This window comes from Chamaea fasciata, unplaced genomic scaffold, assembly GCF_029207755.1.
Source record: "Chamaea fasciata isolate MVZ Bird 193981 ecotype frontalis unplaced genomic scaffold, bChaFas1.0.hap1 SCAF_2, whole genome shotgun sequence".
Taxonomy (NCBI): Eukaryota; Metazoa; Chordata; class Aves; order Passeriformes; family Sylviidae; genus Chamaea; species Chamaea fasciata.
The window spans coordinates 62,164,932-63,318,364 of record NW_027094087.1 but is presented as its reverse complement, the minus strand read 5'-3'; the positions used below and the strand labels follow the sequence as shown (position 1 = coordinate 63,318,364).

General features: G+C 35.5%; 1 protein-coding gene and 3 long non-coding RNA genes across 11 annotated transcripts; 1 reads left to right on the top strand and 3 right to left on the bottom strand.

The window, feature by feature from the left end:
* Nucleotides 1-52,046: 52,046 nt before the first annotated feature.
* Nucleotides 52,047-57,316, bottom strand: LOC136285980 (uncharacterized). The gene is made up of 3 exons (XR_010719639.1): nucleotides 57,208-57,316; nucleotides 53,299-53,363; nucleotides 52,047-52,584 (listed from the first exon to the last, which is right to left on the bottom strand). It is a non-coding gene; the product is annotated as an uncharacterized lncRNA (long non-coding RNA).
* Nucleotides 57,317-124,845: 67,529 nt separating this feature from the next.
* LOC136285979 (uncharacterized) lies at nucleotides 124,846-129,399 on the bottom strand. The gene is made up of 4 exons (XR_010719638.1): nucleotides 129,312-129,399; nucleotides 127,131-127,176; nucleotides 125,665-125,702; nucleotides 124,846-124,994 (listed from the first exon to the last, which is right to left on the bottom strand). It is a non-coding gene; the product is annotated as an uncharacterized lncRNA (long non-coding RNA).
* A 245,307-nt stretch (nucleotides 129,400-374,706) lies between these two features.
* Nucleotides 374,707-1,060,188, top strand: PCDH9 (protocadherin 9). 8 transcript variants are annotated; one of them, XM_066176257.1, is made up of 5 exons: nucleotides 374,707-375,294; nucleotides 376,528-379,697; nucleotides 673,610-673,675; nucleotides 815,631-815,706; nucleotides 1,052,671-1,060,188. In XM_066176257.1, exons 2-5 carry the CDS (start codon nucleotides 376,662-376,664, stop codon nucleotides 1,053,042-1,053,044), a joined length of 3,552 nt encoding a protein of 1,183 aa, XP_066032354.1. In that variant the 5' UTR covers nucleotides 374,707-375,294; nucleotides 376,528-376,661; the 3' UTR covers nucleotides 1,053,045-1,060,188. The 8 variants fall into 8 exon arrangements, with proteins under 8 accessions (XP_066032354.1, XP_066032356.1, XP_066032352.1 ...); XM_066176259.1 differs by lacking the exon at nucleotides 673,610-673,675; XM_066176255.1 differs by lacking the exon at nucleotides 673,610-673,675 and having other exon boundaries at nucleotides 815,505-815,706.
* LOC136285283 (uncharacterized) lies at nucleotides 1,034,948-1,036,316 on the bottom strand. The gene is made up of 3 exons (XR_010719410.1): nucleotides 1,036,264-1,036,316; nucleotides 1,036,099-1,036,178; nucleotides 1,034,948-1,035,034 (listed from the first exon to the last, which is right to left on the bottom strand). It is a non-coding gene; the product is annotated as an uncharacterized lncRNA (long non-coding RNA).
* Nucleotides 1,060,189-1,153,433: the final 93,245 nt, after the last annotated feature.

Genomic DNA, 1,153,433 nt, shown 5'->3' with positions numbered 1-1,153,433 from the left:
TATCACAGAATTCAGTCAACTCATTCAAACTTTGGTAAAAAAACTACACAGTCAATTAGAGAAAAAAAATCAAACAAGAAATATTTTTCTGAATTTTCTGAGTTTACTGAATTGTTTATATTCTGGAAAAGGTGTGAGGAACTCCAGATTTTTTGACAGAAAGACAGCCTAACTGTGATGGAACCAAATAAAGAAGGGCAGAGGATAAACAAGGTGAAGAGGATAATTCCAACAATTCAGCCCTAACATGCAAATGCAACCTAACATTGACTGAATGAGAGGAGAAAGATTAAAAGAAAAAAGAAAAGAAAAATTAACTGTACATAGGTATTTTGCACTAGAAAAAGATAAATGAAGAAGGGGGGCATGAAGATGTATAAAATAGTTATAATAAATTTACATGTAATAAAATGTGCTCAGATGGAAAAGTTGCAGTTTTTAACATGTTCAAGACAAGCTATGATTCCATTGATGTCTAAAAAATTCTGAACAGTTGCACACACCTGAAATAATCAAAACTGTTTAAGTTTTGCCAAAAGCTAAATGGATCAAATTCTAGAATAACTAAATTCAATTTGTGAAATAATTATTATTTACTGTAAGTGTGTTAGATTCTATTTTTTTTGTGGGAGGGTTTTTTGTTGTTGTGAGAGGGTTTTTTTTGCTTGTTTTATTTTTATTTATTTTTAATTTTAACACAGACTTATTTTGTGTAGGAAAAAAAAAATCAAGATGAGTAGAGCCATGAGTTTTGGAAATACAAATTTCCTCCATTCATGCTCTTTACCACTCTCTGAGACCTGACATGCTTTGCCATGAAAACAATTGTGTTTGGGATTTTTAATAGGCTTCAAACATAAATATACGAATATCATATCTTCTAGCTAAGCTGGGATCTGAAGGTTTTAACAGTGTCTTGGACATGAAAGGCCATAGACAATCACTAGTCCAACAAAGAACCAAACTCTTAGGGAGAGCAGTTTATGGCCTTCATATTTTTAAAACTAATAACTTTGTCAAAACCTGATGAATTTCATCTTAAAAACTCTGAAAACTCCAGGTAAAGAACTTAGAAGTAGGATCATTGCTTATTAATTGAATTTCATTACAAAAGAAAAGAATTAAAATAAAAAATAAAAAAAAAAAAAAAAAACAACAAACAAACAAACCAAAAAACCAACGAACCAAACAAAAAAAAACCAACTTGAACCCCAAACAACTTCTTTAACAGATGGCTCTACTAATTTCAAAGTTAAGAGCATACGGTATCTCTCAACTGCCCCTCATTAGAAAAGACAGTCCTCTTTCTAGGCCGAAATCTCACACCAGCCTACTCAGACCTGCTGTTCTCACATATATTACTGTAAATTATTTACATCAGATAAGAAAAATAATGAAAAACAGGACTGTTTAAAAATCTCCTGTATTTATTGGAAAGACTGAATTTCCAAAACCTCTCAAAATCCTATAACTTGTCTTCCAGCACATAAGTGATGGTCTGACATCCAAAAGAAATTTAGAATTGACCAATCCTTTTTATTCTCACTTTGAACTAGTGGGGACACAGGGATCTTGTACCTCTGATTCATTTCATAGGAGTTGTGCTGTTATCACCTAATTTAACTTTGTAGCATGGATGTCTATGAGCAAATCACAATACATTTCTTCCATACACAGCCACAACAGAAGGATACCTCTAAGTGCACAGTTCAACTGGATTGGTTTAGATTGCTTCAGGATGCTAAGAACTGTACCCAAGTACCTGTTCTCCACGTTGACTAGTCCCACAGACTAGTGTGACTGGCTCAATTGTAAATACGCTGCAGACATGGAAAGTTAGGTGGCTGGGCATCAGTCTGCTGGTGGTAAGTAATTTTTTTTTCATTTGCATCACTTCCCTTTCTTGGATATTATTTCTCTTTTTTTTATTATTTTTTTTTCTTTTTCACGGCAAATTAGTAGTAGCACTACCAGTAGTAGTATTACTACTGCTACTATTACTACTATTATAATATTTTTACTCAGTTTTTACCTCAACTCATGAATTTTCTCACTCTAACCCTTCCAACTGTCATCCTTCTGGGAGCATCTGTGTGGTTCTTAGTTGCTGTTGAGGGTTAAACCACAGCAGGCAAATGTATACATAAATACATTTTTTGTCTCCTGAAACACTCAGTCAGTAACATTGAACCAAGCATGCTGGAAGTTTTTTAAAGTGATATTTACCTTTCTGCTTTTCAAGTTTTGAAGCATGTTTTACCATGAGCTAAAACACAGGCTGTCAGTCTGAGGGACTTTTATCTTGTCCTGTTCTACATTCAGCTCCTGCAGTAACAGAGTGCAGACAACACACCACTACATCTGACCATATGAGAAGAAATGAGCAGGTTGATTTATTTTCAGTGAGGTTTTTTCTTTCATAATATGCATTTTGTCCACAAAGCTCTTAAATGGAGAGACATGTTTCAGCTAAAAACATCAAAGTACAAATTCTTAGGGTATATTAGAATGTTGGTAATTTCGCAATTAAGAGTGGTTCAGGATGCAAATAATTTGTCTAAAAATTTAATCAGGCATTAATCATTTATTTATTTAATGACGGACATTTGAAGTGCTTTCTTTGTCAGAATTGTGTTCTTTGGCAAAAAAAATGTACTACATAGGCATATAAAACATCAATGCTGTTGTAGTGTATGCTGTCAGGAGTCAAAAAAATGGCAGAAGGAAAAAAAAAATGAGTTGCAGCAGAGATTAGCCTGAGGAAGCTGGAGTGATCCAGTTGTGTTGTTAACTGCAGGGGGATGGAGGAACACCAAGTTACTGATCAAGTGATAAGTCTGGAGACAGAATTTATAGGATGAAAGTCACCAGTGTATAGAAAGCTCAGCAATGATAAGGACATAAAAGGCATTACACCAGGCATTTTTAAAAGTTCAGCTAAATCAAGACTATTTTTCCCCCAGAAGCAGCCCAAAAAAAATTACCATGGAAAATAAGAACAAGCCTGATATTTCCATTAATTATTCCCTTAGTTTTCAACACTTTACACTGATTGAGATTTATAATGAATGAGAATGAAATGGTTTATGCAATCCATAACCTGCAGAGGACTTCTTCTATGAAAATGTCCAACCATCACTTGTATCCATTTTACCTTTAACAGCCATAGTTTCCCTCATTTTTTCCTGCTAATTCTGACACTACCAGAAGAAAAACATCATTTTGGAAAAAAGAAGAAACAAACAACCCAACCCAACTCAAGGAAACAAAAAATCTAACCAAACTTGTAGCGATCAAATGCTGGCTTCAACTGATTGTTCCTGGTTCTACCACAGAAATAAGGAGTGGACAGCAGATTCCTCATCACATTTTCCTGCCACTGATGATTTTGTAGTTATCCATCATAGTCTGTTCAGTTGCCCATATTCCAGAATTAAGAGCTTTGAGGTTGTGTTTAAGGAAGCCATTCTGTACATCTGAACATCCTTCATACCCTTCTGTGAAATCTTTTCTCTTTGTGCTGCATCTGTGTTGAGAAGAAGGGATCATCACTGCACAGTGTATGAAAGGCACTAACAAACAGTGTAATTGCATTATATGTAGAGATAATATACTACCAGGTAATACATACTATAATATAATTTGTTTTATTAAAGAGATATTCGACTTTAAGGTTTACAGTGTTTATAGAATAATTCTTAGTCCTCTAGAGATAAAATTTCATTAATGTGTTTCTCCTCATAAACAGATTAATAGCAGAGACTATCATAAATTATTCAATGAACATTGGTAGAAGTGTCATGGATGTATGAAGTAAAATCTTTTTCTATGAGAACATATTTTACTTTGATAGAAAATCCAGCAACCAAGAACATTTAAAATATTTCTACTACTTGATTGTGCTTACTTAGGATGAATGAAGAACTAAAATAAGGTTAATTTTCACCTACAATGAGTAATCATGAATGCAATCATGCAATATTGTATCTTAAGATGATGTTGAGAGAAAGAACAGGACAACAAAGGTTTAATATGGCACAATGAAGTAGCAGGAAGTTCACTTTACCTAGTAAGAGTGTAACAAGATTCTTCTACTGAATAGAATTCAGCATACACTGTTAATGGCTACTCTATTCTTTGTAATCTCTATTTTTTCTGTACTACTCTTATGGTGTGTTGGTTTGGTTTTTTTTTTTCAACTGGATGGTTTTTATTTGATTCTCTTGTTTCCTTCATCTCTGTTCATATTCATACCATAGATCTCACCTCCTCAAATACTGTGTTTTGAATAACATATTAGATGGCTTTGCACCCATTTCTTTATTGATACCTTAGAATCTTTTTACATATTTACACCTCTCCCATGTGCATTCCATTTTTGTAATGCTTTGACCTTCTCTGACTTATGTGCTCTTTCATTCTAATTTTTTCTTTAACAAGTTTTCTCTCCCCTTTTACACTCTGGATAAGTAATACGCCTTTTACTCCCCCATTGTTTGTTATTCAGCTAATTTCCTGATGAGAAAATTTCCTTAGAACTGATATTAATTTGGTTTGAGCCATTTTATAATTTCAGTATTTGTTGTACTAATCCTCCTGATTCTCTTAATTATAAATGCATGAAAAGTGTAAGCAAGCAAAAACCAGAAAAATGTAAAGAGTTTTGGGTCTATGCCACATCAAAATGTGCTGTAATAATCATAATCAAAAAGGTGTTGTCAGAAATATGTAAAAATGAAAGAAGGGAGAGGAGGGTTTTTTTGGTGTTTTTTGGGGGGGTTTTTTTGGTGGTTTTTTGGGAGGTTTTTTGGGGGGTTTTTTGGGGTTGTTTTTGTTTTGTTTTGTTTTGTTTTTCTCACTGTTGTCTCGGTTTGGGAAGACAGGAATCTGCCAGGTAAAAAAAGCTGGAGTTTCCTTTGGAATGGAGCGTGTAACCCCCCCCCCCCCCTTTTTTTTTTCAATTATAAATTTACAATCAGAGGCTCTTAGGCAAAGATTTGGGAAATAGAAATAGCAGTTCTTTACTAGTATGTATTACAAAGCAAACAAACACAAAAACCCCCAAACAACTACAGCATTAATAACAGAAGAAAACAGTACCAAGAACCTCGAGGGCTTTGTTTCACAAAACCCAGGGCAGTTTGGTTTTCGTGCCCCTGCAGGATCCTCAGAGCACCAAGCTGAAACAGTGGAAAAGCCCTGGGCTGGTAGCTGGGATGGCAGGGTGTCCCGACAGGCAGGGGCAGGATGTCCCGGCAGCGCAGGGGGTGCAGGGTCACACTGTAGCAAGAGGAGCAGCACCGAAGAAGCCCAAGCCGAGGCAGGGCTGGCCCAGCTCCCATGGGTGGCAGAGAAGGCTCAGGATTCAGGCCGAACTGGTGATAGCAGATTTCTCAGGACTGGATCTTTTTGGCCACAGTGAAACTCTTCCAGCCAGCAACAGCCGTTTTCTCTCTCCCCGAACGTCGAAAAAAGAAGAGCCTGCAGCTGCCTCAAGCTCTGTGTTTTACCTGCGTTATCTCCCCCTTCCCACTTTGTCCACCTCTTTGTTTCTCTTGGTTAAGTACTCTCAAGTATTCAACACTTGGTCTTCTTGGTAACTTATGGGGAAAAAATTCTTTAGAGAAAGAAGGATCAAACCTAACCCCTAACAACTGTATTTTTACTGAATGCGTGAAGAATCCCGACATTCTACAAAGATAAGAGACTTGTGTGACAGGTTTCACTTGATAATGGATTTAGACCAAAGAAGATGAAAACTGATCCAAAAAGGAAAATGTATATACTAAGCAATTTAAAATAAGTGAATGTTCTATGCATTGCTCTGTTAGAAGTGGAGAACCGTTGTAATGAATGCAAGTCCATCCAATAAATTCAACACTTACTAATATCTCTTTTCTGTACTGAAAGTCACGGCACCAGGCAGTAGAGCCAGTCTTGTAAGAAACTAAGGAATATTGTTAATTAAAAAAATTCAAACTGCTTTTACACTGGTCACTCTGCATCTGTGGTCTCAAACACACAGTGGATCATGAAATATTTATACAGATGTCTTATTTTGAAGACAGACATATCCTTTACTGTGAACCACAGAAAGCAAGAGCAAGGAGTAGATTAGAGGTGAAGGATAAATTAAAACACTGAAAAAATTATTAGATTTGCATGAAAGGAAAAGTTTTTAAGCTGCTGTTGTTTTACTCTACAGGAAAATAATGAAAGTAAAAGTCTTGCTTAACATTGTTTTCCAAAATATTTGTGTTAATTTGCAAGTCTTCCAAAATACTACCAGGGAATAGCCTTTATCTCTATCTATTCCAGAAAATTATTCATTCAAGGAGACAGTACTTTAAAATGTAGGTCTGAAAAAAAGAATTAAAAAGAATATGTGTCATAAGATAACACCTTAAAGGGAAGAGTTCTTTTAAAGCAGTATCCTGTCTCCAGCAGTGACCAGTTGGAGATGCTTCAGGAAAGAACATAAGGAAAAGAACCTCTGCTTTTTCTACTCTTGCACCAGATCCACATCTAAAGGGTGTACCTGGACCATCTTTGTATAGTCAGGAGTAATAATCAATGTCAATGTGCTTGATCATGGTTAAGCCGTGAAATGTTTGGCTCCTACCGTTTTTAAATGTCATTTTAACTTTGTAGCTTCACACATGTATAGATCTCATTTTCTCCTTCCAAAGACATTCAAAGACATTCTCCTGAAAGTTTTAAGGTGTATTCAGCCTTCAGTCTTTGCCAAGGAGTTTACTTCAGGGCTTAATCTGGGAAATTTTCTTGGTTTTATTCAGTAATATTTAATGAAATGAAAAATAAATTGGCAGATTGCATAGGGGACATGCCACTTATCTGTATAAATTCTATACCATCAGAAGGGCACTTTCTATTACATCTCCCCCAAGCTGTCACCATCTTCTTATTATTTCTCATAACAGTATTCCTCTCATCCTTGCTGCAACAGTTTTTTTCCTATGTTGTTCCATGTATGTTTTTCAGATACCAAAATCATCTGAATTTGGCATATTGTAGCAAAGTCTCAGACAAATAAACATAATTTATGAAGAGTCCCTCATGCCATTTATGATTTCTAGAAGCACATTTAAATCAATGTACAGCAAAACTCTGCATAATAGCTGTTATAAATTTTATTATATGTGAATAAAACTCAACATCTGAACAATTGCAAAGTCAGTCACCTCATGAGAAACAAAACGCATCATTCTTTACCAACATAACTGAATTAAACACAGAGAATTTTCCTTACTACTTTAAGGAAAATTACTCCTAAAATATTTGAGGAAAAATAGAAATTGGAATCTTGAAGGATAACAGCATTTTGATACTTCCAAAATTTTTTCTCCAGTTGACCTATTTTGAAAACAACTTTTTAAACTAATTTTTACATTGTTTATTATATTGTTTTGATTTAATACAATGGATCTAGACTTTCATTTATATATACAGATAAATATACATATGACTATCTAGAAGCATAGAAATACACTTAGAAATACTTGCATGTGTGCATAGCATCTATGTCTGTAACACTGTGTATGTCCGTGTCTGTGTCTACGTTTATGTAAAATTTCCTTTTGACCTTTGTGTGGTCCACTGAATTCCCTGCAATTATACATGGAAAACAAGGACTCCCTGGTGACCACCACAGAAGATGGGAGTAATGGTGTCACATACAGAGATGAGAACAGGTTGGCTTTATTGCTGGATGGGGGCAGACCTACTCTGCTGCCAACAATGGAGTGGGCAAAGAGAGGTTGGAAGCAAGGAGTAGTCTGCAAGCAGCCTCCTAGCAGGAAAAGTCAGTAGCTTTTTCCCTACCAAGCAGAACTTTGAAGCACTGATATCTAAGACTAATTCAGTAAGTCTTTTTAAAACAGCTCATATGTAAAATGAGAGAATTAAGTTCACAAAAATATTTCTGATTACTATATTAGTCCACGAAGGCCACATACTTCAAGATTTAATAGATACTGATTTCAATGCGACTGAAAACCAAGAAGAGATTTTTGAGACAAAATATTAGTTAAAAGAAGTGAATTTGGTGCAACACTACTACTATTTTAATAATATGTACACACTGCAGACATATATAGATATACATATATAAAAATGAAGTTACTTGTGCAAGCTGAAGGTGAAAGAAAGAACTTGTTAATTGCTTGTACTTAAAAAGGGATTTAAACATGTCACATGCATTCATGCTCCTAGTGAGGATCAAAAGTAATAAAAACGTGCAAAAGCACAGATGAAAAATCAGACTTTAAAAGTAAGCTACATATACAGCCTAACAGATGGATCATTCTGTCACTGGTAATAATGTATTGTGTTTTTTAAAAAATTAGTGTCATATTCTTTTAAGGACAATAATATTTAAAGAAGTATTATTTCCCTGATAATCGCACAACAAATGTTGATCTGATTAGTTTCTTGATCTGTGTTGGCACCTGACAATGGAAAGTGAAAGTAGAACTGACTCTCTTGCATATGTTTTACAATTGTTGTATCTCAGGTATCAGTAGCAGAGAACATTTTGCCCAGATCCTTGATACTTAGGCAGTCTTCTCTGTTTGTCTGTACTTGTTCTAGGGCTGTGTCACATCCATTCAGTTCTGTGCTTTACTTTTCTCACAACACAATCTGTGAAAGCCAGTGGACATTCTGCAAATTATTGTGCTGCATAAACTGAACTTTATGTCAACTGCAGTTAATTAAATCAATAGCAAGCCCTACGCTTTGCACAAGCAATACTGATGGGCTTTGACAGACAGCATCAGCTTTATAAAGCTCCACAGCATAAGGCTTTTTATGGCAAGTGAGTTCTTTTTCCTTCACTTCATCACAATTGCTGACATTTTGGCTGTATCTAGCAGGTGACATGATTCAGACAGGGCAGTAGCATGGAATTTAATAAGAAAGCAAGATGGCTTTCCTGTGACTGAAAGCCCCTAGTGAGAGCTGTGGTGTGTAAACAGCCTTGACGCTGATAACATGTTGGAAAAATTTGAAATTTAGCAACAACAACGGCATTATACTTTTAAAATCCCTAAGATGATGCTTTATGTGTATAAAAATGCAGTGTAATAGTGATATTTTTCCTGTAAATATCAGAAATTTATTATTAATGATCCTTGCATGTAAGTTTCGGGAGGCATATTTATATATATATACGTGTATATATCTATTTTGACTTGCAAAGGTGAAATAATACACAGATTGCATCTATTCCCCAAGAGATGTATTACAGCTATTTTTCCTAGACACAGGAAATTATTTTGAAATATTTTTTCAAATTCTATTTCTTAAATTAAAAATAAAGACAACATATATATATATGTATATATGTATATATGTATATATATGTATGTATGTATTTATGGTCCAGCTAGAAATAATAGTGTGGGAGCAGAAATTAATATGCATATAGTATTTTTCCCATACTACACGTCTCCTAGGATCTTGAAAAAAAGATAAAGATTTGACTTGATATAAAATGGCACAAAAGAAAAATCATAATTAAAGTATACTGGTTACGAAGGTCCTATCATCACCCATGGCAGTAGCAGAGCTCTCAAAGATCACATGAAGGAATGTTTAAATGGAATCATCTGGATTGGAGAAACAATAGGCATTTTTTCATCTTAAACGTTTTATTGTATGCAATACTTCTACTTTTAATGCTTACAGAAAAAAAAAAAAACAAAAACAATACTCCTCTTTTAAAAGGAGTAGGTCAACAATTTTTAATCAAAGTTTTATGATGCTCTCATTAAAAGATCCTATTTTCAGTAGATGATAAATGACGTAGTTTAACATTTAACCTCTTAGGTTCTGCATCAGCTGCTTTTCTTAGCCTGATTTTATTTGTTTACAGTTTCTGGGAAGATTTCATCCTGAGTAGCCCAGGTTTTCCTCTCAGCATGAAAAAGAAAAGATTGTTCCAATATAAATAAATTTTAAGTCCCCATGACATTTTCTTTGATAACCCCATTTGTCTATACTTAGAAGCAAATCGTTTGTTGGCAAACATTTCTGCATTTTTAATTTTTTTAAAAAATGTTATTATTTTTTTCTGCAACTTTAAATGATATCACAATTTTTAATAAAAGAGACTTTTTTAAAATTTTAAAGCTGAATTTTAAGAAGTCTAGTATTTCTCAAAACACCTAGGGCTTTCATGGCCATGCCTGTAGCTAAAGTAAAGAGATTTGCTTCATAGAGCTTTGGAATATACTGCAGACTTCAGAGATGCAGTTCATTTATGCCTTTCCACAAAGCACTCGGTCATGTGTCCCCCAACCAGGAAAGTGTAGGTGGTGTCAGTTTCTGCAATCTCACAGCACATCTATTTTGTTCCAGACAAGGACAGAAAGTAAGTGCGTTTTACCCCAGTGACCATGAGGCCACAACACATTGATCCATAGGGAGCAGGGATGCCACCCAGCTGAAAAGACAAAGCCTTAAATCTTCTGTCATACGGAAAGAAGGAATGAGACAAGGAATTTTGAAAACTGTATGCTTTCTAAGACGGGGTCTGAAAATGGAGAAGAAATCATATGAAAGGGTTTGAACAAAGAAATGGTCTCAATATTAACAACAGCAACAACAAAGCAATTCAGAAGACTGGATTAGCACCATATATTCCACAAGAAAGGACAATAATTTTAACTACACAAAACCCCCGCGCACCCAGCAGATGAACAAATATTTCCAAAAAAAAGAGATTGTTCCAAGGTTTCCTGCAAAAATGGTGAATTTTTTTTTTTTTGGTGCAGGGAGGGAATGAAGAAAGAAGAAAAATTATGTTGAATTGGAAATGAAATGTCACTGAAATAGTGACATATTCAGGAAGAAATGTGCCATTCCCATACAGTTCTTCTCAGCCTATTCATACTCTACAGAACTCCACCATTCTTTTTAATCCAATTTAATTCGGATGATTAGGTACATTGAAATAGCAACTGAGCTGTAGTAAAAGCAGACTGTGAGTCATGTTTTCTCTGTCTCTCTAAGAAAAGCAGGAACTGGTGGATAAAAGGGCACCACAGAAGTATGTGTGGGAGTTGGAGAGTAGGAGCACTCAGAAGGGAGATAAAAGGATAGTGGAGGTTGTGCGCACAGACTCAGCTGCAGGCACAGGGCCCTGCTCCTGGCAGCCCTGACTCTCCAGCTGGGGTATGGTACTGTGAGCTGCAGCAACTACAAGAAAGCTGTCTGATCCTTTCCCCACAGGAGTCTTCCTCAGGATACCTGAGGACCATAAAACAATACGGGGGAAGACTTGCCGTACTGCTTTGGTCCTTATAATATTTTGTCTTACTGCTATGCTTACCCTGAGACTGTCCACTCTGTCTCTGCTTAGCTTTTCAGGACACAGAAAAACAATTTATTTCAGACAGCTACTTTTTGCCCTCACTAGCTTTATGAAAATCATTAGTGAAATGAGTTCAAACACATTTTTCCTAGGGACCTTCTCAAGGAACCTGCTGTCTCCTTTGCCCTGTAAATACAATAATTATCAATGTAGATATACAGATGAGGCTAATCCATATTTTTTAAAAATATTCCATTCCTATGTTCTGGTGTATGGGAACTTAGGCTACACTGCAGCACTGCTTGTGGGCCACCACTTGTTCCTTGTGAGTAAAATTCCTATGATATCTCTGGTAAAAGCCTTTGTCACAGGTGATGGAAGTAAGGGAGCAATGGGAATACAAACCTGCTGCAGTTTGCCTAAAATGCAGAAACATCTGCTTGAGTCATGAATGGCTTGTTGGCTGAATTCAGCAGGGGAGAATTTGGCAATTAATCTGAAGTGTCACTATATTCAATAGAAATTGTTGTAGAGGGCTTCTGGGAACATAAAGGTAGCTCTGGTGACCAAAGATCGCATATGTTTCTGTGGTTTATTTATTTTTAAAGACTCCACTGCACTCAAATAGTAAACTTTTTCTAAGAATAAAGCCTGCCTAGTGACTTTCTCCATAAATGGTGACCTACTTTGTGGAAATAGGTATGTCAGGGTGGATATGGAAACTTCTAAAAAGATTCATATATGTACAAACTACAGTTAATGAAAAAAGAGAAGTTATTCATTCTTTAAAGGAATAGACTCTGAGATAATAAAATTTATTCTGCTCGAGGCCAATGTTGCCCTTTGGACTAATTGGACTAATTTTTGTATACAAACCCAGAAGCAGAATTGCCATTCTTGATGAATGCCCTTCTGCTTTTCTACCCATTTGAAAACAAACACTGATTCCACACTGAGATCATCCTTTAGTCCCTGGACAAGTATAAAAGCTTTTAAATACTATTTCAGGAATATTGCCCAATCTGAAAGACAATAAAAATTATGAAGTGCAGAAAACAATTCATGGGTTACATATGAGCAACAGATCTTTCTAAAATTTCAATTTCTCAGTTTTTCCATCCTGTGCAATATACGTCATGTATCTCAATATTGTTATCTGTATTCACCCAGAGGACTGATTTAAAACACACCCTAAAAAGTAAAATTGATTTTATACGATTTTGGGTCAGGCCTTAACAGACTTCCAGATCCCCAATTATTTCAGCCCTGTTGCCTTTATTTATTTTTTTTAAAATATCTTTACAAATGAAGTTACTAATTGAACAATACTGACGATATTCCATTGTTTTGGTGGATAAAATATTTATGAGTTAATTTTTTTTCTATTTTTGTCTCTCTGTGAAAACTTTCAATTCCACCATTCTACTACTGCTTTTTCTTTTTCTTTTTCTTTTTTTTTTTTTTTTTTCATTTCAACTAGTCTTTTGACAAAGAAAATTCTAGAAGATTTACAATTTCTCTCTCCAGTTAATTTATGGACTCTCTTATCCTAATGTAGTTGAAGCCATAAAAAAAGCAGATATTTCAACTAATTGGAAATGTCTGTCTACATGTAATAATAGTAGAAGAAACTTTGAAGATACCAATATTTATTTCTTTTTGATTAGCTTATTTGTTAGTTTGTTTCTGAAGCACACCATAAAAAGTGGTGGGCCACCACAAACAGCATTAAACTCTGGAGCTGGGAGAGCAAATACATTTCAAGGTTTTATTTTGTTTCAGTTCTTCTGTATGCTACAAATAACGTATAAGCTTAAACATACTCCAGAAAAATTCTTCATGCAAAGCACTTATGAATATTTCTACAAGTTTAAAAGTTGCATTTTGAAGTGAATAATCAAAGGAGGAATTTGTCCAAAACCAACACATACAACAGACACAAACTGTGTTTTTAAAACAGGCTTTGGGACCATAATAAGTGACACAGAATAAGACTCATTAAGTGGAAAAATTAGAACCCTGAATACTCAATTTCTCCCACACAGTTACAAGTTAAAAGGTTAGGATAACCTGTTGTTGTACTCTTATGTTTTGAATACCATGAAAGATGTGAACTTATGCCCTTTGTGACATTACACAATGCCATGTAATATATTTTTCAGAAATGTGGACATGACTTGTTTATAATATAAGTTAATTTTAAAAGAAACCAAAATCCTCATAAATCTTTTTTCTACGGAAATACTTTATTAAGCAATTCTTGAAATTGTTCAAAAATGCTACTAATCTCTTCTACATTCAGTATTGGTTTTCAAGTTTTCAAGTAATTAAGTTTTCCTTGTAGCTATTTAAAAATCTTGTTTCTTTCATTACAATCCTAAATTGAATCATCAATAGCTTAAGTTATTAAAGATCTGGGGAAAGCAGAATGGAAGGTTGGAAGAGCATTATACCCTAAAGTACATCAAGTCAGATATGTGAGAGCTGTCCAGACTCCTGAATTTGATATTATTATTGAGGGGTCTTTAACAATCAGAGGAGTTTCTGAAACACCAGCCTCACACTTATATCAACATCATGATTCTAAGAAAAGAAAAAAAAAAAAAAGTTCTAACAACTGGAAACAGGAGTAGCAAACTCTCCAATAAAACTCTGTTCTTCACCGGATAATCAATCATCCTCAGAAAATATAGTGGCAAAGATGGGGCAGCCCTGAATGTATGGACAGACTGGGGAATGAGAGGCTGGCGAACAGCCTTACAGAAAGGGACCTGGGGGTCCTGGTGGTTGGCAAGCCTAGAGTAGAAACTGAGAGGAGACCTCATTGCAGTCTACAACTTCCTCATGAGGGGAAGGACAGGGGTAGGTACCTTTTCTGTCGTGACCAGTGACAGGACTTAAGGAAATGGCCTGAAGCTGTGTCAGGGGAAGTTTAGGTTGGATGCCAGGAAAAGGTTCTTCACCCACAGGAGGCTGGACACTGGAACAGGCTCACGAGGAAAGTGGTCACAACCATCAAGCCTGGCAGAGTTCAAGACGCATTAGGACAATGCTCCCAGGCAAGTAGTGTGATCCTTGGGGTGTCCTGAGCAAAGCCACGAGCTGGACTTAAAGATTCTCTTCCAGCTCAGGATGTTTTATAATTCTGTCGTTCTGAGACTGATACAATACATTTGACAGATTTCAAATTCCAGATTCCTATTACAAATTTTGTATTGGTTCATTTGCACTTTCCCTTTTACATTTCCCTGCAGGAAATGTGTGATATTTATTCAAGTTGAAGAGTTCTAATAGACACCTGTAACTGTTTGTGTCTGTCAGTCATGGGGTAACAATGACTGAGCCACATGCTTAGATCTCATCACAAGAACACTGAACATTGAAAGGGGGTTAAGAATTTTCAGGTTTCTAAGCATCTCTTTCTTCATCCTGAAGAGGAGTCCATTCAGCTTGAAATTTTGTAGTTTCCTGTCTTTATGTCTGTTGCTTCTGTTCATTGCTGCCAGCTGTCTGCTAGGATTCTGCTGCAATAGGGGGCATTATTTAACAGGGGCAGGTTCTAAACCTGACATACTCAGCCCCCTTGTGGTACAAACCAAAGTGGCCTGGGGTAGTGGTTTGAAAGCAAAACAAATGAGAGGCTCCAAGTCAGAGATACAATTTAATAGGAAAAAAAAGGAAACAAAGTAAAATAAATAGATGCAATAATACAAAAGACCACTGACAGAGTCAGAATACAACCTGAGCAGAGTGATGGAAGCAGTCTAGATGAGGTGGTCTTCCTGAAGCAGTGATACTGTAGAAGGGTCTGGTAGCTCGGGTCCTCTGGGAATCCAGTGGGTAAGCGCCCCTCTGGTGTTCAGAGTCTCAGCTTATATCCAGGCTGGAATGCTTGGTTCCTCCCTCTGGGTGGAGCATCTAACAATGGGATGGTGAGTCATGTGATAAGGCCTGATGGGCCCATTAACAGGAGGTAGTCCAGGAGGGGGTTGTCTGTGAGTCGCGTGGCAAAGGTGCTGATGGGCCCATTAACAGAAGATAATCCAGAGTGGAGGAGGCAGGGAGCACTGCCTCACCTGGTTTCAGCAGTTCATGAAGATGGTGATAGAATATACGTCAACCCAGGACACCAGGTTTTGCCAAGTCTATCATGTCTCTTAGATATTTCATAAGAATAAAATCTGCCATGTAACAGGAGCTCTACTTTCGTTCAAAGGGTAAATGTTTCAGCTGCTATCAATGACTCCAAGAGGAGCAGGGATTATGTATTTTACCTTCTGAAACCAGCAGGATTAGTAGAAGTCTTCATATTTTTTCTTTCTTGAATTTCAGTATCTTACCAATATATCATTTGAATTTTTTGTCACTTTCTTAATTGATTTTTACTTATTCTCTTCCTAACACCTATCTCTCTTTTTTGGCAGAAACAGTATTCTTATCTGTAGTGACCTTTAAATTTTTTATTTTATTTTATTGTTCTTACTTTTTAAATAAGCATTAGAAGACTCAATGTCTTTTTGTTTGGCTTGTTTCATTTGAAATTTCCTCTGATCTGATTAAAGGCAAAGAGAAGTCCTCATAACACTTTCAATGGTTTCTAGATAAATAAAGAAGGGATTAATTATTTAACCAATAAATAAATTAGGTATATCATTGAGATATCATGTGTATGAAAAAAATCCTGTTTCATACTGTGGCTTTTCAAGCTTAAAATTTCCTCCTTAAAATTTGAAACTGATTTTGAGAATACTGTTCCTCAAGTTATGCATTCACAAATATGTACTTCCTAATGCTTATCTCCCCCACACTATATAGAAGGTACATATGATGGGAAAGTTTGGGACCAGCTATCCGGGGAAAATCTAAGAATGCACTAATTTGGAGTTTTTAAAAAGTGCAAAAACTCCCAAAATATAAAAAATTATGTCTTCTAAACTTTAATTGATAATTTTGAGGGTTTTCCTTGTTTTGGAGCAACAGGAAATGTAGAAACGTATACTTTTGTGTACTTACATCATTTAGAATTATTACAATCTTGTGCCCGTTGTTGATTTGATATGATTTTTATTGCAGCTTATTGAAGTCTTGATTCTGGAATGCTTCTTTAACTAAAGTAACTGACACGTGGAATTCTCATATCAGAGAGGGTCAAATCAAACCTTCCTACAGAGAAGAGTTATCTACCAGAAGTCCATTATTCAATATTGAATATTGAAGTCTCAATTAATTTCGAGAAGAGCATGGTTTTTTGTTTTTTGGGGTTTTTTTACAATATTTTGTGTCTCATCTTAGGAGCTGTGGTGGCTTCTTGAGAAACTTAAAGCAAAATATTCTAAATTGCCACACATTTACATTCTGGAGAACAGGGTATTAAACACTGTGCATACAAATATATAGACTATCAGAGGCCTTAAAATGTGAACAATTTTTTTAAACCGTATGGTCCTGACAAGGTTTTTAAGCTTCTGTACCATTGTTCACTGATCTTCAAGTACATAAGAATCCAGAAGTGCTTTACGACTGAACTCAGTGAACCCTGCCATTCCTTACTAGACTTAATTTAAGTTCCTGATGGTCAATGATGCTAACTGCTCTTAAGTTTCTGTTTTTCACTTGAGTCTTGCTTTCTAGTTGCATGCAAATTAAGGATGCCTTACTCTCTGCTTAGAAACTCCCCTTTTTACATAATATGGTGGCATGTCTATTATTTAATAGTTACTCATGATGATATACAAATGCATAAGTTGTCACACAAAGTCATTTTTTAATAGAGTTAATGCTTCTTGCACAATGTGAGAACAATGACTAAAAAAAAAAAAAAATCCCTCTTGGAGAACCCTGTCATGTTCAAGTTTCATGGAAATTATTCCAGAAACATGTGTTTCTCTTACTTCAGTTGTTTTTTTTTTGTTGTTGTTGTTGTTTTTCTGCTACTTGAAAAATCTCACTATAGTTCCATATTCCCCCACTTACTTGACTTTTATACACAGAGGACCACCCAAGACAAGGCAAGAGAAGTAATTTTCTGAAATCTGGGTATATTTTCTAGAACAGCATGAATTCTGGACTCAATCTTATGTTAAGCAATAAATTATGCATTTGTCCCAGAAACAAAATTAACTTCCCAAAGTTATTTCAGTCTGTTTTAATGTTTTTTCCTTGAAAATTATGCAGGATTTTATCACATCAGCACCAATACAGACAGTATTTTTCATCATCTCAGGCACCCTGTAAGAAACTATTCATATATTTTTTATTTTAATTTATCTTTTTTAGCTGTTGTGATAAAAAAAAAAACCCTGATTTCTGAGATATCTGATATTTTTGAGATTTTTTTTCTTTTTCTTTTCCAAGTTGTTCACTTTGTCGAAAACAAAATGTTTTCACCTACTTGTATTCTCCAGGTGTCTTGTGGTGACAAAACAAACAAAGCAACCAACAAATAACATTTCTGCACTCATCTAAGGTGGTCTTTATTTTCATAACTCTCATATTTATCTGAAATAGACCTTCAGACCTTCAGACCATCCAGCCTATGCTTTCTCTGTTGCCTATTAATGTTTTATCACATTCCACTCTACAGCACTGAGTGGAAGGCAAGTTGTTCCAAAGACAAACATTCCTATTATGGACCTCACCACAGGCAGCAGGTTTGTTTATGTCAGATTTGTTCATGGCATAAACATACTTGATTGATGAAATTTAGTTTTATGCAAAATAAATAGTTTGATTAATTCATCTGTGTTTTCCCACAATTAAGTATGTTGGATATTTCCTGCCTCAGAGCTGATGTTTTTAGAAATATATCAGTCACATGACAGCATCTCAAACTGCATGCTCTTGTATAAAGCACAACACATATATGCAGACCAAAATCTAAAAAAATTCCATCTTCTGAAGAATATTTCACACAAATTCATAAAAATGAAAAAAAAAAAAAAAAAGTGACTATTTGAAGTCCTTTATTCATTGCCTGTTTTTCTTAAAATGAAAGATTGGTTTGGTTCTATATTTACTTTTATTTCAATATAGATCTATCTCAGATCCCTGCATCACCCAAAATTGACTATCTTTGAACATTGTGAAGAAAATCTGTCTAGCAAAAAGATAGAAGTTATAAAACAAGCGTAATGCTGTCAGACTTCAGGATCCATCAACAAATAACAATAAAAACATTTCTTAGAGGCAATTTTTTTATCAAACCAAAACGTCTAGTTGCCTTAACTTTGTTAAAAGTGATTTTTAATCTCTATGAAATTTGGCTTAATGTTATATAAAGTTTTCTGTCTTAAAAATAATTTAAAAAATCCTATAACAATAAAATTAAAAAATCTTAAATAATACCAAAGAAAATACATTGGGGGGGGGGGGTTTAATGATTTTCTTTAACTTCAGCCTAAAGACCTTAAGAACACATACAGTCATTAGAAACAACAGAGCAGAAACTGAAAATGGATACATTCAATAGGGGTTTGTGTATCTCCTCTTGCTAGCTACAGTGAGTATGACACTCCAAAACTTAATTGTTTCCAACAGTTTACAAAAGAAGTCAGTCAAGTTTAACAAACGTCATGATGCTCAGTTACTTAATAGTGTCCTAATACTTGGTCCCATCAAAAAAAAATTGTTTTGTGCAACATCAGTAAAGATAGTAAAATCTGATCTAAACTGAACACTAAGAAAATTTTTCTCATGGAAGGTTTCCCTTACCAAAGAGATTTGATTTATCCAAGGCTTGCCTGCAATATTCTGTATATGGTATAGCCAAATCTTACTTTTTGTGAATAAATTATTTTATCCCACCTTTGGTTACTCAGCTAAGTAATTTAATTAAATCAGGTCAATTTCTATGGATTATTTTAAATTTAAAAAATTGCATAGCTAGTTAATAACAAATCTTTTGTTCTCTGTGATTGGCAAATAAACCTCTATCCAGTTTCTCACTCACTACTCCCCCTTCAGGTTTATTTGGGTCATGGTTGCTCAATCTGTTCCTAATCAAAGAACAAGGTTCAAATTTATACTCTGATTTTTTAGTGAAATTTTTCATTTCATTCAATGGTTAAAGAGTTCTGCTGTGCTTTTTCTAAACACTGAAGAACTTTTATGAGAAAATAACTTTTTGTCATAGCATTGCCAGGAGGGAAAGTCCCATTTGTTAACTATTCTGTCAATGCTTAAAAAGAGTAAAAGCAATAATATATAATTATAAAAACAGTTGAAATTATAATAATTTTTTCAGGGGAAAATCTTTATTTCCATTAATTTAAATGTATTTTTTACAATATATATGTTCAGAATATTCTGCATCTTTAATGGAAATTTTGCGTTAAATTCAAAGACACTTTTAAGTTTTAAGTCATTAGTAAAATGTGTAATCCTAAAAAAAAATGTGCATTTAACAGCCACAGCTGCCTAACACTTAATTAAAAGACTAGAAAACTGAGATTTAGGTAATGAGCAAAGAGTTTCTTAATCGGTTTTTGGTTTATGGACCCAGTTTGAATACAGTTTGGGGGGAAAGAGAGAAAGCAGTAGATGCTAAGACCAAGGTTAAAGCATAAATTGCATAAAAACAGGTGTTAACCTGGCCTGTTTTCTGGGTTATTTGGGGCAGACACTAGGAAGGAATTAATTGCTCCAGGGACAATGAAGTGCATAGATGAAATATCAAGTCACATTTTGTGAGAAAATGTTAGGGATTATACTATTACTGTGATTGGAAAGAGGAAGAATTTGGAGCATATGTCTGTGAAGCATTTTGTGATAAAACTTCTGTAGTTTGAATCAAAATCAAAATTTTGTTTGATAAGATCTGCTTAATTTACCATGGAGAGAGGAATTAAGATCTCCTACTTCATACCTTTATCAGGAGACAACTCTCTGTATGTATGTCTACAGACTGATTATGTTGAGCAATAGAAGAGATATTATTGTACAGGACTGACCTTGTCTGAATGTCAGATGTCTGCCCAGCCACTCTATCACTCCCCCTTCTCAGCTGGACAGGGCAGAGAAAGTAAGACGCAAATCAACTCATAGGTTGAGATAAGGACGCTTACTAAAGAAAGAGGAAAAGGTTGTGTGTGTGCAAGCAAAGTGAAGAAAAAGAGAGATTTTATTCTATTGTCAGCAAGCAATGCCTAGCCACTTCCTGGGAAGCAGAGCTTCAGCATTTGTAATGGTTGCTTAATAAGACAAACATTGTAAATAACATATGCACCTTCCTTCCTCCTTGTTTTATTAGCTTTTATATCTGAGCTGACGTCAAATTCAATGGAATATCTCTTTTTTCATTTTGGGTCAGTTGTACTAGTTGCGTCCCCTCCCAGGATTCTGCCCACTTCCATCCTACTGGTAGGGTGCAAGATGCTGGGGAGACAACACTGATGCTGTGAGAGTGCTGCTCAGAAGTAGCCAAGGCACTGGGGTGTTACCCACACATTTCCTACCAATACAAAGCATAGCACCATAGGGACTGCTGTGGTAAAATGAGCTCCATCTTAGCTAGATCCAGTACAATTATCCATAACACATAATCTGCCACATACACTTGAGGACTATTTTGATTAATCTCACCAATTTACTTGATTGGTGATAGTTCATTTACATTCTTAGAGGAAGAAAACTGCTGACTTTGAACTTAATCCAACGGGACACAAACGTTTTTCAGATCCTTATCTGACTACTGGACATGAACCCCCCACGTTTTAAAGGCTTGTAATTTCAAGTATTATATGTGGAGAAAGAGAGAGAGAAAGAGAGAGAAAGAGAGAGAAAGAGAGAGAGAGAGAGAGAGAGAGAGAAAGAAAGAAAGAAAGAAAGAAAGAAAGAAAGAAAGAAAGAAAGAAAGAAAGAAAGAAAGAAAGAAAGAAAGAGAGAAAAGGAAGGAAGGAAGGAAGGAAGGAAGGAAGGAAGGAAGGAAGGAAGGAAGGAAGGAAGGAAGGAAGGAAGGAAGGAAGGAAGGAAGGAAGGAAGGAAGGAAGGAAGGAAGGAAGGAAGGAAGGAAGGAAGGAAGGAAGGAAGGAAGGAAGGAAGGAAATGGTTGGAAGGATCATCTGGTGATTGTTTACTGCCAAGTTCCAACTCGAAGGAAGGATGGTTTAAAACCTTAAAGAGTGTTCACAACTTTTTCAGTTAAGTTTTAAATATCTTCTGGGGTGGAGATTCCACACTTACTGTGTTCTGCTACTTAACAGCTGTCCTTGCAGTTATACATTCAGCTTCCTAATGTGCAGTTTGAATTTCCTTTGTTCTGATTATTTTTTTGACTTTTGTCTTTATGTACTGGTTTTAAGATAGAGTTAATATCTTCACATTAGTTACTACAGTGTTACTTTGGATTTGTTCTGGAAACCGTGTTGATAACTCTGGGATATTTATGCAATTTCTGAATGTTTACACAACCTCAAGGTTTTTCTGCTTCTCACCCCACCAGTGAGGAGGCTGGGGATGCACAAGAAGCTGAGAAGAGACATAGCTGGGACTACTGACCACAACTGACCCCGGGGATATTCCATATTATATGGCATCATCCTCAGCAATAAAAACCTGGGAGAACCTTCAGGGTGGTTTGTTTTATGAAGTAGCTGTCACATGATGAATACCTGCTTTCCTGAGATGACTGAACACTTCCTTACTGATGGGAAGCAGTGCATTAAGTCCTTTTTCTGCTTTCCTTGTGTGCGTGGTTTTGGCTTTACCTATTAAACCATCTTTATCTCAGGAGTTTTCACTGATAGTCTTCTGATTCTTGCCCCCTTCCCACGAGTGGGAGGTGACTGACTGGCTGAACTGTGTTTAGTTGCTGGCTGAAGTTAAAGAAAGACTGTCTTTTTTGGTGCACAACACAGAGCTCAAAAGCTTCAAGAAAGTGATAGATTTTAATGGAATTTGCTGGATCATATATATGGGCATAAAAAGCAGGATAATTTCTACAATTTTCAAACAAGTTGAAAAATACCCATTTAAGAAACTTATCATTAATTTCTCTTGAATAACAGGAAAAGACAAAAAATAAAAATAAAATTTTAAAAATCCCACAAAAAACCAAAACAAGCCTTCAATCAGTTTCAAAGCCTTTTAAGTAGCAGATTTTTTTTTTCTTGAAATAATGCACAAATGATATTCGGCATAGTTACTCCTCTTGTGCTGTCACCTGGGATTAATTTATATAATAGGTGGGCAAGCAAGCTTGTTAAGCAATTCTGTACATTAAGAATTTAGTTATCAAATCTTCAGGTACCCTGATAATCTGCTTTATTAATGTGCAACAAACAAAATATCTTGGAACAATGAATAAAGAAAAATTGCACTGGGGATTACCCTGTTGATACTATACAATGTCAAACATAATGCAGAAGTACACTGGTTTTTTTCGTTAAGTACTAAATACCACTAGAAAAGAAAGAATATTCTGACTGTTTCTGTCTTGCCAAAGAACATTAATGGGGTTTATTAATAAGCAACAAAGTGTGCAGCTGAAGTTCGAATATTAACATCTACAGAAATTTTGGTAAAATTACTTTTTTTTAATCTTCAGAAATCTGATTTTGTCATAAAGAATTAGTTTGAATTTGTTCGTAGTTTCTATTATATTTGAAGCAGCAGGCTTACGGGCTTTTAATGACAAGATATGGTATGTTTACAATGTTCTATCCCTGGCCTTGAAAAAATGACCATTAATATTCTTCTTGTTGAACCTATGCAAGTAGTTCTTGCTGTGGTGTGCAGCAGAAGACAAGTTACCTCCTACAGCACAGCCTCATTGAAATGCTGTGAATATATAAGGCTGACACTTCTGCTTCAAACCAACCCAGAAACTGCTAAGTAGTGCTTTCCTGCCAGGCATCATATGAGGAATGTAAAATATTTCTATAAGCTTGTGAGGGAGGAATACAAAACTTGCTTTAAATAAAGGCAGCATTTTATACAGTTATGAAGCTATAAATGGAGTTAGGCAAAAGGAGGGTGGGGTGGTGGGGAAAGGATACAATTTTAGGGATTGTGACAGGGGCTCTGTGTCTGTAACATGTTTCTGTCAAGAGCTAATCAAAAGTGCATATTAGTTATCTGCATAGGTGTTTTCACACTGAATTTTAAGATAAGTTAGAATGTTTATGCACAATTTAGCAATTGCTTATCTGGGGATCTAGAGGAGCAGTGTGGTTCCAATAAATGGGAATAACTGCTACTTTGCAATCAGTAATCTCCGTGGCAGTATGCTACTATTGTGTTCCTCATTCCCAGGGGCCAAATCTCCTCTGTGCCCTGCTGTAATCAGCAAGTGATTCAAACACCTTAGAAGGGCCATAGCCTCCTTTGTTTTAGATATTGCTTTTCTTCCTCTAAGCACAGAAATGTGTTTGGTCACTGTTGGAAATAACCATGAATTTAAAATTCATAAAAATCAAATACTGTGTGTGTGCTAAAAGACTGTGATTCTCTTGAATAGATTTAGCCTAGTGAATCATTTCTAGTTACCTATATCACTCTTCTATAAAGAGTCTTTTACTATCTGGTCTGCACACAGATCATCCTGATCTTTTGTTTCACTGCATTAAGTGAAAAACTTCAATAACAGAAAGACAAATAGACCATAAAATAGAGACAAATTTCTTTTGCGTTGAACGACTGCATCACAAGGTATATATGTCTGGTGAATGTGAAAGTGAAGAGGAAATCATCTTCCAATCTGCTCCAGATTTCTGATTTGGATTAAGGTCAAATCACCACTTCTCAAAGTTTTTCACTGCACATCAAGGCACAAGCATTGGCTATCTAATTCTTAGCATCGTGTGCACTTCCTGTCCGCTCTCTGTTGCAGTTTTAGAAAAAAAAAATCTTTATAGTACTCAGTGTCCTCAGAAAAAAATCAGAAATCAGGAACCTTTTCCTGTAACAGAAATTCCACATCTGTATCTCTGTCCTGTGAATTTCGGTCAAAACAGAGTACTTGTAGGCAAAGTTCCAAAGCAGAAGGAGGACAAAAAAACCTCAAAACATTTCTAGCAAAACAGCTATTGTATAAGAAAATCCTTCCTTCCTTCCTTCCTTCCTTCCTTCCTTCCTTCCTTCCTTCCTTCCTTCCTTCCTTCCTTCCTTCCTTCCTTCCTTCCTTCCTTCCTTCCTTCCTTCCTTCCTTCCTTCCTTCCTTCCTTCCTTCCTTCCTTCCTTCCTTCCTTCCTTCCTTCCTTCCTTCCTTCCTTCCTTCCTTCCTTCCTTCCTTCCTTCCTTCCTTCCTTCCTTCCTTCCTTCCTTCCTTCCTTCCTTCCTCACTTTCTTCCTTCCTTCCTCACTTTCTTCCTCACTTTCTTCTTTCCTTGACATCAAATGTCACACTTGCCAAATGTCATTATTTGTTCGGTGAATTAAGTACACCCAAAAAGACAAAATAATTTTGTGTCTGTATTGGTAACAGGTTAAAGGTCAAAGCAACTCAGTATTATGTTTGATGGTTGCTGTGTACATAGGCAGTCCCTTAGCATTTTTAACAGCATAAACAAAGAAAAGAGTGACCTTTGAAGGACATGTTTTCAGAGATTGGCAGGCATCAGTGGAAAATAGAGACATGTAAATTCTATTTTTCGCAAAATAGCCACTAATTTTGAAACATTTTCATAGTACAAACACTCAGTAATTCTAAATTCAAAATGGATGAAAAAGTTCAGTTTTTGTTCCCTTATAGTGACTATTTCGCCAATCCTTTACACATAGGTTTGGGGTTTTTTCTGTATGTTACATTTACACCTGAAGTTAAGCTTATGGAGTTGTATGTGTCAAAAATGTATTTGCTATTTAAATGTCAATTCCATTTTCCTTTACTATATCAGAAATATTTAAATCTGGAGTGTTTATGACTGTGATGGGCTGGCTATCTTATGCAGACATCTTCATTGTTTCTGCAGTTTTAGGACCCATCAATGGAAATTTCCTCATACAAACTTAAAACTGACTTCATGTTATTTTGGTTTTGGAGTGTATGCACTATTAAAAGAAACTGAAGAATTTTCTTGTGAAAATTTTGGAAGGAGAGTAACCATTTATACATCTCTTGTTATATGGCGGGCAATTATACATGAATACCGGTATAAAACTTCACTTTTTCCATGCTTATTTTCTATTTTTCTTCTGTCTTTCTACTAGTGTCAGCACAGTATTTTTGATTTATTATAGGAAAAAAGCACATTTGTAATAATACAGAAGTGTGGTCATAACCTTACTAAAAGTGGGTGTGAACAAACTGTCATAGCCCTAAAAGGAAAATAGCATAGGCAAAGCACCACTTCAGGACACATACGACAACTGCCCTTGACCCAGGATTCTTTTTTTTTTTTTTTTTTTTTTTCATGATTTCTGCCACACATTTGAAAGTCTTGTAGAAAATATTTGCTCTCAAATTCTTCTGGAGTGCACCTGAGACATAGACTTTAAAGAATCAAGGATTTTAGAGAGTTTAAGATTTTAGTTACAGATAAGCTTCATAGGAATTCATTAAAGTTTGTTAAAAATTAAAAGTTTGTGGTTAGTTAAGAGAAACCAGATTTGAATTAACTTTCCCAGGCATCAATAACTGATTGCTTGTTAACTTTATGTTTTGCTTAGCTGGGTTTGTAATGAAGAACAGAGAATCTGATAAATAGATTAAGGAACACAAGACAATTACAGAAACTCCCTATTCCGAAACCCATTGAAAGTCATGCACCTGGAGAAATGGGAGTCCTACCAGAGCTCATTTGTCACATTTGCATTGAAAAGGTAGGAAGTTCAGAGTGAGGAAGAGTCATCTTACTTTCTCATTTTAACCCCCCTCCCCTTGAAAAGGACCACCAACCCATTTCAAACGGCAAACTACACATGCTTAATTGGGGTTTTTTCTGCTAATTACCATATGAAGTGGAGAATGGGACATACAGGGGCTATGAATATGCATTTTTGTTTTGGGTATTCAACATCTTTGTAAATAAAAGGACTTTGTGATTGTCTGTAAATTGTGGTGTGTATTTGGGAGCCATCCTGCATGCTGTCCGGCCCCGTAATAAACATACACTTTCTAACTTTAAACTGTTAGAGAGTTTTTGTCCATCTCAGTTGGATATTGGTATTAGATTGATATTCATATTTTTTTAAATAAATCACACCAGCCTCAAAGGGGCAAAAGCATCTTTGGACAGGAGTTTTCAGGGCTCACTGAAAGAGCTTTAAACTACATTTGAAAGGGAAAAATTAAAAAAATCAGGTTGACTATATGTAAGTCTGGTCATGACATTATAATGTTTGAGGAATGGTGTGTGAGGTCTTTCGGTCTGACACCTCAGTAAAGGTAGAGGATGGAGATCAATATGGCATTAAAGATGCAAGGATTATTGATGTGTTAGAAATCACAGATGCACCTGGGAGTGATCATGTAGGAATTAGGACTTCTTGCCCCAAAAGATCAATAGCACAACTGAAGTGCATCTACCCTTTGTACGCAACGTGGGCAACAATGAGGAGGGGTTGGAAGCCATTGTATAGTAGTAAAATGATGATATAGTGGGACATAGTGGGATGACTTGCACAGCTGGAGTTGCTCTAAGGAATGGCTATAAACTCATCAGAAGGCATTGGCAAGAAAGGAGAGACAGTGAGGTAGCTTTCTATGTTAGTGTGCTTTGATTATCTAGAACTTAATGATTTTTACAATAGGATTGGGTGTTGGTAAGGATAAAGGGGAGGATCAACAAGTCAGATATCATAGTGGGAGCTTGGTATAGACCTAACCACGATGAGTAGGTAGATGAAATATGCTATAAGCAGGTGGGAGAAGTCTCATGATAGCTAGATTTTGCTCTTGTGTGAAAATTCAGTTTAGATATCTGTAGGAAATGCAATACAACAGCTAGGACACAGTCTAGGAAGTTCCTAGAGTGTGTGGAAGGTAGATTCCTGACATAGCTGCAGAGTGCTGTGAGATGTCCCACTGGGCCTGCATTTGTGAACAGAGAAAGACTGGTGGGTGATGTGGTGGTTGGAGGGCATTTTGGGATCAGTGATAACAAAAGGATAGAACTTTCATTTCTCAGAGGAGTGAGGAAGGGGGTCAGCCAAACCACTGTCTTGGATTTCTGGAAGGCAGATTTTGGCCTCTTTGAGTTCTTGGCCTTGGGATATAGTCCTGAAGGGCAAAGGGATGGCTGAACATTTTCAAGAAGATCATAGAGGCCATCCCCATGTGACAAAAGACAAGGAAGCAAGATAGACCAGCCTGGCTGATTAGAGCCTTTTGGCTTGAACTCAGGGAAAAATAAATGTCTACAAGGATGTTGTAGAAGTTATGCAGGGGGATAATTAGAATGGACAAAGCCCAACTAGAAATTAAACTGGTTACTGCCATGAAAGACAATTAAAAATGCTTATATATATACAGTAATAACAAAAGATCTAAGGAAAATCTCAATCCTTTATTGCATTCAGAGGGAAACAAAATGACAAAGGATGAGGAAAGGTGTCAGGTACTTAATGCCTTCTTTGCCTCAGTCTTGAGTAATAATATCAGCAGTTGTCCAGGTACCCATCCACTTGAGCCAGAACACGGGGGTGGGGAGCTGAATAAAGCCTTCATAATACCAAGGTCATATGGTCAGCAACCTTCTACACCACTTAGACACACACAGATCTACAGTGCCAGGTAGAATCCACCCACAGATATTCAGAGGTCTGACAGAAGTGCTCACAGAGCCACTTTTCATCATTTATCATCAGTCCTGCCTAACAAGGGAGGCCCCAGTTTCCTAGAAGTCAAAAGGAGTCCCAGGGTTGCTGTTACTGCTCTCTACAACTACCTGAACCTCTTCTCCCAAATGACAAAAGCCAGGACAAGAGGAATGGCCTGAAGTTGCAGTAGGGTAGATTTAGATTAGATATTAGAAAACATTTTTTCATGGAAAGAATTGTCAAGCATTAGAACAGGCTGCCCAGGGAAGTGGTTGAGTCCCTGTCCTTGAAGGTATTTAAAAGATGTAGAGGGACATTTAGAGCCACTTAGGGACATGGCTTGGTGGTGGACTTAGCAATGCTGGGTTAATGTTGGACTTGACGACCTTAGGGGTCTTTTCCAATCTAAATTGTTCTATGATTCTGCAAATTTGACCAGTTGCACCAAGGTCAAGGAGGCTGCAGCCTCTGAAACATTGTGTCAGATGTGTTGTTTAGAACCTTTGAAAATCTGTTACATTAGATCTTTGTTAATAATACTGTCTTCACTAGAAGTAAAGGCAGGTTATTCTCTTATCAGGGATGGAATTCTGGGAACTATCAAGCAAGGAAAATTCATTGCCTTACACTGCTCATGTTTTTGGTAAGTATATTTCTGTTTTATTGCTTTATAACTATTCATAATAACTTTTAATTGTTCTGTAGTATATTTTGAAAAAGTAATGTAATGTTAATAACTTAAAAGTATAGTACAGCTTTTTGCTATGAATTTTTTATTAGGAAGACTTCATTTTGGATATGAATTAAGAAAATGATAGCCCTCTGAAATACAAAATAAATCATTGTATTGACAGCTTTGCAAAGTTTGCTTCTATTTGGCCATGTTATTTTTCTTTTATGGTATGTATCTGGGAAGCATGATGATTCCTTTGTCATATGTTGTCATATGCAAAGAGAGTCAAGCAGGCGCTCATTGAAGGGCAAAGAGGGTTGGTTTATGTTTGGGAGAAAATGAGTGTGCTCAATTGGAAAAAAACATCTGAAGTGCATCATACAGCAAGCTATACTTGGCTGAAGATAGAACCCAGAGTTCTAGCACTCAGGAAAGCTGTCCAATATTAGAGGATAATATCTGCATTTATTTAACCTTAGTCAAACATACAGATGTTAGCTTTTTAAAACTGAGTGGGTCACTCCAGCTCGTCTTAAAATCAATGGAAGAAAAAAAAATGAAACCAATCCCATTTCATCTGAGGAAATGCATTAAAACAGATGAATTATTTTTCCTTCTGCCCCTTTCAATGGATTTACAAACAAATTCAAAGTGTTTAGGAATGATTATGGCAGCTGAAGTTACAGAACACATACTCCATTTTCTGGAATTCAAAATGTAGAGGAAAGTTTGGGATTTTAATCTATGCTCTAAAACACTGTGCCTCATGTAAACTTTGAAAGCCTGATCCCCTGTTAAGGAACCTCATTGAAAACTTTAGAGTGTTCACTTCCATTTGAGAACTTTTAAGATGTGAACTACTAATATATATTTTAAGGTCTGTGGACCTTAAGAGAGATGGACTTACTGTAGAGTCTAGCAAAAGGCCACCAAGGTATTTGAGGGACCGAAGCACCTCTCCTATGAGGAAAAACTGAGAGACGTGTCAATGTTCAGCCTAGATCACCTCAGGGACAGCTCATGAATATATATGAATACAAAGTGGATGGGTGCAAAGAGAATGGAGCCAGGCTCTTCCCAATGGTGCCCAGTAACAGGAACCAGAGATAATGAACACAATCTGAAACATGGGAGTTTCCATCTTAGCATCAGAAAACATCTTTTTTTTTTACTTGAGTGTGACTTAGCACTGGCACAACTTCCCCAGAGATGTGGTGTTCATATCCTTGGGGATATTTAAAAACTCTGAACATAAAAATCTGGGCAAGGGACTCTAGGTGGCCCTGTTTGAGTAAGATGGTTTCACAAGAGACCTTTCAGCCTCAATAATTCTGTAAGTCTGTGATATGAAAGACAGATCTCAACACCTGAATATCATAATTTTATAAGAAAACCAAAAAAAATCACTCCATTCCATTAAGAATCTTATCCTTCTATATAAGTTAGGAGTGTGCAGAGCATGTAAGCATTACTTTGGAAAGATAGCTTAAGATTGTACTGGAAATCCTGATAAATAATGGTGTAAATAATCCTGATAAATAAAGGACTCTAGAAAATTTTTGGTCCATGAAGTCATTTTTTCCAAGTAAGATTTGGAGGAGGGGGCTGGAAAAGGAGTGTTCTGAACACAGCTATGGTCATCTCTAACATATTTTTCCCTTTTGATCTTAGCGTCACATATGTTTGTGGACATGGACAAAAAAATCAAGCAATCAATAGCTTGTGGCACAACAGTGTCAATAAAGCTAGAACTTGTTAATGATTGTTTAACAATTTACTAAATATAGCATGATGCAGTAACCAGGTAGTGAAAAAGGCCTAAGAACGGCTAAGTTCCTCATCTGAGAGAAAACTGCTTAGGGTTTTTTTATGCTGGGTTGATTTTCTTTTAAAGGGCATCTGACACTGTTCAGGGCACTTACCTCTAAATTCATACCACCCAGGTGCAGAAATTTAAGTGACTTGTCTAAGCTAACAGCTCAGTTGCCTTAGGTTTCTGTTCTGTAGCTTCTGTTGCCAGTTACAGCTTCCATTTCAACACTCTGCTTTGAGTTAGGCTAACCTTAGCAATGTTGATAGATGCCACGTCTCTCATTCAGTGTGAAAAACCCCATTACCCTGTCTCCATCCTTTATAGCTGAAACAGTAATGTCTGTTGGCTATAAAAAGCTACAGACAGAGCTGGAGTAAGAGTTATCTGTGTTTTCCTATACTTTGCTATAAAGAGAGGCTTACTGTGATCTGGTGATAAACTTAGATGTGCAGGAGTGACTGGACTAAAGCCCCGTGCGTGAGAAAGAAATAGCAAGCTGCAATTAAAAAAAAAAATAAAAAAATAAAAAAATAAATTTAAAAAAAACCCACAACAACAACAACAAAAAAAAAACCCAAACACAGAGGGGAACAAAATACAGAGATACACAGACACAAAAATATTGTTTTCAGTGTCATTTCAACATAGAGCTTTTTGAACTAAGTGTTAGAACTATGCAGAACAGGGCTAGAAATTGTTAGAAAGGGAAATGTGAAGAGCAGTGGCATTTTGTTTTCTCATTGATTTTAGCCTTTTGTGACCCTGTCTTCAGAGAAAGAAGATGTTGCATATTCCTTAAATAACTTTGGGACATCTCACTTAGCAAAATACTCCAAAGTACTGCTACCATTATCTCATACTGGCTAATCACTTAAATCTGGACACTGCGTTGAGGTAAGTTGGAGACGGAGTGGCCGTTTTTTTTTCTGTTTCATAACGTTCTTAACACCTGAGACTAAAGGATTCAAAAAACACTTAATTCTATGATAAGTTAACATCCCACATTCTCATTAAGACACTGAAAAGAAGACATCTGATGACCAAGTTGTTTTAATGTAAGAGATATAGTTTTATAGCAGATGTGTCAGGTATATTGAAAGGTCTCAATATGGTTACATCTTTATTTTAACCTAAATGGGAAAAAAACCAAGACTGAAAATAAATGAATATTCTCTTTCTCTGCTTTTCTATTTTAAAATTTTCTATGAAAAAAGAAGAAAATATTAAGAAAAACTATTAAATCCTTGCCACACTTCATTCAAATTATGACAAAGTCAGCTCAAAACATTGTAATTCTTACATTGATTTTAGTGGGATTTGGATCAAAATTTACTTCTGAATGAAACAGATAAGCAACCTTAAGTTAAAAAAAAAAAATCAATCCTGTATGAAACATCCTTAGAAATGAAAGAAGACTTGAGACTGTCTGTGAAACAAACTGAACAATAGAAATGTGATTCTAAAACTCCTTGAAAATAAATAATAAATAGATCTTTTATCTCAGTGTGAAATGTAGAAGTAGTATGAGGTAAATTATTAATAAAGGCAACACACAGTTACTAAGGATGCATTGTAAGCAGTCATGTATAACAAGACCATGACAGATTATTGACTATGATTTGGAAAAGAGCACAGACACAGGACAGAAAGATTTAAATAACTTCTGCTAAAATCATGTCAACATTTCTGTATTTTCCAAAATCACATAAACTTATTAAAAATTTAGTTCCTTTTCCTGTTATTTTGAAAGCTTTGTTTAGAAAATCTTTTTTCCAAACAAATACACTATGCAAACATCCAGTTCCCATGAAAATAATCTCATTAAAAATCTTTCATAAGTAATATTTGATTTTTGTGACTTAATTCTGTCATGAGAAGCCCAGACACACATCCATTTAGAGTCACGCTTGTTTTACTGACCTGTTTTTCTTGTCCCCTTTCTTTTCCACAAGTGCCATTGGCAAATCACTGCTGTTCTGTGTGCTGAAGAAAAGCTGGCTTTCTCACCATGTGTTGCTCACAGTGGTAAAGTGTGCATTAAACTGCAATTTCTTCCATCTATTACAGTACCTGTGGCATTTCTCAGACTGGGAAGGTAAAAATCCCTTTATTTTGATATTTTCCTTACAAAGCTAACATCCAGAATCACTCTTATTTTATGAGAGTGAATTGAAAACAACTTGGGAATTAATGTGAACATATATTAGAGTGGGAGGAATGTCAGTTTCTGAGTTAAGTGTATCAGGTGATATATGTCAATTACGGTAAGCATTTTCTTCAGGGAAAAGGAAGAGCTATATCAGTAGTCTGATAGTAGACGGAAGCTGAAGCAGTCTGTGTAGAAAATCTCTTTGCTTGGTGGTGTTGGGTTAACTTTATACATGTCAATGATCTTGGCCATTTCTTTGGAAAAAGTTGTGGAAGAGAAGCATCTAAATTTTGTGGAGATCAACTATAGCAATGACTAGGTTTTTGAAGTTAACTGCTGTTTCTTCTCATTTTCTGTCTTTTTATTTTTGGGTTTTTTTAGTAGTTCTGAAACACAGGAAGAACTGGAACTTCACTTTAAACACATCTGCTGTATTATCTAATCCCAAAACTAAGCTTCGGCTGGAAAATACTAAGCATTTTTTTTTGATCATATTTCACCTGATGTATTTCTGAGTATGATGCCAGAATGCCTCTGCAGTTCATCTCATTCTACTGCTGAATTCAGAAACACATTCAATCTACACAGTCATATGTCTCTCTATCCTTAGTGAGATTCATGATGAAAGTACCATCCTCTGACTCTTATCCTAGATGAGAGCATGCTGGTAATAATTCCAGGGGTCAAGTAGGCATGTGTTGTGGTTTAATTCATCAGACAGCTAAACACCACACAGATTATTTGCTTATTCTCCTCCAGTGAGATAGTGGACAGAATTTAAAAAAAAAAAAAAAAAAAAAAAAAAAAAAAAAAAAAAAAAAAAAAAGGTGATGCTTTTATAAACTGAGATAAAGACACATTAAGGATGCAAAAAGAGGGCAGAAAAATTATAATGCTAAAAATACTCATACCGAGTGATGCACAATCCAATTTGCCACCACCCACTGACTAAGCAGTGTGCTACCATCCCCTGGCCAACTCCACGCAGTTTTATTGATCAGCAAGACTTTCGATGCTCCAGCATATTCCTTTGGGTCAGCTGTCCTGGCTATGCTCCTTCACAAATTCTTGTGAACTCCCAGCCCTCTTGTTGGGAGGGAAGCATAAGAAGTAATCAAGCTCAAACCAGGACAGCTTGCATGTTGCCTACTACTTCTAGAAGCCTCAGTTTTCTTTCCTATGTCCCTCATGTTTAGCAAAATGTCATTCAGATTCACTTATCCATGAACAAGTAAACAGTCTTCTTGGCCCCACTGAAGCCTCAGAAAAATACTAATAAGTCACTAATGGAGTTTTCCTGTTACCAGTTCAGATTTCCTTCTTCAATAGCACTTCAGCATCTGAATGCACATCCATTAGCCGCCTTGAATTCCTGTTAAGAGTTGGGTACTCCATTAACCCACAAAGAGTTCTCCTCTCTACTCTGAACAAATGTTATTAAACAGAGTTGCAAGAAAAGTTCTTCTAGCACACTGACCGTGTTACAGAGTGCACTTGCACTTCTTATCTTTACAGTGGTTTTATGACATGGAGAAAACACAAATCACAAATCTTTTGAAAAAGCTGATTGCACCCTTGACTGAAAAGTAAGCAATAAAAAAATTCTACCTACACAAAAGGGTAAGGGCTATTGTGCCAAAGGTTTTTCAGATTCTTTCAGTAGGTAAATTAATTGAATAAGGGTGGGAGATTTTTGTAAAGGTGTCTGTGGGTGACTGCTAAACCTTTTAATTTAGGAAATAGAACCTCATGAAGAGCTTGCACAAGAAATTCTAACCATAGGTGAGTATTCCCAGAGTTACATAACAAATCAAAATGATTGTGTGATTCATTCATTAACATTGCATGGAACACAGCTTAGTATGTTTGCAAATAAGTTGGCAATGTTTGTAGTCCAGCTAGAATATTCCATATTTACAGATAGGTACCAAGCTGGGCAACCCACTCATATCCTGGGCATTGGCAGCCAGGGCTGCAGGGCAGTCACTGTGAGGGGTGCCAGGGCTGCCCTGTGCCACACACAGATGGCTCCTGCAGCTCCAAGTGACACACTGGAGGGCATGGCTGAGCCCTGCAGCCAAGGCAGTGGCTCCTTAGGGAAAACATGTTTAAGAAAGGGCAGAAAACTCTTTGAGGAAGAGGAGGCAGAATAGTCAGGGGTGAAGATAAGCCTAGGAAGAAACAGTATTGAGGGGGAAGGTGGTTTTAATTTTGTGATTGTTTTTTCCTGTCCTATCTCCTATTAAATGACAACAAGTCAAGTTCATCTTTCCGAAGTTGAGTCAGTTTTGCCCATGACAGTGATGGTTGTAGGTGATCTCCCTGCCCTTATTTCAACCCATGAACTTTTTCATCTTATTTTCTCTCCTTCTGTATCCAGCTGAGGAAGGAGAGTGAGGCAGTGGCTGGGTGGACATCTTGCAGCCAGACAAGGTCAACCCACTAAACAGAAGGAAAATGAACAAAACAGGTTTATTGTTTTAAGAAAGTTTATTGAGACATGGAATGTAGCAAGTATAACAAATGCAGGAACAAAAAGCTGTCATTGTTCTTCGTATACACTTTTTTTAAAGAATAAACTAGGATAGAAGGTGCCATTTTCTCTACAAGTGATAACAGTCTAACATGGATTCTAATTATTTTGTTTGTTTATAAGTATTTTCTTCCTTTGCCATTTATAAGATACTGCAACAGTAATTTCTTCTCCCTTTGGTTTTTCCTACTGCAATATTACTGTATTTGGTGTGTGTGGCCAGGTTTTGGCAGTGGAGGCACTGCAGGGGTGTCTTATGTGAGGAGCTGCCAGAGACCTCCTGTGTGCAGTAAAGTCAATCCAGCCAGCTCCAAGATGGACCTGCTGGACAAGGCCAAGCCCATTAACAGTGGCAGTAGTACTGGGATATCTCTGGGAAAACAGATTTAAGAAGGAAACTAAACCCTGTAACTGTGGCCAGAGGCAGGAGTGAGAATGTAGAAAGCCACCTTTCAGACACCCAGGTCAGGTAGGAAGGCAGGAGAGGAGGTACTCCAGGCACTGGAGCTGAGATTCCCCTGCAGACCATAGTGAGGCAGCTGTGCCCCTGCAGCCCATGGAAGTTCATGATGCAGCAGAGATCCACCTGCAGCCCTTGGAGGACCCCCACACCAGAGCAGGTGGATGCCTGAGGGAGGCTGTGACACTGTGGGAGGCCCATGTAGAAGCAGATATCTGTCCGGAGCTGTGGACTTTTGGAGAGGAGTCTATGCCACTGGAAGGACATGTGATCCTGCAGAGGATCCACTCTGGAGCAGAGGAAGAGAGAAGATTCCTTCCCTAGGGGAAGGAGGATTGGCAGAGACCACATGTGATGAACTGAGTGCAGCCCCCTTTGCCTGTTCCCCTGCCTTGGAGGTGAGGAAGTAGAGAAAATTGAAATTGAAGTTAAGTATAGGAAGAAGGGCGGGATGGGGAAAAAAGTTGTTTTTAAGATTTTTTTTTTTTCTTCTCTTAATATCCTACTCTGATTTGATCAGTAATAAATTAAATAAATTTTCCCCTAATAGAGTCTGTTGTGCCCATGATTATAGTTGGTGAGACAGCCGCCCTGTCTGTCTCAACCCTTTTGCTGCAATTCTCTCCCTCGTCCAGCTGAGGGGACTGATAGAGCAGCTTGGTGGGCACCTGGCATCCAGCCAGGGTGAGCCCACCACAAACATTTTTCTGGTTTTTTTCACATTTCTTCTACTTAATAAGGAAGAATATTTTTATATACATACATACATACATACATACATACATGCATATATATATATATAGTATGATTAAAGCCCAAAAGATTATGAGTAGAGGAAGACAGCAATTCTGTATTTGTTACTCCATATTGGATAGGTGGCAGATGTGAAAACACTGCTTTTTATGTCAAAACATTAGCAATGAAAGACTTGCAAAGACGACATCAGAGTGGTGATATGCCACAGAGGCACTTCAGTCTCAAAAAAGACACCAAAAGAACCATTCAAGGATTAAAGACATTTTGAATATAAACAAGTTTATTATTGAAGTATCAATTATTGCATGCATCAAAACAACTAAATAAAGGTTACACTACAAATGGTAACATCAAAGCAAAAGATAACTCTAATTTTGGTTGAATACTAGCATAAAAAAAACCTTTTTAATGGAGTCTGTTTATCAGTTCCTGTGTTTTCTTCTAAGAAGCCTCTGTATCCCTCATAGTAATAGCTGCTGAGTGTCATGAAAATTTTGAGTGATGTCTTATTCAAGATGAAGAAAAAAGGGTTGTACAGAACCATGTGCCTCTATAAAATGAAGAATTGTTTTTAATTATAAGGTTTGTAGTTCAATGCATCTGTGTGTAAACAGTATGTATGTATGTGCCTGTGTATACATATTTGCATATACACAGCCACTGTGTCCATGCAGAAATTTTAATACAAAAATATTTATACTTTGAAGACAAATATGATGACAGGGTGCTCACTTCAAAAATGAACAATCTGTAAACCAGATTGGAAGTCCCTTTTTCAGGATACCTTTACCACGCCATAACCCATCCCATTAATCTCAACAGAGGGTCCTGTGTCTGTAGCTGTACTCCAAATGAGCCAAGACTTGGCTGCTTGGCATCAAGCATGCCCTTGACATGTCATCTGTGTTACACTTTATAGGAGAGGGAATGTAATTTGACCTTTATTTCCTTAGTCTTTGAGAATAAATTAACATCAAATTTAAAAGATAAATGGCATTGCCAGTTTAGGCAAAGATTTTTCATTTATGTCAACTTGCTAAATATTATTTGTGCATAATACTAGCACATAACCTCACACAAGTCTTTCTTCCTTTCCATATTCAGACTAGATTCTAAGTTATGTGATTATAATGCATTCTGTGGAAAAATGCTTTCATCTAAACCAAAATAAAATTAATATTGATCAATGAACACATATCTGATAATCAAAAGAAAAGCAGGAATGAAGGGTAACATCAATTAGCAAACAAAAATTGTCAGTTTATTGGATTTTCTTTCTCCCAAATCCAATTGTTGTTGCTCATAAGAAGCCCCTAGACCTTATAAAATTTTACTAGTCGACTTCAATAGTTTTCTTTTCTGGGACATACTAATTTATTTCACTTATCACGCCTGATCCCATGGGAATTCATAACTTAAATGCCAAAAGGGTACCATATTCAATGACGTGTGTTAGAGACATCCATATTTTCAAGTGATTTGATGTAATTCCCACTTAGCCGTATTCTGGTACTATCTTTAGCTGATAAAATTTATGGAAGATAGTTGTTTGTTGACTAAGAGTTCCATGTATCTGTTCTTTTAACCTGCCATTATGAAGATTATCTCGTTCACCTGTGACTAGTGTGATTTTGGAGCTTTTTTTTTCTTATGAATTATGACAGCATTTCCTTACTGTGCTTTTTTTTCCAGTATTTATTTTGTATTATCCCTCATAATAGAGATGCTCATAAGTACCAACGGGTGTCTGTTTTGTTTGTATCATTGAATTCACACACTCTAGAAAATACTGAGATAGATTAGAACAAATGTGTAAGAAGATAACCAAACAATTACTTAGTCCATCCAATGCAGTGATTCAAAAGCAAACAAATAGGGATAATGCTGTTCCATTAGTATATTTGCGTTCATTTAGTGTAGGGGTACAATTTGAAAGTCAGACTTTTTAAATTGGCTGGTCTTAGTTCTGCTTGAACTGTTGTGTAAATTCAAGCAACTCGCAAGACTGCTGAGTGTTAATAACACTCTCTATATATTTTATCTATATAAAAGAGAAAATGGTGCTCATAAACCTGTGATATCTGTATTGTGCTTTGACTAAGTATTTATTTAAAATGCTTTCAGAGTCTACTTGAAAATGGCTATGTTTATGGAAGCTTTGGATTGTAATTCCTTTTCTCAAGATTTGTGGTGTTTTCTCTACTTTTTATTTCTGTATTCTTCTGTTACAGAATATGAAGAGACTTTACCATCTTATGCTGTGCAAGTATTGAGAAGTCAGAAGTCATACTTAAGTACCCAACACTTAGAAAGAAAAAATATTTAAATATGGTTTGGGACCAGTGCATATGCTATTTGTGCTCTTTTAGTGAGAAGAACTCCTTCACAAAGTAGACAAAAAAATTTTTTTACACATTTCCCATATTTTCTGACAAGCTTCACTTTTGATAATGAACAGTATATGTTTAGCTTTTGTGATATCCAGAAATTGTCTGAAAACATTTATTTTACATAAAAACAAACCCGAAGTATAATAATTTACCATAAACATAAACAAAAGCAAGCAGTTGTAATTGAACATCTTGAAAGTGATTTAAAAAAGAAAAATCTTTGCACCTGATGTTATACTCTTGGCTTTGCTTTTATAGCTTTCAAGATAAAATTCTTTCTTGTACTCACATTATGGCATGCCACTTTCATTTAGTTTGTATAACTTTGAGAAGGCTATAGTAAACTTTATTAAAGTAATTAACATATAAAGATAAGATACCACCTACAATGATACCTTATATACATACCTTCAGTATGACTGAATTTCAATACTGCTATTTTGGAAAACAAAAGGCTCTATTAATGTCTTTAATACCATTATATTGCCTTAAATTAGTTTCAATATAAGACTGATTTACGTTATTGTACTTTTAAAAATCAAAATTAGTATGACAAAAACAAACACTGCAAGAAAGGCCTAAAACATTGTAGAGTTATCTAATTAAAAAAAAAAAGGGGGTGGGAGAGATGAATATAAGTTTATAAGTTTTCCAGTGCATTTTTCCATTGAAAAATAATTAAATATTTTTCATTGAAAATATTTTGTTCTTTAAAAAACAAATTAAAAAAAAAAACAAAAAAAAAACAAAAAAAAAAAAACCAAAAAAAACCAAAAAAAAAAAACAAACACAAAGCCCCCACAATCAAAGAAAACAAAATAATTTCAGCTGTGATCATCTGATGACATTCTCCGTCTTACCTCTTGTTTATTAACATCTATATTTCCTGACTAAGTTTAAAGTGCCTAATTACAGGACTTATATTTAAAAACACAAATAAACCTAAATTCAAACCTAAACCAAGAAAAGGATCACCAGCAATTTTAGTCTTTTGCAATCTGTGGGGAGACAGGAACTTTCATAAGCTTTGCCAGTATAAAACCTGAAATACCTTCTGAATCATTAAATCTTCTCAATTTACTACTAAGAAACCTAACATAAAAATACTCCTAAATTTACATACTGTACATTAACATATAAAGCTGTATGGGATTAACCTAGACCCTGATAATGAACTCCATTACATTTTCTTAATAGTTAATTTAATATTAGTCATAGAGAAGAATATTCAACAACATTTGATAGCTTCATTATATTGGGAGAATTGGGCCTTTCTTATGGACTATTACTGTACAGACCAGAACATATATGCCACAGGGGCCATTTTTTTCAGTGTTCTTTTTCAAATCTGTAAATTCGAAACCAAATCATAAACCAAACCACATTTGTTTAGCCCCTGTGTCTTCACAAATAATATTAATTGTTCTCAAATCTCTGTTCCAAAATGCAAACTTTTATGTCCTTTATTTATAGACATATTTGAAAAAATAAATATTTTTGAATTTTCAGTTTCAATTTCCAAGAATCTATTTATTTCTACCTCGTTTCTAGTTTAACTTAAGGGAATGCAGACTGCACTTTAAAGAGTCTAAAGAATCATGAACAATAAACAAATGATCTCACACAAAATCTGACAAAAGGAGTTCTCCTTGAAATTTTGTTGTTATTTTTCTGTCTGTTAAGAAGTAAACATCATTCTTGTTTATAAATGTGATCTGCTGAAAGAACAGGAAATCATTCCAACCCAGTCTTATAAACAATAATACAGAAAGTTATAACTTCTTTGTAGATAGTAAGAAAACCTTTTAAAAATAAAGAGCTGGCTTTCAACTTTATATTGGCACGAATTTTTTCTGCAGCTTAACCAGGAGTGTAAAAATTATTAAATTCTAATTCATAGTAAGTTCTTTTATGTACGTTGCCCTTAACTTTTACATCTTTAATGTGTGCATGAAAAACTTAACAAAGATCAGGTTCCAGTCATAAGGAACTGTATAAGTACACAGTTCCTAAGGAGTCTATTTTAAAGGTACACAGAGTAGATCTGTGCTTTCCTACAAAATGGCTTGTTCTGCTCACTAGAAAAACACCAACAACATACACGAGAAGTCTCAGTCTGCATGTTTGTCTCCCCAGCCAATGCTGCCATGTCAAGAAGAATCTGCAATCTCTGCACTGAGGTCAATGTGAAATCTACAGATGATAAAACAGAAAGAAAATATGCCATTGAACATACCCTCATGTGGTGTAAACTGTTATTTCTCTTCTAAAGTAACTGGAGTATGATGTTTTTTCACCAGCTGAGGATCTTTCCCTAGTATTTTGGAGCTTCTTGAACAGGAAAACGAGTGCTGATCACACTGGGAACAGCTCTAATCGAATGTTTCTCTGCTTTAGAATGTAACACCAGCACACAAAGCAAAACAACAGTCAAGACTCAAATATATTCCCCTTTGTTTTCACTAGGAATTGTAGCTACATTCCAAGAGAAATGCTTTGGACAACTCTTTATGAGGCGGCCAAAATTAATGATAAAGTTTAAGGTAGGCTAATCCTTTGTTCGTTAGCACTTTTTGGTATGTGCTTATTTTGAAGCATGTGTATTCAATTGAAATCAATAGAATAATCCTTAAAGTTGGAGGAAATTGTACACCTGTTATGCTAAAATGGATCTCATATAATGATTCCAACGTTTTTTTCTAAAATTTTGGCTGTAACTTGGTTTTATTTTTTGCAGTATTGACTAGTTATTTAATTTTCTAAGATAACATAGACTGCTTCTGTCCATTTTGTGTATGCTTTTCACACAGGTAGAAAACTGACACAGAAAGAGAATAACTGTCCATTTTCAGGGCAATATGGGGTTTCCATAGCTTTGTAGTTTCCTTATATGTATTAATCACGATCACAATTGTCCTTCATCCTTGGTTAGCATTTTCATTTATAAAACATATATTAAACATATAGAATTTTATAAAATATTATTGATCCGTCTTAAATTATTCTGAGACTAATGGTGTAAATCTTTAGACATTTTTTCCTTTTCTTTGTCTAAAGCCTACTTCTTTGTCTGGGATAATTTGTAAAATATGGTTCAAGAAAACATGCTTACCAAAAGAAAAGATGTTTTCAGGCCTGATGGGAAAAAAAACCCAAAAAATCTTTCTTCATTCAGTGTCTTTGATTAATACATTTTACCAGTTACTATTCGTGGATATCTTTTACCAACGTTTTTCAATTTCTACATGCTCCAAGTGCTTCTTGGCCTTGCAACAATGAAATGATGCCGGGATTCTTTTATGTAGGTGCAGATGGAGAAAGTGGATATAGATGTACATGTAGATGTAGGTGCATATACATATGTATTTTTTTTTTTTCCTTCAACCCTTGCTACCCTGAAATTTGACTTGATTTCTTTTCTAGATGGGTAGGAGGGAAAAAATAATAAGTGATTGGAAAAGAAACACATATGCATATATATTACATTGAGTAACTTACCAGTGTGTTGATATAGTCTGCTCAGGTTTTACCAAGCTCTGCAGCTGCAGAGCACAAATTTCCTTCCATGTAATAGATGTGCTGTATAAAATTCTTGTATTAAATTTGTGTGTGTAAAATTATACATTGGAATTGAAAAACCCCGGACTCCTGAAAACGGTCTGAGGACATCTCCAAACATTCCAAAGTCTTTTTTTAGCTTGAAGGTGCTACCTCGACATCTGCAGAAGAGATAACGTGGAAACGGCTCATTAATCATGGGCTGACCACATCTTTGAAGTCATTCAAAGGATCTGATATCAATCTGGGTGGAGATTAACAGATGATTACATCAAGCCTTCCAACAGAAAATTCAGAGACTCTTCTTTTGGACTTTCATGCAATTCTTCAGGAAGTTCTTTCAAACATCCTTCACAGGGTGTAGGACATTTCAACAACCGTATTGTTTGCATGATGTCATTATCTTTGGGTGAATCCGCATTCTTTGTGGCAGTCCTGCTTTTGCCTCAGGGCAGAAAAATGGTATAAAACACCTACCCTGAGACCCCGAATGTGTGGCCATACCTGAGAGCACCAATGTTGCTGCTGGATGGGCCACCCAACATTCGATCAATGTTGTCCTGACTTATTGTGGCGGGTTTTTTTTCAAAATTGATTTTTGAAATTTCTAAATAAATCTTTGGATTTTTGAATTGGCTCTGATCATTTATAACATTCCACATCTCTGAAAAATTCTGTTTATTGCAACAGTAGAACCCACCATTGCTCTTAGAAGGAAATACCATCCATACAGAGACAGAATTTATTACAGTTTTCAAAAATGTGCTTTTCTAAAGATATTTGAATAACCATGCAAAATGCCGCAGTGAAGGAATTTTACATTTATCTTAGTGGCAGCAATCATCCAAATAATTGATCCCAGTCTGCCTTGTCTCTTGACTTGTCCCTAAAACCCAAACTGGAACAGCCCCAAGCTTCTTGGCAGATGAAACAGCTGGATATATGAACCCTGACACTGTATGGATTTTTCAGATAATTTTTCCCTGAAAACCTACTGCCATATCTCAAAGACTGTGGCTTTTGTTAGTCAAAGAACATCTTGCTTAATTTCTTTCCATTAAGTTTTTGTTTGATATTATTCTTTCAGAGATCACTGAAACCCTGTAGTTCACAGGGCACAATCTGTGCAGGTATGAGCGACAGCTATAGAATCAACTCCCACTTTACAAGAACAGTTGTCTTTCTCAGAACTAGTTTTCTTCTTGTGTTACCATGACATTCAGGATCACTTGTATGAAAGCTGTTTCCCACTTGAAAAAAAGATGTCCTTCATGATGGATCTTACTTCTGATTTCACTGCAGCCAGTATTTGGTGACCTTGAAGACTTGCTGTAAAGCCCATCTGTTTGTTGAAGCTTTCCCTTAAAAAAAAGAAATTTGATTGGCAGACTGATTAAAGTTACCTATGAATAAAGTTAGGACCTGTTGTTTCAGTGGTAAAGATATTGCAGTAGGTACAAAAAGAAATAGAGCATGATTTATAGACTTCTTTAAAGCTTCTTAATAATTTCTTTCTTTTCAATTGTTTTATATACTTTTTCACTGTATGTATGGAACATGGAACAGGCATTGTGGACAAATCTGAATTAACAGCACCATCATTTTAGAAGAGATTGACAATGTCCACCTCAAGGTGTCCTTGCCTTTTTGTCTTTTGTCTCTTTGCCCAATCTTATTCTACTCGAATGGTCTAAATAATAATAATAATAATAATAATAATAATAATAATAATAATAATAATAATAATAATAATAAATCCTTAAACTCTGAAATTTTGAGTTATTATGACTTGACCCAGCTGTCCATCACTCTGCCTCATCAAAGACTTCATTTCTATAGCAGATAAGGTACCCTGCTGGTCCCTTTGTTAGGAACAAAACACTAAGCTATAATTTCATGGTAAAAGATAAAAGGAAGTACATATTTCATTTTTGTGGGAAGATATTTCCCACATAATATTTATAACTTCTTATGATATATTAATTCTTTTCTTTATTGGGAATCTTGAGTCCGTGGATAGTTTTGCAGTCTTAAGGAAAAGACTGTCTCCCTGCATTTATTCTCAAGTATCAGTGACCCATATGAGAGTCAATTTGGAAGGCTTTGTTCATCATAACTGCTATTTTAATCTTCTCTTACCATTTTTTGGGGGAAGGAATAACAGTTTTAATTTCTCTCCTGCTCCTTTTCTTTTGTTGCTTACAATTCCAAGCTCGGCCAAGAAGATTCTCCCTTCAAAAAATGTGGAATTCAACATATCTCTGTAACTCACTACATTCAATCAATTACCTATCCACTTATCCTAGAGAATGCACATGAACAGGAAATTACTAGGTCATTTTTTAACAACCTAAGGAGAGTATCTTAAATATTTAGAGCCATTTCAAGTTTTCCCAAAGGCTCAGTTACTTTATATAATAATTCTAAAGGTTTATTTTACAAAGCTCCAACTACCCCACTTGCTGCATACTCACATGGAAGCAAGATGGCATAGCACATACAGCTGCCACTCCCTCGCTGCCTTATGGCTGACATCACACCATTTTAGGAAGAAGTGCTCTGTGTGTTTGTTCATTTGATGTTTACTGCATGGACTTTACAGAATCTAAGAAAGAAGATTTAAACAGCTGGGCACGGACAGGGGCACATTATTAGCAAATGCTTCTGTCTGAGCAACTAGACAGAGCAGAGACTCTAACAGACCTAGATGTTCTTAAAAAAGCTGCACATATTCTTCCATAGCACAGACATTCCTTCATTCTGAACAGTGTATTTGCTATATAAGCTACAATTACATGTGACATACAAGTTTCCCTTTATATTTTAGGTCTTCAAAGTTTTCTAAAAGCTTTGTCTTTCACATTAACATTTTTTATGTAATATATCCTTGCATAGAAAACATTTTCAGAGCGAATGTAAAATTATTCTCCTTATTCTTTTCCCATTCTAATACAGATAGACTAAAGGAATTACCCAGAGTGTTATAACTCACTTTATTACACAGTCAAGAAAATGCATAGAATTCTGCAGAAACAGATTAAAAAAAATATTGATAGAATGATACCTGAAAAAGCACCTGCTTAAGAAACACTATCTTGACCAGAAAAAGCAAAAAAACCCCCCCCAGACACACCCTCCTTTAAAAAAAAACCAAAAAAACCCCCAAACCAAACCAAATCAAACTAAACCAAACCAAACCAAAAACCAAAAAAAACCCCACAGACCTCAGTATATTTTATATGAAGTTGTTTAATATGCAAATAATACTTTTACCTACTTCTATTTTAAGTTTACATAAAATTTAAATTTAAATATCTTCTTGAGAAAAGAAATACTCTGAAATGTTGTTTATTTAGCTGCACAATATATGACTCAAACAAAAGTATATTAGTAGAAAAAGCTGAATTACCTTATCTTCAGAAAACTTTTAGTACAAAAAATAGAGAAAAATCTTAGAATTATGGAACAGCCCACGTTGAAAGGGGCTGGAAAGACAAATCACATGGCCCAAACTCTGCTGAAAAAGGGAGCTTATTGTACAATATGGAAAAAAAAACCCTTGTTACATCATATCCCAAAAGTAGTGTTCCATGAAATATTTAGAGATCTTCAGCCAAAGGAGACTATAAGAAGGATGCACTGAAAAACAATTGTAATTCAGAGAATTTCCTGCTTTTTCATACCTCACAGTGCAATTGGTCTCAGTCATCTACTGAGGTCTTTTTAAAGATGCATAACTTGGGTGGACAATTTATACACATCACTCTAACATTTCTGAACATGAATTTATTTCAGTTTGCATTCAATTGTTTACAAAGTGACATATTGCACTATTTGAGAGGCCCTAAAATATCTGAGGCAATCACTTAATACTTCACTTGAAGACATTAAAGCTTACAAACAACTGCCAAAAGCTCAAATCTACTCTTAAAAAATATCATGGCTATGAACTAAATAACAAAATAGACACATAACACCTAACTGGAAAATTTTAACCCTGAAATATTTATTTGTATTAACAGAAGCTTGTTACAGTAGTAATAATTACATTTATATCTGTCTGTAAATGTCTAAATTAGAAAAAGTTATGTACATCAGTTTGGGTTGTTTTATGCAAATTTTACATATTGAATGCAATATAATGCAATTGTACATTGTAATTTTCATCTACTTTTTTGGCTAGCTGAACACTAATAAAATGAATACAGTTTTGACAGTTAGGAATCTGCCTTACCAGAATAAGTGTTGATATGGATAAAACACTGGGAACACAAACAATTTTGGTTTTATCTTCATTATAATTTCTTCAGTCTGGTAATTAAATATTAGGCATAAACATCTTTAGAAATATGAGACATAGGCATTTTAGATTATTTTTAGTGTCTTATTGAACAAAACTACATATTTTCCAACAGCAATAAAGAGTCAGGAAACTAAGATACTTTCATTCTCCTATCTTTTAAGAAACATACAAACTCCAGGGCATGCTATCATCCTGTTACTTAAAAAAACTGCTGTGTTGCAGGAATGTCTTTCACAGTCAGACCTTGATATGGTCATTTACGCTTTTGTTATTTCAAAATTAGATTCTTTCAATTCTCTATTGGCTGCTTGCCCAATAGGATGCCGCATAAACTCCAGCTGGTTCAGGATGCAGTTGCCAGGTTTCTTGTCTAAAAGGGACAATCCAAGCATATTTCAATCTTTGTGAAATCTTTGCTCAGATTGCTGGTTAAAGAACATACTGATTATCAAGTAGCCTTTCACGTTTTCCAGCAGAAACATGACGCTAGTCTAATGCACTTCATCAATATTTTATTTTAAGCCCATGCCTATGAAACAATATCCAATGAGGAAAACATCCAGGTTGTCCCAAGGTCAGTTTTCAAATTGTAGTGGGGTCCTATGCAGTATCAGGAGTACGGTTTTTCTCACTTAACATAAATGTTCCTATGTTTCAATATAGATTTTTACATAGAACTACTCAGTTGTGTCAATGGATTGTCACAGGTTTTCATGAGCTGAGAATCTGGGCCTTGATTTTAATTTTTTTAAATTTTATTTTTTAAATTGCATTTTGTGTTTGATTGAAGTAAACACAGGGTCAGAAGTTTTTGACATTTCCACTCCAGTTTATGTTCTAATGTGCACTTTGGACTGAGACTCCACAAGCGAATGGTTTCTGTTTGAGTTCATCACAGACGAAATCCTCACAGATGAAAAATAAATTCAAAAGATGAAAAATTGTTGACTTTTTCTCTGGTAGCTTGCACAAGTTGACAAAGCTTGACATACTTCTCAGCGCTTTCAAATTGAACAAACCTCATTTCAGATATAAGGGACATCTGGAAAAACTTAATGTGCTACTGAAATTGCATTAAAACATACCAAAAAAATGAAGACAGAGACACTTAGTAATTAAGAAACAAATTGCTTCCAATAAACATTAATTCTATTTTTAAAGTGCACAAAATGTGATTTAATATAAGTCAGTTTACCAAAATTAATAAACTACTCAGTTCTTAACTGTCTTTCTTACAATGGTCCCATGTACTGAAGAACTGTTTTTAATTCTGTTTTGGTTTCTTTTTCTTTTTATGAGGAAGAGTGGATAAGTAGTAATTGTAAGGGAGAAACTAGTGTCCACTGGAAGCCCTGAGTTTCATCAGATGCTGCCACCTGGAGCAGCAGTTTGTAAGACTATGCCTTTTGAAAGCAGAAGGTCTTTTCAGAGCCAATTTTTCAAAAGCATTAAACTTCCTAGCAGAGGTGACTGGTGTCATTTCCAGAAAGCCTCAAAGATGCTAAGGGCAGCCTGCAGAAGAGAACTGAAAAGCTCATCTAAACTCCTGAAACACTGTTTCCAGGAAATTATCTTTATCATTAAGCCAAGTAATCTGCAATGTTTTACATTCACCTGGCTTTAGCATGTGGCATTCTAGGACAGGCAGGTTGCGTTCCCAACCTTGTACATCACAGGTTTCCTATGGGTCAAGCATGCAGATCCTATGGCATCACTGTTGTTATTATTCTAATCTTCTCAGTGCCTTTAGTTTCACTTGTCATGATAGTGAAGGCTGTATGGCCCACAGAAGTACAGCCAGTATGGGACTGGATGCTCTGAAGACAGTAAATGCTTCACATTGAGCATGGAGCTGTGCAAGGGTGGCCAAAAACATGATATCTCAGCTAGACAGGAAAGAGGAAACTATGGATTTGTGCATGCTTTGTAGTGAATTTATTCTCAGAAAGAGTACATTAAACATGCCATACATCATTTCATATCCATTTTGAAGCTACACTCATGGTCCCAGTTGTTAAATTAGTTTAGCTTCTGGGATATCCAGATCATTCAGAACAGGGTTTGGTTTTGGTGTGAGGTCCTCTGTCTGTCTGTCTGCCTGTCTCTCTCTCTGTCTCTCTCTCATAATGTTATTTATGAACTTATTTATGTTTGTTAAATTTTGGCACTTGAAATAGGAGTAGTTGCCTATTCTGTGTGCAAGAAGTTGGTATCGCTTTAAATTTCCACAGATCCGTAAAATTGTCCTTTTCTTTGTGTTGCCCTGCTTTGCTGAAATTAGTCTGGGATTAAAAAAAAAACAAACAAAACAACCAAACAACAAAAAACAAACAAACAAACAAACAAACAAACAAACAACCCAAAAAACAGAACAAAAAACCAACAACCCCCCCGCCAAAAAAAGAAAAAAAAAAAAAACAAAAAAAACAAAAAAACCCCACAAACAAACAACAACAACAACAACAACAAAAACCCCAAATAATAAAATAGGCTCCATGTGAGCACTTAATTTTCTTTGTGTTTTGATTAGAGAGGAATTCTTTTCAGGAGAAGATTATAATCATTTGTTTCAAAACAGATTTTTGTAATTAAAATGACACTGTTACACAGTTCATTGCTCACTATTACAATATCTTGCACTGCTGATTACAGGATCTCAGATACTAAATGCATGTTCAAAAGGAGAAAAGTAGATTGTTGATTCTTGTCAACAAGGCAAGCCATAAAAAAGCACATTAAAAAATGGGAAATATTGCTAATAGTGTTCATTTCTCTGGGCAAATTACCAGTATCAGAGTTTTATTTACATCCCATGAAACTCCCATTCTGTTTAGTATTCCACAATAAATTACACCATGTTCTTTAGTAAGGTGTTTGTAGTGAATTTGAATTAGAGAAATGAACAGGGGCTTTTCAGTATTTTCTGCATACTGAAAATAAATAATCTCTTATATTATCCCCTGTGAGCAGGAAATATGACTTTTTAAAAAAAAAAAAAATATTTTTTTATTTCTGGGAGGTAGGGTGAGGACAGATGTAATATTTCACTACTTTTTATACTTTTTTCAATAATTTAAACAAAAATATATTACTTATGAGTGTGAAAACAGAATGTCTACTAAAGGATAAAAAGTTTTACTTAATTAAGCTAATGAAGATACATAATTGAAGACATAAATTGAGAACAAAACATGGTGTGGAAATGTTATGTTTACTAGAAATGGTAAAAGTGGCAAATGAAGCTTGTACTTAAAATATTCTGTCTGCTTCACACTCTACACAGAGAATGCAGAAAATACATAATTTTCTTCCGAGTGTTTTATAGTAGTGGCAGATATCTATAAATCATACTATAGAATTAAATCAGATAGTCTGACTATTTAATGGTAACAACCACAAATAAATGACTATGCAGAATATTTCACATTGGAACAATGTTAAAAATATGCTACTAAAACTACAAAAGAGAGATGGATTTTGCATGTTTTCCATGATGGAAATATGGATTACCAAATAGGAAAAATCTAGATATGCTGAACAGGTGGTTTCAGTTTTTCCAGATTTTGATAGCTGAAGTGTGCCAAATCTATTGTGAAAGAGCTGTAGCTATTTAGGGTCTTAATTAGGTGATTATGTGCAAAATTTAAATTGAAGTGTTCCCTTAAAAACTGTTTTTTTTTAAACTGAAATACATTTTCAGTTAATGTATTTTTTGTATTTTTCATAAATTAGGGATTTAGAGTACTGCAGTAGGAAACAGTACATATAACATCTGATCTGTCTTCTTACTGTATTTTCAACATAATAATTTCCTACATATTCAGAAATACTTCTGGTTCTCCTTGAAATATATCCCCAAATTCAGGTTCCTTTATAGAGCTGAATCAGGAACAAGAAAGTCTTCAGGACTTCTGGAAGAAATCAGACTAGATGATAGCAGTGATCTATCTACATTTAACCTCCTTTTTTTTTTTAGTGTTTTTAAATACCAGATACAATTAAAAGTGGTTTTAACACCTAAAACTGGAGAGTAGATAACTACCTATATCTGAGCTAGACATTCTTAGTACTTGCACAGCTGAGAAAAACATGTATTTCAGGACAGTTCATCTTATCTTGTTTAGAAATGGCTAATTCTCTATAGAGACTGTAAAGAATTGTAGGGCCACTAATTCAAATGTAAGCATCCATTTTGTAAGATTCACATTATTTTACTTACTTTAACCTCTGTAAAACAATGATCAAGCAATTAGCAATACTAGAATAAGAATTTCTGGAGTGCTTTTCTTTTTCATCTTCTTAACTGTTTTTAGAGGAACAAACTCAAACAGACATTCACAGAAGGCCATATCACAGACTTTTATTAATCCCTCTCATCTGTTACTCCAGCTATGAAATTGGGGAATTCTTCTTACAGAATTCTTAAAAGGAAGTAATCATTGGCCTCGTTTAGGAACTACAAGTGCAGATCTTGCCATGTATATAGACAAACAAAAAAATATAGCTGTACCTATACTTCACTCATTTTTTTCAATGCATAGAAAATACTGATATCATTTATTTCCTTCAGCACCATCTTATTTATAGTCACAGATAATTCACATAATGTTTGCCTGATTTTATGGTCTTAGCTTTTTTTTCCTCAGGCGTACATCTTTGAAAGAAAACTGTGGGGGTTTCACTTAGGCTTGGTTTATTTTTTTCCATTTAAATCTTCATTTGCCTTCATGATTCATATTAGGTTGTTTTTTTTTTTTTTCAAGGAAACCTGGCTTAATAAACACCAATACTTCTAGGGGAATGGAAAGGCAATGCCTTTCTCTTGCAATATTATGAGTAGTCAGGAAACAATTTATTATCCTTATATTTGTGCCTGAATTGGTCAGTTTCACAGAAGCTGGAAAAGACACTGAAATTATACATACACTTTGCTGGTGCAACACTCAGTTTTATTTGTGCATTACACAATACTCACAATTTTGCCATGTAGCACTTAAATACTTGACATCATTCCATTGTTTCTACCCTCTCATTTTATGGTAATTATAATATTAATTTTAGACATCTGAGAAATCATTCAGGAAAAGTCTATAGAGATTAATATCAAAGTAACAGTTTTGTCTCCTAAAACATATGTTATCCTCAGTCTTAATGTATTCATTTCAACCTATAATCAGCATGTTTCAGAATGACATGGGAATACTCACTAGGAAGCTGTTAAATTATAGTCAGACATCTCACAAGCGTAAAGAAGTATCTCCTAGACTAATATCAGAAGTATTAGTCCTATGGAGAATGATTTTTTTTTTCTATTTAAAAAAAACAATAAAATCTTTTGTAGCAGAAAAAAAAAAAAGTCTTTAAATATCATACCTTTAAATATCATACCTTGACAGGAAATGAAGAGAAAAAAAGAAAAGCCTCAAGACTTCCAAAACATATGCAGTAGCAAAATATAGCATGGAAAATTGGTAGAACTACTTAAATATGTACTTTGAGTATGCCTCTTGAATGGAAGTTTTTACTGTCTTTTCACTTTTCAGGTGTATCAATCTGAAATACAATGAACCATATAGATATTACTCATATCTGATTTCACTGCTAAGAACATAAGGTTCCAGTTGAAGCCCATCTAAACCATAAGTATGTACATATAGGTGCATATTTTGTCAAAAAGATGCAGGTACAGATTAATAATAGTACACAAATAACTGTAATCATTCTCTGCTGATGTGGAGAGTAGCTATGGGCAGTTGAGGACTATCAGCCATAATCGCCAGTTTGCATTCTGGCCAGCTCTACTCCATGTGTGTCTCATTTATCCATATCTTTTAATCTGTACTTTCTCTGTCAATCTCTGCCTCTATATGATGGGCAATCAGGAAAGTAGTCACTTTTTATTAATTAAATTTACTTCATCTAAAAAAACCATAACATTTAAAATATTACTTTTTTTACAGTAAATATCTAACAGAAAGAATGAAAGAAAGATCAGAATATGGCTTAGAGACAGAAGTTTTCATCAACAGTTTAGAACTTGAATATTTTTATTGTGTTGTGTGCAATAAAATACTCTTTGGTCAGTCACAGAGGATAAATCTTCAGCTCAGACATAACTCTGTCAATTGAGGATTTTTCTCTTCTTTTTTTCCATTAGTAACTCAGATAAAAAAAAAAAAAAAAAAAAAAAAAAGAGTTTTATTGGTGGAGAGAAGCTTCATTGCTCTGGAGTATTTCTTTCTCAAAGAGTTAGAGAATTAAAACTCAGTTTAAAGAATTTAGTTCAGCTCCAGATTATTTCCTATCTTCCATCTCACAATTAAATAATGTGTAGAACTGTAACTGAAATGATGCCAGGTGCTTTTCACTTTTCACTAGGAAACTTAATCCCATATTTATGTTTAATTGTGCTCTGAAACCTATTAGTTTCAAGATTCTAAACTAGGTCTTCTCTGCCCAAGGTAGCTAATTAAAAGTATCTAGACACTGCACGCACACAGAAAACTACTGAATAATACATGAAGATTGACTGAAGTCAATTTCTTTACATTTTTATCTTTTATTCATTAGGCATTTTCAGAAAAACAAGGTTTGTTAAGGCAAAAAAAAAGAAAAAGATACCACCATACTTACAGTCTTTTATAGTAGAGCCTAAAACGTTGTGAAATAGAAGTGGCTACATGTGAACACATGGAAAGCTGAAAAACATACATTATTAAATGTTTTCATTCACAGTACCAGCTACTGGACGTACACTCTTTTTTTTTTTTGGTACTCTGATTTTTAAGCAGTAGTATAAGCTATCCTGGTGATATTTTCCTTCACAATGCAGACCACTTGCCTTCAAGAAAAAAAATTAAGCAAATTAAAATAGATATGATTGTAGCTTAAATTTAGGAATGATCCTTTTTTTTTGCTACTGTTGTTGTTTGAGTCTGGGGTTTTTGTTGTTTTGGCTTTCTTTTGTTCTCAAAAAGACCCTTTTGTTTTTGAAGTGCCTCTCAATGAATTTTTCAGTCTTTTATGTCTTTGAGCTGTTAATATTTTAAAGACATATAGTTTTTATAGTAAGCCTCTCAGTTATCTGAGGGTAGACAACAGAGAGGAGTTTTGTCAGTTTAGAAATACATTGTGAAAAATCAGAATTTAAGTACATCTATTTCTCAAGTAGTTCAAACTTTAAGTCCTCGCCTTTCAGAGGGCAAACTTATGCTTCCTAGACTTCATTCACAGAAACATCATCACTCCGGCATTTAAGAGATGTGAACCATGGCAGAGTAGTTAAGCATTCAGCAGCAAATATTAAATTTGCCTTTTTGGATATATTTAGTGTGTTCTGAGCCAGGTTACTTGACTGATTAAGTTAACTCTTTGACTGTTTAACAAATCTGAAAAACAACTGTATTTTTTTTTACACACATGTGATTTGATATTTTCTGCTGTTGAATGTGGTACTATGCATTGATGAAAACTGAAAGTTTAAAAGTGTCTTCAGTTTGTTCATTTATGGTTTTGTTTGTTTACTTGGACTTCAGAGAGGAAAGGTTTTTTTTCCATTTTATATTTTTTTTCCATTTAATAACTGCTTTTCTAGAAATAACAAATAGAAAAACCAAGACTGACTACGGCTGTTACTTGAACAATATAATTTTGCCTAAAAATTCTGGTCCACTTTTTACCAGTGGACTAAGCATTCAACAGAGCCCTGTGATGATTATGGCTGATATAATTAGTCAATGCAAACTTCTGAAATGCTAAAGACAGCAACTATTATTCATTAGAATAATCCTAACCATGATCAATTGTGATTATCACTTCAGTGTGAGCAGTGCTAAAAATATGTAGTGCAGAACACATGATTTTAATACTGTAGGTATCCATTATGTATATTATAAATTTTGCAGTCTTGGGAGTATTTGAATCAAGGTATGGCATGGTTCTAAAACGTAATCCAAGGTCATCAGCTGACATAATTAATTCTGATAGCATTTACTACACATACTCTACAACCAGAAAGATCACTTTATCATAATGGTGTCTTTGACTTGAAAATATTGGGTTTTAAGGACATAGTTTTTAAGTTAAAAGAACAAAACAGAGAGGAGAGGGGAGGGGAGGGGAGAGGAGAGGAGAGGAGAGGAGAGGAGCCAGTTGAACCTGGATTCCATTCTTTCATTCTGACATATAGCATAAATTTTAAATTATCTTACTTTGGACATTTAAAGTACAGATACCTATATCTAAACATAGAATTCCTTTACAGGTAAGGGAAAAAATGTAGAACTCGTGAATGGAAATAATTCCATCTAACATCAATATTTAATCAAATGAATAACACCTTAACCAGAACCTATTTTTCTACACAGTGTTGAGGGAGCCACAAGGGACCAGCTGAGATATCCACACACTGACTGTGTAGTATCTAAAATTAAATAAAACCTATCACACTTAATATGATTTGTGTTAGATGTTTTAAAACATATTTTGTTTCATGCAGAAATAGATGTAAAATAAGTATTGGAGTATGTGCTCAGAAATGACACTGCGAGGATTCATGAATGCCCAGTGTGAAGGGGTTTAGCATTTAAGGATGAGTGCTCTTTCTTTGTACTGAATAAACTGAAACACTATAGTTTTCCAGCAGTCATTACTACGAAAAATAATTGCAGTCTTGAAGGCATATGCTAAATTTTGCATTTTTGATATACTGTTTGCATTTCTTATTTTAATATGTGACTTACAATTAATTAAACTTATCCCTAAACTTACAAAGACTTTGTACACATGATTAGTTTCATTAGCTGAATTAAGAAGTCCAAGCAGATATTTCTTTTTCTCTCCTGCTTTAAATGAAAGGTTCAAGTAGAAAAATGATAATAACATCTTCATATATTTGTAAATTTATTTGCCTACTGTTTTATTTTAAAATTAATTTTGCATTGTAGATACATCTTAGCTGGTACCGATGCACGGTGTTCAGTTCTCAGCCTAACTGCATTTTAAGAAATATTGATGCATTAATGCATACAGATTGTATTCTAGGTAAACAAGAAAAAAGTTTAATTGAGCACTAAATATGTTTTGAAATAATACCTGTTTACTTTCAGATTTCATTTACAGATACAGTAATTATATTTTTATTCATGCAGCAGTGAAATACTATTCTATAGATTATAATAGAATACTGAAGCAAACAAACTGCAAGTCACATCCAATTAATTCACACGGTGAACATCTAGGAAACCTAATGATGCCTATATTCCCTCTTGTTTTCACCAACTTTCTACTAGCTTTTCAGTATCAACACAATCTCATATTTAAAAATCCAGAAATGAATAATATATCACATTCAAATAAGTCCAAAATGTGGATGAGAAGAGTAACAGATATAATAGCAGAAAGAAGAGTTTTGAAGTTCAAAGAAGTGCAAATTTTCTTTCTGCAACTTTTCCTAAGTTCATCATGCACAAAATAATTTGTTAGTAATTAAATGAGTAACTTTTGATATTTGATTAAAAAAACCATGGTCAATATAGTGCAATAGGGCCCTGAAGACTCTTCTCATTAACACTCGTGATCTACCAAGATATATAAGTAAACAAAGGTATCACATATGACTGTACAGGCATTTAGACAGATAAATGGATATATTGCTCAAAGATAGAGGGTGGTGTGTATTTTTATATATGTACCTATATCTCAATAACCTGATGCCCCCATAAAATCTACTGATTAAAAAAAAAAATAATAAAAATAATAATAAAAAACCCCCACGCACCCAAGAAAGTGAAAAAAGCAAGAATGCGACATTTAATTAAAGTCACACTGCTAGATTCTAGCACCTATGCAATAGTATATCATGTGTATGTGCTGGGCAGACAGTATTTAATTTTTTTTTCCCCCCTCTATTTAGTCCAAAAAGTTTTCTCAAAAGACCTAGTGATACTCCAAAAAGTGCTCAGAAAGGTTCTTCTTAAGCACTGTACTTAAATTCTTACAGTCAACCACAGGCCTATTCTGAACTTTCTCTCTTACTTTCCTTATTTAAAACTGAGATCTGACTAGATGCTTGGCAGCTGTGATAACAATATTTTACCAAATGACCTGGAAATTTAAGAAGCTTTTAATATTTGCTTAAAAGTATCTCTGCTTCACCTTCAGTAACAAAAATCCACGCAAAAGCCCATGGAAAACAAATGAAATATAAACTGATATATTTTGTTGAATTCTTGTTGATGATATTTCTCATTTTGAGTTCTCCAGAAATAGTTTTGAACACATTAAAATTTTTCAGACTTAGGCTTTTTTAAGTTAGAAGCCATACCCATGCCATAATCTGACTATTACCCATATTTTTCCTAGTTCATGAGGTGTCTTGGTTTAAGCCAGCAAAAACCCAAGCCCTACCCAACTGTTTGCTCCCCCACCAGTTGGATCAGGGAGAGTATCAGGAGGGAAAGAGGGAGAAAATTCCTCAGTTAAGATAAAGACAGTTTAATAGGGAAAGCAAAATCCATGCACACAAACAAGGAATTAACTCACTGCTTCCCATGGACAGGCAGGTGTTCAGCCATCTCTGGGAGAGCAGGACTCCATCACACATAACTTGTGACTTGGGAAGACTAACATCATCACTCCAAATGTCCCACACTCCCTCTTTACCCCTCCCCCCCCTCCCCACCCCGTATATGCTTAGCATGACACCATCTGGTCTGGAATGTTCCTTTGGTCAGTTTGTCTCAGCTGTGCTGGCTGTGTCTCCTCCCACCCTTCCTTGCACCTCCAATTTCCTTGTCAGTTTGAAAAGCAGAAAGGGCCTTGGCTCTGTGAAAGCCCTCCTCAGCAATAACAAAAAAAATCTCTGTGTTATCCAACCTGTGTTCAGTACAAATCTAAAACACAGCCCCATGTCAGCCACTGGGAAGGAAATAATCTCCATCCCAGCCAAAACCAGCATATGAAACTATACAGAACTTCACATTTCACATGCTCACTCTGTCCAGCTTCCCTAAATTCATGTTTTCTTGCCACAGTCGCCTACTGTTTCTGAGTGTAAGTGGATAAAGTTGCAAAGATGAGCCTTGAAATAAAAAAAATTGACATTATGAATTAAGTTCAATTTTTTCTGAATACAAAATACTATGTAGAAGCCAGCAAATTGGAATATGAAGTTAAGAACTCACTTAATGTGGGTAAGTACTGATATCTCTATGTTTTATTACCTTTGCCAAATTTCTACATATGTGATTATTTTCATTGTCACATAAAAACTATTGTAACCATAAGCCAGATGTAAAATTCAACTATTTGATAAAACTTACTCTAAATTTATTTTATTGGTATCTTTTGGGAAGACAGAGAAAGAATAAATATAGAAGAAAATGCAAAGTATCTCTGATTGTGGGGGATTTTATATATATACAGATATTGTACAAAAAATAGACAAGAGTTTAAAGAGGAGTTCTTGTAGGTTTATTTTGGATAATATTTTCTTTGAGGCTATTTTCATATGTATGAATAGCTCATTTCAGTGTTGAATTTGGGATAAATGAAATGCAAATGTTGCTTGTAATGATATTTTTGATGTTGTTTTACAGCAGGTGAGCAGTAATTACATTTCCATCTGTGCCATTTTTCTTTTCTGTGTACATACTGAACTTTCCTTACAAGTTGTTCCATCCTTTTAAGAAATATTGCTTAAAAGGAATATCATTCACACAGACTGATGGGGTAACAGATGGTTTTAACTCTTACCTGTAAAAAATATATATATATCTATAGGCAAGTCAATTGGAGTGAAGTTTCAATGGTAAAACTTCAGATCCTTTGAAATGTGTTTACAGTTATCTAGGAGTGGTAGCCTGGACCATCTTATATAACAGTGCCTAAGTGTTCTGGGTCACCTCTACATTGTTAAATGCTCTGCTTCAAAGAGTAATTCCTGGCCCGGTCATACAGCATGATGCACATCCATGCAGAAAGCCCCTTCCACAGGTGGCTGACTGTGTGCCATGCATATTGGATGGTCAGATAATTTCATTTGGACACATGGCCTTAAACTGTATATACTTGGGTTACAGAAACGGGAAGCTGAAATCACATCTGATATGACATAGGGGTTGAGTCTTAGTTCACCAGAATTTCCACTGCCTAAATTAAGGATGAGAATTTAAAGCATTTGTCATGTTGTATACCAAAAAGATATTTTTGGTGCTTGCAAATATTATAGACAAGCTAAGATTAAGTTGGAAGCCATGTAGTGTCATGCTTAAAGCTTACTGAAAGCTGGAATGAATTAAACATTAATTAAACATATTCACTGCAAAGTCTTTGTTTGAGGGAGAACTAGCCGGTTTAAATAAAATCACATTGGTTTTAGTACCTTTTCAATCATGTAAGGAAAATGATTTATACTTTCAAACCAAATGCCCACCCACCAGGGTGTACAGCTAAAATTATCTTCTCCGCCTTTTTCAGTAAGTATCAGTTCCCAGAAGAGAATTCAATATTACTAAACTTCAGAGGAAAAAGCTAAAATGCGCTCTTAGCTATGCTAACATTTGTCTTCTTGCTAATTTTCAGACTTCCTAATACAGATTTCCTAGATTGCACTTCATAGAAACCTCTAATATTCAGAGATTTACACCAAATTAAAAGCCCTGTAGAAAAATGTTGTAGATTATTTCATTTTTATTTATAAACATTATTAAATGTTTAATATTTTGATGCTGGAGTACCCATGTTAAATGTTTCTTCTCATAATGACTTAAGCAGGTTGTTTGAATAAAAGAATTCTACACATTATGACCATAAATCTAGTTTATTCAGAGCTTCATCTTCCCACCTACAAGGAAAACAAAATATTGTATCACCCCAACAGGGTAGTTGCAGGGTGTTCATACGATATATAAAATATAAAAAAACCACAATAAATATCAAAAAACATTAGCAATGAAAATACGTACTGGCCAAGAATCACCGCTTTAAAAGCTGCTTTGGCCTTTTTCTGCACTAAGTACCAGCAATATTCCTGTTAGCTTAACATAGGCAAGACATTGTCTGCAGAATTGCAGTTCTACTGGCAATTATATAGAGGGATATATAGATTTATGCCAAGTTCACCAGATTTTCTAAGCTTACAGTACTGTCACTTCCCAAATCAATTTCTTTGAACGGTTCAAATGCCTCCTTCCTGCTCTTTGGGATACAGGATACTCCAAATCACCTTTTGACACTAATGAATGATATATATATATACATATATACATATATATATATATATATATATATATATATAAAAAGATACCAGGATTAGAGCACATTAAAATACAACTAGTTGTGATCACATACCTATAGATTTCTCACATGTAATAAAGTTGATAATAGGAGATAGTGTTGTATGCTAAGACTTACAAGAGTTTGGATTTCAAATATTAAAAAGTGTTTTCTTTGACCTATATAAGTACTAGTTTCGTGGTTTAGCCACAGGTGACAGCTCTGTCCTAGACTGCTACTTTCCTACTCCCTAGAGTGGAATGGGAAAAAGAATCAGAAGGTAACAGTGAGAAAACTCATGGGTTGAGACAAATCCAGTTTAATAGGTAGAGCAGAAACTGTGTGCACAGGCAAAAGTGCATGAAATTCAATCATAACTTCCCATGGGCAGCCATCTCCAGGAAAGCAGGTTTATCACATGCAACAGTGACTTGGGAAGACAAACACCATCACTCCAAATATTCTCCCCCTTCCTTCTTCCTCCCCCTGCTTTATGTGCTGAGCATAATGCCATGTTCTATGGAATATCCCTTTGGTCATTTAGGGTCAGCTGTCCCTTCTGTGTCCACTCCCAAAGTCTTGTGCACCCTCAGCTTCCTTACTGGTGGAGTGGGGTGAGAGCCAGAAAAAGCCTTGGCCCTGAGTAAGCACTGCTCAGCTATGTCTAAAACATCCTTGTGTTATCACAGTTTTCAGCAACTCTCCAAGGCACATCCTCATACCAGCGACAATGAAGAAACTTAACTATTCCAGACAACAACAGAAAAAATAGAATAGATTTCCACTGGCTAGATTCTGTCAGAATTCCTAATTGCTCATGTAGAAGTTTTCTGATGTACACCATTTTCCTAGTGGCAATGGTAAAAAAGTCAGCATCCATCAAATATAGCCCAAGTTGTTAAAGAGGCTACTTCCTTTTTCTTACACAAAACTATACCCACATTCAAAACAGCAGACTAAATAAATTAAGTATACATACATATTTTCCTTGCAGATCAAAATATTTCTAACCTATTCCAACTATTTTGCCATTATTTACACATTTTGTCTCAGTAAAAAACCAAAAAGATATTTTAAAACAGAATGAAAATTTTTCCTCAGTATGAAATATTGTGCCATGGCTGCATGAGTAATATGTAGGTGTCATGGCAAGAAAAATACCTATAAAAATTCTAAGAATTTGTTGAAAAGAACTAGTGCATTATTAATATAGATATGAAAAATCTCTGATATTTTCAGCTTTATTATTGAAGCCAACTATAAGAATACTAAATGTAACACAGAGGAGAAGTTGTACTATATGTAAAACATATCCTAGATATTTTTCCATATACTTCCATGCATTTTAAGGGAGATTTTAGGCCATATGGACGATTGGTTAGATTTTAATTCATCACTTCATTTACTTTTTGTGAGGATAAAAGAAATTAATGATATGCACATATATCAAACTGATTCCTAAAGAATGAAATTAATTTCACACTAATCTGAAACCCCAGGATTGTGAAAACTGTGGATTTTTTGCTCACAAATGGTATATGAAATTGTAGAAAGCTATTAAGTGGTACAATACAACTAGATAGAGGAGTTTTTTCAAGTTCAATAAGCATTGCCAAAGAGATTAATTTCTTGAGGAAGCATTTTCTGTGTGCTAATGATTGTTCAATATTCTATTTTTTCAATATCTAAAAAAATAAAATTAATTGGAGAAACAATGACTTACAGTGAACTTCAATTTGTGATATAGTAGTACAAACTCATGTAAAAGGGAAGGAAATTCTGTGAACTCATACTAAACGATAATTGAAACTGAGAGGAGTTTTGCTGACAATTATAAATTAACGCACACAGAGTTCAAAATCCTGAAGCTGGGCACAGAATGAATTAAACTGAACTGCAGCATAACCTCCAGGTGACCTTGGGGCTTTCTAACACTTCTTCTGTCTGTGCAGACATGGCAAGAAAACATCTTGAATGAGTAGACAAAGCTAAGACACAAACAGATATAGATTAGTATAATGTAGGTGTGTTTGTTTTTTTTAAAATCAGAACCATCTTATGAACTTTACATATTTTATAGAAGAGTACCATTCTACAAAAGCTTACTTACTGTGGAAAGGACACAAAAGTACTACTAAAACAACAGAAATAATTTACAAAGAATTGCTGGTTAAAATACAAATACTGTGGAAAGGTGCATGGAAAAAAAAATCTACTTTACTCTGCTATTTTCACAAGAATATTTTCACGCTTGTCTTTCTCATCACAATAATTTTAACAGCACAAAAAGGGTTGATTCCTAGTATAAATATCTCAGACTTGAAAAAAAAAGTGGAAAACCAGGATGCAGAGACCTGTGACGGATTTGGCTAGTCATGTCCAAGAAAACAAAACCTTATAATATTTAAATTTAAGAATAGAAATTTACCTCCACAGATATTAAATCTATCACCATATCTTCTAACCTACCCAAAAACTATCACTGTTTTTTTGTTGTTTTTTTTTTCCCCCCCAGTAAGTGCTATACTTGGAAGACAATTATTAGATACCACAACCTGCTTCCCTCTTCTTGATCAAGAAAACAATGCTATTAACATATTGTCAAATTCTTTTTGTATAATTTTCATTGCTCATATTTCAGTTTTCTCTGGTTTGTCTACACAATCAAAATTAAAGGCAACCAACAAGCAAGCACAAGCCCTTAGGGGAGAATCTCTGTATCATTTTACAGTCAACACTGAAGATAACATATTCTTTGAGAGCATTTCCCTTTTCTGGTGAAACCTACATTTTTTTTTTTTTTTTTTTTTTTTTTTTTTTTTTGGTGTGTGTGTGTGCACATGCTCTGCAGAATATCCCAACACCTTCCTGTTGTATTTCTATTGACTGACATATTAATGAACATTTGCAACCTACACATTTAGGTTTTCCTTTCAAAGTACAACACCTTCCCCATTTTTTTACTATTTTAATAATTTCAGATAATTTCTACAAGATGCATATTTTGAGTCATAATACTGCCCTTATAGCAGTCCATTACTGACTTTCTGTATTATCTTCCAAACTTTGCTAATTATGGTGCTAGAGGGGCAACTTAATTGAGAAGCTACTGGAAGATTTCTCTATGCCCAGCAGGGCCAAGGCCAGACGGCTTCAAGACAGACCAGATGCCAGCCAAGGCTGAGTCAGTTAGGAATGACAGTAAACCTCTGTGATTTAAGAAGGAAAGAACGGTTATTGCACAGAAGTAAATGCAGCCAGAGAAGAGTTTAGTGAGAACATGTGAGAGGAATATCTATGCAGATATTCAGCCAGTGGAGAAGGAAGGGGAGGAAGGGGTCCCAGCACCAGAGTGGAGATCCCCTGCAGCCCATGGTGCAGACCACAGTGAAGAAGCTGTGCTCCTGCAGTCCATGGAGGAGACGCAATCCAGAGCAGGTGGATACCTGGACAATTGCTCTGAACCCATGGGAAACCTGTCCTGGAGCAGGCTCCTGGCAGGGACCTGCTGTCCTGTGAAGAGAGGAGGCCATGCCAGAGCAGGTTTCCTAGTGGGGTTTGTGTCCCCGTGGAGGACCCACACTGAAAAGGCTGTGCCTGAAAGGCTGCCCCCCATGGAAGCGTGACCCATGTTGGAACAGTTTGTGGAGAATCATCACCTGTGGGATAGACTCTCACTGGGCAAATTTGTGGAAGACTGTTTCTCATGGGGCAGACCCTACACTGGAACAACGTAAAGATGCTTCTCCCTGAGCAGCAGCAGGAACAACTTGTGATAACCTGACTGTAAAAGGTCGCTCTGATTTTCAGCCTTCTGATTGTTTTACATTCTTGTATTGGAGTTCTCACCCACTGAAACATAGACAAAGTAAATTGTTTTCACATTCCTCTCTGTGATGGACTGCTGGTCTGACCACTGCGGTCAGAGGGGTGCTCCTCTCATCCCCCAATCCTTGACCAAATCCCAAAAACTATAGAAGTTGAAATCCCCCAAATAAACTTCCATTTTTCTTCTCATCTCACAACCTGATGGGTGAGTGGAGTTCTTTTCATGTGCACTTGTGACATAACTCTCAATCCTTGTCTCCCTGTGCTGCTGTGGGAGAGGAAGTAGAGCTTGAGAAGGAAGTAGAGGTGGGGGGAAAGGTGTTTTTGACATTTGTTTTACTTCTCATTGGCCTTCTCTGATTTATTTTAGTTTTAAATTCAATTAATAATGCCAAGCTGTCTCTTTCACCCTTGATGGTATTTGGTGAGTGACCTCTCCCTGTTCTCATGAATCTTTTACTGTATTTCCTCTCTTGTGTCCACTTATGGAGGGGAGTGATAGAGCAACTTTGGTAGGTTTCTGCAATCTAGCCATGGTCAACCCACTTCCTGATGCTAAGGCAGGTCATACCTTATCTTTTCACTTACCCCCAGGCAAGTTACCCTGGTCAAGGAGGAAAATGAGGCTGATTTACATGACCAGAGCAAAGAACTTTTGCACTCATAAAAGTGGAAGTGGGGAAACCAATTTTGGTTCCAGCTTCCACCACTAAAATTCTCTCAACCTTGACCACCTTCACCTCAAAAACTTACATCATCAGTGACTATCACTGTAGGCATTAACAGTATCAGCTTTGTGGCATTGCTCACTCACAGCTAATTTAGAATACACTTACTAAAGACTAACTGCTTTGAATAACACCATGGGTGCTGTTAATTAATATCTACTAAAGTTTGGTTTCAAATTTTAAAATTGGATTGATTTATCAGTTTTATAAAGACTTTTGTTACATGGATCTGTGATTCAATAGTTGTTATAGAAATATCTATATATATCCACACATGGAAGTGTAAGTACACTTATCTATGTTCAGTTGCAAAATTTAACATTACTTTTAGGTAAGCTGATTTTTTTTTTTAATCAGTTTACTAGTCTCCACATATTAAAACTGACTGATAAATATTTTTTGTAAAATCCCTCATTTTCTACTTTGTGAAGTAAAAGATCGGAGTGACAAGTTCTAATCAACAACACACAGTTTTCTATCTATGCATCAGTATCTCAAATGACCTTTAATGTGTCTGTACTTTGTATCTCAAGGATGGATTTTGCAGCATCATTTGTTCCATATCTTTACTACATGTTATCATATTAAGAATGTTCTTAAGTGCTGCTGATTTCACATTAAGTGAGAAAAGGTTTCCAAATCTTGACAGGCTTGCCTGCCAGGTGTAATACATTTACAAGAAAAGGCAAATGTTATGGAAAAATAATCTTCATAATAAGTTTACAGCACTGGGTTTGTAAGAAGGCTTTCTTTGAGATGATCCTTGGAATATTTTACTACTTTACAATGATACAATCTTTTTTTAGAAATAAATTTATACCTCTTGAAGATAGCTAAAGGCTTAAGAAATCCATTTTAGAAATTGTAACTTGGAATTAACAAAAGAGTCATACTTAAATCAGCTTTGTGTCATGCTCTTATCATAACTTTCACCTCATTTCACTAGAAAGATCACATTGTATCTGGGATCCAGAAATGCTATGGCATTGCAGCATATAATTTTGAGTGAAAGAGACAAAGCAGTTCTCACTTTTCCTAACATAACTAAACAATACAAACTTCCAAACTTTAAAAAATAAATAAATAAATAAAATAAAATAAAAAAGATTGGTAAAACTAATTCATAAATGATACACTTACTTTCCTGATAAGCATTATTGCAGCACTAATTCGGAAAAGTGACAATAGATGACACAGAGCTATGCTTCCTTAGCAAAATTAAAACATGCATGTTTTGAAAAGTTAGATGGATAAACTGTTATTTTCAGACAGGAAAAATTATAGGATAAATGAACATGCAAACTTTATCAACTTAAAAATTTTGCTCTCTGAGAACAGGGGAATTATTACAACAATGGTTATTGCACATCTTTTTTTCTGGTGTTTCTCTCTCTCTCTCATTTTGTCTCTAATATGCATACATAAATGCTTTTATACTGACAAAATTTGAGACATCGGTAATTGTAAAACTTGTAAGTTGTAAATATATACAATTAACTAAACATACATTCCTCCTCAAAGGTACTATATAAAGTTAAATATATAGTGTGTTTTATTAAAACTAAAACATATTTTTATTTCAGTTTAGTCATACAGTGAACAAGAAATTAAACCAAAAATTATTAGAGGAGTAAACTTTTACATGAAACCAAACCAAAAATTATTAGAGGAGTAAACTCTTAATAATTACAGGCATTCAGTTCTCAGGACTAAGCTAAATCTAACAAAAAAAAAAAAAACAAAACCAGAAAAACAAAAACAAAAAAACACAAACAAAAACAACAACAACAACAAAACCAAAACAAAAAACCAAAACAAAAGAAAAACAGCATAACTTTATGATATATTTCAGTTTGGCAAAAATATCTTTCAGGAAAAAATCTTCAAAATTGTGTTATAGTTCTGAATATATATATTTGAATATTTACTTTGGTCTCTACCTGTTGGTGTTTGAACTCTGCAATATATTTAACAGTTTAAAATATGTGCAATTTTTACAAAGACAAATACTAAATTCAAGATTAGATTCAATATTAACAAGTAGGGCATTTTCTGCTTAGCAATGAAATTAAGTGTGTCTGTGCTTACTGTGCAAACTGGAAAAAGAACAATGGAAAATTGTATTGTCTCTCTGCCAATATCTGGAATAAAAAGATAACTTTGAGCTTTATACTGTATTTCTTGTTGTGTTAAGAAAATGTACCTGGTCTCTTGCATCTTCATCCAACAGATCAGGTGTTTACCAGAATCATGTCCTTTCTTTTTAAAAAGTCTTCCCATACGATTATGATGTAATTGAGGAGAAAGCAATCTTGATTGTGAGTATAATTGAAAACAGCCCTTGAAGCTGCAATATTGATGGCCCCTGGAGTACTACCAAATTGGGAATGCTAAGGCAAGTGTAGGGGCAAGGTGGGGTATTACGTTAGTTCTCCAATTTCAGTGATGTTACTGCATTTTTCAAGGCGTGATCTGCTGTGTATTTCTAAGTGATTCAGAAATTCACAACCTATAGTGTCCAATTCATTTTTTTTTCTTTAATAATACTGATATTAATATTTGAGTTATTCACTGCAGACTTCCTTTCTAATCAAAACAGAAACAAACTTTTTTTTTTAATGATGTAAGCCAAAGCTATTTTAGACTTCTGCATATGGATGAATCATTACCTAAAAAACATTATTTTTCTTTTTTATTTTGGAGGAAGTATAAAGTAATTACCCCAAATATAAACATCTAAAACTGTGAAAGATTAAGCTCTGCCAAACTATCAGGTAATAGAAAAAATCTCTCATATAGTTTTATGATATAACTTTTCTTTTTAAGACAATGAACTTTTTCCTCTTTTGAGAACTACTGATATAAAATACCTGAACCTATTTTCTCATAATCTTTGTTGTATTTAAACTCTTAGTAGTTTATATGGCTTAAAGTGTTTAATGGTTTAAAGAATGAAGTTTACAAACCATGGTCAAATTATCATCTTGTTTGTAAAATTCATTCCTTAAACCATTAAACACCTTAAAGAGATGAGATGGATAATTCTATCGTTGAATTCAGTTGTAAATAAAACAAATCCTTAAGAGATCTTGAAATATTTTCTTAATTTTTAAATTTGTTTAACATTTTCTATTTTTTATATATTCATTTCTCTATGTCTGTATCACTATCTCACATCACATAATGATAGCAAATTCCTTTGCTGTTCAAGCGGGTTTTTATGTTGTCTGCTCACCCATTTTCCTTTCCAAAGTATCTGGCGTAATTTCCAAGCCAATTAGGTAAGTTCATACATATCCAAAACATAATATACTACCCTCAGTCTTCAGTGAATAAGTAAATCTACAAAAATATTTTCTTGCGATAAAATTTTAATGAAAGTTTATTACTGGAATTTTTTTTAAAATATGACAATTTAAAAGAGCATCTTTTCACCAATGCCTGCATTTTTGTTGTATTCTGTGCCTTGCTTTTACCTTTTCTTTCTCATAGCCTACAGCAAGGCATAAAATTAAATGAGATATTAAAAAAAATAGTATACTGTGAAGACTGCCATGGTTCATAGGGCTATATAAGGCCTTTCACCTCCAAGTCATGGGTTAGAATGCAGCAGAGGCTGATAAGGGACTGAAAGGTCACCTTCTGGCAGCTGCTTTAAAGGTGCAGTACAAGTCACCAGCAGAAGTCAAATCCCAGTGGACAAGCATGTATAACACAGAAATCATCAAAACACCTGGTGTTCATTGGCAGTCTCTGATAACAGAATAAAGATTGACATGAAGATGTAATTGCATTCTCATCTTTAGGTGAAGCCCCCACGGGGCTAGAGTTGAGATACATGAGTTAGTACCAGTGGATAACTGACTGCAGATGCATCTGCTTGTGACGATAAAAAAATAATTTCAATTTGTATGGCTGTCACAAGCTAATGTGCTTTATAAAATCTTTTCTAAAACAATAATGACTTCCCCTTTAAAAAATAATTCTGTTATTCTCTGCAACAGGTAAACTTTGGCAACGGCATAAATTCTATGATCAGAGTACTCCTTTCTTTTGTACTCAGGTATATACAGGGACGTATCTGAATGAAAATCTTTATAATTCAGTATTTCATTGTGCTAAAGTTAGTGTGTGAAATACACTTCTAAAGGGATGTTCTTTGAGTATACTTGCAGGTTTGTACTTGAATAGCTTATTTGCCCTGAACTGTTCTTGTTTTTTCTACTAGTTGCTTTCTTTAATTCCTTCTTAATTTTGACTCTCTTCTTCCTTTCTGTTCCACATTTTCTCCATTACTTCTGCTTCCACTGGTTATTTTTTAAGACTTGGATGACTTACTTTCCTCCTTAATACTTAGATTGCTGGTGCAGCTTAGAATGCTGATTAATAAACCCACTGTGGTTAATAAAAAGTAGGGAAAAAAGGAGAGTCTCTGAAGAATTCCTGTTGACACTAGTCCTTACAGACATCTGTAAGGATGGCTTTCAGTAAAACGTGCTTCCTCAGAGGCTGTATTTTGAGTTTTCAAGCACATTTCAAAGAGAACCATTAAGTGCTCCATTTCATCTGAGATTTTGTGTGTATATATAAAATTAAGACATTGTGAGAATACATATCAAGGTATTATGAACATGCATGAGAAATAGGATTCTGGATTTTTCACACTTTATCTAAAAGCTCTTCAACAACTTCATACAAGCATATTTTTTATTATATAGTGTTTTAAACTGAAATGCCTTTTTGCTCCATTTTTCCTCTTAATGTCTTATCCATTAAGGAGAACATAAAAATTTTTCATCATTTATTAGTGTATTATGATGAATAAGCGATAAGAAAAATCTATGAATTTAGAGGGTTTTTTATTACTTACGTTTGCCATCTATCCTGGTTTTGGGATTTCTCCTTGTGCTCTCATCACAGATTTTCAAGTTTAAAATGCTCTATCTTCAAGAAATCATTTCCATTGTTCTGTCAGAGCCCTTTGATTTTCTTAAGTATTGACATCTTCTGTTACCTGGTAACTTCTAATCAAGCTGAGGATATGGAAAGAGCACTGAGACCAATATCTCTTCTGGCATTTCATGTCCCATTTATTCAACACTAAATGAAAATATGTTTCCCTAGATAGATGGTTTATTTTTCATTTCCTTTCACTTAAAATATATCATAACTACAAAACGCTCTTTGAACCTAGAAAAATGTTAATTGCAAGCAGATAACCTCTGACATACAACTTGACTAGAATAATATACATTTGCATGTGAACAGTTTTATACCCAAAGAGTGTGTTTCATGTCTTTGCTCACAGAGTCTGGCAGAATGTAATTTGCAGGTGGTCTGAACCATAAATCTATTCCTACTTATGAATCATTTTCTTATTACTTAAAAGTCTAATATATTCCACCTAATCTATGCAACTTCTTATAATGTCTAGTCTTGCAAGACCACAGATTTAAATGCTTGAGTGTAATACAGCAGGAACAACTAGATATTCTGAAAAAGGATGTAAAATTTGATATCTGGATCTGAGCTTCAGCTCTATCAGAGATTTCTTTCATAATTGGAAAATCACTTATAATGTAACTTTAAAGTATATTTTGATCCTAACATCCACTGATATCACCCAAATGAATTAGCATATTAAAAACAGAGAATTACGAGTGAGAATGAATACTAAAATTTTTTGTTAAAGAAAAAAAATGCTAGTCAGGCATGTGTCAGGCTTTGATATTAGTATAGACTAGAAAAATCAGCCATAGTAATTAAAATAATTCTTGTGAATCAACACATTCAGGTGGCTCCTTTGGCAAATTTCTGTGGTTTCAAACACTAGTAATTAAAATTATAGACGTCGTAACTCCAAGAAATATGTAATGGGTTAGAACATATAAATATTATTTTCTGTTCCACCAGTTATATTCAGAGAAGGTATCGTGTAGCTACACACAAAAAGCTTCATTCAGATATCAATCTCAGACAAAATTTAATTCATGGACAACACTATCACCTCCAATAATATTTCCAGTGTGCCTGTTGGGGAGATCATTACTACACGGACAAGCATGATGACCTAAAGTGAGCATTCACAGTGGAATCACAGAATAGTCTGAGTTGTCCTGGATCAACAATGATCATCTCTTGAATGGCCCGTACTGTGATCAAAACCACAACCTTGGTATTATCAGCACCATGCTCTAACCATCTGAAGCATTGTAAGAGGAGGAAATACAGGTGACCTTGCCACTGATAAGTAACAGCTGTATTAATTAACCAATACAGCCTCACCCCTGATTAGTCACAGCTATAGCCAATAAAGATAAGTGTGATAAAAGGGAGTGGGTTAGCTAGTGAGGGGAGAATCATGAAGGGGGAGGGACCCTGAAGAAGAGGGAATGAGAAAATTGTGAAGAAGGATCCTAGGGAGAAAGAATCATTGCTGTAAGGTTAGTCTGAGTCTGCAGTTAGAACCTGTTGCTGTAACCTGTGGTCACAGTCTAGGTTAAAGCCTGTGGTCAGAGTCTGCAAACTAATCCCTGCAGTCTCATAGTTTAGCAGGAAATAACCAGCAGCTAGAGGCTGCAAGGGAAACCTACAGCAGGTGCTTGCTGCAGCCAGAGTCAGTGAATGGTTGGAGTCAGGATGGCTTAGCTGTAAAGAGGCATAAACAAGGACCCTTTTCATGTTTGGATAAACAAGAAGTCTGTGTCTTGTCTTATTTCTACCCTCTAACAAGAGGGCTGCTGCAATAAACTAATCTCAGGAGATTTCACACATGGGAGCTTCTTATTCAGGGGCAGCAGTATATCATGTCAGTCCACCCAAAAGCTGAAGGATCACACAGGGACATTAAGCAAAAAGTAAACTCACAATAAAACCCATTTCATGGGACTTCAAATTCTAAACTTTAATAAAATGAATAAAATTATTAAAATCTACTCATCAAAAATGAAAATACCTCCATAGAAGATCTAAACATACCCTCATACTCCAGTCATGAAACTTTCAAAGTTTATTTTCATGAGAAGTGTTTCCACAATTTTTTTTTTTTATTTTCACCCCATTGAAAACCTAAAAAAAAAAAATTTAAAAAGTTCCAGTCTCACCTTTTTTATCTTAGAATGCATTACTTTGTTTTCAAAGTTACTAAATTTTCATTATTTTAATTCACTTAAGAAATGTTAATGTACTTATTAAATACTGATTTTTAATGGTTAATGTTTTTAACAGTACTTAAAATCCCAATAAAAAAGAAGGGGAAAAGAAAGTAATCTACCAATAAAGAAAAAGGGATCTGAAATTTCCAATTAGAATGAGTTGGTTTCACTGGCAAGTAAGGCAAAAAGCTAGGGAATTTGTTAAATCGATGATATTGTTCATTGTAACTACAGGAATTAGGAAAAAGCCGGCAGTTCATGATGGCTTTGTCTAATTTAAATTTTCTTATTTTCATTCTTCTTTAATATGATGAGGCCTGGCATGCTCAAAACTTTTACACTATTCCGGAAATAGTCTGTAGGAGATATGAAACTGATGATCCAAACTGAAAAGAATATCTGTTACATGAAAACTTAAGCCAATCCAAAATACATTATTATTACACTGTATATATTATATGCTGAAAGGGCCAAGTTACTCCAAAGTACTGACATAGATAGAAAGTATGAATTCTTTCTTTGTTTTGTTAGTCATCTGGCTAATTTTAGATAAACTTGATACAAAAAGGCCATTTAGCCTATTATTTGGTCTCTGGAGGTATTGAAAAGAGATACTAAGGAACATATTTAAAAGCATTTGACTCAATAGAATACTTTAAAATTACTTCTAAACTTGTTTAGCTCATAGTGGTAGCCATGGAAAATCTTTTCTGCAGATAGAGAATGTTGATAGCATATTGAAAAGGAGCTGCAGTTGAGGCAGAAGCTCTGAAAATTAGAAACTAGGGTGATTATACAGCCTTTTCAAATATAAAAATCCTGAGATAACCTATCCTGTGTTTGCCATGTATGTTCAGAAGTCAGTGAGGATTAAAACATAGGCATTAAAACTCTCTGAAAGTGTGTAGCCTTGAGGATAGTGAAAGAGAGAAAGCAAGAAGAGCTATCTGACAAGATCTCAATTGCCCCACTGAAAAATCAGCACCTACCTTGTGATTTATTCAATTTTCTTAACTAGGGAGCAAATGTCATAAACATCAATGTGACATTTCAAACTGCTTACAAATTGTCTTTTTGGCCTGCTTGTATGGTAACACATGGTAAATGGGGGGAAAAATAATCTAATATTATTCTTTCCTCTGCAGTTGTCTTGATTCCATAAAGCAACAGTTAATTATTCTTGTAGTAGTTTGCCTTTACTGATTCAGAATTTCCTTTCTAAATCATATAATCATAGTATAGTTTGGTTTTGAAGGTACTTTCGTCACGATCTGATCCACTCAGTACAGGGTTCATTGTAAATTCTCGTCAGGCTGAACAAAGACACCAGTCCACAAATCAGGAAATGTCTATGTTCTTACTATATAGTCGCTTTAACTCCAGTAAACAGGCCATTGTTTAGTCTCAAGATAACAAGACCATAATTTTTATAACACACTTCATCAAGTCCCTGGTCCTTACAACAAACCTCAATACAAAGTAAGGGGTAGAATATGACAGCTGCTCTTTGCCAAGAAAAAAAAAAAAGAAACAAGAGGAATTAAGGCAGAAAAGGGAGAAAGACAAGAAAGGATCACCAATACTTAGGTCTTGTGTTGATCCTGCTGTAAAAATTTTCCAGGTCTTGGGTCAACAAAGAAAAAGAGAGAGACAGAGAGGGAAAAAGGAGGTGAAAAGGATTGACCCACTTTATTATCTCACTCTTGATAGGGTTAAGTGTTGTTGGGTTTTTTATTGGATTTTTTTTCCAGCTAATTTATGAATACAGTAAAAATTCCCAGCAGAATATACTCAGGTAAAATTTCTAATGTGAAAGCTGGTGGTTTATCCTTAGCCTTAACGTCCAATCTTTTCACTGTAAGACTACTATTTCATAATCTTTTCTCCTTAAAAGGCTTCGTCTAAAAACCTCCAGAAACATTATCAGTTTTTGTTTCCAAGCATATTAGATTAATTTATCTGCATAAACTCACATTTCTTCAACAGTCTGTAATAGGTTTGTTGATTAATCTGACCCAAATATGATTAGATTTAAAAAAAAAAAAAAAACCAGCCTAGTTTTCCTTTTAAGGTATATGCCAGAAGACAGCCATCTCTGTGTTTTATCAGAACACAGAAAAATGACTAGACCATAGTGCTCTCTGAGGAAAATTTAAATTTGCTGATTTGAAAATCTTTTTTAATATGGTAATAATGTATAGATAACCATCTGTTTACCTAGATGAATTCAGGGAGCTGCGCTAAAACCCATCTAATCAGATTGTAATACATAAATCTGTAAACATTTTTATCAGAGAATGACCTGCGTTTCAGAAGCAGACAGGATCAAATTCTAATGTCATATAAGAAAATATCCACATACTAGATCAATAGTACCTATATAACTGCATCTGAGTTGAAATTTAAATCTTTTGAAGCAAGCAATACTGCTGTATAAATCATGAAGCTGGGATTCTGGAAAATATCCCAGTGGCTGTCATGCACTCTATGCTGGAGTAAGAATTTCAAAATTTGGCTTCCTGAGAGCATAAAACAGACAGCTCATAGTCACAGAAGCCAGAACAGTAATATCCTAGAAGCCAAGCATATTGCATTAGCAATGAACAAATTCATAATGGCTTATTCTTTACAGAAGCAAATGCTAATAGGTTTCGACTTTCTGGCACAAGTTTCAAAGGATGAAGTCATGCAAAAGCTTAATTCTGTAAATTTGTTAAACTGCAGAATGATAAATATATCTTAAATGGCTTCTTAATCACCAAGGAACTTAAGTTTCTTAGACAGTGTGAGCCTAGTAATTTTTCTAATGTCAATCAAAAAAAAAAAAAAAAAAAGGCAAACTCAACAACCACCAAAAATATCCCCAAACCCTCTGACTCTATACCATCAATAATACCAGCTATGTTCACTGCAGCACATGCGAACTGAATCACATTGTTTACAATATAGAAGATGAATCTAGTATCACAAACCAGATAGTCTATTTCTTTTCCTCTTTTTTTTTGTATCTTCAGAAAGAGTAAAGAAGAAAAAATAAAAATGAAAAAAAATTCTCCAACAATATTTCACAAAATAGATCAAAGTTATCTCTTGTCTCAACTTTTAGATTTCTTTTTCTCTACACTGTCAGTTTAAAAAAAGCATTTAGATTTTTCTGACCAACTGGGGAATCACATATTCAAGACTTTTTGGAAGCTGACACAAGGAAAAAATAATTGACCAATAGGGGGCCCTGAAATACAATTAGTGCAGAATGAGTAATCAGAAATGACATCCCAGATATAAATTTGATGTATTAATTGGACCAGCATGGGAACTATGTAAATAAAAATAAGCTATTTATTATGTGCTACCACAGGGGAAAAAAGGAAAAACAACAGAGATCGTTAATTCTTTCAGCAATTAATAACTTATCTTTAAGAGTAGAGATTTGTGAAATGAAAATCTTAGGAGCAGTAGACCACTAAAATCTGTATGCTAAGTGCCATTAGATCCTTGACTATTTCTTTGCAATAGCCTATGTCCTTGCCATATTTTTATAAGGTCTCAGTGTGAAGCAAAAGATTAAAAACATTTCTTTTTGTTGTTGTTGAATTCACAGTAGTGATGCAAAAAAAATGTAGAGTGCCAATTTTTCATCATTGTAAAAAGATTATGAAACTATTCCCAAGTCACTGAACAGCAAGAAAAACCAGGTGATGACATACGAGTAAACAAACAACAAACTTTTGGAAATGTGCAGCCCAAGAAACATTAAGGTGCATACTTTTGATCTATAGACTATTTAAGGGGAAAGACAGTCAAAACTAAATGCCTTGCAGTAAATACTGTCTATAAAAAATCTGTCATAGCTAGTATTTGTCTATAACTTTCAAGAAGTATTTGTTAATAAAAATGCATTTGATAAAAAATGAAAGGTGTTTAAAGGAAATCAAGGTCTTTCTGAGAGTGATGAAATACATTTGAAAGTGAAATAACACATCAAAAATTAGAAAGGGGTCAAACATTAGAAGATATACACCAATATTTGTGTTCATTTGAAATACCATCCACTGAAACTATGGACAGTCTTATGAGTTAAAAGCAGGTTTTTGTTTTCACTGTATTTTCCTTTGGTTTTGTTTCATGCCGGTGTGAAAATATCACCCAAATGAAAAGAAAGAGATTCAAATTAACAAGTACAGTTGGTAAGTTTAACTGTGGTTGTCTCAAAAATATAAATGCCAGTCATGTATTTTGACAGCAGCGTAATTTTTGAAAGTGATCTCCCTTTTTAAGTTGAAAGAAAATTTCTGAATTTGCTTTGATTATAATTTCTGATCTATTGATTATATCTGATATGGAAAAACATACCTTTTTAGGTTATTTGTCTATTTGACTCCTAGATCATCATCACTTCCTAGAAAATATTTTTGAGATGAAAAATTATAGTGAAGTTATGCTGCTGATAATTCATACTTTTTTTGTTTTGTTTTGTTTTTTATACTACGGCCCCTAGTGACTTGATCTCTGCACAGGTTCCTAGGCTAATGGGACTGTAAGAGATGCACCAGTTGCTCAGAAGTCATCTTCATTCATACCTTGTGCTGGATGTGTCAACAGATTTATAGGAAGACAAAAAATATGAGCAATATAGAGAGGCTCCCTGCTCTTCTGCAAGCTCTGTTCTTCAGAAAGCATAGGCTTCAAACAGCAGATTAGGCTAAATTCTGAAAGGTATTTTCAGCAACACCACTTCTTTCACAGTAAAGCATGTTTAGACACATTTTGACAATATTTCCACCTGCACAGTTAAATCATATTGATTGTTTATTTATCTTCCAGAAACCATGCAGTATCTGTTACCAAGGAGGTTAACACAACTGTGATTTACCAGGCATTTCAGTATGAGTCTTCTACTGTTTTCAGCTTCTAGAGACTGCAGTAACATACTTGCTCAGAATCAAGTAGATGTGACCAGATCCTGTGTTGTTTAATTCCACTCACAATAAAGTGCTGGCTTAACTTTGAAGAGGTCTTTTTAGTTCCTAAAATCTTTTAACAATATAATTTACAAGATTCAATACATCTCTGAAATAATTCTAAGAGGGGTATATGTTGGCAAAACAAGTGCTTAAAGGCTTTTTATAACCAACGTTAAATGCGAAAAGAACTTTTGTCCTGGAGAATCAAGAGGATGCAGAGGAAAATTTCACAGTAATTCATTTGCCTGATGTACAAGCACACCTGAAAAAAAAAAAAATCACAAAATATTTTCATTTGGTCACAGAAAGGACTGAGGAAGAAGGGACCTCTGGAAGCCACCTGGTTTAGCCACCGTGCTCAAGCAAGGCCACCTGAAGTCAGCGTCCCAGGAGAATATCTAAACAGGTCTGAAATATCTCCAAGGCTGGCAACCCCATAACTTCTCTGGGCAACCTGTTTCAGTGCTCAGTCATCCTTATTGTGAAAAATATTTTGTGATGTTCAGAAGGAACATCCTGTGATTCAGTTTATGTTCATTGTGTCTGGTCCTGTCACTGGTCACTGCTGAGAAGAGTCTGGCTCTGTCCTATCTTCACCTTTCCTTTAAGTATTTATGTACCAAATCCCCCTGAGCCTTCTCACCTAGGCTAAATAACTCCAGCTCTTTCAGTGTTTCCGCACAAAATAGTTGCTTCAGCACCTTTGTCATCTTTGTGGCCCTTTCTTGAAGTCTCTCCAGTATGTTCATGGGATTCTTGTCCTGGTACTTCAGGTGTGGCCCCATCAGTGCTGAGTAGAGTGGAAGAACCACATCCCTCAGACTACTGGAAGTATTTTGCTTATTGCAGCCTCGGACATCAGGAGCCTTCTTTATGGCAAGGGGGCAGTGTTGGCTCCTGTTCAACTAGTTATCCACCTTCTGAAAGACCTTCCCTGCAAGTCTTCTTTCTAGACCTCTGCCCCACAAAACATGGTGCCTGAAGTTGTTCCCCTCCCCCATCAGGTGCAGGATTTTGCATTTGTTGTTTAACTTCATGACATTCCTGCCAGCCCATTTCTCCAACCTACTGACATCTTTCTTGATGCCATTATGACCTTTTAGTATACCAGCCACTTCTCTGTGTTTGGCATCATCAGCAAAATTTCTGAAAGTACATTCTGTCCCATCATCCAGATCATGAAGGTCTTAAACAGGACAGGACCAGGCTCACAGAGAGTAGTAGATGAATTTTTATCTGGATTTTAGTAAGAATTTTGGTACTGTCCTTCACAGCATTCTTCTGGACAAGTTGCCCAGCTGCAGAAAGGGAGTTTCATGGGTACTGGGTTTTCTTTCAAAAATTTGGCTGAAGGGCAGAATTGGAAGGTATACTTGCTTTAGTCTTTGACTTTTGTTAGGGCCGTTTAGTTAATTTTGCTTTATTTCTTGCCTGTTGAGATAAACTGCACTTGAGGTCAGATTTTTGTGATATTGTAGGGCCTTAAACACTGTGTCATGGTGTAGAATTATCTTTGTCTTTTCTTTTTTTTTTTTAAAGATTGTATTTTATATGACAGGAGGTCTGGTTTTCCATCAACATGTATTTCATCTTTTATAAGAACAAAATTAAAAAGACACAACTAAATATATTGATTCAGGTCACTTGGACATTGCCTCCTCTGTGTGGCTATAGGCCTCAAGAGAGTTATTACTCAAATGACTCATAAGCCTTTTCTCCTCTATGGGCCAAATTCTGCAACTGGACAATTCATATCAATTCTCTTTCATAGTCATGAAGCATAATTTTTGCTTCTCCTTCTCCTTAAACCAAAAAAGACTCTTTCTTTCTAACTTCTATCCCTGGAGAATGTTGCTAAATGAATCCTGAAAAGTTCTGTAAGAAACTACAATACACTGAACCTGTTGAACAAGGTCTTGATCAAGCATTCTATTTTATTTTTTCTACTGGAAAACTAAGCTAAAGGTATTTGAAAAGTGTATACAGCAGTACAGCTGCAATATAGATGTCCAATTTGTGAAGGACTCTTGGTGTAAACAAGTTAAAGGGGACCAGATGTTTAAATTCAAAGTCAGATTATAGACTGGGTTTTTTCACTTAAAAATATTATATCTCCCCTCCCACTGTTCTAGCTTCTTAGTCTTCATATCTTATTCTTAGATGGGGATTTTTAATTTAAAATACCCAATGGTATGCCCATTCATACAACAATAGTATATGATTACTCTTGTGGAAGACCATACCTCATAAGATCAAATGTATTTTGGCAGACATAGAAAAAAAGAAGCTATTAGGCTTCCTTGGTTTCTTTTTTTCTTCTTGAAAATCTTTGCTTATAGTCCAACCGTACTGTACTGAAATATAGTAAAAAAAAATAAATAAAACAGAACAAGTTACACTGATTAATATAAGTAATATTAATCATTATTTACTATCACAGATAGTAAATTAAGATGTCAATTTATGGAAACATACTATCTGAGAATAGTGCACTTTTTACATAGAAGGTGTGGGCATCTCTTTGTTGCAGTGGCTTCATGCAGAAAATATCTTTTGTGAAAACTTTTTTGTTTTTGTAGTGGTGAATAACTTATTGGGCATTTTTGGTACTCGGTTTGAGTTTTATTTTTTAGAAATAACAGATTTTTTTTAGAACGGTATTTAGAAACTAGAACCAAAGATGCCCAGGTGGAGTCCAGGTGCCTTCTTTTATGAACGTAAGTAAAAGAATTTCCACCTGTTTCCTTAGAGATTTTTGGGTGAGTTACACAATCACACAGTTTCAGCTATAAAGACAACTTAATTTAGACCATTCTTTGCCCTCTTACTCCTGGCCTTTATTTACTACTCAGAGCAGCACAGTTCTCTCCAGATAAATTTATAGTGGTATAATATGTTGTCTGTGGGCTACAAAGGAAATCAGAGCACAGAAAATATATTAATGTTTTAAGTACTTTAAGTTTTAAGTATAGTAAGTACTTCCCGAGGGGAGAGACAATGTAGGAGGTTACTTTCAATACAGAGCATATTGGTTATTACTAATAATAATTAACAATAATAACTTTAATAATAATTAAGAAAAAAAGCCAACATGTAACCACCCAATATCCCTATTAAGTCATAGATCATTTTAAACCTGATTTTTATGGGTTTTCCAAAGCAGCAGCAGCAGCAGTATCAGGATTTTGTGGTTTGTGTGTACCTCTAATAGTAATGCTTTACTCCAAAGCACAAGCTATTCATGTAGCTCATGAAAATCAAATAAAGTCATATTGTTTTGAAATTGTGACTGACTTGAGAATTCTGTCAATCAAAGTCAACTGCAAAAAGAATTGATGGGTCTCTCAGGGTCATCTAAACAGTCTAAGTGATAAGAGTTTAATACCACTGGATCTATTGAAAATGTCTCTACTAGAATAATTTACACATAATACACTAGCATATATTTCTATGAATGTTATGCATGAGAATCTAAGAAAAATATTAATTTATCATATTATAGCAATAAGTGGATCCTTTGAATTTTCTTATTACCACAGAATATCCAGTCACCAGAGAAACTGGGCATTCATATTAATTTTTTTGATGTACATACAAATTACATGTTAATAATGCTAATAACAATAGTGAGAGTCACATGGTACAGACCCTTCAAATTATAGCTATTTGAAGAGCATCTACTTTTTCTGTCAGTATCTGCTGCACACTAAACCTATAAATTTCTTTCCTATCTAACATGCAAATTGCATATTTGGTGATAAGCATTTGCACAACCTCAATTTTTGGGATTTAATTATGTGATTTAGGATGTCTGCCGTATCATGACTATTGGCAACAATGTCTAGTAAATAGGATATTAATTACTTCATTCTACACATAGTCAAGTATTTTAGAAGATGATTGCACTGTTTTTAAACTTAGACTCTGTTAGAATAAATATTTTCAAGGGCTTGCTATAGAATACTTTTCTTTTTTCTAAACATTTGTTGTATTATTACCAGTTGAGCTCATTTTATCCAACAGATATATATAATGAATTGTTATATTGTCTCACTCTTGCCTGTGCTAGGCACTTGTATGACCCAAAGGATGAATACAAAAGTGACAAAAGAAATTCACACTCCCAAAACTTGCATATCCTTGTCAGTATGATGACTCCTCAGTGGAGTAATATGGAATGAGTTTTGGAGGATTGAAAGAGTAGAAATTACAAAAACAGCCATTCAAAACAATTTTGAACTTTGTGCTGTGACCATTGAAAACTGAACAGTGTCCTTGAAATAGGTATTCCTCAGAGACGTCTTTATACTTTAATATAATAGTTTGTTTCATTCATTAAACTTGAGGGAGAAACTTATTGCAGATGCAACATCTTCAAGTGTTTTAATTTTTCCAAGGTCATTTTAGGAGATAAAAGAAATTAAAGCATACACAGGAACATGTAGCTTGATTACATTTTTAACATCTCATCAGTGTTCTTTAGTGACTTACATTTTTCATTATCTGTTCTTCTTAAAGTTATAGCTCCTGTAGTTTTGCCTTCCATACTTTGAGACTTTGTTTAATTATATTTAGATTCACTCAGAGACAAGGTGTAGGAAAGATGAATTAAAACACAATCCCTGATAATCATGAAGACATGATCTACATTGCATCCCTTGACATGTCTACTGCTATATTCATACAAAATGGGCCAGAGACATAAATTTGGTATAGTTGGTGGTTAGCAGTACTTTTTTTTTTTTTTTTTTTCCTCAATGCTTGTAGTCCCATGGCTTTCCAGAGACGAAAGTGATGAATTACTATCAACCAACACAGCTTTTTGATGTGTCCTCTTGTACATGAAAAACTGGGCTGAGACCACCTGAAGTCATTTCTCTAGAGATTTTGAACAAGTATAAAAAATGGTTTTGTTTTGGACTTGGTAGGCCTCAGAAATGAAAATGCCAGTACGTTGAGGACAAAACATCAATCTAATTTGCTACCTACATTCCCAATCCTATTCTTTCCCTACTGAAACTGTTACACAATATGTGATACAACAGTGACCATATTCCTCTATTAAGCTGTAGTTCTTTTCAGGAAGTGAGAGTTTGTCTTTTTAAAAAAGCTTTGATTGAAAAAGATATAGGTGAAAAAAAAGTGAAATGCTCATTTACTAATTTTAAAGTCATGAAGGGAGCCTACTTAATTAAAAGAAAGAGACATAGTAGGATGAGAAGTTATAGATAAATCACTTGTTTCCATCAAATAGGATTCTTATTATTTTTTTGCTAAAGAACAATTCAGTATTTTACAGTGGGATTATTCTGCTCGGTTATTTTTCTGTTTAATAAGAGGAGCAAAAGCAAATATAAAAAACCCCAAAGGTTTCGTTAAAGTAGATTAAAAGCAAGAGGTTTGGGGAAGGTGTGGTTATAGGCAAAGATTGTTTCTTCTTACTTTCATCCATCTGAATGACAAGAATGATTTTTGGTATTTTCTGATTACAATAGACATACTGAAAGTAGGATTTTCCAAAGCACATAGGGTAATACAGAAAAGGAACTTCTAGAGTACAGAAAGGTTACATAGTTTCTGATTTCTTTATAAGGATTCTTTGGATAACAGCAGCATTTCAACCCATGGTTTTTGTTTGTGGTGTTGGGGTTTTTTTATTTGTTTGTTTTTGTTTTTTTAATTCTTCAAGAATTAGGAAAAACCTAAACATCCTTTATTTAAATGTGATTTTAAAATTCTTCTCTTTCTGAGTAAATGGCTGCATTCATCACTCACTAAGTTAATGGAGTGAAAATGTACATATACAAACCATGATCAATCCAAAAAACTTTTGCATCTCTGTTTATTTCATTTTTCTAAGCTTTCTTATGTCCCAACTTCAGTACATTGAAGATACTCTCAGTCTTTAGGATTAATAACACTTGAGTTATTTAATGTATGATTGTTTCTTTGGACGTGTGTATGTACAAGGTGAGATGTACTGTCTCATTAATAGTGTGGACAAAAAATTGAACTTGAACCACTCTACATTAATTCAGATCCACTAAAATGAAGTTATAATAACTTATGTATTTTATACTAACTTTGCACTGCACCATAATATATAAAAAAGACTGCATAACAAGGTTACATTTTATCACTATTTCCTTGTATCATAACTTAATTATCCAATAATATTGTAATCAATTTCTGAAAAATAAGATTAAAAATAAGAATATGTACATTTGATACAGCAAAGGCTAAAGTTAGACCAGATGAATTTAATCTTATCATTCCACTGACTAAATACTGATCTTTTCTGAGGTGAATAAGAAAATTTCCAAGAGGATGAGTATTGATTTCAAATATTGGCCTCCTGGGGGAAAACATTTCTTCATATTCACTGAAATACAAAGATCACATAAAGCTGAACTTGTTTTTATCTATCATAAAGATTAATACCAGGATGTTGTGGGACATCCTGCAAAACAAGATATTCTAGAAAGCATGGCACACATGGACATTGTAGCATGAACTTCACTTCTTAGGAAGAACTTCTTGAAATCAGTTGAAGGCTCTTGAGAGTAAAATGGAAACTATTGAAAAACTATGAGTTTTACAATAAGAACAATAATTCTAAGTCGAATAATTTATAGATTGCTTTGTGTAAACATACTGTAAAATGCAGTAAATTGCATACTGTAAATTGCAAAATAGGAAGATGCTAAAAACAGTCTTTATGTCACAATATTGCTTCCAGCTAATGAAAAGAAAATTTGTCTTTTTTATTGGAAGTTACAATTCTGACAACTTGAGACCTAAAGAATTTTAATCAAAGAAATTAAACTCTATAACATTTGTACATTTCCTGTAACTGCTAGAATGAGTGGATTGTAGTCTTAGTTTGCCTAAGTGAGTATATCCATGGCAAATCATATTACACTTACAGATGTTCATGCATAGAGCTAAGCAATGAAACATAACTCTGGTAAAAGAGATCTGTTTAGTTAGCTAGGTTATTAGTGAATCAACTATGAAGAACACAACCTCTTAAAATCTTGTAAGGAATCTAAGCTGATAAATTGAGATGTAAAGGTAAACAGGAAGACTCTATATCCATTGAAATGCTGAAAATCCCTTCTCATCTGCACCCCACTGGAGCTACTTACTTACAAGAACTTGCTATTTCCCTTCACACCCTTTAATATCCATAAACACATTTCTGCACATGCCCAGAATTTTAGTAAAAATCACATTTAGTAAAGCTTGAAAAACACTCTAATATTATCATTAAAAATTTCCCTGCAGATGAATGCAAGGCATACCTTCAGCTGCTTTAAATCATATAGTGTGTTGTATTTTTTTACCTGAAAAATATCCTGCAAGCCTACAGTTCTGTGTTTTGGCTTTGTCTCAGGGTGTGGTAATCAGTGTCCTTGGAAATTAAAATATTTATGTGTGTCTGCTTGATGAACAGCCACTGCCCTCATGCACCCAAGCACATCCAAATTCTACACAGAATATGGCGGTTGCAGATAAGATCAGGCTTTTCTTATAAAGGAGGCAAAATGTCAGAATGTGTTCACAGTAAAGTTACTCTGCTTCCTGAGACAATTTACGTCTCTATCTTTCACTGCCCAAGAGACAGTTTTAACTATCAAGCTAACATGTTGATATATTTTTTTCTGGTTAAAGCCCTTTTTTTATGAGGCAATGAGTTGCTCTTGTATGCTGCTGAGATGCCACAACATCAGTCAGAGTTCAAAATATTCAGCAGCTGACAACATACTCAGAAACTTCCCAACTGGGACAGAATTTCAGCTCCTATTTACAGGAATGGCTGTGTGAGTAAAACCAAATTACTAGTCATACAAAACAAACAATTTTCTTGCTGTGAAAAATAGATACAAATAGTAGCCACATATGAAATCACTTCTGTGTATGCACCCCTGAGTCTGTATTCCCTGAGTAACACTGCTTGAATGAAATAGGACCTAGATTGGGTGAAACAGTTTATTTCTTTAGATGAGATTTAAAATTTCCATTGAGAACACAGATAATCTAGTTATCTGATTCACAAGTATATTATTCATTTGATCAAACTACTGTAGGCTAAAGGATACACATAATAAATTTACAGACAGTCACAAATCTTCATAGCTCACTGAGTTCCCATCTTTCCTTTCATATTCAATTCATCCTCTGAACTTATACATGTGCAGAATTATTGTCTTTCTTATTTTGAAATTTACCAAAGACTAGAGTTTTATACAACTATGATAGTTGTGGATTTGTGTCTCCTGCCACATTCCATAGAGTAGCTTCCACTACAGAGGAAGCTTGGTAAATAATTTTAATAATTAGTGTATCTGCAACAGACTTCATCTAGGACTCACTGAGCCTGCAGCATAGAAGCATCTTTCTATTGCATAGTTAATACTCTACATTGTTGTTTGCAGCATCTGAGGTCCCATTAAAGCTTCTTAGAGCCATTACATTTCCCACATGAATAAAGCCATAGTACATCCTGCCCTTCTGCTTTGAAGATAACCTTCCTGAAAGAGGCTCAAAATTCAATAGCCCTTTTTCAGATAAGAAGTCCAGCTGAAATCAATGGAACTAAGTAGTAACTAAGTCATAATAGTCTTATTAACATTTCATTTAATCAATAAATACTGATAAATATTCTTTTAAAAATACCTGAAGGGAAAAAAAAAAAAACACACAAACAAACAAACAAAAAAAAACCACAAACAAAAACAACAACAACAAAAAAAGCCCATAAATTTGAGGTTAAAAAAGAAATAAAAATCCTTACGTGTGAAGAGAAGATTATAAGGGCTGCTCTCTGTCCAATTTGAAATATAAGAAATGCAGTACTGCGGATATGGAGAGAATATGGGAGAATGAAGCTTAAAATGAGGCATTTCAGGCAGGGCAAGTTGCGAAAATTGAGACCTGAAAGTAAAAATTGTAAATAATGGCAAATGTTGGCCAATAAAAAACAAGAAAATTTTGTGTAGAATTGGAAATTTTTAATTAGGAATATTATGCTGCATCTTAACTGAACCAGATAGCCCATTTTTACACCATATACTACGGACTTGAAGTACTCCAACAAAGAATTTCTATATTCTAAGTGGTCTCAGGTACCCTCAATCTCAGCTGTTCTGACTTGAGAAAACAGCGGGTAAGAAGTGTAGCCCTTTTCTCAGTACCAGCTGGAGCAGCAAGCAAATACCTGCAAGGCAATATTGATCAATAGCTGCAAGAATGATCTATGCAAGAGAGGACTACTTGAAAATGCAGAGTTGCTCTCCTACCCAACAGCCTTCAGTGAGGCTATATATAAACCCAACATTTGCTGTATGCTAGGAGGACAGCTGGTCAGAAGGTCTGAATTATCCACTGGGACAAACCAAGGAGTTTCAGAAAATGAGAAGGTATCAAATTCATCAGTTTGAAAATTTGGCTATAACTCCCACTTACTAAAAATAAAAAATGCAGTAGCATCAGACAATGGGTCTGATCCAATTGCCCAGGAAATCAATGAGTGTCTCTAGTGACTTCAGCAGAATTGGTGCTTGTCCAACTTTCTCTCACTCTATTGATTTCAATCCTATTCCTTCTTTCCCCTCCCTCACTTTTCACCTTCAACAGCTTTTCTTCTCTCCTGCACCTTCTTCTGCTGGCAAGAAGTATCATATTTATATGAGGTTTTAAGTTCTTGGCATTTAACCCAATCATGATAATGTGATAAATTTAAAGGCTCTGTTTTGGTTAGTTATTTAGTTACAGCTGGGGAAAAATACTGAACAAGCATTTCAAAGTATAAATAAAATTCAGATATAAAATTATAATTTAAAAATAGGTATAAAAATACTCCATGTAGTAAAGTAAGCCTCCAGTCTTAAAAAGTTTAGGCCTGTTTCTGTGATTCAAAGAACACCGCAGGTAATTTCTGGAAAAAAAACTCTAAGGCTGAGATTATTTCAACATATTGAATGCTTGAATTAGTACGACATAAACCAATTTGGAAGACATCCAACCACTGAGTAACAAAGGAATTTGCTGGAAAACTGAAACTGTAGGCTGTATAGTTAACAAATATCAGATCCTGGAGAGGACAAAGATAAGTCATTCAGAGTAAAAATAACCCATTCATTCTAAAGCAAACATTCTTATGTGATAAAAATCTTCACATACTACTGAAATACACAGAAAAAAACCCCCTGGATATTTTCAGAACACAATGCACATCATATTTTAAGTTAATTGTTAATAGGTAACTTTTTAAAAACTTAAAATAATTAGATGAAAGTTAGTTAGGATGGCAAAGGGCCATGAGGGGAAGCCGTATGAGTTGTGGCTGTGGTCACATGGTCTGTTCAGCCTGGAGAAGAGACTGAGGGGAGAGCTCACTGCAGTTAGAACTTCCTCTCTGGGGGAAGAGGAGGGGCAGGCACTGATCTCTTCTCTGCGGTGATCAGAGTCAGGATTTGAGGGAATGGCCTGAAGATGAGTAAGGGGAAGTTCAGGCTGGATAACAGAAAAAGGCTTTTCACCCAGAAGAGGCTGGGCACTGGAACAGGCTCTCCAGGGAAGTGGTCATAGCACCAGAGAGAGTTCAAGCAGTGTTTGGACAATGCTCTCAGGCACATGGTATGACTCTTGGGGAGGGTTCTGTGCAGGGCCATGATGATCCTTGAGGTTTCCTTCCAACTCAACATATTCTGTGAATAAAAAACAAACAAAAAACCCCCAGCTTTATTTAGGAAAACAAAACAAAGCAAACCTTTATTTAGAAAAAAAAAGCAACGACAACAAAAAATTGTCTCATGACTGAAGGTTTAAACCTTTTGAACCCAGAATCAAATGGATTCTGAACATACTATTGTAGTTACACAATATATATTAATTACTATAACTTAAGTCTCAATATATACAGTTTATCTGCCAGGGCATTTTCTTGCAAATTTTTTTTCTGTACATATACATAAAAATCTATTTTTGATTTCTTATCTCATTAGATACTCTACCTGTTATTAATAAGAGATATTAGATTAGTAGGGAAAACACTGGCTTCATTCTACATAAAGAATTACTAGTGTAACATTGGTATATCTTAGTATGGATTTATTCCAGTCCAAACTCTTACTAAGACATTTACAAAATATATGTCCTACAAGTTAATGTAAGTGCATTATAAACTTTGAAAAATTATTTTGAATAATAAAAAAAATGTTCAACTTACAAGCTCATTGTCTTACTTCGACAGTTGGTTCTATTATTTTTCAATTTATTGGGAAAAGTGAATTGATGATGAGATTAGCTTATGGACAATATCCTTCATATTAAAATCTTTATTCTGCCTGAAGAAGAAATGATCAATATCAAACTGTAGTCTACATTGTAAATAATAATTTTATACTCCAAACTTCTTTAGCAGGTCTAGCTTGTTTCCATCTCCTGATTATTCTTCAAGCATTTGACATGTCTGAAAGGAAAAATAACAAGAACAACAATAAAACCAAACAAGAAAACATGTCTAACAATATCAGAATTAAGAAAGCTTTGAGAAATGTAGTAGACCTGTGAACTACCTAGGAACAAAAGGAAACATTAAGGTGATTTAGAGACTGAAGATGATAAAAGATCAGTTTCAACAAGTTTCTGTAACAGAAGAAATTGAAGAGATATTTACCAGATATCAGGATAATTAAACACATTGAGAAAAGCAGTAATGAATAGTTGTTTTAAAAGACACACAAATGGTGAGGTTAGTGACTAACACAAATCTTGTTACTTCTATTTTCTTTGTTCTGTTCTAAACCATTTAACATCTCTTTAGTGTTCATTTCATCCAGTGATGCTAACTCTTCACAGTTTATGAGCCATGGCCATAATCCATATTTTTTCTGTTAAGGAAGTAAAAAAACCTGTCTGCCAACAAATTATGTAACCCCATTTACACACACGCACACATTTGGGGCTTAGTTATCATTGCTCACTTAGGTCTTGCATGGCATTTCTTAAACATGTATTTACCAAGATTAATATTAATTTGAATTATCCCATCTACTTTATAATTCATAAAATACTTTAACTAGCTGGAGATTTTAAGTGCCAGTGATGATCATTTTGTTTAATAGTGATTTGATCTAAAATCCAATTAGAAAAATCAGCAAGAGCATCTCTACAATAATTATGCCATTGTTTTCCATTCTTTATTAGCATTTCAGTTTTAATCCATATCTGTAATTTTAATTTAAACTAGAAGTAAGCTACATAATCAGCAGAACTGGGAACATGTTCAAGGCCAGACTGAATATATCTACATCTGTATTACTAAATAAAGAGAGAGCCAGGGAGCAATATCAAAGATTGTACCTCCATATTACTTAATTTGCTTAATTTTTAGATCTCTCATCTGTGCACACTCCACCTGGATATCTCAAGAGATATCCTCAGGCAGAACTCAAGGCAGCCATTGCTCTATGAACTGCTGTTGAATGACACTATGAATATGACTGGACAGGGATGACATCCTCTGTCCAAAAGAGTATTCCAGAAACTTTCTAAGGTTTTGAACTCCCCTGTTCTCTCCTGCAACATTCTTGTACAGGTAACAGCTACCCTAAAGGTCACACTGAAAAGCACAATTCATCATTATTTTAGAAGTTATGACTTGTCATTAAAAAAAAAAAAAAATCACAATTATCTCTCTGGACTTTAGGTTCAGCCCCTAGGTCCAGCAGAGGTCCAGAAACACATGATCAATAGAAATCTGTGAAATTTTTGTAAAAAAATGATGGGTCTCAATAGTGTGACAGTAAGACAGCTTGTTCCCATAGGCTTTGGAGACAAGGAACAGTCCCTGAATCACTATTGTTTGGCTGTGAAACACCTACAACAGACGTGCTTGTAGGGTGTTCAGCTGAAGCAGTCAGCTCACTTCTATGGTGTTATTTCTATGAAGGGGTTGGTATACTGTCCCAATTTTCATTTGCATCCACCTTCCTTGCACATTGCAACACTGGAGACTCACATCAGTACTGTATATGGAATAGAAGCCAACAGAGTTATCGGACCCAAAGCAACAGGCATGTCGAATCTACTTGAAAATATGGATATATTTCATAATGTAAACCTGTAATAACTTTGTTGGTGCCTTTGTCCATACAGTTTGGTCCATATTTTATTGGTATTACTGTCCATATTGCTCACACAGGGCCATTTACACCACAAGCCACTTATAATGGGATAGGCTTTGGATAAGGTTCTCATCTGGAGCAAAATCAAATGATCTAAAAAAAAACCAACCCAAACTCACAGCAGACTAAGTTTTCTTCTTCTAGAAACCATGTAGCAGGCCCAGTTGCAAGGGCAAGAGTTCACAAACCTCCCTCACAGTAAAACCCAGCCAGTGCATCACTTGGGGCTCCGAGAGGATTACTGTCCTTGAGAACAGAGATGCAGTATTCAGCAAAGCACTGTGTAAGTAGGAGTTACATATGCACTGATAATTTTGTATAGAAAACGACCATTAAGTTTCACAACTGAATCAACAAAACAGCCATGAATTACTCAAATTTACAGTTTTGCATCACTAGGAAAAATATAACAGTGAATCCAACCACAGTTAGTCAACTTTATTTGTATGGTCTTCCTCTAAAACATGATAAGCTGCCTGATGCCTTGACCATTGTATTTACCATTTCATCTGACCACATTCTATCATGAGGTACTTATTATTGTGGGTCATACACAGGAGCATATTTTTCTGGGAAGAAAAAGTATAATTTACCATCTGGGAATACTCCAAGATCATCATAGCAATTAAAACTGGAAGTGCAGAGCTGCATCCCGAAGATGTTGTTACTTGCAAACTTTTTCTTAGGCACAATGATAAACCTGATTGATTACAGTTTATGATAGCCATAATCTCTGCAATACCATTAATTAGCACAGTTAATAACCAGTTTTCTGGAGCTTTAACTGCCTTTGGCTTTCCCTCAAGCAGTTCCAAACTGGCCATTAACTGCTGGTTACAATTGATTTCTCAGGGCTCTATTTAAAAGAAATTTTATTTCAATTCAGCACCCACAGAGTCTAATCTTGATCTGGTAAACAACATTCTCTACCTTAGCAACAGACCTCTTGTTCCTCATTCTCTTTGTATATAATTTCAGAGATATATAGGGATGGAAGCTTTGTGGTTCAGGGGTAAAGCAAAAATAAAAGCCCTGTTATTCCAAATTTTCAAGTGGTAGGGAATCCCAAAAGGAAGAGCACTCTATTGACATCTGGTGGAAAGAAAAGACAAATAAATGTTCCAGCAAGCAAACTTTCAATTTATTTGTTTGCATATATTATTTATTTGTGCTTGGAAACTGTTTCTGCTAATACCCTAATGTAAAGAGATACTTCTGATGGTAGCACTGTACAGGAATAATTGACATTTAAATGTGTGCACAGAGAGTGGACATTTAACCTAAGAAATCAGGTTTCTGTAACAGAATCTAAAAGCTACTGCTTAAAAAAAAAAAAAAAGAAAAAAAAAAGAAAAAAAAGAAAATATATTCTACAAGACAGTGAATTTAAGAGGTACTTTTCACTAGAGAAAAAACAGTGTACTTAAGAATAACTTGTATTTTACAAGAAAAAATTTTGTAGTGCTTTTTGATTTCTTGGTAAGAATTCGTATACAATGGCAGTCGCTAGTAAAGCTGCTATCAGAACAAGGCGTGGAGAAAAATGATGCACAGGTAACATAACAAGGAGCAGTGAGGGATTGTCAGGATGAACAGTGCAGGTCACACCACTGTAAGGTCAGCAGTAGGGCTTTACTACCCAGCATGACTGAGCAGTCCCAACTGTGAGGTTTATGTTGCTGTGAAAGCAGAGAAAGAAATAGTTGACTTAGGAATTGCCTTATTGTAAGAGAGGCCCAAGATAAGTATAGCATTTAGGAGCTCTATGCCATCCTGCTTAAGCTCTTTCTTACATTTTCCTTTTATCCCTCAAATAACATATTATTTGTTAAATCAAACACTTTATGTATGTCAATGAGGAAAAAATAAGAGCTGACTATTCACCAGAAAGTATGTTTTCCAGGGTTTGTATATAAGGTTTTAAGCCTGTAGAAGAAAAATTGAGATTAGCCTGCCTATTTAATTCCAAATAAGGTCTGATTGAAGGGTTATAGGGAATTCAAATCTGTAATGACCATTCTACTTGAAAAAAGTTACCCTCTTTTTACCTTTTCAGCTTTCTATTAGACCATCTTTCTCTCCAGCATCTTTGTATAAAAATTTCATTCTAGTTTTTTGGCTCTCCTAAAGTACTGAAATGTTGCTTTCCTCCTCCACTTGAGCTAAAATGACTACCTTTCCACCCATGCCCTAATTTTTCAAACAAGTACTTAGATGATTCTATAGACTTCTGGCTGTACATGGGCTTCCTTGTGGACAGCAACAAAACCACCTCACTCATTCTTTATACCTTTCATTGAACCTTAATCTGTGGTCTAAATGAAATGGGATAAAAACTGTGTAGTGAGAGACTGTGACTACATCTTGAAGTTTTAACCAGAGTTATCTCATGTTTTGTTGGTCCCTTTCCTTTTGGTGATCTCTTTGTTTGGATCTTCATGCATAAGTCACACATTTTTAAAGTGGGAAATGACTGTTCCATATTTGTTTAGCTGGTGACAGAATGGGATCCTGAGCCATGAATGGAGTTTCTTGGTAAATCTGCAGACCAAAATCACAGAAATAATGAAAAAATCTTCCACCTGTAAGAAATGGTTCAGACAAGAAAAACATGGAAAGGAAGACCATCGTTCTGAAGTGAAACATGTAACTCCATGCAAAAGGTTCCATTATACATTGGTGTTGTGCAGGTTTTGGTTTTGGTTTTTCCAATTTAATTCCATGACAGAAAACACTATATAGCTAAAAACAAAACAAACCAAACCAAACCAAAACAAAACAACAAAAAAACCCACGCAAACAAACAAATAAAAAAAAAGAAAAAGGAAAATGAAAGAGCAAACATTAGCGAAGTCACAGGGGAACCCTGAAATAATGAAAGGAAGTCGGCAGAGCAAATGCAGGTCCGATCAATATGATTACTGCTATGTTTCTCCTTTATTCTATGTAAGATGGCAGATTTTATCCAGTCTATATAGTTTACACTTACAGAAACATTCTCATTGGTGCAAGGCACAGGAAAGAATGCAAACACCTATTGTTTAATAAACTGTTTAAGGTAGCTACTATGTCCATACCAATTACTATACTTGTTAACTACTATGAAACCCTTTGATCCTAGCAACACCTTAAGTGAAAATTTCTAATGCGACACACACTTGGCACTAATTTCTATCTGCGCCACAAGCCTCTACAGGCCTCAGGATGAGGCCCAGTCTGGATGATTCAATTATAGTCCATATCTGCTATACATTAGAATTCAGGTTTTTCAGGTTTTATAATAAACATGATATTATGAAAATAAAATTGGCATGAAATACATTAGTAACTAAACAGAGTAATGTTTTTCTTTGATAGACTGGATTGCCAACATTTCATTTTGATTTCCTTCTTTTTTATATTAAAAAAAAATCTCATCAAGAAAAAATTCTACTGTGATATAAATACTCTGCGGGATGTCTATATTTACAAGTCTTTATGTACATGGACAAAAGATTTAAAATCCAATACTTTCGGAATTGAAAATCTGCATTTGTTGACTAGATGATTGACATACACATATAGACACAGAGGGACTGACTGAATCTGACTGACACTACCACCATGCATAGAAGACTTGTCTCAAGGAAAGCACACTGATATTAGCTCTTGTGTATTTGAGCTCAAATTCAAGACTTCCAGTACTCAGCTAGCTCTGTCAAAGTCTTGTCACTCACTCCTCAGTGTAAAACACCTCTCCTGTTCTTGTTCTCCCAGCCAATACTCTGGTCTATTTATTTATCTATTGCCTTGACAGCTCCAGCCTCCTCCCACACAGCTTCTTCACCATCCTTTGTCTATTTTTTCAAAGTATCAAAGTGAAATGCATCACTCTTTTTTAGCAAATTAACATTAACTTGGCGTCCTCTAAACTTTTCATCACCATCTTAATCACATTTATGTATAGTCAGATGCTCCATAATATGACTTTGTCTGATTACTAATTCTTTTCTTAAATCTGCACTGAACCTATTCTTCACCTTCTGAATGTTTCTGAATCCTTTATTCCTTTCAGACAATTTTATGCTGTTGATTTTTTTACTTTAGTAGGAAACAATTTTCCACCTCCAATTCACTAAGCACAGAATCACAGAATCACAGAATGTGTAGGTTGGAAGAGACCTTCAAGATCATCAAGTCCAATCCAGTCCTAGCACCTCAACTAGACCATGGCATCAAGTTCCACATCCAGTCTCTTTTTAAACACGTCCAGGGATGGGGACTCCATCACCTCCCTGGGCAGACTGTTCCAGTACTTAATCACTCTTTCTGTGAAAAACTTCTTCCTAAAGCATAGCCTTTCCTTCTTGCACACCTTTTGCTAAAAATTCAGACAGACAGATCATTTCTTCATTTGAAAGATGGCAGACTTTCTTGCCTTCTCTTCTTTTGTCGACAAATGGACATCTTGGGTCAATTTGGGCAAGTTTCTTAGGATCCATTCCAAAGAAGATCACAAGCAAATATTCACTTAGGACCTGACAAGTAGTACAGTAGAAACAAAATTCTGAGTACCCTTAAGACTGTATCAGTAGCTTTAAGCTACATCTATACTATCATATTGAACTTTTCCATCTACAATAGATGACATGGAGGCTGACAGGCATTAATGTCCTTGTGTGGGTCTGTCCCTATCACTGAATTCTTTCATCTTCCGAAACAGGAAAACAGACTCTAAATTATATTTAAAAATGTCTGTAGCATGCCATAACACTGAACCATATGCAGAAATTATTTGGGAGAGTGCTAAGTGACTCAAGACAAAATGCCAAGTCTCACTGTAAAAATATAAAATCAAATTACATAGATGCTGAAGTTCCAGAGCACATACACATTCACTGGAACAGTTCAATGCATTAACATAAACATAAAAGGAGACATCTCAGCATATGATGTATCCAACATGATCTCTATAGTGGCCAAATGGAAATGTTAAACACAGGGTGAATCTGGAAACCTCTTAACCTCATTATCTTCAAATATGCCTTAGTATTAGGGTACCTTAAGGTACCTTTCCACTCCTTTTTTTTTTTTCTAATCTATGACTTCAAAGAACTTTTGCTGGGAGGGACACAAATCTGTATTTTAAATTGCACAGTATTATCCAGCTACCTGATGAAGATGTGCTCTTTTCTGCAAATCAACCATTAAAGCAGAAAGGAAGAGCATTATTATGAATAAAGCATATGAAAGTGATCTGAACTCCATCACCCACTTTAAATGCTATTATATTAAAAACTATTATATTACACAAAAGACACATTTCTAGTTATACTCTAATCATGGTAATCTATCAGTTTAATGAAGTAGACTGTTTTGTGTGCATTTTCTCACCAAATGAATCTTCTGAATTTAAATATGATTTCTAACAAAGCTAGTCAGTGATCTTTTGCAGCAGAATTGTATATCCTTAAGGTTAATGTCTTTTGAATGGAAGTGGGAAATTAAGATTTAAACTTCCTACTTTCAGGAAGGATCACACAACTAAACCTTCATCATCCATGTCTCAATCAGCATTCTAGCATCTGGGCATCTGCATAAATTTGGAGATTGCTATACATTTTCAGTGTGTGTCTGTCAGGCATGCTTGAGAGTGCCAACTCTAACAGCTGCCTCAGGGAACAGAGCCAAACAAAGAATAATTTCTCAGTCTCAACTGGATTTAGGTTTATGTATCACAACATTCCATAAGGCAGAAGAACGCCTTGGCAAGGTTAGAAGCATAATTCTGTGTTTATGTAATTTTACAGTTAAAAAAATAAGCTTCACCAGGGAAAATCAGCAGTAAATGAGGTCTTTCTTTCCTCCAAGTATTATTTGTCATTCTGAATTGTTTGTTATTATGTCAAATCACTGCAAAAATAGCTAGAAACTACCTCATACAATTAAGATCTTTTTTTCCTATTGCATCATTTTTATCATTAATGTGTTGATTATGAGGATAAAGCCTTAAGTTCTGCTTTTCATTTCAAGTCCTCCCCCATTTTAATTTTTTTTAATTGGGTTTTTCTTCTGTTAGAGACATAGTGTTATTACCTTAGACTTTTAGTCTGTGATGTTGAAATAACAGATAATACTTTTGAATCTATTTTTCTAATCACCATGAGAAATTTTAATTTATTTACTGGGGAAACAACTGACTTTTCATTTCCTGGTGTTATTTCTAGTCAAAAGAATTCCAAGCCTTTCCACTTTCACTCTTTCCTACCTCTAAAAATAATGTTCTTTATCAACATTCTAGGAGTCCGGATTTTCAGGTGCCAGGAGATCAAACTTCAACTCAAGTGAAAGGCAGCAAGAGCTAGAAGTTAAGCATCAGGCATCAAGAAAGCAATCACCAGGTGTCAGACAGAGTCAGTCAGGATGCAGTTTGATATGAAGATCTAAAAAATGGAGCTACTCCTTAAGGAAAAAAACTCAATTTTGGTATATTTAAAAATTTAATTTTAGCATTATTTCCTGGACAAATAGGATTGCATTAAGTTTGTGTGTGAGGGCATTATGTCAGATTGTTTGTTATCCTCAAATGCTTCTGAGGGAAAGTAATTTCAACTGTATTTGACAAAAGATCAGTAATCTCAGATATACTGAGTTCCTCGAGCTTCATGGTAAAGGGCAACCAAGTAGAAAAGAAAAGCCTGTAAGTGTTCCTGTTCTTAAAGAGCTGAAATATGAGTTCAACAGGGACCATAGAAAATCATAGAAAATGCTGTATAGAGAGATATCATAGAAGACAAAACTACTAGAAGACTTTTAAAATTACTGTCTCATTTAACTGGTTGCCAGAACTGCACTAGTAAATTTATCAGGATCACAGCATGAACTCTAACACTTGTGCCTTGGTATCTATATTTAATTGTTAATATGTTCTATTGCATAGTTTTGACTTCAGACACTTTGTTAGACTTTCCTTTAGGCATAGTTTCTTGGGTAGTGCAGTTTAGCAACTATTCCAAATATGTATTGTGGTGTCTGAGGGTGGAAAAATTTCACAAGTGGGTGAAGCTATGCTCAATCAACCATCCAGGCAGAACTCGAGAAAAGTTCCTAGTACTGCCTAGTTTTCTAGTACATATATACAACCCCAAAATTGCAGACTTTCCTTTCTTGACAGACTTTAAGAAATCAGTGTTCAGCTGCTAAGCATTTTGAGAACTTCCTAAACACTTCTTGAGGGCAGAGAGCTTCTCAATTTGTTGTTTTACACTTGTGCTTTCTTTGAAATCATGTCTAAATTTGAGGGGGTTGACCTCCTTTTCACAGAGTTGCCAACCTGTTCAAATACTGGCAAATATGCACAGAACAGATTCAGTTGCTTTCCTCCAGAAGAGCTTCCTCACCAGCAGATTATAGTCCTCACTACACTATGTGTTCAGTGTCTTCTGCTGAATTTGTGCAGAAAAGAATACAAGATCTACTGACGTAGAGAAAAAACCCATAATTTTGCCTGCAAGGAACTAGGATGTCCCCTTAAAAAGGGAAGATAAAAAATATAACAGCTGTTTCAGAAATGGTCAGTTTTTCTGTTAGTGTGTATATAGGTAAATTTCTGACTAACTGTTTAGAACATGCATAACAGTTCAAGACTTTTCCTTTCCCAGAAAGATTTTTCAACCACTTCCTAGTCAGATAAAACAGATATAGCCAGATGGTTAACCTATTCCCATATGGAACGTGATTTTAAATAATTTTAAGTGAGGAAAAGAAATGAATTTGCCCATTCTACCAGCTGGGCAGCTTGTTTAACTGTCTCATTCTTACAGAAATGAGAACACTTTCTGCCAGCTGAGTTTAATGAAAATAACATTAAAAAAATATTTGTTAGCAGTCCACTTCTGTCACTATGCTAAGCTAACGGTGAAAAATATTTTCACATCTAACATGGCAATATTTTGGAAAAGGCATTTCTTGCTTTGTGTTTTGATTGAACTGAGTTACAAAGTAATCTCCAAACTGCTGAACTGTAATAAAACTGGCACAGTTCTAGGCATGCACAAAAAAATGAGAGTTTAAGAATTTTAAACTAAAGGGACCCTCAGTGTGTATAATATAGGCAGGCAGAGAGTTAGAGGAAAGCGAAATAGTAATTTTTAGAAGCACTGGTTTTATACTGATTTTGTAATTTTCACTCTGTTCTCATTGTAAGTTACAGAATTTAGGGGGAGGGTTTTTGGTGTTTTTTGAAATTAATCTGACAAATGAGGTTGTATTTCTGGCTGATGCTGCTGGGTGTTGCCATTATTATTGATGAATTTCAAGTCAAAGTCTGCTACATTTTTCCCCCATCCTGGTGCAAACAGATATTTGAAACCACCTGTAGATTTTAAAATTCTGTTTAAAGAGCTGTTGCAGACACCTGTGCCTAATTAATGCTGAAATATTGTTCAGTTCATTGCATTTGAAATTTACAGAAAATGAACCATTCCGTTGCAAACTACTTGGGTGTCAGCTTCAGAAACTCCATCACATAATTCTTTGTGGTGGCAAGATCTACAGTTCTTAACAAGGCAGAATTAAAATACTCTGCTGAAGATCATACTGTTTCTCTGGTGAGAGATACATGAATTTCCTAAAGATATGAGCTTTTTTCTCATATTAATGGCTTTTCACAGTTTCATACAAGATTTACCAGAAAACCTAGGAATAATGCCTTTGCTAGTATTTTGAGTCTATATAAAAATAGTTTGGGTACATTAAGAATATAAGATGTAATTGCATCCTGAATTGAGAAGCAATGAAAAGAATGACAGTATAACTAAAGTGTTGAGAGAGAAGGTCTGTCAGTTTGGAATGCCATCTGAAAGACACCAAGAAGAGACTTGATGACAGTCCCATCTTTTGTGTAGTCCTAGCAATTACCACAAAATGCTGAGGTGAGCTGAATGAGAAAGTTCTACGTCATTCAAGGAGAATATAGCATGATTGCTCAGCCATCCCTTACAAGAGGTAGAGGTGAAATGGTGTGTATCAGAAAGTCATAAAGATTGATGGCATCTGCTGCTTCCAAATGTATCTATCTGCATGCAAACCACTTGCAGTGTGAACTGATGGAAAACAAAGTCTTTTTGCCCAGGGAAGGTGCTTTAGTAGGCTTAATTTCCATAGCCCATCTACCCAGCTGAGGCAAGAATGTCCCAGAGAAATCAGCTGGGTCATGATAAGAATTCAAAGCCACAAAACTAAATAAAAAGAGATTATTAGCTATATTGCAGTAAGCAAACAGTCAAGTCTTAAATGATCAATACTTGACAAGAGACATGTCACAGGCTTCATGTATAGGTCAGGCACACACAAAGTTTTTCAAATAAATCAACTGACTTCTGGACAAGGTATATAAAATGTCACTTTTTATCTCTCAGTTGATATTTTTCTCACAGAGTTAAAAAAAACCCCAAAAAAACCAAAACCATGGCCCTCAGAGATTTGATCGAAAAGATAGTCACTCCTGACACAAGTTTAAGGGGAAAAAACTGCAATCAAGTGGAAATTCATGTCACTACCTTAATCTCTGATTTGTAGAAGGTTGTGCTTTGGGATATTTGGTATGTCTGAGAATTGCCACCAAAGAGCCCTTCTGTTCTTTAATCGCTGCACTAAATCTTAACAAACGTGAGCATGAAAACTATTGTGCTGTACTTGTGAGGCATATATCAAAGTTATATTTTTAAAGCTTGGAAAGGCAGTTGAATCATGCATACTCTTTATGGAGCTCTGATCAGGCTGATAAAGGCAGTTCAGCTTCAATAAACGCTTTTTAAGTGAATGTTTTGGAAAACGAATAGGAAATTCAAAGCTCAAACTGTTGCCTAACTGCTCCCACAGCACTTTGATCACTTCACTGCTGACATTTTGTTAAAAATGTCTTGTTTTTATTAAAATATTGGGATCTGGGGATTTAGAAATTTAAGTGTAGTCACTGAAAAAATAATATACAGTAAAACTGAGTGACATAACTTATTAACTACTTCGTACACATTTCTTAAAAAAGAAGACTTTTCCCTGTGGGGTCAAACACAGCTTTGCACTTCTTTGAAAAAAAGTTCATATTGTTAAAGCAAGATGAGTGCAGAAGATAAATCAAACAGCACTGCTTTGCCTGAGGCAATGCCTCCCTCAAGTTATAAGACTTTGCTATGAAAAAATGCAGACATCCAATAATTTAAAAATTAATAACATATAAAAACATCATAAATGGAGAGTGTGAATTGTCTGTATCATACTTCTGTTAAATATTTATGTCAGATTATTTCTGTTGAAGGACATCAAGGACATCAATTGGTCATAATTACCTTACTTTTCTCATTACACAGAATACATCCATCTATCTATCTATCTATCTATCTATCTATCTATCTATCTATCTATCTTCAGCAGTATAAAATTCCTTCTTTCTCAGGTTTTAGTGCTTTTGTAGCAGTAGGTGATTTTTACAAGATAAATTGCAATGTATGACCACAGATGCAAAGTAGGAATTTAATCTTCATTCCATACCAGACATGTTGGAACTGCAATATGATCTGGAGTCAAAGGCAGCCAAATTATATGCCACAATTGATATCACTAATGCATATTTCTCAATCCTTCTGGAAGCAAAGTGCAGGACACAGTTTTGTTGGAGGGATGTTCTGTATACCTGGAATCAATTATCCCAGGGGTGAAAACCCACCAGGGGTGAGCTCTACTCGCTGCCGTCAGCTGGTCCAGATTGTACAGAGTGAAGTTCTAAAACACCTGCAATATACTTATGATATCATTGTCTAGGGAAATAAAACAGAAATTTTTGAAAAAGGGAAGAAAACAGCCCAAATTCTTCTGAAACTGGTTTTGTCATAAAACAAGTAAGGTAAAGGAACTGCACAGGAGATCCAGTTTTTGGGATTAAAATGGCAGGATGGACACCATCATGTGCCTGTTGAGGTGGTTAACAACCCATTTGGACAGGAGCAGTCACACAAAATATGCTCTACTCACACAGAAAATCTGCCAAAGAACATCAGAAGAAAACAAGAGTCAACCATTAGGGTTTTGGAGCCAGGGCAATCAAGCATCAGAAGTCCACTACACTCCAACAAAAAAAAAGAGAGATTAACAGACTATGAGGGGGGTTTGATCTGTCTCAGAAGTTGTTGGGACAGAAGCATGTGTTCTCTTGGCACTGTGATTGCCCATGTCACAGAGGGTGTTCAGAGGAAACACCCCCTTCACACATCACGTGAGCAGTGCTACAAGGAATCGGGGGTAGAACTGATTGTCCAATGCGTCCAAATGGGAAAATCCAATTTTCCAAGAATTCTGGAAGAGATTATGGACTGGCCAAACGGCTGAGGTTTTGTAGCATTGCCAGAGAAGGTGACTCAGATGAAATAAGGATGCCAAGATTGGAATAGCTCAGGTATACCTAGACTGGGAGCAAAAGGTTGAGCTATTTATAGCCCTATGGACCCATGGAAGATCAGGACATGTAGGAAGGGATGCAGCACACATATGGGCTTGGGATTGAGGGGTGGGCAGAGACTATCACATGGGTTATGTATCCACCAACGTGAAACATGTGCTGCCATCAAGTGAGCCACATGAGTGAAATCTCCTTGGAATAGCGGATGGCTGAGTTTCCTATGTAGTGAGGCCTGGCAAGCTGACTACCTTGGACCACTGCCATGAACATACCATGAGTATTTATGAGAGCTTACATATACACCATGGTAGAGGCAACATCTGTCTGGCTGGAAACTTTCCCTGTAAATCATGCCACTGCTCAAAACACCACCTTTGGCCTTGTGGCAACAAGGTACCGCAAGGAGAATTGAATCCAACAATGGGACTCATTTTTTAAGTTACTCTTGGGCAAAGAAACATGGCATCGAAAGGATGTATTACATTCTTCATCACCCACAAGCCTCTGGAGGGATTAAAGACTATGTTAAGAATGTTAGGTAGTGGGACATGGAAGCCTTGGGGTGTAAATTTAGCAGAAGCCACTCGGCTGGTGAACCCCAGGGGATCTGCTAACCACCCTGGTCCTGCCTAAACCCCTACACACTGTTGGAGGAGATAAATTACTACACATGGGGAAGTGGCTGGGGAAGTCTGTGCAGATTTCTCCTCCCATGAGAAAAGGAAAATCCATTTGTGGTATTGTCTTTGCTCAAGGACCAGGGTGTACTTTGTGGATAATGTAGAAGAACAGAAAGACCTGGTGTGTGACTCAAGGAAGTTTAACCTTGGGGGAAAAATAATCTGTAGTGTATGTTACAAGAAGCAGAGTAACAGGAACGACATGAACTGATGAAAAATTAATTTTAAGCCCAAGTCAAGGATCTGGAGGGATGGGGGAAGCCCATGAAATGAGAAAATAATATCTATTTGTGATAGGACAGGGGATAATAGTTAAGGAAAATGTCGGATATAGAGATGGTTTAAGAATGTTTAAGTTGTATGGATTAGTAAGAAGAAATTTCAGTAATGGTAAATAAATCCAATGGAACAGTTAGAAGATATATAAATTATGTGGTATCTGAGTATCATGCAAATAGCATGGAATTAGGATTAGTGATTAGTGCTTTGCAAGTATGACTTCTTGAATATATTACTATCCATCAGGCAGTGAAGATTGTTGGTTGTTTTTTTTTTTTTTTTTTCTCTTTCAGTGCTAGTTGGTAGGATGCTGAAACTCAAGAGAAATCCTACTATTGGAAAGGAGTGCAGATTTTATGAGAAGAATGACCAAAAAAATTACTAAAGATTTGACTATTCATAGTTGATTGACATGGAATGAAATGTAATAGAGGGGAAGGTACTGAAATTCTACAGATTTCAGCTAATGTAGTTCATTATCTTGCATTCATGAATCTTATTAGAAATGGGAGTGATTTAAGGAAGAGATGTTTATCTTCAAAATGCATCAAATTTCCCAGAAGTTTCATGGGAGTAAAATGGATTTTCATTCTGAGACTATGTCCAGGAAGAGATCAGTATTCCCTTAAATAAATAAATACATTAATAAATAAATAGATGGATAAATACATTCTGCCATGGATGACAGCTTTCTATCATATCTGTGTTTTGCTTTGTGAAATTATTTGTTGTGACTTCTGCTTACTGATTATCTAGCATATACTTTTAATTGTATTAACCTAATTAATTTGGTTTTCTTTTTCTTTTCAATATTAGTGATTGTCTTGATTGATGAAATCTTGTGAGCTAGCAATTTATTTCTTACTTATACATCATGATTCACTGAAGTATAGAAAATAAATTTTAAAACCCAATGAAATTAAAGTCTCCTATTAAGACTATAAAACTTTATACCACCAGTGGTTTGAGTTTTCTGCTTAATTTTCTATCTTTCCATGCAAACTTTAGGTTTCAAAGTGTAACCCCTACATCCTTTCATACTGATGAACAATTCCTAATCCCTGTTTTACAGCAATACCATAGAGGAGCAGAGGAAATTAATGTTTCATTCATTATGATAGATAATTTTGATCCTTTGGTTTAGACAATATATTAAATTTAAATGTCCTATACAGATGCATACTATTTATTTTTATAGAAAAAAAAACCTAAAAATTATTTTAGAGGCTTAATTCAGCACTTAGGCATTACTTTGCTTCCACATATCTTCAGTATTCCTCTTCCATCATAAAACCAAGTTTAGTCTAGTGACCTCCTTCCACACAAATACCCTCCACACCCCATATTTTGCATACTCTGCCATGGGTTGCACATCTGCAAACATAACAGCTAATATTACCAGATAGGTGGTGCTATGATTCTGTGTATCAAAGGGAAGACTTCAGCCATAAAAGCTGACAGTAACTACCTCTTCACATTTCATTCTGAAAGGCAACTGGCATTTTTTCCCTTCTATGCTCTGAGGGAGCTCACAGAATAATAGGTGAAATGTCAAGAATAATTAAGAAAAATGATGGTGTTATATAGCAGCACAAGAAATTCATCGTTTCTGCTGTGATCTTCCTGCCCACCTTCCCTTCTGCTTTTAAATGTCATCTCTGTTCTCAAATTATTTAGGATAGGCCTTGAGAGAGGGTAGAATATCTTTTAGGCAATTTAACACACTGCTTGGGTTGAATTCCTGATCTCTATATTTTTTCATACCCCTCCAGATAAAAAGGCTTCTTTTAATTCTGTTTCTGTGTTCAAGTGTGATAAAATTAGGTGAAGTAGTTTATTTATTAATAATAATTAAGTAGGAGGGAGATCAAGACCTTTTTCTTCCTTGTCTCCTGAAAATGGTTTAATATATTTTATTTTGCCTTCACTCCACTGTCTCTTTGTTCCCAAGTATATAACCTGAGAAAAATCTTGTCTGCTCGTTGGAAATAACGTGTCCAGAACACACTAGAGCAACATTATTTTGAAAGACTTCAGAACTTAGACTTGCTTCAGTTTTACACCATAAATTTGTTGTATTTTGTTTAACAATAATTACCCCACATATCCTGCTTTCTACTGACAGGGAAAAGGATTTCAGTCTTTATTTTGCAGAATTGTAAAAGAGATAAAATTGCCTTTGTGTATTTTTAAAAACTATTTCCTATAGTATAAACCTTGATCAAAAATGTATTTCCCTTTTTCTGTGGAACTTAAGTATTTTGAGAAAAAAAAGAAGAGAGAAAGCAGCAGGAGAAACAGAACATGAATATCAATGAACTGTAGATATTCTACACATGGACTGAGATCACACACATAAATTACGTAAAACTAAAAACGTAAAATATTTCTTGCTTAATATTATACAATTGATTACTGGAACTAAAAGCTTTTTTGTTTGTTTGTTTGCTGTTTTCCCCTTATGATTTTTCTCACCTGTTATTCCTACACAATCCTTGAACAGCTCTCTCTTACTTTTTCTGCAGTCTCGCCTTTGTTATCTTTCATGGTGCTAGCCTATGCAGTTTTGTCAGTACTCTTTCCCAAAGTTTTGGCAATTTTCTTGGATGCATGAGCCAAGATTATGCCATTGTGTTGCATTGAAATTAGGCTTTGGATCACAGAAATTTGACACTCTAGGAGGATTAAAAACACTTCAGACTATTTTGACAAGAGACTCAATTCTATTACCTGATCATCACTGCTTAATGTCATTTGAGATGTCCTGAGGGGTCAAATGCAACGTCATGGGACAGATGTGGTGAGGGGCTACAAACACAAGACATCAGTGTGCCCAGGTAGCCAAGAAGGCTAATGACATTCTGACCTATATAATAAAACTAGTGTGGCCACCAGGACCAGAACAATGATTGTTCCTCTGTACTGGGCGCTGTTGAGGGCACACCTCAAGTGCTGTGTTGAGTTCTGGGCCCCTCAATACAAGAAATGCATTGAGGTGCTGAAGTGAGTCCAGAGAAGGGCAACAAAGCTGGTGAAAATCTAGAGAGTCAGTCCTCTGGAGAGTGGCTGAGGGAGCTGGGGCTCTTTAGCCTGGAGAAAAGGAGGCTGGGAGGAGGCCTTATCACTCTCTACAAGTGCCTGGAAGGAGGCTGTAGGCAGGTGGTGGTTAGACTCTTCTAGGGAACTAGAGACAGGACAAGTGGACATAGCCTAAAGCTGCACAGCAGGAAGTTCAGTTTGGACATCAGGAAGAATTTCTTCACAGAAAAGGTTGTCAAGCACTGGAATGGACTACACAGGAAGGTGGTGGATGCACCATCGATGGAGGTGTTCAAGAAAAGTTTGACTGGCACTTAGGGCTATGGTTTAGTGGACATGGTCAGTCAAAGGTTGGACTTGATGATCTCGGAGGTCTTCTCCAACATAAATGATTCTATGACTGGATGAAAATCGATCAGATAATTTGATATGTGTATTTTTCTCTACTGAGGCACAACCTGGAATCAGTGAAAGAGCTTAAGTTTGTGATGTTTGAATTCACAATTAGAGTTTTGCCCATTTCAATGGTTAAAAAGATGAGATAGTGCATTTTGTAATCTTCACACCTTGTGAAATTCTGCATTCAACAAATAAAGCAAATACAAATGCAGAAAAATAGGTAATTATCCATCAATTACTGTAAGATTTTTTTTTTTTGTAGGCAATAAACATGGGTCTTATTTGGATAAGAAAATATGAGGGAAGTTGGAGGTTTATTTCTGTATTCTGCTTCATTGTGCTACTGTTGAAATCAGATAGAACAAATTTCCTCTACCAAAAGCTTTGAAGAATCTTCTTATTTATAACATAAACTGATGAGAAATGTTACATACAGTTTAGTTGGACTAGAGGAGGTAGAATTGCATCTTTTGAATTTATTTCTGTCTATACAAAGAGTAATCATTTTCACAACAGCTATGTCAGATACATCAATCAATGTAATAATATTTTCTGACTCTCAACCACAAAATTTTAACAGGACATTGTGTAAATGACCTCTAGTCACATACTGTTCAGCTTTTTTTTACCCACTCAGACAACCAACCTGAGATTTGTCTCACCTAAATTGACTTATCTGTAGTTGGACATTCAGTCTAACACTGATGTCTAAAATGCCTCAGTAGAAAATAGGAAAAAAAAATCCAAGAAACAGAAAGACATTTGCAGTCAGAAAGTAATATCAACATGAAAAGACAATTCTTTATTATAGAGAGAGTGAATCTGAATGATTATTTAGACTACCCTCTCACTTATTTTGATTGACTTAGGTTTTATGAACTTTTTCCCACTTGATTTTCTTTAACACTGGGTTCTGAACAGCAGGTTTAACCACTCTGTGATCTTAGTATCTCTATTTTATACATCTCCTTGAGTCAAATTTCCCAAATTGCGTTAGTAGTTGGGGAGAGAAATAGAATGAGATCTCATACATTTGATCAGGAGTAAAATTGTTCTCAAACAGGTGCTAGAGTTATGTTCTCACATTTTATGGTCTATAGCCATACTATCAGCCAATTTGTTTTCATGTTTTGACAAATCAGAATAGTGACAAGCTAGGCCTAATTAACAAGGCAAACCATCTCTAGTAAAATTCCCTAATATTTCCACTTACCAAGACAATGTACCAAGAGATAATGTACTAATGTTAACACTTGCCTGGATATTAATATCTTCAAGTACAAGCCTATAAAATTTCAGCCTATGGAGTTTGGAAAGATAGAATCACAGACTGCCACATTAATTATATCAAATTTATATCTACAGCTATTTAGGAAAAGGGATAAAATTGATATCAGCAGCAAAGGAAAAAGCAGCATATATTTCCAATATATAAAAAGAAAATCAATATTTCAGAAAAAAATTAGAATAGCAGATGATAGAAGTAATTCTAGTTCTATAGTATAAACTAGGATAAAACACATATGTTTAAAAGAATATAGACATCTTTGAAAAATGCACATCAAGTTAGCACCTCTCACAGATTAACTGTTATTGAAATTACCCATGCTGAGGAAACAGCTAAATTTTCTAGCCTGCATTTGACAAATGAATTGCCTGAAATTCCATTATTTCTTATGCTTCTAATTGTTCTTTTCTCCTCTTGAGGATGCACAGCCCTCAGCTATCTCCAGATGAAATTCATAATTTTCTTAAGAAGACTATTGTGGTAGGACTGAAGTTCTGAAAATTGTAATGTGACATTGCCAGACAGTTATTGAGCCACCTGTAAAACTCTGTTTCAATTGCTTTGCCTTTAAAACAGAGCAGAGAGAGAAATGTGATGAGGGGAGGCGTCGCTCATGTTTTGTATGACAGACTCTTGGTTGAAGAAATTACTTGGGGGGTTAGAGTTCAATATCCTTAATCTAAAGGGTTTCAAAATAAAATCACTTTTATTTTTCTCTTGAGGGGTATGCCCCAATCACCACATAAGCATAAGGGAGGAAAGAAGGAAATAAGCAGGAGAAAAGAAAATGGGAATACCCTTTTCATCTCATGTTGAAGCTCTGCCATTGATTAGTCAAGAAAGCAAGATTCATGAGCCTTGAAAGAGAACAAACACGACTCTTTAGCTTTAGAGCTAAGAAATTCATAGCTAAGAGAGGTACCAGCACTTGTTCAGAATTTTTTGGTTATTTTTTTTCAGTTTTCACATCCTTGGCCCTAATTCCATGGTAGAGAAAAGTGTCCTGGTGTACTTGTGCCTACCCATGAAGTCTCTGACCCTCACCATCACTGGCTCAATGCAGTAGAGTTTCCTGGAAACAGACAGTGATGCTGCAAGTTATCCTACGATTGTACTGGTAACAGACCTGATACTGGTAGTGCAGAGATAACTGGAATTCACTACTCTTCAGACAGAAATAGGATCCCTCATTCAGTAACCAGAAAGCAACTTGGTGAACCATATGAAAACTTGCTACCTTGCCACAGATATCTTCAGTATTTTCTTTTTTCTTAAGAGAAGTAAGCTGAAACAATGGGAATGTAGTATTGGCTCCAGCAAAGCGCATTTAACACCTTTGCACCTTCCCATCACTGTTTGTGACGAGATGTAGATATTCCACCAAATCATCTAAAAAGAGTCCAGGTTTACCCCACAATACATTTTGTCTCACTCTTGTTTATTTACTTATATTTTCATTTATTTGTTATACGGCCTGGGTCCTTACCCCACTGATTTGTCATGTTTTTCTTTAGTGCAAAAATTACTGTATGATACAGTTCATTACAAAAGCACCATGGGCAGAGTATGTAGCATATAGCATATACTAGGTAGGAGCCCACACTCTCAAGCAATTAAAAGTTTAGGGTATGTCTTTGTAATGCCACAAAAGCCAGTGTCTTTCATCAGATAATGACCCAAACCACATTAACGATACTGCCAGAGGGAAGCAACAGATAGTTAAGATGGAAGTCACATTCTCGGAAAAATCAATGTGTTTGGATATTAAATGGGCAAATGTTGAAATACTGACTAGGTAGGGTTCTCAGGTTGACTCTGAATCAGATTGTCTCTTACCAGTCATCTTGCTCAATATGAATGAATTTAAAGTAATATTAAAAATAAAATCTTCTTTGATAACTTCTTTTGCCCACTTTTTATTTCTGTTCGGTGTAAAAAATTCTGGAAGATGAAATTTAGAGAATTCATTAAGTTAAGTGAATAATCTTGAGTACTGGAGGTGTGGGGATTCCCTCATGCTTCAGTCCATCATTCAAATTTATTTTGTTTAGCATAGCATATAAACAATTAGCAATGACAGTTGTGTTTATTAAAATAATGTCCATCTTTAAAAGATTAAAAATAAACCAAAAAACAAGCAGATGCCCATTTCCCGCACTTCATACTGTATTATAATACTTCAGATTTTAGAATATGTGTCTGTTTATCCTTTCAGAAGCAGACACTGATACAATACTTCTTTTCTACCATTTATTTGTTTTAGTCTTGCAGATATACACAATACCATACAGGAAATGTGCCAGTCTAAATCAAAAGAAGGTGTTTTGTGAGATCCTGGGGGTCATCTGAGCTTCCACAGTTTTTTCAAAAAGCAGTAGGAAAGAAACCTTAATCTTAGAAAAGAAAGAGGAACTGACCCGCACTTATGGGAATATCCTGGTCTGCAATTTTATCAAAGTTATTTATATGGATCAAGTGAAATCCAGAAAAATAACATTTGGATTCAGATTCTGAACAAACCAAAATATAGGGGTTTAGTTAATCTTATTATAGAGAACATGATCAGCTGTTTAGTTTGGATAAAGTTTGAATATAATCTGAAATGTATTTGTGGTGATCTCAGAGGGTTCAGCAATGGTTTTGTCCCGATGACAAATGAATGACATCCTGATGTCCTCAAAGATGACCAATTTTTGCAGCAGTGGCTCACCACTTTCCCTTCAAAAGACTCTTTGCAAAGACTAATTTTGAGAGAATTGCATATCTAATTTCTTCAATTCACGAGTTACTCCTGCCTGCAGTGAATCTAAACAATCCAACACAAGTTCCTTGAAATTAAAATTAAGCATCATCCTTCCTTCCTCTCTGTTTACCTCTCTGCCTTGGGCACAGTCCTGTACCCAAACACAATCCTGCAGACTGTCCTGAACAGTAAAATACAAATGCAACTTCTGGAGCTCATCAGTGACTTAGGAACTGAACTTCATCTTTGCATTTGTGAAGACCTCTTTGCCTTAGAGAGTAGAATTGTGGAGGATGAAATATTTAGGAAGCCAGAATTTGCAAAATCAGTTTGTGCTTAAGAAAAGCCAAGGATACATAATTTATCAATTAATTGTCAATGTTTACATTTATAATTATAAATCAAACTGTTCCAGAGAACATAAATTTTGATAAAGATGGAAACATAGTGACCTGCTGTTGCCTAGAAGGCTGACCTGAAACAGAGACTGGACAGAGCTAAAGAATAAAACAGGTATTTATTGAAAGGCCTCCAGGATCCACCTTGAACAGGACCGAAGCCTGACCAAGGCTACACCCCAAGTCCACTACAAACACTACACCAAAAAACCCCGCCCGGTCACGAGGTCTTACATTTTTATCAGTTTTGGTCCATTTGCATATTGGGGTTTAATTGTCCAATTACAGCTTCAGGTTGTGAGGTCCCATCCTTCTTGTTCCTCCCTTCAGTCCACGATTGTTTGTGTTTTTCGGGCCTGAGAGTTGTCCTTGGTGTTCAGCAAAAAGGAATTTGTTTTGTCTACCTACCCTGTGAAGAAAGCTTACTGACACTTAATATGAGGCTCAAAGCTACATCCCTAGGTAACAGAATCTGCAAATATGAAAGCTAAAGCTAAAGCTTAAGGCATCACTGCACTATATATTTAGAGAGATCCCTGTCACAGTTTTTATTGGGCCAAAAAACTTTCTACATGAACAGCTGAGGTTAATTCAGATGTTAGCACAAGCCATGGACTATTCCCGGAAGTGCATATCTGTTCCCAGACTTGGGGCAGGGTAGGTAAATAACAGACTTTACTTGAACAGACAGGAACATAGTATGCTGATGTGTCTCCAGTTCAGGGAAGAGACTCTATTTTGTTTATTATTTTAATCATAGGTAAATACTCTAGAATATCCTCTAAATAATTTTTTTTTCCTCCACAGATTGCTCTGCTACCAGATTTCTAAGCCACATTGTTAAAAAAGATACTTTTACTTTAATCTAATCTGCTGAAAAGTTGTTCATGAAGGATGCCTGCTTTTTTCCTATGCATGTATTTATGCTCTCAATTTATTGTTGAATAAATGATCAAAACACAAGAATGTCAATTTGAAGGTAAGTTCAAAAAAAAATTCTATTTGATTTAATTCTTATTTGAAGCTGAAATAAATATTCTCATTACAGAACAGACATAGTTTGATCCAGAAAATAAGACACCATGTTTCAATATGATCTGACTGGAAGCTGCCTTTGATCACTTAAACATAAAATTACATATGTATAGACTATTTTAGTTCCCATGACCCACTGAAGGGTGAACCTACTCCACTACAAATTATAATTAACTATTAAAGAAATAATTTCAAGAAATAAATTTCAAGATTTAATTATAATCAAATTTTGAATTACATTTCAAAATATTCTGGAGCCATAATATTTTATTTCCATTTGTAAAACACTGGTATAGGAGTGAAAAAAAATCATATCATTGCAAGTAATAAAATATTTTTCTAACAGAAGAATTTGGCAAGATTTCCTAATAGATCTTCTTTATAGTTGTATCAAAAGACAGCTCTAGGGTGCTAATGTTTATTCACAGAGTGTATGTACCACAAAGAGAAACTTTGCATGTGTCTTCTTAACAAAGATCTTAAGCTGTTCTAAGTGTTTTGTCTCATTTGTTAAAAGGTTAGTTTTAGCTCAACCATTCTATTTGTTGTTACAATTTTAGTATTGTAGACCTATAGTAGAAGCTGACATAAGTGCTTCAAGGTCGTTTCATATCTGGTAGTACAGTGCTAATGATAACAATTTTCACTGATAAGAAAGCCCTTTAAGATCTGCTAAACTGCTGTGGCATTTGTGGTGATTTTTGGTTTGGGCTGGGGTTTTTTTCTGTCCAAACTTTGAAGAGATCAGATTTGAAAAATTATATTCTTCATCTGTTTTTCAATAAACCATTTCTCTTTTTTTTTCACATGCTTAACCCAAAACCTGATTTTATGCTCATTAAAAAGCATGTAAATGCTTTTCATTCAAAGTCTTTAGAAGATTTAGTCAAATAGTTGACTTTTAGTCCTGGAAGCCCTTCCAGGAATATTTTCCAGTAGGCCAATACTCTTTTATTACAGGAATCATCTACTATTTACCCAATACTAAATTATCTACATTATCTACATGCTATTTTTTTAAGATGCAAGACCTTCTTACTGTCAGCAACTGAGTTGAAAACTGACCAAAATCTGAAAGTCACATGAATAGCTGGTTTTGCATTCAACAAATGAATATTAAGTACATAGTGAGGCACAGCATTAGTTAGTGTAGGCAATTTTAAGTGGAAAAGTTAACATTTTAAAAATTACAAAAGCCAGTGTATGTGTAACATTAAGAATGGAACAAGTTTAAGAATGTAAGGAGAGCAGTATGATCATGGCTTTGAAAACATACTAAGTTGTATAAAATTTTATAATGAAATACCAGTCTTCAAAACAATGAAGGAAATTATAAGAAAATAAAATATGTCTTCGGGTCAATTTATTTTTCCAGTTAATGACTTAATATACAGAAATAAGTATAGGTAGTCATTCCATGCTTGCAAGTAAGTCTTCTATGTAAATATTGACATTCTCATGTGAACTAAGGGTTTGATTCAGTGAGACCATTACCATGTTAAGACACATCCCATTGAGTTTTCACCTTCTTATGCAGTGTTACAAAAATCTCCCACAGGTCCTCTGCAGTTTCTATCTATCAAATATGAAAGTCAGATACTCTAGTCTATCTTATATGGCATTGGATACATTTTATTAGGATGAATCAAACTAAATACCCAAGGAGTGTAATAGGAACTTTATAAGCCATGATGACTGCCACATGGAAGCTGTAGTGAAATTGTGTTGCTTGCAATAAGAAATTAACCCACGCAACAGAAATTAATCTTGCTGATAGACATTGACTAGAATTAAACTAAATTCAAAAGGTTTACACTGTATGCACAGAGAAAGGCTATTCCTCACATGCATTCTTATTTTCACACAGTTAAAAATTTAGTCAATTTAAAGAAGTTTTCTATTGTTTTGAACAGGAAATAAAATACTAAGAAATAACAGAAATATATGGAAGAAATTTTATGAAAGTCACAATCTAAAGAAGTTCAATGTTATATTGTGAAATGTGGCACACAAAAATAGAATCTGGAAGACTGGTTATTGCTTTTCAGTGACAACAGAACATGGACACAAAATCCCAATAATTAAAATTGTGTAGATGGACCTTTTTTGATGTGGCTATTAAAAAAAACAGGGTTTAGTAGCCCTCATAACCCTCATAAAGTGGTAGATATTTAGTAGCTCTGGATCTATAAAAGGTCCAGCAAAATACTGAGAATCAAGGGAAAGACCTCAGGGGAGAAAACAGACTTTGGAGATGTATGAAGAGGTAAGTCCAAGGTTAAAAGTCAATATCAGGAACAGAGATTTAAAAATTGACCAGGATTTAAAGAAAAAGCTAAAAGAGAGCTAGGACCTAGAGTCATGCAAGAGTTAGACGTCAGGAATGAAGCAGAGAAACAGACAGAAATAGGTGTTCTAGCATACAGCTAGCTACCTCTTAAACACTCTAATGGTGGTTAGATTGTTGCCTCATAAATCTAAATTTCACCATGGAGGAAGGTTTCTAAGTCTTAGGCAATAAGGCCCTATGAATCATAACACTTAAGGGTATTTGCTGAATGTCTGCTTTAGAGATACACTGTTAGAATTTGTCTTTGAGAACTCACCGAAAATGGATTAAGTTCTCAAGACTAAGAATAAAAAAACAAAACAAGAAGACAAGGTGCCTCTTTTCAAATGGGAAAGAATGGGATAATAAATGAGAACAGAAAACATGTTGACCAGTAACAAACAAGAAGAGCTGGAGGCCATGGTACAGCAGCAAACTATGGTGTAATTGTCATCATGGAAACATGGTGGGATGAATCACATAGCTGGTGCACTGCACTGGATGGCTACAAGCTCTTAAGAAGAGACAGGAAAGGGTGGAGGGATGGCCCTTTATATTGGGGAGACTTTTGATGCCATAGTTATTGAGACTAATGATGATGAAGTTGAATGCCTGTGGGTAAGAATTAAGGGGAATGCCAAAAAGCTGACATCCTATTGCGAGTCTGTCATCATTCACCCAACCAGGAAGAAGAGGTGAAAAACTCATTCTATAAACAGCTGGAGAAGGTTTCAGGATCACCAGCCCTTGTACTTGGTGACTTTAACCTACCAGACATCTGCTGGGAACTTATTACAGCAGAAAAGAGGCAGTCCAGGAAGTTCTTAAAGTGTGTGGAGGGCTATGTTAGAGCTGTTGTTTTTAAATAGAGATGGGCTGGTGGGAGATGTGATGGTTGGAGGCTGCTTGGGGCACAGTGGTCATAAAATTATAGTTTTCGATATTTGATGAAATGAGGAGGAACACTAATAAAACTTTTATGTTGGACTTTGGCCTATTTAAGAGACTTATTCAGAGAGTTCCTTGGAAAGCAGCCCTTAAAAAGAAAGGAGTCCAGGAAAGGTGGGCATGCATCAAAATAGAGATCTTGAGGGCAGAAGAGCAGACTGTCTCTGTGTGCTGAAAGATGAGTCAACAAGGCAAACATCCATTCTGGATGGGCAACGAGGTTTTGAAGGAATTTGGGAATAAAAAGAGGATGTATCACCTTTGGAAGGAGTGTCAGGTCTCTTAGAAAGTATTTAAGGGGGTTGCTAGGGCATGTAGAAAAAAATAGAGAGGCCAAGGGTCTATTTGAACTTAATTTGGCAACTTTTGTAAAGGATAATAAAAAATACTTTTACAAATAAATTGACATAAGGAAGAGCAAGACCAACATTTGTTCTCTACTGGATGCAGGAGGGATCTTAGTAACTGCAGATGAGGAGAAGGCAGAAGTGCTTAACACCTTTGCCTCAGTCTTTATTGGGAAGATGCCTTGACCTCAGGACAACTGTCCTCCTGGGCTGGTAGATGGTGTCAGGGAGCAAAACTGTCCCCCTGTTATCCAGGAGGAGGCAGTCAGAGAACTGCTGAGATGCTTGGATGTTCATAAATCTATGACACCAGATGGGATCCATCCCAGGGTGATGAGGGAGCTGGCAGATGAGCTTGCAAAACTGCTCTCCATCATTTACAATCAGTCCTGGCTCACTGGTGAGATTTCAGATGACTGGAATCTGGCCAATGTGATGCCCATTCACAAAAAGGGTGGGAAGGAGGATCCTGGCAATTATAGGCCAGTTAGCCTGACCTCAGTACCCAGCAAGGTAATGGAGGAGTTTATATTGAGTGTCACCATGAAGCACTTACAGGATGGCCAAGGTCTCAGGCCCAGCCAGCACGGGGTTAGGAGGGGTCGGTTATGTTTGACCAACCTGATTTCCTTTTGTGACCAGGTGACCCACCTGGTGGATGTGGGAAAGGCTGTGGATGTTGTCTGTTTGGACTTCAGCAAGGCCTTTGACACTGTCTCCCACTGGAGAGCCTCCCACTCTCCAGCACACTCCTGGAAAAGCTGGCAGCCCACGGCTTGGACAGGAGCACTCTTTGCTGGGTTAGGAGCTGCCTGGATGGCCGGGCCCAGAGAGGGGTGGTGAATGGTGCTGCATCCAGCTGGGGCCGGTCACCAGTGGTGTTCCTCAGGGGTCTGTGCTGGGGCCAGGTCTGTTCAAAATTTTAATGAAAACATGGATGAGGGTATTGAGTCTTTCATTAGTAAATTTGTGGATGACACTAAGTTGGGAGCGTGTGTCAATCTGTTGGAAGGTAGGAGGGCTCTGCAGAGAGACCTGGAGTGGTTGGATGGATGGGCAGAGTTCAATAGGATGAAGTTTAATAAGTCCAAGTTCCAAGTCTAGCATTTTGGCCACAAAACCCTCCTTGCAATGCTATAGGCTGGGGATGGTGTGGCTGGACAGTGCCCAGGAGGAAAGGGACCTGGGGGTTCTGGTCAGAAGCCGGCTGAACATGAGCCAGCAGTGTGCCCTGGTGGCCAAGAAGGCCAATGGCATCCTGGCCTGGATCAGGAGTGGTGTGTCCAGCAGAAGCAGGGAGGTCATTCTTCCCCTGTACTCAGCACTGGTCAGGCCACACCTTGAGTGCTCTGTCCAGTTCTGGCCCCTCAGTTTAGGAAGGATGTTGAGATGCTTGAGCATGTCCAGAGGAGGCAACGAGGCTGGTGAGGGGTTTGGAACACAAGGTTTTTAACTATACTGTGTCTCTGATGGAATTGCTCCAACACTGAAGCCTAGTAAACCAGTAATTCTGAACTGACTCCTACCCCAATATAGCATTGAAAGGGAGGGAGGTGCCATGAATATTTTCTGCTGGCGTCTTCACTACAGCTAAATTAAGAAGCAGCTTTACCAACTAGTGAGTTGTTGAGGGGAAGTATGAAAGTATTAGCATCTGCCCATTTTTAGACTTTTCATTGGAGATGTCCTTAAAGTGCCTATCTCCTTCCATCAATTGTCTGAGGTGCTTAGTTTAGACTTGAATCCTAATTTCAGATTTGCTGCAACATTAATTAAGACTGATTCACTCAGGCTTCTAAGCTAATTAGATAAATTATAATTACTCCAAAATACATAGCAGTCTTCTATTTGTGATGCAACTATTGTTCAAAACCTTTATATTTCCCAGCAAATCATTTTAGACTGCTAACTCAAAAATGAAAGTCTGGACAGACTCCGGCCTAAATGTTATTCTTTTATCTTGCCTGCTACATCTTCCTCTCCATATATGAGCTGATGAATTTATGAAAAATACATTGCAAACATGAATTATAAACTCCCAGAACATATGGTAGCCCGTAAAGAAGGATACCTCCATAAAGGCTTTGCTGAAAATGAAAGGCTTTTCTTTTCCAGAACAAAACCATGATAGCCAGCATGCCTACAAGCACTACTAGTAGTCCACATCCTCTGCTAAAGGTGCAAGACCACTCCCTGTTTGATACAATGCTACATGGGCTACTGTGATGGTTTTAAAAGAAAAATGATATGCACCAATTCCAAAACTGATCCTGATATAGACACTCTTAAGGCACACACAAATCCTTTGACATGGAATAGAAACTAAAGTACTTCATGGCTCTCTGATTATTCATCACCTTTCAGACCTCAACTACTTGAGAAAAGCAGGTACTATCTGAAATCAATTTAAATTTGCAGGGGAGGAAATTACAGGGAGCTGCCATGAAAGAAATTAATTATGTAATGCTAGGAAGAATAGTAGACACACTTACTCAAGGAGGTGAATTTTGCCAGTATGTGAGATGGATTTATAAAACAAGAAGGATCTCTATGCATCTAAATCTGCATAATTAGCATGCACAGAAATTGAGTCTGGAGAAGGGGCTGAGGTTTTACCACCTGAAGTCCTCTTTTAGTGTCTTAATAACATAAATGCATTATTAGACAAAAAATTTTAGGTGCAAGTTGAGAGAGGTGGAGAGGTGAAATGACTTGAAGAGGTTAAATTACTCCTATTTTGAACTACTATCACATTACCCAAAAAAGTAATGGCAATCTGTAAAAGATTTGAAAAATATGGGAAAAATGTTGAAAATGTAGCAAATTTGTTTTGAGGTTTTTTTGTTTTGTTTTGTTTTGTTTTATATCTACAGTCAAATTCTCTTTAGTTTGGCCTCCAGTATCATGCCTTCTCTGTCAAATTGTACACAATGTAATTGGGAATCATTCAGACAATCTGTTGGAGCCTCAAACACTCTTTCACTTTGTAGACTGTTTCATGCTGCTTTTCTCACTGTTTTTTAAATCTTAAATTATTTCTTAACTCATTCACAGGCATCTCTTGTATCTCACTCTATAAACAAAAACTTTAGTTTTGTCCCTTTTTTTTCAGTAGGTATTCAAGAACATTACTGTGTCCAAAATAATAAGTTTTAGGGGGGTATTTTGCCTTACTCAATTTTGATATAATTACAAAATTTACTTCAGGATTAAATGTTACTAAGACTGTATTTCTTTTTCTGCTGCATGAGCTACCTATTTTTACAACGAAACCTTTTTGTGCAATATCATGCAGCTGTGAGACCTGCAGTGCTATCAATTTCCTAGTCAGATCTTACTAGTTTTGTACATCCTAGTGATATGACATTTTCCTAAGTGTATTACTACCTTGTATTTATCTAAATTAATTCCTTTACTCCTAGGGAACCTCTTACGACAGGGCGTAATCAATCAATCATGCTCTGTTTGTAGTAATTCAGCATGACAAGTCATACTTCCACATTTAAGTGATCACATTCATTCTGAATGTTTACACATGTGGTATTGCTGCATCTTTGCAGCTCCTTAGTGCCAAGTTCATCACTGTTATTCTTGGCTCACAGTGAAAATCAAATTTAGCTATCTCTATCCGAAGAAGGTGATGGACTGACAGAAAAGAAAAGAAAAAAAAAAAAAAAAAAAAAAAAGGTCTGGTGCTAACTAAACACAACTTGCCTCTAAATACAGCATGGGCGGGAGAAGCCTTACCTGTGCAAACTGTGAGAAATATCTATCTTGCTTTAGTAATAAGGAATGTACCTGCCTTGAATAGGAGAGGGCATTTTTTTCTGAATGTGTGCTTCAAGTAAGGAGTGAGTCTAAGCTTAGACTCACTAGGACTTGTTCTGAGGTGAATCCCATCCTAGAGGAATAAATTTTTAGGTGTCAAAAATAATTTGACATCCAAAAATTCAGGGTTTCCAGTGATGAATTAAAACACAAAGAACCAACTCCAAAAAAAACTAATGGAGACAACTAGGTGATAGATAAGTTTTGGTGATTGTTCCTTCTGTAATTTTTTGGAGGTTTTTTTGAAAGCTCATGGCTGTATATTCAGAATAATTACAGGGTCCCTGACAGATATTGTTCCCAAATGTAGCTTAGAAATAATCATTCCAATTATAATAGGTTATAAGATATTTATACAGCAATGTATTTAGGAGATTGGTACAACAGACCATTTTCATATGCAGAAAAATCCTTTCATAATCAATTCTAAGTTCTTATATCTCTAGATTTTTTAAACATTACATTTGTTACAAAAAAGATTTATCTCTTCAAAGATTTTCTAAATTGCATCATTTACCTCGTTTTATTGTTGGACCACTACGCAGGTGAAACTATTGTATGATCACAATATAAACTATTATCAACATGGTATCTCAAAAGAGAATATGTGTTAATGTCTGCTGATAATTATAGACTGAAAATGTAGTTTTTAAAAAGGGATTTTCTGATCTTATGAGATTTTATTGTAGAAAGTTGATATAGTGCTAGAAAATAGATTACAGAACCCTGGCACAAACAATTTTGTTTAGAATAAATGGTATCTAACCAAATGATTTGATTACCTGAATGGTAAAAATGTAAATGCATTGAAATATGAAATGCAGATCTAAACAGATTTGTTAATGGCTAAAATGTAGACTCCTTTAAAAGCATAAATTAATAATTTGGACTATCTCTCAAAAAAAAAAATAGATTTACACAGATGGCTATTCCATCTATGCTTTGTGATAAGTGGGTGTGAAAGTTTTAATGGAACTAAACCTTACCACTGATTAACAAAAAAGCATCTGTGCTCCTGACATAAATGAAACAATCAAGCACTAAAACAATAACCATGGAGAAATATTTCTGATCTTTCTCAATGGTCTTCAATGGAGAATAGTAGTTTAATAGGATTTGAGAATTACTGCATTGGAAAATGACAAAGATAAACCAATGATTATTTTTTTCAACATAATTAACTTTGCAGAGAGCTTCTTTGAGCTTCTGGAACTCCACAGGTAATTTTAGCTGCCATCGTATCTTCCATCTATAAAACTGAATGTAGAGCTTCTACTTTTCTCCTCTACATGCATATGTAATTAATTTAAGAATTAGATAATAATGTTGTTCAAAGCATACACCAAACAGCTTAGCTGAAGTTCAGTAATATTACTCCATATTAGTGAATGTTTACAAGTATCACTGAGGCAAATAAAATAAAGGGTGTTATTTTATCTTTGAGAGGGTTGAAGAGACCTTGATCAACCTTTATTTTTTCTTTTTTTTTTTCCTTTTTTTCTCCCTTCAGATATTCTACAGCAAAACATATAATAAAAACTCTTATAATAGGCAATGGTCACAGTCATCCAGTTATGTTCCCACCTTAGACTGTAAATCAAGCTTGAACAAGATAAATTCAAACTATAAAATAAATGGTTTTTAAGTGTTGGCTTAATTAGATATTTAAATAAATAAATAACCACGAGATATCTTGGAGGTTTTACATTAGAATTAATTGTATTTTGAAAGTATTTCCTTTCTTTTAGAGATCAAGGTTGAAATTATCTAGAGTAAAATACACAAAGATTAGAACTTGTTTATAGACAAATACTCAATGATATATTATTTTATTCTAGTATTTCCTGATTTTTCTTTTTTTCTTTTGTTAATATAAGTTATGTAATGTTTTTTCTTCCCTTTGCAAGTTCTTGTTCAAGTGTTTCAGCTCAATAGTATAGTCCTCTGACCTGAAGAGAAAATATGAAACTCGAAATTCTGAAGTAGCACTTGATCAAATAACTAATAATGAAAAACTTTTTAAAATATTCAGAACCTGTTTTATTGTACTATAACTTTTAAGCCTTACCGGAATATGAACTCTTGCATGTGTTCTCCTGTTTTTCATGCTGGCTTTGATATTTATTGCAGCTTATTCTTACCATGAATCTGAACTTGGAAGACCTTGTTTCAAATTTTAGGGAAAATACATAATTTTCACTTTCTGGCATATGTGAACAAAATATTTCATGCTTCTTTCCAGCTGATAGAAAGAGGCTTTTCATAGCCTCTTGTGTACAAGATGAAGCAGTGAGTAAGCAAGTAAGGAGGGGAGAGGTTGACTGAAATACATATTGAGAAAATATAATCAAAACAGAAGAATTAATTTCCAATTATCCTTTTGGTTTCAGACTTAAAAAAATATATCTATATTGTCCCATAACTCCTTTTCTTAATGTGTTTTCCATGGATTGAACAAAGCAAGTTTTCTTTTCGGTCAAAGCAATCAGAGGCATAACAGAATGCAGCAATGTTATTGGGCAACAGGTGTCTGAACTGAGAATATCTTGGATGAAAAATGGATAATTATAGAGAACTTTGTGTTAAGTTTGAATCTAAGTAGACAGAGTGAAGTGTCTGATGTGTCAGATGCCATGAATTCCTAAGCCGATGTAATTCATCATGGGTTTCAGTGTTCCTTCTCCAACTGACCAAGACTGGTGTTAAGGTGTTCCAATAGATGTTTTCTTTGCTGGATAACTAAAGAAGGATGAAACATATAAAAAAAATATATATATATATATATATTTTTTTTAATGTATCATGGATAAACTGTTAGTCTTCTGTGCAGGGATAGTCAATCTTGAGAATGAAATTAACAGTTTACCTTATGTTCCTGAGGTGTTAATTTTACACCACCTACTTTTTTTCTCACAGAGACACATTGCATGCAGAAAATTCATCTGTTTTAGTATTCTCAGCCCAAACACAAGAAATTTCCTTATCTCAACAAATATGATTGATGAATGAAAACAAGCTAGAAAGCACATATTTTAGTTTCTTGCATAAGCTCTCCCTAAAATGAAGTGCATCATTGAACTAGAAAGATTATAGTTTTTCCTGTGGCCAAACAGAGAGCCTGTTGTTTGTTCTACAAAGGACTTCATAAAATTAGGTGTTACAGCACCATCTGGTGACTCCTATTTAATATCTTATGAATAAGTGCAATATCCACTTAGTGGTAGTAAATTTCTTTAATTGGAGTAAATAGAACATTTTCTGAATAGTATTCAGCAATAAGTAATAATATCATTAGAAACTCATGACCCTATTCTGATACAGAAACATGTCTATTATCACAAGACCTGATTACTCCTGCACCTGTCATTATCCTATGTGTTGGCTCTTTGGGGCAGACATTAATCATTAGCCTACAACAATGGACAGTAAGCCCTAAAACAGAGGTCCAAGGAAAATAATGTAAAAGTTGGCAGATTTTTTTTTTTTTTGGAAGAAAGACAGGTTAGTGCTACAAATTTCTAAGACAAGTTCAATATGTATCCTTTTAGTGGCTAAAATAAAGTGCACCTAAATCATGATATAAAGTCCTTTCTTAAATATATTTTTCATCTATTTTTAGCAGATAGATCACTAGTTGTATTGAGGAGTAATGAAGGCAATGTGAACTAAGTTCAACTGTTCAACTAGGAACTGCATTTTACCAGATCTTAGGAAAAAATCATTGAAAGAAACATTTTGGTCAGACCACATTTTCCCTTATAAGGAAAGCTCCTAGTCTGGCTCCCTTTGGAGAGAGAGAGAGAAAAAAAAAAAAAAAAAAAAAAAAAAAAAAAAAAAAAAAAAAGTAATCCAGAGGTAAACATACTAAAAAGCAAACAATCATATGTAAAAATATAATATCTAGAAGAAGCACTATTACAGTGAAGTCCCTGATGGTTTTATTTAGTTTTGCTTTCTCGTAGTTCAGTACAGACCAAAAGCTCATGGAATTATCAGTACTTATAATGGTAAATTACTCTATGAAAGCTAATATATGTAAGGAAAAAAATATTTAAAACTTTTATGTTTTTATCAATAAGAAGTCTGCAATATTTTTCTTAGGTATTAGTCTCAGCAGTAGATGAAAACATTTTGGACAAATTACTGTAGATTTTGTAGATGCAGAGCAATATTTTCAGGGTGGGAGAAATTGAAGGAGGGTTCCTGAAACAGAAACAATGTCTCTCCAATCTAAATAACAGTGACATTTTGGACTTGAAAGGAACTAATTTTAGAGGAATGTTGATTTGTTAAGCCTGATAAGTTTTGTTGCTGTTAGCAAGGCAGAGAAATGTAGTTTTTCAGGAAATTTATGTACGGCAAGGACTTAAGGACAGAAAAAGGGAGAGGCATAGAGAATTGGGAATTTCCAGCTTTGAGAAAACAGAGCTCAAGGGAATTTTATCCATGTGCATAAAATTCTGATAGGCCATAGTAAAGAAGATAGAGACAGAGTCTTCCAGTGGGACCCAGAGACTGAACAAGAGTCAAGAGACACAAATTAAAATACAAGAAAATTAATTTCTTCGTAAGAGATATTTTTTTTTTTATTTTTGGTGATTTGGTCTAACACTGGATTAAGTTTCTCAGGAAGACTGTGGAGTATACATCCCTAGAGATATTCAAAACTCAGCAGGGTAAGGCCCTTGCACTGAGAAAGACAAATTGATTAGGCAGTTTCCAGGGGTCCCTGCTAGCCTCATCCAGACTATGATTCTGTCACAATTCATATCACATGTACAATAAAAAAAAAGCTTGCAAAGACCCTTGAATTTCATGTTACTTCTTGAAACTCAGAAAAATCCCAACATTCTTTAGGATAACTCCGAGTATGTCCTAATGTTTTTTAATGGATAGCACTTATATTAACCCTTCTATGCTGTCTCAGATGCCAGGTTTCCCCTAGGGAGATTAAACCTTTGATGTTTTTGTCAGTAAATATTCTTAGGAGATGCCTGCTCCAAGAAAGTTGTTCACCCACTTGAGTTCAAAGACACTTACTTTTTAGTTTGCTTGTTTCTTCTACTTTGAAAAAAACTCCAGTTACTTTTTGCATGTTCAATTCAAATAAATTCCTACATCATCTTTATATCCGAATTCATACACTCCTCAGTACTGTCAATTTCAAATCTTCAGCTGAATCTATATCTGGGAGAGACTTTTAAGACAAATATGCCAGAATAGCAATATTATACCCATTTAGAATGTTATCAGTTTATGATGACATTTCAAGGTTGCCTGAACCTTAGAAAAGGACTAGACAGTAAAAAAAGACATCTCCAGTAGTACTATTTTAGTGCTTCTTTATTATGGAAAAGTTGTTGTTTTGGAAGTGTCAAAAATTCTTTAAACAGGATATTATTATTCCAGTCTTTGTGATTTTTTGAGGGGGGATGGAGTGGTTGTGGGGTTTTTTTGCATTTTTGGGGTTTTTTTAATGGGTTTTTTTTTTGGGTTTTTTTGGGTTTTTTTTGGGGGGGGGTTGTTTTGGTTTGGATTTTTTGCCTTTTTTGTTAGTTTTGGTTTGATTTTTCACATATAAATAATCAAAGAATCACTCAGTCTGAAAGGAATCTCATCTGGTCAGTCAGTTTTACCTCCTGCTCAGAAAAAGATCAATGCTGAATTCAGGATGTGCAAAGCTCTTCTACCATCAAGTCTTGAAGACTTCGAAGAACAGAGACTTCTCAACATCTCTGGGCAACCTGTTTGTATGCTTAATTATAGTATTAATTATATACTTAATACTTATACTTGAGTGTAATATTAATTATATACATGCTCATAGTGTTTTGTTTTGTTTTTTTTTTTTTAATATCTATTCAGAGCTACACTTATCTGAATTTACATATCTTTTTTCTTCCTCTTTGTGCTGTTGTGAACTTCAGTAAAGATTCTGGCTTCATCTTCCCAGCAACCTACTCTCAAGTATTGTAGGGCTGCTACTAGGTCCCCTCAACTCTCTTGTTTAGACGAAAAAAGTGTGGTTCTTTCAGTTGGTCCTCACAGAATATGCAGTTTTAGTAATCTGGATATGCTTTCAATCTGTCAAGTGATCTTTACAGCAAGACAAAGGAATTGTAATACTAGTATTTGATAATAATTTTTTCTCCGTGTTCTAGTGTAGTGCTAAAGTTTGAGGAGGAATGAAAGTGTGAGATTTTAATAGTGTTAGAACTATTAAAATTTAATAGTGTTAGAACTATTGAACAGTGCTAGCACTGTTTTAATAGTAACAGCATCTATTTTCTTTTTGTTTATCATTTATTTTACCCACTAGTACTTTATGTTTTCTTCAGAACTTTTTTCAATCTGTTTTCACAGGAGAGGTGTTCCAGCCTTCCGGTCATCTTTATGGCCCTCCTCTGAACACTCCCCAACAAGTTTAGGTCCTTCTTATTCTGTTGAATACAATAACAAAGCCTTGTTTATTGGTCCTCGAGATAAGTGACACGACACAGCCTGTGTTCACATGATTAAATTTTCTGTTCTCTTCAGAAAGAGTGTTCTATCCCTAAAGTCCCCTTGAATATTCCCTCAGCTGTGCTATCTCCGAGATCATGAATACGAATAGACAGGGGAAATCTGTTTTGCACTAATTGTAGCTGATCTAGGGAGCATGGCAAACGCTATAGATATTGCCCTCAGGTTTAATTATGACTTTGGTTTTCACTTTGAGAGTAGGTAGCATTTTCTCTAGAATTATATGAAGAAATATTTTCTATTCACACAGGTTCACAGCAATGACTATCTGAAATTTACTCCAGTTCCAATTTGTTTTTTTCCAGCTCACAGCTCACTGACAGAGGGAGGGGGCTACACTGAGATAATAAATCAAAATCATCAGTTAAAGGCACACTTTGTATATATAAGTAGATCAAATTAATCTTGAATATCCTTCTTCAGAATTTGAAAAGCCATTTTGTTTATTTCATTGTATTCTTATCATAAACAACAACATGTATTTCAAACAAACTAATTTATATGTCCCAATTTCTATACATGAACATTATTGCTTGAAAAATATCATGAGAATATACAAGCATTACTTATATGTGTGTGCTTACTGACCTTTGCAATATGAGTTCCAGATAATCAGAAAAATATACCTGATATTCAAACATAAGATGCAATTAAAATACAAGCAAGACACACAAGCCCTGCATTTGAGAGGGCTATCCACTTCTAAAACAAAATTATTTTTTTATCACCAGAATGAAATACCTTGAAGATTAAGAATCAGAAAGGAAGATTAAGAAACAGAAAATATTAATATTGCATGTTACTTCCATTCACGTAGTTTAAGTGGTGAAATTATTTCCATTTCCAAATGGTCCCCAGACTAAGATACTGCTAAAGCTTATACTGAGGTAGTTGAAATTTTTTTTAATTTTAAAAATGGGTATTTTGGGTATCTTCGCACAGGGTGGGTACTCTTGCCTACTTCGGTAGGCCACCTGTTCAAAAACCTAGAGTGTTTGCCTTATTAATAGGCCCCACGCAATAGAAGGCTTTACTATGAAATATAAGCACATTGGGTGGATTCAGTGACAGATTGTTAGTACAGACATATTTTTGAAATAAGGTAGACTGTCTAAGCATACGACATATTCAAAATTACTTCAGTTCCAGAAATTATACACATAACTCGTACATCTCCTTTGTTTTTGTTTATTTCTTCATATTTACTGTTAGAATTAAAGTAATTTCCAGACTCAGATTCTGAATGTTCCAAAAGACTCAGTCTTTAAAATGAGTGATAAATCCTGCCTTTCTCAAAAAACCTCAACATTTAATTCAAGTCCACTTCAAAACCCACGCTTTTTTTTTTTTTTTTAAATTATGGATTACAATTACAGATTTAAAAACATGGTTTGTCAACACTGCTAAAACATTAACTGAAATATAACCTGCAACATTAGAAAAAATGAGAACTTTCATTCAGGTAGTAGCTTGTGGCAGATTTCAATAGGTGTGCTTTTGCCCTGAAAATGGACTTTTTAATTTTTTTTTTTTTATTTATTTACATGTATTTAAATACATGTAATACCTTAAAATATAATACCTTAATACATGTACACGTAATACCTTAAAAAAACAAGTTAATTACACTGATGTCTTGCAGTTTAAAGATTTATGTGCCTTATAGCTAAAAGATTTATAAAGTCAATGTACCTTTAAAAACAGTCAATTTTTTGTTTTTTTCCAGATCCTTAATGAGCCTGGAAAGTCTTATAGTTGACTGAAGTTTGTTTACTCAATAAGTAACAGCTACTGAAGTGTAATTAACAGCTTCTGCAAACTCTAAGGGATTCTAGACATGTCAACATCACAACTGATACTAAATGTGTCGCTGAACCACCCTTAAACCTGCACCTCAGGTATTAGTAACTGGCAATAATTGTTTCAAATATAAGAGGGGAAAAAGAATTTGTTACCTTATTTAGAAAAGAAATGAACATTAAATAATTCACGCATTCTTTCCACAAAACCTTGGTCAGAGAGAACATAGTTTGCGTAGGATATAAAGATCTTACCTGTGAAATCTGAGTTTCCTGAAGTCACCAGTGAAAATCAAAACACCTGTTGTAATGAGAGCCAGGAGTTCATACCCAGGTTTATAAAGTTTAGACAGATTAGTATGAACTGAAATATTTGATTTCCAATACCAATGTGAGATCCTTTTTTAAAAATCTGCAGTAGATAAGTATCTACACTAAACTAAATGTTATAAATGATACTTGTGTCTCTGACTAGAAGTAAAAAGGACATAAGGTACATTGCCACCTTCTTGTTACCAGTCATTTACAAGGTTAGAAAGTAGGTGTGGTTATTTGTATAGTTAATATGATTCTCTCAACTCTTTCCAGTGGAGAAATCTCACCTGGCTAAACTGACCCCTAATATTTAGGTGGTTAAAATGAAGTGAGATGATGCTCATAAACTATGATTATGATGCTGTATATGTTGCCTACAGGGAAAAAGTCTGATTATTGAAATCTTAATATGTGTTTTCTTCTATGAGAAATATATCAAGTGGATGCAACAATGATGAAAAAGAAATGAACGAAGGCACAGTTCCTCTGTATCTATTTTGTAGGAATTCCTTCAAGCTGATGTTAGGTATATCAACTTATTTTTATAATCAAATATATGCAGGACAAGCTTTGGGATAAAAATGTGATTGTGTAGGACAAAACCTAATAATGCTCTTTTTCCTTTTCTCTCAACATTGTACCATTTTTGGTTTCCTATTTCATCATGCAGTAATTGTGATACCATGTTTATTCAACCTCAGTAAAATAATATGATATAATGCAGAATGGCTCTTCTCTTGATCAAGTATGTTTTGTCTCTGACATGAATCTAATATATATCCCCTGTGTCATAAAAGAATCACTATGAAACTTTATTTCCATGTTGGTTTTGATATGTGCATTTCTCTTTTGTGATCAGTGCGATAGCCTTAGCTCATTGTTAATTAAAACAGTGGTTAAAACTGCTGGAGTACTTTGAAGCTTTTCTTCAGGCTTATCCATTTATTCCAAAATCTGCATTACAACTCATAAAAAGTGAAATTAATATCACTTCCATCCTTTCATTAATTGCTTCAAAAGCTGTACCCTTTATAAATTAGGAACAAAGCTATCATTGCATTCTTTGGAAAGGAGCATAAGTACTTGAACTCTGTCATTCTTGTGCCACTCGGGTCAGCATCTTATCTTGGGGAAAGACCCAATCAGCACAGAAAATTAAGCTTTCTGACTGACTCAGGGGCAGATCATTAGAATAACACATGCAGGCCACAAGACAAAGAGTCAAAGATGGGAACAACATTGTCTGAAGGAGGTAGAGAAAAAGAGACCAGTTCCTGGGAAAGAAAGGTGAAGTAACTGAAAAGAAAGGATTAGAAACACTCTGATAAATAAATTCAAAGAGAAAGAGAAAAGGGGTAGAGGAAAAGGGTAAGTGGAAAGGGAAGGGACCACCCAACAATTCTTAGTGCGAGCTGTTATTAAAAGGCTTAAACAAGAACCTGCAGAAGGGGAAGGAAGGAAGGAAGGAAGGAAGGAAGGAAGGAAGGAAGGAAGGAAGGAAGGAAGGAAGGAAGGAAGGAAGGAAGGAAGGAAGGAAGGAAGGAAGGAAGGAAGGAAGGAAGGAAGGAAGGAAGGAAGGAAGGAAGGAAGGAAGGAAGGAAGGAAGGAAGGAAGGAAGGAAGGAAGGAAGGAAGGAAGGAAGGAAGGAGACATGATTAAGAAGTCATTTGATGACTGGATGGAAACCCAGGGAATAAGGATGGGAGTGAAAGTCACTAAAAAAAGCAAATGAAGGAAGGAGAGACAGATTATATGAAGAACAAAGCATCAAGGATAAGAACCACTTGAATAAAGCAAAAAAAATAGGAACTTCTAGGGCAGTATTAGAATAAATGAGTAATGGTAGTAGTAGTAGTTAAGGCAGTACTAAAAAATGGTAGTAGTACTTAAGGCAAGAGACATCAAAGTACATTTATTTAAGAAGGGGTTGGTAGAGCTCTCCATATTAGGAGGATGAAGTTGGAATAAAAATTTTGATGATAAAACTAGAGTTTGATAAATAGGCATAGTAAACATAACAGTTTAGGTAGACATATCTGAAGAAAAATGGAAAACAGAACTTGTCTTGCTAAAATATTATTTCCTCCAGTGTTTGAAGGGAATACAAATAACAGCAAATACCTGTGAAATCTGCTGCTGGTGACCCTCCTTGTGAGTGTTGGTTTAGAAAACACATTCTTGGTATTCAATCAACTCAAGTGGCAGAGTGTGAGACATTTTTGGTTGTGGTACCAAAGCACACAATTTATAGTAATGATTTTAATTAGCCTCTTAATAAAAAAAGGGTGTCACACATCAAAAATTCATGTTCAGTGATTAATAATGGTCAAAAATCAAGCAGTAAAATGGCAAATACAAATTTAGAAAATAGGAGAGGGTTGTTCATAAAAAGCATGATTTTAGGTCACATCCCTATGCAGATTTTAATCATGCTTTTGGCAGGAATTTTATTCCATTTTCTGTGGAGAGAGAATATGCTTGCACTATAGCCAGTGTAATGAAGTTATGAAAGAATCCCTAAACCTTCTACCACATTTTCTTGTTATCCATATTAAGGTATGTTAATCTGTAAAAGCAACATTTTTTCAAGGGGAGAAAAAAAGGTTCTGTGGTAAAGGTGCTGAATTTGTGTGGCACAACCTGCATACTTTACTTTTTTTTTTTTTTTTTTTTTTTTTTTTTCAGTTTGATATGACTCTAAAGCAAATGTAATTTTGGAGCTGGATTTTTTTTTCTGTTTTTTTGTTTGTTTGTTTGGTTGGTTTTTTTGATTTTTTTTTTTAATCAGTGTACACTTTGACACCCTAGAGTCTCATTCTCACCTATAGAAAGTATTCCCAGTTACAATCAAAGCAATTGGATTTGGGCTATGAACACAAAATCCTGATGTTGTGATTCAATCCAAAGATGAGTTCCCTTTAAAGTCAAGACTTACATGAATCGAGTTTGAGATCAAATATCAGTTCACTTTTTCAGATCAAAGTTCATCAATTAAGACAATCTTTCCCTCACTATGGAGTGTATGGAGATAAATTAATTCTTGAATTATTCAGGTTCCAGAGGCATAAGCATTATAGGAAAGTCTATGACAATCATATCTAAATATAACAAATCTATCTTTGAGAGGAAGTTTGAATATTTTGCTGGAAATACGTGACTATGACATTTAATAATGAAGAGAAAAAAATACTGAATTTCTATCCATTTGAAAACTACTATCTATTCACTGTATGAAGTGTCTGAGACAAAATAATTTAATAGAATTATAACAGCTGCATTAGCTTGCTCAAAAAGGATAAAACTATGATTTAGCAAGTAAGTTTGCCTTCTGAGGGTTCAGGGTTTCCATCTCAATATTGTTTTTTTGTTATGATTTGTTTTGTTAAATGCTTCTGATTTCTTTTCCTTTGGTAAGCTTTCCAGCAAATACAGATGAAAACCAACTTTTTTTCTTTACTTTCTTTACTTCTTTACTTTTAAATTACAAGAACTGTTACATATTCCTTCCTTACTGTCTAAAGTCCTTGTACTCAAGTTTACCCAAAATATTACCTTTCCTCATTTTCTGATTGAGAAAGACTTAAAGTTAATATTGCTATGACCAGAAATTTTACAGGTTTTAAGCTTGAGATAATGGCAAAATCTAATCTAACATTTTATTTTTTGTTTGTTTGTTTGTTTTATATCTTAGAGATAATCCAGAAAGTGATTATCCTTGCTTGGCTGTTGTTGTTTCATTTATTTCTAGTTGTTGTTATCCCTTAAATAGGTAAATTTTTATTTTATTTTTTTTTTTAAGAAAGAAAACTTCAAGTAAATATGGGAAATATGTAAAAGACTTTTCTGTAAAAAGGGTATTTTCCAAACTAGTAAACATTTTGTTATTAGAAGAAAGTTGCATTTTTTCCTAGGCGTAATCTGCAAGCCATATTTGAAATAATAACAGCTACAATATCCTTTCATGTGTATACAATAAGCAAAAATATTGCATCAGGTTTTTTTCTGTATTTGGCAAAAGCTTCTCATTAACACAGATGATAGCACTGTTATACTAGCAATAATGCAATATAAAAAAAGTATCTGCTGTTTAATTTTGTTTTACATTTGGTTGTTTTTATGTAAGTTGCATTCCCCTAAGAATGCAATAAATTTTATGTGGTAATGTAACAGCTTATGCAAACACAGCATTTTACATTCAGATCTATCACACAAACATCTGTGAATATTTATATTGGTGTTAATTAAGTCTGTGATGGTATTAATTTAGATAAGAAAAGCTGACCAAATCCCAAAGTACTACAGGATTTTTAGCATATGTCTGAAAAAAATAATCAGAGACCTGAAAATGAAAATGTGGTGTAAGATCTCACTCTAAAGATAGCCCATCATGACATCCAGCCACTGAACCTCATTACCAGTCGTCTGCAATATCATCATGGCTATCAGCTAATACGATATGAAACAAAACCCTCTTGTTCAGAGAGATGAAGATTAACTACTAAGTCAAACTGACACTCCAAACAAGGAGATAGCTGGCACAAGCTCACCATGAAGTGCATTAGAGAGGTAAATAACCTCATTATTCAACAGATTAAATCTGATGGAGAGGGTTGTTCAGAGCATAAGTCTCCTCAATTAGAAATTTACTAATTTCTAGCTCAAACTTCCAATTTTGCAATACCAAAAATTTTAATGGACTTCCCAAAAATAAAATTAGACATACTATATTATATTATATTATATTATATTATATTATATTATATTATATTATATTATATTATATTATATTATATTATATTATATTATATTATATTATATTATATTATATATCAGATCCAAAAAATTGGGAAGGTGTTGGAGACAATCAGTGCAGGTACTTATTCACCCATTTTAAAAAGCCAGTACCAGGTCCTCAGCAACATTTAGCTTTTCTATTGCAACCGTGGTGTCCAGCTTCTGTTCCTGTAAATTTCCCTCATCCTAACTGTAGAAATCTTCCAGTGTAAATGAGTTTCTGTGGATTTTACATACATTTTCACATATTTTGATGCCTGAGTGTATGGCAGCCTACAAAATACTGAGGAAGGAAGATCCTGTATTCCAGTCAGTGAGTTGTACTGCAGCAAGATTTATACACAGCTTACCTTTGTAAAGTTTCAGTCTGACCAACGCTGATAAAATGTATCCCTTTCTGGAGAGTATATAATTCCTGAGTGGTTTGGATTGCATCTTGTTTCAATTAGTTCCAGGGATTTTTTATCAAGTCCTTGGCACAGATATCCAGCCAGGATATGGAACTTTGGTCTTTCCTTACAGTATTGGCTCTGGCTTGAGATGCACTATCCACCCTGCAGGAGGTGAGCTCAGATGCTGGACATTTTCCCACTTCGAGCACTCTGCTCAATTATTAATCTGCTCTCAAGTGAGGCAGGGGGTAGCCCTTTGGCACTGTAAATATGAGCCAGTTCGTGCCACTTGGCTTTGAGGTATTGTTAGTTTCAAAAACCCCTTTATTTATCAGGAGCAATGTAGCTGTCAGCATAGCAACTGGCTTTTCAGCTTATCAGGTTCTGTTTGCATTGACTTTAACATCACCTATTCCACTTTTTCTGTTCATACCAATCTCTGGCAGGGGGCATGGCCTCCTCTTCTCTGAGATTTTTTGGAAATGATGCACTGCAGAAGGAGTAACAACAGCTGAGTCATGGTGTTTCAACTCTGAAAGGATTTCTGCCTTTCTTTTAGCTTTTATTGTAAAAGGAGAAGTTAGACAAAAAAATAACTCAGAGAGACTACCCAGATTCCTGTGAGTCATTCAAATAATTGCAACAGAATACACCAGTTTTCATACTGTGTATCTAGAACTAGAGTGTGGGGATAAAAATGACTAAACTAAGGAAAATATATTAGATCAACTCTCTTTTTTCCTTATGAACAGGCATAAATTAATAAATTTAATCTTAAATCAGTGGAGTATAATCAATATTAGCCTTATAGTATCATCAATATAAGACCGGAAATTGCTTCAGTAGATCTAAATACTAGAACGGGGTCAACTCTGTTTCAGTCATTAACAATCTAAATTCATCATCAATGCAATAATGTATGAGTTCCAATAATGCAGGTGGGACTCCAGCGAAAGAAATTAATTTTTTCAAAGTTAAATAACATATTTTCCTGTGTTCTATGAAGTTTTAGGAGTTTGGTTGTTGCTTTATTTTGTGAGGGGTTTGTTTGTTTGTTTTGTTTTGGTTTGGTTTTGGGTTTTTTTGGGTTTGTTTGTTTGTTTGTTTGTTTCTGGGGGTTTTTTTTTGCAAATAAGTAAAACAAGAAGCTATGTGGTGCAGCTGACATGCTGGAAGGAAGGAATGCTATCCAGAGTGCTATCCAGAGGGATCTTCACAGGGTTGAACTTCATTTAAACCTCATGAAGTTCAATAAGGCCAAGTTCAAGATCATTTCGTCTTTCTGGTGACTAAAATGTCAGGACCTGAGGGAACAGCATGTAGCTGTTTAGGGTAGGTTAGGGAGGTTTAGATTGGGTATTAGTGGTTGGGCACTGGAACAGGCTCCCCAGGTAAGCGGTCCCAGCACCAAGCCTGACAGAGTTAGGAAGAGTATGGATAATGCTCTCAGGCACGAGGTGTGATTCTTGGGGCTATTCTGTGAAGGTTCAGGAGTTTGACTTTGATGATCCCTGTGAGTTCCTTTAAACTCACATGTTCTAGGATTCTAGGATACAATGATCTTGAACCTAGGTCAGGGCAATCCCAAGCACAAGTACAGGCTGGGGGGAAAATGCACTGTGGGAAGCTCTACAGGGCTTGGGGGTGTTGGATGATGAGAAGCTCAGCATGAGCTGGCAATGTGCACTCACAGACAGAAAGACTACTCTGTCCTGGGCTGCACCAAGAGCAGCATTGCCAGAAGGGTGAGGGAGTGGATTCTGTTCCTCTATTCCTTTCTTGTGATACCCCACCTGGAATGCCACATCCAGCTCTAGGGCCCCCAATATAAGAAGGACATGGACTTGTCAGAGTGAATCCAGAGGAGTGTCATGAAGATGATCAGAGGGCTGGAGTACCTCTCTCATGAAGATAGGCTGAGAGAATTGAAATTATTCAGTCTGGAGAAGACACCAGGGAGACCTCATACCAACCTTCCCATACCTAAAGAAGCCAACAGGAGAACTGGAGAGGGATTTTTGACAAGGCCATGCAGTGATAGTGCAAGTGAGAATGGCTGTAAGTTGAAGGAGGGTAGGTTTATGTTAGATATGAGGATGAATTTCATTACTCAGAGGGTGATAAGGCGCTGGAAAAGGTTTCTCAGAGAACACTGGATGCCCTGTCCCTGGAGGAGTTTAAGTCCAATTTGGATGGAACTTAGAGCAAACCAGGTTTAGAGGAAGATGTCCCTGCCCAAGGCAAGCGGATTGGAACTAAGTGATCTTTAAAGCCCCTTCCAATGAAAATCATTCTGTAATTTTATAAATAAGGTTCTCCAGTAAATTTTAGCCTTTTCTTTTTTAGCTTGGCATTCTCAAATGATAGTCAAAGAAAGTATTTTCAAAATAATTTAATATATATTCAGCTTACTGCAGGTGTTATATGTGTTTGATTAAATGGGGAAAAAAACCCCAAGTATTTATCTCAATCTTTTTCTGTGGTTAAATTGATGATGAATGTGAAATTGAAAGGAAAACAGATTTAAAAATATATAGAAATATATTTCTTACCAAACAGCTTTATTCTTCAGAGAATATATGTATTGACAGTTATAGCACATGAAATCTAAACGAAAAGGAAAACCTAAATTGGACAAGTATTTTGAATTTTTTATTTAGCAAAGAGCAAGGAAAAGATCCTTGTGCTATTTGCTTGCAGATGAATTAGGAGTAACTACAGGAAAAGTGTGGTTCCAAAGCAGCATAAAAACCCAGCATAGGTAGTTCATACTTTATCAATGACTGCATGCAGCAAATGATACTTAAATAAAATCTTCATCCTCCTAGGATAGTGGTTTCCAGATCAGTCTTTGGTTGCCACAGTACTCCTTATTGTATCAGAGGAACAAGATTCTTGATTTTAACTTCACTTGAGGAAAGAGGTCAAGAGCCAAGTGGAGAAAGAAGCCATACAACCACAACACTCATCAATGTGGAAAGCAGCCTTCAGGAGCTCAGGGAATTGCAAGGTGCCATTCTTTTATTTTTCCCTTTAGCACAGAAGAAGCCAAACCCTTTGGTATACCCAGCTATCTCTTATCTTCAGGCAATCTGGGGAAAGAAAGATCTCTCTGTTAGCTGTGTCAGTGAGGCTTTTAGCTTAAATAAAGGTGCATTACTTTTAATGATCCCTTTACATCAGCCTTCTAAGTATTCTGGATGAATCCAGGCCTTTTGCAGATAATATAGGATGGTGAATGTCTGAGACTCCATTGCTAATAGCTCTGAGATTATAATTTATCCACTTGGAATAAACTAAATTTGTTTTATAATTAAAATCATTTTTAGTATGTCTTTATAGTTCCCCAATATTTTCATCAGACCTTTACTGTGTATCCATTCAAGATTCAAATAATTACACAGGAAACTAAAGGGGCTATTAATATTTATAGCACACCTAGACACATTATTCTGGAGGTCAAAAAGAACACAGCATTTGGCATAACACTGCAATTGAGATGTGCTGCTGAACACCTAGGAGTGCTTGACTGCTATAACAAATTATACAGCCACTCGTTCTACACAGTTTTTGTTGCTATTATCAGTTAAATTCTCAAAGCAATAATGCTAAAGCACACACCTGGAAACAGTTAATCGAAAAGTTTTCCTCCACAAAGGAATAGGAAAATACTGTAACTAATTTGTTCAGTTAGTATTTGTTTTTCGTTTGTCAGTAACATTTTTTCTTGTTGAAAACGTACAATGGAGATACAGATCGCACTCTTCATGGGACTGCAAACCCTGGTAGTACATATGGGCAATACATACTCAATCTTTAAGGTCCCTTACACCAATTCCTGATGTTACAAGATTTGCTTTGTGTTAAGTCAGTAGAGCCTACATAGGATTTTTCTCAAGCCCACTCTTTTTTTTATATTCCACAATTACAGTTTTCCTTACCATGATTTTTTGATTACTTTCAAACATTTTAAAAGTCTTCCAATTATGGCATATATATATACATATATATATATATATATATATAGAGAGAGAGAGAGAGAGAGAGAGAGAGAGAGAGAGAGAATATTAAGATTTAGATAAATCTGAGATACTCCCATCTACCCATTTAGTTCCTCTCAAAGCCATTTGCACTTAATGGATCATTCCTATCAAGTGTCTGTCTTAAGTGGTCAGGGATAAGCTTAAGAGACCTGAATTCTCTGGAGGAGATTGTTTTCTAATTTAGGCGTGCAAATGAGGTACTTGAAGTTAGATAGTGTGAAAAATTACACTATGTATTAAAAAGCAAACTTTCTGACAGACAGACTTTATGCCATAAGGCACAGTTCCTTTCGAGAAAGAATTTCTGTAATAGTTAACAGCCACAGAAAGCTCTTAGTATTACTTTACATGTAGAACAGCTGGTACACCCACACACACACAAAAATGTATTAAAGAGCCTTGTCAGTTAGAAAATGTAAATACTTCAGTTAAAAAAAAAATGTTCAGCACACTTACTTTTCTTTCTTTTATAAACATTTCAGCTAATTGCTTACAGCTTTAAAAGCCTCATTTTATCCCCAAAGCATCCCAGAGTTAGAAGCCTTTATCTAGGTTTAGTAGTTGTGGCAGAATGGCATTTGCACTAAGTGATCAGTAAAAAGATGTCAGCTGCATCTGATGTCATAAAACAAGAAATGTCTAGAAACTGCCGATCTATTTGGGCTTAGTGCAGAATCTCTCATTGAATGAGTAAATAAATAGTTCCATTTGCTTGAAGTAAAAGCATATACTTAATTTGTGTCAAAATGTTCTCCTGAAAAGGTTGCTGAGTAATCCACAAAGGAATGACCTGTCAGGACACAAAATTGAGTATAGGGGAAAAAAATAGCAGATTGTGTGTGTCAAAACTACTGGCCTGTATTTTGATATGGTTTAGCAGTTATCTAAAATCCCTTTGGATTAGATTCTCAGGGACAAATTTCCAGATAATGGGGTGTCATAGCATTCACAAAATTCATTAAGACACAGGAGTTCTATTATTAACACAGTTAGGACTGTGTCTTCAAAAAATTCTGTAGTAGGATTCATTTAGAGTTTTTTGGAGACAATGAAGTGACTTCCCACTGCCCATAATAATCTTTGTATATAACTAACTAACAAATGAAAACTTTCTTTCATTTTCAGGTAAAAAGCTTAATTCTGGGTGAAAGAAATCTGGTAGGGAAAGGAAGCCTCTGAATAAGCTTCACACTCTTTATGATCTGGACTAGTATGTGAGGCCAAACATCTGAAACTGTAAAAGACTGTTTTTAAACTAATAGAAATACCCAATTCCTGAATTTCTTATTTATTAAGTCAGTAAAGGCTCTCAACACTGTCAAGGTATTCTCCTGTTTTCCTCAGGATGAAGAACTCTAGAGGTACTGTAGGCAAATCAAGTTTGAGTTTGAAGATTGAAACCCCCTATTTTATCATGTTAAAGTGACAGATTTTTGATTCCATTCATATGCATTTACATAGCTTAAATCATTGGCAGATCACATAAAGAAAAAAAACAATGTATTTCCTGAACACTGTATCTTAAAATACCTCCCTACTCAGAATGCTTCATTATTAATTCTGTTCTAGCAGTGAGAAAGTCCTGATTTGCTGTTTACTAGCCATGAGTTTTTGAAGTATGGGATTTTTTTTCAATAGAAACAACCAGAACAAAATGGACATCATATTGCAAGGCTGCTGTAAAATGAAAAAAGTTGACATAAAGCAGGGCTTGGTAAAACAATTTCTGAACATATTGGGAGTAGGAGGGATTTAAAGAAAAGAAGTGGCATGAAAAGGAAATACTGAATCCAAGTGGAATGCTTCCGTTCTTCTGAATTTAATCAGTAAAAGAGAAAAAAAAAACAGTAGAATTTAAAATTGAAAAGTTTATTATTAGTTTTTTATAGAGTTAATTATTTAATTTTCACTTACAAGATTATACCCAGTCATAATGATATAAAATCAGAAGCATATCAATTTATTTCACTCAATCCAGTAAAATCCAGTAAAATAGGTAATACTCCAAGAGATAATCAGAAAGAAAACTGTTTGTTAATATTCAGGAATATTCAATTTAGCAGGTAGTGTCAGGTAGACATTAATGACTTGGTAAGTTTCTAGCATCATTCAAGCACATATAGAGAAGGCTGGATTTTGACTGGTATATATATAAATATATATAAATATATATATATATAAAAATATAAATATATATATATATATATATATATAAGAAATATAGGGAAGTTATTTAGTACCAGCAAATCTTGCACACTGTGATGGAAATGAACATCAAAATTAATTGCAGGTGTTTCACACGATTATAAGAATGTTCCCCACACTCTAAAGTTTATGTAAGCAATAGTGGCAATTAAGGCAAATATATTTCCCAAATATCTAAGTTCTGCTTCTGAATACATCCAGAACTTTTTTCCTTATTTCAGGTCTCAGCAGCCCAGCCTTCATTTTATCTTATCTACTTGATCAGGATTCATGGAGTGGATATGGGTTAAGCAGACTGCTCTAAAAATCAGTAGACAGTACAGCATCTAAAATCTTTGATAGATTCAGCCTTTAATTTCTCAGTGTTGCAATACCTCAGCTGCAAAGCAGAATAACGTGTTATATTTTCCTCTGTTTGAATATAGACCACATTGAAAATTTTTCAAGATTGCTCATTAGATGCATTCACATGGGGTTCTACTTCCAACTCAGTTATGCCTCACCATCTCTTATTGGATGTTTTTCTTCTGTATAAACATTTAAATATCAGTTTGAGACTGAAGGCAGGTTCAAAGTTCTAGGCTCTAGATCTACATGGTAAATGTGGATATACTAATTTATGTTATCTGTCTGGACTGGGTATTGAAGGAAATCTGTTTTAAAAAGACTACTAAAGCTTCCATGAGAAAAGGCACTCTAACTGGCAGTTGTATATAGCCTGCTGTAAATCTAACCATAAAATGAAGAAAAACCTTGTTTGGTTTGGCATTTTTAGTTTGTTTATTTTAATCAATAGAAAAAAAAAGAAATAGTGATTTTAAAGGCCTAATTAAGGTCTGTATAGATTGATAAATGCTTGATTTATGTTGGATCTAATATAATCCAGGACATTTTTAGAATTCACACTGCAAAATACATTGTGCACTGAATTTTGTTGTCTAATAGTTTAAAATGTTTTCTAAAATTCTCAGAATTCTCAGTAACTCTTTCAGAGAATCAAAATCTGGGAAAATTATCAGCAAATCAAGTATCTACCACATCTGATTAAAAAACTATGAAAACTGTGGGATTATTTTCTTGAGACATGAGTCTCCTTTGAGAAAATTGTTTTAAACAAACACAACTAAGACTTGTGCAGGCAGAAAGTTGGTGGAGCTTTTCTTTCCGTTTGCTGTGTGCATTCCCATTAATGGTTAGAATATTAACTAGCATGAACATAACTAAATATTCAAATGTGGAGGGCAGGTTTGGATAATATCGTGAACTTTTTAATAAACTTCATATATTGAACTTTCCTGTAGTTATAGTTAATAGGACTTTAAAACAGGTTTCAAGCAAAAGCAGCCATGCTGCAGATCTGTATCATCCTGATCATTGCTTTTGCATTTACATACACAGATTACATTTGCATATTATGATGACTTCTACATTTTAACTAAATTTGATTCCACAGAAGTGTTTATATCAAGGGAACATGAACATTTTAAATTCCAGCTTAGTTCTAAATTATTGATTTTAGGAGTACTGTGAAGGTTTTGTGCATTACTCAACTTTATGTAAAATGGCCAGCTAATGACAATGTTTAACTCCGAACTCTGTGTTCCATTAGATTTATAGAGCTCTCTTAGTTCTGAGCTAGAAGCACAGATATGACTTTGTTAAAAATTTATACAACATAACATTTTATCATTTTGTTAATTTCTTCAGGATAATATAGACATGTCTACATGGTCTGCAGTACTTCAAAATCCGACACTATTTTTGGTTTAGTAATTTTAGATGGCATTATGCTTTTATGAAATATATTTGTAATATTAAATCCAAAAATGACAGACATGGCCTCATCAGTCAATTCAAACATAATATCAAAATCGTGTTTCTGAAATTACTTCTCTGAAATATTAAATCACAAAAATGTTAACAGTAACATTCATTCTTTCTTTTGGGGTTCCTTTGGACTGCCTAATTTGCAAAAAATCACACAATCTGGATTTTCCTTTGAATAAGAATGCAAGACCCAGATTGCTGTTTTTTGTGGTAAGGAAGAAGATACATATTATCCTTCATCCTGGAAGAATAAATGGTACCATCAAGTTCTCACTGATGTGAACTGAGACTGATTATGCACGGGATATAAAAAAGAAGACTTGATGGGAAATGGAATTTCAGGAAATTACACTATTTCTTCAAGAAAGGGGGGAAATGCACAGTAAAATCTGTGAGGACCGACATGTACCACAGGGACTGGTACTAGCAGGAACATTTCAGGAATTTTAATACTCAGACATGGAGAGGTTACTTCTCTCAAGTAACGGATTTTGCTTACATAGCCTAGCAACATTTTAGGATTCATGCTAACTTTAACAGACATGTAATTCTAACCTAGGAAGTAGTCAGTGAAGTCCAAAAAATTCTGAAATACATGGAAGCATGAAAAAGATATATATATGAATGGAGTAAAATAAGAATTTTAAAAAACAAAAAGTAAACATAAGGATTTTAAAAACAAAACCAGAACTAGGATGTAAGTAATAAGCATGTTATTTCAGAAGATGGATTGCAGTAGTTCTGATTGAGGACTATTAAAGCTAAACCCAAAGAGCTAAAATGCCTAACTAATAATTCAAACAGGTTGGACAAAAAATTAAAGTAACAAAGGTTTCAATTTCAGGACAGAAAGAAAGGGAGAAAACTGTTTGAAACAAAAAAAAAATGCCTAACATAATTATTGATTTTTTTTTCCTCCACAGTTATGAAACTGAATCCCTCAATGCAGCAATTGCTCTGGAAAGGTATGTTTAGAAACCGTACTAATGAGGCTTTCCTCTAGTCCCCAACATCCAGAACTGGATTGCAGTAGTGGTCTCTGTAAGAATGAGAAAAAAAAAAAAAAAAAAAGAAAAAAAGAGAGAGAGGGAAAGAAAGAGAGAAAGAGAGAGAGAAAGAGAGAAAGAGAGAGAGAAAGAAAGAGAGAAAGAGAGAAAGAAAGAGAGAAAGAGAGAAAGAGAGAAAGAGAGAGAGAGAGAGAAAGAAAGAAAGAAAGAAAGAAAGAAAGAAAGAAAGAAAGAAAGAGAAAGAAAGAAAGAGAAAGAGAGAAAGAGAGAGAGAGAGAGAGAAAGAGAAAGAGAAAGAGAAAGAGAAAGAGAAAGAGAAAGAGAAAGAGAAAGAGAAAGAGAAAGAGAAAGAGAAAGAGAAAGAGAAAGAGAAAGAGAAAGAGAAAGAGAAAGAGAAAGAGAAGAAAATGGAATGGAATTGGAAAAAGAAGGGGAGGGAAGGGAAGGGAAGGGAAGGGAAGGGAAGGGAAGGGAAGGGAAGGGAAGGGAAGGGAAGGGAAGGGAAGGGAAGGCAAGGCAAGGCAAGGCAAGGCAAGGCAAGGCAAGGCAAGGCAAGGCAAGGCAAGGCAAGGCAAGGCAAGGCACATGGATATGGGAAACTACTTTTCTGACATCCATATGAAAAGAAGTGCTCCCATAGGTGTCATGAGGTCTCAATTATTTTTTAATGCATCAGTTGAAAAAATTATGTAAAACATAGTTTATGAAGTTGTAAAGGTTCTTGTGCTACTTCAGAGTTACTCCAAATAAGCAGAAGGCAGATAAAGTACAGGGGCTGGTTGTAAAATATTAGCTTATACTGAGTAATAATGAGCTGATTCAGTTCTCTTTAAATTGCAACAGAAACAAAAATGAATATATGGCTGAATTCTAGGATTTTAGAAGAGCAAACTTCAGGAAACTAACAAATTAGTTATTAGGGTTTACTGAACCGGATAATTCAAGGATTTGAACCCAGTGGCAGCATGGTATTAAGTCAAAGGTGCAAACACTGTCTGAAGTTTGTATTGCAAACAAGAGTAAAAAAAAAAATTCTTAGCAGGAAAGAGCTACAGACTTCTCTGGAAGAAGAAACACCTCACATAGGATATGAAAAGTGAATAAAGCACATAAAAGGAATAAAAAGAGGGATTGATCAGAAAGGAGAGCTCTGTCTCAGAGGTCAAAAAGGGCGAAAATAAAACAAGAATGGACAAAAGCCTAGTTGAGTTGGAACTTGGAAAGAAAATTAAAACAAGTAGTGAAAGTTCTTCAATCATATAAATAAATAAGGCAGGAAAAGGGAAAACTGAGCTACACATAAAAATGTTGATAAAAGAGCTATAATAAATAAAGTAGCAGAAGCAAATACCCTAAAATAATGGTAAGACTTGACAGAAATCTCTGATTAGTCAGTAAGAATGAAAGTAGTATAAATTAGAATATTCAAGGCAGAAACAAAACTTGAAATGCTTATACAAACTTGGTGAAGTATTCAATAACCTGTGGACCAAAAATATTAAACTATTATGTAGATAAAAGTGAAAATGAGAGGTAAGTGATTTCAGCTTGCCAAAAGCTTTTTACTTGTAAAAAGACATTTAATATCTATAGTGCCAAAAATTAGCAAGAAATTAATGGTAAGAAACAATGAAACTGATGAAATAATAACTTGTGAATCATAAGAAGTATGCAGGAAGTCACTGGAAAAATGCAATATGATATAAAAATAGCATCTTTCCAGAGTCTAAGACTCTCATATTCTAGAATAATTACTGCCTTTAGTCCACAGTTTCCTAATTTGATTTTTTTTTTCATTTATCTTATTGATCTACACAATTTGGTTGTTTTGTAAAAAAAGTTTACTGTGTCAACTAGGTTTACAACATTTTATGATTTGTGATTTCATTATAAAGCAAATCTATTTTTCCAGCCATGTATTTCTTTGCTATGTAGGAATATTGTACAGAATAAGAAGTACTTCACCTAAGTGGGGCAGTATGTTTGATCTTGGATTTTGAGATCTAACCTTACCCTTAATGGCCTTTAAGACAAGTCATAATGTGGCACTCTGGGATGGGTTTTTGGTGTACAGGATGACTCTTCCTGGGACCAAGCTGTTGGTTTATAGTTAGATGTTGGGAAGTATACCTACCTGATAGAAAGATGTATTTTTATAAATCCTGAAGGGTTAGAAGGGTTAGAATATCATTACTATTTGTAACAAATCCTGCTGAGTTGTTTCTTTCCTCCTTTACTGGCTCATGGGAAGCATTTCAAAAGTACTTGTTCTTTTTTGCAGAAGTTTTCAGAGAAGGATTTTTATTTTATATTTGAGTTCCAGGATGAAAAACTTTAGAGTTCCAAAGTTCCTTCTGATGAATCATGTTAGAGAACTCCCTGTTAGACTCATTTATGTAGTCTCTTCTGACCAGGCTTACTACAGTCTTTTTACTGCTTTTTGGTTTAATAAGTCTTTGGTCGCACTCACCTAACATTGTATAAATTTTCTCTCCTAGGACTACGAATAGAAAGGCAGACTTCTCTTTCTTACTGCAGTATTGTTTGTTTGGGCTTTTTAAAAATATTTTTAATCAGTCACTGTTAATGTTTGAAGCAGTGTCAATACTCACAGTTCATTCACTAGGGAACAGCCAACCTGATTTTCATTGTTTTTATTTCTTTTTATATTTTCATGGAAAGCTGGTGTAAATATTTTGGATGGATTAGAAAGGAAAAACTAAGAAAATATAAGACAAATGAACAGGAAGAAAAAATAAAATAATGGAAAAATCACACCCTGGACCATCACAGGTCCCACTTGGAGAGGACTATCAGTTCATGGAGGCCTAAACTCAGTATTTTTTGTCAGCACTTTGCGCTGACTGCTAAGGCCATTCTGCTGCAGCTCTCAGGAAGGCTGTGCATCCTACTGAGCTATAAAGTAATCTGGAGTGTATCAAGCCAGAAGTATGTACCTTACCAAGCAGGACTACCAACCAGAACTAGGTACTGCCTCTGTGTGGCATCTTATTTCTTGTATGTTAACTGCAGCAGCTCCTTTCCCTAACTATTCCTCTTCTCCCACAATTGATAAAGAAATAAATCCTCTCAGAAGATTTTGCTCTTTAGAGCAGGAATATAATTTTTCCCAGAAGTGTCTGTATCTTGTAAATCCTAATTGATTGGACAGGCTGGGCAGATAATAGGCAGATGAATAAAATTTATAGAAGGCCTGGTTTTTATTTTTGTTTCAGAGACTGATTCTCTGAAAATGGAATATCAAAGCCCCAGATGAAAATCCTTTATTTACATAGATACATGCCCCATGCACAGCTGGGACTGTGCTGCTATCTTGAGGATAAAATTTTAAGGATGATGTCCAGATTCAGTGTATTAGTTGGACAACTAGAAAGATGAGAACGTGTTTTGAGGCTAGGTGTCTTTCAATAGATCTTGTTTGAATTTATATCTCGTGCTGGACTGGAAAGAAAGAAGATTGGGTTGTGGGGCTGAAATTTTTTAATGACATTTAAAATACAAAGATTTGATTCATTTCAAGGGAGGTTTGAGCCACGGATCAAACCTATTTATGGAAGTAGAAATGACACCCTGTTCTTCTAGTAGGAGAACTAGTGGATGACTTTGCTTTGACCTGTTCTCTAGGTGTCCACAGAGTAAATAACAATTATCTAAGATGATTTTTTCATCTGAACGGGAACACAGAATACACTGTTCATTCATCACTCTCTCTAAATGCATACAGAGAAGACAGACACCTCCTTGCCGTACACCTTCTCCTCCTCAGTTTTAGCAACACTGAATAACACAGATATGATAACATTCTCCTCTAACTCATTTTGCGGGCAGCAATCAATTTTTATTTCTTTCTCTTTCTAGACCAATGTGAACCCCCCTAATGTTTTCAGTATATATAAACTAGACCATAAATAAACATGGATCTCATTTGAAGTTTTAAATGGTCTCATGTATGTCTATCTACAGTTTTCTGTCAATATTGCCCATGGACAATGGACATGCCTGTCCATTTCTTTTTTGCCAGAAGTTAATCTTAGCTCTCTAGTAAAATGTCAGACCTGAACATCAGCTCCCTTTGAGAGTAAGTCCATTCATTAAGTCTTATCATTCCCTCAGAAGACCATATTTCAAAACTATTTTGAATATATTAAAAGAACATTTGAAGCAAAAAGCTGTGAAGTAATTGATTACAATTTAGGTACAGTTAATTCTTTGTTTATTCTCTCATAACAGCATTTTCTTTATGATTTTTTGTATGTTTCTTTCTATCTTTAAATTTTTGGGTAATTATCTTTAGTAGGGCTTCTTATACCAAACAAACTACTGGATCTAGACAGTGTGTAGTTTTTCAATTAATTGAATATATTTCTGTTTGTGAAAAATGTAGAGAGAACTATAGAGTTCTATAGTTCTACAGAACTCTATAGTAACTACAGAGTTACTTGTTTCTATACTGAAACAAGTAACCCAGCATCTTTTTTTATTGTCCTTAGGAAGGGACAGGGATCCATCTGTGGGCACTGGGGAGAGGGGAAAGTGCTGTAAAAATGAAAGATTAATCCAATGTCCTAAAATGGTTGTTAATACTATCACCATATTAGTTAAAGGTGATAGAGTCTTGACATTTATTTACAAATACACTCATTATATTTTAATCAGATGCAGGCAGATATGTCCCCAGAGAATAAATGCAGCTCAGTACACTTTTTAAACTTGAAAACACAATGGAGGGGGAAAATCTTTTTTTGTTATCCAATATGCACCCAGTCTGATCCCAAAAAGGAAAAAGTTGAAGCCTACTCAGCCTTCTATACAAGTTAAAATATTGCCTAAGATCATCTAAATAGTCACATAAATAAAATAATTTCCCATATTCCTTGTTAATCTCTTACTTTCCATCAACACTTCCAGAAAACAAGGATTTCGTTGTAAACTGTTAATAAAATATCCAATTATATCTTCCTCAAACATTAATAAGTTACCAGAGAGTTAACCAATGGCATTTTAGCTAACTGCAATGCTTTACTAACATAAAGTAAATCTTAATCATAAAATGTTTTAAAGATTTGTTAGAATTATTCAATGAACTCAATTAATAAAGTACTAATAACTTAGCACAGTCAGTAGAAAATAGATGGCATTATTAACATAGAGTGAAAAGAAATAAGAAGCATCAATTAAATTTCCTTATCCTGCTTCAGGCTTTAACTTTCTGATTACAGTATTGATGTAATTTTTTTATTTCTAAAGTCAATGTCTGAGGAACAGTTTCCTCTAAAAAGGACAAAATTTTATGAATCTTGGAGAACTACTGTGTACTTGGTTTTATTCTCCTAGAGAGATATTAATTACTTGAAGAAGTAATTTCTTGCTCTTTCATGTAATTGTTTATAACTATCATGCACATACATACACATTTGTATATATAACATATAATGTAGGCATGATGCCTACATAATGTTCATATCACATAAGCACATTGATTGTGAACTTCTTTTACAGTGAGTGACCTTCAATTACTGCTCTAGAAGACCACAGGCTCAGTGTAAAACTCTTAATTGCACAGTTATGTGTTGAGGTGTAAAATAAATACTTTGCAATTTTATGTAGAATGGTTTGTTCGGAATTACCCCGGGTTCTAACCCCTTTGGTTTTTCCCTAGTTCTAGGTCCTGTCCATCTCCCTGCAACCCTGCCCAGACTCTGGTGGGGGGCTGGGGTGATTGGCAGAGCCCATGACTTCACCCTGTATCATGTATCAGATGCCCTGTGTATTGTCTTTTTGTTCTGGTAACCCCCACCCTCTCTGGAACTGGTCCAGGGTAATCCCTGCCCCTTTCCACACCCCTTGTACTTAAACTCAAGGAGAGGCCAGAGAGCTCACTCTTGCACGTGGCCAGCTGGCAGCAATAAACTTGTCTTGTCACCCACGTGAGAGTCTGCCTTTTTTCCACACCGAAGCCATGTTTCTGTCTGAGGGCCAGGACACACACAGCGAGAAGGTACTGGAGCTGTACCAATTATTGTAAGCTCAGGACAGAGCTAGCCAGCATCAGCTCAGAACACCCACATTAGTTATGAAGCTAGTTAAATACATTTTACCAAAACATATAATGAGCTAGTCTTTTTTTGTTAAAAAGCTACCCATTTAGAGATCTATGGTATTCTAAAGCAGCCTCTGAAGGTCAGACACAACTCTAGAATGCCTCAGGCAACTGTAACAAGCCCTCAGCAACCACTGGGTTGCTGAATTCAGGAATTCAGGTACCTGTGGCTGTAGGTCATTTGCTCATGCATCAGTGTCTAATACCATCTGAGATTCTTGTCCCCACAAATTGCACCTGTTTTCCAGTTGTCTATCACACTGTTTTTTTCACTGGGATGTCTCTACTACTCTCAAGCATCTGAAATGCTGACAGGCACTGAAATGTATGTGTAACTTGTTTTATCTTTGTCCTGAATCTCGCCCATCCTGACTCATTGAGCTGTCTACCGTACAAAGATTAACATCATGTACTCCCTTAAATCTCAGAGGAAGCCATTTATTTTCAAAGGATAGAGTTATGGGTTTCATAGAAGAGAGGAGACTTGGTGAGTATTACAAAAATTAACAAATTGGTTTTTTCCTCTCTTATATAGCCTGCCCCATTGCAGAGGGGGTGTCTGCTTTGTTTAGTCCTTCTTGGAAAATTTCATTAGATGACAAGCAGCCACTGTTTCTACTGTAAGTGTGTCAAGCAAAATGTACATACTTTTAATATAAAAAATCTCCTCATTTTCCCACTTAAGACCAAAAAATTGTCTTTTATCTTTCCTTAAATGAATAATAAAAAACAAAACAAGGCAGAAAGTATAGGCTTGAACTTATTTAGTGTTTTATGAAAACCAGCCAATGGAGCTGAGCAGAAACATTCAAATACCTCATCTAATTTTTAAAGTCTTAAGCATAATGAATATAAATTACACTCCTGGTATTTTTCAGGCTGCTTCCTTTTTCATCTTTACTTTTCATCAGCCAGAAGAGTAAGTGTTTTCCTGATAATTAATCCACATAACTCCTTGAAATTTCTCTTAATCCTAAGAGGCCAGATGAGTCTTTTTCTGAGATAACAGACAACTTTCTGAGTCGTTTACTGAGTGAATGAGAATTTCACTACCTGTTACACAGAAAATACAGTTCTGATAACCTTTCACTCAGCCTGCATTATCTAATGTCATCTATCTACAAATGTATAAGGACAGAGCATTTCCTCAGTAATATAACTCATTGCCACAATCAAGAATAAAACAGGCTTCCTGACAGAGGATATTGAGCATCCTGCCTTCATCAAAATAAAACATTATCAGCTCTTGTCTGTTCCTGACAAAAAAACCCAGAAACTTTCATTTAAAGTATTGCAGAAAAACTGGTAGCTGATTAGTAAGCTTTCCCATGTGGCCTTACTATTATATAATGGTCTCTACACAATTGTTGACTTATTAAACAATTCCCTGATTTCCTCCACAACAGTAAATTGAATGTCTTTTTTTTTTTTTTTTTTTTTTTTTTTTTTTTTTTTTTTTTTTTTTTTTTTTTTTTTGCATGGGAGCAAGTGTTATTCTAGTGTTAGTGTTCCAGCTCACCTCAGGGCAATGTGATAGAAGTGAATAACCTTTTCATCATTATAGATTCTCCTTCTGCTACTCTTACTGCATTTTTTTTTTTGTATTTAAGGATTGAAAGATTGAAAAGCTTTCATCCTTTCCAAAGCAGATGATTACTTATGTTCCCCTCCTTTCTACAGTCGATCTCCAACTTTTGTTTTTGTTATTAGCTTTCATATGTTTATGAATACATAATTTTAGAGGCATTATTCTCCTGCAAAGACAAAATATCACTTAATTTGAGAGTTTTCCTTGTACAGATTTATTTTGGGCTTTCTTCATTGGTTTGGGTCAATTAATTTCAAATTTATAAGACCTTCTTTCTCCACACAACAGAAACACTACCTGCCAATAAGACAACTTAAAAGGTGTGACAGAATTTCTTAATGTAATATATCTTTATATTTCGTTATCCTTCTGCCTATAGTGGAGTTATGAAGCTATGATTGTCCAAGTTTTGGTTTTGATTTTTTGTTTGTGTGTTTGTTTTTTGTCTTTTTTTTTTTGTTTTGTTTTGTTTTGTTTTTTTTTTTTAATTGAAGCCTTTAAGCAAATTTCAGCCAATATTTTCCAACCTGCTTCTTGAGATAATATCAAAGTGATTTTATTATCCAAAACCTTACCATGCACCCTGATAATTGTAGATAAAGTTACAGGCATGTAACTCTCAGTGCAAATTAATCACTACAAACAGGAGGTTTATAGCTCTTTCCATATTGCTGAAACAAATAATTAATCCAATTAGTACCTCTGATTATTGTGGTTTTGAAGATTTTGAATGGATGACCAAGAACTCCCAAAATGGAAACTTACCATGTGATGTGTAAGTGGTAGCAAATGAGGAAATGCCATGGGATATCCATGATAAAGTGTATTTTTACTTATATATTTCTGTATTCCTAAATTAAAGACACTGAATTATATTTGAGCAGTGCAATGACCAATATGTTGAGAAAAAAGAGATTACATGTTTTGTGTTTCCAATTATTCTAGTTATCTTTCTATGGCAGGGGAACAAGCAGAATCACAAGAGTAATTTTATAGAATAAGTTATTCCATTTACTACTACTACTAACTTGCAAAGGTGTTTTCCACTGATTCTATGAAGAGCTTTTATGAGATAAAAAAGGTGTAATAACTGGTTTTATTCTGCTACTGTAGTTTTTTCATATGTACACGCACCAAATAAACACAGAGAGAAAAAACGTTTCTATTGAGCCACCAAGAAACACTTTCTTAGCTGCATCTTCAACACAGGAATTCAATTATTCCATGCAAAGATTATTCTGTAGTAGCAATCAGAAGATTTCCCTCTGTTCATATTTTTTTTTCCTTTTTCCATTCCTTCATTTTGAATAAAGGAACTGAAGCGTTACAGAATTATTTCTTCCAAATTATTACTTCAATTCACTGCTGGACTCATCATTTAAGGATCATTCTTAAAAATTATTTAGTGAACTCAAGTTTTCTGTTTTATCTGCCAACTCTGTGGAACAAGTACTGCTTATAGGTAGGAGAGAGGCCTCAAGCAAAGCTGCCATTACTGTCATGTATGTTTTTTACATCATACTTATTGGCTTACAGCTGGATTCACTTGTGTTTGTTATCCTGTGCTTTTGTTTCCACTTTCCATGTTTTCCACTATACCTATGTTTTTGGACAACATGGGAAAAATCAAATGACTGCATCTAATTCAGAATAATTCCCACTGTTTTTTTATCTCTTAATTGTAATGCATTTCACTTTATTTTCTCTTAGTTTTGTGCATACAATTTTATAATGAGATTTTGACAGATATCTAGTTTTTAAATCACAACACCTGGAAGATGGATTCACCTTTGTGTCTGCTTGAATGGACTGTTAGTCTTCAAAACAAAAGATATTGCAGATGGGTTCAGTATTTTTTGTTTTCATGATTTTTTTTATATCCTGCAAAAAAAAAAAAAAAAAAATCAACAACCTAAACATGTGGCATTTTATTTTTACATACTCTGTCTGTCAGGAAGAGTTTGTCATTCATCATGGAAGAAAGAACAGGTCTAAGCAGAACCACTATCTGACACTGACAAACTTATTAGTCAAGAAAATATATTGTAATGAAAATATTCAAAATATTGGTAGCTAATTCAATATATTTCCATTCAATCTGTTTCCTTATTAAGTGAAACGTGAAGGGGTTTTGTTTTCTATTTTTTTCTGACTATTGCAACAAATGCAGAGATTTGTGATACTTTAAAAACTAAGAGGACAAAAATATCAATCCAATGTGTACTGAATCCTGTTAACCATTACTCCTGGAAACAATAAATATTATTGGGTTAAAACTAGGACAAATTCCATTTTTGCTGTTTGCTGTCCAGGTAAAACTGTAGAAATTCCCGAAGATAAAGCAAGTTTTCATGTCAGGTTCCCTCATCTGGTCCCATAGTAACATAGGTGAGAGACAATGGACCAAGAACTACTCTACAAGTAGGTGTGGAAAGTTCCTTCTCCTGCTTTAATCAGAAGCTAATGGTTTCTCCAGATGAAAGCTCTTATGCTTACATTTTCACGTAACATAAATAGTTTCATCTAGCTACCACTGTTGATCCAAAGAGAATACAAAGAAATAGTGTTTTTCATCACTTCTCGTGTCTTGAATATATAAATAAAAATGCATTTGTTTTCTTTGTTAGCTTTGTACTCATCCTGAAGCTTAATTGCCACTAACAATTTCTTTAGCATTTCCAAGTTACTGCTCTCTGCTGACTCAATTTTCACTGTGAGGTCATTGGCGTACAGTCAACTCTAATCTTCTTCTACTCTGTAAAAGTTAAAGCTAGAGTAATTTTCATAAGACTCTACAATTATGAAATTGTAAAGCATTCTTATAGAATTAATATAGAAGAAAATCTGTGTAGATTTTTTTTACTACCTGAGCTTGTTATTCAACAAATATTTCTGTTTTCCTCCATAAAATGACCTCTGCAGATCAGGAAAATATAAGGTTTAGAATTTCTCTATTTATTATTTTAAAGCAAAGGCTCACTGTCAGTTTCCATAGTCATCCTTCAGTACATCTTGGTTGCATTTATATTTGCATACATATATACGTACATACAGATAAGATCCTAGGAGTTTAAAGAGAGTTTTTTTCTGGTTTTTTGTTTTTTGTTTTTTGAACTGTATTTTGACAAGTATTTGGGGCTATGTGTTATGCTAAAACTGACTTTACAGATAGTTTATCAAGTGTTTAACAATTGTCAAATTTGCATTTATGTATAAATAGTATACATATATAATGTGGATGGATCACACTGAAAAAATGTTTTTTTAGAGTAACAGTTCAAAATACTGTAAATTGTAATGCATATTACACAGCTGGAAAACATTAAGTTTTGTATCAATAACTGCAAACTACTTTTTCTGTGTACAATATACAGAAAAACTCATGTCAATAAACTTGTGCCCCAAATGCCTTCCCAAAAATGGCAGGGAAATATCCTCTGTGGGAAAAGTAACACACAATGAAATTTAAACAGTAAGTATACTAAATTGATTTATAATAAGAATTTTCAAAACATTTAAAATTAGTCTGAACACTTGGAATTTTTAGAATATTTAGGAATCTGCAAATATTTCTCTGAGCTTTTCCTATATGATAAATCCATCTAAACTTATTCACTGTGTTGTGGCTTCTCTCAACTTTCAGATATTAGACACAAAAGAAATAAGAGAGAGGAGAAAAATATCCGGAACACCACTGCTAACTTAAACCTAAAACAATTGAAGCTATTTTAACAAAATAATTTTCAAATTGTTTTATTCAAAAGGATAGATAAATGACCAGGTTGTCAAATAAAATCTCTTTTGACTCTAAGTCTTAAGGTGGCTTACAGAAATCAAATAAAGATTCAATCTCTTTCTTCATGTTTAGTATTCCCATTAAATAGTTACTCCAATACATATATTTCCTATGGCAAGAAAGCTGATGTAAAGCATTTATAGCTTACTTAGGATGCAAATATTTTTGTTCCCGTTCCAACACAAGCCAAATGCAAGCAATAAAAATGCTTTATTAAATAGGTGAACGGGCAGCAAAGCCACATGAAGATGACATCTTCTAATTGCCTGCAGTGCATCTGCTAATAAACTGCAAAGGCTCACAGAAGAAAAAAGCTCTTCTAGGATAAAAGCCAGGACAATTGTAAAGGCTAAATTATTAATTAATATCAGGCAGCTATCATGACTTGCTGGTTTCTAGCCAAGATACAGCATGTTGTTGGGAGGGCTTAACAGAAAGGTTTTTATGAATGCTGAAGACTATAATAAGTCTCAAAAAGTTCTAATTTTATAGAAACCTGCTGGTGCCTTCATTTGTGGCCAATAGTCAGACTGAAAAAGCCATGATGTAATTAATTTTCTTAGATATTAAGGTATTAGCTTTAAATTCAGCACAATGAATAATTTCTGATAAACTGTAAGCAAAAACTAATGCTATGGTTGATGAGTTCTATATGCTTTCTCAATGTATTCCTCTGAAACCAAAAAAAGTCTTCAAATCATGACTTGGAATTTAATTTTTTAATTGTATAGTGAATTTTTCTCTGCATGTATTAACCTACATTCTGGTCAATAGACATTTGGTGAGATGCATTTTTACCTAAAGCAGTAATGCTTTAGGTAAAAATGTTTAATGCTAAGTCCATTCTGGTTTTAGAGTAATAACTTAATCAAGCATCTCATGATACTTGTGCTTTTTAATGAACTAGAGTCCTGAAATGATCACTGGTAGTTAATTCCCTACATGATGGAAAAAAGGTCAGCTTGGTTCAGGTGAAGAGGATATTTATTAAATCTGCCAGAGGCTAAGAAAAAGGAGTGATATTTCTTGATGATGTCTTCAGCTGCATCATGACTCAAAAATACAGAAGAGTTCATGCAGGTGTCAAGTTTCATACACCTATCTCAATTATGCACACATATAAAATTAATAAGCATAGGACAAGAATATTTTATTATAAAAGGAAGCAAAGAAAGGAGATAGATAGCGCTAGTCAGACCTGTTTAAGTCATTATTTAAAAATGGGACATTCCAGCCTAATTTCCTCAACTTCCTGAGAGGAGCAATGAGTGAGACAGAAGCAGATAAAGAATTTAGATTATTTTAGAGAAAATTATATGTTCTATTAATTTTTCTTTAGAACTGATAAAAAAAAAATCTTAGTGTCATATTTTACACATCTGAGATAGCACTGTTTATGATTTAGCAAGAGAAAGCACAGGAAATAAGTAATATATTGTTTATTTTATACATTAGGAGTCATTTTACATGGCAATGGATAACAGAAGTTGTCTCACACAGATATATCATTAGATAATGTTTCCACATATATTCCATAGGTTTGTTTATTTTCATCTGTATGGACAAAACAACTGAAAGTCTGAAGTAAAAATTTTAAGTGTTTAACATGATAAAAGCTAAGGCTATATGAAGTGTTTAAACTTTATTAGAACATTGAATACACTGTAGTTAAGTTCCAGCTATTTTTATTTTATATAAATTCAGTTCATATAAGAATGAGACTTATAGGGACCCAGGATTTATCATCTTATTTTCTATTTCCCGAGGCACATAAGATCTTAAAATGGAAATCTCTGCTATTATGCACACTTAATTAACTGAAGTTCATAGACAATAAAAAAAGTTTGATTGCCGAAAATGTGCAGCTGTATTCTTTTCAAGAGACTACTGTTTTCATTATGAATCAATTAAAATTGGTTGAACCTGTGTCAAATCCAATGTGACACTCGGAAATATTTCATATAAAGTTTTCTTCAAACATCTATAACAGCAGTTTCACTAAAAAACATAAATCCAACACCACTTCTTCTTCACCAAAATTTTATGGTTTTAATTAGTCTTTCTAATCCAATTTATATGTATTTTGGTGTGTATTTATGCCTGTGTTTTATATATATATATACATATATATATATATATCTGTGACTGGACTGTGGTTCATGTTGTGCTAATAAGACAACGGATAGATCTTTCACAAAGCCAGAAAAGTCTCTTTTTATTTTCTAATGATTTCAGTTCTGAAGAAAAAAACCAAACAAAAGCAAAACAAAACAAAAAAAATCCCAACACAAAAGAGTGATTTTTTTTCTACTTATTTCCTGAGGTATTTCAAAGCACTTCAGAAACAGAAGTCTAATGCTGCTGAACCACACTGACCTCTGAAAGGCAGGGAATTGCCTTGAAATACACGCTTACTTGTTCAATGGTTGATTTGGGAAGATAAAATGCTGTCCAGGGCTATAGGAAATGACCTCTTATATATTTTATAATGTCAAAGGGTCTGAAGTAAGCATGTTGGGCCAATGGTGCGTCTATTATAAACAACATGGTGAAAATAACTTGCCAAACTATCTACCTGTTTGGACTTGAAATGAACTTTAAACACGTGTCTTATAAGAAGGCGTTTTAAAAGTTTGTTTGATTAGAGCTTCATAAAAAAAGCAAAGCCTTAGATTATGACCTAGTCAAGTTCCTATATCTGTTTGATAAAAAGGCTTCCTTGGCTTGACTGAACTTGACTGTTCAGCTGAATTTCTCATTTTCTGATATTTACTGGTTTTCACTGATTCAAAATAACTGTTCTAAAAATAACTTTCCAGTGAGGACTGAAATCTGTTCCAGTAAGAAAAAAATCTTTCTTGAACAGAAACACTTTGAGACCAAGTGTGAAAACAGAATAAAACTTAAATAAATAAATAAATAAATAAAATTTAAGTATAATTGCAATGAGGTGTCCTGCATTTTCACTGAAAGAAACTGCTTCACTTTTTTTTCAGACATAGTTTTAAATAGATGTTTTCTGAACATTAAAACAAAGAACAATAGAATATCACAAAACTCCAGTGCTGAGCACTCTTTCTGTTAAAAAAAAAAAAAAAAAAAAAAAAAAACCAAACTCAAAAAACAACAACAAAACAGAACACAAGGACTTAATAATTAATTATTTAGTGAATAATTTAAGGATTAAATAATTAATTTAATAATCCCTTTTTATTATCTTCTTTCTTAAGAGCTGTTCTGTTAGGAGCCTGAATTGACAACACGATGATTTCTGTCTTTGGACAGAAGTTAAATTTTGAGGGAGAAAACCAGGTGTCAAAAAGCCTCACTGACTTCAATTACTATATTTGATTTCAAGCAAATTTATATTCTCCCTTTAGAAGAAAAAGGTTATAAAGACTTAGATATTGATGAGGAAAACTACAAAATTATGAGCTTTGGAGTTTAGAAGGCAGAGTTGTTTGGGGAAACCTGCCCATGACAGGAAAAACAGAGCAGTTGTTACTTTCAAAGACCACAAGACTTGCACTTTATTTCTAATTGAACAATGGGATAATGTTAGTCAGAGAGACAGACTTAGCCTAGCATATCTCTTAACAGATAATGCAGCAAACAAGAAGTCTTGTGCCATGCCTAGTGTTATACTTCGGCACCAAAACACAAGGTGTCTAAGCACATGGCAAAATGTTTTAAGTTGGAAAATATTATCAAGGATTTAGGCTTCAAAAGTACTCATAAATGAGCAGTTTTGTAGTAAGTACTCTCTTTTCAATTGCTAGAAATTCAGTTAACCCTACAATTTATAAAAGACACTCAAGTTTACATTATAGTAACATGGAAAACAGTGGACAAAACAGTTTCTGTAAATTCTTTTCTAGTGAACTTCAGCAGAAACTGAAATACAGCTATATTAGCAGAAGCATCCTGACATTAAGAAGCCATGACAAAAATAATTTCCTCCATTTCTTTACCCATCCCTAGCTGTCCACCACACAGGCATACCTTGCCTGGCACATCTTTACTGGAAATAAATGAGGTTTGCAATAAAGTAATAAAACTCAGGATGAAGAGTAAATTCAATTCCAGAGTAAGACTAAAATCAGAAATACAACTCAGCATTGCTCAGTTTCCTTAGAGCCAGCAGACACAGAGTAGACAAATTCTGAAATCAGGGATTATACCAGCACTCTAAGCCTCATACAACCAATCAGATGTAATAGTAGAGCACCAATGCCATTATAGTTAGGAGCAAGGAGGGCTTGCAGTTTAAAAAAAAAAAAAAAAACCTAACGTACTCTAAAAATCTACATCCTTAGAGTATCTTGAAATTCGCTATGCCTCATATGCATGACAAGTCCTATTTGCTTTCTGTATCTGGGGCAAACACAAGCAAGAGGCAGTGAAGTTATACTAAGAGGTATGTACATATACATATGTACATATGTAACTATAGGAGATACACATAAGAATAAAGCTATATATAAAAAATGTTATGTATAAAAAGTTATGCATAAAGTTATATATATATATATGCATATATATAAATCATGTAAGATTTCATGTGCTCCTAATAAATTTCTCAAGCAAATCTCAGTTTGTCAGCATTAATCCTCACTAATACAAGGCACCTGATCTCCCATTTCAGGACGCACCACTAAAGAAGTCAGGAAGGCATGTCTCAAACACTCTTTTACCAGGGAACTGAAGTGTGCCAGGGAATTGAAGTAAGTGGTAAGCTCAGGCAAGTTTCTCCTGGTTGTCACTGTTGACAATCAAAAAGATGTTTCTGCATCACCACTGACAAACACACAGAAAACTAAAAGATAACTTTTATTCCAATCCTTGCTGAGGCCATGGCAGGATGACTCTGAGGAAATCAAGGAGGCATTTTAAGCTGAACTAGATTCTGACTTACCCAAGGTATCAGTGAGTATGTACTTCAGAATATTAAATCTGTACTACAGAATATTAAATCTTCATATTTGGAAAGATATTAAGTGTTCTGTCCAGTTCACAGACAAAGAAATAGAGCTTACTAAGCTTATGTGCCTTTTGGAAAAAAATGGAAATGTTGTTACAAAGAAAATCAGATTTTATATTGCAAAAAAAGAAACCCAATAAATTAATTCCAGAAGCTCTCAAATTAGTAAAAATTTCCACTGTGTTAAAACAATGCCAGGTTATAGTGACACCTTGCACTCAATGAAGTGGCATTCCTAAAAATGTGTATGTGCAAATACTGCATCCAGTCCACAAGACTGGATTAGTAAACTGCTGACTAAAACTAACAATGAAACTATGTAAAGATTTCTGAAATAATGCATTGGAGATGATGTTTCAGATATTTAGCACCTAAGACATAACTAATAAATCACACTGTTCAGGTTTGCATGGAGTAACTATCGACAAACAAAAAAGGGTGTGTATCTACCAAAGACACAGGAGAGAAAAAGAGAAGGACAGTCTGAGGGAAGAAATTAAGAAAAGAGGGGAAGGAAAGAAGGAGAGAGAATGTGGGTGGGGAAGGAATAAAAATCAAAGTGTATATTAGGACTAAAATGGAAAATTAATAATGGGGAGGAGAAGAGAAGGAGAAGAGGAAAAGCAAAAATAACACAAAAAAAGACAGGACTACTACCAGACAGCAGTATTTCTAAGAACCAAAAGGAAAATGAGACACAAATATCTAATAAAAATATATTATTAATTTAGCTTGAACTAATTTGAATTTGTATTTTATAATTTTTTTTACAAAAACTATCAAATTATTTTTAGACACTGTTAACTACTATTGTCTACAGTATCATCTAATAGTCAATACAAATACTATAAACCAAAAATTAATAAAGCTGGTGGCATCAGAATTTGACTCAAAGATTTTTATGTAAAGAAAACTCTCTTCACTAGTTCACCCAGACTGAGTATTCATTATTGTGTTTGTTGTATTTAGACGTATTTTCATGCAATATGCAATTCCTAATGTTTTACTTGTGATAAGCAAGACAAACAAGTGAAACGTGATACAGTTCAGAAAGAAAAATGCTTCTTAACAACAAACACTAAACTACAGTTGCAGATAATGAACTTTCCAGTTTGGAGTTTGGTTTTGGTTGGTTGGCAGAGGTTTTTTGTGATTTATTTTTTTTTCTTTTTAAATTAAGGATTGTTTCTCTAGCATTTTGCTAAATCACAATAAAAATAAAGAGAATGAAAAAGCAAAAACTGCAAAAATAAGAGCAGTCTACTACACTGTGCTGTCTATCAAGGCTGGGTCTGACAACATACAAAAAATTTACATCCGCAGCTTAAAGAAGTGTGTCAATATATTTATCACAAAACTATTTTGGGTTTTTTTAACATTTCTAATCTAGTAGCACTTGTAACATGCAGGCTAATATTACTGAATTTTTCTCAAGAATATAGTCTAACCTAATAAATATGATCCAATAAAAAAATTAAAGGAAGAAGACAGAGAGCTACATCCTCACATGGGGGAAAAAAAAATCTGACTTTTTTTTGTTCCAAGTACAGAATGTCATAATATAACAAAAGTTTACAGACAGACTGCCACAGGTATATTTCTGTCAGCACTTTTATAAATGAAATGTCTCATCAGTCTGCAATTCCATTTCTAAAATACAATCCATATTAAGATTTTGAACTTGAAAGAAGGTAATTCATAGCTTTAATAATAATGGCATGGTTCTATTAAAAATACAGACCAGCAATTAAATTATAAATTATACAAAAATATAATTTCAAAGCTGATCTTACTTTTGTTATCCCTGTATTTGTATGTGTATCTATAACAGATTTACTAAATCCACAAAACTCACAAGGTAGGGGTAGAGAAAGAATTTAAAATTGAAATCCCGAATTCTAATCTCAGTCATATACTTAAGTAATTTTCAAATAAATCCCTTCTAGTGTTAGTAGTATCAAGTGATATACGTTTTTTTTTGTCAAATATTTATTATGAGTAGTTTTAGAGAGTATTTACTAATAACTGCCCGATCAATTTAATCTCTCAGTTATCTTTAATTGCTAATAATATAATTGGTATTGTTCAAGGTGGTTTTTTTTTCTTTTTCTGAACAAGCTTATTTTTATGCATAAATCTAGAAATAGAGTTCAATATAGAAGAGAATAAAATAAAAATTGCAGAAAGCTTTGAAAAAATCAATGCATTTGCTCAATGTTCTGGGCATTTGTTGTAAAAACAGAGATGGAGTCTTTTTTGTTGCAAGGTGTGAAATGTTTATTTTCATAGATCTAGAAACAAAACAGATGTATTTAATAGGAAGAAAAGAAGAAAAAAGTGTCAAATTTAAAATAATGTTCATCAGAACAGAGAAAAAAAACAAAAAAAACCCCAACAAACTAAACCAATAGATTTACAATTTACATTCATGTGTAATTCTATTGCTTTGGAAAGTAATAAAGCAAATATTATATTTATGCATTCCCCACAGACTCCTTATTAATGTACAGCAGTACTAAATAAAGCGATAAAGAGGTATCCTGAATAAAAAAGCTTTAAGTAACAACCAGACAAGAATTAAGTACTGTCTGAGTTCAAAAGGGTACCCAAAACTTGAGGCATGACATCAAATTCCATAGCTTTCTTGACATTTGTATGAGAGGGTATTTCTTCTGCACATGCCAATCTGTGCAAAATGATACTTACCTCCCCAGAAGCACCATCTACCCCTAGACCACTGAGAGTACACCTAGGTTGTCAGAGTTGTGACCCCTCTATTTGAAGCCCACAAAATGCCATATCAGAAGATGTGTCTCAGGCCGATTTTGGAAAGCAGGCGCAAATGACAACTCTTTCTCTTTGTATTTGGCCTTTTTTTGTTTTGTGCAGACATTCATACTTCTGCAAACAGGTTCAATGAATTTGCTTGGAAAGCCTGACTTCAGAATTATAGTTGAACTGGAAATGCAGAGTTTTGCCAAAGGACCTCAGTTACAGATTTCTAAATGTGGCAAAATGCATTAAAACTGTGATGACATCAGAATCAGGAAAAAAAAAGAAATTTTTAAAAAAGGAGGAGTTTGTTAAAACTGTTACATGGTGGGTAGATTTTGGCTGAAGATGAATATATGGAATTTTCAACACAAGAGGGAACAATGTAATTATACCAGTTCCATTTTGCATGTGGTAGAGTGGGAGTTTCCTACCAGGTGTCACTTAGCCAATAAAATGCAATATGGTCAGAATTTGTCATTCCTAATAACTCAGCAACTTACCACTCTCTGGCAGTTTTGTTGACCTTATTCTGTGTTTTCCAGCATGAAATCTGACAACTCATATTCACATTTTCTAATTTTCATTTCTCTCTCATTTTTTCTATATTAATTTAATTTTGAAGAAAATACTGCTATGTATTTTTGGAAAGACTGGAAAATAAAACAGTACATGGTTAAAAAAATGTGACTATAAAAAAAGGGAGAGGGGAGGGGAGGGGGAGGGGAGGGGAGGGGAGGGGAGGGGAGGGAAGGGAAGGGAAGGGAAGGGAAGGGAAGGGAAGGGAAGGGAAGGGAAGGGAAGGGAAGGGAAGGGAAGGGAAGGGAAGGGAAGGGAAGGGAAGGGAAGGGAAGGGAAGGGAAGGGAAGGGAAGGGAAGGGAGCTTTCTGTTTCAACAGCATTCCTGCTGCTAAGAGGCTGTCTCTATTTTTATTCCTGGTCACCGACCCAAGTTTATTTATTTTTATGCTTCCTTTTTACATTTAAGCTTAGTACTTGTTCATCTATCCAGACATCCTGCTGTCTTTCTTTCAGTTTCTTCTGATTCGTGTAGATTTTCCTTTATCATGAAAAGCCACCATTTTCTACTTCCCATTTTTTCAGTACCATATTCCAAACAGATATATGAATAGGCCAAAGTCTGGTTTTATGACATTCAGGAATATATCTTTCTCCCTCCTCTCAAGATTATTAACACAAGCTCGTGGTAGCTTCACACAAGGTTGCTTCCATCCTTCTCGTGTCTTTTTTGTAAATATGAGGTCCATAATATCTCCCCTCATTAACTCCTTGGCAATCTGTGTCAAGAAGTTGTCATAAGTATCCTGTTGGTTTTTTCCTCCAGCAGATATCCCTCTCATCATCTGAAGAAGACCTCATCTACCTGTTCTTCATTGTCAGATTGTCTGCAGCAAAAACCCACAACGATGTGTTAAAGTGCACTCTAATCCTTACTCACCAGCTCTCAGCTGGCTAAGCTCCTGTCCCTAGGCAGAACTCCATTGTTGGGGGGCAGTCCAGCCACTCCCTTACAAACAGCACAATTCCCCACTCTTTGCCTTTTACAATAGGAAAAGTAATTTGGTCTTGTGGTTTAAAATATCACTGAACAACTTGTTCTACTCATCTATACACAGTTACTGAACTTCTTATAAGTTCCTACAAAAACATTAAATTTAAACAAAAATCTTGGTCCAAATGAGTAGGACATTGCTAGGATTTTGCTAGAACTTCATCACTGAGTCCATAAAACTATGTTTTAACATATGTACTTCCAGATACAAATGCCCACACAAATTAAAACCTATATAGGACAGCCTGAGAGGAATTGCTGCTGAAAGATTTAAGATAGGAGATATTTAGAATACAAAGTTACAGAATCATAGAATGATTTATGTTAGAATGGACTTTTAAAGATGATCCAGTTCCAACTCTCCTGTCATGGGCAGGGACAACGTTCACTACACCAGGATGCCCAAAGCTCCATCCAACTTGGCCTTGAATACTTCCAAGAACAGGGAATCCACAGCTTCTCTGGGCAACCTGTTCCAATGTTTCACTGACTACCTCATAAAGAATTTCTTCCTTACATCTAGTTTAAATCTTTCTGTATAAAACCATCACCCCTCATCTGATCACTACAAGTCCTTGTAAAAAGTCTCTCTCCCTCTTTCAGGGAGGCCACAAGATTTAATCAATAAAAGGAAGCCAGAGCTACATTAGATTATCTAGTAGAATCTTAATGAAACCAAAGTTTATCTCAAAAAAGCAAAAATGGTTGTAATATTGCAGGATCCTGAATTCAGACATGCCACTGATGCCAGAAAAGCTAAAATCAGTTAAACAAATTGGGTGTAGGCTGGCCATGGTCATAAATGACTGCAAGAAGCATAAGATATTTAGAGGGTGAAACATACTTTCTGAAGTAGACATTCATAGCTTTTGTACTGGAAAAAAAAATTAGGAAAATAAAAAAGCCAAACATTTAAAGTGATCATCTGGTGTCAAGAACACAGTATTGTTATTCTGTCCAGAAGAAAGCTCCATATACATAAGTTCCAACATTTCTGTTATCAGAGTAGGCCCAATACAATAATTAAAAAAAAAAAAAAAAAAAAAATTACTTTCCTCCACCTTTCTCTCTCTCTCCTTCCATGGTATGACACAGTGAAACTTAAAGATTTGTCTGCTGCACGATTAAGAGAATGATTGCACAAGACCTCCCTATAGATACTTGATCCCATCAACCAGGTCATTTACAAAGGTACTAAAAGGCATTGGACCAAATATTGATCCCTGGGAACCCCACTAATGACAGGCTGACAGTTTGAAAAGGAACTATTTACCACCACCCTCTGGGTACAGCCTGTCAGACAATTCCCCACCCACCACAGAGACACCTATCTAGACCATAACACATCCATTTCTCCAGGAAAAGGTTGTGGGAAAACCTATTAAAAACCTTGAAGACATCCATGCAGATAATGTCCACTGCTCACACAACATCAACCAATCATATTACTTTGTCATAGAATATGATCTGGTTTGTCAAGCACAATTTTCCCTTGGTGAATCCATGCAGGCTCTAACCAATCATGTGCTTCATATGCCTTGTGATAGCCCCTGGGAGGTTTTCTACCACAGCCTTCCAAGGAATTAAGTAAGAGTGATGGGCCTTTTAATTTCCCGGAGCCATCTTTAAGCCCTTCTTGTAGATGGAGACAACATTAGTCTTCTGTTAATTTTCTGAGATTTCTCCATGACTTCTCAATGTGGCAAGTAGCCTCACAATTATATCAGCCAGCTCTCTTAACAGCCTTGGCTGGATATTGTCAGGTATTCTCTGGTTCATCAGAGAAGTTCTACTTTGGCACTAAGACTACTGTAAAGGTAGCAAAACTAGCTGCAACTAGCTGCAAGAATCTGATTGCTTTGTGTCACACATCTCAACATAACTCTACCCAAAATGGACCATATGGTACCGCCATAAATAACTTGTATGTCAACATGTTAACTCAACAAAGAAAAGTCTGTGAAGGGTCAGAAGGATCTTGTGATTTTGTGATTATTATTCTATAGCATACCATCTTTCCCTAGAGCCTTTTTTTTTTTTGTCCGCGGGTTTTTGTCACAATACTGAAGAACACAAAAGATAACAATGTAAAACCTTATAAACAATATGAGCAGTGTGACAAATTGGGGTTAATAACTATGTCACCTTGAGAATAGTATTTTGGCTTTCTGAATATCCTAGTATATTTCAATGTCTATTTTGAATGCTATTTCAAAATAGCTAAATTAGTTCAGCATTTATTTTGAAAGTGGAAATAGAATTCATACACAAAATCTTAAGCACCTGAAGTTAGAGGTCTAAATCTCAGGTAGCAACCCTAACCTCATGTTGTAGTCAATAAACAGAAATGGGCATATGCAGTTTCTGAGCCAATATAAGCGTAAATGAGCATATATGTTTTCTGTATCATTTTAAAATTTGTGTCTAAATTGCTGGGATAATGTGATTTTCCAGGGGATATATATGTAGCTGCTCAAATATGTTCATCTATTGTCACATGGAATTTTTTGAGCTTCCAAGGCATCCATGACATTTGACAAATCAAATGTACAGGCTGTAGGAGAGCTTCACCTTCTCAACCAGCAGCTAGAGTTCAGATATAATAATCAATGGCAGACAAATAATGCTGAAAACTAAGAAAAGTTCAAGCACTTAATATAGGGGCAAAATGGCCAGAATGGAAAATCTTCTTATACAAAAAAGATACCACACCCAGGAAGCAGAGCAAAGAAAGGTTGGGACATTTAGTAGCATGGGGTTTTTGATAGACAAATAACTATTGAGAAAATACGATTGAATCAGATGGCAGAAACTGGAAATCTACAAAAATCATCTGCTCAGACAGTCACAGACCCCATACAGAAGCATCTTAACTTTCTTTACCTATTTTTAAAACAGTATCATGTCTAGGCAACATTTGTAAATAATGATCAGTTTCAGTAATGTACATGAATGGAAAACATGCAAACATCACTGGGTAACTGGATTTACTAAAGTAACCAGGGAAAACTAGATTTTTTCTTGATAAAGAAGCATTTGCATGGGGTTCTTCTTTTTAATCTTTGATGAAGTTGTAATAGTGATATGCATAACTTGAAATTTTCATTCATAGCATATGAACACTATGGCTAGATGTATCAGATCTGAAGAAATGTTGAGTATTGTTTAAGGATGCAAAATTTAAAATTTTTTTGACCATTGTACAAATCAAATTTGAAACAAAATTAGGTTATATAATACTTTTCTTGTGTAAAATTTTAATAAAACTAAATTTAATACTCATTTTACAGCAACACCATAGTATTATCTCTGAAATTTCTCAGTAAATAATCTAGTGAAACCAAAATTGTAGTGAACTATACATTTAGACCAATTTTATTCATATTTTGAAAGAGAAAATATAGCTGAGTACTTCCTATGTTCCTTGGATTAAAACCAGCACAGTTATCCCAATCCTTATGTAAAGGGTTCCAGAGTTTACTCTATATATGCTTTTGGATAGGGCTACAAGGAAAGACTCAGGAAAAAAAGATTCAGACTACAACTGGGAATTTAAATTGGATTACTTAAACCAGATTAAACTCATACAGAAGTAAACATAATTTATCTAACTTTGTGAAGTAACTACAGTAATCCACTACAAAAAATATGTAGGAAATTATTTAGGGTAGTTTAATTTATTTACTCTGAAATGCAATTAGAGCTATTTTTTTTTCCTGAAAGATCCCAAGAGTGCAAACATTAGAAGTTTAAGAAAACCAATATTTGATACAGAATAGCCTCAGATATCTATGTGGGTGTCTGTAAATTTACAGATCTACATAGCTAGGTATAGATGGGAAAGATAAATATTAGCATTTGTTTACCCTTATCATTAAATATTAAATATATGGTGTGAAATTACTTAACTGAATAAATTTTATTTGATTGTATTAAATGCAACTAGTTCTAAGAAACAGGTACACAGTTCAAACCATGACTATTTAGCTATTTCATCACATGAACATTTATTTCCATTGTTTTTAAACCCCACAAGAGAACTACGGCACATCATGCTGAACTGCGTAATATTTCATTTTATTTTGTGTCACTCTGTAGATGTAAAGACATTGCTTCAGGGTGCACTATAACACTTACAACTTTTTGCATAGCAAGTAAGGTTGAATAGTTCAGCAGACAGGAATATCATTGACTCTGTATATTAGTAAATCACGAAGTAAAATTTTACCTCTTGAATTTAGTAAATCAAGTCTTGAAATTTTATTAAAACAAAATATCAACATTTCCAGGATACTTTGACTTTTACATTCTTTCTTTTCACTCTTAACATATCAGATAAGGACAGTTCCAGCCCCACAATTCAAAAAAGGCACAGATAGACTGGAGAGACTTCAGAGGAAGGCCACAAAGTGATCAAATGACTGTAAAACCTGTCTTATGATGAAAGACTGAGGGAGTTAAATCTCCTCTCCCTGGAAAAGAAAAGGTTCAAGAGGACCTTATCACAGTATTCCAGTACTTAGAGGGCAGGTACAAAGAGGATGGAAGCACTCTTTTCTCAATGTCACACAAAGACATGGGGCAATGAGTAAAAGTTGCTCCTGGAGGTTTTTTGGGTTTTTTTTCCCCCAATAAGAACAATCAATGAGAAGATGAACCTTCTTGGAGACATAGGAAAGTGCCTTTCACTGGAGTTTTTCATGGTGCAAGAGGATGATGTGCTAGGCAATCTCATTGAGGATCTCTTTCACACCAAAAGTTGAACCAGATGATTTTTTGAGGTCCCTTCAAACCTAGGCTGTTCTCTGATTCTATCATTCATTATGATTCCAAAATTATTCCTGTGTTCTACACAGGAGTCAAATTTTGCATAACTGACAATATGTTTCTTAAAATGGGTACCACTAGGGCCAGGATTATTCTGAATATTTTTCTACTCATCTTACATATTGTTCATCTTTGTTTCCTGTGTCTTAATGAATTTCCAACAAATAGAGTAGGAACAATTAGCCTGCTTTGACTAGATAACACTAAATTTGTTGGTTTTGAAACTATATAAGTGAAACTGATGCCATTACTATCATATATATTTGTACTTTTTCTGTCGATATGCTAAAAGAAAAATTGCCTTCCACCAGTGATGCATGACTTCTGAAAGAAGGTCTCAAATCAAAATGAGCATTTTCCCTATTTAATTATATTTATCTTCCATGTCAAATTTAATAAATTCACTGCATTGTTTTTAAATACCATTGGAGTATTTAGAAGTCATTAAAATTTTTTATTTCTCTGTAAGTACTGTTTTAAAGCAAATGTTCCTTGGGGATTGAAATATATTTTAATTGCATATAATTAAATATATTGGAACTTTATTTATACTTTGAAGTCTTTAGAACAGGTTTAAGATCCTGCTTTTTATCACTTTAAATAGCTTAAGAATTTTAGATCCACTTTTTTCATTCCTGGCCTTATTTAACTACAGATTTTCTGGTTAAGTCTGCTAGATGGAAACTCTAGGCCTCATCTGTTTCTCTTAAAAAAACATTGACCCTGCAGAGTTAGCTTAAATTTCTTATGCTGACTTTAGCAATTAGTCATTAGCAGTACAGAAGGTTTAACACAATTTTGGTTACTGAATACTCATAACACAGGTGTGATTTTTCAAATAGTTTTCATAACTTCTAATAATAATAATTTAAAAAAACAATCAAAAACCCTCATAAAAACAAACAAGCAAAACCCTAAGCCAAAATTCCAATATTGTTGGTATTTGTTTGAAAATTACAGATTTTGGCTAGCTTCAGTACATGTATTTTTAAATAAATACATGGATATTTAACACACAGTAGATACGAACATGGCAAAAGCACAGTCTGACTCCTATTTCAAGGAAGGGTACCAGGAAAGTTGTACTGCTACATTTATATGGAACAAAAGATATGCAGAAAGATTAAAAAAATACAATAACTCTCAGAATACTGGAACCAGCTCTGTGGAGATTCAACCCATGAACAAATCTGGTATCATACAGGATCAAGCAATGGCAGATAAAGAAAATTTTAAAAATGGAAATAAAAAACTAAAAATAAAAAAATAAAAAATATACAAATACATATGATCAACATGCTACAGAATGGCTAAAGATTTAAAAATAAATAGCACTTCATTCAATTAGACAGATGTTTTTAACAATAATTGTGATGTCTTGACATATCTTTTTTGACTTCTGTATGTTAGCTTAGAGAGACGTGGCTTTTCCCTATTTCCAAGACTTTTATGAATGGCTAAGATACTCCAGTGTTTATGTAAAGGGCACTGTGAAGCTCATTGTTTAATACTGAAAAGTAACTCAGTTGAGTGAGTATATTGACTGTATTTGACTGAAATCCACGTTTTAGACACCTCAGTTAAGCACAGATGTCAGGCATCTTGCCTTAGTGCAATGATTGAAGTCTCCTAATACCAGATCTTGGAAAATCAATGACAACTTTTTATCAGCTGGAGCTACTGTCTTGGATGACTATCATTCTTCACTGGCTCAGCAGAGAAATGGTGGAAGTTAGGCAGCTGTGACCTCTTGGGAGACAGTCTGTCTAGCCTTTCGCTGAAGATAGGCACCTGATGAAGAACAGCTGGCTTCTTTTCTTTTAAATGCATTGGTGACCATGATATCAAACAGACTTTTGTTATTATAGTGGTTAGAGCACTTTCACAAACTACTCTGGCACTCACCTCACCAATATGAGGTGAGGCTTTCAGCCTTTCAGCACTAATCTCACCTCCATGACCCATAAGATAATGGAGCTGATCCCTCTGGAATATGTCACAACATACAGAAGACACAAAAGTGACTAGAGACAGCCAACATGGCTTCACCAAGTACAAATTGTTCCTAATCAAATGTCCTTCTAATATATCAGTGGACAAGGCAAGAGCTATGGATGTCATCTACCCAGAATTCTGCAAAGCCTTTGCTACAGTCCCCCCACAATATTCTTGCTGCTGCATCAGAGTGACATGAGTTTGACAAATGGACTGTTAAGTGGGTAAGGAACTGGCTGGATGGCTGAATCCAGTGAGTTTTCCGGACAATTTTTCAGTATCCAAGTGGAAACCACTTGTGATGCGGTTGTCTCACTAGAGGGATGGAATGCCATCCAGAGGGTTCTGGGGCAGGCTTGATCAGTAGACCCATATGAACACCATTAAAGAAGGGTAAGTGCAAGATCCAGCATCTGGTCTGAGGAGGTCCACAGTATCAATGCAGGCTGGGGAATGGATGTGTTGAAAGCTGTCTTATGAAAAAGAATTTGGGGACACTGGTGGATGAAGAATTACATATTAGCTGGCCTTGCAGCCCAGAAAGACAATTCTGAGTTGCAGAGACAGAAGCATGGCCAGCAAGGTTGAGGGAGGTGATCCTGTCCCTCTACTCCATTCTCTTAAAACCCCACCTGGACTACTGCATTCAGCTTTGGGGCTCCTGACGAAGGAAAGACATGGATTTGTTAGAGAAGTTTTGGAAGACTACCCAAAAATAAAAAAAAAAATTAAAAAAAAATTAAAAAAAAAAAAAAAAAAAAAAAGAAAAAGAAAAAGAAAAAAAAAAGAGGGCTGAATCACCTTTTCTATGAAGAGAGGCTAAGAGAGTCGTACTTGTTCAGCCTGAAAATGCGAAGGTGCTGGCCCTTTAAGACAGGCAGAGTCTCATAATCCAATGAAGCAAAATATACAGCAAAATTTTTGCATTTTGTTGAATTTATACATAAGGCAAATTTTCTTCCAAGAAACAGTATTCTGTTTTACTTTCAGCTAAAACTGAGGGTTTTTTCTAAGTTTTCTAGTTTTATTTTATTGTATTAAACTATCCCTGAATAAAATTAAAGAAAATCCTAAAAGCAAGGTATATATTACTGCATATATTTTGGAAGGTACAAAGAAAGACACTTAGTATTATAGGAGGAAAAGTTTTCTGTAGTCTGTTCATCAGAGAGGACAGTGAAAATACTTTTCACTTCTCACATCTTCAATTGTAAATCATTACATCCCCTTTTCTTTTCTTTTCTTTTTTTTTAAATTAGAGTATGTTAAAATTTGTTTTCTCTTTTCTACTTCACAATTTCTCAGGAATCTAGACTTGCATTTTTTTCAGCTTTCAGTAGATAGTGAGAGACTCCAAGCTGCTAGAACACAGAAGTCGCTTTTCATTATCCTTTTCTACACTGCTCAAAAAGCCTACTGTCATGGTGGGTTTTTTTTTATTTATTCATAATGTTATTTATCTCTGAAACACTCAAACTAGAGCTCAAAAGAGTTAGTTTGAAAATTATATCAAGTTATACCATGCAACAGCATAATGAGTGTGAATGAGATTCAATGGTAAAGGATAAAAACAGCTAGTTGATTTTCTTGAGGGTTTTTTATGATCTTTTTCAATTTCAACACATTCTTTTGAAACAGTGAACAAAAAGGGAACAGTAGACAGCCTTGCTTTTACAGAACTTACGACACACATACTTAAAATTTTATACTGACTATAAAAAAGACAATGCAATGTATTGTGTAACTTAGGAATATCCTACATGCAGTTAGAACACAAAATATTCGTACAACATTTATGTTTTGATTACACTCTAAGTGCTGACAAGGTACTGCATTTATGAATAATGCAAAGAAACTGAAAGAATGGGCTTTTTATATTCCATTCTGAGCCTCTGTTTTTCAGCCAAAATGATTTAACAATGTAAAACACATGTCATTGATGGAATATGATTAGAAATACATTGTGTTCTTGACAGTTAACAACTATTCATGTGTGCATTACTGATGCAGTCATAGCAGCTATAAAAGTTAAGTGTCAGGAATCTTAAAAAAAAATAAACCATAGTAATTTCAGTTAAATAAACCTTGTACTTCCACCTCTATCTGAGTAATGTTTTGCCACTGCAACAAAAAGCAGGGAAATAAACATATAAATATTTGGAAATTCCATTGATCAATTAGTAAGCATTTAGGAAAAAAAATGCAATCACATTAGAAATACACTCAGAAGCATGGTGTCCCACACTCAATTAAATCAAATAAAATAAAACAAGGAAACAAAAAAATCCCTTAAGTACCTATTTACCGTCATCCTGCTTAGTGAAGCTTTAAGATTGGAAAATTTGTGGTATTTTTAATTGAAATGCATTGCATGATTAGTTTTGATTTATGAAAAATGTGATGTCTAGGCTCTTTTAATTTCCCTTTGCTGAAAATATCTTTAATCATCTTATTTAATCAATATTAGAAAAAAAGTCGACATTGTCGCAGCTGCAGGAGGTTCCCACAGAGCCTAGCTCCAGCATAAGCAAAATTCTCCAAATGACAAATGTTGTATTTCTCTGGGGAATAGTTTTTCCCCCAAAGACCCCTAATGCCTGTAACCATATGGTTTGACCTTTCCTTCCTTTCTTGACCTAATTGGCTGAGTGCCAGCCATCCTCCTAGAGTGGGAGGCTAGATAAGATCCCTGTACTTCCTTGTTCTTCCTCTTGCCCTCTGGAACCCTTTGAGAATAAACGCCTTGGAATAATCCTGGGGTAAGAACCTCTTTTGGAACCTTTTGTCCTGTCCCTCTGAGAAAACCCTCCAAAGCCTCTCAAGAGCTAGTCCCGGGAGGGGCTGTGGGGGGATATTTACAGACATATATAGTATGTTGGGCTACACTAAACAATTAGCCCCCTTCAGAGAAAAAACATCTATATGTTAAAGGGTTATTTGTTTCAAGTGACTTAAACAGTTACTCTAAGTTTTACTTCCTAAAAAGACACAATCCTTCCCATTAAGATTTAATTAAAATGTTGATTTATTTAGTCACTTTAACTGTGTACCATCTTCTGTTGCTGGATAGTCCTCAAGGACTTCTGTTCCCATATTATAATTAGGACAGCAGTCTAATCAGAGCTATATTCCATAATCAGAAGAACATCAAGATGTGAAAACTGTCTTCAGAGCTGGTTATAGCTTGAAGAATTTCCATCAAAACCAAATAACCAACCAAAACAACCATCCAAATAAACAAACAAAAACACCCTAACTCCCTCAAAGCAAAGAAAAACAAACCAAAAAACCAAACGTGAAACCATGTGTCTTCTATGGGATGGGAAAGTAGTGTGCACGAATTATACCAGCCCACTAAGATGTAGGTATGTTAGTAATGCAGCTACACATTCAAAGGGCAAAGGGGAGTTGTTTTTTGGGTTTGTTTTGTTTTGTTTTGTTTTTAATTTAGTCTGTCATTAAGAGAATGTTGGGATGGAATTTACTCTGCAATGCAAATGCTTTTGTCTTTAAAGGAACTTTAGACCACCTTGTTCAGATATAGGTTTCTTCACTACAGATTTCTAAAATTTGTCAGGATTCTGCTAATAACCTCCTACCACAGAAGTTATCCCTTTAGACATTGTAAAACACAAAAGCTTTTTCATTGCTAGGTTATGAGGCTGTCACACCATGGTGAAGTGGTAATATGCTCAGATCAAGATGCTTCCTATTAGATTTGGACTTGGCAGTGCTAGGTTAATGGTTGGACTGAATGATCTTAGAGATTTAATCCCCCAACCTAAATGATTCTACAATTTTATGTTTCCAGATACCTTTAAAGAGGTGCCTCCTTTGAAACATCCAGCATAAGATGTTTAACTTCCCATTTCTACATATTATTTAAAATAGTTGTTTGGAGACACAGACCAAAATAGAAAGGCAGAAGACTATATTTTATACCTTTAGTATAACTGCAAAAACATTTGCTTTCATTCTGACCGTTAGTGATGAAGACCTTCTTAAAGAAACCTCAAAACTGAAAATTTTGGAGCCTTCTTGTGAGGAAACCAGAAAGGTGGATGGGACTGTCTGTGGTCACTCTGACGCAAAATGCATTCTCTAAGAATTACATGGAGGATATGTTATTTCTCAGTGGTGAATGATAGGCAGACCTCTTCATCAAATTCATTGTGAGTCACAGACTTTTTTCTTCTCTGTAACCTCCTAAGCCTTTCTGCAAGGAGAACCATCTACCTTAGAAAGAGTTTTAAATAGATTTTGATCTTCCTGATAAAGAGAGCAAGTAGATGCCTAAGTCTATTTTGTACCTTTTATTGGCTTTGAGGTATATTGTAGTAGTAAAGATTTTATAAATACATTTTCAATACTTTTTTCCTATGTCAAACAGGATATTAGACTTCATCAGAAAATCTTTGAAATTTATCTTCAGAATGGCAAGGAGACACTCAAAAACTCTCTGCTGAGTTTCAATGAAATTTGCTTTTAAGCATGAAGGCTTCTTCTAATCTTTTTATCTTTATGAGATAAAACCATAAAATTTCCTACAAGATGAAGGGAAGAAAAGGACAAAGAACTTAATTTTCTTTTACTCAAAAAAAGTCAGCTTCCTGACAAAAGAGGAACTTTGATAGATGTTCAGTGAAAGGTAAGGATTTTTAAAACATGTGGGTTTATCTAATGGGTAATACTCTTTGAGATTATTCCAAATTACTCTGCAACATCCCTTCTTATTTTATTTAGTTTAGCTGAAGGCTTGTACTACAGCTGGTTACTGATCTCCAGTCAGGAAGACTTTCCCTGACCTATAATTTTACCAAAGCATTCCAGTTTAAAATGTTTGGAAAGCTGTTCTCAAAACTCAGCAAGGCTTAATTTAATATCAGAATTTTCTGCTTTTCTAGTCTATCAAATGTCCAACAAGAATTTAATTTCATTTTCATCCAGTTCTTTTTGTATTTATATATTTCACTCAGAATGCACAGTCAGCAGGAAAAAGATGCAGTTGAAAAAGTGGAGGTAAATACATGATTAATATTGTTTGGTTTTAGAAAAGATGTCAGTCTGCAGTTTGCTTCACAGTCAAAGTTAACATGCACTAGTTAAAGCTCATGAAAACAGAATCTGCATCTCTCACAGATATCACACACTAAAAAGGCAGAAACAGGTGATAGTAGTGTCATGCTTATAATGATTTTTACTTTCTTTTTTGACATATAATCACTTAATATCCAACTGTTTTTCCAGAAGGCCAAGGACTTCTTTAGGTCCTGCTCTGTGTATGACAGACTGGTGTGGAGGACACCTTGGAATGTCTGCAATGCCGGTAGGGGTGTGTATTTCAGCAGCTGAATTGGCCACATGTGTAAGAGTTAATTCTGATTGCAGACAGCTCAAAGTAGAGGTCTGTGTACAGCTGTCTGCATGTAATATAGAGCTTTAAGTTCCCATTTTGGGGCTTGAAAAGCAATCTCTAATCAATGAACCTTCTGCAATCCTGAAGAGCTATCAAGTTCACTCTAAAAAAACACATTTATATTTGGCTTCTCACTCAGTTATACTTCCTATATTGACAGGATCTCCTGGGTTTTGTCATTTAGCTCCCATGCAGACATCGGTCTTTAGTCCTCTCCAGTTAGTTATCAAGAATGTGCAACAGTTTACCAGCCAACCAGTGTGATCTATTTTACCTAATTTTAGCCATGAAAAAAATAGTTTGCTTGTCTAGACTGGTAGCCTAGTTCTTTCCATGTTAACAGATATTCCAGTTTTCAAAGAATCAATTATACTACTTGTCTTCAGGCAAGAGTAATGGCTTCCTGAAATAAATACTTGTCGTTCAGTGCAAAAGCAACACACATAATTAAGTTGAACTAATTAAGCCCAATTAAGTTAGACTTCAGGAGATACAGGTGAGATAACGCCAGTGATGTGTGTTTCTATCTCTGCTGCTACAGCGTCTTTATCAGTGCACTTTGATGCATCAGATGTGGATTGTCTTTATTTTCCTTAAATTATGTGTCAGTTGAAGCTAAAAAAGTCAGATCCCTTTAATCTTTACTATCAATGATCACAATTCAAGCTTTTCCTGTTAGACATTATTATAATTAGTTGTAATTATCATTTATTAAGACTTTAAATGACTAATGGGTTATATATGAACTGTTTCAAACTCTTACTCTATCCAAGAACTGAAGCCTTACAGGAAGACTAATCTGGATGGTTAGAGATTATGTGTATTTTGGTCACCAGTTCATTCTCTCACATATTTTACATTTGGAAATAAATGTCTTCTCTGAGATAGAGATGTGATTTTTTTCCTTATATTGGAATTAATGGATCTAAAGCAGTATTGGAATGATAGTATTGGAGAGAATGATGACATATACCACTACTGAAAGATAATATGACTTGTAAACAGAAAATTTAATCCACTAACATATTCTTTTATATAGCATTCTAAGAAAGCAGCATAACTACATTAAATTGCTGGGGAAAGAGACAAAAACAACAAACCCAACACCATTAAATTTTAGCCCCCCAACTATGCAGCTCCTTCTGCAGTATTTCTTCCTCAAATTTTATTCTTCCTGAAAGAGTGATTGTAAATTACACCATGTATTCATTTCTATGCTCAAATAAACTCTTGCAGTTCAGCCTAGATACTCAGTTTAGTAACAGAGAGGGCAGAGTGGAGGGAGGAGACCTTTATTTTTTTTTAGTAGAAAGCAGACACTTCAGGAAAGACACTAGAACAATGAAAACAGCTGAATTTCTGTCACTCAGGTCATAATCTGCACGTGGGATTGTGATAGTGACCCTGTGACCTTCTCTGTGGAAGGACATTCTGTGTCAGATCATGAGAGCTGGTAGTAGCAGAGAGAGAGTTTCTTGTTTGAGGAGTGATTAAGTTGAATCTTTATCTGCTAAAAGACAAAGAAGAAATTCCATTATGTCATTTGCTTCGAGTTTTTCCTGTTATAATGGTAGAACTTTTTCTTCTGTATGAAGCTTCTAGAGAAAAATAAGTATTGTAGATAATCTATGATTTCTGTTGAATTTACATTTGAGTTTTTGAAATTTTTTTTTTCTTTTTTTTAAAAACCAAACCAATAGTTATCTACCTACAATAAAAATTCCTTATGGGGGCCATTTTTTTGTAGAGTAATTACTAACCCACATATGATATTCTTGCTTTCACAGTCTAAAGTCAATTATTCGATTTTTGAATAGCTCACATAACACTGAATTCAGTTCTTGGATGTTAATGAAAGAAATGTAAATAGTTACTACAGCAATCATACAATAATGAGACAGAAGCCATGACAATTAAATAATAAAGAATTTATGAAAAAGCAGAGACAAAAGCTGAGCTCAACTTCTGACAGTTTGTGTCCTGGTATTTATGAATGGAACTAGACAAAATGTAATTGTTGTCAGACTTGATCCCAGGCCCTGGTTGCTTGTTTCCAGAAGTGTCTGTCTAAAGCAAAGGCTGCACATTTAAAAACCTTGTGTTATTTGAGAATGTTGCTACTAGGTCTGATTAAAAGTTCAGTAGTCTCAGTCAAGTAACCTTAATACAACAGATACTCAAAGAAAGAAGATATGTATGGGTAGAATAAATTCTTCTAGTTGTCCAAAACCTGGTAGATGAGAGATCTCTGGAGCCAAAAACTGAATTCAGTTTCAGTTTGTTTAAGTCTTTTGTGAACTCCTCTATGGTTTGAAGTTTTGGGTCTCCACAGCATTGTGTGGTGTTCAGTTCCAGTTCTAGGTGGGTCACTTTATCATAGAATGATATGACTGAACTGTGTTGTAAGGAAAAGTATATATTTTTTTTAATCTTTGTTTTAAGCATAGTGCTTGAGAATTTCCCTTTTTCTCTTCTTCTTTGGAGAAAAGTATTAGATAATTTTATTATCAGCTTTTCAAACGCTCCTTTCATTCTGGATGTCCTTTTAAGTGCGGTTAAGCCTCTTAAGACTCTTCCCATACAGAAGTTATCATAAAGCTCACCTTCTTCTCTCTTAATTTTTCTGGTTTTCTCTTAGAAGAGGGATGACCAGAACTGCACAGAACACTTATGATGTGGAGGTATCAGGGATGCTTTGTACCATGATAATGTTGTTCAGAAAAACCAACACCTGTCTGGAAAAGATCTATTTTTACTGGTGAGATGAAATTTAATGAGTCCATCTTGATTAAGATCAAAGGATAGGTACATGGAAAAAAAAAGCTAATAGAAAATGATCCTATTAAATAATTAAGTAATTAAGTAATCTTTCTCCAAACTTTAAAATTTCCTTTTTCCAAAAGATATATAGGAAGCATGAGGAAAATATTCAAGAAAACAAGCAGTTTCCTTTGCTTTTCTAAAATTTCCTCAAGCAATCACAGTTTAAAAATATAAAGGAAGTTATAGCAATAAGCATTCTATTTCACTGCAAAATTTTTGTACTTGTATTAAAGAGTTTTGCCTTCTTTTGTGGTTCTAACACTCTCAGTCAGCATGGTTCTAACACTTTTATTTAAAGTGGCAAAATACTTTTAAGAAACTTTGAATCACACAGTTTTCACAGTTATAACTTGTGTAATTTAAGATAGTTTTTCATCTTAACTATATAGGGCAATCCTGGTTCATTACATTTGTCCATATTTTCCAGGAGAACACTTGCTTTGGTCAGTTTGTTATATAATTTGAAGGTATAGTAATTAAGCTCTAGGTAAATGAAATAAAATTTGAATTAAAAATTATGTAAGACCCATTTTTACCAAAATTATCTATTGAGTAATACATGAGCAGCACAGGTAACCTCTCTGATGAAATTAATCTGCAAATCCATCCATGTGACAGAATTAATGATATATTAGTGTGATTCATCATTAGTGATCATCAACAGTGAATGATGTACTAGTACGTTGCTCCAAAGATGGTGCTATCCAGAAAGAATGAACTTTTGTGATCAAATTATGTCACCAAAGTCAATTACAAGACCATAGTCTAACCCAGTCAACAGCAGGTAGGAACACAGACAAGAAATCAATTTTTCTACAGTTTTTCCTTTGGCTTCCTGATGGCAGCTTTGCAACTTTGTTAATCAGATCTCATTACCCTTGTGGAAAATTATATTTGCTCAACTTCCTTCTCCAGTAGCATTTGACAACACACTATTAAGAACTCCAACACTTAGAAAGGGGAATTTTTTTTCACATAATGTAAAAAAAAAAAAAAAAAAAAAAAAAAAAAATTAATTTCACCTGTCAATAACACTGCTACGCACTTCTATGAAGGTGGCAAACTAGGTTTCCATAAGAAGTCTTTACAGCATTAAAAAATAAATATATGCTCTCCTGCTTTGCCAATTTTTATCTCTGTCATGGCAATGGTCAGCAAAAATTGGAGAAGAGAAAGACAGACAAAGCTTATTGGATGAGCAGACCACTTAGACGCACATAATCATTTTATCTTTAAGATTAGGTCACAGTTCAGTTTGGAAAGAGAAAACCGTGACAACATAAAATTACACTGTCTTCCCCTGATGCAGCTTTCAGTCATTCCACATGTCCAGTCTCTGGATACCTGGGAGAAGAGATCAGTACCTCCCTCTTCATTTCACTTTCTCAGGAAGCTGTAGAGAGCAATGTGGTCTCCCCTCACCCTCCTTTTCTCCAAACCTGAAAACCCCAAATTCTTCAGCCACTCCTCATATGACATTCCTGTCAGCCCTTTCACCGGGTTTGGTGCCTTGTCATGGACACACTCGAGGACCTTCACATTCTTCCTAAATTGTGGGGACCAGAACTGCACACAGCACTCCAAGTGAGGCCACAGCATGCTGAATACAGGAGGGTAATCCTGTCTCCTGATTGCCTAGTGATGCTGTGCTTGATATGCCTCAGGATGTGATTTGCTCTCAACTGCCAGTCCACACTACTGGTTCATATTTAACCTGATGTCAGCCATCACCCTCAGATCCCTTTCTTGGGATGCTTCCCATCTGCACTTCTCCCAATTTATATTTGTGCCTAGCATTATTTCATCCTAGGTACAGAATCCAGCATTTTGATTTCTTAGATTTCATCCTACTGATGACTGCTCAGTGTTCCAATCTATCCGTATCCTTCTGCAAGGCCTCCTGTCGATCACAAGTGTCAACAGCACTTCCCAGTTAGGTGTCAGCACCAAACTTGCTAACAGTGCATTTCATCTGCATGCAGATAACTGATAAATGTGTTGAACAGGACTAGGACTAGAAATGAACCTTGGGAAACACTGCTGGTCTCCAGCTAGATGCAGCCCTATTTGCTCCAACACTCTCAGCCCTGTCATTTACACAGTTCTTCATCCAACAGTGTAGTTCTCCATCTCAGAGTAGAACAACTTGTTCAGAAGGTTTCTGTGAGAAACAGGATCAAAAGCCTTATTAAAATCCAGAAAAACTATATCCACTGTCTTTCCTTCATCCACTAGATGTGTGACCTTGTCATACAAGGATATGAAATTAGTTAGGTAGGACATCAGGACTTGGACTTCGATGATTCTGGTGGGTTCTTTTCAGCTGAGGATGTTCTATGATTCAGGGTATTCTATGGTTTTCCCTTTGTAAACATGTGTTGACCGTGCATGTTGATTGCATTGTTCTTTAAATGCCTTTCAATAGCACTTGAACTATCAGAGTGCTTTGCATCTAGTCCCTGATGATTTTTGAACTTCTGTCCTCACCTTGATCTCTTTTTTGTTTTCTTCCGATTTATTGCACTGGAATTTACATGGTTCTAATGTCCATGTCACCTTCATTTGGACAACTCTGAGTTTGACAATGTTTTCAAATGAAACACTCTCCTTATAAATTAAGTAGAACAATGGTCAGAGCAAAACTTTTTTAAAAAACAAGTGTAAATGATAGCTCTCACAATTTTTAACAAACTACAGTGCCGGGATTTCAGAGCTTCAATTGCCCACATCATTAGCACAATATCCACCTCACTGTGTCAATAGCCTTTAATGAATTTCAAATTTGTGAATGTGCCTAAGCTTTGCTTGAATCCTTTTTCCTTTTTTTTTTTTTTTTTTTTTTTTTTTTTTTTTTTTTTTTAATGTATTTGAACCCGTTTATAATTTTGGCCTTCACAGCATTTTGTGGTAATATATCTGACAGTTAAAATACATGCTAGATGAAGAACTACTTATTTTTCTTCATTTTCAGCTTGCTGCTGTTTTGCTCATGTTTTTACCATCACACTGAAAATGGACAATATTGTAATCAGGAAGGGATGAGTCAGAGGAGAAAGGTGATTGGTTTCTTTCCTCATGATTAACAGTTGATTTTAGCAAAGTAAGACATAGGTTTTCCATTTTATTTCTGGAATTTCTGAGACATAGATATAGATATAGATATAGATATAGATATAGATATAGATAGATATATATATTAATAGTAAAGAAATAACTAATAATGTAGCATTAAAAAGGGGAAATGCCGACCAATTTCACATACCTGTGGGAGTCAAATGATATTTGACAGTACGAAATCTAAATCACTTTCTCAAATGTAGACAGTCTCCACAATTGTGAATTCATTTGGCTGAATGTGAATGCTCACATGATAAATATGTACATTTGAACTAGACATTTTCAGTTCTTTTTATGTTCAATTGAAATAGAAGGATTAACTTTTAGAGAACAGTTGGTTTCATCTTAGATTAGACATCCATATTTCAACAAATGACTCACATTTTTAAAATGTTAGTTTTCCAAAATTGGGTTGCAGAGAAAGAGCACAAACAAAAGTACTAAACTTTCTTAAAACCAACCCTACTGTACCTGAGAATGATTGACCTCAGTTATAAAATCTGCATTTGCAACATTGATAAATTTTGTGATGAAAAGTGAAAAGTATGGTCAGGATCATGTGGACTGACACAGTACTTTTCCAAATGCATACACAAGAATCAGAAAGTTGAGACTAGAGTAAAACGCTCCTCAGATTCATGACCTGGTGAATAACTACCCTGGAAAACACCTAATAAACAGGAAGGAGAATGAGTGATTAAATAATCCTGTTTTTCAGGTGGAGAAGATTCTAAATCAAAACCCAATTACCGAAGATATTTTAATTCTAAATGAAGTTTGTTCGACCTATATGCCAGTACAAACTCAAGTCATAGTGAGGTGACATTTTATACAATCTGATAACTCTGAACAAGGTATATTCCACTTTCTTTTGATGGAGATCCCTGCTTTTTGCTTTTCTGGCAAAATTAACATGATATGGATGAATCAGAGAAAAGAAGTGGGAAGTCTGTTGAAGACAAATGAGATTACAAGTGTTTACGGGAAGGTAAGGATAGAAATGAGGGCAAAAAATTGTGTGAGCACATGTACATGATGTACCTGAATGCACTACATTTTTCTACAAGGAAACAGGTAAGTGTGCTCAGATACCTTCAGTGGCAATGTGGAAGAAAAAAAGGTGGACACATAAGCAAAGGATACATAGAGAATACACATCCTTTTGTCTTCCCAGAGAGTCCTCTCCTAAGGCAATTCTGGTTTTTTTGTTTGTTTTTGGTTTTTTTGGGGGGTTTTTTTTGGTGACAAGAGGCTCAAGATGTCAGAAATGTATTCCTTTCCTTCTTCCGCAAAGAGATACAGTATTTCCAGATTACATCAGACACATAGAAAGACATCCAGCCAGTATCGTCCCTGTGGTTACAAGAGATGCAAGGACCCCTTCCATCCCTCCATCCATCCTGAGCTGTCATGTGTAAAGCCTTAAATCCTGGCATGGTCTTCAGCTTCCTGCTCAGTATTAACCTTCCCTAAAAATTCTCACAGAAGTATCTATTTTCTCTGGTAAGATAGGAAAGGTTTAGTTCTACGTTTTTCTTTCTAGATTCTTTATGAGGTGTTAATTCTGCTTTGATCATGGAAACACTTCTGGTGCACTACCTTGGCAGTATAAATCACACTTTCAAGGCAAAAGAGCCTAATTTTTACATAGTCAAAAAAAAAAAAAAAAAGTCAAGACATGTAATTTATACTACATGTTTAAATCCAATTGCTGTTACAATACTCTAAAACGAAAGTATGGCCTCTACAGTCCTGTCCTCTCCTAGTGAATTAAATAAACTTAAAGGATCCTGAAAACTCATTGAGCTGGCCTTCTTTGCTCCAGGCTTTGTAATATATTCAGTCTTTAAAGGAATTTAGAAGGAACAACCTCACAAAGGAACATAGGTACAAACCACATCCACTCAGATTTATGTAGCAAGTAGTAATTGTTCATCCTCAGAGGGAATAATCAAAGTGATCCATAATTTCAAGTCCAGAAAAAAATATCAAATTAAATTAGAGAATAAAATTCTTTAAAATATGGCTAGAATAGGTAAACTAAACTGAGCAATATAAACAAAATTATGATTTAGATTTTAACAAAATAGATCTAGATTGACAGGATAAAAATGGAAACTGAAAGTACAGTATCTCATCAACAAAGAGAGGGCATTATGATATGAACCTAATTTTTTTTTTTTCAAGGGCTGATTGTGAGGATCCAACAAAAAAAATAAAAATTAGTATTGATATAAATATTGGGACATTGAAGAAAATAGCATATCTTCTCATTTCTTTGAAATTATCTTCTGTTCTAGTATGATATTCGGAGTGCAAATTCATCCTGTTTAGACTTTTCCAATATAAACTCTACTCTCAATGTAAAACAAATAAGAAACAACATTCATTAGGTTTAAAACTGCCAAAACTATACTCATTGTCATGTAAGATGGAAAGTGGAGGAGAAATGTCATGTGTCAAAAGATTGATCTTGTGAAGTTTCATGCACAACTGCTATATGTGAAAAAGTGGGGAAACTTCAAAAACATGCTGTCACACTTTTGTAAGTATAGTCCATTCCTAAAGTGCACTATATTAGTAAACAGAATAATTGTATCACTATGAGAAAAATGTAAATCTGAGGAAAAAAAAGTTTCTATACTGTAAATTTTGCTTCAATGTTATGAACATTTTGTGTTGTTCTAGAAAACCAGTTCATCTTTCTAGCATAAAAGACAACAAAAAATAAAATTATGTGTGCCAGGATTCCTAAGAAGACAATACTGACATTAAAAAATCTATGGCAGACAGAGCAACCTAAAGCAACAGAGCACTCTTTCATAACTCTAGATTATTTTATTCCTCTTAAATTAGGTATGTCTAGGTCAGCAGACATAGAAGAGCAGATTCTGTCTTATTCCATGAGGTCCTGAATAGGCACATTCTAAGACAGACCCCTGAAAATTGGAAACCGTTGGAGAGAATACATGTGGTTAGGTCATGGTGGCATCTGTGGCAACTGAGGTTTGGAGTCTAAAGCACCTCAGGCAGCTGACTTCCACACATGAAGAGATAACAGTGGAAGAATTGAAAGGAAAGTCAGAACTGGGGCTTGCTCTGCAGTTTGAGATTTAAAACAAACAGCTTTGTGGGTGTCCAGCAATCCTACTAGTGCTGTATTGAAAAGCTTCAGCATGGGCAGTAATCTTTAGCGTAGAAAATCTGACTCAATATTTCTTGTGTATATTTCAGCCTCTGTGGCCTCTGGAATGCATAAAAGTAGTCAAAGGCATATTGGTATTCTTGTCTAAATATTGTGAAACTGAAAACTGTCTTTGTATTGATTCAAAAAGGAAATTTAATCTCCTTAACTCCCTACAGTAAGTTTTGTCCATACTTTATTATTACATCAGGAGATCAATTTCCTAGTGACAGGGGATGTCTAATATGTAAACTGAAGACATGATACATCAGAAATCCGTGTTTAAATATCACAACATTTCAAGTCAAAGTGTATTCAAATTTATGATACGTTTATTTATACTCTCTGTTGAAAAGACATACAAACTGTGCAATGTCAATAAAAGTAAAGAATGCTCTACATATTTATGTGCTTTCAAAGCACACACTGAAACACATTTTTTAGAGACAAAAATAAAGTCTCCCTCAGTATCAGCACTTACTTTCAATATCCCAAAATCTGGGAAAGGTTGAAGACATTATTATAAAAAAAAAAAAAATTGTCTCCTATAAAGTATTTTAAAAGCTCAAATCAATATTTTAAATTTTAAACTATCATTAATAACTCATCAAAATGAGTAGAACTGCAAGTCCCATAAACAACATAAACTGGTATTCAGTTTTAATAAGTGATTTTTATATTTAAGTAACTGTATGGATATTAGAAAAAGTGGAAAAAAAAATGCCAAGAGTGGTTATTCTCATATAAATCAGTGAATACTAAGAATCTGGGAAAAAAATGTCCATCAGTATGAAATTATAGACGGGGATTCTAGGTCATCCAGTTTCAATTATAGAGTAACTATGGAACATTACCATTCCTTTTAATCCAGCTAGAGTGACATTTGAAGGTAGTTTAAACTTTTGGCTTCCTATCTCCTAAAAATTTTGTGTCTGAACATTATTCAAAGGGTTGCAAATGTGCTTTTAAAATTTGTCTCTAATGAATGTCAAAGTTACATACGTCAGACATCTACTAAGTTAAATCTGCTGAGTACATTTGATTGCTGGAGAGCTCTACTAGTCAAGAAGAAATCACCCTAGAGTTAAAATCACAGTTTTTAAATGTTAGGCAGTTAACACTGGCATCAATAGGCAAAGCTCTTTCCAGAAAATTGGAAGCCTAAGTAGAACTTAACTGGAGAAAAAACATCAGGAAAATGAAAGAAATTAGGAGAGTTGACCTCTTCCTGTTGCTTTTATTAGGAAATAGCTGACCTAAATTCTAGTTCAGATACAACTCTTGAACTTGATAGGATTTGGCCCCAACAACAAACTTCCACTTCTAAGTACTTAATATTTCAAATTCAAAGCATTTTTCCAAACCTTTTGCGAAGACACTATAATTTAGATAGTTTGCATGACCTCCAAAATTTAAGCAACAAAATTTCAACCCTGCTTATTTTAGAAACCACCATAGTGTTTCTGGATCAGTTCCAAATCTCCAGGCCAACTAGTCAGTCATCAGTCATCTTCAATACTGTCTCATACCTTTCAAAAAGAGATGCAAGAAGGAAAGTTGTTCTACACTGATTTTGAATTTTTCCTCAAATTCACAGATGTAAATAATTAACACAATTATTTCCAAACATTTTTGTGGATAATGAATTACAATATTGATAATCATTAGCAAATATTTAATTGCAGTTAATTATTGTGATTTATGTGAATTTATGTTCAAAAGGCCTCTACTTACATTGGCTTTACTGCTACTTTAACTGGTGTTTGTTGCGTAGAAAGGTTGAGGTCAGATCAAGTGGAAAGTTTCCACAAAAAAGCTAGATGGTACATGAAATAGTACTAGTGATTTAGTAGGCAATATTTTCTCCTCTGATTCAACACTGAATCAGGGTCTCTGCTTTTAAGGGACACTCTGCAGTTATAAGGATGATATTTCAGATGAAAAATTAGTTCTAAGAACTTGACTTCACTATTTCTGGCCAAATAAAGTACAATTGCATATATTTGTCTTGTATTCCTTGCAAAGTCATCTCCTGCAGTTACATTTTACCGTATATTTCTTAATATATCTCATTTCAATAAAGGTGGTGAGGAGGAAATTTGGAGATTTTTTTTGCTTTTCACTTCATGGCTGAAACTATAGAGTATCCACTGGGCAAAGTTACTTTGCCCCTTGAAAGAGCTTTCATGTTCTGTATCCCTTTCTTTGATGACATTTTTCTAATATATTTTTTACTGCCATATGGGTATTGTAAAACACTGGAAAAATGTTCTTAGGGACACTGCAGAATCCCTTTCATTGCAGGCTTTACAGAACAACCTAGAGACTTCTGTCAGAGACAACAGCAGTGCACCAGATCCTATTTCAATAGAGAGTTGGACTGAATAGTAAATGGTTTCTGATGTCCCTTCAAGCCCTACCTTTGTCTTAATTTTACTCGTCAGAGTTGATTAGAACTAATTAAGTACTCTAATTAAGGTTGCCTCCACCCACCAAAAGCATCAACAAAAGTACAAATAAAATAAAATAAAATAAAATAAAATAAAATAAAATAAAATAAAATAAAATAAATATCAAAGTAACTGGCCATCAAGTGTTTCAAAGGGTAAAAGCCCAAAATGAAACAAAGTGGAATTGCAGAAGCTTTCAAGCAATTCCAAACAGGCGTGTCACTGTGTTGATCTTTGATCCAGAAACACTGCTGACTTACAGTACAATATAAACACATTGACTGTCTACATAGTCACATTTTCTTTTCTTCCTGAGCAATAATTGCACTTTTTCTCTGCAGTAGTTCCTTACCATTTATCAAAACACCAGAGGAAATATGGAACACAATATCACAGCATCAGCCCTAAGGAATAAGGCTGATACTGACAACAATAACCACATAAGCCAGCCAAAATACAATAGAGTTAAATACTTATATTTCATTTGCAAACAGAGTCAAATAGTCCATCAAAATATGTATCCCCCTTCAAAAATGAATTAAAACAATGTAATATAACATGAATGGTTCACATGTGCACAAAATATTCCCACTTTCTAATTTAATTCAAGGTTGATATTTATTTTGCCAAACTAAACAGTATCACTTACTTGACTGCTTACTTTGTGGAGGCTCATTAATTTGATAGTTTTTCTAAAAATATTTTATTACTCTGGTGAAAATGAATTGTCTACTAAAAAAAATCTGGACAAGAAAATATCTGTGACATCAGAACTACACTCCAATCAAAATTGTTCTAATAAGTAACATGGCAGGTGGCCAAATTCCCAACCAGAGTGGAAGAGGTCAGTTTCATAAAAATGAGCTCAATCAGGCCATGGAATTATTTAGTGGAGTTTCCCTAATATTTCAACACACAGCAAAAGGGATTTAAAAGATCCATGGAGGGGAGAAAACAGATGTGAATATATGTATGAATGTAATATATTGTGGGGAGTTGACCCTGCCTGGGGAACCAGTTCCCACCAAATCCGCTCTCCTCCCCAACAGAACAATGAAGGCTTGTGGGTCAAGGTAAGAGCAGGGAGAATTACCGAAAACCATTGCCAGCAAAACAGCCTTGGCTTGGGAGAAATAATTGAATATATTATCAATCAAATTAGAGTAGAACAGTGAGAAATAAAATATCTTAAAATATCTTTCATACTCCCATAAACAGTGAAAGACTCTATGTTTCAGCTGAACTTGCCTTTATTTTTGTCTTCAAAGGATATTCTGCAGAAATACTTTACATTCAGAAAATGAATAGGGAAAATAAACACCTGATTTTTTTGAGGAAATTAGTAAGGTAATAACACCAAATGACTTTAATATCTAATAAAAATTATTTGATACAGTTTTATACACCAGAAAATAATATAGTATGTATAGACTAGGCAATACCTTCTAAATTACCTTTTATTTTGTAAGAGTAGAACATAAAATACTGCTTTTGATTAGAAATGAGAGACAGATGAAGTTGGCTGAATGCATTTCCTATCTTAAATTATTCACTGAGATATAGGGATGTCAAGACTTCAAGGGACTGCCAAGAAATAAGGGTAGGATTATTCTGCCTTGGTTTCTGGTCATCTACTAGGCATGCATGCCTGAGCTAATCACTTCAGGGTTCTTCATTGTCTGTGGAGAACTCAGTATCTACAGAAACCTGTCATCTCCCCTTAGGCATTTAAAAGAGAACAATGAGTCATCCTTAGCTTGTTTCAATCTATTGTCTCAAAAAAAACAATAACCAGCTCAGGTGGAGACCTGTAAGCTTTATATACCTCAACCTAGGGCTGAAAAAAGATAGAACAAGTTGAGGGGTAAGGAAAAAAACCTATCTTAATAACAAAGATGGTTGAGATTTGGTGTTTTCTAAAACAGCATACATGAGCCCTGTCAAAGGAAAAGGCTTGTTCATCATTTCCTACCTGGTTAAGAGTTCTCCTTGGGCTATAATCTGTCAAATGGATTTGCAGACACTGTGATCCAAATAAAATATACCTGAAAATATCACAATTTTATTTTTAGGCAGAAATTCAATAAATTGTACTGATTATATTCTTCACTTTAATTGCTTAAAGCTTTCATTATATGCCAAATTCTGCAGGTCTTATTTAGACCACATCCAGATATTTTGTTTTGAAGTCAAAAATTTGGCGAAATATGCAGAGCCTGAAGAGATGCAATGAATACTCCCAGACATTTTTATAAATTAAGATGCCAGTGGGATTTGTGCTCTCTCACAATTTCAAAAGGACCATCAGTAGGAGTTGTAAAAGGCTTGGTTCTCCTAAAACATTAGGCTTTCTGCTGAAAGCCAAATGTCCTATTTGTGAAATACCCATGAATGCAATTCCATTCCTATTTGCATGTCACAGTGGCCTTCTCAGAAGTTATATCTGAATCCTTAAGTTTCTGATTCAGGTTATTGTAGACTGAGTTCTAGAATTCCTCTGAATATCTTTACTACTCATGTGACCTTGGAAGAACCGTCATATACATCATCAAGTTTTACTTTTCATTTTATCCAAGTTAAAATTTTTAATATTCTGGCAGCAATAGATGTTCATATTCCAGAGAAATATCTATAACTCTAAAAGAGTTGAAAGTTTTCATTTTATAAATTTTAAGGAAAAACTGAGAGAAAAAAAAAAAAAAAAAAAAAAAAAAGAGCGCAATTATTTAGCTCACTATAGGATTTTCTCCAGAATCTCCTAGTCAAAAGAAAGATACTGAGTCACTTCAGTATCTGCATCTGGAAAGGAGAAGTTTGTCTTGGTGGTTTACATGACCCTGGAATAATGTCTATTTGTCCTTGAGAAATGTTTGACTTCTTTTATTGAGCTTTCAGAAACATTAAATCTTATGGTGCTATAAACTTTCTATCGTTACTTTGACTGTGTAATTTATTCCATCTAATCAGTAAATCACAAATGTTCTTCACTTTTACATCCTTTTTTTTTGATCATGCTCTAACATCTCAGCATTACTTTAAAAATAAAATAAAAAAATTCATCTTCATCTCAGCCCTTGTTTCTAAACCCTCCCTCTCAAATGTTCTGCATGCTGCTTTCTTTGCCATCTGCTTTGCTTCTTCTCAGTCTGAAATAACTTCATCCATATTTTAGCCACTTCTGATGGCTAAGGCTTAGATGTGGACGGCTCTCCAGGTTGCTCACAAACCTTACTCCCTTATTTGATATTTTTCTTATTGTGACGAAAGAAATTTCTCTGATCTGGGGGTGGCAATACAAAGGCAGACATCCTGTAACATTCACAAGATTGTTTCACAGCCTTTCTTTACTTATGAATAAGCAATACAGCAGAGCTGGCTTAATTCTCCCATTAAAAAACAAAAGAAAGCAAAAGAAAACAAAACTAAAAAAAAAAAACAAAACAAAACAAAAAAATACCCACAGTTTTTGATGTTTGGGTTTTTTCTCCATGAAGTACATTGGACTGGCTGATGAAGCAATTTATAACCCAAATCTTCTCTGCTTTTTCAGTTAATAAAACTCTAACGGAAGATACTGTTTTTTCTGGCTCACTCTACCTTTGAAATTCATTAATGTTTTTGAAAAGTGAGTTTTCTTGTTTTTTCACAGAATTATTTTGACCATGCTCTAGAAAGTAAAGTAAGCAAAGAAAGTCCCAAGTCCTTTAAAAATAGCCACATCTCTCAGACCATTTATTCAATTCACTTGCCTGTATTCTATCTCTTTACCAGTCTGGCTTCTTTGACAGCAGGAGAAAAAAAAAAGTTACATTAAAATAATATATATCAGTTTATTTAAAAAATAGCATTTAAATAATGAAATTGAAATCAAGATTTTAAAGGTTCTAGAATGTGAAATACAATGCAGCAGGCTGTTGTCATTGTTGGACCAAAATTTGAGGATCTCCCCATTATAAGCCAAGAGCTAAGAGGTGGTTACAGGCGATGTTTATTATTTTACTAATATTCCACTAAATTACCCAGAAAATTGTTGGGTAGTAAATGTGTGACCAGTACATACGGCACTGTAATTTCAATCATCTTAAGCTATTTTTTGAAAAGGAGGTAGGAGATTTATAGAACCCTGATAGACATGTCTAATTGTCTTCAAGGTTGTTATAAAATGTGAAAATAATGAACAGAAAGCTATCTAATCAGGTCATCATCCCATTTTTAGTGATGTGGCACAAGAGGCACAGTGCAGTAAGTAGAGGTCTAAATCCTTCAGAGAAGAATTTTATAAAATAGTATCAGACATCATTATTTCATTTAGTTAAGCTAAATTTATTGTTTTCATTTAGACCACTACAAGTAGTATAAGGAAATTCTTCCTTTATATTATAATGGCATTTGTAATTTTCTTTGTGCAAACTGCACCTGTTGACATGGTATTTAAAAGACACATATATTTGGAACACTGCTATTTAAATTATCTGACAATCTGGATTAATCATCATTTATTTGATACGTATGCTCTCTAGAATGAATTAAATACAATAGCACATCCCCTACTGCTTTATCTACACCATGGTAATATGTACAGTGGTTCATCTACCTGTATGTCTGCTGTGTTATGACATAACGACATGCGGTTAGAACTAATTGAATGTTAAAAATATTTAATTTATGCATTGAATAAAATGAAGAAAGAGTGCTTTGCTGCTATTGCCACTCATCTGAACCAACTTTTTTTTCTTTGCCATTATCTGTTAGCCTACAATTGGCACAACAGATCAGTTTTTTTGGCATGTTTTCATTTTCAAAACTGTGTTTGAGTTATGTATATGAATATTTTCAATAAAATGAAAGGCAGTTCATGAACAATAGCATTGCATAGCAAACTGCATGTTCTGTTGAATTCACAAGTAATCTCAGTTCTGAGCATCTGCCAAGATTAGTCTTTGAAAACACATCATGTTGTCTCTTGTGCACTTACAGTATAATAACTTGCCATAAAGTAAAATCTGCAGCTCAGAAATGTAAAAGCCCTTACAGTTTAAACTGCTCTGTGGATAACTCAGATTATACTGATGTCATTTTCGAGAGTGCCTGATTTGATCCAAAACTAGATTTATTTCTCAGACTCTGATTTTTCTGAAACACATAGACAGTAATAGGTAATTATTTTGGGGAAATAAAATTTCTTCCTTAGCGTAAATACATGTACTTAGAGTAAATTACATTCAAGTTTAAATAATGTTGCTTCAGTCTTGAAGGAAGCTGTTCAAGTATTACCTATTCATCTCAAGATGATCACTGGTATTTTAATGTAGGCACTTCTTAAAGGAGTAGAGTAAGACACAGAAAGTGAAGTTGCCTCCAGGAAAACCACAAGGCCCTTTCAGCTGGGCAAACCCATGGGAGAGGTAAATCTGTACGTACCTGACTGAAATGAATAGCAAGACTGAGAATCAAAAAATTAGTGAGACTGAGGGCTTGCAGTTCATCAGTCATCATCATTTAAATGAATGCAAGATACAGGTAATGCACTTGTTGGAGAGTCCGTTCGAGTAAGAATTATGCACAGGTCTCATTAAGTCAAAACCGGTGCTTAGTAGAATAAATATGTGCTGGCATAACAAGACAATAAAAAAGAAAAATTTCTTCCTGGACTTTTACCAATATAGAAATTCCACTCTAAAGGCATATAACTACTGACTGGAGAAAACTGTAAGCTGGTTGAATGGTCCGTGATGGAAGGCTATGGCAAGACAGAAGAATGTGATAGAATCATGGAATTGTTTGGATTAGATGAAATCTATGAAGATCATCTAGTGCAACTCTCCTGACATGGGCAGGGACATCTTTTACTAGACCAGGTTATTCAAAGCCTCATCCAGCCTCACCTTGAACATTTCCAGAGATGGGGCATCCACAACTTCTCTGGATTCACTCCTCTTTTTATTAAAAAAATTCTTCCTTATGTCCAATTTAAACCTTCCCTCCTCAGTTTATAACTGTTGCCCCTCATCACTAGAGACCCTGGTTAAAAGCCTTTCTCCATCTGTCTTATAAGGCCCTTTTATACAATGAAAGCCCTTAAGGTGTCTCCTGTAATCCAGGTTGAACAACCCCACCCAATCTCTCCAACAAAGACTGGTAGTTGCTCATCAAGACAATGGTGTACGCCAAAGTTTAAGAAAGATGGACACAATTCCTTACCTGAGAGCTGATAGAGTTTCTTAAGCCTGTGTTAGGAAGGCAAATATTTTTTACCTAAGAACCTGTGTGAGGGAAACCAGTCACACCAGTCACTAGTGCCAGCTTGTGGCAGATGACACACACTCTTTGTCTGGTGTACCAGAGAAAGCATATTGTTCTCACACCAAGGATTCTGGCAACCTTCACCAACAAGTGGTGAAGTCTACAGCAAAGTGTCTGCCCTCTTAACTGAACTTTTAACTCTGAGAGTAAATGAGGCAATGAGGTCCAAGCAAAACCAGGTTGTGGTGGGTCACAATGGCAATAGCAGCCATTCACTAGGTAGAAAGAAGGAAAGAACAAATGATGACGTGCAAAATACTTTTAGCCAAATGTGTCTCAGATGAATAAATAAAGTTGTGTGCCAATTTAATGTACAATTTAATGTGCATGTACTTTGAAAGAACAGTGAACCAGGAGAAACTAGAGTCATGTCACTGCACATTTCACTCAGACTCATTTCAAAGGGATATTTTCTCCAAATATGAATAAAGTGTGTTTTCACACTAATTTTCTTTCACCTTCTGTAGCGTTTAGCACCTGTCCAGGATTCCAAAGCTCACATTATTTATAATTTATTCTGTTAGCAAATTATAGTCAATAAAACAGATACTTCGATTTTTTTGGTATCTGACTGGCCATTTGAACACTTCTTTACCATGAATAAATTGGGAAATAGAGTTCAGATTCACCAGCAATAACTCTGTTCAACAAATGCCAAAGAAGGAGTTTGCAGAACAAATGGGGAAGAAGAATGGGAAGGGGAAGGGAAAGGGATAAGGGAAGGGGAAGGGAAAGGGAAACTACAATTATTCATATAATTCACATAAACTTTCTCTTCTGTGCATCAAATTCAAACAGAATCAGTGTGTTACTGGTATTACAAAATACTCTTTTTTCTCTTTGCATTTACTTTCTTCTTATCCAAAGTCAAATAAAACTTTTCAGAACAATAAAAAAAATTCAGTTATATTTGCAATAGTGTGTTGATTAGATATATAATATCACTGAGCTATTTAAAAAATTCATGAATTTCCCATAAGTTTTTATACATTTGATTGATAGAAACTCAACATATCTTGGCAGGAGTTACTGATGAAATGTCAATTAGGTTTTATTATTACAGGCTCTTTTAGCTGCTGTTCTTGCATGCAAGGTAAAAAGATGAATGCAGTGAATATAGGAAATGTCTGAAAGCTGTCGATCACAAATTCTGCCCTAAAGTATATATTAGAGGGGTTGACAGAAATCATGTATTCTGCTGAGATTCTGGTAGAACTGTGGCTGTTACCCTCCTGTTCTGATCACAGTTCCACCAAACACCACTTGCACTGCTCCATGATGTAACTATAATTAAGATCTCAGGTCTTAAAAACCAGTGGGTATTTTCCTTCAATTCCAATGGGTTGGTTTGATTATACAGTTTGGAAAACAAGCCTCAGGTGTAAAGATTTCAACTTGAACTACTTGTGTGCTTTGGAAACTGAGGCACAAAGAGAGCATGACCCTGAACTGTGACCACTCAGTAAACGGGCAGAAAGGGTTAAACCCCTTTCATCACTTTCTTACTCAGACTCCCCTTCAGTACTTTTGGAATAATAAAATCAAGCAGTTTCTTTTCCTTCTCAAGACAGGAAACTTCTCTTTCCTATTTTTGCACAATGCATAGAAGGGCACCTATGCCTCAGAGATGCTATCTCAATATGAGTAATGAATGATAAGAAAGGCAGAGAAACTGGGGCAGCATACTCAACCTTGAAGAAAACTAAGCATTATGTGTTGTATCTAACATTGTGGCCTTCCTCTAACTAAATTACTCCAAAATTTGTCTCAGTATATGGCTCACAGAATATGCACAGAATGACCTAAAAGACACTAAAACACTGAGGCAAATAAGACTGTATAGTATATTTCATCTATTAGGATCAGTACTGAAGAGTTTTAAGCAACTTCTTTTCAATTGTTATTACCCCTGTTTTGAATAGATCCATTTGTGTAATAGTTTTTCCATCTACAGGTTAAATACAGATGAAACAAAAGACTTCAGTATAAAAGAACTTTGACATACTATCTTATCTAAAGTGAGGTTTTATTAAATACATTAGAAAATAAACAAACTAAAATATATTAAGTTGACTAAAACACAAAAAAAACAAGAAGAAACTTAACTTTTCTATTCAGACTCCATAAGTGACAGACAGCTCTTTTTCCACTAAATCTTAGAGAAAGAAAAGAATTTACAAGTATGCCATTCATACCTTCATATTGATCCTCTGAGGTCAATTCACATGGTTAATAATGCTCTTCTAGTTTTCATTTCTACTAGAAAGATTACTTCAAATATGGTTTGAAGTTGTTTTCGAATGAAAGGGGAAACTTCTGAATTTTTTCCAAGGAGTTGAAATTTTATAGAGGCTTTAGTTATATCAAAGGATTTATATATTTGCACAGTGCAGAAGGAATACAAGCTATTTATCGTTAGTGGTTTTGGTGGGTTTTTTTGTTTGTTTGTTTTTGTTTTTGTTTTTGTTTTTGTTTTTTTATAATATGTAGGAGAACATGACAAAATTCATATCCAAAGGTTGAAACTATAAAAGTAAATTGAGAAAGACAGCAAAGTTTGGAAGATATGTGGGAAACAAGTACCTATTATACTAAGGTAAACAGCTAACTGATAATGAGCTGTGAAAATTAAAAAGCTTTAAGAAAGATTATTCAAGGAAACAATCCACAATCCAATTAAGAACTTGAAATGTCATTTTTGCTACTTTTAACCATATTTTCCCATTGGATATAGTGTACTCACAGTTTCGCTCCCTCACTCACATTAAGAAAAAAAACCAACTTGGAATAATCCCCCCACAAAGTCACAAGAACATCTTTCCTGTTTCAATATGAAAATAGTCAATTATGTATTCAGTATTTAAAGACTCTTACATTAGTTGAATTCCTACAACCATGTAACTTTCAGTGCAAGTAGCTAAAAGACTGATGTAGTGTTGCATAAAGAAGCTTTCTTCAGCTAATTACATTCCTAATATCACTTGGTTGAGGAGCAGAGGAAAGAAAAGAAGGTGAGCAAAAAGAAAGTTTTCCCCACAGTAGACCTGACTTTAATGGGAAAAAGTTTCAAAGCTGTTTTTAAATCTGTATCTACAGAAGTAGGTTTCTCTAGAGTTTCCAAACTTTTATGTTGAAATGGGTTGTTAGGCAATGCCTGAATATCATTATTCTGGAATAGCATTAGCAAAATCTCTTCCCTGCTATCCCAGACTAAACAACTTTCCTATATCAAAATGATCCCTTTTTAATGGAAACTGTGGATATTTTTACATACCTTTTTTAGCAGTTAGATCATATCTTGGTGTAATCAGCCTTGATGTAAATCTAGTCTACCTCTCAAAGGACAGTGTTATACTGAATAAAAAACTGCAAAGACTCTGTTTTCCCATGCACAATTTTAAAAATAATGGTAAAGAAAATTATACAGAACTGTGCTGTTCAGGCAGACTTCTAATGAATCCAGATGATTGATAGGATTTTCTATAAACAAACAGCCACACAGAAGCCATAAAATGGAAAGGAGAATTCATAGAATAGCATTATTCTAATCCCAAGAAACTAATTCTAGTGATGTACTACAACAGCCGCTGCGTATGTTCCATCCACCCAAAACAAGAAAATATACTGCAGAGACCACTCAAAAGTTTAGTGCTACCTTGCTGTGCTTTACTGCAAATCAATGTAATATGTGTTTCTAGTGCCAATATTAGGATTTTGTTGGCAGTTTTGTAGGTTTACCAGGGTTGTGGTATAACCCCAACGAGGAACTCAGGTCCATGCAGCTACTCACTCAATTCACCATGGTGGGACGGGGGAGAGAACCAGAAGGGTAAAAGTTAGAAAACTTGTGGGTTGAGATAAAGACAGTTTAATAGGGAAAGAAAAAGCAACACACGCAAGCAAAGCAAAACAAGGAATTCATTCACCACTTTCCAGGGCCAGGCAGGTGTTCAGCCATCTCCAGGAAAGCAGGCCCCCATCATGTGTAGTAATGACTTGTGAATAAAAAGCACCATCACTCCCCTTCCTACCTTCCTCTTCCTCCCCCAGCTTTATATGCTGAGCATGACACCAAGTAGTCTGGAATATCCCTTTGGTCAGTTGGGGTCTGTCAGTCTCTCCTGGTTGTGTCCCCCATAAACTTCTTGTGCACCCCCAGCCTACTCACTGGTTCTGTGGAGTAAGGAGCAGAAAAGTAGTGCCCAGCAATACCTACCTAAAACATCCCTCTATCATCAACTCTGTTTTCAGCACAAATCTAAAACAGGGTCCCACACCAGGTACTTCGAAGACAATTAACTCCATCCCAGCCAAAACCAGTACATCCAGTTTGCAAAAGAGATGAACAAACAGTTTTTCTTAATTAATGTTGGGGGGGGGGGGGGGGGAGGGATAACATGGCACATTTCTTTCTTCATCTAAAATTTTTAATCCTACTGGAAATTTCTTACAGCAAAATAATACAAAACAATCCATGATTGCATTTTCTTTGTAAGCATAATGTCCTTCACTCTTCTCTATTAATCTTTCTCAAAATATTATCTTTCTTCTCTCTTTCTTTCCATCCACCAGACATTACTGAAAGCTTTTCAATTTTAGAAAATGTCCACATTCTAATTTCAAAACTTATAAAAAAAGAAAATTACACAGATTTGCAAAAAGCTCCAGAATATATGTAATTGTTGTAAATCTCCATTGTGTATGCAATTTGATTAGAATGCACATGCTGGTCTTAAACACATCTATAATGCCACAACAATTATGTGGGGTTTAGTGTTATAGTATTATAACATATGTTTTTAAATTGGTTAGACATTTTAACTATCACTCTCTGCTCTTCTCTAACAGCACTTGTTGGGGAGATGCGTGATTGACACAACCAGTAGTGACATATGACAGCAGAGAATGTGGGCCTGGAGGAGTGGGGGAACAAACAACAGCTACTTGTCAAAATTACACGATCAAAGTAGCCAGAGATTTCAGGGACTTCTGTTAAAAAAAGTAAACAGAAAAAAATATATAAAAAAATGCACAGGCACACAGAGGTCTGCAGTTAGAATTTGCATATGCAAAATCTAACAGAGGAAAAGAATTGTTTTTAATATCATGTTTCTCTACAGTTCAGTGTCATAGAAAAAAATCCTGATGAGGAATTTATCCATATAGTTTAGAAAATTGTGAAACTGAAGCTCTTAATTATTAATGAGCCCTTATTCCTCCACATCTGTGAAATATCTGTCTCCTTTGATGTTATCAGTGACTAATGCAAAGAAACCAAGCAAAATATTCGGATAAAATTATTTGGCCAGTATAATATAAAACACCATTAGGGTGCTTTGGGGGTTTTTTTAATAGCAGTAAAACACTATGTTTGTAAGAGGGATTAAAAATAAAATAAAACAAGACATAGTTTTTAAAGCTTGACAACCCATCAAATTAGAAAGCACAGAAACTATGAGGATTGCTTAATGGATATAATTACAGAAACAAGTAACAAGTATAGTCCAAGGGATAATTCCCCAGCAGTGGCCATTTAACAAATAATGCTAATTACATATTAATAGGTTTTAATAATTAAAATGGACTTCTAGCATCAACTGACCTTGCATGCAATATAGTTTACAGAGATTCTTATTCTCTGTGTCACACTGGGTTTTCTTACATTTAATTGAAAGTCTTCAAACATGAAGGGGATGCACCCCAAGATACTACAGTAATTAATTGTAGTATGCATTCAACTTAAAAGTAGTGGCCCTTGATCTGCTTTCACATTTTATGGAAATCTTTAAGAAACTAAATCCTTTCTCTAGGTGACTTTGAAAAGTGCATTAGATTACTTCCTGACCTCTCTTTAATGAGATGAGTAAGATTCAGAGTCTACAACAAAGATGCTATATATAGAGGTTATTTCTTAGAGCATGCAGGGACAGTTGGTTTAGATTAGAGATTAGGAAGACATTCTTTACCGTGAAAGTGGTGAGACACTGGAACAGGTTGCCCAAAGGAGCTGTGGATGCCCCATCCCTGGAAGTGCTCAAGGCCATTCTGGAGGGAGCTCTGAATAACTCCGGTCTAGGAAAGACATCTCTGCCCATGGCTAAGAGGTTGGAACTAGATAATCTTCAAGGTCCCTTCAATCCTAAACTTTCTATGATTCAGTGATTCTCAAATCTCTCTATAAGACACATTTTTCAATTTCTGAAATACCCTGAAAACTCCCATACAGAGTGGGAGGGATTAACTTATGTCTACTATTTTCAATGCTTGTACATGAAGTGGCAATCTGGAATTCTTTTACATTTGAGATAAACAGGGTCTCTAAAGGTCCTGTTCACCGGATCAATTTAAGACTTATGTTTTGCTATAATGGTTTCTAATAGAAATCTGCTTAGATTTATTTGAAATTAGTAAAATCAGTCTTGAAATGCATATATCTTAGTTCAGACAACATGGATTACCAATAGCCCATTGCAAATTCTTGACTGGGCTTTTATCCACACAAAGAGCAAAACTGCTACTGCTATGACTTAGAAGATTGTAAGGAATTAAAGAGCACAGTTGCCTGTCTCAAACATTGCCAAGGCCATAGAAAGAACTTCCCTTGCTAATTCCAGGCTGTCACGATCCGCTCACACAAGCGGGGTTCGTGATGGTTCGTTTTAGGGATCTCAGAGTGCAAAAGACACAGGGGGGGACAAACTCAGTTTACTCAATCACAAATGCACCTTTATTTAGTGCCAACAAATGCGATAGAATAGTAAGAAAGAGAAAAGAGGAGAAGGGGATTATAGCTACCAGCATGGAGGGTCGAGTCCTCGAGGCTTTTGAAGATGCCTATAGACATGATATTCTCCAGTGGGGAGATCTCAAAAGTGAGAGGGGTCTCCAGGGTTTTTATAGTCTTCTCCGAAGCGACTGGCAGTTGGCCAAACAGGTGGGAGAAATTACTGCAGTGTGTTCATTTAGAGAACTCAGAATAAGTCGGTCATCAGCAGGTACAGTGTCAACCAGTACAAGTCAGCAGGCGCAGTCACTTCACCATGACTTGCCATTGTTTCTGCTCAGGTTCTGATGTTCCGATATGAGTGCTGGGTTTTTCCATAGAACACACCTGCAGGCAGCACTTGGCCAACATCCCACCTCAGCCAGGCCAGAAGTCTTGTGTTGAGATTTAAAAGTCCCTTTTAGGGGTTTCAGTCTCTGTCCTTGACGATGGTTGTGAGGCAGATGAGGGATCTTCGGACCGTCTCTTACACAGGCCTGGTGCAGGTGAGGATGAAAAACCTACTCTAAAATTCTCTTTGCATTTAAGTACCACAATAGCACTGAGTTACTCACCCTTATCAAGGTTATTCAGAAAGAAACAACTTGGGGCAACTGAGTTTTTCAGTGTACTTTTGGGTTAGTTTGTCTCTCGATTTCACTTATTTTCCTTTTGGTTTTGTGGGGAATATTTTTCTTTTTTTTTTTTATTGTTTTTGGTTTTTTTTTGTTGGAGTTTTTTTTTGGCGGGGGAGGGTTTGTTTTTGTTTGTGGTTTTGTTTGTTTTCTTTTTTTGGCACCTTAAAGGATACATCCATCAACTTCCCAAAAGATTTTGAGATATAGAACAGTAATAGCGCAAAACTATTCATGACCTTCCTTTAAACTCATATAATGGTAACAAGAAAGCAATTGCACGTCAAGCAAATTCTATTTCAAATTACACAAAGTATGGATAGTCAAAATGGCTTAATAATTCCTAGTTTCTAATTTCTTGTATTAAGCTTAACTGTATTGGCAAAATATTCATATCAAAACACTTATGCTAATCAAAAAATTAGTTCCAAGACTTTAATCTTTATAGCATAATTACTAAATGACAAAAAAAAGCATGGAATTCACATAAAAGTCAGTTAAAGCATGAAGGACTCAATTTTCTTAAATTAGAAAATGATACTTTTCATTTTTATAGCATCTTTCCTCTTGGAATATCAAGAGAAGTAATAAATATTACTGATTCCGTGAAAATTTTACTGATTCCTTCATGCAGTAAACTTGCAGATAAGAAGTCACTATACTGACATTAAAGCTATCAAAAATCTTGACACGAAGGCAAATCCAATAATTAAATGAGGTTCCCCTGGTTTTGTTAGAGTAGTTCTTACATCAGAAGCCTCTAGAAAGTTCTTTAAAGTGTAATTCATGTGACTAGGAGCACAGCCACATGTAACACTGAGAATAGACCTTAATTGCAGGTTTAATTTTCAGCAGCCATATGCAGAATGAGTGGTTTATACACAGGGAAGAAATATCCTACAAACATAAGGCTAGTTAAACATTTGGTCCCAGAAAATTGATAAATTTAGTTGACAACCAAAAACATTTATGATCTATTGCAGATATTTAAATCTGAATAGATTCCATTTAAAAGATGACATAACTCTACACTTGCATTGCGCTTGCCATGTATTATTCATATATTTAATCCTTTTCCATTTGCGAGCACACTGTTAGCAACTTTGGCATATTTCCATGCAGAACAATGTGAAATTCACTTGCAACTTTTAAATGTCATCAGTGATCCTTTTGGAAGAAACAAAAGGGTAATTTGTATAAAGGGTAATATCTCCCTCGATGATGTTTTATGACATGTCATGACCTAACTGAAAACCATAATTATATTTATGGAATAACTGTAATCTTTTGATTAATAGGCTTCCATGAGTTGAAACTGCCCAAAGTTTGGACTCACATTTAGATCTCTTATTCAGAAAAATAAATAATTGGAAATTCTACTGAGTCCAGAGGATCAAAATTAGTTTAAATTCAGTATACTTGATCTCAGAATAGAAATAATATTCCTTGAAATTTTTAAACAGCCTTCTTTCATTTTTTTCTCTTTGAAAAAGAAGTAAAACCTTGCAAGAGAAGAAGTCATCTATTATCACTTGACTACATAAACAACTTGAGCTTGCAAATTAGAGTATGAATGTTTTTCAACAGATCTAAAAAATGGGTTGCATATTGTTTCTTTGGTGAAATTATATACCAAGAGGGGTTCTGGTTTTGTTTTGGCTTGTTTTTTTTTTGTCAGGAAAAGGTCACTAATCAATGCAGTCAATGCATTCTGTACTTAATTTCTTGGCACACAACCTCACTAGCTGAAGTGAAAAAAAAAAAAAGGCTAATGATTCTAGAAATCTTGAATTACTGTCATCCCACACTCTCCTCATTCTCCTAGAAACAGGAATTTAATCAAAGCTCTAATGACAAGTTCCAGACATGGTAATAAAAGCAGTCTGAGTCATAGTGGAGATATGTTGTCTTCAAACAAAAAATTTCAAATCCATTCTGCACAGCTTACCTCCTGGAAATCCCCTGCTGTAATCATGGAAATATGCAGAGCCAGCTGTTAAGGAACAGTGTAGACATCTATTAATTATATTCTTTCTTCTGTGGCTGCACTTGAAATTCTTTTAGTAGACTGTGAAATTCTTATACGCACACAGTTTATGTGTTCACAAAATACAAACAACACACCTGAACAGCAATGAACATAGTTTCTCATACTTAGAATAAAACAATACTTTAAATTAAAAAAAAAAATAGTATATATTTCATCACTTTTTGCCAATTTGTTATTTCAGACTGAAGAAACTGTGTGTGAAATGAAGTCCTGGAACATTAAAGAATGATCTTCTTGCAAAAGGCTTCCTTTTCTGCATTTCTTCTCAGCTACGTGTTAATCTTTTTTCAGCATTTTTTGGAGCTGAGTTAATCTGTAGAAATTCAATGGCATATAAGTCACCTCCCTAACTTGCTATAATTGTGTCTTCTGATCTTAAGAGTAGTGGTGCTTTATCTAGTTAAAATGTATGCCAAGGCATTACTAATATGCAGTTACAACTGACCCATACATCTGCACACGCACATAATTCTCCCACACAAATTTCTCCCCAGAAACAATAGTCAAAATCTGTAGAATCTTTATTTTGTCATGTGATACAAGGAAGAGTGACGTCAAACCTCTCTTTTGCCCCAGTAGCCTGTATCTTGTTTTCAACGAAATATCATGCTTTCTTTCCTGCTTCATAGAAAAGTCTAGACATTTTTGACGACTCAGTTTCCTAACAAGCAGGAGTTAGAAGAAAATTCACATGTTTTGACTTTTGGTATTTAAAATTAAAGGATAAATTATACCAAACTCAAATTAAAGTGAAGTGTGGTTAATATGTATGTTAATATTGTTTTCAATCTCCATTTATAGGTATTGGCTTCCCTTACTTTTTCTGACTTGACTGAGAGTGCTAAAAAATTACAAAACACAAAGCAATGGTGAAAATAGTGAAATATAGACTATTCTCATATTTTCCTCACTTTTATATTTACTTTAGTCTCATGACATCTATCTCCTAATTAGATGTATAATTCTGAGAACTGAATGCAAGGGACAAATACATTTTAAGGTCCAAATTTCATGTTTCTTAATGCAGGCTTAAAACTTGGTTTCATGAACATCCTACCAATAAGCTTATTCAATGAAATATTTACAGACATCTAGCACAAAGGGGATGCCAACTCAGCTTAAGCATGCTTCCATCACTTATTTAAGCAAGTATATAAAGACAGTTTTTGAGGTATTAAATAAGCCGTACAAGTCATTGACCTATAAAATTCAAAGAACGGTACCAGAGCAGACTCCTGTCAGTGGCAGATAGACTTGTTAAACTGTCCATCACATCCTCAGCTAGTGTATCAGTCTCAGTGTACAGTAGGAGTATCTGACAACAACCACCCTATCATGCTAACTGCTAGCCCAAATTTTATGTTAGCTTTATGTGAGCTTTATGTGGAGATAAATTATTCAGAGCAAATAATTTGGATCACAAGGAGCTGGTAATTTAGAGCACTTTAGGGAAGATATTTACTGAAATTAATTTATGCTTTAAGAATATGAACGGTCAATTAGAAAAATGTGCACAATGTAAGCTGTCTTAAAATATTAATTTTTATTTTTTGGTAAAGCTTATGCATCAGTTTATATTTGTAAGGAAGGAGTCATGAAGAATATGCTTGTAATATAATTTTTAAAGGAATATAATTTAAAAAGACAATGTTGATATGTCATTTAGGCAATTTACTTCTTTTGTTTTTACACCATGTAGGTAGCTTAACAGTTAGACTGCCATAGGATATTTTTGATATTGCTGAGACTCTGATATGTCAATATATAAAATCTAAATAATTAATTGATTAAAGAAAGCAAACACTACTCTCTTCTACACAAGTTTAAGTACTCGAATAAGAGAATATAATTACCAATAATACAGACCAAGCAAACTGTCATAAATTGTGACCCAAATATTCTCATTTGTAGAAAATACTCTGTATTACTGATACATTTTTAGTGATGAAATAAGAAAGTTTTTAACGAAAATATTAAAACAGATCTTCATACAGTATGATTTTTATATAAAGCTCTGTCAGGTTTTCTGTAGTTCACATCATCCACAGCATCATTAGGAGCAGTTAGCTTTCACATTGTGAACACGGGTTCACCACATTGTATTCCACCTCAGAAGGCAGCTCTTATGGTTCACCTCAACCCTCAATATTCAAGCACTCAATCTGAGTTGAAACATCCCCTCCTCAGGAACATCTGTGAGTTGGAACAAAGAGAAAAAGACTTCTCAGAAGTAAGCACACTGTGATCACTCTGCCATTTAGAACACAAAGGATGGACATTGTTAATCTGGATATCATATCTTAGGGCTTCCTGTTGGAAATACTGTAAAAGTCTTGCTTGTCTTCTCCTTTAGAACATTATCTTCCCATAGATGGATTCTTGATACTGAAGGACGTCACTTTACCTTCTATTTCCTTCAACAAAAAGATTTAATTAATCTTTCTGCTGCACTCCTTTTAAGTAGCACATTTTTGGCTCCAGCTTTTGTCTCTGAGGGAGCCTTAGTAAGTGAACTAGTACAATTTTATATAATTTTATTGTAAAAAAGAAATATAGCACAACTTCCTTGCAAGATTTAAGGAATGCGCTTTTTCCATCCTCTTCTCTCTGACTAATATTTCAATTGTATACCTTAATTTCTACATCCTTGGTTTCAGCCTGCTTGGCTCTGAAACAACTTTCTAAATGTACATTGTTAGAAACATTAATATAATTTTGAAGAAACAGTTAATGTGCAGACTTCTTTTTCTTTTTTTTCAATTTTTATTTGACATAATTCTGCAACCATCATCTGATGGCCACAAATGCAGTAAGCAGAATGGGATCCAGAAAAAATCCTTCTTAATTCTGCAGGTACATGGCAAAAAGGTAGAGATATAAAATGTGCTATATGCCCAGAGTTGTGCACCTGTTATGACTAGAATTACCAAGGCTCTCTTCTGCTTATGGCTACTTTACACAAAGTAGTTTGCAGTCTATGTCTGGACAAGTGTGTGAACCAGTTTTTGACCGCAGCTAACTTATGCTACATGAACTAATGCTCAGAGCACCAGTCACATAATTTTTTCTTTAAAATCTCTGGTGGGATAACACCTGGTAATATATAGGGGCAGTGATGGGTATGTGGTTAATTTTTGTGCTCAATTTTGTATAATAGATTAGTGATTAGAGTTTATGTTCAAGGTGGAAAAACTCCAGGTTTTGTGTTCTTTTAAGTCTCTAAATACTTCCCCTGGATTTGAATCCTATTTCTACCTTTCCCAAGAGAAGAATTTAATCGTCCATCTGGGAAAGAAGGAATGTATGTTCCCCACATTTGCTAAATCTGTAAAATCATACAGACAGATATGAAATCTTTCAGAATCATATGGAAGATACAAGAGGGGTAAAGACATAGTAACCATATAACTGAACTTCTAATCTGGGAACAGGAAGGTCAGTACATCTGTTTTCTGCTTATATGTTTCCCAATTCTTAACATACAAATAAAGTAGAAACAAAAAGTCATTCTCTTTGATGAATGGTCCCATCACCATGTTAAAAGTCTAGAAACTTCTTATCTCTCTCATCCCATAAATCTTCAATTCTTAGCTGTAGTGTCAAAACTCTGTCAGAAGAGCTGGGAAGAAATCTCCCTCCCTCTCCACTGGTTAAGTCACTCTCCTGGGAAATACAGGTTTGAACTGCCTCCAGCTGAGGAAGCCACAGAAATGAGATCTGTTACATCTTGAATGTGTGCTCTAGGCTATCATATGAAAGGTGGACAAGTCTAACACTTCCAGACACGTTTAAAGGGGGGGGGGGGGAACCTAGTTTTCTAAAGAAAGATTGTCAGTCTAAAAGGAAAAAAATTCACCCTGTTAGTTGCCATCTTAAATAATAAGTGAATTTTGGGAAGTGAGAGAAATACCTGCATTCCTTCTGCTGTTTTCTAACAGATAATTTACATGTTTCCCTGCTTACAGTGTTGAATGCTGGAAATAATGTTTCCTAGTGTTGATTTTTTTCCCTAAAATGTACACAGAAGTTTAACAGTTGATAAGAAATTATAAATTTCATTTGGGGAGATAGATGGTTACATACAGATATGGCCCTCTCTCATTTTCCTAGCCTGGTACTGAGACTGGATTTTTTCTTCCATGTGCATTTCCTCAGAAGTCTGAAGAATTCCTAATGCAGCTTTAGGTCCATACTCAGTACTGATCCACAAGAATAGCTAACTAGTGCCTCACTAACTAGTGCCTCTATAGATATATTTAATTGGTTGCTATACAAACAGAAATTATACCAAAGATAGTATTTACAAAAAGTATGCAATATGTAGTAGTTAGAAATGCCCTGTCTCTGGCATTCTCATTGGTTTAAATCAGATTTCTAGTGTTCAATGAAGAACTCTGGGTTGGTGGCAAAATGCTGAATAATGGCTCAGTAGGCTTCAAAAAGATTTGGAAACAGGGCTACAGTCTAATTATTTGTCCTGGTATTTTCATAGAGTCAAAGAATGCTAAGGATTGACGGGGGCCTTAAAGATCATCTAATCTCAGCTTCCCTGCCATGAGCAGGGACATCTCCCACTAGACCAGGGTGCTCAATACCTCATCCAAACTGTCCCTGCATACTGGCAGGGTTGGGACATCCACAGTATCTCTGGGCAATCTGTTCCAGTGACTTGCTACCTTCACAGTAAAGAATCCCTTCCTAATATCTAGCCTAAATTTCCCTTCTTTCATTTTGCATCCATTCTTCATTTTCCTGTCACCACAGTTCCTGATAAAGAGTCCCTCTTTGTCTTCCTTGTAGGTCCCCTTCAGATACTGAAGCGTTGATATGAGGTCTCTATGCAGCCTTCTCAAGGCTGAAGAGCTCCAGCTTCCTCAGCCTGTCTTCATAGAGGAAGTGATGCAACCCTCTAACAGACTTTTGGCCATCTTCTGAACTTGCTCCAACAGTTACTTGTTCTTCTCACATTGGGAGCAGAAGAACTGTATGCAGTATCCCAGGTAGCATCTCACAAGAGCACAGTAGAGGGGGAGAATCACCTCATTCCACCTGCTCTCCTTATGATGCAGCCAAGGATTCACTTGTCTCTGTGGCCTGTGAGCACACACTGCTGGCTCACACCTCCATGTCTTCAACCATTACCCCCCAAGTCCTTTTCCACAGGGCTGCAGCTAACCAATTCTCCTCCCAACCTGTAGGTGTGCCTGTGAGTGCTGTGATCTAGGTGTAGAACCTTGCACTTTGCTTTGCTGAACTTCAGGAGGTTCACATGGGCCCACCTCTCAAGGGTGTGTTATGGTGTCCCTTCCCTCCAGCTTGTCAATTGCACCACCCAGATTGCTGTCAGTGAAATTGCTGAGGGTGGACTCTAACCCACTCTCCATGCTGCTGACAAAAATGTTGAACAGCATCAGCCCAAGTACAAAACTACTATTTTGAATAACTTGAATTAACAGATTTTTGACAGAGATAACTCATGTTTCAATGAATAAATGCATCCGGTGATTTGTAACATAGAGACAAACTGTTAATCTGTGTTATTTCTATTTATTGCATGTTTGTATATTGTGGGTGGGACTGGAGAAGAAAGAAACCTCACCCTAGAGGGTATGAAAGTCAAAATATAGGTGTTTTCTTTCTTAGATGCAAATTTCAAAAGAAAATTTAGTAGAACTGCATGATATTAAATACTATTACACTGCAAACAGTGAAACTGATTGTCACTGGGAAGTACACTAGCACTTTGGTACGAGTACTATATTTATTACAGCATTACAGTAATGATGACAATTTGATGGACACAAAATTGCAGTAAACATTTCTCAAAGTTGATCTTTGCTCTGAATAGCTTATTGTTGAATTAATAATTATAAAATCCCCAACCAAACAAAAAAAGGAAGCAAACCACAACATAAAAAGGATGTTATTATACCTACTTCACTAAGAAAGGTTCAAATAAAACTATTCTTTTTTTTTTTTTTAGTAGCAAAGCCATGTTTGTTTCATAACCACCAATGAAAACCACTTTTTCTAAGTTTTAACCAGAAATACATGCAAAGCCGAATCTTACAAGTCACAGACTTGACACATTAATGAGATCTTTAAACTCCTTTAAAAAAAAAGAACTTTTCTAAATTGTTTAATTTTATAAGTGTTGAGAAATTCTGCTTTTTCATAATTCCATTAAATAGTTCAAATATGAGCAAATGTGTCAACATGAGCAAAATAAGATCAATCTTCATGAGCAGGACAGCAGTGACACAGCTGTTCTATTACAGTGCTAAAAATGTGTGTCAAATACATATTTTGCATGTGGTCCTGAACACTTCCTTTGTGTAAGAAAAGTATATCTCAAAAAAAACCAAAAAGCATAGTTAATAGAAAAAGGAAAGGAAATGCATATAGGAGAGGAAATACAAACACTAAAATCATAACCTGATTATGAAATTGCCTAGCTCTTGTCAAACAAGCCAACAATTCCTTTCAAGCTTCAAGCATCCATTTACAATGGCCACAGTTGATTAGAATATAAATACACAAATCACATATATGGATTATGTTTATTTCCTTTACATAGGAAATAATCATAATCCATATATGTGATTAGTGTATTCATATTCTAGACAGTAACAGTTTTCACTTAAACAAATGTAGTTACAAGTATGATGTTACTAAAGGCAGCCTGGCCAAAATGTGAATGGTACAGCTTTAGTTTGTCTACACCTCCACTCCAATATGAAACCTTAGAGTGTTATTTGGGATAGCAAACCTTATTTCATTTTGAAATGCCAAGAAAAAAAAATTGTTGAAGGATGATTTTTCAAGATTAAATATATAACTTTGATAAAAACTATTTCAGAAAGAGGGTTTTTAATTTAAGTCTGTCTTAGGTGTTAGAAAAACTATTATGTAGGTATCATTCAAAGATAATTTATTTTTACTCATTTTCACATACCTTTGTTCAAGCTCAGTATACAACAAATGATGGAGTTAATTGCTTAGGAATTTGAGTACTGGGTAAAGACACGCCTCTATTCATGAAAATTAAAACAAAGAAAACAGAAAACCATGTGCAGAAGGCTGCCACTTCTACATCACTTAACATTATCATTATTACAAATCTGAAGATACAATACTGAAATAAGAAAAGGGCCATGTTTTTTTCAAGTTAGTTGGTTAACATCAATGAGTGCTAGCAGGGGACTGAGTCTTTGTAGATGTGGTGAACCAGTAAGGCAGAGGAAAATCAGAACTATATGTCTGGCATCGTGTTATCTCCTGGTCAGAAGACATCAAGCAGTAATATGGCAATCATGAGAGCAGCAGGAGCTTAAATCAAACCCTGCCAGCAACGTGTAGATGGTGATAATCCCCATGGATTCTTGCACAGGTGTTTTCTGACAAGTCAGAGGTACCCTCCTACAGAGGCCACTAATATCTCCTAGTCTCTCACTCAGGTTGAAACACCCAACTGAACAGCAAAAATCTGGTAGAGCTACAAGCTCTACCAAAAGTAAAAGTAGACAGTCTGAAAAACTGGCAGCACTACTATTCTCACATATGACCCAAATGTTCACGGGCATTCATACATCCAAACTCTTCTGCTTTATAAAATTTTATGTTTATTTTCCTAACAATTCCCATTGAAAACCAGAAATTTGACGTCATATTTTTTTGATTCTGCCATTTTTGCTGAGTTCCGAACATGCATATTGTGGAACAAGTGAAGTGAGCTATCCAAAGCAAATAGGGGCTTGCAATTAGGATCAGTTTCTCTTTTTCAATAAGTCTGTTGATTCCAGAAGTATATATTTTCTAATATTCCAAATGAGTAATATGAACCAGGCATCCTGTCTTCAGACAGCTAGACTTTACATGATATCTGCTTTTGATGTCTACATCTCAGCTTATGGCCTAGATTTCAATTATTGACAATATTAAGAAAGGTGCAGTTAGAGGCAGTAACAATTTTAAAATAAGCATATAAAAATACAATTACTCCTTTGAATTGACCCCTGGAGAATTATGTTTCTCTTCACAAATGATAAAGAGACCTTGGTTCATCTACACAAACAACATGATCTGTAAAGAGGGTTTATAAAATAACTTCTAGTAAATTGTGCTCTAAATTTGGATTATTTTGTTCTCTCCCGTTAGTATATAATAAGTTTTCCTTCAGTCTACAAAGAGCTACTGCTCTTCCCTCCCTCTTAGCTAGAAGTCTCTCCAAACATACTTTCCACTGCTTTTATTTTTAATAAAATACTACTCATTCAAAAGGCAACATGTAATTTTAGACATTAACCTGTTGGAGTGAGTCCAAAGTAAGGCCACAAAGATGATTAGAAGGGTGTAGTATCTCTCCTATAAGTAAAGGCTAAGAGAATTGGGATTGTCCAGCCTGGAGAAGACAAGGCTTCAGGGTGACCTAATTGCAGCCTTTCAGTACCTTAAGGGAGCCTACAAGAAAGGTGAAGAAGGATCTTTTAGTATGATCAGGTAGTGACAGGGGATGGCTCCAAACTGGACAGGAGTAGGTTTATATCAGATATTGAGAAAAAATTCTTTGCTGTGAGGGTGGTGAGGCACTGGCACAGATTGCCCAGAGAGTGAAATGCCTCACCCCAGAAACTGTTCAAGGCCAGGTTTAATGGGGCTCTGAGCAACCTGATCTAGCGGAAAGTGTCCCTACCCCTGGCAGAGGGATTAGAATGAGCTGTAAGGTCCCTTCCAACCCAAGTCATTCTATGATTTTATCAATCTTTCCCACCTTTCTTTTACAGGTCATGTATTACTAGATTATGCTTTTCTCTTTTCAGAGGGTTCTGCTCCATTTTTGGATCACTTCCACACAATATTTATTTTGTTTCTTCAAGCTCATTCAGAGTGAAAGACAAATTTACAGCTGTTTGTTCATCCAAATGCAGAAATTTAATATAGCCAGCTGTTTGCTAGCTAATCACTCAGATCAGCTGATCTTAATATAGTAAGATATTTTCTAAACTTTTATACCACTTTCTAGTTTCTAAACCATCTACTAGTCTTCACCACACAAAGCAGCCAATACACAAATTAGCCTGAACTGAATGCTCATCTCTGATTTAATAGAGACAGAAATGCCTTAGGATTTCATGACTATTATCTCTTCAGTTCCCTCCCTGTACAAAATAGGACTGCTACAGGGAAGGTAAAAGATGCTTTCTATCTTCTCTTTACTGTACTTTCAAGAAGAAAGACAGATATCTGTCACAAGGCACTATTTGGCTGTTCGAATTAGAGACTCTTGTCAGTTTGTATTTAGTGGAATCCAAAGCTTTTGGGACTTTAAAAAGTAGAAGTTAGGATTGTGTCAGCATTTTAAGAGGTTTTATTCCAATTTTGTTTCCTGTAAGAAACAAAAAGATTTAAATTAGTGCTGCATTGTCCACAAGCAGAGCATAAAACAAACCCAGCAGACTATGTCTTCATTAAAGACTTAACTGTGATTTCTGTAATTATTGGTGGCCATCAGGTTACTAAAAAAAAAAGTCAGAAATGTGACATATGCCTCATCTCTTTTTTACACGAACATGAGTAAATTGGCATCCAATACACTGATATAATTTACTTGAACTATGATAATGCCCAACATAAGTGATCATGCTATTACAATTAAAACTATACACACAATTCATAAAATATATTTTTTAAAAATATCAAAATTTTCTAACAGTTAGAACTTTAACCATAACTAAATAGAAAAATAACAAGAAATCAACTGCGTCTCCTAGAATGATGATGCAGTTATTGTGCTTTTCCCATTGCTATCTGACTTTATTTGAATTGTATTGAGAAAAGAAATAAACAAAAGTGTTGGGAGAGACATGTAAAATTGACAAAAGTACGCACAGAATTTAAAGAACAGGAAATATAAAACACAAAGCTACACTGATAGAATCGCACCTACCTTTTCAAAGTTGGAGTATACTGTCTTCCAAACCACCATGCTGAATTACAAATTCAACTGCCTATATCGTTGTTCTGTGCCGTGCAGTCATCTTGAATGATCTACTATTCTTTCCCATTCCAAACACAACATGACATCAATGGTCATTTCTTTCAAAGCAGTTGTAATATTTGTTTTGTGATGTGTTCATTTCTGATCACTACAAGAATCATTGCAGCATTTCATTTCAAGACTTTTAAGTATTTGGATAATTTTCTTAAAGTTTTTCTTATTTGATACATAAAGACACATCATATATACACTTGATTAGTGTGACTTCTGGAGTTAGCAAATTTTTATATACATATGTATGTATACATATAACTTCCTCTCAAGTTACCAGGCAACAGCTATACCAGATTAATCCTTTTTGTGAGATAAGTAACTGCACAACATGAAATGCTAGCTGATAAACATTTCCCATTCAGTCCTTCCCATTGTAATGAGAGGCTTCCTTGTTCTTAAAAGATAGTTGGAGGTCTTCTGATTCAACTACTCTTGTCTCAGTGTTCAATAACCAGTATTTGACTGTAATGTTTTTGATATGAGCTGTAATGATGGTAACTGCATGCACATAATGATTACAAGCTATTAATGCAATTGTTTCAAACTGCGAAGGTTTAGCGACTCCCACAGCAACAAAACAAATCAGAAGAGTTCACAAATGTTAAATCAGTAGCACTCACAATTATTCCCTCAATGGCTACTGTTGAAATCAAGCATTCATATAAATTGTGGACACCTAGAAAACCTATTCTCCCACAGCAAATGACTCAGTTTTCCATGTTTGTCAAGGAAGACGGCAAGAGTACTGAAAAGTTTGCAGAAGAATATTGTGTTAATCTAATTTAGAAATCTGAGTAAGGGATACTGATTTTCCTTCTATAACATTAAATAATCATTTTAGCTTCTCAGAAGATAAGATGTTTGCAGGCAATACTTCAGAAACCATATTTCATTAGTGAATTTGGTTATTTAAAATTTAGAATGCATTCTTCTTTATGTAGCACACTGGGATGAACATCAATAATTTCTTTAATTACTGAGTTTACATAATTTTAAAATAGAGTAGATAAGGGCAAAACTATAGAAAATTAATCAAAACTGCTAAATCCTAAAATATAAAGAAGTTCTCTTTAAATAGCTGGACAGATATATAATTACCTGATAGAATGTTTGGGGTTTTATTCATTAAAGAAAACCCATATTTTTGTGGCTGTCCTGGGTTGAAGTATATTCTATCACCATCTTCATGAACTGTTGAAACCAGGTGAGGCAGTGCTCCCTGCCTCCTCCACTCTGGCTTATCTTCTGTTAATGGGCCCATCAGCACCTTTGCCACATGACTCACAGATAACCCCCTCCTGGACTACCTCCTGTTAATGGGCCCATCAGGCCTTATCACATGACTCACCATCCCATTGTGAGATGCTCTGCCCAGAGGGAGGAACCAAGCATTCCAGCCTGGATATAAGCTGAGACTCTGAACACCAGAGGAGCGCTTACCCACTGGATTCCCAGAGGACCCGAGCTACCAGACCTTTCTACAGGATCACTGCTTCAGGAAGACCACCTCATCTGGACTGCTTCCATCACTCCGCTCAGGTTGTATTCTGACTCTGTCAGTGGTCTTTTGTATTATTGCATCTATTTTATTTTACTTTCTTTTTTCCTATTAAATTGTATCTCTGACTTGGAGCCTCTCATTCGTTGTGCTTTCAAACCACTACAGTGGCTCATTTAGCAAAACAGCATAAACCTACAAATATGTTTCAAATGCAATGGTAATAGATAATGATTAATTCTACTGATCTACATTAGAAGAGTTTTGTAATGGCCACATTTAAAGTAGAAGCTAAATGACATTACATTTCTAGATATTTCAATGACCTGCATGGATAATCCTTTGAAAGAAGTTTGAACAATTATATAAGTAATATTTTTTCTATGAGGTACCCTAGTTTAAGACTTGATGTCTTTGATCAATATACACAATTCCTCACTAGCAGCTCCACTGTGACTAGGAGCAATAGATAGCTTTGTTTGTAACATTAGAAGTAATGGTTCACATCTGCTATATTGTAATTCACAGAGGATGAAAAATGTTGATAATATGCCTCTTAAAACACACTTCTGATACCCTGAAAAAGTACAATCCTCACTTTTGGAAAAGACCTTTAAGATCATCAAGTCCAACCATCAACATTTATGCAGTTTCTGACATTAAAACATTTATAAGGAAAAAGTTTAAAAACAATAAGAACTTTTTTTAAAATCCCAAACATTATTCCTAACTGTAAACCCCAACAATATCCCTGTCACTTGTTTTCTTTATGAAGCTTGAGAAAGGGATAAGAGAAAAAAAAAATCCTTAGGAAAGAAATTCCATCAAAAATAATAGTGATGAAAATTGATTACAAGAGGTGTTTCAAAATAATCTGAAGTTTTGTATTTGTAAAGTCCTTTAAATAAGTATCAGGTCAAACTGGGTAGGGTCTGAAACATTGGCAAGTCTTTTGTTTCTTCTTCTAATGCTAAGGTAAAAACATCTAACCACAGGGGTATAAGAAGGTGTAGAATATAGTGGCTTTACTTTTTTCATTATTTACTGTAGACTTTGTCATTCATTCATTATCACTTACATTTAAATAATCTGTCATTCACGCTCAAATATTTTTGTATTTATGTATACTAGGCATGGGTTTATATTTTTGGTGATTGCTTCCTCAGATAGAAGATTGCATAGATTATCTGCTCCAGCTTTAGTTTACATCCAAATTAATGTCACATCTGTAACAAAATGGTTTGCTCCCCTGTTGTCAAACACTGTAGGGCCAAGGTTAGCAAATTAGTTAGAATTAGCATATAGACCTTCTGGCAGGAAAAGGAAGCTTCCTACTTGGAGCTGGGCACTCAGCTGGATCTGTCAACTCTAAGCTGCCACTGGCCTCATTATCTCATTTGTCTTAGTTAGTCTAAATTGGCAGTTATGTCTTCATGGCAAATGTTTGTTTTTACAAATGAGCAATGAAGCAGTAAGTAGAAGACATAAAGTGAGGATGAAGAATGAGTCGAAAGCTTGTGGATAAGAATTAAGGTCCAGCATTACATGGTGACACTGTTGTGGGTGTTTAGTACAGGCTGCCTGGTCAGGAAGAGGAAGCAGATGAGACTGCCTAAAGGCTTCTGGAAGTAGCCTCATGCACCCAGGCACTGGATCTCACGGGCAACTTTACCTTGGTAACTGCTGGAAAGACAACACAGCCAAGCACACATAGTCCAGGAATTTCACCCAGAGCACTGACCATAACTTTTGACACAGCTGTTGGAGAAGCCAATGAGGAAAGGCTTGTGGTACTAACAAACCAAGACAGACTGTTTGGGGACATGAAGGATGGGAGCAGCCTTGTCTGTGGGACCATGAGATGGTGGAGTTCAGGATAATGGATGAAGGAAGTAGGGAATACATAGCACCATTTCAGGAGTGAAAACTTTGACCTCATCAAGGACCTATGTGGCAGTATCCCACGAATTAGGACTCTAGAGGGTAAGTGTGTCCAAGAGAGTTGGTTAATATTCAAACATCACTTCTTCCAAGCTCAGTATTAGTGCATTCTCATGAGTAAGGAATCAAGAAAAAGGGACAGGAGCCCTGCATGGGTGAGCAGGGAAATTCTGGCAAAAGTATAACAGAAGAAGAAAGTGGGAATGTTGAAAATGGAAATGCAGGAATATGAAATGTGAAAAAGAGAAAGGACGCTTGGGAAAAATACAGGAACGTTATCAGAGTGTGCAGGGATGCAACAAGGAGGGCTAAGGTCCACCTGAAATTAAGTCCAGCAAAGGATGGCAAGGAAAACAACAAGAGCTTCGCCAAACATGTCAGTAGCAAAAAGAAGACTAGGGAAAATGTGGGCCTGCTACTGAATAAGGTGATGGAGGATAGAGAGAAAGAAGAGTTACTGAATGTTCTTTGCTTTGGTCTTAACTGCTAAGGCCAGCCCTCAGAATCCCAGATCCTGGAGGCAATAAAGACAAGAGAAAGGAAGCCTTTCCCTTGGTTGTGGAAGATCAGGTTAGTGAATGATTCAGAAAACCTGACACCCATAAATCCAAGGGCCCTGGTGGGATGCACCTATTAGTGCTGAGGGAGCTGGCAGATGCTATTGCTTATCCAGTCTCCATCATATTTGAAAGGACACAGAGAACAAGAGGGATGCCTAAGAATTGGAGGAAAGCCAATAGGATACCAGCCATTAAAAAGGAAAAAGAAGGAGGACTCTGGAATCTACAGGCCAGTCAGCCTCACCTCCATCCCTGGAAAGCTGATAGAATGGCTCAACCTGCATGTCATTATTATGTATGTGCAGGAAAAAAAAAAATGTTATCAGGTCAACATGAATTCACCAAGGAAAGTCATGCTTGACCAACACGATAGTCTTCTATGATGGCATGACTGTCTGGGTAGATGGATATTGTCTACCTGTATTTCAGCAAAGCTTTAGACACTGTCATCCATAATATCCTGATAGGCAAACACCTGAGGTGGGTTAGGTGAACAGTAAGGTGGATGGAGAACTGGTTGAATGGCAGAGCTCGGAGTGTCATGTCAGTAACAGAGAGTCTAGTTGGAGGCATGTAACAAACAATGTTTCCCACGGGTCAGTCTTGCTCAACTTATCAATAACTTGATGAAGGGACAGGGTGTATCCTCAGCATGCTTGGACATAAAGTCGGGCAGAGAGAAACTTAAAGAAGTACAACAACAGCAAATGCAGGATCCTTCATCTGGGAAAGAATTATCCCCTGAACCAGTATGAACTGGGGGCCAACCTGCTGGAAAGCAATTCTGTGGAGAAGGCCCTGGAAATCCTAGTGAGCAACAAGAATTTGGTGAGCCAGCAGTGTTCCCTTGTGGCCAAGAAGGCCAATAGAATCCTGAGATGCGTTAGGAAGAGCATTACCAGCAGGTCTGCCCTTTACTCAGCCCTGGTGAGGTCTCATGTGTAGTACTGTGTTCAGTTCTACTCCCAGTTCAGGAAAGACAAGAAGCTACTGGAGGGGATCCAAAAGAGGGCTGCAAAGATGATTAGGGGACTGGAGCACCTATCTCATACGGAAAGGCTGAAAGAGCTTGGCTTGTTTAGCCCAGAAAAGATATGATTGAGAGGGGATCTTATCAGTGCATACAAATGTCTTAAGGATAGGTGTGTTAAAGAGGATGGGGCCAGACTCTTCTCAATGACTCTTCACAGTGACAGGACAAAAGTCAATGGGCACAAACTCAATCACAGGAAATTACCTCTGAATATGAAGAAAAATTTCTTTACTGTGAGAGCACTGGAGCAGACTGTCCACATACATTGGGAAATTTCCTTCTTTAAAGATATTCCAAAACAACCTGCACTAGATATCCTCCAAACACCTCTCCCAACTCCAGCCATTCTGGGATTTTAAGGCCCCCCAAACAACTCACTGAAAAGGGTTTACAGAGGTTCCTGTACTCTGGGTAAGCCACACAGGAGAAATACTGACTACATAACCTCAAGAGGTCAAAATTACTTTACTGGCAAGCTACAGAAAAACAAGGAACTTTGGCAAAAGGTTTGGTACAACATCCAATCAGCATAAAATACATCTCAGAGCAATAACTTGGCCCATTCCATTTTGCAAAATTTAAACCTGTTTGATGCTGCTACTTTAAACATGTTGGATATTAAGTTACTCAAAATGCTCCAAGAAGAGGGAATTAGAAGACAGAAAAGCACACATATACCTACCAACTCCTGGGTTCCAGCAGCACTCAGACAGAAATCCCAAGAAGAGGTAGAGGCAGGCATGTTCTTACCTCATTCTCAGCCTTAAATACCTCTGCACCTTCCTGGGGGCCCCCCACCCATCCCTGGGAGGGACTTTCAGTCATCTGGCCACTCAGGAGCTGGGTTAGGCCAGAGTGGAGCTCTTCTTCAGGTGTGCCAATGGTTCAATGACTGGCAGCCCTGCAGGACTGCAAGATGGGCTCTAGTGAGGGTGTGGGATAGTGAATAGAGCCTGACCTGCTCCTTCCCACACATGCAGGCACCCCAGAATGTCTTGAGACATCCATCCTTCCAGGCTCTGACAGTGATTATAATTCTGTCATGTTTCCCTAAAAATTAATTGAAGCATGCTAAAACTTGTGACTGGCTTCTCTGATTTTAATTCTCAAGCAGTTTTAAAAGCTATCCTTCTCCTTCCTGACTCAGTAGATGTACTATAAAGTTATGGAAAGAGAGCTTATGAAACTAATGTTGAATACATTTCTTTCTCTTTCTCTTTTTCTTTTTTTTTTTTTTTTTTTTTTTTTTTTTTTTTTTTTTTAATAACATCAACATGTCTTGCATTGAAATGTTTTAGAAAGCATAACTAGATCATCAAAAAACATTGCCACAGTCATGATGATGTATGTACACCCCATTTAACAGTGCTGACCAGATTAGGCAGTCAGGAAGGTTATACATCTTATTAAATAACATCACGTTGCACTCTGGGCCACAAAATGACAATGATAGAATTTTCCAGTTAATCAGCATAGAAAGGCATTGCACAAAAGAGAGCTATAAAAGTTATATAATATGCTTTTATGCTTTGTGATATCTGGCAGTGCAATCTCACTTCCAGTTATGTTCTGAAAATCACATTTCTAAAGCACATTTTAAGTTCTAAAAAAATTCCTGCCATAAGAGAAGTCCTTCCTTCCACTCCCCCCACCCCCCTTTCAAAATTTTTGCACTCCTCTATACATAATAATGGGGATGTTATATACTTTGAAGGGTGTTTGGCCCTCATAGTTTCTAGACAACTCTGGAAGAACAAGTGAAAATTATTATGCAAAATAAAGCTTATTTACCATTTTTCTTAAATATATAAAAATGCTAGAGTATTTTTCCAATGGTACAAAGTTATATGTAAAGGAAATAAGTTACTTACCTTTCATAAAATACTTCTATGATTTTATCATCTTTCACTTAAGAAATTCTCTACTGCCTAAGATCTGAATTGTGAATAAGGTTTAGCTCTGGTTTTCATCCAGTGACTGTATAATACAAAGCACAAACTATGCCTGCAGTGCATAGTTACCCTTTCCAAGCAGAGTAGACTAAGTATGCTGATGAAAGAGACCATGGCCTTCATTCCCATCCCAGACCTATGAAATTCATCACTGCATAACTGGAAGATCTGTAGGCAGGGAGAATCTTATTCTAGTTCAGGCTTCAGGCCCATTGATAGTATAATTCCTTTGAAACAGAAAATATCTTCCTGTAAGTGTTTATTACCCATTTCTTACATATTGTATCTAGAACTCCTTTCATGAAAGACCAATCCCATTAAAATTTAGTAGGCATGATACTGAGTCATCTACCCTTTTATGTCTGTGTGCTCCTATAATGCACATATAGTTTGTCTAGTTTATAAATAAAACTCAGGTTCAGGGTAACATATAGATCCATGACTGTTTGCACAGCCATTTTGGACATATGCAGAGGGAGAAAAATAAGTGTCCCATCAATTTATAAGTTTGAAGGAAGGAAATATGATCATCTAGAACCCAGACGAGGGGATGGAAAAAAGTATGGTTTACCTCATCTAGTTGACCTGTAAAATGTTTTGGATTCTCTGTAAGCTACTTACAAATGAAGTGTCCTGGATAATTTCTTTAACATTTCTTTGATGGTAATACTTTCTTTATGTTAATGAGATGTGATTTATTTAATGGATTAATTCTATTATATAGAAACTGTAGTTTACTGTATTACATACAGAAATTTCCAAGAATGGTATGCATACTCTATTACCAGATTATATCATTCTGTATTATGTTTCTCCTAAAATAAATGAATAGTAAATAAGAATTAAATGAAATTTAAGACACTTGAACGTTTTTGCTCCAGAGAAAAGTTAAAATTGTAAACTTGAACTAACATTAAGAAAAACAATGAAATGTTTCATCAAATTTTTTATAGGACTATTTGTACGTAATTAAAGCTTCTTAAATTTAATGTATCTAATTTAATATGTGTTTATTTAAAATATATCTAAATAAGTGTGACATTTAAAGAAAAACCTTTAATTAAAATAAATAATCTTGACTATGCTACTTTCAAACACCAACGTTTTGTGCAAAATGAACCTTGAGTTGTTTCACAGAGAAATACGTCATCTGATGATTTGTTACAGGAAAAACTGATTAAAATGAGGCCAAAATAAGTGTTTGACATTAATTAACCTGTTTTATTAACTCATTCTTTAATAAAATGTTCACTATGGTTTGCACTGCCTGTCTTTTGATCTCTGCCCTAATTTTTTAGAAGCAGCGCAGTTCTTGCAGGGTACGGCTTCGGACACATTGTATTACTTATTCAACACACTATGCAGAAATATAGAAGAGTGCACCAGTTTAAGGGCATTTGCAATTAATATTTCAGGTAGAAAACCTGTATTATTCCAGCTCCATCTTCATTGACCTAGAACCCTCTTAAGTAGAATCTATTGTTTTTTCTAACTTCAAGACATAAAAAAAAAAAAAAAAAAAAAAAAAAAAAAAAAAAAAAAGACTGAAACCATTAGAAAGACAGGATTAGAACACAACATTCAGAGACAGAGTTATGTTAATCAAGTAACTCTGTGAACAAGGAGCACCAGATGGAAAAGAAGGCAATAGTCTCATAAGAGGGGAAAGTTCATGGAGAAATCAGAAGTTGATAAAGTATTTATGGAGCACTGATTTTTTCAGCAGTGCACAAGGCTTACAGATATGAGGAATCACAAAAACATGTAAGAAAGTCAGAGGGTCCTGAAATACAACTGAGAAAGCTGAGAATTAAAGACTACCAAGAATATAGATCAGCAGTGCAGCAGGGTGTGCTCACTGCCTTGAAGGCCAACTGCATCCTGGGCTGCATCAGAAGAAGTGTGTTTGTCAGGTCAAGGGAAGTGATTCTCACGAGGCCAGAGCAGAGGTGAGGCTATCAACACGAGAATGATGTGGACCTGTTAGAGGGAGTTCAGGGAAAGGCTACAAAGGTGATCAGAGGAATGGAGCAACTCTCCTACAAAAAAAGGCAGAGAGGAATATAGTTGTTCAGCATGGAGAAGAGGTGACCTATGGTGACCTTGTTGAAGCCTTCCAGAACCTGAAGGGACGTATCTGAAAGATGGAGAGACATCATTTAAAAGTAGTGACAGGACAAGAAGCTATAGCTTTAAACTGAGACTAGGTTTAGATTAGGTATCAGGATAAAGATGGCAAAGCACCAGAACAAGTGGCCTGGAGAAGTTGTGGTTGCCCCATCCCTGGAAGTGTTCAAGGCCAGGTTGGGTTGGGCTCTGAGCTACATCACCTAGTAAATGGCATCCCTGCCAGTGGCAGATGGTTCTCATCTGGGTCAAACAGGGATGAAGCTGGGAAAGACCTAATGTACATGAAGTTGAATCTGGTCAAGGGCAACAAGAAGGCTTTCTAAACATCTGTTACTAGCAAAAGAAAGACTAGGAAAAATGTGATACCACTACTGAATTGTGTGAAGAACCTAGTGATAAAGCATAAAGAAAAAATGACATATTCATTACCTCTGTACCTCAGTCTTTTCTGGAAATATAAGGGTTCAGGATTCTCAGGTCCTTGAGGCATGTGGGAAAGTCTAAAGGTAAAAAAGACCCTCACGGGAAGAGGTTAGGGAACATTTAGAAAAAAAAAATGAACATGCACAAGTCAATAGGATCTGCTGGGTTGTACTCACAAGTGCCAAGGGAGCTGTTTTATGCCATTTCAAAGTCAGTCTTGGTTATCTTTAAAAGGTTATGGCAAATGGAAGAGGATCTTAAGGACAGGAGAAATGCAAATGCCACATCTATCTTCAAGAAAGTCAAGAGCGAAGACCTAGAGTATGACAAGATAGTCAGCCTCACACTGTTCCCCAAGAAGGAGATAGAGAAAATAATCCCAGAAACAGTTTTCAGGCACATGAAGGTTAAGATGATTGGGAGAAGTCAGCATGGATTCAGAAAGTCAAAATATTGTGGCAAATCTGATAGACTTCTTATGATCAGATGAATATGAAGAGAGCACTGGATGTTGCTTATCTCGACTTTACTTGAGCTCTTGACCCCTACTCATAAAGGCCTAGCAGACAAGCTGGCAAAGTATGGGCTAGATACACAGAAAGTGAGGGGGAATGAAAACTGCCAGAGGTGCTGGGCCCAAAGTCTTGTGAATAGAGGTGTAAAGTCCAACCTGAATGGACTCACTAGTGGTCAATGCTGAGTCCATATTGCTTAAGAACTCCATTAATAATGGAGAAGATGAGACAGAGTGAACCCAAGGCAACTTTACGGACAACACAAAACTGGGAGGACTAGCTAATACTCCAGATGGTTTTGCTGTCATTCAGATGGACCTGGACAAGCTGGTTGAAAAGAATTTTATGAAGTTCAAGAAAGGCAAAAAAATCTCTCTTCTGGGGAGGAATATCTCCATCCACCAACACACGCTGGGGGAAAAAAGGATGAAAACCTGCTTCCCAGGAAAAGATATGGGTGTCCTGGAGGACACCAAACTGACCATGAGTGAATAATGTGTCCTTGCAGGAAAGAAAGCCCCCTCTGAGAGCACTTCCAAAAGTAAGTTCTTTGTGATATGAATATCTATAAGAAAAATCTGACATTGAAACAGTGTCATCGCTTTATTTCACATAAAGGAAGGAAATAGCCATCCTATGACAAATACTTGCAGTCAGTAGCAAGTGCCTTAAACTGGTATCAGAAAGTTGGAATAACCTATATCTTACTTTCCAATATCTTAAGTTATTAAATTTCCAGGTCTCTCTCTTCCCACCTTATTTTCTTGATGGCAATAAAAATTGGATTTTGTATCCTTGGAAAATATAGGTCTGAATCTTAATGCAATTCTGTTAATCATAGGAGAAAAGCTAGCTGAAACGAAGGTTTATAATGCAAATTTCAAACCTAGTTCCCGCTACTTTTATCATTCTTCCATTATCATTTAGACAATGCCTGCAATATTTAATGCTTTCATGTTTCAATCTTTTCAGAAAATCTCAGAATTTTGAGAGGTTTTGCTTTATACATTTATATATTTATATGTTTATATGTTTATATGTTTATATGTTTATATGTTTATATGTTTGTATGTTTGTATGTTTATATGTTTATATAGCTATTGTCACTTCTTTGTTTTCTATTTTTGCATTAAGAATGATGTCACTGATCACAGTGATTGAAAAAGCAGTTTAAGGACTAATACTATCTTGGGTTTTGTCAATGGTCACTGATATGTGAGCAGTTAGTGCATGAAAGACTCTCAGTGCTGTATTAATATTAAAGCAGTATGGAAAAGCTGAGTTCATTCTGGTCACTGTATTCACACCTGCTCTGTTGTTTTTAGTAAAGTTTTCATTTCCACACAAAAAGACTGTTAAAAATAAAACAAAAATGTGTGTGACTCATGCTCGAGGACAATAACATGTTTGATTCAAGCTCCAAAAGTCACCATCTTGTTTTCTATATTTGATATTTCTGTTCTCATTTCAGTTTGTGACAGTCTAGAAAGACAGGCTTTAGGTATTAGATCTGTTGAGGTGGGTGAAGGAGGCTGAGTTTGGACTGGTTTTGGTATTTTTTTCTTTATAGTGCTGTGCAGCTCTATTTGTGGTTCAAAGAACCAAAGTCACTCACACCACTCTATCCTTTAAATTTTTGTTATCAATGTTGTTACCTTGTAGTGATACAGGGATCAACTGAATTTCTCTTAGAGAAGAAGCATTTGTTCTTCAATATCAAGCAAACGTAAGTGCTTGTATAGAAGATGCCATTTATGTTGTCTTCATCTTACAGTGGTAAAGTAAGTGCAAAACCAGCACAGCTGTATCTGAGTGTCAAGAGAGTACAACACTTCTAAACTATTAAGAGATCTGAAAGTCTTATTCAAGGAATTATTTACTGCTGAGATGGGACTTGAATCCAAAACTAAAACCAGGAGCACAGGAGAACAACACATCAGATTTAATTATCCACTTTTTCAGCATCCCTTCTCGTAGGAGTTTCTCCAGTGCCTGTTACTTCTTTATGCAAGTTCTTGAGCAATGAGTTGGGAAATTCTTAATTTCTCTGCTTCTAGCTGTGTCTCTTATTTCTCTTACAAGAGGCCTAAGAATTACAAGTTTACATTCTGTCTAAATTATTAGGTTTTATTTTTTAATCGTATAGATGCTTTTATCAGTGGCAAATTACTTTCTGAATCCTGTCAAGCTCCTGGCCTTGGTGATAGAGTAATCCTCATTACATAAAGTTCCTTTTTCTATGTAGTCAGCTACAGTTTAGTATAAGGAGATGTCACACTCTGTACAAGTGCCTATATATGTATTTGCATATATTAGTATTGCTACTATAATTTGGCAGTAATGTTGCAAACAGAATGGAACCTTGTACTTTGCTTTAGCCTTTCCAGAAGAGTGAACTATTGCAGTGCCTTGACAATGGCCTACAAGAAGAATGTAGAGGGACTTTTTACAGGAACATGTAGTGACAGGACAAAGGGGAATGGCTTTAAACTGAAAGTGAGTAGGTTTAGGTTAGATATTGGGAGGAAATTCTTTACAATTAGGATGGTGAGACACTGGAATGGGTTACCCAGAGAAATTGGGGATTCCCTGCCCCTGGAAGGGCTCAAGGCCGGGCTGGATGGAGCTCTGATGTAGTGAAGGTTGTCCCAGTACATGGAAGAGGGAATGGAAACTAGAGAACCTTTAACATCCCTTCCAATCCAAAGCATTCTACTTCAAAAAACCCCACAATCTTTCCCCATTCCTGAAAGAAACGTTTGCTTTCACAGTCTCTGTACATACCTGTAGAAAGATCGGGATAAATAAAATAAAACTACTCATACAGATTCTGTTCAAGGTACCTCTGAAAGAAAACAAACAAACAAACAAACAAACAAACAAACAAAAATAACACCAAAAAAACCCATAACCTAGAAGCCTTAGAGGTGCTATTCTTTCATCCTTGTAGCAAGTTCTTCAGGAAAAATGTTCATTTTGCAACAATACTTTTTTCATTTCAACTGTAAAGTTTCTACTAGATGGAACTCTATGATCTTTGAGGTTCCTTCCAACTAGATCATTATATGACTGCTTTTCGGTTAACTAAACATATTGGAAGCCCAAGACTCTTTGTGTTCACACAAACCTTTCTACACTATTCGGTCATTAACATCCACTAATTTGTCTATTCCTAAATAAACAATAGACTAGAGGCTCCTTAATCTTTAAACAGAGATAGATTATAAAAAGAAGTTTTATCTCTTCAAGAGCTGAAATATCTCATAGTGATCTCATGACGAGAAGTACCTCACTTCTTCTCTGAGTCCAGAGAAATCAATGGAAAATAACAGAAAAATAATTACTAATTTGCGTAAGCCATGAAGAAATCATGTATGAAAAAGAATTTACCTGACTCACTTTTCAGTGCTGTAAGTTTTTGTATGACAGATAATTTTGTTGATCAGTTATAAAATGTTTTACAAAGCAACCATCTGTGAAAGTGCTTGTCATGACCTATAACTTAAGGTAGCAGTAAGGAGTCTAAGCCTTACAGTTATGATTGCATAAGTTTCACATTGAGTGTTTCCTATGGTTTAAATTAGTTATGAAAAAATATATTAGAAACAAGAAGTTATGTGATATAGCTATATTAAAAATGTTAAAATCTATGCTTTGTAAGAAAAAAAAATCCTTCAAAAAAGCAGTTGAGAAGATATTTCTGATTTCATACTAAAAGAACTTTGATGGCAACTGAAGAATATCTTTTCAGTATCATCACTGCGAATTTTTACATTAGCAAACTCAAACTTCTGCCACTTTGAAATTTTCCTAGTCGGAAAGGTCAGGCACTCAGAGATGTCTACATACATCTATCCTTGAATTCCTGAACCACTTCTTATATGAAAAGCCAAGCCCAAATATCTGGGTCAGTGGTATTAGAGAAACTTGCATTATCCTTTCTAGTGCCAGGCAACAATTGTCCTCTGTCTACTGACCTCTTTACTGGCACTAAATTGTTTCTGTACTAGTTCTCTCTAAATTGCATCTTTTTGCTCATAAACCTTTATGACTTCCGAGCTCTCTGAATATGTTCTCCGAATACATCTTCAAATGGAGTCAGCTTTCTCCTGCATTACTGAAAGATAAATCAACACAGCAGCTTAATCTAAATACAAATAATAATCAGTACTCTTTTCTTTTTGAGCTTTGCCTACGTACTGAGTTACTTAAGTTCTTGTTTTCCCAGTGGGTTGGGTGCATGAAGTCTTAAAGGGATATAACATCTCAAAAGCAAATAATCAGCAGTTTTAGGCCAGGGTAGCCTTCCACAGTCTTCTCTGATGTTGGAAAATAACATCTTCTTTAAACTAAATAACATCAAATTTTAACTAAAGGGGTGTCATTTTAGATCTATTAAATGTAATAGCCTATAATATGTGCAAACGGTTTTTTGCCACGGCAATAGAATTTTTCATCCATCTCTAGTACCCCCACTATATGTTTTTATGTAAGTGCTTTGTGGATAGTTATTCCACAGTCCTGCAGTATCAAGTCTCCAACTGGGGTGAAATCTGTCTCATTTAGTCCCCCACATTTCAAATACACTTTTTTCCTATAGAAAATACCGTCTTTCCTATAAAAGATTCTTTTTCACATAGAGAGATGAAATAAGCAGCTACATCGAAGTACCACAGAGAAAGATCCTATATAACTATATTTAGACATTGAAATTTATACATCTGGGTGGGTTTTTAGTTAATGGATACTAGAAAACTACAGATAAACAAAAATAACCATCTATTTTCTGGTGAATTGAATTGCTTTTTAAACTGCTTTCACTAGTTTTTGCTAGATAATCACTGACTGTAATGATAACATAAACAGATAAATGGATGTAAAATTGTGTGCTAAGACAACTAAGTTTAATTAACTTCAATCAGCATCTACAATCTACAGTTTGGAAGCTGGACCCAATACCCAAGTACAAGGAAAGTTCCTTAAGAATGTAATTCAACCCTTTAAATGTTTAGATATGTACAGTAAACTAGAAGCTCAAAACCTTATCAGTAACTCACAGCAAAGTTTAGATTCTACATGGATATGAAGAGCAAATCAAGGATCAAAGTTGCCTCCACAGTTAGTGCTGAGGATTGTTGTTGATGGTGTTTATAGTGATAAGAATCAAAAAATGTAAAAATTGAAGACTAAAAGTGTTGCTGTATTAGCGTTAAAGAAAGTCATTTAAATCATAATGTAAAACTGCCCAAAACTAATGTAGTTCACTTAAAATTATCTTCTACTCCGCAAAGTTTATAACATCCTATTTTGATCACAGTTCTTTACCCTGGATGTTTTATGTTTAGAACATCTTACACAGGCTTTGCCCTAATTACCTAAAATAGTTCTCTCATAGTAATGTGAGGATTTCAATTTTACACCTACTGGATTAAAAAGCCACAACTGCAGGCTGTCTATATGTGATTAGTTCTTCAAACTGAATTTTAAATCAGTTTAAAACAGCTTAGTCAGTTATTTTAACTGGTTTTGAGATTGTTTGTTTGGGATTTTTTTTTTATTATTATTATTATTGCTTGTTACTCTTCGTAGAATTTCAAATAGTAATTTTTAGTAATTATATATGTACTGTTCTGTCTGGCCTCTTCCAGAATTTAACTGGCATATCTATATGCCAAAAAGCAGTCTGTGGAATTAGAAACTTTTCTGTAATATTTTACATTAATATGTTTTAAAATTATTTAAAGCATTATAATTTCCTGTTCTGATCAGAGGAAACTGAGGTACCACTACCTAAAACAGATATTGTCAGTCACTAAATTAATGGCAGATATACCATGATAACTCTTGTTTTCAGTCCAAGAATAAAACTTTTTTTTTTATGAGTGACAAAATTCTTATCTCATGAGATTGAAATGTCTGCCCTGTGTTTCCTTACAAATACTTTCTTCTTCATTGCCTCCTCTAAATCTATTTTTTTCCAGTTCTGCTATTAAAATTAATTCATCTTGTCAATTCTCTCTCTCCAGACACTCAAAGTGATGTGTTAATTTACTGCTCACAGCCCTAGCAATGCTTGACACTCCATCCTGAACCTGATGCTTCAGAAGAATCCTGACTTTGTGAGTGCTAAAGCCTACCTCTCAGCCTGGACTTGTTTTTCTGAAAATGAAGAGAAGTAATCACATATAAGACCTATTCACCCCTCGTCTTTCAGTACTCCATTACTACAAAAGATCCTTCACATCTACAGGTGCTTTCCATCTCTGCCTATTTTTAACTGTACCTCACACAGATGTACATGCCTACAACACGGCTATTTTCATGCATTCAAAACCATCATATTGTCTTTTTCTTCTGTTCAAGATGATCTGGCACCATAACCAACCATCATTTGAGACACAGAGAGATGTGTAGAGATCAAAAAAGACACGGGTCCTCTGTGTCACAGGATCTGGCACAGTTTGCCCAGAGAATTTATAGATGACTTACCAGTGGAAATACATGTTGAAGGCCAGTTTGGATGAGGCTTTGAGCAACCAGGTCTAGTGGGTGGCATCTCTGCCCATGGCAGAGGGGCTGGAACTAGATGTTCTTTAAGATCCCTTCCAACCAAAACCATTTTTATAATTCTGTGATTCTGTGAGCTACAGGAAACCTATGGCCTTCTGCAGCAGTTGCTGGCAGCCAGGCTTCTGGCCTCTACAGACTCTCCAGAAGCAGTGGCCTCTGTAGGACACTGAACTGAACTCAGTCCATCTCCTCTTCCTCACTTCCACTTCTGTAAATGCCTCACCATGTTGAGTGAGTATCCAAACTGTTGTGCATGGCTTTCCTCTTTTTCCAGAGAAAAAAGTAGGCCAGCTCCAGATTTTCCTGACCGGGCTCAAAATGAAATTTTCTCTTCTTCTTACAATCTCTTCTGAGAACTGACTTCTTTTTGTCAATTTAAATACCATCAATATATCCACTAAAGGAATATAAAGCAAGAAGTAAAGGAAGATATAAAAACTATATACATACCAAAACTATGTACCTACTATATTTGTACTATTACCCATATATGTACTATGTACATACCCAACATATTTAAGACACATCTGCTCTAGAAAAAAATTCCATGATCCCATCCATGTTCTCCATTTTGTCTCTTTTGTCACTACCCTTCAACTTGCATCAGGTTATGTCAAATCAAGAGCATAAAATCACTGGAGATTTTGGAAGTGAAAGTCTTTACCCTTGAAACTGATCAACCAAAGTACAAACAAAACCAAGCCACATTTCAATGATTCTTTGCATTGTAAAAACTGTGCAAACTCTTGAACCACCAGACCATGAGTCATGCACCACCTTAAGGGTAGACACTCAAGTGTCAAGATGCACTAACAGCATCCTCTTCCTACTTCTTCTATTATGTGTGCCCATTCACTGCAAGGAATACTGATACTCATGCACAAACCCTTCAGCAGCAGCAAAAACAGCAGTGCAGAATATCACAATAGTGACACTTTTGATACTAGTACCTTCTGTGGTATTCAGAATTGTTTGTCACTTGAGGGTTCTCTTGAAAGATACTAAAGAGAGAGACTACAGAAACCCATTTTTAAAAAAAGTTGGTTTTTGAGGCATTTTATTTCAATGTAAATTCAGTTAATTTCAACTAAAAATCCTAAAAGCATTGTTTTGTGGAAACAACAGTTTTAACCTCAGAATACTGAAGTATCACTGTTAGTTTGTTTTGCTGGGGTTTTCAATTTTTTTTTTCATTTAGAATTTCTGTACAACAGAGGCTTATCAATAAGATGAAAGGGAAATGTATACCAGTGTTCCCCTGCTGATTTATGGACCTGCTGAAGTCAATGGCAAAATCCTAAACATCACTCATTAAATGAAGGTGAAACCCATAAAAGTATATTATTATTTTTTGTTTGTTTGTTTTAAGGAAATGTGTCAATGTTAACCATATGGTTTATTTCATAAGAGATCCATTTACAGAAATTTTCTAAAGGGAGCTGCCACAGTCTTTCTCCCTCTCCTGATCCAATCAAGTTTTCATCATTGCATGTACTCAGCACTGTTTTATTTCACAATTAATTTTAGCTTCACAATTATTATTAGATTTTATTGTGATATTATTTAAATAAGGGTGATAGAAATATGAAAAATTAGGTGCATAGTAGAACTCTTAATGTGGTTCCTCACATATAGAATTTTTTTCAGTTCGAGATTTCCTCTAAAAACCTGTCTAGCCTCCGTCTGCCAACTCGATATACTATTAATCTCTCATAGGTACTCTGCTGTGTCTATTAGCTCCATGGAATTATCTCGTGCATTTAGGATTCTCTCAGGTGGCACCAAAATGCCTGTGTCTGGACAAGTGAGTCACAGACAGGATTGTGTGCCAGGTAAACTACACTTCTTATTGGGGATCCAAGCTTTCATACAGTAATAGACCCATTAAATATCCTGAATTGGAAGGGAACTACAAGGGTCATCAAGGCCAGCTCCTGGCCCTGCACAGGACAACCCCAAAAATCACACAGTGGGCTTGAGAGCATTGTCTGAATGCGTCTTGAACTCAGTCTTGGAACTGTGACCACATCCCTGGGGAACATGTTTTACTGGCCAGCCACCCTCTGGATGGAATACCTTTTCCTAGAATCCAATCTAAACCTTCCTGACACAGCTTCATGCCATTCCTATGAGAAAATTTCCTGCCACTGGTCACCAGAAAAAAGAAATGGGTGCCTGATCCTTTGCTTTCTCTTGTGATGATGTTGTGGATAGGTATGAGGTCTTCCCTCAGCCTACTCTTCTCCAAGATGAAGAGACCAAGTGACTTCAGACTGGCTTCTCTTCTAGACCCTCTACCATCTCTGTAGACCTCCTCTGGACACTCTCAAATAGTTTTGTGTATTTTTATACTGTGGTGCCCAAACCAGCACTCAAGGTGAGGCTGCTCCAGTGCAGAGCAGAGTGGGACAATTCCCTCTCTTGCCTGGCTGTCGATGCTGTACCTGATGCCCCCAGGACAGGGTTGGCCCTCCTGGCTGCCAGGGCACTGCTACCTTTTAGTATGGTAGATAGAGGCAAGGTAAGATACCCAAGGACATGTCCATTTGCCCTAGAAAGCTATGAATGGACTAATGAATTGATTCCTACATTTACAATCCTGTCAATGGGAACTTAAGCATCTATAGTGGGATTCAGCAGACAAATATGGATATTGGATGTAATGCAACACAATAATCTGGTTCAGGGAGAGATCAGAAGGGACTTATAGAAAACCTAGAAGACCTTCATTCATTTGTATCATCATCTATATTCTAAATAGGATGCTCAGCAGTGCTAAAATCACATTATATGCCTTTAGTAGTCAACCAAAACTTTCAGCTTTCTACCCATGGGGAGTCATTCACACAGAGAGTAGAACTGTCTAAATAAAGATATCTAATACTGCTTTAGATTAACTGTGATATAGCTACTAGCAACTGACATAACTGAAGCTACAGCAGGGCATCTCCTTTCATTTCCATGCAGATTTGTATCCTCTTAGCTATGAGTCATTTTTTGTGGAACTGGATCCTGCCCGTATACATAGAAACCTCTTTATAACTGCAAAGGTGTCACATAATCCTACCATCACCTTTTTGAAAATCATCTTGTTCTCTTTAGTACCAGACTTCAAAATAAGGTTACTCTAAGCTGACCTCAGGCTACATAGGCATCTGTCACTTTTTTTTGGTTCCCTACTCCATCAGTCAGTATAAACAGATGCCTGATTTAAGAAGACTGAATCTCCACTCATGTAAATATAGTTTGTAAGCATTTGCAATTGTTTTTCTACACAGTGAATACAAGATCTTTGCCTTACTCAAGAAAATTATATATTCCTGGAGATATTTCACCAACTACAATGATTGAATCATTAAACAGACATGTTGAGTTCAGTTTATGGCAGTCTAGAATACTTTTTTTTCTGTAATGACTACTAAAACAGGTAAGATAAGTAATGCGAAGGTAGATACTGCGACACAAATGTCTTAAGTTATTTGATATGTATTCCAATTTGGATTCCTATTTTTCCCTTCTGCTCTCCATAGTGGATTACATCACATATTCACTAGCTTCTGACATTGTTCCTGCTCATTTTCTTTTATAAAACCCAAAATTTATTGCTTTTCTTTCAAGTTACTTTCATGAAATTTTAATACTACTTTGCTTCCTAATCACACTCCTAATTTATTTTCTAAATTTTCAAGTTATGCAGTGATATTTTACAAAGCAATCCCAGAAACTTTCTAATTAAAATATCTTTGCATGGAAGAGTTTAATCTTTTAAAGAGTGGATATTATACTTGCTGCTGTCTCTTTGATCAATCGTAAAATATGTGATGTTCATTCTGAATTGATCAGTAATTTTTGTCTCTTGGAAAGAATTCTTTTATTAATTTTAGAAGTTTTGGGATTTGCATTACACCAAACTATTTGTGAGAGGTCTGTAAGCTCGATGGAAATTATTTAACTCGTAGAAGTTTTATAGACTTGATTGCCTTTTCTAACACAATTCTGAGTTTTGGGAAAGACAGAAGACTATTTTAAACAGCTCAGTTCCATGAGGGAATAATTTTTCAGTAGTTAGAGGACAGGAAAGAAGGTAAATGTTGGCTCTTTGGAAAGACTGACTCTGGCTTCTGTCCCGATAGACTACATACCTCCTTTATTATGTGGTGAGTTGACCCTGACTCTATTGTTCCACCTCCTCAATCTGACAGGGGAGAAAAATGTGACAAAATACTCCATGGGCAGAGATAATGACAGGGAGATCATTCAGCATTTATGACCACAAGCAAAACAGTCTCCTCTTGGGGAAATTATTTTGATTCATTACCAATCAAATTAGAGGAGAGTAATGAGAAATAAAAACACATTTTAAAACGCTCTAACCCACCCCTTCCTTCTTTCCAGTTTTCTCCCTGCCTCCCACAGCCACTCAAAAGGACAGGAAACTGGTTCCGGTCAGTTCATCACATGTTGTCTCTGCTGCTGCTTCCTCTTCAGGGAGAAGGCACCTCATGCTCTTCCCCACCATGGGCTCCTGTTTCCCTAGGGGTACACAGGTTTCTCCAGGAGCCTGCTCCAGCAACAGTGCTGTAAGGAGTCACAGCCTCCTTCAGACATCCAATGGCTCCAGTGTGGGGTCTTTACCACAGGCTGTGGGTGGATCTCTGCTGCCCTGTGGACCTGCATGGGCTGCAGGGGCATGGCTGCCTCACCATGGTCTGCACCGGAATCTGTCTGGTGCTGGAACACCTTTTCCCCCTCCTTCACTGACCTTGGTGTCTGCAGAGTGGTTCTTCTCACACATTCTCACTCCTCCCTCTAGTTGCTGTGTAGTAACACAATAGTTTCTCTTCCTTCTTAGCTCTGTTTTCTCAAAGGCACTATCAGAGTCGCTGATGGGCTTGGTCTTGGCCAGCAGCTCGGTCTTAGAGGCTTCTGGCATGGGCTCTATCAGACACAGGGAAAGGTTCTGGCATCACCTCACACAAGCTACCCCTGCAGCCTGCTACCTAAACCTTGCCACATAAACCCAATACAAATTCATATGCTAGTTACCTACTCAACTGCTCTTATAAACCTCTCTATATGAGCTCCTGTGTAATCTGCAATCAGTGAGTCTCAAAGTGCTTGCATTCTAGAAGGTCTGGGGCCAAAACTACCCTAGAAGACCACAGTTTGCCCAGAACAATAGCTGAAGTCTCTGAAGCTGTTATCACACAACCCTATTTGCCTGCAATTTTGACAAAAACACGGTTGTGAGGTCTGCCTTGAATCTACATGAATTTACTCAACTTAATAGAGTTCTTATCTAAATTAACATAAATATGTTGGCCTAAAGAGGGATAAAACAAAGCAAGTTTCTGATCCTTTCATGCTAGTTATATATTGTGGTCAATCTCTAGAAGCACTTTGTAACAGAAGCTGTTAAAAGTTTTCCTAAGGTAAAGTGATACATAAGAAATCTTCATTTTTATAAGCAAAGTAACTTTTTAATTTTTATCCCCCTGATGCTGGTTAATGGAAGTGGATAAAAATGGGTCTACTTTTGTTTAGAAAATTTTCATGGAATCATAAATTGTATTTCCTTTTTTAAGAAAGTGGTAACCATTTTACTTCTCCATGCAATTTTCTACTGTTTGGTTTAGATAAATATTAAAATTTGGTTATTTAAAAAGCCTTCACTTACTGATGATATTAGCAACTGCCACTATTACTGCACTTTATACTCCATTGACATTTAGAATCTCAGCCCTAAAACTCCACAGCTGATCAGATTGCTTGTCTGGGGTTCTGGGATGATTTATCAGTTAGAAATTATTTGAAGGGGATATATGATTGCAATATATTTCCCTGATGGATCTTTCAAAAGTTCTAAAACTTACAACAGGCATAAAACAAGGTCACAGGGATGTTATTCAACTTAAAGCTTCTATTCTAAGTTTCAAAATCTCTCCAATCAGGCTTCATTTACGTCATACTCACAGAAAGAGTAGAGCAATGACCCTAACAAGAATGCAAATGTAATTCTTTCCCCTTATAGAGCATTTAGCCCTTTTCCAAATAATAAAGGGAAACTGTCTCAAATTACAAAAGAATCAAACATAGTATATATGCATTATGAATGCTCATGAAAAAAGAAAGTAGGAAGGATGCTTTATACTGTACTAGGTGGTTCTACAGAACTCAGTTACAAGAAACATGAAGGAATCCTTTAAAATCAGATAGTAGGAAAATTTTAATAATATTAGAGAAGTCATAACTTTTTGTCTGTATTCTTCCTCTCTTCTGAGATAGCGGTAGAGAAATAGAATAATCAACAGCGCAGTGAAACAATGTCTTTCTAAAGGTAGTAGAAGGAAACTCTACCTCAGAGAAGATCCAACCTGTATCAGCATAGCTAACTACAAATTCCATAGAATCATACACAGACTTTTCTGATTTGGAAGGCCCCCACAAGGACCATCAAGTCAACTCCTGATCTGCATGGAACAGCCACAAGGATCACACCATGTGCCTGAGAGAAAGTACTTCTTTTTTTCTCACTTTTAATTTTCTGCAATAAGTGAGCATATGCTATTATTTCTGAAAAATACATATATGTAACCTCTTTCATCTCTATATGTATGGACCTGTGAAACCAATATCCTGTTTCCTTGTAAATTGTTCCACTTCATCCAAAGGCATATATTTGGCCTATACAGAACCTGCAGCAACTGGTAACAAAATTAGAGTACAGGAAAAGATGGATTCATTCAGTGTTCACTAACAGTCTGGACTCCTGACATGCAGAAGAGTTGTAAGGATCACACTGGAATGCAGGAAATATGGCGTATTTACCTCATCAGCTTTAGAATGGAGTTTCTCCTTATAGTAATGACAATATGTCAAATGAATTTGTGTTCTTTTTCAAAGGTTCTCCAAACTGATGAAACTGATGCATGACAGATTGAGTAATTAAAAACAAGAAATCAAATACATTTGATAAATTTAAGAAAAGTGTTTTCCATGTTACAAATCTAAGATCTATCATCGAGATCATCCAGCTGCACCAAGGAGATTTTGTCACAATAACATGGAGCTGGCCACATGCATTCAGTAAACACAAGTATTACTATGTTAATTTTAATCTTTAGCATGTGCAGTTTTAAATTATCAAGGTGTGTTTTTGTGCATACCTTCAGCTTAGAACAAAAATACAATTTAAAACTCTGTCTTTTATAAAATTTGCAATACCCTAGTGACCTTTTCATCCACAGATGTAGCAATAACAGAGCAAATTCATAGTTATCATTAATCCCCCCAAATTGCCACTCTATCAAAAATAAAGTATTTTCTATTTCTGAACATGAAGATGGCAAACACTCTTAAAAAAAATAAACAAAAGTAGAAATGAATGAAGTAGGTATACTATGCATACTCTGTGTATTTACTGAAATACAACATTACTTCATGTCAAAAGACACTGAATTGCGCCCGACCTGAGGTAGTGTGAAAGGATTTTCCCAGTGTATGGTGCCACTATAAGAAAAGAAATAGTGGTTGGATTTATATCAGAGAACAGTAAGCAGCTTACTTTGGGTCATGATTAGGTTGGTGTCCTAGTTCCTTTAGAGCAAAACTGGTTCTGTGATAAAACCAAGGGCCTTATTCTAGACTCTGAGTACAACTGGTCAAGTGGAATCTCTGTAGAAGTCAGAGTGAAGCAATACTGTTTCCAATTTATTCTCAATTATTCAGTATTTAAAGGGTTGCTCTCTGAAGCACCTGATATATAATTAGAATCAAGCCCTTAATTAACCCTTCTTTATGCACTTAAGATAATAACAATGATTACAGTCTTGTTTCATTGCAATAAAGGGCAAACATCCCCAAAGAAATGTCACATAATGTATGTTCTCTGAATTAGTGCTCACCCAGTGATTTGAGTGCCACTTACTGTGTCAACAGCACCATTTGTTGCCAACATGTTGGCTTTCTTTCTTCTTTGAGTTTTGCAAGAACATTCTAGTAGTGAGCAATTTTGATGTTGGTAATCTACATAACTGACTGGAATGAAAGGGACAGGAGAAGCGTTAAAGCTGTGGGCCTTGAGAGGTCAACATTGCTTCTTTAAAACTCTGAAACCAAGTCTGAATTCCCATTTAGATGCTTTGTTAGTCACAGAATTAAACAGGACACTGAATTAAAATTTGTGCTGCTTAAGAATTTAATGTTAATTCACCAAAATAAATGGAAAAATTACTATTCCTTTCAAGACTGTTTTTGGACCAGATCCAAGAAGCATAATTTTCCCTCTTACAAAAAGCAGCTCTTCATGCAGCAACGAGTTCCTGAGCTCCAGTGAAAGCTCTGAATGAGTAAAATGTTGCCCTATATATATATATATATTGCTGAATCATGGTCAATTTGTTGTCTACCAGCACCCCCAAGTCCAGATTTTGTATATCTGACTATATTTCAAATTACAATAATATTGTGTTGCATTTTGGGCAGGCACAGATTTTTAAAAAAGTTCTTATCAGATATAAATATCTGAAAAGTTCCTAATTTTAATTTCAGATGGAAATTAAGAAATTACAGCAAGGGGCACAGAGGACTTTTCTTTCAGACTGTGAGCAGTTTTGATGCTACAAAGCTCATGAATTTCGTGTATTTGAATGAGTGATGATATCACCAAGGTGTAAGGAGTCTGTCTTGCATCAGACATATCTGAATCTGTTATTCTGAGTAGTCAAAACAGGGACATTTGGGCACAGCATTTTGACGTATTGAAAATAATGATGAAGAATGTGTGTAGTTAGCTAAGGTGAATTAAAGATTTGTCATGCACAAGGACAGAGTAAATAGCAACCCTCAGTGGTTAAAGATCCTGGGGTTCATTTAAAGACCAAGAAGATTAGAGCTTTTACTCCACTCTTGCTCTCCCCCTCACTCCCTCACTTGGTCAGTCCCCTCCAGCCATATGTTCCATAGGTCAGTGTGCAGAGGCACAATACACGATCATCTTCCTGACTTGCAGTTCTGTCTTATGTCTCTTGTCAACTAGAGCATTCAGGACATGCTGCTTTTGAACAGTTCAAGTTTTATCTGCATTTTCAGACACATATGCAACCAGTTATCTGCCATTTTAGAATTCAAATTTTAGGCTGTTTTTTCAGAAGAAAATGACCTTGTAAAAATTACTATGGTTATCACCATTTCAGATCATAATATATAATAAACAATTGTGAAAGAAATGTCAATATTCACAGGTGTCATGGGTTTTGTGGCAATTCCTCTACTTCCAGAATTTTTATTTTTCTGGAAAAAAAAAAAAAAAAAAAAAAAAAAAAAAAAAAAAAAAAAAAAAGACTTTTTCTCTGCAATGCTGCCTCTGGCAAAAAGGATATGATTTTCTAAAAACTCATTTCATGATGTACGAACTTTTTGAGTACTCATATTGTTTGCCGTCACTTTTCTGCCTATGCCAGATGATCTAGCTATATACTCATAACGAGATAATTCATCAAAGTGAAAGCCATTAGCTCATTTCTGTATTTAATCACCAAATAAAAATTTACTAAGCAAAGCGGTAATTATAATTTCAAAAGAGTATAGAAATTAAAAAAAAAAAAAAAGTAAGTTGCTTAATTTCAAAGAAACGGTAACATCTGGAAATCAGTGCTGAGGCTATAACTTGGTCTGAAGTGCTTAACCTTTTCATAAGAGCCCTTCAGGGTGCTATTCTAACAATAAGCATGAAGGATTCCCTATACTAAAAAGGTATAACCAAGATTGTGTGTTCAGATTCAAGGGCTATAAAGGAATGGTTTGTGATAAATCAAATGTCATCTTAACATCTATATATAAACTTAAATGCCATCGTGACATATATACAATACATTACAAAATATCGCATGGCACAAAAATTGAATTTACAAGATTCTATGTTACTAGAAATTGTTCCATGGAACTGTTCCATATTCTGGACAGAAAGCAGTATAATTTTGTCTCTTAAGATGTTTCTGAGTCTTTTATTTTGACACATTCTAGCACCCCAAATACTGTGGAAGCCAAGACCTCTGAAAACAAAAGGCATTATATGGCTTATTTGTCTAAGGGTGAAAAATCCTGCCTCCAGAAAACACTGGTACTCCATGAAAGCAATGCTGAAAAAAAGGACTGGAGAAGGCTGACAGATGGATGGGTAATTTGTCTGATGAGGCTCAGTGCAGGTCAAATAAGCTTGTGTGTATTCAGTCATCATAATATCTCTGTGCAATAACATACAGATTATAAACAATAGCAGCACAAACCGCTAATAGGGCTATCCTGAAAACAGTGGTCAAAAAGCCAAATCACAAACTTAATATCACATTAAACAGTCATGGCAAATTTAATATTGTATGTTGTGGACAGGAAAGAAAAAAAAAAGAAAGAAAGAGAAATATTTCAAAGCTGCATGCAACAAAATTATAGCCAGTGATTGTTCATGTTTAAATTAAGGACATATTTAAAATACTTAGTAAGATCTGATCTTAAAATCCTAGCTTCTTCTAAGTTTGATTTCTTAAGTGACACAAATTGTTTTGTATGGTAATTCTGAGAAAGGAACTGTAACTAAAGGATGGATCAGTTCATGAGTAAATAAATTTTAACCTCTAAAAGTGAACTAGAATAGCAAATCACAGACTGTTCACTTTGCACATAGAATTCTTTCCACACTCAACTTTCATACCTCACATGATGTGAACTCACAATGTCAGAATTTTTCGTAGTGGTTGCCAAATGCAGTGCTCAAATAGGACCAAATCAGAAAAACTGTATATGAAAGAAAAAAATTGGTTTGCAGAAAGCTTTTTTAGATCAATAAATCATCAGGGTAGACAACAGTTCATTTTGCCATTGATTACTAATAGTTATTTCATTATTTAGGTTTCTCTAAATTTCTTATTTTTAATTGCTCGATGGACAATAAATATGAACTATTGCAATCTGCAAATTGCTTCCCATAGCTATTCAAAATTTTCTGTACATGTCTAGTCATCGCCATCAGATGGTATTATTTCTACTCCTGATACAGCTGTCTGCAAAAAGAGCAGTAGAGGATAGCAAACAGCAAATAACAAATACATGTGTCCATGTGTGAATGTCTTTCTTTTCATATGGTAGAATATCTACAGAAAAAAAAATTGTATTCCCCAAGCATCCCTACAAGAAAAATTTGTTCCTGCAAATATTTAAAGTTTGCAAAAAAAAAAAAAAAGCAGGCTGGAAACACTAGTTAAGTAAACACCCATCTGGATTTAAACAAATATTTGTAAACATTGTATTAATACATTTCTCCATATTTCTTTACATACATAGCTTCCCTTTTATGCTTTCTAAAATGCAGATGAAAATAAAATGTAGGAACTAGGGAGTTTTCAAACCAATTTTATAATTTTTATTTCCCTTATTCTAAATATGAAATAGAGTTAATATTTACTATAAGGGAGCCTCAACTATTTTTTGTTTTCATGCATTAATATTGTGTTTTTAAAACCTATGGCAAGTGCATCATATCTCTCTGTGAATATTATTATTATTTTCCTGATTGTTATCTTATGTGATACAGAAAGTAATCAACTATCCAATTTTTGTTGAAAATCACAAAAAGACTGTCATATAAGATATAAGAAAGCAATTTCCTGAATTCATTGACCTTTCAATTGATATCATAACACAGCATAATCACTAGGCATTTAAATTAGCGATGTAACTCAACGTAAACGGATAACTGTGAAATCTCAAGGGCTTGTTGCCTGAACAAGACTACAGCGCTGCAGCTAAAAGGGTAAATGTGCTTCATCTTTAGGGATGACCTTTAAGTCCCACAGCTGCCTATCATATGTCTTGTTAATCCGCCCTTTGTTTGGTTCATCGGCTTATTTTATCCTTCTTTTTTTGTGGAAGTTAAGTTTTCAGTCAGGTCTGACACTTTTACCACAGGTGCAGCACAGGTCTGCATGCTTTATTTTGTCTTAATCTAGGCTCACAGATATCTGCCTGAGGAAAACATCTGAACACTGAAAAAAAGATTTACTCTTAAAAACTTTGTCTTTTAAATGAAAAATAAGGGGAGTTTCATACTGCTTTTCCTTTGACATGTATATTTGATCATTAGTTTGATTAGAATAATCTGACATGATTTTAGCTTTCTTAAGATTAAACATCCAGCCTAACTTTTTATACTCTGAATAGTCATCAGAGAGGAACAGACACTCACAACTTTTTCTGGATATTCTAGTACCTTATCAAAGATTAGGCAAAAGAATGTCCACATAAAGATGTGTCTCCATTTCTGTCCTGAAGAGTAGAAGCAGCAATGTCTCTGACAACAGGCAGAAGAACTCAAAGACAAACAGGAGGAATTCCAGGACAAGCTTTTAGAAGAAGTCACTTTCAAAATAAGAATTCAAGGTCTACAAAATATAGTTTTTTCACAATGACTCTTTCATGTGTAATTATAGCCTTTCTGGGGACATGAAAGTGTAGATGCATAATTTCCTTTGTTTGAACTCACAGAAGTTTTCAGTTTGTGAGCCTTTGAAATTATATATACATGTGTACAGAGACTGGATCCACCTAAGTAGGAAGGACTGGAGTTCAGCAGCATAAGTCATGTCTCATTAATAGAGGGGAGATTACTTAATGAAAAACAAAATTAAAACAAAGCAAAACAAAACAGCTAACTTCCTTAACTAGTATTTTAGTCTATGAAGTCAAATTCCATAGCCATTGACTGGAAAAACTCTGGAAGAAATCTAGGGGGTAGTGTTTGATGAAGGACTAGAAAATTTGATTTATGGACGTCTGACAGTGGTGTTTGAAATGGATTTGGGATCACTTGCCTTGTAGGCCAAGTGCAGTACCACTGAAAACCCTTGACACTTGTAAGAAGGGTGTTAAGGACTGAATTCAAGAGGCAGTTGAACAAACATTCGTATCCTATACGTCACTTCTTCTGGACATTCATAGCTATATTTTTGCTCCAGTTGAATTTATACCACTATTCTTACTTACTACATATTGAATTGTGGTAATCTAATTAAAACGTATTCACTCAGTATTACCTACTGGTTAGCTCAAGACCCCAACAAATTTGTGCTGTGATAAAGTAACATCCCTAATGAGCTGAGGATATGTGATATTTGGTAGCCTGAACAGCAATACCAGAGTATTCCTCTTCGTAGAGAAACACAAGTCAATTGATAAAATTCAAGTTAGCTTTTCTTTTAGCTGGGGAAAAGATTACAGTTTTCTGTACACAAATCACTCTGTTCTTTTAACCTACTGGTTTTTTTTTTTCCCTCTCTGACACATAAACTTTTCTAAAATAAGCAGTAATTTTCAGGGTTTATAACATTCATTATCCCCTCTACTTATCTCGTGTAGCAGGCTTGTGCTTTTTAAAAGGACATTTTTCTTCCTGTATTGCTGTTTACTTCTCACACAGTACTTTTACAGAGAAAATGTAACATTGTGAAGTGTCCAGGTAACCTCCATGCAATGTTTTTTAACCACAACTTTATTTTACAAAAGGGCTTTTTAATGGCAAACCCAGATCAAAGCACTGCAGAGTTTGGAGACAAAAGTCCCACAGTAAAGAAAAATCAATGATCTTTCAAATAAATCAACATTAAATCAAATCAAGCTAGTTTAACAGAGGATTTTAAAGCCAGTGACTTGGCTTACCTGATAGCCAACTAAAGGTACAACAGATCAGATGAATATAAAGCCAGTAGTAAATGTCTGTATCATCTCCAATTTCATGTTATAAACAAATAAAAAGATAGTGAGTTATCTCCTGACACCTTTATTGGCAAGTATTTTTTCCACAGGATGTTTTTCAGTGGGGCACAACTGGAATTAGATGCTATTTTATATAAGATGGCAGAAATTTACTTTTATCATCAATCAGCTATATCATTTCGAGTAACTGTGAAGTACTGAAAGTCAATAAACATATTGGAGATATCAATTAATTATTAGAATGTCTAAATTGAAATTCAGTAAGCTGTTTCAAAATATGCAGGCCTTAATTACTTCCTTTTGCACAGAACACATGCTAGATAGTTTTTAGAATAGAATGTCTCATTAAACACTGTATTTATTCATCAGTCCTAGTGGGGTGAAAGGTTTATAGCACATAGCAGTAGAAGGAAAAATATTTGACTTGAACTTATACATTTGTTCTTATACTGGAAGTGATTTTGGCATTTATAAACTGATTCTTGCTCTGGACTCTCTAAATCTCAGCTAAAATGCCAAGCTAGTCATCAGCTGTCCATTTCCCTTTCATCCAAGTGCTCTGCCCAGTGTCGAACCTGACACATTAGAAATTGTGCTGATATTCTGCATACATGCACAGTCTCAGCTTATTGCTTCAGTTGCCAGTTAGGCCTGGCTAGTTTTGCATAAAATAGCATATCTGACTTATCAATTCAGTCATAAAATATAAAGCGGTAACCACAGCTGAAAAATGAAGTTTCTTTCTAAGCAACCTCCAACATTATTAGCAGGTAGCTAGCTCATAGCAACAAAATATAAAGATCCAAGTCTCTGATAGTAGTTCATAGTTTATGATCCATCTTGAGTAGTCTAATATTTTAAACAATCGTGTTCAGGGTTTACCTCACAAGAGGGAAAAGAAGAGATAAGGCCACATTTCACTACTAAATATTAGTCAAATGTACCCAGTGAGTTCACCAGACTGACTTAAAAACTATCAAACAATGAAAAATATCTGGATTTTTGAAAATTCAAAAATGTAGCACAAAATGTGGGATACATCTCACTTATCTTTATTAACATAAAGCTGAGGCATCAGACTTTGAGCTAGATAGACCTCCATTGTATGCTCTGTATCTTCCTATAGCAAGGAAGAAAGAGGTATTGGATACCTGACTTTAGTATATTAAATGTGGGTAAGAAGAGTCCCACTCCTCATTGTGCAATGTTAAAAGGATAAATATTTTTATCTGCTACTGATATAAATATATTTAGAAGACATTTACATCCATCTCACTGGAAGGTAACACCTCCAGTCACATCCCAAAGTTTTGCTTTAGAGTCTCCTCTGTGTCTTATGGGCCTAGAAAATGTGGAAGTATTTTGTGACATGGACCTTTTTATTTTTCCCAGCTGGACACAGATTTCTATAAAACAAATTATAAAGATTATTTTCAATAAATTTATTTTCTTTCTTTTGTATAGTTACTCCTTTTCAATCACTTAATCTTTTTAGTGTCTTAGCAAAAGATGAACAGAGATTCTTGATCGAGTGTCAGACAGGTTGGGTCTTACTTTCATGATTTTGCAGTCAGTTTAATATTTTGAATTCTCACAAATCCCTATATTTTCTTATTGACTTTTATACTGCCTTTAAAATTATTTGCTATGTGAGTAGTGTTAACTTCAGGAGGACAAAAATCCTAAACTTTCTGCATAAAATACAGTGATATTTGTCCAAAACCTTTTACTCTCTGGTCGTTTTTTCAGTTCAATTTTCCAATGCAGATCATCTTCACAACAGCTGCACTAATAGTCAATACTCCGTGCCAGGTCCTACTTTCTGATCCACAGAACACATTAAATCACTTTTACTTGCTAGTTTGGCAATTAGCATTTTCCACTGGATGAGTTTTCTTCATCAATTAAAATTACTGGTGATCATCTAAAGCAATTCCCCTAGTTCACTGCCACTATTTCTGTGCCACTACTAAAGCTAGTACATTATACCTTTACCAGCTGCCTTTTACCTGTCTTCTGATATAAAAACCTGATGCTGATATTCAAATTACAATGATAGATCTCAGATGTTCTCAGTAAGAAATTGGGATCCACTTAGAATTTACCTTTTTGTTTCCTTTATTTAGATTCACAGAATCATAGAATGGAATGGGTTGGAAGGGACCTCAAAGATCATCTAGTTCCAAACCCCCTGCCATGGACAAGAACACCTTTCACTAGACCAGGTTTCTCAGAGCCCCATCCAACCTGCTTTTGCACTCTTACAGGAATGTGAATGGAGTTTCATCCACAACTTCTCTGGGCAACCTGTTCCTTTGCCCCACCACCCTCAAGGTACAGATTTTCTTCCTATCTAATCTAAAGTTACTCTCTTCCAGTCTGAAGCCATTTCCCCTTGTCCTATGACTACACACCCATGCAAAAAAGTCCTTGAGCTTTTTTGTAGGTCCCTTTTATATACTGAGAGGCCACAATAAGTTTTCCGTGGAGTCTTCTTGTCTCCAGGCTGAAAAATCCCGACTCTATCAACAATGCTGCATAGGAAAGCTGGTCCAGCCCTCTGGTCATCTTCATGACCTTCCTCTGGACTCCCTTCATCAGATCCAAAATAGTCCTTACTATTCTGAGGCTTCTAGAGCTGTATAGCTGAGCTGAGACTCAGGTGGGGTCTCATGAGAGCAGAGTAGAGGGGCAGAAACATCTGTTTCAATGTGCTGATCACATTGCTTTTCATGCAGCACAGGGTATAGATGGCTTTCTGGGCCACAAGCACACATTTCTAGGTCATGCCAAGTTTTTCACCACCAGTACTTCAAAGTCCTCCTCCTCAGGGTTGCTCTCAATCCACTCATTGGCCAGCCTGTGTCTGTGTTTGGGTTTGCCTAACCCAGGTGCAGGATCTTACATTTGATATTGGAATTCATGAGGTTTCCATGGCCTTACTCCTCTAGTCTGTCAAAGTCCCTCTCCATGGCATCCCTTCCCTCCATTGTGCTGACAACAGCACCCTGCTTCCTGTTGTCCAATGAGCAAACTCACTGAGGGTGCATTTAATGACACAGCCCATGTCACCAAGAGAGTCATTTTTAAAGAGTGCTGGTCCTAATACTGACCCCTGAGGAGGATCACTTGTTGCTTTTCACTTGGACACTGTGCTGTAGACTGCAACTCTTTGAGTACAGCCATTAATTCAACTCCTTTTCCACTAAGTGGTCCAACCATCAAGCCCAAGTCTCTCCAGTTTTAGAGACAAGGATGTCATGTAAGCCAGTGTCAAATGTTTTGCATGAATCCAGATACATGACATCAATTGCTCCTCCCAACACTGTAGCCCCATGACAGAAGATCACAAAATTTTTCAGGCAGTATTTGCACTTAGTGAGGACATACTGATTATGAACAATCACCTCCTTATTTTTCATGTGCCTTAGCAAAATTGCCAGGAAGATCAGCTCCATGATCCCTTTGCAGGGAAACTTGTGAATACAGAGAAAGAACTACAATACATTCTAGTCTAGACTGGTGGAAAAGCAAATTTTCCACAACAGAGCACATTTGCACATGTGCACAGTGGAGCACATTTTCTCAACACTACAGACAACAATTATGGCTCAAAACTATATAATTTTATCCAAACTCTCTAAAGAAGTTAGAGACATATTTTCTTCCCTTGCCTGGGCTTCAAACTTTCTTCAAAAAGGAGAAAATTGCTATTGACCAAGACACCTTTTTCTAATGTATACCTTGTTTCTAGTCATTTATAGGAACATTGGGAAGTGACGGGTGAAGATGGTGGTTTTTCAATTGACTCTTTCTTTAGTCCACACTTGAACATTGCTTGCAAAGTGTATGTGAATGATGTTAAAGTAATTTGTTTGATATAAGCCCACAAATATTCCCAGTGCCAACTTTTATTTTCATTAGGAAAGCATTAATTTTAGAAGCATTACTAGAAGTTTCTAATGTTAATATTCATCAATAGTTTGATTTAATTTAAAATGCATATAAAAACAGTAATTTATGAGAAACCTTATAATAAAAATCTTAAATGAAGTACTTTGTTATGCAAAGATGCAAGTTTCACTTTCCTCCTTTCTCCCTCTTTTACATTTTATGCTATTCAATGGCATAAGAAACATACAGTAAAAATCAAGGCATTTCCCACTTTTTCCAATGAGTGCTACCACTTTACTCTTTTCCTTCTATAAAATTCCAGACTTTCTAGAAGTAAAACAGCAATAAGAAAATATACAAAATAACATTTACTGTGAAAAACACTTTTCTATTATACACACTGTCGAAAGCAGAACCATAACTTTGGAATATCAAAGAAACTCGGTGTATTTGAAACCTTGTACAATCCCATTTTTTCCTCATTTAACTGAAAAAAAAAAGATTTTTAAAGCACTTAGCCCCAAACTTCTATTACAGAAAAGAAATGGGGATGCTAAACTTTCTACATATTTATAGGTCTAATTATAGTGATACATCATCGCATTCTCAGATCTGGAAATTGATTTAGGCAGCAGCAATGAAAGATCCTCTAACATGATGACAAAGATATCCAGTTAGAGAGTTCTCTTTATCAGTGCCAAAACAGATTGGGTACTTGTGATCATATACATACATTTATATATAAATAAATTAGTATCTATAAAACAATGCATATATAAGTCAGAATTCCATCAATTTCTGTTTCAGCAAGAGAGAGTTCATCCTGAAACTTAATAATGAGGTCTAGAAAACACGTCTACTTATTTAATGCAATTTTCTAGGACAGTGGACACATTTTAAAAGAAACCATGTAGACAGTTTTTAGGAATTTGATCACCACTTTTGAGTTAGACTGTAGCAGCTAAGCCACATGTGGTGGATTGACTTTGGCTGGATGCTAGGTGCCCCTCAAGCTACTCTATCAATCCCACTCCTCAACTGGATAAGCAGAAAAATGCAAGAGGCTCTTTGGTCAAGATTAGGACAGGGAAGGGTCACTCAGCAATTGCTATCATGAGCAAAACAGAATCAAAATGGGGAAAATAATTTATTTCTAATCAAAAGTAAGAGTAGAGTAATCAGAAATCAAACCAAATCATACACCTTCTTTCACTTGTCTCTTATTCATGGGCCCAACTTAACTCAGGATTTCTCTACCTCCTTCCCACCACAGAGTCACACGGACACAGGGACTGGGGGTTGTCATCAGTTCATCCATCACATGTTGTCTGTGCCATGTCTCTCCCATTGGAGACAGTTCTCTATGAATTTCTCCAACGTGAGGCCTTCTCATGGGCTGCAGTTTTTGTGAACTGCTCTAGCGTGGGTCACTTCCATGGGGTGCCATCCTCCAGGAACAAACTGCTTCAGTGTGGATTCCCTGCAGGGTCATGAGTCCTGCTAAGAAAACTGCTTCAATATGGGCTCCTCTCTCCACAGGGCACGGATCCTGCCAACAGTCGGCTCCACAGGGTCCTAATCTCCATTGGGTGAATGCACCTGTTCCAGTATGGGGCCCTTCATGAGCTGGAGGGGGCCAGTCTGCCTCTCCACAATCTTCACCATGAGCTGGGCAATCTCTCCCCCAGCACCTGGAGCACCTCCTCCCCCTGTTTCTTAACTGACCTTGATGTCAGGACTGTTTCTCACACATACTCTCACTCCTCACCTTTAACTGAAGTTGTGAACAAGATTTTCTTCTCCTTCTTATCTATGTTATCACAGAAGTGCTACTGCTATGGCTGATTGCCTCAGCTTTGGCCAGCAGTTCTATTGGTCATAGAGGAAGGTTCTGGAATATTCTAAAAGAAGTAACACCTGTAACTTCCACCGCTATCAAACTCATATTTACACTCATGTAATACACCACATTACTTCAGAGCAGAATAATTTTCTTCCATTTTTCTAAACTGAAAAATAAAAAGATAAATAAATGCCCTTATTTTTCATTGCGACTGAGCTCCAAAGAAGTAACACGATGTCACTGGAAGCCTTGAATGTGAGCTCTTAGCCTGTTATACAGGCACTGGACACTATTGAAAAGGCTGAATAAACACTAAGTCACTCAAAAACATAAGGCCTAAAAAGGTGTGTGTCTGATAAGTAGTGAAATACATTCAAACCTTAAATTATATACTTCCTTTCTTCTTATATGGAATGCAATCTGAAATTCACAGCAGCCAACCTGGTAATAAAGTGATGTTAAAACATAGAACTCGATTTGTCAGACCCCTCTCATATCAACTTCCACAGCTCAGCAAAGGATACGTTTTTATTCAACTCAAACAGGGATCTAAAATTTAAAATTTCCTTCAGTAGCTTAGGGACTCAAGTGATGATTTTAGACATGAGCAAATTATCACTGTTTCTCTTATATGCAATTCAGGATATGCTCTTTTACCATATTTTTATGCCATATTTTTTGTCATATCCACATGTCGTACTCTTAGCATTAATTTCATAAAGTGCTTTGTGACCTTATATTCATTTTATGCTGAATTATTAATTTTTCATATAATCATAAAATGCTTTTGACTGGAAGAAACATTAAGTGTCAGCTAGTCCAACCTCCCCTGCAATACTCTGGGACATCTTCAACTAGATCAAGTTTTTCAAAACTCTTCCCAACCTAACTTCAAATGTTTCCACATTTTTATTTTTTAATATCTTATGTCCCATTATGCCCTGTAATTCCCTTCTCTGTAGGTTGAATGTAGTATAAACAATGTTAAAGAAAGGAATAAGGTTGCTATTACTGGCCAGCTCAATTTTTCAGCACATAAATAGGACTAATCTTTTCCAGGATGATAAAAATTAGCTCAAGATTTTCAATAATTGCAAAGAGGAAATAGAAATGAGAGCTGGAACATTTTCACACCATGAAAACATTTATTGCATATATTTGAGATATTCTAAGGATACTTAGATTTATTAGGTCATCTTATCATGTTGCGCATTCCCAAAATATAAGTATCAGCAACTGCTTGTTTCATTTTCCTGTCAAAATTCTGTATTTGACTAGTTCATGGTGTAGACCATTCAGTCTTTATATATTTTTAAAATGGAAACTGGTTTAGACTTCACATCTTAGAATACATTGTGAAGCTACTCTGAGAATGGAGAATCTGGTCCTAATATCACAGATCAATTTGAAAACTACATATACTTTGGTGGCTCCCAATCTAAGGAAAACTTTGCCTATTCTGTAGCACTTTGTATCCATCTGTCCTAGAGAGTGTAAAAAATGTAAATATAAGAAATACTTTTGACAAGTAAGAACATCAAGGCACAAAAAAATGGAAACAAGAAATGCTAAATTGCTGGGATAAATCCAGATGTCCAACTCCCATCCTAGAAAACAAATCTTATATGTGTTAAAAAACCTCCAAAAAATCAAACAGTTTAGTCATGTAATGTCTCTTAGCATTGAATAAAAAGAAGCAGATATGCTGAACAATTTTAATGCATGTTTTACAATGAAATTAATCATGTCTTAAAGTCCATTGACTATATCAACCTGATTTTATTGACTGTGAAGAAAGACCTGCATAAAAATCTTGGACAGACACATCTAAACTCTATACTTAGTGAGACAAATCCCACTTAAACACTTGGAAATCATTACAAAAGACATTAGGCACTTTTTAGCTTCACTCCTTTTTTCTAAAGAAAAAACAATGAAAATAATTGTAGAACCTCTCTTGTTTTCTTGAGAGCTTTATATCTTTGTATCTTCTAGGGGCTTTTTGCTGTATTTCTGTTTGAAGGTGATAGGTTGGGAGGTTTGAGGTTCTTTTTTTTTCATTTTTACCAGGGAATTAATAACCTAAGAAAACCCAGACAAAAAAAAAGAGGATAGTATAGCAAGGCGATTATTGATCTTTTGGTAGTGAGTTGACATATTTTTCACTTAAGACACTTATAAAATTATTTTATCTTGCCAGATAGTTATAACAACAAAATAATTTTATAATTATTGTTGCTTGCTCCTCTTTTTATATGCTTCATTCCTCTTAAATATTTCCATATATGCAAATATCAGCCTATAATTTTTCTCTGCACCATGAAACTAATATCCTGTGATGGAATGCTAATTTAATTGAACTTACTTTGAAGCGGATGTTGAGCTGTCATTTCAACCAAAGTTTCAATAAATCTTGTCTAAACACTCTGTAGTTTCTTAAAGAATAGTCTTTGCAAGCTCAGAAACGTCTTCATTAATTTATTTTGATAGGTTTAGACATCATGAGAGAACTCTTTGTGGCAAACTCTTATTCAAATGTAAGTTGTCATGCTAGGGGAAAAAATACACCTCAACTATTGTGCATTTAATTTGGTGTTATCAAGGATATGAGAGTTAAAAAGGGTCAGTATCCATCTGGTACTGAGTCTGATGACTAAATAAGTTACATTTCAGAACTAATTATTGTACAAGTTATTTGTAACTAGGCCTCTTCAAAACACTAATAAAAAAAAAATAAAAAATAAAAGAATAATAATAGAAAAAACCTACAAACAAACTCCCACAAATTGGACTCCCATTATGTGTTCTTTCAGACACATTACTTCTACACTGAAATTCCCATTTCTAACAGTAAGACCCTAGAAATATTTTGCGTCATGCTGCTCCATAACTGCTCGAGATCCCCTGTCCTGGTAGAGTTTTCTAGAACCAATTGTCTAGCTTTATCATTAAAGTATATCTGACTGACAGCACCATCTATTCATGAGTCTTGGAAAGGTCAACAAGATGCATTTGGAACACATATTTGCAACTGAACTTCTGCTTGAAAGGTGAATTAAAATAATGGAACTGTAAATAAGGAGATGCAACAGAATATAAATGAGAAAGAAACTCTGAAAGACTTCTGACAATGTTCTTTAGTAGGACAGGAAAATTACTTGTATCTAAGGCAATTATAAAAAAATTAATTCCTGATTTTTTTTAACTAAATTAAGACTCTGAAACATGATGTTTATCTTTCCAACTTTCCTGGCATAGCAACTATGAAATATCTCTCCTGTAAAACACCTATAATTACAAAATTTTTGATGTTCAGTGTTCTTACCTAAAATAGAAAAAAAAATTTGAAAGAATAAGAGACTTCTTTCCCAAACAATAAGAAAGACATTTTCAGAATACACAGACTTCCTAACTGAAAGACTAACTTGCTGAAGTTGAAAGTTTCCATCTTAAAGAACAATAATTTGCACATCAATCAAAGAAGAGGATGATCTGAAATACTGGTAGATTGCAAATAGATCTAGGATAAAGAGCCATCTTTGATCTTCTAGCAACTGGATGAGCAAAAACTAAAATTAATAAATTTGTGGGGTTGTTTTTGTCTGTGACCAAAGAAACACTGTAGCACTGAGTTGGAAGCAGAATCCCAAGAAAGATGGAGTAAATAGAAAATAAAAAAATAATCCAGAAATGTGGATTAACATCACTGTCACATAGAGGCTACTGTTTTTTGGGCTTCAAAATTGCAATAATGCAAAAAGGCAACTTCCAGACTCACTGGCACAGAATCTTGAGTGTCAAGGCAAGGTGAACAGGCATTACAATACCTCCTGTGAAAACAGAATAGCAAACTGTTTATCCTCCGTTCATCTGCAATATGAATCAGCCCTGACACCACTTAAATCTGTGATGAAAGGGGGTGTGTGAACCAAAGTTATTAGTGGTATAGCTGAACCAAGTACAAGCAAATCTAAATATATCCCCCAGGAGTTCACTGAAAAAATTACAGAACATAAACTAATAATTTCCAATTCTAAAGATTCCAAAACCCCACAAAGATTTTATTACTTGTGTAAAAGATTTATCATGTGAACATTAAAATGTTGATTCCTTTACTGGTCATTTTCATTGATTATTATTCAATTTTCACTGATTATTATTGATTGAAAAATGAATGAATACTTGAATTCTGGAAACAATATATTATGTTGTGTTACATTTACTGTATTTGTTTTCTGGTATTATTTTACACTATTATGTCTTTGGATGTGTGGAACTTTTTTACATTATCTTCACTAACATATACGAAAGATTTTGCTCTTGTCTGTTGCAAGCTATTCCTCAAATACCAGATATTTATATTGTTTCAATGCTTCAATGACAAGCTTAACAAAGTTATATTTAATTTTTTTTCTACATTCTTATTAAATATCTGTCATTAAATTCAAGTCTACTCAAGTTAAACATGCTTCAGAGGAGAACAGATTTAGATGACTTTAATGGAATCTGGATTTCATATATTGGTATACTTCTCATTAGCACACTAAATATTTACACTACCTTACACTGACATAAAGAGCTAAACTTTTCTACAATACAGCTGACTGCAAATCAGGAGTTTTCAGCTGTTTCTAAACTGCAGTGAAAATACATGCTGTATCCTATGGACCCAGTCCCTTCACTTTTCACATAATTACTCTTTTGTCAGCTCTGTCTTTCTTTACAATAATTCCAGGTCATTCTAGTTGCAGTTTCCACTAAAATGAAAGCCACAAGCTGCTCCCTTCCCCCCACTCCCTCTGGTGAGAGAGAGCAAAAGGCAGAGGTAAGAACAATATATGGCAAACAGCAGTGACATAAGAAAACAAAAAGTAACAGCATCATTATTAATAACAAAAATCTACAAAACGAGGGTGAATTATGTGCAAAGATGCTCACTGCCCAAACTGGCACCACACAACACTCAGAACACACCCTCAGTTTAAAACTGTGGCCATTGGAGGGAGTCTCCTGTGCTTCATTTTGTGATACAATATAAAAACGGTAGGTCAGCTAGGAAGTAGAATTTGGACAATGTGTGCTTTTGTGGGGAAACAAAGTGGTAATATATACACATGTGGTTCATTTACCAAAGGATTTCTGAGTAACCTTGCAAATGACAACAGTCCACTGAAAAAATAGAGCATCTCTGCAGCTGGTTTTTTTTTTGGATATGATAAATGGCATGCTGTTTGGATTTCTCTGCAACTAGAAGAGATGAGGCTCAAAATCAAGCTGGATATCTGTCTGCTCTTTCAGTAATTTCACAGTAGGGTTATCAGAGACTATTCAGTCTAGACTAATTGAAGGAAAGTTCATTGCTGTTGGAAATAGGTATCTGTGAAGTAATGTTTCATTTCAACCAGGAAGAAAAATTGCTGTGTGTCTTACTCTTGAAATAATTACAGTAACCCCTCTAGAGAAAGAAGGTAATATATATGAATAATCAGTTAATTGTGCTACGTGATATGTTATCTCTCTGAAGCTTATTATAACAGGAACCACATGGAAGACATTTCAGAACTGTGATGTCATTCAGTACCAACTGCAGGAATACATAGTAAAATAAAGTCATAGTTCACTGAAAACAAACGATTTTAGTCTTGGGAATGGCAAAGAATTCTACAGATTGTTTTTTATAACATTATATAAATATGGAATCATCATTATAATATTTTATGAAAGTCTAGAGCATAGAGTCTACTGGTGTCTTTGATCAGTGAACATCAATTAGGGTATCAACAATCTGAAAGCATGATACCTTTGAAGAAAGTATTGATTCACCATTTATTGCAGTAAGGGTAGATTCAACATCCTAGGCTATTTCTAAACCAGAATTATATGAGGCTTTTTACACTTAGAAGTAAAACCATTTAGAAGGAATTGAAGAAATCTCTTTCCACCTTTATTAAAACCTTTGCTTAGACGTGTCAATGCCTATGGATGGATTGGACTTTAACCCATAAACAACCAGCAGTTTGAATAAACTTTATTATCACCATCTGAAACAGATTTTATGTTAGGTATCTCTTCATTGCAAGCAGATAGCTTCCAGTGTTTTCACTCTCCATAGTTAGATGAGGGTATTTATGGGTATCAAGATGAGAGAATGGGTGATTTTTTTAATGCTGTTTTCAGATTTATTTCAAAACCTCTGAAATGCTAGCCAAACTAATAGGAAGGCATTTTCACAGGAATATATCTCAGCTTGAAATGACTGGTTCAAAGCACTAAACAAATACACAAAGAAGCACAAAGTAATACTGTTCTATTACTTGTCTCCATTCCTCATATTTTTGTAATCTTTATATAAAGGAGAACAAGATAATTTAACTCTAGCTGTCAGCTCCTTGATCCTGATTGTAACAGAGATCAAGAACTGAAGAAAGGTTTTCTACCAGAGCTAACAATTATGACATATAGAAAGTGCAATATTTCAGGAAAATTCTAATCTCCTCAATTAAGGCAGGTCATATGGTATTGCTACAGCTGCTGGAAGGAACAGTAACACAAAAGATGTTTCACAGCCTCAAAATCAGATGGTTTCATTGTTTAAACTTAGCCAAGAAATTACAAAAAATTACTGCCAAATACAGCAGCAATTATGGGTGCACATCTGGGTCTTATTCAAATCTCAATTACACCTCTGTAAATTAAAAACAACTTGATCAAGATCATTACATTTAGAGCAATTTAAAAACAATGTAAAGGTAGAATTAGGCCAATAACTTACAAAATATTAAAATATATTTAGAAGGAGTATAGCTTACATAGATTTTTTCTACTCCTCTTTACTACTTTCTTAAATCCCTAAGATATTTTTGTGCATTTTTTACTAAATTCTAAGTCATGCTATAGTATAGATTTTTTTTTTAAGCTCTGTGATTCTAAACCAGCCGGGAGACAACATATGCTTGCTTGGTCCTTTGAAACAGATTTAGTATTTCATGATGCAAGATTATATAAATATTAATTTCAACTTATATGAGATATGTTAGAGGTCAGGTGCAAATGCACAAGCTAACAATAAACAAATTACTTCATTTCGCATATGTTTATATTATACTTATGCTTTAACCCTCACTTGAATAATATTCATTTAGTTCAAAAAAAACTGCTCTAAATGAGTAACAAGAGTTGGCAAGTTTGCACCTCTTCCCAGCTCTATATGGTCAATGTAGACATAGAAGCTTCTAAAACCTGGGAGAAATGATGCAGTGGTCCATATTTCAAATTATCCTTGCTCTTAGGTAAACAGGTTGTTGGTTTTTTTTTTTTTTTTTTTTTTTTTTTTTTTTTTTTTTTTTTAATATAATTGCAACAAGATTGACTAGGCTCTCAAATAACTGAAGACCCCTACTAAAAACTCTGCATACCTTCAGAGAGTGCATCAACCACCCTTGTTGTAGTTATCAACAAATGTTTCGGCATAATCTCAAGTGAGTAGTCTTTCAACATGTGCACACAGACTATATTCCAATGCAAAACTATTTATTTTTTATCTTTTACTCCTCAGCTTAACTCCCTAAATCAGTTAAAGAATCAATTAGTTTATTATTGAAGTGGAACTACAGTAACAGTTGCAGTACAGTTAGCTCTAAATTGCAGTAAGAAATCTTACAAAGGCTGTGTCTTGTCCCTCAGGGTGGGGATTACAAAGGCAGGGCTTCTTTTTGTTCATAACACTTCATAAATGATTCTGGCCATTGTTTAGTATTTCAGAAATAGAGAAAGAGCTTTTGAAAGCAGACAGTTATCTTTTAAAAGCATACAGTTAGTACCCAGTTCTATGAAGACAAGTTCTGTTTTTCTAATATGAATTAAAGAGCAGGCATGTGGCTTCCATTCAGGCTTCACCAATTGATTTTTATCTTTTCTGAGGTTAAACTGCTTGCTATAATTAATGCTGCCCCCAGGTAGTTGTAACTTTTACAAATAATATTCAGCATGTGATAATAGGTCTCACTGGCCATGACAGCAGCATGGGGTCATATTATTATAGAATAAATGATCTTGAAAAAAATTCAGTATTAAATTTATCTTTTCAGCTCTTTTCTCTTACAAATAACCCTGTAGCAGAAATAGGAAAAAAGAAAAACCCTATTAAATCCAGATAAATTTTGTCATCTCTTAAAAAAATGTCTTGAATGGCCAAAGTGCTATTCATACATATTCTTATCTTTATTTGAATGGATCACGTTTTATCTTTCAAATGCTGTAAATCCATAAGGTTTTTGAATTCAGTATTCAAAGTGCTTGCTGGAGTACACCGTATTTAAATGGCTGCTCATACAGCCAAAACATTTCCACTGTCTTCCTGGTTTCAATGGTATACATTTCACTATTCTTTACAATCCATCTCATCTCATCTCATCTCATCTCATCTCATCTCATCTCATCTCATCTCATCTCATGCACAACAATATAAAATTAAAAATATTAAATTTCAATTTGTTCTTTTTACTCTATCTGAAAACACAAAGTTGGGGTAAAGAATCTTGTTTTCATCCCAGTTACGATGTAAATTGAAGAGCTAGTGGATGTGTAGACAGAATTTTTGAATACTAGTAGAGGGTCTCCCGGGCCAAAAAGAAGAACATGGTACATACCCAGTATATCTAACACCTGTCAAGTACACAGATGATGTCTATGAGTCACTGTTGAAAACTGTCATTTAAACCATGCTCAAATTTTACTCCAGAGACAGCTAGCTCTCTCAGAACGAAGAAAACCCAGGAGTAAGACAGCATGAGTGTAATCTGTACAGTCAATGGATCAATGCCCTGGAGAAAAAACAGTAAAAAAACAGACCATATGAATACGTTAATTTTTTAACATTTTGTCATCATGTCATTTCCGCTAACTTGGAATTTAGGACAATGTTTAGGATACCAATATAAGTAAAGTCAGTGACTAAATTAGAATGTGAAATCGGATGGGTCTCAAGAAATTTCAGTTACTTCGAGAACTTTATGAGAAAATTTTTAACTCTTCTGAAGGTTGAATGGCTTCATATGCTCCATCTGAAGGCTTCAATGGCTTCAGAGGCTCCATGTCTCCTAGGAACTGAAAAAAATTCCCATGTCTCCTCTAAGGACAAGATGCAGATAACATCTTTGTTTTCTCTAACAGAAATATACAGAACTTTGAATGCTATTCTAGATATAATATAACATAGTATCCATAAATATTTCTACTGCTGGAGCATGAAAGAGAAACTCTATAATACTTGAAAAGTTCAGACACAAGACATCTGTGACAAAACCACCTACACAGCATAAACTATAAACTGAGTTAAGATCTCATATCTCATTTCCAACCCTCAAAACATCTACATAACCTAATTTCCCACGTTAGAGTTTTATCTCCATTAGGTTCTCAAGGGTGTAAAGAAAACAACTTCTAATCTAACCTAGTACTCCTAAATCCCTAATATAAAAACTAACATCACCACTGTTTATTAAATAATGATGTTCCTCTGTGTCAGTAGGATTTTGCACTGTTGATAGTCATTGTCACTCACAAGAAGTGGGACATTTAACCATAGCAGCCATGTAGGCATCATTTCAGTAATGACTCATGCCACTGCTCTGGTGTTCTGACCTCACTGTGCCTCCCTAGATCAAGTTTGGCGTTATGACATATCTTAAACAGTAACAGCCCCCTTGAGACCAATTGAGGCACTTTGACATGAGCTCAGAATATTAAACATCCACGTCTTGAATAGCTTCTGATTCATGAGGAGGATACTTCCAACAGTCAAGCACTCTCCTCCAAAGGGAGCTCTGAGTCTCAGAGGTGGTTAACAAGTGAAAAAGGACTGTAGAAGCCAGAAAGCTTGATACTTCACTTTGTATGACACTTGGCCTAGTTAATGTTAGTGAATATGCTATGGGTCAATAAAGCAGTCACTCACAAATTCACAATGCTCTGATTCCATATCCTTCCCATTAAGGACAGGATTGTTTTCTTAGCTCATTCTTACAACAGAAAAATAAAATTAAAAAAAATTAAAAAAAAAAATTAAAAAAAAAAAAAAAAAAAAAAGATAAAAAGTTGTTGTTCAGAGGACACGGTTTATTCATTGTATTGGTAGAGACAGAAAACATCACTTTTTCAACCTTTCTTATACATAGTTTGAGTCCTTGACTGAAATGAAAGCTGCAGCATACTTGCCCTTTTATTAATAACAAAGACATTACAATTAATATATAGAAGTTAAATCTGGATAAACCCAAGAAATCTGGTGGTGGTTTAGACAAATAAAAAGCAACAAAATAAAGAGCACAAAAATGAAACTGTTTTCTCTCAGAACCAGATATTCAACAGATTTTCAGTTTTATGCTAAATCATAGAAAAAATATTCAGTACTCTGCTGTAGAATATTCTTAGCTCATGGTCCTTAAATATGCCAGGAGGTTATTACAGTCGCTTTCAAGTGTTAGCTCTCTAAAACTTTAAATTGTCTTATCACAATAATAAACTAAAGCTCAGTTTTAAGTGCTCCTGTGAGAATGAATGCCTCAAAGGATTATTATGGGTTTTGAAGGCAATGGCCTCTTGGCCATCCATTTGAATCTAATTTGGCTAAGTAATAGCAATGAACTGTTTCAATCCAATGAATATTTAATGGAATAAATAAAATTACATGTGTATTGTTATTTTTGATTAATGATTTGAATCTGATTCTCCTTGATTCTTGAAGAAATTTATATTTCCATATTGCCATTTATATGCAAATACATTTTAAAGATAGGTCTATTACTTTCTAAATCAGGCTATTTTAGAAGAAATTAAGGCAAAAAGAGTGTGATAAGATGTATCTTATTTTCTTTATACACCTGTGTTTTACAGACAAGTTCTGAGTGCTCTACAACTGAGCAGTAAAGGTGTAATAATGAACTCTTGATTCTCCTCAAACTCTATCAGATAGCTGATAGATATGTTATGGGAAGAAGCCTTGTGAACAAAAACAAGAGCAAAAAAAAGAGACAACTCCTTATTCTCTTTTCACACCTCTTCATCCAGCTGAAAAGTAACCTTAAATTAAATAATTGAATATACTTAGTATTTAAACCATAAATAATTGAGGGTCTAGTCTTGAAAAGGTTGTCTTTTGAGGATCAAATATTCCAGGTATTACATCACTGTCCTTTCTAAACCATATGGTTGCATAGATGAGAGCAACGAGGCAAGCAGTTAATCCATCTATTTATGGCTTTGACTGGGACAGTCAACAGACATCCTCAAAGAAACACAGTAATTATTAACCTGACTCTTTTCAGTATGAAATTTCAATACCACTGGCTGAGATGATGAATAAAATCACATGTCTATAAGGTTTAAAACTGTAATTCTGGAACCTGATTGGTGCTCAAAAAAATGTCGGTGTAACAAAACAAAACCAATAATTGTGGTTCTCAGAAATCTGTGTAGATCAATGCTTTTGAGATGCTTCAAATTAGCTGAATCTCAGGATCACTACCAAGTCCCTTTCAGTATTTTGTTTAAATAAATAGGAGTTTTTGGGATTTTCTCATACTGGTCACAGTGCTGCTGTACTCAACCTTATTAACTCTCATGTTTAAATTATAACACACAAAGAAAGTTCATAATTAAGCAGCAATTTCATCTTAGCTACTGTCACTGTGTGCAATTTTGTCCTGCGCAGAAATGAGTGTTAGACACTTCTCATCCTGAATCATTATGTTTAATGTAGAGAGGCTGTTCTCCATATGATAACTGTTGCTCATTTTGGAGATAAGAAATTAAATACACGTGTGTTTTTACTACCTGGGAAACCACCTACTAGAGAAAAAGTGCTTGTAAAATGAAAACGTTTATTTTGAAAAAAAAAAAAAGTAACTATAGAAGAACAATTCAAAAAAGTATTTTTAATTAAATTCTGTTATTGTCTGTTATGATATAGTATTTTCATATACTAATATATTCTATTTTCTTCAAATGAGGGAAATATTAGCTATACATTTGAATCAACAAACTGGGAATTCAATTTGGCTATTTCTTTTGAAGGCAATACCATTAAATACTTCCACTGAAGAGCTTTTCTGACAAGAATTTCCAGCTGAGAGATCTTAGAAAGGGAATTTTGGTTTTTCTTAAATATAAAACCCATCTGTATTAAAAGTAAATGTTTTTACTTTTTATGTATAAAGTAGAAGGATATTTTATGTCATTTGAAATTTATAGATAGTTCTGCAACTAGAATAATCATGCCTTGGCATTTAAAAATTCAAAAACCTGAATTCTTCCCTTTCACTTTTCAGTGATTTTTCACTTTCTTTTAAAAACAAGAAAAAAAATTTCAAAAAACCCTCAAAACCCACCAGTGCTCTGGTATCTTCCCTTTAAAAATGTGAAAGAATTTTTTTTTAAATTTATTTTACAGACAAGAATGAAAACCAAGTTGACAGTATTGCCACTATAACACGTCTTCTATAGTCACCTCAAGTGAATGCTTGGTCATTCACACTCTTAGAGTTCCAACGTAGCTCAACATATGGTAAGATATTGTGACACACTCGCATGACTCACAAGTCAGGGATCTGATATGTAAAGCAGGAATGAAATATCACAATTGCTCTTCAAGAAGCACAGGAGACATAGTAGGGTGGGAGGTTTTTTTCATTTATTTAATTCTTCTTTTTAATTTGTTTTGTTTTCCTGGGCAATTTGATTCCAACAAAGTTATTCATGAATTGCCAAGATAATAGAGCTTTAGTTTACTATTGCACCCTTTGTTATAACAAAAACTCTGACAAGTCTCAGTATTTCTTCTTTATTCTCAGGCAGAAGAAGACACTTCACTCATAGCCTGCATGCAACTATCTTCTTACTTCAATGCAGCTGTTTAAGCCCTGACATAAAATGATTTTGCTAAACTTTCTTAAGCATCATGGGTCTCCTGGTGCCTCAGGAAAAATTATTTAGAGTCATGAGTTCTCTAACTCAAGACAGAATCCTAAATATCTTTAAAAATAAACTTTGAAAACTTCATAGTTGCATTTATTTAGCCTTGAAAATGGTGAATTTTTGTTTACAAATAACTAGAAGCTAAGTTTCTCAGCAGACTTCTTAACTTAGTATATGAGCTTTGCCTGTTGGTACCCAACATGAGTCCCTCCAGCTATGCTGGACCAGTTATTATTGCTCACAACAATCTTTAAAGGTATACAATATTAGACAGTAACCAACAACATTAAAATTTAAAAAATATGTTCTTTTAAAAAACATGCAGTTCAAAAATACTGAATGCTGCTATATAGTACCACCATTATTATGGATGTGACTGATATTTTATTGTCAAAAAGGACAAATTATTAAAAGATCTCCAGATCTCCTTTTCTAAAGTAGAAATCACTCACCTCCAGACTCTCTCCAGCTGAGCACTATCTGTCTTGAAAAGCTCTTTTTTATTTCCCGAGACTTTACTTCTGTCAGGCATTGAATATTTACTTAATGATGGTGACAATAGGGTTGAGTATTTATGCCTGAGAACTGGGGAAGGCCCAGAAGGCAGATATCGTGGTTAGAGTCTATTATAAAGCCAACCAGGTTGAAGAGGCAGAAAAAATGTTCTATAAGCATCTGTAAGAAGTCTCACTGTTGCTTCTCATGATGGGCTTAGATATAATAGCTGTATTCTGGAAATACAATAGAGCAGAGAGGAAATAGTCTGGAGTATGTGGAAAATAACTTACTGACACAGCTGGCTGGGGACCAATCAGGGAGGACATTCTGCCAGACCTACTGTTTGCAAACAGAGAAGGACTTGTGTTTGATACGACCATTCTGAGCACAGCAATCCTGAAATGAGAGTTTTCTATTCTAGAAGGAAGGAGGGATGCTAACAGGACTCTGTCTTCGACTTCCAGGTGAGCAGGTTTTGGCCTGCTTAGGAGACTGGTTGAGAGAGTCCCTTGGGAGGCAATGCTAAAGTGCAAAGTAGCCCAGGAAGGCTGGACATTCTTCAAGAAGAAAGTAGGACAGGAGTAGGCTGTCACCTTGTGCCAAAAGATGAGTCAACGGAGAAGACAAACCAGGAGGAACGGAGATCTTCAGCTGCAATTCAGGGGAAAAAAAAGGAAAATTTATAACTTTAGGAAGAAGAGGCAGGCAGCTCAGGATGATTACAAGGATATTATGAGGTTATGCAGGGAGAAAATTGAAAGGGCCAATGCTCAAATAAGAATTAATCTGGCAACTACTATAAAAGGCTATAAAAATTTTTCTACAAATAGATTAATAGCAAAAGGAGGGCAAAGCAGAATCTTCATCCCTTATTGGGAGTGTGGGAAAAGACAGTGATAAGGGATGAGGAAAATGCTTTCTTTGACTCAGTCTTTAATAGTAAAACCAGTCGTTCTCCAGCTACTTCACTTTCTGAGCACGCAAACAGGAACACGAGGACAATGAAGCTCCCACAATCAAAGGGGAAATGGTCAATGACCTGCTGATGATTTCTGCTAAACATCTCGACTTTCTCCTAATGAATGAATTCTGCCCTTTAATTAGGGTAATAAGATACATAGCAAGATATAAAGCAATAGGATATATAAAGGTGATCTGAAAAACACCCTGAAAAATATGCAACTATTTACCTAAAAGTTAAGACAAAGATTACAAATTAATACTTTAAATGGAACCTAACTGTATTTTTGTGTGCCTGTGACCAAAAATCCTGAAAGAAAAACAAGCACTGTAAAAGGAGATTTCTAGGTGTTTCAGAAAGGTTAGGTTGTCATGCTTTAAAAAAAAAAAAAACAGTGAAATGCTGATAGAGAAGTTGGATCTGAAGTACAGAATCTGTCTGATCCATAAATTTAGGGTACCAATTTGTACATCTGTAGTGGAAGATATTTGTCAAAACAATTATAAGTTCATAATTATAAATTCAGGAATGACTCACAGAGAGGGCCAGTAATTGGCTCAAAGTCAATTTGAGCTATCATCTTCCCCCGAGATTTAAAGATTTTCATACCTAACATTAAGAATAGATTTATCTTATTTATATGAACACAATAGAATTTAGTTGTTTAAATAATCCATGGCATTTAGAACAGCCATCATGAAACACAAGTTTTTTTATCGTGCATGTATTGCTATGAATATGGCAGTGCAGTCAAAGCAGAAATTCAGGTGTATTGTAAAAAATTCCCAGGCAACTAACCTGCCACCAGAAAAGTTGTGAAGATACATTTACTAGAATACAGCAGAAAATTATCAGTTTTCTGTTTATCAGAACAGTTCTAAATGGCTAAAGTTCATTTTTGAACAATTATGTAATGCTAATAAAATAGTATAAGTGAATAAATTCTTAAAATTTATTTTATTCCTGTACATGCTTTATTAGAATTTGTATTTCATTTTTATTGGACAAATTTGCACTGTAAGACTTTGGGGTTATCCTTCTCTGCTATGGCAGGCATGATGATGATCAAAACACTTTAATTGTCATCTTCTCTTACATATTAATTTCTTCCCAGGTATATTTTTAATAACAAACGCCTGTTTTTTAAATTTTTTCTGTTTGTTTGTTTGTTTGTTTAGATAAAGTCCAGAAGATATTGTTTTCTCCAAGACTGGCTGGAGTCCCTGGCCACATTTCTATACTGACAGTTTTCAGAACAAAATATCATCTGAGCAAAAATTATCTGTATCTTTGCAATAAAATGAATCTCCTGCATTTCCCAGTGATATGCAACAAGAGCTGAACATCAGACAGCAGTCAGAGGAAATGACACTTTCCAAGAAGCCATACAGTGTGCACAAATATGAGCTCTAGTTTTATATGGTCATATGCCAGGACTGGGATAGTAAAAAAATTACCTGGCTTCAGCCAACTCTCAAAAACTGTTTCCCACTGCAGTTAAATTAAAAAGTTAATTTCTTGGTATTTTGTTTCTTGGTTCTATCTATAAGCATAAGTACCTGGCTTTCTTATAATTTCTCTGTAATTTTGCATTTTTCCTATGGTTCAACAAAAATAAACAGTATCAAGTTATTATAAATTTCCTCTTCAATCTCTGATACCAAGCTGAAAACAAAATTTCCTCTTTAAACTCTACTTTAGAATATGGTGAACTTTTCCAGAATTTTCCTCAGTGCTATCTGCATATTCAGTGGTAATTTTTTCATTTATGCTGAAGTCAAATGAGTGACCAGGTGTAATCTAAACATTAGTGGAATAGTCCTTATAAAAACGAATGAAAGAATAATTTTTCCCGTGTACTAGCATCTATGTTCATACAAATATATAATTAGGTTTGTGGAAAAAATAATCTGATTAAGACTCAAATAATTGTCCTGTCTCATTTTTGTTACTTATGGATCTGTTTAACAGTACTAATTTCATTATTTCAGGTACCACAGTGCCTTTTGTATCACTCAAATTAGTACAGTTTCTATATGGCTGTTATCCATTCTTTCATTGCTATAATAATGTCGGAATGATTCTTCTAAATCAATGGTAGTTTATCCTTTTTGTAAATAAGGTACATTCTGTTTTGATACTGGCAATCTCTTATGGTCATAATAATGTCTTGGTTTTTTTCCAAAATGTTATGGGTTGGCTTTGTCCTCTGCTGTGCATAGTTCTAAATGGACTCCAGTTTTTAATTTCCCATATCTTTCTATTTTAATATCATTCTTCATAATACATTCTCTAACAGTTAAAAAATCCTATCTGTTTTCCATCATAATCAGCTTTTTTGGGGTAATTTCCTTTGCTTAGCAAATTCTTCTTATTTTTTATCTCAAATTTGTTTTCAGTCAAGTTCTTTTAGTGTTTGTTTCACTTTTAATTTTTCCTTCTATTTCTATTTTATAATAGGGGATTCCAATTACCCCCCAAATTGCAAGAAGAGATCTCATTCATACATGCATTAAAATTTATCTCTGCTTTTCTTTTAATAAACTCTATTAAAAGCACCTTTTCATCTATTTTACATGAAGCTAAGTACCTCTTATATCTTCAATAGTTATAGAGTTAGCCTCCTCTGCTTGAATTAACTGAGCAGTATTAAAATCAGGTAATACTTCAGAAATAGCTGCTTTAGAAATATGACTGCCTCTAAATGTCTTCTTTTCTGCTGCCACCCATTTATTACATATTACAAGTGAACTTTAAATCTTCCACATTTCCAAATACTTTTGAGTCTAATGAAATTTTTCAAGACTCTAGTCTTCTTTTCCAGTTCTTATTTCATCTTTGTTTGGATGCTGTAAATTTCTTTATAGTAAATGAAGAAAGAAGTGTCTAAGAATGGTAGGGTACTTTGAGACTCACCAGATTTCAAACTGATCAGCACTTTGAAGGATGGGCCATTGCATCTTATAACATTCGACAATTAATTCAAGATTGCATGCATTTTTAATAAAAGTGGAAAGGAGGAGCTTGGGAAATAGCATCTCCTCCCAAAGAGGAGCTTGGGAAATAGCATTCTGTTCTGGGAACAGAACCTCCTAGAGTCTATGCCAAGGCACAAGATTGTGATTTGAGACAGCCAAGGACAAGTCCTGCCTGATGAACCCAGTGACCTTTTATGATGGAGTGACCACATCAGTGGACAAGGCTTTGGAGGGACCTATGCAGGTTTTCAGTGAACAAAGGCGGCTGATAAGGAAGATGGGGACAAATGTTTTGGCATATCCTGTCACACTAGAATAAGGGGTAATGGTTTTAAACTAAAAGAGGGCAAATTTAGACAAGATATAAGGAAGATATTATTTTTTTACAAGTACAGTTGTCAAATACCAGAACAGGTTATCCATAGACATTAGAGTTGTCCCATTCCTGGAAATATTTAAGGTCAGTAATATTTAAAGTCAGTTTGGATGGGGCTTTGAAAATCATGTTCTAGTTGAATATGTCCCTGTTTATTGCAGGAATCTTTTAAAGGTTCCTTCCAACCCAGCTACTATAAGACTAAATATTCTTCTCTGCATCCTGGTTCAGGCATGTTGTTAGACAACTACCTCATCAAGATTTTAGCTAATTGGCCCTATGCAGGTAATTCAGCTTATCTAACATAAAGTTCTTTGTTGAGTCAAAGGAGGAACTCCTTTGAAGACAAGTAGACAGCCATACAGTCCATCCAGATGAGGCGGTTACCTTTTTTCATTTAATAAATGTGCTGATTTTGGCTGGGGAAGAGTAGTTAATTTTCTCCAGAGTAGTTGTTATGGGGCTGTGTTTTGGATTTGTGCTGAAAACTGTTAATAACAGACCTTTTCATTGTTGATGAGCAGGGCTTGCACAGAACCAAGGCCTTTTCTGCTTCTTGTACCACCCCACTAGTGAAGAGGCTGTAGGTATGCATGAAGTGTGGAGAAGACGCACACCTCAACAGACCAAAGGGATATTCCAGACCATGTGGCATCATGCTCAGCAGATAAAGATGGGGAAAGAAGAAAAAAGAGAAGAATGTTCAGGGCACTTGTTTCCTGGAGTTGGCTGAACACCTGCCTGGCCTTGGGAAGCAGTGAACTAATTTCTTGTTTTGCTTTGCTTGAGCATAAGGCTTGTATTTTACCTATTAAGCTGCCTTTCCCTGAACCCAAAGATTTTTCTCACTTTTAGTCTTCTGATTCTCTCCCCAATCTTGCTAGTAAGTGAGTGTGTCTCTGAGTGTGGCTGAGCTGCCAACTGAGGTTAAACCATTACAATGTGTATGAAATCTTCAAATGATTTTTTTTTTCGAGAAGAAACTTAGTTAGATCAACTATCTAGCTATTTGTACTACAGGAAAATTACCAGAAATTTCCATCTCAAGCTTCTTGGAACTCCATCCATATAATCCTTTTCAATACAAGAGTGGAGAAAAGCACTTCTTTGGCCTAATTATGCATTCATTCAATGAGGTTCTTGTGACTAGTGATTTCCATAAAGTCAAAAGTGGGTTGTGACCACAATTGCATGGAGTTTTGTTCTACTTTCTAGTTAACATCAGGCCACTGTTAAGTTCAGTGTGTATACACCACAAGACCAACTAGAGGAGAGAGCCTGATTAACAGTACACACAGATGAGTCCTAATTATTCAGGACTGATAGTTCCAAATTTGCTTGCAGAACCCCTTTTCTTTTTTGAGAGCCAGCTAACTGTAGTTCGATACTAGATTTTACAGTTAGAGAAAAAATTCCCATCTCAGAAAACAAAAAAAAACCCTCAAAAAAACAAACAAACAAAAAAAAACCCCAAAAAACCCAACAACAACCAACAACTAAACAAACAAAAAACCCAAAACAAACAAACAAACAAAAAAAAAAAAAAGAAAAAAAAAAAAAGAAAAAAACCCCGACCAAACCCCCTCAAAAAAAACCCCCAAAAAATCTCAAATGTGTTGGCAAACAAAATTTAAGTACATAAGACATTTTCAGAATAATGAAAACTAGGTACTCGAGTAGATGTCCAATGAATGAAAGAACTTATTGTTTTTAGCAGCTCCCCAAGATACTTGAACTATGTTTCTCCCCATTTGTTAACTGACATATAGGGACACCATATTCTGTCTACCACTATTTGCAGGTAAATATTCCATTTAAATTTCTTTTCTTTACTTGAGTTTGCAAATTTAGTACAACAATATGTTCAGTACAGTTTATGATAAAGTATTTTTTTATAATTTTTGCATAAGGCACCTTTTCTATTATTATATATCCTTAGTGTTCTTGTGTTCTAAGATAGTGTCTTTTTACATTTTTTTAATCCTACTTTAAATTATGATTTTTTTCCATGATTCTCATCATGCTTATTATGCTTCAGCACACCTATTGCATATTGTTCTCTCCACCTTCACTAATATGGCATATTTTACAAGTCACAGCACAGCTTTGCTGCAAGAGTTATTTACTAATACTCCTCTGCATACTGTATACAAGTCTATAGCACTAAAATTACCATATGCAATACAAAAACCTCTACTGAAGACAATATCACATAGTCTTTCACTCAAATATTGATTTTGAAATTGGTATAAGCTAATAAATATCCCCTTTTTCTGCCAAACAGCCAATCATTCAGTCAATTAACTTAAACATCCTCTTAACTTAGGAAGACTTGGAAAGAAGCAACAAATGTTTCAGGAGCTAACATTTCTCACTTTTATTCAGCAGTGTGACATCTGCTGCATTTGACTATCTACAAGTCATAAAGCTTTTACCACTTTTGCATAATGTTTTTGGAACAATATGAAGCATCATTAGTGTATTTCAGTTCCAAACGTTATTGTCTCATGTTGCTTTATTACCACAATAAACTTGTGAAACATAGTAACTAACACAGTAGGTTTCCTGTAGTGAATTCATTTTCATATCCTCTTTAGTTATCATAAATGTGATCCAGAAAACTGTAAAGTCAGCAGTTCTATACAGCTTATTAATAAAGCACATTACAGGGATGCATTAAAGCCTCAACAGCTGTATTATAATGAAACACTCTACTTATAATTACAATTATGCTAACACTTAATAATAATTGGGCCTCTGTTTCTGTAGCTCATTTGCTCAGCAGGAGATTGGGTCTTGTCAGAAGTAGCCATTCCCTCAGCAGGTGACCTGGTTGCAAACATAACAGAGTTTAAACAGAGCATGAAGTTAGTAACGGCATAAAAAGGGCAGATCTGCAGGTGATGTTACCATCTGTGAGGAGGAAAACATGAAATAATGAGCTGTATGGGCTTCTCTCTTCGTGGACATCAACTTTCCAAGGGTGACAAGAGGAGAAACAAAGATAATGGATGGGAAAGAAAACAAAGTAAGCAGGTGAAGAAATTACTTGACCTACAATACACAGCTTTCTACCATTAATAGTACATAAAACTACAATGTCAAGAGTAAACAACTAGCTACATGTGTCCCAGTAATGCAACCAACATCTCTTCCGAAATGGAAAATTATTTTGAGTGTACTAGGAATTTATTTTTGAAGCCAAACTTTCTCTTCAAGGACAACAGCAGGGATCTTGGAGATAGGTAGACAATTGTCCATTATAGCTTCTTAGTCTCCAACAAAAAAAGTTCTGATACACTGTAACCTTAATTAAGAAACAGCAGCAGGAGTCAACCAGCAAAGCTATCCTTACAGTATAGAGATGGAGCTGAGCAGTCTGTAAACTTTTCCAGTAGGTAGCAGATTATTTACGAGAAAACAACAGTTGTCCTCTATGAAAAGGAGTACTTTGCATCTGAGAATTTAAAGGAAGAGACATAACCCAAGTTCATATGTCTCATTATTACCATCCCTACCAAATTACAGACACAGAGGTGATGCATCATGAGATGAAGTTGCCATTCCTGTTGCTGCACAAGCCCTTACCTAGATCAAGGCTGCATCTGCTTTTGGGTTCAAGATGGGAAGATGAAGATTCCTACTTCCAGGAGGAGTGCCTTTACATGGAATTATCATTCCCCAGCGTTGCAGATAGGCTTAGTGTGTTCATATTGTATAGAAATACATACATTTTCATCTATTTCAGACAAAATGTAGAAATAGTAACTGAACATATCTTCCTGTACTTTAGTCTAAAATGACTCAGACCTGTTCAAGGAAGGTCTTTCATATCATATTGTGGAAGAGCAACTGAGAGTCACTGGAGCCTTATCAACTCCTGGTCTATTATTAGTGGGACAAAAATGTCCCTTCCATAGTCTGTCTCCAAAATATAATGTAGTCAGGTGGATTTCTGCCTTCTCAGCGTGGGTAGATGGCATAGGAAGAGAAGCCTACCTCAAGCAGAATGCAGAATCTTCTACTGCAGGTTTTGGTAGGAAAGAGAAGGAAAAATTCAGTTCAGCCTGAAATACCGGTGAATCTCTGATTAACAAAAGAAGGAGAAGCTGACAGCTTGCTTTAATAATCATAAAAATTAAAGAAAACAAACCAAACCATAAAAACAAACAAACAAAATCACAAAAAACCAAAACAAAAACACCAAGACAGAAACAATTAAGAAAATGTTTTCTGCTCCTTCCTCCCAATTTTTCTTGACAAAAATCTAAGATAGAACTGTGGCTTAGAAAAGATCTAAAAGAGCATGAGAAAGTAATGTGGGAGGTCAGGAAGTTGAAGTATTTAATTTGAAGTATACAGAAGCTGTTCACTGAAACAGAATTAAGTGTATAACTTGAGGTCAGGATTGTGCTCCAGGGATGCAGAAATAAAACTAGTCATCTGCTTATATATCTACATTCAGTTGATATAAATGGTCCTTTTACCTCTCTTCTTGGGAATGTTTATACAACCATCTTAAAGCAATGTTCATCTGTCTAGAAGTACATTAACTTAATTTCCCTTCAAACAAATTGTTGAAAAATGATATAAGAGTTAAACTCTAGGAGAGCAAAAGTGCATAAAAAGTGGCCTTCAGATACTGAAAGGACAGAAATGGGACCTAACAAACCCAGCACTGATTCCTATCTCAATATTTCAAAGAGTTTCTGAATTAAATAATCTGAATATCCTTTTGCTAGTCCATGTTGGGATAAAAGGAGTGATGTAACACTGCAAGTGTATCAGTTTCTTGTGAATATTCAGAGCTAGAGATCTGGGCTCTTTATTTAGTGAAGCAACTTAGGCACCTTTAAAGGAGAAATCTATACTCCTACATGATGTTCCCACCTAGAATTAGAGTTGTGAAGACACAGTTGGTGATCCCTTAGAATTACTCTTAAATGCTGTTCAATCAAACCCACAGTATGCCTTTCTTAGGCTACATGAATATCATGATCCAAAAAAGAAAGCTGATGATATATTTCTTCGATGGAAATTTTGAGTCCATCAAAAATTGCTGTCAAGTATTTTAATTTTTATAAGGGGTGGATGTAGCATAAGTGTCACACACCCATGTTTCTTTTAATAGGAAATATTTATATGTGACAATCAGTGTAATGTTAAAGAGTAAAATAAATCAGCATACTTTAGAAAGAATGAGTGTTCATTGTGCTGTTGTTTGCTTATAGGAAAATAACCTAGGGGAAAAACTTTTTTCAACAATGCTTTGGAAAGAGGTATCAGGACTCACTTAATAGAAAGGGAACAAAAGAGTAAATTATTATCTATGGAAAGTGAATGGGGTTAGTTCATAAAGGAAAGTTCTCAAAATGTGGTCCCTTTATAAAGGTTAATATAGGTGTATTTTTATTTCTTAGAAGTTTGATTTTCATTTTGTTACCCTTAATGGTCTTCATTTAAATACCTCTGATTCTTATACCATCAGAGACATTTGTATTAAAAATTAACTAGTAGACTGACTTCATGTATTCTTTAGCCCTAAGAAAACTCTGTCCCACCTACTTGAGTGAAGCTTGTCAAATATTAATCAATCTTTAGGGTTGGAAAAGACTTCTAAGATCATCAAGCCCAACTGTAAAACCTAACTGTGTGAAGTCCACCACTAAACCACTTTCTTAAGCGCCATATGTAAATATCTGGGGATTCTCTTCCAATGCCTAGTGACCCTCTCAGTGAAAAAATGTTTCATAATATTTCATTTCAAACCTTCCCTGCTGCAACTTGCAGCCATTTCCTCTCATCTGGTCACTTATGACCTGGCAGAAGAGGCCAATCCCCACCTGCCTACAACCTCCTTTCAGGCAGTTGTAGAGAGTGATAAAGTCACTCCTGAGACTCCTTCTCTCCAGGCTTAATAACCCCAGCTCCCTCAATAGCTTCTCAGAGGGCTTGAGGTAGTCAAAACCATACAATGTACTGGAGGTAGCAGTGCAAGAATGCAGAGTAGAGAAAACCAACTGCCTTCCTTGACCAGCCAGCTATACTGTCCTTAATGCACCCCAGGATACAGCTGGGCCCTTTTTTCTGCTTAGACAGCTGATGACACATATTCAACTTCCCAACAGCCCAATCTGCCCAGATCTCTCTCTGCAAGGCTGCTCTCCAGCCTCTCATCTCCCACTTTGTACCTATGGTAGAGAATCCAGCACTTGCTCTTGTTGAATTTCATACATTTGGCAATTGTCCAGCTCTCTAGTCTATACAGATCTGTCTGTAAGGCTTCTCCACCCTCGAACTCCTCCTAGCTTACTATCATCAGCAAACTTACTCAATATACATATGATTCCTTCACCAGATCATTTATTTAAAAAAAAAAAAAAAAAAAAAAAAAAAAAAAAAAAAAAAGAGCACTGGCCCTAAAATTGGGCCCTGGGGGACCCCACTGATCGTGGGGTGCCAGCCTGGCATTACCCCATTTACTAAAATGCCTTGAGCACAACCCATCAGTCAAATGTTCACTCCATGTATGATGGATTTGCCTAACTGGATGCTGGACATTTTGTCCAGGAGGACACTCTGAGAGACAATATATGTGAGAGACATTGATGCACATAACATTGAAACACATAACATTGGAACATCATATTGGCATATATGCTCTATATTTTCTTCAGCTTGAGTATTTTCACTAATGAATTAGTGAATGATGAATAGATTTGGGTAGGATTACATTAAATGGTACTTCCCTGTCATACAAACGTGTTCCATTGAACATAATAATTTACCTTCAGGTTTGAATGATTTGGCCTGGGCCTGATTTACCAAAGCTGGAAATGAATTGTGTCTTCACTTTTCATGTATGGGGGAAACCTACTTGAAGATCTGTATTACACTGTATGAGTTGATTTATGGATTTATGGATACTGTAATATTATAATACTTCATTGAGTTGTTAGATTTAGACTGGCTTACTTTATATAAAACATTTATTTGAAATGTGCCAGTGCTCAGTTTTGACCGTTCCCTCAGTAGATTTAGCATTCAAGAAAACATTTTCTCATTAGCTAGGCTGCTTCACTTAGAGTGTTGTAATTCCTTAGCAGAAATCTCAGCATTACTACATCATTGTTCATACATTATTATTGGTTATAGAATTTAGTGTCAGTATAAGACCCTTATGTTTTAAATCTTAAATATACATTGCCAAACATTTCACTGTTATGATTCATATTTCTGCAATATGCTCAACTCTTCTCTATTACCTGAGTCCATCAAAACTCAATATATTTTTATCCAGAATTGGTGATGGGCTCTTCTGCCAGTGCTTGAAGAAATGAAAAATTTTTAGCTCCAGATATAGATCGTAGAATACCTGTAATGATATTCTTAATGGCCTCCTTTGATTATCACTTCATGATACTTAAATATACTGTAAAAAACCATCTAATACAAGTTAAAGAGTTTATGCAATCCAACATGCAGTTTTAATAAAGAAAATTAAAATAGGTTCTAGAGAAAGTATTTGAAAAAAGTCTACTGAATTTCAGGTTAAATCATCTTGTTACTCTAATTTTGCAAGAATTATGTGTCATCAGTGTCTTCATATTGTGTAGAAATTTTACTCAGAGTAATCCACACATTGATTGCTTAACTTTTGGAATAATACATTATTCAGTAAACAAAAAGACCTGAATACGTAGGCACATAAAAAATAGTATCTTAAACATATAAGTCACAAAATAATTTATAAAAATGTGTCCTTGTCTTTAATTTCCCCCCCCTTTCTTAGTAATACTTTCTTGAAGAATATCACTGTTCTTTTGATGTGACTAAAGACACCACCGTATTCTCTACCTAACAATTGTTGAAGGGTTAGCTCTAATTTGTTTCTTCCTTTCACAGCTTGGAAGGAAAGTTGAGTAATCAACAAAAGCTAAGTTAAAAATTAATTTGCATGTTTTAAATAAAATAGCATATTACAGCTACATTGCTTCAATATAAACTACACTAGTAGACACTTTAGTTTCTTGTGTTATACAGAAATTGTCACTGTATAAAATAAAGGAATTGGGAAAAACTGTGAAGCAGTATGTAAAGAAATGTAATTTTCCTCCGTAAATCTTATAAATGCAAAGATGTGATTTAGAAATAAATTCTGGTCACAAGAAGATCACCAATGAGCTCAGTTGAAAGATGAACTATAAGTAATCAACACTCTTTTTAAAATAGATTCAAGTCAGCAATATTTGATTACAGTTTGAAGGAATTGTAGGGTTTATGAATTACCTTTCATATAATATTTCAAAAATAAAATCTTTCCAACAGGAAATTCTATTGTAATTTTAGTGAATTTAAATTGAAGCTTCATTTACAATATGAAAATCACACTTTGCACAATATTTTATCATTGTAATGATTCCTAGCTTTCTCATAATTTCCGAATAGTAAAATACATAATTTTAAGAATATTAGCAGCAATAACATCTCCATATATCAGAATTATTAATGAAAGCATATATATTATATAAGCTTCACTTTCATGAATTCTTTATTAAAATACTGTCTTATACAGAGTTGTCTCCTTAAAAGAAGTATGCTTTGATTGGTTAAGAGTTTTTGATACCATATTTTTAGCTTCATCTAAATTGTAACATATTCAAAAGACTTCAACTAAATATGTCTAACCATGCCATATTCCAATGACATCACATACACATTTTGCAAAATATTCTCTATAATATTATGTTAAAGTACCAGAAACTTAGTAACAACATCCCAGAACATATATATAAAAAAAATTGTGATTTCATTATAGCTGTGATCTCCATTCAAAACTATCTGCATAGTGAGTGAAAATAGAAACACCAACATATGATAGTTCTTTAGATGATTTAACAAAAAATATGCTGATTTTTCAAGCACCACAGGTTTCTCTAAAAATTCAGTGGAATCCTAGATAAACTCATAATAGCATTACATGATATGAATATTTTACAATTATTATATTAACAGCCTCTTAAGATTCAAAATTGAGTTTTTCCACTTCGGTGAGTGTATGAATCCTAATAAAATATGCATACCTAACTATGTAAGATGTAAAGAGCAATTTAACGTTACTACAATAGTTACGTAATCTTTTACCTTTCTTGTGTTTTGTAAATGTTTGGAAAAGAACGTCAGAAATCTGTCTTTTAAGTAGATTTAGTGATGTAAAAATGAACAGGTTAATAGCAAATTCTGTCTGTCTAATGCTTTTTAAAGTTGTTTGTTTGACTCCCAGTAAGCTGTTCTCACAGCCTCTAAATTTTAGTATTTATATTAAAATTGAAACCAGCAAAAACTAAAAGCACATAAATTGTTATTTATAGCAATTTCATATTCATTCTGCAACTTAATCAATGAGTATTAAAACTGGAAGTGGCAAGGCAAGTTTGCACTTCTTTCTCCTTCAAAAACACAAACAGTAAACCATAACCACATATAATTTCTGCTGTTATATATTGTAAAGGTTATGTTTATACTATGAGCTGTGAATTAGATTAATGAGTTTTCTCAGCACCATAAACCTCCTCCACCAAAACAGGAACTAAATTGCAATAAATCACTGTTTATGTTCACATATTTATGGGACAGCAAAGATTTAGAGTTCTTCTACTTGGAAAACTGCCCCAACACAAGAGTAAAAAAAAAATAAAAAAAATAAAAAAAATACACTGTTTCTGTATTGTAAGGTGGATGAATGGGGCAAAAACAGGAACATTGTTTTCACTTCACTATAATAATGCCAGTAATTTATTAAAAGCAAGTGCTAGAGCAAAACTTTATTGCCAATTCTTCAGCCAAAGTGACAACACACCATACATACACATTTTTAAATAACAACCTGTGATTTCTCCTTTTGTGGCACTGAATATCACAACTATTAAATTATGAATATTTTTACGTTATTTTTGAATTTTTTTAATAAAAAAGAATATTAGTGATGGAATGGTACAAGAAAACTCTATTCTTTATATACTGAACGCATTAAAAATTCTTGCTATGTACTTGAACAGCATTATATACTTCTACACATTTACATTGCTGATTTCAGGTTATACTGGTTGTTAGTTCTAAATATTCCTCATAGGAAAGTACTGTATTTTCTGCATTTTGTTTCATCAGTCTTTCACTCTACATTTTATTCCATCAACTACCCATAATATTTTCTATTATCTGTACAAGTGAACAAGAGAACAAACTTAATAAGACCTCTTTAATTTTTAAGAAGGTTTTTTTTCCTTGATTTTTAAAAAAAATATCTGGTATAAAAAAAAAAGAAAAAAAAAGACATTTGTTTTCAAGGAAATGTTATGCAAATATACCTGCTTTCCAATGCTGTTGTAATATTTTCTATTTATGGAGAAACCCTTTAAATTATAAGAAGAATGTTTTCTAGAGCTACTACTTTTTTTCTTTCAACAGCTCCAAAAATGGGAGCAGTGTTCTCTCCCCTTCCCAGGCATAAATGCCTTTGTGAGGAACTTAAGTCATCTCTTCAACATATTGCAGACAAGTCATCAACACAACAAAGAAGAGGGACATTCTTATCATTCCATGCATTGTTAAACTGTGGAACCGCTTTTTTATAGAATGTAGCAGATGGCAAAATCTTATATGAAATACAAAAGTCATCAGATAAGTTCAAAAAAGAAAAACAGGCATGAATTGCAAGATTTGTTAAAGGAAGTGATATTTTGTGCTTCCTACACTACAGTTTTGTGTTCCAACACTCTTCCTGATAGCATCTATTATCTGCCATCAAGGAAGTATTAGAGCCTGGTGCTTAGCTTACTTCTTATGGCTGTTAATCATTGAATAGTTCTTATTTTATATTCTTATGCAATGTGGTGTCTTCTTCAGTCATCTGTAGGAACCTATCTGCTGTCATCTCATCTGAGAAATGGTAAAATGGTGGCAGTTACTGAGACTTTTATATAAGTGGAAAGGTGAATGCAAGATCTTTCCCAGAAATAAAATTACTAATTTTAAGTTTAAGTGATCGGTTAATAAAAAGTAAGGTTTTGAAGGAAAAAGTGATGTTTGAATTTATATGCAGAACGTAGCACACAAAGGCATGTGATACTGCAAAGATGGATTTAATTTTCAAAACTTTGAGAACCACTGACTGCATAGAAACATATTATTTCAGGTTTATAATTTCTTAGGAACCAGACATGACTTCTAACAAAAAAAAAAAAACCAAACCCCAAACTATTAGAATATATACTTTGTAAGAGAAAATAAATCTCTTGCCTAATGCAATACATTTGTATTGCTCTTCTTTCTCTCTTGAACCTCCTCAGCAATTTTTTGCATCATACTTTAGTTATTTCAAAATATTGACAAATGACACAGGCAATGAAGAAAGACCTTCTAACAAAGAGTCAATCTGATTTCTACTGTGTATGTGCCAGGATGCTATATCCATGTTCTTCAATTGCTTATTCCTCCTCACTGACTGTAAAAGGAGCATACAGTCACATTGTCAGATAGAGTTCTTACTGTGGCAGTCTGTACATAGCCCTCCTGAGGAACAGTAAGTCTTCAATACAAAATGAAGAAGTGTTTCTTTTAACGTGTGGAGAGCTGAAACTAATGGCATCTACTCTAGAAGCAGAATGGTATGTTATGTAATCTCAGTCAGTGTGAAATCAGAAAAAAAAAAAAAAAAGAAAGAAAAAAAGAAAAATCTCCAGTTAAATCACAATCCCAAATGTTCTTGCTCAGATCACAAACTCAGAGTGGTGTCTAGTAAAGGTAAATTGATGGATTCAGAAAATGTCAGGTATAAGGTTCTAGTGCGATTTAATTTCTTAGATATACTAGAGTAAGTCACTAAATTGCAATATTCAGCTATTATATTCATCACTCTTATTCGAGAAAAAAAATACTGTTTAAACTCTGTACATCAAAAGTAGCAGGAACAGCAGAATTTTCTATTCAATAATTAATGGTTCTGTTAATCTGATACAACTGGATAATTCTAAAGGACTAACACTTTTTATCAGTTTTTAAATCAATTTTTTTCCTTGGAGATCATACAGTAATAGAATAAACTGAGTTGAAAGGGATCCATAGGGGTCATTGAGTCCAGCTGCTGGCCCTGCAGAGAGCAACCCCAAAAAAAACACATCATGTGCCTGAGACCATTGTTCAAATACTTTTTGAACTTGGGTTGGTAAGGCCACCCCAGCGCAGAGGAGAGCAGGACAATCCCCTCCGTTGCCTGGCTGGGTATGGTGTGCCTGATACTCTCCAGGACAGGGCTGGCCCTCCTGGCTGCCAGGGCACTGCTGACTCATGTTCAACTTGTCATGAACTGTCATCTTAAGAAGCCATTTACACATCTTGCAGCAAGGGACAAGTTTATGGATCTTTATTTATATTGGGTACACAGCCCTTCTTCAGCAGAGACAATCCCTGCATTTTAAATCTGCATGACATTGAAAAACCACTGCCACAATTGTCATGATTTCTATGCTACAGTCAGTGTTCCCATGCAGTGAACAATGAACATGTTTCAAAGTCACTTTTTATCAGCATAAATGACAAATTCTGGAAACATCTAGCTCCTTATGGCTTAATTGAGGTACTTCTTAGTCATCTGGGTATGCAATTACTCATCTCTGCAGTTTTTCTCTAAAAGAGTTAACCACCCAGAATCATTGAGGTTTTTAGCATATAAAGGCTTGCAAGTGTATTCATCATATAAAAAGCAAAATTTCAGAAATATTTATAGGCTGAAGGCATGTTGGTTTGTTGTTGGTTTTTTTCTTTTTTTTTTCTTTTTTTTTTTTTTTGTGGTCGTTTTTTGTTAGGTTTTTGTTGTTGTTGTTGTTGCTGTTTTTCGGTTTTCTTTTTTTTTTCCCCTGAAGTGAGCAACTGGTTATTGCATTCTCTGTCCACAGAAGAAGCTTTGAGCAGCCTAGGTTTTCCAATTTTTTTTTCAAGTTCTTAAGTGGACTATGGAGCACGGCTGACCTGATTCCTATTAGTTTGGTTAAATAAAAATCCTAAAATCCAGTGTCACTCTATCTGTACTGGCTGGTTTTGTGAAAGAAGTTTTGCTCCTTCTCCAAGTTAAATACAAATTTCACTTTTATTATAAAGCATGAGAAAATACCAATTTCTTCTGTGATTCATGAAACCAATGAAAATATACTAAAGATAGTAAAGAATAAATACAAAAGTTCAAATTATTGTCTAAAATTCCACTAAGTTTTAGAACATCTCTTGATGTATTGTTTTACTTTGTTTGCTGTTAGGTACATTTAGTAAATTTTTATTAGACTTGGTCCACTATAAAAAGTCATCATTCCACACAGTGAAGATCACAGAGGAATTGAAATAAGAGTCATTTAAGTTCCATAGTAACAAGAATAATATTTTTAGAAACAGACATATAGATTTGTGAAGCTAATAAATCATGTGTTGTTATAAGATAATTGCACTATTTTTCCTATTTTTCTTCCCTTTAAAAAGCATTATGTTCAGAAAATACTCTTCATCCATTTCTCATGAAGAAGTAAGGACTTTTGTGGTGGTATCTGGAGTCATTTACCAGCTTGTTCACTCACCAGTCGGCATGCAATGTATACTTTTGTATCCTTTAAGTTGGGTGGGTCTGAACCTCAGGCTGAAGCTAGAGAGGGGGTGGAAGAAGAAAGAATGACTCTCACGTGGGTTGGAGCTAGGTGTTTATTGCTCCCACAGGGCCATGTCCAGAGAGACTCCTGGGGTTCTGGTTTCAGCTTTTGTATTGGGGGGTGTGGAAAGGGGCAAGGGGGAACCATAACCAATACCAGGTAAGGAGGGAGTGACCAAGACAGAAAGACAATACACCGGACATCTGATACATGATACAGGGCGGAGAAGTCACACGCTCTGCCAATTACCCCAGCCTCTCACCAGCGTCTGGGCTGGGTTGCAGGGAGATGGACAGGACCCACAACTAGGGAAAAACCAAAGCGGTTAGTGCCTGGGGTAATCTGGAACAAACCATTCTACATAAAATTACAAATTAATAGTTTCACACCGCAACAGACTTTTACAATTTTACAAAGAGAAAATTTCCTTGTGAAATGATTTTTCATTTTGTCTGTATATCCCAATAGCTATCTAGAGAATGTAGTTGTTTCTTAGATAATGGAAAAACCACATACAATTCAAATGTCTGCATTGTCTCACCAGGCAACTCAGGTATTACACTAGATGTTAAGTGACATATTTTATTATGATTTATGGGCAAACACTTGGGACTTGCTGTATCTGAATTGTAACATAGTAAGGTACTGATGGGCAAATGGAAGGAATCAGAGGATATGCATATACATGAGACAGAAATTTCCATCTAAGTAGTAGTGATCATTTTTTACCTATCCTTTATTAGGCAGAAAAAGATAAGGAAACCATGTAAGGTACGCTTCAGAGAAGTGAAATTCATTGTAAAATTATTGATTTGCAATATTTTATTAGATTTATAAGAAGAAGGTTTCTTTCTATTTTTTTTTCCCAATCGTGTTCATAATTGTTTATTATGTGGTGAATTAGTGCTGTTAAGTCATGCATTATCTTGAACTTAATTATAATACCTGTTTCTGAAATAAGTAAAGTGTAAATAAACAGATAAGAATGTGGAACAATTGGAAACAGTCAACCAAAACCAGATTCAATTCATACATTGGAGGTTTTAATTATATGAAACATCCTTAGAAGAAAAAAAAAAAAAAAAAAAAAAAAAAAAAAAAAAAAAAAAAAAAAAGGTAGCATTTACACCACAATTCTCTTTGCAAATGGTAGAAGAGGAAAAGAGTTTACAAAGTACATCACACAAAAACGTGATCAGGACTGCCACATTCAGGTTTGGCCAAGTGAGGAATTTTGTGACATTGTTACCAACGGTGGCTTTTCAGTGTAATAAACTCCTGTGCCTTTTCATTTTCTTCTAGTAAAACTTTTAGAAACAGAAACATTTAGGGCCTATGTAAAATTCCTATGAGATTATATTTCAGCTGGGATTTTTGCTGTCATACCAGATGTAATTGTCAGATGATCTCTATTTTGCTATTTGGAATTACCTGAGTCATCTAACTGCTTGACAGAAAGATTTTTGACAAGACCTCTGGAAGCTAAAGGATTCTTTCTTAATTTTTTTTTTCTACAACTAAGGTTTTATATCTCAGTCTTTCTGAATTGCCTGTTTTCCCTTAGGTCATTCTCTTCAGGAGCTATTTCAAGGTTATTGTGTTATGTTATTTATCCTAGATTTCTTCTGAACAAGGAATGGTCAGATTGTAACAAGCATGATTAATTAATTTACTGTAATGATTAACTTCCTATAGCCTTCTTAACTTAAAATAACTATCTAGAAGATTAGAATTCTCGTCTAGGCTACTTTAGATCTCTCAGAAAGCAAAGGTAAATAAACATATAAACAAAGAGACTTATCCTCTCTTAAAGTAGATGCCTAGGTTGGATAACAGATCACCTTCATGGCCTATCTTCACCCAGTTGAAGAACTGTAGTAGAACCCAAGACAAATACAGCTTACTGTAAACACCCTGGGGTTTTCTGTGGAGTGCTATTTGTACACCTCAGCATCCTGGTCCAAGAAGATTTTGTAAATATAAACTTAAACCAAAAGATTAACCTGGTCTTATTCTGGAACTCTTTATGCTTGGATAGAGATATTGCTTTAATTGAAGTAACATAATACTTTTTTTTTTCTGTTCTGCAGACAGGTTTGTGGTGGGGTTTTTTTGTGTTTTTTTGGGGGCTTGTTTGTTTGTTTTGGTTTTTGTTTGTTTGTTTGTTTTTGGTTTTTTTAAGTGTCTCTGTTCAGTCAGCAAACCCACCCAGTAACAAAGGTGTAATCCAGACTTCCCAACCTGACAGCTGACAAATTCTGGAAGTTCAATTCATGTTAACCAGTAACCTTTCTGTTTCCCTGGAAGATGCAGTGACAGTACAATGAGGATTATAAGGTTCTTCACATTATTTAGCACAGATTTTGTTCTCCCACAGAGACAACAAATGTCATGAATAATACAGATGCTAGATTTGGCATTTCAAAAATTTTGCCCCTGGTTTTTGTTAGCTGTGGGATTTATGTTACTTTACATAAGCAGCTCAGGTGACACAGTAACAGACAAAGAGTATGAAAGAATTAATCATACTACCCCTCCAGACTTAAATTACAAATGGCACTAAAGAGACAGAAAATACCTATGTGAAAGAAGAATCTTAATTGTGACCTAGTTGGTTTTATTAGAGTTAATTAGGTCAGTGGAGCTGGCCTAATTTTTTAATTAATAAATTGATTCCAAAGGAATACGTGAAAATATTGCTAGACTATAATAATCCAGGGAGGGTAATTACATTGCAGAGATTAAAAAAAAAACAGTTTTTAACGACTCATTTTTCATTTTAATAACTTGACTCTTACATAACAGTTTTAAACTATGCTGTGCTGTAGCTACAGTGTGGGTGGTACTTCTTCTAAAGTTTAGATAAATATAAACTAGAAAGTATGCATTTTTATTCTCTCCCAAATTCTCTATTTGTATTATTTGGGAAAAATTCATAAGCATTTTTCCATTCCTTTCTTATGTATTTTCAAATAGAAAATACAGATAATTTTAGCAACCTGAAGACATCAAATTGTGGGTAAATTTCCCAGAAGTTTTTTTTTTTTTTTTTTTTTTTCTAATAATGTCTTACGTTTAGTATGGTTATTCTTTATACTCAATTTCTCTGCTGTTATTTAATGGTATCTTTTTTAATTATTCCCTAAGAGAAGATAAATAATTCCTAATAATAAAAGGAAATTGTAATTGTTTTTGAAAATTATAAATAGATTGGAAAGATTCTTCCCTGAAATAAAAAAAATTATGAATTGTTTTATATTTCCAAAGGAATTCTAAACTCATTTAGGTTAGGCTACCATTAAGATTAAACACTTTTTTCAATATGTCACACCATTTGAAAATTAGATGTAAAGAAACTAATATAAGTAAAGAGCATTTGATAACATGGATGAGACTGGTCATACTATACCTTACTATCAGATTAAATTCTTTTGAGGAAATTTTGAAAAATGAAAACGGCTGAATAAGAAGAAATTACCTTTTTTTTAGTGATAGATCTGAAAACAATTTCTAGCTTCACCTGGGTCATCACTGCTCAGTCTTGTAAGCTCCATTGCAAGTTCTTACACAGCATGGAAAAGATGAAAGCTTATTATGTTGTCTTCCTGCACAGAAGAAACTATATAACTATGATTCTATGTTGCCTTATACAGGCTCATAATCTGGGAACTCCAAATCTAGAGGGTTTTGAGCATGATCTCTCAAATCCCATTACATAGAACTTCAAATTCTGGAATTTTATAAAGTACAAAATCTACTACTTAGATACATATAAACTTAATGTTTTCTGTTATTGAATGGAAATATAGATTACATTAAATTCAATACTATTTAGAAATGTCTAATTTCTGTATCTCCTAGATTTGCCCTGAACCCTACCTCTGGAGAGTTAACTGTAAGACATTTTGTCTGTGTTAATTTTTCAAGACAGAGTGCAGAAGCCAGGAGTTCTAAATTTACAGATTAATTAACTTGTACTCATCATCTTTTTTGGTGCAGTCAGTCTTCTAACAACTGAGGTACATAGTAAGTTAGGTATTGGTTTAAATAATTATTTTTAACAATAATGAACCAAGAATTCTAAGTATGTCATGGAGTATGATACACTGCACAAACACTGGGTTTTGAGTCAGGAGAGAAAGGCTACATCACAGGCTGCTTCTTATCATACACAGAATGTTAAGGTCACGTCATTACTCTGTTTCTTTGTCTTCTTGTTTATAAACTGGAACTTGTCTGTATAAAGGAGACTCATATTTACAAATGAATTTACTACATTATTTCTAAACTGACTATGATTATTATTGTCAGCTATTACATAGGACATGGGTTCACCAAGTATTAAATTTTACCCATGAATATATGATTACAAAAAGACAATAACAACAAGTGAACCAAATTATTTGGGTTTTGTTTGTTTGTTTCTTTGGTGGGTTTTTTTTTTTTTTACTTTATAAAAACACAAGCTGATAATATAGGTTCAACAATATTGATGATGATCTAAGATCTTTAGGTATCTTAATAATTTAAATTTTTCATTAATATTTCCTGAATAAAGGAAATATTTGTATATTAATTTGGGACCCTGGTGAAGAACCAACAACAATTTCCAGGATCAGGCCATGCTCTAGTCTGTGCCCACAAATGCCTTTTCAGTTCTTCAGATTATCCTCCTAACACTCAAAAATGTCATTGATACATGCTCTTTCTTTTGTAGACAACAAAGTTCCTAGTTTCTTCCCACAAGGTGCATCAGGTCACACTATATGAAAACTCAGGAAACTTTTCCAATAATCTTGATAAAAAGTAGAACATCTTCATATCTGCCTGCATATACTGAACAAATCAAAGTTGAAAAAACCTGAATAGAGTATAATAATAATGTGTTACAGTGTTGTCATGTAGAATACTAACAAGAGAAGAAAACCAGGGTTATTATGAGGCAATAATGTGCAATTTTTGTTGGGGAAAAGTTTCACAAATTAGTCAAAGTTGTTCTTCCCAATCACAAACCAAATCTCCAGACACCTGCAGCACCTGACCCAATAAGAAGGGCAGTAAGTTGCAGTACATGCTGGGAAAGAGACATACAGAGCACAAAACCAGCAATCCTGTTTCTAGATAGTTTTAGGGTTAATTAGTATGGGAAAAGATTAGAAATTATGGGGGGAAAAAAATAGTGTTCATAGATGTTAAATGTTGGATTTTTTTCTTCTTCTTCCTTTCTTTTATATTCCATGAATCTTTGGTGAACCAGTGAATGGGATTTTCTTTCTCAGAGTAGAGTTTTTGCCATTCACAATCAACCACTAACATCAATGTGAAGGAGTTCATAGATGTCAAGATCTGTTATGTCAGTGGTTTAAGTATGACTAGGAAATATCTGTTCAGAGATCCAGCCTACCACTTTTGGAATGGTGTAGTGTTTTCCTGACTAGAATAAAGTGGAAAAAAAAAACCAAAAACTTTCCTAAAGGAGAAGGCACTTTAAAGGAACTCTATAGCTGTACCTGTAGGAGAACTGAAATGTGCTAATGGTAATTTCCTTTCTAGTACCACCTCAAATAGTACACTTGTCCCTGCCGTGCTGAACAGCAAATGCCAAAATGCCACTTTTCAGTCCTTGACAAAAAGCTCTGCCTTGAGCCAGTTTGCTGAACAATGGACCTAGGAGATCAGCAGCAATAAGAAGCTTAAAAACAACAGTGAGGAACTGAGTTTCTTCTTGTGCTGTTCTTTGACTCTTTTCATGTCTCATCGACATGATGCACTTATTTTAAAAATACACAGATAAATTCAAAATCGTGCAAAAACTCCAGCTGACTTAGGTACCAAAGAAATCCCTCTCACCATTAAGAACATGAGCCTCTTGATACACAGAACAGTGACATTGTTCTCTTACAAAAGTTTTAATTATCTTCAGTGTAAGACAATTTAAAACACACACAAGTGTACACAAGAGTTCTAATTGTCATATTTTTCAACAAATAATAAAAATAAATCTTTATCTTAAATACACAGAATCAAGCAAATAAACAAACCCCCCCTAAAACAATAACAATAACACCCAAAACAAATAGCCCTACTGTTTTTAAAAAGAAGCTGCATGTCTTTATGTTAGACTTACTCTGGCATTCTTTTTGTACTTTGAGAGTAAAAATTATTAAGGATTACCTTATTAGTGGAACAATATATACCACAAATGAAACATCAAAAGAATAGCCCTCTGTAGCAGATCACATAGTAATGCTTGAAAATACATTGCTACAGTCTAAGATTTTTGTACCTATATCTTCATTTTGCAGGCAAGGTTGATAATAACTGTGCATATAATGTATTTTATTTGGATTTGTAGCAGGCCTTTGATAAAGTTTTACATGACAGGCCTCATCTTAAAATTACAAGCTTTAGAGATCCAGATTAAGACACAGAAAAGTAAAAACAGCTAGCTAGAAAATAGACTAGTGATTCTTTGGTGGCAAAAAAAAAAAAAAAAAAAAAAAAAAAAAAAAAAAAAACAAAAAACAAAAAAAAAAAACCCAAACAAAACAAACAAACAAACAAACAAAACAAAACAAAAAAAAATAAACCCCCCAACAACTTACAGTGGTTCAATGTAGGTCAGTGTTCACATCTTCCAGGGTTAACCTTTGCAGAATGCATGAGGTAAGTAACAACACCTAAATAGCTGCCCGTAAATATAAGGATGACGGAATGAACAAAGAGGGGATGACATAACCCACACCAGAGGGTGTGAGGGGCAGTGGGATACATCCTCTTCAGAAAGCACAGACATCTGTTCTCAGGGATGATTTGAGTGGCATAGACCCACTGCTACACACCAGGATGACAGTAAATATATTAGGCAGTCTCAGTTTTTGACTGAACACCACACTATCTCTATGAAAAGCTGTCATCTCTGTGTTTGCTTAAAATACTAGCTTTCCTGCTCACGTTCTCGTGAGCTGCATCATTCACAAGGACACTAGTGGTGTCCCATATGCTCTGCTGTGGGGTAAGGAGAGAGAGAAGTATACATGACATCACTCTCTGTGTGAATATTCTTCAGTGAACTGGATAATTTTTGTTTGTTTGTTCATGGCACAGGAAAATAATTATGTCAAAGTCTACAACCCTTTAAAGTTGTTTATAATTGTTCTATAGAAGTAAAACAGTTCTGAGTTTTTCACTTTTGTGAATTGTTTCAATGTAATTATTAGCTTGATAAATCTAAGTGTAGAAATGTAAATAAAAGCAGGCCAATTTTAAACATATTTAGAATTCATTTATTTCATTTGTCAGTACCTAGTTATTAGGGAAAAAAAATAATTCTGGTCTAATATTCATGTGCTTAAGCACTAATCAAAGAACAACTTTAGCTTAAAAATTTGTTCTATATCTCATATGTGCACAGTATACTGAACGTTCATAATATTTTTTGTCCTATAACACTCCTGAATACTTTCTTTCCAACAGCAGGACTTACCTCCATTACTTCCCTGAAATTAACTGTTACAAATAGAACAGAAAAGAACAGAATAAAATAGAACAGGTTGGAAAAGACTTTTGAGATCATTGAGTTCAACCATAAACCAAACACTGTGAAGTCCACCACAAACCATGTCCTTGAACAGCTCATCCACACATCCTTTATGTACCTTCAGGGGTGATGATTCAACCACTTACCTGAGCTGCCCATTCCACTTGCGTGATAACCCTTTCAGTGAAGAAATCTTTTCTTATGTCTAATCTAAAGCTTTCATTGTGAACTGAAGACCTTTCCTCTTCTCCTATTGCTTGCTACTTGTGAGAACAGACCAACCCCCACCTCATTACAACATCCTTTCACATAGTGTTAGAGACCATTAAGATCTCCCCTGAGTCTCTTCTTTTCTTTGCTAAACAACCCCAGCTTCCTCAGCTGCTTTTCATAAGGCCCTTCATAAACTTTGTTGTCCTTCTCTGGACATGATCCAGGACCTCAATGACTTTCTGTAGTGGAGAGCCCAAAAATGGACACAAGATTCAAGGCACAGCCTCACCAGTGCTGAGTACAGGGAGACAATCGCTGTTCTGCTCCTGCTGGCCACACAATTGCTGATACAGGCCAGGATGCCATTCTTGGCTACCTGGGCACACACTGGCTCATGTTCAGCCAGCTCCACGTCTTTTTTTACTAAGCAGCTTCCCAGCCACTGTGTCCCAAGCCTGTAGTGCTGTGTGGTGGTGTTGTGACCAAAGTGCAAGACCTCATAAAACTGGGATCAGTGCATCAATCCATCCTGTCCGTATCCCTCTATAGAGCTTTTTGTACCTATCCAGTCCCACAGACTTGTGCACACAGCAGGTCTCTGAACATTCTTTCCTGGATTATGGGACTTCATTCTGCTGCCCATCTCTATCTTCTGGTTCAGGGATCTGGGTATTCACAGAAAAGCTGAGTTGTATTATTAAAAACTGAGTCAAAGAAATTATTAAGTTCTTCAGCCTTATCCTTTGACACAATGTTTCACCATGTACCCAACCAAATATGGAGATTTTCCTTAGCCCTCCTTTTGCAATATATATATAGAAAGATTTTTTATTGTATCATACAGCAAGTTAGGTTCTGTAGAATATTCCTTCTGCCTCTTTTACCTGGTTGTGTGGTCTATAACAGAATTCCACCATGATATTTGCTTTGTTGGCCTTCTCCCTGATTCTTACTCATAAACACTAAATGCTATTTGTCACCATCCTTAAGTTCTAGACAGTCAAAATACTCCCAAACATACAGGGCTTCCCCATCAACTCTCCTTCCTTGCCTATCCATTCTGAAGAGTTTTAGCCATTCATTATAGCACTCCTGTTGTGCAAGTTGTCCCACTATGTTTTATTGATGGCTACTACATCATCATTTATGCACTGCACAGTGGCTTCAAGATCTTTCAATTAATTCTGCTAACTCCTGTGGAAAGATCCTTTTCCTCCTTCGAGACAGGTTTACCCTATCTGTTACCAGCAGGCCAAGTATTCTGTAAACTGTCACATAATCACAAAAACAGGGGCTGCAGGATGAGGACTGTCACACCATAGTCTTTCTTCATCACAGGCTGTGGGAAAATCTCTTCTGCAGCACCTGGAGCACCTAGCCCACCTTCTCTCATTTTGGTGCCTGCAAATCACTAATCTCAGTTTTTTCCTAATTCCCTTTATGCTCTGCCCTTTCTAAAACATGTTTTCCCCAAGGTACCACCACCTTGGCTGTGGGACTCAGCTGTGCCTTGCAGTGGGTCATTTTGGGAGCTGGGTGGAACCACCTGTGCTCCTCACAGGGGTCTCCCTGCAGCCCCTGAAAATCGGCACCTGGACACCTTCACCTGATGCTCGTTTATTGCTAGAGTAGAACACGCAGGCATAGTAATCCAACAAATTGTGAAGTTTAATGTTGATTGCATGCACAGACCCTTTGTACAATTAATGTGTGTAAAGATGAATTGTGTCCATGAGATTTAGTGAAGGTTTTGAATGAGTAAAATTCTCAGACACTTCGTGGACCAGAATCTGAGGTAAAAAAAAAGTAAATGCTACCTTTCTCTCCTGAATTTTTCCCATCAAAGTGCATTCAGCTCTTCATCCTGAACACCATAAATAGTTCTCCTTATCATCAGATGCTTATGATTTTGATTATTCATTGAAGTGTGACTATTTAAACATTTTATTTTTTTAATTCTACCTATTCTGCATGTTTGTTCAAATAGTTCATTTTCAAATGTTCAAATAGTCATTGTTTTCATCCAAATGACAGCATGTCATAGTGATGTTCATTCACCAACATTTCCTCTGTGTATGATGAAACATTCTATATTCTTTGCTTTTCCTTCTATCAGTTTTCAATACTATTGGTTGCTTATCAGTCCTTGCCTGTGAAAACTAATCCTACTTAACAATTTAGTGTACTTTTTTGTTATTGTATATGTTCTTTTTAATTAATTATCAGCCAAAACTGCAGTTTTCCCCTGCATTTCTCAAATGCTTCTGGGTAACTCTCTGCCTCACAATACTAGCTCTTTATGCAAGGAATATATTATGGTTTCTCAAACAGAATATCTGCAATTCTAGTGAGGTTAATTACTTTATGTATGTTTTCTTAGAAATTATTTTAGAGTATATTCATTTGGATTTCTTTTAATCATGGAGCAGATGCTTTCACCTCAGAATTTCCACATGATCAATGTCCTCAATGTTCTTAAAACTAAAGGAACAGCAATATACAGAATATGAAAATTAGCTCACTTAGACCCAGAGCTTGTGCTTATGTTATTGCACACAAACCTGAGGCATTTTAATAATTTAAACATGGCTGACATTGCCCAGTCTGCTTAAAAAAAAAAAAAAAAAAAAAAAAAAAGCAACAACAAAACAACAAAAAAAAAAAAAAAAACAAAAAAAAAAAAAAAAAAACCTGCAGAATGCTTAATACCACAGGCCACAGAATATTGTTCTATTCGTACACATACAATAATTGGAGAAAGAATTTTTTCAAAAGAAAACCTCTGTGAGAACATTGTAGAGATAATTGATTAAACCTCTCCTGCTCAGTAGGATAAACTTTAATTTTTTAAGAAACCAAGCAGAAATTATTAAACTTATTAGGGAAGAAAAATAATTTCAATCACTAGCCACCTGAGCTTTTTGGACAGAAAATCCCTGGGATATAATATTAAAATTGCAGGGGTCAGAAAGAATTGGGAAGGATTAAAAGCCAAGTAAACAGAAAATAAAAGGGAAGGAGGAGAAGAAAAGAAGCAATTTAACCATCAGATTAAATGTAATTCTGAGAAAGGACTACAAAGATTTTGGGGCATAATGAGTGAAGAAAACGTGTTTCAGTAAGATATGAAATTTTCTCTTGTAATGTCATTTTTTATACTATTCATCAAGTCCACATTTTGTATGGATTTTTGGAAACATAGACATTACCTAAAGAAAGCATTGCATCCTCTCGACATGTTCTCCTCCTAACTTTACTAACCTACAACATCTCAAAGCTTTCAATGTCTCATGTAAAAAGGGACAATATTAGAATTAAAAAGTCAAAGTTATTGGCAATACTTTATGGTTACTTTTGATCCTGCAAAACAATCACATGAAAAAGCTGTATTGCAGCTTTCATTTCTATTTTCTTTGGATCCCTTCCTCACATTTACAAATATTAATTCAAGGAGACTAACAAGTTAACCTTTATCCAGGGAGAGCAAAAAAAGAGGTCTCAAGTATAGACGCATATAAACAGCAGAATTCTTTTTAATCCCAATCTGTAGAAAGTGAGGGACAACTAAAGCTTCAAATCAAAGCACAAGAAGTTTTCCAAAATTTGACCATCAATCTAAGCCTTTGAACAATGTCAGTCTATCCTGCTGTCAATCTTGAAACCAGACGGGGACTTCCTGAGTTATGGCAAGCTCTGCATCATCTCCTCTGAATCCCTAGGAAAAGCACTTCTTTCCCTTACCTCAAGGAGCAGTAATGCATCTGTTCCCTGCTTTTCTGAGACATCTATTGTTTAGGAGAACTGCACTCTCACATCAGGAGCTGTCACTTGTCTCTTTTTTTGGTCTCTGATCCCAGCTGCAGGTGCCTCACCCTGGTGGGCAGGTGCCTAAGGGGTCTCGGAGAAAGCAGAAAGCACCACATTCTCCAAACATTTCTGTGTGATTCAGAGTGCAGGAATATTACTTTCTGTGGGCTTGATCCATGCTATTTGAAGAAACAGTACATGAACAAATCAGATATGCTCAGTTACAACCACATAATTACATATTTTCATGGATATATTTCTAGAAATAATGCATGAAATTGAAGATACATGAAAAGCTTCAAAGAAAAAGTTCTGTCCATTTACTTCAGGAGATGTGGTTAGGCCACTGTAATCAAGGTACTTTGTGCTGACAAACCAGAGTTCATTAACAGTACATGACATTGAATCTTTCTTTTTTATACTTTCCCAATTTCCCTTTACACAAATTATAGAATTTTGAGGCTAATGATGGATATAGCACAGCACAATCATTATTCACTGAAGTCTGTTTCAGCAAAGAGGCTCCTACACGCAAACCCACAGAGAGTCATGGATGATGGGAAAAAATATAAAGGAAAAGCTATTTTGTTTTTCATATTCAGCCTAATTACCGGTATATAATGAGGTGGCAGACTCACTGAGTACCAAGTGTACCTGCAGAGAACAGAGTCCATTTTCAAAATTTGTTTCAGTTTAGTGAAATTTATGAAGCTGAGAACATGATGACAGTAGTAATAGCTTTGAAAAGAGAAGCACAAGTATCGAATTCTTTTCCTTAAAAAAAAAATAATTATGGTAACAAATATTTGAAAAATAAAGTATCCCAGCCTGAATACTTTTAAGTACATATTTGCTAAGTATTTAAAACAAACAAACAAACAAACCAACCAAAATGAAAAAAAAAAACCTTAATTCTGGTTACATGTTTCTCTTATGAATGTGTTACATTTAGGTTATGGAATACTTGAATTCCTAGCAATAACACAAAAAGCCTCATTATGGGCAAAAAAAAAAATTTCATTATATATGCAAAGCTGAGAATTGATTGTCAGCCTCATTAAAAATTCTTAACAGTGTAATCAAAGAACTGTTACTCCAATTGCATTGACTTTAACATTTCTAGATCAAATCAGATGCAGGTAGAACAATGTATACACAATCCTTATAGAATCTACTCCTCCTTTGGCGCTATGCTCAGCCTTCTACTTCTCCTCTGCATCCTGTTGTCAATGGCATCAGTTCTTGGGAGTTTTAGGTATTAAATCATCAGTATATCAATGATGAAGGACATATGGTGCTAGGTATTAATGGCTTATTCAACCTCATTTTAGGATTCACCTTGGTTTGTTTTTTACACATATATTGTCACATTCCACATCTCCCTTTTACTCACAAGTGCACCATACATCTGAGTTTACTGTATATGCTGTGATTTATATGTAGTGGATACTTACTCTTTTTTTTGTCACTCCTATAAACTGCTTTTGTTCCCCATCTCCCAAGGCTGTGTTCCTTTGAGGATCAGTAGCTGAATGCTGGTGAGTGGCTTGGGGATGGTGGAGTCTGCTGTCACCTGGTTCCTGCATTTTCCAGACCTCTGTGATCACCCTCTGTCTCCATTGCACTCCTGTTCTAGGTTGCAGCCTGTCACAGCCAATAGCAATAATGTTCTTACTGGGTTAAAGCGCTGCAGATTTGTGATACAGGAATTTTTTGATCCAATTTCACACTGAGCAAAAATGTACTTTCTCACAGAAATAATACAATACTTTGTCTAAAAGAAAAATATGGAACTGTTTTGACAGTGATTAAATATTATATTGACAATTCCAATTTAAACTTTTTTTTTTCTCTAGTTGACTCTGATAAGCCAGTATTTTTTAACGAGAAATTTTAACCTGTTAATAGAGAATTAAAAGAACTTTTGCCAATGATATTCATAGATTCTCAAAAAAACCTTTCAAAACGAAATGCTATATTCTGTTTCTTGATAATAATATTTTTGTTATTTGATTTAGTTCTTCAAAAGTGTAAAAAACCTATGATAAATGGATTTACTGGAAGTTTCTAAGTTCTATTACCATTGTTATGAATCTTTTTTCTTTGTAAGACTTAATATCACATTTATTGTCCATGTTTAAAAAAGTGTGAATTTTAAAATACAAATTTTATTTATAAAACCTCAAAATCAGCAGTTGAACAGCAAATATGGTATGTTTTATACAATACTTTTGTTTTACATGATCTTTATATTAATGTCCTTTTATTGAACACGATTTCTCTTCAAGACACAAAAGTACTTTAATCTAACTATGATGATTCCAACAGAATTAATTAAAGTGCTCACACTCCCTGCTGTGGTTAGACAATGATTTTGAGTACCAGAGGGGCACTGTAGAATGGTACTTGTTGTGCAAACTGAAGTTAATTTAAAAAGTTTCAAGATAAAACACAATAATCCTTCATATTTTCTAAATCGCCTATAACCTTATTTCAACAGCTCTACACTATGCTTTCAAATATGGATGCACTTTCAGAGGTTGTTTTTTTTTATCAATTTGCCATGGTAATAAAGAAAATCTTCAAGATTACAATCCTTGGTTCAGAATATTAGAGGGACTCTGAAATAAGAAAGTCAATGCTTATTAAGCAAAAACCTGACAGAAAAGAGAGGAAAATCAAGAAAATAAAGATAAGGGAAACAACAGGGGGTTGTTTGTTGAGCCTAGTGACCTTATTTGCTTCTCTTAATATGCTAAAATTGTGCCAATCACAGAAAAATAGAGGGAACAAAGTCCTTTAAAATTCAATTTTTCAGCACAGTGGTTGGATATTATTGGATTTTGTTTCCTGCATCTATTCTCAACACTTTTACTTTTTTTCCCTCAGGGTAATACTTTAAAATGCAACTTCTTGTAAGCTAAAATGGAAAAACCTCACCTGATTATACATGGGTAAGTTATTGTTACTGACATGTATGCAAACTGCTAACTAGTGCTGTGTGCCCTTCATTCAGTCTGCATCATTTCCTTGACAAGAACCACCAAAATTACTGGGCAAGAGTGAAATACAGCCTTGAACTAGTCTCAGAGCTTATTAAATATTTAATAAGTAATAAGAATCCATCAAAGAATGGACTTTCCCTTACCTTTGACAGCTGGAGGCAAGAATTGTTTTACAACTTGGCCTGAAAAGTGATTCTCTGTGAAAATGACATGAACATACGAAGCAGGAAAGAGGAAAAACACTTTTGTTTGCATTTAAATATAGGGTAGTCTGTGAATAGCTGAGTTATTTGCTTTTATTATTATGGGGCCCCAGGAGCTAGGAACTATAACTGCAGACAGAGTTTTGTGCATTTATCTATGTGTAAGAGTTGTGCAGTTTGAGTTGACTAACATGGAAGGCTTTGATCCAGTTTCAGCTGGAATTTCATCTTTTCTGCTTCTACTACCACCTGCTTAGATACCATAATAGCTGAAGTGTTTTGGTGTTGTTACTTTTAATGTAATTAAGAAGGAAAATGTAGCTCATTGCTAATTTTGATGAAACATGCATATATACATTCAGCATTGCTTGTAACTATCCTTTTCCTGAATAAGAAATGTCTTCCTTATATCTGTTCTGAATCTGTCCTCTATTAGTTTAAAAACACTATCCCACATCCTATTGCAGCAGGCCTCATTGAAAAGTCCATTCCTAAAGAAGCCTGTATTTTGGTGAATATGCTAAACTTGATTTCTTACCCATAATTTCCACTATTTTATAAACCTAGATTATCAATTCTAACAGATACTTATCATTTTGTAGCATTGAAAACGGTTCCTTTAAATACTTTTGGTTGGATGGGATGAAAACTGAAGAAGAAATGAGAGTTTCTAATAAATTAGCAACTTCAAAGTGGCATGAAGTAGAGAAATGAGAGGCTAAAAACACTCTGTGCTGAAAAATCCATGAAAATGGAGAAGATACCCTGGTGAATTAGTGCTTCACGCCAGATCCCAGAGCAACAAGCACCAGTGCAGGACACAAAGGAAGAAATTTTATGTCTTAGCATCACAGGCCCCATTGCTTTTGTTGCCTTTTTTCTTTTTTCTCATTAAATTAGATAAGGGCTTCTTTAATAAGCAAGAAACTTAAGCACTCTGGCATTCTCCATATAATTAAGCATGTGGGAGACAGGGTTTCAAACTGTGAAATAAAAACTGCAACAAAATTTTTTGATGTCATAACTCTTGAGAGATGAAAGAAAGAATTTATCTCTGAAAAGTTACAAGAATTGATCAAGTACAAAAAAAGGGTATGAGAGATTCTTGAATTAAAATTAGCCATTAACAAAGCACCTAGAAATTATTCAGGCAGAATTATACTATAATCAATAACTCAATGTATAGAAAGTACAGAAATACTCTGTCTGAAAATCCTAACGTAATACAAGAAAAAGCACTCAATGTCAACTGAATGCTGAGTTCAGAGCTCAGGAATATCAACAGTATATCAATTTTATCCAAATGTGTACAGGTTAAGAAAATTTGCATTAAAAAAGTAAAAATTAAAACACTCAATTGGATCTGTTTGCAGGCAGCTACAGTGAGCCCTACGAAGATAAAAGAAAAACTGCAGCACCCCTAGAACAGATGATTTTTTTGTTGAAGCAGTGGAAAATTGAATATAAGTGAACTATCACACTAAGGCAACTGTAACACTTCCTTATTTAAAATGAAAAAAAGGTGGATGACTACTGTTATAGCTGAAGAAAAAATAACAATAAAATATAAGTAATGAAAAGTAAAATGTAAAAATTCCCAGCTTCCAATGGTGTTCTTATTATCACTAAATTTATATATTAAGAAGATAAAAATTAGGAAAACTTTTATAAGCTTATGGGGAAAAAAATGTTGTTGGGCTAAAAATGCATCTAGCCAGATAAAACTCATTATTGATTTTCATATTTGGGACTATGAAGCTTATATTTTCAAAACATGTATTCCAGAATCATGTTCCTTGCTGAAGGGACATTGGATCCAAAGAAGTATTAGAGTTATAAAGGCAATCCTAATGATCTTTTTCATGAGGCTGGTGGAGACAGAGACTGAGAAAACATAAATATTAAAGTATACATCTGATCTAATTCTCTCCAGCTGCTTGGAACCCCACTTCAGAATTAAAACAAAAATTCTATACTGCTTCTGGAATCCAGAACCCAGGACAGACCTCTGTTCAGAACTAATCAGAATTCAGAAGACAAAATGCAGAAACAAATTGTATCCACTGATATGAGTATTCAACTAAAGAGCTTAGTTTCTCTGCCTACAAACTTTTGTTAACTTTCTCAACTAGTTAGCAGTTAAATAGGTCCTAGTATTTTAAGTGGACCAGAGTGATTTATTTTTTTTTTCTGAAATGTATTAGAGAGACACCAAAAAAATCATTCACTGGAAGAAACGTGGAGGTATCAGTAACTTCCAACAAGGGACGGAGTGGCCCTTTTTCGTCTTCACAGAAAAAGTAATGCTTGTGAACCTTTGCCTTGGGGAAGGGCTGAGAACAGACTGCCAGTTACACATGCTTGCAAACCTTCACCAAGAGCCCCAAGAGTTTTGTAAATATCAATCACCCACCTATGGCTCCCACTGGACTTCAATGCACCCTAAACCCTTCACAACATGTGATATTCACTGGGTTAGCCACATACACAACAAAGTACATGAGCAGTATGTTGTTGTTTCAGTGTCTAATAACTATATAGTGTCCAGTAACTTCATAGACAACTTTCCAGCAAAATAACGAGTACTTCCTGTCTTTGGCAGAGGTTTCCAGAAGTCTCTGTGGTATTTATAATGAAGGCAGAGAGATCCAATGATCTGATGAACTTTTTCACCTTTCAAGCTGAAAAAGTGAATTTAGATGTCTCCAAGGGTAAACAGGCTTGAGCAGCTCCAGGTATTGATGGTTAGAGCGCATACCAAGGATAAGTTCATCTTGTCTTGCATGACCTAGATTGTTCTCAGACAGACATGGCCCATAATTGATATCGGTGTGGTTGATAAGTAGATTAGCAAGGTCCTAAGAGATACAAGGAAATAAGAAATTCATCAACAATGTTTAGACTTCCATCTTAAAAAAAGTTTAATGGTCGATCTTTACAAGATTATGAAAAAAAATTATTGTGCTCTATCACGGATTATGCCTCATACTGGTTTTCCTTCTGCTAAAAGGAAATATTCTGTATAACAGTTGCTGTTGTGTTAATAAGTATTGAACATTTTCTGTCAAGGGTCTTAATTATTTATTTCTTAGTAAAGCAGTGAATTTAGTATGGTGTCTGCTATTTATCTACCCAGCAGTGAACAGTAAGAAAAACAGAAACTAGTAATGAGTGCAAGATTTTTAAGTGTGTCTCACTGGGGTAAAGAAATGTTCTCTCAGCCATTCTATCTCAAAGCTAAAACTGACTCATCAAGCATGAATTATATCTAAGTCAGGGAGATTGAGACCTAGATCATTGCTAAAATCTAGACACCAGACTTCAACTGATTTTAATAAGAGATACATATTTGTTTCTTGGGATGTGGCCTGCTCAACCTACCCATAACTACATAAAAAATCATATTGACACATGGATGTTTCACATACAAAACTTGTATCCTACATATTAAGCCTGGCCTCAAAATTAATTTTATGTCCTTCAAAACTAAATTAACCATTTATCTTTACACCAGTTTCCGTTGGAGAAACTAAGCTGTGATAGAGATTGCAACAGAACTATTCATTGCAGCCTTCATTCCATCATGGAACAATTACATACGGGTGAAAATCTCACTGCAAAAAAGAGAAGACCATGATGAAGTTGAACAGACATTTTTTCTTAATTGGTTGTCTCTTTGTTGTTCTCCCCGATGAAGGTGTCGGCAGAAAGATGACAACATAAAGCTATATCCACACAATTTTGTCAATATGATTTAAGGGGAAAAAAATATTTTAAACTCCTATTCCCTACACCAAATTTAGTAAAAATGTGCCTGAAGAGATATTACATTTCCTACAAAACATGGATTACATTTCATTTAAAAAAATTCCAGTAAACTGAATATTATACTTATGTATTTCTGCAAATATAAATGTAAGGAGTAAGAAAGGCAGCACTATCCTCTTCGGTGCTATTTTTACCTCCCAAAACAGCATCTTTCCATGTCAAGAATGAAGATGTTGCTTGTTTGTTGTTTTCTTCTTGTTTTAACTATGTACCAAGGACAATCTTTGTTAGAGAAGCAGGTGTGGTGTAAAGAATAACTAATGATTTCAGGAAGAATGATTCATTGTGTACTTTCTTATTCAGTCTTTCAGGACCCGATCCAAGTCTCATTGAAGTCAGCTTGATTCTCTGCTCTGATTATTCAATACAGAATCATCAGAGGCAAAGTAAACAAGACATGTCCTAATAAGTTCCATAGGAGCTACAATCCTGCCTAAGGAAATCAATATTACTTCCGTATTTGGTTGTATATCACTGTACCCATTGTGCAATGAGTACTTTTACCCTCCAGATTTAGACACTGAGAGCACTTACTTCATCTAGTCATCAGCGGACCAGTTCTCAAACTCCCTGTGTTCTGAGAAATCCCAAATGCAGCTAAACTTCTCAGCCTGCAGTCTTCTAGTATCTTCTGTATCCTCTAGTGTCTTTGAGTTTCTATCTGAGTATGTGTCTCACAAAAACACAGAACTTCATCTGATTCAGAAACATAAGCCCTAGATAGCCACCAGTATTCAATTCTATGGGATGTGGCCCACTTAGGTTTAGTACTTCACATTTCTCATTTATGCTGTGCTTGACAGCATAACTTAAACCAGTAAGGAAATGTGTCGAATCAACCCTGTCCAGCAACCATGCCCCCACTCTGTCATTCATTCAACCTTCCCTCAGTGGTTTGGGGACAGGATCAGCATGACAAAAATGAGAAAAACCCATGGGTCCAGAAAAATGGCCACTTTATAAGGAAAAGGGAAAAGGGAAAAGGGAAAAGGGAAAAGGGAAAAGGGAAAAGGGAAAAGGGAAAAGGGAAAAGGGAAAAGGGAAAAGGGAAAAGGGAAAAGGGAAAAGGGAAAAGGGAAAAGGGAAAAGGGAAAAGGGAAAAGGGAAAAGGGAAAAGGGAAAAGGGAAGGGAAGGGAAGGGAAGGGAAGGGAAGGGAAGGGAAGGGAAGGGAAGGGAAGGGAAGGGAAGGGAAGGGAAGGGAAGGGAAGGGAAGGGAAGGGAAGGGATGTTTTAGGCACTACTGCTACCTGCAGAAGTTTTATGTCTGTTGTTCTAAGAATATGGTCATGGATGATGTGTGTTGATATTCAGATTGCACATTTTTGTGGAAGAAATGTTGGGTTTTAATAGAAAAAATAAGGATGTGTTCCTATAAAGGAGCAACTGAACAAGAATGGCTGTTCATATTTTTTTTCTCTCTTCTTGAGCATATGTGAATGATCCAGTCAACAGCCTAACTCTTAATTCTTGTATAGGTAATTACCTCCTAATAAGTTAATCATCTTTCTTACCTTCTAAAAGGATGCATGAGTAAAAGGCTATTTTTGACACTAACACCTTGACACAAGAAATAATGTAAAATGACTGATGGAACAACATAAATAGCAATAAGCCACTAAGAAGATTCCCTCTCCAGTTCTTGCAAATGTGATTTCAGATCAACTGCAGTTTCATTTCTTCAGCTACACTTTTATTGGCAGTGCAAAAACTTCTGAAGTACAATTTCTACATCTTTGACAGCTAGTGATGCTATATGCTGTTTTTTTGCTGCTAATTATCCAACACAATTTTCCTGGTATTTTTGTGACTACTTAAAACTTCTTATCGAATTACTGTTTCCAGGTACATTTCTGGGGGTTTTGGGTGTTGCATAGCAGTAAAATAAATAAATAAATAGATAAATAAATAAATATTACAAAAAATCCACGACATTTACATACAGTAAATTTTATAGGTGATTATCTGAAAGTCCATGGTCCTATCACAAAAGAGTTGATTGCTGCTGTGCTTTACCTTGACTGTGTGTGCACTTGACTCTGAGGGCCACCACAAAGCTGCAGCTGGCCCAGCTGGCAGCGGCACACCTGCTAAGCAGAGCAGGCTAATGAGGATATCTCACACCAGCACACTTCTCTTTATGGTGGATAATATAGTTCTTCAGCAGAGGAAAAGTCCTTGTCCCTGTCTGCAAAGTCCAAACTCTGCATGGGTCTGCCACAAGCCTGCTCACTGCTTGCCCTGAAATGACAGCTTCAGTTAGCAAACAGGATTACATAGTGAAACTGTATTTTCTTAAATTTCTTTTTAAATTTTCATTTGCCTTCCAAATACACTTTTTCAAACTTTTGTGTGCTTCTTTATAGAATTCTAAAATACAGGCATAGTAACCAAAGCTAAAACTGTGTGTGTCTTGCTATTGTGCATATACAATACATGTATATGTACAATAATATGTAATAATATGTACAAAATATTATTAATATTCTCCTTAGGTAGCACATATACATCTGGTCACCATGGATTATGAGAACGGTCAGTCAATATTTGCTCACCTTCAAACAAAGAAAGGTAGAATGGTTAAAAATTAAGAGTCTCCAGCAGACTTTTCCATGTTAGTTGTTGATCAGCTGTCAAGAGACATATACTGGCAAAGTCATACCATCTAAAGTGTGATATTGGGGAAAGTGTGTTCTTCTAAAGACTCTTTATACTGTATATAGATATATTTTACTTTATTAAATATGTATTGAATAAAATGTGAACAGATTTTTCATTTCCTAATAACTACTTGTAGTATTTTAGTCTCTTCAGAAAATATACTATGGAGCTCTAAGAATTTGGTTAACAAGTGGTTGGAGTGTGCTTCTATGATTAAAATAACAACAACAACAACAACAAAAATAAAACAAACCTTTTCAATTATTTTTTCACATTAGGACACCCTAGGTATTAGCTATTTGCATAGGTTTTGTGTGTGTACCTTATTGCACATATATATAATATATATACAATATACATACATACAATATACCTTATTGCATATAATGATTTTTTATCATTAGTCCTGCATTTAGACTCTAACTAACAAACACTGCTCACATTGAACTGAGAATTAACTAGCAGAACAACTTATAATGTTTATGGAAAATAAGACAACTTTACTACTTATGCATTATGAATTGCAGCTATAGTGAAAGGGTAAATATAATGCTTGCATAAATAAGACTACCCAATATTTCCTTTTACATGATTCACCCTAATTAAATAGGCTTTCAGTGTTAATTGCCCAATATTTCACTTTCGGATTGATTAGGACACTGTTTTCTTGAACACTCTGGAATTTTGCCCATATCAGCTTCAGTTCTTTGTCTTTCTTTTGTAGTTTTCAGCATAAGAAAGCTCTGAAGCCATCTTACTGACAAGTGTCAAAGCTTCATAACATTCAGACTGTTTTATTTCCCCCCAGATACTCTGTAAAGAGGAGGGGGAAAGTAACAGATTTTGAAGTTTCTTATTCATATAAACTAGCTGGCCATGATTGAGTTTAGAATGCCAGTCTCTAAAGTGATACTCTGAAACAACCTTGGTGCTATTCAACTTCTTAAATTGTTTAAAATTTGTTTAAGTGCTATAAATCTGGTGACTAGTTATTCAATAAGTTAGACATGTATTTGAAAGTAGTATTTTTCTTTCCATATATCTTTGAAGTCTAACTGAACTTACTTGAAATTTATATATATATATATATATATATAAGGACTTTTACCCCATAATATTTTTTCAGTTTTAGTATTAAAGAAGCAGCTAGGAATTGGATGACTTGTAAATAATTACTCCAAAGTTTTATAGGAAAAAAGAAAACATATCTCATGTATCTTGGAGTTCACCGAGCTCTGTGTTGCCTCAGACATTCTCCTTAAGTTTTAAAAATATCTAATAACTTGGTATAACATTTACATTTATTTGTTGTATTGATGAAAATATAGTTCTTGTATCTTTAGTGTTCATAAAGGTGTTTTGAGTCATTTGGAAAATATCACTCTGGCTGTAATGTAGTTGTTACTACATATGTACTTAGTAAATTTTAAGACCTTGGATGCAGATTTCTGAAGCTACTATGTTGATCAGTTATTTTAACTACTTCATCATTTCAGTTCAACTACCTGAGTAGCTAGTCAGAAAAAATAAAATCTAAGTTATGTTTCAACCAAAGTTTTGCACATTTTTAATATATGGCACATAACTGTCATTTCCTGCCAAAGCTCTTTACTAGAAGATCAAGCTAATTCATTTATTGAAACAACAACAATATCTGCCTTAGGTGAGAGTCTTGGGAGAAGCCCTCTGAACCAATGCCTCCTTGTACAAATCCAGACGAGGTCAATAATTTTTTAATTCCTCAGTTCTTCATTCTTCTCTTTCTCGATTACATCTGAGGAGACTCAGGCACACAGAGGGCACCAAGTAGCTTTGATCAGGCCCAGCTAGAGAGTTTGGGAAAAAAACTGTAGGGCTTGCACTGGATGTGAATTTCCTCAGCATAATATGCTGAAAAACAAAGCAGAGAAAAAAACTCGTAACACCGTGATTCCTATATCATCAGAAAGATGAAATTCTTAATGGAAACCTGCCAGCATTTTGAGAAAACCAAAAGACTTCAACTAAAGTTAAATATTTGTAGAAATGTTTTCCAAATTAGTAATGAACTGTGATCCTGAAATCTTTAGTAACATCAAGTTTCATTTGTAACTCAAAATTTCCCACTCCCCTGTAAGACAGTCTAAAAGGTTTGTTCATACCCAAAAAGGGGACTTTTTAAAAGATGTCTATACTACAGTTAATTGAAGCTAAAAATAAATACCTTTTGTTTCTTTTGTAAAAATGGGTTGTTCTTGCTCTGCTCTTTTGAAAAAGAAAAAAAATTGAAAATTAAAATGAGTAATTAACAGTGTCTTCTCCCTTATCCCATTATAGAAAAGCTTTTATTTCCCAAAAGAGGAGAACATAAGCTGCTTTAAATAAAACAGAGCATAGATTTGGCTTGTAAGAGATGCACAATTGCAGCTGGAGCTAGTTCTGCTTATATTTATTCTTTAAATGTGTGATGCAAGTTAAGAAAGCAATAGATTTTCAAGTCCTCCACCCAGGGTTGCAAGGAAATAAAAATAAAGCCGCAGGTCAGGTGCTTCAAGATACTGCTTTATAGTACCTGATACGAAAATGTACATGAACACAGAAGCTCAGTGCTTTGAAAGCCAAGGTCAGCACAAGGTATGCAGCTTTCAACAGCAGTTTCAGAGAGTCTGAGTTGTCAAATAGTGATTGTCAGAGAGAGAAAATGAAAATCCAAACCTCACTTTGCTTCATCTTACTGCATTCAGTAGGTACACATGAAGTGTCTGGGCCCTTTTCAACTTTAACCATACTTCAGGCTCCCTCTACCAACCCAAGTGAAAAAACTGCTGCTCTGCTTACTCTGCTGATGACAGAAAACATTCCCCTAGTTACAGAAGTGCCTGTAAGCAAATGGTGCTAAGGAAAAATCTGGGCAGTACAGAAATCAATAGCAGAGCTTTTCATCCACTATAATGAGGCTGGATTTAATGTTGCAAACCAGATTCTTCCACTTCAGCTTATTGCAGTTCTTTTCATCAGCATTCAGAAACTGAAAAGATTTATCCAATGACACATTTTATTTTTAACTGACTTATGATGGAAAATGCTTTAATAAAAAGCCCATATATGGAAAAAAAAATGGGAACTTATTTATGAATTAAAATCTCTGTGTCTACTATTTGTAGACTGTCTTACTGGAAAATCAGTTAGAAAATTTTTAAATGTATTAATATATGTTAAATAAATTTCTAATCAGAATGAGGACACGAAGCTACAAATATTCTCTTGTTCTTTCATGCCTTGAGCATCTGGAAGGGAAATAAAATAAATGGATGAAATTACAACCATCACTGAAGTATATCTCTTCCCTTTATTTAGTGTCCTGAAATGATTAATGGTCAGCATCCCAAACTACTTCATTCTTTAGAATAAAAGTCACAAATTCTCACATTTATCATTTAATTGATAGTGGGAGAAATAAGAAAGTATTCTGTTTATTTAAATGCATTTTAACTAATTCATCTGATCTGTTTGACAGTAGAATGGTACTGGAAACAGTACTAATAGTACTGGAAACAGTGCAATAAACTAGTATTTAGGACTGTTTAGAAACTGATTTCCTTCCTTCCTTGCTTGCTTGCTTGCTTCATCCCTTCCTCAACATACTCTAATATTTCACTGAAGATAAAAGAGGTAAATCTGAACTGAAATAGAAATACAAATGTTTGAAATTTACAGTCAAAACACTCCAGACCATAAAAACAATGTTTCAAGTACTTTGATTTGTTTTAAAATGTTATTTCTTGCCTTTATTAATGCACATACCAGTAAATACTTTTAAGTATACAAATTTATATCAACATACTACCTATTCTTAAATCACTGGTTTTACAGTTTTATTACTAGTGATTAGGCATTATGACATATTTTGTATTCATAATGCATTTATACTTAAGACCATCCAATTTAAAATATTTAGGCCAGATTTGTTTGAAAAATATTAAATACGATATTGCAAGGAGCTAGTCTTGATTCTGGACCTGACCCAAGGGTAGGACATTTCCAGAGACACAGTGGAGGGTGCCGTCATGCAGTGGGATGTCTTCCCAACTTGTTCTGTCAGATCAAACCCAGATACTTGGTTTGTGTTGGCTACTCCAGATGCTCTTTGCTGTCAACAGAAAAAATCCCCAAAAACTTTGGACTGTGATTCATGTGAGCCCAGGTGATGTGATTTCTGCCTTTGCCTATAGTCCACTGTTACATTTCAGGTGCAGATGTACAGACGTTAAAGATGAACTCTCCTGGGTCAGAGGAATCGTAGCTCAATACACTTTCCTTTATCCTAAATATCAAAATGAACACTGTTGTACCAAAGCCATAGGCCTTTGTTACCTCATTAGAAAGGGCAGTGACCTTCACTTTCATGACCCATGTGTGAAGTGATGAAGCAGCGCAGCACAGTAGGAAATACCTTGCCTTGAATATTGTGAAGCTCTGAAGACAGACAGATTTCTATTTTCTAAAATTTCAAGGTGAGGATAAACTCCCCAATTTTTAGAGCTGGCTAAAGACATACCATGCACTAAAGTACACAGCTGTATAAATGCTGCAGAAAGTATGTCTTTTATATACTGTTTCCCTCTGCTTCAAGGTAGACCAGGATAGAAAAGCCTGGTTCTTATTTCTCCATAGAATGAATACAAATCCCTGAAAAAGGACACCCTAATTTGTGAACAGCTTGGCTCATGTTTAAGGTAATTTCTAGCTCACTGCTAGGAAGTCAGTGAAAGGTATAAGAATTATTTCAATTTTTTTTAAAAAAAATTATGTATATATATATATATATTATTTATTTATTTATTTATTTTTATTTTTTTTTTGGTGGAGGGATATCACCTATAGCACTTAGACCTGGTTGAAAATGAGACTGATTTCAATGTTTGAATAACAATGTCAAATAGCAATACACATTACCAGTCAATAGCTGCAAAGATCTTAAACACATCTTCTAATCTAGCCAAGTATTTTATTTTAGCTTCCCACATTTATAATAACAGGCACCTTTCACTCAAAGTCTAAGTAATCTTAGACCTTAATAGCTTTTCACTGCAACATGAATCATACTTCACTCATCCCTAGTAATGGAAATGTGAATTTGAATTATTGGAATAAGAAAATTATAGGTAATTTATGTTTGTTGTAGTCTTGTTTCTATGATTTTGAGAGAAGATGGCCATAATTTGTAACCCTGGTAACAGGGACTGCACATCCATTTGTTAAATCTGGCCCAACAAAGAGCTTGTTCCTCTAGATTTTAGTTGGAGGGAAGAAAAAAAAAAAAAAAGAAAATGAGATTAACTCATCATTTGGGAATTTCCTTCTTGTTGTTATTGTTAATTATTCAAGTAACATCAGAGAATTAAATATTACAAAAGGATTTCAATAATAACTGCTTCTGCTGGAGCTATATTTAATTGTCTCAATCTCAAAGGAAAAAAAAAATCCTTTAAATAATGTCCCTGGAGAATAATACCAAAAATTACCATCCATTGAAGAACACACTTGATTTCATCACGTTGCTAATCAACACCTATTCAGATTGTTACCTAAGAGTTGGTTAAACATTTTCTTACAGTTGCAGCAAACACAGACCTTACAGTGAGAATAACTGCATAGGACCTGAAAAAAATCCTACAAGATCCCAATTATTTGTGAAAGGTGTGGATTATGACTCTGCTCCCTCTGTAGTAAACAGAAATCAAAGTTCTTTAAAGCTTGCAAGAGGTGCCTTGTAACTTCTAGCATGTTGTCCTCAATTAGCATCAGTTTACAGCTGAAACATTGGTCTGTTAATTTAAATTGATTCAATGTGGTGGAGCAGACTGTGTTCTAAATGTTTTTTCCTAAATCACACTCAATTAAATAAAAGGCTTGTGATGTGCTGATGGGATATCAGTACTCACAAGCTGTAGGGTTTGGCTGTATTATATAAATGTTTCTTTTTTAAAACCAGTCAATCTCTGTACTTCTCTCTGATGTTCATTTGAAATCCACTTTTGAAAACATACTTATCCCCAGAAACCGTCCCACTCTAATGACCACATTCCATTAATAACCTTTTTTCCCAAGGATGTTCTGTCTACAGATCTAGTGTACCTTTTACCCATTACATGCCTTCAGACATCCAATTTCACAGACATTTTGCACAAAGTAGTGAATTTCATCCTCACAGTCCATTTACCAGGTGTTTCTTCAGCTCTTAAATAAAATATTCAATTACCTAAGCAACTGTCACACCACTGAATTTTGCTAGTCAGAAGAAAATACATGCACCTGTGCATAACCCCCTGGGTTTTTTTTCCCTGTTTATTTGTCATGTAAATATAAAACCCAAACAGCCCTTTTCTGATACACAGATTTGTTGAGATTTCACTTGCTCTCTGTCAGGTCTGAACTGAATATGGATTCCATACGTTTCTACATCTACTAACACTAACTAATGGCGGATCATAAATTCCAGGCAACTTTCTGGGATAAACTTTTTTAGTGCACAATCAAGTCAGATCCTCTTTATGTAATGGAACACCACATGGTGCTTCTGATAACACTGTAAAACCTGTGCATAAGCCTCCTTGAGACACAGCTGGCTAGAAAAATTTGACTTGGAAATTCTTGAAAAAGTTTTCTGTGCTGCAGTGTAGTTGGATTTCCTCATGGTAACATTCAGGCACAATGCACAGGGAAAGGAAGAACCACTGACTCAGCTATGCAATTTCTCAAATATGCATATACACATTCACATTGCAGTATTAAAGCACAAATGTACCTAAAATTCAATATCACAGAGAGCATTTACCATTTCTGTTTCATTTTGCAAAAGAGTGAACTCATGATTTAGGCTGTTTCTTCAAGACCCACAACCCTCTGGCCTGGCTGAACTATGTACCTGGCTACTAAAGGAGAAACTTCCCTGTTTGCACCAAAAGGTTTCCTCTTTTAAAACAGTCTGTGACTCTTTCAACCCCCTGAGCTTATGCTGCAAATTTTCCAGCTCTGACATGCACATGCACCCTTTCCGCTTCTGGGCAGAGTTGTTCAAAGTCAATAGCCCTGCTGCTAGCAAGCACATTGATCCACTGGTGTAGAACCATTAAGTGTTGATGGACCTTGATTGCTCTGTCAAAGCTTCCAAGCTACAGTCTCTCCTCTACGTGCCAGCTTCCTGCTTTAAAATGAATGCTTTAAGCTGCACCTAATGTTACCTTCAAAATGAAGTGGAAAACACAACAGCCTATTCACAAAACACAAATGGGAATTATACATTGACAACGACATAATCCCAAAACATCGCCGCTTTTGTTGTGAGTTAAAAGAATGTCAAGTATTCTTTTCCAGCAATTAAGACTCAAAAATCGAACATAGGAAATGAAAAGAGCAGAGTTTGAAAGAATATCACAAGTGTAAGTATGGAACAGAGAAGTCATCTCTGAGAAAATGTGTGGGTAATAATTTTCTGACTTCATAGCAAAAAGGCCAATCTCTTACTAGGGCAGAGCAAAATGATGAGCTATATGAATCTCAAATGTTGTCAATCATGTGTCTGAACTATCCTAAAGAGTTGAGTTTTATATGAGACTTTTCAATGATCTCAGCTTGACTCACTCTTTGGCACAGTGAATGCTATTACTGATGATTTGCACACTAAATCGATGAAAATTCCCATAATAAATTATTGACTTATTTAATCCCATTTCACCCACCCAGGCATATAATTAATCACAGTTTTGCAAAACCACGAACCTGTTAAAATCCAAAATTGTGTGTGTGCAACAGTGCTTCTCAGATTAGCTTTGATCTATTGACTAATAACATGAAGATTGATATTCCCACTCAAACAACCCCTCGATCCATTGAAAGCATAGATGTATATTGAAACAGCAAACGGATTTCATATTTTATCCTCTGAATAGATGCCAGATGCTCAGCTGGTGTCACCTGGTAGAGGTCTATTGAAGGAAATGTCAATTTATACCAGCTGGTCTATGTGACTACATGTCTAGGTGAAAGTGAATTTCTATGATTTGTATACAGAGTTCTTCGTTCCACTTACTTGATTCTTCTTTAATGATAGCAAATTAGAGTTAGCTGCATATGTTGTTTTAGTTTAGAAGCAAAATGTACAGCCTAATGTTGCCTTTATATTTGTTAAAAGAGTTGCATTTCCAAACAATACCCAGAAAGGGCAGTTATATCCCTAGGAGAAGGAGGAGCAGTTTTCAACTGAGTTAAAAAGGCAAGTGAAAAGAAAAATATTGTTGCAGAGAAGGGCCCAGAAAACTCCAGAGTGTCGCAATACTAGAGGAACTAAAGATCGAGAGCAGAAAATTCTACACAAAAAGAATTTCAGTGATGAGCAAATGCTGTTACAATGAGCTGTAATCTCAGGTGTTTCCATACACGGGGTTTTTTTCTGTGTTTCCAAAAATAGCATAAATATATACAATAGGTCAGTCTGAGTTATATATGAGTTTTGGTAGACAGCTTCTTGTTACTGCTTTGTAGTTGCTGTTTTCAAGCTGCTTTTATGTCTTATTTTGATATGCAAATAACAGAGGCTCAAATGTTAAATCACCTACCAAACAACAAGACAATCTTATTTTATTCTACCTTTCTAAACATTCTTTTCTGGTTTTGCTTTTTTAAAGGCAAAAAAAGCCCTCCCATTCAGATTGGAAACAGGACTCCAAACTAGGCTATGTGAATTAATGGGCGCATTCTGAGATTAAACCAAGTATTTAAACACTTTAAAAAATAAAATGTTTTTAAAAACAACAAGGTTTTCACAAAGGTATAATTATAAAGAGGAAAAAAAATACAATAAACATTGTAAATTTCACTGAAACCCATCCTTGATCAGATTCTGAAGGAGCTGAGTCCCAAGTAGAATTTTTCTTCTCCTTATTTTGAAGATAGTATTTACATATACATGCAGAGATTTATGATAATGCATTGCAAGTGTTGTGGCCAGCCAGAAACAGTGAAGAAAATAATTACTTATACAAACAAATGTTTATAAGCAGAGAATGCCTATGCCAGAGTGTAAGAAACTACCCCTGAAATAGAGATTGAGTGCTATTATGGTGAGAAAGCTTTCACCGCATAGCATCAGCTGAAGTTGGACTGCTGGGATAAACTCATCTAAAATATTCTCAATATCACCCTCAATGAATGGTTCCACCTAGAGAGGTAATAGAAGCTACCAAGAAGTCACCAAGAACTGGTGGCACAGTCACAGGCCAACTTGTAATCACTTGCTTGTGATTACATACACATTTCTCATGTATGTACACACAGATAAATAAGTATGTATGAAAAATATGTGTGTGTACATATGCGTGTGTGTATGCATATTCATATTCATATCCATATTCTTCTGTGAGTCTATATACTTGACAAAGGATATTCCACAACAGTGTATGCCAACAAATCACGTTCACACATCTGTTTTATTCTGTTCTTTCTTTTTTAAATGAGTACTGGACAATATATTCCTCCCAAAAGAACTTCTATTTCAGTAACTAGGCAACAGAGGTAGACCAGTGATCAATTATGTCACATTTTGCCAGTAATCATTGCCTATGACATCAAGGTTTCCTTCTTATCTCTCTGTAGTGCACATACCACAGCTTGCTAATAACTGGCAAATAGTAAGGGCTTTGCTTTATAAATAAGTGAATAACAGCAGAGGCCAAACAAAGTCAGAGGCAGTATTAGACTGGAAATAATTAGCCAGGGTAGAACAATACTTGCATAAACTAACCAAAACAAGCAAGGCCCAGCCACCTTTGACAAGGATCCTAGGACATAATTGAAAGCACTTAGCAAACCAGCTGTCTGGAGAGAAAAAGAAGACTAATACTTTATTCAGGTAAATTTAGCAGATGTACTTCAGGGGGCAGAAAGTAGTTACTTGACCTGGAATATAGCTTAACCACACTCCAGTTATGTGACAGTGGTATAGATCTCTGTGGAAACAAACAGGCAAACTTACAATACACAGAGCTGCACTGGGATTGTGGTTTCGGCTTGTAATTTTTGTGGGTACTTTACAGAACTACTCCAATACTGAAATTGCAAAGCAACTTGAAGATCTGTACATTAAAATTTTATGAAAGTGGATCAAAAATATTATTTTAAAAGATATTCTGGGAAATGTTTATTTGTACATTCAACATTACAATATAAATTACTGTGTGAGTTAAAGATTCTAAACAAAGAGAATACCAAATGCCCGAAAATAATTCATTTTCCTATGTCATCCTGTTCAAGAGGCATCACTCCCTTGATTTTTTTAAACTTCTTTGGACAACTAGTGGACCATTGCAAAACACAGGCCCACTTTTCTGTCAAAAATAGTCCCTGACTTCAACGGAGCTTTCCAAATTTAAATCAGCAGTGTTCAGAGTAGAAACTGGACCTCCAATATCGTGTGTTGGAATGTTTTAAAAAACCAATATTTTTCTGCAGTTGCAATTTGAAGAACTGTAGACTTCCCTGTGGAGGAACTAAAAAAGTAAAATCTGCTGCTGGAGCACAACTCTGACAAGTACATTCAAGGGGTTTTTTTTCTCTTACTGAGATACTATGTCTACCATACTTTGGACAACGTCATGTAGTCCATTGTGCCTGTAGCTTTGCTCAGCTTGTGGTTCATAATGTTCTCTCTGGTAGTCATTACACAGCTTGCAGCCACTAACAGTTGCTGAACATGCTTCTGAAGTTCAGTATAGAAGCCTGGCTTGCTCTCTGACAGACATTGAAAATGTTGTCTGTGGAGTCAGCTCATTTATTTAGAAGCTGTAGATATACCTAAAGTGCTACATATGTAGGTTTTCTTGAGACTTTCTTAGAAACAGCCTATCTATTTCAGAATTAACTATATGCACTTAGCTGGGGGGACAGTATGGATCAAGCTTAGGGAAAAATGAGATGCTGGCAGAGGAGAAGCAGAGAAACTTGTCTTATGGAGAGTTTTATAAAGTTTAACTGGGGGAAAGTATCTAACCCAACATCATAAAATATTGAAATGAGAGCATGTAATTAGGAAAACGATTCTGTGAGATGTAATTAGATCTGTTTGATGTGAAAACTGGATGAGTAATCATATCCTGTATGCAAATACTTAGTGCATATGTATTTTAAATATAAGGTCTAAGGAGTGCATACATTGTCTGCAATATATATTAATGACATAAACCTTCTAAATGGGTGTTCAGATATTACTGGGGGAGTAAACAATTCTATGAAAGGGAGTTGGCAGTTTTCACAGCATTTTAGTTGGGGAGTGCAAATGTGGTATAATGATTGACGAGCTGCTATTCACGGGAGTGTTTTTTTAAATGTTGTACTGTACTAAAGTGCTTTTACTTTTTACTGTTTCACTGGACTAAGGTGAAAAATTATATGTACCTTTAAGGGATGACTTTATTTGTAATGAGTGTATAAACCTAAGGAAATCAGAAACAAAATAGAACAATTATCTATTTCATAGAACTATAAAATAATGGAGTGGTTTGGGTTGGAAGGGACCTTATATCATCTAGATCCAACTCCCTGACAAGAAGGAACACTTCACACTAGACTGGGTTGCTCAGAGCCCCATCCAACCTGGCCCTGAATACCTCCAGCTGTGGGGCATGTACAGCTTCTCTGGGAAACATGTTCCAGTGCTTCACCATGCTCTTATAATGCTCTTCCGAATATCTAATCTAAACCTACTCTCTTTCTGTCTGAAGCCATTCCCCCTTGTCCTGTCACTACACACCCTTGTAAAAACACTCTCCCGCTTTCCCACAGGCTCCCTTCAGGAAGGCCACATTTAGGTGACCCCAAAGCCTTCTCCAGACTGAACAATCCCAATTCTCTTAGCCTTTCCTCATATTAGGAGTACTCCATCCCATCTAATAATTTTATCCCTCTCTTTTATCACCATCTCTAAACAACTATTTTTTGTAAGAACAGTTAGGTCTGCACAGCAATATTTTTTGGTCATTAGGTCAATATCAATGATGTGTTCTCCATTCCAAATTGAACTCTCTGCTGTGGGAATACCTGTTAATCCTGGATAAAGTTTTTTTCTTCCTGGAGCATAGATTGTGTTGCTATTCAAGGCACAGTATTAAAGTGACTTTTGCCACTATTAATGTTATATGTCTACTTCAAGGCATGTATGATAATGTGTGTTTCATAAATGCATATATGTATTTGAAAAGGTGTATCATTAAAAAGGATCACTAATCACTTCTCAAGAAGCAGAAAACAGGCTAAAGGTAATTAAATTTACTATTTGTTATTTAAAATACCGTCTCTTTTTTAAACTTTTCAGAAAACTCAGCTTATGTTTATTGATAGAAATCAGGCTTTTTAGTTAAGAACAGCAACATCTTTCCTGCAGAATCCACATTTTTATAGACTACTCTGTATGCATTCTCTTCCTACACCTGCATGGGATTAAGTTCTCAGCCATACGTTCTATTTGTATAAAAGCATTTGTAAGTATATTGAGAACGAAATTCTGCATCCCTAAGGCAAACAAATGAGAAAATAAATGACCTACAAGCACCAGCCACTGAGTTGGTAATCAAAACTTGAAAGTCCTGAAAGAGAATTGTGCGATTGCTTATTAAATACTTAACATTATTTTCTTTTCTCCCAGAGACAATATGGCTTTCCTGTGCAAAACATTCAGACTATAGTTTGTGTCCTGTGCTCTCAGCCCTTTAAATTGTTTAAGATTTTAAAATTTAATCAAGGGATTTTTTAATGGAGGCGAATGAAGAGTAACATCAGAAATACATTTGACAAAAGGGTAACAAATTTCTACTTAATTATTTACAATGGCCCTATAACTGCTACTTAGAGACAGAAAGTAGTCAGGCTCCTGAGCATCAGATTCAGCAGTCTGGGAGGACAAGGGCATCAATTCGTCCTCACATCATGCAAACAGTTTTCAAGATTGCATCTTGTTGGTCTTGATGAAATTACAAGTCTAGGATCTGATGTAGCATGCCAGTAATTTATGATCACAGGTCACTCCAAGCTGAATGCTTTCAGGGCACATCCAGTCTGCTTGTCATTTGCATGCAATTCATTTTGTCACATAAGAGATTTTTTTTCCTCAGGCCACTGGGCAGGCATTTGCAGTTCTGGAAAGCCTGAATTAAAAAAAAAAAAAAAAAAGAAAAAAAAAAAAAAGAAAAAAAAAGACCTCTTTTCATCCATCATAACGTTAAAACAAACATCAATGTGAAATGTAATATTAAAGCAATTAACCTATTATCTTCAGGTCAGGTGTTTGTTATTTTGCCATTTACAGAATGACAAACTCTCCCACTTGGCTGCTGATGTTTTAACTGGGCCAGCTAACTGTGCTATCTAAAAGCTCTTTCAGTTGATTATGTGACTATGAAGTGCCCTTCCCACCACTTGGGATTACTCCTATTTAACTCTATTGCTGAGCAATTTTGTGTATATTGCCTATTCAAGGAAAAAGAGAAAGGCAGATTCTGTAGATGTTACAGAATATTTTTCTCACCTTTCAACATTTTGGACAGGTGGGGTGTTTTCTGTTTGTTTGTTGGTTTGGTTTGGGGGTTTTGTTTGTTTGCTTGTTTGTTTTGGGTTTTTTGGTTGTTTGTTTCTTTGTTTGTTTGTTTTTTGTCCAGAGAAATCTTTCTCATTCCTAATTGGGGGGGGGGGGGGGGGAAGTAAATAAGTTATTTGATGTTGTGATTTCTAATGCTATGACACTCACAGGGACCACTGGATTCCTATAAGAATAGTAACGATTTAGGAAAGCAAGGTAACATTTTGCAAGGGATTTCAAAATTAGGGCCTACATGACAGAAGTATACCAATCTCCATATAGACTTATTAGAGGAAGTTTAAATATTTTAATAATTCTGATTATGGGGGATGGGAGTTGGGTTGTGAGGGGCTGCAACAGGAATAGTATTTATTAGCACTAACTTAGGCATCTTCAGTCTATGTCTGCCCTAGTCATTCTTGATTTCTTTGCAAACAGCTCTAAGAGGAAATTCATCTCACCCAATGACATCTAAGATAAATTAAAAAAAAAAAAAAAAACAAAAAAAAACACCAAAAAAACCCAAACAAACAACAAAAAAACCCTTTTGAGAGTTCCAGTTTCTGTCTAATGAAAATGGGGAGAGATAAGAAGATTCATTCACCTTTAGACACAGAACTGATGGTTCTCTGAAATTGTACAGAATGAATCCTGCGTCAAGCATATGTTTACTCTAGGTGCAGACTGTCAACTGGGTCAAACCTGTGTTGTGGCATAGTGCACCGCTTCTGTGTATCACAATGCACTCTAGCTGACTACCATGCTGCAGAAGTCTTGCTTCGAGTCTAGAGCATAGCAATGGAAATACTTACTTGATCACATAAAAGCATTCTAACACAATTTTTTAAAATTATTATGCCTATACTGCCTTTAAACTATGCAACACAGCTTAATCCAGACCCAGTCCAAAGCAGTTAACTTGGAACTGTCTCTACTGTCTCTCTTTTTCCTTCTTTCCTGGTATACCATGTTGTACTTTTGACAGCCTTATCCTGTGGCCTTATGCTTTGTCTCTTTTACCTCATCAGCTTTCATGTTTCAGCTACTATAATTGGGCAAATATCTCTCTACCTTTTGTTATTCCATGTATTAAGACAAACAGCTCAAACAAACTTCCTGTCATGTCATCCTGTCATCAACTGACACACAACAGAGAGAAAAAAAAAATATACTTCTCCTTCTCTACTGCTACCAAAACTGTCACACAGAATTATAAAGCAGGTCATATAATTTCCTCCAAAACATTTTCCAAAACATTCATAGGAGATGAAGGTGCAAAAAGCATCCAAGATTGTGTTGTCACTTATAGGAGAAATCTGAATTAGTGTTTTAAAAGTGTAAGTTTTGTTCCTTGTCCATATCTTTTCTGAGAGATAAGATAGCTTGGACAAAGAAGTCAGTTCTAACCCCCAGCAAATGCAAATAGGTATTGCAAGAAAAATAAAACATTTTCTCTGTGTTCTGTTTTCCTATAATATATGCCTATCAAGCTTTGAGCCACAGCTCCAATTAAACTAACCATAAAAGCCTGACATTTAGTGTTGAAACAGAAAATAAGGGAACACCAGTTAAACCTTTCAGGGGAATAAGGAAACTGAAGGTGAGTCATAGCACCTAGAAAGATCCGTTGATTCTGTTTGAGACTTAAAGGACAAATTGCACATAGACTATAAAAACATAATTTTATAATGGATACAGTAACTTGGGTGCTGCAGTGCCACACATCTGTTTTATATAGTGCTGAATAATTTAGTAATGAATTTTAAAATTAGAACAAGTTGCAAAGGGCCATTAATATTGCATGGAGCATTGTTGAATTAGATGGTATCAAATTTACAGCTGTTGTAGAGTGTTTCTTCCGGTAATGGTCACCTACGTTTATACATACTCACTGCTTTTCTTAATTGTAAGTATGTTAGTGATGTTCTAGAGACTAAAATCAACAGATGCTATATAATATATAGCTCTTCCAGATGGCAAACACTCCTGCTTTAATAGCCTAAATCAGTCTTTTTTTCTTTTTTTTTTTTCATCAGTACCTAAACCATCACTACAAAACTGTTTTGTTTTTTTTTTTTTTCCTTGCAACTATTAAGTTGGGAAAAAAAGTAATAAATTTTCCAGTGTGCCTTCAGAAAGATGATGAACACTGAAGATTTAATTGTTTAAATTTCTACTTGATTATGGTACACATTGGATTTTCTCTGATGATCCACAGAAAAAGCTTTGAAAAATGTGAAAACTATTGGTGTTGAAGATAAAACTTTCTGTATCTGAGCAAGTGTCAAAATCTTTACCTTTTAAAATGCCATGCTTCTATGTTCTCATGAGATAAAAATACAAGGCTTTCTGAAACAGTGAGTGGAGAATAAAACTTCCTCTGTTGTTAGAATGTAGAATGTTTTATGCAGTAAATTATTTTCTACTAATGCAATATATAGTATTATTCTATAAGGATGATATTGATCAGTCATTCTTGTTACCACTTATGTAGAATAAAAAATATTTTCTCATATTCTTTCAGTGAATGCTGTCTTCATAATGGAACATATGTATAGAAAAGTGTTGCAAGATGCTGACAGACTCCTAAATCAGCATTTTAAAAGTGATAGAAGTTCTTTCATCTGGCCCCTTTGGTTCAGAATGGCACAATCCTTGGCACAGCATTGCTGTAAACGGCTACAGCTATTTTCCTTCCTGAAGCCTAATTACAGAGATTCAAGTATCGGCGTTCCCAAATCAAACCCATACTAATTTTTCCTGTGATATTACTGTCAATCTCAGCACATCTATGAAACCTAACAACCCAGCCTGTTGCAAAAATGAAGTAAAGAGCCTTGTTTATTTATTTTAGAATTTAAAATAATGGCAAAAAATATATTCAAGATGGTAGTTCCTTGGTTGCTATTAAGGTACCTTCTATATTTAGTCACCTGGTGACTCCTTGAATTACTTCTTGCCTCTCTAAAGCTCACTGAATCAAGTTGACTTTGCAGGCTTCCAGATAGGTACTTAGAATGGATGCACACTGGTTTTTTTTCTCCCACTCCTACCTCAAAATACAAGGTCATATCTCCATTCTTCTGTCCCTTGATGGGTACTCTCCTGCTGAAATCTGTTATGTAGCCATCTGTTTATTAATAACCAGCATTCTGCAAAATACATCTGTAAAAAAACCTAATTTTTTTAGAAATTACAACTAGGACTTTGGAAAAACAATTCCTATTTTCTGCACACCAGATTTGACAGTAAATTCCCTCTACCTTCTGCCTATTTTGACCTTACTGAGCAAGCATAGAAATTTTCCTTTGTGTTTCTTCAGTGAATAGTGAATGTTCCTCTGTTTCATGTATTTTGTCTGTGCCTTAAAGTCCTTGATGATATAATTATTGTTGTAGTGTACTCAAGACTTCCTAAAAGATGTTTTTTCTCATGTCTGTGACTGAATGCATACTGAGTATAAATCATTAAATAACCACAACGCTAACAAAGGTCCAAATTTTGAAAACTGAAAATTCGTCTTTAGAATATATCGAAAAGGTTCTTTACTGATATAAGAGGAGAAAAAAAAACAAAACAAAACAAAAAAACCACTAAACAGCTTCTATTTCTTTGTGATACTAAGATTTCTGAGATTTAATTATTAAAATTATAGGAGCTCCTTAGTCCATTTGTTACTGGTCTGAGATTTATACGTGTGTGTATAAATGCATTCATGCAGAGAGAACCTGTGACTGCAGGCAACAAACACAAGAACATGTGTTCAGAGGTCAAATTCCTGGGCAAATTTCTTCAGGTGTAACTGCCTGGCATTCTGCAGGTCTGAGTGTGTTGGTTCACCAGTGCTCCTCCACTGACATCTTTGTATGGAAGTATGGACAGGCACTTTGAATTTTGGCTGTGATAGAAGTTGGAAGAAGAAAGATGGTCTTTTAGTAGGAGGGATGGAGGGAATAGAAAGTCTACAGGCCTGATTCTGGTTGCAGACATGAGTTTTAGCAGTAACTTAAAAGACTGGTTATAAAAAAACAGATGAAGAAGAGTAAAGTATTATCACAGCACAATTGCTGTCTATTATACTGTGTATTTTTATTTTTTTAACACATCATTAAGAATCACTGCAGCCTACTGCAACCTGAAAGTCTTAAATCTTAAGCTAGTGGGAGAAAGAGTAACTTGAAAATGTATTATTAACACTACAGCCAGGTATCTGGTTAATAGAGAGAAACAGGCATCTATTGTAAGACAGGTGTTTAAGATCAGCAGTATTGTTAACTTCACGTCAGAGCCGTAAGAATAGCTGACCATGGAAGAGTTAAATGCACAACGTGCTACAGTGAATACACTATGAGCCATATTTATAGCTAAAACAGCAAACTAATTACCATGGCAGGTAAATTACTGACAATCACGTGTCTCACTTAAGTGTGTCAGAGTGCAGGTAAATTTTCTGAATAGGCTATGGAGCTATTCTGAGTCATTCTAGCTAAGCCTAGCTGATGAAGAGAAAAGGTGGATGCTACAGATACTAACAAAATCCAATGTTACCTCCCTTCTTATTCAGGATGATTGTAGTTAATCCACAATTCAATGTCATAATGTCTTTGACTGCTGACTACAGTGCAACATGATGTAGTCATATAAACATATATAAAGATATGTGTCATATAGACTATACGATAATTATTATTTTGCGTTAAAGCACCATAATCTTGATACAAATGATTAAAAAGTCAACATTTTGGTAACCCACACCACTTTTCATTGATTCTAAACTGAAAGCCTCAGAAACAAAATATGATTTTCACTCAGATTATTCACGTAGTCAAGGCCTGACATTCTCACAGGCACCACTTGGTGGTGGTGGTCTGTGTAGTACAGAATAAAACTGAAATAACACATGAGAGAACCAGGGAGAAGCAAAAATTACTTAAAAGTCTATCTGCACAGATAGTTTTTATATGCCAAAAAACACTGCATACATTTGCCTTAATTTTAACTCTTGGATGTTAAGTTCGAAATGGACAAGGCATCAGTAATGTGTGTACTGCTGTTTATTTAGTATGGCTCCATAGCCTTCAATACATTTCAAAGCTGTATTTGCTAGTCCTAGATTTGAATTAGTCTTGAAATCTTTGTGCAACAGAAATCTACCAGCTGTGACCATCAGTAATTCCTCTTTTTTTTTTTTTTTTTTTCCATAACAAAACATGTAGTGCCATATCAAGAGATAAATTAGTCTGGTGGGTTCAGAAATGGGAGTCAGCAAAATTAAAGAAAGAATGAATTACCCAGGAGCAGAGCAACAAGGCTGCAAAAAGACTCCTGCTAATAGTGCTGTTGCATGGATAGATGTACAATATAATGAGCATAACAAAAATAATTGCTGTAGTTCCAGCCAAAGCGATCCCAAAAATTCTGTTCTCAAAATGGCATCCTAATATATCCAAACTTGTTTTTATTTCTCTGGCAAGTTTAAGTATCTGTTATTATTATTAAAATTCAAATTCTAACATTCTTTTTGTTTCATTAACTGCAATAGATATGTACTTTGAATCTCTACAAGAAGAGAAATCCACTTATAAATATTAAATGCACTGTATTTATAAAAAAAAAAAAAAAATTACACATCTGTCTTTGTCACCCCCTCAAATTCGATGCAACTTCAGAGATGATGTCTGTGTAGACAGAAATTACCTCAAAAATTATTTCCATGACATAAAGATCTATAATGTCATATAGTAACTGGGAATATACCATATTTTTGGACAGGAAGGATCCCTGTTGGCATTGAAGAAAACAGAAATATCTAGAATTTTATAGACTGCAAGTTGATGTATCAATGCCATTAAGGGTGTGAAAATGACATGAAAACCCCATGAGGGCTTAAGAAAACAAAAAAGAATGGAAATATAAATCAGAAAATTAATGAAATCCAAGGACCACTAAATCTGTCCTACTCTAGAAAAAGTATGGTGTCTCAATAAAATAAAATAACTAGCTAATTAAGAGCTTCATTTTGTTCAGTTGTTCACAAGCAGTACATGTACCCACTAGCAATGCTCAGCTACAAGAGACATCATCACAGGTGCCGCTGTGTAGATATCTAAAGATTAAAATGCATAGCTTCCAACATATCTTAGAAAAAATTAGTGGTTTCCATTGGAAGGGACTCTAAGGATCACCTAGTTCCATCTCCCTGCCATGGAGAAAGACCAGTGTTCCACTGGACCAGGTTTCCCAGAGCCCCATCCAGCCTGGCCATGAATACTTCCAAGGATGGGACATCCACAACTTCTCTGGGCAACCTGTTCCAGTGTCTCACTACCCTCACAGCAAAGAATATCTTTCTTATAACTAAGTCTGCCCTTTTTCAGTTTAAAGCCAATTGTCCAATGAGGAGACATATCCCTCTAATGAGAGTGCAGAAGAGGACAAGAGTCATGTCCCTTGACTTTCTTGTCATGCTACTTTTGATGCATTTTCCACCCAACGTGTCTTTGTGCTTGGGATTGCCTGTAATCATGTTAATGACTTTATTACTGTGTCTTGTTGAACTTCATGAAGTTTGCATAGTCCTAGCCTGTCAATGTTATCCTTCCCCTCCAGCATGCTAACTGCACCACACGCTCTGGTGTCATCATCAAACTTGGTGAGGGTGCACTCAATCCCACTGTCCATGCCATTGACCCTTGAGGAACCCATTCGTCACTGGTCTCCACTTGGACCTACGTCTGCTGATTGCTACTCCGCTAGTTCCTAAAATTCCACAGACTGCCTCTGTCCCCAGATCCACCCTTCTTAAAATATGGGAGAGAAAACAAACCCAAAATTGCACATGACTAAAGTTTTCATTTAAAACTGAGAAAGAAGCTCTGTGTCCATCAGTCAGTAAGTAAGAGATGCTAAGAGAAAGAGATGCTTTCAGACACATACCTGTGAAACTCAAATCATCAATGGGATGAGTCTAGTAAATCTAGGCTGCTTTAATCCAGCAGCAAAAGGTAATTTCTATTTAAAAGGCAGAGCTGTCTGGGATACTGCACTGGGGACTGGAGTCAACACTGCTTTCTTCCTATTCATGTGTCACCTGACTTTGGAGGACTGAGCACACTGAATAATATTTATCCCAGATAGTTTAAGGTACAGAACCAAACACTATTCCTGTCAACTTCTCACACAGACAGTGGAGACCCAAATGACCTAAGCAGTGCCAATCACAATTTAGCCACTTTAGTTAAATGTCTAAATTTAAGTGAAATTAATGCAGGCCTGATAAACTGCGCAAAAATGGCCTCTTAAGGCCAAACTTGAGGCATAAAAGTGTAGGAGGAAAGCTATTTACTCCCACAGGCAAATTTTTTTCCCAGACACTCAGATGTGTTACAAACCATTACTGTGATTAATATGGAGCTGACCCAGGTGAGAAAAGTGTGGCATCTTAGCCAAAAGCTGAAAAATTACTGTGTTAATATGTGAATTAAGGCTAGACTCTTATAATATTTTGTCATATGTTATATAATTGACAACCCAGAATTGCTCATCTGACTTCTGTAAACACAGTCCCCAAAGTACTTGGCTTTCTTGATTTTCAACACAAACGTGGGCAATGTTTAGTTAGTCAGCAGAAGGGTTTTTTCCTAATATATAATATATAATATATGGCAATATCAGCATGGTGATAAACACAGACCTTTCTCGGCTAGTACTTTTGCCCTCCATTCCCAAACAATCTGTCAGGCAGTCTGTCTCCAAAGCTTTATGATTTTCTAAAATAGACGGTATTACGGAGCTGTGGTAGTCATTCCATGGCTAAAGTAGTAATACCTTCCATTATAAGCTCAATTAAGCCCTTACATCTAATTTTAACTTCAGACTGTTCTATTAGAAATTTCTCTTGTGTGGTATTCTAAAAGAAGATGACTTCTTTTTTCCCTTAGAAAGTTTGAGGGTAATTGGACAAGGCATTTGTGAAAATGCTGGAAAATCAGTAGTAATTTGCATTTTACATTATCCTAATGTATTTCAGAACAGCATATCCCCAAAACAGCATGTTGTAGAAAAAGCAAATGTAGTTTATTCTTCTGTCTTCACTGAAGACTGAGTAGTTTATGATTTTTACAGAACTAGACAAATCTACCAATGCCAAGGAAGAAGTAAAGCTTAAAGGGTTCTCAGAAGTTGGGCTGCTGTGAAAGCTTTTGTTTACCAGGTACTCAGAAAAATCAGACTGTCTCAGCATCTACCTGCCTGAAAATATTTTAAAAGACAGAATTGGGAATAAACTTGGGAATAAACAGAGATATAAGATTAAGTTTTCTCTTACTTAAAAAAAAAAAAAAAAGGGAATCCCTTAAAATTCATTAATATGCATTTTCAGATATGTCTCTCCATTATCTTAGAAAAAGATTTCATTAGAATATTCTGCAAGAAATAAAAAATTTGAAAGTCAGAAAAGTGTATTATTTTAAAATAAAATTAATAAAATCTAAAAATCAGAAACCTCTGACATTCTTTTTTAAAGTACCAAATCCTCCATTATTCCTTTCTCTTACTCTTGGTCAGGTAGCTTTCAGGTATAACTGAAACGCCATGTATTGACCTTGAATTTTAGGTCGTGATCACCTACTAACTAATAAACCACAATGTGGTATTACTGCAAAAACATAATGTTAAAGTATAGGTGCCATAAAGTACTGGAAAAAATATTTCTAAAAGAAAATATAATTTTATGTTGTTCTATTCTTCTTTCTTTACCTTATGAAATATTCTCTGTAAAGTTCTTACAACATACGTATATAAAAATTACATTATTATCACAGGTAATTGATATAATTTCTAATGTAAATTTCATGCTTTAATTTCTCACATTTTACTTAAAAGAGGCTGAGAAACAGAATTAGAGAAAATGCCATATATATAAGCCTGTAAACTGGGCAATAAAATATAACCATTAGAAATTGGAGACTAAAATTTACCTCCAGCTTGCATTCAAATAAAAGATTATAGTATTATACACACAATTCTTCACATTAATATTTTATATACCTTACTGAAGGTTTTACTGTACTGTATTTCATACAATTTTCAGCATTATTAGAATATATAATTATATAGAACATATAATTATGTCTCAGAGTCGAGATTGATTATTAACTCAGATGTATGTAAGGCATAGAAATAAAATTATTTCACCTAATTTCAGCCACCTAAAATTTAGTCATAATTTCCAAAGTATTAGTCCCAAACTCTAATCATCCCATGAAAGCGGAGAACACCTCCAGAAAGCAATTTATCTCCTTTGAAGATGCCGAGGCAAACTTCAGTTTCCTCAAAATGGGGATTCTCTGTTTCAAGTGTTGTAGGAAATGAGATGTGAAGACTGGGGTTGGCAGACACAACTGAAGGGACCCCTTTGGAGATGCCTGAAAGCATACCACAGGGCATACCAAAACACTTACAGTGTCAATTGACTCAATGCTTTGGGAATTGAATTCCACACAGCTGTCAAGTTTAAACTAAATACACAACTTTCTTACTGATTTAAATTAGGTAAGAGTATTGCCAGAGGCAGAAACTAAAACACAGAAAGTCTAATAGGTGGTTTGTTAGTCGTATGGGGTTTTTTTTAAATTATGCTACCTGGAGAACAGTTGGTAAAGGTCTGCCCATCTATGTTGCAGAAGACTTATACTGACAGAGAGATTCAAGAAAGGTATAATGAGTGACTTTTATGCCAAGGACAGCAAGCATAGAGAGTTCTGTATGTCCTTAACTTGTAAAATAACGGCAGTTCAGTAAAATAATTAACCATATTCAGAAAGCACAACTTTCAGTCTCATAATCTTTAAATGTATGATTAAACTTAGCAATTTAGAAGCTTTTTCTGAATGAGAGCTTAAAAGATGAAGGTTAGACATAAGAGAGAGAAAACAAGATAGTACAAAAAATTAAAGATAAGAAAGCTAAAAAAATTTCCTTCTTTCTAGAGTAATACATTTTCTAGGAAATACATAATGATCTAACTACAGTGATGCTCCTCTTAAAATGAAAATTTATTCTTAAATGATTTAGCAATTGCAGTGTATGATGAATAAATTATATATGAAGATTAAATAAGGAAGCATTAGTGTCAATTTCTTTTTTTTTTTTAATTATTTTTAGCAGGATTAGTCCCATAGCTGTATTTTAACTCAAACTGGTATATTTTATGTATCATAAGGAAGGAGCTCTCAATGACTTTAAGATACTATTTTTCTTGTTAAGATACAAATCTTGAGGTTTAGAGATGTTCCTATAATTACAGATTTTTGTAAGTTGGAGGTGTTTTGGGCAATTTTTGCCAACCTACTCTTTCTCTTCATGTGCAAATGATAAAATGTCAGCATTTGAACATTTTTATAGCTGTCTACACTTAAGAGACTACTGGAGGAATCAGTATTAATCAGCTGATTTAGTCTACAAGTTTCTGGTAGCATTAAAGAATTTTGTGGAGAGATTTGAAGTCTTATTTAAAATTATTTTTCTAATTCAATAAGTTGTCTGACTCTTGTAGCTTAGTCATTTTAACACCAAGGGAGTGATATTCCTTGTTAATCAGCTGTCAATCATATTTTCAGTTAAGGGCTTGCCCTACACATCAATGTGAAAAACACTTAAAAAAAAAAGTTTCTGTTTTCTTTAACAGTTTCCTAAATCAATATGACATATATTACTCGTATTTCTTCAAACAATTACTGCATTATTACTGTCTCCTATCAAAGGACTAGCAAAAAGAATCCATCTCAAATCAATTTAGAATGACAGATTCACTTAATAACTGAGATCTGTAGCACACAGATTTTATTTTCTAAGCTGACACAGAAAAATATCCCTACCTTTCCTTTAAAATCCCCACCTGCAAAACATTCAAAAGGCACTGAATGTTAAAAATAGAAACTGTGATTCTTTAAAATAGTGTATATTTGAAAGACATTAAAATATCATTAAATCCTTCACTTTATGCTGTTTGGCATGAGAAGTTTAGTAAGTTGCATTTCAGTTTGCTGGGGTCTTTGTGCCTGTACATGAAACTCAAGAAATGCAGAGAGGACAACTCTTCATTCAGAGAGCTAATAAGCTCACTAAGACATAAGCCCTGCTTCAAATGAGCCACCATTTTTCACTTTTCTTACACATTTGGGAGGCATTAAGTAATTTTTCCTGCGAAAGAAACTTTTTTCTCTATCCAAAGGAAGTACTTTCCTTGTACACTGTCTGAATAACAAGCCACTTCAAGACAAATATTAACTGAGGATCTTGTGTATTAGAAACACTAGCTGTAGATTATATATATGGGTAAAAGGCCAAGGTGAAGATTTTGTCTCTCAGATATCCTCTGACTGCAGGAATCCTGGAGACAGACAGAGATTCTGTTTTCTTTCTGAAGCACTGTATGGTTGAGAGTTTTGAGTTTTGATCCTTAGCCATAAATCTTCACTTTGCCACAGGATGGTAGAAAGTGTTATGTGGTCTATGATATACAAGGTCGTTTAAAATAGATGTTCTGTAGACCTTGTACAGGACACTTACCTACAGCTCATAGGGCTTGAACTAGATTATTTCCAGGCCTTTTCCGTCCTATGACCCTACTATTATTTGACTTCCAGAGGACAGCAGGTTATACAGGTTACACATTTCATCTCTAACACCCAGAAAATACCTTTACCCAAATTTTCAGTCCTATCACTGCAACTGCACCATGCTTCTGAAGAAAACTGTAAATTCAAAGGTTTGAAGCTTTGATGAAATGCTTGAACTACAACTGAATCTTAGGAAAGAATCTGACAGTGATACTATGCAATGTGAAATTCTATGTCTGAAGAAGGATGAGAAGGTAGCTGGGGATCAGTGCTGATTAAAAAGCATTTCTACAGTCAGACACAGAACTGTGGTGCTCTATATTTCATTTCTGAAGTCTGAACATGCATTTGCTTAAATAAAAAATAACATTCCCGTTTATTTCAGTGATTGTCGGACTAAGCTTCTGACAGGAAGCTTGTCATACTCTTTAAACAGAGGGCAAACCTTCACAGCAGCACACACTTCCACTTACAGTTTTCAGAATACATAATGTGTTACAGAAATTACAAATGAAAGTTGATTCTAGTTTGCCTTCTCTTGATACAGCTGAGTCTCATAAATTTTAATTGAGCCACATAGAGCAGAGAGTGGGTGCAGAGGAAGTGCCATGGGAAGAAAACAAAGGTGACCTGACATGACACCTTTCTCTCTATCAAGGCACATCTCATAAAATACTGACTGGTACCTTAAGGAAATGAGTATGAATTATAGTCAGGGGAGCAGAGGGAAAGAAAGATGTTAAACTTGTCTTTATTTCTTTAAAGGTTATTTCTAATTTTTCATTTAATCTCCTTAATGAGATGCTGGTTGTTGCCCCAGACATACTTGCCTACTTCAACAGGTGACAGATTGAACTGCAAACTTCAACTATTAGAAGACTAGACCTAGTTAAAGACCTTTTATAAGAATCATAAAGAAAAAAAAAAATGCAAATGTTCAGAAAATTCAAAATGTTCAGAAGTAATGACCCATTCCTGAGTTTTGAATGTTATTTTTATACAGCTGATCTTCAAAATAAAGTATTTTATGGTCCAGCATAAAGCATTACATGGATATTAAATATATGAGGATGTTAAGAAATCAGCCTATTTACAGTTTATAGGCTATGTTTCATATTCAGTGTGAGGTTACAAGCACCTCTTTGAATCTGGGCCTTACATGTCTTCCTCTGAGTTTCAGCTCAGCATCAAGTTAAATCCCACAGATGGTGTTATGAGAAATTCTTGCTTTCATCACAGACCAGACAACAAAAGTAATTTAAATTTGATGACTTGAATGGGATAATGTTCAACAAAGTGACACAAGAAATCCAGAATAATTTCCTTTCAAGTTTATGTGTGAAAGATAGCATTAATTGGTAACTGATTACCTTGAAAAGGCTTCAGTTACTGAAAAAGTTGGTTGACAATTATAACAGAAAGGTTTGCACAAACTCTTTTCTCCAGAATAGTTGCACTCTGTAATAAACTTCATAGTCCTTGTCCACAGTTATCCTTGAGAGAGGACCTAATGAAGAGCACAGAAGCTTTCTCTAGCCATTAACTATCTGTCATCCACAACAGGATGAAAAATCCAGTGTTACAAGGACATTCACCCATCATAAATGTGAGAACCTCTCCTGGATTATTCAGTCCACATATAGCAGAATGGCTATATCCAAAATACATAGAAAACAGCGATGGGCCACTACTGAAACTCATAAGGGCAAGGTGTAAAGATGGTTGTTTGGTTCTTTTTTTTCTTTCTTTCCCCACAGAGCAAAGTGAATAATGTGAGCTGTTGGTCACTGCTCAACAGTGATCTCTTTACAGCATGTAAGTAAGGCCATTTATTGCTTGCTCAAAGGTGTGTGGTTAAGGTATGTATAGGTTGGGATAGCATTGAAGGGAGGAAACAGACCTGCTTCACTCTTGTTTACCACAGCTTTAAAAAAAAAAAAAAATTCTATATACGTTTTCAGGTTAGCGGCTTGAAATATTGTGAGCTTCATCATGAATTACAATTCATGCAATCTGCAGTGGCAGGGAACCTGTTCACCGGGGCAGCTTGGAACTGAAACTGAATAACACCAGAGATGTACTCACAGTGGGCAGAGAGGAAACATTCAAGCTAAGAGAAATTTAGGAGTATGTATTCCCCTGTGTATCTGGGGAAAATGCACTTGGAATAGGTAATAGCTAATTATCCTTTCAATGTGTATCCATTTCATCTTGGTTCAGTCTTACTTAAATACTAAGTGATTTGTTCTCCATGATAACATGAGGCAAAGTTTAATCCTGCCAGAGAAGGTATCAAACTTTAAAAGGGAATAGGAATGCAAGAAAATAGTGATAATTATCACTTACAATGTTTTATACCAATGTAAAAGAGTTTTCTGCATTTGTTTTTTAACTTTCAAATGTTTCAGGATGTTGTAACTATATTTTCTCTCCTTGCCTTGCTAATATATATTCAAATCTTCTTTCCATCCATTCTTTAAGAATTTAGGTAGAAAATTACCTTCATAATTAAAAAAAATCTCCAGTTTCTTTTTGTTTTGGTTGGTTGGTTGGTTATTTTTGATGCAATATGGTCTCTGCATATTAGTGCTAAATAGAGATGGTCTCCTCTTTCTGGCCATGCCCCAAGCAAAATAAGATTCCTATTTGTAAGTAGACATCACTTAATTCAGGATTTATCAGTAAAATTAAATAACTGCAGTAGGCATCATATGATCAGATCAAAATAAAAGTGATTTGGTGAGTGTAGAAGAACAAGTGTTTCACCGTGAACAATTTAATAACAATTAGCCTCTTTGCCACGTATCAAATGCTCACAAGTATCTTAATATTTTCTCATCTATATTCATTCCCTCTGACTGTTCACCACATATTTTCTCTCAATTACATGGATTTTAAATTCTTCATTTGAACTGTGTTTTGAAAAGCAGTATTATATTTCTTGACAAAATTTTAACTCAATGAATTGATAAATGTAAAAGAAGTCATGTATCTGGTTCAAATACCTAAGATAAAAAAATTTTTAATTTACTTAGTCCTGTATTTGTTGTCTGAGCAATAAACAGATTTTTAGTAGAAGGATTTCACTAGAATGTCTGCAAGTATTTTAAGTACAACTAGAAGAGGTTTAATAGTTATATTCTGTTTGGTAAAGTAGTCTTCTAGAATGGAAAACTGAATCAAAAGAAAATTTAAACCTAATTCTCCCCACACATCAAAAAACCCAATACTAAAAGGAACAGGTCTGATACCAATTTCTTTCTTGAGCCAGTTTCCTCTGGAAAGTTTTTAAGGTCTTGGCATAAGTTCTGATGTCTCTTTATTTTCCTTCTTTTTCTCTAATGCCTTCAGGTACACACTGAGCCACCTTACTTGTGAAAAGCTATCTATAGCAGCATAGAGGCCAGCCTCACTCCTTGGCCAGGAGTTCTTGCAGCAGTAGTTTAAGAGGTGTAATGTGGCCTATATTTTTACTAGCATATGTGACAGGCCGTTGGCAGAGCTCTCAAAGCTCTCCCTCCTTTCATTCAAAGTGCTTTACTGCATTTTGCATATTCTTTCTCCAAAAGCTAGTTTCAGTAGGAATGATTGAAACAGCTGTTTAAACCCTTCCTACAGTATTTTATGATCGTGATGAAGCTCTCCACAGACTATTGAGATGTTACAGTGTTTACCAGAATCTACTACTTTTCAATCCAATTATAGTTTTGCATCATGCTGAACCCATTAATCACTCATTTGTCTTGCACATGGACTCATTCAAGCACAAACAAGGTTGAATTTATCCAATTGTTACAACTGTGCTTGACCAAAAAGGAAAAATGGCTCATGCATAGACTTCTTTTTTTGTTAACACTTAGGTTTTAACATAATTTTTCTTTAACAGCATCTATAAAGAGGACCCAAAATTTGTTTTTCTCAAATTCCAAATTCAATGCCAGATTCATGGTAAATCTAAGTATGAATATGTGGAACTGATGGACACAAGGTTAGTAAAAGGGCGAGGGGCTGAGGCTTTCATTGGAAGCTGTTGTACCGACAGAAGGCAGCTACTGCTGCTGCCACATGATGTGCTGACAAAGGCCCTCACTGTTGCTCAGTTTCCTTTTGGTAGCTATACTCACCATTTTGAAGTGCTGAGACTTTGTTCCCCTTTCCTGTCATGTCTTTTATGGTTTGTTTTTTTAATATATATATTTATTATCTCAATATCTTTTCTTGAGAGACTTGCAGGCAGGTTATCACTGCAGTAGAATTCTTAACTTTTTTTTTTTTTTTTTTTTTTTTTTAATTTATCATACCCATACTCTCCAAAAGTAGAAATGCCTGGTTTTAGACCAGCAGAACTGGTGATGATTAGCATGGTTAGCCAAGAGTCCAAATCTCCAGACAAGTTTATAGGGATCAGGAACATCCAAGGTCAAATCCAAGGGAAATCATCAGCAAGCCCAGGATAGGATCAGGTCCACATACAGCAAGAAGTGTCAGACAGTCGAGAAATTTCTGGGCAGATCTACAGTGATGAGACAGTTTGAGGTCAAGCCAGAAAGTCAATCCTACAATAACTTGTATTTATCCTAGTTTCACTAAAGCTTTTGTTTAATGAGCTTTATTCAAATTGTAATCACTAGCATCTATACTAATCAAGTGGGAAATCCAAACAGTTTGACCAGGTAGAAAATCTCCTTTCTTATCATAAATCTAGATATATCCTGTGGTAGCTACAATGAGAAAAAAAAAAAACCATGAGCTTTCTCAAAACCACTTCTTTTTTCATAACATATTCTTCTTCACAAGGCAAATACTGCTTGTCTGTTTCCCTGCTAGCAGCATGGTATTGCATTTGGTTTGGATTTGTGTTTTGTTTGATTCATAGCTATATTATGCAGCGTTTTGCTTAAGTATCCTCAGTATTATCCTGCTGATCTGAATCAAGGTCTCCCCTTCTGCCATCTCTGTAGTGATAATTGCTTTTCATGCTGTCCCCAAAGTCATTCTCTACTGCAGTTACTGTATTTTATAAACAACAGATGCTCCTTGCCTCTTGTCCATCTTTAATGATGGCTGTCAAGATGTGACATCAGAATAGGACACCTTGGCAACAAACAAACAAACATAAAATACCCCATTCCAAAGTCTGGACTGTAGGTGTTCTCAGTGCTAACTGCTCTAGCTAGAGATGTGAACATAATTCCAATTCTTCTGCATTTTCTCTGGGTTTAGAAAAACAACCTTCTCAGAACACTTAAAATTCTGGCAAAAGAATTCACTTAATAAATTATGCTACAATTAAATGCAGTCAGTTGTGTTGCCAGTGGGTAAGATTCATACCCATACCAATGCAAAAGACCAGTAGAAGGCAAAACCTACCCTTTTAGTTTTGAGTTATTTTTCTTTCTTTCATTCATCATAGAGTTGTTTTGGCTGTGAACTGAAAAAATAAGAAAAAAAAATCCTCCATCATGATAATAGCTATTTTTCATCCATTATCAGAGAAATTCAAGAGACTTTACATGATAATTACAGGTCAGTCTTTAAAAATGCATGTTAAGATAAATCAAATTCTCTTATACTTACTCTCACTGACTTGTCCTTAAGTTCTGTTGAATAGAGACCAGTACTGTTTTAATTGATAATTTTCCCATACTTTATTTTATGCTTTGTTTTATCTGTGGAAATTTTAAAATATAATTGTGAATTTTTTCTTTTGAAATTTATGTTCCAGCTACGTGCTTTTCAGTACATAGTTTACAGACACTTGCAAATTCAAGAGAGCTAGCTAAGGGAAGAAAGCTGTGTTGTCAGAGTTTAATTCTGAATATTGCATTTTCATTGTGAAAGGGTTCAAGGGGCTGAAAATAATCAAAAATTACTGTCACTTAAATCTTTTATTTATATCTATTCCATCTGAATCACAAAATAGTCTGAAGAGTCCAATGGCCTCTGCTAAGTTCGGTAAGATGATTAAGAGGTATGAAACTCTGAAATTTCTTATATGTGGTATGTTAGAAAGTTATGCCAGTTTAAGCCTTTTACCAAAAGAAAAAAAAACATAATTTGTAAAGATACACAAATGTGAATTTCCTCTAAAGTAGGCAGGAGAAAGCTAATATGTATGAATTTGCACACCAAGGACCCTGAAGACAATACAGTTGGGATCCAAACTTCCTACAACTTAGATGTTCTTGCCTCCTGACATGATTGCACCAATTTACAGTTTCTTTAGGCATTAGCAAAATGACAGCAAGTAAAAAGTGTTCCAAGTGAGTTTAATGGAAAGGTCTCTAATTTACAGGAAATTATGAATAATTTTTGTACTTCCCTCATACAAATTAATAATATAAAATGTCTATTAATTCATTTATTTCATCCCCTACAGTGCAATAAATCTACTCTGCCCTTTCATGAGTCTATCTTAAATGAGGAAATAATGAGAAGTTGCCCTAGAAAGCACCTACTCGGCCAATGATTTGAGAAAAAATTCTGACCACACACATAGGATGGGAAATCTATAAGAGATAAATTAGACATACAAGTCAAAAGAAATTTCTCATTAAGAAATTAAATATACATGGCTATTGAACTCCTTCTAGTATGTCTAATTTTGCTATACCATTCATAATGGAAATTGCACACAAAATTCAACCATTTCCACCCATTTCTAGCTTTCTGACAACCTGGTGTCAACAGTGATTTCATTTACAGAATATTACTAAGATCTTTCTGCTTTTACAATATTTCAGAAGATGTTATCATATAAAGCAAGAAGTAGTCACTATTCAACCCTCCTCTGAAATGTGAACACTTGGAAGAGACAGCACTTTACTAGCCACTCCAGCATTGCTTAATGTAGAGCAAGGTCCCAAAACCAACTGTGTTTTTCTGCTTTTATTTGCAATATTCATAGCGGTTCTTTCAGTTCACATATCTTAATGGGAGTTTACATATAGCTGATGAATACTCTGATAATTGAATTTATATTTCCCCAGTCTAATAGTCCTGGAATATTATTTCTTATTTTCCAGTTTATTCAGTCTGTGACCACACATTTGGGCATACTAAAACACAAGTTTCTTTGCTTGTTTCAAGTTTAGATGCATCCATATAACTTCCTAGCAACATATTATTTTTTCCATTATTTAATGTTTCCCAGTCTTCAATCATGTTCATCAGTCATGTTTTAATTAATTTTCTAATAGTAATGTGAAATAGATGGGTGCAAAATTTTAAGACCACGGAGGCCAGTTTTTGTTTTGTTTTGGGTTTTTTTTGTGTTTTTTTTTTTTTTTCTTTTTTCTTTTTTCTTTTTTCTTTTTTGTTTTTGTTTTTGTTTTTTTTTTTTTTTAACATGTGTAGATAGTGACAGGACAAGGGAGTTATTTTAAACGAAGAGAGGAGAGATTTAGATTAGATGTTAGGAAGAAATTCTTTACTCAAGAATGTAATGTGGTATTAGATCAGGTTCTTAGGAAAGCTGTGGATATGCTATCTCTGGAAGTGTTCAAGGCCAGGTTGGATGCAGCTCAGAGAAACCTGCTCTGGTGGAAGGTGGTTGAGCCATGGCAGAGGGATTACAAATAGACGATGTTTAAGATCTCTTGCAACCCAAACCATTCTGTGATTCTATGACTCATATCTACACATTAGGGGGTCAGGGTTAGATATCTATTCTCTGAGCCAAGTACAGCACGTTGGCTACATTCACAGTCTGTTGTGGCCCTCTGACCCCAAAGCATCAGTACCTTTACTATCTGGAGAAAAAATTCAGGTCACGTACCTGAAGAAATGTGAGAACTGTTTTGGACTTGTTTGAGAAGGACAATGGCTTAGCGAACTGCCACAGCCAGTTTGATGGTCTCCTGTGTCTGTCCAAACAAACTAATAATTATTGCGCACTGAACTTTATTAATATATTGTTAAAAAAAGAAAGCAAAATCTACATTAGTTACAGCACATCATCTATGAAAAATGCTTCTATTTCTGTGTAAGTGGTCTGGCATCTTCTTTGCAAAAAATATCTGTGAAAATTACCATTATTTATATTTTAATGGCAGCACATAGAAATTGTATCACAGAATGATTCACATTGGAAGCCAACACAGTAGATCATCTGGTCCAACCTCCATGCTCAAGCAGGGTCATCCTAGAGCACACTGTACAGGACTGTACCCACATGGTTCTTGAATATCTCCAGTGAGGGAGACTCCACCACTTCTCTGAACAACCTGTTTCAGTGCATGGTCACCCACACAGTGAAATAAATACTTCCTTGTACTCAGGTGGAACTTCTTGTGCATCAGCTTCTGCCGATTGCATCTCATCCTATTGCTTGGCACCACTGAGAAAGGCCTGACTCCATCCTCTTGACACCTTCACTTCAGATACTGATAGACATCGATGAGGTCTGCTCTCAGTCATCTCTTCTTGAGGGTGAACAGGCCCAGTTTCCTCAGTCTTTCCTCAGCTTAAGAGGCATGCTCCTGTTCCCCAATCATCTTTGTTGCTCTAAATCAATGCATATTTCTAATTCCAGCCTACAGCTACTGCTGATTAGCAAGAAGATTTAAAAAACAGTGACAATGTTTTTCAATGCCAAAAATTTACCAGAAGCTTTTCAAACTGTCAGGTTTTTTGCAGCAAATGAAGTGTACTGCTTAGAGAAAAGTAAATGAAGCTGAACATGTACTTGATATTGATTCAGTCTACACAACAGATGGCAACATAGATGCAAATAAAGTGCTTGTCCTTTTATAATTATTAGTTAATATTTACATCACTGGAATGCCGAGAGGCCTCAGTCAGGAGCAGAGACCCATTATGGTAGATACTACACAAATACACACCGGAACATTTTGCTCCAGTATCATCTTTCTCCTGCTGCACACTAAACTCATTGATGACTCATTTATATTGCCCAGAGAGTCATTCAAGTACACAGTGGGCTGATTTCCTCCAGCTGCTCTGAAAAGTTTATAACCTAAGCAGCAAGGGAAGGAAGGAAGTAAAGAAAGAAATCTTCATAAATGCAGAATTTAATTTTGAAGGTTTTCTCTAATGTTTCTTATAACAGGGATGTGTTGGAATTCCCCTTCTTGTTCTGGTTCCTCAGGTTAACTTCTTAGTTTCCATGTTTCATTAGTTTCTGTACCACACAGAAACTGTTTTTGTAATCTTGTCTCCTCCCCTTTCATGCATTCCCCTTGTTTATTCTCCACTGCTTCCATGGCATGTTCTTTTACCCTGGTCCTCCAAGCCTGGAAAAACTTTAGGAGAAATATAGGAGTTAAAAGTGGTATTCACTGGCCAAAAAATACGTCTCTAAGTATTAACTAAACTAGTTCATTCACTTTCCAAATGCAAAATGTTGCACTGTTTTCATTCAGAATGTGATGCATTTTAACGATGATAGTTAATATATTACAGCATTGTATATGATCAGTTCTACAACACAAATGATTGTTATAAGTAATCAGTTCTCCCCAGAAAGGCCCCATTGTCACCAGGTTTTTGTCTGAGGACAGTTTCTACCAGGTAACAGGTGTGAGGCCTCCTCCTGGCCCATCAATCCCTGCTCACAGCAGGTGCATAGTTCTGTCTCTCACAATTAAGTCCTAGTGGAGTTTGAAACTAGATTTCAATCAACTGCTTTCTGATCCTGTGGTCTCAGCTACATTGGCATACAAAGTTTCTCTCTCCTTTTTTTCTGCTTTCTCACCTTTCAGAAGGAAAAATTGAAAGACTTTTTTTAGAAGTCCACTAAGCTTTGATGTTTAGGTTTGACACAAAAACTCCACTATTTGGCTCCCTTCAGATACAGTAGAAATTCAACTATCTAAAAAGAAGAATAGTTTTTAGGATTCCAAAATGAAAGAACTAGAAAAATCAGTCTTTACATGGAAATTTCGCAGAAAAAACTACAAAGTATAATAGTATTAGTCTGACAAGAAAACTCCTAAATGTAAAAGAAAGTATTAGATTGCAAAATAAAAGCATTTAAAAATTCAATTAGGATTAAAGAAATATTATCAATATTATCACTTTTATGTCTTATAAGAAAATTATGCAAAGACAAATGCAGAAAAAAAGAGGCTTTAACAGAAGTATTGCTTAGACTTACATTAAGGATGTCTACTTCTCAAAGAAATTAAGTGTCCCTGATGACATTTAAAGGAAGAAAATCCATTATATTTGCAGTCAATCATCACTAGGATTCAGAGTTAATATACTGCTACCTTTTATACCTCTTCAGGAAAGTCACAGATGATGATTTGTGCATACAGTGTCCCATAGCATTCATCTAATGAAATGTTAATTAGTTTTATTGTTGGTAGTATTTTTCTTCACTAACTCTTGGGGTTAAAAGAAATATATCTGTACAGTTTTTTGACCAGCACAGCTTAGCCTAAACCTATATCCACTAAAAGCAGTTAATAAGTATATTCACACTCAGAATTTTGGAAACTGTTTGGTAACAGTCGTTACTGATTACTGAGATGAGCCTTTAACTCATATTTTTGTAGAGAAGAAAAAGCTCCATGTTAATAATACCAAAACAAAGAATAATTGATTATGTACAATCTTCATGCAGCTACTCCTATGCAAGTCTGTTAATACTGTCCCAATTATTACTGTGATGCAATATTACAGGACACAAGAAGCACTGCAACATTCCTCCAAAGAAAACAAGGTTATGCTGTTCCACACAAATACTTCCCTTCTACTAATGTTACCTTTTGTCATTATAAAATACTTCTTTTAGGGTTATTTAGTTAGGTGTGTTTCTGGTAAATCAAATAGAAATGCTAGGTCAATCTCTGTCTGAAAAACTGGGGGAAATTATCTTGACTCGCTAGGTCTGATAAGCAATAAATCTTGTTTCTTTTGCAATAATTTTCTCTTTAGAAAGAGCAGGAAATACTGAATGTAAAAATTGACCTGGAAGTTAAAATAATGGGAGGGGAAGATTGATCCTAATGGCAAATAATAGACGAATATTATTTGTGAACATTACCACCTCAGGATGTTTTGACAACAATCATTGTCTTGCTATCATGAAAAGCTTTTCCTTTTCAGCTATTATTCATCACCCATCCTTCCTTGTGTCTCCCATAGCTTATTGGCCAGTATTGATAGCCTGCATTTTGCACAAGATGACCTCTTGTCCTTCCAGAGGATCAAGCAAAATTATTGGTTCTTATTTGGCAAGGTTCCATATATTGTTTTCTGGCTTCAAATGAAGCATTCTCAACTTACCTGAACATTGTCTTATAGTACTGCCATCTCATTCAGTCTAAAGACATTGTAACATCAAGTGGGAGACTGTAAACAGATGCACATGAGTCATACATGCTCCTAAGGAACGAAAAAAATGCGGTATTGCTTCTGGAATAAAACTTTGGATCAAATCCCATCAAGTAGCTCTAGCAGTATTTAGGTACATGGCTAGATTTTACTGCCCAGCTCTTTGGTTTATCTTCAAATTTTAAGCAAACAACAACCTCTGAATTTATCTCCAGGCCGGGAATTTTGTAATTAAATGGGAGTGTGGGGGCCTGACATTACCAAAAATGCCTCAGAACATGTGCTGTGAACTGCACATGTTGTCCATAAGTCCCTAAAGTATTTTGGTAGCACAATGAGTATCAGAGCAATTGTAACTCTAGAGCCAGGAGCCTATTGTCTATATCAGAGCAGTGAGCTGAATCCAATGACAAACCCAATTCATCTGGCTTTTTTGGCAGTGGCACATGTCTAATCATAATTTTTTACTCCCTACCTCATGCCAACCGTGGCAATGCCATAACCCCTTCCTGACAGCCTTGATGACCTTCACTTACAGGCAATCCAATTGGACAAGTTAAAACCCAGGAATGGTGAGACTGTTATGTAAGGTCACACATTCAGATTCTAGCAGTAAATCATAGGCTTCAAATGCCGATAAAGCTGGAAGTAATGAATGCCACCGACAGAAGTTCTCAATACTAAAAAAGTTATTTTAATGTTTCTTAAAAGCAACATAAGTATGGATTCAGAAAGTCACATGAGCTTATTCTTGTGATGCAGGTAGTAGCAGCAGAAAGGAGGTCAGACTGTTCTTGTTTATGTCAAGGACTCAAAGCAGTATTCCTGGTTGAAACTGGGGACAAGGAAGGAAGAATTTCACCTTTAAAAACTCATATTAAAGACAGGACAAAGAGATTCTTTTCAAAGATGCCTGGTTTCAATTTGTGTGCATTGGACTTGATCTTTTTCATTGCTCTGTTTTTATATTGGCACAATTCAACTGGATATTGATAAGTCACTTTTAATTTAGCCTAAAATATTTGAAAGGAAAAGAGTTCAAACTGTATGAAAAATCAAACATAAGGTACACTTTTGTTTCTAATATGGGTTAGAAAAAATTGCTTAGCTATTTTGGCACTTGTTTTGCAAGAAAAAACCCAAAAGTTTTAATGTCTTGTTTCTGACAGGCAAGGAATTGTTTTCTGTTACAGTACTTCATGAGCTACATCATTTGCTGTGTGTCACATTTATCAAATAACTCTTATTATTAAAGTTAGTCTTGAGTTTTTGACTAATTCATCTGAAAAATCCTTAGCACCCACGCATGATATAACCTTTTTGTAAATGTGAGTCATTTACTTAAACTAAGGAAATGTTTATGGCAGTGTAAAACATTAATTAGTTAGCAGTCTAAGAAAATACCAGAAACTAATGTTCAAATTCCCTGTATTTTAACAGATGTCAAAAAGATTAAGTCAAACAATTAACCTTCATATGACAAAAAAATGTCATAGACAAGAACAAGTCCTTAGTGTATCTGCTAAACACAAAGAGCATGCAAAAGCAAGCAAAACTCCAGTCAGCAAAAAGAGAGTTATTTCTGTACAGAGATATATTTTACATTGAATGATATTTGGGGTGTTTCTAGCCTTCAGTCTGTGCTTCACATTGCTTGGGCAGCACATGCTAGTGCCACAGCAAATCCATTCCTTAGAATATAGTCTGAAATAAGACAAGGTTTAAATCCTGGTCATAGTGGTCATGGTAATAGTTTATTAACCATATTAAAAATTAAGATGCAGTGACTCTGCATTGCCTTCCTTTTAGGGACTGACTTGTCCTTGGTTAAATATTGCCCTTGTAAAATTACAAGGCAAAAATGAACTGTTTTCCTCTTAACTAAACACAGATAACCCTGTGATGTGAAATTACTGAAAAAATGTCATTTGGGGAAATTACAGTTCCTTGCTTAGTATGTATTGTGCATGCCCTACAGCCTTCCCTAACTAGTAGCTCCCAATTTCATTTAAATTGTAATGATTTCCTTTAAGGACAATTACGTTGCCTAAGAGCAATGCATGCATAATAATGCTGCTTTGGCATGGTTCAGTATAGAACGAGAGTAATAACTGTTTATTAACATGATAATTAACTGTTAATGCTTAGCAACCTAATTATATCTGTTAAATAACTTACATTTTTAAGCCAAATTCTAACAGAAGGAATTCTATTAAAATAATAAAAAGCTATGAATATTATAGTAAAGGGCACAGTTCCAGTTAAAATGCTGGATTTTGACTTCACTTGCATGAAACAGATTTTGGTTTTCTCATATAATGAACCAAAAAAGTTGTAAGGCTTTCCTTGTTCTAATAGAGGATGATGTTAGAATGATGTTAGAATTTGGGCCTTATTTCTGAAAATTCATAAATTAACTCTATTCTTCAGCGTTATTAGAAAGAGTTGAGAAAAGGAAATATTTTCAGCAAGAGTTGCACAAGTTTCACTAACAGTGACCTTAGTAAATTGTCTTATTACTTGTCCTTTGTTTGGTGTAGTAACAAGAACTACATTGATATTGAACAAACACAAAGACAAATCCAACCCTGGCTAGGAGCAGTAAGATTTCTGTACCATACCTCAAAAAGGTGGACTATTTGGTGGTAGTCTGAAAGACAAAAATCAAGGATGATCAAATACCTAAATGGTATATCTTATGACAAAAAAAGTGGTTTTCATTTTTTTAACCTAAAGAAGAAAAAGCTGGGAAGGAACTAGACAGTCTCAAAGTCAGAAGTTAAGTTAAACTGAGGAAGAACTGAATTGAGTAAAGTCAGTGAACTGAACAGAAAGAACAATCTTAACCTGAACAAAAATTGTTGAAGTAAGCTTTAGAATGTATTTCCAATGATATACGTAGCCAAACCAGCAAGTCAATGTTAATTTTGGAAAATAGTTCTCTGAAGTATTGCCACCATACTTAAGAGATCTGTGCCATTTGATTATCTCTTCCTTTATTCACTGGATCTACAACCTGTAGCGGAAAAGTCATAGTTTCAGCACTGTGGCTGTTAGTTTTTATTGCGTTCTTCTCATATCTTGACCAAAAATGCATAAAAACATTATATTTGCAATTTCCATTATCTCTCATTTATAGACTTCAAAACAAAACAGCTCAAGAAATAATTCATTTCAAGATATCTAGAATCACAAATAAGAATGAATCTAGGTATCCTGAAGACAATACCATATCAGGGGATTCTGTACTTTAGGCAAACCTTAACATTTGTTTAAGATGGAAGTGGAAATTTTCCACCTTACTTTTTTTCCTACAGAATCTTCTTTTGCCCCACCATTCTGAGGACTATTATGTCTCACAAGGTTTATCTAACACTAAGCCTTAGTGTTAGATGAAGCCAGATTTTTTTAATATAATAAAGAGATTTTTGAAATTCTATTAGTCCTTCACTTCTGGGGTTTTCTACCACAGTCCTTTCTTCTGCTGGTTAAATAAGTTAAATAAGCAAAATATAAGTTAAATAAGACCATAATGTAGAATATTTTCACATGATCCTTTTGATCTCCTTTCTTTCATAGCTCTGAAACTGGTTTTATAACCTATCTCCTATCATCTTCATTATCACAATCTATAATTCCATTTTGCAGGATAAAGAATACAACTTGATTATGTATTCCAAATAAGTTCTTCCTTATGTGGCATTCCAACAGAACTCATTGAAAGTTTTAATTATCAACTAGCATTTGAATTTGATTTTGTTCCAAAGTTAAGACCGACTGGCATTTGCAGAATACAATGTCATACCAGCCAATGTCACCTGGCTGGCAGACAGACACTTATTGACTCAGTCTCTTTTTCCCTAGGAATTCATTGACACGATAAGGTCAACATACAAGGGACATGTTGAAAAACATTAGGGGTGATAGGTAATACAGGGATCGATTCAAAATACCCTGCAGTGATCCAGAAGTTTTGTATTAACTCACTAGACACTAGATGGGACTTTAGAATATAGATATTATTAATGAAAAAAAAATTGAAATATATCTAATTAATGGTCATTTGAATCACAAAGATAATGGTAGGAGAACTGACTGACACAAAATGTACTCTCAGATATCATATTATCTTCACTCTAGAAAATTCCATTTGTAAGAATTGAAGAAAACAAAAAAGGAACACTGAAATTTGTGACCTTTCATCACAACTGGAATAAATCAACTCCAAAATGAAAGGGCATAACACTAGCACTCTGCATTCTCCACACTGAGGAACCTCATTTATCTCTTAGAAGAGAAATGGATTCTTGGCAAACTGAGATGGCTGACAGTGTTCTGACTTGTTTGAGCCAGCTATTTCAGGGTGATTCATTAAGATCTATTAACACAAAATTTAAGATCCCTGACTTTTCACTTTTTATTTCAGAATTAGAAATTCTGCTGCAGTGAGGTCAAATAAACCCTGTATTATTATGAAGTTGATAAAGTAAAAAAACCCCACTTTTATTTTCCTTTAACTCAATTACGGATGGTGCAGCAGACTATACTGAGTTCTAGAAATGTACTGCAATCATAATTAATAGATTGAGGAGTCACTGGACACAAATACATACATACATGCATATATATATATATATATATATATACATTAAATAATTATGGTTGACATGAATCCCAGTATTATTTGAGTGCTTATCCTCTTTGGGAAATTTGTGCTTGTACCCCTTGAGGTGTCAGTGCTGGAAAGATAGAAAGGAGGTAGAATTGCTGAGAGGAATGTAAAGTACTTAGCAGTGCAATGCTGGTTAGTACTTATACAACATCTATGACCAGCAGGATCCTGGCTGATGGCAAGTTGAACATGACCCAGCAGTCCCCTGACAGCCAGGAGGGCCAACCCTCTCCTGGGGAACATCAGCCACAGCATGGCCTGCTGGGCAAGGGAGGGTATTGTCCCACTCTGCTCTGAGCTGGGGTGGCCTCACTTCCAGTGCTGGGGGCAGTTTTGGGCACCACAACGTAAGAAAGATATAAAGCTATTAGAGAGTGTCCAAAGGAGGGAAACAAGGATGGTGAAGGGCCTTGAGGGGAAGTTATTTGAGGAGTAGCTGAGGTCACTTGGTCTGTTAAGCCCAGGGAAGAGGAAACAGGGGAGAGATCTCATTGCAGTTACAGCTTCCTCATGAGGGGAACAGGAGGGGCAGATGCAGATCTCTTTGTGGTGACCAGTGACAGGACCACACTGAATGGTCTGAAGCTGTGTCAGGGGAGGTTTAGATTGGATATCAGGAAAAGGTTCTTCACCCAAAGGGTGGCTGGACATTGGAAGAGGTTTCCCAGGGAAACAGTCACAGCGCCAAGCCTGACAGAGTTCAAGATGTTTGGACAGTGCTCTCAGGCACACCGTGTGACTCTTTGGATATCTTATGCAGGGCTAAAAGTTGCGCTCAGTGATCCCTTCCAATTCAGCATATTCTATGATCCTGTGAACATGATGACCTGACCCTACTGATCTCACCTCATGCCAGATACAGACAGCATGCTTTAACCAGGTGGCTCACAGATCCTGACTTAAGCACCTTCTCAGACTGCTCTGAAATGACTAAATACAGCCTGAGAAAGAGGATCTACAAAACCATTTTGCAATCATAAAGGAGCTCCACAAAACTAGTTCAATAGGTAACACTCCATACATACTTCTGGATGCAGAAGTCACTTCTCAGAGCAAAGATACCTCTGTCAATCTAGAATCACAGGTTAGGCCCATTCCTAACACTTTGGAGGCTTAGCTGAGCAGGCTTGTATTTGTTAAAGAGTAGGTGTTCATGACAGTCTCTGTCTATACACACTGCCCTAGTGACTACGTGGACCTGCCCAGTAAGGGATCTGTGCTGGGTTTGAAACTCACCTGGAAGAAATTCATACACATTTTGGTTTGGTTGAGTGCAAAGATTGGCTTTCATGTGTAGCTGTTTGAGTACATGAAAAGGAATACAAGACTTGTGGCAAGTGAGAACAAGAGAGAAACATCACTTGGCATTTAGGTTCTGGGTGTGGAAGAAATCGGGATCTGGGTCCTTACCAGCCTGCTTCTGATTTTCTAATCACCACGCAGTGTGAAATGCATAAACAGCTCAAGGCCTAAGAATTTGAAAGCTGATCTCTTTTTATCAGCAACCATTCAGTCATCTGCAGAGTCCAGCTTTCCACATCATTTTGTACTTTGATGAGTGCAACAGCAGAAAAAATCCATGAAAAGGCAAACTGCTGGGGCTCTTACCATACCAGAAAATTGGAGCAGGAGAAAGGCCTGGGTATAAATACTAAGCAGGGAAAAAGACTGACAATAAGTTTCTCATTTCCTACCTAAACTGTAAGTTGTCTGAACTGTAAGCTGTTTGGCTGAGTAAAGAGGAAAGGGACACCTTTCCTCTGGCCCTGCATTTCAGTGGAAGTGCCCATAGCTGCTGCTCTCCAGAGAAGGTCCATGCTCTGTGTGCACTTCAGGAGTGATGTAAACCTGGCTGTGAGGCCAGGCTTGTCTGAGGTGCCTGTGTCACCAGCCTAAGTCATGGTGTAGCAGAGGAGAGTGCTTCTCACATCACTCCCTAGGGCCACTTCTCGTGTGCACATGTGCCCAGCTATGAGATTTTTCAATTCAAATTTAAGGCATAAAACTAGAGTAAACAAGTGATGAACTGTGTGCTTTGGGGATACATATCCACATATGGCGGCAGTTTTTGTGATGTTCACTCTTTTTAGATGCAACCTAATTTGCAGCCTATCAGTTGTTTCTTAATCTACAGGTATACAAAAAGAAAGTAATATGTACAAATGGACAAAAAATTACTCTCCTATCCTTCAATTTCATTCTACCTGGTGGCCTAATATTTCTCCAAGCAAAAATAAGAAAATATTTGATTGCATTTTCCACAGATTCCTGGTCATGTAATTTTTTTGTGACTTGTTTGTCAAGCTCCAGTGGAGTGATAAAAATAACAAAGAGGGAGTAAAAATAAAAATCACTCAGTGGTTTATATAATCCTCTCCACATTATTTTGTATCATGGAAAATCTTTTCTTGTCTCTTGGCATTTTTTTTTCCTAAAAGTTAGGAAAGTGGAGAAATGTTGGGCTGTCATATATCACCCTCTTTAACAGATTCTCAATCACTTTCATTTAGTGAGTGACACTGGACCTCACAAGTGACCCTAGACCATATTCTCTCTTAGTGTCACATTATTGTTATTCATTGCATCACTAGAGCCTAGATGCAGCAATTTGTAGACTATGAAAAGCAAGGTTGCTTTGCCGTCCTGAAAAAAAATTAATAGCATATTCATAAATTAATACTCAAACACAAAAAATATATACAAGTCCTGCTGTAAAAAGAATAAATAAAGTAACTGCTGTATTTATTATCTATTTTTCTTATGACATTTTTCTATCTTGACAGAGTTTTCTTAGCACACATATAAATACAGACATGATTAAAATTGTTGATCACTTAAAAATATAGAAATAAGGGCATTGTGAAAGAGAAGTGTATAAGCTGAAGAGACTGGGCAATTGGTTGTGGGAACACTATATAAAAGTAAAAGGAAAGATATCTGGGAACAGAAGGTAAAATTACTTAAAGGACTGCATAGCAGTATTCTTGCAAGAGATAAAAAAGGAAAATATTTTATTCCTAAGTATATCTATATATCTATATGAACTTCAAATAAAGAACAAAAACCAATACCGTGCCAATGTTCTCATCCATTTCAAGCTGGTAAAAGATTTCAGAATAACGAAAGCAACATATTCCTCAGATTTAGGAAGGACTATAGCAACGACTCAGAGAATAAGGAAATGCCTACAGCACTGGAAAAGGAAAAAGCTTTCATGGACAAAACATTTCCTTCCAGTATCCAAGATGCAAAAACCGCAAAAATCATTTTATAAATAGAAGCATTATTATGATGTTTGTCTATATTCAAAATCTTGAGCTATTAACAAAACATCTAAGCATCTCATTATTAATTTTCTACCATCACTGTAAATTAGTTCTAAGCGTTTTTCTAAAAAAATATGCAATAGGTAACAGTGTGTGGAATAATTGTTTTAAACTGCTGAAGTTGACTTTATTATCAATCAATGTCACATTTGAGCCATAAATATTTGTACAATGTCACAGCTGTTAAATGATGTCACAGCAACACATTAGCATTATGTAACACCAAAGAGCTGAGGACCACTAAACAGTTTTGAGATTTCACAGCACAGCTTTTTGACCCCTTTGAGCTGTTTGAAACTATTTTCTCCTTGTGATCCATCCATGAATAACAGAGAAATAAGTTTGACACCTGCACTTAAATTCATCCCACTCACCAGTCTTGCTTTAAAATCAGTGGAGAAAACCAGAAACTTTTGAATCATTGTTCAACTTGTTTTAAAATGAGCATCTAAAATGGGTCAGAGGTATTGTACCTTGAAAGGTCTTGTTTCTATCTCTTGATGAGAAAAGGAGCCTACAAAGGCTACAACACATATAGATGTCTCCACTGTAGATTTCTAACATGAAATGAGGTTAATTCCATTAATATATTTTAAAACTTTACATTTCTGCATAAAATCCTGGTTACATGTGTCCAGAAGTACAGGTAATCAGATGTTTCAACAAATCTCCCAAGGTTCTTACAGAGCAGCACAAAACTTTCAAATATATGTGCACTGAACTATCTTATACATTTTGTGTCTCAGTCAAAACACTATTGTCTTCAAGGTAATATTTTCTGAAGATAATTAATTATTCACATCCTCAGACAATGTTATCATAAGAAAGTACAATTTATGTCACAAAACTTCAGACTTCCAAAAGTTATAGTCATAAGACTGAGCCAGTCACTTTAAGTTCCCTTGATAGTAACTAGAAAGAAATTGGCACCACCAAAGAGCAATACATCTGACCTATCCTAGATACCAATCTTAGTATAAGAAGAATCATTCCCTTGAGGTATCCACTTCTCTTCATTGACTATAAAGAAAGAATAGGGCAGGTTAGAGAGATTTATTTTTTTTTCTTTTAAAAATGCCAAAACCAGGGCAGATAAATCTTACACTAGAAGCAAAAGAGTTAGGCTACTTTTTACAGAAAGCCTGTAAGAATACATGAGCCAAGGGGCAAAATTAAGCTGTGTTGAAAATAGAGTAACAGCACAGAATTTGGTGGATTTTTTAACATGTACTAGGCTCAATATATATTCAGTATAATTGAGCACTCAAGAAAACTCAGGAAAACTGTAAACAGAAAAGACTTTCTAATCAAACACAGAAATGAAGTATCTTCCAAGGCAGCCACATATTTCATATTTAATGCTAAGAATATTTATAGGAATTCAGACTTAAAAAAAAAAACAAAAAAAAACAAAAACAAACAAACAAACAAACAAAAAAAACTAAAAAAAAAACTAAAAAAAAAAAATTAAAAAAAAAAAAAAAAAAAAAAAAAAAAAAAAAAAAACCTAAAACAAAACCAAAACTGGATAGGCTAAGTTCACACTCACTTTTAAAGTAACAACAAATTAACCCTTTTGATATTGGTGTCATACCTACAGAAAAGATTAAGGTCAACACCCTCATTCTATGTAGGAGACTATCAATAGAGTCCCAAGCTTAAAGCAAAATACACAAATTGACCTACAATGAGTCCATGTTTGTAAGCTAGGCTGGATGGACAGAAATGGTAGGTTTGGAAGAAACTGACTGGGATATAAGGGGAATAACACTTTCTTGCCCAATAAATTTACAAGAACCATCCTGTATCAATGAAATAAATATTTAAAAGTTGTAATTGAAATTGTTCTAAAACAATGAAATTTCTTGTAAAGTAGGAAAGTCTATTTTGTTACATCCTGAATTTCCATGGTTGTAACTTGCTAAATCTGGCATGAAGTGGTTGGGTTATTTTGGCAATACTAGCTTAAAGCATAAATATCACATCTTCATAGAAAGTGCAATGAAACAAAAACATTCTTAAACTTTTGTTACCATAATAGCAAAAATAAATTTTTCATATAGTGATATTTAAATCCATAATAAAGAATAATGTACAAAGAAGAAAAAAAAAAAAGATTCTGCACATTCTTCAGATAAATATTGCATAAGGTCAGGTTGGATGGGGCTCTGATCAACCTTATCTATTTGAAGATGTCCAGGCTCATTGCAGGGGGGTTGGACTAAATGACCTTTAAAGTTCCCTTCCAGCCCAAACTGTTTTGTGATTTTATGATTCTATAAGTTAACATTTTCATGTGCATGATTTCCTGTAGAGCAAACATATAGAATAGCTGTCCTGAATGCAGCAACATTACAAAAATTGTTTATTGTCAGGCTTTCAAATGGTTCTGGGTGTACTGGGACTCTGTTTTTTACACAGGCTATTGCACTACATGTATTCTTGTCCCTCACTCATTCTGGTCATTACACTGACTTATTTGTACAACACAAATAATGTATCTGGTATTTTAGTAAAAAAGAAAACAAACAAACAAACAAACAAACAAACACCAGGATTTGCTGTGGTCTGGTGTAAAACAAAGGAAAGAAGGGACACATGCATTAGTGAGCACTAGGGAGAGGGAGAGCATTAGGGTAATGCCAAAGACAGATGTTTAATGTGCGAAGTCACAGCAATTGAAGCACAAGAGTAGTATCATGAATACCTTGATATGTCTAAAAATTCAATATAATTTCATTTTAAAATGCATTTGACTGCATATAGAACAATTATATAGATGCAGTATCAACAACTTACAATGAAAAACAAAAATTAGGGTTTTTTTATTTTACAAACATGTTTCTCTGAAGGAAAATTACTACTCTTAAAAATTTATCAGAATCATAGAATCATCTTTTCTTAAACTGTATTAGAGAGAAAAAAATCTGCAAAATTTCCCCACCATAAAAGAAATCTAAGAGTTTTTTTCAGCTCTGGTGGACACAGCTATGCCTACAAAAATTACCTATAGTATATGGTCTGATGCACTGACAAAGGGGAGAAGAAAAAGACTTATCAAGACCTTGAACACAAAGACTAAAGAAAACATAATGCTATACTATGCTTCTGTGTTTGGGAGCACCCCAGAGACACAGAAACTTCATACAATATGAAAAAGATGATGCAAGACTGTATTTTGTTCCTCTTGAATTTATCAGAAGTTACATCAAGACTAACTGAATGAGACTAGGAATAAAATTTTCAATAGTGATAATCTTATTTCATAATGGTTCTTTTTTAAATGTCCACAGGGGACACTAGAAGGAGAACACCAGGTCAGATAAGCCACAAGGCAGAAATAATACAGTAACTTTAATGGTGCAGTAAAGAAGACAGAATTATGATCCAAAAGGCAGGAACTGAGAACAGAATTCCCCCAGTTCAGACTGGCTCAGGAGCTGAACTGGGCAAGATGGGGAAACATAAAGGGAGAGAAGAATAAAGGGCATATTTGGAAAACATATCAACAGTAGGTAACTTAGAATTTGACTTTCAACATAGAGCAGATAGAGGCAAGTCCCATCAGGAATCTTTACCTATAACCTGAATGTGCATATAAAACGTGCTTTTTTTTCTTACGCAAGATTTAATAAAAGATTTCAGCAACAACACAGTTCCATTTCACAGATATCATGGGTTTTGTGAATATTTCTTTTACTTTTAACCTACATATTGTATTCAACAGAATGGTCTATGGTCTTTCATAGTTGAATAGCACACAAAGGTCAGAGACTATGGCTCCACACCTGGCTGAACTGTTCAGCAGAAATGCAGCTGGACCATGGAAACCAATTCTGTTAAATTCAGCAGGCGATTCCCAAAGTAAGTAGCTGGGATCTATTAATTTCTAGCTGAAACTAACTATTTACAGTTTCTTTAATTTCATCCTTCCTGTACACCACTGAATCCAATAGGCCTCACAAACAACTTCCTATAATGTAGAAGACTTAATGATAAAATGAGGTCAATATTCTGGATTTAAAGCCTTCCAAAGTCACAGGCTATTAAGTAGGTGACCATAAAAATTTTCAGACATGTTTGCTAATCATCAAAAGGTCCTTAGTACCTAAGAAATTACCTCAAGCATGATTTATTAATGCTTATCATTAATTTAGTGCTATTGCATTCAGTTTTTGGACAGAAAGTTGCTGCCAATCAGCCTTAAAATAAGCTCAAAAATCTTCCTACTTGTATTAATATCAGTTAAACTGCTTATGATATTTGATGGCAGGTTTTGACTGTGAAATTGGAAAAACATTGGATGATGATATACTAGTAAGCATAAGACACAATTATAATGATAGCATTTGTTACCATAAATACTAGGGTATATTATAAAACACAAAAATTCAGGGCAAGAGCTTAAGAAGGAAAGATTTAAAACATATCCTTTTCTTAAGTAATGCACTTTCTTAAATGTAATACGTGTTTCTTATGATCACTGTAGAGGAAGTTATTCTCTAAAGGAATTTGAATATGTAAAGGCTGATGGTTAAAGTCTTGCTGACATTGGACAAAATCTGAACATGAGGATCGGGTGGAAAAAAATAGGGAGAATAGTATTGCATATAAAGGTTAGAGCAGAAAATTGGGGGCAATTAGTCTGGAACACTGCAGAGAGGCCATTGTTCCTGGCTAGGACATTTGCTGAGACTGCAAATCACACATTTATTTATTTCTGCTGAACTAGCCTTCTGTGTAACAAAGTGCTGCAAGGGCACAGACCAAGAACAGTAACATAATTCATTTGAAATTAAGTCACAGAAACCAGCTTATAGATAAATGGATAAAGAGCTACATATTTTTCTGGCATAAATTGGGTGTAACGTCATTGCAGTCAATGGAATTGTTTCATTTTATATCAGGAGAGAATTTGTTCTACAACACAAGCAATAGTTTTGGCAGTTATATCCCATTTTCAGTAACACCAAAGCTACAGAAAAATCCCATTTGCAGCTTCTTGTTGATCCATTTAGTTGCTCTGTCTAATGGCTAGATGGGTCCTCCAAGAATTAAAAAACAAATCCATTTCCCTGCTGGTGATGTCTGAAGACAAAGGTATGGAATTAAATTCTGACACTTTTTACATCTGGAACTTTCACTGAGCTCAACAGCACCATTATATGATGTACAAATTTGGTACATTGTTTCCTATAGCTCTTTTTCATTTAAATGTCTGAATATTTGAGTAGCAGTAAATAGAATATCTACATAAATACAGATTCCTTGACACCTTCAGCTTTGACATTTCCTCTATAGATAGCTCAATCAATAAAGGAATGAGCTGGGACAATTTTTCCAGACTGAACATTTAAACAGTTTTATTCTTTAATGAAATTCCCATTTTAATTTTTTTAGGCATTTAGAAATTATTTTGAGACTTACAGAAGGAATAATTTTTTATTTCACAAATTTCAGAATTTCAAAAATTAATCTAAATACTTGGGTCTTTAGAGGTGTTGCAATTCTTTCTCACTCATATTTTGCTAGGTATTTGTTTCATTCTTTTGTTGTTGTTGTTGTTGTTGTTATTCATCCTGGTATTTCTCAGGTGAAGAAATAAACTAAATCTCTTTGGATCTAAGAAGCCTTAGATAGGTCTTACTTTTATTATGGAATATTTCCATACTTTTAATTCGTGTTTCTGGCATCTCATGGAATGCAATAGGAAAACAGGAATTACTTTTAGTGAAAGGAAAAGCTTTGTTCCAGAAGGTATTAGTCATTTCCTAAATATTGCTACATATTTCTTCATGATCTTTTGACAAGCTACATGGACTTCTGAGAGTCTTCTGCATTCTTTATATTTCTTCTTTAGTCTGCTTAAACACAGACAAAACAGGGAGAAAAAGAAAATGTTCTTTTCAGTGCTGCTTGGATCACAGAGAGCTACTTACAGATGTGACAAGCACCTTTTCATCTTTTTAGAAAAAAAGGCTTGTCCATGCCCTGATATGCAACATTAACAGGACAACAGTTTACACTGGACGTTTGTGGAATCTGGAAATCTTAAGAAAAAAATGCAGCCTGCAGTGCTGAAGATTCACAACAAATTTAGACTCTATGGTAGAGATCTGCTCTAAACATATTTTGGTGTGGGAAGTGCTGTGACTCTGTTCTTGTCATATTAGGATACATCTGCAAAAGGACTTGCAAACCAAGCACTGACACTGTGGGTTTACTGTGTTACCAGAAACCTTTTGCTGGACTGCCACCTACATCTACAGGCCACCTTTATTCCCTGTCCAACAATATCCATAATAGAGGTTCTGATCCTACTGTACTGCTTTGGCCTTATACCCTGATAAGGCTGTTAAATGTCTGGTCTCACCAGGGACTTCCAGTGTGGCCAACTCTCCTGTGTGTTTGAACAGCATCACACAAAACACTTTTATCCAGTGTCTTAGTAGTCTCCTAGGACAGAGACTCTGAGAACTCAATCCTCACCTCTAACCTTGGCATCCTTTGAGATGAATACTCTAGTGTTTCAGAGTGGCTGGGACTTTTCTGCAGACTTTCTTATTGTTCAGTTTTATTTGCCAGGTTTTGCGTAGCAGTGTGTAAAAGTGGTGTCTCAGGCTCTTACATAAAAGAATTCTTGTATCAGAGAAATAAGTATGTCTTCTTGAGTAAGGGTTTAATATCTTTTTCTCCCTTAAGTATTTTCAAATAGCTTTACTATTTCAAGTGACTCTCTGACTAGCTTGCAGGTTTCTGGGACACTGCCCTTTACCAATATGTTGAAAAAATGAGAAAATATAGTTTGTCTGCAAAACTCCAGAAATTAGGTACATAAATTCTTCTCTGGATCCTTATCAATCTCCCCAATGACCTGAAAAAAAGAAAAAAAAAATTGTACTGCATTTATATCCAACATAGCATCTGAATTTCAACATATTACCATAATGTAATTATAGTTAGGCACGTAGAGATGCAGAGTCAAGGTATCCATTTCTGATGGCCTCATATCCACATGGAAAGATAAGTAAAATGTCATAGCTGTGGTGAGTATGTTTCCTTTTTATCAGTGACCAATGCACAGTATTTGTAAATACTAAAGCATTTTATTTCAAATCCTTGTCAAGTTAAAAATGAAAAGTATTAGATTAAATTCGCCCTCTTGAAATGTGACAAAACCAGTGGAGTTTCACCAGATATGTGCATGATTTGCTAACAACAACTTTTATCTGTGTTTCATTCATATCAAAGGATCTAATCTCCTTTATAAGCAAAGGGATGAGTTTAGATACCAGTGAATTGCAATCACTACAAGTGATAGGCAGCATATTTTCTCTTTTTTTTTCTTTTTTTTTTTTTTAATTTTAGATTTACATAACTGTTCAGCACTGGTAGTGGAAAAGAATCTCAGAGATGAGAGAAATTGTCTGCACTAATTGCACTATTTTTTTTTTTTTTTTTTTTTCCCTGAACACAGCAAATCATGTGAAGCTTCAGGTTCAACTACTGTCATGGTTTTAGAGAAGAGGAAGGCTAAATTAGGCCCTTAATACATAAACAAAGGTTTAAGAGAAGTCACTTAATAACCCACTGATCACTAGCCATCTCAGCTAGGTTGAGGGCTGCTTGATGAGCAACTTATTTGGGTAGGGATAGGTGACTGTTACTAGGAGAGGAATGTTCAAGAGAAGAAAAGGTGTTAACACAAAGAAACAGCTTAAGATGTCAATAGAGCACATGTTTATGGCAGTGGCATTAAGCAGTTAGCTGTGATTCACGGGTTTAAAAGTAAAAGTCATTTAGTTTGCTAATTACCATAACAGCTGCAAAACTGAAGAATTCTGCTACAATTTATGAGGCACAAAGTATGGAGACAAAAGACTAGAACATTTAAAATCTGGCGATTAAGGGTTTTCTACTAAAATAGCATCTGAATCCATCACAGTTCCACTGAAAGAAAACTTTAAAAGGGCTCTCAGTCTTTCCCGCTCAGTCCCTGTCTTGCATTATAGTTTCCCATGCAGCTAGTCCTTCAGCTGAGTGTTTTAGCACAGTGGATGGGTGTTTGGTGTGTGAGAGGCTTTGAATGGATACTGCCCAGGGAAAATTTGATTTAATAAAACAGTAATTCCTTTCAGAGGACAACCAGTGCACAAACCCCAGATGTGTGAAGTAATTCACCTGAGCTCTGATTTTCTGAACATGACACAACTACTAGAAAGTGGGCTGTGATCCGTGTGACACTCCCAGGTAGTCCATATCCAGACCAGTTTTGTTCTACACTTCTAAATTTTTGTTCTGTTCTCTGAAATTCACTGTTACTCTTCCATTTCCTCTACAGATGTTAAACTGTTTTCAATCAGAACTTATTATACATAGCATAGACAAGTAGATAAACAGATGACTCAACGGTGGAAAATATATCCATATGGTTACACCCCTACAAATACACCAGGGATGATCTGCACACAATTTATGCGTAACAGGTTCTTTGAAAAATTACTTATTTCTCTGGTTTTTGAGGCACATCCAGATAGAAAAACCTACAACAATTACCCTCTGTGTAAGGCAGCAACAGTAAAATACACAGTGAAGGAACTTGAACACATTTTTACATAAAGCTGATCTGAGTTCATGCCATGGGATTGCAAGTGATATTAAAAAGAAAGGAAAAAAAAGCCACAGCATAATATCCATCAAAGCAGTGTAGCAAAGCATATAAGCCACCCTTTGATAGCTATCAAGCATTGGATGTCACTGAATGACAGTAAATACAATGAAATCCTGTAATGGTCATCTACTGTCATGTGTTGGGCAGCGTCATGCTGAGTGGTACTATGCATGCTGTGCTGTCCTTAGGAGGATGCAGTTACCCCTCTGGAGCCTTTTAATTTCATTTACGAAAAAGATTTCCAGGGGAGAACGTGTTTGAAGTCATTCCTACAACTGTCTCAAAACACCTTGGAGTTGTTCTACAGAGTAAGTGAAGTGAAAGAGGTAACTGGTAGATGCTCCCTCTGTTCCTGGGCAAGTGCACCTGGAAACCAGGTTTCTCTTGATAAGTCACTTTCTGCTGCCTTAGCACATCCTTCTTGACAGCAATTAGCACTTGTGCCTCAAGAATAAAGAGTTTAACAAAATTCACCATAGGAAACAGTCCTTCTCCTTTGACTCATCAGTCAAACTGTGTAGGAAGGGCTACTCTGTTCAGCTTCCTTTTCTGTCCTCTGTCCATCTCATTTTTGCCCACTTCTCAGAGTATTTATATGAATAAAACCAACACTTAATATGCAATGGTTAGTGGAGATGTACTGGAGAACTTGCCACTAAATAAAGTAATTTAGCTTATTAAGTTAAATTGGTAAGAAAGCTAATGATAGAAACAATAGTTTTGGCAACAAGCACCGAGTTCTGTGAAGAAGAATGTGATTGCCGCTTGGATCCTATTCACCTTTAAAACTGCCATTTTGACGTTCATAAAGTAAGCACTGTTCTGTGGAAAAAAGAGTGCTTTCATAGATGCATGGATCAGTAATGACAACAGAATCAAGATAAAACAGGTTGTTTAAGATTCTGGGTGTGTGTCATGCCAAACTTCATTCTCCAGAGGGCTCAGAAGCTCACAGCCAGCATCTTCTGGAAATGTGTCACCTTCGGTCGCTATTGATCAGTAGCTACCCACTGTTGTGCTGGAGATTCAGCTTACCAGCAACAAAGTACTGAAAGCACCAAGGGTGCTGCACTACAGTGCACAGAGCTTTTTTGATGAATAAAGTAAAACAAGAGATATCTTTGAATAAGGTCAGAAATTACTCAGTGATAACATGTTTTCATGTTATCTGTGAAGACATCACCACAGCTCAGTTGACAGAGGTGAGAGACTACTCCAAAACACTGAGAAACAATCACACAGGCTATCTTGTTTTTTTTTTTAGTACTGAAGAAAAGAGTTTCATTCTCTTGGTTTTTTTTATTTTTATTTTTATCCAACTGAATTTTCACTGTTTTACTTCAGTTATATGTAACAACGCCCTGTGAAAAATGATTTATTTTTATTGTATCAGCAAAATAGAACCTGAAGATGGTTCTTCTAAACTACAAAACCCCCAAGAGTTCATAATAATTTAAATTAAAAAAAAATAATTTCAGAGGTAAATATACATTTCGATAAATGGGATGCACACAAGTACACACAGACACATCCATTCAGTTTGCAGTCCAGTCAACCTATGGACTTTCTGCCCAACTTCCTTCCTGGAAACCTGTGGGCCGTTATGGTGATGCATTATGTTCCCCCTTGAAATCAAGATCCAAAACTTTGCTACAAGAAACTACTATTTTTTGTCGCACTTGCGGGAGGGAAAAACCTGTGCTGGCTGCACCTACCTATTCCCTGAAATCACAGCACAGGTCTGTTCAGTCCCCTGGCAGGCAGTAGAAAAGTCCTTCCGAGCTTACTGTGCTCAAGTGGAAAAAATGTTTCATGCTTTGAGCAATCATCCAACTTGTTTCCTTCAAACATCCTTTACGAACCTACACATCTCCACTCAAACAGTGGTAAAGAGGGGAATGTAGAAGAGAAGAAAAAATGAAGTCAAGAAAGAAGACAGCTTTACCAGATAAGCACAAGAAGATGATGCATAGATATTTTGTCTCAAGACATTTGTGGACATTTCAGAAGGATGCATCACCAGGGAACTGACTCTTTTTTGTCTAAATTTCTGCAGTTATTTCCCATTTAGTTTACTCCAACATTTAGAAAATTTCATATTCAATTCAGAATAATAGCACAGTCATTATCTAACTGGTTAACTTTGGGAGGGGAAAAGTTACTGAAAGGCAGTATTTTTCTTTCCTATATCAGCCTCATTTTTGTGATTGACAACTGACTGACTGACTCCCTTTGGTTTTATGAGTGTATTTGCCCTTTTACTCACATTTCTAACTTTCCAAAGGCAGTTAGGAATGGTTGGATAAAATTTACATCAATATCAGGCTACTATTATGTAATTAGTAATGTTGTTTGTGCCAAAGAACAGGCAACCATGGGAAAACAGGGGATGGGGGTAAAGAAAATCTAAGGCCCAGTCTTAAACATATGCTTTATATACATACACAGTGTATTTACTGTAATGGAGGAAAGAAACACCAAGTTATTTACAAAACCTGGAAAGACTAGCAGCTGGCTATTACAGGAGGCAGTGTTCAGCAGGCTTCATAAAAAGATGTGCCCTTCAGACTGTCTCAGTTTGTCCTATCATGTCTTTTTCCATCTTCTGCCTTATAACATTTTCTGTGCCTTGTAAACTGATAGGAATTCATTCCTCAATGGCCATACACAGAGGTTAATAAGCTCCCAGCAGCAGCTGACTTGGCACTAGAGGATAAATACTCCATACTACATCCAGTTTAGAAATGTTACCTTCATATCCCCTTCCCTGCTTTGGGAAACTGTAAGTCTTTTTCCACCTCAATTCCTCTGGATATAGACTGGCAGTGTGGTAAGTCTTTCCCCTTGTCCTGAGTCTGAGAGGCTGTTCATTGTGAAAATTGCAAGTCAATGTGATGTGACGCTGAGTCAGTCAGAGACATGAGATAAGTGTGCCAATGTTGTTCCTTATGTAAAACCACAAGACCGGGCTTTCAGTGTTAAAAAAACCATAATTCAGTAGGTCACAGGGTAGGACAAAGTTACCATTACAATAAAGAAAAGGAAAATTTCTGGGGAACAGACCTTAAGCTGTTTGAAAACAAGTCTCTCCCCTATCCAGTGTGCCCATCCTTCCTTCTGACCTTGTTCTCCATCCTGCAGTTCTCACAGCGGATTGCAGCAAACTCCCTCTGACTGTCCCTGAAAGTTTCTTGTCACCTCTGTGTCCGTGCTCTCTGCTTTCTTGCCGATTCGCACGCCAGCTGCAGGCTCCCTGCCTGCTTTGCCCTGCACTTGCCAAAGCTTGTCCAGCAAAGCCTCTAAACTCACTCTCAGAGATAACACCATCTCTGTCTCCCTTCGGAGGGTGCAAAATCCAGGACAAAACAAAGAAGCAGCTTTTGACCTTGCTGTCCAGCACAGCCTTTCAGAAAAACACACTGCCCATAGAAACTGTGAACAAACAAGTAACTCAGGCTGTTTAACATGTCACAGTGACACGGTGGTGAGCGGTAGGAAAGGCTAAAAGAATTTAAGGGATTATTAGGGGACAAGAGACTAATCCTGTGCGTATTTCTCTCACATTTCTTACATCATAAAATGTCATTCACTTGTGCAGCCATGAAGCAGAGGACATGCTTGTTTAAGAAGAACAGATCAGCAAGGTACTGAGGATTTCTATTCCTCAGAAGGATTCCTTCTAAGGTGTTAAAAGATCATAGTTATCTATGCTGGCACAAACAGCAAGGTGTCTCTTCCTTGTAATATTAGAGCAAAAATATGACATTTTTTGCGCCTTAATTTTTTTCTTTCTTTCTTTTTTTTTAATCCTTGGAAGACACGTACCAATTCCACTATAAAATAAATGGAGTTTTTACCATGTGTTGAGAATGTTAGAGGTTAAAAATATTCTCTACCTCCTGCCATCTCTATATATTTTCATACATATGCAACTTTATGCTGTAAAATGTTCATAGCAAGAGTTTGCTAAAAAAAAAATCTATGCACTATACCTGATAAAATGCTAAAATAAAATGGATTTTTTAGAAGTGATGAAATATACCTTGGACACCCTTAGATGCTGCACTAGGAAATGTACCTTATAGGAAACTATGAAACCTGTAACCTAAAGCATGGCACCAATCAATCCATGAGAAAAACGAATATGTATGATGTCTGGGTTTTGTGTACTCAGTGTGCACATGCACATGTTAAGGCTTTTTATCATTTGAATGTGCTGTACCAGAAGGGAAAATATAAAAAGTACACTGTCAACAATTTGGAATGAGGTCTGTAGCAGTCTGCTGCAAAGGAAGCCAACCATAAATGGGGGAAAAGGAGATGTCTAAATAGGCAAGCCTTTCAAGAAAAAAAACAAAACAAAACAAAACAAAACAAAAAAAAAAAAACCAAAAAAAAACCCAAAAAAACAAACAAAAAAAAAACCCAAACAAAAAAACCCACAAAAACAAAACAAAAAACCACAAAAAAAACCACAAAAAAAAACAAACAAAAAACAACAAAACAAAACAAACAAAAACAAACAAAAAACCCCCACAAACTCACCACCCACCAACCAAAAAAACACATGGAAGAATGTAGACAATTGATATAGATTTTTTCCCCCAACATTTTTTTTCAACTATAATCCTTAAAAGATTTTGAGACAGTAATTAATGTAACAGTTGAAAAGTTCTCCTTTTACATCTTTTTATTTTCCTGCTCCTTGCAATTAAATTCAATAATATGAGCAATGTTGATGGATTTTTTCCACTTTTTCCATTCTTCCAGTTCCTCAGTTTCTTAAAATTATGAAGTCATGAAAGCACTAAAAGAAATATTTAACCCTGAAATTTTTCTAGTCAGCCACTCTTCCAACACTCATTTTTTAATATTAAATATTTCTTCTTTCACCATTCTGAAGCTTTCATAGGCCCAAAGTTTCAAATATAAAAATAAACCCTAACAGAATTATCGCTCAGTGCATTGAACCAAATGGCACAAATAGGGTACAGTAGAAAGGACAAAGAAGAAAAATCTATTAAAAAAACCCAAGCAAACCCTATCTATTTCCAAATTAGTAACTTTTAAAAATTATGTATACATGCATTTTTTTGCTTGTGTCTTTCCTTCTAGTTTGATCTTTTCAGTGCTGAAAGAAATGCAATTCACCATTTGTTTACATTTTTGGCTTTGCAAAAATGTTTCTCTGCTTTTCAGTAAATTCTACTCACAACATGTAAACATCTGTGACAAAGACCATCCCCCTGCAGTGGTACAGGATGCATTGCTAAGCAACTTTTTATTTATTTATTAATTTTTATTTTTATTTTTAGTTTGCTTTGGTTTTGTCCTTTTGTTCTCTCTTGGAGTTCTTTTAGTCGCTTGCTGTCTTACTGTGCAAATGCAGAGGGAAGTTCCACCAGGGCCCCTCTCTGCAAATAATATGCTATGTAAAGAATTCAGATTTCAGAGAGCCCATGCAGAAGATCATGACATTTCTCAACTGACTTTGAATCTGATGTTCAGAAACAGAATCCCACTGGCATGTAGGAATATAAACCTGAGGTATTTCCACTTTAGATTTCCATTAGTCTCTGAGTGGATGGTCTGCTAAAGGCTCAACTTCAGTGCAGAAAATTATCTTTTCCACTCTTTTCCCCTTCCTCTTCACTTTGTGTTTTAATTTATAAAAGAAATCTGAATATATAGACTAGATGGGAATCACAGAGAACACCAGCAAGGTCCCTAACTAGGAGATGAATAGTGAAGGCTTGAAGACATGCTAGAGTGTCCTGCTGCCTTTGACCTACTGTTGAGACAGGCTCAGCTTGTCTGAGCCTCACATAACTAAAAATATGGAGAAAAAAAACACAAAAGAGAGCTCCTTGTGTTGATGGAAATCAAGGATAAGCCTGAAAGTCTAATTGTGAATCTCCACACTTAAAATGTTTTTAAAATTATTAATGCACACATAGGCTCTAAAATAGAGCAGGAATGCAAGCACTATCACGTTCATAGATAGATCTGTGATCTATCTATTCTCCCATTTCAGGATACTTTGCCAAAAGCTAAAAACACAATATCAAACTTGGGCCTTTTCCTTAGAGGAAAAAAAAATAAAGTTTAGATTTTTTTTTTTTTTATTTTTAAACAGGTACAAGCTGCTTTTTAAGCTGTCATTTGAGAATATGAAGCTTTTCGTGCCCTCAAACCATAAGGAGTCTTCCTGCCTCATTCTTATTGAGGCCTGCATTTTGGTTAATGCTGGTGTTAGGGGTGGCATGGTAGTGGTCTCAAATGGGCTTGCAGCTCACCAGCAGCTGTCAGAAATGGTAAGTTGCCAGACTTTTATGACAAAATTCATCTCTACAGACAAGGAAATCTTATACTGGTATGAGGCTGGAAGCTCCAAGGCAACCTTGACATAAATTTTCAGCAAACATATTCCTGCCATTGCAAGCTGTGCTATCCTATCAATTCAGTGTGATTATCTAGTCCAATACCGGGAATCCACATTTAATAGACAGTTCCAGCAGCAATCCTCTGACACCATCAGCTAAAGCTTGTTCTCACTATCTTCTTTACCCTCATCTATATTGCTGTCTATAAGAGAGCTTCCCAGTTCCATGAATTGGTATGTAAGGGCAGGTATTTGCTCCATAAACTCCTGCAGCTTCTCAGCTGCTTGTCAGTGCAGTGGAGGATTTTCAATACGGCATGTAATTAACTATTACTGAAAAAGTAAAAACTTAGTGTAGCAGGTAAAAATGTGATTTGTCAGGGTTGTTCCTTCCTACAGTTTTTTAAATTGCACCATGTCTCTCCCAAAAATGTATTCATGAATGACTGAAGTATTTTTACCAGTGAACTATACTTGTGGAAATGGAAACTCCTGGCATCCCTCCAGAAAAATAAACACTCTATGAACAGAAACAACAACTCAACATTTCATATAACAGGGCAGTAGTGCAGATGATTACAGGACACTTAGCATGCTGATAATTCACGGACATCCCTACCCACTTTAACAAAAATACTCATTTGTAATGAGCAAACAGAATTAATTTTATGCAAAAGTTGCATTTTGGGAAGTAGTAGCAGCAAGAATTTCACTTTGAGATTTCACACTTGGAGCAATTGTATTTGTGTGATGTATTCTACTGAGTACAGAATCCTTTTTTTCAAGCACTGAAGCTATTTGATGGGGACAGCTTGAGACAATCTGGCAGTGCCTCACCCTCTAAGGGCAATAGAGATCCAGGCATTAGGCCACTGACAACTTGACAACAGTGCAACTTCATTGTGATGCTATCACATAACAGCATGTATAAAATGTAAATATTCAAATCAACACAGCAATTGAGGGCAAAAGTATCATTGTATAATCACTAAAAAAATCCTAGTTTAATTTTAACAAACTTACACAGATTCGGCTTTCTTCTTCCTTTTTTTTTTTTCCTTTCCAAATTCATATCATTTTTTTGGTATTACCTTTGTTTCTTGCCTCAGTCTTGGCCTTTGTGACTACAGCCCTTTCTTGTCAGAATACTCCTACATCTTTTGCTACCTAGTACTTCTTAAATGTGTATCACTTCTACAGCTAGATTGCATAAAGCATTCCTTTGCTACTAAAAAAAAAAAAAAAGTAGTATCTACTGCAAGAGATCACATTTTTCCGTTTGATACTCCCGTAGACTACTTCCATTTCCCCAGCTATCTCGAGATAGGAAGCCCAGCTGTTTGCTTTTTTCACTTCTTTCATTAGAGTTCACACTTTACCTCCAGATTCCCTGCTAGAGCAACTGTCTTCCTATACCAAAGCCCTCTGGAGATATATAAACATTAGTGAGCATGTTAGAAGCACTAATGTGCAGAAACTTACCCTCTGCTGCATATGGGACCTCTCGAGCTCTGTGCAGGAGTGTTCCTCTGTCTGAAAAAAATAAGTGTAGATGAAATAAGAAGGGTTATCTGCAACTGCAGCAACACAATTTTTTCCTCCTTATAAATGTATTTACCAAGCAAACACCCAAATCCACTGGAGTTGTGACTGATGAGGCACCTATCCCTGCAAGGTTATGGTCTCTGTCTCCTGCAGAAGAACATGGTGTGCACTGCTTCCATTCCCTCTGCTTTTGTCTGCCATCAACTCTGTAGGCCCTACCTGAGAAAGCAAGGTCTTTTTATTACATGAATAGGTTTCAAACAGTATTTTTAATTATTTTACCAATACTATTGTTACTTGATCACAATGAAATTATGATCCTATTGTCCTTTTCACAAAACTTTATGAGAGTCAGTAGAACAGGAAAAGCATCATCTGACAGGTATCTTCTGTCCTTTAGCTTCATTCCTGCAAATGTTTGCAACTTTCCTTGTCAGACAATAATGCACTGGATGCAGCAGCATTTTTTCATTAACTCGGTCACTATTGCAATACAAACGGTACTCCCATAATACGCACCCAAATGAATATAAACTTACTGTATGATGTAAGGGATGTCGATCTTCAAAATGGAATGGTTACTCCAAAAATAACAGTATTATAAAAGGAAAATTGCCCTTTTAGCCAGTATTGTCCTATCAAAGACTTTACCTAAGTAGTTAACTTGACAGCTTTAAGAAAAACTTTGTTGTAATTAAATAATGTCTTGTGTCTTGCTTGATTTTATTTCATACCACAATTTTTAATTAATTTAATTAACAGTATAGCCTCATTAAGCAATGATATGTTTTTAAATGCAGCTCATTTGTAAAACAGATGTTGAGTGACATCTTAATGGACCTCTTACATTCAAGTTCTATATAAATTGCACTCTTTTCTGACCGATGACTGAAATTAAACACAGTCTTAGATATTTAAATTCTTGCAAAATAAAATGAAACTCTGACAAACAGAAGTGTAATAGATCCTTTTTAGACAAAGCAGGGATAGAAGAGGACTGCAGAATATGAAGATGTTTAGGGTCTAGACAGAAAAAACCCTAAAAATTCAGTTAAGAGAAAAAATAACAATTTCCCAACCACTTTGTTTTTTATACATAAGTATTTCATCTGGTTGGTTAGTTTATCTTGGTCTGTGGTTTGCTTGTTTTTAATAAAAAAAGGTCTGATAAATTGTTCTGCCTGTAAAATGGCAAAAGTGAATTATTAAGAAAAGGGAGAGACACCTGTATAACTCATCACCTTTTGGTGAAATGGGTTTTTGTTAATTGTTGCCTTTCACTGCATCCATGGTGGGAGATGGAAATCTAGTAATGTCAAGTTGTGAATATAAGATGACATTCACAATGTTCCTCTCTTTTACAGCCTTCCACAGATACTGTTTCCTAACATATAGTCCAAACAATTACTTGATGAATTAAGAATTATTATTTTTTGGGGTCTAGGTAGGTTTTAAAAAAATACTTTCTATAGATTTCTTAGTGTAATTTGAATTACATTATAAAAAGCACAGATAACTAAAGGTAACTATTTAAACATGCACTCTTCAAAGCTACATGATATACAGGCAATATCCTGATTTCCTATTACGGAAATTTCACATAATATTTTGTCACCCTAACAGAACCAAAAACTGGGTTTCACACTAATAGCGAATGCCAGCCTAACTTCTTTAAATGCCTGCGATTAAGTGAACAGCCTCAAGGCATCCAAGCATTCGGTTGTGACAGTGTCCTAGGATGCCTGGTGTCCCAAAAGCAGAATGCATCCAGGGACATTTTAAAAAGCAAATAGAATAGAAGACGACTGCGGCAGCTGCCCAGCCCCACGCTCTGCCTCACGCGGCTCGTCCGAGCCGGACCGCGGCTGTCGTGCAGTACCCGCCAGTGGCCTCTAGATGCCGCTGTTTACTGCGAGGAAACCGCCGCCATCCCAAGGAAACGCATCCGACAGGAATTGCTCGAGCCCAAACCCGCGCTCCCGACGTCAGCAGACGAGGTTTCAGCAGTTTCAGAGAAAACAAGCAGAGCTTCTATATTCATCTGTAAAACTAGCAGCCCCCCCCCGCCTGCCCCCCCCCAAAAAAGCCTCCAAAAACAAACATCCCCCCCAAAACCCCCCCAAACTTGCACTTTTCCTTCATCAAATACGATTGCTCTCTGAAATACAATTAAAATAGTTTTCATTGGATCCTAAGCCATAAAAGGCATCACAGGAATGCCTTCCTAATTACAGATGTACACAGGGATGTACACAGCTTCTTCTTACATACACACACATACTTAATTATTCTGGATGTCTTTGTTGAAAAAAATGACACTGTATAAATATTAATCTCTTTTTTCCCCAACTATTCTTTGTTCCATGATCTACATTCATTGTAGCACAGTAAATTTGAGATCATTAGATCAGTTACTGCTATTTAGATGTAAATGTCTTCAAGGAAGATTAATTACTCTCTAATTCTGATTTTTTTTTTTTAAATCGGGATAATGAAGACATTCTCTGACACTTCTGTGGTAATTAAAAAAAATTTAAAAATTCGTAAATCAGTATAACCCCCACAAACACAAAAAAACCCCACAAACTCTCCTTGTGCCTCCACATAAAAGTTCATAGCAGATAAAGTTTTGGAAAGTGTATGGGTAATTCTTATGGCATTTAAACTAGTAAATGAGGTTAGGTGAAGCTCCAGGAAGCCATTCAGTAGTTGAAATGTTCCTGTTCAAGTTGCATATCCCTCACAGGAACACCTTGATTCTCTCTAGAACACACAGGAAGAATGCAGAATTACAGAGTGCTATCTTTCAGAAACCAAAGAGAAACCACTCTTTTCTTTAAACCAGTCAGACAAGAAGAAACTTTGACTAGCATGGTGATCTATCCATGAGCACATGGAGAGCAGGTACTCATACATGTAACTTTTAAATTGGCACCTCCTGACAGATTCTCTCGAAGAATGAGAGAGTCCTGTTTAGGCAACTGAAAGCAACTCTTACTAGGAATGCTTTTAAATTACCTGCTATAGACCTCTTAGAAGTGGAAAAGGAGCCACCAAGAGCACTTGAATCACAGGCAAGAAAATTATGGCAGTTCTCTGAGGAAGCAGGAGAGCTGAGAGGCATTTTTTTTCTTTGTCCTATGTGACTCAAGCACACACCACCCTTCCGTGCACCACCTACAACTCATTAATTACTTGGGGAGGGTCAGGTTTATTGACACTATGAAGGATTTTCATGAATGACAGTTCCATGCAAGGGATGTACACAGCTCATGAAGTAAAGAAGGCAAGCCAAGACTCCCACTCCAGTCTTGTCCACTATGCCTGGGGATCAGCAGGCATGCACACACACATGCGCACACACAACCTGCCACAGTGGGACTTAATCATATTATCAAAGTGAACATCATCATCAGGAGACACAGCTAAGATATTCCAGGAGTTAGGAGTTGTGATTTTGAATCTATGAAGACAAAAACCTGGGCTAAAGGAATACTAAAACCATTTAAACACAAATTTCATGGTTGTGCTTAAAAAGAGAGTAAAACAAAATGGTCCATGTTTTACACAAAGCTTGATTTTGTAAGCATGCACTGGTTTATCCAGTGAGAAGAGGAAAAGGATCTTATTTGTAGATCCTGAAATGGCTGGAGATGTGCATTGCTCAGGCCAAACTAAGAGGTTTTTAACAGCCACAAAAACACAAATGCAGCTTCTCAGAACTACTTAAATTGAAGCAAGCTGTGGACAACTTTCCCTCAGTTTGATGATATACAAGACAAGACTTTTAGGATTGCATTACAAGGTAGATGCCAAGGTAGTGTCCATAATGCACTGGAGACAACTAAGATATTTTTCGACCTGTTTTTGAGGTTTTAGGAATTTTTTTTAACCACATAGAGGTTTTCCAATAATGTGCAAGACATACTGCACATCAGAACAAGCAATATCAGTGTTAAAAAGAATAGAATTTGTGACCACACACTTTAAGTTGAAGCTCCTTCAGGCTAAGTGGAAACACAGACATAATAATTTGTAATGCTAACTGGAGGAATGCTATTGAAGAAAGAATTATGATAATGAGCCTCCTGTCTGTATTTAGTGGGGAGGAGTCACATTTTGAATATTACCTCCTATTAATATTATTAAAACATGCAGGTCCTGATCTTGAAATTAGTTTCTTATGCCTTAAAGTCCATGTTCAGGCACAGCACAATTCTGCTTCATGACCAATTTTTTTCATTTCCACTTTTGGAAAAACTGAAACACATGGACTTCTGCAAGAGAGCCAGTTATGTTCAACTTCCGTTGGCTGATTGAAAGCTTATGTCTACTAATTAAAAAAAAAAAAAAAAAAAAAAAAAAAAAAAAAAAAAAAAAAAAAAAAAAAATATTACTCATTGGCCATAGATGTGTCACTGCCAAAGAATCCAAGCTTTTGCAAAAGCCTTTACCTTACAGTAGTTTACATTAAATGTTTCAAAGCAACAGATGGGCCTGGCTGAGGAATACCTGCATTTCTGTTCCATTGAGAAAGTGTAGGGCACTGAGCTACCACAGACGAAAGCAGAGTGACAAACTTTTGTCAACAGAATGGAGATTTTCACTTGTTCACAGACTTTGATCCAATATCAAATACTTAATGGGGAAGAAAACTAAAACTCACAATTCCGCTGGTTCTCTTGTAGTAGTGTATATGCCTACAGAGGAAGATTGTTGCTATACCATCTTTACAATGCATGCAGCTTTAGGGATAGCAGACAGTCTCTTTGTTCACTTAAATTCAATCACATTAATAAGAATTTCATAGTTTTCCAGCTTGTATTTTTTATTATTATTTCTGTCAGTAATGAAAAGTGTATTACCATGCTGAATAAAACTGGCTGTCTAACTGTGTCCTCTGGCACTCATGCTGTTAGAAGAAATAATAACATTTCTGTAGGACTCCCTATATTTCTCAATCAAGAATCAGCTGAACAGGAATGTAAACCAAGCAGTAGCTGAAGCACACCTTCTTGAAATGACTAGTGTTCAGTGTATCAAGTTTACTGAATTGTACAGGAGTTTTGTGGGATTGACAGCACTGAAGCAGTGGGGGAGAAAAAGGCTTTATAGTTACTACTCCTCACTGCTATGGTACTAGCATATGGAAGGTGGATCTGGTTTTACAATGACTGGCATAGTTGTTATGCCTTGAAATAAAAGACCTCATAATTACAGAAATGAGATAAACATATCCTTTTTGTACTACATCTTCATGTGTTTTTCCTCTGGCATCAGGTGCATTTTACATGAGTTTTCGGTCCAAGAAAATGTGTAGGTTTCTTTATCTATTGCCCAGATTTAATGTCTTCAGTGACAAATAGTTATATAGATATATTCTATAAAGAAGAAGAATGTCAAAAGAGGACTGTGAATAAACTCAACTTACTGTTTTTCAGAATATTCTCTCACGGAAACAAGTATCCTCTCCATCACAGGCCTGGGGATTGCAAGCACAGATACAAGTGAATCAGACAGAAGACCTTCAGTCTATCCAAGCTTTAAAAAGATAAAGGGGTAAGATGGTGATATGAAAGGGAATCTAAGAACTGATCCCTGTAAATCCATCTGAAAATAACAACTTTCTGGCCTATGTCAGAACAAACTTTGTCAGGGAAAAAAACCACAAAACTGTGGCACTTCCAAGCTATTCCCAATATTGCATTTTTCAGATTATAAGGTGTCATCCCTTGGAGAGGGGATTTTCCTTGCTCACACAACCTGAGTCTGCCCAAGTCCATTGCAGGAAAAAGGGTGATGGGTGCCTTGCTAGGCTTTGCTGTAGATCACTGTGGCACACTCCTGCCTCTGTTACAACGAAAAGCAATCTCATCTACCTGTCTAGACAAGGCTTTGCACTGGTCTGATCCCTTTCTTTGGTGCTGCTAGTGACATCCAGAAATTTGACAAGGAAAGCAATTATTGATCAGTCTGAAGTGTGTTTTGCAGTGATAATTGTCTAAGCATGAATGAGTGATGCCCCTATAGATAGGTGCTTACTTATTTCCTGATGCATGTCGTCCTCAGAGCGACAGAAACATTGATAAGAGAGAGGACAAAATGACTAACTTTGATAGAGCTTGTGTTGAAACATCTGCTGCTTGTCAATGTGGGAGGCAGAAGCAGTAATTTATTAGTAATAAAAAAGTAAACCCCATGAAACTCCAACTTATTCTTCCCCTGAACTCTTTTCTAAGAATGCTCAGTAAGTTTCCCATAAAGGGAAACTTCCAGTTACCTGTATATTTTTACTTTGCTTAAATTATGACCTGCCACTTACATGATAACACATTATTTACTTTAAGACTTGGACTAACTTTGGCCTATTAAGAATCCTGGACAATAAAGTCACTAAATGGAAGAGTGAAAATCTATGAGAACTCATATTGTGGTCATGTAGATTTTTTCTTTTGCCTAGAATCTAAATATTTTTAGGATATTGAACAGAATGTAAATGACAGCAAAGATATTTGGTGACATTGCCTATTCTCTGAATACATACCAAACACAGACCTCTAATTTTCTCCCATTGTTTCCATGCGAGTAATTTCATTTGGATTAATCCTTTCTTTCAGGCTCAGCTCTGCATGAGCACTCTGCAGAATTTTGGCTTCCATATAAAGAGGAGCTCAGAGAGGAACTGGCCTCCAGAATGCCAAAATTACATCAAAGTATTTCCCCAGAACATGGTGGCATGTACAGAGTCGGGGTACTGCTGCCCCGAGGAGGAGGGCACACACCTTCTCTTTTACAGTTTTTGAACCCCAAAGAACAAAGGGTCTTTGAAAATCAGAGCCATGCCACTGGGGCACAGAAAAGAGATGCGGTTCAGGAATCTGTGCTCTTCCCTTCAGTACATATGCATGGCAAATAGATGGGCATCATCTCCTCAATGAGAGGGTGTAGCTCTTGCAATATTTCTACCACCAGGACACTAAACATACAACTCCCAAGAGATAAAGCCTCAAAACAATACATGCCTTGGTTTAACTGGAATGTTAAGAAATGCAGAAGTGTTAGAAATAAGAAGAAGCGATCGTAACAGCATGATGCTTTTAAACAGAAATTAGTCATCTGTCTGCCTGCCTTTGTAATTTAAAGAATAAAGCTATGTCTCCGTCAAACAAGTATTTCTTTTTTCCCCAGAGGACATAGGGTTTAATCAAGCTTTACTGCCTTAGTAACCTTTTGTTAATGATGAGGCATGACTGACAGAAGAGTAGGACAAAAAAAAAAAGAAGATATTTAGGTTCAAATCCGGATGTAAAGATGTCAATCTCACTAATTCAAGTTAGTGTGAGTATATATATTGATTTAAATAAATATTTTCTATTTTCTGTGCAAGCAAGGAGCAGGTCATAAGTTGAAAGCAGAAAACCAAATTAAATGCCTGTTTTGGTAAACCATGACAGTGCCTGAAGGAGGTCTCATTCCACATTTTGGGTCTCATCCTGATCCTGTCAACATTGCATCAGCATAACTCCATCTATCAGATCTACATTAGTGTTTGGATGGAAATGAAAATGCTTCAGTAAAATTTTCTTCAGACTTTTTTTTTGTTTGTTTGTTTTTTTTTTTTTTTTTTTTTTTTTTTTTTTTTTTTTTGTCTGAAAGCCTTTGACCTTACTTTCTTTTCCCTTCTACTCTTTTTAAAACAATCAATAAGACACCAGGTTATTTGCAGGTTCTGAAATATTTTTGCCTTACACAAAAGCACATTGGTTGGAATCTACATCTGTGTTCTGATTCATCAGGTACTTCCATCATAAAAAATGACATGAAAGTAGCAAAGAATTAAGCTCTTTTTTAATTATTTTTGTGCCCCATTAAATTACATCTAAGGGGTCCAAAAACTGCATTTTAAACAGCACTTACTACTCTCTTTTAGTTATACCAAAATGGATATTTATTATTATAGTAAATAGACACTTAAGCCCTGTGAGGGAGGAAAAAGCCCCACACACTTTCAAGCAAATAATTCAAGTCTGCATATTCATCTGTACCTTTAAATAAACAGCCATAATTAGTAGAAGCTGGGCACCTTGTTGCATTGTACAGTGACAGGGATTAAACATTGGCACTGCAAAATGCCAGCTTTCAGCTTGTGCACTTGTAGACCCTTCAGAGCCATGAACTGACATTTGCAATCTTTGTCAGTCAAAAAAATTGCAAATACAGTTAAATTTAGTTCTGCCATTCAAATGGAATGAAGGTCATCATCTGCCCCTTTTGTGATTTGATTATCCAGGGACTGAGTTTATTTTCCTGAAGAAAGACACATTTAAAGGTCCCAGTTCTGCAACACTTGCCCCATCTCAGCAGCTCAACTGGCTTAAATTATTAATCATTAACTGACTTAGCTACTACTGTTCATTCAAGAATACAGATAATTATGTAGTCCTGAACTGCTCACTTAAGTGTTTTTCCTTTCCTAGAGCTCTCACAACCATTCTGGAAAAACAATTAAATATATTTTGAAATAGCAAAGAAGAGTACATTAAATAAATAGAATTTATAATTCGATTATCTGGCTTTTTCAAATGCTATAGTTATGTATGGTTTACATTACCCAAAACACTTTTATTGACTTCATTCATGTAAATAAAGACTAGAGGTCTAATCCTTCTACCCAAGAAGACAAGGTAACTCTCAAGCAAGCCCCTGAATTACAAACCATTAGGTGTACAAAGTCTGGACCAAAGCATCACACTTGCAAGGAGAAACATGCTGGTAAGGATAGAAGAAAATACGGGCTCCACGATCCTCTCCATATGTTGCTCCTGTCTCTCTGGCATTCCTCTCTTGTCTTCACAGATGCCCTGAAGTTTTGGGAGGTTAGTTCAGGGAGTTAGGAGTGCAGCAGATTATAGGTGACACTTTTTGTCCCAGTGCTTCTTGTAAGAAGTGGGTTTCCTGAGGTTACTGTGAGACTGAATTGTGGCAGAAGCCAAAATCAAGGATACAGCAATGCCAGTGTCAGTTAGAGTAGAGCAAATGTCTGTCCTGTGGAGGTGGACTGTTTCATGGACGAAAAACTATCTGTAACAGGGAGAGTCTTCACTTCTTTACCTGCCACACTGAACTCCTGATCTCCTTCCAGGGACAACCACATCAGAAACACCCTGAGAGACCTCAGCAAAGCTGGCAATACAGCCTTGAATGCTTCCTATTGCAGATGGGACCAAGGCTGTATTTCCTAGTGACTTAAGCAACATTCAGAAACAAGACCTCTGGGGATAATATTAAGGATTGCTCAATAGTTAGCACATAACCTTCTATCTGAACACACAAGCAAATTTTTATAATGTATTTTTGCACTATGCTGCACTGAAGGGGACATCCTATAGGCGCACCATAGGTCAGGTTCCAGTGTTGCAGTGCTCTGCCATGAAATAAGAAAGCTCATTCATTAGCATATGAATCATCTCTCCACAGAAAGTGGTAGAACTGCAGGAGAGGAAAAGCCATTTTGCTTTAATAATAACAGCCTGTAAGAGGCAATCCCAGGTACAAAATGATCAAGTGACCAGAGCCAGTTCAGTGAAGAATGATAGCATTTTATGCTCAACATTTCAAGATTAAAGTCTTTAGTTAGCTAAGCATAATGTGAATCAGTTTCATGTATAATGCATTGTGTGAGCCTGTAGCCACAGTGATACAATATAAGCAATTCCATTTAGTGCAATTTGACTGTAGCTAGTACAGAATAATTGGAGTCAGTTTCTAGCATGCTAGAATTTGAGTCAAATATGATATGGAAAAGAATTTGATACATAATAATATGGAGGCGAAGATAACAAGCAATGATGTGGATGAATAGTTAGTATGTTATAATACAGAAGTCATTTTAACAGGTTGTGATGTGATTACGAATCCAGTGTTCTTACACATAGACAAAAGGCTAATCCATAATGGTAAAGAAAGGCAACTATTAAGAAACAGTACAAATAATGGCACCACAGCTGCATTTGAGGGGCACGTGACATTGAATACTGCAGTTTTCTCAAATATAAGAGTAATGGAATAAACATCTACCAGAGGATAAACATGGCTACTCAAGTGAGCACAGGACACGTCTCAGAGCAGCTCCTCACATTGCAGGGGTGGCATTTATGCTGCACTGGGTGATTCCAAATCCTGCTCAGGAATTCAGCCCTTTCTGTTCTTTTTCTATCATTATTAGAAGCAGTTGTGACAGTTCTAACCCCTTTGGTACTCTGGGCCTCAATTTTACAATCTGGTGTGCAAATTGAAGACGTGCCTCTTCCATGAGGTTAATAATGTATGATTAGTTAAAGAACTACAGCATTTTAAAGCAAGCACGTAAACATTAACATGACAGATCTACACGTAAACATTGTTGGCTTTCTAAAATTACTTCTGAAAACAGCGAAAATGTGCTATTATTATGACTTGTGATTGCATTGGGTTTAAGTCCAACAGACACTGGTTCACGGACTTTTTTTTTTTCTCTTCCTAACTTTTCATGAGTCTAACCGTGTGTACATGAGAAGAGCTCATTTATGAGCATGTGCTAATCGGTTCTGACTACAAGTTTAAGTCATCCCTGAGCAAACAGAAAACTATTGAGCTTAGCAATAAAGTTAAATAATTATTACCAGGCTATGTGATGTGACTACAATGTGACATTGAAATGACTATGGTGTGATTAGAATAAGAATGTTACATGCCTGTGATGTTACTAGAATGAGGCTATAAAATGTCTGTGATGCCATACTGCTGTGATATGCCTAGTGTCAGGAAAAATGCGTGCATTATTAATGCATACATAAACACGCTGTATTTCAGAAGCAGGCTACATTACACAGAATGCTAGCAGTTCTAATTATCTCTTTTATTAATGGCTGTTCTGCTTTATATTTTAAAAGACAAAAGAACTGCATACTTAATTCATTCACAGAATTCTTCTTCGAAGTGGTTTGGCAGTAAGGTTGCTCCTTCATGTCACTTTCTTGACTTTCAATGCTGGGGCTCTAGCCATCCTTCTAGTATTACATGATGAACATTTTTCTTAAACTATTATTAGATCCAGTTCCGTTTTCTAACGTTACTTGATGTCATCAAAGCGGGGATCAATTTTTTTTCTCTGTGTATCTGTAATGAGTATTTTGGACACAACTACTAAGCACAGCAAAACCAAGAGTGTTTAATCTTTACACATCATGGGATTACAGGAGTGTAAGGCTCACATACAGTGTCTGCATCCATATGACTTGCAAGAATACGTACATTTATCAGTATGTAGCACACAATTCCATGCCATGCAAATTACTGACCCATGAGAGGTACAAGCAGCTTCCACCATTTGTTAATAGTGTAGCCTATGTGCAGACACATAAGGGAGTCTAAGAGCCTGCATCTGAAAATGTAAAATCTTCAATGCAGAACTCCAATCTTTAGCTCACCAACGCTATCCACTGAAAATGTGCAAATGAGATAGTACCACATACAAAAATAGTCAAATGCTGATGTTATCTTTGGTGGTTTTTGGTGTTTTGTTTTTTTTTTCCTATGCATATATATTTGAAAGGCTTAACCAGAAGCAGCAGCCAGCGTGGCCACGTACCTGGGCATACTAAATTGGATAGGTTCTAGCATACAGCTTGTAAGTTCAAGCTGAGAAAAGCTAGCAATAAAAGCACAGTCAAATGAAGGTTCATTCATGCTTCAGAAAACGTTGAAAAAGGCACTACATATAATGCACTATAGATAATGCACTATAATCATCTTCTTGTCACACTTTTGAGGTCACTCATATCATAATACATTGGCATTTTATTACAGTGCCTTCCAGGCATGTGATGCTTCTTTGTGGCTAGCTGGATAATTTACCTGTGTCATTTATGGGGAAGGCAAAACGATCACTTTTATTATTTATCAAACCACAGAGAGGAGGAATCTTTTCCAGTTCAATGTTTAAGCAGACAAAACCCAAACCAGCAGAATAGCTCCCTCCCTTAGCGAGTGTCTCAGCTGACCTCTCGGGAAAGGGAAGGAGAAAGGTGTGCAGGCGTAAATGGGAGCCGAGACAGGGCTGGAGTCAAAGCAGCCTGAATTATAGATGAAAGGGCATGTATTAAATATAAGGCCGAACCCGGCGAATGCGGGCCGGGGCAAGCGCTTGCCTCCGAACCTGCGCGGCGCCGGGCGGTGGCCCCACGGCCACCGCTCCGCTCCGGGCCCGATTCGCACCACGGGCGGTCGCGCTGCCCCGCGCAAGCGACACCAAGCACGCACCGAGACATCCCCGACCCCCTCACCCCCCCCCCCCCCCCCCCCGAAACCTCAAACCACACCACCAACCCAAAGCCACGCCAAACCCTTATTTCTAAATTACCCCTCAGCTACGCGCAAACCCGACGCCGCTTTTCGCCCCCTCCGCGGCGCTGCGCCCCCGACCGCGGAGTGCCCCCCCCGCCCTCCGGGTGGCCGCGCCGCCCGCGCCGTGCCCGCGTGTCTCCGGTCGCCCTCCTCCCGCGGAACGCCCTCCTCTCCTCCCGTCGCGTCCCCGCATCCCCTCGCCCCCGCCGGTCCCCGCCGGTCCCCTCCGCGCGGCGCGCACCCCCTCCCGCCCGGCCGGGCCGAGGAGCGACGTGCCCGGCGGCCAATGCCGCGGCCGCGCTCCGCATTCCACCGCCCCCGCCGGCGCGGGCCAATGCAGTGCGGCGGGAGGGGTGGCCTCGCTCCGCTCCCACCCTCCCTCTGGGCTTATTGAGAGTTATATCAAGAATTTCAGTTCAGAGAGAGAGAGAGAGAGGGAGAAGGAGAGAGTGTATGTGAGGGAGAGAGGCTGGGAGGGAAGGAGGGAGGAGGGAAAGCGCCGCCGCTTCCTCCCGTCACTAAAGCAATAACCTATTAGGATTTTTTTTTTTTTTTTTTTTTTTTTTTTTGGGGGGGGCAACTGTCACCCCAGAGCTAAAGAGGGAGAAGCACCGCCAGACCAACTCTTGCCATTTCCAGTCAGAAGTTGCAGACTTCATGTAGCTGCCTCTGCTCTGCCGGGAGAGGGACGGGAATGGTGTGCAGTGCAGAGTGGAAAATACCCCCGCTCTAAGAAGTGCACCGGATTTTTCTCTTGCTGTTTGTTTGGGTTGTTGTGTGCACGTTAGGCACCCAAAGGATCGCCGCTTCATAGGAATGAAACGTGGAGAGGATGACTAACGACAGAACTGTGAATTTGTTTCCTGGAGTTGCTAATTTGCCACCCCGACGCAACACATATCTCGAGGAGGAAGCGTTTGGCTGCTGCTGATTTCTTCAAAACTGGTGGTTTACCAGATGCATTGTGCTGTATCTGCTGGAACAGATCATTGCTTAGCTGCAGCAGATCGTCAAAGGTAGACAACTAACGTAAGTGCAAAGTTACCCTTACACTGGGATGCATTTCCTTTAAAGAAAAAAAAAAAAAAAAAGCCAACACGCAGTATATTTATCTAGGGAAAGAATCAGTGTTTGGGATTCAATTGATGTTGGTGGGAAAGGCTCACCTACTTGCTCTCTCAGCATCCCTACCTGCATTACTCTGTTGGAAGTAATCACAGGCATCAGTTACCGTGCAGCTTAATGCAGATAAGATTAGTGCTAAGGGCTGCCTAGTTCCGTCAAACTGTAGGTGCTGGCAGCCTTGCACCCCGATAATGCGCAATTAGCAGTGCATGCAAACAGAAGTCTGTCAATTGCTTTCCTTTTTTTTTTTTTTTTTTTTTTTCTTCTCTTCCACCTGCATTATTAGTCTGCAGTATTTATATGTGGCAGCTGTTAATATCATCCTGAAGGGAGATCAGTGTCAATGGGGAAAGGCTGCACCTTTTTTCCTTCTCATGTGATCAGAAAATGTATATTCCCCCCCCCCCCCCCCATCTGTAAACATGCTTCCTGCTTCTAAGTTACATTTGGAATTTCCAGCCTCCTGATTTAGACCGTGTTTAAAAACAAATAAAGTTTTAGGTTATTAAACAGAAGGAGAAGTATCCAACATCTGGAGAAGAAACATTGAGCTGAGAGTGTAAGAAACTGTAAGTCCTGTTATTGTCTCATCAGTTAACAGGGATGTGAAGTAGCCAGTGACGACTGCTGCAGCAGCAGCATGTCCGGGTGGTTATTTCCCAGTGCGATAGCTGTAGAGGGGCATGCAAGGCACAGCGAGCAGAGAAAAATCTGGTTAGCAAGAGCTAAAAAATACGTATGGAAGCAAACAGCAAATTACATTTGGCAGCTGACACAGCCGTTAGAATCCAGAAGTAGTCCGGGAAGGTTTTTTACTTGTACCAAATGACTGGGTGGAGGAGGGTAGAGGGGGGATGCACGTTACGGATTACACGGTGTACCAAGAAATTATTCAGAAAGTACGTGTCGAAACAGTAGCTACCCTCAATCCTGCGAGTAGTTATTTTCATTCGTGCTCTGAGCAAATGCAGCCGATGGGATATTGGTGCATTTGTCCGGAGGGCTTGCTTGTAAAAGGGAGCAGTAGGAAAATGTACTGCTGGAAGCGTGCATTGCAAAAACAAGTAGTAGTTGGAGATTGTGGATTTATCATGCCTAAAAAAACAATAATGCTGTTCTGTGTGGTTGTGTTGACAGTGATGTCTCCAAATAAGAAATGAGATGTAATGCATCCTGCAGTCCATGCATGCCTCCTCTTGCAAATCGTGCATCATTCCTCCCTGGAAACCTTTAAGTCCTAAAATCCGTGAAAAGAGAATAAAAACATTATCATGGACCTGAGGGATTTTTACCTGTTGGCCGCTTTGATTGCCTGTTTAAGGCTGGATTCTGCTATAGCTCAAGAACTTATTTACACCATTAGAGAGGAGCTGCCTGAAAACGTGCCCATAGGGAACATACCAAAGGACCTGAACATTTCTCATATCAATGCTGCCACAGGGACCAGTGCCAGCCTTGTCTACAGACTAGTGTCTAAAGCAGGGGATGCGCCTCTGGTCAAAGTGTCCAGTAACACGGGGGAAATCTTTACAACATCTAACAGAATAGACAGAGAAAAACTATGTGCTGGAGCTTCCTATGCAGAAGAAAATGAGTGTTTCTTTGAACTTGAAGTGGTGATTCTCCCCAATGACTTTTTTAGGCTGATCAAAATAAAAATCATTGTAAAGGATACTAATGACAATGCACCTATGTTTCCATCCCCTGTCATCAATATCTCCATCCCAGAAAACACTCTGATCAACAGTCGCTTTCCAATCCCATCAGCAACAGATCCTGACACAGGTTTCAATGGTGTGCAGCACTATGAGTTGTTAAACGGGCAGAGTGTCTTTGGACTGGATATTGTAGAAACTCCAGAAGGGGAGAAATGGCCTCAGCTGATTGTGCAGCAGAACTTGGACAGAGAGCAAAAGGACACCTACGTGATGAAAATTAAAGTGGAGGATGGAGGTACCCCCCAGAAATCCAGCACAGCTATCCTGCAAGTTACAGTAAGTGATGTCAATGATAACAGGCCAGTCTTTAAAGAGAGTCAAGTAGAGGTCCATATACCAGAAAATGCCCCTGTAGGCACCTCTGTAATTCAGCTTCATGCTACAGATGCTGATATAGGAAGCAATGCAGAAATCAGATATATTTTTGGTGCCCAGGTCACCCCTGCAACCAAAAGATTTTTTGCTTTAAACAACACCACAGGGCTGATTACAGTTCAGAGGTCCTTAGATCGAGAAGAGACTGCTATTCACAAAGTGACAGTGCTGGCTAGCGATGGTAGCTCTACACCAGCCCGGGCAACTGTCACCATCAATGTCACTGATGTAAACGATAACCCTCCTAACATAGACCTCAGGTACATAATAAGTCCCATCAATGGCACAGTATACTTATCTGAGAAAGATCCCATCAATACAAAGATTGCCCTAATTACAGTTTCAGATAAGGACACTGATGTGAATGGCAAAGTGATCTGTTTCATTGAGAGAGAGGTCCCCTTCCACTTGAAAGCAGTTTATGACAACCAGTATTTGTTAGAGACCTCTTCCTTGTTGGACTATGAGGGCACCAAAGAATTCAGCTTTAAAATTGTGGCTTCTGATTCTGGCAAACCCAGTTTGAACCAGACTGCCCTGGTAAGAGTTAAGCTGGAGGATGAGAATGACAACCCTCCGATTTTCAGCCAGCCTGTAATTGAGCTGTCAGTTTCTGAAAACAACCGTCGTGGTCTATACTTAACAACTATTAGTGCCACAGATGAAGACAGTGGGAAAAATGCAGACATTGTTTATCAGCTTGGTCCTAATGCCTCCTTTTTCGATCTGGATCGAAAGACAGGAGTTTTGACAGCCTCCAGAGTTTTTGACAGAGAAGAGCAGGAACGTTTCATTTTCACTGTTACAGCCCGAGACAATGGCACCCCTCCTTTGCAGAGTCAAGCGGCTGTAATTGTTACTGTGTTGGATGAAAATGACAACAGTCCCAAATTTACTCATAATCATTTCCAGTTTTTTGTATCGGAGAACTTACCAAAGTATAGCACGGTAGGGGTGATCACAGTGACTGATGCAGATGCTGGGGAAAATAAAGCAGTGACCCTTTCCATCCTGAATGACAATGAAAACTTTGTGCTGGATCCATACTCTGGAGTTATAAAGTCCAACGTTTCTTTTGATCGAGAACAGCAGAGCTCTTACACCTTTGATGTTAAGGCAGTGGATGGAGGGCAGCCTCCTCGCTCTTCTACAGCAAAAGTAACAATAAACGTGATGGATGTTAATGATAACAGTCCTGTTGTCATCTACCCACCTTCTAATACTTCTTTTAAGCTAGTGCCACTCTCAGCAATTCCAGGATCAGTGGTAGCCGAAGTTTTTGCTGTGGATATAGACACTGGCATGAACGCTGAGCTGAAGTACACGATTGTAAGCGGCAATAACAAGGGTTTGTTTCGGATTGATCCGGTGACAGGTAACATCACTCTGGAAGAAAAACCAACTCCTAACGACGTGGGGCTGCATCGCTTAGTTGTCAACATAAGTGATTTGGGTTATCCCAAATCCCTGCATACTCTTGTGCTTGTATTTTTATATGTTAATGATACTGCTGGAAATGCCTCTTATATTTATGACTTGATACGCAGGACTATGGAAACACCTTTGGATCGGAACATAGGGGACAGTAGCCAACCCTACCAAAACGAGGACTATCTCACAATCATGATCGCTATTGTGGCAGGTGCCATGGTTGTCATAGTGGTAATATTTGTCACAGTTCTTGTTCGCTGCCGACATGCCTCCAGGTTCAAAGCTGCTCAGAGGAGCAAGCAGGGTGCTGAGTGGATGTCTCCCAATCAGGAAAACAAGCAAAACAAGAAAAAGAAAAGGAAGAAAAGGAAATCTCCAAAGAGCTCCCTTTTGAACTTTGTGACCATTGAGGAGTCCAAACCTGATGATGCAGTTCATGAACCTATCAACGGGACAATAAGCCTTCCAGCAGAGCTGGAGGAGCAAAGTATAGGAAGATTTGACTGGGGCACAGCACCACCATCAACCTTTAAGCCTAACAGTCCTGATCTTGCCAAGCATTACAAATCTGCCTCTCCTCAGTCTGCTTTTCATCTCAAACCTGACACTCCAGTTTCAGTGAAAAAGCACCATGTGATTCAGGAACTCCCATTGGACAACACCTTTGTTGGTGGTTGTGACACCCTTTCCAAACGCTCTTCCACTAGTTCAGATCACTTCAGTGCCTCAGAGTGCAGTTCCCAAGGAGGCTTCAAGACAAAAGGCCCCTTACACACCAGACAGGTAAACGAGCACTTTTACTGGTCTATAAGTACTGCATACAAGTGCCCGATCAACCAGTATTAAAAGTGCCACTGTGTCGTGGGTTGTTTTTTTTGGTTGTTGTTTGTTTCATTATAATTTAATTTAGTCAACATTATGGGGGGAACAAAAAAAAAAAAACAAAACCCCGAAACCAAATGCCAAAAACAAGAACAAACAAACTAAAACCTTGATCTCTTTATCATTTACCAGAGGCTTAACCATGTGTTTGCAAAATGCCTCTGATACTTTGCGTTTTGAAGTATTTTGATTGTTAGAGGACTGTTATGCCTCTGTGCATATGCACATACATGTGTATAAACAAAACTGAAAAAAATACTTTTTTTTTCTCCCCAGTATTTAACTGTCCAATTGTAAAACTTACTGAAGAGCTGTTTCCATATGTGCTAAATTTCAGTCAGAATTTTGACTGTTTCAAGGTTGAAGGGTTATGTACATTGTTTCAAATTTCAAAGTGAGTTGGCTTGAATTTCTTTTCCAGTTCAAGCTGATTTGGAACCCTCCTAAGTTAGTGTTACTAAAAGGGTTAATTTTTTTTTTCCCTAACAAAGACAGCCAAATTTTCAAGCTACTTCATCAGCGAAGCACGTGGTTTATTGGTAGGATATAACTAAGCCATACGTAAGTCTTCCTCTTGTTTGAGTTCAACATGATTTTGTTGTAATTGATGAAAGTTGGTATCGCATAGACAGTTTGCTGCATATTTAAAAAAAAAACAATGGCCAAAGCATACTTTTGAAAGGAATGCGTTCTCTGGAAACATCTGAATTATGCAGGAAAAAGAAAAAGAAAAAAAAAAAAAAAAGGTCAGTCCATTGTAAATATTTTCTCATCTCAGTAATGCATAAGTGATCTGACATATATCATTTTAAACTGTGGAACACGCCATATGAAGAGGCATTAGGAGGCTGAGAGACTCATATTTCAACCAAATCCAGCGTTAAGTTGTTTTTTGTTCTTCTTTCTTAGGTCTAATAATTCCTTGCTAATAAAGATTTAAATGCGGTGCTGTCTTAATTCATTTTACGGGCGCTCGTCTGCGGGCGCCGCGGGAGCGCGCGCGCACGCGGCCCGTAGGTGGCGCCAAGGCACCGCGCGGCGCGCGCTGGCCCCGCGCCAGCGCTGCGGAGGCTGAGGGGGCCGCGAGCGCGGGCGGGCCGGGCCGGCCCCCAGCCCAGGGACCGCACTAGTGCCCGGCCCGGTTCGCCTCCTCGCCGGGCGCCCGCCTCGCTGCTTCGCCGCCGCACAGGCTCGGCCGGTGCTGCCAGTCGCATCCGTGTTCCTTGCGTGCGCAGCATCCTCCGAGTGGTGGTGGTTTGTCTGGATTTGTCAGGGATATGGATCCTCGGGAGCCAAGCGGGACGCATTTAGGCTTGTCTTTGCAAAACGGTTTTGACGGTAGCCAAGTTTAGGACAAAGTCATCCTCTTGCTGTTGTGTTAGCCTTATCTGAGATGAATGTGCCGTTCCCAGAAGTGTGTCTTGACTTTGCGTGTCTGCAAGGTGTCACACTGACAAGATGCCAAGAATAAAACAAGCGCTTTGGAGGCAGTTCTGCTAAAGTAACTGCTCTGACACAACTCCTTATTACCAGACACTGAAAACACCACAGAAGAATCTCACAAACCCCTGATCTGTCTAAGGGACATTATAGACGCGTCTACTCCCCAAACCATTTCACAGCACCATACGCATGCTGTCAGTGTAATTAAAAAAAAAAAAAAAAAAAAAAAAAAAAAAAGAAAAAAAAAAAAAAGAAAAAAAAAAAGTTTTTAACCCCTCCAAATTTATAGAGGAGCTCTGCATAGCTCTGCATAGCTGTGCTTACTTTTCTGAAGTTTTCTCCTCAGTTTTAGTTGCAAAATGTAATCCCCCCCAAACCACACATTCCTTTTCTGTTCTGAGATTCTTTTAATTTAGGCATGAATTAGATTTCCAAACTCTGTCAGAAAACTCAGACTTAACTCCCCATAGTATCTAGAGGCAGCTGGGACACACAGAATTTTTTACCTGACAGAATGTGTAGGCTCTGCATGTCGAAATTGAACATGAGAGGGGAAAAACTCCCACGCCCATACCAAAACAACTGGAAGTATCTCCAGAGTTACCTGTGTTCATTACATTAAATATGCTGGTCTCCATTTAATAATATCTGTAATTATAACTATATATGGAACTGATTCAAATTTCACTGAGGTCTTAGTATATTCTTTTAGAAGTCAGGGGATATTCATGATTTGGATTGCTCCCTGAAAAAACTGTATTATTACACGTAAATGAAAATAACGGCTCTTTCTTAGGTAGACAGTTACCTAATCTGAGTTGGTATATTTTTATTGTGTGGGGAACTATATAGTGTCTTTTTGTTTTGTTTTGTTTTGTTTTGTTTTGTTTTGTTTTTTGTTTTTCTCCCAATGGTGAGTGTTACAGGACGTAATCTTTTTATGCTTCCTTGGCAATTTTGGCTGGTGTAGTATAACCATCGATGGTAGTAGTCATCAACAATCTTCCTGTTCTTCTGTCTGAAATTCCTAAAATTAAGATGCATCTTAGATAATACTCATTGGCACAGGAGTGAAATACACCATCATAGGTCTTTTTAAAAAAATTTGTGATAGAGTGTGGCCTTTAAACAAAGTATTCATATTTAAAAATCTTACTGAACAGTAGTGTGTGCTAATGCCACAGCATCTGAGAAAATGTGTTACAAATTCCTTTAGGAAGAGATCCTTAGTTCTGTGCCACTGTACAGTTTTCTTCAGGTTTAACGTTACTAATTTCTCTGCATCCAACGTTGAGTTAGGTTGCATATATATATATTCAGTGGCTTGGTGTCTTTTGTAAAGAACATAGGAATTGTTGTGGATAATGTTCAGATAGGGAAAGATGAAATATAGGATAAATATATGTCTAAGAAATACTAGCATACTCCACCTTTACTTACAGTTTCTTTTAGTTCAAGGTAAACACACACACAGTGTGGCTTGCAGATACATTAGTATTAGCAAAGAGCTGAGGCCTAAGTCAGCACTTGGACTTCATTCAAGAAAAATACTGATAGTTTTGATGGGCATGTGGCCCTAGAAATCTATTAGAACTGGGTCTTAAATCAAAAAGCTTTTAGAATTTAAAATATATTGTTCAATAAAATAGTTCTTAGGTTTTTTGGGAGGGTTGTGGGGGTTTTTTTGGGTTTTATTTTGGTGGGCAATTTCTGTGCAATCATCAATAAATTTAGTGGAAATTCTGTGGTCTTTACATGTGACTTTGAATTGTACAGACTGATGTTTCACAAGTACCCAGTATTTAAACCAAAGCTTCCTTCAAGTGCCTATCTTGCAGTAAACCTGGTGGATGCTCTGAAAAGAGCATTTTTGAATACTTGAACTTGGGATTGTCCTAAATGGTAATTCACATAATTAGGAGTATAGAAAGGATGTTGCACACCACCAGCTTATATAGCTAAGCTTCCAAAATCAGTGTTATGACTCATAACGAATACTGAAATCTATGCAGGCTTCTCAATCAGTGTTCTTTTCAGTATTTGATTGAACTTTAAAATGCGCTTCAAATTAGTAAGTCATTACACCAAACAGCTACATAGAAATACAGCAGAAGACGACATGTTGTATTCTTCTATGTGAAAGACCTCTTTTGAAAAGCAAATAAACAGACAAAAACTCCTACTCAATGTCATTAGATTAACAATAGATTAAATAATAAAAGAAATTAAGGCCAATTTACGGTGGTTATCCCAGTTTAAAATTATAACAACTTCATTTAATCAGATTTAAAGCACAGCAGTGACAAATAACACAGGTTTAAAAATATGTATCAGAATAGGTTATGGACAAAACCTTCAGTCTTCCTTCCTAATCAGAATACATTTAAGCATGTGCTTAACTTTCATTAAAGTGGTAAAACTGAAGCAGATCCTTTAAGTCCAAGTGACTTGAGATGTTGTTGTCAAGAAAAAGTCGTAAGCACACTATAAGCACTTTTCTGAATCAAAAAGAAAATTTAGAAATTTTGGAAATGTGTACAGTTTTAGAAGATTCAGGAAAGTTGAATATATGTTGACACTGTTCTTGTATTTCTGTGCTCTAGTGGCAGAAATTAAGGATTGGGGGCTTGAATGACGCATTAACTACATTCCATCCTGAAGTATATTTTTAATCTTATACTCAATTATTTGAGCTCTGTGAAGATTCCTTTATTCCTTTTTCAGCCAAGGGACTTCTTGCCTGATCAAGGAACAAGTAGCCAGGCTCCTCCTGATCAATGCACATCACTTAAGCTTTATGTGGCAAATCTAATTGATGTTATCTTATTCTGGAGTGTTTAAATTTGTAAGTTTGGAGTTTATGTAAGAGAAAAGAAAAGCTGAAAACATTAATGACTCTTAATTTGATACGCTGAGAGTGGCAATTTCAAGGTGCAGAAGTTGATGGAAATCTGCATTGGAACAGCAGTGCAGAGCTTACGTCACCTGCAAATATTAAAATTCTGTAACCATAGCATTCCACAATTCTGCGTGCAGCATTATTTTTAGTGGCCTTGTTTCATCATATAGTATAAATAAAAAAATACGTACATTCTTTTGTATGCTTAGTTTGGTTTATGTGTTAGCATGGATATTAATCTTGGGGTAGGACTAGTCATCTGGAAAAGTGTCTGCATGTAAAATTCAATTGCTTTCTAGTTCTGTATATTTGTATATCTATACTAAAATATTAGAAATGGTGATAATGTACAGTGTATTTTTTCTATTGTTGTATAACTGAAAAATAGGTTGACAGATTTCACTGAACTGTCTAAAGAAATTCATCTTTGAGCTGAGACCAAGCATGGAAAATTTCAGCTGAAAAGAAAAATTTTTCAAAAAGTTAAGGGCATGTGAAAACTGGGAATTATAATGGATATCTGAACATAACCCTAAGCTATAATACCATTTTCAATAGTGACGGTAGACATGTTAAACTAGAGTAAGGAACATTTTGTATATACAGATCAGACAGTAAAACCTTAGTAATCTTAATTTCTCTTAAAATGTTTCCTGTGCAAAAGATTTTTATCAGAATCCCTGGCATCTCTCTCATCTGTCCTGAATATCCAAAGCCAAAGTTTCACATATGCTAAGAAATTTGTGCCACACGCATGAGTGAGAACTGGATCTTGAGAGTTTTATGCTATTGCAATTTTGTGATAATGTTTTTTTGTATACAGGAACAAGGGAGAATCTTTTTAGTTTCCATTTCAGATTTTCACTTCCAAAGAATCTCTTCTCCTAGCACAGCAAAACCATATCAGCCACACTTTATTGACAGCAATTTTATTGTAGCTAGAGGCTTACAGTAAGCTGTTTATTGCTGTTCCCTAACGCAGTTGACAGCAATTGGGGAATTAATTTTCTTGCCCCTGATGTGCTTTCTTGGGTTTAAACAACAGATGTTAAAGATATGAAAACTGTGACCCATTTACATTCAGCAACTCTTTACGGGAACTGTCTACCTGTCTGAAGTGCAGGTTTCAAGTCCTGAGTAATTTTGCTCCATCAATTCTAGGATTCTTATTTTTGCAATATTGTTTATCTTGATAGATGCTGTCCAAGAGGCAGATATGTAATGCCTATGGATAGGTCCTCATCTAAGCAATTTCTGTTCAAGAATAGCTGGATTCAAGTTTCATTTAGTTCAGGAGATGCTGTATCTTCTTACTCTACCATTTAATTGCATTGAACACATAGGATTTAACTGACAAAATGGACATAGAGTGTTCTGAAAGATCTAACAGGAATTACAGGTGCTACCTGAATGTTTGGTATTACTGCTTTCACAGATCATGATGGTCTGTAAAATCTATACTTATAAATTTCCTCAGTTGCTTTTCAAGTACAGCCATGTTGCAAACATTCTGTAAATGTCCATGTCTTCACTGAAGGAAAAAAACGTACCTAGAATCATGTAATTTTTTTTCCCTTCTTTTATTTCTTTGGCTTTCCAGCCTGTGGTACAATGTATGTAAAATGATTTATCCCCATACACTGGTGTGGGCACTTAATCAGTTCATTTCTGGTTTACATGAGATAACATTTCATTGAGTAGAAAGATTTACCTGACTATAGATAAGAGATGAATGGATGCCATAATATTTTTTACTGAAGTGTAGGGGGAGGAGAACATCTTTTGTTTGTTTCTATCTTTTAGAAAGACATTTGCTACATAAGGGGCTTTAGCATCTTACCTAACTGAGATTTTAAGTGCTAGTCTAGACACAAAATGCATGTTAGCTGTTCCCTTATAATTAAAACACCATACAAAAAAAAGTTCCTCCTAATGGAGTTGCAATAATTTTCTTGTAATGGATTATTTTCTAGTGAGCTATAAACTCTCTCTTGAAGCACAAATAGCTATTTCTGGCAGAACACACCTTAAATTGATATTGCTACTCTTTCATTGGTTGTGAAATTATGAAAACTTGAAATAAATAAATAAATAAATAAATAGGGACAGCAGTATTGTTGTAGCCATACAAACCTCTGCGTATATTATTCCTGGGACCACTGGGTTTCAGGAAAACATAAAGGCTGCTACAATTTTGGTACAAAATTCATGTTGATCTTTCTAAAAGTATCTGGACTTGCAAATCTTGGAATGATTTGGTCTTCATTCCCAATTTAATTTTATAGTTTTGTGTATAGTGTGAATGATATGTGATAATGCAGAGAAAGGTAGTTAAAAATCTGATTTGTAATCATACTGAGGTGTCTAAATTGTACCAATCTCAAAAGTTACCCATTCTTTGCTTCTTCCTTCTTTCTTCCTTTGCAGCAAGTGAGGGGGGGGGGCGGGGGGGTGGAGATTTGTTTTGAGGTCTTGGCATGGGTTGTCCTGCATCATCTGCTGCACAGAGAGAAAAATTTGTAATTCTTCATTTGTCAGGATTTTTTTGGTGTGTAGAATGTGTAGTTTTCTATGACCTGGTGTTGTAGTTTTGCCCTTTCTTTTGTGAAATGTCAAACTGAACTTTTTGTGCACAAATATTATTATTATTACTTGAAAGTTGGTCTGGAAAATGCATACTTTCTGTTACAAGAGGACTATAAAGAGCCTTTTTCTACATTAACAATTCACCATTTGAAGTTGAATCCAAGCTGTGATAAATGTACTGGTTTATTCCATCTGTAGCTCTTTCTAATGTTAACTTCTTTATAAAAACAATAGGATGATATTGAGATAATATTTCTAAAATGTAAAAAAATATGTAAAATTAATCAGGAGTGAAGTGAATTAAAAATCCTTTTAATTTGAGCTGAATTTGATAAAATGGGAAAGATCAGCAGTCATATTTTTCTTTCTTCCTTTGTTCCCCCCACCAGATTTGCAGAAAGGCAGAGTTTTAAAATAACTTCCTTTTCCCAGTCCAGAAAATGAAATCAGATATTCTCACTGGCTGATAGCTGAAAGAGAATCACTATTGATATTGATTTATAAAACACTTTGTAGCCTGAAACTGATATTCGTTCATTTGCCCTCATTCCTTCCAGTGAAATTGTCAGCTGCTTCATTTGTAGTTCTGAAGGATGTTCTTAGCACCTCCTAGGCTTTCATGTGTTACTAGCAAAAAAAAAACCAAAAACAAAACCAAAAACAAAAACAACCAAAAAAACCCAAACCAACTTTGATTGTTTTTCTTTATAATTAAAAAGTGTTAAATATCTGTCTGTACAATATTTTTCATCAAATGAACTAATTTAGCCTATGCCTTGTAAGGTCATACAGCCCTTAAAACATTGAAAAAGTCAAGAGGAAGACCGTGCTTCAATTATGAATAGTATTTTGCTATTCTTCCAGCCGTTTGTTGATTGGTAGCTAGCAGTAGTATCTCTTAAATGGCTAAGCCTGATGGATTTATGTTGTATTTCTCTGGGGAATGTTTTTTTTCCCCCAAGACCCCTAATGCCTGTAACCAAATGGTTTGACCTTTCCTACCTTTCTTGACCTAATTGGCTGAGTGCCAGCCATACTCCCTGAGTGAGACTAGATAAGACCCCTGTACTTCCTTGATCTTTCTCTTGCCCCCTGGAACCCTTCAAGAATAAACGCCTTGGAATAATTCTGGGGTAAGAGCCTCTTTTGGAACCTTTTGTCCTGTCCCTCTGAGATATCCTGCCAAAGCCTCTGAAGAGCTAGTCCCAGGGGGGCAGTGGGGAAATATTTACAGATGTAATTATCTATCTCCTTCAAAACACATAAAGTTATGGAAACAATTGTCTTTCTGATGTAAAGGTTCTGTAGGATGCATATGTTTCAACATGTGACCTATGTAGCTGCTCTGCTGAACTTCATGGTCAAATGCTTTGACCACTGAGGTCTATCTCCTCTTACCAAAATTTTTGGAAGAAAGCTTTCACAAAAGCTTGATTTTATAGGAAGGGATCCAGGAACTCCAGAGAATGGTGCAGACTAATGAATTTTAAGAGAACACCTACTTCCTGTGTTGACAGGATGCATAGCCTGAAAGGGAATGATATTTAACTTCTGTTTTTAGTAGCTTTCCATTCAGTGAGATAAGTTTGGGGAATATTATTGTTATTCCAGTCCCTTTTCTTAGAGCATGTGATGAATATATCTGAATATTGCTTCAGGTGCCCAGCTTCTGATGGTGGATCTAGCCTTATTTCTGTAAGTGATGTTCACAGAAAGTATCATTTGTTCAGTTTTCACCAGTGCACTTAGCTGGTAGTGCCTGTGCACACAGTGCATTTTGCTTCTGTTGACACTATGGTGGGATTCAGCTTGTCTGACTTCTAATTCTATAACAAATCTAATCTACATCAGTGGGTTTGTGTTTTACCCCACCCTGAAGAAAATATGGTGCTTTAAGCTGGTTGTCAAAGCTGAGCAGCACAGCTTGGTGAGACACCTCCCACGTCCACTGAAAAGTATAATTTGGTGTGATCCATATTCTTCACTTTCCTGCTGAAAAGCGTTATCCAGTTCATTTTTCTCACCGAGGTCAAGAGAAGGGTTATATATATCTTTAAGTGAAAGTATTATTTGAATAGTGCATGTGGGCACAAAAATGTATATGCACAGTTGCCTTTGGGAAAGTCTTCTTTAGATTATGGCTCAAATTCAAAGGCTTCCAAATTACCAGAAAGAGCCTTACTGACTTTATTAAATTGTTATCTTACCATCAGCTATGTATTTTGGTAAGATGGTGCAATGAAACATCAGTTGTTTTGTTTTGATGCTGTTCTGAGTATTTCTGTTTTTCCACAGCACTGCGTGTTCCTTGGTATCTTGTTCTGTGAACCTTAGTACAGACCATTCACATTATAGTGTAAAAATGTTTCTTTTACCTCTCTGGTATGTGTCTATAGCAGTATGAATTTTCAGTCAGTTGTCAGACTGTTTCACTTTCACCATTGCAAAAATACAGGTCAAAGTATCAGTGACATGCTGGTGTTACCGCTAAGAGAATTTGAAATTGCCTTCAGTTTGTGACAACAGTACTCTGAAACATGGATGCTGTTGAAGTCTGCAGCATCCAGAGCAGCAGGAGGTAGGCTGTGTACCACTTGCAAAGCCCTAGTCATCTCCCGTATTTTTAACAACTGCCAGATAAATAAGAAACAAACAAAACCAACAAAACCCCCAAACAAACAAAAGCCACCAACCAACCAAACAACACCCTTCCCCCCCAAATTAAATTTGCACTGCTAAGGACAGTAAACTTTCCCTGTTGAAATTTAATCTCTCTACTGTACAGGAGATGGACTTTGCTATTTGAGATTTCATCAGTTTCATTGCAGAAAGCTGTTACATCTGTCAAACATTTCAGTTTGAAATGAATGCCTGATTTTTGCCTTTGTATGCTACAAGAGCACCAGGTTGTCAATCAACAGAAGTACAAAATGAGACAAGATAGGTGATCCACTGCTGTGAATGACATTGTATTTTTATTTTACACCATCTTTTTTCTTCCTCAGATTTAAAAGTGGCAATATTTTTCTGTAGTGGGGTAAAAGATGAGAAACATGGATATAGCGAAGGGAGGTCACTCCAATCCTGTTAGTCTTGTCTTCTAATGCCCATTCTGTTGAGAGCACTGATACAGTCTGGGTGGACCATGGAGCTATAGGTGAGTATCTGTATAAATTTTGTGAATGTCCATCCTGTAAATGAGATGCAAATATGAATGAGATTTAAATACATTTTTTTTTTAAATTCTTCATTCTTGCTGAAGTGTCAATGCATTGCAAAAAACCTCATGCAGCCCAAAGTATTTAACCAGTAGGGCAGGACCACTTCTGGGTGGGCTGTGTAGGCTTCCAAACTGCCTCTGGGAAAAGTGGGGTTCAAAACCTTCAGCAAATAATTTGAATCTTGTTACATTCTTGGGGTTTTGATCTGCTTCCCTGAGTACAAATCAGAACTTTTATTTCTTAATGTGATTTGTCAAATTCCGGACTAAGAAATTAACAAAAGCATAGGTGCTTTTCGAGATGTTTGACAAACTGATGCACTTCTATGGTTTTATGATGTGTTTATTCATAGCATCTCCACTGAACATCCGTGGATCTCAATATTGCTCAGCTTTGCTGAATTTAGGTTTTGGCCCTCTTCTGTGCTTTAGCAGTTGATTAAGAAATATTCTAATCCATCACAGCATACCAAGGAACTAATGGCTTGTGAAGTGTTTTAGACTTCAAGCTCCTACTATAAATGATATGAAAAATAGTGTCATTTCGCTGATTCTTGAATACATCTCTTCCTTTATGAGATAGTGTCTCTGTCCTTTCATGTTTCTCTTTTTATTCTCTTCTTTTATTCTCCAAGCACACTTTTTTTTGTAAAACATATTTATGCACATATTAGAAATCTGAGTTTCCCCCTCAAATAAATAGTTCCACAGTGCAGAAGTAGCACATTTTATGTACAATCTGTTGTAGTGCACCCAACTCATCACCACCCATTGCTTGTGTCTACACAAAGGCTTTTAATCAACGGTACTCTTTAAGATTCAAGGATTTGAAACATTTGGAAGCATATCTGGATAGCAGCATACTATGGGAAGCCATCCTCTGTGTGTTGTAGTTAAAACAAGTAGACAAAATAATTATTTCATATATGTTTCATTTGCTTACTTTGTTTCTTTTCTTTTTATAAGATCATTCATACTTTTCTCATATATGACATCATGCATTCAAAATTTGTAATAGGTGTGCTATCTCAGAGACTTATGATAAAAAATTGATTCTGAAAACAAGAACAAAAAATGTAAATCAAAAAGAAGAGTAGAGATTGCAACTGAGTAACTGAATAGTGCTTCTTGAATTCAGCAATTTGAAAGGGAGATTGGAAGGAGAGATGGAAACATTCATGTATCTTTACATTTCAAAATGGTTTAAAGATGACTGAACTTGTAGGAAAACTTATTCTTTAATAAGAAAACTGGCAGTGGTACTGTGATATACAGATTGTCAGTGATTCTTGAGTCTAGTTCTTCAAAGCAGTGTGCTGAGCACTGTTCAGCAGAGCAGTTTCATTCAGTGCCTGCTGAAGCTTTATAGATGGTGCAGATCACCTCCAGACAAAGTACTTCTCGTTTTCATCTCTGATATTTATCTGTCAAAAGTATGTCACAGAAGTAATTCCCAATTTTAGAACTTTCATTCTTTGGATCAGTGGTGACCACAATAAAAAACGCCCTGCATTCACTGTCTCACACTTGGTATTATTAAACATTTTAATGTCCTAATGCTGAATACCATGCTTAGTTGTATTCAGCATTGTGGAAACTCATTTCAGTAAGCCTATAGCTACTGAAAAGTGTTATATCCTGCTATCCTCAGTAGAGATAGTTGAGGGTCAGGAGAGCCCTGGGCACTGTGTGCTTCTGTTTGCTACTGCTCATGACATTTGGCATCTGATAGGGAAGCTGTGATAGCACCTTCAATTAAAAGCCATAGGCAACATGCATAACAAAGAGAATCCTTAAGACTACTTAACAGTATGCCATTGCCTCAACTTGAATAAATTGCCTGTGTTAGCTTAATTGTGATCTTCACCTAAGCGCTATCCATGAGACCTTAGACCCAGCAGAAAATGCTAGTGGGAGTATCGGGGTTTTTCTGAGATTGCTTAAATTTATCATATTTCCACTAGAAAACAGTGACACAACTTTATTTCATCTTTAAAGCCTTAAGCTTTTGCTGCCTGTTTTGGGTTTTCATTACTTTTATGTCTATACAGTTACACACATAAGGAAAAACCAAAAAATCCTGCATATCTCTGCATGTAACACTGCTCTGCAACTATATAACACCTCATTAGTTTTTTCAGTATCAGAGATAAGTTAGCATTCTGTCATGAAATCTGAACTGCCACCACATCTCACTGAAGCTTATAAGCCATGCCATAGTAACTTTCACAAAACGCAAAAACGCATTAACTCTTGCAACAGACGATTCAGTCTTGTAAACACAAAGAAATCACATGGCTCTTTCTATCTGTGAAGCCAATTTGTTTGACATTTTCACCTGTAAATTTTGCTGCTCTTACAAATCTTTTGAAGTATAAAGGGAGAAATTTCAGTTTTGTCTTTTCCTGCACAATACAATTGACTAAGGTAGACCTAACCTCATTTACATTTAGACTGTGCTGTACACTCATTACTTTTAGAACATGATGTGCCTTTTTCTCATTTTTTAGTATTCTATCTTCACTGAAAAAAAAACAAAAAAAAGTGTTTTGTATCAAGATTTCTGTTGTGAGGTATCTCCCTAAATGAAAAATCCTTGTGGAGACAAGAAAGAGGTATTTTGTATCTTACTGTAGCTGGTGGAGGTCAGCCTGGAACAATTCACTTGGGGTTGATCTCTACTGGCTATGTACAGGTGAATCTACAATACCTTATCATTAGCAGGATTTTATACTGCCTTACCTACTTCAGCATGAAATCATGCTGCAGTCTTGCAGTGACGTGCCTTTAATGATATGAATTATGTATGTACTTACTCTAGGCCCTTTAACACTTCTCAAATGTTGCCAAGTGACTCTGTCCTACTGTCTTGCAAAACCATACCATTTGGTCCTCTGGTTGAACTAAAGTCCTCGGACTTTCACATATTATACTGATGGTATTAGCAGAGGCATCCCTGAGTGTTCCTGCCAGGCTTGCATCACCATCTGGTGTAATTCTAGTGCATTTTCAGACATCTTCAGTGTCAGTGTTACTGTTCTGCAAACTGTGCTTGATTGCCAATGATTGCAGCTGCATACAATGGCTATAACTCAGCCAACCCCCCAAGGCGGAGTAATACGAAAATCAAACCAAAATCAAACATTAATTGAGCACAGACCATTACATCGCGACAGTGATGGTATAGATGTGCCTATATTCCATTTTTATTAAAGTAAAACACAGTATTTTACAGGAAGCATAATCAGAAAAAAGCATTGGATCCATGGTCTACTCCATGTTGGCAATAAATTAGTAGACTGGAAACAAATGTCTGTTCCTTTGCAAGTGAGGTAAGCAGTCCTAGGTATGAGTTGCCTTCTTGGAGTTTTTTTTGTTCAGTAGTTTGAGTCTGCCTGCTCCTGAGAATACACTTCTCAGTGTATGTCTTCCACCTCTTTTAAAGTTTCTCCTGAAACTATCCGTAGGTTTTGGGTTTATACCTCTTAAAATGTTCCTTTGTGTTATCTCATCCCTTTATTTTTGAGCTAATCTCAATGACTTTTTTTTTGACATTTTCTACTTCTGAACTTTCTAGGTAATTTGCTTGCCTCATATACTGCACAGATGTTCCACCCATCTTCTCATTTTCAATATATTTTTATTAGCATTTTTTCCCCCATTAACCTACTTACAAGACCACATATTTGATACAGTCAGTAGTTACTCAGTGTGAGACATTTTCCATTCACATGTGATACCTGCTGGCTGCTGCTTCCAATTATGCCATATGCTGGAAAGCTGAGCTGTTGAAGTATTGGAGTGAATGGTGTAATCAAACTAGTTAAGAAGTAGCAGTGTGTCTCGTAAAGGGGTCTGGACAATGTCTGATTTCTGCCATAAGCAAAATACTGACAAGTCCTGCTTTGTTTTGCTGCTTTTTCAGGTGGCAGAGAGCTAGACATACATTCATTATATTGTAAAATCATAACCTTCGAGATCTTGCTGAATCTGCCCTACAGCTATTTATCACATGATTGCAAGGAATGAAAATAACATTCTTCCTTCTACTAGGAATATGTTGCTAACCTTGGGGCAAGATAGTGCATAATTTTATGTGTGCCTAGTCTTGCTGTTATATATAGACTGTTTTGAGATGAATCAGTGTTATCATTTCCCAGAATTTAGCACTAGTGCTTTAGCAGAGCCAAGGAGATTTCATATACTTAGGCTCTTGGCTGCAGTAGTGTCCAGGGATCTCAGGTCTGAGTCACATTTATATTAATGCCATTTTATAGTCATGGAGAAAGGCCAAAAAGATGCTAATATCATTTACTCCCAAGTTGATTTTTGTTGGGGTTTTTTTTTGTTTGTTTGTTTGGTTGGTTTTTTTTTTGTTGTTGTTTTTTTTTTTTTTTTTTTTTTTTTTTTTTTTTTTTTGTTTTTTTTTTGTTTTGTTTTTTTGGTTTTTTTGTGGGTTTTTTTTTTTTTTTCTTTTTTTTTTTCTTTTTGGGTTAGGGCTGCATGTAATTCTACTTACTCTAAGTAAAGACTATCTGAACCTAATTCTTATTTCATATTTATTAATTTTGTATTTGTGAAATCACAACTGTTTCCCTGATGGTTTTGCTTATTATCAAGAGTTGAATCTCTCTCCTTATGTTTGTGTGATAATCCCTCATTCTTCCTCCCACAAAAAGGCTGAAGGAGGTGCAAGGATCTCTAACGCTTTTTTTCTGTCTTGTGGCACCCATCCTTCTCTTGTAGCTTCTTCAGTAATAGCTGGGTTTAAACAAGAAGCACTAATTCACTTTAAATAGCAAGAATTACAGAAGCTGAAGCCCAATCCCTTTTCACAATTTGCAGTTTAACCTCTGAGCTGCCAAGCTGCTGCTGTTAAAAGCATAGCTCTGCTATAACTGTGTACTGAATAGGTAGCTCTAACTTCTTGAGTTTCTCTGGTTGCAGGGTGACATGCAGGGAGTGGTTTTAAGCACACTGAAATAATCTCTGATACTACATAGACACTGTCTGTCATGGCCCACTGTTGAGCTACTTATGCATATAGGCAATATTTTTTTGTGTTGTCTAAAGATAAACACTTCTGGAAAAAATTTCCAAGCTATGTAAATTGAGTTTCAGGTTTTAGTATCTGTGATAATTTAATGTCTTAAGAACAGAAGGATAGCATGAAATTAACAGAAAAAGACTGATGCAGATACTGATGAAAACAGTTGAATATGAAAATCAGACTACGTCTGCTGTTTTGAGAAATTAAATATTTCTGCGCATAGTTGTTATGATAGTTTTTGCCCTTAACAGGAACTTGTACAGTTATAAAATAGATGTTATTTTCTAATCACAGGGGAAAAAATAATCACATTTCTAGTCCATGGGTCTGTGATACTTTTAAGTAGTTTAACACAGTGGTAAAATGCCTTGTACTTAATCCAAACCCACTGGAGCTTCAGATTATGCTGTTCCAACTTGCTGTGTGAATTTTCTTTGGGGGATTCCTAGTTGATTAAACCTTGATAAAAACCGACATCAGGAAGGAAGAAGTTTGTTTTTATTCTCTTCTGTATTGAGTTAGCTGTCCCAAAATATAGGTATAAAGGCAGCAGTCCACTTTTTCAGACTTAGCTGAGGCAAACATAATGATTTTAAATTCTACAGAATATACTTGGGTGAAGTGGCCATTTTTTTTTACTGAGAATTCTGCCTGATTAAGAACTGTTTCCCCCTTATCTCTGACTTTCTTGGCAAACTGTGTTGACTCTGATCCAGTAAAGTAGAGCAGGCTTCTTAATCTGGCACATTAAATAAAAGCTCAGCTGGGAGAGGAATGCAGTATTTTGTCTTTGCATTTCAATTGAATCAAAACTTCTCATTTTAAGCTCAGGCTGTGAGAGTCATCTTCAAGCAATATAACATCATACACAAAGTCAGGTGATAGATACTTGAAATGAATACAAGTGTATGATGGGGCACATCTTTCAAGTTAAAAGAAACAAAAATAAGTAAGTGCAGTGTTCAGACTTCCTTATTCAGTTCTGTCAAGCAATACTGTTTTGACTTCAGCACTCCTGCTGTTTGGAGTCATGGACCTTTCTTTTTACACAGACAGGGTATTATCCTAATCTGCATGCTGGGAAAAAGTCCAGTTGAGAGTAGCTGAAATTCTAAAAGAAGTTTCACTTTTGACCACATCCCAGTTTGGAAGCAAGATTGCTAATGTAGGGAGGCTTGCTACTTCTAGAGTTGTGGAGAGGGTCTTGAATCTCTTTCTCAAAACTTTTTTCCTCACATTTTCCTACCCTTTCTGTGTGAAAATTGCTTGTATTTCTGACAGTGTAATAATGTAAAGAGTTGCACTTTTTATTTCTAAAAAAAAATATTATTTTTTTTTCCACTGGTACTGAGACTTCAAACTCTGCCAAAAAATCTGAAAAGAAATCACCAATTGTTCTGTAATTCTTTAAGCAAATACCATTGAATACACACACTGTGGTTCAAAATGCTGTAAATACATAAAACTTCAGCAAGGAAAATCTAGCGCAACTCAGAAGCAAGTAACTGATGCAAGTACGAACATATATATTTTTTATTTTAATGCATACAAATTATGGAACATAAATACATTGTCAGTAACCTCATGAATTAAAATTATCATTTAATCACATATTGAATGAGGGGAGGCTGCATGTACACTGAATGCTTGTAAGCTAATTTGTCTCGCAGGAGCACCGACAATACTCAGTTTAATATACAGACGTATTTGTTAAGAAGCTTACCAAAACAATATGGTGGGTTTAGACTAAAATCATACCAGAAGGTCCATCCTTCAGTTCTCTGAATCATAAGAAGAAACACCTTGTTTCAAATGGAAGATGAGAAACAATGTAATCTGACCAGTCTGCACTTTGGCAGAGTCAGGGAAGGATGACTGAGATTTCTTGCTTATTCTGAGCTAACATATTTATTTGACAGAGTACTGAAAAACTGACCATTTTAATTAAGAATATGTTTTCCTGAAAAGCAGAAATCTTGTTAGGTTCAGATGGGTCTTTATGGGTGGGTAGTTACATAATGCTCCTCAGGGTCAACTAGCAGGGTGAACCTGTTGATGGCATCAGCCCTCACTTGGGAACTGCAATATTAAGGCACTGCTGGAAAAAAGTAGGTACTTGTTTCCTTCACAATTTTTATTGCTTCCCCTAAAGCCTTCTGCCCAGGATTCTTCCTTAACTTCAAAGTCCATGAAGTTTTTTCTTCTGAGGCTTAGGAACTGTTACTTTTTAGAAATCTACTGATTAAAGTTTTGCGACCCCCTGCTTCTTTTTTTGCTGATGCTACAGGCTTAGCTTTTCTGCAACTTTAAGGCATTTTGGCTTTTCTTACTATTCCTACCTAAACAAATGTCACAAAAGTATTCTTACTCTTCTCTCTTACCCTGACTGCAGGCCTACTTTTTTTTTTTTTTCTTTTTTTTTTTTTTCTTTTTTTTTTTTGAGTTATTTCCCAGAAGAATTAACAAATACTCCCATGGAGTAACCATTATCTATTTGGAAATGAATCATACATCTGTTGCATGTTACTGGCTCATGCTGTTTTATCAACAGTCAGTATTAAATATGTAGGCCTAGTTAGCATATTTGGGTTTGGAATTTTAAAATAGAAAGATTCCTTGTTCCCTAAACCAATGCATTTCATTCTGTATCAATGACAGATCTTTCAAACAGAACAGGCAAAAGTACTTACATGAGATATACTGTTGCATAGCTCCTGAAAAATAAAGTTTAAAACAATTATTTATAGTGGTACACATAGAAGTGTATATATATAATTGTTCATATATTTTAAGTGTTTTACAGAATATATACAGATACAGAAATATCAATGTTGCTCTTTCAGCAAAAGGTAAACTGAGGTATAGAGAAATAAAATCTTACAGATGATGCTTGTTTTTTAAGCAAATGGTAGAACATGGATTAAAAACAATGTACATCCTATGCAGAAGCGCCTATATAGAAGAATAAAATTGAATTAGATATAAAGTGTTGATGTCTTCATGGAGGAAAACATAGCAGTTTTAGAAATCTGGGATGCCAGTGCCACATCAGCAGCTATTTGCATAGTATTGTCAGGGACAACTGTTCTGTAGACAATCCAGTGAATCAGAGCTGTTTGATTAATCAAATCAAGTCTCTGTTGTAGCAATGCAGAGAGGTTATGTCTGCTGGCAATCTGATTTGAAATCAAATGTTTATGGATTAATGAACACAAATCAATTTCTTCTAAGCCCCTTTTCAAACAATCTTAGGTCTTTAGATATGTAGCTAAGTAGACAATGATTAGCCTGGTGTGACAGCACAAATGAGAATTTTTCCCCTCAAAATACACTCTTTACAATTAAAGAAAATCCATGCAATTAAAATGAGCCAAAACAAAGCAAAGAATAAAATTTGCAAGTCATGTTTGCTATTTTATTAACATATGGTAATGTAAGCAATCTGTAATCATAGTTACATTGCATTCTAATTGAACAATAAACTTAACAGAGCTATTTCATATCAGCTGGAAAACTGTCCCACAATCTGTGTTTTAAAAAGTAGCCCAGGCCTCATCTCCAGATGACCCTTGCACTTTAATGTATTGAAAAAAAAAAAGAGTATTCTTTATTTCTTAGCAGTTGTTCATGAAATTGTCTTTAAAAAATGTGAACAATGTGCATATTATAAAAGGAAGTGTGTAATCCATTTGAGCATGAAAGAAAGTCCTTCTGCTTTTATAGGAATTGACTCAGAAATAATTCATGTACAATTTTGCATTCCCTTGGTCTCTCTCTTCTTCAAGAGGGCTTTGCTTTGGTTAGATACTAAATTAGTTATATCTAAATGCCACCTTTGTTTCTGCCCCCATTGAGCTTAACAGTTAATTTTCCAAGCTAGAATAAAGATTTCCTTGCTTTCATATTTTATCCCATCCCCATGGTGCAGTAGACCAATAAGAAATATGTAGTTCTTACTGAGTTAAGCGAATAGAACTTTTCTGAAGAAAATTGGCTGGCTTTCACACACCACAGAAAAAAATCATGAATTAAAAATAGAAACAGCTGGAAATTAACATCTTCCTCTTGTTGAAGGTGAATATTAAACTGCTTCCAATTTGACTTTCCTATTCTTTGTTTGAAGATGATCATTATTGTTTTACAATTACACTTTCACTTCCTAAGGTAACAGTGATAACCTTATCTGCTTGGGCTTGTGTTTGGAAAACTTGACTATGTGTAACATTTGATCTAAAAGTACCTGTACTGTCTTTGTGCACAACATAACTGAATTCTCAGTTCATGGAGGATGAAATTTTTATCAGAACAGTTTAGGGTTAGCAAAAGATTTGCATTAAAATCTCTGGGAATTTTACATTATATAGAAAGTGCTTTTGAAAAGCCTACATTTTTGCCTCATGTTGATCTCATAAGGATCACAGAACTAAATCCTAAGGGTATTGTCTGCTATTTCACTTGAAAGGTAATTTAATCTGGAGGTTAGAATATTTTAAATGGAAACAATAGTGATGCCAGTCGTTAATCTGAAAAAAACTGAGCACCAAAACAAAAACAGCAAGACATCAGCCACACTGTCTCAAAATTTTAAGAGGTAGATGCTGTTTTGTGCAAGGAGAAACTCCGTGAACTGGCCTCTTTGATGAAGTTTCATATTGTGCCACCATCTCAAAGTCATGATTCTTTATGTGTGTAATAGTGAATTATATCTTTTAGCTGCTTACTTTAGTGCTAATTATTTAATTTAGTTTTGGTCGGTTAGTTCTATTAATTTAGGTTGATTAGCTGGTGTAGGTTTTCTAGTTATTTTGGTTGCATTAGTTTAGTTGGGCCTAAATAATTCAAGCGAGGAGAATATGAAGCCAGTCATCATGCTGCCTTGTGACTGTGCATGTGCACGTATAGATATGATAATAGATATATACATGTTCTTGTATGTACAGGATTACATATACCTATTGAAATACTGAGGACTCTACTTCAGAGAGAAGACTTGATGGTGGCCAAAGGTACATTATTCATGTAGTCTATTGAACATGCACTGGTATGTATTTAACAGCTAAAGAATCATCAGAAGGAAATTAAAAGTAATTTTCTAGAGTTTTTCTGAAGACCAACATTACTTCTGTTGTGAATAACCCAAAAGTACTTCATATTGTCCAGGTGAGAAATTAACAATTCTTCGTACAGTACTGGACAATCTCTGTTTATGAAAACAGCTGAAGATCTAATTTCATGACATTTGAAGATTTATTTTACAGAATAAAAACAGATGCCAAATGTTACAATGAACCATCTGAAAATCCAGTGCAATTGCAGTCCAAATCAATGTGAGGCTTCTCCCACAGAGACCTATGGCATATATACATTAAAGGTGAATATATTCTGTAGGAATGCCTTTAAACAAAGGCATGATAGAAGGCAGATGAGATGAAGAGTTTGTAACTCCCAGGTTCCTATTTAGCAGGCAGTTCCCTGGCTGAATCCCTGTTACTTACAGTATAAATGAGAAAAAAACCACATAGCGACATCGCTAAGGCATCAATAATATGACTGGAGAGAGTTTCTACCTGGAAGAGATCATGAGTCATCTCCACACTGGTATTTCTAATTCCCTTTGGATTAGATGCATTTTATTGTTGTTTCTGGATGTGAAAGTCCTCAGCATTGCAACTACATGAACCTTTGGTCCTGTGGGATCTGGGCAAATATTTGCAAGATTTCAGTCAGGGAAGCACCATGTCGATATCAAGAGTGAGCTGTCAGGTGCAATTTCCATGTATAGATGTGTAGAACAGTTGCACTGTGCTAGAAGATAAACTCCTTGCCACAAGTTTGGCTTGTACAGGTGGTCATGGCATGGTTAGGTTGTGCCTGTGCTGTGAGAAGGCTGATCCTGAGCATCTTTGTAGGCAGAGTCCATGTGTCAGTGTCCTTTGGGCTAATGTAGGCACAGGTGCAGACTGGTATGACAGGTTTTGCAGTCCATGATATCTGCTACTACTAGTATGCCCTTTGAAGAGCTGCCAGGGTCAGAATTAGACACGTAAACCATCTGTTTTACCTAAATTTCTCTGTCAGATATTGAATGTGTATCATTGCTCAGCATGCATTAAGATTTCTTAAAATTTGTTGAGACTTTTAAGTGTTTTACTATAAGAGTATCCTGCTGAATTCAACAGTGTTGCTAAGAGACAAAGCTAGTATCACTGTAGATGACTTTTGATTGTATTATAAATGTTGAAATTCAACAGCAAAGTCTCAACTAATTTTAAAACTATCAGTGCAAAATTATTTTGATTTTTCTTTCAGTGTGTTGTTTGGATAAAGCTTCAGTAGTCTCTTCAGGCTTAAATTTTGGTCCTTCTGCATGAAACTACCCATACCTTATGCTCTGTGTACATCAAAACAAACAAAACTAGCTCAGTGGTCTGGAGGCAGGATACACTGTACCCATGGGTGAGTAAGAGTGATTTATGCAACAGTATGCTGAGATACATAAGTGATGGGTGGCAAGTAGTAGATCTTGTAATCAAACTTATCATTTTCTACTATAACAGTAGCCACAAGATCTTGCTGAATTTCTGAAGGATGAGATAGTAGAGGCAGCACAATGCTTCCAAAAGACAAGTCAGATCTGAGAAAAAAAAAATGGTACAACAATAAATATCTCAGTTACCTAAGAAGAGCTTTTTTAAAAATTTTCTTCTGTTTTGTGGTTGATTGTGAAGCTTTGGCTGTTTGGTTTTGTTTGTTTGTTTGTTTTTGTTGTGTTTTGTTTATTTATTTCTTCTTTTTCAGAATTAAAATATTTAAATATTTAGTCATTTTTTTTTTCTTAATTAAAGATTGTGGTCTTATATGTCACTAAAGACCTTAGTGCAACTAATGAGCAAACAAGCTTTTGTTTAAAGGCTTCACTAGATAATCAATCACAAATCCTGACTGGGAGCTTGTAGCTGTTAGTTTTTCATGTCAGGACTTAAACCAAGGTTTACAGCTTTAAATTAATCAAGCTGATGAAAGGCTAGGGATTTTTAATTTTTTGTTTTCCTGAAAAGTAGATAAATGTGACTTCTGTCTATATGGGAAAAATAAGATAGGGATATACATGATGAGAGGTAGAAATCCTGCAGCTGTGTGCATGTACATACGAAAGAAAGAGGGAAGATCCAAACAGACAGATTACTTTGTTGTGTAAAAATGTTGAATTAAAAAGAAAAACGCGGGTGTTTACAGAGAATCTTTTATTTAACAAGAGCAGCCCTGGAAAGGAATGCTCCCAGTAATCTCTCTTTAACTGACTCAAGTGGAAGAAAGCCAAGTTGTTCAGTTGCACAATGGGTTGCAATCATGTGGGAGAGTTCCCGGTTGGGAGTTGAAGACTGAAAACCTGACATGCATAAGTGAATGAAGCTATCCTATGTGATGTGTTGTGATTTTTCTCTCCCTTCTTAAAAATACAGCCTTTGTCTGGGTGCTGAAGAGGCGACATTGCGAAACACAAAATTAGTTTAAAATTGACATTTTGGATATGGGTGATAATTTGTGCTGACGTTATGGCTACTGGTTGTGTTTGTGACAAGCAGGCTTGATCCAAAGGGGCACTGTGAGAGCCAAATTTAATGGATGACCACTGCAATTTTCTGCCTTGAGGACAGCAAAGACTTTCTAATGTTCCTTCACCACAACAATCAGGGATTACTAAATAACAAATCCACAGGATTGGGGGAGGATTGAAAGGATTAATGGAGTATGACAAAATTGCACCTGAGGGGGAAAATCTGTAGCAGTTTTTGTATCCTGATGTGGTACATCAGGCAAATTGGCAATTGCTACTGATCTTTACACATGCATGTTTTCAAATAAAGTGGGTGAAAGTCAAGCAGATGCAACTATGAGGCTAAGACTGTCATAAACATTCATGTCATCAGCTGCATAAATCACTTAATACTATCATTTTAAGTATTTTGATGATCAACTATATTAAGCATCAGTGGATTGTAGCCACTGTACTAAATCATTATTTTTACTCCACTATAACCTCTTATCCTACTAAACTAAATCCTAAAAAAGATTAAAAATGTAGGGTTAGTCCAACCCTTCTCTTCAAAGATAATTAAGGAATGCAGTTCCTGTTCAGGAAGACTGCTTTCAGCTTTAGAACTTAAAAACAAAACAAACAAAACAATATAAAAATTGTTTTGCTGTCTACATTCATGTGTTGACCTGATGGTAACTAACTCTCACTATCGCTCTGATAAATTCCATTTCAAAACACCAATAGCAATCCTAGCCCTGAGTTCTTATAGGATATTGGTTTTTTTGTGTTTTTTTTGTTTTTTTTTTTAATAAGATTTTTAGCACTATGAAACATGAGCAGTCCAGAAACATAGCAGTTTGTTAACAGATACTTGATTTATTTTCACATTGGTTTAAACAAAAATCACACCACTGATGGCAGTGGACTTTACTTGAAATAGAAACAAGGAGAAGCAAGAAGAGAATTATTCATCTTTATTTTTAATACTCTATTTTCTTTGAAAAGGAACTTAATATACAATAAACATTGTTTATTACCTCTCTGAGAAGAAGATAAACTTGGGAGCATTTTTTGTCCTCATGGAAATTTTAGCTTGATGTTGTGTTCATTGTAGCTGACTTCACCTTTAGATCATGGTACTTTTCTTTTCCTCCCTGTTTGGTATAAGCAGTCATTAGGGAAAATAGCAACTGGTGCAAATGATTAAACTTATTGTAGGTCTACACAAGGAACAGTAAATTAAAGAAGAGAAATCACATACACATGGTTGCAATCTGAGGTCATCTCTCATTGATTGTGAATTGTTTAAGGAAATGTTTCTTCATCAGCATTGAATGAAGGTCATGTTGTTATTTAGACTTTTGACTAGTGGAACAGCAAATGATTCATTAATTCCATTAGCCATCCTTTCTGCACACTGGGAAAAGCTAATGTAATTGTCAACTATTCCTACCATATACTTAAGCTGTCAAGGATCCTGGAAGGCTTCAGTTATTCTCTTGAAGATATCAACGGAAGGGGTGGGCTATTTTGTCTTTAAAACAGAAGTAGAGAAAAAATGTGCCACATAATGGAAGCTAAAATATTTCTTTTTAACCTAAAGTGGCAACTTGAATACAGTAATGCTGGGCAGGTTTCTGACTGGTAAACCTTCTGGGGTTTGGTTTTGATTTTGTTTGTTTGTTGATTTGGTTTCTTTTTTGTTTGTTTGTTTGCTTTTTGAAGAAGTCTTAAAGTACAGTCTGACAGCACACCATTAAACCTATCCTGTCTACAGGAGCCATGCCAGGGATTTCCTCTTTCCGTTTCCTTCAGGTTCCCGAGGCAGTTCAATCTCACCTGTGTGTGGTGGACAAGCAAGTGTAGCATGACTGAATCAGTGGGCTTGCTGTGCTCTTCTTGCGTGGATATTAGGCAAAATTGTGGTGCATATTTTTTAATAGCTTGTCACTGTGAAGTTTCTGGTGGCATACTGGACAGCAAAAGTGAAAAACATCACATGGATCTATAAAATTTTAGGTATTTTTTCATGCTGTTAACAGGGATGACAGCTGAAAGCCTAGTCTACTACATTGTGCAGGAAAAAGCTGAGAGGGGTTCCAGGGTGAATAGCCCGAAGTGGTTTGCATCTGAACTGCAATGTCTGCCCCACAAGTGACCACTGCTATAGGTAGTGTTTTCCAGATAGAGAGTACTTTTTTTTCTCCATGGAAGAGACATCTATATTGAAAACGCAGTGAAGTTCTTTGGTGCAAAGAGCAAGATAATTAATTTTAACTTTGGTTAAAAGAGAAAGTAGATAAGCAAATCCATGTGGCATGGTTTTTTGCAAATTCATGTAGGATGGGTTTTTGTCCACCCTGAAAATGAAAAATGTGCTCTCTCCTGCAAATCTTAATGTCCCAATCATCCTTGGTGGTGGTTAAAAATCCACCATCGGTCATTATGCATTTTAGCATATTCCTTTTATTCAGCAATAATGAATGCAAAGCTGTCCTGTCCTTTGCATATGCTTTGACCTATTCAGATAGCACATTGCAGAGTGGTTGGGCACATATCACATAACCCTACTTCAACTTTTAATTCATTATTGACTAACTTGTTTTCTGGTATGCTTTTCACACAGTTTTGAGTGACAGCCCCACACCTCCAGTACATAATTTCTTTACTTGTAGTGCTGAAAACTTGACTTTCTCTTTAAAGATTTAATTTTACATCCTGACTGTAAAATAATTAGTAGTTTACTGCTTACTCTTTTGTCCTGAAAAAGGAAACACGTTTTGCATACTTCTCCAGACATAACATTGTCACTGTATGATGATTTTTCTCTAAAACATGAAAAACTGTAGAAAAGGAGATCCATCTGTTGGGAAAGTTTTGCTCTGTGTGTGATATAATGTAATGAGTAATCATAAATGTAAAACCGTTGATGTGATGATCTCCTATATAATGATTATGCAGTAGTTAGTAGCCACAGTATACTATATTACTCCTGTTATGTATTTTGGAGGTGGATGATATGGATTCATAATATGGTTTAACTTGTATAAGTAGTATCAGTTCATCTGAGGGATAGTCTTTCCCCAGGTTGAGAATTACAAATTTGCAGTGTTGATTTTTTGAATCTTATGAGCCACTACAGAGTGGAAAATATTTAAGGATAGCAGTGTATGTGCTTCTGTATGTTACTGAGTGTTAAAATAAGCAATCAATTGATTGTTAAATAAACTAATATATATATATATATATATATACATATACAATGCATTATATTTATGCAAAGAATAGTTGCAAAAATCAGGTGAAATGTTTCACTTTTATTGTAGTAATAGGCACCATTGCTATGTATTTATCTATGCATAGTTTAGGAGAGAAGAAGATGCTGTCAATGATTCTGTAATATTTTCTTCATTGTAGTGGCTGTGGAGTTGAATAAGATTTCACTGATATGTATAGTACTGAATCTTTAAAACTATGATTTCTAATCAGTATTGGGCAGTGCAAGTGAACAGGTGTCCTTTAAAAATGGACTTTTGTACACTTTGAGTAAAGAATTACCTAAAAAAATATAAAGTAGTTGTACATTCAAAATGTATTAAATTCCATTTTTCCTTTGCTATTTTTTGTAAAATGTTTTCATTGTAAACAGTATGCCTCTCACACATGTCAAATCAAAGCTCTTTATTTTAGAAATATATACCTAATGTAATTGGAAGCTTATTGCACTCTCATGCAATGTATATATTGTGACTTCAAAAAGTCTGTACTGAACTTTTCTCAAACTAATAGTATGTGGATTTCTTTAAATTTATTTTTAATTAATGATATGAAGGATAAGATCCCTTCTAAATGTACTTTAAAATTCACAATAAAGTTTCAGAAGTTCTTTTGTACAATGTTGAGGCTTTGTGTTGAATTTTCTTGTTCAAATCCTTTTAAACTGGTATCTTGATTCAGTTCCACATTATTCAAATATGTGTAAATCTGTGTTTAGCACCATCACGATTTTAATCAGGTCTGCCCTGTCACAAGGTACTGTAATTCCATTTGCTTCCAAGTAATTTAGGCAACTCCATTGAACACGGTGTCTCCTGGCACCTCTGTAATTTTTGCTGGAGATTGGGTGTGGGTTCAAGAATGTATTGGACTTCAAGGGCGAGATAAAATATATCTCAATTTGTATATCAGCCCAATCCAGAAGACAATACAGAATAAATTGGATGAAATAGCAGAGAAAGCATAGAAAAAAACATCCTTGTTTCAGAATATCCAAAAATCTGTTTTATAGCTCCCAATGAAAACAAAAATAAATATGGCAATGCTGGAGAAAGATGCAGTGGTACAGTACACAGTTAAATCTATTTCAAGCTTTCAATTTTATTCTGAAATTTCATGTCTTTTGTTGTTAATGTTATTATTAGATGATTCAGTAGTAATTGAGGTAAAAATATTGGTCATTGGCATCAATGGAGGATTGAGTAGAGAGGTAATTGAGTAGAGAGTAGAGTATTACTCTGAGTAGAGTAGAGTAATTGAGCTCTGTAAAGCTTAGAATAACAATTATTTTTTTCATGTCTGACCTTCTTCATCTGGAGAAAACAGTGACAATTGTTTTGCCTGGATATAGAAGTTTCTATTTAACTATATGTTTAGCAATGACTGAAAAGGTTAAGGAAGAGGGTGGTATAATTTTTCTTTTGAGGACAAAGCAGTCTTGTTTCTCATGAAATGGACTATTGTTTGGCTGTTTACTTAATCAAAAGAGGATTTGGCTTCCAATTTTGTAGATGAAATCTTAAAAAACATTTAACATCGTCACTATGAAAATTGTTAGTGGTACAGTTTTAGGTCAGTTTTTTATGTGTTTGACAACTCCGTATTGCATACCTGTATTATCAGGAGATAGTAATTCTTCAAGATGCTTTCACTGGCACTGCATATCTGCATATCTGAAGACATATATAGTTTGATAGTTTCCCTTCAGAAATCCCAATATAGCTCCTTAAGTATGGTTAGTTAGAGTTTTGCACATTAAAAATGTAATTCTGATGTCAAGTAAATCTGATTTGAGAATGAGCTAGAAATGTCTTTCGAAATCCCCTATTTAACTTGTCTGTTTAAATAGGTAAAACTTCTAGAAATTATTTCCCACTGCAAAGCTTCAACTAAGGTCCAAGGCAAAATTAGACCTAATTATCTTAATGGCAGATAATACTCAGCTGAATACTTTACTTACAAAATGCGTTAACTTTAATGGTGCTATTCGTACAGAAAATCAGATCTTTCTTTCTGAGTGACTCCTCTTTAAAGACCGAAGAACAGTTTTGAATTGTCTTCAAAAAGAATCTGAAAATCAGGCTCTAAAGAGAGCCCTCAAATCTCTGCAGAGAGATAGTTTCACCATACTCAACTATATTTTAACAGTCTGTAATAACATTTATCTCATTAAAGATCTGCTATGGGGCTAGCTCCACACTCAATTACGGTGAAGCACTGATACTCCAAATGAGAGTCATTTTCACTTTTAATTCTTGAAATGGGAACAGATATTCAAGTATTCACATCTGAGGAAACACTGATGACCAAAAGGAGGTAGGATCCTGCACTTTTCTTGCAAATACAGACAGAGACCAGAAATAGCACACCAACATTACTCACAACAGAATAAATAAAACATTCACTGTCATCAGGATTGCAAGTCGGCACACTGCCTGTTGATAGATTTGATGGTAGTCATCACTTGCTTGGCTTGCTGGACTTGGGACCCATAACTGTCTCTTGATGTACAGTTTTGTGTCTTTTTGCTAAGGTTCACATTGTCACCTTTTCCATTATGAATTAGGAATATTTTTATTGCAACACTACTGCCAAAAGTAAGTTATTAGACTTATGTGGAACCTGATTAGGTATCCCAGGCCCATATTAGCTGGCAGCTAAATTTGAGAGGAGCCTTTTAGTCTCAGTATTGTACAGTGCACTTGTAAGTGCTCCTTGGTGTTCCAGGGGTTGTGTCATCCAGTGCTGGATGGATGGATTCCTCTTGTGCGGAATCTGACTTTACCTGAGGTTGAGAGATCCTGCATTCATTTTAAAATAATTTGATGTCATTGACAGAAAAATGATCCTTGGTGTCCATAAGCAGAAGTCCCATCCTAAGTTTCACTTAATAAATCATTAAACTACTGCAATAACTGGGCAAAATGGTGGTAAAAACAAAGAGGTTGTTGAATTAGGATATGGTAACTTTCCCTAAGTAGGATAGACTTCTTGTATTGGGATTTTTTAAGAGCCATGCGTGAGACTGATGAGCTCCAGCTTCTAGACCATTTAGTCATACTGAGTGTGATACATCAACATGCCTTTTTTCAGCTTAGTAAGAGCCAGGTTATGGCCAAAATAAACTAAAATCTCATAACTGATAGCCATCATCAAAGGAAAAAGTGAAAAACAGTTTGTTATGTACCCAGGGGGACAATTTAATTCGTTTTTGAACATAGATAAACTCAAAACAATACCCTACTGGAAGAGGCTTAAATCAAATCTTATTTTGATCTTATGAATGCTACATTTTTTAAGTTTTTGCAGTTTTTTGTATATCAAGTGATACCATCAATCCATGAAGTTAGATGTTAAAAGGCATTTAACAGTCTGACTCAGTCAGTTATTTCCATATGCATGAATTGTTTTCAACTTTATTTTCTTAATAGATGAAATTATTTTGCTGATGTAATTTCAGGAAGTGCTCTAGCATCTTTGCAGCTTTCTTGAAGACAGAGAAAATTTCCCAACAGCCAGCATTTAGACATCTGATAAGAACCTGCTTCATAAGAAAAGGAGTAAAATGATTTTGTCTTTGAAAAAACCTTCTTTTAGATTTTTGATGGGGAGCAGATTTGCTGTAGGAACTTGTTCAATTTCATTTTTGCATATTCACTCCCCATTTAATACAAAATGTTTTCTTGTTTGCAACATGAAACAGGATCTTGTCACTGCACTGCATAGGGAAAATACGTAGTAGGCTTGGCACTCCCTGACAATATGCTTTCATTAAAACTTTAAAATGTAAATATATGGAGAAATGCATGTCAGGTCCCATCACAGAGCTTCACAGCTATTGCGTTCATTGCCACTACTGTGTGGCAGAGTTGCTCCTCTTTTTTTAGCTTGTTTGCCTTGTAAATGTAACTATATACAGCAAATTATATTTGGTAGTGAATGTTTTGCGAACCTCAGCTAATCAATAGGAGTCTTAGCTCCAGCTCCATTAGACCATTAGCAGTTTAAATTAGTAACCAGTGGTTATCGAATCTTTAACCTGGCAAATTTTTCCCCTGCCAGATTCTTTCTCAAACTTCTTTGCAACACTATTTTCAGGTCACTACTCAGTGTCTTATCAAAAGGAGTGGGTGGATTAGAATTCAGATAGATGGGAAATGTTAAATGGAAATTGCTCAAGTATTGCTTTGACTATGGCCAGAAAGCTGTTAATTAAAAACAGTGGAGAACATAGTCCTTTTCTGAATCCAAATGGCTACGACAGTTCCTAGAGTTGGGAGGGACGGGGCATGCTTTAACCAGCTACTAAGATATTTAGATGGATCAGAAAATAGAATGTTGAAAGACTATGCCAGCGAATCCAATTCCAGAAGTGTCACATCATCCATCCTTTTGCCTTTAGTTTGTTTGTTTTTTTTTTGTTTTTTTGTTTTTTTGTTTTTTTTTTTGTTTTGTTTTGTTTTGTTTTTTTGTTTGTTTTTAATTTTAATTTTAATGCTAAATACTTGAAAAACAATCTATCATTTGGAACATATGTTAATTGCAACATCATGTAAGAGCTCATTTTGCTGTCAGAAATATTACTTTTTCGGTTTGGCGGGACACAGCAATATGCCTGACAATAACATTATGGGTGGTTTGGAAAACATTTTCTTTCTCCAGCTTCTTCAAACTGGCCTTTCTAAAAGCTTATTTAGAGATCACAGAAACAAACCTCATTTCATGCCAGAAAACCATACGTTCCTTGGTAAGAGAGGGTAACCACAAGGCTCATTTGCAGAACCAAGGCGGTTTTTCCTTTCCAGACAGGAATGTCGCTGCCCTGTCCTTCATGGGAGATAGGGGTGGAAGGAGCTGCAGTTATGTGTGCTTCAATGACAAAACTTTGAGACATCATTTTACAACCAGTACACTTGGTATTTATCTCCAGGTGACTTTTAAGTCAATTATTTCTGCAATTGATGTGTTTCTTTTTATAGAAGTCTCTGACAGGACACTTACGTCTCTGTGGTGACATACCTGCATACCAGAGGGGTACAGTAATAAAGCTTCAACAGTGCTAAGTCTCTGCACTTCTTATTGTTTGTATGCTTTATTTTTAAAAGAATTTAGACATGGCTTTTTTGTGGGTTTTAATTATGGGTTTGTTTGGGGCTTTTTTTGTCTTCTCTTATGCTGGTCCAGTCTCTCCAGACTTCCAAAATTATTGATTTTTTTTCTTTGCTTTTTAAATTAATATTCTTTCTTAGATAATTTCTATTGCTGATGTAGTTCTATATCAGGATGACAGAGTATTACCTTGTTGGAGGCAAATGTTGACATCACTTAGAGTTATACCTTTGAAAACAGAAGCAGTGTATTACTGTTCTGATCCAAATGCTTTTATAGGTACCATTGTAAACATCTTTGCTATAGACCATGACAAGGAATTAGATAGTCTGTCTTTGTGTGACAAGAATGTCAAGCTACAGTGGAAATAAATGGGAAATCAGCATTATTTAAAAGAAAAACTAGTCCACTGTCATATCTAAAAATAGTTGGTTGCCTAAAGCAAATACTTCACTTAAGTAAAGGCTTTGAGCATTCTTTAAACAGGACTATTTCAAGAACTTGGAGGAAAAAAAAAAGGAGATAAAATTAAAAATCTATAATTATCAATAAAGATATAAACTTCACTTATAAAAATGATTTCAGAAACTCTTTTAAGCATTTTCTCTAAAGAACTATTGACACAAAAATGCTGTGTAAGAAAAATTGTTCAAGAAAAATAAATGCTGTCCTTTAGTATTGTCAGTTGCCTGCAATTATCTTGGATTAAATTTATTTGACTGAATGATCTAATCACCTAGACACCTATTACAGTTAGTGGAGAGAAACAAACAGTTTGGAGGCATTGGTTGATCTCATTTCATCCTGAAGTGGCCAAAATCAGTCCTATGAATTTAAATGTTAGTAGCTCATGTGTAAACATGAACTCTGTGGAGATTTAAAGCTAGATGACTTCCATTTTTTCACTCATCATATTTCTTTGAGTGTTCTGTCTAAGTATTTCCAGCCCAAATATTTCTCTGACAAGGCTGTGAGTTCAATATATAGAATAAAAGTCAGTACTTGCAGTGCTCTTCGTTTAGAAATGTGTAAGGAAGAGAATTAAATGGAGTGGAATGTTTTCAGTGATAGCAGGCTGAAGCGTTGATAGTCATTGTCATTGTAGTACCTTAACAAAAAGCACAACTGAAGATCCTAGCATTTTAGATATTCTTTAACAGTAATGTAAAGTAATACATGTGGTTTTATGCCAGTTGATTACTTAATGAAAATTGATTTATATGTTCATCATTATCTCCTTTGAAACAGACAAAGGAGTTAGGAAATTTCTAAGAGCAAGGGTTCTATTTTGACCTATTTTTTACTTTAATAAAAAAAGAGCATTAAAACTAAATTTCATGCTGAAAAATGGCTATTTTACCTTTGCTGCATGCAAACATTGTCTTGCAGCCACCTGTGTCTGTCTCATGTCTAACTTACTCTAAAAATTGGCATTTTTCTAACAGCTAGCCCAGAAAATTCAAACATGAATGACAGGCATGAATTTTTCCTTTCTTATGCATCATCACCAAGTAGACATGAGTCAGACTAAATTGCTTAATCAGGTTTATGTGGTTTTTTCATTCTCTTAGGAATTTTCACTTCTCTAGCAGTTTCCTCACAGTTTTAATTTAGGGGTTTGTTTTTTGTTTGTTTTTTGTTTGTTTGTTTGTGGGTTTTTTTGTTGTTTTTTTTTTTTTTTTTAACCTGTTTGGGAGGGGGTTTACTTTATTATTAAACCCGAGATCATGTGACAGGGATGGAAGAAGCTTTATTGATTTTTTTTTTCTTTCCTTCCAAACTGCATCTTACAGGAACATTTCTCCAAAGGGTATGGATTTTTATCTGTGAACCTCAGAGACACCACCATCGTGTCCAAGCTCCATCTTCATAACACCTTAAGGCACTTCACACCCTAGGTCCAGCTGGGTGTCTTTATGTCTCAAGGCTGCTGGGGACTCAGATACTTTGTTTGTTCTGTTGCTTTCAGTTTTATATGTTTGAATCCACTGCTTCCATTCATTTTGTCTCTGGAGTGAAGAAGATTTTAGGTTTCAATGATAGCAACAATAACCATAACAATTAAAAAAAAAAAAAAAAGAAGAAGAGGGAAGAAAAAAAAACAGTTTCAAGTATAAATTCTAAAAGAAAGATCAACAAGCCTATGCAATTTCAAAGGCCTATAGATTTTCAGTAAATGCCCTAGATAATATTTATTTCACAGCAGGATATGATCAACAGCCTGGAATTTATAGAAGACTCTGAGCTCTCAATCCATTCTATTTTTTTCCAGCTGTTCTGCCTTTGGGAGCAGTGGAGCAGTCTGGAAAAGACTGCAGCAGATGAATCCAGAGACTCCTTTAGAAACATAGAAATGAGCAAAATATGTCAGCATTTCTCCACTGACAATTTGCAATAGGTGATCTTTCTCAAAAGTCTGTTGCACAGTACTAAAAAAGATATACAAAAGCTTAGCATGCCCATGGGGCTTGAGAGCCACATACTTTCCCTCAGTGAGTTCACATCCATAAGTTAAGAACTATATTCTGGATGGTAGCTTTGTTGGTATAATAAAGTCCCATGAAAGAGAAATATATAAAACTAGATCCATTACCATGGAAATAGTGAAAGGTCATTTCCATGGAAACCACGGGAAGCTCTCATGCTATGATTTTGAGGAAGCCTCTCTTTTAAGATGCAATGCATTTATACAATGAGCCTTGTTTTAAATTAAATTAAATCTATATATGTAAAGTGATAGACATTTTGAAAATTCTAACTTGGTGCAGATATTTACTGGAAAAGGAATGAATATCAAATACAGATGTGTTACTTACTTTGGCTATGGAAAAGGGGTTTGGTATCCTTTTTTTGTGCCTAGTGCTGTAAATGGCTGAGATTTCTTACTGAGAACAGTAACATTTAGGACTGTAATTTCTTTTTCCGTGGTTTCTCTTCCTGACTAAGCTGGATTCCAGAACTTCAGCCTCAGGAGAATGCTTTCTAGTAGATATACATAGATTTGTATTTTGACAGCTCATTCAGGCACAATGATAAGAAAATTTCAAGGATCTACCTTTATGAAGAAATTCTCTAAAATCAGTACGAAGAGTGGGGTTCTGTAGAAATGTCTGTGAAATCCTGTGCAAGCTAATATATCCTAATTTTTGGTCCTTAGCATCCATCACCACAATATTTTCTGATTTTTTTTAGGCAGTCCCACATGTAGTTCTTTTTAGAGACTTTTGCATAATATTTCATAAGAATTACATAGACAATTAGCCTATAAATGCTGCGAAAAAATCTTACCTGAATAAATAATTCTCCAGTGTTTCCTCCGAGTGAATGTACTGTTTATATAATACAAGAATGGAAATGTAAATGGATAAAATAACACTAAGGTTTTTTAAAGTGTTTTTCATTTTACTGGAACACATACCCTACCATCATTGTGTATTTCCAAACAAATATAAAGTTTACTTGCAAAATCTTTGAGAGTTTCCTAAACTAACTTTAAATGTAGATCAAATTCAGGATCCTCATATTCTGGAGGGCAAGAATCCCTATTTAAAATAATTTACATAAAATCATAATGAATGTTGGAGCCGACTACTTTCTTTTTCTTTTATCTCATCAGAACCACTGAAGCAAAAGTCAGGGCATCTACTTTTACATACCTGGTTTAGATTTGAAACAGCAGTAAGCTTTCAGACAACCCACTCCCCAGGGCTGCCTATGAAGTCAATGGGCAGAGTTAGTGATATGTAAGGTTAGGCAGACTCTGCACTACAGGTCTTGTCATAGAAGTATTTAGGAGTCTACGCCCCTTTAAGTCGTGGGAATGCAGTCATTTAAATGTCTTTCCCAGCCTGACTATGCAATTATTTGATTACAGAGGAAGCCCAGGGCTGCAACCTGAAGGGCCACCTGAATCACCTGTTATTTTAGGAATAGCAGTAGCTGTAGGGCTGTGGTTGCACTTTTCTAGATGAAGTTCTGGGTACTGTCCATACATTCTATCCTTTCAGGTTTTCAAAATACTAATTTTGAAATCCTGACAGGATTAAATTAAACTAACATTATAAAATTATATTATATAAATTAACATTTAAACTTTTACCTTTCCATGTTTGAGTGAGTTAAAGATCAAAATGTGTTAAAACCAGCATTTCTAAGTTTCCATTAATTCAATGGTTTATCAGTACTCACTTCGAATAAGCTTGGGCCTGGCTTCAGTCTCAGAGTCTGGGAGTCTAGGACAGGGAGTTCTTGCTAAAAATAGTATCTGCTTGCATCTGCATTAACTGAAAATCAATTCAAGTTGTTTATCAGAAGGTTTTTTTTACAAGTGGGAAGGAAGAAGTGATATACTGATCTGATGCACAGGTCACTCTGCATAAGGTTTTCCTAATTTGACATCCTGACTTTCAGGATGCAGGTAAACTGAAAGAGATAAATGAAAACATTTTGAGTGTTCTGCATTAGTTGTCATTTCAAGGGGACAGCCTTGGTTGGAGCCATCATACACTTTATCACAAAGTCTAGTACATTCATGCACTGCAGGCTTTGAAACTGGAGATTTGTTCAATTGTGAAACACTCCAAATGCATAGAAGATTTAAGGTGTTTTGGGTTGTTGTTTTGTTTTTGTTTTTGTTTTTGGTTTTTTTCCCATCATTGTATGCACGTGTAATTCTTTCCAGCAGGAAAAGCAAATACCTAAACTCATTCAATATTTAATTTATTTTAATTTAGCTCAGTGATGCTTTTCACGATATCTCATTTTTTGGCCAGTTCCTCTTGGGCCAGATGAAGAACTACAGATGCTTATGTTACGTGGAAAGTCTACTTTACTCCTTGATTGACTGAAGAATGTTGCTAAACAATGGAATGTTGGTTTGTTGTTTTGGGTTTTTTTTTCCTTCTTCCTCACTTCTAAATTCCATTGCTGAACAAAGATACATATCTTGATAGCAGAAGATTCTTTTGAAGCGAGACCACCGTGATGGGTCTGCTGAGTGACATCTCTGTTAGGATCTTTCAGAAAGTTCTACTTATATCCCATCTTTCTACATTTGTGTTGGTTTCATATATGATACAGAAGCCTGCTTTCATTTTTTTCAGTTATTTCAGGTGTCAGTACTATCCTATGGCATTTATCAGAAAGTGCTCTGTTGACAGATATTCAGGAAATCAAACCAAAATATTTAAAAATTAATTCAATGGTAAATAAAAATCAGTCTAACTTCTGTGTCTCATATCTCCTAAGTTTTGCTTCTCCAGTCTTCGCCACTGGGAAGTCCAAAGTTATAGATGTGTGTTTTGTTTTGGTTTTTTTTTTTTTTTTTTGTCAGGAAAGTTCTGAACAACACTCAACAGAAAATACACCTTTTTTTGATTTATTTATTTATTTAATTAATTAATTAATATCATCATCTACAGTTGCCAAGAAACTGTAGTCATCTAGCAAGTTTTCATTACATTTGGTCAGACCCAGAGCAAAGTCAGGGAAATACTCTGAGAAGTTTCAATGGCTTTGGAAGAAACATGTTTAATTTTTATACAAGTAGAAATATCAGAGAGCTGATTCATGTCATGAACATGAATCAATCCTATCAATACTGCAGTTCAAGAATTCCATTGGAGAGGTGTTGGAAATGAAAAAGAAAAAAAAAAAAAAAAAGCTTTGAAGTCAAATGAGGTGAGGAGATAGGAAGAGACACAATAATGAGCATTTGTGTATGGTTCCCTTTGTGCCTTCCATAACCTAGTTTTTAAATATGTAGATGACTTCCTTATTTTCTCTAAATTATTCTTATTTCTAAAACAAAATTTGTCTACTTTTTACCTTCCCTTCTCCCTCCAACTTTTTTTTTTTTTTTTTTTTTTTTTTTTTTTTTTTTTTTTTTTTTCAGCTGGGTTATTAGAAGGGTATATTTAGTACAGCAGTGGTCAGTTGTTTCAAGACATCCTGACTTCTATGATTTGTAAAGGCAGTACTTTAAACAGCATTCTTCCAGGCCTTCCAGACATTAAAATAAGGAATGAAGTGGGACCAGACCCTTTTGGTCTAATCTTACGGGTCCGATCTGGATCTTTTGCATATTTTCTCAGTGATAACACTGATACCCTGATACACTTTTCACTTTTAGTGTTTGGAAGTATTAAATATATTCCTTTGTTTATTAATTTTTAAAGGATATCATTAATAAATGCATAAAAATGGGTCTTCATTTCTAAATGAATCATTTTCATCAGAGGCAGTAGGCTATCATTACAACTGATAGTATTAAATTGACATTTTTAAGATAAAAAGAAAAAATATAGTTTTGAATTATTAAAATGGGTCAAATGATAATTTGATAGTTTGAGCTCAAGAACAAGAATCATAACTGTATTTCTTTGTATATTTTCTGCTCTTGATTATTTCAAAGTGGGAAATTGGAAAATATAAGTTTGATTTCTTTAGACAATCTTTATCTGCTGAGAGAGCAAGCAAAAGGTTATCCTGAGATGACATTTTTGAGTATTGTATGAAAAGAGGGATGATAAGGATTTAGAAGGAGATGCAAGGAGTGAAGATGCTTTATTTAAAAAAAAAAAAGGCAGCAAAAGTGAAATTATCCATCATTTCAGATTTTCAGGAGAATATATGCTAAAATGTCAGAAGAAAAATATTCGTTTTTAATTATTATTTGGCAGTAGAAGAGATGAAATATACCACCACTCATTATTTTTATTATCTGATTTACTGTTTTGATTACAGACAATGTTTATATCAACAATAACTTCAAAAGTGTACTGTCATAGCCAGATCCCATGTGCCTTGCTCTCTGCATTTGCAGAACATTTTACAGCACTGACGTCAATTCTGTAGACAGTGCCTTTTAGCAAATTAAAGAAAGTTGTATATGTGTTTCAAGATCAAATCCCCAGTTGAGAACTAACTCAGGAAATCAGAGACAAAATTTTGAGTATGTTAGATGGTAAACAAAACTATAGGAAGATGCAGCTGGTAGAGATTTTTAAACAGAAAGCTGTCCTCTGTCTGTATTGTATCATATGAATGTCAAACATGCTATAATTGGAGATCAGAGAAGATTGGCCTTGAAACACAGAAGTTTATAAAACTTTTTGGAGTGGAAGGCATAATTAAAACCAAAAGAAAAAAAGGAATGGTCATTCCAACAGAAACAAAATCTAGTCTCGCTCTAATAAAGAGTACCAATTTTTCAATGGTAATAATATATATGGGGTACATCTCTTTGTTAATAGCTGTGATAATTGAAATGCTATTCACAAAAAGCCAAAGAATCTCAACCAATTTCCTCCAACTCAAAAGGTGGCACTGGTGTCTTTAGGGGTAGGCTGGGTACAGGAGAAGGGCAGAAGCAGGAGTCATCAACAGAAAGAGGAATCTATTCATCCTGGGCTTGTGTAAAGCCCATGGCAGTGACACAGATTCCAGCTACCTCATAAGTGCTGGATAGGGGTCTGAGGTCAAAAAGAAGGGATCAAGAACTTGTTTCTCATCACCTCCCGTATCCTCCAAAGGCTCAGGGAAGGATTTAGGCCAAGGTGATTGCTTATTAGTTACTGACACTAGACAAACCAACATTTATCTTTACCTGACCTCCTGTACTGCCCAAAGGCCTGACTCAAGCATAAACATGTATAGAAGATAAAAATCTACCAGCAGTTCAAAGTTGCCTTTTAGTGGACAATTATAGCAGTACGGTTCTTGCTTGTTTGCCTGTAATATTAACCACACTGTCAGTGCTAAAGCAAGTGATATTAAGTAGAAAATGATAATATAATCAATAAAATTGCAAGATATAAAGCTCACTTCTTCCACCAAGTGAAAAAACTGCTGAGGTAATAAACTGTTGTAGGGTAAATTTTGCTTTTTTTGTCCTTTCACAAAAGTAAATGTAGAATGCATAATGAGTTGTTACAGGATTCTGAGGATAAAATCCTGCCAAAGATGCTTTCAGGTCTTTTATGAGTCACTAGCATTGTTGTGTATGAACTATATAGCAAAGGATTACTATATTTAATGTTTGTATAGTTTAATTCCTCCTTTAATATTTCATAAATAGAATAAAAACCACTAAGAAGTTTGTTTTGTGGGGTATCCCATAATATTGGTATTTTTATTTATTTTCACTTTGAGTTGTTTTTAAAGTCTTTTTATTCTTTACATTCTTGTAAGAAACCATTTATTTGCAAGGTTTTACAGTTATGGCATAAATGACAAAGTGACTAAACACATAGGAAATCAGTAATCCCTATCTTACTTTTTTATTATATATCCCTATGTATAATAACCTTGTATAGAACATGCTTTTAAAATCTATGTGTGGGTGTGTGCATGTATATAATTTAAGTGAGATAATATGTTTGGTGTGCCTTACATTTTATCTGTTCAGGTAAGTAATTTGCCTACCTTTTTTGTTTCACAAAAATGTTGTGTAGTTTTGTTTGACCTGCTCCTATAAAATTCTAGCTCATCTCAATGATTTTGCAGGTTTTGTTGTATAGGCATTATCTCTGTCTTCTAAATACTGAAGACTTTAAATCCATTTTTGTTGCTTTCATTTTCAAGATGAAGCAACAGCTATCATGTTCTCATTGATAATAATAGAGATTTTGTTTATGATTGCTGTGGGAGCTGGCATAGTGGTGTAACACATCTCTCTAGATCATCCAAATGGCATTCAGATTCCTCCCAGAGTGTGTTGGATACATGTCCAATCTCAATTACACAATGCAAACAGATAGTTTGTTACTAACTGTACTGGAATCACTAACTTTTTGGATTGTTGAGCTGATAAGTGTGCAAAGAGCTAAAATATCTTTGAAAATAAGCCTTAGAATTACTGTGTTGGGGATATTTTACATCCTTCTTGATATTTATTTTCATTTCCATCACCCCAAGTTGCACACTAGATATTTCAGAGAGTTAAGATTGCTGGTAATGTGATCAGAAAATATTACTGTGAAAAGCCTGTAAATTCATGTAATTCTTCTTAATGACTTTCCTGTCAGTGCCAGTAGAAAGTCAAGGATGGCTTTTCTAATTGCCAGCTCTGTGAATACAGTATCTGAAAATCCATGTTTCTGACTTTTACATTTATCTTAGCAATAAATTTCTGCAGTTCAAATTTAGATAAATCATTTTGCTGATGGTGCATAAGATAAAATGGAAATTCAACTGACTTTTAAATGAGGACTGATTCTGTAAAGGTAAAAACTTGGTGTTTATTGTTAAAGGAGACTTGCCTCACTCTTAGAATATCTGGGCAGATAAGTCCGTATGAGGGGGAAGGACACAAATTGGTCAAGCAATGACTTTGCTGAGTTTATTTTTAAGTATATGTAAAACACCTGACCTTAAGCCTGCTGAAAAGAAGATCTGCTCTAATTTCAGCAGGCTTTGAATGTTGGGCTGATTAAAGATTGCAGAGCACTTACTTCTCAGCTCTTGTAAGTACATTTATGAGAGTTTCTAAGGTTCTGCATGTACAATGTGTACCATTATAATACCCTGCTGAGACAAGACACTTTGAATCTGTCCTCCATCATACTTATTCTCACTCTGCAGATGTGAGGTCTAGTTACAACCTGGTCTTGCCTTTTTCAACTTTAGAAACATATTCATTGTATTTTCAACTTAATATATTTCAATGTCAGTTTTCTGTGAGAAAATACATTTTGAAATCTAAATTGTCTAACAAGTGCACAAGTTCTTTTTGTACCCTTAACTGGAGTATCTGTGAATTGAGTGTATCAGGAAGGTATGAAAGGCAAAAAGTCCTTATAAATAAACCTTTATGCTTCAAAAAAAGTTTGATGGAATCAAGCACTTCTTTGAAACAAAGCTCAAATATGCATTTGATACAATGATTTTTAATGATAGAGTCCACGGGTGTCTTGAGACATCCCATTTCCCATTTCTTGGCAGTTTGTAACAACTGATACTCTGTAAGACAAATCCATCAGAGGACACCTTTCTGCAAATTTCTATACTTTGCTATTGCAGAGCTCCCTGAGGGCTCTGGAGACACAGGAGGAGAGATGTTTATTACGAGCTTCATTTATTGAAGAAAACAGCTCTCGCATTTAGGGGGAGGATCACAGAGACACGGAGAAATCCCTCAGCTCTAGATTTTAAATCTCCCAAGCTTGCTTGTTCTTTTATTTGTCTGTCATTGTGCACAGAACAGCATGACCACTGTTTGCCTCCCAAGCCACAGCTGCCGGCAGGGGATAAGCGAGAGGCCCTGTGCAGCAGAGAGGAGGGGAGGATGTTTACACTGACCCAGCCTGCCTGAAGTTTATGCAGGAGAAAATATAAAAATGCTAAAAAGGAGGATTTCTTGTCTGACAGGGAACTTTCTTAACCTCTGTCTAGCTGTCTTTCTGCCTTGCGAAGTGAGAGATTTTCCACCCCTCTCTTGCTCCACTGGATTTTCTTTAGCTGAAGCTGAGCTGATCAGCTGGCTGGCCCTGGGGACTCTGATGAAGTGTTAAAACAGGCCAGGTCTATGGCCCAGTGGGCAGCTGGTGAAATTTCTGTTCAGCAGAGGTTGTGGGGGCTCATTGCTTCTTGGTTGCAGTCACACTCTACTTCAGCAGTGTCACCTTCGAGATGTTTCTCTATTAGTATTCAAGCTGTTCTGAAAATGCCAAAAATAAAAGAGCTCTTCCGTAGCTTTGCTTCCTTCATTACTGATGGCCGATACAGATTTTGCAGAAATTGCCAGTGTGCAGCCTTTGGACCATGAGCTTCAGTTTCCTGGGAGTAGCACACCTTTGAATGGACATCTCAGGAGGCTGGGTGGCACACACTGTGTCAGTCTTCAGAAAGGTATAATTCACCTTTACTTAGTCACTCAGCAACTTCAGTGGGCTCTTATCATCCCTTCTGGACACTCAGCAGCATAAATACACAGCAATCACTTTACTCCCCAGCTGTTCCCTGATTACTGCCATGGGTGTGCAAGGAAGAGGGAAAACCCTGCCGTGTAATCTCATGGATGCTTCAACTGCAGTTTGGCCTTTTGTTTCTTTTGATTACCAGACATTATGTCTAGAAAAGATTGGTACTTTTTTTCTCTCATATGCTAATTTATGTAAATATGTGAAGTTCTACTCTGAGGCTGGATCAGCTCAGACAGGAACCATGTTCGGGGTGGGGATCATCTCGACTGAGCCTCATTGTCTACAATTGAAATGTTACACCTGAGCTCTGTGTATAGTTGTGAAGAAACAGAGAGTATGGTGTCACAAGTCGTTTGGCATTTTTAACAGCACCAGATGACCTACAATTCCTTATTTTGCTCTATCAACTGTGCCTACTAATGCTGTGGAAGACTAATATTCCTTGTAGGATCTGATTATTTGGATTTGATATATTTGATTAGAGAAGGAACTAGTTCAATGTAGCACCTGTATGTCATGGCATTACCTCCCAGGGAATGTTAATTGCTTTTACATAAAAACGTTTAAAGGCTGGGTCTTTCCTTTTTAAAAAGCTATTATCTAGAGCAGCTGTGTTATCTGGATATGTTTTCCTTTATAGCATGCACGGTGTTTAAAACTATGCTACTAAAAACAGTGTTTATATAAACAAGCACCAGGTTTTCTTCAAATCAAATAATTTTTTTTGTCTCTCTGTATTTTTTTTTCCAAGCATATTTGTCTCTATTCATACCTGACTGTGTATTTTATTAGCCTATGTTTTTTCTCTGCCAGTCTTATCTGTCTAACCTATTTTAGGCTTTTACAGCAGGCTTATCACTTCAGTATCTAGGCATTAAATGCTTTGATGCATTTCTGAATGCTTTCATTTTACTTAAATGCCTTTGAACACACTTAGAAAGTGTTATTGATTAGAATCAGCAGCCCAGTACAACTTCAGGTACAAATTAGGTATTGCCCTTCCGTAAATTCTTTGTGACTTTCCTACAAACAGAACATTTTAGCTAACTCAATAATTTAGAGATGGAGAAAACCATTGTATGTGTTTTCGTCAATTTTTGCTGCATGCATATTAGATATGACATGGTTAGATTGTGCTTATTTGTAGAATGCAACCATAAATCTTAATAAATAAAGTTGTTTTGGTAATTATTGTCATTAAATTCATAGCAAATTTAATGAAGACATTGAACTTTAAAGGCAGTCATTGAATGAGAGTTTTAACATTTTGTTTTCTTTCATGTTTGGTATGGTTTTAAGGGTTTTATTTGTTTGTTGCTTTTTATCTCTATTACTTCATAGCAGTAACTTGCCTAGAGTATTTTAAACTACATTTCCTTCTTCAAAATAGTGTGACTGTACTTATGCAAGTCCTGTAATTTTCAAGCTGAAAACTCAATAATAGGATAGTAAATATAATGCCCAACCGTTTATGTGAGTACAACAAATTGTTTAATGCATCAGGTATTATAACAGCATTTCTAGCACAGCCCAGTGAGCACAAATTTAAATATCTCATGAAGTATCTTAATGTTTATTGAAAGCTGGGAACTCTGGGGACACATCCTGTCTTCAGAGATTCAGTGTCTAGGTTGTTGCTAGCAATCTACCAGATGTAATTACACTTTGCTGGCCTTCTCACACAATAAGGAATGGATAGTGTTTTCTCCTGGTAGTGGTTTAGATTTAAAAAAAAAAAAAAAAAAAAAGGTCATATATGAGGAACTTTAGTTACATACAGAAATTCTTTCCTTGGCCTTTTTAAATTTTTTTTCTTTTTCTTTTTTTTTTTTTTTTTTTTCTTTTTTTTTTTTTCTTTTTCTTTTTTTTTAAGGTGGTTGAAGTACTTGCAGGACACTTCAAGAAACCCTGTACAGTTAAGAAAATAAATGGACCTAATGCTATAAACTGAGTGGGGAAAAATACAATGCATGCTAAATGTGAGCTGGTTTAAGGCTGATTGCCCACTAATGGGTTTAAAGAATAACTTCTCTGTCTTTTGTGCTGTGAATTTTTAACTACATTTCTTAACTTTGAAATTGTTATGATGGGAATGAAAATTAGTTGTTAGATAGAATATATGTGTGGCTATTTATGAGATGAGGCTGAGAGAGATCTGTTTTACTCAAACCATAATTTTTTATTTGTATCACATTAATCTTTACACCAGAATTCTATTTCTGCATTGCACATTTCTTTTCTAGTATGAGTGCTCAGTTTTGTTTCCTCCAAATAATCTTGAGAAAACGTGAGCCTCCTTGCTTTATTTGATCCATTTTTATAAATTTTTCTTTCAAATAGGCCCTATACTTCGTGTACCTTATAAAGTCAGACAAATGCAAGTATATTCTGTGATTAAAATTGAAGTTAGCATAGTTTAGCCTCTTGACACAAGTTTAAAATGAACAAGTTTTTCAAATTATTTTACTTTCCATTACTTAAGAGCCTGAAAAAAGAAGTACATATGCATGAATCAACATTACAGTAAGGAATATCCCCAGGTTTAGACTGAAGCAAAAGAATTCTTCGTAACTATAGCACTTAATGGTCTTGAAAATCATAGGATATTCTTCCCACTATGTTTACTACAAAAAAATCAAAGAAGGAGCTTACAAGACATTTAAACATTGCTTAGATTTTGGCTACAAATTCAGCACTAGCCTTTGTCAGGAAGGGACCTGCAGTGTTTGCAGAGGCCATGTCAAATGACATCAACTGTAAAACCATATGTATTGCATCTAAATAATGCCTGCAATTAATTTATGAATCTCAAAAGAAAGTGGCAGTCCACTTGATGAACACAACTCCAGAGCATCATGCCAGTTCCAAAGATGACTGAAAGGTTTATCTCAGCAGGCTGATTTCTGTACCTGGAAATAAAAGTATCATAGCAAGGTAGCACAGTGATTTATGAAATATAATGGGAATTGAATCTCAGATCTCAGAAATCTTCACATAACCTCTGCATGTCTACAGCTATCCCTGAAGTTATGATGCTGAATCCTAAAGAGCTGGGAAAGAAAGCAAGCTTTTGTCAGAAGTAGAGCCTTTGCTGTGCTTCAGGAAGGATGCTTTTGTTCAGTTTAGTGCAGTGAGTTACAGCTCAGCAGAACTTTTTGTACTTTGTTTTTGGCTGACATTGGACTGCAGCTGTGATACAGATACCTTTTCAATGGATCTTTGAGGAAAGGTTGAGACAGGGCAAATATTTTTATGAGGTCCTCAGGGAAGTTGGATCCCTGGAGAAAAGGAGTGATGATCAAAAATTCACATAGTAATCTGACATTCACTGTTCACCTGAAACATGAACTTCAAACTAAAGGACATACAGGTCGCAGTTAGTACATGCAGTGTCATGACCACAGCATCTCTCTTCTTTCCTCTTTAATTCCAATAGAGTGTCCCATGTGCACAGCAATCTGTAGATCCCTAGAGAGTCAGATTGCTGTGAAATAGCCACTCCTCTCTTAAACCATACTGGAATGAGTTCTTCTGCCATCAGTTCAGTAGACCCCCATGTCTGCTCTGCCATTCATACACAGAAGGAGTGATCTGGAAATCTGAGCTGGGTACATATCAGCCACAGTACAACACACTCTGGGTTCTTCCAGTCATGTCATTTGCCACTGGAGCATCTGTTACTTCTTCTGATGCTCACAGTTTATGCTAATGCCCAAAGGCGAGCTATTTGTGTCAATATGTACACTTAATGTACTTTTTTTTATCTATACATACATTTCTGATAAAATTAAACTTTGTAGCTACACTGTAAGAAAGAATGGAAATTAGCCATGTGAGAAGAAAATATTACATAAACTGTCATTATAAAAATACCTGACACATTTTCAGAAGCATACAGTTGTATGTATATTTTAAACATGTGAAAACTCTTTACTGAAAAGTGGTGTTGGCTGATGACAGGAATGCAATACAGTTTGGGACTAATGAGTTCTCTAGGGGTGAAAATTATCAATGTAATTGGGAAGAAAGTTTTCTTTCTTAAAACTGATTGCTTTATTTATTCAGTTTAGTAGAGCAAGTCTTTATTGTCTGAATTGCATGTAAGTTGTTTGCCCTGCCCTTTTTTATCCCACACAGATTTATCTTGTGTTTTTTTTTTTGGTTTTTTACACCAGAAAAGACTTTTTCTAAAGGGAAAAAAAACAAAACAAAACAAAACAAAACAAAAAAAAAAAAAAAAAAAAAAAAACACAAAAAAAAAAAAAAACAACACAAAACAAAACAAAAAAAAACAAACCCAAAAAAACAAAAAACAACCACAAAAACCCCAAGAGTAATTAATCTGCTTCACCATAGTTGAACAGTTCTTGAGTTGAACAGTAAGTTCAGATTGAAAGGCTAAACTTTCCTTCATTTAAGAGAACCATTTCAATTTTTAAAATGTATACTATGAAAAATAGTTCAGCAGCTCAATCCAAATCCATCTAAACATTGCAGGGTTGCTTTCCTTCAAGGGTGGATGAAATTCCTTACATTTTTAATGGCAAATAAGTAAAAAATATGTGTTCAATGCTGCATGTTTTGTCCAGAGTATATGAATGGCACCAGTCTTTTCTCCTGATCTTTTCAGGGATGCCTGAAGGATGACAGGTCTAAGCATCCCTTCCAAAACATGAGTTTTTAGCCTCTCCATTCTGACTACTTTGCTCCTGGGCATCACAGCTCTTGTAAACAGATGTTTGGAAATTTTGAGGTGAACATGACTGAAAATTATACCCTTTCTTCTCTGTGTAATAAATACCAAAGATTCTGGATAACAGAATGTTTCTCTGTCTCTGTAGGCATTGCTGCCCACTGGTGTAATAAGGTTCTTGATTACTTATGAAAAAGGAACTTTCATCCTCTTTAGTTTTGTGGGGTTTTTTCCCCTTCTTTCTTTAAAAATAGCTTTAAATACAGGTTTTTTGTTCTGATGACATAAAGAATGTATGTTTTTTCAAATGATTCTCACTAGAACTCTACAACTTTCTTTTGTCAATCAGTTTAAAAAGTTTTAGCCAGTTTTCTGTTTATCTTGTACAACTTACAGAAGAAAACAGCTAGCTCATAGCATCATTCCTACTGTCATGCCTGCATCCAGCCCACCATCCACATAACTCTTTAGCATGAAGAATTTAGTGGCCTGAGTGCTTGGATGAAAACCAGTAGCTGTTCAACTCCTGCTGTCTCTTTCAGACATTCTCCAGATAATGCAGTATTTCTTAGCTGGCATCATCCTGAAAATGTATCGTGGATGGATTTTTATTTTCAAAGTGATAGTTTCCTGTACAGTCTGCCCTATCCTGGATCCAGTTCAGTATGGAGGAAGGTAATTTATCATTCTTTAGACTGGTTTCATAAGATGACATAGGTTGGCTCCAGTGAATTCCAAAATGCTGCAGTGTCTGCCAATACTAGCACCTGTGAGTGATGTCCTTGCAGTGATCTCATGCCTAGTAAATTAGGGTTTCTAGAACTCTCCAAAAGACACTCAGCTTTTCAGTCCTCTCCCCAGAACCGTAACCCTCCAAAGCCAGTACAGAAACAATGGCCGTGTTTCCAAAACAGAAGACCCAGTGGTGACATGCTATTGCAGCTCAATGGATGAGAGGTTGCACCTCCTGTTCTGAATTGTCACTGTAAGGTAACCCCTTCCTAAGGGGGAAAGATTACCTTTTAAAATGCTCAGGTTCTCTCTGTCCCTATGCAGCCTAGAAAGGAGGAAACATGATTGCAACAAAGACTTTTTAAAATCTGACAAGAGAAGAGAATACAGGCTGTTCTGTGACTAACAGTGGCTATGAATGATCCTTCTCGCAGTGCTTTTTCTTATATGGCAGAAAAACCATCACATATTCTGCTTCCCGACAATTTTGGCTTGTATCAAATGTGATGCTGGCTCAGAAACAGCTTGTAAAAGAGAGAAAAGTACAATTTAGCTCCAGTAAGAGCCTGAACGCTCTTTTTCGTCCACTTGGCAGGAGGATGATGGTATTCCAACTTGACACTGACATGAACATTTCAATGGCTGGACAGTAAGCTCTCTGATAAAGCCGTTGTCTGACTAGGAAACAAGACTGTTGTACAGGGCTGCCTCTTCATAGCAATTACAGTAAAAATTAACCTTTCAAAAGTTAAGTTTCTGTTTGAGGGCCCAGAACAAGGACTGAAAACAAGGATTAATTTCCCAGCAACAATCTAAGCTCTTGTCTTTTCAAGAAAAAAAAAAAAAAAACAAAAACAAAACACAGGCATGATTTTATGAGCAGCATTTAGATGCATGTGAAAATATGTCTTTTAATTTTCCTATTTAGGGTCTGCTTCCAGATACAAACACAAATGATGAGTATTATATGTGGAAACAAACTTTGCCTGAACTTTGGAAAATTTAAAGCAAAATAAAGAAAAGACCCACACTGAAAAGAATGTTTTTTAGAAAATTACAAGCTCGTTTTTTTAGAAATAGATTTTGACAAGAGCTGGCTGCCTCATTATACTTAGTTTTTTGGCACACCATTTGAATATAGTACTCTTTCTGAGTACACTGCACAAAAACATCGCTTTGATATGGCTTAGGATGCCTATTCCATGGTTGTCTGTATAGTTCTTAGTTTTGCATTAGCTGCCATTGTGTGTTTTTTTCAAAATGTACATGCAACTCTTTTCATCTGTCTCTCCTTCTTCCTGTTCTTTGTTTCCTTTCTTTTGGTTATAAGCTTTTTATATCAGCTTTCTGAATCTGTTTTACTATACTAGTGCAGCGCCAAAAAGTGAGATCATCTGGAAGTTAAGCAGAGACATTATGTATGTATTGAAATGATTCCTAAGTCATATATTCCACATTAAGACATATCTGGGGGAATAAAATTTCTGTCATGGCTTGTAACTAATGTACAAAAGACTTGCTCTGTCAGACAGTAAGTGATATGCACAATGAGAGCCCATCATATTTAGATTAGCAGTTTGCAGTCCTTTCAGTTGTCTTTTGGGTTTTTTTTACATTTGCAGGTTTATTATCAGTTTGCTGTAAATTCATCCTGGATTTATTTTAGGTTCCTAGTAATCTTATCTCTGAATGTATGATCTTAAACCATTTATTAATCTGAAGATTAATCTGCTTTTAAAGAGAATTTTTTTCTCCTGATTAGCCTCAAGAAAACCTGATTCCCTTCTGCTTTAGATGAATGGGAATTCTTTTGGTTTGTATGTGATGGCAAACTAGGATTTCTGCCAGCTCCCTTGATTGTTTTAGAGAAATTCCAGACAGCTAGAAAGTAGTAGCTGCTTAATGCATGTTTAGTACTGTAAGTCTCCTATTGATGGTGCATTAATAGCTGTCCTCAGAAGTATCGTATAAAAATGTTGGTGTCAGCAGTGCTATGCCTAATGGCAATATCCTTGTGAACAGGTTACAGAAAGAGGTGAAAAAGGATAGATTATTGGTTTAGACCCTTGTCCCTTATTTAGAGGAAAAGAGGAGTGAAACTGTCACTTTAAATAATAGTTTTCTACGTCAGGAGATGGTTTGTTGGTTATTCTCTCTTCTTGTAGTGCCAAAGTTGATTTTTGTGTACTGGAGACAATAAATGTAATGCAGGAGCCTGATACATATTCATAATTTTGCTCTAAGGCTAAAGTGCTTTCCTAGTAAATTCATCTAGCTACAGATATTGTGAGCACCAAAAGCAATTACTTCACCCCATCAGATTGCTATAAAAGAGAATACCATTAAAAATCCTTGTTCTGTATTTATCGTTCTAACAGTGAACAAGAAGAACATTCTTCTGAGACACCAGTGCAAGAACCAAAATTAGCATGCTTTTATTCAATTATATTTGAAAAAGCTGGACACCTTTTTTTTTTTTTTTTAATGTGTAATGCAAGAAATTTATGTACCTATCAAAAACAATTCATAAGGCTCTCCTGTGCTAAATTGTAGTAAAGTGGGAAGGCTAGGAAAATTTAGAAAAAAAACCAGCATGTTTTCCATTTTCAAAGAAAGACATGGAAATCAGAAAATAATGCCAATTTTTTGAGTTGGTGTTTCTATTCCCTGTTTGTTTTGTTGTTTTTTTTGTTGTTTTTTTTTTTTTTCACTGTATAGCACCTAGAAAAAATTCATTGGTTGGATTCTACACTGAGTTCAAAAAGATGTGTCCTGACTTCAATACTTATATATAAAATAGAATTCAAATCTGTATAAAACCAAAGGGACAGTGGAAAACAGGAAAGAAAAAGAGCAACAACAAAAAATCAACCCTGGAGTTGTTTTATGGTAGAGGACACTTATAAATGAAAATTAAAGAATAAAATTTTTTAAAAAAAGAAAAAAAGAAAAGAAAAGAAAAGGATTAGGTTCTTTAAAGGGTAACTAGGAGACATTTCCTCACACTTCATATGGATAGAGATATTTGTTTGAAAGTGAATAGCATACAGAGGCTGGACTCACAGGCTTATCAGAGACAGAGGTAAAACTCTCAATATGAAAGAAAAATGATGGAATGGTGGGAGGTCAGGAGTGGATTTTCTTGAACATTAAAAAACAACGAAAAAGGCAAAGTAAATAATACAGAGGAGACAATCTTTAAAAGGGGCATAAGGCAAGGAATGTGATGAAAACATCAGACCAAATCAATTATAATTTGCATAAGTAGGACTTTGCATTTGTAAAGTACTGCTGGAGTGTCACAGTGACAGTTGTAGAGACAAGGGAGCAACTGTGAATATGTGAGATGGGGAAAGCTATGTCATGACTTTTTCATTGTACTTTGGGAGATGCAATAGATAGATGCTGGCCTGGATGTCTTCCAATCTATGGAGCTGCCACACTAATTATACCACAGTGGTCATTGGTTCACTTTGCAGTTAGTGGACAGAGGCACCTCCAAAGCACCATCTATCCTACTATCCTAAATCAGAAAAGCAAAGTCAACAAGATGAACAGGTTTTTTTTTCAGAGATTCTTGGCCTTTTTGCTATTCCAGGTAGTGTAGGGACTACCCCAACCAATAAGATAAACACCTTCTCATAACATTATGCAGTAGCTGGATGGTGAGTACCAGTAGTTGGATAGTGAGTGTAGATTTTACTGTAGCACTGCCAAAAGGCTCCACACAACGTTAAAATCTTCTTGTGCAGGTGCTGTAAAATAAAGCCCTTTATGCAGTCATGTATCTTTCTGTGCATGCATCATGCATCTCACTTGGAGGCATCTGAAGCAGGAGCCTTGTGGACCAGAAGCTTTATGAGGTGAACCACAAAGAGCTTCTGAAGTGGTTTTAAGTGCGCTGAATTGTGTCCCGAGATGTTCACAGACCTTGTTTCTTCTCCATTTAATGATATAAATGTCAGGAACTGTTTTTCTGTTTGTTAATGTAGGTAATGTGAACTTCTGCAAAACAAATTGCATTAAATACATTTGTATATCATATCAGATTAGGAATTCAATTAAAATTACTTATTTGCCAAGAAAAAAAATGATCATGAGAAAGAAAATTATTTTTAAATGAATGTTTTTTTATGACTGCTGCCAGTTCAGAACTGGTGTATACAGATTTATTATCTAAAGTTGTCTTTTTCTAAAAAAAAACTGCTCTAACCAGTCTGAGAGTGTCTCTGAAGAAGAGTTTAATACACATGGAAAGAATGTACTTCTAAGTATCTCCAAGGACAAATCCCATCACAGATTTTCACATTTCATTTTTTCCTGCCTCGAGTAAAAATGATTTGTTCAGACAAATTAGAATTTATGTATTTAGTTGTTTTACTGTTTTTAAAATTAACCTCAGGAAAAGGTTAATTTTAAATTAGCCTCAGGGCAAGGACAAGTTTCCTATGCAACATTGGACTTAGGTGTTCACTTACTGGTTTTTGAGAAAGAGATGGTATCAGCTGGATTTGTCTCTCAAGGAAGGACTCTTCAGAGGCTGAGCCCCTACACGGTGATGAAGAACAGATATGTTGTCTGGGGAGGCATCAGAATTGTGGTTGAAAGCTGTTGTTGCCCTTATCATAGCACTTGCTCAGCATGATAGTTTGAATTTAGTTAACATTGCTGCCTTCTGTTAAATAGGATGTTATTGCCCTTTCCTCTGCGCTGGCAAACATTCTGGATTAAGTGACTTGGCAGTGATGATGTAAGAATTGTGTACAAAGAGTAGAAAATGGACATATGCCTCCTTAAGCCTATTTAGTTGCTTACCAAATATATATAATCTCATTAAACACCCACCCTCTCCATCTCCCCCCTCCCCCCACTTTATTTTTTTTCATTAGAGCAGGTTTCTCAGTAGTGTCCATAGAGAAACATTTTGTGGCAACTTGGGGTGGTGGGTTGGAGTAACGAAGGAGTCAATTTCCTGCTGGTGTTTTGGTAAAGGCAAAGTTGCTTGTACTCCCTTAAGAAACATTTCTCATCACTTCAAAAACACTGTCTGTGGGAAGGCAGTTCCTCTGACACATGAAGCAAGCTCACCCTGCCCAAACCGAGAGTGTTAGGGATAAATGCTGAGTATGTGTGTACACGTGTGTATAGCATCCAGCCTCTTAAATTTTAATCGAGCTCATACATAAGTTTCTCTGGTGATGGTGAAAGTGTCGGAAATACAAGGCATACACACACATCTCCCAGCAAATGAAACATGTCAGCAACAGCTGTAATCAATAACAATATAATATTCTTTCCTAAATAATGGTACAGCAGCAGAAGTGTGTAAGACAGAAATGAATTATTCAGCAGGTCTGCTTTGCTGCTACATTGCTCCTTCCATGCTTTAAGCTTTTCTACAGCTGAAACACCTGGCACAGCCCTCTCTGACTTCATCTTCTTCTGAATACCTAAATCTACTTCTTCCCTCATATATAGATTAAGTTACCTAAGTGCCTGAAGCTTTAAACAGTCTTAAATGGCAAAACTGTATGATGTCTCGAAGTTTTTTAATAAGTGCCTTATTGCTACTTCATAGCTTCACATGGACATTTGATATGTATGTTAGCAGGCAGCTGCATATTAAATATTTTTGAAAGTAAATGCTTCAGACTATGGAAAACTTAATTCACTAGAGGGTGTATGATATTCTGGACAAAGTATTCATTAAAAGACAGAAGGCACATCTATTCAAGTGGTTAAAATGAAAGCTCAAGTTATGAAATCCTTACTTAAATTGAATAGTATGCAACTCCCATGTAGATACCACTGATTGTTGCCTAGAATAAGCACATAGTAATTTAAATTTGTTAAATTAAATGATGCTACATATTTTCAGTCGCCTAATTCTCTAAAAATGTATATACATACATATATATTAAAATATATACAAATATGTGAAAAGTACTTCTTTCAGCACCTAATTGAATAGTGATTATTAAACAAACTTTATAAATACTGAACAAGTGTCAAAGGTTAAGATAAATCAACTGTAGTTCACAGAAGGAAGGTAATTTCTGCAAGACAAACAGGAAAAACAAGTATAAATTTTTTTCTTACATTTTTAAAAAAAGGGACTTTGTTTCTGTTTTGTTTATTTGAGCTATTCTGGAAATTATTTAAATCTTTGTCTGGACAGCAACACATTAATATCCAGGGATATTAATCTAATCTGCCATTCTGCCAGAGACAGCGAGATCCCTCTTAACGTATTTAATGGGCTGTGCGCAGCTCACTTTTAAATGCCACAAGCAATACAAATCCGTCATCTCTCCTTGGGAAGCTGCCTGATTCTGTAATACAGCTTACTGCTAAGTAGTTTCTCTGATGCTCAAGCTATATTTCTCCTGCTTGATTCATGTTCTACTTCCCATTACTTCACATTAACTCCCTCTGCCCCTGGTACCAAGTGGAGGAGATCTGCTTCCTACCTGTACTAGCTGCTAACTGATGGGAATGGGGCAGCAAGAAATAAATAACCCCACACCTCGGAAGGTCACCTCTGTGATGACCCTGCCTTCAGGCCATTCCTTGGACACTTACTGCTGTCCACTGCAAGGAGCAGGACGTCTGCCATTACCTCAGAAAGCTATTTCCCTCTCCTAGGACACACTGCTGGATCACTACTGAAATAACTCAGCATTCCTGGAGGAATATGTTATTTTTAAATAGTCAGTGCATAAACTCTCGGGCTCTTGCGTAAGAAAGGTTTCTAACAACAGTTCCAGGCAGAGCCCAGCCCGTCTCAGTGCCATGTGCCTCTCAGCAGCCCATCCTCAACCTCGCAGTGCGGCACCAAGCAGTGCTGCTGCTGAGGAGCAGAGAGAATGCACGTGAAGGAAGGTCACAAGGTTCCGACCTAGATTTCAGTCAGCAGGAGTCTGCATCAGAAAATAAATTTGGATGTACTTCAGCGCCCTTGACAAAAAGGCTACAGGCCCGAGTGAGGGAGGAAAATAAGGTGCAACCTTGCCTTTGCACCACAATGCAGAGCAGGGGGATGGAAAGTGACTATGCCTTCGTTTGTCTGCGGTGCTCTCTGTGATCGTACACTGAGAAAAAAAGGATCTACAGTGTCAAGCATACTGCCACTTTGAGCAGAGAAAATAGCTACCTGGCTCATGACTGCTGAAACAGAAAATATTTGTTAAACAAGCCATTAAATTTTAATAGTAAAGTTTTGAAAAGTTGGTTGGGTAATCTATGTGAAAATACTTATGCAAAAACACTTCTGCAAAAACACTTCTGCAAAAACACTTACACACTAATTATACTTTCCTACCAGAATCCTTTCATGTCTCCCTCAGATTCTGGAAGCTGAGACATGACCTGTCTAGTCACTATCATCACTGGTACAGGCTGACAAAGAAGCAATTTTTTCTGAGTTCTTTTATTAATTTTGGCAAATGGAAATTAAATTAATTGCAAGTTTTCACAAATGCAGTTACTCTAGCAACTTCAGAACATGAAGGAGAAACAAAATGCATTAAATATAAATAAATACATGAAGGTAATAACTGTCCCTCCCTGTGTCAAAGTGAATGAGCAAATAATATCAGTTCTTCTACATAGAAAATAACTATTTTCCATGAATCTTACACGTCCTTAGGAAAAAATAGAACTCTTTTTTTCTGCTATACAGAGGAGGATTATTTACTAAAGGAAACAATGACAAGACCACATACAAAAATATATTGTAAACTGTTATCTGCAATTCTTCAGTGAAATGATAAATCAGATTATGTAATCTCAGGTGACAATTCAGATCTATTACAACTAGCATCCATGTTTATACAAATACTTCTAATCTTAAATCATCACAATTATTACTGTCTCTTTCAAGTTCCAATGAAATTTGTATATTAAACAGCACTCATAAAACAAAGTTACAGCTCGCCAACTGAAAATGGTGCAACAATGAAATGATCTAATCTTATTTTAAACAGCTTTTGACAATGGCTGCAGTAGCTCATTGTAACTATCCTACTTGCACTACAGCATCTTCACAGAGAAGACCTAATTTCTTTTAATTTCTTGTATTATTGAATTTATTAGCAACACTGAACTGAACAGAACGGAACTGAACTGAAAGCTTCCCTATCTCAAATTTACTAGTGATAGTTTTAGCTGTGAAACTTTTACAGGAATTTTCATTTGTGCAGATGTAACTAAAACAACAGAGGTTAATGTCCAAAATATATCTAGAACACTAAAGGATGTCCTGTACTGCTAAAGAACAGAAGTGAAACTTCAGATTATCTTCTACTGCATCTGGTTCAGATTATCTTCTATTATGTCTAGACATCCAGATTTAAATTCTACTTCATATTCCCACCTTGACACAGGCAGACCCTGTTGACAGGACAAGAATTTGCTTAAAAAACCAAGAAGTGTTTGCTGCAGCAAAAACCCTTGCATAGAGTGACAGATGAAGGAGCAGATAATTGGCCGCATATCCTACCACTGAGGGTGACCTTGTAATGGGTGTGTAGGCAGAGAGCATGCTGAGATGGGAATATGTTGGGCAGGAAGCTTTGATAGGAATAGAGAAAAACCAGAATTTGAAATATTCTTTCTAAAACTGACATACAAAACAGCTGAGAACTTTAAACAGCAAAAAGAACCATGACAAAAAGATGATGATGTCTACTTCCTGCTGGATTAATTGCAAGGGTTTCCAGTGGGGTGGCCCTGTACTTCATGCTTGTCCTTTTCCTTGGTAGGCTTGGGTTTGAGTTTAGTAGGCTTGAGCACATCCCAAAGGACTTTGGAACTTCCTCTGCCATGAGAGGAGGCTGTGCTGTGGTGTGATCATGGACAGATCATTTACACAAGCCAAACTCCAAGGGTGCCCTTTCCTTAGGCTGCTGCAGTTGCTGGTACAAATGAACTTTAGCCTGAAGTTGGCTGAAGGCCTGAGGAACTTGATGGCTGTTGCAGCTGGTAGTACATCTTATTCGAACAGGGAAATGCAATCCTGTTCCTCACATGTTTGAAAAAAAATTCACATGTGTATATATGCATGAAGATTAAGAGAGATAAGAGATAAGATGAATATCAATATGGACTATAGATTGAAATGTTTACAAATATAGATATATCACATGATTTTTGCTTTCAGATTTAGACTGGAGCATTGTGAGATATTTTTAGACTTCTGATGATTTTTAGACTCCTAAAATAGTGAAGGATATTTTCCTCTGTTAAGGAGAGGGAAAGGCAAGAAATAAACCAGAAATATTTTTTTCTGATTTATTTGGTTGATTGGTAAAGGAACACCTGGTATAGATGAAAAAGGTATTGTGATAAAATCTATATTGTCTTGAAACTGTAGAGAGAAGATTCCAAGTACCTGTGGTGAGCTTTCTCTTAAATGTTGAGCTTGTAGGGGATTCTGCGACAAATTCTGAACAGAAGAAGGCTGACATAAAATAAACTGCTTTTATACTGGAGAAAGCCCTTTCCTTACCTCTCCTTGCATGTCCAAATCCATTAAAAAAAAAAAAAAAGGAAAAAAAAGACTATAAACAAAATTCAAAGTTCCCTGAATGCTTTAGTAAAAGAATTATCAGATTTCCTTCCCCTGATTGAAAATCAACTTGGTGGAAATAAAATTCACTTTATACCAGACTTAATCCATGGTAAGATACTGATCTGTTGAAGTCAATGGCTGCTCACCCAATGATTTCAGATTAAGGTCTCACTCCTAATGGCCAGTTTTCTCAGGTGGCAAACAGTGATTAGATTCATAAGTATCTGATTCCGCTCAGATTTTGGAAGAGCCGGTTCACACTTAGCAGGTGCAGAAGCTTAGCAGATTACATGATTCCCCAATCCATCCGTTGTATATACAAGGCATATCCCTGTTGGAGATACACAAGCTGATTTGGTAAAGCTTGAACGTCTTTAACTCTTTAAATACTAGATCAGGATTGCTGAATAGAATATTCCAAAATATGACTAGATAGTGTTACTTGCAGGTTTGTTGTTGTTCTGTTGTTCTCTCTCTGTCTTTCTCTTTTTCTTTCTTGGCCTAGAAAATATCTTTTTATTATTATTATTATTATTATTTTACTCCTTACAACTTATATGGCAAGACTGATTTTAAATAGATTTCTTGTCACCTGTGTTTGCGGGGACTCTGGATGAATATTGGATCAATATCTGAATAGAAATTTGTGAATATATCTTTAAAAATCATTCTTCAAAATGTTTGGCCTTTCCTATGGTAAAAATGGGTGAATGCTGCAGATTTAAAAAAAGATTCTTAAAGGGTTTAATGCTTTTGCATCAAAGACATCTCTTACTTCTACTATTTAGTTATTGTGATTTACCTAAAGGGAATCCATACATGGATTTAGTCACTGTTTTGATTCTTGGCAGCTAGTAAAATGAATACAAATAAATCTCTGAAACTTATCAAAATGTTAAAAGCTCCAGATTAATCATTATTTATTGTCTAGAGATTTTGGTATATTTGATTAATTTTCAAGATAAGTGCCAAGAAAAAAAAAAAAAAGAATGCAACTTATTTTTTACAGAAAGCTCAGCAAAACTCACAATAATATGGTAGTGATTAGTGCAGAGCTATGCTTGCAAGAAGTCATATAGTGCCAGTGATTATACTTCAGATCCACTATAAAAGCAAGCTGTTCCTGATGTGCTCCTCAAAAGTAGGACAAAATGTTCTTCATTAGTCTGTTGCTACTTAACATCTTTCTCTACGTCATGTCTTGATTTTTCTCTCATGCCATCTGCAGAAAAAACATGTCTCTCAACCTGCTAGATCCTGAGATGGCAATATTCAGAGCTGTAAGAGGAATTAGGCTGTGTGAGAAGTGAATCTTGTCATGGTGGTTTTGCAGAGACTTTTAAAAATATACAGACAAATAACAAAGCTGACAGGTTTTTTTTTTATTTTTATCTTCGGTAAAAGTAACTGTATCGTTCACATATAAAATCATATCTAAAATTCACATTTAAAATTTAAACATGAATCATAATCTGTGATTTTATTCTATTTTTGCTGCCAAAATATATGAACATTTACACCTTTATTCTCATCCATGGTCATTAAGATTTAGAGCAATGTGAGAGCAGAATGCATTATGGGCCAGGTGAATGTGTCTTTTACTTCCCTAGAAATGAAAATATTTCATAAATATTTATACACAAATATGTAGTCATTGTTAAACATACTCATATGTGTGTATATACACCTTGTGTTACATGAAGAGGGCTCCCACTACATAGAGGGCATTGTGGACTGTTGTGACAATCTGCTTGTGTCCCCTTCCCAGTGTGTCCCCTGAAACTGAATGCTGGTGATATGAACCTGGATCCAGGTGTCCTACTGGACTGACGCTGTGGTGCCAAGCATTTCACCAGCCCTGCATGGTATATTTTCAGCTGCTTTTATAAGAGGTGAATAAAGAGCAGGAGTGTGTGTCTTCTGTGGGGCAGCACTGGGACCTTGCAGGACTGGTTGGTGATGAATGCGGAGTGGGAAAAAATGCAGAAAAAAAAATGAAGCTGTACACCTAAATTCATTGAGCTTTTCAGATAGAAGAGCATTTGTGACCTAGTGACACAGTGAATGATGGCATTTTTTTTCTAACATACATTGCTTCCTGACATGATAATGCTGTCTATGCCCTAAAAACTAATGCAAGGAAGCTCATGGAAATATTCAATCTATGAGAAACATGGCTGGTTTGGAAAAAAATTAGAGGCCTTAGTGGGGCTCAAAAATGCACTCTGCAATACAGTGACAAACTTGAAGTTTCTCAGTAATTAAGTGTTGTGACAGTAAGGAAACACCTATCGACAAAGAGACACAGAAAGCTAGGAAATTGAATGTCTTTGCCCTGTGTTGACAGAGGGCAAAAAATAATGGGAGATGCAACTAAGACTCTCATGACAGGCTGAAATATCATATGATGTGAAGTTTTGTCAAAGCCAGTGAAAACTGGTGGAGCTGTGCACTGAAGGAATGTCTCTCTCACCAGTTGTCCACGTGTCATGTGGCAGATCTCTGAGACTTTTAACATGTAGAGTGTTCTCCTCGTTTGGTTCTTTTCCTCTGTTTAAAACATGCTCCTTTTCTCTCTCCCATGTGGCTTCAGTTTTGATTTTCTTTTTGCAATGAACTTCTTATTTTGCTTAACAGTGAATATTTGATTAACAGCCACTCAAATACTCTCCAGTTTCCAGGTATGGAGGTTTTGATGTTTGTTTCATTTTTTCTTTTTTGTTTGTTTGTTTGGGATTTTGTTTGTTTGGTTTTTTTGTTTGTTGGTTTGGTTTTGTTTTGGGTTTTTTTTACGGGGTAGGAGGGGTGTTTGTTTTTTGTTTGTTGTTGAGGGGGTTTTGGGTTTTGTTTTTGTGGTTTTTTTGTTTGGTTGGGTTTTTTTTCGGTTTGGTATGTTTGTTTTGCTTTCTTTTGGGTTTTTTTGTTTGTTTGTTTTTTCTTTTTCTGGTTGTTGCATCTTTCACACTGGCTTTTTAATCTGAGAGTTTTTATCACTGCTGTTTTTTTGCAACACTCACTGGCATCACCATTTTCTTTTTTCCTTTTCTGTTTTGCTTTCCATGCTATATTTCATTCAGTAGTGAAAGGGAGACTGGCAGGTATTTTGTGCCAAAAATTGAAGGGTTGGAAACAAAGGGTTTTACAGAAGCGGAGAGAATTATTTGTTGTGGGAAAAAAAAATCTCAGTGATCTTTTAAAATTAATGGAAATACCTTCAGTACTGGAAACCCAAATATCACAGCGTTGTGAAAGAGCTTAGCCTAAAGCAGACTGATGCCAATAGAGGGATCACAAGTGATTTATAGTCAATTGGCATTAAAGCTGATTGAAATCTGTGACACTTCTGTGAAAAAGATGTGCCTCTCTCTGGGATTAACTAGCCTTAGTTTATATTTACAGTGTGAATATAGCTGCTGTTGCCATAGGATGTGATTGCCTTTCGTATTCTGCTACGTACTGTGTCATGTACTGTACTGTATTATGTAGCATGATTTTAAAGATTTTTCTGTTTTCCATTTTACAGTTAAGAACTGAGGCATGCACTGTTTCTATGGCTTGCTCGGGGTAAGATGTGGATGTCTGTTTCAGAGCAAGGACTTGAATTTCAATCTTGTGAGTCAGTGCCTTAGCACTCAAACAGTTGCTACTCTCTGACACCTCTCTAGTAATCAAAGACCAAAAAAGTGAAGGGTAAAATGTCTATGGTATGCCAAACTTTATATTGAATAAGAAACAGAGGGAAAGAATTAACCTAAAAAAGCCCATCCTCTAAAATGTTCTTACACTATTGAAACTGGGCCACTTGGGCACCAAGGGATTCAAGATTCATGGATTTAGGACAGCAAACATGAAGGTGCTTGGTTGTATATCCCCGTGGCTGAACAATTCACCAGGGATACAGGAGTCTTAGAGATCTGCTCATTGCACTGTTCATGCATTTTATATCAGAAAGTTGTCAGGTAAAGAAAAAGAAAGGAAGAATAATGGAAATTAAATTGCCCCCTCCTCCCCCTGAAATAGGCTCAAGTTAAATTTTAGGCATAAATATAAAGTTTATTCTGCATTATTCTCATGGAAAATAGATATCTAAGACTGCTTGAATGAGATGTTGCAGGCTTGCTCAGAACAAATGTCTAGAACATGGTATGCTATGAACACCATAAAATAGATAAACTTGATCAGTTTCTGCATTTTAATCCTTTATGCAAATATTTTATTTTTTATTTGTTTTAAAGAATACTGTTTTTTCTTGCAGAGCATAAAAGAGGTGGAGTTGTATAATCTAAATGACAACTGTCTGTAATTTACCATGTGCCCCTGAGCATGATGAATAATGGGTGAAAAGAGAAAATTTGGTCAGCAATAATATTGTCTCTTTAACTGACATCACATCAATAGGAGAAGATTTTGGCATGTGTCTTCATGGACATGATTCCCACAGAACTGTAGTTACAGAGAAGAAATGTTACAGCTTTAAATTCCACTGTTTTATGATAAAATATTTCTAGAATCAAACTGAATTGGTTGACAGCCCCTTCCCATTTCTTTCCAATGTCTTCTACATCTGTATATATCTTTCAGGTCGTTTTTTTTTCTATTTTATTGTGGTTACTCCTTTAACAATTTTCAGCAAATATTCCTTTGCCAGTATTCTTGACAAGTTTTATTGCTACACTTCAACATCCCCCTCCACTTAGGGGTAAAAAAATGTCAGTCATCTTGCTCTAAAATATAAATAAGGTAAATGCATTTTTTTAAAAATATTTTTCCTTTAACAGCATGTTTTTCTCTGTTTCCTCTGTGAAAAAAAAATCTAATTTTTTTGGAGGGTGGCCCTACTTTTGAAAATTTTATAAAGAATAAAGTGTCATGGATTTTAAGGTTTTGACAAGGAACAGCGTCATCTTGATGGACACAGTGAAGTTTTAAACAGTGACTTGAGTAGATGTGCCCCATTTACATGCCTTTGTAATTTTAAAGATACACCCAGGTTGCAAAATATTTCTTAAAGTCTGTTTAAAGGCTAGTAAATAGGGTCATAGAATTATAAAATCGCTTGTGTTGGAAAAGACCTTAAAGACTACCGAGTTCGACCATTAACCTAACACCCCCAAATCCACCACTAAACCACATTCTTAGTCACCACATCCACATGTCTTCTAAATCCAGGGCTGATAACTCCACCATTTTCCTGGGTAGCATATTCCAATGCTTGACAACACTTACAGTGAAGAAATGTTTCCTAATACCAAATCAAAACCTCCAATGGACCACCTTGAGGCTGTTTCCTTTTGTCCTGTCACTTATTTATTGTTATCTGGGAGAAGAGACCAACGCTCACCTTATTACAACCTCCTTTAAGGTAGTTGTAGAGATATACAAAATAAAAATAAATAAAAGAGCAAAAGTCTGTTATTTAGCTCAGAGAACAAGCATTATGTCACCGTTCACATTCATGCAGCTAGATGGTCCTAAAGGCAAGATGACCAGTGCCTTGCAGTTTGGGGACTGTCTCCATTCCCAGATAAGCCCTGAACTACATCACAGTATTTTCTATGACAGCAATAGTTGCCTTAAAACTGTTAAGGACTGTGCCTCTAAATATGCTGACTGTGCCCAACTCCTGTTTAGGTTATGAAGCTGGATGAACCTTTGATTTTGTAGTTCAGTGATACTGTAAGAAGGAACACTGCATGCTGAGAAATGAGCTACCTACATTATTACAGTTTTCTGCCTGCTACGCTGAACCTCAGCAGTATCCTGCTTCCATAGTGGTTGATATTTGGGGATTATACACCCAAAGAATGATAAACACCAGGAATTATAAATCCCAGGGGATGATGAAGCCCTGGGATTAAGCATGAATTTCCAGAATTCAAAGTCTGTAGATGCAAATTCAGCTAGGGACAAAGCCCAAAAGGGACACTTGATTAACAGGGTAAAACAAGCATGGCTGATTCTAGGATACCACATGTTTTTGAAAAGTCATTCTGAAAAATGTGGTCATATCTGAAGAATTAAAGCTAATATTCTTAATATCACTTCCTGATGATTCTGTATGTATTGACAGGTCCAATTTTAAGAGTCATTATTTAAAAGCAGAGTTTTTTTCCTCAAGCCACGTATGTGCAAGCAACTTGTGAGCTTTAACTTAGCAGAAGATTTCAATGAGTGAAAACCAGTGAATAGGAATCAGATGTTTATCTATCTTCTGTTGTTTTGCTCTTTGGGTTTTGGTTTTTTTTGTGTTTTTTTTTTTTTTTTTTGGGGGGGGGGGTTTGGAAGGGGGAAATATTCAATTTAAGACATTGAGATGCTCTCTCTAATCTAACTATATTCTTTTACACAATGCTATTTCTTTTCAGAGGTCTCCCAATTTTCTTAGATTTCCTATCTTATCTTGTTAAAGGCACCAGCAACATATCTTGCTGAATATTCCTATGTACTATGGCTGCTCCTAAAAAATTCATGTCTAGTCTAGTAAGATCCTTATCAAAAAGTGGAGGGATTTTTTTTGTGCATAAGAGGACATGTATGTTGATATAGAGAAACACTCTATAGGTCTTCCTACTTCCTTCCCTCCTTCCTTCCTTCCTGCCTTTCTTCCTTTGTTCCGTTACACATAACTCCTTGCAGGTTTCTATTGAATTTTACCATCCAGAGGGGACATCAATCATTTTGAAGGTGAAGTGATTTTCAGGAAAATTCTCAGGTCTTTTCATATTGAAAGATGCTTGATTTAATCAGAGATATGAAAGCTTCTTTTACCTGTCCATGGAGTCTAAGAATTTGACTGCCCTTATGTTGTCACTGTAAAATAGAAGGAGAAATATGTATGCTTCTGCAAAAGATATTAGTTCAGTTTTGCTTTCTTATTGCAGAAGCAGCTTGAATGGCATAGCATAGGTTCAGATACTGAGGAAACACAGCTGTGAGAAGTGTACTGTTAATTTTATCATCTCAGAGGGAACCAGGCCTGAAATAGGTTATTCCAATTTGGTACTGTAGCAGAGAATTCATCTGGGGCTGGCCTCAGCATCTGCTTGGAACACTCAGACGTCATCTTTGAAGCTAGCTGTGGGACTATATACTGTCATCCCAAAGGAAGCAGAGTAGATTTGTTCCGTTTGTGTGTTTGTGCTCACTTTTCTTCTGAATGGGATAGAGTCAAATGAGGCAAGCTCAGGAGCTTTACAAGCTCTGTGACATGGTGCGGCTCTTAAGTTTAACTAAAATCGTATTTACATAAGCATGCTTGGTTTGATCCAGCAAACATTTTGCATTCATATTCTGATTGAAAACACAGAAGGTCTCACTGCTTCTGTAGAGGTGACATGATACTCTGGCTATAATATAAGTTACCTAACTCAATCTCAATCTGTAATTCCTGGAAATTCCTCATTATTCACATGCACATTTCTTCTTTTCTGACTGAACTCTTCCTGAAGTGAAATACTTTTCCAAACTAGCATAAGGTTCCTCAGAAAAATAGCTATGGAATCTTCCAAATGAAGTCAAAACAGGAGCTTGTGCAACTAAGTAGTGTTTTCCCCCTCCCTGCAGTTGGAAATTAATTGCCTTTTTTGCTCTGTCCCTGTTGTGTTTCTGGACTAGAAACTCCTAAGGTGAAAAAGAAACACATTTTTGTTGTTGTGGTTGTTGTCTTAAAAAAAACCCTCAACAACCTCCCTCCAACACGCCCCCCCCCCCCCCCCCCAGCCCTCCACACCTTCCTCCTCCCCCCACTATGATTCCAGATTTGAGCAGATTGGCATGATTATGCTAGATTGAAATATTCCTAATCATTTAATTTGAGGGACATCAAATAAGTTAATAAAAGTTTTGTCCTTATTACATGGAAACCAGCTCACACTCTCAGTGACTGCTTATTCATGCAGTAAGATACAACTCCTACAGTGATGTTTGGGTTTGTGGGGTTTTTTTGTTTTGTTTTGTTTTGTTTTGATTTGATTTGATTTGTTTCTTTAATTAAAAGAAAAAGTGTACCTCTCTAATAAGAACAAAATTGAATTAATTCTCCTGGTTCTTTTCTAAGACAGTAGTGGTAATAAGTCATAACTGCTGCTGAGCATCTATCTAAAAGGCAATGACTGTCAGTGCTTTAGAATCTCAGTCATCACAGTATTTCTAGGTTCATAAAGAAGCAAAGGCTACATCCTGCTCTCCTTAAGTCAATGAGAACTTTGCATTGATTTTGAAGAAAGATGAAGAACCATGTGCGAGATCTCGGATTTTACATTCTGGTTATCTATGATAAGTATTGACTTCTTTCATGGCAAGTACTAAAGATTATTTTCCCCATTTCACAAGTGAAAAAAAATCAAAGCTGAGAGGTTAAATGCCTTGTGTTCAGCCACAGGTAAAAAACATGGAAGAACTACAAGCTCAGAGAGATATTGGCAATCAACTCAGAACTGAATCTTGCAGAAATTTTGCAGTTCTAGGAGGCAGCAGAAGAGACAGGAGGCATATACTGACTGAAGGGCCAGGGAAATGCACAGTGTTGCTGAGGGCATTAAGTTAAGCATAAAAAAACAAAGAAAAATTTCCAGGCATACATATGCAGTATATGCTGTTCCTATTGGAGGCATTGAGGAGTCACCTTGATGTCAGGACTTTAGGGGTGTGGGGCCCCAGGCTGGGGAATCGTGATCTTCATGCTCACTGCCTGATGAGGTTTGACAATATCTCACACTGCTTCACTGGCACTGGTACTGGAACTGTGAGAAGTAAAATTGCAATGTGCAGATACGGAAGCGCCAAGTCTGTTATACTTTCTTTGGGGAGGCTGAGATTGATTTAGCCAGGTTTCTCTAGATGACAAAGTAAGAGAAGGAGCTGAATGTGCAGGCTAGAGGCCCTTTTAACCTTAGAACATGAAACCTTTTGCACTGATCAGCTTTTCCAAAAGGCCTTTCAATGGAAAAAAAATTCTTTAGTATTAAATGATTTAACAGGCATGATGCACAGCACAAGAAATAGGATTTTGTTTGCCTTTTGCTGAGAAGAGTTTTGCTGTCTGGAGTTTCTGCAGAAAGCAAAAGAGGAAGAAAATAATGGCTATAGGGGGTGCATGTTGCACAAGCCTGATTGCTGTAATATGTTTCAGTTTTCTCTTTTTCTTTCATAAGAATTCTAATTTACAGCAAAAAATATCTATCACATTAAATAGGTGGTAAGGATAATTACTACGAAAGAAACAGAAAAAAAACATAGAGTATTTTCCTGGAATTCTCCATTACATGTGTAGTAGCATCCCTGTTACCTAGGAGAGGAAAGAATATATGTTAGCTATAGAAATTAGAAGGAAATGGGAAATGCCTATAATTGGTCCCTAACTGTCTGTGGAAAGAGATGTTTCAAGCAAGAAAAAAAATCTTGTTAGGAAATGGTTTTGCATCTTAATTAGCAGAGAAAAGAGAAAAAAAAAAACACAAAGAAATTGCAATTATTTTGAAGAAAAGTCTGAATGTACAGTCATCAGCCATAAAGAAGTGTAATATGCATTTCATTTATATATGTATCCATGCATAACTATTTATAAATTCTCAGTATCTCTGACTATTTACTGGTCTGTTGAAGACTTATGTTAAATAGATAGACTTGCATTTAAATGCTGATCTCAACTTTCCACAAGGGACCACTAAAAAGTCTTTCACTAGAAAAGGCTGGGATCAGCAAAACATGAAATCATTATAACTGCAGACTTTCTAGACTTGCTTTGTATTAAGCCTTTGAAAGGGACATTTGTTTAAGGATAAGATAGCTTTAGCTTGCCTTGAATGTTTAATGCTATTGTATGGCAGAACCCCTGTATTCTCACAGCAAGGGCACGGAACAAGGACTGAGGCAAAGACCTGTCCATCCCCTCCAAACTGACACATGAGAAGTCCTGATGCAATCTGACTCTTAAAGGATGTCTACATTAAGCTACCTGGAAGTCTTTGTCTTGATTCCATCCTCATTTACATCATCATTTATCAAAGCACATCTGTGAGAATTTACCTGGGTGAGTGCTCTAGGGTATATACCAATTTCTTCCCCCTTCACTTCCCTTACTACAAGCAAAGTTAAGGTGATAACTCCACTGTCATGGAGTGAGTATGGCTTTTTCAGCCTATCAGGTTCTTGTTGAATTCCATCATAAATTTGGTAATACAGTGATGTTGTCATTTCCCTGTGGAAGCAGATCGGAGGGATAGAATGAGGTGACCTGCAGTTTTTAAGGAAAAAAAAAGACACTCATGTTTATGGTAGGGTTTTTGTGGTTTTTTTTTTTTTTTTTTTTTTTTCCCCTCCCCACAACCTGGAATTTCACTGATATTTTACAAAGGAACATAGAAGGATCCCATACCAGTGTAATCCTGTGGAAAGTTGAATGAAAAATTGTAGATTATCTGACCTTTACCTGCAAATTGACTTATCTTTCAGCTGCACTCAAATCATTAGGCTTATTTCAGAGCTGGGTAATCCCTAAAGCCTGCAACCTGTAGAAGACAGGAACAATACTACAAAGAGAGGGCTGGTAAGGTGATTTGCATTAGGATTTGCAGAGGTAAAAACATTCAGAAAATCTGTAGTATGATAGTAAATGTTGTTGAGAATAATATTTTTCTTCCCAGCATTTATTTTTTGAGTTAAAGAAATGCTTTGTCCTGACTTTTTGCTGCACCAGCTTTTTCTTGCTTTCACCTGGCAAGAGATAACTCCTCCTTCTTTTCCCATTTCTTCATGATTCTTGTAGAGGTGACACCTTCCAAGGCACCTTTTTAATATATCCCTTCTTCATCTTTTCATGCCCCTTTTTGCCTTAGGTATTAATTATTTTAAAAAGGGTGTTTCTCTAGGTAGCTTACCAAATTCACCCATTCCCCATTAAAAAAATATATAAAAAAAGGTAAAAACCATAGTAATCACCATGACTTCATAAGCAAGCTGATTCTTGCTCTATTCTTCTGAAATATAAGTGAATGAAGTAAAATGAAGTAAAAACTATGAATAATAAAAACAGATACACTGAAAGGATGCTATGAAAAGTGGTTGCATGTGTGTGGTAAGAACAGACCTCAAAGAAAGCATCAGTTATAGCAGCCAAGGCTTTTTATTTGTTCATATTCAAAACAAGACTAAGAATTCAACATGTTGAGAGGATCAGAGCTGAACTTAAGTGCAGTTGTCTTTTTAATAGCTGCATGTATTAAAAATAGCGACATAGAAGTTGATTGTTTAAGCTCCTCAGATATCCATGACATGTATTTGAGTCTATAATTTGGCATCTGGGTTATAGAAACTGTTGCCATCTGAAGATTTGCTTATAATCCAATGATAAATGGCTTAAGAAGTGTCTGTTCCTAGAAATGATGGGTGGTCAATGAAACAAGCTTTGAAATCCTTGTTATTTTCCCTTTTTTTACACATACTATGATTCTACTGAAGTATTCATATACCTGATGGATGGCAAACAGGAACACTGTGACAGAAAGTGCTCTGCTTGGTAATCCAAATGCTTTGAGGTGGATCACATCTCCTGAGCTGCTAAATTTTAGCTCTGTGTAGGTGGAATGTAGCCAAACAATGTCCACATAGTTTGTGCACTAGTGTATAATTACCCAACTACTTAAGCTTTCCTTTTTGTTTTTGATCTTTTACATGTGATAGCTAATGTTCTGTACATAAAAATGAGACAAAGTGCTCTCTCCAATTCTTTCAGAGTATTTCCATTTATGGTGATGTCAGAGAGCTTTTTTTTCTGTTATAATTCTAGGGAACATGAATGTCTGAGCTTCTGAACTGATTAACATCTTGTGCATGCAAATCCAACACAAAAGAATCTATTTACAGCTTGACTGCACAGCAGATTGCTACCATATTAGCAAACACCTTTAAGTTGTTTGAAAAAGTGATGATTTGTTATTTCCTTTAGGCTGTTTATCTCTCACTTATATATGGCTGCTTTTTTCTCTCTTTTAATGATATCCCCATCATCAGCACCACCACCACCAAAAAAAATAAAAAGCCTTTAATAGTAGCTCCCTGGGCTGATGGATAATATTCATAAAATAATTCAAGGTGTGGCATGGAAGCTCCTCTTTCAGTCTATCTGTGGTTATCCTCAAGGTTTTACAGATAGTTGCAAGGCACCCCATAGAATCACAATGCAAATTAGAATTTCAATGTGACTATGACTGAGTATGAAGAGAGTGTGCAACTAAATACATCAGAATAAATTAGTAAAGAAATCTGTTTTTAAACTATTTAGCTGTCTCTGCTATACACCTATATTATCAATTTAATATTGAATCAATTCAATTTTTGCTGTATAGGTAAAAATTGATGTGTATTCATTAGCTACAGACACCAATAAAAGGAAAGCTGAATGATCATTCAGACTATTTTACAGTCTCATGCCTAGGAGTGGTTATTTTGGGTCAAGGATATTGTGAAGGAGAGGGCAAGCAAGGACAAACAAGAAAGCTTGCTCATTTGCTCCTATGTTGTGCCTGTTCTAAATTTGGCTGTTTTCAGGGAATTCAATCCTAGCATGTTGAAAAGCAGTGCTGAATGAACAAAAGCTTGTCTGGAAAAAGGGGACCGGATTCTTAGTTGATGTGAGTTATCATGGCCGCACTTATATCAATTAAGCTACGGGTTGCTATATAAAATATTCTAGAAAACACACACATACGCATATTGAATATATGTATATCTTTATCTTAAGGTATTATTGAGGAGGAAGGCAGAATCAGATAAATGTTTACATTTTAATGGGCATGGAGAGTAAATGTACTCAAAGGTAATACAAATAGATTTTTGTAGTTAAATGTAGACTAAGAAATACGAAAATTAAGACAGGTAAATGTTAAATAATAAGGTTGTAACTTAGTAGAAATTTCACAGTAGAATAGTTGCACAAAAGAATGATTAATTTTAGGATTCCACTCATAATTTTTAGAAGCCTTTGTCCTGGAGATGGATTGTGTTGCATTAGATATTATCCAAGTACTGTTAATGCCACACCTGAAGTACTGTTTCAAGTTCCGGGCTCCCCAGTAGAAGAGAGGTACGGACATAGGGTCCAGTGAAGGCCCACTAAGATGCTTAGGGGATTTGAGGATCTCTCCAGTGATGCAAAGGTAGAGAACTGTTCAGAAAAAAGAGAAAAGAAGGCTCAAGGGGACTATACCAATGTGGATGAATACCAAAAGGGAGGGAGCAAAGAAAAGCAGTACACTGTGTTTAGTGGTGCCCAATGACAGAGCAAGAGGCAATGAGCACAAGCTGAAACATGGGAGGTTCCTCCTAACCATGTGGAAACACTTTTTTCACTCTGAGGGTGACCAAGCACAAGGACAGGTTTTCCAGGGAGATAGAAAATCTCCATCCTTGCAGATATTCAACATCCATCAGCATTTTGTCCTAAGTAACCAGCTCTATTTGTCCCTGCTTGAGCATGGGGGGTTGGTTTAAATAGACTCTCTTCCATCCTCAACTATTCTGTGGTTCTGCAAAACAGGGCTGCTAACTGCTGAATTTTTGAAAATTTGAAGCTTGTTTCTGGTGCTGGACTTCTGCAATAGTGAAATGAGGACTATTTTAGGCATCCATTTTAATTTGTTAGAAGACTTGAAACTCAAGGAAAATAAATTACTTTCTTATACTAGTGTGAGAATTAATCTTATACTTTATGTGTAGGGAAAATTATACTTGTGCAAAGAGAGTGTAAAGAATGTAGCTGAGCTAACTAACATGCCAATTCTCTTAATGGTGGAAGAAACAAAACCGATGAAAACAAGACTTCACTGAATGAGAAACGTTCCAAAACTGGGGGAGCCAGTGTTTCTAAGAAGGATGTGAAATAGCCAAACCTAAAATTGAAGCTAGTTCTTGGATGTGAACCTTACCATTCCTCTTTCATAAGTGGTCTATTTTCAGTAGATTATGATATTGAGACCATTCTATGCTAATGAGAAGATATAAAAATATTGTGTACAGACACATACACACACACTAGTGTTACCCATGAAGTACCTTGAAGTACAACAAAGCATGAAGAGTACAATGGAAAGAGCAAACAGAGGGAGAAAAGCTTCTGTGAGAGGCTTACATCACAGCTTTTTCAGTTAGCTCTTGAACAGACTTAATAAAGAAGGGAAGAGCAGGTGTTCATCTGAAATAAGGTCACCAACAAATGGAATACCAGACACAGTTTGCTAAAATTGGGTCTGACTCATTTTGGAGCAGTATGAAACATTTTTTTCTAAAAAGGACCAGTTCTCAAAAAGATTTTTTTTTTTTTTTCTCCAAAGAGCTGGTTGGTCAGTCTGCTTTCAGAATATCATCTGAAGGGACGAGTTGTTGAGAAGCACTGTTACTAAGCCATTCAAGCTTTCATTGTAAATTCTTTGCTCTTCCTCTCTTCATGAGAGTAGTGAAGGTTAGCTAGTATCATACAATGATGCTCAGGTTTTTTTGTCTTTTCAGTTATCTTATATTCTGTTCTTCCACTCTTCAATCTATTGGATGCCTACAGAGCATTATAAATGTATCAAGATATAGTTTGTGGTTTATCATTGTCAAAATATAATGGAACTGTGATTAGTACAATAAATGCTGAAAGCACGTTTTAAAACCCAGTAAATTATACCAAATCTTCAAGAAAATTTCAAATTAAGACTTCCTAGTTGTTTACAAAATGTAACCCTGTGTTTATTGTCATACACAAGCACAATGCTAAACAATTTTTAACAATAACAGACCTTAGTGATCAGAGATATAACAAAGAAGGATATATTAGGCTTCCTTATAAAAGATAATTTCTTCTCTGTTCCCATCTGAAAAATATGGCTATTAATCAGTCAGGCATTGTGTGTTTCCTTAACATTGAATTAAGTCAATCAACAGAGAAAAGACAGTAGAGTATCAGAGATAAAAGAGCTTGGATGCCTTGTGATGCAGAGAAAATTGATTAGGACGTTTTTGGGGTTCCCACTAAACAGTTTCCTTTGTGGTCCTCCATGTGAGTTCTTATCACTGGTGTCTGCTGATGTCATTTGCCAGCCTCTCATTCTTAATGTTCACTCTCAATAAAGTCCCTCAAGATACTTGGTTTATTTGAGTCTGGTTAAACTTAGATAGTGATTTCTCATGTTGACCTGGCTCTTTTTTAAAAAGATCTTGAACTCACAGTTTTAATTTTTGATATTTCTCTTCTCTATCACAAAAACTAACTAATGCTTTTTTAGCAGAACAAAATCTAATGGAGCATTATAAAAACAAGGGAAATAGCCTTTTTCTTATGTACCTATTTGATTTGAAAATATTGGATGATGTGTTAGCTTTTTAAAAATTTTGCAGTTATGACTGATATCACCTTAATTGACATTACTTCTAGGTATTCAAATCTTATTACTTGTTTCAAAATAGAAAAAGATCTTCATTGTAGGATCAAAACTGGAAGAGTAAAGATGAAGAAAATGTCTCTGCATTATTCTGTAAATCCTAATTATAATTTAAAAAAAAAAGCAATTTGCTAAGTTTTTTAGTATCTTGTAATATTTTTCATTGAGACCATTTTTACATTGACTTACATTTCACCCTTAATTTTGATGGTTTTTAAAGCACGTAAATTAGCTGCTAATACAGTTATGCTATATCCAGGAATATTCTCAGTTCTGTTGCTGCATGTTCTGTTACTGATAAATTATAGAGGGGATCATCCCAAGCATGCTGTCAATCATGTCTGATGAGAAAATGCAGCTGCATAGTTCACTCTCAGATAAGATTAATATATCTATACTGTGCTGGGGAATTTTCTTGCTAGCATGTTGAAGAAATCTGTTGAGTTTCCGTGAAAGTCATTCATAAAGTTGGTGATGAGATTACTGATGATGCCCGTGTTCAGGATTAATTTGTCATAGAAAATACTAGAGGTTGTTCTTATTAAGAATGACAGTACATTTCCAGCTGTTTAAATACCTAAAAATGTTCTGTTTAAATTAAAATTCTTAACCTGTTACTACCTGAACTGATAATTAGTAAAATTCTTTATAAATTCCATTATCTATGTGGACTAGTAAGTGCCAAGCCAACAGTTCATTACTTTTCTTTTAAAATACAAATATGGGAAAAGTGGGATGATATAAGATTTGTCTATTTGAATTTGCCTTTAAGAAGGTTTACTCAGGATGAACCTGGATTTGTCAAAAATCTTTTGTCTCTCATAGAACTTGCTTAGAGCCTAAAAATATAGTAATTTGAACCATTGCAACAAATTATAAGGCTGCTTTAGCTTCAGAGGTTACCACTAATTTATTGTTGTTGATTACCAAAAATATCCTGAGAAGAATCAATGTAAATGCTCCTAATTTGTTTACATTGTGATGACAACTTAATCTGAAATAATCCTGCTGTTCATATTATTTTCTTAACATACATGCTTTGTACTTTGACATTTCCTTTAAGTGTCTTTGTTTTTAGGAGGGGATCTTGATGGTTTCAGTTATTTTCTGAAAAATCTCAAGGAATTTTATTACCATCATGCTATAAAAATTTCAAGCATGATTTAGCATTTTCAATTATTCTATTTATCTTTGCCTCTGTATTTCAATTGGTCATGTCCTCAGCCTCCGTTCTCTGACATGTCTATGGACTTTGGTTTCTATCTGGAGATATGGTTTGTTTAGTTAGCAAAAGCACTCAGCTGTATGCCAGAAGCTCTGGTTATTATTTAGAATTAACAATATTGAAAATGCAGTGCTTGTTTTTTCAGTACTTATTTTGGTTCTGTTTGAAGGCACTGGGCCAAAGTCATGAACAATATGAAAAGCTATAATTCTATTGATGTTGGTATATTCAATCCTCTAAATCTGAGGCTAGATTGGCCCATTGCCTATGAATTTCAACTTTCAGAGGATCTGATACCAGAGCAATGGACACAAAATGTATTTGCCTGTCAGTCTTTTTCAACTGCTTGACACTCAGTATGGTATATTCTCTATAGCTGTAATTACAGTTCTCAGGGGATAGTCAAGACACAGAGCTTTCATTTCAGACAATGCTTGTTGCCTCAGGGGGGAACAATAAACATGCAGATATTCTTAGCCACTGGCACTCACAATAGCTGTTCCTAGATGTATAGGATCATAATGCTGATGAATTGTACGGTTTGTTGTACACTTTTTTGATATAGTTGCCAGCAGTCTCAAACAAAAAATTAGTCTAAAGGCTGAATTAATTTATAAACTTCATCTAAGCTAGTATCAATAGCCCAGTGAAATGGCAAAGAGAGTTCTGTGGTAAATAAACACTTTTAGATTGGGAGAACAAAACTGAAGGTGAGAGGTGGAGTCTGTTGAGGTTTCCCTTCTGCATCAAGACTTGACCACACATTGGGGAAAGTATAGGCACCAAAATGGTCCCCTGGTGCTGTCCTGCATTCTCCTTGAGAGTCCGCCAGCTTTGTGCATAATTGACTAGGAGCAGGGACAGAACATCTTAGCACAAAGAATGGCGGGCTCTGTTCTCATCAAATGCAGCTGAGTGCAGAAATGAAACGCTGCTGTTAAAGGAATCACTTGTGCTACAGGAGGCTCGCATGAGGCAAGGTGGGCCTGGATGCTCGGTTTTGGGTGCCAGTCCATCAGCTCACTGGCTACTGCAGATAAGACCTGGGTAGCAGAATGAGCTGCCCTCTTCCTCCCCCTCTGCATGTGACAGTATGACCTGGCTACGGGAATCAGAGATGGAAATGGAAATGGTCTGTCATTCCTTGTCATAAACAACGGCTGTTCGGAAGAAATTGAAAAAGGTTCTAAAGTGGAGGCAAAAGTGCATTCCTATTATAAATGTCATTTATTTAAATACCAGGATCACTGAAAGGGTATTTTATTCATTTTCTTGCTTTTGAAAAATTGAAGGAATATGTCAGAGTTTCACCTCAATGATCACAGTCCAGAAAGCAAGGAAACAAGAGGTCAACTGGCAGTTGTCGGTTTTCCCATTACATTATACATCAAAAAATTAAGCTCTCCGTGAACTACCATTTGTGTTTTAATGCTTTCATCAAGTTTTTAAAAATTCCCTTTTAAAAAAAATAGTATTGAAACTCACAATTCCTTAATTCTGTCAGAATGTAAGTAAAATAGCATAATTAATAATTAAATTGTTATGCCTTCTTGTTCTGAAGGTGCTTTGAGTACTGTTGCTAAGCCATTTTTATGGGCACTATAATGGTTATCAGTATAATAGATTATTTATCCAGTACCTTTTGTATAAGATTTTGCTCTTTTAATAAGGTAAGAAACTGAGGGGCTGATTATTTTTTGTTGTCTTAGCTGGAGATTACTAAATGGATGACTTCTTTCAGAGTTGTGTTTGAATAGGTTTGGACACATTTCACAGGAGTCTGTATCTTTTCCATTCACAGAATTCCCAATGAAGCAGTGATCCTAGTAACTTCAACACCTTAAAAATACGTGAATTAGTTTGTTTTCAGATGTTACTGTGATCAGCCACACTTTTGTGTGACTAGAGTGAAGGAAGAGTGAAAGGTCTCTTGCATCTTTTTTTTTTAAGCCATACGTCTTCCTCTTCATGTGACTTTATGTATATATCTTTTTGTTCAGAGCAGAAATAGTTTTACGATTAATGTAGGCTGGCAAAGAAAAGAGGGATTGTCTGGAGGCTCCACATGGCCTACATTTGTAAAACTGATGATGAAAACAAGGACAGTTGTGAAAAAAGGTTCAGGTATTTTTAGGGACATATATTTACTCCACTCACTCCTCCAGTAGATAACTATGAATAAAAAAGTAGAGGATTAGGTTCTGAATATTTAATATTGTGATTCTTCCACAGTAAACTTTCATGTGTGAGTAGTCCACTGTCCTTCCACTCAGGTAAGAGAGGAAAGGGAAGGAAAACAAGTTAGAGGTTTGCTGTGAAAAAAATACTGCTGCATTAAACATACTTTGAAAGATGAGCTTTGCAACAGGAGCTGTGCACCACAGCTGTAAGACAAGGGAGATCAAATTAGGGGCTACAAAAGAAGTATAAATACCTGTCATCAAAATTTGTTTGCCTTGTCTAAACTCAGAAGCTAAAATTAACCCAATCCTGCTTATCAGAAATTTAATTGATTTCAAGTGAATTATTCTAAAGTTGTGACGTATTTTTAACCATTGAGAACAGGGTTTTAGTTAATAAGAGCATAATAACTTTTCTTCTCAAGTTCTCATCTGCACATCAGGTTAAGTCACTATGGGACAGAAACTAGGATTATTAGAGTAATTGTTTATGAGTTGGTCAGAGTAACCAGAAGAACATCTTATGTTCTTTAAATGAAGAAGACTGCCAATTAGGGTTTTTGAATTATTTAGGAGTCAGATAATTAAATAATGAAATAATTGAATATATTTTGTGTTTCTCCCAATTTTACCACTAGCAGCAATCAGATAATTGTCTCTTATCAAAAAGAGAAGTGGAGAGTTTTTAAGGATTTAACTTCTGGTACAGGGCTTAAACTACCTATGATTGAAAATGTGCCTGCAAGGTTTGGGAGCCTTATTGATCATACAGAGTTTGAAGTTTCTCAGAATTACTTTGCAAAATACGTATGAACTCCCATGGGACTAAAATATATAGAACTTGAACTAAATTCATCCTTTATTTTTGAATACCAATTTAAAATACCTGGTAAGAAAAATGGTTTAAAAAATCATTTTAATTCAACAGAATTTTAAAATTTTGGTAAGTTTAGTTTTGATCATGAATGTCTGCAATGTTTTAGTTAATTTTAAAAATTAAATTAAAATTTGAAATTATATTGTGAACAAGATTTTAATAACACCAGAACTCAGAGTAGTTGTCTAGTCCTTTGGCTTTAGAGGGGAGTTTGTGTTTGTTGCATTCATTTTCAGCTCTCCTTCATGGATTACTGAATGTTTCTGTGCTGTAAAGCTGTCTTTTCCCCCATCTCTCCAAACTATGCTCTTGGGCCAGTTTCAGGGAGTGTGCATAACTAACTTCCATTGTTTCAGTACAAATAAAATAAACTGCAGGAGTCTTTCTTCCGCCAAGTCAATAGCTGTGCAACTGCATGCTTCCTCCTTTTATGCATCTGATTGTACATATTGCTTTACCCAGAAAAATCTACTTTAGATGCTTATCTTCTCAGTATATTTTTGCTTTTTCTGCCTGAGTCTTAAGCCATATATAATTTTCTTCTTCAGAAACCATGTTCCAGAGAGAACTAGAACTAAACCTCTTTAAGGGCTGCACCTTTCAAAATGACCCACTGCAGACAGACTCAGCGACCTTAATTTGCTTTTACCTTCCTTCAGCAAAACAGAGATCACAATTCAGTAATCTGCTGGCAAGAAAAACAAATAGTGACAACATCAAGCACTCCAGACTTTTCAGGGAGCATTCAGAGTATAAAAACAATGAAGTTCATATTTGTTTATTTTGCCTTTTTGTTTTAGAACAGTTTAAGTCCACCTGAGTGATATTTTCAAATTCTCTCCTGTAAATAGGGATCTGCATGTATATTTTATTTACAAGCCACATGGCCTTCTTCCTCAAATTGCTCATGCATTCTTCTAAGAAAGAGTCAAAAAAGCACAGAAGAGACTATAAAATATCTGATAAATCCTGATAGCAGATACTGAATGTGAAACTTCCTGTGGTCTTTACTGGGGATGTTCCATTCCTTCTTTTTATTGGGGATGGAGGATAAAATAAAAAGAGGAAGCCATAATTGCAGTTGTTTACACAGTCATTTTGTTCTCACTTCTTCTCCAGCAAAGGTGAGACTAAGGACAAGTTATCACAACAAATAATCTTTTGCTAAACTGGAAGCTTTACTTAGCTCAACCAGTCTCATATGCAACATTGAAGTTCCCCTTTGATGATGTTGTTTATTCTCATTGTATGAGTTGATTTAATGCTTAAGTGACTTCAGAACTGAGCCTTGCAATAAAGTTAGTGTGAGTGAGGATGCTGTTTTAGAGGCCTACAATATACTTATTTTAAATGGAGGAAAATGCTGGAAGAACCCCTTTACTTTCTTACTGCAAGTGGAACTGAACCTGAGAGAGAGCTGTAATGCTACCTCTGACACTTCAGAATGGGAACCAGAGGCATGGGGCACAACACTAGAGGAAAGCAAAATTTGAAATCTGTTTAAACAGCAGAGACTATGAAAGCCAGCTTGCATAACAGGGTAGAACTGTACAGACATTTCAAGGTGTGCAGCCCTCTAGTGTTTTAAGATCAAATACTGTGAACAGTGGGATCCAACAGCTTTTCTCCAGCTAAGGGAGCTTTCTGCTGTGCCAAACAACTTTTGCATTTTCATTCCCAGCTGAAGTGTAGCAATGGAGAGACCTGATTCAAGTAAATTACTCACGCTTCGGCTGCTTGCCTGTATGTCACTTACACGGAACAAGTTACAAGTTCCAGCAGCTTTCATAATAAATGCAGCAGCTCACCAAAGAAGACATACTCTGCATAGATTTTGCCATTTTTATGTCAGTTTCATACTCACCAGATATGGTATATCACATAAAATCTCATTGTATTACAGGGCTTTGCAATAATCCTGAATTTCACTGAATTTCATTGAAAAAGAAAAATAGAATCACAGTTTTTTACTTTCAAAAATGAATTTGACCCATTGATCTAATTTGGTTCATTCTATTTAACCAGTCACTTAACGTGCCAGCTTTCTGAGTCAAAATGTTTCCATAGAGGTGCCTACTCACCTGTTCTGGAAACTTAACTCAAAATAACCATTCCTTCCCTCAAAACAGCCCCAAAAAACAAGCCCCAATTGTGGCAGGAGCACATCACACACAGACCCTGGCCTCACTGGCCAATGAGTGTCTACTGACAGCCTTTCCTGCTCCTATTTCCGTGTCTTACAGCAGCACACCATGGCTGTGGCAGTGTGCTGGTTTTGGCTGGGGAAGAGTAGCTAGTTTTCTTCACAGCAGTTGGTATGGCACTGTTTTGGTTTTGTGCTGAAAACAGTGTTGATAATATAGAGATGTTTTAGCTGTTGTTCAGCTCTTCTTATGCAGAGCCAAGGCCTTTTCTGCCTCTTACCCCAACTCACCAGCGAGGAAGCTGGAAGTGCACAAGTTGAGAAGGGAGACAGCTGGGACAGCTGGCCCCAACAGACCAAAGGAATATTGCATACCATATGGTGTCCTGCTCAGCATATAGAGCTGGGGGAAATATAAGGAAGGAGGTGAGTGTCAGAGCAATGGTCTGTCTTCCTAAGTCCGCTTTCCATATGATGGAGCTCTGCTATCCTGGAGATGCCTGAACACCTGCCTGCCCATGGGAAGTAGTAAACGAATTTCTTGTTTTGCTTCAGTTTTGCTTTACCTATTAAACTGTCTTTATCTCAAGCCATTTGTTTTCCCACTTTTACCCTTAACGATGCTTTCCCCATTCCACTGGGAGGGTGTGACCCAGCAGTTGTGTGGGGCTGAGCTTCCTGATGGGACTTAGTAAAACAGGTGGGTGCACCATGATTAGGGGCTGTACCCGGTGGGGGCAGTGAGAAGGGCAGGGTGCCTTGGCCAACGGAGGCCTCAGCCAAGGAGGGGCCCCAGCCCAGGAAACAGGCCTGGGCCATGACCTTGTACAACAATGAGCTCGGCTGAACAGTTCTCTGTGGGGCCCCACTCACAACAGACCGCATCAGGTCTGCGAGATGGAGCCTTGCCCTGGGGACTGGGACAATGCCCATGGAGACTTGCTGGGATCTGTGCCCTCACACTTCCTCCGGGTGAGTGTTTTTCTTTCTACTGGATGTCCCTCAGTGATCCTATGGCCCTTTGCGTGGAGCAACCCGATCTGCTGGTTCCCCTGGGGCTCGGTGTCAGTCTCTGAGTGTGCACTTTGGGCCACTGTCCTTGTCCATATAGTAACGATATGCCCAGCAGGCACAGGGAACTCATAACTTCTTGAACACCATGTGGCACATTGTGGTCACCCTTGGTGTGTATCAGTGGTCACCGGTTTTGGTTTTCAGAGTTTGTCTGATCTTGTTACCTGAGTGGTGCTGTTTTTGTATACCTCTGTGATACTCATGTGATTCAGCACTTTAGCAACAAAAAACACACGGTGAAAACAGTACCAGTTAAGGGGACTGACAGGGCATGTTTTTCTTTATTGCCTTAGAGTGGGAAGGATATGTCCTCAGGGTAGAGTCTGTTGCCCTGAATGCAGTACTTACACCATTGTATACAGTTATGGTATTATGTGCTTTATAAATTCTAAAATGGAAAAAAAATCCAAAACAACAAAACCAACTAAAAAAACCCCAAGCAACAAAAGGATGCTTATAGGTAGCAAAGTAAAGAAATATGATTCAATGCAAATTTACAAGTAATGAAAAATAAGTGTAATTACCTAAATACACACTCCAAGATAATAGTTTCCTGTGTCAACAATTTTTCTCTTGAAGCTTTGTTTTTGTAGAATAACTTTGAGTGCCTAATTTTGAAGGGTTTTTTTTTGTTTCAACTTAAAGCAGCAAAGTGGTACATCCATAGCCAGTGTGTTAGTCTCATATGGCACAGTAACAGGATATTTAAAAAGGTGTATGTGAAAAAGAGTTGATAAACCAATACACTGAGACTGATTTGTTTTCTAGATTTATTTATAAATATGTGGTTGAAAACCATTTTATGCATCATATTACTGTGAGTGAAAAAGAGGTGCTGAAGATGCCAGGAAGAGCAAAATAAGTCAGCTTCAATTTTTCCCCAAGCTGAGGAAGGAAATCAGAACCTTCTCAAGTTCCAAGTACATCTTTGAGTGTTGACTCTGTGTGGGGGGTATTTTATCTGTGGTGTTGGTAGCCTAATGGCAAATGTCATAAAACCTTAAAAAAAAAAAAAATCGTTGGCAGAGCATAGGCAGTCACCCAGAGCAACAGAACAACAGAAGGGATAGTTCTAGGATAAGTCACAAACTTTCTCCTGGTATATACTGATTTGTCACTTCCCTTGGGAAATAAATGCATCAATGCATTTACTGCCTTATGTGTAATAAAATACCCATCCAGCCAAAGAAACAAATAAGTGCTTTCCTCCTCCTTCCCTCTCCACATAATAAGAAAAACTGAAGTCCTACTTTTTGTCTCTGAGCAATCCCTCAAATAAGAAGCAGTGTCATGTAATTTGATTCAGTTAAGCACTAACCTCCATTCCATTATTCAGGAATGTCAAATCTAAGCTTATTGGAGAAGGATTTTGAGCTAGAGTGTTTTTAGTGGGTGCAGTTTGTCTTGGTTTCACATGCAAAGTGAGAAGAAATGAGGCACAATGACTCTGAAGTCTGTGTCTAACCTGCATGTGTGGGTTTGCACCTCTTGAGGTGAGCAGGGTCCTTACAACATGGTGCAGTCACATACTAGCAGAAGGTGCATTTGATAACTTCTCACTGCAGAGAGTATTCCTTGAGGATTCTGAAAATCTCCAAATTCAGCTTTATATTCCTACGTGATCCTCTGTAGTGGAGACTACAGAATAGCTGCACTGATTGGCCCTCTGCTTGACCCAGGCCATCTATCTCTTGCACTTTAGTATTCCTGGAATGGAAAACCTTAAGCAAAGATGGTTTGTGACTTTCTCAGTACAGCAACATTGAGTTTCCATCTCTTTTACTCCTGTGAAAGAATGCAAATTAGTGCTACCCCAGTGAATATAGTTAATTGTGAGTTCAGTCTGGTTCTTCAGGTGTGCTTTATAGGAAGAGCCCAGCTGTGTTGGAATATGGTAGATTGTTTAAGGAAAATTTGGTGGAACTCAGTGCATGATGTGGGTTGAGTAAAACACATTTTTTTTAAAAAAAATTAATTTGGGGGGGTGGTGGTTTGCAGTCATTGGCAGTGTTTAAAAAAAAAGGTATGTAATAAAAATTGGTCTCAAAAATTGTATTCCCTAGAACATGTTTGTTATGAAGGATCAAGCTGAGTTTCAAAAGTTTTATTTTACAAGATGATAGTGTATTGATCAGAAAAGTGTAACTAGCAGCCATTTTCTTGTCTGCTTAGATTAAAAAATAAACTGAAAGAGGAGAGAACTGTTCTGTTTAGTGTCAATCATTAATCCCTATGTTTCCTTTTATTGTTGTTTTTGAGGGTTGATTTTAATTTGTTTTGTTGTTTGTTTTGGTTTTGTGATTTAGTTGTGTTCCTCTTTAGAATTTTGATTCAGTTATTTTGTGAAAGTAAAGATATGGAAAAAAATTGTAGAGTATCTGTAATATTCAAGAGATGAATTTTTCCTTTCCAGTTGTTACTTGACAGTGTCTTAGTTCACAGTGTCACATCTTGAAAGCTCTACAGTCATTTTAGACCTTTGAAATCTCTTCATGAATACTTAATTCTGCATTTGTAGGAGAAGAGTCTGTTCTGGAGAGATCTGTAGTATCGTTCAATCTCTGGCCTCTAGCTCTCAGTGCAGATTGTGCAAGGCAGCAGAATAAATTAGTATTACTTTGAAATAACGTTTGTCCACTGGAATGTCACCCCTTTAGATCCTTGCACAGAGCATACAAAATAACACCAGATGCAGACAGTGATGTATGTTGCACTGTGGTTCTCCCAATTATTGTCATGAAGCTCTCTTGCCCGCACTGATGTTTTGTGAGAAGAACAGAGAACAGCGATCATTCCAGAATGTATGTGTGTGATGAATGTCATTTATTTTCATTTCTTTGTTCCTCTGTAAGGGAAGTGACTGGGTAAAAGTGAGGTAGATTTATTTGATTGTGTAGGGAAGATACCAGAGCAGAGGATAGAGAACATGTGGCAGCTAAGCCTGAAGAGCCTGACATACTGAAAATTGTAGAGAGCAGATGTGATGCAGAAATAAAAACTTCTGAGGGGTGCAGAGTGTGCTGAGTGTGCTGAAACCCACATCAAGTAATTTGGTCTGAAACCAAGCCTAGGGAGAAGGAATTTCTTTCAAATATATGACTTGGGATACAGCAAATGGGACATTCTTTACAATCCTGTTTTATTTCTGTTTTACGGAACGTGTTCTGAGATTTCTCTGTTATAAAAATATTTGCTCTAGTGTTAGTTCAAATACAGACTTCCTTTAATAACTAAGAACCTGTTGAAGAGTTTTGGGTACTCTATATCCTAAAAGGAAGTGCCATTTCAATATAAGTAAATGTAGTACTTCAAGGGTCTGGATGCTTTTGGCTCTTGTCACAATAGATTGAATTTTTCAGATAGAAATTTTTTTTTTTAAGGGAAGCTCCATGAATTACTTGCTCTGAAAATGAATTCTATAATAATTTTGCTATTAGGATCAGGCAGATACAAATCAAGGATAACATAGCATCTACCCTAGATTTTTCCCTTTTATTTCCCTCCCTTTGTGTTTTCAATTCTCTAGACTTTTATTCCAAAGAGGAAAACAAACAAACAAACAAACAAACAAACCCCCAACAAACCCAGACCATAATGAATCCCCAACCAACAACAACAACAAGACCCAAACCACATAGTTAGCATGCAAGGTGCTGCTCTTTATGCATGTTAGATGCAGTGTCTTGAAGACCATAATATGCTTCTGGAAAATGTGAAAATAAGCAGTAAGGAGAAAAGGTTGTAATTTTTTTTTTCTACTTTTTAATAACTTCCAACAGAATTAACTTCTTTGAGCTACTCATGTATGGCAATCTTAATGTGCTGAATTCCATGCTGTTCAGACAAACCAGAACCCATAATAAAAACAATTCAATTAGACAAGACACTTAACCACTTTACCCTTAAGTGTAAATTGATACGTGAACTGAACTCAGTGGAATTTTCCCACTGAGCTCAGTTATGCTGGAATAGATAAAATGTCACTGGTTTGTGTATGTCTTCTTAAAAGTGAGGGGTTTGGCACATGCCACAGCAATTCTGGCAGACATTCCCTCTTACCCTCTTTTTTGCTTTTGAATTTCCTGAGGATCTTAATTAATACAGTTAGTAAGAAAAGCAGTCACAGTCTATTGGCACCCCAATGGACTTTCATCAGAAAAGAGGCCAACTTCTTGCCTCTTTTTGATCTTCAATTTATTGGCTGCAATATCTGATTTGAGTCTTAAACCTTTATTGTTTTCAAGATTTCTGTAATTATAAATTCCTTGCCAGACGACTCAATTTTTAAAATTTCATTCTGAGTTTGTGTCTACAATGATGTCCCCCTTCTGGGAAAAAGTTAGGAGCTTTTGTGCTTGCACTCTCTTGGGCCACATCCAAACGTCTGCCTTAGCTTCAGAACATCTGGGACACACAAAACCTGGTATATTTACTCAAGATATTATACATGCTTAGGCTATAGATACTTAGGGAATAGAAGTTTCAGAGCTCAAGTATAACCTTGGAGTTGGCTCTATAATAAGGGCTTGTTTAAAAACCTCTCATTTTTTAAAATAAAACCAAAAAACCTAATTTCTACTTTGACATTTGTTTTCATAGATTTAAAAGCTTGTTAGAGGAGGCAATCTTGTTTTACAGATTGGAAGAAAAGGATGTGACTCTCCTAGCTTCACCGAACAAACCAGTAGTAAAGTTACAATTAGAAATTCAAGCCTCCAGGCTTCCTGTGAGGGACACCTATGTTAGGTCCTATTTACAGGCAATAATATAAAATAAAAATTGCCTCAATGAAAATTGCCTATTCTGGATGGACTATTATTAGTGTTGTGTATTTACAGAGGCTTACATCCTATGACATTTATGCACAGGCATCAGAGTTCTTATAGGCGCATAATGTAACACTAGCAACACCAAATGTAAAGTGTCTTGAAATTAGTGGGGTTTATGGTAAAGACACTTTGGTTCTTGTTCCTGCTTCTTTACCATGGAAAAAGCTGAGACAGCTGGGCCTTTTCAGTCTTGTCAAGAGACAACTGAGACAGGACCTGATCAATATCTCCTGGTGTCTAAAGGGAGGGTGTCCAGAGGATGGAGTCAGACTCTCCTCAGTGGTACCAATCAATAGGACAAGAGGCAAAGGGGAGAAATTGATGGACAGGAAAAAAACACCTGAATATGAGGAAGAACTTCTTCACTGCCTGTGTGACCATGCACTGGAACAGATTGTCCAGAGGTTTGGGAGTCTCTGTCACTGAAGAATTCAAGAACTGTCTGGATGCAATCCTGTGCCATGTGCTCTAGGATGACCCTGCTCTAGCAGGGAGGTTGAACCAGATGACTCCCAGTGGTCTCTTCCAACTGCACCCATTCTGTAATTCTGTGAAAGAGGGAAAAAATTACGGCATGGAAGAAGGTGGAAGATTGGCATTTATTGATAAGGATAAAGACTTGTTACCAAAAATTCTGGTGGAGTATGTGACTACATCTGGGAGCATGAGAAGTCCAAACCTTAAATGGTTACAGGGAGAGGGTAAGTTTATTTACATTGCAACATTATTTGAGTAAAAGAGGTAGGAGGTCAGAATGTAGCAGTGACATGGACAGTAGATCAAATGAAACTGAGAAACAAAAAGCTAAATGGAACAACTAATATTTTCCTAGTAAGGCTGTGTGACACTCCTGAATAATTTTAATGTGAACCAGAATATATCCCATGGTCAAGGTTTTTCCATGTAAATCAATGACAAATCTAAGTTCAGTTACAGTATTTTTTTCTGTAAAGAACAAGAAGACCAGACATCAGGGCATTCCCACTCCAAAACCAGGTGGTGAGGAAGTGGCTGCTAACAAATAGGACAAGAAAGCAAATTTTAATATTGTAATTATTCTAGGGTCTCAATGTGAATTGAAGAAGTCAAATTTAAGAGTATAGGGTGTAACACAGCATGCAGTCAATTGCTGGCAGCCCCCTGGGCTGCATCTCTCCAGAGAAAGATCAAGCATTCAGCAGTAGAAGGGAAAGATGATGTACTAAAAGGGAGGCTTAAAAGTGTATCAATCTAGGTTCTGTTTAACCTCCAGGACCTTTGTGAAGACAAGAAGCAGAGAAAGTAAGGAATCAAAAAAGAGAATGGAGAAAGAAAGAAAGATAACTGAGTCAAAAGTGGATAGCTGAGAAAATGATAAGGACATGAGTGAGGATGAAGTGGAGGGAGGATGGCACAAGGGAGAGAAGGAACCATATTTTGCTTTGGGAGAAGTGTGGAAGAAGTTTCCTTTTAGAATTTATCACTCTGCAGTATCTAAAGCTCACAATAAACACTTCATTATTTTATTTTGTACTGCTATTTCTTGTAGTACATACTAAAAGGTTCACACTTAAACTTGTAGGCTTGAGCCTGCCCTGCTGCAGTGTGTTGGGTAGGGGATGAAAGTAGGCAGCCCCAACATTCCACGTCCTCCTGGAGCAGGACAGTTTGCCTGGGCTACAGGCACAGTATGGATGAGACAGCCGTGGATGAGGCAGGGCTGGGAACCTCACAGGTCCTGAGGCTCAGGGTGGGTTCTGTGCTGGAGTGACCAGAGTGATTCAGGGCTCTTCTGGCAGGCGGGTGACAAGGCACTTCTCAGAGGTACCACTGAAAAGTGGAAAGGTAGAAGAAATGGCTGCTAGGTGAGTGGTTCAGAGAGGCCATTCATACCTCTGCTCTGTCCTTTCTCCCAGCTCAGGACCTGTCACATATTTAATCCTCTTCATTATTTTTCTGCTTCCCACTTGATGGACTTTTTTCTTAATTCTTTTTGAGACAAGGCAAGAACATAGACTATTTAAGGTCACTGTATTTAAAGGTTTTATTTTCATTATTGTTCTGTCTTTTAATAGTCCAAATTCTTCAGGCCTTAATAACATTGCTGGGCTTTTTGACTACTGTTGTACATTGAACAAATGGTTTTATTGAACTGTCCAAAATACTTTCTACATCTTTTTCTCTGAATAGGTGCACTTAATTTAGAACCCATTTGTACACGGGGAAATTCACATTATTTCATCCAGTGAGTGTATATTGCCACTTGACTACACTGAATTTTATCTGTTGAGTTTCTTAAATGCATAACTTTATTCAGCTTTTCTGAAGTTTTGCCTGGTCTTCTCTAATCTTGACTAACCTACGTCACTTTGAATGTGAGTTTTAAAGGTTCCATTAATACTCTAAATGGTTTTTAATTTTTTGTTTTGTTTTGGGATTGGCAAGGCAGTATCAGAGGTACATTGAGAATACCTTTGTTCAGCAGAGCTGCAGTAATTGCTTCTGTCTCTTGTAGTTTGATGAAAGTGAAATAAAGTGAAAATACCCATTCATAACAAGAAAATGTAAAGTCAAGTAGGCACAAAGTTTTTAATATTTAATTTTCCACATTATAAAGCAGACTCTTCTTCTCCGCCTTCCCATAAATGCAGAAATGGATAGGATTAATTAAACATTAAGCCATTATTCTTCCAAAAAGAAAAGTCCTTGCTAGTCATGCTTGATATAATATATTCCCAAAGTGATTTTTTCCCTCATCTGAAGTTTCTCCATCATTGGTTTAAAAATATTAATATTAAAAGAACAAATATTTTGTTATCATATTGCTCTTATCTTTTTTTTTTTTTCTTTTTTTTTTTTTCTTTTTTTTTTTTACTGGAGAAAGGGATGTTATTTTGTAAATCTTCCATAATTAAATAATTGACTGGAGGACTTATTCCATAATGGAAATGTTGTGTGACATTTAGTGTAGGCAGTGATTTAGAAATCATACGGAGTCTGCAGAAGGAAAATGATTTGTAAGTCCTTAGGCTCTGAGGAAGCAGCATATTTACTTTCTAGACTGTTTGCCTTCTAGAAAAGGAGAACAAGCAGGGAATAAAACCAACAGAATAGGGCCACTAGCATTTTTAGCTAATGATATGCAGTGTCAAGAAGGTGCTATTTGTATCTGTGAGATATTGCTGTGGGCTGACAGAATAAGAAAACAAGAAACATATGAAGTAAAGTGAAGAAAGTAAAAAGATTCCATCCAGGAAGAAAATAAACCAGAGAATTTTTTTTTTTTTCATAAAAGCCATACTTGCTTAAATTGCTTAAGGATTGCATTTTGTAGTCTTGAGCACAAGAAGATAACTATTACATTGGCTGTATCCTGTCTTCCTTAGTTTATTCCTAGCTTTGTTACTTTGCAGAGTGTGCCAAGTGGATAGTTCTGGTCTACATTTTAACCATAATAGTACTGAATTAAAATTATAGCTACTGGCATATTTAAGAAAAATGATGTGAAAAAGTAAATTGTCTATATAAAGCTGTGAAATTAGGTGGTGGGTGGGGTGAGGTGGTAGGAGAGGATAGATCCATGCAATGTATTTCCTGATGTGATATTGATAAATAGTGGATTGTGGGGAAACTCTCCAGATGTAGGGATGTATGAATTGTAAGAAACAGTCTGAGTGTTGACCTACCCCCTTTATTGCTCCATGGAAGCTTAGATCATTTCTGCTGATACTTTAACTCAGACTTTATCTACTCCCTTTTGAGCAGTAACTCTGCAATTTGTAGTGCTGCATTTTAATCTCCCAATGGTATATTTACTATCTTAGATCATATGTTAACAGCAGATTGAGTCTCAGAGGAGAAAAGGCAAACCAATCATTACTCAGATGTATAAAACCTTCTCTCAGGCAACATCTGCAAGTGTCTGTCTAAAATGAAACCAAAAGAAAAGTGGACAAATGATATAAACTTGGTGTGCAAATGTCAGTAGGAGAGTAGCCCAATCACTGCTGTGACTACAAGAATTCAATCTAAGGTAGAGCTTTTCTAGCTCCAAACTGCCATAACTTTGATTAACCTTGCAGTGTTTCAGCACAGGGTCATGCTATCCTGTTGACACATTTCCTTTGAGATGTCAGTCACATTTCAATAACTTTCCAATGTGGGCTTGTAAGTCCTGTCTCTTCATTGACTTTGAATGAGGCAGGTTGCTTATGAATACAGCTTGAAGTGTCAGTCAGATATTCTTGCATTGTGTTATCTTTGATTGACTTGTCTGGCATGGTGAAAATTCATGGCATCTAACTGCCCCTGTTTTGACAGTCAGGGATCTCCTTATATATATATATATATATACACATACACATATATGTTTTTGTTTTTTAAAATTTTCATTTTTAATTCCTGAAACTCTCATGCCTTCCTCAGAAAATGAGATTCGGTGTTTGCTTTTTTCTTTACGCTAATAACAGGCACAGGAGAGTCCTATCCTGCAGATCCTCCAGATCTTAGCAGTACTGTGTGGAGTTTAGGTTCTCACAGCATGAAAAGCATAAGCTCCACTAATGGAAGATAATATGTTAATGATAGCAGAGAAAGCACCATTTTAGGACAGGGCATAAAGGAAGTTATGATTGGTTTAGCTTTTAGTTTGTGTGGCGTGTGTAATTCCTAAGGGTTAGGCCCGAAGCCATTTTAAAAGGGCCAGCAAGAAGAAAGGAAAAGCAATTCTGGTTTTTAACGTTTATTATTACCAACATAGACTGTAGCTGGCTTTATGGAAGTAGAAAGCTATGTCCCAGGACAGTGATTATTCCAAGGCTGTGTTATTCAATAAACTGATTTACAACATATGATTCCAGTTATAATCCAAGAGTTTCTCCATTTATTTTAAACAAAATAAATATTTCCCTGCTGTAGCCACTTGAGATTTATAATATTGTTTTCAGGAGTGCCCTGACTCACATAAACAGACTTACTCCCCTTCCAGTGCTAACAGAAAATGCAGGGCCGGTGGTGAAGGGGGGAAAAATTCTTTTATATAAAATAGTTCATATCTGTTTCATTGTGTTTCATAAATCTGGTTCCCAGGCAGTAGAGGAAAATGAGTAAGAAACATTTTTTTCAAGCTGCTGCTATAGCTGTTCTTGCTTGGCTGAGTGGAAAGAAGTGTATAAAAACAGCTAGTGTTGGAAACTAGATGTAAAACAATAGCAAACAAAAAACTCTATAACAAGCATAATCTGTTGTCAGTGAAAGGCAAAGACATCATTAAATTCGCCACAGTGCTTATTTTTCTAATGTAAGTTGTGGAGGAGGCAGTCATGCTGAGATGTGGAAAAGCAAGCAGCGGCTGTACCCAGAGCACTGCCATGCCAAACTCTTGCATGCGTGTCCAAGGCTGAACCTTGGCTAGGTCTGTAGCCATCCATGTAGTGCATAGGGTGAGTTCTGTGTCTGGGATGGAACCCATAATTTACTGCCACGAGGAGATAGCTATTTAAGCAAGACAGTAGAAGGGATGAGGAAGAATCATGGATTGTCATGTATGGTTTCAACAGCACAAATTAAAAATACCCCATGATAGCTCATAGACTGGTGGCTGTGACTCTTTGATTGGCAATAGGAGTTGGAATACTATTGAAAAACAACTGAACTGTATTTTTTTTATGTTACATCGGTACTTGAACTACTGGCTAATCGGGACTAATTGTTCTTTCTGCAGCTAGGTTTTATTTTTTAAGAGGTACTTGTATAGACCTCCATCTTCTACAAGCACTTGAGTCTGTAAGATCATGCCCTCAGGAAAAGGAGACAGAAGATCACCTGGTTTATTGATCCTCATGGGACTAAATCTGCTCTTGGAGTACAGCTGTTGAGCTCTGTTGAAACTCCTCCCTATGTCTTCAGGAGTGGGAACTTAAGTGTGTGAAAATCTCCAGTGTATGAGATGTGGTGGGTTGATCTTGGCCAGATGCCCACCCAGCAGCTCTTTCACTCCTCTTCCTTAGCAGGGCAGACAGAAAAGAAGATGAAAAATTTCATGGGTTAAGGTAGAGACAGGGAGATCTGTTATCAGTTATCATCACTAGGAAAACAGTCTTGACTGAAAAAAGTATGATTTATTAATTTATATTAAAAAAAATATTTATATTAGCATAGAATTGGATGTTGAAAAACAATCAATTTCCCCTCACCAATTTCACCTTCACCAAGAGATGAAGAAGGATAATGAATGGGGGTAAAGGTCAGTACAAAACAGCTCTTTTCTGCTGCTCCTTCCTCTTTAGATTTTCCCCTGGTGGAGATATCCATGGGCAAGAGTCCTACAGGATAAACATCCTTTGTCATGAGGTCCTCCAGAAGCTTCAGGGATATCTATGATCCAGCACTTGGAGCTCATTTTCATCACCTTAGTGTCTGCAGGGCTGTTTCTCACACCTTTTTTCCTGATTCACTTCTTGCTGCCTGTGCCCTTTCTGAAACCTGCTTCCCGTAAGATGTGACTACTTGGCTGTGCGGCTCAGCCATGCCCTGCAGCGGGTTGGCTGGAGCTGTCTGCCGGGGCTGCCCCTCACAGCCACCGCCCTGCAGCCCTCCAGCATCAAAGCTTTGCCACATACATCTAGAACACCAAGATATGGCACCTGAGAATGGTAGATGGTGTGTGAGTCAACACGGGGGAGAGCTGGAACAAAGGCAGAGAACATATTTATTTCCATTTCCATTCTTTCTGTATTCTCTAATATCATCTAAAGTTTGTGAATTTTAATTAATATTTGCAGAAGCTTTGAGATCTTTGGCAAAACCGGTAAGTTAAAATTTGTTCAAAAATCAGTGCTTTGACAGAAATTTCCACCTCCTACTACACATTGCCAGCAGATGTTGTATTTTCTTATGTCTCTTAATGATACCAAGAGATTAGCCACAAGAAAAGGAGAACTGAGCTATGAAAATGTTACAGATACTATGGATGTTAGGTCATCAGATAGCTTGGAATCACAACTTTTTTTAAGAAAAGCAGATAAAATGCATTCATAAATATACAGATGCCCTTGCTATTAAGTATTTTTTATGATGATTTAATTTCCATGAGTAGTTACATGTGTTTCTTAATACTCTGATATCTCTTCAAAAGTTTTGGAAAATAACATTACCATGTTTTCCCTGCAAGTAATTTCTTTTGATTTTTATTTGTCTATTTTTATATAGGACATTGCATCAGTGCAAAGAATGTCTGTGTATGTGCACATGTATACATGTGTGCAGTATGTGTTTTATAATGACAGAATTCTTTCAGTAGCAGCAGCATTATGGCCACTGCAGTGCTAAGGAGCTCTAGAAGTGTTCTTTCAAAAACACACTGAACCTCCATGTGCTGCAAACTTAATTATTCATTCACCTGTCTTGAAATATAGCAGAGAAATAATTTTATATATATGTATATATTTTCCAGTGGAAAATGGGACAGCCATGAGGAAAAACACAGAAAACTGACATGACTGGACATATCACCCTGTGGGCCTTTGTCTAACTGCTGACGTCTGGGTATTATCACAAAAAATGGCTGTGGGAAGTCTTTTTAGGTATTTTTCTGAAAATGTTCAGGGGCAATATTCTAAAGTCTCAGTCTAATTTGTGCTTTAATATCTATTACCTGTTGAAATATATCTCCTGGCCTGGGTGCCTGTATTTTTATGCAATTGCTGAAGAGATTTAAGGTACATAAGCAGGTAGGATCACTCTGGAATTCTGAGGTGTGTAACTTCATTGCTAAGCAAAGTTTCTTGTAGATGAAAATTATTGTATTTCAAGGAGTTGAATTTGCCAGATACTCATAATGTAGGTGTAAGTAAGTTAGGCTAGAGTGGAAAGGACCACATTAAGCTAGAATGATCAAATATGTAGTGAATTCTAAGTACAGAAAAAAATGAAGATTTTTATTCTAATCTCTGCGTGGGAACATAAATTTATATTTTCACTTATTGGTCAGAAATTTTTACCTAACTCTTCAGAACTGTGCAATTTCACTGGGAGCTTTAGCTTATTTCAGGATGAATAAAGATGTTAGAAAGCATCTTTGTCTGTACCCAGTACTTTTTTCTCTTTACAGCTGTTTGTGTTTAAGGCCATCTTGTTGGTAGATCATTCCAGACTTGGTAAAACTAGGCAGTCTTTCCAGGTACTCTTTCAACACAGCTCTAACAAGTCTTGCAGGGTAATGCTGCAGTTACAGGACTGCATAAGCAATGTCACTGTGGCAGGCATTTCTGGGATAATGACAACAAATGCATCCTAATCTCATTGGAAATGAGTTAATAAAATTATTATATTTTATATTTTCTTAATTTTTTTTGGTGTACTGAATCTACCTGACCATATGAGTGTTCTTTGACCAATGGCGATCATCTCTGAGGTGATGAGTCTGGATCATTATCCTAATTTTGCAAACACTTCTCATTGTCTCTCTCTTTTGAATGCACCAATGATAGAGTAGTGAAATTCTACTATTATGTTAAGCTTTTATTAGATTTTTATCCCACTTTTTTTCACTGGAGGTCATAAAACTTATGCATGAATATCTCCCTATGTGAGTGGGAAACATCATTCTCATTCCCATCAAGAAAGGTGAGTTCAACCCAGTTCAGAATCTGCATCCTAGCCTGTTAAATGAAGCAGCAGCAACTGCTTCAACTTTGTGTGTGGAGCCAGATTTTTTAGACATGATCAAAGAGTGCTTACCAAGGAAAGTGATTTAGCAAGCCTTTTCCATGGATTTGGATGGACTAGATGAGGTACTCAGTCCTGAGAAGGCAAGGAAATTGATTTTGTGCCTGTATCAGGTGTATAACTGAGTAAGAGAAGTTTCCTGCTCACTGCACAACCTCTGAGCTTCAACAGCAGACTTTGTGAGTACTCTTAGCTGGTGTTAATTGAAATGTAATTAGACATGATATTTGATGCAGCTCAGCTGTGGTATGTCTAAGGTCATTTGAGGGTAAACCAATTAGGATAAGCAAAAAATACTGATTTTAAATAGAAAAAATAGGTGGGTTTTGAGGGTTTTTTTAGGTTAGGTGTTGGGAAGACTTTTTGAGTGGCAAAGCTGATTAAGCAGAACTGCGACATTGCTATCACTGTGGATCTGGAGGACATGAACTTGTAAACATACTAATTCTTTTCTTATGGCTTGAGGTGACTTGCAGTAGGAGGACTGAAAGGCCCACAAAAGGAATTTGCTGGCCCTTAGCCATTTAGCAGAAGTTACATAGTAAGCCCATGTTATGATCCATCCCTACAGAAGAGGGTTACCCGAGTTCTTGTCAATAGATCCCTTTGGGGTTGGGTAGAATGAAACAACACTGTTGCTCATAAATATATGTATATAGGGTTAATTTTAGAACAATTTGGTTGCAATGGTTTTGGTTATTATCATCTATAGTAACATAGCAATCTAAAAGCATGAAAATAACACTTAAGAAATGTGTAAGGAAAAGGAAGACAGGGTAAGATTAGATATCACCACCTGAGGATCTCATGGCTAGGGTTGATTGTTGCAAGTTTGATGTCTGATGGTCAAAGTGGTGGTTGCAGACTGGATCCATCAGGGGTGGAGTGGGGTGTGGGAGGAAAGTGCTCAAAACACAAAGTCGTTTGGGTCGATATTATACATAGTCTAGGGTGAAATGCCCCAGAACGTTGGCTTGGGCCGGGAATACTAACTGGATGATATAATACTGGATCATGGGACATTCCAGGAGTTTTTTACACCTTCTAAAATGTTGCAGCTGCAATGTTAAGTCAGCAGAGTTGAGTCAGTTAGGGCCCCTCTTGGCCTGTCAGCAGGTTCACATACCCTAAGGCTAGCTATAAATGTCCTGGTATTCTCCCGAAGGGGAGCCCTCTGCACCTGGGAGGTTACTTTGCACATCAGCAGCTTGTCCCTGATTATTTGAGCCACCAGCATTCCAGTCTCTCCACTTGTGAATGTATTTTTCTCCCAAGCGTTATTAACTTCTCCATTGACCTAGGACAATAGCAGAATCTTTAATGTCTCTCTAAATTCCTCTCTCAGTCTGAATTCCAGTTAGTAGGCATATTTGGGGAGGGGAGGGTTTTCATGGTTGCAGGTGAATCAAAGTGGGCAGAAGTCCTCCGAAGATCTTAACAGTGTTTGAGCCATTAACCATTTCAGTCTCTCACTGCCTGTTGTGGAAGAGGGAACCTCATTGTTATTTCACTAACCCTGCTCTTTGTACAGAATATTGAGTCCACAGCTTTTGTTTACAATCTTCCAGGTTTTTTTTTTTTTTTTTGTTGTTGTTGTTGTTGTTTTTTGTTTTTCTCAAATCTCTGTGATAGTGCATGTATTTCCATCCCATATATACATCCTTTGTTCTGGCTTCTATTTGTTACTTAGATGTTTTCCATCCAATTCTGAGCTAGTATGGTTTTGCTAAAATTGTTGTTGCTGGAAAAAACTGCAAGAACAAGATATGTGTTTTGTTTGAATTCCTTCATTTAATCTTAAGGGGAAATAATATTTGCCTTTGATGTTTAAAAATATTCAGTATTTTAAGGAGCAGCTATCATTCCTGCCTCTGTATGCTTATGTGCCTCTGGAGAGAAACTGTGAAGTCCCAGGGATGCAGCTTCAGTACCGTAGTCACTCCTGGTTTGATTCTTACCAGGCATTCACCCTGGGGCAAATCCAGTTTTAATTTCAATAGTATTTGGGTTTTATTCATTTTGCTTCATTGTATTTTTTCACTTTCATTTCATTTGGGCTTTATTTTCCTACAGAAAAGTGGTGTTGAAACTAGAAAATAAATTAAAATAATCACTGACACACTAGGAGACACAAAGCTCAATAACTCATTAAGGTTTGGAGATGCTTATTACAAATATTCTCAATTTTCATTCACGACATGCAATGTGCAAATTCCATCTCTTTTGACTGTGCATGGTCGGTAAAATGAATTACATTTTCTCCTTGCACAGGATGTATTTTCTATTGAGATCCATGAAAGTAAACACAATAAAAAATCTCAATGAAATATTGTATGGAATAAGTGGTTGCTTTAAATGTCTATTTCAACTGCATTAATTGCACAAGCTACAGAATTTAATATTTTTGCAGAGAAAAAAAAAGATTTTTTTTTATTATTCATGTTTTAAAAATTGCCTTTATGACAGTTATTTTCATAAATAATTTTTACTGTATGTTTAGTAGCAGAACTCCCACTGAATTAAGAAATTAGGATAGCTACTATTTTACCTATTTTTATGCTTTCTTTTAAAAATAGAGCTTCCTTACTGTTAAAATGCTGCACATTGTAATGAATATGATACTTTTCTTCAGTTCATCAGTTTGTAAGATTTTATTCTTCTTAGCAATAACAGGATAGTTTTCTAATTAAAAGATTTTTAATTAACCTTTCTCTCCAGTGTGGGGAAAACCTGGGAGCCCACATAAATGGTACAGTCAAAATACACCATGAGGAAACTAGTAACAAAATGAACAGTATTAAGCCTGAGATACTTTTTATGGTTTTGGTTTGTAGAGGGGGTGGGTCAGAAACTCAAAACTGTCTCATTATCCTGTCTTCGTTCTGCCATTTTGGACCTTATGGAAATAATTTGATAAAGGCTGAAAAATATCTTGGGTGGAAAGAGGGAGTAAGAACTGAGGGACAGAATTTTTCCCTTTGTGGACTCAGGCTGCCTCATGCATGCAGATTAGCTTGGATCTTGGTCCATGGTTCTCACAGTCTGAATCCAGCACTTATATTTAGCAGCTAGAATACTAATGCCCTCCTTGGAAGAATGATTTTAGATCCTTTTTTATTCATTATTTTAAAAATCTCATTTATGTGATCAAAAACAGTACTTTACGTGCAGCTCAACACTTCTGTGTTAAAGTTGCAATGTTTTTGTCCAGGATACAGACAAATTAATAATTTCCTGATATATGCAAGGTTATATTGCTTTTTCCTGACCAAATGAACTGATATAAATATGTTGCTTGTACTACGCTTGGATGCTGTCTCTCATAAATTGTAGTGACATCCAGAAAATTACTCATTAGGAAGAGGTATTTAGAATAAACGAGTTGTAGATTGAAGAAGCAATGTGCTATAAATCTCATTTTTAAATGCGTTTGATTTAATTTACAGTTCTGATTCTGGTTCATCTTCATCTGAATATTGCTTTCTTTTTCAGGATTTCGAACAAAATATAAATCAACCTAAGAGGATATTATGAATGTGTGGTTACCTTTGACAGGCTCTTGAGCTTTAAAGAAGAGTAAGAAAAGATGCTTGCCCTAGTAAAGGGATTTTTTGAAACAAAAGAAAAACACTAATTTCTAATGGAAAACTGCTAAACATTAAAAAAATTAAAGACATATGGCAATTATGCCAAAAGATAGAATTTATTACCAAATCAAACTGTTGGCTTGTGCATTTCACAGTTTCCTCCATTTCCAACCAGTGTGTTTTTAGAGACTTTCTGTAGGGTTAGTTGCCCAGACTTCTGCAAAAACAACAGTTTGTCGTTATTGCAGGAGGTGTTAGAAAATCAAATCCAACTGGAGCACCAAATGAAATTACAGACTTGTTTTGTCCCAGCTGCATGACACATGCCAAGAGCTGATTTTGTGCAGACATGTAAAGAAACGAATACAGAATTCTATTTGCTCTCCTACTGAATGAATTATCCTCATTGTGTTTTTCATACTTCCACATGCTATTTAATATTTCAGCAAAGTCCTTTTTTCTCCTCACCTCAGTGAAAATGGGTGAAAAATGAAAAATGAAGAAACATGTCTTTTTTATTTTAATAAATGGTCTTAAAATGATTAAAAGGTAACCACCTTTATAAAACTTGAGTTTGATAACTAAATAATGTTTATCAGACAGATTAAACTATCTTTAACTGATTTATCAGAGATAGCTTATAATGACTTATAAAAGCTTCATATATGATGTATCATTGTTGATGTTTTATCAAGTGACATGTTTTCTAAATAAAATAATGATATGGAATTTCATAATGATTCAGTCACTGGCATTACAGAAAATTCTTGTGAAATTTCTTCTTATGTTCCTTCATCTCACAGAGCCTACTAATGAAAACTCACATCCCAACACGGTTTTGAATCTTTAAAAAATGTATTTAATATCTGTTTGTCTGTGCCATCAATTTTCTTTATTATGTATAGTTTTAATTAGGCCAGATTATGGAAAGTATTTCCCTTCTTCCTTTTCCCACCTACTGCAGCTGTTCATCTATGAAAGTGGATGTCATTACCACCTCAGATAAGATTGGTGCTCTCAAATTGTGAGGCTGAGTTGCAGCTAACATGCATTTTTAGATGGCATACATGTAGCTTGCCTGCAAATTGTAATATGCCTTGTTGGGGTGATTTTTTTTCTTTGTTTGTTTGTTTGTTTTTTTGGAGGTTTTTTTTGGGTTTTTTTTGTTTGTTTGTTTGTTTGTTTTTTTTGGTGTAAGCACCTGCTGAACAAACTTTCTCAGTGTGTTCAGCAGTGCTTACTACATTCAAATTGTATTGCCATATAGAGGGTGAGGAGATGAATTTGAAGATGTGAGATCCCCTCGCTTCCACTCAGGCGTGCAATATGACTCTCACAACTAAGTTGGCTGAGATCCTTGAGACATGAAAGGGAATTCTTCAGCAAGAACAATGGTGTCTTTATTTGGCAGTAGGAAAAGATGTGAGGGAACACAATTAAGCTCCGTACGCTTCTGCTGAATGGCTTGATTCAGCTATGTTGGTTCACTGATATTTCTCTCCTGTTTCGTGATTGGCATGGGGAGGAATACAGGAGAATAAGTACATAGACGCTCCCTTCACACAAAAGAAAGGACAACTTCCTTATCTATATAACCTGTCAAATTCGCTAACAGCTAACGTCAGTGTATTAAACCCTTTCTGAGTGTACTTGTGCAATTTGTTCATCAGTTCGGTTCTGTGAACAGGACACATCCTTGAATGTCTTCTATCTCCCAGGCCTCTCCTAATTTGCTGTCTTTGGCCTTTAATGTCAAGGAAATGGTATAATGTGAATTTGTGAAAAATATTTTCAGCAAGTTCATGCTGATACAGAATTTCCCTGAGAGGCAACATTAATAATGGGTTGGCACAACACATTTGCTGGAGTGGGTTTGATGCCTTGATTGAGTTTCCGTGGTGCGTTTGTTGTTGCTTTGGGGAACGTGTGGATATTGGGTTCAACAGACCATAGAATTTTGAATTAACCTCTCTTTTTCTCTTCATGAATATAATGGCTTCACAATCTGTTCTTTCTTTGGCCTTTTATTTAAGGGAAGAAGTGTAAGTTTGATTTAAAACTAAAAACTCTGCTATTCTTGAGAGCATTGTGAGGAAAAATAAATATGCATAAGGAAACATTGATTCCTAAGAATCTTAGACTACTTTCCCCAGAGAGTTTCCTGCACTGATTCTCCATTAAATATTAATTTTAGCCCTACAGTAGAAAAGATGAAAACCATTAGCACTATGTTCAGAATATGGCAGCTTCAGCTTCACCCTTTGTTTAGGAAAAGTCTATGATGATTTTCAAGAGTCCTAGTAAATGCTGGCAGATGTGTCATTTTAGGTGATTTGTCTTGTTCTGAGAGTCATAATTGAATAATGAAAAATAATAGATTTTTTTTTTCTTTTTTTATTCTCTGTTGCAGTGCTCAGAGTATGTTCTGCTCGCCTTTTCAGTCAAGGAATTTGCTCTGAGGGTCTCGAAACACCAGAGTAGCAGTCTGATCCTTTCATTATTTCCAAAGCTTAAGAAGTTCCTTTAGTTGTGTGTTTGACAGAGTTACACACTTGGATGGGAGACAGCAAAGCTGCTAATAAAAGATAATAGTGAGAGGCTGTATCTGTATTGCAGGGTGAAAAATATGCTCAAGTTAACTCAAGGGAAAGTTGGTATTATACCTACTAACATGGTGATCTCTAAACTCAGTGAGTATGAAATGAGTGTTATTTAATTATGGCATAATTGCTGAAGTACATAACCTTAGCCTATTATTTTTATTCCTTAAATTGATATATTACAAAGAAAGTAAAGATTAATATTATTCTTCAGTATTTCACTGTGTTTAATCCATTTTTGCTTATCAGGGCACATGTTCAAGTTATTTTAAATAACTATCTGCCTTTAGCTCAAGCTCGCAGAATTTTGGTGGTTGCTCTCACAAGTCTATATCTAAAGTGTTTATATCTAAGCTTTGATTTCAAAATTACAAAGATATCACTCTTATTTTTATTTTTTTTTAAATTCTAAAGAAAAGCTGATATGAACCGTTTTCCAAGTTTATTAGTTTAACTCTATTTTAATAGCAAGCCATCGTCATATTCCTGAATGTTCTTTCTGCGTAAGTACTGGGCATGATTACAAAGCTGTTTGATGCTTTAGTGATTTGTTTCCAGAAATCCGTGTTGAAATTTGTGTGGGTTTTAGAAAGTGAGTTAAACTAGGGAAAATTAAATTAGCCTTTGGGACAGCCTGTCTGTATTGCAGACTGGCAGTAAATGATTTGGGTGAAATTTATTTGCTCTAGGAATTAGCTGAAATTATGGTGACCAGAGTTTCAACTGCTCAGAAAATGGTGTTGTAAGACTTGTAGCATGCCTTTTTTTTTTCCTTTTTTTTTTTCTTCACTGACAGACCCAAAAGTGGCTGCTTCCCTCCCTGTTTTATAAAACACTACAGCAAGCATAAAATGGCTTTTCTTTGGTTATTGTATACATCAGGATTTTTTCCCAAATTTTCTTGTTCTCACTATTTTAGCTCCTTTTTTTGTAGCATTGTTGGAGTTCAGGGTACAGGGAAAACTTATCAAACTGCCTTGGGGGATCCAGGATCCCTGCTGGGACTCCAGGAAAGCATTGTTTTTGACTTTAGCTCATGGGAAAAATTGCCAACACTTATAGAGGAAAAGAGAACAACAAAAATTAAAATTATATAGTAGTTAATTTGTCACAGGGTGAAAATTTGTAGTTTTGGGTTTTTTAGAATGGAAGTAGGTAGAAGTAAGATGGACAATTTTGGGTGGTGTCTTAAGTTCTTCTTTTTCTTCTTACTTCATCTTCTGCTGTGAAGGTGGCACAAAGACATTGGTAGAATGTAGGTGATGTAAAAAATTGTGTATCTAGAATTAGTAGTAATTATTGGTACAAAATTGTAAATATAGTATGTTTCAAGAGTTAATTGGGTTAGAAACCTTTAAGAGACCTTGAACACCAGGTCTTGTGCTCTTGGCAGCGGTATTTTTCAGTGTGCTAAGCCTGGTGTAGGGCAATGTGCTGATCTTCAGATAAAAAACTTAATAAACATCTTTCAAGACCGAGCTGCGAGATCTGCTCTTCTTTCTAACTCTAGCACAGAACTTTGAAAAGGAAAAAAAACCTAATTAAAAAAATCTTGAACGCAAAACACAAAATAACATCAAATAAAACAAGAAACAGATAAATTAGTCTTTGCGGCAAGACAAGCTTTAAGTAGCATAAGCATGGGGTGAAACTGGAGGAGTAGGGGGCACTGTTTTATTATCAAATGGTTTAATATTCATGCTCTTTTTGGTCTTGCCTTTGCACCTACTAGTTCCACAGGCAAGAGACTGAATTGGTCTTGCATGGACCTAATTTCTGAATGATTAGCACCTGTTACTCTAAGCAGGGCACAGAGAAGTGAGAATCCTGTAAAAAGCTGAGAAACATTTTTTAATACTGTCTGTTCCACTATTTTTGTCTGTAATAGTGAATGACGGAAAATTTTATCAAAAGTTGTTATGATGTTGCCAAGCCCGCGCTTGACTTGGTAATACAGCTTCTTGCATGATGCAAAATGTGGGCAGTTTTGGTATCAGAAAAAAATGCTGCATTTTTGCATGCAAATGGAAGACACTTAACTTGTGACCATTTGGAGCAAAAGTAATTACTGAGGATGAAAGACAAATCAAGACAATTAATATGCTTGGGTTTTGTCAAAGAGACAGTCCATGGCTCAGAATACTGCAGGTCAGGTTTAATGGTGAGGGTTTTTGGGAATACACCAGAGTAGTGCTTTGAAAGATTTATTCATTTATTGCAGTGACAAATGCAATGAAAATGTGTTCAGAGGCTTGCTCTATAGTCAATTGCTTTTTGTAACCGATCCATTTATCAGGATTTGACTAGGAGGAACTCATTATAAAATTGTATTGATGTAGATCACAGCAGAACAAAATATGTTGAATTTCATAGGCTTGGCAATACAACAGAACGGAATATCACTGTATCTTAAATATCAGTTATTTTCTTTGATAGGATTTGCCACCTGTTGAACATGATCTTTCTGTCACAATCTTAGAGCACAGTAATTTATACTGATAAATATAAGGAAATTGTAGATATATAGGAAAAATGTAAAGAGATTGCTCCTAATTTTCTTGTGTGATTTTTGGTCAAGGATACAATAAAAGCTATTCACTGTCTTGTGGCACAATATTAAAAACTGAGTGTTTTAGAGCATTACTTCACATTTTTTCTGATCTAGATGGTAAAAGACCAGTTCATCTGCATAGGATAATCCAACTATACAGTCACATTATTCTTCAGTTATTTTGTTCTCAGGAATAAAACTTTCCAGGGAAGTTTCAACTCTTACAGTCATTGAGAAAATGCTCTTAACAAAAGCCTCAGCAAAGGTTTGCAACTGCCCACACAGAATTAATTTGCAGTGTGCAGTCCTCATGGTGTAGAGTGGGTGCTTTCATGCAGCTCTGAGAATTAGGGATGCCACTAAATCCTTTGCTACCGCAGGTTCTTCAGTCCTGAATGAAAGACATCCTTAATGTGGCAAAAAACTTTCTTTTACCCGGGTTAAAACCAAAACATTTTGTCCCATTCAGGAAATGCCACAGCATTTTCTCCACCCTTGGAGACACATTGCTTCCTCTTCATGGCTCTGTGTATGGGATAGGGAATCTGGGGACAGTGATAAATCTGGAATCCAGTGTATGTTCCTACCTATGTCAGAAGTCTCTACGTCACATTCATCAGATTTATAGTTATATTTTTTTCCTAATAGTACTTTCTAATTTTGGAATAATGAATAGTCAAGCCATGTTTTAGATATGGCTATGCTATTATACAGTATCCCTTTTCTTGCAACAATTTTTCTTTAATGTAAGATTTGCATGGTAGTCCCCTCTGAATGTTTCAAATATGTAAAAAATGGGAAGATAGAAAATTACAGGACAGAAATTGATTTTTTTGAGCCTTTCTTATCAAGGACGACATTGTAATAAAAATTATGGAATGTATCAATAAAATACTGTTGTCTACTTGTGAAATGGTTGAAATAGTCTGGAAATAGATACTATGCACTTAAATTAAAAATTAAGAATGTGTTTGTGACCTATAATCAAAAATACCAAACTTGATTGGAAAAGTAAAAAAGAACATAGATTTTGTTGTTTGCAGTTAGCGTTCTGAAATGGTGTGCTGTACCACACATTTATATGCCTGCACAAATTATTGAAAGTAAGTCCAGTTATTGTAATACTGGGCTAACAATGAGAATGTGAAGCCAGAGAGGATAGGCTACACACACACACAAAAAAGGTTATTTTGTAATTGACTTCTCTGACCTAACTGATGACCTGCAGTTGCCAGCAAAGCTATGGCGTGTTTCGTGATTGACTCGCCTGAGAATAGCAGCAACTTGTCCAAAGATTGTGTTTTTGTTTTCTTTTTGTATGTCAGAAAAAGCAGCCTTAATTAAGATTTGTGTGATGACTATAGCTGAATTTTTCTTCATTTAGTCAAAGCCTTTAAATTTCTTAATAGTGCTGTTTATAGTATGCTAATTTGAGTTAATTGTACTGCACTAGATGAGACACTAATTTAGAAATGCTTGTAATAGTCCAATTTTGAGTGGAAAGAGACCCTTTCTTGTTTTATTCTTGTAGGCAAGTATTGTCTGCTATGACCTGCAATTCATGTAATAAATCATTTTCAACACTGGCACAGGTGTCCTTTTGAGTTTAAAGATGTTTTCCATTCATGTTGTCTGCTATAATGTTTTTCTGATGTATGGCTCATTATCACATCATTCTGTGTGCAAGTATTTTTATAACATCAGTTTTTTCAGATATTTCTACTTTCATAGCTGAATTTCCTATACTAATTTTTGAGTTTTGTATTCAATTTGTATGCATGAGCTTTAAAATACCATATTCAAATCACTCCTGCAATTTTTCAGTGAAATTTGAATCTGTCTGAACCTGAATTATTCTCTAATCTGAAAACAAATGTTCTGATCAAGTAATGGTTGAGAAAGTAGCTAAGAATTCTATAGTTCTGTAATTTCAGATATAGATAGCTACCTATGGCATTCCAGAGGTGAGCGCTTGACTCTGCAGAAATGATTTATAGTAATTCTTAAATGCACAGCTATTATTTCTGGTAGACTGTTTGTAAAAGATCACAGGGATTTCTCTTTTAAAGTTCTCTCCTGCTTGAACTGGGGGGGGAAAAGAAAAAAAAAAAGAGCAGGGGGGAATAATATGGTTGATGATGCAGTCCCTTCCAAAGCAGGATTAGGATACCTAGGTGATTCCTGACAGATCTTTGTTTCTTAGAGATTTCTAACTGTGGGAACTCCAAGGCTTGCTAAACAATCTGGTTTAGTGTTGCAGTAATCTAACTGTTAGAAATCTTTTCAACATCTTGGCACAACCTGATTTCACTAGCTCTTTATCACAGATAAGACATCCCTCTTTATATCTACCTTTTATACATTAGATGATTGCTATTGTCTTTGTCTTTCAGACTCCTGTTCTTTAAGCTTTAATAATCATGAGTTATTATATCTCAAGTTTTTCCTTCTTGGTCAGACTCATGATAGTTTTCCTTTTACCTTTTTTCTATTCATTTCTATCTCTTTGAGCTGCTCCAAACTGGATGGAACCGATCCATGTTGAGTTTTCCCAAAAACTGGAGTGAAGCAGAAGATTTTTTTTTTTTGTAGCATGCAGGTACTTTTCAGTTTTACATATCCAAGGTGTGTTTCTTGCAACAGAATGACACTTTTGATTTATTTCCAGATTGGCTGGAGATTGAATGTCTAGATCCTTCTTTGAGAAACCTCTACCTACACAATTGGGATATCTAGATTTGATCCTACCCTTCAGAAATTTGCATTCTGGCTGACCTTTCAACCTGGCAGGTCCAGTACTTATGTGTAGTCTTTAAGTGCAATAAGCACTTAAGAAAATAAGACTCTCTTCATGGCTTTTTTGTTAAACTTCAAATAAGCCTGTTAGGTAATTTTAAACAACTGCATAAACATGATTACACTTTGTGTATAGTTGCCTAATCAGTTTTGAACCCACACAATATTTGTAGCATTTAGACAAATTTGTCCTTCTTTATGTGCATGAGGATATTCTATGAGGCAAAGGATAGGAACATAAATGACCTTGCTTGCAACTCACTTTGCCACAAGGTCTGTTACCATTTTGTGGAGACACTGAATTCTGTTGACTAGATTTGTTCTTAAATGATTGACTAATTCTTAGTGAATTGCTTTTCAACCATTCTTATGTCCTTTTCATAATTACAGCTACTTAAACATCATTTGTTCCAGAGCTTTTCTAGGACTAAATAGGTGACAGAAGAAAAAGTTATTTATAATCTTCCACTTATTTGAAAGATGAATATTATGTTTTTGCTTTTTCCATTTTATTGATACCTTGTGTGCTTCCCAGATTGCTTTCCTGATGGCAATGTGATTCTGAGATGGCTTTATCAATTCACTAAGTACCCTAGGAGGAAGTTCATCAGGCACATCTGCTCTGAAAACTAATTTACTTAAGTACTCTATAACCTTTTCTGTCTGTATTTTTTAATTGAAATCCTTCCTTTGTTTTTTTTTTTTTTTTTTTTGTATTAATTATGCTAGTCGCCTTCTCATTGTTGACCTTTTTAATTAAAACTAATGCAAAAAAGACATTAAATGCTTTGGCCTTCACATCTGCTAGTAACTTTTTTTCTTCTCTTGGATAGCAGAAAAACACTTTTCTTTGTCATCCTCTTAGTCACTTTGAATAGATTCAGTTTGATTAGAGAAGGATGTAGATATTTTAATTATGTTTTGTCCTCCCAGTAGGCCAGTTTAAATTTCCACACAAGGGTTTTTGTTGGTTTGTGGTTTTTTTGGGTGGGTTTTTCTTTTTTTTTTCTTTTTTTTTTCTTTTTTTCTTTTTTTTTTTTTTTTTTTTTCTTTTTTTTTTTTTCATTGACCTTCCTGTGTTCATGTTCATGGCAAGAGTTGAATCGCTGGTATGCTGGTATTCCTGGAAAGTCTTATACCAATAAATACACATTATTTAAACTGAAGGGAAAAAAAAAAAAAAAGGTATTCAAGCCTAAACAAGGGAAAGTCAAACTGAAGAGACTTGACAGTTTTGTTTGCTGAGTGACACATTCAGTCCCTGATTATTCACACACAATGGAAGTGAACACTCCAGCAATTGGAAATCACTTTGGCATCATCAGTCAGTCAGAGCATTTGATGGTGTGAATGTTCCTGATTCTCTAGCCTACTAAAAGGGGACCTTTTATATTCTGGAATAGCTTTATTACATTTAGAAATTTTCAGTCTTACCTGTTCTACCATGAGACATGAAAGCATCATGAAGCATGATATTAACGTGGATGTGTTAAAATTAATCTAACAAGAACATTAACATGGCAGTCTTACCTCTTTCAGAATTAACTTGGACTTATTCCGTTTCACTTGCTTAAATTCCATAATATATATTTTTTTTTTTTAAATATAATCCCTTTAGGTCTACTCCTGGTGCAATTTTAAAAAATAAATTCTTTGCAGATATTCTCCCTGGGACAGGACACATAGGAATGGCGCAAGATGGTTTATAGCACTTAAGAGCAGTCAGATAGGGAATTTTCAGTGAGTCTTTAAAATTTTCTCAAAAATCTGAAGCAGAATAAGGTTTTACCATTTCATGTGAAATTTGCAGGCTACGTATGAGCTGGAGAACAGGAATGTTGACAACTAAGAGAATATGGTTCTGGATATACTTTTGTCTTCAGGTGGGACAAGAGTGTTGAAAATGATGGTAAATACTATCTACTACTACTCATATTTTTTATTAGTCGCAGGGAGAAGAAGCTATCTGGCTGCAGGAGACTGAGATTTACAGTGCTGAAAATGTATTAAACCTGCATTAAGGAACTTAAAGGAAGATTCCAGAGCTGGAGGAGAGATTTGGCTTTGCTGTGTGTGTATAGCAAGGAAACATTGTGAAAGAATGTATCTAGGAGTTAAGCTGAATCTTTAAATTTACAATATATATTCTTCAGGATGAATTTATCAATGTTTTTATTGGATATATAAGTAAAAGGACATAGAGCATCAGATACTCTTTGAATTACTCTGCTATATGTTTTGTAACCAGACAACTTCAAAGAAAAATTTACTTCTTGTAATAGATTGTCAGTGATTCCAAGGCTTTAGTGTACCATAAGCACTGGCAGACATTTTGCTAAACCTGTGATAACTAAACATTATGGCAAAGATATCTGAGTTATTTATGAGGTTTCAATAGATTAAAATACAGCTACAGCATTCTCTAAGGAATAGAAAATGTAAGATTTTAGAGCGACTATAAATGTAGTCCAAGATGTGAAAAATACCTTTAAGTCAGCAATATCTAAATAGCATAAGGTTATTGGCAGCAGACCGAGCTTTTTTATTTATTTTTTTAAACTTTGTTGTTTGAATCCCATGAACTGCTTGCTGTTGCTTGGTTGGGTATGTCAGGTGCTAACTTGCTGTAGGCAGCATAGCAAGTGAAACCAGTGAAAATGCTGTTACAGACTTGGACACCTGAAATCCATGCTGTTAGCATCATCACACAGGTAATTCTGAGCGTAGATAATAGTAACTTATCACAGTCCCACATAACACAAGGATGAAATCAGTCTCCCCAAGCTAAACCTGAAAGAGCTGACAACATATGCTAGAGAATGTATCAGAGCTGTAGTTTTCATCATTCTATTAATTAAATACTGTTTTGATTAACATACAATTACAGGCAAACAAAGCAAAAAAAAATTACCCAAAACAAAACCCCGAGCAACTAATACCTATTTCATTTTATGACTTTGTATTTTGGAAAACATACTGTATTAAACCTTTTATTGGTGTCATATTTACAAAAATTTTTACCATCTTCCAGACAATGTATAATCTTTCCACTAAATCTTAGAAGTGAATGGAGGCAGGAGTCCTATCAGCCCTGCGATAAGGGAAAATAACTTACCTAAATCAAGTCACAGATTTCATGGTTTATTTGGAGGTAGTGTAGCAGGGGAAGACTTTTTTCATGTCCTCCATTCTTCTTAAACCTTGCATGAGTCTTTATAAGGCTGTGTGTCATTTCTGATGAAACTCTCTTGCATTTATCTGTTGATCAAATTGCAGGATTGTGCAAATAGGTAAAATTTAACTAATGCTGAAACCTGGTGCAGAGAGCATGCTTTGGAGTCAGCCTAATTCTTGCAGTAGAACTTGATGTGAAAATTACTTAGCAATCCAAATAAAACCCAAGATTTTCAAGGGATAAGTAACTATCCAGTATGTACCACAGTACATGTGTAAACATTGTTCTCTGACTCAAACACATTAATTTCAATAGCCAATTTTCCTCCATAATAAAATTACATTTTCTTGTCTAAGTCTATTTGTTTATCAATCTTAAGCTCTAAATATTATTATTAGTAGTGATTTTGTATGCACAAGTATATCAAGTAACCTCTAATTTCAAATTTTTCACTTTTAAAAAGGAAATTCTTGAAGATAAGACTAAAAATTCTATTAATATCTACAACACAAACCTCCTATTTTGTTTTGTGCAGTAATCTGTTCTTGATAATGCAATGTTCAGGAGAGTTTTTATGGCCAGATTTTTACAAAGAAAATAAACCAAATTAGTTCTTTGGGGTTTTTTTGGCCATATTTAGTGAGAGGCAGCTTAGTGGTTTAGCTTGAGTCTGGGAATTAGGAGGAACCCATCTAGACCACTATATCAGGAGCACAACATTTGCTCAGTATTTTTGAGAAGGACTGAAATGTTTTCAGTCCTTCTACACCTACAGGGTGTTCATCTAACACCCATTCCCACAGTAGTTACTGTCCAATAGATTTTTTTTTTTAATGTAACAGATTGTTTTCTTTACTTTTAGAGTCCTTTGCATTTCTTTTGTCTCAGTTCGATATTGTAACTTTACAACATAATTATGAGAAAGAAATAAAATAAACCAAATTGTACGTAAAATTACTATTACAGTAGATATTGAACATGCTATGTCTGGAATTATCAGTACATAAATAATCATCTTCAGAAGATTTTCTTGTCATGAGCTAGAATTCAGTGAAGTAAACCTCCGTTGTTTGAAGTGATAAGTTCTGCTGATCACATTAAAAAATCCTTCCTCTTATTGATTTTATTATTCTTGAAGAAAATAGTGATAAAAAGAGATCCTAGAATAAGTTGAATTTGTAAGTTTTTCACTCTACTGCATAAAAGCATCATTTTTTATTTGTTAAAAATTTGGTGGCCTTATTAATTTTACTGAAAGAGAACACTGTTCTATGAAGTTGCAGTTAAGTCTCTGGCATAACTGTATCTTCAAAGTGGTAAAAACGCAGCTAGATATGTATTTCTTTGTGTGTTGATACAGAGGACTCATTAAGTCTCCTTTCGGGCTTGCAGGCACTGCAGAAGGACAGACATTTCAGAGATCTCCAACCTCTTAGGAACTTTGGAGGTTAATGAGCCATCCCATAGTTATTATTCTGTGTTTTATCAGGGGTTTGCTCTGGGCTTTTATTTGATTTTTAGATTGTAGTGTAATCTCCTATGTGTGAGCTCTGGATGACATCAAATATTTGGTATAGCCCATCAGTACTGGAAAACCGATGGGCTATACCAAAATCTTTTAATGGTCTTTGAGACTTTAATGATTCTTCAAGTATCCTAACATCATTAAATATTTCAGACAGGAATCAGCAGGGCTTTGTGGAGTTCTTCAGAGACCCAAGAACACTTTGGCCAGGGTGAAGTCTGCAGCAGTAGAATCTGCCAGGTGTATTGGGACCTCCAAATATTCCAGTTTGTAGTCATAGAATAAATAATGCTTCACTTCCTTCAGAACCTTCAGGCCAACTTAGGTTCCATTCTTGTCTCAGAAGTGTCCTGTTTGAGGTGTTTTGATGTCAGGATGAAGGGCAACCTGTTAGTATGGGGAGAAGGGCATAAATGCCTCCATTTCCTTTCCCTTGTCCTTGGGAGCCTGGAGAGGCCAGTGGGGGAGCACTGCCTCAAAACTAGAGAAGAAAATGGAAAATAAGAAGAAAGGGGGAAAAAGTGCTCAAAAAACTGTATTATTATATTGAAGGATTACAACTGAATAATTTTTATATTGTTTGGGATCTTTCATTGTAGCTACTCTCATGTTTGTTTCTCCAAGATGAAGTCATTAAGAAAAAACAAATAACAAACAAACCAAAACCAAGATGATGCTTTTTCTACCAAATCTTGTATGGCCATCACGATATTGTTCCAATTTAAGCTTCCATTGTTCTAACTAAAGGTTCCATTAAAGGAGTATGTAAGAAGATATTTAAACATCTGGCAAATGTGAAACTACATCCTCTAAAGCAAACTAAGAGCACCACTGCAGTCATTGATGTTAGTCCTTTAATGTAGTTTGTTTTATCCAGCATTTTCATGTAGACCTGTAAAGCACAGCAATAACATCACCATTAGAAATTATGATTTGTCTTGTGCATGTTAAGTGTTTGAAGTAGCAGGTCTGTGTCTGGGAAAAGGAATCCCATTCTTTAGACATAACACTTAGAAGTCAGTAGCAAATTTTCCATCTCCTTTGAGTTTTTGATCAGAAACTCAGAGTTGATTCTCTTCAGGTAGAAGCATCCTTTTGGAGAATTTAAAAAAAACTCAAAACTATTCCTCTTCACATATTCTCTCTCGTACTCTGCAGCACTTTGTCCTTTATTTAGACACTTGTAATCAAGATTCTTATCTTAGTATTTTTAATTACTTCAATTAAACCAGAAAAACAAAACAGCCATGCTTTTTTTTGAAAATAGATGTATCTTTTGAAGTAAAATGTATACTGGAGCTCATTATCTTTGGAACCTAAGGAAGAAGTTGAAGAATGAGAATCAGTTGAGTGAACGTTTTTCGTGTGTGGGGGAGAGGATTAAGGCAGCAAGGAACTAAGAAGACATTTGTTTTATAGCAATCAGGCCTTCTTGTGCTGACATGCAGTGTTTTTCCACTCCAGTTGACATGGTTAGACATCCTCTGACACCCTGGGGGATGTAAATCAGAGACTGAGAATGTTAGACTTTTTGCTCTCTGGAGAAATGTACCTAGTATTTTAATGATTATTCATCTTTCCCAATTGTACATTTGCTTAGATGCATGCAGGTTTAAATATACATAAGTACACATCCCCACTCAAATCTTCAGAAGACAAAAAAACTTTGGTATGTGTGTCTTGTTAATGTTTTGCTATACATTTTCCAGAGGTGCACTAGGAACAGCCTGCTGTACAGCTGTTCTCCTCCAGCTGAACAGGTTCATAGGGAATGAAGAGCTTAGAGCAATTTGTAGGCAATGAAGCAAAAAGAAAAATCCACAAAGTAGCAGCTGATGTTAGCAGCTTTTAAAGAGAATAAAAGGAAAGGGGAAGAATAGGGAGACAAATGTAGAACAGAGGAAGAGAACACGATTTTGGATGAAATCTGAATTACTGTTTTTCAAAACCAAGGAGAAGCTATGGTGCTTACTTTTATAAGCCACACTTTATCCTTTCATGCTTTTTAGTGCCTCCTGAACAATATCTGTGCTTACCATATGCAGACACTAAGCCAGTGCTTTACCTTCATTGCACAAATGGCTGGGAGCTCAAGGCTGGCAGCCAAAATTTTGTGTTAGAGCTTTGTCACTGACACACACCTAGGTCTCAGTCGGAAAGGTGTTTAGGGCATGTTAAATTTTAAGCACATATTTAAATCCCACTACTTGCCATAACACCTTTCTGGAATGAAACCTGCATATTAAATTCTGAAAACCAATCTTGCAGTGTCTGTTCCCTTATTTGTATGCCAGGAATAATAATGCTAAATTCCTGTGTGTGTTTTGTAGCTTAATTCAGGGAGTTTATACACCACTCTAAGCAAAAGCCTTAACATGAAAGAATTGTGATTCATTACTGTATTTCATTAGCATTCATAGGAATTGTTGTGTATGTAGTTCAAAGAGATATACATCTAAATTTTCATGGCATTACACAATTGAAAATTTTAAAGGAAAGACTGTCTCTACTAATTGTCATTAAATCAAAATCAAAGAGTCAAGTTCATCTCCTTAGCTCAAAAATCACATGGGTTTACTTTCAATAGGTTCTTTAGTGACTTTTTATTTACTTTTTTGCTCTCATACAAAGTGAGTGTGAAATATTCACAGTCAAAACTATAAAGGAATATACAGTTTATTTACTTTCCAGAGGGACCTGTGAACTAAGGAAAACAGTGATCAAGTGAAAACATCTATGAACACAGTGTAAGAGCAGCTGTGAGAATACTAGATATTTTTAGATGTTTTCATACAGGCGTTATTTAGAAAGAAAATAAATACTTCATTATATACAGATAATCAGATAAATCTTTAAAAAATAAAAAAAGTATGAGAATAACTCAAGCCACTTTAAAATGTTTTGTTTGCTGTATTTCTTAAAATGCATTAGTGGTTTTAAATTCCCCTAAGAGTATGTCTGATATTCCTGAGATGTGTAATTGACAGGATGCAGTGTCACGGCTCAGAGGGACCCATTATTATATTTCATTGGTTCATTTATTGCCTGAGGATGAGAACAGGCAATAGAACAAGGTGTCAAACTTACTTTTAACCTTTGGTCTTGGAGGAAGCTAAATTAAAGGTTTAAGTGTATTTTAAGTAATCATCCTTGGACTCTCTCCTTCTCTATTTGCAGCTGGCAAATATGAATGTTATCCAGTTTTCAGTGTCAGCCTCTTATATGGTGTTCCACATAGACCTGCTGTTTTCACCACAGGTTCCTTCATGCTTTTTCCTCTACTTTGTGTGACGAGCTATAGGTTGTGTCCGTTAACTTCAGATTTAAAAAAAAAAAAAAAAAAAAAAAAAAAAAAAAAAAAGAGAGAGAGAGAGAGAAATGTTTCACTTTTGAGTGACACAGAAAAGGGACAAAACTGGCACTTTTTTTTTTTTTTTAATTTACAGAGGTTGTAGATCAGACAAAGAATTGTGGCACACATGCTTAGAAAGAGGAATAGACTGTTTTGAAATACTGGAGGAGAAAATGGTAGAATATGCTTTTGTTGAAGAAATATTATGGGTGTATGTCAGTAATTGCAATACTGTTAAAGCTTGTTCCTTACTGAGCTTCAGACATAAGCTGTTTGTGTAGGTCAGACAGAGGGTAAACCAGGCCAAATCACAAGTCTGCTCTAGAGAAGACTTGTGGATGTGGGCCAGGAGAACAGGGAAATTAATTTTACTATAAATTTGGAATGAAATTGTAACTGTGTATTTAATCCTACTTTCCTGCCTGCATCCCCTGCCTGCAAAGTCTTCAATCATCAAGTAATGCGAAAAGTAATAATGGATGCTGTGATGGACTAGGGACCATGGTGATGATAGCTTTTCTTTCTTCCCAGAGAAATTTGTGTTTTACAGTATTAATGTAAGGGTTTTAATATTTATTACAAAAGTAAAGAAAAAAATAGAATGATGTAGAATAAAGTAATGTAGAAAGCACTTTTTTTTAGCAGCTTTAAGATTTAAGGAAGCAGCTTCAAAAATCCATTATTGTAAGCCAAGCAGACTTCTGCTCTGTTAGGTAGAACTACATATCTAAGATCCTCTTATGGCTTTGACATTAGAAATCACTGAAGGTGCTTATAGCACTAAACCTGTGATGATACACCTTATACTGCTGCTAACTGCTTAATTCAAGTTCATGTTCTAGAGTTCAAATTGATTATTTTCTTTTCCTTGCCTGACAGTTGTTTTGGGGTGTGAAGAATGGAAAGTGCTGAACTCTCTCTCCTCACAGACATCGATGTCATTAAGTGTCCTAGCCTTTGCCCTGTACACTTAATTCTGCCTGTAGTTTGGTTTGAATAAAGTCAGCTCAGCAACAAAGACAATTATTTTGAGAGAAGTTTTATGTCACAGCTCTTTATTTCACTACTGAGGGTTTTTTGTGTTTAGTGACTCTGTCTTGGGAATCCATCTCATTTCTTGGCTGCAGTGACCTTTGTGTTTATAATGTTTCATCAGTTTCCAAGCAGTCAGTTAGAGGTGAATGCTGTACTATTAATAAATTTATCATCCATTCATGCGATGGGAACATAATTTCCTTAACCCCCTGGTCCCTTTCCTTTTTAAGCTTTTTTGTAACACGTTTTGTTGAAATCTGGAAGAAGTATTACATTCGTTGCTTTTCAGACAAGTAAGAGGTTTTCTGATTTAAGGCGTCTACTTTAAATATATCAGTTTTCACTTTTTACTGTTGTACAAGATTTTTCCTGTGCTTGACGTTTGAACACATATCTGTTGGTTATATCATAGTGTCAGTGTTTCATCCTTATAACTATAATAATAATACGGTATTATCTCTTTCTTAAAAACTTTTCAACCATAAATTTGAGAGTACTGTCTAAAGGAATTCAGTAGTTAGCCACAGTTTGCATGTTGGGAAAGTGAGGTACCAGAATTGCCTCAAATTAAACTTAGAAAGCTACAATATATAACTGGACATGGAAGCCACTTTCATTACCCTCTTCTGCTTCCAAAAGAGTGAGGTTATCAGGCTCCCATGCAGACAAGGAAACAATTCTTTAATGTGTGAGGAATCACATCCTTTTTGTTTGTTTGTTTGCTTGTTTGGGTTTTTTTTTTTTTTTTGAGTAGGATAGAGTATCCTTTCTTATTTCTAAGGAAATTAACAGTGGATTAAAAAAAAAAAATTGATGGATAAGTGCCTCTACCTGAGTATAGTCAGGTTTAACTTTGTTTTTCTTCTGGGTCTAGCTTTTTGCTACCTTAACATGGTAAGGATGAACCAGAAAAAGGCCTTTACTATGAAGGGCTGTCCAATAATGTTCCTCATTTATTGCCTAGATAGCATTTTACAACACAAAAACAAAAAAAAAAAATAATAAGAGATGCAAAGATGTACATCTCTCCTTTTGTTGTGGTAGTTCTTCTAAAACATTATTTTAAATACCTAATCCTTTAAAAATAATACCACTTCATAAAACAAACAAACAAAAAAAATCCCAATACACTTTATTAGTGACATTTAAAAGGATTACAGCCATGTTTTCTCTGTGATATTTCCTGATAGTCAAAGTTTAACAAGAAAATACATGCCAAAGCACAGTCTCTGTTTGAAACAGAATCAGTTTTTGCTAATAATTTATTGAAACTACATTTAGTTCACTGGAGGCTTATTTACATGTCATTTTCAGGAGAATTAATCTGTAAAAACAAATTTAAAGTAGATTATTTAAACCTAATTAAGTCCTTATATAGATGTTCATTCAGAATAAAAATTGCATTGATTTGGTTTAACTGAACTCCCTTCCAAATGAATTACGACTACCAGGGATTTAACATAGTTTAAATAATCAACTTTAAGAACTAAATACAAAATAATTTTGCTGCATGCTTTGGTGTAGACAGTGTCTCTGGGAGAAATCTGTCTGACCCTTTCTCAGATGTCAGCTTATGTGTGGGCAATAACTGAATTTAAGATGTAGTCTGAAGTCTTCCAAAAGTTATTAAATCTCATTGAATTTGGAATTGATCTTTTAGAAGAGGGCAGGATACAGACATCTAACCTGTTTAACAGATAGGAATTTAGGATTGCAGGGATGTAATGTCTTGGTACCTGATTCCATTAACTGTAGGAAAAGTCTAGTCTTTAACTTTTGGGCTAACTTTTGTTGAGGTGCTCATGACCCTGACCCCTGGGAAGGAATACATTGGATAGGATCATCCTCTGTGGGCAGTAGGAGGTTGGAATTTGGCTGGTAATTATAATTTTTTGTCATTCATTTCAAACATGATAGTTTTCTTATTCTGAAATTTCTATTTGGATACATTCTGGTAATAATCCTGAATGTCCAATAAAGTATTCATATAGTTCTTTAACTGTGTGTTTTTTAAAAGGATGGCATTTTTTTAAAAAAATTTGGAGTATCACCACATAGTTTTGTGAGTGACGGATTACTTTAGCAGACATAGGACCAGACAGATTCCTAAAGAAAAATGACCCCCATTTCTGCCATAGCCGTGCTGTGCTTGAATGAACATAGAATCTTGGATGGATATAGAGGCATGGTCAAAATGAAGAGATCTCTCCCATGAGTGAGCTTTTTAGTGTTTAAAAATGAAGTCTCTTATGGTCAGGAGAGACTTGCATTGCAAATGATGACAGTCATTAGAGTATTCAAGGTAACTTCCTTCTGTCCCAGTTTTTCTCTGCCAGTTTTGCAAGGTGTTCCATGATTCCAGTACTTCCCCTTCAGTTGCAGTGGATTGCCTTTTTTCACAAGACACTTAGGAACCAGAATTATTTGAGGATAAAATATTTTGAGTGGTAGATGATATACCCTTACTTAAAGCAACATAATGAATGATGTTTGTGTGTGATCTCACCTTGATAAATTTCCCAGTACATGAGGAATGTTAACAGAACCACTCTTAGGCAAAAATGCTGTAAGGGCTGGGGAGGGGAAAGCTATTGAAAGTTAAGAGAGAGACTGATGACTCTGTGTATGCAGTAAGTATGCAATAATTCCAGATATAGGTGATTTCATTTTCCAAACATCAGAAGCATTATTGTCTTCTTGATTGATTTTTACATGGTGCAGTTTAAAAACTGGGTTTGTTTCTCTCTGCTTGCTTACTAGAATACATCAGTGGAGAGAAAACTATTGCTATAAGAAGAAGCATTACAGAAATGTTCATTTCAGCTATATTAACTTTACACACTGATTGTGCTATTGGATTTTGAAAGAAGAGAAAGGAAAAAAAACCTGTGAAATCGTAATAGAAGGAAAGCAACAGAACAGTTTTGAGAACTACCTGGTAATATCCTTCACGTTTCACCTTTATTTGAAACACAGTATAGAACCATAATGAAATCTATAAATGGTGCACAAATGTACTACTTCACACTTTTGGATCAACTCTGGAGTGACTGAAAAAAATTATAATGGGGAAAAACAGTTAAACTGTGCAAGCACAGAACTGCAAACACACATTTGACACTTATCGAAAAGAATCCCCTCTGCCAAGGGTCCCCGGCAGGATAAACCATCAAAATCTGTCTTGCAGTACCTTCTCCCTCACCCCCAGGTTCAAGTCCCCATCCTCTGCTCTGTCTCACTTCTGTGAGCTATTGCTGCTTGCCAGGTCCACAGATAACAAACCATACTAAAAAGTAGTAAGTACTTTTCTTGTGGCTGAGCAAGCTTAATATGCTTTCTGTGGGGTCAGATGAATTCTGGTACCTGCAGGTCAGGAGGAGTGTGAACTGAGCCCAGAGTGAAAGAGGAAGGGGAAAAGGGCAGATTAAACTCCTTGTGCATACACTTGAGCATTCAGTTAAAAAATGTTCAACAAATACAAAAATGTTTGTTGTCTGTATATGTATATATTTGTAACATTCTTATGCACTCATGCAGTACATCTGAAGTGATGTATCTGTTTACTTCCCATTCATAACTTAGGAACTGAAAATGCTTCTATCCTTGTTTTTTTTATATTTTTTTGTTTGGTTGGTTGGTTTTTGGGTTTTTTTTGGATTTTTGGGGGGTTTTTTGTGGTGGTTTTTTTTTTTTTGGGGGGGGTGTTTTTTTAGTTTAGCATCTACAGTAAATATTTCTTGGGTAAACATCTTCTGAAACCTCTGAATTATTAAAGCATAAATTAGATTATTTAAGAGCAGAACAATGTTTATAGAAGTGCACTTGTCTGTGCTGGGGAGGTAAAAGAAATAATTCTACTATGTCAGTAGTCCCTTGGGAAGACCTTACCTTCCTGATACCATCCATGTTTCTTGTAGTTCAGAACACTTGTTAAGCTGGAAGGGGGGAAGAGAAGTACATGACATTTATATTTGTTGTAACATAAACCATTTCTTATCTCTCCCCTCAGTCCCTCTCCTCTGCCTCCCTTCTGTCTCCATTTACAACTTCACTATCCTGCCTGCCTACTGGGACCATAACCTTACAGTTATCTTTCTTCTTTTTGTTGCCCTCTGCATATCTAATGCAATTTTTTTTTCTTTCAATAGTCTCAGACCCACCCCCCCAGAACAAACCCACATTTCTTTTAATGTGTTTATGTGTTTGCTTCCTTTTTTTTTTTTTTTTTTGTTACTAAATTTTCTCCTATCTCATCTCTGGCTCACAATTTCCAAATCAAGCAGCGCATGGGGTCTGAAATTGCTGGTGACAGTGCCAATTATATTTGCTAGTTCTTGTCATTGGGTTGTAGAACTGAACACCTTATTTCTTTTCTTTTCCCTGAAAAACAATCTGAGAGAGATCTAATTATGCCAGAATGCAGTGTTCTCTCAATCTGGACTGGCTTTCAGTAAGCCTGAAAAGCCTCTATACCATCATCAATTTCTCAACAATTTAACAGTCGTTTTACTCACACTTGTTTACATATTTCATGGTTTTCATCTTAATTAGACATTTGGTGGTGTAAGTTTCTGTTTTTCAAATTTCCAAATAAGAGTAAGGAATTTTGTCAGGATTTTTTTGGAAGCATTTCTATTTTGGAAGGGCAGTCCAACTTGGTCTTTATCCTATTCAGATTTACAGAGTAAGCGTCGTTGTGCTGAAATCCCATGGGTAGCTGATCTGGATTGGTGCTGTGCAAAGGTGCTGAACACGGAAGCAGCAGTGAGTTTAGCTGCAAGTAATTGTCGCCACAGCCAGTCTCATTCAAAACACATTTAGAATATAAAGTGGTGTGTCTTTCTTTTGGAGCATTTGCCCAGGAAGTGACAAACTTGGGAAGATCTGAATAATGCGAAGTTCCTTTATAGGTTTCACCCTGATTTTGTTGCTTCCCACAGAAGAATTGAAGCAACAATATTTTAATGTTTCACAGAATGTTTTAAGATCGTCTCTTGAAGAGAAATGTTTAAAGAAGTTGTACAGGTTCTGAGAGAAGCTTTAAAGGGTCCATAATTTTGCATTAATATCTCTGTGTTAATAGTTTTGAGGTTCAAATTAATGCTCTTATAAATGGCAGCACTTAGACATGCCTTCTATGTTCCTAACTATGCAGTCACCAAGGAAATGGGATAGATATCTTGTGACAATTCTGGGGGAGAACTAGTAAAAGTATGAAGTTAATGCAGCAAAATTAGGGACCATTAAGCCCCTATATGGAAACTTACTGAAAAGTGAAGTGCTTAAGGGAAGATTAAACTACAAAAAAATAAAGGCATTTTAATTCAGAATGAGAGCATCTACATATAGCTTAATGTGTTTTAATTTTTTTCCGTTAACTACATTCTTTTAGTTGGTTCTTTTTAACCATCCCAAATGCAGGCGGTCCCAAGTGATACTACTTTTTTCTCAAAAGGGTATCTTTGGAAGCTTTCTCTTTAAAATTTTATATCCTTTTATCCCATTCCATGCAAGTAGCCCAAGAAAAATTCTTGCTTAAAAAATTAACAAAAAGATGAATAGTAATATGTATTCTGTTGTCAACTGATTATGGCAGCAGACATGACCACCAGATTGAGAAACTTTAGCATTTTAAAATAAATATATAAGATAAAAGAAAATTCGTATTTTACAGGTAGAAATTAAAGCCTTGAGGAGAATTTAAAAGTTTATGAATGATGGACACAGTGGAAAATCATGGAGAACAGAAAACGAAAACCAAGATAATAGTAAAAGACATTATGTACCTGGCCACTGAAATTGGATGTTCAAACCAGACAATTTATGGTTGGAGTGAAAAATACAGCTGTTTGGCACAGCTGATTGTAAATAAACGAGTGAAGCTGTGCTATGCCAAGGCTGGGATTTTTTCCTGTTACTTCATGGTTGTTCCCAAAACAGTCTTTCTCTTCTTTATTTCTGTGGTGTCTTTTCAGGCTTTACAGTCTTTGGAGGGATTCAACTTGGCTCCTAGGTTATCATTTTATTATCCCTTAACCAGAATCACTATCTGTATGTATAGAAATACAGCTTCCAGATGCACTGCCCATATTATACTCTATAATCAATAGATGTTTCTTGTCAGTCATTAATATTGGAACTCTGCAACCTTTTCACCGTTGCTGAGATTGTGTCACGGTCATGAACATTACTGCATCAGTCCACTGGAACCAACACTCATTTTTGTGTTACGCTGTGTCATGCACATAAGTAAATGTCCAAGGAGCCATAATGAAGACAGGATACAGACAGAAACAGAGATATCAATATTTCACACAGAAAGCAAACAGAGTATTTTCTAATTCTAAGAGTTACTACTTTTGAGAAGGACAAAGATCTGGTGGTGTGAGATTTTAAAGGACCTTGCTAATGTCACTTTAAAGTATTAGAATACTATTGATTTTTAAAAAAATAATAAATACATTTACAATACAATTAAGAAGATTAAAAAATCCAATCTGTTGTTGTTACAAGAGAGATTTCTTATCATGTAGTAATTATACATTTGATGCTAAGTAGATGCATTTATGTAATCTGGTCATTATTAAAAATATATATATTTAATTACACAGTAAGAGCAGAGAATGGAGAATAACAGTTGAAAGCAGTGCAGCATTTCAGTCTGGGGATGCATAACTAAATTTCAGTCAGATCTTTACAGAGGTGTCCTGTCACAAGGACAGAAGCACAGCAGTCTTCATAGAAAGATGCCAAAAGTTTGCTTTTGCTTCATCATGTGTTACAGTGGACTGCCATCCTGGGGCTAGTGCTTTTTCTTGTTTACCCTTGCATTTTGTTGTTAGAGTGTGTAGACTAGCATTCTCCCTTTACAGAAATCAATGCTTTCGTCCACCCTTGCCTTTTTTTTTTCCCTCTACCAACCACTTTTCTTGTCAGTTTGCTTTCCCCATTGCTGGGTGAACAGCTTATGAGAAATAAACCACTGAGGCACATCAAACCTTATAAGAAGGCCATGGCAGTAATTCAGAGGCTGAGTTTTTCCAATCCCTTCTTTTTCAAGTGGTTTTTTTTAAAAACAAACAACAGAAACAAAATCTCACAATGTCTCTTGTTGATATTTAACAAAACTATAGAAAGACCTTTTGCCTTAATAATGTCAGTGACATGCATTTTGTTTATCTTTCTAATTATTTATTTATAGTTGACATGAAAATGCTTCCCACTAGGCATCCCTAACTGCACAAAACCAGTTGTGTATTGCTTTTGTGAGACTTCTGTTATTATAGCATGATTAAAATAGTACATTAATTATGCATCCTGCTATAAAACTGAATACAGCAGAGAAAATAAATATGTATTAATAATACATCAGTTATTAATCTGTGCACTTGTCATTTCAATGAGATGTAAACTACTGCATCTTCAGTTCATGAAGATGACCACTTACCTGTTTTTTAAGTCTACTTACATCTCAATACTGTGGAAAGACAAGTTTTTGTTAAAAGTCACCATGTGCTACAAATGAGTGCTATGCCAAAACTGTTATATTAAAAAGCTACAAATTTTACCTGACTGTGAGATACGGTGGTAGCATAATAAAGCAGATTTACCACTAGGCTGGGCCATGTGCAGTAAACTTTTAATCATTAGAAGTGGTAGACCCCTTTCTGAAGTAACAAGATTGATTCTGACTTTTTCTTTTTTTCTGATATTCCTTGTACTGCTAGAAAGGGAACTTTTATACTAAAGGGAAGCCAGCTTCAGCTTATGGACTTGATGAAAAGTGTTGCAGACTGGATATTTTAAAAACAGTAGGCCTTTTAAAGTACATAAATGATTCAATTCCTTTAACAGATTATTGTAAGTTTGTGCATGGATATGTCGGATGTGAACATGTTACACCTACTAGGTAGTATCCAAGGCATTCCTAAATATTTTACATCAAGCTGTCTTTTAGTTAAAGGACAGAGTCAGGAGATTAGGAAGTATAAAACAGGAGCCAGTTAGCTGCAGCAAACTTTACTGAATAAAATAATTTCCTTTCTTTTTGGCTCAAGATAAAATAAAAATTAGGTTATTTAATGGAAGAGTTTCTTGGCAAGAATTGCACTAGGAAATTAAATGTGCCTGGGATTACTGATGCCAAAGAAGCCAACTGTCATGAAGTGACCCATGTCCATATTATTAAAATTTGCTAGTTTACAAAGAAGGTGAGTGCAGAAAAAACACCTCTAGAGAATACTTTTAACTCTTAAAGATTCCTTAAAATATAGTTTAGGATAGACCTAGTCTTAGCTATCCAAGAGTAAAGCTAATTCACTAAGTATTTGCGGAAGTTAACAGGGGGTTGACTTTCAGTCTCTTGGTGCATTTCTTAGCAGTGATTATTTTCTTGGTAGTGGTAGTATTGTTGAGTGAGTGACCAGTATATGAAGTTGTCTAAAGATGTATTTTTGTGGAAGATTTTAGTTTCATCCTTGAATGGCGTGTATACGACTTCTGTATTACTCAGAATTTTCAGATTTAGAATGGAAAGATGCATTTGAAGAGGAAACTACACTGCTGTTGAGGTTAAGTTAAAGACACACATAAAATCCTTAAACTGACAGCAATGTTATGGTTCTATTTTCACATTATCTTAATATTGAACAATGACAAGTATGAACTTTCATCATGCGTGTCCAGTTATAGATGTTTGATTATCTTGATTTAAAAGCTGTGTCAGCCAAGATAGGTTAAAATAAGTACTATTAATATTAGTTATAGCAACACGACAATAACAGTATGTGTAGCTTTCTCTTGGGATTTGCACCAAGAGAAGTACATGAATAAGAAATCTAGAAACTCATGAATAAGAATGTGATTATTTTATGTACTGTGAAAATGAGTCAGACTCAAGTGGTGTGCCATGACCAGAATCACCTTTTAGGTCACGGGCAGAATCAGGAGTAGAATGCATATCTTTTGAATCCCACAATATGATACTGTTCACTGTAACAGCATCTATGCTTTTGCACACAGGCTTAAATTTTTCCCACATAAATTCCGAAAAATGTTCTGAATCAGGTATCATGGACAATTCATCTTCAGGAGTCATGATTTAGAACAATATGGGAATGTTTACTGAACTAAAATGGCTTTCTCTTTTCCTGTCTCTCCTTTCTTGTATTTTAATATCTTCTTATTTTTCTCTGGCAGAAGACAGAAAAGATCACCTAGTCAAGAAAGCTGTCTGCCAAAAAATTAGATTCACCTGTCTAGAAAGATTTCCTGATAAATATTTTATATACTTCTAAAAAAATGAACTTCCAGTGGCAGAAAATCGCAGTCTATTTTTATGTAATTTTTTCAGTGTATCATTATCCTCATTCTTGGAAAGATGTTTCTTCCTTAGTGTCTAACCTGCATTTCCTTATTTCTAAGTCTATAGTGTCCTGTCCACTTTCCCTTTTACAGCAACCATTGATATATTGAAAAATTGTTCATGATGTTTTGTGTGGAAAATCCTGACAATAGAGTATACCAAGGTGTGACTCTTTTCATTCTTTCATTACCATATGCAAACTTTCCCATCACTTTCATGAGAACACTCAGGAAATATTTTACTATTTTTCCTTGAAAATGTGTCTACCTTCCTTTCTAAAACCACTCTGTTCCTGACAATGTGAACCCGTCTAGTAAGAGAGATGAAAACACATGAATACTGGTGAATACTAGCTTGCAAACAGGAAAAAAAAAAGCTGAAAAAATCCCCTAATTGATATTGAAATCATTCAGCTATTGTACTGATCAATTCCCCTAATTTTAAAACAATATTGCACAATTATATATTCACTGTTTTCTTTATTTTTTGTGAAAAACCCTGGAGTGATTTATGTGAGAGGAAATTAAATGATCTGGCTGGCTCCTGAATGCTTTGGCTGCTTATGGGAACTTTGGTAAAAGAAGTTGTTTTGCATTACTGTTTGGATTTTTTTCATCTTCTTTATCCTCTTTCTTTCTTTCTTTCTTTCTTTCTTTCTTTCTTTCTTTCTTTCTTTCTTTCTTTCTGTCTTTCTTTCTTTCTTTCTTTCTTTCTTTCTTTCTTTCTTTTTTTTTTTTGAGGAAGTTATTTATAACTGTGAGAGTGTAGCATTTCTCTAAGAAGCATGTCCTACTGTTTGCTAAACTTAATAAACTTACATAGCAACAGCGCATTAATACAGTTACTTTGCAGGGATGCTTTGGCAGTTCTGTATTTTCCTAAATGCATAAAAATCCTTCAGTTTAAAGCAGTAGGCCTTCTTAAGTTCTGCAGCTATGCTAATGGTGGTGTAGCCAATAGAGTAGGAAATAGAAATGTCGGAAGAGTTATCCCTTTATTCCCACACTGCTATGTAGACACTTTCCATGTTTAAACTAACCTCTTGCTTTTTTTACTTACTTTGGTAATTTTTATTTTTGTAATTAAACCCCTCCCATTTTTTATATAAGTTTCTGGTTATGCTATGCTAATTTGTCAAGGTTGGTGAGCCATAGAGAAAAGAAATCCCTGACACTTCTAATGGGTTTCTTGGCTGGGGAGAGGAAATTGGAGTAATTTCCCTGGAGATTTATAATACTGCTTTAGTTCCAGGAATAGGGAAATTTCCTTAAATTACGTTGTTTCTCTGGCTGTGACCAAGAAATGTCCTCTATATTTATGGGCATTTTAAGGTATGTGGAGATGAGCAGTGGAAAACCATGTGTCTCAAGCAAACTTGAAACCTGTCTCTAATTCCAAACAGAAAATGTCCCAGTTCTATCTCGAGAGAGCTCAACTTTGATAAATTCTTCCTGAATTCACTTTTGGGAAGTTCTGTGGCATCTCTCATTTGCTCAGATGACAGCTGAAAGGAAGTCTGCAAAGTAATCTGTGGGGTCCGGAGAGACTAAGTAAAAATTCTTTGTGAAACTAGAGAAAGGTTAATGGGGATTTGACAAGCTTCCTACCATACGCATTGGTCTGAATTATGTGGTTTTGTTTTTTTTAATAATATGGAGCAGCAACATAATTTTCAGGAGTTAAATGTTGGGTGGTAGACATGTGTGGAATATGAACTTCTAGAGTATAATTTCATGAAGATTTGGAATGGTTTTTGCCTCCTCTCCCTATCACTGCACCCAAGAAAGCCTTAGCTTTCTTTATATGTAACATCTGTGGCTTATAGATTTTAAGCAGCTGATGAAGTCTAGATATTTTTGGCTGTGCATCATCATTATATGTACACATATACACATAAACATAGGTGCAGGTAGACGTGCACACACTCACTTTCTCTGACAAGCAAACATAGAAGTCCACTTGATGAAATTATAAAAATGCTATACAAGTGGAGCTCCTGTCTTGGGATTTCTTCATAGTAATACTTTTAACAACATGCCAAGGCATTGCACCTCTGGTCCCAGATACAAAGGGAGTCTGTAATGAAAAAGAAAGGGGTAAAAAAAAAATGACAATGTAATGCTGAGGTGAGCTCAATGTTATTGAGTGGTGCTAGCAACTGAGAAAGGAAACAACAGTGTAAAACTCCTCTTTGATTTTCTGTTCTTGCTCACTGCCTTTTGTGTTTGATGGAACCCCTTTTATGAGTGAGATAGCCTCTGATAAAGGAAGTGGTGATACATGAAGTATCATCATAGTGTTCTATGATAATGTCTAAAGTGGCCATTGTCCTCACTTACCTTCACTGCACTTTCACACCATTAACAGTGTAACTAATAAGATTTACACTTAGGATCTCACCTTTGGGCTTCCCGTTGTAGTGCCATAGTTGAAAAGTGACAGCCTCTCCTAAAGCACCTCAAAATATATCAGGTTGTTCTCATCCTTTAAACAGACACATCTTATTATTTCCCATTGTGAGGAATGTTAAGTGACTTGTTTCAGCACAAACAAGAACTCGGAAATTATGACTGGGAACTCATATACTTTTTCATACTCAGTTTATATGAAATATCATTTTAACATTAACAAACATGGAAAATAACTGCTTATTTGGCACTGAGGCAAATTACCAGACTGTGATAACTAATTTTAGAATTCTTTACATAAGCAGTTCACCTATCTGTATGAAAACTGTAATTCTCATCCTGCTAATACTGAAATTTCGTTTTCTGGTTTCTTCTCTTTATTCCCTTTGGCCTTGTTTTTGTCCCCCTCAAAGTACTTTTGTCTCCCTATCCAGGACCTGCTCTGAAGTACTTTGCTTTCAACAAAAGACTGTCATTTTGTAGCAGATGCCAGTTCCTGTTGGTGGGACTGTAAACAGAAAGTACCCAGGATAACTGATTCATCCTCCACAGAGACCACATATAGTACCTAGGAAACGCCTGCACTTCCAAAGAGTGGATGCTGTCCTCAGCTCAGGTTTCAGTACAAAGTGCCAGAACAGGTGCCAGGAGAATTCATTTTGCCTTGAACTTTATGAACAAACTAAGGTATGATGAGGAATGCATGATGAGGAATGACGTTGTTGCCTGAGTTCTTGCTATTTAAAGAACAGAGGAACAAGCTTCAGTTCACAAAGTGTGATCATTTCCCCCAATACCTGATTTAATAGGGGTAATTTCTACTTACACAGTCTCTTTCTATTGAGAAGCTCACACTCTACAAACATGAATTGATTAAGCTTTATACTCCCTCTGTGCTGCATAGGTAGACTCAGGAATAGAGTGGTTTAACATTATACTAGTGTGCCAGTTGGGAAATACCAGAAATCTAGTTTTCTTACTTTGCACATGCCCTGGGGAAGATTCAATGCATGCCTTAAATGCAAGGACTGAAAAAGACCATAAGGCATGTGACTGATAATACCTCTGGGCTTATAGTTGGAGATAAGGACTCCTGCTTGGGAGAATTGGAGTGCATATGGCAGTGAAGCAAAAGGCTGATTCCATGTGGAAACATCTATGGCAGAGCCTGCTAAGGTACAAAGATTTTCCAGTGGGCCTTAAAAAGACTGTTGCAGTGATTTGTATACTTTTGACTTGTTGTCTTCTCACAACTCAAACCAAGTAAATTGAAGTTACGTCTTCCATATAATGATATCCCTTAGATCAAGGTGGTGGCTGTATGCAGGTGTGGTTTTACTGGTTGGGCTGAAAGGGTAAGAGCATTTCCATTTGGCATCACTTGCTGTGGCATATACTCCTGAGGTACCTGACAGCCATAAATACTCTGGCCAGTAAGACTGGTTCTTTGCATAATCTCCGGTACCCAACACAGAATAGTCATCTGAGCTTAGGAATCATGTCTCCTGGTTTTGTTACTGTTAAAAGTTATCTAATATTTTTTTTTCCTTTGAAACCCTATTTTTTAATGTGCAGTATGATTTGATTTTGTTTTCCAGAGTAGCAACTTTGCACTGTATAAGTCATTACCTCATTGCCAGGACACTCTTACTAGGAAAGTGACTCAAGAGTAAATAGACATTTAAAAAGCAGAAACTCTTTAATGTCTAGAAGAAAATAGAGCACTTGTGGTTAAATCATTGGGACTGTGAATTGGAAATGTTGCATTATTTTTAATTGGTTGAATAACTGCCGCAGCATCCATAACACTTCTTACTTCTCTAAACCTGCATAATTTATTGTAGTGAAAAGAAAAGGGAATGTAATTTAATCTACCTAAAGAAAAAAAAAATAACCTGCTATTAAGTATATATCCTAGTCCCATACTATCCATACACATTGGTTTACAAAGAAATTACTCAATGTCTTTTAAAGACTTCTGGGAGAGAGAGTGGAGGACATGAACTGCTTGAACAATGAATTGCTGAAAGCACTGCAATGACTTAAGCTTGGAATAGGCATAATATCCCAGTGAGGAGGGTCTTTATGCCCTGGCAGAGATTTCTCTTCTCCTTCTGGAAAGTGTTTGAATGCTTTTGCAGTTTTTCAGGTTGTTTTCTAATCCCCAGGGGTAAGCTGCAGTGATGCTGCCACCCAAGGAGATACAAGCCCCTCAGGTTACCCTAGGTTACTTAGGGAAACATGAGCTATTATCTCCTTCTTCCTTCTGGGCTTAGTCAGTAACCCTGTACAAAAATGTCTTTCCTCTAAAGTGTAAGGGTGCAGTGTAAGACCTTTTTTTTTTTTTTTTAAATTTGTTTAATAATAAAAACTGGATAGAATAAAGTTATGCTATATTTTTAGCCATTAAAAGTCATCAGGGATTTATTTCCTGATATTAGGATGGATCCACAACTAGCATTACAGAGCTGGAAGCCACTGATTTCTGAGCGATGGAAATGGATTCCAATCTTTTCTCAGAGATCCATTACTCAGTATGGATCAGATTCTGCCTAAATTCTGAATTCTGTTTTCATTTCAGGGTCAAGCTAGAACTTCATGGCAGACTTGGAGGGAAAAAAAAAAAAAAAGGCATTCTACCATCAGAGTTGGATGGTTCATCCAACATTACAGTAAAAGTGATTGCATTTGTCAGGTTTTTTTTTTTTAAGAGTTCTGCTACTATCATGTGCCACCTTGTCCTTAAGTGGAAGACACTGGCCAAATCAGAAGATGTCAGGTTATAATATTTAACTATAACTTTTGGCATAATGAAGCCTCCAAGGGAAGTAGAACTCAAAAGAGAAAAAACTACCTTTGAAATCCTCTGTCTGTACATGTAAACACTGATGAACTCCTTAAACAGTACAATAGGAACCTTTGTATTACCTTTTGAAAACCGTAATTGGGTTTTTACTAAAACAGTTTCTTCACATTTCCAGATCTTCTTGACTTTAGGTGCTGGTGTGTGCCCAAAGAAGGGCAGTAAAATTGGTGAAAGGATTAGAGCACAAGTCTTATGTGGTGTGGCTGAGGGGAGCTGGGCTTGTTTTGCCCGGAAAAAAGGACTCCCAGGGAGGACATTTTTGCTCTCTACAACTGCCTGGAAGGAGGATGTAGCAGTGTGGGTATCAGTTTACTCTCTCAGTTAAATGATAGGATAAGAGTGAATGGTCTCAGGTTGCACTATGGGAGTTTTAACCTAGCTATTAGGAAACATTTCCTCACTGAAATGGTGATCAGGCATTGAAACAAGCTGCCCAGGCAAGCAGAGGAAACATCATCCCTGAAGGTGTTAAAAACATGGGGATGTGGGGCTTGGGAATAGGTTTAGTGGTGAAGATGGAAGGGCTAGGTTAATTGTTGGACTCCGGTCTTGGAGGTCTTTCCTAATCTTCATGATTGCTTTTTAGTCAGTGAAACTTCACTGACGTAGATTGCTGGTAGCTGGGAAGAGGATGTCTTTGATTTTCTCAGGTTCCTTCTGAGTTAAAGTTGCTACAGTCTGGACATCTCTGTTCAGTTTATTTTCCTGTTTTGTTACATCATTATAGTTAGGAGGAGAAGTTTGCATGTGTCAGAAAGTAAAATTAGTGTTGTAACTGTGTCATGCTGAGATGGACTGAACTAATACAAATTGAAAGTGAGAAACCAGAAAAATGAGGTTACAATGTCAAATTCCCCAACTAATTTTGAATTAAAAGCAGAAATATGCTTTGCTCTATTATTACGATTCAGTTTTACCCCCCAGATCCCCATCCCAGAGAAAACCATATTCATTCTCTTGAAATATGGAAAACTGAAAATCTATTTTGATATTGTAAGAGGAAATAAAAAGGCCTGAAAGATTAATAATAGAATGCCAATGTATGCATGTAATCTAGGCTTGAACCTGAGGGCAGTCCTTTCAAGGAGTTGAATGACATCTGTGTGTAATTTAATAAATGACTGTTGTAACACAAGTGGAGAAGCTCTCAAACACATTGTTTTTGTGTTGATTGCTCAGTTCAATTACTGTAAACAAATAATATAATGTTATAATAGTCACTGAAATAAATCTAGCCTAGAAGGGTTGGAAAAAGGTTGGAAATATCAAAGCTGTATTTATTCATAATTCAATGATTTGTTGCTAGACTCACCTAAAAATAAAAGGTCATGTTTTATGAGTATATCTCTAGCAAGGTTACCAATTTCAAAATGCTGAATGACAATGTTCAGCTGACTGTTGGAATAGATTTTTTTTTCCCAGCATAAATATTCACAAGTTACTGTATACACAGAAATACTTAGCAACAGGTAGAGGCTAAATACATTAATAGGTAGGCTTTTATTTCTATTTACAGCCATTCCTATCTGGATGGGGTTTTGAGTAACCTGATCTAGTGGAAGGTTTCCTGTCCATGACAGGGCGATTGGAACTAGCTGGTCCCTTCCAATTGAAACCATTTTATGATTTCCATAAAAAGCTGAATTTACAAAGAAAGGATAGATGAACTGAAGTGTATTTTAAATAACCAAGTGGTATCTTAGATAATAAGGCAACTTTTTGTGGAAAGTCCAATTATGAGATATAATACAGTGCTCCAAAATAATTTTTCTTAATCTGCTTTTTCCACATACTACAACTGGCTTTTTCTATTAAAACGATTTTGTCTGCTCAGTAGAGCTTCACAATCTCTGAATTTTCATGCCCTTTCACCTCCTAAACTTCTTGTGTAATTTGGTTACTTCCTATCCCTAACTTTTTTAGCAGCAGCCTTTCTTCCTTCCCATGAGCTAGCGCTACCCAGAGCAATGCCTTAAGGCTGAGAGGACAGGATGCAGCTGCCTCTAAAAGCCTGTCAATGATGCTTCTTTTTAAGTCACTAAGAACTGCTAGCACAGCTGCACAGTGATGTGGATTTACACTTTATATTTTTTTTTCCTATATGGGGAATTACTCAAAAGAATAATGAGTTAGATACTCATGCATGAAGGCAAATGAAGACACTGCCTTATGCTTAATGTCATCCTAAAAACAGCCCTTCATTTTAGAGCCAGTTTTTCTGGGGAAATACTGCACAGGTTGGATGGTGTAGTTCTTCTTTACAGGGAATTTGAGGAGATTGTCATATTCAGATGTGATGGAGTAGAAACAAATTTGAGTTAGCATTAAATCTACAGGTAGTATCTTATATCCTTTGAGCACATTGAGTTGTCTTGACAGCTATCACGGTACCAGCAGACTGCAGCAAAGCAGTTAATTTTGGGCTGTAACTTATGAATTATGATGAATTTAAACATCAGTGGAGTTTGTTTATTTTTATACAGAGTAGTATCTGGTGGCCTTAGTGACCAGTGTGCCCCCCACTTTCCCAGCACTCCTCTTTTCTCTTCAGGCTCCATTAGTTGGTGGTTTTATCCAGTCTGAGAAAAGCAAAAGGCAAGGGAGGAAGCCTGGCAAGGCTATAGGCTGAGGTCTCTTTGCCTTCTTGTTTCCATTTCCCCTTTTTCTGTTTATCTAACTTGTAGCTGTCATCCACATGGCAGCTGTGCCTGGCTGGAGGAGGGCCGTAAGGACAGAGAAAATCCAAGCAGTAACACAGCAAAAGTGGATGCTTCTGGATGTTTGTTGCTGTGGTTAAAAACGCCAAGTTCAAAATGTATCTTAACGTTGCAAATGAAAACAAGCCATTGTGGCCTTTCTGAAATTTCCAGCTAGGCTGGTTACAAAAGAATCAAACATATGTTTGATGCTATGAAGACATTCTGTCCAAAAGACTGTCAGAAAGTGTGGGTGTATGGTTCGGCAGTGGCTGACCTGGTGACTCAGACACTCTCTAACACCAGATATATGGGAAGAGGCTTGAGTTGCCCCTGCCCACATTCATTCAAAACTTAAGACACATCTGCAAAACTGAGTTCTCATCTTGAAGCAGAAAAATCACGTGCATGTGAGGAAGTTTTGCAAGGTGTTGAATGCAAAGGATTGCATTAAATTTCCCTACTACCACAACATTATTAGTATAAGAATCTCTTTGGATTTCTGTTTATAGATTTATTTTTAATACATTTCACAGAATCACAGAATGGGTAAGGTTGGCAGGGACCACAATGTGTCATCTCATTCAGTCTCCCTGCTCAAGCAGGGTCTTCCTAGATCATTTATATTTTTCGATTTGCATCATGTTAAATTTTTTTGTGATGTGTGTTCTTGTGCTATCAGCTGTGGCAGATTAACTTGCTACCTTAAAGTGGGATAACAATTTCATTACACTAATCAATTTCATTAAATTTTCAATTGCAAAGATCAAAACCTTTGTCTTGTAAATGGGCTGGAGAAAGCATTTTCAAATGATTAAAAGTTCTTTGAAAATGTAATTCTAACAATTAAAAGCAAATTACCTGCCAGTTACCATTACATACATTAAAATGTGTGAAACCAGCAGCTTCATATGGTGTAAGTTCATAAAAAAGAGGACATCAAATAAACTGAAAACAATAAAATGGTAAGAGAATATTAGGAAAATTAACTTAAGGTTGTACTGTAGGTGATTAGAATTATTTTTATAATTTTTTAAAATGATATGTTCAGACTATATTTTAATGAAAGCAATTCCTTTGGTGCCTTTAATAAATTTGGATTAATTGGTAAAAAACTGTGAAATGTCAGATGCTTCAACATGATACAACACCTTTCAAATACCTGGCAGAATTTCAGAGTAGCTACCAATATGTTACTTTGCCAGCACTGGGAAATGATTGCTGTATTTTCAAATGTCGTTGTAGTTGATTCATGTCATACACAAGTGAATTTTGGAATATTCTTGTGAGCTTTTCCAAACTGAGTTCCTTAGGCTTTGGTGGTTACATCAGGCATAGCTTAAATACCCCCCAAACGCACTGAGCATTTTGGGCTATAAGTCTTTAATAACTTAAATTATAGATTATGTGGGTATGTTCAGCACTTGGGAATGGAATCAGGAAACTCTTGGTATATACTGTTATGTCAAAGTTCTCATGTGCCAAAATATCTTCTGGTAAAACCTCCAACACTACTGCATCAAGATATGCATGCAGCTGTTCATATACTGAAGCTTCTGGTTTACTAAAAGCTCTGCATTTTGCATCTTCAAAGAAAATGTTCTTCTTTCTGGGATCCTTTCTTGACAGGTTTTTTGGGATAAACCTCTCATCACCTGGGTAGAGAGCTTATCACTTAAAAATCATGCCCAGGACACAGTATACATGCTTGTATGAAGAAGAAGTAGCAAGGTCAGATAACATTTCCTGTTCCTGAGTTTTGCTTAATAATCAAAGAAATTGCATGACTCCTACTCCTTTTGGAGTACTTGACTGAAGAAGGGGAGGCAGTGTGCTGGAAGGCTCTACAGCCTGAGATTAGCTGGGTGAGGCACTACCCAAGGGGTGGGAAATGCATCCACTTTTCTTCATCCATTGATTGCTTTCTGCAGCTCTCTGTTCAGCTGCTGGATTTTGCAAAGTTATTCTCGGGCACGTCAAAGTGTGAGGAGAACCTGACAATGTAACAAGATCTACACAGGTCTGCTACTGGCTTCCAGATAGATATGTCACTACTGAGTATTTTATCCTGAGATAATTAGCAGAGTGCCTGCAGACTATGACATGCAGCTGTGAAGTTAGACCAGTACAAGAGAAAGTATTTCTTAAGCCTCCTGTGAAAAAGGCAGCTTTTGCTGCCATGTGATAAAATAAGCAGTGTTTCAGTTTTCATGGAACAGCATTGTGTGCCATTCTGGCAATGTTACATCAGATAGGGAACCTGCTGAGAAAGCATTGGATGAGATTGGTTGGGGCAGCTGCCTTATACAACTACCCAGGTATAAGGAAATAGTTAAATCTTTCAAGTTTGGTACACTGGATTCCCAGAAGAAGAAAGCAGTAGGAAAAAAAAAAGCTTAAGTTTAATCTATAACAATATTAATTTTGGATTGATTTATTTTTATTAATAAATTACGTGCTCAATAGGGTGAAAGTTTTTCTACTTTCAAGGAGTTGGCATGTACTTTTGTTTGGAAGAGATTAGAAATGTGATTTCACAGAGGAAATGTAATCTTATCTTAAATATTTACAGAATGCTAATTTTATGCTTTTACGTTGGCACAAAAACAGAATGGCATTAATTACTTTGACTTATTTCCTAACAGAAAAATGTTCTCTCCCTTTGGCTAGGACTACATTAGTAAAAAAAAAAATTCAGGCCCATTCATTGGCCCACAGATAATGCAACACAGTTTGCATCCATATGGCTAAATTTCCCCTGTTCTTTAACTGTCCTCCAAAAGAGGATTGCCTACTTTGTACCAAAAGATGGAAATTGCAACTGGGTCCTCCTATTTCACATACAATACATAAGCACTACTTGGGAGATGCTATTTGGCACAACTAAACAATTGAATATTGTTAATTGTGTGCCACTGCTTGACCCATGTGTTTTACATTCTAGCTATAAAGACAGCTTGTGGTCGTAGATGTCATACAACCATCACCAGGGCTGGTACTAAAGGAATAGCTAAGTACTTGTTCTGTACACAGAACTTAATTCACTGGTTGCCTGCATAAATGTTAGACAAAATATAGCATTATGCCATAGTTTTAACTAAAAGGCATTGAGAGGGTATGCAGGAGGCTGAAATGCCTTTATTCTGCAAGTCTTTAGGTTAGGCATACTAAATCCTGCATCACATTAGGATGATGAACAAGCTGTTGTCCTGATACTCTACCAGTGGCTGCTTTCTATAATGCCATGATGTTAGGGTGCTTCCATTCTGCAGATATGGCATTTGTAGAAAAAAAAAAAAAAAATGAAAGTGTCTCTTACACTAAATAAACAGTTTCTGGGTTTGGGTTGGATTTTTTTTTTGCTCACTGGGATTAAATTCCAAAATACTGATTTTTTTTTTTTATTTTTTTTTAATCTCAGAAATTCTATTACAAGAGATTCCTTCAAGTATTTTGATACTGGGACTTTCTCTATATCTAGAAACTGATCAATAGCTGTGGATGAAGATTAGTTTTTAAATAGAAAAAAGAAGTTTAGAAATACATGTACGCATTTTTCTTTGATGATTTAAGAATGCCCAAAGAAGTATTTCCTATTCTTATAAAATACTTAAGAACATAAAACACTTGACAAATTTTTTACAAGAAAAAGACACATAGACATTTGCTTTCATAAGTATCCAACATAACTGTTTCTGATCCATAAATTGAAATCTCTTAACGCTAATATCTTAGATCCTCCTCCTGACCTCTCCACATACCCCAGAACTTCATGCAGGATTGATTCAGGATGCACAGAGCTAGGAATTATTAGTGTTGTTGTCCCCTGTAAAATTATCAGTGTCTTGGGATATGACTAATATGAAGTAAGTTACACTTTTTGTTTAACCATCATGGTTTATGTTTTCCTGTTTTACAGAAAGATAGCTTGAAAACTCACTTGCAGATTCAATGAAAAATGAAAAAAAATGGGTCCTTGGGATCCTGAGCCCCAAAATCTTATCCCAACTCAGCATTAAAAATTAACTTTAATTTTTTTGTGTTATTTAAGCATCTGAGACATTCTATTGCAGTTTTTCTTTTGTGAGTATAAAAAGTTAGAAGCTTTTTACTGTGTTTAGTGCTTATAATGTAAAATTACTAAACCATTCCAATTTATAAGCATACTGTAGGTAAAGCTTGTTTTATCTGTGTGAAGAAGAGTGATTCCTTCTCTCCAGACCTCCTAGAATATAAACATTCTTACTACAGTTTATTGTTGTGTGTGGATTGTGACTGCTAGTTCCCTAGTTGTTTTTTTTTTTTTTTTTTTTTCTTTGTTCCTTGGTATGTTTATTTATAGGGGAGTTATGAGACTGTGATTGAAGTTGGAAAAGACCATTCCCTTGGGCTTGAAAAGTGACTGACCCCAATCAGCAGGGCTTATTGTCAGTGCTTCTGGAATCTCTTCATCAGTGAGTGGAAAGTAGTTTCCTGTCAAGTTTAGTTAGGATTGGGGTTTCTCTCTCTCTCTCTTTTTTTTTTTTTTTTTTTTTTTTTTTTTTTTTTTTTTTTTTTTTTTTTTTTTTTTTTATCTGCAGTGTAGACAATCTCTGTTTTTATGTACAGTGTTTGTCCTGTGCTGTCTTAAATATACAAAGAAGAAACCCTGTGTTTTGAATAAGGTGACTATTACAGTCTTGTCACCTTCATCTTCTACCTCTGAAGTTTTAAACTAAGCTTGATTCTGTCTTTGCTCAGTATGTTGGACAGGTGATATGTGAGGCTACACAGGTAGAAAGTACAGGTGTCTAATGATGCTGTGATTGGATGAAGGAACAAAGACTATGCCTTTGAAGAAGGACATTTTCTTCATTCTCCAGTGAATGAACTGAAGGGAAACAAAAATACCCGTCCTTCCATTTTCCACACTGGACAATTAATAAATGCGAGGTTAGGGTTGTGGTATGCTTTTCATTTCTTGAATAAATTTATAAGGAAAATAGTTCAGTTGAGGGGATTGGATCCATGTTTAAAAAGAAATCATTACCTCTTTCTGAGAGTGACTTCTGATTTCCTTTCAACATTGCATTTTTTTAAAAATCCATTTTTCTTTGCAATATTTTTCTCAGTATGATGGTCTGGCATTTACCCTTTACATTTGGCAGATCCAGATAAAAAGATACAGTTCTGTATCAAAAGATACAGCCATTTTTTCTGGATATTTCTGCTTACTGTTCTCCTTATTGTTGGAGAAGTGAGCAAGTCTCATTCCTGTCATTTACCACCTCTACCTTCTGCTTTAGGAGGAGAAAAGTAAAAAGAGAAAAGGAAATCTCTAAAGGGAGAGTGACATTTTTCACACTTACTTTTGATGGTCAGAGAATTTATTGAAGTGCTGTTCTTGATAGGATGGTTTCAAATGCAATTCAAGCCTGGCCTCAGATCTGAGTCAGAGCCAGGATCTGACTATGACAGAGGGAGTTTGCCTAAAACCCCCTCACAGTTCCAGCTACATCAGCTACGATCACAGCTTCCTGGTTTTGTAGATTGTTGTCAGACTTCATTACTAGTCTAAAGTGCTCCAAGACAAATTGGCCTCTGTCATAGAAGTGCCAAATGTTATTAATTATTAATATAATAATTAATTAGATACCACTATGCTGGTAGTGACCATCTGCAAATTCAGGGGGCAAACTCTGAGATGGCTGATATGTACATAAGGAGTTTGTAGATTTTTTTTTTTCAGCATTTTGGCCCATTTTCATGAGGAATAGCACTCCTTTATGACAAAGCTAAAATGCTCCAGTATGTCGGAGGACAGCTTTTTTTTCCTACACATCTCAAAGCTACTTCTTCCCTCTCCCTTTGTTTGCTACCTTTTGACATGCTTAAAGTGAGGAATGATTGAATATCTGATTAACTTCACGTAAGAAGCATTTTTGCCCAGTTTTCTGACGAGATGCCGAACCAGTCCAAATCCTTTGAGTCTTATGTAGAAGGTAATCCCACGATCCAATGTCAGAATAATCCCCCCAAGACAGCTTAAATATTTGTAGTTCTTTCTTAAATCAAGAAATCCCTTGGGGTTTATACCAATCCCAATTTAAAAAAATTACTTGACCTGAAAACCCTGGAGGAATGTTTGAATGAGGTTGTCTTGCCTCTGGGTTCCTGGCCAACTTACTCTAATAAGAGGTGAATAAGATATAAAAGGTCCTAATTTATAATGTGATAGGAAAATTATACATTCAATGAAAGGCTAGGGGGAAATACAAGGGATGGCAATGGTGATAGAGGCAGCATTTATTGTGATTACTAGAAGGGGGCCTTAGTGGGCTAGGATTATTGTATTTTAAGTGAAATTGATTTTGTTCATGATTTGATTTTAATCTAGTTTAGATGAATCAAATTCTACAAGGAGCAGATATTTAATTTAGTACATTAGGATGAAAAGGACATCAGTTCAGAGAAGTTTAATGCATCTGATGTGATAAAAGCAGTATCTGTTTATGGGGGTTTTTATATAGTAATTCCTTGTTATTTCCTTACTTCTTGGATTTTTTTTTTCTCTACACATATATTTTTTCATAAAAAACAGCCAAAACTCTAGTCTCCTTAATGATATTGAGGCTAGTTGCCTAAGCAAAATAATAATAATGCTAAGAATTGGAGGAAGACAGAGAGGAAGACAGAATTCCAGATTTACCACACTGATTTTTGCTAGAGATCTACTATTGGAACAAACAGAAGATCCTTGCTTGGCTCCAGGAAACTTGCTACAGGTGAGCTCCTTTGCAGAACAAACCCTGCCTGTCTTGTTACAGACTGCAGTTGTAAACAGAATCTGTAGAAACCAATCTCCTACAATTTTCCAGTCTACTGTTTCCTAATCTAAGGGAGCTGGAATGCTCTGCAATTTGTAAGAAGTTGGTTGCTGTTGAAGAGAGGTCTCCTACTCCTTAGCAGTCAGGACTGGATAGGGTTTTTTTCTTCCGTTAACAACAGAGCTAAAAAAGCCATTCATACTGAGAGTGTAAGGTTCAGCCAATGTATATAGGTACACACAGATTTCTTTTTCTCATACAATGGTTTATGTGAAAATATTCCTATTTCAGTCTCTGTTCCCTGACATCCAGTTACTAGTGGCCTCTTGTTGGAAGAAAGAAATACTGTTGATTCACTGGCTTCCTTGCACATTTTCAGCACTGTTCTTTGGGTTGTTATAGATAAATCAGAGTAGTAGTTTCTTCACTGAGGAATGTTTTCTGTTTGGTTGTTTAATGAACAAAGATTTTAAATGCTTAAGGAAAAGATTTGCTGCGATGAAAGGGACTTTCTACTACTATCTACATTCACAAAGATTGGCATGGGTTACAGTGGTCTTCATGGTAATATAATGAAAAGGAATAATGAAGGAGAATTCTTACATCATAGATGCAGGGCAGGATTTGGCAGAAAAGCATTTTAATACATCGGTCTGGGAATGCTTGATTATATGTCACCTCACTGTCCTTGCTTGTGTTAAAACAAATTATTAGTGCCCTTGTTCTCTTTGTATAAAATATAATTATGATTTTTCATCTGCTGAAATGCTTTTCAGCAAAAGGAAGAAGAAAAGGAGGAGGAAGACGAAGACAAAAAGGCAACTCTGTGGGCCTGACAGACTGTGTCCAGAGGATGGGGCCTTGAATTTCAATCCTTAAATCTAATCGTGTCTCAGGACAAAACTACATCCCCCTTCAACTCCCCCTTCCATGTAACAAGTTGTTCCAATTTAAAACCAATTTAGCTAAACTGGGACACTGGTGGATAATTGTCAGATGCCTCCTATTTGGAAGCAGAATTCACTCTGGAGAAATCTCCGGAGATGGGTTTACACTGACGTAAATGAAATTAAGATTTCAAAAGAGTGCACACTATCTGTAGAGAATGCACTGGATTTCCCCCTTATTTTACTGTTTTAAAGCTGGTACTTATCACCTTTTTTCCTGGTCCAAGAACTGTGGTCACTGTGGCTCCTATCCGAGGCTGAGAGCCAGCAGAGGAGCCATTTGAATGACACCTTAAGAATGTGGTCTGTCACGACAGAGATGCTGTTTACATTTCTGGTATGAAGTGTTGGCTCATTTTTGGAGCATAAGTAAATAAGTCCCAGATGAGTCGGCAAAAGTAGATGTTTTATGTGTTAGTATCTTTTACAGTGAGCATGACAGTAAATAGATACATTGTTCCTTTCTGTTCTTAAGTACTTACCTGTTGTAGGCAGCAACTTCCATTCTAGCTTGCTGTTTTAAAATATAATGTTTATATTACATCTACATTGTTTTCTGTCATTAACAAATTGGCATTGGCATATAAGACTATTATTTTGGATCACATTAAGATCACTTGAGGTTTGAGGAAAGCTGTGTTTGACATGGCAAGGGATAGAGCACTGAATTTGATCTATGTCTTATCAATAACCTTGCATTTCTTCCACCTGCAACCACTATAGTTTCATTGTGTCTCTTACTTTTTCCTTGAAATGCTGGCAGTAATGAGAATTTTGTTGTCATTGCTGACTATAAGTCCTGTACCGAGATTGCATCAGCTCATTTAGCAAGAGCTTTTCAGAGACCTACTGGCAGAATTGCTTTCCTTATTTTGGTCCTTCCATTTTGCAGATTTAACCCAAAAAACAGTCTTCAGAAAAAGAGATTCTACTCTTATATCCATCAAAAAATTTACCAGAACCTGTTATGCTATGGAATCCAATTTTCTTTATATGCAAATATTTTAAAATTTACTGAATGCTTTAAAATATTTTGTTTCACATGGCAAAGCTAACATCATGTCTTTAGAAGGAGAAGGGTAGATGGGAGCAATGTAAACATGCAAATCTGGACATTGCATTGATGAGATAAACTAATATTGTGTAATTAAAAGCTTTTGTATATTAGTATTTTTATAGTATTGTGTTTCCTTGCTCTTACTAGGCTTTAAACTGCCTGAAACTGTGAAAGTCTATATTCAATGTCACAGATGTGTGCAGGAAAATGCAAGCGGGTTGACATGTACTTGTCAGTGTCAGCTAAGAAAAGAGATGGCATAGATTGTTCAGTGGAACAATGAAGGAGGTGGTGTCTCCCGGACAATAGCATTAGCTGGCAGAGCAGATGGACTGCTAGCTTGGGAGGTCTAACTAATCCTCTGTCAGAACAAAGAACAAGAGTTTGTGCTTTACTTGGCATAAAATCCATGACAGTAAAACAGACATTGGGATATATCAGGAATCTGTAGTTAGGGTTATCAAGTTCAATAATTTTGCCTGTAAAGGCTGTTTGAAATGTTCCAGTATGAGTGAATACATCAGCACATGGATTCATTAGTATTAAGCAAATATAGAAATTTTCAACATATGAGGAAACTCTCCTAGGTATAGTGATAACATAATCTCTTAAATACAGAATTTTTACTAGCCTTTAGTTCTTTATAACTTTGCCAAAATTAACTTATCTGACATTTTCCCTTGCCAAGATTTGCCTAGCCTTAAGTTTTTTTTTAAATGTCTAGAGACAAAATATATTATTAAATAAAATGTTAAAACCTCTTGTATCTGTTTACTACAGCAAATGTAACCCTTCCATGATTTGAAAAAAATGAACCTGGAATTACTAGGAATGTATCTTTTGCTCTTACTTTGGGAAAACCACCCATGTTTAGTCCATTCATTCACATTTAAAAATGCCTCAGTTTTCCCTGGCTCAGAAGCAACATTTGCATTTGGCAGCTGAACTGTGTGATTTGTGCCTGAATTGAGATCGCTTTTTCTCTCAGAAATCACTGGTGTGACCTGACTGCCCATGAACTATCCCAAAATAGAAATATCCGTGGATATGAGGGTGAGAAGTTCTTCCAGTATGGTACTTGCAGAGGGTTCTTGGTGTCCAGAGGAAGATTCTCTCCTGTGTTTTCAGTAGTTGTCCAATTGGTGTCCAAAAAGAATGGAGAATTGAAGCCTGGCTTGGTTGCAGTGAGGTGAGGAGTAAGTGTGGAGTAGAACACAGGTAATTTGTGTGGAAGAGATACCGCAGTCAGCAGGAGAAAGAGAGCAGGAGCCACCTGAGAGTCAGTGTGGCTCATGGATGGTGCCAACTGCAGCTGCAGCTAGGCAGGAATGTTAAAACTGGAGGTAAGAGAAAAGGTGGCAAATTATATTGGCATGGTAAGAATCTGGAAAAGCAGTAGCAGAGACTGGATAGGAATGGTCACTAAGGAAAATGTTAATGAGAAGCTCAGCACTGGACAACTACTATGAACTAGAAATTCCAAGTTAGATTCAAAAATATTTATGAGGGCTAATTGGAATGGTGGAAGTTTCCTTTTGTAGGATTACTCTGATACTGAAAGTGAGAAAGCCAGGTCAGCTGCCTCTGCCAGATATGCTGTCATCCTCTTCATTGCCTGGAAAGTGAATTAAGGAAAGAGTACTTTTTTATGCCTGAAGTCATCCTGGAGACACATGACTTAAATGAAGCTCTCATTTCAGCAAAGGCTTGTGCTTCTCATTCCCTGTGTGAGAGCTTGTGATGCAGTAACTCTGGTGTGCAGAATGCCTTTGCACTTGCCCCAGCAGCTGAGGCCAAGGGATGTCTGTTCAGACCCTAGGGGAGGCTGTGAAGTGCCAACTGCTGGGAGAAGTGAGACCCTGGAGCTCTGAAATGTGTTTTGCACCTCTCTTTCAGTTTCAACAGATGCACATCAACCCTCTTTTGTGAAACATGCCCAGAAATGCTACCACATACTGCACAGTGATGATGTGTGAATAAATCTGTTAATATTTAGAAAGAACTTAAAAGCTATAGTGGGAGATTCAGGAGCCCCCAAGGAAGTTAATATCTTTGTATCATGAATAGCATGCTGGAAAGTGTGTGGCATATTCACTGAATAGTGAGGATAAAGTAAGCACAGAAAAGCTTCTGTTTAAAAAGAAGTGTGTGATCTGTGCACTCACTGAGAAGAAATTGCAGACGTCATTTGCAATGTTCCTGTGCAGAGAGGGAAAAACAAAATAGAACATTTGTTATTCTGACATTCCCTAATTTCTGGTTACCTGATTTTGTGGTGGTAACTTCTGTAAAATTTCAGCAGTGAAGCTTTCACTATAGTTCAGGCAAGGCCTGCGACCCATCTTTCTTACTCCATAAAGCTTTCTTAAAAAAACAAACTCTCAAAAAAATCCAACCCAATAAAAACAGCCTACTCACCACAAAAATCCATGCTTTCTGGGAAGGAGTTAAATATCAGGCTCTTTTTCTGTCTACTTTGCTAATCTAGACACTGTGTTAGATTTACAATTGCCTATGAGGTTATCTACCCTGTTAAAACTCAGAAGAATTTTCAGTGACGCTCATTTGTAGTTATACCTGCTGGGGAAAGAAAGAGCTTGTGCAATTACAACTTCTCTTATAGCCATTGCTTATCTGAGTCTGCCTCCGAGTCAGGAAGCCTTTTCTGGCTTGAGCAGTGCAGTGAAGAATGACTCTGCTGCCAACAGAATGGAAACTCAAAACGAGATTGAGTTTAAATCCACAGCTGGGACTTGAGCACTTGACACTAGGGATCATAAGGTCATTGCAGTAAGACAGGGAATGTGCATGCATAGTGTCTAAGAAACACATCAGCTTGCCAGCCCTCACTGCTGATTTTCACTCTGCGGTTTATGTGTTCTGTGCAATAAATACACATTTTTTCAACCTGCAAGTAAGCCCCAAGTCTGTATGTTTTTTTTTTTTTGGTTTTTTTTTTGGTTTTTTTTTTTTTTTTTTTTTTCATTTTTATGATCAGACAAAAATATTTACCCACAGTAAATATTTATTTATTAGAGTTGTCACTTCCAACACAGTGGAAATTGGATTTTCATATTCTTTTTGACAATCAAAAGATACAAAATGTCCTATGAAATATGATTATATTGTTCAGGATAACAAAACTCACATAACTGAAGGCAACTTCTTTTTTTAAACATCCTTTGGTATTTCTGTATATCTTTTAATGCCTTGCGGATTCCAGATTGAGTGACCACTGCTTTTAATAATATTATTAAATTCAGGGAAAAATGCAGATTATTTGTAAAGGTAAAGCTATATTAGTAGACAGTTACCGTTTTACAGATTTTCTTTTCACTGTTTATTCCAGGTTAGATGTATTACCCTTCATTATTCTTGATAAATGACCAAAAGAGAAATTGGTTCTTTTTAAAGAGCCAGTATGACCTCTGAAACTGGAGGTGCATATTAATCTTACAGCCAATAATCCTGTCTGAAAAATACATAAAATGCATTTTAATAGAACCAGAAGTAATAATTTCTTTCAGTGAAGGAAAGGTGAAAGCTTTACTTAGACAGAAAGCAGAAACCAGTCTTGCTTCAAAGAGTTAGGGTAGTGTACAGGGAAACAAGCATGGGAGCATATTTGGGAATCTGGAGATTAGGTTGACAGGAATAGAATTGTTTGGTAAGAATGTATTAATAAGAAAAAATATTCCATTGACATTAATAATCTATTTGTAACTTTGGTAATTGCTAAAGCATTGATCTCCCAGCCACTGAGCATTTTTGTCTGCTGTCTGATAGATATGAAAAACTTGCCAAAGATTAGATGTACGTACTTCATACAGTATATAAACTATACTTTTAGACATCTGAATCCTTGCAAGAGAGAGCTGATGAACCCCCTAAGCTTTGAAAAACAGAACTTGCGTGGGATAATTGAAATGCCAGACACAAAGCCATATTAAACTGAGCTTCATCAGTTAAGCCTCTCACAGAGCTGCATGTGCTGTATAAAAACCAGCAAAGAAACCAACTGGTATTCTAACTTTCAGATGGCAAGATCGATTTCTTTTTTTATGGAAAATGGGGAATAGCTAGGATCTAAAAATGCAAATAATGCACACCAAGGATAGGCTAAATGTGTGAAGGAAACTGTAAGAGCTCCAAAAGGTAGAGCTGAAAGCTCTATCATTTGATTTAAATAGACTGTAACACTGGAGACTATTAAAAGAAAAATGAATCCAGATTTGGTAGCCTTATCATTTGAAAAACTTTCAGTTTTCTCAACCCTTTTGCAATTTGCTGAATCAAAAAAAAAAAAAAAAAAAAAAGGAGTTTCAAGAGCACTGGGACATATTGTTCTGAATGTAAATGGGCTCCCTGCAGTTGCTCAGTGAAACTGGCATTCTTGACAGGCCAGCAACTTCAGTTTAGTGATCAGCTACTTCAGGTTTTAGGATCTGTGGCTCTGATAGGAATTGGGATGCTTCAGGCAGTCCCCACTGCAGAATGAGAGGCAAGTAGAGGGAGAATTGGGCCTCTCAGCACTTCCGGTCTCCAGGCTCCTTGACAGAACACCCCTGGCATGACTAACTGCCCTTATAGGAGTTCTTAAAACACTCTTTTGGAATCATTGGCAGTTCATCTGTGCAGCAAACATAAACCCAAATGTTTGTTGGGGTCAATGAATACAGTCAGAGGAACTCCTCAGGGAAGATGAATAGAACTTGAAGTAATGAGGAAAATGTCACTTTTCAGTGACTTTCCCATAATTTTTTTTTCTGTTTTGTAATGCTGTCTTCTTAACTTTGCTTGACAAAGCTGCCCACCTATTCCATAGGTATTCAAACTTTCATTTATGCTGAAAAAATTTGACTGCCAAATCCTGCTTTTATTCAGTAAAATAAACTTTTCTGGCTATGATACATTTTGGCATCTTCATATTTATTTAAATCCTTTCTTTCTCTCTCTCTCTCTCTCCTTTTTTTTTTTTTTTTTTTTTTTAGGGTAGTTTTTCTTCTTGAAACTTTCCATGCTTCTCAGAGTGGTGATTAAAGACTTTCCAATTTAGCTACTGATGTACTGCTAATAGGTCATACTCCCCCTTCTCCCCAGTTATTTTATTTGTCCATTTCTTATGATGTGATGTGATCACATCTATTTAGCAGTTTACTACACTGGTCCCACTTGGATCTCTGTTACACCATTTGCTGACAAGCAAGAAATCTGTAAAATAAATAACTTAGTTTAACCTTCACTTTACCCAATGTTCTTACCAAACAGGCTTTGTTATTTTGAGGCTTGTTCTGCCAAGTGACTAACGCACAACATCTGCATAAGTATCAAGGTTAGAAATATAGACCAGTGTTTATTGGCACTAATTTACCTTGGCAAAATGAAGATTAGGCTCTTAAAGTATGATAGGACAATGACCATTAACGTCCCACCACTTAATCTTTCACTTTGGTTTCCACCTTTATGTATTAACCACAGTGTTTTCTATCATTCTAATGGTTTTTTTTAAATTATACTCTCCCATCAGGCTTGCAGTAATGCTGATTTCTGTGACTTCTATGTGCTAAACACACACTCTTGCAATAATCCACATTTTGTTTATTCCATTTCAGGGGCAAGGGGGTTTGAAGAGAAGTACCATAAAGCATTCTCTTCACGCTTTCTCCAGCAATAGGTTACAAATTATCTTAGACTGTAATGTAGGGAGAAATATATTATAATGACAAAAGAGTATTGACAAATGAAGGAATCCTTTAACTGTTTGTGGCTGTCATCTTTCTCATCTGTGGTGCCCAACTTTCGGTACATATTCTGCCAAACAAATCAGACAGTCACAAAAAACAGTTTCAGGAAGTTTCATTCGTATAAAATACTTTTGTCTGCTAAAACTATTGTGGAATTATGCTGCTGACATTTCAGCTATTGAAAGTGGCCTTTCTTTGCTCTAATTAGTCAGCTGAGACTGTCAGCTTTTCCTGTGGAGTGAAATTTTTATGAGATTTATAGTGGCCTCTTCTTCAAGAGGAATTAGTTGTGAAAGGACACATCTGAGTAGGAAAACTTGCTGCTGTGCAGGCTGCTCAGGTTGTGTTTGAGAGTGTGAGGAGTGCTATTAAAGATACACTGGCACAGGACAGGTGGTTTCACAAAATCTTTTTCAAAAATTAATTGTATTCATCCTAGGCTTGTTCGGTGAGAACAGCAGTCAGGGGCTGTGTTTGGTGGCTCTGTAGAAACTTTCATGGCTATTGGCAGGTCATACTTCCTAGACCGTATTTGGTCATTGATTGGAATAGGCTTCTTTTTAGTGCTTTTCTCAGGTTTGTGGGAAAAGCCTCTTCACAGCCCTTCCTTTATTGGAGCAGTGCATCTGTACATCACTCAGCAGGATTTGCTAGCTCTCAGACTCTGAGTACTGTGACTGTATGAAGGAAGGAAAATGCTACATTGATGGATTTCCCTGAAATATCTCAACCACTGTTTGCTTCACTTTGAGTTCAGTGTTTACAGTTCTTGAGAGAACAAAACCTTGAGAATATTTCAATAAAAGTAGAAGGGTGGTATACTAGCAGTTGTTATTTTGCTGGTGAGGAAACAAATGCAGACATGATGTATATGAAAATCAGAGCTCAGGGTGTATAGTGTATGTAGTATTGTGAGACCTATCACGGAGGATCATCTCTGATTGTCAGTGATGCTAGATTTTTAGGATGAGATGTTTTGATATTTGAAACAAGACAGCTTGACAAAGCTTTAGTATCTTCCAGTAGATATACTCCTTGTTCAAATCAATAAAATACCCATCCTCAGCTTTCATTAAGCATGAGCCAAATGTCACCACCTCCTTAAAGTGTGCTGCAAGATTCTAATATGTAGCTGCCTTCTGCTTATATTCCAGTAAGCTTGTGAGAAGTTCACGTTAAACCAGATTTTCTTCCTGTTCCTTGCTTCTTTACCCTCCTTTCTTTGCTCATAAGGGTTTAATTTTCACTAGCTTGCCAAAAGCATAATTATGCTTGGTGCATATAAATACCCAGTGGAGATCAGAAGAGAAGACAGAAAAAAGTAATTTTTAGAATTCTAAAAAAAAAATGTCAAATGTAAACTAAAAGTGCTAACAGTATTGGAAGTGTGTGGGCTGGATCACTAATTTCCACTAAGGCAGGCTTCATTCAAGGGGAAAATATGGTTAAATTAGACACACTTAGGTAATGAATTCTTGCATATCCCTAATGAGAAATTCAGATTACTGGCTATTAGAATTCTAGTATACCTAACCTAAATTTGGATGGGATACTGCCTACACAGCTCTCAGAAAAAGAACTACGTTCACTTTTTAGTATATGAGCAGTTCGTTTGACTGTATAATGCTGTGTGTTATAAATGCTGTCAGTTTAAATAGGATTTAACTATCTGTATACACAGATATCCAGTCTGGATTATGTGGAGTGTCTTTGTTCTTTGTGTAATTTGTGATTCGCTGAATTCTTGTGAGGCAACTTTAGCAGATTGAAATTGCAGCAGCCCCAGTGACTTTCAGCAAGCTCTGCTTGCTGATCTGTGCTTGGAAAAGAAAAGAATAATTCTGCACTTAATACATACTAATTTTAAAGTTTTCAGGGAATTCATTGATCACTTGCTGTAACCTTTGATGGACAGTATGGACTGTGGGTTGGACAATCCAACCACAGATTCACAGTTTAGGTTATTTAGAGTTATATTTTGACACAGGCTGTGTTTCTGTTAGCATGACTTACAGAAAAAAAATGCCTTCAGATCACCAAGGTAGAAGTCATATGGTCGGATCAGAAATCCCTTGGAGTCATAGAAAAAAAAAAAAATACTCCGGTTAATGCAAATAGAACTTATATTAGACTGAAAACCTTCTCCTTCAAAGTTCTTCTAAGCTCTGCAGCTGCTTATTTTTATAGATTGCATTTTCTCTAATTCTCTTACTAGGGGTCTCTAGAACTGATCTCTTTTTCTCCATTTTGCCCTAATAGCTGTCTCCTGCTGGCCTTTTATTCTGGATCACACTGTTAACTTCTGTATACTTCTACAGAGTTAAATCCCCATCTTTTGTCTTCAATCAAATAACTCTGCAAAACCCATCCCTTTTAAGGAGCTTTAGGGAGAACCCATTGACTTCAAGAAATCTGAAAAATGAAGAATATACTAGCCAAATACATAATAAGGTTAATTATCTTCACTGGAAAACTGTTTTTCCAGTACATTCAGGAATATTCTAATTTCCCATGTGGGAAATCCTTATGACATTTTTTTTTTTCATTCTCCTCTATTTTTTTTTGTTGATAGGCATTAAATATCTGCATTTAGTTTATTATCACTAACATTTTTACAGAAGGTTTCTCATTTTATTTCCCAATAATGTGTGATTCATGGGGTTAATATATGTCTGAATATAGAAACCCATTAGATCTTAAAAATACTTTGCTGCTAATGTAGTGCCATACTTTGCTTTCATCAGGTAGTGATATTTTAAAAACACATATACAAATTTATTTGAATGTCTGGCCAAAGTCAGAATGCTAACACTGCAAATAGGAATAAATTGTCCTGTAATCTTTTCTGATTTTTGAACACTTGTTTTGTGTTACTCTGTGCAAGTATAATGAATCTCTTCCACTACTTTCTGTGGAAGAAGTGTTCAATAGGAGAACACAGACAGGTGGATAGGATTTTGAACCTCTCTGCATATACAAAATACTAATAAATTAGTTGAAACTAAAATATACTTCTGTATCCTTTCTGTATGCATCAAAGTTTATGCCAGCCTTTTCCTTCTGTGTCAGGCCATGAGTGACATTTGAACAACATTTTTTTTTTAACATGTGGCATATCTAGACTGTCTCTGGATTTCTCTTTAAAAATAAGAACAGACTCTTCCCCACCCCCTCCTCAAGCCCACAAACCCAGAACAATTCCATAATGATGGAATTTCAAAGCCCTTTCTGTCACCACTAGAAAGATATAAAGTCATTCTTTTGTTATATAGAATCGATACTGTATCTTATTTGCTAGAATTTTGCATACATATAAAGGTTATTTTGTTATAAACAAAGAAAACCAGCATGCTTTTAATGGTGAAGTGTTTCAAATATCATTTTTCTATTATCACCAGAATAATATTAGAAAATGAGGTTATTCAGTTTTTAGCAAATCCAGTTAGATACTAGATCTTGGTTTATGCCTCTGTACCATCACAAGAAGCAGAAAGCTCTGTGGAATTGCATTAAGATTCTTTTGTGCACATAATGTTTAAAATGTGGTTTTTGGGGGTTTTTTCCTACTTGTATTTTGCAACCAAGGTTAAAAGTAATAGACACAGAAAACAAATTACATCTAGAAATATTTGAAATTACAGGCTCAGATTTTCCTTAGCTAAGAGCTCAGAGTTAAATACAAAGGGGTTATTATGGATCTGCTTACTAATAACCATGATTATCCCAAATGAAAAGAGTAATTGTTATATATAAATTGCAAATGGGTTCTCACAAAACAGCATGTTTTCTCAGGATGCATGGGCAATGCAAATATAACAGTGTAGTTGTTCTAATAAGGCTTACTGAACATCTATTCCAGCAACTTTCTTTTTTTGTTAAATTTGTGAAACCAAACACTTATCTATGACAAAAATATAATGATAGGAAAAAGTAGGGCTGCTTAGCATAAGAGAATACTAAATGCAAGACACTTGAAAGATGTTCTCTTCAAGATCAGAAAATTGTTGGATATCATTGGGTATGTTTCAATAAGAGGTCTGGGGTTTTTTTTTCTTGAGAGGTATTTCTCTTTATGGTTGGCATCTAACTTTCACATCAAACCTTCACGTGTATAAACAAGATCAAAAGTTTTGAAAAACTTAAAATTCCTCAGTCAGCATTTCTTTTATGAGCTCAGTCATGTTATTATTTTACATAGCATGGTATGCCTTTTCCCCCTGTTTCCTTTTAGTTATTTTTCATAACCATGGAAGAATTAATGATATTACAACCTCAGAAATGGGGCAGCATCAGAAATTGGGGTGAATGAATGATCTGGATTAAAAGGCCTGTATGTAAATGTATAGCTTCCATTGATCAAAAAGAAATTGAAGGATTGCGATTGTCATACTCTGCTGCTTTTCAGTGCTCACTGCTTTATTTTTTTTAAAGATAACAGTAGTTTTTCATGCATAAACCCATGTTTTGGATAATCTATGCAAAATCAAACCTAGAGGCAGGAAGATAATCAGCAGGGGTGCTTCTGGGAGGCAGAGGAATTGGACTGTAAGGGATCACTGAGAAAGGGGGGGTCTTTGTCTTCAGTTCTTGCACAATTACACAAAGCCTATTCACAGAACCCCTTGTTTAATTTTGTTTTACTTTTTTATAGAAAAAGACAGCATCAAAAGATGAAAAATCATTAAAATCTTAAAATTATATGATGCTTTTTTTAACACCAAAGTCTCTTCTGTCATTGAAGGTCAGATTTTTTTTGCTTTGATACAGTATGATTTCATCAAGTTTGTGGAAGTTTGTCTGCATCAATGACAGTGGATTTTCAGGGATTTATGCCAACTAAAACTGGTTTTCAAACTGAATTCCTTAATTTTATTTTCACCTTTCTTAAGACGTTCAGAAACTGTTTAAGTAAAATGGCATATTTCTTCCTCTGACACTTGTCTGACCTTAAATAGTTAAAGCTGAAACCCAAGTAGGCCTTTTTTTTTAATGCGCAAGTCTTTGTGATATGCATTTAGGTGTTGTCTGTTTTCTTTTTACTAACTTGTTGTGTGGTTCATCTAACTTCTCTGAGTTGAGCTGAAAGACTCGTATTTGGAGCTGTAGCTATCAGTGGAAGTAAATGAGTTGCCTCTAGTTGCAACACAATTTTTTTTTTTTTTGCCCCTTAAGCAGCAGTAGTCAGGAAGCCTGGAACAAGATAAAAAAAATTCAAAATAATTGGATGTAAGAAATCTGAAGGTACTGCAGAGATGTCTTCTTTTTTTTTTTTACAGGTAACTGTAGAATTTGAATAATTTGACCTTTAAAATGTTGTTTATTCTGTTGTGATCAAGAAGAAAAAATGTCACTCCTTTCTTTTGGTGATGCCATTTACAGGGTATGATTACAGATGCATGGTGTAGGTGCTTGTGTACAAGGGGCCTTCATCTTAGTGAGGAGCTTTACTGTGGGAAACAAATCAACCAGAACACTTAAAAAGCAAAAAAAAAATCACACTTGGATTTATCTTGCATTACTGTGGGCATTTAGAAGCTAAAGAGTTTGCCTTGCAAAACTAGATATGAGAAATCTGTCATACACTATAGGAAGAGGGTTTTTTGGTGTATTGCCCAAACCTTGACCATTTCCTCGCTTTTTTTAATAGATATTTGTGGTCACCTCATGTCTTGTACCCTGGAATTGGTTGCTACCTGGGTGCCACTTGTGACAGTGGTTTCCTGTGGGCTGGAGCTGGCAGCTGGAGTTGTTCTCTCAGGGTGGGCAGTGCAGGGGCCCTGTTGCCCCAGCCAGGAGCAGGGCGACTGGAAGGTGGCAGGAGCAGCCTGAGCCCTGGCAATCAGGCCCTCCTCCCTGGAGGCTGGATGAGGCCACACTGGGCATCAGTCCAAGGTCTGGAGTAGTGGCAGGAGAGTGGGGCGCAGGCAGGGCTCTTGATGCAAATGGTGGTTATGAGTAGGTAGCATCTCCTCTTCATATCAGGTAGTGTTTAATTTGTGTTCCCTTTCCTGACTGCACAGTGGCACACACCACTGAAATTGCAGTTGTGTTTGACTAAAGCAAGAGACATTGGGATGATCAGTTCCAGCTTCCATGAAATGATCTGGTACCATTTTGCCTCCTCTAAGAAGTTAGAAAATTGCTGTTGTCTTCCTTGAGGAAGATGCAGTTCAGACTGTCATTGTTACACTGTGTATTAGTAGTGCTGTGTGCTGCCTGGTACTAGACTTTGTGGAGCCTTATTTATAGTGTCATGCCCATATGGGTTTTGTCAGCACTGCTTCACCACTTGTGGGAAGATGGTGGTGTGCTGTCATTAATATTCCTATTCTGGGAAAGCCAACAGAAAGTGTTCATGGAAAAGTGAGAATAAATCTTTTATCCAGAACTTTGTGGTAGAACTTTGTGTGCTTTGAAATGTGACCAAAACATTGAACAAAAAACCCCAAAAAAACAAAAACACAAAAACAAAACAAAACAAAACAAAACAAAAAAAAAAAAAAAAAAAAAACCCAAAAAACAAAACCAAAAAAAAAACCCCAAACAAACAAAAAAAAACCAAACCAAAACAAACCACAACAACCCACAACGTGTTACCCTTGTGACTTCCAGAAAAAAAATGCTGTGTTTTCTGGAACATATTGCTTTGGCAGGTCCAGAATATATATTCTGTTCTTTGCTGCACTACTGCAGAGAGTCCACTGGAAATACTTTGCTTGCCGTGTGAATCATGGCCCGTAGCATGCCTTAGGGCATGGCACTTGTGGGGCTCAAGTGATAGCTGAGTTGCTGTATATGCACTGTATAGTTGCTTAAACTTGCTTCAACATAAAACAGCACATTTACACATTAGACAAGCACAAAGTGGTCCTTGTGGAACTGCTTTCACTTGAGGCAAAGTGTCCTTGTAGAGTTTTGAAGTGTGAAGTGAATTTTATCATTTTAAATTGTACATATAAGGAGAAAGGAAAGTTAATTTGTATTATTTTTCCTGTTTCAGGGCAATCAAGGGGATTTTTTTTTTTTCTTGAAGGGTAGGAGGCGAAGACAAATCATCCTTTTGTAAGGGTGCAAGCCAGTTTCCAAAGGAATGTAAAATACAGAATGTAAAATAAAGAATGCAGGGAGGGAGCATCTCAGACAAATTGAGACATGTGATGAGTACATTTATTTTGTGTTTTATTATGTGTACCTTTTTGTTTAGATGGGTGGAAAGGAAATAATTGTGTTGGGTCCGTGGCCTACCAGAAAAAGTGCTATTCATGTCTCTTTTTCTGGGAAAATGCTAGTTATTTGATATACCAGTGGCATATTTATTGTATTTCAAGATCAGTCTTACAGGTTGTATTGCATCCTACTTGAAACACTGGCATATGCAGAGGGTTAGTGCAGTGTGAAATTTATCACTTTACCATACAGGTTTTGGGGCAAGTATGCTGTTCCTGTGAGGTTTCAAAAACTTTTTTCACATCTTACGATCTAGTTCTTCTAATTCAAAATTGGATTTTTTTTTTTCATCCCTGACGAGGTTTCCAAAAAATGCTCACCAAAACATAGTAAACAATTTGAATTATTTGGATTTGATGATTCAGGTGGAAGTATTCCCAGTGGGCAGTGGCAGATCTGAGAAGACTGTTTTATGAACAGCAGCAGTAATTCAGTGTCTAAAATGTGGTCCTTTGAGCTTTTAATGCACTATGACTTGCAGAGGATTAAAACTAAAGTCTCTCCCTGGAAGGCATTGTAATTACATCTGAGAATGAAGCCACCACATCCCAGTCACCATACTACAATAGTAAGCTGCAAGTAAAATGCCTGCTGGAGCAACTGAGGAGTACTTATTTTTTGCTGTGACTACGAAAGCTTTGGCAGTTGCCTTTTCAAACCTAGAATGTCTGGGTGTCATGGAGAGCTTGAGATTGCCTAACAAGGGGTGGTCTATACAGCTGCCGGAACTTGAATAGACAGGACAATCTAAAAATCAGCCTCTCTAGCATGTAGTTCACTGTGTGTTAAGCCCCCATTTTAATTTACAGTCCATAATATAGTTTCTCTGGCAGTGATTCATAAATCTCCATTTCATCTGCACAACAGCTGCATGACAATGGTGTTTTCCCTGGTGCTGCCTCCATCTCCAGGACGCCTGCCCAATAGGACAAGCAGCATTCAGCAGTAGGAAAGTCACCTGATGCTAGTCCTCACAGATGCCTGGCTTTATTGAAAGTGCAATGATACCTCACATTGCCATGCAGGGCCGTGGTCATTAAAATTTTATCATGTAAAGCCTGCTGTCTTCACCAAAGAGGAATTGAGAGCCATAGCAGAGGATGATCATGCATTTTATGAGAATCTTCTGAAAGGAAAAAAAACAGCAGGCTCAGAGCAGGAAGAAACCGGGTTTGCATTTCTTTTAATTTAAATATAATATAGTGTCAAAACCTGTGAAATTGACATTTATCTACTGTAGTTCGTTTTAACTTTTTCCCCTGAGTGGCTCAGAGTCCCATGGTTGCACAACAGTTCAAACCAGTTGCACATGATGTGATTTTCGTATGTTTTTCCTGCAGGGCAGATATTCATCAAAGCATGCAACAGACAGCTAAAGCAAAAGGCAGCAAGCTATAGATTATCACACTGATTTTTTAGGGGTCAGACTTTCAGATTAGTAGGTTTAGAGGCTGGGCCATTTGTGCTTCCTAGCACCAATGCAGATAGAAACTGGCAGGCATGTAACTAAGCAGAGAATTCTGTAGGTAAGACAATTAAGAAGTTTCTCTTAAAAAAACCCCCACAACCCCCCAAAAAATATTATTGGGCAAAATCTTTTGATTTTGTTCCTAGAAAAACATCGCAAGAAATATGTTTCTCCTTGTTGTAGTTTTACCAGGATTCTTTACTTTTTCTTAATATTGTGCCTGTGTATATGTGGTTTCCTTTTCAGTTAGAAATAAAAAGAAATTAGAGAAAGAAGATTACAGAATTAATTACTTTAAAAAATATATAGGAAATATTTTAAAAATGCCTATTTCGAGTTAAGTAGGAAATACATGAAAAAGGTGAATTTGAGCTGTTTTCTGAAGTGATGACTCCTTTTATTTTTTCTTACCATCTTAAGACAACTGGTATGCAGAAATTGCACTTCACTCCTACTGAAGACCAAGTCTTTCTGAGTTTCTCATCACCTTTTGCAATAAGATCTAGCTCCCCCAGAAGAAATACTAAGAATATAACAATTTGAATTCACAGCCTGTTGCACACTTTAGATTCACTAGTTTGCACCTAAAGAGAGGTAAGATCTATAACCAAAAGTTTCTAGCCCATGTAATTGTTTCTTAAATGAATAAGGATAAAGACAGAACCAGATTTCCTGCAGGTAAAAAAGTATTTCTGTTCTCGTGTTTCATGCATAATGTGAACTATTTTAGGGGTAGGTGGACTTCAATGAGTAATGAATTCAGGAAAGCAAACCCAATTTTCCTAGAAGACTGGCATCTAGATGTTCTTACTTTAAAAGTAAAAAGGGGGACTTTTTTTCCTGTAAAGCATTAGTACTACTGCCAAATACTTCAAAGATATTTAAAGGAAGCAGGTGTTTCTATTATTTAATGAAATTAAAAAAAAAAAAAAAAAAGACTTCTTATTGAGTAGTGATGTTTATTTCTAGCATTGACAGCAGTGGGTATTGTATAAGAGTTACTTCTTTTATAAATGAGTGCACTTTTGTTTATCTCTGTGTCAGACTAGCTTTGATTACATAGAATGTTGGCTTGCCCCAAGATTTTTAGCAACTTAAGCAACAATTTACCTCAAGGAAGGTCTAGTGTAACAATGACAAAATGTTGTGAAATGACACTCAAGCAAAGCTGATGTTTAAAAAATTAACTGTCCTCTCTGAAAAAGTTTATATTATGAGCTACAGGGGTTTTTGTTTGTTTTTTTTTGTTTGTTTGCTTTTTTTTTTTTTTTTTACTTTTCTAAATTTTTATAAGTGTGATTCTACATGTTCCAGAGATACTCACACTCATACAATTATCTTGAAACTCTCAAAAGAGGAACTGAAGGGTAAAAAGAACTGTGATGCAGCCATCTGTGAAAGGAGGAACTGATTCCTCCAGTGTGAAAATCTCCACAGCTTCATCTTTGTCTACCCTTGTCTTCTTCAGGCCCTCTGAGAAAGGAGGATGGCAGGTTTGAGAAGCTTTGAGTAACGAGTATGCTCTTTGAGGGCCTGCTTCTGGCATTGTTTCATACCACTGATCTTATTCCTATGGCTTCAAGTGCATTAGAAATAAATAAGCAAGGGATTTTGCAGGAAAGATTTCTGTTTACTTTTTGTCTTTTACTGTTCTTTATGATCTAGATTTTTATATGGATTGTAATTATTTCAGTGAGTATTATCAGTTGCTTAGTGAAAAATAACAGGTTGCTCTTACCTATCAAAAATATCTTCTATCCTTTCTGAATATGAAGAGACTACAAGAACTTCCACCAAATACCTATGTTCTATAAAAATCAGCTAGATAATTATACTTCAGCGGTCTTATTAGTAATAGTGGATGGGGTTGTGACCAAGTGTTTAAAATCTGAAATTTGAAACATTTTTTTGGAACTGTCAAGGTTGCTCTCCAAATATTTAGAATATTATTTTTCTTGTTGTGCTTGTAGAAATGTTTCATATGCCTATAGCTGAAGTCTTCTTTCTTACAAAAAAAAAAAAAATAGAAAAAAGATATGCCCTATTTTTTGAGTGCATATAACCTTTTGAAACTTCTAACTTGATGAAATCTGTTTGGACTTGTTTTCATGGATCTGGCAAAAGGGAACTCTGATCTCAGTTCTCTTTCTTTGCATAATACCAGGTTGTAGGTCAAAGCCTTCAAGAAGCTCTTCAAAGAAAGTACTAGAAGAATTCTCATTTTGAGTAGTAGCTAAATGACTTTGGTTCAAATTTTGTCCTTTTCAAAAACAATTTTTAAAAATGCACTGAAATATTGATATTAATATAAAAAGCCAGTATGATGCAGATGAAAGATATAGTTTTGATGCCATGTACTAAAAGTTAACACTGAAGTATAAGCAAACGAGAACACACCTCCCCCTATGTTCAAGAAAATTTGGCAGCTTTCACTAGGGGCATTTCTACCAGCTGTAATTGTTGTATTGTTATTTCTTGCATTCCTTCAGCTGTGGGAAATATGATGAATAAGAGCAGTCTCATAATGTATATTGATCACCCAAGTATTAATCTACTCAAGCAACATTTACCACTCACTTAGCACTTTTCATTTCTTTATATATGAAAGCACTTTTAAAAGGCTCATTTGGTCTGTATTTTTCCATTTTACTTATGGAGAAAACAAGGCAGGGCACTAAGTGACTCTCCCTAGTCATGACCTCAGAAAGGCGAGTGAAGTGGCTTGAACCCTCATGTTCCTTGAGCTGAAAGAGGAGACAAAGTTAGCCAATTTCTTAAACTGTGGTTGTGCCTGCTATTTCTGTAAAAGCTTCTTTTGTGCACACGCTTCTCTATATATTTATTCTCTAAAAATAACAACTTCTTCCATGTTTTCTCTATCTCAGTTTTTTCATCTCTACCCATCTTCATGACTTTTCTAGGCTTAAAAAACACATGCATTCAGATATCCGTGTAGATTTTGAGGGCTGAATACAAGGTTGTCTTTTTCCTGCTTTTGATCGTGCTGTATGGTCAATCTTAGGAAAAGGCGCTTGTAGAGAAGTCTAGTTCAGCACTTCAGCTTTAACAGATGTAGTACTTCATTTTTATCTCTTTCTGACAGTACTCCAGCAGGAGTTTTCCAGGTGTCTGGGACAATGTTTTGTGCAAGATAAGATAATACAGTGCACACACGCTGATTCCTAAAAGTGTGCTCTCTAGCATACCATGTTGATAGCACAGCAAGTAAACAACAATAACTACCTCTCTGGCACACACATCCACAGCTATCGCCAAGGGACACTGCCATCCGAAACCTTTTCTTCCATGCAGTGCTGCACAGCTGGGCATGGGCACTGTGATTTATGGTCCACTGACTGCAGCTTCAGCTAGCCTTCTCTGAAGCAGATTTTGCTTTTAAAACGACCAGTCTCTGCTTTGTTCTTTGTTCTTTGAAGAAAGAAATCAACTGAGTTTTCCACTAGATTTGTAAAGTTCCAAAACCTTTTGTTTCAGTGACAAATACTTCATCCATTGAAACCTTTTACATGTAAGGATGGAACCATCCCCAGGCTGATTTAAAGGCATAAGACAGAAATGGGCCACTCCAGGCTTCCTCTAAATAGTTTAGATGAGAACAATGAGCTAACAGCTCTACACAGGTTTCAGAGGCAGCTGAATTTGCTGGATTGCTGAGTCACTGAAAAGCTGTCACATGAACGAGACAATAATTTCTTTCAATTAGAAACCCATAGAGGCAGGAATATACTTCAACTATCATGGAGGTAAAGTGGAAGTTCGGCTCCATTTTGGTGATGTATTCCTCTGCTGCACTAGGGCAAGCGGCAGACAATGAAACTGTGAGTCTGCTTACAGACACCAAACTTTTCCTTTCCTTTTTCTTTCTTCCTTTCAGTAGTTCCTAGCTATCTTTTCTAAATTCATTTTACTGTTGGCTGTCTGTCACTGGTCACCATAGCAACAACCTCTGGTAGCAGCAGGTCTGGGTTGCCCGATGTGAGCATCTTCACATTTGAGCCTTGCCTAGGCTAACTATCAATCCAGGGTTATAAATTGGCTCAACACAGTAGGATTGTTTTCTCCAACTTTAGCTGTCTGCCCCACTTTTCCTGACTTGGTACCTTCCCTTTCCTAATTTATCTTTTGGGCAATCTGGTGTTAATTTTCATTCTTTAATCATTTTGTTATTTTGGAGGACTGGTTAGCTTAAGTATTTTAACAAAATAACATACAACACAATTGTATTAAAGAACCTCTTTTTAAAGTAAGATTCATAATTAAAAAGAAGGATTTGAGATAATCTTGTTCTTAGGACAAATATTTACAGTTTCTTAGAAAAAAAATTACTTTCAAGCTCTTTAGAAGCTTTGCATGGGGTAACAATGTTGAGTTTTCTCCTAGGGGAATGTGGAGAGAGAGATACATTTATTGGTAGTGTGTTTGTAGACAAGCAACTAGTATGGAACAGGTGTGAATGATGTAGTACTTAATGGTAGCAGAAAGGTCTTTTAAAAAATTTTAACCCCTGTACTCTGACCATAAAACAGCATATAATAGCAGCTGAAACCTTGCTGTAAAGCAAATATGGCAAAATGGTTAAGAGTACTTAGTTGGGATATGAGAGCTGAAAGAGAAAGCTGCAGTGCAGTGATTGGTTTGATTTGCTGAATAAATTGCTATGTTCAGATTCTATTTGTATCAATAAGGAAAGCACTGTACACCTGCAGAGTCTGTCACACTTGGTATCCAAAATTCTGACACAGCTAGTCTTAAACAATCTTTTTACTGTTGTCAATAATGGAAGCCAAAAAAACCTCAAAACACCCCACCAAAACCACCCAACCTATAAACTTGGAGTATTTGCATTTTTATTCCATATATGTGAAAAAAAGTGAGCAATGCTTCTTTGGGATATTTCCTTAAGGATACATAAAACTTTTAATAAATGTATGGAATATTGCACTATTCTCAACGGATTATTTTAAAAGTAGCCAAGGGGTACTGTTCATTCAGTAGAAGGGTTTCTCTTTATTAAACCTGACTGAAAGCTAGAAGCATAATATGCTGTCTCCTTAATACAGTGGAAATTGCACTTAGATAATTTGCAACTATGATATAAAATGAACAAATGTGTAGGCTTTTACATTTGCACCCTGAGAACTGATATTTATCCCTGTCTGTAATCCCTGTAGTATTTCAGGATTGAAAACAGCTGGCTTCTAGTGAAGGGAGTGCTTTTCATGTGTTTTTGGGTTTTGCTTTTTTCTTTTTTTGCTGGATGGGGGGATCCAAACCTCTTTGGACTTGTTTTGCAATAACCAAATCACTCAAAATCTGAACTCTACATATTTGGTGAGTAGTTTGTTTTGGTTTCAAGGGGATTTTTTTGAGTTTGGAAAATCCCTGCAGGTTTTGTTTGTTTGTTTGTTTGTTTGTTTGTTTGTTTGTTTTTCTTTTCTTGTTTGTTTTTTGGTTTTTTTTGAGTTCAAACTACTGTGATGGGGTTTTTCAGGAGAAACAGAATTGAACTCTTATAAAAGATTGATATAGAATACTATTTCTGAAGAAAGTGGAAGGATTAATATTAAGAGAAGGTATAATGGCTCCAAGGTGTAGAAGCTGTTTTAGACACCACTTAGTAGATTTTAAGGAAATTCCTCAGGTATTTATAAAGTGGCAGACCTGACTGAGAGGCCTATCAGCTCAATATTTACTATGCAGGAATTGCATTTATTTCTAGGAGAATAAAAAAGTGTAAATTATTAATTGGTTTGAGAGAGTAAGTAAGGTGATTTGATGCTGAGTACCTTTTGTCCTGACTCTTTGAACTGCTATACTTGTATCTGATTTTAGTCAGAATCCTGCAGATTCTTTTTGATGGTAAACATGCATATTTTTGCACAGTACAGCACTAAGCACAGAAATAAAAATATTTCTTCTTTATTGCAATTCACATATGTGAGCTTGGGGTCAAGCTACTCTTTGAAAAATTGCTTACAAGTCAAATTTCAAAGCATGTTTGGCACTTGCAACCCAAAAGACTTATGGTCAGTTCTATGAATACTTTTTCAATTTTCCTTAATATTAGTTTAACACACTAATGTTTAATCAAAGTGTTTGATATTTAAATATTAAACATTGCCATTTTTCTCTGGACACCTAAAGCAATATTAAAACAGAGTAAACCTGGGGAACTTATTTAATTATTGTTAATAATCTAGGCAAATTCCAAGACTGAAAAATCAGCAGTTACTACACATTTAACAGAAATGTGATTCTACTTATTTTTTGTGTTTTTACTATGTGACCTTAAAATATTCTGAGCTGCTGTACCCTTCTTCAATAGATAATTTCTTTACACTGCAGGGATGTTTGGTGTTTGGATGAAAACTATGCTGCGTTTTTGATGACTCACTCAAGGAAGGTCTCCTTCCTAGTATACACAGCAGTTAGAAGTCAGTGGTCAGAAGCATATTTTCAATTTGGAATATATATAATCAAGTATCCTGGGATAAATTTTTCAAGATATGTATTCTTTCTCTACACCTAATGTGAGACATTCATATTATAGGTTAATCCTCAAAAACATCCAAAATATTACAGAAAATTACCCTTAAAATTTTGGGCTTTCATTATATATATTTATATTTAAAAATACTTTTATATATATATATATATATATGTATATATATATATATATATATAATACATATATACATATATATATATTAAAGTCCATATGGATTTACTGGATCTTTTTCATTTTGGGGGGAAAAATACCCCAAACAACAAGAAGGAGAAAAGAAAAAAGTAAGCTTGGTTTTCAGCAGTGGATCAAATCCAGAAGGCAGTCAAAAAAAAAAAAAAAAAAAGGTAGTTAGGGGAAGACCTTGACAGTGGAACTGACTGGTCTGTTAAACAGGGTTAAATTAATTTATTTGACCTTGATCTCTAAGTTTGCTCACAGACCTAGTTAAATTGGTGGCTAGGCTGGCTCACTGTACTTCCTTCGGGGTGCACAGAAGGAGCAATTAAATACTTTTTTATGTAGTCACTGCTGGAAACAGTAGAAACTGTGCTGCAAAATGTTTGACTGCATAGCAGAACTTCTACCTACCCACCTGAAGAAATAAAACCTATTTCTATAAATTCATAGGCCAGTGGATTTATTGGCTGCAGCTGTGAAGGTGAGTGGCTAGAAGTAGGAGCAGTAGTCATGGCCATTCAGTGGTGAACATGCCAAAAAAATCCACAAAAAATATATATAAAATACAAAAAAGTTCACCAAGATTTTGCTGTGTTCTAGCTTTGGGCTTTTTTTGCTTTTCATGTTTTATTTCTGATCATGAAACCTGTATTTTGTGTCCAATTTTTAGACCAAGTCAGGTGTCCTGACATTTACTGTAAGTAAACAAGAATATGTGAAGGAAATTTTCTATGTTTCCTTTGTTTCTCCTAACGGAAAAGTAAGTAAAGTCTCCATCAATGGCAGGATGTTCAAGATAAAATATATACAATTGCATTAATTATTGCAGTATATGAAAAACTAGGTGGAATGTTGTACTTGCACCTTGCTTCAAAGGCATGATTTTTTTTTTACGTAATATTTAATGGATAATTTTGTTATAAATTCCAAGCATATTCATCCAGCACTTGCCATACACAGAGAGGTTTGCTTGAGTTCCTGTCCAGTCTCTGTTACTTTATAGAAATACTTAAAGCACTTCAGCTCAAAAGGTTTTGGTCTTGTGGTGCCTGTGTGTACTGCCAGATTTTGCCATTTTATGTATTTATGTTCTTGATAGATGAACTGTTCCCTGTCTTCCTCTACTTTTAGGGAGCTTTGCTCCTTTCAACTCTGTTTTTAATGAAGGTAAGAAATCTCTTCCTACACATCTTTATTGACTCTCAAGCTTTTGAATGGAGGAACCGAGTCCTGACTTCTGATTCTTTTTGGTTTTAGAAGAAACAAATAATAAACGTTGAGTTGCTGAACAAAAGAGATCGGACTTACATGATGATGCAAATGATGATTCAGAAGAGGTTTTAAAAGCAATGCCAAAAAAAAAAAAAAAGCAAAGCCTTACCTACTCAGCTATTTTTCGATCTGTTGGCACAGCTCTGTGTGTGTTTGCTACCCAAAGTCATTAAGCAATTTGTTTGCAATGAAGATGGTTAAGCCAAATGCCTGAAAGAGAATTACTATGCTTGTCATGCCAGTATTACTTGGTGTACACAGACAGAAAGCTTCCTGAGGATTGTTGATAGGTATGTAAAGACCTACAAGTCAAGAAGGAATTGAGAGGATGTTCAAGGATCTTCCTGTTTTTTCTAGATTGCAGGGAAAGGATAAATACTGAATAACAGCTAAACAAGTCTAGCAGTAAGAAATGAGAGGCTTTTTCAGCCATGTGACAAACATTTGCTTCGTTCATGCATCATGAATCTGCAGCTTGTTGGTTTTTCCTTGGTCTTCTGGTACAGCGCCCTCGAGCATACACATACTACTTGTTCTTGTAAATATATTGAAATAATAACTGTGATTCAGTTTGAGGTAAATAGAAAAGGGAGGTACTTCTAATCGTAGTGGCTAGATAAGTACTGTTCATGAGCTTGCATTTATTTGCTCATTTCAAAGATTTTTTCACCCCCAAGGTCCTACCCTTTGTGTGCTGCTTTTCATTTAAAACCAGATAGAGCCAATTACATTGCAGGGAGTTTATGAAGAACAACTTTTGAAGCCTGATTTGCTCCTGTCTTTCTTTAACACAGAGTAACACCAAAATATGGTAAAATTTACATTGCCAAAGTGTAAAGTGTATTAAAACCAAACAAAAACCCCCAAAACAAACAAACAAACAAACAAACAAAAAAAAACAAACCAAAAAAACCCAAAAAACCAAAAACAACCCAAAAAACCCAGTAAGTTTTTTTAAGAGACATACCTATTGTAGAGATTGGGACTTGTGCTGGACAGAGTTTACCTTAGATTATTTCTTAAAAGGACATTTCAACACATCTGGCAGCCGAGTTGGTGAGCTTTCTAGAGGTGGATGGTTGACACCTGCAAGAGGTGTGTTGTTTTCTCCCTGTTTCGGGTTTATGTGGCAAGGTTTTGATAGTGGGGGTGGCTACAGTGGTGGCTAGAGTGAAAAGCTGCCAGAAACTTTCCCTATGTCCAGTGGAGCCAATGCCAGCTGGCTCCAGGATGGACTCACTGCTGATTAAAGGCCAAATACATCAGGGATGGTGGTAACACTTCCCTGACAACATTTAAGAAGGGAAAAAAGTTACTGTGTTGCAGTCCATGGTGCAGACCATGTTGTGCACCCCCAGCTCAGGGGGAACCCAATGCCAGAGCAGGTGGATGCCCAAAGGAAGCCGTGACTCTGTGCTGGAGCAGGCTCCTGGCATGACCTGTGGGCACATGGAGAGACAGGAGCCCATGCTGGAGCAGGTTTGCTGGCAGGACTTGTGACCAGTCCCATGGGGGCCCCACACTGGCAACCTGTTCTGAAGGACTACACCCTGTGGCAACAACTCACTCTGGAGCAGCTGCTAAAGAACTGCATCCTGTGGGAATGACTCCCACAGGAGAATTTTGTGAAGGACTGTCTTTTGTCAGAGGGACAGCACGCTGGAGCAGGGGAAGAGTGTGAGGTGCTCTCCCCCTGAGGGGGAAGCACTGACCACAGCCCCCATTCCCGTCCACTGTTCTGGAGGAGGGAGGAGGCAGAGATTAGGGTATAAAGTTAAGTCCAGGAAGGAGCAAGGTATGGAAGGAAGTGTTACTAAGATTTGGGTTTACTTCTCATTGTACAACTCTCATTTGATTGGTAATGGATTTGGGTAATTTCCCCAACTCCAGTCTGTTCTGCCTGTGACAGTACTTGCTGAGCGATCTCTTGCTGTCCTTATCTTGACCTATGAGATTTACATATTATTTTCTTTCATCTGTCCAGATTAAGAGGGGAGTGATAGAGCAGTTTCTGTGGGCACCTGGTGTCCAGATTGTCAACCCACCACACACTCCCATTTTTTTGGTTTGGAAGCACTTAGCTTTCCTCTAAATTCTGCCCACCTAGACAGCTAGTATTACTGCCGTGCAAAACTCCAGTTGCACTTTCTTTGTCAGAGACATTTTGGGTGGTCACTTGGTAATTCTCATTGACTTCCCAAAGAACTCATTTACAATACAGAGTCATTTTAGGTACTTGACAATTACTTGATTGGTTATTATTTTGTTTCAATCAGATCACATACTGCATATCACATGAAGTTGAAAAGATTTCATAAACACCTGTTCCAAATTGAGGGGTTTTCAGTGAAATTTAGGATGAAAATATTTTTAACCATTACTTTTTTGTTTTCTGTAGTTACAGCCTGAGTTGTTGTGGGGTTTGTTTGTTTATTTATTTTGGGTGTTTTTTTTGGTGTTTTTTTTTTGTTGTTTGTTTTGTTTTGATTTGGTTTGGTTTTGGGTTTTTTTTTTGTTTTGATTTTTATGGGATAGGACTCTTTGTTGGCATCATTCGCAATTCCCATTAAATACACAGGATTAAAATATAAATTTGAAATAGAGATTAATTTCTTATTTATGAATATATGGGGATCTCCAGTGGTCACAACCAGATTTCTTTTCTGTTACATTATTTTTTAGGTTTTTCTTTTATTTAACTCCTTATCTTTAATTGCCAGATAGCATTTCTTGTGATGATAAATGATGAAGACAGTGAGTCCCACTAGTGGCCATTACCTGCAGCTGGTGCCCAGTTCACATTCTAATTCATTACTAGCAAGTGGTGGTTTATGTTCATTTATGTAAAATTGCCATTGTATTTCAAAATTTGTGTTCCAGTAAGATATGCTCCTTTAGAGAATGTTTAGAACGAGATTCACAAAATCTTGTCTTTAAAAAAAAAAAAAGGATAAGCTTTTAAAGTGTTTTTTTTTTAAAGCAACTCTTTGCAGCATGAAAGTAAACCATACACACATCAAGAAAGCAGGGTATGATAGACATCAAGAGAAGCACAGACTATTACTCTCCTTTTTTTTTAACACATAGTTTAAAAATGTCATATAAAGGCTATGTTGTTCTTTTCATATTACCTAAAAAATCTCAGCAATGCCTAGACAGCAGGAAGAAAATATTCATGGATTGTTACATTTTAGTCACAGTTCCTCTCATTTCCCAAAATCTATAGCTGCTGTGTCATTTTAAGATTTAGAAGTCACTGCATTTATATTTTAATGATCAATGGCAGCTCTTGATCTGAGTCATTAATGAGATGTTGACTGCATCTGAATTTAAACCTTGTATATTCTGCAAGGGAGAGCGTATGCTTGGAAAATGAGATTTCTGTCATAGTAATAATAAGTTTTACATGCTCAAGCTGAGAGGATTCACTCTCGTGAATCCTTTACCCTGTGGAAGGTTACAGTTAAAAGTTTCTGTTTAATGAGGATGGACAAGAGGGAGAGCTCTTGATAAGATTTCCAATGGAGCCCTTTGTTCTAGTACATAGGAAATGGCCCCTACTTGAAGGGACCTCCAACTTCTCTGTTGAGAATAAAGTAGTAGGAAAGCCTGCTCAAAGTGAAATGTGATTTTGCACCTCACCTATTTATTAACATGCTTTTACTTTCTTTGAGGGCAGCAGAGCACCTTGAGAATGACAGGTTGAGTACATATGTTGTCACTTGGGGGATGTTTAATACATTGTCATAGATATTTGGGTATAGTTAAACTGCTCTTAAAAAATACCAAATAATGGCCTTTCCAAACAATGCCTGAAATGTTATTCTATTCCTTAAAATCCTTCCTTATACTTGTCTTTTGCCTTTTTGCTTGTTGCTTTCTCTTATGTATGCATTTCATTAGCCTTTCTATACTTTCACTCAGAGACTTGTTCTCTCTACTTCAGATTCTTGTGAAGTTGTGTGGTTAATTTCTCTTTGCCAATGGGCTAAATTTAAATTGCCAGTACAACAAAAAGACAGAATTTTCCAAATTAGAAGTTGATGAATATATCAAAAAACCACACAGAATGAATGATGATAATTTTATTGTAAAAGTGTTGCAATGTTGTATTTAGACCTGTTGAAAAATAAGTTGTTACAGGTGCATCACTTATTCCTTTATAAAGTCAGGATTTTTGTGTTTTTCAGGGGATCACTAGATATCATCTAAATAGGCCAACAGCTGTTGCAAAGTCAAAATACTGCCCATTAGGACATGCAAGAAGTAGCTTGGAACAGCTACAGATAGTTCATGGAATATTGGGACCAATCTAGCACTTCAAATACCTCACTTGAATGAAAACTAAATCTGTAAATTGCCCAAGACATTAGAAGACATTGGTAGAGAAGTAGAACACACCAAACTAACAAATCAACTAAATGCTAACTTTCTTTTGGACGACATACACCTGCTACTGATTTCTGTTAAGGCCAATAGTCACAGTTCTAACCACTGTTTTAGAAAAAATGTTAGAAGTGTATAAAGCTGTGAATAAAGGTTGTTCTGTAGGCTATTCATTATTTGGAATTAACTGTATGGAAATTTGGTTGGCATGAACAATTTAGTAAGAGATACTACTTCTAATTTGGCCATAGTAATTAAGGAGAGTGCGAGATAAGGTTGACAAGATCAATAACATTTTTTAATTATCTCTGTCAAAAATTGTCCAGTGTTAATTAAGATTACTTCTCAACCCTGTTTGTCCCATACAGATCTTCAATTTGGCCAAATGCCAGCTCTCAGGTCTTCAGCCATCATCTTGTTCACTGCAGACAGCTTATCCTTTGGTTTTTGACTTACTGAGTGGCAAGTGAAGCCTGTGTTAGCACTTAGGAATTGCAGAACTTAATAACTAATCAGAATTATATAATTTTGCACAAATAGCTACAATTCCAACAGATTAATTCACTCCGAATACTTATGGCTATGTGATTCTGAGTCTCAGTTCTTTTAGAGCTTGAGTGGAGGACATAATATCTATACCCCAAATATACCTTCCCTCCAGATGCTTAAAAAAATCAGACTGTAACATGTTTAGCACTCTCTATTTCTTCATCCCATGTCAGACTTTTGCAGAATCTGTATCATTTAGGTGTGAAAGATCCTTTAAGATCATTGAGTCCAACCATTAACCCAGCACTGCCAAGTCCATCACTAAGAAACATCCGTAAGTGCCATAAAGTGCATGTCTTACCTCCAGGAATGATGACTCAACTACCCTGGGCAGCCTGCTTAAACACTTGACAACCCTTTCTCTGAGATATTTTCCTGGTATCCAATCCAAACCTCCCAGCATAATTTGAGGCCATTTTCTGTTATCCTATTATTTTTTACCTGGGAGAAGAGAACAGCCCCCACCTGGCTACAGCATCCTCTCAGGCACTCATAGAGAGTGATAAGGTCACCTCTCAACTTCCTTTTTTTACTAGGCTAAACAACCTTGGTACCCTCAGCTCCTCTTTGTAAGACTCAGGCTCAAGACTCTTCACCAGAGTCTTTGCCCTTCTCTGGACACCCTCCAGCACCTCAGTGTCCTTGTAGTGAGAGGTCCAAAACTGAACACAGGATTTGAGGTGTGGCCTCACCAGTGCCAAGCACAGGTGCCCTAGTCCTGCTGGCCACACTTTTGCTGATACAGGCCAGGATGCCACTGGCCCTCTTGGCCAGCTGGGCACATGCTGGATCATGTTCCCCCAGCTGTCAAACAGCACCCCCAGGTCCTTTTCTGCCAGGCAGCTTTCCAGCCATCCATCCCAAACACAGTAGGGCTGAATGAGATTATTGTGACCCAAGTGCAGAACCTGTCACTTTGCCACATTTACCCTCATGCAATTAACCTAAGCCCATTGATGCAGCTTTTCTAGATCCCTCTGCTGAGCCTTCCTACCCTCCAACAGGCAACACTCCCACCCAACTTGGTATCGTCTACAAAACTACTAAAAATGTGACAATAGGTCCACCTTCATCCATCTATGGATAAATAATTGTCTGCTTTGTACTTTGGGATCTTTTGAAGGAAACGAATGAGGTGGAAAAAAAATTGTTCTTATGTCTGAGCACTGACAGTTTCAGAGATTAGAAGAGAAATGAAGAAGAATAGTTCAAGAGAGAACTGGTTACCATGAACGGAAAATCCACTGAATTTCATTAACTAAGGAAAAGAAGTATCCAGAATATCTATTTTCACAGTGGTTTATAAAAGTCTTATTAGCTCAGAGATTGCTTTACATTTTCACAACTCCTCTTACTAGTAATTTTAATCTCAGGGGAAACAAAAATCCAAGATATTTTCTGTAGTATTTGTCCACTGCACAGCATATGATGACCATACTGTAATGCCCTTTATAAACTTAGATCTTCCCCTTGTAAACTAAATACTGACCTTCCTGGATAAATGAAAAAGGACCTAAAGTTTTAAATTTAAAATTATTTTTAAAAATAGAAAGCTATGCATGCATAAACTACTGGCTAAGAACAAAATCAACAATTTCAGGTCTCATCCTACAAACACCTTACTTAAGTAATTACTTACATGTAAGTAGTGGATATCATGGGATTAATTAGATAGATAAGGGTTCACACCTTTGGACCCTTGTTCTCTTTGGAATCCTGAATAGAGGTTAATTTTGATATATGAGGAGTTTTGTGGAAACTGCTACAAATCTGATATTACCTGTATTTTAATACCAGAAAATTTTAAATGTGGACAAAGGCAGTAGTAACAGATTAGATTCTATGCAGTAATACCCAGAGACAAATTTATGCTAGGACAATAGAAGCAGAGAAATTGTTAATATCTTTGCTATTGCTGGGACCCTGTGATTTTATTTAGGATTTCTTTTTCTAAAGGTATAGATACATTAACCATATAATATACTTATGTTAAATGCAAGTTACATTTATAACTATACTTAGGTATTAGTTATGCTTAAACTTAATATTAAGAATGTTTAAGCTTTTCTGATTGCTTAACTATTTTCATGGAAATGTGGCTTATGTCCTCATGAAAACTACAAAATAAAAAAAGCCGTATTTTGCCATTGGTGTTTTCCGACCACACCATTCCTGATTGAAATGTCTGAAAAAAAAAGGAGCTTTTCAGCCTTAGCCTTCAACCAATTCAGAACCATTAAGCATAACTCAATCTCTGCACTGAAGGGGAAAAAAATCACATTTGGATTGAGGATAAAGTGTCATGTACGCCAAAACCCAAATAATGTGCAGAGAAAGCTACAAGCAAGCATGTGAGTTCTGCATAGGACTGAATATGATCTTCTCTGTTAAGTAGATAAAGTTGTAATAGATTGGAGAGCATAAAACTCAATAGGTTTTTGTTTGAAGAGGGTCTCTTAGTTTCACCTTTACTCCTGAAACTGAACTTGTAATTGGGTCAGTGAAATTCTAGGTTTAGAAGGTTCACTTTTTGGAAGTGCTGAATGGGGTCTTATAACATTCTGCACATTAATTTTTGTATTCTAAAATAGACACAAACTCTCTTTCCTGTTTTTAAAAGACATTCACCATAATGGAAGCATATGGAATGGTATTCACTGGTACTTCTTCCAAAGCTCATTATCTAGTATACAGTGGCATCAAAAAAACCAAGTGCCCTAGAGTGACACAAAACAAAGCAAAGTGACCTTTTTTTAACTAAAATAATGAAATCGATCACATCCATATTTCATTCCATGCACATTTCTATCTAATCTACTTAAATTTTCAAGATAAGAAGATTATTTTAATGGTAAAAGAATTGTATTTGTCTATACCAGACACAATTCATAACAAAAGAGCACAGACCTAATATGAGATATAGGAAAAAAATGTACAATATGTTGTTTAGCTTCACCATGCAAAACAGGAAGATAGTATGCGTTTGTGTAACATGAATGAGGTAATACAGGAAACCTAATTTCGCATAACCACCATGCAATTTTATCTTTTGTTTTAATAGATGGGTGACATTTATTTTTCTTTGCCAAGAAGGGGAAAACACATTAGAATAGTTTTTGGTAATTGTGTCAATTGTTCATATTAAAATGTTTCTTGACTTCAGGCAATGCTTTTAAACTGGTGAGAATATTTAGAACAGAGGACTTCAAAAGGAAGGCTAGCAGACTCGAAAAGGTAGCATAAACACCTAGGTGAAAACTTTTTGTTGCAAAATAATGAACATTTAGGTAAATCTGCTCTTCCTGATGAGGTGATCTCCTATGTCTTTTCATAACATGAATTTTCAAGAAGGAAAATATGTCAAAACTAGGTGAGTTATAGTAAAGTAAAATGGCCAAAATATGGGTGAAAATACAGTTTTTGTAGATCAGCTGGGTTTTATTTTCTTCATTTTGATAGTACTTGAAAAAATACAATGCACTATTTAGCTAGTAGGTGTCTTTCAAATTAAAGGTATTTCCTTGTTTCATGATGGAGGAATTATAATCAATGAGAATTAAGTCTTAAATATTTAAAAGGTGAAGAACAATAAACATACTAATTATTCGGAGTTCTTGTTTGTAAATACTTATAGATTGGAAAAAACTTTTCATATTGCTGTGAGACTAGCATTATTCATGCTTTTTATTATCCCACATAATATAGGATCCATTTCTTCCAGGCCTTTAAGATTAAATTCCTTACTGTTGCTAACCAGCTCCTCCTCTTTTGCTATTGAATGTTGTACTACAATAGCATATTTATGCCTGAGTGTCCTCAGTATATGTCCTGTGGATTGAACTCAGCCTAAAACCAGTCTTGCAGACTAACTGTAAACCCTCAGGCATATCTAAACCATATGGTGAGTGCAATGTGGATGTCCCAAAGACAACACAAATATGTTACCTGCATGGTGCTTTGTAGCATTGTGTGCAATATACCAGCTCAATTTGTGAGAGGTAGAACATTACCTATTTTTTGCTATTTTAATATTTTTATCCTGAAATAGAAAAAAAGAGAAAATAATTATATAACTATATTAGGTTAGTAAGGCATGCATGTGAAACTTCAGGGAAACAGTCAGGACCAAAGCAGTGTACTAATATATACAGTGCCAATTCATAGAATCATAAAACAGCCCAGGTTAGAAGGGACCTTCAAAGGTCTAGCCTTTTGTGGGGAGGAGAACTTTGATGGGATTACCTGACAACCTGCCACATTGAATCCTGAAAACCTTCTGTGATGGAAGTTGTTGGGGAAGAGAAGAAGACAAAACATACCATATGTTTCTGTGTGGTAGTTAGTCATATCTTACCTCAACTGGGGCTTTCTGTCTCCTTTCCGGTGTTATCTTCACAGTCTCTTGGTATCTTCACAGTCTCTCTGTGGAGTCCAGTTTGTAAGCACTGTCTGAATCCAGCTTCTCTTCAAAGCATGTACAGCCCCCCAGCTGGCCCAACAAGCATAGCTGCTCTCTGTGCTCCCACCCCCAATATCTTCACTTACTGTGTAGTTACCCCCAAAACCCCACAGAATTTAGCAGGTATTTCGCTGGCTACATAGGTAGGTACTTAAAGGTTTTCTTCCGGCCTCCCTTGCCTCCAGCTTTGAGAATGTAACGAAATTAATAATAGTGGGAGGAAGACCTGTTTGAGAATGCTGTTCAAAAGCTGTGATCTTGATTCTACCAAGTATCTCTCACACTCTGTTTTTGATTGTTTTTACTTAACAGATCCGATTGAGGAGTTCTTTTATGCTTATGTCTGTCATTGTTTAACTGTACTGAAAGCCTTCATACAGAAAATGCTAAGTAAAGAAAAAGCTAAGGAATTAGAAAAGAAATAGTATAAGAACAAAAATGGGAACAAGAATACTTAATCTCTCTGAGCAGCCAGGCAGGCAGAAAGGAGAAAAATGTGATAAGTAAGCTGTGGAGAATAGGAAGTTTAAAACTAAAGTGCCTCTAATTTAGAGACATTGCATATGTTTTCCAGCTGCAGGATGTGAAGCAAGATGTCAGTAGCATAGCTGGAGGTTAAGATATGGCTGGAAGACAATTGGGACACACAGAATCAATTGTATAGCTGTGACAGCAAAAATGTATTTGGTTCTGCATGCAGAAGTTTCACAGTTGCTCCAAACACATGCACAATCCTATACAGCTTACAGCAATGGTTATACTAATTGACAATGGGTGACAAATCCAGTTGGCTAATGGGAATGGTGTGGAATACAACAGAGCATAAGACAATTATTCTACGAAAGGGAAGCCCAAAGTCCTAATATTAAGATCTTATAGGACATACTAAGATACTGGGGTAGTACTGGGATAATAGTAATTAGAAAAGAATAGTGATTCATTATTACAGAGCCTCCCTCCAAGACTGCCCAGATGTCTCAAGCGAAAATGCCAACATAACAAGCAAAGAAAAGAACAAAATAATCAGCCAGAGATGGAAAAATCCACTTAGAGGGAGCTTTTGTCCAAATTCTTTTCATTTTTTTTTCTTTTAAAACATTAAATATGGCACATAATCTCTCTTTCAAAACCTTTTAACAGTTAGTTAGCATTAAATTCCCAAGAATATCAAGAGTTGTAAGTGCCAGGTTCTTCTTTTAGTCTTGGTAAGGTCTTGACATTAGTGACATCCTGTGGCATTGAATTCCATAATCTAATTATGTGCCACATTAAAAAGTATGTTCTTTTATCAGATTTAGAGCTGCTGCTTTTCACTTTCGCTTAGTGTCCTTTTGTTCTTGAGTTATGACACGCAGGACTACAGAAGCTCCTGATCTATCTTCTCTTTGCCACTTACCATTTTTATACTTTCATCATATCCCTCCTTATTCATCTTTTGTTTTTTTCTATGTTTAACAATTCCAGTTTTTTCAGTCTTTTCATATGAAGGCATCTCTATATGCCTAATTACTCACCACAATCACTCTTTTCTGAATACCTTCTAATTCAGTAATATCTTTTTGTGATATGATGACCAGTATTTCACACTCTTCCAGAGAAGGGAAAATTATTGATTCATATAATGACATATTTTCTTTCTTACTTATTCCCCACCTCATTTCTTATGCATCTGAAAATTTTATGTGCTTTTTTGACTGCAGCTGCTCATCAAGCAGTGCTCTGCATTGAGCAGTCTGCAGTGAGACCCAGGTGTTTTTCATAAGATGGTGCTAATAATTTACATCTCTGATAAAACAAATGATCTGTTACAGGTGGTTTCTTTGTTTTGTTTTTGGTTTGGGGTTTTTGGGTTTCTTTTTGCTTGATTTATTGTTTCCTCAATAGGCCTTATTTGCATTCAAATAAATTATTTTCACATCTTTTAAGGTGGCCACCCATATCCCTGAGTCAATTTTCTCTCAGGTTTCCAGTCTTATTTAGACTTGGTTAACAGGATTTTCTTGTTAATTATAAATTTTGCTAAATTGCTGTTCACTTATTTTTTTTTTAATTACTTAATACATTTTGAACACTTGGTCTTTGTATGGTGCCTTGAAGCACCCTGCTGTTGAGTTTTTGCTATAGTGAAAATTGACAATATATATGTTTTTGGTTTTTTAATCTTTGAGAAAAGTTTTGCTTCATTTTGCATCAATCTCAAAATTATTTAGTCTCTGACTGAGATGGAGACTGAGTCTCTTGAGAGGAACATTGTTCTTGCCACATTAATTCAATAACTCTAACAAAGTTAAGGGCCAAGTTGCCTTCACAATTAAAGCTAACTATTTGAGAAACAATTATCCTGTTTGTAACCACAAGTATGGAAATTAAGGACAGAGAATGGAAAAGTAATTAATTCATCATGTTGGGTAGACACATTCAAAATTAAGATGGCAGCAGGCTTTTAACATAACAGTTCTTAGAGTTGTCTTGGTGATAATCCTAAAAACCAGGAATATAATCAGTCCAAATAGGCAGGATTATATTAGTCCACTTCTTACACCTAAGACTTTGTGTGAAAATAAGGAAAAAGCAAACTAGTGGTATGGTCTAGACAGGTGTTAATTTTCAAGACTTTCTTTCACAATCTGATATGAACCAAGATATTTTAAGATTTGGAATATCTAAAGTTCTTGTTGGAAAGGGGAAGGGCAAACTTATTTTGAGGCTTTATACATCCTGACCTCCCCTAGGCCTGCTTATTTCCTGGTATCTCTCTCTCTTTCTCTCAAGTGTTCTCCATCCTCTCCCTGAGAGAGTCTATGCGTGCTTCATCAACCCTGACTGCCTACAGTATGCAACAGACTTCACCACCTTTCTTCACCAAGATGATTGCTTGCACAGAGAAGGCTCCTCAGACTGCTTGGGACACCTTGCACAGAGGCATGCCACTGACTTGAACTCAGAATGGACACTAAAAGAGATCGTGAACATATTGGTGGAAAATGTGATCAGACACCTGCAACTCAGACCCTCCCGTTTGGTAAAGGAACTATAAGGACAGCTAGAACTTTTTGTGATATTCCCAGAGTTTTATCTAACATAAATCCAGCATTTTCCTCACTGTCGACCACCCAACCCTAATCAAAACTATTTTGGGTGGAGCAGAGGTTGACAACAGTTAACAGGTGAAAACAGGTATCAAGTATTTAATTTGTGAAAATTAATTACCCTGTGAAAATGCTAGTAACCCCTCAACAACTAGTGCTGGTGCTTGATGAGAGGACAGAACATGGAATATAATCTATGGCTATCTATGGATCAATTATACATATATATATATATATGCACACATATATATCTGTGTATAAGAGTATTTACACTACATATATTCTTTTTCCTTTAGCAAGCTACTATGATAAAGTAAAATATAGGATACAGAATTATAAGAGAGTAACAGTAAAACTTACCACTGTGACCATTTTTTCATTCACAGCAACACAAAAATTACCTGTATAATACAGCAAAGCTAAAATATAAATAGAGTTTCTTATTTGAATGAAGAATAGGGAGAAAACTCAGTGCTCTTCACGTAATTTTGGTTAGCTCTAAAATAGCACAGGGCTTGTGCAGCATAAGGAAGTGACAGACTTAGAATATAAACTGTACAGTCACATCTATTAGTGAACATAATGTTATATTAATAACACTTTTTGCATCAAATATAAGAGCAGAAACTATACTATGTGTCATTTAGTTAATTTAGAGAAAAAAATTATACCAAAAATATGAGCTCACTGCAATAATTCAAAGCTGAATGCTTTCACAATAGATTTGCAAAATAAGCAGCAACCTAATAAAAAGTTACGTCAGTCTTTACAGTTTGCCAGCCAAACCTAAGAAAATCACATTAAATGATTGGTGGCAGAGTTTTGTGGAAACAATGCATATGGAAAAGAGTGACAATACAGTGCCTGGTGCTGGCTTCATACTGAAAATATCTGTGCTTTGCAATTGCTGTGGATTAATATCTCTCTTGAAATGTGTGTACATTCAGGTAGTAATAAGAGATAAATATATGCCTTTTCAGTGGTGCTTTTTCATTTGGGAGAATGTCACAGAATACTTTTCAACACCTCACTAAACAAAGCCTGTAGCCCACTATTTTTCATGTAAACCCACAATGATAAAATATATCAATAAATAAATATTAAAATCCTGTTGGAAATAAACCTGTATTGCTAAAACATTTCAGGCAAGAATCTGTACTTCTTTCTTTGCCGGATTTTTTTATCTTTTCTTCTTCTCTAGAATTTATTTGGATATACTTAGATTTTCACATTTTCAGACAGGCTTCTTGGTTCTCTACTTTCCTTAAAAGGCTGTTCATCCACTTATCTTCCCCATTGTAGTGGGATATCAAAACCCTTAAGAGACACTGCATTTCTCAAATAGAATGTTTGAATACTTTCCATCCTTCCATGCTGTTGGTCCCAAGTAATGATTTCTTTCTGGGGAGTGGTATAAATGACTATTACTTTAATGTACAAGATAGTAAGTGAAATATCACAGTGGGAATAAACTGTTAAGGATGATATTGGATTAAATACTTTTTTTTTCATTTTGGAAACCCAGTTTCATCCTGAAATCTGTGACCAGAAAAACATCAATTTTGGATCAGAGGAGTTTACTGAACTACTCAGAGCAAGATTGGGTGGTGGTTTTGGTACCTCTGCATTTCAATTTCATATAATGCATAATATAATTATGATTTTTTTTCTTTAGGCGAAGCAAACTAATAGAATTATGAGGCATAACAGGTAACCTTTGTGATTTTTTTTTTAACCTGAAGTTTGCAGCCATAGAAGTATATGCGTAAGATACTCAGCTGTCCTATACTTGATCAAGAAGTTGACCAAGTGGCAATTTTTTACTGCCCTTACTGGGGATTTTCCACATATATACCATCAAAGAGACATAAGTATATGCAATTTTTTTCTACTTAGTTCTTACAATATCACTTAAAGTTAAAAATCATATCAGTAAAAACCAACAGGAATTCTGTTTTTAATAAAGTGGAACTCAGATTTCATCCAAATTTGACAAAGATACTGTTGAAAAGCTGTTTTTTATGAACACTCTCAAATCACTTGGGATTTCACTGTTTTTTTGTGGTTCTTTTTTTATGACGACATTCCATTTTTCAAAGACATTGACTTTTTCCTGACACTTTTAATTATACTTTTGTATGTAAGACAAACCGTGATTCTTAAACAATCCAGTCAAATCTCTGAGCAGAATTATATATGGTTCCCAGAAGAAAACAGCTGAAAACACTAAAGCTAGATGGACAGATACATTAATATTACATTAACTTCAAATATTTTTTCCGTACCATACTTTGAGAAATGGTGAATCTATCAAATCAAATATTTGACAGGTAACATACAAAGTATCCTGTCATTTATCTGCTAGACAAGAAAATGCTCTTCTAGCTGAATTGTAATAAAAGAAACTTCTGTCTTCATACTTAGAAAGTTTTCACAAGATACTTGGATCTTGCCTATGCACAAGATGTCCATATAATTTTCTTCAATATTAAGTATTTTTTTAAGTATATAAGCATATCATTAACAACCTATGAACATCAACAGAAGTGTGAGTGCTGTCCATTCGTAGAATGGATTGCCTTTTGTAAACATAACTCTCTGAGTGCTTCCTTTGAATTTTCCCAATTGGTATGGAATCCAGAGCTGAAAAAATTTAATCTTTTCCTTCCTATCAAAACTAAATACAATGCTGCAAACTTTTGTGGTATATTCTCAAGCTCTTACTGACCATTTATTGTAAAACCATATCAAAAAAGAATGGAAATCTAATTTAAAATGTTCTCTAGCCTGAAGACTTCTATGTTGCATTTATCTCTGTATTTTTGTAAAAAGCCAATTCTACTGAATGAATAATATTTTTATTTTAAAGGCAAGTCTTTAGTGGCCAACTCAATAGAAGTTAACTGTCTTGTCATTTAAAAGCAACGGTAGATGTGATAGCTTCACTCATTAACTTGTTTTTCATTGTTCATTTTTTGTTAAATTTCAGATTTCATTGATTTTGAACAGTGAAATCAGATTGGCCTTTAACTTTTAGGTTCCAGTTCTTATTCCATTAAGCAGGTATAACACATTTCTATTCATGCAATAGTAAGTTAGAGCTGCAGGAGACACAGGGAGAAGAAAATCCCCAAAGAGAAAAGAAATAAAGTTTATACTATCTTGTTCTTTAATTTTTTTTAAATATATCAGTTCAATTAGCTTCTTTTCATAACTTCAGTGTGTATTTTCAAGGTACTAGATTTTTGTTGTTGTTGTTGATGTTTTGGTTTTTTTGGGGTTTTTTGGGGGGTTTTTTGGGTTTTTGTGGGTTTTTTTTTTTTTTTTGTTTTTTTTTGTTTTTTTTGTTTTGTTTTGTTTTTTTGTTTTTTGTGTCCCAGGCTAGCTTTAGAAAAACAATTAAAGATTTAAAATACAAGAAATGTTGATCATAGTTGATCATAACTTGCTATTATACAAGACATTTTTCTCACCATAAGACCAAAAAAACCCCAAACGCCCTACCCCCCTCCCCAAAGACATAGTGCTTATTTTAAAGAAGAGACAAATGGTAAAGAAACTTGTTAATCCTGTGACTAACTGTAAAAAAATTTTAATGTAGCAGTAGCTAATTTGCATGCAAACATCTCTGAACTGCCTTGTAAATGTAGCCAAATGTTTTAAGTACTTTTCATAACATTAACTGAGAAATATGAGATTTAAAGTACAGTATGTTATGTAAGTTCTTCCCACCTCCCAGGATTTGGTAAATACAAGTAAGAAGGTCTATCATGAATGTCAGTCAGTATGCCTTAATACAGATTCAATTTGAAATACTTCTTGTATTGAAAGCCTACTTGGACATGTGTTGTGTTGTTCCATATCCTGTCCTTCTCCTTAGATGATCAGTTTGTAGTAATTGCTGTGGGGGAAGCAGATCTGATGAGGACTGACAAACAATGTGGTGTTGAGTAAAACTAGTTCCACCTCTTTTGATTGAACTTTAGATATATATGAAGTAATAATTCTTAGATATATGGGGTTTATTTAAGTTTAGTGAAGAACATATAGGAACGCCTGACTTCTTTCAAAGTGATTCTTTGTATGCCTGTGTCAGCTAAAGATTTTCTTGTACACTCAAAATAGATCTGTGGTCTTTATATTATTTTTTTTTTTTCTGAGATCATCAACATGTATCCTGCTAATGGAACTCCAAGATAAAGTTTGATCTTATATTTAAGACTGTATCCTAGTTTTTTCCCTACTCTGGGCACATTGCTCACTTCTTTTTTAATGCTTTAGACAGTTTGTATTCAACTATACATTGCTTTCATCTTGCCTCTGTAAGTTTTATCAAAATTGCATACATTCTTTTTGCAACTGAGAAAGAAAAAAAAAAATCTTCTTTTTCTGTCTTTTATCACCTTATCTCATTTACCATTCTTTAAATGAATAATTTGATAGTTGATTCATACATTGCTTAAGCCTTTTATTATGGCTTGGTTGAAGAGGAGACTTTCAGAAGCTAAGTTTGAATAAGCTTGCAGCTCTCATTATGTTGAATGAGGATGCGTAATTTATGGCCATATATTAGTTGTGATATATGGAAACAAGTAGTTTTAACATTGTCCTGATACAAAAAGAATTTAGTAATTTCTTATATGTCTGAGTTTGTATGTGAGAGAAGATAAGCTAAACAAAATCAGCAATGTACCAGGAAGTCCTTCAGATATTTACAGTATTAGCTCTTTTGTGTACCAAGAGATCAAAAGAAAAGTATGTGGGTGGTGCACTTACCTGCTTCTCATCTTGAGGCTTACCAAAGTGGTTTGTCAGTAGACGATCTGTATTGAGCCAATCAGGCATCCAGTGTTATGCAAAATGCATGATCTTTGTCCCCTTGGTAACAGTTGTGTTTAGCAGAATGAAAAGTGTGTTGCTCTAAATCATTGCTCTAATTGGCACCTTTGTTGACAGTCTCAAAAGAAAGGTCAAGATGTGGTTAGGCGTGGGACTGATGTACTGTCTTACTCACAGCTGCAGCCTCCTTGGCTGAATGTAGCAATTTATTGAGCAGGCATTTGCTTTTTAAATTCCATGGATATTTTAGCAAATTCCATGAGTAGATACTATTTGCATTTAATCTTTAATTTTTAATTCTTTTTTTCTTTTATATTTTGCCACAGATAGCATACTAACTGCATGCATTAAATCTAGGTGTGAAAAAAAGAAAGTGACATTTTTGCCCAGCTAGTGCAAAAATACCTGTTACCCGGTCACTTAATAAATTTGCTTACTGTTGACAGGCACTGCTTTATGTAGTGGAATATTAACATATTAACAATGTCTTATGTAGTGGAATATTGGATGTTCGAAAAAAGTGCATATTAGAACACTTGAGTTTAAAAGTGTCTATTCCATACATAGTCATATTCTACGGGATGTAGGCACTCAAAGAAGGTGATTCAGAGCCCTAAATTAGTTGACTAAAGTTAGACAGTGTGAATACCTCCTACAGTAGCAATATGTTGTAGTGGGACAGAAAGCAGGCAAGTGAAGACAAAGGGAGGACTGGAGTGATAAGGACAATAATTGAAGTAAGCCTGTAGTGAACCTTAGAAACTATTAGAAATTATTAGTTTTTTGACAAAAGGAAGATCAATTTTCTTGTTGTAGCACATGCTCTAAACCAAGAAGCATCTTCATAGGCAACTGTAACAGTAGTGAAGGGTTGACGCTTTCAGCTGTGACTATCTACATCCATTTGTTATATCTGCATTACAATTGTTTCTGCAGTCCCCAGTCAATACTGGAGGATTAAATACAGATATAAATAATTTCTTCTTCAAAGAGCTCACAAGAAAAATAGGATTCATAGGTGAAGAACAAGAAGGCAAAGGGGGGAAGAAAGAATTAAATTACCTGCTCAAGATCATGAAGGATAATAATTCTTTCTTACTATAGCATGGACTACAATCTATAATCCCTTAAAATTTCAATATGTGAAAGGATTGATTATACACAACTTTTGGAAATTACTTTGTTCTTTAAAAAAAATTGCCTTTACTAAAAGAGAAAGTATTTATACTCATGAGTATTGGCCCCACAATAAACAGTCTCTTTTACGTTTATAAGGGTGGGGTAGAGTTCTTGAAAACATAGTCCTTTCCCAGTATTTATGGGTTTTATTGTGTTTCATTGTATTCCCTATTTTATTAAAATAATTCATTTAGGCTGTAGCCACCTTTTTAAAGAGAAATCAAGAATCCTGCATTCATGTGTCTGTAAATTCATTAGCTCATTAGTCACTGTACAAGTGGATGACAAATCTCAATTTTTCATCCTCAGAGCCAAAGGTTACTAAAAGACAACATCTTACAAGTCCCAGACTTTTTTTTTTTTTTTTTTTTTTTTTTTTTTTTTTTTTTTTTTTGGTAACATCTACTTTGAAGCCTTTTTGACATTTAATGGGATTGCTACAAAAATTTTCTTGTCATCCATGGACATTTATATGCACACACATACTAATGCTTTGTATTTATCCTTTTACCTATTTACTTATCCATCCTTTACCTTGAGTTGTGTAGGATAAAAAACTTTTGATATGTAATCATCTGCCGAGATGTAGGTACCTCTGAGAAATTTTCCATTAGAAACTACTATTACTGGGCATGTTAAAGTAAGTGCACAGTAAAAAAAAAAAAAAAAAAAAAAAAGTATCCTTATTTGGGAAGAAATGGGAAGCAAATTCTCCTGTTAAAATCATTAGAGCTATTATTTCCCTTGCTGTTCTCTTTGAGGGACTTTCATTTTACTGATTCATTGTAAATTGACTCTGTTGATACAGTTTGGAAAGTTCACATGCTTAGTTTTGGTAAAGCTAATACATGAGTGATCAATTGTAGATCCGGAGTTTCCAGTTGTAACACCCAATAGTACAGATGGTCTGATATCAATCTATTTCTAGCGGATCTTTATTCAAAAGTTCACTATATCGTTCTAGAGCAATATTTCTTGATCATATGTGGATTTTCTAAACTGTATGGTATTTTAGATTTGGGATTAGATTTGACCTGGGTCATTTGTTGAAGGCATAATATATATGCAACTGTATATATTATATTTTGGATGCAATTTATCATCCAATGCCAGTTATTATAAGTCTGTTTGATCATATTGTATGGAAGTCTTCAGCTCTATTCCTGTTTAGTAGCAGAGAAGTGCTAATTTCAGCTTGCATTCTTTTATTTGCTAACATTCAAGAAAAGTATTTAAGCATGTTGCCTTCTGCCTGAAAATACTGAAATTAATTTATATGGCCATTTATCCTTTTCAACAAGAACATGTGGGTTTTTGATTAGCTACAGAAAAGCTCAGTCTGTGTTTGATGCCTGATGGCTATAGTTTTCTTTAAAAAGGCTCGTAAATTTTGTTCCTTAATTGAGAGAAAGTGAACTAACACCTGTGGCAGTGTCACGCATTTATCTATGTGAGCTTTACAACTACTAATTATTGGAATTTTTACAGTTCCAGAAAAAAATCTTAAATGTTAAAAAAAATAGAAAAATTTAAGATTTGCTTATTATACCTATCACTTTATAGTTCTTCCCTTGCTTAACGTTACATATTTTCTTGGGTCATTTAAATAGATTGCTCAGATATCTTGGATTAAGAATGTATCCTTGGGTAACAACTACCACAATCAGTCATGACTTTCTTTGTTCTAGAGTAAAGAGATAAATGCTTTCATTCCATCGCTATCAAGTTTCTCTTTACTGTGGAGCAGGAGCCAGGCACTGAAGTACATCTGTTGCATGGGACGTACTAACTCTGCAAATGTCACAGAGCACATTTCCAAAAGGATGCAAGTTTTGTATTTTGGCAACAGAAAGACATTTCCTACACTTCTCTTGTTGGTGTCCTGATAAACCTAGACAGGAAATAGGACACATGGACTGGGCAGCACATGGAGTCATGTTCTAAGAGCATTAAGTTTCGATTCAGCTGGAACATTCTGAGCTACTTATGCTGTTCGTGATTTTCTGCTCTCTTACAGCATCCGCACTAAACATATTTATTTTGCTTTCTTATGTACACATTTTTGCTTAAAAGTGTCAACATTTTGTGTATGTCTGAATTACAAAGGAGCGTATACCTCAAAAATGGCTAAAGCAATTGGCTTCACTTAGTAGCTGAAATTGTGTCTCAACTGCCTTTAAATCTGAATCTGCCTTCCTTCCCACCATCAAAAGAGATTTGAAAATAAAGAAGAAAACCACTTACAAAACAAAAGTGGTTATTGTATTATAATGAAGGAAAAAAAAAAGAAAAGAAAGAAAAAAAGTGGTTTACTTGTTACCAGAATAATTAAAAGCTGGTTGTGGTTTAACCCCAGTAGGCAGCTCAGCCCCACACAGTCACTTGATCACTCCCCCACAGTGGGATGGGGGAAGTGAATCAGCAGGGTTAAAGTGAGAAAAGTTGTAGATTGGGATAAATTCAGTTTCATAGGAAAGCAAAAGCCACTCACACACGCAAAGCAAAACAAGGAATTCATTCACCACATCCTGTGGGTGGGCAGGTGTTCAGCCATCTCCAGGCAAGCAGGGCTCTATCATGTGTCACATGGGACTTGGAAAAAAAATGCTATCACTCTGAACATCCCCCTTTCCATCTTCTACCCCCAGCTTTATATGCTGAGCATGGCATCCTGTTGTATGGAAAGATCCTTTCAGTCAGTTTGAGGTCAGTTGTTCCCGATGTGTCCCCTCCCAACTTCTTCTGTACCCCCAGCCTCGTTGGTGGGGGGAGGGGGGGAGGGGTGGGGTGAGAAGCAGAGGTCTTGAGGCTGTGCAAGCACTGCTTAGAAACATGTAAGACACATGGGTGTTATCAACAGTGTTTCGGTCAGAAATCCAGAACATGGCACCATACAGTCTACTGTGAAGACAATTAACTCTATCCCAGCCAAAACATATACAAAATTAAAATCAGGATATTAATTATCTCATTTATTTCTTGAACCCGATGTGTTCTGCATAGAATACATAACATAATAGTTTCAAAACTAGTTTCTGTTCTTGGATCCAGTGATGTACACTTCAGGAGAGATCATTGTCTAAGCTATTATCCTCATGGAATGAAAGAAAAACTTTTTTTTTTTTTTTGTATTTTTTTTCTTCACATTTTGAATTTAAAAATAATAATTATCCCTATAAATATGTAGTTTCTGCTATAAACTGTCTCAGACTGCTTGTCTGAGGCTATAATATATTTCCTTGGGTCACTTAAAGACAGATAGGATTAGATATTAGCATAGAGGTTAGCATAGCTCAGCTTTGGTTTTTTTGTCATTTTTTACTTGTAGCAAGTTCATCTCACTGCTTGTGTTTCCATGCAATCATATGCTTATGTGAAGTCACGTTTCACTTTTTGATGAATAAAGTCCTAATTTCCTCACACATCAGTTGTAGGACTCATAAGTGAGGTGCAAGTGTTGTGTAGTTAGACCAAGAATATCATATATTTAGAACTTATCAGCATAATTATGTGTTTTGTTTCATTATTCAGAACTTATCAGCCCAATTGTGTGTTTTGTTTTGTCATTCACTTTCCTTTATAGTGTTTACATGCTGAGAATTTTCTTCCTGGCTTTCTGGAAGAATGCCAGACTCCAAGGAAGTTTCTCTTCCTCTTCCTTTTTACCTTCTTATTCAAATGCTCTTGTGTATTCAGCAAGAGGATGCCAGGTGCATGAATTCAAACAGAAGAGAGTACAGGACAGGACAATTTTAGCATAACTCACTGCTTTCTGCGGTTTTGCATGATGCATATCAGAACTTGTTGTTCATGTACTGGCTAACATTGGAACACGTGTCAGTGTGAGATGGACAGCTATTGAACACCAACCTTTTAGAATTCTGGAAAAAAAAGGAATGCCATGTGTTTTTCTTTAGTGCGACAATGTGAGGAAGGGCAGTTTTCTGGGCACTTTAACAGCCATTTGCAATCATTTAGTCTAGTGTCTGTGGAAATACATAGTGCAGCTCAACTATGCCGTGAAAGCCTTTCAGTGCCTGAGTGTAAGTGTTGAGCTGTTCTGCCTTATGTAAGCCAAATGTTTCAGAAATGGAGCCGCTTGCAGAAATCTTGTCTCTGGAGAGATGTGCCAGGACAGGGGCATATTGGTTTTGACTTAAGAACTTGTAACCATTTTTCCAGGCCAGATTAAATATTACTAATGACAGCACTTCTACAGGGAAACGCAAGCGAACATTCTGTAGATAACTCTGCAGGAGGGAGAGAATATATCTTCTCCATGCCGGTTGTTTTCAAAGTCTAGCCTTAGAAAATTAAAGGACAGGAGAAAAATAAATTATTAATACTGCTCATGAAATTTTAAACGTACAAACATATCTTGAAATATAGTAGCAGGAGGGTGATAAACCCATACCCTTTCCACTTTTTTCAGTAGTGGACATGTTTGTGCAACAGCACTCAAGCACAGCTTCTTACTGCAGGTGCTTTTACCATTTTGGGAGTTCACTGCCCTTGTTTTGTTAGCCTCAGCAGTTTGAAAGTGTTGGCTCACCCGCAGTGCTTGCAAATATATCACTGTCCATGCTGTCTTTCCTTTTTTGTATTTACTGGTGTCTTATGCTTCAGGGTTTCTGATGCCCTTGAGAAGCTGTGATCATTTTTTACATCTGAAGGAGTGCCAATTCATTTATTAAGACAGAGTCTGCAAGGCCCAGATAAATTTATTCTATCTAACATTTAATAGAACATTAATATAAAAATGTGACTTATGCAGTGACATACTCAGCATTATCCTTCCAAGGTTTATATTTGAGTGTTGCAGGGCCCCACCTCTCCAGAAGGTACTGTGTTATCAATCTAGCTCTGAGGTGACAAGGCCACTGATGTTTTTCTGTGGTGGTTATTTAATATTAATTTTTCATTGCTAGTCTGTTCAATAAATGGATTGCAACATTTAAGACCAGTTTAATAGGTTTACAGCTCCCTTATAAATTCCAGCAATGATAATAGTTAATAGGAGAATAATGAATTTGTGCTCAAAGATCTCAAGATCAATCAAGCAAATTAAATCTGGCCTAGGCTGTGGCTGCTAAAGTGGGGGTTTTTTGTTGTTTGTTTGTGTGTTTGTTTGTGATTTTTTTTTCTATAAAATATGCCCTGTGTGGATAACTCTATCTGATGATTTGTTGAATTTCTTAGTGTTTCACTTGTCATATTAATTTAAATCTTTAATCTGATGATGTGGAACGCATATGAAGTGGCACATTAAATCAATATTATATTACAAACAATGTCTTCGAAGAGGGTGCCATTGCGTAGGGGAATGGAATAATAAGAATAATAAAAAGAAATTGTATCTTGATCTTTCCACATATGTTAGTGCAATGCTGTTTATCAATTTCAAAAAAAAATCAGAACATGTACCTCTGCTTGTAAAGGCAAAATTTTTCATTGAGTTTTATCACATACTCAAAATACAAAGTAAAAAAAGAAAAAGTCCAGATGGGAAAGCCTTGCCAGTTACTATGAGGACTTGAGAGCATCAGCCCTAAAAAGAAAGACTCCATTGCTTAGCAGCGGTTTGCTTGTAATTTAAAATAGATGGTTCTTGGTCTCGTTAAGAGTTCATGGTAGTCAGAGGTAACCTCATTAAGAAAGTTAATAAAGGAGGAAGGTACATTTCGTTTATCTTCTTGCTATATGTCTCACCCAGAGCCTGATTTTCTAATTTTCTTCATACTTTTCAGTATAATCACTTGAACTGGGGTGATTCTGTCATTTCACAGCCATTTCCCCAGCTCTTTATTATTGCACACACAGTACACTGGAAAGAGATTCAAAGCACTGTTTTTCATTCCTGGCTCTGAAATTATCTTACTGAACATCCATTCACTTCATTACCCATTTTGTGTATTTGTAAAATACAAACCAAGTTGACGACCTCAGTAAAATGTATAAATCAAAAATGCTGGATAAGAACATAATATGTGAGATTCACAACAGTAGGAAACTGGGGCATTCATTTTTCCAGAGCTTTGGGATCTGACTTGAGATCTTTTCTTACCATTTCTTTTTTAAAGGAATTCTGCCTAGACAGGACATTATCAAAAAAATTTTGATATAACCTGAAAAAGAAGTGGAGGGGGAGGGAGAACTCCACACAACAACCACATCTCTGGTAACCTAAGTTCTAAAGGAAACAACCTTGGGTAAGACTACAAATTTAAACCAACCCCAGGCAGCCAATACTGCATGTGACACATCGAGGTATTTCCTTAGCCTTCCTCGTTCTTGACATAAATGAAGAGTACCACGTCTCAAGTTTGCAGACAGCGATGTAGTAAGTAAACATTGACTGGGCAGCAATTAGCTATGGATGCTGCTCCAGTGTTTTTCTGAACAACTTCTAGAGAGAGCATAGGCTGTGTATCCATATGAAGGCGGAGAAAAAAAGAGAAGGGCTTGGGAAAATCCATTTTGTTGGTTATTGCAGGTAGAAAGAAAATGAAACTGTAATGTTATGTTGAACTAAACTCGAGAGAGAGGGTGGGAGGATATTGTAGCAAAATAAAAAACTTGGTTACAAGGATATCACAAGATGATAGAGAAGAAAAGCTGGTAAATCTCAATTTACAAGAATTAATTATTTACCCATGGTTAGCGAGGACTACATGTACTTAGAACAGGTACTACTCATCATTGAGTATCACTGGTAATAGCCTGTTTCCAGTCTGGGCAGTACCTCATAACAGTTAATATGGATGTTGACGTCTATCCTGACAAAGGTAGGCATTTTACTACTTTAAACTGATCAGGTGCTGCAGGCTGGATTTGCCATGCTGCAACCCATCAGTATCACCGGCTGTTATTGCAGTATCTGCTATTTTCAAATTTGGATTCCCAACAATGGAATCATACAGTAGTTTGTGTTGGAAGGAACCTATAAAAGTCATCCAGTCTAACGCCCTGCAATGAACAAGGACATCTTCAACTAGAAGAGGTTGCTCAGAGCCCTGTCCATGCTGGCCTTGAATGTTTCTGGGGATGAGGCATCCATCAGCTCTCTAGGTAATCTGTGACTACTTACCTTGTGATAGGAGACATTGGTAACCCATTTCTGCACACCATTTCAGTGGCTGGCAGTGACCATTTTTCCCAACAGTGAACAGTCATCACTGAGATGGAATGGGCACTGACCAGTGAATGCAAATTGCACTTACTGCATAGCAGCTCACCAGCAGGGTATAGTCTGTGTAAGCTCTTATTTTGGGGTAAGGAGATGTAGAAAGCTGTTACTGATTCCTGCCAGCTATAGTTCCATAGTTTCTGCAGTGAGTTTGTGATTCACAGCAGGCGATGAGCAGCAATAGTTTACTAGTGAAGTATATAGTGACTTCAGATAAAAAGCCTGGGGCTGAAGAGGGAGAAAATAGTAAGCATTGTAGTAAAGTGGGATTAGTGTAGCTAGAAGAGAGAATCAGGTAGATTTTTTTTTCTTTTTTTTTTTGCAAAGACAGAAGTTTTAACAAACAGGTTTTTGGGTTTTTGAAGTAGGAGAGAAGAAAGGAGATCAGAAGAGGGATTACAGTATGGAAATTTTGATTGAATTTTTAAGTGGCTCACTCCCTTCCTTTTCCTCATGCACTCTCCTTTAGTCTAACAAATGTCTTAATGCTGTGGCTGAAATACACTTAATATTTGGTCTCTGAATACCCATATGATTTCAGGAAAGTAATTCCTGAAACACAGTGGAAGATTCAAACTTAGTTCATATGGGCCTACAGATCAGTCACTAATTCCCAAGGAATGCTATTTTCTGAAGGGTGGGAGGATCATTGGTGGGTGGCTTGACTGAAGATAAGTATTAAGAATAGATGTGATAATGAGATTTGTCCTTGATGTACAATAAATGCACAGAAAGAATAGCAAGAGCAAACCTGTGACGTTGGGTATATAGGGAGAAATCAGAACATTTAGCAACTATTCTCTCTCACAGAAAGAGTAGGAAAAATTTATTAAAAGTAGTACCTTACTGATGGCTCCATATAGGCAAATGGAAGAGTATAGTAATTTGTTTAGTGGGGTTTTTTTAACTTTATTTTATGAGGTTAGCAATAACACTGCAAATACTGCAGTGATGCAGAATGATAATGTGCAAATGTTTTCATGAATTAGTGACCCTTTAAAATGCATCCTGATGCTACAGAAGCCAGGCAGACATTTGTTACACTAGTCCTCACTATTGAGGAGAATTTCTCTTGATATGTAAAAGATCCTTTTGTAGCCTAAAATAAATTTTGAAGAGGGAATGACTAGAAATACAATAAATTGTATTTCCTTATATTTTAGAAGCGCAATGAAATAACTCTTAAGAAATCAGCAAGGTGTGAGTTTTATTTAAATTGTACACTCAGTTCATTCCTATTCTCTAGGCATGTAACTCATATATAAAGCCAACATTATCTCAATTACAATGTCATCACCTTTTACTCTCTTCTCTGGGAGCTAGTTATTTCTATGAATTTGGGAGTGAAAAATTCTGTTCCTTGCACTCTGCCCAACAGTTCTTTGGGCTGGGCAGAGTGCAAAGATCTGAGCAGGAAACCTTTGCACCTATCCAAAGTACATTTTGTATTTTCTGTAGTGCTTTCAGCCTGATATAATTGTAACCTTCCAGAAATTGGTGTTAATATTTGTTCATTTAGAGTATGGAATCTTATCTCACTTCTTAAATACCTCTTATGGTTGGACAGGCTTTTTAAAAGCCTGGGCTTGTTAATAAAGTGTGGTATGTAAGGTGTCAGTTTTTTCTATTTTAGGTTTATGAAAAATACCTTTTCAGTTCTACAATATTGTAACATGTAAAAAGTGTTGACTTAAAGACAATCACTACATATTTCTGCAGAAAATGCTTTGAAGATATTTGCTTTTACAAAAAATATTTTAGGCAGACAAAATAACTCTTTCAACTCCATCTAAATTATTTCTTTTGTGCTAGTGCTACTTTCAGAGGACTCTGGAAGTATTTAAATGTCCACATAATAAATGTGATGTGAGTCTCACTTTAAACTTGGGATCAACACAACAATTCTGGGGTTTTTTTTTGTTTGTTGGTTTGGTTTTTTTTTGTTATTGTTTTGGTTTTTTAATGAGTTTCCAAATAAAATGCAGTAATTAGTCAAGTTTTTGCTTACTGACTGAATTCCTTAATTTTCAGGCCATGCCATGGAGGATCAGAGTGATAGTTCCTCAGGCTCCTTTTTTAACAGTAGACAGCATCAGAGGGAAATTCAGTGGACAATGAAAAGCTCCACAATGGCAACATTGCAGCATTTCCATTCAACCTGTTTTTATCCCATATTTCTAGTAGCTAAGTTATTAATTGGAAAGCTTATTTAATTAAAAAAAAATAAAATACTGTCCAGTGTAACAGTCAATGGTCTTGTTATTCATATAAATACCTAAAACTCCTTAGAATCTGGCTGGAGTCTTAGCTTCAGTGACATCATGAGGCAATATGATAAAGCATGCTTCTCAACACCAACCTTCTTTCCTGGGAATAAGCTACTTGAGAAGGTAAGTCACTGTGGTACTCCGGTTCTGACATACCTGATCAAATAACTTCCTACCAAAGTGGCCAGCTTCTTATTCCCTGGACAGAAAAAAATGTGGTTTTCCTCTCCACTCCATTAATAATGTTTAGATTCTAATGGATTGGTCTTGAGGAATTGAATTCATACCTGCTGAAAGCACTACCTCCAGCTTGATTTAATCAGCCATACAGATCATTTATGGACCATGGGCAGCCTCAGGGTAATGCTTCTTCAAAAATAAGTAAGAAAGTATGATATGAACTCTGTATAAATCCACATCAGACTTATAACAGGTGGGTTGAAGTAAAAGTAATTTAGAAAAAAGATTAGTGTTCCTTTCAGGAATATGCAGATTAATTAAGTAATTAGGACAGAGGGCCAGATCCTCAGGGCGTTGCAAATCATCATCACTTAGCTGAAGTTACTGAAGCTGTGCTGATTTATAACACCTACAGAATTGATCCAGCAGAAAATCCTTAGTGATAAGGTTGGTGTTTTCTCCTCGTAATAGAGCTGCAGGCATCCAAGATGACAGTTGGTTTGAGGGGCAAGTTCAGAATACAGATAAAAGACAACATGCATATTTAGAGCATGTGGGGAACTTAAGACAGTAGAAGACCTTCTGGAGTTTCTGTGTTCAGCTCCTTTTCACTGTTGCATGCAATGACATCTTACCATGCCATTCAAATTTTTTCTTAGAAACAAAAAGTGTTTGGTTGAGGCAGGATGGTATTTTAAGCACACACAGCATTACTCTGAAATACAGATTGAATAGAACTTTTATCTCATGCTGCCCTCTGGTTTCCTTAATGACCATTATTTCATTTTTCATTTGAGAAAGGAAGGCAACTGTACATTAAAAATGTGGTGATGGGGGGTGTGCCGTGTATGTCTGTGGGATCGATATACAGGGTCTGTGTTTCTAGAACAGGTAGCATTGAGGAGCATGATAGAAAGACACAGTGAGTTGACTTGGTCCTTTGTAGAGCAGTATGAGGCTTCACTTCACTTACCACCTGTCTCAGATGAACAGGTATCTATCTGTTCATCTGGGAATGGTCAGCACACCACAGTTCTCTGTGCTACATCTACTGAGTGTGGAGTTGGGTCTGCCTAACCTTTGGTGCTGGCAGCAATATGCAAGGCCAGAAGGACAACAGCTTGGCTTACAAGTAGCATGCTGAGTCTGCAAATATCAGATAGATTGAAAGACTGTCTATTGACTTGTAAATTCAGGAAATTTGATAGTGAATCCTGTGGCGTAGTGAAAATGCAAAAGTGTTCCGTACTGTTTATGAATGCTACTTACAGAATAGGATTACACTTTGGAAGAAAATCAGCTTGTATGCAGAAGTTCTGAATAAACTCTGGAAATTTTTGATTAGTAATGAAGTGTAACCTCAGCTCCAAAAATATTTGAAATTGTGTGTCATTGGTTTTAGCTGGAGATTTTGCTTGCTTCAGATACCAGAGGAGTGCATATGTAACAAGGTGGTGTGTGGGGGGGAAGATGTGAAAGAAGGAGAGAAATGAGGGCTTTTTTGATCTTCCAAAATGCTGTTCCTGATTACAGATAGGGAAGGTAGCATGGATAAGGATTTGGAGTTCGTTCCCTAAACTCAATCTTTTTTTATTTGAATTTATCCAAATTTCCATATCTTCAGAGAAGAATGAAAATTAACATTTTGCTTAGAAATGTGTTATGATATTTCTAGATGTATTTTTTTTCTGACTAGTTTTGAGAGTCTCTGATGTTTTTCAAATTCAGTTAAGGTACCATCAAATCTTTGCAAGGCAATGTATCCAGAAATTGACTGCCATGAAACACTAATAAAAGTTATCAAGTTTGTTGTCTTTCCAAACCTGCATGTTCTTATTTTCCTTATCAAATATAGCATATTGTGAATGAGAGCTGCTTTATTTATTCAACTAAATTGTTTTGAAACAATAAGAATAACAAAAGATTTCCATTAGTGTTTTGCTGGAAAACTGTTATTTGCTCCTCATAAGAAAACACTGACTCTCCTGTGGTGGTTTAATTTCAATTTCAAATCTGGAGCTAAGTCATAACACTAAAGATAACCTGCCTATAATGAACAGGTTAAAATATCTTAATATTAACTGGCAAGTTTTGGGGTCATGGCTTCAGAGTTTTTTGATTGTTTTGGAGGTTTTAGGCCTTTTAATAGGGGAAAGGTATTTTTTGGGGTTTTTTTTGGGGGGGGGTTTCTTGATTTGTTTTTAGAAACTGATCAAAGAGTTCAGGTCATTAAGAAGTTCATAGCAATATATGGTAAATCATGGGTTTGAGACAGGACATGGTCACTCACAGGCATAACATATATTCAGATGATATTTTAAGTAACAGAAGTAGTGCATGTGTTCACTGGCTTAGTATTCTTGAGGAAGATGCACAAGAGAAGACAAACTCGTCCAATTCTTTAGGAAAGTGGCAATGTGGAGGAGCTTCAGAGGAATAAGGGCTAATTTTTATAGTGCTACTTCCCTTCTCATTTGCATTCATCATTATTAAAAGTTAGTTGAGGAATGAATTGCATAGTTTCTTAAGGAGCACACACATGAAAATACAATTTGGATGATGAACTCTAAATTTTACAACCTGTTTGCTAGTTACAGTATTTAATGGGAAATAGTACATGTTAAACCAACAGCAACACCAACACCCAACCGTCATTTTAGTATGTTGCCTGATAAAGGGCACTTTTTAGACATACTATGCAAGAAAAGTGAACCAAAATGACTACACTAAGAAAAATGAGATTAAATTGGTAAGCTTGACTTTTTCATGATATGTGCATATTCTCACTATTATAGACAATTAGCAACTCCCTTTTCATAGCAGTTGCACCAATGTAAAGCTGTCCTGGTCTGCTGGATGACATACAAACTGTCCTCAATTCCCCTGGCTAGTACCCACCAGCAAAAGTCTGTCTGTGGATGTGCTTCTGTCTGTGCTTGATGCCATGCAAGACAAGAGCTGAAATGGATCCACCATACATCACCTGTGGTACAGAAGTTTTGACACTCCAGACACCAACAATCCTTTTTGAACAGCATAATTCAATGTGTATAGAAAATTTAAGATGCTCTGTCCAATTGCTTTGTGGTTATCTTGATTTAAACAAAAAGATTGGATTAGCCAGTACAAAACTGGTGGTATACATGGCCTTAAGGACATTGGAGAAAAACAGTTGAACAAGTGAAAACCTCAAGAAGAATTAAATTAAGGTAACCAAAAGAACAAAACCAGAGCAAAAGAAGATGAAATTCATTGACTCCACAACTTAAAAGAAGGCACTCTTGTATATATTTGAATTTAATACCCTGTTTAGTAGGAGACTTAGAGCAAGTTATTTGATGGAGTCACTATAGTAAATGGTGATGTCAAAAAGATGAGGGGAAATAAAAATCTAGAAGAGTCTTTACACAGACTAAATTTTCATTAAGTCCTTAGAATATTTCTATTTTATTCTTTGTTGCAATTTAAGATAATATGTTTCTTTAAAAAGATAGCAGCTGAGCAGTTGGGAAGAAGGCTCATATTTTGCATTGATCTGGCCTCTGCATTTTTTCTCAGGTGTATGTCTGCAAAGACAGCATTTACAACGTTTCTGGGAGCAGCTGGACATTGGGTAGGAGGAGAGAGGGAAGAGAAAATTTACAACAAATGATGGGACTTGCCACATAACAGAGATTTGAAATTTGCAGAGCAGGGAGCAGAGGTGCAACCAGTTGTAGGAAGGATGGAGGAAAAGGTTGCTCTGGTTTTTTTCCTGTTATTTTTCTTCCCTAAGGGTCAGTCACTTCTATGACGTTATTTGTAATAGGCAAGCTATTGTAAGCTAGCTGATCTGAGAGAAAACATGAAGAAGAGACACAGCAGGCCAGAGAAAAAGATTTTTCTGTAGTCTTTTCTTATTTTCTCAATTCTGGTACATTCAGAGGTTTTTTTTCCATCTTATGTATCAGGTTTTCCAAATTAATCTCTAATACAGCTCAGTCTAGAGAAAGAAAAAGTATAAATAAAAAGGGAAAAAGAAAAAGTCATATTGTGAAATGCCTGTAAAGATTATCTGAAAGTAAGAGAATTGGCAGGTTTGCTTCCAAACTGTTGCTGAATCAAGTCTTGTCGTAGTCAAAAGAGAAATGAAATAAGTTATTAGAGATGCTAAGCAAAATTTTCCAGATGGCAGGAACTTTTAGCCTGATTACAAGCAGTATGAATAACTGACTCTGATGGTTACCAAGACAGCAGCCACTGCATTTGGTGACCTTTCCGTATCATCATGTAGGTTTGTTGTAGATGTTAATGGAGAATGCAGGCAGACTTACCACCAACGCCACTGTTTTGGGACATTTCAGGTTTCCCACAGGGAACTGACACTAAGGGATTTTTTTTTTCTTTGATAAATGGATTTTCACCAGAAACTTCGGTATGGGTGTCAGGGTATCATCTTGGCATCTATCCTCAAAAACCCCAGACAGTTAGGTCCTATGTAAGTGCATGAGTTATTCAGGAGCAACCAGGTATGTCTGAAAAGCACAATAACAAGCGTGATAACTTGGAAGGTGTTTTCAGCATGTGGGATTTAGGTATTTTGACAGTGTACATGCAACCATTTTGAAGTACCTTACCTAATGCACTGTAGAAGCAGACAGTGAGGAAATATCTAGGATAATGACAAATAAAGGTGAGTAACTGGGTCCAAAAATGCCTCTGACAAAACATATCACAGTGTATGGGTAGATGGATATTCCAAGAATAGGACTGTAGAGTCAGAATGAATGTGGATGTCTCTCTTTCCATAAATGCTGGATTTAGGGAAATTTTCTCGGAGTTATGCTCTCACTGGACATGACCTTTTTAAGTCTGAAACATACCTGAAATTCCAAATTCTTCTACCTCCCTGTGCACTACCTCCAGTAATTTCATAAGGGCAGGCAGCTCTCTGACAGGTATTTGAAGTAACAAGGTTATTTACCTCAGCAATATACATGACATCTAAACCAATAAATTAAGAATGGGTTTTATGTATTTTCTCAGAAATGTAATTACATCTTCATTTAGATATAGACTGGCAATTAATGTCAATGAAAATGCAGGATGATTTTATATGATTTGCAGCTAGACAATTGAATGAGTTGGCTAGGGGATGATAATATGTTCTCCTTTTTTTTTTTTTTTTGGTATGTGTGTGCGTGTGTGTGTGTGTGTGTGCAGCATATTAGAATGAGTCTGTGGTTTAAAGTCTTTTCCAGCCATCATCTACAAACAGCAATTTTCATTCCCTATGATTAGAACTGACTTTGATGCAAGGTCAGCAGCTGATTCACTAAATACCCTGAACTCCTTTCAGTGTCTTACTGAAACACTCAATTCTGTCCTTTTTATCTTTTGTCCCACCAGCTGAATTCACATTTTTCTTCTGTGTATGTGTAGAGGCTTTTCCACTATTTTGTGGATTTGTTTAGTCAACTCCCTTTTATATGTATGTATGTATATCTATAAATACATCCTTCTACTTAAAAACATCAGATCCTTTTGGCACAATACTTTGTACATTAACTGACATTTTATCTCTGGAAGCTAAAAATAATTCATACCATGGAAGAGCTGAGCTCAGGTCACACAGGTGTGTATATACATCTATGTTAAATTGTTTGATACTTCGAAGGGATGCAGAGCCTTTCGTGCAACTTCCATGTAGCCTCAAGATCGTAACTGAGTTGTGACAAACTTTAAATTCATGTTTTACAGAGAATTTGTCAAATTTTCTTTCAATTTGAATTCCAAATTGGATCAGTCATACCAAATATTTTTTCCCCTGCAATTTGTATTTTAAAAATATTTTGAAAAATGGGAATGAAATTTATAAAAGGTTGACAGCAACAGGGAAATCTGTCATACATTATTTTATCATACTTTACCAGTCAGCCTATATTTCATACTTTTTTTTCTCTGTATGTCATAACATTTTTACCATATGAATATTCATTACACTTATTCTTCCAGTTTATTTTATTATAGCTTGTGATGTTCAAAGGAAAATTTTATTTTGAGTATTCAAAGTTTTGATTGTCTAGACATTTTTTGGTATGTAAAATCAATCTTACTGAAGTCATTAGCTCTACTTTGTTTGAAGGTAATTGTTGTTCTTTTTTATTATATATCTATTATTGTATTAATGAATATAATTTAGATTATTGAACCTGATAATTCTTTGGGTGAGTTCACAGCAAGGGCACTTTGGGCTGAATGAAAAGTTGTAAAACTTTAGTCAATAAACCAATTAATGTGTCAGCTGTGTACACTATTAGGCAGCAGTGCAATGCTGATCGTACAGCAGATTTTTTTTAATTTGTTTAATCTTGAAGAGGAAGAAGATATTACTCTCATTTTTTATTTGTGCTTTTAAAACAAATAATATGAGAGCAGTGGAAAGTAAGAGCAAGTTTCTTCAAATTATGTATTCAAATAAATCACTTTTGAATAGGTCTTAGCTTTAAAAAGAACAACAACAAAGATAAACAATGAAAATAGTGTAATTTAAGAGATTGCTTCAGCTTCTTAAAACGCAATTTGTTTAGGAAATTAAATGCCTATTATAATATTCTGAGTGCTATCAATGGAATTAAGTGAGGTATTTATTTTCAGGAAATGATAAACTGTGTTGCAGACTCTGCCACACCCTGCAATTTCTCTCCCCCCTTGTTTTAAGATTAAGAGCCTCAAGTATCATTAACAATCAAGGCAGGCTTTCCTACAGGAACAGTATCATAACAAATAAGTAGCTTAGCACTTTGTGCACGTTAATGCACAGAACAAATCCTAGCACTGATTTGTGAGCTCTAAAACCCATTAGAACACAGGCCCCAAAAGGGGCAAATCACTGAAATGTACTAATTATCGGTCAGACTCTTCAGGAAGACTTTGGGTCAATGCCAGGCATTTTTAACATTTTCAGTAAGTTTAGACTGAGTCTTCTGTTTGGTTCATCCAAAGAAACTTGTAGGTATAGAATTTGTGTCATACATGTGTATATTGAAACCTTATGGATTTATTTGAGGATTTGTGTTAACAGAAAATCCATATTTAGTGAGATCAGAGTATTGCTGGGATGCGAAGGACTATCACTGTGTGCCATTTCTGAAACATAATTTAGCCCACAATTGCATCTTGAACCTGGCCCGGGTTGTATAACCATTGTTACTTGCCTGTCTGTTGTTGGGGAGCTGAAAAGCAGTCGGTGTAAAATAATAAATGAGTAAATGTTTACACCGATGTCATGCCTGGTGCACTGCAGACTGTCTGGGGCAGGGAACTTCTCTGTGAAAAATGGACAATGTGTGAATTTATGGCTCTGTCAGGTCATTCTCATGTCTAAGGGAATGGGTATAGTGGTTATCGACCAGCAGAGAATTTATATCTGGGATTGACCATCGTTTTTCAGTACAATGGATTGTTTCTCACACGTCTCATAAATAATGTTCAGCTTTTCATTCAAACTGATGAGTACACCAAAAAGTTGTATTTTCTGCTTTCTTTCTGCTTGGTGTTCAAACAGTGATGACATCTTGCCACTTTCTTCTGCTGCTTTTATATCTATGAGGCCTGAAAGAGAAAAGAAGATAAACAGCTATAGAAGTGCCTACTTGCTTATTTTTTTTTAAGTGGTCAGAAGCCATCTGTTAAAGGATGTGTCCTGACACTGTCTCTCATCCTGGCTGAGTCAGTGGTGATGGGAATGGATCTCTACACTTTGGCTTCTCAGGTTGAAAATGTTCCAGGAAGGTGGTAAAAACTGAAGCTTCCACTAGGTAAATGGGATGTTCATTGGCTTCAGTGAAAGGTATTTTTTTACAGTACAGGAGAGCCTGCCAGGGGTTTTAAAGCACACATTCCTTCAAATAAGCTATTCATTCACGTAGGAGCTGACAAAAGCAACCACTCATGGTCAGGTAAGTTTGTTCTATCTAACTAGAATAAATCGATCATTTACCCTTTTGGTGAGAGGACCACAGTCCTACACCAGCTGTGTTTGTGGCAGCAGGGAAGAATGGGAGAAGACAGGGTACTTCAAATAGTCATAAAAATTCACTGTAGGCTTTTCCAGCCTACATTCTTCATTTGTGAGCTGGCTGTGCACTGGAATTGGTGGGAAACATTGACCACAAAACTTGTGGCTTTCTATGTTTCACAGGGAAATCAGATGCCGGTATTAGGGATATGGAGCCTCTTCTGGTGTGACTGTCCCTCTGTCCTCTTCAGAGACAAGGCAGTATTCACTCCTTTTCTCCATTAACTGTCTTGGACACCAGAGCTCTCTGCCCACTTAGTGCTTGTCTAGCAACTGTGTACTTTGGCATGGCACACTGGAGACAATACTGCAGCTTAATTCCCGATTTAGTTTGAAGTGAGTCAGCTTTGCCTTTGCTAGTAGTATAGGCACGGGAAGTGTGGTGGCAGCTGTTTGCTGAAGTGCTTACTCAGAATCTCCTGGATTGGGCAGTCCTTAATGGACTGATATAATGGATACACTCTCACATCAAATGTGAGTGGTAGGAACTGCTGTACAGTTTACACCACAGTGGTAATAGGTCTCCAGGGAATTTGCACCTTACAGTATGCTGAGAGCTGGGCATGACTTCTTTGTTTGCAGGGGGAAGTGATTAGTTTTGGTTTGTTTGGCTTTTGGGGGGGATTGTTAGTTTGGTTGATTGGTTGGTTTTTTGGAGTGTTGTGTTTCTTTTGGTTTTCCCTTCAACTTCATTATCCCTCAGAACAAAGATGTACCCATTCTTAAAATGCAAACTGTACCCTACTTTGTTCCTTTCAGGAAGAAAATTCCTTTCTACTGATTTCTAATGCTTTACCTGTACTGTAGTACAAATGGAAGTACTGCATAGGTTTATGTTACAATGCATACCTGTCCATAACAAGAGCAAGTTTGATTTAGAAAGGCCTGAAGTGGATAAACAAATAGGTTTTTCTTAATCTTTATTTTGGTTTATTTTGGTTTATTCTTCAGCTGTGTTTTAACTGCTGTATATTAATTTGGATTTTTTTTCCCTCTGTGTCTTTGTGAAGGCAGATTGTGGTTGCAGTTGTGATAGATCACAAATCAACACTAAAATATTTTGCCTGGATTTTGAACTCTTACTGTCAGGGTTAAAGGATATTTGGATTAGGTTTGGTTTGAATTATTTCTTCCTCCTGTTTGAGGAGAATACAATTAAGGCTGAAACAAGATCATTTTTGCCTAATAAAGAGAGAACAGTGTATCCAATATGTGTATCTTTATTCTCAAAGTCTCAGAAGTGAATTCATTAGAAAGGAAGCTAAAGTAGTGATTCAGTGGTAAGGCACCATGCTTCCACATGGAAGATTTAAGTTCATATCTACAGCTTTTTCTTCATGCTTTGGAGCAATTTCTAATCAGAAGACACAGTGTAATTTCTTAACAGTTTTCCCCTTGTCATAAACTGAATTGCAGTAATTGAAAATGGATGCAAAGCCTCTGGTCAAAGAATGAAACCTATTCAGGAGTTCCTGCACTAAACAACTCCTATCCCATGGCAAGGGACCATGCTAACGCAAACCCTGAAGAGGTGCAGGGTGAAACTATTTCTGAATGCAGTTCCAATGTTAGCTGTGTGATATGCTTTTATGGTTGGATTTGGGTTTTTTTTCTATTGTATTTTAACTTGAAAAGACAACTGTAGTTGAGCAGTAATACCTCACCAGGATTTGCTTGCTGTAGCCTGCTAGGCATAGTTCCCCTGGGAACAGCATACTCCCCTCAGATACCTCTGAACAGCCAAGGTTTCTTTTCCTTGACCTATGGATTTGATCCCAATCTACAGGGATCCTGGAGCGCAACCGATACTTTCTCCCTTGATCCATCTGAAAGCATATCGTGTACTATACAGCTGGTGGGCTTAGACAATGTATATGCATAAAAAGCTCAAACAGAAATCACTGACCTTGTTTGCTTATTCTAGCATGGTCGTTTTTATCCATTATGAAACTGAGATCAAATGCATGGTGGTGCTGAAAACAAAAGGCCAGTCATGGACAACCAAGGCAATGTGTGTCCCATGATGAGGAGCAGTAGACGAGATGCATCTGACTAATGTGATGCAGAGTTAAGTATGTCTCAAGCTCCCATAAATGTGAGTGACAAGGAAGCCTTGCCATTCTTTGTGAGCTTCATCCTTTATGAATTGGTACACATTTCATAGCATAGCACTTCCTTTCTGTATCTCCCATGCCAGTGTAGGTTTTTTGTCTAATCCCTTGGATTCTATCCGTGTGTCTAAAATGCATCCCATAAGCTCAGTGAGAGCTTACATCCAGTATTTTGAGTAAGTAGGATTTCTTGAACAGTACTTAATTTGTAAGACTTTACATGCATGGTACTGGGGTCAAAATTTTGTTGATAGCCCATAAATTTCTCAAGAGAAGAAAGATTATGTGTTCATGATTTACACAGAAAAATTATTCTCCTTTCTGCTGATATTTGCTTGTGGGTTGGGTTTTTTGTTTGCTTCCCAATAAAAAAGGTTGCATATTTAGAGATGGCTGTAAGTATGTATATTTTTCATCTTATAATAGATATTATGCTGTGCCACTCAAAAATGATATGCTGTGATGAAACACTGAGCTGAAATTGGTGCTCAGTCTCTTAACTTCTTTAAAGATTTTGAATAACCCTTGGTAACTCACTTATCTCTTTAATTAATTTCACATCTGTGAAGTAAAAAGTGATTCTTACTTTTTCTCTTCCTTATATATATCACTGTTGAATAGATGAAAGATTTCTTTTTAAGAAGAATATTTCTATTAAACAAATTGAGCTAGCTCTATCTTATCTGGCTTTTCAGTTAATCCTCTAATTTACCCAAATGAGATTATTAAAAGTAAGAAAGTTCTTTTTCACTGTTGTAAAACAGTAAGGAGAAATAAAGTCTTTTTAACTATTATAAAAGTAGAAATCATTATTACATTTTTTTTATAAAAACAGAGAGCTTTATTCTTGCATAGGTATGAAAACAAATCTTTTTTTTTCTTTTTTTTTCCTTTTTCTTTTTTTTTTTCCCTTTTCCAAAGTCATACTTACTTTTTCATTTGTGTCCCATTGATCAGTTTGGGGTTTACACATAAAAACATAATGCTTGCTAAGATTAATGGGTATTTGCATTATATAGTGCAACATATACATTTTTAATGCCTTGCATTCAAATTATAGCTTAGACTATTTTTATAACTCTCCTTATACTATGAAACTCATGCCATTTCACCAAGTGAGTGATTCAGTCTCTTAAAGTCTGGAAAAGCAAATAAACATCCAACAGCACAATGAACAACAGTGTTGTACCTTTCAGAACAGCAGTATTTCCTTTAAATCATTAATTTGTCTTTGCAGGGCTTGATATAGACTAGTGCGTTGTATTCACTGTTGGTGTATATTGTTACTAGAATGAGTATTCAAACAGTTTAGTAATAAGTAAGAGAAAAGCAAAATTCTAGTATGTTGTCCCAAAACCTAGTAGTTAAGTAGCTAAATAATCCAATATTGGGGTAAGATATGGGAACAGCTAATGATTTTTAAAATGAAGGTTCTGCCCCAGCAGAACCTGGACACTTTCAAGGTTTGACAGCAGCTGAGATGATGTTTTTTAAAATTGTAGTTTTATACCAGGACACCTAGTTTTTACCATAAAAATGTATTTTCTTTACTTATTAAAGTACAAAAACCACTTCAACTTCCAGTGTAGCTGTAAATATACATTTAATTTTTAACATATATTTTCTTTTGCCTCTGAATGTGAACAGAAGTGGTTTCAGTGACTTTAACTAATGGAAATACTGCAAAGTAGGATTTGGATTATTATAAAAACTCTTGATACTATTCTGAGAGTCTAATAAAAATACCAGAGCTAAACTTGCAAAGATCTTTCATCCTATTTGACAATAGCATATGTATATGTCTAAATTTCTAAGTTTTGGAGCACACAAAACTGGGCCTTGATTATCTTGTCATAAGCACCTATTGTGTATGCTCAGTGATCAGCATTATTAATGTGTCTGCAGTAATGGCTATAATGCTACTACAATTCTAAAATAAACAGAATAGAATGGTTCAGTTCGAAGTGACCCACAAGGGTGATCTGATCCATCTGCCTGTTGGATTGAGCTTTCTGATGTAAGTTTGGCTGATTCTGAGAGAACTGGATAAATACCTAAAATAGGTAAAATCATAAGCTAAGAGGTAAATATTCATAAAATTATAGAGGTCATGTATCTACAGATAGAATTTCCAAGACATGAATTTCATACTAACTCAAAATTCAGGACATCTACCTGTTGGCAAGGCCAAATTGCAGAAACAATTTCTAGCCAATTGGAAAAGAAAAAATCCAACAGCAAACTCTTCACTTTGCACAGAGAATAAAGTTACTCAGCTAAAGGCACCGAAATATTTTTGTTACATGCTGATATATAGATTTCTTAAAACTGGAATAGATATTGAAAACTAGAGCTAGATTTGTTATTTTGAAATTTTGGGGAGTTTTGGTTGAATAACAGCTTATAAAAATTCCTGCTGTTTGTTATAGAAGATCAATCCTTGGCTTTCATTAGAGAAACTTTTTCAATTTTCATGCATGTCACAACCTTCCAAATCTTTGCTGCCTTAAAAGCAACCTTACTCTTTTCCCTCCTCTCCCTCTTTTTTACCAAAAATACTGTCATTTTTATCTATGTCACACATGTTGAGAATTTATTATTTCATCTACAGGAATTTCTGTGATTCAAAGTGCCATTGGAAGACAGTAAGTTTGGATTGGATATTAGGAAGAAATTCTTTACTGTGAGGGTGGTGAGGGTGGAATTGGTCGCCCAGAGAAGCTGTGGATGCCCCAGCCCTGAATATGTTCCAAGACCGGGTTGGCACGGTCTAGTGGGAGGTGCCCCAGCCCACAGCTGCGGGGTTGGAAATCAATGATCTTTAAGGTCTCTTCCAACCCAAACCTTTCTGTGATTCTATGATTCCACAGTAGAAAACCAGTAACCTTAATTTAAAAAACCAGTGAAGATGTTCTGGAAGGCTTTCTTCTGAAATTGATAACGGAGCATTCAGACAATCCTGTCTGCTAGCATTTCTGCTAGAATTTCTGTATAAGGCTGAAACCTTGAGCCATTGAAGCTGTTAAGAAAGTGGCTGTGACTACACCTATGCAATGCAAAAATTTAAAAGCATAACCATGTGAAGTTTTTAAGGTTTATTGCTATTTATAAAAAAATATTTTAATTTCTTTTGTACTGAGTTTTTTCTAACTTTTTAATCTATGTTTATGCTGGTAGCTGATTTTAGGTTCTGAGATTCTGCTTCAGTGTTATATACATTTTTATGGAAAAGAAGAATCATTAAAATATAGAATTTTGAAAATCCAAATTTCACGTCATATTTGAATCACTTTTACTAAAACACTTTCTTTTTTTTCTCTCTCTTTTCTGGAGCAAGTCAAAAAAGAAAAGCTTACTTTGAAATCAGCGAAGTCCTAGTATGGTTTTAGTTTTCATGGTGAGTAAAAATAGAAGGAATATCTTAGTAATTTATTTGTTTGTTTTCTTCAGGAAAACATTTTGGAACAGAATAGGAGATTTAAGGAGATGCTTAGAAAACAAGTAACACTGTAAGTCAACAGATTTTCAGCAGGATGTTTGCTTGTAGAGCCTTTCAAGGCCATACACTGAGACAGTGTAGATGGGTGGTGTCTCACCTGACTAGCATCTTTCTGGAGTAAATAATCTGAGCCATTTTCTTAGCGATGCTTGTGGAATGCTCTGTTGTGCACGTTAAGAAATAACATGTCTTTGTTGCTCTAAGGGAAACTGGAGGCATTCCTGTTGCTTCAGATTTTGGAAAGACAATAGTATACGAGCCCGATTATCACCTGCATTCAAAGAGATCTTTTGACTTTCAATTCCCCTTCCTTATAGTTACTTCTGTGGATTTGATTACTGAGTCTTTTATCTCTGGAAACTTTTGAGATAGCATAATATTGTGTCAAAAGCAAGTGGAAATTTTTGAGATTTGCCTCCAGGTGCTGACCTGGCAAGTGTTAAAGTCAGTATCTGTGTGCAGTACAGACAGCTGGAGATGGAATTGTGGGCATGGTGGAGAGGTCTGTTGGTGCATACTGAGAATCTACACAAGTATATGGATGTTGCAATGAAGGTCAGTGGTGACTCACTGCAGCCTCCCAAAAGCGTGTCCCAGAGGAGGCCTTCGGGCAGACGCACAGCAATCCCACACCCACACACACCACAGGTAACTTGCTGACAAGGGAGGACAAGCAGGGCTTTTGTGCAGAAATCCAGTGAGGCTCACTGCAGCCTTAGTGAAAGAAACCAGAGGCAAAGACAGTGACAGTTAGGGGCTCCAGGCTTATAAAGGAGCATGAGGGGGCGGAGCCAATGGTAGCAACCAATTACTGAGAGTTGTGGATGGGAGGAGTACAATGACCAATAAGAAAACACAAGGGTAAACAGACAAGGGTACAAACCAATGGAGTTACAAAGAACAGAGAAACTGCTAATAACCTGACCATATTAGGTCAGCTGGGGGTGTAACAGCCAATGGGCCAGCTTGGGAATGTGGTGCTAGGGTTGATTGACAATCTCTCTGTTAAACAGGGGGTCCATAGGAGAGGTTAGGGTCTAGAGGGCATTCTTCCAAGGCAAAGCCCCAGGAAGGCCCCTAGCAGGCTCACAGCTCCCTACATATAGAAGTTCTAATCCCTAGTCAAGATGAGAAGTACCATTGCTTCATAATTGTATTTTGCACTTTTTGTTTTTTCAGTCTGTTTTGAGAATTAATTGCACAAACATTTCAGTGAAGTGATTTTTTCAGCATCAGTGATTTCCCACACATGGACAAGCTTAAAATAGCTATTACACTGGTTTGATGGACAGGAACATAGTAGGAAAACTTAGATTTTCTTGGAATTTCCAATTAAATAGTATGACAGTTAATTTTTAAGGCCAGTGACAATAACCCAGTGGTGTATTAACAGGAGTGACTTCAAAGAATATGTGACATCTCATTTCAAATAATTTCCCCGATGTCCAAGAATATCATCTTCTCTGTGTTTGTATATGCTGAATAAAATTGAATCCCTAGATAGTTTGTTATCATTAATTCTTGTGGAAACTATTGAAACTGCTCTTACTCTTCAAATTTTGGCACAAGCCCTTATGCAGTTTAACAATGCTGTGATTTCATCACTGGTATGTTTTCATTTATCAATACTTTATCCTTGTTCTTCCCTTACTCTCCAAATGATGGAATTCAAAAAGGTTTTGAAAAGTGAAAACTTAACTTTGTTCTTTGGAGGATTAATTTCTTCTGTCCCTTTGTCCTCTCTACCACATACAGTCTGAGATTTTTGAAATACAGCACTTGAAAGTGTTGCTGTGAGGCTCATACCATACTGCCTGTTCCTCCTCTCTCTGTGGGAAGTCCTGGTTGGGCCTCAGGCTTTGTCTCACATGTGCATCAAATTGTCATTCAGAACAAGAACACGATGATCTGCTATTGCTCAGTATTAGCTTACATTTTGACATCCTTCAGTCGGAAATGCTTTAATTCCTACCAACATGGTGGGTATTTTTCATAGGATCATAGAAATTAGGATTCCTAAAAGCCAGTTGGATTGTGTAGCATCAGCCTCAGCTGCAACAGGAATTTTCTAGACTGATTTGAAAAAGTGGAATCTCAAATCAAGCACCTTTTACCTTTCATCTCATTAGATTTGGAGTGGGGTGTAAAATCTGTTTTTCTTTAACTATTCTTTCTTTGATTTACTTGATTTTTTTAATTAGCCTTCAAACAGCTTTTGTTATTTGTCTTAACTGTTTTTAAGTTTTAAGCCTTTGAGAGTTTTAAACCTTCACCTTAAAGGTTGATATTGCAAAGAAACATGTTAATAAGAGCTGAAAACATTATTAGATACTGAAATGCTTGGAACAGGGATGAGATATAATTTTCCTGTCTTCAGGGGGATTTACAGTTACTATTGCCAATTAAATTAGTCTGCATGTGTATTTCAATGCATAGAAAGTTTTATTTTTAAAAAAAATGTGCCTCCACAATATATGAAGCAGTATGCAAAACTATCAACTATTAGGCAATATTTTAAAGTTGTCATATATTCCGAATTTTCTAGTGCTGACTAAATGAGATAATTTACGGGGCAATTTGCAGTATGGCATAAATACATAGCATTCATCAGATAAAAATGGTTGCTGAGGAATTATACCATATTTAGTAGCATTAACTTTTTTGCCCTTTACCTAATGGCATAAAAATGTTTCTGGAATGAAAATAGTTCTTCTCTGGAAATATATCCTCCATTAATATTGCTTGTAATTTCTGTTATGTGTCACCAATTATATCTTGGCACTTTGCCTATCAGGGTGGATATGCTGTTAGAGTTGCAAACCCATTTAATCTAGACGACCTGATGGCCTGGAACAGTGCATTACATTTACACCAGAGAGAGAGAGAGAATTTAGGGAGAAATGCAATTTTCCAGAAAGTCTTGCTAATGGAGATTGGATGCCTACCAGAAATGATGCTAAAGAGATCTGAGGTATGAGAGCAATAGAGAGAGAGAGACCTTCTGCTCTGTTGCCATTCAAGCTGTAACCTGCTATGACAGTTGTCAACATTGCCCTTTCTGATTTCTCCCAGTTGTATTCCATTTCTTATAAGCACATCAAAGAGATGCCTGCTGGGGAATCCAGAGGAGAGTCACTGCAGGAGACTGGCTAACAGATTTAGTCAAAAGTATCCTTGCCCCCTGCTATGAGCAATAATTTAATGAGCACTTCACAACAACAATATCAAACCAGGTATGCCCCTTGCTTTCACTGGAGGGAAGATGTGAAAAGAGTGAACTTCCAAAATGCATCACATGGGTTTTTTTTTTTTTGAGCTGGAATCTGGGCCCCTGTCTTTTAGCCTTGTTACAGTGAGCAATGTAGAATTAAGTTAAAGGCTTGACCATTTATACAAGATGCATGATGTTTGAAAGCAAACAAACACTACTTACTGACTCCCAAAAGTGGGGTTTTTTTGTTTGTTTGTTTGGTTGGTTTTGGTTGTTTTTTTTTTTTTTTAATCTTTTAAAATAAGAGGTAAGAATGGTTGTATCTAATCAGGAGGTGGGTGGCTGTTTGTTTTTTGTGTTTGTTTGTTTTTGTTTGTTTTTGTTTGGTTGGTTGTTGTTGTTTTTGGTTTGGTTTGTTTTCTTTTGTTATATTTTAATTTTAAAGGGAAGATAGATATTACTAAAGCAATAGAAAAAGGAAAAGCTGTTTTGTGGAATATAATATATAAAATTAGTGGAATAAACCAATTCAAAGCCTGTAATGTATTGGAAATGTTTAAATAAAGATAGTAATTCTATGTACAAGATACCTGAGCGGCTTTTTCTTGATGGCTTAGAAAAGGGATAATTGTGCCCTCTACCAATACAACATCTTGCAACTCCATTTTGGTAGAGTGGAAAAACATATATAGCAAAGAATCACGAACCATTCATTAGGATGAAGCAGTTTCTTGTGTGAGAGCTGCTGATCAGATCTGGTACATGTTTGTGGGAACAACTAAAAGGATACTTCTAAAAAGTAGATTGTAGCCTCAGTTGAAGCAATGGGGCTTCATGATGAAGTAATTTTCCAAATATCATGCAATATATATCATGCTCAGAGGTATGTTATCCAAACTCAGGTAAAACAACTAAATGACTGCTAAAAGAACTGCATGAAATGCACACATGCACAGGAGAATCATCCACTGAAGTACCAAAAAAGTAGTGTTACCTGGTGAAGGGCTGTGAAATTTTGTTGTATTTTGCAAGTCCAGTTAACTGTCTAAAGTATAGACACATGTTAATCCCTAGCACACATTTCACAGGCACAGACTTAATTATTTAACTTCTGAGCCACAAAATTACCCTTGTATTTATGTTCTATGGACTTCTTATAGATCAGTGCCAGTCTTTTAGATTACTCACTAGAGTTTAAAGAATCTGTTGTTCTATGATCCTAATTTAATTTCATTTTCAAAGAGAAACAATAGGAGGCCGTAACCAGTACACTAATATGGAGCAAGCTGTTACTAATATCAAATCAGAATTCATTAAAACGTGATGCTGGTGATAACAATCCTTTATTAAAGTCAGGTTATGCCAGTGCATTTTTATCAATGCAGAAGGTGAATAGTTCACTCAGGATTTCTAGTGCAGTTGCTCATAATTAGCCTACAGGATGCTGAATGTCAGTTTGTTACATATTTATGCCCCAGGGATCTCAATATTTAGTTTACCATATCATATAATGGACCCTTCCATTACATCCTGCCTTGTTTCCAGTTTTTCCTTTTCTTCCAGTGAATAAGGAAATCTCTTTTTTACTTACCAGAAAGCCTCTTTTTGTACAAAACCACCATTACTGAAATGAAATTGATCAGTCTCATTTTCTCACTTTTTTGGATTTCTACTATGACTTTTAAGCTTGAGAGAAAACAGACAGCTGGCTTTGTAGCTTGTAGGAGTGTGGATATCACTGGAGTCTAGATAACATTAATGTGACTGGGACTTAATTTGCTTGTCTACGTGCTCTGCATTGTGGGGTGCATCTTTAGGTAAAACAGTTGTGCTGGAAAACCAGCCTGCCTTCAGAGCTGGGTAATATGAATAAGAGGAGATAAGAGGATTCACAGCTAGAATAATTTCTAACTGATGCTGTTAAACCTTGATTTAGGATATTTCTGCACAGCTTGGCCCATGCTCACAAAATGAAACTGGTGGACTGTGCTGAGATCATAGGCAATGATTAAACATTTATAGTTAAGGTAGTGTACTATGGTATTGCTGCTGCCCAGAGGCAAAACATTGTAATGCAGATTCAGTATTGCTGCTGCAAGAACTCTAAAACAAATGGGGACTTAGAGTCTCTTCTTTGGTACTGGCTCCTGGCTGTTCTCAAAAACAAGTATTCCTCTCTTTATTTTAGTAGGGGATCAGGGGGAAAGGTAAATGAAGGCTGCTAATACTGCTTCAAACCTGCACTTTCCATCCTTCGTCCTTTGGATCTGTCCTCTGCTCCAAGTTCACTCCTATGTGTATTAGGTTATTTTGCTTTTTAAACTGGTTTAGGCAATTAAATTTTCCAAGGCTAATGAAAGCCTCAAACCCTATATAGCTGTGTTGGTGGTGGTAGCCCAGTGGAAAGACAGGTAGATTTACTAGAATGTGTACTATTAGAGGGCCACAAGTTGCTGTCGACTTTTGGATTTTTAAAGCATTCCTGTCACATCTACGATCACTTTAGGTGTATATATAACAATCATATTTAGAATGGGCATGTACGTCTTGTTGATTTTTTGACTTTATAATGTTCATTGTTTCTGAAGAAAATAGTAGGCTCATGGAAAAATGGTTTTGATCCTAAGTTTCATAATTGTTATGCTTTCAATTTCCTGATGCTGACAGGTTGGTGGAAGAGGAGGTAAGGGACTTAAGGACATAGATCATCACATCTTCATGATGCACATAGAACAGTTGTGATAAGCAAGCACTAGTTTACTGCAATAAATGGCATTGAGAAAAGAAAAATGGTTGTCTGCTACAAAGTCTCTTACAGGAGGAAGTTCTAAGATGAGTTCCCATGGGACGTGCAGAAAATACTTAAAACTTTTTTAGTCTGCACTTTCTGCTACAACATTGGAATTACACTTTTCAAATCACTTTGTTAGCATGTTTACCATGTGCTTAGACAGAACCTGTGCTATGATTAGCTAGTGCCATACTTGAGCCTAATAATTAATGTGATTTAAAAAGAAGTACCTGCTGGGGAGACACCTACTATAGGGGTAATTGTGCATTTGTAAGTTCTTAATTCACATGTAGCTGAATATAAGCATGTCTGAAAGCTGAGCATGACCTTTTCTCTGAAAAGGATTGAAGATTTTGACTGATTTCTTAGAGAAAACATGGTTTGATTGGTCCCTGTAAGAGATAAATGGCACCATCTCATAACAGAAGTGCTGCTGCTTTCTTAACTGGTGTTTGTATTTTTATGAAATTTAGCTACCCTAAGAGTGGCAACCATGTTTCACAAGCCTATGACTCCTGTGAGCCCTTGAAAAAGGGAAGAACAGTTATTGGCCAGTAAAATATAATTAAAGGCAACATGTTGTTTTAATGCAGAGTTCTGAAAATAGGGATGACCTTTAAAAGTTGTATTGCCTTTTTGCTAGCTTAAGACAGAATCTATAGAAGCCTGATTTGTCACAGCCCAGCATCATCAGTTGAGGAGATTTGTGAAACTTCTTGCTGTTGCTTATCTTGTTCTTTTTTATCTTGTTTATTTCCTTCTGCTTTTGTGTTTATCCTATCATTCAACATAAAGATAACTTAAGCTTTACCCACTGTGAGGAAAAGGGAAGAAGTACAAACCCACATCTACATGAACATCAACATGTCAGAAAAAACAGGCATTTGTATGAGAGGAGGATTAGTGAGTCCTTTCTATGGCCTGCAGAAAAGGAAAAGGAGAGATGGAACCACAATATGTAGAAAAAGAAATTAGGGCCTTTATGGATAATGCCAGTACAAAGTGCAGGTGTGACATAAGGGTTTGGGCAGGGGATTGGGAATAAGATCTATTGGAAACATAGAAGTTATTTCAGTTGACTTATCTTTGACCTTAGGGAACATTTTTTGTGGCTTTCTTTGCTTGACTATATTCTAATGTAGGGTGGCTCTTTTTTTTGTTTTTTTTTTTTGGTTTTTTTTTTTTTTTTTGTTTTTTTTTTTTTTTGTTTTTGTTTTTGTTTTTGTTTTTTTGTTTTGAGTGAAGGTAGAGGGAATTGGTCATTTCAACGACCCTTTGAAATTCTTGGATGGAGAAAAGTGGCTCTTACTGCAGGCAGTTGGCATCATTTTTATACTTGTGCTCTGCTGAGAAACAGTGAAGGACAGGTAAAAAATAACACCTTTCACTGTCTTTCAAAGTGTGTAATTGTTTACCGTGGTGTAATGTAAGTGTAAAAATGCTACTGAAGTAGAAGAAAACATCATTTTATGCTTATTTTTCCAGGTACAGATCACTACACAATGATCAAGACAGTAGCAAGTCAGTCTTTCCTGGTAGATACAGGGTACCCATACTGGACAGACTATATTACTACGCTCACAAATTCCTTGAGAAACCCTCTTTTTCCTTGAAGAAGATATTTCTCATGGGAAGTTTCTAAGCAAGCAGAAACAACCTTCCTCTCTCTCTACCTCAGTGATGGCTTGAGACTTCATCTTGAAAGTGGAGTAGGAGGATATGGCATAATTGCTGGGATAGTCCTGCCTGAATTAACATCAGTCATTCATCTGGTTTGTTTCCTCCTCCTGGGTTTGTACCATACCTGGTGCCAATAGGAGTTAGACAGATTGTGCTATCTGTTGTTGAGCAGTAAACCTGAGCTTTCTACTGCTTGCAGAACTCAAGAGCCTTTTTTCTACATGACATGCCTCTGAAAATGGGGCCTGACAGAAGAGGCATTTCCTTCTGCATTCCCTTCACTGGACACCACCTTTCATAATGATGCATTAATAAACTATTTGCTTTCTCTTATCAGCTAGAATCATTAAGTCAAACTGAACCCCATTAAAGTGGCTGGAAACAGGCCCAGAGAGGTGGAATCTTATAGCGTTATCAGAGTCTACAAGAGAGAATAGTTTTCATTAACCTCACATACTTTTTTTCTTTTGTGAAAGGGTTTGTTTGGTTGAGTTTTTGTTTTCTTTTGTAGTTGTTTGTTTGCTTGATTGTTTTGGGGTTTTGTTGTTGGTTTTGGTTTGGTTTGGGGTTTTTATTTCTGGTTATAATATATTGTCTATCTGTAGTGATCTTTTGCTATAAACAGTGAAAGAATGACTCCAGATATGTGGGAAATAGTCTATAGCATGAAGTTTTAACTCTTTGGTAACAGTGTCATTTGCAGCTGTATTTAAAAAAAAATAAGACAGACTAATTCCCATGAAGCTCCTTCACTATAAGATCTTGTTAAAGACAAAATATGTTTCAACCTAAACCCAACTCTTTAGATATGCAGATTTCAAAACCTTACCCAGGTGTATTTCAACCCAAGGACCCAAATATGTAGAGCAGATGCCTTTTCTGTAATTGATCATAGTTTTATTGTATTGAGAAATAGTAGATCTGTGTTGGGAGAAAGGCAAATGATGGGCACTGTTGATCAAAGCACTGCTATTTACATGTGCCTTCTCTGCAAAGAACCCTTTGAAGTTAGTCCTCTTGCTAATTCTTTTACCCCTTTCCTTAGAAGGCAGCATTGAGAATGGCAATGTTTAATCTGTGAGTGAATAATATTTTGGTTCTTTCTAGGTTTCCAACATGATAGGATCCCAGCCCTGGAGGTCAGATTTCTTTGGCAGATAGTGGACTCTGGTTGACTGCTTTCTGCTGTGATGCTGTGAACCATATCAGTATCGATCAGAATAAAACTGCTTTCATGTCTGTGATCTCTGACTATGCTGGAGGATAATTTTGTTTTAGCCAAAATGTGCTTGGGTAGTTTGCTGATTTTTTTTTTATTTTTCCCTCCTTTCTTTTTTCTTAAAACGCTTTGTATGATATCTGGCTATATAGCATGTTACTTTGCGAAATGGGCAGGCTTAGTTTTATTAAGCTCTCTTAAGCAGTATAATAAGACATTCTCATTTTCCTCAAGAGTCATTGTATTGGACTTGGGTAAGACTGAGTTTCTTATTTTCTCCCCTCATCCTGCTGAGAAGCAGAGTGATAGAGTTTGGGTAGGTACCTGGTGTACAGCCAGGGTCACCTCACCACAGTCATCAGTGCCCAGTTATACGTATTTTGTAAACATGTTTTTGAAAATTGTTTTCAAAGAAGGGGTTGTAAGTGCAGGCAAGTTTTTTAGTGTCTTTGTAAAGCTACATATGACAGAATCGCCTGTTGTGAATTTCAGCATGGAGAGGAAAAAAAATAAGAGGGAAAAAAAAAGGTTGCTACTAAGTGCAATGCTTAAAGGAGTACAATGCAATATTTAAGGAGATGTTCAATGGATCACCTCACCCTCTGGAATAGTGGTAAAAGTTGGAGTCAGATTTTGAGCTGAGCAGTGAAATTTTCTGCCTTTGTATGCGAGGAGCGTGTGGTTTCATATTTTCAGTTACCTGTGCCTCGGTCATACTGCCCATACAGTAAACTGTTCAGTTTTTTAGTGGCAGACAGTGAGATGGCAAGTTTAAATAGGGATGTGAGGATTGATTATAAAAATATGTTCCTGAGGAAATTGAAAATTTGGATAGTGAGAAGTCCTCAGATGGGAGATGGTTATCAGTAGCTACAGGGATGTTTTAGGAATCACCTGTGCCATGTTTGATAATCTCTCCAAGCTCTCTGGCGAAGAAGATTAGGCTTTAAAAAAGAGAATGACTTACAATGGGAGGCAGATGAGAGAGGGAAGACCTACTCTGGCTTTTCAGATGAAGCTTTTTGGCTAATTTATTTTATTTCTTCAGCAGCTGTAAAGGAACAGTTTAAGAATCTGCTAGACCAATTAAGATCCATGTGTGTACACATTCAATTTGTATTCAAATGTTGTATGTTTAACTGTGTTAAACTGATATATGAGTGAATTTTCTTCCTTTGCTTTGTTTTTTTTTCTTTTTGAGAGTCTGAGAGATATGACCAAGATGAGTTTTATTTGTTTATTAGAAAAAAAAGAAAATTAAAAAATACCTATTTAAAACAAACAGTGTGTCTGTATAAAAGAATAACCAACTTAAAAGAGTCAGTTATTCAAATTAAGTAAATTATTCAAAAGTGAGATAATCTATAAATAGATACCGAAATTGCTATTGAAATAATAAAGCTAAACCAAACAATATCCTTACTCAGGCCATCAGCAATTGCTAAACAAATGGTGAATTTCGCTTGGTTCCATATTGAAATATGTAGTTCTTTTCTAAGATGTCTGCTACTACTCACAGGTAATCGCAGCATCCTTCTCGCTGTAGAGCAGAATTCTGGTTTTTGCATCCCTAAGTAAAGCAAATAGCAACTATTGACAGCAGTAAAACAGGCAAGGGTGGTAATTTTTTCCAAGAATGACTTTTAAACTTTATATTGATAAAAAAATGTGTTAAGCTAGGAGATGCATACTGCATATCATGCTGTGTTTTCTGTTGTCATTTTGAGATGATCTCCAGACAGCAAGGTCAGACAAAAAGCATACGCCAAATGGGCCAGACAGAGGGAAGATGGTCAGATGAATTAAAAATAGAATAAGTAGATAAATATTCCAGACCTGTAAAGTGGTGGGCTTTAATCTCTCAACCTTCTTTATTGCTTTTCTTATCCTCACATAGTGAGATCCTTTTGAACAAGCAGGTATGCTGCAAAGTATAAGAACTTTTCATTAAGATGTCAGTTAAGATTTATTCCTAAATCTTAAAAATATTGATATATTCATTAATTTATCATTTTAGGTATTCAAGATGATTTTTCATCCGATTTTGTCTCTAAAATATATTGTGTTTTTGTTTTTTTATGTAATACCATCACAAATATTTTTAATTTCGGCAAAAACATTATTTCACTTGCACTTTACATCTCTTGTGAAAAAGTTCTGCTCAAACAGTTCTTAATTAGTTAATCTGAAAAAAATCTCACTTTTTAAAGGGGGAGCAGGTGTTACTATGTAAACATTTCAGCTACCTTATACTAGGAAAAATGTGTTGCACATAAAGAAAAAATAATAATAATAATAAAGATTTTCCTCTGTCTCTGCGTATCTAGGAAGCATGTATAGCAAACAGTGTTTAGATTAAACTTAAATTTGAAATGCAGCCACCCACCTACCAAAACAGCACAAGCTATTACTGAATCTGCAAAATTGCAACATCTACTATCTGGCAGTCAAGCTTCCCATAAACGCTGCCTTATGCAGAAGTGTAAGAGTTTTACTGTGCAAAGACCATCCCTGGTCATTCTCTCATGTCGTAGATCTGAACCTGTTGACAGAATTTCTGCCCAAGGGGTTAAATTAAACACCTGGATTCTGAAAGTGTACAGGGTTCAGCAGCCCATCAGGGAAAATTGCCTAATTATGATATTTTCACATGGTCTGCATAAATGAACCATCTGCAGCTGTGTAACTTGTAATCTACACTAGCTAAGGGTTAAAAAAGTCTAGACAGGTAGAAGGTTATCCTAGAATGCTTTTTGCAAGCAGTCTTCTGTCTCTGATTCTTGACCACTCCTTCTGTTTCAACAACCCTTTTTGCTATGATTTTTTCTTAATAGGTAGGTAATCTCAAGGTGTGGTTTGAAGGAAATCTGTACATTTTCAAGACCAATAGTCTATCGACTGTAAAATGCTGAATAGTTCAAGCACCTGGTTTTGTGGGGTTTTTTTTGTTGTTGTTGTTGTTTGTTTTGTTTGTTTGTTTGTTGTTGTTTTGTTGTTGTTTTGTTTGTTTTGTTTGTTTGGGGGTTGGGCATTTTTGTTTGTTTTTCGTTTTGTTTTTTTGGGTTTTTTTGTGGCATTTTTTTGGTGGTGGTATTTTTTTGTTGTTTTTGGGGGTTTTTTGGGGGGAGGGGGTTGGTTTCTTTTTTCATTTTGTTGTTGTTGCTGTTTTTTACTTACATATACCTGACCTTATTTCTCAGAGTATAAATTAAATTCTCTACTATGGAAGTGCAGAAGAAAACATATATATTGTTTACAACCCTTATGAGTGTTGTGCCTGTATCTTGGCAAAGAGAAACTTTCTTCAAAAAGCAGGATAGTGTACCTAGTCCATTCCTTATTAAATTCTGGTTTGACATGTTTATTCTCCCTTGTAGATCAGAGTTACATTTTATATAAAATGAAACAGATTTATCCTAGGTGTTAAATGAAGACACACCTACCTGGAGTTTCAAATTCTAAGACAGTCAGGATGAATGTCGAGCAGAATCTGCTTCTCTTCTAGAAGAGCTACAAAAGACAGTAACATTTCATTTTGAAACTGGAGCACCAAACTGTCTTTAAAGTTAATTTTTATTTGATTTGACAAAAGCAGGAGAGTGCTTTGCTTGCAAGCTCATGTCAGCTTCTGTTTTCTCTTACAGAGCGGAAGCGTAAGTGGTTAAACATCAGCCATTTCCACTGTTTAATGTTTTTTTATGAACAATGAGATCTACAGCACTGAACAGTGGAATAAAACTCTCTCTTCTGCCTTAGATGTGGGACTCTACGACTCTACGCTGTAATTCTTAGACCAACAGCATTCAAACAAATAATTAACTATAATTAACTAGCTGATACTGTTATTGGATGATGAGTTAAACATGAGATTTATGAAGGCACAAGAGTATGAAAAATGTCCTAAATTGTTCAGTTTCCTTAGGTGAAAGGAGGGAGCAGGCTCTCATCTCCCCATCAAATAATCAAAATGGGGTTTATTTTAGATTAATCTGGTACAGTAATTAATTGCTTTGTCATTATATTGTAGTCACTTTTAAAGATAATATTTTTATCTGAATAGTACTCAGATTTTTTTTTTTTAGTTTCTTCCATTTTTAGGCATGGATATTCCACTGTGAAATTGAATGTGAAGAAAACACGCATTGATGTGCATGTTTGGTTAGTTTTACTGGAATCCACCACTTCTTACAAAACCCACCCACTGTGCTATTTCACACTTGTGTAAGCATTAGTTCCTAGCATGTGGTTTGGGGGCTTCCTGGATGTACTGAAAATTATTTTCTCTCCAGTCATGCTTGTCTCAGTGTGTTCCATGGTGTTTCAGGAAGTATTTGAAGAAGATGAAGAAAGTAGAAGAGCAAAACTTTATTTGAGACAGACCATAGAGAAGCCTGATATCAGAAGAACTGATAGAACATATTACGAATGTCTCAATCATCATAATCTCTCCTTTTTCAGTTTTTCTGTAAGTCTGTAAGCTGCTCTCAATGTGGAAAAACCTGGGAATGTGCATTCGTTAGTTTGCTCATATTTGTAATGTGACACAGAAGCAGTTCCTTAAAGACAAAAGTCATGAAGGCTGGAGTAGTTTTCTGCTGTTACTGGCACCAGAAACTTCAGCGAGGTAGAAAATAGGAGTTATGTCTGTTGCTATCTAAATACCATAAATGCACTAGTATGATGAGACACTTACACTTTCAATGTATACTTGAATTTCTTTTTGACAATTTTATCTCTTCTTTAACCACAATAACTTTCAAAACTTCTTTTCTCACTTTGTAACTTATTTAATTAACTACTTAAAGTACATTTCAAAACACTCCTCGGAAGGTAGAAATGTTTTCATTTTCTGTGTAACTCAGAAGCTGAGGAAATACTGAATATTAAATAGCAAATATAGTGTGATTCTGACATACAAAAGCTAGAAATCTTACTTTAGTCTTCCTTAGGAAAGTTTAGTAATGTGAAATTAGAATGTTAGTATTCTACTGCATTTTTGTTTCCAAAATACATCTTGCACTGCCCAAGTTCCTTTTTAAATGATGAGGTATTTAATTTACCATGATTTAGAATCAAACGAACCAAAATTTAAAAACAGACAAACAAGCAAACAACCCCCCCCCCACACAAAATAGTAATAATAAAAACCAAGAAAAAAGAAACAAAACCACCAAAACCAACAAAACAAAAGCAAACAAAAAACACCAACCAAAACAACCAACCAACCAATCAAGAAAAAAATCCCCAACCCTCACAGCTTTTTTCCTCATCTATAGTCCTGTTCCTCATGTAACAATCCAGTGACAGTAAGAGGTGATAATGAATATTCATGTAAATTATTTTGTAGAAGAAGGACTAGTATGAAAACTTGGCAAAAAAAGGAGTCTAAGGGACAGTGTGTAAAGAAGCCATAAATCCTGTAAAAGAAAAGTGAAGAAAGTTTTTATATTGTAGTGTTACCTCTTCTGTTACTCTCTGTCCTTCTTAGGGCAAGATGTCAAAATAATTAATTTCTAGAAATTTATGGTTAGTAGATTGAGAGGCTTCAGTACAAAGGAAGATTCTTTTTGGAAGAGCTACATTTAAACCATAGCATTTTAATCAAATTCACATAGATGGGAGCTATAGAAAATATCTTTTGACTATTTTTTTCAGATAATGGAATAGGATCACTCAAAAAAAAAATTAGAAATCAGGATTGTTAACCCATTCCTTAGCAAAACTGCATGCTTTGGTTCAGAAGCTGCAAATAGTCACCTCAGTTCTTTGCAGAGCAAAAAGTTAAATATGTGACTGAGCTATTGCTGGGGTAGAATCTTAGCTCCAACTGCTTTTGGAGATGAACTGTATGTTCTTATGAATCTTTATCTCAAATATATTTTTCCCTCTTTAGCTGTTAGCTGATTTCTGAGGAATTCATCTGCTATTTTTTTTCAGACTGAAAGATTCATTTGGTGTAAACTCCTAAGGTCTTTCACACGAATATTGCAGTAAATATTCTGAAAATAATTATTTTCTTTCTGGAAGGGGAAACACTATCTTCCGTATAATCTCTGTAAGTTATTTACAGAGAATAAACTGTTTTACATTAGAAATTCATGACTCCAAGAGTTTTCCACTTTTTTTTCTGCTGACGATAATTAGAATTCATGTAACCAGACCTACTGTGAAAACAGTATAAGGTCTGAGTAACACAAATCTGTTTTTACAGTAACAGCAGTATTATTGCACATATAAAAACTGAGCTCTTCATTTTAGTATTAAAATGCAGAAAGTAATCACCAGATATTAATGTTCCCAAAGGCCTGTCAGTAATGTTTTCTAATAAAGAAAATGACTGTGTCTATAAACCCATACATTCCATTTGCACATTAAGTAGTAAATGGGAATTGTTAGAAAGAAAGGATTTACTGCTCACATGCTAATCACAGGTAAAGATTTGATAAGACAATGTTTCCTAAATACAGTAACTTTCCTAGCCCTTCTGCATGGTTTTCTTAAAGACTATGCATTACAGCTTCAAAAAGATTGCTCCTGACAGCAATGTCCTTCATATTAGAGCATTGTCAAAACACGTGTATATATATATATATATATATATATATATATATAAGGACAGGAAACAGCTGAAATACATCACTTGCTAAACATATTGCTGGGCATGTTCAATCTGGCTCTGCAACTGCACAGCAAACCTTAAGGCACTCACACAACAGATGTAGTAACTCTGGGCAGCAAATCTATACTCTTGGAATTATTATTTTTTAATAGCTGTTAGTGAGGCTTGAAACATGTTCATATTTTGGGTAAGAAGGAGAAACTAATCTTCTTAATCATATGAATTCACATTCAGCTTTTGTATTTTGACCAACACTGAGGCTCTGTACATGCCAGAGGATGGTGGAAGGTATTAAAAAAACTGAAAAAAGAGAAATTAGCCTTTCTTGCATTCATTTTCTTACATGATTTCATAAGTTGTCGTTGTAGTCATTGAATCACATATTTACTGCTTGAAGAGTTGCATACATTATCATGCTAATTTGATGACAGAGACAGGATTAAGCTTGAGTAGCTGTCATATACTATCCAGGTGTTTACTCTTCTTACTCAATTGAGGATGGGAATCAATTCTTTGTACGTAATGGGAGGAACGTGTTTTAGATCCCTCTTTGAACCACTTCTGAATGTCTGTTCTCACTCACTGGAAATCTCTATTGTGTTTACATTCATTGTCTTCATCTCACACAACTTGACATTGTCACTTGAGTGTGTTGTCTTCTAACTTCTGCTCTAGGAAAAACGTCCTAACATTTTTATAGTCAGGTTTAATAACCAGCAGAGACATAAAATTCTAAGACAAACTTGTCTTGACATGAACTTTGAAAAATTTTTAGATGTATTTGGATTAGGAGGCCAGTTCTCTTCTTTCTAGAGAAGTTATAGGAGTGTTATAATAAATAACAATATATAGAGGTGAAATGGGATTTGGCATTGTATGCTTTTGCAGTGCCTCCAACTTAAAAGATATCTAATTTGGGAATACTTTATTTTGCACCTGAAAAGACCCAAGAAATGTGGGTCCTTATCTCAGGCCTGTAGATGCACATATGTGATCATTACGTTTTTGGATTTTTAAATGCCCAAAGTGCTTTTCTAATCTGTGTTTTGATCTTTCTGTGATTTGATTTATGGGTCTGTGGTATCAATAACAACTCAGGGTTACTCTGAAGCATAGTTAAGGGACAGACTTTCTGAGGGAGGCACAGAAATAATAGATTACTCATTACTATACAAGCTCTGTGTGCCCTACTTAACATGTACAGAAACATCTTGTGTTTACCCTTGGATCTGAATGAGTTCTGTGATTCTAGTTGGGAACTGTAACAGCAAAAATAGACATTCTGCCTTAAGTGATGCTGTTCCTATCTCCCCAGTGCAGATCCTTCTCTATTGCAGACCCCAATTCCCATTTCCCTTTCCACATTTATCATATCCAGGAAAAATACTTGAACCACCTGGTGCAGTGTATCTGCAGGAATCAATTTTCATTTCCCACTTGCATGTGAGCATCCACTTGCAAGGTGAGTAAGTGGAAGCTGCTGCTCCTCTGTTGGAAGCAGTGCATGAATTCCAGAGCATTACTGATGTGTTGTGGAGTGTGAGGAGGGAGCTCCTGTCTCGTTTGCCAGTGGTGCTACTGTAGAGAGCAAAAAGTCACATCAGAGTGCAAATGAGGGATTTGTGTCTGTGGCTTCCCAGCCTGTGTGCTTCACTCTCTCTGTGAGAATGGCGAGTGTGGTACAACCACCTGTCAGCAGCCTGCTCCTCCACGCAAGAGTAGTTGGCGGAGTCAGTGTTCATCTGTGAAAACATCTGGGTAATTAAGCTGAAAGCCGAAGAACATGACAGTTCAGAAGATAGTAGAAAGTTTCAAATATACCCTTAGATAGAGAGATTTGATTATCACATGGTTTTCCCACACTTGGCTACGTAACCCAATAGACATTGATCAGTTGTCAGGTGTGTATGCCAATAGCAATAAGGACTGTTATACTGAAGCTGGGATAGAAAGGGAAAAAAGTGATCTCTTTAAAAGATATTTTCTTGCAAATACTTTTCATCCACACCTTCTGTTCAAATAGGAATCATCCAACTTTCTACTTTTTGTTCCCAGTTGCAGTTTGTTTTTAAAAAGAGTATTATTGATACAAAATAAGGATTTAGCTAAAATAATCTTATTTCTTCTTACAAACAAAAGTGTTTTCAAGTAAAAAAGGTATTCTAATTGTAATAATAACTTTTATGCGGTGCATATGCTCGTTATGTCAGTATTAGATGAAGAATTGGTATGGTAGGCATAAGATGAGAATATCAATGTGTAATTACAATATGTTGTTTTTTGCAGAATGTAATTTTCTACAAAATACCTACAGATGTTTTAAAAACAAACATGATTCTCAGAACACATGCTTTTCTGAAGATTAAGAGTGCATACAGCTGTTTGGTTGGGCTTTTTTGTTGTTTGTTGGTTTTGGTTTTTTTTTTCCCTTTTAAATCGCATTTTTATTTTAAGGGATTGTGAATGTCTTACATTAAGGATTAAATTAGGGTTGGCATTAATTGAGAGTTGTTTTCCTGTCAAAAAGCCACAAGATTTTTTTCTAAAATCATGAATTCTGACTTTCTCTGATAATGTAATGGATTCAGCTGGGATGCTTGTGAATGTGCACAGATGTGAGATAAGTTTTGTTCTACTCTCAAGTTTTGTTGGGAACTTTCAATAGGAGCCTATTTGGGAGAAAGTCTACATGATTATTTATTTATTCCTTTTTTTCTATTATGTTACAATGATACTATTCATGTCACAATTCAGTTTCTACTATTTACATTTTAACCTGTGAATGTAGTCAATTTTGCTGCTGAAAAAAGAACTGCGTAGTTTTCCAGTAACTCATCTGCTACCATAGACGGCTGGCTCTGATGAATGGACTCAGTCTAAAGGATTCTCTACTATGATGTGTGATACCTTATACAAATAGAAATGTGTTTTTCATCAACACACTGGAAGTAATCATTTATATTGTCACATACGAATGGCTTGTTCTGATTATTATGTTGGCTCTGTCATACTGAGCTGCTCATTTAAAGTGTGCAAGGAGAACTTACTGGATAAAAACTGTTATTCACCTAAATAATGACATCTCAAAATATTTAAAGCAGATTGATCCACTGTGACTGTGATGTTTTGTTTGCTTTTTTTTTTTTTTTTTTTTTTTTTTTTTTTTAAATAGGAGTGACAGTCCTGGTTTTATTAGCATGCTAAGAATATTTAATACGCAAGAATAGTAGCCAGTCTTTTAACATTAAATGTTAAATTTGCATTAAAACTTAGATATTTTGACATGCACAACAGGCAAAAAATCCAGTTGTTTCTAGCTTAAATATCTGATCATCGCCCAGAAATATTTATTAGTTTGCTGCATTGAGGATCTCTTCTTTATATATATATGAAAAATACATGTAAATATAAATATAATCAGCATGACCTAGGAAGTACATTTGCAATGTAAAAATGTTTCTGTCTGTATTTGTTTTGTCAGTGGAAGAAAAGCCTAATGTATGCACACAGTATTTCTTATGCAATTAATTAATTTCCTATTCTTTGTGTGGGGTAGAATTTCTTAAAAACATACACTCATCTGATTTGCCTCTCATTTTAATACTTGCATAAAAAATTTGCTAGGCTTTCTGATGTTCTCTTTTACATATTTAATTTTTCTCAGATTCCAAGAAAGCATTGTATGGAGGGAGTCAACTGGAACAATGCCCACAATTAATGATAAGCCTTTCCTTGTCATTCTTTCTCTGCCTCATTGTAAGCATTTATAAGAAAAGTAAAAGAACACAATGTATCTGCACTTCTGAATGCAAAATCCATCACTTCACCTTTTTTTTCCAGTGAGAAGACATACAGTTGAAGAGACAGACCAGGACAACCAGTTTCACTAAGAAATGCATAGAAAGCTTGATTTTTTTTTTTCTTTTCGTCTGTTATACTTCTTTTTAGGGGAGTTGTTTGTTTGTTTGTTTGTTGATTTTGGTTTTTCTTTGTTAATTTGTTTATGCGTTTGTGGGGTTTTGTTGTTGTTGGTTTTTTTTTTGTTTTGTTTTAAATTTTGTTGTAATTCTATCTGTAATATTTACCCATAATTAGAAAAAAACCCCAAACCTTTGTAATATTGTCATTTTCCACTTATGGAATTATTTGAATGGAGCTCTGCAAATGAGCCATCACAGGAGTTTAGGTGCAACAAACTGATATCATCAGGGTGTCACAGTAGATTTGGCTTAATAATTTAGGGTCATGTTTGCAGAAATTGTTAAATGCTTGCTTGAAAATCCTGTATAAGAAGGTGGTATATTTCCTTAGGTTTTCCTCTTACAAACATGAACAATTTTTTTAAAGATTTTTCTTAGTGTGGTGCATCACAAAGAGGCTTTGAATGACCCCTGTGCAGAGAAAGGTTTTGAGTAATACAGTCTTTAGAGGTTTAGGTAATTCCACTTCCATTGGTCAAGTTTTTTCCATACCAGTCTTCAAGGTTCAGATTCTAACTCCAGTGGTGTCAGTAAAATACTTTCTTCTTGATTCAGCAGACTTTTTAATTGGCATACTCTGATTTTACTGCTTCTTCTAGAGTTAATTTTTGAAGCCTCTATACTCAGATTTCAAAAATATCTAGAGAGCCCTTAACCTGACAAGAGATTTCTTGCAGTCTAGCAGCTATCGCAGCTTACAGTTAATTAGCCCTGGCTTTCAGATACTCAGTGAGGGGGGAAAAATATCTTCTGATTCAGGGTAAAGAAAGGAGTAAATTTGCATAGTATATGCTTACTTCGATTCTTTGCTGAAAATTACGGCATCAGCCAATAGAAGGACATTTCCCAACTGTAGAGTGTATTTTTGGTACAACATGACTTTATTTAGAATCAAATCAATACCATATAGTACTCTACTGGGAACGGGGTTTTTTATGACTTTTCTTCTGCTTTAAAAGACAGGGACTATGTCTTAATGATTTTGCAACTGTGTGATGGTGCTAAGAGACCTATTATGACAAAAAGTGTAATACTATGAGGTAAAGTATTGCTAAAGTGTAATACTAGGAGTATACCATGTCTTGTCAAAATATTCATTTTTCATGGATTTCTTGACTGAAATCTTGGGAGATTCTGGGTCTGTAAAATTACTAATGTAACCTAGTTGTGTTACTAATGTAACCTAGTTGTGTTACTAATGTAACTGATGTAAGGCTGTGAGGCAAAAAAAAATTATGACAAAAAAATGCTTATAGGAAAGTAAAACAACTCTGTCTTTTCTTCTCTGGGAAAAAAAAATAAAAAGGGGGGATTTTTTTTTTTTTTCAAAAAATTTATTGCAAAAGTGGGTAACTTTCACAAAGAATGAAAACATATTCAATATAAAGAGAAGATAAGGTGGTAATAGTTGATGATTCAGTCTTCCCCACATTGTTGCAGTTCACAATTGCCCTTCCAAAATAAAACCCTATGAGGCTACCGGAATTTAAGATTTTTAAATAATTTGCTTCTAAAGATTTTATAAAATCTAGAATATTATGAGCCACATTCAGATTGCTTACTACATGCATCTACATTTTATATTTGTTGAATACTTACGTAGGGACAGTAATGGATAATTTCAGTGGCTTGCTCTGTTGAACTGAATGTCTGCTAGAGGAAATAATACCTGAACACCATACCTACCACTTTCAGTGCATTGTCTTACCATATAATCCTGTTAGAAAGTTAAGTAGATTTAAGAGATGCCCTTACACCATGGTGGCTTTGTGCATTTTTTTACATAACCTTCTGTAGTGCTGTTTTATCCATATTAAACTCTGTTGTATTTTTCCACTGTAACATTGTTTTCCAGTTGGTTACTACCACAGATTTGATAGAACTATCAATCAAAATCATGGTAAAAGGGAAGATAAAAAGCAGACAAAACAACACAGTGGGACTGCCTGTGAATAAAACTTATGGCCTTTTTTGTACTGTGGAAAGGACACTCATCAGAATGCCCTCATTTGTTTGAATGCAATTGAGCTTCAAAAGGGCAAGACAGGTGTGCTGTTTTCAGGAATCCTAATTTATTTTGTGACACAGTTCATAAACCTGCGGCTAAATGTAGGAGATGAGCTGTACTTGAATCATCCAGACTGAGCCATATGCTAGGCCTCTAGGCCGTGGCACTGAGGCCTGTGAGGTTGTGGCACAGATAGAAATTAGTGCCAAGTGTGTGTCGCATTAGAAATTTTCACTTAAGGTGTTGCTAAGGGTCAAAGGGTTTCATAGTAGTTAACAAGTATAGTAATTGGCGTGGACATAGTAGCTACCTTAAACAGTTTATTAAACAATGAGTGTTTGCATTCTTTCTTGTGCCTTGTACCAATGAGAATGTATCTAGAAGTGTAAACGATATAGAGTGTATAAAACCTGCCATCTTACACAGAATAAAGGAGAAACGTAGCAGTAATAATATTGGTCGGACCTACGTTTGCTCTGCCAACTCCTCTTCATTATTTCGGGGTTCCCCTGTGACTTTGGCTAAATGTGAGAACAGAACATATTTTGGGGCCAGCTCGATGTATCTTTACTTTCTCCGGAAACCTTTTTTTTTTTTTTTTTTTTTTTTTTTTTTTTTTTTTTTTTTTTTTTTACTGTTAACTTTCCATACCGGAGTTGCTGTGGCACTACAGCAGAGTGAAGTGCCTTCCCTGAGAGATGTGCCAGGATGCTGTCTGCTTGGCTGAGATAGCTCAATGCTTCAAAAACCTGGACAGATGGGGTGCCATCTCATGAGAGACAGCATTCTGCTGGGCTTCAGAGGAGCTAAGAGATTAAGGTGGGTCACTGAATCCAGCTGACATACCAGTTCTGCTGCCAGCTTATGTTACAGCAAATGAGGAGATGACCAAAAAAACCAAAACAAACAAACAACAACAAAAAAAAGGCTAGATAGCAAAGCTACATCCACCACCATATATAAGTATGCAAGTATGCCTGTTGTGTTCTGAATGTCAAATCTTTAAATTGACAGTCTTTAAAGACAGAAAATGTCTTTGAATAGGCCTTTTTTTTTGTTGTTGTCATACTCTCTGTAGGTTTGATCTCTGTTTGGTCCTGTATGTTCCACCTGTAAATGTCCAAACTTCTACAGAAAAAACTTTCTCAGTCCTTTGAATTGTCTGAAAATTTCTTCCATTTTTGTGTTTTTCTTACTATTCCTGTAAAAAACACAAGGCACTTTCCTGGTTTTGTGGTCTTTATTAAAACATAAGCTGTGCTTCCTACACTTAGTTTATTCTTTCTGTACTATACACCAGCATAACTCGTTCTCGTATTTTTGAAGCATTTGTATAGAAACAAATCGGCTGCATACAAATGTACCTGTACTGATGTGCCTTCTGCTTGCAAACAGCATAAGGCAGCCAAATTTCTACAAGAGATCAAAGAGTTAGGTTACATGAGTAAAGGTGTGCATTGAAGACAGAACAGCTGCTGTCGTGTCTTTTGAACTTTCACTTACCACTTCCCCATTCCCAGGCATGGTGTCATGGCAGTAGTTTTTCACAGCTGTCAGAGACTGCATTCTTTCCCAAACTGTTACCAGACCTTTGGTGTAAGACTTTGGACATGTTCTTGTACTGTGTAATTGTAACTGAGTGTGGTTAAGGCTTGTACAGGTTGAAGTACCTCGTGTTGAGAACTTAGTTTAGCACTTGTGAAGTCACTGAAATTGTGTAGTGTTCCTGTACATGGGAAGGGCTCAATATCCATTTGCTTAGCTAAAAAGCAATCACTTCTTCTATTCATTTCCTGCTATAATAGTTCTCAGCTGTCCAACAGAAGTGATATTAAAAAATACCACTTTGTATTTTAAGAACTATTCAATTTTCTTGCCCAATTTGCAATATGGAAAAAAAAATGGAAAGCTGTTTGCTCTTTCCTGAGCAGCTTGCACCCACAGCACAGTCTAGGGTCCCTATGCTGATGAGGCCCTGTGCACACAGCTGATTGTGACTGGAAATGAAGATGACTCTTTGTCTCTTCTGTCATGTTGAATTCTAGGACTGGCATTTAAGAAACCCTTTTGAATGAGTAGCTTCAAATTGATCCAGTTTGTTGAAAAGCTTGAGGCCCACTGAATTGAAAAATAGCATTTGGATTGGAAAAAAATGATATATTTCAAGTCACTGTGCAAGCTTTGTGAGACTGGATTTTGCATCGCAGCAGTCATTTAGAGTGTGTAACTGCTTGTTTTAGCATTCTTTTAATTCAGTGACTTTTATCCCACTAAACTTAGAACAGAAAATTATTTCTGTATATATGTGGGTATATACATGTCTATGTGTGTGTGCCGGTATGTATTAGTAACAACTATGTAGAAGAAATAATTATTTGAAATACCTCCTAATGTTTGAAAATGTTTAGAAGCTATTCAGCTGTATTTTTATGAGCATGTTGCAGATGTGAATACCATGTGTTATGTATGGCTTTATGCAGATCTATAGGACTTGCAATATGCAGGTAAAATCTATGACTATAAACCTAAAGGCTGAATTATAAGATTTATAGGTAATCAATTACTGTGGATGAAATTTATTAACACATTAATGTTTTATCAGCTATTAATAAATACATGAATTGTCAATGGTGTTTTTTGAACACACAACATGAGTATTTCTATGCTTTCCTATTTTTCCCTTTCAGGAGGTCTTATGACTAGAATTTTGTAGCTTTTCCCTAATTGTAACATCATGAATCAGCAATAAGTCATCTGTTTGTAGCAAAACCTCAAGTTGTGTACTTCAAAATTAAATGTTGAAGTTTTTTAGTAAGGTTTCAGTATTCTTTTATGCCGTGTTTTAAAAATGATCTAGGCATTATGAGGACAGTTAAGGCTTACTGATTATTTAAAGGTTTACTGTTGATTTGAAGTGTATAGCTTCATGTGTTTCCCATTTCCCTATAACGTGTTGGTTTTGTTTAGAGATTATCAAAAGGATCTGGCAAATTTCATTCTTCAAATCGGCCATACATTTATTAGCCACCTTCACTGGCTGTATGTTCTCCATTCTCAGAAAAGGCTGCCAGTCTGGAGAGCAGTCTCAGGCCTTACTGACAGCTTGAACAATATTAAGAGATTGTAGGAAGTTCTCACAGTCCAAACAGCAGACATTTTATAGGCTAAAGAACAATTTGACCATGCTGATACATGTGCTGGAGGTTAAGGCTCTGACCTGCTGCTGTTCAGATTACTAGGACAAACGTAGCCACTGGGACCAAGATTAGCAATTTAATTAGAACACCATGTAAAATTCATATCATATGTCATTTGCTCAACAGGACCTATGTCATTATACATCTATTATATCATGATTAAAAGAAAGGGAAAGTCAAGGAGTATTTGTCTGGACAATATAATTAGAATGCTAGGTTTTAGGGTGTCACATCGTAATCTTTAGGTTTCATAATTTGTGTGTGTTGCTATGTTTCATCACAGTAACACGCTCCAAAGCGAAATGCTGTCATGGAAAATAGCAATAATTTGGCATGTATTGCAGCTTGATACAAATAAAAAAAGAAAAAAAAATCACCCATAAACTTCTAGAAAGTTTGTTGTTGTAGAACATATTGAGTGCAGGTAGTTTGGCTTGCAGCTTCAGTGGGAGCTGCAGGTTGAGGTCTGGGTGGGAGCCCGAGGCAAGAGATTGTGAATTGCCACCTTTTGCACAACAAAGGGCACAGCGACATGCTGAGATGGCCAGGTGATCAGACACAGTGATGCTGCAGGAGCCAAGGTCCAGGTAGGAAATGCTTGGACTGTGATTAAAAACCCAGCAGGTTCCTTTGTTTAGAGGCCCTCCTGGGAGGCACAGGCAACTCAGGCTGTTCCTGTGTTACTCCACCATGAATTTTATGCAATGAGACATCTGAGACACTGCCGTGGGAAACCTGGGGTCGAGCTGCTGAGGAAACCTGCTCTGGCTGTGTGAGTGGAGTGTGGGGAGGCAAGAGAGACCCCCTGGAGCCACCCGCTGCCAAGGGGCTCCGGTCCCAGTAAATTCTCTGATGGCTGGAGCATGACTGGTCTGACTGAGAAGTTTGCCTCAATACTGTAAACATTTCAGTGAAGATCAAGGCTATCAATCATTAACATAACCAATGCTAGAGAGAATAATATTTGGGATAAATTTCCCATGTAGAGGTTTAAAGTATATCCTCACTATTAAAAAATCAGGATGAAAATTTTCTTAGAGGTTTTTTTATTCCAGAATGGATCTTTATTCTGTTTTCCTAGGTGTGCCAGTAAATTTTGTAAGCTACAAACTGGTGTCCTCTGTTATGTGCCAAGGCCATTCAAACTTCCAGCTGCTATTAGATGGTGAAGCTTTTGTCGGTCCTGAGACAGTGTGGTTATACTTGCTCCAGAGTGATGCTTGTACAGAAGGGAGATCCGTAGCAGGACCACGGGGGAGAAAATAGAATAATTGCATCAAAGTGGTAGCTATGGCTGCAGAAGATGTATTCTTACAAAGACTGTAACTGTAGTTGCTTACACTTTTGCATTTATAGACGCAATATGTCTAAGAAGATCATCAAGGCAGTGACTTGCAATCTTGTGTTTACTTTACGGGAAAACTCAGAACTGACATTTGGTGGCTACACATAAATAGAATATTTTTTTTTTTCCTAAGAAAAAGTGTCATACCTAAAATTTGATATTTTTCTTTTCAAACTGAAAGAGGCCTTTGGCATAAAATTTATTCAGGGTCACATTTCACCTATAACCTGTTGTTTTTTGGGTTTTTTTTTCTTTTTCAAACCTGTGCCTAGTTACAGTTTAATATTTGCAGTCTCTAGATTGTCAACATCATTGTATAATAACCAACTTATTATAGAAAGTAGCAAATGCCATGCTGCCAATCACTTGTCCATCACACTAACAGGTGCACTGCCACTGTCAGTGTCAGGCTGAATACTGGGGATCAGTTAGACAGGTGGAGTAATTTACTCATCTTTAGTAGCAGAAGGGGACACCTTATCAAGGAAAAAAGAGAAGTACCTTCCCTTGGTGCATTTGGTATGTGGCTATGTAACTTGGATTTATAGTCTCTCTGTAGAAACTGATGTGCAGACTAAATTTCACTTTAGAGTGGGGGAGGAACTTCTTTTAGGTATTATGCAAGAGTATTTCTTCTTCCTTTCTCTTCACCTTATCTGCTGCCATTCTCATCCTCTGCCCCCACACCCCCATCCTCAACCTTTCAATATTGACAACTGAACAGACTGCTATATTCAAAATGCTTAAAATATCTGTCAGTCTATTGGAGTAAAATAAAATACAATAATAATAATAATAATAATAATAATAATAATAAAGAAAAAAAAGAAAAAAAAAAAAAGAAAAAAAAGAAAAACTTCAGTGAGAAGGAGAAATTATATGCCATATTTTTTTCCACAACCATTTTTTATAACAGTGGTTGGAAAAGGGGGCTCCAGAGCATGGTTTGCCATTTCTTTCAAAGAATAAATGTAGAAGTTATTACAGCAAGCACCAATGCCTATCTTCACCTGTCCTGATCTCTGTAGCTATGACAGCTTCCGGTTAATAAATACCCAAAAAGTTTCTGGAGGCATCAGAGAGAAAAGTTGCTTTATTCACCAGTCTTTCTCTGTTACTTTCAGTGTGGTGGACAAATTCTCAGATATAACCTGTGATCGGAATGGAGCTTTAAGTAGGAGAGCTAAGTCGGGCACATTTGTACTTGTAGCTTCTGTCTAAAGCCATCTGTGGTCAGGTACAACCAGTAATTGCCTGAGCCAGTAAATAGAGATATTAGAATGATATATGAGTCTTCAAAGTCAGAATGGTAGAGGCAACCTCAGACCAAACAGTGGGAAGGAAGAATTCATGGTAATTGTTTGGAAACCTCACTTTTATAGCAGCACAGAGAGCAGTGGCTAGTTGGTAGATGAATGATACTGGAAGTTAATTCAAGTTTATTTACAGAAGCATTCCTAGGAATACATATACGATCACACTAGGAAATCTGGGGATTAAACAGATTTTAGGTTGCTAAAGTGTCAATTTTCTTTAGAATACTGCTAATAATAGCCTTGACCTGTGGGTTGATAGGGGGGTTGTGGTGCACTGTCTTGTTTATCAAATGGCTTCCATAATCTCCAATTCCATCATCTAAATAAGTAGTTCAGCAACTCTTGTAAACAGCTGAGTCTTCTCTTCTCTTCTCTTCTCTTCTCTTCTCTTCTCTTCTCTTCTCTTCTCTTCTCTTCTCTTCTCTTCTCTTCTCTTCTCTTCTCTTCTCTTCTCTTCTCTTCTCTTCTCTTCTCTTCTCTTCTCTTCTCTTCTCTTCTCTTCTCTTCTCTTCTCTTCTCTTCTCTTCTCTGTCTCTGTCTCTGTCTCTGTCTCTGTCTCTTCGTCTACCAGAATGTAATGGGCAGCGCTAAGGCTTCAGAGGGCCTTGGGCACGGTATCACATTAAACCTAATCTTATGCAATTACAGACTGCTGCCAACAAGGCTCCAAGGATGGCCTTGTACTTACTGTTGCTTATCTTGTATCCCTTAAAAGGAAAAAAAAAAAATTATTTTCCACTAATCAGTAAGAACTAACTATCTCTTAGCTGCAGGAGTGCTGGGGAATGAAGAGGACTAGGATTAGCTTTTTCAGTGGCAGGCAGTAGTTAGGTGGAGGGTGAAAGCCTGAACCTCTGCAGTCCTTCCCTGTCCAGATTTGACCCAACCTCATGGATTAGCACCCAAACCATTCCCTCAGTTTACTTTGCTGTTATTCCCTGCATAATACTACAAGCCCATTGCTATCATGCACTAACTTCTGAGATTTTTGACAGTGCTGTTATCTCTGTTTGACCAATACTGTGTTTACTGGTATTAAAAAGCATTATCCCACCTGCACATTCTGTTTACCAGAACTGCATTCAACCTTAAAGCCTGTGATTGAAAAAGAGATTTTTCTTTTCTTTCTAATGTAATTTATGAAGTTCAGAGCCATTGAAAAGTTTGAAGGTTTTGATCCAGAGCATTTTCTTTTAGGTTGCTATTTTGAAATTCAATTTGCTAAACAAGAAAAGCAGAAGAGTATTTTGCATAAATGGAAAAATAAAACAAAAACAGGCAATGTTGAAAATAGCTCTTTATACTGGACACCTAAGTAAATATTCTGTTTTGTTTTAAATATTTTTTTTTTTTAAATTTAAATTCTTGCACTGCATTAGAAACCTGGGCTCAGGTAATCAAGATTGGGTCCTGGAGATGAGCCTGAGTCTTTAGCTATGCAAAGCCCCAAGGCTGGACACACATATCACCTGCTCTTATTGTGACACGCCAGCTAATACAAAACCTTCATATTCCAGGTTTTCCCTGTTTCTAACCCCTTTCTTCCTAGAGAAAAGAAATGTGGATGCACACCCTGACTGCATCCTAATCTGTATGATAATTTGCCAATTCAGGCCCCCAAGGAATGACTAAATGCATGCAGACATGCAATTTCCATCACCATTGAGACTCTTGTTTCTGTATCAAGAAAACCAGAGGCCAGGTGATCCCCTGGCTCCAGGTGGTTTGCATGATGGGGCTGCAAATATGGAACTGAGGTTAAGTAGATCAAAAGGCTTAGAAACAGGAGAAACTTGGTTTTGGTTAAATGCCATTTTGGCAAAATAGATACTTTGGCAAATGCCACTGCCACTTCTGTTTTAAAAAGTATTTATTGTCTGTGAACTGAAACCCTAAAAATGCTCTTCAAAGCTATAAATCAGGAAATATATTTATTGCTGTATATTCTTAATAAAATGTTCAACAACAAAATGACTGCAAATATTTCAATTAGAAACCTCCACAAGATCTGAGACTGAAAATTTAGATTTTGAGTCCCCTATTTATTATTTTTCTCTTTCACTTGAGTGGAGATTGGAAAAATTAGTTCAGTTATTAGTTCATCTTTATGAACTTTCTTTTCATTTTCGGGGATACTTTTTAAGGTAAATTATGCTATTCACTGACAATAAGCATGCTAGTGTACTCTGCTGCTTGCAGTTCTCTCTATAAATCAAAACTGTCTCTAACACAGGGAGCCCAGCTCTTTGCATGACAGCTAAATTTCTTTTTTCTCTCTTTCGATCTTACAGTTCTGTTTCTCAGAAAACCCACACCATACTTCCTCTCTTTCAATGCCTTTTGAATATTTCTTCTATTTCTGCTGTGTAGTAAAATATAAAAAGAACAGTCTTTCACTGGTTCTGATATTATGCTTTCCCACCCAGTGATACAATTCTGTCTGAACTAGAGCCAATGCTTTCAGATCTGGTGTGTAAAGTTAAGTGTGTGCACCCACAGTGAATTGAATAAAAATTGCAGTTAAATATACCACACGTGGATTTAGGAGCTGGGCTGTTAAGTGTCAGGTCTGGTAATGTTGGTCCTTGTGTTCTGTAGCAATGTACAGAAGAAGAAAAGGATAACAACCAAGGAAAAATAGTGAGGACATTTTTCTTTAGATTTTGGTGGGGTTTTTTTTAAAATACAATAAATTTATGATGTTGTCATCAAAGTGTGCATATGAAAGTACCTTTGTAGAAAAACTGAATTCTTTAGCTACATGGTGCTGCTTCAGAAGCAAAGCTGCCCTGTAAAACACTAGGAAGTTTTTCGTCACTAGGTTGCTTTTATGTGTTTATAAAAGCTCTAATAATGGCTTCATTTTTTGAACTGTGAACACATTGAAAAATTCAGGTAGTGCTTACTGCAATTCAGAGAAGCTGTATACACTGTGACATGTTCAGACACTTTTGTGTGCATTTTTTTGTTTTATTTGTTCAATAGAGCAGTGAATAGAGACACCAGATCTTAAAGTGTTTCTGGTTTAAAGAGTGAATACCTCTGTCTGAAAATATATATTCATAAATCTCATTGTCATGATCTCACTGGGAAAAGAAAAATACATACAGGGTATGTAACTTCCTGATGAAGATATGCAGACCTCTTAACAACTTAATCTGAGATGAGTGCAGAAAGCAGAAATCTTACTTATATAGGTAAGATTGTTGCAAGATTGAAACCCCAGAGACCAGCTCTAGAGATGGACCATGTCCTCAGCTCATATATGTGAGACATCTTTCAACAGTTTCTTTAACAACTTTCCATTTAAATGTTATTGCATAAATGCACAGGTTATTTCTCGCTTTGTTGTTAATATGAGATACCATACTGGCAACTGCTTGTAGAATTTTTTTTTTTTTTTTTTTTTTAATCTCAGCTCTCTGTTTTTAGAGTATGTTTTAAAAGAGATGTCTCAGTTGCAGTTTTTTGGGGAATAGCTGTATTGCTGCCAGTTTGCATCTCCCACTGGGAGCCACTGTAGAGCAGGGATTACCTCAAATATTTTTTAGCAGATTAAACAATCTACCAAAAAAAGCCTGTCTTTATTTTTCCTTCCTCGCTTTATAAATAACACAGTGGACAGAAGGGGATGAATTACAATTTGTTATGTTAGCCATAACTATCCTGTATCTCAGGAGGTTTTACTCCAACTTTATTAACATATGAGTAAGGTGTCATCTCAAAACTTCCAAAGGTAATAGCAAATGCATATGTGACATCATGCTTGTAGGAACGTGTAGCATTTGCTAGGTTGTTGCACTGTTGCTACATTGTAATTTTACTTTTCTGTTCTCAGTCAAATGTTAGCTTTTGTTTTGCTTCTGCTTTCAAGGACTGAAAGGAACTTAAATTTTGAAGCAGTGTCTACTGACACAAACCACAGATTTGCTAAACAACAAATGTGGCTTGCTTTCGGACTGAATGAAAGATCTTTTCATTTTATCTCATTGAAAAAAAAAAGAGTAAAGCTTATTCCGGTACACATGAGCTGTTGTTCCCTACATGCAACTGCAATTCTTGCTCTTTGGTCTCTGAGGGCTGCTGAAGTAAAATGATAGTTATGGACTTAAGATGATCTTTGTGTTTCAAGACAGAGAAAATGTTGTGCATAGATACTCAGAGCCTACACTTTATGTGGTGTAGAGAAATGCAGGCCATGTACTGTCTCACTGTGTGCAGCCACACGTTACTGCTGAACTGCTCTCCATAAATGCTGCTCTGTGTGAATTAGGCGGAAGAAGCAGAGCATCTTTGAAATTCCACTTGGAGAGTAAAAGTAAAATTCTGTCTGAAAGGTAGGGCACATTCTAAAGATTTTATCTTGTTAAATTGTTGCCTCATGACCTATCTGTATGTAACTGCAGGTATTTTTTCACATCATAATATTACCTTCATGGTTGTAGCTGATTCTCTGTTACAACCAGTAATCAATTTCATGTTTGTCTCCAACCAAAATATCTTCTTCTTCAGTAACTCCAGCTATTAAAGGTGAAGTGATGCAGCTTGCTTCATTGATAGATGATTACATATTAATTATACAATGCAAATTCACTCTGTTGAAGATACTTTACAGGATTGCTTGCTTTTTCCCTCTAAATTGATCATAAGTGGGTAAATCTTTTGTTTCTTCTACGAACTTCATAAACAAATTGTTCAAAAACTAATTCTTAAGCCTTCAGAAAGCAATTTCATATCATTGCACTTTTAAAAATTCTTCCCATTGCCAAAGAAGTAAAATATTTGAAGTAGATGCTTAAGGTCTGGGTATACATTCTTACAATATTTTTGCAAAGGAAAGGCAATCACTTAATACTTTTCAGGTCTGAGTTACTGTAACAGGTGCAAGCAATATCCATTCCTGTCTATTTCCTGTCAACCTTTGTATATGTGCTGTCTACATATTTTACATCATCATTCTTTATGTTGTTCATGGTGATATTTTATACTGTAAGAGCAAGGGAAAAGGAAAACCAGTCAATTTTCCCCCAAATTTGGCCTAAGCTTCTGCAAAGTTTATTTATTAAAAAGCTTCTTCATATTAATTGAAATGAAATTAACTTCTGCAGTAATGTAGTTTATTTTAGATGAATGGTATTGAGATTATTTCTCATACACAGAAAGCATGATACTGTAAATCATGTAATTTTTGAAATGCAGTTGCAGTCAAAAAGGTAATTTTGTGAAAGTAACTGTGGAGTTCCCTATTTCTTCTTTCTCTATGATTTCTATATTAAATGTGTTTAGCTTGCAAGTCTAAAAATCATTTTTATAACTGCCAGCTGTTCAAACTGAACTCAAGATCTTAAATCTTTTTCTCATATCTTACCTACAGAATAGAGTTTAGTTACTGAAACTTAGATGCCAGTCCTTTTTTGTGACGGATGAGGCAGAAGAGGACCCATCTCATTCTTCCAAGTGGCAGCTGGAGGGACATTACAACTCCATTGCAACTGTTATGAAAACATTGCTGGATGAGGAAACAGATGTAACTCTGGAAATATAAACTGTTCTGTGGTCTGGAAATACGTCATTTTTACATTTTACATTATATCTGTGCACACCAAAGCAAGATAGGACAAGCTAGCAGGTGTAATTTGTGCAATTCTTTTATATGGAGAGAAAATACAGCGGAGACATTAGACGTTCCATTATTCAAAGCCACAAAGTCTGTTTTTCATAGTCCAACGTGTATCACTTTAAAACTGATTTGCCTATCTCTGTGGCTTGTAATTTTACCTTCCTGAGTAGCTGCCTTATAAGATAGCAGGACAGTAAATTGAAGAGCTGTCAAATGGCACTTGCTTGTCTGGCAAGCATTTCTTTAAACATATTTTTTATATGCACTCGGGTATCTTCTATCACTTTTCATTCCTTAAGAGTTTCCCCCCAAAACAAAAATCATTAACATCTTGATCTCTTTCACCTGTCTTCCCAAGAGAAACCAAAGACTCCCGGTCTGAGTGTGATCAGAATTAAGGAACTGTGTAATACCAATCAGCTGATACAATGTCCATTATGTCTGTAGACTCTTTTCCCCCTGTCACCTATCTTTTCATATAGTACAACTTGGTCAATGTATGTAAAACACAAGTGTTTAAACCAGAACTTTCAGTCCCCACTTTTAGTAAATGTTTTGCTTGACAGGAGATTCATTACACAATAAACGAGTCTTTTGGAAAGAGCCAACTGCTTCATATAAAACAAGCTCCTGTTCCTTTATTGCTTTAGGAGGAGAACAATGAAAATTCACTGTTACTGGCCACATCAACCTGAATGAAAGCCAAATAGGAAAATTGAAAATGATTGTCAAGTTCATCATATCTAATACAATAGAGGCAAATTAGAGTTATCTGCAGCAGCAGAAGTAGCAGCAGATTGCATTATAAATCATCATATCATTGACAGTCAATTACATTCAAAACTTTTCAAGCATGAGGCAGCAGCAGTGTTTATCTACTAACAAACTTATTCAAGCCAGAAAACACAGTGTGAGTGCATGAGGAGAATTTCTTGGGGGTCTGAAGGGTTTACAATAAAAGGAGAGAATTTTATCAAAAAATACATTCCATGAAAGGTTAGAAAGCATGAAGCCTGGTTTGTTGCAAAATTCCATCTTTAAACCTAATCTGCCTTTCTTCTTCCAATGCAGTAAATACACATTTAATCTGTGACTGGGAGAGCCCTCCAGTAATGTCAACTTCTGTTCTCTACTTCATTACCACTTTTGCTTTTACAATATTTCTAGCTCCCTTCTGAGCTCCCAGCATTTCCCCCCTTTCCTTGTTCTTTTGCTTGTTTGCTTGCTTTTAATTTGAACTGCATTTTTATTTTGTCTTCAGGAACAAAGAGCTTTCTGTAAATTATTCATAGTAAGTAACCTTGCATATTAGGAAATCAGTCCCTCACCTAACTGATATTTCATTAAATATATTAAATATTCCTAATCAAATAGATTGCATAAAAATTGATATAAATTGAGAGAAAAGTCTAGACAATATTCTACTAGTCAGTTTATTTTATGAACTCTCAGAATAGGACTGAGCCTTCAGAATTTAATGCAATTTTTTCTCTACTGAAAGTTACAATGAATGTACTTTCTGGCTGTTCCCATGGGCACCAAGGAAAGCACAGAGCAAGAGCAAAACTTCTGGTCCTAAGACAAAGGTTTGTGATTTTGTTGTAGTGCAGAAGAGGTGGAGGGTGTTCCATATGATGATCCATCTACTTTCTCACTACACATAGAAAGCCCTGGAGCCATAAGAGAGTGTAAGGCAGGGTTTGTATTGATCTTATATCCTCATGCCTGTGTCGAGTAGGAGAGATTGTCAGGTTTTAGGGAGAAGGTCCTAAATTTATTTTTTTTGTAATCGAAACTAGGTAATCTCCAGAGGTTCTATAGCACCAGGTCTCTTCATATTTTCTGAATGACTTGAGAAAACTACTGCAATATGGCAATGAATTGGTCCAATATCAGATTTGGTATAAAGTCAAGGTTGAAAACTGTGCCATTGTTTTGTAGAACAAAAAAAAAATATTTTTAGTGAGAAATAAGAGATCCGAGGCCTAAGGTCTTCCTCTTGCAGGAGGTCTCCTTTGTGCTCTGACTGCCACTATCTCCAACCCGTTCCAGTCAGTGGAGACCAGATGTACTGCATGGGAACATGCTTGCGATTCATTCTAATTTTCAGTCCTAAACCACCAAGGAATTTTTGCCACCCAACCCTCTGTTTATCTGATCTAAGAAGAGCATGAAGAGGTGAAGAGCTTAGCTTGTTACATATCTGCTAAATTTTGCCACACTTGGGAACTGATCTTGTGTACCTCTAAAATTAAGTAGCCCATGGAAGTGCTAAACTTGGCACTTTTTGGATAATTAAAAGGAAAATAGAGGTAATTACAGAAAGGGGTCAGATATAAAGCGGGATAATCATGCCAAGAATCTAGAACAAAAACTGAGTTAGTGCAGATACCATCGTTATTGTCTGAGGATAGGTAGGATAAACCTATTAAGTCTTAGATCAGAATGAACATGAACAAAATTGTTACACTGATGTAATTTTAAAGCACTATTAAATTAGCTGAACAGGCAGAAGAGAAAGGTTTTTGCAAAACGGTGAAATCAAAAGTGTGTGTAACTTCACATTTCTGGAAACAATTCAAAAGTCTCTTAGTTAATGTTTGCATCAGGGAAGAAAGAAATAAAAATGTGGATACTTCGTGTGGTATTCAAAAACACTGGTTATGCTGCTCTTCTTGAACTGTGCAGTCGACCTGTTCTCTACCACATGGGTCATAACCTGTCATGTGGGGGAATCTCTGGGGCATTAGCTATCTTTTTAAGGGAACTGAATCTCTTCCACTCTTTGCATGATGGCCACTTCATGAAATTCCAACTAAAAAATTGAGGAAAAATATGCATTCATTGCAGTTTGCTTTTGGTTAGATGTTTCAATGAATCTGGGCTAAAACCTTTTTCTGTGGTTAGCCAAAGTTTAGCATATTTTCAAAGATTTTTAGTTTTACTAAAGTCTTCATACAAATCTGTCTGTAAATCACATCTTTATTTATCCATCTCTTTTGCCTCTTAGCTTTTTATGAAACACTCTTGCATCCACTATTGAGTTAATGAGTACTAAATTTAGTATGTAAGTAGTTTTGTAGAGGATTATGTTCCATATCCATACCATATTAAGAAACGATGGTGTTTGGTTGGCTTCTAAAGCTTCTTGACAGCTGGGGCATGACAAAGAAAGCTTTTCTGTATACTTGTTCTGAATTTTTTTGGGCATGGATTATCAAGTAGCCATAAATAAGCCTCATTGACCCAGGTTATTATTTTACATTTGCTTTCACACATTTCACATATTGAGTTGTGTTGTGAGTTTTTTTCCAAAGGAATAGGTCAGGGTTAGTAACTCTCTGGGTGAGATTCTGAGAAATTATTAAGCCAGAAAGACTTGATTTTTTTCGAACATGTATTTCAGTAGCCATCATGAATAAAATACTAGATTTTAAATTATGGTTTTGATTACTTGAAATTGAAAGTTACTTCAATTGTGCTAAAGAAGCAAACTTGTGATGGGAACATTAGTAAAGATTAAGAGTAGGGATTTGATCTCAAGAACATAAAAAACTGTTCAAATCACCAGTTTGTGGGGATTTTTTTCTGCTTTTCAATACATTATAGAACTTAAATCATCTTTTGGAACAGTTTTACAGTGGGTTTTGTTTTATTTATGCTCATTAAAAAAAAATCACTTGTACTACATGATCCTGCTAGTATTGATTGAAATTAGTATGACCTATCTTGCTTTAAGCAGTGTATGATCCTTTATTTTAGGTACTGTAATTGGTCTTGGAACCCAAATTTTCTGCTCACTAGCTTTATTTGGTAGGGTTTAATGTGTTAGCAGACATGAACAGGGCTTTTACAAAGCAGTTCTGACGTATTATTAAGTAGGCTTTCATTGTTCTTGCTCTCTTATTGAAGTGTGTACATTGACAATTAATATTTGGAATTATGTTCAAACTCCTGAACATATCAAACCCTCAAAACCATCCAGTTTCTTATTAATGCAATAACAGCCTCATTGTAAGGCTGTGTATTATAAGTGACTTTCCCACAGTTGCAGGCCCTTGAGGTCCATCTTTACTAAATGCAACATGACCCTATTCCTGTACTTCCAAGAAAAAAGTTTAAAACAGCTCTTCTGTTGCATAAAGTGATGGCATCTTTTTGCATTTATTCTGGAATTCTTGCTGGGTTAGGGTAATGTTGGCATGGGGACAACTGTCTGTCTTATTTTTAACTGCTTCCCATTGGGAAACATCTTATCTGTAAAAAGCCATATTAGAAGCTACAGAAATGTATGTGTTTTCAGAATTCTGTACTGTATAGACAACATGCATAATTTATGTAAAACTTTTGGGACTTGGACCTTCTATTATTTTGTAGGAAGAAAAATGATGGATTTTCAAATCATGCTACATGTTTTAATTTTTGATGGACAGTGTGGATGTGTTTATACAAGGTCACTAAACTCCTGTAAGAAATGTTATTAATGTGAGAAATTATTTGCTGAGGTAAACCACCTGTGTTAGACAGCAAAATTCATCACTCCAGTCTTGTTTAGTCATGTACAAAATACACTGTAATCATTAAAAAGTCAAGGGATTTAATGCTTTAACCAGAGTATTTTCAGGCCATCCTAGCAGGAATGTTGAGGATCGATGATAAATGGTTTTGATGATGTCAACACAAACAGTTTCTTTCACATGATCCAAGGTTTAGGTTGCCACATGTAAGGTACAGTTTGTTGAAACATGATTGAGTGTTCTGTGACTCCTCAGAATGTGTTTACCCTCCTCCTGTTTGTAAGGCAGTAAGAGCAGGCATGCAGGTAGTTATGAAGTAGCTGATGATGTAAATTTTGGCAAGTGAAAGTGCAACTGATCAGGCAAATTTTATGCCATCTAATAATGCAAGATTTCTATTATACTTCTGCCTTCTTGTTTCTTTAAAACAAGTTTGCTTTTCATATTGTTGTTGCATTTTAAAACATTTTGTAGTTTGTCTAGCTCCAAATTTAGTCTTCGGCAGTCCTATTACGTTAGTATTCATCTTGTTCTGTATATCTATTCTTTATAGTTTTAAGGAAAGCAATTTGATTTTTTCCTGCTTGCTAGTGAGTATTAAAAAGTGTGCTTCCCAGGACTCCTGAATTCAAATTGCAAGTCAAGCTTCTTCAAAATGGTGTTCACAGAACAGAATGCTGCTTCTATTTATCCAATATCCTTCCCTCTAGATTATATATTGTCAGTATTTATAGTAGCCATGTTTTTGAATGGTCAGACATTAGTACTTAAAGGGGGGAAGAACTCTGAGACACATGGGATTTCCTAAAAAAAGTGCAAAAGTGTTTTCAAGTTAAAAAGATTTGTGGGATGGAGTGTGGAGTATCATTTTGACATTCTGAAAACCTGTGTGTGTCAGTCTGAGCATGACATTTGTTTGTCACCCCATTCAACTGCGTAAGTTCCAAATTATGAATATGTTTGAACAACATGTTTGAATAGACATTTGCAAAATGTAAACCCTATGTTAATTAGAAATTGATAAGAAAAAAAATCATTAAAGGGTAAGTCAATCTCATATTCATATAAATATTAGAAAATACTATCTTTCTATTATAAAATCATAGACTCATTGACAGTTAAGAAGTTGGAAGGGACCTTAAAGATCGTCTTGTCCCAGCCTGCTCTGCTATGTGCTGGGGCACCTCTCACTAGACCAGGTTGCTCAAAGCCTTAAATATAAAAAAGAGAGAAAATACAGGATAGTGTAGAGTAAGCTGAAGAATTCACCACTGTCCTTTCCTTCAGTCTTCAGGAACCATCATACAGAATTATTTGACAATTCCCAATGGTAGTGTTTTAATGAGTACCTAGGGTACATGAAAAACATGAGGACATAGGGCTTATGAGGAAGTGCATGCTGAAGTACGGCTGCCTAAAAAAAGACCTTAAAAATAAAATGAATGAATAAAATTAAAAATTAATGATTGAGAGATTTCTCTGAATCTTTTACATTATGTGAAGGAGGAGGGTTCTAGGATGAAAATATATTTCTGAGCTTCAGAATAAGAAAAACAGAACCATGTTGTCATAACCACTCTGAGTTGAATCCTTGATAACAGTCTAGAAGAAGCATTCTTCTCTAGAAAGGAGAAATTAAATGTCCCAAGGTGAAAATACCTGGCTAATCAGGGTATAGTCAGTCAGAAATGGCACGTGAGTAAACAACGTGATCCTGTAAAATATACGAACAGGTTTACTGTGTGCAAGATGTGAAAAACAATCATTCAAGTCAGTGCTTTTGAGTCCATATCTAGTATGTTGTGTAGTTTTGGTCATCACATTTTAAAAAAGAATTGAGGAAACTAGAAAAATGCAAAAGACAAGAATAAGAATGATGAGGTATTTTGAAGGCATGACCTTTAAAAGATATTGATAGAATTTGTTTTATTTCTATTAAAAAAAATTAAAAAAATAAAAAAGAGGAGTCTGAGAAAATATGGTGTCCCTATTATGCACAGATTTGTTGCAAAAAGGATGATGATACTGCTTTTCTTGTCTACTTAGTGAAAGAGAAGAATAAATGGGGTTAATCTGCAGGTAAAATTTAGGGTAAAAACATAAAATCTTATCAGGCAGTAAATCTGCAGTAAACCACCCCCATGAATTTTTTTTTTTTGAGTTTTCTTCCAATTTGCCAAATGTCTGACAAATGAGTCAAATATAATTGCTTTTCTTTACTTTCTGTAGCTGTTCTCTGTAGATGCTCTCTGAGATCTCATTTCCCATTCATTAATATGAATTCATAACATTTATATGTATTGTAGTAGGTTTATTTAGCATTTTTGTGCCTTGGTGCCTTATGCTTAAAATAAAACAGTTTTCTTTCTCTTTTCGGTAGTTGTGGTGAGATTATATGTACATGAAATATTTAGATTTTTTGGGTACTGTGACAATGGAAGCCATATACATTTACCCTGTAGAGTGACAGACAGCTACTCTATGCCAAGTCATTGTGAAAATGACATTTCTTTGTCTTGAATTCTTCTTTTCTATTTCTGGGAGATCGGAAGATACGGTGGCTTTTCAGAGTTGTAAAGGGACTATCTAACCTCAGTTGTGCCTCTTGGGATCCTTTGGACGATTTTTGGAGAAGTATTATTTGCATATCTCAAATCAACTCTTTGGCAAGTATGGGAAAAGTTCCCAGCTGCCAGTTTTGACAGCCATGATTCTGGCAGCTGTTAGCCTTGAAGGGGAAGGGGACAAAAAATAATAAAAAAAGAAAAAAGTAATAGCATTGGTATTTTTGTAGAGCTTGGTTGACATTTAATATTACCTGCTGAAAATATTAAAAATAAAAAGGTGTGAACGTGAAGGAGAGAAAACAGGTCCAACTCATGGAGAAGATAATAGTAATTTAGTATTTTAAAGCAACTGAATGACTATTTCATCTCTGAGCAGTTCTACTTGCAGCTTGTTAAACTGAAAGTAGAAATAAGAAATTATAGGCTGAAGGAATGGGGTTAAAAATAAATCCTCAAGTGGGCCTGCAAACTGCAATTTCTTGGGGAAAAGTGGTTTAGAAAATGTCAGTTTTCTGTTGTTATTTTCTACAAGAAAAGGTCTGATACTGCTAAGTATTTCTCAAAAGGGATGTTACTTTAATATAGAGGTAAAGATATTTAAGAGTGATTGTATAGAATAAATAGTTTTTTAGGTGTTTGAAGGATTTAGAGGGAAAACTTTATGAAGGGGAGAGATGCTGTTTCATGCATTTTATTTTTATTTGTAATATTTCTATTGTACTTCTACAAAATAAAACATGAATTTTTTTCAATTAAGTGTGAGGGGATTTTAGGGAGACATCTCAATGTGACTTGGCACTGGTTGCTGGCTATTTTAGTGGTATTTGTATTTTCATTCACTAGGAGACTATAGTCTTCTGAATGCAAAGCTGATGTTTCAAGAAATATTGCTTGATTAAGAAGCACGTAATTTGACCCGAAGGTCAAATTACACTTTCTCTTGTGTTGAAGTCTTATGGATAGTATTAATCTGAATTTGTCTTTTGTTTTCTGCTATATGTTATCATGATGCATTGCCATTACAATAGTAAATAGCCTGTAAACACATTTACTGGACCGTAACCCTCTTGGGATACTCACTGAATTTTCATTAAGACCGCAATGATTAGTGTTTCTGATTATGATAATCAAATAACTAATTAGCTATCATGTTTCAGAAAAGACATAAAACTAAAAGTTTTTCAGAATATGTTAAGACACAAGTTTAAAGATACTTCCACTCGTGGGTTTTGGGGGTTTTTTGGGTTTTTTTTTTTTTTTTTGTTTTTTGTTTTTTTTTTTTTTTTTTTTTTTTTTTTTTTTTTAGTTATTTTTCTTTTCCAGAAGTTTAGGTATGTGTAGGATGAAATGGAAGTTGCCAATTTTTTACTGAAAAGAAGATTAATAGTTTCTCACTCTGCCCTATATTTCTGTTCCTTCCCCATAATTTTGAGCATAGCTGATGAAAAAAATACTGTGGAATTACTACTGGATATAAGAAAAGGCAATACATTTTGTTTCTGGGTTTTGCATGTTTCTTTCCCATTTTCTTTATATTTTGCGCTATCTTTTGTAGATTTTCAGAAGTGTTAAAGTCTGATTAGATGTCAGTGTATAGGCAGAGATAGGCCTCATCTTCACAGATAGCATTGTGGCACTGAGATGGTGTTCTCACCTTTATGTCTATTTTCTCTTTTTGTATTTGAACATGACGAAAACTTGTGGTGGTGTTTCATTCAGATTTCCTGCCTTCAAAAGTGATTCTCTGACTGGAATTGTCAGGCTTTGGTGTTTTCTTTTTTGTTTGTTGGTTTTGGTGGTGGTTTTTTTATTATTATTTTTTATTTTTATTTGTTTAATGATATGTCAGAGAAAGAAGGTGATCCTGAAGGTTGTTAAAGGATTCATTACAGGCAATCCTAGTTCCTTGTCCTTTTCCAGAACTACTGTTGGATCCAGATACTTGTAATTGCATTGTTTTCCACGCTGTCCTTCATCTATGCTCATTTTAAATGTCACAGAGAGAGGTGGTGACGTTATGTTAATTTGTAATGGATTCTAGTGTTACATTGCCCCATTTCTTTGACCTCAGCAAAGAGCACTTGCTGAGAAGAACAGAAGATGATTACCTCCCCTCTGAGCATGAACTAGCTGCTATGGCTACATGACCTTGGATTTAAGGAGTAAACTCTAAAATTGCTGTGCAGAGGTTGTACAGGTTTTGTGCCTAAAACAAAGAAAGGATTTCAAAGAGAATTTTTTCTCTTCTGTGGCTGAGTTTATAGATTCTTCCCCGTACAATATATCTCTTCTTCAGAAATTCCCCTGTTCAAGCTTGTGAGATCAGTTTTCAGTAAATGTGAAAATAACTGTGGCTCACATATATTTAGGATATGCTCTTTAAGAGATATGAAGCTTTTATAGGAGAATTAGATGAAAGACAAAGTATTGGAGTTTATTATGAGTTCATGGCTGGAATTAGACTGTACCTGTATCAAGATAAGGATCTTGCCTGAAAGATTGCTGTGGTTTGATCCTCCTGCAGCCTAAATGCAGGAATTATTGAGCTCCCAACTACAAAAAGACTCTCAAAGCAGCCCCTGAAACTATATCAATCTGAACTGCTAGAATATAAAAAAATTGGTGACAGGATCAAAGCCATAGTCCAGCCATTACTGCTCTTTTTAAAGGAGAACTGAACAGGGTCATGTGGGAGGACCCTATGAATGGTGGAATTGAAGGAAGATTTCAATCTTCCTTTGAAAATATACTGGCATTAATATGATTTTGAAGAGCATGAATAAGAAGCTCTATAGTCAAAGGACTGCTGCAGGAGCAGGTTTTTGGCCTTTTTAAAGTCAGTTACAATTACACTGGAGCTCCAAATAAGGGGTGAGTAAAGCTTGAGGACATAATTCTGAATTCATTCCTCACCCAAAACTCCCCCTCATGCTCTGTGGGATGATAAGGGGGAGTTTTGTGTTACGCAACACTGTTTCAGTTCTTCATTCTGGTTCATAGTGAAAGATAAATCCATCGTGCAACTTCCTCATTTCTTCTGAATCAAACAAAGCAAAATAAATGAGAAAAATTCAGTAAACAGATCGGAATTCCTTTTGGGAAAAATATTTTTTTTCTCCTGATGTCTTCTAGTACTTTGATTTTGAAAGATTAGGTGGCTCACACTTGGTGAAAGTCAAAGGCTGTTGATTTCTGCCCATGGAATAACTAATATTTTCATATTAGTTTATTAATACTTTTGATTTTGAATCTTGACACTACCTTTTTTTTTTTTCACTTGGTGATTCCCAGATAGTTAATGGTAGTGAAATGAAATCTCTAAAACTATCAATGATTTGATGGATTTGATTTTTTTTCATCAGCAGAACAGGAAAAGTAAAATTGTGCTCAGAACAGATGCAGAGTGAATGTCAATTGTAGGTTATTGTAGCATTTTTCCCTCCATTTTATAAATGGATTTTATTTGTTTTTGAAGGAATGGCTTTGGTAGCCCTTTGAACTTCGTAGATTTTAAAATTTCAGAGTGGGCTAGGTTTTTGTGGATTTAAAATGAAGGAAAGAAGACTAATCTTAGTAAAAAAACAAAACAAAACAAAACAAAAAACAAAAAAAACCCAAAACAAAACAAAACAAAACAAAACAAACAAAAAAAAAAAAAAAAACAAAAAAACCCCAAGCTTTTCAGTCATCCTGAATATCTTCCTGTCTTCATATTTATTATCTTTTCACCCCTTGAAACTTGCAAATGTTTGTGGTGCAAAGTTAGCAGAAAAGAAAGCTTAAGATGGTACAGAAAGATTATTTTAATGTTCATTATATTCTTATCTTACATATTGAAGATTTGTGGATCAACTTACTTCAAAATGTCACCTGCATTCTGGTCACATTCACTGTCCCAAGGTCCAGATAAAGTATACTCTCTGTCTAAAATGAACACTTGTGTGGGTGTGCACATGTATTTGTGCAGATAATGAATTAGGGTTTGTTGTTGTTGTTGTTGTTGGTTTTTTTTTTTTTTTGGTGTGTGTGTGTGTATGTGTGTGTTTGTGTGTGCTTAGAATTTCCCTAATTATAAAACCCAAATATATTATTGAAATCTACAAAAATAAATCATAATTCTGATAGCTTTCTTTTCCATACATTTCTAAACACATGCAAAGAAAAAATTGAGCTGTTTCTTACATGTCCAATCACATCTGTAACAGCTGCTGAAATTCATCTGCTTGTGGATGGTGTGGGGTGCATAGAAAGGCATTACAGTTTTATTTAGCAAGAGGTAAATTTGAACTCAGAGCTAAAATACAGCTAGTTTCCATATTTAGATAGGCAATCACTTATTTTAATCAGATCTCAGTATTGCAGTGTCGTACTTCACCTGTTTCAGAAATAAATTTCTGTGGGAATAGGCTGCACAGCAGGCTGGGATTTTTTAGCACTGTGGTAAGGTCATATTTCATGTTAAATATCTAAAAGGAGTTAATTCTGTGGTGTAAAGCTAAGTCTATGAAATTGTACGATACAAAATAGTGTGTTCACTACACAAAACACTTCAGTTCTTTAGTAGAGTTAATCTATTTAACAGCAAATGGAATGAAATCTGTTAGTTATCAATGAATATATCTGATGTATTATTCCTAACACATTATTTGGACCAAAATGGCATTTGTACTCATCTGGTTGTAAAGTAACAAATGCCTACATTTCTTGCACTAATTTATTTTAAGCATAATATCAAGGAAATCACAATGATCTGTAATGCAGATCTGTAAAGCTGTTATCCTATTGCCATTTGAAACCTTTCATTACATTTTCCTTCTATGAAATAATTTTTTGGCAAAGAAATAAATGTAGGTGAGGAAGTAACAAGGCAGATCCCATTACTGTTCAAAGTATGTTTTGATGAGAATTTTTTTAAATGCATACCCATGGCAACTTGGACAGAACAAAAGTATAAAATTCAAATACAATGGTTATGAACCACTGAAACCTGCGAAACAGGCAGAGAATATCCAAAAAATGTGATCCATAGCAAAATGTTTCTGCGTTCCTTCTGCTTTATGAATAGCGACTTAAAATTCTGTCTGGTTTGAATATTGTATGATGGAAAGGTGGACTGTAATGGAATGTGAATGATCTCTGCAGTCGGGCTTTGAAATATAAGATTGACTTTCTTAAATGTGAGGTTTTGCTTACCATTCTCCAATTGCTTCTTTTTTCCTTCATTTTTTTCCCTTCGCACACTTAATGCTTTGTTGGATTTTAGCTCAACTAGTCTGGCTTGCATATTGCAGATCATTTAATAGGAACCTGCTGGTTTACTTTCAAAAAGTTCTTAAATAAATCACCAACAATTCTGTTGTAATTGTACATTAATGTATTATTTGAAAACCCTTATTTTGAATGGGTAACTGAATAGTGGTTTATGTTTCTGCAGTATGTTGGCTGTTATAGGTGCAAAAATGCAGTATTAAACTTCAGTTCTAATTTAAGTATTATCAAGGAATCCTAGTTTATTTTCTTCTGTTTCATTATTCACTTTTAAACGAGGTATTTAAAAATAGACCTGGTTTAAATTAAGTTTCCCTGATATTTTTAGGTGTGTTTAATTATGAACATATGAGATGGAGCTAACATGCTCTAAATGTACTCTAATTGGAATAAAACATGCAGTGGAAAAAAATGTTATCATTATTTGGTATCTGAATGTCTCAATTTAGTTTCAGTGTCACAGTTTTGGAGTTAAAGGAAGACAGTTATTCTTAACATGACATATATTCCTGATTCCATCCTTATCCACTGCTGGTTTTTGCTTTCCACTGTGAACACCATCCCTCTTCCCAGAGACCTGGGAGTCATTGTCAGTGAAGACTCAGGCACAGAAAGCACTCAGTACCTCAGCCTTGCTCGTGCCTGCTGTCACTAAGATACCTGCACTATTCAGTAGCAGTACAACGTTTTCATTGTTCACTCTTCCACTACCCACACCGCGAGAGAAACTCTTGTTGTTCTTATGGCTGTTGCAAGTGCCAGTTTTAGGGGGGGTTTTGCTCTCCTAACACCAGCCCTCTGTACTGTAGAAGTGCTTCTAAATTGCTCCTCTTGTAACTTGTTCTGCTTTCATCTCTTGTAAAATGCCTTTTCTACATTGGAACAATACAGTATTGTACAACTATATGTAGTTTTGTGGCCAGCAGAGTGAGGGATGCGATTCTGCCCTTTGCTGGAGTCCCCAGTACAGAAAGGATATGAACCCACTGGAATGAGTCCATGGGAGGGGCCACCAAGAAGATTAAAAGGATGGAGCAACTCTCCTGTGAAGAAGGGTGGAAAGAGTGGGGATTGTTCAGCCTGGAGAAGAGAAGGCTTAGAGGTGGCCTTATGGTAGCCTTCCATTACCTGAAATGAGCCTACAAGAAAGATGGAGAGGGACTTTTTACAAGAGTGTGTAGTGACAGGACAGGGGACAGTTTTGAACTGAAAAAGGAGAGGTTTTGTTTAGGTATTACGAAGAAATTCTTTACTGTGAGGGTGGTGAGGCATTGGAACTGGTTGCCCTAAAAAGCTGAGGATGCCCCATCCCTGGAGATTTTTAAAATCACATTTGAAAGGGCTCTTAAGGAGCAATTTGGTCTAGTGGAAGTTGTCCCTGCCCATGGCAGTGGGTTTAAAGCTACATGAGCTTTAAGGTCCCTTCCAACTCAAGCCGTCCTGTGATTCTGTGATACTTAACACTACTAATATATGATATAAAAAGGAATTAAAGCTTTTTAAATATTCTGCTTCTTGGTGCATTATTATCCTGTGATCTTTGCAATGATAACAGTCAGTGTGTATTTACTTGTATTTATTTATTTGCTGTTCTGGTCCAACAGTCTTTCATGGTATACTTTTTATGACCAAGTGCTTATTCAGGTTTATTGGTACATATTTCAGTAATATTTGACTTGTACCAAACTTGACTGAGTGTGCATCAGGCACAGTGGATAAGAATCAACACCTTTTCCTGATATAGATATTTTGTGAGAACATTGTAAGAATTATTATTGACGCAAGTTGTTTAATGAGCAAAATGGAAATCACAGTTTTCCATCTTAAGGTTTCAACCCTATAAAAATGTAAAAGTTGGGTAACCTGCTTTGCAGGAATAAAATGGCTCCTGATGGTTGTAATATCCTTTTCAGGTGTAAAGCTGTACATGTGTATGGGATGTGTGGATGTGCATTTTTATCTAAACATAAGCAAATGATTGTTTGATTACCTTTCTCCTCTCGCAAACCCCTCCTTTTTGATCTCCATTTAGTTTTGAAGAAATTTCCCACTTTGTTTTCTAAGGAACTTGGAGTATAGTCCTTACCTATTCCTTCCAATCTATTTTCTTTATACTCTTTCCTCAATAAAGTATGTGAAAGAATGTGTTTCCTGCAGGGTTTTTAAATTTAGAGCATGGTGTTCTTAATGAGGGAGTAGAAATTGAAACAAATAAATAAATAAAACAGCGTTTAGTGAGGAATAAGTGATGTAGCTGAGAGAGTGCTAAGTCGGTTCTGATGTCTGTTGTTATTTTAATGCATTCTGCAGCATAAACATAAGACTCCTGCCTCCTTAATTATAGTAAACACATTTTATAATGGTTCTATTGATCTTTCGTGAGCAGTGTTGATCTTGTAGGAAGGGTAGAGGGTGCAGCTAAATAGCAATGTAAACTGGTATTGCTTTCCAGCAGGGTACAGGCATTGAGTGCTTCTTAAACAAAAATATTGAATTATTTGTGTAATTGATATAGCATATATTTTCAATATTCTAAAAAAGCGAGTGAATATCGTTCTCAATTTCATGACTGGGATTGTTATCAGCTTCTGTCATTCATGAGAAATTGCATCCTAAAATCTCAATAGATAGTGTGTAGCTGCTGTAAAAGCTAGTGAGATGAGGTAATGCTACGTAGGCAGTGCAGATTGTCTCTGATTGAATACAGATTGAATATAGTGTTTGGAAGAACTTTTGCCAATCACTGAAAATAGTCATTATGTAATTAAATGAAAGAAATGCCTTCCTGGATCGAATGACTTTTTTATAAGGAAACTAATTAGTGATCTTAAAGTAACAATGATATTTCAAGCTGGATAAACCTTGCAGAAAAGTGGTAGCAAGGATCATAAAGTACAATGAAGTTCAAGCTATCCTACCTTTTCTCAGTCACTTAACACCTTTTTCGTCCAGAAGTGCTGGGTTCTGGTACTAAGAAAGAAATCTATGACCTTGTCTAGAGAAGCTGTTCTCTGTATTAGACTACATTTAATTACTGATTAGATACCATAGCTAATCCTGAGATACAAAATATAGAGCTCTGTAATTTTTTTCCTGGTCTTGAATCTTGAACTGCTTTTTTTTTTTTTTTTTTTTTTTTTTTTTTTTTTTTTTTTTTTTTAAATCTAGTCTTTTCTTATTTAAGTAGAGTTTGGAAATGCAAGCTGACTATATAAACTGTGTCAAATATCTCATTCCAGAAGATGGACAAAATCCTTCTGACTTTATTCACAATGGATAGTTTGCATAATTCAGTACAATTGGGAAGAGTATTCGATAATAAAAATAAAGGTCAGAAACACAGGAGGAAAAATTGTCTTTCTTTTACAAACAAAAAGCATAAGTACACTGTGTGCCAAATATCATGCATCTTTGGATGGGGGAATGAATTGTGTGGGATCTGACAAGTTCCCAGTACTATCTAATGGTATTTTAAAATCTCATGTTTTATTGTGACTTTTCACAAATACTGTTTGTTAAAATTTAGCAGAGCCTTCAAAGAAATTACATGCTCTTCAGAAAAATGAGCAGCTATAGGAGGCAAGCGATCTTACTTGAACAACTGAGACCTCTGAATTCATTATCTTTATCTCACAAGATAGAAAAGCAGCAGTATGTCAAAAGAAAACATTTAGATTTTTACAATACTGCTTCAAAATTACACTATTTGCTGTCAAGACAGTAGAATGTAGGGGTCCTATTCAGTGACCTTTGATGCAAAGAAATACTGGACTGAAATTGGTAAATAATTTTTTTAGCATATTTGTCACTATGGAATTTTCTTAGCTTTTATATCTTACCTTTTCTATCTTACCTTTATGGAATTTTCTTAGCTTTTTTATCTTACCTTTTCTATCTTACCTTTTCTTACCTTTCTTACCATCATTAAATATTTCTTACCATAAGAAAAATGATGAGAAATTCATAAATACTTGTAATATAGAGGTGGACTGGGGTTGAAGATAGCATTTTGGGAGAAGTTTGATCAAAGTCTGGCAAGGACCCATTTAATCATTGTGAACGAGCAAGGATTTTTTATTGTATCTTTCTTTTCAGTCTTCAGTTTTGTTGCACTTGTTAGCTGAGAAGAGGAAATGTTTATAAGATGTGAGTAGGATGTAAGTTCTAACCCTGTTCTCTGTAATGATATGACACAGTTCTGTTGATGTATGCTGAATTCTGTTCTGCCAATAATTTGGACCACTCTAAGGTCAAAACTTCAGCTCCCAGCTTGGCCTTGTATCCTGCTTGTGGCCTTGTTGTGTCAGTCCATGACCTAAATACATATTATCTCTTTTTACGGTTTGTACTGCTCGTGGGATTTAAGACTGCTGTCATCTGAATAGGAGTCAGTAACTGATGTAAATAGGTCATGATATATTGATAGTTTTTGGATGGGGAACAAAGCCTTGTCTTTCCACCAATATAGAAATAGGAAGGAACAGAATATGTGAGATACTTGCATTTAAATATTCACTTATTCTCTTGGGCAGTCACGTTTTGCATTAGCTTAAGAACTGTAACATATAGCAGTGTATATGTTAAGCAACAATAATCTAGTTGAACTGGTTGAAAGACAAAAAATTTCCTAGAAAGCTGTCCGTGAAGACTTCTTTCATAGTCAGTGTATAGTAATGCAGGACTAAGCAGAGCTCTAACAGAGATCCATAGTCTGGTATTGAGTTTCCATGAACCATTTAGCTTTCCCATGTAAAATTATTGGACTTTCAGACTTGTAGATACTTTCAGTGATTTCCGTGATCTGATCTGTCTGGAGCGCTTGATGTTATTTTTTTTTTCTGCAGTGAAGCTTATTATGGATAATCACCTTGAGCTGTGAGTAGCTGACTAGTTTTTCACAATCATTTGGCAGTCAAATTCAGTGCAAATCAGCCTAGCAAAGTTGACAGTGTTCTCACAACTGTGCATGAAATCCTTATGTTATAATTTCTCATTTGCAGAGGACTGGAAAAAGACATTATGAGGTATGTTTCTAGGGAGTCTTCATGTTTGTGTCACTGACTTTCTCCTTGATCATTTCAAGGGTTCTCTTTCATGTTGCTGTATCCTCATTATTTTGTTGCCATATTCAACCTGTTTTTCAATCCCCTTTTTTTGTGTTGTTTTACTGTGCTTTCTATAGACTATTAATTTATTAACACTAGTTATATAAAATTAGGAAAGGGGAAAAAATCTTTTACCGTATTGCCATGTAGTAAAATGGTCCTGAAAAGATGCTGCTTTTCAGTCAAGCAGTTCAACAAACTCCTCAAATTTGGCAAGTCTGGTGTTGGAAATTTTTTCTAGTCTTTATTCAGTTTTTGAGTTTTGTTTTTTTCTATTTAGCTCAGTAATCTGATTTTCAGAATGCTCTGACAAAAAACCACTGTGTATGTCCAGATCAGATCCACATTACATCATCAACAGTGTGTAACAAGCATGCTGAGGTCAGAGTAAATGTCGTCAACAGGATGGGTTAGTCTTCATTTACACAAAAAATTTAAACATTTAAAGTATGCAGTTTACTGAAAAGTGCTACATAAGTCTTTCCTAAGACCTAGCAACATTCGCAGATTTGCCAATAGTATCCTACTCGGTCATCTCATGAAATACTGTGATTACCTTTCTTTGGCATTGACATCCCATATGATTAAAGACTTGTCCTTTAATTCTAGGTGCTTCCCAGCTCCAGTCAGAGATTGCTTATTTAACACAAGATGGGAGTATCTCAACTTAGCTTTATTTCTTTTGAGATAAACTACTTATTAAATGGGTTGCTTAATATAAAAAGTTGAAAAATGCATTATTGCTTATTTTTTCCTCAGATTTAAAATTGGTATGTCAAACCTCTTAATTTTATACTTAGCATGACAAGAATCAGTGTCAAACATCATTGTCCAATTGTAAATGGAATGTGTTTTGGCAGGTGTGGGATTTCAGAAAATACCTAGATACAGATGATTTTAACTTATATTTTTTCACTTACTTTAATTTAGTTGAGTAGTTCAGTCTTAGTTTATCATTTGACATGTTTAGTGATTTTTGCTCATAGCTAGGTCTTACCACAAAAGATATGTTGTTTCCTTTATGCATCTTCCTTGGTCCACAAGAGTTATTCAAGAACAAAAGGCTGGAAAAATGCAGATGAAAAATCCCAGCACAAACACAATAGTCACATTGTATCTTCTGACTCTCCTGGACAAACTTGAGCTCATAGAGTTGATCTACCCATAGAAGTCGAAAAATAATTAAACTCTGGATTTAAGATTCTTTAGGATTGCTTAACTTTGCACTGTAAGACTAAACAGATCTTCCAGGTTATCTTGGCAATGACAGCAAAGGAATAGGATTAAAAAATACATTTCTTTAGGCTAATATGAGTCAAGAAACCCCTAAATTGTAGATCATTTTGAGAATTGTGTTTGCCTGTTATCACTGCAGAAATAAGAGTATGAGTGGCACAAAGTAGAGACAGACTAGTCCATTTTCTTTTTCTCCCCATGTTGGAGGAAGAAGAAAAACCTCCCTGAACACACCTGGCGCTATGTCAGGTTGATTTTATGCTGTAGTCCAGCAATATGATTGCAGCATATGTATACACATTACTGATCAAGTAGATGCCAATTAAGTTATGGCAATGTTGTGTTCAGTGTGGGCTGTAATATTCTCATCCCTCATCCTTTGGGAGATCTGGCACACTGGTCTGACAGTTGTCCTTAGCTTGTTCCACTGCCGTCATTGCCCAAGGTTAAATTTGGGGTATGACTGCAGAAGCACCTGGGACTGCAGTGTAGGCAGAAGAGTGGGAGTATAAATTGTAAAAATAGATAAAATATAGATTTCTCTTTCAGTGCTAGGTTTGGTTCATTTGGTTCTTCCTTCTCCCCATCCTCTCCCTTTGGAGAGGGAGTTGTTGCTTGTTTTCCTTCCCTCCAGAACAAACAAAGCAGGAAGGATGTAGTCGAATGTGTTGGCTCATCAAGTTGTGTTTATAAGACTTTGATCTGTATTTCTTTGGATTCTTATATCCCTTCAGATTCCTTTTTATATCTGAAGGTGCATTTGTCTAAGATGAAAAAAGGAGAAACTTAAGAAGTTAAAAAAAAAATATGAGTAATTGATAAGAAGCTAAAAAAAGATTTCTCATTGTGTGTGTTTTCTGTTCTATTAATGTGATTGTGTTTAATGCTCAGTGGTTTATAATTTCAAGAAAATTTAAATCTCTGTTTCTGGGTACTCCCAAATCTGAGGTGCATTCTATGAAATATAGCTGATGAGGCACACATGCCCATGCACTCACTTTCCCTGAAAATTTTGTGAAAATTTCTCTGTACTTCAGAAGGTAGCTTTTCCTTGAACTTGTTTACCTTTGTATAGAAAGACATTAGTGCAGTTCTTTTATCCCCTTCTTTTATTACATCAGTAAATGCTCTTCTTGGCAAACCCTGTTTGGCAACAGCTTTTACTGCACGCTCAAATAAAAACCACTATGGAAGAGCATACAAACACAATGTAATATCTTGAAGTGTGAATTAGTAACCTTCAAACTGGGTTTGCTGCCTTGCCATTCATGGAAATATACTCAGAGGTCCTATTTTAATAGATGGCAGTGTTTGCCTCTCTTACATACTTGTTTGTACAGTCAATAAAGGATAAAAATTATTTCTAAGGGGATCTGTCCTACCTGTGGTAGAACACAAGTTTTGTATTTAGGAACAGTAAAAATTCATATTTCCTTTCTCATTTTCCTTCTAGCTAAAAGTTATAAAGGTCTCCTATTTAATATACTTTTCAATCTTTTCTTGAGAAATAAAACTGTTACAGGATATTTGCCTTTTGCTGGTGTGGCATCTAGGCAATAATAATTACAGATTAAACATTTAACTTTTTTTTTTAATATTGAGTTTCTCATTACTTTGCTATTGAGTATGTATCATCAAACACCATGCCTCCACATAAAGTGTGAATAGTTATTACTGTTATTTTCTTTTAAAATAATTACTTCCATGAGGGGTTTTATTTTTCATTTGTAAAGAAAACATTGAATTGATCTTCTGTTAAAAAAAAAAAAAATGAAAACCAACAAACTTTTAACAGAACGAATTTTGTAATAAAACTTTGTTATTTATCTCAAGCAGATAAACAAGATGATCATTATTAATTCTCACTAGTCTGATATAACAATTCCTTTTGAACTCCATCTCCGTGAATTGCTGTTCAGAAACATGGCTTAGTGATTTTTTCTGGAAAAAAAATCACCCTAGAAGTATTGACAGTGAAGAAAAAAACTGTGTCTAAATGGATATATGTGGAATACTTCCAGCTTGGGGTGAACATTTTGCCATCTCTCATTTCTCTCAAAGGATGGAACCTCGGTTGCTGCATATGTGATTTTCCATGAGACCAGCACAAATTTTACTTAGCGTCAACACAGAAAATGAATCTTTCTTTGAGCAAGGATTTCTTCTGTGGTTTAAGGGGGCTAAATCACGTCTAACAATTGAAAGAAATAGGAGACACAATTCAGTGGAACTGAAACCAGACCATTATAAACAGAGGATATAAGGTTAAGCTCTATATAAGGTTGAGCACCTAGATAAATGTTTGTTATGAAGGGGGAAATTGGGTGAGTCAGACAAATTGTGGAGTTCATAAAATTAAAATCCAAAATCAAAAGGGTTCAGATTAATTCTGGGAACTCCAGAAGTTCTTTAAATCTTTTTTTTAAAATGTCATGAAGTCTGCCCTTTATCTAAGAATGCACTTTTAATTAGGGGTCACATCACTGTAGTAAGTGGGTGAATCACAAGTATTCAAAAATAGAAATTCTTGCAGCTTTATACAAAAATGTTTATTTTCAGAATGCTTAATTGCATGTGGAAGCAGATGGAAAATTAGTGGAGTTCACTTTATGTCTGGTTGTAACTGGAATTAGAGTGCAGAATAGAACTGGCTGGAAAACGGAGGGAAAAAATACCATTTCACTCAGATTTCACTCACACCCTTCAAGTGGGACTACTTTTCTCTTTTCTTTTCTTTTCTTTTCTTTTCTTTTCTTTTCTTTTCTTTTCTTTTCTTTTCTTTTCTTTTCTTTTCTTTTCTTTTCTTTTCTTTTCTTTTCTCTTTTCTTTTCTTTTCTTTTCTTTTCTTTTCTTTTCTTTTCTTTTCTTTTCTTTTCTTTTCTTTTCTTTTCTTTTCTTTTCTTTTCTTTTCTTTTCTTTTCTTTTCTTTTCTTTTCTTTTCTTTTCTTTTCTTTTCCTTTCTTTTCTTTTCTTGATGTTTCTTGATGTTTCTAAAGCTTCCACTTCATCCCTTGTTTTGTTCACAGAGGATATAATATATTTATTCCTCTCCATGTCTCTCTTTTTTTTTTTTTTGTCTTTTTTTTTCTTTCCCCAAACAATTGCATTTTTTGATGTTGCAGTAATTGTCTCTTGGTTAAGCTTGTGTCTTTCGGCATTTGACACAACAATATCTGTATTTTCAGACATTTTAAATATGCTATTGTGGTGCTTCATCCATAGCTGCTGCCTCATTCTGCTAAATTTATAAGGAGAGAAATAAATGGTAAATTATTTACTTCTTGCTATCACAATGCTGTTCTTTTTTCCACTGGTGATATGAATGAGTGTGTGAAAATCTAACAATTTCAATAGTTAACTAAAGAGTTTAGTTAACTAAAATAATTTAATAGATCTCAGTACCCATTTTTTAAAATTATTCAATACATAGGAATCGTCCTAATACAATGTGTTCAAGAGTTCCTAGCCTATTATATCACAGATTAGGACAAATGTATTGTGTATATATATCACATATTTTTCTTTGTGTGTGGGTTTCTGTTTCTCTCCTTTTCATTCCTGAAATCTGTGGTCTAAGTGACTGCTCATTCAGGGACTGTATTTTATCTTTTTATTCTGTAGGTCTTGATAAACTTCCATTTTGCAGTTACACATGGAAAAAGACTCTTTTGGTTTATTTTTTCTGTGCTTTTAGACATTTTCCATGCATTTAAAACCTTATTTTACATTTCACTGATTTCAGCTGAGAGCTGAAGTAAAGTAGTTGTTGTTTCTGTGCTATTTCTGCAGACTTGAATTGTTAATTTTCTAACTGGAAGGTAAAATGCGTGCATTTAATTTGCTTTCTTATGTACTTTTATGAAGTATCAACTGGGTAACCATCATAAGGTTTTTGACAAAGCTTTTAGAATTATGTTATTTTATAATTATTTTGAAATAGAAGACTAAATATAGAATAATTTTATATCTGTCTATTGTTGGCAAATGTTTTGAGTTCCAAGTATGAAAAACAGCTTTGGGTAAAACACTCAACTTGTCCCAAATGCTGTGATATTAATTAAAATCCCACTGGAAGTCAGATTAGGCAGTGTTTCAATCCAAGTAGCTGTTCCTGTCACTGTGTCTGATGCTTCAGCTGAAGCAGTTTTACCAAATCTTTCAGTGTGCACTGTATGAGTGTCTTTGATAAGACTTCTACCTTGTAGGGATGAAATCCAAAAATCAATGTCAGATGGAAATCAAAGTTCTCAAAGTTTGAAGGATTGATGGAAAGAGATTTTAATGAGTGTGAATTTCAATCTTTACCTTCATAAATTTGTCAGAAAGGGCAAGCATGAAATTCCTTGTTGTAGATGTCTGGGAGACATGTTTTAAATTAGGGAGCTTAAAAAAAATTTTGAATTAAAATCAAGAGTAACATTGTGATTGAAATGAAGAAATACATTTTTCCATATTTTACCTGGAAATTTAACTCAGATTTTGAGGAAATTAAATATATACCTGTACCTTTGTGAAACTGGCTGATAACCCCATTCCAATTACTTCTCAGTAATACACATAAAATTTAATTGATTCCATTCAAGTTGCAATTTCTTCCTATTTAAAATAAATATAAAATCCCATCTCTCAGAAACATGCTTACTAGAGACACCCCCAAGCAGAAGACTCAAACAAGGGAAATGAGGAAATGTAGCCTACTTCTTTTTTTTTTTTTTTTTTTTTTTAATTTAGGCATGATATCACAAAAAAAAAATCTGTAAGCTGAGGTTAATTTTGTTGATCATTAGTTACAGTCATAGAGTCAATACACCATTTTAATTGGTAGTACTTCTGCATCCACATCTTTTAATGTAAACCCCATTTTTTAAATAGTTCTGTTCTGGTTTTTTCCTTGTTCAACCTAGTTCAATTTTTCTTTGCTAAAATTGCGTGCTTGTGTCATAGATTTTCTATTGCCACTTAAGGAGCTAATTTTAAACTATGATGGGCAAATCATTTAAGTGAAAACAAAGGTTGTTCTTTCTTCATGTAGCAGGATCAAATTAAAACTGAGTAATGAAAGCAAAAGGAGAGAAATAAATTGGAAGCTTATTCCTTGCAACAGCTGGGCTCCAGAGCTACTAGTTCTAAACCTGAGATTTGCTTCTTTCAAATATTTACTCTGAAATGAAAATGCAATTAAGAAAGAAATGGGGGAAAACATTTGAAAAAAAAATTTGCAATGAGAAAACTTCTTTGGAGCAGGTTATATAATCTGCTGACGTAGGACCTTGGTTCTTTTGATACTGGGGATTTTTATTCCCCCCAATAAATATTGCATTGAAAACACATAGCCTTATGATATTCTTCAGAAGTCTGTGATAAAGATGTCCCTTTCTTACATGAACCTGGGCAACAGCATGCCTGTGCTTTGTGAAGTACAAAGACTTCATAGGTAGTGAGACTTTGAAAGAACTCTGCATGCCAGAGGCATAGTGTTTTCCCAGGTGTGATTTGATAGAAGAGCCATTTTGTCCTCAGCTGCATGAAGCTAAAACTGACACTGGAGACTCTTCATCGGTGGCAATTCCCCAAACTTGACTAGACTAGACAAAGCCCTGAGCAAGCTGGTCTTGCTCTGAAGTTAGCTTCTGCTTCAAGTGGTTAAACTAGACCAACACCCCAGTTGTCTTCCAAAGTAAATTATTTTACAGTCATAAAATGCACTGTATTTTAAAATTTGTCATGATGGCTGGGCATCTTCCTGATGCCATAGCATCCTGCCCACAATAATGGCCATAGATAAATATTGTGCTTTAGCTCTGATAGCTTGGATGGCTAAAAGCCATTGAAATTAAATACAGCAACTCTCCATGGACATCTCACAACTTTTTGCTCTATAGTCACCTAATCAGAGATTTACTTTCTTACTCCCTTCTACATTTTACCCTTCTTGGGAGAACAAACAAACAAACAAATAAACAAAAAACAAAAACAAAACCAAAAAAAACCCAAACAAAAATAATAAAAAAACCCCCACCTCTTCTGAAGTCCAAATGTTCTCATTTTGACTGAAGCTTAACTTCAGCTAATTACATGTGCTTGCAGTGCTCACTGTATGCCTATCAAGCCTTGCTCTGGAACTTAAAAGAAACAAAACAACCAAACCCCACAAGAAATTTTATGCTCTTGGTTGTTACTTATTAGAAATAAAATTTTTTGGGGGATGAATAGTTTTAGAGAAAGATTTTCCAAACCTGTTATCACAAATACAATGCCAGTTCCAGGTGCATTAACTTCTATTTCTACAACAGCAAGAAGAAGAAATTAGTCTGTCTTACTTTTGCTTTTTATATCTTGTTTTTCTGTCAGAGCTGTGAGTTGTTAGTAGAGGAACTAGGTGGAGGAGACAAAATATATGCAGAGAAAGGGCTTTAGCAGGCATGAAACGCTTCTTACTGAACACTGACAGAGCCCGACCTTCCACTTTCTACTGTCCATATGCCACCATCTTTCATAAGCCATAAAAAGAGGCTTTGCCAGTCCCCTAAACAAGGAACCAAACGTGACAGCTCAGCTGATGGTGTTGACACTGGCAGCAGGCTTGATGGACAGCACCAAACCTTGCCGTGGACTCTCTCCTGCTAATTAGCTGTTCGAAGGAACTCTGTGTGCCACAGGCACAGTCTTATTGGAAAAGGACATCTTTGCCGTTCACCCTGACAGCTGTGATGCAGCTGTTCACAGCGTGAATTGAGCACAGAGGGGGAGGGTGGGAGGTGGAGAAGAAGGAGGAGGATTTAGAACAAGTGGCAGCACTGGTATCTTGAAGTGCAGCAGTCCAGAGCTGTAATAAACAACTGGAATGGAGAAGAGAGAAGATGGGAACTTAAATTTATGAAATGGGAACATAGTTTAGGCATAAAACAAGAGGGAGAGTGTGAGAAACAGCCCATGAAGGCTGTTTGAGGCACCTGGAGCTGTATGTTTTTGAGATTAGTGCAGGTTGAGGGGTGTAACAAACAAACCATCCTGATTTTCTATAGATCATGTGCATGTCCAGGGATATTAATGGGAGATGTACTCCAGAAAGTCCCACAAGTGCAAGTGTGGGGAGCAGCATGGGCCTGAATGACTTATTGATATACTATAGATCTGATGGCTTTGGAGACCGGCTGAGGGAAAGAGTTGAGAAAAAGTACTTGCTGTTTGTTCTGAATGATTATAAGTGGGGAATGAGAGAGTTTGAGAAAGTGCTGCTGCTGTTTTTCAAAGAAAATGCCCTTGCTGAGGTGGGAACTCTTCTGTGGTTAAATACACTGTTAGAGCTTTCCTATTTGAGATTGGAACATGTCCTCTACTGACACTTTGGAAAACTTGTCTAACAGGGTTAAATGTTAACTGTGCACAGCAGAAGATAAAGGTGTGGTGTTGAGGATGTAGAAGATTCAGTTGAAATGGTGACATTTCCACTGGTGTACTTTTGTTAGTTCCCATTAACTTTTAGTTCCAGTGGTTTGTTTTTTAATGGACAGAGTGTAAGTGAGGTCCTATTTTGGACCTTTTGTAATGCCAAACTATCAGTTTTAAACTTACCAAGCATTTTATAATAAAGTTTTAGGGGGGCAATAAATTGCAAAATTATTTCCAAGGTTAAAGTAGGTTTTCAATTTTTTAAAATGTTGATTTAATTTAGGAGGTAAAAAAACACTTCTGAATAAAAAAGTGAAATAAGGATAACAGCAACATTCCCCTCCCCAGAACTCAGTCTAAACACTTTAGTTAATGGTGAGTATTTAAAAAAAAAAAAAAAAGTTATTACAACATTAATTGATTTTCCTCTGTGTTTTATAGAAGCAGAAAGATTAAGACAAATATTGTTTCGCAATATATCTGTCCTAGGCTAAGGGAAGGAGTAATAGATTGCTTTGGAAAACTTCCTTGTAAAAAGCTTCTGGTATAATTTTACAACTGAGTGGGTTAGTTTGTGATAGCATTGAGATTTGGGATGTTCCTGCAAATTGATTTTTTTAAAGTTTTTTTTTTCTTTTTATTGCTGATTACTTATGGGTTTTATTACATGCAACTTCTCTTTTCTCCACTGACATACAGACAAAGTAGCTAACAGTATGCTGCAGTTGGTAGCCAAAAATGTCCCAAAGCAGATGTTTCTATTGTCGTAGCAAAGAAACCACACATATGCTTATATAGATCCCCAGTGTTTTCTTTTTTAATATATTTAGTGCCATGCTCTTATTACCTCTTATCTTGAACTGAAGAAACAAAAAATATTAAACTTATAAAATAACAAAAATAACAAATAAATTCCCCAAAAAAGATGATTTTCATGATTTATATTGAAAAAAAAAATCCAAAACACTTGGAAAAGAAGAACATATACATTGGGGACTTTGTCGATCAATCCTTGCTCCTCTTTATAGTTGGGCTGTTCCTGTAATTTTTATTTGAGTGTTCATAATGTATCCTTTACTATATTTACAGAGGCTTGCAATGCCTTATGGTGACATTCTGTTTATTGTCACTCCTGACTTGTGAGGTAATCCCAATTATTTTACTGAAAACTTTAGATATTCTTTATAAATATTTGATGTGCTTTCACAGCCTGAGGTATCAGATTTTATACAAGTCTCATGACAAATACGAAATCAATTTTTTGTGAAAGTGATTTTGCTCAGTTAAAAAAATAATTTTAAAAAGTGAGTGTTTCTGTGGTTTGTCCACGATTTTGTGTTAAGTTTATCTTTTGTTATGTTTTTTAAATTTCGAAGAATTCAACACGCCATTTAGAAACCAGTGGCCCTATATATTTCTCCTAGCAATATTTTTCAAAATTGTACACTATTAGTGGTTTTTAAATTCTTAATTTCTGACATCTGTTCTGTGTAACTGATTACTCAGCTGAATAGTTTTAACAGTAAATCATATATCAGTTTCTTTTCATAACTGATTTAAGTCTTTGTTGCGCAACATGAGATTTGGGAATTGCTTTCATGCTTTTTTCAGCTTTAGTAGTAAGAAAGTTTTGAAAATTTACATGTACTTTTATTCCTATGTTCTTAATTGTGTAAGTTTGTCATTGCACATAAAATTGGTAGTTTTATACAAAGAATTTTTTGTAACTTATATTACTAGTCTAGTTCATTAAAAGTGGACTAATTTAGCATCTACCTATTTTTTAAATGACTTTTTTTTCCAGGAAAATTGTATGTTCTGTATTAATTTTCATTTTCAGTGCCTGATATAAGGCAATTTTGTGTAGCTTGTTCCAGGAAGGCTGCAGCTGAATCCTTACATGCTATGCTATATTAATAGCATAAATTTAGACTTATTTTTGTAAATGACTGATTTAGGAGATAATGATATCTTTCACTTTTATTTAGATTATGCAGAACCCAGAACAATATTGGTAGATTCTTAAGACAGGATCTATCTTCACATTTCTTATGAACTGCCAATGTTTATATAATGAACAAACCTGGGAATTTTAATTAAATTAAGACCCCTGTCCAACCAGTCTTGAGGCTTAGGCAGAATTGTGTCCAGAAGATGGATACAACCTGCCAGTCATGAAGAGATAACTTAGAAAAGCCCTTAAGGGTTAATGTGTTTAATAATCCTGCTGCATGAGATTATGAACTCAGTAACAAAAAAGAAGGGAAAGGTTGGGAATTTTGAGGAATTTTTGACCTTGTTATATTGTGTAAAATGATAAATCAGTGAGGTTAAAGGAGAATGACAATTTCTCTCATTCTGTTTTCAACACCACTATCTGTTGTTTCTTTACTGCTGTTGTGACTGAAGGACAGCAGAACACTCCTAGACACTGCCTTTTAAATATATTTATAAAGAAAAAAGATATCAGTAAGAAATTTGATTTTTTTTTAAATTTATCATTTTTATGAGAGTGAGTTTTGTTTTAATCTAGGAACTTTTTATTAATCCACAAGCCACCGATACCTTTAGCAGTCATAACCTTTCAGATTTCTTCTCTCTGAAATTAAAATGGTATCCCTGAGTGCTGCAGATACGATCTGTTTGATGACGTTTATGTTTTTATGAGTTTCTTCAAGATGAACAGGAAAGAATTGTTCAGAGAAGCTCAGCTTTTCACCTAATATGTCAGATACAGTCAGTATCCATTACAGAATAGTACGTATATAGTTAGTTTATATATATACATTAGGGGAGCAGTTAACAGCTGCATTAAATTGTGTGGTTTTTTTTTTTTTTTTTTTTTTTTTTTTTTTTTTTTTTTTTTTTTTTTTTCCTAAATAACATTGTAAGTATTAGTAAGCCACAGGGGGATCTTTCAGTGTCTTTTTTCAGGAAGAGAATTTTCATGTTTAGTTTATCCTAATTTATTTTCCCTGGTCTTCCTTGCACTCCTCCTTGCTCTCAGTCTCTCTTTCGCATCCTTCTGCCCTATTCCTGTCACACTTGTTGTGTGCAATGATGCACTCTCACATGCCTGCTCACTGGCTCTTACATTTTCTCAGGTGTCATCTTTCATGTGCTCTCTTGTGCATGCTATCATTCAATGTCTTATTCACTTATCCTTGCACACTCACTTTCTTGCTCTTGCTCCCTTGCTTTCCCTTGTTTGCAGGATTGCTCTTATGCTCACTCCCTCTCTCATTCATGCTCTTAAATTCTCATTCTCTTTCTTGCTCCCATGCACTGCGTGTCTCTGTCTCTTTTATTCTCTCAAACTTACTGTATCCTATTGTTTTTTGGGGAGAATATGAGGTTTTCATTAGCCAGAAGTGGTCATGTATTAGTGACTGTTACGGTCTGGTTTTTAAAGTTGTTAGAAATGCCTCTGCCAGAATTAAGGTGCAAGTCTCTGACAGTGACACAAGATAGGTTGATCACCAGGCACAATACTGCTTTATGAATATTCTTAATTGAATTCACAGGTGAGTTTTTTTTTTCCCCTTTGAGGTGTTCCCTCACTCCTCCTTCCACCCCCTCCCTCCCTTCAATCAAATCGTTGCTTGGAGGCAAAGAGAGTAAGGGGAGAAAGGAAAGAAGCGCATTTAGCAGCTGCGGTAGACATAAGCATCATAGTACCAATCAATCAACACACATGCTCTCCCACTGAGACTCCCCTGTGACCTTGAGGAGTGTGACAAATGACTTAGAGGACAGAACAGACAGAAGGTTTGTGATAAACCAAAAAATTGTGTTCTTCTGGGTGATGAAGAAAAATAAAAATGAAGAGTGAGGGTAGAAACATATTTGGTTTGAACAGGAGTCAATAAATTCTGTAACTGCCTTTCACTGTACTGACAGTGGTTGGAGGAGTTTACTGTCACGGTAATCAAGACTTCTCCAATAAACCTCACTGCAGTCTTTACAGTACTTCTTTTTGTGCAGCCCTGCACTACTTTATGGCTCTGAGCTCTCAGCTGTGGCTGGAGGTAGAAGCAGTTATTGATAGCTAATTCCAGAGGCAACATATCTCATCAAATTCATTTTGAGGGAAAATAATCAGCAGAGTGAATCACTTAACCTGGACAGACTTCACTCACTCTGAAATCTGCAGCACATTAACTCTGTCATTAGAAGATTATTATTAACCATAAATGTTTGATACATCAATGAGTGTAGTGACTTAGAGTGTGATTGTAGATAAAATTTTAGCAGATTTTTAAAAATTATTTTTACATGTTTTATATATATATATATATATATATATATATATATATATATATATATATATGTCTTGGTTTAGATAGACAGGTATCTGCCAGGGAGGGCTGGAGTCTCCCCCCCTTTTCCAAATTATCATAAATTTGCAATTAAAAGGCTGTCAGGCAAACATTTTGGGAATAGGTATAGCAGTTCTTTACTAGGGATATAAAAATACAGATGTTGTAGTACAGAAGAATAAGCAAACAAGTAAACAAACAAGAAATCCTAGAAAACCCTGACAGAGTCAGAAATACAACCTGACACCCTGTTGGTCAGGGTGTTGGAAGCAGTCCAAAGTAAGCCCTCCTGGAGTGGCAGATGTGGTTCTGTTGGAGTAGAGATGGTCCCATTGAAGAAAAAGGGTCCAGTAATGGTGAGATGGGTCTGGTCTTCCTCCAGGGATCCGGTGGAAAAAACTGGATACCTAGTGGGACTGTGGCTCCTTTTTATCTAGGTTAAGATGGTTTAGCTCCTCCTCCCTGTGTGGAGCAGCTTACAATAGTGCAGTGTAATGTGTAATGTCATTGGTGAGCTCTTAATGGTCCATTAGCAGAAGACATTCCCATGGAAGTAGTGAAACAATGAAGTAGCACTTCACTGTAGCACTCCACCATCTGATAAGTGACACTGACCCATTTGGGCAAAGATAAGCAATTCTGCTCCACCCAGATGGAATAGAATAATATGCTCTTTACAAAACCCATGACAGTATAAAATAAAGAAGTTGAAATAAGCCACCTTTTAATATTTATAATGTATCTATTAATCTAGTGCGGTATGGGAGAAGGGTGCATTTTTTTGCATACACCACTATATGTCTAGTCTTAGCAGAAAACATTGTTTGTTAGGAGAAAGACCTTTTGCCACATTATTCATTCTTTGTGTCTCTTTCAGGATGCAGATTGGTATTTTCTTTACTGTATTTTCTTTACTGATTGTTCCCATTCCATTTTTCTCTAGTTCCTTTGACCCTTATCAACAGGATTCTCTGTATTTGCTCAGTGTTAAGCACTCAGTAATTGTAATTGCTATTATGTATTTCAGCCAGCCAAACCACTGATACACTTGGTATTATTCTTAGATTCCTCTACATTCCAGCTCTGTTTAAAAAAAAAAAAAAAAAACAAACCCAAACAAAAACAAAACAAACAAAAAACCCCCCCCAAACAGTTAGTCACCTTTCTGATGAAATACAGACTGTCAAATACACATCAGAGGTTAGTATTTTTTGTTCCCCATAATTGCCATTACATTCAAATTCATACAGTCCATAATCCTGATTTTCTAATCTCATTGCCGGAGTTTAGAAAACTACTGCCCTTCCAATTCCTTTCTTTGTTCTGGGTGGAAGAGATCTATTCCAAACAAATTTGAAGACTACTATTTTTTTTAATGACAGACTGCACTTTGCAATGCAGGAAAGGGTATTTTTGGTTCATTAGACTCAGTAGCAGTGCTAGTAAACCAAAGACTAAATAAAAGGAAGTGGCATGTGTTTGGGGAAGCAGGCAGTTAAGAGTTATCATCCTTCTAATGATGTTGAAGCTGGTCAGATTGACTGGTAAAATGTCCAGATATCCCTTGTAGCAGCTATAATCCAGTATATATCTGATGTTATAGTATATCAGACTTGTGAGTTTAAAAAAAAAGAAAAAACAACAAGAAAAAAAACCATTACCGTGTGAAGAGATTACATACTTTTCAGAAATATAGTCCACTTTAAAAACAAGTAAGTGACAGTCCCTGTAAGGTCCTAGAAAATGATAGGAGAGTCTTTTGCTGTTTCAAAAGACTTGTGTTGACTTTACCAACAGGGTAATTTGCTGTCAGAAGGCAGCAAATACATACCAAGAAATTAATCAGAAAATTGATTGTTCCCAGGAATTTTAACGAGGTTAGTAACTCAGTCCTGTAGAACAATTAAAATCTTCAGCACTTTGCTGAAGGTAATTCTGTTTTGAAAGTGTTAAGTTTTTCTCACTCACCAGATTTAACTGAACTTTTAATTCTGGTAAGGCCAAATTGGCACTGTGCAACTTTGCAGCCCACTCATCCCCTCATTTGCCCTAATGAGGGCCTTCAGAATTGGTCTGACAATGGTAAATAGCTGAAAAATAGGATTATGTGTTGGTCTGAGGAAAAAAAAGTAAAAAGAAAGGTTTAGGTCTTAAGCCATTAAGTATGAATTGTATTTCTAGATGCTATGCTCTATTAATATGAGTAACTGTACTCAAGTATAGAATACAAGACTGTAACTTTCTATCCAGTAGATGTTTCATATGCAAGATAAGATATTTTGCATGACATTACCAGAAAGCCAGTAAATGGTTTTCAAGAACTTCAGCTTTTCCAAGGAAGAATTGTCTGGTTTTTGTTTGTTTGCTTGCTTAAACACTGGATGACTATCATGTTGACATGTTGTCCACTTAGAATTTATTTATTTTAGTTGGATCAAGTCTGTATCTACCAAAAGTAGTTAATCTCAAAAAAACCCAACCCAAAACCAACAAACCAACAGGAAACTTTTCAAAGTTTCTTCAAGGACAGGGAAACATGAGCATCTGGGCATTCGTATTAGTTTGGGAACACAAGACATGTAGCTTTGTGTCTCAAAGAGATAAGGAAAATAGAACAGAAACTTGAACCCAGGTCATTAAAGCCCTAAGATAACACTTAATCACTGTACCTATCCATCCTTTGGAAGAAGATTATTAATGCAACTATTTTCATATTCTGCTTTTAAAAGTCTGTTTTCTTATAGGGTAGCAATACACCTCAGTGGAGAGTTCTGCAGCTCCTGCTTGGATTTAATGCAAATGAACCATAGGTTCTTTGTGTTATCAATGCCAAAAGCTTTCAGGCTGAATTCAGTTTTGGTTTATCCTTAAAAAGAAAGATTAGCACATTTGATAATAGAATATATATCCCTGTATAAATGTTCTCATTATATGGTGGAAATATGGATACTTTTGGTTCATTCAGTTTATTGTTGGAGGTACGAAATACTAGAGGCCAAATATTGAGACACCAATATAGTCAGTTTAATGAAAGTATGTGGTTTTGTAGGATGAATGCAAGGTGAATTTTGCTCTAAAACTGACAGTAGCTCTGCTAAGTGTTCAGTAGGTTTTTAGTGTTAGAACAAACACAGTTTTATTGGTGGAGGAATAAAAAAAAAGTTTTGAAAGGAGGGCACAGGAAAATTTAGCAGTTTGCATAAGATGAACTTTGCTGTAACAAGTTTTAGTTCATAAGAACATTATGAAACATTTTGATGTAATGTTTGGGAGAATGTGGTGTTTCTGGTATAGTCTAATATGTGCCAGTTATGCTTGTTCATAGATTGATAACTGTGGAGAACTTCCCATATATAGCAAATATAAACCCAAAGCAAACAAAAACATCCTTGTTTTGTCATCAGAAATCTTATCTTGTGTTTTTCTTTTTTTTTCCACAGTGGAAAGGTCTAGGGACAATGAATTCTGGTTGATTCTTCATAACCTTTAAATTATTATTGAGCTAGAATCACCATGGCTTGGGAAGGGTAAATGGGTAAATAAGGAGAATTGCGGAAGGAGAAACCAACATATTATCACCTATTCAATGGTGACATTGATTCTAAAGAGAACTTCTTAAAATAGGTACTTAAAATAGAAGTTATGTGACCATAGCTAGGTTTAAGGGAAGGGGTACCAGAGTCCTTGCCAGTAAATTCAAATTTAAGTTATTGGTAATCTTTTTAGTAACAAATATTAAGCCATTACTTTTTAAACAAAACAAAACTAAAAAAGGAGAATCCCACAAAGGTTTATAATCTATATGTCCCTGAGTCTAGCCTTTAAGGAATAAAAGAAAAAGAAAGCCTCTCAAACTGTAATGAAATGAATTTTATTTTGCCGGCACTGGGCCCATGCCATTTCATTTCATTACCAGGATACGCTGAGCGGGCTAGAATCAGAAAGAACTACAGGCAATGCAAGCTGATGATAAGCATTTCATCATGGCCCTAAACATATTAAATTTTTAGCAATAAATTTTATCAACACCATCTTCATGGCTGGATAATATTTCCCCCCCTTCTTTCTTTACCCCACTCTCCCCTCACCCCATTCACTTTTGCTCTGCAAATGCAGCTTGTACTTGACTGTTCTGAAAACAAATTTTTAAGAAATCAATAACTAGAAAAGCATTTTACAACTTAGCTAGTCCAGTAATTATGCTTCAGGCTACTGTCTCCACTTACTGAAAATGGGAAAATAAAGTTACAGTGTGAGCAAGGGTAACAATAGGCGAACCTCATTAGGTTTTGTGACAGTCTTTAGATTTTCTCCTACAACTAAAATATATCCCAGGGGACAATATATTCAGCTGAAGACGTCATTCCCAGACATTTTGTCTTTATAGAATACTGATATAGAAAAAGAAGGTATAATTCTAAAAGAAAAGTTTGTATATTTGATATTTCTAATAATATAGTTAATAAAATACCACCATTTTCCAATGGCTGCAGTGGTGGAGTGGCCAAAACTCAGAAGTTCCTGAGGATCAGGACCAGGAGAAAGTTTCATCTACTGAACTACCCAGATAATATCCCAGTAGTCAATGACAGACCAAATGAGAACATATAATTGTGAAAGAGAGGGAGTGGGTAATGATATTGGTTTAGTCCAGAAAACGTGTGTTCTTTCTGAGCACTACTCTGGGTCACTGTGTAACATCTTTAATGACAGAAAGCTGCATATTTAAGGACTCTCAAAGCATAACAAACCTGGGGCTGGTTAGGGGCTACTTAGCTGCAAAAGCAACTCTAGAGTAGCTGAGGGTAATCCTAATTGTATTAATAATGAATTCTCTTCTTACATAGTACTATAGTAAGCTCATCACTGAAAATGTGGTTTTAAGCAAATGCATTGTTTAAGTTTTGCCTGATATTTAATACTGACTGAGTGGTCTGCTGGGGAAGAAGACCACATATTCACAGATATGCTGACTGGTAAAGTCAGCATGTCTAATATTGGGATATAACGCAGGAAAGCCTGAAAACTCAACACAGTGCTCCTTCACTAACCTGTATAAGCTTGTTTTGAAGCTCATAGTGCAAGAATCTAGGGAATAAGAAACATTTAGTGATGATATTTATACAAGCAATCAGTGTTCATATAGCCATACATGGAGTAAGTAGTGAGAATGCTTCCAGATCTTAAAGAGATTTTTGATAACTGCGTACATCTTCTCATTTTTCTCGTTCTCATGCTTTATACAGAAATCTATCCTGCTCCTCTATCTCGTATTTTTGCTTCCTAGTCTTACTGTTAAAAAGAAAACCTGTTTGCATGTGAGGGAGTAAGGGCTGGTAGTAGTAGAAATTGGAAAATTAGTAGGTGTACCTCCGTCTTGTTTAAAAAACACCCTGAGGTTTGAGGAAAACTAATTGTTGCGTTAGGGTTGGAAACATGGCTGGGACAGGCTTTATCTGACAGGTACCTGTACCCTATTAATGTAATTATTGCTTGCACTCAGAAATAAAATAAAATAAAATAAATTTTAAAAATAATAAAAAAGTCATAGGAAAAACTACTGGAAAAAAATCTCTGTCAATACTTACATAGAATATTAATATTTTTATGTATGAAAATAATTACTAATAAGTTTTCTTTAGTTTTTGTCATATAGTATAGTATTTTGACTAGATTTCATTGGTAAGCTCATCCTGTGGATATTTCAAAGCCTGATGTAGGTGACATTTCTACAGGTTGTGTTGGAAAGGCTTTGGGAAATAGCAGCTGCCATTGCAATTCTTAGAAGAGGGTAAATTATTCTTGAAAGAAAGTATAGAGCCTAGGTATCTTCTCATATGGTGAGAAGACACTGCAGTGTCTGAGTATTTCATACAAGTTAAAAAAACAATAAAGGGTTTTCTCCTTCTCCCTTTCCTGCTGGGAAAAATACAGCAATGGCTCTATGGGATATCTGGCACAACATATAATAAGTGATTAGAGAAGTGTCAATGCACTGAGTTTATCAGATGCTGGCTTGGTCCCCATGCGGCTGCATCACATTTGTCCCTATGCAGAAAGTTTAGCACATAAAAGGCTACTGTAAGTAGGGAGGGAATCATCTGTTCTCTGTGTTATGTCCATGGCACATCCAACAAGAAGTATTTAACTTAAACTGCAGCACTGAAAACTCAGATTTTTCCTGTGATAGATGCAAAGCACCATCATCTGAAAATCGATTACCTGGTGAGACAAAAACTTGTCATCACTGAAGGTTCATTAAGGACAGAGTTGATAAATATCAGTTAATAAAACTATTGACAGAGTTTTTGTCATGTCCTGGAGTATGAAACAAGGAGATGACATTCAGCAATTCATTGTAACCTTTTCACTTTAGAACTCAAAGGAAATGCTTTTGAGAAATGCTGTTGAGACACAAACAGTGCTTGTTTTGTTAGATATGCACCTATAAATTCAGTGTGTGAATGCTTCTACAAGGGGCAGTATCACAGACTCTTAACTCTCTCCCAACTGCATTTTTTTTCCTTCCTGCTAGCCTGCCTTCCTTACAATCCACAAATTCAAGAGCAGCAACAATGAGGTTGCTCAGAAATAGCACCCCTCAGTGTCCTAGCTCACTAACACATTTAAGCTTCACAGCCAAACCTTCTCAAAAGAAGAGGCAGCAAAATTTAAGACTAGTTCCTTCATAAAATGTTTTAGATTTTCCTTTCGCCTATGGCCTATTAATAAATACTAGAACTGTGTCTTTTTTCTACTCCTCTACTGATCAACAAAGAAAAGCTCCTTCCAGTAGAACCAAATACAAGAAAATTTTGTGAAAAAATAGGTGGAAGTTTCGGTTAAATAGAAAGTGACTAACTTTAGAGTGGAAAGGTGAAGATGAACAATTCTGTAACCATATCAAAGAATTTATTTTTAATCTGTTTCAGAGCCAGATAAGATCTTTATTCCATATATCCCTTGATTCTACTGAAATTCTTTTCAATTAAGATATGGATGAAAACTCATTTGCTCACCAACTTGTATTGAACACTTGACATTTATAAACATACTCCTAGAAATATAAAATGCAGCAATTAAAAAGTGATTTTTATTTTAATCCATATTTATATACTTTAATTATAAAAATCTTAAGAATTGAAAGCAATTATTTGGTTCAAGAATATTTGGGAACATAATCTACATAAAAAAATAGTTTCACATGCTAAGTCATGAAAATCCTAAATTTTCCTTATGCTAATATCATCTTTATTATTTATTCAACCTCTACCTAAACCCTCCTGTTCTCATTGCTTTCTTTTTGTTTCCTTAATATACAGGCCTAGCATTCATTTCTCCTTTTTGTTATTTCTGTAATTTTCACAAGGGCAAATTAAATCTGTTGCATGACAGCATTATGTGACAGTTCAGTAGTTCCACAATTCCTACAAATATTCCAAGTCTATTGCTGTCATAAGTGATACTCCTCTGTGTGACTTTCAGAGAGCAAAAGCTTTTTATAGGCAGCTGTGCTAGTTGTCCTATTCTCAGTTCTTCAAGTGAACATAGTGGCAGAATTCTGTTCTGGTGTGACAAAACTCCCTGAGAAAGCATCTCATCCCCATCATGGATTGTACACCGCCTGATGCTGTACAATACAAAGCATCTTTTCAGTCTCCACATGCCTCTGCTGTGCCTTTAGTCTCAGAACTTGTTTTTATTTGCACTGAATGGGCTTCAAACCAAGGCATCTAAATATATTGACAATGGCATATAATCTCCTGATTGTATTATGTTCCCTTCTGTTTTCTTACCAACATCTTTTGTTGTGTACTACTGACATTGCCATTTTAATAAGTATGCGTTTTAAATAAATGACTAGAATTAGATGTTTTTTAAGACAATTTCAGTTGCCCCTGTTTGTTTTGCTCTGTAGTGATGCAATTTCCCATATGCCTTGGTAAAATATTTAAAGCTACCTGGCAAATATAATTGCTCATTTGTCCTCATGCTCATTGTTACTCTCACCAGTGTCATTTGAGGAGTTATAAGCAGGTAGTACTTTGTGAAACAGTTCAGCGCTAGACAAATGAAGCTATTTTACCGCTCTCCAAATGTTGTTCTTTTTCACTTCCAGTCAAAGCAACGTGAGTGGTGTAAAAGAAATATGGAATTATGGGAAAAGAATACAATGGATGGCAGCAAACAAAATCATAACCTTGCAGACTGTCATTCATCCATATTTTTTCTGAAAATTAGGAAAATATTGTTCTCTCTCTCTACAAAACTAATTTCTAGCTTAAAAGAAATGCTTTTACTTCCCTAGTTCTAAAACAGTTGTCAGTCTTCAGTAATATATTTGTAATTGTGTTACCCTTCTTCAGCCACTTGGCTTCAATACCCCCCCCCAAAAAAAAAACAAAACAAAACAAAAACAAAAAACAACCCTGTGGGGATGCAAATTATGGTATATGGCTGCAAGCCTCTTGTCAGCATAACGAAGAAGTATTTTCGGTTACCATCTACCCTTATGGATCCAAGTTCTGGAGTTTCTAGTAGAGCACTACAGAATAGTGACAGTGTTGTTAGATGTTGAGAAATGCTGTAGGGAAACAAAAAGCATTTTTCTTAGATGTGAAACATGACTTAAAGTGTGGTTATCACTTATCTGTCATGCAGCAGTGACTGAAAATCAGGTACCTATTCTTATCCTTTCTGAATAATCACCTTTTTAGAAAGTGCAGTGATAATAAAAATATGTAAATGTGATAATAATAGTTATATGGCAATACAAATACCTGAGTCTTGACATTACATGCCACAATCTCTTGAGTTTTTCATCATCCCTACTGATGCAATCTCAATAATATTGAGCAAAGGAGGATAGTGATTTGCAGCTCCCGTGCTCCTAATATCTTCAACTTTCCTTATTTGCCATGAGATGCACCTGTCATCAAGTCCTAAGCTTCAGACACCTTTTACAGGGCTATTATTTCCATTCTGCATGGGGTTGTTTCTTAGAACTTTGTGCTTCTCTTTATTGAGTCTCATAAGTTTTCTGTTTCTCCAGTCCTCAATTTTATCCTTTTTTTTTCTGGATAGAATCTTTTCAACTTCTGAGTTCAGGCACTCACCCAATATTATTGCTGTCTTCAAACTTGTTGAGGGTGCAGTCTGTATCATTATCCAATGTGTAAATTAGGTTACAAAACAATTTAGAACCATAAATCAACCACTGGGACAACCTGCTTGTTACCAGCTCTTATCCAGGTGCCCAGCTTTGGTTTCATGTCAATACAACCAACCTTCACCCTACCCATCAATCCTTTATTTTTTAGCCCCCCTGTCCTCACCTTCTATATGAAGAAAATATTTGATTTAATACTGACAGCCTTGCTAAAGCCAAGATAGGTTCCATCCACTGTCTTTTGTAGCCAGACGTTTCATCAGAGGTGTCGGGTTGGTCCTATCACCTGATGTTGTGTATTCCTGATAACTTCTTTATTGTATTCTCTGTCGTGTTGCAGATTCCTGATCTGAGGGTTGTAGCATTATTGTCTGTGTCTCTTTTTTCTTGTTTTATTAAGGATGAATGTAGTTATAGCATTTTTACATCTATCAGGGATCTTACCTAATTGCCATACAAGTTGTAGACAGTGGGCTAAAGTCACACCAGCCAGTCTTACAGCCCTTTCAGAAGAGCCCTGTCAGGTAGTATAGATTTGGATACATCCAGCTTGCGAATTTTGTCCATAGGCTTTTGTAAGATTTTCTTTTGGTGTGAATAATAAATAATTTGTCTGTTAGTTATGTTGGATATTCTCCTTTGTTTGAATTTTGTAGAACTGATTTTTTTTTTCTTTTAGTATTAGGTAAATTCATCCTAGCAATTAATTTTCACACTAAAAGAGTTACTTTAAATGACATTGTGGCGGATGTTCTGGATTCAAGAAACTGGCTCTACAGCACAACTTTGCATGTACAGCTAATATAATTTATGTGATTTCTTCATGTGTAGGTTCTCTTCTGCTGCTCTGCTTTTATTTTTTGTTTCTTCCTTGCTCCCCACCATGGTTGTTGTCTTTTCACCCTGCATGTAGCACTAACACTTCAGTCTCAGCTCAGACATTGAAATCCTGCAGTAACCTGAACACCACTGATAGATCAAATGGCCTGGAATATTAATTAATTGCTCTCAAATCATATATATTTCCTGAAAACTCACTATTTATACTCTCCTTTTTTTTTTCCTCATTATTTTCAGAGTCAGTCAAATGACAGGCAGAGTTGGTTAGTTTGAAGTAGTCTGCAGTGTACTTTTCCCCTACTCCATTACAATTAATATTTTGCTAGGACAAATATGCTACAAAATACATCTTTTGCTTCACAGATATCCAAAGATCTGTACATTTTAAAATATATCTCTGATTTTAACATTTCTTAGAAAAAACTGATTAAAGACATTTTCACATCCGAACTTCAAACTCTTTCAATGATGTGCCCAAACACAGTTGACAGTTTCTGGTGTGGTGCCTCTTTTCAATGGTTTTACAAAGCTCATGATGAGGAATTTTGTAAACTCAAACCTGCTTTTCCTGCCTTTCACATTTCTGTTGAAATACAGACATCTGCACATGTAGTTTAAAGGGATAAAAAAGGAATTTTACCATCAGGACTGGTACCATTTTATATATTGTAGGTGTTGGCTTCTCTTTAAATGACAGAATAGACAGGCTGCAAGGCTGGCTTCTCCAGTTGCAAATGACCCACAGTATAGGTATGGCCAGATGAATGTCACCCTTAGAAATTTAATTAAATGGTCAGAGACATTAATATTTTCTTAAATTCCTTTTGTCAGTTGTTATAGCTCAATAATCCAGTGTGCACAGATCAAACTCAAGGTGCTGATTTTGGAGTAGATGGGTTAGTGTCCTAACTTAGCAAAATGGAATTGATTGATTTGCAGGGTAAGGCAATAAGATTACACTTGCCTGACATAGGCACGATAAACAATAAGGTGCTTGAAGAGACAGAACATAATATGAAGAGAAAAAAAACTGAAAAAAATAGTTTAATTTCACTGAGACAAGAAGGGAATTGTTATACTGGGATCATGGGTGCATAATATTGTGAGTAAAAAATCACCTTGAAAATCTCACAGTTTCACCCTTTCTTGACCGCCACTCCTATGCCCTATATCCTTTATAGGAACCCTTAACAGTCATGGCAAAACTTTCCTTCTGGCCAACACTCAGATATTCTCAGTGTATTTCAGCATTGCTGGCACATTTCCTAAAAGTGAAAACAGCAGCATTTTTATAACAAGACAAAAAAAAAAAAAAGAGCAAAAAATGTCCTATTCACCCATTCCTCTGTGTGAAGGCTTCACATTTGCAGGTTTAATGCAATTAATCAAAGACCAAATGCATTTGTATTCTCTGAACAGTTCAGGAATACTTCATATTTTCTCAGTGTAGCAGTGTGAAATGGTGCAGGATGCCAATGGTAATAGTTCTGGGAAAGATATCATTCATGCTAGGACAATTCTTATGGGTTTTGTTTTAGATGATGGATTGCACATTCTCAGCCATTTGCAAGCTAAAGGCTTTACATGTACTGTCTACATTATCAAATTTCTTACTCAGTTTGAAAGCCACAGCATTTTAATTGAAAGGAATGCTAACCCCTCCAGCCCTATCAATATGTCAAGGTTGTTAGACTCTGAAAAATAACGTTCCCATTTCAGAAAAATGGACAAATTCCATACAAATGTTTTTACCTCAGCAACCAAGGGGGCTGAAAGGTGAATTGGCACATATTCAAGTGCAAAATATCAAACAGTGAACCCTATGCTACAAGAAACTCCTTTAAAATTCACTGACTTGGAATAGACTGAATATCTGAGGGCTTAGCAATGTCTATCAATGGTGTTAGTCTCCCTAGAACTGCCATAGAAAAGACTTTCTCCTTTGAGGCTAGCTTCAGTGTACAACAGAGATTACTGGATCTGTTTCAGTAAGAGAAGGGATCAGAGCAAGGGAATTGGGCATTTGTACAGCAGAAGCTCTGAGATCAGATTGGTGCAGCTCATCAAATGATGATATTTATTTTAGCTCAGATCTGACACAGTAAAACAAAGCTGAGTAAGAAGTGAATGCTTTAGTGCCTTGCCGTTGTGAAATGTCTTAAGATAAGCAATATGTTGCATTTTTAAACAAAATACCTACTCTATTTATATACTGCCTTTATCACTGATTGAAAATATTGCTTTTTCCAGTGACTGGAAAGTTACTTCTAGAGGAGTGACATATACAGTTTACACAATATTTAGGCATAACTGCTGATGTATGGATTTTGTAGGTAATGAATTTAACTTCACAGGCTGCTGTTGATGTTCTGGCTCCCCTTTCCTAATCCCTGTTCTGAAGACCTAAATTTGATAAGTTATTTGCACATATGCTCTTGGAAAAGTAAAATGCTTATTTTAGTTGAGAGGGAAGAAGAGCTGTGCACATTTCTGAAATGTGAAAGCATTCTTTAAATGGTTTATTTTCCAAATATAGTAATTATTGAGTACAGATTAACATTTCTAGGGTATATTCAAAGTTTGTCATTATATAATTTATGTAGATATGATTTTAATAGCTATATGTATATAATAAGGCTGACACGAATTAGGAAGAATGACTAACAATGAGATTGAAATACATCTGGAAAAGAAATATTTTTTGGATCTTCCCCTAACTAATTCTACAGTCTGAATTTTAATTAAAAGAAAAAAAAAGTCTAAGAAGTTCTGACTGCTGTTTTCAGGTGCAATAGAAACTTATTTTCTCAGAAAGTTCAGTTCTGAGATTGCTTGGTTGCAAATTGAACTTTCTGGAAAGAAAGACCACATTATGTCTCCATGTCCAGACACTTATTTGAAGAAATGGTTACTTTATACTATTCGGTAAATATTCAAGGCAAACAGTTTAAATTTGCACTGTTTCAGTTAAGAACATTTTCCAGGTGTACACTTCCATTAATTGTCAGGGGTGGACCACTGATATTAAAAATCATTATCTTTTACTCCTGAAGGCTCTTTGCAATGTTTTTGTTTCTGTTTTTCGTTTGTTTGTTTTGTTTTGTTTTTTTTTCTTTTTGTGTTTTTAATCAGTATTAGTACTAATTAAATTCAATTTATTTCTTCTCAGGGACATATTTTCACTGTACTTTTTGTAATTTCTTTCCTATTAATGTGAAATTAGAAGTAATCTGGTAGATCCAAAGACCAAGCTGTTGTTGTTTATCATGAGCTCTTTGTTTTGGCTTTCTTTCCTTCTTTAAATGCAGTATAGGTACCATTTATAGGCTCTGTTGTGGTAGATGTCTGAAGAACCTTTTCTTTAATGGTTCCCAAGGGAGCAGTAAAGTTACTACTTTGGCAGATGCTTCTAACCAAATCCTCTGGTTCTGTAGCTACTTGGTCTTTTAAAGAACTTGTTTTCCTAAGTTTTAAGAAGTCAAGATCATTCTCAGTGTGCCCCTTGTGGAATGATAGCCTAGCTTCCAATACCATAAATCATCAGATCATTGTTCCAGATAGTGAAAAAGTACTGGTGTTAGCTGACTGTATAATAAAGCTAGTTCTAATGGGAATTCATGTTCATCTCATGCTTTTCCAGTTCAGGAGAAGAATATGGAATGAGATACAGCTCCTGTCGTATAAAATTCTAGCTTTCTCTTTGATCTATCAGCACCAGTTTTGACCACACTACTGCCAAAAAGCAAGTTGTGCTCTTTTCCCTGCCTCCAGCTGTCTGTCCGTGCCACCTCTCTTGTGTCAGTGGTAGTGATTGTTCTGTTCTTCTGGGAAAAAATAATTTGGGAAGGCAGGTCTAGTTTTTAGTCAGCTAAAGGAACTGATATAACTGGTGAGCTATGTGATTTAAATACTGGCATAGGATGTGCCCAACGAAAGAGAAGAAGAGAGGGCTGCAAATTGTGAGATTGTGTAAATGTCAATGAAAGTTTACAGATATAAAAAATTACCATAAAAAGGTTTGATTGGAATTTGTGAATGTTTACCAAACTCTGGAGTTTAGCAAATGGCAGCTGCTTAATTCTGTTGGTATAAGCCCTTGTATCCAGCTCTGTTACTTGCATTTTCATTTTTATTGATATCTCAAGATTTCTATCAGAACAAGTGAATCAGGTAGGTTTGTTTTTCTTTATATGTATACTTCTATGCTGATGCAATTCTTGATTCATTTTTATGTAGTATTTTGCAAAAGAAAACTAAGACTTTACTTTAGCTCTCAATGTGCTGAAGCTCAATTTTTTTCTAGTGAAGCCAACAGAAGGAAGAATGCAAATTCTTTCTACTACTCTTGATGCCTTCGGGTGGTGCAGTTTGTTTTCAGAGAAGCCTGGTTGTCATGGGAGACACAGTGGGAAATGTAGTGTTTTCAGCTAAAGACAGTCTGTAGCATCTTCTGTTGAACTCTGTAACAGTGAGAATATCACTCTATGGACAGAATACTAAAGAAATACATTGCTGCTGTTTGTATCAACTGGACTTCTTAAACTCATGGTTTCCTAAGTGGGTGGGGATTTTTGTTGTCTTGTTTTGTTTTGTTGTTTTTTTTTTTCCCCTGTCATGGATACTTAAAGAGTAATAAAACTGAAGAGTCCAAAATGTGTATTGTTTGAGTCACTAAGTAGTAGTCTTTATTAAAGAGAGAATTAGAAAACAGCAAATTAAAAACACTCTCAAAAGCCTCACAGTTGCCTCAATAGCACAGTTTAACTTTAGCTAATTTCTTTTTACTCATATGATCACTTTTATCTGTTGTTTAAGGCATTACCCTGCATAAATATGAAATAATGAGAACAGTTGTGGATTTCTAAATAGCTGTCAGGCTGATTTTCAAATCATCAGAAGCTGGGAGAGACCTTGAGGGATGCTTGCTTATCTTTTGCTTTTTCTAGAACCAGCATGAATTGTTTGTTGTAAATCTTGGTTTGGAGTCTGTTTTCTGTGAAGGACTGCCTATTTTATTTTATTTTATTTTATTTTATTTTATTTTATTTTATTTTATTTTATTTTATTTTATTTTATTTTATTTTATTTTATTTTATTTTATTTTATTTTATTTTATTTTATTTTATTTTATTTTTTTCTCTCCAGAAGAATGACCAGTCCTGTATAGAGCATGCACACAGAAAATTACACCGTCTTGCTGTGCTGGCTTGAAAACCACATTAGAAAATTTTGGAAGTGAGAGGGTCTTCCTCTTTAGTACCCCATTTTTACAGAGAAATTTTAAGTCTCAGGCAATTAAATGTTGAACTTCAGTTTTTCAGCTACTGAGGTTTTTCTCCAGTCATCAATCAAACGTAGACCAGGAATTTAGTTTTTTTCTTCTGCTTATCCAGATACAAATAAATAGGAAAGATATGTATATAAAAGAGAGGGAACATAGAATAAACTGTTGTAATGACCCATTCAAGTAAAAGCTATGTAGAGAAAAAAAAGGATTTTTGTTACACTTCGTGATTAGAAATTTTTTGGCAAGTAAAAACAATTAGTCGATTGATCCATATAATAAATTGGAGAACTTTGTGGAATACTCCTACAGTAAATGCTTTTTAGTAAAACATACCAGACAAAATTTTTGCCATAAGAAAAGTTAATTTATAAATTCCTCTTCCCTGTATTTAACATCTTACATGGTTTTTACATTTTCTTTTAGGCTTGTTAAAATTATTTTCTTTTGGCACTAAACTGCCCATTTGCATTGAGTTGAGGGATTTAAAAATTATTTTATTTTCCTAAATTCAGAAATTAAAATACTCTGCATAATTAAATATTGGAATTGTATCATCGCAGTAACTGCTGTCTACTTTTGCAAAATTGGACAGAAATAATTATCATAGTAAAATGGATTCTAAAATCATTGATGTGATAATTTCTTCTTTGGATAATATTAAATTTTATGAAAATTACTAAAAAGCTGGATTTCAGAGTTAAAAACTTCTAATATGTTGCTATGTTATCAGCTGGTTATGAGAGGATTCTGTATAACAATGGGGAATATTAGATTTGCGATAGGATGCTGAATGTCAACAAAACTTGCACAACTTGTAGTTTTCAATGTTAATGTAACAGACTAATGTAATAGATAAATGTAATAGACTAATGTAATAGATAAATGTAATCAAGTGAATTATTTTTGTCAATAACTTGGGAGTATTGAAGAGGCTCATCTTGGCTGCTTAAACTGAAAATGAATTACTGAACTGGTCAGTCCTGGTTCTGTATGAGTGTTCTAGGCAAACCTAGGGAAAGGAAGATTTATACATTATTTCTCTGTATTTTCATGTCAGCTGTCATAGAAATGAATGTTGTAATAGATCTCTAATCTTCACATCCTAAGCAATCCTTAGATGGTGAGGATCTCAAATGACTCTTTTCTCTTCTCTAAGTAGTATCTCATAACAGGAGAAATGATTTCATGATGAACCTTGATAAAAGAATAAAAATTGTTTCTTATTTTAGCATAATATTGCTAATTGTTAAACATCTTCCACTTCAAATGTAAAAGTGTTAAGTGAAATCAAAACAGGAGAAGCAGCTGTAAAATTTCAACTCAGCCCTAGAAGTGAAACAGGTGACTGATCTAACCATGTAGTGGTAAGTTCTCTTTATTTGAGGGTCAAAGGAATAATTCTGTTTAGGTTGACTTAGGCATCTTTTCCATTTTCTTGGTTTCAAAAGAAAGACAGAATTTAAAAGACAGAAGACATGGATTTTTTTTTTCTCAAGATTATCGTTTCAGTAAAATCATTGTGAAGGTATGGATAAGTGGAAACACCATTGAAGGTATTTAATACAATCATGTAACATAACTTTCCTTCAGATAAACTGTGAGTATACCTATGAAAGTAAATTTTCATCAATAGCCATAGTTATGATTGTGTATGCTTTCACAGAAAATCGCAGAAATCACAACAACAACTACCCAACATTTCTCTCAAATAAACAACCAAACAACTGGACAAACTAAAATCAAATCCACACTTCCATTCTATCTTTGCTTGCAAGAACCAAACTTTAAAAATTTAGACTGAAATATTCCATGAAAGATATTGACTATAATTGACTATAGACATAGAAACTTTTGAAGAACACTGAGTTAAAATACTTTCATTAATGAGTTAAGATTCTGTTTCGTGAAAAAAATAAAAAAAATAAAAATTAGAGAAAAATCTGTTTTCTATCTCTTTATAATTTAACCTGACAAAACCAACTTTTCTCTAGGCTCATATGTATCTTATCATAGTAATAAGGATACCAGTTAGCATTCTGAATATCTTATTAAGCAAATAGTTCCACAAAAAATGGAAAGAGAATCAAATCAGCCAACCATTGGGCAATATGGAAAAATATCTTTGAACAATGATGATAGGATGCTTGCTGAACTTTTTTCACAGCAAAATGATAGATGCCTATGCTGGGCTCCACCTGTAGTAAATGTAGTGGCACTTCCAGTGGGTAGATCAATATAATAGAGTTGGAATGCTGAGTTACAGACTGTGTTTTTCTACCTTTGCCATTTATGTAGTATTTGACTGTGGGGAGTTCGATATGCTTAAATTATGGTAGGATACTCATAAAAAATGCATAAATATCATTTTGGGTTTAAGTTTGGTAGTGGCTTCTTTTAAGTTTTGGTTGATTGCTTGGTTGGTTGTTTTCTTGGGTTGTTTTTTTTTTTTTTTTGGGGGGGGGGGGGGGCTGATGTATGAGAATTTTTTTAATTGTTCCAGGAAGGTGTCTAGTTTAGGACACCATCCAAATTCTGGTAGACTTCACAGTCTCTGGCTCAGACCCAAGAAGTCTGCTCTATATACCTGTTAATCTACTCTGTTTTCTTTCCAACAGTCCCTATTGAATTACTTTTAGAATGAGGGTTTGTGCCATTCAAAGGGTCCATTCACTGCACTGCTAAACATCTTTTAAAGATGAAATTCATTTGGTGCTGTGCTACCTACAACCCTAACCCAGCCAGTAGTAAATACAGACTATTGAACATATGCTTTCCTGGCTAGCAGTCAGACTTCTTTAGCAGAGATTCTTTTATGCATACCCTCCCTTTTGAGCTAATGGAATAGTGACAACATGTTTTCTAAAGAAAACCTGTGTATGAGAAAATTGCTTGGACATGCATAATCTTTTTTCAAGAAGCTGTCAAGGATTTGTATTGATGCTTGATGGTATGTTATTAACATGCTAACAAAAATAATTTAAAGGCAGTAGAGCAGAGCTGTTTATACTATTTGTGGTAATATTACCATTACTAATTACATTATATTGTAATTCTCACTGATATAAATCAACTGCTGGCAATGAAAGGATTAGTGTGGGGTGGTATAACAAGCCAAGATTTTAGACCTTTGAGTTCAGTTTGGCATTATCTTGTTGAAAAATGTTTTCCATCTTCTTTTTTAATGTGAGTGAAATGTTTTGCTATGCAAATTGCTGCAAAGACAACATTATTTTATTGACTCCTGTTTCCAGTTTAGGTCTGGCTTTTGTAGAATTAGAAAAAAATTAAAGAGCTAAAGATTATATATTTTTTTTAAATGGTAAGTCATGTTTATGAAGAAGGACGAAAGGGAAGGAGTCATTTATTTTTTTCTCTATATGGATGTAATGAATGACAGATAAGGCAGCTTAGAGTATGAATCAGCCTTTAACTCATTATTCAAGCAAACCTGTTAATTTCATTATTATATATGTCATGGGTTAAACCTCAACACAACCCCTTCCTCTCCATCCAGTACTAACATCAATGCCAGAACTGGGATAAAATCTGTGATGTTCAGATAGAAGAGAAAATGAAGATTGGATTTTATAGAAACAGAATATGTGAAGAAATGAATAGGAATGTCTACAACAATGTAGGTTGTTTACGCAAATCTTGACAAATTATATTTTTTCATTTTGTGAGAGGGTAAGCTACTAACAGAGGGGCCAGTCAGTTGTATCCTAGGCATTGTAATCAGGGCAGCTTCGGAAGTTTCTTTCAAACACTGCTTTGTTTCTTTGATATCCTGGTGGTCTTCATTAGGACTACTTTACTCTTTATAGTGAGAAAAACAGACGAATCATGTCAATCTCCTTCTGACTGCCTTCTGACTATTGTCAGAAGTTTACACTTCTTTTGAATGGTGGTAGTAATTAACTGCATCCTCTTCCTCAGTCAGAAGGCTGCAGCTCCCTTCTTCATAAAATAGAATTGATGTGCTACCTGTGCAAATCTTTACCAGAAAGTCTCAATGTATGTGTTTATTCCCAGCATGGATTTGAGCTTAGTGACTTCATAGGATTGGAGCCACAGCATTAAACTGTGGGGGGGGAAGAAAAAAGTGTATATTGAACTATAGTGCCAATTTTAAAGTTGAATCACATCCACTTTTGGGTTTTAGTAAAATGTAGCTTTTTTTGACTGACAGTCTTTCCACCATACTAGAGTCCTCTTCTTAGATGTAAAGGATTGTCTTTTACATCATAATACACTGCCTCTGAGAGAAAATGACGAAGGGAGATTTCTGCTTTTAAAGAAATATTCCATTCTGCTTTTTTGTTGTTGTTGAGTTTTTTTGGTTGGGTTTTTTTGGGTTTTTTTTTTGGGTTTTTTTTTTTTTTTTTTTTTTTTTTTTTTTTTTTTTTTTTTTGGTTTGGTTTGGTTTGGTTTTGGTTTTGTTTTTTTGTTGGTTGATTTGTTTTTAGCATACTGTCACTTACCATTTAGAAATCTCTGGAGAGTATAAAAAGTGTGCTCGTTGTTTTCCTTTCTTTTTTCCCATCACATATTGTTTACTAACTTAATGCTGCAGCTCCTGAGCCAATCTGTCCCCTGAATGTTGCTGAGGGTTGTTCATATAACTGACTTTTCTGCAGTTTCACCTGAAGAAAGTTTCACAGCCATGAGAGGATACACAGGGCCTTATCATCCACTTTTTCCAAAATGTATCCACAAAACTGGTGCAGTGCAATGGGCAGCAGTGCAAAAAGCCAGTTGTTGTTGGCCAGGTAGTGGTTTGGATCTTAGGTCATTTTGACCCTAGAGTTACCAGTAAATAGTTTACTTGCGTTTTTTCATTGATAAATCACATCTACGCTGAGCTAAATATAAACCACCAATTTATTTCACGTAGAGGTAATCCACATAAGCCTAAATAGTGGTTATCTGTTTCTCGGAACCACACATTATTCTTTGTCTTTCTTACCATATCTTTCCTTTCCCCTTAAGATGAGGGGGGAAGACTTCACAGATGATAATTTAGGCAACACCAGAGAAGTAAACAACCACCATAATTGATATTTGTAGGATGATAATATAATCTTTTATGACTGAAACCAGTTATAAACTATCATCATTAACAGTCAGTCCAGATCCATTTCAGCCATAAAGATTTGCACTGTACTAGAAATACCAAGAGGTATTTAGTTAATAATTGGATTATGTTGTCCTCATGCATGGATTGCATCTAGATGTCTGTGTTCAAAATAAGAGAAGACTTATGCAGGAATTATATATTCAGTACCTTACATGTGATAAAGTTTTACATCTGTCAAGTGGTCTCACATCAGGAGATCAGCATTCATTAGGCGTTAGATGGACAATAAGTAGAAGAGAGCAATGAATTGACTGTAAAATATGAAAGGTGAACTTGATCTTATGTTTGCACTGTCTTTACAGTGTTAATTCCTCCTTGCATCTCATTTTAACCATTTCTAGTCAAGTATCAGAGACTTTATTTGACAAAGGAACCTGGGATAAAGGCAGGGGGTATAGGTCTGTGAAGAAATGATGGTTAAGAGATGTGGTTCTTATCAGTAAAATTTTTAATAGTGCAAAGTATTGCAAATACAGAAATCTTTGGGGGAATGCACATGCTTTGGGAATCAAATTTGAGTTATGAAGCTTTCTTCTGATGAGGTAAAATTTCTCAGTCATCTCTAAAACATTTATGTTGCTAGATTTTCTGAGTTCTGTATTCATTGCTAACACCAGTATAAATAGTTTCTAGATTGGGTTTAAAAGAAAAAAAAAAAAAGGAAAAAGTCAGTGAAAAATGTACTTCAATTCTTTATCTGACAAAATGTTAATTTGTCTTTCTTAAAACACACTTAATTGCACACACAGGAAATAATTGCACATCTTGTGAACCTTTTACTTCTAACACTGGCATATTCTTACTTTAATTATTCCTCATTCTTTAAAAAAAAATAAATTACAATTTGCATTTTAAGGTTCTACTTCATCCTTTAGGAAGTGACTGTTCCTGTGTAAGCTTTTTTTGTTGATTTCATTTTTCAAAATATGCAAAATCTCTTATCTTTGTAAATTATGTAATTGCTGCTTTTTTTTTTTTTTCTGTTGTTTCTTTTCTCTTCCATGATGAGAAACCATCACCAGTTGGTTGTATCACCAATATTACCACTATTTTTCTGTGTGCTTTCAGGTACTATTAATTACAACATTTAAACATAAAGACGAGCTGTAGGCAAAAGAATACTGAAGTAAATTTAAACCTGGCCAGCAGGCAAAGAAGAGAACCCAGTGAGTTAATCTGGTGCTGCTTCTTCAATGGAGTGTTTACTGTGGAGGTACTTTATGTGTGTATATTAATGAGTCAAAGTGCAAATCGTTTCATCATCCTTATTCCTCCTTCTTTCTGTGATCTGCTGGATCTTTTATTTCTTCAATATCATTAAAAGATCAGAAGTTCATTATGGTTAAATTTCTCATAAATTAGGGCAATGTTACAGAATCTTCACAGATACTACAGCATCCTCACAGGAAGATGTAATTCTATGTAAGAATCCATACAGAATTGTATTATTCCTAGACTGTATGTTGGTGCAGTGCAGTCAATCTCAGTCTCTCTAAATGAACAATTAAACACCATCATGTCTTGACAGTTTTCCCATCTATGTACACATTACTGTGCCATTGAAGAGAAAAAAACAGCAAAGGAGATTATCCTTGCTAAAACCTATTAATGATCAGCCATAAATGAGTGTCATAATTTTTCTTAGGACAGTGTTAATACCACATCGTTTGACTTGTTACAGTGTATCTTCTTTTTATTTTTATGCAGGAGCCTCCTATTCTATTTCAGTGGGAGAAAACTTAGGGGTGGGCTATCAATGCTACTGTATTAAAGCCATAATAACAGTAAATTCCTTTGAATACAGATTTTTTTTTGCTAGATTTTGTTGCAAAACGAAGTCTGCAAAATGAAGTTGTTTATTTCTTGAGGCATACAAGTAACGATTTAATTTTATTCCTTTTAGGCATATGAGACATATGTTGCAGGTTGTGTGAGCCTCCATAGGAGAAACAGACATTGAACCATAGTCTCCTAACTCCTGTTTTGACGGGAGCGAGACATAGGACTGTTCAGAGTCCCTTTCAGTGAGGTTTGTCTGATTAAAAATTTTGTGTATGTGCATTCCAGTTGTGTAATTTAGACAGCTTGACTTCCACAGGCAATGTCACAACATCTGTCAGAACTTTTGAAAGAGGCCAGAATTGAGTATTAGGTGTCCAGGTAATCAAGGTTCTTCAAAATCAAGGTTTTGCTTGTGAAATTGAGCTAATTTTTGAGGATAACAAAGTGCAGAAGCCTTTCTTCCTCAGGCAAGGTCATGATTTCTAGTGTCTGTATGTTTTAATATATGATCCTAGTGGAAAAGGAGAAGAAAAAAACTAAGAAGTTTGATTAATGGAAGTAGCTTAGAAAGAGCTAAGTATGAGGACTGATCTCAGAGCTCTTAGGCTGGAAAAAAGTCCCATTAATTTTAGTGGGAGTTTTGACTGCACAAGGACTTTCAAGATCGAGTGCTTTCTTGTTCATTAAAGGATAGAAGGTAATTAGAAATAAAGCACAGAAAAAATTTTATATAGTCCTGCTTTTGTCAGCTGAAAAAATCCATATTATTGTAGGAGTTTTAGGCTAATCTTCTCTTTCCCTTTCTTGCATAAAATGATGACACAGTAGGTTGTTTTCATTACTCTTAGAGGTCTCTGCTTCTAGCTTTTAATTTTATTGGGAAAAAGCAATTGGAAATTTTTTTCTGTTATCTTCCTTGCTGTTGGATCGCAATCTCATCTTTGATGCTGACTTTGTCATATCCCTCTTCCATCCAAACTGTTGAGCTCAAGGTATTCCCATAGCATTTTTGTTTGTAAATCTGGGATGATAAATGAAATAAAAAGCAAGTGTGCATTTTGGTTGAAAGATTTTGCTGATGTCAGCTCATGAAGTAGAGAAACAGAAAGTAAAAGATAAAACTGTACAAAGTTTTACAGAAAAAAATCTTGCTGTTTTATAATACCTTAAATTATGTTGACTTTGAACACCTTTTAGGGAAGCCATATATTCTTAAGACCTTGTGAATCCAACCCTATATTTTAAATGTATGGCAGTCACGAGCCATTGCAGGAATCATGACTTTAGGTCATCAGCTGATGGGAGTACTTTCTAAACTGACCCCAGGGACAAGGGACTGGTAGAACTTCATTCTTTGTAATACTTAAAAATTAGATTTATTTTACTCTTTTTTTACAACTACTTTTTTTCCTCTTCTTTGTATCAAAACCTTTTTTTCCTTCAGCCTCAAACTGTAATTTATTTGTGAAGACTATGGTCCAAATTTAATTGTGGCTGGAATTGCCACTGGAAGACTCAGAGCAGGGGCTACTTTCTGTACAGCTTTCTGAGGTGCTGTTGCACACAGGGAAACTGTAAAGAAGGATGGGGATATTGTGAATCTGTTGATTCTCTGGTTCTCTTTTCTGTCCCTGCAGTAGGTAATGATCTTAACCATTCCCAAAAGCATGGGAAAGTGAGACATATTTCACTTCTGATTTAGACTGCTTTTTTGTAGAAAAAAGGCATCCATTGTATTTTATGATGCCATGGATTTGTCTTTTCAATTGTCAAATTGTTATGTGAATGAGATTTTATTCCTGCTCATTCCTATTTTATTTTGATGGTCTCCCTAAGCTTTCAGCTATCTAAGGGGATAGGAGAAATATTCATTATTTTTGATAGAAATTTGTCTTGTAATTCCTTTCCAATTATTTTCAGGAAACTACTTGTTATTTCTGCAAAGGTGACATTTCTGTAAAGGTGACTTTCTAACAAGTAGGAAGACGTTAGGTAATATGGAGCATGCTTTCAAAAACTCATCACTTTGTCAAAGTGGATAAAACTGGTTAGTATACATTCTAAGAGAGAGCTTGGTCCACAGGGACTCCTTCTTTGCCTTTTGACCAGTTTAATTCCATTGCCTTTGGGTGAATTGCTCTTCATTTGTACTCATGTAAATGAGGAAAACAATCATATGTAAAACATCACAGAAATATGGGCAGATTTTAGAATGTGGAATTCCCAGTGGTTTAACCTTATTGTTACACTATCCCTATTAATCTCCATGGATTACATAAGTGCTTTTTCAAGCAGAGTGTAAGATCAAGTAACATTTCTGCTTGTGTAAGACCAAAAACCATTTCTGGTTGTGTAAAGCATTTTATTTTGGGTTTTGTGGGTTGAGTTGGTTTTTTGTTTGGGTTTTTTTTTCCCAGTTAAAATTTTAGATGACAAAAAGGGACTACATTAATTTAGTTTGAAATGTGATTTCAAATATGAGAGAATACTTTTGGTAGATAAAATGCTTAAGATGACTTTTTGCTTTCAATGGGATTTCTTGAAAAAGCTTTCAGAACTGTGATACAATTCTCCGAGAAAACAGAACTTTTGTTAGATATCCAAGGTACCTGTTGGGAGTACTTTGGAAGAGACGTGTTTTCCATTGCAAGTAAAAGTACTATTTGATGTAAAGTGTTCTGAGGATTTTGCTCACTATAGAGTGGTAAAGGAGTGGATAAACCATTCCATACAGAATACTAATGTTCTTTCTGAATATGGGGCACAGAGTGCTTGTTTGCAATTTCGGCATATTACTCTACAGAGAATGGATTTGAAATTGTCCAACTTTCCGAAAACATTAGTCTTAATGTAATGGTCTCTCTCTAGGAAGCTTTCTTTTCTCAAATAAGACAGAACAGTGCAAAGGCCTGCTGCTGTGTTGATTGCTGGCTTTCTGACTGTCCTTTCAAATGCATGTGTTGTTTTGGCTCAAATAGTTCAGAACTGTGGTGGTAGTTTTTTTTGTTTTGGGGTTAAATAAGAACATCAGTTCCTCTTGGAATAGGCAGATTTGAAGGTTCTGCAAACTTAGTAACCTACTGAACTTTCCCTCCTCTGTTCTCCTACAGTCATATATACACAGTCTTTATGACTCTAGTCCTCGGAGATGTGATATTTTGGGGTGTGTGAGTTTTATACTCAGGAGGGAACCTGAAGTAGTACATAGTGCTATTTATATTCAGCAGTTAGTAATAGAGCATGAACTTCCATTAATGGTCCCACATTAAATGCAGCTTTAACTGCAGTTTCAAAGATCTGCTGTTTTTGCTTTTTTGAGTCTCAAGGCTGATTAATAATATCTTAATAAAACGCTTAATAGTGCATTAAACTAAAAAAAGAGAAAAGTTTCTTATTATGAGACAACTAAGTAGTTCACTAAACAGAACAATAAAAATGCATCTGAAAATCTGTTGCCTGACTACAACAAAATGTTCATCAGCTTTCAGAAAACACACTGATGTTTGATGCAGCATTTTAAATGTTACCACCCATTTGTTTGCTAACACGAAGCTATGGCCTCTGAAGTTTGTGAACCCTCATAAAAAGTGACTTTTCTGCATTCAGTAGACATTTAGTCACATTTTGCTTTCTACAGTACCAATATTGGGCCGTTTGGGGAGGTGGGTGATCTGAAGATCTGTAGTAAGAATGGCACATCTTTTTTATTTAAATATTATTGCTTTTTAGGCACTGAATTTTGGAGATATGCCGAAGTACTTGTGGGAGATTTGGGTACCTGACAAACCATGGGTGGTAAGATATCAGATCCACTGCGATAAATAAATAAGAATTTAATTTTAAGATAGGTATTTTTGGGCCCTGGTGTCACTGAATTCAATGGACCGAACTCCTGCAGGGCTCATAAGAAGTGCAGTACTGCAAATGTATACAAGTATGTTTCCATTCTTTTCAATATTGTCACACTCATGCAAAATTGAAGTAATGCCTGTTGTGAAATAGAAATGTGTGGTACCATCTGACAGGAGGAAGGGAGAATTTTTCAGCTAAAGTTTATAATAAAGCCATTTCTCTTATCTTTACTCAGACAAGTGAGTGGTTGATTACTGCCTTTCAGAGCAATTAATGGCTCAGAGCTGAACCTTTTGAACATTACCCTTCTCCAGGCATCCTTTTGAAAGTCTGGTTTAACACTTCCTTCTACACTCCAACCCAGTTAGCCAGGGAGAATAACAATCTCATTTGAGCATCGTGTGGACTTCTCAGAAAATGAGTCTGGCAGATGCTGTCTGTCCTCCACTATCAGAGTCAGGAGTCAGAGAAGATCCAGCGTGGAATGCTTTGATTTCTAAAGCCCTGCATTAAGGAAAAAGCCATGGTCTGTTCAGATATGTACTCCCCCCCCCCCCCCCCCCCGAAATGTAGTCTAATTTGTCAGTTTCCACACTGGATTTTTGTACAAAGTAAAGGACTGTAGGATCTGTCCACTATATGTATTTTTTAGAAGAGTCTCTTCAAAACTAATACAAGAATACTCCGTATAGAAGCTGAGAACTTTCTAGTTTTAGAGTCTGAAGGAAATAAATGCAATTTAAAAGTAGTTGTGTCTTATTATATATTTAATTACATTTGTTAAACTATTTAAACCATAAATTTGCAGTACAATGTTATTTCCTTTTTAATATAGGCCCTGTTCCCCAAAACTGCATACTTTTTGACACTTCCTTTAAGCTACATCAGAAGAAAATTTCCTGGAAACTGGAGTTTCCTGTATCAGAATATAAATTTAAAATGACATTTTCCAACTACCTACTAGGTGTTTGAATCTTTAGCCTTAATAGTAGGATATGTTAACTTCAGTGTAGGCATTTCAGAGATAAAGAGATTGCTTTAATTGTTTTAGTGTAAAATATTCTAAATAAACTTTGTTGAATCTCAGTTAGTGTAGTATAAAATTGATGTAGATTAAACCCCCCTGGATATCTATCTGTCTCATTTCTAATTATAGAAAATGCAGTGATTATAAATTAATTGATTACCACAAGAATTTTGAAGGAAATTTTCAGTAAAATAAAGGTATTAGACACAGCTGAAGCCAAGTAATTTAAAGTGAACACAGTAATAAGTGGGATTCACAGTTGAACTAGATCCATGGATCCATGTAGGTCCATTCCACTAGGAATATTTTATTTCATTCTATTTGGAGCCCAACACCATAAATCTAAAAAACTGAAACTAAAAGTAGCCTATAGCTATTTCTAAATTCTTTTTACAGCAGTAGGTAATGGTTGGATCTCACTGAGGCAGATTCAGGAACACCACATGAGACTAAACATGCACATAAGTTCTTAGCTCAACTTTGGTGTATCTCCTTTTGTATTGGTCCTGAGTGCAGTGTTTTAGCAGAAGCTGTCAAGCTTAATATTTTATTTCATTCTATATTAATTTTAAAATAAAGAGTTGTAGTGTACTGATTTATTTAAATCTTAGGGCAATATATATGTAATGCTTCATGATCAGGTCCATTTTTGAGGGGAAGTATATTATTGTATATATCACATTGTAAAAACTGGTTCTTAAGAGCTACAAATGTTAGGGAAATGTATTTCAGGAAGGTAGATGTTAATTACCAGAAATTAAGTACTAAAGTAGCTAAACAGGAAGAAAGTTCTAAGCTTTAAGCTGATTTCTGGAACATTTTATATTCATGCTCCTCTCAGCCTTTCCCTAAGAATTGTCTTTGTCAGACATTATTTTTTTCAGCTAGGTTCAATACTTCAAGAGATTTAAAAAATATTGAGTGAAATATTTCCCATTCTTGTTCTAAGTTTTAAAAAATTGAAAAAGTTATTCTCTACCAGCTGATATTCGACAGGAAAAATCTTTTTTTTTTTTTTTTTGATAGCTGACAATGATAGCCTGTCTGATCAGTTTAATTAAGGCTTCTTTTCTGTGTCTGTGAATGTTAGGTTTTGAAAATATCCTCCAAGCTGTTACTTATGTAAAGCACTTTAGGTGTTCTAATATATTTTTCATTTTAATACTGATAGATGTTCACAGTCTGAAAAATATCTAAGTAACGTTGATGATCTCTAGAGTGAATGAGGACTGCACATTTTGCAATGCATTATTGAGTACTAATAAAGTTGTCTTGCATTCTTGCTTTAAAAAAAAAAAAAAAACAACAGCTGAATTGCCTTGGACTACTTTGCATATCTAAATAGACCTTATAGAGCCTCTTTCAAAGGGAGTCTTGGCAAAGCAAATCTCCATTAACTTTGTATCTAATAGAATAAAAAAACGCCTTAAAACAAGTTTCAGTCCTAATGGATTTTCTATTTCTTGAAGTTCAAATTCAGTCTTTTCAGCCTTTAATATTTGTGGTAGATGGTCCTAAATACTAGATGCTGAAGCTCTTATGTAAGTGTCTCATGTAGGTGATAAGCAGCAGCGCAGACAGCATAATTTTGTGGGGGAACTGGCCTGGGGTGGGATGGATGCAGGAATGGAGACACAGAACTCAGTGATGAATAGTCTAAAATGTATTTAGGATGTGGGAGAGATGAGAGCATGTTAATAGCTCTTTGTCTTTTAATAAGCCTATTCTACAACAGACATACACAGACACATGCACACACTCATCAGTTAAAGCTGCATTTCCTTCAGCCCAATTCAAACCAACATGCAGGGGTACAGAACTTACACTCCAACTGCACATCCCAGCTGGGGCGTAGGTGTCATCTGGTCTCTTGTGTGTGTGGTTCAGGCTTAGTCTTTTGTGGGATGCTGGATGCCCATGGATCTGTTCACTCATGAGGAGTTAGTGTCTTAGCTGTCTGTTGATTTATAAATCATACTGTTGGTGTAAGCCACTGTAAACCAAGCCAGTGAGCCTGCAGTCTCACTTGTCACGTGGCTCCAAGCCAATGTCCTTGATATCATCCATACGTAGGGCAAACTAGCAATTGTCATGGAGGTTATTATCACTCTGTTCTCCCAACCCAAATTTGTAACAAAGTGTGAAGTCAGCAACAATTATGTAATTATGAGTTCAGCTAGTGCAACTTTGCCTCGCATCTCATACAAGGTTAATTTTGTTATTTGGAGATGAGCATTTGTAGTCGTGTTTCCATTTATCTAAGCTGTGCTTTTGGGTGGATTCTTATCTTGTGTCACGTGATCAAAACCATCCCTTCTAGGAATATAACGTTACTTTGGCACTGACAACATTAACATCTGTTCCTTGGTGGTGGAAATACTGCTTCCCACCCCAACACATTAATACACAAATCTGGGAGTATGCTTGTATGGGGGCAAAAAAAAAAAAAAAAAGAAAAAAAAAAAAAGAAAAAAAAAAAGCAGAAATAGAAGGAAGGTTTTTGGAGGATATAATATGAGCACAAATCTTGTGACTGAGCTTGACCTAAATTAACAGAATGTTTCTTTGAGAGAGGAAAGAGGTGCAGACTCTAGGAAATTGGCTAAGGTTAAAGGAGAGAATCCAAGATTATTCAAATATATCAATTGATTATGTACCACATAAATTACTTGGTTTCCAAGAAATAGATTGTGGAAGAATATTTTTTTCTCCTGGAAAACAAAACAAACAAACACAAAACCAAAACAAACAAAACAAAGAAAACCCCAGCTTTCTCCATGCTGTTCAAGCTAGACAACAATAACTGTTTCAGTCAGGATTCTGAGAAAGTAAATGTTCTGTACATTTTAATTTTTGTTAATTTTTTTGGTGTTCTGTCCTTTTTTATTTTTGGAGTCTGTGTATACAGATATTGTTATTAATTTTGGCAGAAGTTTTGACAGTTTTTATTTTGTTCTGATCATAACTTTTTATGCCTATTAACTGGTAAAAGAAGTACCTTAAGTTGGATGTAATTCAGAAAAGTTGGACAAACAGAGATATTTTTTGTAATTAGATTTTATTATATCTTTGTTTTTAAAGTAAGTTTCTTTGCAGTTGAGAACTGTCATTAGAATTGCTTGGGAAATAGCTCTTTCAAATGCATCTAAATAGATGCTGATCGATGAGGCACTGCTTTTATGTCTCAAATGTGAAGTGAAACTGAATTTATCAGGTTTAGATAAAAATCAGGTTTAGATAAAAATAAATATCTACAAAATAAATATCTTGACTTCACTTTCCCTAATTGGTAACGTGCAATGTACGATTCTCATTTTTGATCTACCCTGTTGGTGTCTCCATCTCCCCTTAGGGATCCAAGCTGTTTTCCTCTCCTGCTGTAATTGAAATCAGACTTGTTGCAGTCTGTAATTGATAGTGAATCTAACAATCTAATGTTTTATATGAGACAGATGCACAGCAGAAGCACATGAAACAGCATACGGAAAAAGCAAGTGCCCTGCTGGAGTGAAGATAGATCCATTCTTGTTTTGTTAAACAATATTCCAATACTTTGATCAACTAGTTCTCCTACATTTTAGTAAGTTAAAAGATATGTGTAGAGTATTTGGAGTATATGCACTGAATTAATAGAAACAGTTGAACCACATCTTTCACTCCTTATGAAGAGCTGTACTTCCAGACTCATATATTTGCATTACCCTTGAGCTGTTAATGAAAAGTATTCTAGTTTCTGTCTCATTGTTGTTATGACAGGTCTAATGGTCCATAAGGGAATGTAATCTAGATGTTCACTCTCACTCTTGTTTTAGCATCTAGTGCAAATCATAATCTTGTATAAGGAATGCATTTTATTTGTCTCTGGGTGAAGATACTTGCTAAGAATCTGCCATTGGAAGCAGGATGGTGGTGTCTGTCAGCAATATATAACATATTCCTGTTTTTCTTTCTTTCTTTAGTCATATAGTGCTTCCATTCTTAGTGAATAAAATAATAGGATATTTCTAAGTATTATCCTGTATCTCGCTTTCTCTCACACTCACTCTTCTATATAAGAAAGCCAGTCATGAATGTTATATTAAGTAATACTTTAACATTTTAAAACATGTGGGGTTTCCTTTGCTTTTTCTTTCCCCTCTCTGGTGGGGATCTACTCTGGTTTCTGCACTGGGGGTGTTATATAGTTTTAAAAGTGTTTTTCTATCTCTATCTTCTCTTTGTGTCACAACATACTGTAATTAAATGTAGAACTAAAAAGAAGTTGTGGGTTAATAATAACTGTGTTTACTGATGGATTTCTTGAGATATTTTGAGGCATATTTTCTTAGCAGAAATAATGTAATAGTCGCCTTTGTGGATTTCCTCATATCTGGTTTTGAAAGGAGCCTCACATGTTCCTTCCAGTGCTACTGATAAGAAGCTGTTATCAGCACATCTGAGACAAGCAGACTAAAGCTTTGAGCTATTGCATCTGTAACTAAGATTGAAGACCTAGCTTAAGTCAAAAATTGCACTTATTCTGTGATGCTTCTGACCCTAAAGATGTTGTCCTGTGTAAAGTTTAGCAGGATTTCTACTGGGGGAGCAAAATTTCTTCTTGGTATATCTAAATAAATATTGGCATTCTGGTGAATGCTTATAGAGGTTTGGAGGAAAACCAGTTATTCTGTAACTCCTCACATAATACCTGGTTCCTCAGGGATCTGAGAAAAAATAGAAGAGGAATTAACTTCTTTACTCTGTTCACAATTGCAGTGGAGATTTTTCTCATTAAATATTTATCCATTCTGGAGGAGAAAGAGAGTTGAGTAATCAAACCATTGGTGTTAATTTAAATCTCAAACCACAATTAGAAAAAACATCCTTATAATCAAATTTTATTGTGGCTTCCCAATCTGTGCTCTGAAATTATCCTTCACTCGAGGATTTCCACTCTGAGGGAAGAGAGTGGATCCAATATGGATTTGACTCAAATTTCCTGAACTTTTTCCTCTTTTTGAAAATTCTAATAGCTTTCTATGGCTCGGTAATCCCTTCACAAGGTTAACTTGAGGCTGTTATTTCTTGCAAATAGATTTTTCTCCAAATTGATCAGCCCCTATCCTGAAAGGATTCTATCATTTCCATTGCTGCACTTGAGGTACCTGTGGACAATTTATCCATCTTGTCAAGCTTTCTCTGAATAGGAGCACAGACTTCCATCATGTAGAGTGCTTTGGTGTCATCTGCAAACTTGCAAAGGATGCCCCCTGCCTCATGATCCCGTTTATTAATGAAAGCATCAGCTGCAAAGGCATCATTAGCCCCAGAAACTATGTATATAAACAAGATGCCATTGAAACCGTTTGAACCTGGCTGTCCAAGCAATTTTTCCAGGCACCTAGTAGTCCACCTACTCAAAACATATTTTCACCAATTTGTTAGTGTGGATAAAATAAAATATTTAAAAAAACCCCAAACCCAACTCAAAAACAGAACAAAAACTAAAAACAAAACAAACAAACAAAAAAACTGAGATCAAGGAGACCCTTCTTCACCAAGGCAATGATCTCATCACCGAAGACAGTCAGGTTGGTCAAGCATGATTTACCCTTGTAAACACATGTAGGATCTCCTACTCTACAAGCCTGGGTGTAGTTCTGGAGGGTTTTTTTGAGCAGTGAGCCTAGACTGACTGACCTGCTGTTCCTCCAATAATCAGCCTTTTTCTTTTCAAAAGTGGGCAAATTTTTCTGTCATCAGAAACCTACCCTAATGACCCAGACATTTTTAAGACCATAAACAGTGGCTGATGTCCCATACACTTAATTGGTTTGTGCCTCAATCTTCTGCTAGGAATAATTTTTGAGTCTCCCAGACCCTGACACAGGCTCAGAGGAGCTGGGAGGTTTGACACAGTCATTACCACTAGAAACTAAAGAAAAGAAGGCATCTATTACCTCAGTTTTTCCATGTTCTTTGCCACAAGGTTCCCTACACTGTGAGTGACGGCCCCACATTTCCCTTGTCCTCCTTTTGTTGACAGCATAACTTTCTTTTTATGCATCACAGTCCTCAGTAGTATGAACTCAGAGGCAGTATTGGCTTTTGTAATTCAGCTGGGCACTGCCAGGATTTCCCCGTTATCCACACTGACCTTATGCTGTGCCTGTTATACTTCCTGGGCCTCACACTGGACTTTTCCTGTGCTTTGAAGAAGTTGTCATTGATGATCAGTCAGCTTTCCTGAGCATCTTCATCCTCGATGTCAGTCCCATTAGATTTCACCAAGTCTAACAAATTGAAATCTACTTTTCTGAAGTCTAGATTTACTTTTTTGTTGGTTTTTGTTGTTGTTTGTTTTGTTTTTGTTTGTTTGTTTTTGTTTTGGGGTTTGTTTGTTTGTTTGTTTTTTGGGTAATAGTTTCAAATTTTAGTGCTCCACCATTTTTCCCTTTCAGAAGATATTGTGAGGGGTTTTTTGTCTCCTCTGAGAACCACCCTTGTGATTGTGAGGCTTTCCCAAATTTTATAAAAGAGGCTTCATTTTCTCTACTTGATCAATCCATCTTTAGCAGACACTTGTCACTGCACTGAACCTGATTTTGATCTCTCAGCTCTATCAGCTGATCACCTGCTCCAGTGCAAATCTCCATGAATTCTAGCTGTCCATGTCCATAGAGTGCAACCTGTCCTCCTCACTTGTCCTGTGGAGCCTGTATGAATTCCCTGTGATTGTTTTCAACTCCACATGTGTTTGTGTACAGGCACTTGAGGTAAGCTCTCGAGCTGCAATGTGTTAACAAGGCATGATCCCTGTGTGTTATGCTTGGACCTGAAACGTTTTCACTTTCTCCTATCCCTCCTATAAGTCTCAGATCGCTTGCTCACCATCTCTAGATGTTTCAAATGCTTTTCACTAGATTAGCAAGCTTTTCTGCAAACTCTTTTAGGCAGCTGAGTCTTGGTCCACTTTATTAAATATATCAAGACCTAGAAATAACTGGCATATATTTTTAACGTGTGCATACAGAATATCTAAGCACGTATTTAGTGTCTATCGATCCTTAAATACTGTATGAAAGTTCATGAACAGGCACTGTGTATATTGTTCTGCGTTTGCACACAGCAAGAGAAAGAAGAGAATGTATGAAACTTCCTAAAGTACTGAATAATTATCTTTTTGATTTGATGTATAGCCATTCAGCTTTTTATCTCCTCCATGACTTATTGGCAGTATTATCTTTCAATCTGATTTTTCAAATGGTACAATGTGTTTTTGGCTTTTTGAACATCATTGAAATGAGAAACAGAAGACAGTCATACATATGCCTGGCTAATTTGATGGTGATGATTTATTCTTCATTGTAAAGAAAGTGTTGAAATGTTTTGGAAAGGCTGGTCCTGTATAAGGATTCAAAACACAGGAGTTAGACTCAATGTTCATATTCTTTTCTTCTAGAACTACAGTCATACATAAAATAAAAAAGAAATTAAAAAATCATCAGCATGTAGTATTCTAAACACATTTGACATGTAGTACTGAATTCTGCTATCAAAAAAAAGACATTTTTACTTACTCCCACAGATTTATTTCTTTAAAAGCTGTTTTTCTTGGTGGGAAAGAGAAAAAAAATGCATTTGAATATTTTAAGGAAGATATATCTATTATTTTATATTACTAAGATGTCTATCTTTTCTGGTAAGTGGGGTGCAACAGAGGTTATGTAAATGGGTATTTTTGATAATATATTGGCATGAGAAGTCTCTTGGATATTCCCGGATTTATACCATTCTTTACGCTATTTTATTTTCTTAAACCAACAATTAACATTATAGGTGGGAGAGATGAGAACAGTTCTTCACAAGTTTTCTTCACCTGTCCCATGTCTAACAAAGTAAAATTACTTTTCATGCTGAAGGAAATTTTTTGTTACATTTTTCCTTGGAGGAGGAGAGAATTAAAAAGAATGTTATGTTCCAGAATTCAAAGATTTTATGACCTAGTGTTAAATGCAAAGGTGGAGTAGGATAAAAATAGACTACAAATGTGATTCACCATAATAACAATTTTAATCTTTGGGGGGGGGAGGGGGAGGAGGGACATTTCCTTTGATTGAAGATTATGAGTCAGAATTCTTTTTCTGTTGACGTTCACCTGAGATGTCTCTTAAATTCTTTTAAATATTGACTGTATTAGAGACCATGCAACATGCTTTATAGTATATTAAATGTTAACACACCCTGTGATTATTCAATGGATTGAAGGACTAGTACTTCACTGCCTGAAACTGCAGTTTAAATACCTACATTGTGGATACTTCAGGTGTCTGAGCCTAGAGTTGCAACACAGCCTTCAAGTGCATACTGGTTTGGTTTTGTTTCAGGGTTTTTGTGCTGCTCGTTTTGGCTTGTTGATTTTTTTTTTGTTCAGGTGGCTTTTGTGTGTGTATGTGGTTTGGGTGTTTAGTTGCTGTTGGTTTTTTTTTCCAAATCATATCCAAGAATTTGTTGAAGAAGCTTGGGGGAACTCTGCTCACAGAGGCTGTGAGTGTATGGGTGCCTATAGTTTTTGTCCATCTTTTTTGTGCCATGTGACATCAGATTATGTCCTCAGCAAGACCTGTGAAAAACAGTCCACATGGTTTTCACTGAGGTCAGAATTAGGTAAGTTTTCAAATGCAGAAATTGAATAAGGACATGAAATGTCAGTATAAACTAGCAGGAATGTTTTGTGAGGATAAACAGAAGTGATACAGAAAATGTAATTCAGCACCATCTTTGTCAATGGTTGAAGTAGAACAGATAAGGATAACTTTATCCTGATTAAAGTCAGCAGACATTTGCCATTGACCTTCATAATGCTTCTGGATTTTACCCACTCTATGTGACTAAACTGGAAGTTGGCCAAGTAGGTGCCAGAGATTCTTCTCATCAGTGGAAATTTAGTCTGTTCTGGGTAAAACCTTTGTTACTCTTGCTGTCGTCAGGGTGAGATACGTAGACATTGCTTAAGACCTTTAAAAAGTTTTCCTCATTTGTGATCATTCACCTGATTTGAGCAGAGAGGGATAAAACATTTGTAGTGACTTTAGTAGCCTCTGAGGACTGAAAATATGAATAAGAAAGGTTTCTTTTCTTTCATGCAGTATTTATCAGATTAATTGTTTCTGGTTTAGGATTAATGAGGCTTCATGGATAAGGATAAAGTGGATAAGCAGTCACTGATCTTTGTAGGAAAGAAATGGAAAGTATTTTATTCTGAAATGTTTCAACAGTGCTGAGTCTTTGAAATAATTTTTCTGGGTTTAATACAGTGTTGTTTTGAGCTGTCATATTTCTAATATATTGCAGCACTGTAAACCCTGGACCTTTCTTTGGAGGATTGGGTATATATGCCTGGATACGTGAATGTAGCAATCAGGAAATAGCACCAAGTGAAATGGCTGCTACTGCATGTTTTTCAGCTTTTCGATGTATTGCAGATCACAGGGATTTATTACAAGAGAGGGTTGTTGATTTTAGTTTGGAGTGGGTTTTCTATTATTTTTGTTTGTTTTTCTTTGTTTTCTACTTAGATGACCTTCACCATGCTGTATTTTTCACTATACCCTTCCATTATCAGAAACAATGCATTCATTAATAACTACTCCTCTCTCACTAAATAATTCCTTTTCATGTAGTAAAAGAAATTGTTACTTTTTTTTATGTTCTCTCTGTTTCTCCTCTTCGCAAACCCTAACCTGACCTCTGCCAACTTCTGTAAGGTTCAGAAGCAGAGGCTTTATAAAGATGAAAGCTGCCAAGTGTATTGGCTAGCCATTCATTTGTACACTTTTCAATTTACAGAACCATCCCTCAGCCTCAGTTTTTAATTTGGTGCTTTAGATGAAATCCTATTTAGGGAAATCAATGAGAAGTTAACCAAAGCCTGGGCAGCTGCAGTGGTTAGAAGTCGACAGCTTTGATTGCATGCCAAACTGACATCTAGGTTTAGTTTTTCTGTGTTACTTATTTCTCAGTCTCCAACCTTTTGCTGTATCACATGACGTTATCCTATCAAGCTTTGATATTGGTAGAGGAGAATTTGTGTGCTGACAGAAGCATTACCTGTTACCTTATACCACAATTTTACAGTGTAAGAAATATCAAACAAAAGAAAATATACGGCAGAAATAGATATTTAGCACAATTTCTGACAATGTTCCAGCTGCTGTGCCTGTTGTTCTGATGCCCTTGACTGCTGATGATTTAAACCAGACTATTTTAAATCATATCGATGGTTGAAGGTAAAAGGCCAAAGATGAATTTATATAACACAAAAGGATACATACAAAACCCACATAAATATACATTTAAATGTATGTATAGAATATATATAAACATATAAAACACAAAAACTGCTGAGGAACACATTGAGTGCAGGTAGCTTGGGGTGCAGCTGCAGTGGGAGCTGCGAGTTGAGGTCTGGCTGGGAGCCTGAGGCAAGAGGCCGTGAATTGCCACCCTTTGCACAACAAAGGGCACGGGACATGAGGAGACAGCCAGGTAACCTAACACTCAGTGATGTGGCAGGAACCAGGGACTCCAGACTTCGTCAGGCTTGATTAATGAGGGGATAAAAGCCCAGTGTTTCCTTTTTTCAGAGTCTCTCCTGGGAGGCACCAGCTTAGGCTATTTCTGTGTTACTCCACCATGAATAAATGGCTTTATGGAATATCTGAAAACTCGGCCTGGGTTGAGCCGGTGAGGAAACCTGGTATGGCTGTGTGAGTGGGGGGTGTGGGGAGTTAAAAGAGAAACCCATTGAGTCACTGTAGCTGAGAAGGGGCTTTGGTCCCAGCAGGGTCAGTCTGAGGTGGTGGACATGTGACAGTGCCTCCTGATTAGTCAAACTGGGATGTTTCCTTACCAAAACCAAATAAAGACAGTTCTCAGCTAAAATGTTGTTTACCTATAGCCATGTGTGTGAACTATTATTATGTGTGTATTATTACTTGTGTAGTAGGTAGTGTGCAGAAGTCAGTTAGCAAAGTGAGTGAAGTGTCTCGAGAAGTCAACAGACTTGATAAAAGAACAGATATTTTCTGTGAGCCTTATAGCGCCCATAGCCATTTTACCATGTAAATCCAGCCTCCAGATGTCCATGGTTCTGAAAACCAGGCACTGTAAACAGAGTGTAACAGAACAGCTTTTAATAGTATTACAGTGACAGAAATCAAAGGCTAGAGGGAAAAACATTAGAAATCATGATGCAGAGAGAAGGTGAGAGTGATGGGTGTCTGCTTAAGTCCTTCCCTACTTGTGTGAGGCCACTCATTGCAGCCATGGATTGGGAAGTGGGAAGTGGGAAAAAGAAACCAGCTTTTGATAATGCTATTCCATTGCAGGTACGGTTAACACTGAAAGCTCTTTTGGGGAACGTCTTATGCCATGCTTTTATTTTATTCCAGTTGGCTGAATCTGTCCTGCTGAAAGTAGGTCTGAAGGAAGAGTAGGTGTTTGATCTTATTCTGAATAAAGTCAGTACAAAATTGGTTTTGACTTTAGCGGCACAAGTAATGTCCATAGAGAGAAACCATTTAAGCCCTTCCAGCATATTTAGAATATTTCCAATGTAAAATGGGAACTCAGAAACTGAAAGCTTACAGTTTTTAACCTAAACTTGCTTTTTTGCTGGGCACTTGTTAGGAAAACAAAGATTGCTTTGGTATGCTATTATTCACTGCAAGGTTGGAGTTTCATAAAAAATCAGGAGGAGTAAATTATATCATCTTTCTCTATCTCTTACTGTACTTTAAATACTGCCTCAATATTAATCTCAGAACATAAGGCCAGAGCATGATTTTCAAATGGTGGACTATAAACTGCTAGTGACCTGTTTCAAAAATTATGCCAAGCTAACTAAGAAAACTCCAAGAGGTTAAGTTAATTATATTAATACTTAAATTGTTCATCATTGTCTATGATTACAGCTGGCCGTGTCTTTTCCATATTGTTGTTAAAGAAGTTAACAACTGAAATCAAGGATAGTATCAGCAAGAGATGTTTCTTTGAGTTTTGGAGTTGGAGTATTTTTCCTGATTAAAATAAAAAATCTCAAATTGACCCATGGGATTTCTTTCCTCTATTTCCTTTGGGGTGTCTTTTTCAGCTAGCTGGGGTAATTTCTTTTTTTAAATCACGCTGTTATCTTTTTCCATTTTTTACTTTTTTATGACAGTACAATTCTTGTAAGCAGAAAGCTATTTATATTTATCAAAGTAATAAGTATTTTGGATGAGAACTTGTCTTTTCTCTAAGGTTGGAAGTACACCTAAAAATAGAAACTGTGTGAGAGCAAATTCCCAGGCATAGACTCATGTTTAAACAGGTTATCACTTAAGTTGTAGATGTCAATTCAAGGGCAAAACCCCCAAATTAGTTTATAGGCTCAATGTCTGAGAGTCTGTCCCTAAGCTTTTTCAGTTAAGGCTAACATTTCTAATAATCTGTCAATGTGGATGCACGGGGGCATCACCCAAATTGGATGAACCACACATTTTCCAGTCAAACCTGTGATACCCAAATATGTTTTGACACAAAAGGGCTCATCCCTGTGAGTGATCTCCATGACAAGATATATCATCCAGTGAGTGGATTTGGGGAATGTCTATCGTGTGCTTACTGTGCTGAGTACAGTGTGAAGCACCAGCCAACGCCTTTGTTGCTTGGAGGTGGACAGATGAAGAGCCAACCCGAAATAGAGGGCTCTGATAAGATTGTGCATCACTCTGTTGGGACAGAGCAGGGGCCTGTCCAGGGAGGAGCATGATCATTACGTGCATCCTTCTACTTTACATATGAAGAATTAACATTTTGAGCATGCTGTATTTATTCAGTGAAATTGTACTGGAAAATAATCTGACATTACAGACACTTAGTGGCATTCCTTGAAGCTAGTATAGTTGCTCTGTGCCACAGAATACAAGAGTTGGGATGTATTAAAAGAGAGGGTTCAAATGTAAGGAATCATGACTTAGTGGAATATTTTAGGTCAATCTGGTGCTCCATGTGTGTGAACTTTTCTTTTTTTTCTGGTTTCAATTCCAATACTGTTGTTTGTGCAAAGATAAAAATGCAAAAGCAGATTTGAAACATGGGTATAGAATCCAAAATTGACCACATATTTAAAAAAGAAAAGGAAAAGCTAAGCAAAAGAAAAACCCATTTTTTTCTCAGAAATTAAAGGAGAAACTAAGTTTTAAGTGGTAGTTTCACAGAGATGTTTAGCTCTATATTGGTAATAAGATCAAGTCTAGGAGAGAAATATACATCTGCTGGGTGTGTCCTATTTACCAGCCATAGTTCTTTATCTTCATGCAGGGGGTTCCATTCTGCCTGTCCCACCACACAGTTGCAAATTTCCTTCCAGGAAGCTCAATATATTGCAGAATTTATGTGTTCAACTTCTTCATAAACTCTGTGTTGAGAGTGGGCACATAAACACCCAATGTCCTTTATGGGTCTTTACATTGACCTAAGGCATATTTAGAAACAAAACTCTCATTTGTCAGATTACAGATTTCTCTGTAATGCTACCTAAATATGTGGAAACATGACACTGAGAAGCTTTTGAACAAAACAAAAAAAAAATTATGAGAAATATATGTATTTTTCTTTATTATTATTAAAGACAGTGAGATCCCTGCAGTGTACATAGTCCACTCCAAGTATTTAGTTCTTATATAATAAGAACAGTCATTTTGAAATAAATTTGACAAGATGACAAATAATAATTATAAAGATTGTTTTATACTTCTGTTGTAGTGACTACATTGAGACCTAGAACTGATTTAAAGTTACAAAATGCATGATCCAGCCTCAATTTTTTATCCTATTACTGCAATATTCAGAAGGCCTGAAATCACTAACTGTGAATTATATGCAACTTTCATGAGGTCAATGGCAATTTTTCACATCTTTTTTTATGTGACTTAATTGCACAGCTGCAATACTGAAAGTATTTTTTAATACATGATACTTCATGGTTCTTTCCCTTGGAAAAGGAAAGGAACCATCTTTTTCCTTATTCTACTTCTACAGGTTATGCTGCAAAATCCACAAAGATTCTGTTGTCTTTGCTTCTGTGAGGAAAATATAAATTAGTTCATTGTGAAACCAAAATACAGCTCAGCACCCCACACGGCATGAATTCTGCATTGCAAACATTAGTGATGTTAGGTTTACAAATGCTGGCAAAGAATGTTGAAAGATGGACTGCTGCCTGAGCTCTCTGAAAAAAGATATTGAACCCCAGAATGCTAGCATGAAATCCATGGAAGCTTTATCACGATTTTGTAAAATGTCAAATTATGCCTGAAGAAAGATGGACAGCTGTAACTCATAAGCACAGTAGGAACAGATGAATTGCAAGGTCAAATCCCTTTCTGGAGTAGAGTACTAAGATTGATTTTTATTTCATTTTTAACTCCACCAGAAGATTAAAAAAATAATGAAATTAGGTTTCCAAGCTTATGTATGAGTGTCCATAGAGTGGAAAAATTTACCCAAAGTCTTCTTTTTTTTCTCATGATTTCTAAGTATAGGGTTTTGTTGGGTTTTTTTTTTGTTTCGGTTTGTTTTTGGTTTTGTTTTTTTTTTTTTTTTTTTTTTTTTTTTTTTTTTGTTGTTGTTGTTTTGGTTTGGTTTGGTTTGGGTTTTTTTATGGCAATATGAATGAAGATTACTTAGGAGAATTAAAACTTTTGGGTGAAAATCTGTAATTTTGAGCAAAGGGAATTAATGACCAATTTTCATGCAAGTTTTCATGTGCAGGATTTAAATTCATACATCAGTTGTACAAAATGAATTTGCAACAGATCTATCAACCTGCCCTCTCTTGAAGAAAAAATCTGTAAAAGTTATAAGAGCTACATAGGTGGTGTCGCAGAAAACAAAACAGTTCAATGTAAACAGTTTCAAACAAAACTTCAATGTAGGGGTAGGTAATGAATTAAGTAGTCAGCATCAGACACTTCTGGAAGCTTAGATTAAATGAGCTGATCTCCATTTAGGTCCCACAAAATATAATACTGTCCTTTTGTTTGTTTTTGGCTACCCCTGCTGTGTCAAATGAATTAATTCAGGGACTTAATTATTCCTTCATCCTTAGATTACATTTCAGGTGTACTGAATCTGTTTGATTCATTTGTTTGGAGCTTGGTATATGGATAAAGAGTAAGGTTCAAGGACAGCTTTTCAATTCACTTGTTCTCTAATCTGAGCTTGGACCAAAAGCATTTAAAGGAGTTGCTTTGAAATTGGAGGATATCTGAGCATGGAAGAAGATTGCTTGTGGTTTCAGGTGTTGTAGTCTTCTGTGGGGCTAATTTCTCACCTACTGTTTTTTGGAAATTAAAATGGACTTCCCCTTTACTGCCTTTGTCTACCTTATGTACATTAACCCCAGCTGGTAAATAAGTCCCACCCGGTCACTCACCCACTTTCCCTGTGGTGGGATAGGGAAGGGAATGAGAACAGTAAAAGTGAGAAAATTCCTTGGTTGAGATAAAGACAGTTTAGTAGATAAAGCAAAAGCTGCACATGCAAGCAAAGAAATATAAGGGATTCATTCATCACTTCCTATGAGCAGAGAGGTGTTCAGTCATTTCCAGGAAAGTGGAGTTCTATGATGTGTGACAGTCACTCGTGAAGACAGTTGTCCTATAGAGCCATTGAATCCATATCTCTTCAATTTAGAGAGAAGGATGTTGTGGGGAACCGTGTCAAAGGCCTTACACAATTCCAGACAAAAATATCCATAGCTTTTCTCTTGTCCACTAATGTAGTTACTCCATCACAGGAGGCCACTAGGTTTGTTAGGCCAGACTCGCCCTTGCTGAAGCCATGCTGGCTGTCATGAATCACCTTCCTGTTCTCCATGCACCTTAGTAGAGCTTCTAGGAGGATCTGTTCCGTGACCTTCACAGGCACAAAAGTCAGGCTGACAGGTTAGTTGTTCTCAGGGTTCTCCTTTCTAGTGTTTTTAGATGTGGGTGTAGTGTTTTCCCTTCTCCCAGGTACTTGGGACTTAGTCTGATTGCCATGACATTTCTACTATCATGGAGAGTGGCTTGGCAACTGCATCAGTCAATTCCCTTAGGACTCCGGGATGCATCCCATCATATCCCATAGACTTTTGTGTGTTTGGGTTCCTCAGGAAGTTGATCTTCTCTTACAAAGTCTGCTTTCCCAGTCCTCTTCTGTAGGAGAAAGGAGTAAAGATGACCTTGACCCTGATAAGTAACAGCTGTGTTAATTACCCAATACATCCTCACCCCTGATGAGTCACAGCTATATCCAATAAAGATTAATATGATAAAAGAGAGTGGGTCAGCTGGTGAGGGGAGAATTATGAAAGAAAAGGAACCTTGAGGAAGAGAGAACCATGAAGAAGGTGGCTCCTGGGGAGAGAGAATCATTGCTGTGGGGTCAGTCTGGGTCTGCAGTTAGAGCCTGTTGTTGGAACCAGAAGCCACAGTCTAGCCAGGTAAAAGCCTGCAGCCAGAGTCTGCAAACCAATACCTGCAGTCATAGTTTAGCAGGAAATAACCAGCAGTCAGAGGCTGCAAGGGAAACCTACAGCAGGAGCTTGCTGCAGCCAGAGTCAGTGGATAGTTGGAGTCAGGATGGCTAAGCTGTAAAGAGGAATAAACCAGGACCCTGGTGATAACCAGAAGTCTATGTCTGGGCTCATTTCTACCCTCTAACAAGAGGGCTGCTGCAACACCTATGCTGCTTTTCATTCACTTGAATAGGGGGGAAGAGAGCTTACCAGGAAGACTGAGGCTGTCAAGTGGTTGTCAAGTAGCTCAGCCTTCTCCTTGTCCATGGTTTCCAATTTGCTAGTCCTGTTCATTGGTGACATAAATGCTTCCTTTAATATTCTTTTGCTGTCTGATGTACCAGTAGAAGCCCTTGGGTGTTTTGGGGTGTTTTTTTTTGTTTTGTTTTTTAAATTCACTGAGAAGTTCAGTTCTAGTTTTGCTTTCCATTCCCTTCCATACACAACTGGGCAAAATCCCTATTATTTTACCTATCCCTGCTTCCACTGCCTGTGGAAGTGTCTGTCCCACTGAATGGCATTTTGTTGAATGTCTCTGTACTTTTGCACTGGTAAATGTCATCATGTGTATTCTTTTTAATTGTTTGGCTTTAAATAGCTTATATTCACATGTCTGTAAGACAAATTCATGTCTTACACCATGTCTGAATATTTTTTTTCTGACTGTGATTTTTGGAGTAATGTTTGGACTAAGTTTCAAAGAGGTAGCTATACTTTTGAAACTGTTGTTCTGCTGTCACTTTTATGATAAAACAAACTTTCTGAAGTTACCTTGGTAGAATCTTTATACAACCTGGCTTTTCTGGCTGTGAATCAAGATCCCATTAAAAGAGTTCTTCTGATCACTCTTGCTACATTTGGCAAAAATAAGGAGATACCTCCTAAGGAAAATAAGATCTAAGCCATAAAGGTCCTCAAAGATTAAAGCAACTTCAATTACTCTTCCCACTGGTCCAGATTTAAGTGTAGTTTAATCCTTGTAACCACCTCCACTTAACAAGTGAGTCACACATTTTTTATCACATGAAAGCTGTGAATATTTTTAAGTGCAGCCTGAGATTGAAGCCAACATGTAAATCTTATGTAGATAGAAAACAATATCATTATTTTTTTTTCTTCAAATTAATGCATACTGTTTTTGCATGATTTCAGGGAAGAGGAGAAGTTTTGTTTACTAAGAGTAAATTATTTGGTTTGGTATTCTTTTAGTTTAGAAGTAATTTTTTTAAACATCCTAACCATGCCTGTAATGTTATTTTAAAGGCCATATGCCATGGTCAGTTGTCCAGCTCTGACACCGCATGGTTCAAGTCAGTAACACATAATTTACATAACTTTGTGTTAGATTTCCATATAGAGACGTTGTTGAAACTGTCTGGGGTAGACTCAAAAGTTAGAATACCAAGGTGCATGATCAGGGATTTACCATAGGATTTACCCTTATGTGACCTGATAAAAGGTTATAAACACGTGAATATAGCTTTATTGAACTATAGTTCAGTATTAATAAATAATTGCAAAATTAAACCTAGGTCAAGCATTTGATAATTTACATTTGGCAGGGGTTTTCTTGTTTGTTTGTTTGTTTTTAATATCTTGTTATCTCATGTAGGAATGTAGTGCTCAGCCAAGGTACATTTATTTTAGTTTTCAAGTTCAGCCTTCCAAAAGTACTTGACAATACAGAGAAAGTAACTTTTGCAGAAGCTAGAAGTGGGATGACCCTCATGCACTAGTGTGTTCAGCACCTTATAAAAAAACCTTGCACAGGCATACTAATTACCAACATGATAATGTAAATATATTTGTCTGGTTCTCTCGCTGTAGCTGCAAACTGTAGCTCCCTCTCTAAGCAGTTATGTTGGCAGATGGCATGCTGGTTCTTTTCCAGTAGACTTCGCCAGCTCACAGGGCTACCACCCACTCCCTTCCTCTTTCCCAACCTTGCACCTCCTGGATCTTTTTAATACCCTTGAATCTCCCCGGAGCTCTTGGAAGGTGATGTATTTAGAGAAAGGACAGTTTCATGTTCCAGGAGATTTTAAACCATGCCAACTAAGGCTTAGCTGGCATGCTAAAGTTTGCAGGAGCATCTGTCTATAAAATATTCTGACTTTACTTCTTACTGATCTCTGTTGGAGGCTTTGAGGGGAAGCTTGCAGTGCTTGTTCTACAAACTGGAAAAAAAAAAAAAAAAAAAAAAGGGAAAAGTCCTTAAAAAAACCTCTGTAGAATAATTGAAACTTAATAGAAAATATATCTTGCTGGTACCAAAAATAGACAGCTTCAAGCCTACTGCTCTGTCTTCTCTTTCCTGCTCGCCATGATTTATTTGAAGAACTTTTGCCCTCAACAGAAAATTTGAAATAGACTGTTTTTTCAGGATGGAGGCTTTGGAAATAAAGATGGCTTAATATCCAAAATTAGAGTAACATTTTTAGTGTCCAAAACTGAATTAAATCTGAAAGTTAAAGTAATGAACATGACCCAAAAAAAAACCCCAAATCCACAACAAAGTTCAGCTTTGTGAGAGATTTTCTTATTGATTAGTACTCATACAATATTATAGAAAAATCTATAATCCTAAGCAAGCTCAGATTCCCCATAGAAATTTGTTTGCTATGCCTCAAAGGCTATACAAATAACAATGAAAACATGGGCAAATAATGGGTGTAAAGAAATTTTGTTAGTTTAAAACCATAAAATAAATGTATACGTACTCTTTATTTTAAGCATGTTTACCAGCTACTGAGAAACTTTTGCGGTATCTCTATCAAGTGTAACGACATGGCTTTTATTAGGCAGAAAATAGGTTTGGTGCTTTTACATTTTTACTTATAGTGAACCTAAACTTCATCCACTGTTTGCACGAAAAATGTCTCATTACATGAAGGTAATTAAGTATCTGTCATTGCCAGATGCTGTTCCCTTTTAAAGATGGTGACATTTCAGCACTGAGTTATGACTGGATTTGAATAAGGATTTACAACAGACCTTCTCTACACTACTTTCTTATCACAAAGCACACTGTACCTAAGTAATTGCAGTTTTCTTCATGCCATTTGCAAGGAGTGCTGTTTAGGGTGGAGAACAGGACTTAGAATTTTAAGGAAAGCTGGTACTTTAAAGCTGGCACAAATTAAAGCTGCAGTTATGACTGAAATTTGGCAAAGACAGACTACAGAGTACTTTGCTCCAGCAGGTCTATCCCTGCATGACTGGTTTCATTATCAGCCAGCAAAAAAAGAAATTAATTTTTTTTAAAAAAAAGTTAAAAAAACCTAAAAATAAAACAGAAATTATATGAAAAATGTGAAGATCACTTCTTTGATGAATTCCTGTATTCAAATGCAGGTTGCCTGGCCAGGTAGGGTTTTTCATAGGGGAAAGGTTCTGACTTACTCTTTTGCACTTCAGTGAAAACCAGGATCTGATGAGTCAGTAATATGTCTACTGACTTAGTGTTTCCATTTTCATGTACTGAATCCAAAAGACACATGCTTGGTTCTGCTTATGTCAAATTATTATGATATGTCTCTGTCACTTTCTGACAATTTCCCCTGTTGTCATAAATTTTTAGCAATTTTAGGGTTGATAGAGTAATATTTTCAAGAATAATTAGTGACTTTGATTTTTTTCCTTGTTGATTTTTTTTTGCTTTTAAGCCTGTTTCTTTTTTGAGTGACAGTGGTGTAGTACTGTATTTTCACAAGCATGTAGACAGAAAAGCTAATACTTCAAGGGAAAAGTCCTATAAACTCTAACCAGTTACCGACACATTGCACCCTCTCATCTTGTCACTGCTTGATCTTTGGGTTTCTAACCACTTTGTAATTGTAGCTGCCTTCTTGAAGAGCTTTATCTTGTCATAGAATCATAGCATCATTTAGGTTAGAACAGACCATTAAGATCATCAGGTCCAACCAACTGCAAGTCCACCACTAACCCATGTCCCTGAGTGCTACATCTAATTGTATTTTAAATATCTGGAGGGATGGTGGTTTAACCAGTTATCTGGGCAGTCTGTTCTAATATTTGACAACCTGTTTGGTGAAAAAATGTTTCTTACTATCAAATCTAAACCTCTCCTGGTGCAACTTGAGGCCATTTTCTCTTGTCCTCTCACTTGCTACCTGGGAGAAATAACCAATGCATCCCACACTGAGACCTACTTTTCGTAGTTATAGTGTAGATAAGGCCTCCCCTGGGTCATGCAAGTGAAATTCAGGTCTTCTTCCTGACTCCAAATTGAATCTTTTTTAGGCTAGGTGTAGAATTTGGGAGAGGTAGGTGTAGATTCTGCATATAACTGCAGTTCTAACAGAGTTGTGGTATCCCAGTAATAGGTTTTCAGGTATTGTTGAAAAACAAGTCAATGCATGAATTGAGTTTTAGCTCTAACAACTGCAGAAAAGTGTAGTGGATGCAGTAACACTCTTATAAGATGCAGTTTCACCAGATCAATCACAGGATGTTAAGAAGTTTATTGTTTGACATATCTTTATTAAAATGCAAATTCTGGCATTTTCCAAGCTGGCAAATCCTTTCCACTCAACAGTGTGAAACAATCAAACCCACACAACTGTATTCTAAGGGAAAGTAGTATTGCTAGGGCAATTTGCTAAAAACAGTAAAATTCAAACTTGGGTAAAGAAAAACCATCAGATGATTCTAAAAGGAAAGAAACAGAATCATAGTCTGGCTTTTAGTGTTGTCATTCTCCTCCCTTTCTTACTCATTAACCAGTTCTTTCTCCAGACTTTTACTGTTCAGTACTCAACTTCATGTTTTGCAGTCATACCTCATAACAAAATGACTCAAATAGTGTCCTAAATGTTTGTAACAACAGCTTACCAGTGTAAACACTCTAGTTCATCTGTATTCAAATATGATTTACATAAATAAAAAGAAATTGTACACTTATATTGTGAACTAAATGAAGGCAAAAGAGAAATCACTCAGTAAAAAGGAACAGTGGTTAATGGTGTGGGCACTGAGGTATTCAGCATGCTGTATGTAAGTGTGTAAATGGCAATTTATTGAATTACATTCCCTTTGATCATTTAGTAACTTAGCAAAACCTCTTGTTGTTGAATCCAATGGGTTGAGTTGGCTTAATAGCATCTAACAAGTTCTTTAATATCAAAAACAAACACAAGTGTAAAAGTTATACAAGTTAGATAATATCTAGTAAGTCTAGAAGAAATTAGATGGTATTTAACATAAGTAGAGACAGAGGAATAGTTACTGGTCAGAAAGTCCCTATTTTATAAAGCAATGAAAAGAACTAGAGGGAGGTACTCAATGCTCCTTAGCTGTGCAAGGGTACTGTGGTGCAGATGAAAAGGAAATTAGCCCTCAATTCTGGGGTTATAAGCTATGATAAGATATAAAGTAGCACTAATTAATTGTAGGTAACACTAGACAAAACTCCCTGGTATGCACTCCTGCAAATTGTATGGAGAAGTCAAAATATTAGTATAATGCTAGCATCAACAAAATATTAATGACAGAAGAGAAAATTAGAGATCTTTTGTAGGATACGTTCATTACAGGGTGTGCTGAATTGTTAAAAAAAAAGAAAACATTGAGATGACCTGACTTTGTTTCTGATTTTTTTTTTTTTTTGAGCCAGGCAGTTGAGGCATTTACAGCTGCCAGCACAGAAACTCTTGGACTCTTAGCAAACTATTCTGAAAATGGAGAGCTGAATGGAAGGACTACTTTCTCTTGTTAAGACAAAAAGGATGAAATGAGTAGTCTTGGCTGTGTCTGCCTTGGCAAAGAGCCAAACAGGATTCAGGAGGTATTTGGATGACACATGATAAAAAAGAAGTGATGTTTTAGCTAGGCATGTAATATGCAAGAAGGAATTACCTTGTATCTCCAGTGACTGCTTTTATATTTCCAGAGACAGAGAACATAGAGAAAGAGCTTGATTTAATGATTTAGATTTTTGTTTTAGCCATAACGAATGGAACTTTGACTTTAGCGGAAGGGCTAAACTTTCAGAAGAAACAGCTTAATATTGGGGGTGAAATAAATCACCTGCAATTTTAATAATTTGAAACAGTCAGGTGAAAAGAATTCTTGCAGGCTTCACCTAATAAAGAAGAATACCCTAATCATATGCCTGTAGAATCCAAAATATTTAACAAACATTAAAAGTCTTAAGATATTATATTCTTTTAAATTGGGTTTATGGAGACTGAGTTTCATGTTCTCCCACATTCATGAAAACATACCATGTGCCCTGTGATAAACACTTTAGAAAAATGGAATAATTCACCATTAGGGTGGTTTGATAAAACTGTCTGATGTTTTCATAATGAAAGTTATTCTCCATTTTCAGGGCAGGAGTCATCAATATAGTCTACAGATATGTATGTTTAAATTATATAATTACCTTTGAAAAAGTGGGCACAACATTTGAAAATCTCTCAAATAGAAATGGTTTCTAGAAATCCTAAAACATTTGTATTGCAAGACAAAGCCAAGTGGAATTACTGGCAGGTTAGTCTCCCTTGTAATGGAAAATTACACTTGATATGCATAATGGCTGTTTTTCTAGAAACAGAACAAAAACATATCTGAAAACCCACTTGTGTAAAATGTAGGGTCTAAGTAATCATCACATATGTCCACAAAATTAGTCAGATCTACCAAGTTCTTTCTGTTAGAGAGAAATCAGCCATTGCCTGAAGGATGGCTGTAAAAACCAAAGGAAAAAAAAATCAAGACATTTAATCTTTAATTGGCATTACTAATGTCAGATCCTAAGAAATTTTTAAGGTATTCAAAGTAGAAATATAAACCCTCAAACTATAATTTCAAGTCAATTCATCCTCCATGTTTCTCATTCCAACCTGAACACCTGTAAAATGCATTCATCTTTTTAAAGTTGAAAGAACAACAGAATTAGCCAAGAATGATGTGCCCTCATTTCTGCTAGTTCCTCGTAATCCATCAAAAGTATTTCTATAAAGGTTGATATAGATTAGAGAGTGTTCTAAAAAGTTACAATCAATAATGACCACATGCTTGAACTCCTGAAGTTTAGAAATGATGAATGTATATATGAATATATATGCCCAAAATATTTTTTTTTAATATTCCACTTTTGGAGGTGTTATTATACTTTTGGTAAATCTGTTTTAATGTTAATAATCTGTTATAGGTTTGAAAATATTACAAAGTAATGGTCCTTATATTTTTTGTTTTACAACATAAACAAAAATAATTTCTGTTTTGAGTGTTGTAGGTCTTTTTAGAGTCCATGTTGTGTATTTATTTAATCCCTTACTCAGTTCCAGTTTTCTCTTTACCACCACCTTAGGGTTTTGCAAAAGGAAAGAACTTGCTCCATAATATTGAAATTTTAGAGAAGTAAAAATATATGATGCGTATTCCTGAAGAACTTTGTTTTTTTCCTAGAATGTAGCTCTTAGTTACCTTGGGCATGAGTACATATGTTTCTTTTTAAGAGCCATATATTTTTAGGAATTTTATTTCGTGTATACCTATTTTTCAATTATACAGTTCAGAATGAAACTAGTAGGAGATTCTACTATTAGTTTTTATCTTCATGTTTGCAAATCAGTCTTTTTTTCCTCCTCCTCTGCAGTCACACAAATAGATACTGTCTCTATGACTCTTTTTTTTGTTTGTTTAAGATTTTTCTTTCTATGTTACAATTTTATTTTATTTTAATGTATTATTATTTTTCATTTCCATTTCCTTTTACTTTTTTGTTTATTTGTGGTGGATATTAGTCCTTCTTTCATTAATGTATCTTTTGTAAGAACAGAAGAAAGTTTTAGTGTTTTCCATTCAACCTACTGCTTTTCATTCATAAGGTTATTTGCAGGTATTTTTAATGCCTCTCGTTCTATAATCCAGCAGAAAGTTTGTGTATTGTTATAATAGAGTACATATTAGTCTGAAGAAACTCAAAAAAGTTGGTAGGAAGTATGGAACATTTTAGCTGTACAGGAAGGCAATGAGCATTATTTTGAAGGTTAGTCAAGAATAAAGATTTAAAAGGAAACTCTCCTAATTTTTTTTTTTTTTTGGCAGATGATAAAAAGAAAGCCAAAAAGATGAAATTGACAAATGTAGCATATAATGGTCCTTCTTGGAGCAGTACTACAGGGGCCTCATTAGTAGACATTTTAGTACAATCATTTTTACCCCTGTGGCTGTCACTTCAGAGCACTCAGAAAAGGTGGCTGTAGGAGCTAATCACAGTGATGCCGTTCTCAATTGTATTTTCCTTGTAAAAATGAGGCACAGGAGAGTTAGCAAGTTCTAATTGAAATCAGAATTATCATTGCCATGGATGGCATGCTGTGTCTGTAGGGTATGTTTGTGCCAGTGGAAAATTACCTTTTCCCCCCTAATAAGTTTGGAAGCTTTAGACTTAAATGTAAAGTTGTGCTGAAGTCAGTATTAGCATACATTTTTTTCCTGCTATTTTCAATACCATTTCTATCTGACTGAGCAGAAGTACACTTGTTAATTCATGTTTAATATTACTAACTGTGGTTGGTGAGGGGAGGGGCAGACTTCAAGATGATGTGCCATTTACGTCGCAGTTTAAAGTTTAAATGGGCTCTCTCTTGCATGTAATTCCTTTACCTTCAATATTCCTTGATTTCTCTTTCAAAAATGATTATAAGTACCATTTTCTGTGTGCAGTTTAATTGCAGCTTTGAGAGACACTAGAAGACCTCCAATGCTCAAAAAAAATTGTTTAAGACCAGCGCAATGTTTTACAATGGCATTTTAAATTGAGGGAAAATCTCAATTTTATTCAGCTTTAGAGAAGTATTCTCTAGTATTGATCCATTATATAGACAACAGAAAATAAACAAATGAAGGTAGAAAAGAGATTCCTGAACTTTCATTCCTTCCACCACTGAGATTTTGTGGTAGAGTAATAATAACTTCCTGTAGCAAGTATTAAAAATATTTCTCCTCTTTTCCTGTTGGAAAACAGGAATGTTTTAAAAAGCAAAACAGGGGAGGAAAAATATTACTTAGAAAGTTTTAAGCTCCATTAGGAATGTCTTTTGATCTCTGTTCATGTCCTAGAGTCTTCTATATTTGAAAGACTTTATAGTTTTGAAGAACTGACACATGCCTAAAAAGAAGGTAAAAGAATTCCATCTTAGTCTATGAGTATTTGGTGAAGCCTAATTAAACTTTAAAGTATTTCTCCCTGAAAGATCATGGTACCACAGTGAAGAGGACGTGAATCTCTGTTAAAACATAGGTACATTGAACTGTGGTTTGATTTTGTACAGACTTTTGATTAGTTGAGAAAATGGAGGCCAGACCTCAAATATCTTTTCACACAAGGTTTGAGTGTGTGTTTAATCCACTTTTACCTGTCTTCTAGTGCCTTAAAATGAGATTTAAAAGTTAAAAATCTTTTACACAACGTTTTTATCCCTTCAATAAATTTTTGAATTGTTAGTTTTGCCATCACTAAACATCTGAAAGTGAGGAGAAACCACGTAACTGTTCCTAAGATCTAAAAGGCTGAAAACCTTTCAGCGAGTTAAGGAACTGGGATTTTCTGATATAAGGTAAAGAACCAACTGCAGCGCAGCAGCAATATGTCACTGTTACCAAGCAAAGGCATACTTAAGAAATGAGAAAAACTTAAGAACAGAAATTCTGTCAGTATGCCATTGGGAAAATGGATATTCACTGCATGTGATTCTTGATAAAGCTGATCGTTGAAGGAAAGGGTGAAGCTGTTCCTTGCTGAGCTAATTGTAGGCCTTTAGACACCACCTACCACGTGGCTGCTTTATCCATGGTCTCCCCATCTTTGGTCAAGAAAACAAAATAGCATTATGGAATAAAAACTGGGATAGCTCAGAAGGGGTTTTGAGTGCTTCTAGTTATACAGAATGCTATTGAGGCAGCAATAAGCAGGGAGTCTGAAAACAGGTAGCTGTAATGGAAGCTATTTTTCAGCTTTAACTGAAGCAGATGCTATCACATACGTTTTGTGATACTGACTTCAGAGGAGGCTAGCATAAGAAGTGATTAACCCAAGAGGTTATACTGACTGAGGTGAAATTAAGGTCAACAGAAGTACAATAAATCCTCATGTTTCTTGAATGTCTAAGTCCAAGGGCAGATATTCTGAAGGGTTTTATTTGTGGCCAGGAGAACCTTTTTTTTTTTTTTTTTTTTTTTTTTTTTTTTTTTTTTTTTTTTTTTTTTGCCAGGGAAGCAGTATTGTGGTAATAATTTCCTAAAATTTTACAAGTGCGTGGGAGCTGAGAGAAGTAATTCTAAAGCTGAAGTCTATCAGGATAAACATTTTTTCCATAATAATTGTTGTAAATGAGTCGTAAGTGTTTGTCTTCAAATGGAATACTTCTATAACTATTACAAACTTGTATTTTAATCCTTTTAAGCAAGATTTAAGTCAGAGAGACAAACAGGAAAAGATATTGAAAAGAAGAGATAAGTTAGTACTTCAGGAGTTAGAAATGAGAGTGAAAGAAAGAATTCTTGATTTCTTTTCACATCAGTATGAGAAAAGTATCAGAAAATGATCCAAAAGAGGTAGGAAGGAGCTGAAGTGAAGAACTGAACACAGAAGACTGTTAAAACTGTTTCACTTTTATTGATGCTGTGGATGATAATGTCGGTGCTGAACTGACTTTCTAATCTGTTGTCTGTGTCTGAAAAACTAAATAACCTTCAGACTAATTTGGTTCCTTTGTCTGAATAATCAATTGTCTGGTACCCTCTGTCAGTGCAAGGAAAGTAGATCTTGTATTTTTTTTTTTTAATCCTCTCTTCTTTGTCCTTTCATACTCTGTTTTTCTACAAAGATGGACATGGTGAGAGAGGTATTTGAAGCAGTTCTGCTGCAGATAATAAGTTACCTTCTGCACTGCCTCTTTCCCCCACAGTCCTCATGTCCGTGTGCTATCCTGAACGCATGAAAAATTAACAAGGTAAATACTAAAGTACTAGTAAGAATTGATTATAACATTATTTTAAATAAGAAGGAAGAAAATACACCATTTATAGATGTAAATTTTCAAAACCAAAATATTTTTCTCTTGAATTTTCTCTCATTTTTTGTATTAAATTGTTCTTTACAAAGTAACAGAAAATGCTGAAATGTCTTTGCTATTCTATTTCTGGGTTTTTTTTGTTTTTTTGTTTTTTGGGGTTTTTTTTTAATTAATGTTGCAGAAGGTTTTATTTATTTCTAGTGGTGTCAAGTTAAAGATGTGGGGCCCAAATATCACAGCATTGAATTGAAAGAGCCACAGATTCTTGCCATATCCTTGTTCCCAAGTTGCATTCATTGTCTCTGTGTTCTTGATTTTTGCATGCTTAAACACTTTTTGTAAGTAGGACAGACCTCAATGTAGGCTAACATACACGATTTTAAAGATTTTTTTCTGCCTCTCATAGTAGTTTCTCGTTGAAAGAATGTTCACTGAACAGCTGGGAATATTCTTTATCCAGAAAAGTAGATATTTTGTTCCTTTCTCTCTCTTTTTTTTTTGTTTTGTTTTTTTTTTTTAAGAGAAATATTTTTGAGAAATTATGTTTGTCTCATACATCTATGAATATCAGGAAGTGCTCTTTAGTTTATAGCAGTTTCCAATTTCTTTCAGAGACTAAGTTTCAAGAGACATTCCAGAAGCTTTGGATAAACAAACATCTATTATAAGCAACAGTGTGCAATGTTTATTGTTAATGATGCTTTCAGAGAAATGTCTCTCTTTAAAAAAAAGAAAAATACTTAATTGTCAGGATCACATTCAAAGTGAAGGAAAGGAGGGCAGGAAAGGACAAAGAGTCAGACGCCACTCTACAACACCAGATTCTGTTAATGTGGATGTGGTAATTCATCTTTCGAGTCAATAACCCTTCTGGTGGCTTATGGGGAAGAGCACAGTCATTAATATTTCCAATAAACCCGATTGTAGTCAGATGAAATTTCAAACAGATTTCAAGCGGGAAAAGAAATTAGGTCAAGAGAAATAGCCACCACAAATAAATGAGCCCACTGATAGATAACTTCACCATTAGCATCACTACTTCCATAAAATGATCCAATGATGTAGAATTAAATCAGACATTATTTCACTGAATAAGGAGAAAGTACAGAGTTTATATCTATTTTTCCCTTTCCTTTTTTACACTGAAAAGTGTGCTGCTGGAGCAAATGGAGTATAAACTTTTAAAATCCTTAAATATGGGGAATTTAGTGTGGTTCCTTTGTTCTTATTCTATGTTTTTTTATGTGCTAAGGTATTCCTTCTATAGAGAATTCATTGCTGGTCTGTCTCATAGAAGTACATGATACCTGAGTTATCCAGAAATAGGAGAACACCAGGACTGAGAGGAGCTTTTGCTCTACTATTAAAAACCATCAATGTATGTACAAAATAGATAATTTAAGATGTGTTGGGGTGTGTGCATGCATATACAGTGACTTCAAGATCCCACTGTGATTCTTCATACACTGAGAAGTCATCTCAGGCCCAGATAAATAAATGAATTATAATACCCCATATAGCTGACGTATATATGTACTCATGTGCACACACATGTAGCATACACAATTAGACCAGGAAAATAGGCACTATTGTTTTACTTATTTTTTACTGCTTTTGTTATTTTAGCACTACCTTTTTCATGCCTTTCCAAGGTGATTAATTTAGTGTCGCTTTGTACGGAAAGGAGAAGGAAAACACTAAAAAACCCATGAAACATCCTGAAGGCTACATTACCCTGTAAGAAGTCAGGTGGAAAAACTGTATGTGTTTCATGTTGCTTCTTGCTTTAGTGTGATGAATCTTTAAATACCTAGAAAATTTTGTTTGAGTTTCATAGAAATTTATAATGTAAACCTAATATTGCAACTGAATATAGGTAACTTTCTATATACTAAATATTTAAATTTTAAAGAACAGTGTGGTTGGAATGAAATGGGAAAAGACTCCGATACCAGCCAGCTTCAAGCTTCAAAATGATTCTTGACCATATTGACTAGATTTGTTAACAGCACACATTGCTAGTAGTTAGCACTTAATCACTATCAATCATCCCTGACAAGCTTATTTAAATTAGTTGCAAGCATACAATGCCACTGAAGTGATACCATTTTAGTTCATACTGATAGCTATAATCCGTCAGTCTAGGGAACAATTTGAGAGGGAAAGCCATAACAAAGTCCTTCACCTTCTTTCCTCCTCATCCCTCCCTCTAAAATGCCATTGGTGTTCTGTGTTCCTCTGCCTCTTCCCCAAAAGAAAATTGGGTGATCTCAACTTCTCTTGACATTTATTTTTGCGATGAGGGCTTCTTCTTGTTTTGCAAATTCTGCAGGATTATACTGGTTCCATCAGATACCCTGCTTGCCTTCTCTGCAGGATTATTTTGGTTTTACCAGACAACATTCTTGCCTACTCTGCATCCTTAGTTCTTATCTTGCATTTTAATGCTGGTGCATTTTTTATGCACCCTGTTTGTGGCACTGCATCACAACCCCATCTGTGTCTTTGCCACTTAAGGCTATTATTTTTACATTAAAGTTGAGCTTCACTGCGAGAGGTTGTCAATGTTTTTACAATGGGAAAGTATGCTTATATACTGTACCTGGTTATGCTATTTTTGTGTGCTTATGTCTGTTACAAGAAAGTAAATTCTAATTTTCTTACTTAATAGGCATCTGATTACTGCATGCAACAGGTGTCAGTTTTGGCTACAGTAAAACCAAATCATGTTTGGAAGCAAAGACATTTTAACATAGCTTGAAACTCGGTCCCTTACATGCATCAAAAAAAGGGAAAATCTCTAGTCAAGTTCTAGTTAGATTCAATTTGTGTTTAAAAAGAATTTCTTATAATAAGATACTTGAATAGAACCTAAGTGGTGTATTTAACAGACACAAACTGAACTGCTTCTGCAGAAGGAAACTTGGATATATGTTCTGAAAAGTCAGGCAAGTGTGAATGTTGTTCACAACTTTGAGGCATGAAGTCTAGATGGCAATCACTGAGTTTAAAACAGCTCAAAATCATGAGAGTTTACCTTGGTGATAGTCATAGGAACCCTGGCAATCACAAAACTGTTCTGAATATGTCTGTGAAAACTGTGTTGACACATCTTTTCTTTTTTTTTTTTTTTTTGAATATCTATTCATCTAAATGAGTAAATGATAATTTTCTCCAGGTAATTTATTTGAAAAAATGAGAAAGAGATTTGGAAACATCTTGTCATTGGATAGAATAGGGATATATTGCTAAATGTAAGCACCTTATGGTATTGAACATGCCTAATCTCCAGTAGCATTTTTGAAAACTTTCCAAAACTGTGTGCATAGGTTAGCTTTACATGCTTAGGAGACAACTTCAAATCACTCGAGGCAGCTAAGCAGCAGATCACTTTTGGCAGTTCCTGTGTTTGGCTATATTGGCATGTTATATCTTTATTTATAATTTAGCACTGAGCACTGTAAGGCTGCAAAAAACTCACTTGATGAGGCTTTTGAAAGGGCTTATGATTGTTCCTGTACTCTGTGTAAGATGCATGGAAGAAATACTAACAAGAGGTCAGAACAACAAAAGAGGTCTTTATCAGCAGTTTTAGAATATCAGAACTTTGGCAAGAGGTCTAGTGTAACTTCAATCAATATAGAGAACAAAGCATTAGCTTAGCCAATTCAACTCACAAACTCTAAGCTCATTTGATTTTAAGTTCCCCAAAAATTCCAGGAAGAGCGAATTAGAAGAAGGAGAAAGAGACACAGAAAAGATATAGGAAAGGATACATCAGCTACCAACTCCTGGGTTTCAGTAGTGCTCAGCTGTTAGAAATTACAAGGGGAGGATAGGGTCAAGACACATTTGCCACATGTTTGACCTTAAATAATCCTTGACCTTCATGTGCCTATCCTCTAGCTGGGACTTCTGGTCATCTGGCAACTCTGGGGCTTTACTGGAGCTCCAGGGCTGGTGTGTGAACCATTGCCTCCACTGTGCCAGTGATTGGCAACCATGACAGGATCTAAGGGGTTGGGGATGCAGGACATGGCATTATCTCAACAGAGCAAGGCCTGACCTGTCTCTTTCCCCATACACATGCACCCCAAAATGTTTTGAGACATAAAACTTTCCAATCTCTCATAACCCCCCTATGGCTCAAGGCACTGTTCAGGACCACAGTAATGGTGCCTTTCACTGTGGGATCCTAATCTCGTAGACAGAGATGAAAGGAAAGAAGAGTCTCCAAAATTGCAGGTAAGGTGTGATGCAGACCAGAATCTGGGAGAGTTCATGAGCCAGTCGTTCAGCTGCAGTGACCAGAGTCCAGCAGATTGGCTAGTGATTTCCCTTTTGTTTCCAGTCTGTCACTGACATGAAAACTTCCTTGCACATTTCTCTTCCCCTTCCCTCCCTTCTACTTTTCCTCTCTCTTTTTCTTTCTTTGAATATGGCAGAAATGTAGAGTGTTACTCTTTTACTTTTTATGTTAGGATAGTGTGAATAACTTATAAGGTCTCTCTCAGGAGCTCAGGTCAAAGTTAGCAGCTAACAGTCTGGTAAGTCCTGCGTTTCTTGGTTCAGGATGGAAAAGTAAATCATTGGTTTCAAATTATACAAACTGGAATTTGGAAGTCACCTGCAGATCAGCTTAGAAAATAAAAATATTTTATGAAAGCACTTGGGGTTTCTCTGCATATTTTAGTCTGGAGTCTGATTACTTCTTCACATATGATGAATGTATGAATTGCCAATCACCTCCTGATTTGTGATACTCTGCTACCCCTTGTAAGAACATCCTTATGACATTATTAGTTGAGCACAGCCCCATCCAAGGTACACACATTCTTAGAGGCAAATTTTTACATCCAACTAAATGACAAAAACCCTTGGAGGATTTTCTTATGGTTCTTTTTTTTACTATTTCAGGCTAAAATTAGTAGTAAATCTATGAAACTCAGTTTGCAGGTATGATTCAAAGCTTTTTGCATAATTAAGTTCATTGTAACACTGGAGTGCCCAGACAGAAGAGTATTGAAGTATTTTGAAAAGTAACTGTGTTATTCATGGTTTGGAATCATATATGTGTGTTTTTTCATAATATTCCCAAGGCCAGTTGGGAAGGGATACTGGATACCCTCATTATGCCAAATTGCATAGGAAACCTAAATTTTCTTGACCCTCAAGAAATACGTTAGACTTAAGGTTTCACATATAAGTAAACTCAAAAATATTTATAATTATAATTCTTATAACACATTTATACCATAGGAAATATAAGTATCCTTGTACCATGGTGAACTATCTCTTATTGGAGAACTGGTTTCATTGAAATAAAGGTCAAATGTTTTATCAGCTTCAGTGCAACCAAGAATTCATGAAATACTATCTTGTTGCAGGTAAAATTTAACAGAAAAAGAAATTCTTGCTGTCATCAGGTGCTCTGTCCATTCCTTAGACCTGCACACTGGGGTCATGCATGCTTTGGGCACATCTCCATGCATTGCAAGGAATCAAGTGAAAAATTGAAAGATACGAAAAGCAATATTAACAAAATAAGAAATATCTAACCTGGGGTATTTTTATAGGATAAGTGACATAGATGTTTAGAAAAGATGTATTATTATTCTGCAGAAGAAATTTCAGTTATGGAGAGAAGAAAGTAAATTATTCTTACTGTATCAGGAGTCTACTCAAAAAACATATTTTGTCTTGCTACCTAAAAACTAATTTCATGAGTAAAAGCCACAGAGGAAGCATGGTCAATGGTGTTTTGAATATTGATGGTAGGAGATACTTTAATGGTTTTAAGAATGTGTGTAATTATTAGTGTTAGAGGTCACTTTTTGTTGCAGGGTTGTTTTTTTTTGTTTTGGGGGGTTTTTTTGGTGGGTTTTTTGGGGGGGTTTTTTTCTGTTTGTTTGTTTTGTGGGTGTTTTGTTTTTTTTTTTTTTTTTTTTTTTTTTTTTTTTGTTTTTTTTTTTTGGTTTTTTTTTTTGGTTTTTTTTTTTTTGGTTTTTTTTTTAGAAATCTAGGGTTTCATCAGGTTCAAATGACAAATGAAATTACTGGAAGATCTTTCCAGTTCGGATTTAAGAGCTCACACTAGAAAAATCACACTTTGTATTCCCTGTTCTAGTAAAACAACTTGATATCTGCATTGAAATGCAATTTCAGTTAATCTTTGTCTCGAGGCCAGTGAAGCACTGTGAATGTTGAATGTTCTTTGGCTAAAACACTGAGCACACATCACAGCCATTCCTGCTGTGCTGAAGACCAGCTGGGAAAAAGATATGTACTCTGAAGTTAAAATAGTCAGAACAGGTCCCCTACTTGATAACAGCTGAGTGCTGTAGTCAAATACAGCTATTGCAGCGGGATTCTATTGATTTATACTGGATAAAACTGGTGCTTTTATCAAACATTTTTGTGGCTACTCAGCAGTCTGTGTCAAGCCATAGGCAAAGATTTTCAGGAAGTTCCTGGCATCCAGAGAGCTAGAGAAAAATTGGTTATTATACAAGGCAAATCGCTCAAATCACTTAACAGCACGCCTGCCTCAGTCAGATGGAAACACATTCACATTATTCAGATTATACTGCAAGCTAGCACAGCAGAAAGATTAGGCCTCCCAATTTTCCAGGTAGTGTTTAAAATCTTTTCCCTAGCTAAAGGATATAGCTGACAGTTCACACTCCAAAGTCAAGTTAATCTGTAACATTATCCGCCCATTTTGCACTGAGCAGTCCCCAAAGCAGTTTGTAATATGCATATGAACTGAACCATTGTTGTGATCAAATTTTAAATACCCTTGTGAAATGGGAAAGAAGGAAAGATAAAATAAAACCCTGCTGCTCTGGTACTGAAGATTGACAGCAAAAGGAAAAGTATTGCTTCATTGAGTGCATGGCTCTGGCTACAGTGGCTGTGTTAAGTTGCTGGTGGGACTTCTAGTCCCTCCTCTAATGCATGGCTAATAGCTCAGCTCTGTAGAGTCAGGAGATGAAGCTTTCCTATTTCAGAATATTATGAAGTTGCAGTGGTGTGAAATTAGAGTGATAGTTATCGTAAATTTGTTTTGGACAAGGATACTTGGTTTAATACAGCTCATGAATGCTTTTCCACGTGGTAGGTGTTTCACAGTAGCTCACCACTGCATCAGCAACAGTGCAAAGTGATAGCAATATATATTACATTTTCTGAATTTGGTGGCTTTTAAAATGATTTCTTGTACTGTAGATCACACATCTGTTTGAGAGCAAGTGGTGAAACTGAGCATAAGGAAACAATTGCCAATATGGCAGAAGGTAAAAAACAACACATCGTTGTTCAGTCTTCTGCTGGCATGTTGCCCTTTTCTAGAGTGGTTGACACCATAATTAATTATACCCATTTGCTTCATAGTAGTGAAATTCACTCCTGATTTTACTGTGAAATCAGAATTGATCCCATTTGAAAAACTATATAATTCACTTAAATAACCTCAACACCATAAGTATGTCATGAGATTAGTAAAAGCTTCTCTACTTGATGACTCTCTTGTGAAATTTGAGAGCTCTCTGTTGGAATAGTCTCAAATACAGTATGAATAAATAAATATTAAAAAGGATGTTATTTGTGTTATTGGTGATAGTATTCTTTCTTTGTGTTCTTAGCTTTTTGCTCTTTCTTATAATTGCCTCTACAATGGCTTATTCTCACAGAAAGTTAGAAGAAAATAATTTTTCTCTGTTTACCTTACCTGGATTTGGCAAAACACAAGTATTTAATCCAGGTTTCCTCACAGAACAACAGAGAAGTCTAAGATACATTCGCCCCACCGAACCCACACCTCAGTCAAAACTGTATTTAAAATATTAAGCTGTTATTTCTGTTATTTGACACATTGTTTTAGGAACATATTTAAACAATCCTATAATTCAAGCAATAGGAACTGAAATCTCATATGATGCTTTTAGAACCAGTGCAGCTTATGCAGTATTGAGAAGATTTTATAACCGTATCTTTTCTCCCAAGGCTGCATTGGAAGTACAAAGACATCAGCTTTTCAACCTCCAAATTACTTCGGTAAACATCACATTAACAATTAAAAAAAAAGGTCATTACTGTGTGGGAAAATGAGGCAGCAATGATGAAACTTGCACCTACTACTGCACAGTTTTAGGCTTGGTAATATAAAATGTAGTCAGCAAAAATGTTCAGTATCAGTCTGCTTTTAGGTGATAAATTAGAATGATGAATCATGTATGATGTAACTAATATGAATTGCGTTGATTCCCAACCATATCCACATACAGTTAATAGAGGTAAAATTCTAGAATATTACTGACTTCTTGTGATTATTAGAAATAAGTGTGGAAAAAATAGTGTTACCTAGCTTTGCAAAATCAGTAATGAAACCATTAGATTAGTAATACTGTGACACATATATTAACTGATTTACTCACTTCATTGTGAAGGACTTTTTAATGTTAATATTCATGTATATTATCTTGAAAAAACTAATTATAAATTCTGACACAAACATTGTTTGCATAGCAATTGGTCACAAAGAGTAATTCATTAATATTCAATGAAGTGTAAATATGTGCAGAGCCTAGAGTGATTGTAAACTTCATTTTGACTTTAGATGGAAATTTGTTGCAGTGCAAATCTGTGTATAATTGTATTAATCAGTCCCAAAGAGTATTTGATGTTAAAACTTATATTGTTCTTTTATGTTCAACCTACAGTTGGGCAATATGAGATTATTATCGTGTCAGAGGATGGATTTTCTAATATTCTTAATCCTACTCCACAAATATCATTAGAAGCAATTTGGTTGTATTATGAATTCTTTGTTTTCTTTCTTATTTATTACCCGAGTTACAGATTCAGAAGGATTTTTTCTCTCTAATTTCTATTAGATACTCGAGAAAAGAGAGAGAAAGACAAAGAAACATTTTCAGAGAAACAGCTGTCCCTAATTTTTGGGGATCTTTATTAGACTGAGAATATAAAACGTATTTGTTTTGGTTTAAAATAAATAGGGTAATTCTTTTTATAAGTCTATAGAACTGAAAATGGATGGAATTGCACATTGGCATCTGAGAACAACTGCTTATAGAAGACTTAAATTAGTACAATTTGAAAGCGGAAATAGGCAAGTGAATCCCTGAGCTTTGTGATAATATGAATTTCTTGACTTTTCATAGGTAGTTTGGTGGGAAATACCCAAGGTAAGGTAACACAAATCAGGCATCAAGCTCAAAAGGGTCCTTCTCTCAAGCTTCTATTGACCTGTAATATATGTTTTTAAAATATACAAAAATAATGTTGAGCATGCTGCATATTGAAGGGGCATAGAATCTTGCCTTTGCAGCTGCTGACCTTCATTCAGACCTTCTAGAATCACAGAAATAACCCTATAAGATCATTGAGTCAAAACACTAACCCAGTACTGCCAAGTCCACCACCGAATCATATCCTGAGGTTCATAGCTGCTTGTCTTTTAAATACCTCCAGGGTACATGACTCAACCAGTTCACAGGACAGTCTGTTGCAATGCTTGACAACTCTTTCCATGACAATTTTTTTTCCTGTTATTTAATCTAAACTTCCCCTGGCACAACTTGAGTCCATTTCCTCTTATCCTATATTGTTTCTAGATTGTCAGGAGGAAATCAAAAATTAAGAGAGAGCGAAAGGTACATACATTGCAGAAATGCCCATATTACCAAAAACAATTTGGGACATCAGCAAGTAGGAATACCTGCGGTTTTCAGCAGTTCTTCCTGGAAGTTTACTACCTGCTGAGAAGAAGAAAAGCTTGTATCACTGTAGGAGGACATCAGAGAAGTAGGTCAAATGCCCACAGGTGACTGACCAATATGAATATGTTAATACATGGATCTTGCGCACACATTTTCTTTCAGTTGGTTAGGGGTTTGGTTTTTTCCTTTTTTCTTTTTTTTTTTTTCTTTATTTTTTAATAAGTGTCTTAGTAGTGGGCTCCTTGCAACTTGTCAGCCATCTGTCATTTAGCAGATATCTTTTGATAGCAGATTACCTCCAGTATGTTGCTCTCTGCTTGTTAGTCAATTCAACTACGCTATTACCCGACCTTTAGTAGCAAAAACTGCATACGATATTACCACATAAACGGATAACCTAAAGAAGTCTTTTTTGGAAATGGTATTTCATAATAGAGCAGTTACCTGGATTGACAGATTTGACAAACTAGGTTTTCTTGGAAACTGTAAAGAAATGTAGCTTATTTTTATTTTGTAAAGATATTTTGAAAAGATAATTTAATTAATTGAACTGTTACAAAATGTAGATCTTAATAACTTGTATATATTTCAGCATTCCAGTTATGATTAATAGGAGTAGTTTATTTAGAGAGAACTGATCAAAAGAATGTTGGAATTTTTAAAAAAAAAGGAACAATGGTAGCAGTGATGGAGTTTATGAGGACTTAGGTGTTTAACAGTCAATAGCTTTTAGTTTCATGTGGAAAAACTGCAAAATACTTTCAGCACAAATACAAATTCAAATCATGTTTTCAGAGCCAAAGTATACAGATTACATTAAGCTTTCACTGTTATCTGGCTTCAGGTTTTTTTTGATTCTGTGTTCAAATGATAGAAATGCATTTCCAAGACATTATTTTGAACTCTCTAAAGGGTTTTTTTAGTTTTTTACATCTAAAATCTCATGTTCATGTAGCACATAGGAAAACTTTGATCCTGTCTGATCATATCTCAGGATCTGCTGCCTAGGCGATCTTTTTTACAGATATAGCGCCCAAATCTCTTTCTCTATCAACAAAATGAGATTCTGTTTGGTATCAGTTAGGCTATGCTCATTTATTTCGGTAGACTATTTGCCCCACAGGATTTATCAGAGGAACTTCAGCTTTTCATTTCCTATATCGCTCATACTAGAGAGTACTCTTTTTGTCCAATTTGAATTGTTTTTCTCCAGCAGAAGACAGAACTGCTTTTTTAGCTGACCTTTCAAATCTGTTTTGCTGTGCCCAGTGGAAAAAAAAAACAAAAACAAAAACAAAAACAAAAACAAAAAAAAAAAAAAAAAAAAAAAAAAAAAAAAAAAAAAAAAAAAAAAAAAAAAAAAAAAAAAAAACAACCAAAAACCCCTCTTATAACAATACTCCTTAATTCAAACCTATCCTATTGTATATAACTCCTCCCACACATCTGGAAACAAACTAACCCAAAAGAAAAACAGGTGAAACAAGAGGAACTCTGTGAAACAACACTCCAGATGTTGTATTATTTTAACACTCTGTCATCTACATACTGTGAAGATCTTCTCCTGAACTCTTCCAGTGCCACTTGCTTACCTGTAACTTAATTGCATTATATTTTCAAGGAAGTCCATAACCTTGTTGTGTTTCCCTTTTCACATCCAAAGAGTGTGGCTGGTTAACAGCAGGTCTCCCCAGTTTAGTTTTCAAGTGGGAGACAGGTTTCACTTGACGATGCTACTAAAAGCTAAAGCAGGTTGAGGGCACAGCTTAACTGGCTGTCACTAATTGAAGGGAGAAGACTAATGGCCAAGTGTAATATTTCCACAGTAATGAGAGCATTGCACTGACACTGTGTGCTGCTCTGTGAGAGACTTATATGTTTTACAGGAATGGAAAGGCAGTACCATTCTCAACTCCCTCCGCCCACACAGCCTAAATGTCATAATGTAGTGAGCAAGCTGACTTGGCTGAGGAATTTCAGGCAGCTTCCTTTTCAATTCAAAAACGGAAAGAAAATTGGGCCTAGTGGAAAAGTGCTGGCCAGCTACAACTCACTGCCAAGACCACTACTTAACCAATATCTAATGACAACCAAAAAAAATCTCCATGCAGACAAGAGTAATTGCAGAGTTGTGGTAGTGTCACATTAACAAGATTGCTTACATTACTCCTTAAGATATGCTACTTTCATGCCAGAGACATAACTTCACCAATAAATAACTAACGCAGCAAATTTAGCATGAAGAGGAGTAGAGGAAGAACCCACCCCAATGAGTTCAGTGTAGAAGGGAAAAACTGTACAGCATCTGCTGACTCCCATCAGAAAAATGAGCAGGTTTCATTTAGGAACATGAGACAAATCACTTTAATGTAATAGGGGAGAGAACAGAATTATCTCTTTAAACTTTCTAAAAGGTGATGTTAAATAGTTCCAGTCTGCACTCAGATTTAGTGCAGAATATTTTTTTCTCAGTCATACAATATATTCTGGCTTAGAAATTCTTTTTGTCAACATGTACATGTTTACCGTTGCTTTCAAACTCTCTAACTAAGTGGCTTGGCAGACAGGCAGCTCAGCTACAGAGAAATGTGGATCAGCAGCTGCATCTGCCTGCCTGCTTCATAAAAGGAAAGGAGGAGAAATCATCTGAAACTTTATAGCTGCTCAGGGCAGTCTCACTGATCATTGTCCACCCTTACACATGTCCTACTCTAAGGAAGTAATGAAGATGCTAATAAGGTATGAATGGTGTGTCATGATGCATGAGTTAGAATAAGAGGAGGAGGGTGTGTTATTCCAGGTAATTTGGACAGGTTTATACATTCAGATAACTATCAGGCAGATATTCAGCTAATTCAGAAACTTTACCTTTGTACTCTGTTCTCATTGTGTTCTTCCAGACCTGAAGACATTAAGCTTTTAACAACCAAAACACTACAATTAGAAAGCCTTTGCCAAGATTTTAACATAGAAATGTTTTTGTAGCATTCATTTGGCTATCCCTTGTTATTGAACTTCTTCCATGCCAAAGACAAGCCATAGGTGACATAAATACTTCTTAATTAATATCTTAACATCAGAGAAAGTATAAAACAGTGTTTCTGTGCCAAAGAATCATCAAGGTCATATAGTTTGTGGAAGAATATAACTTTCAGATCACACAAGGGTATTCGCTTGTTACTACCTCTTCCATTTGGTCCTATTGCAAGACTTGAAGCTGTCTCATATTTTGGGATTATGCAGTTGCTAAGGCAAGCATTTGAACATGTTTTTAATGCTATTCCAAGGGAAAACCTTTTTCTTTATGTTTCTCTGACTTAAGAGCCATTAGCTTATACATTTCCTCACAACAATATTGAGATGTCATAACTGCATCAGAATCTTTCTCTTTTATGACTTTGGTCCTGTACACTTATAGAAAAAGTCCCAGCTGCACTGGTAGATCAGAGGCATGTGCTCTATGGTACTATTTGTTCGTTAATTTATTTATTTTAATAAGAATTATAGACTAACAAATTGAACTTCCTGGAAAAGAAAATTTAAACCCCAGAATCAAAGTAACGCCCTTTTTGTCACCAAGAGATAAATAAAACCTGGATTTTCATACTGTATTTATTAATAATTCTCTAGCCAAATTATCTGATTAACAACTTTATCAATTAAATGCAATTTAGTACTATTGGAGACGTTACTCCTGTCTCTTGAGATTAGAGGTAAGTTGCTTGTGGGGTAGGTTTGGACAGGGTACAGGAATTGGTGTTTATAGGCATGTAATGTGCAGAGATTGCAGACATTTTCTTCACAGTTATTTGCTGTAACACTTGAAAGAAGTGGTAGGATGCTACTGATAAAAATTTTTGCATGAGGGGTAGTTGCTGAATTCATATAGCTTGAGGTATTAACAAAATTGTGGTTAAAGGACACATAGAATGAGTTGAAGAGGTGGGATACCCCTAGCTGTTCTTTACTGTAAATCTCAACCTTAATCCACAAAGATTGTTAGAGCCTCTGAAGGGGCTGGCTGATAGTGGTGACTGTTATCCTAAAAAACAGATGGCAAAGTAAGTGACACCTATAAATGTGCAGGCTGTGTTACTTCACTGACAAGATGCTAAGCCCTTCTGGCACTAAAGTAAAAAGACAGGTGTTTTTGACACAAAAAAAGGAGTATTGAAACTATGCCTCAAGCCATGTGGAGAGTTGAAGCCAATTTTTCAAGTAAAAGTAACTAAAAATCTAAATTGGGGTATACATGTGAAAGCACGACAGCTTCAGACCTTTCCCATCAATAAGTTTTTGACGAGTTCTACTGCCTGTCTTGTGCCTGTAGAATTAGCTGATCATCTTTCAAATTAAACTTTAATTTTCAAGGCTTGGATAGATGGTAGCTTTTCTCTGGAAATCTGGTGCAGCTCATTTTCAAATGGATGAAATGGCAAGCAGTATTTTTGGACTTCCCTTTAAATTTGGTGATAGAATTCTTTGATTGCCTTTCGGTCTGCCTTAATATAGTATGAAGTTAATAGAGTATTCATACATTACATATTATAATTGTAATTAACAATGTCAGGTTTAGAGATTCATGTGGCCAACAGGGAAGCCACAATGATGTAAAAAAACAATGTAATGAGAATATGTACTTTAAAATCCATTATCACTTCAACAGATTACTTTCTTTGAAAAGGTATTGAAGTTAATATCATTTAATCTACTTTCTAAAATGTAGTGGTATTATTTTTAATAAGCAATGAAAATAAAGTTTCAATAATCAAGCTCTACCAGATGGTAAAATCTCAAGTACAATTTTTTTCTCAGAGAAATTAGGCCTCTATCCTTTTTTTGCTTCCAAATTTAAGACACCAATTTATGTTTATGGATGAAAGGGAGCTGTTAAGTAATAAAAACTGTATCAGGTGTTCACCAAAATAAAATGCAGTGGAACCCATGTGGGAAAAAAAGAGAAAAGACATGCATAAAAAATTCAATGAAATGTGCCTTCTGTTTGTTCCCATGAAGTGATAGGATCACTTCCATGAGTTAAAAACTTTATTGTAATTTGTGTGACAAGACCTTTATGTATTGAGTAATGAGTAGTCTGCTTCTGGTTTTCATCAAGTGCAATGTCTGTTAAAGTGTACTATAAGAATTAGTGCCAGATTATTTTGTCCTGTTCCCCTCTTTTCCTTCATTTAGCCAGCATAGTCGTCTTCTTGGCAAATAGTCTTCTTGCACTTTTAGACTTGTTTCAACTGGATGATTTGTTATCAGAGGCCTGGTGAAAACCATGTGTCCAGTGCTATGTGTTACTGATTGCAGCACACTTTAGCAATGTATGGTGGGGGAAGTGAACAAAATTGCAATTAGAGGGTATAGCTATTTCAGTGACAGGTGCAGAACAACACATGAAGTGAATTGTCACAGTACAGCTAGTCTGTAGCAGGACAGAAATCTGGCTATAATGAGAAACCTAACTGGGCTCTCCTAGTTCGATAAACAAGTCCCAAGGTGAACAGTCATAGGATAGATTCAGACTCAGAGACCTCAACCAATTCCTTTCATCCCTAAATGCAGATGTATCATTGGCCACGGAGCTGGGCAGTGTGAAGACCCGGAACAATCAGTTGTCTACACCCAGGAAATTCAAACCCCCTATAAAAAGAAGTTCCGAACAATAAAACACACTGTTTGTTGAGGACGCTCAGTGAGTTTGTGTCGTCTCCAACCAATGACTCCTAACATAATAGAGAATTACCATTTGTCCATTAAAATAAATCATAAGACCATTTTATTTTATGTCCTCATGCAGTGTAAATGACAGGAAAGTGACATTTAACATAAAAAAATTTTCAGTCCTAAGGAAGCCAGCACCAGAGAATACATGGCTCCTTTGTCTTCTGCTGGGATAGGCACATAGAAAGGAGATATCCTTTCAAGATTTTTTTTCTTTCTTCATTTTCCATTTGAACAACACTGGACAATATCCTTGAGTGTAGGTACTGGAGACAGAGACTTCTCTCACCTCAGCCTATGCTTGTACTGTTAGGCTTCCTCATTTGCTTTATTTTCACAACAAAGAACACTGCATTCCTGATTTTACAAGATATTTCTAGAGATAGAGTAGAGAATATTTATATTTTATCCTGATGATCGGGGCTTCAGTACAGACTGGGAGGAACAGGTTTTCTCTTTCTTCAGTAACTTTCGTAGTAACATAATTACTGTGCTAAAGCCAGCCACCATAACAGCCTATTTTTCTGATAACCATGCTAAAAAAAAAAAAAAAAAAAAAAAAATTCTAGGGTTGACTGAAATTTACTGGATTTAACTTACTGATATTCAAGTGAATGCTTATTCAAGAAACAGGTTTATTTTCACAGTCAGAAATTTAGATATGATGAAACTTACATGGTTTTACCACAGTTGTTAATACCAATGACTCCTGATTTTTTTTTTCTATTTTTCCTTGCTGTTTATGCATTTCTGTAATGCACAAGACTGTTTCAGTTGTGTTTAATCATCATATACTATTGATGCACTTATCAGAATAGTTCTTTTACTTTGGACTTGCTTGCTTGTTTCTTCATTAAATGCATAATATGTTGATGTGTTTGATAGATGATTCCTCTTATTCTAATCCTCAGATGGTTTATTTATGTTTTAACAGTTTACCAGCTAATAAGTGTCAGAAATGTAGTATTGCTCATGAAAAAGTACTTTCCATTTTATGTCTTATAATTGTTGCTAACAACATGGAACAGGGGACTTGTTTCTCAGACAACATCTCTTTAATACTGTGATGTGTGTATGGATGTCTTTTGAATAAATGTCAAATTTGAAGTGTTTTGTGATGCTAGTTCTTTTTCAGTAGTTGCAGACTTTCATCCATATCATTCATGGTATTTCATGGCTATCTAGAGGGAAATTCAGCATTGGAAGATGAGAGTTGTTAATTTGACCTGAAAGGGCATTGGACTGCTTCTCCATCTGTCTTCTGTGTTTCACCCAGTTTGGTTTTTTCACCCAGACCCAGCTTTCAGTGGATGTACTTGTTCCCCATACATCCAGGCTTCTGGTGACATGAAGTCCTTCACTGCATAAAAAGTCATACTGTCTGTAGAACTTTTCTAAGACTTGAATGAAGTGCATAGACTTTAAAGTATAAAATTCTCTCTGACCTGTTTCCTTAATAGTACCCCTTTTTGGATCCAGGCCCATCTCACATCGCAGAATATGAAGCTGGAGAACTGAGCCTTAGATTCATATCATTTAAGCTTCCTCTGTAGTCAAGGCAGTGATACAAGTGGATCTGAGGATAAATTCTAAAAAGTTAGGTGATGGTTTACATCTGGAACTTTGTGGGTTTTTTCCAAATACTAGCAGCTAATGATATTTAAGTAGTTTGCACTAGGTGACTTAAGATGTGACATCTAAAATTACAATAAATAAAGACTATGTTTGAATTGAATTCCATTTCACTGACTTCTGTCATTCTAAATTCTAAAGACATTGAACCACCCTTTGTAATGTTTCTGTAAGAAGCAGAGTTGTTTCATTAAGGGTGGGAATTTTTTAGAAATTATTAATAGTATTACTATTTTAAAAATAATTCCAGCAACTTGGCATTAGGTAGTCTATAAAGTAATTGATTATCCTGTCAGACATATCTAAGTTTGGGGAGATGACTCAGGTAAAATTTAATTACTCACAATGAAGTTTGCAAAGGTCACAAAGTCTAATGAATAGTATTTTTCACATGGGGAAATATTTAATGAGATTATAAGCAATTCCTAATGATTTGTGTCTTGGTTTTCTTTCTTATTTGTGTGATGGCACGTTACAATTACATTCCAATCTCTTTCACTATTCCTTACCAAGCACATCATCACCTTGCAATTCTCTTTTAAATGTAGAGGTAGATACTGATGAAATATACCATAACCTCCTGGATTGCTGATACTTCCATTGACAGTCCTCCATCCTAGTATTTGCTGATCTCCATGGTGTATAATTTTACATCTGATTCCCCATGCAGATAAAATATATTCTCTTGAAATGCTGTATCTTGAATCTCTTGGTGATAAGACTTAATCTACCATTTATACTCCTTAATGAAGTAATGCATTTCTATAAAATTATTTAATAATTTCATATTCTTTACAGAGTATAACTTATTTACACATGTTTATGCTGAAATTACCTCAGAAAAAAATACTTTAATTGCACTTCATTAGATTACTCTGTAGAATAGTATTAAGCCATTACATATATTGACAAAAATGTTAACTTCAATTTGTTTAAAGAACCGAATGGCACCTGTGCGTCAGTATTACCTCTTAAAGAATGTAGATCCTGCTGTGTGCATAGACATTATGTAGGTTTCATCTAGTTCAGTATTTCACCAAATAAAATTCCTAATATATCAATGATATAATTTCATTTTTTTTTTCTCTTTATTAGGACAGGAGAGGCCATGCAATAGTCTAACATGCAGTTCTCCATGACAAAGGCTGGAGGGTTTCCTCCTATTGATTGCCCCTTAATTTAAATGCCTAGAAGAAAATATTTTAACTTTAAAAATAACCAATTACATTGAATCTCTCTGAACAATTAAAACTTTTATTTTAATAAATAAACTTATTGTTTAAATAAAGTTAATGGCTTTTATTTTGATATGTTGAATTTTGTAATAATTTAATCTTGATGTGCTTTTGCCAGACTAAAACATCTCATATCAGAAAATACTTAATACAATCAAAGGTTATTTTTTGGGGTTTTTGAGATTCTCAGAGCTACAGTTCTTGAACTTGATGCTGTCTTCTATTGTTCTCTTGACTACCTCACTAATAGTTTTCCTCTTGATGTAAAGACAAGCGTCTTGTTCTAGTAATGTTCAACCCTACATGCAATAAAAAAACCCTAATGCATGGTTAAAATTCAATAGGGAAATATGCAACAACTGTATAAGTACTTTGAATTCTAACCTAAGTGTTCTTGTTTGCTGTCTGTCAGGGTTTAACCCCTCGGCAGCAACTCAGCCCCACTCAGACACTTGCTCATCCCTATCTAGTGGGATGGACTTTTGGAAGAGTGAAAATGAGAAAACTTGTGGGTTGAAATAAAGTCTCGTAGGTAAAGCCAAAGCCACATGTTCAGTCACAGAAAAACAAGGAATTAACTCTCTAGCCTGCCTTGAATTAGCAACACTGTTTCTTCATAGCCCAGTACTGGCTACTGCGGTGAAAGTGAACTCTACCCCAGCCAAAACCGACACGCACTCTTGTATTTGGAGCTCATGTTCAGCTGATTTTCTGTAACAGTACTCTAATCCTCCTAGATGTTACTATTTCCCCAGCTGTATAAACATGCTCTGCAAGAGTTACTGTTTGTTCATTAAGCACCATCACTCCCATCACAGGCAGTTTTTGGTTTTATTTTTTTAAATCTGGTCATGTTAAACTACATAGCTTGATCCCAGATTCCAATATGATTCAGAATTCCTTCTGATCAGCCACTTCTTTTGTTTATTCACTTTCCACTTATCGTTATTTCATGTGTGTACTTCATCCCTTCTTTCTTTTTCTTTTCCCATTTATAAAAATCTGAAATCACAGTGCCAGGGTTTGTGACCTGATAGATACCGATAGAAAGAAATTTGCTTGATAACAAATCTGTGTTTAATTTTACATTTAAGCAATTCCTAATTAGGGTTATTTATTTATTTATTTAATGTAAAAAACTGTTATTTATTTATTCATACAGAAAGAAAAAAATATTTATACGGACATAAAGAAATCTTGTCAAAAAGACTAATATTTGTTTGGTAGAATGTTACATTATTTTCTTCCTACTCTTGTCTGCCTTATTTTTTTGTTTCTAAATTCCTACAGATGAAATTCTTACAGTATTACTTTTTTGTGATTAGAATGAAGTTAGCTTCTACAGTTTTCTATATATTCTCCAAACTGTGATTTTTTTTCTCTATGTCACCTATTTTTTTTGTTGTTTTTTGTTTATTCTCCTATGCTAGTTCACACCATGGTTCTTTTGAATTTATTGTCCACTTCTAAATGCTGTTTTCTATTCCAAATTACATTTTAAAATGAATACTTATGCCTTTCTTGGTCATTGTATGTTTTGAGATCTAGCAAAACATTTTTTCCTTACCTGAATCTGATCCATTGAAAGGTGTCTCCTGTCCGCATGGTGTCACGTTTGCATGTTTATACACTCTGCTCATCACTGAACTGTCTTTAGCATGGAAGACAAACTAGAATTAGGGACAATAGACACTTCTTATTCATAGTGCTGAAAGATCAGAGATTTTCCCAAGAGCATATTATGAATTAAATATTCAGCACAAAGCTCTGCATAAAATTACAGTGCAGCTTCCAGTGCATTAGGACAGTCTGTTCCTGATTCATCCATACACAAGTGTCCCCAACTCAGTTTCTATGAAGGTATTAAGAAGCACTCATTTGTTCCCTGAATGACCCAAAACATATCATATTAAAGATGGAAAAGATCTTGGTGGCCTTAGCATAAAGATAGCATTGTCTCTGCAGCCCTCCACTCTTGTGAAAAAGAGCATGGAACTCTGTAATGATCACAGCTATTCATGACCTCTTTCATTATTGTGTTATTTCCAAAACAGCTTAAAAATTTGGCATCATGACAGGAAATTGGAATAGTATTCCATTAGGTGATGAAGGCTGTAACCTATTCAGTCAAGTATGATAATTCAGTTAACTTTTTTAGGCATAAAATCTGTGACTTTGTAATAACACTGCTCAAAAGTATAATACCATCAAGCATGTATGAAGCTATTTTCCTCCACTGATACCTGACGGTTTTTGTTTTTTTTTGTGTGGTTTTTGTTTTGTTTGAGGTTTTGGTTGGTTAGTTGGTTTGGTGTTATTTTCTTTGGTTTGGTTGTTGTTGCCTTTTTTTTTTTTTTTTTTTTTTTCTGCAGCTCAGTATGCCACTGAGCACAAAAAGCTACTCCATTTGTACTGCTTTTGGCTATTGAAAAATGTTATGTCATGTTTTTGGCTGGTTTCCGGGAGTATTATATCAGGTATAACAGTTAAGTTAGATATTTGTAAGACTGTGTGTATCCTTAAGGGATAGAAAACAGTTATCATAGCTAATCTGATAGGTGTTCCCTTCAGTAAACCATTTCCCACACGTGAAGGACAAAATTTAAGTTCTGAACTAATAAGCCCTTAAGAGATAGAATCCCTACTAATTATAATTTCCAGTGCTGCTTTTTTTTTTTTTTAATTCCTTTGTAGTCTCAGTAACCATTTTAACACCTTGTCAGGCATTCAGGAACTTCCATCTGTGCAGCCTAGTGCATTTGTGAAATAAACCCATCTGTACAGCTGATTAAAAGTTGGATGTAGGCCATGTTTTGTCTTTATCCTGAAAGAAAGAGTATTGCTGCAGCAGTTGTTGATGTAGGGTCTGAATACCAGAGTGGAATGCACAGGGCTAATGGAGCAAAATAGCTTTTAGTGTTTTCATTTGTATTTAATAATTGTTTAAAATAAAATCAGAACAAATTAAGTGTGACAAGCAAGACCAATTAGACAGGCTGCAGAGTTCAAATCAGAAGTTAAAAGCAGGAAGGAGATTTAGAGTTACTCTCATTCCAAGTATGTGTTAATACAAGGTGAATCCAAGCAAATAGCAACTTGATGTTCTCTTCTTACTCTTCTGCAAGCACATAAATTTTTTATGAGGGTCCATGTATGTTTTTTTCATTGCTATGGTACTCAGTTTTCAGTTGCATGTTGTTAGAAAGGTGGAGGAACAGATGCAGAGTTCCTTACCTACAAACTAAATCAGTGGGATAACTGCATCTAACTACTTGATGTACATCCATATTTTGTAGCCAGAAACACCATCTCTCATATTTCTATTTTTATCTAACTGCCACAGCAAAAAGTTTTATGGGCACAAAGCTGTACTTTCAAAAGGTTTTAAGGAACACCTCTTCTTTAGAAAACCAAAAAGAAACAACAAAACCCCACCCAGCCTAGTAGGTTGCTTGAAATTTCGCATGACAAAACATGAACAGGGAGTGAATTATCCTCTCACAAATCTCATGGGCATATGGTAAAGAAAAAAAAAAAAAGAGAGTTTAAGAGACAGAATGGGAATCTTTGTCTTGTGGATATTTTTGTATCCTCAGGACAATTGTCATCAGACATCTTCCTCTAGCACAGAAATGCACATCTACTTTTTGATGTCATGAGAGATGTAGCAGACTTTCTTCCATGCTGAGTTATATAAATAAAATAATGAAATAGGTTCTGATATATGCATCTGAGCTGATATTAATGCAAGAAAATAAATCAGATGGCACCACAGCACCACACAAATGTACTGGGTCACATTTTACTGGTGCAATGCCAAGCACCTATTTCCTCAGCACTGCATAAAATGTCTGTAGGCTGCATATTATTCCAAGGGTATGCAAGACAATGCTTTCTCAAGGATGTATGTTGTGTTCATTGGTGTTGTATGGGCGTGATCATCAATGTTTTCTAAATTAAAGGAGGTATAATATAGCAACAAAGTAGGATTCATCACTGCATGTTTCATGAGAGACCCTCTAATCCTGTCACACCAGTAAAGAATATCATCTTGTACTGTATATGAAAACACATCTAAACTTCCTTAGCTGTGAGATAGGTCTGTTGCCCTTTGTTCTGACATAAGTATAGGACTCCATTGTAGCTATCCACAAGAACTTCCAAAGTCTGTAAAATGAGATTTTTTTTTTTCTGAAGTTACACACATACAACTTAAAATAGCCATGACCTTAGGTTTTTAGGTGAGAAATATGGAGGATTTTAGCTAGCTAAAGATGCCAACAATACTGTATCAAATGCCTTAACTCATAAACTAGATCTGCATACTGTTTTACACTGCTAAAAAGAAAAAAAATTAAGAGAGGAGGAGTAGGGTTTTGGGGTTATTTTGTTTGGTTTTGTTGGTTTTGTTGTTGTTTGGTTTGTTTTTTTTTTTTTTTTATTTTGTTTGTTTGTTGGGGTGGTTTTTTTCTTTTCTCAAGGTAATTATAGTAATTAACAGAGAAACAGGACATTAATTATAATGTAGATGCAACTGATAATTATATTTGGTAGCATTGTCATATATTCAAAACAAAAACAAAATAAAACCCAACAAAATCAAAAAGCAAAACCTCAGATCCCAGAGTAATACTAGAAAGGAAGAAAAATCCATATGTTCCAATGAAAGAATAATGTAAGTGAGGTTTATTCAAATAGCCAAAATAAATAATTGTTTTAAATATTAGAACTGATCTCCTTAGGTCTTTCCTCAGGTGTTCTTCTTAGGTGGAGAGAGATGGGGTTTTCTTGTTGTTTTTGAAGTTGAAAAGTCAAAACATGTTTAATCTTGGGATGGGAAATGACAACTACAATTATACACTGCAGAATTGCTGCCCACTGAGTACTGTTTTGTTGAATACGGATCACTTTTGGTGATAATAACAATACGTCATTTGGTGAATTGTGAATTCCCTCAAGGAATTTATGATGCAACCCAGGAGCTGAATAAATCCCACATGCTGGTGTCTGACTTAAACTAGAGAAATGCAGCTGCTTCCAATAGAGGAAAAGTGTCACTAAAATATTTTTAAAATACTGTGGTTTGAATTTCTGTTTCAGGCTATCCAGTTAAATTGGTTTGAATGCACTCGTTTTTTTTTTTTCACTCAAGGCAGGGTTTAGTAATGTGCAGGTGAAAAGATGATAGACATGGTTTTCCTCTCCTTTTCCAAACACATTTTTTGGTCTACATAGTGCTGAGCCATTGGCTTTAGGTGTATCATCTTTCTATTCTCACAGCTGCAAAGGGCAATTCATTCAGGTACAGTCTAATAATTACCATTATTTGAGGAGATATTCTTTAAAGTCAAGGTACATGCCTGGTGACTCATATTCTGGTTTCTTTAACAGGCTAACAGCAAAAAGCTTTCTCATTCCATGTGGATTGAATGACTAAAGGTGCTCCAGGGAAGTGCTGTACTGAAGACAACAGAAAGAATTAATTTAAGCAATGTCATATGTAAATCCCTGTTGCCTTTTCACACCAGAATGTTAATTCTAGGGATATGACCCCACTGGAGTTTGTGTCAGTTTTAGACAGGATAATGTAGAGGCATAGCATGACTGAGGGAATAACTTTTAGATTTGAATAATGCTGACTTCAGTATGATAGTGACAAATTCACCAGTGGTTTACACTGGTGTAACATAGGATGTCATTTGGGTTATAAATTCTATAATAAAGACAAGAACTTCTCTCATTATTTTTGTATGAAAGATAAACAAGGCATTTTTATATACACTCTTATTTATGCAGTGCAGTAACAAATCAAGCTGAATGTGGTAAAAGGTTTTGGGTGTTGTGTTTGCAATCAACAAATTTAAGGGACTAAAGCTTAACATTTATGTTTGCCTCCCCCGACATATTTCCTGACCAGATATCTTTTTCAGCCAAAATGTTTGAGCAGCTGATCCAAACTCATTAATGTAACAGTATTTCAGAAAAAGTCAAGCTGATAGCTATTGGTTCATTAGTGCTTGAATCCAGAAGGCATATAGAAATGCTTAGAACCAACTGGCAATCTTGGCTTTGAATGCAATTCACTTATAAATATTTTATTTTTATTTTTTGAGATTTTTGCCTGTGTTTTGAGTGATCAAGATTTTATGGTATTTGATAAGGTTGCTACGAGATTTTCTTTATTATTGTATGTTTATTTCTCACACCAAATTAGATGACACTTACTAACAGTGTGTTTGTGATCTTACAAAGCCGTGGTGTTACACTAAGCATTACACAATTTCATTGACTAAAACGGACAGTGGTAGTTATGACAATTAATGTATCACTCTGTTAAGTAAGTTTGAGTAAGATGAAGTGAGAGACTCTTTTGGAACTAGGAAAAAATCTTGAACAAGAAAAATTGCGGTGTACCAGCCCAAAGAACAAAGCCTAGACATGGTTAGATACCAAAAGATTCATCAGAGAACTAGAGGAACAAAGAATCTTCCCATCTGTAGGATAGGATGTTGGAATGTTCTTGGTCTGTACAATTTCTTCCTCCCCTGATTCACCTATCTCATGCATTCACATAACTTGATGGAGTTTAAAATGAAGAAAAGGGAGAATCCTGAGCTGTAGAAGCAACAGAAAGGAAGTAGGGTAAAGCAGACAAGAACCAAGGCACATCTAAAGCACTGTCTCAAACAGATAGTAGTGGGTGAAATTCCCTGAGTTACCTTTTATCTGAGATAACTGAATCAGACTTGTAGAGTAGTTCTTAGACATCAAAAAACTCATCATCGCTAAATGAATAACTACAGATTGAATATGCAGGTAGAGCCCAGTAGCAGGAGCTAGACAGCTTGACAAAGACTGCAAATGAGAAGTGGATGTGAATGGCTTGAGACCTCCTGAATAAAAAAGGAGTACATTGAAAAAATAGCCACGGGCTCTACCATACATATTCAGAGAAGCACCTTGCAACATGTTTAAAACCCACTGGAGTAGAGATCTCAAAAGCATTCTTCAAACTTTTCTAGATTAGAGTTTTATCAGTGATTAATTCCACTTATAACTGTTTGGATTTTTTGGGTGATATAACTTGTTTCGTATCAAAATTACATTCCAGTAAATTCAATCCCATGTGTACTCCATGGTGTTTTAAAACAGTTAAAGAATTCAACCTTTCCATTGGTTTATATTAATCTCAAAAAATAAAGATGGTGAGTTAGTGCTGAAATATGTTGTTTTGCAAGCAAATAAAATTTATAATTGAAAAGAATTTGTCTTTATCATGAATATTATGATTATAGAAGGAATGTATAGAGCTTTTAGAAAATACAGAATTTCTTTCTTCTGCAGGTATTTTTCTTCTCCTAAAGGGGGATTAAAGCAATGACTCTGACCAGCTTTTGTGTTGTATTAGTAAATTTTCCAACTGTGCTTTCCAAGTTGTTTAATGGATACACAATTTGTCAGCTGGATGCCAAAGTTTCCATGACTTTTGTATTATCGTATTAAAATGTTTCAGTTTCAAATGGTTTAATTGAAATTAGTGCTTGGAGCAATTCTAAGAAGCAGTTTACCCAGTCTTTTTTTTTTTTTTCCTAATTTATTGTTCTCAGGGTATATTTCTCTTGAAAGACATGGTTTGACTGCAGAAGCGATATGTTAAAATAACACCTCATTTAATCTCAGAGGGTGAGACTGTATTTGAACTACTAATGTACAGAGTAGCTACATGTGGTTTATAGGTCAAAGTATAATGGTGTGAGCATTTTTTGATTAGTACAAATTCTGACCACAGTTGTCCACTTGGCTTCAGAATCCCATGCGCTTGGGGAAAAATAATAATGTGTTTTTAAATGATGCCAAAGTACTTCAGGGTATTGCTTCTCCAAATATTAATTCTTCTGTGCAAGTTCCACTTTCCTCTTAGTGCTGTCCCCAATTAAAGCTTTAAGCACTTAACCTGTAGTTGTGAAAAAAGCCGTTTATGATGGGTGTAATCTGATTCCCAGAGGTCTAATTATCTCAGTTGGTTCCCAATTAATCCATGAAGTTGTTAGGTCTTCCTTTTAATTAGATCCCTTCTTCTTGAAGAACAGTTTTATTTTTCATATTTCACTTTATTATTTCCTTCACTGGAACCCTGCAGGGTGGGAAATCTACTTTGAAATGTTCTTATTTGTTTGATTGCTGGTTGATGGTTAATGGAGATGATGATCTTTACCCTCAGTTTGCTTTAAAGATCAGTTTAGAGATTGGAATACAAGTCCTTAAAGCATGAAAATTAAATGTAAATATGTACCAAGTGAGAGAGTGAAGACATTGTTCTGAAGCTTTTTTTTTTTTTTCTTCTTCTTCTTCTTCTTCTTCTTCTTCTTCTTCTTCTTCTTCTTCTTCTTCTTCTTCTTTTCTTTTTTTCATGTTAAGGCACAATTATCTTTGGTCCAATCTCACAAAATTGAAATTTAGGTAATCCTAAACACACACATATATGAGGGAGTTGGATATAAAGTCTTATTTTCCTTCTCACTTTCACCTGTGAAAAAAATCTTTTCATATAAGAGGAATTTAGAGGCAGGAATACAAGCTGCATTAAGTAGTCACAAAAACCACCTTGTAAGTGAAATATTATCTGAAGGCTGTTGGGAATTTCACTTACCCTCCACTCCTATGTTGGCTCTGCTTGATAGAAAGCTCTATTGGTTTATCTGAAGGTGTCCTTTCCTCTGTTGTGTCTCAGTGATATTCCCTTGCTGTATTCCATCAAAAAATCAGTTTACCCACGAGAGTGGTGATTCACCTCTGAGGAAAAAAGTGATCATATGTGTTCTTCCTAACTGTGGAATTTAACCAGTCAATGAAACACTATTCAATACATATTATACAGTTTCACTGACCAAAATAGTTTCTTCCTGTGGTATGCAATTCTGTTTTAAAATCTGCATCACTTAGCTGTTTATTCTTGTATTAATTCTGCAGGTAGTGAAATGAATGTCAGTTCAGAATTCACCGTACCATTTAAGGATTACTCAATAATCAGTTAGTATTCTTTATGCATGTAAAGTTCATGAAAGAAAGAAGTATTCATTAGGACAGCAATAAAAATAATAACTCCTCATCTCCACAAACATGATTTTTAATGAAATTACACAGGCTACATAAATGAGAATGGATAATTGTAGAGAGATGAGGCTGTGATATATTTTATACAGTAATTGGTGGTAGCATAGTGCTGAAATAGTCATCATTTTGTGGTTCTAGGAGGAAAAATATATAAAAATACTGGGTTAGCACATGTCTGGCTGCTAAGACATCTATTTCTTCTATTAATTAAGAACTATGAAAATCATTTATCAGTCCCTCAGATTTTATTGTATCCCTTTAGACATCGAACTTTGCAGAGATGTTTTGTCAGATGTTGTTCACAAAGAGAAGGTGGTGATGTTTAGGATACTAAAGAGAACAGCAAGAAATATATACAGCTTTCTTCCTGACCTCTGGATATTGGTTAAAAAGTGAAATTCTGAAGGATTCTTTCAGCTCTTCAACTTTTGTGTAGGGCTGTGACCGAGGTTTTTCAACCCTAAGCCCTTCAGATCCTTTTCTGTAGAACAATATGGGAAGAAAAAACATGAAATTTGCAGGCTAAGAATGTTGGAATCACTGATTTTTTTTTTTTTTCTTTTGCAAGTGTGATAAGCAGACAAGCGACACATGTGACTTGTCTTCCACCACCAGCTTAGAGTGAAGCAACCGATGCTGAGGTCTTGACATTTAAATCTTATGAATTTTTAGAATTTTGCTGGGTCTGGTCCTCTGCTGGATATCCTGGAACACACAAACTCCTTCTACCATTCACCAGAAGCAGTTCATGTGAAACAGTTTGTGTGAAGTAGTTTGTGCAGTTTCAAGCCTCTGCACATTGTAAGCTGAGTCTCAGTCAGCAAGCACCAGCTGTTTGTTCATTTCTAAAACTCGCTCCTGATTCAAACAAAAATGTTCATGGGCATGGATGCATGCAGGTTTGAACTGATCAGCATATATTGTAGATTTCTGGAAGTCAAAAACCATTTAGTCTGCCTGAACTCTTGGTTCAGGCAATGATTAATTTTATCAGAAGCTGTATGTTACCTGATTTTATTGCTAATGTGTATTTAGTTGGACACTCTGCAACTAAAGTAACTTTTTAGTTTCTAAGGGAAATATTTAATAATCACAAAAAGAAAGAAAGAAAGAAACAAATTGCTTAGGGCCAGATGGAACTGTGGCAGAAAAACTCTATGTGGTTGTAGCTAGCTTTTAGGAATACAAATAAGATACAAGGTGCCCATTGCTTTGAATTTGTACCTAAATATTAGGCTTCACTTATTCTGATAGGTGTTAAACTCATTTAAACATATTAGCTATCCTCACATCAGATGTCTTAATTGTAGATAATACTTGCAACATAGGTGTGGGAATATTTGTCTAACCTAATGTAACTTAAAGAACATGAAAGGAGGAGAAAACTGGTGTTTTAATGGAAATAACTGATATTGGACCTTGTTAATACCTAATCCACAGTGTTTAGACATTACAGCAGGACCTTCCATCCTTTTCATCTACCTTAATCTTAAACTTTCATTGCATTGTCATGATCTTATGTCTAGCAGACTAGCAGTGATGCAAAACTGTTTTAGCTAATGCCATTGATGCACAAAGCAGGTGGGCACAATGGATGAAATAGAACCAGCTGCTACACTTTCTGTCTGCATTAGAAATAGTATCTCTATTGATTCCCATGCAACTGGAAGTCTTGGAGAAATCATAGAATTTAGTTTGAAAAAGCATTGTCATTTTCTGAAATAAATCGTTGGCTTCTTCTCCGTATAGACAAGGATGCCAAATTTGCCAGTAGCTGGCATGACTCTGCCCCTCAGATATCAGTGCTCCCTTAAGTAAGCGAAAAGAAAAATCTAGTCCAGCCCCAGAACAGTGATCCATGCAATTTAAATGCACTTCAGGAACAATGTGATAAAGCTAGGTTTTGGCTGCTGGCAGGTAGATTAAAAGGAAATTAAAAAAAAAAAAAAATACTAATTTTGTGTAACGAAAAGAATTTATTCAAATATTTTTAAACCCCCAGATATTTTAAAAAATATTGTTTGTGGTGTGTATTATTTCTATTAAGTGTGCAAAAATTTTTAAGTTGATTTGTATTAAAATGGGGTTCTTAATTATGAAGTCTAACTTCTGAAATTGCTCAGACAGACCTTTGTTCATTATGCAGTAATTAGAAAGGCACCATTAGCATCTATGCTATGAACTTTTCAGTGTAGTTCAAGACACGTAGTAGTATAGCCAATTAAAACAAAAACATTTAAGTGGGTAAGAAAACTATTAAAGCTAATTCATTAGACCTGCATATTTTGGGGTCAGTGGTACAGAACATGCACATCAAAGCAGAAAAATCTTGAGTTGTTAATATGCCCCAAAGCACTGAAGTGAGCAGCATTGCAGATTGTGAATTTGAGAGGTAGGGCAGCCTTACGGTACTGATTACATTGATGAGGGTATGGTAATGACTTAAGCAGCTGTCAGGAGTTAGAGAGACCAAAATCCACAAGGATGTGTGGCTAAGTAACAGATGCCTTTAAAACTCTTTGGTTTGTTACTATTCAGTAACTTAAAGGAAACCTTCAATGAGGTGACCTCCACAGTATTTTGTACGTAGATTAGGGTTTTTTTCAATTTTCAAAAGACTGGTTTCTTACAGCAGTGGATGAGCTCAGAGAGATCTGATTTTAAGAGCTATCAACACCTATGTCAGGTCAGAGGGCAGAAAGGAGGGAAGAAGGTGATTTTAAAGAATGCTGAATAATAAATTAATTAAATCATTACAGGGTCTTTACAATGCCTAATATAAATTCATCTGAGAGGAGACACCAGTGATCCTTGAAGGTCTCTTTAAGGCCAATGTTACGCTGGACGTATGAGGTCAGTTGCTCTAATGTCCAGTGATATTGCAAATATTTCTGACAACCTGACCAAAACCTACAGGCGGAGAACCAGCAATGGGTAGCAACTTGAAGTAATCCAGTGACTAAAATCATAATTCGCTTTCAGAGAAATTTCTTTTCCCTCAAAAGTTGCCCATCTAAAAGTTTGGTGCTAGATCAAAACTATTCATCCAGGGTTGTCTATGGTCAGTGGAAAAAAATAGAAATCTCAAGGGAGGGAATCATGCTGCCCAAGGGTCTATTTTCTGATGTTTGAATTATTCTCTGGAGGATCTTTCTCCATTGTCTATAAAGATGGATGGGACAAGCAATTTAAAATTGGGTATCTAGCTAGCAGAAAGTTAAAATAGCAGACTGCAAAAGATGGGATAAATAACAATGTGCTTATGACAAATTACCCAGTTGGTACAGCTGGATAACTATGTGCCCATATCCTATCCATTTTTCTGTATTCCTAAACTCCAGTACTTGCAGACCACTTATTAAGTACACAAAATCAATCGTCTTTTTTTCCCTATGCTGTAGTTCCCACAAATGTTCCACCAATAAAATGGAATTGTGCTACTTGGACGGTATTGTCAGTAGCGGGGTGCAAAGTGGTATCGGCCTCAGGAGAGGTGTGGGCAATCACTGACACCTGACCTCAGTTAAGACTATATAAAGTGCTGAAAAGGCCTCACACTGATTATAACAATTCTTCGGGGATCACCATCCTTCCCTCCTGCAGCTCATGTACTGCTCTTTTAATGAGCTGCTCAGTGATCTTGTCCACAGCAAGACTGGAAGTGAAGATAGTTGAGAACCAATCAGCAATGTGATTAATCACTGTTAACACAAGAGCAGGGCACTGCCAACTGTTGGTATGCACTGTTTGATTTGCATGCATTTATCTGGGGAGGTGGGAGTCTCTCTTTATTCTGATAGAAGCAACCCCGCTGCTTCCAACAGCTGCTAAAATCAGGCATGTTTCATTACTATTATCATTGCTATTATCAGTGTAAGAAATCATTATCATTGTGCTGAGGTGCTGGACACTTGTTATTCTTTCTTGTCTGAATTCTAAAGTCAAATTAATAAGATTCATCTGCTCTCAGTCAATAAAGTTTTACTATGTAGATGGTTTTGTCCTGGTCAGAGTTCAATGCCTTCATTTTATCTTGGAAAATGATGCAGGAAGCATTCAAACTAGCAAGACTGAAGAGTAAATTAAAAAGTGCGTAGTTTTCTGTTGTAACAGATGTGAATAGCTCTCTATGATGATACTCAGTGTGATAAAAATCAAAGATCTGTGCATTATTCTTGCATCTCAAAATTACACTGCCTTTTCCCTACTGTTTTTGGCAGAACATTATTAAGATTTTCTTTTGCTTGCTTTGGCTCCCTATTGAAGATGATGGATGGTTGCTTCCTTTTGCTGTCAGCTAGTCAGTGAATAGCCAATTGAAAGGAGAGGAATAAAGTACCAAACTCCTTTCCATTTCACAAAGTCTTAGAATTTTGACTGGGAAGGCAAGCATTACATCTATTCCAAATCTATTTACTGTAGGTTGCCATCCATCACCCTGGTATATGAGTGCCTTCTAAATGAAATAAATGGCAGTAGAGAGGGTGTAGCTGAACAATAGCACTCTTCTTGTTCAAGATAATTAATAACCCCATCAGGCTCACAAAAGGTTTTTATTTGTGGAATGATTTGCTTTCTCCTCATCAAATTATCAAAATACAATTTTTCAGTATTAAGTAGGTTTGTATAGTGTAAAACTTTCTTCAGAAAATTACTATGTAGAATTTTTTTCGAATCAGTGAAATTCAGAAACACAAAAATCCTTAAGATTTATAATTTCTAAGTTCTTCTGAGAACCTCCTTCCTTGGCATCTAGTTTCCAGTTGGTATTTTGGATTCGTACTTACAATTATAATCTGAATGTACCTGTCACAGGAATGAAATTGTAATGGTGTTAGGACTTTAAATTTATTTTGGCTTTATTTCATTGTAGAGGTTTTAAAATTATTTGTCTAAAGATTTCTTAAGACCAAAAGAGATATTTCTCTAATTTGCTAGAATTTTTTATTGCTATTTTCACATGGTTTTGTATAGCTTGGAAGGTTGCACCTTGTTTCCTAAATAATTAGAAGCTGTAAGGTGGTGGCTGCTATTATTATTATTGTTGTTGTTGTTGTTATTCTAGTTCTTCTATTATTTCTTGTTGGTGTTGTTTTCCTTAAAATAGGTGCTATTAAGTTATTATACAGGTGGCATCTGTACTCTTTACTGACTGTAGAATTTTGATGAAGTGAGTGTTCTCTTCACAATTTCAAGGGAATATGATCAGGCTACACGGAACAAACAGTTCTGTCTTCTTCTTTTGATAGTAAGACTGTGAATATTTGGTTATGCAAATATTTGTTTTTTATTTATCATTTCAGTTCATTAATTGATATTCAATTTTGTGAGGTATTATGATCTGATCAATACAGGATCCACAAAATTTTGCCTGTTTCAGGTGGATGGTGTCTGTTTGACACCATCTGAAGGCTGATAGAAAGGCAGCATTTCATTATTTCCCCCCACTTCTTTCTTAAAGAGTGGCAGGAAGTGAACTGTGCAGAAAATTAGTATATAGAAAATGTTCTAGAAATTTAAATAGTTTTTTACATTCTTTGAAGAGAAACTCAAGAATTCCAGCTACCCTGAATACACTTAATAGAAAAGTGAATACATACACTTAGCAACATGTCTCTGATGTTTTATGGGTATATGTGATCTGCCTCCAATATTTATTTGCCAGCAACACTTGCTCATTGCTAGCATTTCTCGCATATCTTATGCCCATTTTTCGCTGTTGCTGTAGCCATTTAAGGTGTTTTATGTGCTGTTCCGGTACTTTAAAAACAGTAAATAATATGAAATGTTAATGAAGTACTTAGTAAACATAACATAATACCTGCTTGCACTTTGATTGACAGTTCATTATATGAAATAAAGTTTCAATCAATAAGTTCCCAGCCATTTGTCTGGCATAACTAAAGACTATTACGATTCCAATATTTCTTAGAACACCAGCCAGATGGAGACTGGTAAGCACCTTGTCGACAAAAATGTGACATATAATGGAATGTTGGCCTACTGGCATGAAAACTTGAGTATGCTCCATTTATGTACTGCTTTAATAAACTGATTCAGAAAATTAAGGTTATAAATATTGTTTATTCCTGCATTACTTGAATTACCACAGCATCAGTAACTAATGGACCATTGAAAGATAGTTTTTCATATTACAAGGGCCAATAATCTGTGTCACATCTACTTGTTTTCATAAAGCCTATGTTGTAATGTGTGTACTGTTGCTGTACTTAGAAGAGGTGCTTAATTCAGATGGCTAAGTCAAAATTAGATGTCCAGGATAGCATTTTCAAGATTAAGATGTAAGATTTTCTTTCTGAAAGTAAGCTTGCTCTACTTCCTAATTCTGTGAGTGTGTGATCAAGTTTATGATGCTGTAAATCTCCCTGATTGTGATTTTCCTTTAAGGTTCTGCTGACTTGGTAACAGTCAAAGCACATTATGAAATACTAAGTGGAACTTGGACAACTGATGAGCTCTGTTTGAAGTATGGCTTTAGTCTTCATGAAAGATTGCAGTATAACAGTTAACATATGGTAAAAATTAAAGTCCCAAATTTGAGCATGCTTTTCAACTCATTTAATTGTATTGGCTTTTGAAAATGTGTTTCTTGTGGCATAATTCTTAATATGATCATCAAATAAGAGCTATTCATAATATTTTAAGACTGGTGTTTTTGTAATCATCTAAATCTGAATTTTAGAGAATACTGAAAATTTTTGTTGCATGGTCTTGAGAATTTTTGTCCTATTTTTTAAATTTCATTTGACAAATTACCAACATTAATAAAAAAGCTTGTTTTTTCTTGAGTTTATATATTTTGAGAAAATATTTTAAAGGAGTGTTAGAGAAGGATTAGTATTTTTTTTTCTTTTTTTGCCTTGTTTGTTAGCAAGGGAACATTTTGAAAGCAGTATCGTTAGTTGTGCAAGTATTCCTAACTTGTTTTGTGAGGGGAGGGTGAGGAGGTGCAATTTTTCCTGATAATTTCTAGTAGCTTAAGTTACTTGCAGGCATGCAGGCAGCCCAACCATTTATCATTTTCTGTTACAGGCTTTCAAAGTTACAGTGTATGTTAAAGAATGGAACTTGGAATATTGTTAAAACATACGTTCAGCAACTATTACTCAATTTAGCTTATGATTCTAAAACTATTATCTCCCGACATATTAAAGTTTGTCAATAACTCTTTGCATGCTGGGATGTGCAACATGCTTACGAGCTGCAACTATTTAATGATGCTTCATTAATTTCAGTGGAATTCTGGGAGACATATTTTCCAAGTGACATACTTATATCACTGTTCTGGGAATACATCGTGTTTTGCAACAATTACAACATCCACAGGGCAATAAATCAGTTAACTATATTCCTCTAGGCTCAGAAAATGAGCTGAATTGCTGTTTCAGAAACAACTTTTCCCAAGCTCATTTAAAAAGGAGGAGGTTTAGGAAAGGCCAAGTGTGGTGCATATATAGGCACTTTAGAAGGGTGTCATGGGGACCAGGAGCAGGATACAGCTAGAAATAATGACAAAAATGTGCTTTAAATACCCTATTGCTATGGAGCAAACTGAAACAAGAAAATAAAATAGGTGCTTATGTTCTCTGCATTTTAATCAAGATGATGGCCTCAAAGTTTTCTTCTAGCTGTGAAGGAAGGCAAAAAAAGAACCCCCAAAAAACAAAGAGAATAAAATCTTATGGTAAAAACTTGTTTTAACTCCTAATGTAACTCTCTCCATTGTAAGTTTGGCTCCATGTGAAGGTTCTGATGTTTGTGAAATACTGGGATGTTCTGAAAACAAAAATGACATATATATATATAAGATATAATTTTCTAGGTGTTTTTTATTATTTTTTCCCAAACTTCAGTATCACTCTGCCTGCTGTAAAATAGCACAGCAACAGAATTGTCAGGTAGTCAAAAAAAAAAAAAAACCAAAACCAAAACAACCACCCAACCAACCAACCAACCAACCAAAAAAAAAAAAAAAAAGCAACCAAAAAAAAAAAACAAAACAAAACAAAACAAAAACAAACAAACAAACAAACAAACAAAAAACAACAAAAACAAAACAAACAAAAAAAAAAAACCCAACCAAAACACTACAAAAAGATAACTCCCTGGAATAGGAAGCATTGTACCCTTATAACAGCAGTATTTGTTTTGAGATATGCTAAAGTGCATTGCAATATTCTGTGGTTTTGAATTGTTGGGCTTTTATTGTGGGATGTGTGAGTGTATAAATATACACATCCATCTATATAAGTGTATGCATATCTATAGATGTGAATCGATATACACACACATATATAGCTATGCTCAAGTTAAGTAAGGCTGATGTCTTCAGAAAGTCCTACTTTAAACACTCTTGTGCACCCACATATCAACATAGAAAATTTCTCACTTTTTATAGTCATAAGGAGACTTGTGAAGTAATTCAGTATCTCACAGGCAGGAGTTCTTCATATAATGTGGAGAAAATGAGTTCGGATCCTGTTTCACCTTTAATTGCTATACAGGCAAAGAGCTTTGAAAATAAAAAAATAAAAAATAAAAAAAAAGTTTATAGGTGTAAAACTATGCAGAAATGTCTGCCATAATTAAAATACAGGAAAATATTGGAGCATAAAGAATGAGAAATAACATAAATGAAGTGCATATTTCCAGTCCAGTGGGTTGATTGTGGAGATTGGGAAATGCTTCTGCAAAAAATATTGACAATTTGATCCAGTTCTGGAGCCTGGGTAAACTGCAAAGATTTCTTCTAAAATAAGACGCAGAGATAAATTTGGGATGAACATTGATGTCAACATTCCGCTGCTTAGTTGGACTGAAAGAAACTGTGAACATGACAGAATCTCCAATATACCTCTGCTTCTAAGTTAGCTGTATTTACAGATAGAGCAAGAAATGCATTTTATCTGTATTTAGCTAATTTAACTCTTGGGGAGGACTGATTAATATATTCAAATGAGCTATTTCCATATGTGAAGCTGCACCTTCAAGACCTGATAACCAACCCCTAGAATTATTCATCCCCTTTACTGGTGTGTCAGAACCGCAGTCGAGGGGATGACTCCTGTTGACATACTCAACTGAACTTTCAATTCACTCACTCAGTAGTGGGTGGGATAAGACCTACATAACCTTGTAAAATACTTGTTTGTGCTTCATTCTCTGTTAAAACAGCACCACAGTCTGCTAGATCTAATCAGGGGAGTAGACCTGCAGTGTGTGTTCAGTTTCATTCATAGAGCACATACAAACTGCAATGACACCTTTGGTTGAAAAATGCATCCGCACATCTCCCCCACACTGCATTTGTGTAGTACATGTAAACATGTATACAGTAATAAGATGCCATAGAGCATTAGAGATTTTGATTTGTTTTTTTCCTTTAAATTCTGCCTCTTCTCAGTGTGAAGTTGAATAATAGCCTTAAGTTAGCCTATCTAGAAAGCTTGAATAAGATTAAATGTGTATATATAAAGAGATACATGTAGACACACACGCATATGTATATACACACACACACACACATATATATATAACAGTGTCTGTGTGCCAAGGTTTGTCTATCAGTTAATTTTGAGAAACATAAAGTATTTTCCTATTTGTGAAAAAAAAAGCCTGTGTTGGAGCCTCTTACTGATAATTGCTCTTCAATAAATAAGTGTGTCTGCTACACCATGCTCAACGTGATCAAGACCTGAGCCCTTGTGAGTTGTCCTTTGTGTAAATCTGCAATAATAACACGGACTGTGGTACACATAGAAGTGCATTTTCTTTTTCTAATCTAACCTTTGATGGAAATGCTGGCCATTGTAGGTTTTCTGTACAAAGATTGGGTTGACAGAGCATACATTTGATTTCTGTTACTAGGTAATTGAAAGGATGAGGCTCAATTTGTGACAATCCAGAGCAGAAAGATGTGGACCAGTTGAAAAGAGTTCACTACAGGCGACCTACGAGAATGATCAGTTGTCTAAGGAAAACATAATCCATGAGGAAAATTGTAAAGAACAGTGGTTGTTCAAGCTAGACAATACCAAACTTATGTGGGCAGAACAAATAAAGCCTAAAATCAGCAAGGGAGATTTAGTTTAGGCATTAGGAAGTATCTTGTAATGGTAAGGATGCCTAAGGACTGGGTTAGAGGTTTGAGGAAGGTTTTGAAAACTTCACTAATAAGAGTTTTTTGAAATTAGACTGATATCAGCTGGGATAGAAGCAAGTTTTGGTCTTTCTGTGAGGGGAAAAAAAGGGACAGAAAATATGATCTTCTGATCTTTGTAATAACCTTTTGTCCACGATTATATCCTCTGCATCTCCACAAGATTGGTTTCAGTTCTCTGAATCAACGAAAATATATAGGGAGTTCTTTGTTAGAGAAAAGTGGTGTTTAGTATTTTTAAAAAGAAATAAATTTTCTGTGAAAATTACTACTCTTAAAAATTGTTTTGGGAAAATGTAAAAACTATTGTTTTCTGTGGTAATGAAATTTTCATTTTTTAAAAATCCCAACTAGCAGGTACAAGCGTTGTGCCTTCTTTTATCTTTTAAATGCTGAGGCTTTTCTTAGAGGTAGGAGAGACATATTTAGATCTGGTTTCTTGTATTTATTTTTTTTTCCCCTGAGCACATGATAGTTATGTGTACATGAAGATAAATATTTGGGATTTTGAAATGAGTAGCTATGAAAACAATTTGATCATGCAATTGAAATTTTATCTGAACCTTGAAAAACACAACAAGAAAATAAATATGTTTAGCAGCAGAATTCTCATGAAATTCCTCATGGACAGAGCTGACTTAATAGTGTGGACAGTTCAGTTGGACTTGAAATATATGGTATATCTAGGTTGAGAAATGTGTACTAGCAGCAGGATAGCTACTAGTATCTTGTCCATCCTTAAAATGATTCCCAAGAAAAATGCTCCATGAAGAAATACGGTTCATATATAGTGAGTATTAGATCAGCCCTTGGCTGAATCAGAATTTGTTTAAGTAGGGAGGTGAGGAGAGTGTTCTTAGGACCTGGCTTGGAGATTGGGAGGTTAAAGGGCTGGAAATGGAAGTAAAGACTGTAAATATTGGTTTAGTAATGGATTGAAAGTCATATGCAGGTTACAAATTTTGGAACTGATAACTTCCTGATTTTTTAATGGGATTTTATGTCATGCAGACATCCTTTTACTGATGTTTGCATTTTTCCCCAGTCAAATAATATTTTACATTAATGTGGCATGTCTGTTTTGATTTGGTTTTAAGGGAGCTATTCTAGGGTTTTAAATCCAGCAGTGAAATTGCTTCTGTGCTGTATGCAAGTTTGTAAGTGATTAGTAAATAATATAAATGCCTATTTTATTAAGTTGGTTGACAGAGTTATAAAGTTGTACAGTTGAAGATACAGGAAAAAACTTCAAACAATCCAAATGTAGCATATACTTCTCTTTATTTATTTTTTTTTTTAAAGAGGTAGATTGTCTGAACAGCAAGAAAATAGATAAAGGAGATTTTTTAAGACATGGAGGGAAAACTGTCCCAGGTGTCTGGGTGATCGCAGAGAACAAACCCTACAAACATGATGAGATTGTGTGAAAGGATGGAGCTGCACCACAGTTGCTGGAAAGATGGTAGAGAGGCAGATAATATAATTTTGACCAACTCATGGAGTTTTTATTTGGTGACTGTTTTTAAGGAATTATGTTGTAACTTAAGCATTTCTTCCTTATAAATAATTAAGTCCAATTCCTCTAATGCTTTTACGGTGTGCAAAATTTTAATCTCCAAATTTAATATCTTTTCAGTTTATGTAAGTTAGACTCCATTTCTCCCTCTCACAGAAAAGATTAGCCTATTAATAGAGTCCTTTTCAACATATGGGATTATATTCTGTCAGTACTTTAACAGGACATGGTTCTTTTTTTATCCTGTATCCCACTTGTACTCGTAAACTGATGATGCAGAGTTATCAGCGTTAATTTCGTTACAGAAATCTTGCCAGATCTTTCTCATTGCCTAATGATTATCTGTGCTCTAGCTTGTATTCTATCAGTTTCCCAGAATTCACTGTTCTTTTAACCTTATTAAGTGATTTATTTTTGCACTCAGCAGGCTCTGAATATTCATTTTTTTGTATCACAGAACTGGATTTTTACATGCATCTCTTTTTCCGATTTTTATAGGAAAATAAATTTGTGCAGCCTCTTTCAGATTGTTTGTGGTCTTTTTGCAGAAATCTCCAGCCCCTTCCTTATTCTAACATAGGGAGAATGGGAAATGCCTCCAAACAACTTGCAATTCATAATTTTAAAATTTCTTTTAAACAGAAATATAGAATTAAATATTTTTAAAACAGAGACAAAAGTAAAAATAAATCTTTTTCTCTTGAACTCAGGGTATCTTTTAAACATTAAGAAATTATGGTTACTCAAAAAACATCAATCCCATTTCTGCTTCATCCCCACCTTGCCAGTATTGACAGATCATTAAGTTAAAGATCTCTTGTTACTTCTTGTATCATTTTGCTAAAGGTTTATATAAAATTTGTACACATCCTCATGGAAAGTGTCATACAGCTTACACAAGAAAATGCTAAAAAGTTAATATTGAGCTTCTTAAATAATTTATGTTAATATCTGTCCAATGGATGATGGATAAAAATTGATTCATTTAGTAGTACATGGAGAAATAGAAGAGCCTAGAGATGGGATCAAAAAATTCTCTGCAGATGAGTAGGAACTAAGGCAGAGGACTACTTAAAATATTTGAGATAAAAGGACAAAAGTATCTTAAGATGTTCCATTATTTTTAAACAAATAAGTTGGTAAGCCCAAATAAAATTCTAGTATTGGAAAACTCTGAGTACTTGGCAATAAAGCAGTATTAGTTTTTGGAGGGAAAATAAAATCCTTAAAAGGAGCCTGAAATTGTAAGGGAAGATACAGTAATGCTGGCTCAATTTGCCAGATACAAATATCATCATTTTTTCATCAAATGAGGATGCTGCCTATAACAGAAGTACAAACTGAAGCAGACATCATGAACATCCTCATTATATTACAGATATTAAGAGATTAAATTCAGTTATGAATGGCAAAAAATCTAAACCCAGAGTGCCTTGTAAAGGCTTAGGGAATCAAAACAAAAGTCATGCCTTTGATATGATATTGCTCTGACAAGTGCACCAACACGAGGTTAGCAGGAGCTTTACTGCACTGCAGTGTTCACCTATCTATTGACAAATCTTTATGCAAAGTTTCTGTGGTTTCTGATTTGTGTGAGACTCTAAAGTGTAAATAGTGCTGGTTTTCTTGGAGATGAGTTAGACAGTCTTGATCTAAGTAAAAAATATAGGACACAAAAAGGTGTGACTTTTGCAATTTATACAGATACTGTCCTTGTGAATAAAATCCCTGTGATCTCTGAGGAAATTCTCTACTTTCTTCCTGACAATGAGAAATAATCTTGTTTTGTCAAAAAAACTTAACATATTATTCACAGTGGAGATAGGATATGAATTCATGATTACAGGAATCAACAGTTACTTGCAATAAATGCATCGTTAGTATTTGGCACTTGCAAATATTAAAAAATCCTCCAAAACCCTTAATTCCAAATCATCTGAAGAAAAATGAAAAACTAGAGGTATTTTAGTAAGGTTCTCCTACCCCCCTACTTCTCCACATTAAAAGTTGGAGTCCTGTTCTGTTACATTTTAAAATAGTTCAGTATCTGCTGTGGCATGTTTTTTCTGGGGTGTTTTTTTTGGGTTTTTTTTTTTTTTTTTTTTCTTAGAAGCTAAAGATATTTACAAGCCATTTTTGTCTTTTGCTGCAATCAAAGACTGTAAGTGTAATTTCTTGTCTGCATCAAAAATACTTGAGCCTTTTCCTCACACTCCTGCTGAGCTCTGGACACAAACTATCAGGATTATAAAAGTCTACTAAAGAACACAGACAAACACAAAATAAAAAGAAAAAAGTAGTAATACATGTGAACATCAAAATCTTTGGTGATTCAGGCTTCAAAGAATTCTTGAAACAAAATCAGCTTTTAGAGTTTTAAGAATCCAGTCCCCCTAAACAATTACAGTATTATCGTCCTTTCAGTGTCTGATAGGAGCAAATTGTAATTTTGGTGATGTAAGTGAGGAATTGATTCATATTAATCAACAAAGTATTTTCACTAAGGGTGCTCTGTGGTAGGGATTATGTATTTTTGTATAAAACACAAGCAGGTGGTTTAACTTTTACATAGAAACCATTTCCCAATTACCTTTGCTCTCAGCATTTCTTTTATTCAGCATTTCTTTTATTTTACAACTTTAAGAACACTCCATATAAATGCTCAAGGAACCATGAAGAAACATAGTAACAGAGATGTTTTATCACTCAAAACTTTGGATATTAATCTCCTAACTTTTTTTAGAGGGAACACTTTGTTCCTCTCAGCCTCCAACTGTCAGAACAACTATGAGATTAGAGGCTTTTCCATACTGAGGCATGCCTTAAAGCAGTTTGACTGCTTGATGCAGAACCTGGTAAAATAAACAAGATTGAGTCCTAGAAATGCAGGGAGATTGGTATGAATCCATCTGCTGCTGACAGATCAAGATTAGGTGGCTGACTTTTAAAAGGGATTTGTTTTTCTCATCACAGCTATTTCTACTTTTCAGGTTATTTTCTTGGTAGATTACATTTCTGAGATGCTCTGTTTTTTCAAAAACATGGAAAATAAAATCTCTACTCCATATTTCATATAGTTTATTGCTCTTTTTTACTATTTTTTAAATCAGACAACTTTTATTTTTATGAAAAAGACATATCTACTTTTATTTTATTTTATTTTATTTTATTTTATTTTTATTTTATTTTATTTTATTTCATTTCATTTCATTTCATTTCATTTCATTTCATTTCATTTCATTGTTGATTTTTTGGTTTCCATGGGTGTTTAGCTGAATGTTTTCTGGTGGTGTTGGCTCCTTTGTGGAATCTAAAAAGCTCAAAATCATGTTTTCAACTGTTACTTATGCAAAGCAATTGTAGAAATATAAATAGACACAAATAATTATCCCAAGTCTGGAGAATACCAGGAAGTTTTCATCTCTTGTATTTGATGTAAGTGAATTGTGTAAGCCTCTTGTATGTAATTTAAATAGATAGTTTTAAGCGTGGTGATTTCCTTTACTGAACTAGCAAACTTCCACACCCTGGATCCTTTGGATCCAATATGTATGGAAAACAGAAATATATAATTTTAAAAGCTGAGAGAAAATACACTATTGAGGGCATATTAAAAGATTGAAATAAGTTACTCCAGGGATAAATAAATAAATAAAAAAGATCATTGTTTCTAGATATTGGAGAAGGCTTTTCACAACAATTTTAGGAGACTTCACTATCTTGGACTGAAAATATTTTAAACTAAATTAGGTGGTTTGAGACAGAGTAACAAATAGCCAGTTTGATTAAAAAAAAAAAAAAATCCTGACTAACTATTTAGTATCCCTCAGTAAGAGGTGCAGGAAAATATTTTCTTCTTTTGTGTTTTCCCCTCTGCATCTTTGACATAATGGCATTTAAATCCTCATTATGTTTTTAAAGTGAAAAATGTTGACTTTAAGATGTATGAGCATGACAGAACAATTCTGTATGATTTTCCTTTGAAGTTCTGAAAAAAAATTCTTCTCATCACATTGTGTGATAATTTCTTAATAAGAAGATGTTGGTGGAGTGGAAGCTCAATGATTTTTTGTGTGAGCAGCAAGGGTTTCCTTTCAGTTAAAAAGATTGTGAAAGTGCACTGTAATGTTTATATTGATTTAGACACTATCTATAGCTGTCTTTATTACAATTTCTTATTTTGGCATTATTTATTTATGACTAAATTACTCAGTGGAATTTCAGGAAGATCAAAAAGAGATTTTCTTGTTATTGTAAATCCCCTACAAAAGCCAAGATAAAAACATATTTTAATTATTAAAAGCTTTACTAGTGTAAGTGAAAACTCAAAGAGGTAAAAAAAGTGAGTATGACAAATAGTTTGGAAACAACCTGCCTTAGCATAATACACAGTGTTTACTTAGGAACACATTATCAGATTGCATGTTGTTCAAATGAAGTCTTATCACCACTAAATTATTTATACTTTAGTCTGAAAAGTAAATAAATGTTAAGCGACTCATACTTTTTTCTTTTTTCTGAAAAGACAAATATCTCTAGCAATCAAAAGCTCTATCATTTATGAACTAGGTTTCTGTCTGATTAATTTTAAATTAAGTTGCTTAAATATATTTTATAAGCAACTCAGATACCTATGAAGGGTCAGTTATTCATTGCAACATTGGAAAAATGCAGTTTTATGTAAAAAAAAAAAGAAAAAGTAATTTTGTAATTTGGGACACAACTCTTCCCATTCACCTCTGTGATAACTCTTGAAGACAATATAAAGCTGTAGATCCTGGAGATGACATGAATCATGATAGGCAGATGTTAATACTCACGCTTGACATTGTGTTTGGCTGTTCACAAACAAATGTCAAACTTGCTCTTTTGCAAAACCATCCACTGGTCCAGTGTTGGTTTCTATTGTAAGGTTCAGTTGAGGTGGTCTATTGGATCAGGCTTTCTGCAAGGTTCTGGTGCTTGCCAGGCTCCCATGTTCGATCTCCATCAGACTCTTTGCTCTGCCATGTCAGGCATGCCTGGGGCTGAAGTGGTCTCAGGAGCAGGTCTGCTCACACACATTGTCTCAGTGCTCTTGACTTCACGGGAGCTGTGATGACGCTTGCTGCCTTATTTAACTGCTGTCTTACCTCAGAGGATAATCTGATTTAACAGTGACTTACAACATCTGTGCAGGAGTGCTAATGATTACTCAAGGTACAACATCATAGAGGATTGAGTGTTACCTTTTGGGAAGGTTGCATTGATGAGACAGATGCTTTTGATACCTATTGCAAAATTTAATGCATAATCAAATGCCTTTGCAGTGTACATGCTTTCTACTTAGGGCTCTTCTAGAGTTACTCTTCTATAGACAACTTTTTTCAGAGTTACACATAATAAAAATCTTCGGCAAACAGGAGAAAAATATTCACAGTGCAGTATCTTTTCCAAAATGTATACTTTTCCCTCATTACTCTATTTGTATTAATTAAAACTAATTCCTGGGTGGTCAAAGATACTAGGTGAAAATTTCTTTAGGATAGTTTACACTATATCTTAACACCCTGGTGTTTTATTGATAATTTTTACATTTTCAGTGCAATTCCTCATTGCTTTGGTGGACTGTGAAATTATTCCTTTCTCCTATGAAATTGGGTAATATGCTATAGTCTGATAAATGGGAGAGCTTTTTTCCAAGTTTCAAATTTTAAATTCAGTGTTTGTGCTCTTTACATTTAAAAACGGCATTATTTATACTGTGCCACAAAAGAAATGAGTGGGTGTCTCCATTTCACCACTTATGGCACTCTGATCATGTGCATTCCCTCTGGTGTTAACATGATTAAGTAATGAAGAAGTCTAACCAGATGTCTCAGAATGTACCCATTAACCAGAAGATCCCTTCTAAAGGTCCAAAACAAGCAAAACACCAGAAGTCAAATAAGGTAAACTGCAAAGTTCCTTGTCTTGGAGTTTCCACCACTGCCTGCAGCCTAACAATTTTTCTAAAAGGTTAGTGTTTAAAATTCTAGTAAACCTTCCAAGCTTGATATTGGTGCTTAGTAGGTGGTTTTTTGCTTTGGAGGGCTATGGAATGAGTTTAGTGAGGTGGTTTAAACCATATTAAAGACAAAGGGGGTATTGTAAAAGGAAAACGAAGACAACAAAAGCAAGGAAAAAGAAACCTAACCACACCTTACGAAGCTGACCTTGCATTAGTTTCCCTCTGGCAAAGAGAAGATAGTATTTTGCTGAAAGTTGTTGGCCTCTGATTAGCTTGGATAGGAACTATCTCACCCAACTCAGTTGTCTTCAGAGTTGTCAAATTATAAACTGGACATTTAGCTCCTCCTGTGTTCAGTGGAAAGACATTGACACCAAGTAAATAATGCATTTCTAAAAGAGGTGCCTGAGAGCAGTGGGAATTGTCTGGAAGAAGTCTTTGGACTGAATAAAAAGGGAGCCTATATAAGTATTATACACAGATGACTTATTTTAGATGGGGAAGGCTGAAATGCTTTGTTGGCAATTAGCCTTAATACATCCCTTGCTACATATACAGTTTTTCATACTTAAGGTATTTATCAAGTGCCCTCTAGTAGAAGTCAGCATCATTTCCCAATTCAGTTAAAGGAGTAATTCACAAATATATTTAAGAATACCTAGAGGAGGAGCCATGCAGTATTTTACTTTCTGTCCTAAAGTATCTGTAGGAAGCTCACCACCTTAGCTCATGTTCAGCATTTTAAAGGAAATTTTGTATTCTCTTTTCCTTATCAGTACATTTGGGATGTTATTGTTTGGGTTTTCTTGGATTGTTGGGTTTTTGGTGGTTTTTGTTGTTGTTGTTTGTTTTATAAGTAGTGTTCTTGGAAATCATACTCTTAGATTGGGAATATGTTTTCTGATTGATTTGGTCACAAAAGTATTCAGATCTTTCACATCAGTTTTCCATTTTATGAAGTATAAATACTGCATTCAAGAGCCTTTGCCACACAGAACTCTGAATATTTTGAATTAAAAAAACAACAACAAAACAAACAAACAAAAACAAAACAAAACAAAACAAACCACACACAAACCCCCCTCCCCCCAACATATTACTGTAGAAAATATTCATAATTTTTGCTTAGGAAAACTTGAAAAAATTGAATGTGAAGGAAATCTTAAAACACAAACTCCATAGGTGATATGGCGTTACATACTGTTTTTTAATTAAGAGCAATACAAGGTTGAGCTGCATTTTGTTTGTAGTATTGCGTGTCACAGTTGGTAGAAAGAAATAGCTTTTGGATACACAGGTCCCTTCTTGATCCTATTATGTACAGTACCAGTGCACCTATTTGTGGAAACAATTGACTTGAAGTATAAGACTTAAACCTTCTGGAGTTAATTTTGTGTTCAATTACCTGTGTTCAAACAGCTTTAGGTGTGTTTTAATGCTAAATGTAAACAAATTTTACAGAACAGATTTATCCTGCATATTTGGAACTTAGAACACAATGAAAGGCATTGCCAAGGGGCTGAGTCATGCCTTGTTGTAGAAGATTAGTTATGGTGTCATATGAGTGATACATCTACATTTAACTTTGGTGCTGTGGTAGGATTGCCTTGCCTAGGGAATGAATTCCCACACACCTACTCAGTCACTATTCCTTCTGTGGGAGTGGGTGAGAAAATCATCTGAAAATGCTGGTAGGCTGAAATAAAGACAGGGAGGTTTCTTACTGGTTACTGATGTGGGGAATATTAATTTTCTTTGAATTAAAGTATGTTCAGGTAGTAAGGAACAAAACCAAGTATTAACACTTTTCTTCATCTTTACCCCATGGCCAGCTTTAGTCTCGGGCCCTGTACCTTCCTTATCACCACCCCACATGCAGCACAGGAGAATGGGCAACTGGGAGTTGTGGTCAGTCCCTTGTGGCTCCTCTCTGCAGCTCCTTCCTCTTCACAGTTCTCCTCTCTTCCAGCAAGGGTCTTTCTCATGGGTTGCAGTTCCTTTAGGATAAACCTGCAGCTTTGTGGGCATTTCTGCTGCCTGCAGTGGAACGTCTACTCTATTCCTGGACCATCTCTCGCCTCATTCTTCTTTTCTCACCTCAATATTCATGCAATTTTCCAATTCTTTCCCCCTTTCACTACTCTGTTGTCCAGTATTTTGCTCTTTCATGAACATGCTTCCCCCAGGCACTACCAGCTTGGCTCAGCTGGTGTCCTGTGATGGTTCTATTTGGAGGCAGCTGGAGCTGGATTTGTCTGAAATGAGATAGCTCCCTGCTAACCCAAACCATGCCATTTAGACCCAACTGTCCATAGAAAAAAATAGTACTGTGCATAATGAACTTAAGTATTGAGAAAGTTCTGACTGAACATTTCCATGAAATCTCCTTGGAGTATCAAATGGACTCTTCCTCGTATGAAAAAAGATTTGAAGATGAAGTTGAAATAAAGACAGTGTGTTTCCCAGTGCATTTGGAGTATGAATTAGGAATTCAGTCCTGCTGAATTCTCAGGCTATCAAATTAATCAAAGATGTAAATTTAGGAGGGAGAGAAGGCAGGTTTTGCAATCATATGTAGGGCTATTTTCTGGTTTAGATAGCTATCTCTGTGCATGCAAAGAGTGAAATTCTCTGATCCCTGTAAGTAATTTTTCAGTACATTGCTGGAAGAAATTTGAAGTAATTGCAGTTTCCGTAACAGTCAATGAGTATTTGTAATTGCAAGTTCTGTGATGACTACATAGAACTATTTATTAACCAGTATATAGAACAATATCCGTATTTGCCTGATCATATTTTTAAGAAATTTTAGAGAGCTGCATTCTCTTTAAAGTCTCTGTAAAAATAGCCACACAGAATATATCCATCCCTGCCCAGCTCTTCCCCCATATCCCTCTCAAAAAAATTTTTAAAAAACCCCAGTAGTACTATGATAATTTAAAAACCTATAATGGCATAATTTTCATTTATTACCCTTACTGGGCTTTGACAACTGTAGTTCTCTTACCTGTTATCTTTCACAGAAAGAAATTTTCAATTGAACATTTCATAACATTGTGTTATTCTATTGCATTGTACTATTTTTCCTTTTATTTTGCACATCACAAAAAAGTGTAAAATAAAAAATCCTTCATAAAAAAATTGTTTATTAATGTAATAGTGAAAGAAGAATCCATTGTCTCTTACTTGTTTCAAGGACAAAAGAAAATACATGTCCTTGGCCTTGACTGTGCCTCTGAAAGGAAGGCTAGCCTGATCATGTATATTTAAAGTGTGTGACTTGTACACAGTTGACATTTATAATGGTACGTCTTGAAAGCACTCACCTTTTCAAAACTGACTTGGTCAAGATTAGAATGAAAGTAATAACATGATTATACCTGGTATTAACTCAATAGTGATATCATCTAAGAAATACTTTAATTGTTGATGGTATAGGAAACCTTTGTACAAATCTTAAAATATCTCCCCCTTGCAAGACTATGCAATTTAAGGCCCTGACCAAACATAGTCCTTGTAAAGTACCGATCACATTTGAATGCAGTCTGTTCTCCAAGTTTTGTGGGCTGCTTTTTTAAATTTGTCCTTTGTGCGAGTTACTTCAGATGGACAACCAGATGAATTGAAAAAACAGTGGGGCGAGATATGGAAGACAATCAGGGTATTTTCCTAGCTAACCTTTCTAAAATCATGCTTGATCTTCAGAAATAAAATCAAAAGTGTTTCTTCCATTAATACTGAGAAAATATTTCCCTTGAAATACAAGAAGAAACAATAGATTTTAAATAACATTGTTCATAGAAGAATTCTCTGTGGGAAGCTTTCATTTTTTCTTGAAAGTAGCTAGTATATTATCTCCTGAAAAGGTGTTATGGCTAGGTAAATAATCCATACACATGCACAGCGTTTTAAGAAGGTGTGAGTTAGTCCACTTGCAAAACAAAAAAACAGAAAAAGGACACTTGGGGCCTGAATTCATGTCACTTAATATGAGGCACTTAACTGAGACAGGTGAAGCACAAGTACAGATGTGCCAAGTTCTAGTGATTGGAGTCTAACAGAAATCTGAATTGACTTACGGAGATCCCTACTTGTCATTGCTGACTCTTCAGGAACACTGGGCATTTTAAAAGGCTCCACTTAGATGCATTTTATTCCAGTGTCTTTTGGCTTTTGCTAACAGTGACAGGAATAGGATGAACAATGATTTTTCTTTCCACCTAACCATGTGAAATTGTCAATGTAAGAACAAAGCTAACAATAACTGTATTTGAGTTATCTCAAGGAGGCAAGCCTGAGAGCTGTGTCTCTAAAACCACTTTAGTGAAAGTTTAATGCTCGTTAGTGTGGAGTCAACAGCACTCTGATAAACCTCATAGTTTAAAATAAATGACAAAAAAAGAGCTGGTAGTACACAAGTGAGCATTACAATAAAATGTGATGCATTGCATTTATAAAAATAAAAGTAACAGACTTTAGAAAACTGGATAATGGTTGCATTTGATATATCACAAGCAAAGCTTTATCTGCATTTCTTCTTGCAGTCTCATTTGTACCAATTCTGTTGCTAAAATATTAGAATAAGCAAGATATCATTGGTTAAGATCAATATGAGACCCTGGTGGATGAAGATCAGGAAATGCATACATTGGCTCACAAGAGCCTGCCAATGGGTGGTGAGTTTGGAGAAGGGGAAGAAGAGAAGACAGCCTGTGGTACACTTTCTCCATTCTGTAGTAATGCATGACTGATTTGGCAAGTGCAGGCTATTTGGCAGATCTGCTCCAGCAGTGATTTAAAGCAAGACAGGAACTAACCTCAGGAAGAATGAGGCAAATGTTCTCTACATGGAAAAAGGTATTAATTTAAACCAAGGATGAGCAGACACCTACTTTTTTCTAGTCTGCATGCCAGCATTTTTCCAGGCAGTTATTGGGATCTGAACCCCAGATAGAAACCAGCTTTTAGATTGAAGCAAGCCAGCATTAATCTAGCTAATCAGCATAATAACATTTTCTTTAATACTTCACTAACAGTCTAAAAGCACAGTAATTACTTTTGGAGGATAAACATGGAATAGGGAATGAAAATAGGTAAGACTCAGAAATAAGAAGGATCAGAACAGTCTGAAGTTAAAATTAGTTCTGGATTTCCATTTAGGACAGCTCAGCTTTTATTCCTCCTTTAATATTTCAGAACTCTAATTGGTTAAATGATAAAATTCCAATTCCTGAGCAAGAGGTTTGTTTGTTTGTTTGTTTTTTAATCATGGCTCCTGTTCTGTAACCCAAGAAGGAGATTCTAATGGGGAAAAAAAAAAAAAAAAAAAAAGAAAAAAAAAAAAGGTTGTTTCATGAGCTGAAAAGGGATTATGAAAAGAGGGTTCTAAGAAACAGATAGAAAAATACAACAAAGCTGTTGCTTTCATAGTTTGGATCAAATCTCACACTTATCTAGCCATTCATGAGCAAAAGTTAAGTGCTTATTCCTACTCCTGAAATAATCAACAATAAAAAATATTGCAGTCAACTTTCTGTAATAACTTTAGACATTTCAGACCAGGAGGACACAAAAGAGAACTCTAAAGATTTTTAAATATATTGAAAGTAAAATAGAAAAATTGATAATGGTTTTCATTATTTGTTTGTCCAGGCTACTATAACTGCTGAAGTAGAAGAAACTTGTGTGCTTCGTTTGAACAGTGCATTAATCTGAAATAAAAGTTTTGAATGTGACAGAATTATTTTTGGATTAATACTTGAGGCCTCTAGATAACTTTTCTTTTAATAACCCCCAAGAATTTAAAATTTTTTCATGGGATCCTATTTAGCTTTTAGGGAACTCCCACAAACTATTATTGTTTTTTTATGGCTCAGCTCATTTGAGTTCTTTCACCAGGAATGCTGTGTCCAGGACTGCAAATTCTTGCTTTAGATAGTTCATCTCACTTTTTTACTCCTAATTTCAATGAATTTTAGATCTGAAAGCGTGTGAAGACCTACTTTCTCTCCAGAAGGTAACTGCATGCCAAATATTGTCTATCTTCGCTATTTTAATGGATGATAACCCAAAATAGTACGCAACAGAATTCTAATTCAAGACTTGGTGTGATATTTATTTATTTTTTCTCCCATAAGACATGTGTAGTACAGTGTAAGAGTTAAGGACAGAGGCCTAGTGGGACAGTTTGAGGAGTGAGAAGCATTAAAATGTCAGTGTGTGACAAGTGTTTTGGTGCTGCATTCCTTCAAAGATGAGGATTAGCTGTTCTTTCAATTGCTTTTCATTTCCTTGTTGTTGTAGTGGAACTGTAATTAGTTTCTGTGGGCCGAGTGCTTTATCCTCTCTTTTGCAGGAACGCTGCCTTGCTCATGTAAAGGTGATGTACCTATTAATATAAAAGGAAATGTAAACACACTCCAAAAGCCTTTTTATTAAGCACTTCCAATAACAAAAGCCAAATACTATAACTCATTCATTCTTTCTCTGTATATATTTATGTATTTTGTAAGTACATCAAAAATGTTTCTTTGTATACCTCTGAATATCTCACAGTAACAGCAATTGGCAACTGGCCATTGTTTTTGTACAGTAAAACCGTCCATAAACTTAAGTGGTTCTGGATGGTGTAAGTGACCACTCCTGTGATTAAAATAAGTTAATTTTAATTGGATCATCTAAAATCGCTGACTCACTGTAGCACTTTGCAAATTTGGAGCTACTTTTTTTAAAAAACAACATTGTTATGATGTTCTGTCCTCTGGAAATGATATCCAAAACACATTTCCCTCTGCTGTCAAGACATTCCATTTTCATGGGTACAAAAGAGTATATGTACATACATGCGCACATTTATTTTTTTAGACATTTGTATTTATGTTTTTTACGTATGAATTGATTTTTAATTTAATCAGTGAAAAAAAGTAGAGAGTACATAATCATTTGTAGAATGCTCAAACCTCAAAATTATATTCTTTCCTTCAAAACAAAACTCAATTCGTTAACTGGTTTATTTAAGCACTCTAAGAGTGCCCCTGTTTAAACATTTTTTTGAGCTTTTTATGAAAACAAACAAACAACAAACAAACAAACCACACACACACACACACACACAAAAAAAAAAAAAAAAAAGGTGTATGTTTAATACAAGATAATGTATGGTAAATCAGAGTAACCAGACATTCAGACATTTGAAAAATCTAAGTGTATCACTCACACCACCTCCTGCTGCGACTTATTGTGTGATGCTTTGTTAAAAGCAGTTAATTTCCTGCCTTAATCTTGCAAGATTATTCCAGAAACAAATTAATGCCAATATTTATTTCTCAGTGGTTTTTTTTTCTTTTACCTTTTATTTCTACTACTACATCTTACTATATTTCCATAACAATTCCACTCCTTTTGCTTTTGTGGTTTTAAATTCTACATTGACTTTATGCACCTCTCCCACTGGTCTGTCTGTTCCTGTCCTCAAAAGTTCTTTTCCAGAAAAGGATGATAATGCCACTTATCTCTAGTTCCAATAAGCTAGAATAGAAAAGAGTACATTTCCTTTGTATTCTGCAGTGCTTTTGTTACTGGAGTCTCAACTTGCACTGGAAAACACATAGTCAACTTGTCTCTGTTGGAAGGTGTTTTTCATCATTGGAATTAACAAACTTTTTTTAGCTTCCACTTAATGTCAATGTTTAGACTTATTTTACTCCAGATGTAGTTATCAAATGGAACTTGCAATCCATAGTTTTAACTTTTCTTATAATAATTTATTTTTCGTTACAATAAAGTAATCTGTGATTTTTGTTACCTATTTATTAGGAGAGTACAAAATTATATCAATCCCTAGACTGCTCCAAACAGGATATATTAAGCTATTACTACACAAAATTTCCTTTTCTTGGACTATACCATTATTGTTGACTCAAATGACCACAACGTTTATCTTCCAAATATAGTTGTTTTCATATGTTTCCTCATAGGACCTTTCCCTGTCCCACCTTCTGGTTTCCTCTCTCTGATTAGGCATTCCAGCAGCTCTCACATCCTGAGAGGTATTAACAAGGGCCACCTGCCACTGTGACTCATTTAAAATGTCTCTGCACAGTCTAAGACAAGAGATAATAAATATGTCCAGGCCATGGGGGATCAGAAGAGAGCCAGAGACAGTATTGGTCAGCATAATGGGCAGTGGTCTCAGCAGGAGGGCAACCTAACCTTATGCTCCATTATTCCTCTGTGTAAATGCTCAGCAAATGTCACAATCCCATAAGCAGTTTATGGCAGGTACCACATGCTGCTGTAGGTCTGCACATAACCACTGCAGAGTTAGTTTTTAACAAATAATGGTTGGTTCCCATCCCAAATATTTCTGAACAGGTTTTTCCTACCAAAGAAATTCAACATTTCTTTTATGCATTAAAAAAATATAAATAAATAAAATAAAATTAGACTGTTCTTTATTCTTGGAGGAGCATGAATATGCTTTTTCCTTTAGTTTTGAATTATTAATTAATTTAGTCATAATTCTAGCTCTAAGAAACCCTAGCTGAAATTACTTACTTAAACTACTTACTTCCTTCTGTATTTTCTGCACATTTTTTATGGAAAGGTTTTCCCATTTCCTTAGTAACATTTCCTCTTTGATGATAATATGTTACCCTTTAAATATACAAATTTTATTTTAATCGACTGTGCAGTTGAAGACCATACAAGCAAGCAGTGGATGTTGCTCTGTAAAACCTTTATGTACTGAAGGGCATGACAAAGGCAGTTGTCTTTGCATATGGACAAAACATGCCTGAGAGGAATTTTGTACATGGAAAGAATGTGTCCTTGTCATGTTGGCTCACGTTCGGTCTTCTTTCTTTACATTTTTTTTTTTTTTTAAGTTGAAAACAGATTAGACATTCTTAAGAGAATCAAGGTAATGCAGTGAATCTGATTTTGTTTTATTTCCAAAAATAATAATAAAAAATAAACCCAGAACAACTGTTTAACAATAATGAATAAAAAACCCAAAAAATCCAGCTCCTAACCGAAAACCCACAATACTGAACATTGCTGTGCAAGAGGAAAAGTGGGTTGTTTTTGTGTGTTTTTTTTTTTTTTTTTTTTTTTTTTTACTTTAAATAAAATACACTAAATAGTATGTAATATTTTCTTAAGTATTAGATCTTACTTTCTAACTGATTTTCTAGGAGCCTTCTACTTATTGTAAAATATTTCTTCTAAAGTATTGAAAATTTTCCTTCCAAATACTCTTGTCATTAGAAACAAAATTGAAGAATAAAATCTGATATAGAGCCACACGGTATCTTCAACATGAATTTATGGAATGTAGACCACAGAGCAAAGTCACTGCCATTGAAAGGAGCAGTTCATAAGTTCAAAACATTTCCTACTTCTCCATATCAACCTCCAGAGAACCAGGATTCAAAAACCAGCATCAGATTCATCTCAGTTGCACCATGGAATAACATGAGCCATCATAATTTTTTGTGCAATTTTTGTGAATGTTACACTCCTGTAGAAATTCTGCCAACTTTGCTTAGATTAAACACTGACTTGGCAATAGCTGCAAATTGAATAGTGTGGTATGATAGAGAGAGTGAAGACTTGTCTGGGAGAGCAAAAGATACATACTAGTAAGCCTGCTCATGTAGTAGATAAAACTCTCTTTCTCCCCAGTTAGAGTGCTAAGAATGTTATTATTCTTAGAAGCATTTTCTGTCCTTTGTAAAGTCTGTCTGACTGCAAAGCAGATGCTGGTTTTATTCTGCTTTTCTCAAGCAATCATTTTCTACTTTTTCTCCTCCTTTAGGATGTCACTTATCATTTGGAAATGATCAGAAGCATTTCTTGCTGCCAACCCAGTAGAACACTTTTAGAACTATTCTGTGTGCCTCTGGAGAGCTAGCAGATAATTTGGGTTTTTCAAGTATATTGATGCAAGGACTGAGTGCAGGTGTTCATTCGTTTGGCCCATTTCCTTTCATACATATATCTGAAAAGGTGGTGTTTGCCCTTTGGGAAAATGTCTTTGTCAACTGGCCATACCAGACATTTCAGGTTAAATGCTATTTTTCATTTTAGGTGTCTTTGTTTCCAGTCTGTGGTAAGAGGGGCATGTTATCAGAAAGACATTTTACGGTATTTTCCTATTTCATTAAATATTCTTTAGGAAGATATTGTTTGTTTGTAGCTTCAGCTTGCCAGAGAAGTCCAGTGTAAGTGACATGTAGGAAGGGTCTCAAGTAGCAGAAAAAGGTGGACAGAAAAGTTCCCAAAGCTATTTTATATGCTAAGTCAAATGCTTATGACTGAGATGTAGTTAAAGAGCAAATGTATCGTTTGCAACCAGAACTCCTTAGAAGGTTTTTGTCACCAATCCATGGCTTTAGAATAAGCCTTCTTTTCCTGAAATGGTATGTAAGTTGTCAAATGCTATAATCGACCAGCTCATCCAGGCTTATGGCAAAATTAAAAAACCCTGGGAATTTTCTTATGGCTAAAATATTCTGTCTTACTTTTGATCACATCCCAGAATGTACTGTGACCCCTTAAGTTGTGACAAGATTGCTTCTACTTTGTCATTTTGTGGAATTATAATTTACTTCTCAACCCAACCACCATAAATTTAGTTAGGGGGCAAGTTTCATTCTACAAGCTTAGTGTCACTGAAGCATATGGAGTCCTGCGTGGTCTCACTAGAGTAGGCTGATGTCAGAATTTTAGCTCTAAGGCAGAGTTTTCTGTATTCAGAAGATTTCAACCTTCCCACTTGAATGTGAAACCCAGAAAATAATTTTAGAATTAGTTTATTATCCCGAGGGCATTTGAAATTTTAGCACATGTTTTTTTCATACCATCCTTCTGTGTGCATGTATAGTCTTCAATAAATACGTGTATACATTAAATTCATATACATGTATCTAGCCACATATAGAAATTACCACATGGGAAGGACTGTCTTTTCTTTCTTGTCTTCTCATTACTAATAGATGTAACTTTAAAATATTGATTTCACAAAAATGATCAAATAAATTCAAAACCAGTTTAAATATTTGTTCATTAAAACAAATACTTCCACTGTATTTACTTTCTATGGACATTAATCCTTTTCATTCTGTGTACTTACACTGACTCTCTTGCTGTGCCAAATAAACACCTCTCAACAAAGACAAGACGAACAGAATTTGAAAAGGGCGAGGCACACAGGCTGAGGAAAGATGGTGTCAAAATACTAAATGCCCGCTCTTGTGCTACATCCAGTATGATGAGACGACCATTCATTTTGGGCTTAACATTAGCATGATCCTCAAGGATGTCTTTACAGAAATCTGACTCTGACTTGTCCTGGTTGGGTGTTTGTACTTTGTTGAAGAATAATTCCTCCCCACAGATGAGCACAGAGAATAACTGAGACAGCTTCTTATAGATAGCAACTTTGTTCCTCCAACAGCTCTTGATGGTTACTCATCCCTTGTAATTGTTCCTAGTGTTTCATGAAGAGCCTGTTAAACCCTATAGGTTGTGTAAAGTGATTCCCTGTGGATGATCTAATTGAAGCAATTAAGGTGGGTTTATTATCACTGTTTAGTAACTGGACCCATATTCTGTTGTACTCTGAGACAGAAACAATCACTATCTAGGAAGAGTGATGGCTACTTCCTCTTTACAAGTGTGCAGAGAATTAAGTGGTATGAAAGCTAAGGTGATAATCCGGGGTTAATTTGCAATTAGAAAGTTTTCCAATTTATTAGCTGCTTCTCTTTTAATTTTAATTTTAATTTTTTTTGAAGGTCAGTTTTTTGCCTTTATTTTCTCTTTATTTTATCTGTTAAAAACAATGTGGCTGATAAAAGGTTTTCCTGAAACGCAGAAAAGAGCACAGGGAACACCAAAGGGATCACATTAGCATGTAAAAGTGAGAGATTCATCTCCAAGGTAACTAATTTCATGAAGTCCTGTAGCTTCAACAAAAGTCAGTGATAACTGGTCATATGCTGGTTACTGCAGCACTGCCACAGTCTGCTGCCTTGGAGGGACTGCTGGCAAAAAGCTCTGGAGGTCTTGGTGCCACTTGCTCCTTTAAACTCTGTCATTACTGTTTTGTGATGTCAACTACCAGGTATATTGAGTGTGTTTCTGATGGTCTGATTTTTACTCAGTAAAAATATGTCTGTGATGGTACACAGTTCTTGTCTTTCCTTATTTTTTTCTAATTTGTCTTTCCTTATTTTTTTGAGGTGAGCTCTGAACTACAAAATGGGAGTGCAGGTAGCAGACCCTTTTCTGCCGGCTTCTTGAAGCTTACTGGACTTTACTAACACAATTTTAGCAGATAAAATTATTTGTCAGTTTACCAAACCTTTCAAATTAGTTTGTCTCTCTAGAAAATTTACAAATGAGAGATTAATAATATGTTGGTAAGAGTCAGTAGGAGCAGGAGTTTCCAACATAACCCTTTCTTCTCCTTTTGTCAAAATCAGCAGCTTAGATTGTCACACAAAACTTTTGGAAGGATTATGTATAATATCTGCTTTCAGGTCATTAAACTGTTGTGAAGGCCTTGCAATTTTTGGTAGGCTTCAATGCACTTCTGACACGCTTTTTAATCGCAAAATGCAATTGAAAACAATCTCTTTATAGCTTGGTCAACTAACTGCAGATTCACTTGGCTTCTGGGTAAACAAAAACTACTATTCAAAGCATGACCCCTAAATAAGACACATCTCCATTCAGGGTCACATTTTCCAGGGTCCTTATTTCTTCAGGGATGTGTTTTCATCTGAAAAACTTTAAAAAAACCCCACCAAAAATAACAAAAAAAAACCCCCCAAACTGCACCACCCCCCAAAAAAGAAAAGAAAAATAAGGTGAATTGAGTTAGCCATGTACTTTATTAGATAGGATTTTTTTCCTTATTCTTCATTTTAATTGAAAGAAATTTTCAACATCGTTATTTGCAGTTACATAAATGTAAATCATTGATACCTGGGATACTGTCAGAGATGTTATTCTGTATTAACTGTATGAAGTCAAGGGGCAGAACTTGGCCTCTAACTGGATTTTCTGCAGTCTCAAAGACCAAACTACAGGGAAAATTGCTAGTCTGAAACAATTAAAAAGAACATAGCTCATTAATGTTTTTAGTCAGCTACTATAGCATCAGTGGTCTCCATTTATCTGTGAAAAACCAAAGATACTGAATCAGGATTGTCAAAAAGATGTGCACTTTTCTCTTTTAAACTTAGAATACGCACAGTTTGATTATTTTCTTAAATCTCTCTCTGACCCCCCCCCCCCCCCCCCCCCCTTAGAATTGCAGCTAGGGACAAAAAGCTAAAAAAAAAAAAAATAATAATAATAATTTAAAAAAAAAAAAAAAAAATGACTGTAAACAACTCCTGTTCCTGTTGGTCTCTGAAAGTGTAGGTGTGAAAAGAGTGGAACAGAAAAATATCCATAGCTGTACTATTTTTGAAACTGTGGGACCTTGAAAAGCAGCCTGGCTGTAGCTCCCAAAAGACTTGTGTGCACACCGGAGGGGAGGTGTTTGTGCTGGATCTCAGACTTCACCTACCAGCAATTTTCACTTCCCTCACTCTTAGACGTGGCAGCAAACCAGAGATAATTTTCTTTTGTCTTCCTTACAGATTTGCCCCTGTTGCAGATGGGACAAAATGTTTGTCATACCTAGGGCAGTAAAAAGTAAATTTCATGTGATATACTGAGAATTGTTGAGATTGTTCTGGTTAGGTGCCAGAGTGTTGCTGGTCAATGTTAAGTCATGGAAATAGCTGGGAGATCTCGTGTGTTTTGCATCCGTGGCATAAGCTGCTTTCAGGCAGTACACAAAAGAGCACGAAAAGTGCAGTAAAGATCAGCTGTGCAGATAAGAGTTTTTCAGTGATACTGAGAAAGAGATTCTTACCTTAATTATTTTTTTTTTAAATTCTAAAGGGATTTTTACTGTTCTTGACATGCCTAGCTCCTTACATGCCCACCATCCAGGAGAGATATGCACTATGCTAGAATGCAAGTCATGGTTGCCATTTTCTTCATAGACTTTTTATATTCATGGTGTTTTCATTTAAAATGGCTTTAATTTTCTTTCTTAAAAAAATAAACTTGAAATACTTTTTTTTTTTTTTTCTGACAATTCAGTTAAGGTTCTTATAAAAGTCAAAACCTTGTCTATTTAGTCACTTTAGTCTTATTTTCTGCATATCATCATATGAAAACAAGATCAGAACTTGCAACCTTGAATTAATTTGAAGTATTCAATAAAACATGCATGTTCTGCAAACTGCAAGTTTTAGAATGCATTTTTAAGTGCTGTGTAACATTATATGATACAGATACCGCATTCTTTAAATGATGATGAAAATAATTTTTGAATGTCCATTGCAAAACTTTATTCTTGGGGAAAAAACCCTTAGTCTTTGATGGGAAAACCCCCTACATGATTTCCATTTTGACCAGTAAAAATACATAAATAAATAAAATAGCTTAAACAGACTGTGAAATCTTCTGTTACTTAATATAATCAAAACAGTGTGTTCTATTTAATCTTATAAATAGCATAAAAGCAATTCTGCATGTGTTGCTTTTCTGGTTAAAGCAATGATGAACATTTGTAATGGTGTTGCAATAGAGAAACTTTGTCTTTTCCTCAACATACGTAGTTCTAAAAACTTAATCTAACCTAGTCAAATCGGTTTTTTTGCTTCACTGAATCTGCATTGCTCTAGCCAAACACTGCTTATCCAGGGTTCAGATTGAAGTCAGTTTTCAATTCAATTTTCCCTGCCATATTGAATGACTCCATACAGCTTCTGTGTGCTGTTCACAGCTTTCATGTGCTTGGCAGCCATTTCAGGAATAGGTTCTTTCCTCTCTTGCAAGGTAGAATTTCTGAAGTAAAAGACCTCAACACAACAAAACAGACTAAAACAAAACACTTTAGAATGGGAAGGTATAATATTGTAAAAGAAGTGGAAGCAGAGTAAGAGATTGTTTTGAAAACCTTCTTTGAACAATGAATTCAGGCACTTTAGAAAATCGATGTGAAATTTCGATTACAAAATTTAAGTTTATGCATCTGTGTATAAATAAACTTTCCAAAAACATATTAAAATGTTTCAGACAATGTTACCCTTACACTGCTTCTTTATTACTTTTCTGTTATGTTTCCTTGCCTGAGTTTAGACATTCAGATGTGAGCCAAATGACCCAATCCATGTGAAGAAGTAGGTGTTCACCAACCACAATTCATCTCATTTTGAGGTCACTTAAGGAGATCACAAAAGTTATGCTCCTGACATAACTGTAAAAGAAGACCAACTGGCTAGCTTGCATTGAAATACAACTTCTAGACAATTAGAAAGTATAAGAGATGATTGTTTTTTTAATTGAGAATGGTGGTACTTATGAAATATCTATGAAATTTGTATTTAAAGAATTTAGTAATTACTGAGTGGTCTTTATCGGCCTTTGTGGTCACATTGAGTATCCTGAATTTTGAGCATATTTTAAAATACCAGCATGATGTACAGATAAAAACAAACAAACAAACAACAAAATAACAACAACAACAAAAAAAAAAAAAAAACCAAACCCCAAATCACCAGAAAGCATGCCATTTAATTGAATATATTGTATAGGTTAATTTTAGAAGTCCTCAGTGCCACATACCTCGTCCACAATTTTCAATTCTACTGTTGCCATTCTAGGCCAATAATTCCTTACATCATCATGATGGTAGGGTCATAAATATCTCATTCCATGTAGAATAATTGCTTGTTACTGCTATGTATGCAAAAATATGTTTCTACCATACAAAGACACACAAAACTAACACACGTTAGCCATAGCCACCTGTCTGTTTAGCGGAGTTGTTGTCACAGCTCAAGCAAGTAAAACAGAGCTTCTGATCCAGGAAAGCTCAGAAAAAGCACACCTGACAAACCTCAGTTGAGAGGTTTTCCAGATTTAGTGCAAAGCTTACACCTGTCTATCAATAGCAATACTGTATTACCAGGATGCACAGGTAGAGTCTCTAAAAGGGAGTGATTAAATCATGGTATATGAGTAAAAATAATGACTAATATGTGTTTGACTGTGAAATAAGAGAGATTCATCCCATTTATTTTATTGTTTTACACAAATATCTGCTTCCTGCATTCCACTACTTGCCGCATGGTTAATTTTTATTTTTACATTTTATATGACTTTTGACATAACTGTTTACAACAACCGTAAGGGGTTATCTGTAACAAAGATTCCTAAGCTTTTGGTGCTACAAAACATCAACTATGGTGCAACTTTCTTACTAAGGAAAATGGAATGACTTACTTTTGTCTATTAAATAAGATTACACTCTTGACATTTTAGAGGCTGTACATGAAAAGCTGTCTTTTTAAAAACTTTACCACTAATGTTTCTATTTTGTTACTGGTTTCCCTTTTTAAAAATCACAGTGATCACACTGGATATAATTCTTTCCTCACACAATTTTGATAGTAGTATTGATTTCAGCAGAATTATTCTTCATTTGCCCAGTATGAACAGAGAATCAGATTAATTTGCCAAAATTATTTTCTTGCCATATTATAGGAACTTATTACTTTTCCCTGTCAGACATAATCATGATAATTTTAGTAGGGAATAGGTTAAAATAATCTTCATCCAGTTGGGCAAATTGAGTCAGCCTGCTGCTGTGTTATATAGCCCGTCTGTTCTGCCAACTTATTTTTGATGAGCTTCTTAGAAATAGCTGCTTTTATGCCAGTGACTTAGGGTAGGTTTGTGTGTAATTATGCTCTAAGTAACATTGCAAGTATAAAGAAAGAAGGGGGGGAAAAAAAAAAAGACATAGGTCTTTCATGGGACCTCTTGTAGGCTTCTGTCTCATTATGTTAACAATCTGCCTAGAGAATGGTGTCAGATTTAGAGAGCAGACGAGATTGATTTACTTTTCAGGCCCTTCTACCCAGCCTAATTATTGCGTTACAAATGGCGATTCTTTCACCCCTCTGAAGGAGCACTTTGATTAGTGTCTGCAATGCAGGTGCCAGGGCTTAATACGGTAAGTGCATGTCAACTAGTTTCTTTCATCACATAGTCAAACTGTATAAAAAAAAGCTTTGCACAGTAGGAGCTGATACGTGGCTTTACCAGAGTTATAAATTGAAAGGGTTAGAACAGCTATGAAATTTGTCATCTTTTTTTGTTTAATTTTTCTGTTGTTATTCTAATAAACAGGAGAAAAAAGGGTAGATGGAAAATAGAAACAAAATTAGTGTGAACAGGTAATTTGCCATTGTAGAATTTAATTTAAAATTCAGATCAGATTTCTCCCTTCTCCCTCCCCCCAAGATAAGATTGAATGGTTCTTCTCACAAATTAAGTTATAGTTTCAACATTACAGGCTCTCTTCACTCTCATGTACTTGATGGTTTGACTAATTGAAAGGGTTTTATTATTAAGCTGATGCTCTTTTTCATTGCCTAAAGATTCATTTATAAATAGCATGCTTTTTGTCAGTTGAGAATGACTACGTAAATACAGGCTTGAATCAGTAAACGGGAACACAGAATAATTAGCACTAATTCCTTAAAAAATTTAGTAATCTTCATTCATGCCAAATTCAACAGGATTCACTTCAGACACTAGATTTCTCATTGACTTCTTATTGCAAGTTTCTCATTTATTTTGTATGTTCTCTCATTTGCTAGAAAAACAGTTAAATTTCTTTTTTTCCACTTTACACTCTCTAGAGCAGAAAAATGCATGAAGAAAGATAGCCAGTGTGACATCCTTTCGTCAATAATTTTGCATAAGATAGTACTATTAAAAAAAAGTATGTGTGGGGGGAGGGGGGTACAATGGGGAAATTGTAGGAATGCTGCTATTCTAAGTGGCACATAAAGGTGAGGCCCTTGAGACCACTGAAGGGAGTGTGAAGTTTCTCAAACACCTGTGTGTTTGAGTTCCTGGCTCTGAGAACACCTGCTTCTTACTCAACCACCTCATTTCCCTTGGATCCTTATTATGAACTCTGTCAATCCCCATCCCACGTTTAACCAGCATTGCATGTTAATAGGTATCATTTACACCTCAAACGACTTTTTTGTTTTCAATTTGATACACTTTCCTTTCGAATTATGCCTGAATATATTCTGAATTATGCAAAAATTGATGGGTCTTCTTCTTAACTATTTAGTGTGCCATTGTTAAGTGGTATTTAGTGTAATTATCAGGAAACTATATCAGTAATCATTGTGGTATTCATTACTTTTACAGCAAATATATCCTGTGCTATTAATAATGTCTTACATTAATTTCTGGTTTATCTTAGATTCTGAGAGTTTTTTTAAAAATACTTTCTAATTAAGGATCATCATATGGAGTGTAGCTGTCAAAACTAATATTTTTATTATATTTATAATAATTCTTGTTATTTTAATAAAACAAATGAAAATGCAGAGACAAATGTCAAGTCCAACAGGGCTAAGATCTCACAAAATACACCTGTAAGTTGTTGGCAGTCAAGTAATTTATTTTAATATACCCAGGTCAAAATTTTGCCTAATTAAACTGAAACAATGTGATTATACCTTCAGAGCTGAATTCATTGTAGCCACCCATGTTAAACACAATAGTCTTAACATTCATGAGTAGACTTGTTGAGATCAGAAATTAGTGATAAGTAAGAATATAAGAACTTAGGAGAGCAGACATTCAACAGAAGAATATTCACATTTTAAAATTAGGCTACCCTGGTCAAGTGTTATTTGACTTTAGTAATATTGAATCCAAAATTTTTACTCATTTTTTTTATGTGAAACCTATTGAAAACATATTCACATTTTCTCCAGTGTCTAGATCTTATCAGACTGCATTTTAAAAATTTTAGAGGCTGATCATGGTCCAGAGGCTGAGTCAATACTTGGATTTTGTAAAAGTATTGTCCCTTTCACAGCAGATTTGTCTTGGAGATCCATGGACTTTGGATGTTTCAAAAATGAGACATTGAATGGTGCCTGTTTTGAAGGTTTCTTATAAAATCCTGCAAAGTATGTGTAAGGTACTTTGCAGATTTTTGGTTTCCTTTTTAAGCTATGTTACGCCGTGTTCCAGAACTTCCCATAACTTCCCATTTTTAATCCTGTTTAGAAGTTCTGGAATGCAACATAGTATTATGAAATACCTCCTGTAAGTTACATGCCTCTCATAAAGATATTAGGAAGAAATTCTTTACTGTGAGTGTGGTGAGGTACTGCAACAGGTTGCCCAGAGAAGCTGTGGATGCTGAGTTTTCAGGACTAGGCTGGATGGAGCTCTGAGCATCCTGGTTTAGTGGAAGGTGTCCTTGCCAAAGGCAGGAGTGTTGGAACAAGAGGAACTTTTTAGGGATCTTTTGAGCCAGCCCATTCTATAATTCTATGCATTCAAAACTTGTATAGGCATCAAGGAATTCAATATTATGTAAACATATTAGAGCCTTTTAGTGTACTTGGTAAACTGGAATCTTAAGGAGATTATTGTGGTCTGAACACTAAATAGTTAAAGGGCTATTTAAATGCTAATGCTATGCAAAGACCAACATTTTTCATCCACTTAAAAAAAAAAAAAAAAAAAAAAAAAAAAAACAAAAATGACAAGCAAGAAAACAAGCGTGTACAGTAATATAATTTAGGGGCTACAGAATAAATGCAAGAAAGACAGGAATGCATGATTATTGTGTTTACTGTTGGACATTAACTCTCCTATATTTTCGAGTAAAATCGTTTCTATAAATTCATCCTTTTTGTGTGTTTTTCTGTACTGAGTTACTAAGTCATATGCAGTGTGTGATATAATTTTAGCTTTTGGGGATGGTGCTTATGCTCAGAGTGTTTGAAGAATGCATATCGTATACTTGAGTGTAATTTAAAAAACAATCATAAAGGGGCAGTGCCACTCTGACATATGCATCTTGCAGCAGAATGAGTTTGAAATTTGGTTTCATAAGCTTTTAATGAAGTAGTAGACAGGAATTTTAATAGACCAAACTTTCTTGCATATACTGAAAGAAAACTTTACAGTAAATGGCAATATAAATTGACTGCATATTTTCAGCATTGTAGCTAACTAAGAAAATCCAGCCTAATCTCCAGATTTGTGAATTTTAATTCAACTCTTTAATTTAGATTAGGCAATTACTTATTCTTCGCACTTATCTGCTCAAACTAAAGTATGAGGAGTTTCAAAGCTGCAGCAACGCTTTATCATGCTTTCAATGCTAATTACAACATAGCTTTTTTCAATTGCGTGAGAACACAAAGATCATCTGTGTCATCATTCTTGCTTGATGCATAATTATGACCCAGTGCTTTAATTTGAATTGTCCAAAGGAAGGTTGAATTAACTTCCTTGCCAGTAAATATAACAGCTGGGATTCTCTTAGTTCCCTGCAGAGATCTCCAGGCAATATTTATCAGAAATTTCAAGTGCAAAATAAACTGTTGTGCTATAGCAGTCAGTCTTCACAGTGCTATGTGTACAGCTGTAATAAGTGGCAATACACAGTTAAACAGTGTGAATTTGATCCTGTTACACCTTTCTTATCAATACTACTTGCCCATTTCATGTTCTGATCCACAAATATTTACTTTATAAATACAATTTTTATGGGAATGTGTAGCACATACTTATGTAGAAACCAACTGTGAGGTTTTTTGAACACATAAGTTCTTTTCCAAAAAGAAGTTAATGCTGATAACAGAAGCATGGATGCTTTGTTTATAGCTCTCTCTCTCTCTCTGCAGCTCATTCTGATTTGAATTTTTAGCCCATTTAAAATAGCCTTAGCCCAGATTTGTTGATGTGCTTTTATGTTCATAGCTTAAGGACATCTTGAAGGTTAGCTAGGGCGCCTTGCGTAGGCTTTCTGAGGTTAGGAGGTTTGGCACAATACCCTTGCAGCGGCGCAGAGACACTTTGAAGCAATAGTAAGAAATGCCACGGCAGTATTAACAGGAGCAGCGCAGGTCCTGCTGGAGAGGGGCAGCTGCAGGAGCGAGCCGTGCGTCCCGCGCCAGGCGCGCTCCTCTCTCTCCGGCGCGCCGAACTGTTTTGTCAACAGCTCCATCTGCAGCCCGTGGGCAGCCGGGAGCCGCGCTGCCAGCGCGACGCAGCTGTCTGGGAAAATTAGGTTTGAAAGGCAACACCTTAAAACACCTTTTTGAGGTTGAAATTTTGGCGCTGTCAGGTTTTATATGATTTCTGAGAGTATAGCCGTAGGCTCTGTCAACGGGAACTCACTGGGAAAGAAGCAGGGAGGGAGCAAAAGGAGAAACGAGGCGTCAGTGCTGAGGGCCTGCAAGCAGGCATAGTGACCTCTTCAGTCAGCTCATTAAATATGTACACGGTAAATTAACCTGAATGTTTGATATTAATTTTCTCTCCCTAATCCTTTCAGAAAATATGTTTTTATTTGTGAAGGCCAGTCCTAAGCTTTTGGTACCATGTCCCTTGTGTGATGTCACCATGAGAGTAGTATGACTCCGTCTTGCCAGCATTTCGGTGGTGTAACTTGTGAGTCCAACAGCAGCGAAGTCTGAAGGGTTTCCTTAAGAGTGTGGGGCAAAAATTAGCATTTATCCCCAGGGTCTGTAGTCTGACAACACTAGAGGGCTGCAGAAGTCTTTTGTAGTCACCTGCGGGTGACGGGGGTTTTTGGTTTGGGTTGGTTTCTTTGGATCTTTTTATTTTTCCTGGGGGGTGAAAGTGGTACTGCTAAAGGAAGTACTTGGGCAGGGCAGATAGTATGAATGCTAAACGGGTTTCAAACCAGCATTGTTTTAAAATGTCTTTCAATTATAAGAATGAAAGGAGTTAAACTATAAGTGAGTATCTTTGTATGTCCTGACTTTTAGCAACGTAGTAATTGTAATCACTTTGTGGGATCATTCAGCATAACATTTGTCACTTTCTCACTTTACTTTATACTTTAATTAATAGCAAGTGAATGTAGGTTTGTGGGGTTTTTTTGTTTGTTTGTTTTTTAACTTGTCTCTTTTTTTGGGGTGTTTTGTTTTTCTAGCGTGGGAGTGGATTGTTAGGCTCACTCTCATGCATGCAGCTATTTCTAAATCTCCCATCTCTGTATGTAGGGTGTTAAAAGGCTGTATGTTGTCTTTAGAACACCTTCAGATATCTTTTTTGACCTATTGGTGCTCTTGACAAATTAAAATGCCATTCACGGTGGACAGGAACATTAGTCAGTAGGCAACAGTTATTCCCTGGCCGCAGAACACAGTACACAGAAAGCCTTCCCTTCCCCTTTTTCAGTCCTCATGACAGCAATTGTTCCTACATGTCTGTATAGATGGGTGGGACTTTGGTATGCTTTAAAGATTAACAAATTTAGATCACTTCAGATAGGTGTGGAAGTGAATTCTACAGTGAAAGAGCACTCATATACCATGTCATTATTTCCCTATCTTTCACTCAAAGGTGTTTCAGTGATGTCAGTAATCTTAACTCTTGGGGAGTGACTCAGTCTCTCAAAAAAGCAAGCTTCAAGTAATTTTGGGCTTTATAGGTCAAAAACAGCACTTCAAACTCCACTTGAAAAACAACAGGCAGCCAGAGCAGATTTGGAGAGCAGATGTCAAATGCTCGTAAAGGGATACAAAGCATATCAAGCAGAATAGCACCTTCCTATAACAGAATGTTTCCAGGTTGATTTAGTGTGAGACCCAATGTAGGGTTTATATTAGCAGCCAGAAAGCTACTTACTATAGATATGTTTGCAAATGCTAAATTATGATAGCATATTATCTAGAAATGTGATTATGCATTAAGAAATGTGATTATGCATTAAGAATTTATCCTCCTAATTTTCTGTTACAAGGTCGTGTAAGATTGCACTCAGAAGGGAGCAACACTGCTCAGTATACTTCAGTTTCACCCAGAGAGAAGCCAGCTCTATTCAAAACTCCACTCACTTGGCATTGTTACTGCCATTGTCTCTTTGAGAAAACATCAAGAATTGTATTATAAACCCTTGGAGATCCTGAATAAAATGGGAGGAATCCAGAAGAAGGAATTGCTCCTACATGTTCTTCTCATCTTAAAGTCTTCCGCAAATCCTTTTGTAGTTGTATGTTTTGGATAAGTATAACCATTTTTTTCTGGAAACAATTCCCCTTGCTTTCAAAGCTAGTGAACTTAAAAGTAACTATTCAATTTCAAGCATTATATTTTAAGATCCCTTAATAACATGCCATATGAACAATACTAATTAGTATATTCAGATTCTGCTCTTAGATCTACCCTTCCTTTTAAATGCAAATATTTTCCCCCCTTTTTATCACTTTATCATTGCCACAGATTTAATTTAATCTATCTCTTTTATTTTCGGAAACTGCAACTGTTTGTTTGATTCGCTTAGGTGGCTCAGGATATACAAACCATGGCCAATTTTCCGAGCACCTAGCTGTCATGAGAACTTGGTATGCTATACAAACTCAATCAATCCATGCCTGTACTATTTGTGAGGCCATTTTACATCACGATGAAACTCAGATGTCTCTCAATTAGAGAGTGGCAGCTCTTACCAATGTGTATTGACACAATGTGACAATTTAACTTAGGTGGTAAAGAGTGCAGAATCCAGTTTGCTGCATCTCTGATATGACTTCTGGGGTCAGCTTGTTAATAATATGGGGGTGTTTGTTTGTTTTTTGGTTTTTTGTTTGTTTGTTGGTTTGGGTTTTTTGTTGCAGATTATAATTCTGTGAATTTTGTTTCAAACTAGCATAGAATAGCAAAGCTTTTGCTACTGTTTTCAAATGCCAAAATACAATGCTAGTAGGGTTTGTTATCAACTATTGCTGGCAGGTGTTCATTACAAGAGAGGAAAACAATAGGTACTTAATCTGGGTAAAGGGGGGAAAGAAATCTTACAAAGCTGGAAACATAAATCAGAGTTAGCTCTATCCCAGCAATTCTTTGTATTTTCTTCCTGTTAAGAGTAGGCTGTCAAAGTGTACAAGCAAAGTGGGATACCCTTTTACTAAACTGTCCAGAAAAGGACAAATTAAAAACATGTAGCAGATTCCTGCTATCACTGCAGCTAAATTGAAATTTTGGGACTGTATAGTTGAGGTTTGCAAACCATGGCATATTTTATTTTGATTTAATGGTGCATACAGTACCTGGAATGTTCATAGGGAATCTGGAAATCCACTAAGCTGATTAAGGAGCATCAGGTCTTATTTAACTATATTTTTGCTTGGCATCAAGCAGGGCTTAATATCATTCTGGATGATCTTGTTGAGCTCTTTGTAACAATACTGCATTACTGATGTAATAACTTACTGGAGGTAAAAAGTAATGTTGTGATATGAGTTATTTAATTTATTTTATTGATTTTTCTGTCCTTGTAGCACTTTCCCCAACATCAAGTGTGAATAGCATGACCAAATGGCTTCATATTTGGATATGTAAATAAAGTACAAGGTAAACTTGCCAACTTGAAGAAAATTAACCAGAGGGCATTTGTGCTGTACGAGGGAAATTGGTTCTTGTTTCTCTGCTACTTTGCATGTTGAAGAATTAAATCATAATTATTGTACTGATACTTATTGTATCAGTTAGGGTTCAGTTTTCTTGTGCCACATAATTTGGTAAGTGGTTGGTGACAAAGACATAATCAACTAATTCTGATCAAACTTGGTAAATCAATGTGAATTCCATTCTGAGTGCTGTAAAATCCTGGGCAGTTGGACTGTATTTACAAATAGAAAACTACTGCTTCAGAAAAGCAGTCACTTTCAAAAAGTGAAAAAACTTTTCAGAGGGTAATACTGGATAAACAATGGAATGTGAGCTCACAAAAATGGAAGGTTTTTAAAGATGTGACTATGCAAATATTGGGTAAGACTTAGCAGATTATATTGTCCCAGCTCTTGGCATTAAGATGACTATTTCATGAATATTGTGTCCTATTCTAGTGCCATGTGTTAGGAACACAAAACAGAAAATGTCAAAGGAGCACGAAGAAATTATTTAAAGGACTGGAACATGTGCTTTGCAATGAAAAGCTGAGATTAGTCTAAAGAAAGAAAAGAAAAGTAGACTGATACTTGATTAGAAGCTATAAATACCTATACACAGAACAAGAATTTGTTAGTGCTAGTCTATTAAGTCTGTAGGCAGGAAAATGTTGATGTGTCATGGCTAAAAGCAGAATATAGACCAAATCAAACTAAAAATAAGGTGGATATTTTAACTAATCCTGGAAACTATTTTTCTGATGCAATTGATAGATTTTCTGTCACTGGAAATAAAAATGTGACCTTTATTCATTTTTTTCCTTTAAAGATGCAGTCTGTGTAGAGCAAAAATATTGAATTTGAAGCAGAAATAATTGAAGTGTAATATGTATAATATACAGGAAGTTAAATAACCACAATGTTTCCTGTCTTTAGAAGTGCATTAACCTAAAATAGAAAGAACACACACTTTCCGTTTCTTTTCATTTCCTTTCTATATCCTAACTGTTAAACTACATGCCAATTTGTTGTCTGCTCCTGAAAATACTGTGTGTAGAGAGCTTCCACTTATGTCAATAAGATTAGGGGATCTTAAGGTCATACCCTTAATATAAAATATAATTTATTTGGGTATTGGCTACCTTCCAGCTGATACTGTAACAAATTCTACTTACCTTAAAACATACAGATTTTTTTCTTTTTTCCAGTCAAGAATGTATAGCATTGCACAGGTGACTAAGTGTATTATGGGAGAAGTTCGTCTTTCTGTAGAGGGTTTAATACTACCCTTCCCCAGAGGCGAAATGCCAGATTGATTTGATGGACCAGTTTACCATAGCAAATTGTATATTCTAGAAGCACTTTTGACCAAGAGTTACTGTCTGTAGTGTACCATCTGTTAAAAGTCTGATATCTCTAAATTTAGATGATCGGTGCAGTCAATTTGGATAGTAAATTATTCATTTAAACACTGTAGTGGACACTTCACATGAAAGCCTGCTTCTGCTTATTTGGAAAATTTTGTTAAGTAGGATAGGAAACTGGCAGATAAAAGCAAATTTATTTTTCAGTACTTGGAACTGATACAATTACCTCCATCCACAGAAAACCATGTATCAGTAGAATTGCACTTATAATGCAAATGCGTTAATTTGACACAGCACCTTAAATTATAAAGAATGAACTCAGGCCCTGCAAACTGGTAGCGCTGCCATTACATTGTTTGGATAGACAGTTCATAGGACATAACGCCACACCATGTATATCTTTAAAATATTCTGTCCTCAAAATGGGAGAACGCAACACATAATGGGCAACTCTAGGTTTTTAAATTTTTCTTTCCTGTTACCTCTTTGTCCTGGTATTCAATGGGGTATTTTGTAACTCCTTTGAGAACAATGACTAGTGACAAGCCTGACTTGCTGGTTAAGCCCTGTAAGTTGACAGTGTGTATGGGCTAGACTGGTGCTAGGCCAGTAGTTTGTGACTGCCCAGTGGGCCAAAAAATAAAAACTGTAAGTGTTTCATAGACTTGCTATCAAAAGTAAAGTTTTCTTGATTATGGGATTTAAAGACAGATTCATGAAATCCGAACCCCAAATTTAAATGACAGCTGCAGACTGAGCTAACAAGTTAGTAGTGATAGGAAAAGCAGTACAGGATTTAAATGGAAAGAGTTAAAACTCGATATTAGATTAGATTAGATATTAGAAAGAAATTCTTTACTGAGAGAGTGCTGAGGCACTGGAACAGGTTGCCCAGAAAAGTTGTGAATGCTCCATGCCTGGAGTTCTGATCAACCTGCTCTAGCAGAAAAAGATGTCCCTGCCCATGGCTGGGCTACCAAATTAAAGTGATCTGCAAGCTTCCTCCTGACCCAAAGCAGCCTCTGATTCTCACAAGTATTATGGGTTTAATTGGTAACATTTTTTCTATAATTTGGTTTTTAAGTCACCTAAGCACTAACAGATCAGAGAATACCAGAAGCAGTGGGTGGGTTTTTGGTTTCTTTTGAGCTTCCTCTTTGACAGCCTGTGAGACAAGATAGACTGTACCCTCTCATGTTACTTGCTTCTGTCTCAGCATTTCAGGTTTTGCCTTTTTCAGCTCTCTGAAACAGGTTTTGCTGGCACTGTGGACCCATATGTGCTGCCTATCAGCAGCTTCAAAGCCTTTGTAAGCCTCATATCTAAGTAATGATGCCATTGCTAAGTAACTTTGAAAGGTAGAAGTGAAGCACATGTAGTACATTAGGAAATATCAGTGCTGTTTCAGATATAATTCATGCTGGAGAATTAAGGAAGTAGCTCAGAGCTGACACTTTTTCAGGATCATCCACAGGAGCTGGTGGATGGTCTGTTACTCAGGCGTATGAAGGCAGGATAGGCAGTACTTTCAGTTAGTATGATGGATAGTAGCTGGTTATCACATAATATAGAGGATTCACAGGCTTGGTTCCTTGTTCAACAGTCTTGCATAATAATTTGTTAGTTTTTTAAAGCCTTGTTGTTAATGACTGTGTTACCTGCATGGTAGAATAATACAGCGTTGGTATGTTGTGATGCCACTGATCTCTCTTTATTGCTATGGATAGATGTTTCTGAGAGAATTTTCAAATCAGGAACATTGATAATCTTAAACTTATAATTTGTCTCTAGTGAGAGTTTTTGTTTAAAGTGATGTGGTGAGCATGCTGAAATATCTCATGCTGATTTGGATATGCATGTTCCTAAGAGCACAATTTTTTCATGGATGTTAAATAAAAAGTTAAAGATAATGTACATAGAATTCAATCGTAAAAGCAGAATTCGATAATGTTTACTTTATGTGTGTGCTTTTCTGTTTTCTTTCCCTCCAGATTAATGATGAAAAATATTTGTCCAATAAGATGTTTCCTTATTTAGAATATAAATGAAAATAACTGTAATGTGTGGCTTGTTGGAGGGGAGGAAAGTATTGGCATTTTTAAAAAAGTAACTACAGACTGCATGTACATAATTATGAAACACTAATTATTTAAAGGTCACAGAAAGAGTTTTCAGGTTTTTTTAATATCCCACAGTTTCCTTTTTATAAAGCATAGTAATTAAATTCCCTATCAACCATTTTCATGTGGTATCATTATACTGCATTATTCTAAATAGAAATATGTTAAATTTATGCTGGTATAGGACTGCTTATTCTGCTTTTTGCTGTTTTTGCTGATTGACACGTGTCTGGAAGACACCTTAAGAAATAATATAATTAGTCTATTTGCATTGCCTGGAATTAGGTGACCTTTGGTTTTGGCAGTAATTAGACTATCCCTGCTGTACGCTGTTACTTGCTGGTAGTCACTAACCAGGCAGAAAAGGAGTCCAAGCAGCTCATTTAGTGAGCTACAAAAGCTTTTCAAATGTCATTAAAATGAACAGGAAATTATAATTAATGGTATGGTCTCATTTTATGGATGTGTCCCACAGATAAAACGTGATAGGGAAGTTATTTTTTTAGCAAAAAAAAAACCCCTTAAAATAAAGGAGTTTTCTCGAGTGCTACAGCACCTGAAAGCATGTGTGTGTTCTGAGTGTCTTCTTCTCAGGATATGTATTTGCAGGCATACTTCATAACTGGTTCTCCAAGGCTACTTAAAAATGTACATAGCTGTATATTTATTTGTATAATCCAAAGCAACATCTCTTGTATCTATCTCTTATATAATGCTTCAATGTAATTGTTTTTTGGGTTTTTTTATTATTATTTTTCAGAAAAGATATTAAAAGACAGTGTGGTAAATTTTTGAGTAACATTTTTTACACTATCCACAAAGACTAGAAAAATCTCTGAAAACCAGATCCCCAGATACTTGCATGCTTGATCACACATGGATGACATCCTCCTGCATGAGTCCAGCCCTGCAATAAGATAAATCTGGGTTGCCATTACAACAAATTGAAGGTTCATGCTTTCATTTCTAGCAGTTAATTGAGGCACCCAAGTTGATAGACTGGATTAAACAGATTTCTAGATTAGGTCTCGCTTCCATGCTTCAAGTTGCATGGTAGAATAAATCAAAATTGTAAGGTACCTGCAGTAAATGGCTCACCAGGACTGTATTTTACACAAAATATCAGGACTGTGTTGAAGGTTTACCAGTAAGTAATGATTGCATTGCATAACCCAGTTAAGGCAATTGAAGCATTTTTGTTATCAGCTTGTAACACTGTAGCTCTAGAAGAAAAATGAAGCATATTCAGAGGACAGTATAAAAAAGCAGAAATGACCACATTCAACTAACTTCTATGATATGCTCTCATTTTGTTGATCACAATGGCTGTGGGTTAGAAGTCCTTTCCATTAATGAATGCTGAATATGGGGATGAAAGGGTTAAAAATGAAAGGCTGGCCAGGAGGAAGGGTTGTTTTCAGAATTGATTTTTTGGTCAAGTTGACCTTGCATCTGGGGGATGCTAAGAATATTCAGTCTGGGAAATGTCACATTGTTTTCTGTCTTTCTTGGGAAGTGGAATTTCTGTAGAAGATAACAGAATGCTGTAAAAGACCCAAAAAGCATTCTTCACGGGCCTAGGCCTGTGAAGTAAAGGGTGGAGGGAGATAAGAAGCTTGGATATTGTTAAAAACAGCCTGATGAAGATGAAGAATTATGCCTGCTCCAGAACTTTTTGGTATGTGAGCCAGGGATGGTGGTGCGCTTCTAGCCCCTGCTGAAATGGAATAAGCTTCAGCTGTTGATTGTGGCCATCTTGGTGTTACCTGCTTATATTTGGTGCACACACTGAATATCAACAAAGTCGGGATTTTTTTTTTTGTTTGTTTTGTTTGTTTGTTTGTTTTTGTCTTTTTTTGTTTTCAGAAGATTGCTGGAACCTTTTTGGTTGGGGGGTTAAAAGCGTCAATCCTTAATATTTTTGTGAGATTATTATAGATATGTGTTATCTATTTTTATAGATGTGTCAGAAGAGTTATTCTCTTAGCTGAGTGCTATAGCTCTATAGTTCTGCATGCAATTTTATGTCTCTGGTTTCATAAATCAGCATTAGATATTAAGAATTTAATTTAAATTGAAATTAATGTTAACATAATGTAGAATTATATGCATTTGAATTAAGTTATTTTTAATCTAAAGCAGCAGATATGTTTTTCACTGCTGATACCACTGCTTCAAATCCTCAGCCAGCACGTGGTTTGGAAAGGTCATCAAGTTGAATTTTCTTCTCAGGAAAAAGATTTATTCTACCTTATTTAAAACATCCAAGTCCCACAACTTAGAACACTCATCTTTCTGAAGCCAAAGGAAATAGAGTAGATTTACTGTTCTGTACAGGTGCCTGTTTCCTCTCTGTAAGTATTTGTGCCTCTGAAGAAAATGTTAAGGGTAAGTTACCCAAGATGCCTAATTTCAACTTAAACATCTGACTTTAAATTTCAAGACTGAAATACATTGATCAAGGCACTCTCTAAACTTTGACAGCTGTGTCTGAGTATCATCAAAGACCTCAGCTGAAAGAAAAGCTAACTTCAGCTCCTCACATTGCAGTTCTGTATAGTCAAACCCCCCCCACAGTTCACTGCAAGAAGGCCAGAGACCCGTGTTACCATGCCATCCTATCTTTCAGTTGTTTGGGACTTTCTCTTCTCTTTTTTAATCAAGAAACCGCTTTATTAGAGGTCCATGTACAGGTGTTCCTCACTCGCTGAAAGGGTTAAAATTTTACAGTGTCACAGCTAAGGCTTCTGAACACTCAGAGGATCTGAATCTGTTTTGATAGTAACAGCAGACAGGTGGTCACAAAAATGCATAAACTAACTGTGAACATTCAGGACTTGCTATTAAAACAGAAGATTGAAAACTTGCAAACTTTTTTTTTCCTCTCAGGATTGAAAAAAATCTTTTTCTTCTTTTTCTTGACATTCTACAGTCTTTTGACACACTGGTTCTGTGAGATGCCAAACTTATAAATGGAGCATTCAATACAAAATGGTTATTTTCCTTTTTTTTTTTTTTTTAAATCTGTATTAGTAAATTTGATTCTTTAAAAAATACCAATCAGAGAAAAAAATAGTTATCTATAAAATTACATCGTGTGGATGCATGCCAAGACAACCGTTGGCAAAAAGCTAGACTTTAATAGATTCAACTGTCTGAAAAATCAGACACCTTATAACTGTCTGATGAAGCAGAAAGATATAGGCACGTCGATAGGCTGCTTACCCTGACCCATTTTAGATATATTTGTATCTAAATATAATCACATCATAAACTTCTTTTCTTTCATTATTTTTGACAATGTATATCACTTATATTGAACTAGGTTTGCACAATGAGCTAAGATTGCATCCTTAACTTTAATAACTATTGTTTGCTGATTTTCACATTTTTTGACTGCCAGTGGTGAAATATATGGAATTTTGCCCCTCATTTAAGGTATAAGAATGGAAAGCAGCCTCTCTACAATGTGACTCATCCCTGAGTGATACTTGATTATAGTAGTGATACTTGGTTATAGTAGTTCATTATTGCTCAAAATATTCATTGATCTCTGTACCGAAGCAAGAAATCTGAAATTCTTAATTCTTAAGTGAGGACTGTTTGTATGACCTCTGACCAGACTGGGCCAAACAGACTCTACTTGGCTGAAAGAAAAAGAAAGCAATAGATTTCATGGTTTTTTGGGGTGTTTTTTTGCTGTTGTTGGGGGTTGTTTGTTTTTTTGGGGTTTTTTTTGTTTTGTTTTTTTGTTGTTTTGTTTTTTTGTTGTTTTGTTTTGTTTGTTTGCTGGGTTGTTTTTTTTGTTTGTTTGGGTTTTTTGGTGGGTTGGTTTTTTGTGGTTTTTTTTTTTTTTTTTTTTTTTTTTTTTTTTGTTTGTTTGTTTTTTTTCTTTCCTTATATTAACCTGATAATATTTATCAAGGCTATTTTAGTAATTTTCCCATCCAGCCACGTTATTTTGATTCATAAATTGCCAAAAATATGATGATAATGTTTCATTTTGATAGTGATAAATTATATAATACAAAAACGAGGGGTTGGGAGTAAAGCTTTAGAGTGACTGATCAAGCGCCATGTCATGTTACTTGCCTTTGTGAACAGATTTTTGTATTTGTCATTTCAAGTTTACGAAATCCCCTATTTTTTGAAATGCTGGGTGAAGGTAAATGATGTTGAGTAACATAATTTAAAACAACATTATTATAAGCAAATTCAACTGAAAATGTATTTCTACATGAGGGTTAAAATAATGCAGGCTGTTACTCTTTTCTATGTATTTTATTTTGGTAGTATTCTATGAATCTGTGGAAATATGAAAAGAAACACACACACCCCAACCCACCCCTTTTAACAGAATCCCAGACTGTAATTTCAGTACATTCCCTGGATAATGAGACACAAAAATAGATATTTATGAATATTTTGTGTAATATAAAATCTTAGTGCAAATTTTTGAAGCGTGGTCTATCCCCATTTAAAAAGACATGTGAATAAACAACTGCTGTGCAGACACAGATATAATGGCTGTGAAACTATGGAGTATTTTGTCAAGCACATTTTAGGCCAGATTATTATCAGAAGTGGAAAACGAAGGCTTTCTAGATGTAATTAGAATTTAGAAAAAAATAAATTGGAGCATATACTTTAATAATTTGTAATGATTTGATGTATGGTTAAGGAGGACTTGAAGGACACTCTTGGGGTTTTTTGGGAAAGTGTCTTATCTATGAACAGCCTCCCTCTACTGTGGCTGATGTTGAAGTCACAAACTTTATTGTCATCTCTGTTAAACCTGTTAAGGTATCAGGTGTACACTGAGGGTTGTTTGAGCATGGAAAGTGTTCTCATTTCTTGTGCACAGCATTTAGTATTTATTCAAGTTTAAAGTTGCTTGGAATAAGCCACGTGCAATCAATATTCAGTATTTTCAAATTCATAAAGGGCAAAAGATTATTTTCTTTTCATCACTTCCAGTTTAGACAATTTATTTTCCTTATCAACATCTTAAAATATAACTTCATTATGAAGGAGATGAAAATGTCTCAAATTATTGCCCACAAAAGGTTCTGAATGTTAAACCTAGTAGAAAAATACACAAAATACTATCCACTTTTTCAATTTTCTTATATTGTGGAATTGTTGCAGGAGAAACAGTAGTGGGATATGCTTCTATATAGAAGTCCTAAATGTTCAACAGAGGACCATAGAAAATGTTTGCAAACCTGGGATTTTTTTCATTTATTAGGAGTGTGGAATTTTTTTCTCACTAAAAATGATGGAAAAAGTGATTCAAAGTTGATTTTGCTTTAATAATTTTAAAAATACAATAAATTTTTGTAATAGCTTTATAAAATTTAGTTTCTAAAGTTGCTTGATTCAATGGATAGTGTAAAGTGTAAAGAAAAGGCTTTGTATTATGCCATGATTTTTCTAGTTCTCTGCAAACACCCACAGATGCATTTCTGAGAATATCTTTAGCTCAGAAGTCTGTGAAATTAAAAATTTAGGAAAAAAGTCAGAAACATTTACTGACCCTTAGCTAAAAAGATATCTAAATCCTTTATTTAGTTCTGTACTAGCTCTGAAACTATTGAGAAGGGGATTAAGCCTATAGTTTGGCTCAGGATTAGATTTTAAAATTATTTACTACCATTATCTCAGGCTGTTTCAACTACCTCGCCCCCTGCAAAAAAAGACAAGAAGTCTATATCACACATTTTTTTATCCTCAGATTTTAGTTTCTATATTTCTTATAATAATAAGGGTGGAATTTCCGGCAGCTAAAACATGGATGCATACAAGGTATCCATTCTATTTTTTTTATGTAAATATTGTAATTGAAGTAACTCATGTTAATTTAGAGAATTGATAGCAAACAATCCCAAGGTGTTCATTACTCTTTTAACCTGCAATAGTTTTAAATACTAAAAGGAAATGGGTCTAGAATATTTCATCTGCAACCATTTCCCCTTCTGTATTTCTCATTCTACCAAGTAAGAAATGGAATAATCAGAAGTTCTTTGGAAGTTATTAAAACAAAATGCCATTGACTGCCTAAGATGTTAAAAAAGAAAGTTGTCATTGACATTTTACCTATGCGAAAAGAGATTTCTAATCTCAAGATGTGGAGATAAAAAATGACAGATAAATGGTAAATAGAGGTACAGTATAAAGGTGTCACTTTTCTTTTGCATTTTCAGCTGCTTTCCTTCTCTGCCTTATTCAAATTTATTGCTGATTCTTTTCGAGGCTATAAAATCCTGGAGTGTAACACAACCTCACATAATGCTTCTCTCAACTTTTATAGGAGAGGTATGATTTACTATTGCAGTAAAATTCTGCTATCAAGTATTTTCTAACTGCTTTTATCTCTTCTGTTGATGAATAAAATGTAAAATGAGATTCCCATATGAATATATAATTGAAGACAAAGTTACTTATTGCAAACTACTTTGGGAAGCAAAATAGATTTAGATGTGTTAGTTTAACAGTGACACAAAAATGTCTCATGATGTGAAATTCTTATCTTTGATATCCAAGAGCTTCAGAATTTAGGCATGCTGTTATTAAAAAAACAAACAAACAAAAAAAAACCCACAAAAAAAACATGAACAAAAATACCCAGAAGGCTTTGACTCTGTGATTGCAGGGGCATACAGTAATTTCTGTGTTTAATTTCTGTATCAAATAATTTGATAATTACTCCTCTTTTCATAGTAAAGTTCAAATCTAATCCAAAAGCAATGTTGTCCAAGCTGTTTCTATATATTTAAGTTATGCTTCACCTTTTTTTTTTTTTAAATCAAGTGTTACATTCCTAAATTATAAAATTCAGAATTCTTTGCAAAGAGAAAGACATAAGCCATTCTATTCATGCCAAAATGAATATGGTCATGCACCAAAAAGCAAAGTAGATTTTACACCTGCTCACTTTCCCCTTCATTCATTACCCATTATTTTCACAATATTTATCTCAGCGATGTTGCATGATGATATAAATAGAAAGATAAAATGAAGTAAGACAGAAAAAAGGGAAAAAAAAAAAAAGTGCTGTATGTTTCCTGCAGATGTGAGTGCTTTGAATGCCACATCTTAGAAGCTTTGGCATCCATTAAACATGCTACCCCCTGTGGCTTAAAAGCAAGTTTGGTTGATACTAAATTCAGTGAGTTTTTTTCACAGGTCTGTATGGTGGAGTTGCAATTTAGCATAAAAGAACAGCTTGTAGTCTAAAATGTGGCATGCAGAAACTGTGAGATGCGCAGTGTGGACGTAGAGAAGGGAGTATGTTCTGACTCCCTGTGTCAGAATCCTCTGCAAGGATTTCTGCATGGAACTAACCTAGGCATGAATGGAGATGGTACTTACCCTGCTGAGTTGGCTTTTGTGCTTTTATTGCAGTGCTCGTACCAGACTTACACACTGTTTCTCTGCTGGTTTCTCTTCTCAGATGAAAAGTGGGAGCTGCACTTACTATTTGTTACCAATTCTTTTTCCTGCTTGCTGCCCTGTCAGATTTACTTGAAAGAATTTTTGGAGCAGTGGAAAAAATGTTACAAGAATGATGCCATTTATAAGAAGTCTTTTTATTAGGGTGTTTGATGGCTTTTTTTTTTTTTTTTTTTTCCTCCCCATGAATGATTTCAAGCTTTTGAAATGTCTTTTCCCACTGAATTGGGACTAAATCTGAAAATTCATATGAAGGGATTTTAAAAAAAATAATTTCAGTTTAATCACTTTTATTTAAATTCTCCTTTGTACTGTAATACACAGAATAATATAAATAGAAAATGAACAAGATGACAGTTCATGTCTGCCTGTGACAGCATGGTTTGGGATTTGCTAACCTAGTAGATCTCTTTCAATTTTATGAATAGTAATTTCAAAAGAAAGGATTAAAGACAGTCATCATCATCAGCTTTTTGCTTCTTTGAAACAAAATTTCAGCAAAATTGCAACACTCTGTGAGCTGTTTCACTGTTCCAGTAGAATATATGTTTAATATACATTTTTAAAAGTTACTTGTAGAAGTAGACTGCCATTTTGTAACAGAGGCGTATGCAGAACAGCACTTTGAGTTTGTGCCAGCTTTTTTCTTCAGCATAGATTGCTAGAAGGTGAAATTGTGCTGGTAACCTTGAATTGCTCTTATAAATCAGTGATCCAATAACAATCTTCTATCTGCATTTTTCTTCCCCTTCCTATGGGGTTTTAATTTAGAGTGAATGAATGAACCACCTCATTTTTTAGTGAACTGCATCGTTTGCAGACAGGAAAGGCAGGGTGCAGACCAGAGGACTGTGCCCTTACTGCCTTGTAGCCCTGTGGAAGCCAGCTGAGGATTTGAATTAAGAAACAGGAATGCTATACTGATGGACTGTGCTACTCAGACTTTTCCTAGCTAAGCGTTACTTACCAAAAGACAAAAGGCTTATATAAGGACTGAATAACTCTAACTCAGGAACATTGTAATAACAAGCTTTGAAAAAGGAGATTTTAATTACAACTGTTTGAGAAATTAGAACCTGTGGCAAAGAAAGGGGAAGAGGCTTATCTGAAGTCAGAAAGCAGAGCAGAGTATTATATTCATGTTTCACAATTTTTAGTCCCTACAGTAAATGCCTTAACACTGGAGGTGTGTATAAATCACTTATCTCACTTAATCAATTGTCCTCCATTGCAGAGGAGTTTGGATTAGTAGCATCTGTTTTTCTAATTTTCTGTCTGCCTTTGGCAAAAATCTTAGTCTTCTGAGAACCCAAGTGCTAACTAAAGTCTTTGGGCTTAATTTAAGAGCTTGTGGTTGAAGCTTAATAGTTCATGATATATGGGAGGTCAGAGCAGATGATCTAATAAACCCCTCTCACCTCAGACCATATGAAACTACATAGACTTCTGAAATATGATAAAGCTAGAGCCAGTGTCACAGATCACAGTGATAAATGCTGAATAAAACTTTCTGCTTGGCTGCAGCCTGAGAACAGGACTGACTATGAACATCCCAGTATGATGAAGAGATTCAGCCTGCCCCTGTAAGCCAGGGAAGAGCAGCCATGAAGGAATCTGAAATAACTGCACCCCATTTTATAGCTGGCATGTTTTGTGAAAAAAGAGACTAGTTGGAAAGTAAGCTTGTACTTAAAGGAAGTATGTTAAATGCTTAGTATTTCAAGAATGGGGTTCACCTAAATGAAAAGCTCAGTTTCTTATCAAAAGAACAAAAAATACAATGTACAGAGGACATTGATTCTTTTCCAGAGAACCTTTTGGCTTTGGTTTAGCTAACAGATTCTCTTGAAAAAAAATCAGTGAGTCTGAGTTCATTATGGCCACTGAGCAGAGAAATTTCTGAAAAACACAATATATGTGGGTTTCTAAAAGGGTCTGAATCCATTTCGGTATTATCCCGCATCCTGTATGTACCAGTGAAAAATGCTGCTTGAGAAAATGTTGCATGTCCTTGATTATGGGTGTGTTTCAGTCACAGCAGTCTGGCAGTTCAGGCTCCACTGGAAAACTACTGCAGAATAGAAGCTATTTAGAAAATGCATCAGAGGTGGAATAGTTTTTGTGTGGAAATAGACCTGCTTTTTATATACATATTCCAGACAGGAAAAAGCTGCCACTCTCAGATGTGTACAGGCAAAATAAAGATACCTGAAAACCATATCTAGCTCCTGAAATATGTGCAGAGGCAACAGCATTGCATTTCCCTCCAGCTGTTATGATCCTTTCCCCCTGCCCTCTCCTTCACTGAGCAGCATGACTGCTCTTGCTATTGCTTGGAAGATTTACTCAGCAAGTAGGTCTTGTGATGTAGGACGCTGCACTGCTGGCTCTGCTGCCCTTGTGCAGTGAGAAAGGCCTAATACCTTATAAAGATCCAAAGACAGGAATTTAGGGAAGAGGAGTTTTTGCATAATATTATTATTTTATTTTTATTTTATTTTACTCTTTTGAACTCATATTCTTAAGTATTGTCATTAAAACATGGAAATGAATGGAGCAGGACCACATTTTATGAAGTGTGAGGAAGAGATGTTGCTATAATCAAGGTATAAGAAAAGAAGATGGGCAGAGATTTCAGTTGTGTAGACATAGATGAGGAATGGCTTTCTTAATCTGCCAGACAGCCATAGTCCATAAAATTTAGGCAAATTCGGGATGCAAAGACCTAGAGAAAGGAACCTAGAAACATTACTTAAAACAGTATTATTTTATTGTCACAACAAAAATAAGAAAGCAATCAAAAAACTACAAAAGGATATTAGTTTCCTTATAGGTCAGTTCCTACGTACGAGCACAAATTCTAAATGTACTGAATTCCTCAGATAGAGACTATAACGTTCTAAAGAACCACATAATAAAAAAAGTTATGTTGTGATAGCCAAAACAAAATTGTTAATAAAATTGTTTAAGGCCAATAATCCAACGCACACTTATGTTATCAAATAAGTAAATATCGAGTGTAAATATCAAGTAAATACCACAGGTAGATATGTAAATAGGGTGTCCACAGAGAAGCAGCAGATCTGGGGAAGGGTCTGAGGGAACTGGGGTTGTTTAGTCTGGAGAAAAGAAGGCTTAGGGGAGACCTTATAGCTCTACGACTACCTGAAAGCAGGTTGTAGTGAGGTGGGAGTCAGTCTTTTCCCCAAGTAATAAGTGACAGGAGAGGACAAAATGGTGGCACCAGGGTTCCTTTAGATTGGCTATTAGGAATAATGCCTTTACTGGAATGCTTGGAATGGGCTGCCACGGAGTCACCATTCCTGGGGATGTTAAAAGGTGTGCAGTTGTGGCACTTGGGGGCATGGTTCAGGGGCAAACTTGTCAGTGTTAGGTTTATGTTTGGACTCAATGATCTTGAAGGTCTTTTCCAGCCTAAAGCATTCAATGATTTTATGATTCTGTCTTTCAGGTGATGCCTTAAGTTTCAGCTTTCATATTTTCCAGATTCTGTACTGTATTAGTATATAACCCTGAACTTCATATAAAGTGTTAGCAAGTTCTCCTCACAGTTTAGTTAGACAAAACAATCCTTTTCCAGCCCTAGAACCAAGGACTCTGTGGCAGCTTCAGGCACAAAAAGTGTAAACAACAGGGAATTGAGAAGACCAATCTGGGAAGATGGGACTTCACAACCTGAAGTTGTAATTGGACAATTAACCCCAAAATGTGAATGGACCAAACCTTATAAAAGTGTGAAAATGTGTGACCCATCATCCATCTTGGGTGTAGCCTTGGCCAGGCTCTTGTACTGCCCAAGGTGTATCCTTTGAAGGCCTTTTAATAAATACCTACTTTATTCCTGTAGCACTGTCTAGCCTCTGTTCCAGGTAGCCTCTCAAGGCGTCAAAGGAGCACAAAACTTACCCTAAACACTCATACTGACTGAGAGACTGAAAATTTTTTTAGTTTTAGAAAGAAACTAAAAATATAAATGCAGCTTCATGGAATAAATTCACAACTGGCAAAACTGGGATTTTGATGGGATTTCAACAACATATGATTGGCTGACAAAAAAATTCTGGCAGAATCTCAGAATATTCTGGATGGGAAGGGACCCACAAAGATCATTGAGTCCAACTCAAATGGGCTATAAAGGTTTGAACCCACAGCCTTGATGTTATTTGCAGCATGTTCTCACCATCTGAGCAAATTCTGTAGTATGTTGCTCTTCATCTTACAATTTGTGCATAACCTGATCTTTAGAACATCATAGTCCAGCTTCCTCCTTCTCTGTTTTAGTGTAGATGAGGACCTGTGTTGTTTGTAATTTCATAGTGACCCTGGAGGTTAGTTGAAATTTGGTTGGAGGTGGTAATGGATTTCTGGTTGTATTAGAAATTGATAATTGTAACAGTAACATGAAATTGGCCTGCATGATACAAAACAGCTCTCCTAATAAACATATGGGTGTGTTACAAATCTTCTATTAAAGGAACAACATTACAGTGGAAGGTGGGGGGCTTGGTAGTCTTTAGATGTGGGACTTTTCTTGGATTTTTGCTTTTTGGTTTTTGGGCTTTTAGTGTTTGTTTTTGTTGTTCACTTGTTTTTAAGGTTTTTTTCCTTCCCATTCAAATCATCACAATTCATATTTGTCACTGTCCAAAAAAGAAAGAAAAAGATCCACATAAAATTGCACATGAAAATTGAAGGGGAGGAAACCACATTTTTACCTACACATTAAAGTAAATGTTGACTTCTGTTATTATGTAAGTGTACACGAGTGCAGATAGAGAAATATTATGCCTATATAGAGAGATATCTTATCCAGCTAAAGAGAATGAATGTCATTGAAGGACACATTAAAGAATCTTTTTTCTTTTTAGCTTTACTAAAAATAAATCAGAAGATTTAAAGATTTAAATTTAAAAATGTCAAGCTAACTAAGGTAACTGCAACCCTCCCTAATCAAACACCATCAATACAATAAGTCATTCTTGCAGAGGTTGCACTGCCTGGCACACTGCCTCTTAGTTCCTGGAAGAGAGATTTCCTTGTCAGCTTTTCTTGTGACGAGAAGGATTTTTTTTTTCTTTGTATTTAGCAGATGTCAAGATACAAAAATCACTTCTCACCTATGCAGTTGGGATTCACTTCTTATGTCAGCATTATGCCACTTAAGTGTGTCCTCACTGAAGAGATTTTGGGCTGTGTGTGACCTTTATATCCAATCCTACCTTACATTTATAAGAATTAAACCTCACTGAGGTATTCTCTAAGTTGTGATGGAAATGTGAGAATTTTCCTGAAGAATATTCTTATTTTATATTTACTAATAGCCCTTTGACGTTTTCTGCCGAGACGGCATATTATATTTTCTTCTTATGATTGCTTGCTGCAAGGGAAGGGTTAAATTAATATGAAGATAATAATTCTGAGGTATAAAAGTAGAATCTGAATCATGGAGTCCAGATTCTTTATACACTAAAATGTGAATTTTGTGTAAACGGGGGTATATGGCAACCACACTTTATTTTATGCAAATGTGCATATATTATTGGAAAAATTATTATTATTAAAATTATTGGTCATGAGTGCATCTTAATATTGGGCTTTAGCTGAAATGACGTGTGCTGGTAAGCTGTACATTTTGAGGTGACGATGGGCTTGGGCACATAAACTTTAACCTTGCCACAGAGGAACACAATAAAAAACTTCATTAGATTTCTTTCTGGATATGAATGGTTAATAATAACCTTGAATTGATAATAAAAGACAATCCAATTTTTATATAGACTCTGTATGTTTTCACTGCCTCCTATATTATTAATCAAGAGGTGGAGATGAACTTTGACAAAAGGCAGATGAAGTAGTTTGTAGTTATCCTGTTACTTCCTTGCTGGCATGAGATAGGGGGTAGCAGACAACAATTGCTCACCCTCCATGAAGGTCCTCTTGCACATGGATTGACTTAATTGACTTTCCTGCTTAATACTCCAGATGATGTAAGGAGTTGATAGAACAGGTGGTATCACTTAACAGATGGATACTGCATGCTATCTGTCTTTAAAGAACTGAAGTGATGATTTTGATTTGCTTATCTAGTATCTTGCTGTAACTGGGTTTTGAATGAGGTCTTCCTAATTATGAGTCATTTCACAGCTGAGTGACTTTATTCTTGTATTAGTAAGAGTCACACTAGTCCTCTTTAGGAACATGTATATCTATTATTGCTAGCAAGTGTCCTTTCTTTCTTCCACCCCAATAGTTAAGGTCTTTCTTTCTAGCTGCTATTTATTTCAACACAGTACACGTCAGAATAAAACAGCCTCAGTTTACTTTGTGTATGTGAGGAGACAGATTGGAGAGTAGGAGCTCTCTCTGTGCATTTTGACCTTAGATGCAAGCAACATATTCTCAATACTAAATGCTGGCAATTTAATGCCGATTGGTATCTTCATTTCCCCGGTCTAAAGAGGGCATGGAATAGCATATAGGCCACACAAATCTGCTGTCTGCTGTGAGATTAGAAGTTTGTGAAAGGTGGGTATGTGGTTACAGGTTATCATAAAAGTAAATTGCATTTACTGGTGGGTAAAAATGTTGTGAACTAATTTCACCAGTTCATTTCAGACCTTTTCATTTAAACTGACAGAAGCAAATTATGGTGCTATAGCTCATTCATCCATGATTTCACGCTCCTGCACCCTAGGAAACAAGAAGCAAATCTCAAAGGGTTTCTCCATGGTAAAACATTTTTAATTAGTAAATAATTCTGAAGCAGTGCATTCAAAGCAAATCCTCACTAAGCAAGCCATATTGTCACTTCCAATGACAGCACTTCCAGATTTCTCAATGACTGTGTGCATTGGTTCACTTTTCAGAGCAGCTTTTTTCTCCAAAGAGAAGAGAGAGTCAGTCCCGAACACTGTTGTTTCTGGCCAGTTAGACTAGAATACAAATTGAGCCAAGTTTGCCTTTGTGGAAGTATTTCAGTCTGCAATGCATGAGACTTATAAATAGAAACTAAACAGTGAGTGTTGAAAAATATGAGGAAATATCATTTAAATATGTATTTATTTTAATGGAAGTATGGTCAAAAATATGTTCTGGTGGTGGTTTTAACAGACAAACTGAAAAACAGAAATGTGAATGTCTTTGTAAGATGTCATTTTTTTTTAATTCATAACAAATAGGAACAATCAGAACTCCTAGGCTAAGATCAAGAGAATGTAAATAAAGCAAACAGGAAGTAAACATCAACCATAGTTCCAAAAGATTTAAAAAAAACCCAAAAAGAACCAAAAAACAAAAAAACCCACAAAAACTAAAAAAAAACAAACCAAACCAAACAAACAACCAAAAAAAAAAAAAAAAAAAAAAAAACCAACCAAAAAACCACAAACCTGGGCAAAGATGACTGAAAAAAAAAGTTGTATAGAAAACCAAGAGGTTTTTTTTTTAGTTACTTGGTGTAGTGGTTTGAAAGCAAAACAAATGAGAGGCTCCAAGTCAGAGATACAATTTAATAGAAAAAAAAAAAAAAGGGAAAGTAAGTAAAGTAAAATAGATGCAATAATACAAAAGACCACCGACAGGGTCAGAATACAACCTGAGCGGAGTGATGGAAGCAGTCCAGGTGAGGTGGTCTTCCTGAAGCAGTGATCCTGTAGAAAGGTCTGGTAGCTCGGGTCCTCTGGGAATCCAGTGGGTAAGCGCCCCCCTGGTGTTCAGAGTCTCAGCTTATATCCAGGCTGGAATGCTTGGTTCCTCCCTCTGGGTGGAGCATCTAACAATGGGATGGTGAGTCATGTGATAAGGCCCGATGGGCCCATTAACAGGAGGTAGTCCAGGAGGGGGTTATCTGTGAGTCGTGTGGCAAAGGTGCTGATGGGCCCATTAACAGAAGATAAGCCAGAGTGGAGGAGGCAGGGAGCACTGCCTCACCTGGTTTCAGCAGTTCATGAAGATGGTGATAGAATATACTTCAACCCAGGACAACCTTTAACTGATACCTTTTAATACTTAGATTTAGAACAAATGATCCACTCCTGATCACTAGAATACTACTTGCTACTGAATTTTTCCTTATTCCCAGCAGAGTTCTGTCCTATTGCCATTGATTCAGGGAAGATTTTCTCTTTGACATTTTCCTTGTGGATTTCTCCTTGTCTTTTCCATCCATTTTCTAGTCCAAACTACTCAGGCCAGCTAGAGGCTTTTCTTCCAATTCTTTGTAACATTTGCTTCCTTTCACCTCCTTCCTCTTTCCCCATTGGTAACTATGAATCAATATCTATCCTTACTTTTTTCCTTGGCTTGTCATACCCACTTGGTCTTACCCACTACCTTTGTGTGGCCGTTCATTTCCTTCTTCTTTCCTAACTAAAAGGTTCAAACTACTTCCCTGGCTTCAGTCCTCCTCTTTCTATCCGCTTTTATTCCTCTCTCTGTTGGTCAGTGCACATGCTGTTCTTTTCAGTGATCTAGCTCATGTCCCCTTGGGGACCTAAATTTGACTCTTACATCTGGCTCCAAAACACAGGAGAAAGTGTTGCTTTCCCATAAATGACTGTATTCTTGAATAATGAAGAGCATTAAAAATTATATTCAGGCTTGCTTTCCTGGATTTTAGTTGTTAAAAGAGAATTCAATAAATAAATTAGAAGAAAAAAAAAAAAAAAAAAAAAAAAAAAAAAAAAAAAAAAAAAAAAAAAAAAAAAACAAGAAACCAAACCACCACATTCAAACACATTATGAAATCTGGTTGAAAACATATCTGCCTTGCTAACTCATATCTCCCAAATCATATGTTCAGGAATTGATAGAAATGAAGCTGTTCTATATTGTTTACTTTCTTCAGACTTTCATAGTCTAAACTGATGCAGGGCAAAATTTACCTCCTTCTTGTCAGTCTCCTGCTGCTCAGAGGGTTTTGAATAGCAGCAGGAAAATATGACAAAAGGCTCTTCTCAGTTTTAACTCTGCTGTAGCCTGTCAAATCTTTGGGTTACAGCAGTGGCACTCCAGCTTTCTGTCTGCTGATTTAGAAAGCAAGCACCACATTGCCTTTATTCAGTTTACAGTTTCGAGACTTTTTTTTTTTTTTTAGAAATTTTTAAAGACCTTAGATTCTGCAGGAGCTGATAAGAGTTTGGAAAGAGTAAATGTATTCATTTATAATGCAGAGCAAATTTTCAGGTTGACATTAATTTAGTTCACCCATGTAAGTGAGCTGAAATTTAAGTATTACATTGCATTTTGATATCCTGATATTTCTTTATGATGAATATCTCACAGAGTGTAATGAAATTAACTGAAGTACTAGAAACATCACAAGAAAGTGATCCTGCTGAGTGTTCAACTGAATGAACACAGATAGGCAAATGGGCTCTTTTAACATTTGAGTATGTCTCAGAGGAATTACAAAGGCAAGTACTGGCATGAAAGAAACCAAAGAATCATCCACTTTACAAATATTTTTCTTCAAATATTTTTAAAAGATTTATTCTTTTTCTGCCTATATGCAGTTATGGTTTGTGTTATTGACATCACTTGGGGAATTGTATAATGATGTTTCATGTGGATATCAGATAGAATCCTCATCTTGAAATCTGTAGTTTCTTGCTGCTTCAAAACGAAATGGCAAATGAAGGAAGATCTTCACTAATGTATTGCAGCTCCTGTTGTGTACTCCTTCAGAGTCAGAATGCTGTGCTGAGTGTGGGCAACATCAGAAAATACCAGCTAGTTCCCTAACCCCCACACCTAGTCTTTACCTTAAAGCATTTTAGAAATAAGCTGTCGTGTTGGAATTGCTTTGTCCAAGACCTTTAAAGACAACAATTGTGAAAAAATCAAGCTGCCTTCTCTCTCCTTGGCCTGGAAATATCTGGATATTCTAGCTGCCTCTGCAGCCAGCTCCACTGGAATTTGAAGAATTACTTCAAAGTTTGATTGTTGGTATCCCAAACCCTGTTAAACTCTGGACAATGCTTAGGGAATTAGTTTCTGAGCAATATTTAGGGTCTAAAGGAACATGTCTGTTTAATCTGGCAAAAGCCATCTCAGCATTGTTATAAGAGGCACTGATGGAATTTTCAAATGCTGGTGTCTTTGTTCTTCTTCCTCCTGGCATTTATCCTGCATTGCTCCTAGATCAGAGAGATGTGAAAGTCCCTTATGGTTAAGGGTCTCTTTGTAAGAGCATATGAGTGGCCCTCTGCCAGACCACTGCTTTTCATTTCTCTAAAACCTTCACCTGCAGATGACAGACAGTAGAGTGACTGAGTGATATCTGTTAGAAAGAAAGTGAAAGAGAAAACTGTCATTGGAGTGTTGGCAGATTCAGAAATATGTGACTATTCTTCCACACTTGTCACAAGGTGAGATAGTGGCCATTGAACTGGGTATTGCTTTGCAAAACTGTGGCCATTCATGCATAGGAAGAGAGAAAATTTTTTAGGCATCTCTTGTCATCTGCTGTAGTTAGAAGCTGTCCTTGCTGTTTTGCTCTGCTGATGCCTAAGCTGCTTCAACTTGCTGATTTCAAGTGTTGGTAAACAATTTGAGGAGAGATGATGCTTTTGATTTAAGCAAATAGGGAATGATTAAAGCTTTTGATATCCTACTGCATCTGTACTCAACCAGCTCTAAAAGAAATTGAAGTGATGCTGCTGGATCCATGCAGTTTGATGTGGGTGTCCATATACTGTGAGGCTCTAAGTTAATTAATACATCTTGTACTTGGTAGGATTTACTTAACAGAAAAATAATAATAGTAGTAATAATAATAATAATAAAGACAAAACAAAACAAAACAAAACAACAAAAAAAAAAACACCACCAAAAGCAAGATTTTAGGATAATGCTTAGATACCCTTATTTTATTATAACATGTTAGTCTGGTTCTAAGCCATCATTGCCTGCTTTGTCTTAGAGCAGAACCTGGATGATGGCAGAGTAATTATTTCTTCACCAAAGTGTGACTAAAAAAGATAGGAAACCCATTTCTGGAATTTACAGGGAAATTGTTACTAGGCAGAAGGATTAGGATTTTGCAAAATATTTTTTAGAAATGTCTAGGTTTCAGCTCAATCTTGGTTTTTGACAGTCTCTGAAAGTGTTATTTGTAGCAGAGTTTCAGAGTTGTCTGTGAAATAAAGCTTCTATACCTACCTATTGTCTATGTTGGTTTTGGGTTGTTTTTATTCATTAGATGGGGGGTGCTTACTGGTTTATAAGTGAGATTCTTTCCTAATTTCCACTAATAAGGGCCAGAACCTTATTATCATTATAGTTTTCTATTTCTAATCTAGATGTTTTAAGAAGTTTGCTCAAAATCCTTGTGAAGAATTGTTATATAAGGTTACATAAACGATGTATTTCATATGGAAGGGTTCCAAAATCATTAAAATTAGGTGCAAATGGGATTCAGTTGAGAATATTGATTAAAAAAAAAAAAAAAAAACCCAACCCACCAACCCTGAAAATGATATACAAACATATATACCTAAACAAATTTTACTTGAGGGCAGTCCTGCAAGGAGTTTAGTGTTATTGTGTAGTAAAGGAACCAGGGAGGGATATTTTCACTTGAAAAGAGAGGCATCATGCAATTTTTATATAGATTATATTCTTGCACTTGCCTCTGATGTAATTGTAATGCTATAGATATGTGTGAGTGTAGCTATACCCTCCATCAACACATGTAATTTATAAGTGCACCCAGTGTTATGCTGTTTAAGCATTTTTAGATTCAGGACTCTGTTAATCATGGAGGATAGACTTACTAGATAAAGGAAAAAAAGAAAGTATATTTTTAACAAATAAAAATAGATCTGCTCATTTCTCCATAATAAGGCAAAAAAGCTGAGAATCTAAATATCCTAAGTGCAAGTCCAGGAACTTCTCATGGTATTTCATGTTTATTTTATGTAGCAAAATGTATGTGAAAATTTTAACTCCCCAGTCTAATTAATTCTGCTCACTGATATTCTGACTGGCAAGTCTTCTCTGGGCTGATCTTCTGTGGTTCTGCTGTTCATATTTCTTAATTATTTTGCTAAAAAATCCTCTCTATGCTCATTTGCCTCATTTAATTTCACTCAGTTATGACTGGATCCCAAGCAAAGGTCTTTCAAGAAGAATTTTCCACTAGTTTTTGCTTCTTTTAACCTCTAGATCTTTCATTGGTTTTGCCAATGTCTGCTTTTTTGGCACACCTGCTTTTGCCGCTTAGATTGTGTTAGTTCTTCCCTCAGAATCAATCGTGAGCAGCTTGCAACCAGATGCCTGATTAAAAAGTTAGCAGACCTTGAGCGCAATTACTTCAGCTCTATGGCATTCACACATTAAACCCAGTGTTAATTGTTTCCCATTTTTATAACGATCCTTATAATAGGATAAACCAGAAGAGAACATTTCTTGAAGTTAAAACAGCAGAAAATAAAGACATTTACTCTGATTAATCATCTCAACATGAAATTAAAAACAATCACAAGTAAACATAGAGGGTCTTTGTGCTAGATATCAGTGAAAATTCTTGTTGGTATTGTTTGAAGTATTTATTCTAGAGCCTGGCACAATCCACATATGTGTTGTATTAAAGTTTAGATGGAAAGCAGGATTAGGCAAAGCAGTTTTTGAGTTGCTGCTTTGAAGGAGTGTCACACCACCATTAATACAAGCACTATTTGGATATTATCATAGATAAATGTCTGTATCATGTAGTGTATAGATTTACTCACACTTTCCCAGAAATGAATAGTTCTGTGGTTCCACTTGGATTACTCTTGTATGTTATCATGCCACTTTAGTTAATGATCTTTGTATATTTGGAAAAAATAATTAAAAATATCTTTATAGTAGCAGTAAAGAAAACCAGAGTGAGCTGAGTAGATGCTCACAGAATAATGACATCATCTAAGATTAAAACAAGTCCTGCAATGATACAAAAACTTACGTTTATGTATTTTCACAACCATTTGATAGAAGTGTTTAAGCAGAATATCATAGTGTCATAGAACTGCAGAATGGTTTGGTTTAGAAGGGACCTTAGAGATCAACTAATTTCTATCCCATCTACTAGGGCAGGAACATCTTCCACCTAGAGAAGGTTGTACAAAGCACCATCCAACAAGTCCTTGAACAATTCCAGGGATGGGGCATCCACAACTTCTCTGGGCAACCAGTTCCAGTGCCTTATTACCCTAAAGAATTCCCTCCTTGTATCTAATCTAAGTCTACCCTTTTCAGTTTGAATCCTTTCTCCCTTGTCCTATCACTACATGCCCTTATAAAAGTCCATTTCCAGTTCTCTTGTAAGCCCAATTTTGGTATTGGAGGGTGATACAAGGTTGCCCTGAAGCCTTCTCTTCTCAAGGCCGAACAGCCCAACTTTCTCAGCCTGCCTTCATAGGAGCTGTGTTCAAACCCTTTGATGATCTCTCTTCTGGACTCACTTCAACAGATCTGTGCATTGTCCACTTTGCTGAAAAAGATGTTAAATAACACCAGTCTCAAAAATGCATCCCAGAGGAATGGCAGTTGTCACTGGTCTCCACTTGGACATCAAGCTGTTGACTAAAATTCTTTGAGTGCAGCCAAATTCCTTATCCGCTGTGATCCATCTGTCAGATCCATGCCTCTCCAGGTGAGAGACCAGGATTTTATGCAGGATAGGGTCAAATGCTTTGTGCAAGTCCAGGTGCTCTTCCCTTATCCACACACACTCTAATCACACTGTAGAAAGCCAAGGAGTTTTGCAGGCATGCAAAGTGAAGTCATGTTGTCTGTGACCAATTGCCTCCTTCTTTTCCATGTGCCCTAACATAATTTCCAGTAAGATCTGCTCCATGATCTTACCAGGCAACGAGGTGAGACTGACTGGCCTGTGGTTCACCAGGTCTTTGTTATCTCCCTCTTTTAAAAGTAGAGCTTATGTTTTCCCTTTTCTAACTGGTGGGGACAAACTTTGCTAGACTCTCACAACTTCTGAAATATGATAGTGGCTCAGCTACTTCACTTGCCAGTTTTCTCGGGACCCACAGATATATCTCATCATGTTCCAAGGATTTGAGTACCTTCAGATTCTTTAGATGGCCTTGAATCTGATCATTTCCTACTGCAATCAGTTTTTCATTCTCAGTCCCTCCCTTTGTCTTCTGTGACTTGTTGGAGAAGACTAGGGCAAAAACGTTATGTACCTCAGTCTTCTCCATATCCTAGGTAACCAAGTCTCCCATTTTCTTCTGCAGAGAGCTCACATTTCAATACTCTTCCTTTTATCTGTGTTATACATAAAGAAGTTTCCCTTATCATCTGTGATCCTTGGGGAAATTTAGTTCTATGACATATATCCTGTTCTTGCCATTACTTGATAAAGGTCTTCCTATATTTATTTTTATAAAGATGCCCTCACTGTTTGCAGATAGTTGACTATTGGATTTTACAAAGAAATGTTGGGGGGGTGGGTGGGGAATGGGGAAGAATAAATATAATTCTTATTTGTTGCTGTTTTAAAAATCAAAGCATGACAATGAATATCTTAAAGTAATATTCTTACTTCTAGAACTGCAATTAAGCGATTAAAAAAAAATAACGCTATATTATGAACATAGCAAAAGAGGCAATGGTAGATCTGCTACTTTTTCTTCTCTTCTTTTTTTTTTTTTTTTTTTTTTTTTTTTTTTTTTTTTTTTTTTTTTTGTGAAGGAAAGTATATCCCTAGAAACAACTAGAAAGCATAATGATTTAGATCCATCAAGCAAGACACATGGCTAACCACAGTAATCATGTGGAGCTGTTACTGCTACCTGTGTTATTTCCCCATGGCTCTCTTGTTGTCTTTACTTCATCCAGTCTTCAATCAGATTGTAAATTTTGTGAGGGAAGAGCATTCTTTCCTACGTTATTCAAGTATTTCCTGTCACAGTGCTACTCTTCTGTTCTCTCTTCCATCCTTCCCCTTCTCACTGTTAAGCCTTTTATTATCAGGTGAATTGAAATTATAAGCATGTTTCTTCTACTTCAAATTATAAAATAATAAAGTATTTATTCTCTGGATAGCATTTGCAATCTGAGCATCTTAAATTCATTTGCAAATATCATGTTAGCTTTCAAAAACATCAAGCCTAGCTGAAGAAAAAGGGCAATGATCTTTAAATGTTAAGTGTTTCACATCACTGGCAGCTGAGAGCAGCTGGTCAGCATCAGGAGGTTCTTAGTACCTGGAAGATAGACCCCAGGTACCTTATTCTGAGTTTAATTGGAAGCTTTCTATTGATTATAGTGATTTACCTTTTATTGCACATGAAATGAGTTTGTCTTCTAACTCATGTACTTTAAGCACATGATCAACCTCCATCCCCTGGGTGAGAATGACTACTTGTATTCCCTCACAAGTTGGCTTCTCTGTCATTTTCAGTTTAGCTTAGAAACTCAGTATCATGAATTCTTTAAGATGCCACTTGTCTGACCTGGCCCCTGATTTTAATTGTTAAGATTCAGGCTAGCATTCCAGATGGTCCCCTCTACCAGGGCTGCACAAACTGGACCTGGCTGGTGTTTCGCCATTTCTAAGGAAAGTGCCAGCTGTTACTCATTTTGCTTGTTACTGAATATCATTCGAGATTGTACTAGTGGGCAAAGTCCTAAAGGATATTTGGCATTACTGCTCTGGTGACTATCTGTAAGCCAGTGTTGTTGAGTAAGCAGTTTCATCTATGCATGATCATCATCTTATGGAAAAAATGGACTAAAAGAAAAAAAAAAAACCCTACCCAAGAAATTAGAACACATCTGTCTTTCTTTTTCTTCCATCTGTCAACCCAGAGCATGTACCATATCATTTTTTTCCTAGTGTGGGAAACATTTGGCTACCTCATTATGAAGTTAACCATGTACAGCTTGATTTTGGATTATTTTTGATACTTTTTACTGTTCTTATTAGGACTGCTACTCAAAATATATTATTCCAGAGGGCTTCTAATTGCAATTCTAGAGATTTTAAACTATGCATTTTTCTAAGAAATAATTATAAATAACCTTGCCTCTACAGAGCAAAGCTCATACCCTCTGGTCTTTTACAAAGTGCACAGAAGAGATAGATAGATAGATAGATAGATAGATAGATAGATAGATAGATAGATAGATAGATAGATTAGGCTATTGTTTGCATGTGATGTAGAATGGATTTTATAATTTTGATTATATTCCTTTCAATAAAAATAGTTACAACTAATATTACCTAAAAATATTCCCATGGAAAAGGATGATTGTGTGATAAGCACAAAGGCAGTCATACCTGCTTTTTTCCCTAATTCCAGGAACTCTTGCAAAAAGACTGATATAAGTCTCTTAGCTGCTCTTTTCCTCCAAGACATGGTTTCAGCTGTTCTGACTCTTCCTGGGCACAGTGCATGTGGTGTTTCAAGGACCAAAGTGAATACATCTGTGCCAAGTGGGACTTGGCTATCCTATAACCTGCATAGATGGGAGGTTTGGTCCGACTAACAGTGATGGATGCTTGACACTTTAGCAGTTTGGCTGGTCTGTCTTTGCATAATGGAGGCATTAACAGAGTAATTACCTGTCAATGAAATCAGCATTCCTTATTGCAGTGCAAGCCCTCCATTACCTTCTGAGGAATAACTGCAGGATTTGGCCTTTAATGAAGCATGGCTGTCATTTCATACTGAAATGTCGATCTTGCTTTGACTGCCACATAATTTTTTACTACTTTTTTTTTGGACATTGCATAATGCAGAAGTTAAGGGCAAGCTTCATATATAGTTCATTAATTACACATAAGAATTTGATCTCCATTTAGAAAATAGAGAGATAAGCTATTGATGGAATATATATTTAATTGATTCTAGTAAGTTTGGGCACAGGAACTTGCATGCACAGACAAAATAGTGACACACAAAACACTTCATGTCAAACCAAAGTGATTATTTAATATACCTAAAGCTTGTTTAAGAAGACATAATCAGATTTAATTTTTTGTATCCAAGGTGTACTTATTAGCACACATTACAAAAGAAAATCCAACACCACAGGGCAAAAAAGTAGAATATGTATAATGAGTGTCTCTAGTTCAAATATATTATCTGTGGGTAATGTAATTTAGATTTAAAAGGCTGATAAAGTCAGAAACAATCATAACAAGAACAGTTAGATGACCGGAAAAAGACTTGGAATTTTCTTAAATTTAGTGTTAGCAAAAATGCTGATAAAACAATCCTAATACCATTGAGATCAGTGGAAAACTTTCCAATGACTTTACTAGCTTCTAAGTTAGGCCCACAGTTATTCTTTCTACTAAGCAAATTCAAAATTGTGTGAAGAAGTATTAAAGTCTCCATTTCAGAGTATTTCTAAAACTTGCTTTGCCTACTCTTTCCACTGATCTTTTTTATATTACTTGCAACTGTAGTGTAATGACATCTTCCTCCATTCACCCTCTCTAAAGAAAATAAACACCTTTCCACTTTCACTTTTTTTGAAGAAAAAGGTGTGATTGTCTGCCATATTTGGCTGGTTATCATCCTACTTGCAGTTCCTGTGGAAATATCTCAGACTTCCATATCTGTGATCTGTCAACAACAGAGATCAAAATAGTCAGTTTGGGTGTATTCTTTACATGCCTTGTCAACCTGTGAAGACTGAGATAAGGTGGCTTCCACAGGCATTGAGCTCTGTGATTTATTCTACAGTTTGATAATACCTTAAATCTCAAAATGCCACAATGCATTTTCATCCATCTGTCATAGAAAGGATCATATCAGAACTCTAAGCTACTATGTGTGAGAAATTTATATTAAAACAAGTCAGTTAAACTTGCCCATATATAGAAGTAATTTATTTAATTATTTTTCTAATGCTAAATTCTTCCTCAGAAGTGTGTCCTGTCTGTTCAGTAGATAGCTATTAATGTAGGATTTATCATGAGATAACAGCAGTATTTGTCAACTTTGGTTTAGACACAACTTATATAGACTTTTTTTAATATTCTCTGGAAAATAGGGCATGCACATATACCTTTACAATTTTTTGTGAAGTGCAATTTCATTTCTTTGTGGCTCTGTGATTTTCATGATTTTATTTAAATTGCTATTGTTGTGCAAAATAAAATGTGAGACAGAAGTTTTGTGCTTGTCAGTTTGCCTAATGAAATGCTACAGTTTGCAAAACAGGTACAAATTACCCTTGAAATGTTAGTAAATGTTGGGCTCAAAAGTCAGCAGTCCTTGGTTATTTGTATTAATTAACAAGGTCATGTGTGCTAGGTGGAAAGTGCACAAATAAATCCGTCAGTTTTCTAATCCATCATCATCACTGGGATCAAAGGTAATGGCATCTGACAAATTCTATGAAATGAGAAATTTGCTGGTATGCACATTAGAAAAAATATATGCACCAATCACTAAATTGTTTTATGTTCGAAGTAAGTGTCCAACTTCCTGCTTTGTCCAGTTTTGTAGCCAGAAAATGGAGGAGTCACAGGCCAAGGTAGTATAAACTTCTGTATTTTTCTGAATGTGACTTAGTGAAGGTTTTTCCAACAGGAGCCAAGTAAAAGTAGGTGACTAATAGCATCAATTGCTGTAATTTCAGAGACTTCTGCAAAGTTATTCTTTCAGGCTACTGAAAGAAGTTCAGCATTGTGATTTTACGTTACTAACATTAATCTCAAGCAGCACAGAGTAGGTTATACAACATCAGAATATAATGTCGACTCTCAAACATTTTCTGCTTAATCTACGGATAACATGGCATTGGCAAGATTACCTGAAACTATCCAAATGATAGTCAGAGTTCTTGTTTTCCCTATAACTTTTAATGTATCAAGAGCATGCTGTATGTAATTTGTGGAAAATACTAAAAATTAGATGGAGCCTAATAATAATAGTGATTCTTGTCAGGTCTCATTTGACTTCTGCTTGAGGCCAGCAGAAAATACACCCTGTTTTTTTTCTCACAGTAGGATACCATTGAGAGTATCTGCTCTTTTGATAGTACAGCAATACTACTGCCATATAGCTGATTTTTATGCGAAAAGTAATTTTTTTCTTCTTTCCTTTTACATCCTGTTTGTCAATGAGATTTTAGGTCTCTTTCTGGCTAAGGTTATATATATATATATTTAATAGAAACCTCTGTGTGGAAACACCTTCATAGGCCTATTTGTTATTTTGTGCTTTATTTGAGATTATAATTTCATGTAGCAGAGACTTGCCCCAACAGTTAACCTGGCATGGAAATGAAAGACCCATTATCAAAGCAACACAAAAAAACCCCAATAAAACATTAAGCCACAGAAAATATTAGAATTCTCTGTGGATTAATTTTTCAAGCTTTCCCTTTATAAGATATTGCAATGCAGATATACATTTGTGTTATCCGTGCTGGAAGAGAAGTTAATGGTCAGGATTTTCAATATGCATTGTTCCCTGGAGAATCCTAAGTGAAAAGTTGGGGATTTTTTTTTAATTTTCATTTTCTGTATCGCATGTTTGCATATGCAAAATGAAAACTCGGAAGCTTTGGGAGTTTAAATAAATTAAAAAAAATAATTAAAAAAAACCCACACACACACACACACACACACAAAAAAAAAAAAAAAAAAAAAAAAAAAAAAAAACCCAAAACAACAACATAAAAAGCAACAACAACAACAACAACAACAACAACAAAAAACACAAAACACCAACAACCAAAAAAACTAAAAATAGATTCAGAAAACTCTTGACAGGAAAGCAGTTCTTAAGGACATCCTGTCCCAAGTAAGAAAACATGTTTTTATGGTGGAAATACATTATTGCCTAGTTCTTTTTTTTTTAGAGATGGATATATGTTAACAGAGGTGTTTTAATTAGCTTATCATATGTGCAATCAATTGGGATAACAATATTAGTTTTAAAATTAAAGTATGCTAGAAATTGCATCTCTCCCAGGATGCTCTAGCTTAACCGTATTATCCTTGACAATCATGTCTACTCTCAGTTTTTCCAATGTGGATCCATTTATCTGTTATGACAGCTCTAGTGTTCCTTGTGTTAATAGATGTACTGCTGCTGTCTAGAATCATAGCATGCAAACACTCTTGTCCTCAAAGAGGAGTGCTGCTGCTGCTTCTGCTTTCTGTGCTTGCAGGAGAGGACAGGACTGCTGACTCAGAATTAATTGTAACCCAGTGAGCTGGCAGTGACAGATACCCATACACACCACTACTAGTTCAGGAAGAAATGTCCTAATTTACTATTCTCCAACAACATCCCTAAATTGAGAGCCTCCTTCCTTTCCCTCTTCCTGTCTACTTGCTAATACAAGATACCCTTAGAGTCTTTATAAGAATTCTGCTTTTTTTTTTTTTGTATTTGTTAATCCTTGTTTTATTGAGGATCATATAATCTTTTTAATTGAATTTCCTCAAACTCAAATAAAACTGAAGATTCCCATCATGATGTCACTATGAACACCAGTTAGTTTAGAATGTGATCATTTAAAGGCCTTCAGATTTTCCTTTCCCCCCACACCCTTTTTTATTTTCTTCAGTTTAGGACACTGATTACCTTTAAAGCCCTTTGGTACAAACCTCCTAATGGACACTAGCCATTTGTTGCTAATTCTGAGGATTGTGAAGTATGTTTTTCTTCTTTTCACATGCATTATTAAAATTGAAGCATTCAAATCACAAGATTAATTCTAATATAGAGCAAGGGCTGTGTCACCCCAGACAAAAGATTGCTACCTTCACACATAATCCATGGCCTCCTTTATTTCCAAGGTTATGTGTGATACTAAAGAATGGTAATGGAACAGAATACTAAAGGGTTTTTTATCACATCTATCTTTTTGCTGAAGATCACTGTGAAGTTTCCTGCTTCCTGGCACTGCAGAACTCTGCATATCTGCTGTAGTTACTGACAGCGATGAAACCTTAAACACACAGTACTTCTGAAACACAGTAATTGTAGGCTTCAACAGTAAGATGCAGTGTCAGTAATGATTGTTGAAATCATACTGCATGTATCAGTTTACTCAACATAATTAATAAGCCTTAGTTGATGGAACACTTCTGTAACTCATTAAATACTACAAACATAATTTATGTTAACATTATACATGTAAATGCAAATATAGTAGTCAATTTTTTTCATGTATGACAATAATAGGGTTACTTTTATAAGCAGCCTGCAGATAATGTACAGTCCTGGGACAGGAAATATTCTCAATTGTTCCTTCTCACATTTAAAAATGTGATTTCTAGGTAAAAGTAAATTGCTTAAGCTTTATTACCCTGTTCACATTATGGAATCTGGCTGTGTTTTACGGAATGTAAATAAGTGTAAATATATTATTATAATTTAACTTGTTAAATCTCAGCAACAGCTGTGTCTTGGTTTAGATAGACAGGTATCTGCCAGGGAGGGTTGGAGTCTCCCTTAAAATGTAAGCCCCTCCCCCCCTTTTCCAAATTATCATAAATTTGCAATTAAAAGTCTGTCAGGCAAGGATTTTGGGAACAGGTATAGCAGTTCTTTACTAGGGATATAAAAATACAGATGTTGTAGTACAGAAGAATAAGCAAACAAATTAACAAACAAGAAATCCTAGAAAACCCTGACAGAGTCAGAAATACAACCTGACACCCTGTTGGTCAGGGTGTTGGAAGCAGTCCAAAGTAAGCCCTCCTGGAGTGGCAGATGTGGTTCTGTTGGAGTAGAGATGGTTTTGTTGAAGAAAAAGGGTCCAGTAATGGTGAGATGGTTCTGGTCTTCCTCCAGGGATCCGGTGGAAAAACTGGATACCTAGTGGGACTGTGGCTCCTTTTTATCTAGGTTAAGATGGTTTGGCTCCTCCTCCCTGTGTGGAGCAGCTTACAATAGTGCAGTGTAATGTGTAATGTCATTGATGAGCTCTTAATGGTCCATTAGCAGAAGACATTCCCATGGAGGTAGTGAAACAATGAAGAGAGATAAGTAGCACTCCACCATCTGATAAGTGACACTGACCCATTTGAGCAAAGATAAGCAATTCTGCTCTACCCAGATGGAATAGAATAATACGCTCTTTACAAAACCCACGACAAGCTGTTTCTGCATTTAGTACTTCATATGCATTATTGATCAACACATGCTTTTACTACTGTAAAGCTTCTCAGAGTGTAGAGAAGTTATGCAAGTTATTGTTGTAATTGGTACAGAGCTTCTGAAATGCTTCTTCAATTAAGTGCATTTGTAATGTGCATTATCTGTCATACTAATAGTACCTCATCATCAAAATCAAACTAGATAAATAAATTGAAGATTGCTGAAGTCTTCAAATTCCTAAAGCTCAGAGACAATGCAATTCTATAGCAACTAAATTGTTTATATGTAAGTCAATCTAATATCTTTTGGTCAGTAAGATCTATTTCTTCAACACAGCTAAAATTTTAAGTATTGAACATCTAAAGTCAGGTGGCTAAATAGCTATGAACATAGTTCTTCAAGATCTAGCTAGGTTAATTTGTGTCATTTAAATTTGGAATCTCTGAACTTCATGTCTCTCTAATGTCAAGGGTTATGACAACAGAGTTGTCAAAGGAATTAATCTGTTACATCTTCTAATGCATGCCCTAAGTTTACCTTGTCATCTATAGTCAATGATTCAGTACAGGCATTCCAAAAAGGGATGCTACTGTTATTTCACAATTACATATCTTTTAGGATGGCATGAATGTTCATTAGAGCTGCTTTTCCTCCTCCATTAATTTTTAATTTTTAATAGATATATACAAATTTGTTCCATTTTTAATGAGTCCTTTCTCAGGCTTTTTTTCCCCAGAGTTACTGGTAAGAAATATGTAGTAAATGTGTCAAGCTAACATTAATTTTCTACTGGCCACACACTTGGCTATTTTCTTTTATGTCTTATTTTACAGAAATTTCCATCTTTTCTCTCCACTTTCCTTTCCTGCATGCATCTGAGATATTAATTTTCATAATCGTAGGCTTAGAACTGATTTTCTGAGTCTCAGAAAATTAATTCAGGAGGATGTGGGTTCATATTAAAAATGTTCAAGATCTATTAGTGTTTTGCCAGATTCCAAAGCTGAACAAGGTAATTCTCTGGTTTAGAATACATTAAATTGTGACACTTAGCTTTCCTGTTATGTCAAATTTATTTTGCCGTCAAGATGATTTTAGCTAGATAGCAATTCTTATTAAGAAAAGGACTATTTGTCTTTTAGGTGGCTATTAGGAAGGCAAAACTTAAAACATACAATAGCCTGTGTTTAGTTAAAAGTTTGTCAGTCTTTTGAATGTCCAATTATAAACAAAACAAAAAAAACCAAAAAACCCAACCCCCCAAACCCAACCAACCCCCCCCCCCCAAAAACCCCAACAAAACAAAAAACAACAAAAACAAAACTAAAACAAAACAAAAACAAAACAAAAGCAAAAACAAAAAAACCCAAACAAACCCCCTCCCCCCAAAACCCCAATAAGAACCCCCAAACACCCAGGAAGCATTTATGAAATAAAGACTATAATTTCATGAAATAAAATAAAGGAACATCACTACAGAAATATGGGAAGAATGTGATATTGTCTCAAAAGATAACAGAAACCACAGAATTTGACTGCAGGTTTTTTTTTCACTGTCTCTGAAAAATTAACACAACTCTCCAGCCAGATAAGATCTTTGTTCTTCATGTTTAAATGTGCTTGAGACCATCATGCTGTCATTTCCTACCCAGTCATGCATCAGACTGTAATTAATATTTTTCAGCTTTATGAAAAGGCCAGGTCGGAGCAGTCTTACAGAAGGACAAGTAGCAAGACTAATACAATAGGTAATTATATTTATGTTTCCTTTTAATACATTGCAGTGTAATTTACAGGATTCTATGAAATTTTAGTACAGAGAAATTGAGCAGAAGAAATCAAATTATTGTCTGGTATAGAAACAATTTACATTCTGAAATCAATACCAACATTGTTATTACCTTAAGGGGAAAAAGAAGTATATACTGAGGCACTCCAGCTATTTATATGGGTAGCATGGTATGAAGAAGTAGCATGAAGAGGCTGTATCGTTTGCTTTTTCTTTTTTTCATTCTTAGTTTAGCTTGAAAGGTTGGCCAAAACTCTGTCTCCATTATCTTGGTTCTGTGGGTAAGATATCAAGATGAGCATGGAGAATGGATTATTCTGTGATGCAAGCAGAATCCTTGAATATGGGCTGCCATGGGGACTGAATAAGGAAGTTTTGTTTAGAAGCAGCCAAGAAAAAAATAACCCTATTTCTCTTAGCAAATTTTAGGGATCTGCTGCACAATTTGTACATAACACAGACTAAAGCCAAGGTTATCAGGGAAAAGCAAGAGTGGTTTTAATCTAAGAATCAGTCTAAGAAAATAGATTGATTTTATCGCAGATTTACATTTTTTTTACAAAGTTCAGTGAAACACAAAAAAAAGGTGAGTATCAATGAGCTGAATTATACAAAGCCCTGTTTGAGGTGCTTTGTGGCCTTCTTGTGAGATACACTACAAGAGTCCTTAATTCACCTCTCCAAACTGGAAGAGAATGTAGATTTTATATTTTAGGGGCCTTTCACTAAGTCAATCATAACTGAAAAACATAACAAATCATTGCTTATTTATAAAACAAAGTAATACAGCAACCATATGTTAATTCAAAGACCTTGCCAGTTCTTTTTGTGGAGCAAATACAAACATAGATATGTTTTGCTGAAACTGTTACTAATCTGTTTTTGTGACTTAGCCTCCATTTACAGGCACGATCTCATTTAAAAAAAAAAACCAAAAAAACAAAAAAACAACCATGTTGTAGCACATGAACTAGGAATCTGTTTTGATCCTGGAAGGAACAAACTTTATGAGGCAGAGATCTTCCACAAAGATGTTTGGAGTTAAGCATAGATTTCTCTTGTGTCTTTACAACATCTTAAACTTGTGGACAAACAATAATATCCATAATCATCATTTAATCATCATTTAATCATCAGTAGTCCATGGGCTTTTTAGGCTATTTGTCTACTGTTTACACTTGATTTTATTTTAATATGCTTCTATTCTGACTTTTTTGTTCATGAGTGATATTTCAGTAAATTATAGATATGTATAGATTCTTCTGTTTATTTTCCATAATAATGGTAAATTATTTTTTCAAGTTTCACTTTTAAACCTCCGTATCAACAATATTTCCATAAGGAAAATATTCCAAGAATGTTTTCTTTGAAGTTGTTTTTCCTTCATAATATTTCTTTGTCATCTTAATACAAAACATGCCATAATAGTTTGGAAAAGAAAGGGAAATAGTTTTTGTTGTTGCAGTATCTCCATATCTGAAAAAACTATTTCAGTGACAATTAAAAACATGTCATGCTTGCATTTATATTCTGATTTTCAGACCTACATCGCAACCTGTAAAGTGTAAATTGACTAGTTGTCAACTGGATGTTTTAGTATCTTCTTCCTGTCTGGAAAAATCAAGGAGAAAAATCAAGGCTTTTAATTCACAACTGTATTGAGTGAAGAAGTTTAAAGCACCTAATTTGTAAACTCAAAATGCGACTCAGCTGGTTAAAATTCAGCAGGTTCTATTTCCAACTACCCAGTGTAGAAATGTTTTTTTAATTACAGCTTGGTTTATAACAATGGCTAGGATCTGTAGCCAAATTTGTCCCTGTGAGACATTCAGCAATGGAACAATAGTATAATTATTTCTGGGATCCCTGATTAGCAAAAGCAATACAATACTTGTACAAAGCTTGGAGGTTTGGTTTTTGGAATAAAAAATAAGTAAAAACTCCTCTTAATACTGATTTCTGTAACTTGCTGTATGTGTCAACTATATATTTGGAAATAAAATGCTTTTTAGAAGCTAGTGTACATTGGAAAAAATGGAACAATTTTGAAACCTAATGCTTATACTTCCTACATTAAAGTTCTCTTTCCAATGTAGCTCATAACTCACCTGCCACAGAACGTTTCAAACACTCAACAACACATGGCATGATTTTTCCTGTACTTCAGGCTTTTAGCACTCAGGTCAGCAAAATACCTCACATTTTTTGTAGCCCAGTTTCTGTCCTGTATAAGCGTGTCTGGGAAAATAGGGCAGCAGCAAAAAAACTTAGTCTCATAAGTAGTTCCTTAAGCTCACTAGTATTGGAGTACCTTCTCTAGAAATCCGTGGTGAGGTACAATTTCTACCAATTCTTTTTGGTTGAGTGAGGACTTCAGTATTGTGAATATAATGCTCTATGTAACTTTTCCAAAGCCATAGATTTGTGTGGAATGAAATTAGAAATTGTTGTATGGGAACAGCTACGATTGTCAAAAATAAAGTACTTCAGTACAAAATTTTGTCTTCAGCTCTGGAAAAGTATGAAATTGCTTCAAATACTTCCAGATTTTCTTTTATTTTCAGTTAGAGTTCACAGAATCACAGAATCACAAAATGGCTGAGGTTGGACAGCCTCTGGAGGGTGTCTGGTCAACCCCCTGATCAAGAAGGGGATAATTACAGTGGCTTGCCCAGAACTGTTTCCAGATGGCTTTTGAATATCCCTAGGGAGGGAGATTACACAGCATATCTACACCACTTGTGCCTGTGCTCAGTCACCCTCCTAGTGGGAAGAAAAAAAAAAAAAAAAAAAAAAAAAAAATTCTTGATATTCAGAACCTCCAGTGCTTTAGTTTGTGCCCATTATTACCTGCTCTGTCATTGGGCACCACTGAATTCCTCATATTAAGAAGGAATGAGAAAAATAGAAAGAGAGAGTATGAGGAAGGAAAAATGACAAGCTGCAACACACATATATATTTTAAGTGTTTTCAGTATGTCCAAATAAAGTATAGTAATGAACAAAAATGCAATACGCTATGTCAAACACAAGTTCTATTTTTTTGTACTTGATCAGTAAGATTAGAATGTCCCCATCCTCTGCCATCCATCCCTCATCTCTACACCAGCTTTTGTGTTGCTATTTTTATTGGCATTTTCAACTACCGCAGCTATTACTTATATTCCATAATTTCACAAATTACAGTTGTTAGAAAGTAGTAGGTACCTATTTGACTTTGTTGTAGCAGGAAAAAAAGGAGCCAGACCACTTTCATGTGTCTTTGACTTGAAATAATTTGGTTGTTACTATGTTAAAAAAGTGTTGGCTGGCTGACCACCTGGCCTGAAAACAGGAAAAAAAAAGTGTTGCTCTTACGCTTGAACTGTCCTATTTTCAGCACAGGAGTTTGCTATCCATTATCACCATCTGAGATGGTGTTTCTCTTGTGTGTGTAAAGTCATGCTTCACCTAGATGAGCTTCATAGTATCTGCTGCAATAGGTGATTAAAGGAGGATGATTCCCAATTGTTTTCCTGAATTTTAAACTCAGCCCAGGTTCAAAACCCCATTGAGTCAAATTGTTCTGAATTATAAATTGAAATTACTTTGACACAGGTAAAATTAAATTGCTTTGACTGCATTGTCCTTTCACTTTTGGGTTTCACATAACAATGAGATGATATTTCCTGATTAAAAATAAGGACTATATTTTTTTAAGACCTGAAGAAGACCCCTATTCTCCCCCACCAAATGCTTGTTTGTGATTGAATATGTCACAGATTTTAGATATGAATTTTGGCCAAATGTTGGGACCTGAACCATAACCTTACCTCATGCTGTATATAATCCTATGTATGTTGCAGCATAATTAAAATTGTAATTACTTGTTATCATTAGTCCCAGTGTTGTACCAACTATAAACCCCATTACTCAAAATAACTTGATTCTGTCTTTAGGTAAAAAGAATTCAAAACTGGATTTTTTTTGCACAAGGGAGTAGGTAAACATGAGCATAGTCTAAGCATGTTGGATTTTCTTCTGGAAGAAGAGTCCCTGTCTGTACTGTCATGGTGACAAGAAATTCAGTGAACGATCAGTGAGGGGCCCAGTGCGAGATCAGGACTATCCTGTGATGCATGCTTCTGGGGGAGAGTCCACGTACCTTGCGCAAAACAGCTGTGCATGGTGGGTTGGTGTGGATTCACTGCCAAACATCAAGCTGGACCAGCCAGGAGTATGAGGCCTCAGGTGTGGGTGGGGGTATCTGGCAGGCAGCAGGGCAATGTTGGTGTTTGGGGGGACCTATGAGTGTGGTCTGCCAGTGGGACTAGTATGTGAGTGCTGCATGTGGGCAGCGAGCACCCCGTGAGACCAGCTGGGGGGCTGGAGACCTGTGGCGTTGGTAAGGGGGACTGGGATCTGGGCAGGGGTGCTGGGCAGGCAGAGGGGCTGTGCTGGTGCTAGGGAGAGCTGTGAAGGTTTGTGTTTGTGAACCTGGAGAGTGTAGTGTGTGTGCTGCACTTGTGTCTTTCTGCCTCTGACAGCTCAAGAGGAGGAGGGGACGTGTCCCTAGGTGCCTGTGTCTGAGGTGAATCCTGAATGTAGGGGCTGCCAGGGCCAGAGCCCTGTCTGAGGCTGTGTGTGCAGCCACAGCTGTGGCCAGATCAGTGCCCATGTGTGTGTCTGCATTACAGACCCAGTCTTGGTGCTGCAGCATCATTCCTAGCGCAGTGATCCCAGGCTGGGCTCCAGCAGCCAAGCAGGAGGGTTCTGGACCAGGCAGTGGAGGCAATGGCCACGTATCCCATTACTTAACACTTGTAAGCTCTCAGAACATTTAGGATAGTTTTTCTTTGCAATTACTGATATGCCTAAGTTTAAACATTTGCTTTGAGTCTCTTTTTGCAGAAGGCTTGTTCCCGTCATTGTTTTGATGGCACAATTTAACCTAAGTTTCTTTATGGACTGCATGTTGTCCATCCATACTCTCTGGAACTGGATCACTGTTTACATGACCCTTAGGTTTTTTTATAAACCTTTGCAATGATTTCTGGATTCCTTAGTGGGCAGCTGTTGTGGATGAGAATGGGAACTTCAGTGAAAGTTTATTAGAGAAGCCCTACTGTTGAGTCATGGGGTGCAGAAAGGCTCTCATTGCTTTCTAAACTTCTCACAGAGGAATTTATGTGTCATTGCAACCAGTTTTAACCCCAGACTTTGTCAATGGTTACAGTAACTTCATCCCACAGGATTAATGATGGCAAATCAGATAAATTTACATAAAGATGAATTAATTTATTATTTAGATGACAAGCGATTAGACAAAAGATCTTAATCAGATTTATTTACTACAGCACATAAAAGCTAAAACTACCAGCAGCGTATAGTATAGGTATAGTGCACTATATCAAAGCTATTACATACAACCAGAAAAAAAGAAACCATTATTAAGCAGAGATTGATAAAACTCACCACACTAATGCTCATGGGCAGATCTCTTTCACTGAGCCTCAAGGAGTATCCTTGACAGGGCTTTCCCATTTCAAGGGTGAAAATTTCATACACTCCAAGAAGGAGTATGTGAAAGGAATACAACTGTGTGGAAGTGGACTGGACTTCTACAGTGTATAGTGATTGACTGCCAGTCATGTCTCCAGGTCTCCTTAGCAGCTTATCTGTCAAATTTTTGCCTCACCATCAGGATCTTAATTTGGAGTTGGTGAGCCAGACTGCTTTTAGCATAATTCAATGCCAAAACTAGCACATGACAGAACTTCTCAGCCCACCACTGATAGCTTGCATTATTAGGGCATTATTTGAGTTGATCATGTTCCAAAGCAGATCACCCTGCTACAGTGGCTCAGAGAGGCAAGACAATATACTTTTCTCTCATCATTTAAAGTATGGCTTTAAAAATTAATAGTAGTATCAGCTAAGAAGTTGCCAGTGTAAGTGTTAGGCCTGTGTCATTTTACTGACTAACTGGTCCCTGTCACTGTCAGTATAGAGTCAGAGCAGATTTCGGGTAGTATGAGGAATTATTTGTCATCCACGATCAGTACTTTTATTATATAACTCATGAAATAGGACATTTTTGTAATTATGTATTTTTCTCTTAATTTAGGTGGTTAACTAGTTATAGGAGTTTTGTTGTTTTGAAGATCCTAAAACTTAATTGGTCATCTCCCCCCTCTATTTTAGGGCTTAATTTTCTCAGCCATTCATGTCTTCTTATAGAATCTTTTAGGTTTAAAACAAATGAAAGCAATCTCCTTTCCTCAGATCATAGTGTGACCTGTGCAGGGGGTGGGGGTAGGGGGATGCACCACCACAGTTTGTCACTTCCTGACTTTACTTTAGTGATGTAAATTCTTAGTTTGGAAAAACAGATCTCCAAATTTATCTTTCTGAAAGTAGTTGGAGAAAGAGAAGATTTTAAGTTGTGTAATTAGCTACATTGCTGTTGTGCTCATATTGAAAGGGAAGAATGGGATAACAATTAAAAACTGTTCAGGGTGGTGGCTTCAGAACAAAGAAGTTTTAAGAAAATGTAACAAAGAGTAAGCTAAAGTTTTTCTTAGTGACATATATAGAGTTAGGTTCTCTGTTGATGTAATGAATACATCCAATGACTCAGAGGATCTGTTTGGTTATCTACAGCTGGATTCTAATCCTAAAGCTAGAAAAGGAACTTAATAGCAAAATACTAATTATAAAATCACAGCCAAGAGCAAATCGTATTACATTTATTTCTGTACTGAATAACACAGTAATCTAAAGTTGACTTAATCAACTATATCCACCCAAGGGATATGAATAAAAAGAAACCTGGTAGATTATATTGATCATCATATTAAATGATAGCAATTACCATTAACAAATAGTTTTTAATAATCAAACATACAGTTAGTACTATTAACTTGAGGTTTTTCTCATTAAAAGAAAAATTAAGAAGAGGAGGGGAAAAAAAAGGAACGTTAGGGCCTGATGCTGTTTCAGGATGAATACAGGACTAGTGAAAGATACTTGGAGTATTTTCCTAATGTTTCTTTCTCTTCTGGCTCTGTAGAAATCTTGAATCATTATCTTAGACATACCTCATAAATTCCAGACAACTAATATTGATAAGAAATAACAACTAAAATAAACAGTTTCTATGCTTAAGACAAACTTTGTGAATCTCTACTTTACCCTAAATTAATCTAACAAACCAAAGCACTGAAGCTGCCAATTTTTTTTTTTTTTTTTTTTTTTTTTTTTTTTTTTTTTTTGTGGGAAGATATGCTTAACTTAATTTAACCACTCTCTTGAGATACTCTTAAACTAGTTGTTTCCAATCTTTCAAAGATGCAGTATTTTAATCCATGAAGACCTGTAATATTCCTTTCATGAAACCAACAGTCATGGTTGCTAAACAATATGCAGCGGTGCTATCAGCTCTGAAGCTCTTGGGGAATCACTACATCGTTCTGTGGCCACAATTCAAAAGTCAGATTATTTCTCCAGATGAGAGAGAGAGGTTCAAAATCAATAATGGTTAACTAATCTGAATGTACACTGAAGAGTGTACTTACTTTTTTTTTTTTAGATGACTACAGTTTCTTTTTTAAAAAGTTCAGTAAAATGTGTAATTTTTCCTCTTAATCCCTGTGGGTTTTTTTGTTCAAACTCTGTGCTGGGTGTTTTTTTTTTTTTTTTTTTTTTTTTTTTTTTTTTTTTTTTTTTTTTTTTTTTTTTGTGTGTTTTTTTGGGGTTTTTTAATTATTATTATTTTTTTTATTTCTCTTACCAAATTGATAATTGTTTCTCCTGCCACTGCATTTTGTGACTCTTTGCTGACCACTGTGAATTCACACATATATTATCAATCCTAATTATCCATTTTACGTACATGACTGCTATCAGTTAAATATAGTTATAGATAGCTATTTATTCATCCTACTATTTCTGAAAGATGACAACCATTTTTATGGGTTTGTTTTGCTTGCTGGACATCTTTTTCTTCCATTTTGAATTATGATATTACAGATTTTAACCTCAGAAATATATACTTATTAAATTTTCAGATGTCACTTGCTTCTCGTAACATATTTTGCAATGGTTTATGCTCTCAGGGAGAGGGCTTTTAATAGATGATGTTTTGAAAATTTTGAGAAATATACCTAATTTTCCACAGATCAATTTCTTATAAGGAGTTTACTTCACAGATGAGCACATATAGACCTTTGAAATTTGGCTCTCCCATTTCCCAATTTCCCATCTAAAAGAAAGTAAAACAAACAAAAAAAAAACCACCAAAAAAACCCCCAAAACAAAACAAAACAAAAACAAAAACAAACAAAAACCCCAACAAAACAAAACAAAAAACAACAAACAAAGCAAACAAACAAAAAAAACCCAGACAAACCAAACCACAGACAAACAAGGAAGCAGGAGAATAGCAATTGCTTCATAAGCATTGCCAGGGAACTATTCGTACGTCAAAAGTTTAAAAAATAAAAATAAAAAAATAAAAATAAAAATAAAAAAAAATAAAAAAATAAAAAAATAAAAAAAAAAAAAAGAGAACTGAAAAGAAGAGCACTAATCAGTGTGTCCTGTGCTCTTCTTTGTAGTCCCAGCGCCGTGTTACATTTCACCTCCCCGATGGCTCCCAGGAAAGCTGCAGTGACAGTGGTCTGGGAGACCACGAGCCAGTGGGTGGTGGAACCCTGATCTCACACCCTCTCCCTCTGGTTCAGCCGCAGGACGAATTCTACGACCAGGCTTCACCGGACAAGAGGACTGAAGCTGATGGCAACTCTGACCCCAACTCGGGTGAGTCACCATCACTGCTCTGCTTATCTGAGTTGCTTTGCTAAGTTGGTTACTTTCTTTTTCATCCATTTGAGCTTTGCAATGGTAGAGGTGTTTTTAAGCATGTGCATGAATATTTGATCATATTAGCTCATAAAGGATTGTTTGGAAATAATGTAGTTTGCCTGAAGTGCCTCATGTTGTAATTTGACTGTGGAAAAGAAAAGTTTTTCCAGTAGAATAAATGGCTTCATACCAATTGCATAGTAAGTAATAACAGCTGGGAGGAAGTATGTCCTACAAGGTAGCAACTTTTTTCCTGATGTTTGCTGATAGTGCTGTAGCTATTTAGCTTCAGATTCTGTTTTAGAAAAGTCATTCTAAATATAAATTTAAAGTTCAAACACATGGAGGTTCACTGTCTTTTAGACTAACAAAGAAATCAGTAAATCAGTGAAGCACTGAAAAACTGAAAGTACCCAAATTTCTTAACACCCTTGCAATTCCCCCTTCTAACATTAAGAATCGCAAGATTTCTTTGTTAACTTGGAATGGCATGATGTATTGGAACTGTCAGATACAGGTTTTCGTGCAAATATTAAGGATGGACTACCTGATTCGGGAACTTCTGCCTTTCTCTTCTTTCCTCCTCTATAATACATTTACTTTATTGCTGTGTTTCTGTTAGAGCACTAAAAATCAAAGTAAGGTCTTAACCAATACTGTGACTGATATTTGGGTGTTGGAATGTGGCATATGGAGACTTAGACATACTGGAAACAGGGAGGGGGAATTAGCACTGCTCTTAAGCTTCTTGTATTTTGTCAAGAATGTCGAGACAAAGGTTAAAAGTCTTATCTGTGCTCTTGGAAGGTAATTGAACCTGAGTTCTCTTGTATCCCAGGAGTAGAGAAATAAGAATTAGTTTCTGTCTTTGGCATTTCTCCCTTTTTGTATAGATGATTAAGTTGTCACTGGGCCTGTACAAACCAAGAGAGAAGGTGGCCTTGGGATCTGATGAACAATATTAAGGTCCATCTCCTCATTTGGGCAGAGCTGGATCTGAATGATGACATTTACATCATGGCAGATGACAACATGAACTGTGGAATATTGACTTTGGAAGTATTTTTCTCATATATATATGGGAAGACCAAGAGGTTGTGTTGGATGAAACTCTACAAAGAAACAATTTGAAATGTTTTACTATCTGAGAGTTGCATTCTTGTTTCTTTTCCTCTATTTACCTTTTTCCTTTTTTTTTTTTTAAATTCTTTTTTCCTCCCCACTTGATATGACACCTGCATTTTATTTTCTTTAGAAAAACAGAAATGTTTTTGGAATTATGATGTTAAACCCTTAATCTTTAGAAATACAAAGAACGATAAAAGAATAGCAACTATGAATGGATTGACTCTGGAGCAAGAATGTATGTCTGCTTAAGCAAGCAAGGAGCTTAAGTGGAATTATCCACTTAATTCTCTGATCATGTATGAGACTTGTGGAAGATTTAACAACATCAGAGAGGAGTTTTTAAGGCAGCATTTCATGTTGGCACTGTCACACTGGTTTCACAGACTCTAAATTGTGCATCTCTTCAAAATGCAGCATAAAAGTCCTCCAGGAGAGCTAGGAAAAAGGGGCATAGTAAACTTCATAGCAAGTTATTAAAAGTGCAGTTTTGGAAATCTTGTGTTAAGCACTGTCTTGGGAAGACAGGTATCTGCCAGGTAAAAGCTGGAGTTTCCTTTGGAATGGAGAGTATAAACACCCCCCCCTCCTTTTTTTTTTTTTTTTTTTTTTTTTCCAATTATAAATTCACAATCAGAGGCTCTTAGGCAAAGATTTGGGAAATAGGAACAGCAGTTCTTTACTAGTATGTATTACAAAGCAAACAAACAAACAAAAAAACAACAAAAAAACCCAAACAAACAAGCAAACAAAAGACCTACAGCATTAATAACAAAAGAAAACAGTACCAAAAACCTTGAGGGCTTTGTTTCACAAAACCCAGGGCAGTTTGGTTTCGGTGCCCCTGCAGGATTCTCAGAGCACCAAGCTGAAACAGTGGAAAGTCCCGGGCTGGTAGCTGGGATGGCAGGGTGTCCCGGCAGGGCAGGGGGTGCAGGATGTCCCGGCAGGCAGGGGGTGCAGGGTGACCCGGCAGGGGCAGGATGTCCCAGCAGCGCAGGGGGTGCAGGGTCACACTGTAGCAAGAGGAGCAGAGCCGAAGAAGCCGAAGGCGAGGCACGGCCAGCCCAGCTCCCATGGGTGGCAGAGAAAACTCAGGATTCAGGCCGAACCAGTGATAGTAGATTTCCCAGGACTGGATCCCTTTGGCCACAGTGAAACTCTTCTGTCCAGCAACAGCTTAGCCATCTCTCTCCCCGAATGCCAAAAGAAGAACAGCCTGCAGCTGCCTCAAGCTTTGTCTTTTACCTGGTTATCTCCCCCTTCCAACTTGTCCACCTCTTTGTTTTGGCTAAGTACTCTCAAGTATCCAACACTTGGTCTCCTTGGTAACTCATGGGGAAAAAATTCTTTAGAAAAAGAAGGAACAAACCTAACCACCAACAAGCACATTGTGCAAACCTAGTATATTAATCATGATCATCTATTCATGCCTGATATAGACTCTAATAGAAGATTAGTCAGAATGAGTAAATGTTCTTAAAAGCTATATGAAATGTTTTAATATGTTTGTGGTTACACCGAATTTACCCTTAGGGATGCTAATTTTGTGTCAATTTTATGAAAATCTAACCATCAAGCTGTACTAAGATTAGTGAAATATTGAAGTATAGGGTTTTTTTGCTTTTTACCAGACATTGAAACATTATACTCTGTATCTCATCAAATCTCACAAACTAAGAAAGGAATTATATAGTCACTACTGTGACAGAAATTTTCCTAGAAAATTCCAGGCCAGGATGGGGGTCATGTTGCTCATTAAATGGATTTAACTTCTATATTGTATTCAGTATCAAGCTATTGACTAAGCACTGTATCAAAAGTTAATTTACTACTATAGGCATAAGTCTTTGAATGAGAAGTGAAATAAGGTTTAAAGCAATTTATGATTATTGAAGATCCTGTGGCAATTTTCAGAAGAAAAAAGAATGTTATCTGGTATTGGGCAAAATTACTTTGTGGGTACTTACATGTGTTCATGGTTAAAATAACCAATGTAGTATCATTCAAACTTTGTATTCCTTGACATTCCTAAGCTGAATTTTTAGTCCTATTGCAGTGAAATGTTCCCTGGTTGTATTTACCTGTAGAGATAGTTTCATTTCTGTTGCTGTTTAAGGGATTGGTGGTTATGAAAGTATTTGGGACATGCTAAAGTAAAACATACCAGTATAAAGTAAGGAAGAAAGCCCTAGTGGAGAGTTGTAGTATTATCATGTACATGTATGCTACCAGTTTTGGAGGATAATTGCATAACAGTGTTTTTATTCTAAATGCTTCAACTGAAGAGAAAGAACAGTGTTTTGGGGAATGTTTCCAGATGACCTCTACACTAAAAATGCAGATTTGTTCCACTGTACTTTTATGAAAGTTCATTCTAAGTAAAAGTTTGATTCAGCTCATGAGAATGTGATGTTAATCTTGATAGTAAAGTTCTTGCCTCATGCTGAGAGCAATTTTGGTTAATGACTTTAATGCTCAGTGAATTGTGTGGGTTATTACTGTACACTACAAAGTTATGTGAATAAAAATACAACCATTGTTTCTCAATATAATGTTGCTATTTTAATTATATTTGAAGAGTGACCAAGGCTCAGGTCTTCAAAACCTCAAATTGGGGAGGGGGGGGGGGGGGAGGGAGGGGTGGGGTAGGAAATGTGCAAAAAGTCTTGCTATCTTGTTGCACAAAACTATGAGAAACCTTATTGCCATATTTACTTGCAGTCATTAGCTTCTACAGAGACACAAGCACTACAATTACATGATTTAATGAAATAAACACACACAGTTAGAGTACATTCATCTAGATAATCTGAAAACAGAAATCTCTCACACCGGGTGAAACTGAAATGAAGAGAGAAACTAAATATTAGCATTGTCAGCCACACGCTCTCACTGTGTCTATGAGAGAAAGGCAACAAGATAGAAATATGAAGTCTTTTATAATGATGTGTTCGGTTTGGTTTGGTTCTGGTACAAACCAAGTTTGGTTCTGCAAACCAAGTTTGGTTTGCAATACTGAAATCTGTCTTCCTAATTTAGGTCTTTTATTTTGAGGGTTGTATTCATTGTGCTAAGATATATTTTCCATTTCACTATTGTTAATTGATCAGTATTATTGATGATTAAAGAAGTATGATGTTAACCTGTCAATTGCAACTTCCTTATAGTTCACCTTGTCACATTCGCAGCTTGATACACTTGATTCCTATAAAAAGGAATATACTCCAAAGATCTATCGTCTGATACAACTTCTTTACCTTTTAGCATATCAGATAAGAACTTAGAAAACATTCCAGTTTCTTTAGGATTAAAAAAAAAAAAAAAAAAAGTTAATGTAAAATTATATTTACTTATACTGCTTTAAAACATCTTTCATTAACAAAAATTCCCACTTTCTAATGGTTTTAAATGCACATATCAGGAAGTGTACTTTTAACAGAAACACCTTTATCATCAGTTGTAAAAACTGTACAGTTTTCTGATGTATTTTTATGTGAATTGTTTCTTCAGGTATTGTTAAAAAAAAAACTCTGTTCTTTTGTTCTCAAGCCATCGGGTGCAGAGTGTTATTTTTCATTACTGTAAGTGTGGTTTTCATCAGCATGGAAAAACAACCCACCTTATTAGTGAAGAATTCTTCTTTCACTGTGGTTTAGTAAGTGTTGTCAGGGACTTAAATTTAGACTGGAATTGTTAAGGTATCTAAGAGTTGCATGCAGCAGAGCTGTGCAATAGAACTGTATGAAGTAAAAATGTGCCTCCTAGTGTAAAGAAGGGGAAAAATGCATTTTCATGAAAATGCTTGATAAATCACATTTTGATAGCTGCAAGCTGTGGATGCGATTCATTTTTCTTCAAAAAGATAAAGAGGAATAGCATATATTTAGTGGAGTGTTAGAACTGCTCTAGGGAGAAAGCTTACTACACACTGTGGATGAATCTATGCAATAATTCCAATGGTTTAAAACCAGACAGAAATATAATATTTATGTCTTCTAATACATGTTTATGAAGCTAAGTAAATGCTTGCCTAATTTCTACATCTCGTTAATAAGTAGTATCAATATATATCAACAAAGTAATAGCTTTATAAAAACATGGAGCTGTAGCAAAAATTACAACACTCACACTGGTTTCAAGATCATGTTTTTATCTAGTAAAATTAAATAGAATATTCTATTATGTTCTATGTTACTTCCTAAGCAATTCCACATTCTTGGAATTGATGTTATAATGCTGTCTTTCAATAATAATGTTTGTGGATGGCTTTTTTATTTCGAGTACAATAAAAACTGTGTGGTTAAATTTGGCTAATAAATACCTGAGTTCACACTTTTTAATAAACCTAATAGTGTGGCAGTTTAGTCAAGTGATGTCAGAGGTGTTAAATGGTACTCTAATTCCAGTAATAAGTAGGAATATCTCTGTGGCAGTGGCTTAATTATGATTAAAGTTCAGAGTAATGGCAAGACTGCCTTGTATTACACTTGGTCATATGGTAGTGTCCCATGTGGAGAAGATAAGCCTCTCCTGCAAAGAGCTTTGGTTTTACAGTGTCACTGTCATTACACCCAGTGGGTGATGATGGTTTAACCTTGTGGGTGTACCCTCTGCTTAATCCTGTCTTTCATTTTGCTGCCCCTCCAAAGTTTCCATTTTGGAAATACTGGAATAGTCCATAGCTAAACATCCTCAGATGTAGAAAGGAATCCTGCTGTATTAATGCCTAGATTTAGATAATTTGCCATCCGTAGTTATTCTTGTGTTTTCATAATATGAGACTATAAGGGCTAAAATAGGAACATTTGCCTTTGAGTCATATCCTCCATTTTAATACACACAAGTTCATACCTCACACAAAATCTAACACTGTCACATTTAGCTACAGGCAAGCAGGAGTAAGAAAAACTGGAGTCAGGTTGGTGAATTAGCCTACAGAAGAGCAATAAAATAGCCTGAACTCTGAATTCAATCTTAGCCCGTGCACTTACTTCTTTAAAAAGATAAATAAAACCTGAGAGGCATAAGAAGATTGGTATCTCTTTATATCTCTTTGATGCCTCATTGCAGCGAGGATTTAAAAATTTTCTTGGTATAGAAAAGCAACTGTGCTACATCTGTTCCTATTCTACTCTCTTTCTCCACACACTAAAGCTAATTGGAGTGTAAATCAGGAGGCCATAACCATTGAATGAGCAGTCGGAGGGGAACTTGTCCTATTGCTTCTCCAAGAGGAACAGCTAACTTTCCAAAACTTCCTTGCTGCTGCTGCCTGAGAAGAGCACTTGCAGGTCCTCAGCAGTGAGATGAAAAGGCTACATGGGTCAGGGGGACTATGAGAAGGGTTTAAGCAGAGGATTAAAGGCAGGGGAAGCTCGCATGTGAGATGAAATCTGGTGCCTTTGGCTGCCATTACTGATGATACCAAGGACAGTTTAAAACCACAAATGCTTTTGCCAGATTAAATCAAGGGTCTTAAGGAATTAAGAGTTATTTTTCTTCTGCAAGTATTTTCTACTCACAAGGCTTTTCTTCATATCACAGCAAGCTTAGACCTACTGCAGACATCCACTGACTTTTTTAAGTTTCAAAGTGATGCCATTATCCAGTCAAACCACCAACATATCACAATGAACAGTGTTTCACGCAACTTTCCTTAAATCAAACTGATGTTTTAAAATATTCCAGTGATAAAATAGTCCAGTGATTTATTTCCATTGGTGTTTGATGACTTGTTTTATATGGGTTTATGTGGCAAGGTTGGGGGGAGGGGGCTGCAGAGGGTGCCTCTTCGAGAAGACACCAGGGGCTACCCCCCATATTTGACAGAGCCAGTTCCCAGTGGCTCTAAAACAGATCCATTGCTGTCCAAAGATGCACAGCAACTGGGGGGACTGAGCAAGAAAAATGTGAGAGAAATAAATCTGCAGACACTAAGGTCCATGAAGAAGGAGGTAGAGGGCATGCTTCAGACACCAAACAGATTCCCTCTCAGCTTGTGGAGAAGGTGTGACCCCCAGCAGCCCGTGGAGGATCCACCCTGAAACAGGTAGATATGCCCTGAAGGAAGTTTCAGTCCGTGAAGAGTACATGCAGGAGCAGGAACTGTGGCCCCTGGGGAAGCCATTCTGTAGCAATCTGGTCTTGAAGACCCACACCTTGTGGAATGAACCCATGTATCATTTGGAAAGGAACCTGTGTTGGCCAGGGTATGATGAGGAAGGAACAGCAGATACAAGGTTTTACCAACTGACTGCCACTCCCATTTCATACCCCTTGACACCACTTAGTGGCAGGGGCAAGGTGGGGAGGAGTCAGAAGAAGAGGGTGTGAAAAAAGGAATTTTGAGTCTGGAAAGAAAGAAGGACTGGGAAGTGAGAAAGGTGTTTTTAGTTTTGTTTTTCCTGTTTCTCACAATCCTTCTTGGGTTTTTATTGATGATAAATTAAATTAATCTTCCCCAGGCTGAATCAGTTCTACCAGTGATAGTAACTGGTGAGTGATCTCTCTGTCCTTAATTCAAGCCATGAGCTTTTTCATCCCATTTTCTTTCCATCTTGCTGAGAATGGGGGAGTGATAGAGCAGCTTGGTGAGCACCTTGGTGTGCAGCTGTGGGATTTCCAGGCCCAGAAAATTCTCAAGATCTTGTGCATGCAGGCCCAAATACAAAAAAGAGTACAGAGTTAGACCTGAAACATTAGAAAAAGTTTCCAAGTTTAGAGACCATAAGTAAAAATGTGAGTTTGTAGTTTAGATAGAAACACATTAAGCTAAATAGTAGAAACTTTTAGAGTTTAAAGTTTAAGATATAGCAGTAGTTATAAAAGTAATAAAAAGCTTTGAGGTGTAACACTGTAAGTTTGTGTCTCATTAGATAATTGGTCAAGAGAGTCTGCACTGCGGCAGAGATATATAAGACAAATTAATTAGGGATTGGTGTAAAAGTAAAAACATTCTTTGTGGAAGTAGTTTATTGGCTAATTAACCTTTAAAAGACCTTGTAAGTTATGATCTTGTGACCACTAACCACGGATTTTCAGTGTATTGTAGAGGCGTTCTCACCCTTCGATGAGACTGCAGCAATAAATAATGCTTTGAAATGTCTTGAAGTGGTCCTGTTTCTATTAAAGCCCCGCCAAGCAGCCAAGGTTAACCCACCAGAATATTAAAGCTGATATTGTATTCTCAGTCTGAAAGCACTTATTTTCAGTTTCTACCTCTTGTCTGTGTGACGGTACCGCTCTTTCTCAATGTGAAATCTATGACTTCCAGAAGTGCAAGGATATTTCGAGGCCCAAGGGACTGTTTTGACTAGTACAGCATCCTGAATAATACAGATCAGAAATCCTAACCAATAACATAAAAAAGTATGTGTCTTCTGGTATCTACAGCATATGTTACAGAATGATTTCTTGATTTAATGAACTCCAATGACAGAGGAAATAGTACTACATTGCGTACTGACTTCAACTAAATCAGCCTTTTGTTTGATAAAAGAGGTGTTTGGTGCCCATAGTTTAGATGGGGTGCTCAAGTCTTGAATCTGAAATACACTGGGTAATTTGTAGTAGTACTTTGAATGTTACAACATTTTGTTCTTAAGCACTTTTTTTTCCTCTCTGTATTTTAATACAGGTCCTAAATCTGTCCAGTAAAAAAACCCAAAAAACAACAACCAAAAAAACCCCACCTCAGAATAAGAAAAAATTATATAAGTCTTCTAAATTACAGAGTTTTAACATCAGTTTTTCTCTTTATCAGTCATTACTTTTGACCTGAGTGGGTTTTTTTTTCCCTGCCTCATGAACATGCTGTTTAACAGTACTTTTTAGCAATAGAACAGCAACAGATTTTTCTATTAATTAAAGACTTTAATAGGAAATTAAAGTCAGAAGCACAACTGAACACATATATCTCATGAAATATATTAGAAATATTTTATTAGCATACTAGGTGCTCTATCACCTAACTGTATTTGACACAATTCACCTTTCAAAGGTGTGATAGTGTGATTATGGCAGAAATATTTGTTTGATATTTTTGAGGTTGCTGTTTCTGAAATTCAGCGAAAGTTATTGCCAGCTGTGACTCCTTGTTACCTTGATATTAAAACTAATTTCCCAATGTTACATATTCTTTTATTAATGGAGTCTTAGTGCAACTCTTATTCCCAATGGCAAGTTGACAAATAGAAAGATTATATTTGTGAGAATAAAGTGTTGAATTTACCATGGCATTGTTAATTTCAGCATTTAAGTGGTTACAGATTTTAAGTATAATTAGAATTGTTGATTCTTGCAATTAGAGGAATAACTTAATGGAGGAAGAATAACCTCACTGCACCCAGAGAGACTTGGGCCTGACAACTAGAAAACAGCTTTTCAGTGAGAGAAATGGTAGTCCTGGTGGATAGCAAGCTAGCCATGAGCCAGAAAGACAGCCTTGGAGAAAATAAATCAGTCTCCTGAACTGCAAGAGAAAGGGTGCTGCCAGCAAGCTGATGGGAAAGATCCTTTCTCTCTACTCACCTCTGGTGAGACACATTTGAAGTGCCAAGTCCAGTGCTGGTTTTTCAAGTATGGAAAGGAAATGGAAACATGGACTGAGTCCAGAAAACGGCCACAAAGATTATTATGGTATTAGAGCATCTGTCACATGGGAAGCTGTTGAGAGAGCTGTGACTCTTCATCCCGGAGAAGGGAAAGGCTTAGGAAGGATCTGAATAACGTGTGAAAATACCTGATGTGGTGTGGAAAGGAGCAGAGAGAAAGACAGACTTTTCTCATTAGTACACCAAGTTAAAGAAGGGAGACTCGGCACAAACTGAAATACAGAGAAATTTTCTTTTAACATAAGGAAAAGAAACCCACAACATTGTATTGCTTGTGGAACAATAGAACTCCTTACCATGTTTCCCAGAGAGATGGTGGAATCTTCATGGATATTTTGGAAATCAAACAGGATATTTCTCTAGCTGAGTCATGGTAACTCCCTGAGTTGAGCAAGAAGGTGTGACTAAACCCTCTCCAGACTTCCCTTCTAAGCTTAACCATTCTATGATTCTTCAGTCCTATAAATTGATTAACTTTGTCTTGCATAGACTGTGCAATATAGATGTGAAGAAAAAAAGGAAAGAAAAATCTGTATTCTCTAAGGTAAATGAAATATAAATGCTTAAATTTTCGATAGGATATCTGGTGTAGCACTATCCACAGTGTAGAAATCAAACACAAATAGGTACTAACCAGGTTACTCATTTCTTGTCTAGTTTAGCTCCTGAGGTAGATGTCTGAAATAGGTCAAGTAAATCTTGTAAAGAAATGCCTTTTTCCCAACACAGGTTATGAATGAAGGCTGTAGAAAGAAATTAAGTAATACCCATGTTAGCTTCAGAAATTAATGATGAACTCACCTTCATATTATATACACTTAATTTGGGTGCCTACATGTAGAAATCTAAAACTTTATCCTAAGTGTCTAAGCTCCCTTTTTATTTTACTGAGCACAAAAGCTTTCATTTAAAGTAGATGCCTAAATCATGTTTGCTAAATTTCACTCTAGAGTCCATTCGCTGTATTTCTGATGAGTGTAATAGGAGCTTAAACACCAAATTCACACAAAGACATTTTGGATGAAATTTAGCTCCAGAATTTATGCACATAGGACCCAGATATTTTTGTTATACATCGGCATTTGGTAAAATGCCTACTTCTTGGTAATTGCACTCCTTCCTTTCCTGTTTGACATCCATATGCAGGCACCTTGGGTTCCCCAGAATATTTCTAAACTGGCATTGCTGGTAGTTAGACAGAAGTGAGGTTTAGGTTGAGATTAATTCAAAAAGGTATGAATGCAGGTGCCATGTGTGTAACTTCGTGATATATCCATGGCTCATTGAGATGTGAGTTGGAGGTAGATGTGAATTAGTCTGAGATCCAGGTGTTGTCAGTGGAGACCTCAATTATCATAACTGAGACTAGAGACCCAGTCAGTTACTGAATAGAATGATGTGTAGTAGATGTGTCTACTTTACTTGGAGAGGCATAGTTTTCCAAACCATATTGACTGAATTGGCATTGTGTATAGGGGAAGCTGAGACACCTAAATTTAGCTGATTCCCACAAATCCAACCTCTTGTGTGAGATGAATCTCAGTTCTTGTTGCTAAGGGAATACTCGTATCTCTTGGGAGATTTATCAGTTTTTCTTATCTACTTGCACATAACATTTTTCATAGGAAAAGGGCATTTTTAAATTTCATGCCTCATTTTTTACGGTACTAATGAAATAAAAATACCAATTGCATACCTTCCTTTTTTTTTTTTTTTTTTTTTTTTTTTTTTTTTTTTGGTTTGTTTTTTTTTGTTTAACTGGAATTAAAACATCTTGGTAAACTGCTTTCTGGGAAGGAAACTTTTGGAAGAAAAAAAGTGTGTAATCTGTGTAATCTTAAGAAAAAAAAAAACAACAAACCACTATGCATAAGTGTCTTCAGGTTTGACCTGAACTTATCCAGAGACTAGGTATTCATTTTATTATGCTTCTCTTATGGCTTTATCTCTTTATTTTTCACAGGCTTTGTTTGCTTTCTCTTTTTTTTTTTCTTTTTTTTTCTTTTTTTTTTTCCCTTTAGAAATCCATGTATAAGAAGGAAGGTTCTCTGAAAAAAATTGAAAATTATATTATATAGGTAGAGGAATATTCTGTTTTCTTTCAAATATTTACCTTCCCAAGGAACATTTTATGTTTTTGTACATACACTTGCTCTTTTTATCTTCAACAGGAAGAGAAAGGGGAAGTACGGTGAATTAAGTAGATGGGGAAAAAAAAAAAAAGGAATTATATTTGCAGTCTAAAACCCATGGAAGTAAACCTTCTAGAAATAGGAATAAGAGTTGAATAATTTCTTAGTGCTTTATCCCCTTTCATACTAATCCAGGTGAATACATGTAAAGATAAGTAGGGAGGAGGAAAATAATAGTAGAATCCTTACGTGCATCACTGTGCATCACATGTTAAATGTCTTTATTCTGTTGTTGCAAGATGAAGGCCTGTGTGCTACAGAGAATTCACCTAGACATGGTAGCAACATAAGAACTAAACTTAGGACATATTTACTTATGAAAAGGAAAGGAAAATACATAAAAAATCCTTTCCAAAACATTCAAAAACTTTTTTTCTATCTTGAAACAAAGAAATAGATAAAGACATAAATCAATCTTTAACTATTCAGGACAGTTTGAAAATTTTGCAGCTTTGGCAAAAAGCTTTTCAATATAAACCCCATGCTACATCAGCACAAAACCCACACCCCAAAACAAAACAAGCAGAAAAACCCCAACAAAACAAACAAACAAAAATCAACAACAACAACGAAAACCCACAAAAAATTATTTAGTAACATCTGGACACCTTTGTGAGAAAAACATTTTCTTGTGTATACCTTTATATAATTTTTACACCTTTCTCAGTGTTTGTAGCTCTATGATGATGTATTACACAGCACAGCATGAACAGGTCTGAGTGCAAAGCAGCTGGTGCTGAGAACACAGAGTTTACTGTGTACGCTTCTGTGGCAGTTGCTCTGGAGTTTTGTGGTCCATGGGCTGAATGCCCATTAGTTACTGAAGAATAATTCTAGTTTCATTCCATTCCAAAGGAATCCCATCCTTGTGCTCCAAATGTTCTTCACAAGTATGTCAGGTGGAGGTGATTAGGAGATTCATGTCAGAAGTACACTCCTACAAGTTAATGTAGACTTACTGTTTAGTAAGATATATTTTTTTCTACATGAAACAACTCACCTATTATTTTAAACAAATCTGCATTACTGAACCATCATCTAAGTACTTCATGCTCAAATATTCCGAGCATATTTGTGGTGATTTTTAAGTTCTTCACTCTGAAAACCACACAAAAAGGTCATTTTCAATACAAAACTTGAAATGAAATTCTATATGCCTACCATTTAGGAGAAGGATTCTTTTTGCTCCCTTGGTGACATGCTCCACTACTCTTTTAGATTAGATCTGTGTTGTCTTCAAGATCTAAAGAAAGTGTTTAAGTTCATTGAGAAAGATTGAATAACTTCTTTCTTTTACTTTACTGTACTGAATTATTCTATTCTGTAACTGCATTTGTTAAATATTGTCATGGAGATAACTATTAAGACATACTCATTATCAAGTAAAAATGTCAGTTATAAATGATTCATTCATCTAAAATAACTGGCAAAAAATAAAAACCTTCTCAACTTTATAATAATTGTATATTTTATAATCCAAGAGCAGAATGGTGTGATGTTTATCACTTTACACATGCTTCATTTTTTCCTATGTAAAATATATATCTGACTGACAAGAGAGTGTGATGGAGTAATTGACCAGTTTAAATGTTTAACTTTTACTGAATAAAAAAATCTGATTTTTTTAAAAAGCGGTGGTCAATTGCCGAATTTGGGGAAAGCAATTTATTACTAAAAACATGCTAAATTTTTGTTATTTAAAATGTGCTTAAAATAAACAAGCACGTATTTCTATATTGCCGAAGACTTAGAGTGTAACACAGCAGAGATACACAAAATTGATTTTATTTTCAGTAGAGAAGCCAATACAATTTTAGTGTTTTGGGATTTTCTTCTTTTTTTAAATGTATTGGTTTTGCAAAAATGTAACAAAAGAAGCTGGCTTTAATTGGTGGTGTTATTCCAAGGCCCTTGAAACCCTGGCACTTAAAGTTGTTGTGAGTGTGAATGTGGTCTGGCAAACACAGCATAGTCATTAACTAATGGATTGTAGCTACACTCTTTCAATAAAGACATGTAGGTGGTTAGTAATACTGTAGTGTTACCAGCAATTTTAAAGTAATTTGTAGTTTAGTTTGTAAAATTAGAAATGTAATCAAAAATTTCCCTGCACTGCTGCTTTTTCCAGCTGATTTAAGTGCAGATTCCTTGGAACATTCAGAAAAGAAATTAAATGACTTAAAAATAATAACACACACCACAATGGAATAGTTGTTTGAAATGTATTTTCACAGTTCATATATTTATTTTCATGAGAAATGAAAGGAATTATATAAGGTAGTTGTTTTGTGCCATTACTCCAGGTTTTAATATTTACTTATTAATTTTTGATATACTACACATACTTGTCCTACATTATTACTTCATTATGAATGGAAATCATATATTTCCAGTTGTAAACGGGCACCTAATAATATGAATCCCTCTTGCATGAGCAGCTACACTGTTTGGACACATATTAATTATACATTTTGCAGTAGACTGAAAATATCTAACATATGTTATAGATGAATATAGGTCACTGTGACAGCTGTAATAGATAAATATATGCATATCTATGCATACAGACATGCATAGATGTAACACTTTCCCTGCTAGGGTACAGAGATATTCAGACAATCTAGAAGTTAATTATACTGACTTTTGTCTACCCAACTTCCCTTCAACATTTAAAGAGACAGCATGACTGATGTTAAAGATGAACATCATTAACTATAGCTGATGCATCAGTGGCTATGGTCTGTTAATATCCTCTGCAGTCTTACCAGACTCTCATGGTCTCAATTCTCAAGAAATTCTAGCTATGCCCACATACTTTATTTCTGCATATTTGGACTGCTGTGTTAGGCATAGGATGCCTGCCCAGTTCATATTTGAGAAACCTAACTAAAATAGTCTCTTTAGGGACATGAAGATGGGGAAGTGTCTTCAGGGAAATTCCTCATATGAAGAGTGACTGAGGTCTTTTTGTCTGTTCAGCCTGCAGGAGACTGAGGGGAGATGTCATTGCAGTTACAACTTCATGAGCAGAAGCAGAGGGGCAGGTTCCAATCTTGTCACTCTCTGGACCATGACAGGACTCCAATGAATGGCATAAAGCTGGAACAGGCTCCTCAGGGAAGTGGTCACAGCACCAAGCCTGTCTGAGTTCAAAAAGAATTTGGATAATGATTTCAGGGACATGGTGTGACTCTTGGAGTTGTTGTGTGCAGGGACAGGAGTTGGACTTAAATGGTCCTTGTGGGTTCCAACTCAGAATATTTTATTCGATGGTTCTAGGATTCCATGATTTTTTAACCCCAATTATACACTATGCACACTTCAGCCCCTATGTTATAATATGAGTTATGCCTTCCAATAAAACAAAATGCTTTGCTGTTAAAAAAAAACAACAACACAAAAAACCCCCAAAACCAACAAAAGCAAACAAACAAACAAAAAAATTCTGTCCTGAAAGTCAGACAGCATGTTTGAGCCACTCCGTGTAAATGGCAGAAGACATCATGCCAAAAGAGGGGTATGAGTCTGATTAAGCAAAAGATAATGAAGAGTACTGGAATCCAAACTCTAAGTTGCTTTACATGCTTTATTCGCTTTTGGGCTGAAGGGTGATCCACAAGAACATGCATGAATAAATTTTAAAAAATCCTCATAAGAGCACAATAACATTTAAAAAGACGTTTAAGAATAAGCAAATTAATCCTTTGAAAGACATTTTAGTACAAAAGAGGCTTATGGTCCGTCCACAGTCTTTACTTTTTGGAAAAGTATTTCCTGTGACCTTTTATAAGTGTGTATTCCTCCCTTTCTTGCTTGTTGGACAAAAAGTATATTCTACTATTCTGTCTAATCTAGTACACTCGTGAATTTTAAATAAACCTTGTGATTTATTTGTCTGTTTGTTAACATTGAAAGAATAAATCCTAGTAGCACAGTATGTTGATGTCTCTCCATATCTCACGGCCTTTGTTTAGAATTCCATACGTTTAGGTTGGTGACAAGAAAAAATGCCTTTCTCAGTGGGTCACATCCAGAAGTGACTGCTGATATTGCCTAGTCTGTTACACGAATATAGGGAGAGAAAAGGAGAGAAATTAGACAAGTTTTATTGGGGTAGCAGAGAAAGGAATGGTTTGGAAGGTGACAGGTAAACTGCCAGCTGAATAGATTATGCATGACAGCATAGGCATTGTGAATGAAAAAATTGAGTGCTGTGGGACTGACATGGTTACAGGCAATGCTTCCATGTACATTGAAACATTTTAGAACAGCTCTGTGCTGCTCAAAAGTTAGAAAGCTCTTTTATTTATGGCTCAAAAATGTCCATGAATCATTCTCTCAACTGAACAAACTTGAACGAAAGAACGCCTGTCCTCAGAAGACTGTAAAGTTCCAAAACAATCTGGAAAACAACACGAATTGAGAAAGAGAGTGCTTAACCAGGGGAAAAGATGAGTGCCATATTGCTTAATTCAGCCTCCTTCCTTTTTGGACTTGTCAAATGTTTGCCTATTACAAGATGCCAGCCTACTCAGTGTTGTATTCTGCCACAAGATTTATGGCATCTCACAAATCTGGCAGTACAGTGACAGCAGTCTTCTACTTTTCTATCCTGGTCATTAAAATCTCTATAAATAGGTTGAAGCTATGAAATTGGAGTAACATGTCTAGACTAGCCAATGGTGTTCAACTGTTGTGGTGCCAGATGTAATGCTTAAGAGCACTTAACACTGATCTCTGAAAGGTATTGAGGAGGTATTTGCATATTGCACATTTCTGCTGGCAACAGGATTTTGGTGGGGTTTTTTTTTATATTTTAATTATTACATCATATGCAGTATTACTTCCTCAAATGTGTATAAATCCTATACATTCGGTTCAATGCATCTGAAATTAAAATATGTGATATGCAAATGAATCTCCTAAACACATCAGGCACAGAATAGTGTATTTAGTCTAAATAAAAAAATGACAAAATACTGTTTTGTTGTGGTTTCTTCTTCCAGTAAATTTGGCATATCTTGCACCTTAGCCAGATTTCATAATTAGATCATTTAATAGAATCACAAAATCAATCAGGTTGGAAAAGACCTTTGAAGTTATAGAGTCCAACCACCTCAACAACTAAATCATGGCACTGAGTGCCATGTCCAGTCTTTTCTTAAACATCTTCAGGGCTGGTGACTCCACCACCAGCCCATTCCGGTGCACAGTCACTCTTTCTGTGAAGAACTTCTTCCTAATGTCCAAATTAAATCTCCCCCGCTGCAGCTTAAAACTGTGCTGCGTCGTCCTGGTTTCCTGGAATAAGAGACCGACCCCACCAGGCTAGAGCCTCCTGTTGTAGAAAGCAGTAAGGTCTCTCCTGAGCCTCCTCCTCTCCAGGTTAAGCAGCCCCAGATCCCTCAACCACTCCTCACAGGCCTTTCACCAAAAAAATTTTATTTAATTTAATGTAATTTAATTATTTAAATTATTTTACTAGATAAAAAAAAAAATCAGATCTATTTTTCACTGGAGCACATAAGTGACTTTTAACTTGGGTGTAGTGTTTACCTCATTAGCACTAGTTTTGTTTTGATGGCATATATTCAACAGCTTTGATCAGTTGAATCAGCCCATCACAGTCAAAAAGGGTTAATTTGTGTTGCCAAGTGTGTCTCTGGATGATACTTCAGCAAAGTCTCAGTTTTAAATAGCTGGGAGATGACCAGTTACAAAAAAACCCCAAACAAACAAACAAACAAAAAAAAAACCCTCCACAAACCAAGATATAACTACCACCCAATAAATAATTGGAAATAATTTTTTTTTCTGTAGTTGAGAATCAGTTTTGCTGATAATCTACCTTGTGTAAGGTTTGTAAAACTGGGACATTCTTCTGTGTATAAAAATACCAAACAGTAAGCAATTTAAAAATAGCATTTTCTACTGTAACAGTTGGTTATACCCCATAATAGATAACGAATGTTTTTAAAGGAGAAGAAAGCAATGATTTTCATTGTTAGAGGGTTTTTCTTGCTTATTTATTTGTCTGTCTATTCTAAAAAGAATCCAAGGTTCTTTTTAGGCAAGGCATTTGACAGAAATTGTCCTTAATTATCATTGTAAGCAGATTTGTTTGATGATCAAAAAACAAACAAAAAAACCCCAATCACATTAATTATCACAGAGATCTTAACTTCCAGTCTGTGTACATAGACATACACAGATTTTCCTCCTTAGCCAACAAAAGTCGGTTTAGGAAGCACCAGTATGATCGGCTAATTATGAAGCCCATGGTTATTTCTAGATATGTATTACACAGTAGGTTCTTTGATAAGCTATACTAATCCAGTAATTTATATTCAGCCATTCAAAGGGTAATACAGAACAAGTATCTTAAGTCTTGCTGTGTCTTGTTTGCTCAATCTTTTCACGTGCCTCTTACAAAACTTTGCCACTTGATGCCCCTTCGACTTTTCCTAAGTAACACTTAATTTGTAAGGGTAAAGAAGACCCACCAGTTTTATCTTCATTAACATGTTATGTGGTAAACAAATTTGGCATGCAAGAATTTCTCTACATTAAGATTAATTCAATCATTAGACTAATGTTTGCTGCTCTACAAATATCCATTTCAGCCTACTGAATTTATTATTTAATATCTGTGGGTACTGATTAGCGGTTTTGCTCATTATCACTCTGAACCTGCTAAATAAATCATGGCCTTAAATTGTTTGTGTGATTGTTCCATGAACTTGTTTTAACCTTTCTGACTCAAGTGTTTCAACTTGATTTTAAAAAGATAAATATTTCATTTTTCCCATTTAATCTTGACAATTAGAGCAATATATGAAAAATTCCCTTCAACTATACAGAAAGAGGCTCTGCCCCATTACACAGGCTGGCTCTATGCGAGGAAAAAAGAGTGCACACTTTTTTTTTGCTAAGCACTCATACTTTTCAACTTTATTCACCTAGTATTTTACATGCATATATATACATATATATATACATATACATACAAATACATACATATACATACATATACATACATATACATACATATATATATGTATATATGTGTGTATATGTATATGTATATGTATATGTATATGTATATGTATATGTATATGTATATGTATATGTATATGTGTGTATATATATATATGTATATATATATATGATGTGGGTTTCCAGGATTATGTCGGTAAGGATTGGGGGCAGGTACCCTGGCACTGGCAGTGGGGGCTGCAGGCTGGCCTCTGTGAGTTTCATCTCTCTCCAGCTCACCCACTCCAGGGCATGGCTGAGCCCCACAACAGCCAAGGAGGTGGCATCGTGCAGAAAATATGCTTAAGAGGGGGTAAAAAACACCACCTGCAGTAAAAAAAAAAAACACTGCCTGGCAGTAAGAAGTGAGGAAAAATAGGAGAAACATGGCTGCAAACTCCCAGGTCAGTGAAGGAGGGAAACAAGGTGTTCAAGGAATTGAAGCAGAGATTACTCTGCATCTCTGAATAAGGAGTCACCAGAGCAAGTATATTCACAAGTCAGGAGTGAGAGAGTAAAGTTTAGCCTCAAAAAAGGGGAGTGAGTGGAAGGTGTTCCTTTTGTTTCTTTTTTCTTTGTTTCTCACCACCCAGCTCTATTTTAATTGACAACAAATTTAATTTTCTCTAAGTAACGCCCATTTTGCCCATGGCGGTAATTGTTAACCAGTCTTCTCACCTCAGTCTCAACCAAAGAGTGTTTTTATTTTACTTTCTCTCCTGTCCTGCTGAGGAGAAGCGGCAAGAGAGGGCTTGGTTGGTCATTTAGTAGCCAGGCAAGGCCAACCACAAGTGGTAGTTTAAACCAATTACCTAGGATAATAGCCTTGGACTAGAGAAAGTAATATTTTAGAGAAAAAAAATTATTCAATATATACTCATCTTTACCAGTGAAGACCCCAGTTAAAACATTATGGCCTGGTTTTAAGCAATCCTATAACTTTTTACTTTATAGATTTCCAGTGTCTCAGCTTCTGTTTTATCTTCTTGAATCTTCTCTAATCTTATCTTCTTGAATCTTCTCTAGTCTTATCTTCTCTAGTGTATTTAGGCCATGCTTACCTATAAGAGAAATTTGTCAGATGCTAACTCTGTGACATTACCATAGAGATATATGTGAGGAATTTTGGCAGAAGATGTCATAACTCTTCTTGTTTATACCTAATGAAGTTTTGAGAAACTAATGATGCTTTGAATGTATATATATTTGCATTTCAGAGGATTCTGTCATGTCACTGAGGCAACTTTCATAAGTGTATGATTTCAGAGCAGGACCTATGCTGAAAGAAGTACTGTTCTCCCCGTTTTGTTCAAGCCTTTGCTTCTGAACAAAATCTTCCTGCATGGAACAGGAAGCTTTCTCCTAAAATAGCTGTACTGTTCTGTGTTTCCCACCCAAGAAGGCAAGCTTCCTTAGTGGCAAGAGAATATTATTGCAGTCATAAAGCCAAATACAATAAGCTGTGTCACATCTATATTATGGTCAGCAGGGAGAGGTAGCAGCAAGAAACTAGAAACTACTACATACAGATTGTTTTCCCCTTTTCTTCTGTGAAAGAGCTGTAGAGAGCCTAAGTCAGTTTGCTATTTCAGCTCCTTACAGGGGTTATAAACATACCATTCAATTAAAACATTTCAGTAATATAAAGTTTTGCTTTCCGTATAAGTAAAAGGGAGCCTTGGAAGAAAAAGCACAAAATTTACCAATCCACTTTCTGCAATAGAAGGTCTTACAGGTGCCAAATGGCCCGTGCTGTGCTCTCACTCACTTCATTTACACTGCTTCCCAGAGTTTTTGAAGATTGCTTTACAAAGTGATATAGCATAATAAAAATGCTTTGAAATATTCATATTAATTCTTTAAAGCAAAATTTTCCCTTTAGTTGTTACAAAACAGCAACTATAAATAAAGTCCTTCATTACTGTCATGAACCTATGTTGAGAAGCCAAAAGTTATCTGAAGCAGTACCACTTTTCGAATTGAATCTAGCTTTGGTTTAAACACAGTACTGTAAGAATTTCATTTCCTTGCTTTATCATAACAAAAAAATGTTGGATTTTCATACTTACAGATTTTTTTTTTTTTTAAATGGAGCAGGAGACATTGTAGGTGCTTTGTATTTTCTTCTATTTTACTCCATTCCTTCTCAATTATAATACATTGCCATTCTGAATGACTTATCCAGAAACTATGAAAATGAATTCTGAGTATTAAATAATGTATAACTAAACCCGAGAAATGCATTTTAGAAAACTCAGGGGTTAGAGTCTTTCAATTTGAAGTACACAAACCAATTTTTTAACCTAAAATTACCATTATCATTTATTTTCAGGTGAGTGTATTTTTGTTGCATGCCTGTATCTAGAAAAGCATTCAGATCTCTATTTTTTTCTCCTAAAATTACTGCTCTGACATACAACTGTGTACAGCTTAAAAGGAAAACCTGTAAACAGCTGTCACGGAATACATTGATGTTTTGCAAGGCTTTGCTTGCAATCTTTTTTTCAAAGTACTATAAGAGTCTCTGCTTATGTTTCCATTAGAGAAAGCCTCATTCTCTGCTAAATAGTGTGTGGATCTTTTGTCCCTTATGCTTTATTATTTAATCCTTTAGATCTATTTTTCACTTGGCTGAGTAGTCAACTATTTAACATGAGTTCAGATAACCTTTGAAAATTACTTTTCCTGATGTTTGGTATACAAGACCTGTTCTCCAAGTGCAAGCAACAGCATTTTTTGTGGGTTTTTGGTGTGCTTTATTTTGGTTTTCTTGGACTATGTTTCAACTTTTTCCTAATCTGACTACAAGGAATAATTAGGTGCATAAGCCCACAATTGCTTGCATCACTTCCACCTACCTGTACAATGGGAAATCCAGATTTAGAATAGAGTAGTGAAAAAAACCCTAGTAGTGATTAAACCATAAATGGAACAAACTGGTCAGCATGTCAGGTTCTGTGGTGTTAAAAGAGAGCCTTGATTGATGTACATCCCATGGGTCAGTGTCTCAATGGTTATGTGGAGTCACTTGGGCCTGAGTCACAAGTTGATCAGCAGTATCCTTTAAGCATTCACGTATATAATACTGAACTCTAGTTGTTTTCATTACTATCATAGTTTAGCTATACTGGATGATGCTTTCTGATTCTTAAAAAGAATCTTCAGAGGTGGATTCCCAAATGTCCCACTTACAGAAAGATTCTGCTCAGGTTTTTTTAACTTTCTAGATAAATTATGAAGATACCTCTCTTCCCATCAAATGAACCTTTTTTTTTTTTTTTAATAATTGCTTATAATATCATGATGTAACGAAAAGTAATATAACAGCTGTCATAAATTCAGATAAAATTCGAATTAGCCAGTACCATCGGGATTTGGCAAACCTGTTGCCTGGTTCACATGGCAATTCTTATTTTGCAGGGAATATTTCTGAAGCCTAGGGGAGTTCTGCCATGGCAGGCTAACTTCTGATAGAAGATTGATTCCATCTTTTGAATTTCATTGTATTCCTCAAATGGGTTGAATTTTAAACCATAGAGCAAAAATAGTATCTGACTCCCAATAAACAGTTAATATGGGATTATAGTTTATCTAGATTTAAAACATAACCATAAACACATTATTCCCCAATTAGAATTGCTTAGTGTGTTGGGATTTACATGAAATTCAATATTTATTTCAGTCAAAACATAATTAAAATAAATCAGAATTTACAAGTCAGTGATTTGAAAATCGTGAGTCTTGTAACTAGGTTTTTTAAACTGTTCAGTGTATTGCTTCACCTGTTTGAAATTTAGCTCCAAATGAACTGCACTGGATTTTTACTTAGTTTAGGGAAGTAATGATTTTCATGTGCTACTCCTTAACAGAATTTTCCGAGATAGAGTGTTGTCTTCATTGAGGCCAAACACATGTTAACCACTGAAGACAGATGATAGCATCAGTTGAATTGTGGTGCAAGAAAAGAAATGAAAAGTACTTCTTTAACTGCTGAAAACTGTAATACAAAACATAGCTCATGACACTAAGAAATAGCATGCATGGCTTTGTGGTGAGTGGTGATGATCTAAACAAGTGTCCTGAAGATGAAATGGTTACTATATCTGCGGCTACACATTTTTTGACATTTCTGTATACACAGTATGTTGAAGAGAATGCCATGTGTTTTATTTGGTTCTGATTTAAGTTTTTGCTCCTTCCCCCCTTGTCCCAACATTGTGTGTGTATGTATGTATGCATTCCTGAGGTTCTCTCCTTTGAGTGTAAAATAAAATAAAAAGTAATAACACTGAAAAGCCGATGGGCAAAAATTGATTCATAAATGAGAAGGTGGCATTCATCTTGGAGCTCTTATTGGAAACCTAAATCTCAGTAAATTTGTAGCCTAAGGATACAATGGGCTTAAAGGATTTCTGTCTCTGAAGAAAAATTAGAACGCCTTTGAGGTAAGGTAAATGGAAAAGGTTGTTTGGGCAAACGTGGAGCTCTAGCACTATTAAATGTTAAGCACTATCAGGGGGTATCTCAGCCATTAACAAGAGTGGCATGTTGAAGATTGTTTCAAGCAGGAGAAAAGTTATGGATGGCTGTGTGGAGATGGCACAATGCCACAGGGAAATTATGTCAAGCAAAAAGAAGACTTTTTAAAATATCTTGTGGGAAAAATCCTACTGAAATAGCATTCTTTCTTTACATACTTTAGGATCCTTTGCCCAAAATAACCCTAAGTTGTTTTTTAAACAAAGCAAATCTGGGACACTAACTTTGAAGTCCACCGTACAACCAGTCCCCCCTGATCTTTGGCATATTTGGTCTTCACATGCAGTGTAAACAGAAGTTCCAACTTAATCAAAACGCAAGCATGTTCACTTCATATCCAAGTAGTTAGCAGTCTTGACTGACTTGGAAGTGTTTTATAGACCTCGTGTGTTAGTTTAGTATATAATTAAAAGGGCTCTCAGGGGTTCTGTAGGCAGCCAGAAAGTTAAGCTATTTGGTGTGAGAATAATGTGTTGCTATCTAGGGAAAGAAAGATTTAGGAGTCAAGCTAGGATCCCTGTTTTAAGCCAAGAGAGTTTGAAAAGTGAGCAGACATGAAGTGTTATATCTCTAGGCAGTAGTTACCAGATTTCTTATTATGCTAGCACATCCTCCTGGCTGCTCTGCAAAATGGCCCTGAGATTAGAAACTCTGCAGGAAGCTATCTGTGTTCTCACTGTTGGAAATATGTTGTTAGGGTGACAGCAGCAACATGGAAAAAGGGTATTAAGATAGTCTTCGGCATCAAGAATATTTTGCTTTCTCAGTTTCCCTTAAGGTATTGCTTAGAGAGAATAGCAGGTATGGTGGTCTCTGCCGTAATCCTATTTGAGAGAAATAGAGTAAGTTCATCTTCTAATGTATAATGTACAATAATTGTACTGTGGAACAATGAATTGTACTATGGGACAAGAAATCGTACTGTGAGAGGATCCTAATATTTTACTCACAGAGTGATCTTCAGTTTAATACGGAAAAATGTTTCTATATCTTCACCACTTCCAATATTATTATCATGTGGTACTCTTGCAGCTATTTGCATTAGGTTTATGTGGAAAGGTTTGCTAGAGGGGGGATTGCAGGGATGGCTTCTGTGAGAGGATGCCAGAGGCTGCCCCCATGTCAGGCAAAGCCAGTTTCACCTGTCTCTAAGAGAGGTCTGCCACTGGCTAAATCTGAGCCAGTCAGCAACCTTAGGAGCACCTCTATGAAAATATTTAAGAAAGCACAAAAAATGCTGTGCAGCGGCACCTGGAGAGAGAAGTGATGATATGTGAGAGAATCACAGATCAGTGAATGAGGAGGGACCTCAGGCACAAGAGCAGAGATTCCTCTGCAGCCTGTGGAGGTCCATGGTGGAGCAGGTATCCACACTGCAGTTCATCTGGTGCCAGAGCAAGTGGAAGCTCTTAAGGAAGCTGCAGCCCGTGTAGAGCCTTTGCTGGAGCAAATTCCAGGCTGGACCTGTGATCCTGTGGGGGACTCTTCAGTTAATTCCTGAAAGATTGCACCCCATGGTAAGGACTCCTGATGGAGAATTTTTTGAAGAACTGCATCCCGAGTAAAGGATCCATACTAGCGAAGTTCATGGAGGACTGTATCCCATGGGAGGGATCCCACACTGGAGTAGGAAAAGAGTGTAAGGAGTCATTCTCCTGAGTAAGAAGGAGTGGCAGAGACAATGTGTGATGATCTGACTGCAGCCCCCATTCCCCATCCCTCTGCACTATTGGAGGGGAGGAGGTAGAGAAAATAGGGAGTAAAGCTGAGCCTGAGAAGTAGAGAGGAGAGGAGGGAACGTGGCTTTAGATTTGTTCTTGCTTGTAATTATCCTACAATATTTAAATATCAGTAAATTAAATTAATTTCCATAAGTTGAGTCCCTTTACCTGCGATGGTAATTGGTAAGTAATCTTCCTGTCCTTATTTTGACCCATGAGATTTTGATTGTACGTTTTCTCTCTGTTCTGTTGAGGAGGGGGAGTGATAGAATGGTTTGGTGGGCACCTGGTGACCATCCAAGATCAACCCACCATGGCACTACTAAAATCAAAAGTTCATTATTTACAGGAAAGTTGACAGCAATGTGACCTTTTAGTTTCTTTTGAGCTGCCACTAACAGCTGTGGAGCCTGCAGATTACAAGGTATTATTTATCCTGATGTTTCTGTACACTGGGATTTTATTAGGTTTTTGGGTTTTGGGTTTTTTTAGTATTCAACATCGCTACTTTGGACCCTATTAAAAATGTAGTTTTGGCCCCCTTTATAGTGTTCTGAGGTACATTTGATCCCTTTAAAATGATTCATGGGACAGAAGATTTCATTAGACCACATAACTTTGTCTCCCCTTCTCCATCACTTTTAATCTAAAGTAGAATATAAAGTTCTTCCAATCTGGTTTTTTTTGGTCTTTGGTCCATTGGTACAAATGACAGTTACTTTAGACCAGATTATGGACACAATTTTAGGTACAGTTTCTGAGATTGCCATTTATTTGTGAAGGCTTTCATAGGTGTGCATATACATATATATATATACACACCAAGTGTTGTGTCTTGTTTTTTTTTTTTTTTTTTTTTTTTTTTTCTCCAATGGTCACACCATTAGAAAAAAAAGAGAAATAATGATAGAAACAATATGACACTGGTATGCCGGCTGAAGTATGAGCTATTGTAAAGCATTGATGTAGTAGTTTCAGATCTGTCAGACACTTACTAATGTCAAGAGGGTAAACACCAGGCCTGAAGGAGGTTATGGGTAAAGGAGGTAAAGTGCTGGACTGTGACCTAGATTATCACAGATTGTCAGTTTTCACAGATTAGGTGCAACTACACATATCTTGATTCCTTCTCTGGTTAAATAAACACCTTCTTATTGATAGTTGTTATTCAGAGGTTTAGTTCATGTAATTTTGTTTGCCAACTAATGCTGTAGAAATGAATGTAAATTCATGTTGAGAAATGTGAATAACTGAATTTTTTAAAAATTACTTAATTCATCCATATTCCATCTAACATTGTTCAGAAGAAATTCAGCTTCCAGGAATGAAAACGTCTTCAGAAACTGATAACATAGCAAATATATATATAATCATACTTATAGAAAACTTATGTGGTACTTTACTGGATTTGCTAAGCTCTTTTGAGTGACAAAGTTGCTCTACAATTCTTAACCATCTTGTTCAAGGTATTTAATGTCTTTAAATATTAAAACTCATTAAACCTATTTCATATTTAATACAAGCCTAAGAGTTCAGGGACTAAAACACTGTGAAAGAGAAAAATCAGTTTCAGGCTAAGATATTACTCCACTAATCTTGCAGGAACAGATTCAGGTGATGTGGACTTTTATATAGTTTGCTGTGAAACATTCACTTGGCAAGAGGAATTAAAGATAAAGAAATGCATGTAAAACCCTAAAGTGTTGGGTTCATTCCTTAACTAGAAGTTTTAGGCTACAGATTTAATGCATATCTTTTGAAAATGTTAAATATCATACATATTAAGGCTACTTAATTCAGATTTAACAGTAGGAGTTTTGGAGGCCTGCCATGTACAAAGTAAAGTGAGAGAGGTAAGCACTCCCCTGATGTTAAGAGGAGCCATCATTCAAAATAATTTCTGCCTAATTTAAAACCATAGATCTGCACATTGAAATCCTATGGAAGATTTGTTCTTCAGTCAAAAGTTAACATTAAACCCAGAATAAATTGTCCCAATTGCAGTATTTATGTATCAGGAAAAGAGATTTTTCCCTTGTCGTTTCAGAGTTTAAATACAAAGGCCTGCTAAAACCAATTGAAACTATTGTCTGTTATGGGGTTTTGTTAAACTGTGATGATTCAATGTAAATAATACCAGTATCAAGTTATTGTCATTAATAATAACATAGTATCTGTTTCTTCCAAGCAAGTGTGATATTGATTGACAAGGAATAGCTGTAGAGCAAACTTTAAATTACAGTATTTATTATAAATGTGACTTGCAATTAATTGTTTAAGGGATACATTTTGTCCTCATTTACAGTATTGAAGCTCTCTGGAGTTGGACATGCTCATTAACAGCAAAATAAACTCTCAATTTAAAAATTTCATAATTTACATTTTGAATTAAGATGTTACACTTATAAATAGAGTTTAAAGCGTCTGTACTGAAATCCGACACTACATCTTTTTGAACAGTTACACTGAGATCAATTTTAGTTACTTGATTTATGAAGAAAGAAAGAAAGAGAATTTGGGCTCCTATATTTAATGTAAGAGTACACGATTGTGCCATTTACAGTCCAGTTTTCCCAGGTTTTGATGTAGACGCCCATTAGTGTTTCCCACTTTTGTTACTCTCTCTTATCTTGTATATCATAATTTCCTTTATGTGCCTAGCCCTTAGTTAACATAGCTGATACACAGCTGATGAATTAAGAGACAGGTGAGGCATGTACCTGATCCCAGGAAGCTGAAAGTTTAGAAAATTGGTCTCTGCACTCTTTATGTAGCTCTCACTATAAAAGAACAACATTCAAGAAGTCATTATACTGAGGAAAAGTAGTCTAAGATCAGGATTTAGAAATGGTCAGAACAAAGATTCTGTGTGTCAATAAACTTAATTGGTAATTTTTGATTTAGATTATATTTTCTCCTTAAGGCTGCAATTCACAATTAAAAATCCAGTTCTACGATTTGATGTAAATAGCTACCGTGGACCTGAATTTGTAGATGAGGCATTAATAATCCTGGAGAAAGAAAATAAGATATGCTTGGTTTTACATAATAACTTATTAAATGGAGCATCACCCAAGAGTGTAGGAGATTGCACACAGGATTGCTTTGAGGAAGGAATGCAAAACTCATTGTAGACGAATAGTGAAAGATTCCCTTGAAATATGGAGGAAGCTGGAATCTTGTCCCACCACAGAAAACTGCCTGTGCCTTCTGTGTTCTGACCACTGGACACATTATAGCCATAATGATATAATGTATAAAGAAAAACTTTAGTAAAGAAGTACCAGCCTATCCTATTCCTGCCTCTGGGGTATTTTCCTGGGTTACCATTTTTCACTATGTGTGGAAATCTGGAAAGAAAAGAAGAGAAGACAAATAATAGATAGAACTGGCCACATATAGTAAAGAACAAATGCTTTCAACAAGAATGGGGACAACAAGTGCAATCTTCCCTGAATACAGAAAAGATGCAGCAATTGTGGAAAAAAAAATCTTTATAGTGGAACATAGTGTTCTTCATGGAACATAGAGGGGACAGCACTGACAGCAGTCCCCATAGTTTCACGTCAGATGTATGGTAAAGCCTAGTTATTAGCCTTGGTCTAAAAACAACCAGGGGGGCAGATTTTGTGCACCAGAGAGAGTCATAAAGAAATAAAGTTTTCAAGTATGCAGACTGAAGAGGAATGATTTTGAATCAAGTCTAAGAGCCAAGAACACAATAGGCTGAAAATTGCAAAGCACTCTTCAGCTTTCAAGACATGATCATGTAGCTCCTAGTTGGAGGCATCCAGCTGGTTATGAGGCATAGCAGGCATGAGTGGACTAGAAAAATGTGTCCATTAGTGTCCTATGTTTATAGCATCCAGATACTGCCTGGGGAACGACTGTCCCCTCTAGCCTTCCATCTGCAGGGAGGCAATGATTTCTGAGGTAGTGACACATTGAATAGTTTGGGTAAACAGAATTGAAACATTTTTTGGCTGTTTCAACTATATCAGTTCTAAACACACCAAACTCCTCTGTGGACTTCACTACAGTGAAGAGGAGCAGTGAGGATGAAAGAAACAGTGGATGTTCACTATTCCCTTTGTAAATATCTCTTTTAGGATGAAAGTAAGCTTTGCAGTGTAGAAACCTGCCAAGAAGGTCAGAAATAGAACTCAAAATCATCTAACTCCTTACTTTTGCTATTTACAGTTGGGGAGAGAAGAGGGTTTAGTCATCCAACTGCAGTCTAATTAAGGAATTATATAAAAATGCCATGTGGAAATTCTTAATGTTTCCATTGTTTCTCTTGATTTTGCATGGTTTCCCTTGGGAAAGGCCAGAATTATTATGCCATCACATTATAGTTGTGTAATTTTGTTTCTTTTTGGGTTGTTTTTCTATTTCATTTGGGGGAGTTTGTTTGGGGGTTTTGTTTGTTTGTTTCACTTTGGGTTTTGGTTTGGTTTGGTTGGTTGTTTTTTGTTCCCTTTCTCTGGTTTAGGTTCATGTTCACTCTTCCTCTTTCACTTAAATTTAATCCCTAAAGCTTGGTAATTTAATATGCAATTATATAATTTTTTGCTTTGTGACTGTGAATCAGAATTCCTTAATGGGAATCAGCAAAGTTGCTGAACTTCATGAATCCAAGTTTATAAAGAGGCAAAACTTTTGCTCTGTAAACATATTTTATTTTTTTCAAACCAGTAAGTCATCCACTACTATACAACTCAAGCGGAACACCCAATCTTAGTAAAATATGAAAGCAATCTCCTATTGCTAGAACAGGTTGCTTCTATTTTGGTTGCTATGGAGCTCTAAAAGCAATCAAAGTGCAGACATGAGCTATGACACACTGCATCTGATGTGTTTCATTGATGGGTGCTGGGGGATCCAAGCCAGTGCAACATCTATGCAGTAATGTAATATTCCCACACAGCCAAACCCTAACCTTCAAGCACAAATTAAAGTTAACTTTAAAAAAGTAGTTGCATTGAAATTTCATACCACGGGCAATGTATTTTTATGCTTGTAAAGTAAATTTAATGGGAGTTCAGTAAAACCAATCCCAGCAGTGCTTGCAGTGTTTTCTCTTTAGTGAGATTTAGTTGCAGAAGATCAAATATTGCTGAAGAACAAATGATGCAAGCAAACGTACATTACATACGTAATGTACTACATACATATCCATTATTACATACATGATAATACACTTCAATGATATTCCTATGATTGGATGCAAATTCACCAATTTATTTCTGTATTTTAGAATGTCTTTATGAAACAGCAGATTTCCACTGAAGTTTTCTCTTTTTCTCAGAAAATTAAAGGTTTGGTGTTTTTTTTGTACTTTGTGGGTACTTAGCTGGCTATATATTTTTTCTATTTTCTTTTCTTTTGATGAATCTGTTATATTTAATAATTTCCTTTGGCTTTTTGCTTAGAAATTTAAGTCAAAATATTGATCGCAGGTTTTTTTTCATCATGTAGATATGAGGTACGATATAGATGGCATTTATTTGTTTTTTACAGATATATTCTTTAAATTAAACATTGATTTGTGTAAAGAGGAAATGTAATATGAACACGGGGAAGATATGCATCATTTGAAATATAAAAAGCCACTCATAAAGATTGGGTTCATAATGTCTCATAATGGAATAATTTAGTTATTCCTGAACATGTACACTATTTTTTTACCTCTAAAATTTCAATTTTGCCATATTATGAGCTTATAAAAAAATGAATTCTTCACTATATGTTATTCATGAACTTCATTTTATCAACTAGGGGATGGTTGGAAAATGCTCTGAGAAATAATTTTACAATGGCAATTGTTCAGTAAATAAGATTTTTCTCAAACCTTCCTGGTAAGGATTTTGAAACAAAATCAAAGCTACTTGGGATGGGAAAAAAAAAAAAAAAAAAAAAAAAAAAAAAAAAAAAAAAAAAAAAAAAAAAAAAAAAAGATATTTTTTAAGGATAAAATGTTTTTCCTTGAACATCACTGGCGTAAAGCATACTGATTTTCATTTTAATGTTATGTGGCAACTCTTTCTGACAACTATGCTACATTTGCCTTGCATTTTTTATTTCAGTAGTTCCTTTTTACCAAGTATTTAATGCCACTCAGGATAGTAAAATTGAAAAGGAGTTAGGCTGTGGCAAAGTAATTGATGTCCGTTTAGGTTTGCCCCATGAGAATGCTCACATAATAACCTAAATCCCCTTGATTTAGGTCTTACAGTTTAACCTGTCAATATGCAATTATGGTTCCAAAACAAAACAGATTTTTTCACAGTTTCAGTGTGGTTTCAACCATGCAGAATGGAGTGGAAATACCCAAGGCTGGTAAAAGGGATTGGCCCATTGGTAGCTTTTATATAATGACCTCAGGGGACTGGGACTATACTTAAATGCATCAGCTCAGGTATCTGAAAGAAGAATCCTTTTCTGATCCCCTAGTTAATCAAAAAGGACTGGAACTTTAATTTTGATTACAAATAATAATTTTTAAAATGTAATGGCACTTTTTTTTTTACATACTTATTGTTTATTGTTCTTTATCAATTGTTGGAAATAGCTTCCCAGGCAGATTGGGTATATAACTCTCTATATAACAGATTACATTTTTTGTCACACCAATGCATTTTCTGTTACGGATTGTAATTGATTTTTTAAAAACAGTTTTATGATGGTTTAACATTAGTATGTATTAACAGTGCAATTTCCCTCTAAAAAGGAAAGGGGATCAGTTAAGGTAACACCTCTTGTATTAGTATTTTTTTAGCAACTCTGCAAACAATATGGAAAATGCTCATGCTTTCTCAGTTCCTATTTCTCAGTCAGCTGCTCATCCTCACCTTCCGTTTGGCAAGTGGAGCTCTTTAATCCCAGCAAAGAGGGATTGTTGAAACGTGTTATTAAAATAGTGAAGTTGTTAAGTGCTTCTGTTTACTGTACTTTGATAGATTACATGGGTCCTTCTGTTAAATCAGTCTATTGTAAAAAAGGAGAACCACAACAGTGAAAGGCAATGACATATGCACTTTTCCCCTATGCAATATCTATCAATGCAATTACTATAGCTTCATTTTAATTCAGCTAGGAAGACTAGTGGTTCAATGCAACTGTATTCCCTCCCCCATTCTCTGCCAACTAAAGCAAAGCTTTAAATCCTGAGGAATGCATGAGCTTCTGATAGGAGGAAAATTCCTGCTATTATCCATTAACTTGAATACCAATGACAAGTGTCAGTCATACACTTCAGAAATCAAGAAGGTATGTCATTAAAATTAAAACTGTGTCATTGCCATTGCTGAGATTGACTCATGAGAAGTTATCTTCAGGCACCTTGACAAGCAACAGCTTCAGCTTGCAAATGGCTGGTTAGCAGAATAAGCTCAAGGAACGTCTGTCAGAGTAGCAAGACTGTAAGGGGGACTGTGCCAGGCATATCCAACCCTATTGTGATGAACGTTCATTAGAACCAAGCAAATTGTCATCTTCTAGGTCCATAAATTCACATTAATAACTGCTCAAGTGTTTCTGGCTTTCATTTTCACATTCTGTTTTACCTGAAATATTAATGGTTTTTACCTACCCTGCAAGGTTCTGTGGTACTGAAATTGGTAAAAGACAATTTCAGACCTGCTGCCACTTGTATAAAGCAGTAATAATGTATAATCTACTGAAGCATTCACCAAATAACAAAGATGGTGAACATCTCCACTTCTTTTTAATGGAAAAAAATTGTCATGAGGGCCAAAAAAATTATATGGTGAATACTGTCTATTAAATAATTGCTTTTATTTATGAATTAGATTGGTTTTATGTAAGTAAAAATATTAGAATCAGAGCCAAAGGTTTTTTTAGTGGCTTTCTACTAATTAAGAAATTATGCAAGCAATTCAGTTTAACCAGATATTGCTGCGTTCTTTGCTTGAATGGAAAAGCTTTCTATTTATCGATATTGTGTAAGCACTTACTTTTTAAAAATCTCATACTGTTTTTAAGTTGTTGCATTTTTCCCTGAGCATACAACTCAATAGTTTTCATTTACACAAGCATAATTATATGTGCACTGAAGCCAGAATAATTTCAAGAGTCAGGGAAACAGGAAGGAAAACATCCTTTTTTAAATACAAGTCTCATAATATGTTGGTCAATGTGATTTTTTAAGCAAAGGCTTAAGTTTAATAGACAAAATATTGCAAACACGGCATTGTTTTGTTGCCTTGGTAATAGGTTTCTTCCTGCAGCATACAAGAACATGTAGTTTGGTTACTTAGAAGCTATGAAAATTGCTAGGAAGTTCATGACAGTGAATTTCCAGATATAAATTATAAATAACTTTAATAAAATCTGCACTACCTCTTTCTCAAATTCTTCAAAAAATATTGCATTTCTGTTTACCTCTTGTACATTTTCCTGAAGTTCCCTACCTCCACTTTACTCTGTTATAGAAAGACATGACATATACTAATATTTTTCTTTCTTTTATTAGGAAGAAAAAGCTATGTTAGGGGCATTTGAAGAAAAACAGACATTTGGAATTAAGTTTTATTCCCTCAACTGTCATCAGAATTATTGTTTCGTTGTTATTATGGTCCTTATGCAAACCGACTATGCCTTAATAATGACTTCAATACAATGGTATTGATAATAAATTTTGAAATCTGATATTATTGAATATAACCATACTTCAAGGAAATTAATATTATTTTTGGGAGAAGATACAAAGTAAATTTTCAGCATCTGTGATGAAAATGTTACCTTTACAGGGTTTTCATCTGCAGTTATCAATCTTTTCAAAGAGGGAATAAGTATCAATATTCAAAAACAATTTATTCTCAATATGGATATTTACTTTAAAAGCTTCGGGACTTTCTTATGAAATAAACTCATAAGAAATTCATATTTCAATGGAATTCTAGATGTAAATATGTTTTCAGGAAATACACTTGAAACTTTTGTCATATTTCATTGGAATATAACTTAAATTTGTTTAAAATTCTTAATTTTTGACAAGAAGGTTATCAGGCTTCACTTGTACGACCACTGCTTTATAAACCATTTACTGCTTGTGCTCCATACTCTGGGTGCTTTTCTTCTCAGGATTTTTATATTGGCTTGCTAGGCCTCTCCATCACTATCACCTCTTCAAAAAGGATCCCTTTCTTGAGTTGTACCATACTTTGTGTTTTCATATCATTCCTCCTGCTGTCTTCTCTCTAAATTACAACACAAATGAATTCTGATTAAGTCACTGGATTGTAAGAGTTCCATAACTGTCAGACTACTTGAATAGTAGTTTAGATCTTAGTGTTCTTGAGGTGTGGCAAAAAATGCAAAAGACGTATGCCTAATTGGTAAAATAAATCCTAATGACCTCTGATTCTATCCCATCTTTTACTTTTTCTGAAGTCCCTGTCTTGGGGAAGATGTGGATACTAAATGCCTACATTGTGTAAGAAATCTAGTAATGGGCAGTTCATTTATTTGGGAGCAATTACTCACAGGGACTTAGAAGAGACCAGTACTACTCCTGTCCTCTTGCTGGGGGGTACACAAAGGGAATGTGAGTGACAAGATGCTTAGTGGTGCTGAGAGGTTTCAGTCTGCGCTCAGAAGTGGTCCTCCTCAAAACTCAGAGGGTGCAGAACAGACACAGAGATACAGCTACTAAAAGAAATGTCTCTGTGAGTATTTATATGTTGGAATGTCTTATGAGAACTGCTTTGGTGAAGGTGATTTTATAGTAACAGAAAAAGTATTATATTAATTCCATGTGCTTCGGTTGACATTGATATTTGGAGTTTTTGAGAAAAGACTTGTACTTTTGCAGTTAAATATATGTCTGATCTTATGTAGCTATTCTCTTTACCTGGAATATCTCTTCTGAAAAACACCTAAGTTTGAAGCAGATAGAGATTTGATGCTTTTAGTGTATTAAAATCTAGATAGTCTATTTGAACAAAATATAAGTTTATTTTGCTTTCAGTTTTATAATTTACATAGGAACATTTCCATTACATACTTAGAGTTTCTTTTCTACCTCCTTCTAGTGTTTTCGGTACCATTGTCTTATTGACAGATTTCTCTGTTATCCCTAACACAAAATTAAAATCGACCTGTAAACTGAAACAAGTGTTAAGCGCTCAATTCACCCCCTACTTATAGCGGGTTTTTTTCTCCCTATCCTTTATTAGAATACAAATATTCCTTCCTAAATACTTCAGGGAAATTCTAAAATTCTTCAGTGTTCGACCACAAAGATGGGTTATTTTATAACTGGGTATCTTCATAGGTAACCCCTAGGCTAATATTGAGCTCTGCAGTAGAGAGAGGGAGAGACCTGTTGATTTGCAGCACTGCAATAAGCTTCTGCTTCTATAATAGCTGCAATATATAACATTCATAAATTGCAACAGTATCATCTCTGCTGCTAGACCATAACTTCTGTTAAGTACAGCCTGAATTCTTTGGGAAATCTTCTCCCCACATAAATACTGTAGCCCGTGATTAAAGTGCCATGTAATTTTCTCTGAGAACTTTTCTTATATCACTCATTTTACAAGCAGCTTTAAGCTGATAATTTATCAGGACCAGACATAGAGGTACAGATTATTTTTTTTTTTATTTTCCTAAGAAATTTGATGTAATAGGATAATATTTTGTCTAATAATACAAGATGTGATCCCTTAATTTTTCTTTCAGTCTAAATTAAAACAGAAAACAAATAAACTTCCTGCCTGTCACATTTTTTCATCAGATTAGAACTGTGATTTTAAAGTTCTAATAAATATTTGTGAAATTGAGCAATAACTATAATTTTAGATACTTATATAAATTTATTTTTCATAACTCCTCAAAAGGAGGATTGTCTTTCATCACATACCACATATCTTTTTTTGTGAGTTGATAACATATTCTATTATTTATATAGAAAAGTATATAAAATTATTGTCATTTACATTTTAGAGAATATTAGTTTTTAGTTCAGTGTTTGGTACAAACCTTGTGAATTTTCTGACAGATCCAAGGCAGAACACCATTGGAAAATAGTTGTTTTTTTTTTTTTTTTTTTGTTTGTTTTTTTTTTTTTTTTTTGTTTTGTTTTGTTTTGTTTTTTTCTTCTTTTTTTTAAATTAGAAAATTAACTTAGGAAATATTAGCACATGTAACCAGAGAATAAATGCTTGAGTAAAACCAGATTTTTTATATAATCCCTGAGATTTTTCATTATGCAATAATACATCTAGTGACTTTCATGCCTTGAAATGATAGACTAAATTATGAGAAAATGACTGTTTAATGAAATCCAGATGGAAGCTTTTTGTCTCATTGGAATTTTCTCCCATTCCCTCTGCTATGTTACCAAATCTTTCTAACAATTTCAATTTACAAAAGATGTTGAGAATACTACGGGGACTTTAACTCAGTAAGCCAGCTAAAAAGACCTAATTTTTTCCAGAGGAAAAGATCTTTCAATATTTTATGTTTTGTCTTCAGAAAAAAAAGTTGAGCTTTTAAATCTCGCATAAAAAAATTTTAGAAGTTATCTACAGATTCCAAATACTCATTTTCATTGTATAAAATCCTACCAGTTATTTATGTTTTGGTGTGGTTTTCACTTCCTCTCAGCGTCTGGTTCTCTGATACAGATAGATGTGTAATGATATGCTGAAAAGAGCGAGGGCTTTCACTGAGTTGCCTGTAATTTGCATCCATTTATACCTCAGCCTCAAGTTTTGGATTAAGAACTTTTTGCCAGAAAATAATTCTTTGTTTCCTTTTCCCCCATCTATGCAGCACTGCTCAGTACCCTTTAAAAAAAAAAAAAAAAAAAAAAAAAAAAAAAATGCAGCTAATCAGAAAATCCCTCTTGTAAATACCCACATGGATTTTGATATTAATGATGAAAATGGGTAGTATTGATACTTTAGTTGGGGGATAGTAGTGCCAACCTAATAATTAAACTGCATGCCATGGTGGAAATAGTTACAAGGATTAGTCATTGCATCAGCTTGAACACAGGAAAGGTGTAAAAAGGGAAACCTTGGGTGCTGGCTGTCTTACCATTAGAGATAAGTAAGGATTTAAAGAGAATCTGGCTGTATTTGTTAATAGTTGTAAGTACTTTTGTGTTCTCAAATACAGTAATACATTACATTTTTAAGTATATAGCATCTTTTTTTTTTTTGTTTGTTTGCTTCTTCATTTTTTTTTCCTTTTCTTTTTTTGGTGTGATGCCAGAATTAAGATTGTACTTTAGTAAAGCGATGGACAATTATAATGATGAAAGCAAAGACAAATGATGTTGTGCAGTTTGGTTAGGCCTTTTTTTGCTTTTTCCTCTAAGGAATTATGTTTTATTTTACTGGGTCTGGTTGCAGTGGATTGAACTAATGAAAGGAAATTGCATCCTCTGTTACCCTTATTTTTTTTCTGTATTTCAAAAGTCCATTAGTATTTGAAATCCTTTGTTCTGTCTTCCTTCTAGTACAACCTGGAAAAAAACAGGACAAATTAAAACATTAAGAAAGAAAAAACCCTTAGGAAGTTTTACTAGAAATATCCAGCAAGATTCACCTCTTCTGTTCATCGTTCCCTAATTTTCCATTTTGGCAAAGCATTCCTGTCAAGCGGGTACAGATTATATTCCTTCTACCACATGAAAAAATTGTGTTCCTTAGTAAAACTTCTCTAGAATTCCTGGAACAAAGTTTCACATAGTTTTTAAATATACCTCATTGCAACAGCTTATAGCCTTCAAGGAATAAGAGGATATGACAAACAGTGGTAATAATGTGGGATCATTTGTTGTGAAAGCCAACAAAGATTAATGAAGGAAGCAGTTTTTCAAGCTTATGCGGAGAACAATGGCAGCTCCGGAGGAAAGTGACTTGTTAGAACCTCTGTTCCTCTGCTTTTGGCTCAATTGGTTTGAAAATACTATTTCCTACATGTCCATGTGGTTGCTGAGAGTAACTGAATATTGTACCATGTTCTGAACAGTTGCATAATTCTATATGGTTGTAGACAGCTTCACTTTCTGGAATGACCATATAAATGATATATTATCTTAGGTAGCTTAAACAAAGGAATGCAAAGCCAATTATTTACCCTATTGATAGATCCATTTCAGGAGTATACTGACTATTTTTTATCTAGCTCTTAGGTATATTAAAATTGTCCTCTATGTGAACTGCTATGGGAGGGACTTCTTTGTCTTGAAGACTCACTGTTTTTTTTCTCCAATCAAATTAAACCACTTTGTCTTCTAATTTTTTCCCATTTGATGGTGTGTTGTACTGAATAAATGTATGCAGGACATTCCAGGCATTTAAGAATTAAACACTTCATGCATACTTACAGATAGACAAACAAACATAAAATATTATTGGAATCCCAGCAGAAATTTGCATTTACTTCAGAAGAATCTAGATTTCCATTACCACAGGGATGGCAAGAATGTTTAGCACGATAAGTCTGGCAAATAGATGTTTCCCTAGTACTTTTTATTTCCAATACTCTTATTTTTATGTTGCCTTTATATTAGCTACTTGGAAATAACTTTAACACTAATATTTAAGAGCTTTAATGTATTTAAAATAGTTCATTAATTCTACTGTCTGCCGGCCGAGTTACAGAAAAGAAATCTTGACTGATCTACTTGGATGTCTGGTTAAAAAAAACTTGTATTAAGCTGAACAAAATACCCCAAAGAGGTATTTATTTACCTTGGTAATTATTTGTCATAAACTATGTCAATACATAAGGGAGGGTTGCACGAAACGTTGTTTTGGGGTGTGGAGGGGTTTTTTTGTTTGGGTTTTTTCCCCCCAGTTTTGATGATAAGTAGTTTTCACATTGTAAATCCTCTCCTAACCTGCTAGCAAAATTAGAATGTTCTTAATTACGTAAATTGGCAGCAAAATAGCTGTTCTCATACTGTTTTGACTCATGTTTGCGCTAAATGAAATTACAAAATATAATTAATACAAAAAAGAAAATGAAACCACCATATTTTTAAAATTAGTTTCATTGGAGTTTGTTGCTTATTCAACAAAAATTTCATTGCAAAGACCCTTGTGGTTGAAACAGTGTTAGACACTGAAGGGTAGCAGCTTTTCTCACTTTGCTCCTTGCAAGGATTGATATGATAGTACAACACAATGTGTGGTTTGTTTATTTAAGTTAATGCTTTGGGAATGTGGCCTTAAACTGATGGGCCAGAGTAATTTTTTGAATGACTATATGTTCATCCAGCATTTGGATACAGAAGCACTTTTGTTGCAGGAATAATTTCACTTTAGTGGATGTTATCTTCATCCATGTAAAAAACCCCACATCCTCTATTTATTTTAGGATAAGGCACACAAGGGGTTAACTAAGCCTCGTTTCTATGGTGAGAAAAATAATTGGTATCGATTAGCAGTTGGTGCAACATTTCTGGAAGGGCTATTAAAACCCTAAAGTACAGTACAAAATGATACTGAAAGCATCATGTACTCCCTAGACTGTCCTGTGCTAGCCATTCCTGTGCTTGAGATGTCCTCCTGACTTTGCTTATGATTCTCGGGAGCTTTGTTATACTCAGTGATTTCAAATTCTAAAGAACATTTAATTAGTTAAATGGGGGCTAGGGTGAAGGGGAATTACTCAGATGTAAAGGCGGCTGTCTTTCCCCTCAAACAAAATTTTAGAGCTATTTCAAGAAAGAAATCATTAAAAAATTGGATCTTATAGCTACATCTTTTATGCAGCTTCACTGTATGTAATAAGAAAGTGAGAGCAAGGGACTGGGATGTACATGTTTCTTTCCCTGTGCAGCTATTTTATGTTCTCAGCTCATGTATCCTCACAGAAAGCCAAGAAGGCACTGGACTTTGCATAAGTGGTATTGCAGATGATCTACCCATATTTGTCACTTATATTTTAAGAGTATTGCTCAACAAGAAATTATTTAAAAATTAGCTAAATATAGAATAGCTCAAGGAAAATTTGTGTTAAAAATAGAACGGGAACTGCATATCATGAGCCTAAATCTCTTTCCACTTAGATTGATGCTAATCCATTTTTTCTGTATATCAAACTGAAAATACTCATCATGACATTTTCTGACTCTCAACAACAACAACAAAAAAAAGATGTTATTCAGTAAAAACAATAAGAGCAGTTAAGTGTTTTAGGGCATTATTTAGACACGAGGTAGTGTCTAAAAAGTGTGTTTTGACTGTCTTGTGCCTGGGTCTGACTCAAGAGACCCTTCTGGGCTGCCAGGTGGTTGTGACAGGTCAAGAATCAATGAAGGAAGAAACTGGGAGTAGTCTGAGGGTGACATTGCATGGTCCATGCAGCGACCCCAAAGGAAGATTTCAGTCCCTGTGGCTTCTACATTTGGATTGTCTTTGTTTAGAATATTTGCAATTGCTAAAAAATAAACTGTGTTTTCATGAAAAGGTTTAATTTTGTTTTTTATTTTAAGGGTTTTGTTTCTATTTTAATTCAAGTACTTGTAGGAATGTATTGAAATTCCCTAGCAATACGTTTGTTCCAACCTCAATAAATTGTTTCCAGGACTTAAGAGAAGCAACTGCTAAACTGGACTTTTCTAGCAGAAGTTGAGCAAGTAAAGAGATGTTATGGCCAAGCTGCACATTTTTCTTCTGCTATTTCTCTTTAACTTCAGTGTATTGTCACCCAGTCTGTATTGAGTGGTCAGGATTAGAAAAATATTGTCCAACATGTAATTTTTACACAAAGGAAAAAATCTAATAATGGAATGTGCACTCATGCTATTTATGTTTATATATGTACATTGTTGCCCTTAGTAAAAGTAGTATATTTCTCTCATTAAGATGAACCTCCACATCTTTTTTTTTGTTAATAGTGCTAATATAAAAACTCAAATATTAATTTTGTTTGAAGGAAATAAAGGAGCTACATAATAACAGTATCTTTGCTTAACCTAAATGAACTGTCATTCAGATTAAAACTTGTACAGGTATTATTTAGGAGATATAGGATAGAACACTAACTTTTCTAGACAAAGGAATGTTACCTCATAACAAACTACCTCACAGAATAACTAAGTAATTTAATTCCTTCTTGCAAGATATCTTGGGAATCACTTGCTTGTATATTTTAACACACTACCAGATGCCCAAGATTAACTAGTTCACCTGCCCCAAAATTTTATTAAGATAAAATTTGACAAAGTCAATCTTCAATGAAAAACTCTATCTTGAATTAACTTCTTCCAAGTCAGCCTTCCAAAAATGAGAGGAAACATCAGCTGTCCATCATGAAACAGACAGAACAGAAATGCAAGTGTGTTGGTGGCTTTGTGGGGCTACACCTGAGTTTTAAGTTACTGTACAAAAGTAACAGTGATTTGCAAGATCTTATTCCAAAACTGTGCTGTCGTTTCTGATTCAATTGGTGAAGCGATGCTTCTTCTGGCTTTTGAAGCTATTACTACTGCCTGCTTAATGTTTCTTATTGTAGTGATACACTGCAGTATTTTCATTATCACAGTGTCCTTCAGTTTTAGGATACAACGTGACGAAACATATGCTATGATTGCTGAGTAGTCACAGTCCATTGTGACTGATGCATGAGTAATGCACATAGGGATCATTTGAAAATATGGTGTGAGAGACTGAAATGTTAATGGTTAATGGCTTAACCAAATGGCCACTTCCAAAAACAAGGAGTGCTTTGCTGATGACGTGCATGGTAACAGCCCAGGTGCAGAGGGCATGAGCACCAGAGGATGCCCAGGAAAATCTAACCTTTGTTTAGCATAATCTGGGTTTTGAGCCAGGTGAGGGTAGGGACCAGCTGATCCTGTGAGGGGAGACAGTGCTTTTTACTATGCAGTCTCCTCCCTTTCAGAACTGGCCGGGTTGTAAAACTCGCCCCAGGGAAGGTATTGGGGCATTCACTCGCAGGCCTGAGGGTTTTCACCCCTTCTGATGGAGCATAACTGGCTTTATGTGAGAGGCTCACCTGAGAGGCAGCTGTCATGTCTTAGAAGGTGTCATAAACCACCAAAGACTCCCAAAGAACTGCACAAGGTTGCATCAGACACTGTAAAAACTGAAGAAGTATCTGGGGATTCTCACCTGAATCTCAGTGTGTATTAACCCACTGAATTTCGTGGATTGCAACCATCACTTCAACTGATGGACATCAAAGTTGCAACGATCAAGTCTTGTCACTAAATTGAGAGGTGGTGCTATTTTTCCTTTTCCTTATTTACTCTTATACTTTCTTTCTCTTTCTTTCTTATTTTAATATTATTTCTTAATTGATACTTTCCCTTTTTTACATTTCTACAGAAAATAACCATACCTCTTTTCCATTGCAAACAAATTGTTCTAAAATAAGCCCTACATATATACAAATAATTATAAACACCAATTATCCAGTCTCATATCACTCTAATCTCCCCAAGGGATCTAGTAACAAGAATCTGAGTTAACCTCTTCTTCAGGGACAGGTTATAACATACTGGTTTATGGCTATTTTCTCAGTCCCCTCTCTTAAACTCAACTACCTCGTGTTCATTTATTGTAACTTACTTTTCCAGGTATTCCCAGAGTTCTCTCTGTTTTAAAAAACATCTCAAATATTGTACTTTACAGATGATCTAAACTTACATTCGGTGATGAAATAAATTACTGAAAAATGTTGAAAGAACTTAGGAGTAACTTGAACAACAGAGTTTCACACTTTACATTATATGGTGACAAATCTTACTGAGTACTGAGGCAAAGTACTTCAAAAACATCTGCTAAACATAGACACAGGTAATGATAAACTAATCAAATGCTTTTGTGGATGACTGTCATCCAGCTTTACCTAAAAAGAGATGAACTGTCAAATCAAAGTAGTCATTGTTAGTATTCAGTCAAGAAAGATCCAAGAAAATAGTTCATTTGAATCTCTTTCACATAAATAATATCTTTTCTGCCAATTATTTGATCTGAATAACACATAAATAGAAATGCGTCAATCCTGGATTCACCTCTTTCACTGCCATGCAAATTTTCCTGTTAAATTTCTCAAGTAAACTGCAGTCTCCCTTCCCAATGTTCAGCATTTTACAAAGAATTACTGTAAAATTACTGTTACTTTTTGGTGAAAAGAGAATATGCCACATTAGTATATTCATAAAACTTCTTGTGTGCCTTTTCCTTAGTGAATGGTGATTTTCAGGTCTGTAGTTCCAGTAGTCTGTTTGAAGTAATGTGAAGAGCAGTAGTCTGCTTTGCGCTACAGTAGGGAATTAAACAGAGTCTACAAATATATGCAAATAAATATCCCTGTTCTAGGCAAGATTTCAGGCTGTTATACTGCCTGAAGTTACCTGATATCAAGGGTACACATAGTCTCTTTACAAAAGGATGTAAGGCACTGTTTTGTCAGTGTGTATGTCCTGCGGGAAATGTCTTTGACTGTTTAAATGTGAGAGTGTCAGGCATATAATATAAAAGTAGGGGGGAAACACTAAAACCAAGATATAGAACTTAACTGATTCACATTCAATAGAGGAATTTATTCCATTTTCCTTTGGAGCTGTTTTTACCTTTTTGTTCTTTTAAAGAGAAGTGTACAAATAGGGCTTCTTAAAAGTAGTAAAAAGTAAAAATATTGAAATGGAATCCCAACGATTTATTATGGCTGATCAGATAATTTTGCAAGACTTAATACAATCAGTTGCCTTTTCTTACTTCATGGTCATCCAGCACCTGATTTTAATAGAACCATAAAGCTACAATATTTAAAATAATAAACCAGTGCAAAAAAACTCATTGCAAATAGCCTTATCTTCCAGTCTATAAGTTTGTTTGAAGAGAGATGATTATGCCTGTTGAAACTCTACTTTTGCTCAGGAGTAAGTTCGGTTACTGTGTGTTCTTTAGCTTGGCTGCTCAAATGACCAAGTCCACAACCATAATGCTGATATTCTTTATACACATGAAATCTCTCTATGGTGAATTCTTTTTTTTTTTCTTTGTAACTGATGACTTCTGAAAGATGTGAAATGATTTAATCAAACAGATAGAAGGAAAGATAGGGGAAAAATCTGATAAGCATGAAATCCAATGTAAGATATAATTTTCCACCAATTTAGTGTCTACCTTCAAAAGATATAGTTGGGCAGAGGCTGGGGTTGAAAATAATTAGGTTTTGTTTTCTGTTGTTTGCAAGGTGAATTAGGACACAGACTCAACGAATGATGTTTCTTGTAAAACTGTATTAAAGCAATATCTAGAAGAAAATTGTGGGAAAGGCAAAACATTTTGCTATTGGTACACAGGTCTCAAGAACTTACAGTTGAAAATATTAATGATCTCTGCATTGGTCTTAACTCCAGCAGATTAGGTCCTTCTTGACTGAGAAGTGAAATGGCAAACTGCGACTTCTTAAATTAAATATTAATGAGATTTTATAGCTTTCTTTTGAGAGAAACTTTTAAAGTTTTTTATTTTTCTCCCTAAGATCTGCAAGCCAGATTTTAATCATTATAGAACATTTGTGGAAAAAATGTCTATTACCACTTCAAGTCATTATCACTTCTCTTTACTTTTCCTTTTAATGGAGAAACTGGTCTTGTGTAGTCTTTAGCTAGTGTCACAGCAAACAGAGTGAAATAAATAAGAACATAGCGGTATTTCCAAAAAAAAGAAGAGGAAATTTATATCCTTTAAGTTATGCAAAAAAAACCCAATTTTTTTTTTTTGAAAAGTATATTCTTCTCTATCAGTTTTCGTAATTTCAGAAGCAAATACAGAACCCTTTTCATCCTTGCCCTTGTTGTTCTATCTAAAAAGCAGTTTTCATTTTAAAGAGATGAGTGTTAAATTAAAGACAGCTTCAAAATATTGTTGGTCTACCTCCTGCTGCTGACCAAGAAAAGTAGATGTGAGGCTCCACATGTGGTAGAGAAAATTCTGCATTATGGCTGGATTTGCGGAGCAGCAGTGACAGGGACAGTATCAGGACACTGAGTATTACTGTTGCTGTTTTATTGCTTTGTGTTTGTCTCTTGATGTTTGTCTAGTGCTGAAAGAAGATAGGGACAATTGAAGTGATGTGACCTATCACCTCATATGTGCTGTGACAGTTCTCTCTGTGTGCTATGGACCCAATCGCTCCCTGGGTAGTATAACATAATTTCAATTGATTTTGGTAGAAGTTGAACTGAGGCAAGTTAGGGCAAAATTTTGTCTTTTGGCTGCCATGGTTCTGTGCTTGAACATTGCAAAGGCAAATAAGGGTCTGTGTGATTCCATTCCTTCTGAGTAAACTACTGTTTGAAAAAGATTAAAAAACCAGAAACTTGCTGCAATGTCATTATCAGTTTGAAGCCCCAGCTTGTGTCACTGCAAAAAGAAGGGGAACATAAGCCAAGTTTTTGAAAATGTCAAGAATTATCTCTGCTTTGTCAGATTTGAGAGTGGCATCATGGGGCTTAATTAGACATCGTGTAATAGAAAATGCTGGGGTGTTAGTCAGTAGTGAATGTCTTTCACAGAGATATAAACATTCATGCTGCTACATTATTCGACATCTTTCCAGTGAGCTTGTGAATGACCTAAAATATAAAGAATGATTATTCTGCAATGAAATGTCAGGCTCATGCTCAGGTATAATTTCTTCTGTATTTGTTTCTAACGAGTCTCTCCAAATATATTTAAAAATCAACTAAAATGATTAGGATTTTAAAATATTAAACCAGAAATTCTCTAGGGTTTTTTTTTTGTTTGTTTGGTTTTTTTTTTTTGTTTTTTTTTTGTGTGTGTTATGAGAAAACTTAAAAATACACTGTAATTTCAAGCCTTTTTTTTTTTTTTTCCTTTGTGAGGTTATAAATTTGTAGGAGGTTGAAAGTATTGCATTCACAGAATTCAGCTGTGCTTTCCCAGAAGTGCAATTGCATGAACTTCAAAAAACCCTGATACAATTAAATACGAAAGTTTTTCAATCCCTTGAGTTTTGGGCATATATTTAAGAAACAGCTTTAGAGAAATTCCATCTCTGAAAATTAAATGAAATACTAAATTTTTGAAAGTCAATAAGTCCAAGATAAGCACTGGTACCAGTTTTTTTATGCATAGTTTCTAATTTTTTTTTCCTCATTCAAATTATTAGAGCTTTAGATCATACCAAAAGACTGAAATTTAAATAATTCCAAAGGAGATGCACATACCTAAACATATTGTATTATTTGGATGCTAATTAAAGGTAACAATAGATGTTTGCAAAATGCCACCGATGATTCATGGTTGTAGTATACTTTCCTTCCTGTGATGTTTGAATGGATACTAAATTTTGATAGAATGGACAGATTATAATATGATGCACAGTGAGTGAGCTGTTCATATTTTTGCAATTACCATAGAAATAATAATTAATAAGAGGTTTCCCCTCCAGAGGTGGGATTGCATTGATGTAAAACTATGATGTGAAAGAAGCTTTTCATAGTACTTGAAAATCTCTATCCTCTTCACTTGCACTGGTTTACAGAATGATTCCTTTTTATCTCTGTATTAGGAGTTGCTATTTTCCTTCAGAAATTTCAACTACTCTTTGTTCAGTTTTTGAGATCTTTTTTCTTAGTTATGCTACTCAAGTCTGATATCATACTTCTTTTTTTTTTATTTTTTTTTTTTTTTTACCAGGTTGGTGTAATAAAAATATCTTATGTCCTCACTGATATCAAGTGACTAGAACAGTCAGATGAAAGGGTGGCTGCCTTGGGGCCTTTATGTTTGCACAGTCTACCAATGCCCCGGGAAAGGTGAGATCCTTGTGCCTGACCAGTCTGTCATTGTCCCATAGTGGGGACTCCACTGGACAGTCTGCTGGATCAGAGGGTTGTTTAAGGAAATGCACCAACAATATATCAGAGTTGAATACCTAATTATAGTTTAGAAAGAGGGAGCCCTGTCCTGGATCTCCCCGCTTCTGTCAACTATGTTATCCACTGTTGAATAACAGTGTCCTTTAAGTGCTAATACTAATCAGGTTAGGGAGCAACACACTTTTATTAACAAACATACTGATAGCAGAAATTTGTGACAGATTAAGGTTCAAAGATTGCTGGTGGTAGTAACTGACTGCAAAAATTAATTTGAAGCAATATAGAGATAAGCTCAAATCACCAAAAAAAACCCTAGCGTGAGATAATAATCTAGTGCATGTAAAGTTCTTACCAATAGACATCTCCATGGGGTAGAAGCTTCAGCCCATTAACTGCTCCCAGAAATTATGATGGAGTCTTCCCTAACTTCTCCCCATCCCTAACTCACTTTTATAGTATTTCTTTACATTTAGGTAGAAGTTGAGTGATTCTACTTGTACATGCTTTTGTTACTGATTGGTGTAACATTTTCTCATTTTGGTCCTAAGGATTTAGTCAATAAAATGTGGAGCACTTGCTTAGTGCAGGGTGGTCATACCTTGAGGGTGGGTATCTTTGGGATGGAGGTGTGTGTTGATATTACAATGAGATTCTAATAGACCAAGTTCAGCCAAGGGAAGACATTTCACCACAGTCACTGGTTTAACGGGGAAACATCTTCTCCTCTGACCCTCAGATAACTGCTGCCAAGAGCTTTATCCACTACATGGTGCTCTCAGCTTCCTATCCCTGTGAGGACTGCTACAGAGCCTGGCAATGGTGTCTTCACTCTGCTCCTCCCTTCATGACATCCCTCTTAGCATGCTTAAGATGCAGGCTATGTTGTGTGAGGAGCTACTATGGAACACATTCCATGCATGTCAACTGCATTCCATCTAGGAAGTAACAACTGCATTTCACCCTATAATTTTTGTATTGGTATAACTTCTATTAGAATGGGACTATAAATAACAGTTTTCTCAATCTTATCGCTAGTTGTCTTCCTACAGTAGCGTTCTTAAGATTGTTTGGAGAATGAGTAAATCTTTTCCCTGGGCCCATGTATTTGCATACTGTATTACTTCCCTTAATATATGGATATATAAATGGTAGAAATATAGAAATTTATAATGATGGACACCATTTCAACTCTATAGAGAAATGTATGACAGTGTCTGTTATGTTTCTGAGAATCTGGAAAAGTACAGTTTAAACCTGTTTTTATTATCTTTGACCTATCCAACAGATACTGAAATCATGCATTAATAATGGAAATATTTTTACTAATAGAATATCCTGTCACATTTTGCTATCAAAACAGCAAGAGCATTAGTTAAATCCATTCCAAGTAGTTAAACATAGATTTAATTTGGCTTTATTTCCTATTTTGACATTACAGAGATATATTTTAGCCTAGCTAGAGTTTTGCTATGAGGAAAATGGAGAAAGCACCATCACTCCAACATGCACAGCTTTTCCTTCTGTTGGCTCATTAGAGGGAATATCTTCTCAGTGACTCTGTCTCTAATTGTTTACACCTTTTAAACATCTGGTGCATGTGGAGAAATTCCTAGCTCTTATATTAGAGAGAAATTATGCTTTTTTAAAAAATAATAAAAAAAATATCACCTTACTGTTTTCTTTTACTATGGTTGAAAAAAGCAAGAGCAAAACAAAACCAACGAAAAAAGAACCACACACAAAGTAGAAGAAACCCAAATCAAATAAAAAAAACCAAAAAAAAAACCAAAAAAACCCCAAACAAACAAAAAAGAAACAACCAGCCAAACCTGAATATCTTTAGCAATAAATTTTGTAACAACTGCCTTTTTTCCACCAATTTTCCAAATAATGTGCTACATTGTAAACTGTCACATTAAATTATATCCATCACATAGCACTATAGCACCTGACTTGACATAAAGGGATGTGAAGGCAAGTGTTATACATGAAGACAGGAAAAAGTTTTTCTAAATGCCAAGGATGCGTTTGGATGTTTGTATATCCTTACTTATCTCATAATTAACAAGTAGAAGCCACATTTTGCTAAAATAAAAGTGTTTGACTTAAACCCCCTGTACCTAACACATATTGAGTGCAGAAGAAAGCTGTGTCCTTAGCTTACCCTGCCACCTTAAAACACTTTGCTCTGTCTGTTATGTAACATCAGTCATCCAAAAACTTGTCAGTTGACGTTTGAATGATGTAAAGGTATTTTAATTCTGCAGGAAAAAAAAGAGGACTTTTTTTTCCCCACTTTATATCATCTAGGCTTCTTGTGTGTGTGTACTTAAAAACTGTGTGATTCTTAAGCCACTTGTGAGTCTTAGAACTACTTTTTATTTGTTTTCAGTCTCCATTATTTGTTGTAATGCTATATTATTTGTAATAGTAAATTAGCAAAATAATTTGTGTCCAAAGGATTCAAAACTCCAAAAATCATCTAGCCTCATCACTTCAAAATACTGTTAAATTCACCATCAGATCTGGTAATGTGACCTTGTATTTTCCTTTCATGTGCAAGCATTGTATTACCATAGTTGGCAACGGTCATGCAGATGAGGTAACAATATCAAATTTTTTCACTTTATAATGGGTCCTTTTCACTTTTTTTTCTAACATAGGAGCGTTTATTTTTGTTTTGTGCAACATCAGCAAAATGGTATGTTTAAGCAAATATTGTATGAATAACATGGAGTAATAAAAATTATTAAGAAAATTAAACATGGAATTAATGTATTGTGCTGTTAAAAAGTAACAGTTTGGTTTATGTGTAATAACTGAAGAAGGTAATTTTTGTATTAATGTCAACTTTGGATCAAATCAGAACTGATTCTGGTTTTGTTCCTAGGATTCTATTGTTTAGAATCTTTTGAGAACTGTTCCCAATCATTGGTAAGGCCGAGGCAAAGTGCCTCAGAAGGCCAGCCAAAGGCTTTTATTTTAACAGTGCAGGACACGAAGTCCCTGCTTTACTTAAAATGCAGCTTACATGGCCAGATAGTGTTAGCATCTATTGTAGTATTTATTCCTACTGTTCTGCAGGAAACATTATTCGTCCTTCCGTCTGTGTTTTCTGCATTACAGAACTATGGACTGGAAGAGTTCTCAGGAGGTTGTGTAGTTCAGCCTCTCCAATGAAGCCAAGGACCATGACTCTTGAATAGTGACCAATAAAAAGATGGGGTTACCCATTGTTTTCCATAACTGACTCTCAAAAATCTTAAAAGATTAAGATTTTGCAGCTTCTCTGTGTGATCTGATTCAGTGCTGTACAAAAGCTTTTCCTAATGCTGAATAGACATCACAAGTCACAGTTTGTAGCAGTTGCTCCTTGTTTTACAATTTGGCATTGGCAAGAGTTTGACAGTTGTGTTTAGAGATGTCCAAGTAGTTTTAGGCTTATTCTCCTCTTTGCCTGCCTTTCAACAGACTGAAAAACCCCAGTGCTCTCAATTTGCTCCATCAGGCAGGTATCTCACTATCTTACTTGTCTAACAATGAGTACTTATTTTTACCAGCATCTCCCTTGAACTGAGACACAAAATTGAACATGTATTCCAAGTGTAGACTTACTGGCATTTAGTTGAAAATAATAATTTACCTCTACCAGCTGACCACAGTTTTTCTGATGCAGTCCTCTGGGGACTTGTTTGCCACAGTTTGATCCTACTTTACCTGCTGTTCACTGTAGCACCCAGACTATTTTCAGGCTGGCTGGTACTGAGCCAGCTGCTTCCCAGTCTGTATCAGCACATGGGTCTATTCTGTCCAAGGTACATAGTTCTGCTCTTTGCTGACCTTCATGAGGTTACTCTTAGCCAAATTCTTAGCCTTGCAGTCAGTCATATCAGCAAGCTCTTTTAATATCCTCTGAATCCCATCAAGTCTCATGTATTAGGTCTATATTTGCCAGCTCTAGGATATATATAAAAAACATGAGGAAAAATGTAAACACAAAGTAAGGGTTTCAGAATGTGAGAAATACCTCTGCTTTTCTCATCAATAGGCAATAGCTTTTCACTTGCCTTGGCCTCACATATTCCTCCTGTGAGCTACCATCTCAAATTTTATACTTTGATCCTCATCTGGTACTCATGAATAAAACAGGTCCAAGCAATATTAGTTTCATATAAGAACTACAAGGAAAGTTTCATTCTCCATGGATAATGCAAACCCTAAAACTGACTGAAGCATATATATATTTGTTGGTGTGGGTTTTTTGTTTTTGTTTTTGTTGTTTTTGGTTTTTTTTTGGGGGGGTTGTTTGTTTTCGTTTTTTTTTTGGGGGGGGGGTTTTTTTGGTTTTTTTTTTGCTTTCTCTCCACAAGTGCTATGGACTTTCCCTGCTGAAAATCCAAAGACAAAACTTTTTCATTAAATGGTTTTGACTAGCCAAGAATTTCAAAGTGTAGAAAGAGCAGACACAGTCTGGAAATGCTATCAGATTTATTTAATTTTTAATCATAGTATGAGAATTGAATCTGTAAAAATACTGCTGCTTCAGAAAAAAGAAAAGAAGTATACACAGTTTTCTGCGACCAGAGGAAAGACTGATGAAATCCTTTCTGATTTGTATTTGTGGTACATATAGCAATGAAAGTCATTATCAAATTCTGAAATGGATAACATATGTTCTTAGTAGAACAGGAAGAGCCAAAGTATTTCAAACAACAAGTAAAAAATATATGAAAGAATCATTAAATAATGGTAAGTTGTGTGCTTATGCTACCTTTCTATTTATACTAGGTATGACACAGTATCCCTAAAAAATACACATATGAACCTTATTATTAGCAATACAGTAATTCAAGTTTATTCATTACAAAATAAACAAATCTGTATTTTTGATTTGTCACAGATTATGAAATTATGTAGATGGACTTTCTTCCAAGGACCCAATTGCTTTTTCATTTATTATCACTCTGTATTTCATACAATATGAAATAGTTCCTATCTGTAACAGTAAGTCCATGCTTTTGTGAGACTTTATTTTGTCATTGTTTTTCCCTATACTAACCTCAAATAACCACCAAGAAATTCATGAGGAAAAAAAGAATTACAGGACAAAGCAGACTTTTCTTCTCAATGAAACCAAATTTTTACTTATGTTGCACTGTTTTTATCCTTCTAGAAATTTGGCTTCGTAAAGTTCTGTTAGCAAGACAGAAACAGAATTTTAATGCCAAGTGTGATTAAAATTGCTGTAAATTAATGAATTGTCGTATAATATTTTGAAAAATTCTGATGGAAAAATTATGTACAATTTTTTGCTTACTGTCTCAAAACTTCAGTGATCTAGAGGAATGTGGCAGTGTTTCTACAATTTGATGTACCACTGATTTTCCCATTCCCTAATGCCATTCCCTTAGGAAAAGCATGATGTAAAATGAGAAAATAGAAAGGAAGAAAGTTTTGGTTTTTTCCTCTCAAAACTTGGTCATATAAATCACTTATAGTACTTCACAAATAAAAACTCCTTGACTTTTGAAATTGGCTCTTTCTGTGGCTTACATTCAGGAATGCATATTCAAGGTAAGTCACCAATACAACACACTGGGAACTGAGTGTTGAATAAATAACAAAATGTACCATCCAACAACCACTGACTTTTCTCCTATTTGTTTACTGCCTAAAATAGAGACCATTTCCAGTATCATCCTATTATGCCATTTTCCTTGGACTACGCATTTTTGCTAGTGAGAATTGTGATGGCCATTTCTGAATTGCACTCCTTCTACATGTTTTTCTCTTTATCATATGGTGAAAAAACTAAAACAGTAACAATTATTGTTTTAAGGAAAGCAAAGCATTAACAAATATTTGAAAGATATTCATTAATCATTCATCATGGTCAAATACTTTTACAGTATGGGATTATAACAGAAGGAATATTCTGATAACTCAACAATAATCCACTATCAATAAATTTGGTTCACTTTTTAACCTTGCTAATGTCCTTATAATACAGCAATTTTTATTTCTCCTATAGCTTGTTAAAAGAAGTAATTATACATAATGAAGTGAAATATTGTTACAGTTCAAATGTTCAATAAAAAATGATGCAAAGAAAAAAATCATGGTTTATTTTATTTTATTTTTTCTTTTGGGAAAACTGCAGAAATAGGACTGATTTAAGGTTTTGTATTTGGTCTTTTCACCTTTTTTTTAAATATCCATATTTATAGCCTGAAAATGCAGAGGGTGATGAGGTAGATATACTTGCAGATGATTATTTAACTTCAAAGAGATGTTCATTCAGGATCAGAGAAATTGGGAGGAGGGTATTAGGAATCCAAGGTAGCTGAAACATAATACAATACATTAAAATTGTAGGGAAAAATGGCTTAGAATTGAATTCAATAATATAATTTCTGGGTTTTTAAGTAGGACATACGAACTTAAGAAATCTACAACTGTATTTGCATAATTTCTAGACCTTAAGGAGCATTTCAGCTTAACATATCAATATATTGAAACAAAACCACAAGCTTTTGATATGCATAAGAAAACGGATAACAAAGAATAGAAAAGATGTCATAATGGTTTAGATACCTCTTCTTGAATGTTATGCAATACTGGCTGTCCTATATCTTAAAGAATATTACGGAACAAAAAGATATTCAGAGATGTGTAATGCAATAATGAAATGTGTAAAAAAGCGGTTTTGAAAGAAACAAAAATTACTGCAAAAGAAAAGAGGAATGAAGAACATTATAATAGTAGGTTTTTTTCTGATTTATATTGTGTATCAGTTATTTTCACATACCAAACTCTACATGACTCTGAACAAAAGGAAACAAGGCCAGTGAATTGAAATTAAATGTTATGAAATCCAGAAATGGTTTTCAGTTCACAAGGGGGTTTTTATGAACATGTAAATGGTTTATGGAACTAAGTAAGGCAGGACATGATTTAGGTCATATATTAAGGAGGTTTTTAAGAAATTAAATAGTGAAATTCACAATATATTTAATGTCTTATAACAAATTATAAGCTTTTTTTGTTTTTTCTTTTTTTTGAAATGAGTATTTCAATCTAAAGGTTGAAATATGCCCTCTTTTAGATTGAATAACCTTATGTCTGCCTGTTGAAGGTTTCTTATATCTTCCTCTGTCAGAGACAGGATATTGAACTGAGTAACTCTTGGACACATTCCAAGGTATCAGTTCTCTCTTTTGCTCAGTGCACCATGTGTTTATAGTAAAGCTCTATTAATACCAAGCTAAATGCAGCTTCCCTGTAGTGATGCACAGTCCTTATTTCCAAAATTGAAAAGGGAAAAAGAGATGGGAATGGAGTCAAGGACATTACTGACGAAGAGAAATAGGTGACAGAAGAAATTATGTAGATGGTAGATATATCAAATTTATCAGTATAAGCCCAGGAGAACAGTGTGGGAGGTTCAATTTTGATTTTCCTTGATCTGATCTTCAGTTTAAATACCTAATAACTAAAGTCCCACTCTCTGAGCTTTGAGTCATATTTACTTCCTTCTACATGGAAAAAAAAGAAGGTACTATGTTTAAGACCCAACTTGTGAAAACTTTGGGAAAAAAAGCTAATTCCTGGTCCAAAATTCACTTAGTTGTACATGTCACAAGTATTTGCCACTGCATGAAAAGTAGCTTGTTTGAATTCTTCTCTTATTCGGGGTAGTTTTGCCAAAGTCAGTCCCCAAAGTCGCATTGTTCAGCAGGTAGAATTTATCATCCTTAAATCATTCTTCTCTCTGATGCATCAGATAGATTTATGTTCATTTCACATATTTTCAGACCATACTCTATTGGCAGCTTTATAGTTCAGACTGTTAAAGGTCTTTGTTTTTTAGGGTCTGGCACAAATTCGGAGTCTCAAATACATTATTACAGACTTCTGATCAACCACTCTAATTGCATGGCTAATAGCTGCCATTGAATTCAGTGTCCTCTGAATTTTAATTTTCATACCTATTCTTCTGTAAGCTTTCTGGTCACTATCAAGGTAAAGAATTAGGAGGTAATCTGCCTGTTACCCAGCCATCAGCATGTGCTGAAGAGGCACTGTCTTCATAACAAGAGAATAGCTTCATCCTTCATGCACAGTTAAGAACTTGCAGCTGACTTGGCTGCATTTGGGGCTCAGTGGATAAAGAGACTATTAAATCATTAACTTTCTTTCTTGGTATAAGGTTTTTTTTAATAACATGATTACAAGGACCAATGGCCAAGAATATCTGTCCTATTGTGGCTATCATAATACTGAAACAAATCTATGGCAGAAGTTGCCAGATAGAGCCTTCCAATTTCACAGCAGGCCTAAGACCAAAATGCGCATTCTCACTTTTTTTTTTCCTAAGACCTTTTGTTCTTTTGAGCTATCTCCAAATATTTAACTGCAAAGCATTTTTTTTCTTTTGATAGGCAAATATTTGTTTTCTCCAAAGTGCTAAGACAAGCGTCTTTGATAGAAAATTGCTAGGCCTGAAAGTAACAAAAATGTTACTGAAGTACAATTTGTTCCTTTAAAAAAAAAAAAAAAATAGTTACCTTAGCTTAGTACTCACATCTTCTCCCTGTTCTTCATGTCTCTTAGGTTCATCCTTCAGCAAATCCTGAATGTAACTGGTAGATTAGTGTGGATTCCTATTGTCCTTAAAGATTCCAAACTCCAAATTATGCACCAGGCTACCTAGTAGTATACTAGCATATCTGGCTAATTTGTACACCAAATTTGCTGCAAATTATTCTAATGCAAGTTCTGGGAATATCATGAAGTCTGATTTGATCCTTAGCTGTCTCCATTTTATTCTAGGCCACAATGACCTTAGTTCTCTTTTCTAGGATTTGATGTGTCTTAAAGGCACCCAATTCACAGAAAACTTGATGTCTTGGCTTTATTAGTTTTTACCTTGTGAAAGCTGATGTTTCTGGTGCATTGAGAAGGGGAACTCCCCTTCACCTTTTTTTTTTTTTTTTTTTTTTTTTTTTTTTTTTTTTTTTTTTTTTTCTCTCTCTCTGTGCGTGTGAATTTCTGATTATTTTTTTTTTCCAGACTTTTAAGGACAGGGTGATTTTCTTCTCATCATGGGATGGAAGACAGGGGATCTGAGAAGAAGATGAAGGAGAGTCTACTGTTCCTCTATGTTGTATCACAAGCCTTTTTTCTCCGTTCTTTTATTCTTACATATGCTCTTTTTAATTATTATTTGTTTGATTAACTACCCTTCTAATTGAAACAGGAGGGAAAAAATACATTGCACTGAGATTCAGTCATCCATGTGATTTAATTGACTGCTAGGCAAAGGAAAAAGTAGTCTTCTTGTCTTTAAAAGGAAGAAAAAAATAGTCCTTTAATGCAAAATGCAAAAATTTAATAAAAACAAATGGAAAAAAAGTGTTTTCTATTGAGAAAGTGCTTGAAGATCTTAGTTAGATATCTATTATGCAAAAAAATTGAGAAGTTTAGATTAAAAAAAAAGAGATTTAGTTTTTTTTTCGTACTCAGTACTTCCATATTAAATGAATAATTTGTATTAAAAAACAGTGAGAAGAAAACAAAAACTTGAAATACCCTGACATGGCTAGTACAATACATGATACCTCTTGAGAACTATGATTTTTGACTTTGAGAGAATTTTGCCAATGCAACTAATGTAATAGGCAGCACTAAAATACCATCACCAAATTATGAGCTCACACATCTCACCAATTCCAGGAGAACTTCTAATGCTGACTTTGATAAATAAAGTTGTAACATCATTCTCCTATGTAGAACCTCTTCTAGTTTTGCCCAGAATGTTATTGATGAAACTGTGGAAGCTACCTGCTAAGAGAAAGTTATATAGCTGAGCCTTTAACTTAATAAATGGTGCACAATAATCTAGGTTGCCAGACATCTATAACCAAAGACTCATTAAGTCAAGCTAATTAAATAAAAACAGTAAGCCAAATAATAAAGATGACACCCATGACCTGTAATGACCTCAAGTTCTGTCTATGACACAGAATTAATCTTTAATCATGCCTAATGGCTGCTTGCATATTTGGTGCCTGCTACAGTTACTATCCTGCCCAAAGGGAATCTTCAGTTTCTTTCCTTAGTTCCTTTGGGAATATGTGTTAATTACTCTTATAGAAGAACAATAGTGCAGATTTTCTGAGCTTATCCTTTTCTCTCTTTTTTTAATTTTTTTTTTCCTTCATAACTCTCAGAAGTGTAAGTGCACATAAACTTTTAGTTGTGTCCTCAGTGGGATCACGTGTAGGAATAACCTCAAGTATTCCAACAGCATAAGCTGCATTAAATTTGGGAGATTGAAAGTGAAAATTTGATACATGTTTCAGGTCAATTTGAACTTCTTGCGTCAATGTCTAAGTTGGCAAAACTGGCACAGCATATCAAATGTGCTTTGATACTCTAACAGATGATTCTTAATAATCTTAGGGGAAGTTAAGAGTTTTGTTGCCAATCTTGTTTTCTCCTGCTCTGAGCAGGAGGAGCTTAACCATCAGTTTTTATGTTCATTTTTATATTTATTCAGCTCTTCGATTCTGTTTCGTTTTAGGTGGGAGAAAGGTGTTTCTCTTAAAGCTGTGAATCCCTGTAAGGGAGAATATGCCCTGTCAGATTTTCATAGGCTTTCACACTGTCAATGAAATTTTTATTCTAAGCTCACAGAACACTTCACTGTAGCAGAGAAAGATAAGTATCATGAACATAGTTTAACTAGATTGCTGCCTTTCCAGGGTAACATACATTTTAAAAAACTGTGATAAAGCTGTCCTTTACTGCAATCAGTTCCACCTTTTGAAGGGCTGCTATTTTCATGAAAAAAGTACTAGGAAGCTAGCAAAAAGAGGATACTTTTTTTAAACACAAACATTTTTTTTTTGAGAAAAAACTTCTATTCTATTTTTAGTTACCAGAAAAAGAATCCCAAACAAACTGAACTTCTGAATGATCATTGCCAAGCATCTGTGGCCATTAACCTTCAACTGTATCCTCCTGCTTATGTGATTTGCCATTCAAATATTTATCTTCAGCTCAGCCTCTACAGGAACCTCTGTCTATGAGTCTGAAATCATCTAAGCATACTTTTTATGTGTGGTGATTTTTTTCTTCCAAGTCTGACAGCGAGACGGCACTTCAACAACAAACAAATTCCATTATCATCTAATTCTGTAAATTGCCAAAGTGTGTGCTTAGTGTTCTGTGTCTTGTGGACTTCACATGTCAGACATCCAGCCAATACAAATTAGCATAATTTCACTCATAACTAAAGTCACTTTGATTTAAACCATCTTTAGAATTGACTTAGTCTCAGTATCAAGAGCTGCAGGTGGTGCCTGAAGAGACATTTATTACTTATAGAGCATAAGAGTTTAGTACTCTTTGATCAAGTTCTTTTACTGCATGTGTGAATAGATAATATTTATATCAAATTTACTTATTTGAAGACAATTGATGTTACACAGGATTTCTGATTTAGTGGAGTGATACAAAATATACTGGAAACACAACATAGATGTAATTTATGCTTAGCAAAATATAACAATTGCAATATATAATTCAATCACAAAGCCAATGTGATTCTCATTATCAGTCTCCATAATATGCTCAATGAAGTGAAATTTATATCTTGTGTAAACTCGTTTTGCATTTTTTTCTCTACTTTCAAATTTTCATATATCTTCAGATACAGGAAGGTGAAGACCTTGTACCAGTTGAACCTTTGAATTCAGCAGCTTCCCAGTTTAAATGTTTGGTTATTTTCCCAAGTCATGATATTAATGGTCATAGGTAATTTAAATCCAGAAAGAAAAGAAAAGTCAATTTTCTTATTTTTAGTAAGAAACATGAGGCTATGTCTGGTCCATTAGAGAAAGACTGCATAAGTACAACACCAGCAAAGAGTTAAACACAGATATGCATGAAAAAGCTAAAACAGATCAAAAGATCTACACATCATTATGTATACAAAAAGATAAAAAATGTTCAAAGCACCCTCTTTCATTATTTTAGAGTACTTACTGATTTATCTGAATGACTTTCAGGCCCCTGTTTTTTGAGGCAATGGGCATAAATTGCTGATTGTATGAGCAAGCACCTGATGTGTATGAGGAAAGTCAAAACATTCCAGTGATCCAGGAGAAATCCAGAGATTGCACTGTTACCTTGGGTGAATATATAAATATTTTCCTACCTCTGGATTGGAAGATACTCTTCTAAAAGAGAAGAACCTTTAAGTGGCAATGGTGAGTTATGGGGTCAACACGTGGGATGTGGTGCAAGCCCTTAGCATGATCCTGTCATCCAGAGACTACTCACCCACACAGGTGGGGAAAAAAAGTCTTTCAAGGATGAATTTGTCTAAATTCACATTCAAGCCAGTTGATACTGTTTTTCAGACTGGAAGACTGAAAATTATTGCTCTCTAACCTTTCACTCTGGAAAGCCAAGTGCTCACAAACAGTGGCCAAGTTACACACTCAGTATTTGTGAAGATAAGCACTGACCTTGTTCCTGTGTTTTCTTGCTATTTACTGAAGTGTGCCTGTCTGTTTGAGTTTTTATCATTTCAACCAGTTTAAAATATTTTAAAGTTTAAAGTAAAGTTTAACATTTTTTATCAGCTTATAGCACTGAGAGCAATTATTTGTGTAATTTCCCTAATACTTGTTGAGGTACCAAATAGCTCCCTGGACATGGAGAAGTTGGAGCTCCGCATGGGATCCAGTGTCTGGCAGCATTCATCCTATTGCCCCAGGCAGGGGCAGGGCAGTCAGGGAGCACATTCATAGGGATGAGAACAGGCTGAGGCCAGGCTATGGGCCCACAGACTCAGCAGTGTCTATGACAAGGGAAGGCAGGATGGTGGAGAGATGGAGACCTGCCCTGCTCTAGAGTCTGATGACCCCAGGGGATGGACATGGGGTCCTGGGCAGGGTACAGGGAGGTCCCTGGGGGCCTGGGCAGGTACAGTGAATTCTGTGAATACCCTCAGGGCCCTCACAATCCTTTTTCTAAGCCACTGCCTTCTTAGGCACCTATTTTTTAAGTACAATATTAGTTGCTAATTCACAGGGATATTAGCTTTTACTTGCTCTATCAAAATACAGCTTGTTCAATGTGGCCTTTGATATCAGTGATCCACATTATTCTGTAAAAGTACTGTGTCATTAGTATTTATTACTCCATTAATCTTTGTGTCATCTGTAAACCTCACAAATAAAAATAAAAATAAAAATAATAATTAGAAAAAAGCAAACTACTTACTCAGTAAAATACTGGTAAAATGTACAGAAATTGTGCTGGATTTACAAACTCTTTCTGCAGGACCACAATAGGTGCTGAGTCAGAAGGCCAGTGCTAGCAGAGACAGAGAAGTACAGGGAGAGAAGAAAACCTTTCTGCATCGTTTTGTGTTTTCAGTAAGGTATTGTGCTGTGTTCACAAGGAGTGGGGTTGTTTGGCCACAGATTCCCCTGTCAGCTGTTGGAGCCTTTAACACGGGACCCATTGTGTTCAATGGAGACTGAAAGCAAGGTGTTCAGTACTTGTAATGCTGGGTGCTGCCAATGCCTGGCTGTGTGTTGAGGCAGTGCAGTGCTCAAAACAAGCGAGCTTGTGGGAGTGGTAAAGAGATGATGATGATAACGATGATGATGATAAAACAGTGTCAAGGATGCTGCTCTGCAAATTTACAGTTCTGGATGACTCTGCTTGCAAAGTCAAATTATTTATGCTTTAATCATTATCTGTAATGATGTAAAAGAGTGTATTTTTTAAATAATTAGCTAGAAAGCTTTATTATATTCTGTTACTCTGTGAACTCCTCTGTCACATGCCTAGCACCTGCTCACTGCAAGTCACTCTTGTTTCCAGCATTTTGCAAAACCTATAGGGGTTTTGAAGGATGATAGGATTTCCATTTTTCAGTTTTTTAAAGCTATTAAAGCTGCTTTAAACTACTGGCCTTATTTGATAAGAAGTCCTGCTGTCACATGTTTTTGGCTTTTCTAAATCAAATAGAACACGCAGAGATGAGCTGTACTTGGGGACTGAAAGAACAAACAGTTCATCTTGTGAACTGAAATGTCTGCTATGAAAATATGAGCATCTTCAAGACAAAATAAAGTGCTAGCAGTAGTGAAGCATTAAAATGGATGTGATTTTATATAACTGTTTGCCTCTGTCTTTTTCTATTCTGTCTCTTTGAAGGTAAATAGGAAAGTAAGCACATAAATGTGGGCTAAATTAATGAAAACCGTGCAGAGTAGAATATCTGCATTTCTACTCACGCGTCATTGGGATGGAAAGCTTTATTTAAGTACACCTTTGCCTCTTACCTAGACAAGTAGGATAAGTCTAATGAGTGTGAGCAGACATTGCTTGTATCTGTATAAACCCTATCAGTGCCTTTTGTCAGGCAGAATAATAATGATAAAAAGGAAAGAAGATTAGCCTTTGACAGTGACAATTCCCTATATAAGACTTAATAGTCATTGATGGTGTTTAATGTGTAACATACTGGATAACATTTACCTTTGTGATGAAACTTCATAAGGAAACAAAAGCATTGGCTTAGCGGGTTTTAGCAGTAGTTGGACATTATGTGCTACAGAAATCCCAGCACAGCCTGTTGTTTGAAGAGTTCATTGTTATTCAGTTTGTTAACATGACAATGATCAAAGATATGCAGGCTAAACCACTCATTTATTCTAATTAAAATAACTGTTTCAGTCTGTTATAGGTTTTATCCTTATAGTGTGTATATCTAGCAAAAGAGTAATTGGTAACCTTAAAGTGTTGCAACAAATGGCATAGTGCATTCTGTCTCCAGGGACACTGTGATTTGATGCGTTTTAAGAACAGTCCATTTTTTGCTTTTCACTTGTAATAAAAGCAGTGATCATTTACTGAGGAGTGGGCTTCTGGCACCCATCCAGGTAGCTTTATTTTGTATTACAGTTGAAAACATGACAGTAAGAAAAGGCACTAAGAAGATTGGTGTATACCTAATTTCGGTTTTCTTACATTTCATACAAGCATGCAAAGACTGGTTTTATGTGATAGTCCTACTGATTTATTCAAATCAAAACCAATTCTGTGGTATTTGGAGAAGATGGTTGGTAGGTAGAGTTGCTGAATACCTTTTTTGATTCAGTCATTACTACTTAGACCAGTATTCAGGAATCCTAGATCCTGGAGGCAAGAGAGAAAGTCTGGAGAAAGATAGACTTTCTTATGATTGAGGAGGATTGGGTTAGATATCACTTAGGTAAACTTGACACCCACATATCCGTGGGCCCTGATGAGATGCACCCATGAGTGTTCAGGGAGATGGCAGAGGTTATTGCTAAACCACTCTCACTTGTCTTTGAAGGGAAGGCCAGTGGAGTCCTGGGATGCATTAGGAAATCTGGCCAGCACATCAGAGGAGGTGATCCTGTCCCTCTATTCAGCCCTGGTGAGGCCACATTTGGAGTATTGTGTTGAGTTCTGGTCTCCCCAGTTCAAGAAAGACAAGGAACTACTAGAGCAAATCCAGAGGAGGGCTAAGAAGAGTTAGGGGACTGGGGCATCTCTCTAAGGAGGTAAGAATGAGAGCCTGGGACCATTTAGGCTGGACAAGACAAGACTTAGATTTATTGATGATGATATCAGCGATACATACAAATACTTTAGGGGACGGGGCTAGACTCTTCTCAATTCTTCCAAGCAACAGGACAAGGGCTAATGAGCACAGTCTTAAACACAGGAAGCTCCACTCAAATATAAGGAAAATCTTCTTTAATGTGAGGGTGACAGAGCGCTGGAACAGCCTGCCCTGTGACATTTTGGAGTCTCCTTCCTGAAGCTATTCACAACCCTCTTGGACACAATCCTCTGCAACTTGATGTAGGTTAGCCTGCTTTAGCAGGAAGATTGGACTAGTTATGCAATCCAACTAGGATCTCCAGATGTCCTTTCCAAGCCATTCTGAGATTCTGTGATTCTGCATATTGATTCTTGGTATAATATATTTGCTGTGTGTCATGTTCTGCAAATTAGTTGTATTTAATTTTAATTTCCTGACCTTTTAGAATTGTCTTCCTTACAGTGAGAGAGCTGCTGGCACTGAACTGATCAACTTGCTCAGCAGTTTGAACATCATCAAAATATTCAACCAATTGCTTCAAAATAAAGAACTGATGAGTGGGCATGTTCTTTTCCATTTTATATCATCTCTTACACTGCTAGCATCTCAGAACCACCCTCAGAAGCTGTAATTAGATTTGAAAATTATAAGTGGTACTGTCTGCCTTCTTTAAGAATGTAAATTAAGTTGTATGATTAAAGTTTTGCACTGGTAAATGTTCTGATCTAACTGCATGGTGAAATGGACAAGGTATGATGGTGATCCTTTCACTGAAAAGTAGCAACTGAAACTACCAGCACCATTGTGAAAGTTGTCTGGTTTTCTTGCTTTCACTACACAGGAATGAGACCAAGTGTCCTCAGAGAGTCAACGTGATTGTTTCCAACTTGGGGTGAAAGCTGCACTACTATAGTGTTTATGATCAGATAATAGTTCTGGTTCACACCTGAGCCTGCATCTCACCTAGGTGGGTGCATGTATTACCTAGGAAGTGCAGTTAGGCATCAGGTTCTGCTGGGAATTCATACTTTTAGCTGCCATCTCCAACGCATGAAGAAAAGCAGGAACATTCACATACTTGGGCTATGGACTCAGCTGTGAAGCAGCAATTACAAGCTGAGGTAGCTACAAGCAGATTTCTGACTGCTGCTGCGTTAACCTGGGAAGCTGAGTAAATATCAAGACATTACATCTATAGTCTGGGATTAAAATGTTAAGTTGGTGAATTAGGGTGCAGACTTGAGACAAATATTAAGCCGTTGCCTATTTCCTATCCTTGGCTGCATCTAGGACCAGATATGAATAATAGTCATAACTGCAATGACTGTTGTGATAGCTGTCTAAAATAAAAGTATCACACTGACTGAATTGGAAATATTCATTGCTTCAATGATATTTGTTAATGCACTCTTTTTTTTTTCTCTGTTTTTTTTTTTATTTTTTTTAAAAAACAAAGAGTTGATAATTCTTTCTCCTTTCATCAGAAAGAAAATGATGGTTGATATGTTACTGTTCTGCTAATATTATGTGTCTTTCCTCAAAATAAATTGTCTAAATACCTGTCTAATGTGTAATACTGAATATAAACTACATTTACATATCTATAAAAGCAAGGTCAAAGCAGCTGCTTGCTGTATTTGTAGTAATGAGATTTGTAGGAAAAAAAAAAGTGTGTCTAACAATATTAACAGTACAAATTTCCCTTTATTTCTGAAATCCCAATTATTTTTCATTTATTTCTTCCCTGCTCTCTCAAGCACCACATGGTTTTATAATCATCTTATTTGAATACTTATTTCTCTAAAGAGGAAAGTAGAATGATACTTGTATTACATATATGAAGTGCCACTGAGAGCTGACTAATTGTATAAAACTCAGATTTACTTCAATGGCAGAGATAAGCTGAGCTCCTTATTTTAGCTAATATTGTGAACAATAAGGATTTTCTTTGTGACAGTTCCTCAAACATTATCTCTCTGTCCATATTCCTGTATAGAGCATAGCTGTGAAACAGAATTCATATTAAATTTCATCCTGCAGTGCCTTACTCTCTTGTAGTTTTGTCACAACAGGTGGTGGAAAAAGACCCCAACCAAATAAACATTCAAAGATGGGAAAATCCTGAAGGCCTGAAAATAAGCCAGAATTAAAATATAGCAATGTTATTTATTTTTACAGGGTACCGTGATATAAATAAACAGTAAGAATGAGTAATGGGAATAAAAACAATATATTAAGTAAGGATAGGAACACTTTAAAAGCACTGCTTCTTTCTCTCAGAAGCCAGTCTTACTTCTCCCTGACTTTTTCATCTTTTCCCTTTCTTCTCACCCTCCTTCTCACACAAGCTTTCCACCTCATCAGTAAGGCCAGCAGCTGAATCAGCTGTTGATTGAGATAAACATTAAGTGAGCGATTAAAACAGCTGTGAGCAGGAGCTCACTGGCTGGGCATTGTGAGATTAGTAGATAGAAATAGAATAGCAATCTCTTAAAATGATTATGAGAGACAAAGTGTTTATAAGTCATGAAATGATAACTGGGAGATGCTTATGGTTTTATGGCTCCTGATAGAGTTTGGAACATATTAGTGCCAGATCACCTCAGAACTGTCCCTTCTGAGGTCTTGCTTTAGCAGTTTCTCTACATTATTTTGCTCTATTACTCTTAAGATGTAATATTAGCCACCCAGGTGTCAAAGAGAAGGGAGTAACGTAGTCACAGAAAATTATCAGTTGTGTTTTCCTTATGATAATTGACTTTCCAATGATAATGGACTTGGCACTACTTCACCCTATCTCCCTTAAGCATTTGAAGAACTTAGATTCATATTTTTATGTTCTAACTCATAAAGAGTGTGGGTCAATGCAAATAAATTCTCAAAGGGTACAGTGTTCATATTGCATAAATTTTATTCTGGACTGGTTTTATCTTCATTTTTTAGATTAAATGCCTGTTATTGGTTACAATGCATTGGAAATATGTCTGCGGTAATAAGTGAAGTGGCCCCATAGAAGCAGATGCATAGAGTGGAACATAGGAGCAGTGCATAGTTGGTGTTGAGGACTCTGTGTCCTCACTAAACATGCTTTGAGGTGTGTATATGTGCTCTTGAGAGTAGCTCTGGTTTGATCACCTGGACTGAGTACCCATTACCGGTGTCTTAATTTAATCCAAGAAAAACTCTGTTTGTGTGCTCCAGTAATTCTCTGTGCTGTGAGCCAAAGAGCATTAAATGGGAAATTCAAGAGATTCCCTTCAAAAATGCACCTCATATCAAAAGTAAAAACTAGTGTAGATGTTCTTTACTTAAAATACCTAATTAAGACTACATGAATATATACTTAATAGTTAAATCTTGACTAATATTGAAAAACTACTTAATAAATAGACCTATTAAAACCAGTAATGAGGCTGCTTCACAATGAAGTTCTACACAGTATGAGTAAGCACATTAAAATCTATCTTAAAGTAGTACATTTCAAACAGTGTTCAGGATCCATAATTGATGGACTCATTTTCAGACCAGAATTAATATAAGAGATTTTGTCATACTAAGAAAAGAAAAAATTAAGCTGTTCCAATGTGTTCTTTATGGATTTTATTCATAGATTCATACTAGTTGTCTGGATTGCAATTGTTTACTTACCTTTGGTTAATGCAAACTTTAGAAAAAGCCAGGCATCCCAACATTAAACATTCAGGGAAACGGCTGGTTACTGACAGCCGTTAATATAATGGTGATTAAAGAGCACTTTGAAGGTATGTTCTCTAAAGCAGAATGTTTAGGACATTTAAGCTTAAAGGAAAGGGCTGGTGGCAAATAAAAGATTTGTTTTATAACACTATTTTTAAGTCACTAGTCAGTGCCAAGCAAGGTTGACAAGAATAAAAATATATAATTCCTTTTTAAAAAGTAACCCCAAAACTCAAGTGTTTAATTATTGATCCAAGGAATATTTTCCTCTCAAACTCATCCAGGGGGCTAAGAGCCATTAGTTAAAGCATCTGACAGAAACTCTTCCTAAAGGATTAATGAAATGAGCTCTTCAGCAGTTTTTGAAAAAGGAATTTTATGCTAGTCGATTAAAGAAAACAGACATGTAAAGTCACTTAGAAAAAATAATAACTACACTAAGGTTTCTTTCATTCCTCCTTTCCCTGTACACTACTTCCAAGTGATAAGTGGTACATCAGTCTAATCAAATAGCAATAATTGTTCTTTGTCAGGCTAAGTTTGCTACCTTTATTCATACTTTGTTATTTCACCACCAAAAATATCTGTGTATTATACATATACATATACATATACATATACATAAACATCATATATGTATGTTGTGTAAAAACTAATTAATTAGTATTGATTAATAAGGTACTGCTCATTCTAAGGAAAAATATCACAATTTTGGACCAGTTTTGTATTGTCTTTCTCTTCTTCTGACTGTAAGATGTTCATGAATTATTTGTACAGAAATATTTCACAGTGTGTGTGTGGCATGTGTAAAGAATTAAAGTTGTGTTATGGCTATTTCTGTTAGAAATCGCTACCTTTTCCCCCATTCTGTAAACTTCAGCATAGAAGTTTAAAAAAAATTAGACACCCTAAATGCTTTTTTGTAAATCTGTTCTTGCACCCATCTGTATTTCTTGAAACCTAACACCTTTAAAAATTGAGTCCAGAGTGACTTCGCCAAGCCATTACTGGAAAAGAAAGGACTTGAACACAGATCCTAGCTTTATGCCCCACCCTTTAGATGATTTCTTTACCCTTTCAGTTTTTCTGTGCTCACAATTCTTATAAACATCAGTGAGAGCAAAATTACTAGTGTTGGAGTTACGAGCCAAGAGTGAGGAAAAGCTGACTTGGATAAATTTTATTTTGCACTCTTGCAAGCCAATTTTCAATAATCCACTTTATGGCCCTCTATACCCTGTTGAATTGTGGGATAAAAAAGTGCAACTGACATAATTCACCACATTGCATCTAAAGGCAGACTCTCATTTGGAGAGAGGTGAAGTAGAAAGTCAAAATTAAATTGGTGTGGTTTATTTCAAGCCTCAGGAGCTCTAATGGCATATGCCATTTCACCTAAACAGGTATTTTTAGTGTTTCATATGGAATCAAAAAGTATGCATTGGAGTTCCTATCTATTGTAGAATTAAATAGATATTTTCACTTGGGTATACTCCAGGAGTGAAATTAGGGCCCCATTCAACCTGATGGAACTTTTTGCAATTGACTTCAAGAGGGACTAGGACTTCACCCCAGGAGTGTACTTTCAGGCTAGCGGACATCTTTTTTTAATGTACCCCCTACATAGCCTATTAAAAATTCTTGTCATTACAGAATACAGAAGAGCCCATTTTCCAATTTGTCTCGCTCTGACGAGCACTGTTTCATAGAGCTCCTCTCAACCCCTGTTGTTTCCTACTTACTAGTTAGAGCATGAAAAAGCCACTGGGTCAGAGGTTGCTTTCTCAGTCATCACGTATACCTTCTGGCAGCTAACGGAGCATGAAGGCTTCCTAACGGGCAACCTGAATTTAGTTACAGGCTTTTGACATAGCTGGTCCATCTTTTATTTGAAGATTTTTATTATAGACACGGTTTAGTAAAAAACACCCCATGATTTGAAACAGCTGGCCTATAGAAATCATAGGGAGAGAAGGCATCATGGGAAAGGACAGGAAAAAATGGTTCTGAGCATCTCTTATGTACCACAACAGAAAGAAAAGTTATCCTGTGCTTTAATTACTGTATCTTTTGTCACTCTTTACAAAAAAAAGCTGCTTTAAATTTGTAGTGCATTTCAATAACCCTGAAAACAGATTACCTTGGTAGATGCATAGAAGCACCCCAGAGTCTGTGTGTGCTGGCATCTCTGCAACAACGCTCTGGCTGCTGCTGTTCCACAACACTTCCTACGGCTTACTGGAAGACAGAACTGAAAGAAAAAACACATAAAACTGGTTATTTTCATCCAACAGTATTTACTAAGGGATACAGGAGGGCTGGAGGACTTTAACACAATTAACTTTGGGAGGATAAAATATGACAACTGAAAAAACATAGAAACTGACTGCAAGTTTTTTGTATGAAGGATCTAATCTGCCAAGAGCTCAAAGAGATTTTCTTTGGGTTTAATGGGAAAAACTTAGGAGCCTCCCCTGATGTAGTTAGTTTAGCAAACACTTATCTTCTACCTAGATATTTATATTAAAGAAATGTTTTAATTTCTTTGTGTAAATAGAATGAAAATCAAAATCTTAATGATAAATTCAGGGGTGCTCAAAATCTGAATTAACTATCTGCTTAATTGTAACCAAGAAAATATATGATCCTCTCTACATTTAACGTTCTGATCATGCAAAATATGTCAAGAAGCATATTAAAAAAACCAAACCGAACCGAAACAACCTAACAGATGCAGTCTCATAAAGACAAAATTATTTGCTTGATTTTCAGATGTAGAATCCCATGTGATCAAATACCAGGAATTAGATTAAGTTCTATAGGTTACATTAAACATACACTTTTCCTCAAAATCACTCACAATTTTCTCTGATACAGCTATGTGCAGGCCTGCACTCTATTTTGCTGCTTGTGTAGATAAAAAGCTCTGCTTAGTGCTTATCTTCAAAGCATTTTACAAACAAAGCATACTCCTAACTGTATTCAAGTATGCAATCATTTTTGAGCCTGAAGTGATTCTTGCTTAATTTAGGAAGGTTAAGGGACTTTTTATGTATGATGGAGATGGCTAATATAGAGCACTACTATGGGCCTGATCCAACAAGAGGATAAAACAACTCCTCTATGCTCTGCATATCTAATGCACTCAACTGTTTTTAAGCTGACTTACTCAACATAATTGTTGCTATGGTTACTCTATATTACACAGTCTCACACAAGGCCTAAATATATATATGTATATATGTATATATATGTATATATATGTGTATATATATGTAGATATATGTGTATATATATATACATACACATACACAAATATATGTATATATATATATATAAAGACCACTATATCCTTACGTCATAGGATTTCATACAGATTATCTTTTGGGATGCTCTAATTCACTGATTGAAAGCTTTTCAATGTACAGTATTCATGAGGAAAATAAAAACCTTTGCTTTCCTTCATTTTTCTTCAAGAAACAGCAGAAACCTAAAATGCTCTTGCCAATTCACTGTGTGCCTATATAAATATATATGATAAATATATATTTCTTTTTAAACACTTGACCAAAGGAAAAGAAAAACAACAACAAAAAAAAAGGATTGTAGAAGAAAAATGTTTATATGCCTCTTTTACATCCAGGTTGAAAGACTGCTTCACTCAATGAAATATCGCAATAAAAATGTGTTATCTCATTTTTGTTCCCAAAAAGAGTTACCAGAAAAGTGGGCCACTGAACTGCGTGTGTGATTGGGTGTGTTTGTTTGTGATTTTTGAAATCTATTTTATTTCTAGACTCCTATCTAGTAGAATCGCTGTTACACCTTATTTTATAATACAAATAAACCATGTTTATGTTTTTCCTCTAAAAACCAAAATCAGAAGAAAATCTTTCAGAATATCTGGGAACAAGATCCTAATAAGGTTCAGTCTGAGCGTTTTTCAAGAACATAATTTCAGCAACTTCAATCCCATTTTTTTCATTATTTATCACATTTTAGATAAATGCAAAGGGTGAGATAAATTAAAGATAACATCACAGTGATTCTCCATCCAAAGGGTAGCAGTTGGATACTCTAACTGAAATACTTTAATGGCAGTGATAACAGGTCAGGCTTTGGCTGGATTGGTCTGTTTAGTGTCTATGTAGTTAATTAACTGTTTTTATCATAATTTAAAAGACACAAGATTAATTCAGTTGCTGTTTTTGAAGTGAAAGAAAACTGGCCATGTTGAATATATGGATGGGTGATTATCTCACAGTGCTGAAAGCCAGATGGGACCAGAAAGGCACAGGACAATATTTGTAAGCAATGCAAAGCTATCCTTTTGCAATAAGAGCTAAAGCAGGGATTTGCTTCTCTAATAGGCAGTCATCCATCACATTTTATAGAGATTCTTTTGTATGTATTCACATTTTCAAGATTTAGTGTGAGTGTACAGAATTGGGTAGGAAACAGAATATAATTAGACTGCTTTTTGGATATGCAAATTGTAGTCATAGATTTTAAAGGACTCTGAATCATTTCCAACTTGCACTTACCTTTCAGTGCTACAGAAACACATTGGCAATCAGAGCTTAGGCAGGTCTTAGCGGCACGACCTTCTGTATTAGTTATCACTGGTTTAAAAATTACTTTCAGTACAATGCACAGAGCTAGTTTTATGCATTCTTTGGTTTACCACTACATTTGCTGTGAACTTTCCAATATGGATAACTGGTAGAAGCATTAGTTAATAGGATAAAAACAGTGAAGAATCAGTTTTAAAATCAGCAGTGTCACAGGGATTTGGATATCATACTACTTAAAAATATTTTCAGTGTGTATTCTTGAGAGATTTCTATTGGTGGCTAAAACTGCAACCAATGAATTTCTCATTCTCAAAACATTTCTCATACACCTTAAGTGCACAAAAGGGAAGAGAAAGTATTTTCCATCTATCCCTATCTCTTTTCAAAGCTAGATTACCTTTGTTGTCTCTTAAAAAGCTCTGTAATCATTACAGTGAAGAAATGACAAGTAATGAGGCATGTGAACGATGAAGAGTAAGATACTCAGCCTTTCCAGGGAGAAGTTCAATTCCCAGTTTGAGAAATTAGAATATGCTTGGAGGCCCAGAAATATATTTTAGTAGGTTGTGGAACAGTAACTGCAAAAGAATAATTGAATATTCTTATAAAGACTGCAGCCACTTTCTGCTTAATCAGAATGGTTGATCTAACTTTTTCCCTGCATTTCATTGCCATCTGTCTCTCTAATATGAACATTCAAAGAACGAAAAGGAAACAGGGTGACTAGATTTTGGGTCATGCCAAATGCGGCATTTTTTTTCCGATCTTTATTATGGGAAAAGAGATGTCACTCATCATTGTCTTGTTTTTCCAGGGTAAAAATAACTGTACAAACAAAACTATACAAATTTACTAATGAAAAGATAAGAATAATTATTATTTAAAAAGTAAATTTTTGTAGCATCTTTGTTGCAAGTTGAAATATAAAGATATCACTGTTTGAAGGATAGGGTGATAGCCTCATACATATGGCATTCAAAATATGTTTATAATTTTTATTCTTTTGATGAAGTTTCTGGAAAATATTTAGCATTGTATATGAACTAACTTATGTGGGTTAAACATAACCAATTCTAACACTGTGATTACAGTGTTCAAGTCTGCATCCAAAAATCTTGTTCAGTTTCTCCTTTTGAATCTAGGATTCAAGAGATAAATCATTTACAAATATTTGTTTTTCCATATCCAGGTGTACATGAATATGTTAAGGAAGAGTGGCCAATGTTTGCTGTTCTTACACTGGAAGTAGTTTCAATGGTACAAATATGTTTCATATGTTGACCTAAACCACCCCAAAGATCACGTGTTACTCCATATGTCATTAAAACATCTTTTAGGATCTGAGCATTAGCACTTACTTGGCATAAATCTCCCATCATCTTCTCCCCTAAGATTAAGTCTCATCAACCCCATGCTAAGGTTAGATACCTTTCTGCCACTGAGTAACTATGCCAGTATCTCTGGCCATGTATGGTACAGGGTGAAGGGAGGGCTTTATGGTACCAACCATACTTCATAGTGGGCATCCATTATTTCTGACCACATCATTTACTATAACATGGCTCTGGCAGCCTGAAAGCACCTCCGTAATACTCAGGAGTTACTGTACAGCCTGAGCTCTTCTGTGCTTGTCTGTGGTTGTCCTTAGTCAGCACAACTACAGAAATGTGCTAACATGCTCAGGATTTTAAGGAACTTGGGCTGTGGGCATTTCTGAACATACTCTTGAGCATTTCTGATGTACATAGTGGAGACGTCTAGCCCTAGAAGTTGGCATGTATTGGCAGGCACCATATGCCTTAGTTCCCCTTCCACAATGCTGTATAATGAAGAAAAGGAAAGTAATCAATACTTAGAATTGCAACAAAAATCACAGATGGGCCCTTACACTACTTTAATCTAAAACTGTGGATAAAACACTTTCTGGCTTATTTGCTTTGTCTAAAAAGTAGTTTGGTTCAGGCTGAGCATCTGTGGTAGACAAGGACAAAACAGTGAGAGGAAGCAAAAGTGATAACCAAGGACATTCTGTCTATTATTATATTATACTGAACTGTCAGGGAAAATTAAATCAAAAGGTTGCCTGATCTCAGAGGAGAATCACAGAGAACTTTAGCTAACATAGATGCTATTCTGCCTTATTTCTTATTTTAATCAACTCTTTTTCTGTGCTCTCAATTTTTGCTGTTATTCAGAACTGACAAATGGGCAAACATGAGAGATACAATTTCAAATGTTGAAAGCCAAGCTAAAATGTTTTCAGAATGTTATTAGGCATTGAATTTGTTCAACCTTGGTTTAACTATCTCATGAAGTTCTACAAGGGCAAATACAAGGTACCACGTGTGAGTCAGGGCAATCCCAAACACGTTTACAGGCTGGGCAGAGAAGGGATTGAGAGCAGTCCTGAGAAGACTTGGGGATGTTGGAGGATGAAAATCTTGACACCACCTGTCAGTGCGAGCTTGAAGTCCAGAAAGCCAACCCTAATAAATCAAAAGAAATGTGGCCAGCCTGTCAAAGGAGGTGATTCTGCCCCTCTAATCCATACTTGTGGAGTTCTGCTTCCAGTTTTGGGGTCCTCAGCATAAGAAAGACCTTGATTTCTTGGAGTGAGTCCAGAAAATTGCCAAAAATATGATCAGAGTGCGCAAACACCTTTCCTGTGAAGATAGGCTGAAAGAGTGTGTAGTTCAGCCTAGAGAATAGAACACTCCAGGAAGACCTTATTGCAGCTTTCTAGTTCATAACAGGAGTGTATGAGAAAGTTGGAGAGGGATTTTTGACAAGGACACATGGTGATAGGACAAGGGGCAATGTCTTTTAACTGAAAATTATTAGACTTAGATTAGCTATAAGACAGAAATTCTTTACTGTGAAGGTGGTGAGACACTGGAACAGGTGGCACAGCAAAGATTTGGATGCTCCATTCCTGGAAGTGTTCAAGACCAGGTTGGATGGGGCATTGAGCAGCCTGGTCCAGTGGAGAGTGTCCCTACCCAAGGCAGTGGGAAATGGAACTAGATGACCTTTAAGGTCCCCTCCAATCCAAACCATTCCATGGTTCTGTGACAATTCTATGCTATAACTGAACTATTGTAATAGTACAAATACTAGTGAGGCCACGTTCCAGTACAAAATGCTAGTGTGAGTTTTTAAATGCTGCATTAATCCAGTAAAAAAAAATAGAAAATGTACCTTGGGTAGTGTTAGGCATTCAGAGAGTCTTTCAATACAATATACCTAATAGACATAACTAAGTGCTATCAACCATTGCTCTAGAACTTCAGAATGTCAAAATTTGGTAAAGAGTAAATACCCATCTAGAGAGTGATATACAGTGAAGCTTTTTTAGGTTGAGTAGTGTCAACACAAGTGCCCTCTTCAAAGTTAGGAAATTTTGAATGGCTGTTTCAGGATGGAAGAGATGGCATTTAAAATGCACATGGCTGCTGAGTTTTATGTGACCCTTCTGTCCCTTAAGTAACATTGCTGTATCTTTCAGCTGGTACCATCCTCATTCTCTATTCTCAGTTACGTTGCAGAATTATTATGTACTTTGCTGATGTCCAATTGCAAACAACCATTGCTAATCGGCTTACTCAAGCTTCCATATATAACTTTTAAAGAGCTTATGAAGGTAACCCATTGAGATTAAGAAGGCATAAGGCCTGTTGTTTTCAGGTGCCTGACAGGGAGATGGAAATGAACCCACCTTCCTATAGAGTGCAGCAAAAGTAGAACAGCTTTCTATCAGTAATTCTCATTTATCTTTAGTGCGTCAGATTCAGCACTTTATCATCAAACTCACTGTCTTATCACTGCATAGAATTGTAACAGGGATAACCCAAAAACTGAGTTGCCAGAGGTTCAGAGGGTTTAATATTTGCTTTATTATGTAGCAGTATGTTTTTTTCCTGTAGTGATTTAAGGTTGGCCTTTATGCAGCTTAAAAAAAGATTATTTGTATAGTAATAAGTATTTAGGAAACAAACATGACATTAAAAAGATAACCAGTGTTTCCTTTAGAAACACAGTGTGGAAATACTGAAGGTGAGAGAGGAGAAAACAAACACCTTTTCTGAAAATCGGTTTCCACAATGATTATAAAAAAGGTGCAAAAGAAACAGTGATTATATTTCAAATATTTCAGAAAATATGTTTGATATTTTTCACTCATTATAAACTCTTTTGGATTACAGCTGCAAGAGAACAGCATTGAGATGATACCATTTTACTACACAAAACATGCAATATTCTTTTTGGGGGTTATTACAGAGAAAAGACTGAAAATATTTGTAAATTTAACAAAAAGATAATGTAAAAAAATTATACTTAAATGACACTAGGTACAGTTTAAAACACCTACACTTTGCTGAAAACAGACAACTTTCTTAGTGTCTTTATCTAATTTCAAATTGTGAATTTTCTCTGCAGAGGGGTAGCATTTAAGAATGGTATATTTACTATTAGTATGTTTACTATTAGTACATTTACTGCATTAATTTTAATTTCCTTAGTGGCAAGATATTTTCTCAGAAAAAGAATTAATATATGTAAATACAAAAATATATTTAGGACTTAATATGACATTGCTGGGCTTTGATCATGTAAATATGTGTAATTGTGTAGATGTCTGTCTATAGTATAATTAAGAAGAAATACTCTTTCTCAAAAATTTTAAATTGGAGTATTTAGGGATAAAGAAGGGCTGTTTTGTACAGCATTAAATTTTTCAGCACAATTTAGAAATATAAGCATTCCCTCCCCCCATCCCACACAGTCGTTTGGTGACACTAATATATTGCCACATTGACTCTCTGTATTGTTTCTGCGTTTCTGGCTCGTATATATGCAGTCAAGCTAACTGAAGTGCCAGCCATGTCAGCACAAAGCTCAGTGAAAACTCATTTACCTTCTTTTGAGTGCCCTTCCTCTGTCTAACCAATTAACACCAGAGTAAAACATAATTTTTCCTCCTACCCATGAGGCATATGAATGCATCAGAGTAGGTTACTCCTGTCTTTCTTGTCGTCTCAAGTTTGAGGTGCAGACAGTGACATTCAGGTGTTCTAAAATTATGCCAGAAATTTTGATTTGAAAGGTCAAATGAACTGAATTTATGTCGAGAAAGTACTTATTGAAAAGAGGTAAGAGGTTGGAGTAAACTCCTTTCTAGCACACGCATATGTGGTGAAATGTCCACTGAATGTGTCCATCTGTCTATTCACCTTGTAGTACTGATTAATGCAATTTTTCCAAGTTTAACATCTTTGCTGCAACAACTGTAATAGTACCTGCATCATCCGTTTTGTGTCTATATGTGACATGTGCCAACAAGTGACATATGTCCTTTGCTGTGTTAAAAGAAAAGGAAATTGGTTTTGCTTTACATAAGGAAGTACTTTAAACTAACAAAGTTAAAATTTCTGATGAGAACTTAAGGAAACATAGATAGCATGATTCAAGTTTTAATTTGAGTTTTTCTAGTTCATCCGTGCATTTTGATTGAGCCTAAGGAGACAATAAAACATGGCTGCATGAAAGTAATGTTTGATGTCCGATTGCTTCTAAGATATCATGAAAGGAAGATTATTTTTTCTCTGTGGATTTTTTTGTTGTTATGTAAATAATTGCCTTCCTCTTTATCTGATCAAATCCAATTACCTCAGATCTCGCAATGCCCAAGAGCTTATTGCTTTTTGTTTTTAAATATTTCTCTGTATTAAAACACTTCAACTCTTGGGCAAATGTCTCCTGTCTCCTCTATTTTTAACAAATCTTGAAGTTCTGCTGCTGAATTAAAATCTTTAATACAAACCTTTAAAGTCTAAATGTGCTTTATTTCTGGTAGCTAAAGAAACTGTAGGTAAGAGATTTCAGTTCCCCTTTTTCTCTCTCATGTTATTATCACCCCTACGTAACTAGGCTTGTAGCCCTCACTGACAAGTCTTACCAAGAAAGGGAAGAGAAGAACAGACATCCAAATTTGATTTCCAAGAGTCACTGCATTTTTTTTAATGTTGTATTTTTAAACACTAACTGAATTTTTTTTGGTTTTGAACATTTTTTTCTCTTTTTCCCCTATACAAAAAGGACCCATCAGCTGATCAGCTGTATCCTACTGATGGTATCTTGAACTGTGGGCAAGACCCCAGCAAAGCCCTGTAGCTGTACGAGATAGAGGTGACTGCTGTGGGAGCATCTAAGAAATAATGTCTCACATTAAACACTTCAGGCTTGGCAGGTTCTGTAACTATTTAGGCTGAAATTTTCCATTCTGGCTAGTTGTGTCAGGACCATGACTAGAGAAAAGTCTGCCAAAATGGTTCAGCTGTTTACAGCAGCTAGGCTGCAGAAAAATGTGTTACTTTTCAAAGCTAAATTGTAAGTGACCTTGAAACTTGGCAGAGGAGTGGCATTTGTGTCATGGATGTTTCTTTTGCTATCCTGTGACAATCCAAGCAAATTTAGCCAAGTTGAAAAAGCACATATGTTCTGTAGATACTTACCAGAAGTTCACTACTGTTACCACTAAAAAAAGTCACTGAGCATGTTTTCATCACTTACAGTTCCTATTGCTGTCCAGATGATGAGATGCTCTGCTTAAACACATCAAAAAATGCTTCATTCAGGTCAGGGCTGCACAGGTGAAACTAATCACACCTGCTGTGATCTGCTTTGAGAAAAGACTGGCTAGGAACTCAAATGGGAGCAAGGGAATTCATCTTTCACCTGCTTTGTCCCTGTCCCAGTCCCTTTTCTCCTCTCCTTCCACAATGCAGATGAGAAAGCCAGCAAGCTCAGGTACATGGCATTTAAGCAGCCAGAGTGCTGCATTTGTAATAGGAGTTTGAGGAAGGTTTCCCTGGAAAAGGAGCAATTGAGAGAGAAGCTGGGGAGAGGGAGCAAGTGAACTGAATTAAATTGAATGAGGAATTATGGGACTCAGAAGTACACAGTTGCAGAGTAGGTGGAAAGAAAGGAAGATATTAAAAAAGAGAATTTTACTTTAAATATCGTGTAATAATATCTGACATAAGAAGCTGCAGCCCCATGACATTTTTCTCCAGAAACTGGTTGCTTTTTCTACAATGTTTCCTCTAAATCACTCCTGCTGTTGCTGTAATGTTAATCTATATAGCTAGAATTTTCCATTTCCCTTAAGCAGGGTATTGGTTTCTTTGAAGAAATGGTGCATTTCAATCCCTTTCAGTCTGTCAGTATCTGAGGAGTTATTAACTTGGTTTACTCTTTCTTTGCCTTTCGAAATCTGACATGGATTTGTCCCATGTCTCCCAGAGGCTTCCGTGCACAATTAGCCATTGGATTCACTGAGTAATTGCTTCATTTTTCATGTAAAATGTGCTTGATTTATTGTATACTTGGGAGTGGAAGGCAGAGATAGGTCAACAACAGTTAGAGGAGATTAGCAGAGAGATTCTCTGCTGCTGTGGTAGCAGTCAATCCCTGGGGAAGCTGGCTGTGCGGAAGCAGTGCCACTCAAGCCTTGGCAGTGGTGCACCATTTGACTTTGCCACTCCTCGGTGGAATTAATATGAGTGACTGCCAGGCAGATTTTAGCCCCTACCTAGCTACAGATGCCAGCAGACTGTGGAAATGGTGGAGGTGTTTAAAGAATGTGCTTGTAAAAAAAAGCAAGATACCTTTTTCTCAGTGGGAGATGTGATCTGTCTTAGAAGCTATCTGCCAGGCAGAGTCGTTTCAGTGTACTGGGGGAAAAATGTAGACTGTCATATCTTTTCAAACAGGTGTTATTTGTACTCACTGTTCTGGGCTAATGGCTTTTTAAAAAGTGGTTTCAAAATAGTTATACTGTAAAAAGTATATGGAATAATGTGACTTTTTTTTCCCCCCTGAAAAACAAAAAGCATGGAGAAGAATTTATAAAGAAACATGAGCTGCTGAAGATATACATACATATGGTAGAATTTGATAAAGAATATAATGAAAATAACTATGTAAAGAACATTCAAAAAATGCAGTTGTTATGGAACTCACCATATTTACTGTATTTTTATATCAAATTCATCAGTGTTGGTAATGATTCTTCCTTTATTTCTGTCATTAGTTGTTTCTTTTAAAAATCTTTCTAAGAAAAAGAGAATTATAAGGAAAATTGAATGACACTTTTGAAGAAGTTATTTAATGCCAGGCACAATTTACCAACAAGCAATAAAAAACGCTCCTTGTGAAATGTTATTGGAATTCATTTTATTTAAAGATAGTGAAGAATTTTATACACAGAAATATGAAAAAGATTGTTTGGTGAATCTCTGCTGCTTTTGTATAGGAGATCAAGTAAGTGACTCAAATAGTACTGTTAAGCCTTAAAATAATGTATGTTGGATGATGCTTCTTTGCTAAGCTTTTGCTGTCAAGTCTGTCTTTCAGTATTCCTTTTATGAGAAACTAATCAGAAATATTATGTTATGGTGGTACATACTTATGAGCTTTCCAAAGATAATGAAGATAATTTGTAACAGGATTTTTTTGTTTGTTTGTCCTACTTTGGAACACATTTAATTTTTTTTTTTACTTTTGTTTTACCAACTTAATTCTAATCAATGTCAGGATATAAAAAGGTTATTTCACTGAGAAGGCTTTTTGAAATCACATGACATTTGTGATGCACAAAAATTTTGGTGTGTACATGTAGACTCAATATTCCACAAAAACTCCATTTAATCATTAAGAAATGAGAAATATATATGTACTGATTATAAAGATGCAGTAAGATGATAAGATTTTAAAACAGGGAACAGTTCACCACTGTGTATTCTAGTATTAAACTAGCTTACACTCCAGGAAGGAAGGGCAACTTCCTGTCCAAAGAACCATGCCCACCTCCTCTCCCTGAGAAGTATAATTACAGCATTTGTATAAGAGGATGACCAACTAAACCTCTCACCAGCAGCTTCTTACAGTGCTCTGGGAGTGATTACAAATTGTACAGGATTTGTAGAATTACACAACAGAACTTTAGGTAATCACATATTTCCTGAAAGTTAGCCAGGTCTGTGAAGGAGTTTTGTCAGGAAGGCTTTATTGAGGATTGGTGGGTGCCTGTGCTGGCATGTAGACATGAAGCAGCCCTGTCTTAGACTGAATAAATCCAGTGCATACCTACAGTCAAATAAGTGTATCTGGCATTTTCCAGTGCATAACTACATTTTCTTGGTCTGGGGCTTTTTTCTGTAATAATATTTTTCAATATTTTTTCATTTAAGGATTTTTTATAATTATCTGTTCACAAGGTTTTTTTCCCAACAAATAACAAAGTTAAAGCTCTTTTTTTTTTCTTCTTCTTCCCTTTATTCTAACTCCAAACTTGAAAAAGAAAAGGGAAGAAATAGACCCCTAAAACCAGATTCCATAAATTTCTATGACATAAAACACGAAATGTGTAAGATTGTTAAGTACTGCCAGTGGAAGGCTATGAGTATAATTTCTGGTATGCTGATGGGGTTTGACTGTCTGATTTATGTGCAGCAAATTCAGACAAGTGATTTAAGTGCAAATGTACCCTTTTCTTTTAATCCTATAACTTCAAATTTTCCTATGTGGTAGAACAGAAAGACAAAAACTGCTAGTAGTGAAAAAGGAGCAAAAAGCTTTAAAACTCTGAATTGTGAATCATGTCTAGAACAACTTGATTGGTTATTGTCATTGTAAGATTTGAGAAAAGTCCATGGGGGAAGACAAACAAACAAACAAAAAACAAACAAAAAACCACCCAACAACAACAACAAAAAAACACCCTTAAATTAATTTTAAAAGTCAGCACTTTTCAATAGTTGTGACTATGTGGTATCAAAGTTACCAGTACCATGACTTTCCTATCTGATGATAGTGGTCATAATCCATAGTGTCATCCAAGCAATGTAAAATCCCTTTTAAAATACCATTTTTTCCCTCATGCTTTTGCCTTCATTCATGAAATGTAAAAAAAAAAAATTCTCTTACCTATAAGGAAATCGAGAAACGTAAAAACAAAATCCAAATATACACTCCCCCCCACCACCATTTCTTTACGTTAGTTGTCTTCTGTATTTACTATTTCCTCAGTCATGTTGTTTGTCTTTATTTCCCCTTTGCTTCATTGGAGATCAATGCAGTTTAGGGGGAAAATGAGATGCAGGGTATATATCTGTTTCCTTGTTTGTCATCTTTGGGCAGCCTTCTGATGGGTGACTATCCAGTACTGGTGCACATTGGAGGGGCACAAGAGGACACCCAATGATATTGATTGCAAGGGTGTAATCATGTCAGAGGCCTGATCTTAATCACGCTCTATCCCTTTATGATAAAACTAGTCAAGCTATATTATTGCTACAGTACCTGAAAATGGAATAGCTAGCCAAATATCTTCTAATTCACCTTTATCTATCACCAGTGCAATGTCTGCTGCAGGATAACTGAAGAGATGAATCTGAGATTTTCCCTTTCCTTTGAATTTTCTCCGCTTTCTCTGTAGCTGATGTCTGTTTCAATTATTATTATCCTTGAAATTTGTGTTTCCGCTTTTCCTGAACTATTTGCGATTATCTTGAACTGGAAAGGATGCTCTGACCTTCCTTTACACAAAATTTCAGGGGTTAAACTTTCAACAAGGAACTCTCAACAGGGAAGAGAGGGAAATATGCATTCAGCATCTTAGGAGCTTTAAATGATCTTTTTAAAATTATTTTTCAGTACAGGTTCCTAAATGTTAGAGTCTAATGATTTTAGACTTGTATTTTATTCAGTACATCTTGCTGCAGACACTCTGCTCAATGTGGGAAGTTATTCAAATACTTATAGGACCCAAGAGTGAAAATATTGCTATTGCTTGATGATTAGAGCATCTACCCAGGAGATAAATATACAGCTTTCTGTTTCTCTTTCCATTAATTTTTAATTGTTTATATGGAGTAAATTGACAGCACCTCCCAGAAATGTTTCTAGCATATCCCTTTGTAAAGAAGAAGCAAAAAGAGTCACATCTGTTCAGGCAAACAAGATGCTGAACCTGGGTTTCTGTGTCATCTTTCAAGACTGAGCAATTTCTAACTCTTTTCCTTGTTGTAGATTTTGCAAATGCTGTGATTTATGACTTAATCTCTTTTTCTTACAGGTTTCCCATATAAACACTTAATTTTACACATTTTTAAGATTTTATTTTTGTTTCTTTCTCTATTTTGTTTTCTACATATTCTGACTTTTATAATCCTGTGTAAAATATCAGCATATCTACCAGGGTCACAACTGTTTCAAGTTAAGAAATTTGCCAGCTATTTTCAGGGTTAATTACTCATTTACAGCACCTATTTAGAAGTTTAATCTGTGTCATACTTCTTGCATAGATCACTTTTGATTTGCTAAATATAGCTTTTTGTACTTTTTCTCTAACTGATGTCAAATTGATTAGACACTAATGCCCTAGCATGTCACTAGACTGTTTTCATCTGAGAAAGAGTGGTAAGAGAGCCACTTTACAGCCCTCAGAGATTTCTAGCTGAAATGAGTTAACATCTGAAAACACTACTAAACTGTCCCTATTTTCTATCCACTCTGCTCAATCATAAGAACTATTAACCTTTGATTAATCTTTGTGTTAACTATATATTTTCAAATTCCTTATAAGCTCCCATAAGAACTGAAGGTTAATATTCAGCCAATGTTCACAAAGTGTTTAATTTCAGACAAATAAACTATTTCTCAACAATCAGACCATAAATATTAGGAAAAAAAAAAAGTTATCGGGCCATAAAAATTCAGGATAGCTATGTGTAAAAATATAACTATTTAAGCCTGTGGATAATAATTAAATTCATTAAAATGTGATTCAGCATTAGCTGGATGGTCTTACTTTACAAAGGAAAGTAAATGTAGGCTCTGAACAAGCTTCTCAGCAGTGTAGGCAAATTGAATTTTGCCTCCTCTGAGTAAAGTGACATATAATTTATTTGGTCTTTACTGCAAGTGACATTGCAATTACATTTTGAAGGTGATGTTCTAGTCTGTCAGGATAAAGTGTACTTCAGCCAATGCATTTAACCAATAATTTACATTCCTACATAAATTCCTCATTTAGTATTTTATTACCAAGATCTTCCTTCTTTATGCTCACCACTTACTTCATCCTTCTTTTTTCTAACAAGTTTCTTTTAGTTTTAGTCTAGGGCTATTCTGGTACACTTTGAACGGCTTTGCTCATTTTGTTCACCTCTCCTTTCTCTCCTCTTTTATTTTTTTTTCTTGTTGACTTGTCTCTCTAGCTATTCCATAAAAATTCCTAATATAATGCCTTATGCTTCATCTCTTCAAATTAATCTGTTCTGACACGTTCTTCTCCTAATCTCTTCTTAGCTCACTTGTTTGCTCAGTCTTTTTTGTCCTTTCCTTTAGCAGTGTCCCTGGTTCCTTTTTTTTTTTTTTTTTTTTTTTTTTTTTTTTTAAATCCTTGTGTGTCTCATCCGTGACTTCTCTGGAAACTTGTGGCTGATCTGCCCTTCAGAGCTGACCATTTGTGGGCAGAGATGATGAATGGGACAGAGGAGTGGCAAGGAAGTGCCAATTAGACAAGCATAGCACTTGCTGTTCTTGTGGAAACTACAGTGGGAGAGCAAAGTAGTTAGAGTAGTAAGTGAATAAATGTCTTGAGCTTTCAATTGTGGTATACAAGAGAAACAGACTACTTTTCTGAAAACTCACTGTAATGCTGGGACCAATTTTGTAAAATGGTATATTCTTGACATGTTTGAATAACCAATCACCCAGAGTAAATAAGCACCAACAAGTAATGAAAATCAAAATACAAACTATAATCTGTGTGTGAGAAAAAGGCGTACTTGGTTCTAAAGGAAATTAATAACCATTGTACAACATTTTTGCTTATTAAAGTCTGAATCTCTATCACAGACAATTCTCTTTTTTTCATTTTCCATTTCTTTTCATTTATTTGAATATAAAACAGTAATTTCTCTAACACAATGGTGATAAAATAATGAGAGCATGAGGTTTTTAAAAACAATAGCTTACTGTTGTCTGTCTCCCTATTCATGAGTTATACTTCTTGTTTATATTACTAAGTAGTGAAGAATAAATAAATTTCTTACATTAACTTTTGACAGGAAAACTTAGGCTACCAACAATAAACATTTCATGTGGTGAGCTATATGAAAATACCTTCAGGAAAATTTGTAGTGGTCTTTCCAGCATGTGGTGTTTTCCAAGACAACACTCAAAGACTATGTAATACAGAGAGGTTTTTTTCCTCCTTGTTTAGTATTTATGTACTGAAACCAGACTTGTAAAGAAAGCTGTATGTGAAACTAGATGTGCAGGAGATTCTGACACATACAAAATCAAGGCATCAAGATACCATATACAGTCTCTTGGCTTATCTTTGGTGATGACTGCAAGCAGGCCTAATCTTGTTTATTTTCCTTCAATTTTATACATACAAACATACATACATACATATATGTATATATGTATATATGTATACATATATGTATATATATGTGTACATACACACACACACACACACATACACACACACCCACACACCCCCCCCCATGTAGGTGATGGTATATCTTAAGGTAGTATATCTTGGTCTAAAAAAATTTGGACTATTTTTGAGCAACTCCATGTGCAACTGATAACTCCTGACAGGAAATTGAACACACACATAAAGTTGCTGTATCCCAAGAATGCTGGAATGCTGATAAGATAAACACAGATATACTATTCCAGCTCAGAGGTCCATTACCCAGTTTGGGTGAGCAATGAATATCCCAGTCTAAATTGAGTATCTCAGGATTTTAGTATGTTTCTAGTAATGATGAACATTTTAGCTGGGTTATTAAGCTTGCAACATCTATCACACCCAGATTGTGATTAATTTCACTGAGATTTCAACTCTTTAGTTTGACTTTAATAATGATTACAGTTTTAAAAGAAATATATGCATGTATGCTTAAAAAACGATTTTAAATAACTTTTACGTGATTATATGGAAATAATCAGAAGTTGGTCATAAATGATTTTTCCAGACAGGAAAAACACAAGACTTTTGAAGATTCCTGGACTTTGTATAGTGATTAGCACACTGTCAATACTAAGTAGGTTAAATCAGTTCATGTATTTTCCACCAACTCAGAAGTGCTTCCTCTTATCTATTTCACAGTGCTCAAGAGTCTATTTCCAGATAAGAGCTGAACTCCACAATAGATATCATATTTCATCTAACCACCACCACCTGGTTGACCTCTGATAGCTGTATTGTAATACAGTTGTAGTATGTTACTTAATTTTCACAGCTTTTTTGTTTAGTTTTGTTTTTTCATTGAATAGAAAACCTTTTGTTGGAAGCTTCTTTAGATAATACTACTTTAACCCCCTCTACTATTTAGCATCAAAATAACCAGTATGACTGTGTTAATTTTTTAAGTGAATTTGCCAAACCCTATTACATTCTTAATACTATTTAATCTGATTCATTGTATCTTAATTAACCTCAATAAGGTTAGAACCTTAGGAGATTTAAATGTGCAAAGTTATCTTCTGTGTTTTTTCTCTTTACCCAAAACAAATAACAGGTGAAAACTCCAATTTGATGGTATGTATTTTTGATTCCTGCATTCATACATGAATAATAAGCCATGAGTGGAAAAATGACACAAATTCACACAAGAAGGAAATTACCCATCAAATTAAATTGTTCGGAAAGTTTTCTTAGAGAGTAGCTTTTGCATGTCTGATCTCTTTGACAGTCTCTGAGGTGTCTTTGAATTCCTGCTTCATTCCTACTTTTTTAGGCTGGAATTAAGGGAAGAGGAAGGGAAAAAGAGGTTAGCTAGGAAATTAGAAGAGAAATATGTAAGAAATTGATTTCTGTTAGTTCTGCCATCTATCCAAAAATGGCTATGTTCTTATCCTAACACTCCTTTACTTAGACTAGTCTAAAAACTACCTTGGTACTTACAATATGTAACAAATGTTACATGATTGTTTGCATGTGCACCTAATACATAACCTAATCAATACTGTTCACTGCATCAGTGCTACACTTAGAAAGTGAACTGGTAGAGGGGGAGAGGTGCAGAGTTACAGAGACTGCATAGACACAAGGTGATATTTCCTGAGCTGCTGCAAAGCCCTCTAATGACTCTCCTTCACGTTGTACAGTATTGTATTTATTTCACACCACTCAAATGCCTCGTCAGTCGTTAAAAACTGAGCTCAGCATGAAAATGGTGTGTCAGATGTCATGAGCCTCAGAGATCTAATACTTCTGTTCCAGTTCCAAAATGGGATTGTATAGTTTCTAGGAATGAGTGACAGGAAGCTTCTGTTTATAGCCTGGTGCAGAAGCAGCAAACCTCATCACGGTCCATTTACTTTCCAATTGTTCAGTAAAATAAAAGCTGAAAAATGTGAAGGAAATGTTAAAGAAGTAATTTTTCACTCTGCTAATAATGTTCTACAACACACAAAGCCAAATACTGCATTTTATCTCTGTGAGTGTTACTCAAATTTAGACTTGTAAAGGGTGTGAGTGAGAAAGATTTAAACATAGGTCTTGGTTTAATTTAGAACTGATTGCTCATTAATCTTTGGAATAGTTATCCAAACTGTCTTCCAACTGCAGGGGAGGCAATTGGCTGCTATCATCAAACCCTGCTGTGCAGTATTCAGTTCTTCTCTGGCACAATATTTAGCCTTTTGTTCAATGTTTACATACAAAAAAAATATAGAGAAAATATTGCTTAATGAGCTAGTATAGTTCAATTAAAGGAGTTAGGCATTCAGTGTCTGCGAGTCGGTAGCCTGTGTGAACCCACTTGAGTTGTTAGATGTAAAGCATAATTATTTCACACGTTTGATTTGGTGAGGCAGAAACCTCTGACACCATGGAAACTGAAGGACTGCTTGAGCTGCTGATTCAAAACCAGGAATAAGATGTGCAAAGTCTAGATTTAATAGTGAATTATTACTTTGGCCCTCTCTGAACCACAATTTGATTTTTCTCTTCAGTGGGATAAAGGAACAACACTTTGTAGCTATGGACTGAAAGGTTCTGTGGGATAGTTAGGTCTTTTTTAGCTTTTGGCTCTCCCTGACAAGGAACTCTGATGTCTCCTTACCACTACACATGCAATGAAGTGGCAAGAGTGATTTCCAACCAGGACACATATTGTATGTTTTCTTGAGCAGGAGTCAACCTTTCCCTTCCTTTTGGCTTATTTTAAAAAGACAGGCTATTTGGTGGCCCATATAATTCTTTCTGTGTGGACTGAGGTTCTACTTTAGTTTGATTGACAAAGACTGAATCTTTTTGAAGGTCACAGAATTGTTAAGTGATGTAATGTTGATCACATTAGAAACCAGACTATGAGTTGTCCATATGAGAGCAAAGCTGCTAATTGAGCAGTTCCACTTATGACCTTGTTCAACATCACTCTTTTTAGAATAAAATTATTATGGCAGAGCCCAAGTTCATCAGCCTTTCCTTTCTGACTTAGCAGAAAAATAAAATACAACAGAAAAATAATAGCATATTGTGTTGTATAACAACTATTTTTAGATTGTATCTGCAATTGAAAGAACAGCTTTGCGCATATGCAAAAATACCAATTTAAAACTGTCAGTCAACTATCAGTTGGGATGGTATTTATTTCTGAGAAATATATGCATTTACATGTTAGCATTATGATTAGAAAATACCATATTAGCCAAATCTAAATAAAGAATACATATGAATTTCAGGACTGCTGGCCTCCAAGTAATGTCAAGGAGCCCAAGGACAAGGACTTTTCATGTTATGTAGTTTTTTTCTATCCCTGTTCTGGCAGCAAAGGACAAATTGAGTAATAGGAAACTCATGCTAGTCAAAAACATTTTATTTAGTGTAATCCCTTGTCAGGCCAATGTAAAAGCATATATCTTATTTTAATGGGACTGCCACTGATCTGTCAAACAAAAAAGAGTAAGTTGTGTAACTTAAACATGTTAGTATTTCTGTCTTAAAAAGACACCCAAATACAAACCATTGCTGCTGTCTACAGCCATCTCACCAAAATATCTGATAGTGGCCAGAGAAATTAAAACAGGTGGTCTACCATGCAATCAAGTCAGAATTAAAAGCATTTTATCTCTTGTGAGTTCTATTATTGCAGAAAAAAAGAAATAAAAGAAAGGGTATTCTATAAGGATATAAAACAGAATAATCATAACATATACTTTAAACATATGTATGGCATTTTAATTATTATTATGTTATCAGAGATCTTTGAATTCTGTTAAGAGATATTATATTGCATTGGTGGTCTTTCTGTCCTATTTTCAATATAAGACATAGTGTTTTGATAAATAAATAACACATTTGGATTCCACTGGTGAAATGTTTAATCAATTTTTTCTGCCATTTCTGCAAATTCAAAATTTTCCCTCTGAAAATATTCACAGGTCATTCTTTGGTCTTTGGTTATAAAGAATGATAGTAAAATTGTGTGTCTGTTTGAAGCAACATATTCTGCACCACAGTCATGCAAATATTTTTACATAATTATATATAATTATATTCATAGTATATAGTCTAGTATATACTATATAGTCTAGTACTATATAGTGTATATGCTATTGTATGTATAGCCTAATATGGGATGAAAAACATCGGTTGTCTGTGGAAAAGTTGAAATTTCTGTAATGTTTATTGTAGTGGAAGCCAAGAGCTTCTGTCTGAAAACTCATTTCCATCATAAGTGAAATTTTCTATAGGAAACACATAATCATGTTTAATCTGGTGAGGGGGTTTCATGTTGCAGTTTCTTCCCTTAGGTTGCTGGCTCTGAAGAAGGTGTCGAGTTTAGAAGAGGAAAATCTGGCTGCCTAGGCCTGTTTGATTAGACCAAGTGACTCAAAAACTGGCTGTTGAGCACTTTATAGACGGTAGAAATAGACAAGCTCTTATCTGTCTCTCTTCAAATAGTCTCCTATTATTTTCAAGCCTATTATGCTTCTACCATGTTTACCTTCTTATAATTTAATTCTGAGTAGCAAGCCCCAGTTCAGAAAAGAAAATACTGAGATGTTTGGGTTTTGTTCTAAAACTTGCCATCAGACTAGTTAGATTCTTTTCTCTTCCACTCTGTACTATTCCCAAAACATTATTATTTCATAGTTATCCATGGCTGTCAGAATAAATGCATGAATCCATGTTTATGGGTGTTATAAAACATATGAAAATATGCTAAGCCCTCATTTTAAAGTAGTGTAGCTCTAACACCCCAGAGTTGTAATGGGGATGGTGGGATAGCCTTTAGAGTTCAAATATTTGAGTGCTTCTCCTGTACTGTGAACACTGGGAAATGGCACCCAGTGGATTATTTCAGTCTGCAGGTGGGTCCACATGACCACATGATCTGTATTAAATATGAGAATCCTTTTGCAAGACTTGTTTTAAATTAAACATGAATTATTGTTAATTCTTTTTCATGGTTTCAGATGTTCCTAAACTAGTAGTATGGAGGGTTTTTTTCTTGGTTTTTGTTTGTTTGTTTTTCAAGCCTTTATCATCTTTACTGACCATCCATAAAAAGGGGCTTCCCAGACAGGACAAAACAAAGGACATCCGTCAAAAGTCTTTTTGAATATAATAGTAGAACAATTAACATGGAAAAGGTGGTGGGCTAAAGGCTTCAATGTGATAATTTAAGGATACAAAGCCTCCTTATGCTTAGGGAGAGGCAAAGTAATGACTTATTAAATAGTTAGGCTTGACTTTTAAAAATTTTAATGGGTTATTGCTTATCAGAAGTGATTTTTTGATTCCAATACTTTCTGCTCTCATGTCCCAAGCACTCCTGTAGAGTTCGTCTCATGAACCTTTCTCACTGTCAAACACTGCAACTTGACAAGCTCATTTCATACTTCAGTTTATAATCAGAGCTTCAACTCATTGCTTGGCTTCTGACTGCATCTTCATGTGACTGACTGAGCCAGTGATCCCTGTTCTTCTAATGTGTTGCTGCTTAGATGGAATATTTCATTGTTAATCCCACTTGATAGGATAACTCTCAGTGCTAACAAAGACGGTGTTGAATGGAGATCAGTGTCAAGCATCATTTCAGAGTAATGATTACAGGGAAGACTTCTACTACTCTCCTCTGCAGTAGCATTTCTCTACAGCACTCAACATTTCACTATTTCTACAAATAAACAATATATATTATATGGAAGTGATTTTAATCTAAACTAAAAATTTTATTCTAACTTGGATTATTACCCAAATATTGGTGAATAGAAATAAGTGAAAATGTAGAATTCATGAGAATAAAAATATTCTTCAGGTATCACAAAAGACCTGGCACAGCAGTAATGTTCTCTTAGTAGAAGGGTTAAGCCAAGGAACATTTCATAAAACATGAAATCAACAATAGTACTGTTGACTAATCTCAACTCAAATGTAGAATAATCTAAAGTAGAAATGGCAAATGAAATATGGCCTCTGGTATTAACTAAATAGCACAGACAGTGGGGGTTTTTTTTGTCATTAATATCTTAAGCAATATAATTTGGAACAGCAGCTGAACTTACCACTTTGGGAATTATCAATAGATTTAATCATAGCAGATAAATAAGTCCCTCAGCTTTGCCTCAGGGTCCATTATTTTCCTAAGCAGTACAAAGCTGCTGATATAAATGCCTCTGTCTCAGGTCTTCCTACTTAATTGTAACCACTACATGCCATATGTATTCTACAGTCTCCAGCTAGGTGTTATTAACACAGAAGCTCTGCATTTATTATCCACTGAATTGCACTTCTTCAGGGAAATATAAATTAAATTGAATTATTATATACTTCCTCAGGTTAGTAATAAATGAGAAAGAGAAATGTAATCTTTTTTGATTCACTAATTCCTTGTAAAACAGGGGGATTCAAATCACATTAAGATGACAAATAAAGAGTTCTCATAATATTAAAAATATATTTTCTTAACCTTAGCAAGGATTGGTTAATTTCTTTTAAAACCATCCTATTTTGCCATATATTACATTCATCTCAGCAACAATAGCCCCATAAAAAAGAGGAATAAAACATTATAAATTAAATAATCCACTAAATATGCCTGATTAAGCAAGAAACCATAAAAACAAACAAACAAAAAAATCCCACCACCACCACAACAAAACCCCCAGACAACAAATAAACAACAACCCAAAACAAACAAACAAACAAAACCCAACAAAATCCCAAATAAAACCCCCAACCAACAAACCAACAATCAAAACCCACTAAGAAACAAACCCCAATCCTCCAAAAAGGAACATTAAGTGTCTATTACTTTAAGCACATTATTCTGGGTTTGTATTGGTGCTGTTGTATTGACACACAAAATGTTTTCACAACAGAATAGTTGTCTTGTGAGGTTAGATGCCTATCTTCTCAGTATTAGAAAGTGATGGACTGTATCTTTGCCTGGAACTTGCATTCTAACATCTCTACTTCATTTTAATAAGGAGTCAAATGTATTGCTTCCTAATGACATTTTTTTTCCTTTTAGCATGAAGTTCTGAAATATTTATTGCCAGTGTGTCTTATGAACCAATCAATTTGCACAGAACTTTGGAGGACTTGCCTAGAGTAGGAATTTGCTCTCTACTGTGAATTCGGAGGAGTATGTATTCAAACTAATCCAAAAGATGACTCTTCCACAATTCATAGGATTATGATGTTCAGAAGCAATCATTCAGCTATGGGGCTGGCTAGACGATCAGTAAACTTGTAGTGCTTATGTTTATCAAGCGTTTATGAAGGTCTTTCCTCTAAAACCCTTACTTAAAATGAATTGAATTTGCTGCAAATGTATAGTGGTAAATGTGCCCTGCAATAATGGAAACATATCAGTACATATATATATGTGTGTGTGTGTGTATGTGTAATGTATTGTTTGTATATATTTAACAGGCATTCTGTGTACATTTGCTTACAGTCTCAAGTGCTTTTATGTGGTAGCTAGAGAGATAGCTAAATAGATAGATAGATAGATAGATAGATAGATAGATAGATAGATGGATAGATTAAAAGTAATTTTTCTTCTTCTTGTGGGCCAACCCTGATAGCCAGGAATGGGAATCTCATGAGGTTCAGCAAGGCCAAGAGCATGTTCCTGTATCTGGGCAACCCCCAGTATGAATAGAGGCTGTGGGATGGAGAGATTGAGAACAGCCCTGATGAGAAGGACTTGGGGTGGCTGATGAATAAAAAGTTAGATATGAGCTGGAAATATGTGGCTTTTGGCCCAGAAATCAAACAGATTCTGGACCCAATAGGAAAAAAAAAAACAAACCAAATACAAAAACAAAACAAAAAAAAAAACCCAACAAAACAAACAAACAAAGAAACAAAAAAGAAAAAAAAAGAAAAAAAAAAAAAAACAGACCAAAAAAACCCCCAAAAAAACACCAAAAAAAAACCAAAAAAAAAAAAAACCCCGAAATTACTCAAGCAAGTGGTGAAATAAACCCATTTCAAACCTTAACATTTACTTTGATAGCTCAAAATGAAAAATATTTAATGCAGTGGAGACAGGGCCCCAAAGACTATTCAGTGTAGAAGATTAATTCTTATAAAATTGTAGTTTCCTACCAGATTTTTTTTTTCTCTTCTTTTCCAGCACTTACTAAGTGATTGAATGCTGAAAGTCAAACAAGTTTTCTACTCTAGTCATATGGTCTACTTATATTTGAACAGTTTGCTTTGCAGTGTAGTTCCTCAAACCCTTTAATAAAGTTAATAGCAATATCTGCCAGAGGCAACGCACTCAGAAGCTCTCTACATAGACTTTAGAAGAGGGATTACCACCAAATAGCATTTCAGCAGTTCAAATTGTGGATTTCACATGTGCTGGCGGCAAAGTTCTGCTGAGTGATCTGAATGTAGAAGCAAGGTGCTCTGGAGTTGACATCACCAGGTCAGGGTGAGGTTTGCTTATGTCAGGTTTGCTATATAGTTTTCAGGTCTTTTCAGGGAGATATTGCCCCTTCTTGCCTGTGAACCGCTCCTGCAGATTTTTCTCTTTACATTTTGAGCTGATTGTACTGCTTCAGTCAAAGGCAAGAATTTAATTTGTGTAAACACAGAAAAAAAAAAAAAAAAAACTTTGTTCAATATAGCATCCACAACTTGGTATTTCTTATTGCAGCCAAGTGCTGTAGCTCTTCCTTCACAAGGGGTAGTACATAGTTCAGCCAATGTGATCCCAGTTCACAACCATGCTATTTCAGAATGGATCAGAATGGATCTGTTCTTAAATTTTTGCCCTCTGTGCAACGTCTATTTTTGAAGACACGTCTCAGCCAGCAGTGTAGATGCATCCAAAGCATTTATATCTTTCTGTAAGAGCAAAACTGAACAAACAATCATGATCCATCCCATATTAACATAGAAACTTTTCTAATTTATTTAATTATGGATATTTGAGATAAACATTTTCTTTGAACTTTGTGGGAGGGGAGGTAAAAATCCTGATCTATACAATTTCAAGGACAAAGCAAAGCACAGTCTTTTAATTTTCAGGATCTTTTTAAAGCTACAAAGGGTCACATCATTTGCATGCTGACATCTCTCCTATTGTTTTCATTAAAGAAAGAAGAGTGAGAGTCTAAAAAATCTTGAGCCATGCCTGATAAGAAATTTTTAAAAGATGACCCCAACCTGTAGAGGATGATTTATGAAATCATGGTTTTCATTATTAGAGTTAGTGCTGACTGTCTTGTTTTTGATTGATGTGCCTGGAGCTTATAGGCTTCATTTTTTTTTTTTCTCTTTAGCAAAGAGCAAGGGCATTGGAATTTTACTGCAGAACAAAGTTATGTAAAAGATATTCAGGTAGCAAAACAGGCATCACTGAAGATAAAAGCACTACAGAAAAAAATATTCATGATTTTTAAGTTGCTGTGTAACATATATAAAGCTTAAGATCTTAGCAAAACTTTAGGGACAACAATATTGAAAAAAGGCAAACAATTTACTTGTCATACACAATCACTGATGTAAGGTATTCCATATAATTTGATTCCTGTCTTCATATCTGTCACTAAAATTAAAAAGATAATAAAAAGTCCCCTTAAAATTCCTCCCCCCTGAAAGAATTCCCAAACACAAAAAACTGCAAGAAATTACAGTAGTTGTATCTACTCTATTGGCATATGTGTGGTGCCTAAATTGACAATACGGTGCATATCTCTTCTATTGAGATTACAAAAAGATATGATTGCTCTTGAAAACACTTTAGTTGTCTAAACTGAGCTGACAGCAAAATATATGCTACATTAAATGTAGTTTGTATTTCATGTATAGTTCACCCATCCTGTTGTCAATGTCCAGGTAAATGACAACGTAATTTGTTTCTCATTTTTAAAGGTCCAAATCATCGGAATAACATTTCTCTTTCAAAACAAAGCAAAACAAAAGAAGTCCTGAAATTTTGTCTTGTGTCAAATTCAAGCTAGAGAGGGAGAAGGTTACTTTGTTCAGAGAACTAAGGGAAAAAAAATACTAATGTATTTTTATGAAATGAATTTATTGACTAAGAGTGAAATATATTTATGGAAAACAAGGTAAGAATATGTTCTACAATAATATTTTCTTTTGTTGTTATTACGATCTTGTTTGCTGGAGTTTCTTGTGCAAGTTAAGTTATGGAGAAACATAAAACTCTTAAGAAAAGAATGATATTGCAACTCACCTGTCAGGGTCCAAAATCACAGAACCATAGGGTCATAGAAGGGTTTGGGTTAGAAGGGACCTTAAAGATCACCTATTTCTAACCTCCCTACCCTAGGCAGGGGAACCTGCCCCTAGGCCAGATTACTCCTAGCTACATACTTTGTTGTCTTGTGATACTTAGTTTCACAAGTAATGATATATTATGGCACCTATTGCAAAATATCATGCAACTGAGGCAAAGGGCTTTACCTTGGTGTTTCCATTCTCATCTATCTGCACTAAAAAAATTCCATTTACTGCAGAAGCCTCTGGAAATTATCAGAAAGCACAGTGGAAGCTAGATGTAGAATAAAACTACTACTACCACAGACAGAACATGTTATCATGACTCAGTTTACCTGCATTTTCCGTGAGCTAAGAACAAGCAGCTGGTACAAATAGGTTGACTAGCTCATGTCTGTAAAACCTCATTTGCTTGATCATATAGCTGAGCCTTAAGGAAGCCTTATTGCACTAGTAAGGGTTAAAGTGCGTATAACCACCTAAAAATAAAAGACAGAGAAGAGGGAGGTGTGGAGAAATGAAGAATAGAAAAGAGGTTCTTCTGGTGAAAGGTTTACTTATACCATTTACTGCATATGTAAGAATATCATGTAAAAAACAGCTTTTAGACACCAAAGCATTAATAATTCTGTAATTATGTGTATTGTGTAATATTAGCTTCATGGTGTAAGTCAAAATCTAATAGACCACAATCTGAGCTACTGATTTTGGGGAAAACACTTTAGACATTAGTTGCACTCTGCACTGCACACAATGTATAGTGTCACTTGCATTATTAGTAAAGTTCAATACAAAGACAAGAATCCTGGTATATTTTTAGTATATGCAAACTTTTTAATTTTTGAGAGATTTAAGTTTTGTCAAATTAGTATAAGCTAATTGCTGCTTTGAAATGACACATAATAATCAGAGTATTGCAGAAATTGCTTTGTACAACTGTCTCTTTTTAGCACAGGTTCCAAATAGTGCCCATAATTGCAGTGTTAAGCATAGTACTAAACAGTCATTATGCAGAGGTGTGTAAGTGAGGAACTGGTGAACTTTAAGAAGCTGAAGATATGTTCTTGACACCACAATTAAACATCATGAATTTTCTTAGCTCACTAAGATACTGAAATGCACCATTTTTTTAATGCCTATTTGATTTTTATTGGCTCACTTCTTAAAAATAAAGATGTATTTTTTGTTCAATTCTGTTTGCAAGAATGAAATTTTTTGACAGACTAAGTGCACAATTTAATCAGGTTTTTTGATTTTTTTCAGTGTGACATTTATTAAAGCAAACTATACTGGAGTGTATTTAATATTGTGTAGTACAAATTTCAACTTTATTTTAACCTGCAGTCTTGTAAATGAGTAAGAGTTTTGGGGACCATAAAGGGTAACTTAATTGAAATTTAGCTCCTAATGCAAAACTCTCTCTGGGCTGGAAGATCACAGAGTCAGAGAATGGTTGAGTTGTCTGGAGATCAACTAGTCCAACTTCCCTCCAGGTTACACAGAATTGTGTCCAGGCAGATTCTGAATATCTCCAGAGAAATGGATTTCACAACCTGTGTCAGTGATCTGTCACCTTCCCAGTACAGAAGTTTTTCCTCATATTTGGGTAGAATTTCCTGTGATAAAGTTTGTGCTTGTTGTCCCTTTTCCTGTCACTGGGCACAACTGAGAGGAGTCTGGCTCTGCTATGTTCCTTTTAAAGTGATCTAGTAAGCAATTTTATTAATTTTTAAACAAAATATCTCAAACCACATTCTTACTAACACCGGAGTCACAACCCACACATTTGTGATCTAGTAGTAGTTTGTATGAAAGAATTTAGACAGACCCACATGTAAGATACCTTATTTCAGCGACAGAACAATCTGTTTAGCCAGAAGATGTCTTGTTATTGGGGTTTAGGAAATCTGGATGCTTCATTAATCCCCATCTATTGCTTTTTTGCAAGAAGCTGACTTTTGGTTGTGTTCTCATTAGGAATGTTCATTCCACTACATCTCAAGAAAGGGAAAGTCTTTTTCTTCCCACTCAAATCACATCTCTCGACAGTCCTAGTATTAAAATGTGAATTTAGAGATATGTCAGGTACTTTTTGTTTTGTTTTGTTTTGCTTTGGTTTTTGGTTTGTTTTTTTTTTTTTGTGCGTGTGTGTGTGTGTTTTCTTTTTTCTTTCCAAGTACTCTTTTGAATTCATACATTATTTATTGCAATGCTATAAGAATTATAAAAAACTATACATAATGCAGTCAGTATGACTGAACTAAGGACAAGGATTCTGGACAAGTACAAGGCATCTGTGAGTTCTCATGAAACTCTGATCTGTGTAGATGAGTTCATACCATTTGATAAAAACTTTATTTGGTACTTTTAGTAGTTTTTAAAAAGCCATAATACTGGTTTCAGTGGGGTAACTGATTTCAGTGGTGTTCTTTTTCTTAAGCTAAAACAGCAACAAACAAAGGAGATTCCACTTCTTTCCCATTAGTTTTCTAAATGGTATTTCAGAAAATTACATTACATATCCGGGTCTGTGTTTCATACACCCTGAGACAGATTGATCTATATTAAGGTAGATTTCTTAAATACAGATGTCGGCCATGGAAGAAGACACACTCAACCATATGCACTATAAGTATTCAAATCTGCTAAATGAGTACTTACAAACACCTCTGTACTCTGATATTCTACAATGATTGTAAAGGACACTGTCATGACTATTTCACACTTACATGGGTAACTTTTAAGAGTTCTAAAGTGAGATGATTCTCTTTTTAAGTTGCAGATTATCACTTTAAACTAATAACAGTTTTGTAACACATCTGAGAAAGCAGAGAATCCATATGTTCATGAATTTCATTTTCAATTTACAGATTTGTAAAATAGCAGCAGCATGTATTAATTTTCCCTTAGAGGAGAAGTATTTCTAAACTTATTCTAAGCATGAATTATACCAAGAGATAAAATATAAAATACAACCATTCTATTGATAAAAACCTCAAAGTAAAATGATCCCCTCTTTTTTTTTTTTCCTTTTTTTTTTTTTTTTTTTTTTTTTTGGGAAAAGGACTTTTCAACACCTTCAAAATTTAGTTTACATTTGTTGTAGATAAGATAAAGATATACTTATTATGTAAAACATTGATAATTGTTTATAATAGCTAGGTACCATGTTTCTTCACCACTGTGTTTGAACATAGTGTCATTTCTGGGGCTTCTAAAGGACTGAAAATAGAAGATGATTCCATGATTTGAGAAAAGTGTGTCCATTCAAAGTGATTATTTATGAAATTCAGAACCCCTGAATCATTTTATCTTTTATGAAATCCTTTTGAAATATTTTTCCCCTCTTCTTGTATGGTAAAGTACAATCCTGTCCTGAATCTCTCTTAATCAACTGGAGCCAAATTATAAGTAGTGGCATGATAAACAAGTAATCTTTTTTTTTTTTTTTTTACTTTTTTTTTTTTTTTTTTTTTTTTTTTGTCTTTTTTTTTTTTTTTCAAATACTTATCTTTAGATATTTTAGGCTTAGCCCCTGAATGAGAGAAATAATTTTTTTGGCATGTGAAATGGACATATGATAGCTAGATGTTGCTGTTTTTATTATTTCACATTGGAGATGAAAACTCTGTTGGATTTCAGGTACACGTACAGTTTAAGCAAATGCACTAATGATTTAGGGACAAAGCCTAAGCCATTACTCAGGGACAATTCATGATGCCAAGGGATAAATAATTCAATCACATTACTGGTACTTGTATCCTCTTCAAATAGTTTCCATTTCTTTTAGTAGGAATTTTGATCCTTGAGGAACAACTAGCAATCTCTTTGTTCCTCTTATGTGTATAAATTAACTGGGGTGATGTGATGGGGGGGAAGGAGGGGGGAAGTATCTCTAATGACAGGTAAGTTTAAGTATTGCATTCTCTGCCTTGACAGCATTGACTAAAGTTTCTTTCCCAGAATTCATTCCTGGAATATTATAGCTTTTGTCTGTACTTCTAGTAAACATAATTAAACAATAATTAAGTATTTCTAGCTGTGCTGTTCATCAAAAAGAAGCAGAGATAAAACATGTTTTCTGCAATTAGTAATTTGAGTTGATCTTTTCATAATTTGGTTCTGACACCTGCTTAGACAAAAACCAAATTTAATCTAGAAATAATTTTCCTGCACAGTATTTTGTACTGGGAGAAAAAGCATGAGACCAAACCTGTCTTGCAGGCAGATGAGAAGCCTCGGGAGAGACATACTACAAAAAAGATAACGGTGGGTGCCATAGATATAAACACATGAGCCTGTCTGAAATTTTAAAATCTTAGAAAAGCAGAAGTTGTGTGCACAACATGGATCAAAGACAAAGCAGAACATTAATTCAATAGGGGTTGGAAATTCTTGTAAAGATGGGAATGCAATCTAGAAGAAAAGTCTTGCTGGCTATGCTGTCTCATTATGTTGAACTTCTAACAGCAAATTAAATGCCATGTAATCATACTGAGTCCATCATTAAAAAATAAAGTAAAATTCCATTATAAAGGAGAAGTTACCCGAAGACTCCTTTGCCAGGTTTCAGTGTTTTTTTAGTCTTCTTGACAAAATAGGAGAAAATTTAAACCCACATTTTATTACTCAAATACATCTCTCATGGCCAAAATCGTAAGTTCCAAAACAATGGTTAGAATTTGTGCTTGAAACTGGATATTTGCTGGTGTGTACTTTTTTTTTCTTTTTTAATTTATATATATATATATATATATATATATATATATATATATATATATATATATATATATATATATATATATATAAAGTTTGACTTTTACTCCAGAGCTAAAGGGGCCAGGACTAACTAATGGCACCAGCTGTCCATTGTAGGCAGTGGTTCTCATTCCAGTACAAGCCTTATCCTTGAATACTTGTCCTGTATTTTGCTTATTTTTCCAAAAATATGTTTCCACTTCTACTCTCTTCATAATGTCAATTATTTTATAGTCCACCTCACATCATTAAAGCAAGGAGGAACCTCACAAAATATGTCCAGGAGTGTCTTTATTACAAAGTCATCTTATAAAGGAAAAGAAACACTGTACTGATGAATTTTAAAAGGGATAGCCCTTTCACACACAGAGAGTTGGGTATCTGAGATGATTGTAATTTTTAGAAAAATACGTGAATATATAAGCATATATACTTGCTTTTAGTGTCACATATATTTAAAAATGATTCTAAAAAATTTTTATTTGCTTACTATTATTTTGACTAAATAATGGTAGTAGTTAAAGAAGAGAAAATATTAAATATTGTCATATATTTCTCAGTGCCATTTGACAGCAGTCATGGGAGAACAGTCATGAACTAAATGTTTTCCCAAATCTTCTGCCTCTCCTCTCTTCTGCTGTGTGGAACTTAGTACTCACAAAGTCTCTTGATGGCCTCTTTTTTGTGTTGGTTCCTGCAGTATCTGGCTCACTCTTTGCTATGTGAATATATATATGGCCTTGGGACACTCCTGAAATGTGATGTATATCTGAGTAGAATTTATTAATATGGCATTTAAAATGACCAAATTTCATGCTATATTCCCAGTGTTAGAGCAAGAACAGTGAGAATAAGACAAGAAAATTCTAAATTAAATTTAGGTTTTCAAATGAGTTCTGTAAAGGAACCAATTTTCAAGTCTATGGGCCATTTTCAACTAATTTGTCTGTCCAAAAAAAAGAATTTCCCTTGTGATGAAGAATCCATTGCTTCTAGGTTCTGGATCAGTGAATTGTACCACTTTTGGTATTCAGAGAAAATCTTGTCTAAGGGGAACAATAGTTTCTTATCTTTATTTGCTCAGACTGGTTTTGTTCCAGAGTGGGTAGACCCTGAAGTGAATCTGTAAAGTGGAAACTAAGTCTTGAGATATTACACCTATTTAAAGATTTATCTGGGCTTTTGTCATTACTGTAATTGCTAACCTTAATTTCAAAGGCTGCTACGTGCAGAAATGCTCACCAAAGTAAAAAAGTTCAGATGGTTCAAACTTAAGCTCTTCCACCACTTATTGTTATTTGATCTGAACAGGTACATGTTGAAGAGTTCAGTCTGGATGTTCAGTGTACTAAAATTAATTCAGGTTAGGAAGTAGCTTACCTTGCCATAATAATTAAAGACATGCTGCAAAGCAGTGAAAAGAATATCTGTGTAAAGAACTTCCAGATAAAGGATTTTTTGCCTGTCCAGCCCTGATAAATAGACTTCCTGAATTTTTAAAATTAAAAAAAAAAATCTTCTGTGACTTAAGTACGTTTTGCCTTGAGGAATTTCAGTCAGTTTGAACCTGAAATGCAGTCCAAAGATTAATATTTAATTTCACTTTCCTTATAAGTGAAGTTGAATCACTTCTACAAGTCTTTGGGTGACAGTTTCAAATTTCAGCTCAGGCAGGCAACCATCAGAGAATAACATTACAGCAGAAAAAAAAGTTGGTGTCTCAGTAATGATATTTTAATATTACAGAGCATTGCACTCCCTTGTGAATGCTTCTGTTGACTTAGTAATCAATATCATCATAACAAGCAGCATATGTAAAATCATACCAAGAGCCAGTGCCTGAGGATAATGGAGAAATGCATTCTTCACATTTTACTGGGTTTGCAGTTTATGACTTGTTCACTATAAATGATTCAGAGCAGTACTATTTCTACCTGCAAGCCAGATATGAGCACTGAACACTCGTGATCACTCTTGGGACTTTCACTTTTGTGGTCAGAATTACTCACATTGGTCTCAGTCACAAGGAAGTTTTCTTTGGGGTATCTCCTTGCCTCTTCTAGGACTAGGGTCAGACCAGAATTTGGTTGACCAACTTCTGCAATTAGCATAGTGGAACCTACTAGGCAAGCAATTGCCATCACTTCTACCTTAGACAGAACCTTCATTGAGCGTGTCCACATCCATGACTGAGAAAAAAGGTTGGTGAAAAAAAAAAAAAAAAAAAGAAAGACAATAAATTATATGGAGTTGAAACAGCAAGGAGGATCATAGGATCATAGGATTATAGAACAATAGGATTATAGAATGGTTTGGTTTGGATAGGACTTTAAATATCAACTGGTACAGCCCCCTGAAATGACAGTTGAGCCCAGAGACATTTTCATCATGATCAGGTTGCACAAAGCCCTTTCAACACATCCTTGAATGTTTCCAGGATGGTACATCTGCCATTCTGGGCAACCTGTGCCACTGTTTCAACACCCTCGATGAAAAAAGTATTTTTATTACTTCCAGTCTGAATCTATCTTCTATTAAACACATTATCCCTTGTCCTATTGCAATACTCACCACAAAAAGAAAAAAAAAAGAAAAAAAGAAAAAAAGAAAAGAAAAAAAAAAAAGAAAAAAAGAAAAAAAGAAAAGAAAAAAAAAAGAAAAAAAAGAAAAAAAAGAAAAAAAAAAGAAAAAAAAAGAAAAAAAAGAAAAAAAAGAAAAAAAAAGAAAAAAAGAAAAAAAAAAGAAAAAAAAAGAAAAAAAAGAAAAAAAAAAAGAAAAAAAAAGAAAAAAAAAGAAAAAAAAAAAAGAAAAAAAAAAGAAAAAAAGAAAAAAAAAAAAAGAAAAAAAAGAAAAAAAAAAAAAAAAAAAAAAAAAAAAAAAAAAAAAAAGTCTGTCCCTACCTTTCTTTCTCTTAAGGCCCTTTCTAATACTGAAAGACTGCAATGAGGTATCCCCAGAGCTTTCTTTTCCCCAGGCTGAACTCCCCTAGCTCTCTCAGCCTGTCTTCATAGGAGAGGAACTCCAGCTCTCTAATCATCTTCATGATGGCCCTCATCTAGACCTGGTCCAACAAGTACACATTTTTCTTGGGCTGAGAACCCCAGAACTGGGCACAGCACTCCAGGTGGGGTCTCACCAGAGCAGAGCTGAGGGACAGAATCTCCTCCCTTGCCCTGCTGCCCACACTGCTTTGGATGTAGCTCAGGATACAGTATGTTTTCTCAGCTGCAAATGAACATTGCTGGGTCACGTCCTGCTTTTCATCCACCAACATCCCCAAGCCTTTCTCTGCAGAGCTGCGCTCAAACCATTCGATGCTGAGCCAGTATTTCTGCTTGGAATTGCCCCTACCAAAGTATCACACCATGCACTTGGCCTGGTTGAATCTCATAAAATTCCCACAGGCCTGCTTCTCAAGTTTGTTCAAGTTCTTTCTAAATGAAATCCTATCCCTTGGGCATGTCAACTGCACCACATAGCTTGGTGTCATTCTGCAAACTTGCTGAGGGTGCAATCAATCCTGCTGTCTATATCATTGATGAAGACATTAAACTCTACTTGTGCCAGTACAGACCCCTGAGGGACACTACAAGTCACAGTAATTTTAACACTGTGCATGGTTTTGCAATGTTTCATTGTTTTATAATGGAAATAAGAGACATAACTGAGTCCTGATATTGCAATATCATAGCATAAATCTGACACTGACAAGTAGTTATGGTAAAGTATATAGACTTTTAGTTATTTGGCTGCAATGTTGCGGTGTGCCTTGAAGAGTCACAGAAGTGCATAAATAATTATTATTTGTGTTTAATAAAATAGCAATGAGCTGTGAGTTGTTAAAAAGAGTATTTCTGTCTAAAACAATGAAAACTCAATAAATTATGTTTTTAAAATTGATTTAGAAATACATCTTTGAATAGTTCCATATTTTCACTTACTGCCTGCTTAGCTTCATTTGGTTTTATAAATGGTATTTTGTCCATATGCATTTATTTGCATCTGAAGGGGCAATAACCTTGTGAGCAATCTTCTTTAATATTTTTCAGGGGATAGCTGACTCACCTTTCTAATAAGATGAATGAATGGAAATAAAATGTGCTAGTTTTTTTCAACTGCTTCTATTAGATTGATTCTTGTAGCTGACTGAGATCAGTGATATCCTTTTATATTTCAAAACTAAATATTAAGTGCTTTGCTGGATATGATCCTAATCACTTAGCAGAGTCTCAGTAGCCATAAACACAGAACATCAAAATCAGTTGTTGGGTATCAGTGAGAAAAAACAACCAAAACCCCAATCCTCCCTCCCTCATCTTATAATAATTGTTCTTGAGATTTTAAAAGACTTTTTAAATAATTTTCAATTTTAACATAAATCTGTAAAATATTCATTTTGAGAAGATTTCCAAAGTGTGGAGTAAAAGAATGTTTGTTAGATCACCAACTGGTTAGGTGGTTTCCTAATCAACAAACCAAATGTAGATGATTGTCAATACAATAGGTCTTGCGTGCTTTACACTAAGGGAAAATGTATGCAACCCAAAAGGGAAATGGAGCAGAAATGAAATGCTAGTGTTAGTTTTAATACACTTTAACAAACTTAGGAGATGGCGTCTTCAGTCTTTAACACTTTCTTTAGATTTCAAGAGAAGCTTTAACACAGCATTAGTTTAAACTCTTGCATAAAGGTGAATACATAAGTAAATCAAGAGAAGCTTTTAAATATTATCATTGATATGATTTATAATTCCTTTTTATATTTCTTGCCAAATCCCGTTGGTCAGTTTTGTACTTCAGAAAGTCAGTTTTCCTCATCATAAATGTATTGAGATCATGCTCTGTTCTTACCTCTTTTCAGGGTAAGTGTCTATTTTTTTTTTTCTTTTTTTGCCAAAAGGATGAAGGAAGACAGAGGCTTCTTGATGTGGTAATAATTAATCACTAAAGGGTAAATACTATTTCCACTGAATTGAATGTATTACAATATTGGTAATATATCCTTGAAACACATACCTTAGGGACATTGATAAAATATAAGTTCAGAATTAATTAATAAAGAAGATAATTATTTAGACCTTTGATCTTCAGTATGTTGCTACACATGTTCTTCTACTGAGATGTAACCAAGAAGAGCTTAAAACAATATTCTGTACCTTCAGACATCTTCCTCTCAGGAATTTTTTATTAATATTGTCATTTACTAGGACTGTGCTGTTGCACCTGGAAATTCATAATCAAGTCTCCTTTGCCTCAGGTGAAAAAGCATATGCTATTAGGCTTTTTAATTTCTGGCTTTTGTTTTACTATAGCCTTTATTTATTTATTTTTCTAGTCAGATATCTGTTACTTTTTCACACACTATGTAAGTGTTTACAACAGCATGGAAATCTGTTGGCATTTCCTCCTTATATGTTTTGTTGGATTGCTGGGGAACGGTTGTTTGAGCTTCTGTCATGAAGTGTTTGGGAATCAAATCCAGTTTGTTTGTCAGATAAAACTCTTATAATTTCAGAGCCTGTGAGTTTGTAGGTGACAGGTGAACTACTGTATGTGATTTTTTAAAATTTATTTATCTTTTTATCTAATGTTTTTCTGTCTTCTTAAGAGCCTTTACTGATAGGACGGTGTTCTGCCCCCCTAATGGAATACATTTATGTCGGCTTAAAAACTGAATTTTTTGAGCATTTTTCAAAACCGAATTCGTAGTTCAAATATTGCCCAGGTATTGATCGTGAGCTTATCCCTTAAAACTATTAATGTAATCCTTACTGATTTCATTTGAAGAATACTGGCCACAATTCTTGTTTTGATTCATACTTCTGCACAAAAAAAAGGACAGACCAGTATGAAGCAGGTATATCTTTCAAATTTAAAAAAAAATAAGAAAGAAAGAAAGAAAGAAAGAAAGAAAGAAAGAAAGAAAGAAAGAAAGAAATCTTCTGTAAATGAAGTATCACCAGAAAACATAATTTTATTCCTAACTAGCCTCTTTAGTGCAATTTTATTTTCCCACCTAGTAAATGGAATAGCTATATATTAGATGCTTGCATTATGTCAACACATATGTGTATCCATCTCAGCTGTAACTGTTTTGTTCTTCTACAAAATCCCTGTGTACACCCATGATCACGTTGAATATTTTCTGTATTCTAGAAGGTACTGCTCTCTTGTAAGATTCTGGAAAAAGGACTATGATCTAAAAGTAAGGTTACTCTGTGTTCATCATAGTGCAGAAGTCCATAGCGTATGATAGTCAGTAATCAGGATATGTCTTGAAATATGCTAAATTCCATTTTTTATTTTTCTTTAAGCAAGGACTGTGTATTTCCTCATTAAATCAGGAAGCAAGAAAAATCAGAATCACATTATACTAAGTAGTGTTCTTAAGTTTGCATAAGAATTGTTGGAAACAAATTATATAAAAGCTTAGGTAATGAATCTGGAGACAGGATCTTCTGAAGAAGATTCTCTGTCCATGCTTTGTATTAAATTAGGAATTTTAGCCAGAGTCTGTTATCAGTAACAATATAGAACACAAGAAGAATAAATATTCAGTAGATTTACATTTTTCATATGAAATGTCACTTATTTCTCATCAGAATAAGAAAGCTCTATATCTACCTTGCAAAGCTGTAGATTATGACTGTAAAACATCTATAAAAAATTCACAACAGCTTCAAACACAGTTTTGGTTTAATTAAAGACAGTTCAAAGTAACTGGTCTGGTCCAATAGTTGCCTTGAGGTTTTGCATTTCTTTAAGTGCCCAGCCTTACTAAGAGCCCCACAACAAGCATTGCTGTGTCTGTAGTAAGCGAGTTTTGCTTTATGGCTAGTCAGTTATATTAGGAACAGTAAGGGAAATGAATATCTGTCATGCGCCATGGGAGGCAGACAGCTCGTTTCTATAATCTCTTGACCTCCCAATCTGATCTTGTGTTTTCAGCCTTTTCAGAGCAATTTATGTTTTCAAGGCATTTGCATAGCTGCTCTCCTGCAGAGCCGCTATCCCTGGTTTCTGATCTGGATGTGTTCTGCTAGTTTGAGCACTAAACATTTTAAAATGTATGAATTCTGACAAGCAACTGGTGACACTATGATAGAAAGTATATTTTTAAAGCTATTAAGTGCTTACTGACTATATATTCTATATTTCACTTATCATTTGACAGCAGAGTAATTGCAAAATGAACATTTAGATTGGATTGAGGACACCATAAGCTGAAACAGCTGTGGGTGTGAAGAAAGCTTTCGTTGTACATGCTTTGCAGTATGTCAAAGCAAATAAATAAATAAATACAGTTTGCCATGCTGACAGAATGCACAAGGTAGCATTTGTACCTTCTTGATAAATCTTCATGACTCAACTTTTACAAGACTTTTTATATGAGAGGTCAGTTTCTGAATCTTGGATGAGTGAAATTGCGTTTTGGAGTGTGAGTTAGAATATGTGCTTTTCATTTACAATGGAGAAGGCTGCATAAAATCTGTATCCCACCCTACATTGCTTAATTCAGTTTCTAAGATTGGTATTGCTTAGATAATTTACTTAAGCACAAGACTCGATATTTTGCTGGATCAGCAGCATACATATTTATCAGTTATATTTTATTATATTATATTATAGGATTTTCACAAATATTTACAAATAATATTTGCTCCATTTAATAGCTGTTCTGGATAAATGTTCATTATATGGCCAGTTTTACTTTCAGAAACCTTGGTCAGAAATGTTGGGACTGTGCCAAAAAAAAATTTGTGAACAATCCTTTGAGTTTCCCAGAAGAGAAGACTCAAAAATCTCTATGAATAGTCAATCCCAAGCTTATTTTTAGCTTGAATATTAGGTTTTGCACAAAATATTTTTAAATTGAAGTGTATTGAAATTACTGTAAGCAAAAAATAGTTGCAGAGTTTTTCTTACTTTAATGCAAATTTTCTTGTTTTGCCAGCTTTGGTGTCAAATATAAACTCAGAAACTATTGTTTTTTTTCTGATTTTGGGGTCTGACTAGTTAATCTCCTTCTAACAGCATGTGATATTTGCCTCATTAATGTAATTTCATTGTTATTCTCTGTTATTATATTCAGTACTAGGCTGTTTTCCAGCAACAATTGCCATACAAGTCATACTAATTTGTATGATTTTACTGCCCTAATATTCCACTGAGATACTACTTTAATTAAAACATGACCTTATTATTCATAACTATATGTGAAGCATAACCTTTTGTCCTCAGGGAGTGTCATCAGAGGTTGCATCTTAGTTCTGAATCAGATCAATGGCTGTCATGCAGGATGAAGCTCTCATCGTCTGTGAATGGCACCCCATGGTAATTTATAACAATACCTACCAACTCATCGATCTTTAGAGGCACACTGCAGTCATTCTCAACCTGCTTTAGATGCTTTCATTTAGCATTGCCTAGCCATCACTCCCCAATGATAGTCAGGAGGCAATTCACAAATTCAGAGTGAATTACCGTGTTTGTATGTGTCTTAACATGAAAGGCAGTAAGCAATTCTCTGAAGGCTGAAATAAGTTTGTATATGCTGTACCATCAATTTATTTTGTTATTGTACCTGGAGGGGAAAGACTTTTGTTTGAAAAGGTGAGCAGCTCTGCTTCAGAGTTAGGGGACTGTGAAGCAAAGCCAAATAGTTGTACCTACCTTGGAGAAAGAGTGAATGGAACACCCTGCAATAAAAAAAAGCTAGCCTCAGGTCAGCATAAAAATTAATTTCCATGGCAATTGAATATACTGCAAGAAAAACAGCTAACAAAACAACCAAATGAAGTAGGTGCTGGACTATATGGATGTTAAGTAAGTGGGTTTTTTTTCTGTAATAAAGAGACTTTTGCAAAAGTTAAAGGCTTTCGATTGGAATCCCCTACATTGTCCATTAAGGATATTGGTATCACTGTTCACAGTCCATTCCACAGATGGTTCTGTAAGAAAAAGCATCTTTATGCAAAATGTCTTTATACCCTGTCCTGTATTCAGTTCTTCTGTCTCCTGTTCTGCATTTGATAGATGCTATTGGGGTGGAAGGGACAAGGGTAATGGAAGAGGAGGGGCTACACAGGAAAATGCAAAAGCTATTGTCAGAGACTTACTGGATTTAGACAACCATTGTGATTTTTGTTCTTATTGAGTTGGATACCCTTAGAGGGAATTATTCTGCTTTTCTTTTCTGTTACAACCAAGCTAAAACTAAATAAAATACCTTTCTTAAGCTAACAATGTTTTTTAAAAGGTCATTTAATGAAATGATTTTGTTCACTTGTTTTGCTCATTATTTAGTACCAATTGATTACTCTCATAAGATTTAATAGGACTAGGTCTAATCAAAAGGTCAACTGACAATTACTGTTACTCTCTGGTACTGTTTAACTCAGATGGCAGAACACATGTAGCTATGGAGCCAAGCATTACAGTAACCTTTTGCAGCTCTGAAGGTATTCTACTATTTTTTCTATTACTCACCTTTTCTATGAGGACTATCTAGAATAAGGCAGTATTTTGCTTTTTCTGCAGCATAGTGAAATAATATTATGGAAACTTCAGATCTATAAATAAAGTTAATAAAGTTTTAGTATTAAAGAAATCTTAGTATAATTAGAAGGCTCAGCAAATTGCATGTTACAGAATACCTAAATTGTCTTTAAATTGACTGTAACTAAAAAAAAAATCATACAAAAATAATTATTTAAAAGTGTTTTTCTATTACCAATTAGTTTTTTCGAAAAATCCATGAATCTTACTGTCAGTAGTCACAAATCACAATGAAAGGAACATTTCATTACAAATAATTTAAATAGTAATAAATAAAAAACTATCCATCTCAGAAAAAAGAAAAGCAATCCAGTTCAAACCAGTAAGTTCCATCATATGCATTGACCCAGCTATGCAAGAAGCAATTTTCAAAATCTTTCAGAGTATCTTTTTTCCATTCTGCATCTCTTTTTTTCCAAGTTCAATCACTGCCACTTCGGTTCTTATGTAGCCTCCCACTGTTACAAAGTATGCAAATGTATTAGGATAGGATTACACCCTAAGTGAAAAAAAAAACAAAACAAAACAAAACAAAACAAAAGCAAAAAAAAGGATTTTGAAACAAAACCACAGCTCTACATAAATAAACATCAATAAAAAAAGATAAATTGTGTTTTTAGTATTTTCATTTGACAGCTTAGTAATCCTTTGTTGAATTCCTTTTACAAGACTTCAAAACAAAAAAAAAAAGGTAAATTCTCCTATGAGAATGATCTGTGGATTAGTAATACACACCACAACAGTAAATTTTAGTCCTTGCCTTTCCTTAGTTCTTTTTTTTAATTTTCAAAACATACCTCACCTGGAATGTTTCACGTTCTTTTTATTGAATCTGTTTCATACTAGACCTCCAGTTAAGAAGGAAACAATTTTTTCTTCCTTCAAGGTTTTCTAAATCTTAGCAGTACGTCACTTTGACAATGCACTTCAGACCAGAAAAGAAAAATGGTAATGAAGCATGTTCATGTCCTAAAAACTGGCTTTTCAACTTCTTTGTCAAGTTCCATTGATGTTTTATACTGAATTATGAAATTCACCTAATTTTTAAGTGAAATATATGTGTATGTTTCTTTACTTTGTGGCTGTGATTGTTTAAGCTTTAATTTTGAAGCTCAAGATGCCATATTCTAACATTAACCTTGGGTTCTGTACTTGACTTGAGTCCTTGAGAGTGTTGCAGTAAAATAGTCAAGTGGTTTAATAAATATCTACTAAAGTAAGCTTAGTCTCCAGTCCATCAGGATTTACAGATCCTGTTCAGCAGAAGTGCTGCCAGGAGAAGAACCACCAGCAGAACTGATGGTTCTACCATTGCACATACACATCTGTGACTTTGTTGTTCTTCAGTTCCCAGTAGAATGAATGGACATTTCCATTCTGCCAGCCTGTAGAAATCCTTCTGAATTATAGACACACACTCCAACACATTGACTAGACCCCTCAGTTTTGTGTCATTCACAAAATTGCTGAGAATACATACCATACTGATTTGGACTTAGTCTTGTTTACCTGTTTACCTGTTACAGATATAATTATATCATAGACTTATAGAATGGTTCGGGTTGGAGGGAACCTTAAAGATCATTTAGTTTCAATCTTGCATACCATGGGTGTGGTCACATTCCACTGACCAGGTTGCTCAAAGCCCCTTCCAACATGGCCTTGAACACTTCCAGGAATGGGGCAACCACAACTCCTCTGGGCAACCTGTTCCAGTGCCTCATCTTCACTCTTGCAGTGAGTTGGTGTTTTTTTCCTAATATCTCAACGAAACCACCTTCTTTCAGTTCAAAACCATTCCACTTGTCATGTCACATTTGCCCTTGTCAAATGTCCTTCTCCTGCTTTTTTTGTAGGCTCCCTTAAAGTACTAGAAGGCTACTTACTGTAAGGTGTTAAAAAAGCAACATCTTGAGTGGGATGTGTTGTGTTTTTAGAATTCCTTGGTTGGAATATTCCTGCAACAAGCATAGAACATTTAGGAAGAATTAATTTTATTACATTTTTTTCTTCAATCATTTTTAGAAATCATAAGGACCATGAGACTTCCAACCATGCCTTTTAAGTTGAAGTCATACATTTTAATGCAGTTTTTCCATTTCTGCAGCAGAAATCAGCCATTATTTTTTGAACTAAGTTGTTGGTCTGTTAAAGACACTTGCTAGTGCCTTTTCTAAGATTTTGTTGATTTGTTTGAACATGAATTTGCTCATGTTGTTCATCTGTTGATTTGTTTAGACCACAAATCTATGAATATGCAAAATATGTTTCTTCTGAGTTACCAGAGAACTCAGGTGCAGGTAATACCCCTTTTTGATAGAAAGTGACTTTGTTACTTTTTTTTCTCACTAGATCCTGCCTAAATTCAGTGTAACGATGATTTTAACATTTTACTCATGCAAATCTTCTCATCAGGTCTCAGTAATACTAGCTAGATCATAAATGAGCAATTCCAATTCCAATTTTTCTTTTTTATTATCCAGTCTTCTACAATTCATACATAGGCAACTAAAGTATTTCTGTTCAAGCTTCTTAGTGCCTTGATTAATTTTATTTTTGACATCTTGATTTTGCACTAAATGAATGTTAATTTGTTTCTCCTTTACACCCTCCTTGGCAGTTGTTCGTTTATGTACTTTAACTGGCTGAGTCAGCTGATCCCCCCAACTTTTATGAATTCAGATAAATAGCACATGTACTAAAATGGACCATCACCAATAAATTCTTGCACAGTGACTAGAGAAACATAAATAATCCTGTATTATTTTATGATTAATATTTATTTTAGTAATGTTAGGCATCTGGTCTAAGCAGCTTCATAGACTTTCTCTATAGTCTGTGGAGAAAGGTATCTCCATTCTCTAAATTTAAAAGCAGTCTTCAAATGAGTAATCATCTGGACTTCCTCTGCTGACGAAAGAAACAGCCTAGATAAAGTTTTCCCAACTAGAATATCATCTCTCGTGTTCAGGGATTAATGGTTAGCTGAGTCATCTGGAAATGGTTATTTCTTTTAATTCACTACAAATTCCAGCGCACTGCTGCCATTCCTAATTGAAGATAATTGAATTTTACCCAACAGGGAAGAAAAAAAAAATCCTACTAGCTGTCTGTAAATGTAGAATGCTCTTTCTATCTTCAGTAATGGGTCCTTAAAAAATAATTTTTTTTCTCTTTTTCCAGTTCATCAAGTTCTTTATGTTTGTGAGCAGCCATGGTTAACCTGCTAGATCAGCCAAACAACCATTATCACCTATTTTCTCTTCTTCTCAATGAAATGGGAATAATTTTCTTTAAAAGGACCTCTTCTGCATGTGAAATTTTACTTGGACCTCTAAGAATGTGTTTGTCTTGTCATGTTCATTCTCATCTCTCTCCTAACATCTAGAACATTTCCTAAGCTGTAGAGGTAAATTGTCACTCTCTTCCTCCAGTTTCTATTCTTTGTTCAGTATGAACTGAGCATAATTGTTAAATCAGCTTATCAAATTCTCCTCCTTTGTGCTTTTCTTATTAAAGATTAGTTACTAACCCTAGTCTCTAGCAAATCACCTCTTTTTTTTTTTTTTTTTTTTTTTTGCAACATAACCCCTGTTTGTGAAAAGAAAGGTCCTTATGACTTCAGAAAAGCACTAGAACAGAGCACCAAAGCCTCTTGTAGGGCATATCTTCCAGGGTTATTCTGATTTTACATTTAAATCACAAAAATTTAGGTTTTTTCTCTCTCTATCTCTCTCTTGCTTTGTAACATTTATTTTAGGATGTAGAAGGCAGGGAGAGGGGGGTATGTACTGTGACTCAATTAAAGCTTAGGATTTGATCAAAGAAGTGGTTATTACAGTCTAGTTCATAACCAGGAAACATACCTGGGACTCCACTTCAGTGCCTGTTATGGCTGACTTCATTGTATCTATGTTAAAAATTTGGTCAGTTTTTAAATGCCCTAGAACAAGACATTTAAAACAGATTCTCTTGTTCTGTACCAGTTCTTAATCAGCTGACAGCATACTGAGAATAAACCGCATTGAGTCATCACCCACTACAGGCCTTTGTAACACTTTTGTTTCAATTAAACAGCTGGAGTCTCCTGGAATAAAGAATTTATAAAGGAGCAAAACTTAATAAACTGGTTTGCAAACACTGAAATCCAATCTTTATGTTCCTTCCATGGCTCAGTTTCTCCATCCATAATCCAAGAATAATTATCTCTCCATTTAAAATTTACTGAATTATGTTGATAAGAGAATGACATAGGACAATCAAGTATTATTAACATCACTATTATTGTTACACTTATAGACTGTAATCTGCACAGTGACTCATGATACAAAAGCAATTGCTTTACATATGATCCTGTGACTGAAAGTACAATATGGTATTAAAGGCAAACGTACAATTACAGATTGCCAGCACACAAAAAAAAAAAAAAAAAAAAAAAAAAAAAAAAAAAAAAAAAGGATTACTCATCAAACCCTATAAAAATCCTTTCTTTGCGGATAATATATGACTCAAAGTCTTTTCTCCTGATAGCTCAATGCTAAATCTTGTCTCCAGGGGAAATCAAGATCTGCATTTAAATAGAGATATTAATAACTAGAGCTAGGTTTTATTTTCCAAGGATGGTAAGTGTTATAGGGAACTTAGTATAAGAGAGAATGTGAAATGAATAGTGAATGATAATCCAAATATTCTGAAGAGTTCATCTTCTGTCATTTATCACATCCTATAGAGAAAATTATAGGCTAAATTGTAGGGAGTCTAATAAATCTGTTATTCAGGTGTTTTTGGTGGGGTTCTGTTAAAGCAGTTAAAGTTTAACTTTAGTACAAATTCTCAAATAGTAAGAAACAGCATATGTTCATAAAGACTTGTCATTATTACATAAGAGAGAAACAGAAAAAAAAAAACTCCTCTAAAAAAAGAAAACAAAACAAACAAAACCAACCAAATAAAAACACACAAAACCCCCCAAAAAACAACAAAAAACACAAACCAAACAAACAAGCAAACAAACAAACAAACCCCAAACCAACAACTAAATAAACACACAGCAAAACAATTTTGGCAAGCAACTGTGTAATTCAGTTTTGGAATAAATTTTTAATATGAAATGAGAGTAACAGTGCTCTGAAGATTATGTAAAAGATAGGTTAAGGAGGGTTTTAGGTGTTATGTAAACAAAAATTTGATTCCATAACTTCTGGTGTGAGGCACAAGAAGCAGTAATACAGGACTATAGGGTTCTGAGCACTGTTAGATGCCTGAACATATATCCGTGATTAACCTGACTAGTGGGAAATCCTCCAGAACTATGACATCTTTCTGGATGTTAATAGGATGCACTACTTTTTAATGGAATGAACTGGGAGAATTAAAAACTGCCCACTGTAGAAGATCACATTTGAGACCACCACCTCAGGAAACTGAAGGTCCATGGGATCTGATCAGGTGTATCTGAAGGTCATCAGAGAAGTGGAAGATGAAGTGGCCAAGCCACTTAATGATATCCATCATATTATGAAGTGGCAGTCTGCTGAAGTTCCCATTGACTTGAAAAGGGGAAACATAACTCCCATTTTTAAAAAGGGGAAAAACCCCCGAAGACCCAGGGAACCATAAGCTGATCATTCTCATCTCGGTGCTCAAGATCATGGAGTAGATCCTCCTAGAAACTCTGCTAAGACACACAGAAAACAAGGAGATGGTGGGTGACAATCAACATGGCTTCACCAGGCTCAAGTCAAGCCTGACAAACCCAGTGGTCTTCTCTGATGAAGTTACAATCATGGTGGATAAGGGAAGAGCAAATGCCATCTCTCTATCTTTGCTATATACAAAGCATTTGACACTGTCTTGTATGACATTCTTGCCTCTAAAGTGGAGAGACGTGGTTTTAACAAATGAACCACTCATTGGATAAGGATTTGGCTGGGTGATTGCATTTAGACAGTTGCAGTCAACAGCTCAGTGTCCAAATGGATACCAGTGACAAGTGGCATTTCTTAGGGGTGGACCTGGGACCAGTATGGTTTAATATTTTTGTTGGTTACATGGACAGTAGGATCAAGTACATCTTTGGCAGTTTTGCCAATGACACCAAGTTATGTGGTGCTGTTGAAATGCTGGAGGGAAGGGAAGCCATCCAAAGGGACCCTGACAGGCTTGGGGAATGAGCATCACTTGTGAAGGTCAACAAGGCCAAGTGCAGAGGACACATTCTGCAGGTGGAGAATGGATTGAGAGCAGCCCTGCAGCGAAAGACTTGGGCATGTTTGCAGACAAAACACCCAACACGACCTGGCAAGGTGCACTTGCAGCTCAGGGAGTGGATCAGGGCTGCCTCAAGAGAGGCATTACCAGCAGGTTAAGGGAAGAGATTCTCCTCTCCTCTGCTCTTGTGAAACTCCACCTGGAGTGCCATGCCCAGCTCTGGAGGCCCCAATACAAGAAGGACATGGAGTGAGTCCACAGGAAGCCATGAAGATGATCATCAGAGGGCTGGAGCACCACTCCTGTGAGGACAAGTTGAAGAGCTGAGGTTGTTCAGTCTGGATAAGAGAAGACCTTGAGGAGACCTTATAGCAACCTTTCAGTACGTAGAAAGGAAGCCAACAAGGGGGCTGGAGAGAGAAGCTTTGCAGGGTAGTGATAGGGCAATGGAAATGGCTTTGTACTGAAAGAGGGTAGGGCTATATTTGGTATTATGAAGAAATTACAAAACTGGTGAGGCACTGGAACAGGTTACCCAGAGAAGCTGTGGATGATCCCTGGAAGTGGTCAAGACCATATTGGATGGAATGTGACCCTACCTGTAGCACAGGGGAACTAAAACTTAATGATCTTTAAGTTCCATTCCAAATCAAGCCATTCTATGAAATACTAGTTTCTGTCTTTATATCTAATCTCTTTAGCTAATGGTGTGAACATTGTGCTGTAACTGGGCCTTGTCACAAGTTAACAAAGTAAAGAACCAAAGTCCTCTTTGCTTTTCACTAAATCTTGTGTAATACTTCATTGCTGCTAGTTCTGAAGTTTTGCCTTTTTACTGTTCTGGATCTGTAAGGGTTTTTGTTTCATTTATTCATTTATTTATTTAATAGTTCTTTGAAATCATAATTTTTAAAGGTGGTCATGAAAGATGTAATTTCTACTTTCAGACTGTATAACTCTCCTCTGTTCCAGCAAAAAGTACTGTTAGGGATTTAATTCTCAACAAGACACAGTCAGCATATTTCCTCCTAATTCTGCTTACAGAAAGTATTTCCATCTGTGGTGACTGGGAAAAAGAGAACTGGAAATGATCCAAAATCAATTTTTTTCTATTCTGTCAACTTACAGTGTCTTTTGATTTTTCATTGTTTCAACAACATAAATCTTTTCAAAGATTTGCTGTTTAAGATTCATTTTTCAGGACACTATCCAGCAGTGCAGTTATACTGAGATGATCATGCTTCATACTGTTTTTAATCTCTTCTAGAAGATTTTTTTAGGGGGGAAAAAAAAAAAAAAAGCAGACTCAGCTGCTCACTAAGTTTCCCTGGCTCTTGATGGGTTGGCTTGAATATCAGCAAGGGTTGTTTTTTAATGGTCTGATATGCCCTCCTGGTGTTTTCACCATCCCACAGTGGTTGCTGTGTGTCAGGTGAAGAACTAAGCAGATGATGATCGTTGCCTGTGAGTTTCCTCTTCCAGCTGCAGAGGTGGATGGAGAAGCAGGTGACTCCCTACCTTCCCAGTAGAGCTTCTACTTGTTTCAGGTGTGGAACGTGGCCAAGAGGAATAAAATGGTGCAAATCTTACTGTGTTTGAGCTTCAAATCTCATGAGCAGTACCAGAAACACCTGGGAAATATCAGGGGAAAAAAAAAAAATGAAAGCAGGGTATTATATCATAATCTAGGGAATACATTACAGGGAAATATATTTTTAACTAGAATGACAAAATTTCTCAGGCCCTTGCTTAATTGGTGGATTTTTTTCCCACAGAAGTTGAAATGGAGATATTTATAAACTAAGGCAGATACTAATAGGGTTTAGTAGATAAATATGGTTTCAGCTGAGTTTACCTTACCTACTGTTCAATGTTTCTCAACACAAATTAACTGTAGCCATAAGGAATTCTTGGGCTTGCATAAGACATCGTGTCAGTACATGCAGAAACAGACCTTGTCTTTCGCTTGCCCTTGTTCCGATAGACTTGGCTCTAGCTGCAGGCAGCAATGGCTTTGGTTTTATCAGTTGTCTATTATCTTATCACTTGGAAAATTGCAACAAAAATGAATTGAAGAATACTATCATTTTAGTGGTTAAAATAATAGCTTTATTCTAATGAATAATAAAATTATTCATTCACACATGAGTGGGAGGAACTGTATAAGGTATTTGAAACTTTGTGAGTTTTAAGTTATGATCTTTCTCTAGTGAATTTGTAAATAAAGAATACCATGCCCGGCAACCTCTGATGTGTAGGATTCATTAATAAAATGACACTAGTAAAAAGATCTTGGTCATATTTTCACTTTATATTATTATATTCTTAATAGTTGTTTCTGCAGCACTTCCATTGTGAGACAACATAATGTGCTTTTGTCAAAGCACAATGTTTCTTTGTCCTGAAAATAAGTATATTGCTGTCCTCACTAAAATATAGGTTTTCAACCACAACCATATATCTAATTATTTAATTTGCTGGCCTTTTCTAAGGAGACATAGTGAATGGAAATTTTATATAAATCTGAGTGAAATAAGAGTGCTTCTTTCCAGGTTTTCAGTATTTGATATATACTGATGGTATTTCCAGGTAAAGACAGTATTTTCTTTCTTGGCTTTTCTTTCTTGGTTTTATTGTTCTCACCATTAAAGAAAAGACTTGAGGTCAGACCTTTTGTTTGCATAAATCAACAGAACTCAGCTTGCTGTAAGGCACTAGCTTTAATTCATTAGGCATTTTTTCAATAAATACAACTGGTTGAGATATGTTTCTAAATAATTTAAAGAACATTTCAATATTTTCCCAAAAAAGTGAAAGTAGCCTAACTTTTTACATTGAAAGACCAAACATTTCTCTTTCTTCTTCCTTTTTTCTTTTGTTTCTTAAATTATTATTTAGCTAAAAATGCTCAACAACCAGTGATAACAATACAAAGTTAAGAAGGAGTTTGGAGGAAAGTGACAAAAAAATTAAAAATAGGAGGAAAAGGATAAGTGGAGGGAGCAAAATATTCTGGAATACAAATACGGAATAGCTTGAAAAGAAATAGGAAATAAAGATGTACCATTTCTGTAATGATAAGCTACACTGGGGCAAGAGTTCAGGTGCTGAGATCTGTCCCAGTGTGGTCTGCTGTCAAGGCTGATATTGTTTTCCAGTATGCAACTGGGACAGTAAGAATTGATTTTTCAAGAAAGAAGGTCAAGTTTTTTGTTAGAAAACTCAAATTCAGCAAAAAGTTCAGAAACATGTCAGTCCCAGTAAAGATTGTCCCAAGAAATATTTCCCACATCCATCGATCTTTTTCAGGAGAGAGAGAAGAAGTCACCTACTCTGCAATATTTGGTAACTGGCATTCACTGGTATGCACAGTTCATGCCCCTGCTTTGCCTCATTAGTACAAGGAACTAGAACATGGTTCTCTTGAGGGATGCATGGCTCCAGTCCCTGCCAGCCTCTTCACTCCCAGCCTCATCTCTCCCACTGTTTCTCATTCCAGAATGGATGTAGATCTCTCTCTACTCTTGAGAAATTTTCTTTCTTCAACTGTAGAGTAAGAAAGTTTGTGAAAACTTAAAAAGTAAATATTCACGGGAAAAAAATTCCCAGGCAGCACTACTTGTCGTCAAGTTTGGTTTACTGTCATGGTATGTCCCTATCTCAGGTCAGAACTTGCTCCCAGTAAGTGACTGATTAGCCACAGATTCTTTAGAGAAGAAGTTTAGAATTTTGGATACAATAAGAATAAAATTTATTTCTCTCTGTTATTTTTATCTGCAATTTTGTGATGTTCTATTAAATTCAAATTGCTCCTCATTACATTATTTTGGTGGCTTGTTTTTGAATGTTCATCCCCATGTTAATTCATAAAGAGATTGTTATATATGATGGCAATTACAGTGTCAGTAAAAATAATAATTCAGCAAAGAAAAGCCAATAGTCCTTGAAGAAACATGTAGAAAAGGCTAATTGATACCAAAGTGTACACACACTGCAATATATTGTACTCACTATTTTTTTTCACTAAAGTTAAAAAATACCCACTTTAGATACTCTGCTTATGATGAAGTCTTTTAAAACATTAGCAACTACATGCTCACAAGGAGAAAATTTTATAATTTAAGCAAAGAACTACTAAATATCTATTATTACAGCAATGCATATTATAAATGAACATAATAAAATACATGAATTAATATACAAAGCAAAACAGTGTATGAAAAAACTCTGTGCTAATGCTCTTTTGGAGGAGGAGGTGGAAGCCCCATTGCTTGAGTTATTTAAAATGGGAGAAAATGCAGCATTTTAAAGAAACAGACTATGCTGCAGGGTTTTGTGCCAGACCAGATGCTACACTGTACTTGCAAAATCTGACAGAAGTGGATACTGAATTTAGCAGAAAAGATGACAGTGCGAGTCAGCTGCTGAGTGCCTAGTATCACATAGGTAAGATGATCTTTTGAGAATATCATCAATGAGTCCCAAAGGAACTGCCATACAGAAGACCTTTTGTATTTTATTTAATCAGTGCTAATGAACAGACAGTGAAGAAAGACAAGTTTTCCCAGTGAATGCACCCATTTCTATTCTGAAATGCCCTTAAGGTCATTCTTTTAGTTCAATGACTGTACAAAGAAGGCAGATTAACTTAAATGCATTTCTTTAAAATTATGTAAGTGCTTTATGTATCTAGTGTAATTTGGAGGTTGGAAATTACTTGGGGCTCTTATAAGTCTTGGTTTCTTGACAAAGGGAGAAAGCAACAGTACCTGTGGAAGCAAATCTACTATGCTCCTTTTGCTATGTGGAAGCAACACTAGAAAGAAAATACTCCATCAGGTTATGTGGGTTTACAACACACTTTTTCTCTCCTTTCATTTGATATTATAGTTGATAATATTTCCTAGGGAAAACTGGTATCAAATATTAATTTTTCACAGGTTCCCAAGGAGTATAATGAACAGTATTAGATGGGGCTCGCATACTCAAATATATGCTTACTTTGTAATATAGTCAATTTGCATTAAATTACTAATTTTAAAAACAATTTTGTTTCAGCTTGAACTGACATTTTCAGAGTCAAGACAATTTAAATTTAGCAACTTGACTGCACTTCTTAATTCAAGTGCACATTTGAAAAGATTGAAAAAGCTGTTACAATAGCTTTACTCTAGCTCAACAATTTGAGAGCCAAGAGTAAGGGAGAGTTGAAATCATTCTTCTCTCAACACAGGCTGCTAAAATAATCAGAGGATTAAACCTAGTATTTTGGAGGTACACAAAAAATTAGAACTGATACTTTTGCTGCGCATCTAATTCTTCTGTGAGACAACTAGGCTTCCAGGTTCTTCCAGGGAAATATTCCTTCCACAGGAAAACTGTGGGCAGTTTTGTTTTGTTTTGTGGTTTGGTTTATTTTCTGGGGGAAAAGGTTGGGAGTTTTCAGTTTAGCTCTTTAGGAGAAAAAGTAAAAAGCAGAATTAAAAATCCCAAATATTTGTCTTACCACAATACTTTTCTGGACTGACCCGATTACATTCTGATGGGATTTTTGGAAGGAATTTGCAAAGAAGTATATTTGAAATTGCTGTGTTGTAGCATCACCAAATACCTACAGATTTCTAGATGTGTGTGTATATATATATATTTGTTTTTGTTAGAATACTAAAATCAGAGAAAATCTATCAGATTCCTTCCATTTTGCAGGTTGTACTTCATGTGTGCTCTGATCTGACAGGCAGCATTCTCAGTCACAGAATCACAAAATCATTAAGGCTAGAAATGACCTCCAAGGTCACAGAGTCCAACTTTTGACTGATTACCACCTTGTCAACTAGACCATGGCACTAAGTGCCACATCCAGTCATTTCTTGAACACTTCCAGGGACAGTGACTCTGCCACCCTTCTGGACAATCCATTCCAATGCTTAACAACCTTTTCAGTGAAGAAATTTTTCCTGATGTCAAGCCTGAATCTTCTGTGGCACACCTTGAGGCTATGTCCTCTTGTCCAGTTGCTGGTTAGAAAATGCTGAACCTCACCAGCTACAATCTCTTTTCTAGTAGTTGCAGAAGGCTCTAAGGTCTGCCCCAAGCCTCCTTTTTTCCAGGCTAAACAACTCCATCTCCCTCATTCACTTCTCACAGGACTTATTCTCCAGACCCTTCACCAGCTTTGTTGCTCTTCTCTGGACATGCTCCAGCACCTCAATATTTTGTGGACATAGCACTAAAAGTGCAGCCTGACCAGTGCTGAGTGTTGCCATGTGGGTCAGTGGTGACTTGCTGCAACCTCCCAAAAGTCTCTCCCAGAGGAAGGCATTGGGGCACACCCACAGCAATCACTCACACAAACACACACTATAAGTAACTTGCTGATGACAGAGGATGGGAATGGCCTTTGCGTAGAAATCCAGTGGGGCTTATTGCAGTCACACACTGAAGGGATCCAGAGGCAAAGACAATGACCAGTAGGAGTTCCAGGCTTATAGAGGGGCACAAGGCGGTGGAGCCAATGGTGGCAACCAATTACCGAGAGGTGCGGGTGGGAGAAGGGAGTACAATGACCAATAGAGAAACACAAGGGTAAACAGACAGGGGTAAAAACCAATGGAGTTACAAAGAGCAGAGAAACTTCCAGAAACCTGACCATAAAAGGTCAGCAGGGGGTGTAATAACCAATGGGCCAGTGTGGGGGTGTGGCACTGGGGTTGATTGACAACCTCTCAGTTTATCAGGAGGTCCATAGGGGAGGTTGAAGTCTAAGGGACGTTCTTCCAAGGCATAGCCCCAGGAAGTCCCCTAGCATGTCCACAGGCCTTCACGCTGAGTACAGAAGGACAGTCACTTCCCTTGTTCGTGGTACATAGGGAATATCTTGTCTTTACTAGACTTCACACACACCAAATATTGATAAAATAAACTGGGACACAAGAGAAAGAACATAATTTGATGATGCAGATTCTTCTTACAGAATGTCATTTCCCATGGACATGGTCAAGGGCAGACTATAGCTTTAAGATTGATGCTAGTCCATCCTCTTCACTTTCATTTGTTATAAAGCCTACATATATTAACTTTTTTTTTCTTTTTTTTTTTTTTATAACTAAAAAATATTAAACTGTTGTTTTCTCAGTTTCTCCTTGATGATTTTAAAATTTCACTTCAACCCAAATAAAGGTGAGATATACTGATATTAAGCTATGAGTGACTTCTTAGTGAATTATTCATCAATATACACGAAGTAAGACGTCCTTACTAGTTGTCAGGATTCTGACTTTTGCATCAAGATCAAAGACAACATAATTGAAATTATGCTAACAATGCTATAAAATATAGAAAACTGAGAGATGGAGAGCCCAGTCTCTTCAGGTTGTAGCAGAACAAATCTTGAAAAATAAGTACTTTCACAGCTACCTAAAACTCAAATAGAGGAATCTCTGTGGAATATTTTGACAGACTGCTTATCAAAAATTCACTGTTTCTGGGAGAAATTCAGAAAGTCTGTTTACATTCCTGTTAACTTAATACAGTAAAGATTTGCAGTATATAAACACCTGTGTGGTGGTGAAAAGCTCTGCAGTTTAATGGCGGCTCAATTTCTTTTAGTCTAAAGTTTCGTATTTTCTACATAGAATTAATTTAGAGAATTAATTTGGAGTTATTCTCTTCTGAAACATCTGGTTTTGTGGACTTCTGGCCTTCTGCTTTGGAATCCAGAAGTATTAATGAATTTACTTGTGAAATCTTCATGAGATAATGTTAGTGATTTTTCAGCAGATATCATCCATGGTAGCAAAATATTTGAGTACTTTTTTGTTTGTTTGTTTGTTTGTTTGTTTTGTTTTGTTTGTTTTTAGTATAAATTCCAAGAAAGCTTATGAAATCGACACAAGGAAACATGGAAACTTACTGGAAACATAGACCCAAGTTTCTACTCCCTCACTGAGGAAAAATCCATCTCTTAGGCTGTTTCAAAGTTGAGATGCAATGCAACATTGAATGCCATTTTTTGGGCTAGGCTACATGCTCCAGTCAAATCCTGAGTTTTTTTCTTGGAGGAATCCTGAGGTATTTGCTCCTATTTCTTGATAAGTAGACTAGTGTCTCTAGGTTAAAAGAAAGTGTGGTGTTCTCCTGAATGTTCCCTAAGAGGAAGGACTGGGAAATCAAATGTTTACCAGCCTTGAACAACACATCATCTAGAATGTAACATCTATGTATACGTCTTGACTTCTGTGATTAATATTTTTTCTTCTTCTTCATAGAATGAAAGCCAAGAAAAATATTGTAAAACTTGCTCTATTTAGGAAAAGTCTGAAGTGTTTCATGGTATCTTTCACATTGATATTGTCACTGATTTAAGGTTAAGTGCATCTGTATGCCATTTGGAGACAGAAATCTCTCTACAAATCTATCAGAAGACAGAAATTCCTTTGGGAAATAAGTTAGGGTTGGAGCAAAATTAATGAGTCAGAGACTTTGGTCTTTCAAGTCTCTGGACATTAAATCATTCCTGAGATGCACATCAGAGGACAGAATTTCACCTTTAGCCACAAATCTGAATAAATATAGATGGTGTGAAAATGTTCAGTTACTTTTTTCTCCAATTATGGCTGGGTTTGTTTAAATTAAAAACAGGGAGAATGAAAAATCTATTCCTAAATATTTAGGGATTATGTAACAACTTCTTACTTAAAAAAACCCCAACAGAACAACACAACAAACAAACAAAGAAAAAAAAAACAAAACAAAACAAAAAAACCCCAAAACCCCAACAACAGGCCTCCATATTTGGATTCAAGTTTCACCTATAACAGTGGTTTAAGTAAACACCAAATATGTTGCTGGATCTTAAAACCTGTCTCTATTTGAAATTTTCTGTTTCATTCTGTGGTTCACTTCCACTCTATTACAGGAACAGACAACACTTCTTCGGTATTTAAAAAAAGACAGAAATTCTGTTGTGTTTGTACAGTTACAAAGCAGCAAAAACTTGCAAACAAAAAAAGGCTTTCAGGTAGAAATTGACTTGTTCACAAAAACCTGTTACTTTTAAAATATGTACAGTACGTACTTCCCTAAAATACTTTCCCTTATGATTCAATTCTGTGTCTTCTGTTGTCTGTGGCTTTGGTATTTCTTGGTTCTAACAAGGTAGCATGAACATATTTTTTGTCTTTTGCTTTACTCCTTTGCAGATCTAACAGGGGCCTTAGCATACTGGCAGTGTAAGTTGATGTCTGGCTTTACCCATCTGATTTAAGGCAGCTACCTGAAGCACTGAAGTTAATTTTGATACTCTTATAAACACTGAAATAAGAGTCATAATCACTAGGTTTTTCTCTGTGAAGAAAGAGGCATTTCCAAAGCATGTTTCATTCATCTGTGAGATGATCTTTTTGTAAAGCTCTATATGAACTTACTGTGTGCTTGGTAATTACCTGAAGTTAAGCTGACTAAACTGAGCCTTTGTCATTATGCAAAGTGACCATGGATGGGCAGATTTTGAGATTTAGTTAGAAAAGGGAAGTAGCAATGCAAGTTTCTCTGCAGTGGCTAGCCAGCATGCTGCAATCCCGAGACCAGGGCTATGCATGAGGCCATGCCTATGCATGGCTAAACACTGAGTGCTTGCTCATTCGCTGCTTGACACTGCTGCTCAGACTGCCAGGAAGTGTTACAATTCTCATGGATGTTTTGTAGAAGTACAGCCTGAGCCACAAGGAAGCTAATTAAGACAACTCCATTTTAAGATGGGAAAAAAGGAAGCATCAAGGAATTAACTTCAGTCCAATGAATAGTGTATTGCTAAGCCAATTAAATGGCCAGCTTCTGTACCAGAATTGTTTAAATTGGATGTGTGAATTCAATTAGTTTACTGCTACTGTGTTTTGTAAAATGCTTAAGAAAAATATTGTGAAAATGGATAGGTGAAGAAGGAATTTGGGAACACATGATCAGACAGTGGTTTGGGAAACAGTACTGAAATTTTAAGGGTAGAGGAAGGGAAGGGAAGGGAAGGGAAGGGAAGGGAAGGGAAGGGAAGGGAAGGGAAGGGAAGGGAAGGGAAGGGAAGGGAAGGGAAGGGAAGGGAAGGGAAGGGAAGGGAAGGGAAGGGAAGGGAAGGGAAGGGAAGGGAAGGGAAGGGAAGGGAAGGGAAGGGAAGGGAAGGGAAGGGAAGGGAAGGGAAGGGAAGGGAAGGGAAGGGAAGGGAAGGGAAGGGAAGGTGTTATTCATCTGTCTTTACTCATGATGACACTTCTAGGAGGTAGTTCTTTGGACTGACTTGATCTTTAGATAGAGTAGCCAAGGCTTGTCTGTCTTTTAAAGAAAAATGTTGAATATTAATTTTGTTCAGAATTTTCAAGAAGGAAGTATTCAGCTCAATTGTTAACAAAAGCCTGTTTATAGTTAATAACCTCAATGTCTGAAACACAATGATTAAAATATCATGTTTTTTTTCTAATTGTGAATTAAAAATGTGTATCTCTAAATTTTATCAATGTTAATACACATCATAAGTATACATGTGCATTACAACACCACACTGAAACATGGAAAAATGCTGTTGGAAATATTACTAGGCTAGGTCTATAAAGGGAGAATATTCTTTGGATGTCTGGTGCATTACCTATGTCCCAGAAAAAAGAAGGAGTAGATTTTAAATAGTGTAATTCACAAGAACTTAAATATATTTGGGGTTTATTTATTTAGTAGTGGATTTTCCAGTTGGCATTTTCTACTGAGTAATTCAAGTGCATGAATTTACCTGGGGAAAGAGGAGAGAGGAACAAAAAACCCAGACTCTTATTTAGATTGGTGTTGCAGTGAACACTGAGATGAGTGTCATGCCCTGCCTTTGCAAAGGTATTGACTTTCTCATTGGATTCATGGGTGAACATGTTCTGGAAAGTGGGATTCAAGGGAAACCTCTTCCCACAAAATAGAGAATAACATAGTTCTGTGCATTTTTTGTAACATTCCACTGATTCAGAAAAGATTTAACACATGATAAACCTTTGCCTACATCTTTTTAGTGTTTGATGAAGCTTTAATGTATGTTTCCTAAAAGATTGCATCAAATACAGGGCTATAGTATATTCTTAATAAAGAATTTCTCAATGTCTTTTTTTCTTTCTCTGCTGTAGTTGTATGTTCAATTTAAATATTTTTTGAATGAAAAAAGAAAGAAATATGAGTCAGGAACTTATTTCATAAACTGAAAAGGCTGAAGATCCACAAAGAGGGGATACATAATATACAATAATTTTCTCTTTTTCTTCTGAAGATACATAGGTAGAGATAGTTAGAAATGCAGAAGAACTGGAAAGATGACAAAACATTAAACCATTATTCTATTCCCAGCTCCCAGGGCTGGATTTCTGAAGTCAACTAGTTTTGTATAGAACACATAAACACTCCTGGAGGCTGTGACAAAAATGTTAAACATTTTGAACAGATCAGCAAATTCTGTCAAGCCATTGATCCTGCCTGTGATGACAGCCATTTGAAGCCAGAATTTCATCTTCCTTTTCTGGACCATGACTACCTTTTTCTCTCCCTTTTGGGCCTTTCACTATTCCTCCAGGCGTAGTAACACAGCAATGTCATTTATAGCAGGCCTCAGCCGTTTTTCATAATAACTTTCCTTGGCAATCCACAAAAAAATTATAACATTCTCTGTGGAAATGGATTTATTTGTTTTTTGTGCTGCATGTGGTAAATACTTCTGAATCTGATGCAAGAAAAGCTGAACAAAAGGCTGGGAATACCATATGGTATCTGATCTGCTTTCACATTTTTCTGTGGTGGTGAATTTATGTGGTGCCATGACCAGGCTTCTGAATATCTTGTGGGACCCCATTTGTCAATGCCAGGAATTATATTTGCAACTGAATGTTCTGATTGGCTTGGCATCAGCAGTAGCATTGGGGCACCCTACACAGTTCCTGTTTAATTGCTGGCATTCCAGGACAAGCTTTAAGCACAGGCTTTCATGATTTCAAAGTGTGAGGATGGGCTGAATCAACAGGATATTCCCTGGCCCCCTACTTCTGCACTAGTTTGGGCAGCTGCAGTGTCCAAAAGACAGGTGTTGATGTAAGGTGGATGCTTTCAGGATTGGACAAACAAAGGCACTTCTAAGTCCTGTCTTCAGCACCAATGTAAGGAGTTTAGCATCTCTTCCCTGAGGCATACTTTGGATATAGTATTTTTATTCTTTTATAGCTGATAGAATTATTCTCAGCTGAATATCTGCATTACTTAGTTTGGACCACCGCATGCTTTTATGATAAATGTTCACATAAGCATCATACCTCACACTATAGCTCATGGAAAAATATGGACCCTGGCATAATTACTCCCCATTAAATGATTGCAGTAATAATTTGCACTAACTGTGAGTGTAATTGAGTGAAAGTGGCAGCTGTACCTCTCTAGCTACTGTTTTATTTTGGGTTGAACTTGATCAGTAAAGCAGATCCTAATGCAAGAACAGTGCATTTGCATGTTGCTCCCACATGCCTTGAGGGCTACCACTCAAGCAAACAGAATATTGAGGTTTGTAACACTAGCAATAGAACAAGTTTTAAATGGGATGGAAATGATGGCATGAGAATAGGAGCTTCCAGGGGGGTTTATGTTTTGGTTGGAGTGCAGAGGAAAAAATAGGGGCAATGCTGGCTTTCCTTTCTGAGCTGGTAACACTTCAGTTAACAAATTTACTCTGAGAATTTCTCCTTCTGACCTCAGCCTAACTATCAGCACTGCACTTTTTTTTTCCTGGGCTTTTTTTCCTAACTCTACCTGACATCATCTCTTCCATCACAACTTCAGAACTGTAATCTATATTTGAAAACTGTAGATTAGTCTTCTGAGATAGAATCACTTCAGGTAGGTAAAGCCTTTCAGGTGTTCCTACCAGTTAGAAGAAAATAATGCTTTATTACTGGGTTCTATAATTAATTCTTATTACTATGTAGCAATTCACCTTTCCCTTTCTCTTTCTCCATATTATGTTTGGTTCCTTTTTATAGGCTTATACACAACATAGATTTTTATTGCTCAATATTATATCTAGTTCTTGGCGCTTTTTTTTGTTTTGTTTTTTTTTTTTTCTTTTTCTTCCCTTGCTTATTTCACTGTTTGCTGTAGAGTCTTTTGATATATGGATTTCCATTACAAACATTTTAAAAATAAATTTTGAAATTTTTGTGTGAGGCTGACAGTATGTAATTTACCAAGTTTCAAAATATATGAAATTTACCCACACTAAAAGAAGTCAATACAGAACAATGAAGTAATTTAGATTGAAAAACTCTAAAAAATATCTGATTTAATGTCAAGATGATTTTTCAGACTAACTGACTTGTTTGAAAATTGTAACATACATATTTTTGTAGCTAAGAGGTTTTCAGGAAAATTTAAAATCAAATTCAAAATGCAGTTGCATTACATGTCAAAAAAAATTAGCATCAGAAGATACACATTTCTACCTTCTTTATTCCTTTTTTTATTGCATCTTCTGTATGCAATTTTTTATATCTGAAGATATCACAGTTAGGCACTCAGTGTGTACTGAATTTAATTTGAAATGCAACAGGAAAATATTTACTAGTTGCTGCAATACTAAATACCAGAATATCGGAGTTTTATGCTAGATAGCATTGTCATGAAAAAATAGAGAACATGATCTTACACAGAAACTGCTGGATAGTGAAACAGTAAATTAATTTAAATTGTTTAGATAGCAATCTATGCAAGCATGTACTAATTCTATTAATGTGAATGATAACATTTTTTTCATTTTACTGAGCTTACTCCTGACTTTTATACTGAGAAGAGCAGCTGTCAGAACTACAACAACATCTGAACCCCAGAATTTTTTTGTTTGTGTTTTTTTTGTTTTGTTTTGTTTTGTAAATACAGAGCTTTTGATCATGTCACAGTTTATCATTATGAACACATATGGAGGTCTCATGAAAAAGTAATGTATTTTGTCTTCAAGTCATGCAGAATACCATTAATTATTTTATTTGCCTTTTTGCCCATTCTTCTCCATTCTTATGTACTTGTTGACAGCTGTACTTAGTGGTGTGACTCACAACCTTCCCTGGAGCAGAGCCCTTTGAGCATGTGCATTATCGTGTTGCTCAGCTGGATGGAATCTATTGCCCTAGGTCAGGCCATCATGTAGGCAGCCACTTAAAGGAGACTGATTCACTTTTACACAGAATGTCTAGCAAAACCCTAAATTTGTGCTGGCAGCATTGTCTGTACAACTCAGAGAAAATTCTGCAGTTAAAAAAGGTGTGAAGATCAGGATGCTCTCCTGCTCCTGCTTACTAATCATTAGGTACAGGGATTGAAGAAAAATGTTTTTATTTCACATTCTTTTACTGCATTGGTATAAATAAAACGTTGGTGTTTTGTCAGTAGGTATTACAAGTTAATCAACTGAAATACAGACTCTTCAGATATTGTTGGAAGTTTGGTGATTTCTTTTGGCAATTATTATCCTGGACCAAGTACTATTTACATAAGAGAGTACTTTCTAGGTGAGTTCTTCACTAAGTTCATCTAAGAAATGCAGTCTCAGTGCATATAAACCCTGTCACTGTGAGGAGGAGGAGACATTATCTGTTCATATGCTGCACTAATGGAGTTGTGCTTCTGGCAAGTCACAGTTTACTCAGTGCAAATGGTCTTCAATAATATTCTTGAGTGGAGCAAATTTTTGCCATATTTTCATATTGATGCAGTTTTATTTTGTTCAGCTGGCTTTTCAAATGAGGTAAATATTTACTTGTTTGTCTAATACCTCCCTTCACCACGAGGGTAACCAAACTGCTGAGATCAAGACTATTCTTTCTAGTGCAATGTATAAAAAAAGAAATAGGGGCCTATCTAAAATGAATAGCTATATCTAAAATGAATAATCCTATTTTTATGCTTACATATTTTTGTTTTTAGAGGCAGTAAAGCAGGCTAACAAGCAATAATTCTCTCTTCCTGTGATATTAGAGTTTAATTATCTTGTTGCTTCTAAGTAATGACATCCTTAACATTTTGAACAAGCCATCATTAAATCTGTTTCAGTTTCTACGTGGCAATCTAAAGGAAGAGAGCTGGTAAAGTTTCAAGAACAAGTTAAATCCTGATTACTTGTCTTCAACGTCAGTTTTTTGTAAAGTCTTACTGGAATGTTAGCGAGATGTCAGAGATGATGCATTCACTCTGGTGTGCCTGCTCATTGTAAGAACTGGGAAAAAATATTCTCCCTTATATCAGTACTTTTTCAAAGGTGTTCTTCTCTTAAGAATGGTGGATATTCTGAAATCCCTGGGTCTTCCTCTGTGTCATAAAGAAACACAACACAGTAGACCTTAAGAAGCCTAACATCACAAACCAGATGGAAATTTTCTAGAAAATGTATACTTTAACAATTGTACTAAATGAAGACAAAATGGAAAAGATCCAAGAAGTTTCTGCAGAGTACTCTGTTGACTTCCAACAAAACGGTATTTAAAAATGGATAAATGCCATCAAAGTGTATTTTCAGCTTTCTATGACTCTGGCAGATGAGCACAAATTAATTTATGCCATAAGCATGCAAGCTTCTGAACCCTTCACTGAATTTCACCAAGGGCAAATAACTGCTATAAAAGTATCTTCATGCTTCTGTGGCTGTGCAACTAAATACAACCCTTTTACAATATTAGCCAATGCAAATCGAAGTTGTCAATATTCTGTAAGTAGAAGAAAAAGGTGTTATTGGTTTCTGTGTTTGAGTGAACCCATTTGTGAGGCTGTGTTGCAGAGTCATTTGATTTTCTGACTCAAACTTGGTTTCTTTCAGTAAATCATGACTTTACCTATGCAATAATCAAAAATTTAAGAATTATCAATTTCTTTTCATATGCATAGCTACTTACTTTGGCTTTATAGCTTCTTTATCAACAGAAGAATGAAGTTTGTGAAGACTTTAGTTTTACTTAACAGTCAATGCTTCCTCTTGATCCTGCTGTACCTGCTGAAGCAAAACACCCATTCTCAGTAAAATGAGGGCTACAGAGCCCTCTCTCCCTGCTATTTTTTGTTTGTTTTTGTTTTTGTTTTTCCAGTGAGTATGACTGGTTGCACAATATAAAGCCTCTGAATTATGACTAAGAAATCTTGAATTCTCTTAATAAATCTGCCACTGACTGTTATGGGGCTTAGAATAATTAATTTGATCTCTGTTCCCATCAATCTTACTCTTTATCTGTTTTGTGTATGAAGGTAATTTAAGCCAATGGCTTGTCTTCTCACAGGTCAGCAAAACATTTTTGGAAATGTGGTCTCAGTTAAGAGCTCTGGAGGATAATATCATAGAAAGCAATTATAAACCAAATATGCAAGAGGATTGATAAATGTCATGCATTTAGAGTGTGTGTGTGAGTGAAATAATTTAGACTTGCAATCCACTTGGAGAAATCTTCATCAAAACAAGCAACTTCTGCTTGTGAGCTCCTTGTCTTTAGTTTCTAGCCAGTTGTTTTTTTTTTTTTTTTTTAATTTATTTTTCTGCTTAAGAAACATGGGGGCATGGGGGGTTTATCCACTCATTTCCAGCTGCAGTTGCACAAAAATTGAGGAAAAGTTGCTTAATGCACCTAACTATCCTTCCTGCGGCACATATCTTTTAAGACCTGTGTTTACTGACAACACAGCAAGCAAAAGCTGTGAAGGTTAAGTGCAGTTGTTAAACAAAAAGTAATCCTCCTACATGTTCTTCCAAGGGCATTGCCAGCAGATTATCAGGACATGAGGATGGGAGTCTGACATTAAGTGTTCTCTGGTTCAGTCAAACTGGAAGATACGCAATTTTTTTTTCCTCTCTTCCCAAGTATGCCCATGGTTTTTAATGGAATTTTGCATGTGGTAATTATTTGTCTGTAAAAAACAATTTTCATTGTTTGTTATTTCTATAGAAGCCAACTATTCATTGAATTTTATCTTAAGGCATAGTATATTTACTTCTGATGCTAATCAGAGGGGAAAAATAGAATTCTTTTTTATAAATTCATGATCACAAAAGACAAATCATAGGATTAATTAGCCAGATGACCCATGCAGCTTTCATTCACCAAATTCTTTAGCATAATAAGACACTTTTCTATAGTAATATCATGGTGTGAAGGTTCAGTTACAGAATCTCTTAATGTAATACAATAGGAGAGAGTACATTTTGAGGAAAATGAACAACTTATGTTTGTAGTTTGGCCTTAACTAGTTAAAATATGTAGGTCAAAATTGCTTTTGTAAAAATTAAGGACTTTATGCAAAAGATAAGATGATTTTTTTTAGGAAGTAATGTATGTTGTTATCCATTTCATTACTAGTATTTGTGGTGAATGTTTACAGCAAGATACTTCCTGCCTTGAGGACACTCTTTCTGTAATATGCCCAAGTTAAAATTACTTATTAGCATACTTAGTCCTTATTAGTATACCTCTGCTAAGGACTGCACTTCAAAACAATAGGACCTTCAGCTAAAATTATTCATAATAGCCATCAATCAGAGACAGAATGCATTGTCTGTTTCTAGGAAATTAGTAAACAGGCTGTTGTTAACCAAGGAAGAGGAAATGATTTCAGCAACTAGGGAAATTGTACCACTCTGCCACTGAATCCCAAAGGAATGAATCCACATGCATTAGTAAAATTATGCATTTTTAAGTCAGCTGTAGCCACATATGAAAACTCATTAATGGAGAGGAAGGTAAAAGAGGAATGAGTACCCTAAAAGTTATTTTGTTTCTAATTTTTTTTTTTCTTAAAAATGATTATTTACAAAGGCTTCCAATGATGCCTTTTGAATCTCTTTTTCTAGCACTAATTGCTTGATCTTTAATTACCACCCAAGTCTGCTTAGTGCTTACATATTAAACTTAGGTAAAATCAGCCCTTTTAGAAAAGTATAACATTCAAATGTTTGCAGTAATTTAAAAATAATATACAATTATAATTTTTTAAGAAAAGAGTCTGGTATTAACCTTGTGATGAATCTCTGTGTAAGTGGGAATTCAGATACTATGTAATGGTAAAAAAGCATGTTAACAATCACAGCTATTCGAATGAATTTACTCTGATCATCTCTAATATTCCAGAGACTCATTTTGCATAGATGTTCACCTTTCTTTAAGCAAAACCTATGCAAATGGACTGTGAGAGAGCAGGATATAGAAAAAAAAATCATCATCATATTTTAAAAATAAAATCAAATCAAATCTTGCCCTTGATTCAAATAACTGCAAGAGTGCAATTCAATAAACCTTTCCTCACTGGCAGTTCTATTATATTTGACAGGGTTTTCAGCTAGGTGACACCTTTTTTCTGTAATACTGTTTTGTATCATCACCACATCATCTCATGCAAGACTGGGTAATGGAAATTAATATTGTAGGGATACCAGTGACACTAATTGGACTAGCTTACTTTACTATTATTGAGGTAAGAGGATTGTCAAAAATGTGTTTAGAAGGCTTTCAAGAGAAACAAATACAATGCATCATGAATGCATCTGTCTAAGATACTAATGATTTCCTTGGTTTTGCAGAATGCTATTAAAATACCTCAGTATATGGTGCATAAAATTGCATTTCTAATAGAATTGATGAGAAATGAAAAAAACCCCAAAAAAATAGTTATGAAAAAGGCAAAAAGTGGGGGTATGAGAAGATGAGTGTGTGATCACCACGTGAGAAAAATCAACATCAGCTTGAGTGACATACACTTAAAAGTAACTTTCCTCATTATAATTGCTGTCTTGAAAATGCTGGTGAATTTACAGATGATTTACCAGTTATATTTGTCTTCTCCATTTATCATAGCCAAGAATAAAATAATCTTCCCTGAATACAGCTAAAGGGATGACAATATGATCCTAGACAGACCATTTTATTTGCTACTGATTTTATTGTCAGCTAAACCATGGCTGCAGACAATTCAGCTGAATTATTGTTTGTGCAAAGTAAACGTGTCTTCAGCCACTGATATCCATATGGTCATTTGAATGGGCTTCTGGGACTTCAAATGGAACTTAAGATAATATATTTCTTTAAAATATATGTACCTATTATATATTCAAATTTAGTCTCAAACTACTGATGGGATATTTTACTTCTTCATAGATTATTCAGAAAAAAAAAGCTATTAAGCATTTGCTACAAAACAGGTGTTGGGACTACTTCTATGTGTAATGGCATATAACATAATTTTTTCATAAGGTGTGACTGAAGTAGCTCCAGGCTTTTTTACCCAGAGTTTTTTTCTCAAAGTACAGTAGGTATTTCATTCCTCACTGAGATTATAGCAATGTTAATGGGAGTGAAATATCCCCCACTTCCCAACCTCCAAATTTGTGTTGGGATTTTTAATTTGTTTCCTTTCAGCAAATATTTGGAAGAAAGGCTGAGGCTGGATGAATCCCAGTGGCTCAGTAGAGCCAAATTATGCCTCTTTCCAAGTTACGTAATTTGTTGTTGCTGCTGTTGTTGTTGTTAGTTTCTGGGTCCCCTGATCTTGTTTTGTTTTAATGACTTTGTGATTCTTCCAGCCTTTTCCTCTAGTAACTAAGCTTTGGAAAAGCTAGTATTTTATTTTGTTCTGATTTTATGCTTGAGCTAAAGAGGATGAGAGGTTGTTCATATATCCACTCCATTGCACAGCCTCTAGGAAACTTGCATAAAAGTAAAGTTACTGGAACTTGGAGTAAATCAAAAATCAGAAAACCAGATTAACCTCCTGTGACTGCTAAGCCTCGGGGAACCAGGTCACAAAAAGGCAGAGCCATTATAATTGAAGTAATTCTGTTACATACTATAAACATAGACCAATGGGTCTGTAAAAATGGTTGGCCATTCAAAATACTCCCTGTACTGCAACTGTGAGGAGGTTAAATGTAGAGTTTCCTTTTGACATGACTGAATAAATATATATACAGCATGATTGGAGTTGATTAAATTGAGCACAAAAGATGATTTGTAGTTCACTGTTCATGCATCTAGGAGTTTTTATGTGTGAAAGAGAAACTGCCACTTTCTAAATGTTAAGCATACAAGCAAAGGCTAAGTGCACTGGTACTCTGTGCATTTTGGGAAGAAGTAGCTGGAAACATCTGCTCTGTTTCTCTTGGAATGAGAATGCCACGAGCCAGTCTTGCACTGCCAGTGCTGAGATTCTCACACTGTATAGAGCAAAAAGACTGTGTCCTGGCAGGAAGGATGATAGACACAAAAAAAAAAAAAAAAAAAAAAAAAAAAAAAAAAAACCCCACCCAAACCAAAAACATCACATGCATTATCTTTTGAACTTACTGATTTCCTGTCAATGAACTTACACCTCATGGATTTGGAACTGCTTTTAAAATGAGTTCATATGCTTATCAGAGTTTACAAAGTGACAGGGGAAAGAAAAATAATTCCCTGCTCTTTCCATGATTTGCTTTCCTATCTCTTGCATTAAGATTTTGTGGGTTCAACTTGGAAATAGGGCTTTCTTGGAGACGTCAAATGAATGAAAAAACATGAAAGAATGAAAACTATTGCTTTCAGTAAAATATTTTATTACTTTAAAGATAATTAACTATCACTTTACTTTTAGTATCAGTTAGTTTTAACATTATTTATACTCAATCATTCTGCAGGATATATACTCCTAACCTGCTAACCTATCAAGCATTTTCTATTGAATGATTGGCTATTACTTACTGCAAATATGCTTGAGTGTTACATGAATGTTGCAAGTTCTTCATATCACCATGTTCTCAGCCTCTGGAGTGGGGCAGGCTCACTTCTAGTTATTCCTCAAATCATTTTCCTACTGAGCAATTATATATATAGTTTGGTATAACAGTTTTTGAGCTTAATCACTTGATATAAAATCTTACAGATGCTCGAGATAAAGCCTTAGAAAAATGCATTTATGAATAGCATGACATTTTCTGTATTTACAGAGTGAGATTTTCTTTTCAGGAGTGAGTTATTGGGTGGGAAAATAAAATACTTTGAAGTCTGCCTAAAGTACTGACGCTAATAATGACCTTCTAAAGTTTTTAAAGTTTTACTTGAGTGTGGGTATTTTTACCCTGCAAAGTGAAAGGTGAGTGCACTGTGTATATATATATATATATATATATATATATATAAAAAATTATTATTATTATTATTATTATTATTATTATTATTATTATTATTTTTCCCTAACATTTAGATAAGTAGTGGATCAGGTTCTTCTTACCAGACAAAAAAAACAAAGTCTTCTTTTCTCCTGAAATTAGTGTTGAGTGTAAGTCATACAATCTATTTTGGACAGCTGTCTCAAAATTAAAGAATTGTCTTCTGGAAATAGAGCTCTGAATACAGAGTGAATCTGAGCAGTAGTTTATAGTAGATACACAGCTTTTAGGTGGATAAAGCTAAGGGAGATGAATTTCACTCTCGGTTTTCTCACACAAAAAGTCTCAGCTACTGTGAAAAAAAAAAAAAAAAAAAAAAAAAAAAAAAAAAAAAAAAAAAAACCAAAAAACAAAAAAAAAAACCCAACCAAAACCAAAAATCAAACTTGTCTCTTCTTTATGATATGCTGGTAGTTCAAAAGCATCAAATTCTACATTCTCAGGTGATGAGTGGTAAATCAACCTGAAGTTATTCAGTTATATCTTGAGTTTTCCCTTTCCTTTTCTTCCCTCCCATCTTGGAAAAAAGGATGTTGTGCTTCTCATCCCTGCTTGATAATTTCCCTATCAAAAAAAACCCACCACAAAACCAAAATCAACCAAACAAAAAACATTGGTCAGAAGCTGCCTCTGCAGTGAACTCAGCTGTGTCCACCTATCAGACTTGCCTATCAGATAAGATAGGCTGTGTCAGCTCTAACAAGAGAGCTGCTGCAACATATGGTGACAGAAGTCGGCTGTCTATTATTAGCTGAATATCTACTATTAGCTGAATATGTCTACTATTAGCTGGATATCTGATTTTAAAAGCATATTTATTGTACTCAGGTGTCTTAGCTGCATGAAAAGAAGAGAAAACTCTTTTTGCAACCTCTGGTACTTTTTCTAGTGACCTAACTAAAAAATAGTAACGTGAAGGCTGGCGTTTTTGCAGAAACAGTTACAAATACAACATTTTCATTGACTCAGTACTTTTCCAAAAAATAAAATGTTATTTATTGAATTTTTTTGAGGATTGAAGGCCAATTCTTCACAAACTGCTTTGCAATTTATGCTCCTGTTTCACTAAATCTATGCCTTTGTTGATATTTGTGAGCTACTGGTTTCAGGAAAGACTGGAGTGATAAACTATGCACAAGTACTTTTGCACTGTACTTGTCCAGTGGGCATAGGGATATTTGTTCCTATGATCTTACATTTAGAACATAAAGAGCCTTTATGTTTTAGTAAGATAAAAAGAGCCTAACTTTTAGTAGGTCTACAAATGAAAAATATATTGAGTTAGCATGCAGAAGTGAAATATAATGATATATATATTATATACATTATATACACTATATTGCTAAGAGCAAAAGAGTCAGAATCAAAGCATTCTGCAGAAGCAGTTCTTGAAAGAAAGGGAAAAAAAGAGAGAGAAGGAAAGAGATCAGGAAACAAGATGTACTTGGCTAATATAATTTTCTTCATAGCAGTTCACATGGTGCTGTGGTTTAAACTCATAATCAAAACAATATTCAAATAATACTTGATAAGACACTTAAGTACTAGCAACAAGGCTTTCTCGGATTCTCACTGTGACACACAATTGTGTGACACAACTCGTTGTGCAACAGTGCAAGACTGGGAGTTGACACAATCCTGCAGACAACCTGAACCAACCAACCAACCAGATATACTCCATTCTATGTAATGTCATGATTAGCAATAAAAGGTAGAAGAGGAGGTGTTAAGAACCTTAGGCTTTTTTTTTTTTTTTTTTTTTTTTTTTTTTTTTTTTTTTGTGAAGACTTACTGCAACATGGTGAACGGTTGTCTTTGTATCACTTCTTTTTTCTGTTTTCATCTCTCCTTTATTTTTCCTTCATTCAGGTTTTTGGGGTTTTGGGGGGGGGGGTTTGTTTTTGTTTTGTTTTGTTTTGATTTGTTTTTTTGTTTAGTTTTTTGTTTTTAATGTAGATACCCAAACTTTCATGCTTTTATTCTTCCCTTCCTCTTTTCCCACTGAGCAATGGGAAGAAAGTGACTGAGCATCTGTGTGGTGCTTAATTGCCCACTGGGATTTACCAACAACAAAAGACAGTGGTAAAGGTAAGGGAAAAAATCATACTGATTTCTGATGCTCTTTATGTTACGGTATATGGATTTTTAATTGTAGCATATTAGTTAAAATATGAATGAGAAAAATTAAAAAAGGCAGTGAATTACTGTGAATCCGGTTGTTAACAGATGCTTCAAGATTACAATTTAGGGAAGATAAGTCTTAGCCAAGCTTTGTACTCAGAGATACACAGACCTATATTAATCTTGAAACAGTAACTGTTCCATGGTGTAAAGGATTGAATTATGGAACTTCTTTTACAAGCCTTAGTATTTTGTGGTTCTTTTGAATACTTAATAGCACCACAAAGCAGTTACTTTTGAAATTACCAAGCTCCATGGCTATCCCTATGGTTGTTAGAAAAGCAGATCGTATTCATGTTCAAATTCCTGGTGTCTCTTTTTATGTGTAAACTAAACTCAGGAGGTTTCATGGAGAGGAACAGATGCTCATGCAGCTTATCCCTAATATACGAACACATATTTCTTTCTGAACTGCATTAAAGAGATTGTCTTCATGGTTTAATTTCCTCATATTAGGCTCCTGTCCTTTGACAGGAAGCTGGATAAATGACAGAAACTGAAAATAGTACTCTATGGTAGACTAAACAACAAATGTCACCTTCAGTGGCAGCCTGAAAGACAAGATTTTTGTGTATTTTTCTATAAGCAGTGTTACACTACTGTACTTCTAGATGAAATCTCTTGGCTTATTTGCAATGGACAACTACTTTAAAACAAAATTGCACAGGAACTAATGCCTTCTAATACACTGCTGCCCCCACAAAGAGCTCTTGCTGTGTATCTATCTGCTACTTCCTCAAATAACTACCTTTACTTCGTAGCCCTATTTCCGGCATTGATTTCCCTTTGGCTACCATACTCCACTGGTTCCTTAAGTCTTGATCAAGTCTCTTTAAGTGACTTCTTTGAAGTGCCCTTATCTGAACTAAATATTAATTTGTCGGCATTGCTGAGAGCCAGCATATCTAATACATATTTTTCTTTTTATTTATTTTTCTTTTTATTTAAGATTTTTAAACTGTCTGGAGAGTTCTTTCTCTGTTACCCAGGGCAGACCTGAGTAGGATTTCATCTTGAACTTCTGCTTCTTCCAGATGTAGTAAACAGTGAAAATCTTCATGGCTTTCTCTGTCTTCAGAAGCAAGAGAATAGGTAACCAGAGCAAGATATATTCACAGGAAATCGAGCCTTACAGGCTGGAACAAACACTGGAGAGCCTCTGTTGCATTTTAAGTGTCTCAATATCCTTGTGGAGACCCCACAGTCCTGGGTATTATCTTCCAGTGTTTTCCCATTATCATGGTAAAAGAAAAAAATAAAAAATAAAAAATAAAAAAAATCTCCATGCCCACTGGAGAATTTTCCACTCTCCAATTTGTGTCCATTAACTCCAGACCAGTCACCATGTACCTCAAAGAAGGCTGGCTCCCTCTTCTCTGTGCCCTCCCACAAGGTATGTGAGGTCTTCCCTAAGCCTTCTCTTCTTAAGCCTGGAAAGACCTTACAGCCTCTCCTTGCACACCATGTGTTCCATTCCCCTCATCTCAGGGGCTTGGTGGTCTTTGCTGGGCCCGCTCAGTGTACCAGTGTCATTTGTGTGCTGGGGAGCCCAAAACTGTATACAGGACTTGAGATGTAGTCTCACAGCTACAGAGATGGATTGCTTTCCTGGACCTGGAGGGTACACTTCTGCTAATGCATCCAGGTTGTCAGTTTTTGTCTGTGCTTCAAGAGTGCACATAATTCATGCCCATTTTTTTTCATCAGAACATTTAGGCACTTTTCTGTCAAGCTGCTTTCTCTCCAGCCAGGACCCAGTCTATAGCATTGCATGGGGTTATTTGCTCCCAGATGCAGGATTTTACACGTTGCTGAACTTCATGATGTTGCTCTCAGCCTGTTTCTCACACCTGTCCAGGTTCCTCCAAATAACAGTCCTGCCCTGAAGCATATCATCTGTTCCTCCCAATTTTGTATCATCTGCAAATATGTTGAAAGTGTCCTCTCCCTCATCCTCCCAGTTTTTAAGAGTCATTGGGCAGTATTTTCCCCAGCAGTATTAAAAGTTGGCTTTTTGACTGCCAATCACTGCTCTATAGGACCAACAACAGTCTAGCCTATTTTTCTCCCACTTAATTGTGCATTTATCCAGTTCACAGCTCATGAATTTGACTGCAAGAGTACAGTGTGAGACTGCTAGAGATGACTTGCTAAAGTCAAAGTATGTCACATTCTTCATTCTCCTTCCACTCATTGTAGGAGACAGGTTGGTCAGGCACAGCTAGCCCATAAAGGGGCAAGTGGTAACTCTGAGGCTGCTGTCTTGAAGGCTAAATCGTGAGAAGGAATGTTCTTCTGCAAAGAGAGCACAGAAGTGCAAGAGGCCTTTGGTCCCCAACATTTTCTGTGTAATTATAGAAGGATCATTTGTCAAGTCTCAGTCCATGATACATATGTGACAGGTCATGATAGAGGCTTATATTAATTAAAGTCTTCTGTTTCCACTCAAAGATTTTAAGTAGTGATTTACCAACCCAATGAAAGATTAGTGCTCCTACTCTAAACAACATGATTCAGTTTCCCTCTCCCCCCATTTCCAGTTACTCATCTTGTGAGACTCATCTCACCTAGCTTCACTTTGTTACCCAGATTACCTCTTTAGTTGCAGAAAAGAAGTGGGCTTTTCTAGGATATGAGTCAACTGATTTATTATGAACAGCTACCTGGCAACAAAAAGAGATCGTATTCTAAAAATAATAGTTCTTTTTACTGTGTAAAAAAATAACTCTGTCTTAGTTGTAGATTTAGTCAGATAAATCTCACACGGAAATATTTCTTTCAAATTTCCCCAGGATATTTCTATTACAATCCAGTTGATGTTAAATGAATAGGAGGAAAGGATAAATCTGGATTTACCTCACATCTAAAGTATTCCTGTTGAGAGGTCCTTGAAGATTTTTGCATAGCTTATGGTACATTATATCTCACACTAATATGATTGAGTTTCCTTCTGGTACTATTTGCTGTGTTCTATTTTAAATGTCTGAACAATCTGTTTCCTTTTGCTGCTGCTAGAATAAGTTGTTTTAGCATTTTGGAAATATGTCAGATTTTTAAGGGATTTTATCTTGCCTGAGTCAAATATAATGGAGTTTTGCTATTGCCTTCAATACATGCTGGATCAAGTCTTCAGTCTTTTCACTCTAATGTGATTCTAATTATATTACACTTTTGTCCTTCTTCTGTGCTTTCCCTTGCAACATTAAACTTAATTTGTTTATTACCTAGCATTTGTAAATTATGAGGCAAATCTGGAACTCATTTCCTTTGCTGCTTGCTCTGTGTCCTCCCTCTTAAATGGAGTGATAAGCATATGACTGTTTTTGCTAAGCTTTATGTCCTTTATTAGAGTCTAGTACACAGTGCAGTGGTCCCACCTTACGGTCTTGTCAGTTTACCTTATACAAATTACTTTATTTTAGGTTTGCCATGATTCAAAAAAGACACTTAGGGTTTCAACTATCTGCAGTTGTGTTAGGAATAAGAACAAATTTAATGAGAGTGCTCATGATGAAAGTTTGTCTGTAATTACTATTTGGTAGTCAGGGGCTGATTTCAAAATAATTTATTACAAGGATAAAGGCATTTATGAAATTCTGTAAATACTGGAAGAGCCATTTACCTAATGCAAAAAATGGCACATCCAAAAGAAGTAAGTTTTTAATAATGAAAGTGTTTTAAATGCAGAATCCCATCCTTTACATATATTTCTTGAAACACTGCGGAGCACCATATTTCTGATGGGGTAATCATTTATGTCAATCTGAGATTAGTTACAAAGAATATATCCTGAAAAATTATTCAAAGATTTATATTGAAAAAGCCATCCAAACAAACTGCTTTTTGTAAGAAATCACAATCTCTTTAAAGATTTTCTCCACTTCAGCTCTGTGAATAGAGTTCTTGATACCATCAAGAAGAATGTCAATTGTAATGCAGATATCTGTCTAACAGGAAGTGTACTGAGATCATAGGATCAATTTTCATAAGCAATTGGATAGCCATCAGTCAGCAGTGATGTTTCGTTTGGACATTTTTAATGAATTGAATCACATACAAACTAATGATCTGTCAGAAGTGGAAAAGTTGTAGTCCTCTTACCAGTCTTTATACCCTTTAGTACTCCTAAATGTTCAATTTCATTTTTCTTCTGTTTTTTTTTTCTCTCATTATTTTTCATAGTATTCCTTCTTAACTGTTTGCAAAGCTGTGTCCTAAAGCCTTATTTTTCACAAGTTTTTGTTTGTTTGTTTGTTTGTTTTTGTTGTTGTTTGTTTGGTTTTTTTAATTCCATGTTTATATTTTATCAGGAACATTTAGGTCTTAAAATTTGACTGTATGTCTTGGGCATTGAACTAATAACACTAACAGTAAATAACAACTTCATCTCCAGGGAAAATTAGACCTGTATAATGAAAGTAGCCACACTTGGTTCCCCATAATCATCAGAATGGTTCTTTAACTGTTTATAGCTTTTGGATGCACCACCCTGGAGACTCACGTCTCAGATGACATTTGAAGATTTCCAGGTTTGGAGTCTTGTCTCTGCAGCAGGAGTTTGCTGATGCTCCAAGAATCCTTACTGCAAGTGCAGAGCTGAAGAGCATTTAAGCCAAGGATTTGGGGCTCCCTTCTCCAAGAACAGAGAGCAGTGACAATCTGGCAGCCCTGCAGCCACAAGTCTGGGACTTGAGGAATCTGGCTGTGGGGCCTTCCACATGCCAGCATCTGCCTGCAGCTCTGCAGCTCAAACCTCTGCCCATCACCTGGTATCTCCTGGCTGCAGAGCATGTTCATAGTGTGCATTCACTGAGCATTTATGCTCCATGAACTAGAATAATGTTTAGTAGTATTTTTAGGAAGCTGACTTCTAACTATATTCTGGCAGGCTCCATAATTTATTGCACAGATTTTAGTAGTCTTAAACTTTTTATAATATCAAACATGAAAAAATCCAGATTTGCAGTATTTCGATGTCTTTCTTCTGTCATTTCCCAGCAATGTGTACCATCATTACTAGAAAGAAAAGTTGCATTTTCATTCCCTTTTGTAATTTCCTGTCATTGACTCCACGTCTTAGTGGAAGGGCCATAGTTTTAAAGATGGATGTCTGATTTTTGCTATGTACAGCTATAGATGTTCATGTAATAAAAATACTTGCAGTCAGGTGTGTACACAAGGGCCTATAGGCTGAAAATTCAAATTTGAGCCAAAGTTGCAAATTAGTCATCCTAGAGACTCATAAAAAATGCATTCTTTCCCTCCAACCAGCCTTATTCCATGTCTTTCTTGCTTGCAAAAGAAACCCTGTGTAATGAGCTCTTGGTTATTCTCTTCCCCCCCCCCCCCCCCTTCTTTCACTCCTAAGTCCATCTAGAGCTTCCAGGAGTACTTACTGTAAATATACTACTATCCTTTCAATTAAGCTGTGATGTGGTGAATGTAAGCATATATACTAATTTTCAGCTGCCTTTTTTTTCAAGTTTAATTAATATTCTAAGTATGCATCAACCAACTCTTGGGTTGCCACTAAAATAAGGATTAAGTATTCATTTGGCATGCTTATCATACACTGACTACTGCCATACCAGGGGAACCAGATGGAATAAAAAATGTCATTCTGAATTTTTCCAAGGACTTTTTCTTTAAAGAAAAAAACTGGAAAATCAGTATGGAAATAATAATAATAACAATAAAAATGTTTACAGCATGGATTGCAAAATGTATTTGTCCTTGCTGCTGAAATTACCTATCCTCACATTCAAATCTACTGTTTTCATAGTTGTATGATCTTTTCTGACATGAAATTTGAGACCTGCAGCAGTTTAGTTGCTTCCATTAGCACATGAAAGAATGACTAAAAGTCTCAGTGTTACACAGCAGCTTTATCTTAACTGTTGTTCATCATATTTCATTCCTTTTGTAAAAAATCCTTTAATTCACAACATTCTTACCAGACTAAAAATAAACCTAAAAACCAACCAATCAAAGGAAAAAAACCTTACCAAAACCCAAACCCACCCCCCCGAAACATCCCCAACAGCCCCAGATATTTGAAGAGGTCATGGAAATTTCTTTCCTTCCGGAAACCTTGTAGTAGTTAAAACTACCTTCTTTTTATACCTCTGAGCTACAGTATGCAAAAGTCAGTCCTACTATGATATAATAAGAAGTGTAGGATAATTCTAATGCTGTTTTACAACTGATGAAATCTGCTTCAGTTCTGTCTACCACCGGATTACCATGGAAACCACTGCTGGCCAACAGAGTAATTCTGATCAAAAGGAATTATTATTAATCTTCCCAGTCAAGGGTGGATGGAGGTCTGGAAGGCTTATGTTAAATTTTCTGTTTCTGGCTGAACGGTTCAGTAAAGGTAAATATTAATTCCTAGTCTGTTAGAGAACAAGAGTACATAGTTCTGAGACAAGTACAACCCACTGTCCAAAATTCAGGTACTAGCAGATTGCAATATGAGCATCCAGGAATTGGACATAAATAAAGGTAGTTTTCTGGATGGTAAGGAGTCACAAGAAAAACTGACATGAGAAAATTGACTGTCTGTTTCAAGGATAGTCAAACGATGGTTTAAAACCTAATGCTGGAAGGAAAAAAATAGTAGGAATGTTGTACAGAGGTTAGTATTTAGACAGGTTTATAGCTATTCTTGCCCAAAATATACTCAAGTTAGAATAAATGCTTTTTTTTTTTTTTTTTTTTTTTATACAGAGACAATATCCATGGTTTGCAATAAACATTGAAATCTCTGTGTTTTACAAAGATTAGAGAGGAGGCGATAAAATCTGAATTCAAACTTCTGCTCTTTGAACAAACAGCATTTGTTTTTTATAGCAAGAATACGGAAGCAGAAAAGAGGCCACCATTCTCCAAGTGTTCCCTGTCTCTTGAAACATGTGCAAATTGAACCGCATTTGGTGTTTCTAGTCTTGAGAAATTTTCCACTTCACAAATTTATGTTTATAACAGACAACACTCACATGACCATAGAATGTTTTGGTCTTGAAGGTGCCGATAAATGTGACCTAGTTCAACCCACTGCAATGAGCTGGGACATCTTTAAACTTGAATGTTTCCAGAGATGTGACATCCACCACCTCCGTGGGCAACCTGTGTTAGTGTTCAACACTCATTGTAAAACAACTTTCTTGTATCTAATATAAGTTAATCAATTCCATGAAAAACATGATACTTGTATATCCAAACTGTAGAATTCCAATTTTCTTGTAGTTCATATTCAAAAAGACTGAAAGGTTTTAAAAAGCAGGAAATGTCACAAACTTAGAGTGAGGAAAGAATGGATGAGGAATCTATACTGAAAATAACTGATATTGCAATAATTTTTTCTCCTTTGGTAGAATAAAAAGGGTTTTTCTAATTTTTTAAATCAGTAAGGAAGTGTTTAGTGTTTTCTCATTTAGTGGAAGAATGAAAATTAGATGGTTCCCAGTAAACTCACAATTAAATACATAGATAATTAGAAATTATTTCTCTCATTCAAGCTGTTTTTCCAGGCTATTTCTGTGTGCAGTTGGTTTAGGTACCTTCAGACAATGATTTAACTCCATCTTAAAATGGTGTTATTAACATAAGTTTCAAAGTGGCCTTTTATTTTCTTTCATTTTAAAGGCAGCATGGACAGCATGCTCAATCTGCTTTTTGAAGACTAACCTTGGTGAATTAGCCTTGCACTTGAGGCTTTTCTCAAATGGCTGAGTGATTTGGTGATTAACCACTTGTTCTCTTTGTCTGCCCCAGTGACTTAAAAAAAACAAACACCAGACCACACTGGTAGAGCAGATAGGAAGATTAATAACAGGCTGTTGTTATTCCCAAGTCGTTGGGAATGACAGGGAATGGATCATTTTTAGTATAGCAACATACTAAGGCCATGGTGACAGAAGAGCTGGTTTAAGGTTTGTTTCTGGTTTTATTTTGTGTGTGTGTGACTGGACTAATACTGACTGTCTAAACATAGTCATTTTCCTAGATTTTGTATAAATAAAAAATGAAGGAAACATTTTGCTATTGTAGTGATTTGGAACATGAAAGTATGTACTGGTATGTTGGAAGCCAAAAACATGGAAGGACTCTGTACCTCATCATTGTACTTTATAATATCAGACTTTCAGTTTCCCAATGGGAAATAAAACAGGACTTCTTTCTTACTGTCTTCACCCTTGGTGGCCAATTAAAAGCTTTTTTGGTTCCAGCTGAAGACTTGGCAGGTCTACTGTTTTGGCCATAATGTGATGAGTATAATGAAAGTTAAAGTTAAATTACAGTTCAGCACCTGTGTCTGGCTTGGCTCTGTACTCACATTTGACACCAAGCCAAGGCAAAGCCAGAGTGAGAATCTTCTAATGTTGTTTCTTGACAGACAAAGTCACCTTAAATATCAGTTAATACATTTATCTTTTCTCATTTATATAGTTAGCTCCAGTGCTTTGACTTCCATCTTGTTCAAAGGGACAAACCAGAGAACCTTGGCATGATTCCATTACTGCAGGTTTGGCTGGAGGAGTTATTAAAATTTAAGATACATTTACTTTCTGAATGGAAAATAAGAAGCTCAGTAGTTGCTGAACTTTATCATACGGCACATTGTTGTTTTATGAAAATCTGATTTGAACATCGGTTTGAATGAGTATTTTGGTTTTATCCCTATCAGTAACTGAGCCCCACAGAGCCACTGGCACACTTTCCCCCCAGTGGGGTGGAGGGGAGATTTGAAAGAGTAAAAATAAGAAAATTTGTGAGTTGAGATGAAGACACTTTAATAAATAAAGCAAAAGTCACATGCAGACACAAAGCAAAACAAGGAATTAATTCACCGTTTCCCATGGGCAGGCAGGTATTCAGCCCTCTCCAGGAAAGCAGGGTTTCATCATCCACTAGAGTTCCTTGGAAAGAGAGAAGACATCAATGCCCCTGCTTCCTTCTTCTTTCTCCTTCTTTCAGTGTTTGATCCTGAGCCTGACACCTTATAATCTAGAATGTCTCTTTGTCCCATTGGGGTCAGCTGTCGGGGCTATTACTCCTCCCAACTCCTTGCGCACCCCATGCCTCCTCACTGTTGGGGTGGAAAGCCTTGCCTCAGTGTAAGCACTGCTCATTGATAACACACTCCTTGTGGTATCGACCCTGTTTTCAGCACATATTCAAAACAGCCCCATACCATCTACTGTGAAGAAAATTAACTCTGTCCAAGCCAAACCCAGCATAATGGGAAATGATTTTTTCTATTCTGTGAGGTCTTTTAAGATTTTTTTACGTTTTGTGTCTGCATTTAATAAAACTAAGACTTCAGAAACTCTTTAAGAGAAAAGCAAGACCTGTTTACCACATAATAGCCATTTTTCTGAGGACTACTTTGCCTTCAGAGAATGGGAAATAAATTGTTTTTCAAAATTGACATGAATGTGGCAAAGCAGGCACTTGGAGCTGGATCTTTGGAGTAAGTAAAACAAATCAATTTATTGACTCTTTTGGGTTGTTTCTCTCAGTCTCATTGTGGCTGTCCCTCTTTGAACTTTTTTATTAAATAGGCACTTGAACAGGATCTTTGTTCTTTATCAGGAGTGAGTACTCTAAATTCTCCCTTTTATGTAAATCAATATGCCAAAAAATGGAGTAGGGACACAGAGAGGAAAAAAGAATGGTATTTGTCTTACAGGCAGCATCTATGTATGAGCTACCTATCTAGACTGTGATTACAGGCTACAGAAGAGAAAGGAAGTTCTAGGCATAGTTCATCTTATCCTAGAGCAGGTATCTAACAGATCAAATAAATTCCATGCCAAACGCATCTATTTCTCTCCATTGATTCTGAAGGAAACTAAACTGATTAGTTTGTTGCCAACATTGTGGTTTTGCCTCAAGTGGATAAGATTAATTGTACCCATGTTGTCACTATGGTCTAATGTTTTGACTATTTGTCTGAAAACAGATGAAGAGACTCAGCTCCCTTAGAAATATGGGAGTGGGACCAAAAGCTGTTGCTGGTACTTCACAGAGAGGTTAGACTAGCAATAGAAAATGATTGGGGTAGGCAAGTGTGCTATACTTGAGCAAGGCATGGTACTGACAACAGGTATTCAGAGAACATGTTTAGGAAAAGAGAGTACCTTTAATTTTTGTTTTTTAATTTTTTTTTTAACATCAGTGAAATACATGTAGCTCTTGAAAATGTTTCTAAATCTAAAAGTATGTAATTTAATTAATTACTATCTTAACTATTACTCTGAGTTTCTTGATGAACTTGTGTGTTTAAAAACTCTATTAAAAATAGTTAAACTTTTGTTCATTCTATACCTCTACTACTTTCCATGTTAATGATGATTACATTACAGAAGCTGCATGAGAATATTAACAGTTTTATACTATACTGTTCTTTGACTATATCCAGATAAACCACTACTATTAATGAAGTACGTGCATATAAGTATTTATGAATGTATATATAAAACCAGAAAATACATAGCTAATTCTTATGTATTCTTACATAGGCATACATATAAGTTTTCACAGCTATTATCTGTTCTCAGAAATGAAACTTATAGTACTAATCTAGAAAAAAGTTCTCATATCACAGTAGAAAGAGTAGGCCAGATGTTTATTTTTCATGATTAGATCATTTCAGTCTCCATCTCAACTCTTTTCTAAATACATCTCAATAAATATAAATTGGGAAATTGCTTATTTTATTTTGATTTGATTTCTTGCCATTGTTGGATTTGGTTGTCTGTTGGATCGTTTGGTAGGGGATTTTTTACTGGGTTTTTTTCATCCATTAATTTCCAGGTTACTGCTAAGAAATATTACATAGTGTCTGTTGCATTTTCTACTTCAAGGCATTTTTCTTAGAAAAATGAATGTTAGACCAAAAAAATTAGCAAACCCAATTTTAACTGGAAGAGGCAAGAACACTCTAAACTTAGATAAATAGAAAATCTGGGACACTATAACGTAAGTCATGCCTTAAATATGTGTTGAGGTATAGTTATGTTGTCATTCATATGCAAATACTATGCACTTGAAAGGGAGGGAGTCATAGGTGGTTTATTATCTATTAAGAATTATCTGTCCTGTTATAGCTACAGTCCAGAGGGTTGAATGCTACAGAGAAGATCTATTAACACAACTGACTAAAAAAAGGAAATAAATTTAGAACTGAAACTTCAGATAATGGTCACTGCCACAGTTTTCAAGACTGTAGTTCAATCTTCAACACTGTACCTCTATTACAGCTTTGGATAAAGAAATACTGCTGTGAAATTTTGCCTCTAGAAAAACCAAGTGCAATTCTTGCTGTTCAGATGTTGACAGCTGAGACCAGATTGTGCTTTAAAAAATCATAGCTGTCATTTTTCCTACTCTTTTTCCCAAAAGAAAGTAAACTATGTCAGTTGTGGATATCTGACTCATTACCTCTTTCTGCAGTATCTCATCCATGCTAGCCATTTCAGGGTTAGTAAAAACCCTGACTGTATCTATGTATTTCCACCCTTCTCTTCTTTTAGAAAAAGTTGCAGACCACAGAGATAGCTGTTATAAATGCCTTTGGGTTAATTTTATCCTTTTCTGACCTGCATTTTAATGCAGATAATAGCAGATAGTAGACATATCTGAAGATTCAAAAGGGCTTCACATCATACCATTAATACAGTCACAGGTAAAAGGGTACCTGTGCTGAGCTTATGTATACCTAATAAATTTTTTTTACACACCAAATGCAGTAAGTATTCTACAGATAATTTTTATGTGGACACGTGCCATCGCCTGTAAAATTTGTGTTGACTAAGGAAAGCGCCTTATGAAGTACCAGAAACTTGCTGATAGCTTAATCAATATTTGTGCTGCCCAGTCAAAATAAAACTAAGTTATAAGCCTATCTGAGTTCAAGAGGAGTTTGGAGAACGCTCTCAGACACATGCTGTGACTCTTGGGTCACTGGTCCTGTGCAGTACCCAGGAGCTGAACTTGATGATTCTTAGAGGTCCCTTCCAGCTCAGCATATTCTGTCATTCTGTGATACTACGATACTATTAGACGAAGTGGTGGTAATACTTACATACAGTTTGATTAAAATATTGTTATTACCCAGTAGCAAAACAGTGAGTACAGATACGTTAAAAAGTCTCTCTCATACAAATATCCATCTGCTTTTGCTTAACTTACGGTAACCCTCCCAGTGCTCTGCTGGATCCCAAGGTAAATGAACCATTTGCATTACAGAACAACATAATACATCCTGCCTATTCGGTTACAAGAACTCCCTCTTTGGCAATTTCCCCTTAACTTTCTTAAAGCATAGAGATCTGTTTGTGTGAGCACATTTGGCAGCTTCTTTACAGAAATGTTGTTTCACATTAACTTTGTGTTAATTCAACTTGGAATATTTTTCTTATCCAAATTACTAAATGGCAGCTATAAAACAAGGTTTTAATCCTTTGTCAGCGATGGCATCAGCTCCAATACATTCCTTAATTTTGGTACCATGTTAGTATGGTGGTCAGTTATCAAAAAACAACTAGCTGGAAATACAGGGAAAGGACTAAGGACATTATCATTCCTTGATGCTATGGTCATACATATCAACAAAGGTATTCCAAGAACCCAAGTTATTATTGTGGCCACACTGTGAAGAGAGGATGCTAAGGCTGCCTTTTGTTTGACTGTTACATGAAACATAATCATCCATCATATGAGGTGCGTACTGCCAATAGAAATCCTGTTTGTGATCTCATGTAACAAAATACAAGCCTTCAAACATAAGGAGTTGCCTAAACAGGGCGACTTTTATATCGTTGGCCTGCCTCTTGCCTTAATGATTTCATTTAAACTAATACATATGAAAGGTACTTGACAGTGCATGATCTGAGTGCTTGTGGAAAAGGAAGAAGCTAATCTCATGAAAGATGTTAATAAGTCTTAAAGAATTATCAATGTTTTAACATAATATTCACTTTTGTGTGGTATTAAGAAGAGGAGAGTTGGCTAATGTGATAAGAAACCAATTAATATGATACAGAAGCAAGTGCATGATAAGACCTTTGTTCAGAATATTGCAGGCCTTGGTAAAACCTCCCACACAGTCATTTAATAGATTCTTCATTGCAATTGTGACAGATTTTTTTAATGCCTGCCATAGGAGAACATAGGGATTTGTTTGTTTCTAGCTGTACAGCTTGGTGCATTATCAGCTATAAATTAACAACTTGGAAAACAGCAGATTACCTCTTTTTTTTGAAAAATATCTCCATTACCAGCCCACAGTTAAAACTCTTGAGCCACTGATGCTTTTTAATTTTGTCTGAATATTCAGCTCAAATGTTATCCTTTCCACGAAAAATATTACAGTTGTCATCTCACTAAAATAGAGATATTTTATAATTTAACCTGGAGTGAAAGAGCTTCTCTTATGAACCTCAGGATAATCTTGGGTTACAGAGACGTGGAACTCAAGTTTAAATAATATGCATATTTATATGCACTGAGTATGCTTCAGTAAGCACATGAGCTTGAACACATACTTTAAATACAACTCCTAAAAAATGTTACATATTCTACATGTTCTTACATGCACGTTCAGCACTCTAGCTTTTCAATAAATAATAAAAAAAAATTATTGAGTATAATTAATTTTTATTGATGCTGTTGTCCTACGCAGTTTGGTGTTTCAATGATTGCTAAGTCCATCATTAATGCACCTATTAGAGTTTAACAGTGGTGAGATTTAAATGATTACATGGTTAGATTTTCTTTTATTTTTTAGTCTTTTTCATGGGCTGCTGCTTAACATTTTATTATATGTAATGGTTAATTTCCCCTTACTATAGATATTGGTTTACCTGTATTTTTTAGTCATAATGGAGTATTGTGTCTTTAAACCATGCAATAAATTTTATGCTGAAGCAATGCTGAAACTATTTTGACAGACATTTGTAATTTTGGATTGTGATTTGCCTGGGATCTCCAAAAGTTAGCTGTGCTGTGTCACTGTAAAACTAAAATATGTAAGACAGTATGTATTTCCATTTCTCATTCTTTTTTTCCCATTAAGGCAGGTCTGTTAATGGTTGCAATAAAAAAAAAAAAAGTGGATTTTAAAAAAGAGGTAGTTAAAGATGAAACAATCAGTGCAGAGCAGGTGAATAAGGAAGCTTAATTCTTTCTATCTCATAAAAGGATAGGAAAAATATGAAAAAGAAATGAACAGTGGAAAGTCTAAAGCTAATGCAAAAGTGAAAATTGCTCTTTCCAAACACAAATGCATTTTTAAAATTCCTTTCTGATCATATATTTGGCACCCTGTGCTGGGAAAGAGTAAGGCCAGCAGATGCTGCCTTCTAAGGCATATTCAAATATGTTCTCAGCTTGAATTCAGAAGACACAGGTGACTTCATTTTAAAACTGGGGCAAGATTTAAGATCTGGGTGACAGTAGTTAAAGAAAGCTAAACATATTTTTAGTTAACTGTATTTTGAATTTGTTGCCAAAAGAAAGTTGTTAAACACTCATTTACTTTTTCAGAGTGGAGAATTAAAACCTTCACCAATGTGCTTCTTTTTTTACTTCTCTCCCAATAAGTTAGATGAAGTTGCCCTTTTTGAAGTAGATGCTGAACTCAGTAGCTTTGAGATTAAAGCATTGCTACGTGTATTTAAATTCTGTTTTCATTACATTACTTTAAATATTTTCTTTTAAATTATTCTTTTGAATTTTGTATTTTCAGCAAATTGTGTTCTATTCTAAACATCACCAAGTTTGCAATTGTTTGAGACACAAATAATAAAAGCTAATTTGTTGCCATTCCCTGAAACACCAAGAAATCCAGCTGAGACTTAATGGATTTCTCTAACCCTTCCCTAAGAGGCAGTTTCTAGTTTAATTCCTTCTCTGGCAATAGATGCTTCATTGAAGCATAAATTCAGGGATCTAAAAGTTATGAATATAGCTCTTTGCTATCCTATTTATTCATGTGGGGTCACGAAAGCTCAGCCTGAAATACCAATCCCTAAGACAAAAATAGAGAATACAGTAAACAGAATGAATTATTTTCTCTACGTAAATAACAAACACTTTAAGTAATGTTATTCACTACTTCTAATAATTCAATAGATACTATGAGTAGAGCCTCTCAAATAATCAAAATACCTAACTATAGTCATACTAAATCTGTAAGTTGTGAAAAGCATATCTAAATGAAATTCTTCCCCTGGACCTTCCCAAAAACTGTATCTTTCTGAGATTGTTGCTGTGGATATTCTTTAAAAAGAAAATTTCCTTGATGAATGCTTACATTATTTAGCTCACAAACTGTTTAATGGTCTTATCCAACAATATAAATGTTAATTCTTATTGCCATAAAGATATTTCACTCTGGATTGTCTCAAAGTAATTTACTTATTTTAGTTATTATGTTTCATAGTGCTCTAAATTTCTAAACATGTAGTGTTTAGATTGGAAAAAAACCAGATTGGGATAAAAAAAATAACTAGTTGGGACTGATATAATTGTAAGAGAAAACTATAAATGAAAATAGTAATGTCTGGGTGACTAAATCCTTTCAATCACTGACACTATAATTGTCACTGTGATATTGTGATTCCTAGGAAACACATAAATTTTATATTGCATTTAAAAATTGCTACTTTCAACTGTGGTTAATGCTCCTCTGTCATGTAAAAAGTGACAGTCAAGAAAATTCTAGACATAAATGAAGAACTTGGTGTTTCTGAGGGAACAAGCTTAGAGGATCATCATTCTTTAAAATTATGACCTGTGGCGGTGCGTGCCTTCTTACACCTGGCTAGCCCCGACACACACCCACAGGATCTTGGTGGGATCTATGCAGCCGACTCGCCCTGCTGCTTTGCAATGGTGGAGGAATGACAGGCGGGACTCTTTCAGACTCTTCAGAGGCAAACTGAAGCTTAGGTTTTACTGGAGGGAGCGCTCGCCCTAAGACTAGAGCCTCGGAGAGACCCTGATCCTTAGGAGACAGGGGGTTTTATAAAGAGGGTGGAGACTCAGGGTGGGTACTCATACATCCAGTGGGGTAGGAGAGGAGAGGATTCATTAACATAATAGACAATAACACTAACCTATAACCGAAGGGAGGAAGGGGAGAGCCCTCCAACCAGCCAGTCACTGGGAAGCTCCCTTCGAAGCCTCCAGATCTGGCGGACAGGCCCTGAGTGACTGGCAGGGAGGGAGGATCTCCCCAAGGGATGACAGACAGTCAGCAGAGGTGGGAAGAATTAACCAATCAAGGACTGTAACTGGGGTGACAGGGAGAGGCAGAGGGAGGCAGAGGGGGAAGTTGCAACATGAGGGAGTCTAAAAATAGAAACAGCACTGAACTGGGGTACTGTGAACCAAGGTACAGAAAATCAAGGTACATAAAACAGCTGTAATACGTTGAGCTTATTAGAAAACCTTTTGCATCACCACAATGACCAAAAGCAGGACTGCTGAAAACAGTCATGGAGTGGGGAGATTTCATACAGTGCTTGATCCCATGTTGCTGTTGGCAGCAGAAGCCAGGATAAAGTTTTAAGGGATGAACCCAAAGAATACAAATACAAATAGAAACACTTAAAGATATATGTATATATATATATACACAGAGATACATACAGAGAAAACACTAAGTATTTTAAACTTTGTGCCCACATCTAAGAGAGGTGTGAAAGCTCCTGTTACAGTCAGTGACCACCTAGTCACAGTAACTAAGCATCTAAGGCTTGATTTAGCTGCTCACACAAAGGTGCATAATACTGTGCGTGAAAAAAATCTGCTTAGATCAAGCAAGTCAAATAGCTCTGCCAGCTTTGATGGTAACTTTGATGAATTCCACTAAAATAAAAAGTTTAAAAATCACAATTTTTTTGGTTTATTCATCACTTAATATTCTTTTACTTAGCAGTAATCAATTTCCACACTGACATAAAGCCCTTGGCTTTCACTCCCTAATTTATTCTCTTAGGAGCTGCATAAGTGCCCTGCAAAGCTAAAAGTTCATTTCATCTTTCTTTAATTGCACATTAATTTCATGTAACTTTTGCAAGAACATCATTGAAAAGTAAGATAATTTGACCTATTCTTTTATAATTGAAGAACTACAAATGCAGGGAAAAAAAAGGATTGCTGAAATTCCCCTTATATCAATGAATTAGGCTTTTAATTGATTATACATTTAATTTTTCATTTAAAACTATAATAACTGTAGGTTAGCTTTTCAAATTAGTTGGTAATCTGTTAATTGTTATTATTAAATGCATTAATTAAAATATATGGGCTTTATCTTTTTTTTCTGTGTGACAGCTATCAATGTAAGTTGATAATTTATGTAGTGCAATATCAGAGAGCCCTCATAATTATATCATTCCGTGTACAGTTTAGAGCCATCAGAAAGGGAAGCTAGCAGGCATAATTGCTAAGAGTAAAATATTAAAATGCACTTCTTTCAGTAATTTATTAATATGTAAAAATTTAACCTGAAAACTTATTTTTTCTTGTTACAATTTGTCGGTGTCTCCAGAGTTTTTCTTTGCCTCACCACCTCCCAGCACCTCACAAAAAATGATAACCTCAGTTTGAATTCAATTTCTTTTAAAATATGAAAGTAGATGGAAAGTTTGTAAAATATAGCCTTAATACTCCTGCTTAAAATTATAGCTGTACTGATTTTGAAAGGAAATACCCAATAAAATCTTCTGCTTAAAGTTAGTTTACCTGTTGGTAACTTTTGCTACTGTGTATGTGCATTACACCTGGCTGAGATGGAGTTCATTTCTTTCATAGCAGCTCATATGATGCTGTGTTAGAGATTTCTGATCCAAACAGTAATGATAAGGCACCAATAATCTATCTTTTGATAAGTACTTTTATCTCTATTTTTCACTCTGCTCCCTTTTCCCCACCTCCTCCTAGTGAATAGATTGGTCAGTAGGTTGGAAGTCGAAAAACCTGTGCAGATCACCTGAACTAACCAAAGAGATTCTTGACACCGAAAGGAAGAAATTAAGTTTTAGGAGATAAGCCATCTTTTTCCTCAGGCCTGGCTGAATATTTGTCTACCCTTGGGCCATGGTGAGTGAGTGCTGTTGCATAATTTTTGTTTTGTTTTCTTTTCATCTTCTTTCTCCTTCTACTTATTAAATAATTCCTTTATATTCCTCTTTTGCTTAATGATTTATTTATTTTTTAAAATCTTTATACAAAAGGGTTTATTTTTCTTTTATTTTTTCCTTTCCTTTTCTTCTATCCCAGTGAAGCCTGGATGGGGCAAGGGAGTGAGCAGGTGTGTGGTGCTTAGCTGCCCACCAGGGTTAGCCCACAACAGTAGGACAACTTTTATTTTTTCTTTACCCAAGAAAAAATAACTCATGGTTATATGTTCACATCTGCTTGGATCACCATGATTTAAATCAGAGAAGAAATGCAGTATGTATTAATTCCTTTCTGATTTTTGCAGTAAATGTGAGAAAAAAAATCTGCCCAACTCAACTTGTGATCAGTTTTCTAGAGAAGATTTGAGACACTTACTTGATTAAATTACAGGAAACAGATTATAGGTTGTACAGATTTTTGCAGATTTGTTCTAATCATGATAAGCATTTCTGAAGCCAAACGTGAGATGTGTGTGAGGGAAAAATCATGCTAGCTTTGTGATGGACTTCTAAGCAGAATCAAGTGGAATAGTAGCTATGAAATGACCATATAAAGACACAAATGTGGCTTAATCACACATTCCCAACCTTGCCCACCCCAGTGGAATGGGAAGGAGAATCAAAGTAAAACTTTCATATTTAAGAGATAAGAATAGTTGAATGATTGAAAATAAAGTAAAATACAATAATTATGTTGAATAAAAATAACAAAAGTAAACAAAGAAGTGATGAACAGTGAAATTGCTCACACCCTGGTGACCAATGCCAGAGCTGCTAATCCCAAGACCAGACTGGCTGTCCTTCTGGGCAACTCCCCCCAGTTTCTACAGTGGTCTTGATGTTCTGTGTTGTGGAATATCCCTTTGGTCAGTCCAGGTCACCTGTCCCAGCTGTGTTTGCTCTCAATTTGTTTTCCATTCCTCCTCACTGGAAGGGGATGGTACAAGATAAAAAAACAAAAACCAAAAAAAACCCCAACCCCCCGCCCAAAAAAAAAACCAACCAAAAAACCCCCAAAACACACAAAAAAAACCCAACAAAAAAACCAAAACAAAAAACCCACCAAAACAAAAACAAACAAACAAACAAAAACCAAACAAAAAACCCCAACCCAAAACCCCAAAAAAAAACCCAAAAAACCAAATCCTTGATCTAGGATTAACAGCACTTAGCAAAAACCAAAACATCAATATGTTATCAACACCATTCTCATTCCAAATCCAAAAGACAGCATTGTAACATCCACTGAGAAGGAATTAAATCTACCTTAACTGCAACCAGGACACAAACACTGAAACCTGATTGAAGATTAAAGAGTATGAGTATTAAGAGTACTTGTTTGCAAGTGTACACAAAGAGCATAACAAATTGAATTTTCTTTCACTTAACAGTATTTGGGGTAATGATTACTTAAGCATAAGTTTTGGGGACAATTATTTTCCAGGTCTTCCGACATGACCTTGTTGCTGAGAAGGGATCATAATATATTATTTCAAAGGATAAAAAATTAGTTCTTGCAATGTTATGGTAGTGGACCATGAGAGAAGTGGTGAAGAAAATATTGCTTTGAAGGCAGTGTAACCCCACATGTTAAGTAGAAAGAAAGCAAACCTCATATATGGTTTTTGTGAAAAGTCCCCAAATACGGTGCTTGATGATCCTAACTAGCCACCTGGAATTATGCTGTTAGTTATTAGCTGCTGGCACCAGGATTTTATGGGCTCTGGAGCCTGTAAATAAGCTTTGATGTCATACTAACACAGCACAGTTACAGTCCAGGCAGTTGTGTTACCTTTGTGGTTGTGTGATAATGGCTTGGCATGTGAATGCTTTCATTTGATCCCCCTTCCATGTCATTTCTTATCACTATAACCAAGAAAGTGCATTTGAAATTACACTTTATGCAAAAGAATGCACAACACTTAATGTCCGTTAGATCTGTTTAATAGCCCATTCAACACAATAGATTTGGTTGTTACTAGGAGCATAAATTCATAGCATTACACGATCTGGTTTTTGTTTATTTAATCCTATCATTTTAATCTCTACACTCATGGGAGATGATGTTCATTAAATGTAATGAAATACTGATCTTGTTAGTGTCAAAGGAATTTTGTGATTGTCTTTTTTTAAATAAGAAATTCACATATGTTAATCTGGACTTCAGTGGATTCAGATTTCCATTTTGTTCCATTGCAAAAATTGTTGCTGAAGTAATGACTCATCTACAAATTTTTATCCACAGATTAGGATTTTTTTTTTCCTTCTTAATGGTCGTTCTTTAACAGTTTATATTTGTATAGCCATTCTTTGCCACTTCTAAGAAGCATTAAAAAAAATCTTTTTTTTCTAAAGATTGGAGCTTCATAAGAAATAGATATGCTCCAAAATAGTTACTTTAAAACAATGAAATTTTTGGTTATCCTCTAGCTGGTGTTGATAAATAGTTCAATTCTTGTGCATAACAAGCTGGTTGGCCTCTCAGCAATATTTCAATGACATGCTAAAAATATAAGTTAATTCTTGAGATGTTAAAAACATAAGCAGCTGTAAATGGAAATTAATAGTCTCTCCCATCTCTGTTATTCTCTTAGACCTGCTTACAAACAAATTATGAAACCTAGGGGCAAGTGAGCTGTATCTATGACATTATTTGTGTAATAATAATGTTAAAAAATATCAGACTGGGCAGCTCTTCGGCCCCATGCAGAACCATGTCAAATCATTGCAAGTAATGATTTATCTAACCTTTGCAATAGCATCCACAGTGATAGTGCCTTGACCAAATGCCCTTAAGGAGCTTATTTCTGCAACAAATTGATCTTTAAGTTAATACCCTTTTCTTATTTACTTCCACACTTTTCTGTTCTTTGCTTTTGGCCAATTCCCCATCCTTACAATTTTCTAGACTAAATAAATCCCTTCTTTCTTTTATGTAGTATTACCCTGGAGGTACTTGAAGAGACTGATCATGTCCCTAGCATTTTCAGCTTGGTAGATGGCACTTGATCATTTAGTGTTCCTCCATATGGTTTATTTTCTGGTTGTTGTGTTTCATTTTGTTATCCATCCTTGTAGATCCTGTAGTTTGTTCTGTCCAACTCATTATCTGTGAGAAATAGCATTGCAGATACTGGGTAACAGACCCACAGTGAGGACATGCAGCTTCCCTGCCCAAAGCGGAGCGCTAAAAGTGCTTCTCTTATTGCTGAACGTGGTCACTGTCCTGGGGGTGCTGATACCATAAGAGATGGGTCCTCAGGGTATGCCACACAGTGCAGTCCTTATTGGTGGGAGAGGCACAAAACCAAGTAGAACTTGAGGCTCTATTTTTTTGATTTGGAGAATTGTTTTGTGATCTTTGCCATGGACTACACTGAGACATGAAGTGAAAGCTATCCCATAGATGGCATAGGCATGTCAAGGAATAGCAAGGGAAAGGTCTAGTTGGGATGTTCATAATACAAAATACCGGGCAGTTTTCATTTGCAGCTTCAGTTTGTTATCAGACACTTGCACTCTGTAAGTTTTCATCTTTTTAACTCTGTTCTGTTATTCTTCCATTACAGCTAACTATGCATCCAATTTTCTATATACACTTATGGTAAGCCAGGGTAATACTTTCTACCTGGGCTGTTTCTGAGGGTGTAAATTTGTGTCTTGTCATGTTTTAGCATTCTTTTAGTGATGAGGCTTTCACTGTTCCTAAAAGTGTATTGGTCAGGAGAAAGCAGGGCAGATCATACATCATACCCCCCTCATCTGATTGCTTTATAGGTACCTTGAGGATGAGATGGGTAAGTTTACACCTTCTCTCTCTGTGTATGTATGTGCTTGCTGTCCTCATTTACCATTCAAATGTAGAGAGTGGTGAAATTACTTCAAGGTGTTTTAGAAATCTCAGCTGCAGAGCAATATAGTAGACTTTGTTTCTTTATGTGATTTTTTGGGGTTTTTGTTTGTTTGTTTTGGCATTTGTTTTGTTTTGTTGTTTTGTTTGGTTTTGTTGGCTTTTTTGGTTTTTTGGGGTTTTTTGTTTTCTTTTTCTAAGCGTGTGCGGCTGAGGTGTTGACTATAGTGATGTTGAGTGAGTACAGGCATGAATATTTATATCTAAACAGAAAATCTCCAGAATTTCAAGGAGATGGAAGACTTTCATGGTAGCATTACAAATACGGCAGGTAGCAGAAATCTTGTTTCGGCTGCTACACTTTGTAGTGCTGCTTTCACCTTGGATTCATTTCTGGCAGTTGGCTGCACCTGCACTCACCCCAAGGGGCTGATTCCATGCCAAGCAGTGCGGAGTGGCTCATCGGCGGGGCATCACTCATGGCTACCTCCTCCCAGACCAGACTTACTGTAGCCAATGCTGCATAGCACAGAATTCTGGCTCTCTGTAATGCCTGTGTCACCCTAAGTCAAAGCAATAATTTTTTTGTGTGCTTTCTCAGGTCAGGGTGTTGGGAATACAGTGTACTGCAGTCCTCAGCGTGAGAATTTTAAAGCACAAAAGGGAGCATGAGGTTGGCCTCCCCTTAGAAGGGTCCTGAGGGCAGGCAGGAATGTTTGCAGGCTGCCTACCTGTAGAAAGTGTGTTAGAGCACTGTGCAGAACAAAGAAAGCAAATCTGATACAGTCATGTCTTTACAAATGATCCCTGGATGAAGCTCTGCTGAGAACTATATAAAGATTTTTTTTTTTTATTTTGAAACAATTAATTGGTTTAGAGAGATTTGTGTAGCAATGAAAATTAGGGGATGAGGATATGAGGAGTAAAATCGGCAACAAAGCTATTTCGCTTACATAAAGGTACTTGTTGAGAATGGTTAAAGGTGCTATTCTTCACTCCTTATCTCACAAAATTGTATTCCATAGTTTTCTCATTTGTAGATCCCTTGCAAAGAGTAGTTTCACATGTATCAAATTGTTTTACCATGCAGATAAGGCAACATTGTATTTTGTCCTGGCTATCTCTGAGTAGTGATATTTAATGATCTGACAGCCTTGCTCAAATGAAGAATCCATTACTTTAACAGCAGATACAAAATTTCAGAGAAAAATAATATTTTAAACAAAAAAGTGATCTGTGGGTGTGCCTCACTCAGCATTTATTACCCTTTATGGCAACTCAAACAATATAAGAGATACTTCTTCCTACTCCAGTGTGTCAGCCTGGTTCTTTTGAAAAATGTGCATTCTCTGCAGAAAAAGAAGTCATTAATCCCACCACAGTTCTTGCATTTTTATGTATTTTGCATACAACCCCTGCATAGATTTAAAATAAGTTTGTGAGGCTGGTATTAGGAAGAATTAGGTTGATAATTTCATCATCCCTTGCAAATCTTTAGCTGCTTACTTTTGTGTGCTTGATCTTGAATCATTAATTTGCTTTGTACTTGTGATGTAATTTAATACAGCAGAACTTTAATGTCACAGTTTAAATGTTATAATGAGATGTATATATATATATATATATATATATATATAAACTCATTGGTTTTTGTTGCTTGCCAAAAGGAATTTATGCTCAGATTTTGGGGTTCTTGTTGATATTGAGTGTGGGGAAATATACTTCAAACATGTGTTTTCTGTTTCCTGATAAAAATCATACTAAGGGCAAGTGAACCTTCTATTAGAATATTTCTGACTGTGTGTATTTGCGCAGTACATACTCATCTCTTCTGCCCAGTGTCTAAAGAAACTCTCTGCAAGCAAAGTTGTCACACATGATAAAAAAAGATGGCAAAAGTCATTCCTATGGGAATCAATTTTCCAAGCTCCATGGGTTCTCCTAGTTCATCAGACATACCTGAGGTAAAGGGGCAATGTCATGCATCAGTTTGTCTGTCCAGTGTCACTCCAGTGCTGCAGGTCAGAAGAAAACTTCATAGTCTGAAGTAGTATTCAACTGGATGTAGATTCGGGATGATGTAGAGATACATTCCTCAATGGGTGAAATGTACACTTGGTGATATCAGTTGAAGTCTTGCTTAGAAAACAAAGAGAGAATATTATCTGGGATTTACTCTAAAAATATTGCATTTTTTTAGACTAATAGAATAGTTCAGTTTGGAAAAGTTTTCCAGAATTGCAGAATCCAATGTTAGACCAAAAACCACCATGCTAACTTGTCCATAGCATTAAGTGTACCACATTCTGCTCTTTCTTGAATACTTCAGTGAATGGTGATTCCCTGTACAGCCCATTCCAATGCTTAACCACCCTCTCAACGTGGAAATTCTTCCTGATGTCTAACTCAAAGCTCCTCTGGTAAAGCTTAAGACCATGTCCTTTTATCCTATCTCTGGTTGCCTGGGAGAAGAGGCAAACCCACACCTGGCTACACCCTCCTTTCAGGGAGTTGTAGAGAGCAATAAGGTCTGTCCTGAGTCTCCTCCTCTCCAGGCTAATACACCTAGCTCTCTCATCTGCTCCTCATAGGACTCACTGTTAAAATCCTTTTCTGGACAAGCTCCAGCATCTCTAGGGGTTTTGTTTGTTTGTTTGTTTTTTGTTTGTTTGTGTTTGTTTGTTTTTGTTTTTGGGGTGGGTTTTTTGTTTGTTTGGTTTGGTTTTTTTGGTTTTTGTTGGGTTTTGGTTTGGTTTTGTTTGTTTGGGTTTTGGTTTTGGGTTTTTTGTTTGTTTTTGGTTTGGTTTGGTTTGGTTTGGTTTGGTTTGGTTTGGTTTGGTTTGGTTTGGGTTTGTTTTGTTTTGGTTTGGTTTTGGTTTTGGTTTTGGTTTTGAGTTGAGGGACCCAGAACTGCGCACATTACAATACTCAAGGTGTGACCAGTTCTGCGTGCACTTCCCTGGTCCTGCTAGCCACATTATTTTTTGCACAGGTCAGGATTTCTTTGGCCTTGTTAGACACCTGGTCACACTGCTGGCTCATAACCAGCCAGTTCTAATGTGGTATATGTTTTATTTTCAATACTTAAATATTTATAATGAATTTGATTATTCATGAAAAATTCCTGAAAACTTAGAAAAAATTGGACTTCTACCAGACTACAGGAAAATATCAGAAAAGTTGAAAAGTATTGTTAATTTCAACATAGCACAGTTAAAAATGCTCTATCCTGAGGAAAGAAAAAAGTGATTTTATTTTTCTTCTTCTACACACTTCTTTTCCATTATTTTTCTTCTCACTGAAAGCCATCTTTTCTTCTTCCTCAGAGAAACTTCTTACTTCCTGGTAGTTACAGAAGTCAAAAGTAATGACCACTTTAAAGTTTTATATATTGGTTTCAAGCTCAACAGATCCAATAAATTAATGAGTACTATGGATCTCCTCTCTTTGACTTACTGTTTAGGTCCATCTTCAGACCAAAAAAAAAAAAAAAAAAAAAGAGTTTTGCTTCCTAACTGGAAAGATTCTTTTAAAAACAAAAAAGAATAGAAAGATGATAAGTAATTCTAAATCTTTCAAGTAAATGAGAAAATTTTCAATTGACATCAGCAAAGGCCAAGTTCACCCTCCATTCTCTATGAGGTTTGAACAAAGCATGAAGATAACAAGCGACAGGAAACAGGCCTGGGCTCCCTTCTTGGTTCTATTTGTTGCCCATACGTTCCCACTTCCCAATTGGGAAATTGCAGCTATAACTGCTATTCTTTCTTATCCATAAAATAGCTGTAGTGAAAACACTGATTCAGCAGTGCTTTAACACTTATGAATGTCTCTCTCCCACTGACTTCAAATTTTTATAGGTTTTTCATCGTGACTTGGAATTTGAGCAGATGTGCAGAAAGAAAAATACATCATTACTGTATTCTGAGGGATTTTTCACATCACTGTATTCTAAGCTATTTAACTAGGTGGCTTTTTATTTTCCTTAAAAAATAAAAAGAAGAAGAAAGAGGTGATGATGTGTAAGCATAGAAAATCTGTCATATCTGTACTGATATATCTGCTATTCTTTCAGGCTGTAAAACTGGAGTCATAGATAGATAGATGATAGATAGATAGATAGATAGATAGATAGATAGATAGATAGATAGATATCTCCTTTCAAGGGAATTGTAGAGGTTCTACAACCAAGACATAAGATAAATAAACCAGGGTGAAAGTCATCCTTGGACTAAGTATACCATGAACTCAGGAGAGTTACATCTGTCCTTATCGCAAGGTTTAAACATAAAATGAAATTATAATTAGAGAACTGTAAATATACATAGTACTTTAGTTACAAATAGTAACTCAAGGTCACCTTCTCCAGTCAACCTTTCATGTATCAGGAGACCTAATTACAAAAGTGACAGTTTCCCCTTCAGCCGACTAAAGGTTGCACAAAACTATCCATCTCCACTGTTCATTCCTTGTCCCAACTTCCTTAACAATCAACTCTGCTAAGTGGAAAAAGAAATTCTTTAAAATGTTTCAAACATTTAGAAGATAAAGAGGGATGTACTACATTTGGATGTTTAGAATCATGTTTTGTTTTACATGTTTCTGAGAAGTGTATTATTGCAACTGACTTGGTACTGATTGGTGCCTGGAAAAAACCTATAGATTTGTTATAGCAAGGTTATAAAAATAGAATGGGAAATCTCTTTGTCTATAACATATTCAATAAAGTTGTAAAATTCAAAGTATATTTTTGAAGTGCTATAGATTGAAATGCCAAAACAGCACAGCACTTTTTTAGGTGTGTTCAGTAGAATGTTAAGCTTATTAGCATGTTTGCAGAAGTTTTCCACGATTAACAGTGGCATATTCACTAATGTCTTCTGATCTATTTTGGATGTATATTCTTTGTATATACCTATCTAAAATAACCTATTGCTATTTTAATCTGTCTGAATATGTAGCACTGAATGCCCAAATCTTCCATTAGACATACTTGAGCAGCTCCCTTAAAACTGATGAGAGTAAAGTATGACAGCCGTTGAGGGCTGATCAAGCCTAAAGGCTTTTCCTTCAAATTCTTACAGAAAGTTAAGATTAAAGTTGTTGAACTCAATGAGACTTCTGTAGCATATCAAAATTATCATGTGATGCTAAACTTGACAATTCTTTTTATTTCATAGGAATCCCTATAGTCAGTATTTGGTAATGTTTGTAAGGGTAAAACAATTTTAAGTAATTTGTTCTCACCCCTCATACTGCAAATCTTAACTAGCTGTAATTTTTTTTTAATGGCTTTGTGGGAATTAGTGGTTTCTTCTAACAATAAGAGGACAAACATGAAAATCTAATCCCATGTGTCCTGAAATATATGTGTTTGTGCATATAGTGACTATAGCAGGAGAGGAGCTACTGTATGGTTTTTTTTTGGTATCAAATCACTGTGATTGGGAGAAATGATGGAATACAGCTATTTTTACTCTTGTTTTCCACTGAAGTACCTCAGTTGTCCTTCACTTACACCCTCACATCACACCCACAACACATATTCATTGTATAATGCTTTATTGTTTAATCATTCATTTAACAAAGGTTTTAAGTCAAGATGTTTAATTTGTCAGTTGTGTAGGATTCTATTCCTCCTCCTTTCTCCTTTAAAGTAGAATTCTGTTCTTCTTCTGCATTGATGTGAAGGTAAAAACTGAAGTGTTTTTTCATGTATTTCCTTAGGCTCTCCTTTCACATCAAAATTTTATTAGTTTTTTAAAAATAATTAGAAACATAATCCTTTAAAAGGCTCTGCGCTGCAATACTATTAGCTCTTTTCCCGTGGAAGAAAGCCAAATTGTGGTAGATAAGGATTAATTTCAGTTTCATTGTTCAAGAAGTATCTAAATGATAGTAGTCAGATTAATATGAAATAGATAAAGTGAAGCAGGTAACAAATAAAAGGATAATAAATCTAAACATAATCATAAAAATCAAAATCTTGCATATGTATATTCTCTGTACTTCTTGAGGGATTTTAGCTGTAAGGGTTTTTTTGCTTGCTAAAGTTGCAGGGAAAAGAAATAATGTGGAAATATATGGGAATGATGATAAAACAATCTTGTCTGGAAAGTTTCAAGCAAAAGTAAAAAGAGCAAGTTGATTAGAAAAGTGGATAAAACAAAAACTGTTAAAATTTCCTACAGCATTTCACAAACTTTGCTCTGGTGCTCTTGCTTTCAATTTATCATCTAAACTTTTTTTTTTTTTCATTCTCATATCCAGCTGTTGAGAGAAAAAGATCACAGTAGTTCACTTAGCAGGTTTGTAAGGGTGTTTTCCTTTCTACAGGCTATCAACACCTCACTGTATTGTTCAGCATTTCAAACATAAATTTTGCTTCCTCTGCTGTTCTGTTACATTTCTCACACATTCTCACTGGTTTGCTCTTTCAAGCTCTCTGTTCCCAAGAATTCTGAAGTATCTTGCACAGAAATACAGAGCTGCGCCAGACCTTTTCCATTGCTTAGGATGTCTTGGGTTTGGTTCTCTCACCTGAGATTCAGGTGGTTGCAGTCTTTTGCCCTCTGAAGGCCCTGAGCCAGATGCAAGAAAGAAACGGAGTCTTCAATGTCTTGTTTTTCTTGGTTTCTCACGTTGTTTATTATTTTCTTATCTTACAATGATCTCTGTGCCTGGCCGAGGTCTGTTCTGCTGCTTGGACACAGGCGTTTCCCCCCGTGGTGGGACGTTGTTGTCTTTTTATGCAGATAGCCACGTGTCACTTATTTACAATTATGTGCCAATGCCTATCACCTATACTAAAGGGGTCAACTCTACTCTGACCTAATCTCCTTGAACTACTTTGTGCCACCGTCACCAGAAGATGGAGGCCAGGGGAGAAGAAGGAAGAACTCAGGGCACCACCCTAAATCTTCCATCTTGTTCCCCATGCACCTACATCCTAAAAACTCAAAACTACACAATTTTTCACCTGTGCTAAGCTAAACTACTGTTTTCACACCTTTGTGACTTGTAATTCTTCTCTCAGTGTTAGAAGCTTTTTTCCATGGACTGAAGTCAAAGACTGTGTCTCTCTGGGCTCTGTGCCAGGGTCTCCGACCCCCCTGGACTGGCTTCACACCCCCCCTGTCCAGGATTCAATCCCTCTTGGACATATCTCAAGCCGTCTTTCTCGGGTCCCAAACCTCTCTGCCAAAGTCCATGGCCTCCCAGGGCGCCCAGAGGAATGCCCTTGACTCCAACGAGGATGAGTAACTGAAGGCCTCCTAATTTATTTGTCTAAAACTAAGTAGAGATCAGGGTCCTGTTGCCCTAAATTTTTAGTGTTTCTACGTTTGTGTTTGGTTTTTTTAATACTGCTGAGTTGTGCAGTGAATGTAGTAGGTCATAAATAGAGTAGAACATTTTTACTATTGCTTGTGAAAAACTGAATCCTCTATCATATATTCACACAGAAATAAAGAAATTATTTACACAAAAAACATCCTGCATCATGGTTCATACGCGTGTAATTTGGGACTGTGGAGCAGACTGTCTCTGTCCACTCCACACAGTGTTGACCTGTGGGTTTCCTTAGAGCCCCATCTGGTACTCCTGTACAAGGCATTAGTAACAGCTCAGGACATTTTGAACTGCTCTGAAGGTTGTGTTGCAAACCATCAAAGAGGGATTTTGTATCATGAAACAAAGGATGCATGTTGGATTTCAGGTTTGGCGTTCCTCGTCCTCAAGAAGGATAAGGCTATTTTAGGATACCAGTGTAAGCCTGCTGGAGAAGTGATGATAGGGAACAGCAAAGGGCACCACTGTGGTGGCATTCCTGTTAATTTTAGAAAGGGACCTTGTCATGAACAGCCTTGCATGCTTGCAAACTCATGGTCCTTGCTCAGTCAGTTCCTTGCCCTGTACCCCACAAACACACACTTGAATTCTTTTGAAGCAACAATCTTTTTCTCCAGTCTCTCACAGAGCTGTGCTGGGATTGAGTCCTGCTAAGAGCTGGTTAGAATGCTTAGATGTTTCTGCAGTTGTGATGGCTAGAGCTCTAGTTTGCTCCCTAGTCCCATTTATTTAACAGTACAGATATACTCTGTGTTTATTTCTTCTTATCTGTGTATTCCTATAGCAATGCTGAATAGTTGCACCACTATTATTATGGCTGATTGAATCTTTGACATTTAACTGATTTCTTTCTACATTCTATATGAAGATGTATCTATAAAACACACACACACACACACGCACGCACACACACACAAATCCAGATAAAACTGTTTTCAGTATTTTTAAATGTCCTTCAGGTATAATAACCACATTCTCTGCATTTAGAGATATACTAGCATTTCTTTGCACTAGTTACTTGTTTGTTTTTTGTTTTTTTTTCCTTCCACATAGCATTTCTCCCATCAGCTCCAGAAACTTTTGAAATACTTGCCTAATACTGGAATATTTGTTTGGACTTCTTCCTGACTTCGGTCATCAGGTTTTCTAAGCCATAAAGCACAGACTTTATAAACCACAAAGCAAACTACAGTATTGGGTTTATCTTGGAGAAAAGAGCCTTAATGCTCTAACAATTTTTCCTTTATAAGCAATGTCCCTATTGCACTGTGGATGCCAAAAGCATCACATGCTTCTTTTTCTTAATCTCTTTAGTAGGCCCTAAATTTTAGTTCTGATTTATAGCCTCTCAGTAACTAGTTTCTAGTTTCATACTCAGCAGTATCACAGTCCTCAAGTTGCTGACCTGCTCAGCAAGCTGTTTAGGTGAAAATTGTGGCACCTGGCTGGTTTCCAAGCACGCCTGGACCGCCATTATTCTGGAAACCCAGCACTCAGTTATTTTAAACCAAAGCAGCTTTTCCAAAAAACTTAAAAAATAATTACAAAGAAAAAAGAAAGAGAAGATTGAGCTAATTTAAGAAAATTAAAAAGCCCCAACCTAGTGAACTCCTAAGTATATTGACCAGTGTTTGGGTCATTTGTGATATTTATGCCTTCTGTATCATAAAGTGATATTTATTCCTTCTATCCTTCTCTTGTTTCATCAAATTCAAAGCTGACTTGAAGAAAAACACATATGAATAATCTGTTTTTTGAAAAGCCAACTCTGCCATTAATGATTTTGACCTTTCTAATTTTAATATTAATGTAGCTTAGAAATAAAACAGTGATTTTCAAATAGTACCTAACAACTCCATTACAGGGAGAACAAAAACTAAGGAAAAATGCCTTCTTCTTATTAATGCTTTTTGATATCCTTCAGGTGAAAGGGTCTGAAGTTGAAATCTAATACTGGTTGCCCAGATGTGCTGAGTTTAGTCTCCTCAAAAGAGATAGTATGCGTCAAAATGCTTGTTATTTACTGAATATCTACTTTATTGCTTAATTTTTTAAACATCTATACCCAGCTGGCTTTAGGAAAACCCTTCACCCAGGAGTTTGCTATTTCTCTGAAATTACCATGAAGGACCCTAACTTGTCCCCAGACAGACACCTCTGTAGTATAGATAAGTGAAGCTGTTTGAAAGAAATCCTAGCCCTTCAGTTTGCTAAAGACTTAAAATTATCATTGAAAACTTTTGTTTAATCTGTGGAAAAAAAACTGTTATGGATTTAGCATTCAAATGGCATTAAAATTTTTAGCAGAGGAACTGAAAATGCCAAAACTAACACATAGTTTTAAACTTGTTTTAAAGTTTTGTGCATTTAATTTACTTAGTTGATGGCAACCAAGTTGTGGTTAATATTTACTGGCAGCAGTTGCAGCAGCCTCAATGAAACTGGTTTTTGTTACTACCAAATCTAGAAATCTTGGTGTCTTTTTACAAGGACAGATTAAACAGTATTTTGTTTGTGAGTCTTGACCACCCAAAATCCACAGTAGCAGTCACTGCCTGACTCTTGTGCCCATTTCTCTTTACTGCAACTCCATCTTTTCCGAAAGTGAACAAACTGGACCAGTAAGGGTAAAGCTCAGCTTCTGGTTTCTTCTTACCAGTGTCTCCCTCATTTTTTGTTTTCTTTTTCTGGGGGATTGTCTGTATTTGATGTTCTTGGTTTTTTTTTGGTTTTTTTTTTTTTTTTTTGGGGGGGGGGGTTGTTTTTGTTTGTTTTGTTTTCTTTTTCTTTAACCATGCCCTTTTAATCAAATAATTTCTTTTCATTACACAAAGGAAAAGTAACTACATTAAAAGACTTTTCATCCCAAGCCAGTGCATAATTTAGGTGGGTTTTTTTTTTTTTTTTTTGTTTTTTTTTGTTTTTTTTTTTTTTTTTTTTTTTTTTTTTTGTTTGTTTGTTTTTTGTTTTGTTTTTTTTTTTTGGTTTTTTTTTTGTGAACTTGTAAGACAGGAATCAGTGGTCACTTGAGATTATAGGATTTGTAAAAGTCAAAAGCACAAACTCAAGTATTGCATGAATGACCCTTTTGTATGGTATGGTTGTTTGATATTTTTCTTGTGGGCCATTGTTTATTTTTCACAGGGAGTAAGGAAACATTTCTTACTGTCCTGGAAAATAATAGCTGTAAATGCTAGCATATAAACTGCAATATATGGTCAGGAGGGTCAGATAAGTAAAGTTCTGCTCAGAGAGCCAATAAATGCAAATATTGTAAGCTTTTGTTTTGTTTCTAAATATCAGCATGAATCTTGTTTGAGATTCAGCTCAAACTTTTCCTGAAATTAGTAAAGAAAAATCTGTCATGTAAAAATCAGCTATGACTGTAGGGAGCTCACTTTATTGCTTTGGAATGAGGCACAATGAAAACAGATTTTTTTCTATTTTAATCATTAAGTTATAACGAAATGGTTAAGGCTGTGAGGTGTGGAAAATCCTGAACTATGTTTCTCCGAGATTGCGATTGCATGTGGGGCAGCAGCAGACTTTTTCATGGCCCTTTGCGTTAGATGAATGCTGCTCGAGGGCATGGCAGTGGAATTGGCTTCCATCGCTCACACAGTTACATAATGCACTTGGAATGGGAAAAGGATGCTTCTCCATTAGTGAATCCAGAAAGCTGTGTCCCTTACTGAACCCACTGTTTAATATGCAGGAGAGAGCATTGAGAGGGGGGAAGGCAGGGAGAGTGAGCTGTAACATAGGGCTCTTACACAGCTTCATAGCAGTCTGGGCGTTTGTTGTTTCATTGGGTTTTGTTAGTTTGTTTGATTTTTTTGTCTTCCTATCTGTGCCTGAGCATACTAATTGCTTCTTTTGCTCTTCCTTGTTAGTTCTGTTAGTTCTTCAAATGCTGTACTGTGCATAATGCCTTACACTGAGGGGGAAAGTGTGAAGGTCAGCTGGTAGTATGGCATCTCTTTAGCAAGAAGGTTTTACCCTCTAGTATTCTTTACACATGGTCTTTTCACTTATAGCAGTACTTTGTATTTAATTTTTTACTTGAATGGATGATCTGTTTCTGAGGAACATTGTTTCTTTTCGTTGCTTTGTTAGGTGGTCTTTTTTTCTTTCTTCACTGTGTTTGTGTAGGTCATGTGAATTATGGCCAGAAGCTTTCCTTGGAAGCCTCGGCTTGAATTTATTTGAATGGGGGGCCCAGGTACTGTTCTGTAAGAACGCCTTTATGAAAGGCCCATTGTTAAAATTTTGGAACAGGAGAGAATGTATTAGTGCAGCCCTGAAAGTGACTGCAAAAATGATAGTATGGCACTATGTTGTTATGTTTCCTTTACTCTTTCTCAGATGGGCTCAGTTACCAGCCAGAAAAAAAGGAATCTTTTCCAAATGCCAGGTCAACAAAATCAGGCTAGAATCAGCCAAGATAACATGTGCTTTCTGGTGATACATACTTTAGGTTTGTAACCTAATTAAAATCTTTGTTGCTGTTTGAATCTGAAAATAAATCAAGCTCATTTGCTTGCATGTGAACAGTAAGACTGTCAGATTCACTTTTCCACAGTAAAAGATGAGTGTGAGACATAATCATTAATAAGATCCAGGTTTTTCTTTGTCATTAGGCTGACCTTTTATCCACTGAGAGTCGATGTTCCTGGTGTGCCTTGTAAAAGAATTTTAATTCACAAGACAGACATAAAACCTGATGACTGTTGGATATTGAAGATCAAGCATTTGCACTTATTATTTTGATCTATTAGCTGTCAATGATATACAAGTGTCTTGAATAGATATAGGTACATTTTATAATAGTAGGTATAAAGAATGCTTGTGAATGTCCCCCCTATGAATCACCTGGTGTACCACAGCTGCATCAAGGCAGTATGATCTGGATGATACAAAATCATGAATGTTTTGAAAGTAAATGCAAATAATGTACTTTAGAAAGTCAATTTGTACTTAGTTTCTTATAAATTATTTTGTTGATATGATATTAATATTGCCAACTTTGAGATACATTGTTTTCTCCTACTTTAACATTTTGTATTCTCATAGTGTATTTTGTAAGACTAAATAAAAACATGATATTGATTTAAAGTTCTAGGAATGAAGAATTTTAGTGTAGGTGAATTTAGCACATTACATTTTATTGCAGTGTGTCAACATTAATAAAAACTCTAGTTTATAACAACATGAATAGTGACATCTGTGCACTATCCATTAAGAATATTTAATAAATCAAAAATCCAGGTCAAACAGCAAAATTACAAATAATTACAACTTTCAAATACTAAAATTAGTGAAACAAATATTAATGGTTAAATCAAGTTCTAGTGGCATATACATTTTCTTGGTACAAAGTACAACAGAAAAATCTGCCTTCATTTGTAAAGACTCAAAATACTGGGGTTTTTTAACCTCAAAAGAAACTTTTGGCATACTTCATATGAAGTAGCTGGACTGCTTGTGTAACTATTATAACTCTACTTGCCTTGAGTTATCGGTTCACAGTTTTGTGCAGTTACTTTCTAGTCAGTGTCTCTTGCTAAACAAATACTGTCTGGGTATTAGAAATAGGCTCACAGCATCATTTATATGGTTTCTAGTTTTGCAGTATGTTAGTGTCCTATTTTTATTATCGGCTACCCATCCAGGTTTACCTTTTTTCCACTCTGCCTGTAACATTTGGATTATTTTTGCAATAGCTGGCCTGTGTAACAAAACCCTATGAACAGGTGTGTAATCATAAATATTTATGCTTTCCTTTATGCAGAAATACTTGTGTGTTAAAATTGTGTATGAGTTATTTACTGATTTTATATTAGCATATTAATAATTAAATGATTCATAAAACATACGAACATTTTTTAACTTTGTAGTTTTATACCAATATATATCCCTCTGTACAACCATCTGGTATTAATTAGTAAAAGGTAAATTACTGTAATTTTAGTACAAAAGAAATAAATGTGTCAACTCTCGACTGCATAATATTACTGCATCCATTTACCTTTCACCACAGATTTCATATACCGAGCTGTACTAGACGTAGCAAGCTTTATTTTTACTGGTATTTTGTTTTCTTAGCATAGATCAAGTAACTGTTTTGATTGTGCTATAAATATATAAATATAACAAATGAATTCTTAGACACACATATGTATGAATTGGCAAAACATTCCCTGTGTTAATATATATAGAGATATAGGTATGTATCTGGAGATATGTTCACGTATACACCTACACACATATATGCATAGAACAATGTATAAATGCAGTAACTCTAAGAATAATCTTCATATCATCCCAGAAACAGTTGTTTTGTTTTGTTTTGTTTTTTTCTTTTGAAAAGCCTTTATTGTTGAAAAGCCACCATGACAATGGCAAATGAGAAGGATATATTAAACAAGCAATGAAGTGTGAATTGGGACAGAGGGAGATGAAAAGGATTGCTAGTTATTATAGAAGAAGTCTTTGGCAATTGGGAAACTGGGCTTAGAAATTTACTCTTTGAAGAAAAAGTTTAATTCCACAATTTTGGTATTTATTTCCTCCACATATTAAAAAAAAAAAAAAAAAAAAAACACCAAAATTAATTCAGTTCAATATGCTGTAAATGGGAAATAAATACATCGAGTTTTCAATTAATTGAAGTAGATTAAATCTTGAGATTAAAGCACTTTTTTTTTCTTTTTTGCTCTTCACCAAAAAAAACCAGTTTTCAGAGTTTTCAGCCAAAAATAACTAGTGTTTAAACTTCTAAATATCTCTTGTTCAGGAATGGGAAATGTATCGATCAGTAACAGAGTAACCCTGATATGCAGTGCCATGGATGGTCCTTTGAGTTCACAATGACTCAGGAGATGATTAGCTTTCAAGTGGAGATCCAAGCTGAAGACAATGACCATATATGCAACAAGAAAGTGATAATTTGTCTAAATCAGACATTTATTAACCTGCTGTTGACTGCTGGCACTGGCTACAGAGAGGGGGACTGACTGGATCGTGCAGCAGCTCTGCTTCAGGTTACAGGGGAACATGGACAAGCAACCTTAATTTGGTCCCTCTCTGTTCCTGAGGAATGTATTCAAAGCAAGATTTGGTAGCTGTGGGACAAAAAATAATTGAAGTGTTTTGTTTTGAGGGGAAATATATATTTAAAATTTAAAATACATGTCATCCAAACCAAGAAGAATCTTGCATTTGTTTCTGATCTAGCTTGTTGTTGTTGGTTTTTTTTTTCCTAATTTTTTATTGTAACCTCTTTTTAATATCAGTGAAAGAATCAAGGTCTCATCTGATGTCAAATGCTTTTAAGTACTCCTGGATATTTATTTGTGTCTAGAATGTAATTTGCATAAATGGGCCCAAACCTTAATTAAGCAGGAAAGCCTTACATATAATTCAAGACTGATATAACAATGATCTTTACATTCCCCTAGCATTTACTAGTTTGGATTCCATGCAGTTTTTTGACAGGTATCTTCTTTCACTTCAGATGCATGTCATAGTTTTAGCATGTCTTTTGTGATATAGTTCTATTATCATTTTCCCAACTTATTTCAGCCCATCTATTTTTATAATCTTTCAAGTCTTGTTTGAGTTCTAGCTTTATTTTGGAAATATAACAATACTTTGTTTTGATATTTTTTTCTTCAATATGGTTTTTTTGTTGTTGTTTTAGTATTCAATTTTTCATACAACTGTCTCAGTTTGGGCAAGGGCTGTTTTTTGGTTATTTGTTGGGTTTTATCTTTCAAATATGACAATATAACACCCTTGAAATAAATAGCATTACCACAATATAATGTGTTTCATGATAGTTTGCAAAAGGGTTATTTAAAGCTTATTTACAAACAGTTCTTTACCTCTATATCATATACTCAATACAGGAATAGATTTGTCATATTCAACTATGCAATAGATGCACAAATGTGCTATTATTTTGTCACCATAAATGTTTGTATTGTATCCTCTAAACAGAATGGGCCTTTTCTAGTGTATAGCCTCTGTGTTGCAAAAACTTATCATTTTTTGTTAATATTGGTTTAATGAACATTTTAATTATTGTTTATCAATATTGTTATGAATTAATGAATTCTTACTACTTTTTTTCTTAGACAAAAGAACAAAATAAGGAAGAACTTGATCAGTTAGCATGTAAGATCAGGAGAGTAGAAGTCTGTTCAGACATATAGATTTAATTATTTAAATACTTAAATGATAACTATGTATTATTAAATAATAAATATATTGCATACTTTAAAAATAAAAATTTATTATTAATAAACAATTTTAAAATATTGAATAAGCAATATATTACTATTAGATTTTACTTGTAGATACTTGCTTACTCTTCATAACCACAATATGTAATCACCTAATTCATCTCTAATTTATTTCCTGCATATGGTTTTACCTGGGTAAAGCAAATTAATCTTGGTTATTTAATGTAATTTTGCCATCTTAATTCCCTCCTAGTGAGCCTGCATTATATATATATATATAACAGTGAATTGCTGTGCTTCTGGGCTATTGTTTTACCTGCTTCTTTACCAGCTTCTGAGGGAAAGAGTAGAATTGTGTAATATTTCAAATATAAAAATAGCTTTATTTTTATTAGTAATGTTTTGTACTCTGTCTGTCTGAATCTACAGATGATTTTTCCATTTTTCTGGCCTTCCTATTTCTGTTTGCCTATATGTCACATTGGCGTTATCTTTAGGGCATCTGTAAGAAACTATTTTATATGAATTCTTCATATTTTTATTTTAGTAAAATCACTGTCCAAGTGACAACCACAGGCTATCCTTACAGAATTTTTTTAGCACTCATACATAATCCAGGACAGTGAGCTCCTGTCAAAAAATGGAAACCACGTGAACTTAATGGAATCAGAGACAACAAAGCATACTTGTGTGTCCTCACATGCATAATCAGTGTTCTTTGCTTTCCCGGAAGCCCCAAGTCAAAATAACTCAACATGTTAAGGGAAAAAACAAAAGAGTTGGTTGAATATAAATATGGCTTGTACCTAGAAAGCCTAAGAGGCTCACTTCTTCCTAGCTAATATAACAAATATACCTTCTGAATGTCTGGGCTAGCTGTGTGCTTTCCAAACAATTATGCACATGCTGCAGGACTGGAAGCAAGAGTATTTGTATGCATGCTGCTGTCTTGCTGGCAAGGCTGGACTCTTAAAATGTGTTTCTACCCAGTAGATGAAGAATCACTCTGCAGACTAATTCTGTTGTTTATAGGTTGCTGTAGGCCACTCATGAAGTCATGAGCGTGGTCATTCACATGCAGAGCACTTATAAATTCTGGCTTTAAAGAGTACATATAAACTTCTTGTGTGCAACACTAGCCTGAATCACCCAACCTGAATATTAATGTCTGTGCCAGGTGTTGTGGAATAAGTTCAGGGGGGTTTTTAATGAAAGCAGTGGAACTTTATTGTTCCTGACTGTTCTTGTGGCCACTGATGTTCTTGAAATATTGTTCCCATAACAAAAGAGATAATGGCACTTTCTGGATCCAGGAAAATTCTTAAAATAAAACATAATTGTAGTTTAAAGAAATCACATGTGTTGAAAGTTGTGGTCTCCTGTTGTGGAAGATGAAAAAGTTTTGAACTGCTCTTATCTTCATCATTAAATGCAATTAGATCTTCAAAATTCTGGAATATTTTTGTTTGTTACTTTAATTTCAAATGCTATAAATATATGATCTTCAGTTCTAAAATACTGAGTGATCTGTTTAGCCCAGAGTAATTGCTTATGAGTAATAATGCCCTGACAAGAATGGAAGTCCTGGAAAACCCATGATTAAAGTAGGATGAAGATCATGGCTATTAAACAGGGCTTTACTTAAAGTAGGAGTCCCTCTGCATGTGACTGTGATGCCTCGAAGAGCAGTGAGACACTGAGGTGTCTTGTGCCTGGGCAGGAGTGGGTACTGTGAATTTAAAAAGGATCTGCTCCATTGAAGCGCAACAATTCAAGGGAAGATTTGAAGCCTGTTTACCAAAGCCTCCATTAATAGGTTTGCATTTTGGCTTGGCCTGTAAATCAATTGTGAATTAAATTTTATTCTGATGTAGATAAAATGGTTTTTTCGTCTGATGAAGAGACAGTTGTAATTTCAAATCCAGCTTTAACAAACCTTTTCAGCCCATTATTTCTAGCCACCTTTTGAATAGTTATGTATTTTCTACAGAGCAAGGGATACTTACACAGCAAGAATAGAGACAGAAGCAAATAAACAGGCCATCCAGAAAGTGCCTATGCTGCTCTCCCAGCAGGATCTCAATAATGGTGTTTGAATTCAGTGATTGAAGTAGTAAGATCTCCTAGCAAGGAACTTGTATGCACTTAGTGATTCACTTTTAAAAATCCATTTGTAATAAATTATTTCATGGTGTTCCTTTAATTATTTATGATACCAAATGGTCATTCAACATTCTGATTCATGGCTTGATCCACTTACATAAACACAGCTATTCACTGCATGGCTTTCAAAGGTGTTAGGCATTTTTACTTTACTCAAGCCTGGTTTAAAATATCATTCAAACTGCAAACAGAGGCCAAAACTGATAATCTGTTCTAAAATATAAGCTATAACTTACAACTGTGGCATTGAAAACCTTGCCAAATCATATATCTGTATATATATGAGAGTATAATGTGTTGAGAATAAGCTTGTTTTAAATAAGTACATAAATATTTTATTGCACTTCTGAAGGGTTTTTCGTTTGTTTGTTTTCTAATTTCCCTTGAACATATGTACTTGATTTAAATTCTCTACCATGATTAAAATATAAAGTAATACATCAATTACAAACTCCGTACCGCTAGTCTAACTAGTGGGGTTGCATCTTAGAAATTGATCTCTTCTTGGGAATCCAGCTATGGAGAGCTACCAGGACAATCTTCGGCAGTAGGTAATAAACCCTCCAGTAAGCTGTGGTCTGTTTGGAGGAAATTGTGCATCCAGAATGGAAATGAACCTGCTTGCAAAACTCGAGTGCATACTGGGATAGGGAGCTTTGAGGTGAAGAAATCCTATTTTTCTGTTATGAAGAAGGCTAGCTGGCATCATTAGTGTCTTCAAATATGACACTGACAATTGAGATGAGCATCTGGTAGCATTTGATAATGGTCTACCACTGGAAATAAGGTAATAAATTTCCCTACAAAGGTTCACTGCCAACAGTGCTCATTTATGAGTGAAACAAGATGACCATTTATTTTCCCAATTGGGCAATGTTGCAGATTTGTGCTCTGTTCCTTTTGGTGAAGATCTGAAAGGGCTATTAAAGATGTATTATTGCAAACTAAGTGCATTGCTTTCAAATACTCTGTGTGACAATTCTTTGTTGTAATTGTATTTTAATGTCAAACACTTTGCAGATATATTCACGTACGAATATATCTGAATGTGCAGAATCCAGCTCTTTCCTACTTACTACAAATACGCACTTTCTGCATTCAAAGAGTAAAAGCATAAATTTTCTCTGGTAGGCTGGAGGAAATCTGTGAATTGTGCTATTTTAACAATGCAAAAAATCAGCTTAAAGCTGATTCATATGAGCTTAAAACAGCCTTTGTTACTGCCACCTCTGAAATAGAAAATGCTCTAGGGCCTGGATTCACAACCAAGCTTATCCAAGGGAATTTTTCATACTTGCTGAAGTATGCATATTTAGGAAGTATCATTAATTATGAATCCAGTGTAGTTTTTTTTGTTTTGCTTTCATCAGCTGTGGTGTATTTCTGGGTGTAGCAGAAATTCTATGCTTTTTGGGCAAATATCTAATGTTAGTCTAGGCTGGGATCTTGTGCCTTTAAAGTTCTGATATAACTGCTGGAGAATACAGGCACACTTCTACGCTGCGAGAGTAGTTGGGTTAGCACTCAGCCTCGTGTGTTGTCATAAGATTATGACAGCTTTGTTAAAAGCTTTCTCCTCTTGTCTCATTGCTAGTGTGTCGAGAGGAGAAGCCAGGTAACTCCAGTTCTCTGTAAAAACATCTGTGCTGAAGCGACAGCCAGGAGTGAGACAGTGTGTCAAAAAAGACTAGCAAGTAGCACCCGTTTGTCAGTGTAGTAGCCTGGATTTGATGATTTAGAAGATCACTTTTGCTGTGCTTTTCTTGTTAAGATTCTGAGCAGACTTCTGGGGACGTTTTACGCTCACTGAGAGTGTAACATACTTTGCTGAGCGAAGTTACAGTGTATGCTTCTCCTGCTTTTTCAGTTAAAAAGATCTTTTTTTTCTTTTTTTAAGCCTTTGTATGTGGGGAGGGTGAAGGGTGAAGGACAGTAAGCTTGTTCATGATAAATGAGTTGCTGCAGCAAAAGGCATTGTATTGCTTACTATGTGTACTTGTCGTTAAGGAGAAATACAGTTGTAACAACGTTTCAGTTTCTGCATTACATGCATTTAAGGGCCTGTGCACTAAGGACGTCTGCTTCCACTGATTCAAGTAGGAAAGTTGGCATATTATTCCCCAGTGCTCTAAACTCTATGTTGGCTTCTATTAAAGGCTGTCAGACAGGCAGAACAATATTTGAAACAAGACTGTTTGAACTGAAATGTAATTGGACTCATTTAAAGTCTTATTACAATGAAATCTGACTTCCTCCTTGTAATTTGACTTGTAGAAACCTCTCAAAAAACATTACCTTTTGCCACAGGCTGTAAATTTAAATTCTGCACTAGGTAAGCATAATGAGAAAAGAAAGTTCTGACATGGCTGGAGATCATATCAGGTCTGGCTTGATTAATTATTTCCACACGATCAATCAGCACCCTATTTAGATAACTGGAGGCACTCACTAGTTAATTTGTGGGAGTAGAACAATGAGGGCAACCATTTATATGGTCAGTCAATACTCCAATTAGTGTTAGAAAGTCAAATGCAGGCTCGAAAATAGCTAGTAGAAGAAAAGGGACTGAAATAACACAGCAGCTTCTCTGGTTTTAGATAGACTTTCTCTGATTACACTGCAGTGACTCTACTCACCCTCTCCAAAAGTATTTACCTAATTTTTCTAATTATCTACTTCATTTAAATATACATATATATATGATCCTATATAATTTTAAAGCTAACTAAAATAAATACCTACAGTGCATTCTTATGACAACCCTCAAATTTGTAGCCATATATCTGCACATTCATCTTCTACCTTAACAGGACTTATTTTCACCTGCAAAGCAGTCACTAGTTCTAGGAAGTAAAAAACTGCAAAATGTTGCAAGGCAGAAGTCATAGATAGGATTAATTACTGCTCCATGTGCTGCCTGCTGCAGGGATTAATTTGCCTGAAATATATGGTGGCCAAATCTGAAGACTGACTCCTGTATTCAGAATAAACTCTCCGGCCACAATGTCATGGGATAACCTGGCAGAGGTTTATGACAAACGTTCTCCAAAATTACATTGCTGTTGTTCCCCATAGAATCTGAGCACTGGCAAATGCCTATATATGAGAAAAAGAGAAAGAATCATTTTCGATAACATTACATTTCTTCACCTTCTGCTTGCAGAAGAAGCTAAATTCACAATCTGACATTTCAGTTAAACCATTTTTATCAACAGAAGACTGATTTTAAGAGAATCTTCTATGTGGAAAAAAAGTTTACAAAATTAACAACATTTTTAAAGAAAAATTTTGAAATTTTAAAATATTTAAACACACATAATATCAGTTAAACAGCTCATTGTGTCATAAAAGTACCTATGATGTAACTTTATAATGGGGTGGGGTTTTTTCATATTAAGGAAGAAATTTTGTAAGGAAAATTTTAGCTTTGTGTCTGATAAAAGAAAAAGGCAGTCTTTTTAAACACACATTTATTTGGTGAAAATATCTTTCATCTACTTTTCATAGATTTTTTTTTAAACTTAGACCACTAACATGTTCTATTACTTTAATAATTGATATCTCTTTTTATCTTTAAAATCATAATTTCTCCATAACATCAAGCAGAGGGTGACTTAGATGAGAAGCCATCACAAAAATCACCAGCACAATTGCAATTGTATGGTTCTGCAGAAATGTAAGCAAATGGATCACATGGGGGGGAGGAAAAAAAAAAGTTTATGTGGTCTCAAAAGCCCTCAGTTATTCAACTCAAAGTGAATCTGAGGTAGCTCATTGTTAGATTATTAACTTCGCTTCCACAGCAGTGACTTTGCTATTGTGTGTTCCTGATTTTGCCAGCCTTTCAGGGAGAAAAAAATATTTACCTTTAAGTATACATGTAAACATATGAACAAAAAAATTTGCATACTTCAGTACCATGAAAAATAGGTTGGTTTATTACTTGCTCGGTACTGCTGCCCCATAGAAATTCTCTCAGTTGCCTGGAAGATTTTTAATCAATTTCTAAATAAAATCTTCAGCAAGATGCATATAGGTGATCTAAGATATGAACTAGTAAACAATATTTTGTCTTGTATGACCTGATGGGGCATGAGTTAAGTAAGTGATAGGTGGGAATTTTTTTTTTTTTTTTTAACATAGATGTAATTAGTCTAAATTTTAAATGCAACAAATGTGGCAAGAAATAATTACTCTGCTCACTTAGGTTAAACCAAGTCAAAGTGGTTTATTGATTTTTGACTTCTGTGTAATTCATAAGCCAGTTGGATAAACTATATATTTGATGTCAATACGAGCAATACAACAGATAAAGCGTGATACTGTACATGTACAAAGTGTGAGTGTAGCCCTACACATCTCTAAGCGTCCTCCAATAACTTATTGCGCACATGCAAACTTGTGTCTCCTGGGGTTGCAAGTGTGCTGGCTTTGTGTGTGACCTGCACCTGTGCTTCTCCCTACAACCCATGTCAGGAGCAAAGGCTCCCCTGTGTCGCTGTTAGGGACACAAAAGAACCACACTCAGTCAGGTTGAGAGGTGAACAGGGAAGGAGGAAGTTTATGATTTGGGGTTTAAATAGGATTTGATCAAGGATCGGGAGATGAGAGGAACACCTCTCTGACCCCAGTGGTCAAACCAGCAGTCCATCACAGAGAGAGATATGAAAACAATCTACTTTGTTTATGTTAAATGCATGAGGAACTCCAGTCCAAGAATGTAAACAATCAGAAGGCTAAAGAATCAGGGCAACACACCTGGGCTCACACAGGTGTTCCAGGGTGAGGTCCCCAGCACATGGCCACCTTGTTGCACCATGCCTCAGCCGGAGTGCAGCTGCCTGTGCTGTCAAATGAGGTTGAGACCCCAGTAGACCCAGAAGGAGGTCAGGACAGTGGTGAGGTGGCTTGAGGCAGTTTCACACTGGATTTGGAGTGCTGCTCTGTTGCTTCTCTGTGCCAAGATGTCTCCCCCATCCTAAAATGTCACGCCTCTTTATTCTTCCAGTCAAAATGATTTGCTTCTCATAAATCCCTTGCAATTATCTGATTATTATTTAATCAAAGTGATTGCAATTTCATGCAAGGCTTGTCATTGGTAATCTCCTCTTTAGGGGTCTCTGATTTGGGGCAATATTATCTCAGAATAGTATATTTCATTTACACACACTGTTAAAACTCACTCTCCTATCCATAGCTATAATCTGTTGTTCGCCTGAGCATGTTAAAAAGAGGAATCTTTGCAGATTCCTCTATGGCAAATCATCTAACAAGGTTTAAGGATAAGAACTTCCAAAGAAAGTAGAGGAATCTTAGGGAAGGGAAAATGTTAATAACTGGATTTGGTCTTACACCCTAACACCTAGACTTATCTTTGGTCTATTAACCCTTACATCTAGACTATCTTTGGTCTATTAGCATGGCTTTAATTTGAAAAAGAAGCATATGAAAGATAATTTAGTTAGGCTTCCTCTGACAAAGTAAACAACTTTTTACAAGATAAAAAACTGTTAAAGGAGTATGGCAAAATAAGAAAAGGAGGTTATGTCTTTTCTTGTGTGTCATCTGTATCCTCTCCAGCCCGATTCTTTTCCAGCAACTCCTGAAGAAACTATAGCGGTGGTAATGTACGCCCTTTACACATGGCTGTATGCCAAGCCATAGGATTTTGTTATTATTCTCCTTTCCTACACCTCTTACCATATTGAATTTGTCCTTGGAATGGACGGCATCATTAGGAGTGAAGACTTAATTATAGCCACTTAGAGACAATTTAAGAACTGTTGTTTAATTTACTGCAATTTTAAAGTAGAAGCTAGATGGTAGTTTGGAACTTCAGCACTTTTAAAACACTGACATATAAGACACTTAGTCAAAGGTTTGTGTAGCGCAAATTCATTCTCAAGGAGAAGTGAGAGCAGTAAGGGCTCTCAGTCTAATTTTTTTTTTAAAGTACCAGTGTATATGCCAATGAGTAATCTGACCAAATCTTTCAAATTTAGTGGATTTTAACAGTTGTTTTAACAAGTCCTTTGGACTGGGGTTAATCTTGCCTACCTTTAGACATTTACAGTATGCACATCTGCATTGGAGATGGTTAACCTTTAAGAGAAATATGTTCTTTTTAGGATATAATTAATTTGTATATTTTAGCTCGCTTCTTTATGTAGAAAATAATCTTATGCTAGATAAATTTGCTTTTTCATTCATTACCAAAGTGCCCAGTGTGATTACCTCAGATGTGGATATTTAGTTTTGTTTTAATGAATTCCATTCCATTTGCCTTATAAACTGTAAAACATTTGCTTCTATTCAAAATGCATATGCATGAGTTTTTTGATAGATTTGTTTTTTATTTCTGACAGTATATAATTTAATCTTATTACTTTAGCATCTGTAATTCTGGACTCTCTTTTCTAGTCACTATACATGTGAATTTGAAAATATGTATCATCTGTCATACCCCTGAAAATATGGTAAACTCTTTATACCTCTGTTAGCCTTTGGCAATTTTATATCCAGATTGAAGAGGATTATATTAGTGTGATTATTTTTAAAGAGAGTTGTTGGTGACATTGTTTTTCTGTATATAAAGAGATCCTCTGGGCAGTCAGGAATAGCCAGGGATTTTGATTACTTGTTCAGTAACACAAATACATTGCAAGTTCTCCCTTTCCCTCTAAATACAAAGAACACGGTGGCATCACACAATGTACTTGTTTCTTAGAACAGAGTAAGATTTCCAGACTGCAGTAGTGTGAGGATGTATTTGTCCACTTGAAATTAGTGAAAAATCCTTAGCAGTTTTAGGAATATTGTCCTGATAAATGGATGATTTCGAATCCTAAAATATTCAGCACAGTGTAATAAAATGAAATCTAATCTCTGTGGATTGGAAATGAAGAGTTGAATTTTAACTCACACACACCATGCCTTTTGTAGGTAAGATTTGTCTGGTAAATGTGCTTCAATTCTTTGTCATTATTTTCTCATTCAGTCATTTATTTCTACAAAGAAAAAAGAATACATTTTTATTTAGAACAAGTACGTTTTTAAACAGTCGACCTTGCATTAGATTGTTGGTTTCTATCAGTGAATGTTACTAATGGTTTGGCACTGGTACAGATTTTGTTTCTAGCTTTCCCTAGTAGCAGGCAAGCACAGAAATGGCCTTCCCTGCCTTCCTGAAAGCTTCTATGTGGGTGTGCCAGATAGGAAAGTAGGCAAAATCAGATCCTGAGGCCTGTGAAAGGAATGTTATAATGCAGCTTACAGTATTTTTCCAGTTGGTTTATTTGTTTCAGTACATTTTTTATAACAGGACACTGCACTATCTCTGGGTTAAAAGGCTAGATTCAGCAAGGAAATGAATTAGGTGGGGGAGTGTGGACCTCTTTTCATGCTTTACCTCAGAAGAGTGGTGAGGCTAGTACAGACCTGAAAGAAGAAAAAAGATATTTAATGGATTTACGTTACGTTGTAGCTTCTCTATAATTTTCTGAAGTTGACGCACTGAAATCCTGAACGACACTACTTGCTGGAGTAGTTCAGAGGAAATAGAGTTCTGTAGTTTGACCATGTGCTACCTCTGTAGCTGGAGACATGAGTGTTAGTGGGGAACAGAATGTTGTTATCCTTCTTCAGTTAAGTTGCTCTCTCTTCGCTGCTTAGCATAATGGAGGCATATGATAAATTTTAGATAAAATTGCTGTCTACTTTAAAAAGGGTATCTTAAGCTTTTGGTGATCTACTTGATATTTGGCTGGTAAGCGTGCTCAGAGAACCTTTGCAAACTTCCCTTAATGACGCCTACAAGAAAGTAAAAACTATAGAAATAGTGTTGTTATGAAAACTAAAATAGTCCTCAACCATACTGCTTTCTCCCTTTCACTTGAAAACCATCTTTCAAAGCAATAATATTACTATAAAGAAAATGTTTTATTTTACAGGATACTGAAGAAAACCATGATTTCCCTTACCAGTGAATGTTTTTTTTTTTTTTTTTTTCTCTTGTGTATAAATACACACAACTCTCATAATCCTCAATGGTCTCAATTTTTTATAGCTTTGACTTAATATTAACTGGTGAATATTATCAGTTTCAATGTATTTCAATGCATCTTTTCTTTCTAATTTTCAGTTCATAACTCTTCATGCATATAGCTGCCTTAACAGAAGCCCATATTTAATGGGCTTCTACAATATGCCCAGTCTATTTACACAAGAAAAATATTTTTTCATTTGATGAAGAAATGGATGAAGGGAAGTCAAGTTCTAAAGAAATTCAAAAATATGGGATTTTAGGTTTAAATGTTAGATTATTTATACTATTTCTTAGCAAGATTTCTGAAGCATGCAAACACATATCCCAGTGTTAACTACATGAGATTTCTCAGATAGTTAATTTTCTTTTTTCCCCCCAAACTTTTCCATTTTTGAAAAAGCTATAAACTTTTGAAAGTGTATTCTTTTTTTTTTTTTTTTTGTCTTCCCGTGCCCCAAAAAGCAAGTAACAGAGTTGCAAATTTTATTCCTCAAAATAAGAGTTGGAGTCAGTTAATTGCACATGATTGTGCCTTTACAATTATTTTTCATTTTTCTTCTGCTTTGCCCTGGGGTGTTTTTAGATAAAGGTTCTGTTTATGAGCAAATTAGTTGTCATTACTTCTTTCTTGTCAGGTAATCTTTCATTGATGCTGGAAACCTAAGCATGTGCATTTTCAATTTTCTCTAATTTAGAAGCTGTATCATAAATAGTTTTAGTACATGCTAAAATACTAGGAAGTAGTACTTTGTTGCTGACAAGGTCTTTTTGTCGTCTATAAAGAACTTAAAAATTACAGCTCAACAGTCACCCTCTCTTTACAAGAGTAACTTTTAATACCTAGAAAAATTGCAAACTTCCTTTTAAGTGTAAGTTAGAAGAAAACTGCTTCAATATCCCTGTGTATGCACATCTGACAAAGTGAAATATCTTCTCTCTTAAACTAATTTGGTAGATGAGAATAAGCTGTTTGTTATTTTCACTACATAACCTTGAAGTGGACCTGATAGCTCATATGTGGTCATGATTGCTGTGTTGTATTAAGGGTTGACCAAGTATGTAGAAGCAAATTTTAATTCTTTTTCCCATTTGTGTATAGTCACAGTGGTATCTCCTGAAGGTAACAACATTAAGAGTTGCAGATAATGGTATTTTGGATCACTGCGTAAAGTATGTTAAAGGATTTTTAAATGCTCTTAGTTTTTCACAAGTGATTTTTTTTTTTTTTTTTTTTTTTTTTTTTTTTTTTTTTTTTTTTTTCAAGATGTCAAGACATGAGCACATGGAGCTTGGACAGTTAGAATTCATCTACAAGTGATGTCACAGTGCTTGTTCAGTTCACATGATACACAGTTTGTCTGCATGCATACTAGTAAGATTATTTTACTATGCAAAGGGTATAAGATGATCACTGCATATTTGGCAGTGATTGTGCATAGATAGGAGAAATTTTTTCACTCTGAAGATAGTCAAGCACAGGAATAGTGTCCCTGGAGGTCTCTGAACTCTCCATTCCTAGAGGTTCTCCTGTCTGGAAAAAGCCCTGAGCAATCTCTGCTAATCTTAAGGGTGATGCTACTTTGAGCACACAGAGGACCAGAGACTGCCTGAGATTCTCTCCCAACTTAAACTAACTCTTTGACTTCTCCATTCTTTTGGGCAGTGACTGTTCTGTGTCATGCTTCCTACCATGTCTTAAATGTCCAGAGTAGTTCTGGTTACTACAGGCAAAACAAATTTTATCTGCTAATATTAAATTATCTGATCAAAAGGGGATATTTGCCAGCTAAAGTACATTGTCAGTTGGGGGAACATCCAGGAGTGCCTCTCTAGCTCTGGAAGTAATTGTGTTCATCCTCATGACCTCATTTCACTGCTTTCCAGCTAGCAGCTGCAGATTTGAGGGGGAAGCCTCAGGTAATATAATCACTTTGGTTGAACATGTGCTGTCCCATTTATTTTCTGGAAGTTAAAAGAGGTCAAAACAGAATTTCTGCATGTCCTATAGCACAGTTACAGGAGCACAACTTGGCCAAGCACTTGTTTCTATTATTTATTCTGTAAACAGAAAGAAAATTGCTTGCAGAGTTTTTTGGTTTTTTTTTTTTTGTTTTGTTTTGTTTTTGTTTGGGTTTTTTTTAAATTTTATTTTAATTTTTGTAAAATACACAAAACATTTCTTTTTCAAGGAAAGGAATTAAATATTTCTATGAAAGCAGATTTAGATTGTTTGGGGGGTTTCGTATTTCATTTTGAGGAAAGTGAAAGAGAGAATTTTGTCTGAAGAAAGCAATTTTTTTTTTAAATTAAATATTCTGCTTATTATGCCATTCCACAAGCAATCAAGCTATTTTTCTTCTTTTTTAGCTTTGTGGTTTTATTATTTATATAGGGCCTCATGACCATATTTTATACTGTTTAGTGTGTTATTTTTATTAGATTTTTGTTCCTGTTTTTTTCATCAGCTTGGATGTTCCCTTATAAATAAAAAAGTTGGTTGAAACTTTAGTAATACTTTTTCTTTGGTGCACAAATTCTTCCATAACCAAAATTCTAAGAGGTTTTTTTTTTTAGATAATTTGATAAATTTTGTATTTAGTATATTTTACTTTGGACATGTCTGACAAGCCTATAGACTAGCCTGTAAACACAGACATGTTAGTATATTTGTTATGTTTGGCAATATTGCTGTCAATGTGTCACTTTATACCTTAAAGTGATTACCTCTGAAACTAGAGGGGGTTGTTGTTGTTGTTTCTAGAAACAGCTTAGGATATCTTGAATTCAAAAACTCTTGATTTAAAGGCATATTTCTAAATTTAAGTTTATTATTTCAATTATATAATCAATATAAAAATAAGTAATATACTATCCAAAATATGCTATTTTTCTATCCTGGGTAATTTAACGAACCTTAAAAGGGTCTATTTTCTGCATTTTGCATTAAAGGCTTCAAGTGTCTTTTCCTGATTGAATTCTTTTAAGAGCTATTGCTCCATAAGAAATGAAATCTGGTCAATGCTTCTGTCTTTTATATTAAGGCTTTATACTGTCATTCATAAACATGTCGTTGAAATACCTTCCACATAACTTGACTATCAATAGCAAATCTCTAGTGACAACATAGGATATATTTATCCTGAATAAAACAGCTCCAAGGAATGTTTCCAGCCACTGGAACCAAATTGTCTACGTTGTTAAATTGTTAGATTTGTCCCTCATGTGGTTTTGGCCCAGACCAAATAAGACACTTCCAAGCAGCTGCTGGGCACAGTCCAGCAGTCAAAACAGACCAGAGACCATCCCCAGTAGGCAAATCAGATATGCCTCATCCTGACCTGATTGTTTTGGAGAGCAAAAGAGTTAATAGCAGCAGCACAAGCTTTACATGCTGCTGATGTCAGTGCCAGAGAACAATCCCAGGATGTGTAAGTCATTGCCTGGGAGGCTTGTTCTCCTGTCTTTCCTGTATCAAACATGTCCCAGTAAAGACATTTTATTTCTCTATTTTTGTTTGTAATATGCTTTGCTTATTCTTTTGAAAGTCTTTTGGCCACCATTTTTCTCACCATTGAACATTCCATTTTGAGCTTTGTGGACCATTTTGTTCTAGAGATATTACGACCAAGTTGTTTCACATGAAAAGGTTTTGAGTCACTACATAAATTTAAATCCTTAATGGAGTGTAGGAAACCTGCACAAGTGAAACTTTGATGCTGAATATGATTTTTGTATAACCGTGTGGTGAACCACAGCCGTAAAGCATAATACACAGCATGGGTTTATGTTTTAATATCACACTATAAAGTGGGTAAATGCCAGGGAACATACTTCATTTTTAATGTGCAAGTTATTTTTTCTTTTGCTGTCTTATTTGTTTGAATGTATTTAAATTGATTGCAGCAGGGAATGGATACTTCAGTTGTAGCAAAGTTATTACATAAAGGAAAGACCGAGGTTGCACACTGATCAGATCTTAAAGCTGCATGTAATTATATTGCCTCTTGGTGCCAGAAATAAGAGAGGAAAGGAGCAGAGTACACTTGCATCTGAACTCTATGAGCTACATATTCATATTATATGAATCAGCAACAAGTTATTCTTTTAACAGAGTGTCTGAAAAACCCTTTATAAAATATCATTATGTTGCCAAAGTGTTGAATTACAACAATTGCAATATTTCATGTTTAAATCCATTTTCATTTAAACACAGAGTCTTGCACTCTACATTCTCCTTTGGGCTTTCCAGCAAAGGGATTTCCTTAATCATTCCTGTAAAGAGGAGTTAAAAATGTAGCCCAGAAACACATTTTGGATGAGTATTTCTGTGTAATTCAGCTTTTTTGGGAAGTATATTTTTAATATCTGACCACTTTTGCTTATACAGAGACAAAGAATGTAATAGCATTTACAGTTTTGTTCTCAGGTAGGTCCATTTTCAGTCTCCCTCCAGCAGCAATTACTTATAGAGCTATTAATATTGCTTTGAAACAACTTCTGAAGCACTTGCAAGTGTCTGGAGAAAAGAGGGAGTTTCATGCAATTTAATTTTTCTGAAAAACTATAAGATTCTTTTGCTACCAATTACTCTATTTTTTTTGCTATAAGTTTGCCATAAATTAGTCATATGTGAAACTTGAGGAATGTAATATTAGATTTATGCAGACTATTTTCCAGATTCTTTTCCCCCTAGGTTTTGACAGAAATAGCTAGTTCATTAGAAAGACTTGTTAATAGATCCCTAATAATCTCCTAATTCCATGCACTGGCCTTAGGAGAACTCTTAGTAAACTTTTCATACACTGGTTTCTAAATCTTGTTTTGAAATGTGATTTATTTAGTATTTTCTCTCATCTCATTTTATCTCATTGTCAGTTCTAAGTGGCCCCTAATTCTCAGACCTCTGAAAGATCTACCATTTTATCACCAAATGATTGGTTTTGCTAGCTGCTGTTTAAGTGTGTATGGTCCATGATAAATATTTGCATATTGATTACACTTTACCTGTTGTCTAAGACAGTTACTTAAAAGTGAACATGTTCAGATGCATTTCCACATTTAGCCTAAAGCCCTTCAGAAGCCTTGCTGTGGTTAGTGTTTATTTCAGATATTTGTGGTCTCAATTATAGTGTGAGATTTTTTAATTTTTTTTCTTTCCATGTGATATGCACACTGTTATGTTTGGGTTTTATTAGATTTTTTTTTTCAGCTGAATAACATTTAAATACATTTTAGGCAGCAAAGAACACGTGTGTTTATGTGTGACATTTTAAAGAACTATTTCCATGAACATTCAAAAGACATAATTGGGAATAGATGTGCTCAGAAGTGGCATTAAAGTGAGCATTCATAAACACATGATTTCTGTCCAAAAGTAATTTCTAATTTAAGACCAGATAAAACAACTGGTTTTATCTGATGAATGAGGACATGGTGAAGGGAAGATTAGCATGCCAAAGCAAACAGCAGCTGATGGATGCTGTTTTCTATACCCAGGACTTTGCTGAAAGCGCTCATTGATGACAGAGTGAAGCAAAATATAAAAATATACTCAGAATAGCCAGCAGCAGTAACTGATTTAGAAAGAAGTTAGGAGAGCAATTCAGTGGAGAATTTGGGAAAGTATCTGTTACTAAATCAAATGCTATACTCTCACTGATCTTATATAACACTACATGTAACCATTTATCTGTTGTTGTAGGCAGTTGTATATTGTATGAGCTTGGCAGTAATGTGTTGCAGATAAGTTTCTGTTTTGCTTTGTTTACCTTTTTTTTCTTTGCAAAGTTCTACAGAATGTTCTGATGAATTTCCTACAGGTTTGAATATTACTTTTATAGAGTATTGAATTTTAAGTTCTTGCAAATAAGCAAGTTTTGAGAAGTAATTTTACAAACACCTAAGACCCTAAGCAGTGGAAATAGTGCATCCAGGGTTTTTTTAAAATATCTGCTGGACTCAAAGCTATGCATTATTTCTAGCTAAATGTTGATATGTTATAATTGCTTTGTGCAGCTTCAGTTACATTCTCCAGCAGAGGAAAATGGAAGTCCCTTTGCATGCTTTTTGAATTGTGTTTTAAGCATCAGGCAAAAGATCTCTACTTTCAAGTGAAATTCCAATGCTAGAACAAATTAACTACTGGGGAACAACTTCTTCATTAGGTCACATATTTTTAGTGTTCTATGTAAAATGCTATTCATTGCCAGAGGAGATTTTGTGAGGAGAAATGGGAAAAAGAGCAAAAGGGTGAAAATAATTAGGAGATGCAGATTAGAAAGCAGTACAGTTAGGAATATATGTGATGATGAATGAACTATGGTATTTTAGGTGGATTAATATCAGTGCTAATTTTGGAATGCAATGAAATTAATGAATGTTTGGTACCTCCCTAGGAATATTTAGAAGTGAAAGTATTTGGTGATAGACAAAATGTTTCGGTTTTCTCTCTGTTACTCCTGCTGGATATTAGTAATTTAAAATGGGTTCCTTCTCCATCCCATGGTTGAGTTTTTCTATAACTTTCTCAGTCTGGGTTTCTAGTTCAATATATATATATATTTTTTTTTTTTTTTTTTTTTTTTTTTTTTTTTTTTTTTTTTTTTTTTTTGTGTTTGAGCACATGGGTGTCAGTAGGCATGACAACAGCCTACTTTCTACTAGAAAGCTTAGCAGATAGTATATTTCTGTCTTTTACTGACCAGAATTTGCCAATCATATGTTGCAGAGAGAGATTACCCTGTTTGTTATCTAAGAACTTGTTATTTAAACAGCTTATTATGCTGAAAGCTAACAATTAGCTGAATTCTAAACTAAACTAATTCAGACTACATTAATCTATGGGATGCTCTTGGTCATGTTTTTATTGTATGCAGGTAGAATTTTTAAAAGCTTGAAAAACTCGCTTTTCATCATGAAAATTTTGTTTCCTGTGAAAGACAACAAATGGATATTGATGATTCTTTCGCTGTGAGGAAAAGATAATGTGGATAGTAGTAAGCCACAATGGAGGTAATGTGGATGCTGACAATAAATTTTCCTAGTTCCAAATTATGTCGTTGAGGAAACTGGAAATACCACAATACTTCCTTTAAACTTTGATGTTCATCTCACATATTTCATAAGGATTTTTCTATACTTGAATTTGGGAAGATCTATTTTTCATTAAGTACTCCAGATGAGCTCTTCTAATTTAGCTGGTTTTCTTACTCTGTTTCTGCTTTAACAAAATTCTTCTGTTAAAAAAATAAAAATGTCTGATCTGAACCTTTTGCTCCTAACTCATCCAGAGAATCGTAGCAAATGAATGTGAACCAGATGATCTAGTTCAGTGTTTTCCCTAATTCATTAAAGTTCTATTTCTGATTTTCACTGTAGATTATTTCAGGTTTAACTTGATTTGTAGATAAGGCCTGAGATGACAAAAAAAATAGGTATAAAATTTAGACTTTGGGTGACATAGCAAGGAAAAAAAAAAGTTCTGAACCTATCAATTTTGAAGGGCACCATAAGTCTTTTAGAAATCCTAATGAAAAATTTTAAGGAGCAAATTAACTACAAAACACATATATAGAAGTTAAGCTTCAAAGTAGCAATTCTTGCAAGACAGCACTGGGAAAGTAGATTCTTATTTAATCAGGGAATGAGGTGCTGAAGAACTAATATTTTTAGAGAAGGAAAAATTAAGTTTGTGGTTAGCCTATTTCCAAGAAAGCTTCTTAGTGGATTAGAGGTTGTCTACAGATAGGATTGTCTATATAATTAGGCTTAGATTCATCCTATTACCTGATACCTTGTCAGGTGCCTCACTGGAAGTTTATTAACTGCTAGCACACTCATTTTAAGGGAAGAAAATATCTCCAGGGAGTGATTTAGGTATAGGGTATGCAGAACTCCTAAAGATGTTCTCACCTATGACCATACTTGCTCTTGCAATTGTCTCTTGACTGAAGTGTTCATGTTATGAATAAAATCACCAGATTCTGGACTGGGGAACAAAAAAAAATTCTTCAGTAACAAAATCCATGATTGCAAGTAAAGTAGATTTCCAAGTTATTTTGATATTTAAAAGCACTTCTAGAGACCACAGGGTTTGCTGGGATGTTTTAATCTGCCTTCCTACAAAACTGTGCTATATTCCTTGTTCAGCCTTCATTCTAATTTAACTGCCTGTCTCTGAAAATCATTTTGGAAAGGAAGGAACTGCCATTTGAAGGTAACCGTTGCTTTGTAGTGATTATCCACTCCCTGGTCTCACTGTTATACACATAAGGGTATGTGAGATGAATCCCACTGATATCTAAAATTCTGAGTTACTGTACTCTGCTGTTAGTCAGACCCTGTCATATTAATCTCAGAGAGCAGCTAGTGACCAGAAAGTTCAAGTCTGGCAGTTTAATGCCACATACAATAGTCTTTCCAAACATTAATTTCCTGCATTTACTTTTAGTTTTGATTTGGGGTTCTGAATATGTTTTCTGACACTCAGCGTAATCTTCTTCCAAATATTTCAAAAGTGATGTCTAGAAACTCTGCACAGAGTTGATCTTCTGAATTGTTCAGTTCACTCAGCAAAGCCATTCCTTTGAAAAACCTAACTTTAAACCAAGTTTTTTTTATTATTTTTTTTCTTTTACCGTTACAGTTAATGCTTCCTGTTCTTTGCATGCTTTCATTAAGTATTTTTTTCTATTGTCTTTGATTTTGGTTTCTAGTATTTGCATTTGTATACAATCTTACTGATTTAATTTAATTTAATCATATTAAATTATGATATCATAGTATGAATAAAAAGAAAATCTATTTTTACTCTGAAAAGATTATTTTTATCTCCTTATTTCTGTGAATCCATTTTTTCCCTAAGAAAAATGGTTCTGTTTTTGCAGTAAACATGAGATTAAATTTGTGTATATTCATTTTCCCTTTTCATGTAGATTTCCAGTGCAACATTGGGCAAATAATTTATGTTTTTACAATTCATTTCTTTTTGCTCACCAGAGGGTAAATCCTTTACCTTTCTGAGGATCTCATACAAAATTCCATTATCACAAAAATGCTAATCATGACTGGCTAGTCATGTCGTGCTAAAGCTTCATTCCTAGCTTTGATGTTTAGAAAGCCACTGGGCATTCTTCTCATAATCTTCATGACTCTTGTTTTTTTTTTTTTTTTTTTTTTTTCATCTGGAAACATTTTTGGTTGAGAAATGGGAAGCTGTGAAACTTCAGTGTGTTTTTTCAAAGACATAGACAATAGATTTATTTACCAGGTTTGTTCTTTCCTAAGAGCCTTTAGGAAACCACAGTGTTGGCTGAGTCTTCCACATGAAGATTAAAAGTGGAAGAATAATTTTGTTTCTGCCTGGACTAACTGATGAACCAAATCACATGGAATCAGGAAACAGAAAACACTTACTTAAGAACATGTGGGACTTGCACACAAAAATAGGGGAAGCCTGTTCCTTACCATAAATATTTGAGAAATATGGTTGTTTAAGGCAAAATTTGCACACCTTTTCAGGTGTGCAGAATATGCCTTAAATTTTGCCCAAGTAGCTGTTGTTTTCCTTTCTATTCGGCTTTTTAAGTATTCAAGTTCCAATGCCATTTCAGTGCTACACTCTCATTTATAGAATTATCTCAATTTGACCACTTGAAGGTACATGGCAAAGGTTCCCTTACAGAGAGTAATCTTTATTCAATATAGAACTTTAATTACATGATCACATTTTTAAGCTTGTGTTTAAGTTTAACAGAGGTCAACGGCTCCTAAAGCTCATGCTTGAATATGAGCATGTGCTAAAGTGCTTCTCTTAAAGGAGATAAATTCACACATGTTTAAGTGCTTTCCTGACTCTGGGACCAAATTACATCCAGACCTAAACTTGGATATCTCTAATGAGATTAATCTAGCACATACAAATTTTAATTTTATTTATTCTTTATATTTATTTTGTTCTTTTCTCTGATGTTTCCCATTTAATACTTTGATGTTATTTATACTCTTTTAAAATGAAGACTGTATGAGTTTGCATTTTTTTAAATTAATCACACTTTCCTGATATTATGTATCTCAACATGTTATCTCACTCTCTGAATTCTCATAACTCTGTCATGTAGAGCTGTCTTTCATTTCTACCTCACACAGTGTAAGCAAGACCTGCTAATGGCAACCACTCTGGAGCTTCATACTTTACAAAATAAATAAATCACATAACTATTATCTACATCTCTTAAAGTGTGTTTGGTTTTAGAAGTAGGTGGAGAGAGGAATGAAGATGTTTTCAAGAAAAGGAAAGCAGGAAAGAAGGTTTGAGGGTCTAGACATTAATAAATTATCTTCTATTTTGGAGGAAACATGAAATAATTTCACTTGTATATTGGGCAATACTACTTGAACACATGTACAGTTAAGACTAACAGTAGAGTCTAAGCATTTTGGAATGCCATATGCTTTACACTCACTAAAAATAATCCATCACATTGCCTCCTTCTGTCCAAATCTTTATGATTAACCCTGCTCCCACCAATCCAAGCCATTCACAAAACTGTATATTTTTAAAAACCTGGTTGCTGGCCAGTATTTTTACGTTATTGCCAGGAATGATTTGGATAAGAACTGCACTGTTGGAAAGAAAAACTTTTGGAGTTTTGTTTATTTTTGTGCTGTAAGTGAAGTTATCTGTTTAGAAATCACCTTTGAAAATTCAAAGCTTACTACTTCATATGAGACTTTTCACTCATATTCAGTGCCTCTGGCTTACAAGCAAGTGTCATATGCTTGCAATTAAAAGGATGTCACAAAAACTTCACTGTAAGTAGGGTAACATATGCTCTTAAGGGGTTTGTTTCAATTTCCAGTGCTTTGAGTCTTGCTGGGGTTGGGAGTCACATCTTTCACAGCTAGTCAGCCTTCCTGCCTTAGATATGTCAGCTGATGGGGTGCCAGTTAAAACATCTTCTGGAAATGTTGACAAGTATTTGAAGGGAGAAAGTCAACTTCTCCAAAATAAACAAAGATGACTGAGGAATAGGAGTGGCAAGTTTTGCTCCAGAGGTGGTACATCTCTCAGTCAAGCAGACTATGTGTGGCATTTGAGAAATACTTCTTAAGGGATAGAGAAGGAGTTACTGTATTTCTACCTTCTGCTGTGGGAACAGCCACAGACTTGTCAAACATGAGCCAGAAATAGGAAAAAGAAGTAATTAAAAAGCCCCAACCAAACAGCACTTAGAGCACAGAAATGAGAGAAATATGTTTGACATTCATGCTTATCATAGAAGGCTAAAGCTGCACAAAGTTGGTCCCGTTGCAAGAAAGAGCTAAATTAGTGAGAGAGACTCATCTTGAATGCCTACACTCTTAAAATGCATGGCAGCAAAACTTTTTTGGATATGTTTACAAAGGAATGCCTTGCAGAGCTATTTTCTCATTATGAATTTTTTAGAACAGAGGCAAGCATTTTACTCAAGTTCTCAATTCACTTTGGCGCATGTACAATCAAATTTTCCCAGATTTCCGCATAATCTTTACATCTACTATGCAAAGAGAGCAGGGAAATCAATCTGCAAATCGCACGTTCAAACACTATAGCAACATATTGCCATTTGGTCTTACTTCATGCAAAATTTTTATTTCCCTGACAGAGATTCCTCCCCCCCACCCCCCTCTGTTTCATTTTAATCCTTTATTTGGCAATTGCATTTCCCTTCCCATATGGCTCATGTCTCAGTGTACACTAGTAATTCAGCTCTGACTGTCAAAAAAAGTAGCAATTTAATGTGCTGGGCGGAAAGTAGCCATTCTTAACTATTTTCCCATATAGCCCAAGTATATTTCTCTTATGAACATTGTGGGAAAAGAAATCCTGCTTCAGACAAGATCCTGTTTGAGTCTGTTGTATGACTGAACTCATCATTTCTTCCATAAAATCCTTAAACATATTCCCTTTGCCATCTGTGTTAAAATTCTTACAAGGAGGGAGGTGCTAAACTTCCGGTGGATGTTCATATAAGCTAATATTTTATCTTTGCTGCAAAATCTTTATTTGGATTCTTGGCCATTTATTATATCAGGTTTATGGCAATAGTATCTCCACAACTTGTAGTAATTTAAAATAAAAATCAAAGTCCTTTGCAATTCAGAACAATGAAAAGAAAATATTTTTCTGACAGTATTGATCTCTCTCACCAGTTAATTCTGCTTTTATACACGGGCGACTCTGTTTAGAATGGCAGAATTTAGCAATGCATCTGCTTTACTGTATATCTTAAAAATGACAGTCTAGAAATGTTGAAAGTATTAACTGTGCAAGTAGTACCAAGGGTATTTAAAAATTCTGAGTGATGCACCAGTTTTGGGTTTTTTTTCCTGTGTCTAGATGGCACTTTCATAAATCTATTTTGTCCTGTTAATTGTTGTCACCTAAGTTGTTTGCTTACACTCGGCTTAAACCATATTCATTCTTTATTTTTAGGATATCTTCACAATATCATATCCTGTTACAGATACACTATTTTAATTTCACAAAGAATACAAACACACAAAATAACCCACCCCAAAACAGAAAAGCAAAATATCCCACACCATACCCAAAAATCACCTCCTCACCCCTTTTGAGATTAATAGGAAAATATATATCTGAGAAAGATTAAGAATGTCAAAGTTCAAAACCTGACCATATAGATATGATTTTAGAAACAGCATTGATATTCATTAACAAACATATTTTTCCTCAATGGGTGATTTTTAAAAGGTTAAGAGCAGAGTAATTTTGAATAGCTCAAGAGCAGTGTCAACATTTGGCTTGTGATGGCCTTAGTCAGAAGAGGGGGCCCTCCTCACACTCTATTTAGTGACTTGCTCTGCTTTGTGAGGATTTGACCACACCATACATTTATGTCAGAAGAGGAGTTTAAGGCTCACTGTGTGTAATGTATGAGATTATGGGACAAGGACCTGATCTGATTCAGAACATGACATTAAACTTGTGGTAGTCTTTCTCAACTTTCTTTCTCAACAAAATCTAGCACTGCCTTGCTACATTTGTGCATCAATAAATGCCATGAGGAAAAAAAAAAAAAAAAGTGTGAGAATAACCTGTCAAATGTGTATTTTTGTTTACAATTCAGTCTTGTAAAACTATGTGGTGATTAGTGTTTTCCACTTGTGTTCACCTCAAAATAAATTTTATTTTTGAAGTCTTCTTGGGATGTTTTTGTAGTTTCCTGACAGCAGTATCAATAGTCACAGCTGACAGAGGTCTATACTTCTAAGCCAGGTGTTATACTGACAGTACTATGGAATATGACACACACACAAAAAAAGCATAATATATCGAATTAATAAAATTGTTTTTTCACTTGTTAAGGTGTCCTGATTAATCATGTCAGACTGAATAGTTGCTCAGAATTAGCACTGAATTTTTAATGCTACCACATAGGTCCATCAGCTCAGAAGTCCCTTACAATTACTGCTGTCAGTGTTGGTTTTGGTTTTTTTTTTAGTTTTTTTTTTTTTTTTTTTTTTTTTAATTCCATATGTGGATGAAGAAAAAACATTAGTCATTATCTAGTGAATACATCTGTATTAGTACTTTGGTTTGTTTCCGTTGTTCTGCCCTAAAAAGAAGTCTGGTTTTCCTCTGTTGTATTGCTCTGCAGACTAGTTTTTGTTACTGATTCAGTTTTAAGGTAGACTTCTTTCAGAGAGAGCTAAATTCTGGCAGGTACAGACCAAATGCTTTCTTGCCTTCTTTGGCATCTGAACCAAACACTGTCTTCAAGTAGGTACACATATGGTAGGGATCTTCAGTCCACTGGGCCAGATAAAATGAAATTCAAAGCAACAGTCCTCTCTCCGGCAGAGGGAGAGGTGGAGAGAGAGAGATTAGGTTTTTGGGTTAAATAGTTTATTAAACCACCACAAATTTCTTGCTATTATGCCAAGGCCATATTATGCAGACAGAACTCTGGAAGCTAAGGGACATACTCCATCTATTATGACAAAATAAGCCAAGCTGTGAAAGGATAGAAAGTTACATTTTATGTCTGTAATGATTCAGCATAAAAGCCATACAGACGTCTAGACTAGATTTATGAATTTCTTTAAGAAGTATCAATTTTCTGGGGAGATAACAAAACAGGTTGCCAGAGAAGCTGTGGAAACCCCATCCCTGAAAGTGTTCAAGGCAAAGCTGGGTAGAGGTCTGAGCAATCTGGCCTAGTGAAAGGTGTCCCTGTATGTGGCAAGTGAGTTGAAACTAGAGGATCTTTTAGGTCCCTTCCGACCTAAACCATTCTGTGATTCTATGAATTCCAATGTTTTGAATCCTGTTTGAGCACTGAGGCACATTTAGTAACACAGCCACAAAGCATGTATAGGTACTATTTTCAAGCTCCAAGCAGATATCTTCTCAGATCTGGGATTGTGAAGTGGTATTCTTAATACCTCAAATGAAAAAGCATGTGCTCTCTTATGGAAAACTCATCTGCTTAATTCTCATTCATCAATTCAAACCATTGTATTCCTGTAAAGCAAATTTCAATCTATATAGAAGAATGCCTGGTTTGAATTATACACATTTACTGTTAAAATGCATAGCTTGAAACAGATGGAGGACTCTAGGAGAGAATTTATGAGATTAACACAGAGCTATTCACATCAGTTGGGAAACTCTTTGTGAGAGTGCAGGTAGTACATGCTTAATACACTCTGGTGGTGCCTTTGTGTAGATTGAGAGTTGTATTGATTCAGTAGAAACAGACAGTGTGGGTATGTTTTTATGTAGATTATCTCATTAGTTAGCCAATATAGGAATAGAGAAGATCTTGAGTATTTGAGAAAACTGAGTGGTACCCCATTGGAATGCATTACCTTCGGCTTTCTCTCAAAGACTTTCTCTAATCAGAGATTGTATCAAAGAGTTGGCTTACATTCTGTGTGTCTTACAAGTAAAAGATTTTTCATCTTAGAAGAAAAAAAACCTTTGATGGAGCTGAGATAATTGTTTGATGTGTCTGGATCAAGCTGCTTGTGAATACAAATAAAACATATATGTTTGTATGGTAATGATTACAAGGATGATATCAGTTTCTAAAATTCATGTTTATCACTATTACCTCGCTTTTTTTCCTACGTGATGTCAAGTGCTGTTCAAGTACATGACTTCAGGCTGTTTTCAGTGTATTTGGAAATCACCCAGGGTTGCTAGTTTGAAATCTGTATTTTAAATTTTTGAAAGATTGGGTTTGTCCTCATACCTTTGTGTTACAGATTTGTGAGCTGTCTGGAAACCGCTACTTTAAAAATAGTGTCAGAGGCATGTCAAGTACAATGACAATGCACGTTTTGCAATGAGCATTTGCTCAGCACAAAGAGATCCGTGAGATCTACTCTGTGTCAATCGTGAAGGTGATAACTCTTTACAAACAGCTCATCTTGAGATTAATAAACACTACCTTGGTGTCAGCATTTGGAGTGCAAGTTCCATTTTGCATAGAGTGACCTTGGTGGAAGCACTGAAACGGAGATGTGTGTTTGTGTGCATGTGTGCAGGTGTGTGTGACTGAATTTATGACTTGCTGTTAATACCAGCTACAAGGAAATAACATCCCTCGCTATTTCCTGCTTTATTACTTTATCATTATTACTTCTGAGCTTTATTTATTCAAGAGATGTACAAAATAACATCTTTACCTCTGTTGTTATCAGTGTTGTTTCCTTTAAGAAAACAAAAGAAAACATCTCTAAAACATGCCCTCATACATTTTTGTTTGAGGGACAAATTCAATAGCTGCTGATGTCAGATGGAAGATTGATATTGAATTAATTGAATATCTAGCCTTTATTAACCTTTACACAACATGAGATAAATTGTCACTGCAGGTAACCTATTGCAATATACAGCTGGCAAATGGTAGTGTACTTGCACCTTCTCATAGCTGTAGGTGTCGGATTTCTGAGTTTGTATCCTTCCACACTGGGTCTTCTGGCTGCTTTCTTTTGAATGCAATTCATCTTCATCAGTTCTCTACTGAGAGAACCGAACCTACTCATCAGTTTTACAGCCAGCAGTACTTTTCATTGTTCTTCAGAAAAGGCTTCTAAGGGCAGAACTATTTTATTTTTTTTAAGGAAGCACGGCATGTTTACACTATTATGCATTATGACTTTGCTATGTGAGTGGAAAAATTTTGGCTGTCATGGTTTTTTATGGACTGAACCAGTATTTTGATTTATTTTATTAGTGACTTTTAAAATGTCCTGAAGAAGGACAGGGGTGGTATCCATTCCATGTGTAACGTGTTTCTTAGCTGCTGTTCATTTGGTTCTGCAGAACTGGATGATCTACAGACAGCAACATTAAGGAAACTCTGTTTGCAGCAAGGTATTTTCTTCTACTTTTGAATTTCAGTTTTATTTTTCTGAGGCAATAAACTGTGTTAGAATGCCTATGAAGAAACTTGTTACTAAGAGCCAAAGGTGAAGGAGCTTTAGAATTTGCAACCAGATGTTATAAAAGTAATATCCTGAGGAGTCAAAATTGACCCTAGTTTAGATCACGTGATGAAGTCACCCCCCCACACACACACACCCCATTAATAATAAAAACATTTTCAATGAAAAAATGAGCAAAAGAAGCATCAGGATATGAATAGACATTTTCAGATACAGGGCCCGATTATTTCTCAGTGAAGTTTTTCTTCAAATAGTTTGTACCCAGTAAGGGCCTTCTGACTCATAACATACCTTAGAGAATTGAAATATTCTACATGGTAAGTTTAATAACTCAGTAGCACACTTTAGAACCTAGTCACATAATAAAGCCACATGGTTCTGCATTTTGAGACCATCTGTATTGTGAATATAGTAACAAGTCATTCACATACTTTGCCATACAATAATAGTCAGGGAGCTATTTTAGGGGCAATGGTCCTTACATTGCAGACATCTAGCAAGGCACTACAAAATACAATTTATTTACTTCAGTGCATCACAAAGATTAACTTTATCCTTAGGAGGCTAATAACCCTAGGCTCCCTTAATAGTCCATGGAAAGAAATAAGATCTTTCAGTTTATTCTGAGCAGACCCCTAACTTGAAGGATGCAGACCATTTGGAAAAAGTACAGAAGAGATCAAGAAGAGGTTTCAAAACAGTGATCTGCTTGTAAAGACTGTGGAAATTTGACTTGTCAAGAAGGGGAGGGATAGCAGAGGGATATGATAGTTTTAAAATACATAACAGACTGCTGCAAAATCTGTTGTCCATGTAGACAGTCGATAAGATAAACCAATAATACAGTAAGAAAGATTTACATGAAACAGTAGAAAAATCTTCCAGCAGTATAAATATGGAAGCATGCTGAAAGAATTTTTCTCAGTAGATTACGAAGACTCTGTCTTTCATGGGCTTTAAAAGCAGATACCTCTAAGGAATGTCATAAATATATCTGGTTCTACCTGGAGAAATCAGTAGAACAGATGATCTACAGAGGCTTCTTAAAGGCCTATGATTTTATGGCTACCTCAAGAATAGTTCCATTTTATAGAATGGGTTAAGGAGATTTCTGTCTTTAACTTGTGCAACCATTATCCTTTTTTAGTGTGCTAGAATATCCACTGAAAGGTTAGCAGATGCTGTGCTGCTTCCAGTAAGAGACAATCAGCCCATGGATTCTATAATTGATTTGCTGCCTATGAGCAGCACTTCATACCTTTCACTTGACACTATATTTTGTTCTTTCAATACACATGAGTATTAAGGCATTTGATGTTATTATCTTCAGTATTGTCTTAGCTCTACTGAGAGATTTGATTCCCCAGTGATCCTTTTTTTCCTATGATAATTCAGTTTACTAATGAAATGTTCTGAACTGTGAGTCAAGATTTATACCCAACTTTCATTCTAGTACTTAAAGCTTTTTCAATCATCTCTTCATTCACTGCTCCTACTGAAAAAGTAGACTTCACTGATATCTTTTCAATGCAACAAATTTAATTTTGTCATAGATATACATATGTAATAGAGGATATATTTGGCTTATTTCTCCTTTCATTTTTGCAAATGAAGTCGAAAATAATTATCATGAACCAAGTTCACTTTTTACAGATTTGTAATTCAATACTATTTGTCTCTGTGTTCTTGTTGTAAACAATTCACTGGTTTGGTCCTACAGGATATGTTAGTATGTGCACTTTAGATGAAAATAATAATAAATTTAGCAGAAAGTGAGATACTAAGGATTCAAATGGGCTGTTTTCATATTTTTATTTATATAAACAGCAACACCTTCTTTAATCAGTAATTTCTTGAAATGAAAGTCCTTTTGTATTGTTCTCAATTTGAAATTTTCAAGAAGTATTAATGATTGAGATCTTACATTGTCATTTCCTAATGTTTAAATAGAATCAATATTTTTTGTAAGCACTCTAATTATGATTCATAAGATTAACGTTTTGGTTTAATTAGACTTTTAATGGTGATAACAAGTGTGTTGTTGATTAACACTTTTTCGGTGGGTACAAACTCAATGAATTTCTGTCTAACACCACTTTTTGTCCTTTCCTTACGACATCTAATAAACTCTCCCAGACATTTTATTTGAAGTATTTTACCAAAGTTTTTGTGGATAGACAAAAGAAAGAAATAAAAGCACTCTGAACATTGCTGAGTGAGTTGAACTAGAGAAGTATTTAACTCAGAAATATTGAAATGGTAACATGCTTGTGGATCTGAACCCTACAATCACATAGTCAAGTTACTAATATTGCAATTTAAAAAAATATCATAAATTCACTAAAATCACAAAATGTGAATGCAGATATAGGCAATTTAAATTATGTTAACTTCCTACAACAGTAGTTCAAGATCATCCTAATCTTAAATTTACTTTATTGTGTGAAGGAAGTGCAAGACATCTTCACTGTCATTCAGTTCAATTTTTCTCTTTGCTAATAAAAGGCTAGATGACCTGAATTAAGGGTACAGACTGTAAATCAGCAAAATATTGAAAAGATTTCTATTTTTAAAAATCTTTAGTCTGATGAAAATTTTCCTCCCCACATTAATTCTGGGGATTTTCTCTGTGGGGAGACCAGTGCCAGTTCTTTAAGGTTGCATGTTCATGTCATTGGAAACATTTTTATTTTAGACGTTCAAAATCATAGAAATATCCGTCAGAACATTTTTTTAATAAGTAAATAAATAAATCCCTATCACTTGTGATCCAAGGAAGAAACTTGGAAATGTTATGTTAAGAACTGAAGGAAAAAAAAAAAAAAGAGGCATACTTAAGCAATCAAATGTAATCTTCATTTTTCTGTAAACTGCCTTGAGTTTTGATCCCTGACTCAGAATTTTAAGTGTTTAAGATTGTCAGTGCTTCATGTGTGTAGTCTTCTTGGGAGAAATTTTCTTTCAGCTTGTAGATGAACCATGAAATTGCTGAAATCAAATGGAGTTTCAGGATTGCACAGAAAGCACAGGCAGTTTTTCTTTGTTTACAGCAGTGGATAAAACAATGTGCCTGATGAGCTAAGCCAAGGAGAAGCATTTCTGCAGAGATGTGTTGTGAGTTTTTTCTCTTGGATTGAATCAGTGAACCAAATTCTCTGCTGCTATAAATTGTTGCAGATTACGGTTTCATCAGAGGATTGCTGCTGTCCAGTCTGTGCATCTTCCATTTACGTTCCTGTACTTACTGTTCTATAATTCCAGTCAGGGTTCTAGCAGAATCACGTGTGCCGCTTATGTATCTGATTCCCTTGACAAAGTCAATTTTGCCCCACTAAGGGCTTTAGAATTGGCAGCAGACTGCATAATGTATATAGCAAAGGAAGAACATTTATAATGTATGCATTCCTCTAAAGACAGTAATTAAAGGGGCAGGGGGGTTGTGGTTTGAATTACTTTGGTATAGAATGGAGTATCTGATAGAAAAGCTAACTTTTTTTTAACTGGTAGAAACATATGGATAGTCTTTCTGAAGAATGAACTGATGTTAAACTATGTCTCTAGTAGGAATAATTGCATCTTGTAGATTATTACCTTCTGAATCCCCATAAACAATAACAATCCACTGTAGGTGTTATAATGCTAATGATAATTGCATAAAAAGAGTATTGAAATTGCAAATATTAGAACCTTTTTTTTCTTAAGATGTTTTATCTGTTGTGGTAATTCAATTTAATTAAATTTTCACAGGTTAGAAGAAAATTTTTTTAAATAACTTTGTTAAATTACTCTGATACTTCAAGCAGTAATATCTATCAAGGTCATTTCCCCCCCCCCCCCCCCCATCATACCCTACAGAATGAGTTTCTTAAAGCTTCTCACCATTTAAAGGAGAGGTAATAGGCAATGTACTTAGGGCATGTGATAAGGGGATTTTTCTTGGGGAGAATTTGCAGAAGAAAATTGGTGCTTTTTCTTTTTTTTCCCCTTTTTTTTTTCTTTTAATACAGATCAACTCACTAAAATTCACATACAAATCAGACAATGTTTTGATGAGTGTAAAGAGATGTCCTCTGAACAAAAGTAAAATGAGTCTGTTATATCTGAGATCCTAATATCACAGATTTAGAAGACCCAAAATGAAGCAGTCTCACAAACTATAGTGCATTCGCTTACACATTCATTAAGATGATAAATAATTATCAAGGACTTGCATGTACACTATTTTTTTTTACACATAGTAAGTACTTTCACTATGTTAAAAAAAAAAATTAAAACATAATTGCATGTGCAAGTCTTTTCAGAGATGGCTTCAAAGTGCAAGTGCTACAGTATAATGCTGGATGTCCATAGAAGAAAGAATGTAATGTGGTGAAGAAAAAGAACATGGATTTTTTGCAGTTGGCTTTCCTTTAAAGGCAAAAAACATCAAACAAACAGGTGTTTGACAGGTGCTAAGAGATTTGGAAAATTCAAAGTAGGCCCAGTAGAACAGAATTTGTGGACCAAGCACAGGTGAGGTGATGTACGGTAAATGCAATCCAATTTTACTCTTGTAGAGTTTATTGCATGTGCCTCATCACATCAAATTTAGTTGTAGTACCTCCGCCTTTGACTTGCTACTTACTATCCTGTTTCCTGCAGATGATCCTTAATTGTCATATTTAAGGCTGTCAGCATGAACCAACCCAGAGCCATGGTGTTGGACTTGAAACAAACATGGGGAGATGGTAATGCAGAGTAGGACTTCAGCATGATTTTTGACATATGATGCTCCTCAGTGTCACATCTATTAAAAAAAAAAACCAAAAACAACAATTATAAAACCTTCACCAAAAGACTACAGTTGTGGTGGCATGAAAAGTTTCTTGATCCTGATTTAATTTTCCTCATTCATATGCTTTTGTGTTAACACAAGAAGGAAAAAAATGGTGAATGTTAAAAGTCAATCAAGTTTTGTACACAATCCAAATTATACCTCAGAATCATGTAAACAGAGATATTTGGAATGATAAATGTGACCTTTTAAAAAAAAATATCCAAACCAAATAATTTCTAGCCTAGGATCAAGTATTTTAATTCAGAAATATGTGCTTGTACACCAAAAATTCTTCAGTGCAGATTCTTTATGCACCTTTCTATAGCTCGCCCTTCCTGGATTTTCATCAGCAGTAACCTTTTAGAAATGGCAGACATTTGCATCATGAAATGTTCTATTTTGCACTGGAAAATGCCCCACATTTTTATGGGAAATTTTCAATTAAGTCTACCAAATCTGCTACAAAATTTACGCTTTGTTTCTGCTAGCTCAGGTAATTGGTTTTTCACTTCTATTTCTGTTTTACCTATAGAAAAGCCTGTCACAAATACAGAGGCAGCTAGGAAGTGCATTCCATAGGAACAAGTGTCATCAAAGGACACCACTGGATTTGAAAAGCTCTTATAGCTTTTATTTCATACTAAGCTGAAAGTAAATTTTAAAAGTATTGTGTGAAGGGATTATCTGTTTTGGTCTCTGTCGTCCTATGAAAAGTACCAGTGCTTTATTTAATAAAAACTTTTTCTTTTTCACGGTGTTTTGGGACAAAAAACAAACACTAAATGAACAAAAAAAAATAAAGTAGAACATCATCAGACAAATAATAACAGATTATATTACTGAGGAAGGTAAAAATAGGGAAATTGTTGAATATCATTAAAACCTAACCAAGACAAATATTTTGGTTCACTCTTAAATGTGAAAGGCAGATGCACTGCTGGGTTTTAATAAGTGGATTTTCTATTTAGTCAGTTATTTCTCTTCACAATATCCAGACACCTACTGACTGATTTGTGCCAGGTGGCATTTCTCCAAATATGTGTTATTTCCATGTCTCTGTTCACAGCTTTCTGGAGACAGACAGATAAAAATACACCAGAATATCATTCTACCTGTGGATGAATGAAAATGCATATGACACTGTGACTAATTTAATAGCAGACAAAAAAGGCAGTACAAAGCAGAAGTTTATTAATGAATTTAGGGTAAATGAAAATGATTTTAAAAATCTAGAGAAAAGCTAAGAGAACATGTTAGATGTGTTTGAAAAATAAAAACATGCACATCAGAAGGATGGATCTCTACCAAATATAATAAATCACTGCACTTTAGAAGCTTAAAATAATCACTGTTATCCCCTGGTTATTTGTGTTTATAGCAGTTTATGATGAACTCCAAATAACTATTGCGTTAGTCAGGTACTTGGAGTTAAAAAAGAAACCAGATGACTGTCAGACTGACAGAGGTCTCTGGCTTATTTGGAATCACGGAACCCAGAGTACTGTAGTATACATTTAGTCCTTACCAGGTTGGTGCTTCAGAGGTAGGTCTCCCCCATAGAACTGCAGCATGGCAAAGAAATCAAGGTTTCCCATTTCCTTCCCTGTGCTGAAGACTCCCATTCAGGAACTTGAGGTAGAGAATATCTGGCTAGTGTGAAACTTCATCAAAGGGACTTTGTTCTCAGAAAGAAAGAGTCTTAGAAGAAAAAAGCTTGGAGGTGGTCTCCTGACCAACTGGGAAGAAATATTTTCAGTCCTTTCTTTTCATGGGTCTAAAATAGGAACCGCAGGTTGTTGATATGACAATGTTTCTGGAAGGAAAGATGAAAAATATTAACTGCTTTGCAGACAAGATATCCCACAAGACCATATAAAAAAAAGAGATTTATAAAACATTGGGGTTTTTTGTGAGTTTGGCCAGGAATAAAAGGGTGAGAAAAACTGGGAATTGGGAAAATTCCCAATGAGAAATGGGAAATATAATAAAAGGGATTTTTATTGCCAACAGTTTTGCATCTGAGTAATTTTTTTAATACTTTTTATTTCTTCTTTCCAAACTGTGAAATCTATATCTTCTTACTGAAGATTTTAAAGCAGAAAAAAAAAACCCAAACCAAAATAAGAGAACAAAAGAACAATGCAATGTTTATATAACCTGCACATGGTATCTTGAACTTCTGCATATATTAGAGGAAGAGGACTAGACTGTAGCAGAGAATTACTGTGTTCAAGACACAGAAATGTATTCATTAAGAGCACCTTGCTCTTGATTCTTTTAGCATTTTAAACTCCCTCACCACTGTCCATGGAAGAAAAATTAAATTAGCTTTTGTAAGCATTTCCCAATTACTAAAATATAGTTATCTGGTAGTTTTTAGAAAAGTTCAGAGGATTCTCAAACCCTGCTGTTTAAAAGCTGTAGAAGTTCAGCCATTAGTGAATTTTGAAAAATATGTTTTCCTCTTTATTTCTCTGTGTCCAAGGCTTTTTAGCAGTATTGATCTTCAAGTCAATGCATCATTATGTTGTTCTGTGAAACCACTCATATCCTATTGCTATGTAAGAGCAGCCACTTGGAGGAAAAAAAAAAAAAAAGTGTATTTTCAAGGAAATAATACTTGGATTACAAGCAAAATCAAGAAAAGGAAAAACAACAAAAGGAATTTCACTTGAATCTACAATCAATAATATTTGACCTTATCTGGTACTTAATTGGTTGGTTCTTCAAGTGTTTAGATGGTAGATTACTTACCCTGGTTAGTGGAGCTGTTTTACAGCAATAATGCACCTTTGTATTGATCAGGTCTGTGTGCTTGGTCATGATTACACTGTAATGGATCATTCAATGGAAAGAATTTACTTGAGCACTGTTAACTCTTCATAAGTCACCACATATTCACAGAACAGCATGATTATTCTGTTCTGTTTCAGAACTGAAAGATGCTGAAGCAATAATATTAGGAGACAATTTATAAAGCAGTGTTATCAAGCTGGAAGGATTAAAGTAGAAAGGACGTGTGAATTGTGAATACTTTTGACTAGTTTTAGTTTTAACTATAAATTTGTTCAATTATTGCTATATGGAGGTATATGTGTAGAAAGAATGCTTATCCATACACATGTGCCTACACAAGATTGGATATATCCTGTAAGTAGGATTCTGATTAAGCTATTATACGAACAAATCCTTGGTTTTTAGGTGGTCTTCAGTAAAGAAGGTTTTTTTTTTTCCTTTCTCATTCTAATTCTTATACTAGTTTTAATTTTATCCTTGTTAAAATTTAACTTTAGGTAAATGTGGATGATGGTCAGCTACTGAGAGCAGATGTTCATCACTTAAAGATACTTTACTCAAAAAGATTAAGAAATTTATTACCTGTAGTTCTGTTCACTTTCTTTACTGCATTAAATGTAAGCATATTTCTTCCATTTCTATGAAATGTAATAATTTTAATTAAAATCTATTTAGACTTCTTTTAGGTCAGAGTTACATTCAGACATGGGTTTTAAATTATTGTCATTAACTGGAATTCCTCTCCTCACTAAACCTCCAGTTTCATGTAGATTTCAGTAGCGTGACAGCCAAGCAGAGAAATCCTTTAAAGAACTCATTATCTAAATTGTGCGTCCCTATGTAATTATGCAAGTCATTCAGCAAAACACTTCTGTTATCATTGAACAGCCAGTTGGCTCCTGTATGTTGATATGCAACCACAATGACTTCTGCTGAGGAGATAGTTAGTGTTGCAGTGCATAAAATAAACACAGAACTGTTGACATGACATATTTAGGACAAAAGAAGCATACATACAGTAGTTAAGGAGAAAAGAAAACGAAACAAAACAGCATGCTGAATATTTTTAGTTAGGAGACACTGTACAATTTGCTCATACAAATCCTTTGCAGAGTTGTTTGGTTTTTTTTGGGTTTGTTTTGTTTTGTTTTGTTTTTTTAGTTATGAATTCAGAGCATACCCTACAGCACTTTCTCATGCAGCAGCAACTAATAGAGGGAATTCTCTCTATTATTTGTGGACTTTACATTAGCTTAAAATTCCTCATATTTCACAAACAGTTTCTTTAGGATGGTAGAGCACAAATTTGATCTAGATTCTCCAGTTAGATTCCATTAAATTCATGTAACGTTATTACTTCTCAGCCTATATCCCAACACTGGTTTTATCTGAAGAAAATGTTCCTCTTGAGTTGAAAGAGCATGATGCATCTTTTAATAGAATTTTTTTTTACTGGAAACATGTCAGAACAGCGATTGCAGCAAAGAATTTATATAATGCAGTATGGAATGCAAAGCATCTGAGAAAAGGGCAGAGAAAGCTTTAAAGATAGCTGGTTATTCAAGACTGTAAATTGTAGATTCAAGCCCTAGTCAGTGTTTATAGTCTGATTGAGTAGCTTTATCTGAAAAACTTCTGATGTCTTGATTAAAAAAAATATTTACAACAAAGTCTGGTATTTGATCAGTAAAACACCTTATTTTCTTAATGTAAATTATAAGAATAGCATTTTTTTTTCCTACAAGTGTCATTTTCCTTACCAGACGTACGTTTTTGGTTTGGAGGGCATTTTTCATCTGGGTGACCTTTCAAACAATCATCTGTACGCAGACAAGTGTAATGAATCTTCTTCTGTTTTCTCTTTTCAGTTCCATTAGGTATTTGTGACAGAGTAGTTCATTATGGTTTTTTCTTCTGGAAGTTGCCTCAAACTTTTTTCGAATGAAAGACATTTTTCCCCTCTTTTAAAAGGAAGGTAAAAATAAAATCAAGCGTTTCTGAAAAAGTCTTTACAGAACTGTGAAATGCAAGCATTGGTTCCAAGGACTGGATAAAATGTGACACAGACTAGGATATTATTTGTGGCAGTAAAAATTAATGTAGGAAATATATTTACATGGGTTTTGAAAAGCAGACTAGAATCTCGGGGGGGGGGGGTGGAGAATAAAATAATAAAAAAAAGCCACAGTAGTTCTTGCCCTTGCTCCAAGTTTATTTTTATAAACTGAATATGTTTATTGGTTTGCTTACACACATAACTTCAGACAACCAAAATTCCATTTCTATTTTTTATTAGCAGAAAATCACACAAATTACAAAATGTCTTTTACGTACATTTATTGGTTTTGCTACAGAGTCTGCCTATACCATAAATATGTCTGGAACGGTGTCAAGACAATGAGACCAGCTGGATACCCTGTATCTCTGTGCAGTCTCAGGAGAAGCGTGGCTGGATTCTGACTGCCTGCTGGGAATAACCCCTGCCCCTTGCTCTCCTCCCCACACTGTGACTGGGAGAGGTTGTTCCAGGAAACAACCATTCTAGGCCCTATCTCACTTAGGCACTGGTGTTTTTTCATTTAATGACTGTGAGACACTGAAGTAATCGAGAGGTTACCATTAGTGGTTTAGCCTTCTAGGTTCTTTGCTTGGTTTGCCTAAAATAAAAGTGAAAAAAAAAAAATCCCAAATTCAAAATAATCGCTATAAGAAACATGTATATGTCTAGGCATGAAATTATACCTCTTTCCAATCACACCCATTTCTCTCATATAAAAAAATATCATCAAGTGATTCATAAAGGCTAATTAATTGAAGTTTTTCCATAACAAAGTACGAATGTCAATGATGAGGAAAGCATGCTACTGGTAGAAACTATTCTTCCACTAATCAACATTGTGAATAAAACAACAAAAAAAACAAAGCTATACTTTTTTAATAACTGGAATGTAAATTCAAAGGTGAAATAAAGCAGAGGAAATTATATAGGAAAAATTCAGCAGGAAAATGTCTGAAAAACAGAATATCTTCCCGTGATTAGTTTTAAAATTTTGTCTGAAATGTCCTCAATAGCAAACATTTAATTTGCTATATTTATTACTGGAGTTTGCAATCAAAAATATCATGGCATTAAGCAGGAAGAATGTTGGTAAAATATGTTAATTGGCAATTAAAAGCAAGGATTCTGATAATATTTACTCCACTAAACTTGAAATAATGTTAGCTCTTACCAATTTAAGTTCAATATCAGCTTTTGACTGGGAGTAGGCAGTAACGCAGATAAGAATCTCATAATATTTTTTCTAAATGAGGTTTTCATGACAACTTCAAGGGGGACAAGCAAAGAAGGGGCAAGATACAGCTTTTTTAAAATAGCAGAGAGTAGGAAAAATGCCATCCTCATTCTTTGTTTATTATTTAACCCCTGTGAGTTCTTCCTTGCTTCTTAAAAAATCTGTATTATCAGTTACTTTGAAAACTACAAGTATTTCAAACCTTTTTATTATAGATTGCCAGGAGTCTAGCCTTCTTTTTGTCTATTTTAAATATCTAAATTGGCCTTAGAGAATCTAATGAAGCACCTCACAGATCTTTTTGATTAGCATTCATAATATTTGAAAGTGTTGAATTTTTTCTCTTCTTTGAACACCAAAAGCTCATCTGGATAAAAGAGAAGTTCTGTACATTTACTTAGAGATAGTGGAAATTCTCTAAGGAAATCCTGTGGTTCAATAAAAAAATTCATCCATACGAGAGCTGTATAAACCTGACCCTCATGACTGCACTACCAGTAATTCAAATAAATTCATATATAAACTGGCATTGGGTCATAGCACGAGATACCGTGGTTATTGCTGTGCAGTGATGGATGGGCATATAATAATGTCAAAAACTGATACTGAATCATGAAGGGTCTTCTCCTTTCAAAATAAGCAACCTTCACCTTGCCTTCAAACTATTGCTGAGGGAAGGAGTAGTTTCCCTTTCTTGGCCTAGATAGATATTTCAAAAGCTTTTTCCCTGATACTTGTTTTATTCACAAACTATTTGTGCTAGGTCTTTGCATGATTTACATCAGAAGGGATTCACCCTACATGAGAAATCATTGTCTGGAATAAATAGTACAGAGATGCTATGCACAGCATAGAAGGCAACCTGAGGTGAATAGCAGCCAAGAGGGTGTGATGGGAGTTTAGTTATGTATGTTTTACTTGTAACTCTTTTACACCCCTTTGTGATAAATAGGTGGCATGATCCACACTATGAATCTTAAAAATTTGTATTTCTGTTTCAGCTTTGAGGAGGGAGAAATACTGTGCTCTGTATTAATTGGATAACTTTGGCTCAAGCTTTTAAGTGTGACAAATGGAGATGTGCCAAACTGCCTGAAAGTAATTCTGGTTGTCAGTGAACCACGATGGCTGCCAGTTTGCAGACAATTTCTAGTCTTCTTGAGACTGTCACATCTCTTTCACACTAGCTATTTACCATCTGAATAGAACACCAGCACTGTGAGACATAAATAAATGTATTTGTCTTTAATATGACGGTGTTTCTTTGAGGGACTTGTAGCTACGCTAAGCTACACATCATGAACCAACCTGAACTTCTCCAATGGCACAAATTGCAGGCAGGTCTCCTCAAGCAAGTAACAATTAAAGTGCTGCAGGAAGCCAAAGAATGTAATTAATAATTAGGCGACTTTGTGGTTACCACGAAATTTTCTGGGATGGTGTTTGTGTTGGTTAGCTCATTCTCCCCAGGACACCTGAAAGGATATTTGTGATATAACAAACAACCTACCCCTGCGGATGTGACAGCAGAAGGCTTTGTACCTTTATGAGTCTGATCCAAAGATGCCTTATGTTCCCTAGTTTACAGGAAATCCAGGGTAAACCTTTTATTTACAGATAGGGAACACTTGCCAGAACAGAACAAAAACAGCAGCTGATTAATCAGCATGCAGCCTTCGTCTTGTAGGGCCTAGCTGCCTGGACCTTTTTAACATTTGGAAGATTAGCCTTGGTGAGAGAAATGTTGTGTGGAAATGCCTTTGATAGCTCTGTGTTTTAGTCTACCATGCTTTGGAAAGGGGATTGCTTGGGGTTTGAAAAAGACTGCATGTTAGAACAGAGGATGTTCATGGCTGGGGTAAAAGAATACCTTGCTTTAATTCTGTACTGCTGCCCTTTGAAGCAAAATGAGATGAAAGGTTGCTCTGCAACTTCAGTTGATAAAATCTGTTTTCTGGAACACTACCAAATCTAAACATATATCATCTATGAGAAATAAGGCTTGCAAAGATTGTATTCCTAAATAGGCTTTGAATACCTAGGCAACTGCTAAGAAAACAAAAATCAGGAGCAGTGCCCTGCTAGTTTGACCCTTCAATTATGCAGCTGTTCATTACCAGAATTATATATCTCATGCTGCCCTTTGAAAGGAAGGCATGGTGCACAAAGCTGGAACAATTACTGAATTATAGTACAATGAGAAAGGCCGCCTAAAGTGTCACATGCATGTAGAGGAAGATAAGAAAGGCCAGCTTAAGTTCTTGGCATTTTAAAGAAGGCAATCAAGAAACCCTTTGAATTTTTTGGTGTTCTTTCCCTGCGGTTCATCTACATTTTTATGCAAGTCTGACAAAGCATCCCATTCATGTGTCAGCACTCTCGTCTCTGGATGCATTAGTGTTTATTACAGGCTGAATTTGCAGATGCTACCATTTGAAAACAGTAATAGAGCCAGTTGTGTGGCCTTAATATTTATATAATTAATAATGATTTCATGCTTCCCTCCCCAGTGCTTCTGAAATAAAAACAGCTACATTAGCATGGTCAAGCATAACAGGGCTCAATACAATCCTGTAAGCCTAAATTGTTTTGCCATAACAGGCTTTGAATTTTACTCTGAAATAAAATGTGTTGTGTTAATCAGCTTACTGTTAATGAATGATTTGTGTGACACATTTGGCATATTTTTGCACATTTAGCTATAAGACTATTTTTTTGTATTGATCACACATAAAATCTATACTCTGAAGAATGGGCTGGAATGTCTTCAATCCTTTGTATTTGAAAATAATAAATTGCATTTTTCATCTCTCAAAAGTTTGTCTGTGACTATGGTCTGGAAATCAGCCAAATTAAACTTTTTTCTTTTTTTGTATTTCTAGCAGTTATATTTCCAATAGTGTTTCTCTTCATGCATTTGGGTTGTACTGAGAATACCCATAATCACACCCAGAGTTTTGATGAAAGTCATATAATATTTCAAGTTGATATGTTACTTATCCAGAAATAGAGTCTATTGGTAAAAAGAATAAGAATTGCAATCTTCTAGTATATTTAATGCAAAAGTATTTTCTGTGACTTCATGCTAAATGTTTCCTCATGTTGACAAAGGTAAAATCATAAAGAAAATTAAATTGATAATGCATCAAGCTCTTTTTTTTTTTTTTTTTTCATTGGGAGTAGAAGATTTCAGGTATTCCTACATTTTGAAAAAAAAAAATGTTGGTAGACTGGGAGAGAATTTAAAGATACATGGGGTTTTGGTAATCTGTCAGGGTTTTTTTGGATTTTTTTTATTTTATTGATTTGTCATTTTTAAAGGTGACTGATTCAGTAAATTATCTGTCAATCAGGATCAAATTCTAAGCAAATATTCTGTAAAAACCAACAAAGGAATTGTTGAGGACAATGAAAGTTTTAGAGTCTGTCCTGTTGTGTAAATATTATGAAACTTTAGAAAAAGTAAAAAAAAATCAAGCCCTTTTGATTACAAAGACAAAAAAGGAATTACTTGCCTCTTAGTTGATCCAGCTAACAGAGTTTATATGTCTGGGGTTTGGAACTGATGAGAGAATACAGAGAGAGCTCTGATAGGCTTATGTGTGGCTATGCCAAAGAAACAGGATCCCCTTTATCAGAGCTGAAAGACACTTTTATTGCTTTTGTCTCAGATCCTCTTAAGCTACATTCACAGAGTAGCTTTACCAGAACTTCTAAGGATTGTGTGTGACGGTTCTTGTGTCTTTTGTCTTATATTCCGTTTACTTTGCTCTGCTGTAAGCTTGTCACTAAAAGCTTGTATCACTCCTAATTTCAATTTCAATAATAATTTCTATAATATCTTTACTGTGTAGATGAGGCAGAAGTCATTTCTCCCCTTGTTGCTTTCTCACTGATCCAAGAATAGGATGCTTGAGAAGGAGAATAATGAACAAAGTTATCAATGCTCTTTGCTGTCTCCTTGCACAAGTACCTTAAGTAGTAAAGTATTCGCATTACAAGGGAAGTTGCAACTGTCTTATGGAGTAACAGAGACAAAAAACTTTTAGTCTTCAAAACGTCTGTTTGTCTTTTACAATTAAGTTTCCAAAATTTAAGCAGACCTTAATCAGAAGCAATATGCCATGTGAAGCATAAAACCATATAGAAATCCACCATCGAGAGTTTAAGTTCCCTCTTTGCTCAAACCACTCTGTGGTAGAGAAGACTCTGAAGGGAGTTTGTGTGTGGGGTACTGGTTTCAGGTTCACACGCTTACAGTGCAAATTACCATGTGGGCACCACTGTGCCTGCGTAGCTCCTCTTCTGACAGGTGTTGGGCTGTTACTGGACTTCATGTTTATTATTTGCTCATATTATTTGTTTGTGGATGATAGATGAGGTCAGAGGAGGAACTTCAGGACAAGAAAGTGGGTTTTAAAATTGTCCTGCATAATAGTGAGTTTCCAAGAAGAAGCACAAAATGAAAGCCTATGGAGTTAATAGAGTAGAACAGAGGATCCTTAGCCGCATGTAAAGCTACAAATAGTGTAGGCATTATTTTATAACCAGAAATTATATGTTATTAGGATCCTGACAATTCGGATTTGAATGATATTTGCTATTGTAAATGAAAGCCATTACTAGGACATTCTCTTAGATTGCTCACTGAAAATTAAACTGTAAAAGCTTACCATTGCATTGTTTTAGCAATATATTTGCTCTCATGGAAGTTTTGTTTTTGGATAAGAGAATTGCCAAACTGACGTAAAATAATATCTTTCAATTGGTAATGTTACTATCTTATAAGATTAGGAGCTCTGGTTTTGATCTTTCAGGATATGGTTTGAGTAATACAGTTTGAGTTATTTAGAGCTGCAATTTATTATGACAAGTAAAGCACTGTGCCAATCCTTTGAGAGAAAGAAAAAACCAATTAAAATACAATAGGGCACTAAGATATAATTTTTTTTTTTTTTCCTGACATGAGTCTGGTTAGCAATAATGTTTGAAGCAAATTTATATTTACAGGTAAACTGACCTTACTTCATTGTTTTCTCCGTGGCTGATATTGAGTAGTATTGGCTTGTTCTTATGTCTCTCTTACAGAGGCAGATACTGGAGGTGACACCCTCTGCTGTAACAGCTGATACAGCTGAGGATTTGTTTTATGATGTCTGAGTAGTTCTGCCTTGAGAAGAAATAAAAAGAGAAGAGAATTTACATTTGTTTTGTGGTTCTTTGTTCCTATAGAAATTGAAGACATGGGGTTTTTTTTCTATGAGATGAATTTCAACTTTTCATATCTCTTGAGAATGAATTTCAGGCACTAGGGAGAACAAAAGAGAGCATTTCTAAGTAAGAAGAGTGCTTTCAGCCCAGATACAAAAAACATGACACCCCCCCACTGGTCTGGCTTGCTAGAGGGGTTACTAGTCTGTCATCTCTAGCACAGTTATCTCAGTACTTCTTTTGAGTGATATAAGAATCAAATTTGGGCCTGTGAGCTGCAGATAGCTTTTCCTGAGATCAAACAGAGAAAAGAATGTCTATTTTGGCTTTAAACATTGGATTGTAAATATAGGGCTGTTGTTCTTATTATTGACAAGTATTTCTTTGTACCTCTTTCTCTGCACTTTCCAAATTCTATCATCAGCCATTAGCTCCACACAATGTAGCAGGAGGGGGGTTTTTTGATTGGTGGGTTTTTTTATTTTGGTTTTGGTTTTGGTTTTGGTTGGGTTTTTTGTTTGTTTTTTTTTTTTGCAGCAACTTTGAATGCTTTCCTTCTCTTTATCTCTTCTGCTGCTGCTGTTAAAATATTCATATCCTTGATTTTAAATAAATAAGGCCTCTGTTTCTCTAAATCAATGTGGCTAAAAAACCCTTTCTCCCAGGGTATTCTGGGTGAATGCCAATTTATACTTACAATAAAAAGACACTTTCCTGCTGGAGGTCTGTAAGCTCTGGCTGAAATATAAGGATGATTCTGACAGCAATACTAGTTGTAAAACAGGCTAATTTAGTTGAAGTCAACTGATATTGGTGTAAACAAGATTAAAATCAGCCTTTGCATATTTGAGACACACATGTATCTTAGCATAAGTCCAATTGTTACTCTAGAAAGGTGTTGGAATAAATGCTTCAGGAAATATTTGAATGCTGGTAAACATTCCCCTAGTACCCATCTTAAAATAGGACATAGACATTTTAAAAGGATGTATTGTGTTAGTGGGCAATAAATAGAAAGGATTATTTTCTTGATGCAGCAATTTTTTACCTAAGTCATGAGACAAATGGAACAGCTTGTGGCAAATAAGTAAAACATACCCCATCAGAATTCTCTTATTCAGGAGGGAGGGATACCAACTCTTTCAAAAACATTACTCTTACTGTTATGATTAACAGGATGCTTTACAGGAATCCCATCTTCCAATGGTGTGTTGCCTCAGGGAGGTATCAAATGGGTCTCTCTGAAAATAAATTTGTTTGCAAGTTTTACTCTTTGATCTTCTTGGCTTCTTCATTTAACAGTCCAGAATAGGCCTAAGTACTTACAGGGCATCCATTGCCATGGTATTAGAGAGCTATGTAATCCACAACCCTCTGTGTTGCCCTGTCAGGTATGGAAATTCTATTCTCTTCATTTTATAGATGAGCAGAAAGACACAGAGGAACCAAATGACACTGCTAAGGTCACACACATTGTCTTTGATTTAGGAGATATCTTGAAAGATCTGTCTTCTGTTGTTTCAGCTGTAGAAGCTGAGGATGCCATGTATACACCTGATTTCATCACTTTGGGTAATTAATAGTCCACAGGGAGAAGCTGACACTTTCAGGGCACAATGCATCTCATAGTGAAGTAAAACCTAGATGAGCTCAGATGAATCACGTTGTGAAATTGCCAGTTTAAATAATTTAGTTGATTAGCTGAAAGGTATTTTTCAATTAGAAATGCCAGTATTTCATCAGATCATTCTTTCTTCTAGTATCTTCCTTTACTAGATGAGATTTTTTGGAAGCATTGATACTGAAAAAGTCCACCTTCTTGCTAAGAATTCTTATCCTTAATGCTGCAAATTCTCTTTGTAAGGTATTAGAAATCCCTTTATCTATCTTTAATTGGAAGCAGTACATTGTGACTATAGTTTCTTTATACTTTATTACAACACAAGCTTCTATTGTACATGCCTTGCCTGCATCCAGACATTAAGTAATTAAATACAAGACTATAAACTTCCACTAATTTGCAAAATAAAGTCTGTTGGTCTCATTGTGGAATTTTTGCTAATATAAGAATATAAATATTGGGATAAAGTCCAGTAGTCTCTTATCATAAACACTGTGTGGTCAGATTTATTCTCGTGATAACACTTTCTCTTAATTTACAAAGTTATTTGATATCTCCATTTTTTTTATCAATGGTTTTCATCTTTTCCTCTGTCTGGTTTCATTCTTCTAAATGAAAAAAAGTTAAATCTCCTAGTCTTCTCAAACAAGAAAGTATCTTTCCTTTTTTTTTTTTTTAACTCTTCTGATAACTTGGTCTTCACTGAAAGTACTTTCCACTTTTATGTCAGAAGCACATTGCATGAGATCTTTCCCCATAGGTCTATATTAAGGTCATTACGGAAAACATTATTCAGGATTAATTCTGATATTGAATTATGTGGGACCTCTCTCCAGTTGCATCACTGAATCAACCTACAGGTTCTATTAGCCTATATTCTTGCTAAAATAATGATTTATGATTATAGTAAAATAATTTACTATAGGGAACTCCATTGCATGCTCTGCTGAAGTCCAGATTACATTTACTAATTTCTTTTGCTTCTAAAAATGAAGTAATTTACCATGGTGATCTCACATTATCTACCACTCTTAATATATTTGTTTCAGACTTTCCTCTTTATCAGTTGTCATGGTGTTATACTTTCCCTTTTACCTCTGTTTTATTCCTTCGGATCAGTTCTTACAAATTTGTGGCAACTTTGCCCTGATTTTCTCCCTTCAGAATTTTGGTATACATTTAGAGTACCTCAGTCAGGTAGCACTATTCTTGTACTTCATTTATTTATAAAATGGGTTGGTGTTGGATGTGGATTTCTCCTCTGATTATTTTTGCCCATTTGTCTGTAGTACATGCCTCCACAGTAACCAGCAGATACCAGACAAAATAACACAAAGCATGGACAAGAGGCCCTGGGTGATATGCAAGAGAGTTAGCATGAGATTAAGCAACTGCTTACAGCTGGTGCTGTGACTGCTGCAGCCCATGCTGAGGTGGGCAGTTGTGCAAACGAGCGTTGCAGTCTTACTTAATCAGCCTTGTCAAAAAGGAGATTTTACTAACTCCATCTTTTAGCTGTAAAATAGGACTCTGAAGGTTTACTTAGAAAACTAAAAGACACAGAGAATGCGTTCTCAATGCATAACATTTAGTGTAAAGAATGTTTTTAATGTTGCTGCCTTCTAGGAAAGGGATGTGCAAGACAGCACTGGACAATTTACCAGAGGTTTATGTCATTCCCATGCTCTTTGACAGCATGGGTATAGAAACTGACAGAGCATAAAGTTCCTTTGAAAGTCAGACTATTGAGAAGTTGCACAGTGATTACCTGAGACTGAAATACATTAATTAACAAAGAAAAAAATATTGCAGTGCTTAATAAAAAGTTCCATATTCAAGTTGTCTGCCAGGTGTTTTCTGCTTTCAGTGCTTTTTTTCTCCCCTCAGCAGGGAACAAAATTTTCCATTATAATCAGGAATTCTGCTAGCATTTAATGCATGAATGGGGAGCCAAAGACAAATTATGATGTAATCAATCTTTTCAAAATTTTGTGAAGGGTTTGTCCTCTCACCTTGCACTCAAAAATTCTATTAACATTACTGGAAGTTTCAGTTGTTTCTTTTTCAGTTTTGTTGGCCTGGCCCACTGTCCTATAGCTTTGGCCCCTTAATACTTCATAAATCCATACTGCTATGTTGAGAGATATGTGCAATACTCTGAAAGCTAAATTCAGAAATGAAATTCCATTGTATTTTTTGTGTTACAATACAGGAAAAACAAACCAACAAATAACCAACCAACCAACAAAAACAACCAACAGAAAACAAAACAAAAAAATCCCAAACAAACAAAACCCAAACAAAAAACTCCAAAAACCCCCAAAAACCGCCCAACCCCCCCCCAAAAAAAACCCTAAAAAACCTCCAAAACCCCAAAAAAGCTAATTTTCTCTAGCAAAATTGTCCTGAAATACCTCATTGTGTGCTTTGAGTGTGATCTGAAAGCTGTAACAGAACTAAGAAGTGTTAATTTTGAAGTAAAATTTCAGGATTTTGATACAGCAATTAATTTTAAAGAAACAATTAACTTTAGTGAAACATGTGTAAGGAAATATCTCCTAATCTGTGCACACATATTAAAAGATCAAAGTGATGAAATGTTATGGCAGAGCCAAAGGTAAGACATAGCTCCAGATTCAAATGCTAGATCTAGCTATCTACAATGAAGACGTATACATAATAGGAGCTAAAACTTCTCCTTGTGTTTCAGGGAGATTTAGTCAAAGTAGTACAATCTAAAAGGATGTTCAGATTCATTTCTGTACATTAGATTTGGTTATTTACTATATTTTATTGACTAGACCAGTGGACAAGATCTACAAGGTATCTGTTAATCAAAAGGAGGAATTTGAAAATGCATATATCTGTAGTTCCTATATAGGTATATACATTGTAAACATCTTAAATTTTATTTCAGTCCTATACTTGTCTTCTCTGTGGCACTACATCACTTTGATCCTTTCAGCAGCAAATATACAAGGTATTTTCTCATAATCAGTTCAGATCACAGGACCATCAAGGTTGGAAGAAACCTTCAAGATCATCCAGTCCAGCCTTCAACCTGGTACCACCATAATCCCCCCTAAACCACATCCCCAGGTGTGACATCCAGAGGCTTCTTGGACACTTCCAGGAGACTCTCTCTAGATATGAACCCAAGGCTGGAATGAATCCTACCTTACTTAGCATTCTGTCCTTAATAACTCTAAGTTTTATACCTAAATGAATTAAAAGAAGATGGCCCATCACTCATTTTAAGCTAAATCTGTTAACTAAATTCAGTGATATACATTTATAGGAGAAATATTTGTCATCCAGGCAGCTGAGAAGATGGTGAGAGGAACATTTTTTTGGAGAAAAATACAGGAATACTTATGAGAAGTGAGTTAAAAATATTTCAAGTAAGACAGAAAACACAATTATATAGAGACAGTTTGGAAAAAGTAGGATCCCGAGATGGAAAACTTGTAAAGGAAGCATTGGTATAGTACATAGAGAAGCTAAAAGAATGACTGGCAGATCCCAAGGGAATTAATCTGTTTCCTTGAGTGCATGCCTTCCTAAATCAGGCTTACCTGTAAAATTCATTTTGTGTTCTGTAGTGAGAAAAAACCAAGTTTTACGCCCAATGAAGACAGTAGCAAAACTCCAGCCTATTTCAAATGGAAGGAGGTGTGTGACGAATGAATGTGTGGAAAACCAGCTGCCTGTGTCTGGTGTCCTACCAAATAAATTGACCTGAAATACATCTTTTTATCTATCAGTTAAGTATTTTGGTATCTCAGGTCATTATGATTTTAAGTATTTGGCATTGCTTTTAAATAACTTGCTGCCTCTGAAGTTGCCATTAAATAATTCACTTGATACAAGGGCAATAATCATCTTAAAATTAACTGTTAATTCCCTCATGACTACAGTTTTATAATAGTTTCTCTTCTAAGGCTAATTTTTTTGGCACAAAGCCATGCATTGCTTGCAGGTGTTTGCATGGAAAGACAGGGTGTCCTAACCAAGTGGCAGTGATCCTTTTCAGTGTTCTTGGTCTGAAATCAGCCATTGAACCCAAGCATAGGACAAAGTCATTAACAGAACAAGAATTCTTAGGTGTTTAGACAAGACATTCTATAAATGGTAATTAACATCTGCACTGCCATTCCTGTCAGGGAAGTGAATGGGAATGTTAAGTGAGCTAAATCTAGTGACTCCTTTTCCTATTTTGGCAAATCACCTTTTTTGTTTATTTCTTTTTTATAAAACATGAGGAAAAATATTTTATTTCACTCAGGTTGTTAATCTGCTTCATAAAGTTTCATTTCTACAAGTTTGGTAAACACAAATACGTTCATACTGCCCATTATTTTCAGAAGCTTGAAAAAGATAAGCCTATATTATACATCATTTAATATGAGTTCAAGATTAAATCATGGGGTTGTGTGTGTGTGTGTGTGTGTGTTGTTTGTTTGTTTGTTTGCTTGTTTTCCTTAATTTATTATTACCCTGTGGAAAATAAAAGCAGTTTACCTTTACATCTAAAACTGGAACCAAGAAAATAGATGCAGTGTATTGCCAAGTATTCACAATTCTCATGTTATAGAAATTGCCAGATTCTTATGTGCCTGGAAAAGAAATATCTCTTTCTAACCACATTTTATGACAATGAAATGAATTTCATGGAGGTAAGCAAGCTTTCTGTTTTGTCTTTGGATATTATAAAATCCCAATGGTTTCAGGAAATCAAACCAACAGTTTTCTTGTCATGTTCCTCCCCAAAATTTGCTTTACATACGAATCAAATTTACCATGATATTTCTACTACTTGAGGAACCAGACTGTGTACAGACAGCTTGTTGCATGTGTAAATGTTCATGATCTGTGCTCGTAATGACAATTCTTCTTTGAACACCTTGAATAATCTATTTTAACCTATTTAAATTAAAAAAAAAAAAAAAAAAAACCAAAAAAAACCTGATAATATTCTCTTGCTTAAAAAAAAGCCAAGGTACCTGGAGATGACACTCAGGACATTCCTTTAAATGTATTACTTTAGACCTACTCTATGTGCATTTTGTGCACTAATTTCAGACAATTTTTTTACTTTGCACTTAGATCTGAATACAACTTAAAGTGGCCTACTTTAGAGCTATTCTTGCATGAGTAAATACAATATAATAAAATATGTCTTACATGTTTGGAATGGCTTGTTTGCTGAAATATTTCATTAAATAAGAAGAAAAAACAAGGTTATCAAAAAAAAATCCTCCATTAAATGTAGATTCGTTATTCATGCTAAATATTATTTGATTTCCTCCTCAGAACCACAAAAATAATTTTTTCTGCAGTCTTCCAAGTAAGATTTGGATAGCTATCCCAGATTTGCATAGCTCTTTCTAAGTATATGAATAAGATTGTGTGACTAACCAAAACAGTTTGGTGCATACAGATGTTGCTTCCATAATAATTTTCACTACATTGAATGTAATGACTAAGTGCAGCACAGATTAATTTTTGAGCATGGTTTAATAAAATGCAAGATTTTTTGACTCAGGAAGATTTGTTTAATGGGAGTTTTACTGTAAACTACATAAACTTATTAAGAGACTTAAGGATATTTCTTCTGAAAAATGACATAAATTAACAATTTTTAAAGAAAAAGAAGGAACTGTAGCATGGATGTAGCTCAGACAATGAAAGAAAGTACTTTCTAGTATTCTCTGTGTAACATGCCTGCAGTTCTGACAACTCAACTGGCACTGATCTGAATTTTACAAAATTAGCTAAATGAGATGCTGTTATACAAGCAGAATTAGGAAATGGTTCTTTTGTTTCTGGATTAGTTTAATGAATGACATTTCTGACATCTGTGTCCTGTGATATTTTTCAAGGATATGTTTGTGTGTAGAATAGAAGACAAAATCAACAATATAATCAAGCTTACTAGTTACCTAATTTAAGCACTTTTTCCTGTCACATTCTTCAATTATTCAGAGTTATGCAGCTTAAGTCAGGAGAACAAGTACCCAGAATTAGGTCCAAATTCTACTAAGGAAAATGTATTCAAAAGGTTTTTCATATCAGTTAAACTACTTATTTACATAATAACATGTACGCATAAGGCATCTGCCACAAATTTGCAACAAATTTTGTTTAACCTAAATCTGATTTTTGCCCGGTTTCTACAGAAAGAAAATAGAAAAACACACAAGTGTCAAGAAGCATGCTATAGAAACAGGGATTCATTAAAAATATGTATTTCAACCTAAATTTAATGTTTGTTGAGAAAGTTGCAATTAACCTAATTATAGAATGAATTTATACTTTTATGCAAAAGTAGTCTTAATTATCTTTCTTAATAACACAGTGTTTTTAACACCATAGCATATATGTGCATTTTCATATTGTCCTTAGATGAGCTGCTTTCTGGAGTATAACAGTTGTAGCTTTTTGATATTATCCATTTTTCCCCCTTGGATTCTTTGAATGAGGTCTTCCCTTCCCTTCCCTTCCCTTCCCTTCCCTTCCCTTCCCTTCCCTTCCCTTCCCTTCCCTTCCCTTCCCTTCCCTTCCCTTCCCTTCCCTTCCCTTCCCTTCCCTTCCCTTCCCTTCCCTTCCCTTCCCTTCCCTTCCCTTCCCTTCCCTTCCCTTCCCTTCCCTTCCCTTCCCTTCCCTTCCCTTCCCTTCCCTTCCCTTCCCTTCCCTTCCCTTCCCTTCCCTTCCCTTCCCTTCCCTTCCCTTCCCTTCCCTTCCCTTCCCTTCCCTTCCCTTCCCTTCCCTTCCCTTCCCTTCTGTTCCGTTTGAAACTTTCTGCTTTACAGAGATTAATTTAATGCTAGGAAAATAATACTTAGGAAATAAGTCCCATTTGCCTTACATGGATTTCTTATGTACCAATGGACAGAAATGTACATAAAAGTAAAAATAAAGAATATATATAATATTTAAAAAATAAAAAATATATAATTTAGCAGCATATTTCATCATATATATTTGTAGAGATGATGATCATGAGTTTTGCCTTTATTCAGTTATTCCTTAATAAAGTCAATATCCTTACTTCTATATATCCCAAGTTATCATGCCTGCGCTCCAGGGAGCTAGGATATGTATTTATCACAAGTCAGAAGATCAGGCTTCTCCTGTAAATTAGAAAATTATCTGGAACCAATTACTTTTAGACTTTTTTAACAATCATAAAAATCAAATGAAATTCAACATGAATGGTTTTGTTTTTTTCTGCCCTAAATGAGTTAATGGTCAGGCATATAATAACAACACAAAAACTTTACAAAAGAGTAGAAATAAATATTCAGCCCAGTTTCACAATATTCTACCAGTTCTTCTCATTTTGGCTACCTTTTTGGACATCAAATCCTACTTTTTCTCAAAGAGAATTTGTAGAAATTACTAACCAAAATTTGATTTTATGTTAAAGAATTAACTGGATTTTCCAAATAAAGACTTGTTTAGACTGACATCAGGTTCATGTTGGAGGCATATTAATAGATCAGAAAATGTGACCATGTCAAAAGTGGTGCTGTCTCAGCATGTTGCCTGTAAATCAATTCAACAAAATATTTTGATCAAGTATCATAAATATTTAGTTCTGAGGGAAAAAAGATAGTAAATGATTATGACCATTGGATGCTTTATTAATTTTTTATCATCACCATCCGTCATCACCTTTTGGGAACAAAGACTTTTTTTAGACAGCAAAATGAAGAGCTACATAATTAAAAATATTAATGCTGAAAATAGTGTTATTCCAAATATTTGAACACTGGTCTCATTAAGTGATACAATCAAATTTAAAAATTTCTTTTGAATCCTCTGAGGAGATTTTATGCATTAGATTGTCCTGCTAAAATTAAATGTATGGCAGGAAAAAACATGCCAACTTTGAGGAAGTAAAATTAGGTGAGTTAGCATTCTTCAGAAGAGTAGTTTGAGCAGATGAAAAGATGGATGAGTTCCATGCCATGCTGAAGATGGTTGCAAATTTATAAAGATATGCTGTCTTCCCTTTGTGTGCCATAAAGTCTGTCTAAATAACAATATCCTCTCAGGAAGAGAATCTGCTGTTCTGGCTGTCCATGTATTGTTGAATTTGGACTATCTCCATTTGCAAATGTTGACTTTTCATCTGTGCCCAAAGAATGAAATCTGTATGAGAGATGTGTAAAGCTTTTAATCTTTATTTATTTGTTAACAAACAGGGTTTTTTTGCCAAATCCTGTTTGCATTTCTTTTCTCCTGCTCTTCCTGCAAGGTGACTGTCTGCATCCACAATGTGACACTTCAGTTAAGAATACAAATTGCCGTAATTTCTGTGTCTTTGTTTGTTTGTTTATTTACTTGTTTGTTTGTTTTTAATGACAGAATGTATTAAATCAGAATGAAAATCCCAGATATTATTTTGTATCTTCTGTATTTCTAAAGGGTATTCTAGAATTGGCTACATTTGTCAGTGAAAGTTTATAAAAAATGCAGCCTTGTGTTAATGGTTGCTGATGCATAGATTTTTAAGACCAGAAAGAACCATTAGATTATCTAGTGAACCTTTTTTTTTTTTTAACTACAAATTGTAAAGTTTCACCCAGTTAAGTTAAAAATAATAAATAGTGGCATAAAGATCCAAACATAGGCAATATGTAATCCGTGATGAGTAATGGAGCTGTATTTGTATGACCAGTGAAGAGCATGGAATTATTCAATACTACTGAGCTGCTCAGTTGTAGCGCAGCACCACTCCAGACCATGGTGCTTTGTAACACCTCCTGTGGCATCTTCCCACACCCCTATTGCAAAGACCATGCCCTTGTGATTTCAGATTGTTGCAACTTGCCTGCAGAATGGTCAGGAACTTTGTGTTCCTTAATATGTCTTCTTGTTCTTAAAGACTAGGCAGCACTAAGTAAACTTTACCCCAAGTATCTTAACAAGCTTAGCAGACACAGGAATTGTATGCCTACATCCTTTCCTGACCACGCCCACATGGAAATGCATAAAGGTTTATATACATGTATGTCAATGCAGAAAAAGTAGTTGGAAATGGGAACAGAAAGTTAGGTCAGATAAAAATAACATTCTTACAGAGGAGCCGTTACTGATAGAGGTGTACCTTGTAAGTCATAATGGTTTTAAATTTCTAGGAAATATACCTGAAAAAAAAAGAAAATATAACAAACTAAGTAACACTCTCTTTCATTATATCTTTTATAGTAGAGCTGTAGGGGAAAGGAACTTGAGACAAGAAATATAGAATACTTTCTTCAGTTTTACTTTGTTTACTTTCTTAGCTCTGAAAAGATAGAGATGTGAAGAAACTTCTGTCATCAGAAAACTAGGTAGAAACAAAATTTAAAGCTCTTTAATATTGTTGCCTTGAAAATTTAGCTGCCCATGAAATCAGTCATGCAGAGTTTTTATACAATCACGTACATGATGTAGAACCCAGCTGGATCACTTAAACACTTCACAGAATAGTGTAGAAAATCTTACTGTGTGAGGTTTCCCTGCCAGTTGAGAAAATACTTTTGTTCCTGCTTTTCTGTATCCTGGGCAGTCCCTCCCACACATCCTTACTTCCCCTGTTTCCTGACCCTCCTGCTATTGTGCTAATTAAGGATTCTGGCAGCAGCTTATCTCTGTTAAGTAATGCAGATGTAAGCTTCCCTTACAGTATTATTTATTTCAGCCTTGATAAAAAGAAGTTTTGGCCAAGCCACTTTGGGTCTGTTGATCTGTACCTGAGTAGAGGGATGGAACACCAGGAAAGTGAGAGTAGCAGCAGGATAGACAGTGGTAGTCATAAGTCTACCAAAACTGGCAGCAGTGATAGGAGGAATCCAGGGACGTTTGAAAAAGGTAATTTGAGGATGGAATGTGAATTGACTGTGCCACGTAGAAATATAACATAAAATATGTAATATGTAATATGTAATATGTAATATATAATGTATAATATATAACATATAATATATAATACATAATACATAGTCTATAATACATAATATATGATGTATATAATGTATAATATATAGTATATAATATATAATCTATAGTATATAATATATATTTAAAATATATATATTTTAATAGACATTGAATGTTGTCTTGGTTTAGATAGACAGGTATCTGCCAGGGAGGGTTGGAGTCTCCCTTAAAATGTAAGCCCCTCCCCCCCTTTTCCAAATTATCATAAATTTGCAATTAAAAGGCTGTCAGGCAAAGATTTTGGGAGTAGGTATAGCAGATCTTTACTAGGTATGTAAAAATACAGATGTTGTAGTACAGAAGAATAAGCAAACAAGTAAACAAACAAGAAATCCTAGAAAAACCCTGACAGAGTCAGAAATACAACCTTACACCCTGTTGGTCAGGGTGTTGGAAGCAGTCCAAAGTAAGCCCTCCTGGAGTGGCAGATGTGGTTCTGTTGGAGATGGTCCCATTGAAGAAAAAGGGTCCAGTAATGGTGAGATGGGTCCAGTCTTCCTCCAGGGATCCGGTGGAAAAACTGGATACCTAGTGGGACTGTGGCTCCTTTTTATCTAGGTTAAGATGGTTTGGCTCCTCCTCCCTGTGTGGAGCAGCTTACAATAGTGCAGTGTAATGTGTAATGTCATTGATGAGCTCTTAATGGTCCATTAGCAGAAGACATTCCCATGGAAGTAGTGAAACAATGAAGAGAGATAAGTAGCACTCCACCATCTGATAAGTGACACTGACCCATTTGGGCAAAGATAAGCAATTCTGCTCCACCCAGATGGAATAGAATAATATGCTCTTTACAAAACCCATGACAAATGTTCCTGTTATATAATAATACCAAAGAAGCACATCTGACATAGTATGTGTGTGGCTCTGTAGTCTTGGATTATTTTTTTAACAGACTAGAAATAAAGAACAGTCTTTCCCATTTGTTTGTCTGATACTTAAGAGAAAAAAAAAAAAAGTCAAAAAAATCTTCTTCATTATAATTTTTTTCCAGTTTTTATATTTAATATAGGACTAATTGTAAAACTAGTAAAATGGAATAATGTCATTTCAGTTCCACTATACATGGGGAAGACTGTAAAATCATGAGGTCTCAGAGATGGTAATTTAGTAATGTAGCTCATGAATGATCAAAAAAAAAAGCTTTCTGTAACTGAGGATAAGTAGAGCTGAAAATGTTGCTGTTGTTTTCTTTTCCCTTTTAAGATGCAATATGAGAAGTTAAATAAATATGATTGTCTGAAACACAGTAGTGGCCATGTTCAAATCCACTGTATTTAATGTTAGCACCCTCAGGCAAAGAGTACCTATTCATGTTGCTTGAGACCAAAAAGTCTCACTGAGTGGAAATTATCTTGTGGCCTCAACTCTTTCAGAACTGAAGAATGAATTTTCTGGCTGTAAGCAAGAGAGTTTTAAAGAAGCAGGTTGAAAAGCAGCTGGTCATCACACCAGAAGCTAGTTGCTAATTGCAGCAGTAAGTTAATCAATGAAATAGCTGTTTAGCTTCTGGGTACAATAAAAATAGATAAAAGACCATACAGAAACTCCAGCATTAGGGTATGACCAGCTCTGGAGTAGCATACATTATTTTCCTTTTTACACCTGTTTGTTTTTGAGTTTGCAAGTCATGCATCTGCTTGACAGCTATTAACAGAATAAAATAACAACAAAAAGGCTTTTTTGGGTAAGATCTGATATAAATATTTACAAAGACAATTTAAGGGAGTGTTTGCTATGCACTTTTGTGTTTGCTTTCAAAACATTTAACTCCAGAGACAGATGGCTTGTACAGTTTTATCAGCACTTGTGTCATTATATATTCAAGCAGCCAAGACTGATAACCAGCCGCACGGATTATGGATTGTTCAGAGAACAAATACTTTGAAAAAAAAAATCCCCCACATATCAATAAAGTACTTCAGTATGGAAAAGCTTGATACAGAAATTGCAGTGACATTTTTGTAAAGAGAAAGGAAACAAATTAAAGCAATTATAAAATTAAAGCAGCAGGAACAGGTTTTTAAGTGGTGTTATTGTTCCTGGTAATGAAACAACTTTAGAAAATTGGGTGAAAACTACTGTTCAGCAGTGGTGGAGGAGAAAGATGATTACCATTAAGGCAACATTAGGGCTTTCTCAATATATAGCAGCCAACTTCTCAGTCACACTGTCCCCAGAAGATCTCTCTCTCCTATCATATTGCTCATGATCATTACACTTTATGCTGCTAAATAGAAACCTGAGTAATAAAGAGTCTTAGAAAATAATAAATTTTATGATTGAGAACAAAAACTCAAAAAACCTAATTGTCAAAACACTGTTGTCTTCTTTCTTTTGTTTGTTTTGCTAGGTGAGATCCTTTCTTGTACTTTTCATCTTTTTCTTGTATCTCACTGTAGGAAATTTGTAGAATCCCCTAAATCATGATCATGACCATTATTAGCAACAATATTTGCCAAAAAATATGGTTATATATGTAAAGACCTTAACTGGAGACAGCTATGGTAGACACCACACATGTTATGAATGAAGCTACTTTTTCCTCAATAAATAAGCATGACCACACTCCTTAGTAGCTCAAGAGTAAAATATATTATTTTAACAATCTGCATTTTTGAATAAATAATCTTGTGAATTTCTTTTGTCTCTTGTGATGGACAAAAAGTGATTAAAATAATGATTCTTAGATATATATTAGATGAAATTTTAGAAGGCATTTTCTAAACTTAAACCTCACAGTATTTTAGTAAGGCAAGTACATATTCCTTGTATTTTACAGATTGAAAAGCATGAGACAGAGTACTGGAAAATATGCGTACACATTTGAGTAGGAGTTGGAACCTCTTCTCAGTTCTGGATATTCTTACATACAGGCATATATAGAGGTGTGTGCAGACTGTAACATACCTTACAGCTATTTTAACAGCTCTACAGTGAAAAGAAGTGTCTTTCAGGTTTTCCCTGAGATTCCCAGTCCTCTCCTAAAAGAAGTGTGTCTCACTCTGTCTACAGCTGTCACTTAGTGTGACCAACCTCCATATCAAAACTCTAATTGGCTGCTATAAGGACTGCATGGTCTTGCCTTTGATTGCTATCTCTTCCTAGGGAAGGTTGACTGGGGGAAGACTTGCACGCAACAATTAATTTTCCAGGTCTAAGTTGGACAGTGGTATTAGTTAAACTGTAAATAACCCAAGGAGCAGTTCTTGCACAGACGATCATCTCACCATTGTTACCCCATTCCTATCTGCTGCTCACAGTAGCAGAGGATAGCTGAATATTCCAGTGCTCTTCAGAAAGTCTATCAGCTTAGAGATGGCTAGGGAAAAGGATGCTTAAAATTCAAAGTTGAGCAGCCTTAACTGCCTGCTACTAAAGAAAGCAAAACACATGAAGTAAATCTTCCAAAGAGTTTGACATGTAGCTTATAGGGTCAATGTGAATTTATTCTTAAGTAAAACCAGCTTATTGTTTATTTAAATTTTAAATTGAAATGATAGTCTTATGTCTTCAAATTTATTTAAGTAAACAGAAAAAGTAATTTATACTCTTCAGAACTATCCTCCTGTTATTCTTTTATTCCACTGTAGATTGCAAGTATAGAGTACATGCGTCATCCTTCTTGAAAAGTATCATTCTGTGTCAAATTTTTTTTTTCTCTTTTGAAATTTTAATGTCTGCAAAACCTTTCTTTCTTTCTTGATCAGTAAAATAGTAGTTTACTGGGAGAGTAGGCAGGTTCAAATTAGTTCTGCCACTTCTCAGTTTTTTTCCTCTGCAATAGGAAAAAAAACCCAACAACAACTAATTAAAACTAAACTTTAGTTGACAGACAAAAATAAAAAGTCAGCTTTTAACTTTTAGATTAACTTCTGGAAAAGTTAACAATGTACGTGAGTCCTTTCCTTACTTATAATTGTTTTGGTTTGGGTTTATTTCTTATTAAGTACCTTCCTGAGTTTGGTTAGAACTTCATAATAGAGAATTCAAAGAGGAGTTTTATAGGGGAAAACAAACAAACAAACAAACAAACAAACAAAAACACACAATAAACTACTTCTCTTTCAGGTCTCATTTTAGAAGTGTGGTTCGTGGTACTCATAGAAATCACTGCTAAGATCCTACTTTACATTTGTTCTTTTCTTTTTTGCTAATGGTTTTGGTTTAATGTTTCACCCTGTATTGATCTAAGTGGAAAGTAGCATTGATTCTATACATTTTTCATGTTCCAGTTTTCACCAATAGGACACTTTCTTATATGGGGAATCCCGTGGCAACTTTTAGTGTAGCTTATTATATTTTATTAGAGCTTATTTTATTCTTTCACATCAACAGTGTACTGTATATTCCCTAGATATTCAAAAAGAGGTGTTGCTCAGAGATAAAAAGATTACCTATTACTAATGTAACATCTAGAAATATGCCTGAGGGTATTTTTTATATCTGTGTTTAAAAACAGAGGGAAATGAATAGGAGTTTCCAGAAAAATAATTGAGTTAATTTCAATGTTCAGAAAAAGATGTTAGTAAGGGTAATTTATTGTATATGCATGGACTACAAGAGAACAAAATATTCTTTGGCATTTTAACACAGAAATCTTTGTTAGAGTGTCTTCACTTATCATTTTGAGTTGCAATTAGATTGTTATGAAGATACACTCTCTTTTTTTTTTCTGATGCACCACTGACATTTTTCTTCTGATTAGTTACTTTGCTATTCATGCCTACTTGCTAATGTTCTTCCTCAAAAATCAATCTATAATTTCCTTCCTGTCACTGGGCTGGTTAATCAAGGAGATATGTCTCCTTAACTCTTCAAATGTTTTCAGTACTAGCCTGTTGATTTACTCTGAAGTCAAGAAAAGACATCTCAAAATTCTTGCTCAAAATTACAAGACATCAATTGCTCCTGGCAAAGCATATCCCAGATATTGAGAAATATCTAACAAAAATACATTAAGTGATTTCTCTGCCTTTTTCCTGGCTTGCCCTTCCTCATACATCCAGCCTGAGCAGGTGAGCAAATTAAATAATTAAAAAATGCAGTAAGAGTGAGAGAAATTTAGTGTTGCTGAAGGCATGGGTGACCTGTCTGCTTGATTGTGAGAGGTCTGCAGCTGGCCAGCTGTGTCATCAATAGTGTGTGAAAAATTATGTAGATATTTAATATGCATAGTACTTCAGCAATCTTCATTCCTGTCCCCTGTGGTCTTATATTTCTAGCTTACAAAGAATTATGAGAACAGTTATTTTTAAAGTGCCAGATTTATATAAGCCTTTTTTTCCCCTTGACTTTTATGGTCGTATAGCATCTGAGATGTGTTTAATGGTCAGAAGAGTTACAGATTTTATTCTCTTTCCTGATGCAATTTTTTGAACTGTTTCCTGGTTTCATATTAAATCAAGCAAAAGTTAACTTATCTCTTACTTGTTGAGAGTATGCATCGGAGTGTGCATCCACTAGGTAGATACCTATAACTATGCATCAAGCTGTATCTGTAAAACAGTAGATGTTAGAATAATCCTGTGTACAGAATATTCCTTTGGGCAATCTTGTTTTTGGATAGTACAGGTGTTTCTCAGTTTGCAGTTAATTCTGCAAGGTTCTTCAAGTTAATTCACCAAGGTTCTTCAGCAGTAAAGGGAGTTGAAAGCAGAGCATACATCCAAATAATAGAATACATGCAAATAAAATAAGGGAATACATCCAAATAATAGGCCCTTATAAGCATTAATTTTCACTCAGAATCTATAAGGGTAGGTTTACTTCATCGGACACTTTCACTTACCTAGCTCTATTTTCTTTGTATGACTTAAAAAAAGGAGTTAAGTTTATTCATAGTAGGATCTGAGACCAATAACATAGGGATAATTGTACTGGTTTTCCACTTCTGGTAACTAGGTAGGCAGCATATACAGGGAGCATATGCCCTACCAAATGTCTACCCTCTAACAGAATGAAAATGTATGTAGAATTTACCAACACAATATTTGATTGCAGGATCATTGTTATTTTTTTCCTGAGGTCCATGTATAAATTTAATGAAAAATATCACAATCTAATACTGTGGTTTTTTCCCCTTCTCCCCCTTTTTTCTTTTTTTTTTTTTTCTTCTACAGATGGGCCTCTTGGTCCCCGAGGATTAGCTGAAGCTACAGAGATGTGTACTCAGGAATGCCTGGTTTTGGGTCACTCAGACAACTGCTGGATGCCTCCTAGCTTGGGCCCATACCAACAGCCAAAGTCTCCTCTCTCCACGTTTGCACCTCAGAAAGAATGGGTTAAGAAGGACAGACTGGTTAATGGACACACATTGACCAGGACCTGGAAAGAAGATAGCAACAGAAACCAATTCAGTGATCGAAAGCAGTATGGCTCCAGTGAGGGCCATTTCAACACTGGCAACCACATGACTGACATTCCTCTGGCCAACTTGAAGTCTTATAAACAGGCCCCGGGATCTGTGGAGAGTCCAAAGGAGCACCAGCTATAAGAAATTGTTACTTTGGACCAATGACTTTAGCTTACTTAGACTTGCTAATATTATGTGTTTGTCAGAGCTTTATGCACTGGGTAGACCTCTAGAACTATGCTTCACCTATCAGAGATATGCATATCTTTATGTTAGCACCGTGGAAGGTATGATGTCCTGCAACATCAAAGAGTGTTTCTACTAGTTGTGTGGTTTTGTTATATAGACATGGTTAAAATCTGCAGAGATCTCTCCAGTTTGAAAATATCCTTTTTTGTTTCTTTGTTTCTTGACCCTGGACTGCTGCTATGAACAACAGAAGATGCATTTGGAGAGTAAGAAAGTGTGAAAGCTCAGTGGATTGCAAAGATTGAAAAGCATATCCAGTTAGAAAATTGTACTTTTGTTGTCATTGATCTATGCTGGGACCGTTATACTTGAGACCATATTGCAAACAATTGAAGCTGTAAACATTAAACCTATTGTGCTATTAACAACGTTAGTGGACACCTGTAAGTCTATCAGCGTTCAAATACTTGTAAATAGCAACAATTATTACTTACAATTTTTGTGTACTTATAATGTTCACTTGAAAAGATACTGTAGCATATTTCTGTGTTTCATAGTTGCTTTTTAATTTCTTTCATTTGCTTTCTTGTTGTTTTGCTTTTATTTTCAGTGATGGTGTTTCTGTGTTAGTAGTCTGTCTGACACACAATGTTCCAAGAAACTCAAGCCACTTGTATTAAAAGTGAAAAGAGTGATGGGGTGGGAAGAAAGGTTGCTTGTAGAAAAGGAAAAAAACCTTTTTTTCTATGTAGTAGCAAGTGATGCCAGCATTCAGTTAGAATTTCTTCTTTTTTTCTTTTATTCAAATTTAACATTAAGAAATTATAGGACCTGTGTAAGGGCTTAAAAACTCAGCAATTTTTTTTTTTAATTTCCATTATGTATCATAAAACAGGGAAATTGCAAAACAGAAGAATATTTAAATGTGTAGTGATGAGCAAGGGAGAAAGCTATTTTTTTGGGATCCTTGTTCAAATTAGCTGTAGTGTGTCATTTGATGAGTGGTAGCTGATGTTGATCCCAGCTGAAATATGTGGAGGAAATTCTACAGGAACAAAATACAATAATAATGTTTTTCCAACTGGGAAGGTGTGTGTCTATACCTAAGACAGTTCGTATTGCTGAAACAGCAGTGTTTCTGTTGATCCTCATCTGTGTTAATGTCGTAGTTACATGAGTGTTTTTAGACCATAGCCAGAGAATATTTAAGGTGTTGTGCCTTCATGATGTAACAGAGCATTCTCCTGGTAGGCTAGTTGGGGGAGCTAATGGGTAAAATCTTTAATTATTGCTGTTTAACTGTTTGTTATCATAGTTGGTCAATGCCTGGCAGGTACCAGTATCATGTCACCTCAGTCAAATCAGCAGAGTGACTTCCAATGTTAGTAAGATCTAAGTTGCATGCTAAGCAAGTCCAAATCCAAAACATTTTTAGATGGTTTTTTTGTTAAGGCATGGAAGATGATTTGCACAAATGAATAGCATGCAAAAAAAAAAAAAAAAAAAAAAAAAAAGTCCTTACAGAAAAAGGCAAGTCACTTATGCCACAGCGAAACATCAGTCTTAAAATAACAAATTTAGCTAATCTGAAGGTGTTTTTATTTTTACCAAAAACCAGAACTTTTTTGTTTCCTTCTTTATTCTTTTGTATATAGCAGTTCACTATTATTTTTTTCCTCCACAGTATAAAAGGCTTAAAAATGGGTTAGGGGTGCATTGCTTGTTGCAGTACTTATGTCAGTTTGTGAGGGGTGTTTGATGACTTTGACAGAATAAATATCCAACCAGTTATCCTTGTTGCTGCTTTGCCAGTTCAACATTATTTAGTTATTCAGCTTTTTCAATAAATGTTCTGAATTCCTGATTGTGTTGTGTTAGTTCTTGGGCAGATGCCTAAGGGACTTTATTCCTGTAATTTCTCTTTCTTTCTGTTATTGTTGGTTGGTTTGTTTCTTTGCTTCATTCTGAATTTCCAGTTATTTTTTTAAGCATCCCATGGTCCATTAAGTTCATATCTGTATGTGTAAGACTGGAATATACAGCAAATGATAAATCCTGAGGGCTATGTTCTGCCATTCCTATGTAAGTAGGAACTTATTCACAATAGTTATTTGAATTGGGTAAAGTTTTACTTACTCAGCACAAGGATGACAGAATCTAGCCCACATTTGTTAGGCCTACATAGGCACATGGAATAAGCATCCTTGCATGAATCTTTGTAAAAGTACAGGGGTAGCATATATGAAATACAGCACTTACCACACTTTGGTCTTTATTTTGGGAGTAGAATAAAGTCATATCAAAATACAGTAGTTTCTTTCCTATAGGGAAAAAATGAGTAGTTAAATAATATTTTTTTTTTGTAGCACAGGAAAAAAAAAAAAAAACACAAAAAAAAATGCTGAGCAACCTTGAAAAATACATAGCAATAAGAGTACCTATTTTTGAACATGCTGGGTTGTAAAGTAGAGATGCACTGACTTCTGTATTAAAAGCAGAAATGCAACAATTATTTGAAAACCCAAATAATACCAACAAGTTTAAATTACAAATGCCTTTTGAAACAGAATATATTTGGAAATGTTTCTATCCTGGACAGAAAATAAAAGCTGTGACTGTTGCTGCAGAAAGAGAGCTATAGTCTGTTTCAACCTTCAATATTTTGTCCTATTATCAACCCATACAGGAAAAGCTAAAACAAATTTGGTTTAAATTGCTAGCAGGTGAAAATTTTATCTAATTTTCTCAAATTCTGTGTAATTTTGGAGTCTTAAAATTTTGCACAGCTTTGAAATGCTTATTAAAAGAAAAAGGCAGGAGAAAAGGAAAGCCTGGAAAGAATGAAGAAAAATAAAGCAAGAGAGGAAGGGGCAGAGGCAGAGGCAGACAGGTAGGCAGGCAGGCAGGAAGGAAGGAAGGAAGGAAGGAAGGAAGGAAGGAAGGAAGGAAGGAAGGAAAGAAGGAAGGAAATATCTGCAGCACTGAGGATAACTGCACTTTAATTCCATTTAAACTAAATTAATGTGTCCCAGATGTGTCCACAGAATTTGAATTTGGCCCTAAACATTTAGTAAGTGCCCACTCATTCACAGCTATTTGGTTGCCACAATCAGTAGTATTACTACTATTGTCTAAAACTCAGAAAAAAAGAAAAAACAGGGAAAAAAAAAAAAAAAACAACCAAACCAAAAAAAAAAAAAAAAAAAAAAAAAAAACCACCTCTTGAGGAATTCTGTGATATCTCAGATGAGGAGCTTCAAAAAATTAAAAATCCCACTGCACCCAATGAGATGACAGTTGAGTATTGGTGTCTATTCGATTTTATTTGAGGCTAAATATCACTTAAAATTATTCATAATCTGTCATGATACAGATGCTTCGCTGATGTCAGTTCTGGCTTTTTGTTTTCCTTAAGACTGTCCTTTTTTTTAGTTGGTGGTGGTGGTGGTGGGGTTTTTCTTGGTTTGGGTTTTTTTTGTTGTTTGTTTGTTTGTTTGTTTTTGGTGTTTTTTTTTTTTGTTTGGTTTTGTTTTGTTTTGTTTTGCTTTGTTTTGTTTTTTGAGTTGTTTTTTTTTTTTTTTTCATAATGCACTTACTTGAAAGGCTGCTAAAAAGGTTTGCCAGATATTTCTTTCACAGTCCTCTATTTTTGTTGCCATTTACCAAAGCTCTTAGTTCAAATAGAAAATGGAAAGCATGCACAGACATAGTTACTTAGTCTTACTTAGTCTTGTGCTGTTCCAACTCTTAGTAAAGATAAAACAATCAGGACCACTTAAAAAAAAAAAAAAAACACAGAAAGTTCAGACTTGAACTATGAAACATTTTCTAATGATTTAAGTAGTGATGTACTAGAACAGATTGCCTAGACATGGGCTTAGTATTTTGAAGAATAGAAAGGAAAAATAGCTAACAAGAACACGTGTTTTTTTTTCAGAGGGAGTGGATGGATTAGATGCCTTCTTGAGATCCTTTAAGACAATGTGGCTTGAAGAGAAAGTATGATGGTGGAATTACTGAGCCTCACAGAATGATGAGGTCATAAAAAAATAATTAAAAAAAATACTGCATTTTCTTAGAGAAATAGAAAAAGAAATTGCCCACTCAATGCCCCGTGTTGGAGTTCACCTGGAACTCTGTGGAACCCTGTGGAACCCCGCATGAAGGCTGACAAAGAAATAAATGGAGCAGAATTAGGAATATGCAGTATACATCAATTTTAACAAATAGGAAGAAAATTATATTCACGTTCCTTGCTTAATGTGATTATTAGTGAGTTATTGTTAAGATTACGGATCAGAAGGAATCTTAAAGACTTTATCATGGAGTATATTAAACTAATGGAGAAATTTAGGAAACTGGATACATAAATGGAGATATGTATCTGTGTTAAAGAGCAGGAGTGGTAAAGACTAATGTAGCTGACACAAGGAAACAAAGAAATAGGGAAAAGAAGATTGCAATATTGATCAGAAGTTGAATCTTGGGATGTTTTAAGCAAAGGGAGGTGTTAGTTTCTTTAATGAAAGAGAAGATATAGTGAAAATCATGGAATATGGCAGTAGGGGATGTCAGGGGATCCACAGGCCACAGACTCATAATATGCCAAAAGACATGGTGGTAGGGTTTAAAAGCCTTAGGCAGTACCTCAAAATATATTAAAAAAGAAGTATGTTTACTGACATGAGAGCACAGCAGTACTGTCATATCCAATTCAGACAGAAGAACAAGTTTTGATTTCCCATGACCACAAATTATTTACCTGATTCCGATTATAAAACTTTTTTTGGCATGTATTCTCGCCATAGGAATGAAAATATAAGCAGTGAGAGTTCTCTACAGGACATGTCCTCACATGAGCCAGTTCAGACTGTAAAAGCAACTAAGTACTCACAGCTCCATTTTTTTCCCATTTAATACACTTTTTCCATGGAACTGTGTTCCAAAGTCTTGACTTTAGTTAATTAATATGCCTGTAATAATTTCTGCTGTGATTCAAGAACACAGAACTTCAAGAAGGGGACCAGCTCTAGAGAATAGAAAGGCATTTTAAAATACAGAAAACATGATACAACATAACCCAGAGGTGTGAATCAGCTCAGTATGTCATGGATACTTGAACTGTAACTCAATTAACATTAGTTTTATTAACTTGCACTGGTCATCACCTTAGTGGACAAATCCATCAAATATAATTACCCCCTAATCTAAAACTGTCTCTGACTTTTCCTCTTGTTGCAAAAAAGAGACTCATTGGTAGATGCTTACCTGTAAAATTATGAGATACCCTTTTTCACGCATTATTTGAGTTTCAGTTTGAGTTCTCTGAAATATAATACTTTATTTAACACAGCTGCTTATGTTATAAAATGCTTAATAATATATACATAAATGGTGAGAGACCGTTCTATACTTTATTTTCAAGCAGTTGAGCTGAAAGTAAGACCATAACACAGAGGGCCAGGTTCTGATCCTTCAGGCTTTATTGAACCTCTTACAAACTAAAATGTCAGGACCCATTTGATAATTAGTAACTGAAATGGCAGGTCCTTTAGTATACAGTGGTCAATCAATAGAGCAGTATAGAATGCTTGAGAACAGGTAAATATTCTGTTTCTAGGTTTTTGAAGCACAATATAGTTTTCTTACAAACTGAAATAAATATCAATAAATGAAGAACTACAAGGGGGGGGTGGCTTTGGTTTTGTTTTGTTTTGTTTCTAGATTGATGCAGACACATCACTTTGCTGGACAGTAAAAGAACTTATGTGCTGACATGTACCCACACCTTGCCAAATAATCTGCAGCTCTTTAGAGATATTGAACACACTTAATTTCTTTAGAACACAGCAGTAAACCTCCTCTTGTAGGAATAACTCAGAATTTCAAAGAACTGGGTCCGCAATGAGAACAATATCACAGATACGCACGTCATACATTTTGAAGCAAGGATGCTTTCTCTAACTGCAGCATCTCATGGTTTTTATTACAGGTCCAAGTTTATACTGCTACCTAACTGTACAAAAGAAAAAATGAGGATGCTTTTAGCTATCAGAAAGTATCTGAAATTCTCACTGTACATTATGAAAAGAAAGGACTTAAAGAAAGCAATGTCCCTCATTTTCAAATATAAGTTTGTTTGTTTGTTTGTTTCTTGCCACAGCCATTCTTAAATCCACCTGTTGTGCCTAGGTACTGCAACGCATTCTAATATTGCATGACATGTAAATAGATACCTTAATTACTCATAATGATATGATTATATACACATATATATATATATAGATTATATATATATACATAAATATTATCAGTCACATAATTACTCAGTATTATTTAATGGAATTTTGGGACTATGGATTTTGTTGTTTGATGTACTTTAAACTGTATGAAGCAGCATATTATTAAGACTATCCTCACCAATGCTTTTGATTATTTATTTATTAAATAAAGTGCTTTCTTTTGCTTGTTATAATCCTGTTTGTACAACCATGTGATAATGTTTAAATGGGTAAGTACTGTACGGGAATTATAACTGCTTCTTTTCTTGTCTAAATATATACCTATAACAATATTTATTAGTGAATTGAGTTTTAAGAATGTGTCTTTTTATGTGTTTACTATCTCTTTACATATAATCCACATTTAAGGGGAAGCTGAGAAAACATGCCTTCATTCAATTGAGAATGTCCCAATAGCTTTGAAATGACATTTTGCCTTTATCCACAAGTGATATTAGGATGAGATCTGTACTTTAAAGCAGAAATAAAATTAATGTATAGTACAGTAGTTAAGTTTTGTTGACTGTAGCTATCAGAAGTAAACCTACATTCTTAATTTCTCGGGTAAAGACATATTAAGTATTGGATCAGATAGGGAGAAATTAGGCTCTCTAAGGATAATGTTTATAACAGCTGATTTAACAGATTAGTCAGAAATCTGGTACACTGAACACCTTTTTTTTTTTCATGTTTTATAGTCAGCTTTCACATTTGTATTGTAGAAAGGATCAACAAAACTGGAACTGGCTTTGGTAAAACCTTAGATATACCAAATTCAATGGGAATTTTCTAGATTATTCTAAAAAGCCAGTAGCCAATATTTTACTGGCACTTAAACCTCTTATTGTTCAAAGGAAACTCATCTGCTGTCATTTCACTCACTGTAATATTCTGTAGGACCCTTCCCCTTCCCTTCCCTTCCCTTCCCTTCCCTTCCCTTCCCTTCCCTTCCCTTCCCTTCCCTTCCCTTCCCTTCCCTTCCCTTCCCTTCCCTTCCCTTCCCTTCCCTTCCCTTCCCTTCCCTTCCCTTCCCTTCCCTTCCCTTCCCTTCCCTTCCCTTCCCTTCCCTTCCCTTCCCTTCCCTTCCCTTCCCTTCCCCTCCCTTCCCCTTTTTCTGTTCCTTTTCAGGAAAGGAATTGAAAGTGGGATCTGTGTGTGGCTCTGCAGCTATGTAGACATTTTGACATCTTGTCATGTGGGTACTAACAGAGATGAAGGCTGTTGACCTCATTGCTCTCACAGCGGAGAACAGGAGATAGAGTGTAGCCAAAAGACAGGAAAGAGAGGGGATAGAAGAAGGCTGTATGCATTAGGGAAGTAGTAAACTGTTGCAACAATGAAGAGAGTAATTTTGAGCCTTCATATCTCTTAAGCACCATGAAAAATTACCCTCCTATCTACATAGGTTTGTGTACACACAGCATATAATACTATTGTCTTATGGAAATGGGTAACCAAAATTGTGGCAAAGCTGTAACTTGGGGTTTTTTGGGGTTTGTTTGTTTGTTTGTTTTGGGTTTTGTTGGTTTATTTGTTTGTTTGTTCTTGTTGTTGTTTGGTTGTTTTTCTTGGAGGAGGTTGGGGTTTTTTTGTCTGGTTGGTTTTTTGTGATTGTTGTTGTTGTTGTCAGAAATTTCTCTTTTGCCTGCCATATGAATATAAAGACCACAAGCAATGCCATGTGATTTAAGTAACTGAGAACTGTGTTTGACTATTAAATTCTCAGTATCAGATGCTTATAAAATCTTTATCTACAGATAATTTGCAAATAATCTGTAGGCCTAAATGATTAAGAAATTATGTGTTACCAACTAGCAAAGAAACAAAAAAAAAAAAAAAAAAAAAAAAAAAAAAAAAGAACACAAAGAATTACATTCCTCATAAACAATTAAGACTCCCCTAGCCCTCACAAAAGGGCGCAGATGAGAAAGATACAGGCGTAATGCCATAAAGCAATTGGTAAATTTCTATTCATGTACAGCATTCTAAAGGTCTAGGTTATTAATATGTCTGATATTTAAATTCGTTCAATGTGAGAGCAAAGAAATCCAGCCACATAAATTCAAAATCCAATATCATATTAATAGAACTCATTTTTTCTTTCAATTGCAAGTCACTATTTGATTATTATGTAACAAGCACTGCATATTTCTTAGTACTGTCTAAAGAAATTGTTTAAGAGAGCGTTCTTTAAGTTGATATATTACTTTGTCATTTTTAATTCAAGTTTAGAGTTTGTTTTCTTTCAGGAAGAGAAAACTTGAATTCTGTTTACAGTGTTTGTACTTTTAATTTTGGAGTGTTTTAGATTTGTTCTTCAGGAGTATTGTTTACCACAGGGAATGACATAATCATGTGCTTATACTGCATGATCTTGCACTTTTAAGACACTTAAGCTATCTTTAATAGGAAGTTCTTCTACATTATTGATAAAGATTATGCATAATTACTGTCTGCCATGTGGTGTTCAGGCCCCCAGAAAAAAAAGATAAATAAATAAAAGGAAGCAGTCACATAAAGACAATTGTTTCATTCACTACACAAAAGCCAAAACCAACCAACCAACCAACCAAAACAAAACAAAACAAAAAAAACCCCAACAAACTAAAAACAAAAAAAACCCCTATAACTGTTCTGTGTTATGATAGCAAAATTTATGAAAGTCTATTCATTCAGCCAGGACTACCTACTTGCTGAGTCAACAACACACTGTTTGCTTCCTTCTTTAGGAGCAACACCAAATGAAATTGAACAGTTGTTCCTCATGGTGAGTCTAAACCGCATTCTTTAAACAGTTTGAAAAATGGCTCTGGAGCATCTAGATATATGGTTTTCAGGGAAATAAAATATTGGAAAGGTTTCTGGCTCCTTAGATTTAGGTGCATAGTCGAACAGCCATTTAAAATAATCTCAAGTTCCCTAACAGGCAAATAGCTATTTTTGAAGAGTTCCAGAAAGAATCATTTTAGTCCCAAGTTCGACCACATTAGATCTCTGCTTTATGGAGAGTCAGAGTGCAGAGCCTATTCCAAACTTTGCAGCTGACAGCTGCAAAGTCTCTGGTTACTCTACCGTGTCAAATTACCCACCACTAATTTTGAAAACCTGAAAACCTGTAAGCAAAATAACAGTGAAAAAGAGAGTTTGAAGCTCAACTGATTCAAGCACACTCTGGTTCTTTTTTTATGGTTCAAAAAAAGCGCAAACAAACCTTGTGGAAGAATGAGGGAAAGATGTATTTAAGATTTTTAGATTTTTATTTTCTTTGTGAAACTCGTAGCTTCAGGGAAGTTAATTGCTAGTATTGTATTTTCTTTGGATGCCCTACTGTGTATGGTTCAATTACCATGCTAAAAGCTAAGCTCAATAAATTTACAAGCAATAATTCTACACAAATATGCATTCAGTCAATATATGGTTCTTGTGTGAAAAGTACTAAGAAACTGAGTTTTTCTGCACTTCTAGAATATCAAATGCACAATTACTATTTATAATAAGCTTGCAGTCACAGACTCAGTAATTCCTTAGTCCTGAACAACTGCATAATTACTAATTCAACTACATTAGCATTGGGAGTAGACATGGATGATTTCAAAAAGGATACTACTGATTTAATGAGGTCTCAGTCTGTACATTTCTAGAATTATACAAATTCTTTTTAACAGCCAGATACTGATGCTTTTGAGTACTTAAACCAATAAATCAACCAACTGCCATCAAAAGAATCATTTAAAATGAAAGCAAACAGAAGTGATGTAGTGGTTTTAAAACAAAACAAATGAGAGGCTCCAAGTCAGAGATACAATTTAATAGGAAAAAAGGAAAGAAAGTAAAATAAAATAGATGCATTAATACAAAAGACCACCGACAGGGTCAGAATACAACCTGAGCAGAGTGATGGAAGCAGTCCAGATGAGGTGGTCTTCCTGAAGCAGGGATCCTGTAGAAGGGTCTGGTAGCTCGGCTCCTCTGGGAATCCAGTGGGTAAGCGCCCCTCTGGTGTTCAGAGTCTCAGCTTATATCCAGGCTGGAATGCTTGGTTCCTCCCTCTGGGCGGAGCATCTCACAATGGGATGGTGAGTCATGTGATAAGGCCTGATGGGCCCATTAACAGGAGATAGTCCAGGAGGGGGTTATCTGTGAGCTGTGTAGCAAAGGTGCTGATGGGCCCATTAACAGAAGATAATCCAGAGTGGAGGAGGCAGGGAGCACTGTCTCACCTGGTTTCAACAGTTCATGAAGATGGTGATAGAATATACTTCAACCCAGGACAAGTGAGAATGAAATTGCATTTTTCACAGATTGAAGCTACCAAAATCCTATTTCGTGACTAGTTTCCAACAGTCTGTCTAGCTTTACTAGAGAGTAGTTGCTGCTGAATCTACTGAATACATAAAGCTGCCATTTGTGACAGTGCTTTTGTATTTTGAATGTTTGTAGCACTGTAATTGTGCTGGGATAAATATGACAATAGACCATGGACACAGAAGGGCTATTCTGAACTCATTGCCCTTCTCTTGCATTTGCCACCTCCTTTTTTCTGTGTGTGATAGACAGCGGATGATCTGACCCTGAGATTGTGGAGCTGGTATTTTGCCAAAAGTAAATAGTTGTCAGTTCTATCTAGACAGGAATTTGCAAAATTTTGTGGTACTTACAGTTACTTTTTTTTTTTTCTTCTTGAAGGTATCTTTATTCTACAAAGGTCCCTACATTAAAATCTGCCTTTGATTTCAGTGGGAGACAGATTAGCTCAAGCAATAGTTTTCATGTCAGCGGTCATTACACCAAATAAGAATGAAAGGATATGTCAGTCAGAGACACTGCAAAATCCTTAAACCTGTATGCCTCCAAGTAATCCTACTGTGCAACTGACAATTACTATACATAGAGGAGGAAAGGGGAAGAAAGATTTTAACATAAAAAGATTTAGACTGCCTAAGTTATAGCATGGTAACTGCAGATCTGTCAAATAGAACCCACCTGTACATCAACACTTCCCTTTCCCATGGTGGGCCTCCATCAGTTTTAATGGGGCTTTTTAGTGCTTATAGAGTAGGATCTGCATGTGTTCATAAATTTCTCACACATCTACATCCAACAACCTGCTCATGAAATTAAGCAGATGTTGGCTTCATCAACATGTTCACTGGATAAAAAAAATAAAATTCTTCTCCTCAAAACAGGACACCTGAGCCTGAACTACATGTGAATGGGGTCATCTTCATGTCTTCCTAAGAACTGGACAATGGTGAGAGCTAAATCATGACATTTGCCTTCCAGCCAACAGACTTAAAGATCAGGCTGAGCACAATGAACTGAGTTAGTGCCCTCAGATTGCTCAGCCCTGTCTAGAACAAGTAGAGGTAATATGGCAGGCAAGAACTACTTGCAACTTTCTTTAGCATTCCGAAGAGTAGTTGTGCTGTGTTAATCCCCAAATGGTAAGCCTACAACTCGCTATTTGCTACATGAGCTCTTACTGCAGAGGGATGTAGTGCAGGTGACATTGCCAGACTGGGGAGGACCTCTCCTGACTTCTCCTAGCCTGTCCTCAAACATCAACACAGCTGTGCTGAGAGACTTCTCAGCACCTTCACAGCCACTACTGAGGCCAACTGATCCCTACAGACACCCACAGAGACCCCTAAAATAAAAAAGCTAGGATGAACATTGGAGTGCAGACTGATGTGGGTTCTCCAAGACAGAGCATTCTGCTTCCATGAGGTGTGCATCTAATGCCACTAGAGAATGGGAAAAAATAAAAACAAAAAACAACAAACAAATATACATATATACATATATATATATATGTGAAATGTTCACCTGAGAAACTTTCTCAGATAGGAAATGTATTATTTTTACCAGCTTTAATTTCTGCTACTGCATGAAATAAGCATGTTTTCCTTCATATACGATCTGCCTGTTTTTTCCCATTTTTATTCTAGTAGCATTTCAGCCTTCTGGCTGCAAGAAACAGAGGTCAATGTTCGTGTGTAGTCTTTCCCTGTTCCTACCTATCTTTGCTCTACTGTAAGATCTCCCAGAATGCCCAAGGTAAGTGATTTTATAAAATCATAAGCCTTTTAATCTTACAGAACCTCTTTTTCTTCAGATTCAGATCTCTGAAAATTTTTACTGCAGTGGAAAGACCACTCCTTTTCCTCCTTTAGACCCTCACATAAATCAGATTGTCTGTGAATTTATTTTTGCACAGCAAAAACATGTCCCAAAGATGATGTGGACTTGCTCCAAGACTTGCTGTGAATTATCTTTGTGGACAGTATCTCCACATTTTTGAGGGAATGTCCTACTTGTCAAGGGTGTTAATGGGTGTACACTTGTAAGTAATTATGTCCAGTATAATTCACAAAATGTGAGGGTTTTGAAAAGGAGACAGAAAATGGATAGGATAGGATAGGATAGGATAGGATAGGATAGGATAGGATAGGATAGGATAGGATAGGATAGGATAGGATAGGATAGGATAGGATAGGATGAGCTTTACTGGCTATAGAGAAAGGAAGAAAAGGGAAAGGGAAAATGAAGATGTAATACTTAATGTTTGTGGTTCCTGTAGCCAAGATCAGGATGGAAAGTCCCTCTGTGATGTCTGAGCGTATGAGACAAGAGTTGGAATGTTGTTCTGGATCATGGAAATTTGAATGCAAAAAAAGTGAGGAAGAATTGGGAAATAACTCCAAAGAAGGAAAATGCAGTCCAGGTTTTAGACTGCCAGACCCATGTGCATGTGGCTTGCTGTGTATATGCTGTAAGTGAAGCTTTTCCCCAGACCTCATTAATTCCACTGGAGTCTGAGGAAGCCTGGATGTCTTGAATACAACCATGCTCCAACACAATAACGAGCAAGCAGGATGATAGACAAGCTGATAAACTTAGATCATCACTTTTTCCAACTCTGGGAACTGTAACTTGCCTCTCCACCCTTGTCCAGAACCAGCAACTCCTCATTCCCTGGTTCAAACTTTGCCCTGTCTGGCTGTAGATTCCCACATTCCTGTCTAACTGATGATACAAATATCATGTTTCTAGACTGAACCCCGAATTTTCATTAAAGATTGTCATCTGTATGCAATCTTTCTCTAAAATTTTCTGTCAGTCAGCTCCACTTCCCCCCACACCTATGTTATTTTTGTTAAGGTATCTAAAGTACCACTATGATTCGGACATCAAGATAGGCATGCATGGGTGCAGACTGAGAACAGAATGTAGGTGTTCCTCAAATATTTTATTTTGGGCAGTTTTAATTGGTACCAACGGTCCTGGCAAAACTGAAGTAAAGAATATGTAGCCAGTGAGAGCACATTATCAACAAATCCAGAAGTGGGATGTTTTTTGTAATATATGGGAGAGGGCTGTATTGCAGATGTTGATGTTTGCTAAATCTCAGTGTGTAACTGCAGATGTCTTCTGACTACAGATTTTATCTTTGTGCATGTATGCATGTGTACATGCAAACGTGGGGAAGAACCTGTTATTACAACTCTGATGAGTACTCTAACATCAATAACCTATTTAGCCAGATGAGCTACACCTACTGTGACAGCTATTTTGAAAGAAAAATAAGATAGGAGTGGGGGTTTTTTTTGTTTTGTTTGTTTGGTTGGTTGGTTGTTTTGTTTTGTTTTGTTTTGTTCTGATTTGTTTTGTTTTGCTTTGTTTTGTTTCACTTGGGTTTTTTTTTTTCATAGGGCTAAAAATTTCCCAATGTGTTTATCAGTCTCTAATAAGTAATTTCATAATGAGAATTTCCAAGTTATAAAATAAAAAATAAGTAATTAAACCAACAAATAAACAAATGACATATAGTGAAAAGAACATATATTCATTCTTGTACTGTATAATTTCAGTTGAATATTTTTAAATACCCTTTTTAAAAAATTTTGTTATTATATTGAAGAGCTTTATTCTTAATTCAGAATGCAATTGAGGGTATACATATAAACATACAATTTAGTTCATGAATTCAGAGGTATTGAAAGCCTGTTCTTAAATCTATTGAAGTTAATTAAGCCTTTTCTATCATCACTTAGAAATTAAAACAATTGTGTAATCTACATCATTAGTTTGACTATTTAAAAACAAAATTGAAACTAATGTTATTAATTAAAGTGAGGCTTTCAAATCAGTGCAAAACATTTAACTCCAACTGCAATTAATGCAGAAATTTAAAACAGAGTTTCTCATCAACTTAAGTGTGAGACAATGCTTATGAGCTGGTTTTCATAAAATAATCCTTTCTCTATCATTTACCAGGGGTTTTTTTTGCTATATTTTCCTTAAGAAGTGAAGAAAGTATCTCTCATGGTATTGTCTTCAAACATCGTAAGGGGTAGAAAAGAGGAAAATTAATCAAAGAAAAAGAAACAGCAAACAGAAGGAAGAAAAAAAATCAAACTATGGGGTCATCCCAAATGTATCACTAGGATTTGTTTTTCCAGTTCCTTCATGAATATTCCTATGGGTTGCTGTAACCCTAAGGGTTGCTGTTGATATTTAATTACTTTTATTATTTTCTTTGCTATGTTTGCTATACTTTGTTGAGGTGCACAGGATCATAGACATCAGAAGTGCCTCTGAATTGTCAAGATCAGATTTGTGTTCTTCTGCCATGGGCGAATCAGGTCCCCTAATAGTAGCATCCCTTGCCTGCATTCCGTGGGAAAACAGATTTGAAAGGGGCATTCTTTGCTGCCTTAAGAACTGGCTGGATAGCCACATCCAGAGAGTAGTGGTGAATGGTGCTGCACCCATTTGGTGCATGGCGACTGGTGGTGGTCCTCAGGGCTCAGTGTTGGAATCAGTCCTGTTTATTGTCTTTATCGATGATCTGGATGATGAGGGGATCAAATACACCATCATTAAGTTTGCAGACAACACTAATTTGTGTGTGGCTGTCAATCTCCTGGAAGGTAGGAAGGCTCTGCAGAGGAATGTGAAAAGACTGAATCAAGGAGCCAAGACCAAAAATAGGTTCAGCAAGACCAAATACCGGTCCAACTCTTTGGATACAACAACCCCATGCAGCACTACAGGCTGGGGCAGAGTGGCTGGAAAGCTGCCTAGCAGAAAAGGACTTCAGGGTGCTGAACCTGATGAGCCATCAGTGTGGTCAGATGGCCAAGAAGGCAAATGGCATCCTGGCCTATATCAGAAATAATGTGGCCAGCAGGACGAGGGCAGTGATTATCTCCCTGAATGCACCACTGGTGAGGCTATACCTTGCGTCCAGTTTTGGGCCCCTTAATTCAGGAAGGACATTGAGGTGCTGTGGTGTGTCCAGAGCAGGGCAAAGAACACGGTGAGGTATTTGAAGCACAAGTCCTATGAGGAGTGGCTGAAGGAACTGGGCTTTTTTAATGGGGAGAAAAGGAGGTCTTCAGGAAAGACCTTGTTGCTCTCTGCAAGTCCCTGAAAGGTTGTAGCCAGGAGGGAGTCAGTCTCCTCTGCCAGGCAACAGCAACCGGGCCAGAGGACATAGCCTCAAGGTGTGCCAGGTGAGGTTTAGAATTGACATTAGGAGGAATTTCTTCTTCACAGAAAGGGTGATTAAAAATTGAAATAGGCTGCCCAGGGAGGTGGTGGAGTCACCAACCCTGGAGGTATTTATGGAAAGACTTAGTGCCATGATCTGGTTGACATTATGTTCAGTGAAAATTTGGACTCAATGATCTCAGAAGTCTTTTCCAGACTAATTGATTCTGTGATCCTGTGAAAACCAAGCAGAGAGACCAGCAGAGATGAAAATGACCTCTTAGCTAGAGACTTTTGCCCTTGACAACAGATTAGCAAGACCATGCATGCTTCTGCTATTAAGTTTAGATTCAACTGCCTCCCTTCAACCTGGACTGTGATGTACCAGTACTACCTGGCTGACCAATTTTTATTACTTGAAGCTGTATTTCAGTGTGTCCTTGAGGTGTTTCATTTGTCTGTCTTGGTTACATGTTACTTCTTTAAGTCCAACACACACCAGCTGCTGCAGGATGCCAGTGTCTTCTATCCTAGATGCATGACCAACCTGGTGCAGCCTTTTTATAATGATCATGGCTACAATCCCTGGAACATAACTGTGTTCTGAAACTTTTTTATTGAAAATTTTATCCTGCCATCTGATGCACAATATGGTCCACAGATGGTGCAGATGACATTTGTCTAGGAGTCATGTATGTCGTCACTAGCCCATGTCTTCAAACCATTCAACAAATTGGATAACAGAAATGCTTTATAGACTTTTAATGTGATCTACCAATTAATGTTGGGATGCTGTTTGACCTCAGAGCAGCCTGCATCCACAGCCTCGTGGTGCAGTTAAAAAAGCAGTATTTTTTCTTGAAATTTTTAGAATAAAACAGAATGGTCGAAGAATGAGGGGGAGGAAATTTTAATTTTTTCTTCTAAAGGTTTGGGTGGAGGTTTTTTTTTGTTGTTTTTTTGTTTGTTTTGTTTTGTTTTTGTTTTTGTTTTTGTTTTTGTTTTTGTTTTTGTTTTGTTTTGGTGTTTGTTTGGTTTTGGTTTTGGTTTTGTTTTGTTTTGTTTTGCTTTATTTTGTTTTAAGTCTGGTTTCCACTGTTTTAAACTGGAAGCATTCCAGTTGCTGACTTCACATGTCATTAAGTGTCAATACTCAGCGGTTATAGTTAGTTCAGTTGTGTTTCTTATTTATTGCTATAAATGGCTAAGTACCTCATGGAAGGACCAGACTTTGATCACAGCAGGCAGCAGGGAGTTAAATGTCTTATGAATCTGAGTGTACAGATAAACAAGCAGTCTGATGCTGGCAGGACATCTGCTGATACATAAAAAATACTATATGTGACTAAGGTTATAGAGTTTGTCTCTCACGTTCATATTGTTCAAGAGAATTAAAAATAAAAAGAGAAAATTTTAAAACAAAAGAAGAAAAGATCACACCACATCTGCTAACTGATCAGATTTTCCCTCTTTTCTTTGTCTATGGAGAAAACAGAATGTAAGAGGAATGTTTCATCTCAATAGCAGCTTATCTTTTGTTCCACAGAATCACAGAATGGGTAATATTACCCCACTGAGGGAGTTATTCCTTTTATTTTTTAAAATTTAAAAACAAATAAAAGAGTAAAAGAGAGTTCGGAATATTTTATACTAGTGCATTACTGCTATAGAGGGTACGGTTTCCCTCCAGATATACTGTAAGTTATACAGTACTAGGCTTTTGACTTTCTCATTTGGAAAATTTATTCTGAGTAGCTGTGTTGTCTTCTTCTGGACTATATATCTCCTTTCCCCCCCCCCCCCCCCCTCAGTTTTTAATCTATTTGTGGATAATTAGAGCTGACTACTGTTTTAGCTGATGACACTACTGAATTACGTGCTGCTTACATTGTACTCTTTTCAATATTTTCTATTTTAGTGTTCCTTTCTTAAAAAAAAAAAAAAAATCTAAATTACAGACTGAACATATGTTTCCAGTGAGCTTCCCAGGTGTTTAGCCTCAGTGACTACAGTTAATGTGAACCCAGAAACACAGATGAGTAATTCAACTGAAATTATTCCTTTTGATGGTTTTTTGCCTATAAAATAGCTTATCTTTTATTCAATGGATTTCCTCCTCATTTGTCTGCATTTATTACCTCACAGTGAAGTTCTTGTTTTTTGTTTTCTTCACAGAGAATGTAGGTATATAGTTCAATGTATTTTATTAAATTGACTTAATGTGTATATGAGGTCAATTAATTTTCTAATATTTTTCATACTTTGTAAGTTACTTTGAAAAGTAATATGTTGCTTCCAGTTCTTCCCTTGAATATGACTGTGCTGTAGTCTTAACAGTCTTTACCTGTCTCACAGATGTAGACACGTTTACTGTATTGTGCAGACTGATAAATAATGCTAGTGCTAATAATACCCAGTGTAAGCCTTTTCCCAATCTAACAATTGATCTTTTTCCTCACTTTTGAGTTTTCATCTCCTAAAGAGCACATTATCCTAAGAATTCCTCATCCTAATAATTTATCCTTTAAGGCTACATAAAAAGTTCAAAGTATGGTGTCATGAAACCCCAGAGGAAATATAAATACTAGGGGTTTTTTTTGTTGTTGTTGTTTGGTTGGGTTTTTTTTTTTTTTTTTTTTTTTTAATTGGAGGGGTGGGAGTGGGGATGGGGGAGCTTGGATAGAAATGTTTCAGTCACTTTGTATTTTCTGGTAAACTTAAAATGAGTTTACAGCAAAAAAAAGAAGAAACATGACACTTCCTAAAGAATAAGTTAAATCGTTAGCTGCTTACTACAACAGAAATCACATCAGGTTCTTTCTCCTTCTGTGGCTACACTAACAACAATGCAAACTATCCTCTACAATCCTCAACATCCTTCTCTCCATTATATTTTGCTATTATACAGTGGTGATTCTGTTTCTTATAAGTAATGAATAAAAATCTTTGTAAATAACATTTCCTGTTCCCTTTTTTTCCTATACATTCTCCAAGGTTCAAAATTAGCAGTGAATGAAAGGACTTCCAAATACAAATATTTCAAATTAATTTAAACTCGATATTTAAGTATGCAACAAGTCTGTCTTTCTCCCTAGTGTTTATTATTTTTAAATATCTCTGTATCTACTTGTTTCCTTCTAATTTTAAAATATCCTCAGAGGCTGTGTCATAAATTTACAGAAAAAATAGAATGTGTTAGAGGGACACTGTACTGTTAACTGTAAAACATCACAGGTCATCTACATACGTTTAACAAATAAATTTCAGATGTTCAGTATGTGTCAAGAAAAAGCCAGAGCTAAATCACTTAATGGCATGTCTATGTAGACATAAGCAAAGGTCTAGCTGATCCTGCTTTAGGGTATTATGACTGACTCTTTGAGCCAAAATTCTTTAAATGCTATTTTCTAGCTTTCCTTTCAGAGGAAGGATTAAGTTTTTAAAGCTAAAATACAACATAACTGTTCAAAAGTCATATCACTGTAGTGGTACTAACTCAGCTATGTCACAAATTTCTGTTACTTTGTTTCTATTCATCTTGTCAATATTACATTAAATAATATAGATGGATTGTGCCTATTTTTCAAATAATACAACTTCAGATCTCAAGTTCAATAGTTTATTTTTGGTCCAGAAACCAAGAAAAATTCCGCCCTTGGAAAATGAAACTCTTGTTTCATAACACAGGAAGATACTGAAACCTAATCCTTCACAGATTTGCATCTGTGCATCTCTAAGCCATCTTCCTATATCCCATGTGACAGACATGCAGAACAAAAGACAGCGCATCTGGAACTAAACTTATGATGGTTTACTTGATGTATCAGCCAGATTAACATTAAGTTAAGAGAGGTTCCTTGCTTCAGAGAGGCAAGGAGCACCTTCAATTTAAATGAGTTGAAATTGTGTGTATTTATAATTGAATATTTAGCATATTTTCTGGGTCTCAACAGACTTTTTAAGTGGATTGGAAATGGATTTTTTTTCCCCAATCATAATATTTTCGACATTAAGACTTTCTGAGAAAGCAGATACTGTATACATTTAAACAACTTTCAAGGCTCAGGCAATTCAAATGAGGAAAATTTAAAATGTCTCATTGAGTCACTTTGCCAGTTCTTTCATTGCAAGAAGATGAAAAAAATCTTGACTTATCTGAGTTTCATTTTTAAAGCAGTTTTTAAAAGTATGATGATAGTTCACTGTCATTGCATAATATTTCTACAGGTTTAGTGATTTGATTTATGTCTTATTGGGTGAGAGTGCTGCATTTTTATATTTACTGACAATTTGGGCAATCTTATTGCACTGGGGGTGGTGGTGGTTGTGGCTATTTTTCCCCTCTTTGCATATTCAGCATCTGAATGTTTCTCTAGGGTTTCTGCAGTAGTTTTGTGGTGCAGGGGGATTGCCATGGTAGGCTTTTCCCATTAATCTGACTCAGACTTTAATCTGCTCTTTTGGAGAGAAGCAGATTCACATTAACAAAAATTATATAAATAAAAAGTTAACACCAGTTTGTTTTCACTATGATGCAAGTCCAATTTTTTTAGTAGCTTTTGGAGAGAAAAATCCCAGCAAGTTGCATTCCTAGTAGAAATAAGAGGGACAGTTTTATTAGGGTGGGTCTTATTTGCACTGACTGCCAAATAATGCAAAGTGCCTGTAGATTTTTATGTAAAAAGGTTGCAGTTTAGGAGATGCTGCTGCTGAAATAAACTGTTCCCAGATCCAAGAAAGACATGAAAATTTTATTTCCTGCATTTACAGTGGTCAGTAAGTGTTGATAACCTTACCTCTAATGACTGTTTCAGCAAGAATTAAAGGGGTTTTGTTGGGCTAGTTCTGATGTCTGGTACATCCCTGAAAATATCTCCTTAAATCAGTCAAGAAATTCCAACCACCCCTGAATTATGAAGGTGCATAATGGAAGGTTCTCTTTCACTAGTGTATTTCATTCCTTGTTCTGTCTTTTTCGCTTCAGGAATAGAGTTAAAACTAAAGCATGGGTTCAGTCTTATATTGCTGAAAGACATGGACCCCCAGAAAGAGTGCCTTGTTTAACAATTTGGATGTTTTTCTCTCTTTTCTGTTCATCTTGTGTACACACACAAACCAATATGAGCCATCCAAGCATGAAATGATCTACAGCTCTGATTTGTAACATTTAATGCACTGGCTTGGGTGGGAGTGAGACCTTGATTCCACATTAACTGTGTTTGTTTTACATTCTGTGGTATGTCATAAAAAGTTGCAACAGTCCTACAAGCCAAGATCTGAGCTGTACAATTTGTTGTTCTAATGCAGTATACTGGTATTAGGTTTGATTCTTTCATGAGTGGATTGGAACAAGGATTAAGACTTGATCAATTCAAATATATGCTCCTGATTTTCCGTACAGCAAAAAAAAACCCAAACAAAAACACCACGGAAAAAATACTAGGAATGCTAATTTCTGTTCTGTTCTGTAAAGAACCATACAAATGCTGAGGCTCCAGAAGGGTTAGCAGACTATTCCAATTCTCTGTGCCATCTTCAGTTACAACTTCTATCTAAAAATTATTCTTTTGGGAAAAGAAAATAAAGTAGAGCTGTTCGATACTAAAGTCAAGATACTCAGATATTTAGGAAGGCCTGCTTAGGTCAACTCCCTGTTTGTCTGCAGTGACCATCTTCTATAGAAGGTACTGTGAAAGCTGAAGAGAAAAGTGTGAGGTGCAATGGAAAGACATGTTTGCCTCCTTCACAAGGATACAAATCCAGCTCCACGCTTTTGTTCCGTGTTGCAGAGAAAGAAGCATTCTCAGTTTGGTGTGTGACAACAGAACTTCATATGAACATATTTATATGGTATCTATATCTGATAAAGATTACCCATTAACATGTCTTGTCATTACATTTTCTTCAGTATCTCTAATTTATCCTTAAAATAGGATATAGCTCAGTTGCCTTACATTTGGGAATATATTTTTCCCAGTGATCTAGAGTAGGTTAGAAAATATTGTTGGTAAACCTTGCTTGTGACCTAAACTGACACTCACAGCAGGAAATATTTGGGATAGAATAACTGTCTCAGTGGAACACATGCTCTGGGGTGCAAACAGCAGTGCTGAATCACACTGAAATAACTTATGAAACTGCAGGAGGAATCAGGAAATCAGATTTTTTTTTTCCTCCTGAGATTCCTTGTAAAAATTCTGTAACAGAAACGTATGACCTAGCAGGATAGAACAGCTCTTTTTCAAACAGGGAGTACTTTAATTTTATAAGTGGCAGCACTATGGTTTTCATTGTTGAGGATGAAAGCAGTGTCAGCATTTCTACATTGCGGTAACCCTGACCCATAACTTTGTTAGGAAAAGAAGTTGTAAGACTGCAGTGGCAATCATGCAGAGAGTCTGCAGGAAAACTTCTGGACTTACTCCAGTCATTACACATTTGGAAAGAGCTTCACAAAGAGGTATTTTGTGCATGAATAGTCCAGAGGAATAGGTTTCTGGACCAACTGGTGTGTAGCTAATTTTAAAAAGTCAGTTTACCATAACAATTATTTTATGGGCTATAGAGCAGATCTCATTAAAGTAGGAAGAGAATAATAAATTAAAGGAGAACCAAGCATTAATACGTCTAATGCCGCCTCCACTTAATAGGAACATTACAAATGGTAATGAGAACACTGTTCATCTTTGTGGGGGATGGTGGTAAATATGGTAAAAATAGACAAGTGTTGTATTCTCAAGCACAATTTTCTGATGTAATTTCTTCTGTCCTTTATTTAAGCATACAACGTAGCAGCTTTTTTGTACTCAGACACCCTTGCATTACTATTCTGATTATTTTTTCAGTTCGTTTTCTGATCATATTATTTTCTCCTTTTTAAAAAAGCCTATGTGTAAATTAACTATAATTTTGCCTCTGCTGGTGTTCAGAACATTTAATTCTTATGTTATCCTTTTTCTCATCTACCCTATATTGTATTGTTTTGTTTTGTTTTTTTTTTCCTGTGAGTCTCAAAACTCCTGGGGTCATCTATTTGTGTATAACACATACACAGGCATGTATGTTGATACACTGCAACACTGCTTAAGACAAATGGATGAAAAGGAAATGAACCCCAAAAATTACATATAGAGGGTTTTTGGGGTTTGTTTGTTTGTTTGTTTGTTTGTTTTCTGTGAACCTGAATACACACTTCTCTCCAGTGAGGTTCATACAGTGGATCCAGTGTCCATACATACTGTAATTATAGATAAAAATTTACAGTTCATTCTAATACATTGTAAATTGCTGTATGGAAGACTGAAGATCATGTGTATCTGTTTCCATGTGGGAAATAACTGAATATAAGCATTATTCTTACATCCCTATTTCTCTATGTAATGCATTTCTACAGATTTTTCTGTATTCAAAATGCTGATTATTTAAAATACTAAGAGTTTGTCCTTTTTGCCCTTTGGTTTTATTTGCTAAATTCATTCAACTCATTCACTTTTACATTAAAATAATGTGAATTTCATGTGTCAGTTGTATGTAAAAACCAAATATCTTTTTATGGTGCTTTGTTATTCAACTTTTATTCTTCCAACTTCCACAGTAAGTTGTATCTCACTTGATACACAGTAAGTATCAAAGAACAACAATAATAGGTGGCAGGAGTTTTCCCACTGACTTCAATGAAATCACACTTAGATCTGATCTGAGTACATTGGAAAATCTCAACGGCTATTAGGCAATTCTGAAAAAAAACACAGGGATGCTTAAAATTCAACATTTGCCATCCAAAAGGGAGAAAACTCTCCTGGACTCTTTTTTTAATAATGGTAATAGTACCTATTTCTTTCATACTGCTTTTATCAGTCAGTCATGGATCTCACCAGAAAGGAGATTGATGCCATACTTCCCACGTTATGGGCAGAGAGATGGAGTTATGGTGAGAGGAGTGTCTTCCTCACCTCAGCATTTGTGCAGGCATTCAATGCTGATTGGAAGCCCAAGGTAATTTGGGAGAGTTGCACTTAAACAAAATAAAAACACAGTTTGGGGAAATAATCATATGAATCATGAAGCATACTTAAAACGTGGAAATGGTATAATGAATTTGTGCAAGTGAAGTGGGTTCTGCAATCATTATAAAACCACTTCCAGTGCCATGCCTCGGAGTTCAGGCTCGGTAGCAAAGGCTCCTCCATATGCACCTGTCTGCTGCAGGAGCTCACAGTGTCTGAGGTGAGCACTTATGACTCGTCACAGACTGGTAATGAAAACAACAAAAGTTCTTAAGAAGTCTCAAATATTGTCTAGTTTTTACTTGGGTTCCTATGTGTTTCATGCACTCTGAGTTTGCTCATATTTAAGTAGAAAAAGTTCAAAAGCAAAAATTAAACTGTTTAATTTCAAATGGAACAGAATCAATAGTTTTCATAGTTAGGTTGAGAGCAGTGCCAGATTACTACTTGAACACATGAAATGAAAACTGGACCTGAGTTCCAAGAACCCACACTTAGGTTTCTGTTTATCTGTGGTCTGCAGACCTAGAGTTGAAGCTTTCGTTATTGCTAGTGTAATCCAGAAATTCATCTTGGGGCTTAAATCAATTGCCTAATCATAGACCTTGAACACTAATTTGAGACCTACAGAGATAATCAACAAGGTTTCATGGATTTGCATATATGACCCAAGACTTAGAGGAATCTCACTTCACCCTGAAATACCAGACAGATGCTAACCAAAGTATGTTACAACTCAAGTGGCAGTTGATAGAAATACATGGGTAACTGAACTGAGCAGACTGTTGACCATAATTTGAGTTTAGAATTTCAATATACAGACATATAAATACCCTCATCAAAGTTTCTTAATTAAAAATGGAATTTTATCTTCCATAGTGGGTACTTTGTATGAGTTTGCAGTAACTGGATTGACAGACAAGCTCAATATTCCATAGTTTTTTTGGTTTTTTTTTTTTTTGTATTTTAAGGAAGAAAATTAAGAATAAATCCACACTTCTAATCTAACCAGTTAACCTGAAAAGAATGCAAACTAGACCTCATACAGCAAAAGAGTCAATGAGCTAATACAGCTCAGTTCAGTTCAAGAGATCAGCAACTACTGCCATGTTACTTGTGCTATGCAGCCTGATTTGACTTTCAATGCATTTCCCAGAGAGTAAGATACTCCTATAAATGCTATTTTTCATCCCTGTGGGGGTATCTCAGCTAACCAAGAGTATTTCAAAAAACAATGCTTGTCTTATGTGTTTAGGCAACTGAATTAAGTGCTTAATGTCCTAGCTGTGGGGGAAAATAATTAATATTGAAGTCTGATTTTCTTGATAAATGATGCTAGAAATAGCAGAAAGTAAAAAAATAGCAAGTAACAAGAATAAGCATTCACTTGTCTAAGCCTTTGTTACGAAGTGTTAGAAAAATTATTAAAAACAAATAATGTTCAGAGGGTGAAGATATTAACCAGGAAAAATGTCTGACCAAAGTACAAAGTAAAAACTTCAAGATGTCAATTACTTCCTGATCAGTAAGCATAACCTTATTTATGGCTTGTACCATATATGCTGCAACATTTTTAAGAAAAGAAAAACAAAAATATCCATAAATGAACCCTTGAAATAAGAAGAATGCTTTGATGTAGAATTATTTTAATCTCTCTGTATTTCTACATCATATACACTCAAGTCTGAGTAAACAGCTTCGATCATAATTTATTATTGAGGCAGAGGAATAGACACTTTCAGAGTCAGTAAAACAGTCTCTTTTAGACATCTGTACTATGATAAGATGAATCTTGCTTTAGAATTGTTTCTTTCCACTGGGTAAGCTGACAACTTTCTTCTTCTGACTTTCACGAGAAAAAGCAGGTCTCAGGCAATGCTGTCATTCGGTACCCTTCATCCAGTAGAGGTGTTATTTGTACAGTCCTGTAGAAATTCTCTCTGTTTTATCTATTTTGTATGTAGGAGAGAATCACTGAAAAACTTGACACTGTAAGACTAAATTGGCATGAGCTTTTCATCCCTGAGCATTTCAGATACATATCTTTATCCTCTTAGATGTGGCTGCATCAATAAACATGTATGTAAGAATCTGAATGAGTGTCAGTCAAATGAACATCAAACTGAGCAAAGTATAAATAATAACAATAGAAAAAATAGGATGTTCATTATGGCTGCTAGTAAAGAATAGCTGCTGACTGGTGAAGTCAAGCTTAGGAAAAGTGAGGTCTACTTCATATGCTTGCAATTTTTCTCTATTATCATCTTTGACTATTGTAAAAAAAAATCATTTTAATTACTTAATAAAAACAGACACATTTCACCCCAATAAAACATGTATTTGGCATTACTCGAAAGAGCAGAGACCAGAGAAAGTTGTATTTGTATCTTCATTGGAACATCTGGACACTACAGTGATAAAATATTAAGCCTGATTAGCAGAGAGATGACAGGAAGGAATGTAAATTGGTGCTTTAGTGTCAGCTCACAGGGGTCAAAAAGGGGAGGGCTGGATGCTCTTCCCAAAGCCTCACTGGCTAAGTACATTTTATGAAGAGTACAGTTTGAGATATGAAGGATCTCAAGAATTTGGGTCTTAGATTTATTATCCTTAAAATTGTACTCTGATACTGACCTAACGTTTAAATACTCTGATAACCTAAAAAAAAAAAAAAAAAAAAAAAAAAAAAAAAAAAAAAAAAAAAGTATTATAAAAATTATGACTATCATGGGATTTTGTTTGTTTGGAGTTATTCATTTGCTTGTTTCATAAGATTTTTTTTCTGTTGTGCTCTGGGTCTTGGTTCTTGTATTTTTGTTTTGTTTTGGTTGTTGGATTTTTTTTTTACTTGGATGAGATTTTGGGGGGGCTTGATTGTTTGTTTGCTTGTTTTACAAGAGAGCTGATGATCAAAAGAAGAAACTTTAAAGAAGAAAAAACTACTTGGTCTAAAACCTAAATGAAAAGACAGCAATTTCTGATGATGTAATAAAAATAATTATAAGATACTTATAATTATTAATTAGAAGATACTTATATTATTAGTTGTCTTCATTTTGGCTTGGGTGGTTGGGCAAGATTTCTGGAAAAGAAAATTAATTTCAACTGAAGTTAAAAACATCATGTGTGTAGGTCAAAAATGTAAAAGTGAAAAAGTCTCTTTGTTCTTCCAATCACATTTTACAAAATAATCATTTAGTGACATTATTTAATTATTTTTCAAATGTATCTGTTATTTTCTGCTGGAATAATTTTTTGGGTTATAAAAGAAAAATATGAGTTTAAAATATGGCACAGATAAGTCGAAATATTAAATTTGCTTAATACTATTATATACTCATACATAGCCATAGCCAATATTGTTGTGCTGGATGCACAAAGTATAATTGTCATTTCAAAATTACACACTTTTCTCCTTCAACCTTAAGAAAATTTAGTCTGAATAAATGTTAACACATGTTCAATGTCAAAAAAGTCCAAATATTATCATATATTCTTTCCTATAAAGAAAAGAAAATCTTATAATCCATATGGTAAACTATGAACGGATTACAGATCTTGTTGTGGCATGCCTCTTGAAGATTTATTTATTTAAACTGCAAGTAGCAAGTGAAGCTGAACTTCCTTCCTCTATGTCGATTGTGTTTGCTGACCTCTGCTAGGGCCAGAAGTACTGCTGTGAGATGCTGTCACTTCCTTCACAGTTGTAACTTGGCACTGAAGTTATTGTCCCTTCAGCAGGGATCTCTTGACTTCGTGCAAGATCAGAAGGCATCTCCTGTGCCCGGCGTATTTATAAACTAACATATGTTGCTGTGATTCTGAATCTTTGCTGTCCAAGGAAATAGAATGAAAATTAACAGAGCTTATACATTCCAACATATATGCTTTTTTTTTTTTTGCTGTAAATGGGCTACTATTTTAAGTCTATTGCTTGATTTCTTCCACATCCCTTTTTCAAAATAATGTTCAAGCTTGATTTAAATACTGCATTTAAATACTGAAATGTGTGGAATGAAGAAAGTATTTTTGCTAAACACATAATATGTAATAAAATCGACAATTCCTTTAGAAAAGTGATATTTTGATGCATTGCAGTTTGCCTAGCATACTTTCAGGAAGAATTTTGCTTTCGTTGGAAGATAAACTAATGGTAAGGATCCAAGTATAATCCTGTTGTTGGCCAGGTTCCTTGAAATGTGTCTTCATGCTATTTATAGGTATCTGGTTTAGGTAGTGATTATCAAGATAAGAAGTGTACTTGTTTCGAATTGCAGATTTTTTTTTTTTTTTTTTTTTTTTTAATTTTGCCTCTGGTATTAATCTGAAAGCACAATCCAAAATAAGATTTGAGGTGGTTACACTGTGAAATTTTTGCACAACTTTGCAAGAATTTGATGTGTTCAAAGGAAGGTAGGCATGATGAACATAAGAAAACACAAGAGAAAGGAAGACCTTATTTGAATGACCCAGACCCAAAGTTATTAATTTGATATTCCAGGATTCCAGAACAGTCTTAAATCAAATAACTTTTTTTGCCACTACAGAAGTAGTAAAGTATTTCATTAGCTAAGTCTGGAGAATTCCCAGAGAGAATATTGGCAGTCAAGAGTCTATTTTATGTGGAACCAAAAAAGGCTTTTACACTTCAAGAAGTTACCATTGCTTTCTCAGGGTCCAGTTACGACTTTAGGTTTTGATCAGAGGGGTTTACACTTCGGAAGGAAAAATTGCTGCTAGAATCCTCCAGAAAAAAAAAAAAAACACACAAAAAAAAAAAAAAAAAAAAACAAAAAAAAACAAAACAAAAAAAAACCACAAGACAAAGCAACCTCAGATATTATGTGTTATAGTTTAAATTCACAGTAGAAAACATGATGCTGACTTTTTATCAAAATTTCAGTGATTTATTGGACTAATGTAGCTGACTTAATTGAAGCCTAATCTTATTTCAAATTAATGCTTAACCAAACTTCTCCTCATTCACGAAGACAATCCTTGGGTTAGTAGTTGCACTTACTAGTCAACACCTGGATGACTTCATTGGTTTATAGTTGGATCTCAGCTATTATTTAACTGACAACACTCAAGACACTTGTGAATATTCATGTCAAACTTAAATACAGTGGGCTACATCAAAGCCACTCTCATGCTTATTTTTGTTGTGCTCCTATTTTAGTAATTCATACATTCACATTCATACATATTGAACATAGTTTTATCTATATATGCATACATATGCATATGCATATGCATATGCATATGCATATACATATACATGTACATGTACATATACATAACATATGCATATACATATTCAATTCACATATTATTCATCTGTTCCTCACAGTACATATAATACAATCTAATAAAAGCATAAATGGCACATCAAATATACAGACATAATATGTGAAGACAAATACGGCATGACAAATCAGCCTAAAAAAAGGTTTGATACTACTGCATGGGATGCTTGAAGAGCTGCATTTAAATTATATTTCCTGTCTCAGTCTTGTTTGAATTTACAGTAACTTTCTTGGAATAAATCTGCTGTCTACTGTGATTCTAGATGCTTAAAATAATCAAACCAAATCAAAACAAAATTTGACTGTTAAAATATTTGCCACTTTTTTTTTTTAAATTTACCACACTTATTTTAGTTCAGTCTAGTTCAATCATTGCAGTTTGCTAAGACAAAATACATAAGAAAGGAGAATGTACACTTTCCACTTACGTGTCTATGACACTTTATAATCCATTTTTTTTTAAATGCCAACAAATTAGACAGGTAAATTCTGGGCTAAAGTTTAGTAAGGGTATAGTATTCACAATTGTCTTTCAGTTTCTATTTGCTACACCACATTATATGCTTGCCCCAGGAAATTAAAATATAGCTCTTACTACTCCCATTGTTTATCATAATGTAAAATATCTTCTCCTAAATTCTAAATGGGGTAGACATTCATTAAATTAGCAATTGCTGTTTTCACCTGTGGAAGTCAGTAAACTGTAAAATTGCAAGATTTCAGCTTCCATAGCATTTTTATTCTATTGTGTCAGAAATTGCAAGAAATTACAATTGCTTGGTAGATGTAAATTCATGATGCAAGTATGATAGTAGGGAACAATAGAACACTCTACTTTTCTCTTATTAACACTTTCCTGATCAAAAGTTTGCTAATGAGTGCAGAAAAAAAAGTAATTAATAAATATGTATGAGTCTATATGCTTTCAACTTCACAGCAAATCTCATTGCCTGAAATATTACAGTAACCAGTCAGGTAACCACCTACCTATTTTCACTTTTGCTTTGTAAAAGGAAGTCTTATTAAAGGCATATACTATACTTTAAATTGTGGAATTGTTTTTTCCACAAAATTACTGTTTCTGAATCTATATTGCCAAAGACTGCTCTATGAGCCTCTCCCAGCTGTCTGACTCATTTTTTGGTTTTGTTTTTGTTTCTCCTTTGTAAATTGAACAGGATGTGGAAAAATGCATTCCTATTCAATTGAATACACTTCTACATAACAAAACAAATGCTGCAATGTGATCCTTTTCAGGCATGTTTGCCTGTGCTCAGGAAAGCAACTGCAGCTTTTTCTCTACTTCACTGCTATGCTTTATTGCTGAAGTAAAACACTTCAGGGAGGTATTAAATATGCATGCTACTCTTTTTTCTAATTTTAGTGTGAGAATTACCATCAGAACTGTGCTTATACACTACGCAGAATATAGCAGATCTGTGGCAGAGTTAAGAAACCCATGATGAGGTATCAAAGTTTATGCATCTTACTTGAAATTAAATCCCTGCATCAGCAGGGTATTTTCATCTTAGCTTTAATAGGGGCAATGAGATGGGTTGGTAAATGTGTTAGGTGCCTTGTGCTTCATTGTCATTTTTATTCTTCCCTCTCTAAAACTAAAGAGATCCATTAAAACTATTCATGAAAAGCTCTAAAATGTTATTTGCTATAATTTCTTTTTACAGTTCTGTGAGATATTTTGCTTTTTCTAGGAAGTTTGAGTTGGAATAATTTTAAGTATACACATGAACTAAAAATATTATGCCTTCCAAAACCACTTTTTTGAGTATTTAAGCTTTAATTTAATCTTCAGTCTTAAGTCAATTTATATTCCTCTAGGACTTGATATTTTGTGGGGTTAATTTACAACATCATCCAAATTCCTTTTCTAAATGATATATTGACTACTTATTTTTTTTATCTGAATTTGGGAGATAAAGTAATATAATCTTTAAAAAAAATCTGAAAATGAGACAATTACTTAATTCAGATAAGTATATGAGCACCTTCTTCAAACTGATTACTTATTTTGAGTACCAAAGTACTTACTCAAAGTAAGTGGGGGTTAAGGACGTCCTTAAAGTTAAATGTGTATTAATATCCCTAGGAACAATGTCTACAATTCCATAATTGGAGGAATGCAACATTCATTTGCTAATTTGATGCCATGGCAGGACTGTGATGAGATGTGAGCCAGTAAACTCATTGCAACACAGCTCCAATAGCTTGCTAACAATATTTAACTAGGTTGTAGGATACTAATGATTGAGCTTTTGTTTCTGGTCATGGGTAGCTTTGAGAAAGTTTCATTACTCAGTTAAGTGATCTAGCTGTTAGTTATTTTTGTGATAATGAAACAAGAAATACTTCCATGAATCACTGAGTGAAACTGAATGCCTCATTTGGGCTGAAGGTTCTGCTTACATCTCTGTACATAAAAGCTCAGTGATAAAATACCTAATGGTCATCTCCCTTGAAGGGCTGATCTAAATTCAAGTAAAATAATTAGAAAACTTTCCACTGACTTCAATAACCATGGAGTTTACTTTTCCAGGTTTTATTCACACAATGTTCCCTGGGGACTCAGTATGAGTTCTACATGGCCAAAATCTAGATAAAAAGGGAGTGACTTGGGCAGCAGACTTATTAGAGTAACTGAATGTATTTTCTATTTTTTCTATTACCATAATCTTTCAGAAGGTGAGCTTGTGTATAAATGTTTTTTTTATCCAAACTGAAAGCAAATACATTTGGAAAAAAAAAAAAAATCTCCTACGTTATGTCTCTTCATGATGTTGTGTACAAACACAGGAAGTTGGAATATGTGTGATAGACTGAATGTGAAACAGTGCAATCAAATATGGAAGCACCACATGGCTGCATTAGTAAGAGAAATGCAGCTTATTTTTAACGTTTATTACCAGAAAAGTAAGATCTGTATTCAAATACTTGTTAGGTGGAAGAGGAAATATTTGCAAAATCTTGGATGAATGCTCTAATTATTTTGTAAATGGTTACTGTGATGGAACATTAATTTCGGTTTAATTAATTTTGTCTTTTGTGTCTGTTCTTTTTGCTTGTTTTCTGCTTCAGGTGTGTTCCACAAAGTACGTCTTCTTCATTTGAACACTAGAACTGGTTGAAAGAAGCAATTGCTTCAATTAAAGATGCCACTAGTATTTCACAAACGTGAACATTTTTGTTAAATGATGGAAAACCCTTCTATTTGTCAATAGAAATGGCAGTAAAATAATCTGGTTTTATTACCAGTAACTGGAAGAGTGGAAATCTGATAATTTTGGACTGAGAGTGGTCTACAAACCTTCCTTTTTCCATGTGATTGAATTCATTCTGGCCTAGGGCTGTATTAAGTCACAGCTCTTACTGTGCAAGAACTGTTCAGTTGTAGACACAGAAATAATCTGTGGTCTCAGCCAAAATGAAAATAAAATCCTGACAATAAACAAGATAAAATACACTAATTGTCATTGGTTTACATTACTGATTAGCAGTCTTAAACAAAGAAAAAGGTCATAAAGAGTGGATTTTATTCTCCACACCTTTGAAAAATATATTAGCAAACAAAGCACAGCCATCAGCATAGTTCATTTAGTACCAATTACATATCCATTATAGAAAAAAACATTTACTATGCTGAAATGAATAATGCTTGGATTTTATGAGATTAAATTCATTAGAAGACTGGTCACAGGTATATCCCTGCATGACAACATTTTTTAAAGTGAAAAAACCCCTCTTTTTTATGCTATTTATTTAAATATACATATGATTTGTAAGTGAAATGTCTATAAAATATAGTTTGTGTACTAAAATGCATACAAGATTACAGATGTAGTTTACCTACATTTATATCTTTACATGATTGCGTGTATTTGCACACATTACATGTGTTTGTGGGATCCAAATGGTGAAAAACATTTACTAGGCTTCTAGGTTTAGCCTGATATTGGAAAAAAAAAGTATTGGTTTGTAAACAGGATTCTTTGTGTGTAGATATGAAAGAAAGATGTAAAAAAATCCCTGATTTTAGCACTTCTCAAATATGCCAATTACTGATATGGTATAGAAAACTGAACAGTAGATATATATAAGCTTCACATCTACTTGGGAAGAATTTGTTTATACATATAAATATTTTCATTTAGGAATTAAACAAATCTAAACAGTTATTTTTCCTTTTTTAATAGGACTAGAATTTCTGGAGGTGTGAGATGTCCTCTTATGGAATTACAAGCTGGGAAGTAGCTAACCTACTCATATCTTTCGAACTATATGCAGTGGTGACAAAAGAGAGCTATTTAATTAAGTCCCTTTCATAAACTGATGAGGTTCAGAAACATTTCCAAAATCATTCTATAGCAATGCTCATATAAGTTCTAGTGTTTTTCTCCCATTTCTTTAGTTTTGATTGCTATCTAATGTACAGCTTAGATTTTCTTAAAAAAAAATCCTTAAAGTTTATAGATAAGAGACGCCCTCAAATTCTGTGGATTATAAGCTTTAGATGACATCCAGTCTGATTTATCTGCTTCTGTTTTGAGTTGCTGTTCTTAAGTATAAGATGGATTCTTCTCATTTTGTAAGCAAATGTAATTTTTTTCCGTAACTAAAGTAAACTTCTTAATATGTCATCTTGACTGAAGTCTTTGTTCATTGATTCAGAACCTATCTATCTCACAGATCTACTTTAAATATATAGTGATAAGATTCAAGTCTGTATTCATATTTGGCCACTTCTTCACCAGGAGTACATTGACTTGAAAAGAATGAAGCAACTAAAGTAGCTAGGGAATTAAGATGATTTGATTTAAGATAAGCAGAGATTAAAAGAATATTATCATTCACAGATTTTCTAAGGGAGAGCAAAAAATCTGCATGATAATCCCCTGACTATCACTCAAAGAGGTACATACCAGAGATAGAAATGGAAAGGATCACAGGAAAATTGTATAAATAGGAGGAAAACAATATGGTGAAATTAGAAGTCAAAGTTGATACGAAAATCAGAAATTTCCAAGTCTTCTATCAGATGTATTAGACTGTAACTGTGTTGGGGAAATGCTATATTGGTGAGACTATATAAGCCAAACAGGGCAAGGCATAAATACTTTGGAAAATTCTGTGAAGATGTGAAAGGCACAAAAAAAACCCCTAAAAAACCCCAAAACCAAACCAAACCAAACCAAACCAAACCAAAACAAAACAAAACACACCAAAAAATGAAAACAAAACAAAACAAAAAAAACCCCCCCAAAAAAAAAAAACCAAAAAAACCCACAAACACAAAAAAACCCAAAAAACCCAAAAAACAACAACAACAACAACAAAAACCCCACACCACTAACCCAATAATTAGAATTCAGTCACAATTTGGTGCCACACAGCATTTGGGTTTACCTACTTGCTAGGACTGCTTTACCCTGGCATTCATTACTTACTCTTCCTCTTAGCCTGGATGCCCACTTGCCAATGACAGTTTAGTTTGTTATGCCTGCTTATAAGTGCCTGTTTGGGGGGAAAAGATACTTCTCTTCACATTGGGACTCAAACATAATTTAGATGCACGATCGAAGACCACCAAGAAATCCCAAAACCTACATGTATTTGACAATGTCAAATTTGTGTGTAAACATCATATCTCATTTGATAGGTGTGACATAGCTTAAGAATGAAGTAAGAATTTGTAAACTTGTTTTTTGACCCTGTCAGTAGAATGACTTTGAACTTTCATCTCCTGGAACACTTCTGTGACAACCAGTCTGAGGGGTATCCTCAGTAGGAGATCTTACATTTCTTGAAGACAGGTCACTGTGCTATTATGGATGGGCTTATAATGGAGTTAGGAGGAATGCAAGCTGACTTTATGCAACAATTAGGGCTCACACAGATGGATGGAATGTTTTGTAGAGATTACAAAAAAAAAATGGTAGCTTCAGGTGCTATTTTCAACTTCTGTTTTAATCCATTTAGGATTTTTGTTGTTTTGGTTTTGTTTTGGGGTGTTTTTTTTGTTTGTTTGTTTTTTTTGTTTTCTATTAGGAAGAAAAATCCCTTTTGATTAAGTCTTAGCCTCTGACGATGATGAGAAAAACTGATTCAGGCAGGTGAACAGGATGTTTATGCCTATTGTTTCTTATCAGTTCTTATAGAGAATATAATTTTCACTACTTCTGTAGGGAATTTAATTACTCCTATTCTTTCAGGCATCTTATTTTTTTACTACAAAAGTACACCTAAATTAGAAGTTCTATGTTCTACCTACAGTAGTGTTTCATTAACTGAAGGAACTAAGGTAAATAAACATGCACACATATTAATTTAATAAATTTATAGTCATTGCCTGAGCTGAAAAAGCATTAATACATGACACACACATCGACATGTACCAATACTTGAAAATCACAAATCCAGTCACATTTCATATCACATATGAAATTTTGTCATTTTCAGTCAAAAAGAAAAGAAATTCATCCCTGTGAAACAGGGAAGATTATTTTTGTGTGTTCTTAAATTACCTGACAAATGAAGTGAGTAAAAACTGCAGGACAGCAGGTGTTGTAGAAAAACAGAATATGAAAATATAAAATAAAAGTCTCTTAGTTTTCTTTCATCTTTTTACTGAGTTTATATAAAGGCTTGTTATTTGAAAATGAATTATTCATTCCTGAAATCTGAGAAAATAAAGGTTTTATCCTATTTTAGATACTTTTGTTAATTCTGCAAATCTATTTGTAATCTCATTCTGATCCTTTTTAATCAGTTAAAATTATGGTAACATTCCGATTTAGTTATGATATTGGTTGATTTTCTTCAATAGGTAAGGAGAAAAAACAGTACACTGTATGTGCTTCAAGGGAATATAAAAGCTATTTACCACACTATGTAAAATTGCCATGTGTATACACAGAAATGTTCAGGTTTTGAGAATAGGACCAGTCATATTTCTTATGACTGAGAGACAGAAAAATCCTGTGGTCCATTTGAAAACTGGTTTAGTCAAAGAATTAGCACATGCTATTTAGCATATGGCCTATTTTATGTCTGCTCATGAAGCTCAGGGGCTGCATGCCTGGAACCTATCAGAGTATTTGGTAATGTGTTGAATAGGACTAGAATTTCTGGAGGTGTGAGATGTCCTCTTCTGGAGTTAAAAGCTGGGAAGCAGCTAACCAGCTTTCCTACCATAGTTCTTACTCCTTAAGTCTTTTGGATGCGCAGGATATGCATGAGGAAAGTTTCTCAGATTTTCTGTAGCTTCTTGTAGCAATATTAGCAGCTTCCCTATCAGGACTACATTTACTTCCTGTTTTTCAGAAACTTTTGGAGAAGTTCAAGTTAAACAAATAAATAAATAAAGCCCTGATATGATTCTGGCCAATCTAACTGTGTGAGAAAAGTTTCTCTGTAGCTTACTGCTTTTAGTATGACAATTCCTTCAGCCTGTCTAAACAGTGTCTGCATGGGTTGCAACAGTAGCTATTTCAAATATCTCAGGTCCCCTGGAAGTAGATTCCAGGTGATAACTGTGAAACATGAACTCCCAAAGACCACTCTGACCAGAAGTACTTTCTCTTGAAGAAAGAACTATTTTTTGTCAATTTGTTGTCACAGTGTAAAAAAAGTATCAAATGTATCCAAGTAGAAACTAGTAAGGTGGCATAAATGTCACATTACTGTATTTCTGTTTATTCTTTGCTCCTAAAACTAAATAGTAGCCCTAACTGTAGTTCACAGAACATCACTCCTCTGAATCACAGTGTATTTTGTCCTTAAATTCTTCTTCATATATCTGTCATATTTGACAAAGTATCATAAGCATCTCAGCAGGATGAATTATTTATAAATATACCTAACATTTTGAAGAACAGATGTGAAGATCTTGAGGAGATAATCACATGAAATAAATGAAACTATATGGTATTATTGGTGGATATTGATTGATTACTTATGAAATAAAAAGTTGATCAATATTTTGGAAAAGTATTGTTTCATTTCAGATTCCTATACCTATGTTTACATGCTATTAATCTAGCTTTCAGTGCCTGATTGCTACTGCTATTTCTTTAAAGGCTGTGCAAAATTTGGAAGGTCATGTCCATGACACAGTTTTGACTGCCCCCAAGCTGATGATTGTTTTTTAGGTTCTGTTTAATTCTCTCTTGCTTTCAAGAAAGTAATGTGTGACTGCAAATGATGTCTAATGTTTGCTATTTCTGGATGAATGCACTTAATTATCTCTAAAAATCATTTAATCAACAGATGACTCCTCCTCCTTCCTTTGTACTAATTCTCTATCTTTGCAAAAGTGTGGGTTTTTTGTTTTTGTTTTTTTTTTTTTTTTTTTTTTTTTTTTTTTTTTTGTTTTTGTTTTTTTTTTTTTTTTTTTTTTTTCCCCTGAGTCCTTGTGTTTTCTTTTTTTTCTTGGCTCTAAAGGATTTATCCTTCAGGGCAAAGCTCTCTTTCAAAACCGAAAATTGTGTAGCTGCTTAAAGCACACCATAAAGCTTTGCAAACATTCCCTGGTGTACATTTGAATACATCCATGAGATCTGTCCAGACAGCTTAAAAAAAAAAAAAAAAAAAAGCATCACATAATTTTAGTAATTGCTACAGTGTGTTGTAACAACTAATTCTTCAAAATACCCTATGGTGCTAATATCACTACACTACGTGCAAGAAATGAAAATTTTTCAGAGTCCACAAATCAGGAGGTGTAAAAAGGAGAAATTACCCTCATAAGGTTAATACCACAATTAATATGTTTTCTGGTAAATCCTAATGACAATATGAATAAAATATTTAGAATCATCCTTCAGACTGGAAATATATTAAAAAAAAAAACCATTACCTTTGCAAAATGACTGTTAATATTTATTTTATTAAAACATAACTTTTTAAGTGCTGATACTGCAATATTTTAATCTACTGCTATTATACTAGCTGTGAAATGAATATAGTACTAATGGTGAAAAATGGGTGTATATTATTTGCATGGTATGAAACAAAGCTAAGAAAATTCTGGTTTTGTGATTCAAAGAAGTATAACCTTCTAACATGACCACTTAGGTCATAAGAAACTCAAGAAAATAGTTACCTAACATTGCCTAAAAGGATGAAATTCTCCAATTTGAAAGAATTATTTGCATGCTTTTGGCCAAATATAAAGCTGAAATGAGGATCAGTCTGAAAGACAAAACAATGACACAATTTTCAAAACTACATTTCTTTTCAGAGTCTGTTGTTTCACAGAAATGCCCTATAGGCTTGTTGACATAAAATTCAGTCTCCTAAAGAAATACAGATTTAATGTTACAGAAATACAATTTTTTTGACAGAACATCCTAACAAGTGTTTTTCAGCCCCATGATCAATGAGATTGCTCCACCTTTTCTTTTTTTAACTCTGGTGTGTAATTTTTCTATTTCCATAAATACATCTAACTACATTATGCACTCCTATCAATGAGAACTTCAGACAACTTGTTATCTTAATATATTTAGGCCTTTGTTTTTTCCTTGACCCTTTATTCCAGTATATATTATGGGAGAGAATGCTTTTCCATATACCTATTTATTTTAGTATTAGTGCTACTTATAATTATATTATTATTACCTATGTTGCCTAAAAATATTTACTGCAACTCAAGAGTTTACATGGCTTATATGGAGACAATTGCAATTCTTTTCAGAGCTGACATTGTAAATACAGAATAGGTGCATATAATGTTTTTTACAAGGTAGGTACTTCATAGGATTAAAAAAATTATGAACATTTATACACCATTCTAAATCACTCTGAGGAGTTAGTCTCCCATTGTAGTCAATAAAGAGAAATAGGTACTCTTAGATTGTGTACCTGATTTAGAGGTCTGAACCAAATAAAGCATAATGCAACATATACATGGCTATTTTCCTTCATTACGCACAAGAGGATAACAGGGATATCAGATCTCACAGAGACTTCTACAGTGAGACTTCTACAGACTTCTACACATTGTAAGTCACATGAAGTAAATTCAAGCCACAGAAGAAATAAGCTGTTCTTAAGCATACTGTGGTTGTTTCTACAGAAAAAAAAAAGTCTATTGAGGAAAAGGAAAAAAATAACATCATTTAGCATTATATGGCTTAAATACTTTCATATTTTATATCATGTTTTTAGTAAAAAAAAAAAAATAGCTGTATCATAATCTTTCTAGTAAATTCAGACATCGACTACACTCTATAATCTTGCTATTACAGGCTTTTTGGAGTCTGAGATATTGAAACCAGATATCTTATTGGTTAAACTAATATTACAAAGGGAAATTGTTCAAATTTGTTAATATAAAAAATTCCTTTTTGGCGTACCATTCTGTACACATGGGTTCTGTTCATATAGCTGTGGTGGATATGCATTCTTATTATGTTGACAGGCTGTAGAATTTTTAAGGCTTTCAGGGAAACAATTGGAGGAATCATAAAGGAAATATAACTTGCATGGGCCCCAAGTTCCCCAAACACAATCCCCCTGTTAAAAGTCAGTTTGAAATATAGTCTAGTGCTAGTCAACCTTAAATATAAATGCTATACCTTAAGGAATAATGGCTACTATCAAAGAATGGATGCAATATATTCATAATGTATTGCAATGTCAGTCTGACATGGTAATCTTCAAGACAATAAGACTCCCAAGATTTCAATTATTAACTCTTTGTCTGGTAACAAAAATGCTACCTGAGGCACAGTTTAAATTAGTCTGTAGTAATAGGACTATTGAACATTTACCCATTGAAACATTGGACAAATAACACGATTTTTTTTTTTAGCCTTTTTAAATGGATCCTAGGGAGCTATCACACCTAGAAAACTCTGCTTCTGGAAATCAGAACACCTATCTTTAGATACTAAAGAGTGGGAACTTTAGAGTTATTCTTGTCATCACTTGTCAGATTTTCACCAGCTAAATATTCTTTGTACAGTAATCTCATCTATCCTTTTGCAGAGTCAACAGAGAAATAATAGAATTTTTACAGAATGTAGATCACCAGCATAGGAAGAAATGTAGAATCCATAGAGAGGAGAAAATCATCTTGTAGTTACTCTCTGAACTAAGTAGTACTTTTTGTAGTGATCTTAGTAGTTTCTCACAGTGTAAGAAAAGGTTTGGGGCCCTCTCAACAGCTTCAACTTGAAGCTGATTGCAGATCTTGTTCCTCAGGTATTTGTACTGAATGTAATAAGTTCACAAGCACTCTTGAGTAAACATTTCTCTGTCTACTGTCGAGGTTGAAGCACTGGCAAGAAGAAATTGGGGGGGGGGGGAAATGAGCAAAGAAAGTATAACTTTATTTGCTGATGAAAACAAGGTTAGAAAAAGAAGAGGACACTTCCATCTGGCTGTATCAATCATTGAGCAATTTAACATTTACAAACCAATACCATAATATTTAGTACAATTACAGCAGTGACCTAATTATAGATCCAAGAGGGCAACATTCATGCTATACATGCTACAGGGTGCTTAATTCAATGTGTACACACAAAGATGAATATACATAAAAGTACCAGGGTATGCCTGTTAAAAATTCCCCCCAGGTTCAGTGAAATACATTTAACATTTTTGCATTTCTCAATGAATGGAGGTTGAGCCCTAAAGTGTAGGTGTGTCGGTCAAGGCCACATCATTAACTTTCAGTGATAGTCCTCACTCTAAAACTTGCAACTTGAGAATCTGGTTGTATACTGTTCAGGGGGAGGCAAGGGAAACAGCCTGATGCTGTCCAGGAGATCTCAGAAAACCTTGCTCAGGACCACCATTTATAGGGTTTCAAGATGGTTGTCAATTTCTGTTCTGACCAAAATTCTAATAAGTAGCTATTGGAATTTTTCAAAAGTCCAGTAAGGAAGGTATCACTCCTCTTGTGCAAGAATTCAGGTAAGTAATCTTCCAACACTCTCAGAGGATGAGTGATGATTTCTCAGTCCCCTCCTTGGTCAGGCAGCAGAAATTTCTGGTATGGCAATTCCAGCCCCACTCTAGCCATGAGAGAGTTCCTGGTACAATCAAAGGACACTTCAGTGCCAACTCATTGCATACAGGCCAATGGCTAACAGGAATTTCTGAAGTCATAGAATGGTCCAAAGAACCAGGGCAATGTATGCATGTCTTGGGTTTTGTAACCAAAAAAAAATAAAAAAAATAAAAAATAAAATAAAAAAATAATAATAATAAAAAAGTTTATTCTATTTCATCTGTTGAAACCCATTTGGGGAGATTTTTTTTTTCTTTACCTATTGTAACTCCAGAAGGGAGGGGGTAACTGCCTTCTCTGATAACAAGCCAGTTGTTAAAACCGGGTGGGGCATTGTTTCTTATCTCTTTTCAGTCTTCCAATACACCCATGGATATATCTTCTGTTAATGGGCCATTAAAGCCCACCAATGACATGACACGATACATCATCCCATTGTGAGATGCTCTATCCAGGGAGGAGGAGCCAAACCATTTCCACCCAGATAAAAAGGAGCCACAAGTGTCACCAGACATCCAGCATTCCCACGGGACTCCTGGAGGAAGATTGGACCCATCTCTGGACCCATCTCTGACCCCCCTTTTTTTTTTTTTCTCTACAGGACCATCTCTGCTTCCAACAGGACCACAGCTGCCACTCCTGGAGGGCTTACTTTTGGACTGTTTCCAACACCCTGACCAACAGGGTGTCAGGTTTTATTTCTGACTTAGCCAGGGTTTTCTAGGATTTCTTGTTTGTTTGCTTATTCTTTTGTACTACAACATTTGTATTTTTAATATCTCTAGTAAAGAACTGCTATACCTATTCCCAAAATCTTTTCCTGGCAGCTTTTTAATGGCAATTTTTTAATAATTTGGAAAGGGGGAGGGGGAGCTTACATTCCAAGGGAGACTTCAATCTTCCCTAGCAGATACCTATCTAAACCAAGACAGTGCACCACCACAAATATACACACATGGAGACGTGGATACGCACGGTGGACAAAGACACAGTCACAGCTGTGGCTACACAGATGTCCACAGACAAGGCACTAGCCCCAGCAACCCTCACATTCAGGAGTCACAAAGATGACGACTCCTCTTCTTGGGCTGGCAGAGGTTGGAGTTCACTAGTGTGGCACACACATCTCATTCCCCAGCTTCACAAACACACGCATTTGTGGTATCCCCAAGCACTGGCACCACCCCTGCCCCAGTGGCTGGAGATTAAAGTTACTGCCGGCTCCTGTAGTTGATGCCAAGACCCCAGTGGCTCCAGGAGCAGACATCAAGGGCCAGAGGTACTCACAACCCCACTCTGAGTCCAGCAGTTGACACCAATTCCCCTTGTGGCAGTTCCCCCAGTAGCTGGCACTGAGTCCTTGAAGCATTGGCACCTATAGAATAGACACTGAGATTATGCAAAGGTCATTAAGAAACTATGTAATAAAGTGGGACAGACTGCAGAGAACAGGTGCATAGCTCAGCAAGACAAGTGCACTGGAGGACCCTGTTCTGCACCTGACTGCACCTTTTATAGGTTTTTGTTTCCCTGCTTTTTTCAGAGGACATTCTGAGTTGACAGAGACAGAAAGAAATAAAGAAAATACATAGGGGTTTATGGAAAAAAATACATAGACACTTTATACTGTAGTGACATGTCTGTAGTGACAGGACAAGGTAATGATTTCAAAGTGAAAGCAGGTAGCTTTAGATTGGATATAAGAAAGAAACTTTTTATAATGTGTATGGTGACACACTAGAATAGGCTGTCCAGAGAAGTTGTGTATGCACTGTCAATGGCCATATTCAAAGTCAGTGACTTTGAGAAAACTGATCCAGTGAAAGATGTCCCTTCTTGTAGCAGAGGGCTAGGACTGGATGATCTCTAAAGGCCCCTTCCAACTTAAAACCTTGTGTGATCCTGTGATTCTGTGAGTCTAATATTCCAACTAGAACAGTAACATGTAAAGAACCAGAAAATGCATATGAGACTTTAGATCACAAATTTTAAGCAGACATTTAAGATAATTTCTTTAATTTTATATGAAGAGATATGAGCTGTGCAAAATTAATTCTGAAGGCAAAAACTAGTCTAAACTTTACTTCATGAAACCTTTTATTAATATCTCTACTGTTAGCAATTGTTAAAGTGCTAGGAACATGCTTTTGTCCATCCTCATTTCCAAATTCCATGAATTTTCCATATAATTATTAAGTTATTGGATTATAAATTTTTATGAAATTTAAGTAATCTCTGAATATAAATTTAAGTAATCTCTGAATATAAATTTCAGCCTTTCTCTTCTAGGTCTCTGACACTTTGATCCTCCTAACTCTGTGGTCTGTTCACATTGAGTACAGTAATTGTGAGAATGTATTTTTTATGCTAGTTCACATTCACCTTGGACTTATTTCACAAAGGTAGAAACTATTACATTTGTTGAAAACTGTTGGAGAATTGTGTCCAACTGGTTTAATTTACACCTGTGTGATGCAACTGAATATACCACACATCGTGCAAGACAATTGTACTGAGCAGGCTTGTCCAGGTTTCATAGAATGCATAATGAAGTATTTTACTCTCTGTTTTCCTGCTTTCCCGCTTTCCCAGCTATGCATGTAAAGAGGAATGGAAGAAGGAATTTTATGCTGGATTTTCTGTATTATTAAAGCAAGGAGAAAAAAAATCTCCTGTGCCATTCATATGAGATATCAGTGAAAATGATTCAGGTGTTATTCTGATGCAAATTCTATACTGCCTTGAAAAATTTTGGTCCCCAACCTGAATCTTTTGTGGTCATTTTTGGAACTGAGAGCATTATCCTCAGTTGTGCAATAGAAACAGTTTGTTCCAGGGTCCTTAGCCAGTAATGTTCCAGAAACAAGATGAACTACAAAGCAATTCTCCCAATACATTTATCAGAACAATGTGATACATGCCCAAGTGCAATAGTAGTGACAAAGCACTGATAATATTTCTAAAGCACGACTTAATTAAGTTGTTGTTCGTGCAGTAAACACAGCATCAGATTCCCAGACCTGTCCTACTGTGTTGAGGGACTTAAGAGCGACATAGCAGACGTTGGAAACAAGGACATGCTTCAGGCAAAATGAAGAAATCTTGGGGGAAAAAATCCAAGGAAATGGTGAAACAAAGGGAACCCATGACAGATAATTTAGTATAAGTTATTGCACCAGAAGTAATTTTTTATTTCATTTCATGCAAATGAAATTTCTAAGGAAAATTACTGAAATAAAAATGAGAGGAATGAATATTCTATACCAAATAAAGACAAGAACAATAATAAGCAAAAATAAACGTGAATAAAAGTGAACTAAGTTGCACTAAACCTTTAGTTTACAGTAAAATAAAATAAAATAAAATAAAATAAAATAAAATAAAATAAAATAAAATAAAATAAAATAAAATAAAATAAACCCTTCAGTGAGAAGATGTTTTCCTCAGGGTCTGATCCATATTGGGACTAGTGTTATTTAATATTTTCACTAATGACATGGAGGGATCGAGTGCACCCTCAGCAAACTTGAAGATGACACCCAGCTGAGTGGTTATGTTTATATACCTGAAGGATAGGATGCCATCCAGAGGGACCTGGACAAGCTTGAGAAGTGGGTGCATGGCAGGGGGAATCTCATGCAGTTTAATAAGACCAAGCACAAGGTTGATACCCCTGGTATCAACACAGGCTGAGGATGAATAGATGGAGAGTGGCCCTGCTGAGGACTTGGGGGTTCTGTCCAGAGACTGGACATGACCCAGCCATGTGCACTCAGTGCCCAAAAAGCCAAATGTGTCCTAGGGTGCATCCAAAGCAGTGTGGGCAGCAGGGCCAGGGAGGGGGTTCTGCCCCTCTGCTCTTCCCTGGTGAGACCCCACACTTGCAGTGCTGTATCCAGCCCTGGGGTCCCTGCACAGGAAGGACATGGACCTGTTGTAGTGAGCCCACAGGAGGGACTGACCCTGAGATTTGCTCAGATAGAGTATGGTGCTAATTATGTCAAGGTGATGGGTTTGATCACTGGTCAGGCCGTTCACTTAAAAGTTAGATTTGATGATCCTTGTAGGGTCCTTCCAACCCTGAATATTCTGTGATTTGAGGGATGGAACACGTCTCCGATAACAGAAGGCTAAGAGTATTAGGATTGTTCAGCCTGGAGAAGAGAAGGCTTTGGCACGACCCAATTGTGGCTTCCCTGTACCTGAGGGGATCCTACAAGAAAGATGGAGAGGACAGGTAGTTACAAGAAAGAATGTTTTTGAACTGAAAGAGAAAAGTTTAGATGATATGTTAGGGAGTGATTCTTTAATCTGAGGATAACAAGACACTGGGAAAGTCTTGGCCAAAGAAGTAGTGGCTACCTGGGAGTGTTCGAGGCCAGGTTGGTTGGACCTCTGAGCAACCTGCTCTAGTTGAAGATGTCCCTGAACACTGCAAGGGTTTGGACTAGAAGATCTTTAAAGGCCCTTTCCAGCCCAAACTGTTTTATTTGAAACAAAAATACTAATGATAATTTTATTTTATTTGCTCTTATAGGAACTAAGAATGATACATTGGAAAAAAAAGTCCATGGTATTTGCAAGTATTTCTCATCTTCCAGGCTTTCCTAAGTATAAAAACTGTAGTGGTTCTTTCTGAAGCACTTTCAGAAGGCACAGGTATGACTTGCTGTCCCTCAACAGTAATGCTAAGGACTGAAAAAATCTGGCTCATGTGTTTTAGGTAGAAAACCAAGCATATATATGCTGCCCATGCTTGATTTCATAACTAGCGATGTTGTGAGTGAATGACCTTCTCTATTCATCTGAAGGAAATAAGAATCAGAACAGCTGGCTTTAGAAAGAAAATTGACAATAGTAATAATAATAATAATAATAATAATAATAATAATAATAATAATAATAATAGTAATAATGTTACTGAAATTACTGTAATTAATATTAATTCCCTGACAGCTTAAAGCATGATTGATTGTGTGGAAACATATCACTTACTAATTCTGTGGGTTGTATCCTTCATCTGATGCAGTGATGGAAATGGTGTGTGATCAATGAATGGTGTAAATTTGTCACTTACTGAATTTTAACTATTCTACATTCCAGATTGCAATCTATTTTTTTTAAGTGAAAAAATAAATTGTTTTAATAAATATTTACTTAATATTTCCCTAATGTTATTTTTAATCTACCCAAGTATTTGTGTTTTCTCTCCTTTCATTGCCCCTCCTATATGTTATGTGTTTGCAAATTGATTTTTGACACAATATTTCTATACTGATGTATAGAAAAATCTCCATGTATACTGTTTCATGAAATAATGAGCACACTGTCATTTAATGGAATCTTGCATTTAAAAATTAGTATTTTATAGTATATTTTTCTGGTATACTTTTCTAGTATTGCTTTAACAAGTACATCCATGTGCCCTGTAGCTAACAAAAATGAAGTATCCTATGCACTGCTCAAACCACTAGCAGATACTTCTAAATTTATACATTATGTTACCATCAAGGATTTTTGGGTTCAAACCAAAATGAAGAGGGACATACAGACACAAATTTGGATGTATAAGCACACCTGTACACCAATTAAGCAAGCCGCATTATGAGCTGGTAAGTCTCAGAATTCTAGACATCCACCCAAAGAAAAAAATACATGATTCTCTGATATGGGAGTCCTTAATAAATGCTAAGACAATAAGTGCACATTTTCAGCTTGTACAATTTAGATATTAAACCATTAAGATAATAAACATAATAAAAACCAAAAAAAAGCTAACATTTTGAAAGTTTAAGTGTCTTTTGAGACACTTTTTTTTTTTTAACTAAATAAGATATATTGTGGAAAGCCCTTATCTGGGGAACAGTACCATTCTAAATCTACCAGTCTTTTTATTATCCCTGTGACCTCTGCAATATTAAATCATAATGAATAGGATTTCTAACAACAATATATTTTATAACCACATTGTTTTGTGCCCAACTTAGTGGCTATTTCCGTTAATATTTTACACATTTACCAGTGTTATAGTTTCTATGACTAATGTAATCTCTCAACATTGAATTCTTAGACCAGGGATTTCTGAGGAGCTGCAGCGGCTTTTCCTCGGATATCTCATCTAGTAACTACAGCTAAAATGGCAGTGTTGCACTTACACTTCTTTATAGCTGCTATCTTCTGTAGGAAGTCTGGAACTACTTCATAGAGAGCTCTGCAGGATGATTTCAGTTTTTCGTTTGAGGAATATCAAAGATACTTTCCTTCCAATAGGAAATTTCTGTATTTTTGTGACACTTTCACCAGGGGAGCACTGTGCCACACATGACAGGGGACACTGTAATACGCTTATGTATGAGATACTGTGTTGCTGTTATTGAGGTTAATCCTTTAGTATTTTTGGATGGCACTAAAAATATTAGACTGAAGATCTCATTCATGTTGCTTTTTCCCAGTGCTTCCAAATAAATCTTCAAGGCCTGCATTGACCTGAAATAGACCTAATAGCACCTTTTAGATACAGAAGGTAGAAATTAATATTTTTCATTTGTGCCAAATATTCATTCAGCAACTAAGTTCATCACTACTTTTCTCTAAATATTTAGATCTACAAGATAGGTAAATTAATACCTGACTAGGAAAATTCTTGAGATAATGATTTCATGCACTGTGCATCAGATTGAACCTACTTTCTTTAGCAAGCGTATGAAGCATATATATGATTGAATCACTTTCCATTTCTAGTATATTTCCAAATGAAATTGTGTCTTGGTTAATAACATATTTCCATTTCTAATGAAAGACAGTAGTGTTTGTACTGACTAGATAGTTCTAAGGGTGCTTAGAACTCTTCTCTCCTCAGTCTTGGCTCAACTAATTTTTTGGTTTTTTTGCAAGCATTTCATAGTAGTAAGGGAATCCTTGGCTCCCATCTTAGCAGTATAGGCATAGCCTATCAGACAGGCTACAAGAAGTTGAGAGAAACTATCTGACATGCAGGAAAGGTAGTGTCTGAACCTTATGGCAGGCCACAGGTAAAAAGGGGAGCTTGTGAACAGCTCAGAATTTTAGAAGGGACATTCTGACTTGTTAGGCAAGAAGGATGGGAAGAGAGAAATGGCTGAAAGGGTAAATGGGATGAAATCAGGCTGGAGTAAGGACAGAAGCAATATACAGGGGGATATTCTTTCTAAAGGAGGATAAAGAGCACAATCAAGGGATGAAATAGGATCCCAGGTTTGTTAGTCCTATACATTTTCTTATAACAGGTGATATTAACCCCATAGGATTATAAATATCATACAAAAAAAGAGGGTTGTTTTGGTTTTTTTTTTAAGCATAAGGTTTCATTATTTGATAATGGCAGAGAATGACGAAGCAGAATACTGAAGTAGTCTGGGTTGGGTTTGTTCTTGTACAGATTCAGTAACAGTGACATGAAACGTGATCAAGTCAGACTTCAAAATAAATACACATAACTAATATGTAAACCACACTGAAAGTTTCTCAACTTCCTGGAGGATGGGACAACTCAAACAGCTCCAAAGTAAGCAGTCTTACAACACTTAGCATCTGCTAACCACTTTCTTTCTTGGAAAAACATAGAAATAAAAATGGATCTGTTAAGGGTTGAAACAAAAGCTAAGACTTCCAAAAGCTTGATAAAGCCTACTTTAGAGTTAAATGTTTACATTTACAGAGAAATTAAGATAATACCTTTAAATTTTGGTGTATTTGGTTCAATTCATCTTTAAAATATTTAATATAGGATGCTGCAAGCATCATCGGACCAAATTGACAGACCAACCACACAGATGAAAGCATTTACAAGATTTATACTTCTCAGAGCAATAACAGTAATGACAGTAAGTTTTTGCTTTCTGTAGGGGTTACTCTGTGGGTAGGTACAAAGGGAAAACAGGTGGGATGGAAAAAGACTTTCGTAACTTCATGATTTAAAAGCTAGTTATCCAGATTCTTGCTATATTCTGTGATTCAAACTACAGCCTTAGAACCAATCTCTCAGTAATAGACTTATCCTACTGCCAAACAGATGAAATTTACTGTTGTCTTTGCCTAGCTTGAAGAAAAGATTACAGATTTAATCACAATGCAAATCAAAGAAATAAAAGATGTTATACTGGATCTGGCTGTGATGGTGTTAATTTCCTTTATTATATTCCGTATGGTGCTGGGGTTTGGATTTGTGACTAAAATAGTGTTAACACACTAATATTTAGTGATTACACACTAATATTTTTGCTATTGCTGAGCAACACTTGCACAGCATCAAGGGTTGTTTTTTTTGTTGTTGTTTTATTTTCCACTTTGCCCCACAAGTGAGAAGTCTGCCAGTGGGGTGTAGTGAATAAATTACCTCTTTGATTGCATACCCAACTTTTTCTTCACCTATTGAATAATCTCTCTCAGTCCATGATGCTTCTTCCCATAGGATAAGGGAATACAGGTGGCCTTGCCCCTGATAAGTAACAGCTGTGTTAATTACCCAATTAAGCCTCATCTCTGATGAGTCACAGCTATATCCAATGAAGATAAGTGTGATAAAAGGGAGTGGGTTAGCTGATGAGGGGAGAATCATGAAGGAGGAGGAACCTTAAAGAAGAGAGAATGATGAAGAAGGATCCTGGAGAGAAAAAAATCGCTGCTGTGAGGTTAGTCTGGGTCTGCAGTTAGAGCCTGTTGCTGGAACCTGCAGCCATAATCTATCTAGGTAAAAGCCTGCAGTCAGAGTCTGCAAACTAATACATGCAGTCATACTTAAGCAGGAAACAACCAGCAGCCAGAGGCTGCAAGGGAAACCTACAGCAGGAGCTTGCTGCAGCCAGAGATAGTGGATAGTTGGAGTCAGGATGGCTGAGCTGTAAAGAGGAATAAACCAGGACCCTTTTCATGCTGTGATAAATCAGAAGTTTGTGTCTGAGCTCATTTCTACCCTCAAACAAGAGACCTGCTGCAATATCTTCCCTTCCACTTTTTCCTCATCCTGCAGGAGAGGAGGGTGAGCAAGCAGCCTTGCGGGTGCCTAACTGCTGGTAGGAATCAACACATAACAAATGTACATATAAAAGAGCAGACAATAAAAGGTTACATATTTATTCAATGTTAGGCTTCTTCTATATTTATTTAATGACTGATAGTATTACAGTCATGCTAGATCTCAGGATGTTTTTTGAGTGAGACCCTCTCTTTAGTTCAAACTGAGTTGGGTATTGACTGAACCAGGAGAAGAAAGTGATGTAAAACTAACAAGGGAAGAGAATGGATAGCTAAGAAATACGTTCAGTACAAGGTAACAAAAAAGCAAAAGCACTTTATTTATATTGTAAACTCTTCTACAACAAACAATTCAGAACAACCCCTGTTGTCTATAGTCATACGTGAGATACAAGTAAGAGATGTTACCTGAAAAAAATTGCTGCAAATTTGAGAGAAAAAATAACACCAATTTTTCTCTTAAAACATTTTAAGATAGATATTTTAGTGAGAGCTTTATGCTGAGTGAAGGAATGAAAAAATCGTAGTTGCAAATTCCTTAGTGTTTTTTGAGATGGTCTTTAGGCAAACTGGTTTGTGCTAGTCACATATTATGCCCAGTAAGTCAAGCAGCAGGCTAGCACTTTATTACTGTTTTACCATGATCTTCTCACACTTTTTTCATCATTTTTCCCTTAAGCAATATTAATATTTAAAGTTCTCTTAAAGTAGCATTAACCATAAGATTAAAATAATAGACCTAACTGTGAAAAAATGCAACTGCAAATTGTACATGCTACAGAGCCAGGATGAGAGTGTTGTGCATGTGTTCCTTTATTCTACTTAGAATTTACAGCTCTCTCTGTTTAGATTAGTTTTCAAAAGCTAAATAACTAGGAAGTTTTCACAGGATAAGTTACTTACCCTTTTTCAGATTTTGCACTTAAAATTTCAATCACAGATATTCTTCTAATAAACTTCTTTCCAGTAAATTTACCAGTATGCATCTCAGGATTGCCTTCACTCCACACATCCTGTCTTTGTAACAAAAAGACATGGAAGGCACCCACAGATGTTTTTGCTATCATCTGTCACAGTCTCTGTAGACATTCGTTCTGTTATCTGGAGAATAATATCTTTGGTGTGTGCCAGCTTTAGAGCTAGCATTTTTCCGTTGCACCAGTGTTCAGGACCCTTAGCATTTTCCTTAAATCAGACCTTTATTTACTTATTTATTTTTATTACTCTGACATAGAAATTGCAGTACACTAAAAAACTCCATGTTCTTTAATTATTATTTAAATATGAATACTGAGACCTCAATTTTTATTCTAGAATTACATTATAACTGAAAAATAGTACTCATGATCTATATTAGATAAGAACTAGCAAAACAGATCTAAAAGATTCTTTATCCAATCTTGTGGGAATTATATGTCACCTAAAGTATATGGAGGCCATTCTCCACAATCTGTTTCCTGAATTGTTTTTTCAGTACCTCAGTGCCTGTGTTCAGTATTGTGGAATTGTTCATTCTACAATTTTAAATAGCTCATCTATTTTCCAGATACCATTTGAACTAGAAACGCTGTGGTCCAGGAAAGCCAGAAGAAAATGTTTTGAGCTAGCATGTCGACTATCAGAAAGTTCTGACATCAGCATGCAAAATAATATGGTGCAAAACTTACACCTGTTTCCTCTTGAGGTGATCAGCAAGAACTCATTAACAGACTTTCCATAGCACTTTGTAAGGGTTGCTCCAACAGGCTGTGCTGAGGTTTTAATAGGACTTTCATCTAAAAAGACTAGAGAAAGATGAATAGTATAGGTTCTCACTTTTTTCAATATAACTATACTATCTATTGCAAAGTTTGTGACATATAGAGGTAAAAACTATGTACTTTAATAGCAAGAATGTATCCCTGTACAGTTTACTTAAGGGATGGATATACTTCACTATGATCTGTGTTACTAGTAAACAGTTATTTAAAAGCTATGGAAATTTTAAGAAAATGTGGTTAAAGCACACATCCAAGCTGAAGTTTATCCCAAAATATGGGTCAATAACCTGAATTTAGGACTCAGTTTCTGTTTAAAAAGACAGCATGTGTTCAAAGCCAGAATAAGGATAGAATTTAGATGTTCCAAGGTTTTGCTAATTGTTGTTACATTATAACCTCAGAGTTTAGAAAGTTAAAAAATAATTACTCTTGTCCTGAAGCTATTAACACATTGGATTAAAATTTCATTATTATGACAGTCTGAGTTTTACCTTTGAAGAAACAGAAATTTATGAGAGACTCCAGTCATTTTTGGACTTAATCCCAAATCATAAACTTTTTTATATCTGGTACTGTTCTTGAAATTTATCCCTTTTGGTAAAAAGCTATTAGATTCATCTGTGTATTACAACTTTTATATCTGATTTATAGATTGCTGACTTTTAAAATTAACTTCCCTCAAAAAATGCAACTTTAAAAAGATATTCATCTCAATATAAAGGAGGTCCCATGCTTGTTCTTAGAACACTTTCAACTTCTCAATTACAGCAGAATTTATCTGGTATATTCAGAAATGACTAGTACTGGACAAAATACCTGAAATCTATGTAAAAGACCTTTATGTATTTAAACTACAACTTAATTAGCTAGCTCAAGTGAAACATTGATGTAATTTGTCAATGTACTCAAAAAAAAAACCCCAACAAAAACCTGTGTCATAGAAACTTCAAAACCACATATTTTTATGGAGTAGGCTTATTAGTAGTGTAAGTAGAGATAATTTAATTTTCTGTTTATTTATGTCTGGTTACCAGAGTGCTGTGCATTTCTTAGAGGTTCCTTAGCAGAAAGCAGTCATTTCTCATTCTAACATTGATTTATTGCAAAAAAAGACATTCAGAGTAAAAGATTTTCAATTACTGAGATGGAGACTTTAAGAAGCCATTCAAAATTCTTTGGAAGCACAGCCTCTAATAAGAACTTTCTCATGCTTAGGTAAGATTTGCAACTGCATTATACAAGACAAACTTCTGAAAACGAGACTGTAGACAAGCACAAATTACAGGGTCCAAATTAAGAGTAACTGTACAGAATCTTATGCCATACAAAAGGTTAGACTAGATCTGGTCTGATAATCCACGAATAGATGAATTTTTGATGTTTTAATTTTATTCCTCATTACAAACTTGCACTCTAGAAAACCAGTGGAAAAATATTGGTAGCAGAAATTAAAAAAAAAAACAAAAACAAACCAAAAACAACCAAACCACCCAAACTTCATTCCTTTTTGTTATTTGGTAGTTAAGAATATTCCCATATTTCTAACTAAATGATCTTAAAATTTTATATATTTTAAAAGAAAGTTACTGTAATAGAGTCTAAGCTCTTTAATGATGCTGGAATGTGTTATGTGATCTTTGAAAAGAGGAAAATTAACAATAGAATACGATGAATATTCGGTGACAATTAGGCTGTGACCTTTGACAGACAAAATTGGGCAAATAGTCTGGTATTCAGTTTGTTTAATAGCAGGTAGTTGTACAATTAGAATTGTGGTTACTCAGATCCCATAATTCAGTTAGCAAATGTCTGTAGCATGTGGAAATTTTAGATGGGAGCTAGAAAGTTCATATGTGTTTGTTAAAAGCTTCTGTGATTCCCATGCAGTCAGTGGGCATTTCAGATTTACAGTTTATTGTGAGCTTTGTTATTTGCGCTCTCTTTGTTCCAAGTTGCCAGCCATATGAGAAGAACAGAACAATCTGCCTGTGCCAATGCAGTATGCAGGCTTTGTTATGTACCTACTTAAATGTAATGGCCATTGATTTCCTTTATGAGAGTCTCTGATTTTTTGTAATACATGTAAGGTAGCGTACCAATTCTGTACCTCTTTAAAACCTTGTGCCAAAACTACAGACCATCCCGAATAGATTGTTGGCTCAATACCATGACAAAATTGCACTTAGAGCAGGAAAATTTAGCTGATTGGAACCTTATTTGTACAACCCCAGGAATCCAAGACAAGCAGAAAGTCATTCTTAATATAACTATTCTCTTTTAACACATTCAGCAAAAATGGTAGGCCATCTATTCAGTGCCTACAGAAATAAAAGAAATTGAATGCTATCAGGGTTATGTTTCCCCTACCCTCCCTCTGCACCCTCCTCTCCCTTTTTCTTCTCTTTCTTTATGTATAAAGAAGCTGTGCGTCAAGGAGAAATTTCACATCTGTCTGAAATTCATCCCATTAAACAAAATGAGGTGTAAGGTGTAAGACTGGAGCAGTCTTAATGGAAGAAATAGCTGTTAGACTGAGTACAAGTGAGGAAAACCTCAAATTACTGGTTGATATAGCAAGCAAATAATCCTGTTTATAAACATATTTGTCCACAATTTAGACAGCTGGCACTGTAAAACCAAATGCATCTGAGTTTCTAAATACAATCCATATATCTCAGTACAAGTTACTGGACTTCTAAGAATGAGTTACAGACCTACTTTGCTTTCTTTCTCTTAGGAAACTAGTTTATTGCAGTCTGGAAGTAAATATAGCTTTTTAAAAAGATTTTTCTTATCACAATTTGCCACTGATACAATGGAGATGTGAAAGCTGACAGAGGAATGCTATACATGGTTTCAAAGTCAGTGCTTAATTCTTTGTGGAAAAAATTTTAAAAACCACAAAAAAAACCCAACTTTGTTACTTTAATTAGTCCCTTTATTCTCTAAGTTGTGTACTAAATTATGGAGTCAGTGATGCCATCTGTCTTATCACCCTGAATCTTTTATGACTTGCAATGTAAAAATAGCTTACTAGAGAAATATTTCAAAAATATAATGTATTTTTTTAAATGCCAAATATTTGTAATTATGTCTTTGGCTGCTTGAATTTATAAAGTTCTGATCTTGTACTCCTATCAGTTAATTGAAAAGCTATTTCTGTATATTTGTGTCCTGATACACCCATACAAGTACATGGCAAAGATACAAGGTTGTACAAGTTGGATTTCCTAGATGTGGTGTAGATTTCAAGTCACCTTAAAAGGGTTGATCACTGCAGATATTTTGCGTTCTAGTCTATTGTCATCCAGCTAGATTATTCATTCTAGCCTCAGAATTTCCAATCATACTGGTGAAAGAGGTGGGTGCAAGGGAACAAAGTCATAATTTATAACCCTTCATTTAGCTTTTCTTGAGGCATGGGCACTGTGGAGGATGCCTCAGTCACTTCCTTCTTGAACTGCCTGGCATGGAAGGATACTTGTAAGACAGAAGCCTGCAGTCTTTCTACCTAATGATAATTCTTAGTGAAGATTCTTAAATTAGGGGCCAAGCCTGCTTTTTTCAGTCAGTCTATGAATTCCCAAATGTAAAGGCCATTCCAATATGGAGATTAAACTATTAAACTTATTAAATCAAATAAAAATAAAAAGTAGGTAGCTTGTGGGACATAGATAAGTTATGGCAGGAATCTTGGTGTTACTGGAGGATTTTGTACATAGATGTGTATAAGCACCAGAACATGTCTTATGATATGTAGCTTTGTTTCTGGATACAGCGCAACAATTTCTTTCTCAAAAAAACCTTAAAAATCATCACTATTAGATATCACTTAGAGCTTGATCTCTGCAAGCTCACAATGAAAACTACTGCCTATATATATGCTTTTAAATAAGTCATGGTGGAAGTTCAAGCACTGATAATCCACCGTACTCAGCCAGAATTTTATAAATTAATTGAAAGAGTGTTCAATTCAGGTTTATTTTAGTCTGATCACACAAAGCTTTGATGTTGTACCACATATTTTTTGATCTCCCCACAACGACTCCAGCAGAAAACAGTTACAAGTGCAAGTCATCTTGATAAGGACAGTCATACTCCATGAGATATATCATGCTTTATAGAGACAAACAGAGATTAATTTTGAAGGTGGCTGTACGAGATGACTTTTTCAGGTGTCATCACATTAAGCAATGTTCTGGGAGAAGACGGTGGTGATTTTATTCTATTTTTATAAATAAGGAGATGCCCACATTCTGAATTTTCTTAAACTTTTTACTTTTATGATGCTGCTATCACAGTCCAGATATTAATGAGATTCCAAAGAAATGCCAAAATGTGATGATCTATCACTATGAAGGTGGGATAGATGGTGTAAGAGACAGTCCGAAGATCCCTCGTCTGCCTCACGACCATTGTCAAGGACAGAGACTGAAACCCCTAAAAGGGACTTTTAAATCTCAACACAGGAGTTCTGGCCTGGCTGAGGTGGGATGTTGGCCAAGTGCTGCCTGCAGGTGTGTTTGATGGAAAGACCCAGCATGCATATCGGAACATCAGAACCTGAGCAGAAACAATGGACAAGTCACGGTGAGGTGACTGTGCCTGCTGACTTGTACTGGTTGACACTGTACCTGCTGACGACCGACTTGTTCTGAGTTCTCTAAATGAACACACTGCAATGATTTCCCCCACCTGTTTGGCCAACTACCTGTCGCTTCAGAAAGGACTATAAAAACCCTGGAGACCCCCGCTCACTTTTGTGATCACCCCACTGGAGAAACTCGCGTCAATAGGTATCTTCAAAAGCCTCGAGGCCTCAACCCTCCATGCTGGTAGCTATAATCCCCTTCTCCTCTTTTTCTGTCTTTCTTACTATTCTCTTTTCTCTCCCCACTATCGCATTTGTTGGCACTAAATAAAGGTGCATTTGTGATTGAGTAAACTGAGTTTGTCCCCCGCTGTGTCTTTTGCGCTCTGAGATCCCTAAAACGAACCATCACGAACCCCGCTTGTGTGAGCGGATCGTGACAGATGGGTATCATTTATTATCCACTACTGAAAAGAATTTTTAATTCTCAGTAAAGAATCATCTCTCCATCTTCTCTGGAAGAAAATTAAGAAAACAGGTAGTTTACTTAAAATCCACAATTTTGAAGATATCCTATTTGAAATTAGATAGGATGTTACTGGTGGAAAATAACATCAGACATACACCAAAGAAACTGCAAAGCAAAAGGGAAAGATAGAAATAAAGCAAGCTTTCAGGTTAGTTTAAGGATAATAAAACAAATAGGCTGCTCAATCACAACAAATACATGTTTTGTATGTACTAATTAAGGCCATTGACACCTTCAAGTGTCTTGTTTATGTACTTTGCACTATCCACAGAACAATTTAGATTCTCACAGCTGTTGCCAAAAGTCAGTCTTAGTCCAATGCTTTAATTAATCTGTGCTCATTATCAGGATGGCAATCTTTCTATGAACATAAAGTCAGAGGAGATGATGTATCATTAGTAGAATTTTTCGAGCAATTTGCAGGATACCGAGACATTAAATATTTTCTTCCCTTAGTGAAGTTCTTTGATATGTAACAATAACAATGACATCTCTAAATATAATCTTCAAATAAATACTTCAAGGTTTGTAAATCTGGTGGATAACAGAAAATGCCATTCACACAAACTGCTTTCTCATTTCTTAATAAATTAAGGGGTGTTGCATAGAACATATGGCTTTATGACGATCTAAATATTCTTCCAAGAATATGAAAAAATGCCACCTGTTATAAAAGAAATATATAATTACAGTGACTTATTAAGAAAATAAAAAGTGGGGAGTGGATTCTCTTGTAGAAAATGCACAACCTACTTAATTTTCCCCCTTCTTTCACTGTTCTTATTTTTATGGATATTGTATAGCTATAAAAGATAGATAATATGAAAACATATGCTGCAATTATTTTTTAGGCTGAAAATATGTTCCTTACTGGTATTCTATTGAAAAGTTAAATATATAACTTAAAAATACATTGGATTTGACTTAAAAGTAAAAAGATAAGATATAAGGGAATATTTTATAATCATAAACATATATATTATGACTCCAGCAAATTAATTCTAGTTGTGTATTTGTAAAACAAACAAAGGCAAACCGGAATCTGTAAACACATGAGTATTCCCACACACATCATGGCTCTTCCCAGAAGTAAAAATGATCATGCATTTCTCCATTAAACAAATAGTTTTGAAAAATACACTCAATAATTTACCTGCCAGTTAAGAAAGGACAATGTAAGACAAAAGGAGGGCACAAAGAAAAGCAAAGCTCCAAGATGACAAAACATATCACGCGTGTTTTGCCCTTTTTTTATTAAAGGGGTAAGCAAGCAGCTCATTCATTTCCTATCAACAGAAAAATGAATACAAGCTTTAATCAAAAATATACAACAGTATGTACCTGCCACCCTTATATCTAAAGTATTTCAAATTCTTCCTATCAGTGGTCACATGCTGAGAGTTTAAAAATGGACTAGAATATGATTTTAATCCAGTTCATTTAAGGTCTCAAATGGTTATGGCAGAAAAGCTTAATGTTTCTATCTATCGGATGAGTTTTTTGGGTTGGATTAAGTGATATGTTGAATGTCTTGGTGATTTTAATTTGCCTTGTGATCTGCAAGCACAGGTATTGAAATTTTAACAAAAGCAGCCAAGAATAACTTTCAAGAGGAGTTGGCAATTCATGTTGCTGAGCAATACTCTGAATACAAAGAAAATTAATTGGATACATAAGAAGCAATCAATATTTTTAAGAAAGGTAGCTACTTATATTTATCAATTTTTTCTTTACTAATAATATCTGTATTAGACCTCATAATGAAATGTGTATTAAACCTCAGCATAGAGAGGGGCCAAAGAAATATTAATTCCAAATAATGCTGCTGAAAGTATGTCATCTTTGTAAAATGATATACACATAGTAAACCAAAAGAAACAAACAAAAATTATTGCGTTATGTAAGGGTTTACATAAAAGATAAAGTTTTTAAAATTATAGCATACCTGTTGTCATTACATTCCGATGGTGGATGCATCAGGTTGTATGTCCATTATGAGGTCATTGGAGTGACCAAATTTTAAATTGCTACACAAAAATTGGAGTCTCCAGCACTGATCATGTTTTCCAAGCAACTTAGATTAATAGTAGATAACCTAAAGAGTGATGCATAATTCAAATGCTCCTGCTGACTTGGTCACTGCTCACATCTTGGATTTAATGTTTTTTTAGTTAAGGGCATAAATATTGGTGCATCCTGGTAAACGTAATTTGGCTATTAGTATTAGAAGGTTGCAGACCTTGCACTGACCCTGTTGCAGGGTCTCAACATTTGTCTGGGCTTGTCCTGTCAGCTGGTTTCAACTCCTCAGTAAAGCCAGCGGGCTTCAGAGAGCAATTAATCTCAGCCTAAAGTAGACATTTACATTTGACCAGCCAATTCTTTGTTGCTTTAATTATATTATTACAGATTTCCCCCACATACTGTAGATGTGTCCCACTGCTCCCTTTCTGATTTGGCAGATTGCCTGTGCCAATTGTCCTTGTGACAGTGTAACATAGATGGTGTTGGGAGACAGAGACCATCTAAATCCTTACTTGGAATTTCCTGATGAAAATACAGACAGAAACGGCAGGCAGAATGAACTTATTCTGAACTCAGTTTACCTAAAAAGGCAATGTAGTTATGCATAAAGCCAGGTCTTCTTAGCTTTTAAGCTCCTAGGGTTTGCCAGTTCAGGTAAACGAGGATATGATCAGAAGAAACAGGGACATGCGCCTGAGCATAGAGCTTCCTTATATCGTTAAAATCATCTTTGAGATTTTCTGTGGTTTTGCTATTTAGCATACACATTTCCACACATTTTTGTGCTCTACAATGTTTGTTCTCTAAAGACCATGAAAGAATAATTTGTAATATTTCATATCTGCAATTTAATTACCTTAAAAGGGAGGAAAAAATATAGAAAGGAAGAAAATTGACAACAACCAAAAAAAGGCATGAAATATAATAACCAATATAAGGTGGATACAAATTTGGAAAACATATATTTACAAATTTATAAAGGAATTTTACATGAACAATAATGGTGTTGGATAGACCACTAACAGTACTGCATATGCAAGTACTTGTTATGCTTGTTAATGTTGCTTATTTTGTAAAGTATAATCCTGAGCTGGTTAGAAAATAAGGAACCAGACATTAATTGAAGTCAGTTATACACCTGTACCTTAATATTCAAAAAAATTAATGAACTTAAGTTTAAAAATTTAGGAAATAAACCTACATAATACACGCATTAAACTTTTACAAAGGCATAGTTTTAGTAAATAAGAAGGATCTCCAGAAATAAAAATCTATGGGTCACGTCCTTTAATTTGTCCCAGGTCTGAAGTCAAGGAAATAATATTTTTCACTGAATGAAAATGCATTTTTTAAAAATTTAAGTTCTCGGTTATATATTAATTTCTTGTCTCCATTTTTGGCTGCAATTTTTCTATTATTTGTAATTATGTAGAGCTACATAGTATACAATCTGAATTTTGTTCAATTATTTTCCATACAATACCTTTCAACAAGAACTATGCGTTTGATCTATACAATGAATTTTGAATATGTTATTCCCCTTAAAGTCAATGGGTAATGAGCTACCAAAATACTTGTTCGCCACTTTGAAAATTTATGCACAAGAAATAAAATAAAAAAGTTCAGTGGCTACAGAAACAGTCTTTGTTGTTAAATTTGCTCAGTATTCAGTTGCTCATCTTGCTGAGCTGCAACGTGCATGCTACGCTGGACACTTAAATTTTAAATCTGCTAGTTATTTGAAAAAGCATCATCCACCAATTTGTGGGTTCTAGGATAATGTGGAATGAAAAGCGCACAGTTGTTTTCAAATTAGGGAGGAAAATACAAAGAAAGGGAATTGAGAACATATTTAGAAAACCAAAACAAAATAAACAAAACCCCCCCACAAAATAAAACAAAAATATCCCTTCATGTGCTGGATGTTACTTTTAATCTCCAGTCAGAAAAATATCTGAGGCTACCTTTCAGTACTCAATATATCTTTATTCATCTATCTGGAATCCAAAGAATGAGAAATTTAGAATAATGAAAAAGGAAAAGATATAATCACTAAACAAGACAACATGTTTTTACTGAACAGCGTCTGAAGACACAGCTTTGTAAAGAAAGTACTCAGCAAAGGATGTTCTTCACTTTATATAAGACATGAAAACTAAAGAATGCAAAGCCTGGAACGATTACAAGAGTTAAATTAGAAGCATTAGGCTACAAAACACTCATACATTATTAAATATCTTAACTGTGGCATAAGAGCACTTCTTAATTCTTCTTTTCTCTGAAATAAAAAAATTATTTGTTAATCATTAAATGGGACAATAAATCTAAGAAAAAAAAAAAGAATGATAGTCCAACATTTGTGAATACAGGAAGCTTGGAGAAAATAAATACCTGGCTCTTTTGGAGTAATCTCTATGATATGCCACAATGTCAGGGGTCTTACTTGTGTGTAGCACATGTTTAAGGTCTTAATTTTGGTGTAGTATATTAAAAGATGTTTGGGGACTGGATATGTAAGGAAGAACTATGAAGAGAGAAGGCAGACATGTGGTAACCTGAACATTTACAACATGAAAAAAAAGATACTGGAGCAAGTCTTGGACAATATAATCTCTTTAATTTGAAACATTACCATATACAAGCTCTCTTCATGATTTACATTCATGTCATGGGTTGTAGTAAATAACTTTTTGACCACCTGTCTGTTTGGCACTCATGAGCAATGACAACACTTCTGTTTATTGTGTAAAAGAAGAATCACACCAGCTGATGGGCAGTTTTTCTCCATCATCACTGGGCTGAACACCAAGAATCTTGCTGCTTTATTGACACCACATTTATTCTGCTAGTTTGCATTTTTATTTAGGTAATTTTGTCAATACATTAGTGATGGCTTACTTAATAAAATTTACTGAACACTGAAACCTTTTCCATTTTGGCAAGATAGCTCTGGGTCCACGATTTTGACAGAGTCCTGAGTGCTTTCTTCTCCCTGCCCACCACTCACTCCCTACCTTGCCCCTACTTGGGGGTCCCTCCAAACTGGCCATGGTCCAGGACCCTTGGTCAGCTGCCCAGAGCCAGTGTTGCCCCAGCAACACTGCAGCAGGACTGGTCCAGCTCTCCACAGCCCTGCCCTGCCTGGTCACAGACCCCACTAAGCCAGAACCACCTGTTAGCACATGGTCTGTCACCACTCCCAGGAGTTGTTTGATGCTGGACTGTCCTTGGTGCTCCCTATCTGACCTGCTCCTGTTCACCATGGTGGCCAGTGGAGAATCCTGACAATATTCACCTTGTCCAGGTTTGTATATGGGTTATCTTGGGATATTATCCAGCAATGAACTATCACTCACAGTTTTGATATCTTTTATTTAATTTAGGAAATTGCTCCTAAGAGAATCATCCTGTGGGTGCACCTATGGTCCTGTAGAATAGTCAGCCAAAGTGTGTCAGCTATCAAGATGTAGTCAGAATTTTTTTTTCTTGTCTTATTTGAAATCCTTATGAACATTGAAGCTTTTCACACTAGGACATGCGTTACTAGATAGGATCTCACTAACTATATATCACCATCATCATTTAATCCCAGCCAGCAGCCAAGTCCCATGCAACTGCTCACTCATTCCCCCAGCAACAGGATCACGGAGAGAATCAGAAAGGCAAATGACAGAAAACATGTGTATTGAAAGACAGTTGAATAGGGAAAGAAGAAGTCACATACAAGCAAATCAAAACAAGGAATTTCTTCAATACTTTTCATGAGCAGGCAGATGTTCAGCCATCTTCAAGGGAGCAGGGTCCCATCACCAGCAACGGTGACTTGCAAAGACAAATTACATAACTCCAAATGTCTTGCCCTTGCTTCTTCTCCCCTCACACTTTACAGACGAGTATGATGTCACATAGTCTGGAATATCCCTTTGGTCAGCTGGAGTTAGCTGTCCTGGCATGTCTCCTCCCAACTTTCCATGCAGCCCCAGACTCTTCACCAGTGTGGGAATACTAAAAGCAGAAGGAGCCTTGGTTCTGTATAAACACTGCTCAGCCATAGCAAAAAACATCTCTGTGTTTTCAACCCTGTGTTCAGCACAAATCCAATACACAACCCCATACCAGTCACTGTGAATAAAATTAAGTCTACCTCAACCAAAACCAACACAACCACACACAAACTCCCAGAACACCTGTGGTCATTATAGATGCTGTAGTGCATCAAAATGAACAAAAATTGTCAAGGAATGATGAGGAATCAAAAGAAGTTTTCAAAGGCACATATTTCCAATACTAAACCTCTCTCTCTCACTCTGTCTTTCCCCTGGGTCTTCAAGCTTGCAAGCAGCTCCAAGTTAAAGGCATGTACTACATGGTGACAAGAACTCTTGTAACAGAGTGAAAACCTAATAATTGCCATTGCCTTGGCTTCATTTGCTACTTGCTCAATGGTACCAGCCTCTGTGCAAACTTCTATGAACATAAATATATTGCTATTGTTTAGATAGTTTGGAAGGAACTGAAAGTATTCCACTTTTTATGTTCTCAGTGTAAAACATGAAGTGATCCAGGGGAATATGTGCAGTGTACTTGCTGCAGAGCACATGGTGAAAGAGTCTGTTTCTGTATTTTAAATATCTCACATAGACAAAAAAAAGAGCCTTATCTATCTATGGGATAATGTGAATAAACTCAATAGGCAGCACTTAGTGAAAATACATTCTTGGAAATACAATGCAATATCCTAAAGTAATTTCGTAAATGTGAGTCACCTAATGCAATTATAATATTATAACAAGCCATTTCAGAGGCAAAAAATCTCCATGCATGATTAAATAAACTTTGTCTGAGAATAGTGAGGATTTTTTTAAATTGCAGCAGTCCTTTTATTTCAGCTTCTTCTTCAGATATAAGATGAGCTTTATATAGATTCATCTTCAGTTTTTAATTTTCTAGATAGTGTTAACATTCTCTCTAAAGCAAGAGATGAAACAGAACTGAAACCACTAATGCATAAAAGGCTTTCCTTCTTCAAAGACAAAGAACAATATACTTTTTGGTGATGTAGCTTTCACCAACATAATACCTCATTATTCATGACATTTTGTCCATTTTAGCATGAGATTCCTCAAAAGATAGAAGTAATCATCCAGCAGAAAAGTCTAGCTAATTATCCATTGTCTGAGAAATCGAGCTGGTGTAATGGATGAAACATCAGTTACAGACAGAAGAAATGCATTTCAGAAATTACTGTACCAGAAACCTCAGAAATCTGAGACTTCCTTACCTGCTTTCTCCAGATAGATAGAAGAGCTTATTTGCAGCAGAATATGATGTATACATATACACATACAAGACATACTAAATGCCTTAAAATAATTATGGAGTGTTATATAAACGTTACTTTTGTGGAATGTATAAGGTATTGACTCATTTCTTATTTTTTATAGAGCTATTAATGATTCTGTACGGGCTGAGGAGGTACAAATATAAAGAATTTATTGAGAGTAGGAATACTTTTTATTATTATTATTTCACTTTAGTCCATTCTTTAAAACATGTGCTATTAAAAATGTATTTTGTTTGATTACTTTTTTTTTTAATACACAAAATAATTTAATTATATGTTAGAGTTAGGAAAAGGCCAACATAAGTGCTCTAACACCTAAGCATGACTGCTTAGTAAGTTCTTCTGTCCTAGACAGGTAAAAATTTCTCAATTAAAATAACAAGTAGCTAGTAGGGAAATTTAGACACTTCAGACACGAGGAGGAGATTTGACAATTATGCTGGGGACTTCTAGGACAGCTGGAAAGAAAACAAGAAAGGCTAGTGAAATGGACTGGAAAGTGAAGGAAAAGATACCATGTACACAAAAGTTAGAAATGGACAATGAAATTTAATTCAATTTTCCATTTCAGTGAAATTTAAATAGACAATTGATTGAAATCCATTTGCAAAAATTATCATCTACACAGGGGAAAAAAAAAAAAAAGCAAACAAAAAAAAAAGTTGCAAAGCAAATGGACCCCCCCCACCCACCCCCAAATCACCTGCAAAATAGAAGTATTATATTTGAAAGTCAGTTTTTTTGTTTTAGGAGTTTTCATCTTAAGACAGGGGGAAAAGTACCAGAGCCAGGGTATTCATGTGAAAAGATAGAAGATAAGATTAGACATTTTTTAGAAACTGATTTGGATTAAATTTGAGAAGTAAGACCTGAGGAGAAAGGGAGATGTCCTACATTAAATGTTAATAGATTCTACTTTAAGAAAGTTGGGCCTTAGTTCTGCCTTCAGATAAATTACAGTGACAAGTGTATATAATACAGAGGTAGGATTTGACCCTTTTCCTTTGCCATTTTAAGGTGATTGAAAATAAAGAGAGGTCGGAATAAAAGATGGTTGGACCAGAGGATCATTGGGGTCCCTTCCAATCAGGTATTCTATCATTCTGTGATGAGATAGCTGGAGGATTATAGGCAAAGTCTCTTTTCTCTGTAGTCTGTTCCTACTCTAATTCATTTTGAGCTGTGCTTCATATACTGTATCTGGAAAGGTTACAAACTGGCATTCTCAGAGGAGCTGTAAAGGAAAATGAGTCCTTAGGTACTAAGCAAAGATAGAGAAATAGCTGTAGTTTTCTGATGGAATGGTGACAAAGAATATTTGAACTGAATCTTTTTGTGTGTGTGTGCGCGCCTGTCTGGTAATGTATTATGTAAGAAAACAAAACCAGCTATCAATTTTTATCAAAATACTATTTAACTAAAAACTTTTGTAACACTGGCTTATCTGTCTGCAAGTATTATCCTCTACACAGGCGGGAAAAAAAAGGAAAAGCAAACAGAACTCCCTCTTTGCCCCTCAAATCATCTGCAAAATAGAAGTACTACCTTTGAAAGTCATCTTTTTGTTGTTGTTTCAGGAGTGTTCAAGACAGTTGTATTTGGGAGCTTCTGTGGGTTTAAATCTCTGCTCTTTTCACAAGTTGAAGAGCACCCTTAGGAGAAATAGCCTTTTCTGGTCTGCACTAAGAAATGCATTCTGAACACTGAGTGCCAGCAAAAAGACTTAGCACAATGGAAACCAAGTATCAGTGTCTAGAAAAACAAAAATAAGTATTTGAATCTAATCTAAAAGCTAAGCATTTTCCATGTGATTTCTTCAATCATTCTGAAGGCAGTATTGTTTTGGAAAAAAAATCTAAATCCTATTTAATCATCTCATAGTCTTCAGTTCTCTTATGGCAGAAAGTTTTCCAAGAAATATCAGGCATTTTATTGTACTCTTACAAGTTAGGAAAAGTGAAGCAGATGAAGAAATGAATTGACATCTCTGAGAAATAAGATAGCTTATGCATAGTAATATTGAAATGATAATATGACAGGTACAATGTGCAGTGAAACTCCAAGGAAAAGAAAGAGAAAGATTAAAAACTTGTATGAAGCTATAAGGATGACAAACTAGGTTAACAAGATTATGCACCTGGACTATATGGTATCAGCCTGTTTTAACAGCCCTGGTATTAGTTGGGAATTCTTTGTGGCTGGTAGAATGGAGACAAAATCAAAAGATTTCGGATTTAGTAAATTATTACTTTCCTAAAATACTGTGTTAACAGTCCCACAGGGCATAGTTTTTGCCTCAACTAGATTGAATTTTAACAAATGAGTAAGGCAACAGTGATAAAATATTGAAATAACAGAAGACAATAAAGTCAGGTGTCCGCAGTCCATAGCCAAATTTTGCTTCATTTTTAGAAAAGTGCTATTGTGTACAGAAACAGAATGTACACCAAGAAAAAAAAAATTGTAAAAAGTGGACTAAGAAAGCAACAGTAAAGAATAGTGTAAATAGATTTGGGAACCATAAGTTCTATGACCAAAGAGTAAATTGTAATATAAGATGAGTTACTTACTAATATTTTGAAACAAGTAAAGTATAATTTTGATACCCAAAAATCTAACAATAATCCATTGATTTTAAAGGGTTGTGACATATGTACAGTTCTAAAATGTATTTGATATACATGACTTCTTAAACCATGTAGACAATGTCATCCCTAGTTGCTGTTTTCTATCTACCATGCACAAGAGTGCAAGGAGTCATAAGTGAATATGAATGGAAGTGATGCCAAACCACTTTTACCTACAAAAATAAATTCACCTGTTGTGTTCCTCACACAAGTTCATAGTGGTATACACATCCCCCACCTGTAATATAAATATCATGGACCATGCATCTCATCTGATATTGTTAGCTGACACATAGTATTGAAAAAAAAAATTTAAAAATAAAGTTCTTACTCTGAAGCTTTAGTACTGTTTTATGATTTTGCTGAAAAGCAGTCAGATAAAAGAGTGCAGAAACTTTGGAATATTTACTAAGTCATGTTAACTGGTTACAAGTTTCCTGAAACTTAAGGCTATGGTACAGAAAAGTGTCATGAATTTAATGATTTGGAAACCAGTTTAAGTGAGTAAATAAGATTGGCAACTAGATTTAAAAAAATTTTTTTTTTTTTCATTTTGGTACTTATGCTCATACAGGGACAATTATTTCCTGGATCTTCCATAGAATTTTTGGAGAATTTATAACACTATATTTTTTTTTTCCTCTCACTGGTATATCAATCTCAATACTAGAACAATGGACTATCAAAATTTTCCAAGAGTATTTTGATATGCATTTCAACAAGAAAAGAAGTTGATTTAACACTTTTTTTAACTTTGGTTTTTTTATTCAATGAAAAATATTCTAGGAGTGGTAGTATTTACAAAACGTAATACCTCCTCAAAAAATAAAGAGAGAATATAAGTTCAACAGTGAGGGTCCCCTATAACAACAATAATAGTAGTAATAAAAATAACAGCAAAACCCACAACCCTGATAACAATAGGGCCAATAATAGCAACAGTAACAATAGCAACAGACACCTGAGACACTTTCACTGAAGACTGTATGTTGTTCTAGACAGACCACTGGAAAGCACCTAAATTTAGGTACAGTGTGGTTTTCCTCTGTCTCACATCCCAAGGGAGATTTCTAAACAAAGGCATGTAAGACAACATTCCAAAGAACCTAGACCTTAAAGGGAGTGAAAACCTAGTTTTCTTGTAAATCCTGCTAATACCTTTAGAGATTTGGTCTGTTCTTACTCTGGTGAATACAAATTATTCAGGCTTAGAAGAAATATCAAAACTAGACTGAGTCAATCCAGTCTCTAACTGATTGGAAACGTATTTGTGCTGACAATGCCTTTTAAATTTATGAAAAGAAAGAATTTTTAAATTAACATACAGTCACTGCTATTGCTAAGTAGAAGGTTAGAAAAAGGGTCGACCATTCATACAGAATTTTTGCTATTGGTGTCTTTGCCTACAAGAAACATTTGAAGACCAGCATTTTCTTGATGAAACACTTGCTGCCACATTAAAGAAAAAAAAAACTGATCCCATGTGTCAGGTATCAAATATAGGTTTATAGGTTACCTTTACTTTATGACAATGCAAAAATATATGTTGATGATGCAGTCTGACATGACCTGCTTCAAGAGATTGTCTTCAAGTGCTTTCTTTCTTAGTTCTACTGACAGGAAAAAGATAGGAAATACAATCAGGTAGGAGAAAGCATTTTTCCAACTAACACAAGTATTACACTTAGACTTCTAATTCTTGTAACTTCAAGGAATGTTACTTTCTATCTCTTGTCTTACACCTCTAAATACTTACAATTTATTATACATTTGATTTCATACATTAACTTATGTTAATAGGAAAATCGTATGACATTCAATGATTTTATCATTATAAAACACATTTAGTTTCCCTGGATAAATGTGAATAAAAAAAGAGAAATCTTTAAAAGACAGAAATCAATCTGATGATTCACAATGTATGTTTTTTTCTAGTTTCAATAAAACGTGAGACAAAAGCATTTCTAAATAATTTTTTTCATATATTGTGGCAATTAACATTTCGGATAGCAACAACAAAAAAGCTTATGACTGTGTTAACTATAATGAAATTATCTGTTGTTATTATTCATTAATGTCCTATTTTCCCATATGAAATATTAAGCAATCTAAAAATGAGCATATGTTTGTGCACATTATGTTCTCCCTTAAGATTTTGTAAGAAGTTAATCATAATAAGAAATTGTACGCTATTTCTTCAGCTTAAACTTTTAGATTAATCACAGAAAGGTTTTGTACATAACCTTCTTGCCAAAAGCATGCTTTAATGTGACAGGTTTATCCTCAATTAGGTTTTGCTAAAGAGTCTTCTTTGTACTATTTTTCATGTTATTGTTTAATACAAAGACAGTGCATTCTCTTTACATATATATTACTATAAAAGGTATTCTGTTATGCCGATTGCTTTTAGTGAATAATTAATTTGATAAAATTATTTTTTTACTGATTGGCTTCTTTTGCAAACATAGCTTAGCTTCTGATGATCAAGATGACAAGATAACATATCATCATGCAAAAACTGTAACTAAAAGGTAAACCCGCTGTTTCACTTTGAAGAAAAGTATCTTTTGTAGTTTCATCTTATTGTTTGTGGGTGTAATTTAACCCTATTTAATATATTTTCTCACAAATAATTTGCATGTTTGAATGGTTCCATGTCTTTAGGGTGAGAGAGAAAAAAATGTCGAACTACAAGTTCCAGTCTCCTGTACTATTATTTGACATTTTCAAAAAGTACCACAGAGGCAAAATGTCACGTTATGTCATAATATAAAATGACAAGCTCTGTACAAACACATGAACAGCAAATCTTATATCTGGTATTAGTGAAATAACTAGCAAAGATATAAATGTCTTAATTTTCAAAGGATCTAGATACTGTAAGTAAAGACAAGTGAAATCTTTTAAAGGAAACATTTAAATGACTGTATGTGCATAAAATATTATGGGATAGTAAAAATGGGGATGCTCTTTCCAGTAAAATAGATGAGGCCATCATTTAAACCATTGCTTTTTTCTTTGATAATTTTATGTTCCTTTATATTGGCTGAACATTCCCACTTGAATAGGTACCTCAAAGCTCAGGGGATTTCTAATAAGTCTGGCCTGCAGAAGGGAGCATTCCAGTGGCAAATAGCAGATCCCATGATGTTGCAAAAATGCATTTACCACTGCAAGTTGGCCACTGGTGAATTCTCAGGATAACATTGATATTTGTGATTAAGCTTTTGCAGCTGTCTTCTGAAGACAGATTTGTATTTGATGCAATGTGGAGAATGAAATGAAGCATTGTAGTACAGAAAACAGTGGGATATGAACTGTAGTCTCATAGAGGTTGGAGTAAGAATTTAAAAGATTGCAGTAACATAATAATCACTCAGAAATTAAGATATTCCCCAGGACAAGACAGTACCAGAACTGAGATAAGGTGATCCTCCTCCCAATGAGTATACAAAGAAAACATAGCCTCTTTGAACACAGATTTATATGAACTATGGTAGATAAATAAAACATAGAAATAGATAAGGTAATATATATACTTTAACATATTTTAAAATAGATTATATTTTAGTGATGAATGGTGCTGCATCCAATTGGCAGCCAGTCACTAGTGGTGTTCCCCAGGGATCTGTGTTGGGGCTAGCTAGTCCGTTTTAATATCTTCAGTGATGATCTGGATGAGCGGATTGAGTCCATCATCAGTAAATTTGCAGATGACATCAAATTAGGAGCATCAATCTGTTGGAGGATGGGAGGGCTCTGCAAAGGGACCTGAATAGGCGGGATGGATGGGCAGAGTCCAACAAGATGAAGTTTAACAAGTCCAAGTGCTGAGTCCTGCACTTTGTCTGCAACAACCCCCTGCAACTCTCTACAGGCTGGGGACAGTGTGGCTGGACACTGCCCAGGAGGAAAGGTAACTGGGGGTTCTGGCGACAGCAGATGAATATGAGCCAGTAGTGTGCTCAGGAGGCCAAGAGGGCCAACGGCATCCTGGTCTGTATCAGGAATAGTGTGGCCAGCAGGAGTAGGGAGGTCATTCATCCCCTGTACTCAGCACTGGTCAGGTCACACCTTGAGTGCTGTGCCCAGTTCTGGGCCCCTAAGTTTAGGAAGGACGTTGAGACGCTTGAGCACATCCAGAGGAGGCAACAAGGCTGGTGAGTGGCTTGGAAAACAAGCCATATGAAGTACAACTGACGGAGTTGGGGTTGTTCAGCCTGGAGAAAAGGAGACTCAGAGGTGACCTTATCACTCTCTACAACTTCCTGAAAGGTGGTTGTGGGCAGGTAGGGGTTGATCCCTTTCTTCAGGCAGCAACTGTCAGAACGAGAAGATACAGTCTTAAACTGTGCCAGGCAAAGTTTCGGTTAGACGTCAGAAAAAATTCTTCACTGAAAGAGTGATTGGGCACTGGAATCATCTGCCCAGGGAGGTGGTGGAGTCACCATCCCTGGACATGTTTAAAAAAAAACCTGGATGTGGCACTCACTACCATGGTTTAGTTGATGCGGAGGTGTTAGGTTAGGTCATGGGTTTGACTAGATGATCTCAAAGGTCTGTTCCAATCTAGTCCATTCTGTGATTTTGTGATTTTGTAATCATGTAACTGTGAAAATAGTGTGATGCTCTTGGTAATAAAAGCAATTAGTGGGGTATTTGTAGTTTCAACATCTCTCAGATGTCTAAAACTTACCTCATTGTTTTAGCTGCACTAATAAACAATGCAGAGATATAATTTCTGTCAGAGCAGAAGTTACTTTAGCTATCTCAGGTACTTACATAAAGGTACAATGATAAATTGTTTATGGATGCTTCTTTTTATCCCCCTGCTGATTATGAAGAGAACTCAGGCCAGATGATTGATCCTCTATGATGCTTTTCTGATGACAGCATGGACCACCTCATGAGCTCTTATTTTCCTCTGTCCACTACAGCAAGAAAGTTAGAAACTTCCCAACTGTTGCTGAGTTTCAACTCTATTTGATAAAGTGATTATCTTTTACTTTTCTGACTATTTTTCTCTCTGTTCACAGAATAAAAACCCCAGAACTACTCCTTCTCTTCCAATAAGGTATCTAACTTGTTTTCCAGTGCTAGGTACTGGGGGTTTACACAAATGTTTTACTTTAAAAAATTAGTCAGAAAAAAATAAAGCAGAAATAAATCCATAAAACTAACTTTAGTCTCAGATTTTTTTCTGTGATACTGTTAATTTTTGTTGTAGTATTGAGCGAGGTTTAGAACCTGGGTAAAAACAAGATTGAAAAATCCAGATATGTTTTAGGTATTGCTAAGCAGTTCTTACTCAGCATCAAGGCCTTTTCTATCTCAAACTTCCCCACCAGTAACTGGTCGGGGGTGGAAGACAGACTGTGTGGAGACACAACTGGGACAGCTCACCCCAGGTGATGTCCAATGCCATTAATTGTTGTGGCCAGCAATAAAACCTGGGGAAAGGAATAGGAAGGGAGGATATTCAGATTTATGACATTTATCTTACCAAGTCATCTCTGCATGTGATGAAGCCCTGCTTTCCTAGATATGGCTAAACGTCTGCCTGCCCATGGGAAAGTGATGACTGAAATCCTTACATTCCTTTGCTTGCACAGATGGTATGCTTCATTAATTAAACCATTTTTATCTTGACACGAGTGCTTTTGCTTTTACACTTCCAATTCTTTTTGCCATCCCAATGCAAAGAACTGAGTGTGTGTGTGTAGGTCTTAGCTGCCTATCAGGTTTAAGCCACAACCACTCTTAAATTCTTATGTATGACCTTGTTTTGCAATGATTTGTGTGGTGGAGATCTTTGTAAAATCGGGCTTACCTATTGAAAATATGTTTGGACCTACAAGCCTATTTAGTATTACCCTATTATCATTGCATACACCACAGGGATAAAGTGACTTAAGCATTCAATGAAAATATTTTGTTCTTTTTACAGAATTAGTATGCTAATAAAAAGTGTCTTTGTAAGAGAAATAAATAAATGAACAAAATTTGATATAACTCCATCTTTACCCTTGCATCCCTCTTTAGAATGCTACATATTCCTTACAGGAATTTATTCCAATCCTTTAGGTGTTCACAGAAGCACACATACATATACACACACACACACACACACACACACACACACACACACACACACACACTACTGACAGCACCATAAAATTCAGTTTTGAATCAAGTTGGAAGCTTTATTGGAACAGCTGAACTAGCTGATTTCCAAAGAAATTTTGCACAGATAGTTACAGATTGGTGCTGAAGCATCATTTCCATTAACAACATAGGACAGTCACTGAAGGAAAAATGTGCTGGTATATCACTTTAAATTCTGTACAAATGAATGATCACAAGGATCAGATAAGTCCAAAGGTCAACTTGAGTTGTACAACAGTATTTCAAGTCTTTGAAACAGCTTGATCAATCTCATCAAGAACAGTCCATCTGGGCCAATTAACTTCACTGTATGTGCTGGCTTAGTTTCTTTACTAAGTGGGTTTTTTTTCTGCTACTGCATGAATATTTGATTGGAGATTTTTGGTTTTGTTTGGTTTTGTTTGGGTTTTTTGTTTTGGTTTTGGTTTATTTTTTTGGTAGGGTGTGTGTGTGTGTTTTGATTTGTTAATCTTAAATTGGCATAGTGGTGTACTTCAAGTGCTGTTTGAACTTAGGGCTGAAATTGTAGATAAGAATAATTTTCTGTGTCCCATGCATGTACACTGCATTTGAATCAATTTGAATTGTTCTCAGGTGATGTTCCCAATTTGGCAGCAAAGGTTACGCAGTATAATGGTAAAAATTATTTCGTGCCTGTGTGTGCTTTGAGGACCTAAACTATAGCATAAAAGTCTTAGGGTCAAGTTTTCTCCATAGGCTCTGCTGATACCCTCCAATTTCTCACCTGTGCATGCCCAGTATATGTGAGAACTACTCCATTTCTAGTGATACATTCTATTTCCCTGATATCTGTTTGGGTTTAATCCCACTTGCTATGAGACCTTCTAAGGACATGGGAGCAGGCAATTCCCAAATATTGGAAGTCAAGCAGGTGTGCAGAAAGTCATCTTGACTGAACAGGAAATAAGGCAAAAAAGAACATTGTATGTCCAGAGGAAGCAAGGTCAGGCAACATGGAAAGAGAACAGAGGTGCTGCTTTTGTCAGTGTAGAGGATGGTCCTATGCAGGGTCGGGAGTTGGACTTGCTAACCCTTGTGGGTGTCTTCCAGTTCAGCATACTTGTTCTGTGATTCTGTGAAATTCATGGTAGATATCAGGAATAAAATTGTTACTGTGAGTGTGGTGAGGCACCAGAACAGTTGTGGATGCCCCACCCCTGAAAGTGTTCAAGGCCATGTTGGATGGCAAGCTGAGCAATCTGTTCTAGTGGGCGGTGTCCCTGCCCATGGCAGGGGGATCAGAACCAGATATTCTTGAAGGCCTCTTCCAAGCCAAAACATTCTATGATTATATGATTCTAACAGAGGCAAAGATTACTTGAAAACTGAGACTTGTTAGGAAAAGAAGGAATTGTAAAGAAGAATAATTTCAATTGCCATGGTTGGCTAAGGTGGAAACTCTGCTTGCTACAGATTTTTGTTAAATGATAGAGCTCCAGTGTTGAGATTATTTGGAAACCCAGGACTAACACTTCCTTTACCATCTACTATTATCAAGACATCGGACAGATGGGGTACAAATTAACTGGAATCTTCATTACATGCTCTGCTTCTTGTTTGTATCATCAGCCATTTAGCCACTGAGCTTCTTTTCTTAATGTCATTTTTCTTTTCCTACTTAATGATATTTACTTGCAAAATGACATTTACTTATAAAGTGACAGTCTTTTTCACCCTCAAGTGACATTTCTATGGCACATTGTGCAAATGTTTGGCAAAGATTTGCTGGATCGATTAGAAGAAACAAAGGAAAAACACACAACAGATGTTGATTTTCTTGTAGCTGTGACTATTGTTTTGAAAGACTGACACAGATTTTCAGGTTTTTCTGTCTTCTTGGCAGCAATATAAAAAATCTTGCCTGACTGCAACACACACATACTTTCACCTTCATTAAACTGACTCTGAAGACTCCTAATAAGGGAGGCTGTGTGTCATCTTTCACAAGATGAGCTGTTCTGAAAACAGCAAAACCATTACAGGACAATCATGCATCAATCATGGAATTAGATGAACTAGCTTGCATTGACCTTACAAAAGTCTTTTCTCTAGCATCAGAGAAGCAAAGAGCCATTTCCCCCAGCATTTCCTGCATTTAATTATTGCATTAATTTTTAAGAGAAATTAGATTTTCAGTAAAATCCTGAGTCTGATGAATATTTTTTTAAGTATCAGTTTTCCATTCCTTTGGTAATGAAAATTTTCTGAATGACCAGATACAAGAACTAAGAAATGTGTTGATATGATGATACATCACACGACCTGCAGGAACTCTTTGACGTATTCTTTTAGATTTGTGCATTTTTTTATGCATTGCAGAAACAAGAAAGAATTAATCTGGTCTTGGCAAAACCTCAGTCATTAAAGACCCAGTGCTTTTGACTGAATCTGTAGTTCATTGAAGTTGGCACCACTAGCTCATAATCTTTAAGCTCAATTTTAAAGAAAACAGTCAAAATATATCAACTTTCCATGCTGATGTAGTAATTTTAATTAAAGTAAAAATCCAAAGCAAAAAAGGGTGCCTAGATGTTTATACAAGAACCAGCACTAGATGCTACATTTAATAGTCTAACCATACTCATCTAAAATCATTTTATATGACTGACAATGTCTGGGACATCTGCATATGATTTGAAATACATGTCACAGGTCATTGTAGGAGGCATAAAGGCTTCTAGAGCAGCAACTGTTTGCAAAAGGAAATACTCTACTGGATCCCAAATTACTCTAAACTCTTTAAGTTTAAGATGCTCAATTCTCTTATTGCTTGGGATTTTTTTTTTTCTGGGATTTTTGTTGTTGTTGTTGGGTTTTGTTTGTTTGTTTGGTTTGTTTTTGTTTTTGGGGTTTTTTTTGTGAGAGAAAAATTCATTCCCTAATCTTCTGCTTCAGATTAAATATGACATCAGTTTTCACAACTGCACTGAGAGGTTTTATCTTTTTCAGTTCTCCCAGTTTCTTCTTTTAATTAAGAGTTTCTAATCAGTTACTTCTATGTTATGAAAAATCACTACTTAGATAAAAACCTGTTCCTCAGAAAAGGTAAGACAGATGTTAAAGAGAATGAGTAGATTTAAATTAGTCAAGTCCCAGGCTCACCCCACCTAATGACATTCACTTAGTGCCTTAACTTCAGAGGTTAACTGAGCCACAGGTTTGAGTCTAGCTCTAATTTAGTTTTGGACTCTCTTGTGTCTCATGTGACACAGAAGTCGCTGTAGCACAAGGTAGTGCTCAGCCTAAGGTTATCCAGCTAAAAACATCCAAAGAGTAAAAATGACTAAGATCTGCCTTGTCTCTTGAAAGGAAATTGGTCTTCACTTATATGGAAAGGAGCCTTCATTAAGAACAATTCTTTGCTCAGTGCTTACATAGATGAATGAATCTAGCCTCTGCTACACTTCCCAGAGCACTGCTTTCATGTGCCCTAAAGCAGAGATTCCAGGCAATAAGCAAGCTGGTGTATGTTACTTGTTTCCCTTTCCTAATTGTAGTCAGGTGTGGCCCTTTTGTCAAACATAATGACACTTTAATTGAAGAAAACAGCCTCTCAGACATGAGGCCAAGAAGAGCTGACTGTTAAAGTGTGGCCATCCACAAGCAGATGGATCTGCAGTAAGCCTTAAATGAGAGCATAAGTGATGAGAACGGACACACACACTTACTGAGATGTTTTAATTTCTGCAGTTATTTCCAGATATTTTAGTGAGCTCATCAGTATCATGTAACTTTGGTCTGAGCTGGGTTTCACACAGCTGAACTAGTATTAATTATATGATATTTTAGATACTCAAAATGTAAAATAACCTTTAATTCTGTCATTCCTATTACCAGGCCTTTATAAAATATATGCCTCCTTATGTAGCTTTGTGTAATATATACAATATAGGGAATTTTAGTAACCTGATTCTTATTCTATTTCTTTTTAATTTTCCGGCATTTCTTAATTCTGATTTTGGGTATTGGATTTTTCACTTTCTTTCACACCCTGGGATGAATGGATATCACTGTGTTCTTTTCTTCTTATAACCTCAGGAAGGCTCTGAATGTGTCCTTTATAATGATGGAAAAGTAAATAAACGGATGAAATTACAACTAAGAACTATACTCTGAATTACCACCTGCAAGTCCTGCAAGTATGATTGCATGCTAATTAGCTTTTATGTTGGACATGAATCCATACAATATAAAACAGATGTGAAAAAACAATTTACATTATGAAAATGTCAGGTTTTGAAATTAAGAACAATAGGCTGGACAATGCTGAATATTTTCTTTATTTAAATCACTGCCCACACACTAACACATCTCCACATTCCTATCAGCATCAAACAATTGCAGTCTATATAATTTTTATCTTACACACCATGTAGAAATGTATTTTTAAAGTGTTTTTATAGTATATGGATACACAAATTTCCCATACTCATTTGTATTTTAAATAAAAAATATGAACATTTTTAATGTGTTAAGGTCGCATTTAAACTATACTTATTTTATAGATTTCCTCTGAGGATCTCTGTGCATTATTATGACACTATTTTATTTAATTACTTTTACTTTTGAAACATATTCTATCAGTGTTCCATCTTTCACCTCCATTGTATTCCCCCAATGTGTTGTATACATTCATATAAATAGTCATAATCTCTGTTATATCTTTCAGAGAATCAGTTTAACTAAAATTAAATTGCAATATATTTTAAACATACTTATAGGGATAAAATTATATAATATTAAAGATTATATCCTATATTATGAGTGGTAGTTACAATTAATGATGAAATATGGAAATAGTTCATAATAAAAGTTCGTAAACCCGGAAAAAAATAAGATAACATACAGAAAAGAAACTAGGAAGAAAAAATGCCCAGAAATGGAACCTCTTACTTTTTCAGTCCTTAGCTTACTTATCATCATAAAACAAAAATAGCGAACAGAGACTTCAATTACTTGGATAATTAGGTTCCCTGGGTTGGTGTAGAAAAACAGACCATTTATTAAAAGGTCATCACAATAAGAATTACAAAGAGTAATGAATGTCCTTTGGGAAAAAAAATTATATCCCTGAGTAATTAACAAGGAAAAATTTCCTGGGGGATGATGAAAAAAAATAATGAAAATAATGAAAATGTTTTGCAATGAAAAAAAAAAATGAAACGGCCTAATCCAGATGTGAAGCACAAATTCCTATTTAAAACAGGAAAAGGAGTGCTAGTTAATCTTGTATTGTGTAGGCAGATAGTAATGGTTTAAGAGTTGCTAATGCATTGAACCTCATTTCGTTCTAAGTTCTGTACCAAGGTCTGATATGAGAAGAAGCTTGTGCAGATTTAGTAACCTAATATGGTGGCATATTTTGTTACATGAACTTTCAGATATACATTTTACAGAACTTTAAATCTGCAATTAATGAGTTCAGTTGTGCTGTGAGAGTTCTAGTCCACCTTTTTTTTTTTTTTTTTTTTTTTTTTTTTTTTTTTTTTTAATCTATTTCATCTCAATTCTCTGAGCACTGTTTAGGGCTGCTATCAGTGAATTTTAAAGTATTAACATTAGCTTCAGTCTGCTAACAGGTGTTTATTTAGTTATGCCTTGGAGTGAAATATTTCTCCTGAGACTAGAGTTTGAAGGAACTCATTTGCTAAATAATTTTCTACAAGGGTGTATATTTTATTTCATTTCATTTTATTAATCTAATAGAAACTGGATCTAGGTTCTAATGACCTTGAATTGAGTAACACTTCAGCAAAGACAGCGACTGGGAAAACATTACTACAAGATAAGATATTGACAGCCATAGACAACCATTGTCAAAACATTTCTGGTCTGTACTCCAAGTCACATGATTAAATGCTGACTTTTTTTGTTCAACAGAGATTGATTTAGCAGCCAAACAGTATACGCTGTTCTTTAATTGTTTGGGGGTTTTTTTTGGTTGGTTGGTTAGTTTTTGGTGGGGTTTTTTTGTCTTTTTGGGTTTTTTTCCTTAGTTTAATTCCAAGACAACACTTTGTTTTTGTGAACATTTGTGGGATGTTCAGACACTCATATAATTCTTAAGTACGCAGGGTGAATTCACAATGAACAAATGTTTTGAGAGAAGACAAAAGAGTAAGGAATTAAAGTCGTCAACTCAAGAAAAAATCATTGCACATGTTAAACATTGGAAACGTAGCACCAAACTAGCTTTTCCATGTGACATACTGAATAACAAGTTGTCACTCAAATTTCCTTGAAATTCCCTTGGAATTTTTTTTTTCCCCTCTTATCATTGTTTATTTTTGTGTTTATTTCAGTTTGGTTCTGTGTCCCAATACACTACAGCTAAATAAAATGCCTCAGGCTCAGGAAGTATTTGGAAACACGTTTGGAACAAAGACTTGTCACAAGTTTTGCACAAGTTAAACATAACTAATTGGATGGTCTCTTTGGAAAATCTGGACACCACCATTTTTATCTTGCCAGGATTTTTGAAAGGAACAGACTCTGAGTGCTGTACTTCTGGCTCCCTATTCTGGACACATGATGACATAATTACAAGATGAGGTTTTTAAATTCCAAATTAACTGAATTTTGGAGCACATACTTCTGTATAGTCATTATAAACCCTGTGCTCCAGAAACAAAGTTTCTGAAGGAGGAATTTTAATGTGCTTAAGTTTGTACCTTCTAGGACTTAGATGAATTCATAACATAAGAACAGCATTTTAACTCTAAAAGCAGATGATTTACATAACCTGAAACATTATTTCTAAGCCTAAATTCAGAACTGTAATCTATAAATGCTGCCTAGCTAGACTTCACAGGCACCTGGAATGCCCTAGGTGAGCTCGATTTCTGTCAAAACCTTCCCTGAGGGCTGAATTTTAATCTACTGTGAATTCTTAGTGTAGACTTCAAAGTTACTGTTTCGATCACTTCAACTAAAGATTATTGAATTAAAAGAAGATTATCCTATATCCATATTTTTCTTAAATCTTTCTTAAATTAGTTCTTTTCCAATGTGTAACAAAGAGAGCAGCTGATGACGATGACTAGGTTCTATCCTGCAGTGTTTCCTTCATTCGGAATGGCCTGCAGTCATGGGAATTTTCTCTGTTTAGTGTAGTGATTTCATTTAGATAATAGATCAAGAGAAAGTGATTTGATTCAGATCCAACAAAACTTTAGTGTCATTTCTTTTTATCATATATTATATGAGCTGTTGTTATCACATATATTGTACTTTGACTATAGCGTTATCTTTTTTCTCTTATATATGCAGACAAATTATACTGCTTACACCAATATATTCTTTTTTTTTCCTAATCTCCTTCTAATGTTTGGCATTTGTATCAGTGTTGAATAACACAGGAAAAAAAATGTTGCTTGATAACCCAAAGAACATGCAAGTTGGTGCTAAAACTATTCAGGTTTCAGATTAAATGCTTTAAGTTATCTAAAACCTCAACCGGAACCTGGAAATAAGGCATGAGCCTATGAAAAACTTCAATCATTCTGGATCAGCATCTGCAGACCAGACCTATGACACTGGAAATGGCATAAGACACATATTGTCAAATGTGAAAGAAACAGCTCTGTGTGTCCTATGCAGTGTCTCTGTATTGAGGTACTAAAATATGAAGAGGATCTATGACAGTTCAACTGATTAGAAATGATGTTACTCAGGCTATGTTTAGAGTCAGCGAGGACTAATTAAACCTATCTGGTTCCCTTTTAAGGATGAATCTTTAGTAAGTGTAGAAAATTTAAGACTCCCAAAACAAGGCTCCTTTAGAATACAGTGGCATGGTAAAGAACACCACTGCCCACATACTATAGTGATACAGTAGCAAAGAGATTTTATTTTTAATATTTGTGAGCTGAAATATATCTTTTATCTGAGAGTAGATGGAAAGTATATTCATGCCTCTTCTCTACTTATTTAAATTACAGACATTTTTCAGCCTTTTCCACTTTGCAATGCTGGTTTTGACCTATGTGTCTTTTTTTTTTTTTTTTTTTTTTTTTTTTTTTTTTTTTTTTTTTTGTCAATTGTAATAATATTTTTTTTCAAGTGATATTGCACCCATAATGGTCAGTAACAATTAATGGGCCCTTTTTTTACTGCTTTTGCAAATATAAGTTTCAAAGAGATGTCCCAAAGGACAAAGATCTGAATGAGGTCTAGAAACAGACCCTCTCAGACCTTGCAGAATTACCAGAATTCACCTTGGGTCATCATACGGAACAAATAATTATTGCATTAGATTTTTAAAACTATTCAGTTTCTTTTTATGTTTGCTGTGAATTTGACCCCAAAAATTTCTCTCACACGAAGACATTCACAGAGATTAGGCACTCTATACATGCAAAAAATCATTATACTAGCAAAAAAAAAAAAAAAAAAAAAAAGAACCTTTGATGAACAAGCTGTAAACAGAGATAAGAGCTAAATTTGCAAGTATTAGCTTGACTGTACTCATCTGGACAATTTTTATTCAATTTAGTAGACTTAAAGACCACTGATAAGTCTGTGTGACTCATTCCAGATCTTTAAAATGCTCAAGATAACATCTCTGATGTATAATGATCTTTAAAATAAAAGTAATTTAAGATTTTTAAAGACAATCCTAACCTTTAGCTTTGACTGTCATATCCTAGGGCACCACAAATGGCATATCTACATCTGACACCAATTTTCAGATTGTAACACACCTTTTCTTTATTTTTACAAACCACATTTAAAGCATTTTATGAGAAAAATATTTAAAAAAACTCAAACCACATGCCAGCAGGCTTAAAACTACCCTTGTATATCCAGAAAAACACTGGACTGACTTTTCACCTTTCCTTCATTTCCACCAAATGCAATCTTTGTTTTTATGGTACACATGCAAGGTACACATTAGTTTCAGGTTCCCTCAACTCAACACCTGTGGGTTGAAGGGACACAGACCCTGTTAAAGGGGTAAGTTGACCAAGGAGCACCCAGTGAGCTCACCAGTCAGTGTTTCTAAGGAACTGCAAAAGGCCACCCTCACACAGAGGATGAAAAGCCACTGCAGTTTATTGTGACAGCCTCAAGCAGATGCAGAACAACACACCATAGCACCAAGCGAACTAATACGGGTCCACATTCACAGCACTTATCATAAAATAAGCAGAGCAATAATAAGCAGAGCTTATTTTTGATTGCCTTGTTTCTATTAATTGTTAGGACAAGGCCCTCTTTCTTCTCCTTTTTCTTTTCTTCAATCCACTACTTATCAGGCAAGACCAATTTGATTTGTTCAGCCAAGGGTCTTGTCATTTGTCATGTCTGCCTCAGTATTTATTCTTATCTCTCCTGTGTTATGGTTTTGCCATTTTTCACTCCACCTGCTTTTTCTCTGCGTTTTCAGATATTTGTTTGTTTGGTTGGTTTATTTGTTTTTTTTTGCAGGGGGGGTGTTTTCTTGTTGTTGTTGTGGTGGTGTTTTTGTTTGTTTTTTTGTTTTTGTTTTGTTTTGTTTTTGGGTTGGTTTTGTTTGTTTGTTTGTTTGTTTGTTTGTTTGTTCTTTTTGTGATATTTAAATGCACTTACTTTGGTCTATATTAACACTGTGTTAGACTAATTACAGATCATGCTGACCTTTTTTCAAAAATTGAAACTGCACAAAGGCAAATCAGAAGTCACAGTGGGTACCAGTCGATCTCCCAGAGTGGAAAACAGGGAGAATGCAGTTGTAGGTATTGTAAGGAGTTTTAAGAGAATACCTGAATCTCATGACATATAGAACATCAGATTTAGGTATTCTCTCTAAGAAGCAAGTGGTTGGATTTCTGGGCAGGAGTGTGGCTCATGAAAAAGCTTTCTGTTCTGAAGAAACCAGTAAGAGTGAAAGGAGGTAAAATACTGAAATAAATTGTATGTATATGTATATATACATATGTGTATATAAAATCCAACAATTTCCAAACAGATGGGACACTGCTTCAGATTCATAAATGCAGGCATCTACAGTAGAGACACCTTTATGCGACATATATCTCTAAGTTTCTACTATAGTCAGCCAATACAGGTAACAAAGCTTAAAAAGCAGTATTGTCTGAATGCAAACACCAGAGGTGCCATTCAGTTGCTTTAATTAATTGTCTGCCATTATTTCAGAAGTCCTTGGTTATTTTTGTGTGTCTTTAGTTGTTGTTTCAGAAGGGCCCAGCTCTCTTGCATATCCTATGTGAAATATCATAGCCCTAATACGGCTGTCTGCGTAGCCTAACATGTCTCAAAAGTCACTCAGTGACCATTTTCAGGCACCTGAATCAATTTATATTTCATACAGTTTAAGTATAATTAAATTTACATTTTGTCATTTTAATTTTAAAAAGCACAAGACAAGGTACTGTGCAACTGTCAGTGCTTAAGAAAAATTGGTTCAAAGATTCACTATGCTGACCCAGGTTATGGTTAGCTAAGATTAGCTAAATCCAGAAGGGGTTTGTCGTCTAGATTATTTAATTGTGTACATAGAATTAAAAAAAATATATATATCCAGCAAGCTGAAGCACTTCATAAAGCACAATGGCCCATAGTCAACATGATTGCATAAACACCTAGCACACACCTAAGCATTTTGCTGCTTGAAGAACAAAGAGAACCTTGCAAAATAACTAAATGCTTTCAGGTAAATTGCCTCCCACCTAAAAGTGAGAATCTGTGTATCCCTGGCACAGCTGTGGCCCTATTTGTACCAAAATGACCATAACTAAAAACAGAAAAGGACTGGTCACAATAAGACATCTTTGGAAGAAAATAATATTGAAGTTTTTTTGGTTTTGTTTAGATTTTTTTTTTTATTTTTATGAGAATTTTAGACTAGGATTTGCTGCTGCTATGAAAAAAGAACACTTGTTTTAATAGTCACACAATATTTTTCACCTAATGCATTAGGAATGATAGGGTAAACCAAGTTTTTTTAAAATCCAAAAAACATTTTAGCTAGTCATAGTCTACTGTAGGCTGTTTCTGCAAAGGCAGGTACAAACAATTAATGAATGATAAAGTGCCTCTACCTGGAAAGTGTAGTTGACATGTACCATCTTTCTTTCTAATTTAATCCTTCAATTTGAATTCTATTCTAGAGGTAGCTGAGGGTTAAAGCTAGATTATGAGTAATAAATTATGTATATGGTGCGATTCTGTGCATATTTTTGTTTCTTGGTTTTATGTCTCTCTCCTTTGCCATAGTTCATATATGATCATATATGATCAAAATCTTTATAAGATTTTGCTTTTTTCCCTCCTTCCCCTCCATTTTTTTTTTTTAAATTTCCTACACTTCTAAATAATGTAGGTATCCTGGCATGTACCATATTTGACAAGTCAGAATAATTATTTCTAGAGTACTGTCAGATTAGATAAGCTTTCCATCTTGTGTCAAATCCTGTGTTGGAGTGCTTAATTCTAACATAACCTTCCACAGTCTGACAGCATGACATTAGAATCTACTGATATATGGAGGAAGTATATCTGGAAATTGAATGATTCACTGAACTTTTGGGATATGACTTTCTCTATAAGTTTCAAAATTTATTAGCATAATTCATGTAAAATAGTAGTATAAGGTTTCATAGCATAAAGAATTTTTCAGGTACATGATAGATATAGATACATATATATGTCTGTATGTATGTGTGTATCCATATATTTATTCATGTGTGTAAGCAGAGATATAGCAAGATGTAAGTACTAAAGAGATGTGTATGTTTATATTAAAATTATTTTTTCAAATAGGTACTAAAAAGGATTATACCATAAAGGCTTGTCTGATTATTTTTCTATTATCATTAATATCATTATTATTATTGCATTTTCCTTAGTGGCTTTCTGTTTCTGTTGATACTGGAGCTTTATTACATATATATATATATAATTTAATATAATAATTTATATATATATATATATATATATATATATATATATATATATATGTTCACCTCATTTTTGTGCATTTGAAGTATTTTGAAGGCTGGTTTTATTGTGGTATAGATATGGAAATGCATGTGGAATACCCCTGTACCTGGAAAGAGAATTCAACCACAAACTTATGGAAATTCATGGCAAAGTAGCAATTCAACTATCTTCACAGTTATGAGTAACTGAAAAGAGATGACTCTCACAATACCTTTTATAATACTTTGCACCATTCTACAACCTAATTAATAAATTATTTCTTAAGAAAAAAATGAGAGATTTGAAGCAAGAGCAGAAAAATTACTGAGATTTTAGGAACTGATTTAAAGAAAATGAATAACGATGACCAAGTTTTTAAACATTAAAAGACTGGCAGATTATACTCCATTAATTCTTAATATGAGAAAGCATGAGAAAAATATTTCTCAGATTCAGCAGCAAGAAATAAATCTAGATAAAATTAAAATTTAGAATAGAACTAAAACACAGTTGCTTAATAATTGTGGGGTTTAATTATCATTGGATGTGCAGGATTCTGTCTCACTTGAACTCTTTAATCCAAGAAAGACAGGTTTCCACTGAAAATGCTGTATTTCATTGCAAAGCTGTGAATTTGACAGAGGAACTTTCAGGTGAAATTCCAGTGGTCTTGGTTGTAGAAGAAATCAGAATAGAGTAAGACAATTATTCCTTCTGATTCTTGGGTTTTGTTTTGGGTTGGTTTTGTTTGTTTGTTTTTGGTTGTTTTATTTTTGTGTGGTTTTTGTTTGTTTGTTTTAATCTCTCCTTTAAAAAGGAATATGGCATTAATGCTCTACTTTGCTGATGCCTCACCATGTACTCTTTGACATGTCAATGCCAGAGAGTGAATCAGGTGAAAACTTAGGAGAAAAGAAAATGAAGATAAAAAAAAGGAACAGGAAATCGTCTTTGTTTTGTGTTTGATGGTAGATTTCTGTGAATCAAGACAATGATCTAAAATGTATTTGGAAGAAAAAAAATACTGTTGATTTCACCCATCTTCCCACCAAACAGATTAAGATGTTTTTTGTTGCTTGGTGCAAAGATGAATGTATACAATAACCTTGAAAGGATACATTTTTACAATGTTACTATGCTACTGTAATTCTTTTAGTCTTGAAAAATTTAAAAATTAACCTTCCCTTCTATCTTCCATACCCACCCATCACACCCAATGTTGTTCATGCCTCAATTTAAATGTCTTTATAAATTACTAATTCCTTGATGGACAGTGAGAGATACTCTAGCAAATTTCTAGTTGTATGCAATGGAGAGTTCTGTAGGGCTCTGATTTGTAACTTTAAACAATTGCTCTGTCAGACAAATGGTTCAATTAATATGGTTATATATACATAGGTAGAGGCGCCCTGCCAATGAATACAGGACAGCATTTCTCACACTGAATAAGACTGAAATTCCAAAAGGCAAGTATATCTCAAAGAAAAGGTTTTTTCTTGCAAATAAGAACTGCTTTAGGAATGTTGATTATAAAATCAAGCCTAAATCTAGCAGTTATTTTGCAAGTACAACATTTCTACTAGTGAATATCAAAGTGTTAAAGCAGATAATGACACGTGTATCTGAAATATTTTAAATATTTTCTCCTATGTCACCCAATTTGTCCTGATCTTTTCGTTTTTAACCCACTATATGTTATGTTATCTTATTTTATGTGCTATTAACTTTCTACTTGAGGATAAAACTTGCAATTTCAAAAAAGTCTATACATTTTCTTTTTCCCTGTCATAGAATATTTATTGTTGTTATTTAAAGATGTTTGAAAGAAATTCAGCATGGCTGATATTGCAAATTGCAGCACTTATAACATGGAAATTGTCTAGTAGTTAGATAGATATTTTTCATTAAAATTACAATCTATTATTTATGCTAATAATAGATAGGTCTAATGAGTATATCGTCTCATAAATATCGATGGCTTTATCTAATAAAGGGTATGAGGATTCTGAAAATTCTGTTTTGAAGTATCTAACATTATTCCAAAGCAGGACATAAAATCTCTAAATTAGGTTCCTAAATACTTATTCAGAATATCAGGACAGCCAGGTAACTCAAAATGGAATGGAAAAACCAACATTCAGGAAAGCAAATATAGAGGCAGAGGCATATCTCTTCCTAAGTTGTTGCCAGCAGGACTGCCACTTGGAACTGACAGTCTGGAACTGTCACAGTTCTGGTGAAAGGAGACCAAAAGGCAATTCTTTCCTTCTCTGAAAAGAAATATAGCTTGTATTAAATTTTGCTCACTGGGAATATGTCCTGAGTTTTGATGAAAACAAACACTGATATCATCTTTATTTTGCCCAGTCTTGATGTGCAATTTGAATGATACCAGGCTTTGATCTATCCAGGCTCATAAATCTGAGACATATACAGAGGTGCAGCTTAAACAGTGAGGTTAGCATCAGTAATAAAAGGAAAGTACTAATATACGTTAAATGACACTTAATTGAAAGGACAGATGCCAGGAACCAACATATTTAGCCTGTGATGTCTGCTGAATTCCAACTCCTAGGACCATGGTTGTTATTGCCTCTAATAAAAATTATGTTTTCACCTTTTAAGGGTATCAGTTGCTTTGTTTTATTGAATTGGCAATTAATTTTGAAGAACAGAATCTATTGGTCTTTAACATAAATAATAAAGACAATAACAGTATATTTTAAAGTACTGCATGTATTAGAAACTAATTGCATGCAAGTTACAGCTAACCACAAGTTAATTGCCATTGAAGAATGTAGATTTCCATTTTGCTGTTTGAATAATGAAAGTTTAAACTCCTTGAATTTGCTTTGTTCTTTGTAAGCACGATTTGGTATTTAAATTTTTTTAAGATATCATACCTTTTTTTCCATAATGTTTAAATGCTTAAGGGGAAAACCTCTTAGACCTCAATATTGTAATTTGGAGACTAGTTTTTAATGAGAGTTTTTCAGTTTGACTCTTTAGGCACTACTTGTTCATTATCTCATCTCTGACCTTCAAACATTTTGGAAGGAGATATTGAGATAATAGAATTTCTACTTTTAGCATGTTTGTTTTACATACATCGAGGTCTCTAAATGGTGATAAGGAGGGCAGGAAAGAAATGCCATCAGTAGAGTATTTGTTTCTCTTCCTGTATCACCCCACCGATGCCCTCCCCTGCTGTCTTCCTGTGCTCTCTGCAATAGCTGTTTCTAAAGGAGTGGATGTCTAATTTCTCTCTGTGTCTCATATCTTTCATCTGGATATGATACAAGGATCTTGTCAGAGAAAGGGATTAGAAAGGATGGACAAGGTAAAATGATGGGAAAAAATGACCTTTCAGTAGTGATTTCCTCACAGAGGTGGATTTTACTAGACATTGATAAGGCTGGGCTGAAGCATGCTCTTCAGGTTATTTAAGTGCACGGTCACCAATGGCTAGTGCATTAGCTGTGAACCCTTATTAGCTTAAGTAAATACTAGAAAGAGAACAAGAAAATAAATGACTAGAAAGATTGTGGATAACTTCCCACAAAAAAAGAGCCAAATGCAAAACTTACAAAGCAAAAAAATGCTAATCCCTAGCGAGGGAACCGGAGAAGGGAAAAAAAGAAAAATTGTTCTAGAAATATGATAACCTCCCCCCCCCTTCTTTTTACCTAGTAAAGGCATGAGCATGAATGCATGTACATTTGTACCATGTCAGTATAGCATATACTCTTTACATATAGCATATCTTCTTTACATTGACCCTAGAGAGATAAGATGCCTATTTAGGACACATGTGGTAAATTCATTTCCATCAGAGGCATAAGTTACTCTGTCTGTGTTGAAAAAAAAACCCACTGAAGACATTGTGACATTTAAACAGCAAGATCTATGTTCCTTCATGTCCACATTAGCCCAGAGTATGAGAGTATCAACTGTCTTACCCTTGGGAATATAAATACCCTTCTTCAGACAGATATCTATGCATGAAACAAAGATCAGCAGAGTACCCAGCTGTTCTTATTTTGCAATCTATTAAACAAAAAATACAGTGATTACATTTATTTAAAGGGAGAAATATAAGCATTTTTTTAACAGATCAATTTTACTGGATTAGTTAAAACATAAAACGTATGCCTTAAAAATATACCTTTGAAAACAAGTGTGTATTGCCTCCAGCATCAAAAATATCAGTAAGCAAAAATGTAGGTATGAGTTGCAGTTTCCTGCAAATGTTATGTATGATTTTACCTCAGATATAGAGGAAATAAGAGTAATTAAATTCCGGGTTTTAGAAAGCTAAGAGATAAAAGGACTGGTGGCACTAACACTTCTAGATCTAGAGTATTTTGTTCCCAGGCATACAGCTCAGAAAAATAGAGGCTGCATCTTCATTATCTTCAGTAATGAAGGAAGAATCCATTGAACTTATTAACATCTTTAATTATTTATGGCATTTGGGATGAGTCAGAAAGGTATCCATTTTGTTATTTAATAGCTCAAATGATTAAAGATTCATTGTATCATTGATCAACCAGAAACAGTTGTACTGAAAGCCTGAAGATCTATTCTGTTACATTGTAGGCAGCACCCGCAACATGTTTGAGAAATATCTTTATCTTTCAAATTTGAAAAAGCTGCCATCTGGAGCTGTATTTCCACTTTTTGCTGAGCAGCACTCTCTTGGCTAAGAAGCAAAGTCATACGTTCTTTTTGGGATAGCTTATTTATGTACTCTTGTCACCAAGTAATTTTCAGTGCGAGTCAATCTTCCAAAAACGGGGATTTGCAGAGGCAAATCTCCACAGAGACTGGACAGCTTTTCATATCGAATGGTCTGGGTATATCACCTCTGCATAGCCAGTTAATCCACCATCTTTTCTTTTTCAGAGTTTTTGGTTGGTATTTCATATAAACTGATAAGAAAAATAAACTGAATGAAACTGGAGCCATAGTCTGTTGTGGAAACTGGTGCAAAAGAGTTGACATTTGAGATAGGCTGGACATGCAGTGCAAGCAGTCACTGCTTTCTAGTTGCTTATGCATGAGACATTGCTAAAATACACACTTTTACAAAATGCTTTTTTTTGAGGCAATATACTAGCAAAACACTTATATTCAGGCCAGTGGATAAAGTAGTATAACTTTATATATAGTATAGCACATCTTCAGCTTGGCAGCTCTAATTAGCGTTCTAAGATAATGCACTAAAATATTTTTAGTATCAGTTAGTTTGGGGAGTTTATGGGGGATTTGTGTTTTTCCTCTTACTTTCCTTGAATCATGGCATGTTCCTTCTTGTGATGTGTGATTAAGTCTGGAAAGAAACAAATCATCACGGTAGTCCTGGCATTAATAAAGTCCTATACATGTGACAATAAGGGGTAAGAGATATTTTGGAAGCAAAAAGGATTGTTTTCTGTGTCTGTGCCAGAAAAAGATGTTTACCCTACAGCTATTTCATAGTAGTTTTAGTGTCCAAGATATGAAAGCAGTGGAATAGATTTAGCATGCTTGGAGACTTTTGTTGTTATTTTTGCATGGAAAATATCAGCAGACAGAAAGTCTGAAAAGTCCCTCTATTCAAACAGCCATTGCATTTCAGGAATAACAAGAAGTATAATTACTTACTCTGTGTAACTGCAGATAAACCCCTGTAAACTTACTTTCCTCCACCACTCCTTCTTTCTGCTTTTTCCTTCTCTAAGTAACAGCGATGCAGTAGCATTCAGTGGAGCATAAGCTCAGCTGATATCTATCTCAATTGATTAACTGTCTAGAAGATTTGATTTTCAGAATAGATACCCAAGAGAGCTCCAATTCATTAGTGGTTGTCCACATGTGATTAGAAACTGTGGGAGGTCTAACCCCCTATTTTAATTGATCCAATTTCATATTCCTCATGGTCATTAAGCATGCTAATAATAACTTAGCACATGCATTAAGAAACCAACTTAACAACATCCTATAAATGACTTTAAGTCAGCAGTTGCCAAATTTACAGGGGAAAAATGACAGGATATCTGCTCTAATGTTACTGCAGGAGGGATATGAAGTAATAAAATGTTGCAATTGTTTAATCCATCATGATCAAGCAGTCATCATTTGATGATAAAAAGATTGTTATATAATAACTATCCTTTTTTACTTGATTGCCCCTTCTTCACTCAAGGGTACCATTCCTTTTTTATGTTAATAACTACATTCATTTATGCTACTCTGTAAGGAAGTAAGACTTTCCCCCTTCTTCACTATAATGATACCATAAGATTGTAGATAGCAAGCTGTTTTAGCTGTAGGTTATGCCAGAAACACTCACAGATTCTTTATTATTGTGCTGTGTTTACACAGACATTTTACTTGATAAATCTATTTGTAAATCATATGACAGGAAGCTCTCATTTTAATAACATGCTACTTCTAAAGTTATTTTAATTCCAGTAGGATGGCAGTACTTTAAATAAATTCTGACAGAGGATTCAAGACAGAGTTTGGGAGTGATTACAGCAAATATTCAACCGGTATATTAGTTTTTAATGAGGGATGTAAGAGTTTAACTTTTCATTAAAATATAGTGTCAAAATGTTCCTTAGTTTCTTCCCCAAAATATATGTGCAAGATGACTGCATTATTAAACAGCACATATACAAGTTCTTGGAATTCTACCTCTTCACATGCCCAAATTTGCCCCATTCTGAGCGGCCATATGCCTAAACCCTGTTGGTTTCCAGGAAATATCTGGAGAAGTGTCTGTACTCCATGAAGTGTTCAGTCTGTGAAGCATTCCAATGATAGCATATTTACCATGCACCTATTGGATTAGGTTGTCATACAAAATGGAGTTACACTAGGCATTGTTACTGCACAACAGTGTAACTGGCAATAATTTCCCAAAATATCTGTGAAATCAAAGAGCATTCTGAGAATGAAAGGGAATGAAGTCTGTTTTAAGCTGTGATGATGGGTACCCCATGCAGTTAAGACAGAAGGAAATACCAGAATAAGAACTGGGCCTTGGAATTGGTTAGCATTTAAGAAAAAATTAAGTGGAGAATGTGAGAAACACATAATGGGGGAATGAGAATGTAGGCAGTTAAGAATGTTACATTTAGAATGTAAGGGAAATAAAGGAGTAGAGAATGTGAGATGCAAAGTGTAGGGTTTAAGGTGTTGGCTGGCAGGATAACAGACGAATGTCATCCTTTCAGAAAATGAAAGCAGTTTCTAATATTTCTAATATTACAGAAAAGCAGTCTCATTGGCTTCTCGGCCAACATAAAATAAATAAATGCAGTAAGTATTAACTTTAGGGCAAATGATCTTCAGAAGAGAAAAGAATGGGCTCTGAGTGGCAGGAGGACACAGGACCTGTGACAACAGCCAGGTGACCACACACTCAGAAACACAGCTAGAACTGAGGATCCCAGACTTCTGCAGAATCGGACAGGGAGAATATAAAATCTCTGGGTTTCCTTCATTCAGGGTCCCTTTCCAGAGGCACCCAGGGCTGGTTTTTTTGTTATTTAACTATTGTACCAGGACTAAATTATTTTAAGTATTGAGATGCCTGAGACTTAGCTATGGGAAACCTAGGGTGGAAAGGGTATGGACTGTGGGGATGGGGTGTGTGGGGAGTTAAAATGAGCACCTGTTGTTTCACTGGAGAGATGCTCTCTGTGAAGGGGCTGCAGTTCCACTCAAGTTGTGTGGTTGTGATTGCCAGAGTGGCTCTTGGATTGTCAAATGGAAAAACTTCCTTAACAAGGGGAATTACAGCAAGATGTAGACAAACACATTTGAGAAAATAATCAGGACGCTGATTTCTGTCAGTTGCTAGTTCTTAGATGAATAAGAAATTGTGCTGACAAAGTGCACCTCTTTCCTCTCTTCCAAGAAAGCAGTAAGCATTTGGCTTGGTTATGAAGGTGTGTTGCTTCCTATAACCCCACAGGAATGGTGGGAGGAAGGTTTGCTCCTACAGCTGGACTCTGTGCTTACCTGTGAAGCGTCAGCTGAGACACAGTATTAAGTGGCACTACTTGAGAGTGACCAAGATTGTGCCCCTCAGAGAAGAGAAATTAGTTCCTTGGGTGTTGAGCCAGAAGGCCTATGTTCTTTTACTTTGCAGGAACATGCTCCTGGGATTCATCTTTCGCTTATTAATTCCTCAGGACTCAGAACACTGTAGGTTACTTTCTTTGCCAGACTTCATTTGGTGATTGTTTTAAAAAAAGAATAATTAGTAAAATGTGAGTTTCATAAAAAATATTTACATATATATTTATACACATATTCTTATATAGTGATGTCAGATTTGTTTAATTAGTTCAGCTGAACTAACAGATTGTCATGACTGGCATAATGGTGTGTAACCAGTGAGTTTCTGTGTTAAAGCTCAGAGCTCGAGTTTAACATGTAAGGGAAATGTAGAATTCTTCATGCTTCTATTTGGCTTTTTGGGACTGACAATAAGAATATAGTTGGTTCAAGAAAATTTAAAGTGTGATTCTATTAATATTACCTTACACATTAAGTTTATATAATCGTTACATTTCCATCTGTTTCACATTTTCATGGAGAACAAAAATGTTGCCAGACATTCTACAATTAAGTAGTTAAATGGAAAAGTCTTGGAACCAGCTGTGAAATCCCACCACAAAGAAAATCTAAATGTTTAGTGTTTTAATTCTTGTTGACATAAGTCCAAGAAATTGCAATTATAAATCTAAAAAACAATGCATGCATCAATGAGAGGAAAGAATAAAATCATGAACTTTTGTAACAGTGATTCACCCAAAATGTAGGCATTTGGCGTCAGTCTAGTAAAGAGACAGGAAAAGGTATAGGCCTAAACTTTTTATATGGACATATGTGAGGTATATGCCTAAAAGTTTTTGGAAGACTCAAAGAGCATGGCTAAGCAGAATTCTCAAAAATGTCTTTCCTTTTTTTTTTTTAATTCTTGACCTCTTTTTCTGTTTTTCTGATCTTCTACATAGAAATTCACAGAACCCAAGGTAAATAAAGTAAAAAAGGTGAGTAAGTAAAATAATGATTATCCTGCTCTAGCCTTTAGGAAAACTTCAATCTGTTGAAACTTTTCATTAGTATTTCTCTGCTTGTCTCTTTATTTCTTGATGAATTTCCCACAGGGGAAAAAAAATTTCTTATTAACTGACTAATGAATACCTAGGTCATAAATATAAATTATGAAGATTCTGTAGACAACTTTTGAGTACAGTGTGAATAATTTAATTCTTCATTAACTCCTTAGACTGAATATTTTATCATCTTGCCAAGTTTTGATTTTATTAGTAAATTTAATTTAATCCTTATACTTCGAATATAATATCAAAACTAACAGCAACATTTGCGTAAATCAAAACATGTTAATAGTTTTCACAGAATTCCAGCCAAATTCTTAGTTTCTATAAACTGATTTTTGTCTTACAAAGTCAATGGTGAAATATCTTTGTATCACAGTTAAGGACTTGGCTCCTTATAACACAGAAAATGAATTTCCTTTGGGACCCTACCTGATGCTGCATTTGTAAATTGCTACAAGCCTGGTGCATCAATAGCCTGATATGAGCAATTCAGACCAGTGGGGGTTTTTTGGTTTTTTGGGTTTTTTTTTGTTTGGTTTTTTGTTTGTTTGTTTGTTTTTTTTAGTTTTGTTTTGTTTTTGTTGTTTTGGTTTTTTTATTTCAGTGCAAAACGGAAAATATTGTTTACAATGAGACAGCTTAGAAAAGCACAACTATAATTAGAACTATACAATAGATGAAAAATTGGGAATGTATAGTAGCTTCAGCAGATGTAGAAAAACACATTGTGCTGATTTCTTCTCCCTTCAAAAAGTATTGCTTTATTCTAATCAATGGAAAATCCTAGATGCATGAAAACTGATTGATGAAGATAGCACTCTTGTTTTTTAATGTACTTTATATATATACAATAAATTTTCATCATTTAATTATCTATGGGCTGAATAATTTTTTGAATATTTATGATGATGAGAAGTGGAGAAGTCAACAAACTGTCTTTACCTTGTCACAGGATTTGAAATAGCTGAACTCCTTCTCAGGAAACAGAAGTGTTCTGATGCTTGGGATAGAGCAGTGATGGGAAGTACAGAATATGCATATGTGCATTTGTCAGTGCATATGGAGACACCAGAATTCAGGTGGTTTAATCTTCTACTGTATCCTACTTCTACAATTTGGCAAAACATTTGTACCCAGCAGAGCAGCTTGCTTGCCTGTCTACTAGACAGAATTTGAACAGAATTTTGAAATACAGTGTACTCCAGGCTCTCAGAGGAACTCAGTCTGCCTACCAGGAAGACTGAGTGCTTCACAACATGCAGCAGTACCTTCCCTTTCTGAGTATTCCAAAAAGAGTTGCTTGCTTTTTATGTTCTTACTGGTTTGAGCCCTCACAGCAATTCTTTGAGCAACTACATCTGCTCTATTCTGCATAAAATTATTTGTCTTTCTACAGCTTAATTTGTGGGTTTGAAGTCATTAAGAGCAGATCTTGTACAGGCACTTCAGAAATGAGAGAGCATTTTCTTCTGTTAGGAGAAAGTGGGTACTTTTAGTAACTAAATATAAATACACCACACATTGTCATTACCACGTCTAAATGTGCTGTCATGATGAGAATAATTTGGATGATTGCATGATGTTGGAGCATTGTATTTTTTAAGTTACACTCATGATTATTTGTCTTCATTATGAATATTATAATCAAATTTTGTATGTAATGGTACATATCTGCTATAAATGCATTTTTTTTCTTGATTGGCAAAACAGTTAAGATTTAAATAGTTTTCTAATACAACACTCCTTTTTCCTAGGTTCAAGTGTCATATATTTCCTCTTTATAGTTAATTTTTCATTGCGTCTGTCTCTTTAAACTCATAGGAAGTCAAGAGCTTTGTCTGAATGTTGCTTGAGGTAACCTGCTTGGCTTAAAACTTCATAATTAGGGAATCAATGATCAAATATTTAGAAATCGTTTACATTCTTACAGAAGCTGTTTTACTATGAGTAAATATTTAAGTTTTGGGTGGAACCTCAGTAGGATTCTGGGCCAGCCTAGCAAAGCAGGGTCAGATACTGGGCAGATCAAGTTCCTCAAGACTTTAGGCAATTGGGTCTTGAAACTCCCTTCCAGTCTCCCTCTGGGCAAACTACTCAATTGATTCACTTCTTTTCTTATGAAAAATTTTCCTTCCAGCAATCATGAATCTTACTTGGTTTAGTTTGAGCCCACTCCACTTCACATTGTGCTTGTGTCATATATGTAGGTATGCTCAGAACTGCTTTCCTTTAAGTAACTTCACACATTTGTCTTCGAGTACTGTCAAGTAACTTCAGACATTTCTCTTTGAGTACTGTCAAGTAAAATATTGAATTAGCAGACCTGAAAGGAAGCACCAGTTTCTTGATCAGGGCACAATGCAAGAAAAGACCTACTTATGCTGGCTTTGTCAATAACAAAGCTATAGTCTTCTAATAAATGCAAATGTACAGAGACATCTCAGACTGCCTTTATACTGGCCGTTCTTAATGGCTGCACTTAGGTATTATATTGCCTTTCTCCTCCCTCCATCATTTTTCATGCAAATGCCAGACACACTTTTCTTAAAACTTTTTTTTTAACCTTTTTGTATAGGGCTTTACATTCTTAGTTTAGGTAGTTCTTGTTGTCCTAATCCCCAGTCTGTTAGGAAATTAGTACATAATGTACAGGAAACTCCTTTCTTCAAACTTTTACATTTACAATGGAATAGACAGATGACAAAACAGACACTTTAAAAAAGCATCAGTTCCCTGAATGCTAAAAAGAAATCTTGGTTTTCAGTCCCTCTAGACTTACTATGCCAAGAGCTGGGATTTCACTAAGATTCCTGTTACACCAAGTAGACTGCTCTTCTGCAGAGGTAATTGTGCAATACCATTTGATTGTATTTTATCCAGTAGTGTTCTGCTTACTTGAGAGTTTTGAGGGGTTTTATTTTTTGTTTTGTCTTTTTTCCACAACACATTTCCACCTTTTCTGTCTTCTTATGAAAGCACTTACAATTTAATGGGTCTTCTAATTGAAGCGAAAGGTGCTTGTTTGCACTTAAAAATAGCTTTCAGCAAATCTGTCATGTACTGGTAATAGAAGAGCTGATGTTCTGTTATTAGCACTGCAGAATAAACCTATGGTTAATACCTTATTTATACAAACTGAAAACGTCAGACGACCTTGAAGCCTCATTGTGTTCCGTGCCCTTTTTATAACCTTAATTACCAGGGAATACAGCACTTCAAAGAAAGACTAACATTTCACTTTAACATCCACGATAATCTATTATAAAGCCAGATAAGCCAGCCCCCAAATACAGAGAAATGTTATTACATGCTCAGCTAGCTGTCAAAGGGCCATGAGTCAGTGGCTTACAGATATCAAAAGTAACAAGGTTGTTCAGAATTTCATCCAACAAAGCCAGCCAGCTTATGAAGGGATTAAGCACTCTTTGATTAGAACAAATGGAACACATCCTGCCCTTTTAATTAGCATTCCCTTTCATTTGGTTTAATCTGGTAATTTGACACTTTTACTAGCCAATGCAAGACTCAGTTGTGACCTACCCATGAGTATTATGGTAGTAGTATATTAGCATGCACTAGCTAAATTTTGAGCAATCTTAGAGATCATTCTCAAAGTCCTAGGAAAATCCCAAGGGAATAATGTCAACAGACAGAGTGTAATAATATTTAATGCAATGTGTGACAGCAGACTTCATGAGCCTTTAGGCAAAATATATTGCCCTGAGGCCACAGTCTTTCTGCATTCTATCCTAGACAGCCAGAAAGATTTGATGTCAGGTTTATTGATATTTTAAAGGTTTGTATTTTAATTTCTCACCTAAGATAAGTCAGTCACAGCAACATGCGTTTGCAATGGTAAAGAAATTAGTAAAAAATATGTTGAAAATATTGAATTGTTCATATGAAGAATCTGGTGTGGAAACATTCACCCTTGCCATGTTAAAAAGGAAAGAAAGAAGTTTCATTGGAACACAAATACTGGCACCTTGATTTTGCACTACCTTCCCTCAACCTTTCCCTGTTCTTTTCTCCCTGGTAGCTCACTTTGTACTTCAGTGTGGATTGGTATTTGATAAAGATTGAAGAAATAACAGGGGAGAAATCTACTCTCCAGACTTCAGTTGTTTCAAACTCCATGTGATACACAGAATAATCACTGGATGAAATGGTCATTACTGCTTTTCATGCTGCCTACTTTCTCTGATGCATTTCATTGACATGCACTTGAAATAAACCCTACTGTATGTTGTCCCTCTTTGTCTCAAATCAACTGCTTGGCTGCGTACTTGAGAATGTGTCCTGGGTTGAAGTATATTCTATCACCATCTTCATGAACTGTTGAAACCAGGTGAGGCAGTGCTCCCTGCCTCCTCCACTCTGGCTTATCTTCTGTTAACGGGCCCATCAGCACCTTTGCCACACGACTCACAGATAACCCCCTCCTGGACCATCTCCTGTTAATGGGCCCATCAGGCCTTATCCCATGACTCACCATCCCATTGTGAGATGCTCCGCCCAGAGAGAGGAACCAAGCATTCCAGCCTGAATATAAGCTGAGACTCTGAACACCAGAGGGGCGCTTACCCACTGGATTCCCAGAGGACCAGAGCTACCAGACCTTTTTACAGGATCACTGCTTCAGGAAGACCACCTCATCTGGACTGCTTCCATCACTCCACTCAGGTAGTATTCTGACTCTGTCAGTAGTCTTTTGTATTATTGCATCGATTTTATTTTACTTTCTTTCCTTTTTTCCTATTAAATTGTATCTCTGACTTAGAGACTCTCTTTGCTGTGCTTTCAAACCACTACAGAATGTCATCCTGCCATTTCCTATCCTTCTCTCCTTTCTTCTGTCCTTCCTTCTGTATGATATCAGATGCAAAATATCCAGGTTTTTTTAGCATAAACAGTGGTGACAGTCAGCTCATATTTCAAGAGCAGCTGCTCATCTCCTACTCTCCACCCACCAGACATCACCTCTTCCTCAGAACTGCCCTGTGATCTGCTTGTGTAATCATTCCCTAAAACAGTTCAATCAAAATTATCTGTGTTAGAAAATTCTTACTTTTGAAGACCTTGAGTTAATCAAAATGATATTGACTTAATAATTTATTTGGGAAGTAGGTATAACCTAATTCCATTAAATATTCAAATTTGAGTTTTATCTTCTGTGTTTCTCATTCCTAAAAGCAAAAAAGCAGCATAGTATTTGATTTATATGGTCTTCTGCTAGACCACAAAACTGATTTAAAAATATAGACTTTCCTTTTTTTTAGGGCCCCTTCCAACCCAAGCCATTCTGTGATTCTATGATCAACTGGAATTAGATTTCATGTACTGTCTCCCAAAGCTATTGCTGTGTCTCCCACCACACCTTTGTTGTCCTGCAATAGACCATTGAAGCAGACAATATAGCCCACATTTTTGTAGATATTTACACCTTCATTTTCAGTTCACACTAAGATTTTGGACTCACTAGAAATACATGAGGGAATGTAGTTATCACTCCTCTCAAATTCTGTAAGTGGGCACTATTTTCTTAGGGCAAAAGAGCAGAATATTTGGTGTCTGCAGTATTAGATTTAAGCAAGTCTGCTGGGAATTAGATAGAGTAGCCTGGGTTTTCTTCACTGGCTTTTTACTTCAAGTGCTTCACCTCTTATTGGGTTATTTGCCTGCCTACAGGCAGGAAGCCAGGAAGTAATATAAATTACTTTAAAAATCTGTAGTAGCTGAAACTGCACTCTTCTCTTAACACATCTCTTGCCCCTCTCTACTGCCTGTATTTGTGTGTGACCCCTGACAGAAACAAAGGATATGATTCAAGTTCACTTTTCAGACCTCAACAATATCCAAAACCATTTTACGAGGCAAATTGTGCATGCTTAAAAAGTCTACATTCTAAGAGACAATTCTAGTCCATTTTCAAGGATAATATTATAAAAAACAGCAACAAAATTCAAAATGGAAACTCTGAAGAAAAATGTAAAGTTATTTCCTCTTGAGAATGAATAAACTTCAGTGGTTTTTTTTGTTTGGTTTTTTGTTTGTTTGTTTTTGTTTTGGTTTTGGTTTTGTTTTTTTGTTCTTGGGGTTTT

Bases quoted from the DNA above. Each gene is read 5' to 3' on its own strand.
- PCDH9 (XM_066176255.1), top strand. From the start codon at position 376,662: ATGGACCTGAGGGATTTTTACCTGTTGGCCGCTTTGATTGCCTGTTTA. The intron at 379,698-815,504 runs GTAAACGAGCAC...TCTTCTTTGTAG, and splicing joins GCCCCTTACACACCAGACAG to TCCCAGCGCCGTGTTACATT. The intron at 815,707-1,052,670 runs GTGAGTCACCAT...TTTCTTCTACAG, and splicing joins CAACTCTGACCCCAACTCGG to ATGGGCCTCTTGGTCCCCGA.